The 1,153,433-nt window shown below is 40.2% G+C and overlaps 28 protein-coding genes, 5 long non-coding RNA genes and 3 other non-coding genes across 73 annotated transcripts; 21 read left to right on the forward strand and 15 right to left on the reverse strand.

Annotated features, from left to right (window-relative positions):
* The first annotated feature begins 12,372 nt into the window (after positions 1-12,372).
* trpa1b (transient receptor potential cation channel, subfamily A, member 1b) lies at positions 12,373-39,677 on the forward strand. The gene is made up of 29 exons (XM_088072241.1): positions 12,373-12,506; positions 14,125-14,251; positions 14,566-14,713; positions 15,891-16,053; positions 16,253-16,428; positions 17,616-17,723; positions 17,932-18,040; positions 21,217-21,362; positions 22,081-22,217; positions 24,120-24,168; positions 25,819-25,918; positions 26,013-26,113; positions 27,128-27,303; positions 28,582-28,746; positions 29,659-29,773; positions 29,992-30,158; positions 31,064-31,154; positions 31,251-31,310; positions 31,401-31,493; positions 33,779-33,849; positions 34,006-34,162; positions 34,278-34,367; positions 35,252-35,421; positions 35,517-35,646; positions 36,112-36,294; positions 37,478-37,546; positions 37,761-37,862; positions 37,959-38,077; positions 38,449-39,677. Exons 3-29 carry the CDS (start codon positions 14,618-14,620, stop codon positions 38,660-38,662), a joined length of 3,357 nt encoding a protein of 1,118 aa, XP_087928367.1. The 5' UTR covers positions 12,373-12,506; positions 14,125-14,251; positions 14,566-14,617; the 3' UTR covers positions 38,663-39,677.
* Positions 39,678-42,313: 2,636 nt separating this feature from the next.
* On the forward strand, positions 42,314-44,933 carry msc (musculin (activated B-cell factor-1)). The gene is made up of 2 exons (XM_042510028.2): positions 42,314-43,252; positions 43,441-44,933. Exons 1-2 carry the CDS (start codon positions 42,830-42,832, stop codon positions 43,516-43,518), a joined length of 501 nt encoding a protein of 166 aa, XP_042365962.1. The 5' UTR covers positions 42,314-42,829; the 3' UTR covers positions 43,519-44,933.
* Positions 44,934-47,156: 2,223 nt separating this feature from the next.
* LOC148186037 (uncharacterized) lies at positions 47,157-56,684 on the forward strand. Its single transcript, XR_015775355.1, has 3 exons — positions 47,157-47,365; positions 48,348-48,448; positions 54,784-56,684. It is a non-coding gene; the product is annotated as an uncharacterized LOC148186037 (long non-coding RNA).
* A 2,200-nt stretch (positions 56,685-58,884) lies between these two features.
* On the forward strand, positions 58,885-66,182 carry LOC121960794 (uncharacterized). The gene is made up of 5 exons (XR_006107005.2): positions 58,885-59,102; positions 60,554-60,764; positions 61,061-61,182; positions 62,000-62,092; positions 64,683-66,182. It is a non-coding gene; the product is annotated as an uncharacterized LOC121960794 (long non-coding RNA).
* Positions 66,183-78,477: 12,295 nt separating this feature from the next.
* Positions 78,478-150,253, forward strand: eya1 (EYA transcriptional coactivator and phosphatase 1). Of its 14 annotated transcripts, none has more exons than XM_042510504.2 (20): positions 78,478-78,741; positions 84,954-85,014; positions 104,746-105,036; positions 112,467-112,594; positions 113,202-113,267; positions 114,690-114,767; positions 117,261-117,327; positions 117,702-117,847; positions 118,653-118,790; positions 124,156-124,238; positions 124,788-124,974; positions 126,188-126,330; positions 127,059-127,142; positions 130,540-130,629; positions 141,220-141,278; positions 141,380-141,540; positions 141,760-141,874; positions 142,602-142,723; positions 143,520-143,620; positions 148,070-150,253. In XM_042510504.2, the coding sequence occupies exons 4-20, from the start codon at positions 112,471-112,473 to the stop codon at positions 148,148-148,150; spliced, it is 1,845 nt and encodes a 614-aa protein (XP_042366438.1). In that variant the 5' UTR covers positions 78,478-78,741; positions 84,954-85,014; positions 104,746-105,036; positions 112,467-112,470; the 3' UTR covers positions 148,151-150,253. The 14 variants fall into 14 exon arrangements, with proteins under 14 accessions (XP_042366438.1, XP_042366442.1, XP_042366446.1 ...); XM_042510508.2 differs by having other exon boundaries at positions 126,191-126,330; XM_042510512.2 differs by having other exon boundaries at positions 118,668-118,790.
* Positions 150,254-176,007: 25,754 nt separating this feature from the next.
* xkr9 (XK related 9) lies at positions 176,008-212,453 on the reverse strand. Its single transcript, XM_042510674.2, has 6 exons — positions 211,110-212,453; positions 210,022-210,429; positions 209,537-209,754; positions 206,767-209,460; positions 205,443-205,677; positions 176,008-177,034 (listed from the first exon to the last, which is right to left on the reverse strand). The coding sequence occupies exons 2-4, from the start codon at positions 210,321-210,323 to the stop codon at positions 208,832-208,834; spliced, it is 1,149 nt and encodes a 382-aa protein (XP_042366608.2). The 5' UTR covers positions 210,324-210,429; positions 211,110-212,453; the 3' UTR covers positions 176,008-177,034; positions 205,443-205,677; positions 206,767-208,831.
* A 16-nt stretch (positions 212,454-212,469) lies between these two features.
* On the forward strand, positions 212,470-221,372 carry tram1 (translocation associated membrane protein 1). The gene is made up of 11 exons (XM_042510401.2): positions 212,470-212,733; positions 214,981-215,044; positions 216,040-216,158; positions 216,245-216,361; positions 216,460-216,518; positions 217,223-217,307; positions 217,497-217,567; positions 217,751-217,855; positions 217,956-218,099; positions 219,557-219,708; positions 219,862-221,372. Exons 1-11 carry the CDS (start codon positions 212,611-212,613, stop codon positions 219,930-219,932), a joined length of 1,110 nt encoding a protein of 369 aa, XP_042366335.1. The 5' UTR covers positions 212,470-212,610; the 3' UTR covers positions 219,933-221,372.
* A 1,746-nt stretch (positions 221,373-223,118) lies between these two features.
* Positions 223,119-294,242, forward strand: ncoa2 (nuclear receptor coactivator 2). Of its 3 annotated transcripts, none has more exons than XM_042510084.2 (22): positions 223,120-223,425; positions 240,816-240,901; positions 252,160-252,267; positions 253,784-253,956; positions 259,277-259,380; positions 263,587-263,764; positions 265,301-265,489; positions 268,362-268,463; positions 270,279-270,419; positions 271,150-271,297; positions 272,153-273,509; positions 279,829-280,027; positions 280,707-280,913; positions 281,537-281,740; positions 282,944-283,073; positions 283,370-283,544; positions 283,635-283,931; positions 284,348-284,425; positions 285,749-286,220; positions 288,035-288,212; positions 289,018-289,222; positions 290,960-294,242. In XM_042510084.2, the coding sequence occupies exons 3-22, from the start codon at positions 252,179-252,181 to the stop codon at positions 290,969-290,971; spliced, it is 4,638 nt and encodes a 1,545-aa protein (XP_042366018.1). In that variant the 5' UTR covers positions 223,120-223,425; positions 240,816-240,901; positions 252,160-252,178; the 3' UTR covers positions 290,972-294,242. The 3 variants fall into 3 exon arrangements, with proteins under 3 accessions (XP_042366019.1, XP_042366018.1, XP_042366020.1); XM_042510086.2 differs by having other exon boundaries at positions 223,122-223,425; positions 285,749-285,977; XM_042510085.2 differs by lacking the exon at positions 240,816-240,901 and having other exon boundaries at positions 223,119-223,425.
* Positions 294,243-296,967: 2,725 nt separating this feature from the next.
* On the forward strand, positions 296,968-302,788 carry prdm14 (PR domain containing 14). Its single transcript, XM_042510029.2, has 8 exons — positions 296,968-297,577; positions 298,403-298,456; positions 298,585-298,745; positions 299,405-299,675; positions 299,765-299,967; positions 300,381-300,482; positions 301,535-301,754; positions 302,258-302,788. The coding sequence occupies exons 1-8, from the start codon at positions 296,968-296,970 to the stop codon at positions 302,425-302,427; spliced, it is 1,791 nt and encodes a 596-aa protein (XP_042365963.1). The 3' UTR covers positions 302,428-302,788.
* A 24,191-nt stretch (positions 302,789-326,979) lies between these two features.
* Positions 326,980-409,199, forward strand: slco5a1 (solute carrier organic anion transporter family member 5A1). 3 transcript variants are annotated; one of them, XM_042510900.2, is made up of 11 exons: positions 326,980-326,998; positions 328,897-329,005; positions 329,513-330,931; positions 355,676-355,808; positions 355,925-356,142; positions 361,416-361,580; positions 366,040-366,238; positions 369,791-369,950; positions 370,387-370,628; positions 370,780-370,844; positions 404,603-409,199. In XM_042510900.2, exons 3-11 carry the CDS (start codon positions 329,974-329,976, stop codon positions 405,058-405,060), a joined length of 2,598 nt encoding a protein of 865 aa, XP_042366834.1. In that variant the 5' UTR covers positions 326,980-326,998; positions 328,897-329,005; positions 329,513-329,973; the 3' UTR covers positions 405,061-409,199. The 3 variants fall into 3 exon arrangements, with proteins under 3 accessions (XP_042366834.1, XP_087927845.1, XP_042366835.1); XM_088071719.1 differs by having other exon boundaries at positions 326,984-326,998; positions 329,884-330,931; XM_042510901.2 differs by lacking the exons at positions 326,980-326,998; positions 328,897-329,005 and adding an exon at positions 329,074-329,418.
* Positions 409,200-409,285: 86 nt separating this feature from the next.
* Positions 409,286-508,204, reverse strand: sulf1 (sulfatase 1). Of its 6 annotated transcripts, XM_088071714.1 has the most exons (20): positions 507,957-508,204; positions 452,671-452,900; positions 435,094-435,392; positions 434,409-434,648; positions 433,560-433,711; positions 430,241-430,410; positions 426,529-426,679; positions 425,718-425,893; positions 425,362-425,490; positions 424,688-424,744; positions 422,372-422,498; positions 420,032-420,245; positions 418,575-418,821; positions 418,370-418,466; positions 418,155-418,249; positions 417,916-417,990; positions 417,037-417,209; positions 416,668-416,810; positions 416,297-416,420; positions 409,286-411,887 (listed from the first exon to the last, which is right to left on the reverse strand). In XM_088071714.1, exons 3-20 carry the CDS (start codon positions 435,266-435,268, stop codon positions 410,950-410,952), a joined length of 3,483 nt encoding a protein of 1,160 aa, XP_087927840.1. In that variant the 5' UTR covers positions 435,269-435,392; positions 452,671-452,900; positions 507,957-508,204; the 3' UTR covers positions 409,286-410,949. The 6 variants fall into 6 exon arrangements, with proteins under 6 accessions (XP_087927840.1, XP_087927841.1, XP_042366833.1 ...); XM_088071715.1 differs by lacking the exon at positions 452,671-452,900; XM_042510899.2 differs by lacking the exon at positions 507,957-508,204 and having other exon boundaries at positions 417,916-417,987; positions 452,671-453,062.
* Positions 508,205-513,035: 4,831 nt separating this feature from the next.
* On the reverse strand, positions 513,036-588,349 carry c21h8orf34 (chromosome 21 C8orf34 homolog). 2 transcript variants are annotated; one of them, XM_088072195.1, is made up of 15 exons: positions 587,837-588,349; positions 572,467-572,542; positions 572,113-572,244; positions 569,262-569,381; positions 568,992-569,020; positions 567,952-568,115; positions 560,111-560,277; positions 542,620-542,755; positions 537,336-537,421; positions 537,157-537,230; positions 528,185-528,311; positions 521,393-521,883; positions 518,209-518,305; positions 514,296-514,334; positions 513,036-513,488 (listed from the first exon to the last, which is right to left on the reverse strand). In XM_088072195.1, the coding sequence occupies exons 1-15, from the start codon at positions 587,903-587,905 to the stop codon at positions 513,481-513,483; spliced, it is 1,815 nt and encodes a 604-aa protein (XP_087928321.1). In that variant the 5' UTR covers positions 587,906-588,349; the 3' UTR covers positions 513,036-513,480. The 2 variants fall into 2 exon arrangements, with proteins under 2 accessions (XP_087928321.1, XP_042366543.2); XM_042510609.2 differs by having other exon boundaries at positions 572,467-572,611; positions 587,837-588,348.
* A 1,008-nt stretch (positions 588,350-589,357) lies between these two features.
* Positions 589,358-716,835, reverse strand: prex2 (phosphatidylinositol-3,4,5-trisphosphate-dependent Rac exchange factor 2). Its single transcript, XM_042510369.2, has 41 exons — positions 716,354-716,835; positions 696,100-696,171; positions 694,125-694,247; positions 692,506-692,610; positions 689,296-689,397; positions 688,236-688,397; positions 684,387-684,520; positions 683,373-683,476; positions 680,711-680,860; positions 679,355-679,496; positions 671,555-671,655; positions 670,435-670,538; positions 670,300-670,349; positions 666,019-666,094; positions 663,566-663,638; positions 662,073-662,215; positions 661,638-661,730; positions 660,116-660,264; positions 659,248-659,333; positions 656,802-656,938; positions 654,284-654,401; positions 642,134-642,318; positions 639,783-639,944; positions 637,012-637,234; positions 636,703-636,910; positions 631,248-631,427; positions 631,036-631,130; positions 629,198-629,280; positions 628,364-628,454; positions 625,137-625,265; positions 623,807-623,848; positions 622,048-622,145; positions 621,763-621,909; positions 616,612-616,714; positions 616,291-616,434; positions 616,021-616,135; positions 602,238-602,304; positions 600,865-601,055; positions 596,212-596,314; positions 592,294-592,361; positions 589,358-590,272 (listed from the first exon to the last, which is right to left on the reverse strand). The coding sequence occupies exons 1-41, from the start codon at positions 716,489-716,491 to the stop codon at positions 590,227-590,229; spliced, it is 4,842 nt and encodes a 1,613-aa protein (XP_042366303.1). The 5' UTR covers positions 716,492-716,835; the 3' UTR covers positions 589,358-590,226.
* A 9,879-nt stretch (positions 716,836-726,714) lies between these two features.
* cpa6 (carboxypeptidase A6) lies at positions 726,715-748,103 on the forward strand. Its single transcript, XM_042510774.2, has 11 exons — positions 726,715-727,342; positions 730,914-730,989; positions 737,645-737,769; positions 740,125-740,239; positions 740,779-740,880; positions 740,981-741,085; positions 743,126-743,236; positions 743,722-743,812; positions 745,166-745,368; positions 746,197-746,281; positions 746,741-748,103. Exons 1-11 carry the CDS (start codon positions 727,227-727,229, stop codon positions 746,953-746,955), a joined length of 1,344 nt encoding a protein of 447 aa, XP_042366708.2. The 5' UTR covers positions 726,715-727,226; the 3' UTR covers positions 746,956-748,103.
* A 1,467-nt stretch (positions 748,104-749,570) lies between these two features.
* arfgef1 (ARF guanine nucleotide exchange factor 1) lies at positions 749,571-815,551 on the forward strand. Of its 2 annotated transcripts, XM_042510128.2 has the most exons (40): positions 749,571-749,902; positions 770,277-770,307; positions 773,770-773,926; positions 774,101-774,247; positions 775,150-775,329; positions 775,779-775,832; positions 779,547-779,922; positions 782,003-782,128; positions 784,711-784,958; positions 785,425-785,558; positions 789,472-789,706; positions 791,375-791,474; positions 792,538-792,677; positions 792,806-792,914; positions 795,629-795,830; positions 795,930-796,041; positions 797,590-797,795; positions 797,927-798,011; positions 798,136-798,301; positions 798,995-799,146; positions 799,232-799,360; positions 799,449-799,607; positions 800,600-800,744; positions 800,866-800,956; positions 801,305-801,345; positions 801,487-801,656; positions 802,567-802,718; positions 803,703-803,875; positions 804,060-804,220; positions 805,140-805,270; positions 805,504-805,633; positions 806,613-806,748; positions 808,186-808,324; positions 808,639-808,711; positions 809,220-809,379; positions 809,468-809,607; positions 809,732-809,903; positions 810,297-810,435; positions 812,557-812,674; positions 814,148-815,551. In XM_042510128.2, exons 1-40 carry the CDS (start codon positions 749,779-749,781, stop codon positions 814,367-814,369), a joined length of 5,865 nt encoding a protein of 1,954 aa, XP_042366062.2. In that variant the 5' UTR covers positions 749,571-749,778; the 3' UTR covers positions 814,370-815,551. The 2 variants fall into 2 exon arrangements, with proteins under 2 accessions (XP_042366062.2, XP_042366063.2); XM_042510129.2 differs by lacking the exon at positions 775,779-775,832.
* Positions 815,552-815,669: 118 nt separating this feature from the next.
* cspp1a (centrosome and spindle pole associated protein 1a) lies at positions 815,670-830,485 on the reverse strand. 3 transcript variants are annotated; one of them, XM_088071607.1, is made up of 29 exons: positions 829,782-830,485; positions 829,602-829,684; positions 829,022-829,119; positions 828,834-828,914; positions 827,648-827,749; positions 827,122-827,483; positions 826,924-827,001; positions 826,255-826,346; positions 826,029-826,125; positions 825,879-825,936; positions 825,228-825,547; positions 825,009-825,133; positions 823,898-823,979; positions 823,547-823,658; positions 822,917-823,064; positions 822,678-822,824; positions 822,468-822,538; positions 822,194-822,340; positions 821,862-822,077; positions 821,668-821,766; positions 821,512-821,572; positions 821,275-821,401; positions 820,183-820,322; positions 818,683-818,820; positions 818,571-818,605; positions 818,382-818,445; positions 817,706-817,815; positions 817,370-817,526; positions 815,670-816,172 (listed from the first exon to the last, which is right to left on the reverse strand). In XM_088071607.1, the coding sequence occupies exons 2-29, from the start codon at positions 829,648-829,650 to the stop codon at positions 815,979-815,981; spliced, it is 3,510 nt and encodes a 1,169-aa protein (XP_087927733.1). In that variant the 5' UTR covers positions 829,651-829,684; positions 829,782-830,485; the 3' UTR covers positions 815,670-815,978. The 3 variants fall into 3 exon arrangements, with proteins under 3 accessions (XP_087927733.1, XP_087927734.1, XP_087927732.1); XM_088071608.1 differs by having other exon boundaries at positions 818,382-818,442; positions 826,255-826,349; XM_088071606.1 differs by having other exon boundaries at positions 826,255-826,349.
* On the reverse strand, positions 828,468-828,540 carry trnar-ccg (transfer RNA arginine (anticodon CCG)). Its single transcript has one exon. It is a non-coding gene; the product is annotated as a tRNA-Arg (tRNA).
* A 160-nt stretch (positions 830,486-830,645) lies between the features above and the next one.
* cops5 (COP9 signalosome subunit 5) lies at positions 830,646-836,312 on the forward strand. 2 transcript variants are annotated; one of them, XM_042510447.2, is made up of 9 exons: positions 830,646-830,774; positions 830,866-831,012; positions 831,258-831,492; positions 832,318-832,446; positions 832,852-832,917; positions 833,189-833,274; positions 833,894-834,005; positions 834,737-834,885; positions 836,027-836,312. In XM_042510447.2, exons 2-9 carry the CDS (start codon positions 830,876-830,878, stop codon positions 836,115-836,117), a joined length of 1,005 nt encoding a protein of 334 aa, XP_042366381.1. In that variant the 5' UTR covers positions 830,646-830,774; positions 830,866-830,875; the 3' UTR covers positions 836,118-836,312. The 2 variants fall into 2 exon arrangements, with proteins under 2 accessions (XP_042366381.1, XP_087927735.1); XM_088071609.1 differs by having other exon boundaries at positions 830,738-831,012.
* Positions 836,313-839,285: 2,973 nt separating this feature from the next.
* On the forward strand, positions 839,286-846,808 carry ppp1r42 (protein phosphatase 1, regulatory subunit 42). Its single transcript, XM_042510806.2, has 9 exons — positions 839,286-839,419; positions 841,009-841,214; positions 841,301-841,467; positions 842,273-842,411; positions 843,149-843,265; positions 845,127-845,244; positions 845,418-845,552; positions 845,891-845,981; positions 846,396-846,808. The coding sequence occupies exons 2-9, from the start codon at positions 841,083-841,085 to the stop codon at positions 846,478-846,480; spliced, it is 984 nt and encodes a 327-aa protein (XP_042366740.1). The 5' UTR covers positions 839,286-839,419; positions 841,009-841,082; the 3' UTR covers positions 846,481-846,808.
* Positions 846,809-846,903: 95 nt separating this feature from the next.
* tcf24 (transcription factor 24) lies at positions 846,904-849,807 on the forward strand. Its single transcript, XM_042510620.2, has 3 exons — positions 846,904-848,104; positions 848,544-848,981; positions 849,244-849,807. Exons 2-3 carry the CDS (start codon positions 848,562-848,564, stop codon positions 849,352-849,354), a joined length of 531 nt encoding a protein of 176 aa, XP_042366554.1. The 5' UTR covers positions 846,904-848,104; positions 848,544-848,561; the 3' UTR covers positions 849,355-849,807.
* Positions 848,758-861,544, reverse strand: mcmdc2 (minichromosome maintenance domain containing 2). Its single transcript, XM_042510619.2, has 15 exons — positions 861,322-861,544; positions 860,357-860,487; positions 860,214-860,273; positions 859,933-860,128; positions 859,256-859,378; positions 859,040-859,141; positions 857,603-857,731; positions 857,184-857,421; positions 856,895-857,100; positions 856,613-856,779; positions 855,965-856,144; positions 855,726-855,865; positions 855,087-855,196; positions 854,533-854,727; positions 848,758-848,888 (listed from the first exon to the last, which is right to left on the reverse strand). Exons 1-14 carry the CDS (start codon positions 861,416-861,418, stop codon positions 854,561-854,563), a joined length of 2,046 nt encoding a protein of 681 aa, XP_042366553.2. The 5' UTR covers positions 861,419-861,544; the 3' UTR covers positions 848,758-848,888; positions 854,533-854,560.
* Positions 851,002-854,291, forward strand: LOC121960767 (uncharacterized). The gene is made up of 7 exons (XR_006107004.2): positions 851,002-851,154; positions 852,634-852,684; positions 852,792-852,855; positions 853,095-853,183; positions 853,692-853,746; positions 853,986-854,035; positions 854,184-854,291. It is a non-coding gene; the product is annotated as an uncharacterized LOC121960767 (long non-coding RNA).
* A 129-nt stretch (positions 861,545-861,673) lies between the features above and the next one.
* On the reverse strand, positions 861,674-875,911 carry sgk3 (serum/glucocorticoid regulated kinase family member 3). The gene is made up of 17 exons (XM_042510452.2): positions 875,665-875,911; positions 869,418-869,603; positions 869,144-869,227; positions 868,884-868,956; positions 868,669-868,744; positions 868,388-868,463; positions 867,735-867,784; positions 867,362-867,419; positions 866,927-867,010; positions 866,703-866,834; positions 866,011-866,123; positions 864,756-864,792; positions 864,238-864,324; positions 863,828-863,923; positions 863,426-863,581; positions 863,160-863,249; positions 861,674-862,563 (listed from the first exon to the last, which is right to left on the reverse strand). The coding sequence occupies exons 2-17, from the start codon at positions 869,496-869,498 to the stop codon at positions 862,393-862,395; spliced, it is 1,464 nt and encodes a 487-aa protein (XP_042366386.1). The 5' UTR covers positions 869,499-869,603; positions 875,665-875,911; the 3' UTR covers positions 861,674-862,392.
* A 1,648-nt stretch (positions 875,912-877,559) lies between these two features.
* mybl1 (MYB proto-oncogene like 1) lies at positions 877,560-893,242 on the forward strand. Of its 5 annotated transcripts, none has more exons than XM_088072223.1 (16): positions 877,560-877,976; positions 881,018-881,117; positions 881,355-881,426; positions 882,263-882,355; positions 883,084-883,304; positions 884,263-884,464; positions 884,554-884,628; positions 884,890-885,000; positions 886,999-887,241; positions 887,353-887,727; positions 887,852-887,991; positions 888,128-888,242; positions 888,376-888,492; positions 888,657-888,761; positions 889,169-889,360; positions 889,480-893,242. In XM_088072223.1, exons 1-16 carry the CDS (start codon positions 877,954-877,956, stop codon positions 889,603-889,605), a joined length of 2,310 nt encoding a protein of 769 aa, XP_087928349.1. In that variant the 5' UTR covers positions 877,560-877,953; the 3' UTR covers positions 889,606-893,242. The 5 variants fall into 5 exon arrangements, with proteins under 5 accessions (XP_087928349.1, XP_087928348.1, XP_087928350.1 ...); XM_088072222.1 differs by having other exon boundaries at positions 887,002-887,241; positions 887,335-887,727; XM_088072224.1 differs by having other exon boundaries at positions 887,002-887,241.
* A 3,275-nt stretch (positions 893,243-896,517) lies between these two features.
* On the reverse strand, positions 896,518-900,421 carry LOC121960379 (uncharacterized). The gene is made up of 5 exons (XM_042510039.2): positions 900,269-900,421; positions 899,991-900,022; positions 899,312-899,476; positions 898,354-898,445; positions 896,518-897,675 (listed from the first exon to the last, which is right to left on the reverse strand). The coding sequence occupies exons 1-5, from the start codon at positions 900,333-900,335 to the stop codon at positions 897,435-897,437; spliced, it is 597 nt and encodes a 198-aa protein (XP_042365973.2). The 5' UTR covers positions 900,336-900,421; the 3' UTR covers positions 896,518-897,434.
* A 2,093-nt stretch (positions 900,422-902,514) lies between these two features.
* On the forward strand, positions 902,515-931,124 carry crhb (corticotropin releasing hormone b). Of its 2 annotated transcripts, none has more exons than XM_088071862.1 (5): positions 902,515-902,655; positions 910,314-910,493; positions 917,961-918,058; positions 929,635-929,711; positions 930,175-931,124. In XM_088071862.1, exon 5 carries the CDS (start codon positions 930,195-930,197, stop codon positions 930,708-930,710), a length of 516 nt encoding a protein of 171 aa, XP_087927988.1. In that variant the 5' UTR covers positions 902,515-902,655; positions 910,314-910,493; positions 917,961-918,058; positions 929,635-929,711; positions 930,175-930,194; the 3' UTR covers positions 930,711-931,124. The 2 variants fall into 2 exon arrangements, with proteins under 2 accessions (XP_087927988.1, XP_087927989.1); XM_088071863.1 differs by having other exon boundaries at positions 929,639-929,711.
* Positions 903,637-905,453, reverse strand: rrs1 (ribosome biogenesis regulator 1 homolog). The gene has a single exon (XM_042510450.2). The coding sequence runs from the start codon at positions 905,400-905,402 to the stop codon at positions 904,368-904,370; it is 1,035 nt and encodes a 344-aa protein (XP_042366384.1). The 5' UTR covers positions 905,403-905,453; the 3' UTR covers positions 903,637-904,367.
* A 926-nt stretch (positions 931,125-932,050) lies between the features above and the next one.
* trim55b (tripartite motif containing 55b) lies at positions 932,051-938,260 on the reverse strand. 2 transcript variants are annotated; one of them, XM_042510180.2, is made up of 8 exons: positions 937,954-938,260; positions 937,168-937,337; positions 935,795-935,969; positions 935,503-935,598; positions 934,565-934,798; positions 934,430-934,452; positions 933,115-933,239; positions 932,051-933,019 (listed from the first exon to the last, which is right to left on the reverse strand). In XM_042510180.2, exons 1-8 carry the CDS (start codon positions 938,080-938,082, stop codon positions 932,847-932,849), a joined length of 1,125 nt encoding a protein of 374 aa, XP_042366114.2. In that variant the 5' UTR covers positions 938,083-938,260; the 3' UTR covers positions 932,051-932,846. The 2 variants fall into 2 exon arrangements, with proteins under 2 accessions (XP_042366114.2, XP_042366113.2); XM_042510179.2 differs by having other exon boundaries at positions 935,795-935,972; positions 937,954-938,258.
* Positions 938,261-939,659: 1,399 nt separating this feature from the next.
* trnaa-agc (transfer RNA alanine (anticodon AGC)) lies at positions 939,660-939,732 on the reverse strand. Its single transcript has one exon. It is a non-coding gene; the product is annotated as a tRNA-Ala (tRNA).
* A 467-nt stretch (positions 939,733-940,199) lies between these two features.
* Positions 940,200-940,285, forward strand: trnay-gua (transfer RNA tyrosine (anticodon GUA)). The gene is given in 2 exon segments: positions 940,200-940,236; positions 940,250-940,285. It is a non-coding gene; the product is annotated as a tRNA-Tyr (tRNA).
* A 6,896-nt stretch (positions 940,286-947,181) lies between these two features.
* Positions 947,182-968,466, forward strand: pde7a (phosphodiesterase 7A). Of its 2 annotated transcripts, none has more exons than XM_042510176.2 (12): positions 947,182-948,238; positions 958,689-958,749; positions 961,573-961,662; positions 962,302-962,465; positions 963,035-963,098; positions 963,703-963,899; positions 964,482-964,613; positions 964,733-964,824; positions 964,983-965,127; positions 965,222-965,318; positions 965,524-965,604; positions 966,567-968,466. In XM_042510176.2, exons 1-12 carry the CDS (start codon positions 948,101-948,103, stop codon positions 966,836-966,838), a joined length of 1,533 nt encoding a protein of 510 aa, XP_042366110.1. In that variant the 5' UTR covers positions 947,182-948,100; the 3' UTR covers positions 966,839-968,466. The 2 variants fall into 2 exon arrangements, with proteins under 2 accessions (XP_042366110.1, XP_042366111.1); XM_042510177.2 differs by having other exon boundaries at positions 961,576-961,662.
* A 515-nt stretch (positions 968,467-968,981) lies between these two features.
* Positions 968,982-989,932, forward strand: armc1 (armadillo repeat containing 1). Of its 4 annotated transcripts, none has more exons than XM_042510191.2 (7): positions 968,982-969,608; positions 980,620-980,831; positions 981,566-981,657; positions 983,845-984,037; positions 985,265-985,381; positions 986,942-987,016; positions 987,654-989,932. In XM_042510191.2, the coding sequence occupies exons 2-7, from the start codon at positions 980,670-980,672 to the stop codon at positions 987,843-987,845; spliced, it is 831 nt and encodes a 276-aa protein (XP_042366125.1). In that variant the 5' UTR covers positions 968,982-969,608; positions 980,620-980,669; the 3' UTR covers positions 987,846-989,932. The 4 variants fall into 4 exon arrangements, with proteins under 4 accessions (XP_042366125.1, XP_087928450.1, XP_042366123.1 ...); XM_088072324.1 differs by lacking the exon at positions 968,982-969,608 and adding an exon at positions 978,940-979,041 and having other exon boundaries at positions 980,623-980,831; XM_042510189.2 differs by lacking the exon at positions 968,982-969,608 and adding an exon at positions 979,058-979,256.
* On the reverse strand, positions 971,441-978,738 carry mtfr1 (mitochondrial fission regulator 1). The gene is made up of 8 exons (XM_042510187.2): positions 978,654-978,738; positions 977,433-977,541; positions 976,694-976,792; positions 975,803-975,936; positions 974,836-975,071; positions 973,898-974,177; positions 973,627-973,807; positions 971,441-972,866 (listed from the first exon to the last, which is right to left on the reverse strand). The coding sequence occupies exons 2-8, from the start codon at positions 977,466-977,468 to the stop codon at positions 972,819-972,821; spliced, it is 1,014 nt and encodes a 337-aa protein (XP_042366121.2). The 5' UTR covers positions 977,469-977,541; positions 978,654-978,738; the 3' UTR covers positions 971,441-972,818.
* A 30,995-nt stretch (positions 989,933-1,020,927) lies between the features above and the next one.
* LOC148186038 (uncharacterized) lies at positions 1,020,928-1,059,648 on the forward strand. Its single transcript, XR_015775430.1, has 6 exons — positions 1,020,928-1,021,097; positions 1,022,102-1,022,291; positions 1,025,630-1,025,680; positions 1,033,154-1,033,257; positions 1,055,955-1,056,128; positions 1,059,551-1,059,648. It is a non-coding gene; the product is annotated as an uncharacterized LOC148186038 (long non-coding RNA).
* A 19,372-nt stretch (positions 1,059,649-1,079,020) lies between these two features.
* Positions 1,079,021-1,081,178, reverse strand: bhlhe22 (basic helix-loop-helix family, member e22). The gene has a single exon (XM_042510841.2). It carries the CDS (start codon positions 1,080,821-1,080,823, stop codon positions 1,080,017-1,080,019), a length of 807 nt encoding a protein of 268 aa, XP_042366775.2. The 5' UTR covers positions 1,080,824-1,081,178; the 3' UTR covers positions 1,079,021-1,080,016.
* Positions 1,081,179-1,087,733: 6,555 nt separating this feature from the next.
* On the reverse strand, positions 1,087,734-1,090,921 carry LOC148186039 (uncharacterized). The gene is made up of 2 exons (XR_015775350.1): positions 1,090,643-1,090,921; positions 1,087,734-1,088,495 (listed from the first exon to the last, which is right to left on the reverse strand). It is a non-coding gene; the product is annotated as an uncharacterized LOC148186039 (long non-coding RNA).
* Between the last annotated feature and the right edge of the window lie 62,512 nt (positions 1,090,922-1,153,433).

Here is a 1,153,433-nt window from a genome sequence, read left to right on the forward strand (position 1 = left end):
ACCTATTTATTTAGTCTGGCTTGTAATTAATATTATTGTATATAAATTCTCTAATTTTTACTATTCTTACTGGTCTCTGTACTTTTTACCTTCACCTTTATAATTTGTCAATCACTGAATGTCTTTTGATATCTAATCTTTTTGTCTTCTGTGTTGCAGTTTTATTGTGAAGCACTTTAATCCTATCCCTTGTATAAAAATTGCCATAAATAAAGTTTGTTATTATTATCATAATCATCATCATCATCATCATCATCATCATCATCATTATTATTATTATTATTATTATTATTATTATTATTATTATTATTATTATTATTATTATTATTATTATTATTATTATTATTATTATTATTATTAAGGCAAGCCATGATTTTTCACATGCCAAGGTCCTTCTAGGTACCATCAACAGGATTCTCATTGTAGGTGTATGGGCTTACATGATCTTAGCCCTGAGATGATTTCGGGAAACAGCACCCTGATTGATTTTTACTGTACTTTAAAAATCGGACACTTCCAAATCCCCACTGATGAGGCCGACCGAAAAGACCCTTTCAGGAACTGAGACTTCCTTTCCCTCATCCATCATGCCTGGCAACCATGCGCGGCTCAACGCGCCCTCTGCCCAGCACACAGGGTCCAAGCCCTTGTCCAAAAGCGGCGTCGTGATGAGAAGTATCAAAATGAGTTATTGCTGTCACCATAAAGGAGAACCCCCGAGGACAGATGGCGGTTCTTGGATCGTCGTACCCACATTAACCTTCCTGTGAAAGGATCAGGCACGGGCTTACTTTCATGAGGGAGTTGGGGTCATTGTTCTAAGAATACCTTTTCCGGTGTTTGGAGGGCACCGATCTGTGTTCAGTGGCTCCTGGCAGATAGACAGAAAAAGGAATGAAACCCTCAAAAGAAACAACAGACAGGCCCTTGGCGGCGGTGGTAATGTTATCCCACGGGTGCTGTGTAACTCACACTTGAGGGAAAGGTTAGCACACAGATGAACTCTATTCATTTGATTACCATGACAGAGGCAGAGGTAATTAAGTTAATACAGTTTAATTATGTTGAGTAGGATTCAATGAATGTTTCATTGTTATCCCTGGTCACTGGCAGCAGAGTGAGAAAGCCGTGCCACCAACAAGTGTTGCCGGATGGCCGCTTTGACGTGGTTCCTGAAATGAACACTTCCACAGCCGCTACACTGAGCCAAAGAACATGCGTGGCCAAAAGTCACTTGAGAGGAGCGGGTGATCTGTTTGATAATTCATCCAGAAAATGTATTGTTTTTCTCCACCGATCACAGTATCTGTGAATTAAGCTTAAAGAACTGCAGCTGTTTGATTTGACAACGCAATTTAAAAGCCATCATCAGTCACACTGTGACGATAGATGGGTCCCATTACTGTGCAGATTTGTGTTTGTACAGCACAGTGAGTATGTTGTCAGGAATACTATTGACACATTTCTCAATCATGCATTACACACAAATTGGGACCTTTCAACACGTCATAGTATGATTCATTTAAACAAAAGTAAACAAACACTTTTCGTTCTGTGTTGAGCAACAAACTCTTTCGTGGTTTCTGAACTCATCTCATCATTCTGCTTCAAGGTTGGCTGTGTGTTTACTGTCCATTGTTGGAACGGTATTGAGCGCTGTCTTTTTTAATGACTGCATTCATCAGTATAAGCTTTCAGTCATTTGAAATACAGCTCAACCGCGTTCTATGCAAGGTGTTTAATTGTCTGCTCTTTAAGTGCCCTTTTGGTATTTTATTGAACTAATTTATTCTGAATGGAAACCCTAGAGGGTATAAAGCCATCTGTTTGACATTGCCAGCTGGACCCTGTCCGATAAGAGACATTTTTACAGCGAGGTTAAGCTTCAGAGTTTAAAAATACACAATGCAGTGCAGTTGGTAAGTGTGGATCTTTAGAATCTGAGGAAGTACACGTGAATCCAAACTACGAAGGAGAAGATACTGAATGCACACTGATTAGATCATAAATTGTTATCTCAATCCTGGTGTCCTAAACTAAAGACAGTGTTTGGAGGAATCAATAATCTGCAGCGTTCAGGAAGAGGCGCTTTCAAACAGCTGAGATAACAGCTGAACACCTAATAAAAGATAGAGAGAAATTTGTGCAATGCCAATGAATAAATTATTGTCTTTTTTTTTTACTGCAAGGTCAGCGCTGTTGCTCGGCTTCTCCAGGGAAACCTCCGCCAACACATATGAGCTCACACTCACACACACTGATGCAGTCCCACACACTGGTCAATCGCAGGTGCCCCACCAACACATGCATTCCTGCAAATGTCTTCCTACACAGAAATGAGTCTTATGAGAGCATGCACTGGCAGCACATACTGCACATTCAGGCCTCATGTATGGAGAGGAGATGCACTGGTGCATGAAAACAAACATGCAGACTGTAATGAGTGATACAAAGGGCACCTTTACTGTAAGTCTCTTGACCTGTGCATGTGGGAAGCTGTTTGCTACCTGAGAGGAAGAGGTTCAGGGTGAACACAGCTCTGATATGCTAAAATTACTGCACACAGGAGACAGCCGTTGGCATTTCAGATGCAGTAACAACAGTGCTGGAGCTAGCATTTTTTTTTTTTTTTTAAACAAATCTGAAGTCAAAATTTGAGCAGAAATATATATAAGAGCATGAAAAAATCTTAACCTTAACTGTCAAAAATGGAAGCAAAAACAAAAATGCTGCATTTAAAATGTTAAGTACAATTATTGTGTTTCATGTGAACAAGATCCAATGAGAACACAGTAAAAAAAAATTAGCTTATCAACAACAATAATACAAAACAAACAATAAAAAATACAATATGTGCTTCTTTTTTCCCTAATTCTTGAACTGGGCCTCTTTTGTGTTTTTATTCACTAATATTCAAATGCTCTCTACCTATGTCGCCCTTTTGGAAGATTTGCCACTGAATAAGAAAACAACTCCGCTTTCTCCCAATCTTGCTGGCACAACATTTTTACTTTAATATACAACTCCCCTAAATCTTACAGATTTGAAGGTGACACATGGGGTAAGATGGAAAGATAGTGTAAGCTGCCTCGACTGTACTGTATGTACTTTACAGTACTATACGTGAGCTCCGATAAATATCCCCCAAATAAATCGGAAAGGATAGAGAATGATCACACTTTTTAGGATTATTTATTGTGTGCTGAGCAGACATGCTGGGAGTTATTTATTAGCGGGACCATCAAAAACATTTATGAGTCTGTTTCAGCAGTATGCTCTAAACAAGAAGCCATAAATCTACCAGTGTATCCGCACCCCCCCCCCACCCCCGTTGAGCTGTCTCTACATCGCTATCTCTCCCTCCACCTCTTCTGCCTCACCCATTTCTCATTTTCCAGTGGCCCTCATCACCCGAGTAAGTGCCTGTGCTCATAAAGATTTGCCAGCAGTTTCAAATTCATCAGCCCTGATTGGATTTTTTTGGGGGGGGGGGAGGTGTAGGTAGCTTCGTTTGATTTGGTGTTGCCTCTTAAACAGCGAAGTGGAACACATTTCAAAACTAATGTCCTTGATGCAGCAATTCCGGGAAAAGAAGTGGGATAGAGTGTGGCCACAAGGTAAAAAAGATTAATAAGAGGTGCCACAGTTTTTAGGATGATACTGCACTCCACACGCATATTCGTACATTTGTCAGATAAGCATTTCCTCTCCACACTATAACTGAACAGCCTGCTTCTCTAAGCACAGCGTGATGTTGGAGAATGATGTCTAAATCACTGCAAGAGTTTATCTCAAAGTCCCTTAGCATGTGTGTTCAACTCAGAAATCTGTGTTGTCTCCACAAGGTGGTGTCATGCTCATTAGCTAAATGTTGCAGCTCATTTTAACACTGATGGACACCTTACTGTGTAGGTGATACTACCTCTCCCCCATAATGGAAGATGTATTCAAATTCTTTACTTAAAGTATCAATACCACACTGTGAAAATACTCTTTCAATTAGAAGTTCAACATTGAAAATTTTACTGAAGTATAAGTAAATTATATTCAGGAAAAAGTACTTAAAATATTCAATGTACCCACTGCAGAAAAATCAGAAAAAAACATGAACAAAAAACACCCCAAAATCAAAATGTTTTAAAATCAAAAGAAAAAAAGAATAATTATATAAAACATGATTAACCAACCAAAGCACTCAAAATTATAATAAATATATATTATAATTTATGATAAATAAATACAATAGAAGTCTCAAAACTATTAAAGAAAAGGAGAAAAAAAGCACCCACATAACTCAAAATGATATAAAATGAATGGAATGGTTGATTTGACTAATCATTGCAGTTGTCCTTGTATAAACTGTTTGGTAATTTAATTCACAAAACATCATTAATTATAAACTCATATTTTTTATACATAAATCTTAATCTGTAAAGAAGCTTAAGTGTTCTGATAAATAGCAGAGTAAAAAGTGGAATATTTTACCATTTCTCAGTGTAGTGTAGTAAAACTATAAAGTGACATGAACAGGAAATACTCAAGTAAAGTACCTAAATGTACCATTAGCTGAAAGAAACAAAAGTTGACTCTAATTAATCAAGAAAAGTCAGAAAATATCTGAGTAAATCTTGTTGGTTAGAGTCAGTCTGAACGGTCTGTGGACTCGTTTTATCCTGCTGTATGAGGAGCCAAGTGTGACTGCAGAACTGCTGAGAACAGTTCAGTGAAGTGAGACGGTGAAGCAAACCACTCATTACCACAGTTTGGAAGGTACTGGTCCATAGAGCTGGCTGTCTTGACCCATCCATTGACCTTCAAAATAATGGTTACTGCAGAGTGGAGGCAGTTCATTACCCACAATGCCTGTCAGTCCACTAGCACATACAGCCTCAATCACTAAATAAGGGCAAGAAAACAGGGCATCCTGTAGCTGTGAGAGCTGGACTCTCATCTCTTTCTCCTCTGTACTTTTTTTTTACCTGCTCGATCTTCCAAACTAATCTCTTGTTTCGTTTCTTCCAGCATTTCACTCATTATCAGAAATTAACGTATCACTTATAGATTATCTCCCCCAGCTGTGAACAGAAACAAATGATGAGTACTTGCGCAATGCAATTAGAGGTAAACCGCTTTCATCCGCAGAGTGACACATTGCCCTGGTGGTCAGCTCTGCTTGTGGCTGATCTTACCCAGGCATAACCCCCCTGGTGTCAGCGGTTAACAAGCTTAGTCTCGCCCAAGAGAGCCGAACTGACTATGACTCATGATCAGCTTACTGATCCACAACCACTGTATGTGAAGGTGCTAAGAATAAGAGCATATGTAGGCCTCATTATGTGAACTTTGCCAAAACTTTCAGGAACTAATGGCTCTTAAATCAGCTTTTGCACTTTGTCAGTGTGTTCTCCAAAGCACCTGCCTGTCATCAAACTTCAAAACTGCTTTGCTTTTGGGGGTTTAGACAGTTGTCAGGGCAATTTCTGTGTAATGTTGTGAGAGCAGTCTTATAGATATTCATCGCATGACCTTATCACTAACAGCAATAACAGCTGAAGTAAAAGAGAGAAATAGTAATAAAAATAAGTTGGATGTTTCTTTCACTTGCTTCAAAAACAAATGCACACACTAGCCAGATCCAAATCTTTATGAGGCGGTTGTGCTCATGGGAAATGCAGTCCTCCTTTTTTGAAGTACTACCGCTTTTGTCCACAAGGGCTGCCAAAATCAACCCAAAATGAAAGTTCCTTGTGCTTTAAGGAGCTGCAAAAAGATGAAAGCTCTCTTTTATACACAGTGGGGATGTATAGATAAGTGTTAAACCTTTTATCTTCACAATATGTTTTCAGATCCTCAGCAACAATTGTTGAAAAATTACAGTTGTTCCTGTGCCAAATAAGTGGGTGCTGGTTGTGATTTACGAAGAATGGATACAGGCCAGGTCGAGGTTAAATGGAGTAATAAAGTTTGTTTCCTTGGTTCAGATATGTTTTATAGTCCTTATGTAGGTGCAATGTGAGTGTATGATGCCTTTATTTGCCTTGTTTTTTATTATTCAATAATTTTTATATTTGCAATTATTTTTTTACTATTATATTGTTCTTTTGCTGTTTATCCTGTACCTCATAGCTGCTGTAACACTGCAAATTTCCCCACTGTGGGACTAATAAAGGATTATCTTACCTCATCCATTGTGCAAAAGCTTGGAAAAATTGCTCTGAATAAACAATTCCAAAAATTTTTCCATGCGTAATATGACAAAAGCAAAAATATATTGATGTGCAAATTAATTGCAGGAAATAAACGGACCCGAAATGTAAAGGCCATAAAACTGCTACTTTTAGCTCTTATGTTACAGTGTGTGACGGTGCAGTCAGTGACTTCTGCATAGATAATTGCATTTGATTGACTACACCATGCTACCAATGATACCTCCAGATATTGCTTTAGCTAATGCCTTATTGATTCAGTTTGAGACTAGCTAGTGGCTAGTTTCCCAGATGAGCAGCAGAGAATTGATAGATGGATAGAAACCAAGAAATAATAAGAGACTTTTCACACAAACACTCTCATGAATTTAACAGTAGTGATGAAGTCCGATGGCGTTTTAACAGTGGAGTTTCAAAATAGTTTGCTTGTAATGCTTGTTATCGCAGAATTGGAGCTTACTTTTGTTGCTGACACTAAGCCGATATGGGTGAGAGGAGCCCTCAGGTTGGTCGCTGAAGTGTAAATTAAATGTTAATGATCGGCACAGCGCACAGCATTGACAGATGGAAGAATACTATTAAGAGGATTTAAGGTCGGCTCCAGGGAAATGGTCCTGCAGGTACGTCAGGGGGGTGAAATAGAAAGTTATGGGAAGTGCACAGATTTCTTGCCGAATAATTGCAACACACAACATTCTCTTTTGGTCTGAAATTATTGCTGATTTGTGTAAAAATTAAATTATTGTAAATAATAATTGTCTGTGTAGTCAACTCTTTTTACCACAGCTTTTGCATGTTGAATTGGCATTGGCAACAATGGAGCCAATCAGTATATGAAATTACTCTGATTAGCAGTTCAGCTCAACGCACAAGAAAAGAAACGTGAAAAGTGAAGAAAGTAAACAATCGACTAAAGTCAAGAGGGAGTCAGATCGAATCAAACTTGTTATATCAGGTAAAATTGTCTTTCTTCAGCCATTGAGCTCCTAAACAGAAATATGTCCTGATGGTTTGTGTTGTTGTTTACTGTTGCACAGTAAATGTGCTTTGTTCAATCAGCACTGGCACTACGACGAGCAAACCTACCTTAGTAAAAGAAAGCGTCATTGAGACATTTTGGGGGAAAAAAACAACCAAAATGGCTGCAGCTGGTGTTTCTTTCTTTTGAGGCACTATTTCGAAGTTTGTTGGCAAAAACGGCAACACTTGTTCACAGACATATTGATGCTGCAAAATCAAAGCTCATCTCTGCAAACTGTAGCCTCTTTACATTTATCTGTCGTTCAGAGCTACGTCACATGTTTTGTTACCCTGATTGGTTGAAGGTGGATCCAATTGCATCCTGAGGCATTTTGGTCCACAGCTTTTGAAGTCAGATGTTCCTAATTTGCATTTCTGATTTGGTCTGGCAATGTCATGATAACAAATTGTCCACAATTGAAATAATGTGAGCGGAAAAACTGGAATGCTGACAGATCCAGTGCTCTGTGAACAAGTGTGTGGGGGCATGGCCTTACAAACTGAGCAGATGGTGTTGCAGGGACCAAACAGGAATGATACTGTCTCTGACCTGACAAGCAGCAGCAGCAGCCTGCGTAGCTCATGATTGTTTTTCCAATTTGACCTGTGTGAATCCACACAGATAATCACAGGCACCGGGATCAAGGATTTAAGACCTCAGGGGGGGTTCCAGCAGTCATAATGCTCATCGCAGTCTCAAGACAATGCAGTTGAGCTCACCTCAGCTTAGCTCAGACCAGCTGGGGCTTTGTAGACAGAAAACAGAGGATATGAGAAGGGAGAGAGAGGCAGAGTGATAAAAAGAGACGCTACACTTTTTATTCTCCTGGAGGAGTGGACATCATCCATCTATCTGTTAGTTCTCATGTCGAGTGCAGCTCGGACCTCTCAGCCTGTCACGCACAAATAGTTTGGACATTATCGTGTTATGCTGTCAGAAATTTTGGCACACAAGGGAAATATTTCAAAGAGTTAGATTCAGAAATACCGTTCCAAATCATAACTCAGAGCGGCAACAGAGGGGACTAGTCCAAATCTCTCTTTTGATATACTGACATTTTTTTCGTAATGGGCCAGCTAACAGTTAAATTGTTGGTAGCTAAGCACAAGACCTTAAAGTGCGTCAAGACAAGACTTTTCCTAAATGAATAAGAGTCACTATAAAGTCATTGAGAGAATGTTTACTGCATAAACTTCATAAAGGCCAATACATATCAACCCCTGTGCATAATTCTAATGTGCAGAGTTCAACTATTTAACATTTTAAACTCTCAAGTTGTTGTAAATGACCCCTTTTTTGTAAAATGAAACAAACCCACAAACCAATATAAATCTACAAGTTACATTGGTCTACATTGAGCTGAGTGGTGAGAATGGAGACTTAGAATATAGCCAAATTCTATATTTTAGTACTTTATGAAAATTTTTTACAAATGTCTTTTTTTTCTCAAAACAATGAACAGGTGATATTGTAAATATAAGGTTTTTAAATTTAGACCACATCAGTTTTCTTTAATATAAATGAAATATTTTTAGCCCAAAACAAGGTGAGGAGGGGAGGCAGAATTTTTGTACATCTTTTGTACATTTTTACACCATTGTGACTTCTATGTTTGAGTTGGACACCTGTATCTATTCAACAATTAAATTATTGTCGTTGTTTCATGCTAACGGACCCAACTCTCCCATACAAGATTTAATATTTTCCACAAAATATAAGGTGGATATTTATGTATTACTTCTTTTTATCTACCTTGTCACAAATAGGCCTCCATACGTGTGAATAAAAAATGCGAGGTACTAACTCTGCTGTGCCTGTCTTCCTTTGACAGCCAATGCATCACATTAAAGTCACACACATGCAATATTCATTCACTGTCCTGTGGAGTAGTCTCAAGACTAACAATTTCACCTCTGTGCAATTGTTATTAACACCAATATTTCATAATGTTTTAACTGCCCCGAGGAAATACACGGAGAAATACAAGCATTCAAATTTTTTCTTTTCAAAAGAGGAAATGCGCCTCCTTGGCAGAACTCCATATCTCAGTAAAGCCTGAAAAGCATGCCTTTGAGCTCTTAATTATATGCTTAAAAAGAATTTAATCCTCAGTATGACTAAAGAGATTCACTATGCAAACATATTTATGCTGAAATTTGCATCATTGGTTCAGAGTGATTTACACTGTTTGACAGGCTAGTCAATGTCAGGCAGGAAGATCAAGGAAACACGCATAAGCATCAAAAAAGTTTAGTCGGCTCATGTTAATGGATGGGGAAGTGATGTTTTGTTAGAATATAATTCAGTGAGGTACATGTGAAAAGTCAAACATGCTGACTACCTTTTTAGTAGGGGACAAATAGAGTGTCAAAAAGCAGTCTGAGCAGCCAGGCCTGCTGCACAGTCCCCAAGGACACTTCCTCTCTTAAGAGGTAACCTCATTTATAAGTGATGGAACACCAACGCAGTGCCACATGTTACCAGGACCACACACCCACTCACATATATATATATATATATATATATACACACACACACACACACACACACACACACACACACACACACACACACACACACACACACTCTTACACCACTTAGGCTGTTGTGAACTTGTGATTGACAGCTCTGCGGGTAAAGCACTCTGCATATTGCTGTTCTCAGCCACTTTTGCGTACAGCGACAAGTTAACCTGTCCTTTTCACACTTTGTAAACCAATGAGAGGATTTTCTAATGCAAGCAGCTTTAAATAACTCTCATGGGTAATGCGCAACACAAATATGCCACCCTGTGAGGGTACTCTGGTGACACTAAAAAACACAGTTCATAAATCTATACAAACATGACTTATGTGCATTATGAACCTCAGCAAATCAACCTGATTTCTTGATTTAAAAAGAAATGACCAAAAAATTGCAAGACATAAGTAAAACATGCTGAAAAAAAATTGAAATTATTTTTTCAGTAACATAATTTTAAATATAAAAGGAGAATTATAAATATAGTTTTCTGGACATACGTCCCTTTTTTACTTATTTTTTGACAGTTTGTTGGACTTTTCTTGCCAAGTTGCTCTCTTTTTTTTTCTTTTTTTTTAAAGATCTGTAGGATTGCAGGGATTTTCTCAGTTTTCAGAGGTTTAAGATGTCCAAATGCAGCACAAGAGAACTGATGCTGATCCAGGTGTTAAAGGGTTAATAGCAGTATCAAATTCATGGCTTACCATGTAGGGAAGCATGTAAGAAAAAACATATTTTATGCAGTGTGCAGTATGCCCTCTGCATTATAGCATGACTGCATAATTTAGTCTCAGTAACCCTTTCACCGCTGGAGTTCAGTATCTGACTCGTCAGCAGCTGTAGCATCACTCGACAGGTGCAGTGGAGCACCCTGACATAGGCGCCACTTTATTTTTAAATACACATATCGTCCGTCTGAACGCTGGAATATGCAAAACATATCATCATTACATAGCCATTACACACTCAGGCACACTCATGAAGTCAATCCCTGAAACAAATTTAGTCAAATCACACGGGTTAATCACTTCGTCTTCTCTGCCTCTCTGCATTTCTATATCACTCACCGCACATTTCCAAAACAAACACAGCCATATTGTTCTTGTTCTACTCATGTTTATTCATCTTATACAATATGATCCGGCCAATTCATCAAGCTCAGCTAGAGATAATACCCGCTTCGTGACACTGGCCCCACTCTGCATTGGTGACTTTTTGGCAAATATTGCTCAGACAATAACACAACTCAAAGATAACCCGTAAGAACAATAACCGGGCAAATATTAGTTTTGAGCCATTAAACATAGGGTGGGTTTGGACTCTGGATCCGAATAAAGTATACCTGGTGACATTTATTGTGATGGGTCATTTGCTTTGGTGTTTGTGCTTTGCTTGTTTGTGTATTTATTGTCTTTTTAATAATGAAAGGGCTACTATAAATCAGACCTGCATCAAATTTGCAATTTATTTTTAATGTTTTGATTCAGAGGGCCAAAGTAATGCGCAAGGAGGCAAAGGGGTTGTACTTTGTCCCGCAACTAATCATAAATGTGATCTGGGCATAACATTAATTCAGCCAATCAGAGTATCTCCCATTTCTTAAGCTTTTGATGCTTTTTAGGCACTTTGGCACCGTATTTCTGTTGACAGTACAAAAACAATGCCAGTGTGAATCAGTTTATTTTCATTGTGAATTAGAAAAAGGTTGGGTGGCCACCCAGCACCGTATCGGGGGACAGATTTGACCTGCAGGCCAAAGTTTGAGTATCACTGCATTCAAGCTGTTTTGGGTTTTTTTTTTTTTAATATATCAGTCTGGACCAAAGTTGTGGTCAGAACAACTAGTTTTCAGTGGCTTATATATTTAAATTTCTATTCTTGTATGCTTCAGTTTTAGTTTACGTTTTCAAAACTATATTTAAAATGTAGTACTGCTAGCATGGCAGCTATAATATACATTTTGTGTAGTCATAGGCCAGTAAACAATCTCACGTGATACTTATTCCTTTGATGATAATGCCGGTAGGAATACTAGTATAATCCTTAGTTAATGATATACCTTATCTGATAATCCTGCTTGATAAAGATTCCCTGAGGAATATTCCTTAATCCCCACCATCAACAAGGAGGTCTTGGAGGTCGTCTTTAGTCTATCATGTCACTTGCTTTAAAAAAAAAAAAAAGCAGCAGAACACAGGCAGTAAAAAAAACTGTTTTCTTCTAAAGAGTTTGATAAATGGTATAGTGGCAGTATTTGCAGCTGGGTGGTTAAGTTTCTCTCTTTTTGCTGTAAATGTCAGGGAGCCTTTCAAACACAAACAGTAAGGTCAACCCTGCAAATCTGAATTGATGGTAAAGGCTGTTTTGGACATGAATGCATGCTCTGGTTCCTCTAGCGTAAAGAAAATGTCAAGAAAAAAAAACTATTCTCATCATTATCGTGTAAGATTAAAAATCACATTTAACATTTTTTTTTCCTTCTAAATACAGTATCAAGCATCCAGACACATTTACTAAAACCTATTGTGAGGGAGAGAGCAGTATCTGGTTTGCTGCCTAATGTTTTGCTGCCAGCTCTCATATTACAGCACGAGCTTGCCGTTTTCTCTATGAAAACATCAGGAGAGTCATTTGGTCACAAGGGGGAACGTCTTGCCTGCATTAGGAGACAGACTGGGTAAATGCTCGCTCACCACACTATTTAAAGCCCTATTGCAGTGGTGAAGAGAACATCCAGCTCAGCTCATCATACAAATACAGTAAGTACACTATGTACTCAACTTCTTCTTTAATGACTGAACTATTTATCAAGCATTCCAAATGTAAATTACAATATTGGGGATGTTTTAAAAGTTAAACATTTGCATTGTGTAAAATCCGTAAAGTTTATAGCTGCTTGTTTCGCTCAAAAATTTAACTAAATGTAACTAAATATATTTAATGTAGCTGGATTGGTATCACATTATGCAGAGTATGGGTTACATCCAACAATTGTCCAAATAGAGTGCAGCAACGGACTTCCACATTAAATTTATTCTTTATGTACTGAATGAGTTAATCATTTATTCATTGAGTATTATTTCAAGTTTAATAATTACTTTGTTTCTTTTTTTGTTCCACAATTGTTATAGTCCAGTGTGACACTTTATCTTGATTATGGTTCTTTTTCTGCAAAATTCAATTTTTAATTAAAATCCAAGTATTATCAAACTCTGCCTGGTCATTGCAGGTTTTCTAAAGTAATTAAGTCATTTTTGTTTATTTCATGAGCAGACGTTTATTCCATTTGTACCAACAATACTGTAAAATATAATCAATGTTAACATAAACTTTGAAAGTCAACTCCTTACATGCAGGGATGTCACTGTTAAAAGCTATTCTATCCACGACTTGTTTTTCAAGCTGCTGAAATGTATTTACCAGTGCCCATTAGTGCACTTCCTGTACACTTCTGCAGATGAGCGGCAGGTTCGGTTACAAAAAAACAATGACAATTATTAACCGCTGCTGCTGGGAAACGATGGGGAGGGTGACATACAGCGGGTCATTATCAGATTAGAGGAGAATGAGGCTGCATTGTGTGGGTTTTATTGTAGAAAGTGAAGTTTTATCTGGAGGACAGAGGAGGTGAAGTGCAGAAGACAGATGCAGTAGAGGAATATATTGAGTCGCCATTCACTTTACGTTGTGGTCAAGACTTACAAGCAGCACTGAAATATTGATGGATCATAATGGAAACATTTTATCAACTGGAAATGTTTTGTGGTATCTTATTACAAACATGAGAGAACATCTGTAGTCTATATGAGGACCCATGGAGCTTATAACTGGGTTGAGCTGAAGCACGTTAGAGTAACAGCTACACTTTATGGTTCTTTTTCTTTATTTACTGGTCTGATGAATCTATTACTAATCTGCAGAGCTGCCTGAGAAGAAGTTAATTAAATTAATCGCCACGGTGACCACAGCTCAGCGAGGTTAGAGTTAATTATTGATTGAGTCATCCTGCTTGTCTAAAGGGAGCCAGTAGAGTACCAGTTAGAACCTCCATCCAGGTGAAGTGAATCGTGCAACATTGTTTAAATGTTTGTTGTACTGTCGATCAAATGCACAATGGCAACAAAATATTATTTCCACAAAAATTATTTCCATCCACACAGGGTAAAACTTAGCTGCCGTTTTGACCTGAGAAACAACTCCGATCAGTCACAGTGCACACCAAAGGACCGCTGCTACATGAGGTCAAAGGCATTTCCAATGAGAATTCTCCATCGTAATTTGCCAACCAAAAAATGTCATTTGTTGTTTGGCCTTTTGATGTGACTGAGGGCCTCGTACAATACAATTACAAGGTCTCTCTCAATCTCCCCCGCCCAGGATCTCACTCAAGGACACCTGGGACTGACTCAAACAAGCTAGCCCCCAGCTGTGAGGAACATAATTGCTTTCTTCAACAGAACGGCTTCAACCTCTAAACACTCGGCGGATCTGAATGCCCTTCCGGGTAAAGACAAAGTCATCTGTGCCCATATCCCCTCATGTCGAGAGGAGCCTATGGCTTAAGGCGTTATCTGCCCTCTCAGTCCTATAACACTGTGTGTTCTTCTAGCTTGTAAAGCAGGCTTTATATACTCAATTACTGAAACTGAAGTAGATTTGTCTTCTGTTTCAGTATTTTGCTGTTGCCTGCATATAAATATGTGCATCCATGTGTGCATCCCTGTGTGTGTGTGTGTGTGTGTGTGTGTGTGTGTGTGTGTGTGTGTGTGTGTGTGTGTGTGTGTGTGTGTGTGTGTGTGTTTATGTTGTTCTGTCTAGGCACGTGTCATTGTCATCACCCTTCATGTCTCCACTGAGTGACAGTTGAGGGATGAACTTCAGCAGAGAGGTGGCCCGACAGACCAGTTGTTACACATACGTGATAGAGGATGACGATCCAGCCCTGGCAAGACTAAATGTATTCGAGGTGAGGCTGTCACCAAACATGAATTTTTAAATGCATCTTTATTTTATGACAGTTGCAATGCAGGAAACAGAGAATATCAGTTTCTTAATTTCTCAAATAATAAATGACCACCTGCAAAATGTCTAATTACCATGTCCTCACCAGGAAGAGATTTAAAACGACCACAAAGAAATGTAAAGAAACTGCAAAGAGACACAAAATGACTACAAAGAGAAACTAAACAACTTCAAAGAGATGCAAAACAACCACAAAGACAGAAAAAATGAGCAAAAAAGATACTAAATTACCTCAAAGATGTATAAAACAACTACAAAGACACACAACTACAGAGACAAAAAGACTATGAAGAGACACAAACTTTCAAAAAGACAAAACAAGACACAAAATGACTACAAAGAGAAAAAAAGGACTACAAAGAGACACAAAACAACCCCAAAGAGACACAAATGACTACTCAGACACACAGCAACAACAAAGACACACAAAACTATGACAAAAAGATACAAAATTACTATAAAGCAACGCAAAATGACCAGAAAGCCACACAAAATGACTACACAGAGACACAAAACAACCACAAAGAGACACAAAACAACTTCACAGACACACAAAACTACCAGAAAGAGATATAAAAGGACTAAAAAGAGACTCAAAATTACCACAAACCAACATGAAACTACTACAAAGAGACATAAATGACTACAGAGTTTTGCTCCCGTGTAGGCGAGGTGGTTGGGGGGGCTTTTGCATATCTGTGCCTAAGGGCCCATCTTCTCATAATCCGCCCCTGGTTTTAAGATGTGATTTCTCCCTTCTAGAGTGTTTATGTAAGACCCCATCAGTAATCCCACCCCTGTAACCTTAAAGAAAGCCATTGTGAAGAGCTGAACAGAGACCTGATGCTAACTCAAGTGTTGTGTAATAATGTTATGTGAGTCGCAGTATTTAAAGTCACGAGAGCATTTAACAAATAGACATTATGTCATACTTGAATTTTTGTGTCAGGAACAAGATACTGATCGCTGTTAATGCCTGTGAGCATTATTGAGTATTATTTTCACTTTCATGTACTCTGGTGAAATCAGAGACACACTAATGGGGAAGTCGACATGGGTAACAGGCTCCTCTCTTCTACTCACTCTTCTTCTACTCTATTACATTCTACATTACTGTGTAGTTGGCAGAGAAGGGCGACCTGGCTGTGCTGGAGAACCTGGTGAGGAAGAGCCCAGAGGTCCTGAGTGAGAAAGATGAATGTGGAGCTAGTCCCCTTCATCACGCCGCTGCAGGGGACCACGTCACCCTCATCCAATTCATCACCTCTGTCATAGACTCACAGGGTAGGCATGCCTCTGTCATCTATCATAACTTGCTCTCCAGCATAAGTAAAATATGTGAACTCTAAGTTACCATAATTCTTTAAGTTGCTGCAAAAAGCAATACGTTTAGTTACATTACAGGGTGCTGTGTCTGATGAGAGTATCTACATGCATCCTTATATAATTGCATTTGTGTGTGTGTTTGCATGTGCTCTCCCAGATCTGAACAGCTGTGATGAGCAGGGCAACGTGCCCCTACACTGGGCAGTGGAGAGGAACAAGGCAGAGAGCTGCAGGGCTCTTCTGGACCTGGGGGCCGATCCCAACATCCTCAACAAGGGCCTCCTGGCCCCACTGCACCTGGCTGTCAGCCACGGACACAACAACCTGGTGGAGGTGAGGAAGCCGAAGGTGCCCAGCTGACATAACAATTTATATGAAGCACGTCTGCTCCTCTGGCTTTGTGTTTTCTCATTGATAACAAGGTTGCGTATAGATATTTATGACATTGCATGATTTTTCTTGACACTGAATATTGCATTTTAGCACTGTACTGTTAATCTAATACATACAGCTACTATTAATTTATCTTTTGCAATAGAACATTTAATTCAGAACTCATTATTTTAAGGCATTGTATGAAAATTATAGGGGCGGGGGGTCATTTTTAGTTTTTGCTGAAGGGATGGTAGTCAAACTTTAAAAATCATTTATTTAGTTCTCAACTCATATTTCTATTTTATTTCATATTTTATATTGGTTAATTTTTTTTAATATTAAAACACTAGGAATTATATTAGAGATTATAATATAGATTAATCATATATATTACATTTTAAAAAAATAAAAAAATTAATCTTGTTTCATCTTCGTTTTGCCATTATGCAAAGGATATGGAGAGGGGTCAGAATATTTTGATGAACAAGTCCTTCTGCTGAGAGCTGTTGCCTGTTCTTGCTTCACTCATTTGTTGGTTGTAATAATATTTTATTTAACAGTTCTTCATCCAAAAATAGAGAGTGGCTGTTTTTTGTCATTTTATGTTTGCCATAGATTTTTTGAGGGTTGGGGGAGAGTATTGCAATTTCTTCCTCATTGACAACACTCAACGGGGCCTTGCTTTTTCATTATCTAAAATAAGATTCACCACTTCTTCCCAGAACAATAATTTACATATAGTCCCTAATGAAGCGGACTGAATAACTTTGAAACCAAGCTTCTTTCTCTGATAAACTCACTATGCCAATCTGTCAAACCATCTCAACTTCCTCCTTAATGAAAAGGATGATAGGTTTAAAAAGGCTATTAGACGATCATATTATCACATATTTATAGCATTTTATAGTCACTTAGAAGCCACTGCACTCTGAAGTCAGCTGACAATTTTTCACATGTCTGACAAAACCTGACTCAACTGTCTACTTGGAAAAACCTTCTTCCATCGTCCCCATAGCATCTGGCTGCTTTCCACAAACTGACATAGTTGCAGTATGGTGGAGGATAAAGGACGTGGCATTTGTAAGAGAGTTGAGGACAAGAGCGAATGGAGATCACTGTTAAGTTTTTATCTGTGCCCCTTGCAGCTGCTGCTGTCCTACAGTGCTACAGACTGCAATCTACAGGGAGACCTTGGGAACACCCCTGTGATACTTGCCTGCTCCATCAATAACTGTGAGGCTCTCAGCACATTGGTATGTACAAGAGGGATGCATTCAGACCCATGTTTCATTCTGCTGCACTGTCTTCCTGCACCACCCAGTAAAGGATAACTGTCCATCTGCACAGAACAGATTGTGTAGCTGTTCTTTATACTGACTGCCAGCTCTCTACAGCTTTGTCTCTGACGAAGAATTGTCTCTTGTTTGTCTTTCTCTCCATCCATTCTCCTATCTGTCAAAGCTAAAGCATGGAGCGCGGCTTTGCCAACAGAACAAGCTCGGCCATTTCCCCATGCATGCAGCTGCCTTCGCAGGTGCAAAGAAAGCCATGGAAGTGATCCTGAAGGCCGGTATGACAAAAAGATTGATCTATCATCAAAAATAAAAAGTGCTGACAATAATGAAAAAAGTTTTTACAAGGCCAAACAGCACATTAAACTGATAGATAAGAGGCAAGTTCACCTCAGCCCCTAGAGACATTTAGCAGAATGTGCTTCTTTGTACACAGGCCAGATGCCACATGCTGACAGTGTGTTTATCCGCAGTGGGAGGTCTGCTTGGCAAATTTTCTGTTGTTGGATAAAGGTTTAGTCAGAGCACAAAATATTTATGACATTTCTGTAATTGCTCAGCAAGGGAATTAATGGGTATTCGCATTCTTGTGCTCTTTGGTAATTTACACGGACAGCCCACCATGAATGGACACAATTACTCATAACTTCCTCCCACTTAAAAAAACAAAGAACCCTAATATTAAAGTCAAAGAAGGAAGACATTAAATGGAGGCTCTGCAACTGAAATTCCCTTGAAAGCTTGTCAGCAATAATAACAAACAATCTTATACCAACAAGCATTGAAGTGAGGGTGTAGCACAACAAGTGATTTCTCTCTAAACACACCACGCGTTAGAAAATACTTGTTTAAATAAAGTTAAAGACTGTAAACTGTGTAGTTTTGAATTGTGGAGTTGGACCATTTTGTGTCCAGGATTTTTGGAAAAAGTGGCCTAATGACGCATTGCTCCCATCCAACATAAGTCTTCTTCTAGTATATAAAAACTACACTACTACTAACTTTAGAGCGGATAGCATTTCCCCCTGGGTGTGAGCAGCATATTTGCAACATTTTTGCTACATTCTAGCTCTCTTAGCTCACTCAGTCTAATAAAAACATTAATAAACAACCCTGTTAAATCACACAATCATATAAACACAAGCAAAACAGCAGTCAGCGACACACCTTTTAGTCTTTCAGCCTAAATCAGCTGGCAGTTACTGCTCACTGATATATATATATATATATATATATATATATATATATATATATATATATATATATATATATATACATATATATATATATATATATATATATATATATATATATATATATATATATATCTTTAACCAGGTAACAGAAACGTAATGCTTATTGAGTCAAGAGCAGACATTACCTCTCTCATCTCCACCATGTCTGTCTCTATGTCTGTCTCTATGTCTGTCTCTATGCCCGTCCTGCTACAGTTCTCTTCCAAAAGCTTAGCTGTGTTTGCTGTAGTTTTCCCGCTCTTCTTTTTCGTCTGTGTCAGTGAAGAAAGTAAAAATAGGGTCAGTTGATATTTGACTAAGCTAGCCAGCTAAGCGTTAATTCGTTCAAGTGAAACTTGATGCTGCACTTTTTAAGGGAGCATATTTAAACACAACCAAAGCACAGAAATTATAATAATTCTCGTAAAATTTTGTTATTAGCTCAAATTATGTCTGACTGGGGATAAATAACACCGAACCTCAAACAGTTCAAAGGTAAATTTAGCTAGTTAAATCGCCTCACCTGTATTATCTCGCATCTACCTTTCGTGACGGATTTCCTGACAGTCCAGAAATGACAAATAGCGCCAAAACAAACCACCCCAAGAGTACCCACAAACCAACGCGTCTACCAAAGATTGCATATTGCCGACAAGAGCATTCCCTTCATCACCGACTCACACTTCTGATCATCAATGACTGATATCAAAAGGAGCAAGTCGTTCTCTTGGTATTGTAATATCTTTGCAGTTGACAAACGACATCAAAGTTAATTTGCTGCGTACCATTTAAAGCCGATACGTCCACGATTCAAAATCGGCCGTTGGAACTTCGCAGTTGAAATTTCCGACCTCTGACTTTCAAGCGCTCCAGGTGCACAAGGTAAAGAAAAACAAGTAGGTACAAGGTAGATTAACTGTCGCTGACATTCTTAAACGTGGTTTAAGAAAAAATACATTTTAGTTCACGCAGTTCATTCGCGCAAAGCAATATATAAGTCGAAATGACGAAAATAAAGTTGAAGTTTCAAGAATAAAGTCGAAATTTTGAGAAAAAAAGTCGAAATTTCGAGAGTAAAGTCTTAATATAATTTCGAGATGTAAGTCGAAATTTCGCGAATAAAATGCGAAAGGAGAGCCGCGCCGACCTCTGTGTACTTGCCCGACGAGGGCTGCTCGTGGCCGGGGTGATGGCGGCGGGGAGGTACCCTCCTCCTATCCCCTAGGGGAAGCTCCGGAGAGCCGCACCGACCTCTGTGTACTTGCCCGACGAGGGCTGCTCGTGGCCGCGGTGCTACTACCGAAGCTCCCCGGGATGAATTTACAACGTTTTCCCCTCCTCCTCACCACCACCAGCCACCACAGTGGTTGGAGGTGAGACCCCCAGGGCGTGGTGAGATCGAGGCGGGGGTCTCGGAGGCCCGGCCCGGTGTGACCTGGCCCGGCTGGCGGGATACACAGGGCGGGCAGGGCTTTCCCTTGGGCGACAGGAGGAGGGTAACCTCCCCGCCGCCATCACCCAGGCCACAAGCAGCCCTCGCCGGGCAAGCACACAGAGGTCGGCGCGGCTCCTCTCCTTTAGACTTTATCCTTGGAATTTCGACTTACATCTCGAAATTATACTAAGACTTTATTGCCAAAATGTCGACTTTTTTCTTAAAATTTCGACTTTATTCTTGAAATTTCAACTTTATTTTCGTCATTTCGACTTTAATCTCACTTTGCGCGAATGAACTGCGTGAACTAAAATGTATTTTCTTCTTAAACCACCTTTAAGAATGTGCCTTCCTTCCTAATCAGCGCAATGGTGGAATAGCTGGCTCATCTTTACAGAGATATGCATAAACTTTAGCGCATTACTTTAAAACGTATGAACAGCGCATGAGAACAGCCTGCAGACTGCTACTACCTGCTTATGAGAGTCTGTCGCTTCACAGCAACTCGTCCTTTGCTGAACTCCTTCAGCTGACATGTCCAGCATTTCAGAGAAGAGATTACTGCTCACTATTTCACATTTTTTTAAATCCAACTTTATACACTTCGCAATGTTTTTAATCATACAAATTCGGCTGGGAGGTAATAGCACATATTTGATGAGACAAACTCAAAACAAATCTATTTTTGCTTTATTACAGACTTTGACTTCCTTCTTTATGAGTCTTATATGCATTCAGTGCATCTTTCACAATTGAAACCGTGGATTTAATTCTCTGCTGGCAGGAGAGAAGTTGGGCCACACACTTGAATCCCACATCAACTATGTAGACAAGTCCAGGAGCAGTCCCCTCCATCTGGCTGTACGTGGCGGGAATATCGAGGCAATCCGTCTCTGCATTGCTACAGGGGCCAGAGTTGACCAGCAGCAGGTACTGACATCACAAACAAAACATGTAAATCTCTACTTTGCATAAATCTTTGCTTTCCATAAATCTTCAAATTGGCTGTCAAGAAGGGCAGACATTCACTCAGTTGTCAATTCTGTTTTTTCCACCACTCAACCATAATTGCTTTCCAGCTGTCCATTGCATGCTTTGTCAGATTTGCATTGTGTCCTTAATCTAGATCTCATTTGCCTACACCTGTAAAGCATTTCCCAAGCAAAGAGTCCCTTTACTGTTAGAACGAGTCAGTCTTATCACACCCATCTGGGAGTGATCGTTATGTTTAGCTCCAGGGTAGTGGCCAGAGCTGCAGCAGGAATAGGGAGCACAGTAATAACTTGGCTTGGCTAAATTGATACAAATTACCTCCACTTACACTGTGGAGCTGAGTGGAGCGATCACTGGCCTCCTCCTGCCAGTCCTGGTTATCTCATTATAGGCTTGTGTTACAGCCCCCAGTGTTCAGCCAGTAAGTCTGGAAGATACTTTGCTAATGTTACACAGGGGGAGAGTGCAATATGTATGTGTGCATGCATGCATACTAATTCCTGTGTGTGTTTTTATGTTCTGCTCTGTCTAGCTCAGTATGTCAAAGTGTCTCTGTATTGAGCAGACATTATTTGTGTTTGCAGAGCTTGTGAATATTCATTACGTTGATTCAGAGTTCATCACTCATAATGAAACCATGTTTGCTGCCGTCCAGAATGACAGATCCACACCGCTTCATTTGGCCTGCACCCAGGGGGCTACTGAGGTAGTCAAACTGATGCTGTCCTCCTTTGACCAAGTGGAAGACATCATCAACCTAACTGATGGAGCGAATCAGACCCCTCTGCATAGGTGGGCTTAGCCTTTTCATCCACTTGCATATTTAATTTGATGTTATACATTGATTTTGGTATTTATAGCCGAGCCTCGAGCTTACCATTTCTGGCAAAAAAAAGTTGGACATGCAGAGAAAGTAGGCTTCTTTTGATTCTTGTTGAGTTAGATCATTACCAGAGGTCAGAGTCCTGTAGTGTGTCAGGTACCTGTCAGGTAACCCTCAAAAAAGTTGTTTAACAGGTAATAAGACATACAGTATAGCTAATGTAAATTCATGGGCACAGGTAAAAATGGACTAAATGTGGGTGGGGAGCGGGTATAAACAAAAATAATCATACGTGCCCGAGCTGGCTATGTGGATGCTTCTGCCTTATCCGACAACCATCCATCCAACAACTGACAGAGTGACAAAATTGCAGAGGAAACCTCATTATGGAGCAGAGGATGCAGCTAATGGATGATTCCCGCAAAATCAGTTACTTTTGTGTCACTTTGCATCACATCACCAACTAGTGTTTTGCACATAATTAGGAAAGTACATCATGCAAAACACTGTAACAGCAAAATGGTGTAAATAATCACAAGTCAGGTTGAGGGACTTTATTAATGGGTTGGGTTGGGGTTGGTTTTGAGTCTGAAATAATTCCAAGTAAAAAGTTGGTTCCGGTGCTGAGCCTTGCGGGTTAATAGACATAGCTAACGTAACACCACTCATCGGTTAGAAGACTACCATTTTAAAGCCTCCAGTTTCACCATCTTATTTTTTTTGAGCCATAAGTGACCGTATTTGGACAAGAGGGTGGAGCAGTGGAGGAGGGTGGGTTGGTTGAATATGACCCATGTCTGTTCAGTACAGTGACACCTACAGACAGCATTTAAGAGGATTTTTCCTGAATTATGCATAACTTTAAGCCTTAAAAAAAGGCTTCGTATGGGTTTGGAAAGCAGGACACCTGCAGGACTCTGCCATAGGTTGTTATGTGTGGGACTGTTTCTTGGCGAATCACATTGACTGTCGAGACATGTTATTACTGTGAAGTTGCCAGGCGCAATTATACACTCCAGTGAATTACTTTGTCACATAATCTCCCGATGAAAATGCAAATTAATAGTCTCTTGTTCAAACTTTTCTGTACAGATTAAAATGAGTTAGAACGTGTTAATTGGTAAACTTTAGAGATGCTGGTAGGCAAATTTTGTTACTTTTGGACAGAGCCAGGCTTGCTGTTTGTCCCTGTTTCCAGTCTTTATGCTAAACTAAGCTAATTAGCTGCTGTCTGTGCTGTGCTCAGAAATACTTTGTTTAATTAAATATTTTATTAGTAGACATTGTTTTAATTGGACTATTTTTAATTCAGGCCCTATAAAATGTACACCACTGCATTTATGTAGATGTGTAATATCTGTGGTAACTACCTCAGCTGTTTGCTCAGGCTGTGTACTGATCAATCTATCTGCATAATATCAACACAATAACTCTGTGACAAACAAGAGCAACACAGATATGAAACCCTTGGGTATGGCTTGCGGACTAATTAGCTTTAATTAGGGACAATAATAATGATATGAATACATAATAAAGACGCTTGCCACATCGATTTTCTCTAAAAGCTATTTGTGTTGGCAGAGGCAGCAGCAGAGTAAGACATGGACAGGGGCAAGGGGGATAGATCCTCGTGAGTACATGTAGAAAGTCGCCAGAATACCAGGAATTAGTTTTTGAAGTGCGTCATTGAAGGGAGACATTACAATCCAGGAGATAAAAGATGTAACCACCGAGGAAAATCTGGTTGTTATATCACGCTCTGACAAGGCAGATTGAGAGTTAGATCGTCCTTATTTAACATCTGACAGTGTTGACTCACAAGTCGTGTGTGTTGTGTGACTGGTTTACAACAACTGTGTTTGCTTTTCCAGGGCTACAATATTCGACCACACAGAGCTGGCAGAGTACCTCATTTCTTTGGTAAATAATGAACACACATGCGCACGCACACACACACACACACACACACAAACACACCCAACAGCTGTCACACAAGGGACATTCCCAACACCAGTATCAGGGACTGTGTTATTAATCTTCTGCCTTAAGTGCAGAAATTGCATGAAAGACAGCAAAAGTGATTTTTTTTCTGTATTAAATACATCAGTTGTGCAAATTAAAGGGAAAATCAACAAGTTTTCCCTCTGTTATAAGAGCTGTCTTCAGTGCTCCTTAGGTTCGGTCAGGTTACTCTGCCTTTATACGGCATTTCCAACTTCAAACACACCTCTTGACTTAGCAAATGTTAAAGGTGCTACCTATTGCTTGTAGACCATCTGCCACCGTCTGTGGCACTTGTGTTTTAACAAAACTGTGTTGCCAGGGAAAAGCGAAGGTCCAAGTTTATCTCCTGACCACTCATTCTGTAAGCAAACACAGCAACAGGAAATAAACTCGTACAAGCTGAGCGTGTTTGTCTTTGAAATCATGAAATAGTCTACAGAAACTGACATAACCTAGCATTAAAGGGCACCTATTTAGTTTGCGATCCTGCCATGATAAAGATAACAATTGAAGCCCAACCAGCCACTTAGAAACTGTTGCTATAGAGTGCCCCAGTAATGTTGTTTTTCTGTAGGCCAAACTGGAAGCCAATGTCGCCCTGGTTCCCTCATCAAAAAGGGATTTTCTTCACAAATAAATGCCACTTTCAGGATTTTTGAAGCCTAAATGCAATCACCAGAGGAAGAAGTTATTGCTAAGCTAAAACGAGAGAGAGAGAGAGTCTGTATTCTGAAAAAAATAAGTACTTATGTAAGTCTTTCACTTTTAAAATAATAAGAAAGGAGAATGAGGACAAACTGATGCGTTTGTCAAATGGACGCTATCCCTTATTACCTCAGCTCGAGTTGCTAAACTCCCAAATCCTGCTTTAACACCCAGGTTTGGTAAGACAAACGCTGCTGGAAAAGCTAGGACAGGTTTGTGAAAACACCCAGGTTCCACGGCTCAAATGTAGCTGGGCAATGCTGCAATGTGTTGGTAAAAAACACAGAGTCCAAGCCATAAAGAGCCACTGAGAGACGCTGTGATGTAGAATGCAGTGAAGGTTGCCAAAATACACCTGTTTTTTGTTTGTTTGTTTGGTTTTGTCTCAAGCAGCAAGCATCTCCCCTAGGTGACATGTTGTCCACCTTCCCCTCCACCTCCCAATGACAACTAATATATCACTTCAGAAAAGTTGATATCATCTGTAAGAAATGTGCAAATGTAACACATTTGTGGTTTGCAGAAACATACAGTGAGAACATTTTCCTCTGGTGACTGGGCTGTGCCACACTACACATCTCAAGTTACATATCTGATATGACATTATGAGAAACTTATTGAGCTTTATTTGTTCTGTGAAATAGTACGGTCCTCTTGGTTTGTTCAGTAACCCAGTGCACAGAGCTGTCTCCATGCAAACTCCACTCTGCTTGAAAAAACCCGTGAAATGCAACGTAGACTTTGATACGCTGCTAATTTTGCCATGGTCTCATTTGTTTGGAATATTTGCAGCAATGTGTGTTAAAATTAATGTGGTAATTAATGAGGTAATTTTAAGGTTTTAGTACATTCTTCCCTCAGGGTGCAGACCTGAACAGCATTGATTGTAAAGGAAACTCTCCTTTGCTGCTTGCTACGAGCTGTGGAGCATGGAAAACTGTGGCTCTGCTACTGTCAAAGGGTGAGCTTGTGTACTTCACCTCGAGCAGTGCTCATATTTTTGTAAAATGCTGGATAATGAAGGTTGCACACATGCATATGTTTATATTTTTCAGGGGCAAATGTCAATGTTAAAGACAGATGCGGTTGTAACTTTCTTCACCTGTCCATTCTCCAGCCCAAGGGCCTTAAAAACCTCCCGGAGGAAGTCCTGCAGGTACCCTGAATCATTGCAGCCAGCTTGTAACTTATCAAATGCACTGTATGCTGCTTAGACAAAGATGTCATTAAGATTGGAATTTAATTACTGTAATGTCCTTGATCAATTTGCCGTGAGCATGCATTCAAGGCCGGCTGATGAAGTTCATTATACTCTCACTAAGCCAGATGATCCTTTTAAAACATTGTAAGCTGTACCTAAAGCTACAATGATGCCTTTAAAATGAGTCACAGAGGAAGCCCTGATAGTTGTTTACAGACAAAGTATGAACGGGATTTCTCTATATGTGTTCAAATATTACTACGATAAATTATTATTTATATAACAGTAGTATGTGTGTGTGTGGGTGTGTATGTATCTGTAGCCATGGTAGAAGGTATAGATGTGCCCTTATGGTGCTGCAACATACTTAAAGGTCCCAAATTATGCTCAATTTCAAGTTCATACTTGTATTTGAGGTTTCAACAGGAACATGTTTACATGCTTTAATGTTAAAAAAACACATTATTTTTCCTAATATTCTCTGAATACACCTGTATTCACCCTCTGTATGAAACGCACCGTTTTAGCACCTGTTTCTTTAAGACAGTTTTCCGAAAAAGCAAAGTCTGTTCTCATTGGTTAGTTTTTCTTCTACATATGCATTTTCAGCATCTTTACACTATCACTGCAACAGGGAGATGACTGCAATGGCACTGTAGCAGCACTTCCTATCTTTGTATAATATAGTTGTGACATCACAACTTCAAAAAAGTCCTGACAACTCATTTAAAGGTACAGTTTCTAGATACATACTGTATGCATTTCTCTGTGGATTGAGGATTTTGATACTTTTACAATATTCATATAGCACCTACACCTGCTTTATTATAAAAAAAAAAGATATAGAAATCTAACTTTCGACAATATGGGACCTTTAAGTCTTTCGCATTTGTGTTTTGTTTTTTACACATATTATAAAGCATCGCAATGTATAATACATAAATGTGTTTATAATGTGTCTAACTTTAGCTCAGCAGTGTGAAGGCGCTGCTGAGTTGTGAGGACAACGAGGGATGCACTCCACTCCACTACGCTTGCCGACTGGGTATCCATGACTCAGTGAAGAACATGCTGGGCCTCTCGGGGCAGGTCGGCCTCGAATGCAAGTCCAAGGACAAGAAGTCTGCCCTGCACTTTGCTGCTCAGTGAGTTCGATTGGTCCCTGAGGGCATGACTTTCCATACCATCTAACTAAACAGTGCTGATTTGACCTGATTTTTCCTCAGAGTTGCTCCAAGTTTGCAAATTTGATCAAAGAAGTGCCAAGAATGTCACTGCTGTTGACACTGAGTGATGTAAGATGTAGAGTTCCTTTTATATTGCATGTTATTTTTAAGCTACAACATTCAATTTGCAGAGAGAAAGGCTGCACACTCTTGAGCAATTACTTTCTCCACAACAGAATTTTATAATTTATTGTTGGGGGAAATAGCTTTATTTGGAAGCAAAGGTAGCGACACATCTTACTTGTTATTAAATCCCAGTAGTACCTCTGTAACAAGTGGTGTGTATTGATCAGTGATACCACAAGAGTATATAACATTAATCAAAAATGGCTCCTCAGAGGACTTTGACTTACGATCTTCCTAAAGCCAAGACATTTATCTCTGTAATTGAATAACGGTGGTCAGATGAAAAATGAACAATATGCCTCCATTTACTCAAGTAAAGTCAGCTTTATTTATATGTAGCACATTTCATACACAATTAAATGCAACACAAAGTGCTTCACATTTACATGAAAACCATCTCCTCATTGCTCAGATGTTTTAATCCGACAATTGATTTCCGTGCTCAAAAGCCTTTTGATGATTAATTACTGTGACGTACCTATTATATAGTGACCCAAAGGAATTGTCACAAGAATAGAATTCAATTAGCAATGCATGTGTGAAGAAATGTCGCTAATAGAGTGAAATGAGCAGACATCCAACATTATTGTTATTGATTTTGCTATCATGTACATCTATTTCATTGGAATTAGAGGGCAAATGAAGGCTATGCTATGATATCATACTCTAACTCTTTTAGACACCTCATTCCTTTTCCCCAGCGGCCCCACTGCAGCGACACAAAGTGCTGCTGACCCTCTTAAAAGGTTCAGAGACAAAGAAAGATCAGCAAGCCAAAGTGTCACTTCTGTTTATGTCCTCTCACAGTTCACAGCACCATTAGTCAGTAACACATCCCAACACTTTTTAACTATATTTTACCTACAGGTTAAAGCCCTGTAATAGCAATCTTGAGTGTCTTCGAGCAAGACACTCAATCGCCAACATGAACTGTGCTGAAATTGCCCCCAGACCTCTGCTTCTGCAGAGCTGTTGCACAAAAAGGATTTCCATTTTAGAGATCAACAGATCAGTGGGGAAAAAAAGTTCCACCGCAACCTATTGCCTCTCCTCATCCCTGATTTCTTTTAGGTATGGACGTTTCAATACATGTCAGAGATTACTGGAGACCATAACGGACTCTCGTCTGCTAAATGAAGGCGATGAGCGAGGCCTGACACCACTGCATTTGGCTTCAAAAGAGGGCCACACCAAGGTGGTTCAACTGCTGCTGCGCAAAGGAGCTCTCTTTCACAGGTAAACACGTGCCTATGACACGCACAATTTTTTAAATGAAGCTCTACTGAAAGTTCAGTCAGGAAGACTATACTTTTGTCTGTAATTTATTTCTCATACCATCTGCCATTCACCGCACACATGCAAGCTCTATCATAATTTCTTGCTGTCATTGTTGGGGGCCGTCATCTGAGTCATAAGCTGTTCTGTCAACTGATCACAGTTAACCAATAGCACAGTGACACACCTTCTTGGTTACCCTATTATCTTCTGCATCTTGTTTTGAATATGGTTCTCTTTCTGCTTGTAGTTCTTTCATGCTGCAGTTGTGCACACCCTCCACCTCCCCATCACCACCTAGTCTTTGCAGATTCACCAGCCTCATCAGCCATCAGTCTCAGTCATCAGCCACCACAAGTGTCTGTTTAGCTGAATTTATGATGAGGATGTACCTTAAAATGAGTTCAAATAAAACAGAATAAGTTCACTCAGAGTTTACACTTTTCCAAACACGCATCTCCAGAGGGAAAGTCCCAGAGGAAAGTGAGATTTTTGTGGACCATCCACCACCCCAACCTGCCTCCTTACAACTCAGGACTGCATCCTTGTTTACTCCTACCAGTGCATGGGTCATTTGATTGCAGCCTTTTCAAATACGTGGGATATGTATGAATTTGGGTGCATTGCTTTTCATAGGAAAACATACAAACAGTTTGTGAGAACAGCCTGCAAAAGAATAGTCTTCCTGACTGAACTTTTTGCTAGAGCTTGTCAAAACTTCAAGTTTTCCGTCGTAGTATCGAGAACAAAACTGTTGTTGATAACTTTGTTGCTGGAGCTTTGACCTCTTCAGACTTTTTATCTTCTCCATGCACCTTAGCAGTAGGTGAAGTTGTGCCAGAAACCCTTACTCTACTTTGCTTCTTGTTTCAGTGATTACAAGGGCTGGACTTGTCTGCACCATGCTGCATCTGCAGGATACACACAAACTATGGACATTCTCCTGTCGGCCAATCTCAAGTTACTGGATAAAACAGATGAAGATGGGGTACGAATAACAAAGCCAAATTCATAATTTATTTTCCATCTTTTTCTCAAAACACTTTTTGCAGTTCGTGAAAAGTTGCCTAAATAGAATCCAGTATATATTCAGTTGTTTTCTGAACATTGGCACACTAATAACTACAAGTAGCACAGTGTAAATCAGACATTACTCCTCTATTATAAATGCTGTGTACTGTCTCCTGTTCTGCACTGATATACCAGAACACTGCACTGCACATCGCAGCAAGAGAGGGACACGTGGCCGCAGTCAAGCTCATGCTGTCTCGGAGAGCAGAGCTCACATTAAACAAGAATGACACGTCGTTCCTCCACGAAGCTCTGCAGAATGGGAGAAAAGATGTGGTCAATGCTGTAATTGACAGTGACAGGTACGTTTTTAATACTGGAGAGATATAAAAGTGAAGTAAAAATAAAAGGCTGAGCTTAAAGGGATAGTTCACACCCAAATCAAAAATTCATGTTTTTTCTCTTACCTGTAGTGCTATCTAATAATCTAGATTGTTCTAGTGTGAGTTATAGAGTGTTGGAAATATCAGCATCAAGATAGCTGCCTCTGAATTTAATGGAAATAGTTGGCACTCGGCTTGTGGTGCTCAAAGCGCCAAAAAACACATTTGATAACTCAGCAGCAATGTGTCTTTCCAGAAATCTTGTCCCAGTTATTGAATATAACCCCCTGACCTTGTTTTGAGCAGGAACTATTTTACTTGTAACAAAGTACACCAGCCAACAGTATCACCGCGCAGAAGAAAATGTACATCTACTCATGGATAAGAAGCTCTGTTTGGTAACACGTTAACATTGCTAGCTTAGTGGTGCTTGGTGAGCTAGCAATGGATGTCCCCTTCCTTCTGCACTGTGGTACAGTTGTCAGGTGTAATTTGGTAGGAAGAAAATAGAAAATAATACATGAAACTGCTCACAGCAAGATCTGTGGATTATCTTGTGTAACTAGGTCAAGATTTCTGAAAAACATTGCTGTAGAGTTTTTCAAATGTATTTTTCTGGCACTTTGAGCACCACAAGCCCAGTGCCAGGAGAAGGCAGACATCTCTATGGCTAATATTTCCAATACTCTGCCACACACACCAAAATTGTCAAATTGATAAGCAACTTTTATGCCGCAGGTGCTTTTGTGTTCTACATTCATCACTTAAATTCTGGAAGTCATGGTGTGGATTTCTGTTTGAGAACTACCATTGGGTAGCAATAAAATCCCAAATTCTTACATTTTATGATGATTTTAAGATGAATCAGTGTTCTCTTCTTACAGATCTGTTGAGGCTTTGAGCCTGTTCACGCCCGGCTCTGGCCAGCGATGTCCTATACTAGACATGATTGAGTTTCTTCCTGAGACTTACAAGGTTTGCTACTGGCAAAGAAAAAAGTTGAACATCTTTTAAATAATATGTAAGGCCCTTAGATTGTCTGTCACGGTGTGTTTCCTCTTTCTTTAATAGCACCTGTTGGACTGCTGTGTGACAGAGTCTGATGATGATCACAACAGTCCTGACTATCATGTAACTCACTTACAATTTGCACAATAAAAACGATATTGTATAAAGCAGATCCCAGGCAAAAAAAAACAATTAAAATTCTTTGTGTTGTAGATTGAATACAATTTCAAGTGGCTCCAAGCCCCTCTTACACAGATGAAGGAAACTGAGAAGACCCTGCGGGTTCCACCACTAGCTGCACTAAACGTAAGCAACTTTTGTTTTGTTTTTTTCTAAAATATAATTGTGGTGCAGCAGGATGCAAATGATGTATTCTGCCATGACTGATTTGTTCTAAAGTTTAATTGCAGTCACGTATCGGCCTCTGATGAGGCTCTGTAGGCTCTAAACTCACCTTCATGTATCCAGGTCTTCACATTTTGCAGGTACAGGCTCATATGATCAGGTTTAGCCTTTTTATCCATAAGGGACAGTGGTGATATTTTTTCTCTGTCCACTTATCTTCAGTGACAGTGGCAACTACACAGCCAAGGTTTGTGGCTCTGTCAGGTTTCCTCAGATTTCTGTTCCTCTGGTTGCTGTGAAAAGGTATATAAGAACATATCCAGCTGTCATGGCCCTCCAAGGAGAGAGGCCTGAGAGCAGCAGGCCCGCTGCTCGGTGCAGACTGTGGGTCAGTCTTCCTCCTTGACCCCTAATAAGGTGCCAGGTGGGATTGATTTGTGAGGTCAGGCTGCTGCAGTCTTCTTGTAAACACTACTATACATGTTTATGGACGAGCTGCCAAATGTGGTCCCTAGTGGTCAACACCTCCCATCAGGCATTGCTTTGACTGTCAAAAGTGGATAAATTAGGGGACAGCTCAACCTGGGGCTACACTACACGACTTTCACAATCCTAAAAGATTCAGAAAAGACTGGGCTCTACAGATTGCTTATGATGACACTCAACGACTGCATCAAAAGAGAAAGGGCCACAACATCAAGTGATCGTTTACTGATGGTCATGTATGACAGGGGATCGTCTTCTTCAAAGATATAAGACAGGCAACTTACTGGTCTGGAGCCGCCTATGGCTCTTTAGCCCCTCTCCAGTGGCTCCCTGTGACTTTGACAAAAAAAATTAAGACGACCAAGTAACAGTTTTACTTTTTTTTTTTACATACAATGTGCATCACATGTCTATGGCCTAGTCTGCCTTTTCCACTAAATTTTTCTGAACCTCAATACTGGTGGCTAGTCTTGAGTCGCCATAGTTAGGCTAGCTATTGATGCAAAATCCAAAAATGGATGTTTCAGAGTAAATATAGAACTGAATAGTGCTTAGACAGATATGTTTGCTGTCACTGCCATTGCTGCACAGTTTAAGTAACAAATAATCAAAAATAACTCACTGCAGAGTAGCCACCTTGTGGTTATTCATATTAATGAATGATCTGTAAGACCTATTGTCATGTGGTGTTGAGCAGGTGGTGCAAAACGCAGGAGACTGCAGGCAATATGAGCACTAATAGATCTCTCTTTATTCAAAGTTGGTGCAGGGAAAAAGCAAACTGGAGATCACACAACAAAAATCAAAGATCATCCAAAGGCTGAACTAAAAACCAGGAGTTGCATGTAAACTAGTCTGACGAGGGAATGAGGTGCAGTTGGAGAAAAGGGAGGAGAAGCTCAGGTGAGGGGAACGAGGCGATTAGGCAGGAAAACAGGAAGCTGATTGGCTGGGAAAACTCTGGAGCAGGGAGGGACTAATGAGGCTGATGCAGGGCAGGTGTGTACATGGGCCTGTAATGAATGAAATGTTCAAGTGCTCCTAATGTTACAATGTACTTCGACTGAATGCCATCTAAAGTTTGCATTTGGTCGAAAAAAATCTATGCTTTTGATAAATGTCTGAGCCCCATTTTAACATCACATTTTGCTGCCGCATTGCGTACTGTGTGCATTATAATGCACAGAAAGCTACCACGGTGTCAGTTAACTAAGATGAATAAAACAGTACTACCACTAGATTAAAAAAAAACATTTGATTGGTTGACGTTTCACTGCATTATTAGCGCACTGAAAAAAGTTGAAGCCAGCTCAGCTTTGATTTGTAGTACATCACATCCATCTGCAGCGACAAGTATCAGGCGTCAGTTTGTAGCTTCCATTTAAAATGACCTTTGACCTGTTACTGTTTGGCTCTTAATGTGAACACAGCATGAGGAATAAACTTACTTAAAGCTCCATAGTGGTTATCCGCATGTAAATTCATATTGTGATATTGACTATTCTTATCTCACAAATGGCTTTAATCTGCATAAAATGTTTACAGACATTTTCTTTTAATAACACAGTGGCACTGTACTGCAGAACCACAAACAATCTCATTTACCAACAGACTTTCTAGTTGCTGCTGTCATCCTACATTATGCCTGTGGGAGATTAATAAGATGTACATAGTGTACTTTTAAATCTTTTAGGCTTTAGCTGTCAGGCTGTTCTTTACCGCTTGTAGAAAATGTGCCATTATTCTGTGTCTTTCTGCAGGCAATGGTGCAGTATAACCGCATTGAACTCCTCAACCACCCTGTCTGCAAAAAGTACCTCGCAATGAAGTGGTGCGTCCTCAAGAGTGGCTTCTCTCACTCTGACATGTTGTGACTACTGATAGGATTGCAGGAAAGATGATTTGTTCCACTGAATGCACTGACTGTAATGCATTATTTACTTGAAATGTCATTCTTCCAGTAAAACCGTCTTTGTTTTATCCACAGGTTTGCGTATGGGAGCACAGCTCATGTGCTCAACATGTTCTTGTACCTGTTAGGTCTGCTGCCTCTCACTCACCTGATAGTGACTCTGAGGCCCAGCATGAACACCACTGAAACAGGAGAACACACCATCACCATGGTGTCCACATCTTTCATGAAGGTACTGGTGACAGTGATGATCAATATTAAAGAAGCTGTGTTTTAGCATGCATCATATGTATTGACATTTGTCATCTACAAAAATGTAGAAAATCCCAATATCCTTCATTTCACAGCAAAGTCTGTTCGTGACGTTCTGTATGGTGATGGTCTTGGTCATGAACGCCTACTCCATAGTGAAGGAAGTGGTGCAGATATCACAACAGGTACTGTGACTCAAATGTCATTACCTCACATGAGGCATGTGCTTATAAATCTTCTCAGTTAGGAAACCACAGTGATCAGCTGTGATGGATGAGCACGATCACTGAATGACTACAGTCATGATGTCACCTCTACACTTTACTTAGTCATTTGGATCATAACTACAAGACACACTTCCACAACACATTGCATGTTGAGAAATATACAGCTAAAAGCATTTTTATTTTTTTTTTGCATGATTGTTAAAGTGCAAGACAAAGAACATTTGGCTGAGAGTACATCAGGCAGTTAAAGCTATCTGCACTAAATTAAGGGAATACTTTACCTCTCAAATGATCATTTGTATATCACTTACTCACTTTGTGTTGTGCTGAAATTGTGAAAAGAATTTTTATTTTTCTCACATGCGTCAGGTAAACAAATTCTTGAAGTATAATCCAAGTCTCTTTAATCCAGTCATATGCTCAGTGCTTCACAAAAAGACAACCCTTTTGGGTCATTCTGCTTCCTGTATAGTGAAAACATAGGCTGAAAAATGGAGATCAAACTGTAAAACTAAGCAACACTGATCTAATAGAAACCAAGATTCTGTTACGGAGTTGTATATTTCTTGCCTCAAATGTTTTCAGAAACATGCAGAAGCATTTATTGGTCAGATGCATTCTGGCAGTTGTAGGTTTGCTACCCTTTGTGCAAAAGCCAACACCAGTCATTTTTCTCTTTCTTTTTGTCTGGTCATGTAACACCAATTTCAAAAGCATTTGTGTCTTTTCACTGCAAGGACAGCCTAGTTGTATGTGAGGAAGTATTTCTTTAAATGTCTGAAAAGTTGTCGGTCTTTCTATTTATTTTGTTTTTATGATTTTTTTTTTCTTGTCTCTTAAAGCACTGGAATTACTTCAAGGATTATTCCAACCAGAGTGACTGGTTTTCAGCGATTTTCTCTCTCCTGTTCATCATACCCACCATGCTCAATGTCGAAGGTTCTTTACACTGGCAAGCAGGGGCATTGGCAGTTTTATCCTCCTGGATTGGATTTCTCCTTTATCTTCAGAGGTACTGTTTACTCTGACTTAATGGTGCCATTTAAACATAATGTCTTTTTTTATGGCATATAGGCCAATAAGAGGTATAATCTTCTGTCTCTCCAGGTTTGAGGGTGTTGGCATCTACGTTGTAATGTTTTGGGAGATCATGAGGACACTGTTTCGTATTGTGATGCTCTTTGTGTATCTGATGTTGGCCTTTAGTTTGGCCTTCCACGCACTGATGCTCAACCAGGTAAGACAAGAAAGCAATAATAAGACTTAAGTGGGGGTTAAAGTTTAAGACCCATTGAGTGGGCTCAGTAGCTGTTTTTGTCATTATCGGTATATCTTTGGAGCATGAATGCATTGTGCCAAACTTACTGGCTGCTGGGAGAAGTTTGTGGAACAGACCTGTGAGTGGTATCAGTGTTGTTGTCTAACTCTTGGCAAGAAAGTGAATAAGTGTATTTTTCCAAAACTATTTGGCCCCACTGAGTCATGCTCTGCTTATGTATAACATATGCTTCATTTATGCTGCATTTTACCGTACTGTTAAAGAAAAATGAACATTTCCAGGTATTTCAACACCAATATCAAGCCAATGCTGGTTGTAATATTATTATATATAATATTATAATATTATGTATAGTTCTACATTTCCTTTGAAAAGGTGCTTCAGTCTATGATAGATAAAGCTGGTATTCTTTTTTATCCTCAGAAAGAGTTTGACACCGTGCCACTCTCAGTGGTACAAACCTTTGTGATGATGGTCGGGGAACTGAACTACCAGAATAACTTCCTGGATGCTTTTCTGAAGAATGAGCTTCCTTTTGATCTCCTGACTTACATTATTTTTGTGCAGTTTGTTCTGCTCATGCCAATACTGCTGGTGAACCTGATGGTAAGTATGCTCTGACAGGGGCGGAGCCAGATGTTGTAAACATTCACAGCTCAGCCGTAACCCAGACATGTCTGAAAGCATGCACCCTCAGGCAAGGTTTCTCCCATTTAGGGGAGGTATATGGACTATTTAAGGCTGTTCTCACGCACTGTTTGTATGTTTTTCTACGAAAAGTAATGCACCAAAAGTCATACACGTCCACTGTAATCTTGAGCCAGTTATTCGTGCATAACCCACATATTTTGTGAACTGTCCCAGAGGCAGGTTGGGGTGGTGGATGTGTCACAAAGCATAGCATAGCAAAGTTCCTGCAAAAAAAAAAGCTTTTAGTCATTTTAATGTCTATTGTCACCATGTCTTTTTTCCTAAAGCCAGCTTCTGTAACTTAACATTAAGTACCTAACTTAACTTATAACATTATCTGTAGGGTGCTAATTTGTAGGATGTCATCCAAACCACTGTACGAGGACTATTTTACAAGCCATCTGAGGTGAAAGAATGACTAAAGATCTGGAAATCATTTTGAAAAAACATGATAGTTAAAAAGGAGAAAAATCCATCCTGTAGAGCCTACATCCTGTTTAGCATCTAATTGTTCTCTAACTGTCTTCATTATTCTAAAAACCATAACACAACAAATGTTGAGTTATTTTCAATCCTGCCCCCTGAGAAAAAGAAACAATTCCCACCCACCGTCCTATTGCTAGCAAAGACACTTTATTGCTGAGTAAGCGTTTCAGTCGTCAGACCCTCATCAGATTGAATAAACCTGATGACGACCAAAAGGACAGTATGTGGGAATTCTCAGCATTACTAATCTTGAAACCTATCTTTGTTACACGATGCTGGAGTAGAGTTCACAGAATGAATGTTTAGCTGACAAATCTGCTTCATTTGAATCCATGCCATAATAATTTGGCTCCTCTCAGTGCAAATCAAGGATCCCCAAATAAATGCCAAATAAATGTGGTCCTCCACAATATCAGGCCAGCAGAAGAACATTTATTCAATTACAGGTTACTTGTGGGAATACCAGCCCCCTCCCCCCTTTTCGTCTCTGTGCTCAGCCTGGTGTGTCCATTTCCACTGACATCTTCTACTCACATGAGAGCTGCTAAGTGCTACTTTTAAATTGCGTGCTTTTAAATTGCGTGCTTTTTATCTGTTTTTGGTTATGTTGTAGATCGGTTTAGCAGTTGGAGACATTGCCGAAGTACAAAGAAATGCTGCCTTAAAGAGAATAGGCATGCAGGTATGTATGGAAATGACTTGTCTCTCACTAGAGCTTTTTCTCAAAAAATATGCTGTTACATTGTCAAAACATAGAAGACATTCTTGTTGCCTGGTCTGCCATGGATATACTTGATAGATAAATAACCACAAGCACAGTTGATGGGGCTTGTTAGTAAGAGGTTCCTCTTTAAAGTTGCACTTCTGACCAAAACAATGCAAATTTCTGACCCCAGATTGAGCTCCACACTGCTCTGGAAGATAAGCTGCCTTATTGGTTTATGAAACGAGTCGACAAACCCTCCCTCGTCATCTACCCCAATCGCAACTGCTCCAGGGTATTCTCACTAATTGCTAAAAAGGGATATAACATCTTGATATGTCTTTCATTTCTGTCAGATCCCTTTCTCAAGCCTTTCCACTTTCGTTGACAGAACTTCATAAGGCAGTTACTCACAGGAGAGGAGGAGACAAATGATGTGTGGAATCGTCTGCAGGTCAAATCACAGGCCTGCACTGTGTTGGAGAATGAGCTCAAAAAGCAGAAGCGCCGGTAAAGCACTCATCACACATGATAATCACACGACAGTCAGTTTAATGCCCCCTCTAGTCGTCATAAAACGATGCTTACTGCTGAGATGATGGATGTAAAATACAATGAAATACCGCATGGAATGCAACAACTGTGGTATATCAAGCAATTTCATAGTACTTTTTTTGATGCATGAGCGGCCCCTAGTGGTTGCAAAAAAACTGTGACCAGGTCACGGAGAGACAGAGAGATATGACTCACTGTATTCCTTTTTTATAATATGCACACTGAACCGCTCAGCAGTGTCGCCTCCAGGAAGCCTAATTATAAATCTACTCAAGTTGAAATGAAGACTATCACTGAGCCACAGGCGCTGATGTTTTCCTCTGCAGGATGAAAGAGGTGTCGAGCATGATGGAGAAGCAGCACAACCTCCTGAAGCTCATCATCCAGAAGATGGAGATCACCTCAGAGGCGGACGAGTATGACGGCCCCGTGCACGACAGGGGCCAAATGTGGCCGAGCCTGATTAAGGCTAAACCCAGAGGGCACAGCGTGTCACGGTGGGTTCCTCTGATGAAGGCCATCGAGTCCAAAAGAAACTGAAGAGCAGGAGATAAGGTCTCAACACAGCAACAACTTTACACATGTACACCGTGAATTAGCACGACAGTATAAAAGTTTCGGTATAAATGGCATAATTGCGTTACTACTGAACAATGTAGTTCATTATATTAATATTTAGTACTCATATCTGCTATAAACACATTGCACACAGTGACTTTAAGTGCTTTTTCCTGATTTGCCTTAACTATTGTGTGGTTCGATATTTGATATTGGTGCAAAGTGATTCAAACCCATGGTTTTAGTTGTGTGCTATTGTTAAATTTATCATTGTAGACTGAATGCTTGCGATGCACGCACTGTTAAAAAAAAAAAAGTTATTTTGTGGTGTGCATGCAGTGTTGCTATACTATACTATACTATACTATACTATGCTATACTATACTATTATGTGCAGCTATCTATGAAATACTGTAACGTGTCTGTGTGAAATATGAGCTCTTATATCTCTCAAATATGATGCCTTACTTCTCTTTAAAGTAAAAGATCTTAAAAGTGGAGGGAATTAGTTTTTTTTTAATTCATTGAAACCTGAGCAAATAAGCTTGCCTTAAAAAAAAATCAAAAAGATGGGGAGAAGGCAATGAGCAATGAAAAAATAAATTCCTCAAAACATTGTGATCTACTAAAAGAATAAGGAACTGACCTGAAATTAGTTTAAAAAAAACAATAAAAAAAAAAGGAAATGACTTGGAAAAATGCTTAAAAATGATAATAGTTCTGTAACTTAGGGTTTTTTGCAACAAGATAATTAATTTGCTCTGCATGTTCAGTGATTCTATGTCAGATGGACAAACTTTCTCTACTAAATTGAGAGATTATATTCCTCAATTAGATTTTAAATAATTACTGAATGAATTTGAAGAATTGAAGCATCGTCTGAAAAGCGAGTAAACACAAAACAAAGCTTTTCCTTTGATTTTTCGCACATATATCATTTATACATGCATTATTAGTAACCTGTGAAGATTATATAAAGGTTATTATAAATCATATTAAATGATTTCTGGACTCTTTGTAGTATTGCTTGAAAATGTCTGTGCGGGGCATGGTTACATGCATGACACAATCATAGAAAAACTTGATGCATTATTGCCTTTGATTTGTGCGCTGCCGCCCTCACCGCTGTCACACAGCAGCTTAAAGCCTCAGTGGCGATCATGGGAATCACAGGAGAGAAGCAGAGAGAGGCCTCTGACATCATGAGCCCGCACCTGTCCCTCTGCTTTTCCAGCAAAGGGCCCCAATAGAGGTCATGACCCCTGAAAGTCTCTGCTGATAGACGAATGCTCGCACTCCCTTCAAGTCGAGTTTTAAGTGATATTTATTACCGCCGACCCTGAATTTAATTATTCCCAAAAGCAAATACAATAACCATGTAACCATCAATTACACTGATGTTTTGGACAATATTTTCTGCTTTTACTGAAGAAACGTCATCTACTGAATGACTAATGAGCACACTTGTTTTATCTCAACCTTCGTCTCGTTGACAGCGAATGAAGCAGCAGGTTGAGATATGTGTCACACAGCCAATAACTTTATGTAAGGAAAATGATGACAGCTTATAAAATGAGGAGTAAATCCAACAGCAGAATCCCTTAGCTTGCACCTTTGAGTGTGTCAGTCAGGCGCTTCACCTCGCTGACGGACGCAGTGACGGGCGATGAGATGGCAGCCTGCCTGAAGCTCTCCAACTGTCTCACCAGCAACTTAATATCTCAATCTCATGACACATCCAAGGATAAAGTTAAGCATCCCTCCAAGGTCCAGCTGATGTCAGGTCTTCTTGTGCATGAAAGAGCGGGATTGTGGGAAGAGCGTGATTGTGTCCTTGGATTAGGGAGCATTTTTGGTCTGTGAAAGAGGGAAATTTGAGCGGTGGAAAACCACTTTAAAATCGCAGTGACTTGCATTTTGACACTGAAAAATTGAATCGGAGCATCATGGTAAAGAAGCAATGCAACAAGTTAAGCCGAAATATTTTTAGAAAAAGAAGATGCCTTTCAGATGTTGTAGGAGGCCTCTAATGCAGAAAGGGCTTTTAAAAAATGGACATTTTAGAAATGTTGTAAATTTGCAATGTTGGGCCTTATTGAGAGTCAGATTTCTCAACTTCTAGTCACATAGTCTGAACGAATATACAGACACTCTTAGGGTTTGTTTACAGGGTGAATATCATATTATTGAGCAACATAACAGTTAATATCATTACTAACAATCACTAAATAGTCATTTTTTAATGATATAGTTGTATTTACAAAACTTGATTTCATCTTTGACCGAGTTATCTGCCACTTTCATTTACAATGATACTCCAAAAGACTGTTGTTTTTCTCTCAAAAGCAAAGACAAAATGTTCCCCTGTGGAAAACACCCAGTGGTGAGCAGAGGGAAACAGCATCATCAATGATATCCCAACCAGAAAAGTCAGTATGGGGCCAGTAAAATTCTTTTTCAGCCCGAGATACCTGCAACGGGGCATGGTGTGTGTTTTGTTGGCTAAATATCCACATTATCACCAGCTGGATAGTCAGGGGTTTGTTGGTTTTAGCTTTTAAAGATATAAGCAGTTTAATAAAGTTGGATTTGAGCCAGCTTTTTTGGAATAATTTACACACCATCCTGGGAACTGCCAGAGCACAGTGCAGCACTCAGCCCAGTGCAGAGTACAGTAGTTTTTCTCTCTAGTAATCCTGGCATGGCAAGCTACCAAAATCAAGCATGCATATCAGCTGCAGTTAGGTAATTCTTGGCAGAGTCTTGCTATTGACATAAAAAAAATCTGAATTTCACACATTATTTCTCCACGTTATGTAGAGTAATAGCTAACAGGGACCTGGGATTTGTTTGGGAATATCTTGAAAAGGTAAAAGGCGTTTCTGTAATTACTCTATGGACACAAACTTCCTAATACATTTAGAAAAATCCACACACAAGCTTCTTCTCTCCAAGACTTGACTTGCATGTTTGAATATAATATATAATGTGCACACTGTGTTTTACTTTGTGATGTTTGCAGATCAAACAAGCTACAGATATCTTTTCTAAAGGGTTGAATATGGCAAAAAATGCCTCTTTCTCAGAAATAGTATATTTGCAAAAAAAAACATACGGATTCAAGAGGCCAGAAACAATCTTAGCCTTCGCTAAGCTCTCGATCCAAAGTCACACTAAAATGTGCTTTCCTGTCTGATCTCTGATGACCTCAGAAAAGTAAAAGAACACAAAACAAGTGCAAAAATGCCTGAGGTGCAAAGAAATTTAGAAAAAAAATGTTTGGGATAGTATGGGAATGAAGATGGTGCCTTCTTGCCTCTGCCACACCCTTGTCATGCCAACGCTCCAGATGTCATGGGAACCAATAACAGCTGGGGCTGGTGCACGCAGGCTGCGTGTGAAAGGCTGCTCCATCTGCAGAAACCCAATCCCTCTGTGAAACCAGCAAAGGATTAGGCACTTTTGATAAGGTCCTCAAGACATTTCTATTACCGAGACACATCTGTGGAAGCCACAGAGTTGGGAAATGTTTACTATATATATGTGCTTTTCTGAAAGTGTGCATTCTTATCCAGGAGGTTTTGCCTTTCTGTAATACAACATAACTGAAGGATTATCTCTGTTTGGGTGAAAATTAATCCTCAGAATTAATTAGAGTCATTTTGCAATTTCATGTCACCTCCCTTTAGTTTTATAAATAATAAACTATTCAGTTAGAGTTTTAAATATTATTATCAGGCTGCAGATGAGCAACTTAAGTCTTTAACAGTAAACACAAGGAGACAGTTGTGGTCTAACTGAGGTCATGGTGGCTTACAGAGAAAGGGGAGGAGAGATGTTCAGTCTGCACAGATGCCAAGTCCAGGACACTTAAATTAGAGGGGTAGCTGAGCAAGAAGGCATGTTTCAGTTTTAGAGAGAGCTGCAATTTTCAGACGTATCCTCAAGCAGTTGTGGCATTAGCAAGTGGGGACATTTCAGGGCAAAGAGAGTTGCAGAGTTACCAAATGGGAATTTAAAAGTGGCCATAGTCTGCTGACTTCCAATTTAGTGTCGTTAACTAAAATTTCATCAAGCTGAGTATCTACATTTTGAGTCACTGCTGTCCCCAAAGTGCCACTCCGCCTCCAGGGCACAGGTGGAGCAGCCATGTCCACTGGCTCTGCTGCAAGTGATGCCGAGGACTATGAGACATGTCACAGCAGGAGTGCCACGTCTTTGGAGAGGAGCGCGCGGAAGATTACCTGCTATAATCCCAGCCGGTACTCGGATGAGGAGCTGGAGGATGACGGCGTGGAGGGGAGGATCAAGCACGAGCGCAAACTCTCCAAGGCGCACCAGAAGGAAGCGCGGCAGACGCAGAGAAACGCGGCCAACGCCAGGGAGAGGGCGCGGATGAGAGTGCTGAGCAAAGCCTTCTCCAGACTTAAAACCAGCCTGCCCTGGGTACCGGCGGACACCAAGCTGTCCAAATTGGACACGCTGCGACTCGCCTCCAGCTACATCTCTCACCTGAGACAACTTCTGCAGGATGACCGATTTGAGAACAGCTTTGCGCACCCAGTCAACTTGGTATGGAGATATCAGTTATTAAGACTTGAGTTTTAAAGTATGTCAGTGTGTGCTTTCAACAAATTTTATCAACAAATGGAAAACAACTTGAATAGTCTAGAGTATGAATTTTATTTTGACTTCATGAGTTTGTGCTGCTCACCCTGCTGTTTGTTTATATGTTTGTTGATGTTTGTTTGCTTTAACAGACCTGGCCCTTCATGATGACAGGCCGATCTGAGGACAGCCAAGACATCACTGTAAGACTGTGTGGAGCAACAGCATAAGACCTCCCTTCTCTAAAACACCAGCTTTGGTTCTTGTGGAGCCTGCAGAGAATATTAAACCCACCTGTCCAGTGTCCGTCTTTGCAAAACTGTCTGCATGATTGCAGTGGTGGGATGTAACTAAGTACATTTACTCAAGTACTTATTTTGAGGTACTTGTACTTGAGTCTGCTCCTTTCGTGCAACTTTATACTACTACTCCATTACATTTCAGAGGGAAAACTGTAATTTTACTTCACTACATTTATCTAACAGCTTAAGTTACTTTACAAATTAAGATTCAGGCATGGAAAAACACAAAAGGAGTTCATAAAGTATGATCTTTTGTTTTCGATAAAACTACCAAACAGTTAATACAAGTACACGTAAAACAGTCAATTAGACAATTAACAGAAAAGTAACTGGCAACTATTTTTGAGAAACTTGATTTTTCTGCATTGGATACTTTTGCTTTTAATATTTTAAGTAAATGTTTTCAATTATACTTACTTACTTCTGCTGAAGTAACATTTTTCAGTGCAGAAATTTTACTTGTAACAGAGTATTTTACAGTGTGGTTATAGTACATATACTTAAGTAAAGGATCTTAATACTTCCTCCACCTGTGCATAATTGTGGCCCAATCTTTCCCTGAAGTCCTAAATAATGAATTTAAAATTAAATTTAATACACCTGGATAGTGTATTTCAGAGCATGTCAGAACAATAAAGAGTTTGATATATATTTTCTGTGTGCATGTTAGTATTATGGTATGTTTACACTGTGTGTAAGCTCATTTATATTGGTTTTTCAACTGGATTTAGCTTCCACAAACTTCACTACTTGTTTTTTGTGTTGTTTTTTTCATTTGTTTGACTATTAGACAGTGTTACAAATATTCGGGCTGATCACCAAACATTCATACAAGTGTGGAGCTCTGCCTCAAGCAGCCTGTTTGCTCTTACCTGTATAGATTGAAGAGTCTTAGAGTGCATTTCACAAAATTATCTACGACTTAGAATGAATGCAATAACATGGACATGAATAATAATAATAATGAGGCTTATCCAAGTAATGATCATATTCAGGATGTGGTGTCTACATGAGCACGGAGAAATCGGGTTATTCATATACATGTTCATGTTATTTACATCCTAGTTTCTCTCAGAAACTACTATATTAAATCCAGTTAGTATATTTGGGTTTCTCATAGATGGAATATGGTGTTCACCTGCTGAAACCTATAAATGAGAAATTCCAAAAACCTAATCATAAATGGGTTATTCATGTTCATGTAAATGTACTCGATGCTGTCTGTTTTCTACTATGACTTTTGCAATCATCAAGTTAAAATGTGCTGCAGGATTCTTCTGTATTGAAGATTTAAAGTATTTATTGCATTTGTGTTTTTGTCCTTAATTGTTTTTGCGTTTCAGATAAAATGTTTTACTAATAATAGTTGTCCTCTTCCTTGTGTTAAATCAAATGAAAAAATCGCATTGATTTCCTTTTATTTAGCTTTTATTCCATCTATTGAAACAGGGTATAAGTTGTCATGTGACTTGAAAGATAAGAAGAGATAGATTAAAACATGTTTGATGTTTGTGCATGTAACCAAACTCTCAGATGATATTTAGGTATGGTTTTATTCTGTCGTAATCGACCAACATAAAAGAAAATCACAAAATATTTAACATATTCTTGACTAAAAGACATATTGTATCACTTTATACGGATGAGAAATGAAGTCTCAGAATGCAGATGCAACTGTATTTGTTATAAAGCTTGTTCAGTGGACAGCACTTTGACCATTATACACACCATCATGATCGTTAAATGTGCAGATCTCCCAAATAGTCATACAGTGACATCAACACGCTCTTTAAGTTACTGTAGTTTTTCAATTCATTCTGGTCCATCTCTGCCAGCACGTCTCCAGAGATCTGGAGCCATGTCATCAGACGGGATGCAGTTGTTCATATTTCAGTCAAAACAGAAAACTTCACAGCATTGGTCATAAGTTCAGGGAGAAGCAGAAGTTCACTCACACCCCCTTCAGCACACACACTCATAAACATCCACACTTAGCAGACAGAATAATGCATGACAGTGATCTCTTGATCTACGAGTCCTTTTATTCGCTTAAACCCCCCAAACGATGTGCATACAGATGGATAGAGATCCAGGCCCAGAGGAGCAGTCTGCTGGGACACACTGACAAAGTGCTGGAGATGAAGAAAGACACAAAGAGAGGAGAAGGAGGAAGACTTTTCATCAGGTTTATGTAGAGTCGCAGCTGTTGGCGTGTTGGTGAGTTTCCCAGAACTCTGAACTGCTCTCCTGGGAGAAAGCAGCCACTCTGCTGGACCCGGACAGCTAATGAGCTGCCTTCTCACACTCAGTCTGCCTCCGTTCTCGTACCAAGAGGTGGCACCGAGGAAAAGCGACTTGTAAATGCCTGATGTGCATCTTGAGTGCACTGAAAATGAGGTTCCATTAATCAAAACGTCAACAGAATGGTGATGTTTGGGAGAGTGGGCTGATCTCAGTTCTGCAGAGGTGAAGCTTTTGGATTTCACAAATAAAATGACATCAGAAAATGTGTGCAAATCTATCAGAACACTGACTGAAGCAACAGAGACACTGCTGCTAAGATAAAAATGTTACTGCAGCAAGTCTCTCATGCAGAGGGGAGTGATACAGTTATATGTGAGTGGCATCTAGTGGTGAAAAGTGTGAACAGCAAAACAAAAATGTGATGAACTGAGGGGTTTTGCACTTAACAACGGCAAAAGCTATATCAAATCAGCCGTTTACAAACTCTCACACAGCTCAGGCAGCATAATCCAAGACTTGTCTATCTGGTCATTTGCTCAATACTTCCCAAATTCAGACTTTTTTGCTAAAACCTCACTATTTAAAAGTGAACCGTACCTATTCTCTCTTCAAATGCAAGTGTTTGGGAAGTACTGAGCATATGATTGGATAAACAAGACTTGGATCATATTACATGAGATGTGTGAGAATTTGTAAACTGATGTTTTGATATAGTAAACGCGGTCCCCAATGACTTCAGTTCATCAAAAATTTCCTCCACTTTTTCGATCACAGCAAGCATGGTAGACAAACAAACTCTCATCAGGAATAAACATAACACGAAGTGAGTAACTGATATGCAGATGGTCATTTTGGAGAGAAGTATTCCTTTAATGAAAAAAATGAAATAATATTTTCCTTTATTATGGGTTAACCCTCCTGTTCTTATCTGGAAATCAGCATCACTGCTTATGACACCTAGTAAAGAGTTAAGCCTATAAACTAAAAAGTAACTTTCCTAAAATGAAGTTTGCGCTTTTAAACTGTTTCCATTAAAAATGCAATTATTTAAGATTTCATTTTAAGCCTTTTCTTGACATAAGTACAGCAATCAGAATAAATACGATATCAGATTTTTTTTATTATTATTTTTGCAGAAAAATAAGTCTTCTGGTTGAAATAGATGACAGTATGAGTAATAGGATGAGGTTCAAAAGGCAGAGACAACAGGAGACAGTCTGGTGTCACAGCAGGAAAAGCACAGGTGTAAATGATAACACTGATTACAGCCATCATTAAAGTGATCAGTAACACTTGTGCTTTCCTCAGTGTGTTCACTCTGACTGACTCTGTCTGCAGTGAAAAACACCAGCAGATTTCTATAGATCAAAAAAATATTAGGCTTACAGCAGGACTTAGGGTTTGCAAAAAAATAGTTTGTAAAAACAGAAAATTACATATAAGTAAAGAGGAAATGCAAGAAAACTCACTTTATTTTAAAATTTTCAAGAACTAGTGTAATGCGGCTTGCCTCTTTGACACCTGAAGCACGGTAAATGAAGTTACAAAGTTTAAATGAGGTAGCATTTGTCTGCTGGACGACACAGGGTTACAATTTGTGGCCTCAAACACACAGTGTAATATGTTTCAGTCCAGCAGAGGTCAGCAGATCTCCACACTGGGCAACATGGTCAGACACTTGCTGCTCTCATTGTATTGTACAGTGTACTGTGATTTTGGAGGCCTCAGTGTAAAAGTTTTTTTCTTGCCCCCCCACCCTATCAACAGTCAATAAACATCAGCTGTAACAAATACACCTGCATTTAAATGACAGTACAACAGTACATTTATCCTCCTGTGCCTTGTGTGCTTTTCACAGAAATATTGCCTTATTTAGTCAACATTTTCTCTTAAAAAAACACTTTAAGATATTAATTTCATTCAGGCGGAACACATTGCTTTGATATAAAATTGCATCGTCAGCCATCAAGCGTCAGCACAATCCAACTTTTTTTTTCTTTTCTTGGTACGACTACAACATTTTTCGTTTGCACAAGAATTTCCATGAACAGGAAGGAACTATAGGTCCAAAGCCAACATCGGGGGGTTCAGTGAGGCTGCCTTTGTAGCTGCCCCAAAAGCACTAAGTTTAGGCCTTACAGTCTGCAGGAATCCAGCCTGGACGCTTTGAGCTTTCCAAACTCGCTTTCAGCATGTTTGTTATTCAATATCCAGTCACTCAATACCACTAATGAGAAAAGGGATATGTAAATCCTAAACTATTTCAATCACGTTTGCCTAATGTATACACTTCCTCGTGGGGAGATTACTTCCTCTGCTGTGTCAAGGCTTCCATTAGAAAATACATTCTTTCCGGGTATGAACATTTTGACCCTTGAGCTTGAACTATTGTCCCAAAACAGACATTGAAGGTAACAGTTGGGCTATTGCAAATTGCCATAATTATAATTATTACAGTGGGATTGTTTTGCAACATGAATTTTTTTTGATAACCAGTATCCACTCTTCCTTAGTGTTGCCTGAAAAAAAAACATCTCCAGGAATGTGCCCATGAACTGAAGAACCACAAGTTTAAGGATTCTTGCAAGAGATCCAAAGCTGGACTTGGACTGAGGTATGTGGTCAGAGGAAGTGTTTGTCTTGCCGAAGATCACTAAATGATGCTGACACAATCCTGTGCGAGTGCATCTGTGTAAGAATTTATACATCTCATTTTTTTCAAGCACCAGTTAAGTTCTGTGAATGTTATGATGGGTGAAGCACAATTATTTGAACTTTTTGCTGTGACTGAGCAAGCAATACTTTTTTCAATTCATGAAACTGATATTCTCATTGACACATTATAATTAATTCTTTTATTTTAAGAATATGGCTGACAATGTTTTTTTACAGTCAACAAATCCCATGAAAGGACCAGTAGAAACAGAGCTATAGTCATTAAATACTTTCCAACTTCCCAAGCTTGTCTTTGACACCTGCAGGGATACTTAGCTGATTTTCAACCAGTTTTACGTCACTATGGTGTGGAGAAAGCACCTGTCTGCCAGCTACAATCTACCAGATAACACAAAATGACACACATTGTGTTAGGCGGTGGATTTTTGCTCACAGCATACACTGTAGGTGGGGAACACTTTAACTCTGTTTATCTGCACACACTGCCCATTCTGCGGTGACACAGACCTGATTGAAAATCGCCCAAGTAAACTCATAAGGCCATTCTTAACAACTGAATATTTAAATCTTATATTTACTTATTAACTTATTTACTCTTATACTTCACTAACCCTATCGCTAGACCATTTGTCAAAACAGCAGGGCGCCGTAAATGTTTAGCAAACTTTACATGTGTAACACTGCACTTTTTAAAGAAACTTTAATTATTGGCCATTTATTTATTTGTGTGGATTTTGAACCTTAGGATTTTGCCTTAGTCTTGGTTTAATGTGTATTTTATATTTTATTTTGCTTCTTTTTTTTTTTTACACATTTATTTTATATCTTTTTATTCATCATTTAATCCCGCCCCTAACCCTGTCTTCTAATCTAACCATAACCCTATGAATGGTTATTATTATTGGTTATTAGACAGCTGGACACTGTGATAGTTAAGAAAATGTCACAAAGACTTGAGTAAATAGTGCATGGAAGACAATTTTCAATCACATATATATTGTGCTAGTAAATATTTCTGGTTGCAGAACTCCAAAATTATGTGTCAAAATTATGACAAATAAGCAACAACGTAGGGAACAAAAATGGAGGTCTTTGGTATAAAGGAATAAGCTAGACAGCTACACATACAACATTTTTACACAACATTTTTTGTTGGCAATGAAAATACAGAATATCTCCAGCCTTATCTTTAAAGAACACAATCATATCAATGTCAAGTATAAAGAAAAAAACTCCAAATCAAATGTCATGCTGTTTTGTCCAGGATATTGGAAATTTGCTGTTCATACATGCATGTATGCATATGCCCTCTGGTGAGTGAGTGTGACTGATAGCGAGGCAGAGAGACGGAGATCTGACTTCCTGTTACTCTGTGGAGATGACACACTCTTCTGTTAGATAGGTGATTGGGTTACAGTGCGGGACTGGCAGCCTCCTCTCAGGAGAGAATGGAGGCTCTTTGTGGCAGGATGAGCTGGACACTGAAAGGGAAGGTCGAGCCAAACGGGAGGAAAAAAAGAGGAGAAGAAGACGGGGGGATGGATGCATAAATTGGTGAGGAGGGGTAAGGAGGGCGCAAGGAGGAGAAAGTTGACGAAAACAACAACCACACAAGCCCTGCGGCCCTCTCTCGCCCTCGTCCTCCATTGTCTCCATAACTGGGCGACAGGACGGGAGGTGAATATCGGCTCTGCGCTGCTGTTTGTTGGCTGAGAGAGTCATGAGCTGCTTGGGAGGCGTCCAGAGCTGCTGCTAATGGCAGCCCAGAAGAAACAGATATTTGTGTTTGTTCTCTGGGCATGTGGAGCTATCCCAGCCCTGTTTACAAGGACTGGGCGGTGCCCCCCCTGGCCTATTATCTTGTCTTCACCTTTTTGTCTCTTTCACAAAGAGATTAACACCACCAGGATCTTTCAGTGGGCTTGTTTTTCATATACATGCAGCATATTCTCTCAGTGTGTCTGAGTGTCTGGATGTGTAAAGTGTGCATGAAGACAGCACCCAACTGGTTTAGCCACGGGGTCCAACTTTTGTCTTAGGTCATTAGTTCAAGGTCCAAACACAAGAGAAATTGTCACATATTCAGTTTGATTTCATGAAATTTAAACAATAAATAAGCTCAGAACACAATGAATTAAAACATACTGCAAGAATAAAGTGCAAATACTTAAAACTGAGTAAATAAATAGCACTGCAATCAAAAAAATGCGTATTACAGCGCAGCATGTTTATAGGCCAAATAATATCAAGAACGAGGAGGTAAAAGAGTAGCTTTAGAGCACTTCAAAATAAAAGACCTGTGCCAGAAATTCAAAATAAAGTGATCTTTACATATTCTGGAGTCACTTGTGGTCCATTCAGAATGAACTTGTGACCACTGCTCTAAGATTTGCTCCTACAGGCATGCAAACAAAGTAACGCTGTACCTACAAATTAAGGTAAAAATCATGAAATTGTGATGTTTACAGACATTTTTAAAAACTATCAAACTGTTGGGGAAAATTCAAGCCAAGTTGTTTTTTTTATGCCCATCTTTATTTTCAGCAATTTTATTTGAACAATAATAACTAATAAATGACAAATTCTATCATTATTGTTAGCTGGAAACTTGATATATCAAAACATGTAAAAACTGACAATTCCTTTGGGACAATGAGGTCAACAGAATTTGTTTTGAGACAAGGTTTTAGACCAAAAACCTCTTAACCTAGCTGAATACTGTTCACACAGTCTGATCTAGTTCTGTCGCTGCTCCAGTCCCCCTCCGGTGGCATATTCTCCCCAACTTCATCTTCTGACATTACAAAGACGGCCACAACCTGACAATGGAGATAATATTTTCCCTTCACAATGGCTCCCAGTCTCTGCTCTGGGCGAAGGCTCAGTGGCTGTAAGTAGCCTGGGTTTTCCCATCGCTGTCAGACAGCGGCCCAGCCCAGTGGAGAAATGAGTCCCCAGGTTGCTTAAAGGCCCAACCTGTCAGCGGTCCAGAGGGATTAGCCATTCACAGCCTCCATATTGTTCTCCGGGCCACAATAGGCTGCATGGGGCCAGTCCTTTTGTCATCAACTCTGTTGTGAACCTCTGCTGGGGCAACAAAAGTGTAACACACCTGCAACTATGGATTAGAACTTTTTTTTTTTACCCTCTTTTTTTCTCCTCTCTTGTCTTTTTCTCTTTCTTTTCACATCGCCCATGGCAGTGTTGGCCACATCAAAAGTGATATTTCAGACAAAAAAACGCGCTTTCTCGGTCAACACCCAGAGCAGCAGTGGAGTTTTTTTTTTGTTACTGTGATAAAAAGTAGTTTTATTTTGGTAGTTCCATATTAAGCCTTTAAAACCCGACAAATTGGCTTGATGTTTTTCAAAGAGGAAAAAAGGCAATGAGCAACTTAAGAAGAAATTAACCCCAAAATACCACAAAATTAGTTTTGAAAAAATTAACTGAAAATTAGCAAAAAGAAAAGTAAAAATAAAAGCCAATGACCCAAAAAGTGCTTAAAGATATAATCAATTCTGTAACACAATTTTGAATACATAATTATGAATGTAGTTAAATGGACATTTTCCCATAGCTTAAAAAAATCTAAATCTAGTAATTTCGTGTAATTTTCAGGACAATCAATTTGTTTAGGGTTCAATGATTTAAATACTTGTGAAAGGCGTTCAGATCCAACACAAGAAAATTGATGCTGATCCACGTTTAAAAGGGCTAATCAATTAAAATTAAATGTAGTCAACGTTGACCAAAGGTCATAATTTCTATCATCCATGCACCAAATGTTTTTACAAGTCCGAAGAAATGCCAAGAAGGATTTCTTTTCCAAGCATCACTCTTATTTTGACATCCTTGTATCACCTTTAACCTCGAGGAGAAAATGTTCTGTCAAGGATCTCTGATGGCCATGTCCAAGCAACTAAATCCCCAATCCAACCTTTTTTTCTAAGAGGCTTGAACTTTCCATGACCACACCAGAAATCAAAGTGATTTCACGGTCATCGTGTAGAACGTGATGTCCTAAAAAATCTCAGTGGATGAGAGAAATTTATTGAGATGTGGTCTTTTTTCCTGTTTATCGCCTCTGAAGAACTCTTAGTCTGCACAGGTGCAACAACAAAAAGAAAATAAAATCAGTGTCATTTTCTGTAAAATTAAAAAAAAGAGAGAGATGCATTTTTGTATGATATTGATATTTGTTTGTAATTAGCTGCTTAAAGACTTCCTCGCCATGGCAGTATTTCCTGTTATACTATATCAAACGTCTTGGATGACGACATAGTCACTCCCATTACTTATTTTAATGTTGTTGAACTTTTGTGCTGAGTTAAGGTGATATTTTGTAACATAGAAGGACCCTATTGTCTAATTTACACAGCTGCATTATTAATTTAACACCAGAATTTAAATTTGGACAGAAAACAAACATCCAATGATTTCACATTTCAAATCAGTTTTTTGTTTTTCTGATTAATTCCATGTAATTTGATGTCTCATTGTTTTTTAAACAGATTGATACATGAGCTTTTAAGGACTAGTTTTGGGGGAGAGATACTGTTTTTTTTTCTGTTCATCTTGAAACAAACATTTTGATATTTTTTAATACTTATATGTATTTTTTACATATATTTACAGAGTGTGTTTTGTTTGGTAATTCACAAATTTGCAAATGCAAAGAAGGCAAAGAGCAAAATTAACAAAAACATTATTTTTTTTCAAAAAGTACAAGAATATTACCAAAAAGAAAAAGAGCAGTGTAAAAATAAAAAGTATTATAATTTTCTGTAACATTATTTAAAATAAGCTATTATTGTAATTATAAATACAGTTGAAGTTTCTTTTTTCCCCAAGACATTTTTCCCTAGCTTTGTTTCTTTTTTAAAATATCTTTCTCAATGTACTAAATCTTGTAATTTGTGGAACATTTCTTACCAAGTTGCTAATTGCCTTTTTTGTCATGTTTTTGTAAGAAATCAAACGAATTTGCTCAGGATTTCAAATGTTTAAATACTTGTGAAAGGCATCTGAGAGCAGCACGAGACAAACGATGTCAGTGCAGATTTCAAAGGGCTAACACAGTGGCAATTTGATCGCAAACACATCCAGAACATTTGGGAGAAGTACAACACATCTTCAAACTACAGAAACAGGCATAAAACAAAGTATCCATCCACCGGTTTATATGATTTTTAGCCAGGAGATTTCCCCCGTACCAAGCTATCCCTTTAGGGCGATAGTTAGAGACCTTCAATCAGACATCATATCTTCAGGATTAGTTTTATGGTGCATCCAATTCCAAATTGCTGAAGAGGGGATTGCCATTACGGCACATGATGGTCTCGTTGGGCTAACCTCAGGGTCACCATCATACAACGAGACACAGCTGACAGCGACACTCGGCCAGTTAACGCTGTTTGATGGATCACCTGTGCGTGTAAGCGTGCAAGAGTGCATGCAGGTTTGTGTGTGTGGGCTATCAGTGTGAGTGCGTGTGTGTGTGTGTCCCCCTGGAGAGCCTCTGTGGCCGGATGGTGTATCAGATGGCACGTTAATTACTCAGCCTTCAAAAGAGGGCTGTCCTGGGTAGAAGTGAGTGGAGGGCTGATGGCTGTGCAGTGGTCAGAGAGGCTGCCCGTGGGGAAAAGGCGTGGGGTGAGTGGCACATGTGGAGATCTGCCTGCATACACAGTGATCACACGGACATGCAAACACTCACACAGGTGAGCAATCAGGTTAGACTCTTTTTTTTTTTAAACGAAAAAACATCCTCCATGCTGCCTGAAAACAACACTGTCAGAGTGGTTTAAAAGAGTGAGGCTGAGGGCCATAAAACCAAAACAATGAGCTCAAAGATGCTATATAAGCTAATGGAAACTGCAGCCGGGTATGGGAGGCCAATTAGGGTGAAAATATGGAAGGTCAGGTGATAATTCTCCGTGGGTTCTTCGCTTTGAGTGACAAATTTTACACAACACATGGTCATTTGATCCTTTGAAATTGTAAAAATATTGTCTGCAGCAGCTTTAAACTCAACTTTAGCCACTTTAAACTCTATTTGTCTTGATATATGTGCACGTAAGTGTTTATGTTCTTGTTCGAGTGTGTGATAGGTGTTCTTCTGTAACAGGACAGTCAAGATGGACACCGGGCTTTAACCCCACCTGACCCGAACCATCCCCCTGCCTTTCTGTCTGCTACCCCATCACACACACACACATACACAGAGCTTAGAGTTCCCAAAGCCCTCTCAAACCCCCTTCTTCTGTCCATCAGATCAAAGCTTGCCGGGGGTTGAGAGGGACCTGACCCGTGGGAGAGGCGGAGGACCCTGCTGTTTGGCTAGTCGGCGGTGTGGAAAGAGACAAACAGGCAGCTCCAAGGACAGCCAGAGAGCCCCCACCCACCCCTCTAGGCTGATGGAGCCCTAAATCCATTGAGGTTTCTCAAGGCCATGCATGACAGAGGAGGTCGTTTGTTCTGTCATCATAGAGAGACACACTCGCACACACACTTGAAAAGACACACGCACTGTGTTTCTCCCACTGTCTCTTGCATCAGTAAGACACACACATTCTTTCCTCCTCCATCACTACATCACAGACACGCTCATTTTCTCTCAATGCGTTCCTCTTTTTTTTTATTTGCGTCACATGGTTACCATGCAGACATTTTTCATCCATCATCTTTCTCCCACTGTCTGCGCCTCTGACGCTGATTCATTTGCTTCACATAATGGAGATACAAGTAATATCAGAGTAACTGCTCTGCAGTCGTTTATACATTGTGATGCAGTGGAGGAACATTATTAGACATTAAGAATGAAATTTGCTCGGATTTAATCTAAAATTCAGAAAACTGGATGCAATTCGAGAACATTAGGTCCAGTGTGTAAACTTTAGGGAAATATATTGACAAAAATATAATAAATATGTTTTCTTAAGTGTATAATCATCAGAAAATACCAAAAGTGTTTGCGTTACTGTACAATGAGCAGTTGATATAGACATAGAGAGTGGGCCCTTGTTTATAGAGATTTTCATGTTGCACTACAATGTTTCTACAGAAGCCCAGAGCGAACAAACCATCACTAACTCCAGATATGGTTATTCATGTTTTTGCGTCAGCCACTGTAGTTACCAGCCTGTGCTAGAAAAAAAAAGAAAGAAAAAGAACTTAGATTTTATTAACGTGGGTTCCTTTGTTTTGGAGAGGAAGAGACCTCTGTCGATAATTTTGCTCCTGGTTAAAACCGTCTGAAAAATCAGCACTAAGGGAATTCTAACCATGAGAAGATTCAGCTGGTTGCAATTCCCAAACCTCACCACTAGATTCCACTAAATCCCCCTAAATCTTACACACTTTTCCTGGTTTCCCCTGAAGGTGTTTGCCAGTCAACTCAGTTTATTTTAACTTTACTGATCCTCGTAATCTGGCATGGTGAGACATATCAGATGTAATAAAATAAAGTAAATTGCATTCTTGGAGCATTAAAGATGTGAGCTGTGTGTGTGCCCAGTAACCTGCAGTATTTCTGAACATTTCATCACACTGGATAAATGGTCATATTTTGCCAGATGCCAAAAACTGCTTTACTTGCTTCACTTGAATTGATCCAAGCAGGTTTTTGGCAGACTATACTTTAAGTGCTGAATTAAATACATAAAAACTACTCAGATAATGTGGAAATGACCAGTCATGGGCTGTTGTGCGGTCACAAATTAAAAAAGTCACCACTTGTTTAACCCTTTAAAACCTGAGCAAACTGATTTGATTGGCAATGAGCACCTTAACATGACATGGCTTGAAAAATTATTTAAAAAAACCCAAAAAACACAAATTCTTTCAAAAAATGCTGATTTTTTTTAAAACTTATTCTATATATATCTATTTGTAACATTATTTTAAATATAAAATAATAATAATTAGAAACGTGGATTTTGGGACATTTATTCGTATGTGTTTAAGATAATTTCCTAATAACAGTAAAGCAAATTTCTAGTTAATTTTCTTGCCATATTTTACTTATTTCTTTCAATTTGTGGGATGCTTCTTGTCTAGTTGGTTGTTGCCTTTTGTCACGTTTTTGAAATAAATCAAACCAATTTGCTCAGGTTTCAAAGGGTCAAATGACTTGCCATCTAAAGGCAGCAGAAGAAAACTGATATCGATCCAGGTTTCAGGGGGTTAAATAATATTTTTCAGCTTCTTTTTTATTTTTATGAATGTATATATATATATATATATATATATATATATATATATATATATATATATAATAGTTTGTGTTCTTGTTTTTGACCTCATATGCATATTCCTTCCACTGTGACTCTTTCATCAGTCTGCTGCCTGAGGCTGTGGCATTGATTAATCTGCGTGATAATGAAGACAAGCCACAAACCCTTGTGGGTGTGTAATCACCATAATCATTTAATAATTATGTTGTATTCATAAGAAGCGGATGTTTCATGATCTGTTTACTGGCTTTATCTCCACTTGATTAACTCTAATCACTCCTCAGTATAATACAAAGTTGTTTTTTTTAATAATTACTTGTCGCTCTGGTGAATTCGTAATTTGCCCTCTTCTTTATGCTGAGGTGCATGTATGGTGATGGCTCATTTGCATCTATATTGCAAAAAAGAAAACTAAATAATATCTAATGTCAACAATCAGAGGCTTGTATTTCACCATCTCTCTTAGCTGAGAACCATAAAATACAGTTTTACAGCATGAAATTTCCTTTGAAATCCCAGAGACACCTGATGCTTGTTTGAGCTACTTCATGCGTCTCACACTAGCCTCCTCCGCGTTTTTATTAAGCACCGTGCAATTTCAGACCCCATGTTCCCCTCTCCTGCTCCCTCTGCCTCTGGTGTGCAACAAAAAGACATACTGTAGTACCACTCACTGACTTCCCCACACTTCCCTGTCTCTCCTCGTTGGTTTACAAGGTGACAAAGCTTGCTGCAGTGTCTCAGTGCAGCTGGCATCCCCAGTAAACGGGGGGCTCCCATGTGATCTATCTGCATGGTGCTCATGTTATCTCCAGTGAGGGCATTTAAAGCTCTATGTCTTTTCCACATGGCCCAGACTAGTTTAATTACCCTGCCTCAGCTGTGGCTGTGAACGCCCACCACTCTGGTTCACGATGTGGGAACTAGTATGGAGGAGGACAGGAGACAAAGCCCTTCTGCACATAAAATAATACTTAGATGAACTAATACACATCAATACAGTGTGTTGAAAGGACAACAAAGTCTGGGGATAACTGTACTTTAATAATGGTATAGTATATTATTTAATTTTCTAACTTACAATACATGTCTCCACTGTCACTTTTTATACAACACCTTCTGACTTCAAACTTGTCAAATACCAACGCTTTATTATTGGCCCGACTGTGGTCAAACTGTTATGCTCCCCTGCAGCCTCAGTTTTGGATGTCCAGGGGCTGTGTGTCAATTTTAGCTCGATGCAAACATAGTGTCTTCCAAAAAAACTTCCGCTTTCATGGTAAATGTCAACTTGTTACATACAGTTTTTTTTTCAAATTGAGTTTAAACTGTATAGGTTTAGTTCATGTTTAGGTTTACGCCAACGTGACAATTATGTGGCTAAAATAAGTCATTGTCGACTTTGGATTCACACGCGACACAAACAGCAGTACAGATCAATGACCCAGTTTGACCCAGTTTATGATGGTTAAACTGGTTGACCAGCTTGTTTGACCACCGTAAGGTATGTTTTGGCATAATTTTTTGATGGTTTAGCCATGATGGTCACTCTAGCTGGTTTATTGATTTAAGTTCCTGTGAAATTAAAACCAAATCAATGTCCTTGAGTATGGAGCAACAACAGAGTCATAAGGGGGGATTGACAGGCACTGTCATGGGATAAGTGTAAAGATAAATGTGTAGAGCTTGATGAGCTGGTCACACCAGCATGTCCAGTTGGTGATCCACCCAGTTAAACCATCAAAGACCAGCAAGACCTGGGTCAGGACCATCTAAGACCATCTTCAACCAGCTAAAACCAACTAAAACCAGCCACCAGCATAAGCTGTTTTTTAGCTGTTTTTTTTTCAGCAGGGCCTCCCACCTTATGCAGACTGTCTTGCTGATTATACAACATCAGTTGCTCCAAGCATCTAATAATGAAGTGGCCTCCTGCATCTCTTACAAATGCAAAAGGGTGCCTTGATGCATCAGTATCAGCCACTGACAAAGCATTTGTAACCCTGTAGAGAACTGGACCGGCATTTTATTTTATTCCCAGTATTATTTACTGTTAAATATGTCATTTAGAGTAAATTTTCCTCAGGTTTGATTGTCATTGGTTAAATGAGGAAATGCAGTTTTGCTATTGGACAGGGAAAAATATATCCCACCCATCCATGTACAAGTTCGGTTGCACAGAAAGCTACTACATAAATCGACGGGTGCTACGTGAGTCAAAAACTAGGTGAAAGTAACGAGTGGTTGTGAGTAACTTTGCTAGAAATACTGAGCAGAACCAGAAACGACATTTGTGAAGTGGAAGAAGGAAACCGGGGGCCCGTGAGAAAGGAGTTTATCGAATTTGGCAGCGTCTTGGTGAGTTTAGCCGAGTCGAGCTAGCATGGCGGCTAACTACTTAGCCAGTGTTAGCTGCATAAAGCCTCTGTTTTCCTCACTGAACTTAACGTTATCTTCACTGCTGCCATATTAAGTGTTAAAGCTCAATTTAAAGCTGCACGCTTCTGCATTAATAACCTGATTGGAATAATAAAATACAAGCTGTAACTCAGTTGTTTACTTTAATGCAGAATTCAATATCGTGCACTTAAAACTACCTTGAAAGTAAAAATGTGATGTATGTTAGATACATGATGTTATTCAGTCTATGAGTTTAAAGGAAACTCATTTTCATTGTTGGGATGTTTAATAATCATAATTCATGGTTAAAAGTTTAAACGTAATTCATGTTTGATGTTAAATAGGGATGAAATATTCCACACAAGAGATGCTGTGTAGTTAAAAATAATTCATTTATTTAATCACAAGATTTGGATTTTATGACTCCAAGGAGTAATAGCTCTGTTTTTACACAGGCTAGGTTTTGAGATATACTGGAAACACAGTTAGATTTTGGACTTTGAACTCTCCTTGATGATGGTGAGCCACCATTGAACCTGACCAACTCTTTACCAGAGGAGTTTAAAGAAACGGAAATGGTAATCAGCTGTTGCATTCAGAGACATTTATCTTTCCTTGCAATTTAGTTGTGTTCAACAAGAAAGAGGGACCCTTTAATTTCTGTGTTATGCCTTGTGTTGTTTTATAGGATGTTTTTAGGATGGTATTTTACAATTAAAATATCCTACAATTCTCTACTACTCTAGCAAATCATAAAGAATTATAGATAAGGAAACATACTAACATATGCAACTTCTACATGCACATATGCATACAAATCACATACACAGATATATAGTATATCTGCATACTTGTCTACATACAAGCAAAAACATTTAAAACCACCCAATTGAGTCACATAATAATCAGCTCTACCTCTCATTCCTCTTTTTTCAACTTTGTGATTTATTTTTTATATTTAAAACACCAACTCTGAGATGTAAGGAAATTTTGGTGCACTATTGGACAGTTTGGTATGTATCTTGTCTATCTAAAGGAACTTTTTGCAACATTTAGAGCATATCTATGGGGTGGGATTGTCTCCACAAGTAGGATACACAGAAAGGGACTCACATGCACCAGCATGCATGCACGGCTGGACCGTCTACCACAACAAAGAACAGAGAAGCTTGGATTACAACACACATGGAGGGAGCTTGACTTTATTTTCTGCTCAGGATGCTACATCTTAGTGCTTTGCTGCTATATTATGTTCTGGATGTTGCATACAGTTCAGTGTAGATAACTCCTAGAGACCTTTAAAGGATCAAAGTATCCAGTATTTTAGACAAAAAAAGCATCTAGAAACATCCTTAAAAATTAATATAATTTTTTGAATTTTCTTATGCATGTCATTTTTTGTTTTTTAGGTTTGTTGCCAAAAATCCGGCTTTCTGTATGAACCTGAAACATACTAACACCCATGTGGACAGTGTTTATGCAAAAGCAACAGAGGAAATAGCAGGAAAAAAACAAACGTTGTTTGGCCTAACAAGAACCACCCAGTGTTGTGTTCATACGATACTGCGGGCTCGACTCTGCCCGTGTCGGGTCTTCTCTGGCTCGGAGCAGTAAGAGAAGGTGAGACGCTCTAATAGGATCAGCCAGTATGACCTTTTCTCTCCTTGCCTCTCTCTCCTCCACTGCTCTCCCTTCACCCCGTCGCCCTCCCCCCTCCGTTCCCTCCTGGCACCGTTGGCGCTGGGTGGCACCCAAGAGCCACTCGGCTTGGCGGGTAGGGTTACCCAGCTCCCGGGGCCTCGGCTCACATGTTTTAACAATTTCCTCCGTCCTCTGTGAAATTATGCAAATATTTTAGTCCAGTTTCCTTGAGTCTGGAACACCAATTAAGAGTGTCTGTTTGGTTTTCATGACAGCTGTTGAGGAGGCTTGCAGACAGTCGGGCCGTGCTCTGGAGGTGAAGGGCTCCCACCAAGCAGGCCAGATGTGCTGATATGCAGGAGAGCTGCAGCGCACACAGCGAAGAGCAACTGATAAGGTGAGATTGGGGCATAAAAAGTTTGAAATGTTGGGCTTAAAAAGTTGAAAAATGAAGAGGGAGAACACTAATAAAATTCAAGTCAGTTAAACTTAGAAATGAAAGTTCACCTGCTGCCTTAAAAACATGAGTAAATTCAACTTCAATATAAGCTTTATTTGAACTCAAAAAGGTAACTTACACAAGTTGTTTGACCCTTTGAAACCTAAATCAACATCCCTTTTCTTGTCCTATTGTCAGATGCCTTTCACAAGCATTTAAATCTTTGAAACCAGTTCACATTGGTTTGATTTAGATTTTTTAGAAAACATGGAGGGGGGAGTCAGTGAGTAACTTATTACTGAAATTTTAATTTTATATTTAAAATGATGCTACTGAAAAGAATATATTAATTTTTGTTCATATGATAATTTAATTTTTAGCACTTTTTTGTTACATTTTCTTGTTTGTTTTTTTCTTACTTTTTTTTTGCTTATTTTTAAGGTAATTCTAATTTTTTTTTTTTTTTTTTTACTGATATCTGTTGCCCTTTTCCCATGTTTTTGGAAGAAATCAAAAACCTGTATATAAATATAAACCTGTGTTCAATACCCAGATGTTATCATGACAAGTGGGAGTGAAAGAGAAGAAATAAGTTAACACAACTTGATGGGGCTATCATTTTTTACAGTAAAGTGATGCTGATAGGAAAAAGAGAAAAGAAACATACTGATGACAACAAAGTCAGAAAGAGATGGAGATGCAGAGTGGAAGGGGAATGAATATTTTCCAAAGCTAAAATAGATTATGGAGGAATAACAGAGCCTTTTATTTCAAGGAAACCTCCTGTGTGTGGCCCTTAACACAAGGACAGAATGGAGGCTTATCAAACTGCCCTGATGACGATCCAACACTGCTCCACCAGCAGCAGGTAAGGTCATATTTGCTATTACTGTCATGTAAAAGTACAGAGGTCAAAAAATTTAACCAGGCCTAGTACGGGGAGTACAGGCTTCTTCTGCGTTTCTAATCAGTCCGATGCTCCGTCTGACTTATTTTTATAACCTCTTCTTCCATAACTGTAAAGTCTAACTACTGCTCAAGTCCAGCACAGACAAAGGTCTAAAAGGCTATCAAAGTCCACTCTTCCTCACTGGAAGTCCATCTTTCCTTAAAAAAACTATTGGCTCCAGAAATTCTGAAAGAATTTGATCCAGGGGATTGTGCTGTCTGGATAAATGTTCACTGAGCTCTATAAGGGGAATGGATCGAGGTCACGGCACTAAAGCATCTCCCTCAGTTCAAAGGTGGGCACGACTGCGAGTCCCGGAGACAGATTCATCTTGGTCAGCAGAAAACCTCTTAAAAGGAGGGCATGTAATCGCAATGTGGAGCGTGACGGACCATATCGTTATTAAATGGTATTGTTAAAAGGAACAGGAGAGAGGTCAAATTTGAAGTAAGCCGCCTTATTGTGACATGTGAGACGAGCCCTTCACCGATGCTGATGATAGATATAGGGTTAGCTTTGATGAGCTTATCCATCACTATAAATAATAGTATGGAGGAAGATGTCATTCTAGGTTAAAAAAGTAATTTACATTATTCATGCTGACTTTACTTTCAAGAATGTTTGACTAAAACTCTACAGAAACGGTTGTATTAGAATATATCTCGATTATACCAGTATAATTCAAAATGTTGGGATGCAACTTTTTATGCACAATATTGTGTGATTTTTTATTATTTTTTTTTAAAGCAAAATGCAAGGAAAGGTGCCAAACCTGTTAATATTTAGTTTTTTAAAGTCATAGCTCATATTTTGGGAAATGCACTCGATACCTCCCATAATGGTGATATTGATCATCACTAACTCATCTAACTTTTATCAAGCAAGCAAATAAGTGGTTTTATCAAAGTATCTCGCTATTTCCTTAAAGGAGCAGTGTGTAGCATTTAAGGCATCTAGCTGAGAGGTTTGCAGATTGCAACTCTCTCATGTACCAAGCAAGAGCTCCCAGTCTTCAGTGATCTTTGTTCAGGAGGTTTTTACCAGGCGCTGAGTAATAGGCAGAGCTCTCCTCCTCTCCAAAATAAAAGGACCAGGTGGTTAAAACCATTAAAAACATTAAATAAAGCAGTTTCACATTACAAATCAGTGTTTCTTTGATGCTGTTAGGCTTGTCGTTGACAGGCTGCTAGCCCAGCACCTGCTATAATGGTTATCTTACATCTCTGATAACTTAAGATCCAGACATAAAGGAGGTTTTTAACGGGAGCCTAATTAGCCCCAGAGGTTCCCTCCTCTCTAAAACAAACAAACCTGATAAATCAAAGCGGTAAAAAAAAAAAAACAAAACTGTGAATAAAGCAGTTTCAGTTTAAAAATCAGTGGTTTTCCAATGCTATTGGGCTTATCACGGAGGGACAGGTGTCAACGGTGGCTAACAAAAGAAGTTTGTACAGTCTGGGATACTGTGAAACCATGCTCTCATCCCAGCTTGCCACTTTGTTTTTGGACTTCCACGTCTACTAATTGCAATCTATGTATCCTTTTGCATCTGCTATTTACGCCCCGAGATGCTGCTACCATGATGTCAACAAATGCACATGGTGGGATGCTGCTGCAAGTGGTTATTCCCAACTCCGGGATGTGCACATGCTGGCACTGATGGTTAGGTTTAGGCCACAAAGTCACGGATGGTTAGGTTTAGGGAAGGAGGCACAGTTAGGTGTAGAAAAACCCCATCACATTCAAAAAAGAAGCGAACACCAGACTCCCTCATGAAAGTCTTGGTTTGTTTGACCCATCCACCTCCCCTCGTACCCTCTAGGCGCCCTCGTGCACCTTGTATTACATCATTACCGGCAGTGTTTCAACCTGATGCTGTCGTGCCATGTTTCACATGCACATGACCGGCTCCGTCTGTCTGCATTCTCAAGTGATGCTGCCCGTGTTTGTGTTGATTGGACGCTGGCATTTAATGACACCATGACGCAATCTGTCTGCCCACCTTCTCACCCGATGATGTCCAGTGTCATGTCATGCGTGTGTGGAGGGGACCTTTTGGCGTCGCGCTCTTATGGCCAGAGCACTGATTTATTCTTGGCTACTGTAGAACAACATGGCAGTGCAAAATGGCATACAGTATTTTGCCCATGGACGGCACCTGCTATCTAAATTTATGTAGATATTAACGGCTTATTCTAAGATATTTTAGATTTATTTTTGGGCAGTTACGCACCAAAGAAAACATGCTGATTGTATTATATTCAATTTCTGCCCATACATCTTCCTAAATCCTACAAACTGGACCTTTTAAAGCTTTGGAGTTGTTAACTCTATGGTTGTTTACCAAGATTTACTAAGATGGTTTGCAACTTTGTCTCAGCTGCTTAACTCTTTTATTGCATGTTTCTTTTTCCAACTCCTCACTGTGTCTACCCCCCCTCACCCCCTTCATCATTTCCTCACTCTCTTCCCCCCATTCCCAAACTCTGCTCTCCGCTGTGTCTCCCAGAGATCTTACTGTGGCCCAGCTTTTCTGCTCCAGGTGGTCTGCAGCCAGCCACCTGTGTTGTCTTTGTGACGCTGTCATCTGTCTCCGGGCAGGCTTTGTGGGGTTGCCAGTGTGAGGACAGGCCTGGTGAGCGCCGATGATGGAGATAGTGCTTTCTGCCGCTGCTTCTCCCAGACTCTCACAGGACTCCAGTGTTGCCGGACACAAGGAGCAATGTTTACACCCCTAGCCCTCTAGGTCCCAAAGAGGAATCCTGGGAAAATGTTTTTTACTGGTCTACATGTCTGAGTGTTTGTGGAGTGGTGTTTGTAAGATGGTAGGAGTTAAAGATGTAGAACAGCGGGTAGAGAGAGGAGCTGACAGGAGCCTTGACTAAGAGTTTAATGAATGTACAGCATTACATCACATCTTTCAAGTGTCATTCCTTCATACGGTCACGCCGTTACGTGCCATGCATGATTAGATAGATAGATTGTATAGACATTTTGAGGGTTTCATATGATATCAGTCATTTTTCTGTGTGTATAAGTATATATTATACCGTATATATTTTTATTTTCTTTGCAAAATAACAAGATCCGTAAAAAAAAATATAATCTGACCCAGAAATTAGAGACACAAAGGATCACACTAGGGGCAGTTTCTAGCCCCAAACAAATGCATTTTTCTTAATCTCCAACATGCAGCTATGGCACCTTTTCGTCTTTCTACCGCAAAATCTGAAATTCTCATCTCATCTGATAAAAAGATGCTCTTGATGGGTTTGATTAGATGTTGTGTACATAATATTTAGGGCAATATTGAGTGTCACTCTGCCCACCAGAAAAAATGGAAAAATAGAATATTATTATGGATCTTACATGTTTAAAGAGCTTTTTAACCTCACAAAAACAGAACAGCAACAGCAATTTATATTATATATTTTAAAATGTATTATTATTTTTTTACTAGAAACATCTGGTGGGCTAAATCAAACCTTATGGCGGGCTAACCTCGGCCTACAGGCCCCACTATAGACGACCCTGTTCTAAACAGTTGGTATTCTTGCTGGACCAAATAACTTTAATGTTGAATTACTTATCATAATTATTACTGTTTTTTGGGTTTTTTTTGCCAGTTGGCTTAACGATAAATCAAATAATCATTTCATCTCTGTACATTTTTCCGCAGTATTTTCGAGTTCCTATCGGTCAAAATGTGACATATAAGAATGTCGCATGAGCTATTTAAGAAGTTGGGGAAAAAATCCTTTCAAATAGGCCACAGAAAGGTCATTTCTTTTATTTAACTCTTGTAGGAATTTAAAAAGAAATTTAATTTTATTTATAGAATTCATAGCTTTATAATACCATCAATTATGTGAATCTATACACAGCCCAGTCAACATAAAAGTTGCCCAAATATTATGGTACCAAACTGTGTGAGCTATTTTTAAGGAAGACTTTTAAGAAAATATTCAATAAATAAACAAAATAAATTGATGACTGCTTGGAAATCACAGTTGAGGCACTTCTTTATTTACCATTACACCAGTGGATATGCTCAACATCCCTGGACACCGCTCCATATTCAGAGTTTTATTTACTCCTCATCCGGAGGGGAGAGTGTTGATAAATGACGGCGCTGCGCCCTGGGACTCTCCTGTTTAAGGAGCGCCGAGGCGATTTATGAGCGTGCTCTCGCAGGCTTCACTGTGATTAATCGACGCCGTCCTCCGCGGCCACAGGCGGGGCAGGGGCAGCCGGCCCTCCACTGTTTGCATAGGGAGATAACATCAAAGCGGCCTGCTGCTTGTGTTAAGAAAATACTGCATTCTGGGTCAGTGCAAATGAATCCAGGAGGAGCTGGAAACTGTTTTTAATGGCGTTCCCATCGATATATTATCACTGTGCAGAATTGGAGCGTGCAGGTCACAAATGACATTTGCAAATGTCTTTGTTCTATAACCTCGGAGCTTGACTGAGGCTATGGTGGTTTATGATTTAGCTGTTTGTGCTGAGCTGTAACTATAAATGAGGGTGTGTTGTCAGTGAGAATTAACATTAAGAACTGTTTCAGTTCTAAAAAAAGTTCATTATCTTTAATTACTTTTCCATTAAAAGTGTTTTCTAGACCAGAGTTTGGAGAGTTTAAAATAATTCCAACCTTTAAATGTGATACAAATTAGTTTCTAATGAGCAGTTAAAGGTGTTAGCCTCTGAGATATTTACCTGCCCTAGTGTTCTCCTCCACACCTGCACCATTGATCACAGGTCACTGTGAGCTGGTAGCTTCAGGGCTGACACTGCTGCTGCTCTTTTGATCTCCCTTCGAAATGACCTGCTCACCACCAGGCCCCCAAATCCCTCTTGTCTCATGTCAGATATAAAAATCAGTTTGTCCTTAGGGAAATGACACTCACTGTTGAAATGACCATGCATGTGTTCACTGACATTTTCTCTGTAACTGAGTTCGTCAAATTCAAATTCACAAATTGAATTTTCTGAGTATATGATGACACATTTATTCTAAAGCATGCAACAAAGTAAAGCAGTCCTGGCCCAAGCCTTTTTTTTTTCTTATCTCATTTACACATCAAAATAGTTTCTCTCCTTTCCCATTGTGAGACCACCATACTCCTGAAGCCAACTGGGAATCACTGGGCGAATTTCCGCTCTTTATTTTCGAGCTCCAACTGCTTCCCGTGGTTCCTAAAAGGATACCAATTTAGCTGAATTCAGGCAGAGTTGAAAGGCGCACTGTTACCTGTCCGCTGGGGTAGAACCTCTGCGGTGGCTGCCCTTTCCCATGCTTCCACTACGGGACCTCGACCACAGGCAGACAGAGGGGACACCTGTTCCCTCAGTGAGGTTGGCCAGCATCTGAAATCTTAGCGTCGGCCCTGCCTATTGAGAGCGGGCAGCACTATAAGGCCCCCGCGCTGTGATGGGGTGTAGGAAACCTGAGGAGAGAGCAGGAAAGGGAATGCCTATAGCCTGATGAATCTGGTGCAATTTGCCAAAACACAGTGCCTCCCTCCACAAGACGATTACCCACACTTGCAATAGAAAAGCCATTGTCTGGTACCAGTCTCCACTTATCTGTGTATTCTTTATCGTTATGCAGAGATACAATGGTCTGCCTGTGCTTCACTAAAGGACAAGGTTTAATGCTGAAGGAAGGAGGTGAAATTAAATGTTTTTGCAGCCTCTGGTGTAAATCAGGACAATTATAGTCTAGTAGGGAAAACATTGGCTTCTTCTGGAAATACCTTTGACTCCAAATCATAAATTATTGGTGAAAAAAAACCCCATAAAATGTTACACTCTGAACTATTTGTGTATTTTTGGCTGAGATGTGCCAATATTCATCTACTAAAGAAACAAAAGAGCAGAGAAGATGATTTGAGACCCATGAAGAGGTGCATGCCCCACTGAACACGATAACTTTTTAAATATGTGGTTAAAACAGTGGCAGGCTGGAAGATGAACGTGGTCCCTTGTGTAATCTTTTCTACCCCTCGTGCTCATGGATGGAGTACTGAATGGACCTATCAGGGACAGGCCCAGGGACTCCACCCACTGAGATACAGAGACACAGAAAAACAACAAAAAAGCGTAAATAAATACAAAGTCTGTGTGTCTTCCTCTTCCTTTTGCATGTCTGTGCCAAGGGGTCCATTGTCTCACAATCTGCCCGTGCTTGTGCTTACAGTATAAACCAAGGCCATTCCCACCGCCTGACCTTATACTGTTAATGGCTTCTGTACATCTTCTGTTAAGAAAAAGTAATAATACTTCTGCGGACCAAATGCTGTCAGTAAAACAGGTCACAAGGGCAAACACGGTGCAGTGAGAGTTTGTCCAAGAGGTTTCCCCATGAGCCCCTCAATGAGCCTCATACCGTCTTCCTCCTCACACCATATATCAGCCTCCCCTGCTGAGGCTGACTCACCCTCCCCAAACCACCTTTGATGTTCCAGAAAACCTGAAGCACAATTTGTGATCACTGTTGGACCAAGCCTTATGGAGCCCCCGGTTGACTGTGATCTATAAGATTGTTTAATCCTTCCAGCTTTTTATGGTTCTCTCCTCACGTCCGTTATTGTAACATCTCACAAGTGCACCCTTGCCGATATGGTGGAGTTGCACGAGTTACGGCATAAAAATGTCAAGCGCCTCAGTACTCAAGTGTGCTGAGGATGGACATCACAAGGCAGGATGGCCACTGAGGGGCCATTACTGAGGCCTAGGTCAATGTCTTTGTGCTGCCTTCAGGAGCCGTGGGGAAACAACCAGCGGCTCTGGCAGAGGGAGAGGAGCCCAGATGCACCATCAGACATGTGTGCAATAAGAATGTTTTATACGATGGTCAGATCTTTGAAGGAAGAAAACGTGGAGACAGAGTGATTTACACAACAGCAGTTTTTAACAACAAGATGCCATTTGTTGAATGTGCATCTCTTGGAATATGCTGTAGGCCAACCACTGGTGGTTTTGTTGTTTCCTGTGGTGCAGTCTCTCCAGTGGCTGTGGTTGATGTGAGAAGAGATATATGACAAAAAAATCACATTCAATTAATACATTTTCTAAAGCTGATGATGTCAATTTTGTCTGAAAGTCTGAAACCCTACATATTCTAAAAAAAACAGTTGGAAAATCCTGTGCTTCCATTGTTTTTTTTTCATCTTTTTTAGCTTTTTTATTTATGAATATGGCTTTAGTTGGACCAGTTGCTCAGTGTGGTCTCTGAAAAAGCGCCATCACATGTGGAAAGCTAGTCTATGTTGTTGGGTGACAGCTTAATGTGGCTTCCTAATTTATTCCCCCACTCATCCATTGACTCGGGGCCAAAGGAAAAAAAAAAATCTTTCTGAAGCAATAGAAGAGGGCATGTTATTGGGGACAGTCCGTTAAGCTGTCCTCACCTTTCCACCTGACCTGCGCTTGCTTGAGATGTTTTCTAGCTGAGGCATCCTTCCTGCCGGAGAAGCAGAGGGGTGATTAATGGCCCAACATGTCAAGAGGGAAATGTAAGGGCACCCGCCGAGAATTATCGATCCTGGGAATCAGCAGTGAGGTAGAAGTGGTGGAGAGGCAAAGGCAACATGTAAGAGAGAGACACAGGAGACTGATACAGAAAGCAAAGAGAGGGACTGTAATGATTCAGGCTGAAAATTTAACATTAGCCCGGTCCTTTCCTCCTGAAAGAAAAAAAGTATACAGCAAGCAGCTTAAAAACAAGCAGCTGTGGAGAAAGTATTCAGATACTTTACTTAAGTAAAAGTAGCAATACAGTAATTTTAAAATGCGCCATTACAAGTAAAAGTGTGCACATTTTAACAGCAAAATGTACTTAAAGTATCAAAAGTACTTAAAATGCAGAAAATTGCTCATTTGACTGGTGTACTACTGTTTATTATATCAGCTAATTATTGCTGATAAATGTATATGTAAGTAGTACTTTACTATTGAACCTGGTTTAGGTGGAGCATATTCTAACTATTTTAAATACTGCATGTTACAGGTATAGCTTGTACAAATGTATTATTATAGATAAAAGCTGAAAGCATTTTTTAATGGAATTGCGTACAAAAAGGCTGACAGGCAGTGAAGGAGTAACGGGAACGTGTACGTGCAATCATGGTCCTTCCAGTTGCATTACTTTTTTTACAACCACAGACAAGCAAATGTACAATGTAAATTTTCATTCCACAGTTTACCTTAAAACTGGTATACTGCTGCATCGCCAGCTAGGAGTAGCCTATTGCAGAAACTATTGCCGACAAACCTAAAAAGTGTCCAAAAGAATTTTCTGGAGTGGATGTTCCAGATGAAACTGAAACTTAGCATTCAGAAGGATTAAAGTCAAAATATTTGCACAGAAAGACGTGAGGGTAGCGCCCCTTGGGGTGCAGCAGCTCACCTGCATACATGTTTCAAAGACTCGTAGGCAGTGTTGGTGTAATTCCTCTCACTGCCAGAGGGGGGAGACAAAGGTTTCGTGCTCCAGCTTTAAGTACAGTAATTAAGTTAACGTACTTAGTTACATTCCACCACTGCAACTCAGGAAGGGTAGTTAAGATATAACAAGGATTTTCTCCTGTGGGCCACTCAGCTGCCCTGACATTTCCACAAATCTGGCTGTGGTTGTACAGTGTGCGTCGGAGGCCATTAGCCTTTTCCTTTTGTATACACACCAGGCAATGATGGGTGCCCTCCAGCAGATAGAGGAGGAGCGGAGGAGAGGAGGGGCTCTAATAGGATAACTCCCTCATTAACCCAGGGGAGCTGCCTCTCAGAGATGCTATCAGTCCCAGCACACGTCTCCATCATGCCTGCCACACTGTCGCCATGCAACTGTGTAACACACACACACTCCAGGAAAAAGGGGTGTAGGTCAGATCTGCTGGAGAGGAGACTGTCTGATGAAATAAAATTTTGCCTTATTTTTAATCTTGAACATTACAAATAAAGAGGCAAAGTAGCAGAGGTGGTAATAGACTGCAGACCTTCTTGGTTTACATCATCCTAATATTCACTAAATGTTTACACTACAAACATCTGCACGGAGCTGCCGAGCACTTAAGGAATTGTGCCTCTAACAGGCAAAACGTACACTTGTTTTCTTAAAGTAAACATCATCTCCATGGTGAGTGTGTTTTTTAAAAGGTAACTGACAGTGCCCATAAAACTTCATGTGATGCCGTTCTAGCCCCGCAATTCAAAATATGATGTAATCAGTGTCTAATTTGGTGTGTTTACTCTTCGCTCGCATACAGTAACGCTCCTTTTTGCCAGACGTTTAACTGCTAAAAAAGGGGATATTTTGATTGCAGAGAGAGAGAGAGAGAGGGAGAAAAAAAGATCCAGCTTAGTATATTAGTTTAACATTATGGAGGGATTTTTAAATGCGAGATTATGGTAGAAAAATAATACTCAAAGATGTTTTTTTTTTATTTTCCTGAGGCAGAATTCTTGTAGTACCCACTTTGATTGACTAATCCCCTCACTCTATTGTTTACTGGAAATGTATTAAGAACGAGTGTCTCCGGACACCTTGAGTGGATAACCATATGCTGTCACAGTAGACCAGACGCGCCTCATATTGAGAGCTCTGTTGACCTGGGAATTGTGTGGGAGGTGGAGAGCGGGGGTGGAGGGGCGCAGGGGACTTGTGAGAGTTTTTGAGAGGTACAAATCAAGGATTTAACTACTGCAGCCTTCTCTCCTACTCAAAATGTAAAGGCCAGTGTTCATGTGTTTGTTATTGCGCGCGCTGTTGGCGGCTCGCAAATTACATTTACAGCGAAAGTCGAGGAACTGTGCGGTGGAGATGATGCTTTTTGAATCGTGTGTGAGAGACAGACAAGTCTAACAATAGATCGAGACAGAGAGAGAGGCAGATATTGCACCAGTGCCATCGGTCTTTATTGGGCCACACATAAAATCCAAGGCAGATGTTGGTTCCCTTTGACCAAACCACATCAGCTGTCGCTCCCCTTGTTCCCTAGCCTCCCCAATTATTTCTCAAAAGGGACAAACCAAAACCAACTATCAGTAAACATGCAGACTCCTCAAATCCCATAAACGTCAAGCTGCACGGACAACAAGCCAGCCCGCCTCTGTTTGTACAACTGGGAAACCCCTCTCCTGGTTCTGACACAGAGCTACAGCTAGCACGCTAGTTTGGGGGAAGTGTTATTATGGTTTTACATGCCAGCAGTTCTCCCTCATCACGAAACAAACCCACCAGCCTGTCAAACAACTGCTGCCTTCTTGGGGAAGCACGTTGTCATTTTGCTCTGCTGAAGTCTTAGTTGTGGTCGAATGTTGCAGAAAAGAGTCAGTTTGTGAATTAGCGATGCAACCGAGGAAAATACAAAATGTTCCTTTGTGATTCAAAGTGAGAATACGCAGCAATGAGGGTCTGGGAGGTTTTTACATAACGCATTCGTGCAGTGATCAAACATTCGTTACTTGGAGGCGTCATTCTAAACTAAAGCTAATGTATCTGTCAGCAGGCTGAGGCTGTTAGATTAGAGGTGAACCTGAAAAATCATACATAAAAACCTTCACAAATCCATTTCTACTTAAATTTTCATGGGAGATAGAACTTGTTCCCTTCTATTACTTTGATTGCATCTGTATGAAAATGTAACATTTCGAGTGTGCTGCATATTTAGCTCTTGCTTGCCCTAATGGTGCCCAATCAGTTCCACTAGGTCCGTTCCAATGGGGTAGGCGGCCTCTACCCTGATTACACTGAATTGTGGGTATTTCCTGCCTCTAAGCCTCGCATATGGATTGAGTAAGGCAGTGGCTGAGGGACTACCGTTTCTCTCCACTACATCTTCATTTCTTTTCTCCCTCGCTTTTTCTTTTCTTTTTTTTTCGACGGAAAAGCAAAACACTTTTGTTTTTTCTGGCTCTGCTGTCAAAATACTGAGCTGGGCTTTGGCTCAGTGTCTGCTCACATGTAGCCAAGGAAAATCCCATGAGACAAGTGTGGCTAAATGCAGTTTAATCCACATGATCACTATCCGTCTGCGGACTCAACCACACCTATTGCTGACCTATTGCTATGAGGCAAACACATTTTCATTCAGTGTGTGTTTCCCGCTTCGGGATAGAGATATTTTCAATACAGTCATGGTGAAGGTATATGTGTGATTGAGTCAGTCCACCATATGGGCTGTGGCCTGTTTTTATGGCCACTTTGTCTTCATTATAAAACAGCAGGGTGGATGCTTCACAAATCCAATAAGACTTTTCCCTCTAAAAAGAAAATTATTACATCATCATGAAATAAAACCCTCTAGTAGAAAATGCCATGATAGTACCTGAAAGTGACAAAGAGCACATAAATTCTTTAAAAGCACTATTTCTTTTATATGTATAATGTTTTTAAAAGCAAATACTTTTGGCCTGAACATACCAGTTATTGTATTTTTATATAAAAACCACCGATATGTAAGACAACCCTGGCAGAAAATGGTGTCAGTGAGTGAGAGTAAAGACGTTGGTACATCAGTGGAATCATATTATACCCAATAACTCCTCACCAGTATTCCTTATGACATTTTTAACCTTCACACACATTATTTCCTCCAAAGCCAATTTTCTATTATGAGCCAGAAGCGTTCTGGTGTGGTGATAATTTAAAAAGGTAACGTATCTCCTTCCATATGTTATAAAGTCCATCTCCAACTTTGGCAAAGTTTAGAAGATGCCTGTTTTATTCAAAAAAGTGCGCCCCATAAACCATCACGACTGAGTAAAAGGCGAGGAAGAGGTCTTGCGCTCGGTGCCAGTTTTCTTCATGACATATTAAAAAGAATCCACACATACCGGGTAATTGCACTGAGCAGGTTTGGAGGACTACAAATTTCCCATACTTTATGCTATCCCAGTGGACGAGGGATTCATAAGCTCTTTTTGTGGGAAATTTTGGCATTTGATGCCGGTGTTGTATGTTTGTATTAAACATTTTTTGGAATGGGCGGCTCATTATTTTGCGCTCCGCTCTCAGACACTGGCCATACTTCCTCTCTAGCATAACCGCTGATAGAGGACAGATTGAACCGCATTCTTCAGGGTTTCACATACCTGCAGGGGTGTTTGATTTGGCAACTGGACAGCCATCACCTCGAGGCCATTTACCACCAGAACTATGAATCATAGTGTTTTGGTTATTTTATTTGTATATTCAGGCCAATTTCTAGCAATTCAAACATATAAATGCCTTCAGATAGCAATTAATTACCAAAGGACACATGGGTTGTGTTGTATTATGAAATGTAATATTTTGGGTAATTTGATAAGCACTTATTGGGGGATCTTATACATATATATATTATTTCTTTTCAATGATATCAGGACTTGTGAGAAATTGTTTCACAGGGTTGACTAATGCTTAAAGGAGATGCATTTTAAAGGTACAATCTGTGATCTGGATGTAAACAAAAGGCAACTCGAACGACTAAAATATACCTCATTTAAACTCCCCAAATTATGAATAAAACAGTCAGTACAGTAGTATTTTTTTTTTTTTAAATCTACAAGTCAGTCTTAAAGCAAAATTACAGATTGGCAAAAGTGAGAATGATTGCAGGTCGCAAAGTATCAAATCATTGCATTCAAATCTGTGGTCAGGTCCCTTAAATCAACTGACATGTCTCAAGTCGAGTCCCACCTCTTTGATTTTGGAGTCCTGAATAAGTCGTAACTAAATATTTTCATTTTAACTGTGTAATAATATATTAAATTTACAAAAATCATGAATGCTTTATAAATTAGTTTTCATTTGATAAAAACAAGTTTGTTAAAACTCATAATACTGAACTTAATCAGAAAAAAAAGTAATGCTGCTGCGCTTCCATAGCATATAGCACTATTAGCCAGTACCACAACAGAACACATTTGTGTATGTTTCTGTCCTGTCTTGTATTATATATAACAAATTTTATATTTGAAAAATGTCTGTAACTTTTGTCTTCCCAAATTTGTAAGAGATTTTCTAATCTATCCCTGCTTTAAAGTGATACTGCACGCTGTTGCATGTTTTATGTCTAAATGAAATAAAAATATGTATGTAAAATATATAGGAAAATAAACAGATTTGTGACACAAATTTTAAATTATATACTTTTTAATCTTTGGGCTTGGGGGAAGGTACCAAATATTCACAGGTCAAAAGGCTCAAGTCCAAGTAAACTAATGAGTCATTAGTGTTAAAGCCCAAGTTGATATGCAAGTCTTCTTTGATTTTGTCCAGTTGAATCTTAAGGTCTCAAATTTGTAATTTTGACTCGAGTCCATGTCATTCGACTCGAGTCCACACCTCTAAAGACTTTTAATTGACAGACTGACTTTCACGTTGCCATGTTTACACCCTGCTGATGTGTTGCTGAGTACGTTAAATAGTTACCAGCCCAAATCTTTCAGTCTGTGGCTCAAACTTGTTTGAGCCACAGACTGTTTCAGGGGTCAATTAAGTGTCATAATGTAATCATATAAAAGGTGTATCAAATTCCTGTTTGTAGTTTTACGACACATAAAGTGTGTCACCAGCTTAAATTGTGCATGATTATAGTTCACTTCATACAAACCCCATAAAATGTTGCATAATACAATTTTGGGAGGGAATTAATATAGGATTTTATTTGTCCTCAGCTGTTTGAAAAGCATTCTGTTGTCTTCCCTCTCTGACTCCCACTGCTGTCCTGTGGCTAACAAAAGAGATAGTGTGACACAGACTAAATTACTGCTGTACAGAATGTGATTGATTGACTTGTTGTTGGCCTGCCATGACCACTGGAATGCACCGCGTGTGAAAGGTGCCTCCAACAAACACACTGGTGCATACCTCCTCATGTTACCTGGGCGGCACACCAGGTATTATAAATCTCATTGTGTGATGAAAAAAAAGAGACAAAAAAAATGACTATTTGAATAAAAACATTGCCTTCTTCCTTTTATGTATCAAAGAAAATATGTGCTTTTCTCCAGGTGTGGGTTATTTCACTTTGCTTGTAATGTGATAGGAGACTAATACAAAACACCTGACCCCAAAATGATATGCAGCATATAATGTAATAAAGTGCATTGTCTGATTGGTTATGGTAATTCTTCATTTAGCCACAATAACCTTAAGCTCAGCCGCTTTAAACCCAGCACTTAAAACAGATGTGGCTCTGAGGTTCCAGATAGATGTATGAAAAATGTGCCTCACGTTAGAGGTACCACCAAAAACCTGCTCCTGCAACGTGTAGGAGTATCTTCGTGCAGAGAAAGCATTGGTGCATTGTTATATTTTACTGTTTGGCATAAATCAAACATTATAGAGGTGCTGAGAATAAAAAGCATCTGACATTTTTAGCGTGACAGTTCCGCCGTTCCCGTGTTTAAGTGGCGGTGGGAGCTTTGTGGCGCAAGGCCGAGATCTCCTCCTGTTAAGCACACATCCTGTAGGCTTTGTCCCCTGGCAGTGACCTGATCCAGCAGGAGGAAGCAACCAATCAGGAAAATATTAGATCAGCTCCGGGAAAAATTAATAAAATTCTCTCAAGTCTGCCTCACCTACTGTACTGAACCATGAGTTTCATACTCAAGAGCAAAGGCGTGCACTTTATGTGCTTTCATCAGAGCGACTCCATTAAACCCCCCTCTCCAGGTTCAAATGATCTACGGGCATCATGATACGCTTGTGGAAGGTGTTGTGTTCCTTTCTGCCAATGTCCAGACAAGGGTGGTCTGTGCAACCGGATCCTTTGACATCACGGAGAACATGAAAACATGAAACATAGTTATTGATCACAGAGTCTGCACTAATCAAATAGCACCCTGGTTTGTTTGAAGTTAAAAATGGTTACAGTGGGTGTTTACCGTTGCACTTCAGGACCCTCCAGCCGCACCCCTCTTAAACATACACAGACAGAAGTGTTATTTGTATTGTTAAATTTACATTAAGTCCATTTTAATTGCATCAAGCCACTAAACAGATCTTACAATAATGGGCCTGACAGAGAAAATTGCAATCATCTGTGAAGAGCCTGCGGCGGTGTAATGGACAAACCTGATTAATTTAATCTTGTTGCACTCCATTATAGCTGCACTTTATCATTTCAACAGATGGAGCACCAAGAAATTAAAAAATGCTCTCAAGGATATGTGGCACTTTCCATCCACTCGAAGCCCTTTATCTGAAGGTGTGTGGGCTGCTGTGCTGAAATGAAGGCCTCGACTGGAACCTTTGGGTGAGTGCATTTTCCAGCACAAATGAGATTATGTGAACAGTCAATTGATGCAACAAATCATCAGTATCGTCTTGTGATGTATTGCTGAAGGCTGTTAAGGCTTGTTAAGGGCTGTCCATCCAATCATGTAGTCCAATGAGTTGATATTATCAAAGGAGTAGAATGACAAGTGCTTTAAGCCACTATTTGGAGGCTATCCAGGCGAGCAAGAACAATGCATTCAGAGGTTTTCATACAGAAACACTTTTCCTGGTACATGCTGTTGTCTGCTCCATTGTGCACTGTAATTGTGAAAAAGTGAATTTATAGAGGTCAACTGTATTGATGTTATTGTTTGATACCACCAAGTGTTGCTGGAAGTAGATTAAATTGTACCAAATATCCTATTTTTGATAGTCAGTTTAAATAGTTATTCAATTTTTTAGTCATGAGCAGTTCAATCAAGATTAATTTTTCTCCCTGCAGATTGTTTAATTGCAATCATTTTTTGGAATACAGTATTTCTCAATAAAGAAGAAAATACACTGATATCAATTTGTATTTTCTAGTTTCTCCCTTGTTCCAAACTTAGCTTGGGAACCACTAATTAAAGCACGAAACCTCTGATGTGTTGTTTAATTTTCTTTTGAACGTAATACTTAAAAAGAAGCTTTAATTCACACTAAAAATGATCCAACAATGTTGATGCCTATATAGGCACCTATAGGTGGCGCTCTAGTTCATACCCAGAAGAGAACAGATTCAGTTTACTGTATTCCAGCACCATAATATGGTTTACCATTGCAAATGAATTTTTTTTTATATTTGGACATCCTCAAAAACTACATTTTAATGACTCATTACTGTACATAATAAAGTTAAAATACATTTATTTTTATCTTAAACAAATAACAAATATTTTTTTCTAAATTAATCAGTACGTTGAGTTTAAAAATATTTTAAAATGACAGGTTTTTGGCCGATTAAAACAACCTGGCAACAACAAAAGGAACCTGTAACACAGTATGTGTGTAAAGTTTCCTCGTGCCTGCTTCATTTGATACCAGTGGGCAGCACGCGCACTGACGCATGCGGATCTATCTTGTCAATTCACTGTAACCTTCCGACTTCGCTGCTTTTACAAACTTTTTAGCTTTTATGTGGGACACTTATAAGCTTTTTTGCGGGGTTTTCCACCTCCTCCACCCGTCTGTGCTTGTCACGGACACTTTTCCAGGCAGCAGAGAAAGAAACAGCCGCTGACGGGTCAGAAGAAGACAGTAAAATTCATGGTTATGGACGGAGAGACTTGTTGCATGTTGCTGACAGCGGTGATACAGTGAGGTAGGGAGCAATGAGACGACGGAATTATTATTTTTTTCTGCATTTCTCTGTTACTCTTCCTTTAGAAGTTTCTTCTGTGTTGACAATGTTTGCCAATTTGTTTTCCTTGTGTGGTGAATTGACAGCGTTGTATTGAGCCATGTCCAATATGGGCGGGGACAGCAGCAGTTACTGTGAGTGAGACAGCTAGCGCCATGAATCATAGCTCTAGTATTAGCTGTGGCAGATGGATCAGTCCGCACGCGGTGAAAAATTAAAGCTTAAAATTAAAGCAAATTAAGGCTTTCGTAAGACAAACACCTCAACTGTAGATTAATTAATTAATTAATTAAAGTCAGTTGTTGTTATTAATATTATTATTATTAATATAGATATTTTAATTGTAGTTTGAAGTCAGGTAATTTGTGATCAGGTAAAAACGGGACAACTAAGGGTTTACATCTATAACTCTTAAAATATTAGCAGCCAGTCAATGAACACATTTTTATTGGTCTGAGATATCTAGAATGAGCAGAGCAAAGACTTAAAAAAATCCTCTGGTCCCAGGAGTTGCAAGGAAAGCCTTGTGGCATGTTGATTTTATCATTTTGGTAGTAACAGTAATGCAGTTAAAAATAACAGGGGTAGAACAACAAAAACGGTTTAAGGATGTTGCATTTAATTTACTGTTTGATTTACAGTCATGATATTTTTTTTTTTACAGTACACAATAATTTTTAAAGGACAGGGTTTTAAGTGAGAATGTACTGCATTCACCTAAAATGGGACATTTTTCTTTGGTCAAACCATCTTTTTTTAAGGCTATCAAATGTCATAAAAGCATGACTTATTCTATTGTGTCCCAACCTGGAACATTACAGACATTTTTAGTACATTTGTTACTAAAAAATTATCGAAGGTGATGCACATGTCCATTACATTACTCCAGAATAACCCATAATAGTTGAACACACACACACACACACACACACACACACACATCCATTGTAAACAACATGGCACCAAGGAAACTGACAAAAATAACAGAAAGCATGGCAGAAAAGTTGGACAATCTATTTTAGTTAATAGCCACAGTTTATGATTTAATGAATGAATGAATGACTGAACTGATATTTGGATCTAACCATTCAAAAAGCAAACAAACATGACTGTGGCATTTTGCCTTACCAGCTGTTCCATTTTAACTGAACACGTCATCAGTGTGAAGTAGGGGTTCTCTGTGTGTTTGAATATCTAAAGTTATTTTACTTAATAGCATATTATCTTTATAGAAATATAGCAGAGTCATAACAAGTATTAAAATTAACACAGAAGGTAGTATACAGAGTTTTTGTGTTTTTGTTTTTTTTGGTACACTACCAAAAAAGTGTCCCACATTGCCTGACTTTCCCTAGTTAAGTTAATAGGGTCTTCTTTTAATTTAGAATTTATGATATTAAGTGTTTACTCCTCCAGTAAAGCATTAGGATAATTTAGTTCGATGCATTCTTTGCATTAACTTATAATTGAGTCTCAAAACATAATTAACACTGTTTCAGTATTACATACTGCATAGTAAAGTTTCTGTTCCATTAAAACAAGCTTTTTTTTTGAATGAGTGCACTTGCATTGTGCAGTATTTTGTAACATGTCTGACATTTTTCCTCAATAGCATATACTGTAAACTAACATGCGTTTGCTCCCAGAAACAGGGGGATGCAGGTAGTTCAAGTTGCACACAGGACATTTATCAAACTATCATTTGCCTTAAGTTAACAGCAGTTGTACCTAGGTTTTACTCTCATTCATTCTGCCCCAGGCTGCAGTCATTTTTCTGTCTAATTATTTCCTTTTTTACTGTGCACCACACTTGACAGTGATGGATAGCAGGTTAAAAATGGACATTTTCTCCTCAGTTAGTGTATGTTGGATTGACTCAAGCATGCATGGTGTTCTTCCCTCAGACCAAAGGACCTTGGAAAGATTGTGTTCCCCTCTGCTTTTCCCATTCCAATATGATACAGTTTGTCTTCATTTTCCTCCGACTTGGACTCATTTTCGTGATATATAGCTAAAGCACATCATCAAGACAGAAGTGTAGGTTATGTCAAAGTTATGCCATCATGATTACAGTCTAGGTTGCAGACGCAGGCCTTCTACCAGTGCAGCAGCACTGAATAAGCATTGACTGTGTAAAGATGGTGGTTCCCTGATTGGATGTTTTTCTTTGTCCAAAAAACCAAGTTGTCAAATATTAGTAGTCCGTCAGACTTCTAAATGTCAATTCAAGAAGCTTCCATATTTATGCACCTGGTTAAATGTTATGATGAGGTCAGTGCTTAGTAATGGCTCACTTCTGACCCGAGGTCATGCTGGAAGTGCATGAGTCCATGACTGCACAAACCGTGTGGTGCTGTAATCACAATAGTAGAAAAGTGGAACAGGGTAGACAGATGATGTTTGCTTTGTCTGTGTCCCATTTGTTCAACATCTTTTTAGTGTAATCTCAAATATTACTGAAATGCCAAGTTGCAAAGTTTTGATGTTGGTAATCAGGCTGCTTTTTGTGAAACATAAGCCAAAGTTTGTATTTTTAACTCCACCAAGGAGGTTTTGTTTTCGGTGCTGTTTGTGCTTTTATCTCTTTGTGTGTTTGGCTGTTTGTCAGCTGGATTATAGAATAACGATTGGCCTGATTTTTTTTTAAAAACTTATTGTAAGGTTGTAGCATGGGGCCAAGGAGGAATCCATTAAATTTTGGACGGATCGGAATCCAGGGTCAGATACACAAATTATTTTTCACTTTCATTAACATTGCGAGACAGGGCATTTGGCCTTGGCGGAGGTCTCTGCACTTTGATTGTCCTTCTAGTTGATAATGCTTTAGCTTCGTAAAGGGTTAAAATTATCTAAAATAATTAAACCAGTTATTGTAATTTCCCCACCTTATATTACTATTTTCATAAAATAGGTCTACTAAATAGGGCTGCAACTAACGATTACAGAGAGGTCAGAAAATGCTGAAAAATGCCAGTTTACTAAGCCTAGGATTACATCTTAGGCTGGAACTAGTGAGTGTTTGCATTTTTCCTTGAAAAATACAGTGGTTCTCAACCAGTGTTCCTCAAAGCTGTTCCAGGGGGTCCCCCTAAAAATGGGAAACAGTTTATTTTTTACTATTTAATTCAGTATGGAAGTAAGCCCAACGTGAGTATTGACAACTATATTCTGGTCTAAATCATATCTAGTATCCACAATCTTCAGATGGAGGTCCCTGAAGCAAAATCTGGGGGTCGGTGAGTTAATGTGTGTCAATTTAGGGGTCCTTAACACTGGAAAGGTTGAGAACCACTGGATTAATAGACACATCATGTCAGACACACTACCAATACTGCAATACTCCTCACATTGCGATTAAATTATCGTCTGACAAGGCCACAGTTTCATTTTTCTGTCCTTGGATTGCCTTGCAGAAATATCATCCTTTTTATGAATTCAGTCAAAATCCACAACACTATAAATGACACATCTATTGTGACTTACAGTCATTACATTTTAAAGCTTTTTCTTTTGCTCCGGGTGATCTCACATCCTCCGAATGATATATTTTATGGACATCTTTGTGGACACTGTGGAATATCTTGTTTTGTTTTGACCCAGTTTCTTTTTGTTGCATTTTGTATTTTCAGTTGCTGACCTGAGATGGAGCAGCTGTGACCTAATGATTAGAATTCATTCCGTTTCAAAAAGCGTGGTAGCGCAGCAGGAATACTGCAATGTATCATGTCTGCGGCAATGAGCAGAACAAGTTTTATTCACACATGTACCAGATTCCCTACTGTACTGTACATGTGCTTCACGTTTTCTTTAAGACTTGACTTCAGAGGAAAGTTCTCCAGTCTGTTCTCCTTACTTTTGAAGTTACATGCTCCTCCAATTACTGGGGCCATGCAGTCTCCCCTATGGTGTCCTTGGACAGCTCTTTGAGTGCCTGAAAATGTTGCGGACCATTAATTCTGGATTGTCTTCATCTGTTTGCATAATTTTCCCTCCGTAACCATTTTCCTCCCCCATTTTCACAGTCTGTGCTCTCGGGTTTATTTTTTTCTCTTTTATGAATGTTTGAGTCTTCACAAGATTTCAATTTTATATCATTTTTTTCAATACCACTGACAGCTGTTAAACTTTTACACCAGCCTGCTTTATGGTATACAGCCTGTCAGCTGTGTACTGTACACAGCATGTGTGTTTTACAACCTGTGTGCTGATGTTGACTATTGAAACTCTTCACCTGCCAGCATAAAGGTTTACAGATGTATTCACCGGTATTTTTTATTTTCATTTTTAAATTTCCAAAAATATATGAATCATAAACACAGCTGAGCAGTCTGTAAACACAAAATCAACTGTAAGTTAAAAACAATGGGGTGCTTTCCTTAACCTTGTGCATTTTCTAGGTTTTTCAGTTAAGACTAATTTGCTGTCAGGCAGGAGGTTGTTTTTGCAACTCAGGCAGACTCCAGAAATTAATTTATCCAAATAACCAAGTCCTCCTGGGCCTTGGAGGTTGGGACACTGAAATGGCCCTGGTAGGCAAAGCCGCCGTTTGATGTCTGGAATGTTTTGGCTGACTTAGAGCAGGCGACTGGAGTGGGGGGATCATTTTCACTGACCCATGGGATTTTTAACCATTTTCATATACTGAGAACAAAACAAAGTGAGGAAAAATGCCTGAGCTGATTTGCATCGACTTTGCTATCAAAAACTGAGCTGAAAAAATGAAGTGAAACTCATTCAGGGATTTTTGTCAGGACATACCTGGACTAAAAGTGTGACTTATGTTGTTGTCACAACATCATGCATGCTAAAATGTAATCTCAAGAGTCGCCAACTTGTAGTTATTAGGCTTTGCCGATCTTTAAAAACAGCCATATAATAAAAATGTCCTCTATTAATGCACTCTCAGTGCTAATTAGGTGGTCATTTGGACTGCGGGCAAAGTAAATACAGGGCCCATCCTAATAATACAAACACTCTGATTGTGCACTTTCATTGTATAAAATCCCTCATTAGGTGTACGCAATGTTGGTGTATAATTTGTCCAATATAAAAAAAAAATCACCCACATTAATAAAATAAATTCCTATTTATATATTGGATCCTCTTAAAGACTTAAATTACAACAACTAAATGCTATGCTTTTATTAAACAAGCCCTGAGGAAAGGGAAGTGCAGGAAACCAGGCGGTCTTGAGTAACGGGGCACTTGAGTTTCCAGCGTAATAAATAATTCACAGGTCCTGTGTGATGAGCTGCTGAGGACAGAAATCCCTAATGACAGCTTTTTATAACCTATGACTCAGCTGGCCATTATGCTTCTGACATCCTTACACAGACCACATTCCCTCTGCATTCTCACTGCTCACTCTTCTCTCACTTCTCTGCGCTGCTTCGCCCACCGCATTGACAAAAAGGAGTTATATTACAAAGTACTATATACAGTTGCTTAATAAAAGAAATTGAGTGGAAGACATGTTAAAATGAAGTTATTGCATGTTAAATATGTTCTTTTGATATGGCACTTTCATGCTGTAAAAGTGAGGCGGGGACATTGAGGATAGTATCAGGATATGTTGTGTGGTACTATTGTTCATTACACGGATGCCAAGTATCACTGTTTTGTTGAACTTTTGGTCTCTAACCAGAATGATAAAATCAACGTCTTTTTCAGTCTACTAGGTACATTTTACTGCAATGAAACAAAGAAGTGAAGGAGACACTATCTGTATAACTATCTTAAAATAGAAACAGACAAATTTTTCCTTTGGTGATATAATTAATAGTTGAAAAAAAGTTGATGGATCCCAATATTATTCCATAATAAGTGTTACCGCAATATACAGCAAATTGCAGGTTTTTTTTAATAGATTTGCATGGATATTGTATCGGGATGAAATCGTGACAATATCATATTGTGGGGCCTTGTGGTTTATGATTTTATAGTATTTCTTCTCCTGTTTTTTTTCTTACATCCTGCCTCAAAGTGTGTCTTTTTGCAAGATTCATTTATGAATCAGTCTCACAGTCTTCCCTCTAAAGTGTAAAAAAAAAATTCAGAAACTGTGATAAATGCAGTAATTTTGGATGAAAATATGTGATAGGTTTGTTCTCAAAATGTTTGATATAGTTTAACTGTGGTTATTAATTTCTTTCTTATGTCATTTCCCGTGTTAGGTCCATGCAGGAGGGATTGGGCAGACCTTCACGCCTGTTGCTACTGCTGTGAACGTGTGAGGTAAGCGACTGAATAATTGAGTTTCTCCAGTCTGCTTTAGGTCTGTGACTGATCAAGTGTTACAGTGTTTGATTGGCATAATGGCACCGTACCCCCCCAGGTAAGGTCAGTCCGAGCAACATCTGGGTCTATTATGCATTATGCAACTCCCAGTATGAAAGGCAAGGCCTCATATGGTATTGGTTGATATCATTATTGTTATCATTTCCAAACCCCAGCTCCCACTAAGAATAGGTGGTTAATTTTAGATGCAAAAAAAGATCCAATTACTCAGGCCTCTGCTTGTGGTTGTCCCCAGAGTTAGTGCAGGGAAATAAATCTGGTGGCCTTGATTAAGTACCTGACAATAGAGTTAGCACAGCACTAGTGGTTTATAGTAATACAGCGGACATGGGCAATTAGGCCCACCAAGTAATTTACAGTACTGCTTGCAGGTGGTGACCTGGTATGAGCTTGGGACCACCTCAGTAACAAATTAGATCGTATAGGCAAGCAGAGTTGCAGCTCTGTAGGACTTCCAAATAAAGCAAAGCAATCAAAGATTATAAAAAGCTTGACGCGTATTTCAAATTTGTTATGATTTTGTTCCTGTGAAAGGAATAACATATGGCGCTGCGTTTTTCATGCGTGATTTTGTGCAGAATGAATGATCACTTTTATACGTTGTTGATCTTTTTACGTCAGCGTGGACCGCTCTCCTCTCGTTGCTACCTATTAATTATGAAATACTGTAGGTCTTGCCCATTTCATTTTACTACTTCTTCCTGCTGAACTCGGTGTGAAAGGCTGCTGTTCTTAAATAGGTGTATAAAAGTAAGAGTGGGGAAAGTTCCCCCAGCACCCACTCTCCCCAGGATTATGTCATCAGAGTCAAAAAGGCACGGCTGAAGAAAAATAGCTTGTTTCACACATGATAGACACCTTAACACATGGAGCAAATGGAGCGGGGTATGTGGCTACTTCTCTTTGCGGTAGCAGGACACACAGCACCGGCCTTCATACACAGAAATTCATACATTCATACAGTTGTGGTATTAGAATCCATGAATGTACAACCCTGATTCCAAAAATGTGTGAAATGTAAATTAAAACAAAATTCAATAGTTTGCAAACTCTTTTGGATATATATTCAGTTCTACATTCTGTACAAAGCAAAGATATTTAATGTCCAAGCTGATAAACATTATTAGTTTTTGTACTCATTCTGACTTTGTTGCTTGCAACGCATTCCTAAAAAGTTGGGACATGGGCAAACCTCTCTGTTATATTTCACACCTTTTCTTCAAAAAATGTGTGTTGTTTGGGAACTGTGGACACTAATTGTTGAAGTTTTGAAAGTTAAGTTGCTTTGTCAAGATTCCCAAGCAGGCCCAACAAAATCTTCAACATTTAAAGATTGTCTGCATGGAAAAAATGACCAAAATCCCACCTGAGCACTGTTAGATATTAGTTTATTAATGCAGGAAGTGTATCTTTTCCATGCACATAATTCTTTATCTTAATCAGTGTAGTTTTACTGAGTTAATACCAAAGTCTGGTCTAAATTTTTATGTTAATAGCTGCATTGGAAACATTTGGTGTGTTGGAAACTTATTTCTGTCATTGTATGTTATTTTATTTACAATTTAAACAGCAACTTTTTTGCAACTGGGGTTGTATTTAACATTTTAGAAAGTTTTGTCTCTTATCCTGAAATGAGCTGTGTCAGTTTTCTTTGCAATTAGAGGAGAACGACCTGCATTGTAAATATAAACAAGATTATCTTCTTTTTATATAATATTTTATACATAGATTAAATTTTAATATACATATTTTATTTGCATTTTAGGAACTGTCAGAAAACCAATACAGTGACATGAGTCATTCCAATAATGAAACCTCACCCACCCCCTCCCATCCCTCTCATTTGAGGCTAAAGAATTATGATGACAATAACAGTGATAGCAGGAACAACACATATCAGTAAATAATAAGAATAGATAGTAATACTTAAATTTTAAATAAAAGTAAAAAAAATAAGGGGAGGAAAGCAGGAATGTATGGGTCATTGCAGTGCATAGTAGTACACACATTATCTCAGTGTACTTTTGTATAGATAACACTTCATCATTGTACTGTCCTGTGTGTAACAGTGAAGAAAAACAGTGCCCTCTTCTGCCTGCCTGCCTGCCTGCCTGCCTGCCTGCCTGCCTGCCTGTCTGTGTTGTTTCGCCCACAGATTGAAACATTACTTCAGATTTTGCTGTAGTTTACAGTGTGGAGACTGGCTCTCTGCGTCTGTGGCTTATCAGCCTCTTGTGCAGGTCAGCCACTGGGCTGTGTGGCACGACCTCTGGAATAACTCTGGCCACCATTATCCCCACTGTCAGCACGTAGGCCTTAGTGTGAGCTGATTTCATCAAGGCCACCACTACAGTATGGTGGTCGCCCTGCTCCCCATGACGGACCACTGCTGGGCTGGTTTCCTCAGCAAGCCTCTTACATTTACAATAGCATGTTCTATACAGTCAATGCAGTGTCTTTCTGTGGAGGTGTTTCTCAGCCTCTGTTTTTGGTCATATACCGAATTTAAAGTAGTTCTATATTTTAAAAAAATCTAAAATAAATGATAAAAATTGATACCGGTAGTCTATTATTATTCATCTTTTGTGTTTACTCTTTTATTACGAGTCAGAACGAGACCTGCTCCATGACTGTGGAGGCTATTTTTATGGGTGTCATTCATTCATGACAAACAGCCTGCAAATAGGGAGAAAGGCTAATTGGCATAAACTCCAATGATGTAAGCAGCACCACACCAGTAACAGCTGTGTGTGGTCCAGCAATGCTTGCACAGCTATTTTAGAGCTCCAATGCAAAAGAAATACACTGTATACTTGTGCTACACCTGCAATGCAACTCGGTCTTGAGGACAGACAGTGTAAGCAGCAGAACATTTTGTTTTTTCCCCTGACAGAGAAAGGATTAGTTTTGTTGAGCTCAGCTATTATTTCCGTGACCCCCTGTCAAAACTAATACATGAGCAATTATTAATAAATGAAGCCTGTCTTTCCCGAGGTGATTGCGTTTTCTATTTTTGATAGATGTGTGAGTGAGCATCGGTTAGAAGAATTATCACATCATTCCTGTTATTTAAATTTGCACAGATGCTTTGTATAAGAAAGAAAATGCTTGAATAAGCTTCTAATTATGAGCGCTATTTCCATTCACCCAATAAGGAAACGTTCTCTAGGTTATTTCCACAGATGCAAGTGTGAACTCAGTACTGGACTACTGGAACAATATTTAGCATTTCTGCTACTGATGTTTAATCTCTCATTAGCCTTTAGGTGACACGAAACAGCATCAGCCTCAATCTTGCGTTTGCCAATCAGAGGCAGGTTGAGTGACAGGCACAGAACAGCACATCTCTTATGTAAACCCTTCCTCTACCACCACGAAATTAGAGTGGCTGTTGCTACACGCTGCCGCCTCCTGCTTCTACACAAATGAGAAAGTAAGCACTACGGTTCAGAAGTTCACATTTTGGATGCGTGCCGGAACTACTTAAGGCCGGTGACGGTTTTTTTCAGGGGGAACAGGTGGTCAGAGTGACATAATTCTGGCTCACTGTTAAGATCTTTAGAAATTAGGCCCTGCTGCTCTGCCAGAAGTGTTATTACTCTGTCAATATGTATGAGCGTGAGTTTATCTGACTTGTTACTCATGTAAACTGATAAAAATGGAAAGATAAAATTAAGAAACACGCGTGAATCCTTTCTTAGACCTGCTTCTATACTTAATATGTATATTTCAGCAAACAAACAAATCACGTACGGATGCACCCATCTTTGACATGTCTCAAGGCTTGGCTGAGAAAGCTATTTATTCTCATACTCTGTTAACTACTGGCACGTATGCGTTCGAGTGGAATGCCATTCAGAATGCAGAAAATATATTTAGTTCTTGCCAACAGACAGCAAAAGGCACCAGTGGGTCTAGCCCCTGTGTGAGAACAGTTATTTCTGTCGCAGTATGGACTTTCAATTACTGTAATCCGCTGCTTGACTCCTTCAAGAATATCGAGGCTGATTAACTATGTAGATACATTAAGTGTGACACCTATAGTACATATAAATGGACATAGCTTCATTTTTTTTTTTTATAGAAAAATAATTTATTTTTTCTATATTTTTTAGAAAGTATTTAACTGGGGTGTTAGTTTGGGGATGTTTAACAGTTTACAAGTTTAATCTTACTGTGTTTTATGCCTTTATTTATAACTAGGTGGTAAATCCTTTAACATCTGGATCAACATTGGAGTTCTTGTGCTCAGATGCCATTCATTCTTGGACAGCACTTGGTGCTTTTGCTTGAAAAGTGTTCTACAAATAAATTTAATCATAATAATTATTATTATTAGCATTTTAATCCCTGAAACCTGCAAAAATTGATTTAATTTCTTTTGAAAACATGGAGAAAAACATAACGAGCAAGAGTATGCCATAAAATGCAAAAAAAAAAAAAAAATTGTAAAACTTGACAAGGGAATGTCCTGAGAATTAGGAATTATTAGGAGGAATTATTAATCAAAAAAACAAGGAAAAATCTTCCATAAAACTACCTGTATGATACTTATAATTACATATATAAAATAATAAAATTCTAGGGTTTTTTTGCACTTAAGTTAATTTTCTTGTTTGTTTTGTTTTTTACTTTGCTTTTTTTCATGTAATTGTGGGGTCATTTCTTCTTAAGTTGCTTCACCTTCTTTCCACTTTCCATGTATTTCAAAGAAATCAAGTCCATTTGCTCGGGTTTCAAATGGTTCATTTCAGCTTATACTGTACATAAGAGCAAAGAAACAGGAAATATAATGTAGAATATTTGCTTGTCTTTGGTTTGATAAAAAAAAAAAATCATTGCATGCAAGAGTTCATAAATGTGCAGACACAGTTTGGCAGATTTAAGTTATTATGAGTTTCTTTCAGCCCATTAATAGGTAGGTGCTTATGGACAGTGGAAATACCCCACAGCTGCAGTCTGGCTGTTGCTCCATATGTGATCCTCCTGTCAGACCCCCTGAAAACAGTCAAACTTGACTACTATACAGACACAGTCAACTGCAGCCATAGAGACATTTGTTCAACAAACAGTCTAGGAGCATAACGAATCCACAGAGATCCTGCTTTTCTTTACAATTAGATTGATATAAAACATTGTTAACCAATTATTGTTTACCATTTAGTTATGCAGTGATGCATGGTGTGAACAATGCATTTCTTTAAGCTGTATCTGCTATTATTGACATGAAGGGCCACTAAACATTCTGCATGATCTTATTTTGGGAAACCCTGTGAGGTCTGTGCTTATATTTGGTGGAGGTTTTACCCAAAGCTGGGCAAATCTCATGGCAAAGCCATGTGATTCAACAGGGATGAACAGAGAACAATGCCCAGATAAGTGAATTACCTACCTGGTAGGAACACACAAGAGCTGTGTCCTGAAGCTAGGCAACTGGCAGGCCTTGTGTTTGTATTAGGAAACAGTTGAGCAGCTCCTGCAAACACAGCTTATCCTGTTTAATTGGTGTGTAATTCCTGCAAAGTTGTCATATATGTCTATTTTTCTTGACCTATACAAACAGGAGAGGGCAGTGTGAATGGTCATTGAGTGGTTAAGTGGACGCTTTTAGAACGGCGAATGATTGGTGGCAGGAATTGTGTAAACACCTCTGAACTTTTAGTGGACAAAGTTGTATTGTTTATATTGGAGCAATCTGAATAACATAGACTGACATATTGTAAAAGATTTTTTTCCGTCTACCTAACCGCATTGTTTAATACCAGTACACTGAATTGTTAGTACCTAAACAGCTTATTTTCTGCAAGTCAGACAATACATTTAACAGATGTGTCATAAAGTATTTTATGAAAAGAAAAGGTATTATGTTTATTATGATTAAGAAAATAATTCTGCAGATGAAATGTAAATTGGTTAGCTATACTACAGAAAACAAAATAAATAGATCTGTTATGGCTGTTGGGGACAAATTTGATACTGCATAGTATAATGATACATTTGTGTGGCAATATTGTGTCGATACAGCGACGTAAGTATAGTTTTTTTTTTCCAATATATGAATTATTAATATTACAGATACAAATTAAAGTTTTGGTAGCGTGCTAGAATAGTAAAAACAATTGCATTTTCAGTTCACTAGATACAATTTGCTGCAATAAGGACTTAAAACTTTGTCTTTTTAGATAAAACAGATGTTGACAAAGTTTTCCTTGTAGGACATAATTGACAAAAGGTAATAAATCACAACATAATTTACTGCAGTACTGAGCATATTGCAAGGTATTTAAAAATCTAATAATATTGTATCATGTCTTAAGTTTTGTGATAATATTGTATCGTGGGAACGCAGTTGATTCCCATAACTACTTGATGGTCATTGTGACTACCATAATGTGTCCAGCTTTCATTCATTTAATTAACTTTATTCACTGAGACACTAAATTCTGTGCGACTTGGCTAAGACATATTGAGTACAATTGGATTTTAAAATTAGCTGAATATATGGATTACAACAATAACAACCTTTTTACACATCCAGTATTTGTTTGTCATAACATCGATGCCTGCAGATTTGGAATAGAATCCATCCAGATTGACTAAAATAATGTGAAATAGATTTGTTTGTCCTATCTTGGATCTGCTGCCTTGAGTGAACAATACCTTTACCTTGACTCAGTGCTCAAACTTTTTAAATGTCCTGGAGGAGTTCTTGTTCGAGTCCCAAACCTACTGAGATCTCTAATGAAGGCTTTACCTTCCAGGCAAGCATATTTCTCCGAATGACAGTAATTTACATATGATGTATTTAGAGAAGAAGAGGGCAGGCTAATTCTATTTAGAGATTTTCCTTTGTTTTAGGAGTCATTAGCAGCTCGCTCAAATCTAATTTTTACAATTTCATCAGGCCATCTTGGAAAGCCTCTGTGAGCTCATCAGAGAGAAGCATTTATTGCTAAGTGTTCTCTATTGCATTAGCACACAATAAAGCGGCCAGGGACTGCTACAGACGTTTATGTGGAATCCAGTTAACACTCCGCCAATTCGTTTTTTATTGGGACACAATCAATTTTTATTCATTTTAAAGCCAGAATGCTTTCTTTCATTGTGTGCCTACCCCAGCTTATTATGCCCTAAACTAATTACTCAGTTGTTTTCACAAAATGCTAATGTTTATGTTAAAGATTTCCTTTTTGAAATGCAGGCCTGACGTGCATACATATAATGAGAGACTCTGTACATTCTAATGTGAGTCTGTCACATATGTTCTTCATTATCACACGCTTCCCACAATGTTTTTTAAGCATAATAATTGCATTCATTTAATTTGTAGTCTGGCAAAAACAATAACGTCTCAGTAATAATACATAATGTGGCATATTAAAGGGTGGGCTCAACATAATGCAGCTTTTGAGAGTTTCTTACATTTCTTAACTCTGTAGACAAATACATATCATTGGCATGTGCATTTTATATATTACTGTATTCAAAACTTTTAGCCGCTGCTTAATTTGGTGCTTGTGTGCCGAGAACTCGATCCATGTGTGGTGGAAGAGCAGCTGAAGACGTCTCGATGTGTGCATCTTCACTGCTGTGTGATAATTAGAGTGCTTAAGTGCTCCTGGAGACAAGACAAACCCAGATACCCTCTTCCTCTTCAGCCCCTCCTCTCATTCACCAAGAAGGTCTTTAATGGCTCCCCATTTGACTCTGATATCATTTATTGTTTGGTATCAGATGTACACCCTTGTACCCTTCACCATTTGCACTGAAGCATGTTTGACCTGAACTGTAATGCAGGCAACAGACGTCAAGTCTTTTTCCTTCATCCTATGCTCCAACCCTCAGCCCGCTGCTCCTTTCCCATCAGTAAAATGCACAGGCATCTTCTATTTGGTATTGCATTTCAATATTCACAAACAAAGAATATTCATAGCTGCATCCTCAGATGACAGTCAGTGACATTGCGCAGTGTACAGTAAATGTGTATGTGCTTGTGTGTGGACTTTCCGTACGTGCGTGCTGATATTTTTCTATTCCAGTTTTGGGATTTGTCCTGCAGTGGGCTCTGGAATGCTTTCAACACATTGATGAGATGACAAGTTATCATTGATCTGTCCTTACTTAGTGGGATCCATTAAATAATGTATGGGCTCCTGTGCATTACCAGTGCACTCTGCTGTCCTCGACCCATTAGAGGAGTAGGGCATGGGGCCCTTGTGGCTTCAGGCCCTCAGAGGTCCTTGGGCTTTCATTTAATTAAATTATCCTATAATGAAAACTCCCATAATGAGATTAATTTTAATTATTTATCACCGGCCGATTTGAGGGAGAGGCTGCATTAATAATGTATGAAAGGGCTAAACATTTTTCAATTCATCACCTTTTCCTTTTGTTAAAGGTGCAATTTATTAAGTGCTCTGCAGCTGCTAGGCTTGATGGTCGTGGAGATATGGACAAACAGGCCCAGAGGTCAGTCAGAAGGGCGGCCGAAGTTCTTGACTGTCGGTTGATAATATTTATTAGTTCGCTTAATTAGCATAACCACATAACATGTAGTGTTATGCGTTCCCTGGCGTGTTTACATACATACATTCAAACTTAATTTTTCTTCGAAGACCTGTCTACGTTTTGAGAAAAAGTAGCATGTCACAGTTTTGGCATTCCTCAAATATATAATAATGTTCTCTTCAGTTACTTAAAGCTTGATGAATTTTATATTAATACCTAAAGGCAGAGAAGTAATCAAAATTCTGCCTGTAATTCTCTGCTGCTGTTTGTACACCTCCATCAGGTTGGCATGCTGATTCCCCTTGTGTGAGCACATTAGAAGACTTTGGTGGCTGGCCAACAGAATAGGGGAAGATTGTCGACTGTCACACAGTGTGAAACTGTAATTAGCTGGCATGGAAGTGTGCTTATTTGAGTTCCCGGGCAAGAGAGATAGCAGTACAGTTGAGATATGTAAGCTGATACATTGTTGAAAACAATTACCTCTTGTGATTTAAATGAGCACATTTCACGTCTTCCAAACTTTTGTATCAACTGACAGAAACATATAGGCAGGCAGAGAAGTGGCCCAGGGCAGGAGGCAAGAATGTCATTGGGATGGTGAGTCGAGTGCATTTATCAGGCCTTCATCAATAGTTGATTAATAATTCAGGCAGAGTCTGGGGCTTCTTTAGGGCAGGGTTTCAGCTAGCTTGTAATTTTGTAAATTGCATAGTCATCATGCAATGGATGAGCCAGGCTGCTCTGAGTCTCAGCTGTGAAAGTAGGGTTGGGATTTTAGTAACAGGTACAGGGAGAGTTTAATCCAGATGTGGCAGAGTTGTAGTCAGGTATGCACAACAAATGGGAAACAAAGAGGCCTGGTGAGAAACAATGCAACGACAATTGGAAGCACCTTGTATGCCACAAAACAACATATTAAAGGTTAAGTCGTTCCTATAATGATACCAGCGTTGTGAATGCCTCTAATACTCCCTAAAATGCGAGTATTCAAGTCTACACAGCGATCTAAAATACCAAGTAATTTATTGATGAACTTTTAAATATATAATGACAATATGGTCACCCTTCTTAGCAACCATCTTCTGAAGATAACAGATGGAATAGTTACCAAATCTAAATGTTTTATTTTAATTAAGCATGTAGTTGTAGTAGAAATGCACATCCATCCACTTGTTACAGTAAGACAAAGTTTACGACCTGCGAGACTAACCCTCCTATTTATTTATATTTTTTTTTACTAAATTCACATTTTATCTATTCAGTTTTTGTTTGTTTTGATTAGTTCTGGTTTTGTTTTTGTTTTTTGTGTGTTAGTTCGCTTGCTGGCTTTTTGAAATTGATTGAAGGGTTGCGTAAGGTACTAACTATTGATGTACTGTATGATTTTCATTCGTAATTTAAAAAAAGAAAAAAAAAAACTTACATAAGTTTTATGCACGAATCAAGCAACAATTGTCGTAGAAATCAATTCTTATTTGCTGCTGTAAAACATTACCTTGCACGACAAATAGCATATGTTGTGATGCTGTATTATCCAGATAAATGTGAGTATCAGATCAGGACTCGGCATCAGCAAATGACTTGGATTGAGATCTGGGGAAAAAAAAAAGTTGACTGGGACATCCCTGGAAAAATGGTATTGAAACATCCCTTATTAAAGCTTCTGTACACAAATAATCTCAAACAGATAGAGAGCAAGAGATGAAGATAAATTGTTGTTTCATAAGATGCAGAAAGGCGACACCTTTTGAGCTCAGCACTCTGGACACAATTGCAGTCGAAAAAAATCTATTTCTTTCCACTTTAGCTTGGCTTTAGAATTAACAATATTACACAAGTCAAAATGGAAATCAATATTCAGATAGTGGCTTTTTGTTAAACCACTAGTCCCGTCCTTTGACAGGTTTCCACTAGAGACTTCCCCTGGCCCACAGAAAACAAACAGGCATTTCTTTCCATTGTGAGCTGTTCAAGGTGCCTTGGCCCAGGTGCAGCGTTAGCATAACAGTCCGTGACCAGTGAATGAGCAAACCCCTCAATTACCCCAAGCCAGCTCTCTGATAACTCCCATTCAACAAAATGGGCCCTCTAATTGCCCTGACCAGTATTACCTGTTCTGCGTCCAAAAGCGCGCTATTCTTCCACATTGTTTCCTAGGCAACTGGAAGTTTTTGTGACCTATAAAAAGTTGCTACTCCTGTAACTGATCCGAGGCTAGGCGGTTGTTTGTTTCCATGGCAGGCTGCTGAGCTATTTATAGGTCTATCTAGCTGGTACAAGTGGGCACAGAAAGCATTACCAACAATTTTATTCATTTATTTAAAAGAGAGAAGTTCTTCTGTGCTTTTTGATGGGCTTAAAGTCAACTAGAGAGTTGAGTGAATGTTTTGGGAACAAAAAACACCTGGGGCTTCAGCAACTGAGTCACAAAGTCAAAATGAAGAAGGCTTCACACTCCTCGCCTCTGTTTTCCCACTGGCTGCTTTTCCCCCTCAGTGCAGTAGCGGATCCTGGTAACAAAATGTAATGTTTATTTTGGAGTCAGAGGCAATGCCCCGGATTGCCGGAATTTCTTTGTTGTGGTTTCGTTTGTGTTTTTAGCAAAGACTTGCAGAGCTGCTGGTATTGATGATTCACGTGTTCATCATCAGAGGTCCTTGGCAGTTCATCACGTCTCCCCTCACCATGTGCGTCTCTAGCAAAAGGTTAATCAGGGAACCCTCCATATTAAAGTGATAATTTATCTCTGATTCACAGGGTTGAAAAGGCGTATTAATTATCAAAGGTGTCTAGTTCAAGCAGAGATCTCCCTTAAGGCATTTGGCAGCTGCATCAAACTTAACTCCACTTTCAAAATCTGTCTCTGACTTTTTTTTTCTGTTCTCTGCCTTCATACACTTCACAGAATGTAATATCATTACCTCTATTTTCCACTGTTTCCTTTATTTACATGCTTTTGCAATTGTTTCGTATTCCTGAAAACATTTTCAAAGTTCAGTCCAAAACCTTTCGTTTTTTCCATTTAAAAAAAAAGAAAATAGAACATTCTTGCCTCATAATAGCTAAACAAAGATACAGTGAGTAACTTTTGAGTCCACAGAGAAGATTTAAAGCAGCTAGACAATCGATGGAATGAGATGGACTTTTGAAAGAGATGAGATATCAATAGGAATCCATTTAGTTTATGGACTAGATACATTAACTTAACTAACAATCAATCATTCCTGTCTTTAAAGCTTTTTAATGCACGTAAATCTAACCTGTCAATACATTTTCCAGCGTCGGGCTCACTCCTAACACCATGGTTGTGGTTATTCACCTACCTTAGTCCGTTTGTTACTTCACCCTTCAAATGCACCTTTTACTGGGCGGTCTTCCTCATGGGCACTTTTAAATTCCAGTAATGCTGCTTTACAACAAATACAATTCTATGATAGAAGAAGATAAAAAAGTTTACAGGAAAACCTTTTGGCAGGGGACTAATATACGGAGAGAACACAATTGTTTTTGAAAGCACATTTGAGTTAGATTGTTCAAGATGTATTGGCCATAAAACTATTGTGTTATTTTAAGCATCATGTCTTACACTGAAACAGAGCAATACTGTACACCATTATGTGGGTTACTGCTCTACAAAACTGTAAAATACAAGACTGTTTTTCTTCAAATCACTTGTAAGCAGTTCAAGCTAGATGAGATACAACATATTTTCACACAAGTACAAAGGGTGAGTGTGCTGCGCGGAGTGCATTGCAAATTCCATTTCCTCATGGAGGAAGTCACCTTTTAGCAGGGCCACTGCTGTTCCAAACACATCAAGAGGAAACAAACATGGAAAGTTGGCATATCATTTAGTCCAGTCGGTTCTATTGATGTCTTTTACAATGATATGTCTGTCCAAATGAACCGCATTAGGAGACTGCAAAGTCTTAGGTCTAAAAAAAGTGGACGAATATTACAGTTAGACTGAATTTGACACAGAGAATTGGTGTTAACTTTAAAATAATTAGTGTCATATTTATCATTTCCTCCTGGTTTATAACACACTGTTAGTGGTCTCCTCACTTAGATTATCCAGTCTTTGTTTTTTTCATTTGTAAAGTAGCTTGGACAGCTCTTCCTGTTCATTGGATATTGATAGTGCAGCAGTAGTGCTCTAGTAAAAACAATAAATGAAAGGCTGTCTCCCTTACTCACGATGACTGCAACGACAAGTACCAGACACATGCACAGGAGTCACCAAGAGGTACTTTGGGGTAAGGTATTAGCATATACGTCAGCACCCTCCTCGCATAGTCTTAAAGTGCGATTACCCCATTGGTTATTTTGGAACTTCTTGTCATGCTCCAAGTCCCTCTGACATGATTGGAGGCACCCACTGGTTCGGCAAGCTGCTAATAGTTCACACTGTCCTCAAGCCTGTGAAAAATTGTGCAGCTCAGCATGTTTCCTCCTGTTCTATAAAACGAGTGACATTTGGTGCCCAGATAATCCGAGCTTCGGCTTTTTTAAGTGCACATGCAGAAGGAGGCCGGGTGGACAGATAAGCCCAGCTGTTAAGTCTGTCCAGGAGTTTAAAATTACTGAAAACTGGGAATGCCCATTCATCACTGCAAATACCCCCGCTGTGTTTGCTTACACTTGCCTCTTAGAGAACAAATGTGGATGTAGGTTAAATATAAGTTATTTTCCGGTCTGTAGTATTTCTGTTTTATTTATGTAGGATAGAGAGCTGATTGGTAATACCCCAGGCTTAAATAGCCTTGTCGGAGTGCTTGTATCGTCCTTTGGCACACACAATACCAGAACTTGAATGTGGAAGCATATTCTGTCAGTGAGACAAACCACTGGCTCGCACAGCACTGCCTCTTTTGTAACTGTACTTAGTCTCTAAGCAGAATGGCACAGACCCAATCTAAGTGGCTTTCATCTGGCCAATTCAAACAGACGTTTGACCCCAGACATTTGCCTAATGTGTTTTTGTTATGTGGACTCCTGGCTTCACAAATGTCACAGTGGCTGGACTAGTGGGGGTTTGGTGAGTGACTCAGGGGGTTAGGAGTCGAGGGGGGGCACAGGAACAGGGAGTCAGCCTGAGGGGGTGGGGTTGCGAGGCAGAAGTTTAGTCCATAACCTCTGCATCTTGTACTCTAACCCACTGGGAGTTGGTGGTGTGGTGAACATAAGTTCCCAGTGATGACCAGCCCCTCCTTTCTCATGAGCCAGACCCACACTGCACGCCTGCTGATGAGCGCCCTGGCCCCCAGCTCTCTGCTGACCTGGGCCCAACTGGGCAGGCAGCTGTGGAGGAGACGGGGAGTGCCACATTTCTGGCCGCCTGGGTTGCGCAAGTCAGAAGCAGTCCCAGACAGTTGGGACAGCCCTGACACATGCTGCCATTAGAGTGGTGCTGAAAATTTATTACCAAACATATTGGTATTTTAGGGTGCAGCTGACTTAGATTTAGTGGCAGTGCTGATGAGGCTCTGTCTTTAAACCCAAATACCATATTACTACCAGAAAGTGACACCCTCCACTTACTGCCTTCATACCACCTCCTGTATTTATAACAATAGCTGATATCTGCTCAGTGTGATTCTCATCGGTTGTATTTGCAGTCAAAGTAAGCTTCAAATATGAAACTTGAAAATGTTTCAGTTTACAGGAATCAACTGCAACAGATTTTATATATAAATGTTTTTTTGTATTTGTATGCAAATTGTAGACAAATTGTAGGGCAGCTTTGAGAAGACAGGGCAGGAAAGTATGCTGTGTATACAGTAATCTATCTATACAGTAATCAAATGCACATATTTTTATTTTTGCTTTTTTTGGTTAGCATTATATCTTGTTTGTCTTTTATCCAGACTGCAAACATTTTTAGTATTAGTTCAAACTGCACCAGTGAAGTGAAGCTATATTTAGCACTGAATTCAGTGCCTTTAGGGGAAAGTAGAAGAGAGCATCCGTTAATTTTGTGTGTTATACAGCATGAAGGCTTTGTTGTTTTGTTAAAAATGGTTCCATCCAATATTTAACTAGACTACACACTACTGAGGCCTAACAAATGCTACAAATACTTCCATTCTTTCTTAATCAAGCAAATCTAAAAGTAAGTATTTAATATTATTTTAATCACAGATATTTAATTTAACATAACTGCCTTGTGGATACTTTTAGATCACATAGGCCTGTCAGATGAATTTGTATATAGTGTGTCAGATATAATATCATGAAACAGCACAGGGTGCAGATCTAAATAAATATAGCTGAAGTTTGGTTTGTTTAGTGAATAAAAAAGAGAGTTATTATCTAATGCAAGCACAGTTTTTGCCACACATCACCCAACCCAGTCAGTAACCAGAAGAGCAACTGTAGTTATTTTAATGTTTGACCATGACATCAGTTGCGTCCCGCAAAAACTGCAAACCTTTTAGGAACAGGATTTATTCTAGGTGTTAAAACCTAAAGAAAATTTGGGATGTTCTGCAACTGCATGTACTTTTTTTGTCGCAAAGATTTTGGATTTCCCCACAGAGATGCATATTGTGTCTTTCTTATATCACATATTGGAAACTGAAATCAGATGCTATGAAAGACATAAATCTCAACATATACTGAACAAACCTCATGAATGTAACTTGTTAAGCTGAATTTACTCTTATTATTCTCTTTGTCTTTTAACAGGCTATATATTTTAAGCATAATGCCCGCGGTGATACTTCCAGCCATAGTGATGTCTCATTCTGAGTAATAGGTCTCTAAAGTGTGCTTGTTTGGCTTTTTTGGGGCCATTGGAGAGCAATAAAGTGTCTGTCTGAGGATTTTCGGGGTCCTCATAGACTTTCTCCAGGTGTGCCTCGCTGGTCATAAAGTACAACTTGTCTCTTGTGGTATATGCATGGATAAATGTGTCCGCCGAGTGTTGTTTCATCAAATACTACTTAGCTTGCACTCAGATTGTCAGCACATTAAATTTTCATTTAAAAATGACTTTAGTAAATTCTTGAAGTTTTGTCTGTACTTAAGTGTGCGTGCTATATTTTATTTACTTTAACATGCTAATTTTATTTCATTCAAAGCATATTTTCCTTTTTTTTTGTTTGGAACCAAGATGGCAACAACAATAAGGTCACTGTTAATTTAAGCTTCTGACGTCCGCTGAGGTTAACCATTTCCTTTGTTCCTTGCTTCTTGTGAAGGAAAGCTCCAATGTATTTTCATGTTGAGGTATGCAGTGTTTACTTTTATCACTGCTCCTCGGTGAGGCGGGCCAACCTGATGTTTGTTTATGAGGAATTCTAGCTTCACTCGAAACTTTCATTCACCACTTGAAAGCGCTTGACTTGCTACTAATTTACCTTGAGGGACTTCAAAATTATCTGTCTGCACTGTCAAAATCTTTTTTGTGGTGGCAACTTGTCATCATCAAAGTTTGTCTTTAGAGTTTAATGAAAGCCTGGTAGATAGATGGGTTAATGTTATATTGTTTATACTTGAGTATGGCATGCAGAAAGACATCTTAAACTCAAGGTAACATGTTTTTTGAGCCTCAAAATTATGTTGGTTGCTTTTTGTGTTTGCTTTGATTGCGTTAGCTGTCATTGTTGCTATGCAAGTCGCTTTTAAGTTCGTGTTACACATGAAAACACAAGCAGTGGGAACAGAGGAGGGATGGAATAGTATTGAAAATGATCTTGAATTTCCCTTGGTCATCAGTGCTGCTTTGCTTTACCAAGGATATGTCACTCTGTGCAGCTCGGTTATTTTCAACAGGAAACTATGCACATTGAATAACTCAGGAATATCCAGTACCTAGCACTTACAGAGCTCTTTGACAAATTGCCATCCAGCAAACTTAATGTCCCACTTGTGTCAGGGGCAAGGCTGGAGGCTGAGAGGTTTGTGTAGTTAAGATTTTTTTGCGTTTTCTCCTTAGTCAATAGGTGAACACTTCACCTAGTAATGCCTGAATAAATATATAAAAACTGTTATTTTATCCAAAGTTATCCCAAGTTCAGATTTCCCTTCTTGGGGGAAGTTTTGGAGTGTAATGCTCTACTGAGACTTATGTCAAAAAAGGAACTTGATCCCCCGAATGTGTGACATTGTATAAACACTGTAGTACTTCTACCCAAACAAATTTGCAGCATATGCATATGAAAATATTGCAACTGTGTCACCAGGGTGTTAGCATTTTGTTTCATCTGCACCATTTGATCCCTTGTCACACCGTTCCTGCACCTTTCACACTGTTTATGTATTCTTTGTCAAGATAAGCAAACTCATTTTTCCGAGATGTTCCCCAACAGAGGAAAAACCCACCGCAGTCTTAGGGTCTTAAACTTTCCAAGCACTGGGATTCCAGTTATATGTACATTAACCCTCCATTCCTTATCTTCAAAACGGAATCAGCCATTTGGAAGTGAGTCTATTTTCATGTGTGTGAGAAGCTGAGTGGATAACCTGTTGGCAGTGGAGGACAGTGCAGATCTCTCTTCACTCTAAATTGCAGGCAGGCATCCCTGCAACCCCACATGAGGACCATTGAGTCCCATCAAGATAATCCTTAATAAAGAACGGCTTCGCATTTAATCTTAGCTCACTTCTCAAATTTCTTCCTTGATATAGTTTTTGGCAAGTGACATTTTAGCGCTGATGTCAGTCGAACGGTATCAGTGCATCTTTTGTTAAGCTTCCACTTGGCAGACGTAGACGTTTTTATTAGGCTAAATTTTATAGTTGCAGAAAAGATTATTATAGCTAATGATGTTTACTTATGTTAAACAGAGGCATCATAGTGGGGTTTAAAGGGGTCTGATTAACTAGGGAACCTAATGGGTTGGGGGGCCTGCAATGAGAAGTTTTTTTTGCATTTATTATATTTGTTTATATATGTTATTATAATATAGTTCTAAATTATAATTTCCACGATTAAATCAAAATTGGCTGAATAAATTGCTTGAAAGACATTTTATTTAAAAAAAAAAAAACACGGAGGAAGCTCCCTCATGCCCTTCTAACCCCTTAATGCAGCTAGAGCTGAGTAACTACTTTTGCTGCTGGAGTACCAATGTACACTGTTGTGTTTTTCCTTAAGAAAAAAAAAGAAAAAGAAGAAGATAAAAGAAAGGAAAGGGAAAGAAAGAAAATTTACTTTGTAAAAACTGCTTAGGCATACAGACCTCTCATGCATAGGGCCCAGAAGTCGGTGCTACACCCCTTGTGTTGAATATTTATTAGTGCCTCTTAAACTGTAATGTTTTATATATGTTAGTATTTTTATTTTCAAAAATTTAAAACAAACTTCATAATCTCAGTAACTCAACATCTTGACAATCTAAATTCAAAGTTTAACCTACATTTTACACAACATTGTTTGCATTTAACAGCCATTCATTTAATACTGTGCAACATGGAAGTAGCAATCACCAAACATCACCAGTAAAACTGCTAGGTTGATTGGAGCCTTGATTCAAAACATACCATACCACACTGCATGCAGGACAGTAAGAGGAAAATCTGAGTTTAGTCGTTGAGACATAAACAACTCTGGATAATTATACTGTGCAATTTGAAAATAACTCACTTGCAAAATTACATCTCAAACTAATTTTGTACAGCTGCTTATTGAAATAGAGAGCGACAGAGTATATGCAGTAACTCGATTGGCATGTGTACCCCTCTGCTATTAGAAATAGTTACTTGAGAGTCCCCAAGCATCTATTAGTCAATTGCGTTATCAAGAACCTGTGCAATATATTTCATGCTTCGATATTGAAACGTGAGCTTATGGATTTACCTGTGGGCAGTTGGTTTGGAAAAGGAGGTAGCACTTGTGTTTCAAGTGTGTCGTCCACATCATTACTGCAGTATATTTAAATCAGGAGCAGTCTATTTCTGTCAGCTCCTTGTTGACTGCTGCTGCAGAAGTTGGTTGGTGTTGACCTGCTTTCAGTTTGGGTGGTGAACTCTACAGATGATCATGTAGAAATTGACTTATATATTATTATTTTAAATTGAAACAAAATGCAATATAATAATTAATTTGAAAAAAAAAGATTCCAGTGTGCTCTTGCAGTTACACACATCACCATTTTCTTATTTCTTATCATCACCCACAGACTTACAAGCAGTGCCTACACAAGCCCACCGCTAACACAGTGTGCTATTCTTCTAGCTGTGGGTGTTCTTCTTCTTTCACCACCTCTTTACCATTGTAAATGCATGATTTCCTCTTTCTAAGTAATCATTTTCCAGTATTACAGTCGGTATTTTACCTGCAGTTTTATTATGTGGAAATTAAACAAATTTCAAATGGCCCATTGACCTCTCAACCATTCATTATGCAGAATTGATATTCTTGAAAAAACAAATGGCATGACATATTGAAGCAAAAGTTGTACTAGCCTCATCACCAGCTTGAATAAATCACCAGTTTGAGCTCATCAGTAGCAGCGTGGCCTTGTATAGCAGCTTCGCACAGTTGAAATAATAACCTGGAGCAGACAGAAGGCAGTCATTACCTTGCACACAGACGCGGAGTGTATGTGTTGACGGAGGACTTCCACTAGACTGCTGTGGAGACGGACAGAGCCGAGCCGCTCGGCCCCTGTTAAACCTCCGGCTTCCCATCACCTAAGCTAATGACCTAAGCCCTTGTTTACCCTCTGAAGTCCCCCTATGACAAAAAAGAAAAATCCAGCAGCGACCCAAGACTCACAAGAGAGAGCAAAAAAATGTGGTTTGTGGTGAAAAAAAGAGCATAACAAAAAACAAGAGAGAAAGGGGGGAGAAGAAAAGTGTGGGCCCTTGGGGTGTGTGAGCGGAGCCTGGTGTTCCAGTGGACAGGCGGGCCGTTGGAGAGATCTGCCATTTCATTGTCTTAGTCTCCACTGATACAATCTGGAGAGGGCTCTATTGCTTAAAGCTGTGAGTGAATGACATATGGGGAGCTGGTGTGAGGCACAACTCCCCCGTGCCTCCTCCAGACCCAAAGTCTTCCTGTGAGAGAGCACCGAGCAACTTTTCTGCTTTTTCAAAACGGCAGCAGCCTCCCTCTCCCTCCCTCATTCACTGCCTTTCTCCCTCCCTCCCTCCCTCCCTCCCTCTCTCTCTCTCTCTCTCACTCTCTCTCTTTTTTTCCCTCTTCCTCAGACACTCACTAGTCACTGCCTGAAGCAGTAATCGGACAACTCTCTTTCTCACCAGGACCGGGTCTCCTGAGATACCGCGCGGGGCTCCATGGGTTCCAACACCTAAAATGAAAAAGAAAAAAGTGGTCTTGTAGTTTACTTTAATTGTGCTACAGATTCTATGAGCACCTGAAGAAGTCTTTTAGAAAGTTTGCTGTCCATTCTGCTGGACTGGACGACCTCTCTGTAGAAGATTTTTTTTAAAAGAAGATATAAGAAGGGATAAACACACAGGGATTCAACCATAATTATAGTGAGTATGACTTTAATTTATATGTGATGTGTTAGCTGACTAACTGTCTTGTCTTGTCAGATAATTTAGTATTTCAGTGTGTGTATGGAATTATCCCCTTTATTTGGTACATTTGCATCAGCGTTTAATTGAAGTTATAATTCTCAATTAAAGCATTCATATTAACAAAGCAGTAGGAGAAACCATTTAATTTCTGCACTGATATTGTCATTAATTATTATAGTTTAAATTAGCACCTACTTCTTTATTATTTTAAGAATTGTAATACATGGAGATATTCAGAAAATTCTAATAATGGTGAAATATTACCCAAAGAAGAAAGTATGCTCTGCTATGTAATTCAGAAATGATGATAGATAAATCAAATAAATACAGTTGTTCTCAATGGATGTTTATTTTGAATTGAAGTGAAAGTAAATGCAGCTCACATGATAAAGTAATAGATTTTAAAAAGTAAATGTTATTTAAATAACCATTCATTCAATACAACAGTGTATTTGATAATTGCAAAAATTAAAAAAAAGATACGTTCTGCTTTTTTTTAAATATATATAGTATGTCTAATAGTTTTATAAATGTAACATCCAATTTCTCTGCAGTTACAAATGACATTGGTGCAAAAAAAGTCCCCTACAATTTCCAGCTTAAAAATTTCTATTTTAAAATTTTTCTCCATCAGAATTAAAAATACCCTTTTAAATTGCAAAAAAAAAAAAGTATATTTTGTTTGCGAGAGAGAGTAATATCCTTGTTGTACATGTATTCAAATTTTCCATCGAAATATGGAATCTTCTTCTGCCTGTTCCAGTTTACATTTTTGATCAGGCTATGAAAACATGCTGGTCCCTGCAGGAGTCCCTTTTTGACTGGCAGAACAAACAAAACCAACACAGTTAAAGCAGTTGACATCTAATGCCATCTGCTGAGGCCAGGAATGCTGCGGGGAGACCTGAGAGGCTCTCAGCGTTTGACCGAGACAACAGGCCTCGACTCCCGGCCATGCTGCGTCTCTGCTCGCCAGTATTTCGCGTGTAGTAAAGATGACTCACCCGCTGTAATCACTAGCCTCTCTAATTGAAGGATGTTCTGGTTTAATGTTCGGCGTATGATCACAGGCTTACATCACAAGTCAGGGAATTATTGTGTGTGTGAAGGGCATTTCATCTCTCTTAAACTGTGCTTTTTTTTTCTCCCCTCTTTCCTTTTTCATCCTGTAATTCCTGTCATTTTCAAACGCCTGCTCTTTTTGGTGTTTAGAAAGGTGTGTGTTTGTAGATGAAAGAGAGGAAACACAGAGGTTTCGGAGAGGCTCGTGAGCCAGGCTGCTTGCAGAGTGGCCTCCGCTCCGTGCAGACAAACATGACAGTGTGTGTGATCGCCTGCTGCAACCATTCACTCACACAATAACCTTATTTATCCAATTAACAGATAATGAGCCGGCTGATTTGGGGCTGTTTACTCTGTGTATTTACTTTACGCCGACAGAGATCAGGGTCTCTCTGGCTGGCTGCGGAGCTCCATGCTTGTGTAGCAGCAGTGTGCACAAGCAGGAGTGGTCGGCGGTGACGGTGGCATTGTTTGCCCAAGGCCTGATGCCTTCCGTATAGATGTGTCTAGCCTGCCGAGCCCTCCTCTCTCAGAGAGGAGATTGAAAATGGTGAAAGACACAGAGCTCTAATTGATCCAGCCTCAATGATAGAGCTATTAGTGAGGAAGAGGGGTTGAGAGAGCGCGAGAGAAAGAAGGAGGAAATAGGGGACCTCCTATTAAGAAGCCCTTACTGGGTGATTAGTCGACAGGGGCTGTTTACTAAATACGGTGGGGTGTTATTTTGTTAACACGCCACTGCTTGGATCTGCGATATGTGGCTGAAAGAACAGGAAATGAGCTTTAAAGGTCTCTGTTGATTGCATTACAGATTCTCAATCACTAATACCCTCCTCTGCGTTTGTTTGTAAATGGCAATATGTTTACGTTGTGCAAGATGAGGTGAGGAAGCCGCTGAGTCAAAGGTTTCAACAGAAATTGTATTTAAAGGGATCACACTGCAAATCTGCCTATAGTAAAACATGCCTCTAATTATATGTCATTTTTTTTCCTCTTTAAAATTTAAAAAACTGCAGCTCTATTGCGTTCTGCAGTGTTGATATGAACCAAGCCATTTTAGAATTCCCTCTGCTTCCTACCCTGCGTAGATAATAATTTAATTGTAGATCATTGCTGTAGATTTGAGAAAATAAGAATAACAAGCCACAAGCATTAGAGTGATATAATCGTCAAGATTTGTCACTGGACTTTCTTTCATCTTTGTGTTGTAAAGCCTCCCTCGTTCTGCGGTGGTCACGGTGGTAGGCAGGTTGTGATAAAATGTGCACCTTAAATCTTGTTTGATGGCCCCTCAAAGGCGAACTGGCCTTCTGGAAATAATTTGGAAGGTTGAAGAGCACAGTATTAACAGATTTAACGTAGCTATTGAGTGAATTGCTGGAGCACCAATGTCAGATTGAACAAAATGAGAGCGACAAATTGCACATCAACACGCAGCACATCTGTTAATAATTGTGCTTTTAATTACAGACGAGTACAGAATTTTAAATTGTGTGTGAAACACCATGTGCTTTTATAACTTGTCGCCGTAAGTCTCGTTCTTGTACTAAATACAAACCAGTACAGTTGATCTGTGTAAATAAATGCACATGGAATACAAATATAGAAAATATTTCATGTTTTTTTTTTTTAATCTAATGATGTTTTATTTACTCATGTATCTTTTAAGTTTTCTAGTGCTGTAATAATACCTTTAATCAAATAATATTTTTGTCTCTCAGAAAATAAATTTATAAAAATGCCCTCATTGAGAATGACAACACTGTGTCTACCCATTTTAGTAAAAAATACAATGGTTGTCTCATCTCAAATACTTTATTGTTGGGGATGAAAAAATACCAAGCTCTTTAATGTTGCATTTGTTGGCAACCGTCATTTTTTCGGCCACGTATAGAGACACAAGTGAAGTGTAGCATTTTGTAAACTGTGCCTAATTCCACTCACATCTGTGTCCAATTGTTGTCTGCATCTACATTCTTTGAGAGTGGATTTATTTTTCCTGGGCCACCATGTGGATTCAGCTGACCAGCTTAAGTGGGGATTAGTTGTTTTAAAGTTAGATTTTGATTAAAGCATTGTTTTTCAAAAGTTGTAACTCACAACACATGGCTTACATAGACTGTAAAATTCAAAGGACTATGGTCTATGTCCTATAAAATTAATATCCAGTAAGGATGACACAGGGAGTGGAAATAAACAAAGCGTATTCACTTATATTTCTGTTCCACTGATTATTTTTATTTGCAACTTTAATATTAAGAAATGCTTTTAAACAAATCTGGTTTGTTATAATAACGCCTTGGTGACTGCATAGTAGTGGAATATGAAGCAAAAGTGAAGAAATGATTTGTGCCGGGCCAGACAGCCTGCATGCTGAGATGATATATGCTAAAAGCTTGGCTGTGGCTATGTTTACCTTTGGAAACGCAGGTCTTGAAATAAGTAAAGCGAAACAAAAGGGCCAGCAAACAACCGTGAGTGAAGCGTGTTGTGGCACTTCTTTTTTTTTTTCTCTCTCTCGATGACATTTCCAGCGCTTCATCTAGCCTTACTTTGTTCTTGTTAGCTTCAAAGACCTGGCAGTTCAGGTTGAACTAAGAAGCACATCAAAGATGCTGAATGCAGCCCCTTTTTTTAAATAATAAATATTTAGCGGCGCAGAAGAAAGACTTGTGCTTTTAAATCCCTGCCCCCCCTCCTTTCTCCTCTCCCATCTTCCTCACTCCCCTTCTCTGTTTCTCGTCACCTGGCCGGTTTCACCTGCTGGCAGTGGCTGAGACACCAGCATGGTAATAGCTTCATTGGCTTGAATGGAGAAACCAACCACCACACACACACACACACACACACACACACACACACACACACACACATCATACCACATCTCTCCACCACAACACACTCTCTCCACAACTTCCCCCAACTCTGTGATCGCTGTTAATGTGCTGTGGCAAAATGTGTTTCTCTTTCGTCTTTATGGCTTTTACCTCTGTGGACTTTCTTTTCCATTGATATTTTTACATCCTCTCTGCATATTTCAGTATTGGGAAATGCCAGGAGGAGGCACTGCTGTTGTCTGTAAAGTCAGAATGAAATATAATGGTTATTTTTGCTAAGATGGCTGTACCATTAGCTGAGGGAGAGTGGGCAAATTGTAAAGCTGGAATGGTATTCATGAAGGCTTTGCCTTGGTGTGAAGAGCAAAGCCTGTTGAAAAAAAAAAGAAGAAAAAAAAAACTTAAGACCATGCAGCTCAGGTTACCCTGGCTCGTGTAAACAGTCAGCCATTAAAAAATCATGCTAGGATTTTTGAGAAAAAGGCTTTATATGTCCTTTTTCCTGACCAGTGGAATACCTTTGACCTTTTTTGGACCCTGTATTCCCATGGTGGGCCAGAGTCAGGTCTAATATAGTGTTATAGCCATGCAAGTATATGGCTCTGCTTGATGTTTGGAGAGAGACGAGCAGAGCGGGAGTGGACAGCAAAATGTAACTGTCAGCTAAAGGAGAGTAATAGAGGCATTCGTAGCGTCATAGGAAACATATGTGGCTCCATATGCTCTCCGTGTTCTTGTTTCCAGTCTCCTTCATTGTCTGAGATGCACCACTGATCTGGGGGCCTCTAAAGTGCCCTGCGTGTGTGTGTGTGTGTGCATTTGCACCACTGATCTGGGGGCCTCTGAAGTGCCCTGTGCATAAGTCTGTGTGTGTATGTGTGTGTGTACACACATACAGGCATGAGTTATGTGTCTCTGTGTGCTAAAGAAAAAAAACATAAAAAAAGACACAAGCATGAGTTTTTTTGTGTTGCCAAAGAGAAAGAAAAGATTTATATAATGTCTGTGTGAGTGTATATATTGTTCTCTTTCTACCTCTCTGTCCAATGTGAATGGGCTGTGAAGTTAGGAAGTTGTGCGTTTCTTTGCTGTACCATGGCCCCAGGCTGGGGCAGGCCCGCGGGAAGCAGCCCTGACGGTCATTAGGACCTGTCAGTATGCCGGGAGGGGGAGTGCTGATAAATTTCAGATAGTGTCAATTGCAGATGAAAGATCTGCTGAAGATGCTAGGGGTGTCACGCTTGACTTGTCTCCGCTCAACAAGTCCCATCTTCCTTCCAGCAGCAGGCTACCTCAAGCAGCAAAGCGGGCAGGCTCTCCCACCCTCTGCTGCCCCTCAGCCCCTGCTCTCCCCCAATCCCCCAACCCCTCACCCCTCTGCCTACCTTCACTCCTTCACCCCCACACCCCCCTCTTCCACCCCTTCCTGCTTACCTTGGCTAAGCCGCTTTGCATGTTGATTGGGGGAGGGCTAATCCAGTTTGCAGCTGTCGTAGACCAATGATGAATCACCTTTCCGTCATTTGGCCGTGCTCCCCTCACTCTGGGAGGAGGGAGGACCTGGAGGAGGAAACAACAGCGGAGTAGGGCTGCGGCTCGGAGAGAGACAATGTGCGCCTCTGTTCCCCCGCTAGCCCTCGCTTCCCATTCTGCTCCAGAATAACAATAATGTTTTCTCAGACAAGCCTTTTTGTGTCATGGATGGCTCTGGACTGTGACATCGAGCTGCAATAACAAGGAGTGACATTGTTTCTGCTGGGGCAGGTGGAGGCAGAGTAAAGAAAGAGAGTGTGGTTTGTGAGGACTCAAAGCCATCTAGGTCCAGGTAAGAGCACAGTTGAGCCAGTGCCAGCAGCATCAGAGACATGTAAGTCTCTGCGTGGCATCAGAGATTGACTTAGACACTGTGCTAAACAACTGTCAACTTCCCTCAGCCTACTGTGCTGTCTGATTGGAGATAGTAAAGACTTTTTAGCCATGAGATAAAGAGAAGAAATCTTGGGCAGAGGAGGAGAAAAAGTGACTGAGTAGTGACTGTGAAATGCAGGGTTAGTTTATTCTGTACGATCCTAATGTGCTTATATTTGTACCTTTGTGGTGTTGTATTCTTGGAGGCTGTGATATTTTTTAGGGTAGAAGTAAATATACATCTGGGAAAAGGACAAAGCAGCTTCCATATGTGTGAAAAAGATTTTTGATTATTACTGTTCTTTGCTTGTACCTTGGTCGTTTTGGTGTGTAACATAATGCTTAAAAAAAAAACATTTTCCGTTAATAATTAAATTGCATTGAACCACAAAAAAGGACTACATTTGCCAAGCTATACTGAAAAGTATCATAATATCATAACATTATAATATCATCTTAAATAGAGTAAATGCATATCATAATTTAATCTTTTTATCTCGTAATTCTGGTTTCTTTGTGCCATCTGATAGCACTCAGACTGCTCAGAATTTCTCAAGCATTTATCTTTGTGGCCTTGTGTAAAAGGCCAATGTTTATCGATAGCAGAGATACCCAGAGCCCTGCAATATAATTGGAAATGGCAGTATAATGTACAAAACATTTTGTCCTAATTTCATTAACTCACTGTTGCGATGGGAACAGTGGCAGAGACAAATGGGCTCTAGAGTTTGTGGCCGTACTTTTCAAATCACTCGTGCCTCCTTTCTGCTCCTTACTCTATACACTATCAAATCCTTTGAGCGCACAAATGAGAAGATAGAATAATGTTTTCAGTGGCGTGGTCTTTTGTATAAACACAGAAACAATTAAGGAGCTTGCCAGAGCAAACACATGCCTCATGAGCTTCTCATCTGCCCATCACTGAGGCATGGGCTCTTACAATCAGGCAGAGTGCTGCACTTTTAACAGGCACATTAACCATTGCCTCAAACCAGCAAACATCTGTTAACAGTCTTCGATACCACACAAAACGATATACACTTAAGGCCATTTTTGCTTAAAGACACATCAGGAGTAAATTGACAGTAAACACTTTGTGTTCACTTCATGTAAAACGGTGACTTGCAGTGAGATTGTTGTAATGAGAGCAATCAGAAAGTGCCTTGTCAAAATGTTTACTATTCATTTCATAGCTCCACTCTGTTTTTCTTTGCGCATATGTGAGTGTGTGTGTGAGGGTGTGTGTGTGTGTTTGCCTTGTATATTTATTTCATTTTCATGTGTTGTTTTTGTCCTTGTCATTTGATAGTACATAAAAACGTCATTTGAAATTCAGCAGAAAATATCTCTTGCAAAATAGTCATTAGTAAAATTGCGGTGAATTACAGATTTTAAACGCAATTTTAATGGAATGTTATTTTGCTCAGCAAATCACCGTTTTATTTATCAAATCTGGCCAACCGGATTGCACATATTGTGCACACTGCATTGTGCATCAGAGCTGCGTGTCTTCCCTGAAACCAGAGTGATATGTGTAATTTGATTTTGGTGTGTGCATGTGTGCGTGTGTCTCGTCAGGTCTATGGAAATGCAGGATCTAGCCAGTCCTCACAGCCGAGTAAGTGGAAGCAGTGAATCTCCTAATTGTCCCAACCTCGACAACTCCCACATCAATAACAATTCCATGACACCCAATGGCACTGAAGGTATGTGTGCACTGTTGTTGCTTTTTAGTTGTTTTATGTGTATGGCATGCTATTTTAAGAATTTAAAGGGACTGAGAATTGTGGCAGAAGCTGTAATATTCAATGTGAAACTGATTTTTTTAAATCTCAGTAAATCAGTGTAGCATTTATGCATGTGTTGTGCGTCAAAATATTTAGTTATTCGGTTTTTTAAGGTACATATATCTGCTGTCTTTGTAGCACTTATAGCTCCAACAATTCAGTGCTACCAGTAGTCGTTTTCTACTGACTATTAGCTGTTTATTTAAGTAGCCATGTAATTATTCAAAGCCCACAACATGGAAATGACGGCATTTTGCATGAGGTCTCTACTGTACATAGTTATTTACTCAGGTGATTCACCTGTGCTTAAATCTGAGCTTTTGTTTAGTGAAGCAGTCATGCCCATGTCTCAAACCAACACGGCTTATTAAAAACACCCCCCAGCCCCCCCTTCCCCTGTCACGTAATCTTCAGGTTACTCTGTGCCTCGAGCTCAGGATTTTCTCTTTTGTGTATTCATGACACAGGACCCGTAGACATAGTGCAGACTGTCATGTGTCCCTTTGCCATTCTTTCTTTCCCATAGGTGATAACATCACAATGCTTACCACTGCAGACTGGTTGTTAGGTTCTAACTCACAGTCCGCTGCAGGTTTGTCTACTCTTGGTGACGCAATGAAAGGACAATACTTGGTGTTTTCAACTGAGAGCAACAATGAAAGCACTCATTTTTTTTAAACCACCTACTTCACTTATAAAGAAATTGATTTTTTTACCAAAAATATCACTTGCTAAATTATAAAGTTGCCTCAACTATTGTTCCTTTCATTCAGAAACTATTTGCTGTAATTGTTGTGTTATTCTGTTCAAGCATGATTTGACACAGACTGGATATGAGTCCATTGTTCCAGATTGAGATGAACTTGCATACTGTGCATTTTGTTTTCATTTGGTGTCCCATGCCTTTTCCCAAATACAGTGGTTATTGTGTGCTCTGTGACCTGAGTGTGTGCTAGTATTATGCATGCACCTTACCGCTATTTTTTTCATCGGTGTGTTGTTAAAAAGACTCGCCCCTCGTCAACATATGTTTCCGCACTGAACGAGCATAGCGGAAACATGTAAAACATGACAGCAAATGGCTTCTTCAACCATGGGGGATTCCACTGAGCATGACTCCCTTGCCCACATTGTCAATTTGTTTTGCCAAAAAGAGGAGAAAAAAAGAAAAAGTCCTCCAGCCCGCCTGAAGTGAAATGGATTGATTTCAAAGATTCCTGAGCTGTCAGAAAGCTGTGAAATTGTCTTTGCAGATCTATCGCTGAGCTGTATAATGGAGCCAAGGTCAAACAGCGTTCACTACACTCTTAGAAAGATTTTATACACCATACATTTTCTTGACATTTCAATTGCAGTTTTATGTCCCTGCGGAGTTCTTTTTTTGTCTGTGGCTCTAACACACATCCACTGTAATGATTTTTATTTCATGCTACATTTAAGTACTGATAAGCCAGCAATTTATCCTTTAGGAGTAAATGATAATGTAATTATTTTTTGTAAGTACTGTCAAATTAAAGTTTAATTTGTACTGCTCTTGCAAAATAGTCAAAATACATTAATATAAATTCTCAAGCTTCACATTGGGAAACTGCTCCAAATGTAAAAGCTGCTCCACGTTTTACAGTTAAGATCAGCGTTAAAGATAACCTTCTCTTGTATCATCCGATAAATCCTATCAAAAAGAATTCAAGATAATATTCAAATGCAAAAATATATCTACAAACCATTTAAATGAAGACAGATGTAATGCATTTACATTTTATGACTTTACTGGAAATACTGGATGTTGTTTGACTGCTCCCTCCTCCTTGTGCAGTTTCTTTTTCTTTCTTTTTTTTTTTTACACTGAGTAACTTTTTGCTATGTTTTCTAAACATAATTTGGTGAATGTGAAATTATGAAACCCTGAAACCCTGAGGTAATTTGACATTAATCAGATCTTTTTTTATTTTTCTTTTCTTTTTACAGACTTGATATGGTGCATTTGGTGACAATGTGGCTTCTTTGTTTGCAGTTAAAACCGAGCCAATGAGCAGCAGCGAAATCGCCACCTCGGTAGCAGACACCTCTCTAGACAGCTTCTCAGGATCAGGTGAGGCTGGAGGACTAGTGTGCGTGCGTGTACGTGTGTGTGTGTGTGTGTGTGCGTGTGTGCGTGTGTGTGTGTGTGTGTGTGCGTGTGCGTGTGCGTGCATGCGTGCGTGTGTGTGTGTGCGTGCAATCAAGTGTCTGGCTGTCTCGCTCTCTCTCTCTCTGTCACACACACACAGCTGCAGAACTGATTAGTCAGAGATTAGCCTAGAGATGGGTGACCTAGAAGCTGGGCCCCTCATAGTGTCCCTGAAGCTAAAACACCAATATAGTGTGTGTGTCTGTGTGTGTGAGTGTTTAATAACAAGCGACTCTACCTTGCCTTTGTCAGCATATTTATATGTTGTGCTCGCCTGCACGTGTGTGTGTGTGTGTGTGTGTGTGTGTGTGTGTGTGTGTGTGTGTGTGTGTGTGTGTGTGTGTGTGTGTGTGTTATCGCTGTTGGTTCCCATGCCAGTGGGTACTGAGTTATGACCTGTAATGCACTGAACCTGTCCGTCCAGTGGAGTGACATGGCGTCCCAGTGGCCCTCGCTCTCCACGGGCTGTTACCCTATCACCCTGTCAGAGCCAGGGTTTTCACACTCTCCCCTCAGCACGGGAACATCACTCACACACACACGCACATAAACACACACACAGGGACATCTCTAAATAAAACCAAGACCTCAGAGTATAACGAGCATTGTAGGAATTGTAACAGAAACAATCACTAATGTGATAATTTTTTCGCTTATTTCTTTTTTCCAAGCACACCAGTATCTATGTCAACCTGCTGCACTCTCTTCTATTTTCTATAAACATGTATTAACAGTATTGCATCCAACTGTGCATGGTATTATCTTGCTGCTAATTTTCCTGTATTTCCCTAACTGTTTAACTAAGTACTTGATACTTAACACTAGAAGCGCATAAATCACTGCTATGACTTTTGTCTCTGACAATATTAATGAAATTTAGTAATCTTACACCCCATATCCTCCGCGGGGAAACCCAAAGCTCCGTTTAGAAGAGCAGGTTTTGTCCAGTGGCAGGTGCTGCTGATGTGGGAAAAGTGTTCAATATTAATAACGTGTGTGAGGGGTTACAGCATACAGTTACATACAGTTAGCGCTCCCCCGCAACCAAATCCCTTATTTTACACGTCACGACCAATTAGACAGATGTTTCAAAACTGTGCCACTCCGCTGCAGTTAAATGTGAGTAATGCGGCACAACTGCGATTGATGCCTTATTATTTATTAATGTGTTGTAATATAATTTAATGTTCATCTGCTGTGTATTACTCTAAATTTAGATATAAATGTGCAAAAAATTATGCCTGCTATTCAAAAAATGTTTAATTTAACTAAAACAAATAACAGAACTTTTTAAGTGCAACCGTCAAAATAGTGACTCATATCTTGCAGGAATTGTGTCAGAATATTTGAGTTTTGGTTATTTATTCATTTATTTATTTAAAAAATAGGTATTTTAAATTTTGGAACTGAAATCTGCAGGTATCATGTAACACACTAATATAAACCCATTGATAGCTGGCTTAAGCTCTTTCCCAAACATGTAAGGCAATGAACAACTTAAAAGAAAAATTGTAAGTAAAAAAAAAAGAAAAGAAAAAGTAAATGGCATGAAAAAAAGTGCTAGAAATGTAAATGTGATTTACTTTCAAAAGATAATTATAATTAAATAATTATTCTCTAATATTATCCTCTCTTGTCTCTCTTTTGTCTGCCTTGTTTTTACTCATTTCAGATCAACATTTCTTGTGAGGTTGCCTTTTTAGCTGTGTTTTCAAAGGAAATCAAACCATTTTTCTCAGGTTTCAAATGTTTAAATGCTTGTGAAAGGTGCCTAAAGGTTACTCAAGAAACCTATGACAATACAGGTTTCAAAGGGTTTATTCACATTTTCCCATTAATAACAGTCAGTTTATTTGAAGTATTATTTAAAAAAAAACTGACAATTTAAAACAAAAATCCTTGCATGTTGTTTTTTTTAATTCTTTCTGCAGATTCAAAACAAGTGCACTTCTTTGAGTTATTTGTGGCTGAACTTTCGCAAGTTAACAGCACCGTGGAACCACATAGTCGTACGCTTAATGAAGGAATGATTCTGCAGTAGCACTCATTACCTGCAATCAGTGATGTCACTTCCAATGTGGTTGTGGCTTGAAAGGCCCGAGGCTACTGAAGCCACAGGCCGAGACTGATTCAGACCATCCTGTTTGTGTTTACACCAGCGGTCGTCATAGCAGCCCACAAGTATCTCAGAGATACGCTAGTCAGCAGAAAAACCTGATGTTCTTACCTGATTATTTTACTTCATTATTGCTCTCCGGTCTTCAACCTTAAATAAGGTTACCGAAATAAATAGAGTAATGCAATGTAATTACTGTTTCCTTGGAATCCAGAAGTTCTATTGGCAAAAGACAATATTTACCTTATTCCTTAATGTTTAAATATGTGCTTGTCTCTTTTCTTTTTAACTCTCCTCAGCTATTGGAACCAGTGGCTTCAGCCCAAGACAAACTCACCAGTTCTCTCCACAGATTTACCCTTCCAAGTAAGGCTTCTTTTATTTTTCTTTAAAAAATAAGCAGCATCCAACTTCATTTGGATCTTTAATTAGATCCTTCTGCTAGATCGGGTGGTTTTCGACTGGCTTTGTTTGCCTGGATGTCTGCAGCTTGCGCACTCTGAAATCTGTTGTAATTATTATCTTGCAAAAATTTCCTTTGCCATTTATTGTTCTTTCACTATGTATATGAGCTGTGCGATGCTATCTGTCCTGCAGCTTGGCTTGGTGTTTAAAATGAAGTAGCACAAGGAATTTGTCAGTGAGCAAAGTTTGTGTTATGGTTTTACGGGTAAAACGTGGTCCCCTTTCTTCCTGCCTTCCTTTCTCACTTTTGTCTTTTTGTTTCTTTTCTCAAATAGCAGAACATATCCGCATATTCTTCCTACCCCTTCATCCCAAAATATGGCTGCGTATGGGCAGACGCAGTACACCACAGGAATGCAGCAGGCCGCAGCTTATGCTAGCTACCCCCAGCCTGGCCAGCCCTATGGCATCCCAGCCTACGGTAAGATTTCTCAACACACACATCAAACCCTTCTCTTGTCTTGCTAAAAGATGCATGTTGACTACAACTAAATATTTTTGCTTCCTGAAGGTCAGGACCAAGACCTTGCTCATAACAAACAGTGTTCCCACAATTCCTCCAGCAAAACAGGAGCAGCAGAGATGCTGAGTTGTTGTTTAGTGCCTGCATATTCTCCTTCATTGCAATAAAACAGAATTTGCTTGTCAAGCTGTTCAGATAGATCTTAATGATAAAAATCTGAAAACTGGTTTCCTCTGGCTTTGCAAGAGAAAGCATGGCTCACTGTGGGCTTTATTTGTCCAAAATCTTTCAAGTGTTTTGACCCCAAAAGACTCTCCAATATGTGGAGGAATTTACACTGTTTATTTGAATGGAGTTCTGCAACCTACCGCTGCATAGAAACTGCATTGTGACTGATTGAATGTAAGCAGTGGCCAGTTTAACTCACAGAATGTTTTATTACTTGTGCATCTTTTGACCTGTCTTAGATGATAATAACAGTAATGATAACTTAAAATCAAACAATTATAGTCCTAACATGCTTTTTGGTTTTACAGCCAAACAATAAAATAGCTTCTTTTAGTGAGATAGTGAGAGATAATATTTCTAAACAGCTGATGATAGTAAAAATCTTTAATCAGATAATCAGCACTCGTCCATTGTGATAAGTGTGTTATGCTAACAGACAGAGGCTGTGTCCCTTTACTGTGTCCAGTGTAATTTAAACCTGTGTGTTGACTGTTGTCTGTGCATCAAACCGATCTGGTGTCACTAACTGATTTAGGTCCATTGTGGGCAGGCATAAAGACGGAGGGGGGTCTGACCCAGTCCCAATCCCCGGGACAGACAGGCTTCCTAAGCTACAGCTCGGGCTTCACTACGCCGCAGACAGGACAGGCCCCCTACAGCTACCAGATGCAGGGTGAGGACATCTTTTTGAATCCCTATCTTTTTTTTCTTTAAGCATCTTCACATATCCGTTTGTATGGTGTCAGAATGCAGCGTGAGATGCCATTACTCTCTCTTAAAGCTGGCGGCATGTCCAATTTTACAGTTGTAACATGTTTGCAGCAGAATAACTGAAATAGCTCACATCATGAGAGGTTTTCAAACTGTCAAAGCAGATTTTAAATCACCAACAATGTAAAAGTAAGGTGGGAATCTGATTGCTGGTTTCTTTACCCGTTTTATTCTGTTTATATCTTTTTTGTCTATTTGGAGTACTCATCTCCTTTGTCCTTTTTTTTTTACATTATTTTTCTAATGTCACTTTTTTCCCCTCTGTCTTCTTCCTTACTTAGTCTCATTTCAATGTTTCTGCCATGTGTTCCCTCTGCTTAGCCCATCCAAATAAGGTTTATTGTACTCTTTAAAAAAAAAAAAAAAAAAAAGATTAGAGAAAAAGGTCTCTGTCCCTGATTTAATAGCACACAGAGCCAGACTGATTCACAACACGGCCCTCGCACTCACCCCAAAAGATGGTTGCATCCCGGCGGTCGTTATGTGCAGCCACGACGGCTGCCTCCCTCTCGTCTCCTCTTAAAAGAATCAACACAGATGGAAAAATGGCAGGCACTTAGGAGGCACCGGCCATGTCCTCCCCACTCCCCAGCCTTTGTTTTTTCTCTCCCTGTGATCATATTTGTATTTGTTTAAGAGCTGAGACCGCAGAGATTTATGGCCTTGAAACCGATAAAGATGAGTTGTTGCGGCCTGCACTCCCCCGCTTTTGCTCTCTCTGTCCAGTCATACACTCTGTTTAAATGTAGATCAAGCTTTCTGTCATGTTGTGTTTCTGTTACTCTCTGTTTGCATTGGTGCAGAAAGCCTCTCTTCCACCTGCACTTAGCAGTTAGCTAACAGCCAGCATTGTGTTTTCCCCCGTAAAAGCTAATGTGCGACAATAGAAACATCTCCACATGTTGTTGAAAAGCCTCTAGAGCATCTCACAATAAATAATGCCAGCTCAGCAGCAGATGTAGCGCAGGGAAGCCTCTTTTCCACGCCTCTTAACCAAATACAGTCGGCCACAGCCAGAGTTTTGCAGCACGCAGCCGAGCGCCTGAAAAAGGAGAGACAGAGAGAGAGAGAGAGAGAGAGAGAGAAAGAAAAGCAACAAGAGAACGGAGCATGTGCAGCAGAATGTTCAAGCTGCTATCCTGCCCTCAGTGGTTTAACTCACGATGACAGTATTATGTGCCCATTCATCTTCTAAGTATTATGCTCTTACTCTGTCTTTCTCTTTCCCTCCGTCTAACTCTGCTTCACTGTCTCCCACTATCTCTGGCTATCGGATGCCCCACGTAGCGTTAAGTGCATAATTGACAGCCATGTTAGATGACAGATTGACCACTATTCTGGCCTGGAGTTCTCTAACTGTGGCTCTGGCCCTCCGCCACACCATCATCATTACTCTTTCTGGCCTATTGATCTGCCTGGGCGAGGTGCCTCAGGCCTGGGTGTCCCAACCAAAGACTCTTTTTTTCCACATTTGATACTCCCCCTCTCTGTCAGTGTCCCTGCCACCAGCGTGTGGCCAGCTGTCAGTTCAGAGGACGATTAGATTAATGTTTTTACTTGCTTTCATGTCCGATGCCATGGAGCTTTGTGTGGGTGCTGAAGTTGTGGCACCAAATCAGAAAAGGGACTGCTGTTTTTGTGCGTTTCAGTTTTGCAGTCTAGGGTGGCAGTTTAGTGCATCTCATGGATTGTAAGCAAAATCCTAAAACATCAGAGGTGTGTGATGAGATGGGGAGATTGCGCTGATGGTGGGACTGAGCAGATGCTAATTAGGTGAATAATTGGATTCCAGCATTCTGTCCCAGTGGCTGTGTGAGCTGAAGCAGCCGAAGCCTTGGTTGCCTTTTTTAAAAGGAAAGCCCCATCTGGACTTGATAGCCTATTCCCAAGTGGGGCATACAAACTTCTGCTACAAATATTGTGCACTGATGATAGACATAGCCCATGGCAAGGGGACTGATCAAGCAAAGCAAATGGACTTCCAATTGTGGAGCCAGAAGGCAGCAGGGAAGGAGGAGAGGAGGGAGGGATGATGTCTGGTCTTGAGTGAGTGAACTAACTGGAGCAGGACAGGGGGAGGGAGAGAAAACATGCCCCCCGGGGGAACCACAAGACCCCCTCTTTCTCCCCCTACTATAACCAGCACCACCACTCCCAACAGCATGGGCTCATTCTCACTGCTAGCGGGGGTCCCCTCGGCTTTTATGTGGCTCCTTGTCCTCCACAGAGCAACCCTCAAACCCTGCCAGCGAGAGCTTTTATGACTGTTTGAACTGTGCATTAGGCTAATTTGTTGTCCTTCGCAACCTTACTCCTCCTCGTCTCTGCCTTATTGTTCTGTCAGACTTTCACTTGATGTTGAACTTTCTGTGGAGAACAGAAAAGTTTTGAAATTCCCCCCGCAGGCATTGACATATCAAACAAAGCCAAAGAGAGAGAACAGTTCTGGAGAAAATAACCGATGTAAAAAGTGTGGTAAAAATCTGCTGTGTGTGTAATTGCGGGAAGCAGAGAGTGAGAAACTGCACAAATAATTAGTGGATCCTGGTAATCTCGGGAGCTTGGGAGGTATTTGTTTCTCTTTTTTAGCCACAGTGCTGGGTACTTAGCTAACTGACAAGGCTAAACACTGCACTACGTCTTTTCTTTTCTGTGCTTTCTTCCATACGGTACCCGTCATGCCCCCCTTCACTTCCCTGATCCTTCCCCCTGCTCTGAAAGCTGCTTCACGTTTGTCACGGTGTGGGAGGGCCCTCCTGATGGGGCCAATGACCAGAGGATGAAAGAAACTCTCTATGTTTGTCTCTGGGAACAAAGGTGTAATTACGCCCCCATTTAGGAACAGTAAATTCATCTCCCCCTTCATTTTCACTGAAGCTATGGGATATTTTTTGGCTTTGTAGGAGTGAGGAAGCTTTTTAGAAATAGTGCAGTGATAGTGCTTCTGCATGTCCCCTGTGGATGTAGGGAGATCTAATTTGTCTGTATATCAACAGAGGCAAATAATAAAGCCCAGTGCTTGTATTTTTAGAGGTTGGATGAACTGCAATGACACTTTTGCAATTTTAAACCTTATTAATAGATTATTTGTATTGAATCTTTAAAACTCAACCCTCTGTAATAGGCAAAGAGAACATCTGTGCAAAGTTTTACTATTGCTGATGTTATACATATACACACACACACACACACACACACACACACACATATATTATAATGTAGAACAATACACATACATCAAGCTGCATAAATTACTGTGATCACAATTTTGGCCTTCACAATGAATTAAACTTGAGTGAATGCAATATTTATGAACAAATTAAACTGAATGCCCCCTGCTCAACACTGAATTCTCTGACCAATCCCAACAAATTTATCTGGCTCCAGGCAAGCAAATTTTAAAGCAACCTGTTTACATTTTCTTTCATGAGATTATTATTTTTTTATTCATTTATTTTGTATTAGATGCAGTCCAGTTTAATATTGTAATAATGTATACAAATGAAGATTTTGAAGTTGTTGTTTTTGTTTTTTTGTTTTGTAAAAGTAAAATGTTAAAGTGCACTAACACTAGTTTGTTCTTTTATGTCCAGTGTGTAGGATTTAGGGGCATCCATTGGTAAAGATGGAATATATTCCTAACTATGTTTTCATTAGTTTAAAATCACCTGAAAATTAGATCTGTTGTGTTATCTCTAAATGAGCCGTTGGTATCTACATAAGGAGACTCTTCTTCCATGGAGTCTGCCATGTCGTTCTACACTAGCCCAAAACATCAATCAAACACTGGATCTAGTTACGGCCATGCACATTTTTGTGTTTTTGCGTCAGACTTAGTTCTCCTCCTATACACTTGGCACACGGGAGAAATGCATGCTCCGCAACTTTATCGCTAAATGCCACTAAATTCTACACACTGGAGCTTTAAACATCATTGAATGATCATAATGCTATGTTTACATGGAATCAGGGAGTCTGCAAACCTGATATCATTTTAGTGGAGAAAAGGACAGTAAAATGAGGTGACGCTGGCAGAGAATACCGTCAGCGTTAATGGTAGATGTCATTGCCACTTAAAGTTAAATTTTTTTTTTTTTTTTATGCTGTCCTCTAATTTACAACCAGATGTTGTGTAGCTCTCTCACACAAAGAGCAATCTGTGCAATAACTGGACATGAGTAGAAAATTACCTGAAATAATGAACACAAAATAATTCTATTTAATATATTTTTTTCTTTCTTTCTTTACATTGTGTTATCAGGATTGCAAAGTATAGTCATGCATGTTTCGTTTTGCCATCCTGCCATTATGTCTGACTTGTTTTAGTGTTCTGTGCCATCCAGAAGGTATTGTCCTTTTGCCATCCTTCTGTCTGATTCCATGTGAACACAGCATAATTTTGATCTTAGGGATGAGAAAAATAATTGGAATTATTTTATCTTTAATATAAAAACCCCCATCTTGACCTCCTTGTCACCCTAGTGTCTCTTAACCAGTATGTGATCCCTTTAAGAGCTGCTTCTCTTGCTGTTCTCTTGGCTGACATGACAGTACAGGTGGATGGTCGCTGAGGAGAGAAGGCATGCCCCCGGGGTCCGCCGCTGCTCCTCTCCTCTATATCTCATGTCATGTATATTATTAAGCCATTAGATGCTATCAACCCCTTTGAATGATTTAATTACCCAGGAGGACCATCCTTTGAGCAAGTGAAAAGAGGAACATACATATTCATTGGGGCTGGATGTCAGCAGCAAACCCGCCCCCGGTGCTTCTCACTGCGACCTCAGCCCTCCTTCCCTATACATCTCTGTCTCACTACACTGCTCATGCACACCCCCCTGGCACCCTCATGCTCCGTCCCAGTGCATCCATCGTTTTCACCCCCCTCTTCACCCCCCACGCCACCCTTCGGTAGCTCACACACAAAAGTCTCTTGTCTTGCTCACATTGTGCGGGCTTGGACGGCTTTGGGAGCAGGTTCTGTCCACCCCTCACCCTTCTCTGCCCCCCTCTGTCATTCATCAGGCCTGATCCAATCACTGATAAGGAAGGAAGAGGAGAAAGATAAGGCCACTCTTGGGAGCGCTCCCTCAGGCCTCTCTCTGTTCACCACCTGAAATAGCTGTTTCACAAAAGATTTTTTCCCCCTAACAATGTGCTATTTCATTTCTGTCACTGCACTGCTGGCAGGACTGCAGATTTAATAATGTTGTTTGATATAACATGATGTGTACATAACTCAAAAGTTCTATTATTTCTCCCTAAAGGTGGTACTTTCACGACAACATCAGGCTTGTACGCAGGAAACAACTCCCTGACAAACTCGAGTGGCTTCAACAGCACACAACAGGTAGCTGCGCACTTCCTTCTGCTTCTTCCATTTCTGTGATCTGCTATCAGTATGCAGCTATCAGTTTATATAAGTTTGCAGACTTCTTCCCAACCTTGAAATCTTTATGAAACATGCATACTCAATATGTTACATTTCATCCGTGACACGTTCAAACATAAATCACTCAGGATGTCAAAAGCTTTGTATGCAGGATTATCTACTGTACCTCCTCCAACACAAATGTATTATGCCACAGACGGAGAGGGAGAAGAAAAAAAAAACAAGACAGATCGCTGTCCAGATGTAGGACAGAGCAGACATGTGTTTGCATTTATGTTTTGGAATCTGCACTGTAAAGTAGCAACACTGGTGCAGGGCATATCTCACATTACTCTGCCAAACCTCCTACTTCTCTTCCTACCTTCTGACTCTCCCTACCTATTTGATCTAAATCTCCCCTCTTACACCATATTGCACATGTCTTTATTTCTCAGTTTTTCTTTACTTGCCTTATCTTTACACATACCCTACCTTTTTACAATTTCCCTACTCTGTCTCTTTCAACAGGACTACGCCAGTTATCCAGCCTTTGGCCAGGGCCAGTATGCTCAGTATTACAACAGCTCACCCTATACTTCACCCTACATGACAAGTAACAACACCAGCCCCAGCACACCCTCCACCACCACCACCTACACCCTCCAGGAGCCACCCACTGGCATCACCAGCCAGGCCCTCACAGACAACCCTGCAGGTAAGAATCAAACAGGGTTCCTGCAGATCCTTAAAAAGTCTTAAGAGGCATTGAATTCATTCTTCTCAAAAAAGCCCTTCTTGGTATTAAATCAACTTCAGTTAATCTTTCAAAAGTCTTAAAAATGCTCATACATTGTAAGTGGGATTTCATGTATCTCTTTTTCTGAAAATCTCAAAATAATTAATAACTTTTTGTTAAGTAATTTCATAAATTCCTTTTCTTGAACTCGTTAATCTCACATGCAGATTGAGAAACATAAACTCGTCCAGAAAACAGGCCAGGTCTTCTGTGTTTTCCACTAAAAAAGTGTTGTGTTTACAACATTTGATGTAGATAATAAAAAAGTCATGTTTTATGTTACAATAAATTGTCCATCTTTAGTTTTGTTAGTGGAAAATTGCTCTTAAACTTAATTTCGAGTGGCATTTAAAAAAGTCTTTAAAAGTCTTAAATCTACCTTGCCTTAAGGTATAGGAACCCTGATCAAACCACAGGCCGCAGGGTCGCCCTCTGTAACCTGAATATGAGGAGTTTGATCCTTCTAAGAGCCATGTTTCTCTTTTAAATCAACAAGTGGGTCACAGAATCCCCTCATTCTCACTAACTAAATGTTGCTCCTCATAAGAGAACATGAGCTAAAGGCCAAAAATCTCTATCTGTCCTAGTCCAATACACAATATGAGCAAGAAATAGTTTCAGCCATCAACTGTTGTGTATTGCAGCATGCAGGCTAGAAAAAAAAAGTTAAAACTGAAATCAGATGTAGAATTTCCCACAACTTCATGTGACATTAATGCATCATCTGGCAATCAAAGCACTGATTGTATCTTTATAAGTCAGTCAAAATTTTATGACTGCATCCTAAATCAACACCAAGACATCAGGCTTTAAATAAACATAATTTCATACACGGGCATCCAATTTGGATAAATGATAAATGATTTGCTATTTCTAGCTGACATGCACTCTGTTACCTCTTGTTTATTAAATCAGCATGGAGCACAATAGCTTTTAGTATGTGTTCTGCAACTGATTTATGATATGTTTGTTACCTGTAGGCCTGCGTAATCACTTAAAAAATGTCCCAGGAAGCTGTCCGTTCTGCATCAAGACAAATGGTCACTCACACTTCTTTGCTAAAAGCAAATAATAGCTCATCTTCAATGCGCTCCTTTCATACTCTCCTTCTTCCCTCTATCCTTCCTTTCAGCAGAGTACAGTACCATCCACAGTCCATCAACCCCCATTAAAGATTCAGATTCGGATCGATTGCGCCGGGCCTCGGATGGAAAGTCACGTGGCAGGGGAAGAAGGAACAACAACCCATCACCGCCGCCTGACTCCGACCTTGAGGTAGGGTGAGCCCGCTACCTTGGCGACAGACAGCCTCACCCTGTCTGAGGCACACGGACACTAATCCACTTACTATATGGCTGCCACGCCAGCTTTAACACTTGATGGGCATTAATTCTTAAAGATTTGATTCCTAAACTATAAATGCATTATTGATGCATGGTGGAATATATGACATCATTAAACACATATCTTATATAAAGTTCTCGTGTATACCTCGTAAATAAACAATAAGGCAGGTGATTAATGAGTCGTCGCTGGAGTGAATAATATATATATTCTAGTCAGCAAAGACTGGACACTAGCTGTGACTAACAATGGCACCATGAGCTATACAACACTACTAGTGACCATATGTCAAAGTAAATCTTACTAATTCAGAAGGCTCTTCATTAATATATGAATTTAAAGGAGTTTAATACCACCCGTAATAGCACTGACATCATGACGTGTTAACATATCTAGTTAATTAGTTTGTTGCTATTGATTACTCTAATGTAAAGGGCAGAGGGTGGAAAGCATGCGGTGGGGTGATGGGAGGAGTGTTGCGGTGACCAACCCAAGCAAATGGATCCTGGTCCCTGTGGCGCACGAATACACGCTCCTGGCCTATTGACCAGGAGGATCACCTTGCAGCCCTACAGAGTGCACCATTGATTTTGCCTCTTTTCTCTCTGTTTTTCTTTGTTTCTTTCTTCCCCACCCCTCCGTACCCCCCATCTCTCCAGCGAGTTTTCATCTGGGACCTGGATGAAACAATCATCGTTTTCCATTCCTTGCTTACGGGTTCTTATGCCAACAGATATGGACGGGTGAGTGACATCAGACTGTGGCAGTAGCCGCGCACTTTAGCAGCAAAACACATAAATATTAAAAGGAGAAAAAAAAAAAAGATCAGTGGTGGGCAATGGCCATTGAGTGGAGGATGGATTTCACTGAGTTCAGAGAAGATAGAGCAGAACTCAATGTACAGATAATTGTTTCTTTTTTTTTAATAGGTCCAATGAGGCTTGGCAAGTATTTGACTGCTCTTTGCAGCTGTTGAGGCTATGCATGGCTGGTCCGGGCTCAGCTGTAGGGGCTCACAACAGTTGCACTCTGGATGTCTATTGACACATCTTAAGTGTTCCTTTCTCCTTCAGAAATGCCACATTGTTAGTTTAATTAAGTGCTTCTCAATCCATCCTTTTCAGACGGGGATCTCCCTGGAGACCGTGGCAGGAGACTGAGTGCACCGAATGTAATACAGTTAAACTAGAACTCGGTGATTCCCTTAAACCTGCCTTATATAAATCTTAACAAACATATATTATTATTATTCTGAAAGTAATTTTCCGTCCCATGTCACTGTGTGTGCTTATAAAATGAATAGTTTACTTTTCCAGGCTTTTCTATTTGTTGCTCCTTGTAAATTGCTTCTCTAAATTTAAACTTTCCAAACAAACAAGTTGGGAAATAAGGCAGAATCCTATTCTCATGGTTTCGTTGAGGTCGTAGGTTCTACAGTATATAGCCTTCAAAGTACATCACTCGCTCTTATTTTCCCAGTAAGATATAGCAGACAAAAATGAAAATAACTGTAGAATCTTAAAGCGAATTTATCACAATTTTTATTTCAATTGTAGGAAAGCATGAGTTCTAATCTCTGGCTGTTTGGGCTATGGAGGTGTCTGGTTTTGAAGTCAAAAATGACATATTGCTCCTCATATGTCAGAGAGCCTAGCGTCTGCGGCCCGTGCTCTTTGCCTTTGTTCTGGTATGAGGGGGTGTTTGATGGGGGCACTGTTTTGTTTTTGGGGTGAAAGAGGGCTGCCCCACGACCCTCCACTGTTTATTTACTTTATTCTCAGCACTGCATGCTGGGTAAAGAGAGAGAGCTGAGGCTTAGGGAGCTGTGGCTCTGAGATGAGGGACTCTCCAAACACACACACACACACACACACACACACACACACACACACACACACACACACACACACACACACACACACACACACACACACACACACAAATGCACACACAGAGTCTCCAGTGTGCTCCTCTGAAACAGGAAACACTCCTGACTCCATAAGGGCCCGTTCCATCAGAGCTCATATAGGATGTGACAGCCGCTAAAGTCCCTCTCACTCTCTGTTTTCTCTTTTGTTCCCTCTTTTTCTCCACCTCTGCACATTTAAGTTCCCTATTTTTTTTTTTTAAAAAGTGCTGCAACCTGCTGACACTGTCACATTAAAGCAGGATTATGAGAGGGAGACATGCTTACTCACAGCAACCACAAAGCACGCTACCTCAAAGCCTATCAGAAACGCAGATCTGTAAACTACCTCAGAAGAGAAAGTGAAGCAGCAGTGAACATCCACCACAACCACTACGATAACCACCCCTTCTTTTCCTCCTTGTCATTCATGTCCTCCTCATCTTAGTGGAATAAACAAAAAAAGTTGCTAAACAGTTTTCCCTTGTAGCTGCTCTGAGGTTACTATAAATAGATGTGTATCTGAGTGAGCACACATCCACACTTTCTCTCACTCACTGTGACCTCCCACCCACTCTCTCTGACTTTTTTTTCTCCCTCTCATACACACATAAACACACTGCTGCTCTTATCAGCTCTTTTAATTGGCATCAAGGCAGCTTACTCCCATAAAGCTGATGGCTGAGGCCAGCTGTGCTGCTATTGGGCTGGCCAGAGCTGGAGCTTAAAGTGGGTGGGGATGGATGGGGGGTTGTTATTGGTAAGGGGCTCAGAGGGTGGGGGGGGGGGCTTGGCGCCCCTGTGGATGACACTGACATCTCGGGACAGGTGGTGCTGGAGCAATGACAGCAGCAGCACTTTGGCCTTCTGGCCTGCTTGTATTCTTAACTCCCTCACTGACTGATTGTTTAGATTTAATTGGAAAGGATTCACTCTCGCCGGAGAAGACAGCCTTTTCCCACCAAACCGGCCCATAATGCTAAATCACCCAGCAGCGGCAGAGGTTGGGGAGCGGGAGCTGGTGGCCAGTTGATGTGGGAGGCTAATTATTTTTGATGAATTCTAACTGAAAGATTGATTCGAACTGGGAGGTTAAGAGGAAGGAGAAAGCCTCCAGAAGTGGGGATTGAGCTCTACTTGTGTGGTTTGTCCTCTGTCATTTTAGTGAAAACATAAGCATTGTGGGGTGTGACAGCTAATCAGTGGAAAGCTCAGGTGTGTCTTCAGGTGGTTTAACTCTGTAATCCCCGCTCCTGCTTCTGCAAGGCCTGTCCTTTAACACAGCCTCACCCAGCTGCAGAAAATCCTCCTCCACAGCCTGCCATTGTCTCTCTTCATCCTTTGCTTGCTGAAGACAATCTGCTGATTAGGGATATGAGATTAAAAAAAAAGGGATTCAGTTTGAGCAACAAAGAATGGAGGTACTTAAAATCAGTTAATTAATAATGTGTTTTGTTTGCTTTTTTTAAATAATAATAATGAAAAAATCGTGCTTAGACTAAAATAAATGTGTTAATGCAGTTTATTTAGTATGTGAAAAATAATTACACACAGCCTGTATCTTTAAAAATCTGTATGTAAAAATGCACTGAAGACTTTTTGCAATTCATTATCTTTTTAAAGGGAAAATCGCACACATTGTCACTGCCTCATTAACTATTTACACTTCACTCCTCTCTAGGTATTATCTTACAGACAGTGCAACCCTATCACCATTACAGCATGTATCACATTACTGACAGAGATCATGATTTAAGGAAAAATTGTGCTCTTTGCAGGAAATTATCAGCATTTTTATTTGATTTTTTTGTTTGAAATAAATATGAATAAACACCTTAGAGTGGTGATTTGTATCACGTAGAGAGCAATCAGATGATGCATCGGCACAAGTATGTGGAGAATGGGCTATTTACGATGAGGCTGTGACCCCCAGCTCTTCTAAATTGACCACCCCTCCTGAGAAGAGACATGCTTTTACTGCATTCATTCAAGTCTGTGGCATTTCTGATGACTATTCTGGTCCCTTTTTGGAGAGTCGTAAACAGAGGCTGGAACTTTCAAGTCCGCCTAAAGTCTTCTTTTATGGGAACGGCCTGCTGAGGAATTTAAAGGGATTCTGTGTTAATTGAGTGACTTACAGCGAACAACATAATTTATTGTTTCACATTACAACTTCAAATGGAAAAAGTACCTCAATATTTGAAAGATTTTAATTGTTTTTGTCTGTTTTTCAGGATCCACCGACATCTGTATCATTAGGCCTGAGGATGGAAGAAATGATCTTCAACTTGGCGGACACACACCTATTCTTTAACGACTTGGAGGTGCGTCTATTTTTTGTGTTTTCTCTTCTTTAAGCTGTCTTTAAAGCAGCTGTGCTGCCATTTTACCTTCTGTTCACTTTGTGATGTTTTAGTGGTGCAGGGAGTGTTTATATTCTCACAGGAGTGTAAGAACAGTCCATTAAGATTTTAGTAAAAGCAGAAACAACTGTTTCATAGCGTGGAGACTGTTTCTCAGTTATCAGTCCCATAGTGGTGAAGTATTACCTCGGAGCCCAAGGGATACCATGAATTTTACATGTGCTGTCAGTCTCTGTCATTCCTGGGTCACCAGCCCTGCCCCCACCCCCCACCTCTTTCCCACTCCCATAGCGGCCAGCTCAATTTGTCAAGCTCTAGTGTTTCTGTGGCCGATCTGTCTGTCTGTGTGTCATGCTGTGTGCTTGGTGTCGCTGTCCACCTACACTACAGACCCTTCCGTCGCAGCATGAAATCCCCCGCCATCTCCCCTCTCACGCCTCTTTGCCCCCCTGATTCATGTACAGCTAGTGTAAAATCTGCCCCTGGGGCACAGGAATAGAGGGATCAAGGGTAGGGAGGTGTGTGTGTGTGTGTGCAGTGGGGTGTCTGAGTGTCTGCTTCGCTCTGGGGAGAGGTGAAAGACCAGAGGGTCAGGGATGCTTATAGGCTCAGTCTGCATGTACAGAAAACTGTGTGCCACATTTGTCCATACACATGCACACATGCACAGACACGAAGCTCACCCACTGCCCTTTTCAGATTCAGATGTCAAACTCAGTTACTCGCTATCAGTGCTATTATTATCAGCGATTTTTTAGCAATAAAAAAGCAGATCATCTCAGCGGTCCTTCAACACTAGTTCTACGTAATTCTCTGTCTACAATTTTTCTTTTTGTGATTTTTGTCCCTGCCTCCTCTCAGTGAATCTGATCCCACTGACCCAGCGCTTTCCCTCAGTGTCCTGCTTTATGCTGACCTCACAGTAGAGGAAATGTTTTGTTTGATACTTAAGTGTGAAGAGATCTGTGGCCAGTCTGCCAAGTCTCATTACTCACCACCATGTTTCGGCTGTGTTACATGAAGCAAACCCAAGAAGAAAGGAAAAAACGACACAGAGAGAGGGAGACAGAGACAGAAAATGTTCATACTCTCCCAGACAGACGAGTGACTGAGATTCCAAACGCAGTCATCGTGATCAAAGTTAATTGGCTGCAATTGGCTGGTTAAATATTTCCTTATGCCCTGGCCGTGTAGAATCCATTGTAGCTGCACTTTATTTAATAGATGTGCCCCAATCATTTGAAAAAATGGCAGTTTGTGACAACGCTTAAATGTGGTTTTGCCCAACATCTGTCCTGTGTTTTGATTTCTTTTCATGTGTGATGAAACTGTTCACAGACGAATTGGCAGCTCAGACCGCTTATAAAATTATTTTAAAATGCAATGCGTATATTTCTTCTGCTCTATCTCAGTAACGAAATTATTAGATTTTGTTTTGACACTTAAAAGCTTTGATTTTTTTTTCCCAGAGTAGTATTATGACTGAAATATCAATGTGTGGTCTGCTGCAAGAATGCTTTTTAGAACGTCCAATGTAAAGACCTCCCTGCAGACGCTGCAGTGATTGTCATTAACAGTCATACCAGAGGAGGAGTGACATTCTCTTGAAGGCATATTGATCTCTCCTCTTAAAGTGAGCTGGGCCAGTCTGAGTGTTAAGTGCCAGTTCTCAGCAATGCCTAACCAGTTGTGTTTCCTCTCTGCTGATTTACAGTCCTCCATCTCAGATAGAGCTAAATAGAGTCCGACTATAAATACCACAGCCAGCAGCAGTTATGTATTTAAGCATGTGCAGAAATGCATATGGTCCATCTAATTTAGTCTAAGCCATAAAGGGAGACCCCAGAGGCTGTGCAGAAACACAGGTGCAGAGTTAGTGGCCTAACAGTGTGTGAGTGTGATTGGTCTATCTAAGTCTTAACACTGTTGTCCTGCCAGCCTCTGCACAAGAACATTAAATATGGACTCGACTCCCTTGCAACTTTACTATACGTACAGTCTCAGATTATTTTACTTGTGCTTTTAAAATAAATTAATCTGTTTTATATGCACAAGGGTTGTTTGTTTATAAGCCTCTGAACACCACAATTAAGCATAATATCGTACTCAGCCTGCCGAGGCCACAGCCAACGCTTTAGTGTTGTGTATAATGTGTTCGAGTGTGTGTGTGTGTGTGTGTGTGTGTGTGTGTGTGTGTGTGTGTGTGTGTGTGTGTGTGTGTGTGTGTGTGTGTGTGTGTGTGTGTGCATGCGTGTGTGTGTGTTTTAGAGTGTGAGTGAATGGAGGCTGGACAGCGTTGATAGAGCTGGTGAGTGACGATTCAGAGGAAAGTCATAAAAAGAAAGAGGGCATGCCGAAGGGGTCAACAGGGATCAGTTTCACCCTTACATCTCTCTCTCTCTCCCTCTTTTTTCCTCTTACCTTTTTCTGGATCAGCGCTCTCTTTTTTATTCATTTGCTGTTAGAAAGTATTGAAGATGCGTCCCAGAAATATTGCACCTCCCCAAAAGACTTACCCTCTTAACCCATGCAGACGAACTCTCTATCGATCGTCCCACACAAACCATTTGCTGCTCAGCCTTTTAAACAATGGCCGTAGTGCTGTATGGAAAGCACTGTCTGTTTTTATCATCAAAAATCCTCTCAGTGAAAGAAGTATTAGGAAAGTAATTCAAGGCAATATGATCCCTATTGATGTGATCTCCACTGTATTAATTTTCCTTATAGAAGAAGTCATATTTCAACAGCTGCAGAGATTATCATAAAATAAATGTTATATCTTCGTTAATTGAAAACTGAATGTACTGAATCAATCATTTTTTCAGTTTGTAAATTAACAGCAACATCTTCATGGAAAGGTTATATCTAGTGGTGGATGATTTCTTATCAAAAAATGACTTTGGTAGAAGTTAAAGTCAGCTTCTAGAATATTGCTTGACTGACAGTCTTAAAGCATCTGATATTTACTGTACTTAACTATCAAAAGTCATTTATGACATTAAATATAAGTACTGAATGTAAAAGTACAAGTAAATGATATTATTAAAAAGAAGGCAATCAGAATTCTGAGAGTTGACATTTATTTCTTCTTGAACACCACCTTAACAATGGAGTGTACGGGGTGCCCAGTAGCTCAGTCGGTAGGGCGGGCACCCCACGTACAGAGGTTAACGCTCCGCCACAGTGGCCACGGGTTTGAGTCCAGCCTTGGCCCTTTGCTGCGTGTCACCCCCTCTCTCTCCCCCCCTTTCATGCTTCTACTATCCTGTCCATTAAAGGCTAGAGCCCCAAAAAAACAAAAAAAAAAAAAAAAAAAGTGCGCATTATACTTGAAAAAAAAATATGGTCTTTTTTTTTGTTTTACAACTAAAGGATTTAAAGAACAAAATCCAGTTTTCTCTTCCCTCCCATCCCTTCATTCGTCTGTCGGTCCCTTCTTTCCTTCTTTCCTCCCATCTGGAGTAAAAGCTCATTTAGGATATGTAGTGGAGTAAAAGTAAAAGATGACAGAAATTAAAAAAAAACAAAAAACACAAGTAAAGTACAGATACTCCAAAAAAAATGAAGTACTGTAACGAAATATTATTTCTTTATTACATTACACCACTGGTTATATAAATAATTTAAGAATTAGACTTTGTCAAAGTTAAAACTGACTTTTTAACATTTTTGAAAATAATATATTTTTACAAACAAATAGATTTGTCCTTCATATATCTTATTTTGAAATCTAGTAAATCCACTCCACTTGATGCCATTTTCACACTAGCGCTGGCTGTGGGTTTGAATGTGCAGTTAATTAATGGTCTAAAGTGATGTGTATAATGAAGCCCACTGAGGCTGAGCTCATTGAGAAGACTGACAGCTCCGCTGTGACTCAGGGTGTGAGTTTACTGTAGGTGCGCTGCTGCAGCCCAAACGCTAACGCCATGCGATATGTGGGAACCAGGGGCCTCTCTCTTACTGGCCAAGCCCCCTGTGTTCCCCTCTCAGTGGGGTACGGGGGCTGCCGTCTCCCCCTTCGCTGGGTGAGAAAACAACCCTCCCTGTCTGGAGGATAAAGGGCACGGGGGCAAACCACTCACAGGCAGAGAGAGGGGGAGAGGTCTCTAAAGGTGGGAACATTTTAAATTAGTCCACTGATGCCTCCATGCTGTGTGTGTTACCCCTTTCTCACACACATGCAAGCTAAACATGTTGTGCTCTAACACACACTTATGTACAGTACGAAGATTCATGGAGGTACCTACGGACTCTCTCACACACACATACCTGTGGAGCAACCTGGTGACACTCGGAATTGACTGCTTTTATAGCTCTCAGCCTGCAGTCGCAGGGTTGAACCCTTCTCTGTCACTCTCACCCAGGGGCTGCCTGTTAATGAGAGATGCTGTGAAACGCATGGTTACCTTTTCCTAGTGGCTGAAATGGCCCTCCAGAGCCTCTTAGTGTGGAGCCATTTTGTTGGTTTTATGTCCCACTGTAGAGGGTGAGATCCTGTACTCGCCATTCCATATGATTGGTAGCTTTATGGTGTTTTCCTTGATAGTATATTTTATTCCCAGTAAGGAGGAACATAATGCTAACTGTGCTTTTCATTGAAACATGAAATTGAGTCATTCACTTCATCGGTTACAAATTAACACTGCAGCTCTGTGGCACAGATTTTTATTTATATTTCAATAACACCTTTATAATGAATAAAACTAAACAACCCATCACAATCTGCAGCAGTAAAAAACAACTGTAAAAAACAGGGAGTAGGAGTTCCCACTTTTTTAGTTTTTCAATAAAAAATGTGCAGAAACTAAAACAGTGAACTAAAAAAAGGCCATTTTCATGCGAAGTATATTTTGTCAGATGGGCTTCTTAAGGTCTGCACACACTGATGTGGGTATTTCATCATTTGCCTGGCCCCTGATGCAGCAGTTCTGTCATGCTCCTCGACATAACTCCATCACGTCTCAAGGCGGGGCCACTGATGTGTTTTGGAAAGACTACAGAGAGAAAGTGGAGGTTTCAAAGCCACCCTGTCAATCTTCACTCCACAGAGCTCCACCTCAACCCCACCACTATCCTAACACAGCCGATCCATGCACCAATAGGGGTCGAGAGTGCATGGAAAATATAAAATTACCGTCTGGTAACAAACGCTGATATCTAAGAATAGATGTCTTGTCCTTAGTTTAAAGAGGGAGGCGCAGCACCTGCCCAGCATGGTCTGTGGAGGAGGAGAGCAGAAACTTGCTCAGATTTGTCCAAACAACAGTCAGCTTGGCAAGAATAAACTGTTTCTCTATGGATACGTTTGTTGCGAAGGGAAAATGCTGAAACGACTGAGATTTGATATTGCATTTAATGTCGCTCTCCTTGAGGTGTGGTTTTGACATGCGATGCCAAAAATAGGAAATAATGAGAAGCAGCTCATCCATCACACAAAACTAATTTATACTTTCACTGCCTACCTGTGGGGTGAGTCTTTCTATTCCAACTTTCCCTACAAAAGTGCTTTACACAGAATTCTTTTTAAAAATTCAGTCTGTCTCTGAGCAAAGCATGCTCCCCCTGGATCAGTCCTCCTGACCGTGTGAATTTTTGCAAAACCAGCATATACTTCTCTATACCTGTGCTTTGTTTGGCGCTGCTGTTTGAATTCCGTGGCTGTTCAAGCACAGATTGTGGATTGGAATGAAGTGGGTTCGAAGAACTCTCCTTTTGTTACCCACATCCTGTGTTTGACCCCCAGGTAATCACAGCCCCCCCCCCGTTCTGCACCCCCCACACCAGACGGGGGTGCCTGTGGTGGGAACAGAGAAGGAAGTTGCTGGGGGTCACAGACCGCGGGGGGGATGACAGCCACTGCCGGTGGAGTGGCGGTATTGAGAACCTGCGAACCATGGATGAGCCTTTTTCACATGGCATTAGCCTGTAGGGTCACAAGGAATGCTGTGATGACGGCTGTTATCGCTCACACTGTGGTTTTGACCACCCAACCCCACCCCAACAGCTCACCTGAGAGTGAGGGGGCAGTTTGTATTCAAAAAGTGAACACTACCTATATGGCAGTGACCTAGACCTGCGTGGGAAAAACAGGTCGAAGAGTTTAGATAGTGTGGTCCCTCTTGTGTTTTGGTAGCATGCATTGCTGACTTGCCCTGTCTTTCTTCTCCGTGCCTCTGACTGTTGCAGTCACCACTCTGAGCTCTTTCCAGGGCTACAGGAAGACTCAGGCCGTCATTGCTGATTGCTTAATGACAGATGCCAGGGGAACAAAGAGGGCTCTGATAACTTCCTCCACAGTGAAGAGTTCTCAGCAGACTAGTGGAAAGACAGAGAGACAGGGAAAGGAAGAGAGAGTGAATGATGTAGAGATGGAAGCATCCCGAGGCAGCAGCATCCTGTCTTCAATTGTTGCACATTTTTTGGCATCTTTCCTGTGTAGATAGAGACTGCTTGGTAGCTCAGATAAAAGAGAAGAATGTTGCTGATGAATTTAACAGAAAGACATAGTGTTTGCATAAGGAGTAATTGCGATGGCTTCTGGTCGAGGGTCTTCACTCCTGAGTACAGTAGGAACATCTGGTGTGAGTTAGTGGTGATTGTAGGTTTTAGAGAGACCACTGTTTGCTTGGTGAGGGGAGAATGGGGGGGATTCGATGGAAAAGACATGTTCAAAAGGTTCTAAGAAATTCTCCGGCTGCCAATATGCCACCATCTTGAAGCCCTGTCATTCTGTTGTTAGTGTTATTCAAACAAAATAATAGCAGCATGTTTTTTTCATTTAAACCTTAGAATGATTCAGTGACAGTAACTATAAGTGCTTGTGAATTATTTTAATTAAAGTCCTGCATGCATATAAATATGGTGATGCAAAATATATTTATTCTTCTTTTTATGAGACAGTTTTTCGTTGCTTCCCGTTTACATTCTTAGAAATTCAGGTGCTAACCAGAACCATTTGGGGTTCTTTGGCTTGTCCCTGTAGAGGAACCCTTTGTGGTTACTGGTTGAACTTTTAGTAAAGGTTTCACCCAGAACGGTTTCAGAGGCAAAGGCTGATATGGTCCAGTGTTACCTGGAATGCTAGGGTGAATAGAACTGAACTGAATACAACCTGCCAAGAACTATGAGAATAATTTCAGCAGACCATGTGGTTAGTATGCCATGAAATGACTGGAAAGATCTCAACTATGACAGAACACAAGGAGAATTAATTGATTAGGGGGATTTCAGATGCATCGACATTTAAAAATACCATTTAAAACGCAAGTAAATATTTGAATATTTGAGGGTAAGGAACTTTTGCCTTCAACAATCTTGGTAGACCTCTTTCTTCCAAAAAGCGTTCTTTGAATGAAAAGGTTCTTAATGGAACCCTTAAAGAATCCTTTCCTCAAAAAGGGGGGTTCTTCAGAAGCAATGGTTCTGGGTACACTCTCAGCCCTCCAGGATAAACCCTTTTTGAACTCTTATTTCTGGGAGTGCAATATGGATTTTTCAGATTTGTTCTATTTATATGGCATTTCATAATCCATGCACCTAACAATGCTAAAAGCCATGAAGTCTGTCAGTCAGTAAAACTCACCACCCCATGGTGTTTTTCTCCATCCCATCCACTTCAACTATACGACTGTACCTAACTGACTCTAACCTGCACCGTCCATGGCTCTGTGGTGTTTACGAGGCCTTCAGAAGTGCCTCCTAATGAGTATGTGTAAGGGTTACTGTACAGCATTACCCACAGCCACCTCCTCTATTAGCTTTCCCAGTCCTCCCAGGAAGCCAGTGCAGAGGTTTATGCCAGCCCCAGCTGGGAACAGTAATTGTTGGAGTCTGCGCATTCTTCGACGACTCCCTCCCTTTTTATTCACAGCACACACAGACAAACTTCTATCTGGAGCTCTCGAGCTCAGTTCAGCTGTTAAATAAGCGTTTTAATATCTACAAAATCAAAAAACTATGTAAACACCCAGGCATTCAAATTGTAAAACCCAAACCTCTGTGTTTTTCTTGGCCTTTTAATTTTTAACACTTTACATTTGTTGAGGTTTGACATGTTTATTAGCTTTTAGGATTTGGAAAAATTTATGACAAATCATTCATAATCAGGCTGCAATTACAATGGCTACAGTTAGGGCTAATTACTGAGACATATTTATGTGTTTCAGGTCATGTTGCGGCTCTGGCTTTGGCACCTAAAGTATGTCCATAATTAACATGCTGAGTCATATTGTTCTCACATAGCTGTTTTGATCCATGCTAGCTGTCAGACTCTGAAAGAAACACATTACAGGGGAAGAACAAACACGAGGAACTATTGTCATCAAACAAGGTACTAGGAGACAGCGTACAATTAGGCAATGATATACCAAATGAGTGCTTTGCAGCGGACTGATTGTGTCTGATTCATCAGCAGGTAATTACTGGATAATAGAAGCCTTCCAGTCACTTGCACCAGAATGGGAGGTCTTTGAAAGAAGGCTTTATGAGGTGCTTAACCCAGGGTGCATTTTTTGTTTTCCTAAACAAACAGACATGCCTCTACTACTTAAGGAATTAAGCATACCAATACGTTTGGCTTGGCCTCCATTCTCAGAAAAAATTAGGGATAATTTGCAAACATAAATTGTCCGCAAGTTTGTTGGCAGCAAATCTTCAAGCTGGGGCAAATTGCTGCTTTCTTCAACTATTAAAGATCTGTTGGTGAGTGTGTGGAAACAGATTAAGCCAACAGAGCTAAGAGCCCCCGCCTGCACCCCATCTCCAATTGGCAGTCCATCTTCTGGAACGCGGGGCTCAGAGCTCGCTCCATGTGAGGTCACTTTGGACTCTCTCCCCCAGCCTCTACCCGCTGCTCTCCTCCATCTCCACCTCTCTACCCTTCCACCCCCTTATCGGGGTGCCGGAGCCCCGGAGAGGAGGGGAGAGAGGTCACGGGGTCAAAGTCTTTTCCTCTTTGGATCTTGGGGCTTGCTGGGAGAGGCTTGGCGAGAGAATGGCTGCATTAGAGCAGGGGTTGGGGGTCAAGATTTTAATTCTGTTAAAGAACAGCTGGTTTGAGTTTCTCCTCACGTCGCTCTCCCCTCCCTTTCCCCACAAATCCAGGGAGATGAAAAATTTGTTCAGAGGGGAACCAGTAAAATAAAAAAGGTTTACAGTCCAAAGCCCTTACCCTTACCCTGCTCTAGCATTAGAGAGGAATGCAATAACGTCAGCATTTGGCCTCAGTTAGATTGACTTAAAACAAGGAAGTCCTTTCTGTGTTTTGGTGTCTTAACAGCCGGATGAAACTTAATTAAAAAGCTTAAAAAATCGGGACGGAATTTTCATACTTGAGACCGGAGGAATTCTCTCCCTCAAGTTTCAATTTCCATGTGAAATTATTATTTCTCACATAACTTTAAACAGGTGAGACTAACATTTTGGGCGGTTACACAACCAATTTAAAACTTGTAGCTTTCCAGAGAAATTCTACTTCATAGAGATATCAGATACACCCTCTGTTATTTATGCTAGATTAGGGTCGACCGAAACAAATTGTGAATCTGACGTCACATTAATTTCAGCATTTTTTTTTATCATAACAAGGCTATTGCTCAACCTCCTGTTTGCCAAATTTCTCGCCACCGGAGCAAAAAGAAGCTTTGCTTACTCTCTCGGCTCTGCCCCATGTGAAATGTGTTGATCTGAATGCCAAGGCAGGACTCCCTCACATCTCAAGCTGGCCGAGGGGGGCGGAGAGAGGGGAGGAAGGGGGAGGCACTAGAGCTCTCCTATAAATGGAAAACTAATAACAGATTTTTAGTGTGCTTTCTCCTGTGCTCTTTTGCCGGCTGGCTGGCTGACTGGCCCCGGGGCTGTGTTGGTGTGTGGCGCAGCAGCAATCAGAGGTCATAATTTCATTGGCGGTTAGCATCAAGTTCAATTTTTTCTAGTAGGTTACATTTACCAGAAAGTCTGGATTGTGTTACTGTGTACCGGCAGAATCAGTGTGGAGCTGCAGAATCCCTCTACCTTTCCAAGGGGAGCCAGGCACCCCCAGGGGGGAAGAGGAGCACACATATGTTTAGGGATGCACACACTCATGCACAGACCATTAGTGCCAAGGCTCTTTATACATTCACTGAGCCCACATACATTTTTCAACTGTATGTATATATATCAGTACTTGCAGACATAGCTCTTCAAATGCCAACCTGAGGAGTGCTTAGAGTTGCTGGATTGAGACTTAATTGGTTATGTCTGTGGGTGTGCATATCTTTAGACCCCTCTAGTGGTAGCAGTCCATTCTGACTGATGATGAGGTTAGTCTTTGTTTGGACAGATCTGGTTTAGGGGCAAGGGAAGAAAAATGTGGGGAACATATTCAAAAGTATATAGGGAGAAAGTCAAGGCGAAGGGGCTTAAGACTGAGGTGTCCAGCCAAAGCACAAATTCCTGAATAAATATGTTGTTTTTAGTGAAAAATGACCTGGAACATATGGGGAGTGTCTCTTTAGAGTGAGTGTGTGAATGCTGCATTACTCAAAGTGCATGTTTTGTGTGTTACAGGAATGTGATCAGGTACATATCGACGATGTGTCCTCCGATGACAACGGCCAGGATCTGAGGTACAAAACCGGTACACTTTCCTTCTTGATTGATTAAATAAACTGTGCATCAACAGTGCCGCAGCCTTTGCTGACAGATCCTTTCTTTTTCTTCTTTGCAGCACGTATAACTTTGGCGCTGACGGTTTCCACGCAGCAGCAACCAGTGCCAACCTATGTCTGGCCACAGGCGTGCGGGGAGGTGTGGACTGGATGAGAAAACTGGCCTTCCGCTACAGACGAGTAAAAGAAATCTACACCACCTACAAAAATAACGTCGGAGGTAATCCCCAACAAGCAGCGCTGCCTCTGTACAGATCTGAAGAGTTGAAATGAGTTTGCAGATGTACATGCCCTCGTTTGTGTGGGCGTTTTTGTGTGAGTGTCTGTTCCAGTGTGTTCTAAAAGCACATGCCACACCACTTGGTCAGGGTAAATTTTGAAAATTTCAGTGGTATTCGGAGGGCTGGTCCAACCCAAACATTGTTACTCTGCGTTTCAGGTCTGCTGGGCCCAGCCAAAAGGGAAGCCTGGTTGCAATTGCGAGCAGAAATTGAAGCCTTGACGGACTCCTGGTTAACACTGGCACTGAAAGCACTAACATTAATCCACTCAAGGTAGGACTCCAGTGAGGAAAATTGTACCCAGTCCCATACCGCACGTCTATAAACTCGCATGTGGTGTAAATAAGTCAACTCCATATTCCCAGGCTATTAAAGCTCTGAATTTATCTTCTGGATATGCTTTGTCGTCTGATTTTGAAAGTGTGCTTAGACGTCTGACTCTAAAAGGAAGCTCGGATTCAGTCCTTCACTGCATGTCATGTTTTAATTCTTTGAAACCTGGAATGGCATCACTTTTGTTTTGCTGCATTCAAATGCCTTTCACATGCATTTAAACTCTTGAAATCTGAGCAAATTGGTTCACTTTCTTATAAAAACTTGGCAACTTGGCAAGATATGTCCATCACATGAAAGAAATTAGGAAAAGAAAATGACCTGAATATTTTATGTTTAATATATGTTTTAAGAGAGAGAGAGAGAGAAATTGAAATAGTAGATAGTAATAAAAAATTGGAAAACTACAATAACATTAATAATAATAATAGTAGTAGTAGTAGTAGTAATAGTAATAATAATACCTGTTTTTTTTTTAACTTTTTTATGTTTGATCTTGTCTTTATTTTGTTCAATTTCTTGTAGCTAAAGAAATCAAGCCAATTCACTTATGTTTCAAAGGGTTAATGAAGTGATACATTGCATATCTTCACTTTGTGTGCACTATGTTGTCTTTTGTTAGTGATTTAGAATGATGTCATCCCTTTGCTCTGTCTCTCTACCGTAGGTCAAACTGTGTGAATATCCTGGTGACCACCACGCAGCTCATCCCTGCCCTGGCTAAGGTCCTGCTCTACGGCTTGGGGATAGTCTTTCCTATCGAGAATATTTATAGTGCAACCAAAATAGGTGAGTATTTGATTTGAATCCTCTTTTGTTTTGTCCAGTGTGATCAGTCAACCCTTGTGAGTGTAAAAAAGTTAGGACACACGTGCTACCTAAGCGACGGGACAGAGGCGTGGATGGGGTGGGAGATTCAGTCACCGGAGAGGGTTGATGTTCCTCTATGAAGGAATAGGCCTAATCAGCCTGGGATTATTTTCCTGGAGCTGGGCCTGCGCTGGGCCTCCCCAGGCCTCTCCTGTTCAGTCTCTGCATATGAAACCACTTCTGCACATTTATGTCATTCCACAGCAACAAGACCCCCCTCTTCCTCCCCCTCCTCCAATCTCCCCCCTTTTCCTCCAGTCCTTCCCCTTCTTTACTGTTTCAAATGCAAAATAAACATCAAGCTTTACTCCCGCACCGTTTTCAGGCCCATCAGCGCAGAGTTGGAGCAGAAAGCAGCTCAGAGTTCCTCGGAGCGTTAAGCGCACTGGTCCTCCTAACCAGACCTTGTAGCATGCAAGAGTGATTTTAGCTGATTTAAGTCCATTTAACCCAGGTTTGAGGAGCAGAAGGGCAGAGTTAATGCTTTTCAGATTGTCTTTATCTGGGGGCTGATCTTATCACATCTCCTCGCCGAGCTCAAAGTGTTTACACTCTGGCCTATTTTGTACGTGTGGTGTTTTTAAAGGGGCTCTTGTCACCCTGTGCCTTTGAATCAACTTGATGGCGTTTAGTGTGGGTCCCTGTGAGTGTCCATGTGTATGTGTTTGCAACCACTCGACGCTCCACTAACATCCTGCTGTCGACCCCCCCACAGGGAAGGAGAGCTGCTTTGAGAGAGTAATTCAAAGGTTCGGGAGGAAAGTTGTTTACATTGTTGTTGGAGATGGTGTGGAAGAGGAGCAAGGCTCAAAAAAGGTAAGAAGTCTTGGAATAATAGAAACCACATTCAAGGGATGGGACAATACACAATTTTATTGCAGATTGCAATTGAAAAAAACAAACATTCACAATAAGTTGATTGTGGTGAATTTCCACTCTTGGGATGATTGTATATATCATGTCTAGCAGCACCCAAAGAGACTTCCGGGATAGCAGCAATAAAAGAGATTCTGCAAAAACCAAACAGCAACCAGGTCTAAAAAATGAGGCCTGAGGCAGGCTGGAAAGCAAGTTAATCCCCATAGACCCCAATGTTAAAATTCCTGACTGTACGGCAGATATAAACATGTTCAAAAAACAGTTTCAGTCTCTATTGCTCATTTATGCAGCATCTAAATATGGTAACTACATGCTTAAAAAAAACAACAAGATGGCAATGGCTGAAATGTTGAACTCGAGGCTTCAGAACGACAGACCACAAACCAATAAGTGATATCATGGTAGCTTTGTCCATTATTTTATATTATCTCTGGCAAAAACAGCCTCAAAAATCTCAGAAGATCTTAACCCTTTGTAAACATGGCAAAGTAGCTTGATTTCTTTCAAAAACATGAGAAGACGGCAATGAGCAACTTAAGACGAGATGACCCAAAAATGAGCAAAAGTAAAATTACCTGAATATTAAAAAAAAACAAAAAACAACCAAACAAACAAAAAACTGCTTGAAAACTATAATAATTGTATTCAAAAAATAAATATAAAAATAAATATATAATTAAGCTAATTTTAAATATAGTTCTCTTTGAAATTTCGCCTTGCTTTTAAAGAATAATGTTATAAATCTACTCATTTCTTGCGTATACCGGGATGTTTCTTGTCGAGTTGCTCATTGCCGTTATTCCCGTGTTTTTAAATCAAACCAATTTGCTCAGGGTTCAAAGGTTTTAATAATGTGAAAGGCATCTAAATGTGTCACTAGAAAAGTGATATCAGTCCAGGTTTCAGAGGGTTAATCAAGCTTCAGTAAATTTCATATCAAATGATGTGACGCGACTTGCCTTTTCCAACAGTTAAAAGCCTGGCTTTTTTAAAAATTGTTTGTTTTTCACTTAAAAGGATGTTGACTAAAAAAGATGTGTGTCCTGTCAGTGATGATTCCAGTATGTTTTAGTACTATTTTAATAGTTTTAAGCATATTTTGGTGATTATGGGATAATATTGTAAATCACAATTACTTTGGCCAAGATAATTGTGACATATACTCGATTATACCACGCACTGCATTCACACTGAGTCCTCTGGTGCGAAGACAGTGTTTGGACTTGTGATTATTCTCGGTGAGGTCAGGAGTTCATAATGAATGCTCACAGAACACAAAACATACCTGCCATACCTTTCCAAAGAAAGGAATCAGCACTCCAGGTCCCTCCTCAACAGTCTTACTTTACTTTCATTCGTTTATCCGCTTATAGGGCATCCAGTACAAGAGAGAAAGTCTGTAGTGTGTAATCAGCGCTCTTCCTCCGCCATCTCAGGTTTACAGAGCAGGGGAGGGGAGAGATGGCATAATTATATATTCCTGCTCGGTGCCCTGAGCAGCGTGAATGCTGTGTGTGTAATGCTAGGCAAGCCCTTTCAGGCAAGTCGAAGGCACATTGTAAATAGAGCACACATAAAGGAGACTTAAATCATTGTTGGTGAAATTAGAATATTTACTGCAAGCCTGTTAGCACGGCATGGATCAAGAAAGGTATCTGTTCTGATGAATCTGCCCTTTTTCTGTTACCTGTCGGCTCTTGCTCCACAATTTGTGTACTCAGCGTTTCTGCCAAGTTTGGATGTAAACCAAATGCCGCATGGAAGCCGCACACAGCAAACATATTCATTAGCAAATTAATCAGCGGCCAAAGAGCATATTTCCCTGACAGTTACGGTGAGCCGCAGTGTCAGGGCGAAGACATGGAGTTTCCCTTTGAAAAGCCTCCAGCTCCTTTTTCACCTGTTTCTCAGTAAACAACGCAGAGAAGCGTGAGGACAGATGAAGAGCGATTAGGCGGCGATTAGGAAGGAGAAGCAACCTTTACCCTGGATAAGTGTGTAAAGCAATAGCTCTGTATTATGAAAAGCGAACACACCCTGGGAATATGGTCTGAGGGATGATTGTGGAAAAAGATGCAAATATTTTCACTCAGTCTTGAGTTGTTGGAGTGTGACATTGATGGAAGGATAAGGCGTTTTTTTCCTCTTCGTCTGAGTGGTGAGAGTCCCACGACACGCCATGCGGTAAAAGGTTTCTGTGTCAACATCAGAGAGGACGTGAAATAACACAACAATTTCAGCCGTCAGGAGGCACACATCAGACGTGACACTGTGTGGAACTACAAAAGCAAAACTTCTCTCGGCCCTCATTCCTCTACAAAAAAAAAAAAAATCCCTGACACAATTCTGCCCTCAGTTATTACCATTGCCTGGGAGAGAAGGCACAGATAGCATCTCCAGCTTTTAAACTTAAAAGCAAAGACAATTTACAAAACAAAAAGCAAAGAGCTTTTTAAGGGTCAGTGCAGGCTCTCCTAAGCGGAACATATGCCTGGGAGAGGCCATACCTTTGATAAGGGGAGGGTAATGGGCTCCACACACTGAGGAGCTGAGGACTCTACCTGACAAGCTCCTTTCATTCTCTGCGACTCAGGTTTCTCCCCCGTCCTCTGCTTGGGAACAACAGCTCATTTGCACTGTCCCAAACACACAGCGGCAGGCAGGAGTTCATTCAAAAGAGCCTGTGGGGAGTTCATTTCTGTCGAGGTTGAAGACAGCTACTGGATTAGTTTGGCGGTATAAAACTACACGTTGATGCAGGAGAGAAATTAGTTAGAGGTACAGATGTACTATTTGGCTGCACAGACAGATGCACAGGGGAGCAAGAGGAGCAGTCGCAGTGTTACTGATATGATTGCTTTTCCTGCTGAAAGGACCAGACTGCTCCATTCATTCACTGTATCATCGGCAGTGTAAAGAATAAAAGCTTCTGAGTCGGGCTGCAGCTAACAATTATTTTCATGGTTGATCCGAGGTGGGGCAAAGTTATTGTTTTGCGAGTCTCAAATAGGTCTTAACACTCAAGTTCCAAGTCGAGGCAGGCAAGTCCTAAATCAGGTCCAAAGTCCTAACCTTTGGGTTTCGACACAGAAACACATCATAATATAGTATAGTAATAGTAATATAGAGTAATAATATATTCACTTTACAAAAATTATGTTTTTTTTCTGTTTTATTTATTTATTTATTTCTTATTATTTTACACACACACACACACACACACACACACACACACACATATATATATATATGTATGTGTGTGTATATTCATTCATTCCCAAACTCTGGAAAAAGTTGCCTCTACATGTTAGGCCGGCCCCTGCACTGCCTGTTTTAAATTCCATCTTAAAAATGTATTTTTATTTTCTGGCTTTAAGATATTATGAGAGCAGTTTTATATCTTATTGTCCTTTAGTCTTTAAGCTGGTCTGTGTGTGTTCCTACTGCATTGTTTATATGGTCTTGTGGTTTTCCAGTGTTTTTATTAGTAGTTATTTCTCTAAGTTGTTTTCATAGTTTTTGCTATTTTTGGATTGTAAAGCACTTTAGTCAACTTGTTGTTTTTTTAAATGTGCTTTATGATGACATTTGGATAGGACTGGATTTAAAAAAACAGATTTTTTTGGAAGATTTTCAGTCTTTGCCTGTATTTTTTGACCCACATATTTTACATACTTCTGCTCTCTTTTTGTTGACTGCCCATAGTTTTTGTTTGCCAATCAGATTATTTTTGGTATCGTTTTTTTCCAATTGGCGCTTCGTGATGTAGTCTTAGTACTTCATGGTTCTCTTCTGCAACTTAAGTTTTTTCTCCTAACTAAAAAATAACTCAAACCCAGGTATTGAGTATCAAATTAGTTGACAGTTAAAAACCTTTGACTAAGCGTTGCGGCTCTACATCTTAGCACTTCTTGTGAATGCTGTGATTGGCTCGTTTTTTTTTTTGTTTTGTTTTGTCTCGATTTTTGTCTATATTCCTGTTTTGTCTAGTCCCATGTATGTACTACATGTCACTAACTTGTTTTTTGTAATACCCTTTGCACCAAAAGAAAAATTTGGCTGCAAGTAGTAATTTTTTTCATCATCGAATAAGTCAAAGGAAATAGTGAGAAATGGCTCTCACAGTTTCACAAATTCACATCTTTATCGCTTGTTTTGTCAGACCAACAGTCAAAAGTTCAAAGGTATTCAATTTACAATAATCATTTTTTAAAAAGAGAGACAAAAGCAACAAACCCTCACATTTTTGAAGCGAGAAGATGAGAATTTGTGGGTTACAATAATTTTCTGTAACTTTTCTTGTTTCAGCCCTAAAAATGTATAGTTGTTTTCAGTCTAAAATAAAACTCCATTAAACATAGTGTGATGTTGTTATTCCTCCCTCAGCACAACATGCCCTTCTGGAGGATCTCCAGCCATTCAGACCTCATGGCCCTCCACCACGCTCTAGACCTGGAGTACTTGTAGCACTACATCACCATCGTTCACCCTGCTCCGCCTCAGCACACCCTGCAACCTTTCACCTTCGCCCTCCAGCCCCGTCCTACGCTTGCCGCAGACCTTGCAGCACAGAAAAGACCCCCCTGGGCTGCCTGGCGTCTGTCTTCCACTTCACAGGAAGAAAAGAAGAGGAGAATGGAGGGAAAAAAAAGGCCGAGCACACGGTTAATGTGCTGACATACGGTCACACTTCGTCTTAACCCTAAACTTTTTTTTTTTTTTTTCCTCTGGAAGCGAAGGAGAGAGGTGAATTTACGGCGCTGCAGCTGCTTGCCCTGGTTACTGTGAATTGGCCGCTTTCTGAAGCTGTCAAAGTGTTTTACGGCCCCCTGTTTGTGCCGGGACTCTGTCAGGGTTCACACCTGTGAGGAGAGCAGAGCTACTGATGGCCTCGCCCGCCTCGCCTCACCTCGCCACAGAACTCAGCTACAGTCAACCACAGGCCCGCGACTACTGGTGGTGGCATTTCTCCGTCCCTGTAGCTCTTCACCTCCCGCCTCTTTCTGTTCCTTATCTGTCCACCTACTTTTTAGTCTCTCTTCCGTCATGGGACAGACAGACAAAGCGACTGCTCCTGTGTTAACCGTCGGCCTGGGAGTCCTGTGCTTGTTATTTATGAACGGAGACTTTGTGAGTGGCGCCGTGCCACTGAGAAGGTACCTCGACGACAAAAGACTTGTGCCTTTTACAAAGTACTATTGATTTCCACCGCAGCGAGAGGAAGACGTTAAGGGAAGAAACAAAAAAAAGGGGTTTTCTAATAATTTAAGGAAATTAGAAAAAACTTTATTTACAATGCTGAGACAATCGTGTATAGAGGAAATCTTTTTTTGTGTGTGTAAGTTTGTAATCACTGGACTATTCCTTCCTATATTCATTTAGGTACGTGCTCTTGAAAGGTGGCAATGCATTTTCATTGAAGTAAAAAAACATAATAAATAAAAGGCATCCCATCGCACATAAGCTTGTGCGACGCCTGAAAGTGTTGATGTGTTCAAGTTTTGTTCAGTAAACAAATATGTAGATAATGGGATTTTGTGATAAATCGTTTTGTCAAGACCAAAAGCATGGATGTCAAGTGTCAATGACCTTTCATTTGATTCTGTGATGTTTCTCGTCCTTACAGGAAACACATCTTTATACAGCATAACAGGTCTCCTCTACTGCTAGCCCTCTTCACACTCATGTTTTAAAGGGAAAGAGGTTTTTTTTTTTAATGTTATTCAGAAAGGTAGCTCACAACTTGTGTCCTTACGGCATTTCACCAGCTTGCAGCCCTGACCCCAGATATTTGGAAGCAAACTTGATTCTGATTTTCAGATGTGGCATGGAAGTAAGAAAAAGCCTCCTGAGAGCCATTTTAACAACAAATTTGAATAAATCTGAGATTTAAAAAAAGCAGGCTTGAATAGGTTTTATTATCTTTTATACAAGCGCTATAACAACTCTTGTACAGCGAGCGTAATTTTGTATGATGTAGTGTTTTTATTTTGAAAATACCTTCTGTGTCCCTCTTTGAAACGGTTGAAAGACATGAATCTCTTTTCATAAAGCTTCTACATCTGTGGACGGGGAAACCGTAATTAATGTTGAGAGAAAAGCCACTAACTTCGAGGGGTTTGTGAACATACAGGACATGTGCTATCGACTGTGAATTTCTTAAACGGAAACCCATTCGTTGTGTTTCTAATTTTTCCCTCCTTTGCACATGATCACTGTTGGCCTTTACATTTCAATTTGGATCCCTCTCTCCCCCTAACAGACCCCCCTCCTCCTCACCCACCCACCCCCACCTCAAAACAACTTCTTCCCCCACGCTCTGGGGGTATCTACATATTGCTGCTAGATCAAGGTAATAGTAGGTAACTAGAGGAAATGTTTTATAGATTCATACAGCACGCTTTTTTTTATTATGTTGCAATCATAAATGCAAACTGGAAATACTTTACACTACATGGGCCTCATTGTGAAACGCAAAAGATTGTTGTGTCTGCAAAATATGTGTACAGATGTTTTTGACATTATTATTTGATTGTGTTTAAATTAATAAAACTGATTTGTGAACTGTTACATGTTGCCCTCTGTTTTTTGGAGGGGGGGGGGTTAAAACTGCAACTTAATACAAAAAAAGTATTGCTGATAGTGCACTTTCATATTGCGATTATTATGCTTTTGTCTTGTCTTGTTGAATTTAACTCGCCTATAAATTTCTTTTCCCAACACTGTAAAAAGTAACCTTAGGCTTGAGGGTAAGTACTTTTAAGTCAAATGGCTCAAGTCCAAGTGAAAACACAAGTTTGTTACATTTGTATTCAAATCAAGTCAAGTTGCAAGTTTTTTAATATTCTTTTGTCAAGTCCAGTCTTAAGACAAAAGATTTAAGACTTGAGTCCAAGTCATGTGACTTGTGTCTGCACTCCTGTTAATAACACCGAATAACATCACTATCTGCACCCAGCGTCCAGAGACTGACACTGATGTCACAGGCCTCAGCCACTAATCCCACCAGGAAGCAAATAGAAACTGGAGCTGGTGCAAGTCTAGACCAAACAACATCACACCCCCACATGCTAATGGCATCCTTTAAATTTGCACCATAGCTGATAAAAATTTAAATACTTTTTACTATAAGGCTACATCTAATTCCTTCCTTGATGACTCAAAAGCACTTTATACTTCTATGCATTTCTATTAATATGATTTATTTTCATTATTCCTGTCAGACAATGCTAGATATTCCCAATGGCCTCAACAATGTCAAACACGCACCACACATTCTTGAGGCTCCGGAAGCCGAGCCAATCCTCAGCCCAATATTTGTAACATTTCTTATGTCTGGAGGAGCCTCCATGTGTAATTAACATATATCAAACCACTCCAAGCCATAGAGAGCTGAGTTAGTTTAAATAACACACGAAAAATATTTATGAGGCTGATTTTATGAGGTGGTCACAGCTAAGACAGTCCACCATGTAACACTAGCCCGGACAGGGAAGAAAGTGTCCGGCCTCCAAAACCACGTTGGAGAATTAAGCATGCATGGAATTTTATTTAGAGCCGCACGGCCCGTTTAATATCCAGATCAATTATGTTTTCAGATGGAGTGGGAGTGACGGCCAGGGTGAGGCGCGTACGTCTGCCAGGCTGGACAAAGCAAGTTGGGCTGCTGACGCCGGTATGCACCGGCACAATGACCCCTAATGTGCTTTTTCCACTTCCGAACAGCTGAAAGACTGAGTAGTGTCTGAGGTCCTGACTGGCGGTCTTTCTAGGACAGGAGCGCTGCAGCACAGAATAGAGGTCTGTTCTCTTTGATAAGTTTTCCTGATGCTCAGAGACCTGGCAGTGAAACTCAGACACAACCAGACCCAGACATTTTGTGAAAGAAAAAGTGGGTGTTGTGGCATGTCGGCCAGCCGCTCTGGCTGCTTGCGCTAAACAGAAGGGAATAAAATAAGAGCTAGATTGTGTCTGTTTGGCTTGTACAGTACCTGACTTACAGTCCTCTCACAGGACTTTGATTTTCTGTGAGATTTATCATCTTTTGATGTTGTTGCAGATCCAGCAAACATGCCATGTGCTTGCATTTGTTGGGTAAAGGTGTTCCTGTGCATTAACCGTTGGCAAATAAGCTTGATTTCTTTCAAAAACAAGGGGATAAGGCAAATTGGTGAAATTGGTAAGAAGTACATAAATTACCCAAAAATTTGTTTTAAAAAATGCCATGGAAAAAGTGCTTAAAAAATGGAACTACTTTGTGACATAAATTTAAATATGCAATTATAATAATTCTGTATTTTTTTCCCTGTCCTTTTTCTTTTTTTCCCTTAATATTTTCCCTAGCTTTAAAAATAATTTTCTGAATTTACAAATTTCTTGCAAATTGTGGAACATTTCTTACCAAGATGCTTGATCTTTACTGAACTCCCATCAACCCCCTTGAGGAAATAAAGGGAGACATTACCTAGCAGGTCCTCTGTTGGGCATTCCTCTCCAGGACGTCCCAGCAAAGCGCCCGCCCTCCATAAAACTGTACTGGAATAATAAACAACGCCATTGGTGATTTACGACCTTGCCCAGACAGTGATTTCATGCAGATTTCCATAGAGGGGGCCTCTGACGGTGCATCACAATTGAACTAATATTGTATTACATGCATATCAAACTCCCCCCAAAAAACCTGATCTGCCACATCTCTTTTATGAGCAGGAAGCCTATTAATAGGCCTGTGTTCTCCTCTTGGTGGCTAGCGTGTCTCAAGTTAGGGGAATTTGTCTCTGCAGCGAGCAGATGTTCCCAGATTGAAACGGCCCGCAGCTCCTTCCAGCTGCAAGGACTTTCTGCTCAATCTAAGAACCAAAAGCACACGCTATTAGGTTGTCTCGGTCTGCGTTTCTTTATTTTTGGTTTGGCTGATGCTGTTTGTCCGGAGGCAGGATAGACAAACCGCGCTGTCACTGATTGCAGCTCCTCCTCCAGTGGTTTTCACATGAAGAGAGGCTCCTTGCTCCTCTCCAGAGGCTCAGTTAGCCTTGGCAGCCAGTGAGAGTGACAAACCTGTTGTCATGCTGTGGCGGGCGGTGGTGCTAAACTAGGCCCTTTGTTTACTGTTTGTTTATTTCTCAGTTACTGGGATTTGACAGGCAGAGTGGGGCAGGGACAGCTGGTAATCAGGAAGCTGTGGATGCCAGGGATCCCAGCCAGGAGTGTCAAAACCGAAGGGGCCAGGCGTCCACACAGCTATGCCTGTCCCGCACAGAAGAGGCATTCCCGAGGGGGTCTAGAATGCGACAACACAACGCATATATGATGGTGGAGAGTTTGAGTCAGATAAAAAAAGATCTGATTTTAATCAAGCAGCTACTTCCTGTTAAATTAAATGCGAAAGTGCCAAAGACTGCAGTTCTTTGAATGGCCACTTGAGGCTGGCTCCAAAACAGAGTTAATCCCCATAGACCCCATGTTAAGCAGAAATAAACATGTGTACAGCCCGGTCCACAATCCATTGTGATGTTACAGTCTCTACGTCCATTCTGTGGTGTTAAAGGACTTGCAGATTGGTTGGGACTGGTAGAGGTCAGCAAAGGTTATGCTGCAAGATAAGGAAATTGTATTTGCTATTCACTGCATTAAGGTTTTCTGAAATCCAGCATGAAAAAATGCTGTTATTTTACCACAAGTAATTCTTTTGACAAAACCCAGACTATTTTAATGATGAAATACATTGGTAAGCATTGTCTCTAATCATTCATGTATCCCACACTAGCTCAGCAGTAGTTGCTGCAAATGTCATAAATCAGAAACATGTTGAAATACTCTTCAAGCAGCTAGTCATCACAATTCTGTGTTAGTCTTTTTGTCTCTTGATTGCATAAGTTGCTTTTTATTTCAAACAATTTTCATTGGCAGTTGAAGCAGTGAGTCCCACTGCGTGCCTCCTGCAAGCAATAATTACTTGTACAACAACTGCTGTAGTTTAACAGCTACTGAAATTCACTTGCTGAGAAAATATGGCAACAACTGGTACACTTTCACATCATCTCTCACCACAGCTCATAACCACTATGAGGTCGCAGTGTTGCGTTGCCAGGGCTGGACCTGGAGCGATGCTCGGTGTTTGCCCAACCGCACCACGGCCCCACCTGCGTCTGTGGTCAGACGCACACACTCCCTCATATTTACTGGCCCCACCGCACCACTCCATCTGAAGGTGAGTGGCAGGGATTTATATGGCAAACTAAGGCCACCCTACAACTGTGAGTGTGTGCGTAAATGTGCATGTGCTTCTTAGCTAACTTTGAGCTACCAGGTCCCTGAGGGTTTATTTGGCTGCTGCTGCCCCTTCAGACCTCCCTGTATGCTCAGTTTGTGAGCATGCGCAGTGTGTTTATGTGTGCTCAGAAAGTGTATGTGTGTGTTTGCAAGGACCTCCCTCCGGGGTGTTAATTGGGCTGGCTCTCCCAAGTCGGGTCTCGGACTCGGGCCAAGCTCCCTTTGGTCTGGCAGCAGAAGGAGCCTCTCAGCCAGTTTAATAAACTCGATGTCATCCGGTTAATAAAACAGCCTTGTGTCCCACCTTGGCTTGTTTTTGCTCGATAAGTCACGGGTGATGTTATTTTTTCTAAAAGTAGAAATGAAGGAAAGGTGAACCCTGTTTCATAGGTAGACTGTGTGTTTTTTTTTTCCTCTTAGTTCTGGGGCTGCTTAATATCCTGAAATACTAAAGCGGAGATATTTCATTTTTGCAAGCTACGACCATTATTAAAAGTTTTTACTATCTATACCTACAGTCAAAGAACAAAATGAAATTTGAGAAGAACAAGAGTTTTTAATATTATGTCAGCATTTTTTGCCAGGATGCTCTGAAGCAAAGGACTGAGATGTAGTGTGTGTGCCAAAAGTGACATTTTTCCTTTATATTTAAAGGGTCAGGTCTAATATGACATGCGTTGTACTTTGAGGTGCTTGGCCAGTTTTTTTTTCATCCTGTGTCTCAGCCTGCTAGTTAGCTCATTACCTCTACAATCAAACCACCTGAGCTTTCCTCAGAGTTGAAGGGTGAGTGAAGTCACTGGTGTCACTGTGAGGACTGGACTTCTGGAGAAAACTAAGCTAACTGTTTATGGTCAGTAAATCCCTGCAAACCCTGAGCTGGCTGCTTGCTAAACCAGAATGTCTGTTTTCTATTTCTACACATATTAAATACCAGAGAAGTGAAGTGTTGCTATTGAGGCTTTGGAGTTTTTGAAAGGAGCTGCTGGATGACTGTTGACAGTAAGTGGAGTCTTTAGTAGAGTAACATTATTACTTTCTGCTATCACACCCAGTACAATGGTTGAATGAAATGTCTTACGAAAGTCCACAAAAGGACACTTTTCAGTGCAAAGCATTTGTTTGGTTGCGCATTCAACAAGCTGAGGTGAAGGACAAAAGGTGTGTTTGTGTTTGGAGACTTTTGCAGGAAAGCTAATTTGGGTCGTTTTTCAAGGTTTGTGGTTCTTGTGTTGTGTATGGGAAATGGAAAAACCAGGATTTCGACTTCACACCTGCTACTGACTAGGCAACAGATTTATGCCAGTATTTTTCAAGAAGGCTTAATGTCGATGTGCAACCGTTGTATCAGCCTCTGCTTGGTTCCTCTGCTTGTGCTGTGTTTTCTCATTCTGCAGCAGACTTGATTGAGTGCAATCAGTCGCATTGGACACACCTGGGCTCAATATGTGCATGTGCCCCAACACTGCTCTGTGCTTTTTGTTTCCTCTTTCTTTGTTTTTATGGCACAACATCCCTAAAGCAAATTTTAAAGTCACCAGAGATGTCCCCTTTCTATTTGAGAGTTGTTTTGATGATTTTGGTTACCGTGGCAACTGTCTAACTATTAGGTGAGTCGCAAGAATGCATGAGCAGCACGTGACAGCTACCTCACTGAACTGCTTTGGCTTTCATGCTTGTGGTGTTAATATTGACAGTGTTGTTTGTGTGGGGCTGCTGTTTTCTGGAATTAAAAGCCAATCATCCACTAATTTATGGAGCAGTGCAGCCACTGCATTGTGAAGAACACAGCCCTGCATTTTTTGAAACAGAAACACCAAAGGTTTGATTAAAAGAGATATTTGTATTTCATCTTGTCTGTGTCAGATAGAGACTTTGAAACTATCAATACGATTATTAAAAGACCATTTTTACTGTGTATTTTTGCTGCTTAGGTACACAATAAAAATATAGACTCCAAATCGCTAGATGTTCTGCAGCTCTGATCTGATAACATGGGCACTGAAAAAAACTCCAACATGTTCTGTGACGCACGTGCACTGCTCGCACGTACCGTGTGGCCTGGACATCAGAACCCCAAGTTTCAACCAACTTAGCATGAGACCAGGTGTAAGCACTGTTGGTGCCTGACAAGTTGTGCATTTTAAAAATGCTCTCTAAGTCTGTCAGCTGCACATATTAAATTCAATTTACCTTTGTTGTAGATAGAACTCTAAAAAGTAGGAATCTCTAAACCCAAAGTTATTTGCATATCTAGATACCACTGAGGGTACCTGTATGAGAAAATCATATTTTTAGTAAATTGGGTCAAACTGTTTAATGACACTCATCTTATAAATGGAAAACAGCCACATAGGAGTTGTTTAATGCCACATTTCTCTGTCTTGGTATCTTCAGTGTGTCTCTTTCTCTCGGGCCTACACTGCCTCAGTAGGAATGTTAATGTTTCGTTCCAGTTGGCTGAAATGGTTTCTGTGCTTTGCCTCTGTCTGGCCAGGGGACACGGAGGAGATGGAGGGGCAGCACGGGGGCGAGGAGCCACTGGGACAGAAGAAAATATTCTATATCCTGGGTGACTCCACTCTTCTGGGGGATTACAAAGGGTTTAACTGGCGGATGAAGGAGAGCAAAGTGGTAAGTGACATTTCTTGTCTGGGAATATGGCAATCAGCAGCATGGAGCCGCGCCAAGTCTCCCGGCCTGGCCAGAAAATGCTAAAAAGGCTTGGGAGAGTGTAAACAAACGGGGCGCTGGCTAGCGGAGCAGGAGGGGAGAGGAGGAAAGGGAGGGGGGGGCGTCCAGGGGGACAGATCTGTTAACCATCAGTGGCTGCGTTTCATCCTGCCGCCCCTCTCCAAACCCTTCAAGGGAGGCTTTGTGTACCTGCTCCGCAGACAGGAGCTGGGAATTTGGGGAACAGGAAACCAAGGCTTCCCCCCTTCCCTTCTTCCCCACACCTCACCCATTCCCCTTTTCCCCAGCTGCCCCCCAACACACTCCCCACATTCACCCCCTGCTATGCCCCCTCATGTACGCCACCTCTGCCCTGTTCGCTCGTACATAACTCCACCCTGAATAGACATGTTGTACAGTATGTCATTCGAAACACATTCACACACACACTGGCAGGTAAAGTTGATAAGAGGACACTGGTTTGTCCCGCTGCACTCCTCCTTCAGGTATAAATGTACAAATCTCGCCATGCATAATCTAAAGTCCTGCGTTCTATTTTTGCTGAATAAAACAGGGCCGTGGGTATTTAAAACCTCAATCCATAATTCATGATTCTCCCTTGAACCACCAGCCAAGAGAGTCAGAGCATTGACAGAGTTCACAACGTTAATTGTTTCAGCCACGCAGCATATGCCAATTCAAATCAGCACGTAGCATAATGGAAGGATATTATTCCTGACAAAAAGCTGCTAGGCCTATTACTGTTACTCCATATATGGGAGAGTGAGAGACAGTCCAAAAAAGTAATGAATGTATGGATCATGAACGTCGATTGCCTTGTCAATGCTCAGCAACTGTTACTAGGCACAGAAAAGTTTGTCAAGCTTTTGATTTCGTAGTATGTCAGTATGAATGTAGCTGTAGTGAGAGAGACTCTTATAATACTGTACAAATAAGTTCAGGATCATTTGTTTTGCCTTTGCAAAACCAAAAACACACACAAATTAAAATGAGTGCACAAATGTTACCATGCCGGGCTATTACCATGATAAAGCTAAGCTAACAGTGTTGATTCCAAAGCCAAGAAGTATATTATAAGATTTTTTTTTTTTTTTTGAGATTTTTGAAAATGGTCTGAGAAAGTTAACAAACAAAAAACTCTATGCCTTTGTAAAAGTGAACATACAATTTTTAATATGAAAAATAAAGCATAACTAACCGTGTGTCACTTAGCCAAGTATGCTTTAATATAGTAAGGATCCGACATTTGAATTAACAAAAAAAAAAAATCATTGAAAACACTATTTTAGTGCTAGCTACATCAACTTACAATTCAAGATTCTGCAGCAGCCTATTATATCATATATCAGGGTTCTCTTTTTTAAACAACTAAGTTGGGAATGTGAAAAATTTGAGATGAAAAGTTTAATCAACTCACTCAAGTATAGGCCTTTACAAAACGTGGGCAGCGCGAATTAACAACAGGAAAATGCATATTACTTACTTGCAAATACTGTAAGCTATTTTATTGAGTCTGAGTGAATTTGAGTTCCCTTTGGTAAACAACTATGGTATGCAGCGCATGTTTCTAGAGCTTTTACTGTGAAAGGTAAGGATGAAAGGAGTGGATCTGGTATGCGCTGCTTTTGTCAAGTTCGGACGGAGTAATTTATGTTGCTGTCTTGGTTCGGACTATGCACTAATTCTCTATGCTGGTGTTCTGTACAACATGATTGGTTGATGCCTTTTTTGTAGTGCAAAAGTTTCTTTATCTCCACATTATATTTGTGTGCTCTCAAAAATCAATGGCTGTTAGCAAGATTCATTGTTTCCTTCCCTGTAGAATCTTCTGTATAATTTACATAATCACAACCCAAATTAAATCAAAACCGTAATGACACATGCTTATAAAATGTAACATTACTAGCTTCAAAAACGGCATTTTTTTTCCCCAAGCTACTGTAGCATTGTGATTAGTCCAAGACTGCTGTGTGTTCGTTGATACGCAGGGCGATGAGGAGAAATACTCGTCCCTGGCACTGAGTTGACACAGATCATAAAGGCTTCATTGTGAATGCTGACTTGTCTCCCAGTATGCTAAATTAAAAAATGGATGTAACCTAATACGGGATGGTAGCGGCGATAAGATCTGGAGTCGGCCCGTGTCCCTGCAGGCCCTTCTCCTCCTCGCTACACCACAAGGGAAGGCAGTGCGGTGACAAGAGGTGTTCAGGAAGCAGTGAACACCCTGCAGATCAACAGATAATATTTTTCTGGCAAATAAAGTCATTCCTGAACCTTAAATTACATTTTCACCTCCCAAAAAAAATGTCTGCTCTCCTAGCCTGAGGCAGTGTCTGTCTGACACGGAGGGAGGGGGGAAGAGGAAGTGCAAGGTGTTAGCTGACGGGTAGTAAGCTGTCTTTATGTACATATACATGTGTGTGTTATGTGATTATTAAATGCGCAAGGGATTGTAAATGTCTGTCAGTGTGCATGTTTCATGTACTGTACCAGTGAACGTAGTTGTGCACGTGTGTGTGCATGCGTGAGTGCGTGTGTGTGTGTGTGTAGATTGAGAGTCACTCTGCAGCACCATGACAACAGTGGGGCTGTCTGATCCTCTCTCTCTAATTGTCTGTGACCTCGTAACTGGAGACGCACTCTCAAGGCAGGAGGAGGGCCTTTCACACGGCAATCACTTTTGGATTTGTCCTCAATGCAACTCCTGAATACCACTGCCAAAAAGAGTTGTGTGTGTGTGTGTGTGTGTGTGTGTGTCTTTGTGTGTGCGTGTGAGTATGCATATGCAGGTGTGACCTCTTCTTTAAATCCAAACCCCCTGCTGATTGGCAGTGAGGTGAGGTGGACAGGTATGTGTGGATTAGACACCCAGGTCACATGATTCTTTTGATGTTCTTAAAAAAAAAAAAAAAAGCCATGTACTGTAATCATAGAACCGAATTACTCAAGTGATGATTTAAACGAAACGTGTGTTTACGCCACCATTATTTTACACAGCAATACAAAAAACATTACATTACAAAATTACAGAGAATATTGAAAAATATGAACTATGTCAACTACTTTGTCAGTTTTTATATTTGTCTCTCTTTGTTGCAAATACCTGAGATAAGGCAGAGGATAAAAAAAAGTGAAAAACTACATATACCTGCCATAATTAGGCTGTTCTCATATGTTGTTTTTAGGTATACCTACAAAAAGTATCGTACAACAATTAGTATAACCCACTTAACCGGGAGCCAGTAATTCATGTATAAGCCACGTAATCAGCTGTGATCATGTGACCAATGCGCTAAAGGGAGTAAAGATGAATGTAGTATAAGAGCGAAAGTCTGCGTAAGGACACAGGGTGAGGTGGTGGATGGGTCAAACAGACACAGAACTTTTCCCCAGGAGACTGAGATGCAGGAACCAAGTGAACTATGAGTAATTTTAATTTACATAGTCACCATATTTCTTTTCCTAAACCTAACCTTACCTACTTAACTGTAGCTGCCTCAGTCTATTGGATAGACTGTCAGGACACCCAACTATTTTTCTTTTACTTGACCAAACCTAGGGAACTGAACTTTAATTTGACTTGACTTAAATTAACTTAATGTGATAATCAAATTTCCAGTGATGATGGGTTTTTTTTTATTTTTTCCATGTTATATGTTGTCGTTGTTAGTCTTTATGCACATTTGTGCAAAGCAAATTCCCCTTGGGGTAATACAGGTTTTCATTCATTCATTCATTCATTCATTCATTCAACTTCATGACTCCCAACCAAACCCAACCTACATATCTTAAGAACATAACTTTACATTAAGTATGTAACATGATGACCCCATTCATGTGGCGCTAATTCATTAGATATTATACAAACCATCGTATGAGGGTTAAGTGCTGCATCACAAATTATTACAGTGCGCATACAAAAAACAGAAGAGTCTATTGTTCCTTTCACAAGGTGGCCTTGCTGGAGCAGGTGAATTCAGGTGAGAGCTGCCATCCTTTCACCCACTAAATCTTACTAATCTGCTTCAGTGCTATTGGATATTTGGCATTTATTTCTTTGACCAGTTGTTGACACAACGTGCAATTAATTATAAAAGTGCAAAATTTCCACACAAAAAAAGATATATTTCCTTTTGTATTTGGATGTGGACAGATGTATACAACTAATCCACAGACCTGACTGTAACTGCAGAAGCAAATGGTAAAGCTTCCTTCTTAACACTCTTTATCACTTTAAGTGCAATGCAAGTAGTAGTGTAATTGATTCTTACATTGTACTTTACATGGTGTCCAGAGAATCCACTCATCTCTGTCTCTATGCTGTCTGTCTGTCTGTCTCTGTCTGTCGTTCCCTCTGTCTGTCTGCAGAGACTGGAGCTGTTCTGATGTCTCTGTTTTGTTCCACCATAAAGGGGCCTCAGTAATGGCCCCTGTCACACACAAAGGTATTAAGGCCTAAAGCCTCTCTCTCCGACGCCACTGGCAGCTGGGCCGGGGGAATAATTTGATTTGGTATTTTATGCTGGAAAAGAGCCTTTCTTCCCAAGCCACATTTGCGCTTGGCTTCTCCTCAACCCTGCAGCCCCCTGAAAGACTTTACATGACATTAACACATTTCAGAGAGCATTACGGCTTGAAAAGAGATTTGTCTAGACAAAGACATGGTTTATTTGTAGTTAAAGCTTCATTTCCTGCCTGTTCCTTCTCCTGCACTCTCTCCCTGCACCTTTACCCCCCTCCCCTCAACTTGCCCCTCCTCTCCGCGTGACTCCTGCCGGGCGCACAATGGTTGGCGCCCTGACAGGTAAGAGGATTTCAATTAGTTTACCTCAAAATGGGCCCGGCAAAACGTGATTAATGAAAGCAATTAGTCTCTGTCATGTCTTCAGCACACTCCTGCTAAATCACCGGATTGCTCCTCACTGACGCTAAGAGCAAATTACATCACCCAGATCCTCTCTCTCTCTGCCTCTTTATGAGCTCCCCATGTCTCAATGAAGAGAGTTACGGAAAGGAGGAAAAAAAGAGGAATGAAACCCAGCTGATACCCATGTGTGTGTTTTTTCTTTTCACTCTTTAAGAGTGTACCCCATAAACATCCACAGTTTCTTCAAACCTGTAATAAAAAAGAATAACACTCATCTTTTCTACAACTATTCAAAGAGATTTAAGGCACTTCTGCTGAAAAACCATCAACCATGAAAGAAAGAAAAAAAAAACATTCATAAATTACCATAGATGTTCTATGTGTGTAGGTCTGCATGTCACACACTGACTAATAATATTGAGCCAATAAGCAGTGTGTGATTGTTTGTTAACGAGCAGTAAATTAATCAGGGGCCTGGGTTTAGCTCCCCTGATTATAGCACGGATGATCTACAGCGTCACACATATGTTTACACTCCCTAAATGTACTTTCCCCTCCTTAACAACGCACAACACATACAAACTTATAAACTATAGTTGGATTTATGAAGACATGTTTTAAACTCATAGGCTTCAAAGTGTGCATGTGTTATGGGCTCCTGTCACGGCACCGAAGAAATTCTCAACCTGAAGAAGTGAAATCAAATAAAAGGGAATTTACTGAGCCATAGATAATGTTTTGCTAGCTGCAGGCTGGGTGGACCTCAGCCAACAGTAATCACTGCCCACTAGGAGGGAAACGGCCCCACCTGCTTCAAAACCATTGCATGCAAGCTTCCTCTTCTCACACGTTTTATATATTTATGCCACCATCCCACCCACCATCTCTTGTACACTTTTCCTTAATACTTTCTGACTTCTCTGCCCTGTCTGTGGCACTCAGCTACAAGCCCATTTGTTTCCTCTGAAGATGTAAATCTTTGAAAAGTGCTACTATATAGCTTTTATTATTTTATTTTTTCCAAAGGCTCAGTAATTTTCTTGAACAGCTGGGCACTATTTATTAGCAAACATTACTCAAACAGGGGTAAAATTGCATTTTCTGGGGTCTATTTTCATCTGGGGGTGATTATTCATCTGATTTTATGCCACGTTCCATTTATCTTGTGAAATCGTACTAAATCAAATTCCTCAAAGTCGGACTAACACACTTAGATAATGCAGTTTAGAACTGAGCAACTCTCATGCATACGCCTCAACCAGACTTGGCCTTGGTTTTCTGCTCTGAGTGGCTGCACCGGACTTTGATCTGGAAGTTGAACTCTATAAGTATAAGTATAAGTATTCCTGGTGTATGTCATTGATGTGTTTTTAATAGTTACACAAGCCAGTGATCTAATTTGGTGTTTTCACCTGCAGACTTGAGTCAGACTTCAGAGTATGGCCTTGTATGCAGGTGACGTAGGGATTGCTGTTTGTTCTTCTTTGGTTCGATTGTTTAATTAGAGCTTCTCAATCTCTTTTTAGAGAAGTTTTGTGTTGGTTGGCACATCTCGCAAGAGTGACCGCTCCAGACTGCTGGTTTATTTTACTGGAGCAATCAGAACATTTTTTACTCATCGTTAAAACACATTTCTTAATAAACTCCATAGCATTATTTCATCTGGCAGAAGGTTAATCTCCTAAATCCTATGTTGGCTCGCCCGTGGCCTTTGGAAAGGTGTGCTCGGGATGATCAGGCTTGCATATTTTGATGTGATCCTATTTCTTCATTTCCTGCATTGGCTGGGAACAGGGGAGCAGCACAGGCTGAAGCTAGACCAAGCGTTCTCCTTTTCTCGCTCTCTTCCTCTCCCGTTGTCTCTCTTCTTCTCTTGCTCTGTCTGTCAGGTAGAGGATGCCAGTTTGACAGGCTCGTTCCTATTGGAAATGGGATGATTGGAGGTCTTTGGCATCCACCCTGGCCTGTCTGCACGGCTGTTCGATGCACTGAGGCGCAGTCCACCTTCTTACACTGTGTTTCAGACTGATGCACATTCCTGAGCGTGTCTTTATGCGTGTGGTGCTGTGTGTGTGTCCGCATTGCATGTTTGCATGTCTATCTGTAGCAGTTCACTCATGTGCCAGGGCTTGTGAGCGACCCGCTCCTTCCTGCTTCAAATGGAGGCAGCCTTGTCAAGCTGTCATGCTTTAGGACAGTAATATCTGAGGTCCCCCCTCTCTGCTCCTCGCCCCATCAGTCAGAAACTGGGAAAGCCAAAATCATGGCACACACACTCCAGTTCGCTCTGTCTGTATCTGTCAGTTTCTCTCTTTCCCCCTCCATCCCTCTCTCCTGTTGTCTAAGGTTTTCCTGTCACCAAGCCAAGATCTAATTGTTCAAAGCTCTGTCAGCCTCCAACACTTTGATATTTTTCCCAGGCTTCAAAAGAGCACGACAACAATAGGCTTGTGACTGCAGGGCACGTAGAGGTAGCCAAGGCTATATTAGTTATCACGTCTTTATGTCTTTATGTTCGCTGGCGTAGCTTGCAGAATTTTACTGGAGGGGGGGGTAGGGTGTTTCGGAAGGAAGCAGACTTGTTAGTGGTTTCTCAGGCAACTTGTTCGATGCCCCGGGTTATTTTTTCGTTTGCGAATGACTTTCCATCACCGGCTCAGGTAAATATCAGGGCGTGTACGGTGTCAAAGCGTGGCGTGTCTGTTCAATGTTAATAGCAATGTTGAGGTTTCTGTAATTGACACTGTCTTAATGCGTGTAATTTTTACACATTGTTACTCGCCTAACCACAAGGCCCTGTCTGTATTTAAGGGTCTGGGATGATTAAGCCTGCAAAGAACAGACAGGATCAGATAATTTGTTACAGATTTAATCTTGGCAACACTTTAGTAAAACTGTAAGATAGTATCAGACTGACATTTAGCTCAGAATTTTTTTGTTTTAACAAACCTCCGGTCAAACCCTTGTCTTTAAATCAAGACTACAAAAATTTTGGCAGAACAAATTGCACATTATTCCTTTTAAGTTTAAAAATTGAACTCTAAGTAAAACACACTGTTGTTCAATTCGGTACACTGAGAAGTTTTTGCTGCTACGTCGTCTGGTATTATCAGTAGCTTATGTGGCTAATTTTAGCTAAATTTTAGGTAATTTTTGCCATATAAAGCACATTACGGATTTAGTTTGCTGACTTTCATGACTTAACCATGTGTACTACTTTTACAGTAGTTAAGCATTTTAGGTAACTGTTAAATCACTATTTTAACTAAATGCTTTAGCAACAGTTTAGCAATTAGCAGTAGCTCTTATTCAGCAAAAGTAAAAAGTCTCACCTTAAATGTCTAATGTATAGGATTTGACGGCATCTAGCAGTAAGGCTGCAGATTGCTGCCAACTGAAACTTGAGTCCTGTCAGATCAAGAAATGACTCAATGGACGAGGCCAATGTGACATTTTTGGACTTATTAGCATCAGAATCATTTTGGCTGTTAGAGCAATGGCATGGCACCAAAACTCCTGTTGGCCAAGTGTGTGGCAGAAATACAGCGGCCACGGCAAAAATGCAAATGACCCATAAGGAGGCAGTGTTTGATTTGTTCATTCTGGGCTACTGTACAACAACATAACATCTTGAAGAGGTACCTGATTCATATGTAGATATATAAGGCTTGTTCTAAGGTAACAAAAACAGAACAATTCTTATTTTGAAGTAACTATATACTAATGAAAACACAGTTATGAATATTATATATTATCTCTGCCAATAGATGCCCCTAAATACAACACACTGGACCAGTAAGATAAACTATGTTTCCCATGAACAGTATTGTCACTGCACATCTGAAACTAAGACAGCATCGCAAATTGTGGCCAATTTGAATAGTGGGTTGTTTTTGTTTATGTTTTCACACCTGACTGAAATTAAGTATAACTATATTTGGTAACCCTTCAATTTTAATTTAAATAAAAACAGGAAACATGCAAGATGTTTTATTAGTTTAGTTGATTTTTTTTGTAGTTATTCTATTTGGAGAAGGAGAAACATTCAAAATTTGATTTTAATATTATTCTGGTTGAGAATTTTGCCAAATCGGACATATCACACTATCCAATCTAAAGACATGGCTGTTGTTATTCAATTACTGGTAATGTAATTCCGTCAGGGGAACCAGCCCTCAACAACAATAAGCATTAGATTGCGCACTTTCTTGTGTTTTACTCCACATAACATTAGTTCACTTTTCACACAACAGTGATCCAATTTCTGTGTTTCTCTGTAACAAGTATTGTTTAGTGTGGAGGTTGCCAGCAGCAGGTTAGCACCTACTCAGCCCTGCTAACATGATATGCATTCACCTCCATGGGGGATACGCGCCGCACGTTCTATTTATGGATGCTGAGTAAAATGACACTTCACCCTCAAACCCCTCTGTCTGAAAGGAAAAAAAAGACAGACACCACACTCATATGTTACATGCAGGACAAGAGATGGACATACAGAAGTCATGTCTGATGTAACAACACTGGTGTTCCCACATCCACCAGGAAAGTTAATCCTATTCCGATTCAGAATTCATTTACAACAATAAGGAAGAATTTTAGATTGGGAAATTCAAATATTTTCTTTCTTGCCAAGAGTTGGAAAAGGAGATCAATACCACTCCCATATTAGTCCACTGATTATGAAGCTACAGCCAGGAGATGACTAGCTTAGCTCAGCATACAGATGAAATGCAGGATGAAACAGTTAGTTGGGCGCTGTCTGAGCTATTTTTTATCACTGAGCACCCTGGTCAAGTGATTTTTTTAGTCTTCTTTATTTGTCTTCTCTTCAGGGTGATAACAATGTCCCAGCAATTCAGTGCTCCCGGTCAAGAAATAGTTTCAACACATAAGTCCCCAGAAAATGACAACTTTTTACTTTTTATATTTCTGTTTACAAATGTACAAATGTTTTCTTATTTTTGCACTTATTTAAGGTAAGATATTTTTTTTGATGGTCAAGAGCACTTTCACCAAGATAAGAAAAAAAAAGAACAGTTTTGCAAATCACAAATTATTTGACCAAACCGAGGAACGGCAAATTTTAATTTCAGTATTATAATTATGATTGATTATAATGACTGGATTATTACATTTTAATTATAGAGACCAAAACATGTTTTTGTATAAGCCATGTTTATTTCTAGAGTAAAGTTGTGCATATTAACATTCAATCACTTTTGGAGCCAGCCTCAAGTGTCCATTCAAGGAAGTGATGTTTGGCACTTTTAAGTTGGCTTGAGTCTTCAGCCCTGGAGGTTGCTGCTTTGTACTGACCCTCTGAAAAATTACATGTTTACTTTGTTTGAGTCACTTTAACAGTACTTTGGTTTCATTACTGAATTTCTTCTAACTACAACCTTTTTCCAGTGGCAGCTCTCCAGTTCTTGAGTATACAGGGGCAAGAGTATTTGCACACAACACAACCCCTGCCCTTATATAGTGTTTAAGGGACGTTACCTTTGCTAATAACAATTGGCCAGGAACCTCCAATTTATAATCAAGTGGGATTCATCATTCAACACATCTGGGTAATAGCAGATTTAGATGGTTAAGAACATTTGGTGCATCTGCAGCTGACCTCTGTTCTTTTTCTCTTTACAGAATATTAAGAGAAATTTAATTGAATGTTGCTGTACAAGGCCCAATATATCATGTGTCAGTAAGTTTTAGAGATGCTGGTGGATGAATTAAAAAAAAAAAGTTAGAACTTCTGCCGTTGTTTTTCCCTGCATCAAGTCTTTAAGCAAAGCTGAGCTAAATGTCTCCTGGTTGTGTTCTAATACTTTTACTATGAGCTTACTCTTACAGCCTAAAGACATGCGAGTGTCATCGGCCAAAAGGTCTGAAAACCTAATTTGTAATAAACTGGAATTTTCCCTTAGATGTTAAATACATTAAAATACTTCATGTAAAATAACTTATCACCTTTTCCACCCATGCATTTAATAAGTAAAGTAACTGCAAACACCTTTACCAGGTAGAACAATGTGTGAAAATGGTTGTGGGCTATGGCTGTGACAGGACCCTTTGTTTTGACTGAGTCTCTTTTCAACTCTGTGGGATTTCCTCCAATATCCCAGTGCTCCCGTTTGAACAAGTAGTGGGTAAAGGCAGAGCTGCCTAACAAGCTGCCTACTCCTTCTAAAACCAGACTTTCTCTCGCTCTTGCAGAAAATGGCACTTTCCGCTGGGACAGGGGAGGTTTGGCGCAGGCTTCAGACGCAGATCGCGGTCAGCCTGCTGGCAGTAGCAAGCCAGTCAGTCCCCAGCTCCCCTTCTCCGCCTCGGCAGCTGGGAACAGTGGGAGTTGTGGGCTGCAACTGCTGGCCAGGACGAGAGCCGAGGTGAGCTCAGACTTGCTGCTTTTCACTCACTCACCAGGAGCTCTGTTTTTACAAGTCTCCAAACGTGACAGGAAATGGGTAGCAAATGAGCTATGATGTCCTTCATCAAAACACATTTGAATTCTGTTTTCCCAGGGTAAAAATATCATACATGTACATATATATAATATATCCTTATATTCCAAGCTACTGTATATAAAGCAGACATTTGATAGAGACGTAAATCAACACAAAAGACAGATCTGTATTTGTCAGGTATCAAATATCAAATCTGCATTCATGCTCAAGAAACAGTGGAGACAGTATTTACACAATAGCTGGCCTTCAAATACATAACCATAAAATCAGCTGTACAGGCGAGAGGAAACAATATCCATCTACATCTTTAGACCCTCTTTTCCTTTAGGGACGAGACTCTCTTTAAATCTTTCTTTTGTTCTGCAGTTGAGGGAAGGAAAATGTCTGCGTGTTTTTGAAAGACAAACCTGATGTATTTCTGCATTTTGCCATCTATAGCCTTTTTTACGCAGAATGCATTTACAACAATGAATGCAGAGTCTTTGCATTTCTACACAGAACCATGTCAGCATTATGCAGCTCCCTTGTGTGATTTGTAGATAGTGTGCCAGCATTGCAGAAGCAAAGGAGGAATGACAGGCATGACCTTTAACACAACAGCATCTGCCTCTCATGTTACATACAACTTGTGTCTGCAGCGCTTTATAAACAATAACATGACAATAACAATCACTTACCATCCCTCAGTTGATCTTGTACTTTCCTCGGAGTGTAAGGAGCTTCTTAATCTCTTTATTATCCCATTTTTTGGCATTTACAGCACCTGTTCTTATTTGAGCAAGCTACTAACTGCTGCTAGCTGCTTTTAAATGGATGGGTCCAACAAACCCCAGACTTTCATGTGGGAGTCTGCTGTTTGTTTCGCTGTATGATTCCCATGTGCAATGTTTTTTTACACCTTACCATGTGCCTCCTTCCCCGAAACCTAACCTAATCTGTGCTCACATTGCCACATCCTAACCATCTGTGCCAGCATGTGTGTTTTTTGATGTCCCAGCATTGGTTTCCATGTGCTGTTGTTGCCTACACATAACCATGTGCAGCGTAATCCCACCATGTGGTTATGTTGACATAGCGGCATCCCAGAGCATAAAGAGCAGACGCAGAAGGATACCTGGAGCATAATGTGTAGACGCTGAAGTCCACTGCAAAGCGGCATTATATGATGACTTGGGATGAGAACGCATTGATAAAAAACTGTCCCGCTTATGATCTTGTCTTGCCAGCTGTCCCTTTAACACAGACCTCAATGCAGCATTGTTACTATCTCTGTTGTTGGCTCTAATGCAAGACATTTACGTTCCCCCATTTAGCAATCGTGCCTTTTATACAGAAGAGCAAAGCAGCATAACAGGCAGTGCCTCCCTGTCCATCGAGCATCTCTGCTTCTCATCATATTTCAAGCAAGCAAAAGAAATAGCAAAAATATATATGCAAAATTTAACATCCATGGCAATTTCCTTTGATAAGTAATCATTGTCTGGTACATGAATTATGGAATCACTCCCAAATGCAAAATGATCATGTCTGTAAGAACACAAAGGAAAACAGAACGATGAGAGATAGCCTCTCTTACAGGTATCTCACCACAGTGAAGTTCATTCCAGCTCCCCAAACTGTGAGAAGTATGCGGTGTCTATTTTGACACATACAGAACATACCGCTCATTGATAAACAAAGTCTGGATTAAGTGGGGAAGAAATTAATCGTGATTCCAGAAGTTTCTCCGTGTATATTTTTGCAGCAGCTGCAGCAGATATTACACTTTTTGCAAAAAAAAACAGAAAACAAAAAAAAAAACGCTGCAATCATCTGCATCACCTAGTGTTTCATGTGCTTTCACATGCCCCAGTAAAACAAAGAATACACTGTAAATTGTGGTTGTTGTGTAAAAAAAGTATGCTTTTCATTCTTTTGTTGATGAGGTTCTTTTATACATTCAGGAGGTTTATGGCCATAAAAGACATGAAACTATCACCAAGGCCTTTACAGCTCAAAAAATCTATGATTGCCAATGTAAAAAAGGCTCTTTAAAATGTCTTTCATCGTATAAGGTTTGGCAAAGTCCGTCTGCCACGCTCTCACTGTGCCATTTCCTCTCATCCTCTTCCTCCGGTGACAGCGAGTGGATTTATGTGTATGTGGTTGCCCAGAAGACCCTCTACTGTACCCTCCCTGCAGAGCCTGTCACACGGGCTGATGTATTCCCCTCCACCCCCTCTCCCTCGCCAAGCTTTATGATGGAAACTGATACAAACACTGTGATAGGGTTTCGGGATAAATTATTCACGCTTCCAATGCTCTCTGCTGCTGTTTCGCTTCTTAGAGGACGTCCACTCTACAAATGGAGCCCCTTTTTTTAGACCTCATCCTTTTAATTGATCCGTGGCAAAGACAATACATGTGTGATTGAGAGAGCGGAGGATTGTAAAAAAAGTTCAGTGCGGCGCGTTACACTTTTGCTGGGCTGGTGTGTGTTGTCGGGTGCTGGCGGGCCTATGCTGCAGGGCATTAGGTGCCTTAAGATTTACTGCCTGGTAAATGAAATGGCTGTCCATCGGTTGCAGGGGCAGCACATCAACAGAGCACCGGCCTAATGTCTCTACCATCTGGTAGGATAGGCCTTTAATTGAAAAGAATTTCTGGACTGAAGGGGAAGAGCTGGACCAAGTCTCGCAGTCCCCCAAGAGAGAGAAGTAATGAAAAGAAAATAACTTCTCTCCTCTTTAGTGCCTATGGAAGCCATAAAGAATAACAGGACATGGTGATATAACAGACACACTGCCGTAGTGAGTGGGTGAATAACTTTCATATTACAGCCGACCATCTGCTAAGACGGTTAGGAAGCCAATTGGATTAAACGTTATGGCCACTTTGCTCACCACGACTTTTAGGACTACCTTCAGGTGGCAGTTCATAAAGCATTTCTTTGTCAGATTTATTTAGACATGAAAGATGTGTTTTTACTTTTGTGTCAGACGCACCCACTCCATACTCCTACTTTGAGATTTTTCTAAAAACAAACAGGAGGGAGGGGATGGCAGACATCCTGGAGGCCATAGAGGATAACTGATGAGTCTAGCAGGACTGAAGGCAGAATAACAACACTCACCTTTAATGTGGCTTTTTACCGTTGGGATTCGCCGAGTCCCAGACACAGCCGGTGTGTGAGTCTGTGTGTGTGTGTGGAGAGGAAATCATTCAGAATTATTTCACGCATTTAACAAATTATGAATGTGATTGTCTGATGTGTTTGGATCGGTGTCAGTTGTAGACATCATAAGTGTACGTCAGAGCCTCGGTATGTGGCACAAAGACACCCTTCCACTTGACAGTATTACCGTCTGTGATGAGCACACCGCCAGCATGCATGTCTGTGAGCAGAGCCAGCTGAGCTGAGCTGGCTACCTCTGTGACAACCCTCCTGACTTCCAGACTATTCAGCTATGTGAGAAAATATATCATTTACATCCACTTTCAAAAAAACAGAAAATGTTCTGTATGAATTCCAATTCCCAGTTGACAAGTGTGTGTACTGGATGAGGTCATCAGCGAAATCATTTTAAGCACCCAAAGGAATCACCCACACCCAAGGTAAACAGATATAGATACTAAAGGTAAACAATAAAGAGAGTCAGATGTAGGCAACATCAATGGCAGACACTGTGCTGCAGCGGATGAAATAAAAACAAGCGGTAATAATGATGATTTTCAACATCTATTTTTCCACGTCTTTGTGAATGTCGGCGGCGTTGAAATTAGACAGACGGGCCCTCTTTGAACACACATCATGTGTGTTTTGGCATTTGTTGCTTTTTACAGGCATGTGCAGTCAAGCATGAAAATGCACACACGGCGTGGGTGCACATACACACACACATACAGATTGTGATTTTACACCAGATTCATCTGGGGTAATGGTGTGTTCCAAGATAGCTCATTGCATTACAAGTTGCTCCAAAGACAGGCGGAGGAAAGACAGGCAAACGCTGCAATACCTTTCACTTTCTGGCCCGGATTTAGAGTTGACAAAACAAGCGCGCTGTCACTGAATCTGCAAATACGAAGGAAAACGCTGCTGTCAACTGAGCGCCTGCGTAAGCCACAGTCTTATTGCGAGGAAAAATGTAATCAGATACGTCTCCAGTCATACACAGCATTGAACAAATTGCACATGGGTAAACCATTTTGTTAAAACAATAGCCAGGAATAGGCAGGGCGACACAAGCTCCATCCCTCAGTGTGTGTGTGTGTGTGTGTGTGTGTGTGTGTGTGTGTGTGTGTGTGTGTGTGTGTGTGTTTGTGTGTGTGTGTGTGTGTGTGTAGGCATGGGTCACAGCTTGTCCACTGACATGGACCCCATTAGATCAGATGACAGCACTTCATAATATTGACACATTCACAGCATGAGGTGTGCTATTCAAGAGGTCACTGCGCTGATGATATACTGTACGCACCTGACGTGTCGCAGGCTAATTTTGAATCAGTCAGCCACCTCAGTCACCACACAAAATGAGAGAAAGCTGAGCCGTATGGAAATATAATATTCTAATGTAACTGTGAGGGGTAACACACACCAGCACACATGCAAGAGGGACATGCATACTGCTGTATATTACATATTCAGTATATGGTTTTTAAAAAGGTTTAAATATATAATTTGGATTACATTTATATAATAATTTAATACTTGAGAAACTGTTAAAATATTTCAATACATATTTGATTTGTGTATTAAAATGAAAGCATATTTATTTGCATGTGTGTGTTATAATTTAAAATTACAACTATTGTTGGAAAAGAAGGCGATACAAAAAAAAAAAAAACGGAAAGGAAAAGAAAGCAAACTTACTTTGCACATGGTTTACCCATGTGCAATTTGTTCATGACGCAGGGTCATGTCATGTCCCTGCGTTAATCTCTTGGTCACATCCAAAAAACTTTAAATCATTTCTGTTGCATAAGCTTTGTTGATTTTTAAATACACATACACACATTGATACAGCTGATTATAAAACCATGCAAACAATCAAAGAGAAAGACTAACGTTATGATAGTTCTTCACTATCAAGCTACTTTTCTTTAGTTATTTGCAGTTATTAGTTTGTGTCTCTGTATTTGAATCAACCGTATTTGCCCTTTCAGAAAAGGTCAGATTAGCTCAGAATAATTTGTCAGTGTTTGGACAGCAAATGGGGTAATTATGATGTTGACGGCCCAGAGATGATTCAAACTCGTGTTGAAGCCTCTCCAATTATGTGTGTGAAGTAAAGTGGCCTCAGCCAAAGCCAATGAGAGTGGCTGTGCTCTCCTCGCCTCCTTGCTCTTAGACAAACACTCCAGTCAGACATCAATAGGAAGTGTCTCTGTTTTAGCACGCCTGACCTTTAGCCGCTGTCCCAGTCTGTGCCCACCAAGAGCAGACCTGCACGTCTCAGACGTTTAGCAGTAATCACTAACACCCACGTAGCGGGCCCACGCAAATTACATTGTAAACCTGGTGTGACCCTGCTGCGCCATCAGTGGCTGTGCCCAGCTGATCTGCAAAAGCATGATGGACAGATGCACTGCTCAAGAGGACTAAAATAAATAAAACAGTGCTGCCGGATGACAGCTTTGGGCTTTAAATGGTGGCTGATGGGGGGTGGGAGAGGAAAAAGAGTGAGAGGGCATGATTGAGAGTGTGTGTATGTGTGTGTGAGAGATAGCATAGGCGGGGGCCCTTGTGGGGCTAGCATAGTCTGTGTTATGCCATGCCACGGGGCCAGCTGGCAGGGTCCAAAGCTGGCATGACAGAATGTGACAGAGGATCCGCAGAGCAGGGACTCGGGGAATCCCGACACAATAATGCTGATGGCAGGGGCTAAAGCCCAGATTTAATCACAGCCATCACCCACCTGCCAATAGAAAATTACACAACGGATATCAATGGCAGCCTCCCCATAGTGTTGAGCCCCCAACAGAGTTTCCAGGCCGGGCCCAGCTGTCAATCACTGGGCTTTAATGGTGGAGCTCACAGACTACACAATGGCAATGCTATGTAGTGAGCAGCGTTTAGTCACAGCTGAAGACGGAAACTCTCAGTGTGATTTCAAGGTTTCAATCTGTGGAAATAAAAAAACTCTTTTGACTTTTGGCGCGCTGTTTAATGCTAATAATACGACAGACAGCTTTCCAAAACGTCGTGTATGATTTATTTTACAGTCGACAGAAACATATCTGGTAAATGCAAGGCTTTAGCCATGACTCAACATTGAGAGGGACCGAATCTGGGGTCTGGGGTCTGCCCCCTTCCTACCCTCCGAAAAATATTCCAAATTTGAAAACACATTTTCTAATATAAATATTATTTATCATAGTAAGTCCAGCATAAAAGACACTACACAAATATGCAAACCTAAAGCAGGTATGCAGTTAACCATAAGGCTAGAGTCGTTATTAATCAAACTTGCAGTTTGTTTTTATGATTACATTTACTAATGATAATTTCAGAAAGGAGGATGATTTTAATTACAAATAAATCTATATATTTGAGTTTTCACTCAATTTGTAGTCTATAAAATCTTTTAAAAAATTAAACGCAAATGTCTGCCACCCACAGTTATGTCTACATATACATGTATATATAAATATATATACATATATATTTATGTACATACACAGACACACACACACACACACACACACAATTTCAAATGTCAACTCCCAGGTTGGGACCATCATATAATCTAGAAAAAAAAAACAACATTTGCCTGTCTCATCAAGACTCGCTCTCTGCTCATTTACATTTTTTTCTTCTGCGTTGTCAGAAATGAAATCTCAGAGAATTTAGATTATACGATGGCGTTGTCAGTCTGGAGCGGAGCAGCACGCTCTGATTTTAACCAGAGCTTTTTTTAGTGTCTCGAGCAGGCCTCGGTTTCAATCATATATAATCATGTACGTACACACATTCACACACACACACACACACGTACACACACACATCTCATCAAGTTAGTACGCGCTGCTCGGACTTGACAGGTAACGGTCCTGCGGTTTGGATACCAATCAGTCTCCAAAAATGTTTACATTTCGACTGTGCTGCATGCTTTGACTCTCAGGTGCCCCTGTATAGATTGCTCAACCACAATTAAGATCTATTAAAATGAGAGCAATTTTGCATAAAGGACACACACACACATACACAGTATTCCATTTTAGTTAGGTCATGTATTTTTTCTTTTTTTTATATACACAACAACATATTTCAATTGTTAGAAAATCTTTGATAATGAATGGTTTCTGTCTGTTTGAAGTACTCCGTCTGATAATTTGACTTTTCAGAATTGAGTCATCCCCCTCTTTGTTTGCAGCATTGTTCATCAGATTAGACCGACCAAAAACTGACTCAGCCTTAACCATTCACATACGCTTGATTTCAGTCTTTCTTTTATGTCGGTCTGGTTGGACTGTGTGTGTTTACGTGTGTGTGTGCGTGTTTATGCTTCTGTGTGTTGGATCCTGACAGCTATCACTTCTGACACAAAGTGGTTGTTTTCTGAAGGCTTTGCTCCGTTTCATGTTGTAATAGCTTCCCTGTGATGGCGGAGAGGACCTCTGCTCCGCGCTGCTCTCAGCCATGACTCCTGCAATATTTACATGTTTACGCTCACAATTTCCATCTGTTGTTTCTGGAACAATCAGCAGCAGGGGCCTGGAGAGAAGCACGGGGAACTGCTGTAAGTCGCGCTCAACTTGGGTTTCATGATTGGGAGGCTGGGCCTGATTATGCTCGGCTCAGAGAGAGAGGGAGGGGAGGGAAGGGGGTTTTCTTTCCTTCAAGGCCCTCTCAAGGTTTCTGATGGAGGGGCTGGAAGAAAGGCAAGGGCTCTGGGGATCTGAGGGAGCTCGCCCTCAGAGAGAAGCTTCACCAGGGTGAGATCAGGGCTTGTAACCCCGCTCACCCCCGATCCCACCGTCCAGGGCCAAAATCACTAATGGATTTCAGATACGCTACAAAATCAATCGCAAGGTTCAAATGTGGTCAAAAAGATTTTAATGCGTCCGATTATGATTGAAATTGGTATGTTTATCTGCCATGAAGTTACAAAACCATTTCGTAAAAACAGCGGAAAAAATCAGTCATGCTTAATAATAGGTTTGAGTACAATTTTGCAAAATAATAGGTTTATTAATCAGTCTTAAAGTGTTGCCTTTCAAAAAACAATTAACCCATTGAAACCTGGATTGACATCACTTTTCATGTGCTGAGTTCAGGCCTTTCACAATATTTGGACAAATTGGGCAAAATATGGGGGGAAAGACAATGAGCAACTTGGCAAAAAATGTAAAAAATATTTTAAAAAAATTTAAAAAGTATAATTTAAATTAGATTTTTAAAAATAAATTGAAAAATTAGATTCATATTAAAAAACTATAAATAAAAAATCTAGGGAAAATGTCTAGAAAACTATTCTATTATCATAATAATTAAATAATTAGAAATATTTTATGCAGTTTTTTCAGGTTATTTTCTTGTTTGTTTTTGACTTCCCTTTATTGTGGTTTTTTGGTCATTTTCTTGCCCTTTTTTTTGTTTTAATTTCTTGCAAAAATGCCAGTCATTTCTTCTTAAGTTTTTCATTGCTTTCTTCCCATGTTTGAAATTAATCAAGCCAATTTGCTTAGGTTTCAAAGGGTTAAAAGGATATGATGCACTTTGGAAAATGCTGCTATTTACAAAAGTCATTACATCTTATCAGCAACACTGTTATGTGCTACAAAATGGAATCCTAAATAATCATTTAGAAGTCAAAAGAAAACTATTACTACTGAGAAGTAAAGCTAAACCCCCCGAGGACAAATGGGAGCTCTAAAAGAAAGGCTGATACTGATGACTGTGTGGATAGAGGGCGAAAGAAAGCAAAGAAACACGGGCAGGATGAAAGGGTGTGTTGGTCCCTTGTGATGTGGCTGCAGACGTAGCGGGTCCGTAGCGTCAGCCTGGCCCAGCGTCGGGTTTCCCCATGCCGGAAGTGGCGCGTTTCCCCTGGCGACAAGCTCTTCCTGCAAAATAAAGAAATCATTAGAAAAATGACAGCTGGGCCAGCCAACAGAAAGCCCAGGGGGCCCGGCCTCAGAGAGCTGCCACCCAGCATTAGCTAGCCGCGCTCGGCTTCACCATCACCTCCTTCAGAGGGTAAACAACGCCGCTGCAACACAGCTCACTGTTCTCCGTGTCACTCTCTATCTCACTCCTAATTTTTCTTTTCCTATCTCCGATCTGAATGTGCTTATCTGACACTCAGTTGCACACATCCTCCGACTTCTTACAGTCCCCAGAGGATGATGGTTGGGGGTTGTTGGCCGAGAAGTGGAGAAAAATTCTGACATGTGAACCCCAAATCATGCACTGTGAGTCTAGAGCTGAAGGGTCCGGGCTCGGGCAGTGACCCCTGGCAATCACGGCGTGTGGCAGCCACACTGGGGCCTCCGCAGCACGGCCTTCTGGGAGCGCACCGCGCCGCATTCCAGCCCAGAGTCCTCCCAGAGCATTTCCTCCACAAGCCATCGCTTAGTTCTGTCTGCCAGACGAATGTAGCCAAAGAGCCAGAGGACTTAAGGGTGCATTAAGAGAGCTCTCCCGAAAACCATCAGTACTTGACCTCAGCTGAAATGATTACACTGTAAGGAAGATATTTTGAAGTTGATCCCAAAAGATAGTCTCATCATGTGCTTAAGAGCCTACAGAGGATGAATTGATGCTGCCCTTGGAGCAAATGATGCTGTTCTTGCATTTTGTCGGTTATTATTCCAAGAGACGACTGAATCTTTCATAAAATTGTTTTTCTTCTTTACCTTTTATTTTGTTCTTTTACTTAATGCTATTGAAATCACCAATAGATGGATTTTGTTACCTCAAGTGTAATCGAGTCACACAACTGGACATAAGTCAGATTGAGTCAAAAATTGAATGGTTTTATACTTGACTTGCAAGTCGGCTTGGACTTTAACATCATTGACTTGATGTTACTAGGACTTGGGCATTTTGACTTGATAACAGAAGTGAGACCAAGTTTTTGTTTTTGAAAATCACAAGTCTGAAGTCTTGGCACTCAAGTCCCAATTCAAGTCTGAAGTGAAGACTGACAAGCACCAAGTCAAGTCCATGGCAAAATCACGCGAGTCCTAAGTTAAACCCAAAGTCTTAAACTTAAAGTTTTGAGTCCCAAACAAGTCATAAACCAAGTGTAAAGACATTTTAACAACAGAATAATAATGTTAGCTAAGCATACATTTGCTAATATCAGCCTCAACTTAGTGTTTTTTGTACAGCTTTAAATGTTGATCAGAGTTGGTGGTTGGTCGGTGTCTGCCTGTAATATCCGACCTGCATGTTTTGCATGCTTTATTTTGGGGTTTTTTGTTGACCATACCACAGCTTATCAAAAAAAAGATCTTTATTTAAACCAATCCAAAAGCCTACAGTTAAGCTGCAGGAGAAAACCACGAAGAATGTACACTATGTTACTGAGCACCAGTTTGAAGAAATGATCCCACAGAAAATTTTGTTTGCGTACAGTGGAGGGGTCGACAAAAAACAGATTGCAGTATGGAAAACGTGCAGGTCAAAAATTACAGATGAAAACGAAACAACTTCCAACTTCGTGAAGTCACACAAAAAATAGTAAGTCTAGGATAATATTAACAAAAGATATTGAGCTAATGCTTAGCTAACATCAGCTTAACAGCTCAGTAACTTTTCAAAAAACTTGTTTTTCAATTTACGATTTAAGGACTTAAAACTCTAAGTTTAGGACTTGACTTGAGTTGAGTGCAGAGACTTTAGACTTAGTTGTGACTTGCAAAACCATGACTTGATCCCACGTCTAGATAGAGCCTTCTAGCTGTTTCTAGTTTTATTCCTTCGCTAACTGGCTGCTGGCTTCAGCTTCATGTTAGGAAACATATGAGATTGGTGTTGATGTTTTCATCTAACTCTCTGCAAGAAAGCAAATAAGCATATCTCCCAAAATTATTTTAATAGCAATTATGTTGTCACACTTTATATTGTATTGTGTGTGTGTGTGTGTGTGTGTGTGTGTGTGTGTGTGCATGATCAAAACATGACAGCCTCACAGACACCTCCAGGTGCCACGACTCTGTTGCCATGGCGATTAGGAGTGACATAGGTTAACACCTGCTAGCACTCACTCATGGAGATTAATGTGGCTGCTCAAGCAAGACACACACACACACACACAGATGCAAACACCGACGCACACTCACACCCGAGCCCTGTCCCCTCTAATGGGGACTGATAAAAGACAGGCTCCATCTCCCGCAAACAGGACTGACTGGGCAGCTTGGGGTCAGCTCCACTGCAAACATTTCCATGTGCTGTTGCATTTAGACATACAGGCCCATGACTAAGGAGCAGGACGCAGTTTCTCTGGACTCACTTGGCCTCGCTACACTCCCTCCCAACACTGTGACAGAAGGCTGGTGGCGACATGAGGTCACTACGTTTTCTCTGTGATATTAAATTACAAAAACTTATGTCAGCAGGTCAGCGCGGCTGACAGGTAGACAGATGTTGGCTGATTTTTAATGTCTCTCCAAGAGTTTTTTTTAAGCAAGCTAAAGGCAGACACATAAAAATAAAACTATCAAACTAAGAGAGTGAGAGGCTGACAGACCGTCCAGTCATCCCGTCAGCATTGTCACCGTGGCCTAATCCTAATCGGGGCAGGAAGAGCAAGTTGATCCAAATTGCTGCTTGGATGTTGACACACTGTGGCTCATTTCCATTGCCCAGTGTGGCCGTGGCTCAGACTTATTTACACACACAAATGAGGCCGACTGTAGAGGCAGACGTTGCCCTGATGGGAAGATTTGACAGGACACTCATTCTGTCGGATGCCCTGTCTATTCTGAACATTAAATGAGTTCACACTGATTTTGAAATACATAACCTCTCACTCACCTCGAGAGTATGTAGTCATGCAGATAATTTTGTTTTTTTCTTTTTTTCTTAAAAGACCTGCTCTTGCTGTTTCTGACTCAACCCCAGTGCAACAGAGGTGAATGGAATTTCACTTGTCGTGAAAATTTGCATTTGAAAAATTCTGTTTTTCCAGAAACAGCTCAGACAGACAGAAAACAACTCTTACCAGACACAGCATCCCTGTTACTCCAGATAATCCACAGACCTCCCTGTCAACAGATGCACAGGGACTACCTCTTCCTAACTGCACATAGTAAGGTCTGTGAATTGTCCAAAATATGTTTTTGGAAAGGCATTGTTCTGTTAAATCTTTTAGCCATGTATGGCTCAAGGGATGGCACTGTCAGTCTGTCTGTCTTTGTGTAGCCTAAAGTGTCCAGAGTGTAATATTTCAACAACTATTGGATAGGTTACCATGGAATTTTGTAGTTTCAGTAGTAGTATTCATAGTATTCATACTTCTCAGTTGAAAGATCCTAATGATTTTTGATAACTTTTGGTTGGATTGCCATGTGTTACAGCCCCAGGGCCTCTGCCAGGGCTTGGGTGTATTGCCTTGTTGCTGTGTTGTAACCAGAACAAAGAAATTTGACAACACAACACCTGTGCTGAAGTCACTACACTGGCTTCCTGTGAATTTTAGAATTGATTCTAAAATGGTACTGCTTGTTTTAAGGCTTCACACGGTCAGGTGCCCTAATATCGCTTTGATATGCTTGTGAGCTATGAGCCAGCTTGACAGTTAAATTGAAGATATTTTATGTTATTTTATTTTGTTGCTGGTTTTAGCTTAGGTGTGTTATTACTTTTACTGATTAATTGGTCTATCTATTTTTGCTCTTTTTTTAACTTGTGTGTTGTTGTTTTTTTTGGTCAGTTTATCCTATATTATTCTATTTATAGTTCTTTCATTTATTTGAATTCATATGTATCATCCTCTTTTATTTTATATATATTTTTTATCAGTTTTAATTCCTTTTATGAGTTTTATTTTTATTCTTTATGGATTTGATTTGGTTTTATAGTCTGTTGACAGCTTGTTATGTGACTGCAACTTGTACCACACACTTTGTGCAGCACATTGTGCTTCCACCGGGAATGAAATGTGTTGATTTCAGTATTCATGGTTCCTGGCTGGTTGAGCTGGAGGTTCAATGAGGGAATTGGAGGCAGCTGGTCACTGTCTCCAGGTTCCTATAAAGCCCGCCCCATCCTGGTCTTCTCTTGGCAGACTTCTTCTCCCTGGCATCACATCATGATGTTTTTTCTCTTGGCTGTAGTTACTTTTTGCATTACTCTAGTTTGTCTGGCGGTGTGTTTTTCACTCAGTGTCTTTTGTTAGCTCCAACTTTTGTTAGATAATATTCCTTTCTTTTAATTTTAACTCCCACATGTGCTTCCCTCATTTGTCATGGCCTCAAAGCCAGCCCATGACACATCAAATTTGTTGCACAGGTTTATTTTAACTGGTCTAATTCTTTAGTTTATGACCAAATATCAGCAAAACTAATGACTTTTCCAAAAGCCTCAGCTGTGCTCACTTATCAGCATGCTAACACACAAGACTATGATGGTGAGCATGCATATGCTAACATACATTGTGAGAATGTTAGCATACTGACATTAGCATGCTGTGCCTAAGTACAGCCTCACACTAACATAACTGTTTAGTCTTGTTTAAATGTAACTTTCTTTTTTTATCTTGTGAACACCACAAGATAATTCCATTCTTCTTATTTTATAGGCTCACTCACAATGCTTGTTTATCATAACTTTTGGGTACACAACCCTTGTATGACACACCACTGAGCAAATACTGCCTCTAGCCACCTAAAAAAATCATTATCAAATTTAGTGTCTGCTGTATTGATATTATTTCCCCACTTCACTTAACTGTCATGCAGCCCTTTATGACAGGAACTGAAGCCATCATCTCAAAGCCACCAGACTCCGTCATTTTAGAAAATGAGAGTTGCTTGTCTACTGCAGCCTGGATTGGTTAATGAGTAAGGTGGTGAAAATATTCCAAATATAGTGTACACATAAACTAATGGTGATTTTTTTTATTTTTTTTATTTTTTTTTTGGTGTGTTGCATACAGCAGTATATTGCTTAGCTTCCATGCCAGTAGTTTGGTTTATAAAAGACACTAGCAAAAGCAACACAGAACATAAAAAAGGCATAGCAGAAATATTAGTTAGGTTCGACAACCGTGTTTAATTATACAGTACAGCTTTTCCCACAGAATCAAAATTTATGTAGCTAAATAGCTAAATCATATGTTTATATTATATTCCTCAGTAGCAGTGATCAGATTGATAAATGAGAGGAGCAGCAGAGTGTGGAGTGAGTGAATGCAAACATTTAGACCGAGCACAATGAAGGACTACGTTTCACTTTCACTGCACCTAGTGTTCTGCACTGATAACACACTTGTGACAACAGTGGCCAGAGTGCAATGAATAACTGCATGGTATATACAGTATTTATTTCAATAGTGCTATGTTTTAAACTGTGGCAGCCCGCCACAAATAAAGGAATGTGTGAGAAACCCTGTAGTATACATAAACATTACAGCTACAGCTGAAAATGGCAACAGAAATAAACAAGTTTTCCGATTTTACAAATCTCCCCAATTCAGAACAATTGCCATTTATCTGCCTGGAAGAGTTAGCACAATGTCACAGTTGTTTGGCCTATTTGGGTCTTTTCAGAATTCTCAGAAAGAGATATATATCCAAATCTGGACACATAAAACCACAACTATCTACGTGGCAGTATACCACCAGGGCTAAACGAGAAAACATATTTTTTGTCATTGGGATGAACCGACCCTTTAAACTTGTTCTGCCAACATTTTCGAATAATAAAGGTGTAATACTGTGCGATCACTGTTCCCCTTCATTCAAAAGTGCACTTCTGACTCCACAAGTGGTTTTCATTGGACTGTGCAGCCTAGAGCGGCTCCGAGCCTCCATGCCGGCATGTGTCTCAGAGCAGCGACTGTAAAATCCATTTGGGACACTAAGCCCTTAATGATGAGGGGATGCTGAGGTAAGGCAGGTACCCTGACTTCCCTCCTAAACTCTGATGGTTTTTGGACAACTCTAACTCCCCTGGACTCGGGTGTCCATCTGGGCCAAATCACTCACATGGTACTATTTATTTGGACTGTTAGAGACTCAGGGATAATCGGACCCCCCTGTTTTTTTTCCTCTTTTCTCTTCTTTTTCCCCTGGTCCTAATAGCAATTGATATGCGCTATTAGAGGGTATTCACTGTGTAGTTTGTGCTCACATGAAAGCAGTGGTCTGTTTACAGAATTCTAAATGATTGGGATTTGGAAAGCATTGTCATCACGGTTAAGACCAGGGAAAGGATACAAGACACTTAATAACAATGAAGAAAAAGATCCACGGGCACGCTTCACTGACAGGGCAGAATGTTAGAGGCAACGAATGCCAAATTCATACACTGACACATAACCAGTAAACTGTGGACTGGCATGTTTTTCTGTAGCATTTATTATATTCACTGGAGAATCTAAGGAAGTGCATTATTTTCTAATGAGTTGAGGTTCTTAGTTAAACACAGTCAATCAGCCAGAGGATTCTTGGTTTACTGTGACACAGTTGTATGTTTCTTTTAGGAAACTGATTTGAACTGAACATACTGCGAAAGACCTTCCAAAACCGCTCCTACCATAGTTAGAAAAACAAGCTCGTTCTGGTTATAATGGACAGTAATACTTCATTTTTGAGGAGGGTGCTTCCCATCAGCTAAATCAAACACTGTAGGAATGATATTCATAATAACAGGGTTTTTCTCCCTATAACGTATGCCAACTGCAGAACTCTTTAACACAAGCAACATGGACGATCTCAATCTGTTCGTGATTATCAACAATACGTCACTCTGCATTAAATCTGAAAGGAGCTGTTGTCACACTGCTGTCACGCTATGGGCTGCCACCATAATGGCGCACAACAACAATAAGGCCTTCAGTCTTTTGTGGGACAGCCCTGTGGGCCACATGCGCTTATTCCAAAGTTTCCGAAATATTTTTGTGCAATTGATCGGCCCTGTCATTTTGTACATTTCGCCAAAAGAGGGAGGAGGGAGGATGACAAAGCTCAGAGGTGTAAAAATAGCCTTGAGGCTTCGGGAGGCATTGTTTAGTCTCTGAATACAAAAGGGAGGAGTGAGAGGAGCTGAGGCTGGGAATCACCCCAGGGGGCGAGGGTGGGAAGGTGGAGGCACGCTAAGAAACAAAGTCCAGGTGACATCTTAGTGTCAGTGTCACCCATTTATGGGAGAGCCCAGCTGTATCAGTGACAAAAAACGCTGCAGGCCGTAAGCTCCGTCAATGCTGGCGTGATCCTTACGGGGAGGAAAAGAGTCAAAGTTTTCAACACAGACCATAAAAAGACAATGTGTGTCTTATATAATGCCCCACTTATTGTACATGCTAAATGTTACCCTCTTTGACTTGATGATAGATGTGCTTTTCCTGGGTGTGTGTTCCTTCGAGGTGCACACTGCAAATTTAATCCTATACACTTTTTTTCAAATACAGTGAGTATCTCCTTAAGAACTGTTTACTGTCCGTTCATACACTGCAATGGCTCTGTGAATGGGATACAAACAAAATATAGCACAACATTATTGTACTGTGCTTGTGAAAAGAAAGGGAAATGCCATTGATGTATAAAAAGAAAGGCAGTGGAAGTAAGAGGGACAGTAAAACTGAGCCTCTGAAGGAGCACTGATGGGACAGGTGTATTTGTTTGGATGTTGTTCAAATATCAGCACCTTTTCTCCAGAACTGCTGAATCCACCTTTAAAACAAACTTGATGGGACAACTAAATCATTCTTGTCCATCTCAGTACTGGGGAAAGAACAGATTTAAATGTTATGAATGTGCAGTGTTGGAGTAATGGGGCTTCTCCAGCAGAACTAGAACTCTGATCAGCATGTCTGCCTGCAGAGATATCCTACAGGGAGCCATCCTGTACCAGGTCCCAGTCCAAAACCCCCTGGAGGGTTTGCATACTGTATCTTAACTAGCCCAGTAATGTCTCAGGATCCCCAGGAAGAGGTGAAGTACATGGCTAGGAAGAAGGACATCATAGCTCTTTTGCTTAGCCTGTAGCCAGCTTGACCTAGACCGATATAAGCAGCAGAAAATGGATTCAGATTACAAGACGGCACTCCAATTTTGCCTCTGTCTCTCTCAGGTGTGAGTCTTTTCTGTTTTGAGCTCCAGGCTGGGCCTCCTTCCAATCACTATGGTGGTCGGGCATTTTCCTATGACGAAGTAGAGTCTAGAGTAATGGATCTATTTAGCAGTAATATTCCTTAATGGAAACAGCCTAATTACAACCACAAATAACCACAAGCCTTCACAAAGGATTAAATATACAATAGCAGAAAAAAGGCAGGTATTCATTTTCCAAATGATGAAAAAGTGAAACATCTGCTGTTCTTAGCAGGTTAAAAAAAATTGGATGAGGACTCAGAGGGAGAGAGAAAAATGCTTTGTCACTTTAGATTTCACAGCCCCAATTTGAGCTACGAGGCGGCTGGTTTGGATTTCAAAGCCCTCTCCTTCCAGGGAGAAGAGAAAAACAAATATTTGTTTTGTGGTTTATTGTGTTTTAATATGGCAGCGAGACAAGACGCAAATTGAATGCAGGAAAAAAAGTATAATGCAGCTGCTGAAATCAACGAAAAGGATCTGTCCCTCCCTTTGAGGAAGATTTGTGATTTTGATTACTGCCCAGTTTGATTATTTGGGTTTTAATCTTATGTTATGGTGCAGATTTTGCAGGAAATAGGAGCTTTTTTTTTACTTTTTCAAAGGATTTGCTTGACTTAGCTTGTCTTGTCCTTTCAGCTATGGTCTAATTTCCATTGTTACCAGCGAGATGATCTCAGATATGAAAGCACAGACGGTACAAACCTCTTTAGAACCTCGCAGACTCAAAGGGAATAAAACAGAAACTGCATCACCCAAACAAATAACAGTATAACCTCCTCTGCTGCGAGGATAATTTCAAATAAGGCCTGAACAGAAATCCAAATATCCAGGGTTATTAATAGTGTCCACAGTTGATGACAGACCACTGTAAGTGGCAGGTATAGTGAAATGAGGCCACCAGGGACTGCTGATTGTGAGTGAGGGCCTGTGATCATCACTCATCACCAGTCGTTACACCCCTGTCGCTGCTCTCAGTTAGCCCCACTGGCTGCTAAAATTGAATCTCAAGTTGTGTCCTATTTTGGTTTGAGGAACAGGTGATGTGCTTGGCCCAACACGTTCCCTCGCCTCCACACCACCCCCTTGGGGCTGTTAGTGAATGCAATGACAACATAGTTTTCCAAGAAAAGAAGCAAAGGCAAAGAGGGCCATCTATTCTACAACAAGGATCGATACCTGATTAGCAGCAGTGGAGCTTGCAGCACGCATGGTTGTGTTTAACATGGAAAAAAGACATGTTTCCCATGAGCACCTCAATGCAAGACATTTGTCTCTGCTTTTGTTTGGTAAAATAAATCCGTGTTGGACAGCGAGTGGTAATCAGTCCAGCACTGTTTAATTTGCTGTCAGCTTGCGTAGCGCAGAGCTGTCTGTCTCGCTTTGTTGGCCTCTGTTGACAAATGCTTGACTGACTTGAAAATATCCACTCAAATTAGGCAAATCCTTTGTTCCTCGTGTGCTCTGACAGAGTTCTGCACGGGCTAAAAAGTTTAAAGCATCGCTGCAATAAGCAAGGTAAATGATACTTAAATTAACAAGTCATTCTCTAGAAGGGTAAATTACATATTTCTCTGGTTTTGCAGCTGGAAGACAAACAGCAACAACACAGTGTAGATGTGTGTCATTGTCAGTAGCAGCACACCTGGACTCTGTTGTGCTCTGCACCTGCCCGCCTGCATTCAATGTAAACTTCTCCCAACCCACCATTTACATGCAGGTCAAATCCTATTCAAATGGCTCCCTCTAAACGGAGGAGCATTTCAAAACAGACACCCTCAACTGACTTGTGATTATGCGTTAGTTTGTATAAGGTCCCTGCAGACACAGAAATGGAAATAATCTACTTAACGCTACAGACAATAAACTCTGATTGTTTATACTGTCATAATTGAGCCTTAAATACGTTTTTTAATTAGTCTGCATGTCAGCTTATTCCTCTTCGTCATCATAAATCCATTTCTGGCAACTGTAAAGATAAATATCTTTCCTGTTACTCACAGCAGGGATGGGATTGAGAGAAATAATGCTGCACTGCTGTGACAAAATAGTTGTTATTTGCCTGGCAAACTCCCTAAAACTTTCCTACAATCTTACAATTATTTCTACCATGTGGATGATTACGGGGAGAGCAATAGATATGCACAGGCAAATTATAGTCCAATCTGGGATGCTTAGATTTGAATACCAGCATGCTTAACTACAAAGACCATGCTAAAGAAGAGCATGAATAATATACAAGAGGGGAAATACGAGGAAGAGAGCACACAGCCAAAAGTTCCACATCCCTGGTTACAGGGGTACAGAGCAGTCCGTGGATAGAGTATTAGAGTTATATATTATGTGTAATTATGAGACTGAATTAGAAAGGTTTCAAGGTAAAAGTTCTGCAGCATGCCAAGAGCTGACATCCAGGGGGAATATACTCCGATGCTGTAACTTCATTTAAAGAAATGAGCCGTTTCTATTAACCACAATGAAGACAAACTGGTACAGTGGCTGCTCTTTCCTGTGAAAGTGATCACATCTTTATGGCTCCCGTCACTGCTCTTTACAGATCTGTTTCCCAGAGGTATTTGATGGGGAGAGCCAAAGAGGGAGGAAGTGTGGGTCTGCAGCCCCCGTGTTAACAATGGCTCTCCTCAGACCCCCGGCCCAGGCCCAGCCAGTCATGAAACACCATGGAGATGTTATTGACCTCAAGGTTAACTCTCCTCAGGTAAGCCTGGGAGATAATGGACAAAGAGCAGTTCTTTTACAGGTGGAGTGACACGGCATATCCGCACTGCGCAGCTCCTCTCGCATTGACAGATTTTCTAATTCACTGCAGATTCCCATAAAACTGGGTGGCCAGGGCCAGCTCTGCCCAACAGAGGGCCCATTCATGCTGGGTGGGATAGGGGGCCCTGCCAAATTAACCTGGATTAATTTAAAAGAGCAAAGGGTCCTTACATCTGAATAAAATGAAGATCAATAAATTAAATGTCCAGGTCAGGATGTCAAGTTGCGGCGATGATCGACCGACACGCAGAAAGCTACGTTCTTTGGCTGAGAGCGGCAGGGGAAAAAAATGGGCGAGAGATCCTTAATTACTTTATTCCAAGGAAGAGAAGTGCTTCCATGCGTCTCTCTTTACATGCTAGAGTTGCGCTCCTATAAACACACTCATGTCAGAAAAGAATGCTCATTACTTCTCTCATTTGGCTCTGGGATTAGTCGCTGCAGCAGAAAAAGAAACCACTCTGAGATTTTTAAACTTGTTTGTATTCCCCAGTAAGAGTTATTATTTAATGTGTGATTTACGTCTCTCAGGATTTTCCAGTAACTTCTGTTTTTTTTCACCATTTATAGCTACATTGTTCTCTTCCCATCTATGTCATTTTTATCGAATCTTAATCTTAATATGTCGACCTGCGACAATGAAGTTATTACCTCAAAGAGGCAAAGGTGTGCCTTAAAGAAAAAAGTTGATCATGTCTCCCTGGTGCAGCAGCTAGACCTAAACCTGAACCACAACATGTCATTCACTACATGATCAATTATCCAGTAAGGGCAGCCTTGTAAGGAGGCCATCTCATCATGCAGCCATTAATATCTTAACAGTGTCTGCCTGGAGATGACATATAGGACAATGGAAAGAGGGCCAAAGAAATGACCAAGTGGCCCAAGCCCAAGCTGTTAGCAGATTAAAGTGACTTAAAGATGCAGGGACCCGAATTCTCCATGACAAAAGGGAAGGCAGGTGATCCAGAGATTTCGGTTAAGGTCATTTGAAGGGTTGTCGCCACCTTTCCTCATTATGTTAGAGTAGTCTAAAGTCAGTGACAACAAATATGATATAAGGATTGCTAATATTAATTTTCATCTATGATTTCCCATGGTGCCGGCCTGATGGGGCTGCTTAAAATGTTGGGGTGGCACACTGAAACCAAAAGTTATGACTAAATTTTAGGGATTCTGTTATGCTGTTGCAGTATATAAGCTAAGGTACATCACATACTGATGTACCTTGGTTTCTTATTTTACAGTTAATATTGCTAATTATCTGATGTGCATAGACTGATACCAGAACAGTTAACATTTTAAGTTCCACAACAATCCTGTTTTTAATGTGTTATGTATCTTAACATGTTTAGGCGATTCATTGTTCTTTAAATAGTGGTTGGTTGCATATTTTTAGTTGTTTATTGGTTTTCACTCCTGTTTTATTAGATTGTCTGACATGACTTGGCCAGTTTCAGTCATCATGAAAACATTAGTTTGATAAAGTCTGCCATTATGACTGCTATTTTATATTTAATTTCATATGTAGAGCGTTAAGTTCATATGCAAAGACACAATTAAGAAGTGGGATGAAAATGGAGAATCCACACATTTGTTCAAAATGTTGTTTTTTGTAGTGTTTTGGAAAGAAATAATAACAGTTTTTTCCATTTCTGAAGTGATACTTCTGAATCTGAATTTAAAACATTACATTTGCTGTATGAATTCCCCCTCAGCTGTCAGTCGTCCGATGCCCACAGTGGCTTTCTAAATGAAATACCAAACCTGTCGCTGAGGCAGGCTTCGCAAATATGCCAACAGGATACTTCCTCAGATTAGCAGGGCTGTTTACACAGTCCCCTGGTAATCTGGGCCACAGGGGACATACCTGTACTGTGTCAGAGACAGAGCTAGAGTTTCACAGTGGGACCAACCAGCCACAACGGCCCACACCAGAATACGATCCAGAGGGTCCAGCGGGACTGGCCTGGCTCCAGAGGGGTTGGCACTGGGTACAACTGGCCTCGTCTCCCCCTGCCAGACAAGGGGAGGAGTGGTGTGTGTGTGTTCAGTGTGTGGTGTGTGTGTGTTTGTGAGTGTATGCAGTTGTGTAAGGTGGTAGTGGGAGGGGTATACCGGCTGCCACCTCTACATCCTTCCTTCCTGTTCTTGTTTTTTTTTAGGGACATACTTTTGTAATTGGCTTGTCTACAGGTCCATAAGCAATACTGTTGTGGTACACACACATGCACACACAAAGAGGAAGCTTTCTGTCAGGTAAAAAAAAAAAAGGGGGCAACCGTGCCTTATGGGTCTGGACAATGACAGCACACAGAGAATACTGGTGTTATTGTGCACTGAGGGGAGGGCAGTTTTAATGGAGCCTAAAGCCGATGGAAAGATAATAGGAGAGAGTTGCCCTGTTTGAACTGCATGCATTATAATCAGACATGCACACAAATACAAATACACAAATGTGTGCTCATGCATCCATTTATGTGTATATATTCTCTGGACCATCCCCGTCCTCCCAAGTGCTCCTTACTTCTCATCCTTCTCTCTACAAACAGATTATTGAGGATAAAACACAGGGATGCTCACCAAGGAAAGATACAGTATGACATTATATCCCTGCTTGACCAATCACAACAGCACCTGAGCAAACTCCACCCTAACATGTGGTACATGCCAAGCTCAGGCAGACCGGTTCAACATTGTTCCATCTATCAGTCTGTCCATCCGTCCGTCTGTCCATCCATCCATCCCTAACCCAGTGGGATAGGGTACCAACAGGCAGCAGTGCACAACACAAAGGCTTTCTTTATCACACCAGAGCTTCAAACTCAGAGTTCAGTTTTCACAGGCTTATCAAGATCTACTGCAAGTGTGCTGGAAAGCCACTGATGCAATGTAAAGAAACACCCCTGGGTTTTCACAATGCTATACATATATCACATGAGAGGTAGACCATGCACAACAGATAGAGATGTCAGCAAACAGCAGTTGTATGTCAAGTTCTTATTTGTATCATGTATAGTTCAGACTTAAAACTCCACTATAGCTATTAAAAGCCCCTATTACATTGGCTACACAGGGCGGGAGTATCACAACGTTAAGCCACCTCGCTGAAATATATAAAAGGAACAATCGAGCAATGGGAGAATGGAGTTGTCTCACCTTTGAGCTGGCAACAGACATAGTGACAGCACCGAGTTGAGGTCTATGTAAAAAGGACAGGCAGCAGGACAAGGTCATGGGTGGGACGAGTGTGATGTTTTGATGGTGTGTTATGTGTGCAATCCACCAAGGGAGATGTAACCCTTCAAAAGCTAAGCAAATTGCTTTGATTTCTTTCAAAACACAGGCAAGTTACAAGTTATGAGTTGCAAGAAATGACCTGAAATTTACCCCCCAAAAAAGAGAAAACAGGTTTTAGAAAAAAAATAAAACGCGAATGCTATATGTCATGCTAGAGGCAGAAATTGTTGTATGAAACATCACGCCTCTTCTGTTTCCGTGATGCCGGCATGCTGTCTAAAATCATGCACTGGAGCAGCATGATGCCACTGTTGATTGGTTCTGTGTAAAAATGAAAGGCTGCATAAAGAAGGGACTTCATACTGGCCCTATAGTGTGATCTCTGTGTAAAAAGGGTTAAACAGAAGCCAAAGAAGAGATAAGAGATACATGCAACAATGCTGCTAATGACAATGACGATGATAATGATGCCATTACGCCACTCGCCCTCCCTCCTTCCCCCCCGTCTTCCTAACGTTAGAGCAGCCACAGGGTGTGTTCAACAAGCTAGTGAGGCAGGAGGATGATTCTGGAGTAAATCACTTGTGGAAAGGTGAAATGTGGCCAGCACGAGTCGGCCCTAATCCATGCCAGACATGTGCAGAACACCAGAGGAGCAGGTGCAAACAATTGAAGCAGCTGTCAGTGAGCTGCCGTGATCTCTTCTGATATCTTAATTGTTAGTCAATCCAAGAGCAATTTTGGCAACATTGCTGTCAGCCCCGGGACTTGCCCCGCTCAGCTCCCATCTGTCAAGGGGCTTGCAGGGATCTGGTGCTGTTCTCCCCTCCCTGACTGAGGGCCCATGTCTCTGGGATGTGTGTGTCCAGCCCATCCAGCATCTCTGAGGGAAATCGGGCCTGATTGCTGCCATTTCCGCTCACTTTGGCGGTTTGGGTCGGGGGTGCAGGCTAATGCTGATAATTGCCACGTTTCAATACTACTGGAATTCATCGGGCCTCCCACCCAAACCCTGTCCAGCCCCGTCCCGACCCCCTTGTTGGTTCAGGGTTCCTAAACATCATGATTAGCATAGGAGCAGAGTGTGTGTCAGTATAGATTCAGGTCTGGGATTTGAGATTCTCCAGATACCCCCACTGTGGAGTCGTTAGGACAGGGGTGATCAGGAGCTACATGGCCCGAGCTCCACAGATGGGAGGCCATGCAATCAGACAATAAACAGCACCACAAGGAGTGTGGTGAGCTAATGTAGCTCTCAGCCAAAAGTAGCAAAAACAATTCCTCTAATTTGACTCAATGTCCAAAAATTAAAGCTGAGGAGTTCTTGGATAACACGCATTTTTACACACATTCACAGACAGCCAAGAGGCGTCATTATAAAGAGATAACTCACAGCACAATGACAGTGAGTGACCTGCCTCATGTTGAATGGGCCTGACTCTGGGCCCAGCCTGACCCTTCTGGTGATTTATGTGGCCCCAGTAAGCCAGGTCTATTTGAGGGCCCAGCGAGGAATGAAAGTGTTAACAGTGAGTGTTGGGGAAGGTGGGCGCTGAGGGGAGAGTTATGAGTTTTCTCAGCTGAGCGACCAGCTTTGGGTTTCTGACATTGTTTTCTTCCAAGAGGGAGGAGAGAGCAGGAGTAGTAAAAGGTGGGAGGCAGAAGGATGGGGGTCCACGGAGCCCGCAGGCTTGAACTCCACAGCTGAACCACTGACCCCGACCATCCATCAGTGCAGGGGTGTGACAAGGCAGGGGCAGGGGTATGTGACAGGCCGGGAGGGGGGGCAGAGAGAGCTTGTGACGGGGGAAAGGGACTGAGGGGCTATAATGGGCTTTGGGACATGGGAGGGGCCAGTCACTGAGAAGGAAGGGGGGGCAAGGAAAGGAAAGGCCAGTGTACTGTAAGGATGGCGCTGGTTAATGGGTTGGGAGAGAGGGAAAGATGTGTGGTTGGTAGGTGAAACAATAAAATAAGAGTGTATAATACAAAACGTCATTAAACATATATAAAAATATATATATGTAGCAGAGTACATTATTTTACGTTGGGGATTTTTTATGTGTGTTTTTTTACCTCTCTCCCCTACATTTGTAGGGAGAAATTGGAGGAGGCAGATAATTTTCCTTTTTTTAACTGCCTCAGTGTTGTGTCTATTTTCTTACTGAAAAAAGTTTTAAATAAAATATCTTTTAAAAAACAAATATAGAAATAATAATCCCTTGAGAGCCAAATACAAATACAAATCTACTATATATGGGAGGGGCACAAAGGGCACATCCCCTTCAATATTTATAATGTGCATTTGCCACCCCCACTAAAAACACATAAGTAGCAGAGGACTTTTATTCTGACAAAATTAGATACATCAACTTTAGACACTGATGCAGAAAAGGCACACAGTGGTGCATAAAACTTCAACACTACCTACCTACTACACTACCTCATTTCATCTCTGTCACCCCAGATAAAACGAAACATACATTTTGCTTCTACAATTTAAATTAACTTAAATATTCAAACAGTGAAAAAAAACTGAATCACCCAGAAGAGTTTGTTTTCTTGATGTAAACTGATTCTTCTTTTCACTATGGATGCATCCCCCCAAAACCCAAATAAACAAACAAAAGTAGGAACATAAAAAATGACCTGAAAAACTGCTTAAAATTATAATAATTATATTTTTAAAAATAACTTTGAATAGCTATAATAAATATCTAATTATGGTTTAAATTATTATTAATTTTTCCCTAGCTTAAAAAAAATCAAAACATACTAATTTCTTGCAAGTTGCAGGAAACCTCTTGCCATGTTGCTCATTGCCTTTTTTTCCCCATGTTTTTTAAAGATATCAATATGGTCATGGTTCAAATGTTTAAATACTTGTGATAGGCATCTAAAGGCAGCACAAAAACGTGATGTTGATCCAGGTTTCAAAGGGTTAATCAAGTATGAGACAACAGCATTTTATCATCAGGACGTTGGAGTAATGACTGCTGAAAATGGGATAGTTTCATCTGAATAATGAATTATAGATCAGTCATTTCCAGCAGTAATTGCCCTTTCCATAATTATTAATGCCCTCAAAATGTAGAAATCAATTTAATTTCACCTTACTGTAAAAAAAAAATCTGTTTCTTTCATTTGCTGTATTTTGTACAGTGTTTGCTCATTAAAATAAGAGAAAATATAACATTTCTTGAACTAAAATCAAAGATCCAAAATGAAACCAGACTATTGGAACCAAAAACTCCTGCTGTAGACAACAACTACATTTTTGTGTTATACTGTTTCCACTTTTGTGAGATTTAGGCAGCACTCAAAGCCAAATTGAACCCTCCCCCCACACAGGCTCATACTGCCAGCGTCTTTCAGCTGTTGCCCAACACTCACTGTCACTTGGCTCCACACAATGCATGGCCAATGGATAGACTGGATCCCAGCATCCGTCCTCAGAGGGGCATTGGCCCTTGGCCAGACAAGCCTGAGCTGGGGCCCCTGTCGCACTGAAAGACTGGAAGAACACTAATGGTTAAGTCTGAATAGGAAGAGTCTGTGAGAGAGAGTCGGGGAGGATCGTTTTAATATGATCCAGTTTGGAACTCCATAACACATATTCTGGTTTCATTAGGGGCCAAAGATGGAGCCTTGTGTCGGCCGCATTAGCAGTTATAGGGGTGACTGTGTTTGTCTGCTTGACACTGTGTAAAAGAGGGTTAAGGCGGAGATGATGGAGAGGGACAAGGGGGGAGAGAGATAGAGAAAGAGAGAGTTCGTGGCCCTCCCAGTTAGGTTATGGCACTGCAGCATGGACAAATCCATGAGCAAGCGAAACCACTGTTTTAAATAGCAGGTATCTGGTGTCAGCGTGCCCTGAGAGAGGCCCTCTCCATCAATATGTTCCTTTGCCCTTGTCTGCTCCTGATATCTTTATCTTGTCAGGACCTCTCCTGTATGTTCCACCTCAATGGCTTCCGTCTGCGCTCGCCCCGTGCAGATGGACTGCTGCTGGTCGCTTTGGGCCATCGAGGCCGGATGGGGCAAGAGCAGAGAGGGGGGGTTGAGGTGCATGAGGGGTAAGCTGAAGGCAGTCTTATGTCAACCTGTAGTCTACAGGGGCCTCATTACATAGACGCCAATGGAGAAGCTTTTAGAGGGTAATTAGACTATTACAGATAGCAGGGGGAATAAATGAACACTCCCTATGTCCTCTGAATAAATGAGATGTTAAAATTTGCTTTTTTTAAAAGTTACACTGTAAAATCTGACAAGTTGATCTCAATTTAAATAATCTTAGAAACTGATTGCCTTGACAAAAGGAAAATTAATGACTATTAGTCTTGATTTATGTTAACTTTATATCTAATTGTAAAGTTAACTTAAAATGTTTATTTAATTTTGGGAAGTTTATGCAACTTAAACACGACACCTGAACTTACCTTGTTCTTTTTAAGTTTTAGCACTTTTTGCCACTGATGAAATTAGGAGATCTGTAAGTTATGTTTTCTTGAAATGTTTAAGAATATATAAATATGATTGACTAGTTTGCAACTGGCAGAATACAGATATATAGCTCAAACTTAACAATTAGATATAAAGTACACATAAATTAAGACTAGTAGTTATATTTAATTACATTTTTTCAAGGTAATCGGTGACCTTGATTTTTTTTTTTCAAATCAACTGATTTTTTCAGATTTTACAGTGTAGTAATGCATTTGGAAATTTTGTCTTTTTCAGTAAAAATACACAACTTCACTTGCTGGATAAGAAAACTAATCCAAAACATATCTTTGAAATCTACAAGAAATTTAATGCAAATGAACATTTGTGTTGACTTGACATGATGCAAAAAATGAATCTGGTTTACCTGTTCCTATCATAAATCCACCATGTTGAAATTGACTGAGATTGTACTGTTGTCTGGTAGAAAGAGGAAGCTTCCACTGTTCTTTCCTGTAATTTGGAGCTTACCGTGAGATGAAAATGGGAGCAGGATTGTGGGGAATGACAGATGCGGCTCGGGAGGGCCATTGAAGAGGTCATATGTCATCACGGGGTCGCACACGCCCTTTGAGCAGGGGCCGAGAGGGGGCCCTTCCCACACTACCTGGAGGAGAGACGAGGCCTGGGAATGCAGCTAACCTGGACCTGACTGACTCCACTCACCTGTCAGTCTGTGCCCTGGATTTATGTCTGTCTGGCTCTGTCCTCCTACATAAGCATCTGTTGTACAATCCCAAAAAATCTTTCTATATCAGCCACACTTTCACCTTCGTGTCTGCCTCTGCAGCGGAAGCAAACCTCTTGTACTGTCAGTTTATCAAATATTACACCTATAAATCATCACCATCATCAATGTCATGTTCCTCTGCCTGGTATGTCCTGCCAGCGTAAGAGTTTCTGACAGACCGGCGCCTGCACTATATTTAATCTCTGTCTTTCTTCCTCTCTCCTCGTCTCTTCTAGTCACTTGCAATGTATGTGTGTGTGCATGTGAGAGGAAGAGAGTGAGAGGAGCTCGGGAGCAAGTGTGTGTGATTTTAATAGCCGTCCGTTACCTGCTCACACATGATACCCCTCCAGCCTGCCTGGGCAGATGGCTATTACTTTCCAGTTGTGAAAATCAAGCTTATACAAACACAGGCAGGACTGAGACGCACTGGACCAAGTGTAGTATCCTGATAGATAGTATTGGTGTGTGTGTGTGTGTGTGTTGTGATGAGGGCTGATTCTCTGGCGTCTGTCATGCGCAGCCTATCCTGTGGAAATCATTAAGTAGGAGCACTAGGCCGTCACTTCCTGGCAAAGCATGCGAGTGAGATGAAGAGCTTTATCACTTTCCAGGACAGGTGGGAACATTATTGAAGGCAGGACGGTGTTGAACGTGAAACAAAAGTGAAATGTCATTTGATGGCTTTGCATTGGTTTTGTTTTTGGTTTGTGGTTGTTGTATTTTTAAACTTGTTTGGAGCTTTAAATTTCACTTGGAATTTGAATCTGATTTTCAGAAATTTTTTAAGCATTAAAAAATATAAATACAAAATAATAAGTAAGACATCTGACAATGTAAACATTTAAATTTGTGTATTTTCTATGGCATTTGCGAAAACAAATTACAAATTTCTGCATCTTTACAGCCATACAGCTTCCATTTGCACACACCCAACAGCAAACTGTAATTTTCCGGTTTCATTAATTGTGGCCACTTCATTTTAGGTATGAAACCTGAACTTCTCGCTGTCTTGAAACTCAATAGTCCTTTTAGTGTCAAGGTTGGCCCTGTCCTGCTGCCTCTCTCATGGAATCTGCCGTCATGTGACTTGCCCCCACTGTCCCAAACCGCCGGGATTATTGATCACTCGCTGCTGTGAGTGAGACATTTACTGTAGCCCATATTGCTGCACACCGGAGAGCTGCGCGCGGATCACTTCTTTTCTGTACACTCAATCGATAGATAATAATGTGGTAAATTATTCAGCCTCTTCGACATGTCGACAATGTATTGTTGAAATAATAATAATAACAATAACAAAAATAATGATCACAATTTCCTAGAAAATGAAATCTAAACTCGTGCAATTAAGCATCCTGAATATGCTGCATAAAACACCTAACTTTAGATATTATATATATTAAATTAAAATGTCGTGATTCTTCGACATGTCCACAATGTGTTGTTTAAATAATAATAATTACAACGACAACAATAGTATTCTTTTTTAGAAATTCATATCTACTATTCATATCTACGCTTGTCCATGCCATCTAACTTTAGAAGTTAATTAACCTGAGATGATATTTAATTAAAATATCGCAAAAATTAACTTAATGACTCAGATGACAAGGTGAGTAAAAAGAAGAATTAAATTAATTTAATTGACAAACTACTTAAGTTCAAATAAAATAGAAAATAAAATAGCTGCTTGTGTAATTTACAAACTTTCAGAATTACTATTAAATCATCATTTTACTTAACTTTTTTTGGCGTTTTACCTTAAAACTTTTTTGAAATTTTACTTTATATTAAAGCATCGTGATTATAAGCTATAACAACACGCATTAACAATGCCAATAACAATTTATTATATTTAAAAGCTTTGAAAAAGCGATCCGTATTGTAACATTACTGCAAGGGGGGAAAAAAGTCAATTCTATTTTTTTCTCTTTTAGTGTTTAATTTGATTTTCTTTTCCCATTTTTTTTAGATTAGCCAGTAAATTCATTTCCGTTTTCTGCTGAAGCATTTCGATGATTAATCCATCTCTGTATTTCTGGATATTGTTGCTAAATAATAAAAATCAAAAATAAAAAAGTGAGGTTTATTGTGCACGTCAAACATTTGTCAGTCAAAGTAAGACGCGTTTCAGGCTTATTGTCTTAAAGCAGTTCTTACACTAAAAGGTCTTCACTAAAAACTTCATTAGGCAGAGGACAGTAGTTGTCTGAGCGGTGGCCGCAGGGCTAATTACTGCGGAGTGGTGATGAAGGTAATGAGGCCGGATCAGGTGTCTCTCTGACCGCTGGCTTCGCGCTCACACACGGGCAGCCCGAGACTGAGAGCCGCGGAAGGCCGGGGCCTGAAACCTCAACGATGGATGGTACTTCCATGTATATATACCGCCATCTACTGGCTGTATATCAGGCAGTGACATGCTTAAATAGCAGCATCTCACTGTATAAAAGGATTCATATAGTACTTCATTTGGGCATTTGATCAATATCAGAACAATATCAGTGATGAAGATATTGAAATGCATCATTTGTGTGCACAAGGGGATCTTAAGGAAATTACCATAATAGAAATGTCATATCTACTCTTATTAATCTTCAAGAAGTGTGTACAGCAAGTGAAGAGTGTGATTATTCTTACATTTGCATTTTGTTTCTGATATGATAGCAATAAAATTAAAAAAACACACACATCTTAATATACCAGCACCATAATGAACCTGAAGTCCATTCAGACCAACAAAAGCATCAGGGGTGTTTCTAGAAACTGAGGACACTGGGGTCATTTAAAAACTGTTTTTACCTTTCAAATTATTTATGAATTGTGATGAGAAAAATAAGTGGTTAGTAATTAGTACTAACTGCTGAACAATTTTCAAATGCTATTAAAAATAGACTAGAGTTTAAAAAATAGTTATATGTTTGTATTTATGTTAACAGTGGTGAAATCTAATTAAGTACCTTTTCTATTAGGCCTATTCTTATTATCTATTTATTTATTGTTCTTATTTTTTAAAAATAAAGTAGCCTATATATTTAGTGTGGGGCTATTTATAAAACATTTGGCATAAAGCCTCGCACACCCAAGCCTAATGACGCCACTGATAATCATCACGCTGTACACTAGCCAAAAAATCCTCAACAGAGCTTTATAATAGTGGTGAAACTCTTGAGTGTGCTTGTGTGTGTTTGTGGGGGGAAATCCCACATGTGCCTGCCTGAACTCCTAGCCCTCTCTGGGTATATACGGTTGAGCCCGGCCTGGACAGTGCCCACGGGTGGCATAAACTCCACTTTAGCTTCACACGGTTCATAAAATGATCAATAATAATCATAAGTCAAAGTTAGAGCTCCTATCGCTGAATAATTTGTTGATACTAGGTAGCAGGGGAGAGTTTGTTTGAGTTCCCTATTGCCCTTTTAGGCACTTCGAGCTTGAATTTCATCCAGCTCGAGTAGATGTTCCCTTTAAAACAGTGCTTGTGTCATTTCCCCTCTGCTGGTCAACTTTCACCCAGCATCACCTCTGACCGCACTCTTCAATCTGAATCCTTCATAAAGTTTCCACAGATTTCTCCAGCAACATAAACTCTCAAACATGTTTGGCGCAAATTATAGTGTGTGTGATCCCTCTGGCATGGGCAGCATACAAAATAAACTGCCTCTAATTGTGATGCTTTGACCATCTTCCCCTTGACTATTGTTTAGCTTGGCCGCTGCCTGGAGCTTTGTGGTTTCAACCCGAATAGCTCAGGCGGTGTGAGAGGGAGAACACATTATTATTCCCGCTGCCCGCTACACTGCACATGCTAATAAGGGAGGACCACTGGGATTTTAAAAAAAAGAAAGAAAAAAATTAGGGGAGACGGTGATGTCATCAGTGCTTTATCTGAGTTGGGATCTGAGGGGGGTGCAGTTTCCTCTGGTTGAGACTCTGGGGCCCAGGAGTGAACCCGTGGCTTTGCCAGGGAGCCTGTTTAAGGAGATTACTCAGTCACCACACCTTTGTTGCATTATGGGCCGGAGTGAAAGGCCGTGCACTGTGGACATCCCAACGAGACGCCATACTGACAGCTTTTTGAAACCCAAATCAACATGGACAGACATTGGCATTCTTCTGAGCCCAGTTCTGTATTTCTGTCTTCTTGGATGGAGGACAATTAATATATATTGCCAGTTTGACCTTCATTGGCAAGATTTTCCATGGTGGCAGGACTTAGTTAATCATCTGAGTCCTGCTTAAACTCAATCAATCATTAAATCTTCAATCAAAGACAATATGGCATTGTTAGTGCAACATTATATCACTTACACGGCATTAAGTGTTCATGGCAGGCTTCATGAAATCAGATAAAACTAAAGACTACCTCATACAGTGCATTGGTGGTGGTCTCAGACAGTATATGTGATCAGATCCAATGTCCTGAACAAATTACAATTACAAAGATGAGAAAGACACATTTTGAAAAAGAAAAAAAAAAGTAGGATAGCCTCTTAGGAATTATTGCAAACCCACAATTAAATTAAGTCATTTCCTCATGGTCTGGTAAAGAGATGGTTCAAGTCCTCAGTTACACTCTGCATCCTCAGTATTTTAAAGGTATGAAGTGATGATCGAAATCATGTCTAGGCAACAAGCAGTGGCAAAACACAGTACAGATTTGGTCAAAAATAAGACTTTTTATATGTGTTTTACTATATAAAATATTACGCCATACAAATTTAGAATTTCTGTGAAAACAGCTTTTGAAATTTGAAGTTACTATTACTGCAAAACAGAGCCAAGAAAAAGAAGAGTCAGACCGCAGTGCACTCTGGTTATGCAGTTAGCTACTGCATTCTGGCTTTGAGTTGCTGCCCATGTCTGCAGTAACTACACTCTGGTTTGGTAATCTATGCCACAGAAAGGCAGCCAACTGAACAGCTAATGTAAGACATCACGTTTAAGCCAAGCCCCCAGGGACAGCACCAGGTCTGGGAGCCGAATTTAATTTTACATAGTGGCTAAATGTGGAATTACAACACCCGGGTCCATCACAAGATGCCATGGGATCCGCACAATTTTTTTTACCATAGACGTGCATTGTGAAAGAGATGCGAAATGAATTGTTTTGCTATTATGATTTGATTTATTCGGTTCAATAGCCTTTCAAAAGTCCAGAAGAGAAGATGAATTCATATTATATCTATTCAGTTTAGACAGCTAATCTGGAAGTTAGCCGCTTGAGTGCCTTAAGTCTCTGGTGCGTTTGCTCTATGGGTCCCACGATACAGAATATAAGGGGTTCATACTGCAGCAATTGTGCTTTTTCCATCTCATGCACCACACTGTCACTTTTATAGAAATGAGCAGGCCCAGCCTACAACTCTGTATCCAGATTTATTCATACATTAACAGACAATGGACAGATAGACATCTATTAGAGACCTACGGAGATTGCCTTCATTTAATTGCTATGATTAAGACAATTATTATTTTCTTAAATAAAGAAACAAGCAAAAAGAGCAGATCTGATGAAACTTGGTTGTATTTTTTAAGGTAGAGATTTTTTTAAAAATCAAGACATTATAATCCTCTATTTGTCAGGCAGTCTGCTAATCAGCCAAAACTTTCTTCTAAGCTTCACTGCTCTCTGCATTAAGGGCAAACTTGGGGTAAACTTAACACTTATTTCCCATGGCAGTAGAGGAGTGAAGGTGACAGTCTGAGACTCGGGCTGATCCTGGTGGGCGGGGGACTTCCACAGTGTACTCTAGCCACACAGAGCCTGATTTTATTGCCCTGATAAAACGTCCTCTGGGGTAATCGTGACAGGCAGTTGCCCCTTTTCATGCCCACACTGCAACGGCACCGCAAGAGACCAGAGAGAAAATCACACATCCCATTTCTCACACCGGCCTGTCCCTCTTACTCTGGCCCAAAATGCGTTTTATGGACGTTTCCCCCCGTTCGCTGCAGATGGGTTAAATATTACATCAAAGCGTCTTTAATGTTTCACAGTACCTCTCATATTTCTGCCCAGTATCAAGTTCAAAACTGGTGCAGGCTGCATTTTTACAGTAGATTTAATGGATCAATGTCCATAATCACATTAGCACTGGCTTAACATATAACAAATTTCACCGTACCAGCATCAAAGACCTGACCTCTTGTTATAATCAGGCATAGCATCTTTTCCTCCACTCAAGATCTATGCGCCTTCTGATACTGGGAGAAACAGAAAATTGTCAAGGGGGTGATAAGCTGTGGTGTACGCAGCTCACAGAGTAGCCGTATGAGAGAAAAACATTTGTCCCTCATAGTCACACAGTCACAGATGCTTTGTGCACCTCCTCACTGTTTTCATGGATCATACTGATAATCCCCTTCTTCTCCAGCTCTTGTTCGGCATAAAATCTGTGGCGAAGTAAAACATTTTCTTTAAAAAAACTTTCATTCTTTAAGTCAGCGGGCAGATGAAGGTGGTCAAACTGAGAAATTTGTTTTTTTGTGAAAGAAAAAGACAGCGTGATGTATAGTGTCTGAGTAAGAAATACCACAACAGTCTTCACTCAGCACTTCCCGCACAAGGCCAACAGGCCATCAGTGCAAAATACAGATTAACAAAAAATTCAAACAGACAAACTGCAGACAAACTAGAATTGATGGCTTCCACTGAGCCACTCAGGGACCGGGCCATGACGTAAGAGGGAAAACATGTCGGGTTCCCCCGGCCAGGTTAATCAAGACAAGCTTCCCCTGCAAAAAGACGGGTGTGTGTTTGTGTGTGCAGCCCAGTGCGTTTCATGTGTATGTATGTGTGAACCCATTTCTCATTCATAATATGCAATCTTATTTTACGGCTGATTGTGCTTGCCATACATAGGCTGTATGCATGAGGTCTTTGCCCATATTCCTCTACCCAGCGCAGCATAAATAAACAGGAACACTCTATAATCCATCATCCTGTGTGCTGTGGGAGCGTGCCCAACACAAACATGGCTTCTGTTTTCTATCTGTGTGTGTGTCTGTGTGAGAGAGACTGTGTGTGAGGGCTGGGATGGGTAGCACTATTATGTTAGTGCTCAGTCCATGGCTGTGAAACATTAACCGGCTGCACTAAATGAGGATTATACAAATGAGCTTCCTTTGCTCTTTGTCTCTGTGTCCCACTGTCTGGACAAGACGCAAAGTGGAGAGTCCTTCTGAGACGACTCTCATCTGAGTGTCACAAGGACTCGTGATATGTTGAAACTTTGCATTTATCTTGCATTGGTTTGGCTAACTGTGAATTAATTTGGCCAATAAAATTATTTTTACACATATGTATACATCACAGGGGCCAACTCAGGGGACACATGCCCCTTAGTATTTAAAATAATTGCAATTGTCCCCACCAATAAAGGCATAAAAGTAGCATTTATTTTGACAAAATGTATAACATTTCCACCATAAATGTATGCAGAAAAGGCACAAACAGGGCTACCACTGCCATGGAAAACCTTGAAAAGTCATGGCATTTCCACATCATATTTTCCAGTCCTGGAAAAGTCGAATAAAGAACAGTAACCTTGATGATGTTTCCTAAAATGTACCTATTAAATTGGTAAAACAGTCTCACACTTCAATATTATACAGCTTTATTTTGTGGGTGAGGCTCTAAATGTACTCAAATGTTAAAGATGCCCTCATAATATATTAATTTTGGACATGATACATTTAAAGCAAGAGCATACATTTCCATGGTAGGGTCCCTTTAAAGTCCCAGAGAATAAAGCGGTATCCCATGAAGCTAATTCACTCTAAGACTAGTTACTGTGGGTAATTGGGGCCTTATGTCAGATTTATGGTAACAACTGACCTCATCCACAATATTTTCTGCTTAAGCCTAGATTGACTTCCCTGTTGCAGCTCTTGTCATACTACACCAACTCTCGATCCATATTGTAACAATGCTGGGGCTATTGTACCCAGCATAATGCACTTTTACAATATCCTCATTCATTGCATGAGGACTTTATTTACAGAGCCCCCTGGGTAACGCAATGCCATGCTCTGATCACACACCAGCCCACTGCATGTAATTATCCTCAGCCTGCTCTCCAATCTGTCACTGCCCAAACTCATTTGTAAGAGTGCATGTACAGTGATTAAAGAAACTTCTGTGCCATTGCAAAAAAAGGGGGGGCTTCTATCACTCCCCTCTCCTCCCGCCCTCCACCTCCACATTTGGGGAATTCTCCAAGAACGAGACGAAGCTGCCATGTCAGAGCGAGCCAGGCAGACGTGTACAGATCGCCAACATTGCTAATGCATCTGCGGCACTGGTGCAGCAGTCAAGTCATAATAATTAAAGACATACAACATCTCAGGACTTCATTAATCATGGTTTATATGGGCTTTGAAGCCCTAATGAAAAACAGCCTGCCTCTCCGGGTTTATTGTGTCTGTACAAATTGTGGGGATGGCGTTTGCCAGGAATGCCCCCCTCCTGACCGGCTGTTACAGGATGTGGTGATGGAAAACAAAAAGATAAGATTTGGTGAAAAGCTAGCGATGGTTACAGAGAGGTCAGTGGTCAAGGCTGTTTATGTAGACGCTGAGCACCATTCAATCAGACAAAAGCAAGCCGCTGACAGTGAGGGCAATGTGAGTTTACACATGTTTGTGTTTGCACATTCGTCCTCTTGTGTGTGTGTATGTTTTCTGTCCTTGGTTGAGCAAAATGAAGGCCTGCAGTGCTCTGGAGATTCATCTCGCACTGTCAGGTATCATCATCTTTGATTTGCTATTAGTTTCTCAGATTCTCACCATGCTCTCCAGCTCTTCTGGAGGTGCATTACAGTGAGATCAGAGTGAGAGATTACTGGGTATTAAGCTCTCAGTGCCAGAAGTGGAAATTACAGAGAGGTTGTCAACGCCAGAGTTCTCTCTGCTTGTTTTCTCCTAGAGAGAGGGAGGTAATGCTTTACTCACCACGTTTCATCCCAATGGCTTGTGACTGGTCCCTGGCAGCGCTATCAGTGGTGAGTCACAGCCAAAAGTCTGTGTAGCTCAAAAGGAAGACAGAGAGGGAGAGACTGCTTAGGATTGCAGCCCAGGACACATGCATCTTCTCCCAATAAAAGTCCCTTTGGCAGGTTTACATCGCATTAGTCCTCTGAACTCAAGGAAATATACAGTGGAGGAGAGAGAGGGGAGCATCCATCATCTGAAATGCAAAGGATGAAGTCATTTTATTTTCTCCCTAATGATGTGTCCTGCCTACAGGTGCTATATCCTCCCCCTGGTTCCAAAGGTAAGCTATCAGCATCATGTTGGGACTCTATCCATCTACTAAACAGTGGTGGACAAAGTACACAACTCTATAACTTAAGTCAAATATTACTCCAATATAAGTGAAAGTTGGTAAGTCAAATTACTACTTGAGTAAAAGTACTGGAGTACTTACTGTAAACAAAAACTTAAGTATCCAACCTACTTTTCCCTTATTTTATCTCAGCATATTGTTGTATGTTGTCCCAATACATTTACAGAACCTAAAGACTCTATAGTAACTATTGAATGCACTGATTTGCTTGTAGAAGCAAGTTAAGCAAAGTAAACAAGTCATAAAATGTAGGCTATCTTAATTCAACTTCTTTTTTTCTCATCATTTTGTTTTATTTAATCTGAAGAGGATTACAAGTTGAAATTGAAACAAACATTAACAATAAGAAGAATCTGAACAACTATCAGCTTTAATCTGAACTAAAATATGCAGGCCACTTTGTCAAATGCTACTCAACATTGCCAGAAATGTGAAACAGCTTGACCTCTCCTCTCTCCCCGTCTTTACCCAAAGCTGCCCAATTCATGCCCGGGGAAAAGATACAGGAACACCACTTTAAAATACATACCACACGCAGAACTGCATGATCGCAGTTTATGTTCTTTTGCATTTTAGAAAAGAAAAAAATATCATCTGTTAACTTCACAGCAAATGTAACGAGAGCATTCATAGAAATTTAGTGGAGTCAAAAGTACAAGTCTTTCAAATGCAGTGGAGTCAAAGTAATACGTTTCCAAGCAGTAAAGTGCAAATGCTGAAAAACTACTCAAGTACAGCACTTAAGTAAATGTACTTTCCCGTCCACCACCGACTCTAAATCAGCGCTGTATTTACTCTGTAGCTGTTTATGTAGAACAAACAGCTTTGCCTGCTCTAAATGCACAAATAGACTTTAACAGATAAGAGTCAAAGAGTTCAAGTCTGTCCATTGCAGCTCTACAGTAAAACTGAATTCTGTGTGGTAACTACCTGGCAGTGATTCATTTCCTCTCCAACACAAGTCCTTCACTTAAATTTGTCGTTTTATGGAGTGCGTCTGACAGAGTACAACTGACAGATGAGAGTTAAAGTGGCCCCTCGGAGTAAACAAGTCAAAAAGCTCAGAGTTTGGCTGAATTAAAGGAAGAGAGGAAGGAGGAGGGGGGCTGGGTTTATTTTAGAGCCAACGAGCATGGTGCTCTCTGGACCCTGCGGTTTGTCAGCGTTCCTCCCAGGTGAGCTCACACTGGGCCAGTCGTGCACGGCCACCCCCATCAATCCCCCCTCCCCTGCTCTGGCCAGGGAGAAACGGCGTCCTCAGCTCTCCGGCTTGACTCACAATATTTTGCTGGTAGTCAAAACAAAATTAGCACTGGTTTGTTATTTCTAGTTAGCTCATCCATGACTCCTGTGTCCATCATTTCAGAGGAGGGAGAAATGTTTATTTGCCACCTTTGAGTTTCTGAGGATTTGGATGAGAAAGATCAGAGTAGTAGCCGGGATTTATAGTTTAATTTGAGGTCAGTGAGATGATGCCGGTGGTGAGACTTCCTCTTTGAAAAGTAGAAACAATATTTTGAAGCCTCAGCTGGCGAGCATCTGTTCTGCTGGATTGTCATTGAGCAGGAGCTTGAATCGTGTTCAGGTCTTGTTAAATTGTCCTTCATCCTGCACTCTAATTAATTTGTATGGATTAATTAAGTTGTCATTTTTCATCATAATTAAAATAAAGACATTGTCTTTGGGGTGGGTGAGTGGGGTTATAGGTGGAAGAAAGAATTAGGTTGGAGTCAAAAGCAATCAACATACATCTCATTTAAAAAAAAGACTAAATAATGAATGTATCACATAGACCATACAATTGTGTATTAGATTTTTAATGATTAGTTTTAAAACACTGAGGTATCATGGAGTTATATGTAACTTGGCATCGAAATACTAAGGGAGAGGACATTGAAGTGATTAGAGAAGTCTTGGTCTAAGACAATACCACCACCGTGTGTTTGAAAATGTGTGTTACAGGCTTAAAGAAAATATCTGTCCATACATACCCTGCTGAGTTATGTTAGAAAATATTATTGGTTTATAGGTATATTTAACTGTACACTCTGATAACAAAAAGGTGTCGGGGGGGAACTGAGAAAAGAAGTTGCAAAGATACAAGATAACAATTATTGTTATTATAGTCAGACTCTAGTCTCTAATTTGATGACTTTGGACTCTACTTGACAACATCGAAGGACTTGAAACTCAACTTGTGACTTCTCTTGAACTTTTGAAAATACTTGATACCTTCTGCCATGCTCACAGGTTTAAAAGTATGCTATTTAATAGGTTTCCCACAAATCAGTTCATATTATGTTACTGAGCACGAGTTGGAAAAAATTATGCCAACAGACGGAGACGCAACAACTTCCCAAAAACATGTTTTTAACAAATACATGCAAATTTTTTTAAAAAAGCATAATTTTGTAAATTTAATACATTATTTCTCTGTTGTAAAAGTGGCATTATATTTGGTGAAGAACAACTGATGACTTGTTTAGGACTCGAAAAACAAAGTTCAGATCTTGGGACTTGATTTCAAAGACTTGCGTTCTACTTGTGACTTGCAAAAAAAGGACTTGGTCTCACCTCTTACAGAAATTAGAAAAACCGAATTGTTTTGATCCTAAAATATATTTTAGATTTTATTAAAATTACTTAATATAATCAAATGGGACAGACTCAGTTGCAGTGATATATAACATGCAAAAGGTCCACTATGACAAGAATAAATATGTTATTTAGCAACAAGTTTATTAAAACAAGAATAAATAAAATGTCATTTATACACTCAGCTATGTTGCATTTCATTGCTCTCTTATGTGTCAGTAATGAAAAAGCAATGTTTCTTCAGAATATGGTAAATATCTGATAGCAGCATTAGTATATAATAAAAAGTGAGCACAATATCAAGGTGACATCTCTCTGTAAAGACTCTATGTTGCTTTTTTTTGTCAAATTGTTCAGTAGTTTTAGGATCACAGCCTTATCTCAGCTTGTAAATAGATCATCAAGGTTGCAAAAAGTTCCTTATTCTCATTTTGGTGTGTGTTTCCTTCCCCAGGCCATCCACCTCGTCTGGCTCCTGCCACTTCTCTTTGGGATGCAGCTGGTGGTAGTACAGCACGAGACACACCAGCCCCAGCACTGAACCTCCAAAGATCAAACCACTGACTGGCAGCAAATACGCAGCTGTCTGCAACTCTGGTTTTATTAAAGCCAGCAGTGAAGGAGCCACAATGTTTATGACAACATAGAAAAAGTAGTAGATAATCATGGCTAATCTGATGTCCTTTCCTTTCACGTTGAAAAAGGTGAATGTGAGGATGACTCCAACAACTGCTCGGTACAGAAACTCAAACTTTCTTGATGAGCAGAAGTCTGTTTTAAGCACATGTGTCCAGATTGTCCCCAGCAGCCAGAGGACGGTGAGGCCTATTATGCTGTAGGGGCTCAATATGAGCAGGAGAGTGTAGCTGAGGATGTGGCTGGTGATGGTGCAGAGTTTGTAGAGGAGGTAGACTGCTGTGGGGAGGCCAGAGGGCATCTCCTTTACATGGGGGAGGGATCTACGCAGGCAGCGGCGATAGTCCACCAGGGCCCAGGCAATGTTAAAGAAGGAGAACGCCATGGATAAATCTGAAAGAAATGGACATATGCAATAAATACCGATACAATAAAACTCATAAATATGTCACTTTATGCCTCTACTTACACTGCAGCACAGAGCAGCTCTCATTTAGGCCTAGCACTATGTATAGCTGCAGAAGGAGCTGGGGAACACTCTCCAGGAAAGCCTCAAACAGTTTGAGCATGCTCAGATCCGTAGCCAGGCAAAACAGATTGTGGTGCACATCTATCTTCTCCTCCATTGCATAGGAATTTGTTGGGATCCATACAACTTTAAAGCCTTTTTTCAGCAGGTGATAATACCTAGCAACAGGCCAAACACAATGAAAACAAAGTCAGACATGTTGCCACCATGTAGAACATTTGTCAGCATGTTATCTTTTGCTGCTGCACAGACGATGATGCAAATCCACTGCAGCTTAAAAGTAGTTATTCCAGTTTTATTCCATAATAACATGCCATTGTACATGTTTAGCATACCGAACAGTCACTGCAGGCACTCCTTATTACAAACAACATGTGCAGCTCGTCTGCAGATGTAATATCGTACAGGGCTCAACACAGTCTTACCTGGTGAAGACGCCCATGCCAAACAGGTGCAGGACAGCAAGTCCACCCTTTGACATGCCTGATATGGTTGGTTTTCCCTCGTCATTCATGTCGTCCCTGTACCAGGCATAGCTGAAGATCTGCGTCACCAGCAGCCCAGCCAGAACAAACACAAGAGTCAGGCCAGTCCACATAAATTGTTTCCCCTGAAAATATCTCAGTGCCAGTCCAACATCTGTCCAAATGTCCACCACATACAATAACAGTCCAAGAACTGTTAAAAGCCATCGCAGCTTAGTGTACTGATTTTCCGGTTGAAGCATTTTGATCAACCAAAGGTTTCGCTCTGTGATGAAGGCTCTGAAGATAAGCTGCTGTGTGACAATTTCATGGTGGGCGTCAGCAGCTCAGGTTCCACTTTTGGTTAGTCTGTGAAGGCGTAACAATGTGATAAAACTCATGAGTATCATGAGAGGGACAGAGAGTTCTTCACATGTACAAACGTTACGTTGAAATGGTGTACAGATTTACCACAAATCTTTTCTTATGACAAGTTTTAAAGAGCATCGTGACTGCAGTCAGCTGCTGTGTCACAGTCTCCTGCACTTTGATCCCTGTCATAAACACTCCTCATAATTGACATGCTTACAAACGTAATAGAGAAGTAATCAATGACGTTATCGGCAGCGATAGTGAAATGATAAATGATGCTCATTCAGGACTCTTATATAAGATTTACTGTGGTGTTTTTCTTAAACCTCTCACTGAATTTCATTCAGATCTGTTCATAGAATGACAGACTAACTACATCATCTATTTCATAACAATAACACCATTTTAAACTGTTTTATGAGATGTCATTTGAGATAGATAATTGACAGAAGGCTAGTATAAGGGGAAAAAACATCAAGATAGCAACAATTTTGTCCCATAATATGATCATATCCCCCTCACGTCAATAAAATAAAGCCATAAATTGTGTTAATTTCTTAAATTTTCAGAAAGAATCTTTATAAATTATTCTGAGCTCATAATAGAAATCCCTATTTGAGCATATCCTGTCTTAAACTACACAATTACTAGTTCATATCATCATCATCTGCACTTACCGCAATATATTTCCCATGGTAGACAGCTGTGCACAGTCACTAAGGCAAACACTTCTGCATGCTGCACTTCTCTTTCCTTTTCTTTGAACTCGTGACAAGCTCCACCTCAGTTACAACCCGCTGAACGGATATAGTCATGCTGGGAAAATGAAATGACATAATAGATCTTGTGTCTGTGTGGGTGTCAGCAGTTCACACTTTAAGTTCCCTGTTAGACAAAATATATTTCTTGGATGCCTTAAACACCAGCCAGCCAATGCTGAAATACCTAGGAATCCTAAAGACACGTATTGCTTCATTCTAGCGTGTGAAACGAAGACAGGTGTGTCTTTTGACTGCTGTGGACAGAAATGATGACGTATCACCTCACACAGTGGTTTTCCTGTAATCTAAGCACTTACAGTAAGCTTGGAAATACATTCATCAGAGATCAGGAACACTGTATTGTACTCCATTACCTTCCAAAAACCCCAGAAATGTAGACTTGAAATGCTCCAATTAAGTAATAGATCAACATTTTGGAAAATATGTTTATTTACTTTCCTGCCAATAGTAAATTAGAAGATCAATGTATCTCCTGTTCATATTTGGGTGGTATGGGTTTTCTTACCTAACTCTTGACAAGAAACAACTTTGGTATTCCCAAAACATCAGAGCTATTGGTAAAGCAACATTGTTTAACCCTTTGAGACCTAAGCAAATTTGCTTGATTTCTTTATAAAACATAGGACGAACCCAGTGAGCAACATAAAAAGAAACCAATCAAAAAAACCCAAGATAAAGTAGAAAGTATGAGAAAATTATGAGAACATTAGCAAGAAAAAATAAAGAAGAAAAAAGTAGGGAAAAAAACAACAAAAAAAATTAAGATAATTTAAAATGTAAAACTATGAAAATTATAAGTATAGTTTTTTTAGGAAAGATTTTTTTTTTTTTCCAATTTACTAATTTCCTACAATATGCAGAACACTTCTTGCCAAGTTGCTCACTGACTCATAATCAGGGTTCAGAGGTTTAAATACTTGTGCAGGTATCTGAACACAGTGCAAGAAAAACTGATGTCAGTCCAGGTTTCGAGGAGTTTAACCTTCTGTAATTTATGTCAAATATGGACACTCTTTTCATGACATTATTAAATTAACTTGGAACAGTAACTCTAGAAAATGATAGGTCTATCTCATGCCAGATCTTAGTGAGGGAAAATACATCTAAAGGCTTGTAATGTAATCAACACATATACTCCGAGCCTTTAGGCGGCGATAGAGAGCTCCAGCTGTTTCTCTCCTGTGCGTAAAAGCGCGTCGTTGGTCAGGCGCTGGGGCTCTCTCTCCGTGGACCCTCCCACTAGCAGAAGAGTGACACGCCATTCAATCGCTGCCTGGCCCTTCGCTTGTAGGAAGCAGCAGGCAGCTTTCAGCGTCCTCATACAGAAGGATAACATCAAGATCTGGTAGTAACCGACTGCATCTGCGCTGCGTAGAGCAAAGTTAATCGTGTCGACATGGGGATCCGAAAAAAGACCAACAAGAACCCGCCGGTGCTGAGCCATGAGTTTGTCATCCAGAACCATGCAGATATTGTTTCCTGTGTTGCTATGGTGTTTCTTCTCGGGCTCATGTTTGAGGTAAGTCCCGTCCACATGTTGAATGAATTGTGGGTCGTGTGGAGATGCTCTCCAGACGGGCGACGCGGAGACAAGATGCCCAAGACTCCCATCTGTTCTCTTGGAAAGTGACATGGCTGATCTATTCTTCACACTACTTCCTCCCGTGATCGAAAGTTTTCAGTGCACGGTGGCCTCGCTTTTTGCATTTATTCCACAAAATTACTGATTCATCAGGGAAGCCTTGTTTTATGTTTTTTTTAATCAGTCTTGAATGCGTTTTTGTCTTTATTAACGCGGACACTAAAGTCCATCTGGCTGCTTCCCATATTGAAATCGATATTTCAAAGCACTCGTCTTACAGGCCCGCGGTGCGATCACACACAAAAAAAAACAAAGTTTCTCATGTGCAACATTATTTCCAGAAATATCTCAGCAGGCTGTCCTGCACGTTTGCATCATTGTATAGACATCGGTTGTGACAATATTGTGCAACGCTCTCGACTTGCTTAGTTTGTACGTAGATGTGTTACGTGGCAATCATACAGCGGCTCGGAGGGCTGTCATCACACAAACCCGCAAACTGAAAGTTGTCCTTGGAGCCAAACTGCGTTTTAAATGTCTCAATACTGCGGGCTGAAAACATGATGCTGTTCACACAGCGCGATCGCGTTTGTGCTGCACGCTGGTCCACTTTCACACATTTATGCTCCATTTCACGCACGTTTCTTCCTATGTGAAAAAACAGCGCCATTAGCGCCAATGTAGCGATTATTTCAACTACTTCCTGTTTGTGTTTTACAAAGTAAAATTCCTGTGAGAACAGCTGTCGCAACGTGTTTATTGTATTGTGAAGGCAGCATGAATAATTTCAGAATTAGGGGTATTTGTGACATTTATTTAAACAGTGAATGCTTCTTGTGCGTTTTTTAATTTAAATTTGGTGGCCACGTACTTCTTTTGTTCTGAAGGGGGAATAAGCAGCTTCCCATTTTAACATTATTTGAGCTATCTTGGTGCTATTCGCTATCCCTCCAAAAACTACACTTACTTGGATCATTGTTAAATGCCCATCAAATATCAATCATATCAACCCTATATAGTTTAATAATACTGATATGTTTTAATACATATTCAATTTAATTATTCTATTTATTCTATTTCTACTAGAGCTGCAATGATTAATCATAGTTATTAATCTATTATCTAACTAATCTATATATCTATCTATTTTCTCTATCTTTATCGATCTAACTATTAATTAATTTATTAAAAATATTAACTATTGCTAACTAATCTGATAATTGATAAATCACTCTAAAGTTTGTTTTTTAAGTAAAAGTTACTTATAGCTATGGGAATAAATTCTAGGGATTTTTTTTAACCAATGTTTGACATCCCAAAATATTACAACCAATTTGGCTGATAACTGATACAGATATATATACCGATTCTATTCACTTTTTCCCACCTAATTTTTGTGATCATCAAGTCTCTTCTGTAGTGGAATTAACATCATATTATGCATACTCTTATTGTGATGGCCCACCAACAGATGGAGATGTAAAATACAATGCTTTTCTCATGTATGTAATTTCGATTCATTGCGCAAAATAAATACACTTAAATTTAGGGTTGATGTTTTGTACATATTCACTTTGTCAGTAAAAATATATATTACATCGGTTTGTCAAATCGGCAGAAATCAGCATGTAGGTTGATTCTGACATTTCATTTTAAAGACAATATCTGCCGATACAGATGACTGATATTATCGTGCATCCCTAATATATTCTACTTTCTTTCTTTCTTTTTACCATTTTCTGACATTTCATATACTAACCAAGTAATGGATTAATCAAAAAAGTAATCAACAATGGAAAAAAAATCATCAGTCGCAGCCCTAAATCCTTCCACCTCCACAGAAGGAGTTAGTAACGCTGCTTCATCACCCTTTTTCTGATGTTACAGTGATATTGCATAATTCCCATATGGCCTCACAGTTTTGTCTGATCTGATTCTTGCTATCATATATTGCTAAACTAAAACATTCAATGACTTTAAAACCCCTGTGCCACCTTAACTTCAGTATTCACATGTTAGTCACAGTTCTAGTCACTGCATGATGTTTCTTTCTGGGAATCCTTGACGTATAAATGCAGTGCTCAAAGCTCTGTGTATAAACACAAGTAACCCTGTTTGATTTTGTGGTAAAATGTATTTCTGCAGGCTTGCATTACTAATATATATATATTTTTATGTCTGCAGGTAACCTCAAAGTTTGCAGTGTTATTCATAACTGTCCAATACAATGTCACCATATCAACAAACGGTAAGTTAATGATTGAATCAAGAATTAAATCAACATATATGTAGTGAGAACAGATGTTTTCAGGTGATGTGTCAAAATGAATACTGCAAGTTTTTGCTTCAACATACAATGCAGTATTTTCTCCGAGTTGTCCTGCTGGAAGCCTCTCATTTGGATTCTAGAGCGGTACTTGCGTGGCTTTACACAAACCCATTTGAGAGCTCCTTTTTTTCCCTTTGGAGCTAAATTTAGTCCGCCTGATTTATAAAGTTCTCTTGTGGCAAGGTTGCGCCGGGTGAATTTGGGCTAAGGTGTAATATAGGCCTCTCAATTCAAGTCGTTTCAAGGTTAACAATTTCTCTGCCAACTTCAGATACTGCTAAAAGGAATGAACAACCTCGGAGCTTGTTCATACTCTGTCACAGGTTTGCAGGCTGCCAGCTGGTGATTCAGTTCTTATCTGGGAAACTTGACCACGTACCCAACTCTGTAACTTATTTACAGCGTGTATCTAATTATACAAATAACACGCAGCACCTAAATCTCTCTGTAGTGAAACAAATTCAATAATGCCACTGTATTTTCTCTCTGTGTGTGCTGACTTTCACAAATGATAGGACTGATTTCATTATGTGGTTGAATAAAGCATGAGAAAAGGAGTATGGCACAGGCTTTCTCAAACTGTTTGCTGGGAAATGTTCCTGTATCATCCATCACATTATTCACAGAGAGCCAGTCGGAGGCTGTATGGATAATATGTAACTTTAGGACGTCAGAGGAGGGTCTGTGTGAAAATGAATGTGCTCAGACAGTCTGTGACTTTCGTGAAATGCTGCACAATATAGACTCGTTAATCTGAACACCTCACCTCAGGAGTTGAACTTATCAAACGTGTGAATCAGTGGACTGAATTTGATTAAAATGGCTCAGCAGTTCATATTAAGGGGTGCATCTATTGTTTTTTTCATCCTGCTTATTGTGTTGACTCTGTCTGACCTCTTTTTATTCATCCGAAGGCCCAGAAGAGACCGCTGTGAACCACTTCCATCATGGCATCAAGGACCTGGCCACCACCTTCTTCTACATGCTGGTTGCCATCATCATGCACGCCATCATCCAGGAGTACGTTCTGGATGTAAGTGAGACACAAACTCAGACGCACAGGCTTTAATCTTTACGCACAGTTCTCCATTTTTATTAATTGTTTGTTTGTCTTCGCAGAAAATCAACAGGAAGAAGCACTTCTCCAAAACGAAACACAGCAAGTTCAACGAGTCGGGCCAGCTCAGCGCTTTCTACTTGTTTTCTTTCGGCTGGGGCACGAGCATCCTGCTTTCTGTACGCACAGTGGATGAAATAACGGTGTTCTTGTTTACATGTGTTTTACGCCCCCAAACTGTCAATTTATTGTCATTTAAATGCTTCTTTGTCCTTAGGAAAACCTCCTGTCCAATCCTGTCAGCCTCTGGGAGGGTTATCCCCACACACTGATGCCGTAAGTTTGTGATGATGTGTCTTTCTCACTTCCTTAAATGGACAAGAAAGGCTGTCAATATTTTGTTTATTTCTTATTTTATAAGAGCTTTAACTGTAGCTCTAAACTCAAAAACTTTAAACAGGGTTCCCACGGTCATGGAAAACCTGGAAAAGTCATTGAATCTCCCAATCTTGTTTTTCCAGGCCTGGAAAAGTAATGGAATTAGTAAAAATATATACATATATAATTGAAAGTTTTGGAAAAGTCATTGGATTTGTAGTGTGTTATGAAAGTGTTACAGTAATGTTCCATGGAGAACCCTCTGCATTATGTAACATAGCCGCAAATTTATTTTCTGTAGCTGTTGACGAAACGTACCTCTAATATCCATCAATGTGAGACGTTTTGGACACCATGTATGTTTATTCATATTCTTGTCTTGTGTCTCTTCCTTGATGTATGCCAGGTACATGAAATTATGTGTCAGTAGAGCTTGATTCAGATCATTTTAAAAAACGCCGGGCAAGTGTGTCAAGAATGCTTTATTATTATTATTATTATTATTATTATTATTATTATTATCATTATCATTATCATTATCATTATCATTATTATTATTATTATTACTACTATAGAAGGGGTCGCTGAAAAGTCATGGAAAAGTTTTGAAATGTTGTCCAAAATGTGTGTGAAGCATGTTTGAACTCCTGTTTTTTCTTCAGATTCCAGATGAAATTCTACTTCATTTGTCAGCTGGGCTACTGGTTACACGCTCTCCCAGAACTCTATTTCCAAAAGACAAAGAAAGTAAGTGTGTGTGTGTGTGTGTGTGTGTGTGTGTGAGACGTACTGTACCGTCTGTTTGGACCCTAAGGCTACTTCCTGTTTGACTTCCTTGGTTATGTTGCATTGTTTCACCCTCCTTGCTTGATTCCATGTGCCGAGTAAATATTTTGACCATTTTTTGGCCTCCCATTCTTTGTGTTTACTGTTTAGGAAGATATTCCACGCCAGCTTGTGTACATCTCCCTGTACCTGGTCCACATTGCAGGCGCCTACATTCTGAAGTAAGAACCGGCACTTTCAAAAGCCCTAAAATTATGTGTGATTGTGAGGAACACATTTTGCATTTCTCCTGCGTTTACACACTGCCCTTCAGGAGAAAGTTAGTGGTGTCTAGTGGTTGCCCTTCTCCGTGTTGTTCCTGTCGGTTGTAATGAAGGGAAATCGTGTGTCCTTGTGTCTCTCAGTCTGAACCGTCTGGGTCTGGTCTTGCTCGTGCTGCACTACTTTATTGAGCTCCTGTTCCACGTTTCCCGCCTGATCTACTTCAGCAACGAGAACAGACAAACTGGGTGAGTTCTCCCGTTCAGAATGGTGTCTGCCAATCATCGTGTGAAATGTTTTACCAGTTAAGAGTTACTGATGCTGAGAAGTCATCCTCTCCTCTTCCAGTTTCACCATATGGGCCGTCTTGTTTGTCCTTGGACGGCTGCTCACCCTGTCCTTGTCCGTCCTCACCGTGGGCTTTGGCCTCGCCACAGCTGAGAATCAAGGCTTTGATTTGGCTGCAGGAAACTTTAATGTTATTTTTGTTCGGTAAGTGTGTCTGAGAAGGGAAACGGCGCTGCTTTATCCTACTAACTGGGTTTATTCTGGTCTGAAAATCTGCAACCAATAGCCTTTTTGCAATTAAAAGGGTTACTTAACTATTTTTAAAACTGGACCCTATTTTTTCATGTTTTTGTGTCTAAGTGTCTAATGGAGATGACATTTTTCGAAATTGGTCCAGTATTGAGCAAGAGCGCAAAACATATTGCAATGTAACATTAATGAGCAATTGCACACTGTCAATTAAAGTTGACTAAAAGTGCTTGTTTTTGCTACTGATGGGCCCAGATTATTAATATAAGCGACTGACATTATGGAATCGATCCTTACAGAGACAGAAACTTTTGTTTAAGAGTCAGATCGCTTTTATTTAACCATTAACAGCCCCAAAATCTCCATCACAAACCCCCCAGACTCCATTTAAAAAGACTTTAATTTTATCATCTGAAAACACCATTCATTTAAAGTCGACACAAACAAAATACAACTCATAACAATCGCATTGGTTCACTGTTCCAAAAATCTCCAGCTCTGGTTTGGTTGAAATAAACCCTTAATTCACCCAGTTAGATGTGAAAATATGCGAACAATATACAAGCCAAAATGACTGTTTATTTAATTGGAGTCTGGTGGATTTGCTGATAGTGATTTTGGGGCTGTTACTAGTCAAACAGAAAGGATCTTAGTCTTTTACAAAAAGGTCTGTTTCTGTAGGAATTTCCTTATGTTATCAGACACTTTGAATAATAATCTGAACCTGTGAATGGCAAAAACAAGCCCTTTTAGTGGATGCACACTGACGGTGCATAATTGCCCGGAGTGGTTACACTGTTCCCATCGGTCATTTAGACACAAAAATGCAGGGAAATAGAGTTCAGGTTGAAAAATACCAGTTACCCTTTTACATTTATCAAATCTCAAAAAAATCCACTCTGAAATATATGTTTAGCATTATTAGAGTTACTAATTGTGCTGCACACTTTTTGTTCACTTTATTGATGTGCTCTAATTCCCATCGGGCAGATCTGTCAGCATCATGTGGCCACTTACGATAAGGGAAAAAGAGCTTATTTGTAGACTCGGTGTGTGGCGCCGAGGTCCAACAATCATACAGGAAGGGCTCCATTGTAGAAGAGGAAGAGAGTTGTTCACCCACAGCAGCTTCAATAAATTATAATGAAATGCAACCACAATACATCAATATTGCTTTGATTATGCACACAGCCCCGTGTCTGTTTAGCGGAGTTATTGAAACATATTATGGGATTGTAAGATATATCTAGACATTATGTTAATATAATGGGCTGCTTTGGATATTACTGAGTATCTGAGTGTGGAGGGAGGTTTAAATGTGTATTTAATTTTTAGCAGGATCCCTGTATGACACACATGCGCTGCGGCTTTCATCATATTTTGATTTATTAACTTTTTCCATTCTCTATTAGGATAACTGTCCTGGCTGCCATCTGCCTCACTCAGGCCTTTATGATGTGGAAATTTATCAACTTCCAGCTGCGCCGGTGGAGAGAGCATGCTCAAGCTCAGACCTTGAAAAAGAAACAAGTTCCTTCCAAGAGCAAATCAAAGAAAGACAAAGGTGACGAGCATAAATTGTGGAGTGCATTTACATGATTATGAATGTGTTCTTTTTGCCAAGCACTAAACATCACCCAAGCTATAAAAATCAAATCACATCATTACACAATGAATTTTTCAAATGAAACTAATTGAATGCATGTTTTGTTTTAAGCCAATGGAGTAAATGGAGTGAACTCCCACGGTGCTGATTCACCAAGATCAAGAAAAGAGAAGTCATCATAAACACATTCCCCCTCTCAAAGAACCATCTTCCCCCGTGCCTCCGCGGCCGTATCCAAACCAACAGTTCCTCCAGCTCCTCGACCACGATATGCATTTTCAGCTCCCACACAGGACCGACCTCCCAGCTGGACTTCAAGGGCCAGAATGCATTTAGCTTTTGCTTGCCGCCAGTCGTCCAGCACGCCTTGATTTAAGAATCACTGCTCTGCTGTGCCATCTCAAAAGAAAAGAAAGCAAATTCCGAAAATAAACTATTAAAAAAAGAGACCTTATTTAAGAAGTGCCTATTGATACAGATTGTTTTGTACAGGGTGTGTAATTTTAACAATTTCAGGAACGATGACTTTAGTGTTAAATGTTTCTCCCAAGTCAGGTCATTTCATGCTTTTTTCCCCAAATAGTGTATATTCCAGCTTGTGATTGATTTTTCTCTTGTATTTATAAGTGCTAGCCAGGCTCCTCTTCTTTGCGACCGACTCCTGTCCCTCTGAGGGATTTCTGTAAACATTGTATGGAGTTTATGAATTTCCTTCCCTTATTTTTCCATCATTGACGGTTGCACACTGTCATGTTAGAATCTCTGGGTTCACACCACAGACTGTTTAAACTCACACAGCAAGACATTGTTCGTTTTCACAGACACTTAAAGATGGAAAGCGAAGTATTCCGTTTTTATATCCATACGTGGATGAAATAGGAAAGAGGAAAACAGGAGCGTCACCCTGTAATACTGTAAAGTAGATTCACACTTCAGTATTGTGCAAAACTGCCAGCAAAGACGTAGAAACCTGATGTAGCATTTAATAATCGGGGTTCAGAGCAGCTTTGTAATCACAACCGAACATTGCAATGAAATGATGCATACTCTGTTGCGGTTCTGCCTAACACTGTCATTGAACACGCCTCGTATTAATTTTGAGTGTTATGATGATGGACAGAAAAATCAGATAAAACATTCCTTAAGCAAGTTTGATTTAATCATTGTCTTGTACGGTTCCTCTTCATTTGATGTTTAAGTAGAATGGTTTCACTGTATTTGTTCGGCCTTGCATATAACAGATTTCCTTTAAAATGTCCACAGGAATGATTTGTTGTTAAAGCACGGGCTGAGGATGAGAAAACCATATTTTGTTTGGCTGTTTCCCCCCTTACCCATGACAGACTGTGCCAAATGAGCCTGACTGACTGTTGATATATGCCTTTCTCTTACATGCCATAAAATGAACCTAGAGAGCTATGGAGTGCAGTCAGCCGTATTGTAAGAATCAATCACCTAGGTAACACTGGCTTATTCTAAAGAATAAACCCATTAACTAATTTTAGGTACACAGTAGTGAGTCACGGTTGCCTCCGGCAGTATATCAGCAGTGTATGTGGTTTTCTCAACTTGTCCTGAGGGTTTATCTTAAAAAGGAATAAAATGTTTTATTGAAAAAGAAAGAGGCCTCAGACTTATTTTTTTTTATTTGTATGACCAAATATCACAGATTTGCTTCAAGGGTTTTTCAATCTGTGTAGCATACAACACCTCCATCATTAGACCCTTAATTAGATAAGGAAAAAAAGAGAAAACTTTAACAGGGAGAAAATGGAGGAAACATTGGGGCACTGATCATTATTTATGAGAGGGGAGGGGATGGTGCGAAACTGGGGAGGCACTTCAAATGATTTTAAACACTGGGGACAGAGGTGTGTTTTTTTTGTTTTTTTTTTCTTAAGGGAGAGACATTTAACTTTAAATTCTTATATTTTGCATTTCTTTTAAATACCATCAGAACTCAAAAACTCGCAAGTGGGTTTGAAAGACATGTTTTCCTTAGAAATCTCCAAAATCACATCATTTAAATAAATTAAAATGTAATTTAAAAAAATGTAATAAAATGTTTAAATTACTTCTATTGTCATTTTTTTTTATTTATTTGGTTAACTTTTCAGTTACTTTGTACATTTTATAACCCAACCTGAAGGTGTGAATGGTGTTTGAAAGCCTTCCTCACATAAAATACGCACACAAATATTTGTTTATACTGTGTAGCACTGTCCTGAACAAGTCCTACCCTTAGATAAATAGACAAACAGGAGAGCCTGCGAGAAAAACCTGCACAAATAACATATGCATGGGCTGAATGTGTCTACATGGAGTGTGTGTCCTCTCCTCCTCTTAGTCATGAAAACATACACAAACCACCCTGTTGTTGTTTCACCTGTCGACCAGCTGGTGGCGGTGTTGCACAGATTTTAACTGAAAGAAAACGCCTGTCCTGCGGGTTTGATCCAGGGATAGTTGACCACACAGGAAATCAAGGTAGCTAAATAAGTAGGACACGCTTATTTGTAATATTTATAAAGCTTAAAATGTTTTTTTAAATAGAAAACAAAATTAAACCGAGTTCAAAATAATCCAGCGATTGCACATTTTTTCTCATCACTATCAAACGGTCTCTTAAAATGAAAAGGTTAAATGTAAAACTTTTAGAGATGTGTTTATGGGACACTTCAACTACCTACCACATATAATTTCATAGGCTGACATAAATCTTTATTACTTTAAATGTAGACTATGTGTTGGTAAGCAATACTCTATAGCCTATAATAAGTAGAAATTTGAGGTACTTGTACTTCACTTGATACTTGTACTGCACTTGATTATTTTCTTCTTCTTTTTTTATTATTTTAAATATATATATAGTTTATATATATATAAATATATATATAAGTTTTGTGGTTTGGGGGCTTCTTATTTTCAGTTTTGCGGGGGCTTTTAAAAACAACATTTGAATTTGGGGTTAGTTTCTTCTTTTTATAATTTTGAGTTTTTGGTGTGGTTTTTCTATTTCGTTTTTATAATTTTTGTTTGGGTGTTTTTTTTAATTATTATTTATATTTTTTTCTGAATTGGGCACTCTTACTTTGAACACTTTAAGTAGCTACATGTTCCTGATTATACTTACTTTTACTAAAGTAAAATTTTTAATGCACGACTTTTACTTCTCACTGACTATTTTTACAGGCTGCTATTAGTAGTTTAGCTTAAGTAAAATAAGTAAATACATCCTCCATATATAGTGGAAAACCTGAGTTGGGATAAGGGTCATAGTTTTCCCACCTTCTGAAACAGCATATATCTAAACATTAGCTCCTGACAGTCGTGACACGATGGTGTTTTTAAGTAATGCTCAGATTAAATGTCAGTAAATTAATGCAGCTCGTTCAAATATCAACCACTGCGTAATCCTAACAGGTAAATCGCCGTGGGGTTGCTCGCGAAGCCCCGGCGGTAACTGAGTTGATCCTGCTGGAGCCCCGTGATGTGGTTTGGTGTGGGGGAGGATAGCAGCTACCAGCCAGATAAACACTCAGCATTGGTTTGCACAGCAGGAGTAACATGGCGGCACAGTTAGCCAGCAGAAATGTTGTTTCACTACCGCGAAGGTCAGAGCGGCGTCTGATAAACGGAATTTAACAACGAGGACACAGCCTAAAGTATTAAATCGTAAGTAGCCACACGTGTTGGTGTTTGTTCTTGAGACGGGACGTGTTGTTTTCGTTGTGAAATCCATGCGAGAGGTCTTCAATCTCGGTTGTGTGTCTGTCTGGCACAGGCTATCGCTTCGGCGTTAGCTTATTAGCAAGCGTTAGCTTCTTGGCTAAGCCCGCTGCCTGTGTCAATACTGTTTTCTGCAGCAAACTCAATTAGACGGCTCCGACAGCGAGCTTGCAAGCGAGTTATTGCAATGTTTGTCAGCATTTTTTTACCCACTGGTGATATGGCCACGTGTACGTTTAATGTAAAGTGAAATGTGGCGTGCACAATACTTTCATATGTCATTGTTTTTTGTGCTGAGTGAGCGGGTGACCGTGCACACAACACCGGACGAAGTTCGCCAGTACAGCAGGAGCGTAGTTAGCATGCTAACTGTTTAGCTGCAGGCTAGTCTGACTGGTTGGACGTCGTTGTCAGAATATACGAGTGAGTCAGGACAGTTTTCACCACCATGTGTTTGAGCGGGCTGTTAACCATGTTTGTTGTGGTGTTTAGCATGTCTTGCTGCTACTTGCTTCGTTAGGTAAGTTGACGAAATTTCTGCATTTGTTCAGGGGTGCAGGGACCATTCTCATTTTTTTTGCTGAACTAATGTTTCTCTTGTGTTCGGCTATGCATTGTCGAGGTGCTCTACTACCAAGCTAGTTAACAGCCAAGCTGTAATGTGTAAACCAGTAGCTTCAAAACATTTGACTAAAGTATTCATAAAGTTGTCCACAGCAGTTAACCAAGACTGTGACTCCACGCTCAACCTTGACAGAGGAAAACGGTGCTTGCAGTTTGTTGTGGCATTGCTTTCCAAAAACGTCACCAAGCGTATTATTATGTTTAACACAATCAAGTGGCTGAACAACTACTTAGCACTGAGGCAGGTTTCATTCTGTATTAGAGGCAGGACTGTTAAATGGATACAGACGATGCTCTCTGTAAGTATAAGGCACCCATGTAATTTGGGGGGGGTGCTGCTTTGACTTGTGTCTTGCTTTGTTGTGCCCGTGTTGAGAGTGCAGTGCTCTCCTTTTAAGGGCTACTCCTGCTTGACTGATTCAGGACTATACAGGCAGACAGCTTGTGCCATTTCAGTGATTGTCAACGCTCCTCTCAGTAATGCTGGAGGATCGCATCTCGTGGAACCAGTTGAGCAGTTTCTGTTGCATCACTCTGCCCACCTGATGGTGCACAGCACGCGTGTCACATCACTGATATAAGATTTAACATGACTTGTTGTCTTGATGCGGTTTGGCTGCAACTTCAGGTCTTCTGTGAAGATAAGATGTGATGTGATGGATTTCAGTCAGATCTGCCCGTAGTCATGCGCAAAAACTCTCAAGGAATTTAAAAGAAAAAAACAGTGGTATGTGGTTCATATTTTTCATCAACAGAAAGAGAAAAAAAGCAAGTAAATCGATGAGTTTAAATTAATACATTTCTCCCTCTTACCTGTGTGTACATGTGGTGTCTGTTAACACTTAAAACATACTCCTCCTGTCAGCCGGAGCAGCATTTTATCTCCAAGGCATAGTGTGTCTTTTTGTAGATGTTGACTGAAACTTTGTGTCCTTAGAAGACAGGACAAGTCAACAAGTAAACTTTCCTCCACAACTGACTTGCTTTTAGTTTTGCGTGTGTTAGATGAGGACACAGAGCATACGATTGCCGCCTGCGACCGCCCTCCCCTAGTCACAAAGAATGCAGTCCTGTACAGATGGAGTCATGCATTCCTACAGTACGCAGTATTTAGCTTTTGTTGTATGTACTATTTAAGGTCTTACATGTACTAGTGTGTTCGGAGGATCATAAAACAGGGCTTTTGCCTTTGGCTGGTACACTGAAAAATGTGTTTCATGTCATTTCGACCTAATAGTGCAATAAAACAACTGTGTTTGCATGATGACAGTAGAGGAATTCATGTGAGCGTGTATGAAAGTATGTGGATGTTTATACAAGGATAACTGAGTGGAGATTTTCTCACACTGGCTTGGCACAGGAAGTCTAACAGGTGTTACCTTAGATGTAATTATCTGCCCGAACACATTGTAAACTACAGCTATAGCAACAGGTGTGTGACAGAAAAATGCCCAGCTTGTCACATTGTTCGGAAACAATCTCTACCTCTATGTCTCGCCCTCATCTCGCTGGCTGGCTGTTTTCTCTCAGTCTGGGCTCATTCAACCCTGTAATTTCCTTCACACAAACCCATCTTTCTATATTGTCGTTGAGCTCTTTTTTGGTTTGCCTGCCCTATGTTCAATGTGTGTTCATAATTCCATAAAACAGAGCAGTATTTTTCCAGTGCACTTGCAGACAGGCCTCTCATCTTGTAATCACTGACTTTTGCCCTGTGATAGGCTCGCTTTGTTGCGTCACCTGAGTGATACAGTAATCATTTGACCCTTGATCTGTAGCATACGCTGCCAGTTCTTGAATTGTTTGTCACTGTTGTCTTAATATGAGTTTTTCATACTCCAGCCCAAAATAATATAGGATTTAATTACATTTCTGTATTGATGTCAGATGCTAAATTGTGATTTATGCAGACTTTTCACATGTGTTGTAATGAGGCAATCTTTGCAAACAAACACTAATTATATTTTGATTTAAGCATAAATTATAGGCTAAATAAACCTGTGAAAACACAGATGAAACTATGTAATTGCTGTGTATTGGAGTCTTCCTGAAATGTACTATAACGGTACTATAAAGGCTGTCTTTGATTCGGCATATCAGTTTTTTATGTTTTTAATTTTGTGTGATTCAATTTTTAGTGGAGAGGCTGCCCTGAGAATTAAACAAAGTCAATACTGATTAATAGTGTAAAATTTGTATACAAAATCAGGAGTCTCATCTAGCTACACAATTGCAATGCTGTTTTTGTGTATCCCAAGTGAATGCAGTGCGCAACACATAGTTTCTGAGGTGAATATAGCTAAATCACATGGTGGCCAGGTATTTCTGCCCCATTAATATTAACGCATTAGGCTTGTAATAACAACTGAACTTATTTCAAGCTTTTAATAGAAGCCCCATTCAAATCATGAGCAGTTTTCAGAGGAATTAACACGTCTTCAAAAAATCAGCTCTAGGCGTTTAAACCCATTTACAGCTAAAATGATCTGTCAGTTGATTAGTATTTCAATAGAAAAATAAAAGAAAACAGTTTTCAAAACTGATCAGTGGGTTATGTTGAAATGTATGCTAAAATGCCACATTTTGTGGTTGTGTGTTACCGTTTTTAATAATGTTCTTGTCTACTGCTAGTAGTAGTAAATTAATAGCCTTTGTGGCTTGGACCCTTGGTTGGCAAAAACAAACAGTCTGAATACATGAACGTTTCCCCAAACTCACTACCATGTTTCTTTATTTAAATATTCTTTAAAAAGATATTAATTGACAAGTCAAATTTTAGTCTAAGAAGTGCCATCTTAGTATAATCTTGATATTGTACAAGCACTAAAAATTATAAATGTATACAAATTACATTCATAAAGGACACCTTACCAATATAAGAAAAACTTATGTTTAAATTGTGATTTAAATCCCTTTTTAAATATATCAGGTTTTACTAGTTGACTACTCCACTTCTCTTGTTTCCGTACACTCTGTTCGCTGACAACATTAAGTTGACTCATTTGAACCAGGCTGGAAAATGACATCCCTGTCTCTGCCACTTAGTGCATCCAGCTCCTGAACAACGCCATACCCCTCTGTCAAACACAGACTCTTTAATGTGTGCTCATGGGCTTCTTTTTAAAAGCCGTGTCAAATGACAACAGCCAGTGCTGAGAGGCTGGCAGAAATTTAGGCTTTCATACGGATGTTGCAAATGATTATTGCCCTCGCTCAAATCTGCAAATTCAATTCAAAGACTGAATGTTTGGAGAAACTATAAGGGCTGCTTTGCTGTTAGGGAAGACTCTTTTGATCAGGCCACACTAAGAACATTGGTATTATTAGCATTTCCCCTGCTTTACATTTTTTACATTTAGAAAATGACAATAGAGATCGAACAGTAAGGTAGACTTTGGCTGCTCGATTAGACAGGTTAAACAAACACACAAGAAACCATGTGGCTTCTTGTCAAGTTTAAATGTAACAGATCAGAGTACGTTGTGTTATCTGTCCATCACATGCTGTATGAGGACAACAGTGTATTCTTGACATGATGCACCACTCCCCCTGGTATCTGTTTGCCTTGTCTCACTGGGCATCTCACCCTGCTGTCTCTGCGTTTGTGTTGTCATGGAAACAGCAGTGTGACAGGTCCTGGGTGGGCGTGAGGGATGAGCTGTGGGGAAATGGCCAGGTTTTTACAGCACAGGGAGAGAGAGGAGGGGGAAACGGCGGAGGAGAGACGTCAAACACGAGGCAGAGATGGTTGATGGAAAGCTGAGAGGACTTTGACATAGAAGAGGAGGAGCCGGAGTATTTACTCCCTCTGTGCTTCAAGGCATGTTGTCATTGTGTTGTGTAGCTGACCTCAAATCAGCTTTCCCATCTATCTGTGCTAAGAGTAGGTCCTTTCTTGTTAACAGCAGTCTGAATGTGATCTTTTTTTGTTTGTTTGTTTTACCGCAGTATTATCCAAGTGCAGCGCTTGTCATTAAAGCAGTCCCTCCAGGATGTTGTGATGATGCAAACAATTGATATAAATTCAACCAATCCTCGTGAATTTTTGCGACCCTGCATTTTGTCTTTTCTGCAAATTTGACCAATCTTCATATTTTGCGGTGAGTTTCACCAATCACAGCAGTCCCCCACACAACATCACTAAACTCTAGGGGTGGGCAATATGGCCCTAAAATAATATCACAATATTTCAGGGGATTTTTGTGATATTTATATTCTTTAAGATATGACAAAACACAAGAAAATATAGTAAAATAAAGTTTTACGTGTCCGCATGTTATTATCACAATTTGACCTTTTTTTAAAATATGTTTAAAATTGATATTTAACAGATAAGAAATTACTTTTTCTTAAATTTAAAGTTAAACCAGTATTATTGTGAATGATGTGATATGTGTGATGATATGTGATATGAATGAAAGTCATCGATTAACAGTTTTCTACTGCAAACAAAACCGGAGAATGGCTGAAATGCAACCAGACAAGACGTATAAACCATAACAGAGGCTGTGCATCTATTGCACATGCTTAAAGGATCAAGGTTAATTAGATTAAATATGCATGGTAAGTGGTACAGTTAGAGTAGCATAAATCACAAACTCATAAAAGTGTGGTTTTATTCTGACTGGAGCAAGATGCCATTGATTTTTAACTATTTTTCATGCAAATTAATTGCAAAAAAAAGCCCAAAAATATTGGAACGTGCATCACAGTTTTTTGGACAAGCTGCGATGAAATTGGGCATTTTAGGTTGCACCAATCCCAAAAGAAGTCCATGAAATCCTGGTGGGCCTGTGAAGAGATGATGATTTATCAGTGAAGAAAAGTGCTGCCTATAAGCTTAATTACTCTGTTAGCTCAGGATCAACAGGAGGGATTCCCATGACATCACAGTTGTTTGCTGATGATATTGAGCCCAATAATTGAGCCTAGATTTGCTCTTGGATAACTTGCACCTTTAGTTTGCACCTACTGTTTGCACCTAGTGTTTGCCCATAGGTCCAGTCTGTGATGAATGGCTGTGGAAGAGTGTGCTTCTCAAAAGGAACATTCAAGCTCTATATTGTTAAACATATGCACTGCTGAAATGTCCTTGACTTGTTTTTTAATCATTTTTAAGGTGGGGTAATTCCTTGGTTTGTGTTAGAATGATATGGCTAGTTATTTGAATCTGTAATGTTTTTTTAAAACAGAGATTTGTAACATCGCACCGTAGGCTGCCTTTTGCTCTACTCCCATTGAGACTCCATCGGGCCTCTAAGGATCTCGAGGCTCACAGGCAATCCAATGATTTCAACGGTCCACGCTTCTCCACTTTTGTAGGTCAGCTACAGCAAAGTGCATATTGATCTCCCAAGCTAAATGATATTGTGGTGTCTACTGCTCATTGCTAAGAAGGTGCCCTCAGCCAGTTTGGCTTGAACAGAGGAGACAACAGAGGTCACATGACTATGTGACAGTGCTTCTGCAGCTGTTTTCTCTTGTGTTGTGTGGCTGGTATTGCTTAGCTGTACAATATGGTAGATCTAACTGTTGCTATTTTGAATATGCACTCTGTACCTCATTTTTATTACCACTTCCCACAGTCATTTGATTGTGGTAATATACTATACAATTTAAAAAGTACTTATTTAAAAACAGAGGTTGTAAAGTGCTTTATGGGAAGGAATAAAACACTCCCCCTTCCCTCAAAGAATGACAAAGGTAGATCATAAAAGAGCAAGATGGTATCCTCTCAATTGATTCATGACAGGATGGAGTTGTACATAAAGGTTAGGGTGTGTGCTTTGAAGTCTTAATTTGTGCGTGTGGGTGAATTGCTTTCCCCTCTGCCACAGTGTGTTTGTGGCACTGGGTGCTAGCATGTGGTTGGCACCTTTCCCACTGCCCAGGGTGGAATCCTTGGCACCGAGGGAGGGAGAGAGAACTTGGATTGAGCAAGCTGCCTGCTGGAGTTGGGTGGGTGGTCCAAAAATATGCGGCGTGAATCTGCCCCGAGAAAAATCTGGTATACCATCTTATTCTGGAATGGAGGTAAACGGCACCATCGCAGGCTGCGCTGAGGTAGTATGCAACGACATGTGCAGAGCAGCAGCATTTCTCACTCACTTGTCATAAAGCCAGAGGAATGTGGGGATTCAGTTTCAGGCTTTTCATTTCTGTACACATTGTGAGGGTCAAACTCTGACCAGCATGATTTCTCTTTCCCCCTTTCTCTCATCGCTCTCTCTCTGTGTCTCTCGCTCGCTGCTGACTCAGCAGTGTTCCTTCAGTGACCTATAATATGGTTTTGCTTGCTTTATCTTTACTGTTTTCAGCAGGGCAGGGAATCTCCTTAGCTGACCTATGTTTTCCATCCATACTGTGCAGTTTAGGTACACTGTAGGTTAATATTATGGCTAAATTAAGCTCATCCCCATCAGCTGAGCTACTTGTTTCCTTTTATTAATCGCTGAGGACATAAAATGTTGCACAGGTTCATGAGCCTCATAACACGCCCCGTTAACTCCCACAATTAACCATAAATGGTGAGTGAAACGACCAGTATGAATAGGTGAACATGGTGTGCATATAAATCAGCTGTGCACTAAGTTACCAGATGGACATGCAGCCGTATCTTACAAGTTATGTTTTTAAATTAACAGGTAATCTAGTAATAGTTTCCTCAATTAGTCATTAAGTCCAGCATGGCATCATAAATGTCCCCTCACCTGATAAATACATCGTGTGTATCGAGTGTATCAGTTATTTTCCCTCATGAGATGATGTAATCAGAATATTCTCTGTTTTTTAATGATAAATGCAGTATTCATAACTAAAGAAATTGCAGGATTTTCTGAAACCAAGATATGTGGTGATAAGAGGTTACATGAGATTTGTTATTGGTTTGTGGTCTTAATTCTGACATGACCCGCAAGAGTGGATGTGGCAGATACAATTAAACGGTCACTGCTCTAGATCCATGTGTACAGATCCCTGGGTTTTTTTTTAAAGATCATGTAAGACACCTAGGTCAAGCAAACATGAGGGTTCAACGTTTGCTCTATTTTGCACGGATGAGCAATTAAGAGAAATAAACTGCACCTGCTGTGTTGACTGTAATGCAGGAATATGCCATCCAAAGGCAACAGTATGGCTCTATCATCTGTCTTTGGGTAACAGAGTTTTATGGCATGTACTGGAGACAAGACAGGTTTTCGCACACATTATTTTTTGTGGTGGCCTGCCATGATTAAAACACCTGCCAACATAAATAGATATTCTATTTTTGGAGCTGGACTGTTCATTAAGAGTGTCGTTGAAATATGTATACCGTTCGGTTTTGGTAGCACCACACTCTCGGAACGTAGAGCATACTCTAGGTACAGACGGAGCAGCAGAACTTCAGGCGTATTGAAAGTGGAACTAAGTGTTCATTCTGTTCAGTCTAAAATGGGTCTAAGTTGCCTCTGCAGCAACTGCTCCTCTTTGTCGTTCTGCTCTGATCACCTCTGAGTGGACAGATAGATCAATTATCCAAACTGTTGCTGAGTGCACTGCTTTCAAGGAACGGCTCAAACCTCCAAATTTAGAGAGGGGACATAGAATGATACAGAGGGACACACACACATTAAAAAAACAAAATAACTACCAACACATATACACTCTAATTCTGTGGCAAACACTGCAAAAGCAATGCCATTCTATGACTACACAGACACTACATGCTAATATGACAGATGTTACATTGGGGTTTAGTTTTTATTATCTCTATTAGATAAAATACCGCAGGTCATGTACTTCATGAGCAATAGAGAGTGAAAAAAGCATTTTTCCATGTTACCCCAGAAATAACTGTGCATGACATACATTTCAGACATTTAGATGTTGTGAGCACAGTCACCACATTAAAAGACCAGCTCTTTTTAATCAAATTTATAATGATGGTGACTTTGTTAGTAACCTAAAGGCCATTTTTGTCTCTGCTAACAAGCAATTCCTGGTGCTTTAGTTACTGAGTTTTTCAGAAAGATTGCATAACATTTTTCCTGTCATTTTTGTTTTTTCGTGTATTTGTGCTATTAATGCTAACTTAATTATGACTGTGTTTGTGATCCAGGCTAACATGGAAATTCTGCATAATTTAATTACACCCCCACCCTCCAACAGAACAGCCATAATACCTATATGTGTCCCACATGGAGTGTGTGAGTGTGCATGTGTTTGTTTGCATGTCAAAGTGCTTCCATTCATGCCTTTACTCCAGAGATTTGTGGTTTTGGCACCTGAAGATGTGGGCCATCAAAACAAAACCGCCTCCCATCTCATCTGGCAGTGGAGTGCAAAACAAAGGCACTCATTGGAGAGGAGATTACACAGGAGAGGCAGAGCCGTGATGTTACGCTGATGCTCCTGCTGCAGAAGCAATATTTTAAATTAAAAACTTTGAGTAGGGGTGGAGTTCTTTGACTCTTAATAGAAATGACGACAGGATATGAGGGAATTAAGTCATGTCACCAGAGCTCATCTCACCACCATTATACGGTCATCACTCAGAGTTAAACATTATGTAATAGATGGACATGGCCAGCAGGATACCCAGCCAGATAGATGTCACTATGTCTGAAATGAAGACCAGACTTTGATCTGGAAGGATTTCATCAGTGGTCAGTGGCTAGTTTGGATGGAAACAGTGAAGTGTGCTTGCTGTCAGCCTTTATTAATCTTAGTATAATACCCTGTTGATAATTCTCAACATAGTTGTCATTAGTAAGGGTAGGAGGTGACACTTTATAGGTTTAGTTAGCAAAGTAAAAAAACTCTGACAGTTACACAATACAGATTTCTCTGTCCAGTGTTGTAAATTAGTCAATTATTTAAAGTGATAAGTGTCCTTACTGTGGAAGATATAAAGTTTGTCTGCACTATGCTGCAAGAAAGGGGTCTACTCCTGGTGAGCTTTGACCTTTCTGTGTGCTTTTTGTGACATTACACAGCTTGTTACATTTTGATCATCGTGAACATATTATTTTATACCTGCAAACTACTCATAATAACTTTACAAAGCTCTGTGAAACAGAAGCGGAGCGTGATTTAAGATGCAGGCCAATTATTTATTTATTCTCGCAAACATTAAAATGACATTTGTCCTCTACCAGAAAAAAGAAGGAATATCTGAATCCCTAAATTTGAAAATGGAATACCTACCCTATTAGCGAATATTCAAATTGCCAAATATTCGGGTCCAGCCCTAGAGGTGATGAACACTTCCTTTTTTTCTGTTTACATTTTTTATCTGTTATTTCTCAGAGAGCCCAGACTGAAAAAACATACCGTTATCTCCTATTAGTGACTCTGTCAATGACTTGCTTTGCTAAGTAAAGGTTAAATGGCCATAGTTGTAGGGTCTGCCTGACCTGGCTGTCACCGAGTGTTTCAGCAGAGGACTGTGTAAATGAAGAGAGCGACAGAGAGAGGGAGGGAAGGCTGCTTCACTTTGCTCTTTGCTCTGTCTGGTCCAATTACTTGTTCCACTGTCAGAGCAGCAGTGCTCTTAATCAGGTAATGCTGGGGTTTAAAAGTCATCCCCCTAAACGTGCTCTACAGATTATTACCCTTCTCACATGTTGGTTTAATGGAGCAGACAAACACTACGGACCTCTTTTTGTCCCATCTACTGCCCTCTAACTAATTTAAATCCAAACTGAAGCACGTTGGTATAGTTGTGTTTTGCACATTGGTCAGGCACTGTATGTGCATTTGCTGTGAGTCTGGCCTGTCACATTGTCTCAGTCTGCGGCTGATAAAGTGACATAGTTGTGTCAGCTGATCTTCTCTTCCCCTCCCCTCTGTGCTAACATGGCACCTCCTTATCCTGAATCTGCTCCCACTGTATAGCCTCAGGCCTCCATGGGAACTAATTCCTTACAAACTATGACAGGCAATAAAAGATGGTGGACACACACACATACACAGGCACAATAGGATATGCGTTTGACATGCGTACCAGTCACAAGATGAGCTCCAAATCATTTTAAAAGCATGATGTAATCAGCTGTACACATAAATTGTTGTCTGCGTCCCACTCCTTCTTTCTCTCTAACTCTGCATCTCCATGGCTGTTTGAGCTACATGCACATTTGCTTTCTCTTGCCATTATGACTCATCTTTTTTTTACAACACAATTTAGCTGTCCCATGATGGTAGGTATGTACACATTTGTGTTTACTGTCCCTGAGGTCACACCTGAAGGAACTGGCTGTTGCTATTTGAGCAACAGATGTGAGGGCACCTGGCACAGGGTTGCATCTGCATTAGAGCAGCCCATTGAAATCCGCTGGCATAGCGCCAGAGTGTAATAAAAGAGCATTCAATGTGAGAATCTTTGTATATGTTGATGTCACCAAGATTACCGGATTTTCTGTCAAAATAGTACATATTTTCAGCGTCCCCCTTCTTCGTACCCGTCTTTTCATTACTGGTAAAAGAAGACATTTAAATTGACATTTTTACACGCCACACAAAAGTAGTGGTGAGTTATTTTGTTTTTACCTCATGAATCTGTGTTTGTGGTACTGTTGCACAATATTGGATATTTTGCCAATATAAAAACAACCTATTTGGCCGATAATCGATACAGACGTAAATATATATCCACTTTTTTTCCCCTCACCTAATTTTAGTGACCATGAAGTCTCTTCTGTAGTGGAACTATATTATGCATGCTCTTATTGTGATGGCCCACCAGCAGTTGTAGACATGAAATACAATGCTTTTTGGTGTATGTAATTGATTTTGTTGATTTTTGGAATCCACAAGCCCTAGTGGTAGGTGGACAGAAAAGTTCATTTCAAACATTATTAAGATACTGTTTCAGAAGCTGACAGACCAGATGTATATGTTTTTGCATAAGCTGGTTGCTTTACTCATGGAAATGACCATGCTTTGAGGTTAGTCTGGGACAGAATTAACTTTTTGTACATGCTGTTGAGCTATAAATAATAGAAATGTGTTAGATTTTGACTTTCTGAATACACCCTTTGGAACCACAAGTGTGCCATTGTCTATGTAGATCGATACTCTACATGTTATTTTGTGTAAGTGTTTGCAATCTTGCACACAAAAGTCCAACACTATTTTGTTGAGACTGTCTATCAAGGCATTCTTGTTTAGAGGAGCTTTTTTTTTACCTGTGTTCTGCTTTAAAGTTAAACATCTCCCCAGAGAAACGCAGTACAACCACATTCCACATTTTGCTATAGAGCATCACCACTGACATAAATCGGTATCAGGTGCCTCGTTCCAGGGCAAAACTGAGGAAATAAGTTTAAGATTGTTACAGCAGGTGCCGTGGTCAGTATATGGGTTTAAACCTGCTTATAAAATAATACTTCTTAGTGTTTTAAGCTGTCACATACCCATTTGTGGTGAAACATGTATACTTTGTCAACCTGTCACTTACACAAGAAGAAATCCTTGTTTGGCAAAACTGATTTTCGTCCACCTCTGGGGACAAAAATCAATTGATTATTAGTTTTAAAGAGATTCTTGACCAAACCTTGGTGTTACTACAGCTAAAAAGCCAGGTGTTTTCATTAGGATAGACATCAGCCTTGATTCTTATTGAATTGAAGGCCATTAGTGGGCCATTCAAAAGGCACCCAGTAGGGGCTCCATTGGTGTTTAGCCCCTCTGTGACCTGGACATTATGGTCAATTTCTAGCACATGAACTATCTACCCTTTGTCCTATCTGAACCCGATTAGCCAGCTCATTAGCTTTGTTAGCCCAACCTGGGTGACAAAGCCTTTTACTCAGATGGAGCCCATTGCCAACTCTGGGAGAAAGAAGGGATTACAAACTACTCCCAAGGTTTGGCTTTGGGCAACATTTCTGCCCACCTCCCACGATCAGTCTGCTTCTGTTAACAGAAATGCTTGTTGTCTTGATGAATAAGCACATTCACAGCTGTATGAACTTGGAGGTGAAATCTGTTGATCTCTGTCATTCAGTTTTTTTGTTTTTTTTTTATCATTTCACTAATCACTTCATTTGTTTTGTCACAAACATTCAGGAGGATGTGAGGTTTTGTGCTGCGTATCAAACTGTTACGGTTTAATCGGCTACACTCTGTTTAAGGGGAGCTTGAACTTTTAACCTGATGATCTTTGACCTCTGTTTAAATACCAACAGATGGTTGGACTGCGAGTGTATTGGGCAAATTAAATACTCCCATGATTCTGTGTCAGGTCCTGGAGAAGTTCTGTAGTGTGTATTTATCTGGCTTTAATTTTGACCTTTCATATTTGTATTTTTTTTTTTTGGATCAGGCTTTAATTTACAAGAAGATGCATTGATTGTGTCACACCAGTGTTCAGGGTAACATGAAACTCAATTAATGTTGCTGCTGAAGCTCAGTGACAGTCTTGGCAGGGTTGTGTGTTTTTGTTTAGGTTACACCATGTGTCATTCAACACTTCTGTGCCAAGTAGAACAGCCCGTTAAGGATACAAAGCTCCTCAAGTCTGTCCCGAGGAGGTATTCTGCTCCAGCATGTCTAGATGAATTGCACACTTGCATGCAGGCATATGTGCATGCATACTTCTGGTGTGACTCGCCACTGGTCTTGGATCACACCACTAATGTCACCAGCGGGTCCCCACCCCTAATATCACAGGAAGTGTTGGCATGGCTCAGCTGGTCTAATATGTGAGAGTCTGTTTGGTACAGTCTTGTATAGTTGACATTTTCCATGGCTCACAATGGGCATTAAGCTTACATATGAAATATATGAATCAGATCAGGGCGGACAATATATCCATTATACTCAATGTATCGCAGCTTGTTCCACATTGGATGCATAAAATGACATTGAGTGTAAATTGTCAAATCAATTTTTTTAAGCCACCGGCATGAGACTTTGTTTCATGTCTTTTCCCTCTCTCCTTTGACTCTCTCCCTCTCCAAGAGACAAGCACACACAAACCCACAAACTCAATGCGTCACATGCTGTGACCATTCAGTGGCATTTTGTGACCACAGAGCACCAGTGCAACTTGCAAATATTATTAATAAATGAACTGGAGATCTGTTGATTTGTTTCCAGCTCTCAGTGAATAAATCCTCATGTTTAACTGTCCCGCAGTAACAGTTCAACGTTCTGTCAAGTGCTTACAGCTTCTGTTGACCGTAAGCTTTAAGTTCACAGCAAAAACATCAACACTTCCAACCCAAGACGAGTTGGTGCTTCAGAATAAAAGCACCAGTGAAACAGCTTAAATTTTTTTTATCATAACAACATTCTGAAAAAGCCAGCAAGCAAACTAGCATGTAACAAAAACAGAGCAAACAACAACATAGATAAATGAGTCTTTAAATTAAGAAAGAAAATAACTTGCTGTCTTACTATAGCAAGTAGATAAATGTGATAACAATACTTTTCTATAGCAGCACTTTATTTGAATTTATTATAACTATACTTAACTGAATTTATTATAAATGTATTCAATTTAAGGTTATTAAGACATTGCTTTATTTAACTTTATTATTTATCAGTAGCTACTTTATTTAAAGTTATTCTAACTCAGAAGTTATTTATTTTAGTAGTTTAGAGGAGATTACAAAATGTCGAGATACATATTGTGTATCGCAATATTGCCTAAAACTATTGCAATATTATGTATGGCCATATCATCCATCCCTAGAATCAGATTAGATAAAAATGGTAACATGCTTCAACACCAGCAGTCAGTAAAAGTGGTTGATGTAACCCGGTGTACGGATGCTTCAGTATTGCTTGTAGAACAGTATTTTTCTTTGTTGCATGATAGCTATCTATGATTCATTTTTTCCTGTTGTACCGCTGATTGATTTGCTGGAAGGAAATCGCTATCATTTAGTGGATCTTTCTAGCAATTAAAATGATAAACAAAGAAAAGCCTCACTTCACTGTAAAAATCTATCACTTGGAAGTTTTTTTGATCCAGTTTGGCAATTTAATAATGATTACCATGATACAAGCTCAATGGAGTGTTTTCACACCCTGCATTATTCTGTCACTCAGTCGCCAGATCAAGGGCTGGACTGAGACGGAGCATGTGACAGCATTAAAGCTCAGAGGAAATTCCTCCAGAGGATGAGAACTAACAGCTATGCAGGAAAGGGAAAAGAGGAAGGTGGAGTTGAGAAATACGCAGTAATGAAATTTCATTAACAGGATAAGATTGACCGTAGCATTTAAGACATATCAGCTATTTCGTACTTTATATTTTTTTAGTCCTTTACAGATGCGAAAAAGAGTTTTTGTCAAGATGCCATGTTTTAACTGTAAGCGGTCACCGTCCCTGACTCATCACAGATCTCAGCTGTTTGAGTTTATTGCGTGCAGCAGTTCAGAATACTTAATATCACCTTTCTGAATAGCTCCTAGCTGCGGGCTTGTGCAGGGTTCAATAGGGGAATCGGTTTACTCTCCAGTTATGTCAGCACATGACATCACGTGAATGCATTCCTCAGCTGGCTCACTTGGCAGGTATTTGGGAGAAATCACCCAGGCCAAGAGGGGCCGGCCAGCTCTCGCTTCATCAGGCTACATGTAGTACAAGACGAGCTCCCCCACCGAAACTCTCTCATCAGGAGCTTTTTCAGTGTAGCCAAATAGCCTACAAGTGTCCTTTTTTTGAGTTGCATTTTCTAATTATTCAAATGGGAATATGATTTCAAATTGAAACTTTTCTCCTGTCTAATTAATTGTGAGCCTTGATTAAAAAGGCACACTGTGTTTCACAATGTAATAGGCTTTAAGGTCCCCAAGGACATGAAAAGGCCCTGTAGACTCTTAACTTGCAGCTCATTGCTAACTTAATGCAAACAGTTAGTGCAAGATAAGATGACGTGTTGTGAGTTTGAAGCACATTGATACTTTCACTTAGTTGACTAATTAAAATTGGTTTGACATTTTTGTGGACATTTTGCATTCTGTCGACTGATTACACTCATAATACAGAAGTACAGCATTTTGTCTTGTTTTCAACGGTTTTCTTTCTAATTAGCTGTTTTCAACTGTGTATTGAAACTCATGAGTCAGTAAACATTACTCAGTGGGGCTTGGCTGCGAGAACTCCCAGTATGATTTGTATGCTTGTTTTTATCATTTTTCTATGAAGATCTTGCTTTGAATCCACTAAAGGAGATAACAGTAATTTTGCTTTTTGTGCAGACCATGCTAAAACATGTACAGCATGAGGTTAAATCATTTTCTGTCCAATCAGTGTTTCAGTGCACCTAAGCATCCTTGTAGAAGGATCCTTTTCTAAGTACTTCTTTCAAGGTCTAATGAGATGTGGGAGCTGGACATGTCCTTAGCCAAGGGTCTGTGTGAGGAGTGGCATCATTGTGGGGTATTGCGGTATTCAAAATGTGGACATTTTATGACGCATTGTTGTGCAGTAACAGTGAATGAGAGCAGTACAAATAAAAAGAACAAAAAATGTCTTCAATATCATTAGAGCTGAAACAAGTAATTAGTTGATCAACAATAGGCAACTGTTTTGATAATTAGGCCTAATTAATCATTTTTCATGCAAAATTGTCACTTTAGACAAGTTAATTACCATGAAAATAATCAGTATATGATTTGATAATAAAAACAATTTTTAGTTGCAGCCACGTTGTCTGCAGGTCCTTAAAAAGTCTGAAAATGTCCTAAATTCTAAAGTAATTTAGTAGTCTCAAATTTCTAAGGTCTATATTTCCACAAACTTTTTATCAGATTTTTTCTTTTAATATATTTATTTATTTTATTTATGTGTTTATTTTGTCAAAATAAGTCAAGCTCTTCTGCATGATGCTTCTAATGTTGCAAATTTTAAAACCTACCACTGGTGCTAATACTGCAGTTTTTCCCATTAATAATTAAGACTATGGCTGGCCACCATAGTCTAATTTGTCCCACCATAGTCTTAATGGAGCTGGACTGTTAATTAGGATTATAGGTTATTATAGATATATAGGTTATTTATAATGCAGTATAGGCAGAGACGAGCATTAAAAGTAAACTAAACTGTTCATTCTGCTTCACTGACTTATAAAAATCTGCAAATATCTTCTCTCATCTATCGATCTGATCTGCTGTTAACATATCAACAGATCAGTTATCCACCTCACGAGTGACATTCAGCTGAAGGAGATAAAAAAGAAGTCCACCTGCTGCGCTGTATTCACGGACCTGCAAAAAATGTCAGATTACAGTGAGACCACAGAACACAGAAGCAGTAATATGGATCTAATGCATAAGTAGGTAAAGGCAAATAATAGTACAGTAAGAACAGTCTGGTAAGAAAATTGCATCACTGTAATGCTGCCTTTAAAATCGTGACAAGACAACACTTAAGCTATTATGATAACCAAAAAAGCCCCATCTGTAATGTTTTAATAAGAATAGGATGAGTTGTTGAAATATCTGTCTTTAAATTTGATTTGAAACGATATTTAAAAGGCTTTAAAAAGCATTATATTCAAGTGTCCGGTACCCGTAGACGACCTGGTTGTAGCTGTAAATACATAATTACATCTTCACTTCATTATGTAAATGTCAGAGTATAGAAAGGGCACAGGACATTGCACAGTACAATGTTAAAGCGTTTCCTTATTATACACTGTTCTGCCTTTGTGATGAGAGTTGTGCTGATTCACACTGTGTACTGTACATCCCAATTTTGCTGTTGTTTCTTTCAGCAGGGAGACGCGGATGATGCTTAAAGGTTTCCTAGCATTACCGTCTTGCTGCAATGGCCTGAGGGAATCTCTGGACTGAAACCAAGGTGAGAAGCATAGCCACAGCCAACTCTCCTTTTACGCAACTGTACTGTGCAATGTGTCAATTAGATACTCGGTCCAAACACAAAATAACCAGTTTGTGCAGATGATGCAAACATCTGATCTAAAACATTTTTTAAAAAAACTTTTTATTTTTTTTATTTTAGATCATTACTCATTTAATTATTATTTAAAAAAAGATTAGATTTGATCTTTATGTCTCCATAAAAAACAACCCCACATATCCCCTCCTGCAGTGTTTGTTTTATTGGCTTCTGTGCCTGTCTATGCTATAAACTGGGCTAAATGCACCCTAAACATGCTTTGTATTCCAGGCTGCATTTGAGCTGATTTCTCTCATATAAGGGTAGAGCATTGATAGTGGTTTTGATATAAAAACCTCTAGGCATTTTTCCACTTCCATTCAGATAAACCACACAGTGAGAACTTTGTTTACAGGATCTCCTGAATTTTTCTGTGTGAAAAGAAGTCGGCCTGGTTCTCTGCTCTATTTCCACACAGTTCTTTCTTGACTTTTCTTCTTCTTTGCACCCAGTGGTGTCCATATCCAGATGTTTTGTCAAAGTAAGGGTTGCATCCAATAGTCCCATCAGTCTGCAGTATTAATCCTTCCTGTCTGAAAATAGCTCAACTGCTGTAACCACCCTTTCTTTCTATGAGTTTCTCTTACTTTACAGGTTACAGTTCAGATGGTGTTGGCTAGAATGTGTCTTTTAGGATTACTGCAATGCCAACAGTCCTTACAACACCATCAGAGTGGTCTCAAAATAACAGCTTGCATTAGCTGAGTTTGGTTTTAGTTAGTTTAAATGGACTTCAGTTGAATTAAATGTGTAGTTGGTAACTTATAAAGATAACTTTTTGTCAAATGTGTTAAAACTGTCACTATATCCACAAAGTAGTACATGAGACTGTGAAAAAGATCATGTCCTGCTGTCTCCACGTAGTGGTTCTAATGGCATTTGCAAGAGTCCAAGTCCATGATCAAAAATATCCAATCAGGGGCGCCTGGTGGGTCAGTGGAGAGAGCTAAACAGCTAAACGGTATAATAAAATATGTTTCTGAAAACCTTTGAAGTCCAACACTGCCTAGTTTGACTACACTTCAGAAGCCGTGATTGATATGATTGACAGCTGCTTTAGAGGCTCAGAGGCTCTGATTTGTCGGTTAAGTTAAGCAAACGCCATTAGAAGCACCATGAGGAGGAGCAACTTGTTATCTTTCACAGATTACCTGTTTCATGTTATACTATGTGGATGTAGTAAATGTTTCAGCAAACATAAAAAAATGTATTCTTGATAGAAGTCACCAACTGTAGCTTTAATGCACTTTTGTGCAAGTGCAAAAAATACTTGTGCAAGTGCAAAAAATACTATTTTTTCATGCCCTCAGTGTGAGTCATCTGATGTAAAGTATGTGTTCAGAGTCTGAATCCAATATTTATATTTCCCTACATTATATAGCTGACACTGAATAATGTAGTTGACCTGCAGTAAAATGGCAAAGCTAATTAAATTTTCTATAGTGTTTTGCGGTGATTAGTATGATATCTGAAAGCTGAGTGTCATGAAAAACACAGTTATTTAAATGTGTATGCCAGCAGCAACACTGTAGAGCCATAGTGCCGCTGAAAAATACATTTTTTTTTTAGTTTTACTCATTTTCTCGAAGCAGCTTTGGACTGTCAGTGTGTTGGCATCATTAATTGAAATGCTGGCTGGATGTTTGCGCCATGCCGCAGAACAACAACACTTGCTCACAAACCCATGAGTTTGGAGGAATTTACCGCATTTTAACGCAGTAAAACGATGTGTTTGACAGCTAGGGAACCCAGGGCGCACTAAAATAAGGGATCACAAATTGATATGTGGTAATTTTGACATCTGACATCTGAATCTTCCCTCAGCCAGTGCGCTCAGCCACAGATCAATTGTTCACTAGATTGTTGAGGAGAGGTGCTTATTTATACTAGTTAATCAATTTTGCCATCCCTTGACTCTTTGTCTTTCTTCCCCCTTGTGAATCCAGCTCCCTTCCCCTCTCCGTGTATCTCTCTGTCAGCCAGAGCCCGGCATTCTGTGCTTATTATACAGAAAGCCCTCCCCTTCCCATCCTGCGACATCCTGAAGTGACTGCCAGTGTTAAAGATTCATGAGCATGATCAGCTTTCAGTAAATGGGGGGCCTGGCTCTGGGTTGCACTTCGGCACTTTAGAGCCATTACCTTGCAGTGATTCTAGAGTGGACAAGCTCATGAGCGGGACTTGGTAGCATGCAAGGTGCACACCTCTTTTTCTGCTATGTCAACAGCAGTTTGTGCGTTTTCATCAGAATTTCTGAACATCTGAAAAAGATCGATTTGTTTGTGTACCGAATAACTAGATAATTATTGGCTGTTAATGTCATTTAGCTGACTTTGAAAACCGAACTTCCCACAGAAGTAGGCATGTGAAAGAGAGTGAGATTGATGAGAGAAATGAGTAAAAGGGGGAGTGAAGATTTTTCAGGTCGGGTTGTGAGAGATACTTATCCATATGCTACGCTCTATTTAAGTTATGGAATGACATCACAGGCAAGCTGACATTGTTCCAGTACAAGAAGTCAGAAAACCAAGATATTGTTAACAATACTTGGTCGAGCCAGGTTAGCCTTGTTAGCAATACCACTTGATAACACGTTTTTTGTCAAAAACCATAGCAACATGTCCACAGACAGAAGTTGAACAGCACTGACTGTTTTAACAGTATTTCAGCACCTTAGGTTCCCTCATGTCAAAGTCCATTTTTTAGAATGGGTTTTTGGTTAGAAGTCTTAAAAAAGCTCTTCGGTTAACGCTAGCTGAAGAGACTTGCACGTTTTATTCTAAGACATAAAATATGTTAATAAATGCCCTACTCACAAATGCTGTTATGATGTGTCTTAAAAAAGACAGTTGCGAGCATTTAGCTAAAAGAGACTACAGAACGTCATCACGCCAAACTGTAGTGTACACTTAAACTGATGTTGACTTTCCGCAGCCCCTGTCCACAGCAGTGCATTGCTTAGCTTTACTCCTGCCTTCTTCTCCAAACTGGGGGCTTGCTGACGCTATCAGCTGAAGGGATGCTGTGGACAGAAACGCTGTTAGGTTTTTATGTTGAAACAGAAACAGGAAAGGTTGCGTAAAACAGACACATTTGTATTTCTTCATGTCTAAAGACATTTAAACTGTAGTAAAAGGGGGTATAGAGTTAATATAATTTCCAAAAGACCATTTTCACTATCTGCCTTTGCTGAAAGGTGCACACTTGATGCAGGAAAAATCAGTGAGATTCAGTTTCTCTGGATGTGCCACAGCTGAGCAGCGCTGCTCATGCTGTCAGTGTGGCAGCTCTAACATGGTAACATGGGCACCCAAAAAAAAACAAACAGGTTCCACTATGCAGAAGTCATTTAGTTTCAGTATAAGACAGAAACAGAAATTCAGAAGGTGTTGTGGTTCTCATTCTCTGTTTAATAAGTAAAATGCGTGTAAGAATATTACCTTTTGTTGACATCATGTGAGTGTATTGTGCATTGAGTAGACTGAAAATGGCTAGACAAGACAGCCTGCAGAGCATAACGAACCTCTAACTTTATGCCCTTTTTTAATGTAATTCTGTGCTTCAGCAGACATGCATTATGGACATACATTTACAGATTGGAATCTCTGAACAATGTCACCCAACGTCTACTGAACACAACAACATACACTCAGTGAACCTTCCCTATGAAAGAGGCCCATGACCTATTTTTATTCCCTTTGTTTCCCCATCTTCCTTTACTGTATCTAGACTCTCATTTTCTCCTTAGCTCGCTCCGTGTCATTGATCCGATTCCTCCATACAGTCAGAGTCAGTCAGGTCTTGTTAGATTCACCCAGCGTTCAAGGTTTCAAATTCACATTGCTCTTAATCTCTTTCAATCCGTCATCACATTCCTCCCTCCTTCTCCCTATGCCTCCCCCTTGACCCAAACCTAATATCAGAACATCTGGTTCAAGGTAACAGCAGCTGTCAGCGAGGCCAGAGTTCACTGCAGACCCCCACCCAAGTTGGGTTCTGTTGAAATTGATATTGTTTTTAAATACATGTTTGTCTTTAATACCATCTGACATGGTTCCTTCGTGTTTCTGTGTGTTTTGGCTCTCTCCACACTTCTTCTCACCCTCGCAAATATTGAGAGGTAAGATGAGAAGACGTGAATCCTCTGGGCCCCTCCCCGTCATGATTTCCTCTTCACTTTGGGGGAAGTAAATGGTCCGTGTTGCAGTCCACCAGAAGCAGTCTTTGTTGGTGCGCTCTTGTTCTCCAGTTCTCTCTCGGGCCCTGTTGTGCCAAGAAGCTATGTGAGGACAGATTACACACCAGCGAGACATTGTTCAGTGCCCCACAGTGGGTTTGCACTTTCTGGAAGAGCCCTCATTATTATAGTGCAGGAGACTTCAAACACTTCCCCAATAGCTTTTGATGCAGTTAAATGCACAGTCATGCCCAGTGCTCTCTGAGTTCCAGAAGCATTGGGTGTGTCTTTATAATCAAAGCCCTGCTAACCCACATGATTACAGGAATGGCACACTGGCACATGCCCTCTCCCCTTGGCAATCAGACACTGATTTCTTTTTTTTCCTCTCTGCAGTCGTTTTTTTTCCTCTTCGTTTTACTATGACTGGAATGGGTGATTCAGTGTTTTTGAAGCCCCCCCCCCTCTGGTGTTGTGCATGGCTCACTGTGTGGTTATGGCAGCTGAACTTTGTTAAAGAAAATCTGTTGAGTAATATCAAACGTGATCGTGAGAAGGGGGCGTTATAGCTACACTGTGTTTTTTTGTGTATTTTAAGAAACACGTTACATAGTTATCTAATGTGGAAGAAATATTTGTTTTTTTTGTTAGGTGATATGGCTGAAATCAGTATCATGATATAAATGAAGGTTTTTTTTTTAATACAGCATACACTGGCCATTTTATTATGTTCACCTTTAAAATTGAATTATATCAGTTTTACGTTAAAAATAGCAATGTTACATTTACAATCCCAAACCTTGAAAAGCTTTTTAAAAAGTGTCAGTTACAAACTCTCCAAGTGCAGAATATGAAGCACTGCTGATGTGCTGGATTGTAATAGACTGTACAAGTGTACCTAATAAAGTGGCCAGGAAGTGTATCACAATATGGAAAATTCATTCAAAAATATTTTGTAAAACAAAATCTTTACTAATCGATTTTGTTAGTTTTTAATTACAGCCAATCTGAAATCATTAATTTGGGTTTGGCTGACACAACAAACACTGTAAAATGATAATATATGAACATATCTTTATAAATTATATAGTTAAATTATTACACATAAGAGACCATTATAGTCACACCCAATAGGTACAGCTTGACAGCCCAAAAGTACATATATTTGCTTTTGAGTAATTGTTACTTTTTTGTTTTAGAAATGATTGTCTAATTTATTGCCATCAGGAAATATACACTTTGCTTTACTCTGTTGCACTTTTCAAAATCAGCATCGGATTTCTAGGAGTTGGGGAAAGAAACAATAACAGCTTTGTATGGCGATATCTTGCATGGCCATGTTGTATCAACACAGTAAGTGTCGACTTTTTATTATATAATTTATTAATAATGAAAATTCAACTTCAGCTTATGGTAGTCTACCAAAATAACAAAATCAAATACTTTTTTAGTCCTCTAGAGACAATTTGCTGCAATAAAAACGATTATTCCGTCTCTGTCATACATGTTGTAAAACAGACAAACGGGAGATGCAGCTCCACATCTGTCGACCTTTGACCGTGAATTTCTGAAATTTGAACAGTTACAACATACTGCCATCCTGACTGGTTGGGAGTCCCCCTGCAGCCAGCAGCACCATGTCACCACGTCGTTTGGCGTCACTGTTTAGCCAAAACCTCCATTGCAGAGTAATATTACCCGCTAGTGTGTGCCCTCTGTGAGTTGAAACAGTTTGTGTCATGTCATTCAGACAGCCTCTCAGCTGCACAGGTGCATTTAAAGGTTTAATTTGTTGTGTGTTTGAGGTGTTTATTGCAGTCGGCTACAGCGTGTCTTGTACAGGTTGTACCAGCTGAGTTTGACATGGGGAAAACGTTGTCATCTCGAGCTCTCCGGGCAGCAGCAGCAGCAGCAGCAGCTCCTAGTTGTTTCTGCATTCCTCCCTCGCCAGACTGGTTGGCTCCAGCTCAGTCCTGGAGAGTCTGCTCTTGTGACACCCAAGACATAAGCAATGACACACACCTATGATCACCTCCCCCAAGTGCACCTAGTGCTTTCAAAGTCAATTGATTTTTCAAACTTTAACTTGTGTCTTTATCTGTGTGTAGTGTTTTCTTGTTTGGTGAGTAGCCGTGTGGTAAAATGCAGTTTAAAGTAAATATTATTTCATATTTCCTAGCTTATTGTGTAGTTTTATAGTAAAATCTCATTTGTAGTGCATCGTTCTAATAGACAGGCTGTAATATTGGAAAATCATCAAGGAGTTGCGGTCATTGCAGTGGTTTAATAACACAACCCTTCATTTAACCATGTGAGTCGGTCACACAGATAGGCCGTGATGAAGATGAAAACCTGTAATGAAGTGAGAGGTGTTGAGTTCATGCTGGCAGGGCTGACCTGTCAGCACACAAACATACAATTATGGTTGCTGTCTTATAAGCTTGTGTTTTTGTGAGAGAGATGGAAAGAGGGGGAGTCTGGGTAGAGGTGTTTACTACAGTGGAAATCTAAGCTCATCACAACTTCAAAGTAGCAAAAACAACTGCATGGAAGGCTATCTGCTCCAATATACCTCGAGACCCTGGCGTCATTTCCAGTCAGGTCCTCAGTATGTTCTTTCCCAGTGATGGTCAGCATGCCAAGCTCTGCCAGCAACAGCAAACTGCAGATAGCAGTTCAAGTGCATCTCTCTTTTAAGAAAAGGATGTCACACAGACTTTTTCTTGAATATTTCCAAAAATTTGAATATCTGAGACCTCTACTTTTACCCTTTGCACCCATTCATACTCTAACGTAAATATGGTCTGAGCAGCTGAAGTAGAAGCCTTCAATAGTCAAGCCTGGTTGAGTTTTTAAATATTTATTCAAAAGCAGCATCTCTTTGATTCATCCTCCCTGTGTGAACAATGATTTCACACTGTCTATGACTAACAGAAGGTAGCCCGCAGTGACTGATGGGCCATATGTCTCAACTTACGATACTAATGAACTAAATGAGCTGACAGCTTGATGAACTGCAAATTTGGTAGATGCCCTCCAGAATATGCCAATCAGTTCTACATATAATGAGGTTACTTACCCAGCCCCCACTTACCCTACATTGCTGTGAGTCAATGATATCTGCACACAGCACAGGTTTACCAATGGATGTCTCTTACACATGCAAGAACTTATACTCAGCCATATTAGCCATCTAACAGCAGCTTTTAAGATGGCCTAGAGGTAATTTCAAACCTGTTCACACCTGGCGTATGTGAAGAGTGTGTCTTCACATGCGTTTTGATTGACCAATTGTGGGCGGACCTCACTTACCAGCTCTGTATGCAAATAGACACGTACATAATATCATCGGTAGAAGACTACTGCTGAGGGAATGTGAGCTCCATGCCAGGGACAGTTGGTGAAAGTCCGCCTGAAAACACACAGTGACAGGACCAACTGACCAGCATACACACTAAAGTAACCCAGTTAAAGTGTCAAATGTGGGTAGGTTATTCACTTGGCGAGTTACTTTTGAAAGGCCATCGGCAGCACTGGCGGATAAATGTTTGAACCCAAATAGTTTGGTAATTAAACTTTTAAAAGTCTCTGTTGCATTTTAGTGTCATTTAGTGGCACATGGCTCTGCTGCATCGAAGCTGCTCTGTTGCTATCTGCCACACACTCACACACACATGCTCCAGTGCGGCGAAACCTGACCGTCTTGAGCGTTGTTAGTTCTTTGGCACTGTTCACCTTTCTAAACATCAGCTGGTTCATTACAATATTGATGCTGCTGGTCTGTTAACTCGTGCTAACCAGGCAGACGACATGGCTGCGTGACTGAAGGAGAGCAGGATGGTCCTTTAGTGCTGCGTCTAACCTGTCTAAAAGCCGCAAGAGAATATCTGCCTATCCGGCTGGGAGTCAGATAATAAAGCTGTCAGCTGAGTAGGTGGTCCTCCAATATGGCCCAGGACACGTTTGCTTCATTCACACCTGTACTTTAAGCTGTCAACTTGTAATCCAATCACTTAGGACGAATACTAATACTGTGTATCTTCATGTTAGCTAAAGCTAATGCTTGCTTAGTTTTGCGTTAATGTAGCTGTAAAAAAACATTTTTTCAATGGTTTGCAGTTGGTTAGTGTTTTCCCCCTTAATACTTCTTCCCTTATAATACTGGAGCAAAATGTAGTAAATTAAATAACAATAGGCAGTAGAAACAAAGTGTTCTTCCTTTTAAACATTTTTCAACCCACGGTTTAACTCTTTAGAACCTGTATCAACATCATGTCAGTGTCTTCTATAGCCCGTGTTATAGAAAGAGAAGAGAGTGTGTCCTCAACACAGGATTTGTTCACGGTGCTTTAGATGCTTGAAATACTTGAATTTGACACAATACTTGCTGGGTTGCACAGCTGTAACTGTAAATTATTTCAAGAACGGTATTTAAAATTGGGCCATGCTTGCTATTATTTTCTGATGCCATATGAGTGCTGTGAGCTCAGATTGCCAAAGTGTTTGCGCAAGTAATAAGTCACCACCAGGTAGTTTCGCTAGCCTACCAAACATTGATACCAGAGCAGCGTCGGCAGTAAGCACAAGTTTTACTCACAGTTGTGCCATACTTTGCACTCTGTGTTTGTCTCCTACTCTTTTTCTGCACATCAGTGAATAATACTAATCAGTTAATTGATAATTAGTTTATTTTAGACCCGTGAAGGCCTTTACAAACTTCATCCTTTACAGTAGGTTGGGTGGGTGCTTGAAAAAGTATTTGAATGTCCTTGAATTTGAGTTGACATTGTCTGTATGAATCCTGTAAACAAAGAAACATTGAAGAAAAATGTTACCATTCACTTAGTTCTGGGCTTTCTGTGGCCTGTGAGAGCCTTGGCAGGACGGCTTGAGCTTAGTTCAAAGATGAAGTCTCCCCTAGTGGCCGATGTTGATAATTAACTCAGTGACACAGCTCTGTACAGTAAGTGCTAACACCAGTGCCCAGCTGTTTATAGCTGCCCAGAGATGTGGAGCATTTTCTAGGATTAGAGATCCCTCACTAGTCTGCCTATGCAAAGACCGGACTCCCCAGCAACAAAAACGGCCTGCCAGCCTTCTTGCCAGGCTGTCTGACTGTCTGTGTTGGTGTCATTGAGACGTGCCTGGTACTTCCAGTCTCCCTTTTTTTGTCTCAACGTACACTGACCCATCATTACTGCCATGTCAAGGAGACGAAGGCAACCAATCATATCCGGCCCAGCGGGACAAGCACAACCAATCAGGTCTAAAATCCCCATGGTAACTTGTGCTGGAAAGCTCAGTTACAACCAATAGGAACAGAGAGTGCCACTTAGCCATGAGAGTTTTAATGGCCTGTTTCTGTTGTCATTAATAAAAGCGCATAACCTCTGCTATAGAGACTGTTATAATTTCAGTGGACAGCACAGTGCCACAGCATAAAGGCACCCTGATGGCATTCAGAAGAGTGTAATGCAAGGACACATGCACCGTGACGTTTGTGTTCATTACCTGTACATACACTGTACAGGCCAATAGTACTCACTTGTCAACAGAAGGGTGGAAATGGATTTTACCCTTCAGAGTCTCCCCTGCCTCTCTGGCCAATCACCACAGCGTTGACTTCATCCATGTGAGAGCAGACCCTACCATTATCTTAAAGTAGGTCACTCCAGGCCAGGAGGGAGCCAGACTCAAGTTTGCATGGTCACTAGCTCCCTTTTTAGTTTAGCGTGCTCGTGCTAAGCTATGCTATTCCACTCTGCTCTACATTGTGCTGCGCTGTACTCTGTTATGCCTTATGTAATGGCTGAGCAGTGAGCGGTGTGTGTCACAGCCGTTTCCATGGTTAGAGTGGCTGAGAGTGTATCACAACACAGCCTGCCCCGAGCCTGTACACTGTGCGGGGGGGGGGTTAAAAAAAACTTTCTTTTTTTCCCCTTCTTGGTCTCTTTTTCTGTCTCTGTCTAAAGCAAATAGGGCTGCACATCACACATCTTGTAAGAAGAAATAATTTTCATACATATATTTTTTAAATGTCACCATTTGTTTTGGACAAGTGTTCACATATTCGATGCAGTAGATATTGCCCGATATTGAAATCCAAATCCATTAGCCACCATCAAATTTTGTTGCAGATGTGGTGGTGATTAATAAGAAATTACTTTGATCAATAATTGATTGTCTTTCATTAAGTGGCATGAAGTTCAGTCTGTGCTGACTCGCAGGGCAAGAGTAGGAGCAGAATAAAATATACAGTATGTTGGTATGGATGCTCAACATAGTTGTGAAGTACTATGAAGATGAAGAACACATACATTTGTACTGGATCTTGATGGCATTAAATTGCAGGGAAGCAGAAACAGCCCTCAGCCAGCTTGTCACTTTGGATTGCACAAAACAGTCACAACAAGAGTTTTTACTGACTAAGATCGCATGTTCTGTCACTTCATTTCAGAAAGAGCAGACAGGATATTATTGTAACATTTCATTTTTGAGTGGCACTTACAAACTACTACAGGTACGCATTCTCAGAGGTACGCAGTAAACACGGACACATGTTGTGATTATAAACCTGCTTTGCTCTTACTGCGAGCTGGCTTTGCTTGGTATCGTGTAACGAATGGGCTTTTCTTGGTACATGGTTGAGCGCGCAGTCTGGTGCTGTGGGCAAAGCGCCGTGTTCTCATTTCAGTGTCTCTGGGGAGAGCTGCACCATCAGAGAGAAATGATTGAATCTCTTTCTCTGCTCCATTTTCACTCATTTCTCCTGGAGTGGATCAACCTGTGCCCCCAGCGCAGGATTGTGTGAATGTGTGTGTTGTATGCAGATGCCTGTGTTGGCATGCGTACACACCTACAGCATATAAGTGGCCTCCGCATCATTCTGCTGTTGGAGTTTGCAGTCGGTACATCAGATGTTGAATGTTTTCATACATTGCATTTCTAAAACAGTTTTTGTCTCTGTTTGTTCATTTTTCAGACGCTGATATGCATTGAGGATGAGTGGAGTCGGTGAAAACTCATCTGACCCTGCCAGGGCAGAGTCGCGAAAACGCAAAGAATGTTCTGCCGAACTTTTAGGACCCAGGTAAGACTTGTACCCCGGGCAAGAAGGCAGATTTTCCCCAAAGATGTCTCCCACTTGGAGACGTTTTAACTTTATTTAAAGAGTTAGTTTACCCCCAAATATTAAAAAAAAAAACATATTATACCTCTTACCTGTAGTGCTTATTTATCCATTCAGATAGTTTTGATGTGGGTTGCCTAGTTTTGGAGTTATCGGCCGTCGAGATGTCTACCTTCTCTCAAATATGGAACTAGATGGTAATGTGTCTTTTCAGAAATCATGATCTGGTTACACAAGATCTTCTACTCATTAACAAGAGACTCGTGCTCGTGACAGCACCAGATGTAAACATTATTGGCATCTTCCTCAGCTGAGCTGTGACATCAGCGAAGTCAGTGGTATTAAATAAACTAGCAGTAGATGTACACTTACGCCACGAGCTATCAGTACATGCAACCTAATCACCTGCGTGGAGATACAATTGGTCGCTGTAGTTCAGTACAGAGAAAATAGTTCCTACATGAAACTGCTCACAACAAGGTTTGGGGATTATTTTGAGTAACTTGGTGGTAATTTTCTAGAAAAAAGAGATATTGATGTTGAGTTTTTTAAATGTTTTTTTTGGCACTTTGAGCGCCTCAAGCCAAGTGCAGTTATATTCAGGAGAAGGAAGACATCTCAACAGCTGATATTCAACAACTCTTGACACAAACAATCGAGGTTGACAGGTAGCACTGCAAGTAAGAGAAAAAATCTGTTTTTTTGAATATTGGATGAAGTGGTCATTTAATCTTGTAAACTTGAAACTTGAAAAATATGTGGGAAATACAGTCATTTCTGGGCAGCAAAGGTCGGCTCTAGAGTCAGCCTCTCCGTCACAAGTGTGTGGTCAGTAACTTTGGAATAATGCTTGTTGCTAAACCATCCATCACCCATTAAACAAAGATGATGTCAGAGTTTTGAAGATGCTCCAAGTCAAGCTCCAGCCACTTAAAATATGTTGTACAGTAACATCCTAGTGGTTACCACGAATGGCTGTATGCTATTGTGGCAGAAAACCCTGGAGCACTATTGAAGTCTGTACAATAAATCTGCATAATTCATCTGAAGACAAGCACTCAAGAACGGGGGTTTTCTTTATTGATGCAGTGCTCCATGTTGGCACAAAGAAGAGGCCTAGAGATATATTTCAAGCCATATGGAGAATAATTGACCCTAGCCTTATCCCTCATCTGACTCTCCTCCATGCCAGGGTTTGCAGTGGATGTGTCATTTGGCAGCTATGAAACTGAGAGGGCTCTTTATTCATGTCCAGAGATGTGTGCGAATGCTCAACCCTGCTGTAGTTTTGTAGATTGATCTTTTCTGCCCTGCTCCCGGTTCTTTTTTTACTGCTCTTTCATTCAATTATTGTGGTAGAATTGCTCTTGTCACACATACATTTACGCACACTTTAACCTCTTTACTTTCATCCCTCCTGCTGTTACTGTCTTCTTCATTGCATTCCCTCACCCCCGTCTTCTCTTTGACTCTGCAGTCCAAAGCGGAGCAACGAGAAGCGCAACCGCGAGCATGAGAACAAATACATCGAAGAGCTCGCCGAGCTGATCTTCGCCAACTTCAATGACATCGACAACTTCAATGTCAAGCCTGACAAATGTGCAATCCTGAAGGAAACTGTGAAACAGATCAGACAAATAAAGGAGCAAGGTACGACCTGTAATGATTTTTGACACTTTCTCTCCGTCTGTCGAATTACCTTTCAGCTGACTGATTTTCTGAAGCTTTTTATCTGCAATCTTTCCCTTCAGGTTTTTAAGACATAAAACCAATATATATACCAAGCCCAGCCTCAATAAAGACCAGATGCGTTTGACATTGGTTTGAATTAGGGTTGCCAACGCTTAAGTGGTAATCAGTTAACTGAAAAGAATATATCTGACAGGTTACGCATGTCAGCTAATTTTACTACTTTTCAGTTTACTGCACTGCACGCCATCCAGGTTTGGTCAGAGTTAACTAACGGCACCACTCATTTGGTGATTACTGCTAGTAAAACTTTCCCAACCCAACAGCGTGGCTGTGAAAACATTGTGCCCAGCATCCGGTCTTCCCCGAGGTTGACCCAGTGAGTAACGGACTCAGTTTTGAGCCACAAACTCCTTTCATTGTTAACTATCTCTGCTAGCTCTGTTAGCACCATTAGCAGTGTCAGCATGGCTTGTGGTGCTAACATTGCACTCAAGGGATTTTGCAGCTCAAAAAGAAGCCTTTTTCTTACCGGGTCAATTTAGGGTAAGACTGGAGTTGTTGCAATGTCACAAGTGGAAATCGTGAATGAACTAGCTCCCGCTCTCCATGGGCGGTGTGACAAAAGCTAGCTAGTGGAGACAGGAGGGTGGGCAGTGGGCACTATGATTCTGCATGTTAATGTGGCTAGCTGCCCGTCTATCAAAAAAGCCATCTGAAAATAAACTAAAAAAAGACATTTACATCAGAAACCATTTTTTTACAACATCTAAATGGATATTATTTTGAAATTTGGCACTAAAGCGCACGCTGAATCAATGGAGCACTGGACTAAAAGATGAGGCCTCTTGTATTTCATGTCATTTTAGTTTTTGTTTTTTTTTTTCACAAAAATTTACCAGTTAGTTGCAAGTCAGTGGATGTCAGGCTGATGAAAGCAAAATTAACTAAAAACGAATATACTAAATTTGTGGTTTGAAAGGCTCCAAGATAACCACAGGTGCCAGCAGAAGCAACAGATTTAATGGCACAAATATTATTGTTTGGGATCTTCTCCACACACAGTAATTAATGTTATTAGTGTCTCTCCATCACTTCATCATATAATGTGGATGAACCGGAGCAGTTTTTTTTGTTGGCTGCAGGTCTTTCCCACTTCCATCCAGAGCCAGAACATCAGGCAAAGGGATCAGACTGTGCAGATGTATTTGCCAGCTTCTCCTTTTTAGTAATCTTTAGCAATTAGTTGAGGTCTGTCTTTTTACTTTTTTCTTGTTGGATGGTCAGACCAAGATCAATGGAGTCCAAGTTTTTTTTTTCTCTGTTCTTACAGATCCAAGCATAGCAAAAAAGGTTGTAGCTTTCCTGAGATAAACATTATGGCGAACACTAAATCATGAAACAGCTTGGACCGTGCATAGAAGAAAAGCAGCTGAGTGACTGGTAGACAAAGAGTGGCCCTCTTGAGGTGTACATGAATCAGATCGGCTGATGATGTCATCTTGTTTTATGTGACTCACAGAGCCAAGCGTTATGTAATGGTGAGCAATGTGATGCAAAAATCACACACAAACTCTGGCTACCGTCTGTCCGTCCCTCCCCCACTCTACTGTCTTATTCCACACTCACTCCCTCCCTCCCCTCAACCCTCTCTCCCTCCAACCATTCCTTTTTTTTTTTTTTACGCTAGGCTAGAGTGACATCCCCTGCCTGCGTCTGAAGGCATAATTGTGTTTGTACAGCAACCACTGAAGGAAGGGCCAAACAGTCCTTGCTTTTCTGCTTTTTTCTCCTGACCTCGGTGGCCAGCAAGAGACACCTTTTTTATAGCTAACATGGAGAGCTTCTGCACTTCATCTTGCACAGTTCAGAGGGGCATCAATTCTTGTTGCACTTGTTGAACCAGATTCACTGAAAGCTCATTTAGACGTCTTTATGCTTAAAGTAGATGTTACATCATGGTGCGAGCGCCATTTGTCCTTTTCATTGCATCTCATCTGCCATCTGTTTAGTATTGTTTGTAGCACACAATCTCTCTGTTATTGCCCCCCCCCCCGAGAGCATCATTACTATGTAAAAGATATTCTTAGTTTATGGTGACGTTACTGAATGTATTAAATTACACTAATGTGAGTGAATAACTCTGACTGATGGGTGTCACAGCCCTGCAGAGAAGTGCAACGCAGCGATGATGGCCTTTGAAAAAAGCGGCCTCCTACCGACAGCTGTTAATTCATCCCTGTTTGTTCCTCATGCTGTCTGCATACATTTTCTCTAATTGAAATCAGGGTGGAGTTGTGTGCTCACTATCACAGGCTTGGCTTGATTTCAGTTTCCAGCTTGTTGCATCTTAATAGACAATATGTTGAGTTATGATATCTTTATAGCACTTGTAAAATAAGGGCATAGCCGAGAGTTTAACAGCTTCCTTTACACTCTTAACTGCTCGCTCGTGCCAACACAGCAATACATATACAGAAGCTGCTGAGCTGCAGCCAGGAGATAGTTTAGTACATTATTTTTATTCATCATACATTTGTGAAGAATTTCGCTACATAACTACATGTAAAATAAGAGCGAGACAAAATGGAGGAACTATATGGCGGATGTTTAAGATTATGTAGCAGTTATTACCAATGAAGCTGCAACATTTCAATTGACAGAGGTAATTGGCAACTATCTAAGTCTTAAGAGAATTGTTTTAGTAATTTAAGCTGGTTTCATGCCTCTGTGAGAATTTGATGCTTTTCTTTCTCACACGATGATCAAAAAGGTTTTGTAGTTTTTGAACTGTTGGTAAGATAAAACATGCTATTTGAAGGCATCATCTTGGGCTGTGGGAAATGACACAGAGTGAATTTCACTATTAAGGAACAGTGTGTGAGATTTAGTGACATCTTGAATTGAGGATTGTAGATTGCAAAAAGTTAACATTTAGATTTCCTTCAATGTTCTTTCTTAAGGACGTTTTAACCGTGAGCCAATTTATCCACAGAGGTCTCCTCCTCTCCAAAACAAACGGACTAGGTGATTAAAACGTGTAAAAACACTGAATAAAGTAGTTTGACGTTACAAATCAGATTTTCTCCGAAGCTGTTTGGCACGTCAGAGACGAGCCTTTAGCTCAGCACCTGCTAATGTGTGCTCACCTTTTTTACTCATAACTAGAGATCCAGACGCTTAGGAGGTTATTAGCAGGAGCCAAATTATCAGCAGACGTCTCTTCCTCTCCAAAACAAACAGACCTGGTAATTTAAACCGGTAAAAACATTGAATAAACCAGTTTCAAATTAAAAAAAAAAATCAATGATTGTCTGATGTTCTCATCGCGGAGGGGGTTGTAACTACTATAGCAGACACAAAAACAGAAACGGCCCCCTCAAGAGCTAGTGTTTGGTTTCTTCATTCTGGGCCACTGTAGTAACATGTTCGTGCAACATAGGGATCTCTGTAGACAAGGACCCCGCTCCCTGTCGAGATTTTAATGGCTAATTCTAAGGTAACGATTATTATTTTCAGGTGATTTTTCTCTAAAGAAAACATGCTTATTATATTTAATTCCTGCCAATATATCCCCTTAATTGTACACACTGGACCTTCAATCCATAGAATAATGGGTAGATTAAACGATAATGAAAATAATTGTTAGTTGCAGCCCTAATTACCAGACATAACCCTTATAAATAAACAGGCCCTCCCTCTATCTGTGGCACAGTTGTGCAGACGGACAGAGAGCCAGTGAGGGCTGCACTGACATTGAGTGATGGGTCTGTACCCAGGGCAGCTGTGCTGGTATACTGGGCCCCGCTGGGCCTGGAGAGGTCCTGCTGATGCACACATCATTAATGCTGAAAGAGATGAATGTGGGCCTGTGTGGTGTTTCACGAGCCCACGGAGCAGGGGGGGAAACCTGCATTTGTGTCAGCGTTCACACATCTACACCCAAAAAAAGAGAGGAAGGACATGATTTTGTTTGCTTTTCACCACAACATTCTCTCACCATATGGTCAGCCCTCTTCTTGGCATGGTGCGACAGTTAAATGTGTCCCCCCCAACAGCCCACTCATATTCCGCCTCTCATCATCATCTCCAAAAGTAGGGCAGCCTACGCGCTGAACATAAGGCTTCTCTGCATGGTTATTAACCCAATCACTCACATGGACAAATGCGCAACACCATAGTGCAGGTACACAAGCACACAGGATATTTTGATTTTCACTCCCAAATAAACCAAATAATCACTACAATTTAATGGTTATTGTGCAGTGGATTCAAAGGTGCTCGTCATGTTGGAACATTTTTGCAAAGCTCGTAAAATCACTGCAAATGTATTTTACGAAGGTCCAGTTTTGGTTGCAGATTACAAGTACCTGTATGAGCAACAAGTCGTACTCTCTATATCCATTCTTGGAAATCCAGTAGGAGTATGCAGTCACAGGAGGACACTTCCAGCTAAGTTATCTGAGAAAGGCAGTCTCTCTCCCGGTGGTTCTATAGAAACGCTTCAAAATGAAGGCTCTCAAATGACTATTCATAGTTTATGTCCCTCTGAAATCATGGTCATATACCTCTGATCAAACTGCTTTGACAAATATCAGACTGGCTTAAATATTTAACCCATGTTTTGTTGAGAACTGTGTTGTTGAAGTAATAGTGACAATTTTGTGCTACCCTGTCTCTTCATTTATGACTGTGAGTTGTGTTTATTTACCTCAAATCGAAAAAGCTTAATATTTCTAAGGTCTGCCTTTTCTGCTTTACCGCTTAGTAACAACTTACAGCTCTATTTGGAGCATGAGTTGTTTACACAGTATCAGTGTTTTCATAATAGCCTTTTTCTTTTTTTTTTCTTCTTTTTTTGCACATGCAGCCATCCAGCAGCTGCCACCAGTGTGGTCACCGCATGCTCCAACACAGTCATTTACAGCAACCTTTCACTCTCACTCGCTGCTCAGTGCCTGGGTTTGAGCCATGGCAACTTGTTTTGACAAAGGAACAAAATGTGTTTGCTTTGTAGAAAGATACTTGTTCAAAGTCTTGTTAACAAGTGACCTCTTTAAAGTATATGGACCAATTTTAGGGCAAAAGCGAAAATTGTTTCTCTGACCTGCATGTTTTGGGGTTATGTTTTGTGATGCAGTTTTGTTCCCCATAACACCACCTTAGTTATTGTAACTATAAGGGATGTTGACATTAAATTCATAAAATTAAAACTATTATTCTCTTGATCAGAGTTCTGTTTTTGCCTCTAAACTTTTGTCACTGACTTTCCTGTCAACAGAAAAAGCTGCAGCAGCAAATGAGGAGGAGGTACAGAAGGCTGATGTCTCATCAACAGGCCAAAGTGTGATTGACAAAGATGCCTTGGGACCAATGATGCTGGAGGTGGGTAGAGGGCGTTCTCTTGCTTATTCATAGTGTCATATCAAACTACCACACACTGAACACTCATACTTTACACACTGGGGGCGTAATGTTTAAATGACACAAAAGTGCAAAAGAACTTGCCTGGGAATATTTTCCTTCAGAGCTACTCATATCCGTAGGGATGCAAATTTGCAACATTTGCCTCAGTCTTTTAATAAAACATTTAATGCAGTGATGCGAATTCACATCCAAAGCAGCATCTGGTAATCTGTCTGAGGTAAGTTGTATAGCCGAAGCTACTGAAAGCTATTTATTTTAGTTTCCTTTTAGCAAAATGCTGTAAGTGAATTTAAGTTTACTCTGATAAACAGTTAGGAAGTTTATATGTCTAGGGCTTTATTGTGAAAGGAAAGAAAGCAAGGAGTGGAGCTGGATTGGTTGCAAAAGTTCAGAGAAATTCAGACTAAATATTGCTTTTTAAATGCATAATATTTACATTTTTTGCAACGTTTCCCACAGAATTAGAATCCATGTGTGTATTGAATTGAAGTGTGTATATATATATATATATATATATATATATATGTGTGTGTGTGTTTATGTATGTATTTTCCAACAGCTCTCCGAATGAGCAGTTCAGCTCCAAAACTAGAAAATCAAACTGCGACTGTGAATGCTGATATTGTGGCCGGCCGCCACAAAAAAATGAATGTGTGGGAAACCCTGCCGTGTGAAAGTACTAATGACAAAAACAACATTTCAAAAAAATGTATTTACATGCAAATTAATCGCAAAGGGAAAAAAACGCCTTCGGTGTGCGTTAGATCTACTTTTCTCTTTAAATCATGATTGGTAAAAAATGAAGAGTGCTATCCACAGAAAACAATCCCAAATGGGTTAGTAGTGGTTGTGTGTTAGTGTAGCTGTGTGGTGCAAAAGCTGCCAGCATCTTGTATCTGCCCCCGATTGGCTGTAAATCACCGAGCGGAGCAATGGCCTCGTTGTCCTGTGGAGGGCCACTGAAGTGCTTACGTATAATGGGAAAGAAAGCAACAGCCTGGCGAATGAATCAGTCCATTGAGCCTCTCCTCTCACTCACTTCCTCCCTCCCTTTCTCTCTCTTACTTGTTCAGTCCTCTTTTCTCTCTCCCTCCCCATCTTCTCTTCATTTGCCTCTAGATCTGTCCTGTCATGGAATATTTATAGCTCTCCTGGTCCAGCGTCACTGAATCGACATACTAACTCGCGGCTAAATATAGACCGGTGCAGCCTGCATGCTTTCCCATCTGTCAGCAGCCCCAAAACACAGCAATCGGCCATTCACACCCTCTCGCTCTAGCCACGTCTCTGCCCGTCCCCCAGCCCTGGCTCATTACAGGATGCTCTGAGGAGAATGGCTGTCGGCAGGAAATGCACCCACGCGCCCCGTGACCCTCCTCCAAGGCTCTCTGCTGCCTACTCTCATGCAAGCGTAGGAAGACGGAGAGGGCCGTGAAAAAACATTAATGCACAGTTGTTTTAACCCTCTGGGGGCAAGTCTTGTTCTGTCACATGACTGCTGTGGCATGTAGTTTGCATTCCTGGTAGATTGCTCTGTATGGTTGCTGTTGTGTGGTGTGACGACATTATCAGAGAACAGAAGAGACCAGAGCAGAGTATGTTGAATTTTTTCCAATACTAGTGCCAATATGATGCCAGAGTTTGATTATAATACAAAAACAATGCTTATTTTGATATCCTTATTTGAAAAATATAATAGTATATTTACAAAACCCTGATCAGTTAACCAAAGAAGCAAAAGTTAAGCATTGTCCAGTCACAAGTACCTGTAATACAGCCTGAAATTGGCAAAATTGTCATTTAAATTAGTACTCATAAGAACAAGTACAAATCTAGTCAGATATTTGTTGCCAGATTTACGTATTTGACAGTTTTCAAGACTCAGTGCAGTGCTCTCCACTCATTCATTCATTAAAACATCTGCTCCCACAAACAGATTTTCAATTTTTGGAGCTGGACCACCATTACACTCTTGGAGCACATAGCGCACTCTGGGCACAAAGGGAGCCGCAGAGCACCAGATGCAGTGAAAGTGAAACTTGAACATTCATTGTGCTGGGTCTAAAAGTTTGGATTTACTCCCTTCTGTAATACCTGTCCTCTCATCCATTGATCTAATCTGACCAGCTGTGATCAGATCGACTGATCAATTATCCATCCCGTGACTCAAACTCCACAAACTGCAGCTGAGGAAAAAAGACCTCATGACGAGTTCTACCTGCGTGAGTTCACATCCCACAAAAACACTGAGATTTAGAGAGGGGACACAGAACGGTACAAAAAACACACAGACACAAAGAACAAAACAGTAATTTTGTGGGAAACACTGCAGTGTGGTCACGTTTCTATCTGTACCAAAAAATATCTAAATTTTATATTCAGCCCTACAAGAGGCCTGTTTGAATTGTTGTTAGCAAAATAGTCATGCTTTGTCATGCTGAAAATACAGCGTGTTTAGCAAGGATTTATGTGAAGACAGACCCTGTTTTCAAAGCACCACTATCATATCATAAATAACAGTAATACCCAGAGGGGAGATGGGAGTTGACCAGACCCTATTTCCTCTGCTATAACAATTTACTACCTACTGTACATTGCTATGGGAGTTTAAGCAATATAGGGTTATATATCAAGACAATAGGTTAGGTGTAAAATGGAACATGGGGAGTATGGTGCCTCAGAGTGTATTTATTTAGAGTGTATTCATTTGTATCGGCTTTGGTCCCCTCTACAGTGTGTATTTAATCAGGGCATTATAAATGAAGGTATTGACCAACAGCATTATTCAACAGTGTCTGGAAGGAGGCAGGAGTTGGCACTAAAGAGTGTTTGCTCTGTTTCTGTTTGCCCTACTTGTCCAGTACATGGCCTTTCTTCACACAGGGTGGACTCGCATAGCCATGTTGCGTTTTGGAACACGCCGCTTCACGCAGTGATAGATGAGATCCCCTTAAGTCTATTTTCAGCTTGTGCTGTGTTAATGCAGGCAAGGGAAAACTTATGTTCCAGTGTGATCATGTGTAACCTGGGATGTGTGACGTTGCGCCTGCTGGTTGAGTGTAGGTATGTTAGGCGGCGTAGTTACAGAGACAGGCAGATGATTATAGGTGTACACAGTGTTCTGTATCAGCAGGAGGGTGAGACAACTAAATATGCTATTCCCAATAAGCATTATGTTAAATCAATATAGAGCCATGTACTGTAAACTGTATGTGCGGTATGTTGGTAATGACAATCGAAGCAGAGGTGTGGAGCAAACACCTTGGCAGGAGTCCCTCGTCTCTTATCTTGACACCAGATTTTACAGCTTTACAACTACCAGAATTCCCTTTTAAGGGCTCTGGGTGATTTGATGGCCTAATTGACACCATCTTGTGTGTAATGGCTGACCTGGGGCTGTATTCTTTCAATTAAGTGCTCCTCCTCCTTCACATCCTCCAATCGCTGCTGGCACATGCTTTTATCTTGCTTTCTATCGGCAACACTGATGTTGAGCATCTGCAGGAGTGATTGATCTGCCCAGCACACACTGAACTAATTGCCTCTTATTAGACACAATGCAGAGTTGCTGCACATCTACACAATTTAATAGGAAAATTTCAGTAGTGAATGTGCATGCCAGGTGATGCACAGTAACCTCAGCTCAATCACGAGAGGCACAAGTGGCACACACTAAAGAAAATAAGCTAACAATAAGGAAACCAGCTATTTACAAACCAGTTCCTTGAATATTTTTTTTTTTAACATTTTTAAAATGAGTTTCTTTTAACCGCAACCAAAGATACACATAAAGTAAAAGATTGCAAAACACCTTCCTCTGCATTTATAATTGGAGTTTTAGCAATTTACAAAGCTGTGTACTAAATTTAGCTCATAGTGTTGGATGTGAGAGGCTGAAACAGTGAAATTATCCCAATAATCTATGAGCGGAGAAAAGCATATCATGGTTGGATTAGGCCTTTATTGACCTGCTCAGCTGCAGTGTTGTAGCGGCTTGTTATCAGTCAGTATTAGTGGGAAATACAGGTGGTCAAACATATTTTCACTCTCCTCCTTTGCTTCCATTTCACTGTCAGAGATTTGTGTCAGTGTGAAAAATGAAATGAGACTTCCCTTTTCTTAATTTAATTTCTTCTCTGACTTTTCTCTCTTTCACCCCCGCAGGCCCTGGATGGCTTCTTCTTTGTGGTGAACATGGAGGGTAACATCGTGTTCGTGTCTGAAAATGTGACCCAGTACTTGCGCTACAACCAGGAGGAGCTGATGAACACCAGTGTCTACAGCGTGCTTCACGTCGGGGATCACGCTGAGTTCATCAAGAACCTGCTGCCCAAATCCCTCGGTTAGCCTCGAGCTTCTTTTCCCTGCCAGCATTTGCTTTTTTCCACCTGTCAGTTTGTGTCTCGCTGTGTCACTTGTGTTCCACATCTTTCTCTCGCTCTTCCCGACTCCGCGTGTATGTCCTCTATGTTGCATCACTCATACCTCAGCAGGCGCTTGTTCACACCCCGGCTCTATCTCTTGTTTTTTACATAGTATGCATCTTCTGTCTCTTAACACCCTCACCTCTCTTCTTCTCCCTGTATACAGTTGTAGGTGGCTGTCTGATTGTGTTGTCAGTTTAATTAAAATGCTTAAATGTTTACATTTAAACTGCTATGGAGAGGGTGTGTGAAAGCTGGCTAATACAAAGTGTTATGTAAGCTTTATATACAAGGTTGGCACGGTACATATAACCTATAGGTTCTTCATTTTCTCTTTTGCTGATGCTCAGCCCAGACATTTGCTCTCGCTCTTCTCTTCCTCCTCCCTCCCTTCTCAGCTAATTAACTTCCTTTTTCGGCTTCTCTCCCCTGTCAGCAGCATCCCTCCCTTCATATATTCTCATCTCATGCCCTTCCTTCCCCTTCTCTGCGCTTTGTGTGTTATTCTCACCCTCACCAAGTTCCCATTTTCATGTTCTCGCTTTCCTATTTCCTATCCTTTCTGAAAAGCATTGTCTTTACGCTAGCACTGCTCATCTAATGAAAACAGGCCATATATTTTCGAAAGACAGACATTTGCCTTTTTCTTTTTCTCCTCCGGTTTTGCCCTCTTAGTCTCCTCTCTCCTCTTTCATTCCTACCTCCTCCAATTCCTACCTCTACGTCTCCTAAGAGGTGATTTTAATGTATGTCAGTGCACCCCACCAGGAGCTCTTTCTAAGTCCCCTCTCCCCTTCCTCTCCTCTTGTCTCCTGGTGCTTCGGATTGAGGTCTGAGTGCCCAGCCATCTGGGTGGGAGAGCAGCACAGAGCGGAGTACCCTGGAAACGATCAGCGGGCTGTGTCCCAGATACTGGGAGATTATCAATGCACTGAATGAGATCACAAACCAGATGGAGTGTGATGGGAGTTTGCTAGAGTTAAATGAGTTGTGTGCGTGACTGTACATGTCTCTTCTTCTTTTTCTTTTATTTTGTGTGTGTGTGTGTGCGTGCACGTCTGCTCGTACACGTATGTACATGCGTGCTTGCTCGCGCCTGTGTAAGTGTTGGAGAGAAGAAGATTGGCAATGATGTTTTAGAGGACATGCATATGGAGGCCTGGCTGTGATGCATGGCTGTGGATAGATGGCACAGGGCTCAGGGTTCCAACTGCTCATTATGACTGATCTCTACCCAGCAACTGCTCTCTCCTTTTTTACACTTTTTCTGCCTTCATTCTCTCTTTCTTGCTCTCATTATGTCTTTCACTTGCAGTGTTGTAGCCTCTCTTGGCTCGCTCATCGCCGCTCCCTGTTTTGTTGTTCACTTTTGGCTGCAGTAAAAAATTCATCAAATAAAATCCCCAGGAGGCCACACTGTAAATCTCCCCTGTCCCCTTCTTGCCGCTTTACAGTGAATGGGGTCCCATGGTCCAGTGACGGTCCGAGGAGGAACAGTCACACGTTCAACTGTCGAATGCTGGTCAATCCCCACAGCGACAACCAGGACGAGCCGCACGAGCATGAGCCTCAGCAGCAGAAATACGAGACCATGCAGTGTTTCGCCGTTTCAGAGCCGAAATCCATCAAGGAGGAAGGAGACGGTATGAAAGATGAAGGGACGATGTTGTGGGAAAAGAGAGTGGATAGAGAGTCTTAGGTTCATTTAAAACTAAAGTTTGATGCTACAAATCAACCTTGGACAAGATTAGTTCTGGGATCTGTTGAGACTCTCTGAAGTGCCCCCTTTTCTGTTATATGTACAGCACCAGACACAGTTTTGGCCATCTCATATTTTTATGTTTATGATTAAATCTAGAGCAATTGTCGACCCTTTTGGGATTAGAGAATTTAAGAATAGAAGACTGAATTGTGAGAAATGTTCCGAAGTTGTTAGACCTTGCAAATTCACATTCACGTTAGTACAGACAAGAGACAAACTATTACAACTGAGGAGTGGAAGATTGCTAAAATCAGCCTAAAATTATCTTTGAACACCAGAGTATACAATAAAAAAGGTGTCTAGATGGGAAAAAGATAAAATTCAAAGTAGTCTTGCAGAGCAAGATCTACAACAAAATCATAAGTAGCTCTAACATCAGATTGATTGCTGCGGTTTTCAATGGATAGCAGAATAAAAGTTGACAGAATAAGAAATCTAGTTGCTTATGTTGTCATGAAACCTTGATAAAGACAAGAGTTAAAAGGATCTTTTAAAGTGGGGTTGTATGAGGTACTTATCTTTTGTTATTTTATTACCTACAGTTTTTAGAGAAGCAGGCTGGAGTACCACAACAGAAGCTAAGCAATGTTCTTTACCACTGAAGGGCCTGCACAGAGAAGGCATGACCACCTTAAGTTTTAGTTTTTACATGAGAATTTCCAGCAATGACACACTGTAGGATCACAGGTTGCATTTAGGCTTGTAGGAGGAGGATAACGGCTTTAATTCCCCTTTAAAAAATGCTGTGTCATGGCAAGATGAAGCGGTGAAAAAACTCAAAAGTTTAGCATACATTTAAACTGATACTGATGTTGAGTTTTGTTGCTGACCCCTCAACAGCAGTACATTACTCCTTCCTGCCATCTACTTTATGTGACACACTGCCTGTGGATAAGTACTTCATACAAACCCACTTCAAAAGATCCAAAGTATCCCAAAGTATAACATTAAGCTGCTTTTTTGGGTGTAAGAAACCTCAGAATGTGACTGCTGCAGAGTGGAAACTGGTTTTAGATATGATTTCAAGTTGTAGCCATTTATCTTTTCGATTTTTTTGAGAAAAGATGATTGAGAATTTGCTAAGTTTTGTCTTTGCTTTGTATGTGAAAAGCCATATACGCAGCTGAGGAGGAGCAGCTCTGGTGCCACTCAGCTTACATCCATGAAAAGTTAAGTGACACGAGGGAGACGAGAGGCTGGGCAGCTGTCATTAAAGCTTATCTATAATTCATGTACATCCCTCACAAACCTGGGCTTATGACTCCGAGGAAAGGGTGTAGCTGTTTACATCAGTAAAGGGGTCTTTTGATTGCCTTCAAATAATTCTCAACATATCAACGCTCCGAACATGTTTTTGGAGCATATGTGAGCTGCGTTTGGGGTAGCCACTAGTATAAACATCTGCTCGCCTTTCCTGGGAAATGTTTTAAATTGTATGTTGGCTCTGCTGTCCTTACAGTGTTCAGTCACTGAGAGTTCACTGAGCTTTTTCAGCAGTTTTCCTGGCTTTAGTCTGGAACTTGAGATGCTGTAGTTTGAGGAAATGTCCATCACAAGTGACTGTCCTTTATCCAAAAACGTTAAGCACTGATACGTAATGCACTGAAAACAATTGCATTATTCTACACTTTAACCACCTAAATCATTTTTGCTCAGTGGTTTTGATGACTAATCATAACTTCCCACTGCCAAACTGTAACTCAGTGGTTAATTTAGACAATAAGTGAAAATGCTAATGTTTCACTCCAACTCTCAACCTGTCTTTCCCTTCTCTGGCTTCCTTTGTGCACCAGCTGCTTGCCAGCCATACTTTGGCAAATAGAGTGACTAGGACCGTGGCCAGAGTTGTGCTTGTGTGTGTATGTGTGCATATGCGTATGTGAGTGGCAGGATCAGTGGTTACAGTTGCAGGAATTTGTCCAGCCATAGACAGACAGAGGAAGTAAGGGAGGAAGGAAGGACGGAGAGGGAAAGCAAAAGAATTGAGAGAGATTCACAGATCTAAGGGCCAGACCACCCAAGAGGCTCTGTTTACAAGTCAAAATGAGGAATGTGTGTGTGTGTGTGTGTGTGTGTGTGTGTGTGTGTGTGTGTGTGTGTGTGTGTGTGTGTGTTTGTGTGTGTGTTTGTGTGTGTGTGTGTGTGTGTGTGTGTGTGTGTGTGTGTGTGTGTCAGCCTTGGCATGCATTTCTTTGCCAGAAACATGTGTGGGATTGTGGGTATTACTGGCTCAGGAAAGTTGGATGGCAGACTTTTTGGGGTCACCCCAGTCCTGGACTTGGCGGTGTCATCGGTGTGTGTGTTAGAGGCAACTGTCATGATTGAGCGATGGCAATCTTTAATGTCGGGCCAGGGGAGGTGTCATCAGTGTGAGATGGCACTGTAGGTGAGACCAGCCGGAGACGCACACGCACTCCAGCGCACGTACGCATGCATGCACCCACACACATACACACACACCTTCAAAAGGTCACACTTCATCATTTCCCTTGCCAGCGATAGCTGCTCCTCCTCATGAAAGGAGCGGAGCCCTGATCCCCACGCTCATTAATAACTGTATTAATTATGCTGCCTGGGAATAACATGCATTTCATTTTCTTTCCCTGTCTCTGTTTCTATCACTTACGCCCCCATCCTCCCCTCTCCTCCCCTTTCCCATCCCCCTTCATCCTTTCTGTCTCTGCCCTGTCCTCTTTGTTACATCCTCTACCTCATCTTTTCTCTCCCCGATATGTTCCCTCTGTTCTCTCTAGACTTTCAGTCGTGCCTGATCTGTGTGGCTCGCAGGGTGCCCATGAAGGAAAGACCCATGCTTCCCACGCATGAGAGCTTCACCACGCGCCAGGACCTGCAAGGTACATGAACCACTCTCACAGCCGAGAACTACAAACTGATATAGCGAAAAACATTCACAGCAAGTTTAACAATCAACATTTTTATTGACTTTTTATTAAGAAAACCAGAAACAGATTGAGGCAACAACATCTAAAAAATCAAACAAACAGGCAGGTAAACTAACAGGTATTGACACACATTAATACCACAGTAATGTGCCAGGTATTACTGCAACGCATCAATCACAAGTGTGCTATACCCCGTCATCAGTGTCAGATTGTTCCCTTTCAGACATGAATCCACTGAATCTGTCCCACTGCTCCTTAACTGCTCCTTCATTTTTCCAGTTCAGTCTTCCCAACATCTTTTCGCATGCAATAGTTTCCATCATTTGAACTTTCCATGTATTCAGTGTAGGAGTTTGAGGCTTATAAATCATCTGGGCGCAGGTTATTAGGTTATTTTTTAATATTCTAAATACAAATTTATTTAAATTCTGTACTACAGTTTTGTCATTGTGGAGCAAACTTGATTTCTTTTCCCACTGACAAAAAAAAAAAAATCTCAGCCCACTGAAAGACACTGTCCAGTAAATGCTAATAGGTCATACCAATCATAGTGACAATTTTAAATCCCTGAGTCCCCTAAAACAATTTTGACCTGCGTTTCAAAAAATGATATAGTGCTTTTATGGAGGCACATCTTCAGCCCCACCTTATCCCATGATGTCACCAGCCCATAAATCTCCTCACACGACAGTTAAGGTATTTAAAGATTATTATATCCTTGGAAAAGGCCCTTAAGATCAAATACATTAGCTGACACTTCGCACCTCTGTCTGCACACTGGGAGGTGTAGTAGCACTGGTCTGATCACCGGTGTGTAGATGCAGACGACTGTCTGTGTTTTGACCTAGTCTTTGATGTGCTTGAACCATTTGTGTGGCATACACACACAGACACATACACAAACCCACGCTCATAGTTACTTGGTGACATATAGTAATTTACAGTAGCTCCCCACCCAGACTTCTGTAGGCGTGCATGTTTGCATGCCTACATTTGTTTGCCTGTTTGTCGAGGCTGCACATTCTGGATAAAATACGCATCCTGATTTTCTATTCAAGATTCAGAGAAGGATGTTTTTCTTTTTTTGGGAAAATAAGACCTTGCTGGATATTGTGTTGTGCTACCGTCATGACTGTTTGTGTGACAAGTCTTTAGTCAGTTCGTGTGGCTGTCATTCAAGCTGCAGTCTGCTTGTCAGCCCTTTTAAATGCATCACTGCCTCCATTTAAATTGCAACATGGTGAGGGACAACTGTTACACTGATACCAGTGAGTATGCGTGCGTGTTTACACACATAGCATGAATGTATTTGTTGAGCTCCAAGGATGGTTGAGTCTAACTTCCCCTGCTGACTTATAAAATATATCCCTCTACCTGTCATGCCTAAATGGCAATCTTACAATTTGAACTGACAGTATTTGTACTTGTGTTTGCCTATCTAATCTTTTGTAGCCAGGAATTTCTCCACAGTTGATTTCAGTGCCTTACTGGCACAGAAGAAAGCTGAGGCTTTTGCCAAGTTGTAATGAAACTGTAAATAGAGTAAATCCTCAGTATTTCTTCAATCAATATCAAACCACAGAGCTGTTGTGCAGCAGAGTGGCCAAGCAAGGAGCATATTCTGATCAACAAGCTGCTTCACTTGTTTATGTTTGAGAGAGGCATTGAATCTCCAACAGACCATCTGGTGTGGGTTTGTATATGTGTATAGAAGTCATTACTTACATCTCTGTGTAAGGCCTCGCTAATCCGGTCCTCTGTGTTTAGGTAAGATAACATCCCTGGATACAAGTCTGCTGCGGGCGTCCATGAAGCCGGGCTGGGAGGATCTGGTGAGGCGCTGCATCCAGAGGTTCCACCTGCAGAATGACGGAGAGATGTCTTTTGCAAAGAGACATCAGCAGGAAGGTAATCTGCCACTTACTGCAAAAAATATCATGTTTAATGATTGGCTCCTGATAGTTAATTCTTTTCATCTCATGATGCGGTTGTCAGGCGACCGCAAATGGAGATTTGATTATAGGTCAAAACATGGGTCCCTTCTAACCAAAGCTAATGGTAAAATGCAGGCCTCTGCTTTGAGACCTTCACTCCAGTTACAATAACAAACGGACAACAGAACCTGAGCAAAACTTAATAGGCAGAGACAGGGTTAATACAAGGCGCTTAAGGTGCTTCAATTTGGCACTCAGAAATGTAAGTCCTGGAATACATTGACTTTTTTTTTCATTTGGTCCTTTAAAAAGTACTTGAGTGTAACTGAGAGGAAAACAAACAGATAAATGTTTCAAACTACGGAGGCAAGAACAGCTGTGCTTGCAATTATTTTGTAACGCTGTTTCAGTGATATGAGTGCCAACAGGGCTGTAAACTCCAGTAAATATTGGACAACAGGATGTTTTGCTGCCTGCAGAACACTAACACCGGAGAAGGGTCAGCTGTTAGCGCCAGTTTTGTATTGTAATTTGGCAGTGAAAATGTTCTTGAAAGTCCTTGAATTTCACTTGGCCCTGTCTGTATGGACCCTGCAGAGAAAGTTGTTTATTATTGTATGCACATGAATCACCAACATCTAATAATTTTGTTAAGAAATGGTTTGTTTGTCCATCTACTCTTATAAGTGCATATGTGTCCTTAGTGCTGCGCCATGGCCAGGCATTCAGCCCCATCTACCGTTTCTCCCTCTCTGACGGCACCATCGTGTCAGCGCACACCAAGAGCAAACTGGTGCGCTCACCAGCCACCAATGAACCCCAGCTCTACATGTCCCTGCACATTCTTCAGAGGTATGTCTGCTTACCTACACCTGTGTCAGGAAGAGAGAGACAGATCTGCGGCATGTACTTGGTTACATGTTTTAGCCTGTTAATGCCCTGCAGCACAACCTGATGGCTTCATGTTCTCCGTGTGGATGTGATATAATGTCAATTCATGCCTGATACTGGTCTGGGTCTCAGGGAATAGGGTCACGGTAAAATCATACATAAAGGTTACTTAATAAAAAAAAGACAAATTAAACAAATTGTCACGCCTCCCCCCTGTGGTATGTACAGATAGTTAATTAGTTTCCAAAAAAAAAAAGGATAATATTTAAAATAAAAAAAACAGCAGGAATAGCCCTGTCTTTTGTCTTTTGAATTGTAAAATGTCAAAATAAATGGTAACATCTATTTTAAGAAAAAATAATTATTGACCAAATCCTCTTTTTGAACTCGTCATGACGGGAATTAAGTCATTGGAATCCAACATGCAGAGTGAGAACAGACCAAAATTGTCTGCAAAACTTGACAACAAATGGTATTTCCCAGTTCTGACCGATATAACTTTTTCACTTGACTGGAATGGTATTTGTACCAAACACTTGGACAAAAATTACCTTAACCCTTAAGTAAAAAATATGTGTTCTTTTTTTTTCTTCTTCATTTTTGGTTTTTGTAAAATTTGTCCTAAATTACATCCTGGGTGGCATTTAAAAAAAAAATTAATTCTTAAGTATTAAATCTAATTTGCCTTAAGCTTGTGGGAACCTTGCTCGCAGCGGCCAATTTTTTGTATTTGTTATCTTCTACAGAAAATTTCTGGTAATGAAAACTGTTGAACTAATCAGCTGTATTGTTTGTGTGTCTGTTTTTAACCTCTAGGGAGCAGACAGTATGTGGAATGGGCCAGGACATGGGTCCTGGCAGTCAGGCCACAGGGATGGCTCCCAAACCAATGAACTCCTCCACTCCCTCCATGACTCCTCCTACCCCAGGCAGTTTGCCAGGCTCAGGGCCTCAGGGCCAAGACACTACCATCAGCAGCAACAGCACGCCTTTTTCCTCTCCAGGCCCGGCTGGCCCCAGAGAACCAGCAGCCATGGGGGGTCATATGCAGGGCTACCGTTTTGGCTGTCCCCCACCACACAACCATACTGGGGGCATGCAGCCGCCACAGCAGGGCCCCAACTGGAGGATGAACAGCCCCTCTCGCGCTAGCCCCAGCCCAGCTGGTGGGCCCCATCCACCTCAACAGAACTCTATGCTGTCGCCCAGGCACCGCGGTAGTCCTGGGGGGGCAGGCAGCCCTCGTGTAGCTGGAGGCTTGCACTCACCCTCCCCAGTAGGGATGTGTAGTGCAGGGCCTGGAGGTGCAGGTAGTAGCAGCACAACTAGCACCCATGCTAACAGCTACACTAGCAGTTCTCTGTCAGCTCTACAGGCCCTTAGTGAGTGCCACGGTGTCGGACACGGGCATGGGCCCCCTCATGCACACACACTGGGGTCTCCTGATCGAAAGATAGGCTCCCCAGCTGGTGTGACACCAGGGTCAGGGGTGAACACTCATCTGATGTCAAAACTCGGAGGCAGTGGTACTGCCAGTGGTGCAGGAGACTCATTTGGACCTCACACCGAGGTGGGTCAGGGGCACACCCAGGGCCAGGCAGAGAGCAACTTAGCTGAGCCCAAGGAGGAGAGGGAAGGGCCCACAGAGGGCCATGACGCTCACAATCGTCTGTATGACAACAAGGGCCACACCAAGCTACTGCAACTGCTCACCACCAAGCCAGAGCCTCTGGAGACGCCCCTGTCACCTGGCGCAGGAGGTGAGGGCAAGGACCAGGCTGGGACTGGGGTCCGAGGTGGGCACACTGGGGGTAACACTCATGCTACATCCCTCAAGGAAAAACACAAGATCCTCCACCAACTGCTTCAGAACAGTACGTCTCCAGTAGACCTGGCCAAACTCACTGCAGAGGCAACAGGCAAAGAGCTGGGCCAAGATCAAGCCCAGGGCACGGGAAGTACAGCTTCTGGAGGAGAAATTGCTACAAAGCAGGAGCCCTTGAGCCCCAAAAAGAAGGACAATGCCCTGCTACGCTACCTACTGGATAAGGATGACACTGTAATGAAGGACAAGGTCCCTAAACTGGAGCCTGGGGAGGTGAAGGTGGAAGGGGGCAAACACCCTCTTGTCAAGACGGAGAAACAAGACACAGGATACGACAGGGCTGAACAGGTTAGTCTTTACAAAAAGTTCTCTCACTGTCTCACTAAAAAAATAGCTTACTGAATGCTTCATTGCAGCTTTGAAATGATGAAAAAAACAGATCTGCCCTAAAACTGATTTTGTAACCTCCTTCTCTTTAGCCCATTGCGAAAAGTTTTTCGCCCTGCACTGCTCCACTTGCCTCCCCTCTCTGTCTGAGCGTTAATCTGGGTTAGGTAGCAGATGTTGGCTCCTCCAAGTCCCATGTCCACACAGGATGCTACAGCTAAACACACACAACGGTCTGGCAGTGTAGAGGTCAGACAGACCGTTCGTGGCTTATATATAGTCCAATTAAGATTTACAGTCTTGTCATATACACTTAAAGACACCACGCATGTTTTTTATTCACGGATATAAACACATCTGGTCTTTTCACTGCCTATGTGTTGGCAGTACAAGCTGAGGGAGGCTATCCGCCAGCTTCAAACAACTGTGACATTTGGAAGGAACCCCTGTGGTTCTCCAGCCATTTGATCCTGGTTGCGTTTGGCCAGAATCCTCAGGTTTGGCAATGAGCTCAGGTCAGGCCTGGCACTGAAAGAGAGAAGAGGAGGAAAGATTAAAAGGGGAGTGAGCAGGGAGAGTGTTGCTGGTAAAAAGTTCTGCGTAGCAGAGGTTTCCGCCTGCTGGTTCTCTAATGCAGGAAAGAAAGCCAGTGTTTGATGAGACTCATAACCTTTCATACAAGAAACCTGCTTATGATGCGCTCTACTAAACACAGGTTCAAGACACATATGTAGTTCTGTCACACACATCGCTGTGTAACCACAGAATTACATAGAATTGCACAAAAGTACATAAATGCTCTTGCATGCTTTGCTGTCTGTGTTTCTCTCATAACCTCCCTCTTCTTAAACTGACATTCATACCATTTGTGCATCAGTAATGTTAACAAAAGTCAGATTTTTTTGTAGAAATCATGCTTGAGAAGCATGCAAAAATCAATGTGTCTCGCATTTTCTTTGTGGCACATTTCTATAGAAACAGTGTGTTGGGGTTTTTTTTCCGTTTTTTTCTCATGCAGACAGAGGGACAGCGGTGTCAGCCAGCTATGCATGCTAGTTGTGTATGTACAGTATGTGCTCTGCCACTTGGGAAGAGAAAAAGGTGATTGGATGGATAATAAGAGCTGCTGTTGAACTGAACAAAGAAGGAGAGATGAGAGAGGTGTAGATACCCCCAGGAGAGCCCAGCCTCGGCAGGCAGAGTGAAAATGATGAGCCATATGCTCCTGCATGTCCTCTCTGCTACCATGGAGATAGAGGGGAGAGGGAGTGGTGTGTTTGTAGAACAAGCAACGTACCAGAAACAATAGAGGGAAAAAGAAATTTAGAGATTTAATATGTATGCCGTGATCCTGAAGGCTTTATTTTTTCTCCAGAAATAGCTATTGTACAACAAAATTAAATTGCATAGTAAATGGGTTAATTCCTGCCTTTTGTTGACAGTACAAATGAAATTGGTGAAATCTGGGTTGCACAGTTAGACAGTGATTAAAGCACTTGGGGTTTCAAACAGTGATGGCTTATTCAAGTTTAAATGTGGTTTTCAATCCAGAACAAGAGCATTTGTTGGATGTGAACTAAGACTTCATTAGAGCCGTTACATGTGTGCAAGTGGGTTTCTCTTTCTTACTGGTGAATTGCTGCTCGGCCATATGCGAAAGCTGACTGTACTAGTTAAAAAGTCCACTCATCCTTCTCTCTACTAACCTCACCCACTGTTTTCTCGCTGCCTCTCCCTCCCTCCTCCTCCTCATGATTGTTTGAGGGCTGAATAATTGATGGCTGGAGCAGAGCTAAATGAGAAATCAGAGCAGATCTCCGTAGTAGTGGCTCAGCTGATGGCTGAAGGAACTATAGGTATGCTCATCTAGTCTGATCAAGGCCCTATGGCAGGCAGGATCATCTGTGTGATTTACTTGTGTTGCTCCTGTGGTTCCTGCAGACAGTAGAGAGTCTTGTAGACATACTGCCTACTAAAACTAAACCTAGTTCCACAACAGTATTATCCTTATTTTAATGAATGTTAATGGTTGAGTTCATGTTTCATTTTCACGTTAATCTACAATGTATCATGACTCAACAGGAAACTTATTTTCTTCATTATCACATCAGTAACATCTGTGAAATTATCATCAATCATCAGAGGTAGCATGACTTGTTCATTACTTTAACATGTGAAATCACTGCAGCTTACTTCAATATTGAGTATTTCTTTTATTAAAAAAACATTTTCCAGATGTAGATCACAAAAGCTACAGCTCCTCAGTGATCCTCAATAGGAGTAAGTTGGTATATATATATATCTTTTCCAATACAGTCAGGTCTTCTAATTTAATACATCCATTTAGTACATCCATTGTTCCTTCCATTGTTAGATTTACTAGCCTGAAATAGCATTTTACCTGCCCTGGACAATTTGCCAATCCTTACTGTTAAGCCCTGTAATTTCAAGCTGCATGCCGAAATGTCATTTCCATTCACTCAAAGGCTAGTAGTAGGCACACCTACTGTACACCTACTGTATCAGACATCACGCAGGTCCTTACATGTACAGTATATGTCAAGAGTCTATTTAAAAACTGGTCTATTAAAATAAATGCCCCCCTATCATTACTTAAGGAGTAGGTGCTGCCAATCAGAACACAATGAAAGCATGTTACACTGGATATATCAGGGAATATGTGACCATTAAAAAATTAGATTTATTAGAACTATTATTACAAGTCTTGCAAAACACATAATCAAACAGTGTGTTGCAACATAAGTTGATTTGCTCTTTAACTTCCCTTAGCGGTGTAACTTTCCCTTTTTTAAAACCCCTAGATATCAGCACAAATCAGTTAATGCAAATTATGTAATGATATTCATCTCATAATAAATACCAGCAGCAAAGAAGAAACAAGAAGTACTATCCAGTTACAACCTTCAGATATTGCAGTATGTAAGGATTGCAGGTAATGTTGCAGTCATCCTAAAAATTGCCATTTCAGCTCTTTCAGACGGCAAATGGATTTTTGCCGAGTTTCTGTTGACAAAAGGCCAGCATGATTCTGGAGTGAAATGACTTTTGCTTTTGCCTTACTTGACAGAGGCAGTTCTGCTTTACTTACCCTCATTCTCAGTTCCTTTTCCTATGAAATGGCATGGGCTAGGTCAGAGAGGCTCTGCCCTTAAGTCCACATTGGCATTAGGGTACATACTGGGATCAGGAAGTTGTAATGAATAGAACTTGCTCATTTACAGACGTGATCGCTTTAAGTTGAGCCCTAGATTCAAGTTTAAAAAAAAAAAAAGAGTACACATTTGGCAGAGCCTCATCGCCACCCTGCTGTGAGACAGTCAGCCTCTGCTGTTCCTAAGCACGCAACTCTGTGCACAGTGAGTCCCCCTTTGTATCGCACATGCTTGAAATGTATAAGGCATTGTCAAAGCACCATAAAATGTTCCCTTTACGTGAAAGTGTTGCTGATAATTGCATCTTTATTCTGTAAGTATAGTAAGCAACCCCAATTAAAGAGGACCAAAAAAACTTATCACTTATTTTTTTCCCAATTAACGATGCTTAATTTTGTGTTGGGCGTGGGGATAAATAAAGAGTTAATGCCTGAAGCAAAAACGTAATGTACAGTTTGTGTCCTTAGCTACTCTTTCAGCGTGAGTAATGTTCTAATGTCAATAATCTAACTAATTATCTGCAGATTTTACAAAATATTTAATAATGGTGGTTTGGTTTTACCAGTCCCCGCAGTTTTAACCAAAGACAGTAGAGATGCAGCAGAGACAGGACTGCCATGCATGCGCTAACATGCATTCAAAGAAGAGAGTAACAGGGATTGATAGAAATGGGACCCATTAAGGGTAAAAGCAACTAGAGAAGACGAGAGAATAGAAAGTGGGAGGAGAGAGAATCGAAGAGGAGGAGGAAAAGAGCAAACCGAGAGCGTACAGGAGCATTACATCATTCCTGACCTCATTAGGGCTTTTCTCTCTCCCACCACCGCCAAACCCCCCCCTCCACCCCTCACTACTCTGCTACTCTCTCTAGCTCTCCCACATCTTACAATATGCAGTCCATTAGTCCTTGGCCACCTAAGATAACCACTCTGTCAGGCATTTTTGGCAGCCATGTAATCTGTAGTAGCATTTAAATGCCTTACAGATACGTGCAATTGTTTAGAACATTGAAGTACAGGGTTGAAACAGTGGCTGGTGTGCCGTTTTCCTGCTGTACAGTATGTCACGATCAGGAGCTGTCAGTGGTTCCAAGTGTGCTGCACTCTCCTGGATAGTTACAGCCAGTGCAGCTTATTTACTTAAAGTCCCTCAGATCTCTCTAAGAAGCAATATGATCAGAAATGTTGATGTTTCTGTTCCAGTTTGACTGCAGCCTTTTTTCTTTTTTTTTTTTTTGAGTGTTGACATGTTTTATCAGACTGCATTATTCAGGTGTTTCTGTTATTTTGAGAGAGGACACTGTGGTATTGTCCTAAAACAAAAAAAAATGTTCAAGACTTTGGATATTTAGTCATAGTTGCAGCAGATCTTTAGTTCAGCAAGTGAAAGCAGATCCCAGTATGGCTTTGTCTTTGTTTAAGATAGTTGTGTGAAAAACTAAACAAAAATGAGCCAGATAGTCCAAAGCCCAGCTGTGTATGAATGCAGCCTTGGGCTGTTTTGGGCAGGCTCAGTCCAGCTGTTTACAGTAGGGGGGCAGAGAGCAGTTCAGACCGTAGCACCAACCAATCTGTCGCCTCATGCTGCTCTCACATGTTAAGGCGGATTCATAGCTGCGCATCAGCTCTACACAAGTGGCCTATGGTGTTGTGAGCGTTTATACTTGTGTGGTGGTGTGTCTGTGTCACTCTGCTGTTACACCACCAAAACACCCGTCAGCGGTGGGGTTTTTATGAAGTACTGTAAAGTTTGATTGATTCGTAACACACATTAAACATTTACACAAGTACACAAATCAGCTTTATTATAACTCAAGATTCACAGACAAAACAATTGCTTTTTGCTCACATTTTTCCCACAAATACAACATGCTCTTTTTATTTTTATTTACAAGTAAAATGAAAATCAGTACAACAATAGCCTGCAACTTATGCAACCCATCAAGCAATTTCAAAAAGCTGGTAGACAAACTAGCAAGAAACAAAAAACAACAGCCAAACAAAAGCAACTAAAGTAAAAATAGCAACAACAGCACCTACAAAGAAGAAGGCAAACAAATAGATAAATGGGTGTTTAATTAAGAAAGAAAATACATAAATAAATAGGATGGTTAGTCACATAGGTCGTAAACTTGCTGTCTTACTGTAGCTAGTACATATGTTTAGGACATGATTGATAAGGAGGCTGACCATATTGAGTTATACATAACTTTAGCTGTTTTCAACATTATATTAGTCACCATGCACAAATACAACATGCTAACATTATTAGCATTTGCCTATGACATTTTACATTGCATAAATTAGCCTAGTGGCTAGAGGTCTTTCTTCTGCACATACAAACCTAGGATAAATCACAGACAAGATATAAAATGCCATTTGTGGCAGCTTTATTGTCTTCGCAATGTATGGTTTCTTTGTGAAATAAAAGTAAATAAAAGCTTTTTTTCCACTGAGGGAAATGATTCCCAGCTTACAAAAATAAACGAAGGTCTGCATCACCGTTTCTGCGGAGGTGCATGTCACCATAACTACAGCATCTGTTCAACACAGAGTTATAAATCTCACTTTACTCAATAGAAATCAGCTCCAGGAGGCACATCTTTTCATCTTTGCTGTGTTTTTTCACAGTGGAGACAAAAATAGTGTTCTTATAAATACGTCATTCTTAAATATGTGTTTAAAGACTGTAGAAAAAGAGCAGCAGTTGTACATTTCGAGGACACCAGCAGGTGTGCGAGGAGTAGTATGTGTCTGATAAGCTAAGTCAAAGTGAAGTGTGGCCTAGATTTGATGGAAAGTGGTCCATTTTATCCCGGGGTTAGTGCTGTATTATAAACAAGGCCAATCCTGCTGTTCCCATCTCGCAGATAAAGACTCCTCATGCCAAGTGTAGTAGTGTTTACAGACTGGGTGTGCTCTCGGTATATGCGTATGGCCTTTATCACACATATATTTGTGTTTGTTTGTCTGCAGGTGAAGCAGCAATTGGTTTCTAAATGGAGGCCTAAGTGGTTCATCTGTTCCTTGTTTTCACACTTCCTTCTTCTCTCTTTCTCTGTGTGTGTGTGTGTGTGTGTGTGTGTGTGTGTGTTTTGTTCTCTCCAGTCGTCGGAACTGGATGACATCCTGAACGACCTGCAGAATGCTCAGCCGCAGCTTTTCTGTGAGCCACGGCCCGTTTCGTTGCCCAGTCCCATGGACAAACAGAACATCATCAATGACATTCTGCAGATGTCCGAGACCAATCCTGCCATGGCCGCACAGCAGCAACACAGGGGCATCGGGACTGGTATGAGCCCAGCGAGTGAGTCCACACTTACTTACAAGTCCACATGATATTAAATCTTTGCAGAAAATACTGCCATAATGAGGTCATAACGTTGTAAATATGTAGACTTGAAATCATTTGGACTATTTTTATTTATTTATTTTATTTATTTGATCCCCCATTAGCATTACCCAAAGCAAAAAGGAACAAATAACAAGAAAACAGGAAAACGAAAGAAAAAAAAGAATAACAGTGAAAAAAATGAGCTAGTTCCAACAATGACATCAAATATCCTCACTGTCTAAAAATTCATTTGATAAAGCTCTACAGTAATTGCAGCACTACTAAAAACCACACATACAGTGACTGAGAAAATAAAAAGCAGAGTTCCTTATTAATGATGATATAGTCGGGCATTATTTAACAAAACATGTCCTGTTTGAGAGGAGCTGGTGTTCTGTACCATCAGGTATTTCTTCAACCTCTTTTTAAAAACCAATGTACTTGTTAAATGTCAGTTGCTCAGTTGCTCCAAATGTAAGTCCTCTGAATTGCCTTGCAATGTTTTGGACTTACTGTAGTTTTGCTAAGTCTTTATTTGATGCACTCGACCACTCTACTAGACAGCAATGCAAATGAGAAAGAACTAATGGGTTTTTTTATTAAATTTTCCAGTGTTTCATGGGTTGCTAAAACCATTTTTTTCTACCTTTAGACTTTACAGGTGTCCGACCGAGTCAGCCCGGCCGGGGTCTACCTGTGAGGAGCGTGTCTCTGGACATGAATGTGTCCCCCCAGCAGCCCTCTTTACAGTACCCCATAAGGGCCACTAGCCCATACACGATTATGCAGCAGCAACAGCAGCAAGGCATGGTGGGAAGTCACGGCATGATGGCTAATCAGGCCGGTTTGGTCAACACAGGTGGGTGTGACATTCGTGCTTTTGTGGTCACAGTGATGCGCCTTGTTAACAAAATGAAACACTGAACTGGTGCCTCTGGTACCCACAGAGCGACGGGCTTCCTTATAGTCACACTTGTATAAGATTAATGGACTTAAAACATACAGAAGAATGTGTAAACACCAAATTTAGAAAACAAACACTAAACTGATGAAGAACTTGGTATAAAATACTAAAATTCATTTAAGAAATTCATTTTCTGATGCGTGATACCCACTTGGCAATCTTCCAATGGCAAAATCACATGTATTTATCACAGTTACATCACAATGAATGATTTTGTCAACACTGCTTTTTTTTTCAGATTACTGCAGAAAGACCTTTTTCCCCTCTGTGTTGCTTTCAGCCTGTTACATACCATGTCATGGCAAGGTGACTCACTTCCTGTGACAGGAAATATTCAGTCACCCGCACTGGCATAAAGTTTCTCTCACTGTCACTCCTACATATCAGCGCTCCTCAAACATCCCCCTGTAGATGGCTTTTTGGCATATTAGACCGCTACATCACAGGGACAGAGGACATTCATTGAGGTCCATCCTGAGGCATTTCTCATGTCTCCATTTGTGTGTTTGCTCCTCCAGGATTGATGGCTCCAGGTGGTCCGAGGCCAGGCATGCAGCAGCAGGAGGGTTGGGTGGGTTCAGCCTCTGCACCTCCTCTGGGAGCGTCCGGCCCCGGGCAGCAAGGTCCCATGCAGGGCAGGATGGGGCCGAACGGTGCGCCTATGAGGCCCAACAGCCAGCCAGGGCCCCGGCAGATGCTCCAATCCCCAATGATGGCAAACGGTGAGAGCTCAGTGTGCCCTAAAAACACAGTTCACATGGAGTTTTAAATGCAGGAACTAGATGACATTATAAAGTAGATTGCAAACTGACCCATAATAATAATCCCTGTTTCTTCATCTAATCTGTTATAAGAATATGACGGCGCTAAAGAAAAGATAAGCCTTTAATGAGAGAGAAATTTGATTGTTAAAGTACTTTAATACAGAAACCTCAAGAAAAAAAAATGACATTTTACAGATTCACAGTAAAACTGAATCATGAGCTTCAGTACCTCTAAAACTCTATGGTGCAGAGGGACTGGTGAGGCACAAATGAAAAGACCTCAGCTCACCCATTTTTTATTATTGCCTTTGAGTGTAAAAGGTTGCCACCCAGTGGCTAAATATAGCATAGCACTCAAGGAATGAATGTAATATCTAATGCGACACTGTGTGCTGGTTGTTCTGGCTGAAGACCTATTAGACCACATATATAAATATTTGTGTGTGTGTGCGTATATATACACACACACACATATATATATGTAATCATTGGAGTGACACATTGAAGGACAGGCGAACACTTATCTTTTTTAATTGTACTGTATGGAAAAGATCACTCATGTCTTGCAGAGACTCACTTGCAGATGAGGAGTATAATTATGCCTGATCCTGTATAATTTTTGAACTGTTGTCTACTTTTATACTACTATTCGACTATGTCTACTGTACTTTGTTTTATCTATGATTTTATTTTCCTTTTTGTTTATTTTATATTCTTATTAATATTTTTTTAAGTTTGTGTGTTTGAACAGGGTTCCCAAAGGTCCTAAAAAGTCTTAAAATGCATTGAATTCATTAATCGAAGGCCTTAATTGGTATTAAAATGTCTCAGACATGGGAAGTAGGATTTTATGAATTTTCCCTTCACTTTGACAGTACCAAAAAAGTTAATTTTTATGTTACAACAAATTTTAAGTTATTGTAATGGGTCATGTTTTTTTTTTAATTTTGAGCATTGTGAAATTTGTCTTAAATTTCATTCCAAGTGGCATTAAAAAAGTCTTGAATGTAACTTGCCTTAAGCTATAGGAACCCTGTTTTAATGTGCGATCCTGAACTTAATTATAAAAAAAATGTGTTATAAAAGAGAATATTGACCATCTGGATTGCCAGATTATCTCATAGCATGCTTTCATCTATATTGTTTTCTCTCCATAATTAGCTCAACCTGATATGGACATTGGTATGGTCAGCCACCATTTCTCCCAACAACAGGCTCCACCCAACCAGACAGCCCCCTGGCCAGACAGCATGATGCCCATCGACCAGACAGCTTTTGTAAATCAGACCAGGTAAGATACTCACATGCAAATTACCATGATAGAAATAATGCTAAAATATCTCTGACTGGCCTCACTACTCAAGATTTTTCTTGAAATCAAACTTCCTTATATGTGTATTTTTGTTGTAATTAGATCTCTATTCAAAGACTTTAAACCTCCTGAGCCCAGAAAATAAGATTTGTCCTCTGTGGGGGACAAGATACTGATACTTCTAGGTCTCAAGATGTTACTATAAACAAATACTGGACTGAAATTTGTCTTTCTGATAATATGTTAAGCACCTTGTCTGTCTGTTCTATGCTCAGGCCGGTGCACTCTGCGCCCCAGGATGAGTTGCTGTGTAGCACGGGACTCGCCTCAGGTGATGGCAGTGCAGTAGACGAGGGGGCCCTAATGTCCCAGCTGTACACCGCACTAAAAGATTTTGATGGTCTGGAGGAGATTGATCGTGCTCTGGGGATCCCAGCTCTGGTAGAACAAGTGAGATAATTGTTACTGTTTCTTAGTAACTTTTTATTATGTTTTATAGTTTTGCATTTTTATATCTGTTTCTGTGCCTGCCTGTCTCAGAATCAAACACTGGAGCCAGACCAGTTCCCCCAGGACCCCTCCATGATGATAGACCAAAAGCCCCCCATGTACACCCAGCAATTTGGTCCCCCGCCATCCCACATGGCCCAAAGGGGCTACCCTGGTGCCCCCATGCAAGAGCCAGGCTTCCACCCCATGTCTGGCCAGATAGGTCCACGCCCGGGTTACCCCATGATGAGGATGCAGGCCCGGCCCGGTCTCAGGCCCACTGGGGTCGTCCCCAACCAGCCCAACGCACTACGACTACAGCTTCAGCACCGGCTACAGTCACAGCAGGTACACGTGCGTGTAGACCGGCATGACAGTGCTGGAAGTGATCCTGTCCTTTGATTCTCGAGTCTTTCTGATGTAACGCCACTGTTTGATCTGTAGCTGTGTGCAGATAGGAGTTGAGTAATTATCCTTGAGGTTGACATTTTGGCAGGTTCTCTGTCTGAGCACATAGGACATAGATGGGACATGTAGGTCTACCTGCAGGTCTGCAGGTCTTTGAAGGCATTGACTGGAAAATAATTTAAACTCACGTTTGTTGTTGGATTTTTCTTGTGATTTGTTTGTATTTTTGTTTAACAATTTGCTTGCTGTAAGTCAGAAGTATGTCTTTAAGATTTTCAGGAATTAAGGATTTTAAAGATATTTCAACTCACTTGAGTTTGTCTCAACCTCTTTTTTTCTGTCTCTTGTCCCACCAGAACCGTCAGCCCATGATGACTCAGATGAGTAGTGTGTCAAATGTGAACCTACCTCTTAGAGCCAGTGCTCCAAACCAGGTAGGTCACCGCTGCTGCCACGTAATCTGTACATGCACAGACATGTCATTATGTATAATAATACATAAATATATGTATTTAGTTAGTTGATGACAAGGTTTCCTAAGATCATGCAAAACCCGGAAAAGTCAAGAAATTTTACATTTGCGTTTTCCAGGCCTGGTAAAGTCATGGAATTAAAAGTAATCAAAAGTTTTGGAGAAGTCATGGCAATATTGTTGCGTGTACTGAAATTTTTACAGTACTCTTTTGTGGATAAACCGCCATGTAATGTAACATAATGGCAAATTTACTTACTGTAGCTGCTGACGTAACGTCGCTCTAATGCGTATCAACATGTGACAATTCTCCATTTTTCGGTTCCATCTTTCTCTTCATGTATACCATGCCTGAAATTCTATTTGCATAGAGTTTGAATGTGCTATGTTTGAAAAATGCCAGACAAATAGGACAAGAAGAGAAAAAAAAATATTAAGAATCCTTGAAAAGTCATTGAAAAGTTTTGAAATCCTATCCATGAAAATGTGTGTGAACCCTGTGATGTCTTGAATACATTTTAAGGCCCTGATTTCTGTTTGTTGTGTTGTAGACTGACTGAGAGGTGTACTCTGCAGGATTGTCGGTTACTGTTTGTAAACAAGCTCACAAGCAAAAGTGAAAGTAAAAGCCGACCCCAGATTCACTTTCATCAATTTGCCGTACTATATACAGGCGATGACTGCTGCCTACAGTCTGGCACCTGGTTGCTATTTGAATTAGTCGTTTGATTTTGATCTTCCTATCTACTTGATACTGATTAATGATAGTAATATCATTAATAATAATAATAATAATAATTGGTATTTACTGCTTTTCTTCTTTTAATTGCATTAAGTTTTATTGGTAGTTACTTTGTTATATTGCCAAAGCAAAAAAACCCTTCTTGCTTCAACTTTTCTTTCTTGTCAAAGCACTTTGTAAACTTGTTTTTTAAGGGTGCTATATAAATAAAGGTAGCCATAGTAATAGTCGTAGTCATAGTAGTAGTACTACCTTGGCACTAAGGTAAGGTATGGGTACACACCCATAAATGTCCCACACACAAAAATTAAGAAGTAAAAAAATATAGGCAGAGAGCAGAGTCTCTGTAGAAAACTACACCATCACATACTTCTAGTGGGTTGTACGTGATGATTTAGAGAGGTTACTGCTATAATGAGTCTGATCTACTCATTGTAATTTTTGGAAATATCCTGCATAGTATATCTTTAAGGTAGCTCCATGGCACTGTTTTTGTTTCTTTTGTTCCTCTATTCTCACACTTCGTTGCCCTCCTACCTGCAGGGGACCATCAACGCTCAGATGTTGGCACAGCGTCAGCGGGAGCTGCTGAGTAATCACCTGAGACAGAGGCAGCAGCAGCAGCAGCAGGCCCAGCAGGTCCAGCAGCAGAGGAGCATGGCCATGAGGGCCCAGGGCCTCAACCTGCCTCCCAACATGGCCGCCGGAGGCATGAGTAATCCCCGGATCCCCCAGGCCAACCCCCAGCAGTTCCCCTACCCGCCCAGCTACGGTACCAGTACAGGCCTGGCCTCGCCACCTCCCCCTACCAGCCCTTTCTCCTCCCCTCTCTCCCCCAGCCTGCCCTCTCTCCCCCCAAACCCTCAGCTCCACATGCATGGCACCTCCTCCTCTTCCTCCACCTCCTCCTCCTCCTCACAGATGATGATGGGAAACACAAACATGATGGGCGGACAGTACGGGGCCGTACTCAGCCCCCAAATGCAGCACAGTGCCTTTCAGTTTCCCAACTCAGGTACCGCTCCCACACCCCAGCCTAACACACACTTCACCCGACAACCTGTGTGTGTGTGTGCCATTGTGTCTGTGCGTTGATGTGACTAGTTGCACAGCATCTCATGCTTTTTAGTAGCGGCAATCATCTGATTTGTAACGTTCTGCACTGATGACTGCTTTAATCAGCTGCTACCGAATGATCCGAGTCATACGACATATTTTACTCTTCAGATATTTCATAACAAATGAGTAGTTGTCAGGAAGTGTGATCATGTACTCCTATTAACTATCTTTACATGCACACTATTATTCAGATAATGACAGTATTCCTAAGTGGATAGGGATGATGTAAACAGTTATTCAGTTTAGATATTTGGCCTTTTTCCGAATGTAGATTTTTGAATAAGACGTGGGATATGACGCTATTATTCTGGTTTTAGGAGATTCTTTGGACATTTATGCAGCGTATTCAGATTTTGCATCTCAGCTGTGGTTTTTACTGCAGTTTGCAACACACGGCCTCTTGTCTGTTTACGGTCAGCCCTGTGTGTTCTTGTCAAGCAAACCAGTTTGCAGATGGAGATGCAGGTGTTTTTGTTGTTTGACGAAATCAGCCACAGACTCACTGAATTCATTAATGTGATCGGTGACATAGACGGTGGTGTGCTGGGACGTCCACCAGACACTGATATGCTCCGTCTCTCAGGTCACTGGAGCATGCGTCGTAGTCCATCCCCACATCCTGACCCCAACGAGAAGGCCGTGTGGTCACTGCACCCAAAAACAGGCAGGGTGGCTCTGTAGCTGCCTCTTCACAGAATTTATCGCTGATCAAGAGTAGGAATGGGACAAATATTGCAACACTGATCTATTAAAGGAAGAGGTTGAAGTAATTAGGAAAGGGAGGCTGTGTTTGCACATTCGAAGAAGTCCACCACCGGGGAAAAACTTTGAAAAAAATCTAACTTTTTTCACACAAAGAAGAAAAATGGCCCCAAGCAGCTCCAGCCGTTCCACTCTCATGTATTTTGACATGATAAAAGACATCAGGCAAATTAATCAGAGTATGCATGGCTGCATGGAATAGGAGTGTTAGTGAAATATATTAATTTTCATTTGCCTTTTGAACAGCCCTGTAGGAATATTGTCTTTTTTAGAGAAAGGGCAGGAAAACAGAATATTTTGTGCATGTAAACAATGTCACACTTCTGTCCACTGTCCAAAATGGTGTCCTGGCTTTACACTCTTGCATCACCAGAGGGCACCAAGCGCACAATAATCAAAGTATAACGGAGGAAACACACTGATGCTGGACTCTTTCAAGATTGTGATCAGGCAGAGCAATAATCAAAGCTGCACCTGTCAGTCTCACAGTGTGGCGTGTAATCTGGATATAATCTGATAATCTAGTGTAATACTGATTTGTTTAATGACATGTTTAATTTATCTCTCACTGCTTAAACTGATTGTGGCTGGTGGGTTTGTACAGAGCAATAACTTCTACTAGATATCACTTCTCTCTTTCCCTTTTCTCCTAAGCCATTTCCTTCCTCCCTTTCTTTCTAGCCCCTTGCATGTTCACTGCTTACATGCATGTAGGACATATTAACTTTACTGTCAATAATCCTGAATGCAGACGGGAATGGACGGTCTTCAGTCACATTAATCATCATGCTTGCTCAGTTGCTCATCCTCCGCCAAAATGTTCACCTTCATGTTGCATGTTTGTGTAAATGACATTGAATGTTATCAGTTACTCCTCCACTAAATTGGTTTGAAGTTGAGTCTCTGCAGGTGCAGTGGGGTTGACCTGTCTCGCTGCGTCCACCACAGGTATGAGCCAACAGGCAGATGGAGGTTTTGGAGGTCCCGGCGCACCGCAGAGCCCCCTGCTTTCCCCCCGCATGGCCCACACACAGTCCCCAATGATGCAGCAGGGCCAAGGAAACGCTGCTTTCCAGGGCTCCCCTGACATGAACGGCTGGCCACAGGGCAACATGGCAGGCAACAGGTAAAGATGGATGGAACCTCCTTCCAAGTAAACCTTTAGTGTCGAATTAGACCCTTATATACGGTGTAAGGGATATTAATATCTCTGATAACCCTTGTGGATTTATATACAGGGTTCCTGCATAGTAAGGAATTGATTTTAGTAATTTCCACATCCAGGTAAGTATGGAAAAGATAATCTGGAAACATATGTGTGCTTCAGGACTATTGCTCCTATTCTTTTCTCCAAAATATAAAACTCAGTGAAAAATCTGAGAATTCTGGAAATCTGAGTCTGAAAATGTACAGAATATAGAAATAAATATTTACGCATATACAATCATAGAAAAAGACATTCTCTCCAACTGAAGAACTTGCCTAAGAAACATAGAAACGTCATGTTTTTCTTTTCTTCTTTTTTTTTTGGTTCACTAATTGTAGTGTAAACAGTAAGTAAAGTGTAAACAGGAACTGCTTATTTCTAATTTGGCATACTACTAACAGCACCTTTTTGCTGAAATGTAAACAAAAAAGAGGCTTCGTGTTGTAGCTTACACTTCCTGTTTGCATCCCCCAAGGGTTAAAGCTCATAGCCCACAGTTAGAAAAATGCAAATTATTTGAGAATAGATTTTCTGTTAAATTTCAGCATTGAAAATTGCTCTGATCCATATACATGTTCTTGGAAATGTCAGACTTGAATAATGCACTAAGGGTTAAGAAGAATTCCATCCACACATTAACTGTCCTCAGTGCTCTTAAAGAAAGCTGTAAAATGTTTGACTCACCCGTCTTCATCGTCTTTCTCGTCTCCTTCCCTCTCTGCAGCATGTTCTCACAGCAGCAGGCGTCACCGCAGTTCACCCAGCAGAGTAACAGCAACATGTACAACGGCAACGGCATGAACCTCAACAATGTCTCCATGGCCAGCAACATGGCAACCAGCAGCATGGGCCAGATGGCTGGACAGATGAGTGTCACGTCCATGGCCTCAGGGCCCTCACCCGGCTTGCCCTCCATGGGGCAAGAACAGGTAAATACCAGGCAATAATTCTCACAGTGGGGAAAGATTATTAAACTTATTTGCATAGCACCTTTTATACAGGAAATGGAGCCCATTATGCTTCACGACAAAGAAATTGCATCCACCAAATGCGTCACATGAGAAGACATAATAAAATCTGAATGTAAATATAAGATAAGAGTAGAACACATAGAATGCATCTCCACATGGATAAAACCCACTTCATAATACAAGTAAAAGAAAGGATAAAAGTAGAATGCACAGAGTGCATAACACAAGATGGAAAATAAAACCCACTGAGATAATATTTATAAAAATAAAGCCAAAAATAGAACATTTTAAAGAGCTGCAGGTGCAAAGCAAAATTCAGCGGCAGTTAAAGGCTAAAGTGAAGAGATGAGTTTTTAGTTTACTTTTTAAAAAAATATTTATCGAGGTGGCTTCTCTGATATCATATCAGTGTGTTCCAGAGCTTTGGGGCATAACGGACAAAAGCTGCATCCCCAATTTTCTTTTGGCCACCTCCAGTAAATAAATCTACCCTCTACCTTCTAAACCAGGTGCAGATGATCACAGGGAACAAGAGAGTTTGTGATGTAACTTGGTCTCAGCCCACTAAATTCAAACACTTTGTTTTTTAAAGGTGGGAGTAAAAATTACCCACAATTAAATTTTAGAGAAATGGCTATTGCTTTTCTCAGTTGGACTTTGTTAAGCATGGCCAGATGGAATTAGAGGTTTTGGAGTGGCCCAGTAATACCCTCAGGGTGTTCCTTTACATTAGCCCTTTGGAGGAAGTCGGACACTTTCAGAGTTTAAGCCTTAGAGGTTAACAAAGTGGACCCTTTACAGTTTTACACAGTAATCGAGGGACCAAGAAAACTAAAAGGTTCGCCTTTCTTTCTGTCCGCACTCCCGGCTGCCTGTGTGTGTGTTTGTCTTATCGTAAGACCCTAAGTGTTTGGGTACACTTATTGAACAGCCGCGCTCGTGAATAATTTACTCAGTAGTTTACGTAACTCCTGAGTTCTGATACTTCACTTGAACTTAGAGGACAATGATGTAATTAGCAGCGGGCACTTTAGAGCCAGACCATTTAGACCGTGTAGACGTTACTGTATGATGCTCACAGGCTGCTCTGTCTGGACTTGAGCTGGTTCGCTTGACGTGTAAAACTTGAGTCACAGATTTGTCAAACTGTCACACACACAAGAATAATAAAATGTGATTTGGCAAGATGACAAATCACTTTTACACATAGATAACTGACATCGGAGAAAATGGGGTAGAAGTACCGATATTTTCTCTTTGTCAGAACTGTGTTCCTGGTGATTATTTAATGTCAACCAAGTTAATCCTTCATCCTTTGTCTCTCCGGTATTGTTAGCTTGGTATGTGAAATGCACTGTTGTTGTCCATGATGCTTTTAAGCCCAATAAAGGGCCATGAATATTTAACCAAGGTGCTGCTGTTTGATTGTCTGCACTTCAGACTGTTGTAACATCCCAGTATATCTGTCACTTGATTTATCCTCCTTCCAGGATTATAGAAATATATTGGCACTCAGATTATTTCAATTATTTACCGTTTGGCCATTAGCGCAGGCTTTTCAGATTTACGGACTTGTTCTAAGACAGTTTCTAATTGTTAGCAGTTTTTTCGCACAGCAAGTTCTGCAAGTTCAAGTGTGCTGTTGAATGCGTGTTTATTAAACGTTGTGAGTGAATATGTGTTGTGTCTCCGCAGAAATACTGTTGACCCTCATGGAGTTTGTAACCTCAGTGATCAGCTGGTGCAAGGAGCGCGTCGGCCCTTTAAAAATTGTACATGTAACCAACCGACTGCCCCTTGAACCAGCCAGGCCGTGCCCTGACCCCCCGTCTCCCCAGCCCCGAGTTTGCCGTCTGTCCCAGCTGGGCCTCCTCGCCGGTCCCGGAGGAGCCCGGCCGGCCCGAACAGACACCAGAGAGTGAAGAGGTGCTGGGGAGGGATGGCGGATCTCTGTCCAACATGCCTAACCCTCCTGGAGGAGAGCCTTGTGATGAGCCAGTCTGTCTGCCTGTCCAGCTGCATTCACCGTAGTGTGACTTACTGTAGGCCTCCTGGTGGGGGACACTGACCCAAGGGGGGCAGCAGTGGGTGGGATCCCTTGTTCTGATGAATGTATTCCTCTCAGTGGACAGCGGCCATTTACAATCTCATCTCAAAAAAAAAAAAAAGACATACACTGATTTTTTTTTTTTCTTTTCTCACACGTTTGTGACATTTCCACATAGTTCCAAAATGGCAGCAAAGACTCCAAGTTATGTTCAGATTCACGGATGGAGCTCAAACACTTAGCCGGTTTTGCCTTTTTGCTGTTCTTTATTTTATTATTATTTTAGTTGTTGTTGTTTTTTTTTCTTTTTTTTTTTTCTTGTTGTGAGAATTAAGATGTAGAATGAAGATATGGTTGAAAAAACTGATCTTGAAAAACACTGCAGAAGAATGGTTTGAGTGGAATGGTGATTTGTATGATTAGACTAATCTAGTCAAGAGGTTTATATAGTGTATTAAATTAAGTTTTATTTTTCTGTATAGATTCATTTTAATTATTGTAGATGATTGTTTATCCTAGTAGCAGCAAGAGAAAAAAAAGATTTCTAAAAGTGTGAAAGAGGCACTTTTTTTTATAATTTTAACAGTAATGGTTGTATTCTTTCTGAGAAGATTCTTCTATTAACCTGAATAATGGATTATACTTTGGTCCTGTAGTTTCAGAAGAAGATGTCAAAATCATATATGGTTTAAAAATGAATTACAGAGATTGTACATACCAATAAGTAAAACAATTTCTTTCCTATTTATTTTATTCCTTTAGGGTTTGGTTCCCCCGTCTGGTCACAACTGCCTCTTGAAGCAGAGTATTTTTTGTTTTTGGGAAGTGGATTGGGAGCCTTCTGACGTTCTGGTACGATGCAGACAGGGGCGGGAGGAAGGGAGGGGGTCGTAAGGGGGTGTGCTGTGTATACAGTGTACAGATTATCGCTTGCTTCTCTGCCTTTAGCATAGAACACCACAAAAAATGAAAAAACAAAAAACAAATTCAACACAGCCATACGATAACTCAAAAAAATAACAGAAGTGTGCTTTCTATGTTGTCTGGAGTGAAAAATGCTTCATACAAGCTGCTAGGTGCAAACTGTCCTGGTGTGATGTAAACAAGCAATAACGATTACTTGAGAATCTCTTGGGGTTTTTTTGTGTTTTTGTTTTTGTAATTTTTGTACAGTTTCCTGAATAAAAAGGATACATTTTTGCTCCACGTTTGGATGCAGTATTAAACACAGTTTTTTATTGCAGTTTGTACCAAGAAAGTCTACATCCACACACAGCGTTCCTATTAGATTATGCAGCACTGGCTGAGGCCTGGAGAGGGAAGTAGTTTGTGATCCCCTTGTTGACACACGCCCTCTCAGCCTCCAGCCACTCTTCTATCGCAGAGGTCAGAGTTAAGACTGCACGGTTCACCAGACCTGCTCTGACAGACACTTAGCCATATTTTATGACCTCAGGCAGTTAGTTCGACTATAAAGTGTTCCGTAATGACATGCTATTCTTGTGCCCTGGTCGGGGTTTGGTTTGACCTTCACAAGATTGAAGCAAGTCATCGTCTCTAACCTCAAAAGTACATTTTCCTCAAAAAAAACTAAACTTTTTATAACTATTTTAACCCAGGACAGACTTGGAGCAAGCCAAATAATCCTCACCTTTCAATTGGATTTCTGAATTCTACCAGCTTTTATTTTCATAGTGAGAAATGACCTGTTGGTTAGCATGTTCTGAGGCCCACGGGGAAAAAAAAAAGAAATTTCTGATGATGTCACTTAACAGGGTCCTAATGTAGACGTTGCAGCGTAAAGCAGGAAGAGAATCATTCTGAATGTATTGTCATTAAAGGCCTAAGGATGTGATTGATGGTGTTTTATCTCGACATGTTGACCACGTGGTGTTGTGCAGTTACACCATGCTCTTCTCAGCATTTAGACAGGAAGTCGCCCATTGTTGCTTCTTTTTGCTCTCATGTGTAAATGGAATTTGAAGCCGCAGCGAGTCAACTTCCGGAGAACAAGTCTGCTTTCATGTTTCGGTTGTCATCAAACGCAGATGCCCCGCAGTCGCCTCGCTGTCGGCCTTCACACCTTTTTGATAAATGCTGTTGTGATTGTATCATACAGTCGTGCAGAACAAGCCTTTTTGAGCCATTTTAAAGAATGATTCACAGCCCTTTGCAAATTTCCAAAGATTGTCAAGATTTTGAAAAAGATTTAAAGCCATGTGGTAGCAATGCATTTTTTAGCATTTATAATGAGGACAGGTGCAAATAAATGATTTTGCCCCTTTAGAAATATCCAGGCCACTAAACATAAAAAAAATATTTTTTCTCTTTAACTTTTGGTTTCGAAGAACTTTAAATGCCCTTTTGTATTGTCTGCCAATTTCTTAGAGCTAAGATGCAACCTTGAAATGCTAAAAACCCTAGCATAATGCCTTAGATTTCGTCCGTTCTCGTTCTTGTACATTACACCGCTGTCTGTATAAATTTGTATAATGACTTGTGTACAATATTGAATGGGTGCATCATCGCTCAACACTTTGCAGTTGCAGGAGACTCGGTCACAGTCGAACTGTCCCTCCTCATCGCTCTCTGTTCTGTGTTGGGTTGAAGACTCTTGTTATTTCATTTCCCCTCCTCACTGTTTGTATGGAAAATATGACACATAGGGATATTGAAGCAATATGTAATATATTATATGGACTTTCTGAAGAAAGCTTACTGTTGTGTTTTTCCCCCCAGATATTTTTTTTCTGCATTGTTCACAGGAATCACACTGTATACCTGCATCCACCTTTGTACCCCTAGTGTGTGTGAGCGTTTTATGCAAAACTAGATATACAAGAGAAGTTAAAACCACAGTTATGCAAGTTGTGAACTAATATGGCTTCGCTGATGCTATTTGCCTTGTAAATAAAGAATTCTGTTATTGCAGTATTTAATCCAGTGACTCTTATTTCATGTGATTGAAAGTGAGAGGAGAAGGAGCTTCGAGTTCAAGGGATTTTTAAAGGCCTCCATGTACATTTCATTGTATTTTCAACATATAAAAAAGTATGACGAAGCAATTGGCTCGCTCTATGATGGGTTTCGCTGTTGGTTTATTTCCTCTGAGGCACCATTATTGAACTAGACTTACATCCAGGTATCAACTATTTTTGATTTATAGACTAAAACAGCATGAAATACAACAAATATAAACCCATATCGAAACAGAAAAGTAGCAGAGGCCTTTTGTTTTGATCAATTTAAAGACACTTGCACCACAAATTGATGCAGAAAAGATGTGAATTTGGTGCTTAAAAATTCAACAGAGTGCAGAAAATTATTTTTTGTTGCCCACCCCATATGTGCCCCCTCAATATCAAAACGAATAGTAGGCTATTGAAAAAATAAAATATTAATAAGAAATTGCACAAGTAGACAATACTTTCTTGGGAATTTCTAAAGACTTGCTACACATTTCCTCAGAAATGTTTAATAAGTTCACGCTATACATTCAAAAAATAGTGTCACATACACACGAGTTAGCGCGTGGACCTATTTGTTTATTATTTATCAGTGACTGCGCGAATTTGCAACGCCCCCATCTATATGAGATTTTATAGAAATAACATTCAAGTCAAACACAAACGATGCAATAGAATTACGTTGAAGAGGCCGACAAATAGGCCTTCTAAATATACCAAATTATCATTTTACATTTTACATATTATTATCATTTCTATTTTACTTATTTTCTTAATGAAGTTTGGAACAGTGGTAGAGAGATGAAGCTGATAAACAGATCTTCCTGTTCTCTCCTCCTAATTCACCACATCCAAGTCATAACAACACATATCTCCACTCCACAGGGGGTCCCTCAGATACGATCTCACGGTGTGTGTGTGTGTGTGTGTGTGTGTGTGTGTGTGTGTGTGTGTGTGTGTGTGTGTGTTGGGGTGGTGGTCCTCATATGGAAATGTTTGGGAACCCTCTCTCAATCGGCCTTATTGTGGCAGCAGACTGGTGTTTAGAGGTTAACGGGGTGGGCTGTCCCTGAGAAAATGTATTCTTCTGGGGACATTGAGATGCATGAGGTCGAGCTGATTGCTGGCCAATAGGAAGAAGGTGCTGAGGAGCATCTTCAGCAGACCTGAGTGTGAACAGTGTCGGTGCCCTCAGATGACCACGAGCCAACTAGAGAGACACGTTCCTGCAGAGCATCACTGAAGTTTAGAGAAGCTGCATTATACCCGCACTGTTTGGAGATTTTGTCGTTTGATTTTGATAAAACGGAAGCTCGTGGACATGTGAGACAGGTTCCCTTTGAATCATTTTTCATTTATTTCACAAGGTAAGCTTTTTTTTCCCTAAGTTATTGTAACACATTTATTTAGGGGATTACAGTCTTTTGTATATACTCAGTTAATTCTGGCGCATTGTTTTGTGATTTATGTCAAATTGAGTATTGTTTTTTTAAAAAAAAAAAAAAAAAAAAAATGAACATGGTCAAATTGTTGTTTTTTTCACTCCATAGGCTTGAAATTACGCACAGAGTATAATAATTATACCTTTTATTTCCTCTCCTGTTAAATTACTCCTTTTTTTCTTAATCATAAAACAAATAGCTATTTCAGCCAGCATATTAGTGCAACGTCTTTATGTTATTTATTGTATTTTTGCTGTGACGGTAATTATAAAGTCCATAAAAAGCTTCATTAATGTTGACCTCTGCTCTGGCCGCCTGTTCTTTAATTAGTGTCATGACCCTGGTTTGTCCCTCTATTTACTGGCTGGTTGGTGAACACTTCCTAAAAAGAGCACGGCATATTCCAGCCGCTGATGAGCACCTGATGTGTGTCTGCTGTGTGTCCTCTCAGCTGGAAATATTGCAAAATCGGCTGTCCAATTTCACTGTGGACTGCTTTCACTTACGCAAGAGCTTTGTTCGATATATTCATTTGCAGCAGTCCAGATTTTGAGCAAGGTTTTAGTTTTGAAACGGAAATTGTGGTTTTATAAAGTGTAGATTAATTGAAAATATTGTCAATGAGGGGAAAGGGTGGTTCTCAATAATACATTTACAGCTTATTGTTAAGTTTCATGGTATTATATCTTCATTTCCTGTCAGGATCTGTGGGACTAATTTAGAGGATTATCAAATATACTACGTTTTTTCCTTCCATACTTTACATACACAACAAAATGTAAAATCAGTGAGTAGTTTCCTGTAATGTGCATTATCTTTCAGAAAAGCGACAGTACAAGGTTTCTGTTGCTACATTTATGTATGAAGTACTTTGCTAAAATCATTTCAAATTCGTTACTAAAAAAAAAAAAGATTTGTATTCTTTTCTTGGGTGATTGAAAACACCACATTTTCCCAAAATAATGTAAAGTCTTTACAGATATTATGAATTTGTAAATGCCCAAGAAATTCTTAGTGCCAAAAAGATACAGTTTCTTCTTCTTCTTATTATTATTATTATTATTATTTTAAAGGGTAAATTACACTGGTTGGATTACTGCTCACATTTTAAAAAATCAATTCAGGTGTGGTCAACCTCTCCTGATGTCATGTTTCCTTTTTTAGATTTCTTGCATTAAACTTTTATAACTCACCCCTCCTCCCTCTCTTTCTCTCTCGTGAAGGAAACATCTCCACATCTCCGCCGTCATGTCGGTGTCCCTGTCCAGCATCCCTGTAGTGCTGAAGGACAAGAGCTGCTACCCAGCCGGCATGCTGAAGGGCAGCCCGGCTCGTGGCTTCTACCCTGCCCCCCTCCCCGGTCCTCACCCCTACATGGACTTCTTCCCGCGGACGCACAGTCTCCTTCACCCGCTCAAGTCCCTCGGTCGCCTGGTGTCGGACACTCAGGCGTCCCTGCCGCTCAGCCTGCCCGGCGGAGCTCCTCCGTTCCCACATCACGCCTCGGTCCTGCACGAGCACATGTTGAGCGCCTCCGGTGTCTCCTACCTGAGCCAGATGCTGCCCGGACACCCGCTGTGCTCCAAACCGGAGGAGCTGGCTGCGGTGGTGACGGAGCACGCCGCCGGTCCGCTGTCCTCAGACTTCAGCAGCCCGTCCAGTGACAGATCTTCATCTGCGTCTTCATCGCCGCCCAAAGACGCTTTGTTTCGCCACCGGTGCGCAGACATGTCGCCAGTAAAAACCTCTTTTAATTTCACTGAGGATGACTTGTTCATGGTGCTGTACGGTTATTCCGGCGGCCAGGAGCGCAGCTCGGGTCACGCTATATCCGGACTGGCCCTGCCCGAAAAGTCAGGTGAGACTTCTGCTTAAATCTGGATGTTGATTTAAATTTGTATGAAAAAATAAAACAGCATTTGGCCCTTGTTGTACTAAAATCCTGCAAGCAAAAATGTCCAGAAATGTTCCCTGTGAAATCTAACAAGTTGATTTTACTTAAAATAAATAAATCGATTGCCTTGAAAAATGGGAATAAATACAACTAGTCTTAATTTATATTTACTTTACATCAGTTGTTCAGATAACTTTAAATTTACTTGATTTTGTAAAACTGTTGTAACTTAAAAATGGCAACTTTAATATAATCACTCTTTCCAAGTTTCAGCAACTTCCAACTTAACTGAGTTTTATACTGTCTGTATTCTGCTGGTTGCAAAGTAGTCAGTCATATTTGCATTTTCTTAAATATGTTTGCAAAACAGAACAGGCAGATCTCCCTAACTTCATCACTGGCTAAATCCTCTTTGTCATGATCAATTTAAGTCAGTCTAAGGTGGTTTTGCTAACAGAGAACAACATAATTCCACTTGTCATGTTTTAAGTTGCAACAACTTCAAAAAATTAACTAGTTATAACTACATGTTGAGTAAACATAACAATTAACATTTAATTAATGAATGTATAAATTAAGATTAATAGTTATATTTACTTTAAGACAATCAGTTTCCTAGATTATTTTAAGTAAAATCAACTTGTCCGATTTTACAGTTATGAGTCAAAAATTCCTCATCATTTTCATCAAATTATACTATTCAATTTGTCTGCTAAAATTCTCACAGAAATTTAATAAACAAATCCATTTATTTCATTCCAAAATTCCTAATATCTCTTTCTTTTTCAGTGTCTGACTCTCACATCCTCCCACTGGACAAAGAAACACTTGAACTTCCAGAAGGTAACACCTGACAATTTCTTCTTTTGTTTTTTTTTTTGTTTTTTTTTTATAAATCATCCTCAATCCTGTTTATCTGAATTCCTGATGGCGCTGCTGAGATTTGACGCTGTTTTGACACAATGTTGCAGGGTTGACCATCATCCAGGCAGCTTGGGGAAACGTCTCACACTGTGGAGTTTTCACAGAAAAAAGCAGCATCCCCAAAGGGACACGCTTCGGACCTTTCCAAGGCAAACTGGTGAACACCAGCGAGATTAAAACATATGATGACAACACTCTGATGTGGGAGGTAATGTGTTGATATCATTCCCAAAATTTTGCTTCAAATTCTAATCATTTGATCCTACTTAAAATAATCTTGGAAACAGATTGCCTTGAGAAAGTAAAGTAAATGTAACTTTAAATCTTAATTCATGCTTATATTTAAGTGATAAGTTTACTTGAAATGTAATTTTGTGAAGTTGTTGGAACTTGAAATGACAAGTGAAATCACTTTGTTCCTTCTACTTTCTAAGTGTAGCAACTTCAGTTAACTGAGTTAGTCTGACTTGACTTTATCATAACAAAGAGGATTTGGCCAATAGTGAAGTTAGGAGATTTGCAAAGTCTGTTTTCTGAACATATATACAACATATAAGCAAGAATATACAAATATGACTGACTAGTTTGCAACCAGCAGAATACATATATAGCACAGTAAACTTGGTTTACTGACGTCGTTTAAAAAATGGTTGTTTGTCATTTTTAATTTTCAACAAATTCACAAAATTAAGTAAACATACATTTTAAGTAAACTTAACAATTATACTTAAATTTAATAGAAAAATTAAGATTAATAACTATAGTTACTTTCATTTTTCAAGGCAATCAGTTTCCTAGATTTTTTTAAAGTAAAATCAACTTGTCAGATTTTACAGCATACTGAAAAAACACCTTTTACCCCTTCAGGTGTTTGAAAACGGCCGGTTGAGTCATTTTGTTGACGGCAGGGGAGGCTCAGGAAACTGGATGTCTTTGGTGAAGTGTGCTCGTTTCCCGGAGGAGCAGAACTTAATCGCTGTGCAGATCCAGGGTCAGATCTTCTACGAGGCCTGCAAAGAGATCCGGCCCGGACAGGAGCTGCTGGTGTGGTATGGAGACTGCTACATGCAGTTTCTGGGCATCCCTCTCACCCTCAAAGACCCCAGAGAGGACAACAACGTGGTTCCTCCCGCTGAAGGTCAGAATCTAAACTCCTGTTCGTTTGACTCTTTAATAATCACCTATTTTACCGCCATACTAAATATACTTTTTCTTTGTTTCCTCCAGATACCGGCGAGGGTTTCAAGTGTGACAGATGCGGGAAGGTGTTTGCATACAAATACTACAGAGACAAACATCTGAAGTACACGCGCTGCGTGGACCAGGGCGACAGGAAGTTCCCCTGTCACCTCTGCAACAGATCTTTCGAGAAGAGAGACAGATTGAGGATCCACATTTTGCACGTTCACGAAAAACACAGGCCTCACAAGGTACTGGGGCAATGCGCGTGTGTGTCTGTTGCATTAAGTGCAGGAAACCCAAACTGCTGACCATTACATCATTACAGCCGTGCGTCATCCAGTAAAGTGGCGCGTGCTGAAGTTTGTGTGGTGCTGAAAGAACAGCTCCCCGCAGCCTCACGTTTTATTAGGCCTCTTTTAAAGACACATTACTGAAAGAGGTGGTGGCAACACTTAAACTTCAATCAGCATCACAACTGAATAGTTTTAACAAAATTACTCATTTTTTTAAAAAAAAAATCATGCATAATAATATATTTTAAAAATATTTCTAAAACCAAATTGGAGAGCTTATCTTGCAAAACTCCTATCTTACAAAAATATGACATTTAAATGACAAAACTTTTACTCTGTCTAATATTTTATATTTGTCTGATCCGCAGTGCTCAGTGTGTGGAAAGAGTTTTTCCCAGTCGTCCAGTCTCAACAAACACATGCGCGTGCACTCTGGAGAGCGGCCATACAAATGTGTCTACTGCAATAAGGTGAGCAATCATTTATTCATCCCTTTTTCCAAAACAACGTTACTATTTGGGGCTTTAGCTACGAATTTAAAAGTAAAGGCCTTTAAAATTATCAGAAGAAACTTTGAGTTATGTTATGCTGTGTACCCTTTTAAACAAAAATGTCTTAAGATATTCAGTAAAATTTGAATTTGTTGCATTGTAAAACAAATAAATACATAAATATATAATTAAAAAATACTGCATTGTTGATGCTGCTGAACAGAAGAGTCATAAGTCTCCATGTGTCCGAAACTCCCGCTAATATAAGTATTAGGCTTTAATTATAGCTTTTTATGATAGTAATGATTTTAGTTCCTGCTCTGGTTCTCAGTGCAGGACCTGCAGGCCTTCTTGTACTCCTCCTCACTCCTCTTCTTCTTTTCAGTAGCGCTGCGCATTCAGCTCGCCCTCGTTTCATGGTGCATTTGGCGCGAGCCCCTCATCATTGTTTGCGTGGACGGGCACGCTCCGCGAGACACTTACATGCTAATTATCGCCAGATGTACACCCACCCCTTTGTCTGCCGAGATTATACTTTTAATTCACGGCCCTGGAATGAGCTGAAGTTTCTTTGTCCTTTCTTCTCGATATCCTCCCCTTTTTACGCACCCGGAGAAGGTTTTTGTTTAACCTGATCCTGCGTCTCCTTATCTGGGCAATTTAGGCAATAAAGCACGAGACCTGATGGTTACAGTAAGAGCTTGAGGTTTGGCACGGCAGATAAGAAAACGGAAATAATTAGGCCTACAGAAAGACATTAAACGATGAGATGTTAGGCTTCTGCCAAATTATCGTTATTAGGTATATTAAGTAGGGATAATTAAAAATAAAATAAAGTACAAAATAAAAACAGAAATACAGATATATTTTGAACTAGTTGGGAAACACAAAAATAAAAAAATAAACGACCAGGGCCTTAATGTTGTATAAACTGTGGTTAAAAGCCTGCCACCATTATTGCCATCAATAATGTGAATTCAGTATTTAAAAAATATATTGGATATCACTGGATGCTTTTTCCTCTCCTCCAGGCCTTCACTGCCTCCAGTATTCTGCGAACTCACATCCGCCAGCACTCCGGAGAGAGGCCCTTTAAGTGTAAGCACTGCGGGAAGGCCTTCGCCTCTCACGCCGCACACGATAGTCACGTCCGGCGGACCCACGCCAAGGACAAGCCCCATCCCTGCGACCTGTGCGGAGCCTCTTTTCAAGAGGAACAGGAGCTGAAGTATCACATGAAAAGTCACAAAAGTAAGACAATCTGGTTTTTTTTTGGTTGGATTTCCCCCGGATATAATTATAGGAGTTATGGGATCCCCTCTCAGTTTACCATTATTATCAGGGAACAGTCTCTTTTTTACCGTTTAATTTTATGGATAGAATCCAAAGCTGGTTATTTGAAGTCATATGAGAAACATACAAAAGGCTGCGCGTAATTTACACAATTGAATTTTAACAGCAAAGTAAGTAAAATACAATTTTGACAAATATTACCTCATAATAATATAAATCTCCTAATGTATAATTGCCAGATATGTGGAACTAGTTTCTTTTAATGTGTGTAATTTTTTTTGTTTGTTTTTTGTAATTGTGGTTGCACGCTATTTTGTTAGTTTCTTCAGTATAATTTGTTTTGTAAGTTTTTTTTGTCTTTAGCTTGTCAAAACAGATAAATATTTTGACTGCATCAGGAAAATATTGCATTGTTTCCGCATGGAAAACTTAATTTATTGAGTTGTTTTCTTGTTTTGCAGAGAGGCAACTCTTGGACAGCACAGTTCTTCCGTCTCCTTCAGTGGGTGGATTACAGGAGGAACCCGTATTTCCGGTGAAAGACAATCCAAAAACACCGAAAAACGCCGGACAAAACTGTCAGTACGCCGGTTTAACAGTTTTAAATCCAGAATATCGGCCCTGGAACTAGTCCATCTGAGCTAAACTGTACTCCAGTAAATCCTGACAGAGACAAGCAGTCTAAGGGTTTTGTAATGCGTAGAGGACTTTAGGTGGTACAGATATCACGAAATACTCCAGGAACACATTGGTGACAGCACGAAAATAGGCTTACTATATCAGGCCTCCAGTGAGGTAAGATCTCGTGCTTTCTCTTTATGTAAATGCTGCTTAAGAAAAAGAAGTTGTTCTATAATAGGCCTGTTTACTTAGGCTCATCATAATTTAAATTGTTGGCAAAATGTGTCTAAATATATTTATAATATGTTAAAATATGTTGTCTGTTTTGTGGCTTAAAGCTTTCACACTGCAATTGTATTGTGAACCCAATGTGACTCCCTAAAACACTAAAAAAAAATGTTATTATTGTTATTATTATTATCATTATTATTAGTAGTATTATTGCATTGGGTTTTCTTGCATCAACAAAACGCTTGAAAAGCAAAGCTATTTTTATCAGTGTAGATTTGAGTCTATTTGTGTATAAAATCAATGTTACACCCTCTCTTTATTTCTAGCATTTTTTACTGTAATGTAAGGCTGCAAAGGCAAAGTGTCCTTGTTTGTTCTCTATGAGCGTCTGCTTTTTCATGACTAATAAATAAAAAAAATCAGCGCATGGGAACAAGGTTGTTGGTTTTGCTTGGTGAGCAGGTCTTCCATTAAAATCTCAGTTGAGAAGAAATAAATTGGTTAAAAAACGGTTCTCCTTGGACTGCATGACCTTTTAGTGTCTATTATAATTGACAAAATGTTTTTATAGGTAATTATATTTTGACTGTAAGATTTGATGATTTTTTTTTGTTAGAAATGTAACAAATAAGATCATCATAAATGGGACAGAGGATTTTATTCACTCTATCACATCACATCATATTTTTTTACATTTTGTTTTGAAATTTTTCTGAAAGTGTTAATAGCGTTCATCAGTCTTGTAAAATAATTCAAATAATGCTCCATGGATGGTGCCATGATTAACATTTTGCAGTCAGTTGCATGCTGTGTGTGTGTATGTGTGTGTGTGCGTTTTAATATGGACCCTGTGCGCTTATCGCATCAGTCCAATCAGTGCATGTGTCCTTGTGTGTGCGTTCTCTGTCTGCTGTGTTTCTAAGGAGCCCAGTGATGGATTGGAGGCTGCATGCTCACAGTAAAACAAAATGAACAAACCCCTCTGGACCAAATGAATGACAATAGAGTGCAGCAGTGAGGTGGTCTATTGCTCCACACACAAAGGAGCTCGCCGTGACTGACATCTGCCCTCACACTGTCACCAACTGTCCCACATGTGTTGTCCCGAGATAGATAGATAGATGTGTGTGTGTGTGTGTGTGTGTGTGTGAGATTCTGTTAATTTGAGGAAAGCCTCAGTTGGTTCTGTTGGTGGAAGCAGCATGGGGTCTGACTGCAGAAACAGTGTCCAGCCTTTGTCTCAGTGCTCTGTTATGTCACCTTTAACCTCGGGGTCACCACACTTCACACTGAGGGCATGCAGTCCCACACGACAGTGGTGTGACAGCGCTAAGTAAGAGCTACGACACAGATTCAAGCACTGGAGAAAAATAAAGCAAGATTGAAAAATGACTCTTCCATTAAAAGATAAAGTAGATTTTCCAGCCTTCTTCTTCTTCTTCTTGTTTTGTCTCGCTCTTCTTCAGAGCTCTGCCCAGCCTCTCTGTTTATTTACTGTAACGGACGGACAGCAGCCTTCAGGGTCAGGGGTCGCCTCCTCACTGAATGTTTAACAGCCTCCCTCTCCCTTCAAATAGACAAAATATGGATCCTTGAACAAGTGCAGATCACCCTGCACCTCCCATGTATACACCCCCCGAGCCTCTGTAAGAGGCCTGTTGTGAAAAGAGAGGATACTCCCCTTTGTGGCCTTCTAGGAGCAGAGGGGTGGAGGAGAAGGATGGGACGAGACACAAAGACAAAAAGAAAGACAGAAGGAGAAAAGAGGAGAATGAGCTGCCAGAGCTGAAATAGTGAGATTGTTAGCGAGCCGTGCTAAAAGAGTGGTTTTACTAGCGCCTCTCTGATTGGCTGATTTAAGACAGCTCCGGCATGGAAGAATTTTTATCCAGGTCGTTTATATGGATTGATTTCACACTTAACCTCCTGGCACGTTAACAGAGCCTCTGGAGGGCTATCCATCAGATTAATCTCTATATTAATGTGATATTAATGATATGAGTTTTATGGCTTTGCGGAGGTTAATTCCCTCTGAGGTCGAAGTAGACGGCCATAACTCTCTCCAAAACAATGCATGACGTCACCCCATAAACGTGAATTTGTTTTTGTGATCAATTAGGAATGTCTGCTGATATGAGGAGGATATTGCTGCTGCAGGGATGGGTTTACCACCTGTGTGCTTCATGCTTGTAAAATGCATTTCGTCATACAGAAAGATTGATAGATTTCTTCTCTTCCTCTCTGTCTGCTAAGCTAGTGGAGCTGAGTGGTCAAATGCTCTGATGTATTAGCTTCTATTGATTGCCTAATAGCTGTCAGTGTAGTGTGTGTGTGTATGTGTGTGTGTGTGCTGTTGTCTGGCTGATGTTGAGGCCAGCCTCTGGTTCCAGACAGGCCTCAGACTCTCAGCTGAGTGGACTCATAAACTATAACCACACCAGCTCTCAGTCTGCCTCAAACCACATGAAAACTGATGAAGGGCAATTCTGAAAACTTGCTACTTTTTGGCACAATAGGTTAAATCTTACAGTAAATGTGACACCTGGCTCCTCTCTGTCCCTATATGCCGTCCCAAAACATATACTTATGATGTTTTTTGGGGCATTTAGGCTCAGCTGACTCATGTCTTGACACTGAATTCACACTCAGGCGTTTTCGTGCTATTTATCTTCCCGTGGCTCTCAATTTTTTTTTTTTTTTATGTCAAACCGACTACAAAGAGACACAAAATAACAACAGAGACATAAAACAACCACAGAGACACAAAATGACGACAAAGTGATGCAAAGCAACAACAAAGAGACACACACAGACAACAAAGAGACATAAACCCACTACAAAGAGACACAAATTGACTACAAAGACACACAAACTGTCCTCAAAAGACATAAAATAACTGCACAGACACATACAGCATCTACAATGTAGGAGAGATGGTGGGACCTTTTGCATATCTGTCCCTAGTGGCCCATTGTCTTATAAACTGCCCATGCTCCAAGAAGGTGAACTGTTTGAAAATATGTCAAAGTACCATCTTTGCAGAGGTGCTCACATAAATATTCCCTTCCTTATTTTTGGTGCTTGTTGTAGTGGACATACCTCTTACACGAGATGCTTATTAACCGTATATCTGGTCTATTGTCATTTTTTGTTTGAATTACATTAAATCATGCCTTTTTATGTCCTGATGACTTTCTTCACTCTGAATTAAAATACTAAAAAGTTGCTTTTGTCTTAAAGGTGCTTTGCATATAAACCTGACTTGGTTTCTTTGGGTTTTATTTTGTTCATGAGGCAGGAGTGCACTGACAGTAAATGCAGTGGTTAGGGAAGAAAACTGGCTATACTTTTCTCACCTGGTTTAGCTTTGCTGCGTTCACTCTGGATGTGAGTTTTAACTCGCTTGTGTCACAATGGCGAGTTTTCTGTGTGATTCTGCCTTTAAAGAAACATTTGAGTTAAGTCATTTAAGTTTGAATGGATCCACTGAGCTGTGCCCACCCCCTCCTGTTCCCCCAGTTAAGACGTGAGGCTGATCAGCTTGTGTCCTGCCATTCATGCCTCAGGTTGGAGCTGTTGTTATACGCCAGTGATTTCCACTGGGACAGAGGACAGTACATCACGAGACACACAGAGAGGCTCAGCGGCCTGCATGCTGCTGCCTGGATGAAAGGCAGATCAAACACTGTCTGCAAAGCCTCTCCATATTGCTGCCCGACACTGTGTGTATGTGTGTGTGTGTGTATGTGTGTGTGTGTGTGTGTGTGTGTGTGTGTGTGTGTGTGTGTGTGTGTGTGTCTTCTAGGTGGGATTGATGAGTGAGGAGGGCAGATGGCCTTATCCTTCTCTGTGGGGGCTGGTGTGAGGTTCCACTGTGGTCCCATGGGGCAACATATTTTGGCCTACCGCCCCCCGACACACACACACACACACTCACACACACTCACTCACACACACACACACACACACACACACACACACACACACACACACACACACACACACACACACACACACACACACCACATAACCCCCAGCAACTCTCAAAGTAACCCATCATGAATCTACTGTATACCTGAGCTTCCATCTATCTATCATGCTTGTAGAAAAACCTATTTGTTTGCTCCTGTTTGAACTATTTAACCCCTGACGGACTGCCGAGCCCTTCTTTTCGGCCAATTCATATGCAACGGTGCTGAAAGGAGTAAATCTGCTTGTAGGTTGACATCTGGCATTGTCATTCGGGATGTTAGAAAGTGTTATAGGGTTCTTCTCCCCATGCGTTGCGCTTTACAATAGTTCTCAGTGTGCTATTTGTGTGTCTTTATGCGCAAGGCTATTGTATGTACCTAACTGTTATTCCAGTGGGTGATGAAGCTGGAAGTTTGGTTGCGAGGAGCGAAGTAACTGTTACACTACTTGCCTCACACGCAGAATCACCCTTACATTTTCTTCTTCTTCCTCTGTCCTTATGTTTGCATTTTTCAGTAGATAATTTTCTAGAAATTGCAGCCAGATTCAGTCTTCCCAGCTAAGAAGAACCAAATGCAAATTTCGTATGTTATGCTTTGTGGCCATGCAATTCCCGTGTGACAGTTGCCTCATGGTTTTGGCTGCCCCTGTTGTGCCAGGGTCTATTCTCAAGCGAATGTTTCTCTCGGTGGGGTAGAGGTGTTGAAAGGCTGTCTTAAAATGGTACTTTAGGACAGTCAGGCCACATGCTGCTACGACACTATTGGCCAGAGCAAAGACACGCTGCTTACATACATCCACTGATGTGAAAGTGCAGCGCTGAGTAACCCCAAGAAATCTATTTCTTGTAGTTTTCTGCGAGCAGTTTGGTTGATATTTCATAAAACATAGATCAGAGGGGGAGTTAAATGTTAAAAAGCCAAAGAGTGTGTACTTTCTGGAAGAAGCATGTGTTGTCCTCGAGGGAAGGATTTACAACATATGGACACTGTACTCCTTCCACATGCACATCCATGCACAGGAGAGGTGACCTCCCTGCCTCTAAAGATGTTTGCTGTTAGTCCAACTAATCCGAACTAAGCTGTCCATTTAGACCAACACTTAGAGGACAAGACTCACGTATGGCAGGACATCGACTCCGCACTATCAAATAGAGATCTGTTTGCTTTCTCTGTGTACTGTCAGGGAGGGGGAGGAAAAGAGTACGGAGTGTGTTATGGAAGAAAAAGAGAGAATCTTCTGCTTTAGTACATTGTGGCCTGCCCGAAACAGACAGAGTATGACATATTGAAGGAAGTGGTAGATTTCAACCCTCTTGAAGTGGATTAGCTAATTAGCACTCTTGTCTTTTCCTCACCTCCCTTGTTCCCTTCATCTCTTTTTCCTGGACAATGCACAAGTCACCAGCCACACAGGACAGCTGATGATTGATTTCCCCACGGGCCATCATGAGAGTACAGGAGTGAGCCGCACAGTGCACCAAAACCCTGCAAACCGAGCCCTCAAATGCACATGGGGTGTATGTGTGGGCATATAGCAAATGCACAAAAATCTGCACATGCATGCCCATATATGCATCTGAACACACAAGTGAACATGGAGTGATGGATAGAAGGGGGAGGTCAGCCACATATCCATCAATATCTATCAGTCACAATGAACAAAGCTAACAGCGCAGAGACAAGAGAGCACAACTGCTTTATCAGCTAGTTAGTTCCCTCCTCCTCTTATCACCTCCTCTGCTTCACCTCAGCCTCTCTGATCACTGTAATACTGATTTCGGGAGCTAACAGCTAAAAAAAAATACAGAAAAAGTTGAGTGTTACTTCCTGTGAAACCCATGGTGGTTTGCAGTTGATCTTGAACGCCCCCTGCTACTATCAGCTGATTTGTAGCACCTGCTGCGAGCAAGCTCTTTGAGATCTCTCTCAGGCCTCTTCCCTCAGACATCTCCTTCACATATCATGATGTGGTTTTTCCACATCGTACCTCACTGTGAAGGCGCAGATCATCCACCATATAGTGTCAGAGTGGTCCGTTGAAATTAAAGAATGCCTCTGTGGCTCTATCACTGCAGTGTCACCTGCCAATAGAGCCCTACTTCCAGACAGGGATTATTTGCTTTTATTTTGAGTCCTGCTGTGACAGTGTTGTCATGAGGCTCTGAGGGAGATATTGTAATTTAGGGCTGGACATCCCAAAGTTTCAGCCCCATTACTCCTGACTCATTTCTTTCAGTCACCTCTCTCTCAGAACTACTACCAGCAGCACAGTAGTGTGCTGTTATTAAGTAATCATACTTTGTTGTAATGTTATTATATTATGTATTTTTTTGGGAGTATCTGTACTCTACTACATTTCCCTCCAAGGCATTTATTATAAAACATGGAAGGAAGGAAGAAAGGGATGGACTGACTACTTAAGGAATGGGAGGGATATAAAAAAAAAGGATTTTGGTTTCTAAAAGTCTAAAAATTACCATTTGTTTCTTCAAGCGTAATTAAGCCTATTCCTAAATTCCTACTACTTTCTTTTTTTATCACCAGTATTTACTTGTATTTTTACTTTCAATAAATTTAATATTGTAAAATTTCTTTTGATTCTTCAGTACAGTAAACATCATATAATTTAAGACTTGTGTCTGCGTGTGATTCTGACACAACAGGTGACCGTAACCTCTACCAAAGTCATTTTCTGATGAGATATCTGTACTTTTACTCATGTAGCCCATATGGCTCTCAGGAACTTCTTCCACCACTGGCTGTAGCTTTGGCCTTTGCGTTCCTTCGTCTTCTCACCTTCATCCCCAACATAAGACAACTTGTCATCTGATTTTGCAGCAAATAATTTGGGAGATTATTGCTTGCATTTTCCCAAATGCCTTTCAAATGTGATTTTTTTATTGTTTTTGTTTCAACGTTCATATGCGTGCTATTATTAGCGTTGCATGTGAGGCCTTTCAGTTAATGTTAACGTAACCTACGTGGGACAGTGATGATTCGGCTCAGAGTTTGCATTGTGTGCTGTCTGTGTTAAACAGAGGCCAAACTTAAAATATAATCATGTCCTGTGGTTATTTCAACGTGTGCTGTGGCATGTATGAAACCACCAGGAGAGCTGCAGATCATGTAGACGCTAGTGCTGACATTTTTATGCTAGCACGTTGATGTCAGGGTCAGATTTTCCTCTTCCAGGGTCTACGTCTTCCTTCCTCTGCCTTTTAAAAAAACGCACTTCACCAACCAGGTTTTATAGTCTCTGTTGCTATCACAGCTACACTTCTATTGTTCACGGGACAATTGACCGTGACCCCAGGCAGCTCCCAAAGGCCCGCATAGGTCAAAGGGGAGAAGCGGCTGAAAGGCCCTGGGGTGTGGATGTTTAGCAGCCACCTCAGGGCTGGAGTGACTGTTTAAGCACCTGATGCTTTGCGATGGTGCCAAACATTAGCGAGTGTAATGCTGAAAGGTCTTAAAGCTGCTCGTCCAGGAGAAAAGAGGCAATGATTCAACAGCAAGTGTGTTGACAGTGATGGGGATGAAAACTGTGAAGGATGAGGCGGGCGCTGAGTGCATTACCGCAGCTAAGAGTATATGTTCTTCTGTTGGTTTGTCATGCTGCGTGTGAGTGTTCTCGGTGCATTTCTGTGATTGTGTATGCGTGCTCTGCCGCAGCGAAATAGAGTGTCTCGGCCCTGGAGCCGCAGCCCAACCTGCCACCCACCCCCAACACTGAGTCATGATGGCTTTTTGACAGTAGAGCTGGAAGACAAATGCCCCCCGTCCTGCTGAAACATTCATGAAGCCTTATGACCCTCTCCTCCACCTAATGTACCCTAACAGGCCTTTATGGCTTCTCTCTAGCCTAGCGTCACCTTAGTGCTGCTTCCCGGCATCTAACTTCTTAACACCCTGCCACCACTGGTCTTTTACGCTCTTTCAGCAGAAGCCTCGCCCTGTGAGTTTCCTGAGCTGACAAAGGATGGCTGCAGCAAAGTTACCCTGAGACATCCAGTAAATCAAGCTGCAGGTATGTGGTTGGTATGTCTCGGCTGACTTTGTCGTATGCTTCTAGTGTCATGTTTTCTTTTCCCCCTCTCCTCCTCGTGTGGTCATTGACAGTCTTTGTAATCGGAGTCCTAAGGGGTGCATTGATCTGTTAAGATTGTCACTTTCAAAAAGCCCCATTAGGGTTGAAGGTTTGACAGTTGATATCAACATCCTTTAGTGTTGTGACACGTTTAAATGCACCGTGACCCAAAGAGAGGAAGGAATGAAGGACTGTGGACAAGAAAGTTTAAGATAGTGGGTGGAGAAAGTGTGATTAGGTGGGTTATTTTACTTTTTTAAAGTTTACATCACCCCCCAAATAACAATTACTATATCAAGTATTCACCCTGTGTAACATACAATTTGTGAAGAATACTTTGTTTTTCTTGCATGCCTCTGGTAAACGAAGAATCCAAAAACGGAGAAAATTCATGTTATATTTAGGTCATAGGGGTCCATGTTTGACGACAGCAAAAAATTAAAAAAGATTATAAATTCTCACACAACTCATGCCGTATAATCTCATTTATCTAGTCATATGCTCAGTGCTTCCCAAACAAGAGTTTCTCAGTTTTTGGATTATTCGGTCAACATGGAAGCATGCAAGGAAAAAAAGCTATCTTTATTGGGTGATTATTTTAGACGTGAAGTTATCCTTTAACGAGCCTGACACAAGATTAAAGTGAGAAGGAAAAGACTGAAACTCTAGGAAAGAAACAAAGTAAAGCCTCCTGTATTGAGCAGAGTGACCTCAGGTTGTCATTGGGACTGGACACTGTGTCCTCTGTGTGTGTCCACCCTGTGTGGGTCCACAGGGAGATCTGGCCTAAGCAGTGTGTTTTACTATTCTCCTGGCCTCCCCACTGTGTTTACCTCTCCGTGGTAAAAATGCCATATGCTAAATGGACTTGTGTTACAGCTTTGGTTACCAAACGCTCCGTCTGCCCCACACACACACTCCAACATCAAGCAGAACGGATATCTAAGCCATATCCAAGCCTATAAAGTGGAGCTGCATTGATCTGTTTATGCTTTTTTAACAATCTCCAACACATGAGATTCATCTCGGCCACAGACAATCTTCTGATGGTCATTGATTCATCTGGTAACACCAGGCCAATTAATTAGTGGTGGCAATCATTGCTGCTTTTTGTAGTCAAACATTATAATTATTATTATTATTATACCTTTGTGACATTTCAAAAATGCAATAATGCAACTTTATAAATACATCTTGATTTTTACTAAATATTCAATACTTGAAAAAGATGCAAACCCTCACTAATACAAACTACACTTTCCAGACTACTTATTGACAATGTCCTTATTAACTGAGGTAATAGAATTCACTGAGAATGGCTCAGACTCAAGATACGGTAAGAGTCAGTCTATATTTCTGTTAATGTACATTCATCAGAGGAAAACTGCAGAGCTCTGCAAGTATTTTCTTCACTTTAGGATTTAGTGGTGCCTGCTAAGTGTCCACAGTCTGGATATAACACATATACGTGGCTTTTTTTTAATGGATTTTGTAAAAAAAAAGATTCCTTTACATGTCAACCTATTTCACTTTAAACATGCTAAATCATTTCATTGAAACCAACATTATACCATAAAATTGAGACACACAGTTTGGCATGAAACAAGGAATTCTTCAAATACATGCAAACAATTTTAAGTTTTCAGTTCACCTGTGATTTACAAAAGAAACAGAGAGCTATGGAATCCATTATACAGTATATGCATTACTTACTTATTTAACAATGTTGATCTGTATCGTCTCTGTTGTGTAAAATATTTGAAAAAAAAGCTGTTTATAAAAAAATGATCCATATTTCTGCAGAATATGAAATCCAATGTGAGAGATACCTTGAAGCATCACATTAAGATATGTCTCTAACTAAAAAAACAAATGAGTCTTTCTGATAAAAGTGGCAAAATTTTGTTGTTTAAAGTGCATGAAGAGGGCTGAAAAGGTCCTCTAATGTCAAACATTTCCTTGGATTATTGTTGTAAATGAAAGATGTTCAATTCTAACTCTGGATCCTTGCAGCAGCTGTAGTGATAATAATAACATTAGGAGATGAAGAGTTGGCAGAATGGTCTTTTTCCTCCCTTCCCACCCCCAAATGAAGTTGTAGTAATGGTTCATTTTCTTAAACTTTCTGAGAAATACAAAACTATACACTGAACTTCCTAGAGTAGTTAAAGAACTGGAGCATACTGACTGATTTGTAGCTTTTCATTGTGCAAACAGTGACATCTCAACACTACTATCAAGATCCATTTTGCAAGAGACGTGAGTACAGCAGACAATTAGACATTGCTTAATAGATTTAAGATAAAACTTTAAAAAAGTTGATTTGGTCTTATGGAGATAGTGGTGCATTGTCTTAACCACTGGTGTTCAACTGGGTTGAGATAGTGACTGTAAAGGCCATAGCATTTTATTCATCATTTCAAACTCACTAAACCATTCAGTGGGCTCAGGTTCATGGAAGCATCTGTTTTGCCTTTGTCCTCTTTGACTCTGATAAAGACAGAATAGTGTTGAAATGTTATTCTGTTTGCACAATTAAAAGCTGCAGATCAATCAGTGTGATCCAATTCTTTCTTTCCCGTAGAGCCTCTGTGTCTCTCTGATTTAGCTGCATGCTGTGGGAAGATGCACAGTGACATTGTTTCAGCCAAACAAACCTGTGAAACCTTCAGCGCCCACAGTATTAGCACCCCTCATCATTTTTAGATCCACCTATGGTCCTTCTCCCCAACCTAAGTCTGAGCTCTGCTGCCACACGGCTCTGTAAGCTCCAGCAGCAGATCAATGCCTCTGAAATGGAGCCGACCTAACAGTCACATTAATGGTGCGCATCATCTTAAAGGGTTCTTCCCAGAAGACCTTCCTGCTCACTCTCTCACACACGCACCAAACACAGCAGCCAGCAGAGGGGAAACAAAGGTCAATACAGGCTATCCTGCACCAAGTCTTGTTTAGCCTAGCCAGGCCTTCTAACAGTTAAAGGCTTACATTACAAAGTCCTGTTCATTAAGGACCCTGACAAAACCAGAGATAGTTCTCAGACACAAGGGTGTATGGGGGGATATCGTATGATCGGCATCTTCTCTGCAACAGGAAGCATCTGTTTTCTAGACATGAAAAATGAATCAAACACCTTTCAGCCCTCGTGTGTGTGTATCACTGACCACAATACATCAATACTGGAACCTTTTACCATAAAAGATTGAATCTGCGGCACAAAAAATGATCAATATCAGAATGTGAAGAGTGGGAAGCATGTTTTTTTTTTTCTGTGGCTCCACGGTGCAGACAGATACATGGCACCATCCTCAGTCATAATCTCCTATTCAAAGCTTTGTCAGTTAAGATGTCACCTTCAAACAATATCACTGCTGTAAAGGCTGCGCGCATGCTGACTGCTTCCATTGGAGGTCGAATTAGCTTCAATGATGAGCCTCTCATTTCTAAAGGCCCTGGTGGAGCTGAAAGGCCTTCTCAGGGGAATAGGGTTTAGATGTGACCCTTCCTCATCTGCCGCCTCCTGGATGCTGTCAGAGGGTGTAAATGAGTCAGTCGCTAGAATAAATGTTAGAAATGGATGTTGTGGATGCAAACGTTTATTAAAAATCATTGGGTTTGGTTGCTACAAACACAGCTGGAAATGTCCCAAAATCTCCTTAAAAAAGACCAGGTTTGGTAGCTACAGCTGGAAATGTCCCAAACTTGGCTTGGTCACTAAAAACACGGCTGGACATCTTCTGCATTCTTGTTTAAAAAAATATCCAGTTTGGTTGTGACAAATATGGCTGGAAATGTCCCAAACTCTGTTTAAAAATACAGTTTTGGATGCTACAAACACATCCGACATGTCCCTAACACTTGTTAAAACAGAAACATTGATAGTTTTTTTGTTTGTTTGTTTTAAGAGGAGCTTCCTGCTGTGTGGATCTCATATCTTTTAACATAACAAGTTTGCAAACACAACAATATTTGTCATGAGAATCACAGAAAGACTGACTCCAAAGCTTCTGCTACTGAAAGTAATCCAGAAAATCAATCCACCTGTACTCCTCTCTCCACAGAGCACCAGGATTGGTTACACACGCTAATCATGTGTGTTGATTTCATCTCTGCTGCCAGCGTGGAGGAGCAGCGGCAAAGCAGTTTCCTCTCTGTCCTTTCAGTGTTCGAGCTCAGCGCCTTATTGATCAGAACGAGTAAGTTAATAAGCTTTAGACTCATTCATCAGCAGGGTAGAGACTGGAACTGCACACGGCAGGCTTAATCAAGTCATCAGTGCCCGTCAAGCATGAACACAGTAATTAAAGGAAGAGGGAACATGGAGATGAGGAGAGGAGAGGAGCAGGGGTCTATAGGGTTCACTCTGGAGAGAGATAGAGAACTTCAGTGCTCCATTTATAAAGGACTGATTCATAAAGACAGTGGCTGAAGAACAACACAGTTAGATTGATCTTTCTATCATTTTTTTGCCATATATAGTGCTCACATTAATCCAGCCGCAGTTAATCAACAGCTGAAATACAATCAGCCAGGTGATCCAAACAGTGACCCGAGGACAGACAATTCATCCCGCCTTGAGTAGACCCTCTACACATAAACAAGACAAAGAACAACAATCTCCTCCTCCCCCTTAATGACACACACGGCTCAGCTGAGGAAATCACCAATAATCGCCATCATCATCATCCTCGATATTTCACCACTGCTACAGAGGTGCCACGTGAGGCCAAAACGATGAGCTCATTTGGCTCTCTTGGCGGATGGATGAGGCCGAGCAGATTTACAGCAGCAGCTGTGAGCGATGATGCTCCTCTGCAAACAAAAGCCATCAGTCCTGTCTGGAGAAGGGGAGGAGAAAGGCTTGGAAAATGAGAATGGGCCACAGGCTCTGATTTAGAGGTCGAGTTGTGGATTCTTGCTGTTGCTTCAGAGGTAACTGTGTGTGAGTTATACAAAGCGGAGCTCCTCTGAAAGGTGAGGGCCAGACTACTGCGATAGGCATTCCACTTTGTTTTGAGGGACAGGTTCATATTTGTTTTTGAAATCTTGCTGTGATTGTTCCTCCTGTCCGTGAAAAGATCCCTTTTTTAGTGTGAATTCAGTGTACAAAAGCCACAGTCCTTGTTCTGTGCAAAAATGCGCTCATGGGGCCCTGACGTACAAGTCAATGGTTGACCTTTCGACCCAATATCAGGCTCAGTGAGTGTCTGTCGCCCTATTTTGCCGTTATGTCCTGTTGCGATGGCAGAATACAGCTGTTGTCGGCTTGTTTTCGGTTGCTTCTGCACGTTGAATTGGTGTCAGACCTGGCAGTGTCCATCCACGAATGAAATCACTCTGATTGAAAGTTCAGCTCAGCACACGAGAAGAGAAAAACTTCGGTAAACTTTTTTTTAAGCCATTGAGCCCTGTAGGAGATTTTTGGTGATTTGTGTTATTATTTACTAGCGCATGATAAATCTTTTAAGATCAGGCAGTGTTGTTATTGTGCTAACTGGCTAACTAGTGTCATCAATCTGTGCTGTCAGATCCATCGCATGCCCAGAACATACGTGTGATTTGGCTGTTGGCTGACATCTTTGTTGTGCGTTCAAGTGGAATTTTTTGGCCGAAACACATGCGACATGAGGCAACACAAAAATCAGCCTTTGATGTCAATTTTGTGTGTCTGGGCCTTGAAGTTCAGCTAATCACAGACTTAAGCAGTCTGAGACAGCCAAATCAGTGGGCATGTAAATGTTGTTTTAAGACAGACTTTAAAACAGTGTGAACCTATCATTTAAATATTTGAGTCTTTGACAGGATAAATTGCTTTTTAAACTAAGAATAAAACTGGAAAAGTGCTGATGTTGGTTATCAATGGTAGGGTGTCATCTCTCCGGCAGTCTATGTTTCAGTGTCACTGTGTGTCTGTAACACACAAGCGTCAGTCCTCACTCAGGTGCTCCAATCCCCCTGTGCCCCATTAGCCTTAAACCTGACCATGAGACTGTCCCTTTAACTGCTGCAAAAAAAATATGCTTCTAATGAAGGCAGCTCCCAGACTGAGTGTCCATTAATTGTGACTGTTGTTGTCCTGAAACTCATCTCCGGCTGGACACAAAGCTCCGAGCAGAGTGGTTATTGTGGTGTCTGTTTATTAGTTAGTCACTGTACGTAGCCGGCATGGCTGCTGTGGTGAGGGAGCTGACAGGTAACATTAGCATCACAGGGAATCACAGAAGCATGGAAGTGTCATGAACACACACACACACACACACACACACACACAATATATGGCACTATTGCTACTTGTTATTATCCCCTCTGAAGTCTCTAGATTTATTACAAGATACAACTGACAGTAAGCGTAACATAAAAAGGAGCAAACGGTTGTCATGGGGTGTATGTATAATATATACATTTGCATTTACACTTAAACAATCAGTTTACTTGTTCAGCATCCTATTTAAAGGGAGAGTTCACCCCCAAATTAGAAATACATATTTTTCCTCTTACTTGTAGTGCTATTTAGAAATCTACTTTGTTGCACACTCTCTTCTGCATAGTGATATTGGTGGGTGTAATTTGGTAGAGAAAAAAAAGTTCATGCACGTAGTTGCTCAAAACAGGGTCTATGGATTGTCTTTAGTAACCAGGTCATGATTTCTGAATAGAGAGATTGCTGTTGAGCTTTTCAAATGTCTTTTTTTGGTGCTTTGCGCACCACAAGCCAAATGACATCTAGCTTTATTATACTGGAGAGAAGGCAGACATCCCCATGCCTGATGTCTCCAACACTGGGCAACTCACGCCAAAACAATATACGTTGATTAACAGCACAACAGGTAAGAAGTAAAATATGTGTCTTTGATTTTGGGGTGACCTGTCCCTTTAATATAAAACTGTCAAAATTAAAGGTCAGTTTTTACACTGAATACATTTCCTTGACAAAATCAAACCATTTCCTTTTTGTCATAAGATCAGTTTTACACTCTTTTTTTAATAGTTTTTCTTTTTTTTGTTTGCTTACACCCAAAGTTTGAGTCACGTATCTGCGTAATTTTTCTAGTTTATTTGGTGCTCTCAGCAAAAGGCATTTAGAAAACTGTGTTGTCCCCAAAATGTTGCAGTTTTGTGCCACTTTGTGAAACTAATTCATATTCATTACAGAAAGCAGACGAAAATAGTTGGACTGTTTATACCAGTTTTCAATGTTTAAGCAACACAAATCTCATTTAATGATTTTTAAGATATGTGCTTTAGTCAAATACAACAAAATGACAGATTAATATAAGAGGATTCTCCTCCGGATATCTTAATTGGTCCAACATCTCATCCCAAACTTTACCCACCTCCCCTCCCCGGTCTCTTTAATCACACAGCACAGTGGACAGACTGAATACTGATCCCCCTCTGGGACTCAAACCAACAACCACAATCACAACCCGCTTTACAACTCATAATTAGCACAGGGAGCACATCTCCCATTTGGCTTGACGTGTGAAACACACACACACGCAAAGCAATACTATTTGCCTAAAGTGTGCTGATAATTCTCCAGAAGCATACTGTAGGCATATACAATGTGCCTGTGAACACATATGCTTGAACTGGCACACACACACACACACACACTCCCACAGAGCAACTCAATTACAGCACGGGCCCTTCATAGATCTGTTAGCTTATCTGATAGTCAGATCACCTGATCGATAGAGAACAACCACAGAGGGTTTATTTAAGTCTGCCGATCATTAATGTGGGTCCTGCAGTGCAGATACGGAGCAGCAGTGGAAACCTGTTGAAGTGCTTTCACATAGCTCAGCAGCACAAACACAGGCAGAACACGTGTGTGTGTCATCCTGTGTTGTAATATTTTGTTTTGCAAGAGGTATTAGTGTTGCAAACTAAATTTCTTAATCTACTGGAGAGCTGTATGTGCTCACAGGGTTTCCTCAAAGCAGTTTACAGTGTAAACACACCCTATTTCCAATAGCAATTGCCCTCGCTGTATTGATCCCCATATAATCATTGACAGAGCAATTTCTGAATGACTAGCATGGGATTCAATTAAAGGCACAGCCCACTGATGATTTCTTTTTTCATCCACCCTCTGTAACACCTTCTCCTTCCTAATGGCAACTCTGTGCCTCCCCAATTAATGGGTAACTAATAAATGACGTGAATGGTTGCTTGTTTCTCGGCCACAATGCCCCGTGATGAGAGCGGCCAGCCTCTAAGCACCGGGGCGTGAGGCAGCACACTTCAGTGTTTGCATTAAAGTGTCGTATAAAAGTTTGTCCCCTTTGTGCGGCATGCTTCCTGGCCCACGCCGGGGCTTACTGTCACAGGACTAATTGTGCCTCTTTTAAGTCCCTTTGTGGTGCAGCACACTTCTCTTGTGTGTGGGGCGGTGAGGGCTGAAAGAGAGACAGTCTTTGGTTTGGGGGTGGTTTGAGGGACAGGAAGGAGGGTGAGTATTGGTAATAATGAAGGAGCAGGCACGTATGACCAACAATGGATCCCCCAGATTATGGTCCAGACAAAGACAGTGTTGCAGCAATTACAGTGCAAACACTGCTGCAGTGTGTGTGTGTGTGTGTGTGTGTGTGTGTGTGTGTGTGTGCGTGCGTGCGTGCGTGCGTGCGTGCGTGCGTGCGTGCGTGCGTGCGTGCGTGCGTGCGTGCGTGCGTGCGTGCGTGCGTGCGTGCGTGCGTGTGTCTGTACTGATGTGTGGATCGGGGGCAGAAGGCATTGCTCTATTAGCATCTGTGCCTCAAGAACTACTGGAGGAGGAGGATTTGTGTGTGTGGGCCTTTGGGATGATCCAGGAGACGGATGGAGAACAAGGAAAGAGAGTTCTGCAGCTTTTGTGGCTACTCTCACTGATTTTTTTATCTGAAAAAGTAAAGGATTTATATGATGATATTCTATACTTTTGTTAGAGATAAACAACTCCATGAGAAAGACCCAAACCAACAATGAGTTAATTTCTTATATTAAAACCTGTTATTTTCAGCCCAAAGCCTATGTGCTCCTATTAATAAGGTTAACCTTTAAAAAATAGATTACAAGCACATTTTTAATTGGCTATACAATTCCCTAAAACAGATGGGCATTGTGGTTTTTAGTAAACTTTGCCTCTTGGCGTCTGATAGCGACACATGGGGACACCCTTTAACATATTTAAGTGATGCACAGCTGAAACACATTGCAACACGTGCTAGGTTTAGGTTTAGGCAGCAAAACTACTTGGTTATGTTTAGAAAAAAATATAATGTTTGAGGTTATGTAAGGTTACCTGAGTGATGTCAGTGTGCTACAACCATACCTAAATAATGGAGCGTTACGTTACTGTGACTTTTGGTTTCACATTGGACACGAGCTGCAGTCTTGTGAGTAAAAGTCGGTGAAAGTCTGCTTTTGTATGTCAGTTACTGTCAGCGTCAAGTGTTGCCATGGGTTGGTTTAAATTTGAGTTAGGTGAAAGCCTGTGCATCTCATAAAGATGCTTAAGGGGGCCTTTGGCATCAATATTGCACACCGCAATGTTCAATACTGGCATCCCAAAAACATGTCAGTGCGTTGCTGCATCCAGTTAAATACTCAATTACATTTTAGCATTTTACCAAGCAAGAAACCAAAGACAAATCCCCCATACCACCTTAAAAAACACATAAATAACCATGAGGAGTGTGCCTTTTGTCTCTATTAATGTTTCACACACATAAATCCACAAATATGATATGATTCAGAAACCGTCACACACTCAGCTTCAGTTAACACTCCCTAAACTGCTTTTATTTTACATGATTAGGAAACAGTTCTCTGAGGTTTAAACCAAGTCTGATTGTACAGAAACACACTAGTTGCACTGCTGTCACAGCAAACTGAGTTTCCTAACTTTGTAAGCAGAAACACACTTTAGAGAAAGAAATTAATCAGCTGCTCAGTTGCAGATTGATCTTAAACCACCATATGCATTGGGGATGATGTCACTGAAACAAGTTGTCAAACTGAGGCTTTTGGCCTCAGCTAATCAGATTCATTGAAATACCCTCATTCCTTTCATCCCCTATCCATCCATGTCTCCCTCTGTCTGCGCTTCTATCCAGCCTTCCTCCCAGATTAGGCTGATTATCAGGAGTGGCCCATTTACAGTATGGCTGGGAGGTAATTAGTGGGATGAGCTGGGCAGAAGGATCCTCTTCAGGGGTTAAGAAGGCACATGCTCAAGTACCACTGGCTTCTGAGAAGCTGATGCGTGTGTCAGGGTAGTATAACAACAATAGGAAGGGGATTTCCCTTAGGTTCATCCAAGAGGGGCCCACCCTGTTCTGATGGAAAGAGGTGCACCACAGCTGGCTAACATAGTCTTCAGCCTTACCCCAAAACTACATTTGTATTTATTTTATGCTGAAATGATGAAATGACAGCCTTTTTTTTTTACTTTCAGTCACTTTCCTCTGAAAGCTCTTTATCCAAAAAAGTCTTTGTAGCTGGCTGATTATCAGTAGGGAAGTTAAATTCTTTTCCTTCTATCTTGGCAAATCTGCTTCCTTTTCAAAACGAAAACAATCAACAGTTTAGCATTTCTTTTCGGCTGATAAGCAATTGGACACAAAGGTCTGACTGTCTGTATGCACAAGTACAGCAATCCTTAACACACAGCTGCACACACAGTACATTATTCTAGGACACATGTTAACATCACACAGCAGTCAGACGTTTCTTCCCTCTGACAGATGATAGAGCACACACTCTGCTTAGGTGGCTTATCATCACCACATAGCCCAAGGGCTTAAAAAAACCCACACATACTTCAGTTGGTAGCTTAAGCCTCTAAAGGGCAATTATTCCATTCATATGGAGGTGATTGTGTCCCATGAATATGAAATGTTTGCCAGTCCCTCCTTTAACATTGTGAGGGCCGTGTGGATGCTCTTGGAGGAGGACAAAGCCCTTAAGGTATGGCCCATTTCCATATGTGTTAGGTGAATTGAGGAGGGCTTGAAAGAGCCTCTGTGTTTACAGTAAACCTGGGGTCTCATCTGGAAGGACAGACACGCTGAGTATGCAGCTAAACTGCTTCTTCCAACTCATACCAGCAGCAGCTCATCAGTTGTTGTCTATTTAACAGCATGTTGTGAACCTTATTTACTTGTACGTATGCTCCTATTTTGAAGATCCAGTGCGTAGGCTTTATGGAGATGCATTGGCAGACATAGAATATGGGTTTTTTTTAATTTTTTTTTTTAAAGTATGTTTTCTTTAGTGTATAATCACCTGAAAATAAAAATGGTTGTATTTTTATAACTTTAGAATCAGCCATTTATGCTTACACTGAGAGCAGGTTGTCTGTTGAGTTTATCATGTTGCACCACCATATTTCTACAGAACAGACAAACACTGGTTCTAGATTGGCCAATTCACTTTTTTTTGTCGGCCACCATAGTTACCAGCCCCTCAACAAGCGTTCTAAAAAAACCACACACATTATCTGATGTGAAAAATGCATTATTTAGTTTTTACCAGTTTAAATCACCAGGTCTATGTATTATGGACATGAAGACACTCTGCAGATAATTCTGCAGACATGTCTGCTGGTTGCATTCTCACCACTAGACGCCACTAAATCCCCCTAAAGCTTAAAATCTGCTCCTTTAATTAAAATAAAAATAAATTACTACTACTGTATGTATGTTGCTCATGCACTCATAATTTAAATAATGTGTTTTTGGCAAGAAAAAAAGAAATGTTACATGAAATAAAATGATTTGAGTCATGAAAAGTAGCTTTAATTATGGACTGCTGTAAGATGAGGTTCTATTGCTTGTTTAAGTGCAAAATTAATTTGTAAACCATCTTAATAATGTCATTGACAACAAAGAGACTTAACATCTCAATTCACATGTGCTTTAGTCATTCATTTTGATTAGTTTAATTATATGTGTTGAATTAAAGTGAAATGCTAGATGTGCATAACTGACTATTCTATTTTGCATACACCAGAAACTTAAAATAAATCAGTAAATTCACCATAAGAAGAAGCATATCAGTTAAAATTATGTTACACTGCATTTCAGGTTTGTTTTAGGCTTTCCTGATACAAAGAATTAGCATTTTAGTTATCCATAATAAGTCAAATGTTTTTCAGTGCTTCCCTCAGCAGGGGAGAGTTCCCGGGTCATCTTTGCTAATCAAAGCTGTGTGCTGTCAGTGTTAAAGATCGCCACAGGGAAGGGAGCTGCTGTGCTCTTCTTAGCAAGGAACATATTTGTTAATGTTATCATGATTTATGAGGAAAGGGACATTCAGCCAGCTTTTGTCATGGAGGAACCTGCATAAGTCCGCTCACTGGGTGACCTGGTGGACCAATCAAGCTTCTGGAGGTGATGATAGCGTTTTTGAGGGTCTTGAGGGGAGGGGGTGAGGACTTTTGCATAAGCATGGGGCCCAATCTGCTAGGATTGCTCAGCACAGTAAGGGGGCCAACACAGGCTTATACTGGGGGTCTTTATTTTGGGGCCCTTGCACTTTTTAACACAATTACTACACCACCCTTCTGTCCAGACCTGCTCGCCTTATTCATATGTATCAGGCACTCTCTGGGTTGCAAAGTTTCCAGTTGCAAACCTTTCTGAATGGGTAACCTAATTTGGGGAGTAGTCCGGACTACAGACCAGCGAGCCTGTTCATGACACAAGAATGATACCTTAGAAAGCAGAACAAAAGAGGACTGCTAATTTAAAAGGATGCCTTTCCGGTAGACAGAAAGTGGTAAAACAGTACCGCGGAGGGTTATAGTTCAAGCATAGAGTCCTCTTATATCTTTGAGTGCTGTTGTAAAGCCATTAGCTGATGAAGCCGTGCAATAGTCAGAGATAAATGGATTGTTTTTTTCGACTATTTTCAGGATGCAAAAACAGCCATAAGACGGAGAGCCTGTTGATTATTTTGGATTAATTGTGCTATCTTAGTTTTCTGGAGTCCTGGAACTCCCCACAGCACCCCTGACTTCCAGTTACAGATGCACACACCTAAATGTCTGTCATTATTGCATTTTCCCGTATGTTACTTGGTGGATGTGATAGCCAAGGCTACATACAGGAAAAGGCTGTAGGGGGATGGGAATGTACAGTATATTTATGAGCATGGATGTCTGTGTAAGTTTGTGTGCGATTCCCTTCAATAGCTCGATGGGCAGACACAACAAGCTGAGAAACAGACGGTGTTTCATTAGCAATTCCTGTAATGTCAATAAAGTTGGGATGGTTAACAGGAAGAGTGTGGGATGGAGCAGGGGGAGAACGACCCAAGGCCATGGGAAGTGTCGGAGCAGGCTGCAGATGATGATGATGATGATGATGATGATGATGATGATGATGTTATCATCACTCATAAACTGACAGGTGGAGATCTCACAGGCACAATAACAAGCACTTTGACCAGACATTGTAAAGAGTGAATCTAATGTGTATAGCTATTAAAAGGAAGCCATAAGTAATGAAATGCCACAATTAAAGAAAGGCTGAATATCATTGGCTGTTTGATAATATATAACATTAAAGTGAAAGTAAAAATATTTTGGTTAGAACTGGAAGAGACTCAAAATGACTGCACAGACACAAAAACACCTTAAAGTGATGCAAAATAACAACAAGACACGAAATAACTACCAACATGAGCAAACAACCACAAAGAGACACAAAACAACCACAAGTAGATTAAAAACTGCCTTACTGAGAAACAAAATTACCCCTAAAAGACCCAAACAACTACAAAAAGACACAAAACAACTACAAGGCCACACAAAATGTTCTGGCTGTTTAATAATATGTAACACTAATGTAAAAATTAAATTATTTTGTATATAGACTTTTACAGATTAGGTTTTATATTGTTATGGATTTAAAAAAAAGAATTCTGGCAATATTGCTTTATTTAAAAAAAGAGGTTCCTTGTTCAGCATCTTATTGAAATATTTCTCATACAAACACCTTTACCCCAGTTTGAAATGCATTTTTTTTAATCAATTCTGAGTCAATCTGCTGTAATCACTGGTTAGTTAGAGTTAGTGTAAAAAAAAGTCCTGCCCCCTCCAAAAATATAGAAGACATTATACAACAGTTTTTAGGGACTTTCATAACAATTAAACTTATCTATAAGGGTGAAATCAGTGGATGCATCTTAAAAACAATCCAGTCAAAATCTTAGATGCAAATGCAATCATAGTTTAACCAGAATTTTTTTTTTTTAATTTTATTGAATTTATTTTTATTTATTTATTTTGACTGAAACAGCTGAACAAGAATTGCAACATCCCCTTACACTTGTGCGTGGCAAAATGGCAAGTAAGATCTTGAATTTTGATTTTTTTTAAAATTTTTATTCAGTTATTTGACCATCCAACCTGCCTATCCTGCAGCCCGGTCACCTACTTGATGCAAACAACCTTAAGTATTAGGCACCATCTACTGGTCATGTTCAGAATCACAAACACTCTGCAGATGCTGGCCTCATTGGACTAGATTGTGCACCAGGGGGTGGTGTTGTACTTTTGTGAAAGCAGTGCACGGTTTTGAAACTGCTCCATCACATAATAAATATATAAGTTGAAGGGTAACATCCAAGACATTTGTCTCAGGGGTTTACAGTTTTATTGATTGTTCTCATTATAAAACATTTATCACCATCTGCAGAGCCAGTTCAACAGGGAATGATCAATTTCTGCATAACACCAGTCTAAATATTGCCCATCAATATTTAAATTTTAAATAGGTTTGATTTCTGACCCCCTGTGAGCGATTACAGATTTTGTTTTTTATAGTTGTTCTAATAGAAGACTGTGTATTTTATTGCCGTGTATATGAGAAATGCAATACAGCAATAACTGCAAAGACTTTGGGAAACATTTAGATATAAAGGAAAGCTTTGTAGCGAGCTGCCTCTCAAAAATGTGTGCTTGTTCAGTCTCTGTTTTTGCTGGTTCATTTGTTCCCATGCAGGTTTTGCTGTGTTTTGTTCTGGTGCTGTTCTCCATTGCAACTATTTCTGAGAAGGCATGACCATATTAAGCTTTGGGAAAGGCAGCTCCTGTCATCTGTGAAAACTCTGGTCACACGTTGTGTTTTAGGAAAGGTCATGGGCTAACTAAATATCCCTGTGATGTCCATATCTTCTCTACATCAATGGCATTTGGCTGACAAAATGAATCTGCTGTAGACAATATACATGTTGCTTTTTTTTCTTCTTTAACTCCTATTTTATTACAAAAAGTTAGAAATTCAGTTTTGTGATAGAATGTGGGAGAAGAAAATGTTGTTTACTGGCCATTATTTTCTTAATTTTCTTCCTTATCTTGTTTTTTCTGTGTTTTGATTTTTATTCAGCAACCAGGTTATGGAAACAACATATAAACCACATCATAATATAATTTAATTTAAAAAGATAATACCAAAAACTTGTACACTTTGCTCTCCGACATTGAACAAAGAAAGAAAATCTGTACAGTAAGGGAAATTTAAGTGTTTTTCTTGATTTATGATCTGTACCATATACTGCTGTCCAGAAAAAAAACGCCCAAAACTTAAAATGAAGGCTTTATTGTCTTCTTCCTTTGCCAGATATATTAAGAGATGGGGCCTTTACATATATAGTATGTGTCACGCAAAACCAATCTTTACTTAACTATTTTCTGTCCTGCTGTAGCTGTTCCTGCAGAGGTGCTATGGAAGCTCCATCATAGTGATACAGTGCCACTATCTGCTGAATAATTCTTCCCTTTATGCTGTTGTGTATTCATGGTGGTTTGAGGTATTGATCAGCCTACTGCATGCCGATAGCCAGACAAGGAGATTAAAAACTCCTGAACAGAGGCCACAGAGGCCTCTATGATGGACCATGATGCTTCTCATTGATCCCTCTGATTGACTGTTGAGAGACAGTCTTTCTCTCTCAGTCACAGTTGAAATGTTGGACCTCAGAAGCCTGCACACAGTATGGGGGGACAGCTAAGCTTGTTTTGTCACTTTGGAATAAAAAGAAGTGTTGGGAGACATCACAAATATACTGGACAATTGTAAAGTGCAGTGAAGTGGAGATCTGACATTCAAGCTTCATTCAAATGCTATTCCTCTGCAGAGGAACCAAAGAGCATCAGAATGAGGAGCAGAGGAGGAGGAGGAGGAGGAGGAGTGGGATTGATCACCCAGCCTACCTTATACAGGAAATGAATTAATGACCTTGGGGAAAGTCATCCATCCACTTGACAGGCACTGGGAGTCAACTCTCTCTTGGACAAAAAGGTACATCTTAATTCTCTGACATTTTCAATTTAATCTCCATTCAGAGACATTTTATCTTTAAAAAGAGTCAATGTTTGTTTTTAATCAGACAAACACTGAATCAATACCTTTGTTTATTATTCTTTTTACCTTATAAATGCAGTCAAATTACAGCAGCTATCAGAAAAAAAGACTACAATTCCCACCATAGCCCAAGTCTATATTTTCCCTCCCCAAGTATTGGTTACATTAATGTATTATTAATTTGCTGATATGGTATGTGAATATATTTCTTATAGTGTCAGCATTGATTTGATCTGTTAGATATTTATTCTGAACATGTAAAACAAAGAAAACGAAAAAAAACATTTTCATCTAAACAAAAATGTTAATAACATATTGGATGCCAACCTATACAAAAACTCAATGAACAGATTCCAGAAAACATCTCAGATGTTCGAAAATGGGAAGGAAAATGTGTATATCCCTATTTAAGTATTTTTCACCAATGAATTAATTTTAGTATTCCTTGAAAAAAAGAGACTTCTTAAGACATTTTATTACTATTTATTGCGTCAGAGGGCCATAAATAGGCATATTGCACAGTTGTCGATAGGAGCCTGTGACCAGTCAATCACTGCTGGGTCAGCAAGGGTCCCAGCTGTCTAGATGACGTCGTGTACTGAACAAGCCCCCATATAGGCCGACAAGCATGCCGGTATATGCAGTCCTACACTTAGTGTAATCAGAAATAACTAAATGAAAATTTAAATGCATCTGCATTTACAAAAATATTCAGTGTGGCTCGTTTCTCAGAGACTCGCTGTTATGTATCTCCGTCTCACATGTAGTTTGATAGTAAGCTGAAGACACGTTTGACTCAAGAAAGAAACTACAAGTCCCAATATGGCCGGTGTGAAAAACATTCACCCCCACATTTGCTACGTTCAAGTTACCTTCTTCTCGTTGGGTTTTATAAAGTCACTTGACAGTTGAATGTTTTTGTAGGTTATATTGTGTAAAACATACCAGCAAGGCGACGTATATCAAATCGTGATCAATTAAATTTAATCACATTAAATGAGATAATATGAAATCAAATGAATAAAATAACATAGATAAAATAAAATATGATGAAATTTAAAAAAAATAATAATCTAAAGACTGGAATAAACTCTCGTCAGTGGGTTTTATATTGTAGTTTGACAGTTGAGTGTATTTGTAGGCTATATTGTGTAAAACATACTAGTGAAGAAGACCTAGACATGTTCTGTGATTGTTTTTTTTTGTTTGTTTGAGCTCAAATAACGCAGCGCTACTTTGATGAATATACATAAAATCAGCTTGTATAAGTTATCATGATTAATATACGTGATTAATACATTAATCGACAGAATTATTTTGTGTAATCACCATGTAATCACCATTTCTAACACTTTTCCAGTCGCATCCCCCAACTTTTAGTTTTAGCAGCTGACATGATCAAAACAATTTTTTTAAAATACTGAGTTTAGCTGCTAGAAAAGCAATTACAAGGTCATCTGTACAGTCTGATGCCCCAGAATTGGTGTGATATTATTTCTGAAATCTTTCTAATGGAAAGAATGACATTTTCAATGAGACTCCATGAGGCTTTAATTTGCTCAAATTTGGAAAAGGTTGTTTAAATATGTCTATTCAATTCTTTAATTTTATTTCTATTCCTCACAAATGCAAAACACCCCATGTTCAGTGTTGTGTTTGTTTTTCACATTTTAAAAAAATAGAAAAAAGATCACTCTGTAAATGTACCTAACCAACGATGACTAGGCCATGTAACCAGTAATTGAAACCAAATAAAGAAAAAAAAAAAAATAGACACATTCAGCGTTTTCTTCTTAATGGGTGCTGTGGAGTCTGAATGTTGCTATTTCTCACAGCACCTGAAGGCATCATTTCCCCACCAGCAGCAGCCATCCGCATCAACCAGCTTTCATTCAGTGAGTGGCCGCTCCGTGGAGAACAACAGGCTACCTCCCTCTGTCCTGTGTGAGTATCACAGCCGTCTGCACCTCTATCCGTCCACTGAAGTTACGTCAAATAATATATGTAGCGTGTTAGTCGAAGCCGAGACTCATTGTCGCCTAATTTCAGAAATGTCTCGCGCTGATTCGGGGTTTTATTTCTTTCCAAAGTCATGTCTGAGACGTTTGTGGACAGCGTGGTCTTTTGTTCTCCTGGTATATTTCTCGTTTTGACAAAGCTGGGTGTCAATTCGCCTTTTACCGTTGCGACAGTTTGACAGCGACGCAGCTGTTTGTTCCTTTGGGTTATTTTATTTTATTTTTTCGTGGGATATTGTCTCGGGTTTAGCAATTTAGCGATGTGAGGTGACCAGTTTAATCCGGGGTGGACACATTGCCAGAAAGCCAGAAGTGCAAAGGATTGCATTTTGTAAACTTGTATGTATATAAATGTGTTCAATTTGGAAGTAGCAACCATTTTTGATGTTTTACGTCAATTTGATTTTATGTTTTGTTTTGTTTTTTTTCTTAGGATGCTGCACAGCTATGGGACAAAGGACACAAAACCCCCTATGAATCAAGCTATCTAACAAAGAGCCATAAAAGCAACATCAACATAGGGTCCTAAATTAGGTGAACACTGTAAAAACAACACCTTTTTGTTATTTGTATGTTTCTTTTTTAATCTTATAAACTATTTATTGAAAACTCTCTGTATCACTCTGACAATATTATAAAGTGTAAAGAGGTGATGTTCGTCTGCATTCAGTCATGACATCACTATTGGCCAGTGGCTTGTAGGAATATTTTGGAGCAACGTTGTGACAGAGAAGAGCTGCTGTTAATAGCCATGTGGAATAAAACATGCACATAGCTAGACTTCTGACCCAGTCCCACTTGCAGGGCAGAGTCCTCTCCAGATCCTCTGTGCCCTCATGTGGCACTAGTTTCTGAGTCTTCAGCGGAGTCGGGAGCTTCATCTCCAGCTGCGACATGACTTCATCAGACAACGATGAAACAGGGAGTGACCTGTCTGAGTCTCTGGAGATCCGTGAGCTCCAGGACCAGTACATGGACTCAGAGACCTGCTTCAAGTCCAAAAGCTTACCCATCCTGAATGGACCCTGTCAGCCGGATCGAAAGGCCGCTGAGTCTCTGCTGGTCAACACTACGCACACGTGCGTGGCTGTGCAGGAGAGAAACGAGCTCCAGGCAAAAACCCCAGATTCCAGCCAGGCAGAGACTCCCTCCTCCAGGACAGACTTCTCCCCCTCGGCCTCCAGTATGGTGGGGCTCAGTAGCTCTTTACCTGTGGAGGGCCACAGGGCCGCTGGCGCTGGGGGTAAAAAACTTGGCTTCTCTCTCACCCGCCTTATTCGCATCCCAGCCAGGAAGTATGTGCGGGTCATCCTGAGAGACTCTCGCTGCTTCCTGTTCTGCATGTGCTACCTGACCTTCATTCAGTCCCTGATGGTTTCAGGCTACCTGAGCAGCGTCATCACCACCATTGAGAAGCGTTACAGTCTGCGCAGCTCTGAGTCCGGCCTGCTGGTCAGCTGCTTCGACATCGGCAGCCTGCTGGTGGTGGTCTTCATCTCCTACTTCGGGGGCAGAGGTCAGAGGCCACGCTGGTTGGCTGTGGGTGGTGTGGTCATTGCTGTAGGGGCGGCATTGTTCTCCCTGCCCCACTTCATCTCACCACCCTACCAGATCCAGGAGATGAACTCATCAACAGGCCGTGAGGGACTGTGTTTGAGCGGCAACAGCAGCGGGCGCGAGCTCGATGTGGCATCGTGCCCTCGTGACCAGGAGGGCAATGAGCACAACCTGTATGTGACTCTTTTCATCTGCGCTCAGATACTCGTGGGCATGGGATCGACGCCAATCTACACCCTGGGGCCCACCTACCTGGATGACAATGTGAAGAAAGAAAATGCATCTCTCTACCTCGGTAAGACATCCTGTAATCCATTTAATTTTCCTTGTTTATGACTGGCATTTACAGCAATGTGCAAAAGTCTTTGGTCACCTTAAACTTTGATATCTTAGCAAGGATATAATTAATATTAATTTCTCAGTTGTATTTTTACTAAAATACAACCTGAGCATACAGGGAATATGTATGCAGAGTTAAATATGCAAATATTTCAGAATAAAAACTTCAACATGCTGAAGTTGCAAATATGCTGGGGGGTGTGACCTCCCTTTCAACTCAGCATTTCTTGAACTCTCAAGAGCAGACTAAATGAGATTTACTATAATAAACTGTATTTACACCAGGTTGCATCCACAACATGTCCAAATCTCAGTATTCATTGAGCTATGATTCCATGTTTCACACTAAATATTGACTTCAATCTGAAGAAACCATTTTGTTCTGACTTTTTTTGGTGTTTCAGTGCATTGTACATATACTCAACGTTCTTTATATCTTAATGCATAGGTATATATATCTCCCCATTACAAATTTTCTAAAACAACAAATCTATGGTGGCCTAAGACTTTTGCACAGCACTGCGTGTGTAAAACAGTCCAGACATGTTGCCTTTTATTTGAGTGAAAAGAAGACAAGCTGGTGTTAGACTCCACAGTACAAACTATGCTGCTCTTGTGTGTGACTTGAAGGACGCAGAGCCCTCAGATTATACATGTACTCCTCTGAAAAACAGTTATTGTCACTTATCCCAGCTGACTTTATTCCCACTTTAAATACAATAGATGTTTGCATTTTGATAGATCTAGAAGACAGCTTAATCAGTGTGGTCTTGCTGATGTTTACCACGAGGGTATGTACATGTATGTATACCCACAGAGTTCAACAATGCACTCAGCACCCCCCCTGTCCTTTTGATTTAATCTCCACGGCATGCAACCTCTGCACCACACTGAGGTAAATACAGAGACTGCAAAGTCAACCTTGGACTAGAAGCGCTAGAGAGGAGTGTGGGGCAAGAAGCAGAACTGGGTTGCTTATGATTAATGGTCTTGAACTCTGTGTGTGTGTGTGTGTGTGTGTGCGTGTGCATGGTAATTTTGCTATGTCCTCAGGCTTGTGTGTGTGCACAGAAGGCTGGCAGCAGTAAAGCAGCATGCTCTCATGTTTAGCCAGATAAGACTAGTTGCTGCCGTGTTTAAGTCTTAGCAGATTGTATTCCTTCACAAATCTTCTGCACGTGTCTTCACAGGTATCCTGTAGTTTAACTGGTATGCTGGAGCTTTGATGGCCCTGATGGTTTTGCTCAGCGTTATCGCCCGCACATACTTTACATAGCTCATAGAGGAGTCCATGATTGCAGAAGTAATCCTACTGTCTGTCTGTGCGCTGTAGTTGGGTTATTGGGACATGGGGCACCCCTCAGTCTGCTGCAGTGTTGTTACACAGATGGTCACTGTCCTACTGACCTGTGTGTAAGAGTGCAACTAATGATTATTGTCATCATCAGTTATTCTTTTGATTTATATTTGATGTTTATCTGCAAAAATAGCCTCTGAACGTTTGCATGTTTGCTTGATAAATGGCTCAAACTTGTATTGTTGATTTAACCCTTTAAAACCTGAGCACATTGATTAAAAAAAACCAAACAGAAAGAAGGCAATGAGCAAATTAAGAAAACGGGGCCAAAAATGAGCAAGAAATTAGTGAGTAGTTACGGGAAAATAACCTGAAAATAAGTCACCAAAAAAGTAAAGTAAAAACAAAAAATAAACAAAAAAGTGCTGAAATTAAAAACAAAATATTAATGTATACATTTTTTATGAGACAAAATTGAACAATAAAATTATAGTAATTATAAATAGAGTTTTTTTCTTCGAAGTTCCTTCTTTTTAATCTCTCCATTTTTAAAAAAAGAACACCCAAGCTTTTAATGGCATTTTATTGTCAACTTTTACTAATTTCTTGCAACCTTTGAATTTTTTTTTTGTTGCAGTTTTGCTTATTACCTTTTACCCCATGTTTCTGAAAGAAATCAAACTAATTTGCTTAGATTTTAAAGGGTTAAATAGCTTGTGAAACTCATCTGAATGCAGCATAAGAAAACTGATGTCGATCCAGGTTTCAAAGGGTTAACTTTGACTTCATTGTTTCAGTATACGAGCCGTGTGCGGGTGTATTGTTTTCGTCTGTGTGTAGTCATGTGAGGAGCAATGCTTGCACCTTTTGAGATGAAAAACAACTATAAGGTAGTTGCACAGCGTTATCCACAGTGCTGACATTATCCCCTGATCACAACATTACGCAGCCTAAGGAGCATACTCTGTGTCGAGTCCTCCGGCTGCCTGCTCCGCTGCCCCTGAGACCCAGTATTGATCAGATTCCTGCGTCACAGGGAGCCAATGCAGCATAGCTATTGAACCAGGCAGAAAAACAAGGAGAAAACAACCCCGAAACACAGACTTGCTGTGCCCTCACCTCAGCAAGGTACTCCTGAACAAATGCATCAGGGCTCATAAGGCTTATTGAGTCATCCCAGTGAAGACATCCCCATGTTCAGATATCCATCAAAGGCAGCTGCGGTGACCTTGATGGCTATTCTCAGAGGACTCCCTGAGGGATAATCTGTTTTTTCCAGGACTGTTTGGGAAAACAGCAGCATGTTCTGACATGTCAGAGGGAGTTGATAACTGGGGAAAAATGTCCTTTATTTGTATATCAGATGCTCAGAATAACCATGGTAACTGGGCTTCAGATTCAGGTGTTTTGAGTACAGTTTTATCTTTGACATTCTCCGAGGCATGTTCTGGTATTTGGTGCATGAATCAGCTACAGATGAAGAAGTCCAGGTGGTGCTGGCTTGTCATGTTAGTTTGTAGGGATATTTAAAAAAAAGAAAGACTTCATATTTTGTGATACTGTGTCGATTTTCAAAAACACTGTTGATTGTCAATAAATAGTGCAATATATGCAAATATTCATGGCAGAGGTTCTTTCTGTTGTTTTTAAATCACCAACCGGTAAATCCTCCAGCGTTGTAATCTATCTCCAGCCACCTGAGTCTTCTGCTCCAAAGTCACAGCATATTGCTAGTGTACCATAGAGCTATAACAGGAGCTGGTGTTTTCCACAGACATAGAATCTGTGTGGCAGTAGCTGACAACGGTAGTTTATCATTCTGTGTCCCCTCTCTAAATTAATGTTTTTGTGGGTCTGTAAATGCAGCGCAGCCAAAGCTCTTGGTGAGTTCTGTTTTCCCACTGCAGCAGTTTGAGTCGTGTCAGTCTCGGGGTAAATAATTGATTAGTTGATCCAATCAGAGCTGCGAAGGGCAATAGATGAGAGGTGCAGCTGCTGCAGAAGCAAGTGAAAGCAAACTTTTAGACCCAGCACAATGAATGGTTAAGTTCTACTTCCCCCTATCATTCTGCTACTCCACCTGTGCCCAGAATACTCTCTGCACACAGTGTGGTGCAATCCATAACCGAAATGTATGCATGTTTTAGCATTAACAGTTTTTCTAAAGTTAGATTTGAAAAAATTGAAACATATTGCCTTGCTTACAGAATTGCAATACATTGAATCGTAACCACTGTCTTGCAAAAACTAACAGTTCACCAGATTACATAACCTATTAGTTTGAATAAATCCTCTTTCAGGCATCAAAATTCTTTATTTCACTTAAAAAAATGTTGATCATGTATAAGAATTAACATTCAAATGTAGCTTTTTAACCTCTACCCTTCCCCCCTTTTTCCCCCTGCAAGAGGGGAAAAATGGAGCACTTCTAAACCCGTTCACCCAGACATCCTCCAAGCCATTTTCATATTTTCCTATCTTAATTTTGTGGAGATATAGGCTACCCATATCTCGAGGAGGCTTCCCCTGAAATTATCTCGAGATTGTTTTTCCCCCACTATCGTGAATGTAAACCCCATCTCAATTTACACTGGCTCAGAGGGGAGGAGCTGCTGGCTTTTGTAGGACATTGTGGTTTACACTCAGAGGTACTTCTGGTGCCCTTGGAGGAACAGAAAGAGAGTGTGTGGGTTTTCTGTCAGGATGTTATCTTTGTGTATGCATGCGTACACAGAAGGGCATTCCCTCTGACCTGTCGCCTCATTTCCCAGCTTGTGCCCCACATCACTATGGTAATATCACGGGCACGGCATCTGAACTTTACCTCTTTTACTCTACTTTGGGAGCAAGTGGTGAATTGGGGTGCATCTGGCTTTGCAGATCTCGTTTTAGGATTTTGTAGATTTATAGTAGTCCTACAGAATATAAAGACAAGAACTGGCAGCTCGAGTGTGGAAGTGACCAATGTTTGGACATTTCTGCCTCTTTCCTCAGTCTGTTCTCTCTTTCTGCTCTGACGGATTTATAACATACCATTCTTGGCGTTACTATGGTGAACGTTCGTCTTTGTCCTTCTCTGAGCCACTCGATCTTGTATGAAGGTGGCTCCCTCGTTGCATTAGATGAGGTTTCTTTTCCGCAGTAACAATTTGTAGTAAACTGGAAACTTATTTGAGACGCAGCCAGCTTTTGTTCTCATCGTGTTGTCTCTGCTGCTGATGGATGACGCCGGTTTCTGTCATCATCACCATCTGATTTGGCAACATAGTGACCCACAGATCTAAATGATCAATGTAGTCTAGATTATTCTTATTGAGTTGTTGATCCCTTACAAGCTATGGACAGTGACTGTGACCTCCAGCTATGAGAGTGGGCGTCTCTCCTTCCCCCACTGACGACCTCAGTGATTTACAGGCTAATGATGCTGAGAAGCGGTTATTGATGTTGGGTGAGTGGAGAGGTCATCTCTGATTAGACTGCTGTCTGCATGTCGACATTACCAAACAGAGGAGGTGGACAAACTCAGCTCCCAAAAAATATACCTGAAATATCCACTGTTATTGTAACCCGTTTGTTTATGCACTGTTTCTCTTTTTATTGTCTAGACTTTGCAGCCTCTTTGCATACAAATACACTGTACACGCAGCCACCCGCTCTACATGCAGGAGAAGGTTAATTGATTCCAACAAAGCCCCGCTGCTTCTGCATTAACTAGTTTGCAGCGCAGATGACTCTGAAAATAACATACTGTTGTGTGTATTATTGGTGCTTGTGCATTATTAATGCTCTATTAGATACTCATGAAAAACCAAGGGCATCTGACATAGCCCTAGTTTGACATAGAAGCCCTTTTTACACAGAAATTGTGCTATAGGGCCACTACTATGTCCCTTCTTTATGCATTCTTTGCTTTTTAACACAGAACGAAATGACGCTGGCACCATTCCAATCCAGTGTGTGATTTTCAATTGGTTCCAGTATCACTGTACTAAAAGAGGCATGATGGGCGTTGGCCTCTCATTTGACATAAAACGTGCTTCTGCAGAGCTTTATAAACAACAGCAATGTCATTAACGTGTCAATTACAATTATTTATCTTCTCTGTTATATGGCGGCTGATCTGTAAAGAGCTCCCGAATCTCATTTGTTTCCCAATTTGCGGTTTCTGTTTTTCTTTGAGTTAGCCGCTAACTGCTACCCACTGCTTTTCTAATCTCCCATGATGGGTCGCACACATAACATGTTATCAAACGTCGCGCCTGTCCCGCCCATGGTCCCATTATGACACAGTTTCAGCTCTGTTGCTCCCTCTCGTGGTGACTTTAAGGCGAGACAACTCTATCCCCCCATTCTGCGGTCGTATACAGAATGATGAGGCAGCATTACAGCACAATATTCCCACCTTGAACAGGCAGTGTAAAAGGGGCTAGTGGGACTGTAGAGGGTTGTTTATTTACTAAAGAGGAGGAAAAGAGGTGGTGCCCAGTTTGGGAAGAGAGGAGCTTTAACACCCGGCGGGACGGCCTGAACACTGGCCTTGTCTGCGCTGTCTGATACACACACATGCTCACATAAGCACAAGGGGTGTGTTCTCTGCTCTCTCCTTCTGACAAATTTAGAAAGAACAGTTGCTCTCAGTCTCTCTCCTGAAGTGTGTTGTGTGTGTGTGTGTGTGTGTGTGTGTGTGTGTCCACCAGATTAGAGAGAAAAAACAGGAATGAACAGTTCCATTTTACCTCCGTGGTTTTATTTTTTCTGAGGATTATCAGTCGTGGCCCTGGCGCGTCCCTTTCTGTGCTCACCCAAGTCAATTTCATTAAACTGTGTGTCCTGTTCTGCTTAGCAGCCAAAGCAAATGCAGGTTGTGCATTGACAGAAACAAACACACACGTCCCCAGAGACTCTGCCTGCTCTCTCTCTCTCTCTCTTTGCCCCTCCAGGCTGACAGATCATATTTCAGGATCGGTTAGGGTACACGTTTGGGCCCCGTCAGTGGCTGGCACAGAAAGAAGGCTGGTCTTGTTTCATCACTGTCCCCTTGGCTTATCCTCAAGGAGGTTTTAAATATCTCTAGCCCTGTTCCCTTCACACAGGCCCTCAGGTTACTCAGCAGCAGGCGACCTTTTTAGCTGCACACTCTGGGGCTGCCAGCTCTGACCACCACTACTACTACTACTACTACTATGACTGCCATGTGAACCACTGACCCCTACAAGGCTCATCGCGCACCACTGATAACTCTGTCTGTGCCTCAAAATCTTTGTTGTTTATCTCTCCATCGACCTGCACTCCTTACAGACAATTTTGTCTTTTAATCAGTCCGCTTGAAGAGTAGGAGTGATGAAAAAAGCAGAGAAGGTTCAGGCGAGTGTGGGAGTCCGTTTGTTTCCAGAGGCAGGGGTCTTAACCGCAACAACTGTAGTGCAGTCATTGCTCAGCCTCATTGGCCACTGACTTCTGGCCGTTTTTCAGTATTGTGGCCGGGTTGTTTTGACAGTGTGGGAAGGTTCCTGGGGAAATGCCACAAGAGTTCTTTGCGATCGCAGTGAGAAACCTTTTGTTTTCAGCTATGCGGGGAAAAAAATTGACATTTTTTCTTTGTTCTCACTGACTCTTTGGTCCATGTTGTTCCCCCAAATCCTCCTTGATCCCTGGCTCTTGTTGGCTCGGGTTGAAATGAAATAATGCCCCGAAATAGCTTTTGAAGTGGTTTAATTGTCACTGCAGAGAAACACAGCAGGGGATTGTTACTTCTCACACGTTAGACACTTAAAACACCGATTTAACTGTAGACTCTTCCTCTCCAACCCACAAAGCCATGACTCATAATTAAGTGTCTTGGGGATTACGTGATTACCTGAACAGCGTCCGTCAATTTAAACAAATTACAGTGCATCATTCACAAATGAAACGTCTAACTTATAACATATCTAATGTGACATCTGTACCTGCACATAGCATATTTTTTTCTCACTTGATATTTCCTCTCTTGATGGATAGCTTTAATACTGCTTTAATACTGCTTTATCTCCCCCTGAGCTGTCACATCCCTTTCTATGTGTTTTATGGCCTATAACAAAAAAACAAGAGGCCTCTTCACTTCAGATGTCCTTTGCTGTTTCATCTCTGCTGACTGAAAGCACTCAAAAACCCGCAGCCTCTCTGTATTTTCTCTGATTAAGCTAATCAGCATTGTGAAGAGAAACATGCCCTTCCTCTGCCTGTTGTGTCCAGTCAGGAAATGAGTTGTTGTCAATAATAACCAGATGTTTATCTGTTGCCAGGGGTACAGTATGTCCTGTGATGGCTATCAGCACAGAGGGTACTGTCGCTATCAAGCACTGGACTCCCCAAAACTCTGAGTGAGCTACTGTGGGAGTCAACATATCTGAGCTGCGTCAACCCTCTCTGGATCAAATAGTTGCATTTACTGAACAGAGATTGCCTGTACGTGCACGTCAAGCTGAATTACATTCCCTTCTCTGTCTCTTGTGCATCTTATCTGCTCAGCTCAGTCCGCCCTCCAAGTTGATTCAGCCTTTAGCGTGTTGTTTTGCTACAGAGATGAAAAAAATCTTCCTCCATGTCTGTGCTATGCCCTCAGAGCATTTGGACTGGCTATTGTTCTCTTTGACCTCTGTGCTGCAAAAATGGAGAAAAAGGGAGGAGGGGCTGCTGGAGGGAGAAGTGTTAATGGCATTTACATAAGTGTAAGAACATGTTGAGCACAACAGTGCTGTAGTATATCTTTTATATGTATATTTATTAGTTTTTCAGTTAAAAAAACATACACAAAAAGACAGAAGGGTTGAGAGCACCGCTGCTTTCAGTTTACAACTTTTGGTATATTATCTCCAGACCAACTTATAGAGGTATTTTAAAACTTTTCAGTGGTTTCCTCTCTTTATATACCTCTTACTTATTCAGTCTCTCTTTTGAACTCTGCAGATGTATTTGGATCTGTGTTTTAGTGCTGCTTAGGAGAAGATGGACGGTAATTAGTGACGGCACATCATTGCTGGTTAAGGAGCTGAAATTACCACGTTCACTTGGGTGTTGTATTGCTGTTAATGCTGATGTGAATGCCAATCATACGCTATGTTTTCATGCACTAAAAAGCCAGGTGTTAGCAGGTTTTTTGTGTAGTGGGAATGAGGCTTTATAATCCATCCATTTATCCCAGCGTGTGTCTCTGCTTTAGTCCTTAGGTGAAAGGTCAGTTTCTCCATAGTTCCTCTACAATGTCCATTCACTGTCCTGGACTTGGAGGGTCATGTTTCAGCCAGTAATGGCCTTTTTACATGAAAGTAGAAAGATGGATTTAGAACAGGTAAATGTCCTTCTTAAGAATAATGTCCTCAGGTTTCAGTCCCAGATACACGATTATACGCACCTATCAGTCATATAATTACTTTCCTCTGAAATTCCTTTTTAAATTTCTCTGTTATAAAAGTGTCTAAGCTTAAAATATCTAAATAGGTCCCCATTTTCTTAACTAAATGGTTTATTGACATTTTTATATATTGGATGTTTTTTCTTTCTGAAACTGAAGTTCTGACCTTCAGCTGCGATGCTACTGTGCTGGCTGCACACAGCAGACCCATCTGAGATGAGCGTCCTGGAGGGACAGGAGCCATGGATGGCATGGCACTAAACGTTTTCTGACCTCACTCCTGTGGGATCGCTGCTGCACACACGTGCACACTCAGACGTGTACAGACAGCTCAAAAATTATGCAGTAAGACCAAAAAATGTAGCCTGACAGGCGTACAGACCGCGGCGAATTCGCTGTGCACATTCTTCTGTCTGTCGTAGCAGCTCTGCCAAGCTCTGTTATGCCACTAAATGTAGCGTTAAGCTGGTTGCGCATTATGTAACTCAGGCAAATAGGCTAACATGTTACTGCGATACAGCTCATCGGAGACACAGTGTTTTGACAAGAGCCGTCCACTGATTTTGGCTGACTGAGTTGGCTCATTGTTGTGGGATGTTTGGGAGAAAAGTTTATTTGAAGTGCACAGTGGGCTTTTAATAGTCAGAAACAGGTACTTTATAATAACTTCTCAAAGCCTGCTGCTTTAATGCTAATTTTTGTTAGGCTTTGTTGCTGTGGCTGTGTGTTTTACATTTTGGGGGGCCTAGTTGTCAGTAGTGGGATGTGAATGGTGAGAAAGCAGCTGTTTAGAGCTGGCAGGGTGTGTGTGTGTGTGTGTGTGTGTGTGTGTGTGTGTGTGTGTGTGTGTGTGTGTGTGTGTGTGTGTGTGTGTGTGTGTGTGTGTGTGTGTGTGTGTGCGCACCTGCAGTTGGGGGTTGGTGAGGTTTGGCTCTAGGGGTTGTTGGGAGTGAGCACAAGTGTTTGCAGGAGGCAGGGTTTTGTGATGCATTGGTTTTCCTGCAAGCATGCAGTGGCATTTGAACATCTGTGTCTGTGCAAGACTGCGGAGAAGTCCAACCCATCAAAACTGGCTTCATACACCTTTGTCACAGTGTGGGGGTGGCACCTCTGCTGCAGAAAAGTGTACTGAGTTTTTTTTTTTATTAACACCAAAATGAGTTAATGAAAGCAGTGCTGAGCTGTGTCATCACTCCATCTGCTGTTTGTTTTGCCACAGTAAATACATTCATGCAAATGGTAATCAAAGTATTCTAGATTCATGGTTAAGATCACATAAGCTCAGTTATTAATATATTCTTTTTGCCTGTTATCCTTCAAGATACCAATAAATATCATTTTCTCACTGTTGCCAAGGGAATGGAGCTCACATAGCACACAGATTTGCAAAACACACGTGCAGGCATAAAGAGTAGTATTTATGATTAAGAATGTGCCTTCATATCTCAGATATGTCGTTATGGTTTCTTGACAGCAGGGCATAAGCTGATGAAGACTCTGGAGTTGAGTTCAGCATTCCTTCCCGTTTATTTCCCTCTTGAGGAGTAGCTGGTGCAGGAATTGGACAGGGGAGGGTGCACTGATGAATTGGCCAAATTCTTGGCGCTGACTGAAGATGAGGAGGGGCCCCACTTTAGCGCCATGGACCAGATTGCTGTGCCATGTCTGTCAATGAGAGAGGCTGAAAAGCTGCAGGTGCAAGCTTGTGGCACACTAACACCTCAGCCCAGTATTCAGTTCTCTAATGGATTCACGCACACTCAGTCCCTAAGTAGAATGTGGTTATACCCCCAGCCCAGATGCCCCATTCATGGCTCCTCATCAGCTGAAAGATTATCTGCCACCCTCTCAAATGCTGGAACATTATGTATGCATGGACAAACACACAGAGTGGTAACAGACTTGGTGTGTTTGACACTTCATTTGGAGGCACTCCAGCAGCGTGTGTTTTTGCAAAGAGGTGACATTAAAGAATTAGGGTTTGGGGGCATAAGACTGGTCATTAGATACTCGTAAGACTTCACCTATTTACAAAACATGCAACCTTAGACATTCTGAAGTCATGTTTTTTTTCTATTAACCGAATATAGACAAGGTTAACACATTGTGAAGCACACTTTCTTCAAGCCTTACAAAGACAAAATCAACAAAACCGTCTGAGTCTTTCCAACAGTCATTAACTCTGGTTTCTTTGGAATAAACCCTTAAATTACTTATTTAACTGTGAAAATATGCTGGATCTACATGCTGTTTTCTCCACTGCCTCTGCTGTTGCTGGTAGTTTGGTGCTGCTGGGTTAACGAGAGTCTGTCGCTGAAGGTCGCTGATCTCCACACTTTGCTATACCGCTGTGCCAGCTGCTCACTGAGTAGTGGTTCTCACTTGTTCTTAAGAAGAAGACCATTAAATTAGCAAAATAAAATGACAAAAATCACCCAAAAGAACAACTGGCGGTTTAATCGACCAATCACAGATATATTTGTCCAGTCGTCCAAAAGGATCCCCTCAGGTTGGCTGGACTGCTTACAGCTTTAATCAGATATTGGTAATAAAGCTAGGATAGGTATAATAACTGCATATGTTATAGTGTTCCTCCCCACTATGACTCACGCTGATCAAAAATGCTGTAAAGCTACAGCGTGGTCAATTTTTACCTAAAAATGTATTTATAAACCTTGTTTGTACCTTAATCTAAAATATCTGATGACTAATCCAAACCTGGATTTCCAATTTGTTGACTTAACAGCTCGACCAGAAAGTGGGGGAAAAAATAGCAAACTCGACAGCCGACTCTCTGTACCTGCCTGTTGCCCTGCCTGTGCATCATGTTCTGTACATTTGCAGGGTACACACTGACCTATACCTTTCTACAGAGGAGCCTTCATTGCAAGAAAATGCTTGAAAATGGCCCTTTTTTCAGTCCTCCATTAGAAGCAATTAGTAGAGGATGAACTAAATATTGTGTATTTGCTCAAATTATGTCAAAGGAATGGGGGTAAATGTTACAAAGAGAGATGGATTTGGAGGACAATCCACAAAGGATGGTGGATTAGACAATTAAGTAGAGAGCAAAGGGATTTACTCAATGTGTCAGTGTGTGAAAGACTTCTGAGAAATATTAGAAAGTGAAGTCGTATAAAGGGGGGAGGCACAAAGGAATTAGTGCATTTCTCTTAGGCTCTGCCTTTGAATGACACTCCATCAGAAAGCCAGTTACAGAAAACTGAATCTGTTTGATTGGCTTGTCACAAGAGGAGATTGTGAGGAATAGAGAGTGAAATAGATTTCCAGCTGTCTAATAAATAACACTTTTTAATGCCTGCATAGATGGTGAGAACTTTTTTCCTCTTGACTGACAATAAAGTAGGATTGCTTTAGGCACAGCATTCACAAAAATACCATTCTGGGGCTGGTGAAAACAGAATTTAATATGACAGTAAATCAAAAATGAATGATCTCTTAGTCACGGCAACAATCTTCAGTGGTTTATGTTTATAAAATTACATATGCAAGTGCGTACAGTAGTGTTTGCCTCAGGCATTATCTGGTTTGTCTTTCAATAGACTTTCACTGAGAACAATAAATAGCCTTGACTGAGCCACATCAGTCAGACAGGCGCATTCAGTTTGCACTGTAACAGACTTTTATTCTAATGCTCAACAGCACCTGCAGTATAAATGAGTATTAAAAATACAAAACTTACTAGCAAGTATAACGGGGTCCAAGCACCCTGCAATGAATTGAGTAGGGGATAATACCCAACAAGATGTCCATTATCAGGAACTGCATGGAAGACAGTTGCCATTGCGGAGTCCATTAATTTCCAATTATGGCCAACTTGAAGGGCATCATCCCACTTTTTCCATGGTCACTTGCCAAAGAAAAAAAAAAAACATTCATTATATTTTTATGCTTTTTGCAGTCAAATTCCAAGCCAAAACTTAGTTTCCCTGGTAATCCCTGAAGGTTTGAATAATAACTGGAACAATCCATATATAATAATATGCCTAGATACAGGATGCCAACATGTTGTCTGTTTAATCCTATGAAATTGCTCGTTTGGTGCATATGCCAAAAAATTTGTCATATTTTACCTTGTTTGCAGTTTGAGGTGTCCTGTCAGCAGTTTTACAGATGTCTCTTTTATAATGGTGGTCTGTGGAGAAAGAATGTTTTGGGCAGAAGGGATTTTTTTTTCTCTCTGCAGTACCGTGAGTGGCCACTGGGGAAAAATTGGCAGAAAGGCTGCGAGGGGCCTGCCACCATTGCATAATATCCTTATGCAATGGAAACCGTGTTCATTACTGCAGTAAACAGAACAATCCTTAGGTACAACTTGACAATGGGAGATATTTCTAGTTTGCTCAGCTCAGAGAACTTTTTGCCTAAAACCAAAACTGTATGCTATTGAGGTAAAAAGTCAACATTGTGTACCGCTAACAAACAATAAATATAATTTTATAGTTTACAGTTTTACATGTTTAACAACAAGACTAGCTGGCCATCCAGCCACGTCATTCTCTACAATCTCTATTAAGATTTTACAAATAAATGATTGTGATACTATGTAGCCATGAAGTAATGGACACTATGCAGACAATCAGAATCTACTTTTCACACGGACCATGGTATGAAATAAAATTCATCACCATCATTATTAATCAGAAAATATGCAAAAACAACAATTAGGGCATACAAGTCACCAAAAAATACCCATAGGTTCATTCAACGTAAATCACAAAAGTTTTTTAAAAAGTAGCCCCCACATGACAAATCTGGTTCCAAAAGGGCTCTCTAAGCTAAGACGTGTTGTCTTTTGTCCTAGAGCGTTTGCTCATCTGACAGTGATGGATTTAGAGGCCCAGTCACAGGTTTTAATGCAGCACAGAAAAGTGAGCAGCTGGAGACTGACCTTATATGCTTTGCTGGCTGGGTTCTCCCTCCATCGCCAAGTTCCCAGCGGATTTTTGCTGATTTTTGTTCATTTAATTGCTTTGCATTCAGCCACACTCCCACCAGCTCCAATCAGCAGCAGATTTTCAGTCTTTTGCTGTTAATGCAAGTCAAAAAGCCTTACACCAGCATCAGAATCAGCAGGAAGTGGTCATTTGGAGTCAAAGTTAGGATGCATGACCCCTCAGACGTACACAGAATTTGCACTGGGGTCCCTCAGGAAAGCCATGCACGCTAGAAACTAGTTGCAACTGATGACGGTCATTGCTACAACAGCGTTTTCTTTGTGGACTGACTGAATGATGTATTGTTCAAGCAGTTAATAATATCCATGTTCATGACTGACTGAAGCATTCACTGGCTGGATGACCACCATAGCCTCCCTCCAGCAGCAGGGGAGCAGCTAGAAATAAAGAAAAACCCTCCATTCTCTCTCCCTCTCTCTTTGAATTCCTATGTATTTGATTTAGCAAAGTGAGCTTAGGGAACCCCTGCAAGGAAAGTATAGCCTGTATGAAAGTTTTATTAGTGTTTGGACTTTTCTTGCATTATGACAAAGATTTGGGCATTACTATCCTGCAGTGAGGAGCTTTAACAAAAGCAAGGACGCAATTTCTGACTTCTTATTCCAAAGGCGTGACAAAAATCCTCCAGTGGAGCGTGTACAGTAGATTTATTAATCGGATCCTCGCCTGCTCTTATTGCATGGTCTCACCTCTGCTGCATCAATCATGCATCACACCATATCACCGCATGACCTGCCCCTGGATGAGAGACGAGGTAACTGGGTCATAAATGCTGTGCAGAAGAGCATAAGATGGGGGGGGGCAGACTTAAGATTCTGATCAAGTCCTCTGCGCCCCTTGTGATCAGTCATGTCTTTGCTTAAGGGGCTTATAACAGTAATGCCTGGAGGTAAAGAAGTTCAGAAGCCTGATGGGTGGCCTGAACACAGATTTCCAAGTCAGAAAAGCTTTGAAGTCGCTGTTTGTAAGGTCATGTCTGGCTGTTTAAGTCTTGACTCTGTATCTGTACCAGACTGTGCTGCCTGCACACCAGGATCAAAGTTCTTTACTGTACTTGATCCATTAAAATATTCCTCTCATCCTGCCCACATTTCATGCTTATCTTAATCTTTTACCACCCACTGTTCTGCCTGTGGGCTGCCAGCATTGTGTAGAACTCTTATTGACTGCTAGGACTATTAAATATGAGGTGAGTATGAGCATGTTATATTCAGTATGTATGAGTAAAGTAGATTCTCATCTCTTTTCAACCATTATGGTAATATAATGGATGGTTTGACAGCATCCAATTAAAACCTTAAACTTCCAGTGTGTAGGATGTAGGGGGATATATTGGCAGAAACAGAATATGATATAATCAGTATGTTTTCTTTAGTGTATAATCACCTGAAAATAAGAATCATTGTGTTATAGAGCACCTTGTCTGTGGGCATCACCATGCTGCCCCCGGCCCAGACGGACAAACGCACACTGGGTCCAGATAGGTAGGTTATAGGTAGGTTTTAGCGGTTTAAATCACCAGGTCCGTTTATTTTTGAGAGGAGACCTCTCAGGATAATTTTGCTCTCAGTAGAATCCTGCGGAGCAATGAATACGAAAGGAAAGCTAACTGGGAGATGTTTCAGCTGGTTGCAATCTGCAATCCTCAAATCTCCCTAAATCTTTCACACTGGACCTTTAAATCTTGTGTTGATCGGCTTTCAAATCCTTCTGGTAGTCCAAGTGTGAAATAAATGCTTGAAATGTTGTGTCCAAGTCATCTCAAGCATTCAAATGTATTGAATTTTTAAAAAATAATCAGTGTTATTAAGGGATTAACCAATCACTATGCTATGTAATGTTATTCAACACTGAAATGCAATCAGATGTCATAATTTTGGACTATTTTAATACAATTTACAGTTCAAGGAAAGCAGGTGTTTCCAGAATAGAACATACATACATATATATATATATACACGGTATATCGTCTTGGCGGTGTGTCATGTTCAGCCTGTTTGCAGCGGCATATGTATGTGCCTGATGAGGCTGTGCTCTGTTTGGGTGCCCAAGCAGACTAGTAGGGCTGAACCAACTGGTGCGCTGCTGCAAAGCTAAATCGGCATGTTATTATCACACAGACAAAATCTGCCGTCTTAACACAAGGCAGGAAATGACTTCTTGACCTGTTTGCATCATATTGGAGCTGCACAGTTTTTGTCTGTCCATCAGTCTGTGCCTGTTTTTGTACAAGAGGAGAGTGAGAATATCATTCCATGTTAAAAATCCCACCCATATAATCACTCATCTCACTGCAGCAGGCCACTAAAATGTCTGTTTGTTTGTTTCTGTGTCTTTATCTGAATATCTGACTGAATTAGTGGGTGTAGTTGGGTTTATTTAATCTGACTTGATAGAAACTGCAACTTTTTTTAGTCCTATTTCATTTTCATTCGTTTCCACCACCTTTACTACCATCTCATTCCCTTCCTGACTGTTCTCTTTCTACAGAAAGCTCTTGTACAAGCACCCACATAAACTTTTCTTTTCAGGGACACATTCATGCAAATACAACTCCCAAGGCTCCAAGTGTTGTAAACGCATGAACAGCAGTAAATTAATCTGCATTTATCTCTAAATGCACATGATTGATTCTTACAGTATCTGTTGTCCAGAGCTGCTTCATATTGTGTAAAAAACTTCTTCAGTTCATTAAATCCTTGCAGATATTCGTAGGTAGAAGGACAGAAATGGTAATAAATCTGCAGCCTCTCATTTGCAGGAGCACAGCACCATTATGCACGACCTTTCACTGTGTTTACTTTTATTAAATCACATTCAAATGACACACGGTTGCTACAGAATAACTACACACTTCAGATTTCAACTCTGTATTCTGCTCGTTTATGCAAGAGACATTGGATTTCTGGAGCCCATTGATCCTGTGCGTTGTAGCCTCCTTTTCAAACTTTTTAAAAAACACATTTTAGCATTTCATGTTTTATTCTTGAATGAATCACATTGCAAATACTTATATTTTACATTTGAAGAAATGATGTGACAACTTACAACGTGGAATACAGTAGAGTTTTGACTGAATTAGCGTCATATTGATGCGATTGTATAGGTGCGTCACCACACAAGTTTGAAAATATTTGTTGCTATTTAATTTTGCTGTTAAAAACCCATACCATCTACCTCTGGCTGCAGATATATGGTGTTGTGCGTTCACATTGTTCTGCAACCTCCAGACAACAAAAATGATTTCCTGAAGGAGTGTTTTTTATGCTTCTGCGGCACCAATAGCCGTGGCTGATGGCCTTATGTTTTTTTGATGTTGTCACGCCTCCTTGTGATTTTAGAGCTATGGGACCAGTGACTGGTTGAGTGTATTTTTTCATCATTTCACCCTCTGATCTATATTACTCCTTATCCCGCTCTTTGCACTTTGCTCTGCTTCTTATACAAGAACCAAAATAGCAGGTGCACGCGGAGACGCTCCGTACAGAACACGCTGCAATATGAGAGGATCAACACAAGATTTCCACAGCAAATGGCTTTAGAGTAAACATGCCTTCTGATATGCAATTTTGCATTCTGCTTGTGTGCAAAGGTTTGGTCGGGATAACGCATGCATATTAATGCAGTTTGTCCCACAACCCTGTGTGTGTCTATGTGTGTGTGTGTGTGTGTGTGAGAGAGAGGCCACAGTCCCCGTGCATGCCCTCTGGGTAAAACTGTAAGGTTAGGACTTGTAAGAAGACACTGCTTTGTCAGCAAGTTGCCATGACAATGCTGTCATTCCCCTATTTCATTGTCTTTTTCCTCCTCTTGTCTTTCGGGGGACAAAGTCACATGACTGAATTGATCCCCGCAACACAGGGATACACGCAGCACTGTCCCTCTCTTTTCGTTCTCTTTCGAACAGCAGCAGCCGCATAGATCATCTATCATACAGCTGTCACTTGCAGCCACACTTTCCAAAGAGATTTAGGTATTCAGCTGGACTGTACAGGTCACTGTATCAGAATTCTGAAGAGTGTGCTGGCATTTGACAAAAGTGGATGTTATTAAATAAAGAGGAAAAGGTGAATTTCTTTTTGTCACACAGCAGGTAGAAATAGATTATTATCCCACATCAGAGTGAATAGGTAATGCATGTTGCATAATGCTACATAAATCAACATGACACAGCTCTTGAGTAATGCTGAGAAGACAACTTGATTGCATCTTTCAGAGATTAGACAGCTCCGGTGTAACATATTGAATACAAATCCAAGGACGTTATGTTGCTCCCTGCCATCCATTCCCAGGCTTGTTTGGAGGCTGACTGAGCTTTGTAGGCTAATAGCCAGGTGGAGCGCTACATAATTCATTGAAACTAAGTTTCCAGCCAGAGAGCGCAGAGGGATTACAGAGCCTGGCTCATACCTCTGCAGCCTTTATTGCAGGAAAGTGACAAGAGGGAAGTAAATCTGGAAACAAATGAGACTTACTGCACATGGACTGCATGGGCATACATACACACATTGTGCTCAGATTTAGTTCAGGTTGTGTGGAGCTGCTGATGTGATAAAAAGCCAGTGTGTCTGATGATTCTTCTGTTGTATGAATTGTAGCCTCGACCTTTTAACCCCGCAGTGTTCTGACAAGGCAGTGGAAGTCCTGTCCTTTATTTTGTCCACGTAATTCTATCAAATCATTAATCTGTGGTAATGAGTTTGGCCACAAGAGAGCTGCTTCATTAGGTGCAATGTGCTTTCTCATCAGGTCCGATTGCTCTGCGTTCTCTTCCTCCATCCGCTGCTGCTCTGGCTGTGTCTCAAGGGTGAGGGGTGAGGGGAACAGAAGGTCATGAGAGGTTGGGAGGGTGGATGGGGGGAGCCTTGCAGACGCCATTTTATTGTTAAGCCTGAAATTCCATTCATAACCAAGGACACTAAGGAGGCAGCTGGAAGGCGTGTATCCCAGAATTCCCTGCGTTTCTATCAGAGGTTATGATTATTCAGGGTGTGGAAGTTGCCCTTTGCAAATCCACTTGTGTGACATTTGGAAATAACTGATGTAAAAGTGTAAAATTTCATAATCTGTAATAAATATTAGTTAACTATAAAGATGAGATGAATAGTAAATCAAACTGCAAGCAAATACGTATGAGCTCCTTTTTAACTGAACAAAAATGCTTCTTAAATAATTTTCTGCTTTATACAACAGTGAATTTAATATATTTGAAATGTAGACTGTTCATTTGATCAGTCTGATACCATCACCTCGGACTCTGATGAGAATTTCACTATTTTCTGAATTTTTAAAAAATAATCTAAAAAAAAATATAATAAGATGTGAAAATTAATTCGATGCAGCAAGAGTTAGGTATCAAACTTTTCCCTTTTTAAAGGATACCTACCAAATTCTGTTGGTATTGCAAAGTACCCATACATGGACAAGTAGCAGAAGTGCCTGGAAGCCAGCCACAGAGCTTCAAGAAGTCAGAGGGTTCAACTTCAGACATAAACGCAACGAAGCAGGGAAGCCTGCCACAGTCTTTTGTAGATTATTTTTCTTATTATATTAGTAATAACCTAGTGTCACTGCTAGACGAATAGACAAACACACACAACAGTAGACAGACAGAGACAGAATATTAGCTTAATATTTAATTAGAGAAAAGCAGCGAAGCAAAATTGCATTTCAGTTCACGATGTCACCCCTGCAGCTTGTTCAGAAATGTTTGATATTATACAGAGAAGGTAAAGTACTGAAAAAAGGTATCAGTGGTTGCTGGTACTGAATTCCAGGCACCAGAACCAGCACCAGTTCAAATGTGAACGGAACCCAATCCTAGTTGGAGCTCTGGATGGTTAGAAAGGATGGACAAAAAAACAGAAACACATTAGGATACAATACAGTAGATCTAGATTGAAGATAATTTCGCCAATTCAAAACCATCAGCAGTCACCATTTACCTTCCTGCAATCATGCCTCTAATTTACGCCTCTCTGCTGCCATTCTCCTTTTTCGGTTTCACCCTCATTCATTCCTACAAGCTCTGAATGAGTCAGTGCAGCTCATGAATACCGAGTCAGGAGGGGCAGAGCTCTTACGGAGTGTGGAGGAGGCAGAGTGGAGACAACAGAGCAGCGCTGGTCCCTGAAGGTTAGATTTGAGAGGGATGTTGCTGAGCAAGCTTTATCACTCTGTTACACAGCAGGATCAGTCACCACAGACTGCAGCCCAGCTCCGCTCCTCAGCTCTCCTTCTGTTTCCTTATGTTCCATCACTCTCTCTCTCTCTCTCTCCTCTCAGATGTTAATGTTTCTTCCTGCCTCATCTGCTTTCTCTCCCCACCACTCTGCTCTGTTTATCAGTTTTTAGCTTTCTCCATCCCAGTATATTGCCTTTCTCTTTCTGGATTCCTGACACCACTGAGTCCATCCATCACAAACACTGAAACACTAAATTGGGGTCAATGATGCACTATAAAACTCTCTAACCCTATCCCTCCTCCACTCTTACCTTTAATGACCTTGCACCTCCCCTTTCACGTGTTCGTGTGCACGTACGTTTAAGCGTTCATGTGTGTAGTTAATATGCTGCAAGTGAGTGACCTTGACTCACGTTAAAGGTGCTGAGGTGTAATTGATGCTTCAGTGCTTCTTGATTCGATGCTTTTGTGTGTGTGTGTGTGTGTGTGTGTGTTTGTTTTCTCCAGGCCAGTGCAATAAACATTAATATCTTGCTGCAGATATTGAATTCTGCTTGTAACATGTTAACGTACACGCTTTGTGACTTCATCCTCAATGGGAATCTTCTCATGCAAGTCTAATGTATATAACAAAGTCAGCACAAAATTAACACAACATATTGAAAGTCAAGCTGTATGGTCACGGTAGATGGTTTAAATGCTGACTTTGTATAACATAAGAGTGAGAAGCCAATAACTGCAATGGAGAGCTCCTAATCCATTATCTCTGCACGTGTGGAAAGCCATAGGAAGCCTTTAATGTATCGTCCTTCACGTGCTGCTGGTAAAGGTCTATTGCGTAATTGAGTAAAGCGAGCCTGTGGCGCGCCATGCGTTCTGCATTGGCATGCAGCCCCTGGACTCCACTGACGTCTGCCACCGCAGCATGTGTGTTTGTGTGCGATGGAGCGCTGCTGCTGTGCCAGCATATTCCTCAATCCGATGGCTCTGCCCTGGCCGCCCTTCAGCCTGGTCGCAGCCCTCCAATCCCTTCATCCCTAAATATCTGCACTGAGCCGGTGCCAGGCGGGCAGGGTAGGGCGACGAGTCAAGCACAGTTTATGAGCCCCTTCGTCCTCCAATAGGGCAGAACACTGTTAATGTGATGGATGGAGTGGCAAGATAGGCGCTTACACAATCACCCAGGGGGGATAAAATATGGCCAGTCCAGCGCCTGGGTGCCTGAGAAAGGGGATGATGGAGATTGGGGGGCAACCAAAGGAACGTAGATGGTGCTCAACCTTTGCCTGACCAATGAACAGCTGGCTGCGTCAGGTGTATCTGGTTCAAGCCAGAGTTTGCTTAAAAATAACGTACTGTTATATTTGGGGCACAGGAAAGGTCAGCATTTGGCAAGGTGAGGGGATGAGAGTGATTCATTGATAGGCTTTATGTGGCACTCCACTGTAAAAATGGCCATTGTAACTCATCATTAAGTAATATTTAGGCTTCCTGTTAGGTTTCAAGAAATATTTCACCCCCCAAATGACCATTTGCATTAAAATGTTTTTTTTAATCTCAGTTCACCATTGAGGCATGCAAGAAAAACTAGTTTTCAACATAAATTCAACCTAACACAGGGTGAGTGATTGTTACACGAGTGAACATTTGGTGGTTGCAGTATTCCTTTGTAGCAAGAGCTGATTCACAGCTGCGTCACACACACTACGGTCATGTCCATTCATAGCTCTGAACTATGTAACACAATTTTGAAGAGTCTGACTGCTCTGAAGCTTGATCAAGAGCCAGAAGATTTTAATCTGAAATTTTGCAATCTTAAATGTATGTGTACTAAATGCTCAGACTCTCTCTTATCTCAAAACATAAGGCAGCTCTATAGCCAGCCTTTCAATTACAGACTATGTTTGGTGCTTTACAAATGGAAATTATTTTGCTGTGTACCACAAAAGCATGATTCACTAGCTCAGGTTTTGCAAGACAGATTTTAATTTCAAGATGGAGATAATAAGATAAGACCTCTTGCTGTCCTTGCCAACTATAGTTAATTGTTTATTGTCTCTGGGTGGATAATTCCTTCACTTACATTGTGAAACGGATAGACTGCTGCTGTGAATTGACACTCCAGCCAGCACGATATGAGAAATGGTGCAGTGAGAGTAGTTAAAAAGATGAAATATGATTTGTGAGAGAGAGGCAGCAGAAGTGAAACAGAGAGGGACACCTGCTTCAGGTGCTTAGAGAAGTGATTCACGTCTATGAAATTTATAGAACAAACCCTCAGACTCGCACTTTTATTTACATCGACATGTGACATTTATAATTTGAAATGTTTACACTCTCATACACGTACTTCATGCGTGCAGAGTCGTGTGAAAAAGACTGATCACCAGAGTCTTTTGGAGCCAAGGAAATTAACCATTGTTGTCTTGCATTTTGTGTTCATGTGTGCAAGCATGTGTGTGTGTGTGTGTCTGCTTTAGGCTGATAAGAGGATTTGTTGAAGGGCTTTTTGTTCATTAAGCAATATTTTCCTCTCTTTCTCTTTTTCCCAATAGTTTTGTTTAAAGAAGCCATGATTTAATTAAGTGTAGATAAGGATTTGGGCTTTGGGACATTATTGGAGCTACACTATGTGAGCGAACACGCGCCACATCCGGGGAGGAAAAGGAGGTCCAAAAGCACTCAAAGTGTTGGGATGAAAATATGAGGGCGGCAAAAGATGCAAGCCTCCCGGGATGTGGGGATGCTATATGCAAATGTTGGCGGGGCAGCTGAAACATTTGGTGAAACAGACTGAGATGAAATGGCTTTTGAGCTTCCATTCAGACAAAAACAAACTTTGTTGAAGTGTGTGTGTATGCGTGCATGCATTTGTTATGTAATCTGGCAGTGATGAGGTATTCCTCTGTTCTCAGGGGGGAGAGATCAGACATTTGAGTGTTGATCCAGATACATGACACACCTGCCGCTAAACACAGGCTCTGTCATAAACACCAGCACAAAGACACGTACACGTGTGCACACCTTCACACTGCCAATGGGGCTTAGTGCCAGCATGCATCCAAGAAAGTGACATTTGCGAGACACAAATAGAGGAACAGGAGCATTTTGCTTTGCATGTGTGATAGTAACAGATGCATGTGGGGTTTGTTGCCATCTTTCCATTTAAAATGAAAAGATGAAAACCATTAAGTCTACTTGTGGGAGAGAATGGTGTCATTCACAAAACATTTTAACATATATGCACACACAGCCATCATAAAGAGCTAATCCCTCCCCCTCAGTCACGCAAACACACACACACTTTCACGCCCTGATGACTAGCAGCAATGTTCCAGGTGTAATTATAGAAAGTTTGCCCCCTGATTACAGCTGGTAAATGGCTTTGACTCACGTCTCTGCTGGATGTCCGCAGGAGGTTTTTCCACTTGTCCAACTAAGGTTATCTAACTTTAATGAGTTTTTCCCTTCCTGCGGCAAAGTGATGGAGTGTGATCGGCTCACCTCAGTGAGGGTCTGAGAGCCCTCAGAGGGTTAATGTTTCGCCCCCGCTTGCTCTGAGGTTGTCTGGCGTGGGAGAGCTGCAGGCGCGCCCTCAGGTCAATGCGAAGACCTCTGGAGCTTTTAGGTCGGCTGTTACAGACGCTTCAAAAGCTGTGAGAAATGACCTCAGGGCGGGTGGCGAGTTCCCACTGATCCGAGTGCATTTGTTCTGAATATGGTGGACGGTGCGTTAGGGGTAATGAACAGCTCCCACAGGTCTGAGTTAAACAGTTAACAGTGGGTAATTAAAAGCATCGATGAAGAAAGTGGAAAAACTTGGAGGTTCTCAAACAAAGCGTTGACTTTCTGTTTCAGTAACGATAGTTAATTTAGGAAAGTGGTTTAAAGAGTATTGGAGTTTCTGTCTCTTCGTCACCTCCCGGTCAATTTATCACTTGGCAAGATAATGTGAGGATGAATTGTGAAGTACTATATCAGATACTACTTGGCAGTCCACAGTCTCATTGGTACACTCAACATCAATATGTATAAGACATAAGCTGCTGCAATTTAAGATTCTTTGTAGGCTGCATCTATCTGCAGGTAAGCAGGCCAAACTCTACCCTGCGTTAGACCCGACCTGCATCAGATGCGATCATGATTCGCCCAGTCTCAGTTACCTTTTGGCTATGTCTAAGCTGCCCCCATTCTGGACAGATGTATTTAATACCCTCTTACATATATGTCATATAGAAATGCACCCTGACCCTTTGACTGTGTTGTTTGGAGTAGTTCCACATTGGGTGGAGGAGGTAATGTCTCATCTTAAACTTGAACATTTAAAACACACTGGCCAAGGTTATACTGAGAAGAACTATTAAGGTCTGGCATCTGCTTTTATCATATTTTGAGACTGAATTCCCCCTTAGTGGTATAATGGTACAATTAAGTGTATTTTTTGTATGCACGTAGGCATATTCCATTCACGTTCAGTAATATCTAGCAACTGTTTGCTTTTATTTTATTTTTCTATATTAGTTTGTATTTTAATTAATCTTTTTTCTTTTATTCTGTCTTTTTTATGTTTAATGACTACTATAATTATGATTTATGTTGTAATTACTATTATTTCTGTGTTTACTGCTTAATTTCTTTGAACTCTGTTTACTTGTTATTGTTTTTTTTCCTAATTATTTTCTGTGTCTATTTTTTATCTGTGTAATTCTACTTTAAATTTGATCTGACCTTAGTTCAGCATTATTATTACTAGTATTATTATATCACATATTACTGAGCGCGGTTGTGTTATGATTTTTATAATCGATAATCAAAAAGATTAAAATAACTGTCTGTGTCTCTTCTAGCCATCATGTATGTGATGGGAGCCCTGGGACCTGCAGCTGGCTACCTGCTAGGAGGCGTCCTCATCGGCTTCTACGTCGACCCCAAAACTGTAGTCAACATCGACCAGAGTGACCCCCGCTTTGTTGGCAACTGGTAATTAATGCATGTACATCTGCATGACTGCCCAAGTCCTTATGTGCCCTCCTCTTTGCGATAATCAGTCTGTTCTCTATTGCTTTTACAACTCATCTGTTGTTTCTTCCCCTCAGGTGGAGCGGCTTTCTCTTGTGTGCCATTGCCATGCTCCTGGTCATCTTTCCAATGTTTGCCTTCCCCAAAAAGCTGCCCCCACGCCACAAAAAGAGGAGGAAGAAAAAGATCAGCTCGCCTGGTGACGTGTCCAGCGATGATGATGTGATGAAGGAAAAGTCTAATAGCAAAGGCCAGAACGTGTCCTCCTCCATGGGCTTCGGAAAGGACATCAAAGGTGAAGCACAGATATCATCAGCCTTCATTTGCCTCCTCTGGAGGTGTTACAAGTACCTTACATAAAGGAACTGTGAGAAATTGATGTAGAAATGGCCCATAATCCAATCAATGGCCAGGATTAGTCATTTTATCTAACAGTGGAAGCTCCATTGAGATCTCCTGTTAAAGATGGTATTGATTTGTGATGGAGGAGGCTGTCCGCACAGTTGACTGGTAAAGCAGGAGTTCACTGTAATACGGGCAGTTTTTGTCAACACTGGGTTCTGTATACGTAAGGAAATAAATAGCAAACACGCCAAAGGTCATGCAATTTTTTCTGCCACTTTAAGACTTCGAGTTTATTTGAGCAACCTTGATTTTATATTGACACTTCTCAAAAAACAGTCATGCATTCCTCATGTAGAATAAAAACATTAAATTAGAAACATTTGAGGTTCTGTGAGAGTATTTTTTGTTTCCTCTGAGCTAGATATAGCAGGAATCTCCTGGTTTTCCACGGGAGAGCCCTTTGGTTATGCTGAATTCTGCTCCAGTGTTTCCTCAGTTTCCCATTTGACTGATTTTTCTCAGTCAGACAGCTTTCTCTCTCTCACTCTCTTTTAAATGAGCTCTCAGGGGAACTCGGTCACGTTTCCACACACAGGAGTAAAGCCAGTCCTGGCAGCAGAGCAAAACGGTAGCATGCATGTTTGCCCTCACATTCTTTACTATATGCAAAATAACGTGAATGAAGTGAATCCCACTATTTATTTAAATGGGTGTATATTACTATTATAAATACATTCTTATGTGCGTTCCCCACAGCTGCTCAGACAGGATTTTGTCTGTGAGAGCAGATAACACTCACTGTAACCATGTATGCATTATAGCTTCCACAGTCCAGCGGCTGCTCTCCTGCTGTTTTACTCATCCCAGCAGGATGTTTTGGGCTGTTGTGCAAACTACAGCCAATTTTGCAGACTCAGGCGCTTCAGTGTTTGGATCTGTAATATATTATAGTGCTGTGCGTGTCCTTCTATTGAGGTGTGTGTGTTTGTCTATAGAACAAATTCAGCACTTTCTGTGAAAGATATGCGGCACAGAAGCGCCTGTTTTCACCAAGCATTTTTTTTGTGCCCTTCAGATCATCAGCAAACACAGAAAAATGCTAACACTGAATATTTTCAGCAATAAACGTCATGGACGCATTTTTGATTACGGAATGTTCCAGACCTTGGTCAAGTGCTGCGTGGAAGCAATTTTCACCACTTCTCTGACTTTTCATTTCATAATTTTAGATAGTTAAAATGAATAACTGCAGCCATACACTGCGTGTCACAATCATATTGCAATAGCAGATACCTTATCAGACTGGATTTAAAATACAGATACAGTAAAGTGATTAAAAAAATCTTTCTACAATTGCTTCTCAAAAAAAGTGGAGGCTCACTGTTTAATTCCATCTTAACTCTGTGTAAACTTGCACTCCTGATTGTAACAAACTGACATGAAGAATTCATCAATTCATAAACTAATTGCTTGTCACGGACATCCAAGGTGATGTCCCTACCTGTTTCATTTTGTACGATAAACAGTCGAAAAACCCAAATCACTTCATAAACATATAAAACAGAAAACCAGCAAATCCAGATATTGAAGAAAGTACAACGGGATGAATGATTTAAACAATTAAGTGGCTTAATTTAAGGAATACTTACTACATAACTGCTTAAGTTGTGGTTAAAGTATTCTTTAGGATAGCTGGTGACAAATTTTCCATCAATCAACTTGAAGTCAAAGCAACAATAGCAGAATTATTTATAAAGGAATAGTTTGTCTAATCCATGGACAATTTTGGGTCAAAGTGGCCTTTCACATCTTAATGTTTAAATTTATAAAAACTCAAAATAAGGCTCAAATTAATTTATGTCCTTTGAGCCTCTGCAGGAGTTATGCACACCATTTTTGTTGAGCATTCGCTCTTTATCAGATCCACTGCTCAGGCTTTACTAGCTTTGTGGCTATAAAACACAACTTGTATGAGATATATATTAGTGCATTTACCTATATGACAGTAAAGGAGCTATTATCACGGGTTTAGCAAAGCAGATGCATGAGTTTGACAGTCATCATATCAATTCTCACAAAAAAAATAGGGAGTGTGGCAACTATTGCGAGCCAGTGGTGTTTCTGATTGAAAGAGCAGCTGCTGTAGACGTCAACAGGACCTCACCATCTGTCCCCCTCCAGACAAGATTACAGCCCAGCTCCACAGGAATGGAATAATTAGCGTCACTATTCTATTGGTACCTTTTGATCTGAGATAACACTGACAGATGCTAACATTTCCCCACCTCCAGAAAGATTAGCCGAATTAGTGCTGAGAAGGCTATCTCCAATTCAAGGCACCATGCCACCCAGTTGGGCTGACCAGCTTCATAATAACCTCCCCACTAAAAGGCAATAATAATCCACTTTACGTGCTTCCTGCCTTTTTTTTTTTTTTTTGGTCCTTCTTTGCTTGGCGTCAGTGCGTGCCAAGCACATGAGACAGAAGAAGCCCACATGGTAGCCTTATGACTGTAAAGTCATAATATATGCCCTCAGACAGGGCTTAATCACTCTGGACACAGACAGGATCAAATAGAAGATGCCAGTTGTTTTGCTCAGCTGTGATCAGCAAAATGCTTTGAAGTCTTACTTTGTTTCCAGATGTGGCCTTTGACATACTGCACACACTCACAGAATAAGTGAGAGAAAAGACTGCATAGAAAGAAAATAGATAACATATAATAACCTGAATATAATATTTTACTTTGAAAGCCTGTATTAAATGCTTCCTTTGGTCGCCGTCTTCTCCCATCTATCATCCCACAGAAACTTAAGGTCAAGGGTAGACAAGGCAGTGTTTTTTCTGTCTGGAATCTGCCCCAAAGTTCAAATTCATTTGAATAAAGAAGCTTTGTGTGCACAGATGTCATCCCACTTCTTTCAAGTATTGATAATTATTTTTGTCAGAGAAACCTTTCTTGGGCTTTTTTGGATTTCAGTTGCAGAAATAAAGCACAGAGTCTTTTTTTTTCTCTTGCTGTCTGTGTTTATACTGAAAGAAATCTTTTTGAGCTAGGGCTGCAACAAATTATTATTTTCATTATCAATGAATCGGCCTGTTATTTCCTTGAAAAATCGATAAATTCTTTTGTCAAAATATGCCAGAAAATAGTGAAACATGCCCAGACTAATTTCCCAGAGTCCAAGGTAATCTATGACAACATAAAGCATCAAATTCTCACATTTAAAAAGAATTAAATGAAAATGATCATTCAGTTATCAGAATAGTTGCCAATTAATGTTCTGCAGATCGACTAATTGTTGCAGCTCTACTGTGAACTGAAAATATGCATCCTTTTAGCTGTGGCCTTTATTCAACATATTTCGAGGAAGCATGGGAAATTGGATATTTCAATGGAATGCTTTTTGCCATTGAGGCTATGGATGTAAAAAGTGCACCAGGAGCCCAAACTACATCAGCTTTTTCATTTTAATGAAGAGAAGCAGCAGCTTGAATGTGAGGTCCCTGTGGATTGCGGAGATCCTCATTCTGTCAAACCTGCTCCTGAAATCTTTTGCCCCTCAGTCTTGCTGAGAGATGAAGGATCTTGTTTGTTCCAGTGACCCTGAGAACAGTGATTCTGCCACCTTGTGTATCTGGCAAAGACACAAAAGACACATTTTTAAATGCAAAAGGTTTCATCGACCATCATCGTAGCCTTAAAACTACCTGACAGAGACATACAGACACTTCACATTAAGTCAACAAGATTACAGAATCTTGGTTCATCTTTCCAATTTTCCAACAATCACCAACTCTAGTTTAGTTGAAATAATCCCTTAATTCACCCAGTTCGATGTGAACATATGCTGGTGCTATACATCCTGAAAGTAATCTTTATTTAAATGGAGTCTGGGTCTGGTTTTTGACAATGGCAATTTCGAGGCTGTTACTGGTTAAACAAAAAGGGTTTCACTCTTTAACAAAAGGTCTATCTCTGCAGGAAATCTTTCCAAAATGTTGTCAGAATAAAAATCTGAGCCTATCAGTTACACTGTCAATAGATGTAAACTGATGGTGCAAATAAGCCTGAGTGGTTACATTCTACTCTGTTTTGCTGCTGTTGGCTGCAGCGCTTGTGCTCAAAATTGTTGTACCTGTTACTCAGTTGACCACATTGAAAAAACAAAGCATCACCTTTTGGTTATTGGGAGGGGACTATAGGTTGAGAGGAACATATTTGTTTAAATTTGGCAGGAAAACTGCAAAATGCACACTGATGATGTACTTTTTTAAATGTCAATGGTCGTGTAAGGCTTTTAGCAGACACATGTATTGAGTTAGTGTTTAGATAGCATGTTGGTGTCATGATTTCGGTGATAGCTGTTCAATTGGGAGGCCCATAATTTTGTTGCCATGACAGCAAGCATCTGCCTCGCTGATGTGCCTGTGAATGAGAAACTGAACCCCCATTAGCTCCTGTTTGGAAAATGAATCTGCACTTCCTCTGATGGAGAGAAAGTGACATCAGAGGTCTGTCTTTGGGGATCAATAGAGAAAGTTACAACTGCTCCATCTTGCCTGGTAACAGTAATGTACTTACAGTTTGACCACATGACTTTTAAAAGTGACAGGATGAGAGGGCATTCTGCATCACGTCAACCAAATCACATGGACACATTGCCCCTCAGGCAGACGTAAAGGGCATGTTCGCCCTTGTTATGATGAACCAAGGATGACGGCATTCAGGCTGGATTTGCAGAGCTTGGTTTGTTTCGGGCTCGCAGCAGAGATGCACATGATCCACATACTTGCACTGGACAAAAAACTTGCTGGTAGCTGTATGAGTTTCTTCAAGATTCATAGTGTTTCAGGCTACAATGAGCATCTATATGTTTACATCTTGTTTGGTTCTGCAGTCCTGCGTGAAACAGGGATACTTATACTTATACTTATACTTATACTTATGATTGAATGCATTAAGTGTTTCCGGGAAATTTAAAGGGGTGTTAACTTTGTCTTCTTTCCTTAGGTTGTTATGACATAAGGTTTATTTGTGTTACAGATGCAGCCTTTTCTGCCTTTTCTTTATTACTGCTTTCCACTCGTTCTTCCTCTGAAGCTTCCGTTGCGTTGAGTTTGCGTAGGTGTGAGTGAGAGCCAAATTAAGAGACTGACTGTGTGTTAATTACAGCACCACAGTAATGAAGCTCTCTGTCTTGTCTTGTATCCCTCCCCAGACCTCCCCAAGGCAGCGCTGAGGATCCTCAGCAACATGACCTTTCTGTTCGTCAGCCTGTCCTACACGGCAGAGTGTGCCATCGTCACCGCCTTCATCACCTTCATCCCCAAGTTTATCGAGTCACAGTTTGGTATCCCCGCCTCCAACGCCAGCATATATACTGGTAAGTGTGTCTTTGTGAAATATGTTTGTCTAAGTTAACTCACTCTCTTTGTTTCATTTTTTTTTCTTTTTCATTTCACAGTTGTGCAGCAGAGTCAGACATATTTTTGAATCTTGTGAGTCATTGCACTCACTGTCCCCTGTGGGCTGCCATCAAGGATACGTGGGAACTTATAATGTGGGTTCTTAAAAATATGTTTTTAACAGCAAAGTAAAGTTTTCTATTGAAAACGATGCAGTGGAGCATACAGTTGCCTCTAGAAAAGTGTTGAGGTGAATTAAATCCAGAATCAAAACAACTAGGGATCTAGGTAATTTCCGCAGTGATTCATCTAACTTTTGGCATTATTTTACTTTGAAAAACTTTAAAAAGTGTGTAATCGGGCCAAATTGGTGACTTCAGGGGGCTTTTTTTGTCTGTCAAACTGTCCAAAACCAATAGATATCCAGTTAATAGTAACGTAAAACTGAAATCCTCACATTCTAAAAAGGTGAAACCAGGAACTGTTTAACATTTGTACTGTAGAAATTACTTCAATAATATAGCCAAAACCTCCATTAACAAACTCACCCAACTTGTGCAGTATAGTCTAAGTCTCATTTATCCAGTCCTTTGTTTAGTATTTACCAAACACGTGTTTTTTTTCGTCAAAACGTAAAACACTTTTTCAAATCAGTCGGGTGTCTGGGCGAGCATGTGTATCAGAAATCCACTCATGCATTTCATTGACCAGTGTTCAAATGTACGTGCTTGCCAAAGTGCGCCACTCAATCTGTCAGTGTTTTAAATAGTAAGGTTTTAGCGAAAAAAAAAGTTTAATTAGTTAACCATTGAGACAAGTAGAAAAAAAAAGTTCCCTTCATCAATTCAAAGTAACATGGGGGAATAATTCATATACAAATGAACATTTCTTATGTGAAGTATCGCCCTAATTAAGAGGATGTTTTATTATTTAAAAGAAGGACAGATATGCTAAGAAAATCTCAACAATCGATGAAGGTAAATGGACCGAGAAAATTGAATCTTCCTCTTCTGGATGTTCTGCCATTACTTTTCAGCAGTAAGAAAAAAATGTTTAAAATGTAGTGTAATTTTAAAATCAACAATTCTTTTAATAAATTAGATTTGCCTATAATGTCATAAAAAATGTTAATTTTGTCGGTAAGTTGAACTGTGCCTGCAAAGATCTCACATCTGAACTATAAAATCAGTGAGGCAAAACTATGCCGGCAAAGCATTAGAATTAGCATTTATTACTCTAGTCTGCAGCACTTTAAAAAATATTACATAATTTCTTCATTGAGTTGCATCTAATGATCACAAGGACCTAAATATATTACTATTGTGAGACTTCAGATTTAAACTTGCATGTAGAATATTTACATAAATATACTGACAAATTAATTTAGAAAACGCACAGTTATGTCTATTTGGAAATGTTTTTTCACTGCAGTGAAAAATGGTTTGTTACACACTATGTGCTACTTTCTTTGTGTTTACTCTGATCCTGGACAGGAGGACAAATGATACATCACAGCGCACTACACGTACCTCTAGTCTGTACCAGTTTAAGCTCACATTTGTTCTCACCTCTCCACGTGCGCACAGTGATTCACAGTCATAGGGCAGTGCTGTGAGTCATTGCAGACTTTCATTCAATGATGAGCTTCCATTACATCCCCTGACGGTAACACAAGACTCTATTGACTGCAGGAGACACATTCATCATATCGTGGTCACACATGCACACGCGCATTACCCTCTGCTCTGCCTGTAATTTGTGCACCACATATGTACCATGTACAAATCCTTCAGTCCTGTCTAAGCCAGTGGTTCTAGTACACGACTAATCTAGTATCAGGATTATTCCAGCAAGGGGTGATTGAAATCTCAATTATGCCTGGGATTGTATAAAAGTGTGTGTGAGTGTGTTTGTGTGTGTGTGTCCAAGTATTCTGGTGGCTGACATATGGTCATCTCTAGATGCACACACACACCCACATACACAATAGCATTGCCTCTTCTTATCTGCCTGTTGCCAGGATACAAGGGGTAAGGGCAAACGGGTAGTGCGGTTGCCATGGCTACCCAAACGATGCCAAGCTGCTGGATATGATGATTGTTGGCGAGGAGGAAAAGGAGGAGAGGGCACTTCTGTTGATGGGAGCACAATGCTTCCTTGGGGCAGACAGATGGACGAAGCAACTGTGACATTTCCCTGATGATTGTGAGAGAATGTTTTTTTTTAAGAATGAACAGAATACCAGACAGTGTTTTTGCATGTGTAAATAATAAAGGTATTTGACAATAGACCATAAAAAAATGGACATGGGAATTGCTGTTGGAAGGTAGTGCATAGTGGTGTTGATTAGCTAGCCAGTAGGACACACTCACAGGGACTACATGCACTAACATGCAAGCATGGTTGGACCGTTTATCTCAATAATAAACAGAGGAGCTGGGATTACCCCCCAGCACTTAACATAAAGTACAGCTGAGGCTGATGGCCATGCCAGTACTTTTGATGGTCAAATCTGATAAGACTTGATGAACTTGGAGCTTAAAGCTGCCATAGTAAATATTTCATAATAACAATGAGTCAAATAATTAAGTGAAATATAAAAGTGGACACTTATAGTGACAATCACACACAATTGACAGCCCACAAGAGCCTTGCTCATGCTTTGTAGTATCTTTCAGCTCGTTGTTTTGGTTTTGAGCGCCTATAACTTTACTGTTTTGGTTGGGACTAAGCTGTACAGGAAATAATGATTTCCATATTTTCAGCAGCATAAACAATGCTTTGCTAGAAGTACATAGTAGAATAGTTAGGTATCATTTTAGTTAGGTTAGGTATTTAACACTGACCTACTTATATTATGTACCTACTAAATAGTTAGGTACATATTATAAAAGTTAGATAAAAGGTAGGTAGGTTAAAAAATGACAAAGAGATCTACCTTCTATCTAGAATCAGCAGTAATACCCCCTGTGGCTGACGAGTCCAAAGAAGGGCTTGTGATATCTTTGTCTCACTGTAGAAGGAATAATCATAAAAACAACAGTGTAGAAACCAAAGATGTCAAAATACGATAACTGGAAATCTCACAAATTGCCACCTCCATGAGTCTGTAACATACCCAGTTAAAGAGCCGCCACTGCTACATGCTCATTAGATGTTGCTACAGAAATAGCACTGCAACATATCACACACGCCTCCCTCAGCTGCAGTTTCTCCCATGCTGCTGTTTCTGCTCTCTGACGATTTATCTGACTTTTTTTCTCACTCTGGTGCCTCTCTTAATCTCAGCCACTGTTCCTTTCAAATAGCCACCTTCCTTTCTTATTGTACTTTTCTTATTTTTGTGCTTTACAGACTGCAGCTGACAATTGTATGCAGCATTAAAGTTTGTCGTGAGATTAACGGCTTCTCTGATGTAGGATCTCTATGTTAGATTAGCACCGACATGCATACATGCACACATTTATCAAATGAGCGTTAATCCAGATAAAATGCGTGTATACATCATTCATGTAGCATCAGCAGAGTGTGTGTGTTGTGTGTTGTGTGTTGTGTGCGTGTGCCTTATGTCCCTGTGATATGATATCTGCTTTGAACTGTGTACATGTTTAATCCTGCAAAAAGCACAAGATTTTAGCTCATGGACATGCACTTACAGGATAATGTTATGCCACAGCTGTCTGTTGCTTAGCTCTCACTGAGGGTGCCCAAAGAGACACATGTTCTGTCACTGTTACACACACACACACATATACAGAGGGAGAAGCCAGATGACATTTCTGTGCACTTGGATCACTTCTCTGTTTTTGTTGACCCTCCATCCCCGCAGACTGACCCCATCTTGCTTGTTACCCGGCTGCACGTGCCCGTGGCAGGGCTCAAGGGCTGCCATGTGCCGCCTTCCTAGGCCTTAACTCCTGCACTATTTGACACTTTCCACCCGGTCCATCCTGAGGCAGCCAGCTTTGCCTGTCTTCATGCTGTCAATTAGACCAGCTCTAGTGGACTGAGAGCATGTGCTCCGTGCTGCCATAGTCTGTTAAAGACTCGCTGGTAGCCCTCAGCGTAGCCTGGTCTCATTGATGCAGTGAAGCCTGCTCTGATCCCTTTTTTCCACTTTTCTTCAAAGGCATTTATTCTTGGTATGACATGGAATGTCCTGTCAACTTTCTTTTTCAAGCAACCGTGTCCAACAAGACACCATACAAGCTTTCATATAAAAGCATGACATGCTTATGTAATTTGTGTTGGTGTTCCCGATTTAAATACTGTAGATCAGATGCTTCTTGCACTTAGTCATTCAGGCTTTACAGTGATTCATTCAGTGTTAACATATTTTCTTGACACAAATTAGCTGCTCTATTTCTGTGCTGTTTGCGACACTTCTGATGTTTTTTCCACCTCATCAGCTAGTCTTTTCTCTGATCTCTCTCACAGGTGTGATCATCGTACCAAGTGCCGGGGTTGGTATCGTGCTAGGGGGCTACATCATCAAGAAGCTGAAGCTCGGCGCCAGAGAGTCAGCCAAGCTGGCCATGATCTGCAGCGGGGTGTCTTTGCTTTGCTTCTCCACACTCTTCATAGTGGGCTGCGAGAGCATCAATTTAGGAGGCATCAACATACCCTACACCACTGGGTAAGGGCAAATGTAGTATCACACACTCAGACTTTATCTGGGCAGGCAGCCCAAGTTTAGTAACAGCTGCCAAAGTATATTTGATTGATTAACGAGTGGACTATCTGTCCTTGCTTTACCCCTGTGGTACCTGTTCATTCTGCAACCATGGCTTAGACAGAAGAGTCCTGAAGCACCAGTTTTTAGGGGGAAACACATATTAGAAGGGAAATTGGCTTGCGATCTGCAGTGATAGTTTCAAGGTCCGGTCTATTGTTTTTCATGTGCCATGAGCAAATCTGGCTAACAAACACACGAATAAGCAAATTTATTATGAATGATAACATTTATCTGATATGATAAAATGAGAAAATATGCATCCCATGCTTGCCAGCCTTTTTTTTACTTTCCCGCCCTTAGTTTCAATTGTCCCGATTTTTACCTTCTGCATGATGAAATTTCACGATCTGCCCATCTACAGTATTATATAAATAGTCTACTGTTTGTAATTGTAGCTTTTATATTAGCCATTTCCATATATTTGTAAATTGTGTCTAAGCCAAGAGCGAGAGAGGAGCAGACATACACACACACACACACACAGTCGACAGAGAGATGCTAAAGTTATGCTTTACATTAAATAGAAACATTCAAAAAGTCAAAATACTGGTTGTCAAAGGTCCATATTTATGGTTGTCACCGCTTTTATACTTGGGAGTCAGGTATACATTTGTTTGTAAATGGCTTATTTAAAAAAGGTCTGCAAATGACGTTATGTCTGATATACGTACATACTGTAGGAGGGTGTGGGCCGGGGATGCTGTCACCGCTCCCATCATCCTCATGTGTTGTGGCGTTGTTGTGGAGTGCGAATGATTAATTAGCAACACTGGCATCTGCTCTTGTGGCTCCGCTGAATCACTCTGCCACCTCTATTTCTGAAGCGACTGCTCGACACCACATCAGCAGCCAGGCTGCACAGTTAACAAAAACAGTCATCCGATGTGTCAGCCCCTGCGGACAGAAATACAGAGCGGACGTCTGTTGGCACACATGATTGTGAACACACTCATACAGAGAGACACATAGAGTTACTGTGAACGGAGTGACCTTGGATGATATAGACACACAAACATATTACATATCTGCTGTATTGCAATCTTATCATAGTGTACATTGCATAACATGTACCAGAAGTGAACATTTAAAGTTTGTTGTGCATATAGTAAGAAGTATAGATTTAGAGTATGTATGTATGTATACATATTATGAAAAAAAATCCTTTGCTTATGGACCTGGTTGCCTTTTGTAGGCTGCACCAGTCAGCCAACTGCATCTTCTCAGAAGTTCACTAAACACTCAGCAAAGAGAGGTGAAACAGCTAAACCACTGTGAAATTTACTTTACACGTAACGAAGTTAATCATGGTGAATATTTGTCAAATAGTCAACGGGCCCTTTAAAGTCCCGTAGCTGACCCATTAATAACTGCAGTCTTTGTTTAAGCCGCTGTTTATAGAGGGGTCAACAAGACGTGTGAGCCGGTGGGGGCTCCTCATTATGAACAGCACTGGTCACTAGTCACTGCTAGCACCCTCATGAGGAATGTTTAACCCAAGCCCACCCTTTATGTCTGCTCTCACACTTGTCTAGACACAGCTCTCCCCCTGCTGACAGACTGGAGACTATTTGACAAAAAAAAAGACAAACTCCAAAAGTCCTCTGGCATTTCAGGGCCAGGAGGTCAAGTTATGCAATATTCAAGTGTTGCATCATTATGAGTTGGTCCTGTATGCTTAATTAAAAGCTGCTGTGTCATCATGTTTGACGTCCATTTTCAAAGCAAAGCTAAAAGAATCAGCAAAAACACAGCCTCTCTGTTACAAAACATCTTAATAAAACCTCACAGCTCAGAATTTGTCGTCACTCTGCCCGCTCGGAGTCTGCAGCGCTAAACCACATTAAGCCACTCGCTCTCTTGGCTCCCGCTTTGGGTTTTTTATGCAGTTCAGCCAGCACACAGTGACACGACATCTGGAGGGTTCAGCCGAGGCTGGGGTTTAGTCTGAAAAAAGGACATGTGCAATCAGTGCAGTGAGCCTGAGATTCTAGCAGGACTGATGCCTTTTTTTTACGTGCGCATGCACACACACACACACACACACACACACACACACACACACACACACACACACACACACACACACACACACACACACACAGTCTCTCTCACACACAGTGTCTGGAATGTGACACTGTTATGTCAGGACAGGCCCAAATTTGCTTCCCCTGTGACAACCAGTATAAATGAGGATGAGTGTCCCTTTATGATCCTGTGAAAAATGATGGTCCACTGATTTTGAGAAGTGGCATAAAATAATTACATTTTTGGCATTTTAAACACACTATCAAAAACTATCAGAGAGAGATGTATTGTCCGTGATGCTTTTGTGTATGTGTGTGTATGCTACAGCGTCACTCCCAGGCTGTTGTGTTGTTAGGGCCCGTCCCCGGCTGTTCCGCAGGGCTCAGAGCGAAGCTGCCCAGAGAAAACCCAGGACTCGCTTCACTGCCCTCAGTTTAGATGGAGCCAAAGTCCTGTTTGGCTTAAAGCGAATGTTCCCACACCGAGTCACTGGAGGTGTCACTTCCTCACCCCCTTGTCTCTGTCCCTCTATCATCACACATCACACAGGCCGGCGAACGGCTAGATTAGAGATCATTAAAAGGATTATGTGCAGCAGATTAGAAAAGAGACACAGAGACTACAGTTGACATTTTTCAAGAGACTGGCAGACTTTTTTTTCCCCCTCATGGGCTACATTTTGCATCATTTCATCATTTTAAAAACTCATTGTTTCTGCACTGAGAAGGAACTATTGTCATGGAAAATAAAATAAAATAAAAAGATAAATAAATGAATAAGAAATCAAATACAATAAACAAATAGGTGGAAAAGGGGGGTGTAATTAAATAAATAAAAACAAAATAAAATAAGGGTAGAAAATAAGTAGAAAGGCATCAAAAAGATGCATTATGTAGACAAGGGTATGTGATCACACCATACACATTTTTTAATGGCTCCTTTTTCTGCTGAAACAAAACTTTATGGAGTGATGCCATGCAGGGAAGGAGAGTGGGGATATGGAGTCTTACTCTCTTTGCAGCACGAAGCACTGGGTGTTATTGGAAATGTAGTCTAAAATGCGACGTATAGCGCCATAATTTTTTTCTAGATAGAAATGGTGTGCTGCTGTCCCAGCAGGGCCACACTAACCTAGATGCATTAATGTGCAGAAATTTAATAAAAGCTCCTGCAGATACTTGAATGGCCAAGTCCCCTGCCTCTGGCCCTTGCTGACATAGCATTTCTGTGGAAATACATTTCCAAAGTGTGAATTAAAAAAAAGAAAAGCAACTTTCTCAAAGCATTTTAACATTATCTAAAAGGTTTTGAAATGCTAGGAAAAACAAGAGTTACAAAGAAGCGTGTAGCCCCTACACCGAAGTGGAACGGCTATAAAGGGTTCCTGTTGTTCTGAACAAATGTTTTCTGTGTGCTCTGTGTGTGCAGCCCAACCCTAACCATGACCCACAGGAACCTGACGGGCAGTTGCAACGTGAACTGTGGCTGCAGGATCCATGAGTATGCTCCGGTCTGCGGCTCTGACGGCATCACCTATTTCAACCCCTGTCTGGCTGGATGCAGCACAGTGGGCAACGATAGTACTGGGGTAAACACACACACACACACACACACACACACACACACACACCTTCATTGTTTTCCTGTGTCAGAAAAAAATTGCAGCCATTTACAAGTACAATATAAAAGGCGAGATGAAAGTGATTTCAGAGAGCGGACACACTAATCATAATCACAAGGACCTGCTCTCTCTGTACATTCTCCTCCCATAGCTCTGAAAGGACAGGAAGTAACAGACTCCAAAACAATGTCAGATAGGAAATTATACCAGCATGAGAAAAGGAAACGTCTAGATAGCACAACATGACTGGTGCCACCCAGTCTGTCTATCTGTGTCTAAATTTAGATTTCATCTTACTCATTTATTCACTAGTGTTTCAATGGAATTATGTTAGGATTTTCTTTTAAAAAGAGAGATGTTGGTAGTGAATGGTGGGATTTACTTATGTTGTTTATGACAACAGATTAGGAACTACACAGACTGCGGCTGTGTGCAGAGCAGACAGGTCATCACACCGTCCTCGGGCGGCCAGGTCAACCAGCTCCAGCTGGTCATCGTTAAAACCTACCTGAATGAGAATGGCTACGCCGTGTCGGGGAAGTGCGACCGCACCTGCAACACTCTCATCCCTTTCCTCATCTTCCTCTTCATTGTCACTCTAATCACCGCCTGTGCCCAGCCCTCCGCCATCATCGTCACACTCAGGTAAGGGAGCTAACCATTGAAAGTTGTATCCAATTTTGGTCTTATTTCCCTGTCATTTTGAATAGATGAAAAGATTTTTTTTCTTATGTAATTTTATTTGGATACAGTGCAGTGAATCAGCATCATCAACTTGCCATTTCTCTGTTGTCAGGTCTGTTGATGAACAGGAGAGGCCTTTCGCTCTCGGGATGCAGTTTGTCTTGCTTCGAACTCTTGGTAAGTTCTTGAATATTTGCACTGTCATGAATGGTAAACATATTAGAACCACACACTGAATGTTTTTTGACCCTGTGGATCAGGTTAAAACACTACAATCCCTTGTCATTTATATCTACTTTGGTCTTAAAGAGCCGACATCAAAGACAGAAATATTATCAAGACACACAAAGGGTATTATTTAGTAAAAGTATTTTATTTGAAATTGATTGTCAATAACTGGACTGTAAATGGCCACCTGCACGGTTCAAAATGTGAAACCAGTCACGTCTAATTCTCTCCCTTGTCCTGGCGAACAGTTAATAGTTTTTTTTTTAACTGCTTACTATGCTATGATGTTTTTTGACATGCTATATAATGATGTCTAGGAAATATTACATTCTTTTATATGACTTATTTCTACAGACTATTTCAAGTGATTTTCAGCTGTTTTTGGTACATTTATATGTCACATTATATTTTGACATTTGTCTGCATATTACAGTATGGCATTTTTAGTCGTTTTTTGACCTACGATATTATGATTTTTTTTTTTGTTTTTTCGGCATTCTATGCTATCTCAATTTACTATTTTATGTGGTTTTCAGCTGTTTGTTGACATGTCATATTTTGACATTTTTGCCATACTATAGCCTTGCCTTTTTTGTCATTTTTTCAACATGTAATTTCTTGGTGTTTTTGGTCATTTCTTAAGAATTATATGCTATGGCATGCCTAGGCACGCTATTTTATGCTGTTTTGAGTTGTTTTCAGCTGTTTTTGGGACATGTCATATTTTGACATTTTTGCCATACTATAGCCTTGCCTTTTTTGTCATTTTTTCAACATGCATTTTTATGGTGTTTATTGCTGTTTTTGCAAAATTCCATGCTATGGCGTGTCTTGGCACGCTATTTTATGCTGTTTTGAGTTGTTTTCAGCTGCTTTTGGGACATGTCATATTTTGACATTTTTGCCATACTATAGCCTTGCCTTTTTTGTCATTTTTTCAACATGCATTTTTATGGTGTTTATTGCTGTTTTTGCAAAATTCCATGCTATGGCGTGTCTTGGCACGCTATTTTATGCTGTTTTGAGTTGTTTTCAGCTGTTTTTGGGACATGTCCTATTTTGACATTTTTGCCATACTATAGCCTTGCTTTTTTTGTCATTTTTTCAACATGCATTTTAATGGTGTTTTTGGTCCATTTTTGCAAAATTCTCTGCTATGGCGTGTCTTGGCACACTATTTTATGCTGTTTTGAGTTGTTTTCAGCTGTTTTTGGGACATGTCATATTTTGAAATTTTTGCCATACTATAGCCTTGCCTTTTTTGTCATTTTTTCAACATGCATTGTTATGGTGTTTTTGGTTGTTTTTGCAAAATTCTATGCTATGGCGTGTCTTGGCACGCTATTTTATGCTGTTTTGAGTTGTTTTCAGCTGTTTTTGGGACATGTCATATTTTGACATTTTTGCCATACTATAGCCTTGCCTTTTTTGTCATTTTTTCAACATGCATTTTTATGGTGTTTTGGTCCGTTTTTGCAAAATTCTATGCTATGGCGTGTCTTGGCACGCTACTTTATGCTGTTTTGAGTTGTTTTCAGCTGTTTTTGGGACATGTCATATTTTGACATTTTTGCCATACTATAGCCTTGCCTTTTTTGTCATTTTTTCAACATGCATTTTTATGGTGTTTTTGGTTGTTTTTGCAAAATTCTCTGCTATGGTGTGTCTTGGCACGCTATTTTATGCTGTTTTGAGTTGTTTTCAGCTGTTTTTGGGACATGTCCTATTTTGACATTTTTGCCATACTATAGCCTTGCCTTTTTGTTCATTTTTTCAACATGCATTTTTATGGTGTTTTGGTCCGTTTTTGCAACATCCTATGCAATGGCGTGTCTTGGCACGCTGCTTTATGCTGTTTTGAGTTGTTTTCAGCTGTTTTTGGGACATGTCATATTTTGACATTTTTGCCATACTATAGCCTTGCCTTTTTGGTCATTTTTTCAACATGCATTTTCATGGTGTTTTGGTCCTTTTTTGCAAAATTCTCTGCTATGGTGTGTCTTGGCACGCTATTTTATGCTGTTTTGAGTTGTTTTCAGCTGTTTTTGGGACATGTCATATTTTGACATTTTGCCATACTATAGCCTTGCCTGTTTGGTCATTTTTCAACATGCATTTTATGGTGTTTTTGCTGTTTTTGCAAAACTCTATGCAATGGCGTGTCTTGGCACGCTATTTTATGCTGTTTTGAGTTGTTTTCAGCTGTTTTTGGGACATGTCATATTTTGACATTTTTGCCATACTATAGCCTTGCCTTTTTGGTCATTTTTTCAACATGCATTTTTATGGTGTTTTGGTCCTTTTTTGCAAAATTCTCTGCTATGGTGTGTCTTGGCACGCTATTTTATGCTGTTTTGAGTTGTTTTCAGCTGTTTTTGGGACATGTCATATTTTGACATTTTTGCCATACTATAGCCTTGCTTTTTTTTGTCATTTTTTCAACATGCATTTTTATGGTGTTTTGGTCCTTTTTTACAAAATTCTATGCAATGGCGTGTCTTGGCACGCTATTTTGTGCTCTTTTGAGTTGTTTTCAGCTGCTTTTGGGACATGTCATATTTTGACATTTTTGCCATACTATAGCCTTGCCTGTTTTGTCATTTTTTCAACATGCATTTTTATGGTGTTTATTGCTGTTTTTGCAAAATTTCATGCTATGGCGTGTCTTGGCACGCTATTTTATGCTGTTTTGAGTTGTTTTCAGCTATTTTGGGACATGTCCTATTTTGACATTTTTGCCATACTATAGCCTTGCCTTTTTTGTCATTTTTTCAACATGCATTTTAATGGTGTTTTTTGCTGTTTTTGCAAAATTCTATGCTATGGCGTGTCTTGGCACACTACTTTATGCTGTTTTGAGTTGTTTTCAGCTGTTTTTGGGACATGTCATATTTTGACATTTTTGCCATACTATAGCCTTGCCTTTTTGGTCATTTTTTCAACATGCATTTTTATGGTGTTTTTTGCTGTTTTTGCAAAATTCTTTGCCATGGCGTGTCTTGGCACGCTATTTTATGCTGTTTTGAGTTGTTTTTGGCTGTTTTTGGGACATGTCCTATTTTGACATTTTTGCCATACTATAGCCTTGCCTTTTTTGTCATTTTTTCAACATGCATTTTTATGGTGTTTTGGTCCTTTTTTACAAAATTCTATGCAATGGCGTGTCTTGGCACGCTATTTTAAGATGTTTTAAGTTGTTTTCAGCTGTTTTTGGGACATGTCCTATTTTGACATTTTTGCCATACTATAGCCTTGCCTTTTTGGTCATTTTTTCAATATGCATTTTTATGGTGTTTTGGTCCATTTTTACAAAATTCTATGCAATGGCGTGTCTTGGCACGCTATTTTATGCTGTTTTGAGTTGTTTTCAGCTGTTTTTGGGACATGTCATATTTTGACATTTTTGCCATACTATAGCCTTGCCTTTTTTGTCATTTTTCAACATGCATTTTATGGTGTTTATTGCTGTTTTGCAAAATTCTATGCTATGGCGTGTCTTGTACGCTACTTTATGCTGTTTTGAGTTGTTTTCAGCTGTTTTTGGGACATGTCATATTTTGACATTTTTGCCATACTATAGCCTTGCCTTTTTGGTCATTTTTTCAACATGCATTTTTATGGTGTTTTTGCTGTTTTTGCAACATTCTATGCTATGGCATGTCTTGGCACGCTATTTTATGCTGTTTTGAGTTGTTTTCAGCTGTTTTTGGGACATGTCATATTTTGACATTTTTGCCATACTATAGCCTTGCCTTTTTGGTCATTTTTTCAACATGCATTTTTATGGTGTTTATTGCTGTTTTTGCAAAATTCTATGCCATGGCGTGTCTTGGCACGCTATTTTATGCTGTTTTGAGTTGTTTTCAGCTGTTTTTGGGACATGTCATATTTTGACATTTTTGCCATACTATAGCCTTGCTTTTTTTGTCATTTTTTCAACATGCATTTTTATGGTGTTTTGGTCCTTTTTTACAAAATTCTATGCAATGGCGTGTCTTGGCACGCTATGTTATGCTGTTTTGAGTTGTTTTCAGCTGTTTTTGGGACATGTCATATTTTGACATTTTTGCCATACTATAGCCTTGCCTTTTTTGTCATTTTTTCAACATGCATTTTTATGGTGTTTTTTGCTGTTTTTGCAAAATTCTATGCCATGGCGTGTCTTGGCACGCTACTTTATGCTGTTTTGAGTTGTTTTCAGCTGTTTTTGGGACATGTCATATTTTGACATTTTTGCCATACTATAGCCTTGCCTTTTTTTTCATTTTTTCAACATGCATTTTTATGATGTTTTGGTCCTTTTTTGCAAAATTCTATGCAATGGCATGTCTTGGCACGCTATTTTATGCTGTTTTGGGTTAATTTCAGCTGTTTTTGGGACATGTCATATTTTGACATTTTTGCCATACTATAGCCTTGCCTTTTTGGTCATTTTTTCAACATGCATTTTTATGGTGTTTATTGCTGTTTTTGCAAAATTCTATGCTATGGCGTGTCTTGGCACGCTATTTTATGCTGCTTTGAGTTGTTTTCAGCTGTTTTTGGGACATGTCATATTTTGACATTTTTGCCATACTATAGCCTTGCTTTTTTTTGTCATTTTTTCAACATGCATTTTTATGGTGTTTTTGGTTGTTTTTGCAAAATTCTATGCAATGGCGTGTCTTGGCACGCTGTTTTATGCTGTTTTAAGTTGTTTTCAGCTGTTTTTGGGACATGTCATATTTTGACATTTTTGCCATACTATAGCCTTGCCTTTTTTTGTCATTTTTTCAACATGCATTTTTATGGTGTTTATTGCTGTTTTTGCAAAATTCTCTGCTATGGCGTGTCTTGGCACGCTGTTTTATCTTTATTTTTTGAGTTGTTTTCAGCTGTTTTTGGGACATGTCATATTTTGACATTTTTGCCATACTATAGCCTTGCCTTTTTTGTCATTTTTCAACATGCATTTTTATGGTGTTTATTGCTGTTTTGCAAAATTCTATGCTATGGCGTGTCTTGTACGCTTATTTTATGCTGTTTTTAGTTGTTTTCAGCTGTTTTTGGGACATGTCATATTTTGACATTTTTGCCATACTATAGCCTTGCCTTTCTTGACATTTTTCAACATGCATTTTTATGGTGTTTTTAGCAGTTTTTTTCAAAGTTCTATGCCATGGCGTGTCTTGGCACGCTATTTTATGCTCTTTTGAGGTGTTTTAGGCTGTTTTTGGGACATGTCATATTTTGACACTTTTTGCATACTATAGCCTTGCCTTTTTGTCATTTTTCAACATGCATTTTTATGGTGTTTTTTGCTGTTTTGCAAAATTCTATGCTATGGCGTGTCTTGGCACGCTATTTTATGCTGTTTTGAGTTGTTTTCAGCTGTTTTTGGGACATGTCATATTTTGACATTTTTGCCATACTATAGCCTTGCCTTTTTTGTCATTTTTTCAACATGCATTTTTATGGTGTTTATTGCTGTTTTTGCAAAATTCTCTGCTATGGCGTGTCTTGGCACGCTACTTTATGCTGTTTTGAGTTGTTTTCAGCTGTTTTTGGGACATGTCATATTTTGACATTTTTGCCATACTATAGCCTTGCCTTTTTTGTCATTTTTTCAACATGCATTTTTATGGTGTTTATTGCTGTTTTTGCAAAATTCTATGCTATGGCGTGTCTTGGCACGCTATTTTATGCTGTTTTGAGTTGTTTTCAGCTGTTTTTGGGACATGTCATATTTTGACATTTTTGCCATACTATAGCCTTGCCTTTTTTTTTCATTTTTTCAACATGCATTTTTATGGTGTTTTTTGCTGTTTTTGCAACATTCTATGCTATGGCATGTGTTGGCACGCTATTTTATGCTGTTTTGAGTTGTTTTCAGCTGTTTTTGGGACATGTCATATTTTGACATTTTTGCCATACTATAGCCTTGCCTTTTTGGTCATTTTTCAACATGCATTTTTATGGTGTTTTTGGTTGTTTTTGCAAAATTCTCTGCTATGGCGTGTCTTGGCACGCTATTTTATGCTGTTTTGAGTTGTTTTCAGCTGTTTTTGGGACATGTCATATTTTGACATTTTTGCCATACTATAGCCTTGCTTTTTTTTGTCATTTTTTCAACATGCATTTTTATGGTGTTTTGGTCCTTTTTTACAAAATTCTATGCAATGGCGTGTCTTGGCACGCTATTTTATGCTGTTTTGAGTTGTTTTCAGCTGTTTTTGGGACATGTCATATTTTGACATTTTTGCCATACTATAGCCTTGCCTTTTTTGTCATTTTTTCAACATGCATTTTTATGGTGTTTTTTGCTGTTTTTGCAACATTCTATGCTATGGCATGTCTTGGCACGCTATTTTATGCTGTTTTGAGTTGTTTTCAGCTATTTTTGGACATGTCATATTTTGACATTTTTGCCATACTATAGCCTTGCCTTTTTGGTCATTTTTTCAACATGCATTTTTATGGTGTTTTTTGCTGTTTTTGCAAAATTCTATGCCATGGTGTGTCTTGGCACGCTACTTTATGCTGTTTTGAGTTGTTTTCAGCTGTTTTTGGGACATGTCATATTTTGACATTTTTGCCATACTATAGCCTTGCCTTTTGGGTCATTTTTCAACATGCATTTTATGGTGTTTTTTGTTTTTGCAAAATTCTATGCTATGGCGTGTCTTGGCACGCTATTTTATGCTGTTTTGAGTTGTTTTCAGCTGTTTTTGGGACATGTCCTATTTTGACATTTTGCCATACTATAGCCTTGCCTTTTTGGTCATTTTTTCAACATGCATTTTATGGTGTTTTTTGCTGTTTTTGCAACATTTTATGCTATGGCGTGTCTTGGCACGCTATTTTATACTGTTTTGAGTTGTTTTCAGCTGTGTTTGGGAGATGTCATATTTTGACATTTTTGCCATACTATAGCCTTGCCTTTTTTTGTGATTTTTTCAACATGCATTTTTATGGTGTTTATTGCTGTTTTTGCAAAATTCTCTGCTATGGCGTGTCTTGGCACGCTATTTTATGCTGTTTTGAGTTGTTTTCAGCTGTTTTTGGGACATGTCATATTTTGACATTTTTGCCATACTATAGCCTTGCCTTTTTGGTCATTTTTTCAACATGCATTTTTATGGTGTTTTTGCTGTTTTTGCAAAATTCTATGCTATGGCGTGTCTTGGCACGCTATTTTATGCTGTTTTGAGTTGTTTTCAGCTGTTTTTGGGACATGTCATATTTTGACATTTTTGCCATACTATAGCCTTGCCTTTTTTGTCATTTTTTCAACATGCATTTTTATGGTGTTTATTGCTGTTTTTGCAAAATTCTATGCTATGGCGTGTCTTGGCACGCTATTTTATGCTGTTTTGAGTTGTTTTCAGCTGTTTTTGGGACATGTCATATTTTGACATTTTTGCCATACTATAGCCTTGCCTTTTGTCATTTTTTCAACATGCATTTTTATGGTGTTTTTGCTGTTTTGCAAAATTCTATGCTATGGCGTGTCTTGTACGCTTATTTTATGCTGTTTTGAGTTGTTTTCAGCTGTTTTGGGACATGTCATATTTTGACATTTTTGCCATACTATAGCCTTGCCTTTTTGGTCATTTTTCTACATGCATGTTTATGGTGTTTTTTGCTGTTTTTGCAAAATTCTATGCTATGGCGTGTCTTGGCACGCTATTTTATGCTGTTTTGAGTTGTTTTCAGCTGTTTTTGGGACATGTCATATTTTGACATTTTTGCCATACTATAGCCTTGCTTTTTTTGTCATTTTTTCAACATGCATTTTTATGGTGTTTATTGCTGTTTTGCAAAATTCTATGCTATGGCGTGTCTTGTACGCTATTTTATGCTGTTTTGAGTTGTTTTCAGCTGTTTTTGGGACATGTCATATTTTGACATTTTTGCCATACTATAGCCTTGCCTTTTTGGTCATTTTTTCAACATGCATGTTTATGGTGTTTTTGCTGTTTTTTCAAAATTCTCTGCTATGGCGTGTCTTGGCACGCTATTTTATGCTGTTTTGAGTTGTTTTCAGCTGTTTTTGGGACATGTCATATTTTGACATTTTTGCCATACTATAGCCTTGCCTTTTTTGTCATTTTTTCAACATGCATTTTTATGGTGTTTTGGTCCTTTTTTACAAAATTCTATGCTATGGCGTGTCTTGGCACGCTATGTTTTGGTGTTTTGAGTTGTTTTCAGCTGTTTTTGGGACATGTCATATTTTGACATTTTGCCATACTATAGCCTTGCCTTTTGGTCATTTTTTCAACATGCATTTTTATGGTGTTTATTGCTGTTTTTGCAAAATTCTATGCTATGGCGTGTCTTGGCACGCTATTTTATGCTGTTTTGAGTTGTTTTCAGCTGTTTTTGGGACATGTCATATTTTGACATTTTTGCCATACTATAGCCTTGCCTTTTTGGTCATTTTTCAACATGCATTGTTATGGTGTTTTTGGCTGTTTTTGCAAAATTCTATGCTATGGCGTGTCTTGGCACGCTATTTTATGCTGTTTTGAGTTGTTTTCAGCTGTTTTTGGGACATGTCATATTTTGACATTTTTGCCATACTATAGCCTTGCCTTTTTGTCATTTTTTCAACAATCATTTTTATGGTGTTTTTTGCTGTTTTTGCAAAATTCTATGCTATGGCGTGTCTTGGCACGCTATTTTATGCTGTTTTGAGTTGTTTTCAGCTGTTTTTGGGACATGTCATATTTTGACATTTTTGCCATACTATAGCCTTGCCTTTTTGGTCATTTTTTCAACATGCATTTTTATGGTGTTTTTTGCTGTTTTTGCAAAATTCTATGCTATGGCGTGTCTTGGCACGCTATTTTATGCTGTTTTGAGTTGTTTTCAGCTGTTTTTGGGACATGTCATATTTTGACATTTTTGCCATACTATAGCCTTGCCTTTTTTGTCATTTTTTCAACATGCATTTTTATGGTGTTTTTTGCTGTTTTTGCAAAATTCTATGCTATGGCGTGTCTTGGCACGCTATTTTATGCTGTTTTGAGTTGTTTTCAGCTGTTTTTGGGACATGTCATATTTTGACATTTTTGCCATACTATAGCCTTGCCTTTTTTGTCATTTTTTCAACATGCATTTTTATGGGGTTTTTGTCCGTTTTTACAAAATTCTATGCTATGGCGTGTCTTGTACGCTATTTTATGCTGTTTTGAGTTGTTTTCAGCTGTTTTTGGGACATGTCATATTTTGACATTTTTGCCATACTATAGCCTTGCCTTTTTGTCATTTTTCAACATGCATTTTTATGGTGTTTTTTGCTGTTTTGCAAAATTCTATGCTATGGCGTGTCTTGGCACGCTATTTTATGCTGTTTTGAGTTGTTTTCAGCTGTTTTTGGGACATGTCATATTTTGACATTTTTGCCATACTATAGCCTTGCCTTTTTTGTCGTCTTTTCAACATTCATTTTTATGGTGTTTATTGCTGTTTTGCAAAATTCTATGCTATGGCGTGTCTTGGCACGCTATTTTATGTTGTTTTGAGTTGTTTTCAGCTGTTTTGGGACATGTCATATTTTGACATTTTTGCCATACTATAGCCTTGCCTTTTTTTTTGTCATTTTTTCAACATGCATTTTTATGGTGTTTTGGTGCGTTTTTACAAAATTCTCTGCTATGGCGTGTCTTGGCACGCTATTTTATGCTGTTTTGAGTTGTTTTCAGCTGTTTTTGGGACATGTCATATTTTGACATTTTTGCCATACTATAGCCTTGCCTTTTTTGTCATTTTTCAACATGCATTTTTATGGTGTTTTTGCTGTTTTGCAAAATTCTATGCTATGGCGTGTCTTGGCACGCTTATTTTATGCTGTTTTGAGTTGTTTTCAGCTGTTTTTGGGACATGTCATATTTTGACATTTTGCCATACTATAGCCTTGCTTTTTTTGTCATTTTTTCAACATGCATTTTTATGGTGTTTTTGGTTGTTTTTGCAAAATTCTCTGCTATGGCGTGTCTTGGCACACTATTTTACGCTGTTTTGAGTTGTTTTCAGCTGTTTTTGGGACATGTCATATTTTGACATTTTTGCCATACTATAGCCTTGCCTTTTTGGTCATTTTTTCAACATGCATTTTTATGGTGTTTTTGGTTGTTTTTGCAACATTCTATGCTATGGCGTGTCTTGGCACGCTATTTTATGCTGTTTTGAGTTGTTTTCAGCTGTTTTTGGGACATGTCATATTTTGACATTTTTGCCATACTATAGCCTTGCCTTTTTTTGTGATTTTTTCAACATGCATTTTTATGGTGTTTATTGTTGTTTTTGCAAAATTCTCTGCTATGGCGTGTCTTGGCACGCTATTTTATGCTGTTTTGAGTTGTTTTCAGCTGTTTTTGGGACATGTCATATTTTGACATTTTTGCCATACTATAGCCTTGCCTTTTTGGTCATTTTTTCAACATGCATTTTTAAGGTGTTTTTGCTGTTTTTGCAAAATTCTATGCTATGGCGTGTCTTGGCACGCTTATTTTATGCTGTTTTGAGTTTTTTTCAGCAGTTTTTAGGACATGTCATATTTTGACATTTTTGCCATACTATAGCCTTGCCTTTTTTGTCATTTTTTCAACATGCATTTTTATGGTGTTTATTGCTGTTTTTGCATAATTCTATGCTATGGCGTGTCTTGTACGCTTATTTTATGCTGTTTTGTGGTGTTTGCAGCTGTTTTTGGAACATGTCATATTTTGACATTTTTGCCATACTATAGCCTTGCCTTTTTTGTCATTTTTTCAACATGCATTTTTATGGTGTTTATTGCTGTTTTGCAAAATTCTATGCTATGGCGTGTCTTGTACGCTATTTTATGCTGTTTTGAGTTGTTTTCAGCTGTTTTTGGGACATGTCATATTTTGACATTTTGCCATACTATAGCCTTGCCTTTTTTGTCATTTTTTCAACATGCATTTTTATGGTGTTTTTTGCTGTTTTGCAAAATTCTATGCTATGGCGTGTCTTATGCACGCTATTTTATATTGTTTTGAGTTGTTTTCAGCTGTTTTTGGGACATGTCATATTTTGCCATTTTTGCCATACTATAGCCTTGCCTTTTTTTGTGATTTTTTCAACATGCATTTTTATGGTGTTTATTGCTGTTTTTGCAAAATTCTATGCTATGGCGTGTCTTGTACGCTATTTTATGCTGTTTTGAGTTGTTTTCAGCTGTTTTTGGGACATGTCCTATTTTGACATTTTTGCCATACTATAGCCTTGCCTTTTTTGTCATTTTTTCAACATGCATTTTTATGGTGTTTTGGTCCTTTTTTACAAAATTCTATGCAATGGCGTGTCTTGTACGCTATTTTTTGGTGTTTTGAGTTGTTTTCAGCTGTTTTTGGGACATGTCATATTTTGACATTTTTGCCATACTATAGCCTTGCCTTTTTTGTCATTTTTTCAACATGCATTTTTATGGTGTTTTTTGCTGTTTTTGCAAAATTCTATGCCATGGCGTGTCTTGTACGCTATTTTATGCTGTTTTGAGTTGTTTTCAGCTGTTTTTGGGACATGTCATATTTTGACATTTTTGCCATACTATAGCCTTGCCTTTTTGGTCATTTTTTCAACATGCATGTTTATGGTGTTTTTTGCTGTTTTTGCAACATTTTATGCTATGGCGTGTCTTGGCACGCTATTTTATACTGTTTTGAGTTGTTTTCAGCTGTTTTTGGGACATGTCATATTTTGACATTTTTGCCATACTATAGCCTTGCCTTTTGTCATTTTTCAACATGCATTTTTATGGTGTTTATTGCTGTTTTTGCAAAATTCTATGCTATGGCGTGTCTTGTACGCTTATTTTATGCTGTTTTGAGTTGTTTTCAGCTGTTTTTGGGACATGTCATATTTTGACATTTTTGCCATACTATAGCCTTGCTTTTTTTTGTCATTTTTTCAACATGCATTTTTATGGTGTTTTGGTCCTTTTTTACAAAATTCTATGCAATGGCGTGTCTTGGCACGCTATGTTTTGGTGTTTTGAGTTGTTTTCAGCTGTTTTTGGGACATGTCATATTTTGACATTTTTGCCATACTATAGCCTTGCCTTTTTTGTCATTTTTTCAACATGCATTTTTATGGTGTTTTTGCTGTTTTGCAAAATTCTATGCCATGGCGTGTCTTGTACGCTACTTTATGCTGTTTTGAGTTGTTTTCAGCTGTTTTGGGACATGTCATATATTGACATTTTTGCCATACTATAGCCTTGCCTTTTCGGTCATCTTTTCAACATGCATTTTTATGGGTTTTTTGGACCATTTTTTGCAACATTTTATGCTATGGCGTGTCTGGGTACGCTATTTTATGCTGTTTTGAGTTGTTTTCAGCTGTTTTGGGGACATGTCATATTTTGATATTTTTGCCATACTATAGCCTTGCCACCTTGGTCACTTTTTCAACATGCATTATTATGGTGTTTTTGGCCTTTTCTTCAAAATTCTATGCTATGGCGTGTCTTGGCACGCTATTTTATGCTGTTTTGAGTTGTTTTCAGCTGTTTTTGGGACATGTCATATTTTGACATTTTTGCCATACTATAGCCTTGCTTTTTTTGTCATTTTTTCAACATGCATTTTTATGGTGTTTTGGTCCTTTTTTACAAAATTCTATGCAATGGCGTGTCTTGGCACGCTATGTTTTGGTGTTTTGAGTTGTTTTCAGCTGTTTTTGGGACATGTCATATTTTGACATTTTTGCCATACTATAGCCTTGCTTTTTTTGTCATTTTTTCAACATGCATTTTTATGGTGTTTTTGGTTGTTTTTGCAAAATTCTATGCTATGGCGTGTCTTGGCACGCTATTTTATGCTGTTTTGAGTTGTTTTCAGCTGTTTTTGGGACATGTCATATTTTGACATTTTTGCCATACTATAGCCTTGCCTTTTTTGTCATTTTTTCAACATTCTTTTTTATTGTGTTTATTGGTTGTTTTGCAAAATTCTATGCTATGGCGTGTCTTGGCACGCTATTTTATGCTGTTTTGAGTTGTTTTCAGCTGTTTTTTGGGACATGTCATATTTTGACATTTTGCCATACTATAGCCTTGCCTTTTTGTCATTTTTCAACATGCATTTTTATGGTGTTTATTGCTGTTTTTGCAAAATTCTATGCAATGGCGTGTCTTGGCACGCTTATGTTTTATGCTGTTTTGAGTTGTTTTCAGCTGTTTTTGGGACATGTCATATTTTGACATTTTTGCCATACTATAGCCTTGCCTTTTTTGTCATTTTTTCAACATGCATTTTTATGGTGTTTTGGTCCATTTTTGCAAAATTCTATGCAATGGCGTGTCTTGGCACGCTATTTTATGCTGTTTTGAGTTGTTTTCAGCTGTTTTTGGGACATGTCATATTTTGACATTTTTGCCATACTATAGCCTTGCCTTTTTTGTCATTTTTTCAACATGCATTTTTATGGTGTTTATTGCTGTTTTTGCAAAATTCTATGCTATGGCGTGTCTTGGCACGCTACTTTATGCTGTTTTGAGTTGTTTTCAGCTGTTTTTGGGACATGTCATATTTTGACATTTTTGCCATACTATAGCCTTGCCTTTTTGGTCATTTTTTCAACATGCATTTTTATGGTATTTTGGTCCTTTTTTACAAAATTCTATGCAATGGCGTGTCTTGGCACGCTATTTTATGCTGTTTTGAGTTGTTTTCTGCTGTTTTTGGGACATGTCCTATTTTGACATTTTTGCCATACTATAGCCTTGCCTCTTTTATAATTTTTTCAACATGCATTTTATGGTGTTTTTGGCCGTTTTATCAAAATTGTATGCAATGGCATGTCTTGGCAAGCTATTTTATGCTGTGTTGAGTTGTTTTCAAGATTTTATGGACATGTCTGTTACAAACCCAGCTGACAATGGGGAAAAGGGAAGTAACTCACACACAACTGATGGAGGAGATTGTGAATCAAGGTGCATTTATTTAAAAAAAGAACATGGCGACATTATGTGCAAAACAGATAAGGGCCACAAGGTGCTGTCAAAACATTCAAATAGATATAATGAAAAGAGGACTCCTTAAAGCAAAACTGTAGCTGACTATCTAAAGCTAAAGATTACAGAGACAAATAACGCAAATATCTCTTGAACAGAACCTAACTAACTACTGTCGTGACTCAGTGAAAAACAGAAAGACAAATGACCAGCACCCCTGAACCTAGTGAAACTAAACACTGACAAAACCTATGCTGAGTGCAGTACAAAATCAGTATTTTAGTCTTACCCTGGCCATAATCTGGGATATGCACAGGAATAGAGTTCTCTTACACTTTACACAATTCACAAGCAACAACGTAAAAACAAGGCGCTACGGGTGGTATCTGCCGCGATCAGTAGAGCACACCAGACTTTTAAAACTGCGGTCTCTCCTGGATTGTTGGAGCCCGGCACCAACGATCCGCACCAATCACCAGCCAACGGGAAGGACACGCCCTCTGGGGACAGCTGTAACTCAATTGGATGGTTAGACACACACAGATACATACATCCACAGACTGCGAGAGGAGGAGATTAGAGCTCAAAGCTCAGGATCATAACATGTCATATTTTGACATATTTGCCATACTATAGCCTTGCCTTTTTTGTCATTTTTTCAACATGCATTTTTATGGTGTTTTTTGCTGTTTTTGCAAAATTCTATGCTATGGCGTGTCTTGGCACGCTACTTTATGCTGTTTTGAGTTGTTTTCTGCTGTTTTTGGGACATGTCCTATTTTGACATTTTTGCCATACTATAGCCTTGCCTTTTTTGTCATTTTTTCAACATGCATTTTTATGGTGTTTTGGTCCATTTTTGCAAAATTCTATGCAATGGCGTGTCTTGGCACGCTATTTTATGCTGTTTTGAGTTGTTTTCAGCTGTTTTTGGGACATGTCATATTTTGACATTTTTGCCATACTATAGCCTTACCTTTTTGGTCATTTTTTCAACATGCATTTTTATGGTGTTTTGGTCCATTTTTGCAAAATTCTCTGCAATGGCGTGTCTTGGCACGCTATTTTATGCTGTTTTGAGTTGTTTTCAGCTGTTTTTGGGACATGTCCTATTTTGACATTTTTGCCATACTATAGCCTTGCCTTTTTGTCATTTTTCAACATGCATTTTATGGTGTTTTGTTGTTTTTGCAAAATTCTATGCAATGGCGTGTCTTGGCACGCTATTTTATGCTGTTTTGAGTTGTTTTCAGCTGTTTTTGGGACATGTCCTATTTTGACATTTTTGCCATACTATAGCCTTGCCTTTTTGGTCATTTTTTCAACATGCATTTTTATGGTGTTTTGGTCCATTTTTGCAAAATTCTATGCTATGGCGTGTCTTGGCACGCTATTTTATGCTGTTTTGAGTTGTTTTCAGCTGTTTTTGGGACATGTCCTATTTTGACATTTTGCCATACTATAGCCTTGCCTTTTTTTCATTTTTCAACATGCATTTTTATGGTGTTTTGGTCCATTTTTGCAAAATTCTATGCAATGGCGTGTCTTGTACGCTATTTTATGCTGTTTTGAGTTGTTTTCTGCTGTTTTTGGGACATGTCCTATTTTGACATTTTTGCCATACTATAGCCTTGCCTTTCTGGTCATTTTTCAACATGCATTTTTATGGTGTTTATTGCTGTTTTGCAAAATTCTATGCTATGGCGTGTCTTGGCACGATATTTTATGCTGTTTTGAGTTGTTTTCAGCTGTTTTTGGGACATGTCCTATTTTGACATTTTTGCCATACTATAGCCTTGCCTTTTTTGTCATTTTTTCAACATGCATTTTTATGGTGTTTTGGTCCATTTTTGCAAAATTCTATGCAATGGCGTGTCTTGGCATGCTATTTTATGCTGTTTTGAGTTGTTTTCAGCTGTTTTTGGGACATGTCCTATTTTGACATTTTGCCATACTATAGCCTTGCCTTTTTGGTCATTTTTTCAACATGCATTTTTATGGTGTTTTTGCTGTTTTGCAAAATTCTATGCTATGGCGTGTCTTGGCACGCTATTTTATGCTGTTTTGAGTTGTTTTCAGCTGTTTTTGGGACATGTCCTATTTTGACATTTTGCCATACTATAGCCTTGCCTTTTTTGTCATTTTTCAACATGCATTTTATGGTGTTTTGGTCCATTTTGCAAAATTCTATGCAATGGCGTGTCTTGGCATGCTATTTTATGCTGTTTTGAGTTGTTTTCAGCTGTTTTTGGGACATGTCCTATTTTGACATTTTGCCATACTATAGCCTTGCCTTTTTGGTCATTTTTCAACATGCATTTTTATGGTGTTTTTGCTGTTTTGCAAAATTCTACGCTATGGCGTGTCTTGGCACGCTATTTTATGCTGTTTTGAGTTATTTTCAGCTGTTTTTGGGACATGTCCTATTTTGACATTTTTGCCATACTATAGCCTTGCCTTTTTTTTCATTTTTTCAACATGCATTTTTATGGTGTTTTGGTCCATTTTTGCAAAATTCTATGCAATGGCGTGTCTTGGCACGCTATTTTTTGCTGTTTTGAGTTGTTTTCTGCTGTTTTTGGGACATGTCCTATTTTGACATTTTGCCATACTATAGCCTTGCCTTTCTGGTCATTTTTCAACATGCATTTTATGGTGTTTATTGCTGTTTTTGCAAAATTCTATGCTATGGCGTGTCTTGTACGCTACTTTATGCTGTTTTGAGTTGTTTTCAGCTGTTTTTGGGACATGTCCTATTTTGACATTTTGCCATACTATAGCCTTGCCTTTTTTGTCATTTTTCAACATGCATTTTATGGTGTTTTGGTCCATTTTTGCAAAATTCTATGCAATGGCGTGTCTTGGCATGCTATTTTATGCTGTTTTGAGTTGTTTTCAGCTGTTTTTGGGACATGTCCTATTTTGACATTTTTGCCATACTATAGCCTTGCCTTTTTGGTCATTTTTTCAATATGCATTTTTATGGTGTTTTGGTTGTTTTTGCAAAATTCTATGCTATGGCGTGTCTTGTACGCTATTTTATGCTGTTTTGAGTTGTTTTCAGCTGTTTTTGGGACATGTCCTATTTTGACATTTTTGCCATACTATAGCCTTGCCTTTTTTGTCATTTTTTCAACATGCATTTTTATGGTGTTTTGGTCCATTTTTGCAAAATTCTATGCAATGGCGTGTCTTGGCACGCTATTTTATGCTGTTTTGAGTTGTTTTCTGCTGTTTTTGGGACATGTCCTATTTTGACATTTTGCCATACTATAGCCTTGCCTTTTTGGTCATTTTTCAACATGCATTTTTATGGTGTATATTGCTGTTTTGCAAAATTCTATGCTATGGCGTGTCTTGGCACGCTACTTTATCTGTTTTGAGTTGTTTTCAGCTGTTTTTGGGACATGTCCTATTTTGACATTTTTGCCATACTATAGCCTTGCCTTTTTTGTCATTTTTTCAACATGCATTTTTATGGTGTTTTTGGTTGTTTTTGCAAAATTCTCTGCTATGGCGTGGCTTGGCACGCTATTTTATGCTGTTTTCAGTTGTTTTTAGCTATTTTTGGGACATGTCATATTTTGACATTTTTGCCATACTATAGCCTTGCCTTTTTGGTCATTTTTTCAATATGCATTTTTATGGCGTTTATTGCTGTTTTTGCAAAATTCTATGCAATGGCGTGTCTTGGCACGCTATTTTATGCTGTTTTGAGTTGTTTTCTACTGTTTTTGGGACATGTCCTATTTTGACATTTTGCCATACTATAGCCTTGCCTTTTTGGTCATTTTTCAACATGCATTTTTATGGTGTTTTTGCTGTTTTTGCAAAATTCTATGCTATGGCGTGTCTTGGCACGCTATTTTATGCTGTTTTGAGTTGTTTTCAGCTGTTTTTGGGACATGTCCTATTTTGACATTTTGCCATACTATAGCCTTGCCTTTTTGGTCATTTTTTCAACATGCATTTTTATGGTGTTTTGGTCCATTTTGCAAAATTCTATGCTATGGCGTGTCTTGTACGCTATTTTATGCTGTTTTGAGTTGTTTTCAGCTGTTTTTGGGACATGTCCTATTTTGACATTTTTGCCATACTATAGCCTTGCCTTTTTGTAATTTTTCAACATGCATTTTATGGTGTTGTTTGCTGTTTTGCAAAATTCCATCCAATGGCGTGTCTTGTACGCTATTTTATGCTGTTTTGAGTTGTTTTCAGCTGTTTTTGGGACATGTCATATTTTGACATTTTTGCCATACTATAGCCTTGCCTTTTTGGTCATTTTTCAACATGCATTTTTATGGTGTTTATTGCTGTTTTTGCAAAATTCTATGCTATGGCGTGTCTTGGCACGCTTATTTTATGCTGTTTTGAGTTGTTTTCAGCTGTTTTTGGGACATGTCCTATTTTGACATTTTTGCCATACTATAGCCTTGCCTTTTTGGTCATTTTTCAACATGCATTTTTATGGTGTTTTTGCTGTTTTTGCAAAATTCTATGCTATGGCGTGTCTTGGCACGCTATTTTATGCTGTTTTGAGTTGTTTTCAGCTGTTTTTGGGACATGTCCTATTTTGACATTTTTGCCATACTATAGCCTTGCCTTTTTTGTAATTTTTTCAACATGCATTTTTATGGTGTTTTTTGCTGTTTTTGCAAAATTCCATGCAATGGCGTGTCTTGTACGCTATTTTATGCTGTTTTGAGTTGTTTCAGCTGTTTTTGGGACATGTCATATTTTGACATTTTGCCATACTATAGCCTTGCCTTTTGGTCATTTTTCAACATGCATTTTATGGTGTTTTTGCTGTTTTGCAAAATTCTATGCTATGGCGTGTCTTGGCACGCTATTTTATGCTGTTTTAAGTTGTTTTCAGCTGTTTTTGGGACATGTCCTATTTTGACATTTTGCCATACTATAGCCTTGCCTTTTTTGTCATTTTTTCAACATGCATTTTTATGGTGTTTATTGCTGTTTTGCAAAACTCTATGCAATGGTGTGTCTAGGCATGCTATTTTATGCTGTTTTGAGTTGTTTTCAGCTGTTTTTGGGACATGTCATATTTTGACATTTTGCCATACTATAGCCTTGCCTTTTTGGTCATTTTTTCAACATGCATTTTTTTGGTGTTTTTGTTCTGTTTTTGCTAAATTCTCCGCTATGGTGTGTCTTGGCACGCTATTTTATGCTGTTTTGAGTTGTTTTCAGCTGTTTTTGGGACATGTCATATTTTGACATTTTTTCCATACTATAGCCTTGCCTTTTTTGTCATTTTTTCAACATGCATTTTTATGGTGTTTTTGGTTGTTTTTGCAAAATTCTATGTAATGGCATGTCTTGGCACACTATTTTATGCTGTTTTGAGTTGTTTTCAGCTGTTTTTGGGACATGTCATATTTTGACATTTTTGCCATACTATAGCCTTGCCTTTTTGGTCATTTTTCAACATGCATTTTTATGGTGTTTTTTGCTGTTTTGCAAAATTCTATGCTATGGCGTGTCTTGTACGCTATTTTATGCTGTTTTGAGTTGTTTTCAGCTGTTTTTGGGACATGTCCTATTTTGACATTTTGCCATACTATAGCCTTGCCTTTTTGTCATTTTTCAACATGCATTTTATGGTGTTTTGGTCCATTTTGCAAAATTCTATGCAATGGCGTGTCTTGTACGCTATTTTATGCTGTTTTCAGTTGTTTTCAGCTGTTTTTTGGGACATGTCCTATTTTGACATTTTGCCATACTATAGCCTTGCCTTTTTGTAATTTTTCAACATGCATTTTTATGGTGTTTTTTGCTGTTTTTGCAAAATTCCATGCAATGGCGTGTCTTGGCACGCTATTTTATGCTGTTTTGAGTTGTTTTCAGCTGTATTGGGGACATGTCATATTTTGACATTTTTGCCATACTATAGCCTTGCCTTTTTGGTCATTTTTTCAGCATGCATTTTTATGGTGTTTTTGCTGTTTTTGCAAAATTCTATGCTATGGCGTGTCTTGTACGATATTTTATGCTGTTTTGAGTTGTTTTCAGCTGTTTTTGGGACATGTCCTATTTTGACATTTTGCCATACTATAGCCTTGCCTTTTTGTTCATTTTTCAACATGCATTTTTATGGTGTTTATTGCTGTTTTTGCAAAATTCTATGCTATGGCGTGTCTTGTACGCTATTTTATGCTGTTTTGAGTTGTTTTCAGCTGTTTTGGGACATGTCCTATTTTGACATTTTGCCATACTATAGCCTTGCCTTTTTTGTCATTTTTTCAACATGCATTTTTATGGTGTTTTGGTCCATTTTTGCAAACTTCTATGCAATGGCGTGTCTTGTACGCTATTTTATGCTGTTTTGAGTTGTTTTCAGCTGTTTTTGGGACATGTCCTATTTTGACATTTTTGCCATACTATAGCCTTGCCTTTTTGTAATTTTTCAACATGCATTTTTATGGTGTTTTTGCTGTTTTGCAAAATACTATGCTATGGCGTGACTTTGCACGCTATTTTATGCTGTTTTGAGGTGTTTTCAGCTGTTTTTGGGACATGTCATATTTTGACATTTTTGCCTTGCCTTTTTTGTCATTTTTTCAACATGCATTTTATGGTGTTTTTTGCTGTTTTGCAAAATTCTATGCTATGGCGTGTCTTGGCACGCTATTTTATGCTGTTTTGAGTTGTTTTCAGCTGTTTTTGGGACATGTCCTATTTTGACATTTTGCCATACTATAGCCTTGCCTTTTTGGTCATTTTTCAACATGCATTTTTATGGTGTTTATTGCTGTTTTTGCAAAATTCTATGCTATGGCGTGTCTTGGCACGCTACTTTATGCTGTTTTGAGTTGTTTTCAGCTGTTTTTGGGACATGTCCTATTTTGACATTTTGCCATACTATAGCCTTGCCTTTTTGGTCATTTTTCAACATGCATTTTTATGGTGTTTTTGCTGTTTTGCAAAATTCTCTGCTATGGCGTGTCTTGCATGCTATTTTATGTTGTTTTGAGGTGTTTTCAGCTGTTTTTGAGACATGTCATATTTTGACATTTTTGCCTTACTATAGCCTTGCCTTTTTTGTCATTTTTTCAACATGCATTTTTATGGTGTTTTGGTCCATTTTTACAAAATTCTCTGCTATAGCGTGTCTTGGCACGCTATTTTACGCTGTTTTGAGTTGTTTTCAGCTGTTTTTGGGACATGTCATATTTTGACATTTTTGCCATACTATAGCCTTGCCTTTTTTGTAATTTTTTCAACATGCATTTTTATGGTGTTGTTTGCTGTTTTTGCAAAATTCCATCCAATGGCGTGTCTTGGCACGCTATTTTATGCTGTTTTGAGTTGTTTTCAGCTGTTTTTGGGACATGTCATATTTTGACATTTTTGCCATACTATAGCCTTGCCTTTTGGTCATTTTTCAACATGCATTTTATGGTGTTTATTGCTGTTTTTGCAAAATTCTATGCTATGGCGTGTCTTGGCACGCTATTTTATGCTGTTTTGAGTTGTTTTCAGCTGTTTTTGGGACATGTCCTATTTTGACATTTTTGCCATACTATAGCCTTGCCTTTTTGGTCATTTTTTCAACATGCATTTTTATGGTGTTTTTTGCTGTTTTTGCAAAATTCTATGCTATGGCGTGTCTTGGCACGCTATTTTATGCTGTTTTGATGTGTTTTCAGCTGTTTTTGGGACATGTCCTATTTTGACATTTTTGCCATACTATAGCCTTGCCTTTTTTGTAATTTTTTCAACATGCATTTTTATGGTGTTTTTTGCTGTTTTTGCAAAATTCCATGCAATGGCGTGTCTTGGCACGCTATTTTATGCTGTTTTGAGTTGTTTTCAGCTGTTTTTGGGACATGTCATATTTTGACATTTTTGCCATACTATAGCCTTGCCTTTTTGGTCATTTTTCAACATGCATTTTTATGGTGTTTTTGCTGTTTTTGCAAAATTCTATGCTATGGCGTGTCTTGGCACGCTATTTTATGCTGTTTTGAGTTGTTTTCAGCTGTTTTTGGGACATGTCCTATTTTGACATTTTTGCCATACTATAGCCTTGCCTTTTTGGTCATTTTTTCAACATGCATTTTTATGGTGTTTATTGCTGTTTTTGCAAAACTCTATGCAATGGTGTGTCTTGGCATGCTATTTTATGCTGTTTTGAGTTGTTTTCAGCTGTTTTTGGGACATGTCATATTTTGACATTTTTGCCATACTATAGCCTTGCCTTTTTGGTCATTTTTTCAACATGCATTTTTATGGTGTTTTTGGTCCGTTTTTGCTAAATTCTCCGCTATGGTGTGTCTTGGCACGCTATTTTATGCTGTTTTGAGTTGTTTTCAGCTGTTTTTGGGACATGTCATATTTTGACATTTTTTCCATACTATAGCCTTGCCTTTTTTGTCATTTTTTCAACATGCATTTTTATGGTGTTTTTGGTTGTTTTTGCAAAATTCTATGTAATGGCATGTCTTGGCACACTATTTTATGCTGTTTTGAGTTGTTTTCAGCTGTTTTTGGGACATGTCATATTTTGACATTTTTGCCATACTATAGCCTTGCCTTTTTGGTCATTTTTCAACATGCATTTTATGGTGTTTTTTGCTGTTTTTGCAAAATTCTATGCTATGGCGTGTCTTGGCACGCTATTTTATGCTGTTTTGAGTTGTTTTCAGCTGTTTTTGGGACATGTCCTATTTTGACATTTTTGCCATACTATAGCCTTGCCTTTTTTGTCATTTTTTCAACATGCATTTTTATGGTGTTTTGGTCCATTTTTGCAAAATTCTATGCAATGGCGTGTCTTGGCACGCTATTTTATGCTGTTTTCAGTTGTTTTCAGCTGTTTTTGGGACATGTCCTATTTTGACATTTTTGCCATACTATAGCCTTGCCTTTTTTGTAATTTTTCAACATGCATTTTTATGGTGTTTTTGTCTGTTTTTGCAAAATTCTATGCAATGGCGTGTCTTGGCACGCTATTTTATGCTGTTTTCAGTTGTTTTCAGCTGTTTTTGGGACATGTCATATTTTGACATTTTTGCCATACTATAGCCTTGCCTTTTGGTCATTTTTCAACATGCATTTTATGGTGTTTTTTGCTATTTTTGCAACATTTTATGCTATGGCGTGTCTCGGCACGCTATTTTATGCAATTTTCAGCTGTTTTAATCTGTTTGTGGGACATGTCATTTTTTGGCATTTTCGCCTTACTATAGCCTTGCTTTTTGGGTCATTTTTCAACATGCATTTTTATGGTGTTTATTGCTGTTTTTGCAAAATTCTATGCTATGGCGTGTCTTGGCACGCTATTTTATGCTGTTTTGAGTTGTTTTCAGCTGTTTTTGGGACATGTCCTATTTTGACATTTTTGCCATACTATAGCCTTGCCTTTTTGTCATTTTTCAACATGCATTTTATGGTGTTTTGGTCCATTTTGCAAAATTCTATGCAATGGCGTGTCTTGTACGCTTATTTTATGCTGTTTTCAGTTGTTTTCAGCTGTTTTTGGGACATGTCCTATTTTGACATTTTGCCATACTATAGCCTTGCCTTTTTGTAATTTTTTCAACATGCATTTTTATGGTGTTTTTGCTGTTTTGCAAAATTCCATGCAATGGCGTGTCTTGTACGCTATTTTATGCTGTTTTGAGTTGTTTTCAGCTGTTTTTGGGACATGTCCTATTTTGACATTTTTGCCATACTATAGCCTTGCCTTTTTGGTCATTTTTTCAACATGCATTTTTATGGTGTTTTTTGCTGTTTTTGCAAAATTCTATGCTATGGCGTGTCTTGGCACGCTATTTTATGCTGTTTTGAGTTGTTTTCAGCTGTTTTTGGGACATGTCATATTTTGACATTTTTGCCATACTATAGCCTTGCCTTTTTGGTCATTTTTCAACATGCATTTTTATGGTGTTTATTGCTGTTTTGCAAAATTCTATGCTATGGCGTGTCTTGGCACGCTATTTTATGCTGTTTTGAGTTGTTTTCAGCTGTTTTTGGGACATGTCCTATTTTGACATTTTTGCCATACTATAGCCTTGCCTTTTTGGTCATTTTTTCAACATGCATTTTTGTGGTGTTTATTGCTGTTTTTGCAAAATTCTCTGCTATGGCGTGTCTTGGCACGCTATTTTATGCTGTTTTGAGTTGTTTTCAGCTGTTTTTGGGACATGTCCTATTTTGACATTTTTGCCATACTATAGCCTTGCCTTTTTTGTCATTTTTTCAACATGCATTTTTATGGTGTTTTGGTCCATTTTTGCAAAATTCTATGCAATGGCGTGTCTTGGCACGCTATTTTATGCTGTTTTGAGTTGTTTTCAGCTGTTTTTGGGACATGTCCTATTTTGACATTTTTGCCATACTATAGCCTTGCCTTTTTGGTCATTTTTTCAACATGCATTTTTATGGTGTTTTTTGCTGTTTTTGCAAAATTCTATGCTATGGCGTGTCTTGGCACGCTATTTTATGCTGTTTTGAGTTGTTTTCAGCTGTTTTTGGGACATGTCCTATTTTGACATTTTTGCCATACTATAGCCTTGCCTTTTTTTTCATTTTTTCAACATGCATTTTTATGGTGTTTTGGTCCATTTTTGCAAAATTCTATGCTATGGCGTGTCTTGGCACGCTATTTTATGCTGTTTTGAGTTGTTTTCAGCTGTTTTTGGGACATGTCCTATTTTGACATTTTTGCCATACTATAGCCTTGCCTTTTTGGTCATTTTTTCAACATGCATTTTTATGGTGTTTTTGGTCCGTTTTTGCTAAATTCTCCGCTATGGTGTGTCTTGGCACGCTATTTTATGCTGTTTTGAGTTGTTTTCAGCTGTTTTTGGGACATGTCATATTTTGACATTTTTGCCATACTATAGCCTTGCCTTTTTGGTCATTTTTTCAATATGCATTTTTTTGGTGTTTTGGTTGTTTTTGCAAAATTCTATGCTATGGCGTGTCTTGGCACGCTATTTTATGCTGTTTTGAGTTGTTTTCAGCTGTTTTTGGGACATGTCCTATTTTGACATTTTTGCCATACTATAGCCTTGCCTTTTTGTCATTTTTCAACATGCATTTTTATGGTGTTTTGGTCCATTTTTGCAAAATTCTATGCAATGGCGTGTCTTGGCACGCTATTTTATGCTGTTTTCAGTTGTTTTCAGCTGTTTTTGGGACATGTCCTATTTTGACATTTTTGCCATACTATAGCCTTGCCTTTTTTGTAATTTTTTCAACATGCATTTTTATGGTGTTTTTTGCTGTTTTTGCAAAATTCCATGCAATGGCGTGTCTTGGCACGCTATTTTATGCTGTTTTGAGTTGTTTTCAGCTGTTTTGGGGACATGTCATATTTTGACATTTTTGCCATACTATAGCCTTGCCTTTTTGGTCATTTATTCAACATGCATGTTTATGGTGTTTTTTGCTGTTTTGCAAAATTCTATGCTATGGCGTGTCTTGGCACGATATTTTATGCTGTTTTGAGTTGTTTTCAGCTGTTTTGGGACATGTCCTATTTTGACATTTTTGCCATACTATAGCCTTGCCTTTTTGGTCATTTTTTCAACATGCATTTTTATGGTGTTTATTGCTGTTTTTGCAAAATTCTATGCTATGGCGTGTCTTGGCACGCTATTTTATGCTGTTTTGAGTTGTTTTCAGCTGTTTTTGGGACATGTCCTATTTTGACATTTTTGCCATACTATAGCCTTGCCTTTTTTGTCATTTTTTCAACATGCATTTTTATGGTGTTTTGGTCCATTTTTGCAAAATTCTATGCAATGGCGTGTCTTGGCACGCTATTTTATGCTGTTTTGAGTTGTTTTCAGCTGTTTTTGGGACATGTCCTATTTTGACATTTTTGCCATACTATAGCCTTGCCTTTTTTGTAATTTTTTCAACATGCATTTTTATGGTGTTTTTTGCTGTTTTTGCAAAATTCCATGCAATGGCGTGTCTTGGCACGCTATTTTATGCTGTTTTGAGTTGTTTTCAGCTGTTTTTGGGACATGTCATATTTTGACATTTTTGCCATACTATAGCCTTGCCTTTTTTGTCATTTTTTCAACATGCATTTTTATGGTGTTTTTGGTTGTTTTTGCAAAATTCTCTGCTATGGCGTGTCTTGGCACGCTATTTTATGCTGTTTTGAGTTGTTTTCAGCTGTTTTTGGGACATGTCATATTTTGACATTTTTGCCATACTATAGCCTTGCCTTTTTGGTCATTTTTTCAACATGCATTTTTATGGTGTTTTTTGCTGTTTTTGCAAAATTCTATGCTATGGCGTGTCTTGGCACGCTATTTTATGCTGTTTTGAGTTGTTTTCAGCTGTTTTTGGGACATGTCCTATTTTGACATTTTTGCCATACTATAGCCTTGCCTTTTTTGTCATTTTTTCAACATGCATTTTTATGGTGTTTTGGTCCATTTTTGCAAAATTCTATGCTATGGCGTGTCTTGGCACGCTATTTTATGCTGTTTTCAGTTGTTTTCAGCTGTTTTTGGGACATGTCCTATTTTGACATTTTTGCCATACTATAGCCTTGCCTTTTTTGTCATTTTTTCAACATGCATTTTTATGGTGTTTTGGTCCATTTTTGCAAAATTCTATGCTATGGCGTGGCTTGGCACGCTATTTTATGCTGTTTTGAGTTGTTTTTAGCTGTTTTGGGGACATGTCATATTTTGACATTTTTGCCATACTATAGCCTTGCCTTTTTGGTCATTTTTTCAACATGCATTTTTATGGTGTTTATTGCTGTTTTTGCAAAATTCTATGCTATGGCGTGTCTTGACACGCTATTTTATGCTGTTATCAGTTGTTTTCTGCTGTTTTTGGAACATGTCCTATTTTGACATTTTTGCCATACTATAGCCTTGCCTTTTTGGTCATTTTTTCAATATGCATTTTTATGGTGTTTTGGTCCATTTTTGCAAAATTCTATGCTATGGCGTGTCTTGGCACGCTATTTTATGCTGTTTTGAGTTGTTTTCTGCTGTTTTTGGGACATGTCCTATTTTGACATTTTTGCCATACTATAGCCTTGCCTTTTTGTCATTTTTCAACATGCATTTTATGGTGTTTTGGTCCATTTTTGCAAAATTCTATGCTATGGCGTGTCTTGGCACGCTATTTTATGCTGTTTTGAGTTGTTTTCAGCTGTTTTTGGGACATGTCCTATTTTGACATTTTTGCCATACTATAGCCTTGCCTTTTTGGTCATTTTTTCAACATGCATTTTTATGGTGTTTTTTGCTGTTTTTGCAAAATTCCATGAAATGGCGTGTCTTGGCACGCTATTTTATGCTGTTTTGAGTTGTTTTCAGCTGTTTTTGGGACATGTCATATTTTGACATTTTTTCCATACTATAGCCTTGCCTTTTTTGTCATTTTTCAACATGCATTTTATGGTGTTTTTGCTGTTTTGCAAAATTCTATGCTATGGCGTGTCTTGGCACGCTATTTTATGCTGTTTTGAGTTGTTTTCTGCTGTTTTTGGGACATGTCCTATTTTGACATTTTTGCCATACTATAGCCTTGCCTTTTTGGTCATTTTTTCAACATGCATTTTTATGGTGTTTTTGGTTGTTTTTGCAAAATTCTGTGCAATGGCGTGTCTTGGCACGCTATTTTATGCTGTTTTGAGTTGTTTTCAGCTGTTTTTAGGACATGTCATATTTTGACATTTTTGCCATACTATAGCCTTGCCTTTTTTTTCATTTTTTCAACATGCATTTTTATGGTGTTTATTGCTGTTTTTGCAAAATTCTATGCTATGGCGTGTCTTGGCACGCTATTTTATGCTGTTTTGAGTTGTTTTCAGCTGTTTTTGGGACATGTCCTATTTTGACATTTTTGCCATACTATAGCCTTGCCTTTTTGGTCATTTTTTCAACATGCATTTTTATGGTGTTTATTGCTGTTTTTGCAAAACTCTATGCAATGGCGTGTCTTGGCACGCTATTTTATGCTGTTTTGAGTTGTTTTCAGCTGTTTTTGGGACATGTCATATTTTGACATTTTTGCCATACTATAGCCTTGCCTTTTTGGTCATTTTTTCAACATGCATTTTTATGGTGTTTTTGGTTGTTTTTGCAAAACTCTATGCAATGGTGTGTCTTGGCATGCTATTTTATGCTGTTTTGAGTTGTTTTCAGCTGTTTTTGGGACATGTCATATTTTGACATTTTTGCCATACTATAGCCTTGCCTTTTTGGTCATTTTTTCAACATGCATTTTTATGGTGTTTTTGGTTGTTTTTGCAAAATTCTCTGCAATGGTGTGTCTTGGCACGCTATTTTATGCTGTTTTAAGTTGTTTTCAGCTGTTTTTGGGACATGTCATATTTTGACATTTTTGCCATACTATAGCCTTGCCTTTTTTGTCATTTTTTCAACATGCATTTTTATGGTGTTTTGGTCCGTTTTTGCAAAACTCTATGCAATGGCGTATCTTGGCACGCTATTTTATGCTGTTTTGAGTTGTTTTCAGCTGTTTTTGGGACATGTCCTATTTTGACATTTTTGCCATACTATAGCCTTGCCTTTTTTGTCATTTTTTCAACATGCATTTTTATGGTGTGTTTGGTTGTTTTGCAAAATTCTCTGCTATGGTGTGTCTTGGCATGCTATTTTATGCTGTTTTGAGTTGTTTTCAGCTGTTTTGGGACATGTCCTATTTTGACATTTTTGCCATACTATAGCCTTGCCTTTTTTGTCATTTTTTCAACATGCATTTTTATGGTGTTTTTGGTTGTTTTTGCAAAATTCTATGTAATGGCATGTCTTGGCACACTATTTTATGCTGTTTTGAGTTGTTTTCAGCTGTTTTTGGGACATGTCATATTTTGACATTTTTGCCATACTATAGCCTTGCCTTTTTGGTCATTTTTTCAACATGCATTTTTATGGTGTTTTGTTCCGTTTTTGCAAAATTCTATTCAATGGCGTGTCTTGGCACGCTATTTTATGCTGTTTTGAGTTGTTTTCAGCTGTTTTTGGGACATGTCATATTTTGACATTTTTGCCATACTATAGCCTTGCCTTTTTGGTCATTTTTTCAACATGCATTTTTATGGTGTTTTTGGTTGTTTTTGCAAAATTCTCTGCAATGGTGTGTCTTGGCACGCTATTTTATGCTGTTTTAAGTTGTTTTCAGCTGTTTTTGGGACATGTCATATTTTGACATTTTTGCCATACTATAGCCTTGCCTTTTTTGTCATTTTTTCAACATGCATTTTTATGGTGTTTTGGTCCGTTTTTGCAAAACTCTATGCAATGGCGTATCTTGGCACGCTATTTTATGCTGTTTTGAGTTGTTTTCAGCTGTTTTTGGGACATGTCCTATTTTGACATTTTTGCCATACTATAGCCTTGCCTTTTTTGTCATTTTTTCAACATGCATTTTTATGGTGTGTTTGGTTGTTTTGCAAAATTCTCTGCTATGGTGTGTCTTGGCATGCTATTTTATGCTGTTTTGAGTTGTTTTCAGCTGTTTTGGGACATGTCATATTTTGACATTTTTGCCATACTATAGCCTTGCCTTTTTTGTCATTTTTTCAACATGCATTTTTATGGTGTTTATTGCTGTTTTTGCAAAATTCTATGCTATGGCGTGTCTTGGCACGCTATTTTATGCTGTTTTGAGTTGTTTTCAGCTGTTTTTGGGACATGTCATATTTTGACATTTTTGCCATACTATAGCCTTGCCTTTTTGGTCATTTTTTCAACATGCATTTTTATGGTGTTTTTGGTTGTTTTTGCAAAATTCTATGTAATGGCATGTCTTGGCACACTATTTTATGCTGTTTTGAGTTGTTTTCAGCTGTTTTTGGGACATGTCATATTTTGACATTTTTGCCATACTATAGCCTTGCCTTTTTGGTCATTTTTTCAACATGCATTTTTATGGTGTTTTGTTCCGTTTTTGCAAAATTCTATTCAATGGCGTGTCTTGGCACGCTACTTTATGCTGTTTTGAGTTGTTTTCAGCTGTTTTTGGGACATGTCCTATTTTGACATTTTTGCCATACTATAGCCTTGCCTTTTTTGTCATTTTTTCAACATGCATTTTTATGGTGTTTATTGCTGTTTTTGCAAAATTCTATGCAATGGCGTGTCTTGGCACGCTATTTTATGCTGTTTTGAGTTGTTTTCAGCTGTTTTTGGGACATGTCCTATTTTGACATTTTTGCCATACTATAGCCTTGCCTTTTTTGTCATTTTTTCAACATGCATTTTTATTGTGTTTTGGTCCGTTTTTACAAAATTCTCTGCTATGGCGTGTCTTGGCACGCTATTTTATGCTGTTTTGAGTTGTTTTCAGCTGTTTTTGGGACATGTCATATTTTGACATTTTTGCCATACTATAGCCTTGCCTTTTTGGTCATTTTTTCAACATGCATTTTTATGGTGTTTATTGCTGTTTTTGCAAAATTCTATGCTATGGCGTGTCTTGTACGCTTATTTTATGCTGTTTTGAGTTGTTTTCAGCTGTTTTTGGGACATGTCCTATTTTGACATTTTGCCATACTATAGCCTTGCCTTTTTTGTCATTTTTCAACATGCATTTTATGGTGTTTTGGTCCATTTTGCAAAATTCTATGCTATGGCGTGTCTTGTACGCTATTTTATACTGTTTTGAGTTGTTTTCAGCTGTTTTTGGGACATGTCCTATTTTGACATTTTTGCCATACTATAGCCTTGCCTTTTTTGTCATTTTTTCAACATGCATTTTTATGGTGTTTTGGTCCATTTTTGCAAAATTCTATGCTATGGCGTGTCTTGGCACGCTATTTTATGCTGTTTTGAGTTGTTTTCAGCTGTTTTGGGGACATGTCATATTTTGATATTTTTGCCATACTATAGCCTTGCCTTTTTGGTCATTTTTCAACATGCATTTTATGGTGTTTATTGCTGTTTTGCAAAATTCTATGCTATGGCGTGTCTTGACACGCTATTTTATGCTGTTTTGAGTTGTTTTCTGCTGTTTTTGGAACATGTCCTATTTTGACATTTTTGCCATACTATAGCCTTGCCTTTTTGGTCATTTTTTCAATATGCATTTTTATGGTGTTTTTGTCCATTTTTGCAAAATTCTATGCATTGGCGTGTCTTGGCACGCTATTTTATGCTGTTTTGAGTTGTTTTCACTGTTTTTGGGACATGTCCTATTTTGACATTTTTGCCATACTATAGCCTTGCCTTTTTTGTCATTTTTTCAACATGCATTTTATGGTGTTTTGGTCCATTTTGCAAAATTCTATGCTATGGCGTGTCTTGGCATGCTATTTTATGCTGTTTTGAGTTGTTTTCAGCTGTTTTTGGGACATGTCCTATTTTGACATTTTTGCCATACTATAGCCTTGCCTTTTTGGTCATTTTTTCAACATGCATTTTTATGGTGTTTTTTGCTGTTTTTGCAAAATTCCATGCAATGGCGTGTCTTGGCACGCTATTTTATGCTGTTTTGAGTTGTTTTCAGCTGTTTTGGGGACATGTCATATTTTGACATTTTGCCATACTATAGCCTTGCCTTTTGGTCATTTTTTCAACATGCATTTTTATGGTGTTTTTGGTTGTTTTTGCAAAATTCTATGTAATGGCATGTCTTGGCACACTATTTTATGCTGTTTTGAGTTGTTTTCAGCTGTTTTTGGGACATGTCCTATTTTGCCATTTTTGCCATACTATAGCCTTGCCTTTTTTGTCATTTTTTCAACATGCATTTTTATGGTGTTTTTGGTTGTTTTTGCAAAATTCTGTGCAATGGCGTGTCTTGGCACGCTATTTTATGCTGTTTTGAGTTGTTTTCAGCTGTTTTAGGACATGTCATATTTTGACATTTTTGCCATACTATAGCCTTGCCTTTTTGTCATTTTTTCAACATGCATTTTTATGGTGTTTTGGCTGTTTTTGCAAAACTCTATGCAATGGCGTGTCTTGGCATGCTATTTTATGCTGTTTTGAGTTGTTTTCAGCTGTTTTTGGGACATGTCATATTTTGACATTTTTGCCATACTATAGCCTTGCCTTTTTTGTCATTTTTTCAACATGCATTTTTATGGTGTTTTTGGTCCGTTTTTGCTAAATTCTCCGCTATGGTGTGTCTTGGCACGCTATTTTATGCTGTTTTGAGTTGTTTTCAGCTGTTTTTGGGACATGTCATATTTTGACATTTTTGCCATACTATAGCCTTGCCTTTTTGGTCATTTTTTCAACATGCATTTTTATGGTGTTTTTGGTTGTTTCTGCAAAATTCTATGCAATGGCGTGTCTTGGCACGCTATTTTATGCTGTTTTCAGTTGTTTTCAGCTGTTTTTGGGACATGTCATATTTTGACATTTTTGCCATACTATAGCCTTGCCTTTTTGGTCATTTTTTCAACATGCATTTTTATGGTGTTTTTTGCTGTTTTTGCAAAACTCTATGCAATGACGTGTCCTGGCATGCTATTTTATGCTGTTTTGAGTTGTTTTGAGCTGTTTTTGGGACATGTCATATTTTGACATTTTTGCCATACTATAGCCTTGCCTTTTTGGTCATTTTTTCAACATGCATTTTTATGGTGTTTTTGGTTGTTTTTGCAAAATTCTCTGCTATGGTGTGTCTTGGCACGCTATTTTATGCTGTTTTGAGTTGTTTTCAGCTGTTTTTGGGACATGTCATATTTTGACATTTTTGCCATACTATAGCCTTGCCTTTTTGGTCATTTTTTCAACATGCATTTTTATGGTGTTTTGGTCTGTTTTTGCAAAATTCTATGCTATGGCGTGTCTTGGCACGCTATTTTATGCTGTTTTGACATTGTTATTATATTTTGACATTTAAGCCATACTATAGCCTGGTTTTGTTGGTCATTTTTTCAACATGCTATACTATGGTGTTTTGCGCAATATTCTTTGTCATGGCGTGTCTCGGTATGCTGTGTTTTGCTAGTTTGTTCAAGGTTATGCTTTTTTTTGGACATGTCACATTTTGACATCTTTTACATCTTGTATTTTCTCACATCTTTTCACTAAATTTATGCAAACATTTCTTTTGGTCTGATAAAGTATTCAATTCCACTTCAGGATTCTGCATATATTCTGATATAAACTTCACAGTTCATCACAATATTTGATTCACTTCCTTAGCTATGTGCTGTAACAATATTTCACTTAGAAAGATACTAATGTATTAATGTAGGTATTAACAACACTGAAATAATTTAATGTCTGGGCCATGGTTTGATCAATTATTTTGAATATTGTCTTTTTTTATTTCATCCACTTCCATGAAGGGATCATGTTTTTTTACCTGCATGACATGGTGCCACCAAGTGGCAGAATGATGATCTTAAAATCAGTCAACCACATTCTGTATGCCAATCCCATTATATATTAATTGTATACAATTTTTAGTCTGTATACAAAATTAAATTATTAAATTTCAAGTAAAACAAACAAGATTAGGGAAAAAAATACTCTTCAATAACACTTAGCTTATATGCTTCCTCAGGATGTTGTGGGTGGGGTTTGGCAACGTGAAGCATGCAAACACATGGCATCACTTCGTTCCATCACTGAGCTTCGCCACCTGCAGTTAAAGACAAATACAAAAACAAACGCAGAAACAGAAGCAGGTGAAATAACCAAAACTAGTCTAGAAATGGGAGAAAGTGGTGTGACACACAATATTGTTTAGATTGTAGAAGTAGTATAAAATTGTGTTTTACCTTATTAATCACAGCCTCTCTCTCCTCCCTCAGCCTACATCCCCACGCCCATCTACTTCGGTGCTGTCATCGACACCACCTGCATGCTGTGGCAGCAGGACTGCGGCGTGCATGGCTCCTGCTGGGAATATGACGTCACCTCATTCCGCTTTGTCTACTTTGGCCTGGCCGCCAGCCTCAAATTTGTCGGCTTCATCTTCATCTTCCTCACCTGGTACTCTATCAAGCACAAGGAGGATCGAGCAGAGCGCTGGCGCCAGCACCTGCCTCCGCTGGGCACCGTCAGCGAGCTCATCTGCCACGCCGGAGGCCACAAAAGCCACGCACGCACCCGCTCTTGCCCCGTGTTCATCCCACCTCGGCCAGACCAGCCCGCGGCCCTGCTGCTCAACCGCGGCCACAGCAGCCTCAGCTGCCCCGGCAACGCCCTCAAAGCAATAACTCCGCCCATCCTCTTGCCACATCACCACAGAGGCTCCGCACACGTGTGAGAGCACTCCAAGCCTCCCGCCAGGGTCCATTGTGACTTGTGCCTTCCTGTTTGTGTGTCTGCGCCACAAAGTGTCTGCTTCACACCAATCAGACGCCAGGCGGGGCTCCACAGCTGCTGTAGAAATAACAGGCAGTGACACAGGTGCGCCCACCATATTTAAAGGGCTGCTCATTTTTGTTTGTAATAACAGGGGACTGACGGATTATTCTGAGCATATCATCAGCTGCAGCCACACACAGCATCCACACAGACGCTCAGACCTCCACCCGAAGGTTCGGACAATGTAAAGACATCACATGGTGCTACTGTTAAAGGGCAGGGCATTAAAATCTCTGAACAGACAGATGAGTCATCATCAACACGGCCACTAAAGCACAAACGACAAACCTGTACTATGCAAGATCCAGTGTACAGCCCCCCCCACACACACCTCAGTACTGTACAGCTCCCTCTGTATTCTACACCTGTACCTCTCCTGCCCCGCTCACACACCTTGTTGTCAGCTCATCCCATTTTCCCTTACAGTCTGAGCTGTCGACATATCAGCAACCTCTCTTGTATTTGAGCCATTCCACCTGCTCTCTCCTCTGTCTGGATCTCCAGAATTAACAAAAGTGGGATTTTTTTTAATCCTCACCTCTTTTTTTCTTTCCTTTTTTGTAACAGTGCCTCTCAGGCTGTCTCGGCCAGTCCAGTATACAAAGCTAGCTACCAGGGTAAACGCTAGCTACCGAAAAGCCAGTCACTGTCCTTTCACTTGAGCGACAGTATTCTGCTTTGTTGCCCTCGAGTCCTTGTGTCGTTGGACAAAGCTCCTCGCCTTGGCAAGGTAACCATGTAGCTTAAAGCCGACAAACCCCAATGGTACAGTGACTTTTATGAAATCTATATTTCATCACACTACTTCATTATTATAATGTATAATAATTAGCTACATGTCAAACAGGAGAACGGAATAAGAAAGGTATCTCATCTCTGACCATGTGCTGAAGCTACTGTATGTCCAAAAGATGTTTGTATTTGTAACTGGAAATGCTATGGAGATTTTAAGAACATTTGCAACAAATTTGATCCACTTTTAAAGTTTCTCAAAGTAAAATGATTTGTATTTAATCTACTGCAACAATCAGACAAATGAAAGGATGCATCATTTTGGCTTTATATTGTATGGCTTCTCCATTCTAATGGTCATCAGATGTACATAGTAGTTATCGAGTAGTCTTTTAAGAAAGTAGTGCAGCGAGCATGTAAAACAATGAACCCTCTTTTATCAGCAGGAGTAATCTGATGTTGATTATTCGGCTCGTGGGTGTTTGGGGCCCTCTAGTGGACAGAGAGATGATTGTTTGAAGGCCAGTGAATGTTGCCGTTTGTTAGACCTACTGTACTATAAATTTCTTGGTTAAAAGGTTAATTATTAAACTTAATCACTGCACTGAATTCAGCACTCCAGTTTCCCAAAGATACACCTTCTGCAGGCAGATTTAATAAAAAAAATATGGTCTGCTAGTTTGGTGGAAGTCTACAATATTCATTATATCAGATGTTTTAATAGGATTGTCTGATTTTCTTTTATTTCGAGCTCATGTTATTTAGCATCTTGAAGATTTACCTTCCTTTGAATGAGAGGAATTGTTTTCAGAGAAAAGGAAGAGGAGGTAATATGGCCTTTTTTCATGTTTAAAATTTTTTGTTCAGTATTAGATATTAGTTCATGTCTTGAAAACCACATTTTTATGAGGTTTTTTTTTCTGAGGGGGAAATATAAGATGAGTCTAATAAAGTTATTGTATTTCATATTCTGATCAGTTCGACTTTTAGTTATTAAAAGTTTGCAAAGGAATGGAAAATCTGATGCAGTGAATACATTTTAAAAGTTAACATTTTATGGCCGAGATTCGTGGTATTCTGCTGGGGTAAAGATTATCATTAATAATAATGGCAGTGACTAATTTTAGCATTATTGTGACTTAGTACCTCAAATTACATATTCATAAGTGATCATTGTGTAAATATTGACAAAGCAAATGAAGCGTATTAAAGAGCTCACAAATAGTTAGAAGCGTATTTATGAACTAACCTGTGACATTGTAGTTACAAAGAAAAATAGGACTTAAAGCTACAAAAAGAAAAAAAAAAACAACGGTGGATTTGTCTCACGGTGCCTGAACAGTATTAATCACATGGGAAGGGTTGAGTTCATCATGGTGGGGGGGAGCTGGGTTATTGAAATGTATTTTTTTTCTGTCAAGAGGAGTACAGCATTGAATTCGTTTAAATGCTAAGGTTATGCTACCCAGAATGCCCTTCTTTCAATCTGTAATGATTCTTTATCTTTCTTCTAGTGCTCTGTATACATCACAGCCTCAAAAGAGGAATACCAATGTAGGACTATTGATCAGGTCCCCTGCTTATGTGACTGGAAAGATAAAACATGATCCTTGCTGAGTCATCATACCATTAAAGGAAAAATTCATCCCCCATTTGTATATTAATCACTCAGCGCGAGTTACACTGAATTTGTGAAGAAAACTGGTGAATGATGAATTAAAGTCATAGGGATTGTTTTACAACAGCAAAATTCTATCAAAACCTCTGTTTTCAAACTATCACACAACTTTTGCAGTGTAATCCAAGACTGCTCAGTGGGTCCCGACCAGACAGCCATCTCTGACAGGAAAGCTGCATTTTAACCTCGCTGAGCGCAGAAGCTGCTGGTCTTCAACAACCTCGATCTGTAGTTTGTGTTCTTGTGTGACTTTGGTGATTTAAAGGGTTAGTTTGGCTTCACTAAAGTCACACAATAACACAAATAAACTAACTGATCGCAGCAGTAGTAGACCTGGAGCTCCTGTGGACAGCAAGGTAAAATTACTGGCTTTGGAGACTGGCTTTGAAGAGAGCATTAGACTTTTAGTTTAGTTCCCTGTTGGAAAGGGCTGCAGGTTTAGGAATTACTGAGCATACGACAGGATAAATGAGAGTTGAATTACACTGCTGAAGTTGTGTGAAAGTTTGCAAACAGATGTTTTGATATAGTTTTGCTTTTCTTAACTCTTTGAATCCTGTATCTATATCACTTTTCTCGTGCTGCGTTCAGATACCTTCACAAGTATTTAAACCTCGAAACCCTGGCTTGATTTCTTATGAAAATATGGGAAACAGTCAATAAACAACTTGGTAAGAAGTGTTCTGCGATTGCAAATTAGTACAGTAGAAAATTATTTTATTTGAAAAGCTTGAGAAAAATGAACCAAAAAACTAAATTGATAATAATAGATTCAAGATTATTTTACAACATTATTATTGCACTTTAAAGGTAATTTGCTTTTATTATTTTTCTTTTTTTGTGCGCTAATTTTCAGGTCATTTTCATCTACTATTTTTGCAAATTTTTGGGTCAATTTTCCTAAGTTGCTCACCGTGTTCTTTTCATGTTTTAGAGAGAAATCAAGCACATCTTTTCATGTTTCAAAGGGTTAAACGCAGTCACCTATAACTTGAAGTTATCAAGTTTTTTCTTGGGTTTTGGACTCTCACCGCAGGCATTTAAAAAAAATGTCTTCACAAATTCAGTGTATTGAGGGGTGAGTAACTAATATGCAAATGGTCACGTTGTGGGTGAAGTATTCCTTTAAGTATTTAGTCAATTCACTTAACATTACAGTTGCTTATGGAAATCTGTTCTTATAAAATACCAAATAAACATGTTTGTAAAGTTCAATACATATACGAGGAGAATTTGAATATATTTAAACATAACTTTATTCAAACTCAATGCTAGAACAGTTATATGCACAGAAGGGTAGAGAATCATCCAGCAATGCCAAACAGATCATTAGACAGTAAATGTGGGATGTTTGCCTTTACTGTACAACTACTGCTTTTTATTCAGTGTCCTGCTGTTCACATGCCTGGACTACTTCAGGTTGACAGTAGATTTGCTTTAACACATTTTCCTTTCATCAGTATTTGAATTGAAAGTGAATTTCCTGGACAGAACAGAAGCTGTACTCTGAAAGTGGAGCTCTTATCGCTTTTGTTCCTCAGGAGCAGAAGTCAAATTGATGTTTGTGAACACTTGGTTTACAAATGCCTTGAATACTTGATATTTGTCATTAAAAATGGAAAAATCAACTTGGCTGATTGGATTATTGCAAAGTATCGTGCGTCTGTGTGTGTAGAACGTGCGGTGCGACAAAACTTACAGTGAAATATCACCGGCAGGTTGAAAGGGTTTATTTCTTAACAGCTTCATGGCTTTCCTGAAACCAGAGTTGTTCAAACACTTGTACACACACTGTCAAGAGAGAAAAGGACAGCATTAAGTATTTGCAGAAACAGTTTCTAACCAGAAGGTACGTGATGAACTGCTGGCAGAAAGGTTAGCTTTACAAAATGCCCGCAGTATTTTGCTGACTATGCTGTCATAGATAAAGCTGTAACAGAATGTGCTGTCATGAAACAAGTTTTAAGGGACTACACAGTTACATTCGAAATGAATTGGCCATGTGCAACACTATACTCGGGATTATCAAAACACTACTTCGCCACATGAGGAATTGGTGGCACTTTCAAAAAAGTTACGCAATTAACATTTTATCTCCTGGGACCGTTAACTGCAAAATAAATAAGTTTCTCTCTTACCTGTGGTGCTATTTAGTTGCTGAGTGTTGGAAATATCAGCTGTAGAGATGTCTGCATTCTCTCCAAAAATGGGACTAGATGGAACTCAGTTTGTGGTTCTCAAAGAACCAAAAAACAAAATAAAAGTAAATTTCTCTATACCAAACTGTGTGTAGAAAGCATGCTTCTTTCTGCACAGTGATTTGGTTGTGGGCCTGTTTAAGTAATAGAAATAGCTCCTGCATGTAACTGCTCATTGTAAGGTCTGTAGATTATCTTGAGTAAGCGGTCTTGATTTCTAGAAAGAGACATTGCTGCTGAGCTGATATCTCCAACATTCGGCAACTCACACCAAAATAAATCTGCAAAGCCAAAACTGGTGCAATGGAGCAATTAATCTGAAAATAATGAGCTCAAGTTGTCAGTATATAAACTGATTGTTAAACTGTCCTATGATTGTCTAAACTTTCTAAAACTATTAATACCATATGACAGCGGTAAAAATGAAAGCTTAACATATTCTAATTTGGCAAATTTGAAAATAATCTGAAAAAAGGGTTAAATGAAAGGTTATTTGTGAGACAGTTATGTGTTAATGTTTATTCTGTAACTTTTTCAGAAGTGAAAATCCACTTCTTGTCTTAGTTTTAGAAAGTAGTCAGTAGAAATAATCATTTCATAAAATCTAATTTTACAAATGAACACAAATTTCATATCCACAAACAAGGTCATCACGTGGAAAAGTTCAAAAGTGCATTTGGGGTCAAATTAACGTTTATCTATATATAGTGAGTGGGTAGCGTCTGCTGAGGCGTCCTGTGACTGAGCAGCTTCATGATTCATAGATTGTTTAAAGACTGGAGCGTACCTAAAAGCTGACGAATGCAAACTATTCATTCAGGTGTTGAAATGGTTTCACCACTCACACTTGTTTTTCATAGAAACATATATTAGAAACATCAATGGTGTAATCCATATGGAATTAATCATTTTAATCCCAACACTTAAATTTAGCTGCATTAAGGCTTTTTCTTTTCTAAATATATATTTGAAAAAAAAAAAACATAACACTGTTTACTATTAAATGTAGGCACCTGTAAAAAAATAAAAAATAAATTTAATACTCATTATACAACTCTGACTGACTGAGGCGGCATCACTTGCCATCACTTTTGGCAAGCTCATCTCCCAATCACTGTGTCTCTGTGTCTCTATGGTGACCAGCAGCTCATTGGCTGGCTGGCCAGCGCATGTGTCTGCCTCAGAGGGTCTGATTGGAGGGTTGAGGCAGAGAGCCGCTGCCCTCGTAGTCCAAGGTGAGGGGCAGCGCTGACTGAGGCAGCACCTGTAGCACCAACCCAACACTCTGTGGGGTACTAGTCTGTGTGGTGGGGGGGCTCTGGGTGGTACTGGCCTGCACCTTTGGCCTCAGCGTCTGTGGGTAGTAAGGGAGGTAGCCTTGGGCCTGGAAAATGTCCTCCTCTTCTTCAAGGTCCACGCCAAGACCCTGAGGGCTGGCTGCATCCCCGCGGCCCGGGCCAGGCTCCAGCTGCAGGCTGTTGTGAGTACGCAGCAGGTTGTCATGTCGTGTCTCCAGTTCTGTCATTCCATTCCCGCTGAACATCTCTCCTTCTATCTCTTCCAGCTGCTGCGCCCACATGTCGCTCTGGAAGATCACTCTGTCTCTTCTTGGACCCGATGGTAACGCCGTCACCGATGATGCTGGCATCACAGACACCCCAGGTCTGTTTAAGAGCCTCTCAGGAAGGTCGTTGACAACAGATTCTAGTTTCCTCTCCACTGTGGGCCTGGGTGTGGGTGGTGCTGATGGAGTTTTGCTGGGGGCGGGGGTGGTGAGGCGAGCCTCTGCGGCCAGGCCTGGCCAGACGTCGCTGGCTGAGGCCGACTCCTCTCCGCTGCCCTCTTCAAAGCCTCCACCCCCGGCCCCGGAGCCCAGCTCTGGCAGGGTGGAGTCGTCAAGGGTTCGGTTGAATTTGTTAAAAACGTGTCGCAGTGCAAACATATTATCTACATCCTTCCGGAAGTTGGCCCAGTTGTCTGGGCTGGGGCTGTAGTCAGGCCTACATTCATAAAGGCTTTCGTTTATGCTATACAGATCCTCCAGTCCCTGCCAGTTCACCTCCTCGTCTGTCAAATTGGGCAGTTTAACCCTGTCGTCCGTCCCACAGTGGCTGTGTGCTGCCAAACACAAAGAAACAGGAGACTGTGAAAATCTGGAGTGGAAAGAAGACGGCGCTCTTTTCAAGTTGACTCAAACACCATGCAGTCATGCCCAGCCTCTGGCTCTCACTAAAGCAGCCAGCTCCACGGGGTTTGAAGCCCCAAGCGACACACACATTTTTCAAAACAGCAATTGATAAACTAGATAAACACAGCACCCACACTAAGCTCAAGCCATGAGTAGTGCAAACACATGCTGCCTTAGAAATTCACATAAGAAAGACAGACTGAAAAGAAAAAAATTAATGATCCGTCATAACAGACTAACACACTGAGCTGCACATAATAAAATGGAATGGCAAAGTTAATGATAGGCCTGTGCTGGATTGAAATGCAAAGTCAGGCAACCTGGAATAAAGGAACTGAACAGCAGAGGAAACGAAAAGATGACCAACAAAACAAGAAGATGCTTAGGAAAAAAAAAAGAAAATTAGCTTGCTGCTGAATGGCGTATCCCCGAGAACAAATAAAGGAACTCAAAATACTATCAGAAAAAGAGGCAAATAAAAGGAAATTGCAGCAAAAGGGCTCAGTTTGATGTCTGCAAGTAAAAAATGAAGAAAAGAAGCATCAGTGCCACTTTAGATTGGCTTTCCTTATGAGACTTTTGTAACTACTGCAGCTAGAGCATGGAGATGGTTTGATGTAGGCTCAGGGACTCACAGGAAGGAGAGGCTTGGTCTCCTCTTTGACCACTTTCGATGCTGCTGTTGCCTGGTAAGCAGGTGCCAGAAACAGAGGTCAAAAGGGCAGAGGTCAGTGGGAGGACAGAGAGGTCACGGCAACTCAAGTGTCCACTCTACCACTAGCTAATGTCCATGAGTGAATGTGAGAGGCAGCTGAGTGTCATGCTACGCTGGTACACTGATGTGATGATGACCGATGACTTATGGATATGGCTGACACTGAATGGAGGGTGATTTCAAAGGAGTAGTTTAACATTTTGGGTAGATTTGTTTTCTTTCTGAGAATGAGAAGAGAAGGTTGAAAACCACTCTCACATCTGTCAGTTAAGTGCAAATATGAAGCTACAGCCAGGAGACAGTTTCCAGCAAACATTTGTCGGACGGGGACAACGTGTCCCTTGCCAAAATTGGTCGTGGTCGGAGTCAAAAACTGCAATGCTGTTATGAGGAAGATAGGCAGATGGTGACATTGGTTCCATGTATAATAGGACCCTTTCTTACAAACCAGGAAATATTGATCATATTTTACAATTAAACAGCAAAAACGAAAGCATCTTTTTAACATCTTTTTGAGAATTTATCATGATAACGAAATGGTTGCGATCAGAGGGCCACACTGTAACAAAAAGTAGTATTTCTCACCACCCATTTCGTAAATAAAGAAAAGATGTTTATGCCATTTATTCCTATATATAGATTCCTGTCTCGTCGTTTTGAGCCTGTGGTGTTTTGTAAGAGCCCAAAGTTTTTCTGAGAAAAAGCCTTCTGGGCTTTTTGCAAGAAAATCAGGTGATGTAGTACAAAGATAAACGAAGTCCATATAGATAGTAAGTCATGGTGGATGAATGGATAAAGCCAATGACACTGGGATTGGGGTCCTATGTTGGTCAACATTAATGCATTATTTGGTCATATTAACATAATATTTCAGCACTGTTAAGACGCAATAAAATATTGTCCAGCTTACAGCTAGGTAATGTCTTTCAATGTCATTCAATGTCTCAATGTTTGCTGGGTTAGCTTAGCTTAGCATAAAGACTAGCTGTTGACTGAAGCTTCATATTTACCGACATGAGAGTGGTGTTGAATTTCTGCAAGAAAGCAAATAAGTGTATTGCCCAAAATGTCTGAACTACTCCTTTTAGCTTTCCTGTAGAATGTGATGCATATGTTGGGATGATACTGTGCCATGCATTGTCATTCACGTGCATGTAATGCTTGGGGCGAGTCTCAGTAGAAGCACATGTTCAGCACTTCCCAGTATGACTTTTTAGTTTGTATTCAGCCATGCTACCGTAAGAACAGCTAAAAAGGATGAATTTCTGAGTTTTTGAGTCATATTTTAACATGGGCAACTGCTATGAACGTTGCACTCTCAAGCAAAGGTGTGAAATTACACGGCAGAGAACATCTGAACTGCTGATTACATGTTGAAATAGCTGCAGACTGACATTACACAGCAGGTAAAAGTGAAGACAGGTTGTGTGCACAGAGGTGACAACAAATGAAGCTGCTTTAATGAGAAACAAAAATCATCTGTTATGATTTGTTAGCGTGTCCCCAGCATGCAGCCACGGATTAAGCGCCAGCAACTCCATGGATGGATGTATTAGTGGGAATGAGGCATTTTGAGGCCCATGCAGGTGTTAAAGAAAAAGCCACTGAAGAGAAACAAAAATTGGTGGATACCTGTGTGGCTCATAGCTTCCTCCATCTTTACCTCCTGATCGGAAAAATAAGAGCAATCGATTGTTAATGCTTTGATTCAGGGAGATACGGGAGGGAGATAAATAGATCATTCACACTGAAGATTTCTTCATGCACAGCTGCAACTCCCTATGGAGAAATGCAATTATTGGATGATCAGATTGAGGAGGGCAGGGAGGAAAGAGATTTGGATTTGAATGGAGGAAAACAGGGTGGAAAAGGTCATACGATTGGGCTGGATGGAGAGAGGATTGATCATAACTGAGTGGTTTGTGAGGTGTAGAGTTCAACTGGGTTTCCCCTTCAAAGCAAAACACACATGGTTATCCAGTCAGGTGATCGTGGTGGTTGAGTCACGCTCCGCAAATAGATGTGAGTAACTGCTAGATCCATTTCACCAAGATACTTAAGTTTTAATAAACTATTCCTCCAACAAAAACATCACTTGATGCAACCACAACAGCAATTTCATTGGTTCACGGCGCTGGCATCGCACCCGAGTGAGGGCAGCCAGTACAAGTAAGAGATTTTAGGCTGCTATGTGACATGTGTTGGCATGGTTTTGACAAGTCCGCCATGCCAGCTCTGAAACACAATCAGTTTTCTCATAGCAGCTTGGCCACTCCGGTGCTCCACTCTCCAGCTGGTAATTACAGACATTAAGTTTTTATCCTCAGGACATAAACAACGCAGCCAGTTCATGCCACACACGAACGCTACAAATCAGTCCGTACAGGCTTCGGTCATCTTGGCATTGGTTATTAACCACCTCCGTCACCGGGATGTCTGCTCAGCGAGGATGCTTGGACCATGTGGCGGTAGTAAAAGTACATTGCCGTTGATTATGGCAGTGATGCGTGACGGCCCCAAATAAAATGACAGCCTCAACTGCCGTGATGACAGCATCCTCCAAAAAATACCTCTTGAACTTAGTGAGTCATAGCGGGGATGATCGCCAGGACGTACAACTATGACATGGCCTCCTTATTATAAAAACATGCTATAATTCAAAATGCTTGAACTTTATGTAAATGGGAAAATATTCCAGAAGAGGGTCCTGGGCTGAGAAAGAGAGGTCTGAGTGTGTGTGCATGTGCATGTCATTGTAAATAAGAAGACCATTGAACACACATTTACAAAGGACACACAAGACTCAGTGATGATTCTTTGACCTCCACCTGAAATCTCAGCATACTTCAATGAGTGGATCGTCCCCAAACACATGCAGCATGCAGATATGTGCAAACACACACACACCACGAATACTGAAACAGATTCAAAACACAGCAGAAGACTAGACTGAAACATATATAATTCCAAACTCCAAATTAATTCAAATTAAATCCAGATGAAAAGAAAAATGCCTTTTTACCTCTTTTAGATCCCTCCCTCTGCCATATTTTGCACCTATTTAACAATATATGCCAAAAAATTACAAAAAAATCAATTTCATCATATTCTTAACTTAAAATCCAATCATGTTTTCTTCCTGTAAAACAAAACAAATGGACAGCTACCAATCAGTGTGCAGCTTTTGGCCTCACAGAGCTATGATTAAGTTAGCCAACTACCAACATCATTCTTGGTCAGTGTGTCTTCATGTCCACAAAATACTGTGGTTATGGAAAAGAGGTATCTATGACAGCTCCACATAATACATTACATCACTAGGGCATCACTGTCATGACACACCCACCTTTCAATGATCGAATCAAATTTCTCCAAACATTAAATTCCACCTGTCTATCTAGTTTCACTCAGCTAGTTACTCTTAAAATGCCATTTTATCTGGACTTTAATCTACTGTTACAGTCCAACTCTCAACTTCACTCTAATACTACTGTGTGTAAAATCTGTTTCAGTCATAGTTGGCATCACAATCACCACTTAACCCACTTTAACAGTCCATATGTTCAACCATTTTAGGACAGGTAGGGAGGGAACAATAAACAGGCTGAAAGTTAGCATTTTTACCTGTGTCCAAGCCTTTGGGTCGAGGGTTGCACTGCTTGTAACCTTGACAACTCCTCATCTCCATAAGCTGGGCATGGAGAGAGTTCAGTACATCCCGATCCACCGTATACACTGCGTTAGTCAGCTGCACAGGTAAACAACAAAATTTAACAACCACACAAAAAATTGTCATGAGTGTCATTTTTACATGTATCTTTCTCAGAGAAAGGGCAGGACGAAGCTGAACATTGCTGGTCTGACAAAAAAAAAATCTTAAAAATTAGTAATTACATAATGAAGCGACCAATGAAACGGCTTTAGGACAGATAGAGGAAACTGACAGACGGGGACAGAAAACACAGCTGAAAGACTAATGAAAGATGTTCACCCACCTGATAGGGGTCACTGTTGAGGTCAAAGTACTCCAGGAAACCGGTGGAGAACTCGCAGAACAGCGTGTTGTGGCTCTCGTTGATGGTTCTCAAGCACCAGTAGGTGTTGTTGTTGGAGCTGGTGCATGCACAGAATCCACCCACTAGACAGCAATCAAGATTCATTGTAATTATAGTCGATTCGACTACAGCTGCTAGGAAATCTCTCAAAAGACCTTACAAATAGTTCTTTTTTTATGTTTGCTCAGTGCTCTTGAGCAAGGCATGTCCCCTCCAATAACTGTGTTGAAGCCACATTATCACAATGTGATAAAGAGTGTTTGTAGTAGCTTTCCTTGATTAAGCAAGGGCAAAAGTAAATGTACATACATGTCCAGAGGGGAGCAGTCTGCCAGTGGTCATTGTTATGCGTGAAGCATGTAAGGCCGGGCAGGCTGCAGTCATCTCCCTTCCTCTGCCTCTTCTTCTCCTTCCTCTCCTTCTTCCTTCTCCGGATCTCATTGTACAACTGGACCTTTCCATCTATTTCCTGCGCCGCCTCCCTGTGGGCAGAAACGTGAGAGAATTACAAAACAGTGCTGATGCAAAGATGACATCAGCCCTTACCCTCGCTAATGCCAGTAACCACAGTGGTGGAGGATCTGGAGGGGACTTCCAGAAGGCATCGCCAATGCCAGGATATGACAGTCTGTTTACTTTCATGTTTAAGCTCTTACTAGGTCCAATTTTCTCTGGGATGACATTCTAGCCACTGTCCCCTCTTCCTCCCTGCCTGAACACAGAACAGGCACTGCAGAAAAACAGCTGCTTTGTATTGGCATGATCTGTTTCCAATGTTTCCTGGTGCAAGTTGATCACTGTGTTTGAGGGATTGACTGATTTCCCCTCTGTTGAGTCATTCTAGCTTTCCATGCGACTCAATCACTTCCAGACACACATAAAATAGATCTGGGCCATGCAACTGCTTTGTCATTTAAAATCCATTCAAGGACCAACACTGCATTAAAATTTCTAGACAAACATCAACAAAACACACACATGCTCGGCTGCTCATCTGGGATCTACAGAGTCATCTAAATGAAGGCGAGCTTTATGTTTAAATCTGACATGCAGCAACCATGCAGATATTCAGCAATGTAAACAGCATGTTCACGCTTGTTCTGTTGCATGGTCAGTGTTAATGAACAAGGAAAGAAGGGATGAAACTAAATGGGGCAAACTCATAATTAAAGGGGAAGAGAAACTCACTTAAATGGATGGAGTTGATCATTCCTGCTCCTCAATCTCTCTGCCTTGTTTCTGTCTCCTTTGCTAAAATAGCTGCTTTATAAACAGAGAAAGAGACTAAGGACCAGGCAGAAAACTTTTTTTTAGGCGTGGAGTCCAAAAGGGTTTTGCATTAGGCAGGCCTAAAACAAGTTATAGATAACTTGCATTCTGTTTGGAAAAAAGAAATGCATTTTTGAAGTAAAATTTAAAGGACTAACCTCTTTCTTCCACAATCACACTCATCTGGTCGCGTCCTCTTTAGGTGGCCTCTAACTTCCCGGAGGTTTTTGATTTTGTCTTGAAGTGCTTCGATCTGGAATTAAATATGGAACAAATACTATGAATTATCTTTAACTGATTATGACAATCTTTGACCACGGACAAAATGAGTAACCTAAAGAGTGTGTGTCTGGTCTGAGCTTGCTAAACTCACCTCATGATCTACATAGCTCTTGTGGTCTTTCCAGGCTCTGGACGACTGATAGATTTCTCTTTCACAATGGACACTGTCATTCATCAAGATATAACATCTGAAACAAATGCAGAAAAACCTGTCAAATGCTGCTCTTTTTTACAGACATTAGTGTATGTGCATGTTAAGTCTTTAGTGAGATACGTAAGGGAGGCTTCCTTCTTACTTGTGGGTAACTTTTACAGAGTTTGGGTATCCAACTGCATTGGTATCATCAGCCAGCATTTCCTCAGAACCGTCATCTGACCCCAAATTAAACTCTGGGTCTTCTTGGTTGTAGTGGCGCTTTGAGATGACACGGCGGCGGACAGCTGACTGATCGTCTGCTTGAAGGTCAATGTCATATATCTGACCTTCAAACTCAACAGAAAGAGACCTGGTCTGTCGGGTGTGAACAAAACGTGGCTGATAACCTATAAAAAAGAATAAAACACTTGAGTTAAGCAGTGCTTTGTATGCTCCCATATAATAAATGAGGTATCCTTATTCATTTCGACTTATTTCAGATTTTCCTGATTCATCAAACCAACTTTTCCTGACATTTACTATATTATTATACTTTTCGGCCATTTCTGGAATGGTTCTTAATCAATGCTCACACTTAGCAGTTTTTTTAATAAGCGCCAGCTGTCAGGTGGACATTAAACATTGTATGTTAGAGAGTGTCTGAAAGACAGTGACTTTTAATGTGAAACTGGTTTCTTCAGTGTTTTAACCAGTTTAAGTTACCAGATTCGGTTGTTTTGAAGCAGAGGAGACCTCTTCAGATAATTTGGCTCTTGGTAAAAACCTGAACAACGAACACTGAAGGAATCATTAGTTGAGTACCTAAAATCCCACTGAGCTAACTTTAGCAACAGCTCAGCAAGCCGCCCCTCACAATGTTTGGTCACAAAAAAAATTGAGAAACACTGTTTTTTCTAAATGAGAAACTACTTTATTCTGTGTATTTAACAGTTTCAGGGAAGAGGAGACCTCTGTGGATAAAAAAACCTTTGGAATTATGAATATTCAAGGAATCCTCTCCTTAAAATAAAATGGTAATTGTGGTTGTTTAACAATGAAGACAACAACTCCTGACCCCCTGTGGCAAAAGCTTGCATATCTCCCACATTGGTAACACTCATGAATTTTTATTTCACCTTTTGTGCTCTCAGATCGGTCCTTTTGCTTGCTTGAGATTGTATTGACTGAAAAGTCCTTTTTCTATGCACTTGCGGGAAACACTGCTTCAGTTGCACCTTTTCTAAGTAACACTAGAGGGCATCAAACTATTCAAAACCACCACAGTCCTAACAGCACACAACACACACACACACATACATGCAAAAGGCAGCATCCACAGAACAAATTGCAGGACTTGTTGACTTGTTTATTTTTTCCATGCATATGTCACCCCTTAGAACATATATAATCAGTTACAAGAAGTCCAGACTTGAGTCTGTGCAGACTTATTTTTGTCCTGGTATTGAGAGACATCAATATAAGTTAAGAAAAAGTCGGTACTGATGTTATGCATGGCTGAAATAACCCAAATACTCCTAAACACATATCAAATCCCCTATCACTTTAAAGGACTTTGTGTTCTACTAAAATATTAGATAAATGTTCAGGTGTACTCACGCTGGCCAGACGAGGCAGATAACTGTCTGTGTGAACGGCGGTCCATTCTGGAGGGTTTGAGGAGAGAGTCCCCACAGTCACAGCCCCTGTCTCTGTGGTCATAACCGCTGCGGGGCTTCAGGCTGCGAGCTCTTTTCCTGGAGCCTTCTTTTGAACCACCTTTACACTTTTGTATCCTCCATTTCCCTGTGATCTCCTCCACACAATGCCATTTCTGTCAACAAAAACCACAGCAGAAATAAACACTGAGAAACAATATTCCCTCAAGTATTATTTCTGCTAACTTAATTTCTATGTGAGGTGATCAAGTGTCCTCGATCTGTATCTTTTTTGGAAGTTTCCACATTATTTTAACAATGAACAGATTTTCTGGCATAGCTAATAATAAGTGCTATAGATGTTAACAATCTGAAAAAACTTAAATCTCAGATAAAGCCTCTATTTTGATGTTAGTGTCATGAGAAACACATGCTTTTGACAGAAATATCAGGGAAATCTCAGCCTGTGGGAAAGAATGGCATCCAAAGGCAGCAAGAAAGATAAACCAAACCGACCACATGAGATGGATTGGGCCTGTCTGGTGTCTAGAAAATAAAGAAGAAGCCCCCTATCACTCTCACACTGGGTATGCCTGTGCCAAATGCGTCACCAGCGCAATTGTGTAAATACATATCCACGCACATGCCTACATTTTCTGTCTTTCTCAACATTTATTCCCACCACGAAAAGAAAGCTGAGGCTAATTGCTTTGAGTCGTGCCGCTGGTTTGGTCTTGTATAAATGGAAGAGACACATCTGCAGGGCGCAGTGCAGAGCATCAGTGGTGAGTGTGAGAACGAGGGTCCAAACAAAGAGCCATAAAGCGGCTCAGGTTTCCTCTGGAAGGCTCATATGGTAACGGAGGGCTTACGGGCCAAACAAAGCTGTTATGTCAGCATTAGACAAGACGCGGGGGAGAGAGAGAGATGTATTGTCACTCAGGGATGAAAACAATCTTTGTCTGTCTTTATCCTTCTCCCTTGCCCTCTATCTCTCCCTCCTATGAGTGCTTTTAAGGCACAACAGTGCCATTGCAGCAGCAGGATAGCAGAGATGGATGAGACACTGAGGAGGAGGATGGGTAGTCTTGGAGCAGACATGGATGACCATGCAAGCTGAAACATGAGGAAGACCCAAAGTACCGCAAGCCACTCACACTGTTATGTACTCCTGAGAACATGCAGTAACAGAGATTTCTCCATGTCCCTTGTGAGTAAATTTGGTGTACCCACAACAAACCCATAGCGTTATCACATGATCGATTCCAAAGGACCGCAACAGCTCTGCGACAAAAACACAACAGAGGCTTTGCTCTTAGAAAAATCTGGTTTGTCTGAACCAAGATTGTGCGGTCATATTCAAAAGGCAGTCACTTTTAAGGCTTTTCAAAAAAACAAAACTTCTCTCATTCTAACCAAATTTGGGTTCAAGACTGAGGTTTTATGTCTTTTTTTGAAGACCCTTTTAACTGTTTCAGTGCAATGCTTTTTTTGTGTGGCATTTAAATGCATAAAATAAATACTGTAAAATACAGAAGAAGCAGAGCTGGAAAAAGAGATTAGACAATATGAAGAGAAGTGGTAAAGCACTTGCCTGCTGTGCATAACTACCATTTCCCCTGTAATTTTGTAAGACACACACCACTGGCTTTCAGGCTGCACATTGGGAGGTCATGTTAAATCATGCCAGACAAGCCACTTATGACCAAAGCTTATCCGTCATAATATGCAGCAACGTAATTGTAAATTATTACAGCTCCAAGGAAGACACTTTTTGGGGCACTATTACAGGTGCACGTACATTCTGTACCCACATTCATCCACACAAAACACTGCTGAGCTCAACTAGAATTGCCAGATTGCTGTCTTTAATAACTGATTGTTACTTACACACATTTATGTGACCATAAACTGGATCTGGATTGCATTAGTCCCGCCCTCAGAAACTGCCTGTCATTCAATGTTACCTGAAGCTTGTAACAATTTGTATTGTTCTGGTCTGCGTGCTCCAAGGCCACATACTGTACCACTCAGCTGTTGGTCTGCCAGAAAATTTATGGGCATAGATGAAAGGGAAGTACCAACAAATGAATGCACCACGAAATAGTGCAATAGGGTCCAATTATGAAGCAACTGATGAATTGTAAATTGCCATTTTACTTTTGGCTCTGCAGAAGAGCTCAACAGGCAACAGGGAGGTCACATCGAGAGTGGTACTCATTACTGTTGGAAAAGAACTGAGGCAACTCAGTGGATATCAGGGGAACTCATTTTCATTTGCACATGGCTGTGTTTGTTTTACCTGTCCAGGCTGCTCGCAGGGTGTCTGGAATTCCGCCTGCTGGCAAGTCTCTTTGACCTTCTTGTACTTGGGAAGGCTGTTGGTGTGCTGAGTGTTCACTGAGTCTTCCTTCTTCCTCAGGATCTTGCTGCACGACACAGGTCAGCAGAATTAAGAGGAAATATGCATCAAAAAGGCTTATTCCAGGAGTCAAAATACTATTAAACTATTAAAGTATTACTGAGCTGGAGTGAGCTGAAAGTTTTATTCACTGTTTCCTGTTTTTTACTCTCTGTGTGCTTCTCATGGTCATGGTCAGTGAATGGATGAGTTATGTAGTGTCCGTGTGTGCCAGAGGGTCTGGGCATGCAGCTCAGCTCAGCCTCGCACCAGTGCTCAGCTCTAGGCCAAGCTGTCTGACCTTGGCTTGGCATTACGTTCAACTGCCCTGCCCCTTTCTCCTTTGCTACCACCACAAGACCTGGCTGAGTCTCTGCCACAGCCATGCCAACCTTCCTCCATCCCCCTGCTCTATCCTCAACTCTCTGCCAATATGGCCTGGCTGCTCGCGACCCACAGACATAACGACGGCGACACTGAAGCACAGAACAACCTGTGCCTTGCAAGACTGAGCTGTTGTCTTGTCAGATCCTGTCTAGTGCTCTGCTCCAGAGGAAAAAAGCCAAAGTTCACACACTGGCTTGGCTTCTGTCTCTAGCATTTAGCCAAGGGTGATTAAAGAGCTAACAGTTGTTGTCGATGTCACTCCCTGATGGCTGCGTTACAACGATTATTAGATTCTCAAACAACATAGTCTGCCCCAGCTGTCAGTCAGCATCTCAAAGGCTCAGAGGAACAGCACTGTAAGGTCATGTGAGGATGTTAGATCATAGAAAATATCACATGAGCAGTGAAAGAAAAAAAACATTAGCTACTGTGTGTGTGTGCTGCTGCGTCTGTGCCAGAGTAACAGAGTGAAAGGTCTGTGGAGGCTAATCTCAGCATTTAGAAACAGGCACACATGCAGACAGCCTTCATAAACAGTGCGGATTAATGGAGGAATGGATTAAAAGAGCTAAAGCCCCGACATGTCAAAGGTTACACTCTTTTCATTTCATACACAGCAGTCCATAGACGAGCTAGTTCTTCTGTCACACAAACACACGCCAGCAGGAGACTGATCTGTATGCGCAGCAGCACAGCTAACGAGTGCTTCTTTTGTACTGTTGGATGCGTGTCTGCAGATGTTGGCAAATGAGCAAATTAGTGGAAAGGAGATGGGAGGGCCAAGCCAGCAATTTGGGGGAAAAAAAGTAGAGATTGTGAGGAAATGATAGTGGGGAAAACCAGCAGCTGTTTGGGTGACATACTGTAATATACAGTATCATGACACATATTTCCAGCACAAGCTGGCCTCAACCAGTGTTAATATTCTATCCCTTTGTTTTCCTGATAATGACTCTACGTCTTTCTCTTTTTTTATTTATTTTTATTTAAATTAAACCTTTTTTTTCATTTCACTACAAGATGTCAAGTTTCTGTCAGTGTAACCCTGGCATTACCACAGCTTAACATGTTAAGTGAACAAAAGCGGGCTGTTAGATTGGAGGTATCGTTTTCTGCAACATATATCTGGCAGCAGAGGGGAGGTTAAATAAAGAACTGACAGGGTTTGTGAAGGAGCATGTGCTGCATGCGATCGCGTGCACTACAAAGAAAACAGTCTTGGGAGAAACAGTCAAGCGCTGGCTACAGCGTGGCTGCTGCATTCCACACTGGGGGAACTGGTGACATGTCCTGTGAGTGGATTGAGTGTGAGCCTTCCAGCCATTCCTCAGGTAACATCATCCTGAGCCTGGCTAGCCTTTGTTTATTTTGCGTGTGTCTAGCTATCTTCCGTCTGTCTCCACCAGTGAAAAAACAGCAGGCCAAGCCAGGTTTAGGGCCCCGATCATGTGCTCAAAAGATGCAAGGTCCCTTCATAAGACAAAGACTTTGCTTGTTTTTCTCTTAAATGATTACATGACCTTGTAACACACGTGTCAGCACCTCTCGCGTGAACTGTCATCATTTGCCAGCCGCTTATAGCTTAACCAAAATGAATTTTTCAACCTCTTCCACCGCCATCGCCTTCCAAGCCGACTGTGGTCAGGAAATGTCTGTCAGATAACAAATAACTGGGAAAAGCAGCTGTGTTTCTGGAATAGGGGCCGTGTGTTAAGCCTTGCACGTTTCGGGTTCATTGAGATGCTCTGTCAGGTTTGTGTGACACACAATGCGCTGCGACGACATGGATGTGCCTGTGGTGTGGAAAGGGAATAAAGAACCCCAGTTTACCCTCGCTCCACCAGGAATGTGTCCCTCCAGACTTTGGGTTTCCGGTTGGGTTTGAATCTGGGAAAACAAAAAGTACAAAGTTTATAGAATTCATATGGCCTATGCACTCGCCATCAGCTACAGCATGTTGGGCACACAGCTAGCCAACATTAGGGAAGTTGATCATAGCAGACTCAAAACTTTGTGGGTTTAAGATAATAATGTAAATACTCTTTGCGCAAGACTGGATTATACCAGTTCTTTTTGTTGCTCTTGTCTCAAGTCTGTAAATTTGTTTTCTATGTGACTTTTTATTTCTTTTACAGTGCAGATATATTTTGTGCTCTTGTAAAGCAGAATGATTTTTTATTCTTAAGAGGTCAATGAACCTTTTGGACACTGTGGGTACAGCGGGTTTCTTGAGGAAACAAATGATTCAACTTGCAAACAAATTCTACGGGAAACTTCATAAGAATAACCTCAGTGAACCCAAGCCAAAGTCCTACAGCCAAGGAAAATCCACCAAACTGCCCCAAAGCCACTTTGTGCTCAGCTGGAGCACAATTATTTTGGCTATGGAAATCTGCATTAGCTCAATAATCTCAAACGAATAGGAGTGTTGCACATATTGTGCACACTCTGCAATTACAGTACATGATATCTATTACAGCATGGCATGATGGATTCATACAGACCTATTGCCAGTCCTTTCCTGTTCCAGCAGCTTAAGGATGGACTTTCCATCCATGTCTGGAGGGGTATCCAGCCCAGCAATGTGGAGAATCGTGGGAGCGAGGTCAATGTTCAGCACCAGATGAGGGTTTCTGGGGAAGTGCATGCACATAAAATTATTCTTCTGAAATACATGCGGTGATTATAAGTGACAAAACCAAGGAACCTGAATAAACAAAGATGAAACTTTACATACTGAGAGAAAGACAAGTCAGGATACACACAGTGCAGGTCATTCTTGACCTTTTGCAATCTGAAGACAATGTTATTTGGAAGCTGAGAGACTCTGATAATGATTTTAGCTGTTGTTTGGACTTACACTGCCCCTGGCTCTACGTTGGGTCCTCTTAAGAAGAATGGCACACGGATGTCAAAATCATAGGGCATCGATTTGCCCTTGACTAATCCAAACTGACCAATGTGGTAACCGTGGTCTGCTGTATAGATGACGTAAGTGTTATCAAGCTCTCCAGTTTCCTCGAGCATGTCAAACACCTAGGAAGTCAAATGAGTCATGATAAGAAAATAGACAGAGGAATACCAAGGCATTTATTTCCCTTCTCCACTAAACTTAACACATGTATGCAGGTTTTTTAAACAGGATGAAACCATTTATAAATATGTGATAGACTCCTTCCAAAATGCCACACGACCACAGCCATGAAAATGGCTCTCCGGTAGACAAATCTACATACGTTATTTTTTTTTTAGTGTTTTTCTATTTTGTCATGTTTGACATCATAGACAGGCTGGGAAATAGGTTAGTACACAGTAGAAAGCAGCATGGAGGCCAGTGAAAATGTTACTGTGACTACTTATTTTTCATATCAGTTATTTATCCAGTGCCTCTCTCAAACTCTGTGCTGACTAAATTTTGAACGGTATTCGCATACGTGCTGGTAAAGGGCCTTAAATTAGTGCGTCCACACAAGTGTCATGTTTCTCCCAGAGCCGATAAACAGCCGTGACTATTAAGGAGTCATTTGTCCTGGGAAAAGTTGCCAATTATAACCTTTCCTATTAAATACAAAATCCAGATGTTAGTGGGTTTTTTGTTCAGTAGGAGAGAGGCTCTGGATAAACTACATGCATAAGAGGAACAAAAACCCTGCATTAATAATTACACTTACCTTCTGCACTGAGTCATCAACAGACATGAGTGTTTGCAGCCTCTTCCGATGGAGGAAGTTGGTGAACTCCATGTGGATGGGCCTCATGGGGCCTGTGTACTGCATGATCCAGTGTTTGTCCATATTTGGGGCATAGTTGTAACTGGGGGTGCTGGAAAGGCACAAAGGAGGGAGAGAGGACACAGGCATGTGAAAAAACTGCCTGTATTAAGATTTATAGAACATACATGTATACTGTGTGCCTGATGAAGTCACACAGAAGTAAGAAAATCTGAGTTATCAGCGCACGTAACAGCTATGAAGAGCCCAGTTATGATGCCAAAAAACACCTGTCTGCTACTTTTCACAAACTACTGCTCAGTAACAGGTGCTACAGTTGTCCACTGCGCTTAACACGCATCAATAGCTGCTCTGTTTGTTGAAGGAAATGTCTTAATACTCAGCAGCCAGCACCTTTGCTGTTTTTCCACACCTCTCTCTGACCATCTCTCCCCTCACACAGAGACGAGAGTCTCCCAGCTCCGCTGCGCTCTTGGCACATGCAAGTCATTTGAGGGTTGGCACATGCTTAAGAAAATAATAGGCCCCAAAGTCAAGTTTGCAACAACTTCTGGACCAAAAACTCAATAAGTCATGGTCATTTGAAATGGTGAATAACAAGAGTGGATAAAGAGGGAGGGAGAAGCAGTCTTATTTGTGGAGTTCTAGCTGAGAGAAGCTGTTAACCTGTTTGGGACTTGAGCTGTAAAGAAGAGAGATAAACAGTAGATTTAAGTATGATGGTGAACTTCTGTCTGCAAAGTTTCTGCAGTTCAAACTATAAATGCAGAGTTTCTACTCCTAAATAGGTAGCCGCTGCACACAAGTATCAAGACTTATATCCTTAATGAAGACCTGCTATGGGAGCTGCTTTGCTCTGATTGAGTGAGCTGCCTTCTGCCCTCGTCTCCTCAGGCCTGCTTTGTGAGAAGGGTGAACTCTTCACCCACCTAGCCAGGCGGTCTAATAAGCCCCACAAAGGGACCTGTCTCTGGGCAGTTGGCCACCAAGGTATGGGGCCCTGGGCACAAGGGAACCAGGAATGCAGAGGTCAGTGGAACGAAGCCAGTCCATAGGAGAGGTCACACCTGCCACCTGTCACATATAGGTCGCTGTTTGGTGGTATTAGCTGTGGATTACAGCAGCCTAGGGCCCGCTGTTCAACTCAGAATGCCTCCTGCCCTCACAAAACTTAACATAGACACATTCAGTATGAGGATTAGAGACATTCCCGAAAGCAACTTGTCGAGCTACAACCAGAATAACTTCCACTCACTCCCTACTATAGAGTCAAGACGCTGAGGAACTGCAACACATCTATAGTGTTTAAAATAAGTCAAGAGTTTGGCTTACATTTAAGAGACAGAGTAAAAACACCTTCAGTGAGGAATGTTAATGACATTAACATCAAACACTCCTCTGCTATTGTTGCTGTCAAAAGTACAGACATTGATTTGATTTATGAGGCAGCTCCTCCTTTACTGCCACGCAGTCTCATCCAGCTCTATGCATTACAAATTGGAGGGGCAAAAGCAGAGAGTAGCAGACTAGACAAATTTCATGTCATGTCTTTCCATTAGTGGATGACATTAGCAGGGACTTACTGGCTTTTGCAGAAAATTACCCAGTGGCGGGCAGTAACGAAGTACATTTACTTTAGCACTGTACTTAACTGCAGTTTTTGAATATCTGCACTTTGCTTGAGTATTATATTTTTTGAAAACTTATTACTTTGACTCCGCTACATTTGAAAGACAAATATTGTACTTTTTACTGCACTACATTTGTATTTGCTTTAAAGACAGCAAATAATTTTTAAAAAATAAATCCACAACAGATTGTTTGCACTGGCAACAAAAGTTCACTTTTTGACTTAAACAGTGGGTGGATGTTACCCCATCTTTAAACATTGTCTGAAAGTTATTTTTTGTTGTAAATTCATACAATTTTTAGTAAGATTTGCTGTCAAGCTTAGTTGCTTTTGAGCAGTTATAAAGCTACAGGTGTGTAACTGGGATGTTAAGATTTTATTTATTTATTTATTTATTTATTTTAAGAAGCTGCATCTACAGCAAATCACACTATTCTTCAGACAAGGCATTGGCTAGAGGATAAGAAGACTTTTCTTTTTACTTAGCAATTAGTTGAATCAGAGAGAAAAACGACAAGCGCAGTTAAATTCTTACAATAGTAATGTGGCATAAAATATGGCAAAGTAACAATATGACATGAGTGGTCCTTTTGTAACGTCTGTTACTCACTTAGTGTTTCTATGCGCATTTTAGTAGCCTTTGCAGCATATTTTTTTAAAGTTCTTTGAATACTTATGTATTTCTCAAAGCATGATCTCCAGTATTTTAACTCAAGTAACAATTTGACCTAGCAACTTTCACTTGTATTGTAGTAATATTTGACCAGGAGTATCTATACTTCGAGTTGTGTACTTCAACATCCACCAATGGAATTACCACAGCTCCTTGAACCAACACAAAGTGGAAGAGTGTTAAAAACAAAATCATATTTAAAAAGGAATTTGCTCCACATCATCTGTCAGTGGAAAAAAAACTGTTCTGTATCTGTTATGGAATTGTTGAGTCAACAAACACCAAAACAAACACCTACCCATACCAACAACCTGAGCTGCCGCAGCAACCACACAACTTTCTCTGCACACACTACACCTCCACACAATCACTGGGGCAACCCCTTTAGTCACCCCCGGGCCCCAGATCCACCCCCTTCACCCAGAGGCTTGAGCTAAAAATAAATTAATAATGTCACAAAGGGTGTTCCAGAGCACACAATGCATTCCTCTCGTCTCAAGAGCCGCGGGGAGAAACTACTGATTGATATGGACAGGATCAGGAAGTCCTCCGCGAATTTCACAGGAGGGGAGGGAGAGCGGCAAGGGGTAAGAAAATGACACAAGACACTGGGATACACAGAGGGAGAGACACGGAGATATACAGATAGAGCGGCCGAGAGGTCGAGCAAACAGACAGAGGGGAATGTTAAGTGGAAGAGAAAGTGAGAGGAAGGAAGTGGGAAACACTGGAACCGCTGGGAAACAGAAAGAAAAAGGAAAACTGAGCTGAAATGACAGCCTAGAACCTCACATCTACTCCCCTAAAAAACCGTTCCTCCCCCACCCAGAGGAGCAGTGCATCCTGGGAGCCTGTTGGAGGGCCCATCAAGAGATGGCAGGGCATGTTGCCATGGAAAGACACAGAGTATTGCGACGCTGCCTCGGTTCAGTAATGAGAGTTGTGGGAGGCCAATGTGGGCTTGGCAAGAGTTGTGCTATGTAAAAAAGCCATCCCTGATCTTATTCATGGTATGTGCCCTGGCTATTCTTGGATGATAAATCATTTTGATTTCACGCTCGCTGAGTCGTCGGACCGAGCAGCTCCTAAGCAACCTGTCATCACTGGGGATTGAGGGGTGTGAGTGCTGTAATAATGTTATGTACACAAAATCATAAAAACTCAAATTGGATGCTAACAAGAAAAAATTCCATAAAGCAGCGGATGAAAGCTGCCTGCGTATATAATCTCTAAATATGGGCCTTGAACATTCATTTTTCATATTTTACAGTGTTTAAGTCCTATATAGGAACCCTTTTGGTTGTATGTGTTTGAGCACGTGTGAGAATGTGAGTCTGAGTGTAACTTACATGTGCTGCGAAGCATTTGGGAAATGCTCAGCGTACTGCGGAGCCGAGTCTTCTGGGCCATGAGGAGCAGCGTGACTGATGACCATCATGACAGGGCGGTGAGGGTACACGCGCTTGGACATGCGGAAAAAGTTGATGCTGTCATTGGTAATCAGATCTGTAAAATAGTCCTGAAAAAGAGTGAATAAACAGGAGTTATTAGTTGCTGCAGGGCTAAAATCCCATGTAGAGAAGGCCTGGTGCATTTCCACTACATGGTACAGGCTCTACTCTACTCGCCTTTGATATCGGGTACTTTTCTGGGTGTCGTTTTCCATCAGAAGACAGTACCGTGTCAGTGTAGCTGGTCATCATAGCAACGCCGTGCGACTGCCGTGACGTCCATTTCAACACGACACACACAAAAGCACAGGGTGCGTACTGGAAAATGGCTAGTGTATCCTAGTCTATACATGCAGCGCGCTAATGATGCAATGAAGCAGTGACCTTTCTCTCTGACTAATCAATGGTCAGGTGATCAGGTGTCCACATCACCTTTTAGTACCTGTCTGCTGTTTTTGGAACCCCAGGAGAGCAGGTACTAAAAAAGGTGGTTCTAGGTACCAGGTAATGGTCCTAATGGCAAACCTAAAAAAGGCAAGTAGAGTAGAGCCGGTACCACGTAGTGGAATAGCGCCAATGGAGACTGTGGAATCGGGGGGAAAAGGCAAAACAACATAAGCTTTGATACAACTCATTCACAGTCCAATCACCATGACATGTTGCTTTCCCCCATTCAGTCATTTTCAAATAAATGCACAGGGGCCAGTGGGGATATGAACTGGGGCCATTGAGTACACTACACTACCAATCTGTCGAGTCAACAGCTGGCAGCTTGCCTGCGTGTGTGTAAATCTGAGTGTGCGCTTGAGCCTGTGTGTGTATGTGTATACAGTATATGGGCTGTTGCCTCATCAGTGAATCTCTGCCCTATTGAATGTGACACCACTTGATGGTGAGAGGAGCCCGGCGCTCTCAAATGGTATGTTGTTATGACAGCTCCCACCCTCTACTCCTCTCCGGGCTATCCATTCTCTTTCTCCTTCAGCTTCCGCCTCACCTATTCAGCTTCATCTTATTTTTTTCTCCTTTCCTTTAACATGTGTTTTCTTTCCTTGTCGCTGAGTCACTCTGGGAGATAATGGAACACACAAATCGGACAGATATGAGCCTCAGGCATTACTCAGGAAAAGAGCTTGAGTGAGTGATGACTTGTATGCAGGAGATGAGAAAAGTTCTGTTTTTAAATTTTAGTGGCATGAGAGAAGAGAGGACAACTGAATGACTGAAACTATAAATTACAGTAGAGGGCTTAGACTCAGGAAATGTGATATTGTCGCATCAAACAACCCACAGGCCTGACATTTTATCAAAACCTTTATTCCAGGCATGGTGGAGTCTGTCTTTTTAAATGTTCAGCGGGTCACATCCTGAACTAAAATCACAATCGCATTTGCCAAGTTTCCAAAAGATTAACCATTCTACCTGCAGCTTTGGCACGTTGCACTTGTTGTCTGGCACATGCAGAAGGGAGTGCCAAGTTCAGAATGAAAGGGTAAAGGGTGATTTTTCTTGAACTGTCAGAAGTGGGTTTGGCTGAATCATCCTGTCTCTATTAATAAGCTTTATAGCCAGGCCAGCTTTAATGGCCTGGCGTCTGCACATGCCCGTGAAGGCTGGTGATTGCGTGCACATGGCGTAGCATTGCCACACTTGTTTTCTCCGTGTTGCCAGCTCTCAAAAATCTGAGCCACTGCTGCTGAGGGCTCTGGCAGGTCAAAAGGAAGCAACAGTGTCATGGGGAATGCCTGGCCAACAGCTCTGAAATGGTCAGGGAGGTGAAGAGTATCACTTATCCTGGAACCTTTTGGAGATGATTAGTGCTAAGTGGCAGTCACATAATACGAACTCATTCACACATGGTTTGATTTCATCAGTAACTTCCACCCATTTGAATTGAGAATCTGACATTCTAAGTTTTATAACAGCCTACATGGTTTGACTGTCAATACAGCGGGGCGTTATGGCTTTGAATTTACTACATTTGCTCATGAGGAGTTGTGGGTTAATTACAAGATGCTTGATCTCAGTTTCCGTTGGCACTGATGACACCAACATAGCACATCTGGCTGAGAACGCAGACTGCTTTGTGTCTTTATGACTGTTGTCTTCTGTAATGGAATTTGAAGGGAAAAAAAGTGTATAGATCATATTCTCCAACTACATCTCACGCAAAAAGCCTCTGACAAAGGCCTTAACCCCAATGAACTCATCCTCCTACAGATGGAAAATCAAATGGGACCAAACTGAATGAAATCACAGGCCAAGTGCCTCATGTAATCACAATGACTTGGTGTGCCAGCTGCACTCTGTGTGGAATACCACGACCTTCTCACCCTGTGTGAATCTAAAAAGAGGAATTGTGATTGTCCTAGTGGTAGCAGGTTAATGGGTTTTGACAGTAAATAGCAAAAAGTTTGCCCATTTGGTTTTAAACCACAATCTGCTGACCGAGCCCATGTCATGTAAACACCTTGGCCTCAAGCTTGTGGGTAACTTTACACCTCAGTCAAAGCTGGCAAAGAAAATAGCAGTCCAAACACGTTTGCCCATCTTCTGGGCAGGCCATCTTGAAACTTGACATGTATCCAAACTATAAACCCTTCTCATGGATTCCTCATGTACCCAGGACTACGCTACCTGGGAAGATATTGGCATGGAGCTGTGAAAACAAGCTGACAGCTCTTACAAAAACATTTGGGGAAGATTGATGATCAATGCCATCCAGAGCTACAAAAAGACAGTGTAACCACAGTGTTCATCCCTAGACTGATGGCAGTAAAGTAAAATTCCCCCTTCTTTTTTATTATGGTATTATAGCACAAAGTCATCCTGCTAAACTTTACAGTGAGACCAAAAGAACAGGAAAAAGGCAGACAGACAGGGAGACAAAACAAATGCAGGGTGGTATTTATCACAGGCTTCTCATAAATATGCTTCATTTTTACAGTGTCTAAATGTTGAGGTAAGGTGCATCATAATAAAGGGATGCTGCAGAAAGAGGAGACTCCACCTCGAGTCATTCCCTTTAATTCTCGGATGAGAATTCCTGCCAGCCTAGATCACAACACAGTGATAAGTGAAGTGCTTCACTGTCTGTATTTATAAGTGGAGTGGAACCTGCAATCTGTCAGGCGAAGTCTTTATATTAGGTCATAAAGGGAAAACAAATGAGGGATTGAGTTGATGGTCCCCTTTTAGAAATTACAGGAAGGCATACCTTGGCATATTCAGCACCGTGTTTCTCCTTGTAACCATTGCGACAGACAGTGTAATTATAGAAGCGGGAATTTTTGATCAATCCAACCCATTCACGCCACCCAGGTGGGATGTAGGTGCCGTTGTACTCATTAAGGTACTTGCCGAAGAAGCCTGAAAAAAAAGAAGAAGAAAAAAAGGAAGGTTTCCTTTAATATGTGCTCTTTGGCCATAAATGTATGTTTTCTTCTTTTACTATGCCTGTACCTATGAAATCACAATTCTGTGTATCTGTGTGACTTTCTCTGTAAATTTGAGGCATAACTTTTTAGCTTGTCTCCTTTTCCCTGGCTTTACTGCACAGCATTCTCGGATAGGCTGGGCATGGAGCCAGCCTGTTCTAGAGAAGGCTAATTGCAGACTAACGCATCAGCTCTAAAACCGCAGGCCGTGCTGCAGCCCACAGGACCCCACTGAGCTGCCCAGTCTAACGCCTGCCCATCATTCACACAGACACTGTCTGATGAGACACGACAGCGACCTGGCACGCTCACCCTGTTTGCATTTCTCACAGCAGACAGCCAGGCAGGGCAGTAGATTCTAGCTTACTATAAAAATTTGCATTGACTAACACGAGTGAGTGTATATGACCCCAGAGGACATTTGAGCTGGTGGTGATTGACAGTATCTTGGCAAAAAGTGAGATTGTACCCTATCTAAACCTGAGAAATGTCACTTTCCCATGTTAAATATTGAGAAAACAACCCCAGTACTGCATTTAGAGGTCATGGACATAAAACAGGCTCCTAATGCTCCTTATTATATACAGATGCGTGCTCATGTATGTGAGTGCATGTCTTTGTTCACCAACCTGTCCTGTAGCCAGTGTTGTTGAGGTAGACGGCGAATGAGCGTGGCTCATGCTGAGCTTGCCAGGAAGGAGAGGAGCAGTTCTCGTTGTTGGTGTAGGTGTTATGGTTGTGGACGTATTTGCCCGTCAACATGGAGGACCGTGACGGGCAGCACATGGGTGTGGTGACAAAGGCATTTGTGAAAGTTGTGCCTCCATCTTCCATGATCTTACGGGTTTTATTCATTACCTGTAGAGAACCTGAAGGACAAGATGTGGAGGTCAGTGCTTGTTACATGCATTGTTACCACTGTGAAAAAACATTTATTGTGATGAATGTTTTCTTTCTTATGACATAATTTTTTTTACAAAGAATATGGATAACACAATCTATTCAGATCACTTGATGTTTTTTCAATGAATTCTCTAAGTGGCAAATAATTAGAATTCAGCAGTTAATAGGCCAGATGGCCATTCTGCTCTGGCTTATGGCCTCTATTTAATATTTCATGTGAGGAGAAAAAAAAAGATGAATCCTGATGCAAATGTTCACAAAAGACAAAGAAATTGATTTAGACAGAATAGAGAGAAAAAAAGAGGAAAAAAAATCACACAAACAAAAAGATTATTTAGGTAAGATCACCCAAATTAAAAGTGAGTAGGGGCCACAGAATTCCAGGAAGCACAGAAAGTGTGCCAACCTTACCCAACTCAACATCCTGGTCGTCAGTCATGATGAGGATAATGTTGGGCCGGATGTTTCTGCGGTCTCTCTGGATGCGACCCCTCAGGCCCTGAGCCCTTGTGGTGGTGAAGGCCCAGCTCCCTGGAGCCCAGTCCAGAGACAGCAGGACTAACCAAGGCAGCCACTGCATCAGCATGGTGCCCGAGACGACAAGAGACAGGATGGGTAGATGGGAGGATTAATGGAGGGGTGAAGGGAGGGAGAAGAGGTCCAGCCAGGCCACTCACTCAAACCCGTGCAGCTCTAGCAGCCGTGGTCGACTGTGAAGGGACAGAAGGAGAAAAACATATGGAGACATTAAAAAAAGAATTAAAGTGGGCACTTTTGAAGTAGTAGACAAGAGAATTGCAATATATTTTTAGGTTCCCTTGAGGAACATTTATGCATATTTACTTCAGAAAAATTGAGTGCATCTGCTCACAAAGCATACTTAAACACAACAGTTTATCCATAAACAGAGAAGCCAAAAAGATTCTTCCGCGCTTTAGCCCTTGATGGTCCACCAAGGAAAACTTACCCCACAGTTCCAGCTAAAGTTGCGTGCTGACTGAAACCCCATCACTACTCTTCCCTCTAAACAAAATCCCTCAACATCAACTCTCCTGACCCTAACTGTAAAAAAAAAATACATCAGAGCAATGCAAGAAAGCATTTTATATGACAAAAGAGCAAGCAGAGACAGATCTCACCTCAGAGAATCCTTTACGTCCCATTTTGGCTGTCCTTTTCATATCATTCAAGTACTCTTTCTTGAGTTTATCACTCTCTCCTTCTGTGTCAGATAACACACACTCACACACGGAAACTCTCTATCTCCACTGGAGAGCTGTTGTTCGGCCAACTGTGCCGAGGCCGTGCCATTGGCTGTGTGCGCTCAAACACCCACAGCCACTCTCCTGTGGCAGCCAATCGCGGCCGACCTTCCACCTGTCACTCAAAAGTCACCCCCTGGCGAGTCAAGCGTGACAGAGGGCCGGTGGGGAGGATGGGACCACACTGGGGGGGAGGGGGTTAGGGGGCAAGGGAGGCGGAGAGAGGGTTCCGCTACATTAACCCCAGGGCCACTGTCGCCAATCACAGATTACCACTGAGTCATCATAGCACTTTGCAGCCTCTTGCTCACTTACAATGTCATGGTTGGTCACAAAGTCTGCATATCCTTTACCTAAATGCCACGGACCAGTGTAAAATTTATACTAGTGCTAAGCCTGACCTTTCCCCAACTTCAGAAGAAGATATATATCATGCCGTCACTAAAAGAGACATCACACTGGTTTAAATAAGTTGATCCATATATCCACCTTATTACAAAAATTACTGCACAGGTGACAAACAGTGAAGATTTAAATATATCATTCAGTAATAATAATATATGTGAAAGAATGGCTTGTGGCTGTGAGATGAACTGTGACGCTGTAACAATACGTACTCCATCAACGCCTGTGAAAAAGTGCCTTATGGACAGCAATCCCACTGAGTGGCACCATACTGCTCGCTATTCTGAGTTAATGGCCTGAAAACAAATGGCAGGTCTATGACACCTGAGCCTGGTAAAACCCTACTGAGTGGCTCCGCCCTTACCCTCATTTCCACAAAAAGGCCAGACCCAATTGGCAAAGGGACTGTGACCTAAAATAAGTTAGCATTTACGGTGTGTGACTCATAATAGTGGGAACTCTGGATAGAAGATTACAGGTTGAAATGCAAATTATTTTTTGTCATTAACACACTGTGTTGATTTGTGGCCTTGGTTCTTTCACAAACACAAAATGCAAATGCAGGGAAAAGCCTACATCCTCAAACACTTGTTCTCACTGACGTGCCAAACAGATGGCCCTACATAAGATAACATCATTACAAATTATCTTCTATCAATAAATCAAACGGGTCAACAGGTGAGTATTGATCTTTTCCTTGCACTTCCATTGTTTATGTTTTCCCTGTAGTCAGATGCTACCCTTGATAAGAGGAGCAACAGAGATTTAAGAGCACTTTGGTCTGTCCTGCATTTCAGACAAGCACTGTCCGGGCCAGCCAGCCCAGTCATCGTGACAGCCCTATGCAAACATTGGCGCCGTTTGGACAAACACCCCTCCAGTGCAGGGTGGCAGAGTGCACAGAACCTTACAGTGAATTACACACACAACACAAACTACTGTACAAACACATGGCGACACGCAGAGACTCATAAGACACTCACACACACGAGGCTGTCTCCCACAAAAACACATTCTCCTGCTGTGAGGGTCCAAGTCCTCCTACGTAAATGGGAAACCTTTCCAGAAACAATAGACACAGTCCAGATCTAGAAAAAAATTGAGGCTGTATTTCAGTCAAGCTGCGGAAGACCTGAAATCAACTGTAAACCAGGCAGCCAAGTGGTGTAATGTTAGCACCCAGCGCAAATTCAATTTTACATGCCAATGGTTCCCAGCAATAGCCTCTTCATGCGACTTAAAGAAGTGAGAATACAGACAAGAAGGTTCATTGTGAAATCTGATACAAACCTTGTGGTGCTGATGTGGTTAGCTATAAGGGTATCAATAGCTACACTGTCTGAAATGACTGAGATGGCAGAGCTAATAAAGTGCCACACAAAATGACCAATGGGATGTGAGACTAAGTTACGTATGCAAAAAGAAACTGCTGCTTCCACGAAAGAGAGCAGACCTCACCTTGTCCTTTGGGCTACCTCTCATCCTAACTCAATTTCACCTGATCTACTTTCCTCACTAGGTCATCTGAAGTTCACTTATTACCAGAAGGACTTGTAGCAGCTCTGCATCTGCCAAACACACCCCAAGATCATTCGACAGCTGCCCATCTCAAAGTGACCCCTCACAAAAAGAAACAACACAATTATTTATGTGGCATCCCCAGTAACCTGACTTTTCCGTGTTAACATGACATGTGAAATTTTAAGCTGCTGGAGGAAATAACCAGCTAGGTGACAAGACCAGTGTGAGTGCAGAGGTAGATTGAGGACCTACTGTAAATTAAGACCTGACATGTAGAGTTTCCTGTTCATTCAGAAAGTGAATCAGAATCCAGTTTATTGCCATGTAGGTTTACCCTAGTAAGGACTTTGCTTTGGTATTTTGGTGCAAAGACAGAAACATAAATACATAGTATTTTTTTTTAAATACAATAAAAATGTTAAAAAGTAACATTTATAACAAAAATGTACAATGTACTTATTTAAATTGTTAGAAATAGGCAGGGATATAAAGAAATGTGATCTGGGCGATGTGCAAAGATTTACAGTATCAGTAATATAGATGCAATCTTGGTCTGAGTGTACAAGAATGGACAAAAAGTGCCAAGGCAGAAATTTCTGACTTACTTTCCATATAGAGTTTAAGAGTCTGAACTGGGTTGAGTGGGACATTCAAGGTGACAGCGATGTTCATGCTATACAGTAAACAAGCCAAGTTAGCTCTCTGAGCTAATGCGTGCTGACTTCTCTGATAATTAATTGCAAATGTACAACATTTTTTGCAGGCACTAAACATCAAATAAAAATCACAGACTATATCGCATAAAGTTGCTGTGTGCTGTAAATTCACAACTTCTAAGCAGGAGGCAGAAGATACATTATCTCAGAGTCTGACCAGGCAAATCCTGGCAGCCCCCTCTGTCTCACTCAAGCCTCATTCCCACTGCAAAAGTCTGCTAACCGCTAACATCTGGCTTTTTAATGTAATGAGAATGTGCACAATCTGCATTCACACCCGGGTCAAATGACTGTGCAGTAGACACAGCTTTTTATCACCTCTGGCTCCGATTGGCATTGATGGGAACACAACATCCGGGTGAACGCGGTAATTTCAGCTCCTTAACCGGCGAGATCAAATGATGCACCGTCACTTACTACAGTCTGTCTCCTCCTAAGCAGCACTAAAACACAGATCTACATACATCTGTGTTTTAGATGTACCAAGTTTAGAAGAGAGACTGACTATATAAAAGATATATAAAGAGAAGAAACCAGTGAAAAGTTTTCAAAGACCTCTGTTCCTGCTGTCAAATGTTTACCTGTTCTCCAGCTTCACACAAAAACACCAACAAAACAACCTACACAGACACAACAGCTGACAGAAAGGTAGACTTGTGCGGTGTTCACTGGCAGTGGGAACGTAGTATTTAACAGGTTTACCTGTGTTCGAAAAACACGTGTGCACACGTTAAGTTGGTGGGAAAGTGGTATCTGACTGAGATCCGCAGCTGCCTGTACCACAGAGCAGTGTGAAAGTGAGGAACCCTCACTCTGCAGCAAAATCTGGGGACCAAAATGTCCCGTGACATACAGTACACACTGAATGACAACAAAAACAAACTGCTCAGCTTGAAGAATCTTACTCGACAGAAGGGTACCCAACTGATGATTTGGATCTTTGACTTTCAGGGGGCAAGAAAGACAAATCAACTGCACAAAGCACTATGGGTAATTACTTAATGTATTCTTTGAATATGTCTATCAAAAGCCACATCTGCTCCGGGTGTGAAAGTCAAGAGAATACTTAAATCGCCCAGATTAGACAGCTTAAATGGTGCTTTAGTCATTGCTGGTTATCAGGATTTACTGCACAAGATTAATTGAATTAGATCAGTGTGTTCAAACAATGGTGACTTCTGAGTGTTGTGTTTTGTACACACGATTTAAAGTGTTAGCCACAGTCTTTGCCTTCAGGCACACTTAGCGATGAGAGGCAGCAGGGACCCAGTACATCGAGCTCTAAACATTGCTGGATGTATTCAAACAAAACAGGCAGCTCATACACTGCAAATACAAGAAACAATATGAGCAAATATCCAAGATCTGAAAGTTATTATATAGTTGGCTTCTGAAGCTCTCCTCTGTTATTGCTACTGCTTCTTACTTGTCTCCAACATCTGAGTTGAAATGCATGTTGCCAATTTCATGAACTCCTCAAGAACCCTCTGTGAGAATATCATTTCATGTTATTTTCATAAAACCTTCATTTTTGAATGAATCATTTATTTATGTCATGTGGCATGATATAAGTAGAACAGGCTTCTACTATACATCTGTAGAACAGACAAGAGGTCTTTATTCCTGGGCAGAGTCAGAGGACTAGGGAGCACATTGTTTCTCCTTCCTCATTGTTTTGGAGGATTAGCACTAATGACCCTTTAAATGAGCCTTTACTGTACTCATCATGGTTAAGCTGGGGGAGGAATATTGGGGAGGGATGGGAGGGACATAAAATGCCCAGGGGTTCAAAGGACTGGAACAAAAAGGCCACTATGGAATTTTTAGACACACAGCTGGCAAATACATGAAAGATGTGCAATTTTCAGATTAATGGCCATCAACACTAGGGACTTTTAGCACACCTCAACACCCTACTAATCTGTACTTTCATGACAGTAAAGTTTTTTTTTCCTACGTTACTTGCAGAAAACAGCTCTTTCACTTACTCTCATTTGGCAAAGGCAGCATTGCTCAGTGATTTGGTATGGCTGCACAGACAGCTGTGCTTTGTGCACTGAGCAAAGCTGAACATAATAGAGTTGCTGCTTGTGTAACCATCCAGGCCAGTACTATTTGGCTGGTTGGCAGTTGTGCCCTCCAGTTAGGGCCTCAAACCACACACCCTGCTGCACCCTGACCCTCCTCTGACCCGAGTGGTAATATGGCTTTGATGGTGGCTTGTTTAACCTAACCTCAGCAACCTGAGGCTACCCACACACAGGGGTTAAGAGGGGAAACTCTGAGGGAAGAAAAAAATGAGTGGAGGGGGGCTAGATATAGAGGTATGAAGTTAACAAAAGTCTTGTAAAAGCCTGGTTGTGATTGGCCTGCATATTCATTTCAGCAATGGCAAACAGGCTGCATCTGGCTTCGGTTCTGTTCAGTCAGCAGTGGCAGTCTACCTATTTATCAGCTGTCAGTGAAAAACAGCAGACGCACTGAGAAGACAGAGGGAAAGTTTTCTGGAACAAACACACTGACTGACAGCAATGAATCCATGCATCTCCTAAAGCAGCACATTTATCCACTAATGTGTGTCCGTCCAAGCACTTTGAGTCACATTCAAATTAACATGGAGAGTCTGAAGGTGAGGAGGTTACCCTTCCCTAAACAAGATGCAAGTTAAACCACAACCAGATGCTATACCACACTAAAGTAAATCACTCATTCATAAAGGGCCTTACTACAAGGACAATGGTCATTTCAAAGCACCTCGAATCCCCTTTTATTCCTGTTCATTTGCTCCCTCTCTGTTTGCCCAGTCCACCTCTTGAAGGCAGCCAAGTCACAGAGGAACAATGGCAAAGAGAGGGGAATTAAAGTCTGAGGGCATAGTTTGAATTCTGTAGGCTGCTCTCAAACTATAGGCTCCATGGCTAGTAAAGAAGGCAAGGGACTTTCTGCATACAGTCACAACTTTTTATTTATTTAGCCAATTTTATCTATGTTTAATTCATTTTTTTCCTTTTTTTGTGGATTTATTGCTCATGTTGCTTCTGTTGTTTCTGATCTATTTGTTTGTATTATTTTATATTGACATTTTGTATCCTGCATCGTGCATTATGTGTCCTCCTCTTTTAATTTTATCCCAACTCTACTCTAGTTTCGTCTCGCCCTGACTGTTTTGCTCTGTTGTTGTTTTACCTGCTATGTATCCTATTTCGGCTTTTGCTTTGTTTGTCAAAGCACTTTGTAAACTCTGTTTGTAAAGGTGCTATATAAATGAAGTTATTGTTTTTATTACGACTTCGTGCAATAACTCAACTCAAATGTCTCAAGAAATCTCATACATGTTCAGTTGCAAAGTGATCTAAGAGACAGCGCAAAGGAGATAAAGAGGAAGAACAACAAGGTTAGATCTCTTGATTTTTGCTTCAGACCAGTGACATTTTTCAGTGCAGGCTGATTGCTCCCTCCCCATTTCAGAGGGGAAAAAATAATTATTGCGAGGCCTTAGATTAAGGTTTGTCCAAATATTTCTGTAATCCGAGGGAATTCGGCTGGTCTGCTGCCATGAAAACTGACGAGGGCCTTTTACACTGAGGAGGGCCTGTGTCGGGGCTCGCTGTGCCCGGCAGGCCAAGGGCAGCACATTGTACCCACCAAGACCCGCCCGTCAGCCACACTGAGCTGACTGAAGGAGAGCTCTGTCCCGATGCACTCACTTGGCTGTGGGTACGCACTGGGAAAATGCTCAGACCTCGATGTTTTCAGACTCTTAACTCCACTGATTTGTTTGACCAGAATGCCCAAATTGGTGTAGGATCTATGACAAAATTCCAGTTAGAAAACCGAGCGCAAGGCAGCGAGGAGAGTTCACTGGCTCTTTATCCCGACATGTTTATGGCTTCACAACTTTTAACCTCAACAGGAACATTAAGAATCTTTGTCTCAGCCATGTTACAACTACAAACCTTTAGATGTTATAGTTAGAAGTGATTCCCATCCACTGGTAAGCAGCGAGTTTGGGGTACAACGCAGGCCACTTTCATGAAGAAGAATGGCCTCAATTCAGTGAAATGTGAACCTGGAGTGAGTGCATTCACAGCTATTAGTTAAACCCCTCATGTTTCCCTCGGATCTGGTAAGAGAGCCTTTGTAGTGCCAAGGCTTCCATGCCACCCCATCAATATAGTGAATGCATCATAATGTATAATTAAAGAAATCCTGGTCGAAAAGACTTCAAAGTAAGAATGGCTTGTGGGCCACCAGGTGGTCTGTTGGAAATCAGGAGGGGGTTCTGAGAACCCTAAGAGGGAAATGAAAACACACAAGGTCAGTCCAGAAATGGGGAAAGATGCCTGTATTTATTTACGTATGTGCATGTGTATACCTGCACTGAAGGTGGTGTGCATTTAAGTATTCATGTCCTTCATTGTGGAGGCCCTTTATTGAGGTCTGTATATATAAGAAAAAGCCTCATGCTAGTAACACTGTCAAAGAGGCCTCATTGTCAGTAAACACGACTGATATCACTCCCATGCAGTCAATATCATTATGCATATTATATACTAGTGCAGTTGATTTTCAGAAAGGGCCAACTGTTTGGTCCCTGGTGCAGATGCTTACAGCTTTCTCATAAACCGTATATCCAAAAAAACGTCACACCCAATAGCAGCCAGCATACCATTCTGCATGTAACTGTTAATAGGGGTCCCTTGTCAATATACTACACAGTGTGTACATGACACACTACTAATAAATATGTCCCATAGATCTCAAGAGCTCGCACTCAATACTGCACTTCCTTAGGTCCTCAGCAATACACCCGCTAAGTGTGAAGTCCATTGAATGAACAGTTGGAAAGAAAATCGGAGGACAGACAGACACACTCCTTCCATTTCAGTTAGATGGTAAGTTAAAAACGCACTTAAAAAAACCTGATCCCTAATGTTTTCCTATATTTTCCAAAAACATGCACTGTTCTTCCGGGAGGCTTGTTTTTCAAGTGAGGCTCAATTTTACAAGTGGAAAAGCAGATTTACCATTCTAAAGGGTGAGGAAAATGGTGAGAGAAAGAGGGGGAGGGAGGGGGCGAAGCAAGAGAAGGAGCGGGGGAGAGACTGAACGAAAGGGAAACCACTCCTCTGATTTATAGTGTGATATGAAAACACAGAATCACAATCGGAGGATCAGCAGCCACAGTTATACGATATGAGTCTCGAGCAAGCACTTTCTTGTTAAATCTATTCTAAGCCATGAATGGAAACCATTAGCGATAGACGACCTCAGATGAATAAAATACAGCGCATTTATATTCCTCTAGCCACTTTCTTGTCAAAACCCACACTGCCATCAGAAACACTCCATCAGGCTGCAAGAGCTCCACAGAAAGTCGGAGGGAGAGGGAGGAGAACGTATTGCTCACTCACGGGTGGCTTTCTTGTCTCTTTGACTCGTCAAATATACCCCAGACAAATTATTCCTTTTACCACAAGAGAGAGCTATGGCAAATTGCTTCAATGGGTTTCCACTGAGGTAATTGTCAAGAATAAAGAGATTGACCTCTTTTCCATGAAATCAGCAGCATGGTGGCACAGAGAAAGAGCGAGAGAGAGATAGAAAGAGAGTGAGAGGTCTGAAGGGTTCCTTTCTGTTAAAGCTCGGCAGTTTACCAAGTTCAACAGCCCTGTAATGTTCACTGACTACTGACTCGAGAAGTGTGACTTGAATTCTCCTCCTTGTATATTGTGGAAATTAACGAAAATAAGATCTGCAATGTTGAGTTTGAACATACCTGGTAACAGAAATAGTAACGTGATTAGGGAGGCATGTGCTTTTCTTTCTATGTACTTACAATGTTCAAGGATCCCATACATTTTTTCATAGACAAAATTTCAAAACTTCTTCAAGGACACATAGTAAATGTTTTGCTGTACTTGACCGGCACGAACATAACAGATCATAATCATATCAAACTCCACTCAAAAACAATACCAGCTAGCTGGCATACATAGAGGAAGAGACAGAACGTGGGGAGAAAATGAAGAAGCGTTCATGATAAAACGTTGTCACACATCAGTGCATATTAGAGCTACAACAGCTTCTTTTCCATGACCATGGGAACCCTGCCAGTTTAAAGAAATAAAGACCCATCTGGACTGCTGAGTGACTGATGCACCATTCTCCTAAATAAGGTGTAAATTTAGGAAGAAAGTAGTAAAAGGTAGAGAAATGTTTTATATAGCAAATTGAGCTTTACTTTCTTCCATCTCTGTGTTTGTGTGAGTCTGTGCTTAAAATAAAAATAAAATTCTGTTTACTCTGACTTTACTCTGACAGAAGAACATTATGACAGTGTCAGGATAGACAGAGCTGTGTTTAGCGACACAAAAAAGGAAAGCAAATAGGTAAACAGAAGATCCTGGGTTCGAACTGAACAAACGCTATACTTTTGGGAAAAGTAAGCCTAAACAAATTTCTGGCCTTTTTTTTTTTTTTTCAACAGATCTCAGACAACTGTATGCAACACAAATTCAAGAAAAAAAAGAAAAAGTTTGGCAGCTGTTTTGTCTGTGAATATTATCAATATGTATCACACTCAACTCAATCTCATTCCTTCGATTGAGTTGATAAAGCCACAACAATAGCTTAAGTATATGAATCAGACTTACAGCTGCCATGGAGGGTAGCCAGTCATCCCTGTCAAAAGACTTTAGAAGTCTGTAGAATTGTTGTACCAGAGACGTCTGCTGGCTTCTTCCATTTTAGCATCTATAATCTATAATTCAATCATGCCATTCTTCCACACTTTCCAAATGTTATCAGACCCAATGGATCAAATTCTGGGGTAGTAATGATCAAAAAATTATTAGCTGATTAGCACACATCTCTTTTGTGATGTAAGGCACATATCATCACATGACAGATTTCACTATTTGGCCCCTCCAAAAACTAGCTTCAAAGCCAGCATCCTGCTTGGTTCTGGACAAATAATACTAATATCACTACTCTCAGGGTAACATGCTTGCTACAAAGACCAGACAGACCCTTGGGCCATTAGCCAATGGTATCACTTCCTACTAATTAGGCATTAGCCAAGTGACATGCTTAATATCAGAAAATCATTGCTATCCGCTGATCCGTTAAGCCAGCTAATGCTGATGTAAGTAAATGAAATATGAAATATGTATGAGCATTTAGCATTTAATAAAAGTAGCCTTGATTATGGGAATACAAACCGAGTCAATTTTAATTAATGGATTTTGATAAACTGAGAGAAAAGACGGGAGATTCCTAAGGGAGAGGTTAGCAGCTCTGTCAGCAAACCCCAGTTAAGTGAAGTGCTGCTGCTGGCGCATGAAACTAAACACCCCTAAAATGCGGAACATGTGTAGGCATATTCTTCGGGAACCGTAGACAAACATAGACCATGAGAACCAGCCTGCGTGACCCTGGATGCCATAAACAAACTTCTCCATGGCTGTGACACACCAACATGATACCACTCATAAAAACGCTTTCGTCCGATTGCACCTGTGCCTGCTCAGCACTACCCTCTGTCCATGCCTTTAGGCATATATATGCGTGTGTGTATTTGGATATCATATGCTCTGTGTGTGTGCGCTAGTCATTCACTGACACAGCCAGAGTAAGAATCAGTCAGACTTGAACACAGACAGACACGTAACCTGTAATTTGTACACAGGGGAGCTCTCCTTTCCATTGCCTCTGGCTCAGTGTGTGGCTTTCCAAAGCATGCAGTAACGTCATTTGTAATTTAATTAACTTTATCCTGCCTGGCAAAAATTCCAGATCCTAGTGCATTGTAAAATATCTAAAATACGATATCTACCAAGAGACTAATTAGCTTACAAAGCATAAAACAGGAAGCTTACCCCTCCAAACGCCTCCATTCCTTTACATTTGAGCCAGAGTTGAAGGAATGCAGTCAATGCATCATCCCAACATGTTGGAGAGACACCAGCCAAACTCAGCTGAACTTGCCGCAGGCAGTCGAAGGAGAGCAAAGCGAAGATAATGTGTGTCATGCAATGCTGGACTGTCACTATAAACAAAGTTGCTCAACCTTTAATACCACAACTGTTCTGTTATCCAGCCATTCTGAGTCCACATGGCAAAGTCGGGCTGTTCCAGCAAGGGCAAACAGGACCAGAGGCTACCAGTAGCACATGGACAAGTCCACACATATAAGTGTTTGTGCATGCACACACACATAGACGCACACGGGCAGAGGAGGGGAGTGCTGGCAGAGGCTGAATGTGTTTGCCCGCTCCAGGGGAGAAGGGAAGAAAGGGAGCAGAAGAGCTGAAACAAACGCATGCTGGCTTCTATTAGTTGAGCTGTGGAGCGGGATGGAGGGGTGAGGAAATGTATTCATTCCTCCTGCCCCCCCATCCATTCCCATCCCTCCAACCCTCCCACCCCATTATCTCCATTCTGGAAAAGCGGCAGATGAAAGGGACAACCCCCCAGTGGCAGCACTTCTCCCTCCAAACTTACGCCGACGCATTCTGACGGCTGCTTAATTGTACGTGATACAGGCAGGGCCCTTTCTCTTTCAAATCTAAAACAGATTGCTTCTCCCTGGGGAGGGGATTATTGGACAAGAGAGATGACAAAGCAGGGACAGTGCAGCCCTCTGGGGGGTGGAGGACGGAGGGGGTAAGCTTGTGGATAGTGAGTGTGTGTGTACACGTTTTTTTATGTTTCCCTTTTGTACATGCCTGTGTCGCAAGAAGATTATGTTTGTGTCCATGTGTTTCAAATGCGCACACGTGCGGGTGACAGCCAAGAACGTGTGCGCAAGATCCAGTCTCTGATCTCACCAAGATCACCGGATCTTTCTGTCCACTTTAAACCACTTCTTTCTTCCCACTTCTTTATCACATGTTCACACCTCCCTTTCTCTTATCTCGACCTCTTCTACTTTATCCCTCTTCTACTTCCCCCCTCTGTTTCTCTCTTGACCCAGCTTTCTCTTTCTCCCTCTTAAGCCCATGCTGCATCTATGTGCAGTGACATTTGAACAAAAGCAGCTGTAGACATCACAGAAAAAGCATTCAAATCCTCTTTCTCTTACTCTACGGCTAAAAGTGCACATTAATGATTAAAGTCTAACAACAATCTCACACCTTCTCTCCCTCCATTCATTCTCAGGCCAAAATGACAAGGACTCGGTCAGGGGTCAATCCTGGCTGTTGTGTAGAAGAATCATCTACTGAGGACTTTGCAAAACCTTTTTTCACAAACCATATCTTCACTTTCCAACTAGTCATTAGGGCAGAGGCTCAAGACAAAGAGAAGTGGAACACTTCCAGGCACAAAAAAGGAAAGCATTGCATGTATGTTTGGTTTGCTGGTCTTTTCAACATTTCCAAGCACTAGATCTAAGGTTAGAGGATCAGGCATTCCTATCAATGATGAGCTGAGTGTGATGTTTGCATGCCCTGACCTTTACCGCTCAAATGAGAGGCTGAACAAACACTTGGGGGTGCTATTGAGAGCTCCCAATACCCCAAAATAGATCTACGCAATATGGGCATCCAGATATGTATGGAATATTTCCCTGGAGATATGTCCTCAAAAATCAAGGATATGTCTTGTGTAAGGGCTGCACGTACGCACATGGAAACTCCATGGAAATGTTTGATCAGTAAGGACAACAAAGGAACTGAGAAAGTGGCTGACTCATCTAAAGATAGCCTTTCTAGATCCCACATAAATAAAAGCATGCCAAATGCTCACTGTTCAAATACTGGTCATTTGCAGTGATAGGACTGTGCAATCTACTCCAGCGCTACTATGCAATCAGGCTAGTATGAGGAACACTATCATTAAGCTGAAGAGATAAACAAGTGCCGGAGGAGAGGGTGGTTTAGGAAATCTTTTCTTAACATGCTCGCACACATGAGAACACAGACAAACTACAGTTATAAAGCAAATTTTTCTGTATTTTAAAGAGAGATGAAAAATGTGAGGTACTGTCTTCCAAAGCAAACATGTTGAATAATTCAGTCAGAGTACTTGTTAAGTCATTAGCCAGTTTAACTGATAAGAAGCAATTTGATTAAAGCAATATTGGACAACGCATCTTAAGTTCATTCTCCACTTCAACACCATCTAAATTCATTTTTTATAAGCCATAAGTATCGTCCTATTCTTACAGGACTGCAGAAAGTCATCCGCAAGGTTTTAAATTCTGCTGCAACCCAGAGAACCCTATAATGATAGAATTTGTGAATATGACTTCTGTCATTGTGGGTTTAAGTTGAGAAAGTGCAGGATGATAACAGTCTGACTTAGCTGACAAAAATGATGGTGCTGATCTGGAGTGGAAAGAGGGCAGGTATTTGATTTGGAGTTAATAAAAGAAAAAAAAACAATGGAAAAGTTAAAGACCTCCACTGCCCACAAAATTAATGACATTTCATACATTTGACAGGTACAGCACTGGTGTTGTCACAATACTAAAATTTCTAACTCTGACACAACACCTTAAAAAATATTGATATTCAGTACAATTTCCGATACCATAGGGAAAACTGACATTGAGGGCATACAGTTCAAAATTTATATTAAAAGATAATTATAACAAGGCTATGACATGACAATGACTTTTCTTTTCTTGTTTAGTAGAAGAAAACAGCAAAAGAACTGTAATTAATATTAACTATAACAATACTATATAAAAATAGCATGGGACACAGATGCAGCACAACACATCTGCCGCAGCAAGGTCGCAGATAAGTGTATCCATTATGATTAACTACAGCTGCTATGTTGATCACAGACGATACGCACAGACGCGCGGTTCTTCTGTTCTTCAATGTGGCTAGTCTATTTATTTTTTCTCTGCACGCAGTTCCACGGCCCTCAGAAATAGGTAAAAAACTAGCTACGGGCATTTTAAGTAACTTTAATATTCGTGTACTCGCATTAAATCATTAAAGTGTACTCAAGTACTCGCAACCATCTTTCTGTTGCTGCCGTTGATGCTCCAACGGTTAGACACAGCTGTGAATAACCATCTCCCGAGGCGCCCTCCTTGCGGTCAGTTAAACTTCTGCCCGGTAAGCAAAAGCTTACGGCTGCAGCAATTAAAAACTGACACAAAGCTGTTGAACTGTCCCAGTAAACTGAAACCGACAAAGAAACGGCTTGACTCTGTTATTAAACCCATAATTAACCATTAACATAAACCGCGTGATGCTAACAAATAGCCCCATCACTGTGTGTGTGTCTATGCAGGTGAACTTTCACAAACTGTTGCCCAGTGCAGATCCCACACTCCTGCTGAAGTTGTCTCATGATTATTCGATGTCCTACTCGAGTGCTCATGCCCATCCCTAGTAAAAAACAACCTAGAATTGTAAAATAAAATTGAATGCCTTTAAAAATAATTAAAAATGAATAACTCAGTGAGCCAGAAAAAAGCAACGCAGCAGAGCAAGCTTGTGGGTGTTTTTACATTTCAAATAAACACAAATCCATCATATCAGTACATACAAAATTCAACACACACAAAGTGAAATATTTAATGCCCTTTTTATTTCTTACAGTAACAAGTCTGCCATGAATGCCTTTGACCTTGTTCATCAGTTTGTATGTATGAAGTCATGCAAGATGTCTGGGAAGTCTCTGATTCACTGCCGCCTGCAATTACAGGCCGGACACACACACACACACACACAAACACACACAAACACACACACGGACACACACGGACACACACGGACACACACACACACACACACACACACACACACACACACACACACAAACACACACAAACACACACGGACACACACACACACACACACTTCAGGTCCTGTTCGTTAAAATAATGAAAACCACAGATTCTACACTTTATCCTCTTCCCTTACACTCAGTCTCTCAATCAAACTTATCAGAAGAAGGAATTGCTTTCACACACACATGCACACACACATACGCACATATGCACGCATGCACGCGCACACACACACACACGCGCACACACACACACACACACACACACACACACACACACACACACACACACACACACACACACACACACACACACACGTACACACACCATGGTAGATTCGAGTGATGGCAGAGCCGCTACTGGAACAACGTTTGTCTTGGCAAGCGTCTACCCCCCAGAACCTAATTATTTGCAGCAGCTGCTCTTGTTTGTAGCACAGTGAAGCTAAACTGTTTAAAGGATCTCCCTTCTCTTCTGCGCTGGCAGCCAGTGCTTCCCTTTTAAAACGCCTCAAAGCCGCTTTGCTATGCTGTGTGTAGGGTAATCAGAAATTGAATCTAAATGCTGCCGGGTGAAACTGAAGTGAACAGAAGATTTATGGATCAGTCTCGTCAATGCTTAAAGTTTGAAGTAAGGCTTCTACATATTTCTTTGGCTTTTTCATTCAGTAATACATACTGGCACTGCCAATGTATTGAAATGTAAGCCAGTCTGTTACATTTTTGCCAATTGTGCCTGGCACAAGCAGTTGGCTTTGAATGGGACCACAGCATAATTTTGCCATTCAGGAACACAAGTATGAATTCTCAATTTTTGTGTGGACTGGTACAGTACACATTGATCCAATACTCAATAAAAAATAAAGAGTCCCAAGTCACTCACTTGGTCTTTAAAATAGAGGAAATTCAATAACATATCACACGCGGCTAAATCCAGGCTTACCAGGAGCATAAAAAGTGATTTTAAGAGAAGTTAAAATGTGTTCAACTACAGCTTGTAATGTTTTGTGTCAGTGTAATCGCTCTCTCTGGGTAATACAGAAAAAACATATTCATGAGTCAAACTTCACTCAATACCTCTTGTGAAAGCTCTACCAGTGAATAAAACAAAACAACTATCAACTTTCTCTCACAGTTCTCCCAAATATCTGTCAAGTGTTTCACCATTGATTCGCTTGTACAGACAAATTTTGTACCAACGTCTCCACTGGCTTTAAAGCAGCAGTCATCACAACCTATTGGTGGTTGTGTTAAATACTTCAAGTAACAAGCAGGAAGTGTAGCTACGGCTGGTTTACCAAAGTAAACACAAATTCACACAACAGCAGCTTTCACCCATACAACCTCCTCTCCTCTCAGCCCGGCTGCTGTCCACACAGCCTTTCACAGCTGCACAATCTCCATTTGCAAACACCTCATACACACACATTCAGACACACACGCACGCACACACACACACACACACACACAGTGCCTGGAGCTAGGCATAAATACTATACATCATATTCCCACTCCACTGGCAAGTTTCCCCTCTCACTTGACTTGAGTTAAATAGCTGAAGCGAGGTGTACATTCTGAGTCCCTGCTTAGCTCTGACAGTTTGTCCGGAAAGCGGTCTTCAGCAGCTCATCCATTTAGCGTATACTGACACGTTCTGCCAGAAGTGCACTCTGGATAAGATTTATGAAAAAACTTATCTGGGCTGAAGTGAGAGAATGTTAATTGCCACACTGAGTTTTGGGCGTGTAGAAAAATTATGTTTTAATTCCTATCATCAGAACTGACAAAGTTAAGAAGGAAACAATTCATCTTCATTAAAGATTTTAGGATAACATTTAGGATATACCAACAGAATGAAATACAGACATTTTTTTTTACCTTGTCCATATTCTAACTCATAAGATGCCCCCATGAACACAGCTCATAATTTATGCAGCATAATTTTTAAGTGACAGCAAGCTTTTCAGATGTACAGAAGCTTCCTTTCACTTTCAAACATCCTGCACTTAGAAAGTAGAAATTAACAGATGGGTGCTTAAGGATTGGGGAAAAATGACATTAATGGAATGTGCTGCCTTCTAATCCCCTGAGACGGAGGAATTTGCGACGGAGGGAATTCCTGTCATTCAGGGGGAAAACTGTGAAGTCCAGCACACACAGAGCTGCTGTACAGGCAACACAGATTCACTGCACTTGTAGACTCCCACTTCTCTGACTGTATGCTGCATCAGAAATTGACTGCCAACTGAACAAATTAACAGGCACAGACTCTGCAAAAGCAATGGAAAATTGCAGAAAGCACACAAAAAAGTGAGAAAGTTGTAAAGTACCTGAAAGGCAGGAGAGCAGAGTGCTGGCCGAGTGAGAGGCAAGGCTAGGATTCCTCTCTGAGTTTTCTTCTTGCCTTTCTTCGCCGGCTCTCCGCGCGCTCATAGAGGGGTTTGTGTCTTGGTGCAGAGATTTTGGGTTGGAGAGTAGGGGGGACCACACAGCTCCTGGAAGACAACCTCTCTCCTCTAATCCTCTCTCCGATGTGATGACACTCTCTAACCTCGACCATCTGTTGAAACACGTCCCGGAGCAGTCAGCGCTGCGCTGTGTCAAGAACCCCACTCCCCTACCCAATCACAGACCGGCTGCTGGGTGGCTCCTTGCTGCCAGGAGGCAGGGACAAGGACACAGCTCAGCGCTGAGGGAGACACACACACACATGCAGTTGCAAACACACACACAGACACTCTACGAGATGGAAGCAAGAAAACCCCCAGTCATCGTAACCTGAGAGCCAGAGTAGGAGGAAGGGACAGGGAGAGTGAGAGGAGTGGAAAGAGAAGGAATGGGAGGGGAGAGAGCGCAAAAGTGGAGGAGAGAGTAAGAGCACAGAGAGACAGAGAGCATGTTTGAGTGGCAAAAGCAGAGACAGATAAGAGAAAATTGGATATGATCTTGACTGAAAACCCATGCACACAAACACGCATCAAGTTCTGCACTGTTTGTCCTTGACACCTTTCCTCCCATTCTCCTCCTTGCAGCCACAAAGTATGTGGTCTAAAGAATCAAACCAAAAAAGCAATAAAATTCTGCATTGGCCCTGTGGTGGGAATGCTGTTGGCACTAAACTGCTACATCTCGAGGCACAGAAGCACAGGCAGCAGCCCTCACACCTCAGTGTGATAAATCCTTACAGTCCCTCGGCTGCATTCCTACCCTTCACCACCAATTGCCTTAAGTTAAAAAGGAGGGCAGAGGGTAAAGACACTAAAATTACAAAGGTAAGGAAAGCGTAACATAGAAAGAGAAAGAAAAGGAAAACAAGTAAAGGTAAGGGGGTGTTGGGGGGGTGCTATATGGCAGCAAACTGATAAAGCAGTTTACCCTTACTATTAACCTCTCAACAGTAACACCATTACTGGTGCATTTCCTAAATGAATCAACCAATTTTCAACCCATTCATGCAAAACACAGGAAACATTAGGTGAGAAAGGCTGTCACATTAATCATTTTGCGGAACCACTGTCCTACTCACTGATCCATTAAAAAAGGATTACATGACCCTGATGATATTCGGGAGCAACTTCAAAGGCAAACCCTAATGAGTTGATACCCATTTGATATCCAACGGCAGCACAATGAGTTAATCAGAGGTGTGAACACCACAGAAAGGCTTCTAAATGGTTCATTTACATTCTGTAAGCAGCAGCCTCTGTTTCAAGTTGTCCTTTGATAAAAACTAGTAAGTTCAAACTGGTCTACAAACAGCTACTAAGGAAGATTTTGACTGTTTTTCTACAACTGAAACTCAATCAGTAACTTTTATTTGACCAACACAAACATATTTATGTGAATTTAAAACTTCATTGAACAAATGGGATTGCTTCTTCTCATGTAGAGCCACTGGTGGACAGTAATAAAGTACATTTACTTAAGTGCAGTTTTTGAGGATCTGTATATTCTTGACTATTTTTTTTAAACATTTTTGTGACTCCACTATATTCAAAAAACAAATCTTGAACTTTTTGACTCTGCTACATATCATCTCGTTAAAATTGATTCGAAGTCAACAGATGATTTATTTCTTTTTTTTCTAAAATGCAAAAATCCATAAACTGTAATCATGCAGTTGTGGAAGTGAATTGTTGTCATGAGTATCTTTCCTCTGACTCAAGTAATACAGTTGTCTTTGTCTACCACTGTGTAGAGCCATCTCTAAAACTATTTGCTGAATCTTAAAATTACTTGTATGCTGCATGCATGCTGCAATATTACTTACATCTCTCATGCATGCGCATCAGCTTTCCATTTTCATTTGACTGCACAACACACACACAACAGAGATAGTGCCACTTTATTTCAGTGGGTGCTCCCAGATACATCCTCCTCAGGTTTACATTTGAGGATATGGGATTAAACTAAACAAAGCCTATTTTCACCAGGGACACGTGAAACTTTCCCCAGCTTGGACTGATGTTTAAAACAGGGGCAGTGGTGAGAGAGAGAAAGGGCCTTAGGGGGAAAGAGCTCAAATTAGATTAACTAAATTCACAAAGACTGTCCCCAGCCCCTCCTGCATGGCTACACACATCCTGACCCACACCTCCAGCCCCAGCCCCCATTCTCACGGCCGAGAGGTTTCCAAAGGGCCTTCAGGCAGGCCAGGGGCGACCAAATCCCTGTGCTCTTTACTGGATTAAAGATGGCCGCCCCACTGGGGGAGAGGGTCTGTTTTTTCATAAACTGAGCACATCTGTAAACATCATAAATCCACGCAGACAGAAAAGGTTATCAGGCTGAGGAAAACATCTACAGCATTACCAAGCAAGGACCTGCTTAGAGACAAAACGTTAAGAGATAGATCATCAACCTCGTGCCAACACACATCATCCAATTTGCATGACCACTCTTTAATCTCCATTTTCCATTTTCACTTCTGCTGATGGACACAACTGCAACAAAGGCAAGGGTAGAGGGAGGTCTATAAAATGGCCTCATCTTATGAATGAATGAATGACCTGCAGGGGGGCCAGAGGTTCTCTGGTAACCCCCATTCACTCGCCTCTTCCTCAAACTTACTTCATAAAGAATTCACAGAGCCCATCATGGATGCGATCTAACACAGTAACTAACTTTAAGGTTTTATTCTAGTTTAGACCCATCAGACTCGGTCTCCCATACAGTATGATGTCATACTCTTGTCTCCTGTCCAAGCTTTACTCTTAAACTGGATCCAAGCTTCCTCACATCTCAGACTCAATTCCCCCCTTTTCCTTCCAGCTTTCCAACCATCAGTTGGGCCTGCAGGTGCAGGCAGAGGCCAGTGTTGGGGGGCTACTCGGTTCACTAGCCCCATTCTTTATGGCTGAATGAGATACATAGGGGTGTCATAGCTGTGATCCTGCCTCAGTGCCAGTATAGAGCGCTAGGGCTGACGCTGAGGGATACAACCACGATATAAAGGAAGGCAAATCTAGGGGTGACATTGCCTTGTGCTGCACAGCATTTTAAATGCCAAGCACATGGCTACTGCCACGCTAAACTCCCTCTGTAGCGCAGTGCTACAGAGGGTCAGATGACTGGTGGGCATCAAAGTATTGAACGTGTCAGCTGCTTAAGATCCGTTTGAGTCAGGATGGAAGACACTGGAGAAACTCCAGACATAAACTAGCAACTAATTAAAGAAGTATTTCATCAATCTCAAGAAGGACTTTACATAAAACTAGGCCATCTCGGCAGTAGAAAGTCGCAAATACTTTTCAAATTTGTACTACATGACCAGAAAAAACAGAGAAAAAGTATGCTTTTGCTCAAAAGGTAGAAAACCTACAACTACTAGAATGCTACGCCCCTGCTGGTGAGTGACGTAATGTGTAATGGTGCGTGTAAAACACTGGCGGCTGGCATGATCTCGTATTACAATTAAGAGGTAGGCCAAAACATGTTTGTGAAAACATCTGAGGTGAGAAATATGCAACTCAGTAAGAGAATCTTGATTTATATTTCCTGTTTACTAGCTCGTAACAGGGCATTTAAATATGCTTCTGAAAATAGGTAGTTCACTAACATAATCTTGAATATTATTTAATCAGCACTGTCTAGTTTTACCATCTGATATGACTTCAGTCTCACTTTCAGAGGCAGAAAGAGAGTAAGAGAGTAAGAGACAGAGAGAAAAGGGAAGGTGTGTCAGCTATATACTCTTTGAGGCTATAGTTTAAGCAACAGCCCCAAGAGCTGCCAAAACTCCTACAAATGATGTGAGTTTGGGGGAATTATACTAGGGGGTGAGGAGGGATATCTAGGCACTGGTTGGATGGAGGAAAGTTTACCGCAGTTCATCTACACCTACTGCTTACACTGTTTTGATACAAAGCTGGGTGAAAATCAGCAAAGTATCCCCTTTAAGTGTCAACTCTGGGAGCAGGGCTCATGGCCACATTAGAAAAGACAAAACGTTACCAAAGCTAAGCCCATGTGTAATTGAGTTTATAAAGCAAGGTACTCCATGGTGTTGTTCCTAGGTGCTACATTTGTTTTGGTCCTGTTGGTTCCCAGGACTCCTTACACTTAAGGGGGCTGAATAATTGTCATCTCAAGTTCATGCCAGAGAGACACAGCTGAGGGCTGGGGATGACTGGGTTACAGCAGGAAAGCAAGAGAGGTCACGCACAGTTGGTCATGAATGTACAGGGCGAAAAGGAAAAATGAAAGGAAGGAGACAGGAGGACAGAGTGGAGGCAGGAATACAGTATGGACAGAGGGGTGGCAAGGGTAAAGAAAAAGTAGAGAGAGAAAGCAGGGTATATAGGAGGAGGGGGGACTTCTGTGGTTCAGTGACAGCTGAACACGCAGCACACGCATGTGGAGGGAGCTGTGCTCACGCCACCCTCCTGCTGTGCCATGCATGTGCCTTTGTACTGCACATATGTGATTTAAGACATATCCATGCACACATGCATAGCAGCATCTGTCCCTTTAACCTGAATGAAGCCAACTGTCACTATAAAACGATCCTACAGCCAGAGTAAATGAATGCTTTCCATGTTGACACCTTTGCTGAGTTAGCTTGAGAGTACTGGGTTATTTAGTACCTGGATTAAGCATAATTCAACTACCAGAGAGTACTACTTGTGTGTCTTTTCTAAAATGACTGTTTTCAAGTTGTGGATTCTGGTTTATGGCTGAAAAGATTCCTCAAGCAACAAATAATTTGATTACTGAAAACCATCTATTTAAACTCAATCTATGTAAACTCTTTAAACAAAGATAAGAGTTTGGGCAGAGATAACAACAGAAAGTTTGGGGCCATTTCAAGATGAAAACTGTACAGTGTGTGGATATTTAAAAAAAACCCAACTAAACACCACAATGGCAAAATGTCAATGCTTCAGGATCTTAACAGAAAGCATCCAGTCTATTCATTCAGTCCACGGAGCTAACTCGAGAAGAGATAACATTTATGAGCATTTAACATAAATCAATAAAGTTGTTAGTTGAGATGGCACGTTAAGAATTTACGTTAATTATGGCTAATCATGGCAATTTTCAACCAGCTCTGTGGCAATCATGTTAAATGCAAATAAACAATGCTCAGCCTCCCTCTGGGCTGCCAGTGCCTGGAGCTCCCAGCTCATCCAACAAAAGTCAGCGCAATGACACAAAATTAGGGTTACTGCAGTCTGTAGTTTGGTAACTACTTTGCAGACAACTTAATTGTGCTATTACCCTTATCTTGGTATTCACAATGATAGTTATTTGTGTTGATGTAAACATGCTTTGTGTGTGTGGAGCATAACATTTCCAGACAAAAACCAAACCAAACACTGAATCACAAAGTATATCACCAGACCTTTTTTTCACTTGAAAGGTTGTCTTTGTTACAATAAACATCAATACTGACACCTATTCTTCAAAAGCCACTATCAGGCAGCTAACAGGTAGTGCTGCAGACAAAGGGAATACACTAACACATAATGAAGTCATTAACAGTAACCTGAGATCAAGTGTTAGGTAATGATGATAGGATTTAGAGGTCTGTTAATAATGACATCCACAAACAGATTTCAGTCAGATACCAGATGTGCTATCACCTCTGACAGATGTTTACATGATGGTGAACCATGGCCACCTACCATCGGTGTAAAAGGCCATTGCGCGTTCAATGGAAGATAATATTGCATTTTGATAACATTATCTTTTCTTGGGGACCTTTAACTAGCAAAGCATTACTCCAGATGCCACTAGTTCAGAGCCGTAAGCATTTTCCCAATCAAGTAAAGCACAAGTGACTATCCTTCATTATACCAATTGTTTCTATAAGCCACACTGCCTTGTCGCCACGCGTCGCAATCACATGTTGTTCTTCCAGCTTCCCCAAACTACAGTTGACTTAATCCCTCTGCTGATCATTTTTGATCCTAGGGAAATTACAAGGTTGATTTCCATAGAAAAAAAATCAAACAACAGGTTTTTACCATCTGTAATTATATACAGGAGCAAATACTAACTTCCACATATGTTGCTCAAGAGGAATGTAGCCTATATTAGATAATGCTTGGCATGAAAAAAAGATAAGTGCATCCAGACTTCCAAATAACAACAATTGTTAGCACAGACTATGATTCTTTGGCTCTTACAAGATGCCAAAGGCACTTAAGAACACAGAGACAACCTAATTGATCAAGCCTTTAAAAGTTGTGGCAAATGGGGGGGCCCATATCTTTCAAATTAATGGACAGATTCATTAACAGTCCATCTTACAAACATATAAATACTGTGTTGCCTTGAAAACAGCAACAACAGACCCTGTATTCATTTGCTCTTTAAAACTTGTTGTTTTATAGTGATAATAAAATCAAATGATAGTACACAGAACAACTCCTCTAAAAATCTGATAGACCACCCAAGGAGTCGTTTTAAAGCAGGATTAGGATGTTCCAAGAACTTCTAGAGACGGGAAAAGATACCAAGAGAAACCAGTCCTATCATTCCCCTGATCTGATGATTCAAAGGATGACGGAAATTATTTGGGATAGCCTTAAGGTTCAGTAAATGGGTAGATGGCTGGGAACCAGTGCTGCAAGCCATGAAGATATGAGATAGATACAGCGGGGAGATACTGATCGCTCTCCCTGGGTCCAAGGAAGAAGATGAAAGACATTCTGACAGCAAAGACAATCGTGGTCATGTAGCAACCAGGTCCCACAAGCAGACCCTCAGGGATCTTTAAGACTGCAACACAACTGAATTCCACGTTTGATTTTTCGGAACGTGTGCCTTTTGTCAGTCTTGTCAGACAAAAGCAGTTCAAGTGAGCATAACATTAGTTAAGGACATATCAGCAGGGGGTGGGGACAAGATTAGGAAGACAACTAGCAACATCTCATCAAACTGGGACAGGACAAGTTGTTCTTAAATAGACACATATTAAGACATCTTGATGAACACACAACATTTAAAAATATATAAGTGGTATTCATATTGGACCGAAACATGACACACTGCGTGGGTTAGGTCACCTTCAGTCAGGAATAAATCTTGTTGCAAAATTTAACGATGAAACATCTTTTAAGCTTATTAGCCTTTCCCATTCTACATTTCTGGGCTTACAACAGTCACCACACGTAACCAGGTAATTGTGCATTACTTCTTCTTACCCTATTCCTTCTCCTTGTAGGACAGATATCATAACTTGGTTTGCAATTGGTGCTGGATTTTGTACACAAATGATTAGTTTCACTGAGAGATGCTCCTTTCTTAAACCATTTCATACAATACCTTTGAAATTGGTGCTGCATGACCACTCTCTCTTGCGCAATTCACCGCTATACTCTTTGTGTCTGTGGTGGCAGACATATGAAAATGCAGAAGTACAATCTGTAGTTTGAGCAACAGCCCTTGAGTCAGCTAAAATTTATTTGGGATTGATCAATCTGAGCTGGGGAAATAAACCAAGAGATTTGGAAACTCGAAGCCAGAGGGAAGGTTACCTTAGTTCATTTACGTATACTACCCAAATTGGTATGATACAAAGCTGGGTGAAAATTAGCAAAGTGTCCCTTTGAGGAGTTAATCTTGCTCTGTTTAAAATATGATGAAGCTTCGCCTGAATATGAACCCTTTGCTGGAATTGTCAATAAGCCATGGATATACTTAAATCTCAACAAAGACTGTGTTTCTGCCTCCAGAAAAATGTATTATTGATAAAGGACAAAAGGAATTGGTAAAGCATATCATTGACCCTGCGAGCACAGTTCCTCTGTAGCCACAAATCAACAGTCTCCCCACCACCAAACAACAATGCATTCAACAAATAATCATTTCCCTTCTTACCCTCTGACTCCGCAGACTCCACTCAGTCTCTTGGGTAGCAAAAAAAAAACGTGCTGTTTACACTGATATTGAACTGAACTCTTTGTTAAATACCAAAAAAAAAAAAGAGCCCAAAAGACATTGAGAGAAGGCAGTAATTGTTGTCATAAAGCCAGTGTCCAGCTCCTTCCTGTCTCTGAGCTTTTGGGAGTCTCATTCTCATCGAGTGGTGCTCCATTTCCGGAAGCCTAACTTACTAATCCTCTCAGGCGAGAAGGTGAAAGGCAGGAACAAGGAGAAAGGGGGAAAGCTGTACGTGGGAAGGAAGGCCTATATATGCTACAACATTCAAAATGCCTGCTTGAAAATAATCCCATAAAGCATGCCGCCAGTGGCCTGTTGAGAGAGAGAATTAGGATTTGCGTAGCGCAGATAGGCTGTTCAATTATCCCCTCAGAGGCCTTAACTGGCCCCAGGCCATGATAAGGACAGAATTTTCATTTGTCAGCAGAAGTGGCAAGAGCAAGGGTTTAGAGCATGTTGACATATAGTGGCTTAATAATATATCGCTATATAACAGCTTTGGTGAATGATCAGCGCTGCTCTTAACAGCCACAATACCACCACCAAAATGCCTAATAATAAGGCACAAGAACTAAACTGGCAAGCTAATAGACATCCACTGCAGCACTGGTGTCCACATGGAAAACTTGGATGCACTCACTCGTCTAATTAGAATACAAACTATGTTTTCTGTGCCCAGTAAGATGAAAACACAGGGATGTGGCTGTGGCTTTTAACAGGGTGTTTGTTGGGTTGGGCGAGGGGAAGCACTGCGGCTCTATGTGATTTGTGATTCGCACGCGGGTGGGAAAGAGAGGCCTTTTAATCTGTTTCCTGGACGCCGCTTCCTCTCTCCAGGAGAAAATCAGTAACATGAACGCCTCACCACTACACAACTGCACAACCACTGGGATGTTTATGACCCACTGAAGGGCCACACAGCTCAAGGGATCATTTGTATGAGAATAGGTACAAGAGCAGGACCCTCCCCTTCTCTAAGCTCCCTCATCCAGCCTCTTTTATACACTAGGGCCCTCTCATCATCCACTCTGCCCTTTACCCATGTCAGCTCAGCTCTCTTTCCTTCATTTAAGATTTCAGCATTTCCATACGACCAGGTCATGCCCTCTGTTACTAAAGAATGCCTAGAAAGAGCCAGAGGGACAGCTCTCAGGAAAGAAGACCATAAGAGCCCGGTCTCCAACAGGTGCAAATTCCAGTGATGCCTGCATGCGTTTGGACACTATTGTGTCTCTATAAACCTGGGCCAAGTAGCACGCTGAAGGTGATAGCAAGCAGAGATGTCTGACAGCTAGAACTCCCCTATATCAGGTTGAATTTTCACATTGAGTTACTATGTGTATATGTGAGAGTGGTGCAGACAGAAAGTGAAGCGTGTTGTTGTTTTTTTTGGGGTTTTTTTTTTTCAATGAATGTACTTGCTTAACTGCAGCCTTTATTTGAAAACGATTCCATGATCAAGTGAGTATAAACAAAATCTCTGAAAATCATGAATATTTAATCATATTTATAACTGCTGTAACTTAATAGTATTAAACTGTTATACACTCCTAGGCTCCCATTTCACGCTTATCCTGCAGACTGTGGAGTCTGGAAACTTGTACCGGACAGCCCATCCCAGAGGAGATCTCAGACTCTGGGGCTGTGTGGGTGGGTGAGCACTCATTTGAAGAAAACTCCCAATAATCCAATTAAGCACATAATTTCCTTTAGTACACAGAAACAGAATCAACTGTCAGAAAGCAGCCGAGTCAGAAAAAGTGAAAAGCGAAAAGAGTGGATAGTGAAAGGGTAAGAAAAGGCTTTTCTGTGTACTGTTCAGCTGCTGCAGTGAACAAAATGCAAACAAAGCTTTAGAGAAAGGGGCTTTAGATCTCGGCAAACATGGCGGGGCCTCCCGTGCTCCACTTTGTAACTGTCCTGCTTGGCTGGCGATCAGCTCTCTTGTCCAGGACCAGTCTTTAGCAGAGATCCCTTGACCAGGAGCCAAGCTGCCTTTCACAGTGTGAGCGTGTGTGCACGCGTGCTTAAATATGCATGAGAAGAGACAGGGCTGTGGTACTGTTCTGTGTGCTGTTTTATAACTGGCATCATGTTCACAAAAAAAGACAATGACAAGCAAGAGAAATAGTTGGGAAAATGTGGCTGTGTGGGTATAACCCATGATGACTCTACCTGAACCACCCCATAAACCTCTGTTTCAATAGATTCTCCTCTCTCTGAGATGGCGCACATATGAAGTGGTTTCAGTGAACACACTCCTGCAAAGAGAGGGACATTAGAGGGGAGAAAAACAGTACAGGAATTCAGAATATCCTCCTAGTAAGCGCTTATCTTCCCTCTTGGGGCATGGAATCTCAGCCACAATGACGAGGCCAAAAAGGAGAAAATGGGCATCATCTTGTGAATATTTCAGACCAGAAAAAAACAAGATCTCCTCTGTATGTATGTAGATCTTTGAGATCCTTTACTTAAACATGCATGTCTACAAGCAAAAAAAAAATCAGTTTCCTTTTCACTGCTAAATGGGTATTGTAACATTTGGAGAAACAAACAAGCTGTTTTCACAAAGGCCTCCTAAAACATAACGTCAGATGACAGAAACAAGGATGGTAAAGGCCTATGTTTTCTCTTTTCCCTGTCCCCTTCTTCAATGCTCCTGTGTGAGAAAGTTGACCTGACTTTACAGAGACCATCTGAAAACACCACTGTGTGCTCACTGAATTAGGGGTGTAAAATGTAAAGTTTGTACACCAATACAGTTCATCTTTACAGAACGTACCAATGCCGAATTGTCAAGAATACAGTTGAGAAACAACACATTTTATCTTGTGTTTCCAGTGTTACGTGTTTTTGCTGACACAAAGTCAGTCTTTTCAAAGTCTCTTTTGTATGGTAGGCATACAGTAAGGCTACAGGGACTGATCTACAATATGATAAAATTAAAGTATTAATGAAATTTTGACTGAAAAATGGAAAGTAACAAAATGAAAGTAAGGGAGAAGAGGAGCAAACAAAGTAAGAAAGGGGAGGACAGTATGATCAAAATGAATATAGCTATTCATTTCTTATATTAAACATTACAATGACTGAATAATGACAGGAAGGAGGGAATGAACACTGGAAAGATAGAAAGGAAGTAACAAAAACGGTATTAAAAAGAAAGGAGAAAGTGCCTCAATTTGTGTAGCCCAGGCTTAAACTGTGAAAAGGGCTGCTCAGCTTTTCTTTTTAAAGCTTTCATATCCTAAAAAGAACCCTTCTTAACTCCTTATTCTTCATTTCCTGTTCCTGTCCTGGTCCAGATGGCCAAAGGATCTAGAGGACATCCGTAACGGAACGACTGAAGACTTTCATGACCAAGCTGGTGCCGAGCAGGATAAAGTAAGTGGGAGGTAGAAGGATTTGTATCATAACAGTACATGTCCGACTTCTTTTACCCATAAATTATTAACTGTGCTTTTGCGAGAAGGAAAACACCATACAGTGTTCTTATTATACAACATTCGCCAGCATGCTCACTCAGAAACATGTTGTCATGAGCATAGCACATGTAGATATGTTTAAAAAAACTTTCTAATACAGCTGATGAACTCAACAATCCTTCAGCTGAACTCTATGTGAGGGTCTGAACTCCAAAAAAAAAAAAAAAATAATGGAAAAATAGTGTCCTGTTTTATACAGAGGAATGTGTTTAGCTTGGTGTCAGACATGCTGAAACCATACACGTAAGAAAGAAAGGGATAAAACATGTTGAAGGCTTTATGGACCCCTTGCCACATATTGTGCACCACTTGAGCTGATGGTGAAATCAAAACTGTACGCTGACTGAGTTAAAAACAGTCATAAATATTACAGCCTATAGCTTAGATAAACATGCTTTGGGAATGCAAAACATTACAGCTGTGGAAGAGTTTTCTGCACTTGTCTAATCCCATCCAGGTATGTTAAGAGTATGACAGATGTGAACTGACAGGTTTACAGTGGGCAATGAAGACAAGTATTCTTCTAATTTGATACTTTAGGATAAATTACTGCCTTGCGGCTCTATGAATTCACAAACCAGTCAAGTTGTAGTTTACATGCCTGTCTCTCCAGACTTCTATTCAGTCATGACAGTTGACAATGTGTCAAATATGGATGTTGCTGCAAAAAGGCTACAAATTCTAAATGGTGGATGCTTCACACACATCCTCAACCCTGCAGCACAGAGGACCTAACAATCAGCACAGTTTCAAAGTGGGCATCAAAAATTAGTGTGACCAATTCAGTATCTGACCAAATGTCATGACGGATGGTGGGTCACAGTGACTTTGACCTATGAGCACCAAAACCTAATCAGTTTATTGTTGAGTCCAAGTAAACATTTGTGCCAAATTTGAAGAAATTCCCCTAAGGAGTTCTTGATATATCACGTTTATAAGAATAGGACATGTGGTACAAGCGGATAATGCCTCCAGCCACATCGATCATCGGCATTGAGGGATACAAATAAGCAGGGAGCTGCTAACAGCAACAAAAGGCAGGCCGTAACATAATAACAAGGCCATCTCATGTTTTTCTTATGTTACAGTCATAACTACATGAGACTATTTATCTCTTTCTATCATTCTAAATATTTATACTGCATAATGTGATACCATATTATGGTTGTTATGCTTTCTGTTTCCCAAGTGTTCATGAAATCTGTTCTGCTGGGAATAACCGTCATGGAAAGTGTGGATTAGGGAGATGACAGCCTTTCACATCAGAGGTGTTTGCTACAAGTAAAGTGGGATCACAGGAGGTCAATGGCATCAAGGCTGTTTATGTCTTTTGCAAGCAGATGTATAACCTAGCCACATACTGCAACTTATCGATACATCAGGTTAATCATTCTGTTTTGGGAAGCTGTTTGAATCCTGTTTTGGAGAAACTGTAACTCAACTCAGCCACAAATATGTAGAAGTTTGACAGAAATTGCCTATAAAATGTGTTCTGTGCACTTTCCACATCACATCAAGTTTGCCATATGAACCCCACGCTCTTGGCATCTTCTGTAATGACATTACACAATGGTGTTCCATGTCAAACAGCAAGTTGGTCCTCTCGCATCACTGGCCAAAGAGAAATCACAAGCTCAAGTTTTATATCCAAGTCAAAGAAAACTAGGCTGCTGGCACCACAAATGTAGAAATCTGGATCAGCAGGAAGTCAAGGGGCTTTCACGTCAATGTCTACGCTACCACAATTAAGACTTCATAAATACATCCCAGAATATAAAACACTTAAAACTGAGCCCTTTTGCACTGCATTTGACTGACAAGGCCACTACACTCCAAATTACTCACAGGCCCACAGCAGGCAAACAGAGCGTTTTGGCCGTGATGTGTGTGTGGTGCCAATGTGTTGTGCACAAGCCAAACTTTTGGAGTCAATTGTCAAGGGCGTGCAAGTCCTAGCCATGAAAGCCATCTGGAATAGAGCAGAAATGCCACTATTTACAGCTATAAATAGAACAAATAAGGCTCACAATCGGAGTGATAATCCCTCAACAATGTGGAGGCTTTGCGGCATTACTTAATGTTCCACGACAAGACTTGGAGGAAACATCCTGATCCACATCTTGTTGTTTCTCTGAGATAAAATGACCCTGAACCCATTGTGATGTGGTCAGAGTGGTGGGAAGAGCACATGACCTCTGACCTGTCTTGGAGGAGTCAGAGAGGTCTGGGATTAGTGGTTTATGACACTTAAGTCATGAGGACTTTCACTAAATTAACCTTGTCTCAAGAGTCCTCTTCAGTACAAATGAAGTGGAAGAAAGCTGCCATCAGGTACACCATAATCTGTTGAAGATTAATGAGGGGGTAACAGGTCAAGTTCAAATCATTTTCCTTAATCTGGCAAGATGATTGAAGACTTCAATGTAACAGGTGGTTTTTGTATAATCTGTAACTGGTATTATAGAAAATGCCCTCTTGTTTTAAATGACATTCAATATGAATCCCTTGGTCTACATCTCTCCAGATGTCCACTTGCTCTTTTAGGTGACGATAAAATAAATAGTGAGGCTTGAATGGCTAACCTGACAACTTTACCATCTCCCACATCTAGTCTGTATACACAAATACATGGCAGCAGTCCCTTTTTTAAAAACAGGCGCTTCTGAAGCTGATTCTCATTATCAAATAGCCTTTCTCCCTGTGGCATTGTGTTTGCTTCTTCTTGCTTGACATGGGGGTAATATATTAAAATGTATGAGCCTTTATCCTACCCCGTCAAACAGAGCCAAGTTGGGTTTGCCCAAACCGCAATACAAAGCACAGACACACAGACACACACACACACACACACACATACACACACACACACACACACACAAGGAGAGTCAACCCCTGCCATTGTTTATTAGTTGGAGAGCCAAATATCCATGCTGGCAATGTGTCTGAGATGAAATAGTGTACAGGGAGCCAAAAATGGCCATAACATTATTACATTTTTAGCAGCAGGAATGAAACCAAGCCTCCAATCCAAAACAAATTAGGCCAAAACCAAAGAACATGTTGTAAAGGTAAGAGTCAGAATTTTCTTTCTGCTTCAGGCTCTCTCCCCTTTTCACCAAGAGTAATTTTTTTACAAAACCATCTCTCATTTCACCTCTTACGTCAGCTTCCAGATTTCGGTACTTTAACATTGTTTTATAGGGTTGAATAGGCATGAGATTTACATGGTACAATAACCGTCTCAGAAAATATCAGCATTTGACGATATCACGATATACAGTATTCTACAATAATTCTAACAATGATAATGATAAACATTAATACGACGACTAATTACTATGTGTTACAATAACCAATAATGCTACAGTTGGTCAGTGTAATAACTTTTTGCCATATTTGCTGAGACTGTCGTTATAGCCAGACAGTAGTACATGAGACAGATAGTCTGTGAAAACAATCATATGCCTCCTCCACCTCGTAGTGCTTCAAACGGCATTTGCTAGAATCCACTGCACATGAACAAAAACAACCAATCAGAGCCCAGATGCACTACAGCTGGTGGGTGGTCCTTTGTTTTTGCTGGACTCTTTACAATACGGCAGCCAGGTCACAAAATTTCTCCTTTTACAGCTAAACAGTACACTAAAATATGTTTCTGAAAACATTTGTGGCATGAAATAGGCAATGCAGTAACAGAAACTTGATTCATATTTAATCAGCTTTGCCTAATTTGACAGTTTGACCGAAGTTCATGAGCCATGATTGACATGATTGACAGCTGCTTTTGAGACTCCCTGACTCTGATTTGTAGTTTTCGGATTCTTGCAAATGCCATTAGAAGCACTACAACAAGGCAGAGGAACATGATTTCACAGACTACTTGTCAAAGTAGTGTACATACATGTACTACTGTATGGATATGTGACAGTTTTAGCAAATATGACATATACATATATATATATATATATATATATATATATATATATATATATATATATATATATATATATATATATATATATATATATATATACATGAAGTTATATGTATAAAAGTGAACAAGTACAACTGTAGAGGCAAAAGAGCAGAGGGGATTGCAATGCTTTATTATAACTGAAACCTGAAAACATTTTTTTTAAATGAAAGTATGTCTAAAAAGTCTGACAGGCAATCAAGAAGGAAAACAGGTCAGGTCAGGTGATATTATCCTGCTGGTTGCATTTTTTTCAACACCATAGATAAGCAAATGTACAGTATAATAACTATCAATTTTCATACCAGAGTTGAGTTGTTTTTCTAAGGATCTCTTAAAAACATTATATCAGCCTGAGTTGATTTATTTCCCTCCTCCTAACACAGTGAGGCAAAGAGGTATGCTAAAACTTGAGCTTAAAGAAAAATTTGCTATCTGCTGACACGTTTTACTCCCAGAGGGAGGTAAACTTGCTTAGACTTAATGCAAAACATATTGAAGTATTAAAGGCCTACATCCTCTTAATGTTAGTAACAGAACAACACAGCAGCTTCCCCTAATCCCTTCTAAAATGGGCCTCATCAATGGAAAAACAGATCGGGCAGTTTCTTTTTAATAAGGAGATGGGGTATAAGAGAGTTCTAGCCTAATCTTTGTAACTGTGGTGCAGAGACTATCTGGAGCAGATTTTTTTTCTTTTCTTTTTTTTTGTCCAACATCAGCATCAGCTCTGGGCTGTCTTAAACACATACCAATCATTATTGGCAAATTGGTTCTGGCCATCCATTGGATAGGAGAAGGTTATCAGATATCAGTCTACAGTGGTGTGTGAACCAAATCCTAAGGCAGCTTGTCTCTTAAAAAATAAGGGTCTTGCTAAAGACTTATCTATTGCATATCACAGATCCGTACACAGTCCTGGGGCAAAGACTTCTGTGTTGACTGATAGTTTCCACTGTCATGACTAAGACACATGGTATAATCAAGTTTTTGCCAGGCTCGATCTTGGCGTTATGTCATGCTGACAGCAGAGCCAGACAAATGCATCACTGTTAACATGACTGTAGTAAAAGCAAAAACAGAAACACAGTGACAGGTTTGGACGAATTCAGAACTGTAAAAGTGGTTGAGTTGGAAATTTAAAAGGAAGAAATGAGAATCCTCAAGTATTTTCACTACATAAATAGTCTGTTTATTTATATCTTCAGAAGCATAAAAAATTAATTTAATAGCCATTTTTAATAGATGCTAATGAAAAGCTCTACTTCTATCATTGGCTGGTGTTTATTTACTTCACTAAATTCCAGCATAAAACTCAGAAGGAGTTCAAATATTGACTTGCAATTAGAATAAAGCATATAGCACCCATCATCATGAATGGGTCCACACACCAGACTATGTGAGCGCTTGTATGTCATTTTCACTTAAAGAGTTTGATATTTTATGTATCAGATATAACAGTTAATGAGAATCTAACTCTCTAAAGTTACTTTCCCACATCAATCTTCCCGACTAGCTGGTGTGGTGTGCGCCTGTTTCCCTGAGAGCTCTGGAGGTAAAGGGAAGCTCAGGGTAAGCTCAGACTGCAAATAAATCAACCTCTACCCATATCCTCTTCTAACTCCTTTCCTTTCCTCCAAGACCTCCCAGCTTCCCTGGGCCCAGCAGGACCACAAGCAGCTGTATCAAAACAACACTAAATCATCTCCACCGCTGGACTAGATAAACAACCTTGCAAAGGAACAACACTGCGTTATGCCAATCTATAGAACAGAAAGAATGCCTTCTACAGAGCAATTTAAATGATACTATTATTAAATTAACATCAATTTTACCCACATGTAATCATTTTATGTTAATTGCAGCTTGTCTATTTTATTTCTTTCTTTTTTTTATGAAAAGCTGTATAGCTGTAGTTTAGAACACTAAATTGTGACTTTCAAGGGCCTACTGTGCTCAGAGTTCACCAAGTTCAACTAAACTGCAGCAAATCCAGTGCACCATTAATTTAATCCCAGATTTTCACAGTTGCAAACTCACAGAAAAATGTTTCATACACTGCTCAGTTATTTTTCTCATAGTCCTTTCCGACTTTACTTAGTGTTTCAATGTTTTCGGTTGAGTATTTTCAGTTTTTATGTATTCAACTGATAAACAAAAAACAAAGAGAGAGAGTACAGTTCGAAACAATATGTTATATGCAAGTATGAGAGTTTGGCCTTTGTCGTAAACTTGTGAGATGTATGACTCAGGCTTTTAAGCTACACTGTACATTTTGCTCTTGACTTTCACGCAATTCTTAGCAGATGCAAAAAATGCAGGCAGCAGCGCTGAGGGAGAGAGAGACCGCACCGTCAGGTGAAGAAATGGAGAATTTACAGCTCACAGCAAGTTAATATAATACAGTCTCTAGCTTTTGCAATTATTTAGTATTGGCAAACAAAATTGTTGCATGTATGCAATCCGTTGTTATCGCTGTTAGCTTTTTACATTGCCACTCACTAGAGGGTCATAAGTGATAACTGAGAGGCGTTATGTCTGTATGAGTGTATACATGTTTTTAGGGAAAAAAAATGCTTATCTTGTTGTTCCTTATCTTAAAACATACCTAATATTTAAGAAAAATGTGTGGTCTTGATCTGAGGTTGCATGTGAATGCTGTTTTAGACCCTACTCCTGAAACAAATTAAAAGTTTGTTGGTTTGTGGTCAACTGGTTAGCAGAACCTCCTGAAAAAGTAACCACATGTGGGCCACACAAGGGGGCACATTTCAAAATAAATGAAATTATCAGGATCATTAATAATACTTTTCTACAGTTGCAGAAAAACAATATAACCTTTTATTTTCTAGTTTTAGGCAATGTAGTTTTTGTTTTTTTTTTAAATTCCATCTATGTTTAGTTAATGTGCATATGTATGGCATCTATAATCTTAGTGGGGTTGAGCAGCAATGTGGCATTGATTGTTTGCAACTCTAAGCCTTGCTCGTAAGCCCTCTCCCTCACCCAAGATCCCTTCCAATGAGAAGCAGACCTGACTAGGCATCAGTTGTGGTGTAACGGCTTTCAGTGATTTTGTTCTTAACCCCAGAGCTTGTTTTGAAACCCTCCAGGGGGCATTGGAAAATGAAATGCAAGTGCTGTGGAAACCTTGCCCCACCACCCCATTGCCCTAGTTAAGGGACAATTGCACTGGGAGACGGGGAGACAGTTATTCTTTGGTGGAGAAGCACATCTCACTTAGCTAAATTGGCCGTGTCTCATCCCTCAATACCTACTGTTCTCATGGGGAAAATGAACTCGGCCAGGTGCTATGGATCTTTAGAGTCTCAAGAATTTTCTGAACTCTTCCCACTCCCTGCATTCCTGCTATAGGAGTGGAGACTGGTCAGACATGCCTGGATAGCCTTGGTCAACACCTCACCAGCAGCAAACCATGTCTCAGACTCTGGTCTGCCTTTCACACTCTGTGAGGTGTGCAGTAGTATTTTCTGATGAGTCATATGATACACCTCTGGCATAAGTCCGCTCACAAGTGCAGCACACAATCTCACTCTATTAGGCATCACATTTTCAAGAACTTGGACGGAGGGTAAATTGTCCAGATGGCCCTAACTCAGCAGTAGCCATATTAGCTTTCAAAATGTCCCAGCTCAGTCCTGAGTTACCATTTACCTGGGGCGGCAGGGTACTTCCCTTTTGATTTCTGCACAGTTGCTCTGATCTGTCAAGCAGAAAAATAACCAGAGGCTACTTCAAAGGCCAGGTCTCCTCGCAGCGGCTGAGTCCAAAAATGCTGCTGCCTTCATGCAAGGAGCCAAAGCTAAAAGGCGTCTTTATATGAAAATTGGTTTCATTAAGATCACTGGAATCCTTTGAGGGTCAGTGGAAAAAAGAAAACACATGTTGACAAGTACAAACGTCTGCACCTTCTTATAAACATCAACCTCAATGCTTTTCACAATGCATTTATGACGGGATTTTTTTTTCCATTTTGTAAGACAGCACACAAAGGATAGAATGCAGCTACTCAAAAAGTGCCTGTTTAAGTCTTAAAAATGCTGAGGTGTTTAAGTAGCTTCCTGAACAACAGGACCCTGTTCTTACACCACTGGCCGGCAAATGTAGTTTATGTGTTGGTAAAAGCCTACCCCATGCACTACAATTTTATCTTAAGAGGTGTTTTACAGTGTCCTGAGGGAGGTTCAGAGGACTTATTTTTGCCGAATGTAAAGGTACACTGCGGTAAAGAAGGAAACACACTAGTTATCCTGTAACTAGAATCAGCAATGGCAATGTTTACATGCACGGTAATATTACACTATTATTCCAAATGTGATAATATTCTGAATTTGATACAGATAATGCAAAAACATCATATTCGGTTTAGATATTCTATATTAGGCCTTTTTCCAAATGTATTATTTTCTGATTACGGCGTGAGATATGTGAGTACTATTCAGGTTTTAATGGTATTATTCAGAATATGCATCTCACCTGGGGTTTTAACTGCAGTTGCAACACAAAGCTTCTAGCCTGTTTACGGTCAGCTCTGTATGTTGCCATGTATATGTTGCACACACCAACTCGCCAACAGGTTGCAAGGCTGGAGTAGAGATGCATGCCCCAAAGAAAAGCCTGCATTCATGATCGGAAGAAGAAACAGGCATATTCTTAAACATTATGAAAGACTTGGATATCAGCAGGTGTTTGGATATGCACAAACATCGCAGCATCGACCTTTTCAAGAAGGTGGTTAAAGGAATGAATGAGGGAGGCTGAGTTTGCACAGTCAACAATTCTTCCATCGGTAGGAAACTGAAAAAAATCCTATTGTAATGCAAGGAACCAAAATGACAAGCAGATCCTGCAGGTCCACTGTTCTATATTTTGACATGTTAAACATGTTAGGGCATATTAGTCAGAGTCTGCACGGCTGCATGTAAACAGAATTATTACTGGAATATTCTTTTGATTAGCCATGTAAACAGATTCAAATGAATAGACTTTTTCGGAGAACGGGCAAAAACCTGATTATTTTGTGCAAATGCTCCATTAACCTTGCACATAAATCTCAGTGGGCTATCTATAGAAAGATAAATTCTAACAATGACTAAAGTCAAAAACAGAGGGAGAGCAAAATTCAGCAAGAAAATGGAAAGAAGATATCAAAGGAGCAAAGACAAATCCAAAAGCCCTTCATTTCAGGTGGTAATTTCAAAACACTTTAAGCTGGAATGTGAAATTATGGGTCAGCTGCTTATTCACACACTTCAGGTTGGCCTGGAAAAGCTTTCCAGCTGTAACTCGGCTGCAATAACACCCAACCCCTGTCAAGTCAACTGATATCGGAGCATGGAAATTATTAGACGTTAAACATAAGAGGAGATGGGAGAACTCCAACAGGGAGGCATTTTATCACAGGCAAGGCTCAGGACCTGCTGTGGTTGTTCTCTTCCAAGACGAGGAGGGGGGTAACCCAATCTCATCAGGCAGTTCCTTATCTGGCTAGGGATCAAACCCTCAGGAGTGTGGTGTAATTTCTTACTGTGGCTTTGACAAGCAGCATTTCGATACGGTTTGGTCCAGTTCTGGAAAGTGGCGCAAGTCCTATACTATGTGAAACACCGGTACACTGTACAGGACAGAGCTATATAGTGGCTAGGAGAGAATGGGAAATGATGAGGTGCTTAAACACCACATGAATTGTGTAATTTTATCACTATCATGTTCAAGCTCTTTTCCACTGAGTCCAGGTTATATGCTTCGTCATCAAAAGCACACAGTGAGGAGGATTTAAACTCTCAGCAGCAGGTCTTGTAGATAATAGGTTTCAGTTAGGCTAGCGCTCAATCATAGCGCACTGAGCTCCATGTGGCTCGGTTTTCAGAAGAAGTGAAGACATTAAAGTCATCTGTCCGGGTCTCCATGGATGCATTTTGGAGGATGGTGGGGTTATGAGTTTGGCTCGTGTTACCTGGCTCTGCTGAGCTGACCTGAGTGGGACCTACAGATTAAGGAACCATATGGGAGCTGCAACCTGAGCTCAGGAGAGGAGGAACAGCAGAGCCTGGCCAGGACACCACTTTAACCTATGTACAATCGTACACATTTGCCTTCATTGTTGTTCATAAGCATTTTAACTTAAACTGCCCTTTAAAAGGGGAATGCCACTCAAAATAATTCACATCTGCCATTTCTTTGGCACACAACCACACTGACCACAAAGCTTTGACTGTGACGTTATTGGGGATGGCAACTGAATGTTTCTGTAGTTCCAAGAGAGTGATACACTCAATAGGGCTGTTTGATTATGGCAAAAATAGTAATCACGATTATTTTGATTGATATTGAAATCACGATTATTTAACAATTATTTAACATGATTACTCACTGGCCTTCAGAATATCATGCAGTTACTGAACATTAGCTCTGGTGTTTTTGGGGGTTTTTTGGAACACACTGGATGTCCTTTGACTTTAAAAACAAGTGAGCTGAAAAACAATGAAAGCTTGGCTTTTTTTTGACATTTACGAATCAATGACAAAAATAGATACTGACTGAGCCTAACTCAAGCTAGTATGCCTTCTAATGAAAACGGAAGGCGGAATCATCCAAATTATGACAAGTAGCTACACATGACTGTCATCCCCAGGTCCAGATGTGAACTACAGTAGGCATGACGTTGGCTGTGCTTGTTCTCTGGCCCTTTGATCCATAAAAATGGAGTGCATCTGCTGGACATTCTGCCAAGATATAATCCCCCTATACAGCTACAGGGAATGAGAACCAAACATTGTCTAACTATATTCATGTGATGTAGGAGATTTAGGTAGTGGCTGATTCATCTTTAATGAACCACGTCAGGACTTTTCCACTGCCCGCAGTTCTTTCACCTCCAATTTGACAACCATTACCCAATCTCAGTTTGACTTTGCCTTGCTGATGTTATTCATAAGTCGTGCAGTTCACTTCCGCCCCAGTGGCTCCTATTTAAAAGTTCCATGTGATTCTAGAAAGGCTCCTTTAGGTCCCTGTGGTGGCAGTCTTAATCAGTGTGTTGCACACGGCAGCCAGCCAAAGGGCCAGAGCAAGGCCTGGTTTCCATCTGAGAAAACAATAATGGCTCCTAATGCCATCCTCAGGACCCCTGTCCTGTCAGACAACACACACTGATAGATCAATTTATAGAAATGACTCTCATTTTTAAACAGGGCTTTTCATGTCTCCATTAAAAAAACCCTTTCCCTACGGCTAATGTCAAAGCCAATAACCACTTGTTTAAAGATTCTATACAGAAAATGTACTGTGTCTCTCTGCATGTTGGGAAATACCTCTGATATGAAAGCATAGAAACAATTACACAGAATGGCCACAATGGGCCATAACCACACTGAAATCATTAAAAAGAGCTACTTTTAAAAAATCTTCATCATACTTTCCCCTTACGCAACTGCTGTCTCTCAAGCTTCACATGTCGAAGCGATGGCGCTCTCGTCACGTATCTGCCCACCCATCTGCAGACCGCATAAGACAGACAACCCACCAGGAGTAGCCATGGACTTGTCTCCAGGCAGTCAGAAGAGATTGGACTCCATCTCCCCAATAAAGTACTTGTTTTAATGACAGCCCTATGCTCCACACTTTGCTGTAAGCACTGGCCTCACAGCTGCTGCACTCAAACAAGCTCACCAAAAACATGAGATCAGCATACCATCTGCTAGTTGTGTCTCCTCAGGATCATTAATCAAACTCCCTATCGCTGCATTGATGCTGTAGAAGATATTGTTTCCACCACATCATTAGGCGTGTCGGCACCCACATTGTTTTCTATATGACATCACTGTGTAAAAGCAATTGAACTTGAATGTGTCTGATGCAGTGAGAAGTATCTGGGCTTATCATCAATGAGGGCATAAATCATTTAGAGTAAGGCTTTAAAAGAAATTATATTTACAGCTATTTGACTTCACAAACTTGAGGATTCAAATGCCATTGAATTAGTGCTATGCCCGAATCACAAATATGCCAGTCAAATCTGATTTGGCTGTTTAATACTAATATTGAACAATTTTTTATTTTCTATATGAAGGTCAAAAGTTTAAATGGGCTCCAAATGTAACAGCGGCATTCACGTAATATTGCAAACATGCTAGCTGTGTTAACGACAGGTCATGAATGTGCAACGGCATTTTTTTTTTGCCAACACTAGATAAACAAAAGCCAGCGAATCCATTGTTTTACTTCTAACCAGATGGTCTCTCCACCTCTGTGCTGCTGCCTTCATGTCTGTGGCTCTCTGTAGATAAAACAGAAAATCAAAAACACTTAGCAAATTCTGCAGAGCAAAACATCCCCTGAAGTACACTACACAGAAAAAAAAGACTTGACTTGAGGCAATCTCAGTCAACTAAGGGTCTCTGACTGACGATTTTGAATCTCTGACTTTCAAAGGGCAACCCTGCATTAAGTGGGTGTAAAACAAAGGGCAGGAAAACACAACGATAAAGATTATTGCATTGACACAAAGACAGAGCATGAACTTCAAAAATGACATCCATCATTCTAAACAAACCACAAAAATGTAAAAACTACCCCTCCTATTTGGGTTACCCGCTGAAAACAATGTGGCCGGCACTAGACATACCATCTCCACACTGCCATGACAGAACACCAGCACACCAGCACCCCAAGCCATGGCTGTCACTCCTGCACCCATGCTCTGCCACCCCAGGACAACACCACTAACCTCAGACATTCAAAATGAGGAAGCGGAAAGAATTTAATGAAATGTTGTCTGCAGAAAGATGTTTACCCTTCCTCTGATGTATTGCAACATGACAGCCAGTTGAGCATAGCAAGCTCAGTTGTGAAAATATAATTATATCTACATCTCACTATGAAAAGTGTTAAAAGACATGCAAGTATGTAAGCAAAATCTAATGCATGGATTGGGATATTTTTATTCTATGCCCCAAGGATTAAATACCAAGAAAAATGCCTTCATATTATTGTAATTAAAGGAGATGCATGGTTGTAGCTTTGAGTGGAGGATAGATATGGGCCGCCAGCACATACTACACCAAAATATAAACACAGGACATATTTTTCCACACAAAGGACCGCTGGTTGTCAAAAGCAATAAATCAACAACAAACTTGGCATCCATCTGCTTCTTTGAACATGTCATCAACAGCAAATGGTGCATGACCACCCAGTGACTACACTATGGTAGGTCTGAAAGTTAATGCAGGAACCAAAAGTGTTCTTAAGTTCTTAAGTTCATAATTTTTAAGTAACTTTTTTTTTTTGTTACAGTAGAATGTTTGATATAGCGGGCCTGACAATTTTTGTCCACCCTGGTTATCTCTAATCTAGACATCTATCAAAACTGCTTCTGATTTATAGCCCGAGTCAAGGTTGTGTATTGATTTACGGCGTTGAGATTCTAGGACAAGTAGCAACCTTGTTCTGCCAGCAGCTGAAAAGAAGGGGCCTATGGGCCTCAGCTGAGGGGCTAAATGTCAAAAAACTAGCACTACCTCCCTCCCACCCATGTGAAAACCATCCCCTAGGTTTGGAAGTGTCTGAGAAAGTGACGGAGTGAAATGAAGAAAGCCAGTATTGTTACAAAAAACAAAATGTGCTTTTTTCGTCCTTGTCAGGGATTCTTCTGTGTGAATTACTATCTGGTTGCTGGTCATTAATTGTACATAACTGGAAATTTGTGGAAAAATGTCAACCATTTCCTCTGATAAATATCTGTGTTGTCCAGGCGCTGAATAAATGGCCCTCTTCACTAATGACTCACATTTAGTGGCTTTAGCTGACATAGAAGTGTACCAGCTGGAATCCATACCATAGATTTCTTTCTCATGTCTGACAGAAGATGTATACATCATATCTTTGTATTCATACAATTCCACTTCTTTACTGCTAAATTGGTTGTTTCCTTGTCACAAAGCTTAATACCTTTTTTAATTTCAACTTCAAAAACACTTTATACTGAAATCCACACCAGATGTGTGATCAGATTAAGGAAACTGGATCATCAAATCATCCGTAACAAGTCTGTACACGGATAATAGCTGTCTTAAGACCAAGAGAACTTTTCCATATTTATAAGAAGCCTTTATTTTGTTGTGTCCGCAACACCAGAACTAGGAATAATGGTAGTTCTTAGAACGCCTATTTAAGGGACTTTTTAGCTCATATTTCAGAGTAGGTACTCTCCCAGCACAAGACGAACCATGAGTGAGTTAAGTGTACAGTGACTGGTCCAACATAGCCAATGTAGCACTGACAAATGTCATCTTTAAAAGTTTTTCAGATGAGTAAACAACAGAAAGCACAAAACTAAAACAACAGCTCATTACAAATAAAGGAAGAAAATACAGACAAATGGACCAACAGTGGAATCCAGACTCTATTCAGCATATAGTCGACAGGAGAAATGCAACACGATTTTTGACTTGTCAAAGCAAAAGTGACGTCACTATACCATCCACTGGCCAGCTACAGCCTGTCACTTTAGCATTCCTATTGGCAGCGTGAATGTTAACAGGAAAAAAAAGCCCTTGAAGGTATGCAATTCTCAAGGGACCTCCCCAGAAGGCAGTTCCTCTCAGGAAGACCACTGAACTGTTAGGTTAAAAAACGCTTAATATGTCACCCCTTAGAGGGTTTTCCAAAAATAGTCTCCCATTTTTTGTTCTTAGAAGCCTTTCTTGGAAGTTTTTCAACTGTGTCTAGTAGCTTGTAGTCACAGCTTGTAGTCAACTCCAAATATAAGCCAATGTTTCACTGCAACAAAGTCATTATGAGTGCCTCCTGTCTTCATGGTTGATTTGGCTTTTACAACCACAGCATCAGAAATTACAGTTTAATTTGCTTAAACTCACAAAAAGGACAACACAGCAAATTGGCCAATAAGTCAGAAAAAACAACATAGCAACCAACATGCTAAAGACCTAGATATTTTTGTATGTGAGTGTAAAGGTGCCATTAGGGTTCAGAAGCTGTCATGCACAATTCAATGAAACATCTGTGATGGGAGGTGCCCAGTTGATAAACTCAATGACCCACTGGCCTGCATGTTCTCCAACCGCAGAAATAGGCTGCTACAGTATATGTTAGCCTATAATGATGCCTAAATTCTTAATTCTCTTAAACTGTACACATTTCAACGCTCTTATTAACATTTTCGGGAAATTGTTATTTCTACCTTATTCCCTTTATGTTACCAGATGATTTTTTCCAGAATTACCATTTGAGAAGCTAAACCAGGCCACCTCACTGTCTACAGGTCTGAGTGAACTTTTGAGACTACTACAGCAATGTCCTTGAGGGCTTTTGTGGCTGTCCTGCATCACGCTGCTTTACGAGAGTACATGCTGTTGTCTATATGCAGCCTTCCAAACTTTTAACACCACTTTTGCTGTGATTTGCCAGCTAAGCCTTTGAAAGTGGGAGCCAGACTTGATGGTAATCCTGGGAGTCAAAGAACATGGTGGGCAGAGACATTACTGAAAGGAGAAGAATTTGTCTTGTTGCTTCTTTACCAGCTGCTGCCAGCTGTGATGAATGAATGCTCAATGTGTCCTTGGGCTGGTTAGTTAATCTTAAAATGAGCGCTGACATGCATTTTGCATGCAACAAAATTTCTGTGCAATCTTTATGATATAGAGACTAATGGAATTCAGTTAAAGAGAAAAAGAAAAGAAGAATATCATTATTATTTTACAAAAACCCATCCCACCCACTTTTCTTAATGACAAATGTTCTTCTACATAGAAAAAGGAGACCAGTATGAGGAGGTGAGATTAGGAGGCCACAAATCCCAGGCAGTAATTCTGAGCAGGAGGATAGTAGGAGACAGGCGGTAAACTAAAAGACTGTGTTAAGAACAACATAAATGAAAAACACCTGTTATTCCAGGTTTGAAACAAGACCGCAACAGAAGAACAAAGTGGTGTGCAGGGAGTGCTTCTGAAAAGTGTGGTGTAAACTAAAAACAACTTCACTCTGCCATCTGAAAAGATCATTCTTTCCTTTCTTCCCGCTCTCAAATTTACTACTTCTGTGACAATATGCTCACTGTTTAATAAGCGCCGCAGAAACATCTGGATCTACTGACAGACACGCAGCCTGTCCATAAACGGCTGAAGACATAGTGACTTTATTCGCCTTGGAATGGCGGGTCTGAATTTTGTGCAGCACAGACCATTATCACCCAAACTTATGTACAATAGAAGATGGATTTCTCTCCTCTAAATACTCCCCTGACAGGCTTTCGAAAACCAGCTGACTGCCAAGACTCATTTACTAGATTAGTCCCTTAAGTGGATAAGTTGTAGTGGTCACTTGATATACGAAAATTGTAAACACAGGCAAATGGAGAACAGGATTGTAAGAACACAAAGCTTGGAGAAACCCAAGCTAGGCAAATAAATAGCTGCATTAAACTGGAGATGCAATATTTATGTTGTACAATCCCTGCTGCTGTGATCTCTCTGAATTATTTACACTGTGTAGTGATATGCCAATAAGTTGACAGTGAAATGAAAACCACTTTGCTTAATCAAATCTCTGTCAGCCACGAGGAGAATGAACTCATCATTGTGCAAACACGAAGTCATTTTATTAGTGACATTCAAACAATGATTGTGCTTTTCTTGAAGTGTAAAATTAGAGTGACAGAGGAAGAAGATCTAAACAAGAATCTCCATGTAATACATCAAAAAACTGAACTGTCAAGTGAAGATAACAAAAGGCGACTCTGTGAAACTGCCCATAATGTATCACAACTGGGGCTCCACCTTAGGAGCAGTCGGCCAAAAATCAAACAAACATAGCAAACGTTTGGTGGAGTCCACCAATAAATTGGCTAAATTCAGAACAACCCACTACAGCATTACAGGCAGTTCCTGCAGTTATTTGGACCACACTGCACCAAAAGAACCATGATAATCTGACATATAAATAAAAAGGGATGGAAATTGAACACACCTGTTAATATATCTCCCCTCCCCCCTCTGACAGTTAATATGACTCAGCCCCAAATATCCCATGCATAATTCCTGTGTAAAAGGGAACAGACGCTGGCATTTTCACTTTGAAATGTTTATTTTTGTAGCCTTGTGATACAAAAAGGCTGTGACTTAAGGGCTGCCTGGTTAAAGAGGCACAGATTTACAAGAGTGAGATGGATTGGGACAGACAATGAGAAATCAGGACAGGCTTGAGGAGCAGGAGTTACCCTGCCACAAGAAAGAAAGAAAGCTTTCACTGTTCTCTTTGAGGTTAAGTTTATAGCCTTCGTACGGACATCAAAGATGGACGTTTCTTGCTTGTCCAGGGTTTCCTATGTAAATATACTACACTGCAATAAGGTAGTTTTCCAAAATGGACCTTTAATCATGGGGGTTATTGTTTCCTTGATACTAGCTATGAACTATTCATACAAGTAACTATATAAGCACAGTAAAAAAAAAAAAGAAAGAAAAAAGCCGTTACAATATAGTAATGTATGAAAGGATTACCTTATTCCATAGCAATGTTAGTAATGTTGATGAAGGGAGAGACCTTGAGACTATTTTCAACACTTCTAAAAACACAGGTGCTATAATAACTGTTCATAGCTTCCTCTCATAGCAACCTTATGTGTGCTTTAATGAGTTGAAGGTGACCATAGCAATGCTGTTATGTATTCCATGTAGGCTTATTAATGATTTGCACAGTAAGGATATTTTCTCAATATAAAGATTTTTTTTTACGCCACTTACAGGCATAGCTCTCAGGGTGACAATGTCAGTCTGTCAGCCTGAGACCAAAATATCTTCATTTCATAACATTATCCATGGTGCACTAGGGATGAACCCTAGTGATTTTTCGTCCCGCATCACCAGCAGATAAGACTTTTCACCTATCAAGTGAAACATCTCAACATTTAAAGAAAGGAATGCATCCCAATTTTATACAAACATTGATGGCCCCCAAATGATTTGTCTTCATTACCTGCTGATCTAGTGGTCTCCTGACTTTACCGCTAGCGCCACCATGAGGTTGACAAATGGTTTTGGTTGAAATGTCTCCACAACAACTGGATGGATTGTCATGAAATTTGATTCAGATATTCACGTTCCCCTCAGGATGAATTTGGCAGTCAATATTTCAGTTTGTCGAAAACTTCAGTTAGTGAGCAAAATCTGCAAATGTCTGCATGGTAATAAACTAAACTAAGATATGAACATGGTATAACTAACCACTAAACATTAGCATGTTAGCAAGGTCATTGTGAGCAAATTAACTTGGGGCTTCTGGTGTTAGTGTTTAGTTTAAAGCACTGCTGTGCCTCACAGAGCAACAAGTGTTACTGTATACTCATAGTCTTGATACATTGTTGGTGCTAAACAAGAGATATCTAAAAATATATCTGTGAATGAACTGAAAATTTTTTTAAACAAAAGTGATATATGCAAAATAGATGACAGACTTAAGCAACCACACTGTATGTCTAGTTGAAATTTGTAACTGTACAGGCCATAAAGCATTTAATTTTGACTTCCTTGGTCATATTTCTGAGTGAGTCACAAACTGTACAATCTGTCACCTGTGGACATCCACCTCTGCTGCCCTTATCACAAGCAATCTTCCCTCTTTTCATCATTTTCTCAAGCTTTCTTTCTCCATCTTATACTCTACTTCCATCTGCCTTTCTCTTATCCTTTATTCTACCTTCTGCCATCATTCCAGATGTTAACTGGTGTCACAGGTGCTTCATAAATCCTTTTTTTTCCCTGTCAGACATCACTCCATCTCCTTTCTTCCATCTCCTCTAGCTACCCCTCCACCCTTTTGGTAATCAAGCCTCACTTAAACTGTCCCGTATCCTTGTATCACAACCTGCTGACGCGGCGTGTTTTCTTTGGGAAATGACTCATAAATTAGGGGAGCTCCCAGGCTGGCTGTGAAAGAGCCAGACAAGCGTACACAAGGGTCCCTGATTGGTGATTGGTGTGGCTGGGAGAAAGGCCAGACAGGCCAAGGCTGCAGGACCCATTTAGGACCATCACTGACTTGAAAGAGGAAAAGAAAACATATTGATCGCATGACGCTGGCTAGGTCATTCTTAATGGCTGAGCAAAAGAGATGCCTGAGCTACCACTGGGTCAAGAGTCTCCTCATCACCACTGAAAGTTTTTCTTTGTTGAAGGAGAATGTTTAAAAAATTTAAACTTTTGGATAAATGTTTAACATAAAGAGATCAATTGATATACAAAACTGTATTTAGATTATTCGACATAAAATCACAATTATCTTAGGCTTAAAAAAATCAATGTTAGATATCCTACGATTACACCACATTTCATAAAGCCAGAAGAAAATGTTGCTAAAAATCGCTTTTCCAGTAACAACTAAAATATTTGCTATTTGGAGAATGTGCTTTCCCACTTTCATATCATTAAAAATTGAAAACCTTACGTTTTGACTGATAAAACAGGCAATTAAATGAAATTTGCTTAGGTTACATTTTATTATTTTTGTTTATTTGTCTTTATTTATGACATTCTACACATTAAATGATAAATGGAAGAATAAGTAATAATGAAAAAGTTAGGAGCAACTCTTTATGGCCAGATGGAGATGCAGTGCAAATAGAAGCTGCTCTAGACAGAGACAAAGGGAACATTATATCTGCAAGAACATCGCTCTAACTGACATATTATTGTCATGAGCTGCTTTGTGCTCTGTGCAGCTTTAAAAGACAGGAAAGGAGGAAAAGGGCTGTTGCCTGTACAAGTGAGAGCTACCCCTCCCTTAATTGCAGTTATATCTCCCCTCAGATATACTGACAATGACAATTTAAAGTTCAGTCCAACTCTTTAATCGTCAAACACAGGAAAACATGGCTATTGGGAAGAATCTGTGTGCAGTTGATGGATGCCAGAAACCTTTATATGAAGTTGTAAAAACAAAGTCTGCTCATGAGTTATATTAGCACTCAGGTTCTGGATTTATTTCAGTGTTTTAAAAAAGACTGTCCATTGAGGAAACCCAGGATGATATGATGGTGCTTATCTAAGTATTCACTCTTAACATAGTTTATTGAGTGATGATGGAATTAAATTCTGGGAGGACATTTTGCATCGAAGACATTTCAAGGAATTTTCTGTTTGTAGATTCTGTAAACACAGAGTCACGCTTTAAAAGAGGAAAGACTGCAATGCTTTGTTTCAACACGTGTTGTCCCTTTTACAAAGTTACATCATAAATTCATTCATATGCATGCAATGCAATGCTGATAAAAGTTAGCGTGTAGCCCACTGTCACTAAGTGCACTCATTGACGAAATGTTATCAAATTTTTGGAAACAAGATAGCAATTTCAAAGAGAAGCAGACAGATGGGTATACAAAATGCATCTGAAAGATATATCTAAATCATAACTAGCTTGAAATCCACAAAACAAACCTGAAAATGAAAAAAATCTGAATAATAATAATAATAATAATAACAACAGTAAATAAACAATAATAAAATAAAAAATAGTACAAATAAACTCGTCAGATCTTGAGACAGAACAAAAAAGAAATTGATTTCAAATCTGTTACACTACATTATGTCATCAAATATGGAAAATGGAATATCCACACAAAGCAAACATATTATCCTCTTTACAGTTACATTAGAGGCCATGGTAGTCCTGTGTCTGACAGCAAACTGCTCAAGAAGCATACCTGCCTCAACAGCACACCTTCACGGAAAAGCAGAACGTCTGGGCTGAGAACTAAAAGGCTAATAAAGGTTATTCAATTACGTCTTTAAACGGAGACACGTAAAAGAGGAAATGACAGCCTGCAAAGAGGGACTCCAATAACTCCAGGCATCTCCTGATCTTATCAGCAGTTCTCAGCCACTCAACCTAGCCACTATCTTCAGTCACATAGATGTTGAAACACTTATTGACTTACACCTGCGTGTTTGCTTTTCCTCTTTTAAACATGTACAGCTTTGAGGATTTTACAAATTATGCCAATTGACTTAATGTGACTGTAAATAATGGTACAGTCACTTACAGCATTTCGTAGTAATACAGTGTGAACCTGGAGCTGCTAAGGGGGTTATTATGAACACTAAGGTATTTTTTTACTCTCGCAGCTCTTTACCAGCTTACGACTAATTAAAAAGTTACACAGACATACCAACAGCATTGGGGTCTGTAGCTGTGATGAAAGAACAGAAAAAACCTTTACACAAAACCATCTCAAACTTATCATTATGTCCAACTTCCTCCTCAACCTATACTGAAATTCAAGGTAGTCTCAATGTATAAAGACTCAACACCTAACAAAAACAACCCTTGTATGCTAAATGAATGTCCTGCAATTTTCCATTCACATTTGCACTACAAGAGACAAGGGGATTTTGGTTGTGAGCAGGATTTGGGTTTATGGGCACTCCCTAAGGATCCATAGGGGCACAACAGTTTATTTAAGCAAATTCTCCAGGGAGTAACTTCTAACCTGTGCCTCAGACAGACATAAATCCAATTTGAGTCCCAAACTATCAAAAAACAAACAACACTTTTAGCACAAGGTAAATAGGTGCCACACATCAGTGGGTCAATCAGCTCAACAGGATGCCATCTGTCTTTATGCCTAAACTTTACAGAGAATAAAAGCACACTCACTTAAACATTCCTGGCTGTTCAACAAGGCATTCAAAACTTCAAGTCAAGCATGTTTCTCACATTATTAAACGTCTTCTTTTTCCAAGACTGCCCTTTAGTGCAGACAGCAATAAAGCAAGATGCAAAAAAGTCTGACCCTTAAAACACAGAGCTATATTCAGTCTAACTTAAATGAGTATTTCAGAATGGCCAGGTGACGTCTAGCTTTGGGGACCAATTCCCTCAAAGCAGACAACAGCAGAAGCTCTGTTGGTGCTGTGGCAGGTATGTGAGTCTGAATGGCCCTGTGCCTCATTCCCAACAGGACAAAACACAGGGGAAGAGGACAGTAAAGCCCCGAGGAGAGTCCTCTGATGATTGTTTTTTCACACAGTCAATGAGCCGCTGAGCAGCTGTCCCTCACCTTCCTAAACTGTCCCAGCCAGGTCAGGTCTGCCCTCAGCTGCCTAAAACAAAACCCTGACTGGCAAATTAGCATTTTATAGTCGTGGGTTGTTAGGGAGGTACAGCAGATAACAAGGTTAGAGGTGGGGAAGAGGGTGGGAGAGGAAGTGAGAGCTCTGACTTGAGAGACAGAAATGACAGTGATTGTCATTCATACTGTTGTAAAAGTGTAGCTGAGTGTCATTAATGTAAATGGATACTAAAGGAGTCATTATTCAAAAAGGAAATTGTTCCTGAGCATCCAAAGGTCAGGTAAATATTAGTTAAGAAAACTGAACAAAATATGTAAATTTGGGTAAAAACTACAGCTGGATTGAGTGAAGCTGATTTGCAGACTGCCAAGGAAACCATTCCTAACACATTAGAAATGCCAAGTTGAACCCAGCACCTGCCGAGTGAGGTCACCAGTATTAAAAGACACGTTTCAGCAGAAGTGAAGAGTCCATCAAAAGATTGAAAAAAGACTCGCTGGCAGTTAAAGAGATATGTCTTTGATTTTCAACCAGCTTTTAATCAAAACAATGTGGGGTTTTTTGTGTAGATGAACTGTGGTAAACTTCCCTCCATGTAACTATTGCCTGGATAATACGTCTGCCTCCACAGCAATACTCCTATAAACCTGGAGGAGTTTCACTGGCACTCTGGGTTTTTGCTCAAACTACAGGCTGTACTTTCGCATTTTCATATTGACCACCACCCATTCCACCAACAGTGTCAACAAAGGATATACAGCTGATCAAGAGTTACCCACCCCCTCTCTCCTTCTCTAAAACTCAGACTGAAATCAAATCAAACAGTAAAACTGGGCAGTACTGATAGAATATAAATCAAGATTATGTTACTGCACTGCATATTTATGTCCTTAAATTTTCCAGAAACATATTTAAATGCTCTGTTTAGCTGTAATAGCGAGCTATTGTGAATAGGAAGTGGGTGCCATAGCATCATACTGCATCCTGCACAGTGAAAACAGAGGCCAACATAACAGAAAACAAACGGTAAAACTAAGCAGCGCTGAAACACAAAGATTGCATTTTGCTTTGATTGTAAGTTGCATTTTTCTCACCTAAAATGTTTTCAGAGACATGTTTTAGCTTAACGTTTAACAGTAATGCGAGATCGCCAGCAGCAATTGTTTCTCTTGGACCAGTCCACACTACGTCATCCACCAGGGGGAGCGTCTGGTAAGAAGTGATGCATGCTGGTAGTTGTAGGTAGTTTCTACCTTTTGATCAAAAGTGTCATTTTTCTCTGCTTTCGCCAGTCATGTAGCACCAAACTATGTTTTAACTATGTTGCTCTTTCCCTCTAATTAAAGGCCTTTTTTTAAAAAAAAAAAAAAAAGTTACTAGATATAAATCTCAGATATTAAGTTAATTCTTGTTTTATTTATTTATTTAGTAATTAATTTAGTACACTTTATCATACACTGCTGGACCTGAGTCTGTTCATGTTTCAACATGTACAAAGTGACAATAAATGAACGTTAAACCTTGAAAAGACAGCCTCGTTTTATGAGCACTCTTTTTAAGTCAGTGACATACTTTTTAAAGTAGTAAATTAAATATTAGGCAAAGTAATGGACTAACGCTGGAACAGAAAGTTTAAAAAGGGCACTCACAAAATGCAATAGGCCTGAAAGGTATTTTCAAACAGGTGAGGCCAGGAAACATTTAATGACATAAATTCTGTATCTTTGACATCAACCTGGTCTCATACCAGAACTGTACAGACCGAATTGCATTACAACCTCAAGTCTCAGCCAAATCTAAGCAAACCGCCTCACAGTTGTATATACAGCGCGCTCCTGCTGAGATGAACTGACCGCCAAAATATTCTGAGAGCTGTGGGAAAGAAAACTGAGTTGAGCTGGGGAGGAAAGCCTCTCTGTGTCTGGATTTCCCTGACATATCCATCGAGGATGAGCAGAGCATGCTGATATACAGAATATGTTGCAAGACACTGGCATACAATATGGCAAAGTGTACGCTGCCAGATGTACTTTTCCATCATAACTGAGGAAGAAACAGCAATAAAAAACCCTGAGGAAGTGGCGGTGACATGTAGGTAGTTTCCCTATATATATATATTTGTTTTCTAAGATTTGTCCGACTTAAAATGGTTGAGTGAGCCATGAATAACTGAGGGAAACATTACAATTATTAAATTAAGAATTTAAGATTTCATTTTAAATGATATAATTAGTTGGGCTTCCCCCTAAAGGTCAGAGATTCAAATAATAAGTGGGAGACCCCTCCGTTGACTTAGACTGCTTTAAGTAGGGCAGTTCATTTTTTGTTTGTTTTTGGTCTGACAGTGTGCAATGTACTTCTGGGGATGTTTGGTCCCTAGATATAGCTGTAGAGCATCTTCAGTTTCACGCTGCTCTTCGGTACATGCAGCTACGACCGCAGGTAACAGCCCGGAGGAGACAAGGTTTTACCTTATAAGGCTCTGAAATAATGCTATCTCTTGCCTTCTGCTTAGAAGTGGTTCACAGCAACTTAATACAATGCAGTCACAGGCTTTTGTTTGATATCTTGTGTCGGTAAAAAATTTTGTTTGACATTTCCAACCAGCCGTTAGTGTAGTGAGCTTGTTTACTATGTTAAATTAATTTAGCTGTCACTCTGAATCTCCTACTGAATCCTGTTCAAACTCTTTACAGAAAAACAAAGAATGAACAGTCAAATAATCGTATTGAACAGCCAATCTGATTCGAATGGCAAAATTCTGAGTCGGCTACAACCCTAATAATTAGTCAGCATATTTGAGGCATGTTACTTGATTCTGCTTTGTTCAAGACATGCATAAAAATGTTAACGTTGTGGGACCAACTAAACGAGTCAGTTCTTTTTGTTTGTGAGCATCTGCATGCGGGAAGAAAAACAGAAACAATCACTGAGGACTCCTCTCAGAGCCTGCATTAGACCTGCCATTAGCATGCATTTCAGTAATCCAAATACAGGTCGACAGCTGAGACACAATGCTGTTCACACCTGTATATATCTTAAGTCTCCAGCTGACCACTTATGTCCAGACTTTTTCACTGCCTACGTTGTGCTGGAAGGTCAAAGGGTCCAGCACACAGTTATCACATCCACACTTTTGCTTCCTGCTCACCAGCGTGCCCTCCAGGCACGTTAGCAGCTGCGTCGGTACAGTTGGAGATACTGCTGTCAGCAGAATTCAACACATCTCCTTCCATAGGCCAAAACTATGGTTGTGCACTCAGAATGGGTATCTAAGAATGGGTAAGTTAAAGACTTAATGAACTGTCACCAAACAACCACCACGTTCTTTATTGATGACATAGTCCTTGTTGGGGACGCATCAGGACATATTAGCGTTTACACTACAAGATCTTAACAAATGCATTGCAGACTTCTCAAACAGTGGTTTAGTTGATCAGATCACAATGTGTCGTGGTGGTCGTTCACACTTGTATTTAGCACTGTCTACTTGTGATTCGATCACCCAAGACAATGTTAATGGCAGATGTTAACAGGCACTGAGACAGAAAATAAAAGAATAACATCACCCAAGTGTTACGTCATAAGGACAGATGTCACCATTTAACATCTAAATGTTGAATGGTTTTATAGCGGCATCTGATAAAACCAAATCAGTTGTTTTATTACTTCTGATGAAAGAACCAAAGACAATAGCTGAACTCTATGAGAAAGAAATCAATTCAATGTTTTGTGTTTTCTTGAGATAATTCTGATAAAATGAAAATTACAAGATTAATGATACTGCCTTCAGCTGCCATGATAGTTGTGTGACAGAAACAAGAAAATAATTTTACTGTAAATAAAATCAAATATGCCAACATTGTGCTAACGTGTCTCTCAATCAGTGGCAGTAGGTTTATTTTAACAGCAAAATACACAGCATTCCTATTGAAACACTGCAGATAAAAATGAAAATGATTCAGTCCTCAGCTTTGGCAATGGCAATGAGAAATGTTTCTTCAGGTGTTTTAAACATGTTATTTAATAAGAAACCTGTGTCTGCAGTCCCGTGGTAATAAAATCATATATCTATCTAAAATATTTTGATAGGTTACTATTGACTCTCAAAAGCCAAATATGAAGTCACCCTTTTTATTTGAAGGCTTGTTCACAGTGAACACAGAATAGTTGTTAAAAGATACTTTATCAATACACCTATTTTACTTTTCATAGATCGAATCAAATATCATAAAAAGGTACAATATATCTACTGAAACCAAAACCAATAAAGACAGCTGTTAAACTGGGACCTGACTTCCTTTTCCATTGCTACCACCTGTGCATACAGCTTAAAAATGTTGTACTCAGTAACAAACACACACACACACACACACACACACACACACACACACACACACACACAGAGCAAACTCTAAGCCAATGTGAGGAGGTGGTGTTTGTATAAATCGAGGAGGACAAGTCCCTGTTGATCCCACCACACCCATTGGTTTCCTCTCTTAAGGGCCAGGAAGGTAAATAACAGCAGGACAGATATCATTCTGACTGCAGCGTTCCTTGACCACAAATGCAAACACACACAGGCATGCGCACACACACACGAATCAAACCCTTGAGTTGTACTGCCTGTACCCACTCTGTCTCCCATCCTCTGACATTCTCATCACCTTCCCCCGCACAATCTGACTTCCTCCATTTCACAAGTCTTGTAAACAAAACACACCAAACGCTAACATTGCATAACCCAATCGGTGACCCTAGCCAAATGTCCCCTCTAGACACACACACACATACACACACACTTGTCCACAATGAGGGAGAAAAATATGTAAGTGCTCCTCCGCACTCTGATTCAAGCATCCGCAAATTTGCTTATCATTCAATATATCTGTCACCGAATTTTTTCCCCCTCCTCGACCACATTCCCGTCTTCTCCTTCACTTTCTTGGCCAACAGGTCCTTCCATCTGTTAGCCAGCTGGTGGAGGAGGAGGATGGGGGGGTTGGAGTAGGAATGGACGGAGAGAGGAGGGGGGGCTGCTCCACCCGGCGGTTTGCAACTCTCAACAGTCTAACTTTCTCCCACTGACTGTAATGACTCTTCTGTGGGTCTCATTAGGGCCTGACCCAGCGCTGGGTTCACCTCCCTGCATGATGTCACATCCAGGCCACAGACATCCCAGTGTTGAATATGGGGTAATAAATCACTGACATAATGGTGATCCATACTGCAATTAGGGTTTTCAAATACTAGAATTTCTAACTACCAATACTCAGAAAGATAGTTGATACTATTTTTGATATAATGGGGGAAAAAGAAAACACAGTTAAGAGGCACACAAATATTTTGTACAAAGATAAGAACAATACAGACAACAATATTTTTAAGTTGCCTCTGGTAGTGCAAAAAAAAAAGCAGCAACAATGACAGCATATGCCTGCTGTTAAATGTGTTGTGTTAAATGAACACTGCCGATTAACATTACAAACAAATGGAAGTATAGCTCAGTGGGTTACACAAATGGCTAGTATCCCCAAGGTTGTGGGATCGAGACCGGTTGGGGATAATATCTTGGGACGTCAGTGGCTGAGTGGATAAAGCAGGCGCACCATGACTAAGGGCAGAGTCCTTGCCGCAGTGGCCTCAGGTTCAACTCCTGCCCACAGCCCTTTGCTACATGTCATCTCTGTTCTCTCTCCCCCTTAGAACACTATTAATCTGTCCATCTAATAAAAGGCTAAAAAAGCCAAAAAAAATAAATAAAACATTACAAACAGGACTGATACCATTGGAAGACTAGCGTGCATATCAACATTTGTCATTTTATTAGTTGCTACGTAAACAATAAAATAATAGACAGCTAATGTGGCTGTCACCTAATGGCTACTGATAAAATGGCTAACATTATTGTGTCCCGCCAGCCAGGTTAATGTTTAGGATAGATGTTTAATACTTCAATGATATTGAAATGGGAGCTTTACTAACCTCTCAAATTTCCTCAGAAAGACTTGGCGTCAGCTGGCAACACAGCCGAGCTGACGATGTTGTTGATGAAAGCTAACATATTCAGCTGCTATTGAGAGGAGGGGCTGTGTGGCTTCCCTTCTGCAGCGTTGTGTGTGTATTTGTGTGTCAATGTGGAGGCGAAAAAGGCACTGTTGGTATCTGTTGCAATTAAGCATCATATCGAATACAAATTTTTAGTGTCTGTTAGTATCTGCGTATCGCATTTTGTTTTTTGACGACGAGCCTGATTGCAACATCACTTGTGTCACAGGAAAAATATGGCCAACTACTGTATGTTTATAAATTAGCTGGACCCTGTCTGATATTACTGCAGAAATCATGAGGAAAACACATTACCAGATGGTTTGAAAATCTTACTGGCAATCGCACACACACACATCTTGCTTAATGATCGTGTGACATGAAACAGCTCTAATACAAGCAACAGATCTGATTAAGCTCTTTAACGCCAAAGTAAGCATCAGCGTCCAGCTGACTATACGCCACGGAGTAAAGCTTGTGTGTCAAAATGTGTTACTCATCTCATCTTTTCTTCCTCCTCCTCTTCACTCCCTCTCCTCTCTGCCTCTACCTCTTTTCTGACAGACAGGTTGAGGGCAGGTCTGAGGTCGACAACATGTAACCTGACCCTGCCCAGCGCTCACACTTACTCTCTAATGATCTTGGCGTCACTCCCATTCCAAATGTTGGTTTAACCTGATGTTAATGTGCCCATTCTGTGCTTCTGAAACAAAGTTCTGTTCCACTAGGTCTCACTAACATCTAGCCTCTGTCACCTCTGCTGTCAACTGGGGTTTTTAACAAGCACTGTGTTAAATGAGAAAGAACACATTTGTACGTCTGTATTTCTTGTCACAATTGTCGAGATATAATGTAGGCAACATTGCCGATACCCTGACAACCTGAAAGTGAGCAAAATTTCAGTGCAAATAAGTTCTGAAACCTCTAGTTTCTCTATAAAATGAAAGGTGCTAATTTTTGAAACAGCATCTCCTGCTCAAAGACAAGGCCTGCTTATGTGAGTGACATCAAAAAGTAAAGAGGGGTGATGCTCTTTCAAAAAGACTTAAGGTAAACAGGCTAGAAAAAATTATGCAGACCCCTCATTTGTCCTGTATTAAGAATACACACTATTTCCATCAGGTAGATGATACAGGGTTCCTACTGAATACAGGGTGACATACTCTTTCATCCCTCTGTCAGTGAATCTCCTAAACTCAGGATGTAAGGAGGGTGTGAAAAAAGGGGTGAGTTACATGTATGTGAATGCACTTTATGTTTGCACTTCTCTGTGCTACGCACCTCATGTCTGTTTCTGCAATATGTATTTTTATGTGGCAGCCTTTATACCCAAGACAAATGTCCCAATAGGGACAGATAAAGTAATCTTGATCTTTAACTGAAAGCAGATGCTTTTACTTGAACTGATGACTGCAAATACTCTTCCTTATGCTGCATGCAATGTTCATCTAAAGAAATCAGTTCTTTTTTCATCTCTGATGGTTGCAAGTCATTCTACTGAAGTCTGCCAAAGTCACATCAACTACCATTGTAAACTGAGAGGGAACAGTAGGTGCATTAATATGCAACTATAAAATATGTGTAAAATTGCTAAATAAACAAACAAATGTATAAATGTGATTAAAAACAAGAGATGGCGAGAAATCACAAAGGACAAAAACACTATAAACTGAAAACTCTGTGCAAAGCATAATGTATACTATGGACAGTAATAGGAGAGCTGTTGGTCTGCTAATTCTCTCCAACTTGCATGTTACCAGAAGCAGCTCCAGACTTGTATTGTTATAGAAACTTTCTTGACCTTTCACCCTTGGTCGTGCCACACCTGTCAGCAACTCACAACTGCATCGCAGAACCTCCTCCATCCATCCATCTACCCCCATTATACCCTACTCTTGAACCAGAACGTGAGATATGTAAACTCCTTCACCTGGTGCAATAACGCACCCCCAATGAGGACTGGTAATTACTGTATTACCACAGTAGTCATTCTTGTAAATACCAAAAGAATTCATGATTTAATTTTTTATTTTCTTAGGATTTCTTTTGGCATTGGAAAGAGAAATCTAAGGCTGTGGCCAACTCAGAATTATGCCAGTCGAATTGGATTTGGTTGTTCAATATCAATCTTTAACCATTCATTTTATTTTCCATACAAAGTTTAAAAATGGGACATTCAGTGTGACAACAGCACTCATTTAATACAGTAAACAAGCTAACGGCGCTAGCAATGGGTCTTAAATGTGCAAAAACATTTTTTTCTTACACTACATATCAAACAAAAGTCAGAGATGGTGTCATAAGTTATGTTGCTGTGAGATGTAAATTCCCCACAACTAAGCTGAGGGTCTCCCTCTCTGCGCCGCTACCTGCATGTCCGTAGCTCCCTTTACCAAAAAGTAGTGTTGAAGTTAGGAGTACTCATTCTGCAGGAAAATCTGGGGACCAAAACATCACCAGAAGTACACTGTATAAAGAAAAAAAGAAAAAACTGCTCGACTTGAAGTCGACTGAGGCTCTCTGACTTTAAAGGTGCAGCCCTAGAAAAATCCTATCAGTACCCGACACTGTGTCACATGGCTTGATGTAGCCTGCACAACACAACCATTTCTGTATGTATACGAGTCCTTTGAAAGCTGATTATAAAAACTGACTCACAACAAATTCACATTTTCTCTCCTGGACCTGCCACCTTATCGTTAAAAAGGCAACTCTGTGACCCTAGGAACAGTGCTGTCTGGATCATTTAGCCTCTGGCAGGGTCTCCAATAGCAAATTAGTCCCAGGCATGAGGCCAGACAAAAGACGAATGATAAACACCTACCATATGACAAAGGGAGACGTGGAGCATGCTTCTTTTATTGGTTAGGAAACTGCATTTTTTGGAAACTGTTACCTGTTTTGACTTAAACTACTTGCAACAGCAGAATTTGATGTTGAGACAAGAAAATACATTTAAAAGTTAGATAGTAGAGCCCTAGAGATGATATCTCTAATTGATTTAAGTCCAACACCTATATTTACCTATAGGGATGCAGGATATTAGATTTTTTGCTGATAACCAATATGCTGATATTTTCTGACTCATTTTGGCCAATTGCTGATGTCAATATATGCACATATGTTTTTCCACCTAACTACAGAGAGCAAAGAGTCTCTTTACGGCAACACTTATCGTGATGGCCCTCTGTTGGCTGATGCAGAAATACAAGGCTTTTCAAAATGTACACATTTATTTGGCAAAACAATGAAACTTACACGTTAAACATGCCATATTTCTTCTTGTGTAACACATTTTAAACAAAACTGCAAAATTCCTCCTTCTTTCACAGGCTTGGATGATCCTTTCCCTACGACAATCCTGACAATAGTCACAACAAAGGTGAATTTGGCCTATTTCAACGTATTAAATTTTTGGCCTGTCAGATTGGCAGAGAAGTTTATTTTAGGCCGATGCCAACATTTCATTATAAAGTTATCAGCCCATACTGCTGATATTATCATGCATTCCTGTTTACCTGTACTTTTCCTTTTAATAGTAACACATTTATATCATGCAGTGGGAAAGATCAGTAGACCATCATGAAAAATAGTAGACCATCATGAAAAATCTGATCCAGCTCTATCTCTCTTTTTAGGCTTTTTAGGCTCTTTACAGGCTATTGGTATTAATTTAAGAGATACAGAGATTGATCTCTGCATTAAGCCAAGGACTGTTTCTTGGATGCATTTCTTGGAGATGCACTTTGCTTCCCTTTGAAAATGTGCTGCTGTTCTGTGAACTTCCCCACCATGGTTCTCAAGAGAAAAACAGAGTTTCTAGGCATAGATAGAAACAAACCCAGATGATTTCTTTAGACCAGGCTTTGAAGTTTTATGGCACTGCAGCTCTACGGCGCCTGAGAGGTCACGGTCCGGACTCGCCTGAGTTGTATCAGACAACTATGGTGCAGACCACTGTTTCATATCAATCTAACATATGCTCCGGACACACAACCTCATGGTCAGTAAGTTCATCAGTATCGAAAAACATGTTTTCATTCCCAAAGTCAAAGGGAGATAAGAATTGGTGACAGCATGGGCCATTCACATTATATTGACCTCATCTCAACAAAACCCCCATCCCCAAACACAACTTTCACTGCCTGTCTCCCGTATCCTATTCAGATAATGTTGGGTGAAAGCCCTAAGTCTTCTCTCATTCAATAAGATGCCTGTCCATTCTAGCTGAGGTTTCCATGTCTCTCCAAACACAGCAAGGCTAGGTCAGAAGAAAAGTCCACCAGAGAGAAATCCCATCTGTGTCCTCATCCATTCTGCGGGTCTGGACATGAGCAAACAGCTTGCTTTCACCACCCCGGCAACCCTTTTCACTTCTCACTGGCAAACCATTTGAATCCACACACACACACACACACACACACACACACACACACACACACACACACACACACACATTGAATCAGGGTTCTTGATGGCAGACCCAACACCCTCTCATGAATTGAGAGAGATAAACGTTTTAGTAGTCGCACACAGAACGAGACTTCCTGGCTCTTTGTGACGCTGGTAGCAAAGCCGTCTGAGAAGTCTGGAGATACTGACAGGAGGAAACCCCATTTTCTGAACAGTGGAGAGATCTATGGACCATGGCACTTTGAAAAACATTGTCTTTATATGGCAAAGCTTCAACTATGGCCCAATGAGGATATATTTGATGTTTGCATATGGTAATCATTGTCCAGACATAAAAACTAGGCTGAGTTTTGAAAAACATTAAAAGCTCTTTCATGTGGTGTTTTAAAATAATGTATTTAAGATCCGTAGATAAACATTAATGCAAGTAATTGTGATCTAAAACCAATATGTTTTTATCTTCAATATTCCTCTTGTATCATTAAATGTTTTGTTAAGACGCAAAAGGAGCTTTGAAAATGCTGCCAATCTATTGTTTAGTCTAAGCTCGACCTCATCATCGTAAAGCCTAAATATATCTTCAAATGTTGGATTTTGCAGGTCAAAATTAAATAGAACAGGTGCATAATTTGTCAGGGGTCATTACACTTCGCAACTGCTTTTAAATGCAAAGGCTGACTCCTTCTCAGTTCAAAGCATCGTCCCTCGTCCAATTACATGTCACAGTCACAGAGCAACACGATGGGAAAGTTCAGTCCTCAATTGGAGAGTTTGCTTGGACAGATTGGACAAATATTTCTTTTGTGTGGTTGTCTCCTCGCCTCTGTTCAGCCCTGACAGCCACAGAAGAGGGAGTGAACAATCCAAACTGCTCTACATTATGGGCTGGGTGGCTGTTCTATCCAAGACACATGGCTGTCTCACCAGCTGTCTGTTTACACTTCACTAGTCATAGGTATCCATTAGGTTTATGGGGAAAGGGCAGCTAATAGTATGGCACATGCAGAATTCAGACTTCTAACTATACTACATTTTTCATATAAAAAAATGGTTTCCACCTCCCAGGAGAAAAGCATGTCAAGATAAACTGAGGAAAGGCAAAGTGATGACGTAAGTTCAAATAATCAATTTTAGCACCATGCTGCAGTGAAAAAGCAGAAATGATAATATGGTTTGATGTTATTTGAAGGACAAATAAATTCAAAGCAACAATTTTAGTTATTATCTTTGACATCAACTACGGGTTCAAACTCTAGTCAGTTAAAAATTCCCATCCCTAGAATAAACCAGTCTATCCGCGTTTCATTCCAAGCAAAACTCCAGACACAGTAAGACAACTTCAGATGTCTTTTGCACCATATGGGGCCATCTACAGAGTCAAAGACTATGTAACAGCACACCAACTGCAAGGACAAACAGCAGCCCTGACCACATGTTCCTGTAAATCAAACCCTGGCTGCTCTTCCGTGTCAGCGTCTGACATCCAGCACTAAGGGGCAGGTGATGCCATGATCACGTCTTAGTTCTACTTCACAAACCTGCTCAGCAAAGCAGAGGGCAAGTAAATCTGACCAGAAAGGGAAAAACACTGGGGACGATTGAACTGTTTTTTGGACCTTGGAGTTACAATTCCAGTCAACTAACTAAGAAGCTACACGAATAATTAGAGTAACTGATTTTCTCAAAAGCATCTGACTGTTGACAGGCTTTTACTTAGCTGAGTAGGTGAACAATCATCTAAGAAACTTAGATCAAGTGAACGAAATTTTGCATCTTTACCTTAAAAGTTGTTTTTTTTGTCAACCTGTGAAGTCCAGTTGAATGACAGTAAGCAGTAAAAGTTCTTTAAGTTAATAAAAAATGTCTTAAGAAAGATAAAACTATTCAGGATGACTATGTTTGACCCTTGGCAGGAATTAGACGTGCAACAAATTATATTAATTATTAATTATTGTTATTTTCTTGTTTAATCAATTGATTATGCAATCATGGTCGATGCCAACAGTCAGAAACCCACAGATAGTAGACAGTTTATAATCATGAAAGACAAAGAAATTAATCACATATTCACACTTGTATAGCTTGAAACACTGAATTCATGGCATGTCATCTTAAAAAGGTTGTTGTAGACTGTTTTCTATTGATCAGCTGATAAAAGTATTGAAATAGTGATTTATTAGCAAAAAATGTGACATGCTCTTCCAATTTGGTAATTATTAATGGGACGGTTTACCGCAAAATCCAAAACGCATATAGTGCTATTTATCAGTCTAGATTGTTATGGTGTGGGTTGCCCAACGAGATGTCTGCTGTAGAGAAGTTTACCCCCAAAACAAAAATACATATAGTACTATCTTTTAGTCTAGGCTGTTTTGGTGTGAGTTGCAGGAGTGTTGGGGATATCGGCCATAGAGATGTCTGCCCTCTCTCCAATATAATGGAAGCAGCTGGCACTCAGCTTGTGGTGCTACTGCTAGCTCACCTAAAAACAGAGAGCTAGTTAACATTACAGTTTAGCCGAGAAAGAGGCCATTAATGTTTACATCTCACACTGTCACAAGCATGAGCCTCTCATCCAAGAGAAGATGCACGCTTCCCTCTGTGTGGAGGATATAGTTTGGTGGAAAGAAAATGGTTCCTACACAAAACTGCTCTGTGGATCATGACAATGATTTGAGGAAGAAGACTTTCAGCACCACAAGCTGTATGCTATGTAGTTCTATAATATTTGAGAGAAGTTAGACATCTCTATGGCTGATATTGTATATGATACCCTTAAGGTGAATAATTTCTTGTAAATAAGAAAAGGTAGAAAAGCCAACATTTCTTCCTGTGTGCCAATAATTGAAAGTTTTATTTCCTGTTTTTTCCTTGCGGAACCTTTATTTTGAAGTGCTCTTAGCAAGGAAACAGATGATGGCACAAACAGATGAGAGATGGAGGGAAACACAGAAATGTTTGTTGAAAGTTTTAGCTTTGACGGTTTCTTACTGAAATAAGCACCAGGCGGAAAGGGGAACAAGGTTTGTTAATATATAGCATGTTTTCTTGGCTGTCTTTGTGTGTATTTAACTTGTGACAAGCTAGTGTGAAGTTGAGTATATCGCTGTCATTGTTGGTATCGCTGGTGCCAACGTGTGTAATTCATTTATGTAAATAGTGTGTCTTAGTAGTCTTTTTTTGTAAATATTTACATGGTGTATTGTTAAAGTGTCATGTGTAAGAGCTGATTTTATTTGTTTGTTTTGTATGTTTTCAGGTCTTAAACTTTCAGTCTAAACTGTAGGAAACTACCTCTTGAGCCTGACATCTGCCTATAGTATTTTTTAAACCACTTCATGCCTTTATATTGTAGCCCCCTGAGAGGGTGTTACACCCCAAAATACAGAGACTAAAAAGATAGCCTGTATCAATGCTGTCAGCCAAAGCTATGTGTTTAAGTAGACACTATTACTACAGAACCTTCTGTAACCACTGGCTTTTCAGTCTTTCAGCAGAAACTAGACATGTGATTTATAACAACAGGAGATTAATGACCAGAGCCAGCCCAGGGCTCAACATGAAGGGTCTTACCAACTAGGCATGTCATCAGAAACACTCCAGGGAGGATACTTAGTTAGCCTCCTTCAGCAACATCATCTGTGCCCTCTTGTGGAGAGCTGGCACAGTTCAACCTCCTCACACGTCCTCACTCCCTGTATCTCCCTCTTTGATCTGAGGCAAAAAAGACCACAGCTGCTGGCAAGATACATTTTTCAGCATTCATTCTAACCTCCTCTTCTCACTTTGCTCTTCTTCCTTTTTTTTCTCCTCAAAACTATTGGCAAGTCCCAAGCACCGCTCAACTTCATGGAAATGTATCACAGAAACTAGTATCAGCCCCAAACCCCTCATTGTTTGGCCTGGACTTAAAAGACTCTAAAAGACTCTTCAGCGTGCTAAGTCCAACCATGAGCTAAACCGTCACTGACATCATCGAGGAACACTAAAATTGCTCAGTTATCAATGATTTCTCCTCATCCATTCACTGGCCCCTCTTTGAGATGAGCCAATAAATATCAAAAAGAAATTTAAAGGGGGGTTTTGCAGGCAGATTCTGTCCCACTAAGATTAGGCAAGAGACAAAGGATGATTCAGAGTGTTGATCTGGTAATGGGAACCATTAAGAGGAGGGAGAGAACAGAACAGTCAGTACACAGTAGTCATCAGCTGTAGTCTTGAAATAATTTTCTTGTAATGAAAACAGGTTATGTCTTATATTAAGTTTCAGGCCTGAATTGTTTGATCACTGCCTGTTTCAGGTTGTTAATGTAAATATGAAATGTCTCATCTGAGTGGATCATCACAGAGCAGTGGTTCAGAGGGAGATTTTCAAAAGCTGTAAATGATAAAGTGAATATACCTCTCAATAAAACTTACATTATAGGACTTCAAGTGTAAGATGAGTGGACATGCTCTCAATAAAAGCTCATAATCATAAGTGTTATATATGGTCTATAAAGTAGTGATGATGTTTTTACCCATTCAGTACAAAGTTGCTTTGGATACCAAAAATCAGTGTTTCCTTTTTCCCATTAAATCCATTTTATTTCCATTTTCGCTCCTGCGCTGACACCAGTGAGATCATGTACTATTAAGTCTGACTGAATGCCTGCCCTTCAGTACATATTGTATAGACTCACACGTGGCGCATACTTATGAAGGTTATTAAATAGTAGCACGGAGGCCCCATAGTTTGATCCAAGATGGCAAACTCAGCCTCCAACATTGTCAACAAAAGCACATTAGCTCCACTTCCTTCGTTCTTACCTTTCACAGTAAAAGCCTTAAGGTCCTGCAGAAGTTTAGTGCAAGCTACACTCTGTGACATAGATCTTAATAAACTATCCCAGACAGTCTTCTGATGGCAAGACTGTGACAAAAACCATGCTTGAACCTCTCTCACTGTGCAACATAGGACCACTGTTTTAGAGCCATGACCAAAGATATCGCCATGTTTCTTTCACAATGATCATCTTTCATCTGGGACTGCCTGAAATCACACAATGAATACGGGGCTTTAGACATACACTGCATCACATCTTACCAGAGGAAACTTATTTACATGCTTGAGACTATGGCGATGTGTTGTTCAATATATCTAAATAATTTTGCTTCAGATTTTGTTCTGGCCTCTTCTTTAAGTTTGTATTCAACTAAATACATTATTATCTCAATGAAATGCACTGAAACATATGTATATGTGAAACAAAAAAGGCAATTTGTCAATTTGGACGGTAAAAAAATATACTTGGCCAGTGGATTTTTTCATCTACCAGCCACCTTGGCCAGTGAGTCAAATAGTTAATTTAAGACACTGACTTCAAGTGAGATGGCCTGTCAGATAAGTGGACATGCGCTCTATAAACGCTCATAATCATGTGTGATATACATTCATAAAGTAGTGATGATGTTTTCACCCTTTCAGTGCAAAAATGCTTTAGAGACCAAAACCAGTGTTTCCCTCTTGAGTAATAAATCCATTTTATTGTCATGTTCGCTCCTGCGCTGACACCAGTGAGATCATGTGCTATAAAGTCTAACTTCATGCTCACCCTACAGTACATATTGTATAGACTCATACTTACAGGTTTCAGAATTTTACAAGATTGAACCATTTTTCCACTCACTTCTCTTGATCTTTGTGGTCCCTACTCAATAGCAGACAAAACACTGTGTGGCTGCAAAAATGTTTCAAAGCTAGTGGTTGAGGTGGCCTACCTGCTGTGCGACCCTCTGACACAACATTTTCTTTTGAGTCAACTCTATTCCCGTGGTTCAAACGACCTGCTGAGGTTTCAGAGGTACTCAATTTGGATAAACATTACATTTACAACCTTTTGATTGAAATGGCCCTAAATATAAAAAAAGAGGTTTAAGCTGTCCTTAGGGTGGATGTAGTGAAAAAAAAACCTATCTGGAACAGCTGGTATAGACATCCAATCATTCTTTGTTCAAAGTCATAAAACTGAAACCCAGAAAATGGAAAGCATTTTGTGCAGCCAGAGCAAAAACACTTATGACTCACACACACAACTTCATCCTAACTCTGCCATAAAAAGTGCAGGGAATTCATCTTCTTTGTCATGTTGATACTCTCAACATCCTCTCAAATTGTGACAAACTCCGTCACAACAACAAATGTGACTTGTTAATGTTTCGCTCCGTCCATCATGCTTCCGTTCAACCGAGCTGGAACTAATGTATCGTGACCCCTGAATAATTCCATTTCGCATTGCATTGCTGGGAAACTGAGATCAGACTTTTGGCAGCATGAGTCTTTGATGAGGGGAAACAGCGTCATCATGGTGATTGGAGAGGAAGAGAACCAAACACTTCCAATGTTACTCACACTCTGACAATTAATCTGTCCTTGGCCACTCCCCCTGCTATGACCTTTAAGCCAGTGGCCTTTAACCATCATCAACTGACTGAAGCTAATGCTGATGACAAGTATGCAGCAAAACCAAAACGCAACAAAAGGGCTACTAATACACTTCTTGCCAACTAAGAGACATGATACTAGAGGAGAAAGAGGAGGGAAAGAGAGAAAAGAAGCAGCAGGTGTGAGGCAGCTTAAACCCATCAAACTTCTCCTGGCATCAGTACAGACATTTTCTGGTCTCCTGCAGTCAGAGACCCATTAGAGGTTATTGAACAGAGCCGATCACACGGCTCCTCCCCTCCCGACTGGCCAGTAACAGCATCATCATTCAGTCCTACTCCTCCCTTTTCCTGCACGCTGTCCCTCGGAGCCCTGATGAAGTAACACGGACACTACAAAAAGAGCCTTTGTTGCCAATTCAAATGATTCAATATTATTTCTACCACTCACCCAGTTTTTGTATTAGAGGAGCGATGGGTTATCTGGATCTTGTAAAGGTGATTTCTCAAGCACTTAAGGATTCATAACAGCAAGAAGGGATGGAAAAGAGTAAAGGTGACCAGTATTTTATGCAAAACTCTAATCAATAAAGTTGCAAAGATCACTTTGAAATTAACTGTCCTTTACAGGCAACAAGCTACGTTTTTTTAAAAAAGCATTTCACTACTGGAAAGATAGTCGCTTTATAAAAGTGGGCTGTCTATGCAGTGGAAAGAAGTGCGTGCTCCGTGACCCAAAAAACAAGAGGAAAAGGACTTTGGCATTCACCATCCTACAACTACCAGCATGCACTGCACCGCACTGGACCAATACACTGAATCAAAGGTTGCATTATACCACCCACACTGATGGGTAATTTAATGCAACCTTGTTGCGCCCTTGTTGTTTGTTTTGAGACATGGAACAATATGGCAGCCATCTCGAAACAAACAATCTCAAATTACAGTTAAAGGATAAGCTAAAATATATTTCTGAAAGCATGTTAGGTGAGAAACAGACAGCACAGTAAAATAATCTTTTTTCAGATTTGATCAGCACTGCTAGTTTTACCATTTGAGCTGGTCGCAAATTCTCATATCAGCTAAATGGTGCAATAAAGTATGTTTCTGAAAGCATTTTAAGCAAGAAATAGGCAACACAGTAACCAGTATTGGTTTATATTCGATCAGTGCTGCCTAGTTTTTCACTGTTTGATTGGAGGTTGGTCTGAAATTGAGAGATAAAGAGGGACAGGTCTCTCTTCTAGAACCAGTGAAGATTAGCTAACAGATGTGCAGGGAAATGTGGGCGCTGCTAAGATGGAGGGAAGTTCACCACATATCATTTACACATATTACTCACATTCTGTGTGTTTCAGTACCCATACTACCATACTAGTATGGCCAAAAAGATTAAGTATGCCCCAATAGATAATATCTCAAATGCAGAACACCAAAAATACGAGAATTTTCTACTGCATCCAATCCAGCCAATACGTACTTTGTAAGGGCTGGTGCAGTAAGTAAAAAGTAAAAGTATGCAATTCGGTACGCACCTATTGTTATGATACAAAGCAGGTTGAAAATCGGCAAAGTATCTCCTCAATGGTGGTAGTAAGGTTCTCCTGAGGGCAGACATGTTCAAGCCACAAATGTGTCCAAAATTATTAGCAAATGGTTAGCAAAGACGATCAATCTTCATTACACACAAAACACATCTATGTGTGTTTATCTAATCTGGCAAGCTAAACGTGGCAATTTGCTATCACTTCATCCCTGAAATCTCTCCGTCTAACCGCCCACATATATTTATCAACTCTTTTCAACAAAGGAAGAACCGTGACATGACAACATTTTTACTGGAATATGAATCCAATTAGCATCTGGTGGGAAAACTGATGCTGGTTAAGTGTCCTCTGATCATGTTTGATTGGTCACAGCGAACCAAACAGATGAGTAAACACACGGACAACATAACATCTGGATTAAGATAGTAACTATCACAAAAGAAATCAGCTGTGAAAATGTGTTTGATTTTTGGTACAAAGACAAAAAGTTATATTTGCTGCACAAAGTAAATGAGAGTGAATCTATAAAGGTGAGTCAAAGGATTACGTTTCCACAGATAAATCTTACCCAGACATCCAAAAGCAGCCTCTGGCAGACGGCTTTGATAAACTGGTGAAAGCATAAAAAAGCTTGCTGGCAGCCAATTAGAATAAAGCTGCATGAGATCGTGTAATAAATCACCGCTTGAGTAAAAAGCCATGTGCAGACTCAATAAATCCACTGCAACTTTATATGTAAATGAAAACATAAAAGCGCAGAGATCCAGGGAGATCGTTGGCGCTTTTGGAGCACAGGATAGTGAAACCATCAGCTCTGATGGTGAAACAAAATCCAAGTATAACTGCAGCAGTGGAGGTGTTCCACATTACCCTTTGGGGTCTTTAGTTGGATGGAGACAAAGCAGTTTGACAATAGGTATACATATGATCAGGTTAACAGTGCCTGACACAATATTTTGTTTCTATCTACTCCAGACAGAAATAAAACACATCCACATAAGCAAACATTTCCAAGACAGGGGTGCACCACCAGACCAAGATTAGATCCTTGCAATTGAAACAATAATAAGACTAATATGAGCACAAAGAGTCCCTGGAACCAGAGACAAGCACTGAGTTTGGATGAGTCATCCGACCCAGGTCTAAGCCTCACCCACCACAAGGCCTGCCAATGTGTAACACACATACAGCCCTGCCTTTGAAAAGATCCCCAAGCGTCTGGAACACTGACCACATCATGGTCAGAGAGAAGAACCATAAATTAGTCTGCGAGAAAGAAAAGGCAGATACAGACAAGACAGCTCAAACTACCGTTCTCACACAACGAGGTCTCACAATTGAGCCTTACAAGTGCAGAATATTCTCAAGACTCCCGAGCCGTCTGTGACTTTTGCAAAGATTTGACAGAAAAGCCTCACAATCAGCCAGAGATCACAACAGGATTTCTGTTTATCCATCCACGATGTAATCCTCCTGGATTTGCTGAACAACTCTTTGGAACAACATTAAATGCATGATGTTCCAGTGGATCATACACGCATTTGCTAATCCCACTGGTGATCTTTTCCTTTCGAACACACACCAAAGGGGATGAACCATTTCCATGTCATTTATCATAAAAAATTGAGATTGACACCTTGATTTTTATGGAAAAAGCATTAAATAAACAGATGTCTGTACTACTATATCGTGTAGTTGTAAGAGAGGGCCAACAAACTGCCACGACAAACAGCTGAAAATGTTAGGAAAACTATTCAGCTAGAAACAACATAACACTTGTTTAATACAGGCAGTTTGTCCTTCAACACTTCACAAGTCCTGCCAAACATAACAGCCTCAACTATCCACACAACAGTGATGGATATCTTCTGGTTTACAATGTTTACAGTGTTGGTAAGGATGGTCAAAGACTATTCTCATTCTGCTCCTTGGGGTTTTAACAGTTCAAACTATAATGCAAAATTGATTTAAGATGTGTTCCTACTACTTAAAATATAATCTTACATGCTTCATAAATAAAACACAAAAAGCTACGAAAATCCACACACTGGATTTTCCTTGTAGGCAACATTAACAATAGATGTTAGAGGGATCATTAAATGTTATCACAGCAAACACTGAAACTCTTGTGCAGTTTCGAAATCTACGGTCCTCTGCTTTTATCACCTCTTACTGTTGTGAAAGCATGTTAGACATTTAAGGTAAAGCCCTGATGCTGTCTGAAACCCATTTTCACATTTGTAAATCCTTTATTCTATATATGAAAATGCAAAAAAATGAAGATTTAATTGCTTTTTATCCCATGTATGACCTGTTTAAGTATAGTGGTTTTCAAGAGAGACCTGGTTCAATGTGGTCTAACATTAGATGCAAATAAAGCAGTGAAATCTACCTTATTTTAGCATTTTCACAAATAGTGTAAAGTTTTCACAAATCTGAAACTTTGTTTTAAATAAAATTTAGCCTCTCTGGGATAATCTAGTCCATATTTGACCAGTCTTAGTATAGTGGTTGACAGAGACCTGGTCTAAAGTGGTCAATGTGGGGGAAAAAAGCTATGAAATCCTTCTTTTCTGCATTTTCACAAATACAATATGTTTCACAAATACCAAGCTGTATTTCAAACCATCTTCAGCCTTTCTGGTATAATCTAGACCAGATTTGACCCGCCTTGGTAAAGCTGTTTTTGACAGAGACCTGATCTAAAGTGAACCAATAGAATAAGGGTTTTAAAAATGTGAAAGTGGGTTTCAGACAGAGTCGGGGCTTTAGCTTTAGCCAACATTTTTTTCACAACAGTATGAGGTGCAAAAAGCCGAGAATCGATCACTACGCAATATATGATACTTTTCCATTAATGAAGCGTCACGCATGTTGTAAAGTTAACATTATACTGTTTGAAGAGCTTGGTCTTGGCCCGTATTACTGTTATTGAGCGACGTTTAAAACCACTGAGGTACTCACGATGCTGAAGTGAGCTTGCGCTTTGTTAGTTATGTGGTCGACAGGTTTATGGTTCACGACTGCCGAATCAGAAGCTAACTTCAGCATCGTGAGTCCCCGGGGTGGTTTTCAATGTTGCGCAATAACACTAATACAGGCGAAGAACAAGCTTTTCAGATCGTATAATTTTAATTTAACAACACGAGTGACGGTTAATGTCTCTGTTCGGTAATAAGTGTGCATTTAAAACAGCAAACCAACAACATAACATAACATAAACAATCTTACCTTAACGGCGTCCTTTAGTGCCGGACTTGAACGCTGCGCCTCTCTTGCAGTCATCGTATGAGCCCTTTCCGCTTAAAACATTTGAATAACAGAACTAGTTACGTGTTTTTACTCAAATAACATTACAAGCGAAACTTAGACAACTCTTAGCGCTGTTTTGAGAACATTTGAAGGAGTTCTCAAAGAGTGGAAGAAACAAACCGCACAGGTCGCAGGACCAGGTAGTTGTTTCAAATGAAGATGGAAACCGGAAGTGATAGCTATTTTTTTTTTTTTTGGTCATTCTTTATTTACACAACAAAAATAACAACGTAACAAAGTAACAAAAATAACGTAACAAAGTAACAAAAACACCGTGTGCAATTTAACAAAAACAAATAGGCATAAAACAATAACACAAAGCCAGGGGGATATCATATTAAATAACAAACATTGTTAAACATACAGATTTCAAGTGTCTTGCCTTTTTGTTAGTGGAATCAGTGAGAGGTTTCCTATGATGTTCCCTCGGACAATATTCTTTTTTTTATTGCTAAAGGTACATTATTCAGGCCTATGATGTACTTTACTAAAATCATCACCAAATCACTTATATATATATATATATATATATATATATAAAAAAAACATTTTGTCTTATTTCCTTGGGTAATTGAGAGAACCAAAACAAACAAACAAAAAAACATTTTCCCCAAATAATGTAAAGATTTCCGCCAGACATGTTTGGTTCAAAAAACAGATTTGCAACTTCTGACACTTGCTACTTTTTTTTTATTGTGTAGCAGATGGAATATTTTATTATATTATTATAACTGCTGGAATGTCTATGAGAAATATGAAAATGTTTTCAAAACAGCACTCATTTTTATTAAAAACTTGTGCCCTTTATTTTTTTTTTCTATCCAACTTAAAGTTTTTTTTCTCATAATTCCACTTGACTGACAAGTCAGGGCACTTTAAGGCTTTGGTAGACATAAAATTAATCAATTTTAAATAGAAAACATAGCCACAGACTAAAAGTTATACATATATAAAATATGAAATCAAATAGAGTACAGGTTTATCATTAAAAGTTCAAAAGTGCAAGACTGTACAATTCCCCGTTTCTGATCATTTGCTACAGATGAGCTTTTAAACAGAGTTGGGCTGTGTTGTGATTTGCTGTAGTGGCTGCAGTCAAAATTGCAGGTCATACCAGTCCAGCATCTGGGACCCAGCAGCACCCCCAGAAATTTTCCATAAGGGTGGCCAGCTGGGGCCACTGAAAATCTTGGGGTGGCACACCAAAACCAAAAGTCATAACTGAATTTCAGGATTTCTGTTATGTGGTTGAAGTTGAAAACTATGTCAATATGAGAGTGAAGGAATCATATGCAGATATACTTAGTTTTTTTATGTAGAAATGTTACAAATTATTTGATGTGCATCCACTAACAGCATGAAGTTAACATTTTGAGTTCCATAATGATCCTGTTTAGATATGTTATTTGTCAGGTAGTTTATTGCTTTTTAAATGGGCCAATTGTCTTTTTTGCATAAAAACACAAAAACAGCTTTATTTTGAAGAAGCACATTGATTGCAAATAACAAAAGAATTCCCAGGAATTGGCCGTGGCTCCCCCTGGTCACCCCTTGGTGGCGCCACTGCTGGAACTAAGAAAGGTTATTTGTATACCTTGCAAAATAAACAGCTTTAAGACTAAGCATGTTCAAATATGCATAAGTATTATTTTAATGGTCACAGTTTGAGCCATTTCTTGTAAAAATCATAATTTATTGTAACACACATTAGGGCTCAATTTGATTGTAGTAGTGACTGAAAAAAATTGTTAACATTTTTTTTGTTATAAATAAACAGCAACACATCCCATGAAAGTAAGGCAATGGCTGCACATCCTTTGAAGTGCAATGCTCATTTTCACCCAAAATATAGTTTTCATGATCATTTAGGCATTTTATATGTGACTGAAACCAACAGACAGTGTTTTTTTCTTTTCTTTAATAGTTCTTATTAATCATAAACTCAACTCTAAATACCATAGGGTTAACAAAATATATACTCAAGATTGGAGTAATATTACACCCATCATTGCAGTGGTGCAGAACAATTCAAGTGTCAGGATCTGTTCTGTGAGCAATGACATGGATCAGACTTACACTTTTTATTTTGGCTTTTCCTGCATCAATGAACATTTAGAACAAGAAATTTTAAAGTAAGCAATTTTTGTACAGCAAAACCTCTACCATGGCTTCAAATAACAGCACAGAGCAACACTTTAACTTGCATGTCAATGACAGACTTGAATAAATTAACAGCCAAAGAACAATGGAGGCTGATCTCATTAGCTGTGTAAGAACAGAGAATTCACTTCCATGAACACAGAAAACAAAATCCAGATTGTTGATGATGTTTTAAATTACCATGAAAAACAGCCACTCAAACCTCCCCGGGTGCTTCTGCAGAGGAGTCCTCACCAAAAAGGGTTTTAATGTGGATTTTTTCCGTAGTCACACATACTGTAGTTTAAAGAACTAGCTATTTATGTTTTTCTTATGTTATAGTTGCAGAAAAAAAATGGCTTTTTCATTTCAAGCAGCAAATAACAGTGACTTCTTGCCTTCAAAGCATACCTCACTTCCACCATAGATTTATTTGTGCTGTACGTCAGGATAAATCCCAGTCTGTTCAGTTGTAAATTAAGACCTGGGTCAGTCTGCTGACCATTGATGGTGGTCCGGATCTCCCTGTAAGTACAGTGATGTCTGCCGCTGTTCCTGGGTGGCCCTTGCAGTTGCTTTGAACGGGCCTGGTGTATAAAGCCGGCACAGTAAACACACTTTAAGAAGATACTGGAGGATTCAGACTCCTGAGAGATGGTATTAATGTTATGAAACCCAATCTCTCTGATTCTCAACAACATGACATATGTGACTGATAAAGATATATGCAGTTTGAGCTGAATGATTATGTACGAGCAGCATGAAATTAATCTTCATTTTTGGAGCAATCATTGGGAAGTCATATGGCTATAATCTGATATATGATACAACGCAAGATGTGGTGAAAGAGGTATCTGTTATGGTCCCACCATTTCATCTTTATAAGTTGTGACATACTGAGACATTCAAAGATACACAGAGAGGGGGGAAAGCATCAGAGCGCTGTCTTTGTGTGACATCTGTGGCAGTAATTTAAGTCTTCATCTCACAAACTGTCTCGCCTTATTCCAGATTCCTCACGTCTTGATATTTTGCTGACATAAATGAAAGACTAGAGGAGACATATGAACTCAGAGAAAATATTGATAGTATAAACGGAGTTAGTGCACCGGTGTTCGGAACAGATAGCAATCACACTCCAGACTCCTCTGCAACGGTGTGAAAATGGAATATGAAATGTGAAAATTATAATATGCCATGCAAGACATTTCCCTTCTCTGACAGGAAAATGTTGTTTATAGTGATACGAAGATTAGATCAAGGCACCAATGTGACTCGATTATGCCATGTGCTTAAATTCTTCCACAGATCTTTTAAAACCGCATCCCTTTCCAAAAAGCACATGATGTGCTGAAATATGTGGAACATTAAAGTGATAGTTTGGATTTTTTTTAAGTGGGATTGTATGAAGTACTTATCCATAGTCATTTAATTACATACAGTAGATATCAGTTAGTATGGTCTCAGTTTGGAGAAGAAGACAGAAGCTAAGTGATATATTACTGTGGATGGGGCTCAACAATGAAACATATTTCAGCCATCTAAAAAAGTTCCACCTAAAAAAAAAATCAGTATCAGTCTAAGTGTATGCTACACTGACATCATTTCATTGCTTTAACTTCGGGTCAGAGAGCCCATTTTGAAGGGGAAGCTGTTTGCGGCTTCTGTTCTCCATGTCTTCTCTCATCAAAACCACTAGACTCTGTTGAGAAAAATAGTCATTTTAGTTTGCTGAATATAGGAGCTGCTTAACACTGCTTTAATCAGTTGGTTAGTTTTGTGTTAATGTGTTATTGGTGAATCCAAACTAACCTTTTTAAATGCCAAAGCCACTCAACACCACAAACTAACTAAGGTGGTGGTAGACCAGCAGCTCCTGTGTTTAGCAGTTAAATCACTGTTTTTCTCAATGGAGTCTGGCCTTGAGGAAAGCATTATAACAGCTTAAATTTTCTGTTGGAAATCTTATTTGGACATTAAGGTAAAGCAGTGAAAAAATATATATTTAATATATATATAGCACACACATAACATTGAAAGTTTTGGGTAAGACGATTTTTAGGTCGCAAAAATATGTTTTGTTGCAGACCCCTCCACAACAGTAAAATGCTCAGCTTCCATGTTGAACACCAGCCTGCTTCTCCAAATTTGGGGCGTGCCAACATACATCTACTGTTTGTAATATCCTGTCTATGAAAAAGTACCCCTAACAACCCCACTTCAAAAAATTGGTACTATCCCTTAAATCCGCATTCCATGTTTTACAGGATGGGGTTTTAAATGATTAGCCCTCTCACACATCCTTTTACAGGAATTACCGTCAATGAAATGAGACAGAGTAGTTTGTAGACCACATCCCGAGAGACAGACTGAAAAGTTGGGCATACAATACCACAAAACTCAGTAGGGTTCAAACGTTGGGATCAGATTGTGTCAGGCTGGAGGGTGTGCCCATGGTGTGTGTGTGTGTGTGTGTGTGTGTGTGTGTGTGTGTGTGTGTGTGTGTGTGTGTGTCTCTGGGGCCGACGTCGCCTGTGTGTAACACTCAGACAACCACAGTTTAACCGACACGTGCCCAGGCAAACACACAGGAGCAATGTAGTCATGGTCAAAACAGATTTGTGTGTCTCCGTTAGCACCAAAGTACATGTGAGAGACACTAAGTTAGACAGATCATGTATCTGGAAAAGGCTGGATTTAACAGAGCCTGTGTTATGACAGCTTTAGTCATTTAAATAATGACTTCAGCGTGTTTTTTAATGAGACGGCATGACAATGAAAAAATGAACTGAACTCCTCTTTTAGTGTTTGCATGTTAAAATTCATATAAAAGGAAGCACATAACATCAAAAGACTGGGGACATGTGCACCAAATCGTTTTAATTAACATAACAGCATTCCTTGTGTTCCCTCCACAACACTACATCTTTTAACAGTGCATATCAATAAACACTTTCTTAACATGAGTGTGCTGCCCTCACAATGTGAATATGCACTAGGCCTAGAAAAAGAGTCTGTCAACAACAAAATGCATCTGTTTCTGGACTCCACGTGGAAGTTCAATAGCATGCTATAGAGCAAACAAAAATAAATGTTATATTCCATACTCTGAAGTAATATCTTTTGACATTTTATCATACAGTTACAGTACAATGCCTATGAAATATCTGTGAAAAAAGTATACAATCTTTTTTTTTTCCACCATTCATATGAATTACAAAAATAATCGTCTCTGTAGACATATTCAAAATGTCCAGCGGTTTGCATAATAGTTTGATTGGATCAATGTCTCTGGTCTTCGTCACTATAGGCCTGTGAAAAATGAAAGACAAAAACATCAGTCTCCTAGAAACTAAAATCAGACACATTTAACCGCTAATAAGAATAATAACTGGGGCAATTACTATGAAACAGCCATTTAATATTTGAACATGTCATAGATAAACATGAGGTGGAAAATGAGGCCTGCTGCTGCCTGGTGTTCCAACGGCCATATTTCACAGTAAGTTCTGGGAGAGCAGTGATTGGGGTGACTTCAGCAGCGAGCTTTTAGTTTGGTTGCCATGGTGATGCTCTGGCCTCTCTGATAGCCAAGCAGCAGCAGCCTGCTCTCAGATCTCCCTCCAGACTGGCACAGTGACACTGGGAACTGTGGGCACCTCCAGAGCCACAAGAAGGAGAACCGCAGACAACCTCAAACCAGACAGACTTTCTCCTTCTCACAAATGTTGACGCTGAGAGTTGACGCTGTCTGCTGCGTGTAAACTCAGAACCCAAGTGACTTAATGGAACTGGGCAACAGTGTTCCTGTCTCCACACACGGCCGGCCTCCACCAATGGCATTTCAGAGCCACTGTGCCCTCCATTTAGCCTGTGACGGTAATTGAACGCACCATAAATGAAGGTGGAGGCTTCGACTCACCATTGGTAGTTATTTGGGTAGCATGTTGTGGCTCTACAAATAAAGTCACTGACAGACATTGAGGTTCTCTAAACTTTAGGCTGTTGCTTACAATAGCAAAATTGGTTTCTGGTGACCCAAACTAAACAGCACATTCTGAGGTGAGCCTGTCTCTCTGGGTTTCAGGCTGTGAAGGCTCTAACTGTTCAGATTCTCACCTGAAAACACAGATCTCTTATTTGCATCTCGTGCAGCACCTGTGGAAAAATAAAGACAGAAAATGTGTCATGGAGCAGCATGATGGCAATATGGAATAGTTCCATATTTTGGGAAATATACTTATTTGCAGTTTTGCTAAGAGTTATATGGAAAAAAGCGAAACACTCATACTGTGTCTTAATTCTCAGGCTATGTCCAGCAGCTCAGTTTCACACAAAGAGTGGAAACAGGGTTGAAACAGTCCGGTTCTTTCAAAAGCGTAGGCAGCTGTAGCTTCATGTTAATCAGGCTATATGAGAATGTCATCAATTTTGGCTCAACTATATGCAAAGAGTGAATAAGCAAAACAGTTAATACTCTCCCAAGTCAGTTACACAGTAGACTTTCCATCCTAACTGAGGCAAATCCACATCATTTCATTTTCCAGGGCCCATATTATGCTCTTTTTTTCAGGTTCAAACTTGTATTTTTGGATTTTTACTAGAACACGTTTACATGCTTAATGTATTCTGCTTGTAATGTCTACCTGAATATACCTGCATTTATTCTCCATTTGAAACACTCAGTTTTAGCACCTGTCTCTTTAAACCCCTACCAAAAAAAGCAAAGCCTGCTCTGATTTTCTTCATGTCTTTTACATCTGCGTTCTTGGCATCGCTGCACCATCACTGCAGCTGGGAAATGACTGTTAACAGCACTGTAGCAGCAGTTTCTACCTTTATGTAATATAGTTGTAATATCACAACTTCACAAAAGTCCTAACGGCTCGTTTAACGGAAAATATTTCTTGATATCAACTGTGTGCATTTCCCTGTGGATTAAGCACTTTTATACTTTTATACTTTATCACAGTATTGATATAGCACCTATACCTGCTTTATAATAAAAATGGTCACATAATGATTTAATTCCCACTATACACATCTCAATTCATTCATGTGCTGATCCACGTCCATAAAGGACAGTGGGGTCAGGAGTGCGGAAAAGTACAGACTTCTTTCATCTCCACTGTGGTATGTGTGGTTTTCCATTGTGGAAGTTTATAGAATAACAGGAAATAGCTATAGGATTTTTCCGCCATTATTTAGCACTCAACATACACTTGGCGCCAGCTCAGACACATCTGCTGTGATACAGTGAAGAGGGTGTCACTGCGCTAATGAAGCGAGGCCCATATTCGTGGACACGCATGCACACACAGGTACATGAGCAGGCTCAAACACTCACACGTGTCCCTACTTGTGTTTGAAATGCTCTTGGAAATTCGTGAAATGGCTGTGAAATAAAATATGAGTCAAAAAAGCAGGACATTTTTGTATTTTTCCTCTAAATACTGTTTGAGTAATGTAGAAATCGTTGAGGTGGGAATTCTCTGATTGTTACTCTGTTCCTTTGTTTGTAGATAATAAGTCTAAAAAAATCTTAGCGGGACAAATGGAGTGTTCAGTTGCCAGGATGCATCTCAGCTCTATTATTTCATAGGTCAAAATATTACCCCTGAAAAGATTAAGGGGGTAAAATGCACTCTGAAAACAATTTTAAAGTCTTACTCTGACTAATGCAATCACTCACATGTTTAATACACACACTTACACATGCACACCAAAAGACAAACTGTACCAAACCAGATTTCAGCGAATAGTCCTGTGGGCCCTCTCTCACGCCAGAAAGTGCTTTGTCACGTCTTGTGGCTGTTGGGTCTCTTTTTCCCTGTCAGTCTCTCTCTCATGCGTCTGAGCCTCCTCTAATTCAATGTGTGGCTCATATCCTTTCTCAACATACCGTTACCATTGCCAAAACTTAGAGCAGGCCCCCACGGGCTATTAGGAAAATTTATCCATTTATTTTGCAAGATACACATTTGGCAAAGCAGTGACCCTCTGGAGGAGCTTGTCAGGAGGGTTACATTTCCATGTGACAACCATTTGCCTGCTTGATCTTTTGTTTGACTGGAATTCTTTTGTCATAACATCAATGAACGCCGCCTTTTTGAGTCCCACATGCACTTGATTTTTAGTTTGAGTAGCGGATGCTGATGTTTTGTTTATTGAAAAAACAAGGCAACGTTAATTTGAGAACATTTCTTAATTCACTGAATGTAAGACTTTTGGACTGCGTCAGTTAACTACAGGACTGCCACTTTTTCCCCAGTTGTGGTATCTAAACATGGCAATGCAGGTCATTTTGTCAGTCTGCTGGTTACGCAGTTGATTGGTCTATCCATCCAACACATCTGTCCAAAGCAAAATATTTTGACAACTACACGCCAGATTACCATAAAATTTGGATGACAGGGTCAGAATTTTCTCCTTGACAAACACTCTCGTCGAAAAGATATCTAAAAAAAAAAGAAAAAGACATCTATCTAATAGCACTGATGGACTTTCATTGTCCCAAGAGGATTAGTCATCATGTTTTTGGTGATGCTGTGACATTTTTACCTGGACAAATGTTATATATAATTTCCTCTGTTGGTAAGACTAAAGCCTGATCCACACTTACATAGGTTTTTTTGGAAACAGGGGTTTTCTCTTTTTTCCAAAAACTAATCATGTCCTCATCACTACTACATACATGAAAATGCAAACACACATGAAGCGCTGTCAAAAGAATGCCAAAGCCACAGGCAGCAAAGCCCAGCAAAACAGCTATTACCACAAGACTACTTGAAGCAGTGACCTCCATAGCCCATTCTGATGCCTCTGTTCCCCAATATAGTGGAAGAGCAACTGCACATTTGTGTGTTAACATGTAAAAAGTCCCGTCAGAAGGGTTTAAGCCAGCACTAGTTTGGCCATGTCTGCAACTGCAGCAAGTGTTGCCTCACTGACGATTTACGAAAGAGATAACAGCGCACACTTTGTCGTTACAAACCAAAAACTTCTATCAGTGCCGTCTACATATCAGCACTAAAGACTGAGTTTCTGAATAACTTCATCCTGGAAGGAGTTTATAAAATGTGCATTTCCAGTGACCTCAAACACAGGTTGCGTGTGGACAAAAGGCCAAAATGCATAAAAAAAAACCCCACTTTTTTTTCAAATATACCCATGCACATGGGGACTACATCCAAGAGCAGATCTGTTGAACATGTTCATGCTGCACACACCAGGCCTTTAAAGCTACTTGTTCTACAGAAATATGAATATTTGCATAACTTAGATGTTTGTATGAATTAATATTATAGCTGCACTAAATAAAACTAGGAGGATCAGAGAAGTTTCACAATATGCTAACTAAGGTTAAAAGAGGATACATTTTATATTTTGCGAGTGGACCTCAGTGAATTGAGAAGCTGCAAGCCAATCATACCAGACACATACATTCATATGATTTATGCAGTAGAACATCCAAGGAGGTCTGATCTAATTCTGTCATGCTCACCGCCAAAGTAATATGCTGCACTGTATCCCAGCCAGACCACTACTATGACTGGGTTTATGACTTTTGAGCAAGAACTGTTCGTGTCGATCAACTGGATCCTGATAGAGATACATCTCTTAAATAATGCCAGAAAGGAAATTTTACATGACAACGTTTCCCCCCTATGAAAGCCCTGAGGATTTCACCCTACTGTGAAAAATTTTCATGTGTCAGCCCTTTTGTTCCATCTCAAAAATTTACAAGGAGTTCTTGCACATTAATCTCCACTTTTTAATAGATCTGTAGCCACTTTAATGCATTAGTTGCCCACAGCGGTAAAGTGACATTACAGTCATGAAATGAGCCCCACGACCTACAAGGAGAAAAAAATTCTGGGAAGGTAAAAACATTAGAGCGTCAATTTGTCAAATTTGTGAGCTGCGGTATCAACTAAGAGGCATGAAACTCCCAGTAAAGGGAACCTGCATGAGGAGATGATAAACAGTCACATGTAAGGTTTAAAAAAGAAAAAAAAGGTCGGTCACTCACTCTTGTCCTGTTCAGGAGGCTCCAGGATGTCGCTGTCTGTGTCACTGGGAATATGCCAAGGCTGTCGGATGGCCTGTAACTGCTGGTAAAACTCATCCTGATATGGAAAATAGAGCAGAACAGAAATGAAGACTGTGTTAACTCATACTCTGTGGAGATAATGGACAGAGGAAAATAGAGATAGAAAGTACGGTTGGAAAAAGACAATCGTCTGTTTTCTGTTTGAATCAGTCTGTCAGTCAATCTGTTAATGTATCCATCTGTTTGTTTCTCTCATATAAACTGTTCACGTCTTAATTAAGGTCTTGTGGTGAATGAAAGGAAAACATATTTACCGAAATATGTATTAATTCCAGCTGCAAGATCACATTTAACAGTGTTTAGATATCTAGCATCAAATCTGAACTACTTTTGTCTTCACATTCAAAGTGATACATATTTTCTTCGCTCTGCTTAAGGCACCAATGGTATTACATGAAAAGTGACAATGACCACATGAAAAGAAGCAATGGGTCAACATAAAGATATGTACAGAAAATTCTTCATTTAACATTCAGCTAAAGATGTCAAAAACTTAGACACAAACTTCTTTCTACTGAATCTTTTCAGTAGTGCTAAGGCAAAACTAAATAAATTGCCCCATGCCCTACATATAAAACACTTTTTCATATTTTTCATATTTTTCTTTATATTATTATATTATTATTATTATTATATTATATTTTTTTTGTGCTAAAAACATGGAGTGAGGCCTGTCATGATGATCACATTATCAGCTTATTAAGGTCAGAAAAAATGACAGAGGTAACCTCCATATATCGTACCATATTGACCTTGTGTTTACATGCGCATTTGTTTGTTACCAACATTTTGGCTAACATGATGCCAGAATGAACGGCAGGGTTTTCCCAAACACTATAAGACGCAGCACCTAAGAGTTTTTTTCCCCACAGTGATTATGATGAATAACAGAAAAAAAAATATGCTGGGACATGTTTTGATGTAATTTCTGTTCTTATCAAAAGTTAATAGGGTTTACTTGCATTAATATGCTGTTATATTATCGGTATATCATTGGCATAAATCGCTCTTGAAAGGACAATAATATCTGCTATTGCATTTTTTTCTGGACAACATATGTATCATTTATAGCAGTAATTATCAAAACAGGCCTATCCAGTACTTTAAAAAGTTTCAGGATTTCTTAACCTTCTTAACAGGCCTCCTATAGTCCTACGTGGGACCAGGTGGCCTCAATAAAAGCAGACTGGGTGCACTGGGTGTTTTGGATAATCTCAGTAGGTGTCAACTAGCATAACTGTCAAAGAGTATACAGAGGGACTGCAAATTCCTGCCCACCATTAATAAAGCCTTCAAAAAGGTCTCGTATTTAACAGCGGCGCTGTTAACTAAATCATGAAAGGAATATACGAAAGAAATCCCATTGAAAATCCTCCTTTTATGCCAGACTCATTTTTCCACAATAAAATGACATCCTACTGTATGGACCTCCATGACTCCATGACTAAACCCCACACGACGCATGTGTGAGTGTTTGTGAGGCTCTGCACATGTGTGATATTGTGTGTTCTGGTGCTTTCCGTCATAATCTTTCTGTGTAAAGGTTCTCATATTCTACAGGCAGCTTTACACGGGAACCCAGCCTTTTTGACACACTGATCACTTTCACCATACAAAAAAAAGACAATAAAGTGATTTTCAAGTCCATGACCCAAAGTTTATGACAATTTTATTCTCTGTTTTACACACTGTATTGCACTTGATCTATTTCACTGCTAGATAAATCCTACATCTGGGAAATAGCTAAATACAGTGGAACCCTCTTATAGTGATCACATCTGGATAAAACTGATCACTATAAGCAGATGATTATTATAACAGAGCTATATTTCTTTTTCTTTACCTCTCAAGCAGATTAATATCTCATAGAAATGTGTTTATTTAATACATACATATAGTGATCGGGGGCATCTCAAGGGGGCATTATGAGCATTATCTGGTGCACATTCGTTTTCTGTCTCAATCAGCACCCATGAGTGAGTAGACTAAACAAGGTAGCCTGAAGAACACCCAGTTTTACTGCTGCATCTTGTTGGCTCATTTTGTCAATTTGTCATCAGCTTGAAGGACTTTTTAAATTGAAATCTTTCCAGGCTATGTATCATGGGAGTTCAAAAAATAAATAAATAAAATTATCATATTTTTAAAAGACTTTTCTGTTTTTGTATGTCATTATGTATGAAAAGATCCAAAAGAAAGAGTGTAAGCAGACTACATAATTACCTTAAGCATATTATATAAACAGCTTTTGTATACAGGAATGATTCTGTCCAAAGCTGTGTGATCCATACAAGCGACTGATCACTGTAATCATGATTACTATAAATGGGTTCCATTGTATATGTAGTATTTGATCCCACACCATGGCCATGGAGGACAATGTGCCAGTTTAAGGAAGAGATTGACATTTTCTTGTCAAAAGCCAGACAAGAGCCACACTTTCACCGATTTCTTAGTCTTTATGCTGAGTTTAGCTATCTGTCTTCTGGCTGTTGCTTCATATTTAATGGTCACACTGGAGAATGGTATCAATCTTCTCATGTAATGTTTGGTAAGAAAGTCAGTCAGCACATTCCCAATATGTCAAACTAATCTGCACAGGAATTATGCACTTATGATGCACTTTATCCTCAGTGTTTTCTTTTACATTTGAGTTTTTCTGCTATCGACCCTTTGCCTTCTGATTTTCATTTTTAGGTTTTAGCCCTTTATTGTTTTCTAGGCTTGTTTTCTTTTAGCTGTTTGCTGTTTTTATCTGTTGTTTTTAACTAGTTATTGTCTTGTTGTGTTATTCTGTGAACTGCTTGGCCCTTCAATTTCCATCAGGATTAATAAAATTAATCTAATCTCATCTCATCCAAACTATTCCTTAAAAGTTACAGTTACAGCACTGATACTCACTAAAATATTATTATTATTTTTTATAGGCCATACTTGTCTCTGAGTCACAAATAATTGACTTTGTGAAGGCACCTTGCCTCCTTCTTGATTATTATCCAATATTAGGACAATTTATCTACAATATTGCTTATATGACCTCTGAACAGTGAGTAACCAAAGTGTTCTGGATCATAAAGCTGTATCTCTCCGTTTCAGGTCTTACCTCAGACAAATAGGCCCGTAGGCTGGCACCAAGGCTGTCTGTAGTGCTTAGTCCAGGAGGCGTGAGCAGCGGTCGGGGATGTGTAGGCTGACATGTGGGTGTCACAGGGCGGCTCCGTGACCTCCTGAAGGTTACCTCTTTATGAGATCCAGTGTTAAAGGTGGACCGTGTCAGTAAACTATTTGGGGTCAGGGGCCTACTGGGTGTTCTGGGGGTTTGAGTCCTGCTCCCGGGGTTGCTGGGAGATTGAGTCCGACCCATGACCAGGGAAGTGGGCTTAGGGCTGAGCAGAGGGAGGCCCACACTGCAGGGCTTGCCTGAGAGGCTGCCAGCAGGGGACTGGGGTCTGGAGAGCAGGCTGGTGAGAGGGAGTGTGTCGGGTAGTGTTCTGTGGCGCAGAGGGGGGTGGAGCAGGCTACTGTGCGGATTGTTGGTGCTCCGAGTGGTCATCTTCCCGACTTCTGCCAGCTTGGCTAGATCCTTCTCAACCTCTGGAAGGCAAAAAGAGGGACATAATTCAAGTCAACATAAAGATTTCATGTTTTAAACTAGAGTCTATGGATAAAGTAACTAAGGGAGTGAGGTAAACCTTATTTTTAAAACAGCTTTTAAACAACAACTGTAACACAAATCCCACAAAACTCTGGTAAATGAGCAGAGATTCAAAGATAAAGCCAGGCTTATTTTTTTATTACATATTCTCAGGCTGTGCTGTGGGGTTAGCATGTCCTACAAGACGGATGATTCACAAACTTTACTGAGCATTAAAGTGGGCGAGACTGCTAGCTTTAATCCTTCTTCTGGGCAATGATGACAATATTTATAGCCCCTGTAAATTGTGGTGAATCCAGCTTCCTCCGTCAGAGAAGGTTCCAAGTTGATATACAGCAAGCACAGCCCGCTAAGAAAAAAATGTTCCTGTTCCTGACAAAAACTCATTTGTTTGCCTCACTGGTAGTCTCAAAAACATTTTTGTTTGTGAAAGAAGTGATGCTGCCAACTTCTGTGATCAACATCTGGGTCATTTTTTCCGTGTTTTATGCTTTTTGTTAAAAATCTTGGCAAAAGGGATTCAACAAACCGGCCTGGGAGTTATCATTTGAGATGGATAATTTCAGGAATGACTCATCAGGAGAGAGTATTTCTGGAAAACTGTATATGTGTGACGTTAAATAAATAACAAAAGGAAGCATGACAAGTATTTCACAAACCTTGACTCCCTTGTTTTGGAGCAAATTCTGCTTTTTTCTCCCTTCTATACAAACAACGCGCAAAAATTTGAAGCATATGCTTCGATTCACTGACAAATATCCATTTAGTATGCAAAGCCGAAAACGTCTGCAACAGTACTCTAAATTCAGCTTTCAGACATTACTGAGTTGAAATCTATTCCAGACTGTTTTGTATACAATCCTTTAGGGATCAAAAACATTTAATTCTTTGACATGCATAATTAGATTGCTGTTTCTGTGGTTAATCAGCTCTGATTATATGGCGGCCAGCCTTTATAGTGAGATACAATGCAGAGCACATACTGCCTTGTCCACGTGCTCAATAATGTGCATGTGTACTGTGTGACATTGTGCCTGTGTTGCTTTAAGCTTAAGCATTCTACACATGTTATTTCTCTAAATAATAGAAGGAAAATTTAAGATACAGGCTGCGACTCAGCCTTTCTTGACCTCACACTGATTGAGAGTTGGAAGATAATTAACTTTGTGAGGTGTTCAGGGGCATGTCATGACATCAGCGTGTGGCAGGACTGCAGTATGTAACATTACAAACCATAAAGAAGCTTTGTTATTTCGTTGATGGTCTGCATGCACAGCGAGACAGTGGCCAAAACGGAAGTTCCAAATGTAATGATTCCTGAGTTAAAGCCTTTAAAAAGAAAGTTCACATTTTTTGAAATAGGGTTGTTTGGGGTACTTATCTATGGTCTGTGTATATTGGGCTACTGCCTTAGAGGCTGCTGGGTATTTAGAAATCCCAAAGGTATGTTTTTCAATACAGTCATAAATACAGGCACTCCCCTTTCTATTAAACTCATTGCTTGTAATGCACAGCACGAACCACCAGAGCTCAGTCTCCGGTCTCTACTGGTGAAACAGCCAGCTGAGATGAAATACATCTACTGGTGGAAGAAGAAGTTACAGGACTGTAAACACCTGGCGGCCAGCTATTGGAGTGAGCCCGTGTAGAAAAACAGCATGTTTTTTTATATCTAACTTGGTGAGCCTACCGTATATACGAAACGTATTTTAGCCAACTCAAAAAAAACCCCCCCAAAAAAATCTATATCAGTTAAGTGTGTGCTATGTTGAGTGTGTTTTAACTGCCTTACATTTCTGCCAGACAGCCAATTCCAACTGGAAAACCATCAGTGGCTTCACTTCCCCATCTATGCTTTAGTCAAAGTCACCAGTCTCCATTAAGAAAACAGCTCACTGAACACAGGAGCTGCTGGTCTACCGCCACCTCAATTAGTTAGTAAGTTTGTGTTATTGTGTGACTTTGGTGAGTCCAAACCAACCTTTTTAGACACATAATAACACAAACAAACCGACTATCAAGGAATCAGTAGACCAGCAGCTGTGATGTTAAATTACAGTTTTTCTCTATGAAATCTGGCTTTTAAGCTTAATCTTCCAATTGAAAATCACTCTGACATTAACCCTTTGACACCTAAGCATATTGGCTTGATTTCTTTCAAGATCATAGGAATACAAAAAGCAATAATTAACTTATCAAGGAATTCCCCTAACATAAATTTATATTTAAAAAAAGTAACATGAAAATGAATTTTAAATAATTAATATTTATAAAAATTGCAAATATAGGTTTCTAGACATATTTCCCTAGTTTTTTGATAAAATCTAATAATCCCTCCTAGTTTATTTTCCTGACACCTATTACTTTTTTTTTTTTTTTTTTTTTTTTGCAGTTTGTGGGACATTTATCCTAAAGCTCCACGTATCTCCACATTTAAAAAATAAATCAAAGCAATTTCTGTAAGTTTCAGAGGTACAAATGCTTGTGAGCAGCATCTGAACATAGCACAAGACAGCTTATATCAGTCCAGGTGCTAAAGAGTTAAAGTAAAAAGTTGAAAATACTCTCAATGTAACATACACTTAAACTGATATTGGCTTTGTTGCTGACCCCTCCAAAGCAGTAAATTGCTGAGCTCCAGTTGACTGACATCTACTGTCTGTAATATTCTGTCTAGGGATAAATACCTTATACAACCCCACTTCAAAAAAACAGAACTATCCCTTTATCCACCCACAACAAGTCCACCACGAATCATGTTATCATTCTACTGTAAACAGGATATCTTCATTAGTAATCTGTTCCCATAAAGCTGATATTTTTATCTCAAGTTATTTACCACCATAATGATAAACACCACATGTTTTTTGTTGTGAAAGTCTTACCCCTTCCGTAAATTCTTGCTCCACACATGATTTTATTGTAAACCAGTTGTTTTCCCCTAACTTCCTGGCATTAATGAGTAGCCTATCATAGGCAGAGGTATTTTGAAATTCTGTGCAGTGTTTAATGCAGATATACCACAAGCCTTGTTTTGGACGCTGATATAAAATGACGGCTCTGAGAGATGAAAGAGGAAGCATCAGAATCCATATTGTGTAAACCTTTGATACGTTTTGATACAGTATTAAAAACAAAGAAAAAAGGCATGAGAAGAAAATGAGAAAGAGAGAAGGAGACAGGAAGAAATAGAAACAGATCTGATCTATTTAAGTCTTTGATCAAGCAGCGGTTTGCACGTGGTGAGAGAGCACAGGGCCACTGCACGCTATTGAACCATTCACAACTCATGCAAACTTTATTAGGTCCCTCCTCTGAAAATAAACGAGAGCGTTAATGACACATTGCTTGTCTGTGACGCATCTGCAGGCCTACAACAGCACAATACACTACCTGACAGAATACATTTAAATATTAACCATTGTCCTTTGACAAATATGGGAAGAATTAGGCCTTAGCAGTCCTAATATAGTGTAACTAAGACTAGGTACTGAATCGTAATATTATTGAGTACAGACCAAACATAAATCTGCAGCATTAAAGGTCCACTGTTTAAGATTAGTCATTAGCGTTTTTGCACTGGCCTCCATAGTTGTCCAACATGCTTGACACACGGAAGAAATTTCAGTTTGTTGCAATCTGCAACTTCAGTGCTAGAATGCACTAATCCTACACACTAGACCTTTGAGTTTGAAAGCTGAGTATGACTGAGGCTCTCAGAAGTGAACAGTTGTATTCCTCTAGAAGATAACTTGCTGACTAAGGAATAAGATACATCTTTTCTATAAAATATGGCAACCTTTAATGAACTACATGGAGAATCTCCCATCCCATTATTGAATAATGGTCTCACTATTCTTACAACACTAGTCTTATAATAGGTCCATGTCATTATGATTAATACTATCCTGTCTCTCATCCCTTTTTTCCTTTTATTGTATTGTATTGTTGTACTTAACATTTTCATGTTAATCGTTGCCCGCAAAATGATTTTATTGTCTGTTCATATATTTTTTAGTTATTCGTGATGTTAATGGGTGTTTTTGCTCTGTCAATTGGTGACTGTGTTGTTTGTATATTTTGAAAAAACTAAAATAAAATATTTTTCTTAAAAACTGAAAGTAGTCATCGAAAGCTTGGACAAATTCTTCACTTTATTTACTTGTACTTTAATCAGTTATTTCTGCCTCTAAATCAGTAAATGTCTCTTACTTTTTTTTAGAGAAAAAGTCTGTAACACTGACGCAATGAGCAGTTTGCTATGTTTTGTAAAATTGAGCTAGAATAACCCCTTTGCAGTTGAACGCCACCGCCAACCAAACAAGCAGCAGTTTACGTCTCTGTCTGTCTAGACTCATATGCAGCCATGACAGTTAAAAATACTTCTAGTAAGGATGTTGCTGCAAAGAAGCTACATATTCTAAAACATGGATGCTTCACACACATCTTCACAATCAGCACAGTTTCAAGGTACGCACCAAGGATTAGTGTAACCAAGTATCTAAGCAAATGTCTCCCCCTCTGTGTTATGACATAGAATAATGGCCAGAAAAATGTGTTTTTGTAGATTATGATGTCATAGTTAAATTGACCTTGACATATGCGTGAAATTTTGTCAGAATTATCACACGAATCCTTGAGTTATTGCCAAAAACGTGTTCTAGTGGCCACAGTGACCTTGCCCCTTGACCATCCCACCAGTTCATCCTTAAATTAAAGTGAAACTTTGGGCAAAAATTGAAGAAATTCCTTCAAGGAGTTTTTAAGATAAGTCATTCACGAGAATGGGATGGATGGACATAAATGGTGCCTCGGGCCACAGCTGTCGACAGAGCAGGGGCATAAAAAGTGGTAAAAACCTTTACATATTCCCAAAACTAATGTATTGCATCACCAATTATATAAAACATTTTAAAACAGTAAGTATTCCTAAATTAAAATTAAACTGTATTTCATAACATCGTTCAATAACAAATTTAATGAGCAGTAAATCATTTGTATATTGTGAATAATCACAACCAAGAGCACATGAGCTTCACAATAAAGGCAGACGAAGGGTGATTTCACAACCACATAATTGGGGTGACAATATAAGATGAAAAGTGAGTCTCTGGCTCCAAACATGGAAAGTATTAGCAGCTAATAAAGGCTTGAAAGAGCTGAATTAGCTTGTTGAACAGCTTCACTGAGCTGCATGGTGGGAGCCCTCGGCCTGAATATTCAGTAACTCGGCGTAAAACAACTAGAAATTAATGCCATCTGAGGACCTCTGGGGCAAAACTGAGTGTGTGTTAACACGAATCGTCCTCTTTTAGTGGTTCCTAAGCACCAGAGTGCTGTTCTGTTCTGTAGGCACGGAGTATTTATTGAGCGGCGATGTGCGGATGAGCTGAGGCGATGGGAGCAGCTGGGACCACTGTTTGGTGACAGTAATAGGTTCACTAAGTAGGACCAATATGCTTCAAATAAGTCTGGTATGTGAAGGCGCGTACGAGGTCTTTACACACAGTGACGCTGTCAAACAGAGCGGGAGGACATGCATAAACAAACAAGTGGGTGACACATGATGGTAAATGGCGACATTCGCTTTGGCCTCAACTCCGGGCTTTCATCTGATTCATAAGAGGATACACACTTGATCATCATGACAACAAAAGCAGTCTCTGACTCACCCAGACGTCACAGATGTCGGAGATGAGCCCTGAACTGCATTAGCAATAATGATTTCCAAAATGCCACATAAATTCCATTTTGTCAGAGCAAATCAGTCTCCAGCCAGTTAAGCTTCGATCACTTCCAAATGACTCCGCAGAGCCGGAGTTATTGATTGAAACTGTCAAAGCTGGAGTTGAGATTAATTCCTAGTATGTGGAAATTATTTTAATTAGTTTTTCTATTTAGTCTTGACAGATTTTTCACAGGAAGATCAGTTTTTAATTAACCGAGAAAATCCTTTGGCCAAAAGCGGTGCATTCTTAAGCTGGACTCTCCCCCTCCCATTCCTCATAAGTGTTCCCTAAAACCCTTTCTATTTCATAAGTCTGGAGTTTAAAGTGTGTGTGTGTGTGTGTGACTGAGTGAGTGAATGTTTGCATGATGTAGAATAAGTTTTATATTCCAAAGAAAGTATTTTACCTAACTTATACTATTCATCATTAAAGCCACCAATAAATACCCAGACAAGGCATTTCTGCGCAAAGACACAGCACACATTCATGCACAGCACTCAGATCTGCCTACCAGCAAGCTGTTTGCCCATGTTCTCCAGCTCTTTAGAAAAGAGGGAGTCACCCAGTAGCAGGCCCGTCTGCCCGACAGAGCTCCCACCTCTCACAGCCTTCAGATCAGCCTCCCAGACAGCCTGACGCTAGTTAGCAAGGAGAACAGAAAAGAGAGAAAGTCATATTAGAAGAAAGACCCTTCAATTAACTCTTTATATAATTTTCAGCTATTGCTGGAAATATCTGAGCCATATCTGCTGGAAAAAAAGAGGGGCAATTATTATTTTATGGGCTTTAGAAAAACACACAAAACCACAGCAAGTGTAGATGAAAGCGCAGAGCGTGCAGTGATCTCTGTTTAGTGAATGCGGGACGCTAGACTGTCAGTAGTGGTTCAGGGCATTTTTGTATAACTTTCAGTAAATCTATAGGAGCTTGTATGCACACTAGTTTGTTGGCAAAGAGCCTGACAGCAGCAAATCTTGCATCAGCAGTAAAGGAACAATAAATTAAGGATGGTTCCCTAAGAGCGCACGATATTGGTATTATACAAAAACTAAAGACGATCATATTTCAAAGCATATGAAAGAAAATAAATTCTTAAGAGCAGATTGGATTACTTATAGGGGCTGCTTTGGGCTTCCTCGCCAAGAGTATGATTTGGAAAGGGACCTGTCTGCTGGTTGCCAAGTCCTGTAATGGCAGCATGCCTAATCCTCCTATTTATTCCTTTGATGGGACACAAGTGGCCAGCTGATCTGTTAAGCCAACAGACCAAGTGCTCACAAGCTTCAAGCACAGGTGAGAAATAAAATCTCTTAGCCATAATTCCACCTCCTGTAAGTTTGGTTTACACTAGATAAGTTACGATACCGCCGATGCCAGCACTTACATCATCCGACGTGCTAAGCACTTAATGAGAGACAGAGTTGACTTGACAAAGTGCTGACACAGAGTATGGCTCTGGGAGATCTGGTGATATACACTCAGTGCAGTCTTCCAATAACATTTAAGGACAAACCTGGGATATAGCAGGATGCTCATTTTATGATTTTGAGGATTCAAAGAGGACTTAAATATCTGTTTCCAAAGAGGAGGTAGGGTGAAAAACAAGTGAAGTTACTATCCTGTGATAAATGGCAGAACATGATTCCCAGGGTCCATGGCATTGATCTTTGAGCCTGTCAGATACATGAGGCGTTCTGTGGCAGCACAACCGCAACACCACAAGCCAATCCTTAATTACAGCCCTCATAAAGAAGCAAGGCGAGTCGAACATTACAACTGAATCCCCTCCCCAACTTTATTTCTTTCTCTTTGGTGGTATCCCCCCCTAAATCCAAGAGCATGACATCATCCTGTCCTTCGCTCTCTCTGGGTCTTCTCAGCTCCGGCAAACAAGGCCACCAACAGTTTCCTGGGTTCATTTTTATAATAGTTGTTACATTACTTTATAAGGAGTTACAGCGACAATTACTTTGAAAATCCAAGTCAACTTTTCAGCTTGATCTTGTTAAAAGCTCCACTGGGCAAAAACTTAATTGTGGAGCTTTAAAGGAATACTTTAACCCCCAAATGATCATTTGAGTACCAATTACTCACCCTGCGTTACCCTGTGGATTCTTGAAGAAAACTCTGTATTTGTCACATTCCTCCAGAGTGATCGAAGAATCCAAAAACGGACTAAATTCTTGATGATTTTAAATAATAGGGGTCTGCGTTTTTATGTTTTTCATTTTATTTTTTGTTTATTTTATTTCATTTTTAACAAATTTTCAGGTAATTTTCTTGTACTTTTTACAAATTTCTTGCAAATTTTTGGGTTATTTCTTCTTTTTCACTCCTTGCCTTCTTCTCATGTCTTCATCAAGCCAATCTGATCAAGTTTCAGGTTACTTTTTGCAAAATGTAGTGTCAGTTTCTTCATGACAGCCAGTGCCGCCTGACCCACAACATTTCTCTTAAACACATTACCTGTCATCATATATGTTTACATTAATAAAGATTAAATATTCATTTTAATGCACTGATTCAGCATCCCACGATCTGTCATTCTTTCTCGGCAAGCACCTGTCCCACTGAGAGAACAGTTCATTCAGTGTCTCATTCAGTGGGTGTAGCTGCCAGATTCATGAGCATTCAGACGTTCGACATGTTGACCCGCTACATTTTAGGCAACACCTGTGTTCAGCTAAGTAAAATTACTTTTTTTGTCAATTGAGTCTGGCTTTAAAAAGAACAATTTAAGATCAGTTTTAAATAATACAGTTTTTTGCAAAAATTCACGTATTTTGGAAATACTGAGTATCGGCTGAATAAATGAGACGTGATTATACTGCACGAATTGTGTGAGAGTTTATTTACCAAATGGTTTGATACTGTTTTGATTTTGTTAAACACAGTTATTCATGACTTCAGTTCATCAAGACTTTTCTTTGTTTTTCATTCTTTGTTCACAGTGCGGGCATGCAAGAAAAACAACAAAAAAAGTTTTTTCTTCTGAACACAGGGTGAGTAATTGATATACAAATATTCATTTGGGGTTTGAAGTATTCCTTTTAAAAAGCCCAGTCTTGCTTCATGAGACCAGCAGACATTATAGAGATTTCCTCTTATCAGCAATGTCTACCATTTAACATTTGCATTGCTCCTGCCCTGAAGCTCCTCTGTCCACTACAGGAAAAAACTATCCTGTAATCAGGACCATATATCATGGAGACAGCAGACCTTAAGGCTGGTGGTACTGTGCAGCCCTATGGCCAAGCATACAAACAGGAAATACTGAGTCTGCAAGCAATTCACCTCCCTAGATAACATCAATAAATAAACAGACATTACAATCAAAATATGACTGTTGTTACATCAACTTTGGTTAAGGCATACATATTTATAAGGTCAGGTGGAAGATGTCAACATGTGGCCTACAGCGTACCATAATGGTGCATATTAAAAGATCATGTACAAATCAGTGAGGCTTTACATGGAAGATATGGGCAAAAATAACCCCAAACCTTAACATAAATGGACTTGATTACAGGCTAGGGTGACACAATGATGTGATGAAAAGCGATTTCCTTCTACCATTGAAAGCAGCTATTGTCCTTATCAGCAACAATGTATGACATGAGCGCAAATGAGTAAACCTCTTTCCACTTTTGTTTGGATGCTTAGATTGGATGCTTTAATCTACACAGACAAAGAGATGAGAAGGAATGCCTTTTCATCTCCAAAATAAAGAGCAGCTATGAGTTTGCAATGACTTATGAGTATATTAATGTCAGTGGTGCAAAACCCCAGTTGTATAATCTCCCTCCCAGTATGACAAAACTAAAAGACCTTAAAAAGAAAAGGGGAAAAACCCTCTAGTGATGCTTCTGCCCGACTAACAAACAAGGATCTTGTTTCTTTGGAAATTGATTCCATGTTGAGAGCAAGCAAGACAGAAAGAGAGAGGATGGAAGTCTGGAGTTAAATATTTTATAGTCTGCATGTGTGCAGCTATACGTGTGTGGTCAGCAGTAATAATCGCCACAATCTGGGGTTCGGTTCAAGATTGCCCTCTGCACAACAACAACTGTTCGGGATATGTGCATGCAGTCATAGACCTCAAACATAGTTTGAGCCTACTGCTGGCTTTGCAGAGCACAATTAATGGACTCTCTTGTTGTGGTCAGGCAGAGTAGCGCAATGACTAACACACACACAATATAGTATACAACAATACATTGACACACAGATAAGTAGCATTTACTTCTGATATTTTAGGACTTAAATTGGTTAAATTCACAGATTGGGACTACTTGTTCCTTTGGATATAAAGCTTTTCTACTGGGAGTGTTTCTGGAGACTTTACAGTAGTTCCTTATAAAATCTATTGAGCGCCATCATTCACCTTATTCTGTCTCTATATGTTAGTGATTTCTGTGCTTATTCCATTGCAGTAGCTTTCTTTTGATAGTATAGTTTCTCAAATGCTAAAGCCCCTTCTCAAGCTATGAAAAAGATTGAAACAGAATGAGAATGTAAGTGCACTTTTAGGAATTCTGGATGACTGCCACTTTAGCTTTGCAAAGCCAGACTATATCTCATGACCTGAGTTTAAGCTCCATGATGAATCCCGGCAAATACTGCTTTTATCAAATCAGGTGTGGGATGAGTCTGAGTGAAGAAGAAAGCATCCTGGCAGTTGGGAGTTTGTCAGCATAAGGATTTGATCTGCACATGTGTGAGGTGGAGAACATTCAGTATTACAGCACAGGATTGTTTTTATTCTAACCAAAACAACAAAGGGTTTGATTATACTAAATACCAACCCTTCAAACATGCAGGGAGAGATCTTCTCTCTTCATAGCACATGAGCACATGAGCACAGGCCACTAGTATTGAGTTATTTTCTTGTTTAAAACAGGTCCAAATATAGTTCTGGACACTTGCATCAAAACAGCTGCTAAACAGAAGTGCAAAGGCAAAAGCAGTCGTCTTTTCTGACAAAATCAAATCCTCAAATGAGTTAATCCACTGAATTTAAAGGGACAGTTCACCCCCAAATCAAAAATGCATATTTTTTCCCTCTAATCTGTACTGTTATTTTTCAGTCTAGATCATTTTAAGTTTTGGTGTAAGTTGCAGAGTGTTGGAGATATCGGCAATAGAGATGTCTGTCATGCCTTCCTTCAATGTCCAGTAATGCAACTAAATTGCACTTGGCATGTGGTACCTCAAAGTGCCAAAAGAGTACATTTAAAAACTCAACAGTAATGTCTTTTTCCAGAAATTATGAGCTGGTTCCTCAAGATATTCAACAGACTTTGTTGTGAGTAGTTTCATGTAGGAACTATTTTTTGTAGATCAAACTACACCTTCCAACCATATTACCACGTAGATAGGAGGCGTGCATCTGCTCATAGATGAGAGGCTTGTGCTTATTCAGCACGAGATGTAAACATTCATGATGATTCATGATTTCTGGACACACTGCTGTTGAGTTTTTAAATATTTTTTTTTTTTTTTTTTTTTGTTGTCTGGTGCTTTGAGTACCACTAGCAGGGTGTGATTTATATTTGCTATATTTGAAAGAAGGCAGGTGGCATACGGCCGATATCTCCAACACTCAGCAACTAACACCAAAACAATCTAGACTAAGCAGCTATGCTACATGTAGGAGAAAAAATATATATTTTTAATTTTGGGATGAACTAGCCTTTAACATAAACTGTAACATACAGTGAGTATCTTATGTTTATCCTCAAGAAGATAATTCTAATCTAGCTGCTATTCAACGCTCTCTAATTGAACATTATGAGTTCCTACTTGCATTCCTGTTGTTCCAGGCACTTAATTTTCTGTTGGCTGTTCTTCTACATCTGAATGATAGACAGTGCATCATATAACCTGTCTTGTAATGCTTGAATAAAAGTCTCACTGTGTTATTGTCAATATCCTGTTTGCTCTTGGCTGTGCTAACTCAGTGGTTGGGCCGGTGAGCCGGTGAGCCCTGTATACAGTCCATAAAATCCATTAGGTGATTGTGCTGTGAGCCAAAACAACAGGAACTCATTAAAAGTTGAGTGTTACTCCTCATATCCCAAATCCCCCAGTGGCTATGCAAGCTAGAAGGGACTACAGCAGCAGAATCAGTTTTTGGGAAAACATACAGCATTGCTTCTGCAGTATATAGCTCACAGTCTGAGACTGCACCAGCAATCACATTAACAAACAATCTATTGCAAACCAAAAGCATCCTAAGTGGTTGCAATATTCAGCAAAACCCTCAAAATAAAATAGTATTCAATGATTCCTAATTGAACCATTAATACAGTGAGACTTAAATGTAATTCAAGCAATACTTCACTCCCCCAAATGACCATTTGTACACCAGTTACTCACCCAACTTGAATTTATAAAGAAAACTTGAACAGCCACACAGACAAAGGAGCCGTACACCTGCGCTATTTATGCAACAGTGTTTAAACTGTAAGGTTTCAGGGAAAATGCCTGTGTTTGGGAAGCACTGAGCATACGACTAGATAAATGAGACTTGGATTATACTGAACTAGTTCTGTGAGAGTTTGTAAACACATTTGATATAGTTTTGCTGTTGTTAAATGCCCAAATTCCCATGACTTCAATTCATCAAGGCACATGTTGGCCCATAAAGATGGCAGCTCTATTAGAAAATAATTAAATGTACAACCCCCAACAACTTCTTTCAAGCTGAAATTGAATGAAAAAAATGTTGCAATTGCAGTAACTAAAAATTCCAACACAACCACAACTATCTCAAGTAAATGCATTTAAAAGAAATTTCATACTGAAAAGACATCACAACAAAGAGCTTACTTGCTGTATTCTAACAACAATTTAGGGCATATGGATGCAGATGACAAACAAATTAAAACTACGAATATGGAAATGTGGAACAATAATAAAACTGCACTAGAGCTATGATCTAAAATCACAGAGATCTGCACAGAGGATAACCATGCATGCATAACTGTGGAGGTGTGGAGAGCAGACTGCTGCCAAAAATAAAAAGCTATATAGTGTATCGGCTGAAACTCTGCCAAAATTCCCCTGGAAACAAAAATATACCGTCACAACGGCTCTGCCTTGTTTCATACACATGGCATAGCATCACACTAATTATCTTATTTCTACCATACAAATGAACAGTTTCCCCTGGCAGATTTTATGATGGTAACACCCATACAAGTCTACGTTGAGCTAAATTTGATTAAAACATATCACTTAACACTCACAAAGGAAACTATACAAGGATTCCTTGGGGAATTTGCTCTGGCGATTGCTTTCGGAAAGTATTTGTCTTTATGAGGCAATTATCACCTAAAGGAGCTGGCAGAGGCAGGGGGCCTGGCGGACTAATAATGATAACCATTAACAGTGTTTACTTTCCAACATCACCAACCTTTTACTGCCCGAACCAGGGCACAACAGAAGGCACAGTTCATTTATCGACAGCCAAGCGTGATGAAATGTACTAATAATTAAATATGACTTCAAAAATTAAAACCAAGAAAAAGTTATATACATCTTTTCTTAACAGTGCGACATGCAAAGAAACAATTGGACACTTTTCTACTAATGCAAGGGACACTTGTGTTCTCTGTACCTACACAGGTAGTGCAGCTGCAGCATGAGCTATATTACATAATTAGTTACTTTTAAAATAAAGGAAACACAATCAACTACAGAGGCTGAATTACTTCTCAAACTGTATGACTTCATCATTGTGTTTTTTCCAAATCAGCTCATAAAGCTTTTACTTTTTTCCCATTCAGTTTAGTGATTGTGGAGCAGAAAGCCCTTGAAGAGCTGGTCAAACTAACAAGCTAATACAAATTGCATCTGCCTTTCAAAGACAAACACAAGCAATTAAAACACAAAACAGCCACATTAGCTACAGCAGTTGACAGGAGACGTTTGCATTTGCAGTTTCCATATGGGACACATTAGTACCTTATTCGTAAAGGTGCCAGACGGGGCTTAACCTATGGAGATGTAGTGTTTGGTCCCTCATAAGCAGCTACAAAATAATGGCTCAATGTGGCTGTGAAGGTCAGTGGTAGAGAGGATGTCAGATTTAGTTGGAGGCTAAATTAATCAGCTTAAATCTCTGAGTTAGACATGACGTGGTAATAAAACCGACATCATCTATCATCTGGTCAAGCCTAACTGTAGTTTGTTTCATTTGATAGATATACACTTTGATAACATTTCACAGGATAAGGTCATGGTGAAGACCGAGAGAAACACCCTCACTCACTGCGTTACAGCCTCATCCTGCATTAGAAAAGTACACAGGCAAAACAACCAAAGAGGTAATGAAAAGTTGGCTGAGCAGTGTGGAGAGGACAGCATTTAAATTGTTTAGAAAGAAGCCTGTTTAGTACAGATGACTGATAAAAAATTCCAAAAAACACATAACAGACATTGTATAGAGAGTTCCTAAAAATATCAAAAGCAATATTCACTGGAAATAATCTTTTGCAAATCCATCTAAATCGCTCTTTTTACACATATTGCATTCATTATTTGAGTTAATTGTGCAAGTCATAATTTGTTCTGTACTGTTATTGTATGGATTACATTAAATACAATATGAAATCCCACAAATTTGTCCCTCACTGGTCAGTTTACTCAATGATAGAAAAGTGGGAAAAAGTAGGAACTGCTGCTAAAAGGTGCACAGTTTTTCCACTCCCTGACTAGTGGCTGGTGCATTTGGCTTAATCCGTCAGACTTCCGACTACAGGCTTTGATTCAACAAGTCCTTCAGTCTCTGAAAAGTCTGCTCCCAGTTAGTCTGGAGCCTCTCTGCATCTGCTCCACACACGCAGCAATGTCTTGGCTCCAAACCCCTTTCTTTCTTTAAAACATGCCGTAAAAAGCCTTGTCTAACACTTAGAATGGCCAATTATAACAAAAGGTATTGGTTTTTTTGGAGGGTAATTATACAAAAGGTACTGGCGTCTTAGCTGGCTGCTTTATTAACAGCATGTGAGTGTCTGAGTCTGGCGTGTAACACATTAGGCCTCTATAGATTTCTTCCCCAAAGCATATGAGGTTATCACGCAATCCAGCTATTGAACAAAACTGTGCGTACTCCTGTAACCCATAAATATTTAGCTCTATTGTATAAAACGTCTAAATCAGCCTCAATTGTCATTGTGTCACTAGATATTCTTTTCATTTATTCCTTTCAGATTTCACACAATCGCCCTGAGAGGGAAGCAAAGTGATATAGGGAAATTTCTATCACTTATTCAGCACTATCAATGGTTGTGTAAGCTGAAATTTGCCCGCATAAAGATGGATCAGTTTTGCTTGGGTCTTGTCCTAATAACAGGAGGCTTGAGGTGGCTTTTCACTCACTCTCAAACAATAGAGACTGAGGAGGAGAGAGCGACATGGTAATTGATGGCTGTAACGTGATCTTAATTGTTTGGTGATGGATGCAGGGAGGACACTTACAGAGCCTGACACTTGAGACAAGGCTTCACATTCCTGCAACCGTCCCGCCACTGTGTCCACCCCGGGCAATGGAGCTGCTCCAGACATCACATACAAACAGGAAAAAAAGAGCAGGGCGTGAGACTGCAAAAATGTAAAAAAATAACGACTTTGAATTTGAACTGTGTTGTGCAACTCACAGGAGATGTCAGGGACAGCTTGTTCAGATATGTGAGGCCTGTGCACCTCTTCAGATCTGCCGTCCGATAGGCTGTCCCCCTGCAACCTAGAAACAACACGTAACACATATAAACTACAGCACAAAGTGGCAGTCGAGCGCGTTCAAATCATTTCTGAAAATCTGCATTTTTTTCAGCCAAAACACTGTAATGCATGATTGGAAACTGAACTCCAGATAGCGAAAAGACAAGCAAATCTCTATCAGACTGAGGTGATGAGACAAAGAGGAAGTGTTTAGAGAGTTTATGATCTCTTCTCCTGCAAAATCTGGGATAAAAGAAAAACATGGGGTCAGTTCTGGGTCACAAATCCGATCTCTTCATCGTAGCTTCTCATCCTGCTGAAAATCAATGTGAAATAGTCTTTAGCATGTTGACATGAAACCAAAGTAATGCATCCGCAGACACAGCTCACTTGTCTCAGAGGCACTTTGCTCACTGACAAAGCAAAACGAAAAAACTGGCGCACAGATTCTGTTTCCCCCTTAAATCAGTAAGTTACTGTTTTTTATCATGATGTGTTCCAAGCCCCTATAGCTTTGTGTTTTTTTCGAAGATATCTGTTTGAACTGAAATGGAAGCGGGTCTGAGAGATTTGGCTGTCTCCTTGAGGTACTAAAAGATTTAAGTTTCCCTGAGATAGGAACTGTGGGTGAAAGACAAACAGTGTTTGAAATACCTTTTCAATGGGAAGATAAACACACTGCTTTTACACTCAAACTAATTCACACACTCAAACATCCGCATGGAATTAAACACTGCATTTATTTTTCTAAAGCATATTTTTAAAGACTGTAAATCGTACCAAATTAACTGTAATTACACACTACTTTAGCTCCAAATGCTTTCGCTGCGTGTTATTTCCATGTCATCGGCGCAGCCATTAGCTGAAGACAAAGGAAAGCAATCCATGCGCTTTTATGGCGCGGCTGCATTCCGTCACAGCTGCAGGGCCTCATGGTTTCTACCTTCAAGATGAGGGTAAAAGCAGAACGCAGCTTTTTAAAGTGTATTTTGTTTCTTTCCTTCTTTATACATCCCTCGCCTTGTCTCTCCCTCCCTTTATTGGTCTTTATAAGACCATTAAAAAGTACCAGAGATGACTATCACAAGGCCTTCCCATTCTCCGAACAAAAGCAGCTCATAGCCGCAAGTTCTAACTACCATTCCCTCAGTGCATTCCTGATATGAAAGCAATTAATTTAATGAGAACTACAAGCCCAGAAGAGGTTTTTGGAGATCTATCCATTTTCATGGACTGCACCGCCAACTCCTGCGGACTGTGCCCAAGATCTGGGATGCGTTTGCACACAGGAGGTTTTGTGGCAGGAGTATGTAGCCATTAAAAAAACTGATCGGGTGCATGAAGGAGGTGGATGAAATGTTGGTGTGACCGCAGCCATAGCCCGAGAGACAGAGACATGCCCACAACACACAGGCCACACAGCACTTTACACTTCAACCGACCAGCGGAGAGGCCAGAGGAAGTGGCGTGTTTCCTGACCTGCCATGGCTGGTTAGGAGCCACACAGGCTGACTGGACTGTTTGGTGGCGTGGACGGTGGCTGAACAGAAGCAAAGGAAAAAGAGAATGGCCGAGCACGGTGTCTAAGGACTGGGAACGATTCTGTTTGGGGTCAGACAGCTTAAAAGGAAAAGGGATTATGTCATTAAATAATGAAGATACACATATTACAAATTACAGCATACATAATACCTTTATCACTATGAATCTTTTTAAAACTAGGGCTGTCAAACAAATAATTTTTTAATCGCATTTCAACTCCATTATTTTGTATTTCAAAACAGTTTTGAAGTCAATATTGACTAAATAAAGCAACTTTTGCCAGACTGTCTTGATTAGGAATCAAATGACATCAATGAATTGCATGGGACTAGCATAAACTGTGCATATCTGTAAGATGTCATTCAGATAACTTGAGGTCAGAGCCAAAATTTAGCCTAACTTTGAAGCATTATTCAGACCCCGTCCTGAAAAGTTAGCATGACATAGTTAAAACCACTGGATTCTTCAGGTCAGGTTCTCTTATTTCATATGATACCAGTATCATCTCTCTAGCTCTAAAACTCAGCCCAGTACAGCCTCTTAAACATAGGAATGTCTGCTGGCGATTAACGCGATTTAAAAAAAATGAATGTGTTATGTATGGACAGTAATCACATCAAGACTGAAACAACCTGACCTATTTAAAACAAACTTTTTCTGTTTTTTAAAGATTTCACAAATTGGCTAAACTGAAACTAAACTGACACATGACCTAGAGTCCAAAATGGCGAATATATTATCTTATTCTAATAGTGTTTAATAAAATAACATGTCTGTTATTTATCTGTATGATGTTTTTGTGTAGCTTAAGTATCCAGTAATTAATTTCCTTTTTATGTCCTTGGCCTGTAACATTACAGGTGGATCGTGAACACAGTAACATACAGGCGTGCTGCTGGATATTAATAAATACTCGCTAGGGAGGAACCGAGTTGTCGCCTTCACGCTGTGGGTGTGAAAGCAAGCGTCACCTCGCCTTGGCTTTGGGTGGTATGGGGTACAGCCAAGTCACTCAGCTGGGTTTGACACCTTAGACAACTAGAGGGAGCGAATACAGTGTACATACAGTGTGCATGCATTTGAACAAAAGTTTAATGCACAGAAATGTGCTCCATGCTCACCCTGAAGAGCTAATAAGTGAAGAAAAAAAGGAGCCGAATTGTAATGTGTTTGCCTGAGGGGTGACGGGTATGTGAGGAATGCTGGTCCAACTTTGGCCAGTGTATAGATCCATACAGGGCCAAGCAATCCTCAAATATAAAAAACAAAAATGAAACTTTAGCGAGCCTCCATCTGTACAGTAGTGCTGTCTGCAGGTGTGAAACTAACTGTGCCACATATGTTACTGCTCTGAGGAGTCAGTGTAAAGGTTGGCCTCATATTAAGCCATGTTTGAAAGGTGTTTCTGGTAATCCCATCAAGACAGAGTGCTAAAGCACACAGTGTAAAGATGGGAGTCCCTCTCCTTACTGCTCCCTGATGTCTGCCTACGTATCTGTTCAAAGGAGCATTAAGTGAGTGCAGGGACATGCATGCACATGTGTGGATTCATGAATACGTGTGATACTCCTGATTTCAGAATTAAGTGTCTCCACAATAGCACAAAAGGCATACCACGCGTGCAACACTTTTCCAGTTTAGTGATCTGTTTATGGCCCTTGCACTTACCAAAAACGACTATGAAAGACCACGACTCCTACGCCAGTGAAACTTTGGGAGGATTTTGTGGTCAGGTTATAGAGGATGAAGCAAGAATTTGGACCATACAAGAAGGAGAGATGAAGACAGAGCAGGAGAACAGATGTCTGACATTTCAGTCACTGAGAAAAGTGAGCATGAGAGCCAAGAACGACTCCAGATATAGATGCTGCTTTTCTCCATCGCTGATTTGACCCCAGGACTGAGTGATAAGCTGAAGGTATAAACTATTTGCCTAAAAACATTCAGTCATTAAACTGGCAGAGAAAAAATTCACTGATACCATTCATCCTCTGACAACATCCCGCAGCCTGTGCGTGGAGCGAAACTGATAAGCAGCATGAATGAAAGAAGAGTAGGAAACAAACAAATTCCAAACCCCAAACAGAGGAGGCGTGCAGGCAGATGTGTGCCTGGCGTCTCATCGAACAGATACCTGTTTATCACTGACTGGCATCAAGGAAGAGTCCTGCCCACACCTGCCTGTGGTATCACACCTAACGTTCAGATATTTGAGCGCTACACTGATGCTGTGGATCAGGGGAACAGGAAATGTGTCAGCAGAGAAGAACTGTGATAAAGAGAGAAGGGGTGATAGTGGAGACGATTATCACTGCATGGGCTGATTTGTGAAAACAAGCAACACCGGAATGCACTTCAGATATGATATTATTCTCTGAGTTGAGGTATGCTGCCTCTGATACAGATGCAGAGAGAGTGGGTGGGGGAGTGGACAGCAGGGCACAAGGAGGAGTCATGACCCAGCATGTCAATAACTGAACAAAAATTGTTCCAAGGAAAAACCACAACCTTACTGTGGTGAAAAAAATATTTAAAGTCATATAATTTAAAGGAAGGATTAACTTCCCAACTGACCATTTGTGTATCAATTACTCACCCATTGTTATGCTCAAGTGTGAAGAAGGGTTTACAAACCTTCACACAACTCATGCAGTATAATATAATAATTTGAGCCTCATTATTCCAGTTGTTTGTTCAGTATTTCCCAAATAGACAGCCCTTTCCGATGGGGAACTGAACTAAAGGTGAAATTTATCTATGCTCTCTTCAAAGCCAGACTCCAATGACAAAAACAGTAATTTCACCTTGTTGAACACAGGTGTTGCTGGTCTACAGCTGCATCTGACAGTAGTTTGTTCATATTATTGTGTGACTTGGGTATTTTAAAGGGTTAGTTCACACTCAACAAAGTGACACTCTAACACAAACTAACTAACCAAATGAGACAATGGTAGACCAGTAATTCCCGTATTCAGCAAAATAACTATCAGCAAGATACTTTCTATGCCAATGGAGTCTGGTTTTGAAGCGAGCGTTTTCACTTTTAGTTCAGTTTCGCATTGGAAAGTGCTGTCTGTTTGGAAAGTACTGGGCAAACGAATGGATAAATGAGATTTGGATTATACTTGAGTTGTGTGAGACATTGTCAACAGATGTTTTGATATAATTTTGCTGTTAAACGCCTTTGACTTTGATTCATCAAGAATTCTCTCCGTTTTTTTGATATTTTTTTGTTTTTGTAAGCATGCGAGAAAAACAAAGTTTTCTTCATGAATTTAGTGTACATTAACACAGGGTGAGTAACTGATATACAAATGGACATTTGGGGGGTGAGGTATTCTTTCAAAGCCTCAGAGCAATAGTTTGACATTTTGGGACAAATGTATATTTGCTTTCTTGCCGAGAGTTTGATGAGAAAATTGATACCACTCTGATGTTTGTCCAGCATGTCTAGCTAAGCCAACCGGCTGCTGGCTTTAGTCTAATATTTACCAAACAAATATGACAGTTGTATCAATGTATTCATCTAACTCCCAGCAAGAAATCAAATAAGATAATTTTCCAAAATGTCAAACTGTTCCTTTTATCTCTCGTAAGAACAGATTGACTCTTTGATCTTATGCTCCTTAAAAATCGCACTCTCTAAGGCACCAGATAAGACAAGGTGGTAACATTTACCTGGCACACCTAGAGCAGATGTTGAGTGTAACTTTGGCCTGTGGTTCAGGCTGATAGGAGCTGCGTCCCTGGCTGAACTTGCTGCCGGATGGAGCCAAGCCCGTCACACCCTCCATCCGCAGGTCATCTAGGTCCTCTGAGGGGTTGAAGGAGCCAAACACAAGGAGGGATTGAGAAAGGAGAGGGGAGAGGGGGAGAAAACAAGCAACAGAAAGGACAGTCATTAATCATATTTTGGTCTCTCTCTTGTCAATATGATGCCCAGTGATGACAGTCTGCTTAGAGCCAAACGAGCAAGCAAGCACATCACAGTAAATAAACATTCCCAGCCCTGCCCTACTGCTGTGCTCACACGCTTTGCACACACATACATCCACAAAAAAAAAAAAAGCTTGCATCATCAACATAAAAACTCTTTGTTATAAGGAGTGATGCGGAGGAGTCGTTGACAGCGCCATATCATGACTGCACAGAAACAGGAAGGGTACATTAACAAGTTTAGGGCAAAAGGGGACAAAGAACAATGAAGACTGAGGGGGAAAAGGAGCGGTAAGAGGAAGATGGAGAGCTGGAAAGCTGGGTTTTGTCTGATCTCTCCCTGTGTCCTCCAGAGCGAATACTCTCTTAGCACACACACATAGATCCCTCTGACTCTCTAAAGAAGTCCATATGCATCAGACACGCCAGTATTGTTCATCCTAACCTCTTACACTGTCTGTTTGTCTCTGCAGGCACAGCACTTATGTGTGACGTATGCTTACAAACATACAAAAACAACAGGTGCAGAGGTCCTTTTCCCTTTTTTTCTCTCGTCTGTGTTAAATAAACTCTTTTTGCCTGCCCTCCATATCTGCTTTATCTCAAACTACAGCTGTTCCTTGTGAGATCAAGTCCTCTTCACATGTAAGAGCTTGGATGTGATACAAGAATAAACAAAATGATCAGCCATCATATCTGAGTACAAAATGTTCAGCATCAAGACACAGATTTATTTAATAGACGCTGCAGCAGCATGATAGGAAAAGAAAGCATAAATCACGGCAATAACGAGACTTAGGAAAGAAGAGCAGTGAAGTAGAATAATATGAAGTCAACGGTTCGTTAAGTGTAACCGAGGATCAAAAGGGAGAGTCTGAATCAGCCAGACCATTTTGGTTTCGAAAGCATCCTCAAGAGATAAAAACATATTGCAGTACTTTCCGTGTTATGAGAATGAACAGCGAGTGAGTGTCTGGACTCTTACTTGGTTAAGTGTGCTGGTCAAGCCTTTTAAAACACATGTTGAATCACGCACAACATTTTGACCGGTCACCATAACAATATTTGTCCCGTTCTTCCCATCAGACCAGAAGAATTTCGGAGGTCTGCCAACAAGAGGGTCGCCTTCAGGACATATCCTCGCCTCTCGCTGCCATTGTGTCTGCTCTTCTACATACAGTATATTGCAGCACAGTGCATGCCCGTCTCTGTGTATGTGTGTGTGGGGTCATTTGAAACCAACATTGATACTTTTCACTTAGAGATTACATTACCTGGCCCTGGTTTGGGGGGGAAATGGGCCTCACACATTGAAAGAGGAGAATGCATGACTAATCACCTGGATTAGTTTGGATGACACTTGCTCATGAGAACTCTCTAACCAACATCCATCAGCGTGGCACAGAGCCAGAAAATCTCACCTGTGTCCTTGGGGTGTCAGGAAATCATTCTGATGAGACACCTTAACACAGTGTTTCAATCTAATCCACTAATCCGTGACTCTATCCTGACTGGATACGCTAAGCAGAGGCTTGTGTTGATTGATTCTTAGTTTAGTTTATTCACTACGCAAGCCTATTTCTGCCAGTGTGATGAAAGAAAAGAGAGATCCTTTTAGTCATTTTAATAAGAAGCTTTATCAAAAATGATAACTTTTAGTATCTCAAAATAACAACAGTTTCTCAAAAAAAAAACAGTTCCAGTTAGTATTTCAAATAACAAGAGACTTTCTTCAATTAATGAGTCAGTATCTCAAAATAAGAAATACTGAGTTAGTATCTCAAATGAGAAACCCTTTCAAATAATGACTCATCTCAAAATTATGTATCTCAAAAGAATGACCAACTGTCTCAAACTAATGACTTACTTATCTCAAAATAATGAATTAGTCACTCAAAATAACATTGTAAAACTTTCTCAAATAATGACTTATGACATTCTCGAGATAATTACTTGGTATAATTTCTCATTATTTTAAGATACTCACTCATATTTTGAGAAAGTTTCTTATTATTTTAAGATATCAGTTCATTATTTTGCCATATTAAGTTATAATTTTCAAAAAGTTTCTCATTATTTTCTTTTTTTTAAAATACTAATTCATTATTTTACGGTACCAAGTACTTAATTTAAGATAAGTAAATCAATATTTTAAGTCATTATTTCCAGAAAGTTTCGCACTATAATGACTTTTAGGATACTGTTTTTCATCAAACTGCCAGAAATTACTTCCGTATTTCACAAATCACAGTGCATAATCAAAAATAATAGGAAAAGATGACTGTGCAGTCTGCATTTTCTTACATATTTTAACACTTTTTTAAATATCTTTTTCGCCATGATAGCAGTATGGCTCTCTGGACAATCCACCACTTTGGTCCACACTGAAATATCTCAACAACTATTAAGGAGAATTACCACTAAGTTTTGTAGAGAAATTCATGGTCTCCTGAGAGTGAATCCTACTGACTTTGGGATCCCCTCACTTTTTCCTCCAACATCACCAAGGAATTTGACTGTCAAATAACTCTGTTGATGCACACGTAAAGATTTAAATGAAATGAAAAAATAACTAAATTATTATCATAAAGTGCTGCATAATGTGTCTCATTGTTACATAGGTAAGGGCCATTGATCCCAATCAATTAAGTTCAACCAGTCTTAACACCAACAAACTGACAAATATAACCGTGTTATACTCTTAACATCATCAGTCGTTCTTTCAACACTGAAGTATCTAACACACATACAAAAAAAAAACATTTGGCAGAAGATCTACATCAATATGCCTCTTCAAGACCTTCAACAAAGTTGCAAAGTTTCTTACTTTTCTTACATTTTGATCACTGAGTCAGTCAGTGTGTGTCCAGGTGGTCTAAGTGTTGTTTTAGTGTTTTCAGGAGGACAGATACATTCCAGTAATACCCTTAAGCAGGGCAATATTAAATGTCCCATTCATCACGGTATGCATTGGAGGGGGTGGGGACAGAGAGAGCCACTGGCAATTTGGGCAATTTGCTGGTCGTGGGAACAGCTCGAGTTTAGGCCTTCACCTTTTCCTCTTTTCTCTTCCCAATCCCACTTCTAACCATTTCCCCTCTTTTGGCGACTGACTTATGTGGCATGCCAGATTTTCTTTGGGTCATAGCCTGTGATACAAATCATTACTTGACACTTGGAAACATTCACTTGCGAGGCTGAAGCTTGCAAGAAATAGCAAAAGAATAACAGCAAGCGGCTCTGACCCTGAAAGAGAACATGACCTCAGTGTACACAGCTGCTTGTCACCTCAACTCCCTCTTTGTCTTTTAGATGTGTTGCCTTCTGGTCAATATAAAATGACACAATAATGGAGAGAAAGACCTCGGTGTCTGAGGGGAAGTGAAAGCTAATCTGAGACACACAAAGGTCACCGAGGTAAACAAAGGCTTTTGTCTGGAGTGTGTCTCGTACAGAAAACAGATGAGACTGTGTCTGAATGTAGCAGAGGTTGAAACGCGAGGCAAAGAGTCGCAACACTTTGTTATAAAGCAATTTGTTCCACACTTGAGAGAAATGAGGACACAATGTCCAGATAATATCAAAAGTCACAGCTGGTTTTTGCATGCGTTTGCTTGTTGATACAGATGATACAGATACATTAATAAAAAAGGTTGCAACAATTGCTCAACCCTCATACATTTAAATATTCTTTTTTGTCCAAGCGATTTAAGAGTAAGCACAGTACTTAATGTGGGCGACAGCTATCTGAATCTCAGCCATTTCAGCTCTCCACGAGGCCGAATCTAGTTCTGATCTTTTTACTGGGGAGGGAGAGGTGACACATTTCTGTGTTGACACCAGACTCGGAGGAGGGCCTGTGTATGGAGCGGTAAAGTGATAAATGTGTACCTCACATGTTGGGCTTTGGGTGTTAGCATTGTTAATTATGCTTTTACATGCACATGACTATTCTGATGCAGAGGCTCACACTGCATCACACTGATGACTAGTGGCTCGAAAATAACCACAGAAATAGTTTCTTATTTGTTGAGAAAAATACATTTTTGTGGTCTTAAAGGAGAAGCGTGTAAGATTTAGTGGCATATACTGATGAGGATTGCAGATTGCAACAAGCTGAAGATTCTTCCCTGTGTCAAGTGTGCATTCCCAGTTAAGATTCATTCAGTGCTCATTGTTCAGGACGTTTTTTACCTGGAGCTGAATTATCCACAGAGGTCCGTTCCTCTCCAAAACAACTTAACCAGGTGATTTAAACCAGTAAAAACACCAAATAAAGCAGTTTCACATTATGGTGTTTCTCCAATACTGTTTGGCTTGTCCCATATGGGCCACTAGCCCAGTGCCTGCCAATGTGTGCTCAACTTTTTTCTCTGATAATTTAAGATCCACATGTCACAAAGTTTTTGCTGGAAGCAAGACCTCTACAAATCACAAAATCCGGCTAAACCAGCTTTTTCAGATACTGTTTCACAGGGGCCGACATGAAAAAGTGAAGGGCCCCAACTAGAGCCATTGTTTTGTTAGTCCCTTCTAGGCTACAGTCGAAAAATTACCTGCTTTCTATGCAGACATCAACGGCTCATTCTAAGGTAAAGAAAACACAACAATTCTCATCCCCCAAAATCCTACACACTGGACCTTTGAACAAACAGAAACAGATATTACAGAGTAGAGTGCATCATTAACTTCATTTTGATGTGCAGCAGATCTACCAGACTTAAAGTGTGGTCACTGAAATGATGCTGAATCATCTATCCATTACACTGTACAGCCTAAACTAACTTTTAACCTTGACATGTAGCTTTCTTTTCATGTGCAACTTTCCAAATCCATTCTCACACAGAAGATTTAGTGTGTCTAAGTATTATTTTCTCTTCCGTGTCTGCTTAGTCAAACACATATGACTGAGTGCATACTCTCCAGGTTCACAATAGAACCCAGCATGCCTCCCACACAATACCACCATGATAAGTTTACAGTGTGTCTCCCATGAGACCAGCTTACCCCGAGACCATGACAGCCTCACAGGCCTCTGTCTAGACACAACAAACGTCTGTCCACACTCGCCCGTTTGTCAGCCCGTCACATTTCCACTCCCTGGGCACCGGGGCAGCCATGCATGCTCCCCCTGTCTAACGATGAGACATGGCAGATAAATAAAATGGGTCTGCACTGGGGGTAGGTGCAGGGAGGGTGGGGGGAAATGGAAACTATTCGAGCGATGCAATCCCAACAAAAGGCCTGAGCGATGAGGAATTCCGTGCCGCAATCACTCACTCACAGTAAAGCCAGAAAGGAGCGGAGCCGGGCACACAGATAAAGTGTTTGTGTGCAGCTCTCTCCAAGTTTCCATGTAATTTAATGTTGTTTAGACAGCGACGGACTGACTGGCTCTTTGCTGCTCTTCACAGGGCTGAGAACAGAGCTGAAGTCATAATTAGCTTCACAAATAACTTAATATACACCTTCCTGGATGATATGCTGACAGATGCATGATGGGGAATCATCTGAAACACTACCCCACACGTGGAGCAAGGAGACACGCACACACTTCATCATCCTCAGCACCAAATCCAGAGCATTTCATCAAGCGCTTTGAGTTATTGTGTCTCAGCTAAAGTGAAATAATTGAATTTTCCATTCTTTCATGAGCAGTGACAGAGTCCCACCACATAACACTGGGCTGTAATTAATAGTCTTTAAGTGATAGACGCCTTATACAGTCAAAAACTCTCACACACAGACCCACATGTGTGAGCAACATACTCAATATAGATAAAAAGGCACCCAGCACATACTCAACCCCGACGCATACAGTGACACTTACAGACCTCACACTTGTGTTGCCCTCACACATACAACCAGCATTTGTTTTTCATTAAGCCCCGAGCACCAAAGCCTCCACTCGGCGGTTAGTCGTCACACAGACATCTTTGATGTGAGTCGCGGCAGAGACGCATTTGTTTGGCTTTGTAATAAAAACAATATTCCAACTTACATTTCATAATTACGTCTCGGCTTTCAATAGCACCCTCCTCCTCCCTCCCAGCCTAAAAATATGCCTGTTAGGCTCCGCAACTCTGAGTGCAGCAGTAAAAACCCTGATCAGAATCAGATGGGGACACACATGAGCAGGGGAACATCACAGGTCTGAGGTCTGTGGAAAGTCTTATCGCAGACCTCAGTGCAAACCTCCTTTTAACTCGATTTCTAACCACAAATATTAGAGATTAGCACTTATGATGTATTGATGCACTGTAGTTGGAAAAATGACTGTGCATTGAAAATATCCAAATAAATTTCAATTTGTTGCTAAATATGTAGTTGATTTGAGATTTATATATATATATGTGTGTGTGTGTGTGTTTGTATATGTATATGTATATATATAAAATGTATACGAAAATATACCAAGACAGAAGTCTGCCAGGATCGAGGCTGCCATCTACAGTTCAAAATCATGATTTTAATCACTTATGAAAGAATTAAATGATTTATCAAACTGGAATGTGCCTTTGCAAGAATCAGTGTGGAGAAATGTTGATGACACAAGTGCAGTTTAATTCAATAAAACTAACATGCAAACAAGTTTGACATGAATTATGAGATCATATGTTACGAGCAGTTCTTCCCTTTGAGTTTAAATGTCTATATTTCTTTTGGAGATCATCATTTGCCTGCTTGTTTATGATAAACACATAGATACAGCACCACACAGGCAAGACGTACAGCTCGACAAACAAACTAACTACTGATTACACACCAATTAAAGCACAATGACACAAGTCTATAACTCACTTGTCTCTTAAATCTTAATCTTGCAGTGTAGAAAAGCCAGAGTACATGATGTCATTTTATTTTTGTTCACTTTTTACTCTCAAAAGTTGCACACAGCACTGATTAAGCTATGATAACACAGTGCATCCATTCACATAAGTCCTTTATCTGTCATTCTAGATAACAACGCCATCCCCAGATATCGCCCTTGTGTGTCTATCTGCCATCTTATGCTTCTGTCTGGTTACAGTAGCCACAATACAACGTCATTGTGTCCATTCAGCTCTCTTCCATTCAGATAATCTGTTCAGTTCATCTGCAGTGCTTACGCACACCAGAGATACTGGCTGGTATTAGGCCATGCTCCGCTTAATGACTGTTGCTGGATTTATGGTATGATCACAGCAGTCTACTTGCCTATTGGTAATTGCTTCCAGTAATACCACCGTAATACCACAGCAATTTGCCTCTCGATTAGCGTATCCATCGGCACCATGGAGACTTTTACAGGCGTCAAATTGGGCGCAGTTAAGACTTTTACTGGCGACATTCTTTTCACCATCAGGCCGGTGAAACCTTCAGAGGTAAGCCAAGCCCTTTCAAGCCTCTATTTCAAATGAAAGATTTAGTGCTGAATCAGCACACACCACTGATATACATGTTCTCATCCACCTCCTCCTCTCCTTCTCTCAGTGCACCATAACGATACTGACTTGCAGCTGGCAGACGGGGAGCTAATTTTACAGTTTTACAGTATACTGGATAGTTTAAACAACGCATAGTATTTTATGAGCTCATTATATGTTTTATATGAAAGATCTTAATCTCTTAATCAGTATGGAAACTCGTAAAGCTGTCACATAGTGGAGCATAAAGCAGACAATGCAAACAAGTTTGCAAACTTGTAATGTATCTTGTAGTATGTTTACATCCCTGTGTGTGTCTGAATGGACTGCCGTGCTAACATGCTAAGAGCTGTCTCTTTGTCCTCTGCCTTAGGCCAACATTCAGACTGCCAGAGTTAGCAGACATGGCACGCACTTCCTGACGCCAGCACCAGCTACACACACACACTCCCATCGCCCCCATTGCCCCCTTCATCTTTACCCAAACAACCAAAGACACAACAGTTGCCCTAGAAACAATGTAAACCAACAACAACAGTCTACAGTCATGCTAGCAGCTCTGTGAGGCAGTACTCGGCAATGGTGGGTAGAAATGTGTTATATATTTATTTAATTCCTTATGTGCACTTGAGCAATTTAAAAATATATACATGTAAAATTATACTTTTAACTCTTACTCAAGTAGGCTATATTTGTGATAAAATACACATACTCATACTCCTTTACACTGAGCAACACACTTCTTGCTATTTTCATAAAGCCTAGCTATAAATCATTTTTATATTCATTTTATATTCATATATTTATATTTCACACAACAGTGATCGTCTGACAACAAGAGATAAGATGGCCTATGAGCCAATCATAGCAGCACTGAAGGAGCAGAGGGTTATCTTATGGACACTAAATGCATGTCAAACACACAACAGAGATTAACAGCACATATATTTGTCTGGTTCTGTATTCAGCACTAATGAAACTTAACATGCACTACACATCTGGTATAACCTGTTGAGGAGTTATGTAAATGCAATACATTGACGTAGGCTAATAAATTGCATCTAATCAAGTTACTAACTACTTGAGTTATCTTTATTGAAGAAATATCTCTTTACTCTTTCTCTAGTTATTTTTATGTGTACTTTTACTTGAGGATATACAGTTAAAAAGGAACTATAATTTCTTGAGTACCATTTATGTTTACACTACCCATCACTAATACTGTTAAATTCTAACATCATCATTTTAAGATGCTCACAGTGAAAATTGTCAAATAGGTATAATGTTAACCATGTTTACCATCTAAATTTAGCATGTTTGCATGCTAACATTTGCTAATTAGCAAAAAAAAAGCAAAGTACAGCTCCAGTCTCTACTGGTGGAACATGAAGCTAAGCTGAAAGACACAGTGACACCTGGTGCTGGAGGGATAAGTTCGAGGACTGTAAACAGCTGGTGGCCAACAATGGTAGAGAAGGACTGTGGGGAATAACAGCATGTATTTTTTTGCATCTAACTTGGTGAATGAGGGATTTATTTCGACCAAACCGGAGATCATGATTGCTGGAACAGTGGACTTACTAACTACATTACCAACAAGAGTAACCAGTACAGTTTGGGTGTGTTATGATGAGTGAAATTCAAAAGTTATGCTATGAAATTCATAAAGGTATGAAATATAACAAACCGCCCAAGCCTAGCATTTGGCACAGATTAAAAAATATAGCTTACACATTATCACAAATCAAATACTGATATATAGTTTAAGTTATTTTACTGGTGATACTTGAAGTGTATTTCAATGCAGGACTTTACATGTAATAGAACAATTTTACAATTAATTATTGCCACTTTGATTTAAAAGAAAATTGTCATATTTTGTCAACCACTGGTTTTTTAACACATATTTTTTGTTAGATCTTTCCCACAGAGATTGCCAAATATATGGCAAGGATTTTGAGGCTATTTGTAGTAGTTGTTAGAACAAATATTTGTCATTCCTCTCTGCCATGGAGCTTATAATAACAGCATTGCTCTTTGACCACAGAAAGTCATTTAGTAGGACTAAGTAAATGTTCAGGCCTCTATGAGTTGAAAGGCTAAGACTTAAATCAACCTCAGAGGCAAGGGGGTCTACATGCAGCGGATGACCTCTTCACATGGAACATTTTTAAACTTCAGGGTGGTAAAGATTGGCTCACTTCCCCTCACCTACTCAACTATGTATTTAAAAAAAAAACGGTGCTATTGTATCGCTCCACATACTCTGCTTGATCAAGGAAGATATAACGTCCACAAACAAAAGAGCCACACACAGGCATTGTAACTCATCCAGCAGACGCTGCTTTATTCTGCGTGTATCAAAGATCAGACATAGCTTCATCATGCCCTCATCCTGTCCCCATCAAATGCTTGCTGTCACTGTGAATCAGCCAGAGCGAGTAACGCTACTCTCACGTCCTCCTCTCCTGTTTCAGGAATCATGCCAGAGTGGGTTGACATACTAAAAGGGTCTGTCTGATTGCTGTTGTGTGAATGTTTTACACAGAGAATCTTTGTTACTCTCTACTGCAATGAAAGTGTATGTGCATGTGAAATAAAAGTTTACAACCTCTCAACAGGAGCTCTATGCTGAAAGTAATGTCTGAAAGTGTATAACAAACAAAACTCTTGAAACAATTTCTTGCCTGAGCAACATGTCTGTGGGCAGTCTAATAACCAGAATAATTGTTGACATTGTATGTTTCTGCAAACCACAGATAAACTGCATTTGTATGTTATTATGTAGCGGATACATTGAAACCTTAAGTTTTTTCATGTCTCAACAATGCTGTGATTAATGTTTAGGTATGTTTAAGCACAAAAAACACTTATGATTATGGTTCAGAAAAGATCATGTTTTGCTTTAAAATACCCACTGAAACGTTGCTGAGAAACATCAGAATGTGTTGCTAAAAAAACAGTGCTGGTGCCTCAAACACCACTGAAAACTCAGCTGGAAACACAGCTGGAAGAGGTTGGGATATGTTGCTAAACAACACCCAGGTTTGGAGGCTCATATGCCCCTGGAAACACTAATAAGCAACTGCATATGTTGTTTGTTGGTCTCAAACAGTGGTGCGCGGCTTTGTAACCATTTCATGTCGCTAAAAAAAAAAACCCAACTTAGGCAGCTCAAATGTTGTCGTTAAAAAACACCTGGCTCAAACACTGCTGGAAATACAGCTGGCATCACTGTAGATCACTTTAGAAACCTTGATTTGATACATATGAGACATTAAAATGTAACATATCCATGGTTTGCCGAAATGCACAATGCCAACATTTTATCCTGACGACGGGGCTGCTATTGGGCTTCAAGTGGGTAAATAGATTAAAAATAGGGAACATTTTTTTAAGTTAACATTGATAACTAACTTCAACTCCTCCTTTGATGCCAAAAAAATGTAGCAGGATTTAGGATCAACTTCAATTTCATTTCCTCTTAAACTATGTTTAAGAAAAATGACAATAAATCTACCTTGTACATCATAATTTGACTCTCCATCACACAGAAAGAGAGCGAGTTTATGTTGCCAAAGAGGACAAATATGTTTACTTTAAAAAAACTTTGAAAAAAGATCATAAATATGTTTTCAGTGCCTACTGTCATGTAAATAACATTCATTCTATACACATATTCACAAAAAGTTATGTCTCTGAAATGGACTACTTCCACCAAGGATGACGAGACCATCCAGCAGGGAACTGGCTAGCTCGTCTCATTAACTTACCATAAAACAACACAGCAAGGCCAAAAACAGGGTGTTTCTCTCCATACACTGAACTCAGCTTGTTTCTTATTTCAGATCGGTATAAAACTGTGGTCTCACCGCCCAGCGAAAGCTCAAATCTTGACATTTTCCATGGCTTCGCATGAACATGTGAGTCATGATCATTTTCAGGATGGGTTTTGACTGTGGCAAATATTAAGTGCAGAACTAATGAAAACAACAGGGAGAACACAGTGCCATCACTAAGAGCAGCTAAAGAATCAATACTGAGCCCCTAAGCTGATTTTATTTTCTCTTTTTGGAACAATCTGAACAAAACAAATCAACCTTAAGCCATGTCTTTGGTTTTTATAATTGTATTCAATCTGGACAACCTTGGCTAGGAACACTGAAAACCTTTCCAAGACGATCTTATTATTCTGTAAGCTCCTTATCCAGGTGCTGGCATTAAGACACCCAGTCTGGAAAACCCTTCTGCTGAATATGGAAATGGGGATTAGTTGCTAACTTTCTTTGTATCTTCTAAGCCTGCTTTTATTACGCATCTTATTCTCTTACAGATGACACACCAGTGCTCCTTTCCTGCCTCCCAGTGGATATTATGCAATATGTGTAGTGTGCACCGTGGCGCTGAACTCTCCTCTCCTCGTCCTACGGAGGTTTAGAACTGCAAATATGACATTCACACAACACCTGACCCACTCATATGACGTTAATGTGATCGCTTTAATGTGGGTAGTGTGGATTTCTCTGTGCACCGACAATCAGCACAACAAGGAGACTCACAGCCACTTAGCAGGTGTGCTGATTGAAGCCCTGCTCGTCTGATACGACAACAACCATGAAACTACTGATGTGCTTTGTATGCTCCTTTGGGACGAGTGTTTTTGATCAGAATCTTAAGTTACAAGGCTGCAATATACCAAACAAAACACTGCGTGTGTGTACAAGGAAAGGGACGTTTAAGAAGTGAAGATATGTAGCTACATGAAAGTGAATCAGAGTGTCTTTGGTTAAAGGGGAAAAGTTAAAAGTGTGTTTGATATTTATTTGTGCAACTTTGCTTAATGCTTCACAGTGCTGGAGACCTGCATCCAAAGCTTACCGATCATTTTCTTACAATGAAAAATAAATTCACACTGGGATTTTTTTTGTAAAAAATGTACCAAAGTGCACTAAAAGGCATCAAAATAGACCTTGTTTATCAAAAAAGTGCAAGGGGAGAATCATACCAGAATGCCAGACAGAGGTAAATGATAAATGAAAATGTTGGCTGGAGGAGCCGGGGATCTAACACCAACATTTTAATTGAAGAACAACCCAGTCTACCTCTGAGCCACAGCTGCCTGGGTCTGAACTGAGCACAAAATGTCCTCAAATCCCAGAAACTGGCCCTTTGCTTTTTGTCATTTTCCGAAAGTGGCCACCTGGCAAAGCAAGATGAGCATCACTGCTCTAAAAAGTGGGGCTGGACCAAAATATTCGACTGTTCAGATATTGGTTGGAGTATTAATTTTGGGATTCAGATATTAGTTGTTTTTGAGATATGCCTGAGATATGATATTATAAGTAAATATAAATCATATTTTTATTTGGAGCTCTGAATATTCCCTAATGATTACTACCAAAGCCCCAAAGCCCAAAAATAGTATTCAGATCAGCCCCTATGAATACATGAACTGTAAATTTTTTTTACTTGGCTCTATGTTTCCAATCAGATTTACACACAGCAGCTGTAATACCATATTTTATCCACTAGAGGTCATCCTAAGCAAATACTTAACTACATACTATGTCTCCAACTGTCTCTGGTACTGTAGTGAGTACTGCTAAATGCTACAAACGGAGGAATAACTTCACATATAACAATGTATTTTATAGCATGTTAAGAATGTTAATGTTTGTTGTTCAATTGACGATTTTTTGCTTTGGTAAATCAAAATTAAGAAATAAAGACGCTAAAAACAGAGTAAGGTTTGTTACATGTCCACAGAACATGTAGCTGTTGTTTTAACACCACAGTTTTAGGGAAGAACATTTTCATCGACAGATTTACACGTTTGTAATCAACAGCGAGCGCCGTGCCTGGTGTAGAGTCCTTGAGGAAGTCATTGAATCTCTACCAGCTCCAGGAGCGCTGCTGAGCAGCTGACCATATGTTTTAACCTTCATGTGGACGGCAGCAGGGAAAAAGATAAATATCTCCTTCAGGGATCAATATACTATCACAGGTTCGCCATTCCTGCCAAGGATGATCAGTCATCTTTGGCATGCATTTGGTCATGGCCACAGACTTTGTGCCAAGACCCTCTTTCTAAATGAGGCCCAGAGATCCTCCTGAGGGTCATTCATTTCTCCAAGCCCACCAGGCCGCCACATGCTGCATGTTAGCATCACTTTAATCAACTCTACAGTACAGAGGCAGGCCACTCAGAGTGACAGTCAACATGGTGGCAGCACTCCCTGCGGAGAGAACCAGGCCTTGACAGAGAATCAGAAGTGACCTCGCTGCATTATTTCCTTTGAGTTACTGCCCTGGACCAGAGTGTAAATGCCACTGGGGGGGAATGTGCTTCGAGCTATGATCAAGAAGGGCCATCACACACCATCAACATCCTGCTTTATGGCTGTATTTATCACCATTATATACTGCTGTCCTGGGTCACCACTGTGTTCGGCTAATATAAAGGAGAAGAAAACTCTGTTTACTTGTTGTTTTGTTAAGACTTCTTCCAATTACTACACAATAGGGATAGATATTTGGATATGGATAGTAATATTGCAAGTGATTAAATTTTCTGGTTCTTCTGGCTCCAAAGAACTAACATGGCTCCACCAAAATTCCAAACTTGAGGCTTCAAAATAGAAGCCCAAAAGTGAAATCATGATAGCCACATCCATTATTTTATATGGTCATTACATAGCATTTTGATATTCCATCCCCTAATCAAAGTTAATTTTTAAAAAAGTAGCTTTGAGAATAAGAGCAATCAACTGTTGCAGTTCCCATCTGTAACCTGTGGGCCCCTCTGCCGCACATCAGTAAAGAAACGTGACCCTTTGGATGACCCGAATGAAAAGATCCTGCTAACAAGCAGCGCCTCAGTGCCGTGACAGCAGAGCTCAGAGATATGACATATGTAGCCTGTGTGTCACCACAATACAGCAGCTCTGATGAGACTGGGGAGACACTGAAGCACTATAATTGGGGCCCATGTTGAAGACACAGAACATATAGAAGACTGTTATTCCTCAAAGAAGTACTGTATGTCAGGCGTTTGTTCGCTAACATAGAAGAAAGCATACATTTAAGCATATTAGTAAAAATATGACTTTTCCCAGATTGTGATGGATTCTTTTTCTTAGTGCAATAAATCTTATAAGTGATGAAATATGAGCTGTATACCTTAGTATGAGAGTGTGCATGTGTGTGTATGACCTCCCTATACAGTAGAGTTATAGTGCAGGGATAAGCTACTTTACTCCAGAGAATTGCCCCTGGAGGTAAAGATTACTACACACAACAGAGACAGAGAGGAAGAACAAGTGACAGAGGAGCAATATGTGAGGCAATAAATTAAATTTGGGGTGAGGTATTACATCCTGTGTCTGCACACACACGGCGACGATCTCCACTCAATAAAGTCAAAACAAGACCTCACATCAGATGCTGTTTCCAAGCCCTTGGTCACCTACTCATCCATTTTAAGTCAGCATGTGACGCCATGACATGAAGGGATGTGAACACACACACACTCAAATGCACAAAAAGTAAATAAAAGGAGCTACTTTGTGATTCTTTAGTTGTCAGACTCAGTACCTAGACTCACTGGCTGAGAGTTTCTGGCCAGACTGTGTAAACAGGAAGCATAGTTTCCTTTAACAGCTACTGCTAAAGTGCTCTTCAGTACAGCACATAAACTGACTGCTGCTTTGCTCATTCAGCTCTCCTGCCACTACATACAGTAAATATGCCTCTACAGGTCCACATATATGCAAAACCTTCCTCCCTTTTAATCTTTTCTATATATTTATATTTCCATTCTATCATTTTCAGTAGTTTGGTTTCCTTAAATGAAGAATCTAATTCTCTCTCGGAAAGTGATTGCAATACTAATAGCAAAGTAAGAGCAACAGCTTGAGTTGTTCCAGCTGAGAACTAGAATTACCACATTGTCTGTATGCCTTGTCAAAGCAGTCATGTTGCATTTTAATTTTACATCCCTGTCTGTCCAGAGTCTTATGTAGCCATGACAGTTAATGTAAACATGCCTCAAAAAGGCTACAGAGGTGCTGCAAGAAGCTACATATTCTCAAACATGGACGCTTTACATACTGTACAACTTTCCCCCAACAGCACAGAAGATTTATACAATCAGCACAGATTTCAAGTCAAGTGTGACCAATTGACGATCCCACCTTCTGTTCCTGATTTATGACGCAGAGTAATGGCCAGAGAACATTATGATGTCACAGTGAAGCTGACCTTTGACCTTTTGGGCTAAAAAAAATCACTTCCTTATTTTATTTTTTTGCATGCAATTTTGTCATAAATAGCACATGAAATTATGAGTCATGGCCAAAAAAAATGAGGTCACAGTGACCTTTACCTTTGACCACCATAAACTAATTAGTTAATCTTTTAATCCAAGAGGATGTTTGTGCCTTCTTGCAATATCATGTTCACAAGAATGAGACAAATGCAAGATTACAGTGACCTTTACCTTTGACCACCAAAATGTAATCAGTTTATCTTTGAGTCTAAGTGGATATTTATGCTAAGTTTGAAGAAATTACCTCAAGTTGTTCCTGAGATATTGTTTTCACAAGAATAGAATAGACGGATGGACAGACGAACAGACAACCCAAAAATATAATGCTTATGGCCACGGCTACGGTGGTGAGTTGAACTGAAATTTTTCCAGTTTGCCGAGCCAAAAGGAGAACTGTGGTGGCTGACGTAAAACGCAAATGGCCCTATCTAGCGCCAGTGTTCAGTTTGTCTGTTCTGGGTTGCTGTAGAGAAACATGCTGGAATGACGAGGACTTGCTCTGTATGTAGATATAAAAGGCTCATTCAAGGTAACAAAAACACAATGATTCTTGTTTTCCTTTTTTTAAGACATGGTAATGAATATTGAAAACCATTTATGTGAAAAAATGCCTCTTAATCCTACACAATGGACCTTTAAGGTTTTCGCTTCAGTGGGGAATTTCTATGTCTCTTTCCTATGACAGATGCAACAGGGCTTTTGATTTTTCTTCTCCTCTATTTCTACTGTCAAATATCTGACATATTTGACCAGTTATTCAGTGGAACACGTAAAAATCAAACTATTCAGTGTTTTGCTGAAGAAAAAGGTCCAATACACATACAAACACTGTAGTTACGTTTCCGTTAACTGTCCTTCCTACACACTCAAGCTTAAGTTCAGTATGTTCTCCCATCTGCTTGATCCTTTCCTTTCAGAGGTTTGTCTGATGTTACCTCAAAGCTTTTTAAAATCATGTTGAAGTAAAAGTTAGGTGCACAGTTTCACTCACAAAGTCATTGAAATACATTTGGACTTCTGAATATGGAGACAGATTCATTTCTCAGGAAAAAACAAAACATGATCAAAGTTTATGAAAGACGGTGAAAACCTTAATGAGCTCTGCAAAGTGACTCATTAAACGAGAAATGTTCAACTATGATTTTCTTTTACACACACACACACACACACACACACACACACACACACACACACACACACACACACACACACACACACACACACCAGGTAAACACAGCAAGCTGTTCTTGTTGAATGGTAAGTTTCTCACACATCTGCTGATACGCTCAGTGAGGAGTCGTACACCTGCCGACAGTGTGGCTCAGAAGCAGTCTTGCATTATGATCAATGGCATGTGATTAGCATAACTCAGTGGAATGTAACTACACAGGAAAGCCTGTCATGTTGATTAATTTCAGTGCACTGTACAACAAACTTTACATGTTTACAATTTGTGTCTGTGTACATAACAAAGTGCTTTATACAAAACACGTGACTTTACCCAGAAGCTCCATGGCGTCATCCTCGTCCTCCATCTCTTCCTCTGCGACAGAGGGGGCGGGGCTGTGGACCGAATCAAAGGAGTCCTGGGACAACATGGCTGCCAGGAGCTTCTTGTGATGCTGCTGCTGCTCCCTTAACCCTTTGCTCTTTGTTTCCATCTTCAGGCTGAGGAGGAGAGCAGAGGAGAAGTCAGGGCTCAGAAACTCAAACGCTCAAAGTCTTTTAAACTGTGGAACAAAACTGGTTCATTGTTTACTGACTCAATAACAGCCAGTGGCAGAAGAGATATTCAGATCTTTTACTTGGGTAGTAAGTAGCAATACTACTGTGTAAAAATTCTCTTAAAATAGTCCTGCATTCAAAATTTTACTTAAAGGAATACTTCACCTACAGTACTTCTGAAACACATGCATTTCTTAATAATAATAGTAAAAGATGACACTTATTTTTGTGAAGCTTTACTTTATTTGGCAAATAACTTTATTCTGTTCTCTGATTTATTAAGATGAATAAGTTAATTTCATTAATGATAAATTCATACATTATATTGTTTTAAGTTGCTCCTGCTCTAACTTAAAAATAAGAAACAACATAATGTGGTGTACCTTCCCTTTAAAGGCAAGGATTGTATAGATCTCACAGTGATTTAAGAGATGCTTCTCGTGTTCAGTTGAGTTAAGTTGAGGTCCTGCTGATGAAGCGGACATTAAAAAGTGACAGAGAAAAGAAGTTGTTGTCCCCGTGCTTTCCTTACTTACAATCCTTAAGTAAAGGCTGGAAGAATGCAGCCTTACAATAATGATAAGAAGGTAAGAGGGTATAATTGTTCTGAGGTGAGTAACAGAGAAATTACTCTAGCACTGAGCACAAAGCAGTAGTATTTAGAGGATGTAGAGATGAAAAGAGAGTCTGAGCTGAGGATATTTGATAAGCACGTAGAGGGAGATGAGGTGTTGAAATGTCCCATGTAGTTTTTCGTCAGGGGAAAAGCCAATAATCAAATCCAAAGTCTTAAGCAAAGATGGATAGATAACACCTGCGGGGAGAAATTAGTTATTGATTTAATCTTTAATCACTGAAGTAAAGCAAAGGGAAAAGCAGAAATGCAAGTTTGTAATAAAAATCATAAAATGTTTCTTTTCCATCCTGTGCCAGCATTTACAAACGATACTGCACTGTAGGCATTTATTAACATAAGCAGCAGGATGCAGCTATGGAAACATTATTTTTCTGCAGAGTCCATTTGCATCACTGCTGCATCCATGGCACTAAATAGCTTTACAGTTCTCCGGCTGTCTCCCAGGCCGTTCCTAAATTAAAAACAATAAAAAAGAAAGAAATCAAATGCTTCCCCTCACATTTGTTTTCCTTAAAGCTTTATTCATTTCTCAGGGGAAACTGTGTTACCTGGAACACTGGAGGACAACAGGAAAATGATCAAATAATGTCTCCTTCCTATAGAGCTAAAGCTACTGATACAATTATGAACACGGACTTCTGAATTACCTCTATATTGAGGAAATTAATTTTCACATCCCACAGGCTGAGGGCGTGGATTAGATGGGCGGAAGAGTATTAATCTGATGCTAATCTCAGTTTAATGACTTCTATTTACAGATAATGAGGAAGGGTCAGAAGATGACAGATATTTCTTCCTCCTCTCTGTGTGGCATCTCTGCCATAATTGGATCTGCTAACATGGGCAAGGCAAGGTGATCGGTGCAGTTCTGCACAACTCTTCTCTTTTTTTTAATCCAACCATACTCTTCTGGAGAAAGTTTTTTGTATTTGAGAACAAACATTTTAAAATGGGAGGAACACATTGTCACAGAGAAAGTAAGCTGAGGAAAACAACTGTTAAATTAAAAGCAGAAAAGTAATATAAGGAAGAAAAGAAGAGAGGATGAAGGTGTTTACGGTGTGGAGTAAGTTTTTGTACATGTTGACTTTACATGTTGCACTACACTATAAAATCTGACAAGGTGATTTTACTTTTTCTTTTTTTGTAATCTAAAGAATGGGGAATCTATTAGCACATCTGGTAGAGTGGGCATCCCATGTACAGAGGCTGTGTCCTTGCGACAGTGGCTGCAGGTTTGACTACAACATGCTGCATGTTATCCATTCTCTCTCCCCTCTCACACTTTAGCTGTCCTATCCTCCTATACCTAAAAATAGGTCTTTTACTAGCAAGGACCACACCTCAATCGGAATTGATTTTAACAATTTATTGACGTGAATGTAGATTTGGTATAAACATTGATGTTGGATTATTAGAATGGATGGTTGAGTGCGGTGTGGGGAAGCTTCGGTGGGAATCCGCCGTGGCTCTGGCACGACAGATCCCCAAAAGCGTGCATTATATGAGAGAGAAAAAGCCGATTTGAGATCTCTTAGGTCGGAACGGACGTAACGGTGAAAAGCTTGGGAGGACCATCTGCCCATGATCTGAATAAAGTGTTCCGGTATACCGCTGCGGGAAGCCGAGGTGGCAGCTCCGATTCTGAAAGAATGTCCGGAGTAATGCATGGGAGAGATGCCTGACAATGACGGGACCTGACGGAAGTGTTGGTGGAACCAGAAGCGGGTAACCACCTGGCCGTATTCAGATGCAAACAGAGGGTCATCTTGGGATTTGCTTTGTGATGTCCGGAAATGTAAGTAATTGGACAGAATAAGGAAGGGGTTTAGAACTGACTGAATGTTAAAGTAGAAGACGGGAGTGGGTTGGCTAGATTAGTTGGTTTTGGTTCTTTTTTTTTTTTTTTTAAATAACTATGGTGTCGTGGTCCAAGAGGCAGGCGTGCCGACGTGGATCGTATCGAAGGGTCGAAACAGTGAATTCTGAGCATCTGAGGAAACGGAAGAAGGCGAGAAGGACATTGCCTCTAGAGTTTGGTTGACGTGAGGTATGCTATATCTGGAGCGGATGGTGTGGATACAGCGTGACAGCAGATCCGTGGTTAATGGGAGTCTATGAGGATTTTGGGCTGGTTCTTAGCGTGAGAGGCCTCTGAGCAGTGAGGTGATCTGGGGATGACCATGAGCTGGCCATGACTACCGGTTAGGAGTTTAGAGATGAACGAAATGCCGCTGAGGTAGACTTTGATTGTCTGGGTTTTAATTTCCCAAGACAGAATGGGCGTGGGTGATGAAGCAGGTTAAGGTGATGAGATCAAATGAAGGAAAAGTGATGTTATGCATGTTGTGAAAGTTGTGGAAACAATTCCAAGCCGACCGATATGGAGAGAGAGTTGCATGGGGACAGGCTATTGATGATGGTGTTCTGAGATTCCAGATCAGGGGCATGAAAGCTGGGTTTAGATGTTGAAAGGCAAGGTCGAATATGGAGGAACCGGAGTCGGGTGTGCGTCTACATGAGGAGCCAAGCTTCTGAACTTCTTTATTTATGATGTCAAACTACTGCGAGATTGTCTGAGTAGATGAGGACAGATAGGCGACTCCATTCACGGCCGCATAACATGGTGGCGACGATGATGGGGTAGATCTCAAAGAGAGCAGATAAAGTGACCTGGCAGTCTCCTTCCAACTCTTGCCTACGAACCATCTTTCATCGTAAAAAACCCCCAAAACCGGCAGACAGAGCCGCGTCATCGAAAAGGTTGACGTCCTGAGGATGAGACAGGTGATCGTCATAAAGAAGGAGATTCGTTCCAATCGCCAAGCAGACGGAGCCAGAACCAGAGCTCGGTGCGGCTGGGCGCAACGAGAGAGACGGAGGCCATGAGCGACGGGACGGAAGAAGCGACAGGCAACATATGAGAAAGGAAGCCCTCCCCTGGGGAACAATGCGGATGCAGCCTTCGAGGGTAAGCAGTAGAGGGCACTGGCAGCCCGGTGCCAAAAGCCCCAAGGAGAGTGAACCGGTGCAGTAGCCGATGTCGTACATCTGGGGGCTCCCGACATCTCGGTGCCAGATGCCCCAACGAGAGCGAACTGTCGAAGTCACTGGACGTACAACTGGGGGCAGCGGCACCCCGGTGCCAGATGCCCCAGCGAGAGCTAAGTGGTTTGGTTGCCGAGTGTGCACGGCCGGGGGCAATGGCATCCCAATGCCAGACTCCCCAGCAAAAGCGAACCGCTGCAGGCGTCGATGTTAAGCAGTAGAGGGCACTGGCAGCCTGGTGCCAGATGCCTCAAGAAGAGGGAAACGGCGCAGTGGGCGAGGTCGTACGGCTGGGGGCGCGGCATCTCGGTGCCAGAAGCTCCAACGAGAGCGAACTGTCAAAGTCACCGTGAACGTACAACTGGGGGCAGCGGCACCCCGGTGCCAGAAGCCCCAGCGAGAGTAAAGTGGATTGGTTGCCGAGCGAGCACAGCTAGGGGCAATGGCATCCCAAAGCCAGACTCCCCAGCAAAAGCGAACCGCTGCAGGCGTCGATGTTAAGCAGTAGAGGGCACTGGCAGCCCGGTGCCAGATGCCTCAAGGAGGCACATCAGACGCCTCAGGCAAACCTGACCTCTGAGGCAGGTGGGACCGAGGTGAAGCGACTGCTGCAGCCCCAGCGCCCCGCTCTTGCTGAGGTTTCTTCCTTTTTTTTTTTTTGGGAGTTTTCCCTTGGGTGATGTGAGGGACTAAGGGCAGAGGGATGTCGTAAACCGTACAGCCCACTGAGGCAAACCATGTTTTGCGAAAAATACAAATAAAACCGACTTGACTAGACTTGACTTGACACGCCAGAGGCAGCATGTCCCCGCTTCCTAATCTGCATGGTCCGCCGGAAGTGGTTGAAGACGAACCGGCCCTTTAACAGAGGTACTGATGTCATGGCGCACTACGGGAGCCGCCGCGATGACGTCACCCGGAAGAGCGCCGATGTTGACAGAGCGGCACTCAGATGTCAGGATGTCAAAAAGCTTTGTTGTCAGTTCCGCGAAACGGTATTCCCCGGTCTTCGAAGGCGGCCGGCAATCGGGAGACCTCGCTGGAGCGTGGTGACGCCTCGCTCCAGCGCACATCGCTCGACGGCGAGCCGCCGAGCCGGCAGAGTCGAGACAACGGCGTGAGGCCGCCACCATCCTCCGCGGCGATGGAGTAGGAGAATCGCGGCGGCGCAGGGCTGCACGGGGGCGACCGCGTCCTCGTCTTTCCGCTGAGGGTGGCGGACCAGAAGACGCAGAGGAACCATCGGCCGACGCGACAGAGAAGTTGTCGGCGTCGGACCCTGAGGACGCCTGCACGGCCAGATGGAGACGGTGAGGGCCATCATCACGGCTTCAACCGAACAGGTCGTCATCCGACGGGGACAGAGAGACAGAATCCATAATAGGGGTGAGCGAACCGCAGTCGACCGAGAGCGAAACGCTACGTGGTGTGTCGGTACGCGCTCGTGCAGAATAACGAGAACGAAAGGGGGAGATCGGGTCAGGAGGATATTTAAGCCGGAAGAGGCGCGGTTGAGGTGCGGTTGAGGTGTGGTCCTGCTCCTGAAACTCTGATATATAGCTTCACTTAAAAAAAGGAAAACAATTGCCTTGAAAACTGTAAGTAAATACAACTATTAGTCTTAACTTAAATTAAGTTGTATTTACTTAATTTTATGAAGTTGTTGCAGCTTAAAAACTATGAATTTATCTTTCTGTCTTTTCAGCAACATTTTTTTTTACATTTTTACAGTGCATATTATGGGCTCATATCTCCTCACTATGCGTGTTGTGTCAGCAATTTTTTCACCCCGTATAGGGAGCAACTTCAGGTGGCAAACCCCTGTTATTAAAGATGATAAATATGACCAGAAAATCAAAGCACAAGCAGCCAGCTATTATGATCTTTCCCTGTTACTATTATGTACACAATGAATCAGAATATGTTACTGAGAGTATGTAATAGACTAATAAAACAGGAAGGTAGGAGAAAAGAGAAGTACAGTTTATGGCACTGACAGACATGGGATAAGGGAGTCCCATTGCACAGGACAGACTGTCAAAATAAGCCATTTCCTTGAATATACTTCTGCCACAGTTGCATCTGATTTCCCATGTGCCCCCTGCACTTATCCATCCAGACTTTGCAGCCAATCATACAGAGAGACGCCACCACCACCTGTCAGCTCTCCTTACAGTCCTTGGTGACAGGTGGGCTGGAATGAGGGACAGAAGCAAGGAGTTTGAAAATGAAAACAAGTAAACTTACCAAAGTAAGAGGTGGAAGGTGGAATAGTTTGACAAATAAGGTCAGCTATACAAGTGTGGGGGCTCTAGCCTGAGAGTGTATGAGCATCAGAGGGGATGGCCTATTAAGGTTCAGATGGGCTTTTAAGGGAGGGCAGTGCTGGTCTGCTCTGCCAGTTTTCCACTTCCTCAGTGGTCATTTTTTTGTCATCTCATACAAATATAAACTCTACTTACAACTGGATCTTATATTTATGAATTAAGATTTGAGACAGAGACAACAGTACCCTCTTACTTTTGCAAACTGCCACTATAAAGGTCAAGTCAGTGTGTAAGAGAATCTTTCTACTCAGATTTAAGAAGTTTATTAATAATGTGGGCCAAATGGGGACATCCAGTAGCTCAGTTGGTAGAGCTGGCGCCCCATGTATAGAGGCTATGTCCTCGGCAGCAGCTGTGGGTTCGATTCAAGCCTCGGCCCTTTGCTGCATGTCATCCCATCTCTCTCCCCCTTTCACGCTCAATTTGTCCTATCAATAAAGGCAAAAAGCCCATAAAAAATACAAAAAACACTGTGAGCCAAATTTCTGGCTAAAGTAAAATAACAAAGCTCCCATAACTCTGTTGTTAGAATGTACCTGTCCCATTTACTTTACCCAGTATCTTTGCCTCACTTTTTTCCCCGCCCGAGACAAAAAACAAATGTATTTATGTTCTGATCTCCCTATTTTTGACTTGGTGGCTTGGCTTTAAAACAGCTCAGAGGATATGAAAGTGATCTCAATCCCCAAACAGGATCTGAAGCGGGAGCAAGTTCCCAGTAAATGCAATTAAGAGTTGATATAAACGATCCATCAGATGAGCCAAATACTCCTGCAGTTAATAAGGGGCTGTGATTATTTTGGGATGTTGCAGCACCCATAAACAGACAGCTGCACAAGTTTCTCACACTCTTCATAGGTAAACACGAAACCATCTCATGTACAGACGGAGCTCATCAGTGAGCCCACACACACATCCCTATCTCCCAGCTCAGGCTTCAAACTAAGTGATTTCTCCCTATAATCCACCCATACAGTAACCTAATGAGATTAACACAGTGCGTATGTCAGCTCAGGCCTGCGCATGATTTATGGTTTTTTATCAAATCCTCCTCTAATGAGTCACATCAGCAGCTGCAGTGCATGTGACACAGACATGCATGCACGCACACGCACAACAACAGTAACATCTGGCAGGGAAGCCACAGAGGTACCAGGCTATTTAGAAGTTTGATAGTTTTGCAAACACATGAATAAAAAAAAAAAAAAGGTGAAAAAAGCTTCCTGAGAAGGCGACAAACAATTTAACAGCTTAACGCATGACGCAAATACATTGTCAAAAAACGGGCCATTTTTAAAATAACAAGCACAAAATTCCTTTGGCCTTGAGCGCACAGAAATGAGGTTAGCTTTAATTCAAAATTGGGTTGAAGCAATATCATGGCAAGCATGTTTAATCGCGCCTTTGAAATGGGATTATCAAACCCATTCAGATGGGCATTCCTCAGGCAGCAGGAGCCACAGTTAGAAGTCTACCTCCTCATTTTTAAAGAGCCAACAATAGCTTTGTGAACTTTTTCCAACTTTTGAACTTTTTTTTTTTTTGCATTTAAATGATTCACACTTATATCCGTGGCTTCACATACTTATAATGCCAATCACCAACCTCCCAGCAGGGCTGCTGTCTCCACTCCAACACACTTCAGTTTTTGCCCGAGGGACGGGGGGTTGCAGCATCTCAGAAGCCAGCGGGTCTGCGTCCTCGTCTTCCCGACCAATCCACTCCCCCACCACCCGAGGGCGCAGCACTGAGTTATAGCCTCCCAAGTTCTAAAAGAGCAGCACAGACATAATAAGCGGCAAAACACTATATCCAATACTAAAGAGGGCAGACAGAAAAACTAAGAAAGTGAAGAACTGCTATAAAACTTTATCTCACACTATGAACTTTTAGCTCTAATGTAATCAAAATATAACTAGGACTGTGTTCTTCACAAAAGCAGAAATAAAATTTAAAAGCACCATAGTATTCTCTGAGATGTCTCCCTCCCAATCTGCTCCCAAAGCCAGCCGGCACACGTTTACAACCCCGCTCAAAGATATGGCTGCTTGTCTGCTTTGACTAAATCCAGGATAGCATCAAATGCCATTGTCTCTGCATGATCAGAGCAGGTGTTTAGTATTCATTCACCGTCCCGTCCTGCAGAGAAAGATGGAAAATCTCTGGGCTGAAAGCCAAGGACGTTGGACATGTAACTGCTGCACTGAGCAAAAAGTGAAGTCCCTGTCAAAACATATGCCACGTCTCTCATCCAGTCCCATCATTTCCAAATCGCTCTGCGCATCTCCAGCCTGGGCAGCTGCTGCACTATTGTGTTTTGGAGAGAATTGGGGCCAGGCGAGGACAAAGACGGAGCTCAGACAAAGCTTTGCGTGTAAGATGCACACTGAAGCAGCGAGGGAGAGAGAGGGAGACAGAGAACATGCTTACTGAAGTATCGCTCTCGCGCATCACTCCCATGAGATAGCAGTTCATCGTCAGGAAAAGAGCTGTGCTGCTCTGTCAGCCGAGTGAAAGTTATGAAACATGGCTTTGATTTGACGTAGCATGAGCGATGCTGAGTGATCAGTGACAGATTTCCACATCACTGTAATGCCAGTGTACTGTATGTAAGAGTGTATAAAGACTCCAGTCTCGTTATCTACCTGGTCGAGCTCATCGGAGATGGCGATGCCTGCAGAGAGAGGAAAATGCTTTAAAGCACAGAGAAGCATCAAATACAGTTCAAAATCCCAGCTTAGACTGTGTCTGAGCTTAGTGGCGAGCTTGTAAGATTAGCTGCTCAATCCGGTTTCCTGTCAGGATTTACAATGACATTTACAGAAAGGTCTACACTTTAGTTGTGTACGTAAAGATGTATTAAAGACTGCTCAGTGTGGTGTGAGTGTGCAATCAGCTGAGCTGCGACCACTCACTGCGTGACAGACTCTCCAGGGCCTTGCCCAGCTTCTTGCTCTCCTGCAGGATGTGGTTGAGCTCGTCAAAGTCCCAGCTCTCCCTCCAGTCCCAGGACGGGTACTCGATGGACCGTGGCACTGGACAGAAACACAAATAAATCTGCAATGATTAATCGATGACCTTTGAATTAATCATCAACTAATTCGATAATCATTTAATCAGTTCCTGCTGTTCTCACACACTGTTTGTATGTTTTCCGATGCAAATAAGGCAGCAAAATTTGTACATATCCCATGTAATCATGAGCCAGTGATTTCTGCACAATCCACATCATTTGTAAGGTTGTGATCATGTGATCAATCTGCTGATGGGGTTGGGGTGGTGGATAGGTCTCATAACAAAGAAGACGACTGTTCGGGTGATTTTAAAGTATGTCTCACTAGGGTTGATAACAATTAATCTATGATCATTTAATCAGTAATTTAAAATTCAATCAAAATGCATTTTGTATTGTTTTAAAAGAGTTTTTATGGAGTTTTTAAATAACAATTAACCGACTAATTGAGCATTAAAATTGCCAATAATCGATTAAAGTAAGTGCTGACAGTTTGCAACCCTAGTCCTCACCATGGATTGTTTCCTAAACCTAACCACAGTAACTTTATTTTGGTTACATAAATTTACGTTAAGGAAGTAACAACGTTCATGGGATGTGCATTTTTATTGGATATCATAAGAACCATACATTGATTAGTCTGAGTCATTTATCAGATAAAAAAAAGGCAAAAGTTCTCACTCTAGCCCCTTAAATGTGAATATTCCTTTCGTTTCCTCACTCCTCTTTGACAGTAAATAATATATTTTAGAGTTGGTGACAAAACAAGGCAATTAAAGGCACGATCTTAGCATTTTATGACCGTTTTTAGACCAAATTAACCGTCAGATTTATTCACAATAAAAACGATAATTAGTTGCAGCCCTAATCATACACAAAAACTGTTTTTTGAGATATGTTTAGAAGTGACAAGAATACAGAAAAATATAAAAAATGTGAACAGAAAAAACAACCGCAACGTAACTTAAACACCAAATCTTTGATGCACATTTGTCCAAACGGGACTTTGTGAATTACTGTAGGATGGAGTGGAACGGAAACACTGGCATGAAAGTCGACATGTCTCTTCCAGAAGCACAGAGCTCTGTGGACGCAGGCCAGGGGACAGTGTCTCTCAGTCTCTTTGATTAACATTCAAAATAACTCAAAAACAGGAGCAGGAAATGACCCACATACTGTACTGACATCCTGCCCACGTCCTCCTGCAGCGTCCCTCGGTATCTACTGTACATGATGGTTAATTCATAGACTGATTCAGACATTATTTATAAAAGGAAAGAGTGGTTTTCTTTTTACAGGGGAGGGATTCCTTGTACTGATGCATGTCTAACGTCCTTATGCTCGAACACGACTGGATTTGAACATGAAAAACCAGTGGGTTATGAGGAGCTGCCAAACAAATGTACTGGCTGTCCACTGCTTGCAGGCTGATCAGACACGTTAACTAGGATATAAAGGGAAGCATTTTAGAATAATTTCATGCGTGTTCGAATGAAACACATACATGATGACAGGTGCACAGAGTAAGCATTGCCCTCCTGTTTACTCACGCAAATAAGTAAACTGGAATATTTGACAGCACTGCTGCTACAATCTGCCATCCTCTACCCTTGTTTACTCTGACTAAGCTGCTTGGCATTGTAACAACCATAAACACAGAGCGAATGTAGCTGCCAAATGCAGACTGGTGAAAAAAAAAATCTCTTTCATTACTTCCGGCAAAGAGTGGCTCTCTGTCCTCCCTCTGCTCTCCTCTGTGTGTTATGCTGCGGCTGCAAAGGGCTGTGTTGTGTCCTAATAGGCTAGATTAAGGGTGAAAGATTCAATTCCCACTAAGGCCGCTCATTAAAGCATCAGTCAGGTTGAGGTGAGCCCAAAACACATAAACCTGTACACAGAAAGAAATAAGTATAGTGCAACCTCTGTACATATATTTATGCCAGCTGTTGTATTCTTGCTACATTGTACAATAATGATGAGCGGCAGTTCTTTTGATTTCAATTTTTCATGAGCGCTGCACACCCAAACACCTATGCATGTATTTTTCATGCGCTTTGACTTTAAATGTAGCTTTGAAGACTTCTTACCCTCATAACGCTCAGAACTTAAAAACACCTCGACGTGCTGAGTGTCTCTCATTTTATTCTCCCCTTCACTTGTTTTCTTTCGCTCGCCTCATGCGCTCATCCCCACACCAGTTTCCTTTAAATTGTGAGAAATGCTCAGACCGCAGCCTGAAATAGACTTGGTCTGGCAGTGACAGAGCACAATGTTAAATTATTGAAGTAGTCTGCTCGCTCCATATTTGACCTAGCCTCTTTGTCTCAAGTGTCATACTTCATTCTAACATCATAGTAATTTATTAAAACTAAAAAATAGGTAGTGCCGGAAATATCTTCTCATCTGCATTAATGGGGGAACTTTGCGAACAATTCATCTTCAGAGTGTGTAGCAGTGCAGCAGCGAGTGTGTGGAAAAAGTGGCACTTTATAATGAACTCGTCTGCAGGGCTCTGGGAGGAGGACGCTGGACTATACACTGTGACTAACTTTAATTAGATATAATTATATCAAATTAAAAATGGAGATTAAAGTCAATGGTGCATGTAATTGGGATACAACTGATACAACAGGTATCAAAACTGTGCAGCTTCATATTCTGAGGTGGATTATGTGTGTGTCTGTGCAATCAAAAAAAAAAATATTAAGAACGTAGAAAACTTTGCTCATGAGTCCAAAAAAAAAGAAACTTACAAGACTTGGATTCTGGTGAAGGAGGAGAGATGCTCGAAACAGCCAGGTCACTCTTGGACTTTTTTGGTTTCTTTGGGTGGATTTGCCATGGCTTCTCATAGTTGCTGTTCTCCCTTCGAGGGTTTTTGCTTTCTGTTGGGAGAGATAGTCACAATGTCTGCTCAGACTGCCCTTTTATGCAAATTCTAGAGAGCAAAAATGCAGGCTGAGTTTACTCTGCAAGGTCTGTTGTCTCGCTCCGAGCCTGAGTTTATCATATATACTGTGTGAATTGCTGCGAAGAGCTTGTACAAATAAAATACTTCATTCCTGCATGTATGTATGTTTTGCATGGCTGCATCAGTATGCACTGACCTGGGGAGCTCTGTGCCCACAGAGCGGCGGAGCCAGAGAGAGCTCTGTGCAGCTTGCCGGGGCTGTCTTGCTTGGTCTGCAGGTGATCAATGAGAAAAGGGATTGGATGGTCGGGAGTCTCAGTTATCAATTTGGTCATCAACTCCTACAGGAGCAGAGTAAAGCAGAGAGCAGTTAGATGAAAGTGGCACTACAAAAGGGGTGAGAGAGTGCGGCCAGTGGAGTATCCACCAAGCTCAAGTGGAGGAAGACAATCAATCCATACAAGCATTGCAAGTCTTGTTTTGTACTTCACTATCAAGGGAGGGTATGTGAGAGGAGAGCTAACGTGGTGAGATAAGCTCCTTAACTTTAGTTTCAGGAATTTGCTACACCAAATGTCAGTATCCTAAAAAATAGAAAGTCAAGACAAACAAGACAACACTGCGTCCCCGAAGATTGGAGCACTTCCCTTCCGTGTCAATTAGTAACAAGTATGTCAGTAAGCTCCATCAAAATCAGATCAGTCTGTCAAGACACGAGGACAAACAAGTAAACAAACACGACACACAACCTTTGGTCAAGCCATGCATTTGTCACAAGGCAAGAAGACAAAAGAGTCCCTGATGTTTTCAAAAATCCAATGAATAGCATCCGGCTCCCTGAGCCTGATGGAGGAGCAGACAGATGTAGAGACAGACAGATTAGACAGACCGACTGATTCAGTGTTTGGAATAATTACATTTTTTAAATGAGGAAGACGAAACCATTATTTCATTCCCTCTGGGATATAGGTGATAATTACTGGTAAGGGACTGTTCAATATTCATGAGAGGGGAGGGAGTAGTGCAAAACGGGGTAGGCATGTCAAATCATTTTTCAAGCACTGGGGAGGGACTTTTTTTTTAATTTTGGCTAAGGGGAGGGACATACAACGTTAAAAGGTTGCATATTGTATTTATTTTAATACCATCTCAACCCCAATACCCACCAAAATGTTCGAAAGGCATGTTTTCTTTAAAATCATAAAAAGAAAAACACCCAAACACCATTTATCATAAATAAATACTGTTGAAACAGAAATTGATGTCAGATTTTCACATTTCCAAAGGTCCTTGCACACGTCATATGAAGCAAACACTTTCATCACAAAACATCGCCAAATCTAAGTTTAAGATAGTGATTATTCATTAAAATCACTTTATGCTGCATTTCTAATTTAAAATTTCTGCAAAAATAAACAGTGTAGGGAAAAGCCAAGGTTTTCTCAACTAGTAGATTTTGTTTTTCACATATAATTTTAAACTTTTAAACATTAAAGGATAAATATTTAAAACCTACTAACATCTGCTATGCCAAGTTACTGATATTATTCTGGCCGGCCGCTGCTGCCACTCTTGTGTACAGTCTTTTCATAAAAAAGAAGCCACTCCCAGAGGCTCAAGAAAAGAGATTTGTTAAAATAATGTTAAAAACAGCCACCCTCCTTCTCTGATTATTAAGCACAGTCCCTAAATATTAATAACTTGACAATCTGGTCATCACAGGAGAGTGATTAAAGAAGATGTGAAAGGTAAAGTGGTGTGAAAGTTATTTATACGATGAGATGATTCATCAGAGGAGGTAGTGAGATAGGACAGACTCACAAATTGAACTGGTGGGAAAAAAGTTCGACAGAAGGTAGAAAAGAAGGAGAGCACACAGGGAGTCACAGTAACAGGTGCTGAGGGTAGAGCTAATCTGTCAAACGCACGATGGGAATTCAGCATCGAAGGCGCCAATCATGTCATGACTAATCAGTTATATCCTTGCTGCGCGCTTTGCCAACTCAGGCACAAGTTCTGGAAAAATGATCTTAACAACACTCAAGGTAAAAATATAAATGTAATGTGAAGAGCAACTATTGGCAGCAAAGCAAAACTATTATTTTATTGCAGCTGTAGGGAAGAACTGTCTCCATGAAGCTGATTTGAAGTGATGAGCATATGTTTGTGTGTGCTGGCATGATGGAGAATGAACTCTGTTTGACCACTTTAAGCCAGCCAGAGCAGCAGAGGCTGACTCCAGGACGACTACTGCAGAGAGGCAAAGAAAGTCATTAGTGCACTGCAGTGAATTGGCAGTAATGTATGGATGAAATGAGTGTGTGCGTTAGTGCAAGTACTATGTGTTTCTGTGTGACAAGCACGTCACTCCATACATATTTATGTGCAGCTAAGCAGAAGCATGTAGCTCTGTGCTTTGGTTGCTGGTTTGCCCTTGTGGACATGCTCATGTATCTGCATGTGTGTGTTCAAGGGGGCGGGGAGGGCCACAGGGACACAGCCTATGTGTGTATTAAAGCTGGCTAGCCTTGGCTGTGCTGTGTGTGCTCCGAAAGCTAATCAGGTAATTGGTCAGGGGGACATTCCTGTCTCAGTGTCTACAGCAGCTCGGGCAGCAAACAGCATGAGAATGGACAAACAGGGAGAGGGCTGAAATGTTTCTCTGCAGACTCTGAACCCGAGCTGCTCCTCTGCCTGCTAGAGATAAAGATTGAAATAATCTACAAGCTCTTCAGAAAGAACAATGATGTTATTTCAGAGAAAAATGAGAGATTATTGGAGGAGAAAATGGAGCACACCAGGCCACTTTCTGTGGCCTGCGTCAAACAATTATAAACCGCTAACGATGCTAAGATGTAAAAAAGTTGTAATTACTGCTTAGTAGCTCCTGTGGGTAATTTAACTAACCTACCAACAGGAGGTCTATAAAGGAAGGTTGTAATTTGGTAGATTATACAGGAAGCCAAACTAGCAGAACTCTGTTAAGCACCGAAGGCTTTCCAAGTCTTAATAGTTTTTTATGGGGAAGGGGTGAAGGGGAGGATGTGCAGTTCTTTTAATGGATGACTGCAGAGAGGTGATTTTCACTTTTGTGTTTCCCAGTAGAAACCACACACACAGATGTGATGGATGCATGAAGCAAAGTGTGGCAAACACAGATGGACAGTTGCTGCAGATTCTGGGTATTGTTACAGAAATGGCAGCACGTGTTGGTGCATCAGCATTCTGCCCACGTTTGTACTGTAAAACACTTGTGTGCCAACATATATTGATTGCACAGCCTGTGGAGCGTTTTGCATGAGCTGAATGAGTTTGTGCTGAATGAGCTAATGCGCCGGCGTACCTTTTGTGTCCTTCACCATTTCCAATAACATCGTAAAAAGGCAGAGAGACATACTGTATATATGTATAAGTAACATCTCCAACCATGGAGGATATGCGTACATTATATGTCACATATCCAGCAGAACAAGGTAACCGTATCTGACACCTTCACTTTCTATGGAAATAAGGTGCTTTAAATAACATGAGTTCTGTTTGATAAGCCTTTTCCATTTGACTTGTAATCACATTTTCTGTAGTAAGATGTAGACTCAAATTTGGGTCAATATATAAGTAGATTTTTAATGCTATTTGGCTTTAAATAACTTAAGCAAAACAGTTACATATTTGTATGTGAGACAGATAAAGCGAGGCAGAGAGTTTCAGCCACTGCACCAGTAAGCAGGCCAACAGGAGACGTGCAGTTTATATCTGTGCAGATCTGTTGTTGGGGTGAGATATATCTGTGCACCAGGCAGTTTGGTTTGGTGGCGGTAATTGACAAGCTGTCAGCCAGCCAAGAGACATCAGTGTCCTTGGAAGCTCTGAAGGACTCCCTCCGGGGACAATGACAGTCATGATACTCAGTGACGCTCCCCTGCATCCTTGCAATTTAAACAAACTCCCCAAATTGAGAGCTGAAAGGAGTTGAAAAAAGTAAAGTTTGGGAGGTCAAACATTGAAGGACGGTGGGAGAAATCCACAGAGACCGTGCTCAAGTGTCCTTATCAGTATGACAAATCCTCCAGATCTCACAGGGGTCATTCTCTATTCCTAACCCTGGACACTTAGCTTTCAAGCTAAAGAAGACATTTCTCTTGTGGGAATCTAAGGAGGTATGGCAAAAAAATGCATGAGCAGAGTAAAGAAATGGTGGATTGAGAAAAAAAAAATGATATTGACAGAGCTGATACAGCTACATCAGCTCTGTAATGTAAGCGACTTGGCCTTTGCTTTGCTCCTTTCTTTCTTGTCAACCCTCGAGCTGTTGAATTTCCACCTCAGCTGTTGCAGCGTCCTGGTGAGCTGTTTGAGCTATGGATGTCTGGATGTGAGGAGACACTGAGCCACCGGCACACAACACAAGCCGGCTTTCTATGATGTCTGCAGCCCTTGGAGGCAGTGTGCGCATTACAGTCTACTGTGACTTGTGTCAAAGGATTGAAACAAGACTACTGCAGCAATATACTGAGTGCATTTGCAATATACTATGCTCATCATGTTTGCTTGATTAAAAAATCATTTTTGCTTGCAAAATATTCTGCACTAAAATCAATCAACATAGCAACTGTGGCTGTGATCAGCTATAAAACCTGACATCTTTTCTTCAGACTTGTCCTTGTGTAAAAAAAAAAAAAAAAATTGAAATGCAGCAACAGCTCTTCAAAGACTCTCAAGAGGGCTCCCTGTCCCTGCCGCCTGTACCAGAGGCCACAGACTACCATTGATTTACCTGCAGTTTGTCAATGATACGTGGGAATGCAAAGTCATATCAGGGTATCTAAGGTGACATCTGTGTCTGTCCGATGTGCTCCATATAGAGAAAGAGGACAGTATTGGAAGAAGAAAGTGATGCGATGATACAATTTTGGTGAAGATGAGAAGAGAGAGAGAGAAAGAGAGAGATGCCACTGGAAGAGATCCAGACCTTGAATAAGCAGGCAGACAAGAGCAGGAGAGATCATGCGGAAGAGGAGACTGTGGGAGAGGCAATGTCACCTGACCAGGCTGGCACTACCAGATAATACTCATCAGAAGAGATGCTTTTATCTGATGCACACAAGAAATACAAGAAAATGCAGCACTGCCTCAGGTCCATTTTCAGCACTACATCCATGTTTTGCAGCAGTCAAAATACTGTCTTTTTCATTTCTCCAGGGGTACTGTGAGTATGAGTAATGGTGGTTGGCTCACTTTCACCCTTTGTAACCTGGACAAATTGGCTTGATTTCTTTAAATAAACAAAGGAAAAAGGCAATTAGCATTGAAAGAAGAAATTACTCAAAAATAGGCAAAAGAATTGTAAAAAAGTACAAGAAAATTAACAGAAAATTATTTTTTTAAAAAGTAGAAACAACAAACAAAGTGCTTAATAATCATAATTCTGTAACATTTTCATATATGTTAATTGTAATTTTATACAGTATATATAAATTTATATATATATCCCTAGGTTTATTTTTTTTTAAATAATTTTGTAAATCCACTACTTTCTTGCAATATGTGGAACATTTCTTACCAAGTTCCTCATTGCCTTTTTGCCATGTTTTTGAAATAAATCACACCAATTTGTTCGGAGTGCAAAGGTTTAGTTACTTGTGAAAAGAAAGCAGCACAAAAAAGGTGATGTTGCTCCAGGTTTCACAGGGTTATGTCAACTAATCAACTGCCAAAACAATGTATGGATGACAATTTGGTTTTTTAAGCCAAAAAATCTTAATATTCTTATATTATTCTCAAATGTGGGTCATGGGGCAGTTTGTTGTTTTAATCACATACATATTTGAAATAAGCTTTGTCAGTCAGGAAGATCTTTTTTATTACGTTTCTGCTACTTCTTGCTGCTGAAAGGTCCTCTCTCACCTCTGCTTTCCTACATATCTGACCAATGATCTATAGAGCCAAATGTTGCAGTTCTGCCTTCCCCATCACCACCACGACCTTCAGGATGTTCCAGGAGATTCAATCGAGAGTTTCCATCATTTTGTTGCAGGCTGTACTCCACCACCAACAGAGTCTGGGCTGATCCTTTCCTATCATCTATCTTCATATGTGCCTGCGCTTAATGGAGATGCTTCACATCGATGGGCTTCCATCTTCCTAACCTCAATAAATATTGTTACACATTGTCATTTGGTGTTTTCTTACTGAACTATTCTCTTTTATTGTATACACAAAATTATTATTAAAACAAATAACCAAATAATGAATAGAAATGTATAAACTCAATTAAAGCTGAACTGATTTGGTCAATGAATTTCTTCATATTTAATAGATTTTTAATAATAAAGAATAAAACATGCATGCATTACACTATAAAGTGCATTCTTAAAAAAATCAGAGCAAGTCACTATTTTGGCACTGCAGCAAAAATTTATTAATCAAAACTAAGATTTTAAAAGGGCAGTTAACTGCAAAATCAAAAGTACGTATATTTTCCTCTTCTGTAGTGCTATTTATCAAAAAAGATTGTTTTGGTGTGAGTTGGAGGTATCGTACACAAAGATGCTGCCTTCTCTTTAATATAATATAACAAGATGGCACTCTACTTGTGGTGATCAGAGCACCAAAAAATAAATCTAATCAACTCAACAGCTATGTCTCTTTCCAGAAATCATGACCCTGTAACTCAGGATAATCCACATAACTTGTTGCTAGCTGTTTCATGAAGGAACTATTTTCTCTCTAGAAAAAATGGACAAAATCCAAAGTCCTCATTCTGTGTAAAAATGTAAGTAAATAAATATGACACCAAAAAGTCTGTGACTTTGGAAGATAACTACTCGATTTGTCTAATTCAGACTGCCTAGGCCTCATATTGACAAGTTTAAAAAGCCCCTGAAACTGAAGGGACCTCTAGTTGTACGCATGTGCATAGACACACATTTGTCCCACTATGGACACACACACACACATACATTCATTAGTCACCAGCTGAACAAACTAACTGTCAAGGATCTTTGTATCAGATGATCAGCGCTGCCACACCACCAGCATGACTATCAATTACACGCAGCAGTCAGCCTTCAGCGTCCCCAGGCTATAAGTGGACATGATAACTTTATTAGCATGCGTCGCAGCCACCGTACTCTCTCCCTGTTCTCTTTCTGTTTCCCGTACACACTCCCTGCCCCCACCGCACGCTGCACGCTCTAAATCTTCCTCATATTGGGCTTCACTCATCGTCTCACTGCCTGATCTCCCAGATATCCTTTGCCTTCCCTCTTCGCCCCTTCCTGTACTCCCCCGGGACCAACCTGGCCTTAGGCTGCCTGTCTTGTAGTAATTACTCTAACTGTGCCTGAAAGAGAACTGCGTTAACCCATGCACGACCATACGTCTGACATATCGAGTCATCAACCTTGAGAAGACCGACGCAGGCTCTGAACTGAACGAGATATCTGTGAAATGAAGAACCTAAAAACAATGATTTGATGAAGGCTCTGGTTTATTTAGAGATTAACCGAATTGCAAGCTGCTCCTCTGAATTTTGATGGTGTTGATTTTTAGATATGAAAAAGTGAAAAGCTTCATTTCATTTTCCACACGGTGACGAAACAAAGCACCATGGGAAATTTCACATTGTTTTACTCCAAATTGATTGTATTGACTTTTATCATGTGTTCACAGCTTTTTGATTTTTAAAATTAAAATTAGGGTGGTCATGTTATAGATGTAAATATATGCTATGATAACCCGCCAGCCCACAAATGGATGATAAATACATTTTTTTATAAATAAATAAAAGCAAGAGGAGGAATCATATTGTGATCAATTGATTTAGATATGCTGAGTCATGATAAAGGTACAAGGTGATGAACTAGAGGTGAGAATCAACAAAAGTCAGAGACTGTAAGTTTCTGTAAATTCACCACTTTTAAGCAGAAGGTCTCTATTCTCTCCTCGTCTGTGCCGCTGCCTGCACGTCTGCAGCACCTCTGGGTATCAAAGAGTAGCGTAAAAGTCAAGAGCACTCACTCTGTAGCAAAAATCCGGGAACCAAAACTGCTCAACTTAAAGTAGTCTCAGTTGACTAAAGGTCTCAGACTGATGATTTGAATCTGACTTTGGAGGGGCAGCCCTGGGGTATTGTGATAATATAGACTGCAATTTATTACATATTTTCAACTCCAAATTATGTCCTCAAAGAAGAACTTTGTCAGCATTTACCTTATTTAACAAGGTAAAGTTTTATTCCAGCAAAATGAATGAATGGATGTCTAAAAAAGTAGCTAAATTTACTATTCTAGCAGTCTACCACAAGTCTAATTTGTATTTTCAATATAAATTGATTTTTTTCCTCCAAGCCTATGATAAATCTGCCTCTATTACACCACTCAGCTCTCACATGACAAAAACTCACTTTGAATACTGGACTGTTATACAAATGGTCACAATTTCTCTGCAGTAACTGACAACTTTGCAGATATTTTGCTTTAAATAGTAGAGCGAGGTGAAATAATAAACACAGATGAAATAACAAAGTGACCCACAACTGAGATGAGATTTCTCGGCTGATGTGTGGGAGGTATGCCAATGACAAAGTAACCCTGTCGGACACAAATGTTCCCAGGTGTGTTTGTGGATGTAATAAGACCTCAGACTGATTCTTCTTGTTGTATAACTGAACCTTTCTCCTTGTGTGTTGCTGTTAGTACATCTCAAAGGTCAAGAATAACAAATATTTCCTGCTACATGTGACACATTCCTCCTTCCTTCCTTTTTTTCTAGAGCTGTACAGGAATTATAGTGAATGCTGGTCTCATAGAAGCCATATTATCAATCACTATGGCAAATCAAATGATTAAAAAGACACAAAAAACTACATGCAGACATAACATTAATTCACTGAGGGAATAAGACAGAGCATTATGCTTCAGGAGGTGAAAATAGCTAAAAACCAATCACACCAAGTCCAATGAATTACCTCTTAAGGGACTGGATCAATAGGTCAGACTGTGTATGTGTGTGTGTGTTCAAGTCCTGCCTGACTGGCTGACCTCTTTACAGTAATGCAGGACCTGCACTATTGAGACCCCAAGTGCAGCGGATTAGAAACACTACACAGCTGAGCAGGTTAAAGCGGATCTTTCCCATGTGGTTGGGGAGAAATCTATAGGGAGAGGCAAAGTCATTTAACTCTACCAGAAGTAGCCGCACCAACAGTAGGAAAAGAGGGCTTTAAAGATTTCAATTCCTACTCCTGAAGTCAAGGTATTAGCTGAAACTGAGTGTAGATTCATCTAGGGATTGGTGAAAAAAATGATTCTTAGATGCATCACTTTTCTCTTTGAATGATTCTGTCTCAATGCAGAGAAGTCAACAATCGGGGAATTTAAAACCCAATTCCAAAATTATGATCACCTGCACCAGGTTTGTTAGACTGCGCTGTGGGTTCATCAACCAATGGGATGCATAACGAACACAAAATGTGCGTCATTCTGTCGTGCTGGCTGAACCAATTTGATGATGAAACTTAACAGGCATTAATATGTGCATGGCGGTTATGTTCTAAGCTGGGCTGTTTCTCTCATGTCAGTATAGCTGCGACTGGAGCAGCTCCGTGACCCGACGACCAGCTACACGACCATCAGTCCACCATCAGCACCCATTGTACTTGGATTGAAAGCAGAAAATGCTAAGTTAGCCAGTGTTTCCCAAAGAATTGAGTCTATGTGTGGCAGTAGCTGACAACGAGGGGAATTGAGCAAACTTTTTTTTATTGTTTTTTCCTTTTAAATGACTGTGTGTCCCTTTGTATCAGTCTGTATCCCCTTTCTAAATTCACATGTTTTTGCAGGTCCCTGAATGAGCCCTTAAAGATTTTTATTTTCCCTCAGCAGCAGTTTGTGAGTCGGGGGGTGGATAATTGATCTGTTGATCTGTTGATCCACTCAGCGCTGATCACATTAGGTCGATAGAGAAGAGCAGCCTCAGCAGAGGCAAGGTAACCTTTAAAGTCCACTTTCCCTGCACCTGGTGTTCTGAACTCAATAACCAAACGTATATATGTTTCGTTTGCTACTAATAAAGGGTCTGGTTCCAAAAATAAAATCTATTTGTGGCGGTAAATGTTTTGATCGTGGCGAGCCGCAACACATAAATTAAAGTGTGGGAAACCCTGGTTAGCATTTAGATACCTTTGAAGTGTTATACTGGGTGGTCAAGGTTAGGGTAAGGGTAATATTGCGTTCACATGGAATCACATGGTAGAAGGCAAATAGGATATCAACTCAGTGGTGAAGAGCAGGACAGTAAATTAGACAGCAACGGTAACGGTGACGATAGAGCGTACTGCCAATTATAGTTAAATAATTTAACTTTGTTGTACTCTGCAACAAAATTTTCAACAGCATGTTACATAGGTACTTCACACCAGGCAAAAACAATGGCCATCTGAACAATTACTATACAATGCTTACCTAAAATAATAAACAAAATACTTGAAATAAAAAAAAAAATCCATTCTGTGTAAACAATTCATCATCATTATCCTGATATTTTGTCTGTGTGTTTTTCCCATGCTGTGCACAGAGTGTTGTATCTGTGTGCCATCTACCGTCTGCCTGAGTCCGTGTGAATGCAGCATAAGGGTACGTCTCATTACACTTATGCGGAGAATCACGTCTTCATGTATAATGAATAAATTGAAGCGCCACACTGTAGCAGGGTTCAGTTTGTAGAGACGTGTCGTGTGGGCTTCAAACTGAATGTGGCTGCGGCTCTACATGTCTCAGTCGTTGAGTTTTGGTGAGGGTGGCTGAGCGTGAGCAGCTGCAGATGGATACAGTCCAACTGACACCTTCTTAGCTTAGAAGCTTGCATATTGTTTTTAAAACAGCATATTGTATTAATAAAATATCCTGGAAGTAAATTCATCAGTTTATTTTTATTATGGATCAGATGTTCAAATGCATGAGGCTTTAAAAGTAATAAGTAGTCAAATCATCAGAACTTTGATGATCAAAACACATTGGTAATTGTGATAAATTGCATTGTAGCCGTCTGAAATTGTTTGCTGCAGAGCAATTTCCACCCCGAGATTCAACAGCAGTGCTCTTTTTTTTTCCGTTATCAGTTTAAAATCTGTAAATCTCTGCGCAGAGCTAATTGGGATCATTCTTCTGTGTGAGAGGAAATATGAAACTGTCGCCACACAACACTTCTTCGCCACAAAACGAGAGAGAAAAACATATAAACATGAAAAAAAGCATGAAATTATGGTAACTAGATGGATTCTTGATGTTTTACGAGCATGCTTCCAGTCTCCATGTAATAAATCGGATCACGTTTATCACTTATCTCAGTACTTCATTAATATCATCAAGTTATCATAACAGCCCCTGAGCTGAGACCAATACTCGCTTAATGATAGATATTATCAGCCCTGAATTCAAGCTACTGAAGTCACTAAAGGAGAGAGTCAGACTCCACCGTGAACAATGACACCAATTCTTCCACGGAGCACTGTGATTATTCAACATTTGACTGATACAGCAGTTACAGTTCAATGCGGTGACATTTTTTGGTCTAGGCTACACTTACATGATCCATCAGTTCCCTGCTTCAACAGAACAATTATATCGGCTCAGATATGATTGGCAGAGCACAGCAGGGAGGTACATAAGAGCTGTTTTTACCCTGTCGTCTGTTAGAGACAAAGACTGCTCTGTTTGTACCTGCAGGTCCTGTTACATGCATGACTTTAAATGTCAGGAGACTGCAGACAGATCCTACAGATCTTCTCTGATAAAAACAGACTATTATGGATTCTATAGATTGTCTTATACAATTGAAGTGACCCTGTTACTATGAAAAATGCCAGGTGTCTCCTCATGTTTATCATACAGGGCGTAACAAATGTGGCCTTGCTTACATGCCTATACTGACAACACTTCTTCATGCAACACAAAAATCCCGAATGTCCCTCTGCTCTGCAACTGTTAAGTGATTGAAAAAGAGTAGGTGTTTGGGCAAGTGGCTGACAATAATCTGAAGTGAAATTACTTCAATTATTATGAAAGGCTGCTTCACTTTTTTGGAGAATTTTCCGTCGATGTTGACTCAGCTTGCTATCTCTGCAAAGCAACTATTTCATTAGCGAGGGGGGAAAAAAAATCAATTTGATGGCAAATCATAAGCTGTGTCTCATCAGAGTGAGTAAATGAACCCCCACTCGCTGCTACAGACTGTTTAATGCTGCAGCTGTGTGCTGGGTGTGAGGAAGAAGCAATGAGGCTGATGACTGTTTGGGAGAAATGGAGAGGAGGGGGAGTTTGGGGCAAAGACATCGATTACATCAAGGTGGTGTTTACACAACAGGAAGTAAGGAGACCCAGGGTACAGATCAGAGTGCTCAGGGAAGAACACTATAAAGGGACAGTTCACCCCAAAAACAAATATACATATTTTTCTTCTTACCTGTAGTGTTATTTATTAGTCTAGATCGTTTTGTTGTGAGTTGCAGAGTGTTTAAGATATCAGCTATAGAGATGTTTGCCTTCTCTCCAATATAATAGAACTAGATGGCACCCAGCATGTGTTGCTCAATCCACCAAAAAATACATTTAAAAAACTAAACAGCAATAACGCTTTTCAGAAATCATGACCAGGTTTCGCAAGATAATCCACAGACCTTGCTGTGAGCAGTTTCATGGAGGAAGTGTGCATCTACTCATGGACGAGAGGTTGTGCTCATGACAGCGCGAGATCTAAATATGAATGGAGCCCTTATTAGCCGAGCTTCGATGTTCAGTGGTGCTAGGTGAGTTAGCAGTAAATGTTCTCCTTCTGTGTGGTGATATGATTTAGAGAGGTCTGCCTTTTCTCTGTCACTCGGCTTGTGGTGCTCAAAGAGCTAAAAAAATGTATTTGAAAAACTCTTTCCAGAAATCATGACCCGGTTACTCAGTATAATCCACAGACCTTGTGAGCAGTTTCATGTAGGAACTATTTTCTTCCAACAGACCTACACCCACCTCATCACTGCACAGAAGGAAGCGTGCATCTACTGCTAGCTCCCCGAGCATCACTGAGCTAGTTAACGTTACAGCCCAGCCAAGAAGGACGGCCTCTTGTCCATGAGTAGATGGACTGTGCATTGATGGGCGCTCAACAAGGTCTCTCAGTTATATGGGGTAACTGGGTCATTATTTGCAGAACATAACATTGCTGTTGACTTTTTCAATTTAATTTTTTTTTGGCACTTTGAGCACTACAAGGCGAGTACCATCTAGTTCCTTTGTGCTGGGAAGAAAGCAGACATCTCTACAGCTAATATCTACACATCTCTGCAACTCAAACCAAAACAACTGACACTGATAAATAGCATAACAGGTAAGAGGAAAAATATGTATTTTTGATTTTGGGTGAACTGTCCCTAAAAAATTACATGACATATGTTTGCACTTACTGTACTGTATATACTAGTGTTTCTAAAGGCTCCTCAACAAATAAAATGGAGTTCTTGTACCGAAAAAGAGGCTTTTAAATGAATAATACTGAGACGGACTTAGGTTTTTCTGCTCAAAAACAAAAAACAGATCAGTGGGAGACAATCTATTCATTATTTCTGTAGCTATTATACTTACTGTGGACACTCTTAGTGCAATGTTACCGTGAAACATGCACTCTAATTGCCATTATTCTTTGAAGTTTTGACTCAGTTTCAGCCCAAAATCAAATATTTAGACTGGCATATTGTTACACTGCATTTTGTACTGCAATAACATTGTAAAGACTTAAAAAAAATCTTATTTCTACATCTTGCTCTTGCATTCAGGAGTTGTTTTCTGTCATTTTTAACTGATATATTTTCCTTATACTGTTGCACTCATGATTGAATGGCAATCAATCTTTCCACAAGCTCCTTTTTAGTTAACGCAGTGTAGCAGAACAGCTGTATTATTACTCCTGCTGCGCCAGTTCTCTACATCTGATCAAAAAGATAATTACAAAGAGAGTTCTTGCCTCTCTTCCTGGATTCTTCTCATGAAACAAAAAAACAATTTCTTCACAACTGAATGCACATGAATGAGTTTTTCTTTGGGAAAACAATGAAATGGTCAAGGCTTTTGAAGCGCAACGCCAAGGTAGCAGCTACATTATTTTCTCATGAGGAGAGTGGCAGACCCTGGAGAGTTTTTTTTTTTTTTTTTTACTATATTTGCCTCTTACTACACCTCTTTTCACTCCCTTTCAAAAACTGTCAGTTTCACCTGAAAATCTACACTGCACAATGCAGCCTCACAATACACCACTGAAAGACAACTCAGCAATTATCCATGCCCTTGTTGGGCTGAGTAAAATCTGCCTGGTATCTTAAGGACGTGAGGATGTAGCACAGAGGTGTTTAACCTTTAAGTTTGCTTTAACCATCTTCTTTGTCACACAAAGGAGACAATATTTAATTGTCCAAAGAGCCAAAAATAAAGAGAAAACACAAACAGAGGGGGAGACAGGTGGAAGAGGAAGATGGAGGAAGGAAAAACAAGCAGTGAGAGCACACAAAGGACTATCATTGAGCCTCACTGACTGCTGTGTCCTCACAATAAGATTAGCTGTCTTCATCGCCGGTTAAATGCATGTTCGGTATGAGTCTCTGTCCACGGTGCTGAAACAAGACTCACTACTGCTCTTACATCTGTTTAACATGCAGCCCCTGTTTGTGTGCTACTACATATCCAGCCAGAGCACAGAAGTGAAACGTCAGCACTTTGCAGAACAAATCATATGAATATTTCTTTGCTATAAATACATCCAACTGTACCCCCAGTTTGCATTAAATAGTGATCCAGTTGTTTTTTCCCACTTGTCAATCTTGATAAAGCAAAATTCACAGATGTGCTGCATCTCAGGCAAAAGCAACTGGATGTTTTTTTCTGTGTTTCCATCTCTGATTATGCCTCACACCTGTGCGGTCCTGCTTTCAGCAAGAAATCCAATAGCAAACAAAGATGAAGTCATGCTCTCCCCTGGGTTGCTTAGGTGCCACACTGAGACAACCCGGGGATAAAAACACTCAGATCCCCTGACTGACAAACAGACAGAGGCAGGTAGTTAGTTTGGCTGTGTCCTCTGTAGCAGAACGCTCAGTAAATCCTGCTGTGCAATATGAATTGGCTTTTCTGAGTGGCCCTAACTTCAACTAACTGTAACAACGTCGAGACAGGCAGTAGCAGGGTAAAGCTCTTGAAATGCAAATCAAAGGCTGAGCATGGAAATGAGAGGGCAAACACAGCAGCTGATATTCCTTCATGTGTTTCTGTACTACAGTGTCTCATAAACGGAGCGCAGTGGGACATTTCAGGGAGTAGTCAGACACCAAAGTGCATAAAATAAATGATGACATTCTTTAACATCTACAGTACCAGTTACTCCGGTGTGACAGCTCACATTGCAGATGTGCGCTCATCATTTCGCACAACTATACAGACAAGCAGATTAATGCAGTCTGGTGCAAAGCAATGCTCCTTTAAAATAGCAGCCAACTACTTCAGAGTTGTTGGTTGAATTCGTGCACTCACCTCAAACAAGGGTCCGATTTTATTCTTCTCCAGATACGACTGAATTCTTGACTGTTGTGGAGACGCCATGAAGAAACTGTTGTGCCTCGCAGGAGCTTTATCAGCAGGATGAAATCATGAGGTGAGCCGGTGTCAGTCCGTCGTCCTTCACAGAGGCGTCTCGGCGACTAAAAATGTGCAAAAAAAAAAAAAAAAATGTCACCAAGTGGCGCCGCAGTGGATGCACGTGCAAGTTCAGACGGTTCGCGTCAAGTGCGGAGCAGGCGGCTCTGAGCCCGGCTCATTGTGGAGACTCAGCCCGGGACCGTCCACAGTTTGTCGCCTCACTGACTCTCTGGCGGCAGCTTCCCGGAAGAAGCCAATGGCACGGCAGCTCTGTGACAGAGACTACAAATCTTCCGCTCACTGGCTGCCAGCTCTGTTAACGGTGCCACCGCCACTCCCATTTATCCGCCGGGCTCAGCCAAGCCCTCTGTGTTCACCGGAGTGTGGCTGCTCATCCATGACCTGAACACTAACACACTGCGCAACATCACGTGCACGTGCGCTGACAGCTATTGACGCAAGTGCAGATAATTCTAATAATTACCGAAAGAGGAGTTAAAAGCGCAACAAGTCTTTTTTTTTAATGCAATTATAATTAATTGATTAATTAAACAATGTAGCAGTAAATATGTTACTTAAAAGATAAAAAATAAACAGAGAACAAAAGTTAGTTGCAGGGGCGGAGCTAGGCTCTCATCAAGACATGGGGTGGAGCTTTTTCGAGGGGGCCCTCTGAAGTTGTCCTATTAACTCTTTAAAACCTGGATGGACACCAGGGGCACGTTCAATCTCAAAATCTTTGCACCTTTTTGTCTTGTTTCCAGATTGAACTTGTTTCCTCAAAGCAGTCTGCAACAGGTTCTTGTATGTAAATAAATGTCTGGCATGTTTTGTTTACATTTCACACTTTGATAATGTAAACATATATGTCTCATGCCAAAATAGCCCTTTGAACCGAACTGAAATAAGCAGGATCGTATTAAAAGTCAACGCAGCCAAAATCTCAGCTATCTAACCCTTTGAAACTGAGTAAATGAGTCTGTCTTTCAAAAACATGCAGGAAAAAGGCAGTGACCAACTTGACAAGAAATGTCCTACAAATTGTGAGAAATTGACAAGGTGTTGATCTGAAATTGGCGAGAGAATTATTAGAAAATTAAAAAAACTAGGAAAAAATGTCCAGAAAATGATTATTTTAACTAAAATTATATATATATATATATATATATATATATATATATATATATATATATATATATATATATATATATGTAAGTAGCAGAGGACTTTAATATGAAAAGACATTTGCACCTTAAATTCATACATTTAAGACACCAATTGACACCTAAAAATTCAACAGAACACAGGATATTAAGTGTTGGATGCTCAAAATTTTCTGGCAAAGAACACCCAACACCCAAAAACCAAACATTTCCAATGAGATGAAACAGACATACAGTACACAGGAAACATCACTGGAGCTTATAGATGCAGTTTATTACCATTGTGTGTTTGCATAGTATTGAGCTAGACATCCACCTACAATGATACATTCAGTAATAAGTAACAGAGAGACACTTTAATCCTGAGTACTGTCGATATAAAATAACAGAATATATCTCATAGCTCTACTTCAAAAAAACCTATTATATGTTAATACTGATAAACCATTGAAAATCTTCATGTGCATGCATGTAACAGTCGTAGAAATCCAAACACAATGGAAGCTCTTTTAGCACATTCACACTACATATGTATATTTACAAGTGAATAAACCTGTTGAGGAACGTTACAAAACACACAGTCATGTAATTATCCATTACTGAAACAATCAATAAAGCATAGAGGCTGGAACTGAAGGGAAGCAGACAAATTATTGGCTAATCTGAACACATTGCAAAGCCAAATATCTATTATATCAATATTATCTTGCTTATTTCATATGCAAATTAAACTAATAAGATGAAATGCAAATGTCCCCCGTGAAAACAAACATCATTTTCAGCCCATAATATGCCGACAGTAAACTGATGGGATTTGTTCTATTTCGTTGGGCTAATTTAACTGAATTCTCAGCTATAAATCTTTTGTTTTCTCACTGAGTCATTGTCTTGTTTGATGCATTACATGGGAAAAAAATCAAAATATGTATAAAGTACAACAATGAAATATATAATGTATTAAAAATACTATTTACGTTTTTAAAAATTCTATTTACATGGTAGGCAGCTACCCTGGACATATAAAAATGGACCCAATGACTGTCTTTTTTTAGGGTGATCCTTCATGGGTGGAGAAGGACGCAAAGCTTCTCAAGACTTCAGCATGTTCTTCGACACAATGCATTATGGGTCGCCATCAGGGGGTGGAGGCTGGCACAGCTTGTACAACCTGATCAGAGAAACATGCACGCAAAATGGCATTTAATTACCTTCTATTTCATAGTGCATTAACACAAAGCAATGATCTGGAGGGAAATGTCACTTCCCACAGCAACAGGTCTTTTGTTTGGCGCAAAGGAAGTGTAACCAGAAATATAAGCTACAGAAAACTGTCAGCCGTGGAGAAATAATTATGCTTAGCAGCACACATCCAGCTCTGCACTACAAAGTCAAACAACATTAACTATGTTCAAACAGTGAGAAAGGACTTCAGAGTTTAGCTGCTACCGTCACAAGTGTTGTTGGTTTTAAAGCTTTAAAAAATACAACTTCTTAAACGTACAGAAGCCATATGCTCTGTGTTTTAAATGCCACATGAATAATTCATAAGTTAGTTGTTTGCATTTGTGAGAGAATATGAAACTCTGCATAACGGCATCCCTCTTTTTTCCACTATTACCATTATAAAGTCTATAAACAAATCCTGCCAACGCACCCACAGTCAAGAATTATATGGCCTGTTCTGCCGCCTTAATGAACACAAATATAACTCTAACAGCACATTTATTGTGCATTAACCATAACTGATCAGTGTTTTTCTAATCTCAGTGCGATTTTCAGCACAATCAGCCGTGTTTCTTGCATCCTAATAAAGCACTGCTGTGTTCTGTAGTTTAAATGATGATATAATGATTGCACCACTCATATCTTTTAGTCTTGATGAGAAATGGCTGCAGGCTGAACTCACTAAAATGTTTCTGTCCTTTTCATCTACACATCAGTGAACAAGCAGCCAAAGTCTCACAAAGCACACTTCCATATTCTGCAGTAGTCACTCACACTGCAACAATTATGACATGAACCTACTGAGAGTGCAGCAATTTTGCTCTGCAACCACAATGTCTCAACACTAATCATCCCGCTACTTAATTGTGTTTGTCAATTTCACTAAAAGGTTCAAAAGGGCTGCCTGTCACACAAAAGCCTATATGTCACAGCCAAATGGCAGAGGCAGTCCTTGTCCTCATCTTGGGGCTACTGAGTGCAGGAAGCTCCCTTCTAATGGAACCATTTGGCCCCAGTCCTGCACAGAAAGCACATACACACACCTACAGCGCTGCACAGATACATGCACCTCTGAAAAGCTGAATTTCACAAGCAACATAGACATTATAAAAGCAGGTTTTCAAACCATTATAGTTCAGTTTGGGGGGAAAATCTTAACATAATTGCTGACTATTTGCAAAAGTATACCACAAGTTTTTAGACCTTCCAGGGAACACTTTTATTTATTTATCATTTCTTCTTTTTTTGGTTTACGCTATCCCCACATGGTAGAGTAATTACGAATAGAGGCAGTTTCTAAAAGTCCTTGATGTTACTTTCAAGTAAACTCCAACATCAAGACACACAATTAAAGAAAATAACATTGTTCTATTCGTCTTTCCTACTGCTTTTTTCCTGTCCTTTCTAACTTCAGTCTCTTGACCTCTACTAAAAATTAGCCATGTCCATCACAGAGCCAGCCCCGTCCCCAACTATCTAAAGTCTGCATGTTTTGATTGCATGCAGGTAAACAGTGGAGAGCAAAAGAGGTGCAACGCACTGACTGAAATGCAATCTTGGGACCCAATGGCTTTTGTCTGACTAAGATTTAGCTTTTTTTTTCAGCATTATTTATTTATTTCCATTCATATGCAGATATTTGTTCATAGAGCATCACCTCCTGGTTTAACACTACACCACAGCACAGTGAAATAAACTCCACACCACATAAAACAAGTTATTTAGGGTTATGTTAATGTTTTTTCTCTGTACCCATCATGATACAGCTAATCAACTCTCTGTCTGCTAGTTGATTTCAATGCACAGGTGAAATTAATGGAAATAAATGGCTGCTTGGACGATGAGAAATCCTTCAAAAAAAAACATTCTTTAAAAAAGGAGCTATAACATGCAGAGCTTGTTGAGATCATTTAATTCCTGATGTTGATGTTGCCCTGCGTAAACAGGATGTGGCTGCAGTTTTACCTTGGGACTGATGACGGCGTGCGATCCCTCACCCCCAGATTCTTGGCAGAATTCTGAACTCTCGCACCCTGAAAGACAAACAGGCAGCGATAGTTCATGACATCATGGATCAGGTTGAAATGCAACAGTCATAAACAAGAGCTAAGAAAAACACCATAGGGAGAAGACACACACACAAGCACATGTGTTTAAAAGATCCACTGGGACCACAGATGAGCTGCGACTGGATACATTTAGGGGGAATTTAATGACTTGAGTTCAGAGCCATGAATGATTGAAAGTCACCTGAGAGAGAAAAGGAATCGGTTTTAGTCTAAACAGCCCCTACATTCATTGGGGGCTGTAAATGAGACGTCACAAGATGCATGCTGAGATTCTAAAACTTAAAGTACAGCAGCTGTGTGCTGTCTGTCTTTAGTATCGGTCCTTCTTTTAACTGTGTAAGCAAAAGACCACATGCACAAGAGTCTTTGTAAGGAAATAAAAGCAAGTAGTAAGGGATTTGGAAGATGAATGGTTCCTGTATGTGAGTGTGTGTGTGACTGAGTTTGATTATACTCAGTCAGGAGTATGTCCGCTCTTCGCTAATGTTCCTGTAGTCTGCTGGCTGTGCGCAGAGTTGGCAGATACACAAATGTTGAGGGGCAGGAAGCAAGTCAGACTCTCAATTTAGAGACACCTGCACTCATAAATACACCCTCTCTCCCTCTGTGACGCACGCACCAAAGCAAAAATACACAATCGAATCATTATCCGGGGAGGTCATCAGCGTCTTCTCTTTGAGCAGAGCGGCAGCAACCGGCCAAAAGTGCATTAGCTGACCTCTCAGTTACAACTCTGCCATTTTCCATCTGACCGTCCGCCCCGAGTTACGTCCAGATAACGGGATAGCATCAGCAATTATTCAATGCCTATCACAGCCATCCATTCTGATGCCTCCGGACAGAGATGCCCCCCAGTGTCCCCAAAGGACATGACACCCAGAATAGATGAGATGAGACAAAAAGTCAAAACAAAACTAAGCGAGTGAAACTTGATTTACATACTGAAGATCTCAGAAACAAAAAATAAGAGCAAATCAAGGGGAATGTCAGAAATAAAGTCAGATTCTGATTTTCAATTTGTCTTTGGCGTGGCTCACAAGTAACAAGAACAAGAGCAAGCTATGCTAGCGGCTCCATGAGGCTGCACCATGGAGAGAACACGGCGTTGGAGGTGAAGCCTAAATTTGTTCAGTGACACATGAAGCCAAAAAAACTTGATTTTTCAAAGGATTTTCTGCATCCATGGGACTGTAAAGGAAGAACACAAGCAAATGTCTCATAGCAAAACAAATAGTTTAATAAGCAAATGAGGAAACACCTTGGAAAATCATTTTTGTAAGATGCTATGTGCTTTGGAGGTTTGCTGTTTTTGCTGCAAACTATATTGAGAGAGTTAATGAAATTTTCCACTCATCCATACACCTACACATACACTCATACATGCATGCAAACATTTATCATATATCATACTGTTTTTTAATCTATTTTATGAATTATGTTTGCTATGTATGTTGATAATCATGTTAAATGTCCAGCTCAAGAAAATCACACGAGGGACCAGTAGGCTGTAATTCCACTGTTTGGCCACTATGTCAAATTGGCTTCAAAGACTGGCACTGTTTCTGGGGGCTCAGACTACACTTAGTTCAAAGTGTTGTGTTTAGGCTAAATGCTAGCCTCTCTATTGCAAAATGCATGTAATTACAGTGCAAACATACTGATGACTAGCAGGTGTTGCATTCACTATTTTCATTTAGCATATGAGATCTGCAAATTAGTTCGTTATTACATGCATCTTGTAGGGGACATGAATGTTTGTCACAAATTTCATAGCAAAAAAAAAAAAAAAAAAATCACCTCATGGTGGTGCTGATGCCAGAAAAATCAGATAAGCAGCAAAGACTTCAGGATTAAGCCCCTGGGAGGCATTACTCCTGTTCAAAATTTCTTGGCAATACATTCAATATTAGAGCCTTGAGTCAATATTAGATCCTTGCTGCTAGCTTGGATACAAACACAGTATAGAGAAAAAGATATATTGGACAAATATGGTATTATTTGTCCTAGAAGCAGCAAAGCGCAATAATGTGCCAGTGTTTACATACAGAGCCCTTCTCTGCTAGTTTATAATGAACACTAAGTCACCCACACATTGAAAATGCTGCATGTATTTTGCATAACTGTTTTCATTTTTCATTTTCATCTCATCACTTAATAACAAGCAGATTTTTTTTAAAGATGATGTCTCTGCACCTAAAACTGAAACTTTATATTCTGCCAAGGCTTTAATGGTTGAAACATCAATGAGAAAGTGAAATAAATATTTCCAATGAGACATTTTTGAATTCAGATTATTTCACTTTATCAGCCGTACGTAGTTTTCTCTGAATTTGCAAGTTGAAATACATTTCATACATTAATAAAAACAGTTCTATGTTACTCTTTTCAAATGCTGAAAAAGGAAAAATAACTTCCAAAAGGGTGATAGCGTGAGTTACCTTGATCGATTAGTTTATATATTTATATATATTCTGCCTACACAGACCAAATATTGGAAATTGCTGTGCAGAAATTCACAAATCAGATTGTTTTAGACCCATTTTGCCCAAATCACTCATGCATTCTCATTTTGAATGATGCCGTCCGGGCTTGATGGATGGGACCTGCTGGGGCTGGATGCTGTGTGGATAACCTTTACATCAGCAAGTATGACTATTCAGCGAGGAAGAAGAAGCGTCATCCAAAACCCTGTGTGATATTCATATTCGTCAGCTGATGTCTGACAGCAGATACAGAGCAGACTCATCTAGACTGAACTGCTCTGTTCTGCGGTGTTTCAATCAATGAGGATGCAAGAAAAGAGAAAATGTCTCATGACGGTCACAGAAAAATGACACAATCTGCTCTGCCAGGAAGCCATGAGCAAATTTACATACCTGCACCTTTTATTATTCCATTACAAATATCTCAAACCACACCCTCCTCAAGACAGATTTTTTTCCCAGCCACATACAGTAGTGCTCAAGGTCACACAATGCACAGAGTTGCATCCTCCTGGCTGCCAGCCCAGTTCTCTGAGTGCAGAAATTAAATGCCTGTCCTCCCGCAGGATCTCAGCCTCTCGACGAACTTCTCCTCTCACTGCAAACAGCCACATAACCACCACTCACAGAACTTCTAATGACTGTCTGAGATATGGGCCAAGATCCGGTCATGGCTGGAGCCTTTTGTCGAGGCGGGTGCGTACGCCCTGAGAAAGTAATAGGAATTCTTTCCCTTGACCCCAAATCAACACACGGACAAACAAACAACCTCCAGACTCTCGACCAATCTGTTCACTTTCTCATTACTCTTTTTTTCTTTTTACCACCTCATTTGGTCAAATCATATTCTGGTTGCAGTGAATGCATTTCTGATAAGATTGAAATCGTATAGGGGTGATACAGGGGGAAAAAGCAAAATAAATGATGATACAGACAGAAGCAGAGCTAATGATTTCTGCTTGTGGACAGCAGCGAACACATCTTTTACTGCCCAAAAACATATCCTTGGCTGCCTTTAAAAATTGAATTCCTACTGAAGTAATAGTGTCTGAAGGAAATCAAACAAAGACCAAAGAAGCTAAAACAGCTTAAATGCTCCTCTTTACTGTCCGCACCATTAAATCTATTGCTCACACTGTTTCGGCAGCCTTGTTTGACTCAATGAAGAAAACAGTTTATCTAACGATTCTGAATGCAGAGATTGAAACACAAATTTACTCAGAGTGAGAAAATGTCACTGCAGGGACTGTGGCAGCAAAGAGCTGTAGCAGTGATGACATGAGGCTGAGCTAAAATGTAGAGAGGTGTGTGTGTTTGTGTGTTAAACATACCTGTTTCCTCATGACATCAGTGGCCTGCATGATGCAGCGAGGGGGCAAGCCGTGGTTTCGGGCAAGCAGGATGGCCTGCTCCAGCGTCACACTCAGGGTGCAGCTGTTCAAAGAAGGAAAACGCTAGGTCAAGGTCAAGGTCAAATGTTTGCTTTCTGACTCATTCTAAGAAAATGGATGATGCTGAATAATCATATTTTCACTTTGCCAGAGAGCATCGGCTATTGATCTTTCTATTTCACGCATGGTGTACTATCAAAGCATACACTGTATTTGTCACACAGACTGTATACAAAGATGGAAAACATGACAGCTCCCAAAAAGGGAAGCCAAAACATCTCAGTTGACCCCTGATGGCTGTCTGCAGTATAGATCACAAACTCCGCCCCCACTGTGTTGGTAAAATCAAAGGCTTTGTTTATACAGCAGATCAGATTTGTTTCCTAAATGAGATCTTGAAGACAGACTGTCCACACTGTTATTTGCCAGTGATGAGATTGGATTTGTGTGTCTAGACATCACCAAACTATCTGTATAGGTTGCCGTGGTAACAACAAATGTCATACTATATATGACATATGTCATACGCATGTAGCAAAGCTGGTAATGTGGCGTTCCAACATGGACACATGAGAAATGGACGTCCATCAATTTGACTTCCATGAAATCGCACTGTTAAGTTGCGGCTATTTATTGCAATTTATTTTGGCATCTGTCTACAGACTCCATGTTGTCCTCATAGATTTATAATCATAACTAGATACTGGATGCTAAGATGGCGCCTATTCATTACAATGGAGTTGCGTGCCTGGTGCATACGGCAAACACGTTTAACACTTCCGGGTTTACGTCACATGCACATCAGTGTTTCTCCTGCTCAACCTGCCCGTAAATTCAAGCTCGGCTCATAGACTCTACATTGTGTTGCCGTCACAGATTTTTTTAATGGCTTTTTCTTAACTTGAGGTTTTATAAATATAAAACCACCATGGATTAAAAAGTCAGAATAGAAAGAGCCATAATTGACATTGTTTGCAATGTTTCAGCAGTTTTACAGACATCTCTGTTACAAAGGTGGTCTGTGGGTGAATTTGGTGAAATTTTTCCACTGTGATACCGCGCATCACCACATGGGGCGTGGTTGTCCTCCATAGTGCTCTGCTCGTAAAGTATGGATTCTGCTCAGCACCTCCATCACTCTGGATTTGACGGCACGGTTGTGTTTGGCACGTAAAGACACTCTGAAATCAGATTTGAGCAGCTAGAGTGTATGAGATGCATCTGTAGAAATCCGATTAGAATCACATTGCAAACCACCTTGAAATTTGGTTTTGATACGATTTGCAAAAGTGGCATTTCATGGCGTTTCTTGCTGTCCATTCTTTCTAAAATCAATCTGAATACAGTCTGGATAAAAAAAAGGATTTGGGCTGAGTGCCTGAACAGACCAAAGTACATGTCAAATATTTTTTTCCCAAAGAGGGTTTCTGTCATTTGAGGTAGTTCTTATCACACTAATGTATGTCTCTTTTGTTGTAAAAGTCTTTGATTTGACACAACACAATCATCTATAGTGATAATAAACACTGTCTTAACATGCTGTTATGGCAGTGAAAGTAGTCCTTGCACCAGATGGAGACTGAAGCAAACATCAACAGAAAACAAAAGCATGCCAAATTCAAACTCTGGGCTTCATCCAGATATGATGGGTCTTTGGCAGAATTCTGTACGATTATATCAAATCTCCCCACACACATTTTGCTCCCCTTGACACCTTGTCATTGCCTTCACATTCCTCCCGCATCACCTTTGCTCATATCCTCGCTAATGAATCATTTCACTTGCCACTGAGATGTCACTCACAGCGAGCAAACACACGGCATCAGGAGACTACCAAAGCTCCTGATCTTTGCTTTAGACTGAATAGAAAGAAAGGATAAAACCTCGTGCTGGACTTTCAGCACTTTGAGGAGACTTCCTCCTTGTTGCAGCTGAGAGAAACAGGTCCAAGGACAAGTCAGCGTGACTCCTGTGGCAGAGGCAATGTGCTCACACCGCCATACGGGTGTGATGTGCGTAAAATGAGTGTTGACGTGAGTCTGTGATTTATTAGTTACAGCAAACTTAGATGCAATGTGTCTCTTTCTCTCTCTAAACTTCTCACATAAACACACACACACACGCGCGCGCGCGCGCACACACACACACACACACACACACACACACACACACACACACACACACACAGAGGCAGATGGCAGCATGTGGATGAATCCTAAGAGAGCCTGTGACAAGTATCAAGGCTGCTGGTGACCTTTCTATGATAACAAGCTGTACTAGTATATCGATCCAGAGCCTTTTCACTGCAAATTGAACTGTCCAAAGTTTCAACACTGCCAGGCTCAGTTACAAAGAGTAACACTGCCATGGGGCTGTGAAGAAATATGAGCTGTTTGTTTAGTATCTCCATCTCTCTGGTACAGTTTTCATACCAACTGAGAAAAAAACTTGAATAAAAAAAGAGCAGATGTGCGATGAGGAACTTAGCGCTGCCAGAAGCCAAACTTTGAGGCAATCAGATCAAGATTTAAAAGCCCCCCAAGGTCCAGTTGCATAACATTATGACGGCATAACATGATGTGATAAAAGTAATGAACTCAACAATCATCTGCAGTATGTGCCAAAAGATATCCTGGTGGAGAATTGCAAAAGAATGTCCTCTCGCAGGCCACCCCAGAATATTTTAAGCACCTAATTTGAGCTTCCCACACCAATAAAGGAAGAGAGAAAAAATTCACCCACAGAGGATCTTTAAATATCTCTTCAGCTGGAGCAGGATGAAGGAACTGCACAAAATCTGTGTGTGTGTGTGTGTGTGTGTGTGTGTGAGGCTGTGCGGTTTCCCTTTTCATTAGGGCTGGTGAGATAGTATGAGGTGATTTATACCCATCTGTTTTATGTTGTTCCAGCCCATATCCCATTTACACTCTGTGCTCCATCCAGAGCTAAGTCCATTCTGATAAATGAGATGAAACAAGAGAGCGACAAACACAAAGAAAGAGAAAGAATGACAGAGAGGATGCCTGAAGACGAAGAATAAGCAGAGAAGAAGCGTAGGCTTATATCGGAGAAATAACTACTCTGTGAAATTCAACTATAATGAATAAAAAGCAAATTGGAATGTGGAATAGGCTTTGTGCTTGTGATACTTTCTCCCTCCTCTGATATCCTTTTTGTTCTGCTGTCAGACAGTGAACTCTCCTCTTGCCTCTCTTAACAGTGTTTGTGTGAGGTGATGGACCAAAAAAAAAAAAAAATCTGAAGAAGAAAAGGAGCGCTGCATATTGCAAAATGCTGATGCCCCCAAAAATATCACGCTTTCACTGTTATTAAAACTCATCCATCAAGTCAACTAATCCAATCAATAGTGCCTGAGAAGGCTGCCACACTGATAATGCAATTTCCACATTACTAATCTACTGGCTTGGTTTCGCAGCTTTTTCAATTATACCAGATTTAGTTTCACCATTTATACAAGTAATAAATTTGGAATATTTTAATGTTTGAGAAAGCAGTGAAATTGGTTCATTCGGGTATAATCTGTATTCTGTCAATAGTAGAGGCGTTACACATAAAAATCTTGACGGCAAAAGTTTATGACATTGATTTTGCGAATACTTGCTTTCAAGCAGAGCCTCGCTAACTTGCTCTCCTGTGAATCCAATACACCCATCAGTCTGCAGCTTTGGAAGGTAAAACAGTGTTTAAGGAGAAAGCCAGTTCACAAATAATCCTAAATATGGCAAGCCCTGTCACCTGCTGTGTCACGCTACACTTACCCTGCCTGTCTGGCTGAGTTGTGACCAGTGTGTGTGATTGCAAAGACACACACACACGTATACGCACACAGGCTGCAGGTTAATAAAGTAGCAGCAGTCATTGCACGGACAGGAACTTTCTATTAGAGCTCAGGCAACCAGGCGGCTCCATCCACGGCACTTTATCAAACCATCAGTCACATCTAGCGAATGCATGAACGTGTGTGAGCATGTGACTGAGACGCAGAGATATGGAAACTGTCACGGGGGAAAGAAAGAGGGTATCAGAAAGATGGGTGGGCACGCTGAGGGAAGGAGCAGAGTGAGAGGTGAGAGATGAAAGCTAGGAATCAGTGGTGACAAACGATCAGGATGTTTCTGCCCTCATGCATTGATGAATGGTGCCCTCAGCTGCAGGTGAAGAAGGCTGCCATATATAGAATTCAATGCAAATGGAGGTAATTGACCTGTCTCCTCCTTATGTAAAGTGCTATACCTACTTGAATGCTCCTTATCTGGCCTAAGAAACAATGGGCCCTATTAACTAGAATATGCAGCTGGTAATTAATGCAGAGAAACGGGTATTAATAGAAAATCCCCATGGTGTGGAGTGCAGGCAGGGTTCTCATGAAATTGAGAGGTAGACAGAGGATAAAAGAGGGTGCAAGGAACCAGGGAGAAACTGTGGTAGATGTGGTAAAGGTGAGCAGAGTGTTAATGCTAGTGAGATGAAAGAGAAAGGTAAACTGCAAGAGAGCTGTCAAAAGAAAGAAAACGGTAAGCAGGAACGTATAATTAAACTGGAGGCGGTTCATATATGTGCCCACGCACTCACCGGTGCACGCCGCTGTTGCACATGACGATGTGTGTGGCTCCCAGACGCGAGCAGAGCTCAGAGGCCACACTGAGCAGCCCCACTCCGGAAGCCCCGCAGGCGGTGTACTGACAGGCAGCGGTGCGGCGGCAACTGATAAAACTCTCCATCAGACGGTACAGCTCCTCAAGAGCATTCAGGGGGCGCATCAACTGGGCAGGAACAGAAGGAGAGGGGTTAGTGGAAGGTCCAATGAGGGAAAAAAAACACTGTCAAGCTGTTTGTGAACAATGTGCATAAAAAGAGTAGATCTGCTGATTATGAGGTGCTTGTGCTCCTCTGTCAGGTAAAATTTAGATTGTGCTTTTAATGCAGATTTATAATAAAAGAGAGTTTCCTGCTGGGAAAACATGTTCATGTCAGCTTCATTATAGTAATTTCAGGTAGAATTTGGTGCATATTTTATGTATTTGTTGTAAGGGCTGTATATAGGTACTCACTTAACCAATATGGAACTGGATGTGAAAATGACAGCAAAAAGACATTGGATTTCAGATTTTGGTTGGAATGAAATTTGGGTTGACAATATTTTAAATGTCTAACAGTTAGAGAAGTCAGAATTTCAAGTTCTGTGGATGTTAACATCATGTCATTTTGCAGATGTTTTACATACCTTATGACTAAACGTCGTTATTCTACATCAAGATCACATGAGATTTTTGGAAGAAGTTGAATTTTGTTGTTAACAACCTAAATTCAACCAATTATCAATGTCTAATGATGGTGGCCAGCTTGGTAAGGTATCGCCAAAAATAACTCACTACCAAGTAGTATCAAACAGTACTTGCACTTTATTCTTTTTGTACCCATATATAGCCAATTGCTGCAAGCCTTATTGAGTTTAATGCATTGTGTGACTGGCCCACTACCACAGCAGCTACAGCCCTTACAGTTGTTTTGGTGAAGTAGAGCGAGGTGCATCTGATTGAATTGGTAGTTCAGCATGCAGAGATGCCGTCAAAGTGTGACACTACACTAAAATGCTACCAGACACTATAAACTTGTTGTGATAAAAATGAATAATGTACTCTACTGGCATTGTATCACTTAAAGGGCACTGGTATTTGTACTGGAAACATATTTTTCTATATTATACAGAGCCCTTATTTATCATAAATTCACACTGGTAAAGTCAATGTCACTTACTAAAGTAATCAGGTATTTGCCACAGCTCTTCTTCACTCAATTTGACATATAAGTTGACTTTTTTACTGCCATTCAGGAAGTTGTTACACCTTTAAGCACTTCTACATTGCAGCATTAAGATGTAATCCTGCTCCTCAGATTCCATGATGCCATGAATGCAGCACGGGGTTGTGTGAGGTTGTTCTTACCTTATCTATGAGGGCAGCTTTGGGTGCAGAGCTAGGTGGCATGTTGGACTGATCCAGGTAGAAAGCCCTGAAGGGGAGAAACAACAGTTCACACATGGAGTAATTCTAACAGGATGTTTGTACTGCAGTGGGAGAAAAAAATGTGTTTCGTATTTTCATAATGCAGCAAACCAACAATAACACACAAGTTGTTTTTTTTTATTTAGATGCCCCATTGCTTGAAAAATACACTGTGGCATTCTTTTCGCTGCACCATTAGGTCATCAAGACCACTGGCTGCCTTTCTGGGAAAAGTAGGCCACCTGCTCATTATGGAGCGCCATCATCTGACTATCCATCATGAGAGCAACTTGGGCACAGCTCAGCAGAAACACGGACTAAGCATCTCTTGTCCTGGGCATCACTCCAAATGCCATTGCCTCATTCATTCATGGAGTAGTCCGTTTTGGTGTTACTTCCCTCTTTTGTCCACTGGAGGCAGCACTGGGCTGGTGTCATTATGCAGACAGAGGGGATGTATGCCGCAATGAGTCCATCTGAGGTGGAGTGCTACTGGTGCAAACTCAGCAGTCTGTGACTCCATCAAATCTCAGTAATCCAGCAGTGGGCTAAAAATAGGTACAGTACACCACATTGAACCCCCTTGTAATAAAATCACATACCCCATTACTTCTTTGCCAGGAGCAATAATAATGTACAGCACACAGTCACCCGTGGAGTTCTGAAAACGCAAACAGTCAAGGAAAAACTCAGTTTGAAAAGATGCAGCAACAGCAGACTTTGAGGGAGGGAGATTGTTTATGAGAATCAGCCAAGCAGAGCTCATTCATCTGCATTCACTCTGCTATTAAGTGATTAAAATCAGGCCAAGGAGGCATTCATTATGACTGTGGTATTTCTGCCTGACATAATATTAATGAAATTAATTCATCAGAGTAGAGTTAACACATCCCTGATTCAAGATTTTAAAGTGATTATAAACTTACTGAATTGGAATGAAAAGTCATCAAGAACAATGAACGCACAAACTTTATACCAAAGTCATACTGCATGAAACATACCTGCCTACCAAGACATGTGAAACGGCCCTTAAAGGTTTATTCTGCAGTATTGTCTGTCACTGGAAACACCATCGCCAGTGAAAGTGAAAGTAAAAGTTTGGCATGGCATAGCAAGGTATTTAGAAATCCCAACGGTAAACCATCAAAAATACAAGCCCTCCTCTCTCAATTTAACTCATTGTATGTAGTGCACAGCATGCACCACCAGAGGTCAGTCTCCAGTCTCTACTGGTGGAACAGGCAGCTGAGCTAACAGACACCATGACCCAGAATGGAGGGGAAAATGTTACAGGACTGTAAACAACAGGCCAGCAATGGCAGAAAGACGGGGACACAAGGAAAAACAATGTATATTCACATCTAACTCACTGAATTAGGGGTTTAGTTTGACTGAATCAGCGCAGTCAACTGTTGGAACAGTGTACTAACTAACTACATGGCTTACAAGACTAACTTAAACGGTTTTGGTGAGTTTTATTTTGTTTTTGTCTATTTTGAATGATGTGTTTTACTGTGAGTTAACAAGGCAATTCAGGTAATGTAGTAGTATTTGTATTTTTCTGTTTAATAAAGAAAAAAAGTTGAATAATTTCAACTTTCCTGGCATTTTGCGGGTTTCTATTGCTCATTTATTGGACTGAAAAAGCTATGAAATCTTGTGGAAGGTAGCAAACTCACTGTTCAGTGTGAGGAGGAGTTACACCACACAGTGATACCATCATACTGTATACCCTGGTGAAATTTTAGGATGATATAAAGGTATGAAAAAATAGATATAAAAATACAAGATAATACAAGACAATACAAGAGAAGAAACAACAAAGTCAGCACAGTAGATAATACTTAATAAATATATGTATGTTTGTAAATATATGTATGTCCATAAATATTTAGTTCAATTACCATCCATGGTAATTGAATTACATATTTATGGAAACATAATCTAACTTTGTTTTCCTCTCATGAAAAAAATAACACTCAAGCCTACTAAAAGTCAACCCCAGATTCACTTCTTGGCATTTCACCTTATTTTATGAGCGTTTTTTCAGTGCTGTCTCTTGGTCTGGTACCTGGTCACTACCTTTTTATAAATCCTTGACCTCCCCTCAGCACTGTGGGGGTAAAACTCATAAGCATCCTGAACACAGAAAATAAGAAAATGTAGTCTGAGGGCAGATTCTCTGCAGAAAAATACACAGCCACACACTTAGTGGCTCATAAGTGGCGACTGAAAGGGACAACTTCTGACTTAATAACTTCTTCATATATCATTTTCCTGCATGGTCTATCTTTAAACCTCCATAGTGAATTTCCTACATCAATTTAAGCTTATGAAGCTGGGTCTGATATGTGAGCAAATGTTTCATATTCACTTAACTAGCTCAATCACATACACGCAACATCTATTCTGGGATTCAGATGAGTAACCTGCTTATTTTTTATATCTTCACTTGTTGAAGTTTTCCGGGTGTTTAATCCCTATCCAACAAATTATCCTTTAACCTTGTGGCGCGTTCTACTAAATGACTATGAGCAGAGTTTGCTGAGGGTTCAGACAGAGCTAACAGCCCATGTAATTGCTTCAAGATGGCCTTATCATTCAAAAGATGCTCAGGATATACCGGGAGTCACACCGCATCTCAGTGTGGAACACACACCTCTTCTACTCCTCTCGTAAAGAGCACGTAAACTGGCATAATGGCCACAACTGCTGAGCAATCTACATGAGGGGCAGCAGGCCAATGGTTTGTTTAGTTGCTGTATAAATCTCTAAATATTTAATTTCCTCATTAAAGCTTCTATAGTAAACACCTGGCATCCATATTGTGTCTGCATGTATGTGCATACAAGTGAGCATGTGGTGTTTAAGGCCTGGTCGCTGTGGAAAAACAAACGGTTGCAGTTAATGAAAGTTAGATTCAACTGTTCCCTAACAAAACATCATTCTTCTAACAGGTCAATAGAGAGGGAGCCAAGATTGAGTAAGGCGATAAAACGCTACAGAACACAACAAAGCAAAAGAAAGTTTATTGGAAATCAAGACCTTGCTCTGAAATAGTTCTTATTCTGGCTCTTACTGCAGGCATGGCCTGTTATCTGTGTACTTCTACAGTGTGCTGAGTCCACTCACCCTTGTCCCTGCTGCTTATCGGTCAACTGCTCAGACTTTTATCTTAAAGCTGTATAATAGAATCTGTCTGAGTGGAGTTGACTTCTGTATCACTGCCTAACTTCATCTGCACGCATTTGTTTATCAGCATCAGACAAAATAAAAGCACCTTGTTGCGCCCTTGCACACCTCTTTTGCAGAAGCAAGGTCACAATACCCGCTGATTATCTCATCCTCTTGCTGTAAGAGTCGTTCTAAAAATACCGTCAGACACAGCTTGAGGAGCAGGGCTGACTCTCCTGGAGGTCTCTAATGACTAAATAATAGGAGTCAGACTCCAAGTGATGTGTGGTTTCAAGAAGACCTGCATTACATCTTCTGAGCTGATGTTTTGTCAGAGGTTTGGAGATTGAGCACCTTAGAAACATTTAGAATGGATAAAAAATGAAATTCCAAGCCCACACACAGTGTGCAAACACAACGAACGTACTGTATTACATATACGTTATATATATGGTTTACATCCATGAAGTGTCTGTTATTCTCCCATTCACACTAGCCCTCAGGTTTAAAGGAGCAGTGTGTAGGATTTAGTGGCATGAGGCAGTGAGGACTGCAGATTACAACCAGCTGAAACTACTCCCATGTGCTAAGTGTGAATTCCAGGATAAAATTCCTTCAGTGTTCACTGTTGAGGAAGTTTTAACAGGCAGCCGAATTATCCACAGAGGTCTCTTCCCGCCCAAAATAAACAGACCAGGTGATTTAAATCAGTTAAAACACTGAATAAAGCAGTTCCATGATAGAAATGAGTGTTTTCTGAGACTGTTCAGCTCATCGCTGTTGGGCTGCGAACTACGGCGGCTAACCTGAAAACTCAAATGGCCCTAGAGTGTTTGGTTTTTCCTTGCTGGGTTACTTTAGAAACGTGGCAACAACATGACGGACTCAGTAGACAAGGACCCGGCCCCTGTGAAAATATAAACAGCTAATTTAAAAGTACCAAAACAGAATTACTGCAGCGCAATTGTATGCAAAATGTGTAAAATGTTGTCAGGATTAGCGTCTGAATTCTTGAGTTGTGGCAAAAAACATGTTTTATGAGATCACCTTGACCTTGAACACCAAACTCATAATTTTAGGTGATTATACACTACAAAAAAACTATATTTCATTTCTGCCAATACATGCCCCTAAATCCCACAAACTGGACCTGTAAGCCCCTAAACTCCAGCTGCCCCAGTTTAATGTCAGGACATAAAGGGCCTTTGCAAGCTTTACACAAGATTATCATTTTTTCTTACCCACTGGCATTCTCCCACAATGAAAAGTCCCAGCGCCTCTACTTAATTCTCAAGGTTTTTGGGTAGAATTTGGTGCTAATCAAAATTCCAACCCACCATCTGTCACTCAGTAACAAAAACAAAGGTTACAGAAACTGTGTGCGATCAGGCTCTTGTTCTATTGCTTCTCTTAAAAGCATTTACCCTCTTCATATTTTTGCTTTCAGTAGGAATCAAGAAATCCATACCTGTGGGTGCCGCCTGCTTGTAGCTCCTTCTGCAAAAACTAAACCCCTAACGACCACACATACACACCCACCACTCACTCTCACACACTCACACACACACACACACACGCACGCTGTCTTTTTTTTTTTTTTAAACAAGACTCTAATGGAGGATTTGGCTGCAGGCCAGAGAGGACCTGCTCTGCGTGTAGCTGGTTTTATTTTATTGGGCCGATGAGAATACTTAATTCTCTTTGTTTCTGCTTCCGTCATGACAATAGGACACTGGAGGCCCTTTAAAGCACGGGAGCATTAGTAGTCAGCTGCAGCGTCAAAGTAGAAGGATCTGAGGCGCAGATGTTTTCAGAGGAGCAGCGTGGGAATGGGCACATTAGCATGACATCCTCCGTTCAAGAAGTACAAAAGAAACAAAAATGATCCCTGAAATACCTTAAGAGACACGAGGTAAAACACTTTAAACAAGTCTTGTGTGGATTTGGTTTCATGTGCATTCACTCCCGAGGACACCACAAAAGAATTTAGGATTTATAACATTATATGTGACCCTGCAGAGGTGCATGCTGGTCCATGTAAATCACTCACACTGCCATGATGAATGACACTCGGTGTTATTAAATCCCCCACAAACCCCTGCAGTGTGTGGCAGAGCTGCCTATAGAGGCTAATGAGGGCTTCCAGGAGCCCACACATGGCTCATGGCGATGCTTCTGCACTGACACCAGAGAGATGGTATATGTGTGTGAAGTGTGCTGAAGGTCATGTCCGTATCCTACGCCTCCTTCCCTATTTAAACTTCCCGACAAATATTTATGACCAGCTGGATGTCAACCATAGATAAATATGGGAACACATGCATGCAGGATACAAACACACCTGAGATAAAAGCTAATATAAAAAGCAACAATGTTACAAATAAACTCTGCACTTTACACACACGTCATCAAGGACAAGGCCGCCATTTTCACACTAGTGTCAATCGAGACCAGAAATAGTGTCTGGTCATTGAAACCCAAGCAGATCAGTATTAATGGGGTCTTAATGTTAGAGCCAGTTAAAGACGTCTCGCTAAATCATTGTCACCGAGGACACACATGCAGTTACTGTACATATTACAATGCAAGGATAGTGACTGCTTCAAAATGATCACATTTACGACCCTGATGCTGCATAAAAGTACATGCAAAGTCTTCTTGGCTCCTTACAAAGGTGATTTTTTTTAACATTGAAACTGCTGAGGAGGTGAATGAAGGTCTTTCCTATAATATCAAGCATCACTGAGTGCAGAACTGTCATCATTATGGCTTTTCAACGATAGAATCGAAGAGAAATGATTTATGGAAGCGGGTCCCTGATTCTCAGCCTTACTGGGCTTTATAGACAGGGGTTCAGTGCACACTAGCTGGAGCAGAAAGAAGCCCCACCAGCTTCCTCTGCGCTCTAGTGAATTGGGACTCCCTTTGCCGGTGCAATGACTGTAGCATTTTCATCACTTCCCAAAATGGGGGAAATGCAGTAACAAGAAAGCTGTTTCTGTTTAGGAAAAAGAAATACCCAAATTGCCAAACTGCCTCCCTGTTGAAGCTAGGATAATATCCACAATCAATTATAATTGCCCCAATAAAACACAGTTTTCATTCTGTGAGAAAACTTTACTTCTCATGGCACAGATGCAGAAATCCCCCTTTCTGCAAACAAGCTGCACTGCCGCATTTCTATAGTGAGGAGCTTACAATACTAATGCATGTCACATGGAATTTGCTGCAGTAGCTATTGTTATATTAATCATTGCTGCCGCAGGGAGGGAGAGAAATGCCATCAATTACATGAAGCACCAATGATGCTGTTTGAGCAACAGATTTGTGGTGTTGTTTTGATGTTGAACACAGTTCATGTTTTGTGTGCTGGGCAACTTAATGTAATTTCACACCATCTATCGTCTTGTTCTTTGAGCATATATTGCAGAGGTGTCCTTGGATAACAAACAATTTGATCTATGCAAAGATAGCTGACAGGGAGAGTGGAATATATGGTTATAGTTGCACATTTGTTTCTGTTTGTGAGGATGCAAGCAGAAGTGGACGAGTATGTATAAGACTAACCTGAGTTTGAGGTCATTAAAGGTCCAGTATGTAAGATTTAGGGGGATTTAGTGGCATCTAGTGGTGAAGAATGCAGATTGCATGCAACTTCACTGTTGAGGAGGTTTTTAACAGGAGTTGAAATATCTGCAGTGGACAATGTGATTAAAACCAGTAAAAACACTTAATAAAGCAGTTCCACTTCACAAATCAGTGTTTCTCTGAAGATTTTTAGCTCATCAGAGAGGAGGCACTAGCCCAGCATCTGCTACTGTGTACCTACCTTTTTTTCTTTGATAACTTAAGATTCAAACATTCAGGAACTTTTTACCGAGAGCTGAAATATCTGCAGAAGCCTCTATCGGTCCAAAACATGATCCTGTGACTAAACCGGTAAAAGCACTGAATAAATGTTTAAAAAATGTGAATGGCTGTATCTTAAGCCAGTGTTTGGTTTGTCCGCTCTGGGCTACTGTAGAAATATGGCCTTACAACAGTGGTTCCCAAATTATGTCAAGTTTGTAAAAAACACACTTCATTTTGAAGTACATAGAATTTCTGGCACAGAACTTTCTTTCACTTTTTAAGTGCTATTCCTACTTATTCTTTCAATATGTTTTATTTCTTTGTGTTCTAAGCCAACGTGCTGTTTTCATTTTGTGAAATAAAATCGAATATTTGGTAATTTCTTATGTGTGGACCTTGAACTCCTGGCTAAGGAGAAATCTGGACCCTGTGCCTGTGCCTGGACCTGCTCCCTATGTGGATATGAACAGATCACTCAAAGGTAACTAAAACATAATGATTCTTATTTTCAAGTGATTATACAGTAAAGAATACATACGTAATATGTTTGATTCAATTTCTACCAACATATCCCCCTAAATCCTACACACTGGACCTTTAAGTGATCAGCTAGTTGCATTAATCATGTTGTTGTGCATGCAGCACTTTGTCTAGCATATTTGCACTTTAAACACAAGGTCATGACTGAACAAGAGTGAGAGGATCGATCTCTTCTCCCGCCACAGGGCAACACAGATAAAGAAAGGAGTGACTCCTGTGTTGTAACTGACACTGAGCTGCAATAAGCATCAAATATTTTCCTTAATTAAGACAAACTGCGCTGCAGTGGTGTGATTACCAGTTCCAATGAGAGATAAAACACTGTGAGCACAAATGACTTGAAGCTGAAGCTGTGCTGTGTGGTGATGACCAATGGATGTTTAACTAACAAAGCATGAAATACAAGTCTGTGGCAAGGATAAATATACCATTTGTTGGACAGTGCTATGCATCCAAGTTTACTGCTTATCTAACAGCCACCATGCCATTCTTAAAAACCATTTGTCAAGATTGCAAAGAATTTTAATATCCTCATAAATCACGGATTTATCAAAGGGACGTGTACCATGAGATGTGGAAATTTCACAACTGCCTTGTGATGCAGTGCCAAACATCTCCCCATGACTGCCAAATGCATTTCAATTAGGGAGAAAAGCCTAATGCCTGCAGTACGAGCGTTATGCCTCAGCTGTGCCAGAAGCTATTGATTTTAGCACATCTGCTTACACTCACAGGTCACTGTTACACCTACAACAACAATATATAAATATGACACACTTATGGTTTATCAGCAGACAACATACAATACATGCTGAACTTCCTCCTTTATTATTTCCCACTGCTATATGTCCCATGCTCCTTGAATCGATAGCAAGAAAGCATGCAAGAGTATAACCCAATCCCCTCCTGAAACTTCCTGTCAATAAGAGCAAAATGAGATGAAACCACAAGCCTGCAATAATCTCTCCCTTTGAATAATACATTTGCAGATTCTGTTCTGGTTCCTCCCTCTACACTCTGCCCTCTTCGACTCGCTTGCACGCTCTCGTTCTGAACCCATCATCCTCATCCCCTCTCCTGAAATCCCTTCCATCTTTCCAACCTGCTCCAGCGATCTATATTCCCCTTTCGATTTCCCCTTTTCCACTCTCAGTGTGTCCTTAAGGAGAAGATGCTTTCTGCTCAGAACGTGCAATTTCCTCCCTCTTCAGATGCTGCTTCTTCCCTACTAGATAAGAGGCAGTTGTATGTCTTTGCAAATTGATCTCACAATTTGCAACAGAAATATTAGACATCTCTTCAATTCACCTCAAAAATGTCTTCCTGTTTTTTGCATAATGAGAGACCAGGAATGTAAGAAAACAAAGCTATGACTATGCATATTGTCAAATTATGTATATATGGATTTCAGACCTATTTTACCCATGGGTGGATTATTAGGCAATGGGCCTCTGGGTACAGACACGCGCCACCTTTCTCACATAGGAGAAGGATACACAGACTCAAGTTGTTTAACATCTTTTTGTTTTTGTTTTCCATTTGTATTTATTCATGTCTCTTTGTAAATGTTTTAGGTCTTTTTATAGTAATTTTGTGTCTATTTATGTAGTTTAGTATCACTTTGTAGTAGTTTTGTGTGTCTTTGTAATCATTTTGCATCTCTTGTTTTGGCTTTTTTGTAGCGGTATAGTTTCCCTTTGTAAATGTTTTGTCTCTGTTCGTGGTTGTTTTGCGTCTCTGTAGTTGCTCTTTGTCGTCATTTTGCATCTCCTTTGTGTTAATAGTTGTTTTGTTTCATTGTGGTCATCTTAAGTTTCTCCCTGGTCAGTGGATATCTATTCAAGTGACATTTAGCAGATTGAGGCCGTGGGGGCCGCCCGACACTTTGGCCTCCTGAGCCTATGCCACATAGACTCCTTCAGTAACACATCCATGCTTCTACCCAAATGCATATGTCAGCTGAGATGGTTTATGAAAGCTTCAAATCATGGATGCGTGTTCTGGCTCTAAATACTGCTGACTCCTGTGGCACCAGCCATGTGCTTGTGATTTGGCCCCTGAGTTTATGTTTTGTGGAAGACTTGAGTGACGTCATCAGGGCACTATGGCTTTGCTCGGATCATAGTGTGTCTTGGTGTGGGTATGGGAAGTGTAAGCCAGAGACAGTGAGACTGCTGGGAAATTTTACACTGGCCCATACAATCAAATTGAATAATGTCCACAATGCACGCTGGCAAAGGCATCAGTGGAGGTGAAAGACAAAAACAAAAAATTCTTGTAGGCCAAAAAAAAAAAAAAAAAAACTGGTTCTTTTTGCATATCAATGCAAAAAAATTTTCTAATTTTCATCATCACCACTAAAATTTCTCCACATGCATTGTTAATTGTTAGAAAATTTAACTTTTGCTCCCAAAGAACGATATTTCAAGGCTCCCAAAGGCATCTCTAAGGTGTAATGTGTGTTTGATGATATGAAAACATGCAACAATCTAAGCCCTGCAGTTCATTCAGTTCAGTATAGCGTGCTCTGCTGTTTCTGTCTGTCAGTCAGCCTCTGGCTGCGGCCCACAGTGTGGGTTTAACCCAACACTGCCTTGGCTGGGCTCCAAGGATAACGAGGTGCCTGAGGTTGGAACACTGCAATGGAGAGAGGAGTGACATCACAAGCTGGTCTGTGGTCAGCCGATAGACACATGGCAGCCGGCGAAAGAAAACTACTGGTAACATTACATGGAGAGACACACTGTATTCATTGACTGTTGAAAGCCAGCTGGGAATATTTACTTTACTGCAACTGATACAAGGAAATACTACTGGGTGGGAGCAAAGAACGTGTTACTGGTGTAAATCGTCTAATAAAGTTTTGCTGATGTTCGCTGTATTATGCCATGTGGCATGAATGAGTCAGCAGCAAGGCAGTACTGGAGAGTGATGTGGATAACACTATAGCTATAGACAATTCGTTAATAACAAGTCCAATAACAAAAATGAATCAGCAAGCAACTATTGTGATAATAAATTCATTCATCATTAATTTTCTTGACTTTTACTATATATCAGAGGCAGCGTAGCGGGTGAAAAAAAACACACAGACACACACAGAGGCAGACCTGCTAAATGTCAGGCGCACCACTGCAACTAATATAAAATGTTTAGTCGCACTTGACAGATTTTTTCTGGAGTCCTGCATATATCAACTCAACACCAACTGATCCCCCGATTGTACAACAGTACATGCACAGCAGGAGGTTGGGTTCTTGAGAGCTCAGAGAGCTGATTGGATTTGGACAGAAATGATTTGCAGCTTTGGCCTACGACAGGTTTCGCTGAGAAAAAGATTGAGTATTTGAGTACAGTCTTAACCAGTTTCACTCCAGCTGGGGTTTCGAAGCACACTGCTTATGCACATCCTACCCAGCACCCCAAATCACCAGCCTCACTCACTCACCTGTCAACCCACATCTGCTTTGTGTTACCGCTGGAGCCTCTGCTGTAGGCTCTTTCTGTACAGGTCAAACTGAAATACAGTACATGAGCACACGTACAGAAACACAGGCTTATCTGAATCACATGGCTGATTTCAAGAAATATCCTGCATGAACGGTTTGAATAATTTAACTACATATAAATTAATGATGATAATCTAATGTTAAAAGGTGCTGCAGGCGCCCTAACACATTTCTCCTCTTAATATGTCTCCCTGTGGTAGTATAATAAGGATAGTGACATTTTTGGGATTGATCATCAAGTCTTCACTGCATTCTGCAAACAAGGACTCAATAAAATGAAAGAGATGCCACTAAACACCAATACTCCTCTATTAGACGGTTGTGGAGTCCCAGAAGATCTGGCAGACAATATCATTACACAAAAAGATAGAAGGACTGATGCACGAAAAAGATTAAATGACCCAGCACAATTTGGTATCCACCAGTGCGCTTTGGGAAATCTGACACTCACTGAAATTAATGCTTAAAATTCTTTTCACTCGTCGAACAAATCACTACGAACAAATTAAAAACTCTCAGCGGAAAGCAATCCCAGTAAATTGATGTTTTGTTGTGGGGGATCGGCTCTGATGTGACACATGACTGCTCAAGCTGTAAATCATTCAGCCCCCCCCCAAAGCAGATTGTCCCTAAATAACAAGATGGAGTTTTGCTGTGAGCTCTGCTCTGTTTAATTATCCACACAATCAGCAGCAGATGTTTAGTCGAAGCCGACGTGTTGACCAGTCGCCCTCCTATGATTTCAAAGAGGGAGCTCACTCTGGCCGGGCTTCAAGCGGCTTTTCAGGAATATGATCGTTAAAGGGGAACTATGATGCTCATTTTCAGGTTCATGGTTCAGGTTTTCTACTAGAACATATTTACATGCTTTAATGGTGAAAAACACGTACAGGTATCCCCTACTTTCTGAAATGCTGTGTTGTCCCTTTAAGGCCCCCTCCCAAAACAGCCCATTATGCTCTGATTGGTCAGCATTTCTGGGTTTTGTTGTTGTTTTCTTGTTTTTCCAGAAGCAGGAACCATGAAAAAATGCTAAGTCAGCGTATATGTAGCTACTAATTGTTAGGTTAAAAGAGAAGTAATATAAGTAAGAGGGCAAATGAGGACCAAGTGAGTACCAATAAAGGTTAGGGTAATTGTTGCATCTTGTTTTTTTTCTTCATGTACAGCTAATAATATTAATGAATAAAGTGCATTATTTTTTTACATTTGGCCTCATATAAATTCATGTCACATTGTGGCAGGGTTTAAATAACTGTGGGTTTGTCTTGAACTGGAGGTGGGAGCGGTTTGTAGGAGAATGTCATGTAGGCTTCAAGCAGAATTGTGGCTGCAGCTGTAAACGTCTCTCTCTTCACTGTCACTGCAGCTGGGGAATGACTGTGACAGTATAGAGTATTGTGGCACTTTCTACTGTGAGAAATCACCAATAAAAACTTAACAAACAAAACCAGACATGTTCCAGCAGGGATATGATCCAAAATTGGGGAGAACTCTACCATATCTGTAACCAAGTTTACGTGATGTTAGCATGTAGCTTCATTTGACAGTGTCGACTATAACGTGCTGGGAGCAGATAACACAAAGATGTCATACTCCGGCAAAAGCAGAAAAAAACACTGGAAACCAAGTATTCAGAATGGTCCTAAATCTGAGGTTTTTCCTCAAAGGGATGACTTTTACACACATATCCCTCATTATTTGAAATTTTTCTTTCAAATAATATATATGAACACCCGCCATTGTAACATTATATATATGATAGAAAATAAGGAAATGCATAATAGGTCCACTCTAACCAAGATGATTTCAGTCTATATTGTGATAATCTTTATATTACAGTGACTGTTGTTAACTAGCAACTGAGTTGGCACCAAACTCAAGTATATATTTAGTTAGAGGGCTTATATCTATGATAACAGAGTGTCCAATTAACAGACTTCAAGAGGATCAGGTGTACGTGTGTGTCTGTAGCTCTATCTGCATTCTTCAACCAATATAGGTCTTCTCACAAAAGCCACATCTTGTGACTGAATTACAGTCTCTAAGATTTTCTAATTATGAATTCTTAATGTGTCTTGTGCATTCACAGGCACTCGCATCATTTTATACACAGCTGCTTTAAATGTGATTCTCAGTCACTGAAATAAACAAGGTGGCATCTAATATGAGACTGCATTGATATTCAGATGGCATACAGTATAGGTCTGACACTCACTCATACATTCAGGAGATTAAATAAAGCCAGGCCCTTATTTTCAACTCCCAGAAGTGTCTGTTTCTGCGTCTCTGTTTCCACCTCATTAAATTATCCACGCCTGGCCAATCACAGAGGGTCTCGGGTGTGCAGCAAACCAATGGGGTGTGAGGTAACTGAGTGCAGCAGCTGCACAGAAGCACTACATCAGCGCTGGAGACATGCTGGGCATTCTCATCCAATCACTGCCGCCCCTGCTGCGTTTTTTCGCAACCAATCATAAAACACTCCTGCTGTGTTGTTCTCAGCCAATCACCTTGAAGCCCTGCTGGGCGGTGAGAGTGAAGCTGAAATGAATGGGTCGTCCTGATTTATATTAGATCTCCAAAAGTGCCAAACCCGGAGGATATGTAGTTTCAAAATGTGTGTGTATATGTCTTGTGTAACACACCTCAGTCTCTTGTAGTACTGTTTGACCTTATCCAGTGAGGCGGCATTGATTTGGGCCTGGTATTCCTCCACTGACACATTGTCTCTGTAGTAGTAACCCTCCATACTCTCCAGCGCTAGAGAGGGATGAAATAAAAAGAGTGAACGATAAAGTGAAGAAGCCACTGCATATACTGTGCATCTACCCACTGGTGTTTTCAATCCTCTGTAAAGTGGCTTTCATCTTTGCACTACTTGCTGACTTAAAGTTCCCTAACCAGGCTTGCTTTACCTTGTGTGAAGAGCACAGGGTAGATTTTGATGCCTCCTCCGTTTTTCAGCCTGGGAGGCAGCTGGGAGAAGTAGAAACTCTCGAGGTGGAAGCAAACTTTCAAAGCCTGACGGGTGCCTTCCACCTGGTATGACATGGGCATGTCTGCGAGAGGAGAGGAGAGGAGAGGAGAGGAGAGGAGAGGAGAGGAGAGGAGAAAAACAGAACAGAACAGAATCGAACAGTGATGGAGAAGGTAAGCTCAATCTCGTTTTCAGAAAACATAGCAGGAATGTCAGGACTATAATGAAGAGCTAAAGCCAAAAGTAACAGTGTACGTACTGGCCACCAGCGGCTCCCCTTCAAACTGCTGGAAGTAAAACGTGACCTTCTCCAGGTCAATTAGGGCCACCTGAGTGTCCTCCAACATGGCCTGTTCATCAGTCTGAGGAGAGAACGATAGCACACTAGTAAGAGTGTTGTGAGGGAGAAAGTGCTCAGATCGTTTTCTTAGTGAAAGTAGCTAAACACAGATGACAAATTAAAGGGGAACTCTCGGGGAGTACTATTGCATGTGTGAAAAGGTCGTATAAAGCCTTTTGTGGCTCCAGAGGGAGATGAATGGAGTCTGATAAATTGGCTCTAGTGATGCCAATTTGAGGCAGTATCAGCTGCTGAAGCTGAAGATGACAAGTTTGGAAATGGAAAAAATCTGGGGTGTGGAATTACAGCTGAGTCACCAGAAGAAAATGGTGCCATTGTATGTTTCTGCAAACCACAAATATGTGACATATTGATGTTTCGTACGCATTATTTTAACGTGTCTAATGTGCTGTTGTTATGATTACATGTATATGAGCATGAGACCTTGGTGATTAAAAGTGCAAGGAAAACAAATTATTTGTGAGACTACAGCATTTTCATCTGTGGTTGTACTGCCCAGATCAGATATTTTAGGCCAAAACATGATCTTTTCCTAACCATAACCAATTGTTTTTTGTGCCTAAATATAACCACACGTTAACCAAAGCACTGCTGAAATTAAAAGAAATGTAAAGTTTCAAGATATTCCATACATATTAACGTGCAAATATTACATATCCATGATTTGCAGAAATATACAATGCAAACATTTAGTCTGATGATTGGATTGACATTCTTACAGAAATAAAGTTACCAGACCTCAGCTCAAAGCTACATTGGCTGATACTCGTCAAACAATCCTGAGTCTCTAGTTGCATTGAGGTCAATGCAGGTATAGTACTCTTTCAAAGAAAAAACATGAATAAATGAGTGCAGAAACATAATGTAGACACATTCATACTGGGCATAAGGGGTCAAGGAATGGTTTGGTGACTAGGAAAATTATGTGAATGCAAAGTCAGTCTCCATCCAAATGAATATTAGGGCAGCATCATCATTGGAAACACCAAAGAGGGAAACACCTCTTGGGAAAATGGTGCTTATCTACAGTAAGAGTTCAGAGATTTGTGCAACCTGTGTAAAAGAAACCACTGAGTCTGGTGGCTAATGTTTGTGAGTTATTCACTAATTTCAAAGTATGCAACATGCAGAATGGCTTAATTACAGCAAAAAAACAAACAAAAAAGTATTTTCTGGAAGAAAAAGGAGGTTCCCACAGTCAAGCTGGGGCTTAATGAGCTGATCAATAGCCTGCACCCTGAAAGAGTGAGGTTAAAGTAGATCAGGCAGCTTCAACCGATGATCTAACAGCCCAACATTAATCCTTGATAACCTTCTGGATATTGTCTCTTCCATCATTTTTTTAAACCAAAGCTTAGTTTGAGGGTGTATGTGTGTGCCTTGTGTGTGTGTTAGCTTTGGGGCAAGGGTTTTTTCTCATGTGATTTATATTTATTTATATCCTTTTTAAAATGAAACATTTTTAAAGTAATGTAGAGAGGCCCCTTTCACAGTGTGATATTATTATATACATAATTCTATTTGATTGTTGCTATTGCATTAGTATGTATTCAGAATGTTATTTATTTTTCGGAGGTGCCAATTTCAGCTACTTACACTGTTACTGCTTATATTGTTCAGTTGTTCAATTCATAAATTGCACCAAAATAAGATTGATAAGCACTTAATATGATTTATATGAAAAATCTAAACCTGCATTAGCAAGTAACTATAGTATAAAAGTATTACATAACATAAATATAGAAACTTGGAATTAAAGTACCTAAAACTCTTGCTTTGAGACAGTTCACCCCAAATCAAAAATACACATTTTTCCTCTTAAGTGTAGTGCCATTTATCGATTGTTTAGTGTGAGTTGCAGAATGTTGGAGATATTGGCTGTAGGGATGTCTGCCTTTTCTTCAGTATAACAGAACTACATGGCACTCGGCTTGTGGTGCTCAAAGTAACAAAAAATACATCTGAAAAACTCAACAGCAGAGTCTCTTTCCAGAAATCTAGACCTGGTTATGAGCAGTTATATGTAGGAACTATTTTCTGTCTACAGAACTACACGCAACAACTGTGTCAACTGCCTGTCTACTGTTAGCTCATCTAGCACCACTGAGCCCAGCTGAGGAGGACACCGTTGTTTGTATTTCGTCTGTCACAAACACGAGCCTCCATGTGTAGATGCACGATTCCTTCACTTTCAAGAGAAGGCAGATGTCTCGACAGCTGATATCTCTGACACTTAGGAACTCACACCCTAACAATCTAGATTGATAACACTATAGGTAAGATGAATAATATATATTTTGGATTTTTCCATGAACTGTCCCTTTAAGTTCAGTTCTTGTGCAAATTTACTTACTTTTTGTGAGTGTGTGTATATGCGCCCCTTTTCCTAAGGACAAAAAGGCAAAGAAGATTTGTACAAGAAACTTTTCTCAGTGTGTGACGAGATGCTCAAGTGCCCATCTGAGGAGTCAGCTTGTGTTACATAGATGACAGTGTCTGTCTGCATACGTCTTTGTCTGTTTTTATGTTTGCTTTGGCTTGTTTGTTTATATCTCTGAATGTGTGTGCAAGTTTCTTTTTACTCAGCATCCTCACACACAAACAAGCACATCTGCTCGTGGCCACAGCGATAGCAGCTCTTCATCCACCACATGCAGAGGGATAAACAGAGCAGTGGTGAAAGAGGATTAGGTCCTTTTTCTAAAGACACATTTGAGATGGCCCAACATGTGACAGAGGGGTACCCGCTGCCCTGCCAAGTGACGCCTGCCGTGTGTGGGCAAGTTTATCCCAAAGCACACCACATAAATACTCTCCCCCCTGACACAAACACACATTCAGCGTACACAAAAACCCAAACACACACCCACAACATCCCCAGTTCGTCTCATGCTGCCTTTCATGTGGTGCCCTAAAAAGGAGCGTGCTGAGATTTCGCTGGAATCACCTGCAGGTACTAAGACCCTGTTTTGTTCCACAGAGACACTTGAAAAGGAAATGTCTTGAGAAAAAAAGGAAGAGAGAGAGACGGGAAAAAGAGAGAACCATTAGTCCAGGAGGAAAAGAGAAAAGCATCATTTCTGGGGACCTGACGTCAGCTGCACACCCGTCTAACCTAAATAAACGGTCATCCAAAATACACTTTTAAAACACTTCCTGTGTTTCTAATTCCCAGAGAACGGTGACGGAAATAGAAACCAAAAGTAAAGTACCTCATCCCAATAAAAAAATGTTTTTCTATGTGGTTGATGATGCAAAGTGCAGAAAAGAAACACTGAGGGAATGATTGCCTTTAAAGAACATATTACAGCCCTTTAGCTAACATGGTTGAAGACAACTTTAGATTTTCATAAAAATCTTAGAGGGAAAGGTTAATATGGATCTTGGTGAGGTCACGGTGTGTGCTGTGCTCAATTTCAGCAATCCACAGCGGCTGCTCATAATGAACTCCTCTGTGATTGGTCTTTTCACTGCACTGACTTATATTCATGCAGGAGAGCAGAGTGGCCTGACACCATAGCCAAAAACTACTTGAGCCTGATTCAAGATTGCTTTCTTTCCAAAAGAAAATAAAAGATGAATGACTCTCATGAATATACAGTGCACAGTCGCACAATATCACAAACAAAGTAACAGATCAAGGCAGCGGTAGACCAGCAGCTCCTGTGTTAAAATGACTGTTTTAGTCAATAGTGTCTGGCTGTATCAGTGAAGTTACACTTAAGGTTTACACCCATGACTGTGAAAACATGGATGCTCAGTTATGGCCAAAAACATGTGCATCTTTGACCACCAGATTCTAATCAGTTCATTCTTGAGTCCAAGTGGATGTCTGTGACAAATTTTTAGAAACTTCCTGAAGGCCATCTTCAGATATTGCGTTCATGAAAATGAGACGGATGTGACCTTGACCTTTGAACACCAAATTCCAATTAGTTTATCCTTGAATTCCCCTGAGGCATTGTTGAAATATCGCAATTACAAGAATGTCCCAGATGGACAGACGTACGGACAGCCCGAAACATTATGCCTCTAGCCTCAGCTATTGCCGCTGCAGAGACATAAAACCAAAGTTTTCCTCACAAATTCAGTGTAACACATGGTAAGTAACTGATTAACAGATGATCATTTGGGGGATGAAGCATTCCTTCAATAACACCATGAAAGACATATAACATACATCAATTGAAAAAGACAGTTTTGAGTTGATCCCTTTTAGATGTGATATATATATGGGGTTAAAATCTCAAATTATGTCAGCCAATCAGTATTTATGCCTTTATGAAACCTGTGCTTTCATTTGTAACACACCAAATTTAGTGTGTTTTTGGCTGTTTGCTGTTTGGGGATATTTCCACAATATCACCAGATACAGTTCCAGCCTAAACAGCAATCCACCCAGCTGACGGTGAAGCTGTCTGTTATTTGAGTAACACATGAGGGAGGTCGGCTGTGGGATCGGGCTCTGCAGAATCAGTGGCACACCTCAACGATTCAGACCACATCCCTGCACAGTCACTGCGGGCAGACGGTGTGTTAAACTCAGCACATTGTAGTCTGTGTTTTAGTGTCTGCCACGCAGCTTGGTAGTGGCATCTTGAATGGTGTTGAAATCTAAAATGTACATCTTATTTGCTTAGCTATAGCTCACAATCACATAAATTCAGAGGAAATAAAACAAAGTTGAATGCTGCATAATTCATGCTCTGCAAGTTTTTGTAACTGAGCGATTCATATTTTTTAGTATATTATTGTTTTTGTTTAATAAACTGTTTGTATTCCAGTTTTATATCAGTATGTGAGCATACTGGAGGGTGCAGTCGGGAAAATATGTAATAAAATACTTAATTTAGGGTAAAGCCAAAATATCTGCAATGCAAATTTATGCATAGTTATATAAAAAGCAGCCATTTTTTGCCTGTGCATAACTACAGTGTTGGACAGTTTACAACAAGTCCATATGGTTATGTAAATATGCAGACAGCAAGTCCTGTTTTTAGTGTCTGTTAAAGCAGATTAACTGAGAGCTGAGGCTGGTCTGCTGCTCACCAGATTGGGGGAGAGCAGGGACTGGAAGTGGAAGAGCAGCCCAGCGCTGGCGATCTGCTCCAGCCAACGGCGGCTGGCTTCCTGGGCCTCCTGAAGGTCCTGAGGGTCCGAGCTGTCTTGGTCTGGCTCTCTGCCTGCATTGTGAAACTGAGAGTGGACACAAAAAAGCAAGGCAGTGAGCTGAAACATGTTTTGCTTTTATGTAGGATGATGCTGCTTGCTGTATTTCTTACCAATTCATTTCATTTTATTTCCACTTCTAAAGGAGACATATGTGTGATTTACCTGGTTGAGGACAGCCAGTAGATGCTCTGAGAAGGCACACACAGCTGCAACTAGAGACTGACAGAACACCATGTCGCGACGCAGTTGGATCTCTGAATCTAGAGGGACAACAAAGAGGACGTGAGGCTAACAGACAAGCCATGTACGGTAAAATACACAACTGAATGATTGAAGATTAAAAACTGAGGTGTGAAATGTAAAGGTAAAAGGTTAAAATAAAGCGAATGATAAAAGTGAGTTTGTCAGAATAATTAAACAGACAAGCTTTTAGTGAGGTGACAAAAAGTCTTATCTGCTGTGTTTTTTTAAATCTCCTGGGTATTAAATATTATATCAGAAAAAAAATGAAAGCAAATGACAGGTGTGCCCGAGTGGAAAATAATTGCTGCCATAATTTCCTGAGAAATAGGCCCCCTGAAAAAGTTTTGCAATCCACTGAGTTAAAAATGAGTTCATGAACCCCTCAGAAATTAATAACATGTCACAAGGCATGGTTGCAAACTCTTTGACACTATTAACTAATCCAACCACAAACTCAGAACAAGAAATGCACCCTTTTCTATTTTTTAATTCAGTTCATAGTTCCTGGAGTTGTGTAAGGGATCACAACACCTCATTTCACATACACTGCTTCTCTCAAAGAGTTGGCATCTGAGTTTAGTAGTGCTGTTAGCTTTGTACCACTGCAAGGGTTAATATTTACTTTATGGTGCTGTGGAAGTCTTTTGTTTTTTGGTGCTAATTTTTCTTTTTTCTTTGTTCGTGTTGTTTTTTTAAGGATCATGAAAATGATTTAAAAAAAATATACAAAGAACAGATTAACAGAACAAGTTTAGCAGACTAGAGTGGCGCAGAAATGAGTCCTTAAACCCAGAAATGAATTAGCATTTTAGCACTCCCGGTCCCCTCGTCTCAAAGTCAGTGGGTTTTTGGAATGGGTTTTTGGTTAAATGCCTGAAAAAAGGTCTGTGGTTAGCAAAAAAACATTCATGTGTTGTTGAAAGACATAAAATACGTCAGAAAATACCCCACTTATCAAGTGTATTAAAAAAGGCAGTTGCTAAAAAAGTGGCCAAATGGGACTACAAAAGTCATCATGCTGAAGACAGATTTACATTCTCATTGTGGTGTTGATGCTGAAGTTATGCTTTTTGCTTCTGGCGATTGCATTTTGGCTTCAAAAAGAAAAAAATGTGAAGATTATCTTGCTGAACAAAACATGCAAGAATCATAAACTTTTATTTGACACAGAGTTTATTTACTGCAATGATCCAAAATCCAATGAAAAAATCCCACAGGCTTTCTGAAAAAAAAAGGGTACCAGACTGACACAACTTCTGTGTTGGCCAACAGAAAAACATCATCCCTGCAGCACTCAATAGGGATAAGAGTTACTATCCCATTTTTCAGTAAGAAAAACTGCATTGAAATACAAACTTACGGCTTTCAGTTTTTATGTTCGAAAATGATTGCAGATTTTACATAATTTGCTACTGAACAGTTGTGTCTTTCTTGTAAAACTTTCTGTGTGACTATGCGTTCTGATCTTTATTCCTTGCTTCCATTTTTCAGTTTTATTCTCTTGTTGCTTCTTTCTTCACTGTTATTTGAGTTGAGCTCACAGTTTGGGACACCGGGAGAGTATGCTATGTCTTAAGGGTATGGGTTTCTTTATCGTGCAAAATGTATTAGATTTAAAGTTTCAGTCAGCACTGTTTTATGTATTTCTGTAGTACTGCAAGAGGGGAGTGAGACAAACCTGTATACTGTAGTAACACCAAGAGCAGCCGTGTCTTCACCTCTGCAGAAAACAAATAAAAGCAATCCAGTGAGGCAGTGAACAACCTTATATCAACTTACTCTTCTACTGCAACTGTATGACCTATACCATAAACTCAACCCTTTTAAGTCATAAAAAGGCTGATGTTGTATTACTCTTCTGATCAGTCCCAGCTCCACAGCTGTTCATCTTCACATATAAGTAAAAAAACACAGCATCATAAAAACCAGCCACAGGCAAAGATAATAACATAAATCCGCACTTGTTTATAGTCATATCAGAGCCGCGGGAAGCTTGGCAGGACGCTCCGTTGCATGAAAAAGCCATCATGGGGAGAGGTAGAAAAAAAACGTAGTGTACACAGGCCAAGCTACGCATTAATATTAAGTTTGCTTATTTGTACTTTCTCAGTGGTGACCGCCAGCTCACCTTTCCCAGGAGTGTCATGTGGCCAGGCCGTGGGTCCGGGCTGTTTGTAGCTCAGTGTGTTTGCCTGAAGGCGTATCCGTATGTACATATGTGTCTGTGTGTTCAATCTGTGTGCTAACAAACACAAAACCACATGCTCCCGTTGGGAATAAATGAGGCTGAACTGCTGATCAAGATAAAGAAAAAAGAAGAAAAGGCAAAAAAAATCAAGGGAATCTTAAATAGTGCGGCTCTTTGATTGTTTTACTTGCTAGTTTTCAGCTCAAACTATGTGGCACCAATTTATATATCCCAGGATGGCTTTAGGTTTAAAGTTTACACTCAGCAGTTAGTGGTCTGGGACTGCCTGTACCCACACAACTATACCGGGGGCTATTACTGCATCCAATAAATATGATGAGGCGCACACTAGAATTGGTCCATTTAATGTACATTACCTCCCAAGCCGACTCACTTTTCCATTATAAATGCTATATGTGGCTGTGTGTGTACACAAGCTTCAGGGCAGTGTGTGTGTGTGTGTGTGTGTGCGTGTGCGTGTGCGTGTGCGCGTGTGTGTGTAAGAGGGCATTTTTCAACCTGGACCCTATTTTCCCATGATTTTGTGTTAAAGTGACTCATGGAAATAAACATTTTTGAAATTGGGTCAGTTTTGGGTGAGACCGCTGCAGACACCGCCAATTTACATTCAGTGAAAATGCTTCTTTTTGCCACTGACAGGCTCAGATTATTGTTGTAAGTGTCTGACAACATTATGGAGAGGACCCCTATAGAGACAGACATTGTCTTTTTGTTAAAGACTAAGATCCTTTCTTTACGCTTACATGCAGGTTTTATTATATCGTATTTTATATGATGTTTGAATCAGGTACACACTCACCCTCCACATATTTAGCGATGGTTTGTGTGAGGGTCTGAACGCTGCTGGGAAGGTTCCAGGGATCCTGCTTGACATGGAGACGCAGCTTTTTGGTGCAGTTAACCTTGGGCTCCATCTCCTGCTGAAACTCTGACAGAAACACACACACAGACAGAGGATTAGCACAGGGATAGCAGAAGTGTATGTGTAACTGTAAGGTACAATTTGCAGATGGAGGCAGTGGATTTATATAATAAGCTGCCTTTTGTCCATCTCTTTTATTATTAAAAAGTGAGGAAAGAGAGAAAAGATATTATTATTTAATGCTTCATTTGATTAATCTTCCTTAATCGTCTTCATCTTCAAAATATAATGCTTCTCTCTGTCTTATCTCGACTTTTCCCTTCCATCTTCAGCTCTCTTCCTCCCCGACTCTCAAGCTCTTCACAGATGTTTATTGCCTTCATAAAATTTCCGTTACTGTAATACTTAGAGATAGAGCACATCAAACCCTTCAGAAGTACAACACACATACATTATTCAGTAGATTGATTATTCAGTCAATAAAATATTGCCACAAAAGGGATAATAAAAAAACAGTTTCCAATAAATTATTACAATCTTTTTTCACTTCCTCTGAATCCATCTCCATCTTTTACTTTTCATCCTTGAGTCTCTTTACATTGGTCTCGTTCTCCTTCACTTCATTTCTCTGTAGGAAACGATAAAAATTATAGGTCAGACAGACCCAGAAACTTCCTGTCTTATGAGTATATCCCACAGACGACCAGTTTCAGACCGCCCACAGTCTAATCTTTCTCATCACTGCAGTGCAAAAGTCTTTCAATTTAATGCAGCTCCTGAAACTAGACAGAAAGGCCTGAAATAAAGTTTACTTTGGAGACGAAAGAAGAGATCTGTGGTAGAATGGTGGCTGTTTAACAGAAGGGGGTTGGAGTGTGTGTTTAAGTGTGTGTGTCTAAGGGCGATGGAGTGAGTGAGAGATCAGATGCAGGAATGCTCCACTTGTTAGATAATCCTATTTGCTCTGTTATCAACCGCACACATTACTGGAATGGAGATGGATCAGCTCTGATCAAGGCCTTCACGTCCCTCCTGAGGGCATTTATGCATACAAACACATACACACACATGCACACACAAAACATAAGCAGACCTATTTTCAGTTTGAGCGTATCTGCGCTGACTTGAAGACAGCCTAAGATGAGAGGGGGAGTGTGTGTGCCAATTGGGTCGGGGGGTTTGGAAGCATCACACATGAAAATATACAGAATAATCTACTCTCAGTGCTCGTTATTAAAGTCACATATAAGGACATTAAATAAGCACACTTTCTTTCATATCAGTGGTTATTCAAGTCATGCATTAAGGATGTCATGATCTGATCGAAAAAGGATCGGTATCGGGCCCGATCAGCTCATTTTTTAATTGATCAGGATCGGTTATTTTGGGCACGCTCCCGAAACCAATCCTTTGTTTACCTGTGCCGTCACAAAGGTGTCATAAATGGAGAGCAAGTTTTGCAGCAGATATTCAGGTTTTATTGTAATGCTGCTGCTCTAGTAAGTAGAAATTAATTTTTATGTTCATCTTAAGCTGCTTCATCACTTTAAGTGGAACTGAAATTTTTGTTGTTCGTTTTTAGTGAACTGTTTTTTCTATAATGCTGTAATGAGTGGAATTTTGGCAGATTTTGTCATAGTTGTGACTGTGAATGTTAAAGTTAAGCTATCATACTACTTTGAAGTGGAGGTGAAGTGGAACAGGATTTGAGAGCTGTTTCTAAAGACACATCTTCCCTTCTTTATTTTGGTGAAAAAAAAAAAAAAATGCTACATGAAGCGAAATCATGATAAAAGCTATATATACAAACCCTTAAGGAACATTCTGGATGCAGACATTCTTGCATTGCATTGCAGAACTATTGAAATGTCAGGCATAAACACTGGATTGATTTTTATAACTTTAAAGTATTTGAAGTGTGCATTGTGCAGCTGTATTATCCAGGTAAATACAAGTATCGGACTGGGACTCGGTATCAGCAGATACTCAATATAATGACTCAAATCGGGATCGGGGGCAAAAAAACAAAAAACAAAACTTGATCAAGACATCCCCATTATAGATAGTACAATACAGACAACCAGGATACAAAACATACAGTTATCATTTTTGAAAAGTCTTCACAATTGTTGCTTTTGAGCATAGTTTTCTTCTATCTAATCTTTAAAAAGGGCTGAGTCATCACAGATCATGAAGGGCACAGTAAACTAGTTTATATTTTCAGTGGGAAATGATAAGGATAAATTTAGGCCTTGCCAGTAACATTTCCTACATTTTCCTGTAAGTGATAACATGTAACAACAGACAGCTGTGGTTAAACACCAAGGCCAACATGAGGTTAGGTGGCAAATAAGCACACATTAAAAAACAAAATGATCAGATAACACAAGCACAAGAGCTGCTGCAGGGTCACATTTTCCATTGAGTATTAAGTAGCACTACAACAACCGTGAAGTGGAGATGAGTGTATAACTAAGTGGTGCTGTTTCAACACTATAAAGTGCTTCAGACTAAAGGGCATTGGGATAGCGGAAGAAGAAAAGAAAAAAATTGATGGGAGACTTTTTTTTTTTCAGGAGCTGGAATCCACCTACAATACTTTCCCCTTGTCTATACAATCACATCTGTGCACACACATTACACAACAGGAAGTTGCAGCCCCTATGCGCAGGCGGCTGCGACATTTTCAGCGTGTGCTCTGTTTTCTCTCAGTGTCAGTGCTGGTTGGGAGTTTCTCTTATATTATCTTTCTTCTCTCAGGCCCATTGTGCAGCCCAGCTAGACCCAGGAAGCAGAGCTGCACCATAGAAAACATTCCTCACAGGAAACACGTATATCTGCGGAGCCCGTAATAAAATGAAAAAAGATGGTAAATTTTTTTTTCTAAAAAGATGGTTAAAAAAATTAAATATTGAAAAAAAGAAAATTTGATGGTGGGAACAAAATCAAATTTTCTTTTTTTTCACCATCTATTTTTTTCCCTCCCCCATGTCCCTTTAGGGGCTCCATAGATATCTCTATAACAAAGAGTAAGATATTTTCCAAAGAAAAAAATGGGGTTTTTTGGTTCTTGCTCAATGGTTTGACTCCTGTATAAGGAGTTTGGGTAAAAGATTTTGCGAGATGAGCATTTCAGAGCCAGGAGCACATCACAGTCCCATTACCTTGTAATCCTCTTCCAGGTGTGAAGCACTTGGTCTGCTCAAACGCCCGAGCCACCACTGCTCCTCTCAGCATGCTGGTGATTGAGTCCACCTGAAGAAAGCACAAAGGTCAAGCTGGAGCACTTTACATGATACAGTTTCCCACTAAGACGCAATCAAATCAAACGTTTGTCCAGGGAAGCAAAAGCTGCTGCCCAAACATACCCAACACCTGCGTCTCCCGCTCGCTCGCTCTGTAACACTCACACACACAATCCCACAGAGCCCCAATGAATACAATTTGCTATGCAGTATGTAAACAAAGCTGGAGAAACGGCTCTACAATAAAACAAATGACAGGAAGCTGCAAAAGTGCAGAGACAGCAATAGCTTTTTTTTCTGCTTTTCCACTGCTGATGGAGACGTTCTCATAAAATGTCTCAGAGATGGTGTATGTATAATCAGATATGGTCAGCCTTTGCTTCAAAGGTTTTATTTAGGTCAACTTAAGCCTTTAACGATTTTCATTTCCTAAAGACAAGTCAAAAAAAAGTTTAGATAAATATTTTTCCTTTAAAAGTTGCATGAGATCAATTTTTTTTGGCTTTGAAAACTTCCATTTTCATTTCATCACAAAAAACAATTAGACAACAAGTCTAGAAAATTCTGGGATGGTGAAGAGGATCAATACAATAGAGTACTCCTTTCTGTTCCCTTGTCAAAAAGCCTATGGGATTTCTCCATTGGATTTTGGATTACTGCAGAAAATAAACTCTGTGGTAATTAAACATTTGATAGATATTTCCACTGACAGCTTACATCAATCACATCTGTACAGATGTTTAGCTGACCCACCTGGCTAAACAGATGCTCCAGAAAGCTGTGAAGTTTCTTCTGCTTGTCATGGGAAAGCCACACACTGGAGGGCATCTCATCTCCTGCAGAGGTGTGGTTACAACTTGTCAGCAGTAATCTATTACTCTACTATATTAAACATGTTTACTCTGTGTTGTCTTACTGCATCAGCACATCTATGATATCAAATCCAATATAATGTGTGTCTGTTTCTCAGCTTTTCAGCTAAAGAAAAGGAGACAATATCTGACATCCCATCTAGCTACAATGTGTGTGTTATGACGTGTGACAGAGACATCCTACGAGACAGAGGGGAAGGATATTTGACAGGATACACAGCTGTGTGAGATGTTAATGACAAACCCAGCTGAGATGTGTGGCCAAACGCCTGTCGTATCCAATTAGATTCAACTTCAGGCTTTTTTTTTTGCTCATGTCTTCTATAAGGTGTAATCATGCAGTTAGATTGTAATCGTGGCCTGTCACTTTTGCAACAGTGTGGTTGATTAGGGTTTTGATGCTCAGATGGGAACTTTGATTCTTATAGAGTATGGCCATATAGATGTTATACAGTGAATTAATCACAATAATGTCAATGCTACTCTGCATAATGAGTACTTTACTTTTAATGCTTTTATACTTTTACTTAAAGGGTACCTTTGAAATTTTTCAACCTTGACTTAATTTCCCATGTTTTTTGTGACTAATTGACCAATGAGAATTTTTTTTTTTTTTTAATTTAAATTGATCTAATATTGAGCGAGAGGCCCGAAGCTGGAAGCCATGAAACAAGCTGCAATGTATTCACTCAGCACAATCAAGCACCATCACTTTATGTCCACTTGAAGTCCTTGTTTTTGCCACTGATAAGCCTGGATTTTAATTCTGAGTGTCTCACATCATGATGGAAAGGACCGTTACAGAAATAAACCTCTTTGTTGAAAGGAAATATCCTTTTAGTTAAACAAGAAACAGCCTCAACGTCACTGTTGTCAGAGCCACAAGACTCCTTTTAAATAAACAGTAATTTTATCATCATAAACCACACTTCATTCAAAGTTGACAGAAACAAAATTAAACTTACAAAAATCCTCTTGGTTCATTTATTGATCTATTTCCTGTCACATCACTGTCTTCTCTCTTCCTTTTAATTTCATTTTTATAGACTGTGGCACCTGTTCTTGATTTGGGGTGGATTTTTTTTTTTAGTTGTGTGTGTTTATATTTTTGTCTTTTTCTTTTTGTTGTTGTTGATTAAAATTGTAAAGAATTAATTTAAAAAAGTCTTAGTTTCTCTTTCCATCATTCCAATAATCACCAGCTCTGATTTGATTGAAATAAACCTTTAATCAAACACAGTTAGACGTGAAAATATCCTGGCTCAAGATACACTAAAATGACTGTTTATTTAAATTGAGTCTGGTGTGTTAGGCAATAGCAATTCTGGTGTTATTTCCACTTAAACTAAAAGAATCTTACTCTTAATAATAATAATTTCCTTATTGTTGTCAGACACTTATTCTATCAATCTGACCCTGTCAGAGGAAAAATCAAGGACTTTTAGTGGACTTGAATTGACGGTGTGCACATGCCCGCATTGGTAACACTGCAGCCGGTATTACAGTTGCTCTTGCTCAATACTGGTTCAATTTAAAAAAATGCTGTTCCCATTACTCTCTTAGACACAAAAACATGGGAAAATAAGATCCAGGTTTAAAAATACAAGGGCTACCCTTTAAAACTGGAAGTTATATCATTTCTATGTGCAAAATTAGTTTGCTCCAGTGTGATGTGAGGTGGAGTGTAACGCTTGTGTGTACTGTGCTGCATTTCTGTACCTGAGTCCAGCTCATCACTGTGAACGTAGGAGCTACAGTGGCTGCTGCAGATACTGGTGAAGGAGGCAATGGAGTTTCTGTTGCTGTTACAGTCACTGAAAGGAAACAGGGAGATAAACATTGATAAGAAAATTCACTTTATTACTGTAGCTTATTGCATATGTATCCGTTTATCTGAGTTATACTGCAGTACAGTTTCACTTCATTTTTACCTGTAGGAGTCTCTGTTGCTGATTGTGTCGTGTCCGGAGTCCTCCTGCTCGTCCCCTGCCACGTTAAAACACACTTTCTTCCCATTCCGCTCCCCTTTTTCCCCCTCACTCTCTGCCGATATGTAGCTCTCTGGGGTCCTCGCTTCTGACGCTGGAGGGTGGGTGATGGAGGATAAGAGGCTGATGGAGTGAAAGAAAAGCAGGAAGGAGAAAACGGTGCAAGGAAGGAGAGGAGGGATTACTTATAACAGCTATGACATTTGAGACAGCAGGATAGAAACAGCTTCTTTGATCACACTAATGCTACACAGGAAGCTCTTACATGTGTCCACTAAAACATAGTGAACTGTAAATACAGCATGTACAGTATGTGTGTACAGTATGTGTGTACTGTACATGTGCGTGGGCTCCAACAGCTGACTGAGTGCGCCAAACAAAACCCCAACCTGTTTGCCTTCCGCACAACAGCTTCAGATGCTCAGGGATCCACATCGTATTAATAGGTTCAAACGTGTAGCAGGGTACAGCTGTGTCAACAAGCTTCAGCAACAAGCACGGCACAGATCAGCTCCCTGCTCACTGTTACAGCCTGTGTTCTATCAGGCGGCTATCAGAAGAGCAGGAAGAGGCCGACTGGGATATTTTCACAGTTGCAGCAACACATGTTGGCATTTAAAGCCATATTCCAATAAATGCTAGGCTTGGAGTTTTTTTTTGTTGATCTCTCCCCACGCACACACTCTGACACGCAAGCAATGTCTGTTTACCTTTTAGCCTCATTTTAATTTGTGTCCGCTTACATTTTCCATTGTGTCAGAACATCGGCCTTAAGGACATTTCAACAAGGAGGCAGTGGGGGAGGGGGGTGGCAGCTTCAGGCCACGCAGAGCTCCGTGAAATAAACAACCTGTCTCCCTTGTGCTACCCAAATGCATCTCAGATTTTTATGCCTCCGTATGATTTTAAACACCTCTCCTCTCTCCTCATTCCTCTCTGTCCATTGACCCCCTTTCTACCCATTCACTAGGCCACAGAGATGCCCTCATTATGGTCCACTCCAGGAGCCACCACAATGCCCCTATGCAGCAGAGTGGCATTCCATCGCCATGGAGAAGCTCTCCAGGCTCTGTGATTGGCTATTGGTTAATAAAGAAGCAAACCTTTGGGACGCAAACTATCAGAGGGAGCAGAGCAGAATAACAATGACTGGATCAGAGAGTGGGCTTTAACACAGAGAGAAAATGGGGGTGGAACAGAAAGAGTAGGCCAAAGTACACCACTGCTTATCGCGAGCAATCAGAGAGATCTCTTTATGTCTCACAGGAAGCTCTTTAACCCACTTGGACACATTAAACTATTAGATATCAATCACGTTCCTCACATCTGTAGGTGGATCTGCATTACAAAGCTCCACGTCAGGCTGTTTCTTGATGGCCCTATAGCTTTCTATTCACAGTTCATATGGCATATAGCTTGTTAGATTTCAGACTTTCTAGAACTCTTTTAAACCTCTCAAAACTAAATACAACTAATCTATAATAACAACAATTGCACAATAACTTATACCCTTTTTCCACCCAAATTAGCAAGTGAACACAAGTTTTTCAAACATGAGTAAACATGCTAAAAATGGGCTATATACTGCTTTTCCATTGCCAATAAGAGCAGAGCTGTGTACACAGCTCTGCAATAGACAAGCATGCCTTCCTGTGTGTGGGGGTTTTGTTTTGTTTTGGGGTTTTTTATGTGTCGCATGCAGTGTCACCAGAAGGCCAGAGAACAGGTACACAATAGCAGGAACAGATGTCTGTGAAAACTTTACAGTGGCTACTTCTTTTAATATATCTCTAGTTATTCAGTCTTTCTTTCAAATTTGGTGCAGACTAATTTGGATTGATATTTCAGCTCTGCATAGGAGAAGACGGACAGTAATTAGTGGTGGCACGTCATTGCATCTCATCAGTTAGAGAGCTGAAATTAGCACTTTCTCCCGAGTGTTGTCTTTCCATCAATGCTAATTAAAGCCAGAGGTGATATATAGCTGTGACTACCGCAGTCATTTGACCCAGGTGTGAATGCAGATTGTACACTTCCCCATTAAATTAAAAAGCCAGATGTTAGCAGGTGTTATCAGGGTTTTTTGGTGCAGTAGAAATGAGGCTATAATGAGGGAGAAATTCCATGAGTGATTTAAAAGACAATAAATGTCACCAATTATTCTGAGAGTCATAAAATTCAACTTCATATCTTAGCATTTTCAAGATTTTTGAAAAATTTATTTCAGAAATAAATACCAATTAAAGCGATATTTTTTTAGATCAATTCAATTCTTTTTAAGACTTTTGCGAGGATCAGCCAGAACCCTGTCTATTATTGATCCGTAGAAATAGAAAATGTGTGAAAATAGAGGAGAAAAGTGGGTGTTTGATACAGGAAAGAAGGAGGTACTAATGTAATGCACGTCACAGGGCACGTCCTCAAACAGCTGCGACCCCTTGTCTGTGGCCCCACGAGACAAAGGTTAACAGGTCGCTTCCTCAAAATGGATTCCTCTACAATCAGCCAAGAAATTATGTAACATCATTCTATGTCCAGTTGTTTTCTTTTCTTAAATTACTTGAGGATATTTCAAATCTCTGACCAATGTGTCTTAAAATTCCTCTCTTGACTTTGGGCTGGGAAGAAGGTGGGATGTTTTGTTTAACATCACAAGAGAGCTCTCATAAATATGGCCACTTCAGTTCATTATTATGTCATTATGAAGTTGTGCTGTCAAAGTTAGTTCAGGAAGAGAAAAAAGACACAGGGAGTGAAGAATGGCTGTGTCTATGTGTGCAGACGGGTGTGTGGAAACGAAGATATAGAGGAAATGAAACAGAAATAAAGGAGAGCTGGGGGAGAAATGGAAGGGTGTGTGTGAACAAAACAAGTAGCTGTGACCCTAGGCTACTAGGCGATCAGGTTAATATGCAAACTAACCTAATGAAGCGCTCAGGAGGGTTGAACACACCCACAGAGGTCACAGCAAATCTTCGAGACTGCAGCTACTGGCAACACAACCCATTATTAGTTCCACTCCTGTGAAACACTCACGCCCGCCCCCACAGCCCACTCTTAACAAGCTCCTGAAGTGTGCATGTGTGTGTGTGCGGCTGCATGTTTAAACAGATAGCGGATGGTAAAGGTCATTATCCCCTCACCAGCCGCGTCTCGGACCATTTGAATGCACGTGGAAACAACTCTACTAATTGGCACTGACAGGAGCATGACAAAATTTGTCCAGACTCAGTCATTAAGAGCCCTGCTGTGGACGCGACTCATTATTACCGCGGCTAGGTGACAGCTCCGCTCCATCTAGCGACTTTTAATGTCATTCTTCGAATACTGCCGCCTTGGCTGAGGAGACTTCTAATGACTAAATCAATCTAATGATCATCTAAAGATTCATAACACATAAGTCAGCTGTCCTACAATAATTACCAACTACTGCAGGGGGAAATCTGGAAGTTTCCTTTACAAGACTTTTTAGTTAGACAGAAGTCACATGAGCATTTTAGAGGGATGTATGTGTGTTTATGTTTTTCTGTGTACAATGCATACATGTATCAGTGGTCTATTGTTGGTGAATGGTATTTCCAGAGGGCACCTGGCTTAATGTCACACCCTTTTGGTCACTGAGATTGTATTTCCTGTTTGGGGGTGGGGGAAGCAGAGCTGCAGCAGTGTTTCCCATTTCCTTTCTGTAGCCTCATGTGTTTCCAAACAATGAACCCAGCGACCGTGCTGAATACAGAGTGGCCAGCCAGGAAACACTGATCTCACACACACGCAGCGTATCAGGTTTAAAATCCTGAACAACATGAAGCATGGGCATACCTGTGTGCGCAACTTGTGCAGACATATGGTCGTGAAAACCCCCAAACTGACTTGATGTTTCTGTTTTCCCCTTCCTTTTGTTTCTCTCTCACACACATGCACACACACACAGGTGCCAGAGTAATGACCAAAATGTATGCCCGCCAAGTGCCAGATGCATGCAGCGCATTGACCAAGCCGGCTGCTGAAGTTACAGCGTGTTATATGAGGCAATCTGGCTTCAGAGGACACTTCAAATCAAGTGGAATAGAATCAGTGGGAGGGTATCTTTTTCCATCATAAACAAAAAGTGATTTGAGGAGTTTCAATCACTTTCGCCCTTTGTTTTGTGGGACATACGTTAAAATCGAATTGTGTCAAACTTAAGCCCATTTCAAGGGGACCTACTGTCCTTTTCCTTTTTTTCTCTCATATGCATATAATGTTACAGTGCTGGATATTCATATTTTAAGTGGCCTTAGTTTTAAATAATGAGTTTAACAGATGTACAAGCAATCCCTATGAGCAAAAACCTAATGCTTCAGACCATTCTGAATACTCATTTTTCTACTTTTGAGAAAAGCCAACGCCAGCTTATTACAGATTTTTTTATATGGTCATCTGCTTCAGGCACACTACTGCTAGTGTTTACATTATGTAACATACACTGCTACATGCTAACATCAAGGAAACATAGAGTCTTGGTTGCTGATTTAATTTCTCCCTGAATTCTGAGCATATTCCTGCTAGAACAGGTTGTGAAGATTTGGGTTTAGAAGCTTTTATTGGATTTTTTTTTTACAGTAGTAAGGGACACTATACTCTATTATAGTCATTCCTTAGCTGCAAGTTCACTCCTACATGTAGCTACATGCTTACATCAGGGAAACCTTTAATCTTTATTGCTTATGTTGTTAATTTTTATTGAATTTCATATTGCTATAGGAACATGTCCACTTATGGTTTAGAAGCTTTTATGGGTGATTTTTATGTAAGAAAGTGCTGCTGAAAAATAAGTAAGCGTGAATATAACAGAAAATAAACGGTGGCATATTAATATAATCAGATTCTTTACCTGTCCAACACACAACCATGTTGCAGAGGATGTGGGACAGTAAATGTGGATCATAGCCATGTATTTCTGCTTTGTCCTGAAATTGTACAGTTTTAGAAAAATGTTCATATGGTTATTATCAAATCCTGACCTATGATATACCTACCTCTGTTTTTGGTAATATTACAGGGGGTAAAGCGTTTAAAGAAGACAGATATATACTGACATTCCTCTTGGCAGCTTGCAAAAAGACCATTACTGAGAGATGGTGCAAGGCTGAACCACCAACATAAGATGAACAGCTGACAATTGTGAATGAAATATATTATATGGAACTGTTAACTCACTGGATAAGAGCTCAAGAAGAGCGGTGTCAAGAGAAATGAGAGAAATGGACAATGTTTACATGTCAACGACAAGATAAGAAACTGAATCACTGATGTCTTAGGGACACATATTTTATGATGAGAAATGGCAATCTGGCTCTTCTCTACGTTAAGGAACAGATGTTGTATATGCTGTAAGTCTGTAAATATAGGCACTCACTCATGAATATGGGCACCGTGCGTCTCCATCTCCTTGACAACCATAGTGAGCTTGTAAAGGAGCTTCTGGTACGCATCCAGTGTGAGCAGGTCTTCCTCTCTGAGCAGGAATCGAAGGCCGTGACCCTCTGTCCTTCCAAGGCTGTGACCCGATGGTGCGGCCATGGTAGTGATCGTATGCTGGACGTTAACCATGGGGTTTATCTTTCCTGCAGAGACACAAACATGCCAGGAAAAAAAAGGGATAATTACCGATTTGAAATCAGATTTAGATGAATATGCATCCACTGTGCAGGTGTTCCTGACTCACCCTGCTCAGCACTACTGCGTCCTCCCTTCTCCAGCGTGTTCTTTCTGTTGTCCAGTTGCACACCAAAGGCGCTACCCAGAGAGGTGGTGGTCTTCGGGTAGGACACCTCCATCACATTGATATGACAGTTTGTAGGGCAAAAGTCGCTGCTATGGAGGGGGGACACCTTGGCTTTAGCCTGCTTAAAGGTGGGCCACGCTCTGTTCTTCAGTACCCGGGCAAACTGTGGAGAAAAGAGATGCATGTGGTTTAGAGATAACAAATGTTTTCTTTAATATGGCTGCAAAAGTGAAAAGAGAATTTGACAGAAATATGAGTAGAAATCTTGAATTTTAATGGCACTTACTGCAGAAAATGCCATCCGATAATACTATTGGCTGACAGATTTGTAATCAATAGTAATCAGAGGTTGGGAACAGGAATTGAGAAGACATTTTTAGAAGAGCCAGGCTTCAAAGCATTATTTAGCTGATGTGTTACCTCAGAAAAAAAAGGCTCCATGTGAAACACATTAGAGAATAACTGTCAACCTAACGTACTGTTTTGTTTTACATATATGACAGCTGGCAGTAGAAGAAAAGCATAAACACCCATTACTGTACATATCCTACATTCCTGCTTTTTATGTGGCAGCTCAAATATTGAACCGAAATCAAAGATCCAAGACAGACACAGAACAGTCATCACTCACATAAATGAGGAACTCCAGACTATGACATGACAGGTAATCATTTCAACTGATAGGAATTGATTAAACTATCATATGGCACTTATCATCATGTTGTAAGAATATATGATGAAACTATTTTATTATCTGTGATTTGATTTGTAACTTCAACAACATCCAGAATGTAAGTTTTGAATTTGCTGCAGAGGAACTGTTTATTTTCATCACAGTAATATCAAACATACTTTCCGCTGAAAATTATGTTGCTTCAAATAAAGTAAATATTCTTTTTAGATAAGCACATGCATCACGTCATGTAATATATAAGTTCTGCAGGATCTCTAACTCAACCCAACCCTGCTGTGCAAAAAAACTTCCTGAACGTGCCATGAGATAGTATCTTCATGTAAAAACACAACACACAGGGAGCCCCAAGGACTGCTTGGGTCTGAAACAGAATATCACAAACACATTTTTTCTCTGCAACATTTGGTTGCACTTTCCTTGAACCCTCAATCACAGGGCCTGTGTCCTGTCTTGGATGTTACACAGCAGATGGTATAAGCCGCCGCATCGCTTTTTAGCAACTTGCGCTGTCAAGCAACATAAGCATAACATAATGTAAATGTCAGCGAAAGGAACTTAAACCAAACACGTCTTCCTGGTTATCTCAGAAAGCTGGAGTATGAAGCTCCTGCTTAAAGTAAGATGATGTGCTCCAGATGGGCCTCAAGCTGACCCTCTCTTGAGACTAAAGAGTCTCACCACATCTCCTGTCCGCCTCTACAGCTTTGTTGACTCATATTTTCCTCAGGTTAACATCTCTCCTTATATCACTTGCTATTCTATTTTTCTGTGTCTTTATAGACTCTTTCATCCATCCTCACTCTCATATCTCGCTCCTTCTCTCATTCCTCTACTCTCACTACCCCCCTCCTTTCTCTCTAGGGGTCTGAGAAGGAATGCTCCAGTGCAGGAGGGGATCTTACACAACAAAAGTCCTGGCTGTGGCTGTGCACGGCTATTTATAAGTGACTGGTAATTAATCCAAGGCCCGCTCTAATGTTGAGTCAGATTTTTTCCTTTTTACCCTCTCACGCACATTTGCAGGCATCGGGATGTTTGGCCTATAGACACATGCTTACAGATGTGAATGAAAAGTGATGAAAATACTTGGCTCTGTCAACAACCAGCTGTAACCTAATTACAAACAAAGGGCCGGATATATACTAGTCAGTGACAAGTTTGCGAGACAGTGACAGACATCTTGGCGAAATACTTAACTCTCAGGTCAGTGAGAACTTTTAGCGCAGGTGCCTTCATCCAACACTTGTGTTTAACTTGTTGTTGACGGTCTGATGCACTCTGACAAAACAGTACAGTGCCTAAATGGAGCCTAAACTATACTTTGAAAAAGTAATGCCCGAAAAAATGTTTAAAAAGAGTGTCTTTTTTATTGAAAAGAAAAATCTGACCTTGATATTGAACAATATATAAACTCTAAATGGTTTTAAGTATACACACAAATACCCTACTTTGTCCACAAATTGCACTGCTACGTTTAACTCAATATTCTCTTCTCAGGTTGCCGCAGCCTCACAGTCACACAAAACCGTCACGCACATGTGCTCTGTTTCTCTTTCTCTCTCTTTCTCTGTTTGTTTCCGTTGCACAATAGCAAACTTCACCCACACCATATGGCATAGAAATGAGGCTCCAAAATCCTCTTTATGATGTGGTCCCGTAGGTGCTGGTCTTTCAAGAGCCGGTACCATATTGGCACTGGGTTTCTGTACCCAGCCCTAAACGGATGTTGCTAAAAGAGTTCTATCACAATGCATCTATGTTGAATTGGTTCAGCAAGATTTCCACTCTTTCTCTTAGGACAAGAACCACAGTGTGGAACCACAGCAAAAACTATGCAAAAGTGGCATTTCTGCACCAGCTGCATCCTGTCTGCGTCTATTATTGTCTGTCTGCAGAGAATTACAGAAGACACAGTCCATTTTCAAAGTTCCAAGCTGCTTAAAAATATAGATATACAGTTCATAATGGAGATAACTATCATCCAGAGCAGAGGATTGATGAAAAGCCTCTTCTTTACCTTTCTGTAGTTGGTGATTCGTCGGTTGATGTGCTCCAATCTCTCACCACACATGGCACTGAAGCGTACCTGCAGCTCCTCTGGGATCACATCACAGCTGGAACTCAACCTGCCACACAGCTGCACCAGCAGGTCATCATTACGCGCCAGCGCCTCCAGGATCTGGTCAGAGAAAGGGCACACAAAGGCAGGGATGATTAAGTGATACACAAATGCCTCTAAGAACAACTAATGGGATGTTAATAAATGACTGAACCTTTATTTAAATTGGGAAACAAAATACATTTTGGCTGGAGGGGTGATTCCTCTACAGCGTTTCATGAGCAGTTGAACCGCTATCTGAAATTTCCATGTGCTATTCATAAATTCACAGAGATAAACCCAGATTGTGATACATATGCTCTACGTATGTAGACTCTGACTTTCCAGATCAGAGATTAGATATAGAGGAGGAAGAGAGACACAAATCTCAGAGCCGTCTTAATGAGATGCCCAGTGGAGGAGAGAGAAAAGCAGGGAAGGAAATGTAACAGCAGGAAGAGACTGCAGCACATGAAAACCCCTGCGCCCTGACAGCGTTTGCAATATTAAAATTCAACATCACAACCATTTCTCAGAGGACATCTGGGGCAGATGTTTATAATAATACTAAAATTACTTTCACTTTGGAGGAATGGGAAACAACTTATAGTCGGAGGGGATATGGCACATTTTATTTCTGTGCGTGTTAAGATGGAGCTTTTAAAGACTTTAGATCACAAGGGCTGTAAATCTAGACCAGTTTAAGACATGAACCCAACTTGTAATCTCTGCTAATTTACCACCAAGTTGAAAGATATTGTTCATGGCGTTTGGAAGAAAGATGCTGCTTTTTATTTCCCACACCAGCATGTGTGCATCTACACGTCTCCTGTCTGTGGGGATCTTCTTTCCCCTGTGCATCTTAAATCAATAATGATCATTCTGTGAGCATTGCTGCTGGGATGTAAAAAGCATGCACTTAACACAGCTGGGAACTAAAATGGATGAAATAAAGCTGTCAGTATTAACTACAATCAAGCCCCTCAATCTACACAGCAAGAGAGCTGCTGGCTGCATTCATCAAGTATTCAAATACAAACTTGTAAAAATGCCATCACAAAGTTCTCCTGAATTATCAATCAGAATCTGATTGATTAGAAATTCTCCAGAGTTTTCACTTCCATCCCAACAGCAAAAACATATAAAGTAAAACAATAACTTGTCATCATAATTTTGGAGTTAATCTACTACTACTCTGCAGTCTGGGGTGAGACAGAAGCCAAGTCATGGTTTGTTTACATCTTTATTGTTCTCCCTCATCAAGCGAGGCTCTACTCTGAGGTGATAAAGCCAAACAGCATCATTCATCACCTAAAAGGTTATAAAAACTTTCCCTCTCCTCTCTCTCTCTTTCTTTCTCTCACTGTCATCCACAGCCACTCAGGATTAAAACAGTTAGCTTAATGATAAAAGTAATTGGCATTAATTGAACTAGACATCCCAGTGGGGCTGGACAGGGCTGGATTAATCACGGGGCAAAGATGAACTCCTCTGACTTGTTCCTCCCATTTTCCATGAACTGTTGGCACATCCCGTTGAGTGTCAGTTCCCATCATATACTGTGCACATGGCAGCTATAACATATTTTGCCCAGAGCCCCCCAAACCAATATCTACTTCTGCTGTAATGTAGGGGGTGTATGTTCCATTTACGCATTAAATAACTGAAATAATAAAGGTGCTAACACTATATTATGATACAGAGCCATTGTACAACCACAGTGCATTTAAATTTAAAAAAAGTTTAAATATCTGGTGCTTTAAGTGTGATTATAATCAAACACTTGGTTATCGGGGACCAAGTTGGCTATTTAGTCGTGTGGCAAATCTACTCAACCCTTGTTATGTTGCATTTAAGAAGAACTAAATAAAAACATGTTTACAAACTCTCACACCTGGTGAGAGTGGGGTCAAATTATTGTTTTTGTCAACAGAGTCTAGCTTTGAAGAGAGCATAGATAAATTTTAATCTCAATTCAGTTTCCAGGCCAAACAGATCATCTGTTAACTCATCAAGAATTTTATCCATTTTTGGCTTGTTTGTTCACCAGATGCATAAAAGAAAAAGACAATTTTTGTCATAAATACAACATAAAACGGGGAATGCAATTGATAAACAAATGACCATTTGGTGGTGTGAGATATTCCTTTAAATTACCATTACCAATTAATCAAACATCTCACCAGATTTTCAACCAAACAATCAGCCTGGCCAGTTCACATGTCCAGAATAGTTCACAAGTCTTACGATCATTAATTCTGACAGAGTACCTTAGCAGTAAGGCTGAAGAATCCCTTGGGTTCGACCATCTTTTCTAGCACGTGACACTTGATGCCAGCTGTACTGTCATACTCGTACATCACTCCGTACTCCAAGTGGACGTTGTCTACTGTCAGACTTACATGGTCCTTCTTCCCGTCAATTATGGCTATTGTGTTGAACTTGTCCATAACCTCTGTGATTGTAAAAATAAAGAAGAGTCAGCGGTGAAACAGATCTCATGGAAATATGGCAGCACACATGCACAAATCACAAAAACTATGTACTGATCATGTTCTGTGATAAACACAAAGAATCCCTATCTGCGCCACATAAAATGTTTACATCATTTTGCAGTCTGCACTGTAGGAGGTCTCAGACCAACAAGTCTGCAATTCATTTCAGAGGAAGACCCTCTGCACAGGGCCTCCCTCTATAACCCTCCTCAGATGATGAGCAATTCCAAGAGCATTAAGTTAACCGGCCCTATGCTAACGCAATGACTTAATATGGCAATAAATCCTGCTCTGGAGCTGTTTGCTATGAAGGGAATAGCTTTCCTGTTTAACTTTCTCATTGGGATCCATAAATCGTAGGCGGGAATTAACACTTGATGAGCCAGAGGAGGCGGCTGTTCTCAAACTAACACACTCCAGATGAGCCTGTGCGGAGCTCCATCTGACTTGTTAACTGGAGAGGGTAACGGACTTGTGTTCCCGTGAACAGGCCTGTGTTACATCCACGGACACCTTGAGCAGAATTTATTTTCCTGATTCTCGTGTAGTTTCTTGTGAATGTGTGTGTGTGTGTGTGTGTGTGTGTGTGTGTGTGTGTGTGTGCACTCGCGCATATATATAACAGGGAACATACTCATCGTTACACAGTCACCAACAGGGAACGGCAAAACTAACAGGGGACATTTTTTAAGTCCCCACTTGGACATGCTCTAAATCATCATAAAATCATGTGTTATGGCCTCTGGTGAAATTTTTCAGATTTTGCCAAGAGGGGACCAAAGTGTGTGTGAGTGTTTATATCCATATTCAGAGCTCTCCCTCCTGGTTGGAGCTGGTATTTGAACGACCCATTCACACATTAAGCTTTTAACTACTCCTCTCCCAGCAGCCTTTCAGACTGCAGATGGGCCGTTAAACAGGCTTTAGTAATGTTAATGTGGGTGACATGAAGACCACAGAATGTAATGTATCAAATATGATACAAATAGCATGATAGGGTTAATAAAGACACCAGTCTCCTGAAAAGTGATTTGTTATTAGTCTTTGCATTAAAATTCAAGGCTTGGCTTTAGGTGATTTCATAAGTTTTAAGCTCTATACTGTATTAAAATAAAGGGCTACCCAGAAGGCAGGAGAGAAATCAGTATTTTAGAGCCTTAAAAAAAGCAAGAAAACTATAATCCAAGCAGAATAAACCTTTACATAAAATGATCAGCAGTAAGATTTTTTCTTTTTAGGTTTAATTATGTAAAATTATGTAACATCAGACCTTGACTAGACCTTTAAAGTTGTTCAGTCCCTGACGATACTGACCTGACCAGTTTTCACGAGCACTGAATGTCAATCAGTTTTTCAATATACTTCAAAATACCTCTCTCAGTCTATGCGCGCATAGAAATGTAATTTGTTTGTGGGTGCACATTATAGAAAACATGTCCAAACATAGGATAATGCAACATGAGTCCACTGTTGGCTGGTACATAATGACAATTAGTTCCCTCTTGGATAGCATGGAGTAGCGTTCACACTCCACCATGTAAAGAATAAATAAAATGAGATAGATAAGACTTACAAAAAGAATCTCACCTAAATAATTCAAAATTATTCCTCAACTATGATTACAATGACTGTGATTATTATAATTATAACTAATATTTTATAACAAACTATAAAGGCTCAGTTTTAGTGGATGGCTTAACCATCTAGCTTGACACTGTTTTGTCGGCTTCCCAGAGGGCAAGGAAATATTTTAAATCTAAAGAAAGGAAATAACAATAACAACAATAATAATAATAATAATAATAAGGGGGAAAGAAAATGTGGAGAAAAATACCAGCAAAGATCTTTACTAATTTTAATGAATTGCTTAAATTAGTTTATTATCAGAATTTAACTTAACCTTGAGATTAGCTCAATCCTCCAAAACTCCCTTTGAGTTTTTAGATGCACTAGAACACTAGATTTCTATCAATCTTACAATGTACATATGTTTTTTCTCTATAATCACAGGAATGCATTTTATTTGCTGATCTACTCTACAGGCAAAAGAGGTCCACACTTGTGTAGTATAAAGCAACAGGGGTCCACAGTTGGCTGGTACATAATGACACAAGTTACTTGTAAATATATCTAAACTAAATCATGTAATTTTTTTTGCTTCTAAAAGGATCTGTAAGTATGTATTTTGTAACTGAATATAAAAGGCTCAGCCGTTGTGGATGTCTTTATCATTTTATAGCTTGACACTGTGTTTAAAAAGGGAGCTACCCCAGTCCATTCTCATTGTTAACTTTTCAAATACATTCCCTCTGTCAGTGCTTTTGGCATACCTGCATCAATCTGGATCATGGCAGGATGATGTGAGATGAGAACATAGCCGGACAGAGCCAGCGGCGATGTTATTATCGTCAGTAGACAGCCAGACAACACGAGTACATCTGCATACATCTTGCGTGGCTAGCATCACTTGAGAATATGGATGGGCCGTACTCAAAACTTCCATTTAACAGTTTTTACAAGCAAAAAAAATGCCATGCAAGTTTTAGGTTTTATTTTGAGGATTTAAAGTTTTTTTTTTCTATTGGGAAAAGAATATTAAAACAAAAATGTTTTTTTTTTTTTAAAAAGGAATAAGTTTCATCATCATTGAATGATGCCTTTTCAGAGCCAATATTTGCATAAAATGAAGCAAATAATTTAAAAATAGCTTTGCTGGTCCAAAGTCTTCTTTAGCAAAACATCAGAGCCACTCAGAAATACTTAGAGGGCAGCTGAGGAACTGAGTGGATTAGTTGGGCAGACATACAGTGAAAATCAGATTTAACCGGTTTAAATAGTTAAGAATTCTGTATAGTTTGCAGTGATTTGACAAAATTGCAGGGTCTCCCAGAATTCACAGGAATCAGCTGAATTTGGCATTTATTGTTATGGTTGAAATCCAATGTATGTGTGCCCATCTATAGGAATCCATTTTATTTGTGGCTCCACATTACAGAAAAGAGGTCCACACTTGAGTTGTATAAAGTGACATGGTCCACTGTTGGCTGGTATATATTGACACAAGTTCCATCTTAGATATATAGTATGAGTGACATTCCCATTTCAACATGGATAAATGACAAAGAATAGGAAAAAAAAAGAAGTTAGATGCATTATTGTTCAAAGAAAATAATCTTACAAAAATGTAATAATAAAATTATTTATTTTTTAGGAAATTGGAGATAGAAATATCATTTAGTTTTTTTACGTTACATTGCTTTTTTGAATCGTGCACCTGAATAAGTTTTTGAGTTGCTGTTTAAGAGTGTGCTCCTTTTTACCTTGTGTTGAAAACACATTGACAACCCATCATGATATAAATGACTAGAGCAATCTTTAATGGTATTTATAATATGGGAGGTTTTGTGAGCAATCAGTTTGTCTCAGTTACAGGGATAAGTCAGTTAGAGGAATGATTAACCTCTGAAACCCTCTGTTCAACTGCTGAGATGAACTATTTCCAAATTCTATAGGTTTTTGGCTGTACTTTTGGCTGTACTTTAACTTTAAATTCTAAAAAGGAAAGTCAGTCCACTTTGTCCCCTCTTGGCCTGTACAAAATGACACTTCTTGTTTTGTTTTTGTTTTGTTTTATATTTTCTCCAATGTTTTTAAATTAATCTTAAATCTGCATTAGACAGATAAAATTGTATATATACACATTACTAGATCTCAAGAAAACCAAAACAACTACAACTACTAAAACAACTAAAAAGAAATATAAAACAGCCAACAATACAAAAACTGCAGAACTAGGATCAAAATAGGATTCACTTTCAAGTAAAATAAAAAAAATAGCAGCTGAGAGATTTGGATTGGATTGTCTGCTGTATGCGACCTTTGAAGTCTTCTGTTGTAGGAGAGGGAACTGAGAGTTTTAAATGGGTGTACTGGCATGCAAAATTACCAGCACATTTATGGATTGTGTCTTTAACAGAGGCTGACTACTCATTTTGTATTGGATTAAATGATTTGCCATCTCTCTGTGTGCATGCTGCAGTGACCAGAGGGACTTATTATTATTCAACACAGTTTTGGTTTATATGAAGAATTTCAAATTCCTTAAAGGGTTTTTAGTTTATGATGTAAGCATTAAACAATCCTCCACATTGACTGAGTGGAGTGTCCAGCACCCATGTGCCTTTAAGGTTGCCTCTGAGAAATGAGTGACTTGGAGAGGTGAGGGGTCAGCGTGTGCAGCTCTGTGCCAGGCCTTGATTCTCTGCAGTGTGGGGTTGGTTTCTTTGTTGTTGACGATGGTCAATAGGCCATTCCACATTAAGCTTCAGAGATGCTAATTTATATTAGCTAGAATGTTACATCCAACTCTGACTGCCTGAGACATGGGTCTGTCCCCTGTCCTGGGTTAAGCCAGTGTCACACAGTGCTTATTTTAGCTGGTACAACATCTCTGGATTATTGGGAAGAACATCCTAAAAGTTTACAGATTGGGCATATAATTCTCCACTCAAATTCCCACTAGCTTGAATACTGATACAAAAGTAGTACTTTTTTTACTGGATAGTTAAATATTTGAACATATTTAATCACCTAATAATTACATGAATTTCATGGCAAACCATTGTGATGTTACATAGTTTATTGTGCCAAAGTTAACATTTTAATTGTTCTAATCATAATAAAGGTTTGGTTTCAACTATAGGAGTAAAACAAAACTAAAGAGTAAGAGTGATCGTCTGATCATCATGTTAAACATATTCAGGAAACAGAAATAAAATGTCAGAATGCAACATTGAGCCAAAGAAAAAACATGGTGGATTATTGTAGTTTTTGTAACATAGGTTTTGTTATTGATCTGTAATGTTGAATTTATGTAGTCCATTTTCACCTCCTGAACCCTTTTCATTTGAGCTGCAGTGATATAAATTTAAAAGGTTTGGTCATAAATCAGTTTGAACTTATATATGAAAATAAATAGTTTTCTAACCTATAAAACATTTAATGGGGGCAAGCGTGTATGCATGCTTAACACAGCTGAAAACAGCATTTTTAAGTGACTGTAAGATTTAAAACAACAAATGCAACTTTAAAATGGCCTCCCAAATAATATGTCAAGATCCACTACATGGTGTTTTTAACAGTTTAACAATATACCATCATCGTGTATCAGTGTATCAGCGTGCCATCAGTAGTTGCAATTTATTTATTAGTTATCAAGTAGTATTGACAAAAGTGAAATTAACAGTCTGTTAACAGCCAGCTTAGGAAAGATGACACTGACATGTAAAATTACCAGCACATTTATGGAGCGAAATGCATCCCTAAAGGAGGTTAAATATTCATTTGTTTGTGAAAAAATTGTTGTTCATCTCTCTAAGATGTTAAACATTTGATTCAGTGGTGCTCTGCATTATTAAGTAAGCAATCACATGGTGTTATAGATATATTGTTAGATTTATGAGCCTTCAGTTGATGAAGCTGACAAAATATGTAATTTCCTCTACACTGAAGAGGTGGAGTGACCAGCACCCATATGATTCTCAGATCCTAACTTTGAATGTTGAACAGTGGAGACTGCTGCCACTGAAAGTGAGTGACCTGCAGTGAGTGAGGGGTTTGACTCTGTGCAAGTCAGTCTGTGAAAATCTGTCAGGCCTTGATTCCCTGCAGTGCGGGGATGGTTTCTTCTAGCTGGCGATGGTCGTTAGCACATGACACTGAGCTAAGGGGTTGCTAACTTCTCATATCCAAGATGCTGTATCTGATTTAGACTGACTGAAACGTGGCTTATTCCCCCATCCTGGGTTTAACAAGTAGCACACACTGCTTATCTTGGTTAGTACAACATCCCTGGATTATTGGGAAGAACACCCTGAAATTGTACGGAGTAGGCATACAATTCTCCACTTTAATTCCCATTTTAAATACTGTTTTTTTTTTTCAAAACTTGTACTATTATGGATATTTAAGTAGTTGAACATATTCAGTTACCTAATGATTACATCTGTTATTTCATGACATACCATTTTGATGTTGCACTGGTTATTGCCTCAAGTTTACATTTCATTATTCTAATTATAATAAAAGGTTCTGTTTTAACTAAAGAGGTAAAAACAATACTACAGAATTAGATACTCTATAAAAGCATCTACAAACATTATTTAGATAGTTAAAATGTTGTCAATGGTTATTGATTGTATGGAGTAAAACTAATTTGGCCCTTTTAAATGTTTTATAGGTGAGCTACATAAAGAGTACATGTTTTGTGTCCTGATTGTGTGATTATCATTTTAAACACATATATGAACAGAAAGTCAATGTTGACATGCAACTTTGAGCCAAAGATAAATGTAGTGGAGTTATTGTTGTTTTGCAACTTTTGTAACCTATTAAAAATTTAATGAAGGGCAAACATGTATGTATACCTTACAAAGTGCTTAGAAAGACATTATTTATTAAGTGACTCAAAAGATTTAAATAGCAACTGCAACTTTATAATGGTCTTCCAAATAGTATTTCAAGATCTGCTACATGGTATTTGTTAACAGTTTAACAGTTTATTACCATTAGCAGTTGCAACTATAGAAACCATCCAAACAATGTTTATAAACAGTTTTCAAACCAACTATTAATAGTTAACAAGTGTTATAAATATTTGGTCTATCTATCCAAGAGATATTTATATTGTATAATTTACTTTTTTGTTTTTTACAAAGGTTTACAAATTAGTTGGAAACCATTAATACTTAGTTTATGTATTTATACAAGACTGTATAAGTCTTGGTATTTGACCTAATAAAATAATCTATAACATTACTTATAATGGGTAAAGTTAATTAGTTATCATTTCTTCATTGGTTTATCAGGAGTATTGACAAAAGTATAATTAACAGTCAGTTAACAAATTATTAATGATGCCTATAATACAGTAATGCCAGCTTCAGAAAGATGATACCGACACGTAAAATTACCACATTTATGGAGTAAGATGCATCCCTAAAAGAGGCTGAGTATTCATATGTGTGAAAAAATGTTATTCATCTCTGTATGATCTATGTACATTTGATTCAATGGCTTTGTGCATTCTTTAGAAAGCAATCTGTCTTTTATTACATTCACACACAGTTTTATAGAAATATTTTTATATTTACTTGGCCTTCAGTTGATGAAGTGGACAAAAATATGTAATTTCTTCTACACTGAAGGGTGGAGTGACCGCACCATATGATTCTCAGATCCTAACTTTGAGTGTTGAACAGTGGAGACTGCTGCCACTAAGAAGTGAGTGACCTGCAGTGGGTGAGGGTTTGATTCTCTGCAAGTCAGCCTGTGAAAATCTGTCAGGCCTTGATTCCCTGCAGTGCGGGGATGGTTTCTTCTAGCTGACGATGGTCGTTATGGGCGTGAGGACATTACACATTGGGCTTCAGGGGTTGCTTACTTCTCATATCCTAGATGTTGTATCTGACTGAAACATGGCTTTTCCTCTTTCCTGTGTTAAACAAGTGGATGTTGGGTAAGATAATGTTAAACTGTAAAGAGTAGAAATACAAGCAGAATTTACATTTGTCGTCAATTGCACAATTGACTACAAGCTATTCAAAAAAGGAGTTAAACATGTTTTTCACATGAAGAAACATCTGCTGGGAAGTGACATAATAACCACATGTATGTAATATCACTGAAATAATTGAAAGGTAATTATTTTATTAAGTGGCCCTCTAAAGCAGTAGGGCATCTTGGCTCTCAGTGGCTCTGTTTGTCTGAATTTTTAACGCCAATGGCCATCAGAAACACATTAACATTAGTTAAACTTTAAGTGCTAAGAGTTGTTTCAGTTGACAACACTGGAATGTAAAGACCTGTAAAGCTGAGTGTCAATGTAAACTTATTTTAATCTCACATGCCTTCATGCACACTCTCTGTGCCGCAGTGACAATGCTGTATACCAGCCCTGTATTTGCCAACTAATTTACAACTCTATGTGTTACCAACTATAGTTATCAAAACAACCAAAAATAGATATAACAATAATAAAAAGCTTAGTTCTGGGTTGCACAAACCTCTTTGAATGGGTCAACAGAAGATAACTAGTGAAGGCCCATTCATGAGATGTATCCTGCTGTGATGGTTTTGAGATGAGGTGTTGGTGGCTCATCACCATTTCAATGCCCATCAAAAAACACTAACATACCAGTTAAACTTTAAGTGCTAAGAAAGGTTTTAGTTCACAATACTGGAATTTAAAGTCCTGTAAAGCTGAGTGTCATTGTGAACTTATATTATTATATATTATTTATTATGTGCCTTTCACTTCATGCACACTCTTTGTGCACTGTGACAATGCTGCATGCCAGTGTGTGTAGTATATGTTATAGACTGTAGTCATTAAAAACAAACATCTTTGAATGGGGTCTAGATTAGATAATGCTAAAATACACTTACAAACACAGGTGTTTCATCCATCACTAAAAACTATTCATTTTGAACACAATGGAACACATTACAAAACAAGATATTTGGTGTTCAAATCCATTACCTATCATAATAGCATGAAAAGGAGCCTTGAGAAATACATAAAAGAGACAAGGCTAAAAACCAAAAATGAATGGCCATGACCTTTGACCCATAAAGCTGCACTGCATTAAATACCAACATGACTGAAGGATATCACAAAATGAGCTCGGGGACACTAAAACCACTGACAGTGGACACAGTTTATCACTGTATCTATAAATGCAAATTAAGACTTAACTATATGCAAAGTGAAAGCCAGATATCAGCAAAATCCAGAAACACTGCCAACTTCCGCCCGGACCTGAGCTCATCTGTCACGTCACAGTGAATATTAAGACAAGTTATAATTGTGTTCACATTATAGCCTTTATTTTAAAAGCTACAATGGCAACATTTCTGGTGCCAATTTACTAAACAATGAGAAGCTTTACTGAATAGATACATTTTTGTATTAGATATTTTCTCTTTACAAAATGCACCTTTCTATTTCTTTTCATTAATCTATGGTGGAGTGTGAATATCACTCTGTCCTATCCAAAAGGGAACTTGTGTCATTATGTACCAGCCAACTTGGGACCACCGTAAGCTTTTATTCTATATGTGTGGCCCTTTTTTTCTGTAATGTTGATCAACAAAGAAAATGCATTCTTATGCATATAAATTGAAAGCTTACACATACATTGTAAAAAAAGATCCTGTGCTTGTAATAACTCTTAATAGAATTTCAGTAAAAAGTCTGATAATAAATCTATTTTATGATTAATCAGCAAATACTGTTGCTGACCTTTATATATCGTTTTGGTCCTTTCTGAAACCCTTCATTGTAAAGGTGAACATCTAAGTAGGAATTCCAGTATGTTTTTTCCATGGCCAAAGGGATCAGCCAGTATGTGTGATATCTCTGATCTAGACACTAGAAAGAAGTCTCAGACTTGTAATGTCATGAAGTATAAAGTCTGGAGCTGCTCCTTCTGCTCATCGAGAGCCTAATTTTGGGGACCAACAGAATGTTTGTTATCCCTTAAACCCAAATGAACTTTATTATATTGGTGTTGTCAGTTCTGTAACAGAAAATGTTCCCATATACTTATAACATTGTTCTGGCTGTTCTCAGTGTCATCTAGAAAATCTTTCACAATTTCATATCAATGGAGCAACTCTACACTTTATATCACATGACATCACAAGCACTCCAGTTTTTGGATATGGGAGCGAGTTGCCCATGTTTACTAATGTTTTAGACTGCCTTAGATCATAGAAATAATATGTATGTATTTTAGAAATGGGCATAATTTCCCATTAATACAGTATCAAGCCATAAAAGGTTAAGCCAGCCACTAAAGTTGAGCCTTTATATTCTGTTACACAACATACTAACAAATCATATTTGAAGAAGAAATGTAACATTATTCAGATGAGATTTTTTTTCACAAGTATTATTAAATATGTTTGTATGTGCTTTACATGGTTGAGTGTGAATGTCACTCCGTGCTATCTAAGAAGGAACTTGTGACATTATGTACCAGCCAACAGTGGACTCATGTCATTATATCCTACTCAAGGGTGGACCTTCTTCTGTAATGTGCACCAACAAACAAGTTGCATTTCTTTAAGTACAGACTGAGAACACAAGTATATTGAAAACTTGATTGACATTCACTACTTGTGAAAACTGGTCAGGTAAGTATTTGAACAATTTTAAAGGTCAAGTCAAAGTTTGATGTTACATAATTTTAATTTAAAACTCCTTTTTTAGTTTTCTTACAAAAGGAAATGGAGTGTGGACATTTTTTTTCTTTTTAGAGTGCAAAGTTCAAAGAGTACAAACAGAAGTCGACTTATGAAGGCCCATTCATAGATGTGTATCCTGTTGTGATGGTTTTGAGATGAGTTGTTGGTGGCTCATCACCATTTCAATGCCCATCAAAAACACTAACATACCAGTTAAACTTTAAGTGCTAAAGAAAAGTTTCAGTTTACAATACTGGAATGTAAAGTCCTGTAAAGCTGAGTGTCATTGTGAACTTATCGTAACATTTTATTATGTGCCTTTCACTTCACGCACACTCTCTGTGCACTGTGACAATGCTGCATGCCAGTGTGTGTAGTATGTGTTACAGACTGTAGTCATTAAAAAAACAAACATCTTTGAATGGGGTCTAGATTTAGATAATGCTAAAATACACTAACAAACACAGGTGTTTCATCCATCACTGAATATCTATTGTGAACACAAAGGAATACATTACAAAACAAGATATTTGCTGTTCAAATCCATTAACTATCTGCCATAATAGCATGAAAAGATTTAGAGAACCTTGAGAAATCTCTGCATAAAAAGGGACAAGGCTAAAACCAAAATGAATGGCCATGACCTTTGACCCATAAAGCTGCACTGCATTAAATACCAACATGACTGAAGGATATCACAAAATGAGCTCAGGGGACACTAAAACCACTGACAGTGGACACAGTTTATCACTGTATCTATAAATGCAAATTAAGACTTAACTATGCAAAGTGAAAGCCAGATATCCAACAAAATCCAGAAACACTGCCAACTTCACTTGGACCTGAGCTCATCTGTCATGTCACAGTTTGATTTCTTTCTTTTGAAACAAACAACTTTTAAGGATTAGTCACAGACTTGTGTTAAATCATTTATAGTGATTAACTAATTAAAATAAATATATTATTTATTAAAATAAGTAATTATATTGCTGATCATTTTATGTATAATGTTACTCGTTTATAGATTTATTTTTCTGAATTTTGGTGATACATTGGTAGTTACAATTGGTCTGGTCTAAATATACATATATATATATATATATATATATATATATATATATATATATACATATATAAAACAAAGACAACAATAAAGTTATTAACAGTAAATAGTAAGATAAAACTGAATTCACAGGATTATGGGAGCCTTCTTTAAAAGATATACTTTGCTTTGGCAAGTATTATTTCTGTAATATTTATTATCACAAAAAATGTTGATATATTGCAAGCAATAAAGTTTACATACCCATTTTTAAAGATACAAATGAAGTTTTAGTGAAAAAGAAGCACTCTATAGGTGAGAGAACCAGGATAAACCAGTTTGACTGCAGTATATGGATGTCCCCCTTTGATAGGCGGCGATAAGCTCAGGCTTCAGGTCCCCTCTTGGCAATTTCTTTAAAAATTGTAAAAATCACATTTGCAGTAATATTGTGAAAGAAGACCTCAAAAGTAAATTTTCAATTCTAGTTTTGTATTTTTAAAATGACTGCTAATAAAGGTTCCCTCTTGGATAGTACACTTAGATAGTCCCCTATTATTCATGTTCGCATGTATGCGTGTGTGTGTGTGTGTGTGTGTGTGTGTGTGTGTGTGTGTGTGTGTGTGTGAGGTCACCTTCGACTTTACACTCGAAGCCGTCTCCATTCTCCTCAGGGGTTGGTTTCTGGTTTGTTTTCTGGTTGTCCTCCTGGGCGCTCTCACTGTTGTTGTACACCCACTTAATAGTGTCTTGCTGCATTGGATCACAATCAAATAATATGTTTAGAGGTTTGATCAAAATGTTTTTGCATCAGAAAAAATATGTCAGGTTATTTTGTCTCCGATTGTCCAATTTAAACTTTTATTTAACTATTGAACTTTAAAAAATCTGTGTATTTTCACTTAGCGTTAAATTGACTGGAAACATTCAATTCCCTCATGCACAAAAACTGTCAACACAAATCAGTCTATTGTAGCATCGTTTGTGGTCAACAGGTGGCATTTCTATTGCTAGTGAGATAGTATGAGGCAAAATAAAACTCTGAACAAACAGAAGTCTGTTTTGTGTGCACACAAGCTGAGGTTTGGGTTTCATGCAGTATGTTGAGCTGATTCTGCCCAGATATGGTGGACAGCGTCACAGTTGGGTTGGCAGAGCATACAGTGAAAAGCCTTCGCAAACATATGGAAACATGGTGCTTAGTGAGACCGCAAAAGCAAACCCGTGCCAATCTCATCAACCCACTCCAGTGTGCCACACAGTTCTGTGTGTGCGTGTGTGTCTGTGTATCTGTCTGTCCTCTCGTCTACACACCCAAGCTCGCAGTGGGTTTTCTGCCAAGGCTACATGCTATGCCTGCCTACTGGTCTGTGGTCTCCTAGTGCACAACCACACACACACACACAGAGAGACAGAGAAAGAGAGGGTGGTTCCTCTGCATCCATACTTGATGTGAACCAGATCTCCAGTAGTGTTGGAACCCTGAAGTGCTTCATTAAGCCTGAAGTCCCCGTGGAGCTCAATTACAGTGACACACTACACTGACTCAGACCACAAACACACACCCTTGAGATTCTGTTTTCTCACAATTTACCCACCTTCAGCAGGTGGACTGAGCTTCCTCTCCCCCTTCTCCGCTGTCAACCACTGTTTTAGAAAAAAAAAACCTGCCTGGCCTATCGTCCATCTTTCTCCTCCCTCCAGCAATGTCAGCCACCCTGAGCTCCAGTCACAACCAGATCCTTTCCCACCTCTTTCTGCAGCCTGCCAGTCTCCCACAGCAGGCCCACTGCTGTGAGCCAGAGGTCAGCACAGGAGAAGCCAAAACTACTATTATTTCTGCGTAATGACCCAAGAGAAGGAAAGAGGGAGTCAGAGCAAGAAAGAGATATGAAGGTAAATGGGAGCTAGAAGTTCTGTCCGCTGTTTTTTTTTCTTTTTCTCACAGCCAACTAGTCCTCATTTCCCCTCTTTTCAGCTCTTTTTGTTCCTTTTGCTCTTTTATGATCTCCTGCACTTCCCCTCCTTGAAGTTTTATTACATAACTATCAGCTCAATCAACATATAGTTCAAATTATCTTAACTTTCTACCATTGAGGTCATGGGAAATTAAAGTGTGACCTCCACCTCAGCCATTATTACAGAAAAATGATTCATCTTTACTTGGGGGACTATATCTTCATGGCGCTCACAGGTTACTACGCTACTTTTTAATTTTCATTGTATGCATGTGTAAGCCTGTTTACACATGGTATTAACATGTGTCTTGGGTGATCCGCAAACAGGTGAATTATTAATTAGTAAAAGCTCTAAGTCTGTGTGCATCTCCGCATGCGTCTTGATTAACCACTTTTGATCAGATCAAGTGAGATCTGATCAAAAGTGGTTAATCAAGACGCTCTATATGCAAATTAACAAGTGAATCATTTCCATTTGCAAAGACCAAATGCATTGTTTTTACCTGCAGGAGGTTTACCGTGCTACACACACACTTACAGACTTCACTATTTGAAATAACATTTTAATGATATTTTAGTGTAGAGCTTCCTTGCCCCGTTCTCCCTCTGTTTGTATCATGAGACAAGCACCGCTAGGAGACCACTGCTGGGGAAATGTGAACTCTGTTGTGGGAACAGTTGTTATGAGTCCGCCCAGCCACACAAAAACAATGACAGGGCTAACTGCTAGCATCATACGGCTAACTTTACAGGATTAACAACAGAGTTGAGCCATTTACTGTTGTTGTGAATTTACTTGGACCGTTTAATAGCTGCTGCTGTGTTAGCTATTGCTAACCAGGCAGACATTGAACTGACCATTCCCCAGGAGTAAAGCAGCTCCAGAAACAGTCCCTCAGCTCTGCAACTGTGCAACTGCAGCAAATAAAAGTTTTCTTATCCGGTGGGGTGTCAAAGACGTCAGCTGGGTAGGTGCTGAAAGAATGTGGCCGCATGTGGCCCAGACTAACTCAAAATGTGTTCTGAGCGATTGGATCTGATCACCAAGGATGCATTACACAAGGCCTAGGACATCCTAGATACTTATAGATACTAGATACCTAGATACTTTTGCTCTAGAATAAAAGTTTTGGAAAACCTCTGTAGTTAGTTTTATTTCTTTTTCTCCTTGCCCATCCTCCTCCTCCTGTCTCACCTGTGTGGGTCGTCGATACTTTCTGCACGCAGTGACATGAGCGATGACGCTGGCATGGCTCTCCTTGCTTACATTGATGCCGTTCACCTTGATGATGCACTGGCCTGGGTGGAGACCAGCGATGGCTGCCACTGTGCCTGGCGTGAGACACAGATGAGCAAAACAGAAAAAGAGAGGCGTCAAGGGCAATAACTATTGCACGTTATCAAGCAGGTGGAAGCTGCATCAGGATGAAAAAAAAACACCAGCACACACACGCCCCCCCAAAAAATAACTGTCAAATCTTCCACATCCTGTACACAAAATTAGGTTGAACAACATTCCTTTTTCTTCTTTGTATTTACAACTTTGCTTCCTGTTTTGGCAGCGAAGGAGAAGTGCGAAGGAGAGCATGAAGAGGAGGGAAGTTGTTTATCTGGGGTAGATGTTGGGCCTCTCTGAGGGATGTGATTCAGACCATACTCTAAGAGATCTTCAAGGTTTACAGCTATCAAAAGGAAGTGCATGGCAGACTCAATATTCCTCCTCATTTTATTCAAAGCTCCTTAAACACATAGCATGCATACCTCACACTGCAATATACAGAATCTGTACTCTTCTTGCCCAGAATTAAATAACTGAGCTGCACTCTTTTTGCGCTGCTTTAATTGTGGTAAGAAAGTATATCAACAGAGAGGTCCACTGTATTTAATAATAGAATGGAAAAACAGGCTACAGTCCAACACAACAACAGGGCCAATAAGATAGGGAGTAAGACTGCAAGGACGTGTGGTACAAGATACAGCTCTCTAACTTTGTGTGTATGTGAGTGTATGTATCTATTTTTGCTTTCCTATCACAGACTGACATAGTGAAATAATTAGTAGGCCTCTTGACACTCCCTGCCTCAGGTAGATGCCTCTTTGGACAAATATCCTGGTAAGGGTGTGTGTGTTGAGGCGTTAACATTTGCTTAGTAGCACTAATATGGACATGACTGATCTGGCTAAAACTGGTAGCCTAAACTTTGGTACCTGTGTTGCGTAAAATGTGTGGGAAAAAAGTATTTATCTCATGCCTCCACTGAACGAAGAATCAGAAAATTCAGAAAAATTCTTGATGAACTGAAGTCATCAGAGTGCATATTTAACATTAAAACTACATAAAACATTTGTTTCCAGTGTTATTTATCCAGTCGTATGCTCAGTACTTACCAAACATAAAGCCTTTTTCACACTGAACTGAACAGGAAATGAAACTTATCTATGCTCTCTTCAAAGCCCGACTCAATTGACAAAAACAGTAATTTTTTATCTCACTTAAATCAGGAGCTGCTGGTCTATCACTGTCTTCATCAGTAAGCTTGTTTGTGTTATTGTGTGAATTTTGTGTTTATAAGGATTAGTTTGGATTCACCAAAGTCACACAATAACACCAACAAACTAACTGACTGAGGCAGCAGTAGACCAGCAGCTCCCATTCCAGCAAGGTAAAATCATGTATTTTGTCAATGGAGTCTGGCTTTGAGGAGATCATAGATAAATTTCACTTTTATTTCAGTTTCCAGTCAGAAAAGGCCATCTGGTTTTGAAGTACCAAACATACAATATGATAAATAAGACAAGTTGTGTGAGAATTTGTAAACAGATGTTTTGATAAAGTTTTGTTGCTGAAAAGCATGGCTCCCTTATAACTTTAATTCATCAAGAATTCTCTCAGTTTCTGGATTCTCTGTTCACTGGAGGCCGGCAAGAAAGAGTTTTTGTCACAAATTCAACGTAACACAGGGTGAGTTAGTGATATACAAATGGTCATCTGGTCAGGTGAAGAATCCCTTAACCATGGCTTCTTCTTGTCTCTCAGTTTCTCTGCCTCTAATTGTTATTACCTGCTCCTACTGACCTTAGACACCAGGGGACAGCAGCTGTTATGACAGTCTAAGGGATTAGGGATCATCAGCTTTGTCTCAGGGGATCAGAGCATCTACTTGAACACACAGCAGGTTCCCAGGCAACCACATCATCAAGTCCACACATGCACACACACACAAAGTCACACACATACCAAGGACATATCCACCCTGTCATCCCATTTAGATTGCTTAAGGAAAAAACAGGATTCAATTCTCCTGAGAACACCCAGACAAGGCCATGGATTGCTTTTTGATTGGACCCTATCTCGTGCCAGCCCTGAAACCACTAGGAAAAAATGTGAATAGGTACATGTAAATGATTGTAATGTGGAAAGTGACTGATAACCAGCTAATTCTCCGTCTTGGCAGAGCCAGCACCAAGCCAGCTGAGCCACATGGAGTGCATGAGCGAGGAAAATTGGCCCTGTGTGGCCAAGTCATGCGCACCCCCAAAGACTGGCGTGGCATCTGCTCGCCAGCTGTGCCACAATAACAGAGCGGTTATGGGAGGCCTTTTTCTGATGAGGCCAGACACCTCGAGTAGCTATCTCTTACCTCTCCCAACAGCATGGACCACAGATGGACCAAAGCCACGAATCTGGAAACCCAACCCATCAGCCGAGTCTGGAATCTTCACCGTCCTGGGAATACGAGGAGGGAAAAGGATACAAGACAATATCTCTTTGATCATACCTTTACACGCATGCACACATTAAAGGTCCAGTGTGTAAGATTTATGGGGATTTAACAGTATCTGGCTGTAACAACTGTAGTTTGCAAGCAGCTTTAACTTCTTCATGTTAGAATTCCTTCAGTGTTCATAGTTCAGGAAGTTTTTACCAGGAGCTGAATTATCCACAGAGGTCTCTTTCTTTTGTTAAAAAAAGAGAGCCAGTGATCAATACTGGTAAAAGCACTGAATGAAGCAGTATAACGTTACAAATCAGTGTTTCTACAATGCTTTTCTGCTTGTTGGAGACAGCCACTAGCCAAGCTTCTGCTAATGTGTTCTCACCTTTTTTCTCTGATAACTTAAAATCAAGATGTTCAGGAGGTTTTTACCAGGTGATTTAAGACGCTAAAAACTCTGAATAAAGCAGTTTACATAAAAAAACAAACAAAAAAAAGTTTTTTCCAACACTGCTCATCGCCAAGGGGCTGCTAACAGTGGTGGACAACATAAAAAATGGGATGGCCCTGTCTAGAGGCGGTGTTTGATTTGTCCGCCGTGGGCTATTGTAGAATCATGGTGGAGCAACATGGGGATCTCTGTAGATAAGGATCTGCTATCTATGTAGATATTAAAGGCTCATTCTAAGGAAATGAAAACACAACCATTCTTATTCTTCTATTATATTCCATTTCTGCCAGTATATCACCCTAAATCCTACACACTGGACATGCATTTAAAGAAGTGACTTACTCTCTCGGCTTGGTGCTAACCAGCACCCTCAGGGGTCCCTTGCTATTAAAACACTGCCTAAGAAGTACTTCCACTTCAGAGAAAGGCCTGAGGAACACCAGGTCTCCATTTATGGCAAACAACTTCTTTCCCACCTCCAAGCCAGCCATCTTGCAATAGAAGAGAAGAAAAAAGATGATAAAAAAAGTATTGAGTCAAGCATCAGGTTTTGATGTCATGCAGAATCACAATGAAATGTTTGTCATTTTTAGCTTCAAGTTAACTTTTTGTTATAAAAACACCAATACTCCCAAAGGATTTCTATATATCACAAAGAAAAGAGCACACGCTCCGAGTCATAGGATGACTTTTATCTACGAGTATACAGCTGGATCCTGTTGCGGATTTCATTGTCTCAGCCTGAATATTTAAATCCAGACACACACAACCCTAGTCTCTATGCAATCCAGACCTTCCAGGCGCATTCAGTGCTACTTCAGGGCTGGAGGGAATTATGGGTCGTGTGCTCAGATTGATCACATTTGCCCACAAACTCTTCTGTCCCATTTTCATCCAGCAGATCAAAGCTAAACACCAAAGGAGACCTCAAAAATATGGCGCCCTTTAATGCGCTCTATTTCTGCATGAAAATTCTTCTAATGTTAGCATCCGTGTTCATCACCATAAAGCAGGTTAGAGGTTTAGATTTTTTTGAATGACTGATGACCGAACAACATTTTAACAACAAAAGGCTTCTGCTAACTGGAGCTCATCTACTTTAAAGGCATCACAGCCTTGCAGAATAACTTCTTGAAAACCAAATGAAATACAGCAGGAGGATGTTAAGTGACAAAGGGGATACGCTGAATCAGAGTCTTAGCGGCACGAAGCCAAAACACCTTCAGATGTTGGGGCCTACTTTACGTTACAGAAAGCTTACATGGATCTGTACAGTATGTATATCCACTTAGAAAGGACTCAGTTTGAATATGAATATCAATTTGTTAAAGAAACATATATGTCCTGTTTTTTGGTAATTTCTGTTTTTTGTAGTTGTTTTTGGTCTCTTTCTAATTGTTTTGTGTCTCTTTCGAGATCGTTTGTATAGCTTCTTGTTGTTTTGTTTCCTTTAAAGGTCAATGTGTGTCTTTGAGGTATATTTCTGTCTTTTTTGGTCATTTAGTTACTCTTTGAAATCATTTTGTGTCTCTGAAGTCGTTTTGTGTCTCTTTCTAGGAGTTTTGTGTCTCTTTGTAGTACCTATGCATAGCTTTTTGTTGTTTTGTGTTTCTTTAAAAGGTCAATTTATGTGTTGTTGAGGTACATTTGTGTCTATTTTGGTCATTTAGTTACTCTTTGAAATTAATTTGTGTCTCTTTCTAGCAGTTTTGTGTCTCTTTGTAGTTCTTTTGTGTCCCTTTGAGGGAACTTGGTTCTCTCTCTGATCAATGTGTTAATTTGAGTGACATTTTGGGGATGAAGGCCAGGGGGCCTGTGCCGGATAGGCCCATTCAGTAATTCATCCATGTGGGTGCATTCTCACCTCAGCGGGTGAGCCCTTCTCTACAGATTTGATGATGGGGACTCTGTTCCTCTCCTCCAGGGTAAAGCCGTAGCCTCCATCACTGGGCCTTATCTGTAAAAAAAAAAAAAAAAAAACGGCACGTCTCCCATCAGTAAAATCCCAAGCCAGCAGACCGAGACATTTTCACAGAGCACAAACACCAGAAGCAGATACTGGTACAAACAGATAGCAGCCATAGTAGTATTTGCTCACTCCTTGGAAAAGAATGCTTACTGAGGTATAAAATGGACTTTTGCAGAGTTATGACTTTTTTGCTTCTCACAGCTGTGTGCTTGCTAATGATTTACTGTGCCTTCGGTTTGTTCTGAGTTGTGGGTACATTATAGCTTGTTAGACAGACTGAGAGCTAATCAATCAATAAGCCACGAAGGAGTACTATTAGTGAGCACTCACCAGAAGAGACTTTGAGATGACGTTTTCAACTATTTTCAGGTCATGCTTCATAGGTTTGTGTTTGGTGTTGGAGCCCTCCATCTCCTCGTCAGCGAAGAACCGAAACAACAAAGGCTCGTCCTTGAATTCACTCTTTTCCAACACTGAAGGAGGTAACAACAAAGTCACGAGTGACTAAAAGTCAGAAAAACAAACAAACTGCTGAAATGAAAGTAGCTGAATAATCACATTTTTGGCAAATAGCTTTTTTAGACGAAGTTTCCTACCAGGATATTTTAAAGTTTTAGCCCCTTATCTACAGATCATGTATAAAAAGCAGTTTTGCTGACAAATTTCAAAAGTTTTGTTCAGAGAGTTTATTTATTGATACTGTTTTTGATTCTTGGATGATTTTTTCAGCTGTTCCAGCAAGGCGTTGGTTTCTATTAAAATAGGATTAAAATCAATGAGGAGACTTCTAAAACTCACTTGAGTTCTGAAATCCATCACAGTGAATATTAAATCTGCTGTAACTTTTTCATGGTGATGCATTTTTGCAAGAGTTTAGTTTTGAACTGTTCTGATCCTCAAAACTATCACGTGACTGACAAAAAATTATGATAAACTGCAGGGAAAAAAATGAAAACTAAGGGCAGTGTGGAATGGCAGAAAATGCATTAAAAGGCTATAATATGGAAGAAGTAGCAATAGAAGTAGAATTAGATACCTACTAACATTCACTTCATTCCCCTCAAGATCAGATATAGAACCGATAGGTTTAATAGCAACGTTGTCAGGCCAAATAGCTTACTGGCATGAATGGTAAAATTACCCTGACGGCTGTGGATGTGAAAGGAAGTTTGATGGCTGTGACCGTTACTGTATTTTCCATAGATGTGCTGGTAGTTTGTAGTGCAAGGCTTGAACTGTGGGTAGCTTCTAGCAGTTACATCACGAAGGTACAAGGAGACACGATGTGACTCATACTGTAGTGTGTATGATGTGGACTTTGGCATTAGGTAGGCGCAGAGTTAAAAACAAGCCTGACTCGCACAAACAAATTGTAACCATGGCTACTGACCATTTTTGCACTTAATCTGACAAACATCCATGTGTTATCCGCCAAGTTCTCACAACTAAAGCGAACCATGCGTGTACCCTGGACTTGGTTAAGTCACACAAGTATGCATGAAGTTAATGATAGTATGCGTGAATACAGCCGTAGCCCCTAACCACACGCACACACATGCACACATACAAATTCATTCACTGGATTGGAAAAAAACTTCTATTCCTGTTGCGTGTCAAAGGGATTATAAGTAGAAGTGGAAAGAGAACAAGAGTGGTTGTGTTCTAAAACAGGATGCTAAATGCCAGGCGCCCTCTGTGCGGTTTCTCCAAAGCATTCAACTCTTATTTAGTCAATGATGGAGAGGATTCCACGGTTTGTGAACAGCGGGATGAGACATTTTTTTTTGGTCTGTTAAATTCCTCAGCGGTGTAAAGTGCCGTACCGTGGTGCATGAAGCCATTGTCGCACAGCTCCACCCCCAAGATCAGCGCCTCCTCCCTGGTCCTGCAGTCTCCCTGCACCAAACAAAACATGAGAAAGTGGATGCAGTGCAGAAAGGAGACAAGTTCAAGCAAAAAGAGTGGATAATGTAAATCAGAATAAGAGGAAAAAAGAAAAAGAGAGACAGAACAAAGGGCATTGTATGTTTAGCGAGCAGCCCCCCCCCATACCCCATATTCCTGCATCCAAAAGCCCAGCAGAGCTACTCTGCACTTGAACACAGCTAAAATCATGTCTGGACGGCAAAGTGTGACAGCTCTTGAAGTCCCACTGAAGGAGTAAGAACACACACATTCACTTTCATGCATACACAAACATGTGATGTCTGCCATTGATTCTGGGGTTGGGGCCATATACATTTCATTTCTTTGTTGTCATCCCGGACAGAACTATCAATCTGTCAGCCTCAAAGCTTCCTGTCAAAGTCAATAAAGCTCAGCTGTCGAATCAATTCTGCCTTTCTTTCTTCGTTTCCTTTCGGCTCCGCTGAGAGCCCCCAATCTGATGGCAAGAAACGCTTTGTTGTCTCAGTTTGTTTCCTTTGTTGCACATTTGAAGTGGCCTGCAAAACTGTATAATCCAATTGACTGATTATGCTTCATGTTATGTAATAATTAAAAAAAAAAAAGACTTTCTGAATGACTACTTCTTGGAATCACTAATTTGGACAACATTATGTTTGACTCTGCAATGTATAATCATATTGTTACTTCTACTTAAAAGTTGATTAACAATAATATTGCTCATTCTTTACTGTGGATGAAGCTATATTGGGGTTGCCTTGCTCCAAACCTTTAAATCCGCCCACTCCACTGAGTTCGAGTTGACTATTTGTCTGGCATCAAGACATAACAGTGGTTTCTCAGTTAAAATAAACTAGAATTACCGCCTCGTGGTTGAATGCCTCCACAAACCAGAGAAGTTGCAGTTACAGTTTACAGTCATGTCTGTCCAGACTCACATGTAGCCATGACGGTAGACAATGCTTCAGATATGGATGTTGCTGCAAAGAAGCTACACATTCTAAAACATGGATGTTTCAACCCAGCAGCACAGAAAATCTACACAATTGCCACAATTTCCAGGTGGACACCCAAGATTAGTGTCACCAATTTAGTATCTGACGAAATGTCTCCTCTTCTGTTCCTGAATTATGATGTTAAATAACAGCCAAGAAAATGTTATTGCAAAACATTCTGATGTCACAGTAAAGCTAAACTTTGTCCTTTTGGATATAAAATACCATGCCATCATGTCATTGTTTTACCATATTAGACATTTGTGTGAAATTTAGCATATGAAATCTTTATTTATGGTCAAAAGCATGTTTTATGAGGTCACAGTGACCTTGACCTTTGACCACCAAATTCTAATCATTTCATCTTTGAGCCCAAGTGGACCTTTGTACCAAACTTATTCCCTCAAGGCATTCTTGATCACGCTCATAAATATAGATGCAAAGCCATGGCTATCACTGGCTCAGAGGCATAAAAACTACCAATGAGTACTGCAGGGCAGACGTGATTTACCAATCAGCGCCACAGATGGGACTAACACATTTGTCAAGCCATTGTCGAGCAGTGTGCCAAAAATGGTGAGCCCTATTAACAAAATAGACACTGCTATTGAGGATGATCTAAACTGACGTCTTCTTACTTTTGCCAAACACTGTAATTTGTTTTACTTGGCTCCACTCGACTCTTTAAAATCACACCAAATCAGGTTTGTTGGCACGGCTACATATCAGTTTGGACTTAATAAAAACTGTCTCTGTTGACATGCTAGTCAGGTTCAAAACCCCTCCTCCACAGAAATCAAAGTGAAGAAACAGTCCATCAATAACAAAAGCAGGCCAGTTGCTATCACCTGCTGAGGTGCTGTTCATGCTGAATGTGGGCAGTGGCTGATGTGATGGCTGTGGAAAGCTAGCTTTCTGGCTAATGTTAGTTGGCTTGCAAATAAATACCATGAAATGTGATGTTATTGGTAGATTTTTCATTTTCTTACTTTGTCCATTTTCCGACTCACTGCTATCCAGGCAGCATTTCTCATGATGAGCAGTTTGTATCTTCACGGCCAGTATCACATAATATGAGCTGGTTAAACATGGCAACAATCAAAATCTCCTCTACACATACTTGTTAGCAATTATTTGAGGTTGCGACTTTGCCAGTCAAAGTTCACCAAAGTTGAACTTCACATGATGCAAAGATGTGAGTCTGCTTTGCCAATGGATGCAAACGTTTAATTTGCCCCTCTGCTTGCATTAAATGGAACTGAACGGGAGGTGAATGTTTGCCAGTGTAAATTTTGCTCATGTGTGACTCTAAAGATGAAAACAGAGTGTAACGAGTGGACAATTCTGTCTTTCATCAGGCAAAAATTTGAGTTTACCTGTGCAATAAGCCAGTCTATGAGCTTGTTGGCCATCACCACTGATTTGTAGGTCCGCAAATGGTAGTCCTTATCCCTGCATGGGCAGAAAAGCAGAAAACCTCTTGAGAAGGATTATGAAAACAAAATTTCACTTTTAAACTTGGACTGCGCCAGGTTACTATTCAACTCTGTAATTCACTTAAACTGTAATAAATCCAGATGGTGAACATGTGGAGTAGTAATTCCTTAGTCTATTTAAAAACAAATAAGAGAAAGAGGCTGAAAGAGGGCTAATAATTCCCACTGTCAGCAGGGCGTGGTCACTTTTCAAGCACTGGCAGTTGCATCATAAATCTGAGTGTGTTTCTGACAGTTGGTGACAGCACAACAGCATTCCTCCGGGCATGGCTGGTAACGGTCCCTGTGGTGTTTGGCCCCGGGGTGCCCCATGTCCGTCTGGCGTTGCTGTTCTCAGTGTTACCCCCACTGCCGCACACAAACCCCGAGAATGTCGTCTGAAATGGAGCCGTGACTTTCCCATGAACACGGGGGCCTCCCCGGGGACACGCAGGGGCCGAGCTGCAGGCCGGGAAAGTCCAGAACCACCGTGACTTACACCACTTACACCACATGCAAACACTCACTCAGACACACAAGCAACCGCACATACACATGCCTGTCTTGCACACACACAGTTCAGACAAGTCAAACATGACATGTGGGCCAAGTTAAAGTCCAATCTCAGCTGTCTGGAGCTGTTCAGAAAGCGAAGCGTGAGAGGCCGAACGCTGCCCTGTTTCCTCCACAATGGAACATTCTGTTGCGTAACTGTATTTGACAGCCTGCGTTGGTCTCTGATGAGGTCGGTAGTGTTGGTATTAGCTGGTGAGGCACGTTGCCCTGCCGTGCCATGCATTAAGCAGAAGGACCAGAAGAGGCAATAGAAACCCTGTTTCCCCCTGAATGGGATACCAGAGAAAGGGAGATTGGGGCGACAGCGGCTGGTGCACAGTGAGGCTGTCAGAGTGAAAAATGGGGGGTAAACAGCGGTCCAGTGGGCAGCCATATGTCCAGCATGAGGAAACAGCAGTTTGAAGAGTAACAGAGGGAAAGGTCAGAGAGGTAGTTTTCTAACTTGCTGTCCAAAGAAGAAAGTTTGCTTTGACAATTTGTTGGGGGTAAATGGATGATGATGATGGCAAATGTTTTCAAATCATTCTTTAGAATATTTTATTCCGAGGATGCTGAAAGTTCAAGATTTAATAAACTGTTTCGGTCTTGATGAATTACTCAAGTACAGTGCGTTAGTTATTTTGAAAATCCTGCGGATGCATCCAGAAATATCGAGTTTCTCGAGGACTCATCAGCATAATGAACAATACTTGTCAATATTTATCAGACGCTGAACTGAAATGCCAGTTTTTCCATTCTGTGTGAGGATAATTTATGAGTGACCTTCGCTGTATTGTGTGAGTTTGCAGCCTCTCTATGTGAAAATGTCTTCTCATTACATTATTTTCAGTCATGCAATAAAATACCACTTTTAGCAATCATATAACACTTAACACATAATTACTATCTTAATACAGAACAAAAGAGAAAGAATACAAGACACAAAAAATCAATACAAGACACAAGGGCTCATTCTTAAAATAGGTGTTGTAGCAGTAAGCAGTCCCAACTCAAGGTCCACTTCTCAGCTTTTCCTGACGCTTTCAACCAAACAGATGTTCCTCATCTGCATGAAAGTTTGATCATCTAGTACTTCACAAAGCAACCCAAGGCCCTTTTACTAGCATATACTAATAAATGGTAATCTATGCAAAATAAAGTACATTAATTGCAATAAATGCTGAATATGACAAGTATTTAAAAGACATGGTCCACAGAAATTAGTCATTCACTTGATTGTCTGATAAATCTAAATTATTTATATAATTTATAACTGGACTCCATATATTCTGTATTCTCTTTACCCTTTAATATGTAAGTTATCATTTCTAATATAATGCTTGATAACGTCAGTCTTATCCTTTGATTAGTGCTTGGCCTTTCAAGGATTTTCCATAAAAGTGAAATAGATTTGTTTGCATAAAGCAAGCTAAGGTCTATAAAATGATCCCCATTGCTTTATTAAACGCATAATAGTGTGTACCAATTATTAGCCAGGAGTGGACATTTCAAACTGCACAATCAGATTCCTTGGAGCTTTTCTAGTGAGGACAGTGGGGTGTGAGGGGGGCTCAGAGGCTGTGTCGGGGTTGCATAGTGTACGTTCCCCCCTTCTCTTCATCTCTCTCACTCTGCCAGGAAATTATACCTAATTAGGCAAGGGCTGGTTGCTCCAATTAAACTCTGGCATTCCCAGGCCCTGTGATGCATTGTACCGGGCTCTCAGTGAGAACACACTGCACAGATACACTGGTTAACAACACACTCGACTCTAGTACACCAACAAGAGCTTTTACGTCAAGAGGTTTGGCCTCGACACAAATGCCGATGGACTAAATGCTGACACACACACACATACAAAATCAGCCTTTAGGCTTTTAGTAGTTGGATCAAACAGAAATACGGAGAAGTGTCTATGCTGGAAACATGCAGGTTCAGCGTGCCCCCTTCCAGCTATGGCACAGTTTTATTGGTGTGAAATTAAAGCTTTTCTCCAGGCCATTTGAGATCCAGCATAAACAGGCAACCTTGATGCTGTGCTTTGCGGTAAAACACATTAGCAGCCTGCTCCTCACACACTGTTCAAATGGAGTTTTACAAAAACAACACTGAAAACCAAAGCATGCCAGCAAATTACTCCTATAAAATGAGATTGCTCCACTTCTAACTCTGTTAGACAAAAGGATGTTTCATCGCATGTGCCAGAATTGCTCAGAAAACACCTGTTTCACATTTTGGTTTTAGTGACTATTTCATGAGCATGCTGGATTTTTCTGCTTTCATTTGTTTACACTAATTACCCCGATAAGATGACTAACTGGGAGCTTAGTTTTATCATTCCAAGTGTGTATCTGAATGACATGAGATGGTAAACAGAAGTTCCGACTTTAGCACTGAAACTTTCAAAACAACAGTGCTATTTTGCACCATTTTGGATGCTGAAGAATTGGAATTACTGTTAGCCTCCTGCAGCATGACTCCGTGTCAGGCCTTTCAGAGAGAAGGATCAATATGCTGTCAGTCACACTCAGTGAAATGTGTAAGACCTGTGTATTGTAACTGAGTGGCCCTTTGAAATGCTTTATAACAGAAATTAGTTTTTATGTGTGATGAATAGTTTGAGCCAAGTGAATGACACAAAATTACCTGTTGGTTTCAATGAAGAAAAAGGGCCAAAACAACAATCTCGAGTTTGAAATTGAGTTTGCTTAGTTTTAACAGAGATGCAACGTCAGTAGCTGTTAAAATATTAATAGCACTTTTAGGACTTCTGATCCATGTTGGCTAAAGTCAAAAGCAAAGCTGATTTTTTTAAATGGGGTTGTATCAGGTATTTATACATAAATGGCATTCAGAATATCCAGAGTTTGTACCACCACAGAAGCTAAGCAGTATAGTTTAATTTTAATTTGAATTTTGTTGCTGGCTTTTTAGGTGGCAAAAATTTTGCCACTGCCCACATCCACAGCAGTTCATTGCTTTGCTTCTCACTATCGCTTTCAGGCTTGACCGCAACTTTCAATGGAAGACCATGTGATAAGGTTGAAAACTCCAGAAAAAGCTAGGTAAAGGGCCTTGAGTTGGGATTGTTTAGTAAAGTACTATTAATATGATCAAACTTTCATGCAGATGAGGACCATCTGTTTGGTCGAAAGCCTCAGGAAAAGCTGATAAATGGACCTTGAGTTGGGACTGCTCACTGCTACAACACCTATTTTAAGAATGAGCCCTTGTGTCTGTGACAACGTGCTATTAAATGCTGAAAATGAACTCTTAAAAGCAGCAAGAGAGATTCATCTCAATGTTAGCCATTTATCTGTGTCACACATGCACCCAAACCACTTATAACATCTGATAGACTCAATCTTCCTCACCACATCTGTGTTTTGAGACCGGGCAGATGAAACCTGCCGAGCTTGATCACCCACAGGCCCCGCCACACTCCATCACCATCTGTGTCAACTCCTCTTAAGTCAGCTCCTCTTTAAAAACAATGAGCTCATAGTTCATTGTGATATTTCTTTACTCCAACTGCTTTGTGGTGGAGTTATTTTTAGGACTAAGAGACAGATGCTAAGCTACTGGGGCCCCACCTGGTTGGGTTGTTGAGAGAAAATGGTAGCCTACCTGATGACTGGAGTGAAGAGGCTGTGAAGACGGCAGAAGAGCCGAACACCCTGAGAAAAACAAGTATAGAGATTTTGATTAGGTCAGTGATAGAAGTGCTAAATGTGATTTTTATTAACTTAGGCTCTCTGTTACCTTAGATATCACATCGTGCATGTCACTTCTGGGGTGGTAGGTGCCGTCGTCGTAGCGAAACCGATACAGCACAGGCTCAGGCTTGAACTGGTGTTTGTCTGTGACTGAAAATGTAATTCAGAACTTGAGTAGGTTTCTGAAAGGAGAAGTGCCCGAATGAAACACCAAAAAATAAAGCCTCAAACCCCAGAGGGGTGTTATTATTCTTGCTTCATATCTGAAAGTATAAGAGGTTTAAAAACATATTCAAGCCAAGCAGGACTGCATGGTGAAACAAGCTTTCCAGACAAGAGGAGGACTCAAACCTCATACAGTGTGGTCACAGATAACACAGCTGCTCAGAACTCCCTGCTCCTCTTGCTCTAGGGGACTTTGTCGAAGGCCCTCCAAAACAGTAATAACAGTTGGCTCTGTATTCTTGGCTGCAGCCATGCGGGTTCCATTAAAGGTTTTTATGAAAAGATATTCTATCGTTTTCCACATGGGCACTTCTAACAGCACTGGGAGAGAGCTCAGAGGGGCTCGGAGTTAGTCTACTCTGTCAGGAACGACTCAAAAGCCCAATCTCATTTCTCTGTGAGGAAGCAATAAAGCACCCCCAAGTGATTCAAGATACAACTTGGCTTGAGGCCGTACTCTTTTGAGGAAAAAAAAACATGCAGAGCAGTATGCGCAATTTAGTGTGAATGCAAAGCATTAGCCAGCTTAAGCCTCATGCACCAAATACACTTGTTACCTAAAGCCACAGAACAGCCACGGAGCAAATATTACACAAACATTACAGCGGGAAGAGATTAACATTTATAATCCCTTACCTAAACATTGTGTCAAGGGGGTGTTTAAATGGGACACCTGCTAAGACATAAATAAGACAGCTGTGTCTGCATTGTAGGCTCAAGCCCGGGAGTGAAAGTGTTGTGAAACTGCTTGTTGAATGAGGAACATTCATTAGATACGGCTGGACGTTAGGTCAGGCAATGACATGCTTTTCATGCTCTACACAGTGCAGCATGACGTAAATTAGACTGTGGTAGATTTGGTTATAGACAGAAAACAGCAGAGGATGATGAAGCAGGTTTATAGTAAGAGAAAATAAAGAACCAATATCAGGAAAACTGACCATGGTGGATGATGCCATTCTCCAGCAGAGCTTGACCCAGGTGAACCCCTTCTTCTGGGTTGCCTGTCTCACCGATTTCCATCAGCCAAGACACGAACTCACTGGGGAAAACACAAAAGACAACACCAACATAATGAAGCACATGCTCACTCAGGGATAACACAACAAACTAATACAAAATACCCACGGGAAGTCCCATCACGCCATAAAAGGGAGGGTGCCTGATCAGCGGAGAGAGGTTTGAATTCACCCTTGATAATCTGTGAACTGGAAAAAAGTGGTGGCCTTTGCCATCATTACAGAGAGCCTTACAGACACTTACTCTAAATTGATGCAACTATGGCAACAAAAACCATCTTGGCAAAAAAAAGGATGATTTATTTATTACTGGGGGCCACATGTTTGTTAAAACAACCACTAGGCTTTAGTTTGTTTTGTCTGGGTTAATTCTATTTATTTTTCGATCAAGGATCTAACAGGATGAAATCCGAACAGTTTAATTGGATCTTGGGAAGTTCATGATGGAAACTGCCAGAATGTTTTGCTCTGCATCATTTACAACAGTGAACAGGAAACAAACAAACTGCCAGTTCAACAAACACAGCATCCCATCTTCTAAGGGCCTGAATGAGCTAAATGGGATAATGCTCCATAATTGAGAGAGAGAGAGAGAAAGAGGACAAAATAAGAAGAGAGAAAGAGGACAGGCAGAGTGGCAGTGGCCTATCAGATTACATCCTCAATGTCCTGTCTCCCTACAAAAGACAAACAAACACAGCCAGCAGCACCACTGGAATCCTGTGGAATTGACTTCCAGGCCATGACGGAGGTGGTCGGGTGTCAGCATCGAGCCAACAGGGGCAATTACAAACGCTTTCAGAGAAACAACTGACCAAACACCCCACCTCCGTCCGTCACTCTTTAACCACTCACCCTTGGCGTTTTTTCTCTCCACAACAGACCACAGGGGAAAAACACAAGTCTATAACAACGTCAATTTGTCAACCTCTGTACCTTAACCATGGAAGGAAAAACACAGTGAAAGTTTGGACGTTGCAGTTCTCATGGCCTCGAACGGATCAGGGTCACATGTGTAATAAACAGTTCCATGCAACTGAAAGCCGTACATTTAAGACTCAAAACTTAACGGATGAATCATTTGAGATTCTGACTATTGGTGTTTGCTCTTCACTTACTTTAACTGAGCCTTTAAAGGCCCTCACAAACAAGTGATTTTTCTTTGAACTTCTTATTATGAGAGATGTGAGTCCTAAATGAACACTAAAATGTTCTGCCAAAGTAAAAAGATCTATTAATTAATTCACATGGGATTTCTGTATTAACGTTGTTTTTGTTTGTACCGCTCTTACTTGTTTGGAAAGTTGGAAAAAAGGCGATAGCACAATGTCACATAATGATCATACATTAAGGTGATTAGGGCTAACATCTTCTGGTCGGTTGACGATTGTTTGGCCGACATGCTCTTGTCATTGGTCGGACACTAGTAACACTTGTTTACTTTAATAAGGCTGCATGTCCACCAAAGCTTTTTCCCTCACAGGAAATGGCAGTTGTTATTCAGGACTTGTACATGTAAGTGACATTTGTGGTATTTTCCACTTGCTTGATCAGACTACTGCATGAGGAATTCCACTTGCCTGAACGCAGAACTACATCTATTAGACTTGGTGGCTACCAGTCTAATTTAATTAAAATAACATGAATATATATATATATATATATATATATATATATATATATATATATATATATATATATATATATATATTTAGCTGATTGGTATGAGGAGTTGGTAAAATTTCTGTCAACCAAGATTTTCTATGGTTTACTACAGCCCTAGTAGGAATTACTGACCTTTGGAGGTGCAAGTAAGAGGATTTTGTTGCCTCTTGTTTCCTACCTCCATGCTAAGCTTGCCAGCTGCTCGTTGTAGCTGCATTTGGTGGACAGACGTGAGAGTGATATCAATCTTCTTATCAGTAAGAAAGCAAAAAAGAGTGGAATTCCCAAAATGTCAAACTATTGCACTATATTACAATAATAAAACCCAGACACTATCTATTGTGCAATAACGGTAAAGTATATTAACTGTTGTTTGAATATGTCTCCCTGCTCTACGTACAAAATGCTGTCTACTCCCACATGCAGTAAAAGCTGTCTTTTTATTCAGTTTCGGCTTAAAAGTATCATTTGTGTGCTGAAAGAGCCAAAAGGTGGATTCCAAGTAATGTCAAAAAGAAAGAGCGGAGGCTGACAAAGACAAAGGGAATTTCTTACAGGATGTCTAACCTTTTCATTGAGCTCTTAAAGGGCTTTTCATCAACATCTATCACAACAAGCAGACACTATTGTCTGTCATGTGCAGAAAAAGACCCGCATTTTGAATTTCTTTTGTTTTTCTGTTTATTCCAGGCAGGTTTAAAATTGAATGATAACTGCAAGCTAGGTGGCTGTCACACACATTTTCTTTGATGAATTACACTGTTGCAGGAACCGAACCACAAATGATCATACCACTTAAAGGGGAGGAGCCCGAGACCCAAAAATAGCCTTAGGCCTTTAAAAAAAAAAAAGAATCAAAAAGAGAAAGAGGAGGCGTGGAAAGAGAACACAAGCGTTTCACAATGGAGGGAGTCGGCTGAGCCGAAGCCATAGGCAATGTGGCTTTCATCAGAGACATACCATGCTGGTTCCAATTCACCAATTACGCCTACATGTAATCATCTCCATAATCATCTGAGACAGAGGAAGTACAGCGGGGCGAGAGGATTCTTTACAACCACAAGTGGTCATCCAGGTGTTGGCCTAGCTGTATATAGCGGGATAGGTTTCCACAAGGAGATTCCCTGAGCTGCTTTCTCACCATACAATCTCTTCAGAATCAACGATGTGCCCAGATATGGCCAAAGTTTGATCCTTTTAATCTTTTTAGCTGACAGATCCATTCCTCCTCCAGACCGCAAAGGATCTGGTGTTGTCTGCATGGACCAATGGAGAAAGTAAGTCCTCATTTCAAACCACCAGGCGATGTAACATGGCCACAACTATGCCCAACTTAACTTTCTGGTTGTTTTTTTTCTCTCTCTTTCTCTGTTATTTTTAAAAATAACAGGGATTTTGAAGTGACCGTTTAAACTCGGATGATTTTCAGCGTGATTATAACCAGTCAAAACATCTCCGTAAAAATTTAAAACAAATGGAAAACACAGGTCACTTTAAAAAGTAGTAAGGCGTTTACAAGGAAAATTTGTAACGGGATTACAAGAGTCAAGATAGAAGGGCGGTTTAAATAACATCTAGCCAACACTGTCATGTGAAAATGTTTTATTTTATTTCCCAATGATTTTTAAATTGCACGGTGTCATCACTCTATAAAAAAGCCCTCACATAGAATGTTCAAGCATGGAGAGCTTTTTCGGCTGCAGCCAGATGTTTGTAGATTTTATTACCCTGATCCAGTTTTGTCACCTTCTAAGTCTCACAGTGTGTGCTTCCCATGATGTCGGAGGAATGGACATAAGGTCTGAGATTACAGGCTTTTGCGCTTTCCCAGCACAGGAGAGACAGAGGTGTGACATCTCATCAAGATTTTCTGTTAAAAAATTTCAGGCTCAATAAAAGGAACCAGGTTTCTCACAATACCAGAATTTAAAACTTCAATACTAGCATAAAAAAACAAAACAAATTTTCGACACATTATTCTGTTGATACCACGGCAATAAGAAAAAAAAACTCCTAGGCAAACAATTTTTTTTTTTCGTTTTCTCTTTTCTGAACATATGCCTAGTGGTAGGTTCGTTGCTGGAGAGAATACCTTAACAGTCACAGGTTGAGGACCAGCTGATTTTCTTCCCTGCTGTTTCATCTGTGCAGCCTTGGGTTAAAAATCTGATTCTAGATCTAATTTTTTAATAGCCTTACTTTTGATACTATCAGATAATGAAGATTGTGTTCTTTTAACCACAAGGTATCTAAAAACTGACACACATACAGTCACAGACAACCACCCCATTTGATAAGATTGCTCCTAATTCAAGGATCTACATCTGAAAAGATTTTGCTTGTTAGCTATAATTAGGATCCTTAAGGCCTGTGTCCACCTAGCATTTTTGTTGGGTTTTTTTCTCAGCGCTAGCATCTTGTTTGCAATTGTTTCCTATAAGGTCTGGTGGAGCAGATCAGCCTGCGGACGCTGGATGCTGCTGGTTAGTGTTGTGATTTTATCACCACACTGTTGTACGTTTTGTGGTCAGCCCTCTGTTAACGTAGCATCACAAAATCACGTTAGCTTGCTGGCTAATGCTGATGTCAAGATATCGTTGTCATGGAAACAAAACCCACACACAGCATGTCGTCTAAAAAAAAACGCTGGCAGTGCTCTTTCATGAAGCGCTGGGATGAAGCTCCCTGCCTCCGCTTTTCTGCTGAAGAAAAACACTATGTGGACACAGAGTTTTAGCTGTCAGCTAAAGTTTGGAATATAATCGTGGAGAAGATTAAAACTATGATCAGAAGCTCATGAACTAAATATCAAAAATAAACTACTCAGCATTTCCCCCTTGAACTCCCTCAAGGACCCCTGACGGCCCCCGGACCTCTTGTTGAGAACCACAGCTCTTGACAACTTTAAAAAGAGCATCATATCACAGCAGATGTTTTTAGGATCTCATGGTTCTGGTTCTCTTGTACATGACTGACTGCAGTTAGATTCTGTGCCCCCTTAATATTGGATTTTGAGGTATTTGAATTTTTAGTGTTTCTGGACAGGGTTGAACTTTGGGCAAACTCAGTTCGAACCAGCTTTTTTACTCATTTACTTGCATGAAACTCTGGCAAGCCAGTATGAAGGCAAGACATCTACATCTTATATGATAAAAGCAAAATACTGAAATGGGGACATCAACTCATGCATGCTTAAAATAGATCAAGGACAGACTTTTTAAGCAAAGCACCCTTTACAGTAAATCCTCTCACCTATCAGCAAGTGGAGGGTAGACAGGCATGTTTAGACTCGAGAAAAGTAAACATGGAAAGTGTACTGTGGAAACTCAAGGACAAGAAACAATGAACGTGTTACACAGACAGACACACCTGCACTGTCTACTCGAAATTACATTTCTAAATTACTAAATTGCATTCATAATAAGACTGTGGTGACAATGTAATTGCTGCCTGCATTTTGTTTAAAAACAACATTTTTTGAGTTAATGAAACGTTACCTTTAAGTGCAGCGCTGGAGGTGGTCGGGGTGGGTGGCCAACATGTAAAATGTAGGTTTGCGTCTTTGTCTTATGCTGTGTTCGAATTGTGAGCAACGCAGCAACAGGCTTCTAGTCATTTTAGTGGAAGCTGTTGACATGAAACTACAAACTGTCGCCTGACGCTTGTCGCTGTGGTGAGGTGTGACGCGCTGCAATTCAAAGTTAAGCACTTTTTTTTCAGGACTTCAATGACATGGTGAAGCATTAACCAATCATATGGTTTTGTTTCTCGCTGTGGTTCTGTGTTACTTAGCTTAGATAGCTGACTCTATGTTAGCTTTCTGTGACTTGAGGTGCACACCAGGACGCAATGGAGCAGCAAAATGTGAGGTTAAAATGGGGCTCAGATCATTGACTAAACACAAATCTATTTTTGACCAAACACAAACTTTAGATGACGCTCAGTCGGAGCGCATTATTTAGCAGACACACACAAGCTTTTGACGACTTAAGAAACACTCAAACTGTGACTCTGTTGCATTGTACCTTGTAATATGAACAGGGCGCTAGGTTTAGGCAGCAACAGCACTTAAAAAGCACTTACCAAAAAAGGTGATAATAAAAAAATACTGCTGTAGTAACTACAAGTGGATAGTGTATTGCAAGTGTGCAAAGACAATGGATTTTTTTGCACCTTGCCAGGTGCCTAAATTAGCAACATATCCTCATTATACAGTATTAATCGCAAACATAACAGAGTGTCCCAGGGATGACACTCCTCTGTAGGCCAACACAGAAGTTAGCATCACACAGGTTCCCACGTCTAAAAGCCCATGGGATTTTTCCATTGGATTTTGGATTACTCTTGAAAATAAGCTCCATAGCTAACAAACATTTATGATACTTGCACGTTTTGTTCAGCAACATAATCTTCACAAATGTACACAACCTTCAGGATTTTTGACGCCTAAATACAATTGCCAGAGGTAAAAGCTACCGTTAGGCGATAAATTGGAGGGAACCGGGAGTGCTAAAATGCTAACAAATTTCCTGGGTTTTAGGAATCATTTCTGGAGCACTCTACACACTAAGCATTACATTTCCTTTCAAAACTAACATGCTTTTCAATTTTTTTGTTTACAAACGCTATTTCTAGGAGACAGGGCGCGCGCACGCGCACACACACACACACACACACACACACACACACACACACACACACACACACACACACACACACACACACACACACACACACACACAGCTGCCCTCTGGCATAATGGGCCCTCTGCTGCAGTTACCTCATGGATTCCTCAGCAGGGAGCTTATTGTAATCTAACATGGGCGAGAGAGAAAGCAGGCAGTCAGCTGAGCCGCACAGGGATATCTCCCTGTGATTTACGACTGGCATTCAATGGCCGATCCGTCCCCAGACACCACACCAATAATCCTTAAATAAGATTCATGGGCTAAATCTGGCTGGATTTGATTTTCCCATGACTGAGGCTGCAGATATACATAACACACTCCTGAACAAAAAAGGCGCCGATGCTTTCTTCTTCCCAGCTGCTGTCTTTAGAAACACTTGCCAATTTAAAAAATGAAAGCAGGGATAGAGAAACTGATCTATGTTACAAAAGTGTCCTGTGTAATCTGCTCTGAAGATAAAACAATACGCTGTAGGTGCTAATATTACTACCTTGACACTAGACATGGCCTCTCTTCCCACTTTTAATCAAATTTAAAGACCTATACATCTGAGAACACACAGAATTATGTATTATGATTGATGTAACGGCACAGTCATCCACTTTGGTGCTCACTCCCTCACAAAGTGGGCTTCTATGAACCCTCCAATTGCGTAAATTGAGATTGGGAATATAAAACACGCCTAATGGAAACATCATCCCATTTATTGCAAATAAGTTTTTACGCACACATGAGGTGGTATTTCAGGCAATTCGAAAAAAACATATTTAACAAAATTGCGATGAAAACACTTTTTTAGCTTTTACAGGTCACATGATGCTATGGCTATGCACTTGTCAGAAGGAACTGGCTCCCTCAGGCATGATGCAGCAGTAACTACAAGAGGTGTTATTGCATCGCACGACTCTTTAAAAGTTGAATGAATAATTGGGACGTTTTGAATCTACAATTCCTCTGCGAAATCGCGGACTATCACTTCTCAGAAATCCCTCATAAGTGTCCGCTCCCACATATTAGGGGGCATACCTCTTCATTATCGCTCGCATAAAACACCTATGTGGCCTCCGACTGAAAATAATGATGGCTAGTGCGGTGGCTGCAATAGAAATAAATCTGCTAATGTTTTGAATATCCATCTCTATGCTTCTTTGAATGTTATCACGAGAGGAGAAGTCACACAACACACTCAATGGAAACACAGTCCAAACACAGTTTTATCGACATTTCAAAACTATCGCTTAATTTTTGTTCACATCTGTAATGGAAACCCGCCTAGTGTTACAGAGCTCACACTGATGTGACACAGAGGACTGAAGCAGCTTCCTCACTGAACATATCAAAGTGTCGAGGTTAGCGGCAAGGATCTTACCTTCCCAGGAAGCACTTGGGGAAGGTGGTGAGCTTTCGTTTACGGTCCTTAATGAGGTTACCCTTGGTCATGAGGTGGTAGAGCTTCTCTCCCTTCTCTGACACCATCACCCACGTATCCTGCTCCATGCCGAGCCTCAGACCTATACAGCAGAGGAGGGAGGGAGGGTGCAAAAGCGCCTGTCAATATCGTGGCATAAATAATCTTTGCACTCAGCTCCTAGACTAGATGTGACATCAATTACTAACTGGAGAAGGTTAATGTCTCCTAATTTCACGAGGTAATTAGCCATGCCTCTCACTGTCTGCGCTAATACTCTCAGGCATCGTTAATAATGACACTATGACGAGTTTATCATGCACACAATCGCAAAACAGGTCAAATAAAAACAGAAAATATGCGTTTCCCTTGTAGGAGTGACAACCTGTTAATCTGTCTTAACAACCTTAAATGTGTTCGCAAAGACACACACAGTATCACCACATCGCTCACTTTTTCTTTGACTCTTAGATACAAAACTCATCAGGGCTGGGATTCACACTCTATTTTCAATATTCAGGTTAACCCTTTGAAACCTCAACAAATGGCTTGATTTCTGTCAAAAACATGGGAGGATGGCAATGAGCAATGACAAAAGAGAAATGGACCCAGAATTCGCCAGAAATTAGTGAAAAGTTCAAAAATATTACCTTAATATTCGTTTAAAAAAAACAAAACAGAAACAAGACTTTAAGGAAGTGCTCAAAAATAGAATAATTCTGTTAGATTATTTTAGATGTAGAATTATGATAATAATAATTACAGTTTTCCCCTAGCTTTTTTTTCTTCTCTTGACATTTTTTCCTAGCTTTTTTAAAAATACGTTTATTCGGTGCCCCATGTACAAAGGCTGTGTCCTTGCCTGAGCGGCCGCAGGTTTCTGTCTGTCTTCAGCCCTTTCCTGCATGTCACCCCCCTCCCCTCCTTCTTTCACTCTGTCACTGTTTTGTCAAACAAAGGCTAAAACACCTCAAATATCTTAAAAGAAAGAAAAAAGTTAGTATCCTGAATTGACTTATTTCTAGCAATTTGTGGAACACTTCTCACCATGTTGTTCATTGCCTTTTTCCCATGTTTTTAAAAGAAACTAAATAATTGGCTCAGGAATCAAAGGTTTAAATACTTGTGAATCTAAGAGCAGCAGAAGAAAAGTGACGTTGGGTTAAATTTTTCTGTATTGACTTTCCCAAACGCAGCAAATATTCTCAGCTATTTGATTCAAGACAGATGTTGAGAAGAAAAAATCAAAATGGGAAATGAGTTCCCCTAACTGACCGACCCCCACCCTGACAGTGATACACTGAAGCGCCTTCTTACTTTTCCTCCGCTCCCTCTCTTTCATGATGGCCTCCAGCCACTCCTGCTTCTCCTCCGGCGTCTTGGCCATGCAGACGAACCACTTGTTCTTGGCCGTGTTGTGGATCTTCCAGCCGTTGTTTACGATGTTCCCGCTGCTGTGGTAGTCAGCTGTAACACAGACACAGAGTTTGACTTCTCTAGTTTTATGAAGTCTTCTCATCGCGAGGGGTGGAACGACACACTTTTTTTGGGACTCATTTTGGCTCAGAGATGTTTGAAGGGGAGGGCCATCAATCAGTGGTTGCACTCATCATGACACTGTAAACGGAGCTGTTGGTACATCGGGTTCACTGTAAGCGAGTGTTACCCGCATGAAACAGAGCAAGGCACATTTTGCTTCAGAGAAAATGAAGCAAAAAAACGAAGCAACACTTTGACTCACAAAGAAAAAGACGGAGAAACAGAGCAGAACAGACAACACATTATCTGATGAATTAAAAGCTTTTTTTATACACTAGTGTGTGATCTATTTTCCAAAAACAACATCCATCATAAAACTATTGAAAATAACGTACTCTATCTTAGTGCAAACACTCGCTGTGGACTCATTTTCCCATCTCTAGTGTCGGCCCTCATAGCCTCTCTATTGAGTGCCTCATTGATTATCGCTCTTCTCCCTCAATGAGATAAATGAGGGGACACACATGCAGAAGAAGAGCCATCCATCAGCATTATTTACTACTCAGTGTTCAAAATACTTCCACAGAGCAAATGGCTACTTGTGATTCACCACCTTTGCTTGGGCTGAACAATTCATTGAAATCGCACTGACATTGCAATTTAATACAATACAATTTTCAAATTAAAAAAGCTAAGATTAAAAACCAGCTACCCATTAAGGTTGCACCGGTATGAGAACTTCACAGTACCATCACTGTCTAAGAAAGTAACACGGTTTCAAAGTGTGACGGTGTTACACGATTATTATAATTATTATTATTATTATTACCAGTTACAATGAAGGAATGAAAACAAACATTTTATTATTACAATAGAAACTTCAACTTGAATGCTTTTAAAAAAAAATTTAAGTGCTTTCTGACCGCCTTCTGGAAGCTGAAGCAGGGATGGTTTAGTTTGTGTCATTTGTTACTGTAACTGACTGGAGATCAATTACAATTACATTCACATCACATCAGGCCTGTTGTCCCGCTGTTTTTTTTTTTCAGATCTATTTTATTTTAATCATGATAATTATATTATTATTTTAAGGCTATTTTAAGACAATTCAATAGCTGAATAAAGATATGTCATTCATATCTAGGGATGTCCCCTGGGTGTCGAAAACTCAAATCATCTGTCGACATAACTCTTTAAGTCGAGCAGTTTTTTTGTTTGTTTCTGAGTTCTTGTGCTTGATATTAGTTTGCTAGTGTCGGCAAAAAAAATGTTGTATATTTCGGATCCATCTGTTATCATAGTTAGGACGCATTAGCTCGGAGAGCTAACTTGACTTGTTTACTATATTACTGCTGTCACCCTGAATGTCCCACCAAACCCTGTCAAACTCTATATGGAAAAAAAGGAACAAAAAGTCAAACACTGGTATTGAACAATCAAATCTGATTCAACTTAAATGAGTGGAGTACAGCCCTTTTCAAATCAATCATTTAATTTTATCACAACTTATGGGCCTGACCTACATGACAGAGCAGTTTATATGTCGACTGTATACAATGCTCTCTTGGTCATACTATAAAATGATTTGTTGTTGTTTTTTGTAATTAATAAAGAAGATAAGGAGGAAAAGGGACCTTTTTCTTTAAATCACATATAGAATCACTATTTTTGTCTAAAATAATCGTGGATAAATTCGTTTCACACTGACATAACACTCAAATATAGGCTAAAGAAAAAAAGTTTTAAAAAAACAAAGCAAATGAAAAGGAACTCTTGACTGTAAGCTGAATCTCCATCATTATTTCCAGAACATTTTAAATGCTTCACCGCATGACCTCTGATTCTCTCCCTTTAAGGGTGTAACAAAAAGCAAACCATTACAATCATCAATTACAATCACGTCTAAAAGCATCTACAGTGTGGTGTCCTTTATATGGCATGCCTCGAGGGCGTTTTTCAACCTCAGGCAGCAAGTGTGTTCCTGGGAAAAAAAGTTGCGGCACTTATTATTACGTAGGAATCCAAGTTAAAATGCTCCTGTCGCCCTGGATTTCAGATTGAAATCTCCCGCCTGTGGTGCAGAACACCCAGGAGTTACTGCACCGCCATCAGCCTCACGTGTTTATCCTCCCTCTCCAGACCCAAACCCATCCATCTCTCACCAAAAAACACCCAATATTACGGCCCATCTAGGTCTGCTGGAGAGGAAATGATGGCTTCTACAAATATAAATGATAATCAGTGGCTATGTGAGGCCAAAAGACACAAGCACTCGAGTTCACCAAGTACCAGCAGCAGCACAGTCCCAAGAATATCATGTAACTATAGATGTCTAAAAAAATGTTTATAGGTAAATCTTATTTTTCCATCGGCGATCCAAGTATAAAATCACATGTTGTCAACGTTCCTTTGTGGATTATTTTTAAACTGCTGCTGCCAGGAGTGCTGAAGTACAAAAATGAGCTTCTAAGAGCGAAAGAAAATGTATTTATCCACTCACCCGTGCCATCATCCACATTTTCCACCTCCATCACTTCTGTGTTGATTCTCCCTCTGAACAGGTAGCGAGGACCCTCTGTGGCAGTCTTACTATTTTTTAAACGCCTTGGACAGAGAGAAACAAACACAAGAATTAGGCAATAATCATTTCATGTTATTACTTACTGTGCAATTAGTATCACTCAGAGTCCATTTAGGATTTTATGAGGTTAATTATAACCACTTGATGTTTGTACATGTGTATTAATCACATTGAGGAAAATGCATCAAATTTAGACAAGTTATTCAATTTAAGGTCAGAACAACACAGCTTTTTTTCTTTCTTGCTTTTTGTGATTTTAGTCATGAATGGATCTACTTTCTTGTACTACCTGCAGACACAACACTGTACACAGCACGTACAGTAAAAGCTAATCGAAGCAGGTGGTAGCTTGGTTGGTGGTGGGTAAACAAAAACCGCCAGAAACACGCACAATGGACGCAGCAGCATTGTAAGCAGCTGGATCAGTAGCTCAGCATGAGCAGATCTGGCAAGTGTGCGTGCAGAAGCACAACAATGGTCTGCAATCAGCAAGAGTTTCCTGACTCGACTTGCACTGATCATAATAAATGTCACAGAAATGACCTGAGGGACTACTCTAATAACGTGTCCACAGATGGGGGTTAATAGTCCTTGTTGCTGTTTCCCTATGTAAAACAAAAAAAATCCTTTTCTCAAATGTCTCCTCTACTGCATAACTTCTTTCAACTACCTCACAAAAAACTAAAATGTTTCCCACAGTGCACTGCTCTCTTTTCTTTAAACAAGTAAAGGAACTTGCGCAGTGAATTATTTATAAAGTCCATGCTCTAAATGTTCTGTAGGAGTACAGAGACGAGGGGAGATTTTGAAATTTGCATAAACAATATTTTTATTCTGTCTCTTGAAAAATACACACTGTAATGAGAATTCAAATTCATCTCCTGCTTTGTGGATTTTGTCTGTGGAGTAATGAATACAAGCGTGTCAAGGCACCTGTTTTTCTTCTTGCAGTAGACCAGCAGCTTGTCAAACAAGAAGAAAATCCTCTCTTGTATGTTTCCAGCGGAAATCTTCAGGAGGACGCCGTGCATGAGCATCTCCGTGCATGTGTCTGTGATATTGGAGCCCTGCATGTGGGGAAAAGGTCAAACAGAGAGAACAGAAGGAATGAAACAGACACTACTTGGACATAGACTGACACACAGGAATAACGAAAAGAGGACATATAAAGTAGCAGAAAATTTGAATGCGACTTTTTATCTGAAAAATAAAGTTTCTATGACTGATTTCTATATGATTCAATGTTCACAAATCGTGTCTGAACAGGAGGAGGGATCACAAAGCCCAGCCTTTCCTGTTCCCTCTCTCAGGGGTCTGTGAAAACACTCTCTGCTTCCTCCAAGCAGATTGCTTTGGGACTCTAAAATGCACGGCCGTTAATAGCCTCTATAGAATAACATCCCGTCCAGTCAAACTATGTGTTGCATTGTCGCGCCTGGTCACCATATTGGTTGGGGGTTCCTGCTGCAAGTGATAAAGTGTGCTGTCTTTTCCCTTACCTTGCCTGCTCTGGGAATTTATGTACTACGTTTGATCGGCCCTTCAGAGCTAAAAATAACCTCTATGCGCAGAGAGCCGGAAAATGTGTTAAGCATTTCCTCCTGCTGGAGACATCAGCGGGCCAAAACCTATCCCGCTTTTTCCTTCTTTCTCTCCTCGCCCTTTTTATTCTCCTCCCTTCCCTTCTGCCGATCATCTCTCACTCGCTTCCCCTCCCCTTGATTCCCTCGTCTATTCCTCTATCTCTTTCATTCCTTCCTCCACACTTTTTTTTTTTCGTCTCCCGCTCTTTCAGGGGCCTTTTAACTCCCCAGCTCATGACCAGATGTTAAACTAATTTGCAGCCAGTGAATGTGTGCACACCAGACATGGAAAGGCCAACTTGTCTTGGTCACTTGAAGAGTCCAATAGCAACACGCACGCTGGTCCAGACTATAGAGCTGCATTTCCTTAATGGAAGACCGACACTTCCCTTTTGTGTTTCATGCGCTTTTGACAGAACCCCCCTGCCAATTTACTTCTTTCTGTGCAGCCTCCTTTTTCTCTGCAGCATTTTTCTATCACTCTTCACATTAATCTTGTTCCAAGCCAAAGCTCCACAGAGGGTGCATTCAGAAAGTTAAGCAACACTTTAAACCCTCAGTCATCTGTTTCATCTAAATTTCAACCTTCTATTTTTATAACCAGACAAAAGCCAGACATAACAACTGCAGAAATGGATAAAAAATTAGGAGCGGTGAAGAGGGATATGTCATTAATTAAGGCAAAAGTATGGTGGAAAAGTTTGTTTTAAACTCTGAAGTGGTATTTGACAATTAGCTGGGGAGATGAGAGAATTTAAATGAGATTCTTTAAACTAAAGACGCCAAATCGAGCAAACTCCACAACTTAAGTAGATTTTAAGAATGCTAATTGAACTTAAACAAGAGAACAGAATGTGAAAAGAAACTGGAAACTACTACGTGCTGCTCTAAAATTAACATATTTCTATGGTAAACAGTGACAAAACACAGACACTCGCAACACAAACCAACTGGCAATCACCGCCCTGACAACTGCTGGCAGTCGTCACCATGGTGACCACTGCAGGCCATCGCCCTGTCTCTCCCACGCGAGGTGAACCTGCCAGGATGGCCCGAGGGCAGCCAGCTGTGGATCAGGTCAGCGCTAACAAGCAATCAGCCCGGGTGGAGGAGCAGGAACGGAAAAACATCGGCTCTCACAATCACTCCTCATCCCTCCATCATTCCTTACACACCCACACAGAAATGCAAGATACATCCATTGTTCAGCACTCTCGCTCTCTCTTATTTTTTCCTTTTCTTTCTAGTTCACCCCTCTCTTCTTCTCAGTTCCATCTCATTTAGCCTGGCGTGCAGCAGTCACAGGGTCCTGCTCCAGAATGAGCTAATGTTTACGATTAATAAAACGTGCTGAGGGGAAACCGCAGAGTAGCTACAGCCAGGAACGTGTCGAGTGCAAGATATGTCACCGCACCCAACAATAAACTTCATTCTCATCACACTATTCTTAGATTTTGAGCTTTTTCTCTATGTGTGTTTACAGTACACATAGTTGAAATTATCCTTCCATTCAATATGTGTGCCAACAGAATTCATACAGAATAAATACTTTATACTCCTAATGATTTTTTTGTTCTGCACATAAATTAAAGGTTCTGTATACAACATTCAGAGCATTAACTTAGTAGCAAACAACTATTTGTTATGTTAACATATAGTGGAGTAATGGCGGCCTGAGAGGGGAGTGAAGTCACACTATGTCTGTTGTAATCAGAGCCTCTGTTCTTTGTTGTGGTAAGCTAGTCTGTCTATGCGTGCATGTGAGTGCTCTGTGTGTGTGTGTGTGTGTGTGTGTGTGTGTGTGTGTGTGTGTGTGTGTGTGTGTGTGTGCGTGTGTGTGTGTGTCCCACTGACTAGCTACAAACCAATGCTCTGCACTGAGTTATCGGTATGGCGTCACCACGAAAATGTAGTGCCCACCTTCTGGTAAATCCCGTTACATCTGTCAGCATTTTGGCCATCGGCAGCAGTGTTCGAGCTGTTAGCACCATTCACTGCTAGAACTGGCTCAGCAGCCACCTCTGTACTGAGAACTGTGTATAGACAACTTGAGTCACACTCAGGCCCCAAGAAGTGCACCAGGCTTGGAAGCCAGTTTTCATAGTGACCAAACAGTGTGAGTACAACATCTGTCACCTGATGCCTTTGGGCCAAAAAGCCATTTTTACATCAGCTGATGATTTTTTTGAGCGTCACAGGCCCCGCAAAATTACTCTCAGAATTTCATTATATTCTAGACATTATAAATGTCTAGAAAGGCACAACTAGCATTTGATCCTCATTGAAGTTAGCAAAGCACTAAACTTGAAGAGGCCAGCTTGACTGCCGGAGGTCTTTAGTGTGCCTCCAGTTCTCTTTATACATCCGTGATCAGACTCTCAGTCATAGGTACATTCTGAATGTCAGTTTTTTTGTTTTTAACATTGCCCAATTATTCATTACTTTGGAGTATATTTTACCATGAAGCAAAAATTGTATTAAAAGCCTTTCTAAATGCCCTTATTCATACTAAAACAAAACCTTCACAGAAACTTGAACACCCCAGTCACATGCAAGGGAGTCTAACCGTGCTCTTCTTCATCTTGTCTCACTCATATCTGAGTTGAAAGTATGTGTTATCTAGAAATCTGTTACTGCCTACACCTTGGATCAGAAGATGTATCAACACTGGCAGTGTCTCTGTGTCTGCATGTGTCCAGGAAGCCATAAGGCCCTCTATGCATGAAGCCAGGTCAATTACATAAGCATTCCAGCTTTACTTACCACCACTGTTTTCTCTATCAACCAACAACTAGGTCTACTGACCCTTCATAAAGTCATCCCAGATCTCAGGAAGAAAACGTATCTAAAGGGCCAGAAGTGCAGTTAACCTGACGATGATTGGATCGCTTTAACGGCAGGCTCATCCAGGCGGAAAGAATTTGACCATTGTGAATACAAGTCATTGTTCCCAGAGAGAACAAGAAAGCTTAAAGGGCTGACAAAAGTCACGCCACTTCTTGCTGAATTGCTGGCATAGGGTTAAGTGGCTTTAAATATGTCATGACTTTGAGCTTTGACGGGGGGAAAGCTCAGCTGTGTTTTAATAAAAAAAAAGAAAAACCAACAAGACAAGCCAGAGCGAGAAGTCAATGCAGCCATTTAAATTGAATTTACTGGCTGAGATTAAATCGTTCAACACAGTTTACACAGCCCTCACCTCCCAGCCCTCGATATGGGACTGCCATTCCTCCAAAATCTCCAATTTCTCCATCTGTCTCTTGGCTTCGTTGATGCTAGAGCACACAGCCTTCATCACCTGCAGAGACTCCTGCACCAGGGCGTAGTCATTGTGCTTCTTCGGGGTCCTTTTCAGCAACTCCTGTGTATGCAAAGACCACAAAAAGTCAGGAACACACACAAAAAAGATGCATGACAATAGAGAGACACACTCCCTTAAATACAGCTAAACTTTCAAATCCAGTTTGTGGCAAATCTAGGTCTGAATCATAATTACACAACATGAAAAACATGTTAAATTTCTCATCCACCCCACATTTGCTTACCTTCCAGTGGTTCTTGAGTCTAGTGGTTAAAAACTAGGTCTAGCAAAAGTGTTGATGATCTGTGCGTCTATAGCCTAAACACCACCTTTCAGCATGTCAGCAGCTACAGGGCTGATTTACACTGTTCAGGATATATCTGTGGCCAGTGATGGCTATCTGTGTCATTTCAGAGAAGGAGGCCCCAGCAGCTGAAAGACTTCAAATGGCGGAGCATCAGATTACCCCCTTATTATTATTACATCTCTGTGCCTGTGCTGGTGGCTGTTTAGAGAACGCCTGGGTGAATTAATAGATCATAACAAGAAGAACGAGATGGCATGGCTCGCATCTTTGACTCAAACAAGCCTTTGAAAGTGTATTTAATTTCGCTCACATTTCACACTGGGAAATGGAGATTTCAAAACTAACAACTGAGAGTGCAGGTATGAATGAGGCCAGTCAGTGTGTCTGAATGCGCAGCTGAGCAGAGGAGGTGATGATAGGTCCTGTGTTATTCCTACGGTGTCGTTGCGCTGGGGAACTAAAGCAGAGATGTGTCAGAATATGAGACCAGTGTTTCATTAGTGAGGGAGAGGTTGATGTGAATACGACGGGACAGCCCTAACTAATGACTAGGTGGTGGATGAAATGAAGAATAGAGGGTGCCCTGCATAGGTGGCACAAGGGTGTGGTATCTCCATAATACATGGTTAGCATGCACAACACCATACTCACTCTGAGTAGCAATGGGTACTTGCAGATCCTCTGAATAGGAGCAACCAGGTAACCCTCCAGTGGGACCTCTGTGTTTTTTCTGCCTCCCAGCAACATGCAGTTCTAGAAGAGAGGAGAGGAGGCTTAATAAGGCCAACACTCTGTGAGCCTATAATACTCATTGAACAGAAAAACAAACCGTTAGATAAAAGTTCAAGTCCAACATTTGTTTTTGATTTTAGTCCTGCTGAAGTAGATGTAATCATTTGCCAGAGTGCTGTTGGAATAAAGATCTTTGGCAACATCAGAAAAGATTATCAGTAGTATCAGCAGTATTTCATATTTTCTGTTTGTTTGAAGATGGAGTCAGCAGAAAGGTCATCATGTTAACTCACTTTCAGTCATATCATCTCTACTGCTGGGTGCAAAGATGTGATAAATAATCTACAAAGAGAGATGCAAGAAATAAATATTTCATTTTCTGAAAATTAAGGCGGGAGATTTTAAGATCATAAGGATTTTTCATCAATCCTTACAATCCTTATTTTCTTAGTTTAGCATGTTAGCATTCATAACAATCCCTTCTTAGCACAAAGTGCAACTGAGGCTGATGGGAATGTCAATGGTTTTGGAAGTAACTGATCATAAACAAGATGATGTAGGCCTGCTGGTATTGGCGTGTCATTGGCTATCTAGCTCAGACAGAATTGACTTCCCCCTTTGCATCCTGCATGTTACCGTTTTCAAAATACACAAACCAAAGCCAAACCTATCCCTACACTTGGTTTAAGCCCTGTGCGTGAAGGAAAAACTATCAAGCTAGCAAACTGCACAGTAAAATGTCTTGTTATGTTTTCTATGGAGTTTTCTTTTGCATGCATATAGCTATTTAGCAAATTTAGCCACAAGTAAATGTTTCACCAAAACAAGTTCCCTCAGAACACTATTTTGCAAGAGCACTGCCGCTGCATCCTGGGCTGAGAGCCACCCAAGACGATTCCGATTGGTTGCAAGAAATACAAACGACCCAGGGCGTTTTTTTCCCTTTCCCTGAGAGATAAACATTGCTTTCAGTCGATCAAAGTGACCTTTACCTACATGTGGGAGGTTACTGGGTATGAGGTCAGCTACTAATATTCATCCTCACTTGAATATCAATGAGGTGCTGATTACACCGAAACAGTAAACCAAGTTTAGAGCAGTCTGTAGGCCAAAGGTTTAGTGGAGGTTAGCAGATATTCCCACCCTGGTCACTGCAAGGCCGAGGAGGTGACCTGAGGTATATGAGCCCATAGCTCAGTGTAGGTTGGAGGGTAACATGAGACCCATATAGCCCTGATGGAAGGTTAGGTCTCCAAAAGGTCAAGGCTATAAAGACCTCATTAAATCAAGGTCAATTAATATCTTTGCCTCCTCTGGCTTCCTAGATTAAAGGCACACATGAACAGTAAATAAGACACAGAGCTCTTGCTTTGATTGGTGTGTATATTATGTGCATGTGTGTGTTTAATTCCTCACTCCATGAATTACAGTCTGTAGAAAAGGTCATATGCTTCACTTAAAGAACCGCCCAATCAATACACCACAGTCTGTGGTCATACTCTGGCTCTTCTGGGAGTGTAACTCTGCTGAAGATCTCGACTTCAAAGTGCTCTGTTTTTATGGAAGTCTTAAAACACAAGGGGTGATGGTGTGTAGTAATAGTGTTTGCAGCTCTGAAGCAAAGGAGTAAGGAGTGAGAAGGACTCACATTACACACTGTCAAAGCCTATGAGTAAAAAGTGAAAAGTACTAACAGAGGGACACAGACTGTAAACAGCATCAAGTGAAGGCTGAGAGAGGCAATGGAAAAAGAAAAAGGGCCAACATTTAAATTGACCTCTTAAAGTGCACATACACACACACACAGTTTACTGAGCCAGCAGTGGAAATGTAGTCATCTTTTGTTCTCGCAACATGATGCTCCCCTGTGGAAGTGAAATTCTCTCAGAGTGTCGGGACAGGAAGAGGGAGTCCGCCCACACAAGGGGCCGAGTCACATCAGCTGTCAGACACACTGGAACATTAAGTACAGGGTTTTACACTCTAATCTGTGGGTGACTGTGTGTTTGTGTGTCTAAGAGACTGAGGCGGAGTGTTTTCATATGTGAGCAGTTCTCCATCCAGTTTTGGTCATGCATGACCCCACTTGGACTTTAATATTAGCCCGAAGAACTTGGCTAAAATTCCTTAAGTCACACTTGTTTATGTGAATGCACTTTGGGCCCTGTCTTACACCTGGTGCAAAGCAATGCACAGAACAGTGCAATTGGCATTGGTAGTTTCAGACTAACGCAGCTGTGATTTTCAGGCCACTGCCCAAAGTTGTGTAAGAAGAAAATGTATTTTCACCTGTGGGTTTAAATGAGGTGTGGTCAGTTTCAGTATTGGCCTATTGCTATTTTTAAGGGCAGTAGAAAGCGACTGTTATACTGACTAACAAAAAAACTGGTCCCTTAATCCTGCTTTTTAAATGGTGCATTATTTAAATAGGAAGATGTGCCTACACAACACAGGTACACTCAGCTTTGTACACACACTTTTTTTATGTTTTTGGTGAGCGGCAAGCTTTCATTTTCCCCCATCTCCTGACATCATTTTATCACTTTTTGCAGTGTGCAGTTCTTCTGGAAATGCCAGAAGATAAGAACATGCTCACTGCTACCTCCTCCCAGAGCTGATTCACCTCAGGGAGTTTTGGTGGATTGCTGCTGCTCTCATAGATGGTCTGCTTGGGCGCTTTCACTTCGCACATGAGCAGATCCGCCTCCTCAGCAGAAAACTATTTGCATTTCCAATTTGCCAAATCTGCCATTTAAATAGCAACGTAAGCATACCTGGCTTTCAAATGGAATGGAAGATGACAGTCTGCTTGGTTGAACTCATTTCATGTCTAAAACACCCCTATGTTTGATTAAGGAAGTAAATACAACCCATTTGCGCCATACTTTGCATCAAGATTATTTGTCGTTTAACTAGTAAAAGTTGACCTGAACTTGCCCTAAAAGCACACGAGCCTTGCACTTTAGACCATACATTATAGATCATTTAAATGGGGTCCTTTGTGTGTTAGCATGGATTGAAAACATTCACTCTGACTTGGACATCAGTACCAATCTTCTGAGGATTTACTTGGTTCCCCGTTATGTTACATATTGAACATTATGTGCACATTCACAACCCACTTCTCACCAGTAAACATGTCCGTACGCTCCTGATCTTATTGAGCTCCAGCAGCAGCCTCTGGGCCTTCTCATGATTCCCGCAGTACTCATCATAAATCTGGAAACGACTCCTCTGCAAGTGACGGAGAATGACAAGGTGAGAAGGACGCATGAGGAGAAAAAAGGACAAATAACTGGCAGGAGGTAAGAGAAAGAAGGCAACAGAGTCAAACAGAAAATGGGAATAGGAGAGGAGGGCGTGAGGAAATAAATTAAGCCAAAGGCGATAGAGAAGACAGATATACTGACTGAAGACATAAAGAAAAATGGTAGAAAAGAAGGCAAAAACAGAACACAGAGCAGATAAACGATTTACAGGATTCATAGCGCATTCCTCTTCACACTCCTCTCGATCACGGAATAAATAATGTATATCCAGTATATATGTGGGGGGCTGCAGTCATATCCTATCATCCGCCTTACAGCCATTTGACCGACAACTCTTCACCACAGCAGTTCTCATGACATTCATACTCCATTGTCTTTGAGAGGCAGCAGCGGGATCAGACCACACAGCCTTTAAATCACTCACTACAAAGTCACTGCAGAGCAGCAAAAATAGTACACGGCATGGTCTTCAGCCATGCTGCTCCGCCTCAGAAGACAAAGCTGGCGATGTGAAGAGACATAACTGTCATAACAACAAGCGGGGGCGCTTTGCAAAACACAACTTTGTGATTATCTGGAGAGTACGCTCTTCTTGCTGAATTGTGTTTTTGCTAAGAGGTCAGTTTATGAACCTCCATAAAGATTATTTTTTGGCCCAGGGGACTATTTCATTGTAAAAGGGAGGAGTGGAGTCCAATTTGCAGGGCTGAATCACAGAGAGATTTTGATTTAAGCAATCCACTGTCCAGCTGGCTTACTCCCCTATATGAGTTTCTATAGTAAAGTTAGATTTTGCAATTCTTTCTTGGAACTTAGAGCATCAACAAATCACCACAAAGAAGAGAAAAAGCTGCAGAATAAGACAAAGGACAGAAAATTAGTCCAAGTCTTATCTCAATGGGCTCACATGGTCACTCATGACTGAATTATGGTCATGAGTTTTCAGTTATGCCGTAAATTACATCCCATTTTCTCAATGAGGGCATCTCGTTCTCTTTCACCTGTATCAGCAGCAGCACGATGCTACATCAGTGCCCTACTGGCAGAGACGTCGCCTTCAGCCTAACAGAAGGATGGTGAGATTTATTAGACTTTGAAACCTATTATATGCCAGTGAGCTTCAAGGCTCTGCATCAAAGACATGTGATATATAGCAGCGGTGAGCAGTATATCAGAGCCGTATCAAGCATATCACACATGTGCCCTCCCTCATCATGGGTAATCCAGAGAGATGAATTGACAACATGTGTCGTGTCTTATCATTCTCAGCAGTACTCAAAGACAGAACTGCATTTGAGCTTTGATAGCACAGTAGGAGAGAAATTCTTTACATTACTGCTCCAGTGAACAAAGGATTATTGAAAACAGAGCTTTGCATTGATTGGACTAAACTATAAGAGCAAGACAAGATGGTGACATGATAATCAAAAGTGGCAAATGATTTTCAAGAGAGGAATGGCGCTCCCATGTGTTACTCACAAAGTGCAGGAAGCAGCGGCCGATTTCATGGTGAGCATGAGGGTCAGGCTGGAGCAGCTCTTCCACCATGGACAGGAAGTCTCTGTGAACGGCCAGGATCTCCTCAATGTTGGAGAATAAAACCTGACACAGAAGGACACAAAGATACTGGATGGTCAGATTAATGAAGCAAGTATGTGTGTTGTGGTTTTCAGTGTCTGTAACTTCTGCTTTCGATTGCCCATAAGCCATTAACTGGTAAATAAGCGTTTGATTTTAATGGAAAAAAAATGCAAATTTATGTAAAATACAAGAGGCACTGTCCTTTTACCTCGACGCGCCATTGACTCAGTGAGCTTGGGCACCGCATTTGAAAAGGGGCTATCTATTTAGTGTTTCTGATATTTTAGTGTTTTATGTAGTAAATGTATTTTAATTTATTTTTTCTTGGTTTTAAGTTTACGGTCAAATTTGATCAGATCATTTTGAGAAATTTCTCACAAGTAATCCTACACTTAACTCTCCGCCTCTCCCATCTCATTCACCAGATGGCATTGAGATCTGCCGACATGCTAAGTCAAGAGTGGGCACCAAGAACATGACAGAGTGAGAAGCCAGCAAGGGGGGTATATATTGTAGTGATGCACAGGTTGCGCTAAAATCCGCAGCAGCAATCGCAGCACAACAAAAATGATGAGTGTAACTTAACTGATTATTTAAATCGTCACATATGCCTGCAGGATCAGTGAGGATCTGATGCTAATTAATGTTCTGTGTTCTTCTACACTTACTTTGTGTGTGTTTTTGCATGTATAAGAGCGAGAACACAATGGTGGCCCCCTTCCAGAAGGTGCAACGCAGAGCTGTGTGTGTGTGTGTGTGTGTGTGTGTGTGTGTGTGTGTGTGTGTGTGTGTTTGTGTGTGTGTTTGTGTGTGTAAATTAACTTGTAGACTGATGTGTGTTACCAGACAAAAATAGTCTCTGTGGTTGACCAATTAACATTAACTGTGTCGACATCCCTATTGTGTGTTTTTAATATTCTTTCCAGCTGTTTTTTCCTCCAGTAGTGTTCCAAAGATTGCCCAAATCAATACTTTGGCATATTCTGCTTTTTTTGTGGCCATGTGGCACTAGGCGAAGGAATTTTTGAGGCTACGCTATAAAGACTGAGGTTTCTTTGTAATGGGCATCTTGACTAGAGGCTTCTTTGATATTTTAATTTCAAACATTATTTGAGATATTTCAACAGAGAAGTGGGGAAAAGGAGCACATTTTTAAGATCAGTTGTATGGAAACTTTGCCTTCATGTGGTGTTGACTTCTGCCCCTTTTATGTCCTTTTTGTGGTGATATTAAAAGGACAAAACAACTCTGGATGAAGGAGGAAGTTAGTGAAATACAATCAAAGCATGAAAACCAGAAAAGTCTTTTATGGGTGTTGTGAGCGAAAAATAAAAAAAGCAAAAAAATAGTTACAATTTAATCAGTACTTTTCTTCTCCAAAGGACTGGATGTTGTTGAGCTGCTTGGTGACATCACAGCCTAACCCCACGATGACCCACGTTATCCAAACCCCTCACTAGTCTGTACAGCATGTTCCCAAACAAAACACAGCATGGATAGACATATTCCAAAACACAGGACGTGCAGTAAATATCCACTAAATGTGTATTTACCTTCCAGAGTAAGCAAGCTCAGCGAAAGAGTCACACTCACACTGTGAGAGAGCATCCTTTATTATCCTCCAGCCAGAAATAGATTATATTTACAGCTGCTTCCTGGATCTCCCACCACTTCTTTCTCCATTCAGAACTTGACTATTTTAGGTTGACAGAGCACCCTGAACAAGGGACCCACTTTATTTAATTCCCAGTCTTTTCATGGATCAGGTTACTGTATGAAAAAAAAGGTCTGTGTGCAGTGTAAAAGTCAATCGCCGTTGACATTTTTACAAATCTCAATTATGCAGTCCCATACCTCACAGATTGACCCTCACCTTAACAGTCTCCTCTGTGATGTTCTTGTCGATTTTGGTGGCTGCATACTGGTTGAGACGATGTAGAAACACCTGAAGCAGAAAAGGAAAGCAACAGTTAACACTTTTGAACCAGCCCTTCCTGGGATTAAATTACATTTTGGCGTCTAAACGCTTGCACCTTTAACGAGACAAATAGAAGATTTGATGCTTTGTGTGCAGCTGCAGCACTTGGCTGCCAGAGCAAATTGGTAACTATCACAATGGACACTTGATACACACGAACCACAATCTTCTGCACCAGTTAAAAAAAAAACATAATCATTGCAGCGCATGGTATTTCAAAGGCAATGTTAAGTGGCTGGGGATGGGAGCTGGAAAGGCCAACAGTGTGTGAATTGAGATGGATGGGAAGTGCTCCTCAGTCCCCGAGGACGTCTGTTCCCAGGCTGCTTCACCGCACAAGCCCTCAACAACCCATTTAATGCTTCAGGGCACTTTCTGAGAATGGCAAATTAAGAAGGTGTGCTTCGAATGTATTCTTAAAATGTGACTGAGGAGGAATTAGTCATTTTCTGACCTCTGCCTGAGGGAGAGCTTTTAAAAAAGACATCCATCAACAGGTACCAGACTTGAATCTTTATGTTCGGAATAACGTTTGTTAGACAGAAAAAAAAAGCTCCGGGGAAAACAAATTGGTGGCATCACGCTTTGATTTTGATTGATGCCTGTGATGCACTTTACTTTGGGGAAGCTATGATGAAATCCAAAGCAAGGCTTAAAAATCAAAACTTTCATAAAATATAAAGCACAGGAGAAATTGCATTCAGTTGCTCTGAATTCGAGCTTCATCAAACTTGATGTCAAGTAACAACAACAGCGTCCCTGATGTACATGTTGCCGTCAAATTTGAATGAGAGTAAGTTAAGCAGCAGGAAAAAAAAATATCCTTGGCACAACATCACAAAAACACGCTTGTGTGATTTGGGTTTTGTCTTGCATTTGTTTTCATTTCCCACGTCACACAACTAACTTTATTTATCCTCCAAATGGCGTAAAAAGGCAGAGACTCAAGCAAGATAAAAGCAGAAACAAGATTTTTAAGTTGAATCAAATGTGTACTTGGATTTTATTATGCTAAACCTGTCTGCTAAAACACGATGGAGACTCATGACATTTAAAATAAATGAACGAAATTAAAGAAAAGTGAGGCAAAGAAGAAATTAAAGGTATACTATCTAGGATTGCCGGTTACTGTTTGTAAACACACTTGCCAGTGAAAGTAAAAGCAAACCCTCTCGTTTGGCGTCTATATTTGCGTCTCCTGGATGCCTGCTGCTTACAGTCTGGCACTTGGTTGCTAGTGTTACCTTTTTATATAGTCCTGATGGGTGGGATCGACACCCAAAAACATCCCCAACACAGAAAAAAAGAAGAAAATAGGGATCCACCAGTTGTGAAATTTTGGGCCGATACCGATGTGTAAAGTAATATTTTTTGTATTTTATTTAATTTTTTATTTATTTCCCCTTTCATGCCAAAGAAACAAGGAAATCTTAAATTTTAAAAAAGAACTGAACTGTTTTAAAGTCTTTCAGCCTTGATTGACTTGACAGTACTTTTGAATGAGCAAAAATCAAATCAGAAACATAAAAAAAGCTTTATAATAACCTTCTTTCATATAATTTTTTTACTGTTTCAAAAGTTTTTTTGCTGTATTTATCATAATTTCCTATCTAATATCCATTTTATATTGATGTAAAACAACTGTAGAACTGTTTACTTTCTCACCAAAAAATACATTTTACAAGATTACACTGAACACGTCATGTACATTCTTCTGGATGACGGGATGATGTTAATTTCAAACTCTCAAATTCTTGGTAGAGAAACTCTTTTGAACCTGTGCTAAACTGATGTGACCCCACAGTCAACAAAGTCAATATCAGCCAATACATAGTTTTTTAGGAAAACCCTGCATAGTATATCTTTATTAAACAGTTTGATTCCACTGTAACACGATTACAAGCTCACAAAGAATGAAGCGTGGCTGTCAAATTCTGACTTAATAAACGGCCTGTCACTGATCACACCAATCCTCACACAAAACCACTGCGACATGACAGACAACATAATAGGCAGAGAGACAGTGCTACAAAACAAAACATTGTGACACAGAAAAACACTTCAGCAGCACAAAGCTTCATTTCATGGTACAGCGTGACATAAACCAACAACAGTAGCTCCATAAACCAGGATTCTTTTCAGGCCAAGGACCCCTTAGCTCAAAGAGACACAAAGCAGGGACCCCCTACTACATATATTATATGAAAATGAGTTGCATTTGTGATAATTCTCTGAATATTTTCGGGTTTTCTCTCGTTTGTGCTTGCCTTCAGCTGCTGAGTCACCAGAAGTTATAGTATGGCAATTTTCTTCCATTGTGACTACACAAATCTAATTAGTTCATTGTTGAGTCTAAGTGGTCATTTGTGCCAAATTTTGGAAAAAAAAAATCGGAGGTGTTCTTGAGCTACTGCATTCATGAGAATGGGACACATACAAGTTCACCCCGACCTTAACCTTTGGCCACTAAAATCTAATTAATTCATCATAGAGTCCAGGTGGACATTTGTGCCTAATTTTAGGAAAATCCCTCAAGGCCTTCATAGAGATATAGCCGTCATGAGTTTGGGATGGAAAACCTAAAAAAGTAACGCCTCCAGTCGCTGGCACAGAAGTAGGGCTCGGCGATATAGCTTTAAAATAATATTGCGATATTTCAAGGCTATATCGCGATACGCAATATATATATCCCAATATTTTTAAATGTCCTTTACACTAATGTTAACTACTAAAGTACAAAATTACTGAATGAACTGCAGTTACAATCATGTCAAATAAGTTAGCTACTGTATTTTAATAAAGCTGAACTTGAATTTATACTCGATGTTTGCTATATAGTCATTTTATATACTGCACGTGGAACATGCCATAAAACCTTATATATTTTATATACCACCCACCCCTACACAGAGGCATAAAAACTTAAATTAAAACCTGAATTAAATTATCACACAATAATTTGTTCCCCCCATCTCGCAGGGTACAACCCAGGGAGACCCCCTATTAAAGACCCACGCCATGAAGAAATGACAAACATGAAGCTCCACACTGAAAGGCAGTGTGATGCATTCAATCATTGTGAGCGTAGTCACAAGTTCACATCTGTTTTTGCGGTTGACCCTAACCATGGGCGTCCCTTTACCGCCCCACAGAGGGCTGTAATGCCATCTGTTGTCCAGCGCAGCCACACAGCAGGCAGCCTGACCTGAGCAAGCCAGCGTAATGCAACCACAAAGCATGTAAACAGCTCACTTTAATGAGCAAGAATTATTTCTTGACACTAAGATCTAAGTGAGTGGTTGAGACTACGCTGAGCTTATTGGGAAGTTTCACATGATTAATTGTGAACAGATGGTAAGGTGGTTAGGCTAAATCTGTGGTAAAAAAAAAAAAAAAAAATCTGGCTAATTAGAAAGCCAATGTTCTGTTTTTAAAAATAACAATAGACATGAAGAAATAACTAAAATCATCTAAATCAAATTACACTGACATCAAGCAACACTTCAAAGGGGAGTGTGTAAGTGAATGCTTGAATGCGGGCTTGTGGTTGGAAAAAAAAGGGGGGGGGCTTAAATAATCAGCCTCTTTGTTGTAGGCCAACTCCACACTGATTACCATTCTGTAGCTGCCTTGCCTCGCAACTCTGCCACTCACAAGCATTAGCACCTGATTAGCAAGTCTAATATGTACAAACACAGAGCAGACTTCGACGGGCCCTCGCAAAGGCATGATAGAACTTACTGTACTGGACCTTAGCTGGGCAAAAGGGGTGCTGATTTGCATCAAAAACCGGCTCCCTGTCACTGACGCATGACATCAAACATGGTCTCATTAGGTAGTCTCAGTTTTAAAGCTGAAGAGTCTATTCAACAGGACATAATCACTATATCTGCAAAGCACTAATTATACAGTATATCTACAGCTATGGGGGGGCTCTGCAGCAAAACATAAGGAGCCACACTGCAGATGCTTATCGCAAGTAAACAACATGAGAAAAAAGGCACGGCATAATGGAGTGCAGGAACTCTAAATCTGATTGGAGGGGGATAATAAATCGTGTTATAAACCCAGAAGATAAGAGAGTGTTTGTTTTTGTCGCGCAGAAGTGATGGCGTAAAACCGAAAAACATCTTTCATGTAGTTTGGAGATGAATGTACCGCGCAGAAAAAAGGCCACACGAAAGTCTGAACCATTCATCTGAGACACTGTTTGTGTTATTCCTAGAGCGGTGGACAGTCTGGATTTGTGGAAACGAACATGTCTTATCCGAGGAGACAGCCAAGACTGCCTTGTTGATGTTGTTAAGAGGCTGATCCTGGAACAGCTCCATGGAGAGTGAATGGAAAACTGACTGACTGTCTGGATTTATGGACAGAGTAACAGTACCCAGGGTGACTGTGAATAAATACAAGCCCATTTCCAGGTTTGTACAGTACCTGACAGTGCTGCAGTACATAAATGCACGGCTCATTTGCAAACGCATTAGTGTATCGACTCCATTATTGCAAAAATGATCCAAATCCAGTATTGTAATTCAGTGTCACCTGATTCGTCTATTTATTGCATCACAGAGCCGAGCATCTGTTCTCTGGTTTAAAGCTATGACAACAACAATTACTAACTAGAAACTAATTCAATTTGTGATTCATTTTACAGCAGTTTCACACAAAAAGCATGAAAAAATGCAGCTGAAGAACTGTTTAAAAGTCAGCCACTCTTAAAAAAAACTCTGGTCCACCACAGTTGCTATCTCCGTCCTCAAACTCTGTAACGACCGATTGAATTCCAGCGGGACACATTTTGTTCCCTAGAACTGGATGTGCTTTCTAGCAGGAATCCACCACGTCTGGGCACCGGCCACTAATGAATCACAAGCAGACTTCATTACATTTTAAATCTCCAAAGGAACTGTTCATGATCCATGTCACGCTTTCCGTGACCAGAGACGGAGTGACATTTTGAACCGAGCAGAAAATATTGAACTACAAGTCAAAGTTTTTTCTACAATGTAAGTTTATGAGTATTCTTTGAGGGTTTTGTTTTTTTAGATATTCTGAAAGATGATGAGGTAAAGTGATGACCTCAGAAGACAAAGAGGATAAAAAAGTTAGACAACAGCTGTGATTTGCTTACAGTGTTCTTTCCACTGGTCATTCAAGGAAAGTTAGACTCATCTCCAAAATGGCATTACTCACCATCATCCACTTTTTGGGGTAATAAAGCAGTGATTGCTCTTTTCTGAATCAGATATTTATAAATATATTTGGATTGGACTGGATTTCCTTTAAACTCGTTGGATGCACATTTTCTATTCTAAATCCTGTATCAACAGCATTCAACTAGGAAAACAAAAACTGTCATTTTGTTTTCTTAGGCCCAAGTATAATCACCTCAATTGTCACTCTGATGGCTAAGGGGGGATTCACATTAAAATGCCATTAAAGTTTTCATTATTCCACAGAGCAGATGGGTGAGATGAATAGATTGGTCCAATCACTGCGTGTGGCCCTACCTGCCATTAATCAACACCAGCTCACACGCTGTGGGCAACAAAGTGGTGGTAGAGGAAATCACGGCTGCACTGCCTGACGCAGAGATGCTCAGATGTGATAACAACCTGACCTTTACTGTCACACTAAAACTAAAATCAAGGGACTGAAATCAAGCTCAGTAATCAAACCTGAAGGCCACATCATAGACCTTTACATCATTGACTCACTGCTAAGGCTGCACAATTTATTATTCAGGGTTTCCACACATTTTATGAACAAAATTTTAAAACTTAATAACCTTTCATTGAAGGACCCATAATTAAATGACCTTTTACAAACAAAACTGCATGGTATACTTTACTCCAAATGTTCGTTATAGTATTATAGGTGGTATGCCGTTATAGAGCAGTGGAGCTCTTGGGAGTGAAGTGCACATTCACACTCGGAGTTTATCCATATCCATCTCAAAAATTTGGTACAAATAGTGGGGCACAGGTATGAAAACCTTGAGATTCATGACCTCAAATGTTTTGTCAAACAGTCACAATATTATTTTTACCCCACTTGCCTGGCATTATTCAAACATATCAGACTCAAACTCTGTTCAAACATACTTCCAAAAATTAATTAAAAAGAAATTTAAAAACCATATGTGATGGTAAAAAAATGTCACATATTGACTCATTTTAGAGATATGTTATATCAATTGATGCGTAATATTTATTTGCCTTTTTTTTACATTAGACTAAGGTCATCCGTGGAAGATTACTGAAACAATTTCATTAAACAAACAAAATTCCATGACTTTTAAAACATTTTCCACAACTGTGGGAATTTTTTTAAATCTCTATAATCATCCCAATATCAACTTGCTTGATAAACACATCATGAAACAAGGTATAAGACTGCAATATTCAACAACGTTATTGAATATTGCATCTTTTCCATATATTGTGCAGCCCTACTTACTATGAGTGGACACAGTGGTCTGTCTATGAGTGACAGCTAACTCAATAACTGCACTTTGCTGACTTATGCTTTTTCAACAGATGAAACTGTAACCCAGCATCCTCTGAAAATCAGTGTCATACTGGAGAGGAAAGGGAGAGGAGTAATAGACTGGCTGGAGGGCTGTTTCCATGCCGACAGTTTGTGTGCTGACTGAACTAACCTAGTTCAGGACACTTTGTGAATGGACATTATGCAATGTTGTCCCTCCGGCATCCCTCCACCAGATTGGAAAGATACAATCAGAGGAAGTCTAGCCACTCCTATTGTATATGTTGATCTCTGTGTCAGTGACACTAACAATTACATAACAAGAGAGACAACGATGGACATTCCTGCGCTGTAAAATAAAGTGTGTGTACAGTGTATTTGCCAAACCAGAGCGTGTGCTTCGGTCAAATAAAAATGTTAAAGTGGATGTGAAGTGAGTGGAACAGGGAATAAAGAAAGTGCACGGGGAGAAAGAGCATGTCGTTCATCACAGCCAGCAGATTGGGCTGTGACGGGAATACAAATCACACCAGAGAGGAGGGAGCACTAAACAGATCCAAAAGAGCAAAATGATGCAGCAAATCGCTTTGATAAAAGAAAAGAAGCCATCTAGCTGCTCCCATGCTACAGAAATTAGTTTGAATCAAGTACAAAGCTCGCCTCAAACATCTGCTAATGCATTCAAAGTTGAAACTATTGGAGGAGTGGGTAGGAACACGGGGCCTGTTTGATGTATTGCATGCAAAACAACCATTTCAGGTCTCTGAGGATCAATCAGTTCAACTGTAGAACACTTTGCTCTCCTTCAGATTAAAAGTACTGGAGCAACTTTATTTTAAAAAAAAAAGTATAAAAAAAGGTGAAATGTCAGCACAATTTTAAAACTTCATCCGCTGCCAAAGTTCAGTTGCTTTTGCAGTGATGTGGAATCTATTGCTAACAATTGAAATAGGTCCAGTTCATTGGCACTGGTCACCAGTATAAACTCTGGAAGAATGAATGGGCCTTTCTCAGAGTCTATTGGACAAACTGGCTCTTTTGTCCACAGATGATTCACTGATGCGCTTTGTTTTCCTGATTGGAGAACTGGCAAACAAGCACACACATCCTGTTTATTTTTCCTCCATGTCTTATATTTAGTGGTATGAAGAAAAGATTAAAATAGAACACGCGTGCACAGGTATTTCCGTGTTTTCTAATCCACCATCTGTGGAAGAATCCTCTCTTGTCAACAAACAAAAAAAGAAAGACAAAGACCATTCAATGCCAGAGATGGAGACAAACAACAGCTTCCCCACGAAAAAGCCCACTGTAGTGAACCACTAGACTGTGAAGGTATGCTCATTAACGTAACAGTCTTTTTGAGCTTGTGTGTGTTTGTTTCTTTGTCATATATCTGTCCCCAAGGGTGGCAGAATAAAAAGTGAAACACTGTGATAACAGTTAAAGGAAAACATGTAACAGGTGCACTAGCAGCTTGGCACCCTCAGGCAAAGCTCTGGAAACACCTGAGATCTGGATTTTCTGTGTGTGTGTGTGTGTGTGTGTGTGTGTGTGTGTGTGTGTGTGTGTGTGTGTGCTGGTGAGAAAATGAGAGAGCAGCAGCATTACAGAGGGAGACAAGGCAGACATAATATACAGATTAAGAGGAAGTAGAGAGGAAAGGGAAAAAAAAGAAAGCCTTGTTTGGCCTTCTTAACACAGAAACCCTGTAGGGAGGATGTGAGGCCTTCACTATACTTCCTGCACAGAGGGACTGCTTTTAAACCAGAATTCAGCATTATAGGGTTAAATCTCATGGCCTCCCATACACACACCTATACACACCACATTTCAGGCAGAAAAAAACTGAACGTCCGCTCAAAAAGTCCTGACCAGGGACAAACAGAGTCAGTCTCAGATGCTGAGAGCACGCAGGGGAACATCCGAAAAGAGAGAAAAGGCTCTTTGTCAGGATTCTCTCCCAAAAGCCAGAACACTCCCGTCTTCAGCAGGTCCTGATGACACCTCCAGGAGTCATCCCGAGCTTTCCATCCCATTAGTCTGCTGGCTAGTTTTCCCAAAAAGGCCTGTTTCTCTCCACTGGGAATGTATACAGGAAACAGACGCTTAATGTAGCGGGGAAAGTTAATATGTCTATCCTGGGAGTGACTATTAGGGCTCATCTCCACAGCCCAATGCAGGGTCTCTGGTTTTAATTAACGACAGAGAACACAGAGTTATTCATTTTACAGGTTCTTCAAGTGAGTAAAAAGCTCATTTGACTTTGGGGGACTTTCATTTTAAAGTTCAGGGAGTCTGTATGAGTTCCACGACTCCAATAAAACAGAATAAAATACTGTAAATAAAGATAAGGCTGGGCAATATTGTACATTGATATATTGATATTGTGATATGAGAGTTTATCATGTTAGACTTCGGATAGCATAAAATCATAAATATTGTCTTTTCCTGATTTTAAAGGCTGCATCACTCTATAATTATGTGACTTTCTGAACTTACTAGACAGATCTAGCTGTTCTGTTATTTACTTTTAAGCCTAGTTTAGACCAAAGGTACAAAACAAAGCCATTTTAAACAATTTCATGGTCGCATTAGTGTAAACTGGCAGGTTTTCAGTATGTTGCAGACATTGCAAGCTCTTGCATGTTTTAACTCTTCTCATCGCAAATCTTTGCTCTGAACTGGGCTTCATCCACTCAGTCATTACAGCCACATTACTGACGATTATTTATCAAAAACGTTTTGTGTAAACATTTTGTGAAAGCACCAAAAGTAAAAAAAAATGAGTTTCTCCATATCACTCAGCCTGAGATGAAGAAGCTTCTTTCAAGACAAAAAGAGATAGCTATTGAAATATCATTTATAAAGTTGTTTTTTTGCAGAAAAGCAGGAAAAATCTGTGTTGAAGGGGAAAAATGAAGACCAACTAAGTAATAAGATTTAAAGCATCTCCAAGAACTCAAGATTGTCTGTGAAGGTTATAGAAAAATTCTTCTCTTAAATGCTGTTGTTGTCCTTTCAGTGACCCTGGTACCTAAAGCAATAGATAAACAACTGGAATGAAGCAATTTATGTAATGAATATGTCCGTGTCCAATGTCTCCGCCTGACTCCTGGTGAGCCACTTGCACTGGAGGGAAATGAACAGGAGCATGAAATGATGCTCGAGGTCACGTCCATTAAACTGAATACCTGACAGGCTGTGGCTCTGTTCAATTTCACCCGTCACAGCACTATAAATGGCGGGCATCTTCCGCATATTAGGAGGATCTTTTGACTTGTGAAATTGGATATGAAGCAGTGAGACCAACCTGCAGCAGATAAGAGTTACTCTTTAGAGGCCTAACCTGCCTTGCCTCCCCAATCTCCATGTGCAGCCAAGCGAACCATTACCCACTTATAGCTGGCAATTCCCGATCAGAGCCACACACCAGCACCTCGTATTGATCTGCGAGATGACTAAGCAGAATCATCAGTTCCCCAATCTGTGGCACACTCCCAAGCATGACTGTTACACCCCCAGATTGCTCATTTGATTACCGTTTCAGGCCTCCAAATCATCCGCCTGAGGCTACCCCTGTCATCCATCTCAGCAGGACTGGAGAGAAAAAAAGAAACCTGTGCAGCGTCAGCCTCTCTCACACTTAGAGCCGGACACTGTCAATGGAAAATTGAACAACTGACTTGCCAGTGTCGCCCCCACTCTCCCTAAGCACAACTGTGCCCAGTCGTACAAATACCCCTCCTGCCAGGGTTCTGCTCATCATGCCTTCTTTTTTTCTGTGAATGGACAGAGCAGGAGGCACCTCGCCAACATGGCTGCAACCGAGCAGTATAGACCTCATACTGATTCAGTCCACCTTCTCTTTCAACACAAACAAGAATGGAAACCACTAATTACGGCACATTAACTCCTTTTCATGCAAGCCTTTTTATTTTACATGCACTATTACTACTGACTATTGCTAGTCTGTAATTCCCTCTTTACTTGTAAGTGTAATCAGTCATTGCTGCTCCAATGTGCCCAAAAAAATACATTCATGCAGGTTTCAAGTAATAATCTTAAATATTATCATGCAAATACATTAGGGCTGAGCAATGTATCAATATTATATCATTATCGTGATATAAGACAGCTATAGATTTTGGATATAGTATTTTAACTGTTGATTTTTACCTGGTTTAAAAAGGCTGCATTAAAGTGATGGAGTATTCTGAAGTTACCAGACTGTTGTGGCTATTCTGCTGTTTACACACTTAGCCATTATATCTATATTACTGATATTTATCTTAAAATCTCACTGTGTAAATATTTTGTGAAAGCTGCAGTAGTTAACCCTACAACATTGTCGCCATATCAATATCTTGGTAATTGGTCACAAATATCATGACATTTATATCACCCAGCCCTAAAATAAATGTCTATTAAGTCACTATCTCTGAACAAGGTAACAAAATGGTAAAAGAGTCTATAGCCAACTGTTTGCCCTTACATTTCACACAATTATAAACTGAGTGTCTGTGGCAACATTGCAAGCAATGCAGTCATTGATAGTCCACTCACACAATCACCGTAACATACATATATGCACACACACATGCAAACACCTGCACTGTGTATACTGTGGTAACCCTTTCATCTCACCAGCTACAGGGCTCATAAAACAAACCAATATACATAAAGTTACCATCCTGGTTTCAAGCCTTCTGCCAAAAAATCCCACTGTAGTCACTACCCTTAATTGCCATAGGTGCCAACAAAGAGGTTGATACGGAGATCTTTGAAATTGTAACTATCAGTCTGACAGCAATTAAGCCTCTAGGAAAAATGGGAGATCCGTTGTAGCCAGCGACTTTCAGGGCCAAGACATCCTCTATCTTGTGTCAGTCATTTTGGCTAATCTCTACAGATATCTGAACATTTTAAAAAAGCTTGTATAAAACTAAACTGTTGTCACATGGTGGGAGCCAAAATTGCATTTCGGTCATGCATCCTGCCTCTCAACACAGACTGTTTACCTGCCGTTGAAACACGATTGGTCGCTACTACTCAGACTACAAATGGAAACCAGAACACTTCCAAAATCTTGTCCCATTGCCTACAGATTCTGCATACATATGCAGCTATCTGTTCATCAAGATTACTTTAACTTAAACTTATCTGACCTCCAATTTTTTGCAAACCAATATAACACCCGAAAACGTCATATTTTCTCCCACAGGTTTAATATGGTGGTGGAAGCTTCCCTTCTAAAGATACCACATTTAAAGCACACAAAATTCCAATAGGGTCTAATGTAGAAAGACAAATTTTTATGGACCTCATATTATAGCATTTTTTAGTTATAAAGTTATTCCTTAAAGTGAGAAACTAAACTACACACATACTTTGACTTCAGACTAGAGAGAATGTGAAAGGCCAGTTTAAAGACTTAAAAGTGCAAAGTAGAGGCTACTAACTGTGAGGGGAGACTTGCAGAGACTGAAAATAAAACGGAGAGAGAAAGAAAGAAGACAGGCAGACATGAAAAAGGATGTCTGCAGACAAGGCATGCTTTCAGACGGAGAGACACTTGTCTCACTCTCAGAGCTTCTATAGCAAATCCCATTCAAGTGCTTAATTAAATAATTTAGAGTGAAGTGGAATTTCCCATCATGTCTGGCTGGGCGGCTCAGAGTGTTTATGGATTCAGAGCCCAGAAATGCTGGACAGACAGACATGAATGACATGGAAAGTGTGAGTTTGAACCACAGGGAGAGCGAACATGCAAACTTGTCTAAACATATTCTGAGGACACTTGGTCAAAATTGTTTTAGTCAGATTTGAAGATGTACAAACAGTGCAGTAGTGTCTGTGGGGACATTGCGTGATACCAAACCACATAGTTGGTAAATTCTTCTACAAACAGTAACTTTAATTTGGCTGACAGAGTAGCATTTAATTCAGTTGTAAACATATTGTGGTCTTTTAGGTGTCATGCAAATACATGGCAATGCTGAAGGTCTGAGAGCACTAAACAGACGCTGCAGGAATACTGATCTGAGCAAGTGTGTGCATGTGTGTGTTCACTACAGCAGAGCATGCCAGCTAAAACACAGGCCTCCTTGTGATGATGACCCCTTCACACTCCATGAACGTCCTGACAAGTGTCTACCGTGGTCCCGCCACTCTTCTACTAGTCGCACGTAAGCACCATGTGACCAGGCAGCTGGCACCGGCCAAAACAAAGGCCGCCTTCTCCTCTGGGCAGCAGGACAGCACCACCTCTGCCTCCTGAGCTAAACCCACTCCATGGATTCAAAGCAGGGGTCCTTTCCAGCCCTATCGCCTCTGCCATGAAGCTCAATGAAGGCAAAACCTTACTTTCCCTGGCCCAGTGGAGACAGTGGGGGAAGTGTGTGTGAGTGTGTGCATGCTGAAGCAGGAAACATGCAGCACAATGTAAAGACGGGGAGGGCCAGGAAGGAAGGAAATCCTGCTTGAAAAATGACCCTAGAGACAAAAGCAAGAGAACTCTCTACAATGTAAGAACCTTCATGAAGGACTCGAACATTTTTGACACTGACAGAAAGAAGGTGTAAAAGACTATGACCAAAGAGTCATCAATATAGTCATAGGATAAACTGGATATTAATAGAGGTAAAGTTGTTTTTTTTTTCTTGTACCTAAAAATGTCTAGCTGCAGAGCCAGTTTAGATGCTAAGATAACCAGCAAGCTAGGCTAATGTGTTGATGGTTAGTTACATATTTTTGCGGGCGAATGTACTGAAGACACAACACAAGCAGATAAAGAAACATCTTCACCAACGTGACGACACATGCACATAATTTAGAAAACATTCAACAACTTAAATACACACAACAACATCAATTTGACCACACAGACCTTGTGAGAGGCCAAAGAACCATGTCGACTTATAAGGTGCAGTTATATTACCCAACCTTTCTTGCCGTGCAACAGTCAAAGTCTGCACAACCGCTGCAGTGGCATTCTTGGCTAATGTATGAGGGGACAGTAACATTATACTGCCACCATTAAGCTGTAACATGCTACCTGCTACACCTCTGCCGAGATAGGCTGATAAATAAATAACACATTGGTAAAAATGTTAAAAAATAAAAATATTAAAAGTAAAAATATTTACTGTACAGATGTGAGTGTGGTATTAATCTTCTAATGTCACTCTGCAAGACAGTGAATAAGTGTATTTCCCAAAATGTTGAACATTTCCTTTAACAAATGAAGCATGAACAGGAAACTATGCCCAAAGTTCAATTCCACATTCAGCTTTCAGTGCACATTTTGGTCCCACTCACTGTTTGAAGTTCTACACCAAGCCCATCACACAGCTCAAGAACATTTGCAAAAACCTTTTTGCTATCAGACGTCTCACTAAAAATTTAAATATTCAACATTTCCAGTAATTCAGTGTGGGCATGCATGTAACTGCATTCTTCTCAATCACATGTTCCACATCTAGGAAATTGCTGAATCTTTTTTTTTCCTTTGTTAAGATGAACGGATAAAGTATTGGAAGGCATGCAAAACCAGCGACTCCAAGGCAGCATTGCTCAATGTGCAGATGAAGGATAATCCTACTCAGTGTTTTTATTGATGCAGGACTCATGGTTGACGCAAAAATCTCAGCTGGAGAGGGCTCTGTTGTCGCTGAGCTGATTGTCACCATCATTCATCTTCAGGCTGGTTAAAGACAGATTTATCTTTAAGATGTGGATGCTAAAGAGGTTTACACACACAGTGCGTCTACTGACAGTGCACATACAGAATTTCTAAAAAGCACAAAAATATGACCAAACAAAGATGGAATGCATTTACACTTAAACTCAGGCAGGTCTCTTGTGTAGTGGCTGTGCAGCGAAATTGAAATGCAAGTGAGCCACATCATCAGTTCAGGGGCCTCACACTGGGGACAGACACAGGAGAGAAACTGTCTCTATTCTCAGAGAGCACAGACTGACCAAATCTAATTAAAAAGAGTCGAGGAGAAAAACATCTCACCTCCGTCTCTGCCTCCATTTCTTTCTTCTGCTTCTCTAACGCACACATACACGTAATTGTGTCTATGCACAGAGAACAAAGTTAAATTTAAAAAGAAACTTTGTACGAGATTCAAGATTTGGGCCAGTAATGGGGAAACATTTGGCTAGTAGGATTTTAATAAACCTTCACATAGAAAGAAAAGGAAAAATACACTTCTTGTCAACGCAGCATCCAAAATAATGGATAGTCCACATTCTCCCTTGCTCCCTCTGCGACACAAGGGTGAAAAACAAGAGAGAAGCAGCACCATAAACAAAGCTTTGAGGCAATTTAAAGAGTAGAGGACTTAAGAGGCAGGTGTGGAACTGTATGACGGGGCCATCACAAATGAATATAGGAAGTAATTAAGGAATAAAGAAGAGCACAATCAGGGCAGAAATGTCAGCCTACGCTCTCTGTGGAATCCCTTATCACTGAACGCAGCCCATTACGGACAATGACTAATGTAAGCAACAGTAAACCGCCACTGGTGGGCTCTAAGCACTCCCCCTCAGACCCGAAACCACCCAATCCAAACACACTAGCATCATGTGAGCACACATGTTGAATCTTATCTGATCTGTCACTTAAAAAAAGCTTAAATAGCTTAGTAGAATCTGTAAAGGGCTGTATCACATGGTGTCAGTCTCATTACGCTAAAATTAACAACTTCTGTTCTTGCCCTCTTTGACCCAGCATGTCCTCCGACTCCTCCCCCAGCAGACTGAGACAACAGCTCATTAACAATTCAGCTTTGTACTGTTAGTAAAATACTACATGGTTAAGTATGTATACTTCAATACATCTCATTTACTTTAGTATTTATTAAAAACGAAATGTACGATGGTGTCTTTTTGCTCCAACTTAAAGACAACATGCCTCCATGTATCGCCTATTGCTGGAGAGCTTTCTGTTTACGCATTTTTGTTTGTGTGTTTTTATCAAATCAGGACACACTGACGATCACTGTCTTCTGCTCCTGTTTCCATCGGGAGGGAGCTAGATGTTGGCGTAAAGTCTACACATTAACAGACAGGAAGGGGATAGGAACAAGAGGTCATGACCTTTGGGGTCATCAGCTGTCCGTCTGGAACATATGAACCCCCCTGTCGTTCCCTCCCTGACCCGACCTCCTTCAGGACTGCTCAGGAGTCAGATGTTACGAGCAAAAATGAAAACTTAGTGACTGACTGCCCAAGCCAAGATGTAAACATATCCAACTCTCTGAGAGAGAGAGACACGTGGAACCTCAATATATAAATACACACACACACACACACACCAAGAGTTCACATGAACACCTGGGTTTCTCTGAGCCAGCAAGTGATTCCTCCTACCGGCTGTTTTCTCCATTAGGCTTGTTTTCCTGACTTTCTGCAGCCATTTTCACTGAAAAAACGTGACTGACTCAAAGTGACCTACAACATGTTTGTTGACCAATAACCTCTCCACATAAATCCCGGGATATAATATGAATAACAACATGCAGGTTTATTTAAAGGATGCAAAAATACACATGCAATGTTTCCTGAATTTAATCCCTTGATGATCATTAGTTTCTTTAAAGGGGCAGTTCAGCCTAAATTTAAAAAACACACATTTTGCAAACTTTCTTCTGTGTGGTGATATGGTTGGGGGGTGCAGTGCAGTAGAGAGAAAATAGTTCCTACAAAGGCTGATTCAAATGCTTCAAAGCATCAGTCCCTGTCATAGTAATCAATGTCCAAATCAGTATTCCAATTCTCTTATATATATATATATATATATATATATATATATATATATATATATATGTATATATCAAAATCATCAAAATAGCCCATAAATAAAGAAACAGTAATCCAACATAATTCATTAAGCATCAACATTACTTAGTTATTCTAAGACAAGGACTTTTAAACTTGGTGATAGGCCTTGTTTTGTGACAGTTTGACCACCTGTGACAGACTAACAGATAACAGAAACACTGATATTGTCAAAAAGTCAAATGTGTGGAATACTTTACAAATTTACAAAGATGACACCCAAAAAGTTGCATGCCATATAAGCAAAAGAAAACCGGCATTACACAGATTCACAATGAGCTTTGCAAATCACCTGAAAAATGTCTCACAAACTTTTTTCTTTTTTTTTTGCTATAATGGCTGTTGCTGCAACCTGCATGCTTAAAAGTGGCTCATTGTCACCTTATTTTACCTTTTTATTAGGTGCTTCGGTTAAAGCTGATGTTTTAAAAAATGTCCTCTTGTCTGTTACTGCCCCAAAAACTGCCAAAAACTGGTATTCAGGACAGCTCTAACTCATACATCAGACTGCTTACAACAAGGTCTGTGGATTATCTTTAATAACCAGGTCATGATTTCTAGAAAGAGACATCGCTGTTGAGTTTTGACTGTATCTGGTTTGTGCTTTGAGCACCACAAACCGAGTGCCATTTAGTACCATTATATTCCAGAGAATGGAGACATTGCTACATCCAATTTCTCCACCTTTCATTAACTTTCACCAAAACAATCTAGATTGATAAAAGAAAACCGTCAGGTAAGAGGAAATCTAGTTTTTAGGGTAGACGGTCCCTTTAAGAAATGACAAGCATGTGAAGAGATTCCACAGCATCAGTGTCTCTAACCACATCTATTTAATTTCAATTTAAGCAGGGGATTAAGAATGTTTTAAACATTACACTCGGTGGCTGCTTCATAGTTCAACAGGCTTTTTGGGGGGAGAGGAAGGCAGCAGCTGAGGGACCACTTAATACACTGCAAAGCTCTTTGGAATATATTAAGCTAACTTGTGGCTCAGATCTCCCTCCAGAATCAGGACATGAAAGATTTCCTCCTTTGTCCCTTTTTGCATTCTCCCTCCTAAGTGCTTATCATGCAAGTAAATGGCTTTCACTGTCTCTCTATCAACAGCGTACAATGTCAGAGTGTATGTAAAGTATTTCAGTTGACACTGTGACTAAAAAAAAAGCCGGAGAAAGGTTCAGACCTCATTATAATGACTGTTTACATTACGTCTTGATTTGTTCCCCTCATTGAGACATTTCTAAGAATGACTGTCATTTTATTGGCTCATAGCTGTCCAAGATAAACACCAATGTCCACCGCCGCCCACTATCTCCAGCTATAATTGTTCATTATGTAAGATAGGCCTGAGATATTTCAAACAGCTTCCCCAGAGTCTTCCTCTCACTGTCGGACTACTGTGGAAGTTCAGTGTACACAGTTTAAGCAGTGGTGCTTTAATCCAAATAAAGTCAAATTTAGATTTCCAAATAATGACACCTTCAAGATGCAAGCTGCATATTTTCCCAGGAGGCACAGCAACACAATAGGCTGGCACTGTGCTGGGACAAATTGCTCCAATCGTCCATGTTGTTTTCCTCTACCTTAACAGTAATGTATGAGTGAGGTGCATTGTGTTTGGGTCCCACGGATCAGCAGCAACAATCTCTGCTCTACAGTTCAACTTTGGCTACCGACCGGAGCCTCATTGTTCCCTAGCATTTCCTAACCTCAGAGGAATTCCTCCTCCAGGAAATATGGTTTACAAGGGAAGGCACCAAGCCCAGCCACTTGCAGAGACTCCCCCCTACCCTTCACCCTCCTGGCAGTATCTACAGAATGATCGCCTCTACCCTTTTCCCTTCTCCCCTCCAGCAATATCCTGTTCGATTCTCTCCCTGTTGGTACTCGGAGTCTGCTGGATTAACCCACCAGGGAGTCACACGGGGGGGGCGAGTTGTCCTCCATTGTGACCTCTAGACACACACAAACTTGTGTGGTTTGTAACCGGTCATAGCGTGGCGGCACAGGAAGCGGGGGAGGCAAGTGTGCGTTTGTGTGTGATCAGATGAAAGTCTGCATTATGACCCCTCTCCCCAGTGGGTCTGTCTTTGATCATCCTGAGTATCTTCCCCAAGACCTCCAAGACGATAAGACAGCAGATAATAGCAACTCTTTGTCTTTTTCTCTCACTTTCTAGCTTCTTTATTATCATCAGCCAGCTCCGACACGCAGCTAAATCTTTCCCTGTCAGATCTCAATCTGATGCATCCATCCTGACACTCCCAGGCCAGAACAGAGTTGCCTTGTAAGTATCAGTCACTTCTCTGAAATGAATCCCAGTTCCAGCACCACAGGGGAGATAAAGGAGGGGTGGCTGCATTCCCTGAACCCCCCGCCCCACCGCCATTACCAGGACAGAGGACACATTCCCTCATGTAATCGCCTCCTCCATTTCTCCACTGATGCCACTTCTAAGAAAGGCCAGATAGTGCTCCTCCATCCCCACCCTGGTCCCTGTGTCCTCCATTGGAAACATCTGGGAAGTGGGAGGGAGGTCAGGGTGTACGCATTCATACATGTGGTCTGGGAAATAGCACTCTTAATGACACACAACACGACCTGACTTCCCTGCAAAGTTCCCATCGCATGGAGAAGCTGAAACTGCTGGTGAAAACCATCCAAACATGCAGTCCAGATCACATCATATCAGTGTTTTAACATCCTCAGCAGCCACAGATTTATTTGTAAAATAAGACTTGATCTCAAACAGCAAAGTGACAACTTTCTGGTTTAAACAGAGGACATCTCCAATGTTTCCCCTCCATCCTGTCTTTGAGATTAGGTTTTATTTCATGTAACGCTGTTAAGCTGAAAGCACATCTTTCCTGGGCTGCAGCAACCGAGCGTTACGCTCAGTGTGCAGCCGGAGATGTGTGTTGCCAGCTGAGCGGCGGCTCCAGTGGTTTTCATTTGAGTCCACCTGTGCCGTCCTTGGCAGAACTCCACACACTTCTGGATTTGATCAGAAGTTGGCAAAGGAAGCAGCAAAAATACACTCATAGTGTATTTTCAGTGCCGTGTGGGAAGTGGGGCAATCATGCGGATGGAATAGTGATGCAGCACAGTGTGACAAAGATAGGGAGGACAGACACACGGATGTCATTAAAGAAGTGTCTCTGATAAATTTCAGCTCTTTTGCTCCTTTAGATTAACATTTTCTTTCTAACATGGGATGACTGTAAAGGTGGGTACAACACTGCAACTTAAGTTTCACGACACAGTAAACACTAAATAAATGTCAGATAACAGCAGATTTTGCTGTGATTTTTGCTTTATCTGCATTTTATTTTATTTTAAATACCCAAGTGCCCCAAAATAACTCAAAACAGTTCCGGATCAGACAAACCACTATGAGCCTCTAACAGCCTATGAGCAGACTGAGAAGAGGATTAAACATCACACTGGCTGTGCAAGAACCAAAGCTGTGCCATGCCTCTTTGTGCCTGCTATCCCAATTTCACACTTGCAATCTGAAAAGTTAATATCTCCATCAAACGGTTGGTTTCAGAGTGTTTACAGGTAAAAGTTGAGTCTGATGTCACACATCCTGACCACTTTATTAAAAGTAGCAGCAGCATGCAGGGGAGTTTGCACAGGTTATTAACACTCACTGGACGAGATCTTGCGCTGGAGTCTGATGCACCATGAATACTAAACAGGCTGGCTGTTTTTGTTTGTTTGTTTGCTTCGGGGGTTCATTTTCTGGAGTGAAATGTGCACTTTTGTTTTCAGTTTTCTGGTTTAAATGATTCACAAAACTTACCGAGAGAAACTCTAGTGTCCCAACATAATCCCGTTCAGTCTTTAGAAGTTCATTTAGGACGCACACTCGTAACCGGAGCTGTTTCTCCAAGTCCTTCCCGCTTTCAGCTCTGTGCTCACTCCTGCTCTCCTCAGTCATTGTGAAAGGGTTAATACAAAAAAACGTATCTCCTTCGGCGAAAGTTTCACATCACAGAACAGGTTTCAGTTATGTAAAGTTTGCAGCATGGTCAACATTGAAGGGGCAACTGCTGTCTTCAATGGAAGTCCACGGAAAGTATTAAAACAATATCGGATAAAAACAACAACAACAACAAAAAAGTAACACAAAAAAGCGAGTTGAAAATGAAAACTACACAACAGCGCGAGACAGCTTCCCACGGAGCGTGACTGAAGAGTGTGCAACAAGTGGACAGCAGTTAGAAAGTTGAGTCCATGTGACTCCTGAAATCTTCATCCTAATCCAGCCTCCTAACAGCCTAAACGCAGAGGAGGACCAGTGTCAAATTAGCCATAGAGCACGCGACGACTTCCAGAGTCCCCTTTCAGCATAAAACTGCCGCGATAGGTTTCGCGGAAAGACATCAACTCACACGCTCAGCCAAATAGTTTTCACGATCATACAGACGATCTATACTTGATTCAAATTGCTGGTAAATACTGGTGAAAAGCCAATGCAGGAAATTAAAGGTACACTATCTGAATTGCACTAAAATACTTACTTTTGTATCATCCTTTTAATTTGAAGGAGGTATTACTGTACTTCCGTGATTATTGTCATAATCTCCTTTCATTTTGACACTTCTGACCATAGATATAGAAAAATAAATATACTGCATATGTATATATGTCCAGTGGTGGAGGAAGTATGCAGATCCTTTAGTAAAAGTACTAATACCACACTGTGAAAATACTCCGTTACAAGTAAAAGTCCTGCATTGACAATTTTAGTAAAACTAAGTAAATTTAGTCAGGGAAAGTACTTACTTTTAGTATTAAAAGTAAAAGTACCCAAGACAGAAAAAAGTCTAAAAACAAAACACTTCTCCTAAAAATCATCCTAAAGAAGTTTAAAAAAAAAACAAAAAAAAAGGAACAAGTTGCAATTATATATATGTGTGTGTGTGTGTGTGTGTGTGTGTGTGTGTGTGTGTGATTGTGTGTATGTGTACATTATATATACATTTTTAGAAGCCTGAAATAAGGTATGTGGTTAACACAGGCTGAAGAGAATATCGAGGGTTTTTCTCCCCACTTGTGAATTGTTAAGGTTTTATGTGTCTAAAAACAAGTGGCTTAAGGAGACTACAGAAAGACACACACCAAGCCACGCCAAACACGGCTTTACGAGTGATTGCATTCAGGTTTCAAAAATCCTGAAAGTGGTGTTCATTTGTGAGGATTATCTTGCTGAACAAAACATGTAAGTATCATAAATGTTTGTTTGCCACAGAGCTTACTTTCTGCCATGATCCAAAATCCAATGGAAAAATCACATAGGCTTTTTGATGACACAGGGCAATGCTACAGGGCAGTGGCCTACAGAAAAACATCATCCCTGGGGCACTCAGTTGCAGCAAACAAACAAAAATCCTCTGTGGCTGAAAAAGCAGTTTCCCCATAGACCACCATTATAAAAGAGGCACCTGTAAAACAACAAGTTAAATTATGACTCTTTCTATCATGAATTTTTGATTCAAGGCTCGGTTACGCAAGATAATCCACAGACTTTGTTGTGAGGAGTTTCATGTAGGAACTATTTTCTTTCTACCAAACTATTTTCTTTCTACCAAACTACACCCGTCAACCAAATCACTGCACAACTAGCTGTCACTTTCCTCAAGCCGAGAAAAGCGATTGAGGGCCACATATCCAGGATGTGAACCCAGAAGCTAGAAAGGTTTTGGGCACATGCACAAGGTGAACAATTTTCATGGACTGAATAGGCGCCATGCATGAGATTGGTATCCAGATCTAATTATGCATCCATGTTACTGACCTATTAGATCACTAATCCAAGAGAGTATCACTCAGAAGAAAATGACTCCATTAATGTCTTTAAAAATAAGAAAAATATAAGATACAAACCAATGACAGCAAAGCAGCCCATCCATCAGTGTAAGTCCAGTTCACTCGAATTCACTCCAATGAAATTTATGGAGTGAGATAATGGGGCAAATAAAGTGCTCCTCACTTGTTTGAAAACTCCTTGTCAAGGACCCCTTGGTGCTGCCAAGACCGAGCTGATACTAGTGTCTCAGCTGAAGCTAACCATGCAAGAGAATTATGTTGCTTTACTTTAATTGCTTTCTTTCTCTTCGTAATAAAGCACGGTAGTCGGCTAATGAAGTAATGAAATTCCATCATAAAGCCTCTGCTTTATAGATCATTAAGTTGCAAATGAGTTTATGGCTTTATCTTTATGTGGGGAACCCAGCAGTTGCATACTTTGCAATGGCATCAGTTCTTTTGATAAACACACACATTTAATATGTGAACTTAAAGGACAGAGTGAGTCACAAATGACCCTGCTTTGCATCAGACCTGCTTCAGTCCCTCTCCTTTCATGATGACCACCTCTCTCAACAGACTGTCGCCTCACTTTAGTTTCCTCACTGGCTGAGATTGTGCACAGGTTCAAAGGGACTCTTATTGAGCAGAGACAAGACATTGTGGGCTGTGGGGGTCTCGGACTCGAATTAAGATATTAAGAACCTCAAAGAATCATGTGAGGTTCTCCTTTCATGGACAGTTCACCCCCCAAATAAAAAAAATAAAAAAATGTCCTCCTACCTTTATCAATCTAGACTGTGTGAGTTGCAGATTGTTGGAGATATCAGCCACAGAGATGTCTGCCTTTACTCAAATATAATGGAACCCGATGGCACTCAGCTTGTGGTGCTTAAAAGCGCCAAAAAAATGCATATGAAAAACAACATTAACGTCTCTTACCAATCAAAGAAATTATGACCCAGTTACTAAAGATAATCCACAGACCTTGTTGTGATCAGTTTCATGTAGGAACTATTTTCTTTATACTTTACACCCACCAATTTACCACCTTGCAAAAGGAGGTGTGCATCGATATGGACAAAAGCTCATGCTCATGACAGAGTGAAATGTAATCATTAATGGCATCCTACTCGGCTGAGCTGTAACATTAACTGACAGCGCAGTAATTTGATTGGCGGGTATAGTTTGGTAGAAATAAAATAGTTCCTGCATGAAACTGCTCACAACAAGGTCTGTGGATTATTTTGAGTAAACGAGTCATGATTTCTGCAAAAAGACTTCATTGTTGAGTTTGTCTTTATTTTTTGCACCACAACTCATCTTTACTGGTAATGAAGGAATCCAGTCCAGTTGCAGTCCTATAGACCTATCCACCTCTCAAAGTGCACCTTGGTAACATTTGCTTGAAATTTTGGTACAATTCATTATGTGGCAAAATGCACAAAATAACTATAAAGGCACAGTCACACAAAGACATACAAAAATGCAAAGAGTAACCAGTCAGAGTGTGTTCAATCAGGGCTGAATTTTCACTCTTGGTAGGTGAAAGCTACGCTAAAAATCCCTGCTTGCTTTCTCCGCATGCTACAGTGCAGGAACAGCCACTTGAGAAGCTGGTTAAGTGTTTATATATTGAATTAGACACAGTCAGAGTCATTTAGCGCCTGGGTAAATAGCAGCACAATCAACACTAGAACCAGCTTTAATTTCACCGCCCCGAAAAGTCTTTTGAGGGGATTTTAGGAAAGCCATTTGCAGTCCACAATAATGATTTAAGGATTAACATTCCAACAGGTAGGGATTCAGTTAACTCCATTCTGCAGCACATTTATACACTTTGTCCAGGACAGGGGTTTTTTTTGTATGTAACTCAGCATACTCTGTAGTCTATCTATTGGAGCACATTCACCGAAAAAAGAAAATGAATCTGATGACTGCTGCTGCGCTAATTCATCATCACCAGAGGGAGTCTTTCTTTTTTGGAGCTTTTTTATATCTCAATTACAGGTTAGTGTCAGCTTTGTGGGATGACATGAGGACACGGCTCTTAAACTTGAGTAAATCTTGACATGTAGTATACTCTGGTGGTTAAGTGAAGTATTGCATGCTTTCCTGATAATCAAGTTAAGTGCTGTACTGTTCCTCTGCTGCCACCAGAGGGCAGTGTTGGTTTTGACTAAGATACAGCTCCTGCTGTGAATGAAAGGATTTCCATCAACCAAAGCTGCAGCCTCATAATGACTCTATTTATTGACAAAGCCCTTGAATGGGCCTGGGCCCCAGTCTGACACTTAATGTACTAAATCTGGATCCTTGTTTGAAAAAAAAAACACTGGAGTAACCTTGACGACATTTGTGGCAGACCAACTTAATTATAGTTTTATATTAGCCATTCCAGTGCAGGTAAATTTCCAGACCTTCAGCTTTTATTGCTCATGACTTTGGTCTGTGGAATTAACTTCTATTATTTGTGGTTTGGTGCAGTCGCTGCCTTGCCGAGTGCTGCCAGGAAGTGTTCTGTCCTTCCCATTGGAGGGTCAGACTGATATGCCTTTTCTGATTAGTTGCACTTAACATCAAACTGGTGATAGCAGTGTTAATTTACACTGATATGGACGTGTAAAACCGAATTTCCATCCACTGAATCAGTTTATTGCAGCCAAAACCACCATTCCTACATTATATCCGCAGCAGTATCAGTCAAACAAGTTATTGTCTTTTGTTGTGTTTTATTTCTGTACAGTCGTGATACAGTATGTAAGGGGAGGGGTTTATTGCTGTGAATGGTTCGGTTTCACCCTTTCCAGACAGAATGACCAGGCTGCAGTGTAGGAAAGCATTTATCTTTATGCTTATCAATCAGATAAAACCTTTTCCTGGCAGCTTTTAAATGCCCTTACAACAGCTCCATATACAAGTTAAGAAAAAGAAAACATGTTATTTGCCAAGAAAAGTCATTCTGTGTTATTTAATGGCAGACTACAGCCTTGAGTGGGCAAATGTGTGTTACAAAAAGGCCATTCATCCCCAGCTTCAGGTTGTAGTAAGTAACAATCTCTGCATTGTGGTTAATTTGCACTGGCTCATGTTGCAGCACTGCGCAACAGGCCGTCAAGATAAGTGCTTTAATAAAGTCATGGCATGTTGCTAACGTATATATTAGTCTTTTGAATTTGTAGCTCACCTGTTTTTCTCTTCTTTCTGCCAAGTTTCTGTTTCCTGAGTGACTGATGTGAATAAAAAGTAGTGATACCTCCTTTTTAACAAAGATATCACTAACATGGCTGCAACTATTATTCAAATTCTAGTAATAAGAAGTTTTATATGATTCCAGGCATTGAGATGCTGTGGTAAAAATAGCAAGGCATCCCTCTAAGGAGAAATGGTCGATTTGGACCAGAGAGAGGGTAGAGGGTACCGTATATTTAATCTATGAAATAAGAAACATGTTAGAATCTTCAGTGATTTGCTTCAATAAAAGAGTTTTATATTATTTTATCTGATTTGAGCCATACACAGAATATTTTTTATCACTTTTCTGTTCACATTTTCAGACTCAAGCATCATGTTTATGCACTGTGAAAGAATGTTTGTTAAAAATAAATTAGAATGGGTGACAATTTTCTATATGTTTTAAGAAATTTTCTTTTCACGGAATCCACTGAAAGGACTAAAGACTAACTTTGCAATTGAACTTAATGGGAATGGTTAGGGTAAATTCAATTACTGTAAGTATGTATCTATTTGTAACTGGCCACATGAAACACAGTTTCCATAGACTTTAGTACACCTTAAATATTATGCAAATTTAATTCCCAGGTCTCCCTTGCACTGAATCTAAGTTACAAACAGTTTCTTTTGTATTTGCTTTGGACTATTTCTGAATTTAAACTGTGGTTTGCAAAATAAATATTAATACATTTATACTTAAAATGTTTTTTTTATATTCAGAGTTAAATTTCATAAATACAATTAGATTTTATGTAGAAAATGTTAGAAAATTAAAGATTTAAAATATATAGAATAATAGAATGAAAACAAAAAATAATACACAGCAAACATATTCAGTAAACAACAACAGTGTTTCATGTACAAAGGGGAGTAGGAAGACATGAATGCTTATCAAGGTCTACTCCCCTTTTCAAATTTTATCTATAAACTTAATATTAAACATGAATATTCAAACTTTCTGCCCCAGTGTTCACCATACGCACCAATCAAATAGAAAAGAAAAAGTCTAAATAAAAAAATCTGAATAAAACAAAACAAATCAAAACAATCAGAAAACATAAATCAACAACAGCCTCTTTATCTTCCCCTCTGCAATCAGCCAGGTTAAAATTTCCACAGTAAAGTTGTTCTATAAATTAACCATTATAACTGTAATACAACAACATTTTGTACTTCTTGGACAAACACATTTTCTTGTGAATTACTGACTAGTTTTACCTTTCCATTTCTCTAAAATTGTTTAAATAAAAAGGAAAAAACACTAAATTAAAGGGGGCCAAAAAGCAGAAAGATGATGTATGATAATAGCATGGTAATTCCTTGATTATTTTTCTTTCTCTAACCACTATGCTCTGCCTCCCCCATTCCCCCTTCTCCATTTTGCCTCTCAGGTCCAACTTCCCTTATTTTTATTACTGTAAGCAAGTCTTTGTGCTTTGTAATCTGTCTGTGGGCTGCAGATGTCTGAGCAAAGCTTAGTGTAACTCATGTTTCATCTTTTGTCTCACAATGATGGATGATTGCAAACGTAACTTCTTGTTATTGTTATTATCTTCCCCCAACTCTCCATTCATTGTGAGAGTTGCACATTTTTTCTGGCTGCCAAATGGTCCACTTTGTACTCTCTCCTAGACTGCGCACCATCTTTAACCCCCCTCTACTCCTTTTCTTCACTTCTCCCTTCAGGGTCAAAAGGTCAATGATGTGCACTCACAGCCCCGCTCAGGGTCAGCTGGGACCTCTCAGATCCTGCAGATGCCCTGAAGGCATCACAAAGAGCTGCAGTTAGCCCCACAGTTTGTGCGGAGCCCCCCTCATCACCACCACAACCAGTGCAGGCCTCGCTCTCAGACTGCTCTCTTATCAAAGAACTCATTCACACCCCTCGGCACAGTTTGAGGTTCACAGAGGAACATGGTGATTTATTGGACCTCGGTGCCATTCTAAGATTGTACAGCATTCGCTCTGAGAAAGATGTTTGGTTCTTCACCTTCCCGCAGACCGCAGCCCAGTGCCACACGTCCAGGTCTACGTTCCTGTGTGTTAAAAACAACACAAACTCCCAGCGTTGCCCTCAACCTACGTGTCTGTGCCCAGCGTGCCATGCTTAAATGACCTGCCAACGTAACTGCCTTTACATGCAAGCGTTTTAACTCTCCCCGCAAATCCCCGAACATGATATACATGGAACGCAAAGCAAGCATTTTATGAATATGCTTCTGTGTGCAGCTGTCGTGGCGCTCAAAAACACTTTCTGGGTTTATGTTATTTTTGAGAAACAGCTCTGTCAGACAGCCCTTCCTTAAAGCTTGGTTCATTCAATTTAAGTTTTGACGACATTTTCCAATAAGGCGGTGGATTATTATGGTGCTGAATCATCTTTGATGTTCTTCCGAAGTACTCTTCACAGACTTTGAGTAAAGGAGAAACTTTTATGCTTTAACCCTTTGAAACCTGAAGCAACATCACTTTTCTAGTGCTGCTTTCACACACTTTTCATATAAGTATTTAAACCTATGAAACCCTGAGCATATGTATTTTTTCCCAAAATATGGTGAAAAAAAGAAGGGAAAAAAAGAAATGTTCCACAAATTACAAGAAATTAGTAGATTAAAAAAATAAATAAATAAAAATAATTTAAAAAGGGAAAAACTATATTTATTATTTTCATGTTTACATTTTTTAAATTAGTTAACAGAATTATTGTTATTTTTTACAGTAAGCAGTTACTATTTTACTATATTAAGTTTTTACTTATTTTTTGGCCATGACTTATTGATTTGCCTAGGTTTCAAAGTCTGACTTTTGAACTGCTAGTGAATGCCAAATTGTTTTAAATGCTTTAAACCTTGACTCTCTTATGTCAAACAGTAAAAGAAGACCCACTGTGGATTTATATAGCATACTAACATCTGTGATGTCTTTAATCACAACAAGCGCATTGAAAGCATTTTATCTTCAAGCCATTGTGGCTATTAGTCTCAAGTTTGTCTCATCAATAAATACTTCAGTCTGTCCTGAGTTTAAAACTAAATGCAAGAGACGAGCAGCCCACTGCTGCTTAAACTCCATCTTCAAGTCATTAAGTTATTTACAGCTATGGTGATTTGAGCACCTGTGTTCTGCAAATACCACTATCTCAACTGTGTAATTAATGCCACTTTTCGACAACTCTTGTGCGTTGCTAAGTGTGTTGTCAGATACAACACTCCTGTCCTGATGTCTGTGTTTTTGGGAGGGAGGGCTTTTGCAGGGAGCAGGGAGTGTTTGGGATCTGTTGTACAGTAATTGGGTGTAAAACAGGTGGCGTGCTGTTGACACTGGAGCGAAGCATGTGAAAAATGTGCTGCTGCCATGCAATCACAAAAGGAAAGGGCTGGCAGTTGACTTAGACATTTAATCACTGTGTTGGGTGATAAATAGAGGATCAAACGGAGGCACGAAAAGCCTGGAATAACAGGGAGAGCCACCTACAGCTCAACAGAGAGACTCCTGGTGGAGTAATGCCAAGGCACTGACAGAGCTGGTGGCTGGTTATCACTCGCTCTTTGAGGTATAGAAGTATAAGTGAACAGGAAGCTGACGATTCAGGAGCTCAATGGGTTCTTAATGTCTGAATGAACGATACTCTCTTGTTTTCTCTGGATTCATCATTTTCTTCAACTTCACATGGGACACAAATTTATTTTATACTGTTCAAGTTTGCTTTCAGCTTAAAGGTGAACAACACGATGGCAACGTAACAGGATGCTCATTGGGATGTGACTCTATTCAGTGTAAATATGACAAAAATACATTAGATGGACTGTACAATACTGGAGTGCAGGTGACAGCTGGTTACATTATCCTTTGAAACCAGAGCAAATTGGTTTGATTTCTTTTTTCCCCATGTTTTTAAAAGAAACCAAACCAATTTGCTCAAAGTTCAAAGGTTTAAATACTTTTTAAAGGCATCTAAATGTAGCACAGGAAAAGTGGTGTCTATCCGGGTTTCAAGGGTTAATGGGAGTCTGAAATAAAGCAAATCAGTGCATTTACTCGAGTACTGTGCTCGAGTATTATTTGAGGTACTTTTACTTTACAGAAGTGTTTCCATTTTATGCTTAATTCTACTTCATATCTTAGAGGGATGCATATTGTGTATTCAGATCATTAATACAAGATATAAATCAACTAATGCATTATGATATATTCTTATTGATTAAGATAAGACTTTATTTATAACAAGGAGGAATTCCCAAGCTACACAGCCGTATATTAAAACATTAAAATAGCTCCACCACTACCAGCTGCACATCCAGTGTCCAGTGTGTAGGATTTAAGTGCATCCAGTGGCAGAGATATAGGCTATATAACAGTCATAACTATGTTTACTTGGTCTATACATGAAAATAAGAATTGTTCTCTTACCTTAGGATGAGCTGTCTATATCGATGTACAGAGGGAGTCCTCTTCCATGGAGTCTCCCATGTTTCTACAGAAAGGACAAACCAAATACTGGTTCAAGAGACGGCCATTCATGTTTTCACATTAACTGTGGATCTACACACCCACGTGGCACACTGGCAAGTTTCAGACTGCAAACCTTGATGCCACTTAGCTTTATACACTAGACCTTTAATGCCCAATAGGCAAATCCAATAATATGATGTTCGTAATGCTGATATGGGCCAGATTCTGTATGATGAGTACTTTTACCTTTGGTACTTTCAGTATATTTTAATGAGACTTTTGTGCCTTTACTTAAAGTATAATTTTCAGTGGGACTATGAAATAATGGATTTGCAGGTTCTCTGCCAGGAGCATGAAACACTTAAATCCCTGTTTTTTGGAGACTTTTTATGCACCCCCTTGTGCCTTTTCTGCATCCACCAGTTTATGGCATATTTTAAGTTTGTTATTTGTTTGTTTGTTTGTTTGTTTTTCAAAATAAAAGACTAATACTAATTTCATGTTTTTTTATTGAGGAAGGGAAAATGCACAGGTTCTACATATTGAGGGGGTCCACCTCTGATCATCTGTATGGAAATGGTCTTTTTTAAAGTTTTATCAGGACAGTGAGAACTGAGTGTCTTCTTCAAAGAACCTGAGCTTAGCGCACCACAAGAATGAGCCTGTTGTTCTGAAATTATAAAGATGAGTTACTTGATACAGTTCGTGTATCAACACAAAGCCGTCTGCATCACATAAAAGTTAAGAGACACATAATCTTCCGTTTTAAAAATCACATTTGGTAAACGGCGTCCATGTGTTCACTATAGATGATCCCTCGAGCACACAGTGCGCACCAGTGATCAGGGATCCAGTTACCAACTTCGCCGACACCGGGCCACGTGACTCAGGTCCTCCTCATTTTAAAAAGAGCTGCTACCCTGCAATTCCTTCCACAGCTTCAAAGAGGTGGTAAATGCTTCCCCCTGTGCCAGATGACCGACTTTCGCACCTTTTGCACCTTCTGTGTCAGAGGGATCACTGCCGGAGCGTGCATCGCGTCAAAACAGTGACTTTTCCTGATGGTGCGTCTGGACCGAGTCCTCCGAGTTTCAATCATATTTCTTTTCTGATAAGTTGGCGTGCATCCCGCAAAGTAGCCCAGTCGGTATCTTCCGTCTTTGATCTGCTGGCCAAGGATGGCACTGAACCATAGGAGCGCATTTCGCGCCTCCGTTTTACTGGCGTGTGTGATAATCTGCAGCAACGTGCTATGTCCCGTCGGTGCCTATCTGTACAACAACCGCTACGCAGGGTGAGTAAAGACCCCCATTCATTTGCGGGGCTCATCAGAGCCTCTCATCCTGCAGGAAAAGCACTCTGCCGCTATCTGAAGTTTTCTGCAGAGACTACACACCAAGAGACGGGCTTTATCTGATGCTGATAGTAGAGAGACAAACAATCTTCATCATTTTGGGACATCTTCCTTGTTTGAGACATAATATAATGTTTACTCTGGGCTGATCTTGTCTAATGGCATTTGGATAAGAGTATCTGCTGTGCTGCAGAGATTGCTCATGATAGGCACAGCGGATACTGGGGATGCTTGCAGTAACAGTGGCCTGTCAAACTGTTCAAAGTATTCATTTCAGAAATTATAGCTGTAAGATGGCAGAAACTCCCAGCCCTTTTCTTGTAGCCATTCTATAATCACAAGAGAGCAAATTTGTCATAACAGTCATTTTTGTCAAAAGTCCTGGCACACTAATCTGTCTGCATGAATATGAGCATGAATGTGGGTCACACTATTCTTCACCTAGATCCTAAAAGTAGCCTAGTAGATGCTCTCCGGTGGGACCACTTGGAGCTGGACACACATAGTAATTTGGGTAAACATGTGGACAGTGTGAGTGGTGCATGTAAGGATTTATGGTCTATTTTTCAAATGAGCTTTTGATGCAGTGTAAGAGAAGCAGAGGGAGACCACCTCTGCTGGAAACTCCCTCCTTGTCTGTCTTAAACTGCATATATTTTGGATACACTCCAAAAATTGTTACCTCCTCTGGTTAGACACAAAAGTCCCCATATGCATCACATACTTTCATAAGTATTTAAACCTTTTAAACCTGAGCATAAAGGTTTATTCCCCTTCAAACATGGGAAAATGCAATTAGCAAATTGCAAGAAACTGATAAAAGGTGACTAGAAAACAAACGGAAAATTAATGTTTTGTTTTGTTTGTTTTTTTTTAAAAAAAGAGACCGCTACGCAGGGTGAGTAAAGACCCCCATTCATTTGCGGGGCTCATCAGAGCCTCTCATCCTGCAGGAATGAGAGGCTCCTGCAGAGAAAACAGAAAATAATGTTAAAAAATAAATTAAAAAGAGGGAAAAATGCCAAGAAACTATATTTATGATTATTAGAATTATATATTCAAAATATGTTACAGAATTTTTTTTCCCAGGTAATTTCCTTTTAACGTTTTAGGAATTTATTATTAATTTATGATTAATTTATTGTTAAGTTTATCATTGTCTTCCTCCCATCTTTTTAAAGGAAATTAAGCTAATTTGCTAAGGTTCCAAAGGGTTAATTGAGCTTCTTTAATGTACTTTTTTAACATGGAGAGATTACGATAGTAGTATATTACACTATCAAAACCCTGCTGAGAGTCAACTCCTCAGTTTAAAACAAATTGCTTCCATCCCAGAGAGAGTACTGCTGCGGGAATCAACACACTGTCAACTTAAGGACAGCTTTAGTTCAGAGAGCCCTACAGCTGGTAGATTCAAAGCAAAAGGCCTTTGCCAGGCCGCCACTGTAACGAAAAAAGCATGTCGTCTCTGAGAATCACAACAAGATGAACGAATGGTTCAATTTGGACTACAGTAGAGCTCGGGGTGCCACTTCAGTTTCTCAGAGACTCTGTGTGTGTGCATGGTGCTGTATGCAATTGTGAAAACAAAAATCACAAGTCCTACTAACCTACACCAGCGAGAGCTGATTGAAGATGTGGAAACACAAATTTCTCTGATGTTTCAGACACAGAAAATGTTTCACTATAAGCTTGTTTCTGAAGTTTGAAATCTGTCTAGATTCAGTTTCTCCCATTTCTGTCACATCCAAACAACTTCCTTACCTCCGAAAGCTGCTGTCCCGTTCGCTTTGAAGTTCATCTTCCATCACGTCTGTTGCCATGGAAACATGCTGTTTTTGGGGAAATGTGTTGTGGTCACTGAAATGGGGTGACCACTCATGTGGGACACTCGGACCCCTTTTGTTCATCAAAACCTCAGAGTGGCCAACTGCCACCTTTGTTTAGGGGGCCCAACTTCCTGCGTGACACGTTGTAAAAAGCTCTGTGAAAGAAGTGAAACATGAGAGAGGAAGACAGAGAGAGGTTTAAAAAAACACGAGACATGAAAGTGGACAAACATGCTATCTGACAGACAGACCGGTAACTGGGCAGACACAGAGAGTGTGTAATTAATGAATTAGTGGTCGTGTGTTAGCTTTGAAGTCAGCTCCAGGAGCTCTGAGTGAAAGCAACGTGATTCGCGATGAGGATAAAGTGTATCTTTGTTTTATTATAAAAGATGTGGATTAAAGATTTAGTTAGAAAAGCTCTCACACTTCTCTTTTGTCTTACGTGTTTATGTCAGCTATCTGCCAAGATGTGACGAATTATATTATTCTGTGATGAGTTTTAACTCATTTCACTAATGTAATCTACAATTTATTTAACTTTTTTGCAGTTGATTAAAATGAAATTCTCATTGATTCTCAATTAAAATTACCAAGAGCGCTATTGCTTTTTGATCTGATAAACAGATTTTTAACCACACAATAGCTTTATTGTAAGCCTTTGTGTTATTGTGTAACTTTACTGTTTAAAAGAGTTAGTTTGAATTCAGGAAACTCACACAGTAACACAAACAAGCATATTGATCGAGGCAGCAGTAGACCAGCAGCTCCTGTGTCCAGGGAGGTAAAATTGCTGTTTTTGTCAATGGTACCTGGCTTTGCAAAGAACATAGATAAGTTATACTTTCAGTTCAGTTCTCCCTTGGAAAGGGCTGTCTGTTTGGGAAGTACCGAGCATACTTCTGGATAAAATGACACTTGGATTATACTGCACGATTTGTGTGAGAGTTTGTGAATGGCTGTTTTGATATAACTTTGCTGTAGATAAATGCATTACCTATTTACTTCAAATCATCAAGAATTTCCTATATTTTTTAATTTTTTGCTCACCGAAGGCATGTGAGAAAACCAAAGTCTTCAAATTCAACATATTAAAGGGTAAGTCATTGACATACAAATTGTCATTTAGAGCTAAAGTTTCCCTCTCCTTACAAAAAAGCTATCAGATTTTAGCAGTCATTCCAATGTTTGTGCCTTTTGTAATGTTAAACAGAGTAATTAATGATACTTATTCATATGTTCAGGTGTTTTTCACATCAATCTACAGCACATATCAGTGTATGATTGATGTATTTACAGTATTAAAATGCGAAACAGCTGCTGCTACTGTATCCACCAAAGAAAAGTTCCAGGTGCTACCTGCAGAGCTGAAAACAATGAAATACGATCCTTTAATGATGTCTCACACAAATTGTTTGACTGGGGTTTGACCCTGTCATCTATAGCACTCTAAAGGGGGAACCACACATTTCACCATCACACATCTGTTATTAGAAGTGTCACCTTCAGTCAGCACAAAGGCAGGTAGCATTACCTGTGACTCCATTGCCCAGATGTTTTTGAAATGATGGGCACTTAGTGAAAATGGATCCAAGCCCTGGTACAGTGAATTTTATATGCCGTCAAAACCTCTTTGAGGTTCTTTGAACCCGACACTAAGAAGACCTTTGTTGTTTTTGCAGTGATCAAGTCTTCAGGATAACCCCAAGTAATGATGAGGAGGTCCAAGTGCTCAAGACAATTCTGGGACATGTAAAGGTTGGCACATATTTCTTCTTTTATTCCCCTCACACACATACATGCACACACACACACACACACACACACACACACACGCTCACTATTCCGACTTACATTTACGAGTGTTTGATCTGCATAAGACACCAATTTTAAATAACTTCACTTGTAAATCTAATTTGTTTTGACTTTTTATTGTAGTGTGTGTGTGTGTGTGTGTGTGTGTGTGTGTGTGTCTTTTTGAAATGTTACAATAAAATGTCATATCTGTTATTATTCTGCTCACACCAGACTATAATCCCCCAGTGGTCTTTTTTATGACACTTGAGCAGCAGTCACAGACGGAGTGAGGCGTGACGCTGGTGGTAAAGGGGGATGATGTGACAGAGAGCTGGGGACATCGATAGGCAAAACTGAGAGACAACAAGCAGCCGAGTGTGGTCATCCATCACCGTCAGGACATATTCCCTGTCTGAGAGACCGAGATACTGGTGATAGGATGCTCTGTATTCGTTTCAGTGAGAAACCCTGAGAGCAGAATGTGGAGAAACTACAAAAGATTTCGTCATAATGACGCCTGAATGTTTGGATCCCTTTCAGTTACAAACTATATGAACATGTGTTTCAAAGATACTGAGATTAGGGGGGAAACCCTGGAGGACACGAAAGCCTCGCCTCTTTCCCCCAAACTCATTTGGGAGTAATTACCCATCAGCCTCAGGAGCATGGTTGACCTTCCTTTGCACGTTGTTTTAGTTTGCAAATACACAGCAAAGATTGTTTGTAAAGCATAAAAAGCATGATGCAATTATAGGCATTCAAGTTCAGCAAATAGTCAAAGAATTCTTTTGAATAACTGAGTGCACAGTTGATTTTACTAAAGATCAATGTTTCTGGAATTATTATCCCTCTACATACAAATGGTGAAAAAGACCAAAGCATGCCTGTGAATATTAGTATGATGCCAGTGATCTTTTCATTATTAACCAGTAACTAAATGATTAAAAAAAACAACCAAAAAAAACCTCTGATTGGATGAAAGTTTTAAGACAGGGCAGCCTTATGTCATAGGCTACTTAGTTTGAATCGATAAATCACTCGATTCATTGATGGCTGGTTTGGGTAAGCTTGTTAGAAAATATTGCAGGTTTCCAGCGGTTCAAAGCGGTGACAAAGCAGCGTTCTGAGTAAATTGTTATTATTTTCAATAATCCAATTTACACCCTCTGTTCCCGTCTCTTTTCTCTTTGTCTCAAAACAAGCAGCCTCCATTTAGTTGAGATGTTTCAGTCCTATTTGAAGGATTGAAAATATCCAGAGAAAGACCAAATTATGATCAATACATCTTGATTTCACTTTTGTGAGCCGTTGTTACCTTTTTCCTTCATGTACGCTCTGTTTTGATAGCCTTGCACCTCTGTGATGTGCGTACAATACTCTCAATACGTTGCCCTCTTACAAGCTTTTCAGAGCTTGCAACTGCATCTCACAGTCCGTTTTATCTTTTATTACCAGGACACACTTCATTTTATGGACCTGTTTCCTAATAATTTCCTAGAGAGTTTCCTGGGAATAACTATGTGATCTGGTATTAATTATAGGGAAAATAGAGGAAAAGCTCTGAGTTTTTGTATTTTTGTTTTGTGAGTTTGTATGTCGAACTATTTCTTTGAAATTACTGTTCCATGCTAATGAAACATACAGACAACATAATTAAACAGCTAATTTAGTAAATCAAAAATGTAGATTACAATTAAAACACTTCAGGGACTTTATTTGGTCTAGTTGCAGAGATTTCGATGTGCCTACAGCCCTGTGGCAGTGTGGTCCGTTTCTCCAGTTTGGTTTGGTCCTCTTGGTTTGTACTTGTGCAGCCGAATGCCGCACCAACAATTATGAAAGGCATCTGTTGGTTCAGATCAAGCTTTTGTTTGGTCCAGAACCAATACAGCTCTGAGCAGGGAACGAACAGAAGAGGACAAAAAGAGGTTTCAGTAAACGCTTATGATTTGCGGCGAGGGATACTCAAAGAGAGCCAGGCCGCTGGTCAGGACCTGGCCGGGGTTTTATATATGTAAGGGCAGCGGACACTGGGCTCCAAGGCCAGCCGAGGCAGTGGCAGCTACTGTTTGGACAGCTGTGGACTTGTGTTTTCAGTAGCTTAGCCACACTGCCATGCCTCCAGTGCCAGGTTCAAACGTTTCAGCCTCAGGCTGGGCATTAAGGTCAAATAATAAACACTACAAAATGCAAGAGAATCAAGAATCAGATCCATCATCAACAAAATAACACATTTTTTTGAGTAATTACTCAAACTGTTTGTTTGGCTAAAGGCTGATTGACAAGATTTTGCTTTTTCCAAACACCTGGTGGTGGACATTCCCAAGAAAAACCCTCTGGTACACAGGAATCAGTGTCTCTGCATTTCCAGAGGCAGCAACAACACCAGTTTCAGCTAAATTCATACAACCTATATAGAACAAGCTGTGAAAGCTCCCATGATTGAACAGAGTCTGATCTACAGAATCTGTCTGCAATAATAGGTAATACAAATTTAAAGTAAACCTCACCATCCAGGAGGCACTCTTGACTGACTGATGACCTCTGGGCAGATAAAAGAAGAAACACAACAGCTCCTGAATGCACCCAGTAGAGCAAATAATACCTTCACCAAAGCTATGCATTGTCAAGATAAGGTATTTCTACATGCTGGATTTTCACAAAAAGTTAATAATTACCACTTCAGCTCCCGGAGAACATGTCTATGACTGCACCCAAAAATGGGTCATAAGATATTGCCCATTAATAAAAGTCAATTGTATTTTATCAGTGGATCATTTTGTCTATAAAATAGTGGGAAATGACGTAACAGATAGCTTGTTTTTTTTCTGATAAACACCTCAAAACCCAAAGACAAAGAAATTAGGCAGTAATTATTATATTTACTGCACACATCTCCCAAATATTAAAATATGTTCAAAATGCCCTCCATTAAAAATATTGATAGAGACTATTTAAAAAAAAAAAAAAGCTATGCTATGACAAGCAACAAGCACAAGCACAAGCACCGTCCAAAAACATTATGGGGATGTAGTCATAATCATAAATAAACCTAACAATTTGCCATTATTATTTCTACTAGTTTGAATATCACTGTACTGTAGTTTTGCATGTTGTTTATGCAAGAGGCATTGCTATACCCCAGCAGAAGTCACTCGACTGCTGTCCATAAGTACAATCAATGTCAAAAACACTGTCCTGTCTCTTTGTCATTACATGTAAATAAAAAGTGGAAAACTAAAATGTGGTGTTATGCAGACTACATCACCATCAACTGTTAGAGTTTTTGTTTAACACTAGTATATCATAAATATGTCATTAAAAAGATCACAAAAATGTCATAGAGTGCATTTTTTGAACACAGCCTTCAGTCATATACTGGATCCTGAAAATGGCACTCAGTCATTAAAACTTTGGGGACCATGGATCTAGGATTTTTGTTTCAAAATGCTTTAAAATGGTCAATTTAGCTGTTAAATTTCTAAAACTTTCTCCTTTTAGGAAATCTCCCATGGAGGTTAAGTGGCGGATTATAACCCTACAATGAAATCTAAACATAGAAAAGCTGGAATTAGGTTTCATGTTTGGTATCCCCTAACTGAAATAAGTAAAAATCTCCAGTGGTCCCATCCTGTTTGAGGGGAGCATTAACATAGAATGAATGACTGTCTGTTTCCTGCATGGATCATAGAAGTTTTGTTTGAGGCTTTCCAGGGATTAAATCTGTTAAACAGATGTATCATCAATCACTGTGGCTTCTGTCATTGCTTCCTAAGAATTATTTCATTATTTACTCCGTGGAGCCGTTTCAGCATTTGTCTATAACATGACATCATCATTACAGTCAGCGTGTCCTTCTGTTGGGGGGGAAGCAGACTGTTGTTTGACTTTTTGGGAAATACAAGTATTTGCTCTTGGGCCAGGAGTTAGATGAATACAGTAAATATGAAGCTGAAGCCAGCAGCCGGTTTGCTTGAGGACTGACAACAAGGGGAACTAACTTCCTGGGGTCTCCGCCTGGCAACCTTGTGTTTACAACCAAACTAAAGGAAGTCACAGCACTGAGCAATAATCCGGCACAGAAACCTCCTATAAATTGTTTTCCTTTTAACAGATGAAACAAACAAGATATAAAGTGTTAATAGTGAGCTTTAGAGGTGCTGGTGGGTGGATTTTGTTACCTTTGGACAGAGCTGGGCCAACTGTTCCCCCCCTGCTTCCAGTCTTTATACTAAGCCAAGCAAACAGCTGCTGGCTGTAGCTTTATATTCACTCTACACATATGAGAGTGATATTGATTTTCTCATCCACTTCTTTGCAAGAAAGTGCAAAAGAATATATTTCCCAAAAAGTTTTCTATTTCTTTTTATATTGAAGCATCCAATATCAGGCTGTGAAGAGCGTCAAACAGCTGGTATTTTGATAATTACATTTGTATAAACTGAAGGGCCTATAGGGGCCTCAAAATGACTATTAAAAGACACAGATAGACCAAAAAATACACAAATATGTCAAAAATACGCAAAATGATCTTTTAGTGAAACCAAAGAAACAACAAAAATATGCAAAGAAACTATGAAGAGACACAAAATGACTAAAATAGATGAAAAACAACCACAACAACAAAAGGCAATGCCAGTGCAAAGTCAGTGTCCTGCTCTGCTGTAGGAGGGATGTTGGGGGCTTTTGCATGTCTGTGCCCCGGGACCCACTGTCACATAATCCACCCATGTTGGTTATGTCCACTGACAAACTGTGTTTTACTTTGGCGACTTGTTTTCTTTTACTTGACTGCAGCTTCACCGCGTCTGCCTTGAGGAAAGTCAGCTCTTTTTTATTGAACTATAACTTTTCCTTTCTTGTCCTGCCCATGCCATTGTTACATCAACCAAAACAACACAAATGCAATTAATTGCTACTCTGTGTACACAGACACACACACACACACACACACAAAGAAAAATCACACGAAAAATGCTGAGCAATTTATAAAGCAGACAAAGAATGCATCTTTAGGGCTCATAAATAAAGGCTATAAAATTTTAAATTGAGAGAATGGTTTGTGAGGAGTTGTGTTATCTGATCGGGGATATTGAAGTGCTTTTTAGTTGTCTGTGTTTTGGATTTGTTTGGCTAACAGCAGAGCTGAAACATTTGGGGTACTTAACCATTTGGAAATGCCATAAAAGTGCCGCAGTAGAGAGCGGTTTATACTGCAGGGCACCAAGCATTCCAGTTGAGGATTTTCTATCCCTCTGGCTCTAAACAAAGTTAAATTAATCTGGTATGCATTCTGTAAACCATTAAACCAATTGACACATTAACAAGCATGTGTGCCAGCCTGCATGTCTGTGCCCCCATGTAGAAATGAAAGCCAGCTGAGGACGTTCACACATGTCTGCAGAAACACTGAATGTACAGCACTCTCCTCGCAGTGACTACTGTGTGTTTCATTTGTAGGTCAGCTCTCTCTGTTATTTTATCAGTTACCACATGATGTCTGTGTTTATATGGTTGGCTAGCTGTTTTAGCTAAAGCTAACAGACCGAGCTACGGTGGCCTGATAACAGACGCTGAAAGACAGGATTTTTGTTGCTAATACGAGGTCAAACGGTGGAGAGGAGAGCAGAGGGAGAGTCATTCACCGCAGGTTGTTAACGTCAGAGTGTGTTTTGCCTCATTAACACCGTAGAGTCATCACCATTCCCCTGATTTAGTCCACCGCTTACAGGTAGAGACTGGAGGAATGTTAAACTGTCCAGGCCTTAACAAAACAATTTGGTCATTAACACCAAATGTTTGGTGCTATTTTAAACACCCAGTAGATAAGATAATGAGGTCTCTCTTGGGGTCATTTCTTTTTCTTAAACATGTGCTCTTTAACCCTTTAAAACCTTGAGCAACATTACTTTTATTGTGGCGCTTTCAGATGCCTTTCAGAAGTAATTAAACCTTTAAACCCTGAGCAAATTAGTGTGATTTCTTTGAAAAAAATATGGGAAAAAAGGCAATGAGCAGCTTGATATGAAATGTTCCACAAATTGCAGAAATTAGTAAATTTAAACATTATTTTTATGGGGATTTGTGTGTGAAAGGGGGAGAGAGAGGGGATGACATGCAGCAAAGAGCCAAGGGTGGGGTTGAACCCACGACCGCTGTGGCAAGGACATAGCCTCTTGTACACAGGGCACCACCTCTACCAGGTGAGCTACTGGGCACTGTAAATGTCAGTAAATTTTGATATATTTTTTTAAAAGCTAAGGAAAAATATCTATGGAAAAAAGAAAGAAAAGCTGGGGATAAACTATATTTATAATTATCATAAATACAAATTTAAAATTATGTAGCCTTGGTTGTTTTTTTATTTGCTTTTTTTCATAAATCTTCAGGTAATTTTCTTGTACCTTTTACTAATTTCTTGCAATGGTTTTTGGTAATTTCTTGTTTTGTTGCTCATCGCCTTCGCCCCATGTTTTAAAATAAATCCAACCTTATATCCACACACTGGGCCTTTAAAATTACCATGGTAGAGGACTCCTACCCCTCATCATAAAATTGTGCTGTGTGTATGTGTCTTTATAACCCCTGATCTAATGTATTTGTCCTGTTCGTTTAGGTGGACTTCTGGCAGCCCAACAGTGCTTCTCTAATCTGTCAAAATGCCACTGTGGATGTCCATGTGAAACGCAATGACACACGAGGCTTACGCGTACGCTTGAAGCAGGAACATATTGATTATCGGTAAGACAGATGAGACCACCGGCAATAAATACAAAGACATAGTACACGGTACATGCTCTCGCACGTTTGGCATCTTGTTAGCAGAGTGTCTACACCCCGAGTCACATCTGTTATCCAAAGGGCTCTGCAATTACCCAGCTTTCACTGGCCTGAATATATGATTTGCACATGCAGAGTCAGTCATACTGTGCATGCAAAAGAGCTTCCTCAAAGCTGGGACACATAGAAACACACATCAGAGTCCCTCTCCGAATCTGCTCCAAAAAGCAGCCCTTTCATCTCCCCACACCATCGCTCATCAAAATTAACGTTGAAATGATGGAGTTTTATCAAAGCAGCCGCAGCTAGAAAGAATTTCATTGTCATCTCTGTCCTAGGGGGAGAAGTGCAGATCTGAGGATGAGGGTTTTTTTCTACTCAGTGTTGATTGACTGAGAAAGTGGTTTACACTGCAGGGGTCTTTGGTAGGTCATTGGGTTTTAAGGGAGGGAGGTGTCAAAGATCTCATTCTACTCTAAGCGAAACGATGGCACTTTTTATGCCTCAGTGTTGGGAATAGCTCAGGTTGGAGGCAATATGTTTTCAGGTTGTCTGTCCGTCCATCTGTTAGGAACATTCTTCTGAACGCAATATCGACAGCCTTGAGAGATTTTCTTCAAATTTGTAACAAAAATTAATTTGGACTCACCGATGAGCTGATTAGATTTGGTGGTCAAGGTCCCTGTGACCTCGTCAAAAACCTCAGGTGCCCGCCTTGAAACTGTGCCAACTGTATAGATCTTCTGTGCTGCCAGGGGAAAGGATGTGTGTGAGGTATGATTTCACAGACATGTATGTAAACTGTAAATACACCTTAACTGGTGCACAGAGGCATACAACCATGTGGTGGTATATCTAGTTTAAAGTGAAGCAGTTATGGAAAGAAATGTATATATAAGGACCTCATGAGGAAGTGTATTTTAGGAGAGTCCGGCTGCCCACATAGTTGCTGCAAAAACAGATCACATTGTCTGTTTCAGGTTGCAGTGGGAAGCGAAGAGGCATAGGGGCTGAGCAAATGTGAGAGCAGTCCATAAACCGATAATGATGGTTCTAATTATGGTTTTGGCTCATTTAAAACATCTAATTTACTGATAGACAGCAGAGTTATAACCAGTATTGTTTGTGCTATCAAACAGGGAGAGTGCTGATGTAGAAAACTGGTTTGGATGTTCAGCAAAGAAGAGGGACGAGCGAAAGCAGTTGCATAATGGGTGTTAGGAGTGAGTCAACAATACAGTCAGGACCCCTGATACACCACTTCATACCAGCTCTCAACACCAAGCACACATATTATATTCACTTACAATGCATGACCCGACAGTCAAACAGGGACCCACTGTGATTAATGATCAAAATGGAAGTTCAGCTCATTTTATTTTCTCACATTAACCTAGAGATTATGTTGTAAGCAGAAACAGGCTTAATCTTCAGGCTTAGATGTTGTAGTTATATACAGTATATAGAGCTAACAGATTAGCTGATTAATTGATTAGATGCTGAATCAGAAAATAAGCACCCACTATTTTGATAATCAAGTAATCGTTCAAGTCATTTTTTGAGTAGTAAAGAAAATGAGATATATTCCTGCTTCCACCTTTTCAGATGTGAAGATTTGCTGCTTTTCCTTGGTAAATATATCATTATAAATAGATTATCGTCAATTTTTGGACTTCTGGGGCAACCAAAAAAGACATCCTTTTAATTTTTTTTTTACTTTATAGAATAAGTTGTAAATCACATAATGAAATAATGGTTATTTTCCGCCCAAATTACCTTTTTTTTCCCTCCTCCATACCAAGGTGTCTTTTTTGTCTTTTTATCCATCTCTTTAACTAAATATGCATCTTATGATATGCACATTAGCTTTTGTAACACTATTATTTACAATTCAATACAGCTATTAATTGAGCAATCATAAAAATTAATAGTCCCTTTTTAATTATGAATTTACACTTACATTAGCAGTCACTTCTGGCCCAAGTATGAGATCAGGCTCTCTCTTATTGACTTATTATTGGTTCACTCTCCAAAAGTTTTATTTAAGGATTATTATTGATATACAAAGAACTTTTAAATGTACCAGTAATAAACAATGTAGTGACAACTTGCAGTCTTTATATAAATAACCTTTTTTAGAAAGTGATGCCGATTATGGTCAAAAGCAGTAATACTGAAAACACTAGTATTAAAACCATATTCACTGGGGAACACTGTGACTGTTCTCACATGTTTCAGTGTTATTGTTAAGGTGTTATGGTGGTTGGCTATCATGTCTATCAGGTGTCTGTCTCATTCCCTCTCTTCCATCCACAGGGTGTTTATCTCCAATCTGCAGAAGGAAATTGAAAAGCAGACTGGATATCGCTCCTCTCGCAAGCGGAGGTCAGAGTCTCAGTATGACTACGAGGTTTACCACTCTTTGGAAGAGGTAGATGTGAAGCCCTCCGTCTGCCTGCCTGCCTGCCTGCCTGCCTGCCTATCTCTCACACTCCCCTACTCTCTAATCTAATGCACACAGAGTAAACAAACATCCTCTCTAAGGTGCTCTCACAACTCCCAATTACCCCATTCCACAGGTCTCTCTCCCACAGCCTCGTGCTCTCACACACAGAGACACACACTCTACTTCAGACACTTCACAGCTGTAGAGTGTTTATTTTCCCATGTCGATCAGGCTCCCGGTTCACGTATCTGTCAGGCCCTATGAAGCAGCATGAATTCCACATACAGATCCTGAGAGCCTCCACAAATCTTTAGTGCTCTGAGCTTTGATCCTCTCATAAAACACACACTTATACATGCATCTCTGTGTGTGTGCAGACACATTGCAGAGAGACATCCCCCCACACAAATGCACACACTCCATAGGCACATGGAGTACGTCTTTTTGCTCCATTTACTCTAGAAAACTTTGTAAACAAACCCTTGAATGACATCACTCTTCTACGTTTTTTTTCTATCCTTTAGATCCAGAGCTGGATGTTTGAGATGAACAAAACCCATTCTGACTTGGTTGATATGTTCTCCATTGGGAAGTCATACGAGGGAAGACTGCTTTATGTGCTCCAGGTAGGACAGAAAGCATGAGACACATACAAAAAATGACATACAAAGAGACAGGTTCATGCACATGCACACTTGTGCTACTCTTGTGCTTTTCTCCTGCCAGATAGGAAAGAGAAGTCGTCATCAGAAGAAAGCTGTTTGGATCGACTGTGGCGTCCATGCCAGAGAGTGGATAGGACCTGCTTTCTGCCAGTGGTTTGTCAAAGAGGTAGTCATGTTTTTACAATCTTCAAATTCAAACATTAAAACACTGTTTGAACTTTGTGCGTTGTTTGCACCGATGCATGTCTCAGCAGTGTCTCATATCTAAATGATAGCCTTTAGCAACCAGCCTGGGATGTTTGGTCTCTGAGGTTCTCAACAAAACGTGAACATCTGTTCACTCGTCATGCCTGCTTATGCAAATACTGAAGAATAGCCTTTATTGTTCATATGTTCAACATAACCCAGACGTTCACACAAGTTCCGTCACACCCTTAAAGTCTTAGTTCTACCCTCTGAAGTGAGGACGGTACCAGACCAGAGTCAGACATTAACTGCAAGAACCTGGCTTGTTTTATACTACTTAGATGCCAGATGAGTGGGATTAGCAACACAGCGCCAGAGCGTTAGGATAATTAAGGAAAAAAGTCAATGAAAATCAATGTCAAGCACTGAGTCACAAGCTTCTATAAGGAATTCTTGTATGATAGACTTCAATTGACAGGTTTTTGACTTTTTTAGACTTAGAGGGGCTCTATGCGAGTTCACAATGTGTCTGGACATGGTTGTCAAAATGAGGGTGGTTAAGTTGGGGGCCAATAGCAAACATTGCTGTCTCCATAAACAGCTCAAAACAAAGGCAACCTTCAAAAATGGACTATATGGTTGACACAATACTGGTTAATCAAGCAGGATCACTGCATTTTTTTTCATTCACCTCACAATGTCAGGACTGTCATACAGTTTGTAGACATTCACCAAGAAGGAATTATGCAGGCAGAACTAATGCCTTTTAGAATGAGACTTCAAACATGCAAACAAACAATAACTTACTCATCTGCCCCCCACTCAAAAAAGTTTGGACATCCCTGGCTTACACTGTCCTTCTTACCCTAATGCTAACCAGTCTGACTCCTCTTGCCAAAATATAATCCAACCAACGAACGCAATGACAACTAGCCAATCAGAGGGACAGTAGGGCATGTTATTCCTTCGTAGTGAAGGAATAAGAAAACAAAAGGCTGGATGCTATGTTTCTGCAACACCACTGTCCAGATATCACCAGTAATCACTGTATGGTTGCAGTGCAAAGCAGCAGCAATGAGCTAGCCACTGGGGTGCACATACATACTAACATGCGTGTGCAGCCGGACTGGTTTACCACAACAAAGAACAGAGACGCTCAGATTACAACACACAGAGGAAGTGTAACTTCATTCTCTGCTCAGGATGCCGTTACACTAAATCTTTATAGAGAAAATTAGTGGCTTTCTGGTGTATTAATGCTCTGATTGTCACAAACAGAACCTTCAAACAAATCCTAAGAAATAATTCAACTCTAGTAACCACATGAACCATGTTCAGGAGAAAATAACTTCAAAACATGTGCCACTACAAAGTACCACATGCACTTTCCTCAACTTGTCCGAGGTTCTTGGACTGTATAATTTATAAAACAATGTTTTTATTAATGTGCTTTGCAATCATTTTGTTTGCATACACTGGCCTCTGATATGAGGGTTTAAAGAAAAATGCGTGACAAATTCACCTTAGGCCATTACACAGACTTACAAGTTCAGGGAATTCTTAAAAGAAGGACAAAGTAGGAGTAGGAAGTGACTAAATAAGGGAGGGAAGAGCCACATAAAAGCAGGAAATCAGAAACAGACTCAGGAAAAACAGTCAAAGATGCTCCACTTGGCTCAAAAAGGTGCCCTAAAATGTAAACCAACTGTCATGCAGTAACTAAGGTTGGCCACAGGAGGTCAGGGTGCCATCTTTGTTTAAGGCTTAAAGCATATTAACCTCGGCCTTATTTAAAAGCAGGTGTAAGCGGCATTAGCCCAGTGCCCAGATCTCCTCTCCTCATCTACAGTCTCAGTGTTAACCTACTGTAGCTGTGCATTTTGAAAAAACTGTGCCAGCAATCACGCATAAAGTAACAAAATATTGACAAGCATAGCACAGTAATTACATGCAATGCATGATTAGACCACAATCTGCATCTTTGCTTTGTAATTACACTGTTTTTGTATTGTAATTCAAGGCCATCAACTCATACCAGTATGACTCTGTGATGAGACGACTGCTGAACCAGCTCAACTTCTACATCATGCCAGTCTTCAATGTAGATGGATATCATTTCAGCTGGACCACGGTACTGTAGGTCTTTCTACAAACACAATACAGACATAATTTCACACAAGCTATTTTTTTGTTTCCTTGTCTTTGGACATTTTTCTAATAAATCTGATACTTTGTAGCCTGCAGGGCCCCGAGGATAAACACCTTTATTTTATTTAGATGCATGTATTCAGAATAAACACCAGTAACGCATCTTTTTACAGATTTGGAATATTTTCAAGGCTGCAAACTGAATATTTTGAGTCAGGCTGAAAATATGAAACAGCAGAGAGATAACAATGTTTTTTGTTATTATGCAGCCCTTATCTCTGTATAAGTAGTCTACACTTAAGTGAAAAATACCCCTCAACTTCTGCACACATGTGTTAGAAATAGACCAACCAGAGCTGAATGAGTGACAGACGGATTATTTTGGAGAATAGCAGAATACTCCATTTGTTTGATCAGTCTGACAGTTGGTGGACATACACTATAACAGCGTCTTTGTTTTTCCTGTAGGATCGGTTCTGGAGGAAAACACGATCTAAAAATCACAAGTTCCACTGCAGAGGAGTGGATGCTAACAGAAACTGGAAGGTGAAATGGTGTGGTAAGTTCAATAACACTGAGCTTCAGCTGAAACGTGAGAAAAATCTACCCGAATCTCTCTCACATATAAAGCACATGGAGACATGCTAACTGCAACTTGGCAGGCGGACTCTGTAGTCTGCTGCTGATGTCGTCTTTTCTGACTATTAATCAGAGTAAGCTGTGGATAAAATATTTGTGTGGTGACTACAATCTGTGTTTGATGTCATTTAGTGTCTGGTGGGAAGCGGGTGGAGGGGTTCTGCTGAATCATCATCACTGTAGGAGGGCTCTGAGAGTATTGCAGAGATGTTTGCAGAACAGACAGACACACAGACAGACGTGATGATGACATGTGACATGAAAAATGAAGAGAAATTAAGGAACCAAGTTTTTTCTTCTCAAATGAATATTAGCTGACAAATAGGCTATCTGGGTACTTAATTTAAAAGCTTTTCTAAAGGGAGCTCGCTGTCAGTGAAATGCTTATGAAGCCACACATATGCTGTGCTGGAGAATTGTATGTATGAAAGACGAAAATTTAACATGATTTCATGGACAAGACCTCATTTTATACTGAAGTAATGGTCTAGTGGAAAACTGCATTAACAGCACATTGCCAGCTCTGTGATTACTTTTAGCCTGACTGACATCCATGCTAATATTTTACAATATTGACCACCACACTGTCTCTGCCATTTATAGATATGAGTAATTTTCAGAGGATTTCATATGCAAACATCAATAGGGTGCCCCACGGATGACATTATTCTGTAAGCCAACCTGGAAACTAATGTCGCCTTGGTTCCCTCATCAAAAAGCCTATGGGATATTTCCACTGGATTTTGGATTATTGCAGAAAATAAGCTCTCTGGGAAACAAATATTTATGATACTTACACAAGATTATTTCCACAAATGAACACCACTTTTAGGATTTTTGAAGTCTAAACGCAATCCCCAGAAGTAAAAAGCTGTTGCTAGGCTAAAAAGTATGCGTCGTCACCGCTGCTCAATGTGATGATGTTGGCCACTTGTTGGCAACCGTCTTTTATAAGACAGATAAAAGCTTCAAAGTTTGTGAGTGGGGTATTTACTTATATAGTTTTTGTTGTAGATCAAAACATGCAAGTCTTAAACTTATGTTAATCACAGACATGATTTCAGGCTTCTAACTAAAAACCCATTCAAAAATCCCCATTGACTTTGAGACTAGAGAACCGGAGGTGCTAAAATGTTGGTCACTGAGTATAAGGAACCTAGATCACAGCGCCTGACTTTTATCTTTAGTTTGAAAGCCTGAATGCACCAATTTTTTGATTTGTGCGTCTAAATCTGTTCTTTAATGCATTCTTTTTCTCCTCTTTTTTTCCCAGAGGAGGGTGCTTCATCTCATCCCTGTGATGACACGTACTGTGGTCCCTTCCCAGAATCTGAGCCTGAAGTCAAGGCCGTTGCCAAGTTTTTGCGCAAACACAAGAAACGCATCAAGGCTTATATATCCATCCATGCCTATGCCCAAATGCTGCTTTACCCCTATTCCTATAAGTATGCCACTATCCCCAACTTCAACTGTGTGGTAAGACATCCATTGCTTGATAATGAGCCAATAATCAACAAGTCTTTACTGACGATACTATTTATATCCACCACCCTCTAGTGGTGTATTTAATGATAATATGTTATAGTTACTTAAAGGGATACTTCACCCCCAAATGACCATTTGTGTATCAGTTACTCACCCTGTGTTCTGTTGAATTAATGAAGAAAACCTTGTTTTTCTTGCATGCCTTTGGCGAGAAAAGATTGTGAAATTCTTGATGCATTGAAGTCATAGGGGTCCACGTTTAACAACAGGAAAACTATCCAAACATCTATTTGTCTTTTTTAATCCAAGTCTCCTTTATCTAGACATATGCCCTGCACTTCCTAAACAGACAGTCCTTTCCTATGGAGAACTGAGGAGAAGGTGAAACGTATCTATACTCTCTTCAAAGCCAGATTCCACTGACAAAAACTAATTTTACCTCAATTTTACCATTGGCAAAAATTACCATTTTCTTCAATGGCTTTGAAGAAAGCATAGCTACGTTTCATTTTTAATTCAGTTCCTTGTCAGAAAGGGCTGTCTGTATTGAGCATAGAGCTGCATGAATAAGACTCAGATTAAATTACACCAGTTGTGTGAGAGTTTATAAACACATGTTTTCATATAGTTTTCCTGTTGTTACACGTGGAGCCCCTATGACTTCAACTCATCAAGAATTTTCTGCATTTTTGCATTCTTTATTCACCAGATTAATGGAAGAAAAAACAAAGTTTTCTTCCAGAATACAATGTAACACGGGATACCTTGCAGTGCTATATAGGATAACTAATGAGCTGGCCTTCTGTTTTCACTGTCCAGGAGTCAGCAGCTCATAATGCAGTTACAGCCCTGTACTCTGCCTATGGAGTGAGATACAGATACGGACCTGCCTCCACAACCCTGTGTGAGTACTGCTCTTTGCCTTCACTGTATCTTCCAAGTTTAGAAACAAAACAGAATGGATTATTTGTCACGTCGTACTTGCTGCTCTGTGCTCTCCTTCCAACCTCATCTGTGTTTCTTTCATTTACTGACAAGGAAAATGGATCCTCATTCATGTTATGAAGTGGGGAGAGGTGCCAGTTTTCTATAAATACACAATCAATTTAGTCTTGCACTCAGTGTACTGAACGTACCCCTTGAGAGGGGCTAAATGCAGAGATGTAACACCAATGAGACTAAAATGCTTTCACCTAAAATTGAATCAATTTGTTGTCAAGGGTGTTGGATTAAATATTCAAATCATTTAGTTAAGTAATAGTAGCACATCTAGCCCACAAGTAAAAGTCTTACATTCAAAATAGTTGCATTTTTTCATGTTATGTAACGAAAGCTCTTCTTCTTATGCTTAACTTTTCCACAGATGTTAGTTCAGGCAGCTCTATAGACTGGGCCTACAGAAACGGTATCCCATATGCGTTCGCCTTTGAGTTGCGGGATACAGGATACTTTGGCTTCCTCCTGCCAGAGTCCCTGATCAACCCGACCTGCACTGAGACTATGAGGGCAGTGAAGGCCATTGCATCAGGTCTGCTTAAGAAGTGTGAAACAGACAGGGACCGATTTCCATATATATGAGCGCACTATAGGTCCCCGGAGCTCCAGTTACTCATCTCAACACCTCATATTCCTCTGCGATTTCATATTCCTCCCAGATATTATCAGGTGAAGAACTGAGAAGGACCAGCAAAGGATGAATTTAATCTGCCTTGTATTTAGGGTTGTTCACCTTATTTATCTTTTCTGAATTGATGGTGTGCCAATAACCATGTGTCCTATGAGTGACCTGCCTGTTTACACACAATAAGATCCCACATACGGCGCAAGAGGGCATCATTGTGTGCCCCATGCAAAAAAACAATGTCCCAAGCTTGAATCCTTTATTGCTCTTAACTTAAAAAATGATCAAACTTCTCCATGATATAATCTGAATGGTGGTCACATGAGCACTTATTAAGATATAATAGCACTTTTTTTGAAAGAAAAAGCTCAGATTTTAACGTCTTCCAAAAAATGTGTCTTCGTAAGAACTGTTATTAACGACCCTATCTCTATTTTTATTCCTTTTATTTTGAAACTACTCCTACCAAGTGCCAGTACTTTAATGATAATGTATTAATGCCTTTATTACTGCAACATTGTTGGTATACATAATATTCTATCACCTGACAATCTTGGGTTTGGTTTAGATTTAAATGTTTTTTGTTCAATTTTTACTTGGTTCAGACTAAAATTTAAATTGAATGACCTGCCACTTCAGCAGCTTATAGTGTCATTACTCAGGTACGGATCAATGACAGTCAGAAATGTTTACTTTTGACAACATATGTGCTTAATATGAGATTCTAATAAATCTGACTTGAATAAATATTGTTATATAACAAAAAATGTTCACGTTTTTACATTCATCTCATCTTTACATCTGTATTTATTTAAAAATGTCAATGGCAAAATGTCACAGCTGTAGCCCATATTTGTGTTTTGTACATGTTTTGTAAACATGTTGATAATAAACATTATTTTATGCATGTATGTGTCATTATGATAAACTCCCTTAGCTTTCACAGATCAGAGAATTTATAGCTTTAAGCAAAACACTTCAAATCAAACTCTCTCTTTCAAACATCCTCCTCTTTCTCTTTTCCACTCTTCATATCCAGTCTCTGATTCTGTAGCTCTGCTCTTATTTATGGATTCAGAAATGGTGGAACTGACACGCAAGACATCCCAAACTGAAAGTGAATGCTGCCACCCACAACTGCCAAATCTGTGTTGTCAAATTGCCAGATTTTTGGAATGTACTTGCTGTCGGACTTTGCAAAATGTTGCTCAAGGCTGTAAAAGGCAGTGCAGCAATACTAAACATGCTCATACCCAGTTACAGATAAGGTAGGTGGTAGGATTAAATAAGAAGGTAAAGAGATATTTGCAACATAATGACCATAGCGGACAGCTAAATCTTAGTGATTAATGATTTAAGATTATATTTCAAGGTTGATTATATTAAAGAGGGAAAAATATGCCTTCATCCATGGGCAGCAGCATTGGATTTGTGGGGGGCACATATAAAACAGGAGGTTTGCGAGTCCTCCAGCAGAAAAATTTGAGCATCAAACTCTTAATTTCCTGCATTCTGGTGATTTTTCTTTCCACCAATTTGTGCCTTCTTTGGATGTAAATGTTTTTGCTTTTGTCAAAAATAAAAGTCCTCTGCTGTTATGTTTTCATTATGGGGTATACGAGTCCTCTGCCAGAAAATTTTGAGCATCAAACACTCTTCTGCATCATTAATGGTTTCCAAAATAAGAGTCCTCTGCTACTGTCATGTTTTCATTAAACATGTTTGAAATATTGAGGGGGACATGTCCCCCTGCGTCCAAAATCTACACCTATGGGCTTATAAACATACACTTCCATCATAGGTATACTGCATGACAGTGATACTAAACTGACTGTCCATGGGCCAAATCTATCCCCCAAATAGGGTGTCAGGTGCCCGACCCCAACCATTTTCTAATTCATAATAAAAATGAAAATGGTTCATACAATTGCTTTTGTTCTTTCACTATACATAAGGTGCCACAGTGCATAAAACAGCATCAAAATAGAGCTTGTTTGTAAAAATAAGTGCCAGTGAAGGATCCCATGCACAAACAGACATCCCAGTTTCGCCCTAATGTCCTAAAATCCTCGAAACATCCTAAAGTCCTGCATATTCCCTAAAATCCTACAAATGTCTTAAAATCCTGGAAATGTCCTGAAATCCAAGAAACATCCCAAAATCCAGGAAATGTCCTGAAATCCTAGAAATGTAATTAATCATAGAACACCATAAAATCCTAGAAACATGTATGAGGCTGCTGCAACTGGTCTCTGACCTCCTTTCAAAAGTTGCCCCCAAGCAAAAGCATGTTGAGTATCACTGCTGTATAATTAAATATTGTGCATATATTTTCAGTATGTACATGGAAAGTGCAATGATTTATTCAGCAATAAAATCGTGCAAAAATTTGAAGTTGGCATGCTTTGTTTGAATTCATAATATGCATACAGGGGGTGCCAGTTTTCTTTTATACATGTGACTGTTATAAGGCCATATGGGCTTACACACGAAAGCTTAGCTGTAAGACTACACTCCTGACATCCCTGCTCTCTCTCTCTCTCCCTGCTGCCTCACTGCGGCCGTTCTCAAACGTACGTGACGTCGTTTCCTCTCTCCAACATGGCGCAGGAGGCAGATCGTTAATGGAAATCTGAGGGATTTACCCCACCTTCTGTGTTTATTTATGTTTGTCTGTTAGGGGCTCTGCGGCTGACATTTGTAAAGGAATACATCTCCATTCGAGGCGGCTGCAGCCCCCCTTGGGACCAGGCACACCTCGCCCCAAATTCCGGTGCGACATGTTTGAGGGCAAAAAGACGAAAAACATGTTCCTTACACGAGCTTTGGAAAAGATCCTGGCCGACAAGGAGGTGAAAAAGGCTCACCATTCACAATTGCGCAAAGCCTGCGAGGTGGCACTTGGTAAGTTCTGTTGTTTTCGCTCCACATTTTGCCTGTCTTAGACTCATTGATTTAGACACGTCATGCACCCTTTCACTTATTAACCGGTTATCCTGCAACAATGTCGCAGTGTTTGGCCACACAGTTTATTTTCCATTCATCAAAAGCTGCCCGATGATACTGTCTTATTGTCTAGCGTTATATTTCAGCAAAACCTGCGTATTTAATTGACGTGGCACGGGCTCAGTGGAAATGATTCCGTATAAAACACGGAAATGGTGCAGGAGGGGTGGGTGTTTGCAACACTGAAGCGATGCTGCGAAACTAGTAGCGACGTGAGAACAGGCCGAGCACTGGGCAGAAAACAAAGTTGTTAACGGCTGGATCCTCCTTCAATATCAAGCTGACCAACCATTACACCTTATGATTTCTTTAAATGAAAACTATGTTTATCTAAACTGCTTATTTTTACGCGTTTGTCCCCATAAAGATGAGGTGTTTTTGTCTCTTCCTGGTACACAAGAAACGTAGCCTTGCCCGATGAGAACAAGGAGCGATGAATACATATTTATCCATTATAACATCTTTTGTTTATTGTCCAGTTTGATCATTTCATATTCTTGTCTCTCACTTTTATTATTATGTTGGAAAACTACATGTGAAGTCAGGACAGTTAGGTGTCAGCTGTCAGTAGCACCGCTATGCTAGAACAACGTCAAGCTGGCACAAATTATAAGACAAGATTTCCGGTCAGTTAAAAACATAAAATAAGACTACGTTAGAAGTGCACGCGACAATGATCAAAATGTTAATAAATCAAAATGCAAAAGTGAGTCATGCAATACATTAAAGAAATAAAAACATAATAACAACATTTGTTTTTAATGCAGCATGTGTATCGCGACTTATTTAATTGTTGTCACGTTGACTACGCTTTTATTTTGAAGTCAATATCATTCAACGTCCGGTTTTAATATGACTACCTAAGGTAACTTTATGAAACTATTTGTTAGCAGGTGTATTTTCCGGAACACGTCCTTGGGGTGACTATTAATAATAAATATACTTTTTTTAACCCTTAAATGGTTTCATTTGACAGGCTGTGGGGGTCGGGCATTAATCAGGATGAGAAACACTGAAGGGGGATCTGGTCAACTATTTAGGTCATGAGACTCCATGCCAACACTCTAAAAAATAGATATAATTTGTATCAAAATACAAAATGTATTCTCACACGAACAAAGTTGATGGCCAAACGGTATGTGTTGTTGTTTTTTCATGATTACTATATTTTAGGGGAAATTTTGTTTTTTTGTTTTTAATGGATTTTATATGTTATTGTATAGAAAATGTGATTTGTATCATTAGAGCTTTGATAATTAGATATTCAATATCTGTATCCTGAAGAATACATTGCCCAGATAAGGGTATAAAATGAGCAATAATCACTCGCAGATAAACCTACGATTTGAGGACTATTCTCTACAGATAATCAGTAATGTAAAATTGTGAAATATTGATTTCTACTTATTTTTTATTGTTATTGTTTTACTCTCTGATAATTAATCAGACTTAAAGGCTGCTACACCAAATTGCTTCACTGCACCAGACAAATTCTCCACTCCACTAACCATGACTCTTTATGTTAGGATACTGATGTTGTAGGGGCACCACAGTGAAGATGATCACATAAAAACAAGGAATTAAATGTTTTGTATATACATGTTAATAGGTCATTGTTTATTCAAAGTTTAGACTTGTTTTGAGTGTTCAAAACAAACTGTAAATAACCATTGTTCAGTTGTTCACTTTTTTAAAAATTTGTGTGCAAAACATGAAAGAAAGTTAATTAGTTGTTTATAAAATGTTGTTGTTCAATTCTAAATAAGCAATGAATCTTTGGAGATACAATTTGCAATTTGAAAACTAAAGGCCACTTATAAATAAGAAAACATGAAATGTTATTATTTTAACCTAGATACATTAGAAAGCAGCAATTAACTGATTTTCCAAAATAGTTATTTGCCCATCTAAGGGTTAAAAACTATTTACACTAAATAGAAATCTACGTAACACCAGAGCAGCTACTAAAATATCTTTTTATAATACCATTGCAAATTTTCAAAAGCCAGATTTTTTTAATCTGTTCTGAAACAAGCTTGGTTTTGTCCTGCAAAGGGGGTAATATGACCCTACCCCGAGAAACAATGAGTCCACATTGTGCAGCAGCCAAACATCCTACCTGCCCCAACAGTCGCTGCCTTTATCAACTCATTCAGCTGCTGTACGGTTTTGAAATGGCCTTGAAGGCTAAATACACTGTTCATGTTTGTCTAGGCTTGCTCTGATGTTTTGTAAAACCGTCCCACCTACACACAAATTATATATTCCTTCCCCTACTTAAGTGTGTGTAGAGCAAGAGAAAAACTGTAAGTGCAAGAGGTAAGCCTTTATTGAAAGAGTGAGGCTCTCTCTTACATGGGATTAAAGGGAAATACACCCGTAATTGCTCCTGTGATCAGTGGAAAGACAGTGTTGTCTCTTTACGTGGGTATCACAGCATAAAGACTTGAATTGATCAGGTGACAATCTTTGTCCACTGTAAGTGGATTAGTCATCCTATGTTTTTGTTTTTTTTTAACAAAATGTAGGCTGCCCAACTGTGAGTCACGAAACAAAAACCAGTAAAAAACATCATGGCTGCTGACTGCCATATAGCATCCAAGCTGTTATTCACTGTTTGTGGAGCGGCTCCATATTATTCCTCCACATGACATCACCACAACAGTCTGCCTCTAATGCTACTGATTAATATTCATCAGTTGACACTGAATTCTATTTAAGGGCGTACTTTACCCTTAAAAAGCAGTGTTAGTCACGCAGGCACAGGTCAGAAAATGAAAGAGCAATATTCAGGTAACCGCTGTGCGACGGTACAGTACTAAAACAAAATAGTATAAAAGCTCATCACAATTAACTATCTATGCTGATTTGAACTTCACACTGAGGCTCAGCCGTACACTACAAATCTACGAAATGAGAATCTCTGTAATGAGCGTAGCAGTCGTACAGTTGTAGTGCATATCAAAAACGACTGTGTGACCCAGTCTGCTGAGTGACTTACATAATCCCCTCCAGCTCTTGGGGCTCTGAGACATCTCAGAGAGAGTGCCTGTGCCAGAGTCTCCTCATTGCCACTGAAAGTTCTCCAGTTATTCACTTTGCAAAACTAAGTATTGTTTCATTTTTGTCTTGTATAACACAAGATGGTAGTTTTATTTAGCTTTTCATTCCTGTTTGATCGTATTTGCAGTGGTAGAATGTAACAAAGTAAATTTACTCAAGTACAGCACTAAAGTATAGTTTTGAGGCCCTTTTGCTTTACTTGAGTATTTTCTTTTCAGGCTACTTTCAGAGGGAAATATTGTACTTTTTACTGCACTACACTCATCTGACAGCTTTAGCTACTTTACAAATGAAGATTTTTGCATAAAAAACAATTAATACGAGGACAGCTGCAACAATAAGTTGATTATTCAGTCAGACGATTGACAGGAAATTAATTGTTAACTGATTTGTTTTCTGTTTTTTTTTGTTATAATTTTGAGTTTTGGGGGGGTTAAATATAATTTTGAGGTTTAAGAGTTGGGTTTTTTTTCGAGATTTTTGTGTACTTTTACTTTCAGTACTTTAGCAATTTTTTCCGGATTATACTTACTTAGTTTTATTTCAGTAACATTTTCAATGCAGGACTTTTACTTGTAATGGAGAATTTTCACAGGGTGGTATTTATAGTTTTACTTAAAGGATCTGAATACTTCTTCCACCACTGCATATTTGGCACATAGATTCAGACTCATATTATTCATCTCTTCAGGGGTTTCATGTATAGGAACTGGAGAAAAAGGCTCTGTCTACCTCTGCCACCCTCCTCGCTTCCAAAACTGACCTTTCTCTTGGATTATCAAACTGTCGCTCAGCAGTTTCCCAAAAACTCACACGCTCCCGACCATAGCGGTGTAGGGTCCTATTATCTTTGGATCGCACCGTCGGCTTCTTTGAGAGGAGCTGTCTGATAGCAAAGAACAGACAGAGGGTGAAACCGACAGTTAACTCAAAAATATCAAAGCCCCTCTGGCTGTATCTGCCTATCACCTTTCAGAAGCGAACATAGAGGCTTTGGTTCATTGTTGCTACGCATTGCAAGCTTCACATGATGCTGCCTTTGTGGATGGTCTTATTGTTTTTAAACCCAACCTGTCCCTCTCTGACTTGAGAAGCTCACGTCTTCACTGCTGCTGCTGCTGCTCAACAGTCAAACTGTGAATGTAACAAGCTAAATCAGGGGACTGTGTGCAAGCTACCACGCTAAGAGGAATGAGAACTTGTATCCAGACTAGTCATTTAAAAGGAGTTGAGTCCTGCTGAGCACATTGCTCATTATCTCTCCCCTGAGGGTGTATGATCTGAGGGTCAGCTGCATAGGTCACAGGAACCTGGAAACCTACTGCAGATGCATTCTTGATTCCTCCCTTCAGTTTTTGCAACCTGCAGATGCATTTTCTGTTCAGACCGTGGAGGCAAGAAAACTCCACTATATTTGAAGCTTTGTTTTTTTTTTTCTCGTTATTTATCAATGAAGATTAATTATTTACTTGTGGTGTAAATCACCAGTTTGATCACAAGATATTATATGATACCTGCTGATATACCAAAGTCTGCCACAGTGTGATTCGATTTCGATTCACACTGTGATTACTCTGAGTTGCATATATGTAACTGAATTATAATATAATATAGTTGAATGTATATCTATTTCTGGCTTATTTTCTGATCGTCTAAATAAGTTGCTAAATTTGATTTTTTTTTTTTTTTAAGTCACTAAGAGTGGCTGAAAAGTTTAGAAATCTAGCGAGAAAGTCGCAAAGTTGACAAGAGCCAATGCGACACAATAATTGTTTTATGTTGATTATTTGTTTTCATGATGATTGCAAGCCAAAATCATAATTGAAAGTAAAGTCTGATTGATCGCCCAGCCCAACTATCATGTCAGTAAACCTAAAAATGCATCGAGCAGGCACAGAGCAATATTGACATCCTATTTCATTCATATTTTGCCACCTAAAGAAATCCGTTATTCAGCGGTTTTGTTCAACTCTTGAGCAAAAACACCGTCTCTCATGGCTAAATGCTTGATTTTCCTTTGTCATTCACTTGAGCTGTTTCACACTGGGCAAGTGAGGTTTGTCTAGGGTTATATGCTGAAAAAAAACCCTGTCTTTGATTTGCTGGGGATGTATGTGAGAGCGCTGTCTGAATTTTATGCCAGAAAGTTGTGTTGTGAGAAAACATTGTCAATTGGCTCGTCAGCTTGCCTGCTCTCTGAGATATTGACAGTATGAGAGCCTGTTTTTTGTTCCTGGTGGTCTGAGGGGTCTGACATTCATTAAATCTGAATGTTTTGCAACATGGGGTGGATATGAGAAAATAAGTTACAGTAAACCTGAAGTTAGTAGCTCTATTGACAAAGTCCACTGACTCTTGGTAGGCTATAGTGTTTGTTTCCTTTAATTTATTCATTAGTCCCCATGCCTCCTTCTTCAATGTCATTGACATTGACATTGAATTGAGTCGAAACAAAATGCATTGTGGCAGACTTTATGATATCAGAAAACGTTGCATCTTCTGCCAAAAAATGGATATAGTATTGTGATGAAACTTCAGATTTATGCCCCTACTTTCAATATACATAAATTTCAACTTTTATGAAGCTCATTCATGGGATGTTTGCTCCACTGTAAGATTTAATTAAGACTACCACAGTGTTTTTCCACAAGTTCAACTACAGCCACTGTATTTATGGCTTAAATGTGGCAAAACATTTTCCCATCCAAGGTCAAAGGAACCTTGGATTAAAGCTGTAAACAAATGAAATCAGCATGAGTTTGCAAGCTGTTCTTTTCCACCAAACTCAAGGCCACAGCCCGCACGAGCCACCTTGTCTTTAGAGCTGGCAAAAGCTGGCAGGGTTGTCGATGTGACAAACGTACCTCTGATCATTAAAGATGGTGAACACATGCTCCTCCATGATAAGCTGCACCAGAGTCACCACATGCTCAGCCATGATAAGCACCAGGCAATAAATGATCCCGTTTGTTAATTAAGGTTTTCACCACGACTCCCTGAAGAGCCACACAGCCTTCCCAAAACATGAAGTGCAGGAGCTGAGGGCTGCTGTCAGGCCGAGCCTCGGATGTTTGTGCTCTTACGGAATAACAAAAGCTTCCCTGATTTGTGTACCTGACAACCTTTTTATTAGCATGCTTCATATTCCTGACAGAAATTCATCAACCCAGAAGGTGAAATCAGGCAGTTTCATTCTGCTTTCCATGCAGCGGAGGCACACCAGGTAGCCTGCTGATGAAACTGGCAGGCATTGCTGGGTATGAGAGTGTAAATGAGGGAAGAGATGACAGACGTCAACATTTTTATTTCACATATTCTTTGTCAGGGTGCTGTAAATTAGCACCAAATGTTTGACGTCAACTGGAATCAGATGTATGTGTTTGTATATATGTGTGCAGTTGCACTTTCTTTTTAAAAGTTTCATTCTTAAATAGAGTTGGATCAATTTCCCGTTGTGCTGTTTTGGTCTGGTGTACGAGCCTAATGTGGTTTGATTTAAAGCAAACCAGCTGAACTGCATTTCAGATTATGACACATTGGGGGTATTCAAATATAAAATAACAGCAAATCTTTTTTCTGAAGCTGTGGACGTAATGTATCTCTCATATGCGTCACTGTGATACATTTGTTTATCATCCCATGCGTTTCTTCATTTTTCACCTACGTTAAGTCTCTTCCTTCATATCTGCCAGCTAGCTGAAATTACAATTACAGACAAGAACGGCAAGAAATAGAAACTGGTCCTTGAAAAGTCATAGAAATGTTTTGACTCAGGAGCTGCTGCTGAGTGGGACATCTAGTGGTAAAATTCGGTGTTTAGGTCCTGTCTGGCTCTTAATATCAAACCGGTTTGAAAATATTTCCACTGGTTCAACTCTATTATTACGAGTACAAAAGACATGCATATCTTAATCCACAGTGGAGCTACAAACAAATGGAGACCAGAGGCAAACAAAACTCTGTTAAAGAAGCAAACAGGCTTTGTGGTCGTGTCTTCCCTTCTGCCCTGTTGTCTAGCCTGCTGCAGCTAACAATGATCTGCCTCATTTATTATTCTGTTGATTATTAAAATTTGAGGAAGTAGTGTTACAAGTTCTCAGTCCATAGGGCAAGATCCAAGGTCTTGCCTGGATTTTGAATGTGCTGCTTGTGTGTTAAAAAGTTTGTCATAATCATAATCATGTCCACTGCTATGTTGCCCCACTGGAACAGGAGGCATTAGAAAGGGTGAGGCCCCATGCCTGGTTTCTGTCTCATTTCTCCCCTCCAGACTAAGTGCAGACACTTAAGCTGCTTGTAACCCCAAAGGTTGACTGGTATTCAGTTAATGAGCAGTGGAGTAGTCAACATGGCAGGGCCAGTGCTCGCTCTGAAAGCATAAATAATCCTTTTATCTATACGGATGAGACGGTTTAGAATTTAGAAGGAAGAGTCTGGTTTTTTTTCTCCCTGTCCTCTTTTTTATTTATTTTCTAACACTGATACCTCCATACATAATACATTATTTCTCTCCACTGATGTCCTGGGACAGGTGATAAATTAATTATACCGCAAACAGATGAGACGAATGAAGAGCAAACCCTCCCCTTTCTCTCTTCCTCAGTTTCATCTTGTTTTGCTTGTATTTAAGTGTATTATCTATCTTGTATTGATCTATCATCTGTATTCATCCAAGGCAAGTTGGTACCAAGCAAATAATACATCACCATTACTGAGGGAGATGGAGAGAGGAAGAGGCACTTAGAAAGAAGGTGTGAATAAGGAGGCAATGCTGTACAGAATAAATTAGGAGCTTATAATTGAACTAAAGAAGTGTATGCTGGTATATCCATGGTGTGTGAATTGTGAACTTATTGGTCGAACACGTTCAATGGTCCTCTCCAGTGGACCATTGAACGTGTGATTAAAGAAACTTGGTGATATACAGTGTGCTGAGGTTACAGAACTTCCATTTACAATGGGCTGTCTGGTCATTTGCTATTACATTGAGCACACAAATGTGCTGCCAATGACTCAACTGGTCTTAAAATAACATGACAAAAATTAATGTCCAGTAGATACATTAGCAAATGCAGCTAACTAGCGTCCACTTTCCAGGTGGAATACAAATATAACAGCATGATGGGTTCACTGAACTGTTGAATACTATAAAGTGGCAGGTTTAAATTGGTAAACATTCTGTAACCAATACTAATGTGGGCTTGGGCATCAGGCTTATGCTATTCAGAGAAATTAAATTACAAATTTAACATTAATGTCAAGTTCTTTTTCCATTTTCCCACAAGCCCACATACATGGTTTTAACATCCTTTAGGTAGTAGCACACCACAGATGTTGACTAGGCAAACTGAATAATACATGCATATACACGCAAGATCAGTTTACTCGATGCATGTGAAGGATGGAGGCTTACAGAATATATATATATATATATATATATATATATATATATATATATATATATATATATATATATATATATATATATATATATATATATATATATATATATATATATATATATATATATATATATATATATATATATATATATATATATATATATCAGAATACAGGCTGCTCATCTGAGTAGATTTTTGGTGTTGGACATAATTTAGCACTGTAGCACTATTTTGCTGTGCATATTTTCTAGTATAATGTTATAATGGTCCATGTATAAAAAATCAGCAGTCAGTTAAACAGTAATTTGAAAATCTGCAGAGAAGTCTAGTTGTGGTTGGAGCCATGCGGGAGTACAAGAAGCAAAAATCTAAGTGTATGTTTGTGAGTCGATCACAAAAAAAAAAAAAAAAAATTAAATCATCTGTTTGAAAACACAATTTGTCGTGAGGTCTCCTGTCGGCTAATCTTGGGGTTAAAGCAAAGATTAGGATAATAAACCACATTTAACCTATAAAGTAATGACATGATTTAATACAAGCAGACAAGACCATGCATCAGGCACGCAACACTCAACCAGGGAAACACCAAGTTTATAGGGAGTACTGTCAGTGAACCTCTTTAAACTTACAAGATGTTGTCCCAAATGTGCCCAGAAACATTTTGACATGTAACAGTATGCTCAATAACTGCAGTGGTTGTCTCACACAAAAAGCACCTGAGTATGCTGGGACTTAAAAGGGGGCAGGTTGGATGAAAAAGGGTATTGTGGCTGAATGAGCTGAGGAGGATGCAGTTCACAGTACACATTTTCATCTTCCATTGACCAGCTATTATCTCCAGCTTGTGCTGCACAGTCCTGCACAATAATAATAACCCCATTTCAGAGGACAGAAAGTGCAATTCATTGCATTGGAGAAGAAAAGTGCCAAATCATGTATCAGCAGTGGAGTTATTAAAGATTAATTCATTTCAATAACAAGGCCAACAGCTGAGTAATCAAGGCCGTGTGGAGGCCGAGCTTTTTGTGGCTTTTTGGCTGGAAAAATGAGAGCCCTGATTCAGCCATGGGAGTGAGACTAGTGATTAGACACAGGCTTATGCAAGTGCGAGTGAGGGGGTTGGTTGGACGCACACATACAGGCATGCACACACACATGAGCGCACACACGATTAGGTAGCCCAGACAACCTCTGACAGTGTTTCCTTCTTTCCCTCCAAATGTAATTACTGCTGTGCAACCTTTGCTTTCAGCCTGGACAATAGAAATGTCAGGGGTCTGATTTTTCTCAGGCTCTCCGTGGGGGTCGCAGCTGCCCAGTGTTTATCTGTGTTTGGTAAGAGGTGGAGATACACCTACACATAGATGCACCGGCTGATTAGCCAAGCTTAGCAGCACTAAGCTACAGTGTAGTCTTTATTATTATGCCAGTGGACATCATCTTATTACAAACTGCTCTCAAAATGCTGTTGCTTGATTAATAAATACACCAGAGATGTAATAATGTTCACAGCCTGGATAATGGGGTCAATGTTGGGCACTTAATGGAGATAAAACTTTACTTTTTACATCTTGCACCATCATAAAGCCACAGTTTATGCCCATGTGAGTCTTGAGGGGGATTTTCTTGTCTCTTCAGCTTATTTTTCTCATCATGTCCAGCCACACTTACTTCTCTTTACTTGCTTGAACATCCTGCACAGTCAGTGGTCCATATCTGGAGACACACAGTCACCGTGACCACCATGTTTTACTGAGGTGAAAGCAATCGGGCACTGGATTGAATTTTAGCTGATAGCTGCATATGCAGTGGTTTGAGCCAGCCATGGGATCCATGCCAGATGCAGATGGGCTCTATGCTCTTTGAAATGGAAATGGTACTGCAGGAGGCAGGGATGCCCTTTCTCAGTCTCCAGTTCCTTGCTCAGGTGATGGAAACTGAGTCAGGGAGTGACCTCTAACCTCTCCTCAGTGTCTGTGTGTGTGTAAAGGTTGTATGAAGCCCATTAAGAAAGGCCATTTTATTGTAGTGCAGATTTTTTGCTTACCCAAAGGGCAATGAAATAATTTTCATTTTTCCTTCTTTGTGCACTCCTCTCTAATCTATCCTTTCTATGGTACAGGATTTTAATGCAAAGGGCCACACACGTAAAGAACAAAAACATTTCTCTCTACAGTAATAAAATGAAACCTTGCATACTGTTCCCATCTAGTAGCCTTGTAATATGAGCATACACACTCATGCAGCACATAGACACAAAGCATGGAGCTGGCGAGAGACAGGTTTATATAGCGGATTTGTTTTGAAAGTCAGCCTCGTCCTTGTCTCTGCCTTCTTTCACTTTTCTCCTCTCACTCTGTGTCTGAACCCGCCGTCCCCTCCCAGTGAGCTGTTTTCTTGCTGCTGGTCTTGTGACGTACTGCAGAGCATCTCCGGAGAGCCGTCTGTTTATCTCTGTCCCTCCCACCAGGGGAGCAGCCGTGTGCAGGCTCCACTGTGTCTTACTTGATGAAATGTTAGAGCTCTCATGGGATTTTTGATGTGTCCGCATGTGTGTGTGTACTGTATCTGTGCATGTTTGATTGTGTTTCTGTGTGTGAACATCTTGCTGGCAGAATGTCTACTTATTGAATTAGTGTTGATCCAACAGTGTAAGTCAGTAAGAATATTTACCCAGGTGTGTGCAGTCACCTAGGCCTGTCACTGCATGGCTCTGCCTTCTTAACTCAGTGTCGTAGTCTACTCTGATACCATTCATATGAGCCCACGGGAGTCCAGTAAGTGTGCAGGGGTATTGTGCCAACCAGCTCTTTGTTACGTTTTATTCATAAGGTTTAAGGAGTGACTGAGGAATTTTAAAGTAGGCACATATCTGCAATATTATGTTGTAATTGTAAACAATTGCACATAAGATGTACTATCTCTTTCTGTACACTTTTTGAAACAATAATGCATTCCTGACACACAGCTTTGCAGGAGAACTGCAGGGCTGTATGAACAAGCAGCCGGTTATTTTGAATAAAGTGTCCACATTGACACCATGCGTCAGCAAGCAGAGCCCCCTTGGGTTGAAATAATGGTCGCTTTGCCTCTATTTACACATCATTTTGCAGATGTGCTGCACCTTGGATGAGCTGCTGCTGCTGGTTGAAAACTGTACTTGGGCTTCTGTGTTTGTTTATGCTTGAGCCGAAAATGCAAATCCTGTCCAAACAGAACAGAAAGAAACAAACGTCTTTCACAACAGATTCACACTAACACTTCACTCTCCATGGGTATTATATTACAAAAACATTATAGGGAAGCTGTGATGCAGACTACATTTTGTTATGGCAGTCAAGCTATTAAGTATAACAAAATTTAATTGTTTTACAAATGTAGCCGAACTTTAGGCAACTGGAGCAACGTGCTGCTGTATTATGGGCCTGTGTTACATATGATGGATGGTTGGATGGATCAATAGTAAAAAAAGCTTTCATGGTGATATTTCATGTTAAAGAACATCCTGCTAATACAGTCATTCCTCAGCTGCAATGGTGGGGCAGAGACGCAGTGATACGGAAGACCTGGAAACACAAACCTATCTAAACCGACTGGGCTTTTTCGGGAGGTGGGCTTAAAGGGACAGGCGCTGAAACAGAGCGTTTTGGACGGAGGGTAAATACACATGTTACAGTGCAGACAGTTAAAGGAAAATAAAGATTTTTTTAGACAATTAAGCATTTAAAATGTTCCAGGAGCCCAAAGTTATAAGAGTTCCTCTATAAATCTCCACAGGGAACCCTTAAATGGAGAGAAATCATGTTTCAGTCATGCAGTAGTAACTGCAGTTGTTACTTGCAGTCAGCTAGAAAAAAGTAACTTGATAAAAACAGAAACTGTGCAATTTCAGCCCTGATTGAGTTGCAAAGCAGCTTTTTTGATATTCCTGTCTTACAGGACTAAGCAACTGATGGCATTACATTTTCTTTATGCACTGTTGCACAAGCACACATTACATGACCACAAACACACCCGGGGAGGGGATAGGACCTGTGATTGCAATGTTAATGGACCTGGCGAGCAGTCGTGCTCGTGGCAAACACTCCCAGCAGGGTGCTCCTCTGCTGCTGCTGATGCCGCTGCTGCTGCTGCTGGTTTAAGAATGCTTTGTCACGCCACTAAGGCAGGGTGGTGCCCAGAAAGACTCAAGTTAGCCTGCAAAGCCTTGTCAGCAGTGAGAGACGGCGAGCAGGTTCTTTTGTCATGCTGCCTCAAGACATGGTCGGTCTTTGATGTGATACATCATGAAAGCAGAGCTGTTATTCTGCATGTGTTAATAGATGTTGTATAATGTAAAATGCATCATCATGTGATGTAGCTTTGCCTCCTAGCAAACACTATGTAGTTTTAGCCTTTCTATAGTGTTTATTTATTCAGCGCAGGTTTAATGAATATGCATGCTCATCTTTTTGCAACACTGTTTACTTTCATCCAGATAGATAAACTCAAATTTGGAGCAAAAGGGTGTAAACCGCAATACTCCAGGGATTTTGGTTGTAGTTGCTGCATGAAGGGAGCCCATTCCTCATTCACTCTGCTCAGATTTTCCTCCAGATATTTTTGCTATTTAAAGTAGTAACCGGGTTACAATCCAGCTTCTAACCTTTGGCTTAGGGTTCCCAATACTCTGTTTAATCAGACTTTTGTATAACAACGGCACATCTGCATCCTAAGAGGCTAACTACAACATTATGCACTTGATATCTAAGACAGGATCAGCTTGAGTATAAGTGTGATTGAAGGGATCACTGATAAGCCCCATTGTAACATGTATTATATAAAGCACTGCTGAAATCGTCTCTGCTCGACGTCAAGTTCAGCGTCTGAGTGCCATGTTGCCGTCTTTCAATCAGGCTACATCAGGCTGTGTTTATCCTGGCGTCTCGAGCTGACACTATCACCTGAAGCTGTGAGGCTGTTGTGCCTTTCTTTCTCGAAATAATAGCAATATTTCCCATAGGATTTCAGTAGCTGTCATACAATCTTTGTACAGTACAGTGCTAACAACACATGTGCAGTGCGTTCTATTTTTTTTCCATGCATTTTCCAACATTGTCGCTGACTGAGGTGGCATTTGGTTGTTTTGCGTGAGCCGACTTCGGGCTAAGGTGCTGAAGCTTTTGTCCTGATGTCGTCATCATCTCATGTATTTTTCACAGAGGGCCTTGTCGTGTAGGTGTCGCATATCAGATGAGGGACCTTGGCTATTATGTGTGCTTTAATATGTCTGCCACTAAGGCTGATGTATAGGGATGTTTTTGCAGTGTCGTCTCCACACGACATGGGGACATCTAATAATAAGTTTGAAGGAGAATATGTTTCATGAATTAATCATGTCGTAATGGTTGGCAGCATTGACTCAGCAACTCTGTGTGTCATGTATCAAAACAGTAGCCGAGGTTGAATGTTTTCTTAAATTCAGGAAGTATGTTATTTCCCCATCAGGAGTACAAAGGCTGTTGATACTGTACAGGAGGTGCTACAATATCATCTGAGAGTGGGGAAGTACCTGACTGGAGTGTGTGCCAATACCCAGCTGCATTCATGCATGTCCATTTTGTACACTTGCTGGCTCTCAGAAATCTCCCTCTGCCCACTCTCGCCTTTATCCGGGCTTGGAGACTGCAGTCACTCCAGAGTGGAGAAATGATTAGCCAGCTTTTGACTGACCTTCTCCCCAGCTTAGAGGCAGCTTTTTTTTTGGAGGGGGGGCTTGAATAGATGACAACCTCAGGGTATATGGGATTCAGTACAAAGCAGGAGTAAAAGGCACACACTTGCATAGTATCTGGTCAGGACTGGATTGGTTAACTGACCTTTTGTCTACATTCCCGCTCAAGTATTTGCAGCAGCAGCCCAATGCAATGATACACCAGAGAAATAGGAAATCCCTGCTTGTATCTGACCCACTTGTCTCATGATGATGAAAGAAAAGTTAAATGTGGGACTAAAATGACTCTCTCCAAGGGGGATTTGACCATTTAATGTCTTACTGTAATCTACTGAAAGGATCTGGGTCAAAGTCAGGGTGAGAGGGAAAAAGTACCTTTCAGATGAACAACACAGTGTAGGTGACTGAAGGCTTAGCAGGTTGATCTCATACATTATGGAGCTCTCAAAGGCTTTGTGTTGAGGTCTGGTCTGGGCTATAGCTCGCGGGAGAGCAGTATGGCTCCATCTAATGTAACTGGTCAGCGAACTAGGTGTATTATGTATGCCACTCCCCCACTGGGATTTGGTAAAAGCAGTGTTTCAGTCTCTGTGTTTGTTTTAAGCAGAGCATCATTAGGCGCAGTAATCCTGCTATCACCTGCTGAAGCATCAGCACAGTAATGATGCTGATGGTACATGAAATCAAGCCTATAATTTAGTTGTAAGTACTACAGAATGAGCAGCATGATGGTGCAGTGGTGAGCATTGGCACCTCACAGCAAGAGGGTCCCCAGTTCAAACCTGGGGTGGGGGTGGGGGTGGGGGGGGCCCTCCTGTGCAGAGTTTGCATGTGCACCCCGTGTCAGCGTGGGTTTTGTCCGGGATCTCCGGCTTCCTTCCACACTCCAAAGACATGCAGGTTGAGTTAAAATTCTAGCTAAAATTCAATCCAGTGCCCGATTGCTTTCACCTCTTTAAAACGTGATGATCGTGGTGGCTGCGCATCTCCAGATATTGACCACTGACGGTGCAGGATATTCAAAATGTTTTTTTAAATGCAAAATGCCAACAAGTATGGATTGAAGTAAAACATTTTATCAGATAAAAACATGTTGTGGATTATTAAAATGATTACATCTATCTTTTTGGACTCGACAGCACTCTAGAGTTATTGGCTTTGTTTGGCTCACACATATTAGAAACAACTCTACACAACTTCCACTGGAATTTAATTCTGCAAAAAGTAGAATACTAATAATACTTGTGTAGCCTGATCTTCATCTGTAACTGCAATACAAAAAGGAATACTTGGTTCAAACATCATGATTACTTGAGTGAAAAAATGCTGATTGAGAATGTGAATGACGTGACGAACAAAGCTTGGAAGCAATTTGGTACAGCCCTATTATGATTAAAAAGTTGTAGCCAGTACAGATCAATTTGTTTTTAATAGTTTGAGTCAGTTTAGACAAGATTTTGCCCTTGTGCTTTTATTTTCACAAAATTGTTTTTCCCTCTTAGAAAATGTTTTTAAGATGTTATAGGAATATAATAAAAGTGTGGAGAGTCAGACAGACTTCTTTGTAATGAATACACCAATTTTGGGCTTTGCGTGAGCCAGTTTCTCAAGTTTCATTCACACATTTTCTTAGTTTCACTAGTTGAAGCCCCTGGTCTTTCTCATGTGGACTCATAATATCAAAAGGCTTACCAGTTTCATATGTAGTTTTATGTTTTAGCAGTGTGAGGGAGGCTTTAACCACAACACTGAGCTGTTGCTGCTGCTGTTGTTGATCTTTGATTATACAAGGGTCCTGGGACAAACAAGGGCACAGAACACGTCGCCTTCAAGATCAGCAGTATTTAGTTTAGGATTGCTGCAGAGCGGAGAGAGGGAGATTGGGTTCGCGTTAATAAGTGACAAAAGGCTCCCATTTCTGGGCTCACGATCGCCTGCACAGAATAAATTCTAAACTTCCTTTAAAACATCTAACTAGAATAACACAGAACACCAGACATTTTTTTAAGAGTTTAGAAATATTTTATGTTTACAAGCTACTTTAGAACTTGGCGCTTTTTGACTTATTTAAATCGTTCACTAAATGAAACTTTTCTCTAACCAGTTCTGGGGCTCCTGTACTTACGATTTTTGGTTTATTTTTGGACACTGGATCAGACTATGATTAGCCATTTTGTGATGTCTCTCCCTGTCTGCTGTGAGGCAAATGCAGACTGAAATCATTTCATATATTGGGTTCATTCACAGTCGTTCTTCTGTATGTGTCATGGCAAAGCTGATCAAAAATGAAATATCAATTACATAATTGTTTAGTTTTGCATGTATGTATTTGTGTGTGTGTTTCAGTCCTGCTCAATTGCCTGTGCCTGCCTTCCAGCATATGTCTGCTAACTATAACTGTGTGTGTTTGTTTTGAAACCGGTAGTTGGCAGATCAGACGTGATTCCACAGCTTTAATTTGCGGCTCGCGTCTGCCCAGTCCCAGGAGTATCCAGCACTTATATATCTCTTCTTTCTCATCATCAACACCACCACCCAGCATTGCCATGGTTTCACTGTTCAAATCCTTGGGTGACAATTCCTCATCAACACTCCTGACACACCAAACTAATTATCTGACGGCTACGTACATGGACAATCCCCACCCCTCCCATCAAACGGGCAGTTTGTGTACCCACCTGCCTGTCTTCTTGTTTTGACTTGTGTGTGTGTATTTGCATAAATCTGATAACCCTGTGCTACAGAAATCATTTGACGTGAAGCTGATATTAAAAGCGAAATAGCCTGGGGTCAGTGTATGTTTGTAATTTCACACATCCTGGAAAAGAGACCTCTGGAGTCCTGCTGTAACTTTTATATTATGGACTATGCAGCATTAGACTCTAAGCAGAGCAGGAGAGAGACAGACATGCAGCGTTTTCTTTCACAGTAGTGTGCAGTATAGTGTGATATTGCTCTAGTTTTCTCTCGGGTCCAGCTCTATGATGTCGGGCTTTGTCAGGCGCTCTTGCTAAAGTGAAAGGGTAGCTGGGAAAGATAAAATATCGGACTCTGCTGATTATTCACTTTGTTTGGGAAAAAATGAACTGCTGATTGGTTGTCAAGAATTTCAGAGTTTGTGGGAAAATAAAGAGCAAGATGATTATATTTACGAATATTCATGGTTAACATTATGCAGTATTTATTATAGTGTTATTCGTCCTGAAACAAGTAGTTAATTAATGGATTAGTTGATATCTAAAAAAAAGTTAGCAACAATAGTTCTGATGACTGATGATTATTTTGTTGTGGTAATTTATCAAGCAAAAACGTAAAACATTAGCTTCTCATACATGAAATTTCGCATCTCTTTTCTGTTTTGTGTTATAATTATTTGTGAGCCTGGAAGGATCATGTATTTGGTTGTGTGCCTGCATGTGTGGGCCTGGCCATCCTTCTGTATGCAGCCAGTGTTGCATATTACTGGACCCATCAGCCTGATATTTTTTGTGCACATTTATATGTACTCAAGGATGTCTTGTGGTTGCTGTGATTTACAATCGTCGAAAAACTTGTTTTATTGACTGTTAACTGACTGCTGAATCCTCACTCCTCTTAAGTGATCAAGTGATCAACAAAATCATAGAGCAAAGGGCATTCCCTGAAAATGAACTCTGCTAATAACAGCAAGCCTTACTGTCTGTTGCAGGCATGGATGCATAAAGAGAACTGGATACAGCATTGGAGGCAGGGCCCTGCTTATAACTGCTTCAAACAATGTACCCATTTCGCGCCCTTTATAGGATGTAATACATGTATAGTCAGGACTAAACACAGCATTAAAAGTAGTTAATAGGCACTTACCATTTAAGTTAACACCTCTCGCTTAGGAACCAAAACATAATCTTACAATTATGGTTCGCAGAATCAGACTTTACCTGGAAGGAAGGAGAAAAAACTACAGTGAGACAGTTGCAACGGTATGAGGAAAACACACAATATAATGAGAGGTTTTCAAAAAATGTCCCTACAATAGAAATCAGGAGGTCAGAGCTAATATGAAAAAGTTATCATCATTATAACAAGTTAATTGGCAATGCCTGGTATCTCTCAGCTCTTCTATATCTGTCCATCTGTTTGTTTCTGTCTCTCATCTCTCTGTTTTTGTTTGTTCCTGTTTCGTCTGATGCCTCACACAAACTGACTGCATCAGTCTGTCAGCTTGAGCCAGAACTTCCATTCATTTCAGACTGAACGCTGCCCCCTCCAATTACTCAAGAGAACACTCTTCAAATATTAATAAATAATGAAAGTAATTGTTCATTGCAGCCATATTATTAATTGGATTTTCAGAATCAGATTAATTGCTAATAGGTTTCCACATACAAGAAATTTGCTTTGATGTGTTGGTGCCTTGCATACACATAGTAAGAAAAAATACAAACAAAAGCAAGGATTACAAGAATCATGTAACATACATGTAAAACAGTAGAAACTATTGTACCATACTATACTATACTATATGTACAGTATATCTAAATTCAAATCAGAATGAAAAAATCATGCATAAAACAATACCAAATGTTTGCAGCTTTTAAAACATGAGGACATTTTCTCTTAATTTCATTGCAATTAATATATTTGGATTTTGGACTACTAGTGGGGCAAAACAAGCATTTTCAGGATGTCACCCTGGACTCCTTATAGACGAAATATTAAATAATGAATTAATAGACAAATAATCATCAGACTAGTTAGTTAGGCGCATCATTGCAGTAGTCTGTGTGAAAAGGCATTGAAGGCAGGCAGCAAACACACTCAGTTTGATGCGTGCGCGCGCGCACACACACACACACACACACAACAACACAGAACTGACAGACAGACGAGACTTGGGTCAAGGCTTGATGATCCCATTCAGTCTGTCTCTGAATAATGACATAAAAAGATGACAAGGTCGCACGTGCTTGGATCTCGTGTCAGATTGGGATCCACAGGGACCGGAGCAGTTTCACTTCTGTGGGCCAGTTGACAGCATGTATGTAACTGATGTATAGATTAACTTTGAATCAAAAATGTCACCTGGCTTTGCTTCCTCTAGTGATGACTGTTTCCCTGCATATCCCTAATGGGTAGTACAGTAAAACATGTATAAAACCTGCCTTAATTTAATTCCATAGAGGGCTAAGTGCTAAATATTCTCGCCAAGTGGATTTCTTTGAAAGAACTGTTAGCCTTCCAGCAGTGAAATAATTGGGCTGTCATTGCATTACTGGGGTTTTTCCCAACCATCACAGGCTGGTGCAATTCTGTAAGGACTTTGCCGATTGCCATTGTGTTTTAAAAAACTTCCTCATTGAAGACCCCCTTTAATGTCTAGTACCAATTGGCCTCTCTCGCACTCTATTTCTGTCTTTCTATCTCTCTCATCCCTCCCTCTGTGTGTCTGTCGCTCTTTTTTCTGCTCTTCTGTGCCAGTGCTCTGCAAGTTCATACAACTGCTTTCATGCCTCGAGATCTGTGAAATAAACACAAATGTTGGCCTGGCTCACGGACACGGCGCTGAGTGAATAATGATTACATTTTTAGGGCTGAGCTGCAGCTGAGGCAATACATTAACCAGGCTCCTTTCTGTGCCGTGGTGGGGCGTCAACAAGACCATCGCCATGACAGCATAATGACAAAAAAGAAAAACAGTGCACACATTTTCCCGCTTGAATACTTTTAACACAAAATTGTCTGAGAAGTTACACTATTCTTGCATCTAGGGTATAAATCATGTCAGATATGTGCAGTTGTATGTGCTGCAAGTGTCGGCACAGTACGTACAGTATGAAGCCTAATCCTGTGGGAGTGAAACTGGTGGTTGCACACACACAGCTGCAGCTAAAAGGCTCTGGCTCTGAGAAACATCATCTGATCTGTGCAAACACTTAAGTTGTGCATTCAGGACTTTTTTAAGAGAAGATTCTCTTAACACCATCCTTCATAAATAAGTCCAATCCTCTACTCCACTCCCCATGGGGTCATTAGCTGGGTAACATACTGCCGAATCTACATTCCCAAAAGCTCATACTGATTTAACATCTTTTCCCTGTCTTTTTTTCAATTTCAGAGGAAATCAAAGAGGAATCAGAAAAATTAAGGTAAGCAGTTAATTAATTAAATAATTAATAAGGCATCAAGGGTCATTTAATTGGTTTTGTCACTCTTTCTGCATGTTCAGTCACTGTAAAATGCATGGCTCAATGCAAGCCTCTGTGTTGTGTTCAGACTAGTAAAGGGGATTAGAACAGTGTGTGTGTGTGCGCGCGCACATGCGCGCAGCCTCCAGTGTGTTTTTGTTTGTGCCTCTCTGCCTGGCCTGTTCCCAACAGCCCCTTGCCTTCTCATTAATGGCTTTCTTCACGAACCCCTGCCTAATGCTCAACTTGTTTTTGAGAGTCTGTGTGTGTGTGTGTGTGTGTGTGTGTGTGTGTGTGTGTGTTGTCCTCGTATACGGGCTGCCAAGTAACGTGGGCATGGAATGAAACGTAGCACCTCTCCTCTTCCCCATCCTCTCTCCTCCCTGCCGTTTTTATTTCCCTCTTACATTTTTATCCCTCTCTCCAGCTTTTCCATCCTCCCCAAATCAGCATCACCAGTAACTAACTTCATCCAGATTTTTTCTTAAGGTTAGGACTGCTAGATCAAGCATAGATAGATGTATGTGAAGCCACACACAACTTGTACAAACTCTGCTGCTTTTGGATTAATCTCAGAAACTTTACAATTCTCACCTATTTTTCATGTTATAAACTGTAGATGCAACAGTCTCTCAGTGCCACTTAGGAATACAGATATACTCTTTTATTATGAGCCTGCCATCAAATTAAGATTGTTTCTCTTCGTGCATTCATTCTGTTGCACAGCTGACACGAGGCCAGATGTAACAAGGACATCTTAACAGTAGGGATGGGCAAAATCCGTCACCATATATGTAATTTTATATCTCTAGAACCAAACATCTTGATATCATATTTTATATAGTAGATAAAAGTGCCACATAGGCAATGAGCAATTTTGGCAATTTAAATACTGTGATATTTAACATGCAGGTATTGATGCATAGAGAGACAATGATGAATCACTATCAGAGCTTTAGGAAAGGCTTTCAAAATAAACTTTAAAGTATATATAATGACCTAAACAAAATGAATGATTTTCTGTTAACTTTAATGAGCCAAAATGCTAAAAAATTAGAAAATGCAGTCACACAACTGTAACGCCACCCTTAATGACATGGAAACAAAAGCATTTAAAATTTCCTAAATGATCCACACTCAAAGTCCCATCACCGTGAGGTTGCCAGGCAACCAGTGGGGTCTCCAGGTGGTACTGATCTTCTCATCTTCCTCTCGAGAGGAAAACAAATCAGCAAATTTTTCCCAAAATGTTGAAAGATTTCTTCAATAGTTTCATGACCACTGAGCAAACTTTAACTGCTGAAGAAGACATTGTAATGCTGTTGTGTTGATAGCTCCAGAGTAGAGAGAGTAAGGGGACCTTGAGTGGAGGCAGGGTTAGACTTCTGTCAAATGCTGTTGCCAAAGTGAAAGATGAACTGTCCAGCTCAACATTCTGCATATGTATGTAGAATCTGTGTGCGATGGGACACGATTTTGGTATCGGCAGTTTTCTGGTTTCAGTTTGTAGTCCCAGTACTATAGACTATGGCTGCACACAACTTAAAATTATGCTAGTTGAATCAGATTTTGTTCAATTCTCTTCAATACGAATATTCGACGATTCTTTTAGATAAAGTTTGAACGGGGCTCAGCGGGACCTACAGTGTGACAGCGGCTTTCATGTAATATAGTAAACAAGTTAGTGTTTTCAATTAATAACCAAGGCTATGGCGGGCCAGCATAGTCTAATTTGTCCTGCCATAGTCGAGTGGTATTAAAATATATACACCGTTTGGTTATTTATAGCGCAGTAGAGGCAGAGACGAGCGGCAGAACATCAGGCGCATTAAAAGTGAAACTAAACCATTCATTCTGCTGGGCTTAAGACTCTCTTTCACTTACAAAAACCTGCATATATCTCCTCTCATCCATCAACCTGATCTGCTGTGAACATATCAACAGATCAGTTATCCACCCCACGAGTGAAATTCAGCTGCTAAGGAGATAAAGAACTCTGCGTGCTGCGTTGCATTTACAGTCCCGTAAAAACGACAGATATTAGCAAGTTGCAGAAATTGCAAGCATTTTAACTGTGACATGAATTTATCATATCATATCTATCTATTTACTGCAGTACAAATCTGCCTTCCTTCCCAGTTAATGGCCATATTATATTTTATAAGCAGGCTAAGTCTGACATTGGGCTGATTATGAGGGACAGAGCCAGCCAGCTGACATTAAGCAGGGAGTCCAGGAATAAGCCAGAGGAGACGAGCTCCCTGCTATTGTGTTGTCTGTGTAGACAACACAATAGCCGAGAGAGATGTAGGCTGGGTCAGACCGTGCAGATGAGCCAGCCGAGTGGATGCTCTTTGCTGAATCACAGCTCTCCACTTTGATCTCGTGTCCAAAAGGTTTTGGAAATGATGAAAAGGCTGTTAAACGGATTGACATTATAATAAATTTCTGTCTATATATTTGTACAGTAGCTTTTTTCCTGCACTTGTTCCTATTTAATTTGTGTTACTCAACGCCTGTTTCCTCCTTTGTTTACAGAAAGCTCTTGTAATTTTTTTGTTCCCCTCTGTTACTAAGCTCTTCACTCCTTTTCCCTTCTTGTTTCTCTCTATGATCTCTTGATCTCACTCAAATTCCTCTTTAATACATGCTATTCGATGCCTGTTTCCTCTTTTGCTTTGTAATGTCTCCCTCTCCCCCTTCGATACAAGGCACTTCATCCTTCCTCTCTTCTTCTGTTTCTCTCCATGATTGTGTCCTGCTGTGAGGTCGTCCCTCTAAAAAGAGCTGAAGTCATCCTTTTTCATTGCCAAGACATAAACAATGCAACCCCTCCTGCTCTATCCGTCTCCCTCCCTCCCTGCTTCCCTCCCTTTCTCTGCTCCTCTCTTATTTCAGCCAGTGCAGTCTGGGTGTGGTGTTTGTGCTCGGGGATGCTGTAGACACATGGCTGCTGAAAGCAATGGTCCATATTTTATGTCTGTGTCTCTGGTCTTTAAAAATTCAGAAAGAAACCGCTGTAACGTTTGATTTAAGTCCAGGAGATGCTTTGTCAGCACGAGCACACAGCTAAGCCTGAACAACAAACCTCTGGGATTAGTACCCCTCCCTAAGAGAGATCAAGTGCAAAATTTGAAGCAGTCAGGCACTACATTAAATTCGGTGTAATAAAGATTTTGTTACTCTGCATTTTCCCAGAGAAGCAGGATGCAGGGCAGGACGTCAAAGGTTGTTCTCTGCAGTGAAACATGCCTTTCTTCATGCTCACTTTTTTAATGCACTGTTAGTCAAGGGGAGTGTGAGTGTGTCAGGCTGATTTTTGAACCCTGCTTCTTTTTTAGTGACTCCAGCTGACAGACTGGACTGTGTGATCGCTGCGTTTATCTCACAGTCTCCATTTTTTTATGTATTGTTCCTTCCTAGTCCGCCCAGTGGAGATGGCAAATCGGGTTCCAGCACTTTACCGCCAATCAAATCAAAGACCAACTTCATTGAAGCTGACAAGTACTTCTTGCCGTTTGAGCTGGCATGTCAGTCCAAATGTCCCCGCATCGTCATCACCTCGCTCGACTGTTTACAGGTCAGTGACGGGACAAGTTGGACTGCAGAACCCAAAATGTTTGCTCTGAGATCTTATGCCTAGCTCAACTAAGTCATGTTGAGAGACAATAAAAAAAGCAATATATTTTTCTAAAAGTTAATTGTGCAGGAAGTGTCACGACATGCAGTGTCTTCATATGTTTCTTGCCTGCAGAAGCTGATAGCGTACGGCCACCTGACGGGCAGTGCCCCGGACAGCACGGCCCCGGGCAAGAAGCTCATCGACAGGATCATCGAGACCATCTGCGCTTGTTTCCAAGGGCCGCAGACCGATGAGGGCGTACAACTACAGATTATTAAGGTGTGCTGCTGTCCTTGTCTTACATTGTGGCAGTTCATTACACAGATACTTTAGATTGTTCCAATTGCGCATCACAATCATAGTATTCCTGATATCTAATTAAATTAATTCAGGAAATTGTAAGGAGCTTTTTTTAAAAAGAAATACTTCACCCACCAAATTATCATTTGTATATCAATTACTTACCCCATGTTATGTTGAATTCTTCAAGAAAATGTTTTTTTTTTCTTGCAAGCCTCCGGTGAAGGAAAAATCTAGAACAGAGAGAAGTCCTGATAAATTAAAGTCATAGGGGATCAGGTTTATCAACAGAAAAACATCAATGCATAGCAAATAAGCCATTTACAAATGTGTGCAATATAATCCAAGTCTTATTTATCTATTCACATGATCAGTACTTTCCAAGCAGACAGGGAACTGAAGTAAAAGTTAAACTCGCTTCAATGCGGGACTCACATCTGTTTTGTTCTATGACATAAAATACATCAATTAATATTGCACTTGCAAACTACTGAACGTCATCACATTGAGCCGCACTGAGCGCAGCTTTACAGCCTCGTAGTCGTGGTGACGAGTAATTCGTTATGGACTAACATTAGTTTTTTACTTCTGACGATCACATTTAGGTCTCAAAAAGGTGCAGGAACACAGGAACACAAAGAAAGACAGTTGAAAGGGCTGCATAAAAACATAAGATATACTAATAAACTTGTGCTCCAGAAAAGGATAAGCACTCAATGAGGATCCTAAGGTCACTGATCAGCAATATAAAATACACAATTACTGAATTACTGTCACACAAAGTATTTCCTTGTAAAAGATTCAACATGTATCATTCTGATGTTCATCTCAATCCACCTCTGCCACTCTGACACCTCCTATCTTCCCTCTCTTTCCTCCAGGCTTTGTTGACAGCAGTGACCTCCCAGCACATAGAAATCCATGAGGGCACTGTGCTGCAGGCCGTCCGCACGTGTTACAACATCTACCTGGCCAGCAAGAACCTCATCAACCAGACCACAGCCAAGGCCACGCTCACACAGATGCTCAACGTCATCTTCGCACGCATGGAGAACCAAGCAGTATGTCCCACCCTCTGGAAACATTATAACCCATAATCTTGTTTATGTAGAGAGATGCACAAAAGTGAGAGAGAGGACAACTCCTCCCTTGAGCCATTGTGTGATAAACTAACAAAAGCCAATGTAGCTATTTACAGGAGCAAACAAAAAGTCTACGAGGTTGCATTTTAAAATGCTGCAACAAATTATGTAAATTATGTTGGGCATGGGGTCAGATTGAATTGTATTATAATGAAACACATTATATTCTTTAGGAAAGCTCTCTGCTTGATGGTTTGCTCAAACCACCTACTTCTGATTTCATTAAAGTCTACTGTTTGCTTTGTGTCCAGAGGGACAGTTTAGGTGTTGCCTTCAAAACAAAAGCTTGCTCTAATGTCATCTTTTTCTTTTTGAATGACACTTTTCCCCTCCTCACCTGCCTCCCTCCCTTCCTTTTGGACACATAGCTTACAAATCACAAGCTATCTTGGTCTCTGGCCTCCAGAAAGCGTGACCGCCAGGTAAAGCGTGCAGGACTGCCGTGACTTGCCTGATCAGAACTCTTAAACTCTTCTTCTGTGTATCTGTGTTTGCGCTTTTTTCCCCCTCTTCCATTCATGCACTCATCTGTTCTCTTCCTTTTGCTCCTACACTGCACAGGAGCAGGTATGCTGTGTATTTCTTCCACCATATGCTTGCCGTGGCTTTTTGTTGACTTGCCTACAAATCATCTCGCTTTTCCTGCACCAATTTACATTTTGATTCACATTCACACCTTGACCGTGGTTAATGTTTTATCGCAGGTCAGCTGTGCCCGTGTCGTTCCTGACAGCTGTTTGTTATGTTTTGTTTCTCCAAAGGGTCTAATACAGTTCTCTTAGAACAATGAACGACTGGTATTGAGTCAGACACAGACGGAGAAATATAAAGAAGCAGTCAGGGGTAGAGATAGAGAGACAAGGCAGACTTTGAGGCAGAGGCCTATTGTTGTGTTGTCACTCCCCGTGTAGTGTTGTGCTGCTGCACAGGGAGATCCACTCTCTGCGTTTGTGTGTAGATGTATCCTCCTGACTGCAGCTCAGCATGGTATGATCTCACACACACACACACACACACACACACACACACACACACACACACACACACACACACACAGTGTGTTTGTCTGGCTCACTCTCACACAGCCTTCACTATCCGACTGAGGTGGCATTTAAATAATGAGCTTAGTTTGTTTGCGCTGCCTCGCCCGTCCCCTCCAGCCGAGGTGCGTTGTCTGGCCTTGTTACCGTTGCTCATATTCAATACTAATTGTTTCATTCGGAACATCGTTTCATCAAATTGTGTTGCTTACATTTAAATGTGACAATAGCAGCAGGCTCATTTAATTATTGTTGAGCTGCATCTGGAAGTTTGGTTTTAAAAACAAGACATAATGGGTTTAATAAAAGGAATTTGTGTATGAAGTAGGTGTGAAATGCAGTTTGCCTTGTGGGAGAGAAAAAATTTTCTATGAAGCAACAGTGAAAAACAGATTGTATAATTGTGACTTGTGGCTAAAAAAGGGAGATGAGACAGACTACTGACACCAGTAGTGTCCCTGCACTTGGCAGATTTATACTGTTAATTATAGTTATTAATTGAAAAGCTAGTCTGCTGTAGATAGAAGAAACACCATCTATCATCACTGTTTTGTAAATGTGTCACACTGTTTATATTTCCATCTGTAACCCATACATCTCTGAAGTCACTGTGCTTTTTTTCTTCGAGTCACTCAAGTCTATAATTTGTTTTTATTTAACAATTATGCCCGAAAAATCTACAAATGCACTTGGATGGAAAATGCACCATGGGCTGTTGTTAATTAAGCTTGGCTGAAAGAACTTCCACTGCTTGTAATTGTTTGCTCTCTTTTTTGGATCAGTGTTTGCTATGACACAATAAGTGTGTAACTGTGAATATGAATACCTTTTCCCCCTCTGAGGTCATCAGCACAGATAGTTTCACTCTACTCAAAAACAAACTTTACCTCTGCCGTGAAGCAGTCTATTATCTGAAATAGGGCTGGGCAATATATCGATATTATATTGATATAGTGATATGAGAAGATTATTGTCTAAGATTTTGGATACCGCAATAGCATAAGCAGCACAAACTGACCTGATGAACTAGGAGGGCACACCCACCACTCTAAGATCCAATGATCTGTGGGGTGACTACATCCCAAACTTAAAAAGGTTGCAACTAATTTGCTACAATGAATACCCAACAGCAGTAACACACAAGAGACCACGCCAGAAAGTGGACTCCAACAACCACAACACGAATTGTTTACAATTTAGTTAACCACTACACAAACGATGCCAACTTACACTTAAGCAGCAACCAGTGATCACAACCCAAAAGGCCACAAACTAAAAGTTACTGCACATCAGTATTTATCACAGGTATTCAAAACAAAGTCACGACACAAAAACTAGTCATCTTAAACAAAAGAAATCACAATTTGAGTTGCTGTGCAAAGTACAAAAGCTAGGAAAACAAGCTGTTAAGGCACCCGAACCCCAACCTACAGACCAATATGGCTGACTTACCTTGCTGGTCTCCAGTGGTTTGCAGAGCTTGAGACAGCTTTAAAAACTGAACTCAGTGCATCATGGAAGACCAAAGATTTAGCCAACTGAAATACACTGAAGCATGTTCCCAGTCAGGATTACCACCAAAAAAAGGCAAAATGACAAAGTGGCAGGTGCTTAAAATCTGCCTGGTGGCTACCTAGTCAGGGTGCTCAAAACTGAAATCCCTCCTGCGGAAGCAGTTACCAAGTCGAAACACAATAGACAGCAATAAAACCACAATTTATCAAATTAGATGACCTCTACACTCAACAATGGTCACTGGACACAGAAAGTTACATTACTTCACCTTGTGGACATGTCAAAACCTTAATTTTCTGCATCCTGCTGATTTTTCCTGAATAAAAATAACAAAACATTACATACTCTGCATTAGCATTTTATAGGGATGTTTCAATTATAGTAATAAAACATTTGTTTAGCTGAAGAAAACCCTTCTGTTTTTTAATTCTTTTAAGGGTCTTTGCAATTATATAATTCTGTAATACCATGATACTATTTCTGAGATTCTTATAGTCCTGTGGAAATCTTATACCGTTGCAAGCCCTACCTGCTGTGTAGTACAACAAGGCTGCCATAATGAAAAGGAAAAAAAATCAGAAAATTTGTCTTTAATAAGGGATGGAAACTAGGAAATGGCTGAAAAATGGGAGTCTCCTGGGTAAAATGGAAGGTTTGGCAAGTATGCAGTAAAGTGATGTAATTTTCTGAACTCACCAGGCTGTTCAATTTATAACAGTAAATATTTGCCTTTTCTCATTTAGTCATTATATCAACATTAATTATAATTATTTATTAAAAAATACCATTAAGATTTTGTGAAAGCACAGATAATAAACCCTACAAGTATCATTACAATTTCAATATTGAGGTATTTGGTAAAAAGTATTGCGATATTTGGTTTTCTCCATATCACCCAGCCCTAATCAAAAATAACACAATATTTATTAACATCACTTTTAGCCACAACCGTGTTCAAACGTCTTGTGACCCACTTTTAGCTCATGACCTACCAAGCTAAAGCCCAGCAACACTTTCCAGTACTCCATATCAGAAGCAGTGGTAACACATGTCAGCCATGACGCATCAGGTGGGACATGGCTGTATGAGCCATTTTCCATCAGAATTACCTTCTGCCACCAACAGACTGAAATAGACCTAGTTCACACGAGCCAGCATGAATCGATTCCACAAAGTTTGTCTCATCGCTGTCTTAGTAGCATGTCCTACTTCTCAGTGAGTCAGTCTCATATACATTTCCATAAGAACACTCGTCTAATGTATGCTGACACACTCTAGATGTTAAAAATCTTTTATAAGAATCTTATTTTCTCTGCTTTGACATCTGGAAGTGTTGTGGCTCTGCTTTGGGTTCAGTGAGCCCTCAGGGAATCTTGACAGGTTGCTGAAACTTGTAATTGCTGTTATGAGTTTGTTTACATTGTCTTAACCTGTCTTTTTCTGTGTGTGCGTCTCTGTGTGTTGCATGTGCCTGCTCTGTGAATGCCTTTGTTCTTCTTTGTGCGTACCGTCTTTGTTTGTGTGTTTCGTTTTTATTATTTTGTATGTGCGTGTGTGTGTGTCCCACAATCCGCCTTGCAGCTACAGGAAGCGAAGCAGCTGGAGAGAGAGCGGCACAGGCAGCACTCCCCAGTCACTCAGCACACTGAGCCAGACTCCCCCCAGCTACAAGCCCACATCCACCCACCAGCCAAGGGTCTGCCCCAGGAGGCCAATGGGCCCGTCACCCCTCCAACTCCCAGCATCACCATCCCATCCACCCCGTCCACACCCTCGACACCCGCCCCAGAGGGCAGCAACAGGTCTGTGTCTGGGGAGCAGGAGGAGCAAAGGGAGCAGGAGGAGCAAGGAGAGCAGGGGCCCGTCTATGAGAGCCCAGATCCAGAAAATGGCTCTGATTTCTGTGTGGCTGAAAACGAACAGACTGAGGCAGATCAGGCCACTGCAGCAGCACAGAGTAAGACTGCACACTGGCATTTTATTATACTAATCATTTTTATATTCTGCATCCTTTCTTTAATTATTTACCCTTTGTCTACCAACAGAACAAAAATACCAGAATGACCCTGTTGGTTTGCGATTTTAAATTGAGCCTCTACATATCACTGTATCCCCAATATCTGGTTTGTCATGGAATTATGTTTTGTGTAATTAATATATTACAGTAATCTTCTGTTGATAACCTTCTTCAAAATGTATCATAACTTCAAATTTATTTTGTGTAGCTGTTAAAGAAACTTAACTTTAATATGTGCTGATGTGTGAAAACGTTTTGTTTGCCATCATGTATGTTTCTCCAATTTATCCCTGCGTTATGTCTCTCTCTTCATGTTGCTGGCTTAAATTATGTTAAAAAAGATTTTGAGTGTGATTTTTTTAAAACACTGAAAAAGTGAGACCAGAAACTAAAAAATGGGGTCCTTAATAAGTCGTGAAAAAGAAATTTTGTCCATGAAAATGTGCGCAGAAACCTCTTTCATTTTAAGCTAACGTGAATTTATGACTCCCTATTGTTTTAATTATCTAATATACGTTTTATTTTATTTCATACATGACTAAATGATTTCGCTTTCTATTTGTTTAAAGCGCAAACATCCTCAAATGCTATGCAACAAGTTAAAGCTAAAACATAAGTAAATTATAACTAATATCCAGCCGTCTTTGTTTGCTAATGTGCTAAGCTAGCTAACATTACAAAGTCCTACCTTCGGTGGAGGAAACAGGAGTTTGGGTTAATCTTCGACGTAGTCAGCCGCCAGTCAAAGCTTCCACACTGTTTATCTGTTATCCGGCATCCCCAGTCTTGTGTTTTTGGCTCAGAAAAAGCAAAAAATACAACACTCTCCTCCAACCTTTGAGGTCATCTGCTAGCAGACCTGCAGGGCCCATTAGCACACCTGGTTCATTAGCTTGACAGGTCTCCTCGTGCTTGGTGACGGTTGCTAAGGAAAGATTTGACAGTGTTCTAAGGTGGAGCTTAAATTAACCACTAACACTGTTACTAACACTGTAAATACTGAATTTCACAATCACATTTTCAAGTCCTGGAAAAGTCATGGAACGAATATAAATTAAAATAAAAAGTGTGCGTAAAAGTGTGTGTTTACAATAATGTAATATAATACAATGGCTGATGATGTCCTGGTTATGTTAAGAAAACATGCCTCAGAAAATGTAGGCGATTTTTTTCCTTTTAATTTTTGGCAATGTTGAATGTAGATTTTTAAAAAAAAATAAATAAAAAATTTAGTGCTTTCTTTTTATTTTTTATTTATTTTTTAGCGATTTTTGCAGAAAAGTTGTTCTCATTTTTTAAGAAAGCATGTTTGGAAGGCATGTTTTCTTTAAACAGTTTAAGTAATTTTTTTTTCTTTTTTAAAACTTTGGGTCATTTTTTTCCTTGACATTTTCTGACTTTTTTTCTTTTCTTTTTTTTTTAAATGCATGTTTTTGTTTTAAAAAAAATGCCAAAATGAAACCATTTATCACTACCAGAAACTGTAAAAGCAGAAATTATTGAGGGATTTTCTAGTTTCCAATGGTCCTTGATCACATTTGTGTGATGCTGAAGTTATATTTAAATAGAGTTTGAATCTTATAATTTTGAAAAAAGCCAGGCAAATGGGACAACTCCTTTTGTCCACCAAAATGTGTGAGAACCCTGTATATTTACATGCTGAGCAGGTGTTTTTGCTGATAAAAAGTCACATGTTAAATATGCCTGATAAAAGCCTTACTATTGACATTTTGTGCAACTAAATTCAAAGAAAAGAAAAACAGCTTGAACCAGTGTTTACTGTTGCAAACATTTGATACCACATCCAGCACCACAATGGCTCATTCACTGTGAAAGCTGGTGTTGAATATAAAGAGCTAGATTAAAAATAGTTTGTCAATCACGTTGTAGCTTTATGGATGCTGGCCCAGAAAGCACTATGCTTATAGCATATCGGATGTGTTGATTGCCCTCAGCACATTTTTTAGTCAACAAAGAGGGTGAGTGTGTTTTCTTAAAAATGTGCGTTTGTGTTATTTAGATGCAGCAGCCCAGCAGCATCCAGAGGCCGGCGAAGAGGAGGACGAGGAGACCCCAAACTATGAGGAGAAAGCCCAGGAAATCGTCCAGAGTATTCTACAGGAGGTGGTCAATACTGTTGCAGGAGGTGAGCTGTCTTCTGTCTGCTGAAAAAATATAAAATAAAATTATTTTAAGGCAGTGGCTAATTAGTCACAGATAGTGTTATAAAATCATACTTATCTTTATTTATAAGTACATTTTTATCCCTAATGTAAGAGTCATTGAGCTACTTTCAATGGGAAATAAAAGCATGAGCATAAAATAAGGGATTACTTGTACAACCCCTCTTAGAGTCAAGGAGTGTATTTGTCATGGTGCATTAGCAGCTCATTCAACAGCAAGTTCAAGTACTCAACGACCCCCTCTGCTCTGTGTTCAAGGCATCTCCTATAAACCCTTTTTTAGTTTGCTTACTCTTTGTTTGTGATGAAACAAAAGATTATTTGAATTTGCACGTCCCCATCATACCTGTGCACACTTCCACCTGCTTCTGTGAGTTGATTTTTTTTAAATGCAAAAACGATCTCTTGCAGATTAAGAGATCCAGCAGAATGCAGCTCAACTGTGCAATCAGCCACACATTTGATTTATTCTCCCATTATATTCACTCTCTGTTTTTTAAGAGCCCTGACACACCAAATCGGGCTGTTTGTGAGAGTCTGCAACCCTAGTTTTTGCACTGTGTCCCACTCTATTAAAACTATTTAGCCATTGTCAGCTGTTTTGGGCCGATTAAGTTGTTGAATCACTGTCGAAGGCGTTGGAGCCCATCGGTAAGTGAGATCACTCTGATTAGCTCAGTGCAAGAGAAGAGAAATGGAAGTGAGAAAAGAAAACACACGGCTTAAGTCAAAAGGGTGTGAGATTGAAACAAACTTGTTATATTAGGTAATTTTTTTTAACCATTGAGCTCTTCAACAGAAACCTTTTCATAACTGTTTGTGTTATTAGTTGCCAGTGCTCTGTAAATATCCTTTGTTCTTTCTCTCTCTATTTGTTGTGTTATTTATGTACTAACTGGCTGACTAGCACCTCAGATCTGTCCTGTCAGTCTTCCAGTTTCACCTTTTTAATGATGAGTACAGACTACCTCTGCCAGGTGGTATGAAGAGTTATTTCCTCTCACGCTGGCGCAGAATGTATGTGCTGGTTTGTCATTGACTGTAGTCTTTGTGGTGTATTCAAGCGCAACTCTTTGGCCAAGACACAGTCATCATGAGGCAACGTCGGGCTTCATCAGCGCTATTTCTTCAGTGTGTCTAGACCTCTAAATCCATATAGAAAAAGGAAAAAGGTGCACTCTCTATATAAGCTGTACCTCAGGTGACAAGTTGACTGTGCTTCAAGGCCGGTGCCCATTTGATAGATAACAAGCGGCTCTCTGGGTACAAAATGTGTCTAAAAGGAGAGGCAAAAGTCTCTAAACCTGGCCCTCTGCTAAAAAAATATATCCTGGTATGCTCCACCATAATTTTAGGGCATGTCAAGCTCCCTGAAGATCCCTTAGATGCTGACAAAAGGAAGCCAAAGCACCCTGTCTTTGTGTGTGAAAGTTGAAAGAAGCTTTTATTTTTTCCATGACTGCCAAAAAATCTTCATTAACTTGTACACACAAAAGAATAGTGCTTTGGCTTCCTTTTTCAAATACACTTTTACCCTTGAGCAGCAATTTGACAAACAGGCTTTAATGGTCGGGAGGAACACTGAACAGAAATGCACTCTAGTATCCTCTTTTAACCTGAAAGTTTGCTGTTGAACCTGTTGTTTGTTAATGTGCCCCCGTCGTTTTTCGCTCTTTGTACTTGACTAGAACGCCATGTCGACTCCACATTAAGATCTGTTTAATGTTGCTGGACAAAAAGCATGTAGTCCTGGTAGAGGATGTTTTAAGGTGTTTTATAAAGGACCTAATGTGCTTTTCTGTATTTTCTGTCAATGTTTAAAAGCTGGATTTTTATAATAAATGTGGTCAGTTTCAAATAATGAGGTAAACATATTTAAAAGTATTCCCTGTGAGCACAAAACCTCAGCCTTCAGACTGTTCTGAATGCTCTGTTTACAATATTTTTTTCTACTTTAAGACAAGCTGACATCAGCTCATGACGAATTTCTTTATGTAGCTTTCTGCAATAGACGACATACTGCCAGATTTTACATTGCATAGCCTAAATTGCTAATCTAGGTTGCAGATGTAATCTAGGATGCCGATGTTGTTTAATTTGCCCTGATTTTGGATTTTGGATTTCTGCTGGAACATGATGGGTTGTTCAGATTTTAGTGTAGAAGCTTTTAGAGGTGATTTTTAAGGGTAGAAATTGCCACTTTACTCTGTTACAGTCATTCCAACGGCTGCAATAACAGTGCAGAGACGCCAAGAAAACCTGGATATGTTGACCAATCAGAGCAGACTGCTTTTTCAGGAGGGGGGCTTAAAGAAACTGGCACTAAAACAGAGCATTTCAGACAGAGGGTGAATATAGGAGCACAGACAGTATGAGGAAAATACAGTGTTTTGGGACATTAAAGCATGTAACCATGAAAACAGACACCCAAAAATGCGAGTATGAACCTGAAAATCAGCATAATACGTCCCCTTTATGTATCATCATATTTAGACTTGAGATCAGTGTGTCAATCTAACTCCATCCTGCTCCATCATCTTTACAGGGCACTGCTTGGACCCCACAAACCTCTGCTCTGACACCAAGGAATCTGGCGTCGAGGGTGAGCAAACAGAGTCGGAGCCGGCTGAAGCGGTGACAGAGGGCACCCAGAGCTCCCTGGAGGACGAGGGCACCCTGGGTAGCGACAGCGAGCACGTCCATGCCAATGGCATCCCCGGCACGCCTATTTCTGCCAGCTTCACCCCCTCGCTGCCTGATGACAGGCTGTCTCTCTCGTCCAATGACACTCAGGTGAAGGACGGACCAGAGCTGCGACATTGTTGTTATACCTTTAAGTAAATAACATCTTTTGGTTAAAGTGAGCAGCATAAAATGTTTTGAAATTATTTAATTTTTGTTTATGGTGTAACATCATGCCCCCGCTGAAAAGCTGCACTGGCTGAGAGTCAGATGAAAATTAACAATCTAATGAACATAATGAAAGAGACTGTCAACACTTGTACAGTGAGGACTTCTATATCCAGTTTCTTCAATAAGGGTGAATATATTTCCTGGAATGTCTTATGTAATCACCCTCTTTTTAAGCCGTATAGGAAGCCTGCAATTATGGCTGATTACACTCCTCAGTGATCAAGGTTAAACATATCTAATAGACAGGGAGGATTTTAATAATACACTTTTTATGTTCTGTAGGCTGACATTCAGGGAAAGATGTTGCTATCTGCACACTAATTTCACTGTCTTTGTTTCTCCGTAGGAGTCAGGAGCAGCGCCGGGCCAGCCGCCAGGTGCAAAATTCTCCCACATCCTCCAGAAAGATGCCTTTCTTGTCTTTCGCTCACTCTGCAAGCTGTCAATGAAACCGCTGTCAGATGGACCACCTGATCCCAAGTGAGAATTCAGTCCATGTAGTGTGAAACTGTGGGATTGCAGTATTATGTGCTTGGTCATTTTTGTTTAATATTCCCTTCTGAGAAAGAAAGATGTATACTTTAAGTCAATGAAATAATTTTGGAAAGAAGGGTAGAAACCGTCAGTAGTCTGACTTAGAAATAACCTTAAGACACAAAATACTCTGAAAAGATAACTTTTTGTTCAATGACTGATTTACTCACTGACATTTTAAGAGCATATGGGATGTCTGCAGGTCCCTTAAAAGTATTACAATGTCTTAAATTCAATTTAATAAATATTGGGCCTCAAAAGTCAATACATAGTCTTAATCTGGTTTTAGATTATATTGAAAATGTCTTAAAAGGCATTAAATTTAAGTGTCTGATACCTGTAGACACCTTAGCATAGCAGGACTATTAACAAACAAAAGAGAAAAAGGATCAAATGGACACAGCACATCGTAGATGAAAACAACATGCATATTTAAATTAAATAAAAAGTAGTTTACGAGGTGTTTTTTTTCTCTAAAACGTCCAGATGTTTATAGAACCATGAAAAAAAATCAGCACATGGTCCCATATCTTACATACCTCCTCTATCTTCACTATGAAATTACAGATATAATGTGTGTGCCTTTTCTGTCAGCCACAACTCATATGTGGATACAGAGTCCATTTTCCAAACTCAAAGGATTATTTTTTTTGCATAATTCCAAACAAAACAGCCATTTATTTTTTCATACTTATTGGCAAAAAATAATGAGCCTTTTGCTCCAGGGATGGCCATGAGCGGATCAGCTTTCCAAAAGCCTCCGAAAACAATCAAAGATGCTTTTCCAGTATGTGTATGTTAAAGTTTACTGCTTGACCAAAAGGAATATGTTAAATCATAGACTTTGATTACAAAGCTGTGTGACTTTTAAATGGCTGATGAAATTTTAGATTTGTAGTTCAACACTTAGTCAGGTCCCTGTAAAAACTCCCTCTGTTGGCTCAGTTATTATTCAATGCGAGTGTGTTGGGAGTAAGAATAGAAATGAGTCATGGATTAAAATGAGGATTGCTCCAGAGATTATGGTAGTGTTTTGATGAATGGTGATGAGGGAGACAATGAGGCATCGCCCAGCATTTTTCTGAATCACTTCCTGGTTTCATGAATACCATTTTAACTGTTCTCCTTTTCAGAGCACCAGAAAGGGGAAAATAATCAGATTCTGCCATCATGCAATATTACTTCTGACCATGCTCTGATTTGCCAAAATGAAAGCATCTGATTGGCTCGTCCTTAGAGCAGTAGCTTTTGTGCAACAGGATTTCCTGCATCTGGTTTCTCTGCATAACTCAATTAACATAGTGTCTGTGGGATGACTTTGATATGTGTTTGTTTGCTTTTTTTTATTTATTGAATCTTTTAAAACCAAATCTAGGTCAGTTGGAAAAATGTAACCTTGGTCCATTCTTGAATAATGTTGCAAAATGAATGTGGTGGAGATGAAGGAAAGCAATGCGTGTGTCTGATGAAGGCCACGTCAATTACCTCAGCACTGATGTGCCGTGTCACTGCCAGACAGAAACCTTTTTACCTTCTAACAAGGCACACACACACACACACACACACACACACACACACACACACACACACACACACACACACACACACAGAGCACAGAGCACAAAAGCTGAGAAGCTGCGATATTGCTACATTAACTATCAAGTACTTCAGAGAGTACACGCGTGGTCTCAAGAGGTATCATCTTGTGCCTGTTATGGGACAGCTATGATGATTTATGGGACAAAATGTACAACGAAATGTTTTTTTAGATTATTTTTCTGGGTCAAGCGTGAAGGGGGGGAGGGGTGAGGTTAGAATCGAACCTGCAGCCGCTGCGGCGAGGACATAACCTCTGATCTATTCACTGAGCCACCAGGCGCCCAGTTCTCCTGTACTATTTGCACATATTTTGGTGCAAAATCGACCCCTTTCTATTAGGACTGCAACAATAAGTCGATCGAAAGAAAACAAATTATTAATTATTTTCAGTTCAAAGGTTCAGTCATTTTTCAATCAAAAATGTCCACTATTTGTTGCTTTTAGCTTCTTAAATGTGACAATTCACTGCTAATCTTCTGTCATATATCACAGAAAGTGACGTACAACAGAGTAAAGGTGTGATAATCTTTGTGTTTTGGACTTTTGGTTGGACAAAAGAGGCAATTTGAAAATGTCACTTCGAGTTCTAAGAATTTGCGATGAGCATTTTTCACAATTTTTTGACAAATTATAGACGAAACAATAATCGATCAATTAAGCGCTTGGCAGGTTAATCGATAATGATAACAATGGTTAGTTGCAGCAATACTTTAGATACTAACGAGCTTCAATAGCAAAAAGTCCAAATCATTAAGAGCATCGCTAGAAGCCACACATGGTTACTCTGAAATTATTAGCGTCTTCAAAGAGTTGGTGGTGACTGAAGCGCGCTGACAGACGGGATAATTCCTGCTTGAAGTTTTGAGGAATGCCTCTGCGTGACGGTCAGGACCGAGAGCTCGTGCTTACTCTCTGACATTATTTTGCCTTCTGTATTCTTGACACAAAAGCAACATTTTTACTTTGCCACGTGGATAATAGCAATCACATGCAAAAAATGGCAATTAGCGCTCAACTGCAGAACTTTATGGGTTTGTTAACGTTGTAATATTAGAAGCATGACATATTTCATGAATTGGACATGGAGATGGGGCAGGTAGCGGTTGTAAGTGATGTGCATTTTGTGGTGCTATTAGAGGCCCCGAATGTCATCCCTTCTGTTCTGTAGAACTTTGGGTAATGTAGTCTTTTATACAAACCTTAGGATTTACATTCATCTGTGCATTTTTTTACCATTACTTAATGTATAAGAAACAATAATCTACATATAGTATTTTTCTTTGAACAGATTCTCATTAACTCATGATTTATATATTACTTTTTTTCTCTTTTGTTTTTCTTGCTCTGTTGACAGTTTACAGTGAGGATGCTTTTGTATCATTTTGACAGAAGGAGTCAGTTTTGGGAGAAAAAAAATGTCCATATTTTTGGGCACTTGCAGAAGCAGTCGAGACACATTTCTGTTGTGCCACATAAATCCTACTTTGTCTGCTCGCCAGAGATGGAAGACATTGCAGTCGAGCAGCCAATCTCAGCATATAAAGTAGCTGAAAGTATGTTTTTTGAGCTCCAGTTTTTCTGTCCTGCTGCTGCAGAAAAAACAGTTCAGACAAGCTGAGGCTCCACACACAGAGGGGCTTTGATTTAGTTGCCCTAGCATTTCTTTGATGGCTGCTGAAGATTTTAACTCTCAGATGGAGAAACGCAGTGTGATGTGGTCTCGTGGTGCATTACGCTGCCGTTTCTTTGAGGTGTAACTTTTCTTGAAGGACAGATAATTTGCCTATAAGTGCTCAGTTTAGTGAGACTTCTTTGTTTTTTCCCGCTGAGCGTATTGTGCATCTGAAATGTTAATGCTCATCCGATTGGACAATGTGTTCTCAGAGTCTTGAGCAGATGGCTGAAATAAGTCCCTCAAGTTGTTTTATGCAGGCGCCAGCTTCATTCCCAAAGGGTTAGGGTACACAATGCAGTGTAAGAGCTAAAGATACAGACATGGACCTGCACTACATGCAGAGAAATACACACAGTCAGTCTTTCCTCCCTTACCGCATTCTAATTTCATCAATATATCATCACGTCCTTCCCTACTGAAATATTCAGACTGGCCTCATGATAATACCAGTAATGTGTCTCATACTTTCTCCTGTCTTTACACGAATAGTTTTAATAATTTGACCGACAAAGCCATGCTATATGCTGTCTTCACATCCATGGAAGCACTACTTTAGCCTCTACCTCTTCTCTCCCCCCGCCTCAGGTCCCATGAGCTGCGATCGAAGGTCTTGTCCCTTCAGCTGCTCCTCTCCATCCTGCAGAACGCTGGGCCCATTTTCAAGACGAACGAGATGTTCATTAACGCCATCAAGCAGTACCTGTGTGTAGCCCTGTCTAAGAACGGCGTCTCCTCCGTGCCTGAGGTCTTCGAACTCTCGCTCTCCATCTTCCTCACTCTGCTGTCCCACTTCAAGACGCATCTCAAGATGCAAATTGAGGTAACATATTCGCTACAGCGTCTTATTAACCCATTCAGAACCAATATTTTCTGAACACAAGCCAAAAATATCACAGTGGTGTCTTTCTATTCTAAATGCACTCATAAATCATAAAAAAATCTTTTGAGTAGGAAACTATTTTTTCCATTCATTCCAATGGATTAAGAATCTCCTCATAGTAAAAATGACAATAAATGGTCTTAACAGACATTTTTTTTCAATATTAAAACATGAGTTATTTTATTTTTATGAATGGTTAACTCATTCAACTCAACTCAAAATGATGCTTAAAAATTTGCGTATTATATTTTGCATTGTATTTGTCATCACAACTCAAAAAATCCTGGCTTTCTGAAGTATCTCCAAAAAAAAGAATGTTTAAAACCTAAATGTTAAAACCTTAATTTTCTGTGTAAATAATAGGATGCATTATAAGCTGCCTGTATTGTCAAAAAAACTAATCAGAACTACTTTTTTAAAAAAATCTTGCATAAAAGCTGAAGTCTTTATGTGATTTTAATTTTTTTTTTTACATGTATAACTGATATAACATTTCCTGTTTAAAACTATTTACTACTACTACTATATACTGTAACACAATTATGTACTTAAACAATATGATTTATAGACTGAAATGTGCCATGTAGGTTGAGTCAGATGAAAGTAATTGTAGATGTAGACTTCCGAGAGAAGTTATGTCCTATCGAATGGACAGAGATCTGGCTTTGTTTCAGATTTCTCAGACTGGAAGCATGAGGGTAAAGAAAACAACAATTTCTCTGCTGGCAGCAAGAAAAAGCCATAAAGTGATGAAATCATAAAAGATACATTTTTCATGTTTTTTTACACTTAACACTTGATGTAGTGCTTGTAACCTACTACTACAGACTATAAGTCGACACTTTCCGCAGCTGCTTCACAGTAATCAGATATCTTCACTGGAAAGCTTTTAAAGTGATGCACTGAAGGTCGTCCCCACTACCAAAACACTCTCTTCCTTTCTGACGACCATTACCTGCTGTCATTCTCCCACAGTGCAGAAGTCTCTGTGTGTTCAGTCTTTTCTTTTCATTTTTTTCCCAGCTCTATTTCAATTCATATATATGCAGGAAAAACTGGATGAACCAGTTGGCTGATTGCAGTCACTATATTTATATATCCACCCACCACTTCTTGATGAGAAGCAACAGTTTTGCTCCTTCTCTGACAGCTGACAGTCTTTCAGGGAAATTAATAACATTGAAGGATTGAAAATATATTAATTGCGACATGTTAAACATGCAGCACTTTTTAAATTGAGTTTGTGCCTGTGTGTGGTGGAGTCAGAAGAACACCACATACCCTGATACTGACAGTCTGACTCCATTTCTCAGTGCAGGCGGCAGCTGACGTAAATAATGTATGGGAGATGTGATTTCTCTCAGAGCAGTGTGACATTCTTCCACTTTGGGGCAGTTGAGAGCTGAACTATGACCTTCATTCTGCTGCCCACAGTTTATTGTTCTGTCTGAGTTGGTTCAAAGTTTTTAACGCATGCCATGACCACCTGCTGTATTTTCTGTGTCCACTGCGGGAAAACTCATGCGGGCACCCAGAGAATAATTTGTGTACTTGGTGTCGGTCATACAGGCAGCTGATGGTGTTTCCTCCTCTCATGACTGTCTGCAGGTGTTCTTCAAGGAGATTTTCCTGTACATTCTTGAGACGTCCACAAGTTCCTACGACCACAAGTGGATGGTCATACAAACCCTCACTAGAATATGCGCAGGTTTGTTTTGAAAAATATGTGTAAGTTAAATGTTTTCGTGTATATACACATATATATATATATGTGTGTGTTTTTAAAGGTTTCAGTTAATTTTAAGAGGACCTGTTGTGCTCATTATCAGTTTCATTTTGGTATTTTACTAGACCATATTAATATGCTTTAAGGCTGAAAAAACATTAGATTTTTCTCATACTGTCTGTGCTGGAACACCTGTGTTGTGTATCACCCTGTTTGACACTCAAAGCCTAAAGTTTATTGTCACAGGAATTACTTATTCATGCATTTACTTAATTTTACCTTATTTTAAACTCTGGATATGGTTAATGTGAGCATACCACATTGTGACATTATATATACAGTATAAATAAATATATATAAATATATATATATATATATATATATATATAATGTCGGTTGAAGAAGATAAGAAGATAATCAGAGCCCTGATGATATACAGTCCAACAGCACAACCTCCAGTGTGATATTGTTACTTCACAACAGTTCAACAACCGCTGGAAGTTACAGCTGTCGCCTGGCAATACAAAAGTTTCCTGCAAACTAACTAACTACTTTGTGTTAGTTAGGGCTACATGTTATACGCAGAGCAGCTGTGTATTATCATGTACAATTATCTGTGTGTTTCCAGTGAAATAAGAGTCTGTTAACTGCAGCAGACTGTTATATATTGTGTGCCGAGGTGAGTAGGAAGAATCCTTACCGGCTCATAACTGCTGTCTCCACCACCTCCAGCTGCCTCACCCACCTTAGAAAACACTGGCACCTGTCGCCAGTGAAGGGAGAGGGCAGGTCAACCTCAGAGTCCCTGCTGGGCGACAGACAAAAAAAAATAAGAAAGCACAATAGGTCCTCTTTCATGTTTATAAAGTACCTTGAATTATTTAAGCTTGTTTCAGACCCTATAAAGTCTGTGTACACAGCCTGTATTTGTTTCATGTATAGACAATAAGGAAAACAATAAAAAGTTATCTTCAATGATTATGATAAACCTATTATTATAATTTTTTTTACAGATTCTCACTGACAAACTATCTTTTTTTTTCAGATGCCCAGAGTGTGGTGGACATCTACGTGAACTATGATTGTGACTTGAATGCTGCTAACATATTTGAGCGGTTGGTCAATGACCTCTCGAAAATTGCACAGGGTCGCGGGGGCCACGAGCTTGGCACAACACCCCTACAGGTGATAGTTTTCTGTCCTTTTTTTTTTTTTTTAAAAAAAAAGCTTTATTTGTTCCATAGAGGTTACATAATAAACATTTATTATTAAGTTATTTATAATAGCTTAACATTTTTTGTATCCCTTTCTAGGAGCTGACCCTGAGAAAGAAAGGCCTTGAATGTCTTGTGTCCATCCTGAAATGTATGGTAGAATGGAGTAAAGACCAATACGTCAACCCCAACTCCCAGACCAGCCTTGGTAAGACTCGCTGAATACTAATGTCATTTATCAAGACTTTCTGGCAGCTATCAAACCCGAACTAAATATGAAAATTACCTTCCTGTTAATTCTGATTCTGCACACTGAGTAAATATTTAGTATATAGACTCTTAAGTGACAGAATTAATGTATGCAGAGGGGGTAGTTATATTGCGTACAGTGATGCATATCGCTGTATTCCATATAACTATATCAAGTCGTGATCAGAAGTGGTTTGAATTAAGCTCACAGTTTAAATACAGATTCTACATGCTGGAATTGTTTGTGTGCCTGTAATTTAACGCTTTGCTGGCTTTGCCCGTAAAACCCAAGATTGTTGTTTTTCCTCAATAGTCTTTGGAGAATTGAACTTGTGTTGCGGAAAGTGTGTCAGAGATGAGACTGCCAAGGTTATAACCAGACTTTCCCCTGATCAGCGTGGGTTTTGGCAGCACTTCATCACTGAGGTTAACTGGGGTTAGCGATAAAGCTCACATCCATCAGCTTGGCTGCAATCAGTTGTTGGATTGACAGTTGGTATTCATCAGGGAAGCTACCGTTCTGTGGAGGAAATAGAGCATCAGTCAGCTCCAGCCGGAGGAGGCGGTGAGGTAATGCCCACAGGCCAGCGCAGACAGGCTAATCCAGAAGGTTTAGTCTAAAACAGAGCGATACCTGAAGCTGAGCTGGGATGAAACGCTCATCTACAATGTACACAGCACATCTTGTGTGTGAGACCGGCCTCTAGGTCTTCTGCACACCCGAGGATTTCTGTTGTTTTCCAAAGGAGGAGCTGAACATAAGGAGCAGGTGCAACTTTGTGAAAGGGCTGGAAAAGATATCCCACAAGCCCCTGGAACTAACCACAGGCTCGCCTCAGGCTAAACTGTCAAGGCTAACCAGCAGAGGCAGTTGTGTTAACTTGCAGGGACGTTATACTCCAAAAATGTATGACCAGTCAATAGTAATCTAGCTCATGAGTCAAGATTTGAATTTTGAATGTTAAACTGCCAGCTGTCAGGGATTTCAGACTATTTTCTTCCTTGCAATGATATGATTTGTGATTACAATTCATTGAATTATTTGATACATTCCAGTGTTACAGTACAAAATGTCACCTTCACTCTTTTAATTGTCACATTATTGTGTCATTTTTTCCCCTTTTTTTATGTCTTCAAAGCAAGAGCAGGTAACACGAGTAGAACAGTAAAGAGTTTTTGCTAGAACGTGTTGCTGTGGTGGGAATTGTTCATTTGAAATCTGTTGTGTCTGTAGCTGTAGATCATTTTGTACTAGTCTTGCATTACATAACCTGTGTTGTTTGTAGGGTTCATACTTATGTCCCATAGATTGTAACCAGAACCATGTATTGATTATTTAACTAATGGGAGAAGCACTTTATGAACTCTTATAAACTTGTTAAACTTAAAAATATTTCCTCATTACACATCTTAAAGGAGCAGCATGCAGGATTTAATGGCATCTAGTGGCAACGATTGCAAATTGCAACCAGCTGAAACTTTACCAGTGTGCCAAGCGTGAACTCCTGGTTAAAATTTTTCAGTGTTCATTGTTCAGAAGGTTTTGTAATTATCCGCAGAGGTCCCCTCCACTTCAAAAAGAAAATAAATTGGTCTGGTGATTCAAACTGGTCAAAACAGTGAACAAAACAGTTTCACTTCACAAATTACTGTTTTTCCAAAGCTGTTTGGTTTGTCACAAACAGGCCACTAGCCTACACCTGCTAATGAGTTCTCACTTTTTTCTAACTTAAGATCCAGATGTTTAGGAGGTTTTTACCAGGAGCTGAATGATCTGCAGGGTCCCTGCATTTCCGAAACAAACTGACTCTGTGATTTAACCCTTTGAAACCTGAGCAAATTGGCTTGATTTCTTTCAAAAACATAGGAAGAAGGAAATGAGCAACAAAAAAAGAAATGACTTAATAAGAGAGATATAAAAGAAAAATAAGTTATCAAAAAATGACAAAGCAACACTGGGCCATTAACTTTTGATTGATTTTCCCCTCCTCCCCCTCTAGTACTCCACCCTTTTCTCTCTACGCTGTAAGCTTAAGAATGGGGAACACACTGCCAGCTCACATTACTGCGACTGTCCTGAATGTTTTAAAGAGTTTCCGATGAGTAATCAGACGCCTGGCCCGAGCGCAGTGTTACAGGGTGGAGCCACTCCAGCAGCAGCAGATCCCTGAGCTCGTTTCAGACAGGCTTTAAAAAAAAAACACCTTTCTTGGCCTCTTAATTCCGGCTGCTTCCTCTTTGACTGCCTGAAGCTTTTTTAGATAACCCACCTTTTATAATATCCTCACCTCATCCCCTGCCCTGCACCTGCTCTGTGTGAATAAGTGTTTTCCCAGAGTTAGTGAGGCCGTTTGCATGTGAGTAACAGCAGTGTGCATACCCTCCCTGCCAGCAACAATCATTAATAAGGCCTCAGGGTCATTTTGTTCTCTGTGTTGAAGTTTCCCCTTTCAATTAACTGAAGTCTCTCTGCAGTAGCTTTAAGTTAGCTCATGTTTTAAGCCTCCAGGCTGAGTTTGTGCCGGCGACAGAGTTTCAATTAAAAGCTCTCACCTTTTTTCAGTGGTTTCAGGAATTGCTTCTTACAGTAACAATAGAAATAGCTGGTGTATTTCCACTTGTCTCTCATCCCCTCTGGCTTGTCTTATCTGGTGTTTTTCTTTCTCTCTTCAGGCCAGGAGAAACCATCAGAACAGGAGAGCACAGAGACCAAGGCCCCGGAGACTATAAACCGCTATGGGAGCATTAACTCTCTGGACTCCACAGCTTCATCTGGCATCGGCAGCTACAGCACCCAGATGTCAGGTACTGACAACCCCGAGCAGTTTGAGGTCCTCAAACAGCAAAAGGAGATCATCGAGCAAGGCATTGACCTGTAAGTTTCACTAAGAACACCTACATTCTTAATTTATCCTGCTGTTAATGTGATGCTGCACCAGCTACAGGGTGTTCTGTGTCTCTGGACTCTGCACAGGTTCAACAAGAAACCAAAGAGAGGAATCCAGTACCTTCAAGAGCAAGGCATGCTGGGTACAACCCCAGAGGATCTTGCTCAGTTCTTGCACCAGGAAGAGAGGCTTGATTCGGTAACAATTCAACGTGTTTTCATTTAATTTCACAGCTAAAGCTGAGTGCTGCTCCGACACATTAACATTAGGGTGCACAAACTACACAACTAATCTCAGACGAGGTGCACTGATAGATTATTCCACTTGAGGAAATCCTAGAGTGGGAAGAGTCTGACAAAGATCGAAACATTGCCTTGAAAAGAGGAAAAAAGTAATAGACTTTTTATTTGGTGCCTAACACCATGTAGACCTGCTTTGTGCCCTGCAGTGAAGTATTTTTTGTCTTGCAGCTGAGTATTTGTGCCTGGATGTGCCCTCAATTGGTCCATCTTTTGAAATCCAAGAGTAGATTAAATGATTGCACTATTCAACAAAAACATGTGAGGAGCCACTGTCCAGAAAATTGGTCCAGTTTTTCAGGTGCAGATGTGATGCATTTATCCCCAAACACATGCACTGTGTAGCAAACAGAAGAGTGGCATAAATATAGTGCTGATGGGACAATTTCTATAAACCACAATGAAGGTTGTGGTGAAGAAGAGAAACATAAATGAATGTGTTTTATGCTATGATAAACCTCAATTTGAGCTTGACGCCCAAAACATTTTTGAAAAAGGGGCCCCTGATGGCCACTCAAATTGTCATATTTTGCAATGACTATAACGATAAACCCCATCAAACCCCCTATAAACGAAATGTACACTGCAGCGATGCTTCCCCAAAAAACCCTGAGTGGGTCCATTCTAGCTACAGTATGACCAGAGTTTAGGATCGCCACTGCATCAGCATCATCTCCAGTCTCCACCTTTGTGTCGGCTGGAAGGCTTATGTCTCAGATCAAAGAAATTAGTCTGGGGTAGGAAGTTTGTCGCAAAAGTCTCTAATGCTCTAATGGACAATAGAAAGCTCATTCAGCTCCAGCACCTTTTATTGAACTTGTTTGTGAAGTCTTAAAGAAAATGAGCGTCCACCAGCTGAGGTAAAGTGCTTGGCAAATTAACAAATGGCCGACCAGCTCAACAGACTGCACTTTCTGCCTTGTGCCTCTGCCAGCCAAACCCCACAGAAGCTGCACTATTATCTAATGTCTGTCCACCAGCAGCGTAAATGTTAATGAGGAGCACACTCGCTTTGATTGGACAGCCTCGAGGGTGTCTGCGCACAGCGGTAATCAGCATTAAAGCGCGTTCATAACATCTGGTCAGAAACAGGGGCCCTTAGATGCAGTTGCTCCAAAGCAGAGTGGATAAACATGAAAGTCTAACATGTATTTATGTAATCCACACTGACTGAAAAGGCAGACAAATAATTTGCTCTTTTACAGTGTTGAAGTCAGTTTTCGTCCTCTTTTCTCTCTTATGATGAGAGAAATAATGACTGAAGAGCAACTTATTGCAATTCCAGTAAGAGGTTGGAGTTCTCAGTCAGTTCAAACCAAATTGGACACATGGGGTGTAATGGTACAGCCTTTTGGTTCTTTGGGCAGGATTTTCTGTCATGTTCTAATTTGTATGCTTCATTGAAGTATGTTAAAATAAGACTGACCTCTAACTTTTGCTCTCTTAGACTCAAGTGGGAGAATTCCTAGGGGATAATGACCGTTTCAATAAAGAGGTGATGTACGCCTATGTGGATCAAATGGACTTCCAGGGCAAAGACTTTGTTTCTGCACTGAGGATGTTCCTAGAGGGCTTTCGGCTCCCCGGAGAGGCCCAGAAGATTGACCGGCTCATGGAGAAATTTGCAGCGAGATATCTTGAATGCAATCAGGGGTGAGTTTTCAACTGTGGCTGGAAAATCCTTACTATGGAAATAGCTGAATTTGATTTAACATGACCCACATACAACATGCTGCTATTAATATGCATTCTGTTCCCTACCCTCCTCTCCCCCTCAATCTCAGGCAAACCCTCTTTGCCAGTGCTGACACCGCATACGTCCTTGCCTACTCGATCATTATGTTGACAACAGACCTTCACAGTCCACAGGTAAGCGTTTGGCAGCCTTTGGGAATGTTCTGACAGCAGTCATTTCCTCAGAAATCAGTGCAACATAAATCACCGGGATTGCACAAGCAGCTTTTGACCCGTATCCTTGTTGTCGCCTGCACAGGTGAAGAATAAAATGACAAAAGAGCAATACATCAAGATGAACCGCGGCATCAACGACAGCAAAGATCTGCCTGAGGAATATCTCTCGGCCATCTACGACGAGATTGCCGGGAAAAAGATTGCAATGAAGGAGACGAAGGAGCTCACCATGAAATCCAACAAGCAGAGTGAGTCTTGCTGCTGTGGGACGTCTCAGAGATGTAATAAATTCTAAGACTCCAGGTATTATCCAGAGCCCTGTACTTGATGTCTTTGTTAGAGCTGCAACAATTTATCGATTGGTTGCCAACTATTACATTTATCGCCATCTAATTTGATAAGTGAGTTTAAGTCAGGGGTTTTCAATGTTGTTCAGGCCAAGGAAAGAGAGACGGAGCAGGGACCCTCCACTAAGTTTGAATTGCATATTAAACTGGGCCTACAGTAACATGTAGAACAGCCTGAGTTGATTGATCTAGATATTAATTTACGGTGAGAATAATCTTTGGTTGCAGCCTTAGTCTGTGTTGCAGTAATGATTTTGAATACTTTGAGCACACAGCACAGGAAGAGAAGAAAATTACAAAAAACACATTGAATCAAAGGGTTATGTTCAATGCTGGTACTCTTTTGGAAGCGTAATGAAAATATACAATAGACAGAACATTGACTTGTTCGTTTGCCATCAATTGTTCTGTGAAAAACACTTAAATGAGTGGCTTCAAATTTGAATAGGCATGAAGAGAGCTATTGTCATTGTTTGTCTCTCGATAATTCAGTCTCCTTTTGACACTTTGCAGAGCTTTTTAGATAAAAGGCTGCAGTGTTTTGAGATTATTTGTTTCCTGTTAAAACCTCTGAGTGTGTGTGTTGTTGTTAAGGTGTGGCCAGCGAGAAGCAGAGGCGTCTGCTGTATAATGTGGAGATGGAGCAGATGGCCAAGACAGCCAAAGCTCTGATGGAGGCGGTCAGCCACGTCCAGGCTCCCTTCACCAGCGCCACACATCTGGAGCACGTCAGGCCCATGTTCAAGGTAGCGCACATAGATACACACAAATCTCTGAGGCAAATACACAGAGTCACGCACAAACTGTACTCATCCCTCTGTCTCTCCTCAGCTGGCATGGACACCCTTCTTGGCAGCTTTCAGTGTGGGTCTCCAGGACTGCGATGACACTGAGGTAGCCTCACTGTGTCTAGAGGGCATCCGCTGTGCCATCAGGATAGCGTGCATCTTCTGCATACAGGTACTGCCGTCCTAACTGAAGGATTAACGTCTTGCTGTATCTTGTCCCTTGCAGCATTTTGACACACTGCCTTCTCTTTTTGTCTCAGTTGGAACGGGATGCGTATGTGCAGGCCCTGGCCAGGTTTACCTTGCTCACAGCCAGCTCTGGCATCTCCGAAATGAAGCAGAAGAACATTGACACCATCAAGACCCTCATCACTGTGGCCCACACTGATGGCAACTACCTGGGCAACTCCTGGCACGAGGTTTGCTGTCTACTGTCTTATCTTCCGTCCTCCTTTCCCGATCCAAGCAATGAGCTTGGATCGGGAGTCTCACTTCTCAACAGGATTGTATGTAATTTGTTTTAGAAAAGCTTAGAGTTGCCAGGCACAGCATGAATCAAACTAACAGTCTGTAGTGGGTTATTACTTTACAAAGATGTCTAAACATTGAGTAGATGATGACAAGATAAGGCACATTTTTAGTTTAATCTATTTCATATTTGTTTCTCTCTAAACTAGCAGTACAGGTTTTAAACTACACCTATGTAGAATAGATGCTGACTGAAGCAAAATGACTGGTATGACTTTAAATGATTTAATGGTAGGGCATTGATATATAATATATAATATATGCTGATATCACAAAGTCCGCCATAATACAATTTTGATTTGATATAATTCACAGGTTTGCAAACAACATCAGTAAACGTCCACATTGTCTTTTTCTTGGCTGCATTCTATTACCTGCAGTGCATTTGATTAGAAAGGGCCATGGGCATTTCAAAATAAAGGTGTATCTTAACCCTTTGACACAACAAGGAACAAAATGGAAAAAGTGCTTCAAACTAAACAACTCTGTAATGTAATTTTAGATCTGAAATTTTGATCATTATAAATATATTTTTCCCCCTGCTTTTTTTCCCTAGATTTTTTAAATACAAGGTGTCTGAAAGCAGCCAAGAAAGTGATGTATCTTCAGGTTTCAACGGGTTAAAGATGACTATACGTGTTGATGTTTTTGCTTTTCACTGATGATACCTCCCTAACCGCTATGCAGTCAAAGCTGCTCGTTAGTTGGGTTTTGGGGTATTTTACAGCCGCCAGTTGGACGTTGTTATTGGATTTTTCCACCTTTTCCCTCTGAACACATATCTTCTCATCCACCTCTCTTCAATTCATTTTTCCTTGTGTCCTTTGCTATTACTTTCTATATGCATTTATTCCCTAAATAGCCCTGGTCTTGTCTCTTCCAGATCATGAAGTGCATCAGTCAGCTGGAGCTGGCTCAGCTGATCGGTACGGGGGTGAAGGCACGCTACATCTCAGGGACAGTGCGGGGCAAAGAGGGCTTCATTACGAGTACAAAGGAGCAGAGCAATGATGAGTACCTGGGTCTAGGTCAGCACCGTCTCATGAATACATACTGTGAAGTGTTTGTCCAGTGAAGCTAAACTTTTGATAAATCAATCGGTATACACTCAATTCCTTACCATAAAACAAGCTGTCCTTTGCTCTGCAGTTGGAGGGACAGTGGACCGTAAGCAGATCGCCAGCATTCAGGAGTCCATCGGAGAGACCAGCTCTCAGAGTGTGGTGGTGGCTGTGGACAGGTACTGTAGACATACTGATCTGCAAAAAGACAACCAAAAAAAATCAGGACAACTATTTTTTTCATATAACTCCATCTCAGTGCACCACACTGTGACATACTGAATAAATTATTATGTTGGTCATAATTTATAGTACAAACTATGGACGTTTAGAAGGAGAAAATGTTGAATTATTACAAAAAACACACCGAGAGACACTTTAAACATTAACTGTTAACTGGTTATGCTGTAAGTCTGGAGCAAACATCTTCTTCTCAGAGGTAGTTTATATCCCCTTATGTTTATAGCAGAAAAACAAATCTTACCATTCAATTTGTGATATTAATTGTCACATTTTGTCTGCTTTAGGATATTCACCGGTTCTACCAGACTGGATGGTAATGCAATAGGTGAGTCTGAGATACAGTTTTTAATTCTTATTGTTTCAAGGACAGGTAATTTATAGCTTTTTTTTTATCGTTGTGCGTCACTTTGCCCGCGCAAAGGACCCTTTGTTTGCTCATTGCCAACATCTTTTTTCTTTTCGTCAGTTGATTTTGTGCGCTGGCTGTGTGCTGTGTCCATGGATGAGCTGGCCTCGCCCACACACCCACGCATGTTCAGCCTGCAAAAAATAGTCGAGATCTCCTACTACAACATGGGCCGCATCAGACTGCAGTGGTCCAGGATCTGGGAGGTCATCGGAGATCACTTCAATAAGGTGGGTGAGGGATGATTTCTCCAGGGGTGGAGATCGTGAAACAGAAGCAGATTTTCAAGACATGGATATATTATAGTTCTTTTGTATGGAAAAACTACTAAAAATGGCGTCATTAATAATAATGAGTGAGAAAAAGCTTCCTTAGTTGGGGAGCAACCGAGTGAGCTGCAGAGGACTGTTTACTTTCTCTCCCACCTTCTGTTTTACAGAAGGCTGATTTCAGTCACTGATAAACACAAATTGTTGCCAGAAAAGCTTTCTGTTAGTTTGTTATTCAAGGACACATCTCTCACTGAGGTTCTGCTTCTCACTGAGTGGCTGCAAACTGGGTTTAGTGTGTGTAAAATCAAATCTTCAAAATAGCCATTTATCATTTTGAAAAGTGGATTTCATTTTTTTTTCTTCTTACTGCAGGGCATCTAATGCATCTACAGTAGATGCTTGTTCAGTTTCAACTACAACAGCAATGATTAGTCAATGGAAAGAAAAACAGCTGACTATTTTGATAATTGCTAAACCATTTCAGGCATTTTTCAAGCAAAAATGTCAAAAATTAGCTGATTCTAGCTTCTTAAATGTGAAAATTTGCTGCTTTTCTTCATCATTTATGATTGCAAATAGTGGATGATGTAGTAAATGTATGATAGTCTTCTGGTTTTGGACCGTAGGATTGACAAATAAGGAATTTGGAGAAAACACATTTTAAGCTCTGGAAAATTGCAATGAGCCTTTTTTTTTTCATTTTTTTGACATTTTATAGACCAAAAACTTAATCATATTATTTTATTGTGAAAATAATTGGCAGTTTAATCAATAATGAAAATAGCCAGAGTTGCAAGTCTCAAATGTAAAAAAAACCCAACACTATAAACTGTGTAATGTTACTGAAATATGTTTTCTCTTCATGCAGGTTGGCTGTAACTCCAATGAAGATGTAGCAATCTTCGCAGTGGACTCCCTGAGACAACTGTCTATGAAATTTTTGGAGAAGGGGGAGCTGGCTAACTTCAGATTCCAGAAGGACTTTTTGAGGCCTTTTGAGCACATCATGAAAAAGAACAGGTGAAGTAGTACACTCGGAGCTGATGTTACTCCTCCCATGTAAATCTGTGGTTGCGGGTGGTGCGAACACAAGACCTCTACTGTGTCTTTGAGTAGTTACTATTTCTGGGCTGTTTCTCACATGGCTGCAGACTCACACTCCCCTCCTCCCCTCCTCCCTTCAGCCTCCGTAGCAGCTCGTCTGTTATTCACTCTCTTCCTTCCTCTGTCTCTACTCTCTGTGTCTCTCTTATAGCAGTGAGTAAGCATACTGTTCACTCAGAAAAGCAGCAAACATTTTGCTTGACCCATTTCAGTCTGTTTGCATTACCCTTTCAGTGAATTCATGTAAAAGGCCCTTTTTTTTCTGGTCCGACTAAGTCTTGAATGGATTTTCAGACGGCTATCAGTTATAAATTAGCTTAATTTTGCTGTCTGCGTGCAAGCACTTTTACTGCAGCACACTTTTCATTCATGTGAAAGAGGGAGTAGCAGTGTAAGTATAAATCCACCCACAGATTGAACAGGCTGAGAGCTTCAACAGAGAGGAGATGGCAGGCAGCCACGTAAACCCTGCAGCGCAGTGTGTCCATTAGACTCGCTGCCCTCCACTGTGTTGGTGTGTGCGTGTGCAATGCTAAGTGGAGGCAGAGCTCTTCCCTCATTCATAACTACTGAGCAATTAGCAATGCTCTTCACTATGGCAACAGTAAAAACCTGTCGTGCTAAGACTAGCCAGTGCTGGATTAATGATGCTGCCTGAAAATGGCTTATCAAGAGCTTTTAACGATAATTAACATCAATGAAGAGATAAATTTCCTTCTTTTTAATGGATTGACTCTTAATGCTTCCTAATTTCTTTTCCCCACGTCTCTCTTTCACATGCTTCTTCATGTGATGCTCTGCCATTTGACTCCTTCCATGTACTCCTCTTCCTCAACTCTTTTTCTCTTTGTTTATCCTCCATCCCAAATTCACTCCTGTCTCCCTGTATTTCCTGTCCAGGTCTCCAACCATCAGAGACATGGTGGTTCGTTGTATAGCTCAGATGGTTAACTCCCAGGCAGCGAACATCCGCTCAGGCTGGAAGAACATTTTTTCTGTCTTCCACCTGGCTGCTTCGGACCAGGACGAGAGCATTGTAGAACTGGCCTTCCAGACTACCGGCCATATCGTCAGTAAGTCCAGCACACACAGTGACACCTAAGATGTAAAAACTTAAATGACAACCTAAATGACAAATTATTTTTTTAAATATTCATCTTGTTATCATCAGATTTTTTTGATTTGATCTTTCTGTTTCTTTCCCCTTCATCTATCTGTACCTCCCTCCACCCTCTTAATCTCCTTTCCGTCTCCCAGCGAATGTATTTGAAAAGCACTTTGCGGCCACCATCGACTCCTTCCAGGACGCTGTTAAGTGTCTGTCAGAGTTTGCCTGTAATGCCTCCTTCCCAGACACCAGCATGGAAGCCATCCGCCTCATCCGACACTGCGCCAAATACGTCTCAGAGAGGCCACAGGTTGGTGTCAAAGTCTGAACAATTTACTGCTTACTGCAGAGGTGCTCTATGCAATGTTCTCACTGACCATGAGACCAAATGCATTGACTTAAAGGAGACCTATTATACTAAATTTCAGGTTCATACTGGTACTTTGGGTTTCTGGAACATGTTTACATGTTTAATGTTCAAAAGACACTATATTCCTCATACTGTCTGTGCTGAAACACCTGTACTTACCCTCTACCTGATGCTCCGTTTAGCGCATGTTTTTTTAAGCCCCCCTCCCAAAAAAGACCCAGTCAGTTCTGATTGGCCAGTGTTTCTTAATCTGTCACATCTCAGTGCAGCCAGGGAACGACTTTAACCCCTAAATTCCACTGGGTCCATCAATGGCACATTATGGCCACGGCATGGCCTCCAGAGCGGATCGTGGACGTTCAAGACAATCAATGACAATCAATGATTCTACCAGGTGCGCCTCTAATCGTCTCAGTAGTGTCTCAGACGTGGCTCACAGCTCTGCTCTGCGTAAAATACAATCCGCGTCTATTTTTGCCGGAGACCGACAGCAGCCACATCAAGCCAGACAGAGCAGATCATACCAGGCAGGAAGTCAAGCAGCAGTGCATCCGGTCAATTTTCAAAATAAAATGCCTTGCACGGACTCTGGAGCATGTTCCATCATCTATTGACATCATCCAGTGTGTATCAAAATGTGCCTTGTGCAAATGTTTGCTGCCACAGCTTTGCATACTCATTTTCTCACCCTTAACATCACAGACAGACAGAACGTGTGCATCGGGAAAGCATGAAAGAGAGTGCTAATAGTGCAGAACAGGGGCATGTACAGTGTCTACGGAAATGTGCATTTGTTTAGGAGGGTTAATCCTCTCCCGAGGCAGAGATGGTGAACACGGCTTGTATTTCTCTTTGGTAGGCGTTCAAAGACTACACCAGTGATGACATGAATGTAGCGCCTGAGGACCGCGTGTGGGTGCGGGGGTGGTTCCCCATTCTCTTCGAGCTCTCCTGCATTATCAACAGGTGTAAGCTGGATGTCAGGACCAGGTAGGCGGGTTTCACATTTAGCCTGCTATTTCAGATAGTGGGCGTTATTAAAGGCATTAAACTGTATACTTTAACATCTATCAATTTAGATTTCAAAAGAGTGTGAAGGCAGCAATAAAGGCATGCAGCTGCACATCCAATAGATTAAAAAAAGACTAATGCATGTTTGTTTTAAGGCAAATGTCAGCTATAATGTCAGGGAAAGGACAAATCTGACTGTGTGCATTTCTCAGGGGGCTGACGGTGATGTTTGAAGTGATGAAGACCTACGGACACACCTTTGAGAAACACTGGTGGCAAGACCTGTTCAGAATTGTCTTCAGGATCTTTGACAACATGAAGCTACCTGAGCAGCAGACTGAGGTACACAACAAGGCTTTGATCATCAACAGCTGTTTCAGATCCTGTTTTACAGCCGGATAGCTCAAATATTAAAGGAGCAGTGTGAAAGATTTATGGGGATTTAGTGGCATCTAGCGGTGAGGATTATCTACAGAGGTCTCTTCCTTTCCAAAACAAAGGGACCAGGTGATTTAAAGCCGTAAAAACACTAAACAAAGCAGATTCATGTTACAAATTAGTGTTTTTCCAATACTGTTTGGCATGTCGGAGACAATAAGCTAGCCCAGCACCTGCTCATGTGTGCTCACCTTTTTCTGTTAACTTAAGATGCAGACGCTAAGGAGGTTTTTTGCAGGAGCCAAATTATCTAGAGGTTTTTTTTCCTCTGACCAGGTGATTAAAACCAGTAAAAAACACTAAATAAAGTTTTTGGTTTGTCCATTCTGGGCAACTGTCGGTGCAACATGGCATCCTCCCTACAGACCTACACGTAGTGTAGATATAAACTACATTTTCTACATCTAAATTTTTTTACTAGAATTTTTTCATTTGTATTTATGGTATCTTAATGATATGTTAACTGTATCGTTACATTGATTGTATTATTGCTTACAAATATTCCGTATGATTTGTTGTTTTCCGCATCTTTAAATGTATTTTATCTTTTCATCCGATAAAATGTATATTTATATAGAAAATAACTCTAGGTAGTAGCATTACAGTTGATATGACTTTTAATACTGAAGCACACCTGTCTCATCCTCTGCTAATGGCCATGTGATGATTTAAATGGAACAGCTGATGGTGCTTAAACAGAGAGTGAATCTGATAAAATGATGGAGCATTAAAACATACAGTATTCCATATCTCCTCATATACCCATCTAAATCTTACACATTGCACCTTTAAAATGCAATCGCTAAGCCAGAGTATTGTGCTGTAGTTTGTGCTCTCATGTTGATGCAAGAAAATTCTCACCGCGGTTGTAATGCACCCTCAGAAAGCAGAGTGGATGACCACCACTTGCAACCATGCACTTTACGCCATCTGTGATGTCTTCACCCAATACTTTGAGTCCCTCAATGACGTGCTGCTGGATGACATTTTGGCTCAGCTCTACTGGTGTGTGCAGCAAGGTGAGCACGCAGAAACCCTCTGTTCTCATGTCATATTTATCTATACACAGGTGTCTTTTAGAGGAATTTGTGTGCAGTGTTAAGATCAATATTTCCTTCTTTTCTTTAAGTGGCTACATAAAAAAGGCAAAGGCATGTTGCTTTTGATGCAGGTTATGAAAGTCAAAACAATAAGAGCCATTAAGACAGTTAATAGTCAATAGAAAATAGTCAGTTAACGTTTTTAGTATAATTGGGTTGTTTATTTTCAGTAGTATCACAGTCGAGGTCGTGCTGTTGTACTGTATACAAGCTGGTATGACCACCTAAACCATCAAAATTTATGCAATAACATACCTTAAACTGGTCAAGCAACTTAACCATTTTGAACTGGTCAGGTTTTTTTCAGCAGGGACAGTACAACTGCACGACCTCGACTGTGACATTGCTTATTACAGTTCAACAAGCGCCATTTATTAGTTTTTTTGCTCCGCCGACACAAATAGTTCCGCAACCGCTGGACGTGATGGCTGTTGCCTAGCAACACAACTTTTTTTTCCCCCACAAACTAGCTTGGAAAAAAACTAACTAGTTGCTTTGTATTAGTTGGGTTTACACGTTATGCACAGCATAGGGCAGTTACTAGTATCATGTAAAATTTTTGGTGTGTTTTCAGTCAAATAAGCTGTGTTTCTCTGTTGAGTTGCCGAGGTAAGCAGGAAAAATACTCACCGACTCATAACTGCGGTTTCCGCGGCCTGCGACACTCGCTGACAGCCACCTCCAGCTGTCTCATCCAGCTGAGGACACTCTGGCTCCCGTAGTCAGTAAAGGGAGAGGGGCAAGTTAGAGTCCCTGTCGGGGTCCTCGTCTCCGAGCCGCATATCGGTAACACAGTTGTGCACAATCTTAACGCACCGCGCAAGGGTTAGCCAGCTAGCTATACTGAGGCGGCTAGGCTAAAACAATAGCGCGGATAACGGCCCACAGCGGCTTGTTGAAAAACACCGCTGCCGCCAGTAATAAAACAATAAACGGGACGGAAGACGGAGTGACAGCTTCAACAGCAACTGCTACCCTTTCATTTTCTTTTACCAAAACTCCCACACATTCAAGAGCCCCGAAAAGAGTGTAAGTTCTCCCCAGTAGGATAAGTTAGGCCTCCAGAACTACACTACAATTAACAGTAAACTACCGAGTATTAATGTAGGCTTAATTAAGGGTTTAGAACTGCTGTGCGGAGTGATATCTGGAGAGTTAAAAGTACCTTTGATTGATTTGTTTGGAATAACTGTCGACCAATCAAATTGCTTGGTCGGAACTAACTTGTATAATGGAACATATTAAAAAATATATGGAAAATATATACAGAGTTTATTCATAAAACAGCTTACCTTTGTTTCCTACTCTGTCTTTTTAATTTACACTCTCCTTGTCTCTGCCTCCCCACGTCTCTAGATAATGAGCAGCTCGCCCGTTCAGGCACCAACTGTCTGGAGAATGTGGTCATCCTGAATGGAGAAAAATTCTCCCCGGAGACCTGGGACAAGACATGCAACTGCATGCTGGACATCTTCAAGACCACCATCCCACACGCGTAAGCCTCTGCACAGATATAAACAAAGCATCTCTTCAAAGCCAGAAAACAAGCCATGATTTTAAATTTAGTTGTAAATAAATCTACTGTATTAATTTTAGCAGTGATTATAATTATAAACAAGGATATTAGCTGCTGCATGAAAGAGGAAAATTAAAATACAAACCAGACATATCATTCAGCAAAGACTTTGAATAAATTATTCTGTTTAGCTTGATGGATTTTCTTGCTCGGGTAATTTTCTATCCTGGAAGTTGTTAGTTTATCATTCTGTCCAATAATGGATGTGATTAACTGAGCAAACTGTTTTTCAGGCTGTTAACATGGAGACCAGCAGGAGCAGAGGGAGAATACTTGACAACACAGAGCCTGTCAGACAAACAGCTGGTGAGGAATGACACAAGTTTTCTCTTTTGTGTGTGAATGAATCATTATTTGTTCAAGTTTATTTCAAAATCTTTTGCTTATTCCTCTGAGATTTTTTCTATCAGGATTATTGTTATGTTTTTTTTTTATTATTGAGTGCAGTACCGCCCCCCTCAAAAAATAAAGTAAATACATTTTTAAAAAATAAAAAAAAATCAAAGTAATGACAGACAACTCATACACTGGGGTAAATGGAGACAGGAATAAATATAGACGAAACAGGACAAAATGAGACAAAATGGAACAAAACGTAACAGAACAAAACAAACAACAAAAAAGCCAGAGGTCACCAGGTGTTATAGTATTTTTGCTGTTTCAGATATGCAAGCCAGTTGTTTTTTTGTGCTATTAGAGGTTATTAAGGGCAATTTTCTTAAACATAATTTCTATACTTTTACTGTATATAACTTCACGTACTGTGTATACACATGTATAGGTCTTATAGTAACGCCACGCACTTTGCTCTTAGGACTCCATTTCCCAGAAGTCAGTGGACATTCAGTCTCGCTCTGAAGACCAGCATTCCATTAGCAGCGCTGATCGGGTTGCTATGGAGAACCGTCGGCACAGCCAGTACAGCTCAGCCTCAGGCATGTGTGAGGAGGGCTCCCGGAGCAGGACCCCAATAAGTAAGCCTGTCACTTGATTCAGAGACGGACTGCTCCTGTATTCATCCCTGTTTGTGCTCTGATGGAAGTTTCCCTTAATGCTCCACAGAGGTCCAGGAGCAGCGCTTATTCACTGCTCTGCTGATAAAGTGCGTCGTGCAGCTGGAGCTGATCCAGACCATCGATAACATCGTGTTCTTCCCTGCCACCAGTAAGAAGGAAGATGCTGAGAACTTTGCTGCAGCTCAGGTACAAATACTTTTCTGTGAGATAATTACAGAATGACCCCTCAGTGGGTTTGTTTAGAAGTTTTAGACCATATATTTTTGTGCTGTGATTAAAGCCAATAATGATCCGTCATGTCTTTTTGAAGCGGGATGCCTCGTATGCAGCAGACGTCCCAGTGGAGACCCAGGACCAGGGCATGTATCGTTACCTAACCTCAGAACAGCTCTTCAAGCTGCTGGACTGCCTGCTGGAGTCGCATGGCTTCGCCAAGGCTTTCAACTCCAACAACGAGCAGAGGACCTTACTGTGGAAAGCAGGTATGGCAAGAAGTCTACATGAAGAATATGTGAGTAGTGGATCAGGCTGTGTAGTTTCTTGGGGATAATATCTAGAGGGGCACTCAGAGAGCACAGACCTCCGCCAAGGCCAAATACTTCATCTTGCAAAGTTAACAAAAGTTAACAAAATACGTGCGTGTCTGCACTGAGATTCGGATCCGCTGTTAAATATAATCGATTGTTCCTTGGCCCATGCTACACCCTTCCACCAAGTTTCATCAAAACTGAGCCAGGGGTTTTTCCATAGTTCTGCTTACAAACAAACCGAAACAGAGTCATAAACTCCTTGGTTGAGGTAATAATAATGATCATTATAGTATATTTAAAACGGCTGTGATTGTAACAATGTGCATCTGTGTGTTCGTGTTCAAGGTTTCAAAGGAAAGTCGAAGCCCAACCTGTTGAAGCAGGAGACCAGCAGCCTGGCGTGTGGCCTGCGCATCCTGTTCCGTATGTACACGGACGAGAGTCGCCAGGACGCCTGGGAAGAGGTCCAGAGACGATTACTCAAGTAAGGAACAAACATGTGACGCATTCACTGCATTCACTGCATCTGTGCTGCAACTGCTGATCCCTGGGTATTTTAAGCCAAAACAAGATCTTTTCCTAACCATAATTAAGTGTTTTTTTGTGCCTCAACATAACAATACGTTAACCACAGCATTTTGAAACTTTTCAATATATCTGCCTTACAACATACAAATATGTTACATAGCTATGGCTTGCACAAACATACAATGGCAATGGTGATTTCAGTGCATCTGAGAATTAACCCTATTCAGCTACTTCCACTGATAATTAACACGACTTCTCAGTTCATGCAACACTCCTCACATTGATCTGACACTCAGCGTCATCGTTTTTGACCTCCACGTCAGCAGGCGTAGCTGTGTTGACTCCTTTAACAGGTTACATTACTGATCTTTGTGATAGTTTCTGTTGTTGTGTTGCTTATTTTCATCCCAGTGATGATCCTGTCTGCACAGAGAACACTTCTCCTGCCAAACACGTGTTAACAGACAGCTGGAGCAGCACATATATCTATGCATAAGCCTGAGAATATGCTCTCAATTTGACAGAATTTAGTGACTAATTGGAGGTTTTGTTGTTAGTAGTTTGCGATGGATACATGATGGATGCTTTTAGAATAAGACATCTTGCTAAAACTCTGCTGGAATAAACTAGTTTAGTTATTCTCTTAGGTGTGTACGTCAGATGGATGGATTTGAGAAGTTTTGGTCGGATCACGTTTATTTATTTTAAAAGTTCAATCCAAGAATAAATGAGAATAAATTTTATTAATACTTAAGGTCTTGGGGGCAGTTTGAGTTATTAAAATTGCTGCAGATCTTTAGAAGTCCTTTTACTGTCCTGCAGAATTAATTGGCACTCTATTAGGGATGTTGTTGCCAATACATCTGTGAAATATTAATATCAACTGATAGTTATCAGTTCGCTCCACCCCTGGTCTGTGTGCGTGTGAGCATATGCAAATGTCCCTGAGCTGACAACTATATCATCGGTCAAAGCCTAATTTGCGTCTCACACATTCACCATCGCTCTCTCAAATGTGGGAATAAAAAGATCACACTTTTTCGGGCACAGACGTCAATGGCCTCCTCAGAGGAAGGAGAAATCCAAAGACACTGACCCCTGAGAGAAGGGGAGGTTGTTTTGATGTCAGTATCTACAGTCAGTTACTCGTGGCTAAGGCACAGCGTTTGCACAGCTCGGTAGTTCTCTGTAACGGATGCTTGTGCGGCGTATAGATCATAAGAAATCAGCACACTGATGTTTCATTGTTCCGTCAGCACTGCTGTCATCGCTGCATCTTTATTCAGCGCCTCGCAAACAAACGTCGCCCCCTTTCTCTTCCTGCCTCGCCCTCGAATTGATGATGATATCAAGATAAAGCAGAATCATCGCCTGTCTCTCCTACTTGCATTCATTATTAGAGAGAAGATGAGAAAAAGGAGGAGGAGGAGGAGGAAGGATGGTGCCTCTGTGTGCGAGTAGCTCAGAAATCCTAATTCATAAGGACATGGTTATGTGTCATCATGCCTGTATTTTAATGTTTTTTCTCTCTCTCAAACACCTCATCCTGTCATCTAGAAGCAACACACGGGCAGTTTTTTTCTTCAAACACTAGACGCCATGCACAGCACACATGCAAGTTTGATTAGTGCAAAGGAGGGTAAAAAGCAGATCTGGGAGGCGATAAGGTCAGAGATTTAAGTGCAAGGGAGCTGTGAGTTTTGAGGGAGGGAGAGAGAAGGGGTTTAATGGCTAATGGATGCCGCTGATGTCAGAAGAGGGCCGCAGGGTCGAAGGGAAAAGGTCAGGGGTTGCGTCAGTTTCCCTCAAGCTTAAACTGTGAGGAAAAGTGTCTAATTGTTTTCATAATAGCCTCAGTCAGATGCTTTAATTAGCTGTTAGTGAGCGAAAACAATCTTCATCATCCCCATCCCGGCAATTTGTCATGTGATAAGCGAGGCGGAGAAACAGATGCTATTTTGCTGCAATATATTCGTCCTTTTCTCTGTCAGAATATCCAGTATTTTTTGCTGTTTAATGTTTTACACAGTGTTTACGTGCATCCTGAAATGTGTCTCTCTTCGCCTGTGTGATGTAGTGTGTGCAGTGAGGCTGTAGCATACTTCTTGGCTCTGACCTCAGAGAGCCACAGAGAGGCCTGGACCAACCTGCTGCTGCTCTTCCTCACCAAGGTGCTAAAGATCAGCGATGAAAGGGTAAGGAGCCCGAAGACGCCATGACACCTTCCTGAAAAAACACAAGATCATCTACAACTAGGCCCGATCTCTAAAAATAACAGATGAAGCAGTTATTTTTTCCAACACTTTAGAGTGTGTTCTCACATGTCTAACATTAGTGTAACAGGCAAAAAATAGAAGGCATGTCCAAATCGTCATCTATTTTTAAAACCTTGTTTGCAGTAGAGGAATAGTTTGGCTCTTTAGAAATGGGGCTGTGTGAGGTACTATAATCAATATATTACATAGATTAGAAGTCAGTCGGCATGCTTCCAGTTTGGAGAACCAGGCAGGGGTACTGGCACGGGATCTAAGAAATGTACAGCTGTGGATTTGTTAGCAACAAAACACATTTTAGCCACCAAAAAAAAACACCATCAGTTTAGTTTAAGCATACACTATATTGAAAATATTTTTAGTGCTTTACCTTTTTATCTCACAGCGATTTGCGACTCTTCAAAGCCAGACTCCATAGAGAAAAACACTTATTTAACATTGCTGGACACAGGAGCTGCTGGTCTACTGCTGCCTCAAGCAGTTAGTTTACTTGTGTTATTTTGCAACTTTGGCATTTAAAAGGACTAGTTTGGGTTCACCACAGTCACACAGTAACACAAAAAAACTAACTGATCATTCAGCAGTAGACCAGCAGCTCTCATGTCGAGCAAGAAAAATGACTGTTTTTGTCAATGGAGTCTGGTACCTTTGAAGAGAGTGATGCAACGTCTGGAGTTCCCCGTTGCAAAAGGCTGTCTACCAGCAAGGTAAAGCAGTGAAAATGCTCTCAATATAGCATACACTTGAACTGATATTGATTATTATTTTTAAGTGGGCTTAGTGGTTAAAATATGTCTTGTTGCTGCCCCCCTCCACAGCAGTACTTTCCTTGGCTTCTGTGGGAGTACTCCATTCTGCTTCTCCAAACTAAGGGCACACTGACCCCCATTTACTGTAGATAATACACCGACGTCCACTTCAAAAGATCCAAACTATCCCTTTAAATATGAGCCAAACTCACTGCATTTTTGGGTTTGAATATCACATTGGGACTACTTAAGTATTTAGATTTAGATGCATCCTCATATAGGCCGAGGCTTTTGCAGTAGCTTGGGTTTGATGCCAACCCAGGGCCCTTTGTCATGTGTCATTTCCTCTCTCTTTGACATTTCTTGTTGATCTATAGCTGTCCTGTCATTAAAGGGAAAAATCCTCTTAAAAGTAGTCTTGAAAATTAAAATTAAGTAGTGCAGTTACACCCTTAGTACACTTAATAGTATGTCTACTCTATAGAGCTCAGCAAAAGATAGCAGAAAAAATTGCTGTTTGTCATTTAAAGCCATTTTGTACCAAATAACTAGCATATACATACGTTTTAAGTGCTCCTGGGTGTTTCTTTATTCCACCAAAACATGTCTGTCTTCATCTCATTTCTGTCTATGTTTTATCCCACAGTTCAAGGCGCATGCATCCAGATACTACCCTCTGCTGTGTGAGATCATGCAGTTTGACCTGATCCCTGAGCTCCGAGCCGTTCTAAGAAAGTTCTACCTGCGCATCGGCGTCGTGTTTCACATTGCACAGCTGCCTGAGCCCGAACCAGAACCTCAGCCGGCACACGTTGAGCAGGAGGCAGATGCAGAGATGGCGGAGGAGGCTGGGGAGGAGGCCCAGTGATGCTGCACCACAAACAGCCTGGAACACGGAGCTCTGCTGAGGCCTCCACCTCAGATCTGTGAAACTGCGCTGATGCTCTGTGTCACCTCAGGGCCCCCCCACGTGGTCTCTGCTTGACTTAAAACAGCTGATTATCAATCAGCTATCTGCTACCACCCACCCGCACCCTTAACCCTGTCACCACACACACATACACACAGACACGCCTATACACACACAAACAGCCCAGACAGAGTACTTGATATCACGATGAAATCAGTAATGTCTTGTACAAGGTGTAGCGATGCCTCCACTGGATTAAACGACTAATTAACAACTGACAGTTATCCATATCTCTGATCTGCTCAGAAGGAATTTATTTCAAAAAATGTGTGCTTCTTACTGTATATTTAAAAAGTAAAGAATGAATGGTTTCAACAACATGCAAAAAGACATATTTAGTAACTATGAAATGTGACATTTGTCACACCTTGATAGTAATGATCTTTCTGTCTGCACCGCAGACGGCTAACATTAGTATTGATAGCCTCTTGGATGAAACTAGTTGTACAGATCTGCCGCTATGTAATATAATCTTATAACACTAGATTTCATTTATTTTTGTTTATTTTTGTTTTCCTCCTCTGGATTTGCTGCACTTGATCTCTTTTTTGAATGCACTGGAGATTTTACTTTTGTGATAATTTATTTGACTGTACCATCTCCTGCAGATTGTCCTATACAGTACGATTTGTAATTGAACATGACCGTGGAAAGTGAAGGGTTAAATTATTCCATTTTATATGTTCTTAGGTTTTTATTGGAGATAGATGATAACTGGGCTTCTGAAACTGGAAGATAAGAGAGCAACCTGATGCTAGCTGCTTTTGACTCACTAGTCTGTTTTCATGTTTGAGTTTAGTTTTCACTCTTGTGTACAAAATCAAAAGTTAATAATATATTTAATGTTTTTTTTTTCCTTTGGTTTGGGGGAAAGGTATATGTATAGAGAAAATGACAAATGTTAGCTGTGCTTTAAGTATGAATGGGATGCATTCCTGCTCATGGATGTAGAAAACAAAATGTATATGATAAAGCAATGTAAAGTTTTCTATGTTGCAAAAAAGATTATGTACAACTTTCTGTACAATACATCATCTGGCATTCTAATCAGGTTCTAGGTCAATAAAGTTTTTGAACTTGGTTGATTTGAAACGCTGAATCACTGACTTCTAAATGATAGAGCCCCTAGCTGTTCATTTTGATCTATTAACAGCCGTCAGCCATGACATTAAAGTAACATTTTATTATGATAAAATAACTCCCGGTGAATAATTATAACAAAAATAACAACATTAGCTCATACATAAGTCTGTGGTACATTCACAGATATGAAACTTAAAACTTTTATGAACTATAAGTTAAAGTTAATTCTGCATTTCAGGGTAAAAAGTGCACTTGTTATGCTGAGTGGTCAAACTAAGATGGTTCTTGTCTAAACTAACAGACATTAATATTTTTACAGGCAGACTCTGGTCTCTAAAAAGCTTTTGATGTTGCGTCATCTAACTCCCACAATTAACATGTTGGTCAGTATACAGTGATTCAAGCCTCACACAGCTAATGGGAGCTATGTGACACGGTGTGTCAGCCAGGGTGGAGCATCAATCCTACCATTTGGCTTCTCCCTCCAGCTGGAGCGCTTTACAGTATCTGACGTGCCAGGCCGCAGCCAGGCCTCTGTGGCAACAGTCTCCATGGAGACACGCCTCTCCAGGGCAGAATGCAGAGACAAGACATCCACTTCATCACCAGACGGCCCCTCTGGAGAGGAACATAGGCGTAATCATCACACATTTCTTTAGGCAACCAGAAAATAAAGAACGCTTAAAGTTTGGCACTTTTTTTAGGTTTAGATATCATCATTTCTACAATTTTGAGTCAAAATATTTTTTAATTCTACTTAAAACAAGTAATATCTGTCTTTGTTGAAAACATGAAAAGGCAAAGTGTAGGTAAGAGACTGAAGCACATGTCAGAGATCTGGCAAAAAGCATGTTAAGAGTTGGTTAAAAAGCCATTTTAAATACAAAGTTACACGCACTTTACCTTCTCTGTTTGAGAGAAAATTTACCACCTTTAAACTGAAACAATGCATTTCTCAGTATGCGCTATACTGACAGAGAGCTGTCTTGATCACAGAACCATGCTGGTAGTGCCGACATGAATCAGGATGCATTGCGCACCCCCCTAGCCTACAGCAATGTGTTTGTTGGCGAAAATATAGCGTTAGGCAAAAATACTCAGTGGTCATCTGCCCTCTCTGTCCTGCTGGTCTTGGTTGCCTTCTTCAGTTTATCTACGGGTCCTGAAGATCATCTCCAGCACGTCTGTCCAAGTGAGGAGTAAAACTTTTATGCATAATAATGAACACACTGGCTCTCTCCGGGTTGGTTTTGGTGACAGCATCCACCAAAAACTGCCCACACTGAAATTCATTGCAGCAGAATGATTGAGTTTCTGTTGGCATTGGAGGCCTATTTGAGCCAAGCCGGCTGTATCCTCTTGCCTGGCTAATGCAGTCAGCAGCAGACTCTCCCCACTTCTTCGGCCGTGTACTGTGTTAGAATAAATACAACTGAATATCTGTGCCAGCCAAATCACTGTAAAATGTATCCTCATCCATTACATTTTGTGCACTCATATTTTGGGAGGAGATTTTTGCAGTTAGAAACATAGTTAGTTTGCAGTACAAGAGAAGAGAACTATAAAGTTTTGGTTTTGGACGGCATCTAGAGCAGTGGTTCCCAACTGGTGGGTCAAAAAGTGAGTTGCGGGTCCATTCTGAATGGACTGCAAGTGACTCGTGAACTTGTCCAGTGGTATCTAGAGAATGCCCCCCATGGCGGAGAGTAGAGATCCAAGGTGAAATAGCCTGTAGTTCTTCTTGCCTCTAACTATGTTAAACTATTGTTTTATTTGTCCGGCTTATTTCTAAACTTCTCACGTGTTTCCTCTCACCTGATCTGTCACTGGGATCAGCAGTGTCTTGTCTAGTGATGCGGTGGTGGTTGTGGCCCCTGACTTTGGATTCAAGGTTCAAACTAGTTGCGGACTGCACAGACTGAGCATCTCGCTGGATGTTACGGTCCCTCCGATCCATGCACTCAGCCACCTCCTGCTCAAAACAAACCAGAAGGAAGAGATTGACCACTCATCTGTTTAATGTTGTAAAATTAGAAAACTAATGGGACTTGAGTAATACAGTATTAAAAGCATCAGCTCTGGTACTGTAGTGACTCAGATCGTTTTGGCCCGCAGCAAACAAAAGAATCCATTTACTGCTCTGCGCCATACATCATAGTCACGTCTCCTCCGCGGGGCTGTCCTCTCTTGGCGCTCTGCTGAGGGCTGACGGGGTCTCTGCCGATGAACCCACTCTTCACATGCATCACCGCTGTAAACATCTGACAAAGCCATTCATCATTATACTCAAACCTCTTTACAGTTAGACAGGGACCTAAAAGTTCATTCAGTTCAGATGTGAAAGTAATGATATCAGTCCATTCAGCAAAACTTTTTACTGGAAGGGTTCAGTTGGAAAAGCATAAAAAAGTATTCAAAGCTTCCCATCCTGCACCCGCCTTTTTAAACAGTTTTTCTACTGCCCCCATCCCCAATGGCTGGCACTGTGCTATCTCCACCCTGCAGCTGGCATGTGCACCCTGCACCCAGCACTGGCACCAGCTGCAGCACAGAGACACAAGCTGGCATGTGCCACAATTAGCCTGGCACAGAGACACAGGGCCAAATTATCCTGGTGCAGAGGCTGTTGTAGTGTGGTATTGTGAGGGTGTATGTAGCTGACCTCCCACGCTATGTCATCTTTATGGAAGATGTCTGGGGCCTTAGAAAAAGAAGAAATCCCAAAGCATATTGTGTCTCCACTGATGTAAAACACTTTCTTCGTACTTGAAAGAAGAAGAGGAACAAGGACAGTCTTTATAAACAGACCATGTTTGGACAGGCTTACCAATAAAAGCAGTCTCAGATGGCAATATGGAGTCTCTATGGATGAGGTGTCCAGGTTTATTCTGCTGAGAGAAGAAATAAACACAGTCAGGCACCAATTAGCTCACTATTAAGAAGAGCAAAACTATGCAGGATGTATTTGTAAAAGCCTGACATGAAAATACATATTTAAAATGTGATCACCACTCACAGAATGGTAGTGGCTCGGTTTTTGGTCCAAAAAGTCTGCAACAAAACACAGAAAAATTAGAAAAAGCACAGAAAACGTTTGAGGAGGAATTTAGTTGTGTCTGCTCACTGACCTTGCTCTTTCTCTCTCTTCATGAGTCTGGTTTTACGTTGCTGTTCACGAAGAAGTGCCTGCTGTTGGATGTCCAGAGTTTGCGCATCAGTGGGAGGGTCAGGGTACATGTGACGGACCTCCTCACGAGATGCTGTGTCTGATGAACAGAGGAAAGGTATTTCCCATATCTGTATTAAGGTAGCAACAAATTGGCTTTCTTTGATTGATGCAGCAATTGCATCAGTGCAGTAATAAAGAACAAGAAAGATAAGGGGAGGAGGTATATAGTACTTTCATATTTGTTAGAAAGATATATAATTGCTCCCCTCTTTACTGTCTCCTGCTTCTTCCACTCTCTGAAACAGTTACTTGGCTGTGACTCAGCAGCTCCATAGCCTGGCTACATCCCCACATCCCATCAAGTTTTAACTGTGTACAGAATGGATCTGATGCAGCTCTCAGATGCAAGGCTGGCATAAATCCATTATTTACATGTGGAAGTTTGATATGCAATTTCATCAATTCGTCACAGGCTAGCATTTCTTCCTATATTTTGGGGTTTTACAAGCTGGAGCTCCTGCATTAACTCGGTCTGGGAACCCATCCAAAGCCATTTCCTTGGTCGCTTGCATTACATTCTCTGTTTACGCTGCCAAACTGCCTGTCAGTGACGAACGCCTCCCATGACCTCATGAGATTAGAGTTTCAGCGCGGCTAGAGGGAGACAGAGGACTGATGAGGCTCTGGAAAGTCTAAACCGCCTGGCAATGCCCAGCTGGTTTAGGACTGCAGTGATCCTCAGCTCTTGTCCTGACATCAACACCATGACCAAGGCAATTAGAGGAGAGGTTTTCAGTCGCTTTCTTAAAGTTGAGAAAGAAGTTTGTTTCAGAGTACAGAGGGAAAGTAAGCAGTGCCCAGCTGGTTTTACCTTTTTTTAGGCTTTTTGCGTTTTATTAGATAAGACAGCTTTAAGTGTGAAAGGGGGAGAGAGAGGGGATGACATGCAGCAAAGGGCCGAGGCTGGAACTGAACCCACGGCCACTGCAACGAGGACATAACCTCTGTCTGAAAGTCTGAACAATTAATCAGAATTTTTTTTTAAATTGCAATATGGAGTAGTGCAATATCCAAATTTCAGGGGGCACAATGTTTCTTAAATATAATTGTGTCAAAGTACCAATCTATATTAAGTATTGTGGCACTGCAAAGATGTCCCAGCCGACAAAATGTTTTCTTCAGACTTAAAAAAATATTTTATTGTACAGATCCTTTAAAAAATCACACCATGATCATTTTGAAATATTTTTCAATGAATCAGGAATGTTCATATTTGATCACTGAGAAGGGAATGAACTGGCACTGGCAGGCAGAGTGTTATGATGCTGCAGGCCAGGGAATACAGATTGCACAGGAAACTGACTTGGGGTGTTTTTTTTTTCTCAGAGCGACCCAAGGCTGATCTGATCAGTAAGTTCAAATGCTGCTTTATAAAATGAAATCATCAAAGTGTCATTACCTCTGTATTTAAGCCGGTTGAACTCCCTGATATTTTGCATATTAAAGTGTGCAGCACCAGAGGAGGGGCTCCTGGTTAATGGCTGGACAGTTTGTTTGTGCGCTGATTCAAAGGTGTCCACTCTGGGTCGTACTCTGGGTCTGAGCAAAGGAAGAAAATCCCACCTTAAACAGGGCAATTACCTAAAATAACACACAGATGGCTTTCTGAAAATCCCAATAGTTCACTACCTCACTTGTAAACAATGACGTACAAACCGTGCAGTCGATACGTTGGCCCCTGTAAGTTAGGGGCTAGGTTCAAAAAGAGTTACAGTAAGTGAGCATTGTTTTAAAATAGTAAGAGCACAACACCTGGTTTGTGTGTGTTTAAGACTGCCAAATGCTTATACGAGGCCTAAAGAATGAGGCTTTCTGTGTAAGCAGCTTATACTGGAACCAAGAAAAGCTGTCAAACTGGCACCAGTTCAAAGACATTTCTGTGATGATTTGAAGTAAACTTATTTGAGTATAAGCAGAGACTTTACAAGTAGCTTGTAGCACATTCCTGTTCTGTTGTTGGTGGAATTTACTCACACACTATGTCACATGTGTTTTTCAGGGCAGTTAGATGTCATAAGCGGCCACGTGTTGTATTAAAGTGCTTCTCAGCAACACTCTGAATCCCTATTGGATGCTGCACTGCAGGTGACCCTGCTGATCTTGCAAGGTGAAAAGAAAAATATCTCTTAGGGATCACACAGTTAAAATACTGCAGTAATGAGTCCCTAAAACAATTCTAAATGGAGATTAGAAGATAGCCAATTTGACCTGGGTCACTTTCATTAGCTCAGAGCACAAGAAAGCCTCCTTAAATACAACCAGCAAATCAAAATTGCCATTTAACAAGACAGAATTAGTATTATGTCTTCACCTTAATGTGTCTGGGGGTGTATTGGGTGAAATTGGACCTGAAGGGGTTGAGCATGTTTAATAGGTTTTCTAAATGGCCCATTTTTTTCACCATGAAGAAAGCAATAAAATCCTATCCATTCTGGGCACAATATACAGACTCAAATTACCCCTGTTGTTCAAGGCTGTCTGACAGTAATACCTGTTGGGGGGAGTGTAGTGACTCTCCTGTAGATCTGTCTGGCCCAGCTCAACCTCCAGTTGTCTCTGCTCTTTCCTCAGGTATCTACGGAGGGCTGACAGCTCTCTCATCACTTCCTGCTGACCATCTGAAGAGGGCAGAGGGAGTGAGGGGAGATAGATTATTTATGTGGCAATTTATGATTTATAAGCAGGTAGGAATTTAATTTGAGGGAGAGATAAGTCAAGACAGTCTTACCTTGTAGCTGGGGTATATTCGCAAGGGCTGCTCGGGATTGTGGTGCTGACGCAGAGCGCTCCTGTTGTGGAAATTGTGGGTGTTTTTTATATTTTAGATTTACATCAAAACAGTCTTGATGTGAAAATATTTGCATCCGTTTACTGAGTGACTTACAGTCCTTGCAGAGAGATGGCTCACAACAGATGAAGGTCTGGATGCCACAGGATTTGTCTGCCTCCTCTGCAAGGTTGGGATAGGAGGAGATGGCGCTCTCTGCATATTTACGAGTCACAGTGTCACATCACTTGACAAAGACGTTCAATAAAACTGAAAACTACAGTACCAGTGTCTTTTCAGGTTTACTGTACCTCATAACTCATTTGAGCCTTTTTCTCCTCTCTGTCCTGGGTGCTCTCAGGTAACTTCTCAATCTCTTCCTCCTGTCGCACCATCTTTTTCTCCCCTTTGTCCCTGACGCTCTCAGGTACCTTCTTTTTAATCTCTTCTTCCTGTCTCACCATCTTTTTGTCCTCCTGGTGTTTTTTTCTAGGTTCATGGATCCAATCTTGGTTTGCCAGGCTATGCTGCAAAGAGTAAAGGAAACTGTTTCTCAGTGGCAAGCCCAGTGTGAGGAGACCCCCTTAACTGTCAGGAGGGAGACATGATGAAGTGCTCTTCATCAAAGAGCTGAACTCTTCACCTCAATCTTCTTCTTCTGCTTGCTTTGCTCCTCCTCATATTCCCGCTGTATGTGAGCCCTTTGGTCTGCCAGCCTCTTCTCTTCTTTCTCCTCCTCAATCCTCTTTCTTTCTGTTTCCTCTGCCTGCTTTAGCTTGTTTTGCTCTATCTGTTAGTAATGACAAGTTACGTGTATAATTCATTTCCAACTTCTTCAAAGTGCCCTGAAATACTAAAGTATTTGTAAACAATAAAAATTATTCTGATTTTACAGAATAATGTGGCCCAGGACCTACCTGTTGTCTCAGGTCTTCTTTGTATCTGTCCTGCATGTGGAGCTGCTGTGGAGTTGGCTGATCATTGAAACCTGCAAGGACAAGCAGGACAGACTGTAATCCATCTATAAAAAGAACAATGTGTACATGTGCACACATAAATGCACTCAAATACACTGGACGACAAGACCAAGTTTGCCACAACAATCACCCAGAGAGACTGAGCAATACCTGACGGTTGATGGGAAAGAGAAGCCATGGCCTCAACTTTGGGAGTGTGACCATTCCTCATTAAAAAGTTTTGTGTCTGTCCACTATTCCTGGATCCAGGATTCCTATATGACTCCTCGTTGGTCCTGTGCATTTGACTCAGGTCACCTGAGGGCATTGAAACATTAAGCATTTATTATGACGCATCATAAAATTATCTAAGGTTTAGCAGACCTTGTTAAAAGAGAAAGTCCACTTACTAACAAGGTTGCCTTTTTGGTCTTTAATTGGAGCACCTCCACCGCTTCTCCCCCAGGGGTTGTATGCCATCATCTCGGCCTCTATCTTGGCATCATATCGCTCCTTCTCTTCTTTCTCTCTTCTCTTACGCTCCTCTCTTTCTCTGATCTGGTCACAAGAAAGGCAGGATGTTGCAAAAGTTGATGCACTTTGTGTGACAGTGGAATAGAAGTCACTGCTAGTCTGGCTCAAAGGCATGTTTGTGCCCATGGGGAAATGCTGACTTCACCTTGATCTGGTCTCTGACAGAATATCTGGGTTTGATGCTAAAATGAGCCAGGGTCTGGGTTTCCTCTGCTATCAGCATAGAGGAAGCAGTCTGTTACAGCAATCATTAGCATGTCAGTGTGTGTGTGTGTATGTGTGTCAGCGTGCTGCTCCCTCAGCCTCTAAAAACATCCAACTTCCAGCTAATAGAACTGGAACGTGGTACAAAAACACACTGCCCAAAACACTTCTTGATCACAAGCTGTCATCCCTAGTTTCTGATGTTTTATATTATATACGATATTAGTTGTTATATATAAAAGCAGCTTGGGGTCTGCTTATGGCGATGAGATGATATATATGATGATATATATCTGATGTACCTGCTGTCTTAGTGCTTCTTGGTAGCTCAGAGCGCTCTCTCTCCTCCGCTTGGACTCATCTGCAGGAGGCTCTCGGACATCCAGGGGATACGCTCGGTGCTGATCAGTTGCTCTGGAAGCAGACACACACAGGGACACATGATGAGGAGCCGTGTGTACAGGAGGTACTGACAGACAGTTATTTTGCAGTGAGGGCCCTCTTCTGGAAGAAAAACAAAAAGTCCCATGACTCATGTAAAAGCTTTCACACTCCACACATTCTCTCTCAGTGTAAAGAATTAAAACAACATTCAGTTGTTACAAATTAATAATCTGTATAAATAAGCTATAAGTGCAAAGGCGGACACTGACTCAGTGTGGCCACTGGGTCTGAGAGGAGGTGGTCCTTGACTGTAGAAATTCCAGGACTGCTGCACCCCTCCAGGTAGATCATCTAATAAAGAAAAAGAAAATCAAGATAATAAACACAAACAGATGTAACAATTTCATTAGCTATCTGCTGCCACAGACTGCCAGCTTATTTTCCAACATTAAAATGTTTGTGAGCTCAGACCAGGGCCAGAATTTGGCTGCAAAATTAAACTCGGAAAGAAAATAAATGTAACCAAATAGACCAGCTGGATGAAGTGAGATCCATCTGGATCTGCTGAACTCATATCCAATAAACTGTATATCCCCTTAGAAATAAAATCGGTTCTGCTGCAAAATGAGATTTATGGATCGCAATGCCAAGCCCTCTTGGCCATCGATATGGCGATAAAGTGGTTCAGTAATAAATGGCAATAGTTCTGTTCAGAGAGGTCTTGGAGTTTATTTGAGTCAGTGTGAATTATGGCCATCTAAGGTGAAACTGTCAGATAGCGTGAGTCAGTTTATGACTGAAGACACTAAAGACACTAAAGACAGCAATGACTGTGGACCAATGTTGATGACAAATATGCATATTTAACATCAGTACTGACCAGTTTACAAAGCCTCATGTACTGCTTTATTTTTTTCATGTTTATCCTTCCTCCAAACAGCCAGTTGTTTATTCATTTTCAAAACAATTTCAGGGTTGAACCTTTCTGATTTTTTAAAGATTATTTTTTCAGACATTTCCTCTTCATTGATAGGACAGTTTGAGATAGACAGGAAAGATGGATGAGAGAAGGGGGAATGACACGCAGCAGAGGCCCACAGGCCGGACTCAAACCCAGGCCGCTGCAGAGGCCTTAGCCATATGGGATGCACACACTGTCAGATGAGCTAGAGGCTGCACTAATCTTTCTGATTTTGAGTGAACTGTCCCTTTAAGATGCAGTATGTGGTATGTGGGAAAATTACAATTCATAAGTGCGAAAACACTGACCTGCCATCAAAAATGGTTCGCAGCAATGAAAAGTACACATTAAACAAGTCACAAACACATTATTAAAAGGCAAAGGGGCAAAAACAACATGAGGATGGTTGAAATACTTACTTGTATTATAAGGTAGATTAGGATCTAATGGATTCCTGGTTCCATAGTAGTAATATGCTGCATCGTGTGGAGTGTTGTAATTATTAGTTACAGTGGGAGGGACAGGAACAGTAAGACCAGCAACCCTGAAAAGATAAAAAATTCCAGAAACCACACTGAATTCACTGTAGAGTTGTTAAAGTCCTTCATGTAGAGGAATGCAGAGCAACACTGAGCTACCTCGGGTTGGCCACCTCTCCTAGCATGTTCGAGAAGTCCCTGTGGTAGTCATCATTAAAATAGTCCAGGGAGGAGATACCTTGAGCTGCCCTTCCCTGCACTGTCTTTTCTGTCAGCTGACTGAGAGCTGCGCTGTAGTCCACATGGGACTTTCCTGAGCGGCCTCTCTGCTGTGTGTCCTTAGTGGGTTTGTCATCAGTTGGCCTTGGATTCAGCTCTTTCTCTCCGGCCTCCAGATCTATTCCAGGCTTGTAAGGGACATCTCGTCTCCAACTGTCATAATGCCGATTTATAGCCCCAAACTGCTTGATTCGGTCGGGCTGGAAGAGATGAAAAGAGTAAAAGAGATCCATCAAAGGAAATCAGGCAACGAATACTGTAAAAAAAAAAACTTAAAGATAATGTGTTACTCAAGGTGTCACATCACAATAATAAAATCATTATCTATGATGGTAATAAAACATTCGTGACATGTGAGATGTGTTAATTTTTCTGTTGAGGCATTTCTACAATACTTTATCCAGATGCAGCAATAAATGCAGGACTGATAAAACTGCTGAGTGATGATTCAGCTAAAATAAGACCTTTAGACAATCACATCATGGAATATATTTCAATCACTTTTAGCCCGTTCTTGCCATTTGGCTTTACCTGTTTCTCTGGGTCACTGACTCCACTGGCAGCAGCCCCCAGTTCAAGTTTCTTCTCCCTGAAAATAATAACCCCATGCTTTGTGTTTTCTTTTATGCATATGGTGAAACAATTCTGGGAAAAAATTTGATTTAGTGAATAAACACTCACCTGATCTTGTTTCCCCGCTGCTCAGCAATTTGTTTCAACAGCTCTTGCCTATACTGTTCTTTCCTCATCTGAGAGGCCGTCTGCTCCTCTGTTGCTCCTGCGTGACAACAGACAGCCAGAGACATGCAAGTGCTGTTAATTATGATGCTGAAAAAGAATTTCAAGTGACAAGTTCCATCAATAATCCCAAAATCCAAAAGCTTCATGCAATAAAAATGGTATTTACCAATCATTAGTCCAGTTGCAAACTCTGCCTTATCCTTGCTGGTAGCAGGTCTAGATCTTGCAGCAGTCCTCATGGTGTCTGGCATTTGCAGACTGCTAAACACAGACAGAACCAAACACTCCACAAGAGCCATCCAATTACTATGACAGTATATAAGGGCAACAGCACAGCAATCAGTTCCCGCCTGAGCCACACCCAGCTGCCATTTTACATCCTGCATTGCTTCATAGTTTGCCTGCAGAGCTTTCAGGGGTGGAATCCTCATTCTCCAATCAATCCAGTTACTCCGATGGAGCTGGGTGAGTAATTGTTTGCCTGGAGCAGGGCCAAGGCTCACCCTTCATCACCGTCCCAGACATTAACAGCTTATTGAGATTGGCTCAACTTAATGGCATGAACGGAAACAATGAAAGCCGACAGTAGTAGTAGAAGTGCTGGAGAGCAATAACTGAGTATGGCAGCAGTGATCTATACCTGTCTTTTGTTACAGTTGCCCTGTATTGGCTCATTCAATCAGATTATTTTATCGATTGGGAAAATGTATGTGACTTTACAGGAGGATTTTATTGACTGTCTCTACTGTTGCTATCTAAGAAAACTCTGTACCGATATAAGAAATCTCGTTGCTGCAGTCGACCAGAACTGTACATAGAAATAAATCTTGCTCACTCTGACTCCTGAACCCATTCATTGTTGTTCAGATCATGAACACCAGGGGCCTCCACCTCCTTTTTTTCCTCAGGAGCTCTATAACAGAGACAGACAAGATTAAGAAAAATCACTTTATTATACCTGCTCTGCTGTCTGAGGTATATATGAAACAGGTATGAAAATAGCTCAAAATCATAATACAGAAAAAAGCTACACCTGTTAACTCTGCGTACTCTGACTCTCCTCTCCTCTCTGTACTCAGGCTCTGGAGTGTGTCTGTCTCGTCGCCTCCTATGTCTGAAGTCAAACTCATCCTCGTTGTCTGTGATTGGCTCCTCCTCAGAGCTGTATGGCTCCCTCAGTCCATGGAGCTGCCAGCGCCTTCGTACCCGATGGCGTGTACCCCGAGTCTGTGTGCATTTTCCATCTTCCAATGCCTCAGTCAGAGTAGCAGCATCTCTCTTGGATGCAGGGCGATCCCTTGGAGGATGGCGTGTGTTTGTTGTATGGGTGTTAAGGATGGGCAGAGGAGAAGCTGAAGAGGAAATGTATACATCTGAAGCTTGAACCTGTCCAGGCTGAAAGTGAAAATTTGAAGAAAACAAAAGAAAACCTTTGCTTTATACCTAGGTGTTACAGCACATAACCAAAATCTTCTTCTACCAACCATGTATTTTGTTTGAAGAGCTCAATTTATTTGCTATTGTTTTGTAAAAATGTGTTTCCTTATTATTCACATTACCTTTGTAGTGACAGGAGATGTTTCCCTCTTTAACCTTCCAAATCGAGCTTTTTCCTGTAGGAAGAGGTTGTATTCTTTATTTCTCTCCTCTCTTAGTTTTTCCTGAGAATGAAACAAATTTACAGTCATGTCATTGAAGTAGACATCTTAGTCAGATAGGGTAGCAACAAATTTTCAATGCTGCATTTGAATCTGACTAATTAACAGCAACATTATGTGTTATTCCCTCCTTTTTCCCAAATTTAATTCATTAATTTCTGTGTGGGTGTCTAATAACTAAATAGGAAATGTCTTAAAACTGTGCTCAGTGATAGTACATACAACAATTAAGCAATAGAAAACCATCAATACACAGTGGGTCATCTTTTGAATCTAAGACAATTCACTGCATTTTTTAATATATATTACAATCTCATCTTAGTTTACAATAACCTATTAAACACAAGCAGATTTCTTAGGTCTTCACACATTAATTAGGCTGATACTGTGATGGCTGCATATGATCTTTGTTTTGGTCCCCTTTCCCTCTTGCAAAGATTTGCTCAGGTGTTCCGCATTGCCTAATGAGGTGCATTGCACCTGGCTATGGAAGGAGCTGCTTAAACACCTCTTTGACAGCAGCTGAGGATAGAGCCCTCTGGTGTTGGACTACTAGTCTTGCCACCTCTCTGCCTGAGATTTTATTGTCTTATTTGCATATCATATGTTAATAATTCCCTTAAATTTGCTTGCTATAAAGGTGTCCACTTTAGCCTTTCAAAGTTAGTTATTATTTATGTATTCCAATGATGGAGAAACTGGAATGTCTTTACAAACTTATTGACCCAGGTGGGACTTGAACCCACAATCCCCAGCTCCGGAGGCTGATACCTTATCCATTAGGCCACTGGGCCACTGACATGTCATTTCACAACCTGTTAATCTTGTTGGTAAGCTTTTACACGTCAACACTTCTTAACATGAGCAGTTGCCATGAGACACATCACTGTAGAGTCAACAATTCAGTGTACTGTGTACATCAACTTCATTGGTGTTGTTGTGAGCAAGTTATATGATGCCAAGGGGAATTCCCACTTTGATGACCATGGAGAGTTATATGCTTCCTGTTATGTCACATTCAAGGACACTTACACAAATATGTAAACACTGTACACAACCAGGCACCCAGAAACACACAGACACACACCCGAACTGAAGTCTTCTCATTGATAGGCAAGGAGAGACTCTGGGGTTGTGGACGAGGCTCGCTAGTTTTGAGATCCTTTTTCTGTGGGAAGAACATGGCAACACAGGATAAGATTGTTGCTGTAAATGAGAGACACAGACACGTAGTAAAACATGTCTTAATGACCAATTTCAAATACATTATCAGACCTGGGCAGCATATTGTTTATAGTCCTGTTGAAGCTCCTGCTGAAGTTTCTTCTTCTTACTTTCATAGTCATTTCCCAGCAGGAAACTTAAGCCCAAACCTGTATAAAAATATATATCAGCATCAGAATCAGAATTGTTACAGTTGCTCTCATGTAAAGCATAGAGAACTATAGAAGCAGAACTTAAGTACAAGTATGTAAAAATATAAAATAGAAATATGAAATATGTACAATATGCTACAATGTTAGCAATTGTATGTGAAATGTTTAAAAATACTAATATGTATAATGTCCTGAGTATGTAAAATGTGTGCAAAATATAAAACTATGTGCCTTGTGCAATACAATACAATGTATAAAACTAGTATGTAAAGTTAGAAATATAAAATATGCAGAATGCTACAATTTACATAAGTATATTTTGAATAAATATGTCCATTGGCAGGAATAAGAATACAAATATATACAATATGTGTTCTATATTAAAAAATGCATTCAATAGTGGATAACACATGCACTGTATAACATAAACATGTATTCAGTGATTATAATCTGTTCAGTATCAGAGATTTGCACAATACCACTGTCTGGATAAGAGGATATTCTTTGTACTGCTGATGCTGGAGGCATGTTCACGCTGTGTTGTTAAATTACCGGCACCTGACTGTGGAGAACATTCGCACATCATGTTAAAACATTCGATATATTTGCTTTTTAAGACCATGACGTGGTAATCATTTTAGCATTAATATATCACATACCTGGATTTGCATGTATGAATAGTGTGTGACACATCAGTGATGATATATGTATAGGGTTTCCTCTTCATGTCCCTCGAAAAACATCCCATCTATCGTCCATTAATTACTGAGTACACAAACATTCAGCTGAAACTCTGCTTTCGCCAAAGACGTCATACATTACATTAAAATATGATCCAGATTTATAATATTTTCCTTAAGAGACTAAAAAGTGACACAGGCTCTTGAGAGGACTATCCGCGAGGCGCAAAGCATCATGTTGTTGCTACAGGCAACCACACGAAATGTTCTCCTGGGAGAGGCTAACCAAGTTAGCTAACATGACGCGACAAAAGATATAAACCATATCTAAACTCATTGTTTGATATTAGTTACATCACTTTGAAGAACTGGCCTTTTGATGTAATTGGCTGTTGAAGTTGTTTTAACATCATAAAGACCAGCACAAATCAAGTTTACTAGCTTGTTAACCTACAACAAACACCAGAAAACAAGAACCAACTAGCCTTAGTATTCCTTTGAGCTTAGTTTAGGGGCTTTTTTCGTGAAAAATTTCGTTTCAATTAACATTAGCTGTTTTTTTTCGATTCTTTAAATATCTTATCCCTCACTAAATGTACAGTGCTAAAGAAATACAAAAGACCTTTATGAGGAAACATGTTTTTCCGAAAAGCGCCGCTAGATGTCAGTGGGTCCCCGACCGTTAGCCAGTTGTTGTCTTCCCCGGACTAAACCATGTATTCTGGCAGAGGGGTGATTGTACTTTAATACCACTGATAGATACGGTTAAAATCTCTTCAGGGGGAACATCATTGTTGTATTATAACTTTCAAGTTTTACATTGAAATTAGTATTTGCCATATAAGAGTATCCACTTCATATTCGCCAAAATTGTGACAAAAGTCCCCTGTGATGGTTGCAGTTTGGTAGTTTGGTATCACCCACTGTCATGGCTCCCTGAGCAAGTAGACATTTAACGTTAGCCCAACAACGGTAACGATATCGAAATCTTTGAAGAAATACAACATTTTTTTCACTTACTGGAGCAGAAATAAGAGTTTTAAAGATTCTGTTTCTTCCTTAGATAATTCATCATGGCGGGGAGCAGCACAGCTCAGAAAACATGGGAGCTATCCAACAGCATGCAGGAAGTTCAGAGCATAGACGAAATTTACAAATACGACAAAAAGCAACAACAAGAAATCCTCGCAGCAAAACCATGGACAAAGGAGTGAGTACATATTAGTGCTATAGGGTGTAGTTTAAGTGTTTGTGTGATTATTGAGCTACATTTTCGGTGTTGTATGTTGTGTCTGGGTGGTTTAATGTCAGAACATACTTCTAATAGCTTGGCTACAAACTAGCATTGAATTATTTGTCAATAGCAAACTGTGCGGTGTTTATGTAAATGTGTTACTTATCTCTAATGCACTTAACGTGCCTAATATTGAATATTTATCCCTCTTTGACCCGTAGTCATCACTATTTCAAGTACTGCAAGATCTCAGCCTTGGCCCTGCTGAAGATGGTGATGCATGCCCGGTCTGGAGGAAACCTGGAGGTGATGGGCCTCATGCTGGGGAAGGTGGACGGAGAGACCATGATCATTATGGACAGCTTTGCTCTCCCCGTGGAGGGCACAGAAACTCGCGTCAACGCCCAGGCTGCAGCGTATGAATACATGGCTGCCTACATTGAAAATGCCAAACAGGTCAGATACTGACTTATTAAAAGACATCTCACAGCTTTCATGATTGAGAGGAGGACCCAAACACTTCATCTACACTGTTCTGTTACAGTATTTTCATTTATATTTCATCACTTTATTTAGATGTAATTGATTGAAACTATATATTTTTTTATGCATAGTCTTTGCAGGTTTTATTCAATTGCTCAAGAAAAACTACTTTTTAAAGTCTGCAATGTGGTCCAGAAATACATTCACATGACTTTTGAAACTTATACCTACATGAGATTGTTTTTTTATAGTAAGTCTGTAGGGATATATCTTGCTTAACACATTCAGATTATATAACTTTGTCTTGCACTACAGTTATAGTAGCAGTTGCTTTATTGTCCTTTCTTTTGTTGGGACAGTGTGAATAAAAATTTACCTTCATCTGTAGGGGAATTAATTTACTGGGTTAGTCAATATAGTCAACTGTAAACTAATAAACAACTTATATACATATATATATATATATATATATATATATATAAACATTTGTATATCTCACTTAATCTGTAGCCCAATCACAAAGCATGCCTCAAAGGGCTGAACAAATAGTAATTTCAATTCAGTTAGATCTATAAAGTCCAATATTACAAATCGAAATTAGCTTACACATGCGCCATCCCTCTGTCCATTGACCCAGAACCCCATAAAGTAGCACATTCTTAAAGAAAGAAAAAAATACACTGCACCAAATACAATGCAATAAACAATAACAATTGATCAATGTTATCTGTGCTATTTTTGTATAATGTTATATTTCACACCTTGAATAATGACTTACATCTATCTCTTATTCTTCAGGTTGGCCGGCTGGAGAATGCGATCGGCTGGTACCACAGTCACCCAGGCTATGGATGCTGGCTCTCCGGCATAGATGTCAGCACTCAGATGCTCAACCAGCAGTTTCAGGAGCCTTTTGTGGCTGTTGTGGTAAGACTGTGGAAAGAGTAATTATTTTCAAATTCTTCATTTACTGTGATTTCTAATTGCACCCCATGAATATGATATTCTGGGAAGTAAAACCTTTTCTGTTTAACTCTGACAGTACAACTTAATGTGTGTGTAACTGAGAAGGCGGTGAGATTGTTGATGTATGAGTTGTAAGTTTCCATGTAGTACTGATTAATATTTTGCTATTGCAACCACATATGCTATTTACACTTCATTTGGTTCGGCAGTGCTTAAATGCCATCGGCGTCTTATAATTAAGTGTGTATTTCCAGCACACTGACAGCCGTAGTAAAAGGCTCCTAGTGGCCGGATTTGAGTGGTCCCTGGAGGTTTGTGTGACCCCTGACTTTGTTTTCCTGTTCTACTGTATTTTGCTTCGTACAGATCGACCCCACTCGGACTATTTCTGCAGGGAAAGTCAACCTTGGCGCCTTTAGGACCTACCCAAAGGTACAGCAAAGACTGCATTTAGCGGCACTTCTCAGACTATAATTCTCATCGTAATAAAATAATTTGTTGAAGTGTGCTGTTGCTCATGTTTGTGAAATTTGTGTTTTATTGTTTTGTATTTGATATGCTTTATAATTTAGAATTCAGGATCTTGCAATTGCCCTTTATCTCATTATTTCTGTCTATATTAGTGTAATAATTATGTGGTTACGAAGCAGATGAGCTGTTTTATTTGATGTTATTTCTCAGCATTTCTTCTTTGGATTTTCAGGGTTACAAACCTCCCGATGAGGGACCCTCAGAATACCAGACAATCCCCCTGAACAAGATTGAAGACTTTGGTGTTCACTGTAAACAGTAAGTATTTATATGTACAATGGCGCTCTCACCATAATACAGATATTTATAAAAATACTTACACATGCCTAATAAATTGTATATATATATTTTTTTTTTTTTACCTTATTTGTGGTACTTATATAGTAAGGTTGTGTGCAGGTCACTAAGAAGTCTTAAAATGTCTTAAATTCAATTTTATTAGTAGGCCTTAAAAACCATTAAATAATCTTACATTTGAATTTCTAAGGTCCTGATTGCCACATACATTTTATATAATGTATCCATATTTCAATTAATTTTGTCAAGATGTGTCAAGCTATTCTGCATGAAAGTCCACATTTTTAATGTTACAAATCTTTGGACCTAATACTGTCTTCTTACATTACACTTGCACTTACCTGTTGGCAAAATGTAGATTAACACACTCTAATAACAATATTCATGCATTATACCTGCCTCTACATATTGTATATATACTGTATATGATACTTACCTTTAATGACTGAGTAAGATCCAGCTGTTTCTGTCTAACACAGTCAGTCTTAAATGTTTTGTTAAATTATCTTGAAAAGATATTAAAACTGTATAGCTGTATACTGCATGTGAATCATGGTTTTCTTTGATGTGTTTTTTACAGGTATTACGCCTTGGAAGTAACTTACTTTAAGTCCTCCCTTGATAGAAAGCTTCTGGAACTCCTTTGGAACAAATATTGGGTCAATACCTTAAGTTCCTCAAGTCTCCTCACGGTATGTAGGCAACTTCAAAAAACCAAATGTTGGCTAATTGTTTGACATTTTGATTTATGGTTAATTATTACACTATAACTCATTGAGACATGCAGTCACCCGCTTATGATGTTGTGATTTATTGCTGCTTAGCAGCCAAGAGTCCCTGTTTATTGATTTTGGTAATAAGCTTAATTTAAACTTTTTAACAAGGAGTATAAGTATTAAAGTCGGACCCAGCTCCAGGGATAGAGATGCTGTCGTGGTTCACCATGGATCATCAGCTTTCCCCCCGCAGTTCATTCTTAAGATTGAAAGCCCCTCATGTGAATTCCCATTGTGGATGCAGACACTCCGTCCCGAGCTTGACTAAACAGTCTAAATAGGCATCAGGCTTATCCAAACAGTTAGCTCTTTGGCATTCTGGATGAAGATGAATTGACTAGATGTCAAGGACGAGCTGCTCCTTGGGTGACAGGCTTTGTCAGTTGCTACACTGTCACCCTAGTCAGGGGCCCCTGTGTCATTGTGTTTTAATTACCTTTTCCACTAAAAACACGACCTCACCTTAAGCAAACTTTTCACTGACTCCTTTTCACTCACTATGAAACTCAAAGTGTTCCTACAGCCCGTTAGACAGATTTGTTGCCATTCTGCAAAATTCTTCTTCTTTGTGGAAAATCTGTTATCTGGCTTTTGTTGGCAAATTGTGCTTGAGTTGGTCTCTATGTGTGTGTTTGTTGGATGGTCAGAACTCGGACTACACCACAGGCCAGGTGTTTGACCTGTCGGAGAAGCTGGAGCAGTCAGAGGCCCAGCTAGGCAGAGGCAGCTTTATGCTCGGGTTGGACACACATGACAGGAAGTCTGAGGACAAACTGGCCAAAGCAACACGAGACAGGTAAATCTTTTTCATAATAAAAAAAGGCTGTACATTTAAACATTAGCATCATTTATTTTGGAAACTTTTAATACACAATTTTTTAATGCTGACTGTATATTATACCACCTAAAATGAACTTTTAATCAATGCCATTATATTTTTTTCTGTATCATGTTCAGCATTTTACAACTCAACTGATTTGTTATTAATACACCCCTTTTTATAGTTTAGTTTGTAAACTGTTTTTTCAATAAATTAATCTTTTTTTTCTATAAAATGACAGAAAATAATGCCCATCACAATTATTAAAGAGACATCTTTAAATGTTTTGTGTTGCCTGGCCAAATAACGGAAACCCCAGAAAATTAGTGTGCAGTGATTTAATGATTCAGACAGTTAATTAATTATCTAAATAGCTGCTGATTAATTTCCAATCAAAATGAATTACCTTAGAATTAAATACATCTCCTAAACTTTTGTTTTTTGAGCTTTCAAGCATTTTTATTTACAAGTATTGTGATTAAAACAGAAAAAAAACTGTACACCTGTAGCACTATTACAGTTTTCCTAAAATTAATTAATTGAATATGTTTGTAATTCAAACCATCCAACAAAGCATCATAACTAAGCTTACTAATCTGTTTATTAATACTAGTTGCAGTTATATCTGATACACAGAGAGACATACAAATAACTACAATTAACACCTTCACTATTTGTTGCTCTTGATAGTCGACTGTTACCAGATTAGGGCTGCCCAATTTTGCACAATATTATCTAAATCACAATATGGCCAAGTGTAATTTCCAAATGGTTGGAGCTGCAATTTTATGATAAAGGTAACTGAAGATGCCATTATAAATGAAGGTGGGTCTACAGAGGTTCCCTGGCTTACAAATCGTATTTCAGATGTAAGAGAATATACTGGTGCAGACCCTAGCACAAAATCACACCACCATCATTTTTATATTTTTCATTGAAATGTAAAAACTCTGCCTAATATTGCAATATCTCTAAATGATCTGTTTGCTTTATTTTCTTTATTTTTTTGCAAATTGTGCGGCCTTGGTGTACATCATACCTCTGTATGCTGTGCCTGTTTTGATGCAGTAATTAAACTAATCTAATCCATTTCTCACTTTCTCACGGTTTGTTTTAGCTGCAAGACAACCATAGAGGCAATTCATGGCCTGATGTCTCAAGTCATTAAGGACAAACTCTTCAATCAAATCAACACATCTGGCAATTAAACCTCAACTACGAGCCGATTTGGATTTCACCTGGAAGTCTTGTGCATGTCTAGCACTTACTGGTTTGTGTTTAACAGCTAAGGGTAGGATTATCTGTGAATTCTCATGGGGGTGTTTTTCTATTCACTTTATTCTTTTGTCCTAGAAGTAGCTAAGGATTACTCTCATGCATAAAATAAAACATAAAAAGTGCAACTGCTGTATATGTGTATTTCATACTAAACAAAATTTCATTGTTTTATTTCACTTTATTATGCAACATAAAGATGGGAATTATTTCTCAAGTGTATAATTTCAACATTTGTCCTCACACGTCCAGTCTTTTGTAAATATAGTACAGTATATATATGACGCAGCATTGTTTCCCTTAATGCTTTGCCAGCTGCTAAAAATCTTTATGCCCGAGTTCCTCCGCAGCCCAACATTTGAACACACACCATGGTTGCATTTAACGCGCAGCCTAACCTAGCACCAGTCAGTCATTCAAGTGTAGCCTGTCACAGCATTACATAATGGAACAACAAACTCAAGCTTCTGCACAGGCTCAAAGGGAATCGGCTGCCATGTGTGGGATGTCTCTGTGGAGTCACTCCCAGCACAGTTTGGCTCTCGGTGGTACACACTCTGGTGGAGCGGCCAGCTCGTCAGGTCGTGGCGTGGCAGTGATGCAGCGCAGAAACAGAAGCCATACACACTGGAGTCTATTCACCCAACGTGTCTGCTCTGCATCGAAGCAGACACTCACCAAGTCTGCCTTTTTTTACAGACAGACGCTTTGGCCTCGGTTTGTGTCGTGTCTTTTTTTCTGGTATTGTAATGGCTGAATGTATATTTTTGATGTCATGTATCGCTGAGGAGACAATCCCAGTGGGGCTGCAGAGGTGTCTGTTTTTTCTCACGCGCATGAGCTTTGGCACCACCTCTTATAATGATTTTCTTTTACCATTATTTAAACCACGTCCTAAATTGGAGGGTGTTCAGTATAGTGGTTTAGGAAGAGGAAACTTATTAGATTATATTTAATGTTGTGGAATTTGAAATAGTAGAAAAGGTTTTGTGTACACACGGTATATTGAATACTTGGTGTTTTTGCCAGATATTTAAATGTATTACATGGATGACTGTCACACTGCTGAGAAAGTATTCAGAGTATGCACTTCTAAAATAGTTTCACCTCATGTTTGGTCTTAGACGGTGATTTAAGAATCGGTGAAACATATTGAACTCGTTGGACATGAAAATATTGTGATTATCACCAGATGGACATTTGTATGCATGACTAAAGATGGAATAGGAAAAATTATGTAAATTCTAATCAAGTCAAATTGTGGGAAGCCAAAAATCTATTACCCGTGTATTTTACCTTACTCTTTTACATTTAGCAGTTTTTTAATCCCAAAATATGTTCCCCATTAATATGAAAAAAGCGTTTACAGATTGCAGTGGAATGCCTTCTTCTTTGCCGTCCACAGACAAATAAAGAGGTGATTTGGCACTGACTGATATGAAAGCAGCAAAATGATAAGGTTTATGATAAACAGCTGTGAGTAGCTACAGTATTTAAGCCCTCTATATGTAATAACCCCACTAAGATCTTGAGATGTTATGTTTAGATTGGCTCTCAGAGGAATTAACCCCACAAGCGTGACCCCGTGTGTGAAGAAGGTGATCCTGGCTCAGAGAACTGGAGGTGCTACACTTCCTCTCCGCCATGTGCTCCTGCATAAGTGGAGGCAAGTCACTCTCTTACAGGAAACCCAGGTCTTGACATGATATAGATTAACACTGCAGGGGTCACTGCGAAGTGGGCTGTGGTCCTGATATACGCCTTGAAAGACGGACACTACAGCTTGGATAAATGTCATCTTAGCTGCAATGTCAGAAAATATGAGCAGCATAAAGTTTTAGTATACATTTAGTTCAGTGCATAGGTAATTTAAGAGGGATTGAGGGGATGTGTCCCCCTCAGTGTCTGAAACTTGCATTTGTCTCCCCCAATAAAAACATTCAAGTTGTAGAGGACTTTTATGTTGACAAAATTAAAGTAATATACTCCATAAATGGATGCAAACATTGACACACATTGGTGCATAAAAATACACCAGAGTGCAGTACATAAAGTATTTAAATATTCAAAATTTTCTTGTGGAGGACCCACAAACCCCCCTTGCGTACCAGTCCTACACACTGTTGAAATGCAACCTATGCCTTTGGTTCAGTGGATGTTATTCTCTTAATATGTGAGTGAAAAGGTCATTGTAACACTAACTACTTACACTGCAAATTAGTTAATAACATTCATGTTAAATTCCTAATGCATAAGGGACTGTTATTTATCAGAGGAGGGGGTAGCTGGGGTGTGACTTAATTTATTTATTTTTTATTTTTACCCTCCACAGAGCTACAAATTTCCCTTGAGCCTCCCTGAGTGACTGGAGGAAAATGCATGACCCTTACTTCACCATACATTAGTTATTAGAATCTAAAAAAACGTAGCCTTTGATGTTTGAAAGTTAGTTTTTCCACTCTTGCCATGTATGCTGGTTAGTTGGTACAAACTTTTTTTTTGGACAAATTTCAAATAAAACGTAGCACGAAGTGATTTTGATAAAACAGCTCATCACTATTTTAAGCTCAGATTTCACACATGATGTGTCCACGTACCACCAGAAATTTGAAAATCCAACGTCAATTTGTGTTTACTGTGTCTGGCTATGATAAATGGTATAATTTTGGCAATTTTACACATTTTCATGTTTTTTTTTTAAATAATTGGCGGGAAAATAAAGTACAATAAATGTGTATGTGTATGCCTCTCCCCTAAGCCAAAGTAAAAAAAAAGTCCCTCCCCAGTGCTTAAAAAACATTTGATAAAAAATTATTTGACATGCCTCCTCCTTCCCTCTCATAAATAACGGACAGTCCAAAACTTATTCATTTTTATTCAGTTAGTCACTACCTGTGGTCAAAAAGACAACTTATCTCTAACCATGCAAATAAATAATTAAAATAATTACTCCCTAAAATGGCCATAACATTTGTGAATATTTAGTCGAAACAAAAATGCGATAAACCATAAAAATACAGAAATATAATTATTTAATTGCTTACTTCCGCTTCACCGGTGTTGTGCGAAATTCTGTGACCCATCTCATCTGTGACTGGTACGTTGCTTCCGTGGTTTCCATAGCAACGTGATACTCTCAAGCAAAACAACCTAACTCGCGGTTCACCTTACAGCTAAAACTTCTAAAAACAATTTAACCAGCTCGCATTTTAAACATTTCTGAAGACCTCAAGAGGTAAGAGAGTTTAGGTATTATTTTATAAATGTCCAAATTCACCACAATAAGAGTGGATGTTATGTTAAATTTGGTTATAGAATACGCTAACATTACAGTGTTGTGATAGCTTTTCGGCTAGCCATGAATTAGCCATTTAATTTATAAGACCCTACTAATTTCTGGGCCTTTATCAGCTGTTTGAACCCCATCATCATCACCCACTACTATCTGCGTTCACTTCAGTGGATATTTCCTGTCCCTCACGTATCACACACGGACATTTATGAGTGTCGCACTTTCTTTGACAGTGATAAATGCTGTCCTCGAGTCCCTGGAGAGGAGAGGCCCAGGGGTGTATAGGTTCAGTTAGCCTTTAGCTTCTGTCCAGCTCTAGCTTATCGATCAGTGCATCTTGTCTTCTATAACTGAAGCTCTATAACTGGGCTGATGCCTGAAGATCAAGTGTGGAAAATACCTGCTGTCAAATCTCTCTGCCTTTCTTTATGTCAGTGCTGGACCAAGTATTCAGGTCCTTTACTAAAGTCAAAGTAGACTACTAATGCCACCATGTGAAAAATACTCTTTTACAAGTAAAAATTCTGCTTTGAAAATGTTGCTTAAATGAAAGTGGGTCAGCATAATCAAAAAAAAAAAAAAAAAATCAAATCTTCTAAATTAAATAGAAAAACCAACAAAAAAATAAAAATTATTTCAAATAAAAATACAAAAAAACCTCAAACTCAAAATTATATGAAAAAAGAACGCCCCCAAAACTCATTTATAAATTACAAAAAAGACTTATATATTTATTAAAATAGTTAGCAATTAATTTTCTGTGAATCGACTGATTGATTAATCAACTAATTGCTGCACCTGTATTGGTAATATAACTTATAACAAAAAATCAAATTGTCATTTTATAATTTATTCTTATGTTTTTTACACAAAAATTTGTAAAGTAACTCCAGCTGTCGGATAACTACAGTAATGTAAAGAGTAAAACATTTCCCTCTGAAATGCAGTAGAGTAAAATTATAAAGTGGCATGAAAAGAAAATATTCAAGTTAAGCACTTCATGCTTAAGTACAGTACTTGAGTAAATGTACTTAGTTGCACCCACTGCTGCTCTACCTTACACCATAATTTGGCTACACACACACTAACTGCCGTGGCCTATAATTAGCAGGTGGAGAGGCGATGTCTAATAATGCCTAAGTGCAAAGTAAAATCAAAGTGCAAGTTTTCATATCTCAATTTCAGGTCAAGCTAATAAAGAAGCCCCATGGGTACTGGAGGTAAGGAGGCAGTCTGCAGGGGGAACTGACCACTCTAATTACAACATAAATTGAGAGGTCATCCAACCTTTGGCCTCTTGGCAGGTTTCCTTGAGAATAGGGATTTTTTTTTCATCAATTATCCCCCACTATGAATTGACAATTTGGTTTTAGGACATTTAAAATCCTGTACAAGGTTAATCTTTGCCTGTCATTTGTGATTAAATGCTGAAGTAATGTGGCATTAGTAAATAGTTATTCTGAGGAACATTTGTTTGCCAGGGATGGTCTATTTCAACTCACATGGGCCATTTTTTTCCCTCCCTGATCTAGTCGCTGCTGTGGGCTGAATGCTTGGCTGAAGCTGAAAAGGATCCTCTCTACAGCAGTGCCTGTGATGAGCCACCATGGTACGCCTGACCATAGATTTGATCGCTAAATCTAGAAACCACTTTAAGAAGAAAAGGGGCCTCTCCTTCCCAGACTACCTGAAGACACTCACCCACCTCCACTTTTTCAGCAAGAATATCGAAGATATTGTGAGTAACTTTTATAAGTGCTAATGTTTTAACTCTGCACTTTATTTCATCCCCTTACATGCCTAACTTTTGATTTCTGTTTTCAGGGGGATCTTTCCATGTGCAGAAATCTCACTGTTCTTTACCTGTATGATAATCAGATCACACACATTTGCAACCTTGGCTTCGCCTCCAACCTCACTCATCTGTATATGCAGAACAATGACATCACTCATATAGAGAATCTCTCCAATCTTCAGAGGCTCTCCAAACTGTGAGTAGAGACATATAGAGGTTTAAAGGTTTAAAGGTTCAGTGTGCAAAGGGGGATTTAGGGGGATTTAGTGGCGTCTAGTATTGAGGATTGCAGATTGCAACCAGCTAAAACTTCTCCCAGTTAGAATTCCTTACTGTTCAGCAGGTTTTTACTGTAAGCTGAGTTATTCACAGAGGTCTCTTCCTCTTGAAAAACAAACTGACCAGGGGATTAAAAGAAATAAAAACACTCAGTAAAGCAATTTCATGTAACAAATCAGTGTTTCACTGACAGGCCACTAGCCCACCTCCTGCTAATGTGTGCTCACCTTTTTTCTGATCCAGACGTATATTACTGGAAAATGAATCATCTGCAGAGGTCACTTCCTCCCAAAACTGATGGATTCGCTGATATAAACTGGGGAAAAAAACAGAATAAAGCAGTTTAACATTAAAAAATAAGCATTTTTCTGTCACTGCAAACTACAGTGGCTAACACAAATAGTCCAGTTGAGAGCCAGTGTTTGGTTTGCTCCTTCTGGGCTACTGTAGAAACATGGTGGTGCAACATGGCAGACACCATGGATGAGGACCTGCTCCTTATGTAGATATGAAAGACATTCCAAGGTAACAAAAACACAATGATTCTTATTTTCAGGTAATTAAACACTAAAGAAAAGATATTATATAACATTCTATTTCTGCCAATATATCACCCTAAATCCTACACACTGGACCCTTAGCTGATTGCTGTCCGATGCTGTGGCATTCATTTAATGTCCGAAGGTGCGTCTGAACATGTGTGTGGTTTTCCTGCTCTGTAGGTATCTGGGTGGAAACAGGATTGCAGTGGTGGAGGGCTTAGAGACACTCCGTGAGCTCAAGGAGCTTCATGTGGAGAGTCAGAGGCTGGCACCAGGGGAAAAGTTGCTCCTTGACCCCATGACTCTCCGCTCACTCGCTGTATGACCTATTTTTACACTATTCAGTACAGACAGTATGAGGAAAAAAGAAGGATCCACATTAATAATATGGCTCCTTTCATTTAAAGTTATACATTTTTAAGTAATGAAAAGGTCAAAGAAAATGTTCTCTTTTTGTACACAAAACTATGTGGTGCATCATCCTGGTAGGTTATCATGTCAAGTTCAGAAGATTTCTCCGAGGCCAGTGATCCATGTAAGAGCAGTGTTGTGCCGGGTTTGATGATGTCAAAGAGACCTCTGTTGCTCTCTCTGGTCTGACAAATCAGTTAGGTCTATTTACTTTGTTTACTGCCCGGGCCATAGATAAACACACCAGAAGTCTCAGCTCCTTGTTTGTTTGGATAATTAAAGAAATTGCTGTGCAAATTTAAAGAGTTCCAGCTTTTTATAAATGTTCCGTTATAGAACTTCAAACCGGGATGAATATTTAGCAAACAGCACTATCTACAGTTTGACATGATCTGAGTAGTTCAGGCTTATAAAGAGAGCACATCTATGTAAAGGAGGAGATGAAAATACTGTAAAGTGTGCATTTATTTTGGCCTACGACAATGGTAATACTGTTACTATTTGGTTAAAAATGTATCTGACTATTTTAAAAATATATAGTGTTGTTGGTTTACTCATGTAGGGTCCACAGTATTTTTATTTGTAATATTCTTTCATTGTATTAACTGGAACTTCTCTCTTTATGGACCTGAATTCTTTGCACAGGATTCTCTTTGTGTCCTGAATATTAATAACAACAACATCGATGATATCAGGGACCTGACAGTGCTGAAGGAGCTTCAGCATTTTTATGCTGCTGACAATCAACTGCACAATATGGAGGTAATTTTTTATTTTTTTTTTAATGTAACTAAAAGAATGGGGAGGGAAGTGGCACAGAAGTACAGGAAATCTATACAGATCTATACAGACTATTTGGTCGAATTTAAAGGAAAAATGTTACAAAAATGACGTTTATATATGGGGCAGTCTCAGTTATTTATTGCCTTACTAATGAAATATTGTTACTAAGACTAAATGTTAATTACATTTTGCATGTAACATAGAAAACAAAAAAACCCAAAATAACTTAAAGTGTCTGTGAAACCAGTTTAAGACTTCTTCTCCAGTGTGATAGTTAGAAACTGACTCCATGCTGTGCATGGTGTCATCTAGTCAAATGAAATAGTACCACATCACAGCAACTATGCATGACTAGGTGTATTAAAATCAGCATACCAGCTATTAGTTGATGGGGTCCACATTAACATTGTTCCATAGCTCTCTGCAGTGATCAGTGAAATGATATGGAGAACAGGGTTCTAAAGAACCAAATCCTGCAAATCCCGCCATGGGTTCCCAGTCTTCATGACTCGCACAGGGTCAGAATTATTCAACAAATCAGCGAGCCGATCCCCTGAGACTTTCCTCGCTGACAGCTTTAAACAAGCACAAGTTTCTCTCTTTCCTTGCAGATTTTTCCTCTCTGCCTCAGAATCCTCTATTTGATACCTTAAACCACCACTACTTAATGTTACGGGAGATTCATCTGAGGCAGAGATGGGATTTATGCTCACTGACTTCTTTGAAAAATGAACTGCTTGTTTTTGAGGCTTGATGGCTTATTTTTTTTCTGTTTGGATATTAACTGAAAATGTTGATGACTTCATTTAAAAAGATTCGTCTTTCTTTCTGGCGTGTAACACTCGGATGACACATTGAAAGCACGACTGCTGAGGCTACTTTTTTTTAACACAAGTGATTTTCTGTTGAGAACGTTGATGCAGGTAATTGCCGTATACGTGTCATTTTTAGCAGATATCTCGTATAATTTATACAACCCGTCTGCCACTATTGATCCTGCAAAGACAGCCCTCCAAAGAATCAATCCCTTCTTCTGTGCCATTTGCTCAGAATCCAGAGGAAACATTATGGATTTTTAAAATAGATTATGACAGGCAGTCAGCCAGGGTGACAAATGGGGAGCATCTTCTGAGGCCGTTAGCCGTGCGCAGGGCAGAGAGGACGGGGGAATCGAAGCCCTGGTCAAATGCAGGTTCATAACTGGCCCATCATTAGTCCAGGAGAGAGAGCCAGCCAGGCTCAGGGAGTATCCAGCCTTTGCTGTTCTCCACGCCCCCGCGTGGGGGGCAATTTGGCGCTGGGCTGCTCTTCGGTGAGGGCCTTGTGAGTGACGGCCCTGACACGATCATTTATCAAAGCCTGGGAGCGCGCAGTGCTCAGGGGTCCCCTCTGAACTGATTGCAGCACGAGCTGGAAAAGTGGAAGCGCTTTGGCCAAGACAGGAAGGCAATGAACAATCAGAGCGTGTCCAGAGAGTATTCATATTTCCAGGCTTGGATTAATGTGCCTTTAGATAAACATACAACTGCAGGCAACTGGCTGGAGGAGCCAGCCTCACTCTGCCCCAGGAGAAAACTTGTAGTTACATGACACCGGCGACACTGTTTATTAAAATAGACTGATGTGTTGTTTATGCACTTTCGGTTGGCCCTTGTACCCTGTATTACCATTCACTTATACCATGTCTTTAGAAGTTTTTGTCTCTGATTAATAATTATTAATATGCATCATATCCATTGTTTCCTTTTTAGTAACTGAGAGTGAAACTATTAGCATGTAAATCATTAGGGGGTTAAAATAAAAACACAACATATTAGTTTCTCTTTTTGTGTATTTTCAGGAGCTAGAGGACGTGTTCAGCCACTGGCCTCAGCTGCTTCACATGGATTTGGGTGGAAATCCTGTGTGTAAAAAGAAAAAGTACAGAGACCGCCTGATAACGGTGTGCAAAAGCCTCGGTGAGATATTATTCATCTGCTTTGTCATTGGTAATGTGAAAATGCACTTCATTGCTTTGACATACCTGACCTAATATTTAAGCCACCACTTGATGATAAAAGTAACAAATATACTATATTCACTTTTGAATTCCAAAATAAATGTTTGGTTAATGTATTTATTATTTTTACAGAGGTTCTCGATGGCAGGGAAATTAATGAGTTAACTAGACAGTTCCTTATTAACTGGAAAGCATCCAAAGAGGCCAAGAAGAAAAAAACCAACAAACATTTGATGAGCGGACCGTCGCTCTCCTATCCCTTAACAAGTAAGCCTTTAAATTCTGTACCACAATTATCCCTTCCTCAGAATTTATTAGGTAATTTATATTTTAACAAAACAGCTCTTAACTCCTTAGTGATTTAAATCCCCCTACTTTGATTTAGTTACATAAATCCATAGCTTAAATGTCATCATATGGATAGCCTCAATATTGAGAAATAGCTAAATATATAACAGACTAAATTTTTTTTTTTCAGTGAAATATGGAAACCACTAAAAAAATGTTCTTTTAGATTTTTCTGTGTCTTCACGTCATTATTTTGGGTGGTATTTTAGACATTTAAAGTGTGTGTGTGATCCATTGTGTCTTTGTTTACATACCAGATGACTTTAACATGGGTCAGACTCCACGTCCCGGTCACTTCAACAGCCACGCTAACGTGCAGAGGTGGAAGCCGCCGCTGCAGTCTCTCAGGTCCAGAATCCTAGTTCACACAGATCTCAGTTAATTCTGGAGAGAGCACACAATTTTGTCTCACAATTTAACTGCAGACGTTAAATTAGCAATGTTACAAACCAGCTGTCATACAGAAGTCTTTTGCTACATGATGAAATGTTCAAATTATGAGTGATGACGACTGCTAACAGATTTGAGCTCAGCCCAAATCCTGATCCATCTTACAACTCTCCCCCAAATCAAGAAGTGTTTTTAGATTAGCTTTAATTTTTTCCCTCATTTTTCCTTCTTGAGAAAGTACTTAAATTTTATGATAATGTTCTCTTGATTAGCAGTGCTGTCAATTTCTATAGAATATTCACTGCATTTTAGGCCACAAAGTAAGAGAAATCTCATATGATCTAATGATGCACGCTCCTCTTTTTGTCATAGGGCAAAAAAATTAAAGAAACCTATGAGCAGACTTCTCAATCATGTGGCTGTCACATCGCCCATCTGCAGTCATGTGGATGCTTAAGACAAACCTGCCAGTCCAAAAAATCTCCACCTCCCTCTGTACACATGTAGAACTAACCCAAAGCACCTTGTTCATCATTGCAGCTGATCTTTATTTTTGTATATTTAGGAGGACAGAAAACAGTCACTGTCACCTGCTTATTATAATATCCACAGCTTCAGACACCCTTGACTTATTGGTTTAAACTTTTTTTTTTTTTCTCAACATATTTTCAAATATTTAGTTTTTATCTTTCTGTTATATCTAGGCTCCTATGAATTAATTAATAGACTGGAAATAATCTGCTACTGTTTGAAATCAATGAAGAAATTAAAGAGTAAAACAATGAGTAATGCTTTGTGCACATTTATTCCCCTCACTTCCACAGCTGGTTTATTTCTAATTACTTTTTTTTTTGTTTGTTTGGAGATATAAATAATTTATCCAACTAAAACTGCTGTTTGCTTATAGTCTTAAATTTTCTGTGTGTAATTTTTCTTCTGCATGCATTTTTGCAAATAAGTGAACCAGGAGATGCAGAGTGGCAAAATCTAAATGATCGCACTGCCCTAGCATTACAAGGCTTTACATTATCTAAAGCTTCCATTCAAACAGCCGTGATAAATGATTCAGGGCTCTTTTATAGGAAACACAGTAACAATGCGGATGTATTTATTGTCACTAAATGTTTGACTGAACAGCCACGTGGGTGCGTAACCCCTGAAAGACGCCAGGTTATTAGGGAAATACGCTTACTTAACCTTCTCTTACTTCTCCTTGTAATTAGTGGCCGGGAGCAATACTGTTACCCCATCCTTACAAAAACAATGTTTATTAAGAACAGTCCGAGGATATACATATTATGAATAATTCCTTTCATTAATTTGCCGACATCTCCATTTGGAGCCTCGGAAATCAGAGTGATTAATTTATGAGTCTCACAAGAATTTCCTCAATGCCTGCCTGTTGATTGCAGCGCTGGCCTTTATTTATTAGCTGTTCCAGTGAGCTTGCAATTCAAGACACGCTGGCAATTAGTCAAATGTTTTGCATATCACCTTACACTTGTCAGCCTGTCTTCATGGTGTGTTGCAAATAGCGTTTAACCTTTGTTTCTGGCCATGACGAGCACATTTTTGAGGTAATTTTGACTAACTTCTTCCCGTTGCCACTTTTTGATAGGCTTATAAAGAAAATACAGTGTCAGGTTCGCAGCCAATTAGAGTGGGATCTGGCCTACCACATATCAGGGTGAAAGGAAAAGAGAAGTCCTGCCTCTGGCGTTGAAAACGAGCCTCTGCTGCCCTCAGACAGAAATAAGTTAGGAAAGGGAAAGAGCAGTCCTCACTGCGAGGGAGTGTTATGGGGCGAGTGATTAATTACGTCGGAGTGAAATACTTGTCCGCCGCTTTGTGTATCCAATAAATTAAAGGCTCCTGAGACTCTTACGCACACAGGTGAGGTGCTGGATGCGCGTACAGGGACCGCTGCGCACCTTTTCTGCAGACGCACCACTTTATAAGGATAAACTGGACGTGGAGTGGGACTATTCTACATTGAAGAGCAAATTCTCAATCCTGTCGAAGCCCTCTTTGGATTGCCTTCATGTCGTTTCTCAAAACAGCGCCTTTGAGAGATACCAGAGGTAAACTCCATATTAAACTGCTCACATGAGTTTGTATATACAGTATGGCTGGCATGGATTTCATTTGCACTGACATGTCACTGAGCAGTCAGCACAAACTCATGTGTATTTAGTGCAACTTTGGATAGCTGTCTGTTCTGTCATTTGGCCTTTTAGACTAGAAATGTCTGTTTAATTTGCAACAGACATTTTCAACAATGGACATCAGACCAAACAACGTGAGTTCTGGTTTAATAAATAAATGCAAAGCCAATAAATTATCATATAAATTAAAAGTTAAGTTAAAGGTAGAACAGAGGCACTTAGACAACGATAAAAGAGATCACAAATGGCCCCTAAAATAATGTTATAACGTGAGCTCGATAAAATGAGCAATATTAAATAATGACCAGGTTAAACTAAGGTGACATGGTGTGTCTTCATACATGCAATTCTTCAGGTCTGTGAGTGCACCCCAATGGCTGGAAGACACCGAATGGACAGCGGTAATTGCTCCGGGGCGGCGGTGGATGACAGCCCAGCATCCAGCCCGAGCTCCAGTCCCAGTCCGGACGGCCGTCGTCAGGAGCTCCAGCGGGCCAGAGTGCTGCAGAGCGGCGGGCTCGGCGGGAGAGGACGCCCGGCAGCAGCCAACGCAGCGCGGGAGAGGAGCCGAGTGCAGACCCTGAGGACCGCCTTCCTGGAGCTACAAAGGACTTTGCCGTCCGTGCCGCCGGACACCAAGCTGTCCAAACTCGACGTGTTGATACTGGCCACCACCTATATTGCCCATTTGACTCGAACACTGCAAGAGGAAGGCACGGAGGAGGGAGAAAACACAAAACAAACAGAGGCGTTACACTCATTGAAAGGAGACGGCTATCTGCACCCAGTGAAGGTTAGTATTATAATTATAATAATAATAAAGCTATGTTTCACTTTAATTTGTCAATAATGTCAATTTTGATTCAATATTTTATTGTGAAATTCTTTTGATAAACAATTTCTTAACTAAATTTCTCATTGCAACTATATAAGATTTATTTTTTTTCATTTATTCTTATTTTTGCAACACATTTCCAAAGCATGCAATTTCATCCTCCGTGGCCTTTAGGCCTATTTTAGAGGTTGGTTTTCTAACAAATTAAATATCATTGCAGAAATGGCCCATGCGATCCAGACTGTACGTCGGAGCAAGCGGACAGTTCCTCAACACCCCAAATCCCTCAGAGTCAGAGAATCAAGGCCCATCATCGTCCACCTCTCAGTAACAGGCTTAATTCATTTGTATTAAATCATATTTGCATGAGTTACTGTTGCAGCAGCAGATGCATTATGACTATAGGTCTGATTTTACTTCCACTAAAGCCCTACAAATAGGAAGACATTGTAAATTAATATATTATGTGAATTTTATTGTATAAATTCTGAGAAAGCGTACATTATGTTTCTCTGTTGTTATTTTGGCTAATCCTGTTTGCCCCTGCATCGTGCAGCTCCGTACATGTCCCAGGTATGATATTTGTAGGAATTCCGCGGGGTAACGAGCCCGTCATGCTTGAGGTGTGCACTTTGAGTAGAAACATTTGCACTAAATGCATGTGTGAATAACTTAACATCTGTCATGTGAAGTGGTCTGTCAGAGAGTCAACAATGGAGACTCTTCATCTCATGTTCCGTCTTATTTTTACATGCATGGTTGTAAATGTGTCTGTGAATAAATGACTTCAGTGAAAGAAGACGAGTCTGTTAAAATCTAACGATAATAGAAAAATATGGAAGAGCCCTTTTTTCAGTAGGCCTTTTAAAGAAATAAAATAAGAACAATGTAACATCTTGAAGTCTATATGGAGGTTGTCAGGTCATAATCTATACTAATAATAATAATAATAATTATAATAGTTATTGTTATTATTAATAATAATTAATATTATGTTGTGTTATTTAGAACAAACGGTATATCATGGCCATTTAAAATTTTTCTTGAACATCAGGCAGAAGCTTAATTAGTAACTTTTAATCAAATCAGTTAAATACAGCTGTGGTGCTCGCTTGAAGGCTCAATAGAGAATTTGTTCTGACAACTTTTTATTGCAGCAAAATCACTGCACCTGGTTGTAGAATATGCAGTAACTACACTGACTGAAATCCTGTGAGATAATCTGCAATAAATATAAAGCTTATGGTAGCTTCAGATGTGTTTACACTGTCAACATTGTGAAGGCAAATAATTCTCCTATATTTGTATAGATTAAAGACTAGATTATTATAAATTCTGACTTTTAAACATGACTTTTATAAATAATTTTATGTTTAATGTTTTTATGCTAATGGTTTTACCTTGCAGCACTTCGAGATTTGTTCCAAATGTAAAGTGCACTACAAATAAAAATCTATTATCTATTATCATCAGGGGTGTAGCCTCAATATTAAGTAAATTAGCCTATTTACATTAAACGTTTCACCAATGTATAATTTCAAAAGAAGCTGAATGATATGAAGTTACCAGTCTTTTGGACATTTTTAGAAAATGTCTACATTTGCTTTACTTTGATTTCATCTGATTTAAGGTCTTTAAATATTGCTAACAGTATGGGCGACTCAACATTTAAGAGGACACAAAGGGCAGTGTGCTGTGTGTTTATTCTAGCTATTTGAGCAAAATTAAGTTGGTTAAAAATGTAGGTTAAAACAGATATCTGTTTTATCTGCATTTAAATAAAATAGGGACATCCATGAACTCCTATGATACACTCCTAATTCACAATAAACCTTGTGCTTTTATGTGATTAAGGGAGAATGCATTCATGTGCTCAGCAGTGCATTTATCTATGTTATATATAGACATCAATGAGATAGGTTGCGGCTTGGTGTGACAATATAATTACTGCTCAGCTGAGCGCTTCAGGAGCTACAGTGCGCAGCTCTGAGGCGCAGCTAAGACGAGACGGATCCGGAAATCCTTTCTCTTTTCTCGGAGACTGAAGCATGCGAGCAGAGAGCAGCACCGCAGCTCCCCGGCACAGCTGAAAGCCAAGAAGACGGCATCATGTGTAACCTTCAATGTGGAGGTAGGCAACAGTGAGATGAGTAGTGAGCTGTTTCTGCAGCTGTGTTAGCTGCATGTGTTTCCGGGCGGATTCGTATTAGCTCTTGAACTCGACCATTGCGGGTTAGCCAGGAGCTAATTTGGCTGATATCTCCGCCACGTGGGAGAAAAGAGCGCAACCTAACAGTTGATTTTGAGCTTTCTTCATGGCACAAAACAAAATAATTGATATTAGTCGTAGGATATAATGCTCACAGACAGCTTAAGTTTAACATTGCAAGTCAATTTCTATTGGTTTAGTCATGACGGCCTAGCACGTGGACATGATAGTTAATTGAACGCACGGCCTGCTTTTGCAGTTATTCTCACACATGGTAACGTCATATGTCATGCAAAGCCTACAGGCAAATTCTGCAACGTTACAAACATAATGCAACTTTCAGGTAGCCTACTGGCAAACTGACTGATGTCTTGCCATAGATAAGAGGGCGATCAATATTGGGTTTTGAAGGCCGAGACTGATACCGATTAGTAGTAGTTTATGGGAGAGATAATTGGTATATGGTACCAATATGCATATACAATAAAAATGAAAATTGTTCTGTCAATATCTAGAATTTGGTATATAACAACCTCTAGCACATAATGTTTTAAATACCTTTAGCAAATATTTAATCAAAACTGAAACTTTCAACTTGAATATACAGCAAGTTCCCAGCAAAGTCAAAGTGAAAATAATAATTTTCAATAAATTTAAATAATTTTTAATGATTTAAATAAAAAAAGAATAAATAAAAGCTCTAGTGTTACAAAGTAAAAGCTACTCCCATGCTGACACTTTTTAAAAAAAAAAATTTATTGGGGATAGTTAATATAAAATGTTGATATAGATAATCGGCAGATTACCAAATGTCGGCCCAAAAATAATCGGCCGGGCCGATAATCTGTCGAGCCCCATTATAGACAGGTCACATCCTTAAAGTAATGCAATAAATCATTCTTTTTGACAGTTCAAAGGGAAAAATGTCCCCTGTGTCATTGAGCTTCTTACAGCCCTGTCCATATCTGGTCGTGTCCAGGGGTCAGCAGATGAGCTGCTGGTCAGGGAATAGCCCTCTCCCCATTATTTCACTGGAGAAAGTCATCATGGCTCCCACAGAGGACGTAAGGTCATGGCAGAGGTCGTGACCTGCTGTTGAACCTTGCCATGTTAGCCATGCTCCCAAGCTGTGTTAGACCGGTACCCTTTGACCTTCGGGTGATCAGTCATCTGTTTTCACAGTATTGGCTGTTTCTTAAGCACATCTTATTCAGGCAGGTTGAAAATCAATGAATTGCTCCTGGGAGTAGTAATTTGTGAGGTTTGGTTTAGTTGCTGTGACAGACTCATGTAGGTCATGTGGGAAAATATTGCAATTTAAAGCAATGAGTATGCATTAAAACTAAAATGAATGACTGAACATGCTCTAACTTTCTGACATTGGTTTTTGTTTTTTTGTAGACCTGCAGATGAAGATGGCAAGTTTCATCTATGATTGGCACACCTGATAAGGTAAGATCAAAGTTTTATATTCTGTTAAATCGAGATTAAAGGATTAGTTAAATAATACAGTGAAAGGTAAAATCTGTGTACTTATTGATCCTTTTTTTAAATTTCAGATGTAAGGTCATGACCGCATACTACAGATGGCCAAATTTTGGTTTTCACCTTTTGGACCTTAAGGTAAAGATTACAGTTTTTGGGTGCATTGTGCTTTCTGGTATAGGGCAGTCCAGCTGCTGGAGTAGTGATGACTTTACACTTTTTGCCGTTTACCCATCAGACAATAAGGTGGTGAAACTGTGACTAACTGACACACCAGCATAAGATTAACTGGGACTGGCTTTAATGTGTTTAAAGGCATGTATGATTTTTTTTTTATTTTAGAAAGTTAATCTTTTTCCTGTCTCTTTTTCCTTCAGGTGCTTCAGAAGTCTTGCTGCGTTCAGATGAGATGGACCACATGTAATCTTGTCTACTGTGCTGATCAGGAGGGGAGTTCATTGCAAAGGTATTTTGTTTTTGTACTGCTGAGCATTCATGCTACTGGGACGACATTTTCATATTTTTAGTTTAGACGCCACACTCAATAGGTGTTGAGAGTAACAGAAATAATGCAGAGCTTCTCAAAATAATTGTTTGACTTTGAAAGGCTACCCAGTTAAAATAATTATTTCAACAGTGGTTATTTCTTAAAATTTAATCTTGCTGTGTGTCAGAAGTTGGACATGGCTTGTCTGCTGTGCTAAGTCTATAAAGTTGAGCACTGGCAACTCTTGCAGCTGTAATAGTGATGAGATCACCTTTTCGCCGTTTACCCATCAGACAACAGAATGGTGAGATTGTGTCTACTGAATTACCAGCTGCAGCCTTTTGTTTTACTTGGTCTACTGCACTGTTGTCTTGGACTTTATGCAGTTACCACAACTAAAGTTTAACATGTAGACAGAAAATGTCATCCTAACTTAAGAAATTACAATATGTAAAACATTTAAACAAGCTTTCTTATTATTCTACAGATGAGCAGTTGGAGCAGCAGTGAGTCAAAAACACTCTTGGAGTTTACTTTATGTGGTAAGTAAAGCCTACACTGAACAACTTTGAGATTTTTGTCCCAACTTATCAACACTGGCCTGTTTGCTTCATATCCTGATTTGAAGAAGTAATGATGAGTTTACCTTTTCGCCGTTTACCCATCAGACCAAAATGGGCTGCTGAAAATGTGACTAACTGAACTCAAAGAAAGTTGTAAAACCCTAAAAAAAAAGTCAGTTTTTGTCACTCAAAGTAACTGTAAATTATTTGTTGGCAAGGTTATGGGGCCAGCTGACTGATCAGTCTATGGTGTGGCCTCGTTTGAAAGGTAAGTGCCAAACCCAAACTCTTTCAACAGATGTTACATTGATATTTAATTCACTTTTTGACTGTTTACATATAATGATACATATCTAGATGTGGACACTGAATTACAATGTTTAAAAATAAAGTTTGTCCCTTTTTTCTGTTTACAGTGTGGCTGGAGGTGATGGATTCCCATTAGGAGGAAATCTTGGGTTATCTGCCATATTTTTGAGGGAAAATTTGATGCTTTAATGTTAATAAACTGTTAAAGAAAAATATCTTGCCTTGATCTTTTTAATTTGTTTCCCTGTGTATCTTTTATGCATTTAGATGTGTTCTTAATGAGCATCAGATCTCAGTTTATCATCACTCTCTATAACCCCTGCATAAAATTCAAGGTGTTTTTGTTTTTCTGTATTGATTCAATGAATGTACAACAAGGATGTAATGACAGGATAAAATAGTCACTGTCATCAATTGGTTGCATGGTTAGTGTGATCTTGTGCTGGTGCTGCCTACCTGTGCCTCTGCACATTTTGGAGAGATCTTACTCCTCTGTGATGTATGTGTCTGCTCCCGGAGCGTAGGCATAGATGAAGCGTAGGATATTCTGGTACAGCTCTTCCAGGGTATCGTCTCTCCTGTGCAAACCGTCCATATCTTCCAGGTCACAAGGAAACACTGCGTCAGGTGGAATAACGAGGGCAGAGGCCCCTGTAGGAAGAGGCAGGCATATCTTCAAGAAACCTTTTGAAGCAGTTAGCCTACATATAACCCTCATGGTGTTAATATCAAATACGCAGGACCAGAATTAAATTTTACAATAGAGTCAATTCTAAAGCTGTCTGTAAAGTATTTTAAGGTTTTTACATGTACTGAATGTCAACATGCTTATGAACAGGATAATCGTTGAAAAGAATAGCATTAAATTACATGTCATTTAATAAGATGTGTAAGGGGATATGAGTAAATTTGTGCAAACTAGGGTAGTTGATTAATTCAACAAATAAAGTACTCTATTTGCACATATTGCTATCAGTAAAAAGGGGTGATGAGTACAATTTTTTTTTTACCATGCTTCAGAGTGACTGAGTTTTCACAGAGGAGCACAGCAATCACAGCGTCTTCTTCCAGTACCCGTGTTCTGAGACATATCTTGCAGTGGGCCTCAGCCAAGGAGATCCTTCATCAAAAAACATGAAAAAAAAACCAAAACATAACTGTACACTGCCTTAACAGTTATTATTTCCTCTCTCTCTCTCTCTCTCTCTCTCTATATATATATATATATATATATATATATATATATATATGAATAAGAACCAAAAGTAAACTGTAAAATTGTGTTAAGCAGGATGGCAACAGATAACTAATGTAATCAAAAGTGGTACAGACCTTGTAAATGTTTTTAGATTAAATAGTTAATGTGACATTTTTGTCCCACAGCTGGAAACAGATTTATTTTCATAAGTTTTAGTTCCACATAAAATATGTCACCACAGTGAGAAAGAGGTGTAAACATGAGTCATAACCAAATGAAAAATAGTCATCTAAGAGTTATGGTTTGGTTTGGATGAGAGTTCTCCATCTAGTGGATGATAGTGACATTACACTGAACCAAGATGTGATATTTGCAGTCCCTGGTTTTAATGCAGAAAGTGAAGATACATTATTAAAACAGCAATTATTCAGTCTTATAGTTGATTTCTTACAGTAGTTTGATAGAGGCCACAGACATCTTGACCCCCTGACTCTGAGCTCGGACTCTGCGGCTGGCCATGTAGTAACCGTGGATTATTTTTTCTGCTTCGGGGCTGAGCTCCACTTGCAAACTTTGTGCATGAGCTACCAGCTGAAAGGCGCAGCATTGAGAACAGTAATTGCACATAAAGCTTAATGTATTTTTCATAAAAAAGCAACACAAAGGTGATATAACAACATGTTTGTAAACCTCTTTGTAGTCTTGAGTAGAAAACTCCCAACAGGATGGGTAGAGGGGTTTTCCAGGTTGCACTGCTTGCTGGAGGGTGTGGATGGTCTGGGCAAGCAGGGCCTGCTCTCCCAACATATCCTTACACTGAATGACCAGGCCAAAGGCGTCTGCCAATTGACTTGGTATTGGACCCATTTCCTGCTCACAAAGAAAAGACGGGGCATCAGAAAGCTGTTAAATGTGTTTTTTTTTCAAAGTGTTTACCTGAAGAGACAATAAGTCAGAGGAATCTAAACCACCTCTTAAAGTTCTATTTGATATCTATGTTCAATGGTCAACTTTTCCCCTCTTTGAAAAAGAAAAAACAAAGCATTAATTATCCTCAAGGGCTCTGCTGTGAGGTAATGTTGTCTGGGCAGGGCATTTCCTTCAAGAAAAGCAAATTGTCTCAATTTCCTGTTTTGTATGTAGTATCTACAAACAGCATCTGAAATGGGACATTCCTTGAACTCAGTGTGCCGTACAACACAAGCTTAAGTTCCATTAACAGATGACTCGCATTTTATTTTCCACAAATCTCAATGCAGACCTGCGAGTAAACATTCACACAAAATTTTAAGTGAGCTATACAAAAGTAAAACAGCACCACATTTTGATCAAACTCACTGCTGTTCCCAGTACGGCACAATGTGATCTCCCAGATCGTCGAGAAGCATCAGTGGAGTCTGTGAGGGCCCAGAAGCTGCACTGAACTGGAAAGGAAAGCTGCTGGTCAGCATCCTCACCATACTTCTTTCCTGGGATGAACACAGACACTGTGCCACTCTCTAGAACTGAGAAAGAAAATCAGAAGGGGGAAAAGACATCAAAGAACACTTTTTTATATGTAGATGAAATTATCAATCACATGAATTACTGACAGAATATTTTTTAATTAAGGTGCTTTACCTGATTGAAGGGCATCCAACCTGTCCTTTTTGTAACAGCCCAGATCTCCCAACATGCAAATGCCACCAGTGGCAAGCAGGGCCGAGCCGGCATGGATGTTTGCAGTGCCTGCTCCGTGTTCGTCCCGGGACAGAGACGCAAACATCTCCCCTGAGGACTGATGCTTGACCCCGCGACACACCAAGCTCAGGCTGTATGTTATTAGTCTAGCACAAACACAAGGGTAAAAGGTAATGAGGATGTCCTAATATTCAGTTTCACCAAAGCTGGGCCACGCAGACCACTTTACCTGTCTAGTATGAGCGTGTCAGTGGTGACAACCAGGAGATCCAAGTTGTGAAAAGTGTCTTTTGCATCTGCTCTTGTCTGAACCAAGCTGAGCAGCAAGGTCAGCTTTAAGGTGTTGTAGAGGCCTGGAGGAGTCACATCCAGCCCAAAGCAGTGAGCCACAATGGCAGAGAACCTCCAGCGAGAACCAGCTGTGGCCTCCAACAACCGCCTGAAGCTGGCACTGACTTCACAGGGGCCTGTAGGTGGAGTTGTGACACTTTCAATATGATAATAATGCAATTGTAATATAAAAACATTGCTCGGATTGATCATAATATACTGTGTAAAGGTGTCAAGATTCTCGTTATAAATATGCATTTTGCTAGGCTTTCTGTGGATGTGAAGCAGTATTTAATATGAGATCATTTACTGCCTTACACTCAGGCTCCCATGGTTGGATGCTATTTGCCTCTACACTCCAGGTAATGTTGGGCCACTGGTGCACATGCGCAGGAATGCCCAGCACCCTGTAGAGTCGACCGATTCTCATTGAGTTACACAGCTCATCTGTACGAATAAGGGAAACAAAGCAATAACACTCAAAGGGGTTGTTCTGTGCTGTCTGGTGATTATTGAAGAAACATGCATGCCACCTACAAACCACTGCCAAGAGAAACACAGAGTGAGGCCTTCAGAACAAAGATTTCTCTGTGTGCGAATCGCACAGCCAGCTAATGAGTGTTCCTTGCACTTATTAACATATATGTTTAGTAACGGGAACCCAGTGTATTGAATTCCTCTACAGGACTGGGTCAACAGAATATGTTAATCCTGGTGCTGAGATTTGCTAAGCTCCCAGGGGTGCTGGCTGGACAATGTTATTAGAGGGGACAGAAACACTTAATATCCCACCATGGGGCACTGTGTGCGGCTGGCTACTCAAGAATCTATTTATTTGAACTCTCCCCCACTAAGTTTGTGTTCCAAAGTGAGCCTCATTTAGAAAGCCAGAGAAAATTAATGACAAACCTCAGTACATCTGACTGTGTGTAAATACAAGCTATTACAACCACATTTTTCAGGGCTCAGAATGACCATAATGAATGGGAATATGATTTTACAAACAAATAATACCCTTTAAGATTTTGAGGATATTAATCTATAGCACAGTATCTCCTTTAAGGTTTTGACTTGCAAATGGAAACAGAGCCTTTTAACCTAGAAAAACTCAAAAGTACTCATTTGTTCTATGCTATGTAAACAATCTGGTTAATTGACAGCCTTCATATTCTTATGAGCTGCTTTGCATCTTTTGGCTTTCATCAACCATGTAACAATCTGTTAAGAATTGCTTTACCCTTGTTAATATGGACTTGAAAACTGTTTTGAAATGCAAAATAATGGCATTGAAAACATGATTGAAAAATGCAATTAGTTGTGATAATTATTATTATTATTGTGGTAATTTTTGTGTTCTGCAGATGTTTTCTAGATTATAATGAGTGCTGAAGATGCCAAAAAACACCAATGTAAGTCCTGTTTGAAAGTACATCAGAATTGAACTTCATGAAAAAATAGCTACACTCTGTCCTGTTTGTGCTATTTTTATTGATGTATTTTTAAATTAGGATATGTGAACCTTTAATATGTTTTCCCTTACGGTATGTTGTTGTTGATTATGTTTTCTAAGACATGCTGCTAGTGCACATTTCCCTCACCTGCCACATCGCCCTCCCCTTTCTCAGATGTAAATAGGCTATTAGCTATGTTTCCCTTTCATATTTTATGTGGCTACAACGATCGATTTGTTGGCTGGGTGACGCTGTAATAAGGAACATAGTAATGCAATTACAGAGTGGGCATGTGTTGACCTACCTCTGAGAAACAGGGTGACTGACTGGTATCGGAGTGAGCTTTGCTGATGGGCCCTCAGAGCATCCAGTGCTTTGATATGGATCAGCTCCACAAGCTGTTTGTCTGTCGCCACAAAGACACATTTGCAAACATACTAATCATAAGAATAAACACATTTCTGTTAACGTTGTGTACCAATTCAGATATCTCCAGTGACGTCTGAAGCATCACTCTCACCTCCCAGCACTCGAAACTTCACATCCTCTTTTAGTTGGGAGCTGCAGATCATGCAGCTGAAGTTGTTTCTCACAGTAGCCGACTCTGTGGCTCCAGGTGCATGAACACGGATGTGGTGAAACCCTAGAGTCAGCAGCCAGACAATGAAATCAAATGCCAACCCAATTTTAAATCTATAAATGCTACATGTCCGAGAACTGCTTGAAATACAGAACATTTTGTATGTACAGACTCTATCAGACTTAAAATCGCAATTAAGTATAAAGGTAAGTAGCATGTACGTAGTTCTGTGCAGAGGTAGATTTTATGTAGGAATATGTTTTTTAGAGTGAGTCACATTAATCTACATTTTCCAACAAGTAAATTCAAGTATAAAGTATTGGGTTCAGTGGTGGGTTTAATGATTTGTAACATCAGAAATGTTGACTGTCACACAAGAGAGCTTGACTTGACAAGAATAAATAAAAAGATGGATGAATTAAATTAGATAAAACATTTGCATGAATTGAGACTTTACAAAACAGAACTATTTCATGACTCTTAAGACATATTTATTGGAAGGAAAAAAGAACTGAAGACTCCTGGTCCTGCAGATACTTTGTTAAAATTAGCAATTGCCAGTGGCTAAAAGACAAAATTATGGTTAAGAGGAGACAGCTGTGTCTTCCCTGCAGTACCTGTAGAGCAGGGACAGTCATCATTAATGCAGAGGAACTTGGCCCCCCGGGTGTATTTCGTGACCCTCGTCATGGCAATAACCAGGCCCTCCATGGAGACGGGCCTCATGGGCCCGTATCCACGAGGAAAGCTACAAAGGTCCAACGTGTACTCAGGGAATGGAGGCAGATGTGTCAACTTCAGAATTATATTTACCTCAAAGAGAACAATCACATGACACGTTGTTTTAGGACTGAGTCAAAACCAGTGTAACAGACATAGCTACATCATTAATTCATACCTGACTCTCTGTGTGTATTTTTTCAACAAGTGAAAGTGTCTTTATGGCCAGAAAGCAAACCTGAAAAAGGAATTTGGCAAATGTAAGTAACCTTACAGTAGAGGCTGATATTTCTTTGTAGCTAGCTCAGAGTTTTCACTTACAGACTGAAACAACGCTGTTGCTTTTAGGGGCTCACGCAGTACACAGTCACCCAATATAGGATCCACCTCTATCACATCAGACGGATTAACACTGATACAAAACTTGTAGACTGCCTCAATTTGTTGGGGGTCTGGAAAGGAGGAGCAAAAGTAGGAAAAGTTAAAATCCTAACTTAAATGTAGCGTAAACAAAAACATCCAAACCAAATTCTTGTTTCAGATGGACTTTTGAATCTATTTTTTTCACTCCATAAATTAGAATATACTGTATGCAGCCATTAAAAAAATCATTTTTTTGCCATGTTTTTAGGAACAAAATGCTATATGATTGGACTATGAATGATATATGAACAACCCATTTGTAAAACCTTCAGAATATAGACAAAACTGGAATGTTTTGGTGCATGCAAATGTGCAACTGAAGATGAGATTTTTGAGAGTATGAGCAAAAAAAAAAAAAACTTATTTTGAGAAAACAGCCTTAAAGATACGTCATGTAAATATCCATACATTTTTAGACATTGGGGTACAATTTTTAACTAACATATATCATCATGAAAAGTTCGAAATTCATCATTTATATTATGAAAATTATTTTTTGTATAGTTTTTCAGAAATGTTACTTTAAATATGCAAATGAGGCAGCATCTAATTACATATGTACTTTTTGCACATACAACAGTTGTGTCCACAACGGTCCCCTCGCGCTATGCACTAACAGGGCGGAACACACTTTGATAAAATACATAAGAGTGAACTTTTTGGACGTTTTCTTTCCACTAGTTTGAAAGACATGTTATGGAAGCAAATTGGTCAAAAAAATCTTAAACTTGACCGGGGCACTAAAAAACTGTTTTCACCTAGTGTGTATAGTAATTTTAACATTCATTGCTACTAACTAACATAGCTTGTTAAACACAACTGGCGTTAGCTAGTTTTTTCCCTTCTCCTCTCAGCAGGCATACCGTTGAATGGTTTGCAGTCTTCGGCCAGTTTCTGAAGGCCACCGCTTCTGTCTAAGTAGACCAGAACGGACTCTTTCAATGATAACATTTCAGTCATTTTCACTTAATTGTAAGAAAGTAGCACTTTGCTATAAGCTAACAGGACGACGGTGACAGGTAACATTGGCACGCGACCACTTTGCAGCAGTGTAACCGGGCAACATTCGACCGCTGACGTCATTTCGTTTCCCGCTTTGTCTCCTTGCTAAGAACCCGGATGTGATGCGTTCAAATTTCAATTTTTTATCAAGGTTATTACAAAAGCAGAGAACACCCCCCCCCCCAACATTTTTATCCAAGTACAAAGACACACTTTCTTTTACATATTTTTTTATTATTGTGCAGGAATATAAGCCTATTTAATTGCAAAGCAAAGTACGGTGGATTTTTAATTTCTGCAGTTATGAATAAATGGGATAAGCTGAAGAATAGCGAAAAAAAACAACACAGTCCAATAAAAAACAATTCACTCAATATTTAAAGACAAACTGAAAGGTAAATGAAGAAGTAGAAGACATTTTTTCTTGTTTACAAATGTGACCTATAAACCATAATGCTTTATTTGGTGGTCTCTCAAGTAATCCCTATTTCCAGTTTAGCTACAATGTATTTTTACAGTAATTACATGGACAAACTCACCTCCATCTGGCAGTCAAATGGTGTGATTTTAAGTCCAGTGAATTGTTCAAGTTTTCCAGAAAACTGCTTATTGATTTCATTTAAAGGGACAAATTTAAGGCTTTAAGAGGCTCATTTTAGAAACCACCAGAAATACCATTAACAAGAGGATGTCTGTCCGTAATTCTTAAAAATATCATCTGTTATGTATACATATTTATATAAATACAAATTGGTAAAAAATAAAGACTTTTCTGGCACGCTTTGTTCCAACCAAAATGTTTTAAGTGCTGTTTAGTCTCATCCTCTCGCTTTGGTTTCATAGAACAAGTTATAATCCACGGTACAATTTCTTCCCTTTAGTCAAAAGAAGTTATGATGGTTAAGGCAATCCAAGACCTCATGGGGAATGTTTCATAGGAAAGAGTCATCAGAAGCTGGGGCATAAGAGAAGCCCACAAACGCATCGTCTGCCTCCATTACACTGGCATTGACTATGGAATGGTCTTGAGACCAGCAGATGGAGTTGGGGACCATCTCATCTGTGAACTCTGGATCGAAGTTTGAGATGTCACAGCAGGAGCTCTGTACAAACATTGGGGTAGGAGGGAATAAAAACATGGGTCATATTGGACAAATTCAAAACAACCTGCATATATAAAAGGGGCTTAATTTGATGGCATACAACAAGATAAAGATAAAACATTAAAAATTAAGACTCAAACATATGTATAATAAAGGTAATTAAAATAAGGCAATTTAAAAAAAAAACTGTTGATCAAAAATCTTCAAAGACAAAACCTGAGAGGTAAAACTCCAAAACCTAACATTAAATTAAGTCTGTAAAATGCATTTATGAGGTAGTTTAAAAGATGGTACTTAATTAGGCAACCTTCACTCTTAATTAGCAACAGCTGTGCAATCAAACACAATGGCATTGCATGGATTCTACCTTTATGAAGTTTTACATCTTCATTCAGGTCTTTGTTACCAAAAGGACCAGTGAGTGTTGAAATATGATCAAATTAAACACAAATATTTTTTAAAATTCTGTAGTCTTCAAAAGCAATGTGTGTTGCAGTGTATCTCTTAAGTGCAGGGTGCAGTTTTCCAAAAGTAAAGGCACTGTTACTGTTAAACACGCATATTGTTCTAAATGCAGGGCAAGAAAGGAATATTACCACATTGGGTGTAAATGGGGGAGGGATCTTCTTCTGATCGAGGTCATCCCAGTTGATGGAGGAGAAGAAGCTGTGTGCTTTGATCTCATTCTGAAAATGTAGGGGGGGGAAATGTAACATAATTTGGTATTTATAGAAAGTTAGTTGAAAAAAAAATGATGTTGTGATATGATGTACACACATCAGCCACAAGGGGGATCCCAAACATAGGGAAATCTGCTGTAAATGCATGTATTACACATAGTATACAAATTAATACCACTCACAAAGTCATCCCTCGACCCCAGCCTGTGTGTGCCGTCTTTTTCCAGCAGTCCCTGGAGGATTGACCAGGCTGTGCTGGACGCACCAGGTCGCATCACCAACGGTTTGTGGAGGATGTTGTCATACATTTCATGTGTGTCTCTGCTGTAGAATGGCGGCTAGGGTATGAAAAAAAGAGACAAGTTAGGGCATGTGAGTAGGTGAGACCGCACAATGATATTCTCAAACATAAAGCTCTTTAAAGAATCATCAAAGTTGCAGCAGCTTACCAGTACATTATGTTTAAACTACATAGTTTTTCCTGCAAAAGTACCATAGATTTCCTAACTGTTACTTGTGGGGTATGCTGCATAAATAAGTAATATGTGTTTAGGATATTTGAGGAAAACTGGATAAAAACTCACCAGGCCAAAGAGCATTTCATACAGCACTGAACCCAGACACCACCAGTCTACTGTATTATCATATGGCTGCTTCCTCAGGACCTCTGGAGCCAAGTACTGGTCAGAAGAAGCACACAAACATAATAATATGACATTGACATTTTGTTCCTGGCTAAAAACACACCAACCAAATGTATATCGGCTATTTTTGCACATAAAAGCCTATTTTTCTCCTGGGAAAATGTGACTCATATCCCCACACAGACAGCGGTATAGCCTTAGATGGAATACACTCATACTTAGATCATTAACCACACTTTGATCCAGAAAGTCTGTTAATGTTTATTAATTTTTGACACTGAAGGTGAGACTTTGAAACTCCCTGGTGCAAAATTAGCAGGATTTAAACATCCAAATCAATGGTGCTTTACCTCAGGTGTACCACAGAATGTAGTGGTGGTATCTGTCAGGGAAATGCCTTCCTTGCACAATCCAAAGTCTGTCAAAATGATATGCCCCTTAAAAGAAAGAGAGAAGACACGGGGACGTTTTCAGACAACATGTGCCACACAAGCAGCTCATTATTCGTGAGGACTGAGGATTCTATTGTTGCCCAGGAATGTTGGCTGCAGTGAAGCTCGCTCAGTCCCATTCACCGTTCCCTCACTTTCTCAATAAGGCTAGGCAGGAAAATCATTAGTAAGACCTAATCCAATCACACGCATGCTGTCTTGCTGGAACTGGAAATGACTCTGTTGAGCACTGGAGGTAAAATATGACTGGGAAAGAATGACATTTGTGCTGTATGGTCTTACGTAATAAATCTGCAGCCAGTGTTTAGGCACATTGTATGGTCAGCTGGATATTTAACTTGAAAAAAGTAGCAGGTATGATCAGAGTAATTACTGCTACGGTGATTATTATTGTGTTCAACAACAGGAATACTCACCTCATGGTCAAGGAGGATGTTTTCTGGCTTCAAGTCTCTGGATGAGATTAACACACATGAATTACTTTCAGTATATGAGACACAGAGCTGTAGTCAGCAATTGGAAAACTGAGGTCATAAATCCAAATTACCATATATATATATATATATATATATATATATATATATATATATATATATATATGCACACATTTTTGGTCGACAGGCATTCTATGATTGATAGGCTACATCCCTGGGACTTTTGACTCATGTATCACTCCACTTCACAGCTGTTCTAAACCATTACTTAAGCCTATATTAACTGTTGGTCGTTATCTAATGTTACTGTAGTTTGTAGTGTAACAAACTGTCCTGGAGGTCTATTGTGTGTCCCTCTAGAGTTTCCGTATGACAGGAAAAAAGGGTAATGGGGGGAACTTCCACTCTTTTTGGGGCTCGTGAATTTGTGGGAGTTTTGGAAAAGGAAAATAAAATAGGCAGCAGTTGCTGTTGAAGCTGTCACACCGTCTTCCGTCCTGTTTATTGTTTTATTCGTTATCAAGTTAAGCGAACTCAGGACGGTCGGTTACTTTTTGGCTGCAGCGATGTGAGGGCGGAGCTATTATTCGCGGTGTTGTTTTTAGCTAAGCTGTCTCTTTATAGCTAGCTAAGCTAACCCCCACGCGGTGCTTCAAGACTGTGCTCAACTAAGTTATAAGACATGGCGCGGAGACGAACTGTTTTATAAAAGCAATATCACACGAGAGAGAGTGCTGTTGTACTGTATATCATCACGGCTGTGATTATCTTTGGCAGGAGGCCTATGACCGAATCACAGCCATGATGATACACAGTACAACAGCACTCCCCCTCCTGCAGTATTGCTTAATTCAGTGTCATGGTGGAGCCTGATTTCTACTATGTGGAAAAACTGCAAGATTTCATAGCGAAATTTCTCCTTGTACTAAACTTGGTTACACACACAAGCAGACATCATTGAACGAAAGGTTAAGAAAAACATTTCATTTCTTTGCAGGGTCTTTTGGGTATTGTTGTAAGACACTCGAAACAATCCAAGACTGTCAGTGGCAAAAACAAGCACTTCAGGGTATGCAAATTTACAGTCCACAGTTCTCTTTCAATACTGGACCATTGTAAAAAACTGCTGTCTCTATTACTTTTACACAAAAACACGAGAAAAGGGCTCCAGGTTAAAAAATACTTAAGCTTTTCTTTAAATTTAAATTGTTTTTACTGAAACAAGCCCTAAACATACCTGTAAACAATGTTGAGAGAATGCAGATATCCCAGTGCACTTGCCATTTCCGCTATATAGAACTTTGCTCTGGGCTCTGGAAAGGTGCGCTCTTTTTGAAGATGGAAGAAAAGCTAAAATAAAAAAGTTATTTTTAGTTATTGCAATGTATTACATGGCAACTGTATTGTAGGAGAATATACCACCATGAGTGCAAAAATCAAATGATTAACCATGATGGGATACAGTTGCAAAAAAAGTACTCTAATGTATGAAGAGCCTATAAATAATACCCTTTTAATCTGAACATAAATAACTTTTACTGGAAAGTGTAACTGCTGATTTGATTTACATGTTACTGGTCTTTGTAGTCAGCTCATTCAAAAGGGGCAAGAAGCAGATTTACTGGGATACAGATTGTATTTAGTCACCCTCACACAGTCAGTCACACACGGCAGCTTTAAAAAGGCTGCTCACACTTGAAGTAAATGCACAGAGGGAGTCACACTGTGTGAGTTCTTTATCACTAATGTTGTGATCTCTAATGGGATTTTCGCACATGGAGGTGTGTTGACACACAGCACTGTGGCACTGAGGAATTTCATTAAAGCTATTTAATAACAATGTCCTGTGTAACTGCTGTTCTCAGCTTTTCTTGAACTTGTGAGTCATTTCTGTGTGAGCGCATTATTCACAAAACTGAAACGACTCACTTCTCCTCCGTTGACGAAATCCAAGATGAAGTATAACTTGTCTGTGGTCTGGAAGGAATAATGAAGCCCGACCAGGAAAGGGTGTTTCACATTCTTCAGCAGCACGTTGCGCTCTGCCATGATGTGTTTTTGCTAATTGCAAGGAGTGTATTAGAAAAATATAATCAACATCTGCATGCCCGAAATATTGATAGGGTCAGGGTGATACTGATAGTAAAACTTACCTCTTTTCTGTTGAGAATGACCTTTTTCTGTAAAACCTTGACTGCATAATACTTTCCATCATGTCTTCGTTTTGCAAGGAAAACCTGCATCACAAGGAAGAGAAAGTATGTTAAAGATTTCATCAACAGTGTAAGCCACAATAAGACTTTCACTTCCTGCATGGAAAGGCCAATACATGCAGAACTAAAACTTGCTGCTACCCCTATGGAAAAACAACAGCAGCATAGACACATTTCTACACATAGCCAATATGTATGACAAATCTATATCAGTCAACACCATTATGAAAGCTGATTTATAAAACTACCTTCTATGTAAACTACCACATTGAAGATCGACTAACTACCACACTATTTGATCGAAACAATACTCGTTAGTCACTCTGGTATGAACAGAAAGAAGTAGTACTTTCCAGTCTTGTGTGGTTCACATACCTTCCCAAAACTTCCCTTTCCTATGACTTTCAAAAAGTCAAAGTCTGTGGGCTTGGCACTGAAATAAGAATTACAGCACATTAAACTCAGCGCATGTACACAGCACACAGCTGCAAGGTTAGTAAAAACATCAAGGCAGTCTGCTTTGTGCAAAAATATTAGATCTTCTTAAAGTGTAAATAGAAGTTGAGTAAAACACGATAGGATCACATATGACTTTATGTATCCTGAAGGGAAATATTGTGCAGCAGTTGCAGTACAAAGTAGGAAAAAATGCAGATAAATAGTGCAAATATACAACAAAATGAAATATTAATAACGTGCAAATCTATAACATACAGAGCACCATAAAATACAAACAGGTTGAACATACTGTGGATTTCCAGATGGCCCCAGGTTAATGTTTCTGGAGGTAGAGTTGTTCTATTAAACAGCAGAGAAAACATTATCTAGATTAGCCGCCAAAATGTAACCACATACTTAAACTGAAACACACTCAGCACTGATTCAAGGAGAGTTTTTAGATCCAAGAATCCAGTCCTTTATCTGTGGGAAACTTGTTTACTATCTGTATTTATTTGGAGTCTAGATAGACTAACAGATGTAGAAGACCTACAGACTACACTTTATCTGGACTATGGAACGATTGTTGATTATTTTCTCAATAAATCAATATATTGGTCTGTAAAATGTCAGGAAATGGTAAACAAAGCTCAACATGATGTCCTCATTTTGTCCACAACCCAAAAATATTCATTTTATTGTTACAGATGAGCAAAGAAAGCACAAAATATTCACATTTAAGAAGCTTGAATTGGAGAACATAGGCTTCTTTTTAAGCTACTACTACTCAAACTGATTAATTGATTGGCAATCTAGCTGACAACGAATCAGTCAATCTTTGCAGCTCTCATCTGGACTATCCAACACATCAATTGAAAAGATTTAGTCAACAGGAGAACAAAAATATACACAAAGAAAAACAGAAACTGATCCATCAAAATTTGTTGATAAGTTGATACTCACTTTGTCATCTTCGTCCTCTGAGGCATCTGAAAAGTTCTGCATTTTGTCCATCAACAGAAAGGTCCTCACATCTGGACTATAAAGTTCAAAAAGGGGCAAAACAGAAATAAAGTATCATCAGCAGGTAAAGCATGAAAAAGCAGAACATTCTGAACCTTTTAAATCTAACTCAGGCCGAGTGAAAAATATGGCTGAACACATCTGATCTCATTAGATTTTTTACATCATTGGAGCTACTCAGTGTGGTGTAGCATAATGAAAGTGAGAACACCAACACTTACTGGTTGCAAAGCTGAGGATGTGAGACAATTCGCTTGATGAACTCATGCAGCCCTGCTCTTCTTTGCTTGATGAACTCTATCGGGCAGACACATACATTGTTAAAAAAAATACAAATACTAGGCAAACAACAAAGATCAAGCACATATATTTTTTGAGCATGAGGTACTGATTCTGATTCTGTCATGTCATACATAAGCCTGGCGTGAACACTTACCAGGTTCAAAATTGTCCCCAAATATCCTCTTAGCAGGAATTTTCAAGTTCATAGATGGAAACTGTTTCCTTAACTGCATTAAAAGACAGGAGAGCAACTGATGTAAGGGATAGAAAACATCTACACTCACAAGTATATAATTATTCTAAATGTACTGTGAACAGCATGTCACCAAAGCCAGTCAATCAAAGACTCGACAAATGTATGGTAATGTGTCAGGTATTGCTGTAAAATCAAAATGACACTGTTCCAAAACTCACTGTGTTATAGAGTTTATCGAACTCTGCATAACGTCTGAAGACAAACCACTCCTGTTGTCCTACATTAACCATCACTTTGTAAACCTGAAAAAAGGGCAAGGAGAGTCCATGTAAACACAAGGAGTAGTATTACATGCTCATATGCTCAGTTAATATGATTTTTCACTACAGATGTAACATTCACAAACTGACAACCAACTACTGAAATGACCTTTGTAGAATTATTTTTGCTCAGAACTGCAAGTCAAACAATAAATAGAATTTTTCTACGTACTGTGTAACGCTTTTTCTTGCCCTCCCTCTGCTCGTTGTGGCAGGGTATGCTGACGTTGGGGAGACTGGGTTGCTCGTCCATCTTGGGGGCTGTCGATATTCAAAGGTGCAAGGTCATGAAGTAAAGCGTCTTCCTCACGGTAAGACTTCAAGTATACAACTGGCCCGTCCCCATCCTGGGTCACTGCTGCAGAGGAGAAAAGAGAACACAACACCCTGTTATTAAGGAAGTGAAACTGGTGCTTCATTTCGGTTCGCTACACATTTCAGGCTCAAATGTTTATGTTGTCTACACCTGATATGTTAAACACTAATCCCATACTGTAACTAAGTTTTTTAGTATTTGCTTGCCTCTTCACTGCTGTTTTTTGTGAGGTATTTCTTAGATGTTTTAGCTGTTACATAATCCTGTTGATGGGTATCATGGAAACAAACTACTAACAAACCATGATATTACCTCATCGATCAATCTAAACTCCTATTTCATCGCTTGTCATAGGTCACAGCTTTTTTTAAGCTGTGCAAGTCCGTAGTACAAAAGATCACTTGGCCCCCAGTTGCTTCCCTGTAAGTATCACACTTGGCTTTAAGAAATGGCTCAAATGTCCATACACTGGTGTCAAAGGCCTCCGTATAAGTAGCTACATGCTACTCAGTACTCAGTCACACACACTGATGGAACAGCCATCGAGAGCAACTTGGGGTTCAGTATCTTGCCCAAGGATATATAACACGACCACAGTGTAAACTCTTTAAAGTGGTGTTAATCTATGAAGATTATCTCACTGAACAAAATGTGTAAGTGTCATATATGTTTGTTTGCCACAGAGTTGAGCTTCTGCAATAATCCAAAATACAATGGAAAAATCCTATAGGCTTTCTGATGAGGGAACCAGGGCGAAACTAACTTCCTGGTCTGCCTACCGAAAAGCATCATCCCTGAGGCACTTTATGACCATTTTGCAAAAGACATCAACAGTAATTGGTGACTTGCAAAAAAAAAAAAAAGATATGGCTCACATTTTTGCCTTAAAAACCTTGCTGGTTGGGGGTGCCCAGTTCCTCAACTAGTGGAGCAGGCACCCCATGTACTCTGTTGCATGTCATCCCCTCTCTCTCCCCCTTTCACGCTAATATCTGTCCAGTCATATAAAAGTTAAAAAACCCCCAAAATAATCTTTTTTAAGAAGAAAAAAAGCTTGCTGGTTGAAAACCTTGTATTGAAGTTCCCCGTGCTTTCTTGGAGAGTGAAGATAGTGGCTAGTGTGTGCACACGCAACAACAGGAGGGTCAGTGAGCTGTTACATGACAGCAGGCGGGCCCCCTCCCCCTGAGCAGTCAGTTAACTCACTCCTTCCTCTGAACATCCCATCCTCCCCCTCCTCCAATTCTTCACTATGAAAAAACACTTACCTCACATACATACTGATTAATAACAACTTGTTAAAGCCTCACATGAGATTTGCAAGTCTCTGTCTTCCACATGCAGTCATCTCACACATCCCCTCTTTAACACGTGACCACATACTCATACTCTGACACACACTATCTCCGTTACACATGCTGGGTCTGTGACATTCTCCCTTGTTCCGTTCAGTAGAAAGGTATTTTTAAACAACCTTCCAGGGGTCTTTGAAGCTGGGGTTACACAATAGGTTAACCCTTTAACACCTGGATTGACATCACTTTTTATGTGTTGCGTTCAGATGCACTTCAAAAGCATTTAAACTTTTAAAACCTGAAATAATTGGTTTAATTTTATTTGAAAACATGAGCACAAACATTATGAGCAACTGGGAAAGAAATGTCCGTAAGTTACAAAACAAAAACAAAAAAAAAAAAGGCAAAGGTGGCAGAAAAATGACCTGAAAATTAGCTAGGGGATTATTAGATATTATCAAAAAATACAGAAAAATGCCCAGAAAACTATAACTTCTATATTATTTTCACTTTCTTTGTTGTTGTTGCTTAGGTCATTTTCTTAAAACTTTTTACTTATTTCTGGCAAATTTTTGGGCCATTTCTTTTTTCTTTTTTGTTTCTTAAGTTGCTCATTGCCTTCTTTCCATGTTTTTGAAAGAGATTTCAAAGGGTTACGACTAAGACCCCACAAGTTGTTCTTTCCCGGCATTTAAAGAGAGAATTGAGGCTCACTGCTGAGGTGTAATAGACTCCGTCCCCTGACAACAGTAGAAACAAAAGGTCAAGACCTCAGTTTCCTGAAGCTGAAGAAGGACGGAAGTTCATTATTGTTACAAAGAGTTATAAATGAATTAGGATAGGTCGAAATATCACCTGTATTATGTGTAGGATATATACTAAACACCGTGTGATCTGAATATATCACATACACCCAGATCTCTTTCCCTCCACCATGTCACGTCTGTTTCTTTTACAACAAAGCTCTTTGTTTGCTGCTCTGACTTATCCATTGTTTCATGTTAGTGAGGTCAGCGTCGTTTGTTGAGTACTTTTTCTTTTCTGTTGTTACCCTCACTGTTGTTTGTTCACAACAAATGGAAAACCTGCCTTTGGTCAACGTTCTTTTGCATATTGATCCTGAATGCATCCTGAGGGCATAAGTCATTCTGCTCACGTCAGGGTGAGGGTACAGCAAAAAGAGCGCCCCTCTTTAAAATGCATGTGTGCGATCAGAGAGACCTTCATGCCCTCTTCATCTCTGACGTCTTTTTTCTCTGTTGTTCTCTCTAACTTTCTTTAGTTTCATTTTCAGCCACACGTATTGAGCCAAACCAAAAGACCAATAACAAAAACATTTCCTCCCACACAACTGTCTTTACTTTATGAAAGTGATAAATCTAGGGCTGGAACTAAGCATTATTTTCACTGGAGTATTCTGCTGACTTTTTCATCAATTAAATCAACTGTGTTTAAGTCCATGAAATGCATAAAAAAAGCCCATCAAAATTTCTCAGAGTCCAGGTTGAAGTCTTAAAATGTCTTGTTTATGCCCAACTCAAAGATAATGATTTAACAATGACATAAAACAACAGAAAATCCCCACATTTTAAAGGCTGACAGCAGAAAAGTTTTGGATATTATGCTAAAAAAAAAACAACTTTAGAACCATAAATCATCTAAATAGTTGCTGATAAATTTTCTGTCAACTGATGCTCAAGTATTGTTTAAGTTTTGTTAAAACTTAATCTTCACCACCAATATGCAGATGACACATTTTGGCTACCAGGTTTGCCTCCTCTGACTAGCCACTGCAGGGCAAAAGTCTTTTGTTTTGTTTTGTTTTCTGGGGTTTTTTTTTAAATCATGGCTATTGAATACAGAGAGCTGGTGAAGTTTGAGCAACTGTGACATGAGCGCACAAAAACTGTTGGCCATTTCCTTGAGCTGCCACACATCTGTGCATGTTTTCATGTTAAACTGACTCTACGTCACTGGGTAGGACCCGCTTTTTAACATTCCACAAATACTTTTGCGCAAGGGAGAATTAACCTATAAGTGTCTAGTTAGTACAACTTACATTTTCAGCTGACACTGCATCTCCTTCATATGGAATGCCGCAGCTCACCACACCCACTCACAGGCATTGTCAAGTATGTTATAAGAAGTGAAAACAAAGCTTGGAAAGGCATAATGAGTATGAAAAGGAACAAGATTATTGTTAAGCACATTCCTGAGCCGCAGCTTAAGCCCAGCATGCTCTGCACGTATGCCACAACATGAATTAACTTGTGCTGACAGGCACAAATACGCTGGACTACTACACAGGATCAAAAATAGCATTCTTCCTGCTTAGCTCGAACACACATCCTTGCCTGTGGATATCCTAAAAGGATGTTGAACATATTTTTTCTCTCCGTGTACGGCCGTGTCTCATGTGTGACAGCAGTTTTAGCTAGAAAACAAAGCGCAGCTCTCCCTACGATGTTAAATCAAATGTGAAAGCTTAATCAGGCCTGCATCCACTGATAAACAAAAAAACACAGACCGATGCAAGACAAAATGGTTATTTGAGACAAACACAGAAAGAACAGAGTTAGGAAGACAACCTATTTCAAAAGAGCTGTCAATTATAACCTTTATTAACTTTATGTAAATGCAAATAAACCGACCCAAAGGTGTTTAGATTCACTTAAAAACTTTGGCAATACACCTAAATAGTTTGGACACGATACATCTGGGATAACACTGGATAAAATAAACATTAATCCAATTTAGACATATCTCATTATAATACAACAGAGGTCAGATCTCTGATTGAGGAAGTGCAGCTGGAGGAGTGTGAGGGGCATGAACTCAGTCAACCCCGGTGCGTGCAACCAACCTAACCATCTGGACAAACTTTTAAACTGATCTGAATGTCCAGACAGCTCACAGAAATCCACAGTCTGCAGACTGTGGCCCCTACTTCCTGTTAGAAACAAGCCTGAATCAGCTTGTGCGCTGACAAAATGAAAAAAATAGACATCAAAGAGTGTTGGATGCTCCAGCTGGGCAAGTCTAAGCAACATGTGAGATTTGAACTAATGTTGGCTAGTGTTTTTATACTCCTCCACCACAGTTCTAACAGATGTAGAGTAAAATATATCTTTCATAAATTTGTCTTGTTTTTAGGGGTGATCCATCATATTGTTCACTATAATACCAGTATAATTTTTAATACAAAAAAAATAAAAAATACATATTGTGATAATGGCAAAAGTTGGACTTGATGACATAATGACATCATGCAGTTACACAATGTGTAGTGGAGGTGTTGACTTCCGAAAACTGGAGCAACTACAGTTGAGTAAAATCAGTGGCATTGTAAGCGTAGGCGTCTGACACTACAGCCCTGACTGTTTTATGAATAGCTACAGACTTTTTGGCCCCTTTTGGCTACTTACCACTTGGAGTAAACTCAGTTACCAGCTCATCTCACCAGAAGCAACTAAATTAACAACTCAATCACTTAGACTTTTATTCAAAAACAGAAGGAAATCGCTTTATGATTAGTATACACTATTTATAGATTCAAGGGTGTTTATATTGTATATTGCAACTGTTAAGATATGTCATTTGTGTCTTATTTTATCTTACTCTACTAGTTATATTTTAGACAGGATCTAAATCTCACTCTCAGTTACTGTTGTTTACAAACTAAAAAGAAATAATTTTTGTTCAGGTTTTTACTGAATTTTTGAAAGGCAAGCTGTTCCATTTATGCAAATATATATAAGACACATCATATTGTTGAAACTGTTCTTAAATCAAACAATGTATATATTTTCCATCTGTTGTTGAATTAGCGTGATATTATTTTAGGCTCATATCATATCAACCACTCTGGTTATACAAAACATGTTCTTAATAGCCACCTGTTACATCAGGAGACCAGCTGTGAACCTCCTCATATCTTAGCAAGCAGATTTCCACATAAAAGAATTGAAATAATGTCAGCAGAGAACAGAGAAAGGATTATCAAGAAAAGCATCCCTCTTGTCACCACAAGCTTATTAAATGAGTTTTATGAAGCATTACAGGAGGATAAACATTCATATACAAGTCATCCAACTCACAAATGGTTATGTGCCTCTGTCCATACCAAACAGCTGAATCAACATCCAACGTGGGGATTCATTTTGACAGCCTATGAGGTCTGACACATAATTTCTGCAGGCAGAGAACAATTATATGGGGGAGGATAACGCTTGACTAGCACACAGCACAGAAAAGGCCTCGCCTAGTCCTGTTTAATTTTGGCTGGGCCATTTGGTGAGCTAACACCTGAGGCTATTTGTGTACTTAATACCGGCACTATTTTTTTTTAAATCTCGGCATAGATCACGTGTGTTACAGGAAAAAACCACATTCTCCAACCGTGGAGAGGAGAACAAAATGAGCCGGAGGAGGGAGGAGCTGAACACATAAACACAAATAAAATACCGACACGCACATACACACACACACACACACTAACACTAAATGAGGGGTTTGACACGCTTCAACAAGCTCCCACGAACTGTAAACAATGTACCAAAAGCTCACAGTTACACATATTTTAAGTTTCTGTATGGAACACAGTTTAGGTTGCTAAGTAAACTTTGTTTACATTGTTTAGATTCAGCTTCACATTAGTTTAATATTGTTTGGGAAAAGGAAAAAGCTGACATTATTTGCTGCTAACATTATTACTAAAGCTCCGTATGCTGTGTATGTTTTGCCAAACGCCAGCCAACACTACGTTGGCAAAACGGGAACAAGGTAACGTTTACATGAACATCACGTACCGTACAGTCCTCTGATCCGGTGATCATATATTTCCGTTGGTCCGATGAGGATTTTTCGCTTTGAAGATGTTAAATCGTCGTTACGGCGAACATTTTCCCAGTTTCGGTTATAAATAAATCCTTAAACTGGACTTAGTTGTCTATAGTCGTACGGTTAAGTGAGTGAGGAAAGCAGGAAACATCAGTCTTTCCTCACCGTAGAAAGTTCCCAATGAAAATTTGTCACGGGACTTCACAACTGCAACCAACCGCTATCAGACCGGACAGAATACACCTCTGCACTTCCTGTGCTGCATTTCAAAGTAAAACATCAGAAAACGCAAAATAGCAACGTGGGGGAATGTTGCTTTAATATTTTTACACAAGTAGGCTACGTGAAACACAGTAGAAGTAAACTGAATAAGTTTAGTCTTGTTGTTTATGACATTTGATATTTTTGGGATTCCTCTTATTGTAATTGTTTTGATTTTTCAGAATTTGTGCTTTTATTTTTTAGAAGCAAAGTAAGTCACTTTTGGTGTTATTAAGTTTTACTTTACACAGCTGATTTTACACTCAGGAATGACAACATTGAGAAGTCAAACAGTAAAATAGTGACACTTACTGGTGGAAAGACAGTACATGTTTAATATCCCAAAACTTATCTGCATCCTAAATTTACGACCAGGAAATCAAACGAGTACATGTGAAACTAGGAATAATGAATACTTTTATCGTTATGACTACGTTAAAATTAGGATACAGTGATTATACAATAGAAATTAATAATTAATGAATGATAAATGACAAATTTGAAATAATATTAGCTATAGAAATGTTGAGGTAATTCATAATTTTGAAAGAGAAAGCATACAAATATAGTTTGTTCCTGTGCTGACATGTAGTCTGTTGCTCTGTTAAGTATTAGTAGTCAAAATCCATACAGACGCATTGCACCACTTATCTCATAAAACATGCCGTGTCCCGAATCGACCTAGGTATTTTGAGTTGATATTTTAAAGACAAATAACAGTCAAAATTTGTAATATATTAAAATGAATATGCCACATATGATTTAAAAAACACATTTCCCGTGGTCAATATTGTTATTTTGGCTTTACATGCTGAAAATGCATGTAATAAACAGTGCAGGTGCCAAAGACTTGTCCACAAGGTGTCAGCAAAATACAATTTGAAGGCGCTGCAGAGTATACTGTGGATTTGCAGAAGCTGCCTGTCAAAGCGAAAGGAAATATTGTGCCATTTGTGACAGTTTGAATGCTGTAAGCTCCGTATTGTCTACAACATCATATCTCAAGCCTGCTATTATTATGTGAATCATCATAATAACTACTAACGACAAAAATGTAACTTCAAAGACATTGGTCTAATGAAGCAACAGTATAAATTGGCATAATCAATGCACAGTTTACTCCAATTTAGATGTGCACCATCTGGTTAAAACAATAATTTCAAATTCAGTAGAGACATATTTTTCGTGTGATAAATATCAACACGAAAAAGCACTGTAGATTATAGGGACAAAATTTGATTATTAGCGTTTTTGGCTCCAGTGAAACTGTGCTAATGGGAACCCCCTGAATACCCCCGAAGGGCCTCTGAAAGTCCCCGCACCCCATTTGGAAACACCGCCTTCAATGAAAAGACCCATTCTGCTGCAGCAGTGCAGAAGGTGACAGCACAGTCGTCGAACTTAACGCCCGCCCCTTCAACGTTTCAACCAATGAAACAAACCCGTGTCTCACATGTAACCAATCACAGATGAGCCTCTCCTCATTTTTACCCAATCAGTTTCGAGTACCGACTCCTTCTTCAAGAACCCCGTTTCTGACCAATCAGGAGCGAGGCCGCCTGCGCAGAGGGCTGGGCGCGAGATTCGGCGGGATGGACAAAAAAATCATAACGCCAAACACAAGTACAGACAAGCAAGATGGAAACAGTCCGGACACGAGTAATGACAGCAGTGTGTTAGCCTCTTCTACTTAATATTTACTTTTTATGTTGCGACATATACCTTTCAGAAACAAGTAACAGAAGAAGTGACGCTTTTCATTGGAAATATGTTATCGACAGTGAGTACGGCTTTTCTTCAGAGAGCGTAATGTCATGGACTGTACATTAGCTAACTGGCTAGCCGAGTACTGCTAGCTAGATGCTGCCGTGTATCCGAAGAAACCAGCGATGACTTACAGCGATTTCTATGGATAAACATCTGTTAATGCGGGATTTTAGACAGCTGCCAAACCACAGGTTCGACTTTGAAAAAGTTAAATCATCCTACCAACTGTCATGGACAACGTGAAACCTCGCAGGTGAGTGCCATTAATAAGCTACCAATACAGCTCTATTTCATTATGCAGTTTGCTACATTTTTTTACCACTTAATGCAATAACGTACAAGTAAAGATAACATAAAATCGGTTTTTGTTATATTGTTAGTACAATCACACTGTAAGTTCATGTTTGACAGCATAGGATGTGCACCTGCACAGTCATATTGCAAGAGGTCAACCCACAAGTTTATGAATAGTAACGTTAGCTGATGAAGAGTACAGGCAAGCTAATGGTGTAAAATATATGCTTTTTAATAGTTAATATGACCTTTCCCAGTAGCCTGAAAATGTGCATGACTAGTGTAATAGTTAGTGTGTAAATCCTATTTTAAAACATGAGTTATGCTGTTGTTTTCTTAATATTGTTGGCACAATGCAGGATATACTACATATAGTTTTTGCAATGAATAGGGGAGCTCATTGTAGCCCATTGTCAAACAGCAGTTATGCAACAGCAGCATCCTTGTCAACACATTACTTAAAAGTGATAAGTCAGTGAGATTAGTTGCAATAGATACAACTGTTTTAAGCTGGTAAGATCATGTTTTCTCTTAATCAAAAGACAAGACATATATAAAAAGCTGCATCAGATAACATGTTTTCTTCTTTATGTCAAGTTTTTTTTTTATCATTTGTTCTTCATGGAAACACTTTGTTTCTGCTTATAGGGGGTAAAGCCCCAAATCCTGTCTTTGTTTTTCAAAAATCCCAGTGGGAAAAAGTACCTGAGAAAACAAGCAGATGTGGTAGTTTGTGGTTAGACTTGATAAGATACAACACTGGCCTGCTGTTACATTATAGTGATCAAGGTAGCAAAAAAATAACTTATTTACATTCAACAACAGTCAGGTGCACAAAACTATAGTTATTTGCAGTATAAAATACTTCAAACACAATTAATGCAGAAACTACAAGTTAATTGACTGATAGTTAATCAACATAATATTAATTGGCAACAATTTTGGATATAAATTAATTATTTTCACCATTTGTCAAACAAATTGCCAAACACTTGCTGGTTTCAGTTTATCAAATGTGAAGATTTGCCCCTATTTCCAGTTTTATCTCATTGTAAAATAAATGTTTGGATATTTTGGAGGACATTACAAGCTACTAGATGATTTGACACTGGGCTAGAGAAAAATTTTGAATATGTCATTATTTTGTGCAATGAGTCTGAATTTGCAGTTTAACTGTTTATATCTCATCCCTATCTGGGGTGCCAAATTTACTTTTTTGTCCACCAGACAAATGGCTTGTGAATGTTCAAATTTTACCAGCCACTCAAAAGATTACATTTTTTGGCTGTTGTATGACTAGTAGATGGTGCCAGTTTTGTACCCTGCCCCCATCACATACCCCTCCATGTGTTCACATCTGTCGAGAGATGATTGGTTCTTTTCTTTCACAATAAGAACAGCTCATGGTTTGACATGGGGAATGCAAAACCTGTATTTTACAATGTCCTGTTAACTATTTATGACTAATCAGGTTTTGCTAATTCAGAAAACTCTGACAGTGAATTTTTGGTACACTGACACCTGTATGTTTTAGTACTTGTAAGGTATTCAACTGATACTACAAAAGTTCCTTTTACAACATTTAAAGCACATTTGAATTTTATGCTGTTATTACTACATCAGCAAAGAGGTTATATAAGTCTACTTTTTTTTTTTTTACTTTTTGAAAAACTGGACCGTTAGGGCTTTGCTATTCCCCTGACCACACCCCAGCGCACCGCCTCCTCCATCTCAATGACACACACACACACTCACACACCTCTGGAGGTGAAAGAGCCTGTTGATGTGGGCTCGCCCCTTTCCTCCAGCCCCCTTTACTCCCCTCCTTCCTGTTCAGCCGTAGCTCCAGACTCTCTTCCCCACTTCTCCCTGCTCTGCTGAGGGAGTCAAGCCATGCCAAAATCCAGTTGCTATGTTCAGGTTTCCACCCTGAAGAAGACCTTTCATACAGTCTGATGCGAGACCCCTTTGTGTGTGGTTAAGTGCATGCGTGATTGGAACGGTCTGCTTTATACAGATAACTTAATTTCTTCTCCATTTATTAAATTCTTCTTCGTGACCACAAAGAAAGTGTTGCCCAGTAGCGAGTTTTATGAGAACACAGAATTACAGAGCTACCTGCCAACTTCTTGTGTCAGCAGCGAGGAATTTCATGTTCTTGCATGCAGTTGTGTATAAGCACAAGTTGTTTCTTTATTTCCTTTGTATTTTGACAAGGTTTGTCATAAACAGGCATCTCTAAAGTTTACTCTTCAATCCGTTATACATTATTTATTTATTTGACTGTGTTTACATATTTCACTTTTGTTTATATGAATCAGCATATGTTATAAAAGCAGGATATTTGTTCACATCTTGTCATAAATTTGGAGTATTCACTGTCTTGCTGTAGTTTGAATGCAGTATTAGTGAGATGGCAGAGAGAGTCAGTGCTGTCGTGTTTTAGTTCTTGAATAGCTTTTCGTCATGACAGAATAACTGAAAGCCTACTTAAAGCCGAAAGCTTAGAGCTTAAGCTTCGTGCACCTTCCTGCACTACTCTCATTACCTTCAGAGCATGTGCAATGGCAAAGGATATCCTTTACGAGCAGAGAGCTTTGCATGCTTGCATTTGTATAAGCATATATTTTTATGACTAATCTCTGGATACAGTTCTACTGAAAAGGCACTTACAGAGACTAAGATACTGATACCACTGCCTGTATCAGTGATTTCCCTGCAAAACCATATTAATCTCACTGTTCCTGATAGCAGTCATTGATTTTCAAGATTTCAGTTTAGTTTTAGTTTCAAATTTATTATTTCAGTCACCTGTAGGTCAATGCAGGGTCAACAGTACAATGAATGTCTTGGGTGAGACAGCAGGGCTGCATAAAAGCAGCACTTGTTGTAATAAAGACCAAATGAGATAAAGTGACAATAAGAAAACTTTTGGCTCTGCTAACAAAATCTGCTCTTATTTTACTCCCCTTTCACATTTGCCCTGTGTATTTTTTTTAGCAATGATGAGGATGAAGAGCTACACTCAACAGACCCAGAGAGTAAAGAGAAGAGCAAAGATAAAAAGACCCTGTGTAAAGTAAAGTGGTCCAGAGATGAGGTAAGTTCATCTGAGGAACAAGTGAGATCTGGACCTCAGCGGGGTTGTACGTTATTTTGAGTGAAATGGGGACTTTGTACTGCGAGAGTTTTGGATTCTATCGTCTGTAAGTGTGTGCTTTACACATCTAAGGGGAGCATTAATGGCCTCTGCTGTTGTTTTATGCAATAATACGATGAAAGTCGACAGCATGTTAATGTAGGTGACTGAAGTTCTTTTATTCTCCCCTCTTCTCAGGATGAAAAGCTTAAAAAACTTGTAGAGCAGCATGGAACTGACTCCTGGAAACTAATTGCAAACTTTTTTCCAGTAAGTATGTAATGTAATGTGTCGCAGTGTGTAATAAGATCCAGGCAAGACTGATTTGAATATGGAGAGTAGCATCATAATACTTTACGCCATTTTGGTTAATCTCTTGTCATTCTAAATGGGGTTTTGCGTTATTAGTTGGCTACTAATTATTAAATGTTACTACCATCGCTAGTCAGCACCAGAAATAATAGTTGGTTGAACTTAAAATTATTTTATTGATGTTGACATTTAAATTACACAGTAACATAATTTGCACTGAAATTTCACGTCTTCCTAGTCAAATGTTGCTTTATAAAAAACAAGCATGTGCTAGTTACTAATGTTAAAAAACAAACAAAAAAAACCCACATTGGTCACTGTAATGTGATTTCATTTGGTGAGTTTTTTCATGTTCTGTTGTAGAATTTTGTGCAGAATTCATCATGCATGATGCAAACTGACACTAACACATTTTAGCAGCATTAAAAATATGATTTGATTATTGAAAACTGATTAATAAAAATCAAATGGCTCTTACAATATACACAATAACTTTTTCTGACAATGTTTAACATTTTAGATTCAAGTGTGCCTAATATTGACTGTTTTTAATGTTTTCTTACTTTAAGACTAGTCGAAGTGTAAACTTTTATTTAAACATTGGGAAATTAGTCATTAGGAACATCCTTAATTCACCTAATCCAAACCACTTAATGATTATCTAATTGACCTTGGTCCACAATAGGATGTTTTTATCTCTGACAGTAGCAGCAGTGACTGGGGAATCAGATTTATATTTGTCTGTGAGGAGTCGGTGTAACTTTGGTGTAATGAGGTGTTTTGCTCTGTCACAGGGGAGGACAGATGGCCAGTGTCAGCACCGCTGGCAGAAGGTGCTCAACCCAGAGCTGGTGAAAGGACCCTGGACAAAAGAGGAGGATCAAAAGGTAAGAGGAGCTGGGAGTTTCCTGTTCTGGAGACTAAAAAGGTAAATGATAGGAGAGACAGAGGGAGGCTGCAGGGGCTGTCGAGAGCAGTTTAGTTTAAGTGAAAGAACACAACACAAACACAAATGCTACACTGAGCAGTGTTTTTATTTTTTCCCTTAATCTGCACATGCGTAATCTTACTTCCCGCTAAAACTTTCTTCTTTTTTTTTCTTGCAAAGCAAATGCTCCACTACGTCATCCTTAATAAAACACAGACTTTCCAAGTCACTAGTTGAGAGTCGAGCCTTCTTTGTACAGAGTGGAGCTGTAATATGTTTGCCAGCTCTGAGATGAACAACGCATTCCTTAAATGGATCACAATTCTTCAAGAATGTTAAGAATGGCTTCTCATTCCTCCAAAATCTTGGCATCACAACAGAAACACAGACCTATCAATAACAGCTTGTGTTGCCAACGATGACATCACAACATTTTTAAGCCTTGACGGAAACAGTCAAACACGCTGCGCTGCTGCTGCAGCTTCAGTCAGAGCTTACTTGACAGTGCCACTGATGCTGGATATAAATGAGAAAAATAGACTGATGTGATTTCCCTCTTTATACAAGCTTGTAGTTTAAAATAAAATAAAATAAAATAAAAGATGACACTGTTAGATTATGCATTTTCTGAATAAACAACATGAACACTACCTACTAAATGTCTCTCCTCTGGTGATATTCGTGCAGGTTATTGACCTAGTTCACAAGTATGGCCCCAAGCGTTGGTCGGTGATCGCCAAGCACCTCCAGGGGAGGATTGGAAAGCAGTGCCGTGAACGGTGGCACAACCATCTAAACCCAGAGGTGAAGAAGTCCTCATGGACTCAGGAAGAGGACCGAATCATCTATGAGGCCCACAAACGCCTTGGCAACCGCTGGGCAGAGATCTCCAAACTTCTTCCTGGACGGTAGTATAATCTTGTTCATATCTCCACTTCAAATTTGAGGCTACATCCACACTAATATATTTTTATTTTAAAACCCTGTTTTAAAACAAAATTGATCTCAGTATACACAAGCATTTTAGCATAATTTCAGAAATAATCTCCATCCATACTAACATACCTGGAAACACATATTCCATGACCATTCGTGACTGGGCATGGTCACACATGCTGATGTAAACAGGGAGCAGATTGTCTAGCAGATGGCAGAATGTAGGACCAGATATTTTTTAGCATGGACCAACAACGAGGTGGAACTATTACTAAAAGTAACATAAGTATGAAAACAACAAAAAACAGTTTTTGCAAAGCAAATACAGCAACATATCAGAGAGGTGCTGGGAACATTGTCTATCTATGGAGGAAGCCATGGTAATGGGACAGGTGAACCAATGCAACGCAATAGCTACCGCTATGCATTTTAAGGCCCTGACACACCAAGCCGACAGTCGGTCGTTGGTCAATATTTGTCCATCGGCGAGTGTCTCTAGCTCTAGTCAGCCCATGTCAGCTTGAATAGACAGCAGTGGAGCCTGTTGGTGAATGAAATCTCTCTGATTGGGCGTCAAGCTCAGTGCAAGAGAGGCGCAACGGAAGGGAGGAAAGTAAACAAACAGCAGAAGTCAAGAGGCAGTGTTTTTTCAACACTGGATTATGTTGTTAATGTGCAACTAGTGTCAAAACGGTCTTCCAGTTTACCTTTTTAAAATAAAAAAAGATTACAAATGAAAAGTCTGTGGTTTGTTCATGCTCAACTTTTTGGCAGAGACACAGGTGACGTGTTGAGATGTGATAGCTGCTAGTTCTTTGATATCGGTTTGGTGTGTCTGTGACTTTAAAACAAAAATGTATTAGCTTGGATGTAGTCTGAGTCATGAAACTGTGTAATTTGCTAAAATAATTATGATTTTCTCCCGAGCAGGACAGACAACTCCATCAAGAACCACTGGAACTCCACCATGAGGAGGAAGGTGGAGCATGAGGGGTACCTGCAAGATGGCTGCAAGAGTTTCACCTCCTCTCATGCTGGAGCAAAGCGACGCCACCACAGACCGTGTCCTCCAACTCCAACAGAGTCACAGCATTGTGATAGCAGTCCCCTGCCTATAACAGGACCCAACCAGGTCCATGTCTCGTCCAGACTTCACACCTTATTGTGTTGTGGTTTCTTTTATTTTTTGTCTTGACTGACATGTGATACTTTGTATTTTAGATGGGGGGATATCCTTATGATCCTCACAGTGGACACTTGATGGACGGTCTTCCTGATAATTCAGGCTTCATATCGGTGAGTCCTTGAGTATTTTTTTTTTTGCATGCTACTTATGAATCTTGTCACAATCTTTATTTTCTGAACTTTCTGCAATTATCTTTGTGATTGCTAACTCTGGACTTCAAATCAAGCACTTGAATGTCCCGTTATGTTCACCTAACATTCAAAATCTTAAATTCTTCCGTAATTATTGTGTGTAAATCTGTGTATTGTTCTTAACTTCTTCCTTTCCTCCTGTCCTCTCGACCTCTCCTCCCTGACGTTTGTTTATTTCAGCCATCCTGCCTGGATGATCCTGACAGAGAGCAAAGAATTAAGGAGCTTGAGCTGCTGCTTATGTCAGCAGAGAGTGAAGTCCAGCGACAAGTGCAGTGCAGAGGTCCACGTGTAAGAACACACTCCGAATGTGTGTTTGCATATTTAGTCAGCATAGCCTGCGTGTGTTTGTAGCCACATACACTGCAAAAAGTCATTTTTATAATTAAATATTAGGGTGTCTGCAGTACCTTAAAAGTCTTAAAATGTCTTACATTCAGTTCTGTAAATATTAGGCCTTAAAAGTAATTAAATAGTCTTAAATTCAAATTTGTGAGGTCTTAATTGCCATAAAACTTTGATCTAGTTTCAGTTTTCCACTGTGTAATTTTTTAATGTCAAAATGAGTCAAGCTCTTCTGCGTAAAAGTCCGCATTTTTGACCTACCAACCAACCTAATATTTTACTTTATACTTGCACGTATCTTTTGGCAAAATGTAGATCAAACCTGACTGGCTCTGATAACATATTCCCACATAAAAACCTGCTCAGGACCACATATAAACTATTTATATTTACTCATCTGCAATGCCTTAATACAATTATTTGTCTTAAAATTAGTCTTACATTTGGCTTAAAATAAACTTGAAAAAGTCTTAAAAAGCATTCAATTTATGTGCCTGATACCTGCAGACACCCTGAATATATCATCTAATTTAACACTGAGTCTTAAAATCAAAATGAGACAAAGCAAGAATTTATGAATTTTCAAGAAAACTTGTTTACAGAAAGTTTTCAGAACACATCTCCCCCGTGGACTTTTCCTTGCTATAAGGAAAAGAAGATTATAAGAGGACTTTTTGCAGTGTATGCATTCGAAAACACATGTATGCGTGTCTGTAGCCTGATTTGCTGTAGTGTTGCTATAGTAACTACCTTCCCCATCTCGCTACTCATTCAGACTGGCCTAAAGCTGTGCTTGGTAGCCGTCTCCCCACCTCCCCTTTTTACCATTGTTACAAACCTGCTCCTTCATCCCCTCCAGTCCTCACCCCGTGGCCACGCTCAGCCGGCAGTTTGAACCAAGCACTCTCCTCTGTCTCTCCTGTTCCTGTTCTGTCCCTTTTTTAACCCCATCCATGAAAAGTGTCATTCTTTACACTCAGTGACTTAATTTTGAATGGTCAGGACTGACATGTTGTAGTATCACCAGTGTTTTCCACACATCCCTAGTCCCAGATCATTCAAAACCTCATGAAAATTTAGAATAATTTTACTTGACATCTACCAATCTCACACAGTTTAAAGCTATAGTTGGTAACTTTGATATAATATAACTTTGTTCATATTTGCTGAAAGTGTCACTCTAGTCAAAATGCACTGACTTAGACATAATCTAAAAAAAAATGTATACCTCTGCCTGCTCAAATTGTCTTGTGGCGCTTCTAATGGCCTTACTGCATGTGACTGAAAATAACCAATCAGAGTCTCTAGCGCAGCTGTCAATCATGTCATTCAATGCATGAGCTTCAGTCAAACTAGGCAGCGCTGATCAAATATGAATCGACATTGTGCTACTGCATTGCCTATTTCTCAACTCAGATGTTTTCAGAAACACATTTTAGTGTTCTGTTTAGCTGTAAAATGAGAAAGTTGGCCCAGGTGGTGGGCACTGCTTCGAATTTCCGCCAAAAAATTCCCATATGGTTGCACGTATTATTTTTACAGTTGAGCAGAACTTAAGATACGTTTCTTAAAACATAACACAACAACCTTTATTCATATTTAATCAGCGTTGCCTAGTTGGATAGTTTGACTGCACATGAGCAGTGATTGTCATGATTGAAAGCTGCATTAGAGACTCCTTCACTCTGATTAGTTGTTATTGTGTTGTAGTAGATTCTAGCGAATGCCATTTGAAGCAGTAGGAAGAGGAGGTTTTTTTTTTTTTGGTTTTTTTTTGGGTTTTTTTTTACAGATCAGCCTCATTTACTTCTTTTATAGTTATGTGACAGTTTAAGCAAATATGAAAAGTTTTATTCCTAAAAGTACCAACAGTAGCTTTATCTAGACACTAGTCCTCAGCTGGAGCCAGAGATCTTACACCAGTATTCTCTCATCCTATCCCAGCAGAGTTTGGAGCAGTACTCAGCCTGGTCTGATAGTGTGTCAGATGACACAATGACTACAAGTAGCAGCAGCCTGGAGGAGCAGGCGGAGAGAAGGCCCTGGAGGAGCCCTGAGGTCCCCCAAGGACCTCCACCACAGCTTCCCGTCTCCCCAAGCAAGTTCCTGGCTGTAGAGGCCAGCACTGTGCTCTCTACCCTGCAGACCATACCGGAGTTTGCAGAAACCATGGAGCTCATTGACTCAGTGAGTGACAGGAGGACCTCAACAGAGAACAAATATATCTTGGGTCTGAATCTGTTGATCGAAAGTTATGAATGTATTAAAGATCTCCTGTAGATGTGTTTTGCTCTGCAGGACCCTGTGGCATGGAGCGACGTGGCCAGTTACGACTTGTCAGAGACCACAACGCCACCCAGGCACAACCAGGCAGGGTACACCTCGCTCCTGCAAGAGAGGACGATTGACAGTTCAATGGGCTACACAGTCAACACTTCGAACGCCATTTCTGATCGTGATAAGAGCTGTGCTCCATTTGGTCTGAGCAGCGTCACCTCCCTGACTCCGATCAACTCATCCAAACCCACCCAGGCATCCGTAGGGAGGAAGAGGAGAAGAGAGAGGGGGGAACCGTCCCCTACATGTGACAGGACCTGCTCATCATTCTTGGAAAATATCTCAAATTCTCCCAAGAAAACACCCACAAAGTCACTGCCATTCACTCCATCACGAGTAAATGTTTTTTTTATCTCCACACCTTAATCCCCACGTCAGCTGACTTCATCCTTATTAGATGAATGTACTGAGGCTGCATTAATCATGTGGTTGAAGTTGCACTGTCTGTGTGTTTCCCCAGTTCTGCAACATATCAGGGGCGGAGCATCTGAATCTGGATAACCCCGCCCTCACGTCAACACCTGTGTGTGGCCAAAGGTGTCTCCTCAACACGCCACTCCACAAAGACACCACACCTAAGCACCAGAAAGAGAATGATGGGTAAATACATACATAAAAGTACATCCCACAAGAACTGGTGAAAAAGTCAGAGGCTTGCTATGCGTTATGAGACTCTTTAATCTTAATTTTATCAGGAGGAGAGTGTTCAGTGTAACATTTTCCTTCACCTTTCTAGTTTGCGGACCCCCAAATTCCGTAAAACTGTCATGATTCCAACTCCGAGGACACCGACTCCCTTCAAAAATGCTTTGGCTGCCCAGGAGAAAATGCATGGGCCTCTGAAGATGGAGGTAAGAGGTCAAATTTGGCTGTGTGCATTTTTTATTTACCTTTATTTGTGATAACCTTTTCTTATCTTGTGCTATATATGGCTTCATGTATAAGTTTATGATTATATTTTTATGTGTTTTGGTGTTTTTTCAGCCACAGCCTTTGGCATTTCTAGAGGAGGACATTCGAGAGGTTCTGAAGCAGGAGACTGGAGCAGACATCTTTAACAGAGCAGATGTCCAATCAGACTACAGAGCATGGAAACATAATGTATGTGTAACTTTTCCATGACTGAAATACCCGTTCTTTGTTATTTGAAGACACAAGTACTTTTTGCCGAGCTCAACTGTAGTACTTAGACAAAACTGTGTAGCTCTACTCTGGGTGGAATAAGAGCATTTACTCTTACTTATAAATCTGTCCTTTGATTACAGATTGATGGTCCAGCGAGAAAGGTGCGTAAATCTCTTGTGCTTGACCCCTGGGGGAAAGACTGCCTGAACGTCCAACTCTTTCAAGAGCAGCTCAACAATGCACAAGTAAGTGTTGATACTATTTAAAAATCACTTCTTTAGATCCTGTTACTAGATCAGAAAAGTAACAAATACTGATGTGTGGAGAAGGGCACATAGCCCCAAAGAGATTGTCAGTGGCTGACAATAGTGAGGTGTCGTTGTACTTGGAAATAAGTTTGTGTGTGTAAGTGTATGAATTTGAAATGGTATGAGGTAGGAAACGCGTCCATGCACAGCCTCTGGATCGATATGAGTAGTACCAGTAAGACATGATAGGCATTAGTCATTATCTCTAAAGCCTTATAGATGGGGGGCGGTAGACAGTAGACAAAACTTTAAAATGCTGCTTAATATGAATTCAGTTCAGCATCATCATTTCCTGTATTGTTGATTTTATATAGCTACTCCGTTTATCAAACCTCACATTGCAGGTGACAGATGAAAGTCTACTGACGGGCTCTTCACTGGTCGCCCCAGTCCCTGAGCAAGAGGACTGTAGCCGTTCTTTGACTGCTAGTCGAGAGGAGCACTCATTAGTCCCTGTTCATCCTCATCGCTTTACCAGCCCCCGGATGAAGAAGCTTCTTGCCTCCCACAAAGCACCAAAACACGCCGCTGTACAGGTATATAAAGAGGAGTCTTTAAAGGGGACCTGTTATGATAATTTTAAGGTTCATACTTGTATTCTGGGTTTTTACTAGAACTAAAAGCAACTTATTACATTACTTTACCCTCTCTGCAGGTGAGTGATTGGGAAGCAGTGGTTTATGGGAAGACAGAGGACCAGCTGATCATGACAGAGCAGGCCCGTCAGTACCTAACCCCCTACACGTCTTCTGGCTCTACCTCAAGGGCCCTTGTGCTTTAAAGCCGTCCCCTCGCTGCGAAGGCAACACTACTTCACCCATCCAATGATGACAACCTCCACTGAATCCAGTAAGAGACAATCCAGTGAAGACAAATGATTTTATTTTTCTTTTGTAGCAGAGATGCACTGCCAAGGACGTCCACAAAAAGGCATGGCTGCTGGTTTTTCAACACATTTCTAGGTCACTGCCCAAGTAGTTTCTTGTTTAAAGGTTTGGTGTGCGTTTTACACACATCCTGGCAGTTTTGTACAGATATGAAAAGGCTAGATATTTTTGTCTGCACTAGTCAGTAATGTTTAAACAACCTGCACATACAGTAGGCTGTAGAAATAGTGTTTATTACTAGCAGTGGCTGCTTCTGAGTTTTATATTGTTAATATATTGTTTAAATGACAAGAAAGACGTTTTATAATGTAACGCTACTCATTGTGTATCTCCTCCAGCTTGTTTTGTTTAACTGCCCCATCGCTGTTGTCAGATAAAAACCACGTACATACAACAACAAAAAAAATGTTACCTTTATATGGACACCCATGTATTTTTTAAAATCACACAATGGGTTCTTTATAGTAGTTCCAATACCAGTATCAAAAATGCCTCCCATATTGCCTAAAATACTGGATTGGGAATCAGTGAGCATGCTTAGCTAAGCACTCATCTGATACCACAACCCAGATAAAACTGCAGTTTTCCCGGGAATCAATTCAATTCTAAACAGTAGCCTACACAGCAGGTTGCCCTTTGCAGCCACTGGCAACTACTGTATTAGATCGCAAAAAGAAGTGATTTCTTGTAAATAGTTTAACATTAGCTGTTGCAAAATGTCGGAAATATTGGCAGTGTTTTTCATGAGGAAGTCCCATTCGTAAAACACAACATGTTAAGTATAAGAGACTTTAGTATCAGGGTTAGTGGTACAGCAGGGATGGGCATTTTAAGTAAGTTCCATATTCAAGGGCTTGCCATAAATTATAGAGAACTTGAGTGTTTGCAAAAATCCCCCCAAAACAAACAAACAAAAAACTGTTTGAATAGGAATGTAAATTGGACAACAACAGAAAACAGGTTCAATTTGAAATCTGTTTCTTAAAACCAGGCTTTAAGTGGCCTATTAAGCCATAAATTGAAAGTTAACATGAGAAAAATATGCAAACTTTCTGTTGCTGCCTTTAACTATATATAGACTACATCTGCAGCAGCAACAGCTAACACCTGACACTGAGCTGCTAAACTGTCTCGACAAACTCTCATCAATTCTGAAACAGCTCAACTCTGACACTTTGTTAATAACCATTATGTAGCCGTGTAATGCTAAGAGTTAGCCCCTTCACGATGTGTGTACAGGCAGACTCTCACCAACATTTCCCTGCTGCAAAGCCGACACCCCTGCAGCATTAGTCTCATGATAAGGAGAGCGGAACAAGGAGGCACTTAGAAAAGCAATAAACTGCTCACAGCTCTAGAGTAAAATATGTTATCAATTTTTAATAGCAAATGGTGTGGGAAGGGCTGCAGTGAGTATTCAGTACGCTGAAAGAATGCTGATGTCCAAATGAGTACCCATGTCCATCCCTAGCATATAGCTGTTTATTTGACTTTTTAGGCAATGGATCAGTACTTGGATTTGGTGGATATGCAAGTTCAGGTATTGGAATCTGCAAAAATGGTATTGGAACATATCTTAAATATATTGTAATACACACAGTAAATACAGTACAGAATAACTTTGATATTAGAGAAACGAAAATGTGGTGACGTGGTTTTTTTGTGACGGCAGTGTTACATTGCTGAATGCCTATCCGTGGTGATGTGAAGTTTTTTGAGGATGGAAGTAAGAAACTGTCAGTATTGCACTACTGAGTTGATTTCACTGCTGAGAAAGGAGCAGTGTTTTTAAGGGCAAACTGGATAGCACTTGTGATGGTATCTCTATTTTTTTTTTTAACAACACGTTTCCTTTCCAAGGCCATAGTGTCTGTCGAGACATCGGTTGAATGTATTTCATTGCAATGTACATGTGTAAGAACCTCAATAATGGAAGGGTACCTTAATGTTTATTTCTGTTTGTTTTATTTATTATCTGACAGCTCTAAAGCTTAGATATTAATATAAATCGGACACCATGATGAGTTTTTGGAGAAGTTTAACTTTGCTGACAAAACAGCCTAAAAACCCTCACCTACGCTAAAACAGTTCAGAAAACAAATGTTCACCATTGCTTTTATACTGAGCAGTTTTCATATCATCAATGTTCTACAACAAGCATTTGGTCGAGAAGGATTTACTTTTTGTGTGAAGGCTGTAGGTTTTATTTATTTAATGTCTACTAATTTATTTATTTCTAAAAAGAAAAACATTTAAGAGAAATTATTGAAGAATTTTATTGTCTTTTCTCTTTCAAAAATCAGGATTGGGCTACCATTTCATTACTCCAAGTTAGAAGAACATGCACTGCCACTAATTTTAATATCTTTTCCTGATCAGGCAAGATCTAGCAAATAATCATTGTGTAGTTGTGATCTTGTAACACATAGATAGGCTTTTCTTCGCCATTAGGTAGCAGGACTCCATCTCCGACCTCTAATCATAGACAAATTGCACTTTTTACTCATCATTTAATTTTAAATGTTCATTCTGATAATGTAGCTCTTGTCCTTTTTTTTTTTTTTGGTGTGCGTGTGTTTGTGTTAGACGGTTGTCTCCCCATTGTGTAATGAATGCTGACATTATGATCCTGCTGCTCGATTATAACATTTACTTTTCTCCTGTTCTGCTGCAGAAATGTGTGCTTTAGATACACTACATTGAAGCCTTACGTTAAACTTTTTTTAGACAGATGGCTCTGAGCAAAAACACAGCTAACACAGAGCGTACTATTACTCAAATATCCTGCTGAAATTCCCTTGAGCAAGATCCCAATCTCTTACCCGCTGGCTCATTATTTGACGCTCTGTCAGAACTAAATATAATGTAACTATACACAAGTTTGGGCGTGATTCTGAAAATATGTACTGCACTGTGCTTCCATAATAACAGGCTGATTCATGTCATTTCTAACCCATCGGAAACATAATCTGGTGAAGGAACACTACAGCTATAAATGGTCTTCTTTGTATTATCGGCATTAGTGGGTCCAGTATTAGTTATAATCTGGATTATCCTGCATTAAGCATTTGAGTGAGAATAAGAAGGGAATCTTGTCAGGGAGATCAAGTGGAAAGATCAGGAGAACACAACTCTAAAACAGAAAGTAGACCACATTTTGTATTTGGATCAGGTGGCTGCGATGTGTCTAATCTGTATATAATTGTGTTTTATGTTCTGTTTGTTGGTTTGACTCGTGTTTGTACATTCCATGTTTGTATGTTAACATTTGGACATGTAACATCATAGGTTTTGAGGGAATTAAGTACATATATACAGGATAGTAGCAGCCGTTATACTACTGTAGTTATGCATGAGCAATACACAAGTTGCTGGACTTTGCTTTATTTGACAAGGTGACTCACAGATGTAACACTCGTTCCGTATTTTTGTAGCAGTTGAAATCATAACCAAGGTACCATAGAAATCCTGCCAACTGTCTTTGTAACCATGTACTTAATTTTGGAAAATAAATGCATATGTTGCATGACATCTACAGTGTTTTAAAGTCTTTTTCTTAAGGGTTCATGCGGATTGTTATAAAGTCTTAAGAGGCACTGACTTCATTTATCCAAAAAATAGGCTTTAATTAATCTTTCATAACTCTTAAAAATGTTCAGACATGAGAGTTAGGATTTTATGAATGGTGTTTCATCGTAAAACCTCAAAATAATTGGTGGGAATCCAAATAGTGGACTCTCACATGCAGATTAAATACAACAAAATCGCACAGAAAACTGTCCAGAAATGCCAGATATGCCAGATTGTCTTCCATGTTTTGTTTTTTTGTTTTTTGTTTTTTGTTTTTCCATTGTCTTTTCTTGTTTTTTCAATATTTGATGTAGATAACCTAACTTTTTCACTGCATAATTTAGTTCTGTTTTATGTTAGAATAAACATTTGGGAAAAATAAAATCGTCCTTCAATTTTGGTTATTGGAAAATTGGTCTTCAACTTTATTTTGAGTAGCATTAAAAAAAAAGTCTTAAATCTACCTTTCCTTAGTCTGCAGGAACCCTGCATCTTTCTCTGCCAAGTGTCTCTGTACAAATTAGTATAGGTTACATGCTTCTCCCCACATAATAAAGATTTCTTACGACCTTTTAGTTTTTCTGACATGCTCACAGCAGGCACAGCAATCTCTTGAGCTCTTGCCAAAAACTGATTTCTTAAAGCTAATTTCTTAAGGAAAATAGAACCAAATCCTTCAACTTTAATCCTATTCTGTCACTTTTCCCCAGGTGGAGTTGACAGCCGTGCAGGTGAATTGTTATGGTCGGAGATTGTCGTCTGATAGTGTGAATTAAGTTGAACCCCCCTGTCATGCGCGTATGTATATGTTGGGATGCTGTCAACTTGGCCTGGGGTCCAGGGACACGAGCCCCCTCCACCAGAACAAGAGGCCTCTCCACAGGGTCAGCTGCTGGCCCTAAAGGGGCCCACTCACCCATGACTTAATGCCCCCGGGCTCCTTTGTCCTCGGGGCTGTTGGTTTTACAGGCCCATTCACTCAATTGCCCCCCAAATGGAGGGAGGCAAAGGACGTGACGACTTGCCTTATGTTGGAGGGGCAGCATGCATACAAACAATGTGCACGTAAACACACGGTGCCACATGCACGCCATGTCCACTTAATCAATCTGTCCTCCCTTCGCTCTCGTTCTCGTACAAGGAGGTCTTTTGTTCTTGAGTGACCCGCACTTGAGTTGAAAGATGTCAGCAACCTTTTACCATTTAATTGGTTATTGGCAGAAGCCTCTCCACCTTATGCTCTATGCATAGAGGAGAAATCTTGAGAGTTTATTGACTTACTGACACGTTAACACCTGACTCGATTGTTAAAGTTTTGAAATTTACCAAAAGTGATTTATATTTCTCATCTTTTATTTGAATATACCATAACATGGTGTGCACCTTCCATTTTAGCATCCACTGCAGATCTGGTCCTGGACTTAGCCAATAATGGTCTAAGTAAGGTGCTTGTGCTGAGTTTTGTGTCTACCTTGCACACTGAAGACATGAAACAGAGCCTGCAGGCATCCGACCAAACCTCCCCTGCCTTCCTCTCCTGAGCACACACCCAGGAGCAAGCGCACAAACTCTCACACACACGCACTGTTTGCCTTTGTGTATGCTAGACAGCAGATGGCAGCCCATTATTGGGCTGACGGAGCAGTCATCTGGCAGGCACCCTGTTACCCTTCCTCCCCCCATCCCCCCCATCCCCCTGAAGACACCCAGCACAACACAGCATGGATAGGACACTTTTGGGCGGGAGAGTTGAATGGCTCTGTGTGTGTGTGTGTGTGTGTGTGTGTGTGTGTGTGTGTGTGTGTGTGTGTGTGTGAGTCAAAACTGGAACCTGGCCTTTCCGCCCCATATAGGTCACTGTTTCCACTTGTGTGTGTCAGTGTGTGAGGTAAGTCAGGCTCCCATTTGAGCGGTCGTTTGTTATGTTTTAAATGTACTTTGTAATTTGTATCTACACCAGGTGACCTTATCTGAATTTGAAAAAAAGGTACTTTAGACCACCTATATGTGAATGATTAGGAAATGTACCTTATTTATTAGAAGAGGTGGGTGGTTAGGGTGTGATTCGTGGGTTTTTTTTTGTTTTGTTTTTTTTTCCTTGACACTGCCTGAAGCTACAAATATTTTTCCTTGAGCCTCCCTGAGTGGCTTGGGGAAAATACTTTACCCTCCCCTGTCCATAATACAGATAATTTTTTTATATCCACACCAAATGCAGCTAGTGTTGGAGCAAACAGTCTCTTTAACACCCTCTGTTCAATGAATACCATGCCAACATGCTGCCTTGCCCTTATGTATACAACTGCAGAATAGAAGGACAGAGTTGTTTTGCCTTTGAGCCAGCAACGGAGGTAGACACAAGTCCCTCTCAGTGCTTAAAAATTTTTGATGCACCTCCCCCATTTTGCGCCCCCCCACCATCCACTACTTATTCTAATGGAAGCTGATGCCTTTAAGATAATTAGCATTTCCTTTCTGTGCGCCTTCTTTTTCATGCACATTGTATATCACATAAAAGGAAGCACATGTTATCTTTTACATCCTGCCCTATGAGGTCATTATAACTCAGAAAGTTAATCTGCAATATTCTCAGTAATTCCTTCCCTCCATTAAAAGTGAGAGTCACGAGCTCTAGATAACAGTAACGGCAGTGGAAAGGCCCACACAAATTTTCTCCTCATGAATCAGAGTTTGCTCAGAGGACCAGTGGAGCTGTCTCTCTTTGTAACATTTACACCCTTCCCTGTGCACGACATGCCGCCCAAACACTGGCCCCAGAGTGACTGCCTCCTACAGCCTTTATTACAAAGGATTATACAACAGTGAATATCAAACGGTGGGGGAGGAGGAGGAGTGTGTTTCCCCACGGAGGTCAAGGCCAAGGTTAGGGATTAGGTTTGGTGCTTGTGTCCTCGGGAAGGAGGTAATCTACAGCCCACCCTTTAGAGACCCCGCTACGGGGACACGCTGGGAGGCACCACAGATGAAGAAGACTACATGAGACTTCTGAGAGCTGCTTTAGTGTTGCCGGGGCAACCGGCACAATCCCTGGTCCTTTGGCGAGGCTTTCAGCAGGCCTCAATCACACTTCCTTTCGCATGAGAGAGTTTTTTTTTTCTTCTGGCACTGTTAAATAGGAGGGAGGCCCAGTTTGTTCAAAGGAAAATGAACAGGAGCTGATGTATGAGGTAATATACTAAGGCATGTTTCCACCGAAATAAAAATGTGCTAGCCAGTAAGGGTTTACTGGTTTTATAATCATCATAGTAATTACATATTAAGCCGCAAAATATACACATTTCAACCAATGCACATGAGCAGATGAAGCTAAAAAACATGAATGATGGAGAAAAATGTGCACAGACAATGGAAACAACATTTCTCTCAGGTAACAGCATCAATGTCATAGAAAAAGGCTACATTTGTTGAGCATCTTATTGCTTCATTAACTCCTGTTGCTCTAAACCTTTGAAACTTGGAACAGCATCAGCTTCAGACTCCAGAGATTTTAAAACATAATTGTAAAAGGCAAGGTTGCAGATTTTTAATTTATATTCATTATTTTTTAGTGATTTGTTTCAGGTCATTCCATTTTTTTTTTATCTTTTACTGATTTCAGGTAATTTTCGTGTAAATTTTTACTAATTTCTTGTTAATTTTAGGGTCATTTCTTCTTAAATTGCCCTTTGCATTCTTTCCATGTTTCTGAAAGAAATCAAGCCATTTTGCTCAGGTTTTCAAGGGTTAAACATATGATTGCAAAGATTATATGTTTATTATTTATTCAAAGCATAAGCCTGGCATTTGATCCTCCACGCTGAAAAACAAGGCAGCTGCTCCGCTTTGTACATTCAAACATGTTGCACATATGGCCACGCCCCCACGAGTGATGTCACATCAGGTCTGATCCATTGAATATAATGATGAAAAACACTTTCTGTGACATCACTTGTGAGTCTCCCAATACAACCACTTGTTTCTAGATTTGCAGCCAAGTCGAGAATAACTGGATAGAAATGTATACAAGCCCACAACAGTATATTCAAGACCTGTCTTCCTTTACATTTCAGAACTTCCTCCATTCACGCACATACTTCCCCAGACGCAGCCCCACCAACTCGGCTCAGCCACTAGGGACAAAGACGGGGGCCTCTTAGTCGCCCTCGAAGGCCCCGTTGGTGGCTCCCTGGCATTCACTCTTTTTCCGGCACTTGGACAGGATCCTGTGGAGCAGGCCTGGGGATCTGTGTGTCTGAGGTTGGGAGGCCATGGGCTGAGGCAGAGGGTTCTGGGGCCTCCGCACCAGGAAGGGGCCCTCGCTCTCGCCTTGGCCCCCATCCAGCCCTCCTCCTCCTCCTCTGCTCCCCCCTCTGAGTGCCTGCCGAATGTGTCCACTGGGGGACAAAGAGGAAATAACAAACACAAAGGCCCTGTTTATTCCTCATGACCCAAATTCCACTGCGAGCAGACAAGACAGGCACGGCGCTGTACAGAGGGCTCTGTGTGGCGCTGTGTGTGTGTTTATGCGAGTGTGTGAGCAAGGTTCAGTGGCAGACTGTCAAAAATATAAATGCACCCTCCTGTCAAATACATTGCAAGAGAGATACAGTACCCCATCAAAACAAGTCACTGAATTTAGCACCTAACACTAAAAAGTAATTGTATACTTGATGATCCATCATTAGTTATCTCATAGGATTTTGATTGAGCTGTCAAACGTTTTCATATAGTTTTGAATAAAAAACAACAAGGTCTTTGCTTTCCCTCCTGCTCCTTTTTAATGAGATGCAGTGCAGTGAGGGAGGACTAGATAGTGTGTGTGTGTGTGTGTGTGTGTTCAGCGGGGTTAGTAATCAGTGTGCTTTGTCAACTAATGAGGGACGAGAGGGGCCACCTGTTCAGGGGCGCTGGGCGGAGAGCAGTGAGATGGGATTTGGGGATGGGGGATGTGTGGGGGTTCGGTGGCAGAACAGCTGCTGGGTGCGGGGTGTGTGCATGATGTGTGTGCATGCACTTGTTGAGGGGGATGTGTGTGTTTGTTGTTATTGCTGCTGTGCATGTTTAATACTTACTTTGCTTGTCTACTGCGTGCACCTGAATCGTTGTCCCAGGCTGAGCTTCTCAGAGAAATACTCCTTCGTAGGGCTCTTGGAGGAAGATTCACCTGAGAAGGAACCGTCAACAGTATTAGACTCAAAAAATGTCCAGCAGATGTTTCTAAAATAAACTGTACACTTCCACTGACATTCTCTTTTCACTTAAAATGTAGACAGCTCAAATGCCTTTGATTTTATTTTACTTTCATTTATTTCTGCACTTAGTAGCAATACAGAAATAGAAGTTTATTTTTAATTGTTTGATTGTAGGATTAAACAGGTCTCAACCACTGCATAATCGTTCCTTGTGATACTAAAAAAACAAACTGAATTATCTTTGTAAAAATAAATGAACTCTCTAACAATTCTATTTATGCAGCCACACACCTTTCAGTTAGCTGAACTGTTTGCACCTTTAAAAATACACGTATTTAAGCTCTAAAAACACTCTTTACTACATTTCCCATAATGCGACCCACGCATGTCTTTCATTAGACCCTCCCTGCCTCCTAAACTGCCACTTATTTCACAACTCCAGTTTGCAGTGCAGGCTTTTGGCTGAAACTTTTCCATCTCAAACCAAAGCGAAGGTAACCCTGATGACATCACTGTGGCATCATCAAGGTTTTTATCTCTTCCTTAGGTATTAAATATTAAGAGTTACTATTAATCTAAAACTAACTAAACAAAACAGCTGACAAATAATAAGCCCTGAATATAAAAAGAAAATATTATGTTCATGTATGATTCCATCGCTCACATTATAATGCTGATTGAGGAACTACATTTCTGTGGTGTCTGAAAGCTACTCTGTAGTGAAAGAGCACAATAGAAGAGAAAAGAAAGTGCAGACTTCCTTGTGACATTAACAGCAGCAACAACACAGTCCAGTAATGCTGCATTGCTGAGCACATTCATCAGGCAGCCAACCAACCTGGCTCAGCTCCATCACACAGGAGGCGGGGAAGTAACCCTGCTGGCCGTCCTGCAGCCGCCCAAACCACCTCTCCTCATGTTTGGACAGCACCAGGATGACGTCACCTGGAGACAGCTCCAGCTCATCTGGCCAGTGGGGCCTGTAGCTGTGCAGCACTACCATCTAATGGACAAAGGCAGAGTTACAGTCAGGCGTTTTGACTTTGGACTGTGTATTTATAATATAATTTTACACTTAATTCAAATTAGGTACAGTTTGTTGCATCCCTTTTTGTGATATTGGCAAAAGCTGCAGTCGCTGTCTGGGCTGTCCTGTGTAGTCTGCAGGTCAGACTTAGTGAATGGAGAGGATTATGTGTAAGAGATTAACTGACAGTGCAGTTAAATAGAAACCCTAAATCTGGGTCTACTTTTCATTATCTGTTCCTCCTAAATATGGTCCATGTTTGTCAGAGGAATTAGATGAATTAAACACATAATGGAGCCACAGGAAATTGACCGACTTTACATAATATCCATATCAAACTCACATCAATCAATCTCACTTGGACAACAGTTTGTATGAATATTTCTGCTGTTTAAGACCTACATGATGTAAAACTAATAACCTGCAGCTAATGATACACTTCTATCAGTGTATGCTGGATGGATATTTAGATAGAGAATGTTAAACTTGCCTTTTCAGCTTCTGCTCTGTATCGATACCTCCCTGTTAAGCATTGAGAGTGGAAATGAATCAGCAAAAAGGTCATATACAAATGTGCATGAGAATATATTTACATAAATGCATGTACATAATATCTCCATAACCATATTCTTCAGTAAATTAACAGTCTGTAGGGAGAGAAAACAAACAAGCTACCCCCATTATTTATTAATCATCTGATATGCCATCTTGTTCTCCCTAACAATGAAAAATGATGTCACACTTCACTGCAGATTTGAATCCACTCACCTTGAGGAGCAAGGACAGTGGTGAAGACTTCAAAGTGTTCATTGCTGTGCATGTAGATACGCTGCATCTTGAAGATCTGACACTTGCACACTGACCAAATCTCCTGCGCTCTCCCTGCACCACCTTCAAGTAAATGCAGCTGACTAATCCACTGCAGCACTGACTGGAGCTGGACACAAGCAACAACACGTGCTGCCTGTGGGGACACACAGGCATACAGCACAAGACAGGGGACAGATAAAATCTTTGGTTTATTGAATAAAAGTGTGAACTTATTATATTTAAAGTTGGGTTTTTATTGACATTTAAGTCTCAATTACACCAGATAAATTTGTGTTTTCAATAATTCGTTTTTGCTGGAAAAAAAAGATCATGCTTGACCACCTCATCTTCATGCCAGCGCCTATTGTTCTTTGACCATCTGGTGACATGAGAGGCAAGTTGCAGCCATCGCCTGCCTGACATGGATGAGAATTCATAATTTCACCTCGTCAAAAGCACTTGATTGATTTAGAGTTATTGACTGTGTCCCCATTTCCAATGGCCTGGGTGAGCAGGGACAAAGATGAATGGGCTTGGGACGGGGTGGTGGACGGCTCAACAGATGGTGATTGAACCCTCCCCGCACACGAACACCCACCTCCCCTCTCCTCTCTGGTGCGATGGAGCTTGGCTGTGAGATTGTGTCAGCGATTAAAAAGCATCCATCAACAACACAAGAGATTGCTGAGCCAGACGATCATATCTGAGCCATGGAAGTTTGCTGCAAACCTGCAACTACTATAAAAATGGCATGCAATAAACTTTTCAAGAACCTTTTGACAGACCTACCAAGAAAATAAGTGTATTTTAATGTCTCATTTAATTGCAATCTGTTTCAAGAGTAAATAAGGTTGTTGTTCTGTCATAAGGACTATGGATAAGCTTGTGTGATCTGTAAATGGATGAGACAACTCTTTAACCTCATTATCTTGGGCCTCAGAAGTCCTGACACTTGACTGGCCTGCAGCTCCCCTGACTCTGCAGTCTCTTTCAAAATAGATAGCACCTGAAATTATATACCTGTAGAGAAATAAAGGCAGTGCATACATGAGTTTTTTTTTTCTTTTTTCTTTTTTGGCTGTCTGCAACGTTTCTCCCTACGCTCCTAATTCAGTCAGATGCCTCCAGTCTAGACACCAAGGCCAAAGCAAAGCCTTTACATAACCAAAAACCACAGCTAAGCTGCTTAGAAAACCAATCATGTTTACTTCTAGGAAGAAGAAACAAGAGCACTGAGCTCCTCCACGTTCATCCATTTACCTGTGAAGACAAACCAGGACAGCTAATAAAAATTAGGGCTGCACAATATGCAAAACCAATATTCATATTGTGGTTATTTTTGACTGGTATTGCAGTTGTGTGCTCTTTTAGTGGGAATTGCATTTAATTTTCATTGGAAAAAATATAAAAATGATATTTGCTGGAGTCTGTACCAAACAAGCAACTTCCCCCACCTCTGAAATAGAATTTGTGGGCCTGGGCATCTCTGTGTAGCACCACAGTACTTCATTTATAATGGTATGTTGTAACACATATTACCTAAGAAATTTGCAGCTTTTGGATATTGCACTTGTCCATATTGTATTTTTAATATTATTTCAATTAATTGTCCAGCCCAATTACAAATGTCCATGAAATCTGTAAAAAAAAAGCTGCTGTGTATCACATCTTAACTTTTTATTATATATATATATATATATATATATATATATATATATATATATATATATATATATATATATATATATATATATATATATATATATATATATATATATATATATATATATATAAATTTAACCTGTTGCTGAGATGCTTTCACTGGCTTAATTTTAAGTAACCTGATTTAATACAAAATAAGTTATTTCATATGTTATGAAAATATATAACATTAAACATTATAAACTGTTCAAACCATTTCTAAAAATATATACCTTAAATATATCTGGGTATATTAGATCTTCGTGAGCAATGCTGAAAATCACTGAGCATGACTGCATACTACAATATTGAATTATTATGTGATATTGACATCAATGTGATTAAGTACTTTGAGACCCATTAACTTAATTTTGGATTCGCCCTAATGACTCTACTAAAAGGTTAATTTATCCACAAACTTTTCACAACTGACTTTTCAGAAAATGTTTTATTTTTTAAGCAGCTTAACTCCATGAGAAATAAATGTTTTTCACAGCTGACACTTTTACATGCCACAGCAGGAAACACACAGGTGTGATTAATCACTGGTAACGACTTCAGTCCGTTCAGGTGTTCCTGTTCAGGAAACCAGAGCCACTGCTGATACTGTTGGGATGTGTTGGAAGGTTACTTTCATAAGAAATGTAAGTATTTTAATTTCTTTATCAAATGAAACGTGTTTTATTTGATTACTTGTCTAACAAATGTTTTAAATGGGGCAATAAAGCTGGAAAATGCCTGGAAATAAGCTGTGCCAAAAGAAGGCATTCATGCATGGCAAAAAATATGCAAAGCAACAATTTTATTCTACATATAAACGTTTTACAGAAAATATATTCCAATGTAGCCCCTTTGATTAATAACTGTAACTTATTTGGATATTTTTCTCAGTTACTGTAACTAAATACAACTACTTTTATTTTGTAATTTGTTGTGTGTAACTAGTTTCACAATGTTCTCCAGCATCTCTGTATTTTACCAAACTGAGCACCATTGAAACATATTCACAGATTATGTTACCATAGCTACAGTGCATTTTTGTTTTCTGTCAAAATGTTGCTTTGTATTGAACTTGTGAACCATTTAGATAAAGTAAATTGTGATTTGGTATTTCATACTTTACAACACTGGCTTACTGTATTTTTGATAGTTAAAGTAAAATGGAACCTTCAAAGTTATCAAGATGTTGTGTTTGAGTTTTGAATTTAAAAAATAGGACTGCACAATATGCAAAAAAAACCCCAAACAAACAAAAAAAATAAGCCAAAAACCACTTGTTGCAATTACTTGGAATAATGTTGCAGGCTGAGATTTTAGTGAGAATAATTTTTGCATTTCATTCTCACTTTGAGAAAAAGAAAATGAATGTGAATCTCAGCTCCTGTGATTTGGATATTACACTTATCCATCTTACAATTTTGATAATATTTTTAAAAAATTACAGCCCTAAAGGAACTAAAAATATATATTTTTGTACTTTTTGTAATCTTTACATAATTGTGATGATTGAAATGCAGTATATGGATTCGGTGTTTGTTTTGTTATGCTATTAGTTACACCTGTGCTTTCCCTGACATTTAAAGTCATTCATAATTTCTGCTTTTAATTGAAGAAAGAAACAAACACAATTTTAATTTGAGCTGCAGTTTTAATATTAAACATTAATATTCACATGGCCTCCATGAATGCTGGGACAGACATTTACAGATGTAGTGACAGTTTGATCCTGTCAAAAAACATTGGAAGGTAATGCATACCTTAACTTTACAAGAAATAGCATGAAATTAATAAAAAGTTAAAATACCTGAAAAAAAAAACGAAAACAAAAAACACACGAGAAAATAAACTGAAGTGATTGTCCAGAAAAAAAATCCTTGAAATACTTCTGTTGTTTCCTAAATACGTTTTCTGGGTATTCTTGTTTTGTTTTCTTGCTTGTATATTTCTAACTTGTTTTTGCATGTTTGAAATAAAATGTAATCTAGTTATGTATGTTACACAACAATTATGGTTTTCTGGACATTTTCCTTTTTTTTGATAATATCTCATAATTCCCCACAGCTTTTTTCAGGTCATTTTCTGTCCCCTTTTATTTATGACAATATGCATAACATTTCTTGCCAAGTTGACCACATTTGCAAAAAACAAACCATTTCTTTTCCAGGTTTCAGAATTTTAAATACACGTGAAAGGTGTCTGAACAAAACTGATGTCGATTCAGGCGTTAAGAGTGAAACACACAGTGACAGTCCCAACATCACACCCATCGATCACAGATAAATCAGACAGTCTTTGCATCATTTAGTCCACATTTTTGATGCCAAGGCACAATCAGATGTAGCAGGTGTCAGAGTCCTCAGTGTTTCCCAGGTTTGCCTCTCCTCTTCCCTCCTCCTCCTCCAGCTTTACCTCCTTTCCCTCTCCCACCCTTCCCCTTGCCTTTCCCTGACATGTTGCGTCCTTTCTTCCCTGCTCCCTTCTTGTGTTTGGCCGCGGCCTCCTCTCTGTCATCCTCCCTCATCTGCTTGTTGACAGCCTTGGTGATGTCCAGTTTGGGCTTCTTGCTGTCCATGAGCTTCAGCAGCTCCAGCTGCTTCTGTTTCTCGGTGGAAAAGTTGCCGATGAGCGGCTCAAACTTCCTCTTCTTCCCGGTGTTTTTCGGGGCTTTCTCCTTGGGCAGGCGGTCCTGGAACCGGCCCGCGGATGCTGTGGAGGTTCTGGCGACGCTCACAGCTCTGGACAGCTCGTCTCGGGACTGCTGGGCCGTGGGAGCGAGCCCCACACCGGGCACTTTGACCTTCTGCGCCCGGGCGATGTTCTTCAGCCGGTTGAACTCATTTTTGGCCACTCGCTCCTTCTTGGCTTTGGTGCGTTTGGCGAACTGGTCCTCATTTGGGTCCGCGGTCTCCGGCACCTCAATCAGCCACTCTTTGGTGTCATCTTTGGCCCTCTTGTAGCCCCAGCGCCTCCTCCACTCCTTCGCGGTCTCATCCCAAACCAGGTTGGTCTTCTTCTTCTTCTGGATCCCCTTCAGCTTGGCGAACTCCTCCCATTTTGTTGGTGGTTTTGGTTTCGGAGGTGGTTTCTCTCTAGGCAGACGGGTCGTGGGGTCCGGCAGTTTGGCCACAATCGCCTCCTCGACCCTCTCCGTGGGTTGTTTCCAGATCTCGTTGATGAGGAGCTGCGTGTTGTCACGAGCTAACGCGCGCAGGAAGTCCTCTTTCTTCTGCTCTCTGAAGTCTCGCGACTCGATGCGGTTTTTGTCACAAGCTAACAAGTTACCGACGTCAAACTCCAGGTCCAGCTCTTTGTCGACGGAGATGCTTTTCAGTTTTTCTGCCTCTTCTTGTTCAGCTTTGGCCAACAGCTCCTCCACACTGCACGCGGCCATGTTGGTGAGTGCTGTTAAATGTTACTTACCCACGTGCGACAGGGAAAAACACGCTGAACTATATCCGGGTCACAGCTAGCATGGAAAAATACCACAAATAACCACGAGAGGTCGACGTTGTTCCACTTAATTTGTGCCCCAAACACGATTAGATTATATTTTATCTCGAGTTTACAATTTTTTAAATGTTAGAAGTAAAGTAGGCTATATTCAATTCAATAAAAGCAGCGAAGTGCATCACAGTGCTCATATTACGTGAAATTATGAATCTTAGACAGAGAGAATTAAGGAAAACGAGCAAACAGACTAAAAAAGAGGCTACATTTTTCACAAAAATGTCATTATGTATCATTCTAAAATGTTGTTTTTATTTTCTTATTGTGCTTATCGTTGTAATTTATCTTAGCTGCTTTCTTGGCCAGATCTCCCTTGAAAAAGAGTTTGTTGGTTTCAATGGGCATTACCAGGTTAAATATGGAAGAAGAATAAGAATAATGGCTGCCCCCCACAAGCTCCCCTAAAACAAAAAACAGCCAAAAAAAAAAAAAAGTCCTTTTATTTCGAAAACAAAACAAGAATACTCAGCAAACTTATTCTGTAAACAATAGAAGTATTTAAAAAAATAGATTATATATTCTGTATATGATTATATACAGTCTATGGTGTGTCTTTTTGGAGATTTTCTTTTTATAATAATTTTAATCTGAACTATTTTTAATTTTAATTCAGCATTTTAGCTACAACACGCAAACACAATCCATCGGTATACATCTGTTATATAGAAAATAATCCAAGAAGCGGGAGCTACACAAATGAATACAACAATAAATAAATAGATAATTAAAAATGAGAAATAAATAAGAATATATAGGAATATAAAAAAAAAACCCAATGCAATAAGTTGTATAAAAATGCATAGATAGATACAGCTACTACAAAGAAAAATATTAACATGCAAAAAGGAGAAGAAAAGGACCATCTGTTTCAGTGATGTTGAAAGACACATGCTGCTTTAAAAAATTAATTATTCTTCCAATTAAAAAGTCCATTAACCTTGTTCAACATCCTTAAAATTACATCAAACCCCTATTACCTCAATGAAAAATAAAAATACACCCAAGTAAAAAACAAAACAAGCAGCAAACATATTCAGTGAACATCATTTCCTATTTTAAATTAGATTTATTAGAATTAGATTATACAGGCCGCATACAATCATTTACAGTTTATATTTTGCCTTTTTAGATTTATTTTTTAATTATATTTCAGCATTTTGATGTCACAATGCATATGTATACACCTGTTTATATAAAAAATAGTACAAGAAGCAATAAGCTTAAAAATGAATGCATCAATAATAAATACATACATAAATAAGAAAAACAATCAAAATGCAATAAAATTGTATAAAAATATATCATAGAAACAGCTACATAGAAAAATATTACATAAAAGGAAAAGAAAAGAGGCACTTTTTCAATAAGCTTTACAAACACATCTGTTGTGAATAATAAATTGCTCTTTTTTTTAAAAAGTCAAATTGCCTTGTTTAAAATTCTTAAAATTATGCAAACCTTTCTCCTTCAATGAATAATCCAGAATATGCAAATATGTCTTATGTCAAGTGTGTGTGTGCAGTGGGGATTCAAGTCTCCACGTCACACTTGTGTAAATTGCATACTGGACATATGATTGGCTCTCAAGATAGTTGTGATGTCACCAAATCCTGTCATATGTGGCGATACGCATTTAAGGTAAAAAGTTTCCTCCCAGTGTGAATCAGCCTACGAGTGTCAAACTCTGCATGTATCCTTCAGCATTCTGCACAGTAACGGTAAAACATCTTAGTGGGGGGGTTTAAAAAGTATTTTTTTTTAAATAAAAATGAAAGAGTTTATAATATATGAAATTACTTTTAAAAATAACGTCATGTATACAGAATTTTCCCAGTATCACAGCATTGTGGTAGCCCAATTCTTTGTTTTGCATGAAAAACAACAAAATATTTAAACCATAGGGTCAGCTTTCTTGCTGTTTTGTAGCTTTTGATTTTATCACATGATGGAGTTTGCTAAGTTTTTCCATAGTCGATAATATAATATATAATATATAATATATAATTACCTTTCATTTCCAGATTCTTTACTGGTATTTATATATTGAGCTGCATTCCTTTTTAATTTCTTCACAAAATGGTAAATCCCCAGACTTATTAGTGCTCAGTGGTTGATGTGTATATTGTTTCCTGTTTTGTCTTTGCATTATTAAGGCAGTTTGCTAATTTTGGAAGGTTTGGCAGAAATGTCAGTGCATTTATGTCCCCTTTACTGAACATGAAACATGTGGAAAAAAATATAAAATTCAAAGCGTTTTCAGACTGATTCGGGCATGCAGGCTCTTTACAATTGAAACATCTTAAATACCAAAATGCAAAAATTACACCAGTGACAAAACACAACAGTGCATGAACACTTCCCAAACCTAAATAACAAAAAAACTAGGCATAGAAATAATAAGTGGTGTTTTCATCTCTGTGAGTCTCTGCACTGTAACTCCAATAATAGCTACACATCATTTTCAAGTTATGGAGTTGTGATAAACTTCATAATAGGATTACTATAAGTGTTTCTACGAGAGATTAAATTCACTGAAGTATTAATATCCTCCCTTGTCTGTCATGTATTCTCTACGTGTTTCCAGATCCAGGGTTCTAATAACTCTATTTTTGGTTTTGTCTCCACTAATTTGGAGGAGGAGATGGAGGAGGAAGACGAGGAGGAGGAGGAGGAGGAGGGGTGGAGGTCCTTTTGCAATTGACTGGCTGCTGGTTGCTCAAAGACTATGTTATTATTTTGGGCTCCAGTAATTACATTCATCGCCACACTTGCCATGTGAATGCTAACACTCTGACAGGCGCAGAGATAAGGTCACAAGTGATGCTGTGTTTGGAGATGCGAGGAGGAAATGCGTAATTAGTGGCCCAAAGTCCCTGTCGTAATTTAGAGAAGGCTATAAGGTCCTCTGTGACGTGAATGTATATCGTCTAAAATGCCCCAATTTAAACAGGGTCCACTAGTTAGCTGCTGGCCTCGCTGCCTGTGTCACCCACTGTCTCCGCAAGTGTTGAAGGGTTTTTGCTGACTTTTGATCCAGTGTGAATTTACCCCAAACAGGATTACTTTTCCACGGTGTTTCTTTTATGGAAGAATACACAGCACAGGCCTGATAAAGTTCTCCCTGAGCTTTGACCATGGAGCAAAGTCATTCGCACTCTTTAGTGTCTCCACAGCTCTTCAATGTGCTTAAAGGATAAGATTTAGAAATAGTTCTCTCCATAACATATCGTCGCTTTCATGTGAAACCCCCCTCAAAGGTTTTTATTTTTTATTTTCAGCAAAAGGAGCTCAAATTTTTTTATTTCAAGTTCTTGAAAAATTGACATTTTAGACTCGCAGGTGGGTTTTAATCTGACATGGCAAACTGACCTGAGTGCACTGTGTTGCTAATGAAGAGTGTTATTTAGACTTTTTACTTAAGAAAAGGAACAATGCCACCATGTAGAAGAGCTCCATATACACTCACAAGTACTCACTCTGCAGAATGATTTAAAAATAATTCTCTATCAACCCTTTAACACCTGGATCTACATCAGTTGTGTTGTTACTTGCTGCATTCAGACGCCTTTCACACCTTTAGAAATCAAAGAAAATGGATGTGATTTCCTTCAAAATGATAATGAGCAGCTTAGTAAGAAATGTCTTGCAAATAAAAAAATATATATATAGCTGGGGGGTAATGATGAGATATGATCAAAAAACACTGGATAAATATCCATAAAAGTGTATTTATAATTCTCTTAATTATATGTTTAAAATTATGTCAGAAAAAAACAGCACTTTCTTGAGGTCATTTTCTTGGTTTCTGGTTGTTTTTTTTTTTTAGTTTTTTTTACTTGTTTCTAGGTAACTTTCATATAACTTTTACTTAATTTCTTGCTTATTTTTGGGCTATTTCTCATTGAGTTGCTCTTTGTCCTCTTCCCATGGTTGAGAAAGAGGAAACCAAGCTAATTTACGCACGTTTTAAAGGGTTAAATGGATTAAGTTTAGTTTACTGGGAAAAGAACCAGCAGAAAACCTCTAAAGAAACATACAGGGGCTTAAAAGGTTCTTGGGGTGGCAGCAGGGCTTTATAGCACCTCAACCCATGGCAGAGAACCCTTGCATCTTAGGCCTGTTATATTCCATGGTAATTATATGAGGGCTTTTTAAATTATCTACTCTGACATTTTTGCCAGGTCCCCCCTGTATAATATGTATATAACTGCAAAAAACAAATCATTTACTATCTATACCTTGTTAATTCTGGACTGACTAGACAGTCAATCATCCATTTCTGGCCTCACATGATGTCCATAATTCAATGAATCTGCAACGGGTGATGTTCATGCAGTGTTTACCTGCAAAAACACATGCAAAAGAAAAAAATATTTGCAAATATTTCTTTCTCACACAAAATGATAACCTTAAACATTTGAAATCTGGTAAAAACAGCACTTATTTTGTCAGTACCACATACAAGTTAAGCCAAATGTCATTCATGTCAGTCTGTAAAGAGCTCCTTAAATAACTGTGACATAATGAAGACTTTAAGCACCTTTGCACATTTTTTATGAATGAATACAACTTGTGAATGGTTCACCAAGCAGAGACAAGCCATTAACTCTAGCAGGATCAGCAACTTGCATTATTCAAAGCACCACAGAGACCATTCATGCCACATATACTATGTATAGACTATGTGCACATGTGCGGTTACAATATTGCATTTGTCTGCTTTATTTGAAGCTTTTCTCACTGTTTTTCCAAGCATTCGTCACAAATTAAATCTCTATTCTTTGTTTCTACACAGGGGAAAATAGAAGATCGTGAAGATCTGTTTGCTTCACTCTTTGTCATCTTCGCTGACTAGTGGCCAGCATGATCCATGAATCACAGGGGGAAAGAAAAGGACATCCATTCATGCAAAAACTTGCCAGAGGCCTGAAACTTCGTTCTTCAAAAAGGACGACCTGTTAGCATCAAAGACGAGGTGAGAGCGCTGCAGGGCGAGATACAAAAGGAGGGCAAAATAATCTCATCAGCACCATCCTGGCATAAATCAGACATGATTAGCTGCTGACAGTTTGCTTGTGTATTTATAGCTGTTGCATTATTACATGAAATTCTTAGACCAACTTGGCTGGAAGACAGAGAATTTTTTTTTTTTTACAGTTTTCTTTACAGGATTTTGTGGTATACCAGAACATGCTTTATTTCTGTATGCTTAACGCTTAACAACAGACCGTAAGGCGAAGTTTGCTTTTTCTACAAGAAAATAAGCTCCTGAGAATGTAAAGGAGGATTTTCAAGCGTCACACATGTCCTCAAAGCATACAGAGGGCTTAAAAACATCCCTTGAACATACATTGAGCTATAGATCCACCAGTTCTGTAAATATCATGGTTAATGGCTTCACATGACATGATTTCTCAGAGAGGAATCAATAAAAGGGACCGTCTGTCCAAGTCAAACCTGCTCATGCAACAAAAAACCCACATGGCTGAACCGTTCGCTGATAGGCTTAGGCACTTTTGTAGATTACATTCACTACTTCCTGTTTCCATGGCGAAAGGGAAATGAGCGTCCCCTGGCGAAGAGAGTTTAGTTGGCTGACAGCTGAGGTCAGAGCCTTATTGATCTGCCGCAGTTGGGACAGAAACACAATTTGGCCCTGTGCAGGGCCTCACAGGCGCCTGCTGTTCTCAGACTATCGTCTTCTCTGCGTGGTCTCACACCTTCAGAGAAGGACAAGCCAGAAGAGAAACGGCATCTTTTTTTTTTTTGCCGAGCATAAACAAGGGCTTGCAGCATCACCTTTCACTTTGCTGCATCTCTTGTATTCATTTTTAAAAATGTAAAATGTGACAAAAGGGCAAAGGTGCATTTCTGTAGCAGGTATTACCTGTTTCTCTGGAGCTCAGAGGAGGTCACAGTAGGGGTGTGCTGCTTGCAGGTGCGCGGGAAACTCAGCTGTATTCTCCCGGAAGTGCAACCTCTCTCCGTCCAAGTGACGCTAGCGAAACAGTTCAGCTGCTCCCCAAAACTTGGCCGTGTTCCTAGAACCAGCACGACATGGAGGGAGAGTCCTTGAGATATCATTCCAGCCACATTACCAGTGTGTGTGATGCAGGCGAGCACATGACGTATCTGTCTGCGAGTGTGTACGCGCTGCAGTGGCTCCATGCTGGATGTTGGAACTAGACCGAGCTGGTTACTTCCTGGTGTCATGGCAACTTGCAGAGGTCGTCCCTCAGTTTGGTATTCAGCAGCACTGTGGGGGGCTTATCACAGTGACATCATTGGGTACGCCCTGTGCTCTGTTAAGCCAGGGCCTGCACTGAGTTGCCCCACAACTTTGGGAGAATAATGATGAAATGATTAAAGAGTCTTTGTGTCTCCTCCATCAGCAGCTTTTTTTGCATCAGTTGTCAGTCAGGATTTGCAGGTCACGGTGTTCCCATCACTTCCATTCAGTCAAAATTATGATGATCCAGAAATCCACAAAACCCAAACTGTTCTCACTCCCACCTTGTCAAATACTGATGATTGGTCAGTGGCCCTCAGTGTCAGATACAGACGCACTGAGGCACCCTTTAGCAGTGATATACGATGTACCAAACAGTGGAATTTTTGACTTTCACCTTGGAGGCCACTTTTCATCTCCCATGTGGTACCAAAAGTCAGTGAAATTATTTTAATTAAGCAGTATGCTGTATGTGACGTGACATTACATCACATTAGTAACAAATATTTTTTAATTTAAGCCAAACAATCTTCTTTTTTTGACCTTACCATGTACTTTTGTTGCATAAACCCAAGGAAGTAAACCTAAAAATGTAATCTTTACCTATGTTGTAAGTTTATTTTGAAAAGAGAATGTATACATTTAACAAGTGGATACTGTACATTTCCTGTGAAAATAAACGCTATGTTGAAAAGACATCATGCATTTTCCATGCATAGTCACACCGTCCCTGAGCAACAGAAACGGACGCCGGAGGTTTACCAGAGCGTCATAGCTTGATGCAAAGGGCCACTGACCAAGCGTTGGTATTTGATGAGTTGGGAGTGAGAGTGTGATGTGTAAACGTAGCAGAGCACTTTATCCTTCCCTAATCTCTGCTAGAGGCTAGCAGCTAGAGGCTGGCTGTTGAGTTGCACTGTGGGTAATGTAGGCGCCAGATTTTGTGGATGTTTTTTTTATCCTTTAAAAAAACAAACAACTAAAAACTAAAATTTTGGCAATGTTATAGGAATGCATTCCAAGATCTATTGAGTACAACCTAAAAGGAAAAGTTAAACATTTTAGGAAATACACTGTAGTTATGAGAGAATATAGATGCCACTCTCTGCATGTCTGTACAGTAAATATGAAGCTACAGCCTGCAGCCGGCTAGCTTAGCTCAGCATAAAGACTGGAAACAGCTAGTCTGGTTTTCTAACTGTAAATTGTACAAAAACTAAGGTAAATGAAGGTATGTCATGCTGTAGGGGAGGGGGGAATCATCAATGCGCTCTGCTACCTCTGTCACCAAAGTGTCTGCACTTGGCCCAAAAGCGAGATAGTTTACAATGTCTGGGTTTGTGAGTGGAAGTAGTGCATTAGGTTCTTTAATCCTGCCAAATCATATATTGTTTTTAGTTATTAGTTTTCTAAATCCTGTTGCCTGACCACCTTAGCAGGTGCATGTAACATAGTGTGTTCCACAAGAGATGGCACCCCTGTGAAAAAAGTTTAACAAGGTATGACGTCAACTTCACATTCCCTATGGCCAGACACAGAAATGTTCTGAAGTAACCTCCCGTAAAACTTTTGTAAAACTTTCATACTAATACTAAAAAAACAGATATAACATGTCATTGTGCTAAGCTAGGCTAACAGTAACAGCAGTAGTTTCATATTTTGCAGACAGATATGAGAGAGACACACTCACAGAAACACAGAAAAAGGAGCAGATTCACCAACTTTTGCCAAAACTGTGCAGCCGAATGTGTCATCCAGCCCCTCGGGTAGAGCCTGAGAAATCCTCTTTGAAGCTGTTGTGCAGCTCCGATAATGAGGGGGCTGAGAGCCGGGCCCCTACGTGAGGGGCATCCAGGGCCCTTATTGATCCCTCGTTAATTAGTCCGTAGGTGCACATTGGCGCATAATTAGACTGATACTGAGCTTAATGAATGCAGACAGCCACTAATTCCTCCTGGGAGTTGTTCACTGCTGGAAGGATGTAGAATTTGGTCAATCAGACACTATTTGGGGAAAAAGCGTGCTGATCATAGATAGTATAATGTACAAGGCTCACATCTGAACAGGATTCATAAAATGTCATGTATTGCTCTGTTTTTAATGCAGTTTAATGAGCCGTGATGAGTCTGTGTGAAAATGTGGCTTATACAACGAAAGCAAGCCACCCTGATAACATGCCCTTCACATGCTTTATCAAAGTCAAGAGGGCTTTTAGCCACTAAGTGCTACTCAACTTGAAGGCGACTGATTTGATGGCAATGGACCATGGGGAATGTAAGAAAAAAAAAACGATACAGAAAGAAATTGTTTCAAACAAAATATGCGCTCTGACAAGTGACAAATTGGCCTTTTCAGGGATGGACTGAGGACACTGTGGAAGTGCTGTTGTCTCCCCTGTGGGCTGCGAGTCATGCACCGCTGACGTTTCCAGGGGAACTTTATAGAGTCATTTGGACATTTTATCTGTCTGTTGAACTTCAAATACTCTTAAAAATTTGTGGCTACAACTGTAAACTGGGTGATGCAAGTCTGGATGTTAAGGATGATTCCAAATCAGAGACACAGAGGTTATGTTTAAAGGAATACTTCACACACAAAATGACCATTTGTTTATTAATTCACCTTGTGTTACATTGAATTCATAAGAAAAAATGTTTTTTTTTTCTAACACATTTAAGGGGGGGTCCGCTTAACAACAGCAAAACTAAGCTGAAACCTCCATTTATGAATTCACACAACTTGTGCAGTATAATCCAAGTCTCATTTATCCAATCGAATGCTCAATACTTCCCAAACACATGCATTTTTAACCTGTTCTCAGACAAACTTCTCAAATACTTTGTCACTGGACCTGCATGTCAAGGTACCTTCCTGTGTCAGTTTTTGATTTCAGGGAAGGCTGACAATTGTTATATGCGGTGTGTCTTTTAAAATGACACTTCCATTTCACAGGAAATGTACAGCTGAATGTAATGTTTGACTGATATATTTGTTAAACGTGGCCCTCCTTTACTTCAGTTCATCAAGAATGTTCAAATTTTTTGGATTCTCCGTTTATCGTTGAGACAATCGAGAAAAACAAACTTTTCTTTACAAATTCAAGGTAACATGGGGTGAGTACTTGATAATCAAAAGGTCAGTTTGTGGGTGAAGTATTCCTTTAAATATTAAGCCTTTCTTGGCTCACCAAGCAGTTTAATGTATTCTGTTAATGGCTATAAAGGTTTTGCATTTCTCCATTTCTATTGCTCTAATTGGGCAATCCATTAGTGCATTTCTGACCTTACACAACCTACACTTGATGCCTAATTGCATCTGCAACAGGTAACGCACCTGCACTGTTTTCATGCAGTTTCTCGTATGATACACTGAGTGCAGAGCTTTGCACCCTGAATAAGCTGACATCCATCAGGGAATAGTGACTTTGTTCCTGCACCATTCAGCAGGAGCGACTCCTTCTGTATCAGTCAATGTTTAAGAATGAGTCAGAGGAGCGGTGCTCATTAACTAAAGGGCAGAAGTCACCTTGCTCCTCTTGTCCTCAGGGCCACTGTCACTTATCGCTAACAGAGTGTCAGTGTGTCACTGGCATGCTAAACATCCCTGTATGATCACATTCATGTCAGAGCACAGAATCCATGATGATAATGTACAGCGGTTCTCCTGCACTCGTGACCGTGTCCCTCAAAGTGACTCCTGTCAGCACTGTTTGCTTTGTTCTCCAAAAAGTTGTCTGATCAATGCTGTGATTATATGTCAGTCACGCGTCACGCAACCCTTTGGCCTGACATGACGCAACAGTCACTAATTGCAAGCTACATTCACCTAACTATCCTCTCTTGTAGCATGACAGACGCCGAACAGCATCAGGATCCCAGGGGACGTTCCTGAGCTATAAATAATATGGATCACATACATCTATGCAGGGACCCTCAAGCATCAGTGTGCTCGCTTTGATATGTAAATTTAATCTCTGCTTTTTCCCCTCCGTGCCCTAGAGTTTGAGTAAGTGAAACAATTTAGAAGAATTTCACAAGGCGTCTTAGGTTTAGAATAGTCAAACACCCTAAAATAACATTTGATTTTTAAGTTAAAGCATCATTTGAGCTTTGGTGAATTGATCAGGGACAATTAATACTAAAGCCAGTGTGTACCTTCACATTAATGATTTTAATGAGGCTAATTTGACTATTTACTGCCAACTGTCTGATTTGCATTTAAAAGCCAATAATGTTCACAAGTGGTTTGCAGAAGAAAGTACAAACACCACATGAAAAGTGGCATTCATAGAGCTTTATAATTACAAATGTAAAGGTGAGTCATTCTTATGTTCATTGCCTATTAGCAGAATGTATCAGCGCACATTTGTACGGCAAGAAATCATGGCAGCAGGTGCTCGATGTGGACAAGGCCCATCAGCAAAGAGCAGCACTAGGTAGCCACAAGTGCACTCCGCAGTATAGTGGTTAAAAGCCTCCAATGTACAGCTTCAAATGTGGACACTTAATTGAACAGGCCCATCTGTCCTTCCAATCAGTGACATCGTGGATTAGTTTTGAGAAAACTGTAGCTTGCGACCTTCAGCATTCAGAGCTTGAATGTATGGGAGCGCTGCCTTTTCTAAGCTATCTCATGCCTCTGTGTGCACAATGAAGCAAAACCTGGTGTAAGGAGCATAAAACCTACACCCCTGAGAAATGAAAAGATCTGAACATCAATGAACCTTTATGGGGAGTTTTGGATTGCAGCGTGCAAAGCAGATTTACACCTCCTTCACCCTTCAAAGAGGGATTTTTTTCCTTTTCAATAAACACACTTTCAGACTGTGACAGCATCTAAAGGAGGTTTGAATCTGTTTTCAAAGGAAAGTGTGACGCTGCTCCCCTCTTAGGTGCTCGGTGTTATTTGGTGTTTCTGTTATTTTGTCCCCACTTGCTCGGGCTCTGGAGTAAAATGTGAGGTGGTGGGTTTTTAAATGTGGGACTCCTGCTGCTCTCTTGTCATTTTGGACTTACCAGGAAGTGAAGAAAATAAGCTGTGATCAATTCTCTGGCAAAAATACGTCTTTGATTTCTGTTAATATGCACATGAAAAAATGTTGGTTCCTTTGTGCTTTTTGGACATGGGGTGAGGCACTGGTGGAGGTTGAGACAATGAGCCCCATCACCTCTCATGGGAGCAAGACAGAGAGATTTTGTGGTGGTTTTGCCTCTTTTTGTTGTTGTTTTCATCTCTGTAGTTTTTACACATTTTTTTCTGATTTTGTGTGTTTTTGTAGTTGTCTCTTTAAAATTATTTTGGATTTTTTTGTTCATTTTGTGTCTCTGTGGTTGTTTTTACCCCTTTTTGTAGATATATTGTATCGTTTTGCATTTCCTTTGCATCTCTTTGTACTTTTTTGTATTTCTTTGTGGTCATTATGAGCCTCTTCCTGGTCCATATATGTTAATTTGAGTTACATTTTACAGGTGAAGGCCAGTGGGGGCCCCTAACACCTTTGGGCCTGTGCCCAGTAGGCCCGTACAGTAATCCATCCATGGGTTGCAGAGAACCTTCTTTAGAGGTTCTCTGCTGGTTCTTTCCCGAGTTAACCTAATTGAAATTTAAGATTAACCATTAGAGAACGTTGTAAGCCTTTGTATTGTTCTTTAGAGTTGTCAGCTTAATTTAGTGTAGTTAACTGGGTAAAGAATACAAACACTACATTACAATAACCTACAAACAGTGTATTTCAAAAGGATAGCACATTAAAGCAGTAGCTTTGATCCATCTTGCCCCCATTTGCACAGAAATATTCCAGGATTGAAAAGATAACATATTGTGTTTCTCAATTAATATTAAGTACAGGATTCTGAATCTTCATTTTGTAAGAAATGATTGATTCTTTCATATTTTGAAGGTTCAGTGTGTAGGATTTAGAGAGATAGATTGGTGGATGTTTTACTTAATGTATAATGATCTGATACCTCAAAATGAGCCCTTCATATCTTCATAGGGAGCGGTTCCTCGTCCATGGAGTTTACATGTTGCACTGCCATGTTTCTACAAGAGCCAAGAACAGACAAATCAAACACTGGCTCTAGTTGGGGTCATTTGCATTTTGCATCAGCCACAGTAGTTACCAAACCCTCTGGGACAAGAACATCTGAGGAACACTGATTCTGTAATGTAGAACTGCTTTATTCACTGTTTTTTTATGGTTTTAATCACCAGATCCATTTTTTGGGGGAGAGGAAGAGACCTCTGCAGATAATTCAACTTGTGGTAAAAACCTCCTGAACGTCTGGGTCTTCAGTTATCAAAGAAAAAAGGTGAGCACACATTAGCAGGTGCTGGGCTTAGCAGCTCAACTGTTTGTTCATTTGTTTTGGAAAGGAAGAGACCTGCATAGATAAGTCGGCCTCCTGAGCAATAAATACTGAAGGAATTCTAAATAGCACAAATTTAAGCGGTTGAAATTTGCAATCCTTATCCTTATCACTAGGTGCCATAAAATCTCCCTAAATATTACATTGTTTTTTAGCCTTTAAATTAAAAGTGTCATTTAGAAGCATATTGACTCCTCCATGGTATTATCTGTCATCATTCAAGGGTATCCAGGCTCAAAAATATAAAAACAATGTAGTCCTATAAGGCAACTTTAATAGTTCTATATAGCACAATTTGACAGAAATACTTTTAAAAGATGGGTGCCATATAGAACCAAAACAGGTTCCCCTATGATAACAAACCAAAGAGTGGGTGCCGTTTAACATGATTTTTGTTTAGAGTGCAGTGTCCTGATATCTGTCACAAGTGTCACACACATGCGCTTACACATTCACATTTTCACGCAAACAAGCGCCTCAAAATGGAACCAAACGCCATCATCTGAGCTAATTCTCAGATTCTGAGTTTTTTTAAAAGACTTTTCTCTGGAGCACAAATTTATATATAATTCACACTCTGGTTTGTACATGGTGCCAACGCCACTGGAATACACAGCAACAGCCACAAGGCCTCAACTCCATATGCACCCCCAAATAAAAACCTGATGATTCGGTGCCACTGCTGATTTAGAACAAATAACAGATGCCGGATCTGTTTGGTGATTCTTTCCATGCATTTACAGGCAGGGAGGAGGGGTGCGCAACAAAGCGGCATGTCGACTGTGATTGTGTGAACTGCCTCGGGCTATGTACAACCTACTTGTGGTTAGTTAGGCTCCTGTTCCTTCTGCCCTGTTTGAAAGTCATTGCCAAACCAAGTTAAACTAAATGGCGTCCACCCTGCGGCTCAGTGTTATATCACACAACTCAATCGGGCAGATGGCTGCATGTACTCTCAGCTCAGCTTGCTTTCTGCTGGAGGTTTATTAGTGTCAAGTATGCATTGTTGTGAGCATGATACAAACACATGCATAGATGCTCGTGTACTGGGATACGTAGTGGAGAGCGATGGCTTCCAGCTCAATGCAGAGAAAGGGTGTTGTGCCAGTATCCGAATCCCTCATCTAATTAATGTTTACATAACTGTGGCTAATGTAATTCATGCTCGCTCATGCTGAGAGGGGTCAAGGAGCTTGGGGAAGCCCACCTGAGTTGACAATCGCTTGTGTGGGAGTTGTATGCACAGTCCACTGAACTGAACACATCAGCAGGGATGAGGGGAGAAAAAAAAAAACAAACTAATTACAAAACACAGCTTGCAAACAGTGATCAGCAGTTCAGTAATCAAATCGAAAGTTCTTGGAAAAGTTGTTGAGTGTAGCCTTTTGGCTACGATCAATGAATATCTGAGCTCGGCATGCTGGTTAGTATGTAAAAGTGGAAACAACAATTAGCTATGTAAATGCATGTACTCAAATATAATGACCTGGAATTGAATTAATTTCTTCTATTTACAGTATCCTGCAGCAAAACAAACAACCTGCTGACACCACAGAGCACTTAGTGAGTTTTTAAAAAGTTGACGTGAAATAATTGCGAGGAATCGTGCGAGCTAATCTAAATTGCTGTCTCAGCAGGGCACGGGCGACAAAGACGAACGTCACTTTTACTCTATGTGACATATTTATTCTCAATTTCAAGGAATATAATGAAACACTTTCTCTATCAGCACATTAAACACAAAGCAAGTTTAAATATAGCAATCAATTAAATGTTTGTTGTCACAATGGCAAGATTAATTGTGTAGTGAGAGCAACACATTTAATTGTGCTATAATTAGATGTCTAAAATAACCCCCAGTCCCTTACAGTTTTTTTTCTGCGCTACATCACAGCACTCGAGCACCCAGGTACAAATCAGACACTTCATTAGAGCTGTGCAGTAGAAAACATATTTAAAGGTTACACCATGATGATGTTTGTCTCAGCTCATGAATGCGAGCGTTCATGACAACAAAGATTTACTGAGGTGGATGATTGTTAGGGTGAGCTGTAGGGTGGAAAAAAAAACTCTCCATGGCAAAGACACAATTTTTGGAAACTGGAGAGGGTTTTCTAAAGATTAGGAAAATGGTATAATGTGAATCTTGCAACAAAGACGAGATTTAGGAGCTGAGGAAGGATGTGGTAAGCAGCTTAGACGACACACAGAGGTCAGTGTTAGCAAGCAAACTGAATATTAAATCTACAGATCGCCAGCCGCTACTAAAGTGCAAAACTTGATGTCAAGAGAGGACAAAAGTAGGATGTGTAGTAGTGAGATTTAACAAAAAGAAAACACAACAGGCCTGCAGAGGTCTCGCACTCTGGACACGGATAACACAGTATGAAACAAAACAGGCAACTGGTAGCAGCATCAGTGCATCGCCAGCAGGATATCCTAATGTCTGCCAAAGCAGCTGAAGCATAACAGTAGACAAAGTGAGGCAGCATAAAGGAAGAAGAAGAAGATAGAGTTGCTTGAAATCACATCGTGGGCAACCTACGATGTTGCTGTGTGAAGACCACGCGTATCCTCTGGGCTCAGACACAGCGCTGCTTAAACAAATCAGGATGCAAAGTCTTTCACAAGGTCAATACGCTTGGCAGCATAACAAGAGCCTGGCAGCTGCAATTGAGAGCATATGAACAGAAACACATTTTTTACCCTTTAGCAGTACAGAGGCCAGTAAAAAAAAAAAAAAAAAAAAAAAAAAAAGTTTTTAAAGTTAAGGCAGTAAAGGCTTGGGAGTTCTTGTAAACTGTAATTCATGATATAAGAAAGTAAATATCTTTGCAGAAAGCTCCTTAAAGTTTATTTTCCAACTGTAAAATGTCCTGTTGGGTACATGTCTTAGTCACAATTATTGAATTATCTCATTTTAAAGAATAGTTTGACATTTTAGGAAAAATGTCAAACTTCTGACAGGACTTTCGTTTGGATTAACAAACAGATTAAAGTTTGTTAATCAGTGAACAGAAGTGATGGTAGGTAAATTTAGTTACCTTTGGGCCTATGTTTATTTTCTAAAACTTAAAAAGAAATTCCTTTGACGGAAAATTTTACCCCCCAAATTTTAATCAAATACCATCACTTTGACAAGCTTTCTGCATACAATCCAATGCCAAAAGCTACCTTTGGCATCTACATAATACTCCCCTGGACAGCATCTGCTGAGAACGTGGCCAGACAGAACAGTTTGCAGTGTTTTTACACTCTGGCAGATGGCCAGACGGCATCTTCCGTATCCCATCAAACGCAGGTGCGTGCTGCCACATGAAAACGCGGCTGAATGTAACATGTCTTGCGCACATGATACACCACAGAACAGCATAAGGTTAAAACATCTGCCTGTAACGATGTAATATAAAGAGTGGAAGAGGCGGTGGATGGGTCCAGCAAACATTGGACTTTTATGCAGGAGTCCAGTATTTGCTTCCTGTCGGGATGTGATGTTTTTTTTCTACACTTTACCACGTGCCTGCCTCCCCTAATGCTGACCACCTGTAGCAGCATGTGCGTTTCCTGACATCCAGGCGTTGGCTGCCATATGCATTTTCTGACTAAACATAACCATGTGCAGCGTAATCCCATCATGTGCTTGACATCACGATAGCGGCGTCCTGGAATGTAAACAGCAGACGCAGAAGGACACCTAGAGCGTAGTATGCAGACGCTGAAGTCCATTGCAAAGCGTCAATATATGATGACTTGGGATGAGAACGTGTTGTGTTGACTCACCCTGTGTTACACTGAATTTGAAAAGAAAATGTTTTTCTCGCATGTCTCCAGAGAAGAAGAATCCAAAAACTGAGAAAATGCTTATTGAAATGAAATAATGGGGTTCTAAATTTAACATACATCCATTTACAAACTCACACATACAGTTTAATCCAAGTCTCATTTATCCAGTTGTATGCTCAGTAATTGTAAAACAGCCCTTTCCAATGAGGAACTGAACTAAAAAATGATGTTTGAATACAGTTTCACTGTTGTTAAACGTGTTTATGCCATCTCATCAAGAAAAAAAGTTTATTTTCTACAGCTCAGTGGACGGTTTCTTCAAGTCCTTTGTATTGCTAAATGTTTGGATGACCTCCCATCATCACTGGATGAGGAGAGGACAGTGAAGGACAGCGCAGCTCCTGGCACCTCTTCACTCTGCCTCTCTCTGTTGCTTATCCCAAGAAACAATGTCACTCTTTAGTTGTCCAATCACTCATGCTGATGAATTGACTAGACAAGACCATCTTGCATGTCCGGCTACCTGTCATCCGCCTTCACTGTACCTGCATCTCCCTCCTCTCTGTATCTCTCATCACGAGTGTCTGTACTGTATATTCACACGCTCCCTCTTTCTGGAGGGTTAAGCCTGATGTTGAAAGGCTTCTGACAGAGGAGCAGATTAATGTGCGTATCTCTGCTGATTGATTCATTACATTAGTTTTATTTGACTAGTTCAGCTGATTGATGCTGAGCTCTGGAAGCTTTTAAATTACAGACACTCAATCGAATTAATCACAGGGAACAAAGTTCAGTCCTGCAATGATCCTCTGACATGTTCAACTCTATAATTTTTATTTATTAAAACATATTATTATTGTATAGTTACAAAAGGCAAAGCCACATAGTTTAATTTCTTAAACTACTTTGGAGAACAGCACGATTCGTTTTGTTCTTTCTTTCTCCTGTCTTCTCTTGTGCACTTCTCAGATTTTCCCAGACAGCTGCTGCTGTCTGTTATAACTGTCTCATTTTTGATTTTGGCCTGGAGCTACTGTGTGATCAGCGCCTGTTAGCTCCTCGCTGATGATCAGAAAGGAACCAAGGATGGAACATAGACACCTACACAAACAATTAGAGAAAGAGGAATGCTTCGCAACTCACTGTAGGAAACCCACGGCCTCTCATCTTCTGATCTTAACCAGTAAAACAGAGAAAAGAAAACAAAGGATGAGTCATTTGACTTACTCAGGGGTAAAACATGCACGGATAAGGAGGTCAGTTCTGTACAGCTTGTTTTATATTGAACAGACCCTCTTCTAATTATCATCTGAAGAGGTAAAGACAAAATCAAGATGATGTTTTTTGTGGTTAAGTTTTCTTTACAAGTGCTATCAAGATATTTATGCAGCTCCATTTTGATATGTATAACACAGCCCAGCCCATTTAGTGTTTTTCTCATTAGGCTATTTTCAATGCACTTTGTGAAAAACAACAATGCATCTCTTCCTGAACAAACACAGCTGATTTCACTGCATCTTCACTGGCTTGCATCCTGTCTAATGTGACAGAGGACATCCATTATGTGTGCTATGGGGCAAATGCCCAGTGCGCTCATCTGAGAGGACCCTAGGAGCCTGGCTTTAAGAGTTGTACACATATAGAAGCAGAGCAAGGCTTTCTTGGAAACTGGAGACAATTCGATGAAGTAGTCATCCCATCTCCGCTGTCTTATAGACAAGGGCCAAAAGGTTAACTCTGTTGACAAATGTGTTGACACTGTTGTGTAATGGTAGATTACATTTGTATTATGACAAAGTAGTGGCTATCCTCATGCTGAACCGTAACTTATTGTGGCTGCTTTTGTCTAAAAAAAGAAAAAGTTGCTGCTGCTCAGATGAAGAAAGGAAAACCATGCTGCCTCCACCACACTGGTTTCTATCATTAGCGCTCCATTTGACAATAAATCCATCCCCCATCTATGAAAACTGTTGCAGCTCCTCAAAACGAAGCAAAGAGTTTTGCTATACAATTTTGAATTTTACATAAGGGAAAAATGGTTATATAGTAGAGGGCATAACCATTTTAATGTGTATAATGGCAACTCTGACTTGTCTGAACATCTTGTTTTGGAGCTTAACCCCGAAAAAGAATCTTTGCATAAACATGTCTGAGTTAACCACTGATCACTGTGACAGACTCAGAGGCAGGAAGAAACTCATTCAACCATTTCAGCCTTTATGCCTCTAAATGTTACATGGAGACAGGAGATTTTTAAGGTCTTTGACACGTAGAGACGAGCCGAGTCTAAAATAGAGAAAATCATTTTAAATGTTTCTTTTCTCTGGCTGTCTCCTCTCGCTTTGACCTGTATGATAGCTGTCAATGTTGATGCATATGATGTTTGTCAATCATTCTGCACTAAGGCCTGGAGTTACTTTGTTCTCCCGCAGCTGATCACACTTTACGGATGCATAAACAAATGACAGATGCAGTATTTTGACAGAAATATTGAGTTATAAATGATTCAAACTTTTGCCATGATAATACACAGTAAAGAGTTCACTGCAAAATCTAAATTATACATATTTGCTCTTACCTGTTAATTGTTTTGGTGGGAGTTGAAATATCGGCCACAAAGATGCCTGCCTGCTCTTGAATATAATTGAACTAAAAGACACTCGGCTTGTGGTGCTCAAAGCGCCAACAAATACATTTGAAAAGCTCAACAGCAATGTCTTTTTCCAGAAATCATAACCTGGTTACTTAAGATAATCCACAGACGTTGCTGTGAGCAGTTTAGTGTACTATTTTCTATCTACCTAACTGAACCCGACAACCTTCACTGCAACGAGGGAACCACTGAGTTAGTTTATATTACAGCTCAAGTGCGGCCATTTAAATGTTTACATCTCGTGCTGCTACAAACACAAGCCTCTCGTCCATGAGTAGATGCACGCTTCCTTCTGTGTGGTGAAATGGTAGGCGGGTGTAGTTCAGTGGAGGGGAATACTTCCTAGATGCAACCTGATCTCATCCTGACTGGTCATATTTTGACGTTTGGGCTGAAGCTTTTTGCAGTCTGTTTTGACGCAGGGGGACAGTGGTTATAGGTTTAGGCAACAAAACTGCTTGATGAAGGTTAGGAAAACATTGTGGTTGACGTCATGTCACTCGACTCATGAGACTCACGCATTCACTAGTCTAAGGAGTGAGTAACGACTGACGTGATAAAATAACTCAACATTGACTTTTAGTTTTACCCGGGATACAAACACTGGTCCCCTTAGTCAAAGTCTGGTGCTTGTTTTACCTGTCCAACTACAACCCCACCTGTTCAAATTAAAGTGTACTTTTGAACTCTTTTATGCTCTGCCTGTTGTCCTGAACATCTGATAATGATGCTGATGGGTTTGTATTGCAGTTGGTTGAAAGCCTGGCGTGTCTCATACAGACGCTAAAGGGTGCATTGTGCATCCGAATCTGTTGTAGGTCACTGCCCAACTGCCGTTTTTTGATGTCCTGGGAATGACACTGGGCTGCTACATGAACTGCTTACGACAAGGTCTGTGGATTATTTTAAGTAACCAGGTTGTATTTTCTGGAAAGAGACATTGCCATTGAGTTTATCAAATGTATTTTTTTGGCAATATGAGCACCACAGGCTGAGTGCATTGCAGTGCCATTTTATTGGAGAGAAGGCAGACATCTATACGGCTAATATCTCCAACACTCGACATCTCACACCAAAACAATCTAGATTAATAAAAAAAGCACTACAGGTAAGAGTAAAAATTTCTATTTTTGATTTTTGGAGCGAACAGTCCCTTTAAGGGTTCCCAAAGAGCCAATTATGGTCAAAGTGTTATCAAACAGCATAGAAAACTGGGTTACAATTTTGGAAGAAATAGCTTTGCCCTAGATTTCTCTTGAGATGGCAATTTCTGTCATATTATGAAGCAGTCAAATCTGCACGGTCTAAGAGTGGACATCGGCTGCCTCACGCATTTGAGTAAAACATTACTTGGCATATCACGTATCACTGAAATAAAACATCACCTAATAACATGAAATCATGCACAGAAGCAGAACATTTATTTCCTGGAACTATATATTTATCTTATTTCCTGAACAAAGAAGGAAAATATAAGTATATAAAAAATCCTCAACATTATAATAATTGCAATATGAAATCTCTGAATGAGCAAATTAGGTTTATACTACAATTATGTTTATTTATACAACAACCATGAATATTTCATTTTGACTAAATAGTGAGACAGACTTCCTGCGTCAATGCTGAATAAGATAGCAGGTAATTCATTTTAGAGCAGAACTGCAGCAAAAAAGTTGCATTGTATCTTGTCATTTACATCTAGATGCGACCCAGTGACATGGCCTAATATTAAAAATATTTATGGTCCTGTTCCTTTTATCCTTTTCCAAACCAATAGAGATATAAAATAAATATAACCTTTATAGTATTTCCAACAAACACCATCCTGGTGCTGTAAACGGTAACTAGCACACCAGTTGTGAAAGGTCTGACCATATGAAACATTTACACCTCCTCTGAGAGTAACCTTTGCAAAAACTGCAGCTGTTGTAGGAAATTATAGAGGTTTCATAAAAAAAAAGGTAAAACTAGATGTTGTAACCTGTTTGAAAAAGTTACACCTTCATAGGAACAAACTGGCTTGGGGCTGAGTGACATAGACAGGGTAGAGATGTCAGAAAATAATGAAATATGGGCCAACATATTGTTGGGTTTGACGTTTTCACAGGATTTGTTGACAGTAAAAAAATTCATTTTTTATAAACAACAGACATATCTTTATAATTTAATGTATATGCATAGACATCTGGTTAAATGTAAGTATCTGCTCTCCAATTTAAAGATAAACTTTTTAAATTAAAGTTTCCAGGATGTTTAGTCTCCAAATTGGCCATGGTTGTGATCAAATAGAAATGACAATTTAGACAGAGATTCAGTATTTCCCTAACAGGCGTTATTTTCCTTCCTCGAACCCTGTGCTAGGAGATTGGCATCCACTTTGTGAACAAGCATTAGGGAAGCCTCTGAGTTAACACCTCCAGAGCTACACATGCTAGATTCATATAGACAGACCGCCCCTTGGGGGCTTTGCTGCATTATGGACAGCTCTACTTCACACGTTCTCATGCAGGCTGCATACATACAAGTACACTGTTGAGTTGCATGCAAGGAGAGGAAGCCAGCTGTCTCACATTTAATTTTTCAAAAGGTGGTCATTTCAAGAGCTTCAGAAGATCTTATAATTCCAAAAGTCTTGCTTGAGATATGCTTAAGACAAATTCTCAACAGCTCTTTTTTAAAAACAGCTGAATTGTACTGAAGAATACTTGAACATCAAGTAAACTGGAGGCAATATTGGTCAGCAGCCTTTACTCTGCATAGTTAATGAGTCTTTTTAGCCTCAAGCTGCCTGGACTGAAGATAATCATGCATTTAATCACTTCTATGTCTAGTTTTCTGGTTGTGTGAAAGCTGTGTGTAGTTTTGTGGTCAAGTGTAAAACCAGAAATGCTATTTCTGTAAAATTTTCCATCTCTTTTTTTTTCTTAAGAAGAAAGGCCAAGCTCCCACTTCTATTAAAGATGTGTTTTTATAACAGGTTATGTCACATGGACTATAAACCAGAAGGACACCTGAGCTACAGGTCAGGTGGTGGCGATCTGAGTGTGGAGCCCTGATCTCTGCAGTCCCAGCAGTCAGCACCAGAATACCTGTTCAGACTCATTTCAGCAGTCAGAGTGACCTTGCTTATTGAAATGAGTTTGTCAAAGTCGAGCAGAACACCGGAAGTATTAGGAAAAAACATGGCTCAATCCACTGGGGAAAGCGTTGCAATTATTTAGGAAGGGACAGCTCGTTGAGAAGCACTTGTCCCTCCTCGGAGCAGATTAGAAAGGCAAATGATCAATTAAAAGAATCTGTTGCCATGGAGAGTTTTGTTCGTCTGACAGTGTTTCTGTGAAATCCTTTCTCAGAAACACTTTGAAGTGTCTGGTATGGAGATTCACTTTTACCCTATCAAGTCCAGATTTCCTTTTTTGGTATTAACCTGCAGAAAGAAGTCAGACACAAAAGTCATTAAATAGCAACATCCCAGTTTCCCCAAAGGAATCATTAAAGTTGTATTTAATCTAATGGTCTGAGGGACTCTCCCTAATTGAGGAAACAAAGGGATAACGATTTTAGCCCGAGTCTTTTCCGGTGTGGCGTCACAAGAGAGGATTTCTCTCCCACTGATCTGTGCAGGGACAGTGATTTGAAAATGAGGTGACATGAGTTGACCACGAGCAGTCACTCTCTCATCTGGCGGTGTTTTCTATTTGTGTCAGCCAACATGTGTTTCTCATGATGGGACCTGACACCTCCCTCCCCGGAGCTGCACAGAGCATGAAGAGCGACAAGGGGAGAGGCTATAGGAGAATTTTCACGCCGACTGCAAATTACACTCTGATCATCTAAAATGTTTAAGGATAATGTGTGAACATTCAAAGACGGCAGACAGTGAGAAGAAAAATCCACCTTTTACTTCATTACTACATATACAAAATCGAATTTTCTCCTCTCCTCTCTCTTAAACCGCCCTTTTTTATGTGAGTGCACAATATTTGCAAAGTTACTTTGACCTCTGCATATACCGTATGTCTGGAACTTAGTTTCTCCCCAGGCTGAATGTCTCAGTGAAATGGATTTACTGTTAAGGATTAATGGGAAGGGTTTTTACCACATTGTGAAAGGTGACTTAACAAATATATGGACTTTATGCTTTAGGGGAAAACTTTTAAAATTTCCACAGACATTAGCAATTAGTAATTTCATTGCACAATAGCTGATCCAAATGTGAAACAGACAAGGGAGAGTTCTACTTTCTATCATGAAACTATTTAAGATTCTAATGGCTGATATTGGATTAAGATCTCCATCTTGAAAGCGTGGCTTGGCGGCAAGCCCCTCTGGAGCGAGGTGGCCGAGACACCCAGTGGCAGAGTTAGTGACGTATGTATGTGCAGCAGCAATGAATCACTGGGAGACAATGCCCCTCTCACAGCCTGAGCTGTTTGCTAATGCACATTAGTGAATATAACACAGGTCAGCTGAGAACCTGCTGTGGACTCATTAGTGTGGTGCAATGTGCAGAAACAAAGCCAGTTGAGAAAATTGCATCAAAATATACCACCTGCAACTATTTGATGCATACTACTTCTTTATTTTCCTGCATGGCACTGTAACTGTAAAATTTGATCAAAAAGAGCATTTATTGTAGTTTGTGTAATATTTCTGTCATGCAGAGCACATTTAAATCTGACTCTGGACACTTCACTCTGAAAATGAGCTGCAGGTGAGAAGTAGAAAGAAAAATCAAACAGTCTTTCACCTTTGAGTTTTTATTCTCCTCTTAGAAACTAAGAACCCCCGCAATTATTTTGAACGAACTCATTCAAGTGGAAATGCCAGCAGGTCTGGCACCTATAGGCCTATTCTGAAAGCACAGAGGTAGACGCTGGGTGCACGCGCGCGCGCACACTCACATATGACTCATCTCATCTAAACTAAAGCACTTTGTCAGAAGCGTCCATTCACGTTACACCCATGCAGGAACGCGCAGACTCAATCTCGGCTTGGAGCGCGACACTTGTAGTGAGGTTGGCTATATAAGTCCATTCAGCATCTACTCTTTAAGTAACTATATACTTGTTTCCTCAAGAAAGTGAAGGAGGGCGGCATCTCGCCAACTACCTGGAAACCTGCAAGGCTGTACTGGACCTCCTCTAAAGATATAAGGTAGGAAAATTTTTAATCATTTGACCCATATTGTGAGATTTTCTGCGTAAATTATTTGGCACATTACATTTTCTCGTTTTCTCGTCACGATTTCAGCAAGCTGATTGTTTTTCTTGGTATTTGCAATGAACTTATAGTGCTGAAAATAAGTTTAGATTGCTGGCAATAACACTTAAACTTCAAAAAGGATCCATAACTGAGTCAAAATCCAGCATCTCTTTACGCGCAAATATTCCACATTACGGACCGATTTACAAAGACCCTTTTGTATAATTACTGCAAATACGGTTGAATCAGAAAATCTCTCACAACAATTATTAAACTGCATTACTTTTATTTATAGTCATTACACCGTTACATTAATTCGATGACTGCTTTACGTGCGTAAAATCCACATTACGCAGCACATTTCATTCTAGAGTGGGGTTGAAGAAATAATCTCGGCGTTTCTTTTTCTTCTCAGATTCCTGCTGATATCCTGACATGAAGCTCAATTTACTTGGCACCACCGTGATTCTGCTTGTTGCCTTCTTACCGCGCTACGAATGTCGGGCTATTGAGAGCCCTGGCGGTGCCCTGCGCGTCCCAGCTCCCCAAACCCAAAACTCCCAGCAGCAGCAACAGCAGCAGTCTGGCCCCATCCTGGAGCGGCTTGGAGAGGAGTATTTCATCCGACTGGGCAACGGGGACTCTAACTCTTTCCCATCATCGTCCATGTATCCCGGCCGATCACCTGCCATCTACAACAGAGCATTGCAACTCCAGCTGACGCGGCGTCTTTTACAAGGGAAAGTTGGGAACATCAGGGCGCTCATAAGCGGCTTCGGAGAGCGCGGAGAGGACGAGTCGATGGAGAGAGGAAGGAGGTCCGAGGACCCGCCGATATCCCTGGATCTGACCTTCCACCTGCTGCGGGAGATGATGGAGATGTCCAGGGCGGAACAGCTGGCTCAGCAAGCGCAGAACAACAGAAGAATGATGGAGCTCTTCGGAAAATGAAGACCTCTCTCCAGTCCGCCAAAGATCTCCCTTCTCTTTCTTTTCTCTCTTCTTTTCTTTTTGCATTTTTACCATCAGCACAAAACATGCTCTGTACAATATAGTGCTGCTTTATCACTCTTATTATTTAGAGCTTCAACCTCAAACTATGGAGCGTATACAGGCTTGACTTAAAATGATCCGATTGTACCTTGCCATTTTGATGTTGGTGTCAAATCTGTAGAATCACTCGTTCTTCATATTTGAGATGAAATACTTTTGGTTGAAATACTGCATTGACGATTTTGTTTTAGATTATGAATCCCTGTATTTATGATATTTATGTTTGTTAATAAACTTATGTGCAACCAGTCATTTTCTGTTGTGCAAGAGAACGTCTTATATCTATATTTTTAAATAAAAAATTAAAAGCAATACTTACATTTCTCTGTGGATATCCTTACATATAATAATAACTCCCATGAAAAGTAACTGCCCCCACTTACCTTAATACTAATTTGATTAACATACACTTTCATAATGATTGTTGACACATAATGTTACATTGGAGAAATTGAGGTTTGGAGAGAGCACAAATGGCCACTGCATCTTCAGTCTTGCCTACACAAATATTGATTGATAGTTTTTCTAACTGAATATAAAAACCTTATGGTGTAACCATGGCACTGCTCTGGAGCCAAGTCGTGGGTTAGCTCTGTGCCTCTTCTCTGACAGCAAGAACTGCAACAACAAAAATTACAAATTTTAAGGATGCAGTAAGAGCGCCTGCAGTCACGCAGGTGAAGAGCATCCTTTCTCCTAAACCCTTAATCCTCAATAAGCAATTCTCATTAAACCAGCAAGAGGCAACCACAGACTGCTGAAAGATGCACCACTGATAGCTAATGAGTGTGAAAGACACTGTGTGTGTGCTTATCCATGTGTGTGTGTGTGCATGCTGTGCTGATCCTTGACCCACAGTGTAACTAAACAAGAGCTGTGGCTGTGAGTCATCCTATTCTGTTTGGCCCACTTAGCAACTTGGGGCTTAGTGCTGCATTGAGCCCATTTGTAAAGGATCCAACTCGCTGAGAGACGATGAGCAATAATTAGATGGGACTCAGTGGTGGACTACCTCAAAAGCAGAGTCACAGCAAGGTGAGACCATTGCAGGGCAGGAAATAGATAAGTGAAGGTCTGAGGCACGCTGCAGTCTTGTATGTGCAGCGGGTCGTAGGCAGGAATGGTATCACGATCATACTGTAGATGATAACTGTGAACAAGCTATAAGACTGGCAGTAATGCCTTTTTTATACGGATTTCCTTTGATAGAAATAAAGAAAAAGAGTGTGAAGAGGAGATAAAGAGAACTGTTTTGTTACACATGAATGGGTAGGGGTGTTGCACAACATTTTTTCCATTGGTACTTCAGGTCAGGCAGTGACCTGAAGTACAAAGACACATAGTAACAACAGTTGAATTTTTGTAAATCTGCTTGTAGGTGTTTGCATAATACATTTTTAATGACACATAATATATAATACACTGTAACATGGCAAAATGTGATGTTTTGTCCATATAGGAAAATATACCTGTGTTACACACCAAAAAATGCTACATATGATACAGACTATTACGTGTGTGAAATACTGAAATGTCACCGTGATAGTTTTTTACTCAGCCGCCCTACTCATAAAGTCATATCAGTCATAAAAAAAAAGTATACGACCGGGAGGAAAACCTGAGGCCCTCTTGTCACGCTCGCTAATGATGTAGTTTAAGCAGTGAGTCACAAAAGGTCAGCGACATAAAAAAAATGTATGAATTCAGGAAAAAAAAATAGACACCCATAGCCTGTCTGTCATTCAAAAACAAAAGATGGAACTAAAATGTGTATTTAACCAGACAAAAAAGATCAGTATGCAGTGATGCACGTTAACCTTTCACAATAAAAGAGAGAGAGAGGGGAGCTGAAACTTCTGTCTCTTCCTTCAGATCCACCTCAGCAACTCAGACTTTCCCTTCGGCACAGATCTAAATCTGTCTCACTGTTTTCCAATCTGGGAGAAAAGCAGCACAACTGACCTGAAATCAACATCTAGGAGCAAAACTTATCCTGCTCCTGGTTTGGGTGTTGTCTGGGCCGGCGGCTGACAGCTAGGTCGAGGCAGAGCTCTTGGGTGCGCTTGGGGAGGAGTTACTCTGCTGGGGGGCAGAAGGTTGGACGGAGGTGGCTGTAACAGCACCGCCTCCTGAAACTGTCTGGGCCCCCTCTCCTTCCTCGTTGCCCGTGTCTCCATCCTCATCCTCTTCATCCTCTTCGTCATCATCTGTAGAAATAATAGTCAGGGAAATGAAAGTCATGTTACTACAAGTCAGAGCTGCAAGCATTCATTTGCTTCCATCGTCCACTCCATCCCTTTACCTTGGATGAAGTCGATGCTGCGCAGGGCATTGCCCTCTTTCTTGAAGTCGACGTTGTAATGATCCATATTCTCATAGCCACGCTCAACTTTGTCCAAGTGTGCTGTACTGGTTGCTTCTGCAAGCCTGAGTGCAAAAGGTGCAATTTCCATTATTAATGAGGGAAGAAAAATCACCCTCAGACAGTCAACACTTCTTAAACATCAGCAATCTGTGATGTTTAGCACATTCTGCAAGTTATTTCAGGGTGCCACTGCTAAAGATAGTGATTTGCTACATTTCACAGAATGACTTTCGACAGCTCCCAGAGAGCAGGTGCGACCTTGCTGCATGTGGCCCAGGGTTTTAGAAAAAGTAAAAAAAAAAAACCCCAAACAAACAACTAAACAGCCCAAAGAAAAGGAAAAACACACACACCCAGTAGCAGTTTTAAATGGTGTTAAAGGGATAGTTGGGATGTTCTGAAGTGGGGTTGCATAAGGCTCTATTCTGTAGTCAGTGTGTTACATACAGTAGATGTCAGTTTGCACAGAAGCGGTACAGACACGGATGATAAGCAATGTACTGCTGTGATGGAAGCAGCAACAAAATGTATTTTAGCCACCTAAAAAAAGTCCCACCTAAAAAAAATCAATATCAGTTTAAGTGTGCGTTGTATTCCACATATTTTTTACAGCTTTAACTGTCCGTCAGACAGCGATTCCCAGAGAAGGACTGACGCTGTTACATAAAGCCAGACTCCTCTGACAAAAACTATATTTTAACATCACTGAACACATGAGCTGCTGATGCACTGCTGCCTCGATAAGTCAGTGTGTTTGTGTTATTAGGGACTTTTGGCTCTCTAAAGTGTTAGTTTGGATTCACCAATCACACAATAACACAAACAAACTAACTGATCGCGGCAGTGCTTGATCAGAAGCTCTCGTGTTCAGTGAGCTAAAATGACTCTGTCCATGGAGTCTGGTGACATTGGCGGTGGAAAGGCCTGTCTGTTGAAATGCAAAACGGTGAAAATATTCTCAATTTAGCATACACTTAAATTGATACTGATGTTTTGGTGTTTTTTGGTGATATTTTTAGGTGGCTAAATTACATTTTGCCTGCTTCTCCAAACTGGGAGCATGCTGACTGACATCTACTGTGACTATGTATAAGTATCACATACAACCCCACCTCAAAAAATATGACTTATACCTTTAAGTCAAAGAGGATTTTTACCTTAAAGTTAAAATATCTTATCTTTATATAGCAAGCATACTGTATTTACCTTTACCTATTGTCATGTAATGCTTTAGGCACAAAGACATACTCACTTTTTGAGGAGAGGTTTTGTGTTCTGAAATAGACAAGAGACAGACAGACTAAACATTCATTTAACTTATATATGAAATATTGATGATTGTGAGTTTATGCCAACATTTTTAACCCTGTTTGGTATTGCCTCTGACCTGTAGAAATAAAGCCATTTCTGGCTCCTCCATACTCTGGATACCCAACTCCACCATCTTACAGCTCTCCTCCAGATGGTCTCCGTACTTCCTGGTCAGGCCCCGGATATAGTTCAACTTCTCTTCCTGTTCGGCCGTCACCTTCTGACTCATCTGCCTCTTCTTCTCCTCCAGGACAGAGTACAGCTGGTCAAACTTCTCACACACAACGGTCTTCTGCCTCCGACCATTCTCCTATACATGCGGGAGTGAGAGATGGACACAGAGGGAAAGATTATAAATTCTGAAAGTCCGTATTTATATATTAATGTTCATCATAGTCTTGTGGGTGAGAAATGTACATAAATGCAACTCTAGGGGAAAAGAAAAAGAGTGCAGAATATTTAAAACTAAAGAAAGCAATTTTGCAATGTGTGTATGGTCATGTAAATACTGTAATGTTCTGGTGTCTGTCTTCCACCCATTAGGTAGTGCCATATGTGTATGGAGGACACTGAAGCTCATTCTGCATGTCCGTCCTGAGTGACGCTGCTGAGTGACACATGGGGGACTGGAGCCTCTCCAACTTCCTCCCTGCTATGTCCAACTGTGGCACGTGAACCACGGGAAAGCTGTCTGCTCTCCCCCCATCAATTACACTGCTCATTTTTAATGCCAATGGACTCGAGGCAGAGTGAAGTGCACTGCTAAGTGCATGAAGAAGAAAATGTGGAAAAGAGAAAATAAGACAGACTGACGCACCAAAACATTAATTTTCCCCGCGCTACCTCTCCGTCTAAATCTCACAGACAGATAAAAGCAGACAGAGTGGAGGTGACAAGGACACATTACGTCTGTTTGAACGTCTGTGCAGGTGAGTGCAGGTGCATTAGCGTGTGCACAGAGCGAGGCATGCTGCGTGAGTGAGCGACCAGGCGCTGCAGCAGTTGGACACTGACCTCTATGGCACGACAGGCTTCCTCTAGCTGACTAATGATGCCTTGCATCCTGTCGTTGTTACCAACCATCATGGCAATCCCGTCACTCAGCTCCGTCTGGGGGGCAAGGACACGGCAGAGTAAACATCTTAGTAAAGTGTGATTCAAATCTGGGACAAAATTAAAATGCATGTAAGTGTCTTTCACGGTGAAACACAATCAGATTGCGATTTTCATGTTTACCTTTAAACACTGTTTTAATGCTCTCATGAATGACAGTATTCATGATCTCCATGAGTATATCAGGCCTCACCTTCTTTGTTTGGTAGATGGTGGTGATGGGCGCCACCTCACAGTCTTTGTGAGCCCCGAAAACCTTACACATGGAGCATGTGGGCACACAGTGGGTCACACAATAAATGTTGATCTTTTCATCCTCGTGAACATCACACATGGGCGTTTCCTCCTTTCTCTCTGGTGCTGGCTTGCTGCTGTTGACGTTTTAAGAAGAAAGAGGTATCTTTCTGTCAAGTCGCACATTTCAGTGCATACTGATGTGACATGTAACGTCAGTTTGATAATGTCACAGGTACACATCTCAGTAGTTTATTGACGATCCATCAGTCTTTCTTTGCCATGCAGATAGACTGTCAACACTGTAATCAATACATCGCTATTACACTGTGTGGTATACAGGTGTGGGTGCAGGTCGCAATATGATAGTTTTGCGTTTTTCATTAGTTTTTATTTTTATTTCTGTTTTAATTTCAGTTTAGTTTTTTTTAGTTTTGGTATTTGTTTTTTAAATTATAATATGGGAGGGGGTGTATTTGTCAGGAGCAAGATTTAATATGTTCCGAATAGTTATTATATTACAAACACAACAGTTTGTGAGGCAGCTGACTCGCAGTAATGCAGACATCCCAGTTTCAATAATCATAAGCACCAGTGCCTCCTCATGCAAGCTGTGTTAACAAATTTTACCAATGTGACAAAGACTAAAATCAAAGACATTTCCTGTGCGTATATATATATATATATTTTTAGTAAGTTTTGTGAGTACACAATACTGTTTCAGTTAGTTTTCATTACCTTCTTAAGTCTAAATAAAATACTTTTTTATACCTAATTTTAGGTTTGAGTTGCGTTTTTGTTCACTACAATAAACTTGGTGCAGGTGTAATAGCAGTAGATTTCTATAGTTTATCAGTCTTTATACTTATCAGGTCAACTAATCTTATACCAATTTCTCAAGATATCATCCTACAATAAAATATTCATCTTACAATAATGCCAAAAAATAATTCAGTATGAAGCTAAGCATCCTGAGAGTATGACTGTTTTGGATCTTATGTCATAAAAACCTTTTGGCGATACAACTACTCAGATCGGAGAAATCATCTGTGTCGACAGATGACTAAAACTAAAACCTCCTGTCATCCACTCCGGCTCTCTGACTCAGAAGCCACTGGCACTGAGGCCACACCAGTAACTGCTGCACTGCTATCACGCCACCAGTTTATCCTTATTCTTCAACTGTGTTCACTGCCCGCAGGGTTAAAGACAGCTTTACTGATAAATGAAGCTTTTCTCTGAACTGTGAAGGTGACACTGATTTAGTCATGATCCATACTTATTAGTCTTATATCGAGCGAAACTGAACAGAGCGCATCTGATGTGTTTCACCTGCTGGATTCCTGTTTGAACATGTCGATGATGTTCTCAACTAGCAGGTTCCTTTGCAGCCCGTAAACACCGTGTCTGTCCAGAACCACCTCGTGCCTGCAGGACGGGCATCGGAAGCGGCCACCAGACGTCAGTGAGCCCCCTCTTGTTGGAAGGTATGGGTTTGAAGCCTGTAAACAGTCACAAATCAAACCTCAAATTTACTGTGATGGCACAGTTTTATTTGATGAATCCATCTAGTTTGCAAATAAAAAAAGTTTCATTCAACAGCTATGAAATGCTAATCCAATGAATTAACAGTCCATAATACAAAAGTGAAACCCCATCCAACCAAACCACTCAACTGCTCTATCATTCCCAAAACGTAGACATGCGTTTTAATAAAGGGACCATGGAAATAGAATAACTGTATTTCAACAGAGGGGAACTAAAATTGAAAAACAACAAAATCTTAAATTTAACAAGATGTCAATGATTTCTGATACTGGCAATGATTAACTTTATTAATATTTATAAACACAACCTTTCCTGTTCAATTGTGGTCACTGGTGGCAGAGGAAACTCTCCAATTATATGAAAATTTTATATAGGCCTGCAGGTAATCTATGTTGTCAAAAAGGTTACTGGTTTGGCTTTTTAACACATAAAAAATGTAGGGCAAGTTCATAAAAATATCACTGGTTAAAATGGTATAGGCTGTTCAGTGACGATGCTTATGTAGAAACAAAAACAGTCTTACTCAAGTTTAAAAAACACTAATCATTGGCATTTTGTTCAGTTGCTTACCTGAAAAACATCATTGGCACATTTTCGGCAGAGGTTGTGCTGGCAGGGTAGGATCACCACAGGCTTTGTAAACATTTCCAGGCATATGGGACAAATCAGCTGTTTCTCCAAGTTATCCATGCTATTCATTTAAAAAAGTTCTTTTAGAAAAAGAAAAAGGCAAAAATACTACCAAAACCTCATTAGATAAGACCAAAAAAGCTGGTAAAGTTAGAAAAGAGTCTGAAAGCAATCAGTAGGCCCCAGTCAGGCCTGCCGCTCTTGTCTGAGGGGGTGTGGGCTCCTATCTAGCTGGTGTCAGTTCTGTTTTTAGCAGCTATTGCTGTCACGTCAAAGGTTGCCATTTTTACCTTGCCCATATTTGAAACTGAGCAGGGCAGTACTGAACAGCTGCCTACCAAACCCTACATCCCTCTCCTATACTGCTATCAGAGGTGACTGGGTGACTGTGCAGTGTGCTGTATGAGGTGGAGACTTTACATCACATCCAGAAATTAGTTATTGCATGTCCCTGTAAAAAGGATGTAGATACTTGCTTTGCTTGTGGGTTATTTATACAAAATAACAGGAGGCCAGAGGCCAGTCACAGTAGCCCTGTATGTTTCTAGGATTTTAGATTTTAGGATACTTCTAGGATATCTGGATGTGTCTATGATTTTAGGACATTTCTTGTATTTTAGCATGTTTCTTGTATTTTATGATGTTTTAAGGAATTTTAGGACATTTTAGGATCTTAGGATAATTCTAGGATTTACTGACATTTCTAAGACTTGAGGGTTTATAGCAGATTCCAGGACATTTTTAGGATTTTAGGATATTCCTAGGATTTTAGAACATGAGGTGCTTAACTCTCTTTCTAGTAGATCCTCCATTGGCCCATTTTTGATAAGCAAGCTCTATTTTGACGCTGTTTCATGCACCTTGGTGTATGTAGGCCTATACATTTAAGTATAAGTACAAAATCAATTCCCAGTGTGAATCACTTTATTATTATTTTGAATTAGAAAATGGTTGTGTGGACACCAAGCATCCAATGGGGTTAAGAAATTAAATATATTTTTGCCTGAAGTCTCTGAGCAAAAGTGATGATGTAATTCATCCTTTAGCTCTCATGTTCTTACTGAACAATAGAAAAGCTACATCTGTTTTAAAATTAACTTTAGCCGTATACCCAAAAGTTAAGAGATGTGCTTAACTTTGACATAAACAACCTTCAAATATTTACCCTTTCAGTCCTTAGCCAAATCTTAATGCTAACTTTTGTCAGCTAGCAGCATATCGTGCAGACCTCCACAGCAACTTCCGTTGACGAACTTCGCAGCAGCAACGTTGTGCACCGATGGGACCTAGAGGTAATAAAGTCCATAAACCTTCCATAAATACAAACAATGCAAAGAGATTTATGTTTCCCACTGCATTTAACAAATGACGTCGTCTTTAAATTAGTAATGACGTTTTTGTTCGGTAACAAGTAAGTTAGCTAAGAGCTCTCCGCACCATGACAGCTAGCTAACGAACGCTAAAGCTAGCTGCCCCATCCCAATGAGATTTGTGGCCAAACTGTCATGTATTCGCCACTATGTTGTTAGAAATGGCAAGTAAAAAACAGAACTGTAATGAGTCAGAAGCATTAGGATGTCTGTCATCACAGTGTCGTGGAAACTATGTAATAAAAGTTTTTTTGTTTTTTTTAAAAAAAAGTTACTTGGAGAATGCGGGCATCGATCCCGCTACCTCTCGCATGCTAAGCGAGCGCTCTACCATTTGAGCTAATTCCCCTTGAAATGTCAGTTGCAAAAGTATAGATATTTCAATAGACATCACAGCAATGTCCGCATGTATGTCTTGCACATGTATGAAATTTGTGTTTTAGTTGTTGTCATATATGCCGCATTAAAAATATGTTAAATTGAGCGTCGCACGACAAAGTAGCAAGCTAACCTAGCGTACGTCTAACGTAGCCTGCTATCTTGTAACTTTAGCGAACTAGCAGCTAACTTCAACGTTCACGAACTATGGGAAGATTTTAAAGTATAATTGCTGGTTTCGTTTAAATATCGTTCTCGTAATGTCATTTAGGCCAGATAACACAGCTTAAAAGCAACTCTTTCGCCCCAGTCGCGGCACTGTATCAACAACAGCGAAAATGTGTTTGATTTGCGTAGGTCTCCATACATAAACGTGGCGTAACACATGTATTTTTAAGTGATTTTATAAACCATGTGATCAAAAGTAGTTATCATCTCCCTTCGATAGCTCAGTTGGTAGAGCGGAGGACTGTAGTGGAAACATGGAGATCCTTAGGTCGCTGGTTCGAATCCGGCTCGAAGGAGGGACTCTTTTTCTGTAATTACGTTATCATTTCAACGTAATTGGTGTAAAACGACTCTAAACTACACAACTACACGGCCCAAAACTGTTGATACACCTACAGACCAGTCGTTGGATTTATCTGCGCTGGAAAAAACTAAGTACTGTACTTGAGTAGAAATCTCAATTGTTGTATTTAACTTGACTCTTTTGTTTTCACCACTATATAGTTTTACTCCACAATATTTCAGTTACAAATTATGATTTGTCAAGTTGATCAGTAAATTAATCAATTAGCTGATCGAAAATTGGCAACTATTTTAATAAACAGTAGATACTTGGGTTGAAGATCCTTGTTTTCTCTGTTGGGCAAGAAATTTAGATTGCAGATGTTCTCCACTGCTTTGATTGCAATGGACATCTTGTCAGTAAGCATACTGCGTGCTCCGCATTATCGTTCTGCACGTTAAACGAAAAGTGATCACATCTCTGACTCATACAATATGACACCTGCCTCCTCGCCCCTGTATTCCCTTTTTAAGAAGGCGACATGGCTATGCACACAATGCTTTTTTTTTTACAAGGGCATGTCAGCGTCAGCGAGTCATATTTGAATGGTTTAGACAGCTGTTATTACTGAAAATGAATGACTTTTACTCTCCAGCTCCCCTCTCTAATTTGTCTCTTTGTTTCATTTGGTGTCCACCAAGACCACGTCACAACAGACCACATGTTGGAAACCTAAGTTAAGTTTTTAAAAAGGCTGAACCAGTATGGATACATATTCATTAACAACAAGCAAGGACTGCTCAAATGCTTACCATTTAGATGGCTCAATTAAGACAACGTTCTGGGCTATGCTTTTGTGAATGAAGTGAATTCTTAATTTTTAAGCCATTACTGTCTGACTCATTGTATTACAACGTGTGTCGGTAAAAGTGCAATCAAGATTGAAGATTGACAAATTAAGTACGAAGATGGCTTGATGACGAAAAGCCAGTGTGAATGCCAGACAGAGGCTGACAGTTTAAAGAGCTTAATGCGGCCCTTTTTTTTCTCTTTTACGCAACGTTTTTTTGGATTATATTGTGAAAGGGTCTGAAGGTACTACCAATGCCACAAAATACACAGATGCTCTCACACACAACCACACACATAAAGGTCTACAAGCTCATAAGCAAGATAAAAGTGTATATGGGACAAGAATAGGCAGCAGAGCAAAGGGTGCCATCTGTTCTCCTGTATGAATATTTCAGTTAGGTGGAAGTCATATTGTATTCATACAGATGGTAAGCAGCCATTGCCAGTGATTTAAAAGGTCTTTGTAAGCATTCTCAGATAATGTGGGCAGTTTTTTTTTCATATTTGTCCTTAAAAGACCCTCTGAAATCAAATTCTTCACTTCAAAACAAGTTTAGAAAAGCATGATTTTGGTTAATTAATGGGTGAAATACTGTAGTCTGTAATGATTATGGAGACTTTACAGTATTTTAGTCTGTTATTTTGATTTAAGATGTATTATGTAGGATGTTTTTCTTTGAAAATATGTATAGACTCATACAGAAGTAATCACTCTTAATCAACACTTATGATCCACTAGAAGTGTGCAGTGTATTCTTTTTTTGCAAAGACTGTCTTCCGCTTGTATTTTCTTATCTGTTTCCTGTCAGCTCTTTATACTTTGGCAATTTTTGGCAGACAAGTGTGCAAAATGTATGATAATGTGGGAAACGAACATGCCTCATCTATTTTTGCTTTTGCATTTTTAGACTAAGCTTCCATGTCCATGTGAACCTGTGAGACTTCATGATGGCGTCTTGTGCGTAGGACATCTGTGGATGCAGACCAGAGTAATCTAAGGTAGTCAACATTTCTTTCCTCAGTTCTGACATCCTTCTGTATCATTACCTGCTAAAAAGAGGCTGGGTAAATTACCATGTACTTCAAATCTAACCAGGCATTACAAAATAATACTACACATTTAAATGAAAGCACAGGTATGTTTACTAGTATAATCACAATTGTTACACCTTTTTTTTAGTCCTGCTTTGTTGTGTATCATCAGTGACGGTGAAGATGACAGTGCCTTTTCCTGCTGGTAGAACGCACCTAAATTTGAAACGTCTTACGGGTCTTACAGTGTGTTCTGGGGACCCTCTGCACTCAGAAAAAAAAAGCCAAACACACAGAATAGATGCTTAGTGCCTCGTCACACTGTTGCCATTTGTAGCATTGCATTATTATGCTGTGCTTCCATTACAAATAATTTTGAAAAAATGCTGGCCTTAGGAAAAAGCTTTTTTGTTTTTTATTTTACATCAGACATGCTGAACCAAGGCCTTTGTTTAACCATGTAAGGCTACCATAAAACAAACGCACACAGTACACAAAAACTCAAAAAGAGATGTACCGAAAAAAAAAAATGCACAATTACACAACAGCTGCATACTGTTTTACTTTAAATGCACCAGTCTAACCACCATACTGGGTAGTCATACTTAACTAGGCAGCACATGGGACCAATATAAGCTCATTCTGGTCACATTTACCAACTGGTAGTTATAATCACAGTAGGGGTTGATCATGCAGAGATACAGTAGTAGGATAGTAGATTTACATGATAAATGTAATGTTAACCCTCTGTTTTGTCAGTCTTTCATCACTGTCATTGACATGTCATTTGATAAGAAAGATGAAATCAAACAGTCAGATTCCCTCTTGGAGTTTTATGTAACACCATCTGCCATACAATGACGTAAAAGAGACGTCAGTCCGGTTTAACAGGCACCGCTGCAGCTCATGGTCATGGGAAACTGAGATGCGCTCAGCACTCAAGTGCCTCTCTTAGCTAGATTTAAACCTCACACCCTGTGCACCATGAGAAATTCAGTCCGCATTGTCTTATCTTTAACACTTTAATTCAAAGTGTAGTGAAGCAGAGTGATTTAAACATCCAGCAGCTGAATGTTTAAACACCAAGAGCCTGCCTACATTAAGCAGGTACCACTGAGGGTACAGTAAACATGCAATATGCTTACATTATTATAAATATCGTGTGGATGTTTTAACTTGTGGTAGAGACCCTAAGGGACAAAGTTAAACTTAGAAACGTGTAGCGCCAAGTCATCACCAAGTTTTCTTTGATGCACAGACAGTTTGAAGTTTCTGTGGTTCAGTAAATTTGAACACAGTAAAAAATTTCAACATGTACCCATTGAGATAGACCAATTACTATTTTTATCTGGATTTTAGTGCCTCAACAAGAAGTAGTAGACATATCTTGGTAACAAAATGAAATGAATGAAATAGTGCAAATTTATGTTTTTAAAAAATGCATTTGTTTGACCATTTTATTAGATAACACCAGTGCAGTATTAGAGACAGAGAGATTTAACAATAGTCTCCTGCTGAAGTGCTAACTTGTGAGCTCTGTTGTTGCTGCTATCACTATTGTTTTTTAATTTTTCTAATCTAATCATCTTTTTATTTTAATTATTGATGATACTGATGGAAGTAGCATCAGGCTATAGTTTCTACTATGGAGCTGTGATAGTAAAGCCCTCTGGCCTTTAACATAGTAAAAGAGTGCTATCTAGTGGTGGGAAGAGGGCAAGATCTGTCCAGTAGATGTACTCCTGCATAATGGCATCACTGCGGTCTACATCACAAAGAGATTACATTGTTCTTGTGGTTATGCTGTTGCATCTAGAGTTTATGATTCATACTCTTGTCAGTTTGTTTGTGGATGGAAACAAGAGATTTATCTCTTCAGTCACACGAATGAATGAATGAATCTGCAATACATTGTTGTTAACTGGGTCTCAGTAATTAGGTTTAGTAACTCTGGACTTATTTTACACTAGCACTACATACTTGTTCCAAAAACATACATCCAAATCTAGAAATGCTAACTCAAAGTGTTAGCAAAAGGCTCCAGGTTTGCATCATCTTATTTTTACTTGTCTGGCCCTATATAGAGCACTTGCCCCTATATTTGATAATATAGACCTAATATCATTTTCACTGAACAATTAATACTTTATGATTACAAACCAAGAACCCTACTCTTGATAAACTGTAATTAACTTCAAATGTGCTTTAATTGATTTTCATCCTACATGCACACTGTCCTTGTAAGCGCTCTAATTCCCCACAAGGTGGCTCTAAATACACACAATACATTTTTTAATGCGCCTGTAATGGCATCCAGTAAACAAGAATAGCTTATTATAAAAAATGCTGTTTATTTTCTCTAGTTCAATCTGATGGTAAGGGCAAGTCTATTTAAATATGATCAAGACAACAGGCGCAAATGTGTTAGAGAGTAATTAAAGGAGGATGTGCAATTGCATGAAATGTAACATTTTTGATGTCTGTATGCACGTGTACACGTGTGTGTTGATGGTGTGTTTGTTTAAAGATGCATATATAGAGTTTGTGTGTCAAAGAGCATTAAAGGTGTAAAACTGCTGCGTAGGCAATTAAGCAATAGGCCATGAGTCCTGTAATACCCGCAGTGTTGTAAGAGGGAACAGGTAAATCAATTAGAGATACCATGGCGGATTGCAATGTGTCTCCAGAGACCTCTCAGCAGAAATAGAGTCAGTCCAAAGGAGCACTAGGGGCCTCACAAGCAGATACAGTACCTGTGACCTCAGGGGGAATCAGCAGGTATGCAGCTCACCTGTCTTAGGAAAGCTCCTGAGGCTGATGCTAGAGTAGTTAAACACAGCTGCTATGCTGCAAAGGTGTGTGTCTGTTCATGGTGTGTGTTAGTTTACATGGTGTGTGTTAAATTTGCGTGCACGCGGCAGAAAAGACAAGGCCTGTGGAAGAAATTAATTAACAGAAATATCTTCCAAATACTTTTCCCTTGTGTACACTTAGAGGAGTGAGTGTAATATATGTGCTGTCCTGTGCACAGGTGATGTGCCATTGACGTAGTCATATGGCACATTGACGTAGTCATATGGCACATCAGGCAGTTTCATAGTTGTCTGGCAACAACAGGTTTGTAAATTGTTAATGTAAAAGCAGAATCGCCCGTGTGTGGTCGACCTCTGATCTGTTTGCAGCGAATACTTTTAAAAATCAACATGTGACATGTTAGTCATTTACGCCAACACTTAAGGAAAAGTAGCAGTGAACATCAAATCACATGGTTTAAAAGTGTTTGCAGCAAGGTGTTAGACCATGCAAGGTGGAAAGTTATTAATTGGAAGTTGTCATTTTTCACCTGATTGTACTTCTTTAAATGACAAAAATCAATTTTTTTTACTTTCACTGTGTTACATCAACTGATCGTAAAGCATTCTACTCAGGCTTGCAGGGACAAATGCTGCAGACAAAGCAACAGTTATAGCTAATTTAGTTAAGCTTGACTCATCTTCTTTACCCGCAAAACAAATTATATTTAAAATTCTCTGAAGATTTCCACTACTTTGGCAGAATTTGTGTGGTAGGGCATAAATTATTAAATGGCTTCAGTAAAACTACATCATTTTCCTCTTAGATGATCAAATATGTAACTAACCATGCATTCATGTGATGCTGGAATGATCATGAAAATTAGTTACTGACTTGGAAGATTCACATAAACACCCCATTAGTTTACGTTATATATGCAAAAACATGGCAGACAAAAGGAAATGTGAAGTTGATAATAAAGAACTTATCAATTCTCATATTGTAATTTGTATTGTGGTACTAGCGTGTAACTGCTGGTTGCTGCCTATGTGGAGTGACCTAGATTAGTAAAAAAAAAAATATTCATCAGCAATAGTTGGGTAAGGCATTATTATAGTAGTTTTAGGGATGTACTGGTGCAGCAACAAGTGCAGGAAAAAATGACCTTGTAATATCAAGCTTTAAATGCTTTGAGCAATGCACATTTTCTTTTTAGTGTCCCTGTTATTTCCACATTACAACTTAAAGATCATGAGGTCAGAAGAACCACATCCGAACTTGGGAAATAGGACCATCGGAGCAGCTTGTGAATGCAGCCTGTGTAAATTCCATTTAGTACTTTCCAATACAAGTATTTCACTTCAAATAAAACTGAAGTTACATCACAGTGTACCTCTACTTGTACTGGCTATTCTAGTACTCTTTCCAAACCCTGCTACTGTCTACAACACATTTGTTGTTGTTTTGCAGTGTTGCCGTAGTTGCCTGGAAAAGATGCAGGACCTCTTTGTGGGGGGTATGACTGTGGGGGACTGCATTCAGACCCATGGAAATGGGGAGAGGATTATGCCTCCACTGGCACTGGGCCTGACTGTTGCCATGGCACATCCATTGTCCCCCAGCACATGGGCATGGCACAGAAACCTCCAGTTAAAATGTTCATGTGCCGAGCTGTTTGTGCCGTGTGTTTTTCATTAGCAGCTGCACCTTATCAAGCAAAAACAAAGGTCCACTAATTTACAGGCATTTGGTGCAGACAGATAAACCTTAATAATGCACGCAGACTATAAAATAAGTAACCCACAAGCTACTTTACAAAGCAATCAGCATGTGTCTTGAGTCACCACAAGCAGTCATATGGAGCAAATTGCCTCAGGCTGACGGAGCTGCAACATTTTACTGTATTTCCTCGGCAGTATTTCAAACTCCCGGTGAGTCTCAGTTCCCAAGTAGTATGAGTCATGAGAGGAAGGTAATCACAGGCAATGATGTGGACCGCTGCAGGGCAAGCCCCGTTGTGGAGGAATACCCTTGAGAAAGTCCACGCCGTTTGCAAACGACTGCTCATATAGGTCTTGGGATCGCCCTGGCCGCATAGCCAATCGTGTATTTCGGTATATACGTCCTGAGCGCGTTTGCCCAATCAACAGTGAGGTTATACTAGCAGCCTCGATGCCATTGGTTTATCTTAGACAAGGGCGTTTTTTGCTCGCTCCAACAGCACCATCTCTGGCAGGTGGTGTGTGCTTTAAAACCATACAGTAGGCTAATGTTTAGGACGGTAGATAGGTAGTTATAGGGAAATAAACACACCGTAGGCTGTTAATTTGTCGTCTTTTGGTTGGTAGTTTTGCGTTACCTGCCATTACGTTTCCTTTAAAGCCACCGGAATCGCAGTGAATGAGATGAACGTCGGGGTTCCCCTCTCTGAGCCAGACACTTTGTGCTTTACGGTCAGCGGTGAATTAGACAACTGCTCCCTCATCATGCAGCTTCTGAAAAAAGACGGAAAAGCCCTACATGTTGATTATATTTCGCCGGTGTAAGTCCGAATGAGAGAAAAACCTCCCGGCCGCGGCTGACGAGGTCTCACATCCTGGAGCTGCCTCACCTCATCCGCCGGTGTTGCATACAATATGATATGTTGATGACATTTTTTGGAAGTGGTCGTGCCTTTTGTTTTCATTTCGGGATATGTGTTATGCGGATCTGTGAACGCCACGAAAGGCAAATGAGCGGACGTTTTTTTCTGCTTTGAAAATGAGGAAGCGTTTTCATAAAGACACAGAAAATGGCAAGAAGGTCTCGTCGTCCGTGGGCCCGGATTTGAGTAAAATGAGAAGGAAAGGAGCAAATGCAACAGCAGCATGATTTTCTTCCTACAGAATGACAGCAAAGGAGGTAAAACGGTGGAGGTAGAGAAGACGCAGCATCAATGAAGGCGATCTGGACAAGTTTTGAGTCGCTCATAATGAACAGAAATACTTTGCAGCTCGATAGCAGATCGTTTCCACAATATTGACATATTTTTTCGGCTTTGGGATATTTTCTAATTCACCAGTCATCTGTTTTCGCATTGCATTTGTTATCTTTTTCATTATATATTTTGATTTTTTTATACTTTTGATCCGGATCCAGCCCTGACTATTCAATGGAAGTATGTTATCAGCTGCCGGTTTTGCCTCTAGACAGGCCGGTTCCCAAGCATGTCCTCAGCCGGAGGGGAGCCATTAGTTTCAGCTCCAGCTCTTCTCTCTTCGGGGCTCCTGATCCGAGACAGCTGTCACAGGTAAATCATTAAAAATCTCTATTATTTTAACATTTAGTCATTGTTGGGTTTGGCTCTGGGGATCACACGGGCCTTAAAACCAGCACCCTTTTTAACAAATACATGAATAATCCACAGGAATCTTGCAGGTGGTTGTTGGATATCTAGGCCCTAACACGCATAGTGAGCACTCACTTGCACAGACGCACACAACATTTTCTTATCTCTTAGTTCTCAACCTAAAACCACTTTGCATTTGTGCATGTTGCCCACAGATAAAGGCCCTCTTGGCTTACACTTTAGCCAGCGCTAGCAGCGTGATGCCTAAAGTATACCAGTTTACTCCTGGGACTTGCTACATTTGGCAGAAGGAGCGTGCCACACTGTTATTTGTGTTAACAGCCCTTGACACATTGACAGAAGAAACATAAATCATTGAGTCATGCTTGAACTTCCTGCTTTCTCAGTGTCTTGAACTCTTGAAACTGTGCTTCTCTTAGACCTGCTTCTTTATTTTCTGCTCTGCGCTGAAAGAAAAGAAAAGGTAGCAGTCTTTATGTTGTTGGGTCACGTTTTGCTAGAGTCCATAGAAAAAAAACTGGAACAGCAATATAATGCATCACCAATGCATTAGCCAAGTATTGAGTCACTCTTGTGTGTAAGCATGTGTCTCAGATGATCTGCCTTGCCAACTACACATGCTTAACAAACTGTAGCACACCTGTGCCTGCAACCTCAGTTCAGAGAAAAGTTGCACATCAAGTCACGAGTCAGTGATCTCCTTTCTTTGCAGCGTTACAGTTTTCAGAATGGCTAAACAGCCTTATCATTGCTTCACTGGTTTAGCACAAAAGCAGCATGGTGTCTTTTCATCTCTTCGGGTCATGTCCTGCTAGTTGGTCATGAACAGAAAGTCCCACGACATTGCATGGCATCTCCCAACACATTAACTAAGCATTAAGTCACTGTCTTTGACTCTGAGAGCCTTCTCTTCAATGGGCTGTCCATTAGTGCTTTGTACAAGACACTGCTCCACATAACCACCCATGTGTGTCCTCTTTGAACCTACCACACCATCACAGTTCCCTCAAAGACTGATGCATAGCCTTGGCTATCAAAGGCCTGCAATGTTGCTCGTCCTCGGTGTTTTTTTTTTGTTTATTAGTGTTTTTGACAGATGTCGTCATAAATTATTGGATAAGACTTTTCTGTCCATCCATTCAGTCCATACTTTAAGTTATTATGCTACCACTCCATTATAACGCTCTATGTTAGTGAGAAAAACTTGTAATAGTAATCCGAGAGCCTGAAGCTATCCTGCTCCTTGGTGGATCCTGGACCTTGCTTCTCAGGCTGCAGTCCAAAGGAGGGATCCTTGGAGCGGTCCCAAAACCTCTGGAGAAAACCCATCTCAGCATAATGCTGCATTGCTCACCCTCTGCATACAAACACAAGCGTAATGCTATTGTGTCTCTTGGTTGGGTTTATCAGTGGATTTCTCAAGTGGGCCAGAGTTCATTTTCAATCGGCAGGTGTGAGCTGTGGTGTAATTGTTCTCCTTTGTTGTAAAAAAAGGGGTCATTTGCACCAAACACTGCACTTTGGAGTGATAAGTGAGTTTACAGTGAAACAATAATGATCTGCATGTCAATCTTGTGGAGATGTTAAATTACACAATTTATACAAATGTTTTTGTGCAAAAACAAGACTTCAACATAAAGACCTGCTGACATACTCATTTGTCTTTTTTTTTCTCCCTAAACAGTAGCAGCTTTGGGTGAACATGCATACACGCACACAGCGTGTCACTCAGCCTTTGTCACAGAGCAATTACACTTCTACAAATATTGTGTTTCGGCCCTATTTATGACCATAAGGGTGCATTTGTCCTTGGTGGCTGCTGTGTTTTTGTGTGTGGTTCCACAGGCCTGTTGTTTGTGGAAGCAGTTCTGGACTACCATTGCAGAAAGAGGCAGTTAGGCATGTGCCTGGGCTCTGTGGGCAGTGGTTTGGCTTGCTGCCAGACTCACAGATGGCCGGAGTCTCAGTCTCTTTTCTTTCTCTGGCTATCTTGTTCCGCACACTCACAGGCTCCCTCTCTTTCTTTCTCTTTCTCCCTCTAACCCCCCTCCCCTTTCCTCGCAGATGAAGACATTTCCTCTTGTAAACAGAGGACGAAAGAGTAGGGTCGAAGACACGACAGAGTCTCAGAAGAATATGTCACTCTGTGGTCGTGGAATGCTTATGATTGGGTGTAAATATGCGGCTGAAGAGGCGTTGAAAACAGCAACGGCTTTAAACAAATGGGCTCATTTATCTAATACAATGCCTTTATTGTTTTTATTACAATGTGTGTTGGTTGCTTGTTAAGTAATTCCTAAAAGTGAGGTGGAAGATGTTTTGAATTTCCCTTGTATATAGTGATGCATGCTGGTCCTCTCTGGCTTCTCTGGAGTGAAGGGTAAACACAGGACTGAGGAAGATTAGATTGGTGCAGAATGAAAGGAGCAGGAGTACAGGGCAAGTAGTAGGACACATGAAAGGGTCATGTGGTTCCCATCTAAAACAAAAACACATAGAGTTACCTTGGCTTTACCGCACTCATTTCAGAGATGTTAGACATGGCAGCACTTAAGTTTCTATACCATGCTGCTGGCGGTCATGATTTGTTACTAGTAAACCATTCACAATCATGGTTTTGATGAGGCTGTGTAATTGACATTTTAAAAAAGGGGAAAAACATCCAGCAAAGGTCAATAAACAGATGCACAGAATTGATGAGGCCTGAGCATTCATATGGCTTGTGGTGATAATGGGAGGAAAGCAGCTTAGACTGGAAAAGCTGATCTGCGTTCAGCTGAGTCCATCATATCACATTCAGAGATATCATCAAGAGTATGTTGGCCACTGACCCCAGATCGACTCCTTCTCTTTTCAGATGTTTAAGGACAGGAGATGATAATAGGCCTGTGTGCGTGGTGGGAGATGGCGCTTCTTGTTTCATCCACACTATGGATGTTTCTGTGCAGAGCGTGATAAGAGAAGAACGCATATCTGAGGGAGTTACTTTGTTGATTTTAACTGAACCGATAAGTTTTTTTTCTGCGCATTGCCATCTGATTGACGTAGTTTCAGGATGTGGTAAGAATGCTGAAGGAGCTGTTCAGACACTGAGCCTGGTGTTTCACAACCTTTCACAAAACCTTAACCCTCTCCCTGCCAATGTTTGGTTTTCTGCGAAATTTGCATGAAAGAGCTGGAATGCATGGTAGTGTTTACTAAAATAGGATTTGTAGTATTTAGTAAATAAACAGGAGTCAAACCTCATATCCTGTCTTCATGGATACACCCCCCTCCCCGCTTGTTTCTCTGTCTGTCTCTCACTGAAAGGGGCCCCTCTTATCACATGACCGTTCTGTTTTTGTGCTGCAGTGTTGAGTGCAATCAGCCGTGAGATTGTGGCTCCATACATCAACATACTAACGGACACAATGTCAGGAGCCAGCTGCTTTTGCTGAATGTTATTCATATCTGCTGTAGTCCTATCGGCATGTGAGATGAGCCCATAAAAAAGACAGAGTTTATTAACTAATGTTACTAGTTTTAAACACCAAATAGTTTTCCACAGGCGCACTGAGTTTTGTTTGCTCTCCTCAGAAGGTAAAGGGGGGAGCATTAAGCTGGCCCAGAGAAGCAATTAGAGCCTGAGGATGATGTTTTAGATGAATGAAATTCCTGCACAGGGTTGACAGCCAGTGAGAATATGAAGCAAGTTTCACTCTTCCCCCACCCATTAACTCTACTTGTGTCATAAAAAAGCACATTTATACAAGGCCCCTTAAAGCTCTCTGTGTAAAGACGGCTTAAATCATTTTAAGACACTTAACTCACCAGTAAAAAAAAAAAACAACCCATCATCGGACGCAGTTATATTACTGCTCGACAAGCACGCTGCTTTGTTCTTTGGCTACAACACTGCTCTGTCATTCGCCAGTGAAGGCACCGGGCCAATTCACCCCAGGCCTCCCTTCAAACCAACAGCCCTCTCTCAAAAACTCACTGCAGCTGGAGTGTGTCAGAGTGGACAGTGTTCTCATAAAACACTTACAACAGGTAGACTCCATCTAGGGCTTTTGTGTATGCAATGGCTGCTGCACACACACACACACACACATACACACTCTCACTCCAAACCTGTCCGCATTTATGGCCTAGCACTCGGTTACTGGAATGTGCCGTCCCACACAGCAGAGCGCTGCAAGAGGTCATAACTCAGAAGGAAGCTTTCAGTTTATGAAACCGTGCAGAGTCCAGCTGCTTTTATCTTGGGTATTAATGTGCGTGTGTGTTTGTGTGCGTGCACTGCTTTGTTTCTGATATGTCAGTTTATAGGAATACTGCTAGCTTCCTCATTTGCTTGGTCGTAGCTGACTATGCAATAGGCTTGTCATCAGCTGAAACCCAATTTTAAAACTAAAGGATATCATAAAGGCAGGTTTTATGTCTGTGATTGGAACAAGGAAGTGTGAGAATGCTGTATTGTGCACTGGACCGGTCAATGCCATTCAGAAGGCTCAATCACAATGCTATTACGACAAGAGAGCATGTTTGGAAAAAAAAAAACTGATGAGTTTTGAATTTGAATCCTTGTAACTCAGCCACTTCTTTTTGGTTTAAACATGTGCACATGCACACAATACATTAATCTGTCTACTTTGAGCAAATATCGCTATATCAGCATCTGTTTAACTGAAGGAGTCAGAAACTGACAAACACTGAAGACCTGGAGTTCCTCACACAGTGTGGCGTTTTGACATCATGTCACCTCCTGACCTCAGAAACCTGAATGCTGTGACCCCAGGCAGCAAGACTAAGCCGAGATAAGAAACAGAGCCGTATGTAAACGAGCTCACGTGGAATTGCAGGGAGCACAATGGGCAGACTGTTGTGCTAGCAGTAAACTCCAAACAAAACTGAATTTCGTTTGTTCTCAGACTGCTGTGAGCAAACACCCAACCGGCTGCAACTCCAGGTGTTTTGTTAAAGGCACCCCAAGTATGTTTCCCAAAAATAACTATGAAGTTTCGGTTAATTTGTAAAGCTTTACGAAAGTAAACAAAAAAAAAAAAGTGGCCTGTAAGTAATGTTGGACATTGTTAAGCAGTTAAATGCTCATTCACACGAGTACATTTGCAAAATCCAGGTGGCAGAATAAGATAAGGTTTGTATAAGCACTTATCTATGCACTAGTGAACTTCAACTGTCACTTGATTTGTACGGCTCAAGAGAGGTATTTACAAAAGCCTTGAAATATTTCTAGATGTTTAAAAAAAGTTATCACTGTCCAGGATCTGTCAAAGATGGATGGTGACTTTGTTCCTTAATAGCCCAGTGAATCAAATTTCACACTGTATACTCCAGTTTTGCATGAATCTTTAGTTAAAAAAAAAGCCATAGACTAACAGATTGGTAGAAATTTTAATCCTTGCCTTGTTTGTTGCTGGAGACTTTGGGTCAAATGCAAACTGGCAACCAGCACAGCTCAGCAGTGATGCCAAAGCACAGGTCTCTAAAGCTGTAATTTCTCTATTAGCCACTAGATGCCAAGAACCCTGTATTAAAGTCACAGAAAAAACATCTTTAAATGCAAAGTTGATGCGTTCTTCTCAGTAACTGTATATAAATACAGACATTGATACAACTCCTGGGATTTGGGATATTTTGTGCATGACTTGCCCACCATACTGACACATCAGTCCACGATCAGCCCCCTTTGCCCTTTGACCTGGAAGCGGAAACCCTAATGAAAATACTAGACGGTATTTAGCTAGCTATGAAGTATTAGGTTAAAAGAGAAGCGGTGAAGGTTAGGTCAGTGTCATTACATATGAGGTCAATCACATCTTCATGAATATTTGAATATTAAAGTGGATTATTGCTACGTTAGGCTTCATATTTGTTCACTACAATGTTGCGTTTTTGCAGGCTTTAGGATTTGTCTTGTACTTGTGGTGGGTGTGGTATGCTACTCTACATGTCTCAAATTTTGGCTTCATTTGTGTGCAATGGGAGAAAGTCCCTCATTTTTATATACAGTTTATAATTTTTCCGGTCATCAACTTTTATAATTGACAAAGCTGAGGATAAGGAGTAAACCCACATCCAAGCATTAAACTATTGATGATTTTGCTGCTGTTTTAATCCATGTTTTTCTTCATTCACCCTGTTACACACCTGTGATCGACCACAATCAAAACCTACGTATGTGCACTGTATCACTCATGTTTCCAGGCAGAGCGTTGAGATCCCTCCCAGACTGTGCCTATTGCCAGCACCTCTATATTTTGCTAAATTTAGGCTTGAAACACAAATTAAAAGCTTAAGAAAATGTCCAAATCAACAAAGTAACCAAGTCAGTACCACCTGCAGCTGTTTCATAGTTAAACCTTTCCAGTAACTAGTATCTGTAGAAGGCTGTTATTACTCAGAGGCTGTACAAAGCTGTAGTTTCTTGCATAAAGGAAACTAATTGAGCTGGTTGGTTTGCTGTGGCGTCAACTTAGCGTGCACCACCACTGCTGGTATACATTCCTCATGTTTCATATTATTAAAGTTTGTGATAAGCGAGTGCAAATTGAACTGATTTTTAAGGTAACTTTAATTAGTGAATTTCCCATCTCCGACAATAAGTTCAGTTCCTGCCTTTGACATCCAGCATCTTTCTCTCTCCCTTATTTCCCATCACCCTCAGCTGTGAGGCATGAATGCCAAAAACACAGAGCTCTCAACGGGGCTCAGGTTCATTTCGGACCATGACAAGACCATGGATATATGGTTTTGTGTGTGTTGGCACCACAAGGTGTGGCAGGGGTGTGTGTTGTGGGCAGCCCAATTCAAGGGTAAAATGTGACTTTCCCCTCCGTTCACAGTGGGAATGTGACATTGACAAAGTGTTTGCGCTGCCGCCTCCTTCTTACCAGCTCACAAGGGACCAAATGCCAATGTCCACTTAAGTGCCAAGTGGTGGCTGGCCCTGTGTGAGTGTGTGTGTGTGTGTGTGTTTGCAGCAAGCTCTGGCCAAAAGGTTTGTTTGGGCAAGTGTTGGCAGGGCTGGTCACTCTTTCATTCCCAGCCCTAGAGCCAGTATTATACAGTTCCCACGCACGTTAGAGCCGATACCAATGGCCTTACACACACACACACACACACACACACACACACACACACACACACACACACACACACACACACACAGAGCCCATGCATATATACACACAATCTATAATATTCACACTAACCACTGGTGCTGTGTGTAAACACAGAGGCCTGTTGACACTAAAATACAGCTTTGCAGATTACCCGCCCTGAGTCAAGCTGTTTGCTAGCCGGTAAAATATTAGCTTTGGATTGGCGGCTGTCATGAGCTTAGAGGACAGACAGTGTCAGGTGTGTATGTGTGTGTGTGAAGGAGATTCATAGTAATCCTGAGGATATGAAGTAATGAGTATACAAGCATGCACATTTGTGTTTGCATGTGTTTGCATGTGTTTGCGGTGTGGCCAGTTGACGGCTGTCATGAAATGGCCAGCCATGCAGGCTCCCTGTGGAATGGGTAACCCTAGACAAGAGAAGCCCCAGCAAGGAGAGTGGATAGTCGGCCTGGGGGGGAGCTAGGATGTGTGGAGTGCATAGAGAGGTGAGACAACACCTCAGTGTAGCCTGGAGCAGCTGTCTGTCGACAGAGCAAATATGCAGTTACCACAGTCATACCCACTACAACTGCAGCTGCAGTGATCTGAAGCTGCAGCTGGCTCCTGGTGTGGGATACTGTTGACACAGGGGTTTTTGTTGGTAATTGATATGCCGATATATAACAACTTATTTGGGGGCCAATATTTGATATCGATGTATCCAAGTTTTTTCACCTAATTTTAGTGATCATCATGTCGCTTCTGTAGTGGCATCAGCATTATATTATGCATACTCTTATGGTGATGGCCCACCAGCAGATGGAGACATGAAATCCAATACTTTTCAATGTGTAACACTCATTCATTGTGCAAAATACGAAAAATACTTCAACTTAGAGTTGATGTTTTGTACATTTTCACTTTGTCAATAAAAATCAGCATGTTGGCTGGTTCTGATGATATTTCATTTTAAAGCCAATATCAGCTAATACCAATGACATGCTGATATTATCATGCAACCCTGAGATAAAAGAGACAATGTCTTAACTTATTTCAGTGGGATCTTCATCCATATTTTGGTAACTTGTTAGCCTTCCAAGGTCAACAGAAGCACCTTCATTCAAACCAAATCTTGAATTATTTCACAGCAGGCTAGTTGTAACTGTGGCTCCAGAAACCTAAAGAAAATGTTTGTTTCTGGTTTATGTTCCAAAACCATTTTTTGGAGCTCAAATAGCAAAAGGGTTTAATGCAGAACTGGAAACTTTTGGTGCGTGCCTAGCTAGTATAAACAAATTACTTATTCGGAACATGCACATCTGTGTTTCCTGTGCATGTCTCTTACCTAAGGTTTACTCAGAAAAGTATTTTCAAAAGGCAGTTTCAGAGTTTTTAGAATAGAGGTTCTGATCTATAAAACAGTAGTGTCATTAGTTAACTATAGTATTTAACACTCAGTGCGGTATGAGAAGTAAAAATTGCACACCAGTAGGGAATTGCTAAAGTACAGATTTAGCTGTATCGCTTGAACTGGTACTCAAATTATTTCAGAAAACTTCTTTTTGGTCTTGAATAATCATGATCACAACATGTAAAATAGATGTTGCGTCAGCTATATTTTGGTAGGACAAGAGCGGCACAGGATAAAGATTACATAGTCTGGGAACACAGCAAATCTGTGAGCTCTCGTTTTATGTGCTCTGATGGATTCATTTGGTCCTCTTCCCATTCAGACAGATTTCCAGCCCATCTGGCCTTGGTCGAGCCAATCACAACCGTTTCAGATGATGACTGATAACTTGTGGATCATTCATGCTTTAGCAAAATATATATGCGATCATTTTTGGCTTGCGTGGCCTCACACCGGGGACAGTACAGCAAATGTAAACCTAGCTTCATAAAGAGGAGCACTGTAGAGGCATTTTAAAAAACAACCAAGATGGTTGCAGCTGATGAGGAAGCTATTTTCAAATTCTGATGGCTCAAACAGCAGAAATTATTCACAAACATCCTAATGCTACACGATTTTAGTTCATCTCACAGTATAGTCTGTTTACATTTGTTTGTATAGCTCTGCATCATACGTTTTGTTGCTCTGATGGGTTGTTAGTCTATCCAGCTGGGCTCAGAAGCATTTTGGTCTACAGCCACTGATAATTTTTGGTTATCCAACATGAACCGAGAAGTCCCAGATTGATTCACATTTGTGATTTGGTCTAGCGATGTCAGGCTTGTTTACGGTTGTAGCTGTTTGGGCCTCTTCACATTCTTTGAGAAAAGTGATCCTTGATAAGAAACAACAATTTTGGAAGGCATTGAAGGCATTGCCTCAATCCCAACACAAAGGCACAATTTACAAACTACTTTGAGTGGTTTATATTGTTTTTAAGGTGATAAGCATCAACGCTGCTCACAAACACAAACGGTATCACAAACCTCTCCTGTTCACTCCCCATGATGTACATGGGGACATGCTTACTGTTTTTGCCTTGTGTTCAGCCACTTCCTTGTCTTTTCGTGTTTTTGTGTTAATGTAAACTTAAAGATGCTATACAGAATCATTTTCATGAAAAGACTGTTAGAATAATTTATCAGATACTGTAACCCAGGCTTCGTGTTGACATGTCAAGGGTTGGTGGGACACGTATGCCTCGGATATTATTGCCTCTAATGTTGATTCACATTCAAATTCATTCAAATTGCATTCACCTGCTGACGTCAGACTGGAAAAGTTTTTTTTTTTTTGATTTTTGTTTATTTTCAACTGTGTTGAGACAGAGTTTTAAAGGGAAGTCAGAATGTCACAGAAAACTTAGCAGGTGGGGTAGGGACAAATCTATTTGGATGGGACCCAATGTAATTTCTATTTATGGGAAACTGTGTGCGTGTGCGCGTGTGCAAGTGTTTGTCCATATAACACGTGCATTTCTCACATGACTGATGGCAGTGGTGTAAGAGCCATATCAGGCTGATGATATGGAGCTGGAACATATTTATCAGTGCAGCAGTTTGTGCACACACTCAATCTCACACATGCACATTCTCTCTCTCTCTCTCACACACACACACACACACACACACACACACAGAGTAGATTAGAACCAATGGTGGCAACGTTCTTTCTTGTTTTTGAGGTGTGTGTTTGGGGGAGATGTTGTTGTTGTTATAGCACCTACATCAATTTTGAGACCTGTTCCATTTTTTATAATAATATAAATGCAACATTATATTTGTATAAGCCTCAGACAGATGTTGATGATGTTTCCTTTTTGCTCGTTCAGAGACGAGGGGCCATCTCCTACGACAGCTCTGACCAGACAGCACTGTACATTCGCATGCTAGGTAAGTGTTTCCCCACTCATAGTGCATACACATGCACTTACACATGCATTTTCAGTAACACACACACATGCAAACAATCTCCAGACATCAGTGGTTTATCTCCTCCATGATCATGTTCATTTTTTCATACACAATGGCTTAAAAAGCAGCGAGATGGAAAAAGGATGGAGCAGAAATGGGATGTAGAGATTATGAAGAGATGGGGATGCCCTAGAGTGCATGTCCACTCAATCTCTGGCATTTTGGTAATCTCTCAATCAGAATAGGTTTAGATTGTGTGCATCTGTAGTGTTGAGTGTCTTTAAAGTTTGATCAGGTTTGCCAAGAGTGCAGAATTTTATTTAAACCCTAAACAGACTTCATCGGCAGAGTGTTTTTGTGTTCATGTGTCTGTGTGAACATACTGCATGTGTATGTGCGTGTCTACTTGTCCATTGCTGCCCTCAGCAACCCTACCCAGGATAAGCAGTTTAGAAAATGGATGAGAGGATGGAGGGTTCATAGCTCTGTCAGGCAGATGGAGTCAAATGCATCTAGGAGGCAGCCAGAGCAGCTTCCTAATCAATAAGGCTATTGAGGATAATGATGCGATTAGACCCAGGGTGGACGCCTGACTTTAGTCTACCCCACGCAGATGTGCCCTCACATGCATGCAACTTTTGCCACCTTAATTCATAAATCAGATGGTGTAGCGAGCTTGCAGTGAAAAAGAATGAAAGTAGAATTGCTCACAGTGTTTTCCTGTCAGTGTCGTTCATAGATATCAGATTGCTGCTGGGAAGCACAGTGAGTAGGCAGGGAGCATTAAACAGCAGGGGCAGTTTAGGGCTTACAGTTGAAACCCTGTTTACTATTGCTTTCACATAATATTGCTATACTTTGTTACTCTCCATCTTGATAGTGCCCGTGACTTGACTGCTGCCACGTGCGTCTAGTCACACTAACAGCAATTTATCAAGCTCACTGAAGGAGCTTTAGCTTTTTAATCATTTTACTTGGCCGAGTATGATGGCAGTCTCATACGTCAGGGGCATAAAGCATCTGTGTCTCTAGATTTTATATTAAATTGAGTGTGAGGAGAGGCACGCTAATGCAGACTGGTGTTTGCCTGGGCCAGGGTTCAGTCTGCCAAGTTAATGCTGATGTGCTTTCAAATAGCAGGACTCAGAGCTTTCGCCGCATCAGTTATAATGACATGACCTACATCCACCCCAGAGTGCCAGCACTAATGCACCGCAGGGGAAACATGGACCCCGTGACTCTGAAAACACACTAATCACAAAGGCATACACACACGTGCCGAGCCTTAGCACATGCATCTGCAGATGTGACAGATGTATACGTGGGCATATATACACACACACACACCCCCGAGGAGTGCATGAAATGTAGTGTTCTTTTGGGTCGTAATTTATGTTTTGCACGTGAAATGCAACTGATACGGTTTCACTTTCCACATTCATACCAACAACTTTACAAACAGCTTTTCAAAAATAATGTTGAGCACCGTTATGCCTTGAATTGTAATTCTTAGTTTTTGGTATTTTGATAGGAGCTTGTGTAGTATTCAAACAGCTGTTTGCAAGTAAGTAACATGCTGGTTGGGCGAACACACTTGTGTGACTGCTTTGATTTTAACTCTAATGCACATACGACACAATCAAAAGTGCCATGCTGGAAACATACCATTGCACTGTTTAGCACCTTGATGAGTACACTGTCATATAGAGTCTTGCCGCATATAGAGTGTTGCCTGGAACGACACACTAGCATTTTACTGCATCAGTGTCATAGCACCATCCTGTCACCTCACTACGCTCTCACTGCTCTTGACTGCAGTCTAAAAGCAGGCCGCCCGCCGTCTTTTTGGTCCGAGTCTGGAGCCTGTTCTTGCTCCTCTGCCTGACTACTAAAAACAGTCATAGATGTACTGTAGCTCCCTCTCAGTGGCTCTGAGTACTAATAGTAGAGAAGAATGTCCTGACATGGCATTGCATGCTCAGCTGTTTGATTGACTTGTCTCTCCATTGAATTTTCCCTTCTGGGACATGGGAGTGTGTGTTTGTGCGTGACTGTGCCCGCACATGGATAGTATACACTAGATATGGGTCAAATAGTATTTACAAAATCACATGTTTTGCCTGTTTTAGTTTGCTTGGAGTACTAAAATTATGGGTTTTTACCACATTTTGACAATAGAGAGTTGAAGTCCTGCTTCCTGCAATGCTTAGTATAGGACAGATTATTTCTTAAATGCTATAAAAAGCTGAGGCATAATGCTGAGGCTTTCTGTCAGTTAAAGGTCCAGTGTGTAGGATTTGGGGGTATATTGGCAGTAAAGGAATATAATATAATATGTATGTTTTTTTTAGTATTGAGCACAAAATATCAAACATGCAGGATGCTAACAAACATAAAGCAACCAAAAAATACAGGTTATACAAATGGAAATAAGATAAGCAAAAGTACCAGTTAAGAAAAGTGGGGAAATATTGGTGAGTTGTAAATTCTTATGTATCTTAGTATATTGCCAAAAAAAACAAGAGTCAGGTCGAGCTTTTTAGAATGACTGATGATGGAAACCCTGGAAGAGAGGCAGGATTTCACCTGTGTTGGTAGCTTCACATACATTTGCGATTGTCTTATTGTAGTTTTCTGGTCATTGTTGTGTGGTAAAGCCCATCATTGTGGCACTTCAGCAAGATCAATTCCAGTACATAATCAAAAAAAAAGATTTGTAAATACTACTTAGCCTTGCACATTCAGACACATTTCTTTTCAAGCAGCATGAATCTTGAGGAAATAAGTGCTGATTTCTTCTAGGAGATGTGAGAGTGAGAAGTCAGGTTGGATTTGAACCGGAACGAAGAAGCTCCCACCCGTACCTGTGCATAGACTTCCGAACTCTTCACAGTGAGTATGAATCACAGCGTATTACCATGATTGACTGATGTTTGTGTACTGCTTTCATACAGCATTTCACATGACCATAAAGGCCAAGGTGTGTCTTATTGTAAACTATTTGAGAGGCTCTTTATCAAGGCTTTGTGTATGGGTGTGTGATAAAATAATCTTTTTCACACTCACTGAAACCTTTTTAGAAAACATCAGTTACAGAGAAACGTGTGTGTGTGTGTGTGTGTGTGTGTGTGTGTGTGTGGTGTGTGTGTGTGTGTGTGTGTGTGTGTGTGTGAGTGAATATTCTGACCCATAAGTAATCCTACCTCATGCTGACGTGTTTCCGGATCGCAGCCACGGTTTATTCAGACACAGTGCTTTTCTGCGTGAGTGTGTGTGTGTGTGTGACAGAGAGACCACTGACAAAGCATGTCTGCTGTGTGATCCCAGACGAAAGGCTTATGAGTGGGCGGCTGTGTCAGCAGCGACTGTTTGTATATCTCTGTGTTGGTGTCCGATCCCCACTGAGTTTATGCTACCCAAACGCTTCTCAGAGCCTAATGAGCTTGTAAAACAAACATTTACCAAAATACATTACATATTTTACATATTACATCTTTGTCAATGTTTTCTTTTGTGTACCTCTGCGTGCAGCACGGCTTGGCTATGGGTCCACGTCAACGAGCTCTGCTCCTGAGAGGAGGGTCCACAGACTACTCAGCTTCCAGAGGTACCTGCACTCATCCCGTCTGCTGCGGGGAATCCCCCAACAGATCCCCCTCCACATCCTGGATGAAGACTACACTGGACAGGCCAGAGTATGACACCCTCCTTTATATAATGATACCATAATAAAGGGCCATTCACACCAAGAACTCTAACAATAGCTATAATTGTAATTTAAGAATCCACACTGAAGAAGAATAATATTCTGTAAGCAGTGGCACCAAGTACACGGTGTGCACTCCAGCTGTGTCGACAGCTTAAGAAAATATTGATGACCTGTTACTGCTTTATGTTGCGCACACAAAAAAACCCCTTTTTTTGTTTTCAAATCAAACTGGCGTGAGATTTAGAACCACAATGCAGTCGGTTCACAATGTTACCTGCAGTGTTCAACATGACTGTCTGTAAATTCAGAAGGATTTTGATTGGTTGTCAGTGTTTCTATCGTTCCTCAAATTAATCTGATATTGCTTGCTACTGTTTTAGTTGTGGTGTGGACTCCGCAGTTCACTTAAGTTAGAATGATTTGAAAAATATATTTAGAGTTGTTGTTTTGTTGTAGTTTTAGGCGCGGATGCCCCTTAAGACGAAATGCATCCTCTTTTCCTTTTTCAGACTTCCCATCACTAATTCTTTTCTTCTTATTTCCCCGTTCTTGTAGTGCATGCTGGAAAAAGTCGGGAACTGGAATTTTGACATTTTCCTCTTCGACAGGTTGACAAACGGTACGTGAAATATGATCTGAAGTACTGTTCAGAAGTTGTTTCAGAAGTCATAATAACAGAAGAAATGCAGCACTGACATGATCAACCAGCATCAAACCAGCCTCAGATTGAATGTGTTACCTATGGTGCCATCTATTGGGTGCTTGCAGACACAGGATTTACTGAATGAAAATTAGCTCTATTATTGAATCACTGAATTATATTTTGTACCTCATTGTCAGGTGCTTGTTGTAGAAGATGCAGCAATATATTGTTAATTTTCCAGTGCAGCTGTAATGGAGTTTGGTTACAGGCAATAGGGATGACGAGACAAAGAAAAAAAACAGCCACAGTGCATCATGCTGTGGTTAGAAAGATGATGAAAAATCCCAACACTGAATAATTATGGAAAGTGTAGAAGAGGTATTTGAGGCAGGTTTAGAAAAATTGGATGCACCAATAAAATCTTTTTTTTTAAAAAAGGAAAATAACTCCTCCAGTGCACTGAGCACAAAAGATTGATGGTATTTTGCATTGCTACAGTGTCTGTCTTCTTTTTAGCAAAAAGCAAAAAGATTCACACAAAAGCAGAATACTCACTCTGATTGATTGTCTTCTTGTTCAGGAAATAGCCTGATCACCCTGACCTTCCACCTGCTGAACCAGTACGGCCTGGTGGAGCTCTTTCAGCTGGACATGGTTAAACTCTGGAGGTTCCTGGTCATGGTCCAGGAGGACTACCACAGTGACAACCCCTACCACAACGCTGTCCATGCTGCAGATGTCACACAGGCCATGTACTGCTATTTGCGGGAACCCATGGTGAGACATGAAAAGTTGCATAAGCATCAAAGTAGGGTCGCACTATTAACTGAATATTAATCATGGTCAAGATTTTGATATTGACATTTATATATGTCCTGCACGCACATAAAACTGTGCTGCATATCAGATCAGACAAAGAAACAGCCTGTCTCCACTTTTAAAGAGATTTTTGCTACATGTGCTCACTGCAGCAGTGGCAACCTGTAAAAAACTCCTGAATTTTGTGACTGCAGACGGGCAAACCGAAAATCATCAGTTATCAACCATCATCATCCATTGTTTGGAAGTGTTTTGGCTTTGTGTGAGTGCAAGTCTTATTTTGATGCAAAGATTTGTACATTAGCAGGAAAGTAGCACAGCGTGAAAGTAAAAGCAGTGTTCTGTTCATTTGAATGTCAAAGTGAAGAAACAAATAATAATTGTGATAAATAATAGTGATCTCAATATTGAGCAAAATAGTCCTGATTACCATTTTGGCTGTAATCGTACAGTCTCGACGATGACGATGCATAATCTCCAGAACTGGATCTAATGATCAGTCATAACTATCTCTGCGCCCTTGTCTGTTTGTTCATGCAGCTTGCCAAGTGTCTGACCTCCTGTGACATTCTACTGGGACTCCTTGCAGCCGCCACTCATGACTTGGATCATCCCGGGGTCAACCAGCCTTTTCTCATCAAGACTGACCACTATCTAGCTACACTCTATAGGGTAAAAGCACATAACAGTCAGTCTGTATCCCTGACAGAACTTAGCCATGACTCCCAAAGTGGAATTCATCATGTGATCGATTAAATGTGTGTTGTGAATGTGCACATTTTTCCCTGCAGAATACCTCAGTTCTGGAAAACCACCACTGGAAGTCAGCAGTGGGCCTGCTCAGAGAGACTGGGCTCTTCTCCCACCTGCCTGCTGAAGACAGGTCAGTGTGACACTGAAATGACACCCAGTGCGCCAAGAAAACTCTGCAACACACTACACTACTCGCTGAGAGGTTCCACATGTTACTCCAGAAATTGAAGATATTTCCAAAGACCTCTCTGCTGAGTTCTCTGTTCTCTCATCTTTCCGACCCTTTAGCCTGAACATGGAGAGGGAGTTGGGCTCCTTAATCCTGGCCACGGACATCAGCAGACAGAATGAGTACCTGTCCAGGTTTCGCAGGCACCTGGACCAGGAGAATCTTTTCTTAAGCAACGGCAGTCACCGTCACTTCATCCTGCAGGTCGGTTACCTTCTCTGCCACACATACACACACAACTTCTGCATCTCAGAAAAACTGTGAACTCTTGATTTGTTTTTATTCCCACTTCGCACAGATGGCTCTGAAGTGTGCAGACATCTCTAACCCCTGCAGACCCTGGGAGCTGAGCAAACAGTGGAGTGAGAAAGTCACAGAGGAGTTCTTCCAACAAGGTTATCATCTTCTCTGCTGCCTGCTCTTACTTTGTTTGTCATTCTCCCTCAGTTATTTATTTTACTCTTTTCTTTGGTTCCATTACGGCTCTTTCTTTGTTCTCTCTGTGTTTGTTCTCTGTAACAAAGTCATTCTTAAGTAGAAGAACGTATGATGTCATATAAAATCTTAAATATTGATTTTATTTTTGTCATGTTCTTTTAGGAGACATTGAGAAGAAGCACAAACTTGAAGTCAGCCCACTTTGCGACAGAGAGATCAACACAGTTGGCAACATTCAGATGGGTAAGTAGCCTTGATATATACATAGAAATTGACATTAGAAAATACATTGAACTGTTTGTTGTGGTCATTTAGCTATTACAAAAGGAGATGGTGATTGCTTTTTAGTTTTTATGGTGACAATACGTCAGTACGGCCGTAAAGTGTCACTCTCACTAGTTTGAGAACGTGTTTTTCGCCTGTTTTTACCTTTATTTTCCTTATCAAACACTCACAAAAAAAAAAACCAACAGCGCACTGATCCAAATGTCTGTCTTTCATTGAACAAAGAGTAGTGGACCCAGAATAGCTCAGTGCGTAGCTAGTACATGTGTGTGTTTGTGTAGTAAAGCATGCGGGAGAGAGAGTAAATACGACAGGTGGAAAGAGAGTGATCACAGTGGCTTCACGGCTCCTCAAGACCAGCAGAAGTGTCCTGTATCTTCTTAACTGGCTGCTGAGTGGAGCGACTAGGGTTAGCTCTGGAGTGAGTACCAACTCTGGCCCAGGAGAATACAAAGTCTCTGCCGTGCTTTCTGACCACAGTCTGGAAGCCGAAGCAGGTAAAGCTAACACTAACGTTAGCCTTGTTAACTCATTGTAAAACACCCTTTTATCAAACAAAATCAAAATAATACTCCCCAAAACCATCATAGTCATATTTATTCACAGAGGTGGTTGAAAGATAAGCTGGCTCTACGTGGTGTCTCTTTGCCTCTCAGCTGTCCGCTGAGTGGTGAGCTGCAGTAGATCATATTTCAACAAACATGCAATTGATGGCAGCAAAAGAAACGTGAATAACAGTAATGGTATTATTTTTAGATTACGGATTGCATACTGCTTGTTTGGTCAATACTGTAAAACCTCAGTTTCGTGAATTTGCAACTTGTTTTGTTGTTGTTTATTTTTTGCATTCAGCTTTCGCTCAGAACTTGCGCCTAATCTTTAGCCCCAATTTGTATCTGCCGCCTCTTCTCTCCCTTCAGGCTTCATGACATACGTGGCGGAGCCGCTGTTTGCAGAGTGGGCCCGTTTCTCCGACACACGGCTGTCCCAGACCATGCTTGGCCACATGGGGCTGAACAAGGCCAGCTGGGGCGGCCTGCAGCAGGAACAAACCTCTGAAGAGGCGGAGCCCAGCTCAGCCAGCGCCGACACAGAAGATGCTGCCGCTGCCGCTCGAAGAGACAGCAACACAGCTACAGCCGCAGGAGGAACCAGCTCCAAAGAAATACCTCAGGGAAGCAGAGAATCCTGACACTCCTTGTGTGCCCTTTCACCTCAAACTCCCGACTCCGGCCTCAGGGCCGCACCACACACTGGGGGCCGGGTGGGGCGCGCAGCGGCCTGCAGCCCTGCCCCACCTGACCCACACACCTTGTTTATGTTTTGTTGCTTTTGCCTCCCATCTTGATAAACCACTGATTTTATTTAATTTATTTAATTTTTAATTCTTCTTTTTTTGGCATAGAGCAATACATAGATACCTCATTTGGCTACTGCTGTATTTTCTTTAATTTGCTTTGTTTTATTTATTTGTCCACTGTAGTTTTGGCATTACTGACTGAGCACACCACTTTTTTTTTCTGTTGGTGAACCTCAAGGGGAACGCAGTATATGAACTGAAGAAGACATTTTTCTGGTATTTTGAAGTGCCATTTGAAAACAAAGATTTGAAGAATGAACTGAACTGACTGAGACAACTGGAGTATTCAGACGTGAGACCCTCCTGAGACTTTTAAGTAATGCCGCGTTGCATTTGTACTGAAGATTCTTCCTCATGTAAAAACAAAAAAAAAAATGTGACAAGCCCAGTCCTTTTGCTGCCTCTACGAAGACTGTTTACGCATCTCCTTGTTTGTTGTTTCTTTCCCTTGAACTGAAGTGAATCATGTCGGCTCCACGGTTTGCCTTCGAAGCACAGATGTGAAGAACCACTCGTTTGAACTGTCATCCCACTGTTGAAGCCATGAGCAGAACCTTATTCAAACACACCAGATGCCATAAGTAACTCCACCTGTGCTACAATGTGTTTTTGCACTCCCAAATAACGATGGTGTTGGATGTGCAGCTTCGTCTCCAAGACATCTTCAAGAGACCCTGACGGTATTGTAGACATTAGTCCTTTTCTGATGATGTTTCCGAATCTTCCAGTGCTGGTTGAACTCGGGGTAGCTTCCCTCCCAGACTGGAGATCAGTTACTCACTGCACATGCATCTCACCTGGAACTCCACTCCACGCAACTTGACTCGCTCAGGGTTTTGCCAGTCTCTTATTAAGAGGGAGAGGGGGAGGATGTGACTGCGGACGATGCAGGGTTGTTTTTTTTTTCCTGGCGGGGATCTACTGAAGGCGACTCTCCCTCTCTGCAGAATGTCTCTCACAGCCACATGCAACCTAAAGGACTGCTCGATTGATGCCTTATAACTATGCACAAACTATGCTAAGTGACCAAACCAGCTCCTGTTCCCATCAAGTGCATGGTGTGCTTGTCTTTGAATGCACTGTCCAATCCCTTTGCCTTTTTGTTGTGAGGAGCAACTCCAGCTGTCCTTTTTTTGTACGGAAACAAAATGGTCGAGTGACTCTGAACATTCCATTTCTTTGTGTTTGGTTTGTCTACTTTGATTCTGTATAGTGGCACAAATTGTGTTTGTGTTTAAACATTTTGAAAGATAACAGGTGCTTTTCTTACTTTAGCTGATTTGTATTTTGCTGTAAGTGCTGTAAGACTGTTGATAAAACTGTTTACAATTTGTTGCGACAGCCATTTTTGGGAAGACTTCGGTGTCGAGCCAGATTTTGTAAAGGCTTTGCTGTATTGACCTTTTTGATACATGCCTGTTGCAGTTACGATTTGAATAATAAAACCTGTTGTTGACAAAGTTTTGTTTGACTTTCACACAGGCGGTTAGCAGTTAACATTATACTCTAGCCCAGTGGTTCTCAAACTTTTGCAATAATGTAACCCTTTTGAAAAAATGTGCGGCATTAGTGTCTGATATACCAAATAACCTTGTGCATAAACAAACACTGACATGTTACATTTTAAATGTTAAGAATCAGTCACTTAAATAATGGAAAACACATTTTTGTGAGCACTAATTTGGCATTATAGTTGCATTGACCTGTGTTTTTTTGGACAAGTTACACTTACAATTTGGATGATTATTGTGAGATATTATGCTGCTTTTTGTTTAATTGACATTTTTAAGGTGAAAACATTGTAAAAAGTCAGATTTCCATGTCTTTTTAAAGGCTCAGTGTGTGGGATTTAGGGATATCTATTGGCATCAATGTTGTATAGAGTTCAACTGTCTTTACTTGTTTAGAAACACCTGAAAATAAGAATTGTTTTGTTTTTGTTACCTTAGAATTAGTAGTTTTTATCTACATATGGAGTAGATCCTCTTCCATGGGGTCCACCATATTTTTCATTACAATTGCCCAGAACAGACAAAACCAACACTGGCTCTAGATAGGGCCATTCATGCTTTTGTAGCTTTCCTATATGCTTGGCTCATGTAGAAGTTTCATTTCTGCAACCTTACCTGTAGATGCCACGAAATCCCACACACTGGAATTTTAATAGAAAGCAGTGTAGATGTTCTAGAAATACTGTGAAAGTATGAAAACACTCAGTCAACAGAGAAACGCACAGCCTGTATTCAGAAACTGTGCCTTTAAAGAAGCCTGTCAGAGCCATGAATGCATCACCTGACCTGGCACCTCAGGATCTTCTCATTAAAGGCAGGTGTGTGAAATGAGTCAACAGGGAAGACACTGAAGAGGACGCAGTCTTCAGCTGATTTTTGCACAAATCTCAGCTTTGTTTAATACATCCAGTTTTGTTTTTTGCCCCATTGATTTTAACTTTGTTTTTGAATAGGCCTGTTTTCTTTTGGGGCATTTTGATTTTGTTTGAACAAGACAATCTGACAAATGAGTTCAACACCGACACAGCAGCTCTCCTAACATCCTGCAATTTATCGACACCTCAGGAACCCAGGATCATCAAACAAAGACAGTGAGTAAGCAAATACACTGAGCTGGTCGTATCTCATGGCGTCTGTGTAGCTATTTCAAGCTTATTTAGAGCCGCCATGAATTCTGTGAAGTTGTGATGTCAGAAATATACTATACAGACGGTTTCAAGCTTCAAACATGGATTGATAGTCTTATTGGTTCCTTTTGTACATCTCGTTGGAGTTATTTGCAGTTTAGGCGAATTACATCAGCGGAATCAGAAATACTTCATTGATCCCTGGGGGAAATTATTCAGTAAAAATAAGTACAAGTAGTACATAAATCTAAAAAATATACATGTAAAAATAGAAATACAATAAAAGTACACAATTAGCAGAGTATATAAATATTTGAATATGTAAAAGTATGTGCAGTATGTGCAGTATGCTGAGTATGCATGTAAAAATCTAAATGTAAGCAATACAGTAAGAGACAATTAATACTAATATGTGAACATTTATATTATAATACGGATAATGTGCTGAGTGTGTAAAGTGTGTAAAATACAAAACTGTGCCTTATGCTACAATGCAATGTAAAAAACTAGTACGTAAGTTGAAAATATAAAAATGTGTCTGAGAGGAAGCAAACATGGATCCAAGCGTTTGGTGTATTTGCGAATCCTTGGATGGTGAAGGAATGGCCTGCCTTATTCTGCCTTACTCTGCCTCTTTTTTGTGATCAGCTGTTTTTTTTTTTTATTTTAATTTTCAGTGTGTATACAACTTAATTAAAGTATCATTTCAACAATATAAAATAAAAACAAATTTGCAAACGGTTGCCTAGCAGTGCAATTCCCGCCTGAATACAGGTGTATTCAGACAGACATTATGAGGGAAATTAAGTGTTTTTTTTAACATTAAAGCATATAAATATGTTCCAGTAAAAAACCCTTAATGTAAGTATGAACCTGAAAGTGAGCTTAATATAGGACCTTTAAGAAAATCTCCCGTATCCCCTTCAGTGCTCCAAACTTCCCTCATCTGAGTCGCACTGCTCTAGTCAACATTTATAGAAATAATATGAAGTAAATCAATGATAATGTCTCCTTTAACCCTCTGAAACCTGGTTTTACATCACTTTTCTCGTACTGCGGTCAAACACATTCACAAGTATTTAGATCTTCCAAACATGAGCAAACTGGTCTGCTTTCTTTTGAAAACATAAAACAAAATTAATTTTAAAAATTAAATTAAAATTAATTTTTAAGAAGCCAAGGAAAAAAATACCCAAAAACCTGCATTTATAATTATAATTAATTAATTTTGTATATTAACGTACAATTAAATATAGTTGTATATTTAACATTATTAATTTTGGTTTTAAGATGTTGGGTTTCTTTTAGTGTCTTTAATGGACAGGAAAGTTTGAGAGTGAAAGGGGGAGAGAGGGGATGATGTGTAGCAGTGAGGCTGGAATTGAACCCACAACTGCTGCAGTGAGGATGCAGCCTCTGTATAGGAGGTGCTGCTCTATCCACTGAGCCACCAGGCGCCTCTGTTTAACATTATCTTTCTACAGAATTATTAATTGTAAGTGCTTTTTTCATGTCATTTTCCTTTTTTTAACTTTTCTTTTTTTTTCTAATTTTCAGGATATTTTCTTTTACTTTTTATTTTCCTGCAAATTTTTGCATCATTTCCCCTGAAGTTGTTCATTGCCCTTTACCTAAGGGTTTGAAAGATATCAAGCCAATTTGCTCAGGTCTTGAAAGATTAAATTATGTTGCAATTTATCAATCTTTCATTGATCCTTACCATTTTGGAGCAATTTAATACGAGGGCAGGTTCTGTTCATGAGGTTAAAACTCACAAGAAACATACACAACAGTCAGTCAGGACAGAACATAAACTTTTATTTAGAGATTTGTCAAATTAACAGTTTTTATGGAAGACAACTCTTCTACAAAATGCCTACTGACGCACCCAGTCCACCTTCCCTTATAAAACTGTAATACTAGCAGAGTTGACTTGAAGCAGCAACTACGCTGGCATGATGAACAGAAGTGGAAACAATGTGCAATCAGTCACTTTGAGCTCAAAACAAAACACGACCTTGAGGAGTCGGCATGTATTTCCAAACTGAGGCATTAAAATGTGATGATTACTGGCACAAAAACGTTTTTACCTTTAAAATACTGATAACAGAAGATACATTAGGGACCATAACTAATGTGTGTTTTTAATATAGAGTTAACTACGAACAATAGTGTTTCTTTACTGATGATGTGGAAATGTCAGTCTTAAGTTGCTGGAAAGCTCTTTCTGATAAGAGGCAAATCTCATCAAAAAAAAAAACAAAAAAAAAACAAAACAAAGCAACAAAACATTGCACATGTGCCTACATGTACCGCGTCTGTTTTCCTCACTTTCTGCATCATCCGAAATTTGAAACAGAAAAGAGATATAAAAAGATATTTGGCTTTGAAAGGCAGAATCTCGCAGATCATCACTGGAACGTCTTTGGCTCTAGGATCGTACTACAGAGAGAAAAAAGTTCAACTAAAACTAGGATGCACATATTTGAACCAGCAAAACACATAAAAGTCCCGGCAAGACTGGCAACCGGGACGCAACTTCACAGGTTCAACAGGTAAAGTACTGACTCGTTTAAAAGTTACCAAGAATCAATAACGGAAAAATCTACGGCATAATTACCGGTGTTAAAACCTTAATTATCTACTTAAACCACAACATAAATAGGCTCCCAATCATAAATTAGTCTATCATACATGTATAAACAATACAGCATAATATTCCACGAGTGCTCCCTTTCTCCTGTGATAGAAGAACTCTTCAGCTTTCACAGACCCCGTAAAAATGAGGAATGCAACATGACCAACTTATGTTACGTGCAACAAGTTTTACAAAAACCTAAATATGATTGAGCAATAAAACTAATAACCTTTTCTTCGATTCTGTAGTGTTGCCTTTTACACTTTCACTCGGGATCAGAAAACTATTCAACACAAGACATTCAGTTAAACAAAAATAAATCATGATCGTAAAACAGAGGGCTAATATTATAAGTTAGAAAAGTGCAAAAGCAGACGGTCAAGATGACTATCGGATACAACACTATGAGATGACCGAGACCTTCAGCAGACTGTGATCCCCTTCAGTCAGAATCCCTCCATCCTCCACAGAAACAGCTGATATTAAAAGGTTGATAAGGCACTTCAAAGTGTCCGCAGCACATGTGGACCTCGAGTTCAGAGGAACTTCCTTTTTCCAGTTGATTTTAGCATGTGCTGCCCAAACTGTGGGAACAGACAGAAGACAGAATTAAGTACACAAAAGACCCTACAAACACCTAAAGATGAGCTCAGTCAAGTAAAAAAAAAAACACTTAAAGGAATACTTCACCAACGAAATGACAATTCTTATATCAAATTATTATTATTGAATTTGTGAGGAAAACTTTGTTTTTCTCACACGCCTCTGTGGCAAATAAAGAATCCCAAAATAGTTAACACTCTTGGTTTACCAACAGAGGAAGGAAATATCTGGTATTTTTTGGCTGGTTTTCTGAGCGATTTTGTGTTTCTCAATCTGCTTGGATGCCCATAATGACGAGTTCAAGTAGTTTATTAAATTATCTAACAAAAAAAAAGATGTTGCCAAATATTTTGAGATTTTACAATGCAATGTCATTGTAATCCATAAAATCCTACTTTTCAGACTTTAAGACTTTTCAAAGATTCATTTCAGTCAATTTAATACCAATTAAGGCCTTGTTTTTAGATGAATGAATTCAATGCCTTTTAAGACTTTTTAAGGATCTGCAGGAACCCTGAATTGATACACAAATGGTCATTTTGTGGATGATGCATTCCTTTATCATGGTGATATTTGCATTCATATCTACAAACAGACGACAGTCTATTGAAGCTGAAAATCAAAGCAGATTGTTTTTCGTGATTGTGTCTGCAGTTGGTCCGCTGAGGAGTCAGTAATGTCTGACTCTGGCGTCTGTGGCTTGTTTTAGATAACAGCGATGAGCACAGCGACATCTCTCACCAAAGGGGTTTCAGTTCGAGGTTTCACTTCTTCAACGGGAAGTCTGAAATCTTCCCTGTCGCCTTGTTCGCTGTCATGTCGATAGCGATGGGCAAACTTGCGTTTCAGGGCCTCGGCGATGAGGGCCGCAGCATCTACAGGCTCACCGGGCTTCACTTTGGCTTCAACTTCCGCCGGACGACTGTGAAACGTACAGTTAACCAGAGCAATTACAAATGATTAGTATTTGATTATTTATGAGGCTTGTCTGACTCGTTAAGTAGAGGTTTACCTTTTGACTGATCGCAGCTTGACTTTGCTCATGTCTTTCAGGACATCGAGCATGTTGGGGATCTCTGCTGGCTTTGAATCCAAAACTGTCTGGCTGTTCGTCCTCTTCCCTCTGCGCTCCTTTATCAAGTCAATGGCAGAAAATGTCCGCTGAAGACCTAAGGGTAGCGGTGGAAGAGGAGGAGGAGGAGGAGGAGGAGGTGGTGGTGGTGGGGGAGGGGGAAGGGGAGGCAGGGTGCCACAGGGTGGAGGGGGAGGAGGAGGTGTCCCTGTGGTAGCAGCTGAGGGAAACAAAGCAAAGAGAAATCTGAAAGCTGTGTGACATGAAACGCTGCTGCCATCTGAAGGAAATGATAAAGTACTACAGTGGACAAACAGAAACAAATCACTCAGGGGTGTCAAACTCATTTTAGTCTGGGGGCCACATACAGCCCAATATGATGCAAAGTGGGCCGGACCAGTAAGACCATCACATATTTTACAGTTTAACAAACTGTGATGTAGTAAAAATACTTGATTTTCAGTGTGGGTGTACTTTGAGATGTCCTGAACTCAAATATTGTCAGGAATTTTCGAGCAATTTATTCTTTAATTTAATTTGATTTTTAAGCGGGACATTTACTTTGGAATATTTCTACATTTATGCAATAACAACGCTTGATTTTTATGTCTGTATACAGTCAGAGATGTCCTAAAATGAAATGTACCAGCCATTACCAGGAGTTATCTATTCCACTTTCACTTCCAGCAACCCAAAAAGATTTAAGACATTTTCCTCACAATTTAGTGGTATTTACTTTTTACTTTTACTGTCTAAGATAAAATCGGTCTAGTATTAATGACTTTCAGAGGGCCGGATTGGACCCTTTGGTGGGCCACATGTTTGACACCCCTGATTTACACAATACAGAAAGAGATAAGACTGTTTTTCAGAGATACCTGGCTGTGTGCTCTTTTCCTGAGCCAATACGATTTGTGCAATCTGAGCTCTGAGTTTGGCGAGTTCTGTCTCCAGTGCGCTGATTTTCTGAATGGCCTCATCGTTGGCGACCGTTGGCCCCTGGGGGTCCGGAGTCCCCTGGTGCAGGCTTGGTAGTGACCTCTGGCGGGTTAAAGTTTTTCTCTGAGGATGAGGCTGACGGGCTCGGAACACCAGTCCTGGTGGGATCGCTGACCTGTTTCAAAAAGGCAGAATCACCTTTTTTCTAGATGCTACTTACAGGAACAAGTACGTTCTTAAGGCTTTTGCACGCTGAGTCTGTTTTTTTCCTGATGGACACTTAACACACTGAGTCGGGTGCATTTTATTGTTCTATACGTTGTAAAAATTTGCAATACAAGACACATTTCCTCCCTTGCTTCTCTCCGCTGGAGGTACCTCTCTGTCTCTCTCTTCGCGTCTTTCATTTGTCCCTGTGACTGCATGAAGGGGCTGAGCTGTCCTCCTCTGTCTCCACACTTTCACTTTCTCTGCCTGTGTGCTTCCATATTCACGTCCTCGTCATCGCCCTCCACCTAAATATCACTGACTTACCTGTTAAAAATATCTATCTGAGTTATGAAATGATACTTTGCTCTCCGCTCCTTTCTCTCGTCACTGATGTGTCCTGCTGCTGTATTGTCTTCACTGATTCTTGGTCAAACGACTCTCTAAATGCTTTTGACAGATGCAAAAAACGCAGAAAATCCAACCTGTTCCAAAAACGTTACTGATGGCCGAAAGTTTGAGAGCCAGCGTGCAAATGCGATTGACACAACGTGAGGTTAGATTTATTTCTAGATGTGTGACAATATCAGATGCAAAAAAACCCCAAAAACCCGAACAAAACAGACTCAGTGTGCAAACACCTCTATACAAGAAACTGCGAGAAGATTTTTAGGCGACAGGCGACCATCCCGCTCTCACCTCGGTTGGCCAAACGGGTCTTCGTCGTCATCGTCATCTCTGTCGATCCAACCAACATCAGCCAGAGAGGCCACCAAACCATTCTGCCTCCTGGAGCCAATTAGGACACCAGCGTCCTCACTGTACGGATATAACTGTCAGAAAGAAAACACACGTGCTTAACATTTGGAGAAACAAGTCAGAAAAACATGCCAGAGGAGAGCACACAGCAGTACACACTACAACACTGAATTTCAATGTCTTTTTAATGGAGGTAACAAAGTAAAAATAGGAAATAAGAGCAGTTCAGAGGGAGGAGGTGTAGGTGAGGTCTATAGACTTTTAATGAAAGCTTCAGGTGGGTTAGCAGGTAGCTCAGTAGGTCTTTAACCAGCTCAAGGTTGTTGCTCAGCAAACTGACCTAAAGCAGACATACTGCATTCCTCAGAGCGAGGGAGGGTAGCTGGAGACAGACGAAAAGAAGAGAAGAGAAAGCACAAGGTTGAAAGAGACAGAAAAGTCCAGAAAAACAATTCAGTTTTTTAAGTGTCATGCGGCTGAACTGAAGTATCTCAAAAGTGGATTTGTTAACAGTTTAAAAACTTCTGAACACACAGTCAGTGCTCCGGGGATAAGAAATCACTGTTTATGTTTATCTCTTATCTCTGTTTATGGTTCAGAAATGAAACAGTCAGACAGTGTGAGGTAAGCGAAAGCTGGAAGAGGGTGTGTGATTTGTTGTCACGTGACTGTGACTCCAGCAGCCAGTAGAGACGGACAAAAAGGCAGAAGAGGAGACCGGGCTATATCAAATGTGACAACGTGCCATTATCTTAAAATACAATACTACATTTTAAAGTCTGTGAAATGACCCAACACTAAAACGTTTTAATCATGGTAACCTTCCCTCACCTGAAAATGAACCCTGGGGCAGGGTTTAAGAGGAAGAGTAGAAGCTATTCTCCTCACAATACTTCTCGAGGACCCATAGGGCTTGTCTGATCCAAAAGCCTGCAAAACAGAAGATGAAAAACTTAATTTATATCACCAATGAAAGAAAAAATAATGTGCCACGTCCTGACATTACAGTTAATATATCAATTAACTAAATGCAGTCGACACAAGCTGCATTCTGGAGGTGTAAATCACAAGTTTCACTACGATTTGACACATTGTGATATTTGCTAATATCACAAAGTCTGCAACAATATGATTTTGATGTGAGACGATATCAGTAACATTCATTATTGCCTTTTTCTCGGCTGCTTGCCATTGTTTGCATGGTACTATGTTGCTAGCATTGTTTGAATGTTTGGGAGGAAGGTGTGCAGACTATATGTAATGTATTATAATATGTTATCAAATTGCACCAACAATGTCGGATTGTTGATCTTTGAAACAATATATTGATCCAGATTGATGTAGCGTCACAGCCCTAGTGCACTCCAGTGAAAAGATCCACTAGTCCAAGTCTTGTACTTGTCACATCTTGCCATCTGAGACCTTAACAATGGGCTTTTAGATGAGAGCCAGACAAAGGCGCGGTGGTGATTTTGTGTGTGTGACTACAAAATCACATTTTGAAATATATGGAAATAGTGAGTTCAGCAGAAACTTATTGAGTCAGACATCAAAACAAACAGTCACATACCAGGTCCATTTCAATCCGTGTGTTCTCTTTACTCATTTCTGTTGATGTGTTTCACAAGGGCAGATGGACACATGCCCCAACCCCAAGGGCATCATTACCAAACGCTCATCTAGAGGAAACACAGAAGTGAGAAATCTAGGTTGAATTACCTCAAACACTTTAAAAGCTTACAACTTAAAACAAAGACTAACTTCTTTTGCTTATGCAATGTTTGGCTGTCTTAAGATGCTCCAGTACAATTGATACACATTCTGTGTCAGCCTTTCCTCGTATTGGCAGATTTTATTTATTTATTATTAAATAATAATAATAATAATAATAATAATAATAATAGTATCTTTATTTATATTCAAAGAGATTGGACAAACAGGGAACAACAGACGTAAACATAATAATAGTAATATCTATATTGATAGAATTAAGTATGATCAAGACAGAATAAAATTAATTAAAAGGTAAATTAAAAGACAAATTAAAATAAATGAGTTAAAATAACGAAATTACATTGCTTTAAATGAATAATATTTTTTTCAATCAATTTTCCTAACAAGTGGGGCATGTACCACAACTGTCAAAGTGGACATAAAATAAATAAAAGTTAGAGCATGTTTGTTTACATGGATAACATAAAAACAGTTGAAAACTTTTTTTTTATTGTGTTTTTATTATAGAAAAACATAACGTTACAGGATGATAGAGTCGAGGCTTCGTATCTAACGTATAAATAGCCAAAAAAATCAACATCAAAAGCAGCACAGTAACAGGTGTATAGTAAACTTTAGTTGATTATGGCTTAGTTTATGTATTTTCTTTTTTTTTTTACTCAGATGCTGTAACATAAGACTGCAATGCCCCCTGAAAGCATCTTTCTGTCAAGACAATCATGGAAACAAACGTTTTCGAGCTAACCTTTACTGCTGATTATTCTTTTTAAAGTTCAATACTTTACAAAAGAAACGTGTAAAAGTAAGTCAGTCGCACTTCTGTGACAGATGTTAGCAGCTTTGCTAATCCAAATTAAACCGGTGAATCTTAACTTTAGCGGGCAGAGTGGCTAACTGCTAACGAGGATAGCAGGCCAACTTTAACAACCGCTGACACATTTAGTAGGATTTTCTTGAAGACAGGTACAATCCTACTAACCTCTTACGTGTCGGTAATGTGTGACATTACATTTATAATCAATGATCGGTTGTGTGTATGACTTTGAAAACAACTTACCGAGACTGACGTTAGCAGAAAACTTTTTCCACCTTGTCAACGGACGGACTCCTACTGCAGTAATGTTGGGAATACATGTTCAGCCAATGGGATTATAGGGATTACTGTAGGTAGGTTGTGGCCATGGAATGCCACCATTGGTTATTTACCTTGGTTGACAGGCATACTCACCAATTATCTTTCACCTTTAAAATAAAACGATCTAATGATTGGGTCTTACATCCGTCAATCAAACTATAGTATCCAATCATGTTCCACAAGACGTGTGTATGTTCGTTATGTTTCCCTACATTTGCCGGCGGAGATGTATCCGCTTTAAACTGCCGGGATATACGGTCTATGGCTGGGACGCTTATGGAAAACTGGGATGTCTCCATCTATAAAACAGGTGCACCCATTGATGTGCCACAAAACCCAAACACTGTGCACAGCTGCTAGCTAAAGGACCATAGTAAAGAAAGAGGCGCAGGCCTAGCGTTTGTGAGAATATTTCGTTACAGTTTTAATGGTGGCATCGGAAGTTTTTGTTCCGTCGTTTTGGCATCTGTTGTAACTGAATTCGACGGGTGTTGTCTCATGGTTTCACCAAAAACTGACAAAAAGGTGAGATATTATAGTCAAGTAACGTTAGCTAGCCTAGCTTAGCAGCCGGATAGCCGCTGTACTACAGGGCGTGTTTTGAGGTGAGGTTGGGGGTCGAAGAAAGTGTCTTTGGCAAAAGCGAGTATTAGTATTTTGTCTTACTGAATTAACATTACTGTATTAGCAGTAAAGCATGGAATAGAACCGCATTAGTTAAAAAGCTGCCTGTCAAAGCACGCTAAGATATAATGTTATGTACTTTCATGTAATAACCACAATGTTATCAGTAAAATCGATAACTCTATGAGAGTTATTAATCTGTCAGTTTGCGTAGCACCATATTTCAGAGACTGTATCTGATAAAAAGCCACAGCAGCTCCAACAAATCAGTTAAACGTAATGGGATACTTGTAAAAGTTGGAAGTGTATGCCACTGACACTCATTTTGCAAAGTGTAGTATTATTACGCACTAAATCACTCAACAAAATAGCAGATACACAACAACAACAACAACAACAACAACAACAGGAAAATAGCTTTTGAGATTTTCTTTGTTATACCTATAAAACAAATTTGGGTAAGTGTTGCAACAATTAGAATCACTGATAAACTTGACCATTGTTCTGTAGAAAATTATCTGTCAGCAACTTCTGACAATTATTGATACGTTTAATGAAGAGATATTCACTGGTTCCAGCTTCTCAAATACAAAGGTTTGCTCCTTTTCTTTGTCCTATATTGATATAAATTGAATACATTTTGTTTTATTTTTCTTAAAGTCAGTCATCACAGAAATAAGCAATTTGAAAATGTCACCTTGGACTCTGGGAAATTGATATTGCCATTTTTATCTTAGTCATTTTCAGAAAATTTGTAGTCCTATTGCCCATTTAAGAGAATAGGACTACAAAATAATTCATTACAAATTCAGTCATTCATACATTATCTGTAACCACTTACGCCGTTAAGGGTTGCGGCTGGATTTGAGCCTATCCCAGCACACATTGGGCAAGAGGTGAGATGCAAAAGTCACCAGACTATCACAGGGTTAACACATAGAGACAGACAACCATTTAAAGCTCACATTCAAACCTACAACCAATTCAAAATCACTAGTTAACCTAACCTGCATGTCTTTGGACGGTGGGAGGAAGCACGAGAGCCAAGAGAAAACCCACACTGACACAGGGAGAACATGCAAACTCCAGACAGGCCCATGGTTTCAAACCCAGAGCCCGAGAAGACAGTGCTAACCACTACACCACTGTGTTGTTACATGTAGATTTAGAAAATCTACAGGTCAGTTGATAATGATATAATTTACTGCAGTGTCAATTTGTATAATTCAAGCTCCCTGATTCACCTCATTCTCTTTTTTTCCAGTAGATTGAAGAGGTTGGTTTGATGTGCGTGGCATCAAGACAAGAGGCACCATGAGTGCGGAGCTGGATGCACTGACCGTGGTGAACCAGCTGCGAGATCTTGCTGCAGACCCTCTGAACAGAAGAGCCATAGTAGAAGACCAAGGCTGTCTGCCAGGTCTCATCCTTTTCTTGGACCACCCCAACCCACAGGTCGTCTACTCGGCCCTACTGGTAAGCAGCGTCCGTTGATTTACATTTTCTTTTCGCGTTCACACACACACATACAGAACATTACATGACAGATAGTTATTGTTACATTAAAGAAAACTATAAGGTGACTTCATAGGTCTGATTTATGCAGTAAATCCATACAAAGACAGAAATGAATTATTTAAACATCCTAGTTGACATATCTACAGCAGCTCTTCAATTAGTCTCCGTTGAATAACCAGCTGGGCTCCCTACTGGTTCTGTAATTCAGGTGTTTTCTATTCATGTCATATTTCACCACCCATGTTGTCCAGCAATGCCAAAGCTGGTTTCAGTGATCGTCTGAAGGCCATTTCTCCATCCTCGGTTTCTCAGCACAAATATGAAGGCTTTAAAACAGCTACATGTTTGAAACTGCTGTGCAAATAGTGACATCTTCTGTCTGTTTTGTGGTGTAAACACAACACAACACAGAGTCTTGATATAGCAACCTCTTCCCACTCCCCTCCGTACAGTACACGACTTGTATTGTGAGTACACATTTAAGTGCCTTTATGTAACAGTTGCTCCTTGACAGAAACCCGTGAAGTGTAAACACGGGGTCAGTGCATGTGTATTTATTTTGGTTATGTAATTTTTCACCATTGCACATGCTCACCCATTCTAAAAGCTCTCTCGCTCTCTCTCTTATGATATCACAAAAGGTCTGTCAGCTTTTAGCAGCAGAGAGATAACGCTTGCCCTTGTCCTTGCAGGCCGTGCGCTACCTGGCAGAATGTCGAGCCAACAGGGAGAAGATGAAGGGCGAGCTGGGCATGATGCTGAGCTTGCAGAACGTCATGCAGAAGCAAGTCCCTGTCACCACCTCATCATACACACACACACACACACACACACACACACACACACACACACGCTCACTGTGCACTTTCTTTACGTAAAACCTTAACCTAGGATTTCTTTTGTTTTGCATGGACAATGTGTGCCACTCTGCAAATTTTCCAGGCAGGATGATGTCCTTCCATTTGCCCTGTCAAGATGAATGTGATTAAAGTTGAATTAGAAGAGGGTGCTAAACGGTTAAACTGCTGTTTCTGCATCTTACAGATTTTAATTAATCCTGCCATCTCTCGATTTCTTGATGAGTCCACTTGTGTGTTTTTACTGATGTGTGTGTATATTTGAGCTTGTTTTGTCATGGAGTTAGCACTATGTTTTGCAGAGGTGACTCATTTTGCACATATGGTATATATGTTAGGCAGATTTATATGGTGCTTGCTATCATTTGTAAGATTTTCTAGAAGCACTTTACCCAGTTTATTCTTCGATTTTCCAACAGAGCATGATGAAAACACACAGGGCATCCTTATAGAGTTGTATGCACGTCCTGTTTAAGGAGGTGTTGTGCTCCAGATAGCCGTCTCACCCGAGGATCTGTGGCAGTTTTGTTAAGTGGCTGCTGGTCATCATCAGCACCCTGATAGGAATAGACCTATGTTCAAGTGGCCGGCTGTAGCTTGCAGCCCCCCCCCACCCCTCCGCTCTTCCTGCGGCAAAGCTCTCGCTTGCCCTGGAGTAAGCCAGTCACTTTAGCTAGTCAGGCGTGGCATCATGAGGAGCCCTGCGGTTACAGCAGCAGCTTTCCCTGCTCGCCGTCCAGTCGATGTGACTTTGAGTAGAGGTCGATCATAGCTGGACAGAGTGGGAACACATGGCTGAGGGGAAGCGTCTAGCATAGTCGCACCAAACAGGTGTGAATAACATTTTTATTCCTTCAACACTTTTAAGATCTGACGCTCAAGAAGACGTTTCCTCATATTCCGTGCATGGAAGTGAAGATTAAATGAGTGAATCAGTTTAAGACAATGTTCGGTTTCTACAGAGTCAGAGTTGTGTTATACGGTGGTGAGGTGCACCAGGCGCCCAGAGGGAAGCCACACCAGACAGCTGATGTCGTATGTGGTAACTGTGGAAGGAGTGATGACTTGATGACATATAAAGCAGTGTAGCCTGCAGGTTTATTTCACGATCCCTCACAAAACATTCGCAACTGACCTCATGTGGCTTCTTCAAATAAAGCTGCTGCCCACTAAAATATTTTGCTCTTCTGGGGATTTTGTTTTTGCTAAACAGGCAGTAAAAACACGACTGAAGTGCAGAATAAGCTTAATTAGCTTGCATTTAAATCATAGAAAAAGAATGAGAGTAGAACAAACAGTCCTATTCAAATCAACATCGCAGGTCAGCGAATTGGCCATTTTTGAGTGCCATTGCCAGAGGTTAATCGATGCATGAAGATGCATCTGTAGTGCTCGCACTTGTTCCTCAGAGGCAGCTCCAGTAACATTACATCATGTTTCAACAAACATGCAAGTACTGGTGACAAAGGAAACCATCAAATATAGTAATATTTAGAATGAAAGTGCTTATTTGAAAACATCACTAAATGACTGATCACTAGAATTGAAAAACTAATGCTTTCGTTGAGTTCAGTGTCCTCTATCAATGTTTTTTGGTACATTAAATGGTTGTACAAAGAATGTTTGAGCAAGTCAAAGTATATCAGGTTTTCTAAATTTATTGAAAGGTTAGTTGGTGAGGTTTTGTCACTGCAGCACCCTGAACTGAGTTCAACATCTCCAGCAGCTTTAGACCAGGAAGGACAAGGTCATATTCAGGCCACATTCATTGAAGCTTACAAAGGGGGTTTAATGAATACATTTTAAGTTTAGGTACGATTGATACTTTTTCTCTCCTACAGAAAGTCATGCAGGCATCATGATTTGTCTGCCTTTACATTGATATTTCTGTCTTGACTACAACAGAAATATCTTGGGGCAGTAATATAGCTATTTAAAGGTGCACAAGATAAATGTACCTTTTCTTGACATCAGTCATACCTACATTTAACTGCATTGCATCTTTAGTGTTGTTACAGATGTACTTACAAATAAAGTACTGACCACTTGTGTATACATAAACCATGCTTAACAAAATGTAAGTAATGTTTCTTTCTCTCTTTCTCTCACTAAAGGAGTACTTCACCTGGGGAGACAAAGCTGCTGGCCTCTGAGATCTATGAGATTTTGCAGTTAGCTGGTAAAGAAGAGGCTGAAAAGGCTGAAGCAGCGGCCGCCTCCTGCCAGCGTAAAGCCCAGTTCTTCTTGGGCTCCAACAACAAGAGGGCCAAAACTGTGGTGCTGCACATTGATGGACTGGATGATCCTGTGAGTCATCACACAGGGAGCTTAACACGACATACTGGCACTCATCTGTCATGCTCTGACACACCAAATGTCTGTTGATGCACAAAAATCTCTTTTTGGGGCTATCGTGCTTGCTGCTGTCATTATCACAGTGTTGTCAGTGCAGCTTAGCGGTGTCTCTCTGGCACAGGACAGGGGGGCGGAGGGGTCAGGTTGTAAATGTCAGCCATTGAACAGCAGGACGTTGAGATTGAACCTGAATGCTGCTCTGCAGGAAACTTGCACCTAGCCAGATTACATTACAGCAGACAGACGGCCTCTGGTGGGCTGCATCACTATCAGTACGGCACAAACACATAACACTGTGGCAGCTGGAAACCATAGACATGTACACTATATTTCTCAACAGAAGGTAGAAGAAGAAGATAGGTCAGTTTATTAACCAGTTTTTAAACAAAAATTAAAAACGAAATTACATTTGTCCTTGATCCTGTTACATCTTTGGAGTTGAAGGATGAGTTGATTATAATCAGCAGCTACTATGAAAATTCCATCCAGTTCCTTGGTGATGTTGCTGCTGATGGCATCATTCAATTTCTGCAGTGCACTTTTTGAATCTGCAGTCTTGTGTCCGTATGGCTCCCAACAAGGTCCACCCATCCAGTGCAATAGCTTGATGCTAGGGGTTAACCATGTCTCTGTGAAGATGTGCACAGAGCAGTCTCTGATTCATTGCTGAGTGAGTCTCAACTACATCTCATCCACTTTGTTCCCCTGCCTCGCCCTGATGCAGGCTCTCCTCCCTTTCTTCGTCTTTCGTTCTCGTTTCTCCCCTCTGGTCTGACTTGCCACTCGACATATTGGTGGAGATCCTCTCGTGGTCTGCTGCATTCAGTTGAAACCGCACACAACATTTCCACAATGTTATAAGTGCTTCTCTATCATAGAAAAGTCGTGTTTCAGTAGAAAGGGCAATTGGTTTGAAAAAATAGCAAAAAAGAGCAAAAAAGTAGCAAGGATTCAAGGAGCTACTGGGTGCTGCATTTACATGCGCTGCTGTCGTCAGCATGTTGTATGTAGCAATATAATGTTTTATGATATATTTTTATGGCCACATTTGACCTAAAGAAACTGTAGCTGCTTCTTCAGCATACACATGTTCAGTCGTATACTGTTTACTGTACTTATGCCCTTAACCCATGACACGTTTGTACTTATACCTTTCGTCTGTTTCCTGTCTGTTGTCAGACCCGAAGGAGCCTTTGCGAGGAGGCGTTGCTGAAGATTCGAGGGGTCATCAGCTTCACCTTCCAGATGGCTGTCAAGAGATGTGTTGTCAGGATCCGCTCCGACCTTAAAGCTGAGGTGAGTGTCTGTCCGGACACAGAAATGTATTGAAGGACCAAGGATTTAATTTCTGATAAAAAATACTTTACAGCTGTAATTTTTAGGCACGTCAGAAAACATTGATACACGTGAGTATTGCAGTATTATGTTTTGTGATACAACAGATTTTTAACTGATAGTTTACATGTAAAAAATTGTGGCAGCATTTCATTTTGTGTTAGCTTTAAGCCCCCCACTGAATGATCCTCCACCTTTGTAAACTATCTTCAGCCATTTGAGTCTTCCACTGTAACAGATCGCTTGAGTAAACACAAAGAGCAAAGGTCTGTGAAACAGGCATGGTCACAGAGGGCACACGTTTGACCTAAAATTAGATTTTAAAAACTTGCAATACAACTCCTTGTTTACAGTATTGGCATGTATTTAATTGTAACCCCTGTATTGTGATACGTATTGTATCGCCACATTTTTGCCATGCTTGCCAATACACAATCCTAGTGATTTGATCACTGCCAGTTGCTTATTTTATCATCTTTCTCTTCTTAGATTTTATGGGATAAACCTCTCTTTATTAATACCTTTCTTGACTGGTAACCATAGAAAACAGTTCAGTTGTTCAGTTACATGTCCTCAGTCCCTTTTATACTGCCTGTCCGAGGTGGCAGTGTCATGCTGTTATTCCACTGCACCACCCTTTATTAAAGGTACGATCGCAGAATGGGGGGACAAAGTTGTCTCATCTTTAGGCCGGCAAAGGAGTGCCGAATCAAGGTCTGTGTAAAAAGGTCAGCCAGCAGGAAGGGACTGGTGTTACATTTTAATGACGTTATGTATGCGACCCACTGCCAGGAGATTTATAAAGCAGCTAGCTGCAGTTAGTGGCTAAGTCAAAGAAGAAGACCAGCGGCCGTAAATGTCCACAATTTGGGAAAACAATGAAGACCGGAAGCTTCTTACCCTCCGAGCAGAAGAAGAGATCAGCTGCCATACATAAGGGAAGTTAACCGATTGTTATTGCCATGTCATTCCATTGTTATTGTTTAGAAAACGCTGCCAACACCTTTGTTTTATATCAAACTAGATGCTGACGCTGTTGTGTTGCACATCACACCTCTTTTCCGGGGTGCTGACATGCTGTTTAAAATCAAACACTTGCGTGGTATAATGTTGCCGTTGTTTGATTCTGTATAAAAAATGTAAAGGACTTTGTGGTTGCTCTAGAGCATGGTCTGTTTATAAAAAGGGATCTTAAACTTGATACACTTAATGTATTTTTACTTGACATAATAACCTTTGAATTTATACAGCTTCTAATTGTTTGGATGTCTAGGGCATAAGTCTGATATTGGTCTTTGTACTAAAAACACCATAAGCAAAATCTGCGTGATATAAGAAAGCTAGCTAGCATATTATCAACCTGTGCTGAAAGCTACATTGTCATTATTTCTTCTTGTGTGCTTATGATAGATAATCAACACCAGTATTAAAGTTAACATTTAATTTACCAAAATATACGTTTCAGCTGAAGACAGAAATAAAAAGTACCACAAATGAAAACCAAGTGTTTTTCCCTCACAGGCGTTGGGCACAGCTATCAACTCCACCAAAGTAATGACGGCGCAGCAGGTGGTGAAGACAGATGATGGAGGAGAGGTAAGGACAGCTGAGAGACAGATGTGTGAGAAAGAAATTGGAAGATCTGTGTTGTTAACTTTAAATTAGCCTCATTTCCAGTTGATCAGCATGCCCACTGTATGTTGTGTGTATCTCTGTACAGGGAGTGTAGCCGCCCTTGCCTGTGGCTGAGACTTATTCACACTGACATGATTAGCTAGTCACATCTCTGCCTCAGCCTGTAGGCTAGTTTCTTTTTGCCAAACACATGACTGGTCCTGGTTGCACCTTTTTTTACAGCAGTGTTACCAGTTTGCAGCTGAAACATAGTGAAGTTGAATTTGAAACTGTTAATAAAATGAGCCTCTCAAGTATTTGTTTTCCAATTTACCGTAAAGAAATGTTGCTCAAATGATAAGAAATCATTGCTACCTGTCATATGAATAGCCATATATAAAGTGGCCACCAGAGGGCAGACCTGGCTCAGTCATGTAATGTGACTCCATGTGATCATTATTTGACTTTGTACTCAAATAACTGTGCTTCATGTTAACCCTTAAATTTTATTAATTGGTTGTGTTTTTTTTTAAAACAAATTGCATGCTTTTTGATAACATAAAGATGAAGTATTCTTTTTGCTGTTCATTTTAAAAAATGCTTTTCTGTCTTTGTGCAGCTGATGTTGCCATTCCAGGAGGGCTCTGTGGTGCAGGTCGAGGAGAACACAGACATCCCAGACTACCTGCCCGAGGAGGAGAGTCCGTCCCAGGAGCAGGACAAAGCTGTGACGCGCGTAGGCTCCATCACAGACGGCATGGGCTGGCTCAGCACGGCCGCCAACTTCCTGACACGCTCCTTTTACTGGTGACCACTTCCTGTGTTTCTCTCTCTCTTATCTCAAATTTCTCTCTAAAGTACCATCCAGCTGCAGCCTTAGCATCTCTCAGCCTTGCCCTGGACTAAAGCCCTGCCTCGCAGCCCTTCACTAGTCTAGACTCCCCTCTCTCTCCGCTAAGCACACAGAAAGCCGGCCACGTGTGTGCGACAAGTGCTGGACTGCCGAGTGGAACCTGCAATAACTTAAACTTGTGTATATATCGAGCTGCAAATCCCACTACTGGCTGTATGTGCACAACTATATACTAGCTGCATATGTATCTCACAAGATATAGCCAGAGGACTTCAGATCAGCCGAAACCAAATAGCATTCTGGAAATGTGTACCGTTGCGTTGACAGAGTTGACATGTGGCAGGCGTAGTGAATTATACTGAGGCTGATTTTAAGTACGTTGACAATTGGGAGTTACTTTTTTTGTGCATGATTTTTGGTTGCTTTCCTTCTGGTGTCTATTCTCAAATTATCTACTTTTTTCCATCTTTAATTTCCTAATTATTTTTTTCTTCCCCCTGCAGTTTTATTAGCATGCTATTTGTGCCAATCTTGCCTGATGCCTAGATCTGCGATTATTGTGTGTGCCTTTTTGACATTTTACTTTATTCTTCCATCATTCATTCAAATAATTTAAGAGCTCCGAGCATGTCATTTGTAACGTTCCCAGGTGGCCCTTTAGCAGCATTAGCCGGCCTTCCTGAGCTTTTAGCTTATTGAGGGTCGTCTCTTCAGTAGAAATAGTAAACTAAACACCAGCAAGTGACCGCAGCCCATTCAGCTACATGCATTAGACTGTTGTATACTGAAAGAAGAACTTTTAGCTGATTAATATACCACGTCTCACTGCGTTAAGCTGGACTCCTCTGATGAAGCTATAACGCAGGAAAATCCAAAGGAGTTGTGCAGTGGCGAAAAGTTGACTGACAGCTCCTTGTGTTACTCTCACAGAGTTTAGGCTACCTCTGCTTTCAGCCATCTGTCTCACATCAGCATTATGGTCTTCTGTAGTTTTAGTAAAACTCTGCATGTAGAAGACAAACCTGTTAGCTGCCTGCTTGTTAAACGCTTACCGGGTTACCTGGACTCCCACCCGACTTTTTTTTTTTTTACAGTATTGTAGCTCCACCTGTTCAGTTTAGCCAGCAGTGTCCTTAAAGCAAAGATCATGTTGGTGCACGCTCACACACACATACAGTACAGAGGACTACTAATGCTGTCTCATGAACAGTAGTGGGATACTGGAACAAGGGTGTGGTTATGTACATTTTGTAAATGGTGCCTGATTCCCTCAAATCTCAGACCTTACATGTGAAGGAAAATTTCTGTTTTTGTAATACTGATTTGCATTTTAAGCCACAAAAAAAGCGTCAAATGCTAACGCTCTTTGTTCCTTTTCTTTAGCCTTTACAACCCCATGACTCACACCAGGTTTAATTATCATCTCCTGACTTGCGCGAGTGTCATTAATAATTATTATATACAATGCTGACCAGGCGACTTTTATTGTTCTGATGGTGCGGAGATGTCACAATTGGTTGAGGTCAAACAGATAGAGGAATGGCACAGAATGACCTGAATAATCTGAACTGATGGTGGCTCTTCTCTGGAAAAAGCAATAATAATTTTTTTGCATAAAATGTAGTTATCATAGATCAGCCTTCAAAATAATGTGTCTGAATAAAAGGTATTAGTTAAAAGTTAGGATTATCATCAGTATTAAAAATCTCTTCTTTATTTGTCCATTTTGCACAGAAGTAATCTCTAAGTTGCATCTTGTAATTTCATTTTTAATATTTGGTGTCAGCTCATACTGCAGAGAAATACTTGAACATTGTTTCTTAGAACTGTTCTTATGTGTTGATCAAAGTGTAAATTTCCCACAGCTGTTAGAATAACCACATCTCTAAAGGACAACATACCACAAACTAAGTCCTCAAACATGTAACTTCATGTGTACAGACTTCATGTGTCTGTCATCAAATGTAATATAATGTAACGCAGATCTTAAAACTGTAGATTCCCTTACACTGTTAATGCAAATGATGATAAACTTAAAATCATTATGTGTCTGATGCTGTTTATTTTAAGCAGATGTTGTGCAGCTGGTTATACCGAATATGATGAGATGGTCTTGACCTGTTATTTTCCAGTGTTGCACTCCCGTAGCATGTGCAGTGGTCACACCAGCAGACTTAACTTTGTCAAATCAAATTGCTGAAGGCAGCAACCATTCTTAGCCAAGAGAGAGGGGAAATTTGGTTTTCTTTATTGGTGCATAAGTGAGGTGCCCTAGGGCGATCCTGTGGCCTGCCCACCACCTCCCCCAGCCTCAGTGCTGGTAGGCAGGCAGAAGCAGCAGCCAGCCCCAGCTGGAGGCCCTGGAGCCACTGATGCTGCTGCTGCTGCTGCTGCTGCTGCTGAGCCTCCAATGAAACGCTGTGCCAAGCAGGCCTTCACTCACCCCGCTGAACGGAGGGTGACTAGAGAGCCTGTCTGACAGTTTTAACTATTTTTAATCTGCTCAGGCCATTTTCAATTAAAAGTCCAGTGTGTAGGGTTGTGTGGCATCTACTGGTGAAATTACAAAACTTCTCTCTTGTGCTGGCGTTTAGGAGAAGTACGCTGCCCTACATGAAATCGTGAGTGGCCCTGTCTAGAGCTAGTGTTTGGTTTGTCCATTCTGGGCTACTGTAGAAACAGCATGGCCAACTCCATGGACGAGAACCCGCTCCCTTTGTGTGTAGATATAAATAACTCATTCTAAGCTAACAAAAACACAGCAATTATTATTATAATAAGTATATACTTCCTCCTACTCCTTTTCGCAATTTCTTGTTGCTTATTTGAATCTCTTCATTGAGTATCAGTGATCATCCGTTTTTGTTATTGCCATTTTGTTTAATTTTTGTCTTTTCTGTTTGTTTTACACAAATGAAATATCTATCTGTGATTATAAACTAATGAAAACATAGTTGTTGATAATATATACTGTTTATGCCAATAGATGCCCCTAAATCCTACAAACTGGACTTTTAAACCTACATTTATGTTGGAAAATCCTCTTTTACATCCAAATTCTACAAAGCAGAACACAAAATACTACTTTAAAATTATCCTGCACACATCAGATATTGAAAATATCTGATGTGTGCAGTTCTTCTCGACTTTCAGATTTCAATTCAAAAGTCTTAATATTCTTGATAATTCAAATTTCATTACTCTTTGGAAGGTTGTACTCGGATGTAATAATATTATTTTTACATCAGCGGCATAAAATGGTCTTAAAATCTTAAAATGACAATGATATTGTTTGTCGCAATTATTTCTGGATAAATATATTGTCCAAAAAAGCATTTATCATGACAGGCCTACCCATCTTTCAATACGATCATATTTTTTCGACAATGTAATCTCAACTCAGGGTTCATTTAGTATCACTTCTGGAGCTTTTCTGATCAGATCACATGATTTTCATCGACATATGGAGGCCCAGTTCTCGCAATTTTAGATGCTCAGATTTTCATTTTCCTGACTTAGACTTGAGACTTCTTGTGATAGGCAGTTTTTTACAATATGTGCATTTGTGCCCCCAGTGAGAACATGAAAGTAGTGGAGAACTCCAACATAATTAGAGACATTTACACCAAAGTTGATGCAGAAACGTGTGGATAAAAATTCACCTGAATGAGAAAATTAAGTGTTTGATGCTCATGAATTTCTGGTAGAGAACCCTGAAATCCCTTATTGCATATATGGCCCCCTTTGAAATGAAATCTATGACCTTGCTTCTTGTCCTTGTTGGTTCAAAAGTTGAGTTTCATATCTCACTTTTTGTCTTGTACAGTTAAAGATAGAGCTATAATCTTATATTGTTTACCTTCTGTTTCAGCATTGCTCCCATGTGTCTCTTGCAGTACCACAGACAGTTTGCACAAATACAGCTGATTTACAGTGACCAAACATGTATCTGGGTTTGTGATTTGCAGCAGAAGAGGCCTGTGGGGCCTCCGTGATCCGACTTCTCACTCCCCGCCACTAGAGAGAGACAGTAAGCCTGACAAGGAAAACAAATAAAGTGTGGGGTCCAGACTATAATCTGAAAACATCTGATGAAAACACTTGTTTGTAATTAGATGCTAAGATTCCTAATGCTATCTAGAGCCGTGCTGAAACTGCATTTCCATCTGGGCGGTTTGAGCAAGACTCATCATCACCATTAACACACAGCAACCATTAACATGCCTCGCTCACCTCACACTGTAATATCTGTGGACTAATGCAGCCATAAGGTTGTTTTTAGTAGTTAATATAGTGTGCACCTTTCTGCACAATGCCTGAGCGCTGATGTAAAAAGCAATTTTCAGTTTTAAATGATTTTCCTGAAGGGTTCATATGCTGCCTTATAGTATGACTATGCTCAGAAGTTTTTTTTTTTTCACATTAGAGGATATCCTCCAGAGAACATAAAAATGGCACTCACCTCTCATTTTCAAATTAACCCTTTTACTTCTGGCTCAGCGGTTTGGTAGAGCACATTTTGAGTTGCTATTCCTTAATGAAAAATTTGTTGAATTCCACTCAGCCTGACTGAGCCATCTCTGCTACTCGGTTTAGGTATGTTGTGCTAAAAAATCCACTAGATGTCGCTTTGTCTCTTAACAGTCTGCCTTTTTAGTTCACCTCCTACAGAAGTTAGTAACAAGAAAAATCACACCTGACAGGTCTCTGTGTGGTGGGATTTTCAAAGATAGGCATATCTATGACATATAGTTTCAGAGTTTTTAATGAACAGATTTATGTTACTCCATACAAAAATTAAAAGTCTGATAAGGGACAAATAATTTTCCAAAAACATGCTCTACCACACAATTGATTTGGCCATTGATTGTAAAGAAATTCACTATTTGCGAAGACATAAATGAGACTGATCATTACTGTTAAATGATACATTTGATGTTATCTATTATATATACAGTAAAAAAAAGTAAATATAATTTTTTTTACTGGCTAAAGCCATGATTTAACAAACGGTTGAAAAGGCCTGGTAAAATAGTGATGCTAAGATACTAAATATGCGGGTTTTTTTATGAAATAAAAAAGGTTGAATATTCAGTGTAGTTAGAGACACAGATAATAAGAGTTCTTTGGATAAACCACCTTCCCCCTGCTTCAGATAAAACACAATCACCCTGTTTTGTGCACTCTTTATCCACCTCATAGCGATATCAGCCAGCGTATGTGTGCATAAAAGTGTTGTCGGTATCACCTCCCACCTGTGCGTATTTGCATGGTTAATCTGCGCGCGGGGGGAGAGGGCCTGATGGAGGGGAGATAGGTGCGTCTCACGGCCCCATGGGCTCTTGAGGAATTTTATTGGAGGTTCAGCTCCCAGTCAATGGGATCAGCCGTAAATCCCGCTCAGAGTGTGGCAGGAAATGATGTGACTCCGGCAATTTATGTCAAATAACTTTTGAGGATGTGTGAGTGTAGCGATCAGCGCTACCGGGGCGGCGATAACTCTTCGGCGGGGGGCCCCGGTGAAGATTTAATTGAGACATTTTTCTTTATCTGGAGGGAAGCGCCGGGGCCGTGTTGTTGTGTAACGAGATGTAATGTCTCTCTTTATACGGGGGTCAACATCCGGGATGGGGGAAGGTCACGGACTGACTGTTTGAGCATCCAATTTGCGCACGTAATACCGGCTCTACAGGGAGTAAAAACACAGAGTATTAAGTTACACAGTCCACATATCACAGGCAGACATGATATCCTGTGCTGTGGAATAAAATGCAGCCTTATGATTGTATATGGAGCCTGTGTGAGTGTGTGAGGGAACCGAAACATGAAGCAATGTGGCTGCTCAGTCTGACTTTTACTCCATAATATTTTATGTCTGGAGTATTGCTTCCAGTTTCTAATAAGGCATCCTTTATAAATGAGTTGTAACTAATGTCTGTGTCAATGGTTAATGTTTTTACTTCTTTTTATAGATCAGTTATAAGACAGAGGCTACTGCTCATTAGTTTCTCTCTCAAACAGGCCAGTAAATCTGCATTTTTTCATGTTAGTATGTCATTAATACAGGTTTTTAATCATTAAGTGTGCAGTTGAGTTGTCAAGAAATTGATTTTGTTGTCCTTTATGGATGGCCCTTTTCCTCATAGTAAAAGGGCAAGTTATCCAACTAAGCCGGAGGGAATTTATCCAAATTTAGTAACCCCAAAGTTGTTATAATTGATCAAGCCTACTAAGCTTTACTAAAACAGCTTAATAAGATAATTTTTAACTATTAAGTTACAAGCTCTTATAGGAAGGGTACCTAGGGCAGTGGCCTGCTTAAGTATCATAATCTAAATATTTAAGTAAATAATTGAACTTATAATAACTTCAGTATTCAAAATGTACTTAAAGTAATACAAAGTAGACCTACTCAATGTAGTGATCATAATGCAGAATGGCTCCTGTCAGAATTATACTGTATATTATAATAGCCAACTGGATAATTATGACTGATGCATAAACACCATGTAATGTTGTAGTGGTTAAGGTGAATTTTAACTGCTGTTGAAACTGCAGTCTATAACAACAGATCACATTCTGTAAACTGATCATTTGTCTTGAGCACAAGAGTATCAGCAAAATATACTTTACATGTCAGCATAACATTTCAGAGTATTATAGCCTATTGTAATATTTTATTATTATAAATAATGCATAAACATGTACCATTTAAGACTGCAACTGTTCGTTAAGAAGTTGATTTGAACAGTTTCACACATTCTACTTCAGGGTTATTCTGTCATAATGTACTGTATTTTATAAAAATCATAGGTTGTGTTTATAATATCTTAATACACAAAATAGCCTAATATGGTTGTAAAAATACACAATATTTTACCATTCTATTTTTAATTTAGGCTACTGTTGTAAAAGAAAAATAAGTTTAAAAAACACAAAAAAACAATATAAATTACTCAAAGTAGAAACTGTGTTTGTGGCATAGCATACTGAATTTAATGTGCCATATAAATGAATATATTTGATTACTTGCCAGCCAAATAAATATAGTGCTGCAAAAAGCACATTTTTGCTTCTGGGTATCAGTAGTAGCTTAGCAAAACAATGCAAGTACCTAAAAACAGCAGTTCAGTACTTCTGTCTGCACCAGTATTAGTTGACACGTGGATGAAAGTTGATTTGTATTTAAAAATGTGGCCGTTTTATTTGTTTTAATATTAAGGTTATACCATTGATATGTATTTGCATTATGTATCTGCGTGCTCCTCCTTCTCCTGCAGCAGCAGCTTGCATGGGGGCCTTGATGAGATGCATGCACACACAGGCAGCTCATAATTGTGGCCATAGCTCATTATTGTCCCCCGGATGATTTGAATCCGCCGGGGGGAGCCTCGTCCTCTGACACCGCCACGTCCGACAACCACTCCAGGCACTGATTGGTGGGATGAAATATTGCCGGCGAAAATTAAAAGGTCCCAGTGTCAAAATAATTCATGATATGCATATCTTCCCGGCTTGATGAAATCGCTGATATCTGGATTAGGCGGATAATAAAAGCGATCAGGCTACAGTTAAACTGTTCCAGCAGCGGCGTCTTCTTTATGTGTCAGGAGAGCTGGGCTGCGGGGTCAAGATACAACAAGTGTGTGCATGCGTGCGTGCGCGCGTGCAACCACCCCCCCCACCCCACTCCTGTCAGGTTGTGTGCTGTGTAGTTCAGCACACACCTAGACCTGTGATTTGAATATCCGCTGTAATTGTCCCAAAACGGCTCATCAGTGGATCTGCCTGCTGCCATTAGGGCCCAACAATATGGTGTGACATTCAAATTCCCCTCAATGACAGGTTATTAGGAGCCCCAAGCAGCCGGCACATAATTAAGCACCGTAACGTTGACCTGTAATATGAAGTGATGGCTCAGTCGTATAGTGGGGTGAGAATGAAATAGGCGCTTTGTTAAAACACAGGAGGACTGAGGGGATTTTTTACACATGGAAAAAGAAGTGATCATAAAAAGAAGACAGATGTCAATGTAAAATTCAACTATGGAGGCAAATAACACAGACTATGATTTTATAACTGGGAAAAAAAATGCATGCCAGCTGCCATGGCAACAGCTGACAGATTAGAGAGTGGGATAATACTCATCAATACCGTTCAATATCAACAAAAGTGATGAATTTTCACGCCTCAGTTCTGCTCCTCTATAAGATCATGTCGGTTTATGTTATACAATTTACATACACTCCATTTTTATCCGCAGCGATGTTGAGCTGTGTGAACAAATCTTTCAGGAAAAACAAACAACCTGAGAAAAAAAATGAACGTGTGACTTTCGTTTGTGACACTAAGAGCCTATTACACAACTTAAGACATGCTGTCTGAAGCCCCCGCTTTCCCCTTTAGAACAAGTGGACGTTGTGATGAGCAATGGACCCATCTGCTGTGCCCTCTCCTCCAACTGGTGTGTGAATATGATGAAGTCTGTAGGTGCCATTTCCAAATCGGAATAATACCAGTAGTACCTGGAAAATATTCTAATGTTGTTAAGTATTTTATGCTACCTGAGCGTGCTGCAGAGGTGAACACATCTGTACATTTAGCAATCTTTTCTGTAGTTAAGATGATGTTTTATTGGGCTTTTGACACATGTAAACTGATACCAAGTGCACACGTTTTATGCCCCACGTCTGCTTCTTTAATTGGACCCAAACATCACCTTCACATACTGGAGCAGAGCCTTTATGTTAAACTGTAGGCCAGAGGCCTGTGTAATGCTGGGTCTGTGTGGCAGGGCTGCTGAACAGAAGGTCTGCACTTCCCTCCCTCCCTTCCTCCCTCCATCTCTCTCTCTCTTCCCTCTCTATCTCTCTGCTAACCCCCGCCCCCCTCCCTCCCCCTTTCATAACGGTGGCAGATGGCTGCAGATGAATCCCTCATAATCATGTCAGGACGGCTCCTCCGATCCCAATTCATCTCTTTAAACACATTTCATCAGACGGAGAATTACACAAAGATAAAGGCGGCCGGCAGACAACAAAAGCACACAAAGATTGTCCTTGCAAACAAGTGTTCTTAGTCCCTAACACCACTTAATCATTTGTGCTCCTGTTATTGCTCCTCACCCCCTGTGCAATCAACTCTACCCCATTTTCCTCCACTGTCTCTCACTCCTTCACTCTTTATTTATGTTTTTTTTCATACAGTTAATTGTCTCCATCCCCTGCTACTGTCTGTCCTTATCAAGCATAAATCTTTCTAACAAGCTTTCCTCTCATCCCTGTCGCTGTCTTTAAAAAAAAAACAGGTGTGTAAAATCCTCTCCTCCCCTCATTGAGTCCCGGTTTCTGATGGCTGCCCTTTTTGGAGGGGTGATAATTTGCCACAAAGTGAATTGTGATTTTTTGTCTCCCTCCCCCTTCCCACCCTCCCGCTGTGACCCCGTGTCACCCATCCGCATGATGCCGTTAATTGTGGATCAGGTGAAGTTTGTCTCACCTCATTTCAGGGCCATGCTCTGCTAGGGCCATTCTCCCCACTCAAAGGCCACATAATTTCACAGCCTCCTACTTCTCATTAATCCCTCCTGAGTGGCTGCTCTCTGAGTTCCAGATCACAGATTTGTTTTGCTCTTGTTTTCTGACTCGCTGCCCTTCCCTGCCCCACCCACTCCTCTCCTCCGCCTTCACATTAACCCCTTTAGTGATACCCCTCCCAGCGCCCCAGTGTGGTGCTGGGTCTTCACTGTACGCTCATTCGCATATTTTCTCCAATTCAGTGCTGGACCTAGCATATTTGGCACCGTAGGCAAGCCCCTGCTCCAAAGTTAACATAATAATCTTATTGTTTTCATTGTGTACAAGAACATATAATAGACATCAGCACAAAAAAAGAGCTTAACTAACAAAAAAATGAATAAAAAACAAACAATGAAATAATACTAGCCTGTTCTCACTCCCGGCATCAGATACAGAGGCACCTTTTGTTGTGATAGGTTACACACTGGATGATGGCGATTGTTGCACAGTTGGCAACAACCCAACTTATCAAATATTTCTGCTTTGCCAGTGGATGTTGAATTCAGACACATTATAGAGCGATAGGGTAGCAGTAGGGTACCTAGCACATCATATTTTGACATGTAGGTCCACTTACATGAGGTGGTATTCGACAAGTTCAGATAAAAATGTGTTGAGAGTAGGCTATGTGCAAATATTCAAATGTAATCTTTTTCCTTTTTTTTTAACTGTACCCCAGATGGCTTTTGTATTTTCATTTTCTCTTGTCTAATGCTCTCCACATACACTCAATTTTCTTAAGTCTCAACAAACAAAAAAGTCTCTTCCTCAGGGTGGCACCCTTGACGCCACCTATAGGGAAATGTGCCATAATTTTTCCCAACATTTGACAGCTGATAGCCCCCTTTTATCTTCCTACTTTTCTCACATTATGTCTCCTGCAAGCTCTCTTTGAAACTACTATAGTCTGCTTTGTGAATAAAGTGGACAGGCGTTTGTGGTATCTGTTTGCGATGCCAGTATCACCTCTCCTTCCAAAACAACTCCACACCCGGCTGCATTGTACATTCATCTGATAAAAACCTGCCATCTCCAGCCTAATAAATATCAAGTGACAAATTGAACCAAACAATGGGAAAGCTGTGTGTATGTGTGCCTCGGCACATGTGCACGTGTCTGATCAACACGACAGTCAGACTTCACTCATTCCTTCGCTGTTAAACTTTTTTGTTGATTCATAAATTATTCATGAACGAAATCTGAGGATCTCTCATTAACATAAAATAACAATTTGCTAATTTATGGAAACTCCTAATTACTTGCCTTATTTGCCATGACCATATTAAATATTCATAAACATGTGATTATTTCTTTGATTTGACTGTCGTTCAGTTTAATCTACTATTTTTGCTCAACAATAGCGGCATGCCAGCTTGTGCTGTGTGCACCAACCAAAACAAAAACCCAGGAGGGAACAATGAACAATATTGTGCATTCATAGTAGGCGCCTTTATTTTTTTATTCTTTAATACAATACACCTCTACTTAACATTATCCATATGCTAATTTAGTGTCTTTGTTGTTGTTGATGATTTCAAACATGTGGAAAGGTCTTTGGCTGCTCAGGTTATATTGTGAGTTGAATGATCTTCAGGGCATTGAATGTGCAAAATGAAACGTTTTAACAATAAATTCTGTTGTTAATGAGATCTTTGAATGATTTAAATGCTCCACATCTGGGAGTAACATCCCCAATGACAGTTTCTTGAAAGAAAAAGCTGATATTTACCAAACCGTGTAAGCAGATGCAGCTTAATTTAATATAAAAAGACTGCAAGAGCACACTGAATATATAAAACATACAGTAAACTGTTATTTTGGCAATCTGGAGTAGAACAGAAATGATAGGGAAGAGCAAAAACTCAGACTATACAAGCTTGTACATTGTGCGGCTGCAGCTTCGTTTCATTGCAAGTCAAAATCAAAGATGCATTCACTCATTTGGCTCCTATCCAGAACTAATCACTTCATTTTCCGTTCTGTAGCCTGGAAGTCGGCTTTTACTCCAGTTCATTTCGAATTTGCTTAAAATTGAAAAAGACTGAGAGTGTATGCAAGAAAAGACGAGTCTATCTTTGAATATCTCCTCTTGTCTTGTTGTTGTGTTGTCGGAGGAAGTCTCAGCCAAGTTCTTGAGTCTTGGAGCCCATCTGGGACGACTAGATGAGGTCTCTTGCTGTCACCGCGTCTGTTGTCAAGGCTGCATTTAACCTCAAATTTATGACTTTGTTATATCAGAATTAATTACAGATATTTCCCCCCAAAGTGAGTGACGTTGACGAAAACGCTAAGCACAGGCAATTTAGCTCTATTTGCAGATTAATTTGGGCCCACCTGTGATGCTTGGTGTGCTAAGTAGGTACATCAGTTTTAATTACAGACCTCGCAGAGTGGGTTTAGTTAAATTACAGTATTAATTATCACATTTACCAGATATCAGAGTGACAAACGGTTGCAGAGAAGCACTTCCCTCAAACCTCCTGTTTCTCCAGACGATCGCTTCACTTTTGTCCTTCAAGCAACCTTCAGACAGGTGGATGTGATGGAAGACTTTGTGTCTGAAGGAGAAGCATCCACCTTGATTCATCACCTTCCACTGACTGCCAGAGTAGCTCACTCTGAAAGCTCCAAACTAGGATTTTATGAGTTTTGACGTTTCATGCGTCCACACAAAACAAGGACTAATGAAAAGTTTGCTTGCCATATGGTGGAATTAGGCAGAATATTTGGAAAATGAAGAAAACACCTCACAGAAATTAAAGTAGTTATTCCCATTATAAAGGGAAAATACATGGCCTTTGTCCACATCATTACCCTCTTCATTCAGTCAGCTACATTAATCTGTCCAAGGATAATATGATTAATGCTTGACTGCCTCTTCACCAGCCTGAAAGAGAAAATTGCGACCTTTGACCCACAGCATCATTACAAATAGAAGATATATAGAGCCATGAGTGATCTGTTTAAGACATTAATCTTCTATATGTTTGTATGAGGTTGACATTTTAGTTAAAAAAGCAGTAATAAAATAGGAGAAGCATAGGTGGATTTAGTCGTTGTAAGATTATAAATGTGAGCAAATTCGGTTAAGGTAGAAGTGCAATATGTTATTAAGTTAGAGGTGTAATGTATTCATAACTTAAAGTAATACTTCAATATTCAGGAAATATGATTGTTTGCTTTCTAGCAAAGAGTTTGAGTCCTAAAGCAGTAAGCTAAACAGTGGCCATAGGTTAATGTGTGGTTTATGTGTTGTGTCCCACACTGTTTGCACTAGTCAGCACTTGTTCTTTCCTCTTGCAGAACGTATGGCAAGTTGGCCATTGAGTGTATTCTTGGTGGTGTGTTTAGGTGCGACTTTTTGGCTGTGCCGTCATCGCAGCTAGTTCTTTGATGTCGTTTTTTTCATTTTTAACTGAAAAACTATTTCTTTAAAAATGACCAAGGCAAAGTCATAGATTCTACAAGAATATAGCCTTCTGGTCTGAATCCTGTGAGTGCCTTAAATCTGACTTCTTCTAATGGCCAGCATCGGATGACTCCCTCGGTTGTCTATGAGAAAATTATACTACTTCTCACTTGCCTTATTACCTTAGTAAACATTTTTTAGATGCGTTTATGGTTTCAATCATTAGTAACTAACAATAGTTAGTTAAAATACTAATTTTGTAAATTATGGATCCATTTAGAGAAAAACAGATGATAAAGCAGAGTATGCGTACCTTGTTATTTACAGGTTGCTACCATGGCAGTGCTTAACAGTGTCACTGTAGTCTACATTTAAAAAGCCATCAATTATGGGTGTTGTCTGTGTTTTCGTGTAAGAACCCTCCAACAGTTTGCTTTTAGTTTATGAAAAGTAATTGTAACATTTTGCCTAAAAATGTCTTGTTCAGCTTCCGGTTGTGCTAAAAGATACTGCTGGCCATTCATTTTTTTCTGGTATCAAAGTATCTTACATTTTGTTTTGTTTTGCTTTGCAAACCTGTTTTTCACTACCCAAAATTAACTTCCCAATTAATATCACATTTAATGTGAATTTCGGTTGCACCTTGCTAACCAAACTTGCTAGCCATGCTAATGGCATAACCTGTGTTAAACATAAACTGTGGCGCTGTTCATTCATGCTTTAATGTTATGGTTACTATTCAGTCAAAGCAGTGAGTTCGTGCGGCATAACCAGGAGCCAGGTACAGTTAGATTGCGTATACAGGTAGTGTGCATGATGTCTACAGCTCCACCCTCTTGCCCAAATATGGTCACTTCTGGCTTCAAAAAACCAAGATGGCAATGGCTGAAATGCCAATTTTAAGGCATCAAAACGGTTGGCCTATTGCAAAAACCAATGGGTGGCATTACGATGGCTTGTTTTTTACAGTCTGTTGGCAAAATAAAGCACATGGTGTTCAGTAAATGCCACAGTCACACCGGCGCTGTTCAGAGGTCCAAAGCAGAACTGAAATGTGTCCAGGACTGGAACTGGAGAGAGAAGGTCCTCATTTAGCCTTTGGCTGATGTTCTCTCCCACCAAAGTACTATATTAATCATAATCACACAACACCATTAGACTATGTCATTCTATTAAAGAAATCACATTATCATACATTTCATTAATTAAACTCGAACCCAGTCCATCCACTCTGAGGAGCGCCCCTTAAGAGCAGGAGACAGAGGTGGGCTACGACGGAGGAGGAGGAGGAGGAGGGGAGGAAGGTGGCAGAGGGCAGGACACTTCACCACTCCACTCACCATCTCTCCAAAGTGAAATCAAGGGGATGGATTTGCATGTCATGGGCATGGGGCGGGGGTACAGGCTTAGACAATAGGAACTGATGATGGAGGTGGAGTGGGGAATCTGGGAAGCGAAAAAATCCTTCTGACAAGTGTCTGCACGTTAGAGGAAGGCAAGATGAGGAGAGGAGAGAAAGGACAGACTCCCTCCTGAAATGTTAATCACTGGCTGGGTCACAGGGTCATACTGTATAGTGTTATGAGGATGCGCAAGGTGCGATACACAAACACACTTCAAGTGGCTTTGAAGAGACACTAGTGTTACTGAAACCTCTTGGACAAGGAAATGTGCGCCTGTTCATGCCCAGAATGCTGCACAGAGTGTGATATAATTTCTGGCCTCTGTAATTAAGTTGTTGATTTTACCAACACAATAAAATCCAGATGATCAAAGGCCACAAGAGAAACAGATTAGTTATATAATTTATTGTGTCGTGCACATGCCCTTGCAGCCTGCGCGGATTTCTAAGACACAAAAAATAATGGTGAAAGTAAAGATCCTATGTCCCAACAAAATCTGCCAATCTGCTTTCCGATAACTCAAGTTCATTATTATCATCCGAAATGTAAGACATTTTACAAAAAAACAAATCCTTTAAATCTTCCTATAATGTACAATAAAACATGAAATTAGCTTCTTCCAAAGATCTTTGACAAGTAAATATATATAAAATTTGAGTTAATTTTAAATAATTATTAGTTTATTTCGAAAATATTTTTAAAATACAAAAAAAGCTGGGAGAAAAAAAAAGTTTTGTTAATTGTGAATTTTAACTTTGGTGCAAAATCCTCTGCAACCTCAGTCAGTATGTATGCTCTGTTATGATATTATGTATTCACATAAAACACAACAGCTCAAAATTCATCTTTAATTTGCATTGTTGTTTTTTTTTTTTTACAAGCCTCCCCCTCTTTTTCCAGTTCTGTCTTGCACAATAGCCTCCTCTGTGTGCCTTTTTTATCTGCACCTACTCTGTTTCATTATTTTCTCTTTCTGCATTTCTTTACTAGAGAACTCATTCACTTCTTTTTCCTCCATCTGCCCGTCTCTCTCCCTCTGCCTCTCCCTCTCTCCGTCTCTCCGGGTCTGATTAGCATGTGTAGTGTATGTTCCGTCACGCTGTAGTGTTGACCTGTGCTGTCATCTCCCTGATTACCTCCCTGATTCACTTTCCTTGTTTAGTAATGTGCAATCAATCATAATCAATTAGCCAAAATGTTGAATCATTAAAACCATTATCATTAATTAAAATAATTATCACTTTCTGCCAATGCTTCATTACCAGTGTTGTCTAACGTGTCTGCCACACACCAGACTTTCCTGCTCCGGCTTTTTTCTTTCACAAGTCAGATTTATAAAGTTCTTTTTAAAGCTTTGCTGATAATGCAAACAAAAGCTGATTACTTTCTTTTTTGATACTAATCGACTAATTCTGTCTAATATGCACATTTAACAAAAGTGCAATGATTAATTGTATGTTCCATGAATATATATGATGCATCGATGCCCCGAAGAAAAGTTTCAATTGTTTAAAACTATTTTACAAAAACATTTCTTAAAAAGAGGTTTGTTTGAAAGTCTAAGCGTCAAAAACTTCATAAGCAGCTCCTCTTGACGTGAACTGAAGTGTTTTCTCACTGTCTTTAGGATTCAGCAGCTTCCACTGCTTTCTTTCTCTCACGCTTGACCAAACAGTGTCTTTTCTTCCACCTCAGACCCGTGCAGCCCTGTTCTTTAAAGGACAGAGCAGAGATGAGACAGGGGAACCTTAATGATGTGTAAACATCCAGGGAGAGGCAGAGCGCTCGTCTAAAAAGCCCCGAGGGGAAGAAAGAGAGACAGACAGACATGCAGCTCACTTAGTCCAGTACACTGCCTCAACCCGAGTGGTAATTCCAGACGATTGTCAGTCCGCTTCTCTTCTGTGCGCCTGTTGAAACCTGGAATAGACCTGTCACTCCCTAACCCTCAATAATTGCTCATGTCAAAATTTCCTTGAAAGTGGGCTGGGGGACCCTGAGGGTGGGAAGGGTGCCACTGAGTGTATGTGTGCGTAAGAGATGTGTAAGAGTCTGTGTGGGCGTCTGTTTTTCCAGCTCAGCCCATTGGGCAAAGAAAGGTCTCCTCGCTCCCCTGCCCCGACACTGTGGAGGAGCATCGCTCACTGCCACCTGGGGAAAGCAGGCGTCTCATTGGGGTCATGCCACCCCGGTGGAATGTGAGTCAAAAGGAAATGGGCCTGAACATTGCACAGTATCCCCAGTCTGAGCTCCATTAAGCTAGGCATCCTCACTCTGGGATGGATGTCCATTATTACACAGAGCACAATGACCATCAATTGAGCCACTGTGCTTCATGTCTTATATCACTACACTAAGGCTAGAGCTGAGAATAATAAGCCCATAGTTCTCATTAATAGAGTGTTTTCCACTCTTTGGCATATTTAAAGGGACTGTTTGTAACTTTTTACATTTATTTTTCTTTTCTTTATTGCCTATGGATGAATACATTGTGATGCAACTTAAAAATGATGACCTTCCCCTGCTTTCTCAGTTGCCTGTAACAGTCTGTGAACTGATAAACACGATAAACTAAGAAATCCATTTCTAACAGAAAGCCCTCAAAGCAGATTTCTCCCAAAAGCGTGCTGCAGTGTAACAGTAATAGCAGCCATGTCTTAAAATCCCATAATGCTTTGCTTTGACTCCACCACTTGTGTTGCAATTCTATTCTCAATATACAGCGGCATCCTGGAGACTGACTTCCACTTACATATTTTAGCACTTTCATGAGGTCATTTTCTGTCCTTTTGTTTGATTGATCTCTTCACTTTTTTTTTTTATTTCCTTGTACTTTTGTACTAATTTCTTGCCAACTTTTGTTAAGTTTCTCATCACTCTATCACATCTTTGAAAGACATCAAGCCAATTTGCTCAGTTTTCAAAGGATTAAACATCATTTTGCTCTAAAAAAATATTACATGCATTCATTCTTCAAAGACCTTGCTTCTTTTGTAAACCAATATCACTCTCAGTGGAGATGCCTCTTGGCTCTGTCGATGCCCGTGGCACCGCCTGGCATGGCGGGGTGTCCTGCAGAGAGGAACCATAGAAAACAGGCTGCGAGGCAGGAGGGGACTCACAACATGTGGCACCCCTCTTTTCCTCCACCAAGGCACCCCCCATCCCCACCCCCCAACCCTCCCATCCTTCGATGGAGCCCATCATGACCACCTGATTGTGTTATTAGCAAATGGTCTTCAGGAATGAATGTAATTGTTTCTCATTAAGGGCTATGAAGTATGACAGGATGTGATTGAAAATGTTTGAGTTTTAGCAAAAGCGGACAAAAAAATTCTTTTGTAGGGCATTCAGAAGACATATTTTTTATAAACAGAAGCAAGTCTGCTGGAGCAAAATGGGATAAAACCACTTTACATGTTTGTGATTTCGCAGTACAGTAATGCTTTTATGTAACCACAAAACTCTACACATAGCATTTGATGAAATAGTTCCACACGAACAACCGTCCAGAGAAAGACAAAACTGACATCCCACTCCGTCCTGGTTGCCTCCACCTCTGCCTGTTTATGATGAAGGGCTCTTTTTGGTGTGAGAGTGAAAGAGACAGGCTGGGCTGGCTGTCATGTCATAAAGGATGCAGTCAGAGAGAGCAGACATGATTTCATGGCTAATGATTCCCGCACTAATATCAGTGTGAGCTGCAGAGGGGATAACCAAGTTGAGCTGTCTTAGCTCAAATGATTCAATTAGGCCAGCTGTCCCTATTTGTCATGGCTCAACTGGCTTCTAGATTACCTTTCCAGAGTGCATACGTGCCTCTGCATTGAACTTACCAGCTCAACAGTTTCAGAAAAAAAAACCAAGAGGAGAAAAAAGAAAGAATAGGGGGAAAGAAAGGAAGGAGCGGTGGAGGGGAAGAAATGAAACAAAGAATGCAGTAATAACCACATTATCCACTTAAACGCTAAGGCCAATTACAGAGATAAATGTGACTTTTTGTTTTGCCGAGGATCCTTGTGGTGAAATCAGAGGCGATCCTCAGAGCGTGCTGTAGTGAGTTGAGAGATGCTATTCATGGAAATCTCTGAAAGAGCACGAGCGATAACAGCAGAGTGAAGGTCAAGAGAGAAACAGGCAGAGAAAAGAGAGGCAGGGTGAACAAGTAGCATCAAAACTCACTCTTTTCTTTTTTCTTTATCTTTATTATTTGTGCTAAAATAATTTCTAGAGATTAGATTTTGAAACCACAGCAATTTGGTTTGATTTCCTTCAAAAACATCGGAAAGAAGGCATTGAGCAAAAAAGAAATCACCCGAAATCAGTAAGATGTGTTAAAAATACAAGTAAGTTACCTTAAAATTAGTTAAAAAAACAACAACAGACAAACAAGTAAATGACCTGGAAAAAGTGCATTAAAATGTAACAATTCTGTAAAATAAATTTTAATATGTAATTATGATATAGTGAATGATATCGTTTTTTTCCCCAGCTTTATTCGTTTTTCCTAGGTTTTTTAAAAAAGGCATACATTTGTGGAACATTTCTTACCAAGTTGCTTATTACCTTTTATGCCATGTTTTTTTTTTTAAGAAATTGTGCCAATTTGCTTAGGGTTCAAATAGGTTTAAACTACTTGCTAAAGGCATCTAAAAGCAGCACACGAAAAGTGATGTCACTCCAGGTCCCAGAGGGTTAAAGCTGCTTTAAATATAAAAATGTAAGAAAACAGCAGAAGGGAGCACGTCCATAGAGTCATGCTGCTTCACCTATCTTCCTCTGAGCCCCAATTAAGTATGTGATAAGTATTAAATTCAAAGAAGCATTAGAGTCATTAGCATTGATTGAGTTGATGACTCTGAGGGCGATGTCTTCTTCCTTTTCACTTTAATGCAGTTAAACGTAAATTTGTGTCAACTAACCTCATCAGATCCAATTAACACAATTGTCAGTTTTGGGTCAGGGAGTAGAAGGTGAGGATCGGCACACTGAAACGATAAAATATCTCGTTTATTAAAGGTAATTAGTTATGTTAGCGCTGTCACTTTTGCATTAATACAGAACCTATAAAACTGCTGTATCTCTGCGCCACACACAGTGTAAAACGAGGTAAAGCTCGATTAGACGTGTCTCTCCTTACAAATAAACAACATCCTATTAAAAGCAGGGATGCAACATGCTCCGTGGATAGTGTGCTCAATGTTTACGCAACCATGAAAACACAAATGATGCTTCATTTTTCACAAACAACACATTACTGCACTGCACAGAAGCCAATGTTAATACAAGAAATAAAAGGTTTTATCCTCGTGGGAGACATCCTTGCTGCTTAATGGGACAACATTCCTTAAAGATGCTCTGTATGTATTTCCACTGTACTGCTTATAGTCTGATAACAATGTGAGTGGAGATAATGAGATTATACTGCTATATACACCATTGCAGCTTCTCATCCCTGAAACTACATGAATGATGCTTCTGATGAGACAGACAATAGACAGTTACCAACACATCGCTAGTAATACTGATATTCTTTACTCATTTTATTTTTTTATCTCAAGACATTTTTCAAAATATATACATTTTGAATTACAAGTTTTCTGAAATGTTATGTTTAAAAATGATCAAATGATCCAGCGCATTGACAGATAAATTCCAGATGGTGCTCAAGCTGCCCCTATGGTCTCTGACTAGATAAGTGCCCTTTTTGGAAGACATTTTTTTTCTATTTCTTTCCTTGTTTTCTGTTTTAGTGTTTTTGTTTGGCCCATGGAATTAACGCAATATAACATACATTGTAATGCCTCAAAACTGCATTTGAGTTCTAATTCTGTGAGTCCACACAAGCCCCTGACTTACGTCTCTGACCTGCCTTCATTGGTGACAGCCAGCCAGCCAGGTGATAACAGTGTTTGCCTTATTCCTTGGAATTGTTTGTCACTGTTGTGAAATTAAGTCTATGGGTATTGAAAAATTAAAAACATAAGTAAGTATCTAAGTTATTTTATACTAATAATAGTGAGAGAGGTGCCTTTTTTTTCGCTTGAGCACCTGTTCCCCTAAATGTCTGTGCACGGCACTGCAAATGAGGCATTATCTAGTTAAATATGTGCTTTTTGTGTACATTTCGGAACAAAAATTTGAACATTGGACAAAAATGATTTCAAAATTAGGTTTTGTTTTTTAGAGTCAGTAGCTTTTACAGAAGAATTCTTGGATATCCATATCTAAAAAAAACTGTCAACAGCTGTTAAAAAAAAAGAATGATATCTTATGGAGATAAAATAGCCCTAAAATCCCAAAATGCATGAAAGAAAAATATGTTCACCTGCAGGTTCCTTTAATTCTAGACTTGAAATCCCATAATTTTGATCCTTAGTGTAATCAGATTTATGTCATTATTCAGTTTTTGATGCTGCTCACAGCCGTCTTAAAAAAAGCACAAACTGGTTGCATACAGTTACTGGATCATTCACTGCAGATCTGTGTTTGTTAGTTTGTTTCGTCTCCTCTTGTGCTGCGGCGAGCACCATGCAGAACGAGGGCAGCATCGTCTCTGAGCTGTCAACGCTCTGACTGGGATCAGCCTTATTACAATGATTGAGAGAACAGGCCTTTGTAGCAAAAACACCATCCAAAGGGACTAGAAAGGCCACATTCGTACAACTGAGTTCACACGTTTGTCTTCATTAATCCGATTCTGTTCTGTTTTGTCAGTTTTGTTACCAAATAGTTACACAGTTATACAGTCAGCGCAGGACCAGATATTGCCAGAGGTCACAGAATTGATACAGTAAATAGGAGTGCTTCATGTTGCAGCCTGTCTTGTTAGCTAAGAAGGTCCCTGGGGTGCTGGTGTTTGACCCTTTTAACATTAAGATTGTGATGAAAGTGACATTTAATGTAATGAATTACTGATTGATTGATTGCCGAAGGAATTGCTTTGGAGCATGTTTGTATTTTGACATAACATGGTCCTTGACGGTTTAATACTCCATCCATTGTTGTCTTTACTTTCAAATTGTGTTTTTTAAAAGGAAGGAAGATGAGACTGATATGATTTTAGATTAATGTAGCATATGCTGTCTGCATGCTATTTTGCTGTTGAGATCTTTACCGTTTGGGCCAAATAGTGACTAACACCCAGACTCAACGGGCCCAGGAATACGGGACGTCATTACTGCCTTATCTTTAGAGATGGAGCGAGGTGTCAATGACACTTCTGCTGCATGCAGGCAGCAGCTGAGCTGTGAGATGTCCTGGCACACAGCACAGTCTTCCTGGCCAGAGCTTTCTAGCCGAATCTTTACCTTTTAATTACAGGAATATTCATCCCTTATAGAGTCTGCATGGTACATTTTGTACCAGTTCTGACTGGAAAATGCTTTAATCATATGTAACTACATTTTGGAGAATTTAGCTTTAAAAGGTCTGCATACAATGGTTGATTTGTTCAACATTTTGGAAAGTATGCACATCTTCTTTCTTACAGAGAGTTGAGTGAGATACCACTGTCATATATTCTTTTAAATATGAAGTTAAAACCAGTTAGCTTAGCCCTTGCTCTGTCAGAATCAGAATCATAGACTATATATATATATATATATATATAAGATAATGGATGTAACTACACTGATGTCACCCATTGTTTTGTGCACCTGTTTTGAAACCTTGAGCTTGACGGTGTGGCCATCGCTATCTTGGATTTTTTGAAACCAGAAGTGACTGTATTTGGACAAGTGAGGGGTAGATATGACTCATAAACTGTGGTGTTTCTAGGCCTTCGGTATAGAGACTAAAATATTTTTACCAGGCTATAAACATGTTAATTTCTGCTGTAAAGTCTGGTATTTTAATGTGGAGGTCTATGGGGAGTGACTCGCTCTTGGAGCCAGCCTCAAGTGGCCATTAGAGAATATAGTTTTTGGCACTTCCACGTTGACTTCGTTTTTCAGTTGCTGGAGGGTGCAGCTGGGTCAAAAGATGCAGTAACATTGTGGAAGTAAATGGGAGAAGTTGTCTAGCACATAAAAACAATAAAAACCCATTCTAAGTTTTTTAAACTAAGCTAAGCTAACCGGCTGATCGTGGTAGCCACATATTTCACAGACAAATGAGATGAGAGTGGTATAGACCTTCCTATCTGTCTAACTTTCAAGGGGGGTTCAAACAGAAAGCCAGGCAAATTTTTGCCTTGTATCACTTTCATAATTTGTATCGTGTTGATTTCCCCTTAACAGCCAATGTACCAAAAGTCCAGACATTAGCTGTAAGATAGCAACAGATGAACCAACTGTTTGGAGTTCTTTTTTGTGTTTTTGTGTTCAGTTCAGCCTCAGACAGATCTCAAAACTCACCAGAAACAGTTCTTTTGCCCCCCCAGTCTCTTTTCTTTTATCTCTTGTCTCGATTTAAACTCATGCAAACATGTCTCTGTGTCAATTTGCACCAACCCTACACAAACTCTACATCTATAGTTTACCACATAATTACACATATATTTATTTAGCCAACTATGCAACCAAACTCTTCATGTTTTGTTTGAGAAAAAGAACCTCACACTTATAATTAAGGTTTAGTCTCGTCTTTGTTCACGCTCGGTATCTGCTCTCCCAGTATTCATCATGCTATCATAGCACTCTGCCCGGCTGGAGAGCACAGAGATAGAAAACCTCTTCACCTGCTCCCTTTCACCCCTCCTCCTCTCCTCCATGTGTACCTGCAACACTGGGCTGCACTGCATCATGGGTGCAGCTGAGGCCATGCCAAAACCCAATTTGGATCGTGTCCAGCACTTCATTGGAAAGTAATGGTTTTCACTGAACTGAGTTATGACCAGCTGTTTGCAGACAGTCTGTGACATACTGATGGAGCAGAACACCGTATGTTGCTTTCCAAATCAAATGATACAAGGAGTGTGACAGTGTGGAGAAACATCTGTCATTAGCAATTTTCAGCACGCTCCACTAATTCTGGACAAAATACGCCTAATGAAGTTACTGCAGGAAACTTCAAATATTGTCAGAGCAACAAGGCCATAAGAAGCCGGTGCTCACCAAGGCCTGTAATCTGATTCATTTGTTGTGAGAAAAATACAGACGGAGGAGGGTAATTGTTTTTGATCATGATGTTTTAAAATGCAAATCGCCAACGTTCGTCTTTAATCCAAGAACAAAAACCCGAGAAATCAAGGACGAGAGGGTGGCTGGCTTTTCTTTATTGATGTCCCCTCCCTTGTAGTGGTGCTTCATAGATGGCGTTTCCGTATGGGGGGACATAAAAGCTTTGATGGGCCTGGTTATCAAGTTCAGTCATCATATATGATGATGATGCTATCTTATCTGTTGCAGAAACCCCTTTGCTTATTGTACAGCAGAACAGGTTTCTTTCCAAATTATCTTTCAGGTTGCCTCTTCTCTCATCTCTAAGTCAAGTTGTATAATTTTATTTTTAAATCATAGCTCTTGATATGCTTTGGCACTTTGACAAAACACTAAACAGGACTGCCTACTCCATGCCTTTACGGTTCAGTATCGAGTTAAAATGTAGACTATAAGTCTAGCACTAACAATATTCATTTGGCCACTCTGTGTTTGTAATTTGCCAGTTTCCTAGAACCGTCCTCAATTTATTCAGACTCTGCTGTGAGGATGAGAGGGTTTGTGACAGGCAGCTCTGCTGAAAGTGGTCCTCTCCTCCAGAACAGTTGTTGTAGTGAGAAGTGTTAGAGACGGGTGGGCGTCTGGACCCAAGTATGCTGCTCAAACACGAGGCCTGTGTCTATCTGGCAGCCATCTCCTGGCGGCAGAAGGGCCATAAACCCGCCTGTGTTAATTCTGCCGTAATTATCATGGGTGCCACATGTTATGCAGGATGTCCTACCACTGCAGATCCACTCAAAAGTTTGCAGTGAAATCCTTCCACACTGCTCAAAGCTGTGGCAGACGAGGGGATGCAGAGCGTGACAGTTGGCCATTGTGATTAGAAAAGGCTGCTCCTGGAGCCCTGCCCCGCGTCTCATTTCCTGTTGCGGCCCTTTGCAATGATGTGTTTTATGCGGTGCATGTTGGTGAATAACTGGCTGCACTGAGATGACAATAATCACCCATAATGCCCCTAGGGAGGGGGCGGCCTCTCTCAGGGACAACATAAGTCATTAATATGCAAAACGGCTGCTGTCCTTACCGCGTGCTTTTTCCACAAACACGCTTTGTTTCAGTTCAAGGTTGCTGTGACTGTATGCTTAAAAATATGTCACTTGAAAAGATACAGAAGTTGATGAATTTGATAGCAAATGAGACTCTTCACTGTTTTGCATTACTGAAAATCATAGAATCTTACACAAGGATGCACCTGACTCGAGCAAATAAGAATGTTTACTTGGTTGAGCAGTTTAACATTTACTCAATAATGCAGCAGTAATATTACCATTACCCATCACTCTCAGCCTCAGTGGTCCTCGTTGTCAGAATTAAAGGGTAACTTCAATATTTTTCAACCTGGACTCCATTCTCCCATATTTTTGTGTCTAATGGGAACAAAAATTGGTCAAGTACTGTGAAACAGCAGCGGTGAAAAAGGCTGCAGTGTAACGTGGGCCATTTGTGCACTATGAGTTAATGTCCCCTAAAAGTGTTTTTCTTTTTTGCCACTGAAATATTGGATTTTTTTTTATATGTGAGTATCTGACAACTTTTTGTGAAAGAGTAAGATCCTTTTTGTCTAACCAGAAACAGCCCCAAAGTCATTGTTGCCAAACCCACCAGACTCTATTTGAATAAACAGTAATTTAAGCGTGTTTAGAGCCAGCATATTTGCACATCCAACTGGTTGAATTAAGCATTTCCTTCAACCAAACTAGAGTTGGTGATTGTTGGAACCACAAAAAGATGAACCAAGATGGCTTGTGTTAGTTTTATTTTGCTTCTGTTGACTTTGAATGAGGTGTGTTTTATGATAGTAAAGTTTCTGCTTATTTAAATGGAGTCTGGTGGGTTTAATGATGGTGATTCCGGGCCTGTTTCTGGTTAAACAAAAAGGATCTTACTCTTTAAGAAAAAAGGTCTATCAATATAATAAAAATTTGAGCCTGTCAGTAGCAAAAACAAAAGACACTTTCACACAGAGATTGCGCTATAGGACTGCAACAAAGTCCTTTCTTTATCATCCTTTCTGAGGCATGATGGGCATGAGATGCAACACAGCAGTGTTGGCCTCTAGGGTGATCTACAATATATGCATCTGCAGCACTTTCTAAATAATAACAGAGGCATAACATGTCAATCACAATCATACTGATATCGTTCTCTGCTCCGAGGGTAAGGAGCTCCCGAACCTCATTGTTTTCCCAGCTTGCAGACGGTGCTCAATTGCCCGCAGGAATTACACTGCAGCCTGTGTCGCTGTCTCACTCCATACTGGACCAGTTTAAAAATAGTTTTGATTAATTACTTAGACACAAACATGGGAAGAAAGGGTCCAGGTTGAAAAAATACAGAAGTCACCCTTTAATAAGTGGCCCTCTCCATTGCATCATCTTGAGTCTGGGTATCCCCCAGGAGAGCCACGAGCAGCCCCTCTCAGCCTGCCTGGGTCGTGCTTTGGCAGGACTATACGGTTTAGCATCCTGAGAAATCACACACTTTCTCCCAGTCAGTGCGGAGGGTTTTGTGTCTCTCCCATCTTGACCTTCTCCCACTCCTGCGCTCCTGTCATCCATCTGTTGGAGAACGCTGTCTTCCTGTTGTCCTGCAATACTGACAAGATCACCCACATGCTCCCATCTTGTTTTCTGTTCACAGGAAGACAAACTGCACACACAGCCATTGTTTGCCACACATGTAATAAACATATTTTCACACATATACATACATAATCAAACTATATTATGTGTAGTCTGTGCAGTAATAGCACACACTCTGTCTTATCCTCCCAGCGCTCTCATCAGTATTAACATATCGTCCTGTTTCCTGGGCTCTAAGCAGGGAGAGCAGGGCAGTGACATCTCAACATGTCTGTCAGGTTAGTGGATGTCTCCCTGCCTAAATCTGCTGACGTTGATTTGTGAGCATAATGCCTGATTATAGGATGGGTGACAGATAAATTTTATCAAAATTAAGGCACAATTAAACATTTCATCTCCGCTAATTACTGGCTGTAGATTTGGCAAGATGACCATGTGCTGTAGGAAATCAGCAACCATAACACATTTTAATGGGGCACAGCTGTCTTACAGCTTGGTAATATTTGCACAGTGCACCAGAACTGTAATTTATGAGACAGAAAGAGGGAGAAAATCTGCATTGGATTGAGTGCCAGAATAGATTTTGAATTTATATTCTTTAATGAGGTTTGGATTTGTTGCTGCTGGTTGTTTCTTATCAGAGATCGATGTGGATGCTGCAGTGTCTTGATGCATCTGGGAAGAGACTGTTATATGTGTGTGCAGTTTATGTTAATGTTGTACCCTGCAGCTCTGCACTGACAACATTTAGCTTCAATCACTGCAAGAAGAGGAAGGTAGTCGGGTGTTGAGCGTGCACGCATTTGCAGGCACTGGACAGACTTGATGGGTTCACGCTAAAGTAATCAGCCCCAGTATCCACTTGTGCCAAGGAATAAGCCTGGGAAATTCACCAAAATGTGGGAACAGCTTGGGAACAGATTGATGCAGAAGGGTGAAAAAGGCTGAGAGTGAGTGTATGTGTGTGCTGAAATTGGTGTGTATGTGTGTATGTGCTCTCAGAGCTAATTCCAAGGCAAACAAGAGGAAGCTTCCTCTAAGTAACTCAGCTCTGGTGTGCTCCTATGGTATGTCTCCAGTGGGGTCTGGCATAGCCTCTTCAATTATATGGAAGTTTGGCCACCAAATCCCCTCTAAAACAGATAGCTGATGCATTGTGAGGAATGTAAATTTGATAATTTTCTCATTGATTAGATCTTATTCATGTGACATTGGCTGTTTTTGAATGTTTTATGTCAGAGTTTTCACCTTACTGGTGCATTAAGGTTAGAAATGCTGCATAATTATTGGAAGGTGAGCAACACAGTAACTAATACTGTACCTACTTCAGTGATACTGCTGCAGTTGTCTCATATAGATGCATTAAAGATCCAATGTGTAGGATTTATGGGGATATATTGGGAGATATGGAATATATAATTATATTTTCAATAGTTTATAATGACCTGAAAATAAGAATTGTTGTTTTCTTTACATTAAGCATGAGTCATTTATATCCAAATTGGGAGCGGGTCATCGTCCACAATGTTCGTCATGTTTCTACAGAAGCCCAAAATGGACAAACCAAACACTGGCCATTTGCATTTTTTTTTATTAACTACCTTAGTGAACATCCCCTCTGTGATGAGCTCTTTTGCAAACACACACATTTTTTAACATGACTTTAACCTCCTTTATTTTGTGTTTTTACAGGTTTTGACTTGGTCCATTTGTTTTGGAGAGGAAGAGACGTATGTGGGTAATTTCGCTCCTGATAAAATCCTCCTTAATGTTTGGATTTTAAGTTAAAGAAAAAAATGAGCACACAGTGGCAGGTGCTGGGCTAGCGGCTTTATTAAGTGTTTTCCCAGTTTAAATCACCAGTTTCATTTGTTTTACAGAGGAAGAGACCCCTGCGGACAATTCAGCTCCCGAGAAAAACCTGAACAGTTTAAGTTTTGGCTGGTTGTAATCTGCAATGCTCACCACTAGGTGCCACTTAATCCGCCTAATTCACTCTTTTAAATGAATTTGGCTGCAGGATGTTCCCCTAAAGCACAATAATGTGATCAATTAAGATATTTCTTAAATTAATATTATACCATACTTACTTCACTCTACTCATATTACCACAGTGTTGCTTTACCAAGGTTTCAATGGAGAATGAAAAGGGATCGGTTGGACTGTGCTGGCATGCTGCAGGCTGTGTTTGGTTGGAGCCCACCGAGGTTAATTCAACTGCTGTTTTCTGGGTGACACCTTCAGTCTGTGACAGGCCTGTGAGGGCTGGGTGCTGGTGGCACTTTCCATGATACCCCACCGATCCGTACTTGGGTCCAGTTCAGGTGCTGCTTAGTATAGTACAGCCCCCGAAGGCCCTGTTGACCTTCTTTCATGAGCGGTTACTTTCATGTTTAGTGTGTTGACATTTAGCCATTGTGTGGTCATTTAGCCAGTCCGACACTCTGTGACGGGCTTGTGGCAGTTAATGGCAGCCATCTATGTTTTACTAATTTTTCACATGGAATTGAAACAGATAAGATGGAGATAGATTATAATTACACACAAAACATTTTTTAGGTTAAACATGACTGAAATGGGTTCTTTTTTTCCCTAAATTAATGGATGTTAAGATGTATTCCATCAGTTTTTTCAGGTTGCCTTAACTTGGTTTGACAAAAAGTGATGCAGCAGACTGTGGCCACGGACCGTTTCCGCTTTGCCCTGAGCTGAAATGTGACCACAGGCTAGTGTAGAGTATGTCAGTTTGTGCACCGTGCTGGAGACTGACGAGGGGGCTCACCCTCGCAGATAACCGGCTGTTGTCCTAAAAGTGCAGCACATTGCCGTATCGCTCCGGGACAAAAAAAATCAGGGACAGCAAAGGACAATAGAGTGCATGCTGTACTGTTATCAAATCACTCTTTCAACAAACAAGCAGCAATTTACTGCGTTTCTAAAAGGAATTATGTTAATTTTTCAATGGATATGCTACAGTGGAGGTTCTGAGAGATTATTTATGCAAGGAAATGTTTCTTCACTCATTAGGTCAGCTATGCGCTTGAATAGTGCATCTTTGCTGAGGGAATCCAAACATTAGATTAGATGTAATTGAGAGAAATGAAGCCATGCTTCAAGCAGTTAAGCCTTTTGCATTAAAGCGTGCACTGAAATGCTCTTTGTTAATCTCTGATCAAGTGGGATATTACCTCTCATGAAGAGCTTAGTAAATGCTCATTAAGGCATTACACCGTAAATGCCTGAATAATTATGAATTCCATTTTGCCTCGCTATAAAATCACACAGTTTACCAAACAGTGAGCGGCATTAAAGTGAATGAACTTTAGGATTCTAAAGGAGCATGACAAATGTGCGGTGACGTTACACATGTCGGTTTTTAATCCTGAACATACTCTTCACCCTCCTGGTCATACAGTACATATGTCAGGGATAGGGACAACAGCCTCCTGCCAATGTCTCATACCAGGCTGAATCTGTTAAAATCAGACTCATGCATGAACGGACATTTGTGCACACAGACTTTGTTGCACGGCGTAGTGCTCTGATTATTTTATTATGACAATTTCCAGGCACACACACTGTTGCCTCTTTAGAAGCAATTATTAGTGTTGATCAGTTGGCCCATGTGGTCACACAGCCTTTACCACAATCCTGCAAGATACTGTCAACATATTATGTAAAGGTGTGTCATGTCAATAATCCTATATGTCATGCATCAGATCACAATGTCTAGTACATGACAGCGTGTTGCAGAGACAACGAATGTCACCATCACCCATTCCATCTTACATTTTGCCACATGCCATATTTTCCCATTATTCAGGATTAGAAACAGGTGTTAGTGTGTGTCTGTGTGTGTATGCAGATGTATTAACACAACCATCACATGCCCTGAGTAGATCTGTGTTTGTTTTTTGACAAGTGGTCCTGTGTGCCGTGTGTGTGTGTGTGTGTGTGTTGTCGTAGGCCAGTGACAGCTGAAGAAGAGGACTGTATTTGTGGAGGAACAGCATGGCTGCAGAGAGGAGTGGAGATCCTGAGGGAGGCCTAATGGTTCCACTCCTTCCTGCACAGAGATAAAGACTCATAATAAGCGTGTATGCTCACCATCTGGCCCTGTGCATGTGGCCCTTATGGAGGCGAAAGCAGCGCAATCTGTAAACGATCAGGAGCCATGGCGCTCCCCCTAGAGAGGCCGCCATGCAATCAAGGTGACAGATGGCAGCACCACTGCTGTGGCCTCATGGAGGAGATCAAAATCACCTTCAATAAACCCTGACTGGAATGGGCACAGGCCCCTCAAAAAGTCAGTTTGTCAGTCAAACTGTGGCAGCTTGCTGAAACAGGGGGAACACACAGCGGTCCGTCCGTCCACCGCCTGATTTCCATATTTTCCGTCTGACTGAGCCTGAACTGTGATCTTTCTCCAGTTGTCCTCTCGACTCGTGCCGGCGTGGGCGAGCTGGCTGCCAGGACTAGCAATGCTACTGGGGGAAAATTGAGAACATGATGCTGCTAATGTGGGGCAATAGGAGTGGAGGGTGGCAGAGAGACATTAAATAACTGACTGGTACTCTATTTTTGATATGACAGGACCCCCATGATTTGCCTCTTTTTGTTTATTTAATTCCACATTTACACACATATCCAGATCCACACAATCCCAGCATTATACAGTATATGATACAACTCATCACTATAGAATAACTGTACATTTAGTGGTGAGCTCATGCTAATTTCCTCTCCTTTAATATTTTTTGTTTTAACATCTGATGGAGCAGCATGGTCCAGCCTCCGCACCGTGTCTGTATCTCAGTGTTTGTGTCCCGAGCATGGAGATAGAAATGCTTGGGAATGCTATTTCACACATCCCCTTCATCTGATGCGCAGCTTCTGTCAGTGATGTGAGAAAAACAGCCTGACTCTCCAAGCTTTTTTTTGCACCAGTGCAAAAGTTCAAAATTGAAACGCCATCTGTTCAATAAAACTAATCTAGGCAGGGAGAGCCGCTTCCAAGGCTGTCCTGATTGGATGTGTTTCTTGTCTTTGAACTCGCTGCCACAAGGTTCAGAATCAACCCAGGATATTGTCATTTGCAAGAGAAACTGATGTTGGGCGAAAACAAGCCCAATCAAAGTCTGTCCACAAGTTGTAAATAATTAGTTTTGCATATTTCCTATGCTTTTGATCATATTTAACATACTTCAATGTCCACAGTTCCCTCTATGTTACTAATTCAGCTGCAGGCACTTTTATTGTACACTGTATATCTGGATTCAGACTCTTGATCTTCACTCTTTGGTTCTAATGAAATGAGAAGCCGTAAGTACTTTCAGAGAAAATCAATTGTCCTCTCTTCCGCTGCAGCCCTTAAACACTCACTTAGTTAATTGCCACACTTATTTGATTAATTGGGCAAGTTCCATTGTACTCTCTCTTTACCTCCCGTGTTTTATAGAGGTGTCCTGAAGTGCTCTTAATCATCCACTTTTAAACATTTTTACAAATGTTAAATATGTGCACTTTAACTAATAATTAGATCAATTACACTAATTAGTATCATAAGTTGAATTGAAAACAGTAAAGTGGCTTTTAGGTTTCATAACCATAGTGTGCTGTCTTTTTGACTCTAGTCTTAAATCTGTGACCTGCAAGGACGTCAGTTCTCTGGTCATTCTACTTTAGGTTAAAATAATAGTACTTAAAAATTCACCCAAATTGAATTGGTTTTATTTTGCCAAGAAATATATGAGCTCTAAGATGGCTGCACTTGAACTGAATCTTATGAGGACCTTTTAAAGCATTAGTTCATTTTTTTAATATACTACTTCATATTCATACACAGTGTATATTAAAGCTAGCTACTTCAACCACATCTTTGTCATCGTTATAACAATTTATCCCCCAAAACTCTGTCCTGGAGACCAATATTGTCTCAAAATTTTGTTTTAAGACCATTATTTCCAGTAGTGGAATATGAATATATACATTTACTCTTGAACTGTACTTAAGTTACATTGCAGGGTACTTGTGCTTTGCTGGAGTATTTCCATTTTATGCAACTTCACTTCACAGTACAGGTAAATATTGTATTTTTTGTTCCACCACATTTATTTGATAACTTTAGTTACATTATACATTACAGTTTTTCATCCCCTTCCTGTCCAGTAAAATCCATGTATCTCCAAATGTGTTGATTTTGAATATTTATGATATTCTGAAGGTTGAAGTCGAAAGTTTTTTGTTTTTTTTTAAGTTTGAAATTTGAACCAGATCTGATTTTCATAGTTGCGGGTGATTTTTATTAAACAGACCTCAAATCTGTCTTATCTAACAGCTACGTACCACCAGACTACGGAGAAGCTGTGAGACTTCTCCCTCAACTCCAAAAAATGTAGCAGGATCAAGGACAATTTTTTTATTTTAATAAATATACCTTGTATCTTATAAGTATTCCTTTATGTGTTGAGAAAATGTTTTTCAGTTCTGTTTTTCTGTCACCATTATACAAGTATTATACAAGTATAAGTGATTACTTTTACTTTTTAGTAAATTGTACATTTTGCTATTAGTACTTATATGGCCTACTTTTACTGAATTAATGCATTGAATGCAGGCTACTTTTATTAATATTAATGAAATAACTTGAATACTTCTTCCTGCATGAATAATTTCAGCCAACATTATAAAAACATTTTGATATAATTTATAATAATAAAAAAATCTGGTCAATGAAATCACCTTTTCCCAGATAATATTCCAGTACATGAAAAATACAAACAATTTACTAAGAGAAGGAGAAATAGGAGCCCAGCGGCTCAGTTATATATTTTTTTCTTCTTCCGGTGTCATTTTGAATGACAGGAAGTGGGCGGGCCTTGGCAATTAAGTCACAGGTGTGCTGGTGCGCAGCAATGTTTGGAGGACAGTTTGAAGCGCTGTTTGGATTGAATTTGGGAGCTGATACCCTAATTGTTTGCATGTCCTTGGTTGAAAACCGTCCAGCGTTTACTATTTCAACATGAAGGAGCAAATTTCAGACAGCACGGCGACTAATGGAGCCTCTACAAACTTCAGGTGAGCTTACAACAACAACAACAACCAACTGCCCGTCTGTCTTTCTAACGTCCGTTGTGACTAATTTCATCAAAAACGAACAAACAAAAACCACTCTACATGCGTCATACCACTAACAACAGATAAAAGCAGATTGAATGCAGCCTTGAACAATTTCTGGAGCTTTAACAGTTAGTTAAAGTCCTGCAGACACAGTTTGCTTAGCTTGTAGCTCGTGTGTGGTGTACCGGATCTGACTTCCGGACCATATTTTCAGCACTCTTCCAGAAGATTTACCGGACCTGGATTGTTTAATTAATAGGCCACTGGGTTATTTTTGCAAGAGATTATATCAGCTAGAGCTAAAAATCGTATCTATATCTGTGTTCATTCTGATAATTTTCAAACCTGTCTTTCTCAACATTAAAAAAAAACCCCATCATCTTTTGCCCAATGTGAAATATATAGATTTACTGTTTAAAATGAATCAAAATGAATGTCAAAGCAGCAAGTCCTGAAAGATAAGAAGCTGAAGAAAGTGTTTGACTAATACAATTAACTGATGAATCAAGTAAATTAAGAAATTAGTTGCTGATTAATTTCCTGTGGACTGAAGACCAAATAAAAAAGAAAAAGCATTAGCCCTTGTTGTGTTGCCAAGCACTTAAGATCTATGTGATGCAGTGTGGATTAATTGGTGGTGTAGGCATACCAAAACAAACTCAGTGCTTTTTTTGAGTAAGTTTAAACAATATATGTGGAGTTATGTCCAGCTGCAGTCATACAGCCTGATAATGCTACAGTAGATTCATCAGATTGGTGGAAAGATTGTCAAAATAATAATGCCATAGGTTTGCTCAATGAAAGATCTTTAGGAATTCAACTTTTTGAATTTCTCCATGGAAGCTGCCTGTAACTCTGTAGTAGTATGTGTAGAATTTTGCAATACAGTAAAACTAGTGTATGCAGAAGTTAGTAGAACTTATGTATGTATTTATCTATTTATATATGCTTATCCCTCCTAGATACCACACAAATGCAAGCAGCAGTTTTGGGGGTTCGGTGCCTTGCTCAAGGGCACATTGGCAGTGTCCAGTGAGTGAACTGGTTCATCATCAGCTACCAGTCCACATTTAATACCTGTTCTGCACGGGGACTGAACCGACGATCTTTCCATGGACTGAGCTCCTGCTGCCAGAGTTGCACATATGTCAAGTAAGGCAAATTAATGAGAACACCTTAATTTCTTCTCAATACAAGTGGAAAAGTTGCGCAGTTTTAATTTTCCATGACTAATGCAGGCCAAGCCTTCCACTTTAAGACAGGTTATGTTTATATCTGACACAGTGTGGTGGCGTTTGCCATGGGAAGCGAGATTCTTCTGCCTGTGTACAGAAAAGTGCAATAACCAGGCCAGCAAGTGCTGCAGATGCAGTGAAAGCATGTGCTTTTCCAAAATAGAAATTTTATCATGCGTCCTTAAAAAGTCATGGAAAAGTTTTGACATATTTGACATGAAAATGTGTGGGAACCCTGTTTTATTCTTTGGTTGGTCACACTGTTTCTGAGGTGAAAAATGTGATGGCAAGTTTGAACCTGCTTGACCCAGAGAACCTAATGCTCTCTTTCAGACTTAATGAAGAAAATGTGAAGAAGGGCAATTGGGTTGATCCTGAGTGGAAATTTTGGCTTTGGGGTCTTCTGTGATTGGATTAAATCATACTGATTCATGAGTGAGCTCACATAGTTCCCATTGCTTTGTCAGATGAGGATTTTAATTTGAGCTTCACCTGATGGATGCTGGTAATTTATGCTGATTAGAAATAAAGCATCATATTTTCCTTTATCTCCCCCCACCCATCTGAATAGAAGAAGATTTTTCCAGAAGGGTATAAGGAGAGCGGTTGATTAGTTGTAATGTGACCGCAGTACCCCACAGGCTGAAATTTATGTCCTCCATTTGAACTGTGTCTGCGCGTGCTGTATACATCAGGTTTGTTAATGAAATTTGTCGCCAGGAGGAAGTCGGTGGCTGCGGTCGTTCAGCACCTTGACACATAATTGTGTGAAATCTAACCTTTCAAACTTCAAGTCAGCACTACTTTAATTGTAATATTATTATTCCCCCCATCAAAACATAGTACATTGGGTGTCTTTATGGATTATTGCTTTCAGACTGTTGATAAACTATTATAAATAATGAAATTGAATTTTATTTAATTACGGTGAGCATTGTCTCTGTTGCTGTAAATGTTACACAGGCATAGATAAAAAACAATTTGCTTAACATGGGTCACAGCAGCAGTGTCAGCATGCAGCAACACTATGGATGAGTTGTAAAGTGAGTTCAGTGCTGTGCTGCAGTAGCATGTGGAGCTGTGTATGCTGCTGTCCTCTCTGTCCTGTCTCTGAGTGTATGACTGACAGGTGTCAGGCTTGTCATGGCTTCCCAGGCTGCAGTGGGTGAGATGTGCGGGGACAGGAAGAGATGGAGGCGTTGGAGGAGAGGGACGGCGAGAGAGTCTGTCATTTCATTCAGGCTTTTCTCTTTTCTGACATGCATCCTCACCCCCGTATTGTCTATCAGCATCAGCAGATGACTGACAAAGGAACTGCTCAGCTACGGACAGGTCCACATCAGGACTGCGTGTGTGTCTCACTACTGTATGTACTTGAATGGCTTACGCGAGTGTTAACACGTGAGATAATGCCATGCCAACGCTTTGCGAGATCAGCATATCCTCACAGCGATGATCAGATGTTGCAGTGTTTGCATACAACACTGTACCACTGAGCCTGCTGCCTCCTCGCTGCCCTCTGCCCTTTACACTCCCTGACTGACTCGACTCTGGCCATCAAAATGCTGACTGCTTTCCAAAAACTTGATTTCACAAATGGAAAAACAGCATCTGCTTTCCTACAGCTTCACATATGGCGGCCATAGCTGCTCATATGAACTGAAGCAGGTAAGAAGGGTAGGGGGTTGGCCCCTGGGGACCTTGAACAGAGGGCCTGGCCCTAGGGACTCTGTTGGGCCACTCTGCAGTGAGGGCCACGCTGTCCCGAGCCAGATGAACCTGAATATGAAATGAGGCCACAGAGCACACAGAGAGCTGGGGACCGAGAACATGGAAGAAAAGTAGAGGATGAACATCCGCAGTGTGCCAGTTAGAAAAGGTGTATTGGAATTTTATCAAGATAATGTGTCAAAGATCAATAATAATCAAAAGAATACTGATAGATCCTTTTCACACTGGATTGTGCCAGTACAGAAGATGGGTTTGGTTAAAACTATTATTCTCATATATAAAAAGATTTTGGTATTTGAATTTCTAAAACTCAGCAGTCTGATGATGTGCTTAGACAGGAGAGGAGAGGTCCTAGTTTTTATCACCTCTGTCAACAAAGTTAATTTTGCTCCTGTTTGTTCTTCTGTTAGTTTACATGTTATCTTAAAATCTTGTCCTGCTCAGTGATGGTAAATGAGAATGCAATTTACAGTGGGAATCTGCAGCTCTACCAACATTGCACTTTATAACACTTAGTTGATAACTCCTATTTATTACTGTGTGGAACAAAGCAACACTTGACTTTATCTGCCTCCATTGCTTTGTGCAGGCTCTCAATGTCAAGCATTTTTGACAGGGGAGATGGAATTGCTGTTTATGTTCTTGTTTTCCAATTAGTGAAGAAAAAGGGATGTCGCTTTTCACAGTGAGTGCAAGGACAGCGACAGAGGTTAATGACAGCAAAGTGTTCAAAGCAACAACTTTTTTGGGCTGCTGTTTTTAGCCTCGTAACCACACTAGTGCCTACAGTGTATGTTTACAATATTTCCTGTTCCCTCCTGCTGCTTTGGTCTCACTTCAAGTTAATGCTGTGTCCACCATGCCCACATCTTGTATCTTACTCCCTGAGGTGTTTTAGATGTAGTCCTGTTATCGTCCCTCTCCTCTTCTCCCCCTCCTCTGGTCTCACTCTCCTGGCGGCATTACTGGTGATCACAGTGCGACAGACCGTCCTTGGGGAGCCAGGAGCACCGTTTACAACTCTTTTGGTGTCAGTGCCTCCTGTCTGCTCCAATTTCCACCTCACTGATGTACCTCCCGCGTTTGCCCCGCACTTGTCCCTACTCAGGACGTGCACAGCTATTATACAGAGGGAAAGAAAATGAGAAAGAAATGGGTCAGAGTGTATGTTGGCAGAAAAATACACTGAAAACTCTTAATATGAGTCGTGCTCTCTTTCACACAAACACAGAGATGCACATGTGCTTACACAAACACGCACCAATTAGAGATTAGCCATCAGTTGGTTAAATCATTACCAATATCCACCTGTAGGCAACCCAGAGTAGAAATGTGTAATGATTGCTAATTGCCTTGTTAGTATGAAAACAAAGCAGCATTTTTTTCCCGTGCTGAAGGGCTAAATTACCAGGAAACAAACAAGTGGAGGGGAACATGTGAATAAGGATGTTTTTACATGAGCATCTGTGGATACAGCTGCCGCTCGCTCTGACCATCCTGCCTTCTCCTCTCTCCTTTTCGCAGGCTCAAACAAACAAAACCAAACAAGACAGCAGCCTCATGTGCCTGCTTTTGGTAAGTGTTATAATCTACAGTTGTTTATGACCCCAGTTCATGTCTTTTGCTTTTGTGAGCAGTCGAGAGCCACTTCTATCCACCTCTTATGATGTTCCCCTGTGGCAAGTCTCTCCTTTTTATGAGTTTTTTTTTTTTGTCATGGGGCGCTGAAACATTGAACCAGCACTGCTATACAGGAACAATAGTTTGGCAGATTGAAGCTACAGCGTATCGTCTAGTAATGATGGTAACAAATGGCACTCCTGGGCATTGTTTCTTCTACAGTGGAGCACAACTTAAGCAGAGGCTGTCATGCTAATGATGAAACACACATTCACTTGCTTCCATGGTCTATCTTTTACGCCGTCTCTCCTCGCGCCTCCCTCTCTGTCCCCAGAGAAATGTGTTTACCTCGGCAGTCACCTGCCACTGCAGGAGCTAGAATGAGATTCAGTAGCCTTTTGTCCCAATCAGCTTTTCCTATCAGGCTAAATGCTCTCTGGAGACTGGGCTTATTACATGACAAGATCCTCAGAGTAGATAAATGGTCCTCCATGTCACAAGCCGGACCCCACTCGTGGGGGTGTAGGTGGGGGCGAGGAGACAGACAGCTTGGGGCCCAAGAGATGAAAGGAGCCCACAGCCTTACTGACGTTTTAATCAAAAACAGTTAGCACTGAATCAGTCTGTTTGCAGGCAGAGATGCAGGGAGGCCTTTTAATGGTGCCTATTGAAAATATGCAAGGATTGAAATGCAGACCTTGCCGACATACAATTTACCTGCTGTCAGTCCATATGGGGCTGTTTTATCATGAGTGCATGTTGCAATGGCCCCCCCTTACCACTACAACTGAAGCCTGAGAAACATCCATCCCTTCCTTCGCCCCTTCTGCCACCTGTTACTACCTCAGCTGGTATTTTAAAGAGCAATATGGGTTTCTGTGCTGCAGCTACTTAAGATTTTCTTTTAGAGTTAAGGCCAATTCATAATATCTGCATCTGCAAGGGTCCGATTTGGTTTGTGTGACCTAAATGTCATTATTCACCCGTGCGGACGTGCGCGTGCAGCACATGTTATGTGACTGTGCGCATAGCAAGCATGCCAACTGTGCATGCACTAATCTCTTGTTCCACTCTTGAGTCCAGTCCAAAACACTGCGATCAAGTCACAGCCGGATCACCACTGTGAAGTTAGTTTTAAGCTGAATGTTCGAAAGACATTTATTCCAGACCCAGCAGTGTCTTCTTAGTTTCACTGTCACCTGATGTTGGCAGTAGGAGGACAGTAAGCTCACTTCCCTGCTCTTGTACACAGACCCTCAATTGTACCATTAATGGAACCAAGTCACATCCACGAGACCAAAACTGTCCGCTGATGTTCATTGTCGAAAGTGTGAGCCTTTATGAGTCTTTAATGGAGTTAGTCTGAGGTCAGTTCTTTTAGTTAGCTGTCATAACATAGATGGAACCCATCAATTTACCTCTCACTTTTCCAGGCACAAAAGTCACTTGAGCAGCTAAAAATTTCAGTAATTTACTTTTTTATTCAACATATAAATGAATATTATACTACTACTACTACTACTACTACTACTAATAATAATAATAATAATAACAACAATAATAATAATAATATTTTTCTTTAGCCATATACTTATTTAAAGCCAAACCATTATTTTTCCGTAAACCCAACCAAGTCGATTTTGTGCCTTAACAAACCTCAGCCATAGCACTGTAATATCATTAGTGATTGGTGTTTTTAACACTTAAAGTCAAGTTATTGAGAATGCAGGATTATAGCATTTCAAACATTGTTAGCAGCATTTCTCTTAGGTTGGCATTGGTGTATAATTCATTACCAGTGTGTATTTTTACTTTACGTGCTGCATCACAGTATGAAATATGTATCGTAACATCTTGGTGTTGCCGGAGCAGTCCCCTTCTGGTGCTTATGGATGATACCTCAGTTTACCTCCGTCACATCTGATTTCTCCCTCAGGATTGGAATGTTTACAGAATGTTATACACCGGGAATCTCAAACATTAGCATTTCTGTTAAATTATTCATTTTGCACGCTTTAATCTGAGTCAGAGAATGCAGCGCACAATTCTCCACACTCAAAACCACACAACTAATTGTTAAACACACTCCACTGGGTTTTAAAGATGTTGTCACAGACTTTTCATCAAACATTAACGCGTGGTACCAAGGATTTCATGCAGTTCGCTCTTAACATCTCGCTTTTAATGACGCTTTGGAAAAAAAAAAAAAAACATTAAAACTAATCGTAAATTACAAAATGATAATGGGAGGAGGGAGAGGGAGGAAAGGCCCTGCTCCCCGACCGGTCATAAGTTGATCATCTTAAGCTCCGAGCTGCAGGTAGGCGGTGACAGCTGCTTAATTTGGTTTTGTCACCGGGGTGACTTAATCCTGTAACGGGCCCCAGTGACAGCGGCCTCACAGACGGTTGAGAGACAGAACGGCACTCTAGTTGCCCGTTTACAGATGCAGCAATAGAAACCAAGGTCACTTTAATTAACTGCCAAATTACAATTTAAACGATAATACTAATCACTCACTTTTGCGGTAGGAAGAAGCTACTAGCTGTCATGGTAATTTAAGGCTGCGGGGGAAATGGACGTTTCCACCTCTGCCTCACAGTGGGGTCTGAGTCTGTGCTGCCCTGTTTTCATTTGCTCTGTGTGCTGCCACTATTCCAGATCAAGAACAGGGTGACCTAACTGTTGTCTACAGTTTTCCATACTTAAGTGTCTATTCCATCATCCCTATCTCTGTCTGTTTTTGTTGATTTTCCTCTCAATTCAATCTCTCTCCTCCTCCTCCCTCTTCTCTCTCTCTCTGAAGGATTTCAATTAGACATCACTGATGCCTTTGTCTCCGTGTATTCCCTGTTGTTGGGCTAGAAAAAATTAAAGGGCCTCGCTGCTGCAGCATTTCACTGTTGAGTGTCTGCGATTGAAGTGAATGGTACACTCAAAATCCATAGAGAATTGCAAAATTCTTAGTTTATTGTTTTGACTAAATATATTAAGTTTATATGCATAATCACAGATCATTTTCACACTTAAAAAGAAATTTGCTGGAATGATCACTGACTATGTTACATGTGTATGATATTTCAGTGTTTGCCCTTGTTTCAAAAAAGCAAACATTTCCTACTAAGCTGTTTACGTAGCTTATGAAAATTCATATTTCACTTACATTCTTTGTTGCATTTTACTTCATAGTCTTGCATTCTTTAATCTTGATTAACTTGCCCTCACGTGTAGTTTATTGTGTCAAAATATGGAAGTGTAATTTCTGGGGCTGCTTGTCACATTTTGTTTCTTTGCATCAAAACAGGATTTTTCAAGGTCTCCTACTGGTGGTGATCGTGCAAACTCAGCCTCCTTTTTTCATTCTTTCAGCCACCTTTTTGAAAAGGAAGGTGTTGTGATACTTGTGCATATCTAGAAACCTCTTGATATCCAAGTCTGTCATAATGTTTAAAAGTAGGTGTGTTTTTATTTTTGACCAGAAACGTAGGTTTTTCTTTTAGGCATGCATCTCTACCTCAGTCTTACAAACTGTTGGTGAGTTGGTTTTTGTACAACGTATCCATGACAACACCCAGAGCTGACTGTACACAGACAAGAGGCACTGTGTCGCAAACCGTGGTAAAAAGCCCAGTCAAGATGCATATTCTGAGTGAGTTGTACACATATCCCAAAAATGCTCCTAAAACAAGAGTAACAGCATATCCCACAAGTCTTATTCTGGAGAATTAAAACAGAATGCTGTTTACATGACTCATATCAAATTCAAAATATTGTCATATTCATGATAATAGTGAAGTATTTGTGTGCATGTAAATGTAGGTAAAGAGTATACATTACCTACATTTAACAACTTCTTATTTAGCGCTGCAACTAATGATTTTTTTCATGATCAACTAAGCTGCTGATTTCTTTCTCCATTAATCATTTTGTCCAGAAATTGTTAGAAAAAAAAGTGAAAAATGCCCATGGCAATATCCCAGACCCCAATTCGAAACCCAAAGACGACGATAGGAGGAAGAAAGCTATCAATTAATAACATTTAGAAGCTGGAATCAATTATCAAAGTTGTTGCAGATTAATTTTTTGTTGATTGATTAAATCATTAATTGATGACTTGCGTCAGCTTTACTTTCCATGACTTTGACTCCTGGAGTCTTTGTTTTGTGGTGTAGAGACTAGGTAAGTTCCAGACCATGGGATATTTATTCAAGCCAACCTCCACCCCATTACAGTTACTGCCCATCTGCCACTGCTGCCACTCGGAGCCCTCCTAAAGGTTACTCATTTACATATCGGGGTGGGGGGTGGGGGGGCGTCCACTGATAACAGAGCTTCAATCAATCAGTGCTTCATGATTAGTCCCATGTAAAATCCCAGCAGTTGGTTAAAACTCTGCCTGCTTGCCTCGTTGCCACTTTTCAAATGAGGTCCTGGAATGCCACGACAACTAACTGGAAACAACTGAATGGAAAAATTCATAATATCTCGGATAAATTATGACTGGGTGCCTGAAATTGATTTATTATTGTGATCGTTAGCCATATGGCACAGGCTGCTTCCCCCCCTCCTAACATTCAAAAATGTGCGATTACAGGGCTAGGTCAGCGCAACCTTTACCATTGCACAAATGAATCTTGGTCTAATCAGAATGGAAGGACAACAAAGAAATGCACTTTTATTTCTTAAAGCTGCATTCACATTGAAACAGTGCAGTGCTCTGTGCAGTACCCTAATGTGTCTTAGAAGACAGGGCTATGTTTTTTATATTTAATGAAATATAAGTAAAGATTCTTGCTGTTCTTTTAAGAGGCGGTTTATCGTAACATCCCAACACATGGAAAAGTTAGTTGATGAAACAATTTCATAATGATAAGGTCCATGTGGTATTTTCCTACAGTTTTATACAGTTTTTTGTACTGTATATGTTAAAAAGTAAGCACTTTTAGGCCTAACAACTGGGATTTCAGTTTATTCTTAATCTTGGAAAAAGCAGTGGACAAAATAATGTCACTCCAAGGTTAATTTTGGAACTTTTCACTTGATCTTCATCAGCAGGAGGAGATAACACTGTTGACATGGAATTGAACATTTTCATTTTTCCATTTTTAAGCACTTTGCAATAACTGATTTCTTTGGTGTCTTGAGGGCAGTGGAAACTAGAGCTGCACAATATGAAAAATATATGCACTAATGTTGTTGAATACCATGATAACTATAGTACTTGCAGTAAATACAAACCTATTAAGTTTACTAAATCTTGCCTTTCAGTTGCTTTTACTGGACTGCCTACATACAACAAATTGCATGTTGAATTAAAAAAGGGTGTTTAAAAAATAATTTTAAAAAAATGTCCAATATTCTTCTATTGGAAATGTAAAACTAAAGGCACCAGTGAAAAAGTGATAGTTACTTTTAAAGTACACTGTTCTACTGATATTTTCTTTGAACTTGCTTAAAAATTTCCTTAGTACAATATTGCAGTCTTTCTCGATGTGTTTATTGCGCAAACTGACATCACAATGATGATAAAAAAATGACATATTGGGCAACCCTAGAGGAAGCCGTCTCTAAACATTATAAGAATCTTTTAAGCTCATATGCAAACATATTAGTAGACAGTTGCCTACTTACACATAGAGCAGCTAAGAAATATTTGGTTCTTTAAGGGATAAATGCTCCTCAATGTTCATAGATAGTCACCAATACCCTTTTTCCACCAAAATCAGTGCATGTTCGCAGGCTTTTTAAGCACAGCAAAACCATCTGAACACAGGCGATAGACTCCTTTCCCATTGCAAGTATGCCAGAGCCGTTTACGACCCAATAGCAGAAGAGTATGCCTTTCTGTGCGTTTATTTTTATTTTTACTAGAGAATCACGTTCAACATCATGGATAGCTTGGAAAACAAGTTAGATCCTTTTTATATCTCTTACTTCGGTCTGTCATTCCTTCTCTGTGCTGACTAATTTGGAACTGTATTCTTATATTGCTCAGGCAGGGACAGACAAAGCGCCAGCAAAGGTGCTAAAATTAGCACACCCACCTGGGTGTTTTATTTTCATCACGGTGGATGGAAGCCGATCGGAGGTGGAGCTGATAAATACCAGTGATTACTGCAGAGTCATTTGACCTGAGAGTCTATGTGGATTTTAAACTCTCCCATTAAATACAAAAGTCACATGTTAGCGCAGTTTTCGCGCAGTGGGAATGGGGCTTAACTTTGTTTGTTTTCTCTTTGGTGTGGAGCAGAAAATGTACAGTGGGGTTTAAGAGCATTTTTGCTGAACATCTGCATCTGAAAATAACAGAGTTGTAAGAGTGATCCAAAACAATGAGCTGAAAGACACTAAAACACTTAATAGAGTGGAATTGCAGAGTTGGGTGATAATTCTCTGTGGATTTGGCTCAATGAGCAACTTTTTTAACACACAGATACTCAGAAGGATACAGAGATTTTATGGAGTATTTAATTAGAACGTTAATTATTAAAGCAGTTTGTTGTTGGTTGTAAGAATCCATAGTTTTGCAAAATTATAAAATTATACTAACAGCCATCGCAATATTCCCCTTCACATTAAGGGGATGAATGGATAATCTTACATGATACCTAAATGAAATCCTTTTTGATCATGTTTCAAGACTGTCATCTTCTCAGAAATGTGCCCTCTTGGGTTCTTACCCCTCCTTCTTAGTGCACAAGCAATTATACCAAAAGTTAAAGCTTTAGGAAAAAATATTGTATTTGTAATTATTTGCATGTGGCCTGCCAACATTTACATTATCATATCTGTCTCATAATAATTGCCTGGTTCTTCCCATTGGCTCAGGGCAATGTTGTATTAGATTGTAATCTCCAACACTGTTTCCTGACACAAACTTGATGTGTCACCGTGATTGGCATGGAGGAGATGACATGACAGAGCTGGTTTTGGGGGACTGACAGATAGTTGGCAGGTTAAGGCTCCCCTGTTGGGTGCTGCTCTGCCTCAGGACAGTCACCTGTCAACTCAGGTGAAGGCTCGTCATAGCTGATGACTGGGAGCAGCAGAGTGGATATAATGGGATGAGCAGACTGACACAGACGTAGTGCAGGACTTCCTTTGTCTGTGGGCAAAGGAGTAGACCTTGCTTCAGTCAAATGTGCCGCCATGCTGAATAACGAGTGTAAAGAGTTTTAGCATTGTGGGTAATGTGTTGGTATTTATATCTTGAGCACATGATTGACCTACGTTCCATTTAGTCTTATGCTGTCAAGTGTTTATAGTCTGCTGATCATTTTATAGTAACAATGTATAACCTTACAGTTATTGTAGAATAAATTATATTGATTTATTAGTAATTACAATTATGACGTTATAATGATAATGATAACATACAACTGTCCAAGAAACTCAGAAAACGTACTCCTTTTCTGCTTTCTTTGTCAGACATTATCCCCAAAGGATGCAGCTTTGTCGCAAGTTTTGAAGTTGAAGCGTCTTTCAGGAGTTCATCAAGACGATAAAAATGAACACCCATCGACAAAATAAAGGTTTGTGCTTTTTTTGTATGTGTTTGACCATGTAAGTGCATGTCTGCGATTTTTGGGAGTCGGTGTCTGGGGGCGCGTGTGTGTGTGTCGACCCAATCGCTGTTGCCGTTTTTGTTGAGTTTCCTCAAAAGACCGTCCTGCCAAGCACAGAGGGAGCATGTGTCCATCAAAGTCAGGCTGATATGAGGCGTGAGGGCTGAGGCCTGCTCGCGAGATGGAAGGGTGGGACTGACTCATGCAGAAGCTCAGGAATCAGCATGTCACTCTCAGCACAGCACACTGCCACAGTGCATCAACGCTGACTCTATAGAGAAACTTGTGGACCACATTCAAAAACAATATGCAACACTATCAAGTGTTGAGTAGGAAAAATATTTGACTACAATAAAGGACAATGTGAGGGGTGTACACATAATTCAGTGTGGTATGTACCCTGGTTTTAGGGTTTTGAATGTATCCGGCACATTGATTTATTTGGAAACATTCGACAGTGGCTTATTGGCCATAATTCATAGCGTATAAGTTAAATTTTGCCATACTGTAATGAGAAAAAAAAAAAAGATAATTCAAATGTCAGTAATTCTTCATCATAAGACTCTGACACTTTAACTCCTAAACTGCAGCTTGCAGTTGCCCTTTATACAAAGCAGACATAGCTAACTGACTAAAACTCATACAAGAAGTCATTGTTGTAGGACTCAATGAATACAATCACACAAACATATCAATAAACACTTAAGCGTTAGGTATTACTTTTGCGTGATGCAAAGCTGCTTAACACTGTGGAGAGAAGAAGCTAAATGACATTCAGGTGATGCCAAGGCCACATGTCTCAAAGTATTGGTCTCATTTTCAGAAACATTGCACCCCTAGATAATATGACGTTTCAAATTGTTTATTCAGAGGAACATTTGATTTGCTACATGCAGGTATGCTGGGGAAGATGTAACTAAAACCACAGTAAGCTAGTCTTTTTCTGTGTAACTCAAAAATGTTATTTTATTGTTAAAAACACTATGTTAGTGTTGAACATAAGGCAGAAAAAATATTTTATGGCATAAAATAAAGTATTAAGAATTATACAATAAGATGATGTTTGTCCATGTACCGCTTAATTCAATATACTTTATTCAAATTAAACATCTAGACATCTAAACATTCAAAGGAAATTATTGTTGTTGATAAAAAACACAACAAAAACATTGAAATGCACCTAAATACCTTAAATTGAATAGCTCAAAACACACATTAACAAACACATAAACCATAAAATAAATGTCCTTACTTGTTCGAGATCTGGTACAGAGGGAACTGATATCTTCTTAAAAAATGTGATGATGTATATCTATGTCTATATAAATGACTACTGTAATATTTTTCTTTTTCTAAAGGTCAAAGTTAGATTTTGATATAAATAGAAGATTTTTTTTGTCACTTTAGTTCATCCAGTAGACACTTAAAGGGTGAATGAGCTAAAACTGTTTTTTAATTTTTTTTATCTCATCTCTTGTTCACTGTAGTGAATACATGGACGAGGCAAGTGTCTGTGGCCAGTTCATGTCACATGTCTGTAATAACAGCAGGACAGTTGAAAGTATTATCTAAACTGCCAAAAAAAGTCAATTGAATGGACAGTGTTTTTTTGTGTTTTTAGTGGAGCTAGACCTCAGAATGACCACTAAAAACAGATCAGTGATGCTGTTTTGCCCTCATTGTTGTCCATCTTAATGCAAACTTAACTTCTGCCATTGATGCTCCTGATGTTCTTCACCACTATTTTTGGAAGGAATATATAACAGGAGTAACAGGGAAAGCAGCTTTAAATGTGATATGCAGTGGATCTAATTTATGCTGATGTTCACGTGGATTTCAAAAAGTAATAGATACATTTTTGGTGAAGTAAGCTGCCTGTTTGAACTCTTGCATACACACATACTGCATAGACACGCACTCACCAGCTGGTGCTCACCTGTCTGCTGTCCACCTATTCTGTAGAGGCAGGTCTCTATAGCTCCCTGTCAAATCATCTGCTCAGTCCCAGGGGCCCCGAGCTTCCATCAGTGAGGCCTGTCAGTTATGAGGTCCGATCTGTATTCATAACTTCTGTCAAAGCGGCGGCACTCAGTCTGCCCTCCCAGCCTCTGTGAAGAGCAGCAGCAGCAGTGCTCAGTAACCTGGATATAATCTCCATAACCTGCTCAGATTATATGGAGGTATACCATTTGAGTGTTACTGTCAGGCAACCTCAGAGATCCTGAGTCACGCCACCGCTGAAGCTGTAGACCTAACCCCGGACCCTCTGATTCATTCAGTTTATGAATTATGGATTGTTTTACTCTAAAATGGAGAGCTTAGAAGGGTGTCATTTTGATCTTGGTAACAGCATGCAACATTATGAGTGTTATGCCACTATTTCTAAAGGGTGAAAACAGGTGATATCTGTAAGCAACCAGATTGCCAGAAAAAATGTTGCCATTATTTGCCCTGCAAACCATTGATATGGTACATTTGCATGTTATTAAAAAGTGTAGGCCTATATGAATCTTTACCTCTCAGTAGAGCTTTGGTTAATGTAAAGTCAGGTTTAGGCACAAATATCACTTGGTTATAGTTAGGAAAAGATCATGTTTTGGCTTAAAATACCCAGTTTTAGGCACACAATGCCTGCTGGAAAAGCAGCATTGTCCTGCTTTTCATGCCACTATTCTGGAAGGAAATGCTGCGATTTCAGTATAAAAACAAACAAACAAAAAAAACCCACTTTTTGTGGCACAGTCCCCACTGGAACATCAGTGATGAGTTGATGAAGAACACCTATTTTTGGGTTGTGAAAAGCAGCTGGAAAAAGAGCCAAGCCCCCCAAAAAACATTTTAACTTGGGGGGCTAAAAAGCTGCTGAAAACAGTGACAAGTTCCTTTGAAAAAAACATCCTTGTTTGGGGGCGGAGAAACTGCTGAAAAAAAAGGGAAGCAGTGCATTCCTAAAAAATACTCATGTTTGGGGAATTAAAAAGCTGCAAGAAACACCGCAATGACTTGCCAAAAAAACACTTGTTTTGTTGTTTGTTAGTCTCAAAAAGTGGTCTTCAGCTTGGCAGATGCCTGACAATGTGTCACGCCATCCACCATCCTCGCCACCTACCAATGACAAAGTCCGCTCATATGCTATGTCATTTTAGTCAATATAAAACATGCAGATGTAATGTATTTGTGGTTTGCAGAAACATACAATGCCAACATCGTCTTCTGATGACTGAGTTGGCAATAATTGGGAAATTGTTTCAGTAATTTTATATTGGTATTGGAAGAGCTTTTTTCAGGGAATTGTCTCAACAGCTCCTTGTGAAACAATAATAAATGCAGTGAAAACTAAATACAGCAGTAATCAAAGGTAATGGTTTGGTAATTACAGCAGAGTCCCTGGATCACTTTGTGAGAAGCTTGTTTTCATTTTGTCCCTGTCATCAAACATTGCTGCAGGTGATTTTTTTCAGCTCCACTCTGTTCAGGGACGAACTTCAAATAGGACATCTGCATTGTAAAAATTGAGATATGCGTTTGTCTTTGTTGGGCCGATTAGTGTTTTTCTAAGGTCAGGAGCAGCCCCTTGGTACATTTAGCCAAACCTTGCCACAGGAAGGTTGATTCCCACTGGTGAAGTGCACATGAAGCTGCTGCCCACATTTTACCTTTCCCTCTGAGGGGTGGATTTAATCAGTGTGCAGTCAAGAAAACCACTTGGTAATTAATGAGACCTCCATGAGAGATCAGCATTCAACACGCCAAAGCCTTGCAGATTCAGAACTTCAAAACAAAATAGTGGTCAACAGTGGTTGCCTCAAGGCTATGCTTAGTATTTATTTGTTGTTTTATTTAGCATGTTGTTTTTTTCTCCTGATCGCAGGACCAACTGGGGGCATCTTAATGCTCTAAATGACTTTTTAAGTAGTGTCTCCGCACTGCATGACCCCACTGAGTGACAGGCCATTCTAATCCTTTTTCACCGGGGGAAACAGCCTTTATTGCAGCCTATGGTCAGTTTGTTTTGCTCCAGCCCACAACATACGGCATTTAACACTCTCATAATTAAGTAGCTGAAGCCAAAGCGCTCTGCCCAATCTGAGGCCACAGGCTGGGGCTGATTGACAGATGAGCAGAGGGACAGTTAAGATCCTACCGACATTATAAACTGTCTTTTTTAATGTAAACATAAAAATGATCACAACAGCTGTGAACACTCCTGAGACAGTGACAAATTTGCATTAAATAGAAATAACTCTGAATAGTATTTGTTGTTTTAACAAGTCATTTTTCATTAAGCACAGCAAAATTAATGTATTTGACGGAGATAAGCACTCAAACAATAATTACATGCAATATTTGGGAGTCTTGACAGTGTCCCTGCTTGCCGTTTATCCTGGTCTTTTCTAGCCAACTGGGTGAAGGATACTCTGCCTGTTTCCCCACCCAAACTCTAGGTCCCATCTGCTCACAGAAAGACACAACATTTGTCAAAGTAGACTGGATAATGGCTTTGGCATCCTTATTATAATCTCAGCATAATCTTCATTTGTCCACTTTTGGCATCGGGACACTTCTGGGTTTGGGAAATCGGTCAGGACTCTTAAGTGTCCTCGTTTCGTTTTCATTAGCTCAAATCTGGGCATGAAAGCTCATTTGATTCCAATTTAAAATATGATGGTTCTGTGTTTTTCGGAGGCACACAGAGAGCTGAGGTTGTTTTCCATCCTGCTGTGATTAGCCTGAATAAAACTCCCCAAATTAAAGTGGTAGAAATAAAGCCTTATCAATCTGGGAGTCTGATTATACTTTATTTCAGGGTTGTGTGTCCTGACCGAGGCCTCTCTCTGACACAACATCGTGAGTCAGGCGTTAGATTAAAATACATGATCTCTAGATTAATGTTGGGGTGCAAAAGTCATATAGCCACTTGGAAAAATTCCTGCTATCAGCGAATAGTTGTAATAGTGGAAAAAGCGATGCTAAACAGACTTCATTTTCAACTAAATGCGTGTAAAGACAATAGAGAGACAAACTTCATATCACTGCTCTCCATTCTCCATTAAGGTTGTGGCTCTCAGTTGACTACTGCTCCCCCTGTATGTGGGTCACACACACCGTTCCCAGCTGTGCAGCCCAGTCAGCTGTGCCTTTTGCCATGCCCGCCAACATCTGCTCCACAAAAACAATATCCAGCTTTTAGCACTCAAATGGAGGTTACACCATATGCCAGCAAGCCACTTAGTTTCTGCCAGGGGAGCTGGGGCCTGGCCGCACTCGTCGAGGTAACAATGAAGGAGAGCGGCGCTGGGATGTGAAGGAGAGCACATCTTTCTCTCCTCCCTTTTTTTCCTCTTTTATTCTTTACTTAACTTGTAGCTGTGATTTTTCCTTCATGCCTCAATCTTTTATTTTTATCTTCTCTCTGTGTTTTCTTTCTGTGTAAACCCTTCTCTCTTTTGTACTGTTTTCTCTACAGCTCCTCACTCAGGCCATCAGTGTGTGCCAGCGTGCATCTGCTCAAGGTGCTTTGGCAGCATCACCTTTTGAATATTAATGCACCACCTAAACAACAGTTTTCCAGCAAGGTCTGCCACAAGGTCTGGTGTAGTGTGTGTGTGCGTGTGCACACTCTGATGTTTGAGAATTATTTGTCGTAACACTAGTAGCTGGTCGAGAACGGTCATTTTAGCTCTAAATTACTTGCAGTTCTTCCGTAACTTCTCCTTTTAGAGAACTGGAAGACTGATTGCATGAAAAGAAATTTAGCCATTTAAGACCAATTAAGAGTGCAGGTCTGGGTAGTATGGGCTCAAGTGCTGCTCACTATGCTGAGAGGTGATAATGGATTTTTAATTAAATATGGGAACCAAAGGTCCCAAAATGGAGCTTACAGCTAACCAAGCAGTAGCCATTTGGTGACTGTACAGACAAGGTCCATTATTGTCTTTCTGGCCTTGAGTCCCTTTACTTCCTGCTTTGCTCTGCAGTCCAACCGCTGTCCAGTCCTTCACAGATACCCAGTGGTGGAGGAAGTATGCAGTTCCTAAGCACTAATACCACCCTGTGAAAATTGTCTCTCACAATTAAAAGTCCAGCTTTAAAAGTTGTACTTAAATAAAAGTAAATGAGTATAATCAGGAAAATGTACTTAAAAAGTAAAAGTACCCAATTCAGACAAATCTTAAACAAACAAACAAACAAAAAAACACCCAAAAAACTCAAAATTATCAAAAAGGGAAGAAGAATTATTTTTATTAGAAATAAATGAGAAAAAATACCCCCAAATTAAAAATCATACAAAAATAGAAAAAAAAAATCCCCCCGCCCCCCAGAGTTTACTGATCGATTAATCAACTAATTGCTGAAGCTGTACTTGTATAAACTGTTAATTTAAGTAACAAAACATCATATTTTATAAACTCTTCTTTGGATTTTTATGCAGAAAAGTAAATAAAGCTTTCAGATAAAGTAATGGAGTAAAAAGTACAATATTTCCCTCTGAAATATTAGGAGAAGAAGTATAAAGTTGCATGAAAAGACTCAAGTAAAGAACCTCAAATTCATACTTCAGAACAGTATTTGAGTTAATGTACTTAGTTACGTTCCACCACTGCAGATACTGCAACAGATACTTTACAGATTTAAGTAGTTGTTCTAATACCAATACCAGTGTTGGAAATGCCTCCAATACTGCCCAAAAGGAGTTTTCAAGGATATACTGTGGGATGAAATTGACGGTTATCATATCTAGTACATGTACTTATCTGTGGTATTGAAAAAACACAACTGGATGGAGAATCTCACCTTTATTTTAGCTATTTTCGAAAGTAAAACTTCTTAGACCCATTTCCACTTTTTAAAAATTGTTTCAAATTTCAATTATAGTTATAAAAACGTTTGGTCAACCACAAAAAAAAAATGTTTTTATTCAACAGTCATTGTAACTGCTAATAACAATAACTGTAGTACCGTGATTCTCAGTTACCTTATTGTAAAAATCTCATCTCATTGGAACCCTATTCACAGCCATACAAGGTTAGTCGTATAAAGCTGGTATTTTTTATTTTTTCACACAGTGGTATCGGATTAGTACTCGGTATTGCCAAATGCTAAAGTTCAGGTGTCAGAATTTTTTATCAGGAAGTAAAAAATGGTATTGTAACATGTCTAGATTTAACCAGACAAAATGTAGGATTAAATGATGCAAGTGTGAAATAATTAATTTGAAGGTGTTGCTTTGTTAGCAGAGACTTGACATTCAATTCACATTCACAGCTGGTGATTAATTTGCTGTCATATTATAATGTATATCAGTTAATCGAAACAATGCTTTTTTTTTTTTTTTTTTTTTAGTAGAGCAAACAATACACTGATGTTTTCACACACAAACTCACACTTTAACACATTTTTAACATATTGTGGCAGTGATTATCTTATTCATCCCATGCGAGCTCTTGTCCTTGTTCAGTCTTGGGTGGGAGGGGGGAGACAGACAGAGCCACGCACTGGGGGGTGGATTCACTGAGAAGCTCTGGGACGGCAGGTCGGGGCTGCCTTCTGCAGGTCACGGTTTCACTTGTGGGTATTAATTTGGGAGGGACCAGCACACAGCAGCTGTGTGTGTGTGTGAGAGAGAGGTGGCCATGGTGGGAGTTGTTGGCGGAGCTGGTGAGCAGTGAGAAATCACCTTGACAGGGCCTGTACTGTATATCATACTCTGAGCTGATGCCATTCGTGAATGCTGATTAGAGTCTACTGGGAGTTTAATTACTTTCTGCTTAGATGGTGTTTGTGGTTTGAATCTCACTCAGGAGCAGTTTGTAGAGTCTTTAAAAAAGATGGAAATGTTTCTTTTTTTGGCTAAAAAACTTTGAGTATCATGTAGTTACCAGCTGGTTGAGCCTAGAATTACAACAACACCAGTAAAAACTGAACCAAAAGGCTATGCTGGCAACAGGAATGTATTTTTTTCTGTTGAAGGATAATTTTGTTTGTAACGTAGCAACATACTGTGACTTATTTTCCAAGTTGTTTATACCCACCTCTAGCTCGTATTTATTTAATCTGATTGCTATTTTTTGTCCAGATTCACACATTTGTCACATTTATCTGATCGAATCACATCCGTCTCAGAGTCACTGCTTGTGTCGTAGAAATGCCAGCGCTTTTGGCAACGGCAGCAGATTTCTGTCAGCGTCTATCTTTGAACACCTCCCACATCATGTTCTGAGGAAGTGATTCCTCTCCGCTGCCAAAGGGGTGCAGTCCAACAACAAATGGCACTGGATAGGGGGCTTGTGCAGAATGGGGAGGGGTCTCTCATACACCGACTGTGCCCTCTTGACAAGCACTAAAACCGATCTTGAAGTCGTCAGTTCTTTGGAGAGTGTAATAACTTGGAACAGTCATGAGGAGTAGATATGCTGCCATATTGATTGTATGCACTTCCTTGGACAGTCAGAGGAGGGCAGTGCTTATGTGGAAACAAGGCAGAAGCTGTCAGGGTACAATCAGCTTCAGACTGTGTGTGTGTGTGTGTGTGTGTGTGTGTGTGTGTGTGTGTGTGTGTGTGTGTGTGTGTGTGTGTGTATATGTGTATGTGTGTAAAGGTGTCGCGTGTATCCTTGTTTATATTCTGTGAGCCGTGTGGGTCTCTCACAGGTCAATAAGAATGTGTGGTTTGCTATTATCCACAGTGTGTAACATGCTGTTGGGTGTCTCTATTGTGCTATACATTACAGTAAGTCACACAGACAAACTAGCACAGAAATTATGCTAATGATGACAGTGATTATGTTAATTTGACTTTACCAGTCCAGTGCAATGATGCTGAGCCTACATGATTATTAATAGGATCACAACATGTTAGATCACATGATAGTGAAGATATGCTTGTGGTCTTTACATGAATCGTCCGTGACAGGAAAAACTTAACGGCCAAATCAGTAATACTGATATAATGATAATCTTGGTTAAGATATTTTTCAGTGTCAGAGCCAACTTTTGCCTTGATTAAATTAGAGCTTGATGTGATGTCTCTGTCATTTTTAGAAGACGCTTTTATCTCTGCTCCGGCTGTGATGACTTTTAAGGCTATTGCATGACTGCTCAGAATTGGAGTGAGACCTCAACAAATGCGTTCAGCCACTAACCACATCTGGGTGTGATGCATCATGAAGACCTGTCAGGAAACTTTGATCCTGATCAGTGCGAAAAGTGTAGACAAGGATGTAATATTGAACGTCCAGATGGTTTCCAAGCAGAGACAGACGTGCCGTGGCTTGGCATTATCTTTAATTCATATCTGCTCAGCCGTTCTCCCTGCATTGTTAGGCCCTGTCTCTGGGCACTGGGAGATGTGCAACTAATTTAATATGGGGGAACAAACAAACTAAGTTTAGTCAGTGTCATTTTGGCTGGCACTCCAGCTAATTTGTGTGAACAGTATTGTGTATGATATAGTGCAACATGGTGAATGCTTTCTCTTACAACTGGAAATGACTTTTTGGGGTGTGTTGCCAAGAGCTTGATGATGATGCTCAGAAGCCCAGTATGGTTCACGCCTCGCTGCTTCAAAGCAACCACTAAGCTCTTTTTAATTATATCACATACACCATTATTGTGGTTGACTTAGTCTCACATACCTGAATATTTCTGATTTCATTACTTATTTCGTACTTATACATTAACAAAGAATTAAGTTGTCAAAATATGAAATATTTCTCTTGATTTATCCTGTCAGACCTTCTCCTGTAGGGCATAAAATGCATATCAGCAGCTGTTGTCAGTCTGTAGATTTTCTTTTCTTTTAAGTTTAAACTTCAGGACGGTGAAACTGAGCTTTAGGTGTGAGCGACATCCTGGACGAAAGAGCCAGCCACTCCCTTTCTCTGGGCCTTGGTTTAACCATATGGGTCTTAAAGAGCAGAGGTAATAAAAGATGCAGAGGCTTAGACGCACTCATCTGTTATCGATTATGGTGCAGATGTGCCTGTACGTGTGTGGCACTTTGATTGACGTGATGTCAGAGTCCGACCAACAGAAAAGCTGGTTCAGCACGGAGATGCATGAGTGCAAATACATGAACAAATGCGTTCCAGTTGCAGGATTTGTGCTTGTAATACAATACTGTCCAGATGTCTTAGGCCACCATAGATTTGTTGCTTTAGCAAAGTTGTAATGAGGATATACTGTATATACATATATTTATTACTCAGTATCCTTATTAAGATACAAACAAAGAATACAGTGCAGTAAAACACCAAAAAAGTCAGAACAAAATGGGTTCTTTAGACTGAAGTCAATATTTAGTGTGAAACATGGAAACGTACAGCTATAACAAAGGAAAGCTCAAACAATCAATATTGAGTTTTGTTTATGTCTTGACTGCAACCTGGTGGAAATGCAAAGAAGAATTGTGTTAAAAATCTCATATTGTCTGCCCAGGAGAGTTTTAGACATGCTGAGTGGAGAGGGAGGTTACACTAAATATTTGCAACTTTAGCCTGTTGAAGTTGTTTCATTCTGAAATATTTGCTACTGTACTGTGCACATATTTCCTGTATTTTCTGGTTGTATTTTAGTAAAGAGACTAAACAGAAATAAACATTTAGGATAATTATGACCTTGCTAAAATAAAATTTAAGGTGGCCCATGACTTTTGCACTGTACTGTACATCTTATGATTGTTTCATTATTATTGGTGAAGTATGATTATACAATATATCTTTACTTGATTCATTTTCAGTGATGTATATATATATATACAGTTGAATGCCAATATTGATCAGATGTTGAGATGATGAACTTTCTCTCCTTGGAGGATAGTTGGCTTCCAAAATTCAATGCATCTGCTTTTCAGAAGCAACTGACAAATGTATGTTAATGTGTTGGCAGGATTTAAAAAGTGAAATGAGGCAGCCCATCTTTTCAGATCAGTCATGTGTCACAAAGCCAGAGCCTCGGCTCTTTCCTCTCTCCTCCATGGGGTTGGGATGACCTCAATAATTAAGCGACAATTTTAAAATGCATTTCTAATTTTCTACCAGACTGAAAAGCTTTATTATGGAATAGCTGACAAAAACCCTCCCCTTGAATGGGGGTGACTCCTGGGCTTCCACTAAACTGGTCATGAATGCACAAACCATCTGTTTTTCTGGCCGTTTGTCAGTGTGAGCGTGGCGGAGGCAGCTGTCGGAGTGGCCCCGGTTTGAATGATGGAGCACACAACCTTTGTTTCGCTCGGCAGTGGCTTTGTGAGCTCTGGCTCGTCCCGCTCATGCTGCCCTGCGCCGGAATAAGGCGGGAGATGGTTTCTGTTGTCGGCCCACCAGTCGCCACCAAGTTGCCAGATAGACAGAGTCAGAGAGGCGAGAGATAGACTTGGAGAGAGCTTGAGGAAATTACATGAACGAAGAGAATGAATGAGGGGGAAAGAAAAATGAGGGAATGGACAGAAGGGATGTGGTGAGAGAGTTAAAAAGAAGGGAAGGTGTATGGCTGGTGAGTGCATTGTGTTGGTGAATGAGGATCTGGGGCATTGTGTGCTGGCCAATCTGTAGCTCAGTGGGTGAGGTTGTCAGGAGCCAGAGCCAAGGATGAGGGCCAGAGGGCCAGGAGAGAAAGGTGAGAGCAGCCAGCAGGTCTGAGGAGAGTGGAAGCATGAAAAAAAAAAGAATGCGAGTAGAGATGGGAAACAAAGGAGTAAAAAAATGTGGATTTATTCAGGTTTTATGGCAATGATGTGTGGTCTGGAGAAATTCTTACACTTGAGGACAGATTGAGTTTCCATGATAAGAAAATAAACTTGGAAAGTAGTGTTTTAAAAAGGGATGACTGTTGTATGGGCCAGTATTCAAAGGGGGCGGCCTCCAGGTTATTATCCATTTAAAACATAATTTCCTGGCTACAGTATGCCTTTATATTTCCAAATTAAAGGCCAGCGCTGGGTAAGCACAGCATATTGGAGGGTAATTTAATTCTTATCATGCACAGTGTACTCCAGCTCTCTCCACTTGATTTATCTGTTGTCTTATTTATTAAGGCGATTCCCTCAGACATTTGTGTACCCCCTGTGCCCCTGATAGGATTTTTCTTTATTAAAATACTGACTGTTGTCCCCTGCGTGGGTCACGCTGGCCAGCATGACCTAATTGCATACATTTGCCTTGCTGATGCACTTGACCGGAACAGAGAGGCTGTGATTTTTAGGATACAGGGTCAACCCAAGTGTGTGTGAGGGGGGTGGGGGGAGGGGGGTAGAGGGTGTGCAGTGTGTGTGTCTTATATCACCTGACACGAGGCCAACATATGCCAACAATATAATATCATTATCATATAGGATCTGTGATAAACAGCAGTGTGTTTGGCGGTTTATTAGAAACACAATTTATGATATTGTACCAGACTTGAAACTTCCAGCCCATATCAGTGACAGAGTTACTGACAGAAGTTGCCTGAAGGCTTCAAAGAAATGTTGGGCCAGCTCTTCTTATGTGTGGTTTTACAGCTGAATAGAAGAGGAGCTGAAAGGGTCTGTTCTTTGTGTCACAATGCAGAGCTTATTTCACCTGATTTGCTGTTTCGTCACACACTTATTGTGTCTGTGTGCGAAAAAAATGTCTTTTTTGCTGTGAATGGTTTAATGAAGTGGCATTCATTATCCTTTTGCAGTTTATTATTATTTGTAAATCTTGGTGAGATCAGTAACAGCAGATGGTAAGATTGTAAGGAAGTTTTTGGGTGTATGGCAAACAACATAGTACTTTTTATTTTATGGGTTGAAATGCAACACTTTGGCAAAGAGTGTGCTGATATGATTAAAGAAAATCCCCAAGCATTGAAATTCCTGCACTGTTAAGCTTTGTGTTGCATTATAGTTCGTTTTGAGTGTGCACTCATAATTAACAACACCCCTTTTATTGCTCTTACTGCATCCTGTTCTCTTGCAACGGCCCAGCGATGTGGGCTGTGGGCTGGTAGAGCTTATGGTGGTAAAGCAAAGCTTAGCAGAAAGCAGTTGTGTTCTCTCACACGACAGTCTGAGCATGGCGTTTTTCTGTAGCCTCGGGGCAGGCAGGCACCCAGCGCTAGCACTGCCAGGCCCGGCCCCTCCCCATCTGTGTGTCACGAGTCAGATCTCGTTAGGGATGACGGCTCTCTGATGTGGACAAATTGTCACTAAGGGGGGACCTGGAGAGTGAGAGACACAGCTTTGGCTACTTCGAGGGGAGAAAGTGTAGGGGAAATACACGTTCAGAGGAGGCCCCCAGAGACATTAGAGGGGTAATTCTGTAGCCTGCTCCTTGCTGTGAGGTGTGGAGTATCTCTGGGGGGTTTCATGCAGCTCCTCTGTGATCTCATGTGGAGCTAACTGTATGTCTTGGAGCTCATAGCGGACAGAAGGTCTGGCTAAGTATAGGAAACCACCACCATGATAGCTCTCTGTCCTTTGCATGTGCCAATCGCTTGAAAATTAAAATGTACCCCTTTTTTTAATGGGGCCACTCCAGCAAACAAAGTAACCCCCTTTTCTCTTTCAAAATAGATGCTTGAATTGCATCAGGTGCAGATTCTCAGTTCAATTGTGTGGATGGAAACCTCCAATAGACTGCCAAGCACTCATTCATGATCTCACACTTTTGTCTGTTAACCTCAAAGGCCCACAATAGGCAGTGTGGTGACAGAATGGCCCCTCTTTTAATGGTTAACGGGCCAGGAGAGGCCAAGCATCAACACCAGGCTTTGAGAGTGGGCTGGAGAAGCATATGGAGCTCTAAATAAAATTCAGATCAAGCACAATGATAGCTGAGGTCTGCTTTGTGTTAGGACGACACGGTGAAAAAAAAGGGGGTGGAGTGGAAAGTTAGATCCCCATAATAAGATCGTGGAGCATGAGCAAATGAATGTATGGCTCTGTAATGTGGCATGCTTTTGAGTCTGGAGGGAAATCGCGGCAGCAGTGTTATTGTCAGGGACAAACTCTCCAAACTCTGCCCTTTATTTCTCTTCAACGGTTAGTTTCAATGAACCCTCATCATCTGCCCAGAGTTCTGCTTCTAATCAATGACACTGACAGTTGACAGATTTTCCAGGCTTGTGGTCTTTGTGAGAGGCTGATGACCTGAAAGGGCTTGGGTGGTAGGGCAATGAATAAGATGTTTAAAGCTAATAAATAAACCCTCCAAAAGCTGGTGTGTGTGTGTGTGTGTGTGTGTGCGTGCTCGTGTGTGTGTTGCTGTAGAAGGGGTGTGGGGGGGGGGGATTTTTCCCTTTTCCTTTTTTCCTCTCTCTTTTTTCACACTTGCAGAATCTGCGGCCTTTGAAGGACTTGTGAAGCCGAAGGCGTCCCGTTGCTCAATCAAACAGATTAAGTCAGTCAGACAAGCAGCGATCTGTCCCATTCAATAAAGTTACTTTTGTCATGCTGGATCTCAGAGGGCCTCATATATGCATAACACCAGACTTCGACGTGTCACTGTTTTATCAAACTGTGACCAGGCTTTCGCTGGGTTATAGTTTTCTTCTTTTTTAAATTTTTTTGGACAATGTAAATTTCTGTTGTGACGTGTCATTATTGTTCAAAAAAATGTCATGTTTTATGACGTGTAGTGTATGATTATTTTTTACCTAAATCACTGGTTATTTTGAGCTATTTCAGACTGCTGACATACATCAAAAATAAGATTATATAGCAATTGCGATTTTTCTTAATCCCCTAATCTGCGAAAAGATGACTACGTAGTATTTCTAAAGAGCAGGCGGCCCAGTAATGAGGACATCTGTTTTCATATGGTCCTTGACACGTAGCACCAGAAATTTGATGTCATCCTGTCCAAACTGGTACATGGCTGGCAGACAGCATGGCATCCTGTGATTGGTTCTGACAAGCCAGTGACAGCTCTGGAGGTGAAGAGGGTGCATGACAAAGGGCAAGCAGGGGATGAGGGGGATCGGCGTCAGGCTATAGGTCTGTTCGTCTGTCTGTCTGCCTGTCTTTTCTGCCTCCTCCACCCACGACCCCCTCGTAGCCTCCATCACCCCCCAGTAGCACGCTCCCATCAACACTCAGCCTCATAATCAGACCAATCAGAGCCCTACATATGACTTCCTTGCCTCAAATTACGTGCAGCGGCTGCTATTTCTTTACCATTTAACACGATTTTGTTAGTGTTTGGACCACATGGGAGTGTGGCATGTTTTGAGGCTGATGCCATGCTCTGTTATCATGTTGGTAAATGGGCCAAACACTGTGGTTAATGGCAAGTAGTTTATGTAGATCTCTGATGTAAAGATGGCCACCTGCCATTATGAAAATCAGGGGCTGCTATGCTTCTGCACACAGCTGAGCACTGTGGGAGCCAACAGAGCCTCCTTGACATTGAGTGTACGACAGATTGTTGGTAGCGATATCCCTTTATCATTTTCCCCTCTCGCAGACATAAAAGGGAATCCTCTATTTTATAGAAGCGCCATTTATTAGAGCTGCTAATGAAAAAAGAGCCCCGTTTAACACACTGACATTTTATTGTAGGGCATGATGACTACATCAGTAGTTTGTGTCTGTGTTGGGCTCAGAAGGCAAATTGGATGGCTGTTTTCTCCTCATGTGGCCAGTCTCCAGTGTGACCTTGCATTAGTGCATATGCTCACAGCAGGGTCACTGGTTTAGGGCATGATCTGTCAGCCTTTGTTTATGAAAGGCAGACAGCACAAGCCTGTAAGATAACATATTTCATGCAATTAGTGGTGTGCTGTACGGCATTACTATTTCTGTGCCACCATAGTAAACAACAAAGTGTGTTTTTCAGCTTAAAGTGTACATCCATTTCTTAATGGAACTCCACAAGAGTTTTCTTTAAAAAAAAAAAAAAAAAAATTTGTTCAGCTTACATTTATTTAAAATCTATTATGCAGCTGATACCTAGCACAAAATTGCAAAAAACAGTTTAAACTTGAAATAGTGACAGTTAAGTTGCAACAATCTTTCCTATTATCGCTGCAACTACCCAGCGAACCTTCTACGTCATTGGACGTTGAGATGTGGTTGAATGTAGATTATGGTTTCAGGTGACCAAAAGTCAATGTCAGGACGTCAATGCCAACGTCAATTTGATGCAGAATATTATCATCCTGATAACATAATATATAATGATAATATCGTCATAATGTAAATGTCCACTCAAGGTGAAATTCTAACGTCATTTGACACTTTAAAATATTGTCAACATGATTTTCATTCCAACCAAAATTTAACGTCTGTCCGACGAACAGATCCAACGCCTTTCTGAAATTGACATCCGGTGTCAGCTGGTTAATAAATATTTTCATTATTGTTTACTGTTTGTATTGATTATTACATATTACAAAAAGAAAATCGCATTTTCCCAGGAGAATCAGTAAGATCTTAAAACGTCTAGTTTTGTTGAAAACTGATATTCAGTTTCCTATCATAAATGGCAAAAAAACAGGAAATATTACGTTTGAAAAGATGCAACCACTGAGCTTTTGGCGTGAAAATTACTTAAATGATTCATTGTTTATTATGATGATTTTTTTCAGTTTCATTTCTGCAATAAAGCATTTCAGCAAAACGCCAAAAACGGTCACAAAAAACTCATGATTTTATATAAACAGTCCTTTACTCTTATAAATATAAATAAAAAGCTCTTATAAATCTAAAGAGCTGGATTTTTGTGGCTGATCATATATAAAGTTATTGCAGAAAGAATAAGGATTGCCTGAAATGTCTCTGATGAAGATGTGTCCAAGTTGGATGTGTATACTTCCCGGATGAGTTTGATGTTCACATTATTGAGACGGTTTCGATATGATAGAGATAGGTTGACAGAGTGTGTCAGTGCCGAGTCGGCAGCAGCTCTGATGACTGGCGCCCTCTGACAGTCACTCTACAAGGCTTGGTAACCAGCCTTTTTCCTGGGAGGTGTTTACTGTCACTGTGCGTTGTGGGTGCCTGGCAGCAGTATTTCTCCAGGCTGTCAATCTCCACAGACACTAACCTGCCATGTTAGATTTGACCTCCACAGGGGAGATTACTGTCTCCAAGCTTTGGAGGCATCCTTCATTTTTTTTTCTCTGCTCTGTAGGGATACCTGGGAGAGACGACATGGGCATGCACGCAATATTTACAACATTTAGATGAGGTCTAAATTCCCTAAAATATTATTTTACCCTGAAAATAATGTCATCTCTGAGCACACACTGTTATAACAACAAGCCAAGATTTTTTTTTTTTCATTTTTGTGTCAATCTTAATGGAGTTTATTTAGATTTGCAAGAATGCCTTTATGTAATAAGCAGCATTAGATACAGGAATGTAAGGTTTTGTAGTAGCACTGCTTTTCCCTGGAGCTCAGAGGAGTTTTGGATAAGGACACTGGCTGTGAGTTTGATGCAGTATGTGTGTGGGAGGCCTCAGAAATGCCTGTTAATTAATGGTGTTATATGATAACTCTCAGCACAACCAGTTTAGGTTCCAGACTGATTTAGTTTGTACTAGGTAGTATTTTGGGATGTGATAGTTTATGAGAGTGAGATAAGTATGCTTCCGATAATGGTGTCTTATTCGTAAAAATTCCGTCACAAAAAAAACAAAACAAAACAAAAAAGAATCACATTTCATGAAATCCTGTAGGATCTGATTATATGAGACTTCAAAACCTTTATTTGCCTCTGATTGACAGATTTATGCTTTTTAATTTAGTTTAGCTAAAGTTAAAAGGTAATGTGTTACACCAAATCAAGCATTGTCAAGACATTACTAATTCACTTTAGAAACTATTTCTTTGTCAATGTTGCTCTAAAATTCTCTGTTTCTGTTACCTGATGTAATTGCAAGCCACTGACTCGGTTTTAGTGCAACTCCAATCTCCAGTGTCCTGTGCCAAGTGAAACCAGGCCACGTTGACTTCTGTTTCCATTACCAGATGAAATGCGCCAAATTGTGCTTTACTGCAGCACTGCGGGTCGCAGTTTATGTCAAATCGACGTCGTCATCGTCGATCAACTTAAACATTCAGTGCAGCATGAAACTGCTGTGACATCATCTTCAACCAGCACGTGCAGATTTCCTAACCAGACATAGGCATGCTTTTAATTTGTCAGTTGTATGGTGTAGTGCAGAGTTTGTTATTGTGGGCTTTAATCTTTTAAAATCTGAAGTGATGGTAGCTTGACAATTTAAAAATTGTCTCTAGTATTGGCTCAGCCAAGGTCTTACAAAAAAACAGTACCAGGCTCCATCCACAGCTTGTGCTAATGGTAAACCACAACAGTGCTAGTCGAGCTGAGAACAGCCGTGCTCTAACATGCAGTGGAAACGCAGCAAATACTGTCTCATGTGGACTGTCTCTTGTGTTTTAACTCTCACTCCCACATGATAACACTGAAACACAGTTAGCTAGCTGCCGTTCATGTGGCATACATTACAACAAACATGGTCTATATAAGTACTTTGTTGAGTTATTGCCCTTAATTAAAATAATTTGTTTTGGATTAAGATTTTGAAATGCATGCCAGGTATAATTTTTCACAAACTTTGTTTAATTTTGTGGTTAAAATTTAATGCTGCCATTTAATGTTAAGGATATTGAATATTCTGATGTCCTCTTTTAAACATGCTCTGAGTGTCTAGTATAGATACAGCCATCCTATCAGACGCTGGCTCGGCCTGTAATGATGTTGTTTGAGATGGGCCATCACACATAAATTTACAGCTTTCTCCATTCTTATCATAAATTGAGCGGCACACTAAGAACGAGGGTTATACAGTCACATAAAAACCCCCAGTTATGGCCTGTGTTCTGTTTAGCCCTTGATAGAAACGTGGCGTTGCTTCCTGGTGTATTTCTGACCATGAAAATTATAATATGGAACAAAGATTAGAATGAAATTATCGTGGCCGGAAGGCATTTACCCGCCATGCTGAGGCACTCGACACAGGGTTAGGGGAGGGAGAAAAAACCCTGGTCCCCAAGAATAATGATAATACATTAGGCTGTGAGCGTGCTGGTATTATTGCTGTACATTATGTATGTTCCATTTATACTACCTCACACAGCCCAACCGCTGCTGACGGATAGGTCATTACTCCCCGCACCGATGAACACTTATCAGGCCCCACTGCTGTTTATGGCCAGAATGAAGAGCACTTGTCAGTCAAGGTCACTGCTTTGTGTGTCCTCTTTAATAGTTCCTTCTTCACAGTTGTTGAACTTTGTATGCTAGCTCGGGCCCCCCTCTAAGTGGTGAGGGAGATGGGCTGACTGCTTTTACAGGGAGATTCAATCTTTTTATGTTGTGTAGAGGGACGTCCCTGCTGCCGGTGTTAACAGCCACTGTGTGTTTGACCAGTGGTGATCCTGGAGAGGTCTCAGTGTTCTGAACAATGTTGAATTATGGTTCCTGTGTGAGTGTCGGTGTATTTGTGTGCCTCAAGACAAAACAGGAAACTGAGATAGAAAGAGATCCAAGTACTCGAAAAAAGTCTGTGCATACTTGCTGCAGCTAACGAGCTGTTTTTTTTAGTGTTTGCATGTGTGTGTCTGGCTGTGTGTGTGTGTGAGTGTATGATAAGTTCGTGTGACAGGATCCTAAGAGCCTGCTCTAACTGGAGGGCCAATGCTAATGCATGGCTGGTTGCGTTACACCAGCTAGTGCTGAAATCAGAAGTGGCCCACAGTGCAGTGCAGAGTTTGGCCGTGGGACAAAAACAGATTTTTGGTTGCCTTGGATTCTTTCAGCCTCAAGCGTCTAATATTTGTCACCGCCGCACAAGTCGTTTCTCTGTTTCTTGTAGCACTATAGGCCTGCGCAAGCAAAGACATACACTTGTTTATCCAGACTGCTTAGGTAAAAAGGCCTGCCCTGTGGTAACTGTCGAATTTATTTTGTGTTATGCCCTGATCATGTTTTTGCTTGCTGTACTTGTTTTCTTTACCACACAAATGATCATCATTCAAGTTTCAAGCAGTTTTTTTGTTAATTATATTCCATCTTTCTTGCAATGTACACATTTGCTGCAGTGGCATTATTCTCATGAGATTTTTGCCATGATGAAATTCAAATTTATTGAGTCAGATTGACATTTATTTTCCAGTGTTGTCTACGTCCAACAAACATGCAAAAAGCAAATAATTAGCTAAATTTCCTCAATACATGAGATGAAATCACAGGATACCACAGTGTTGCACCATTCAGGCAACACTGCTAACAGTAGATTCACAGTGTCACATAACGTTCAAACGGACACTGATGTAAAGAAACTGGATTTCTGAAAAATGACTCTTTGTCTCAAAAGTGTCCCTTCAACTTCACCCTCCGTCACAGCTTTATTTTGACTCTGCTGTCATAAATCCAAATGGGTGATGGTTGACAAGGTGCTTTTCATTGTCATCATTTTTCCTGTAAGTCATCCAACATAATTTACGCCGCTCACCTTCCTGGCCTTTTTCCCCACAAAACCCCCCTCCACACAGTCCAACTCTCAGCTGTAAAAATGAACAGTTCCTGTTTCTCCGCTTTGATGCAATGCTGACAGGAGTCACTTTGATATACTTGAGAGTATGAAATTTCGATCCGTCCTGTTTTTTTTTTTTTTCCATCCCGAGGCTTCATCTTTGCAGACATTGGGAGCTGTCATTTCGCGACACCCTGTGACGTGGGTGACACTCAGCTGATATGACAGGTGCTGGACAGCAGACACACTGCTAGGCGAACTGGCTATATTTCTTCAGGTAGAGTGCCAAAATGTGTAAATGAATAAACTATAAATTCATCACAGTGGATTTTCTCATTTTATTTTATAAATTTCCACAAAATTATTACAAGTATGCACTTCTCTGCTGCGTGTGCAGAAATCTTCTGAAAGATAAAAGATGTGAACATATCACTAGTGATCACTGGTGAACTTTGCAGATTTCTTGGTATAATTTATTAACATTTGCATACTAATTAACAGAGCCAAATCTTATAAACTCTTTTAGGGTTTGTCAAAGAATGAAGCAAAACTATCTTGGTTTATGTTAAGAATATTTATTTTTAGGGGACAAAATCCCCCATCTTAACAAGTAATCTGGTCTCAGATTCAGCCTCAAAAAAGTGTTGAAACAAACAAATTTCTATATGAAACAAATGAAATAATCTTCTTCTATCTGCATATTGATTGGGTATTTTAAGAATTTAAGGTTATGACTCAACAACAGAGTGTTAAGACAGAAGATTTGTTTTAGTGTGTATTGGGATGCAGGCTATGCAGTGCACTGTGGGAGCCCACAGGGTGTATGTTCACAGTGTTTCCTGGATTAGACACCTTGGTATGGCCTGTGGAGAGATGTTCGTAGTCCGCTGTTCACACAATCTGCCTGCTACAGCTGAGCTGCCCTTTGCCAACAGGCCTGGAGACAGGATGGACAGATTTAGATCCACATGTCGCAGTTCTCTTTTGGTGCAGCTCACCATTTTTTATTTTCTTGGTTGATGCTGTTATAGTTTTAAAGGACAAATGAGGATATTTTCACTTGTATATTTGCCCATGGATGTGTCTTGGGATACAGAAATGGTTGCTGTGTTTATGTAACTGTTCAGCAAGTAATTACAACAAGTGAGCGTTATCAGTCCATCTGTGTGAGGCCAAGTTCTGTGTACCAAAGTCAGTAAAAAAAAATCAAAGTTTCCTACACTAATTTTGTGTGTTTGTTTATCCAAATTCATATGTTCTTTTGCTTTTATTTGGTGTTAATATTTACTGCATGTTGCTACGTCTGATCAGTTTGTCAGTGTATTGGTTAACCTGGCAGTTCTGTCCATTATAGCACACAGTTCACAGCTTACACGGCCTATTGTTTTACCACACACACACGCACACACACAAACATGTTGACATGCTCATCTGTCACTAGGAAAACTGCCACAGGCTGTGGCCTTGGCACAAAGACATTCTCTGAGCTGAGTGAAGATGCTCGGAGCCAAGATGCACCCAGTCAAAATGTTAAGAATTTCAGATGCCAGAATAGACAAGCACAGGCGTTGATTTGAGGAGAAATGATGTTGAAGCAACTGCAACACTGTTGATGTACCATTACAATCATACTTTACTTGTTTCTGACAGCTATGGATGGTTGTGTTTTGGCTTTGAAAAGGATAGAAATAATTACTTGAACATTTAAAGCTTTATTTGTTGCATATTTAGCTGCCTAACAATGCTGTAAAATCACAAAAACTTTTCTCAAATATTGTTTTCCCTCTGACAATGCCTGCCAAAAACCCTTGCTGCCTCTAAAATTAAATCCCCATAAGAGCTACAGCAACGCAACACTAATGAGACGCCATGTGTACAGGGTGTGGTCAAGAAGGATTGTTTACTTCTAAGCAGGAGCTGTAAGTAGGCATTATTATCATTATTTTGCATCTGCATTCGTTCAAGAAACAGCTGTTGAATTTTGAGGGAGATTTAAAGTGGCAGGGCCTGGAGTTGTTCTTGTTCATTCAGCTAACTTAGCTTTGACATGATGGCTTCTGGCAGAGTTTTGTGCTGAACTCAACATCTGTGACAACCGTCAGCACCACTGACCAGTCCTCCCCTCTCTCTGTCTCTCTTTCTCTTCTGTGTTTACATGTTTCTCTTCGTCTGTCCTCCATCTTTCCCTGCCTTCCAGGATTGCCCGGTTTGGGGGGTTAAGACCGACACAGAAAAAGCGGGAAAAATGGGAACCTTTGATGCCACTAGATCAGTTTCTTCTGCCAGTACCCATCTCCATCACTGCCACATCAGCTGGTCCCAAGGTTGTGAGGTCATAGGAACATCTGGCCCCTCCACCATGTTTTCTGAGGTCAGTGGGTAGCATCTGTTTATAGACCCCACCGCCATTGTCTCTGACAACGAGAATCACGCTGAGAAAACCAGACAAAATGCTTTGATTAGTCATAAATGTTGACATGCTGTAAACCTGATCAAAGAAAACCTGCCACAGTCATTACCATCCCTCTACATATGGTATAGAAGTTAGAACCCTTTTCCTAGATGATTCAAATATGCATAAATAATCATAAAAAGCCATGAAACTTTAAAATAAAAATGCCCCTATCAAGTAAATAGCGCTATAAATGATAAGGCAATGCAATGCCCTTAATATTATCATTATTTTATATTCCCAGAAGTTATTAAAAACACACAAATGACTGTAATACTGGATGACATTTTCATGAAAACACACTGCAGTTTATTTTAAGTCAGTTTCATTTACTAACCCAATAACCAGAATAACTGTATGTATTCTATGTTTCTGTAAACCACGGATATGTTACATTTGTACTTTTTTCCCCCGTAGCGGATACGTTAAAGTTTTTCAGTAAAACTGTTTTGAAGGTGTGGTTGCACGGTGTGTCAGTGAAAAACACCCATGTTCGGTGAAAAGAAATCTATCTGGGTATGGTGTATCTGGGTAAAGGGTACCCCCCTCCTAAAAAAAAAATATATATATATATATATATATATATATATATTGTTTGGTCCTGAATAGTAGTCTGCACTGCAAAGTCAGCTTATATACCACGTCACTTTAAATGTGTTCATATGATACATATGAAACACACAATACCAACATTTTTGTCTGGGGACTGGGCTGCACATTCACCATTCTGCTGCCATAAATACTCACAAGTGCACAAAATGTGTATTAATCCACAGCTAATAATAAACTCCAGCAGCTACTTTATTCCCTCCTGCTGTAATAAAGTTTGCTTTAAAATACAGTGCACAGCTGTTTTCGGAAATGAATAGCCTCTTAAGAAAATAACTTTTCATTTGTGACCCATTTTTAAAGATAAACATCCTAAGAAAGACTGAGTGCGTTTTTTAGGGCTCAGTTACAGACGGGGTAGACAAGTCAGATATATAGGGAGAGACAAATTTTTGGATTTGTTGGAAAAAAGAAAACATTATCCTGTAAGGTCATTGTATCTTACAGGATAATGACCAAATAAAGGAAATCACAATTGCAAATACTTTTCCAAAGTCACGCCATGTTAGTTGCGTACCATTTCTGCAAAAGTTGTCAAGATTTCCTCCTCAACACATAATTCCCTACAGTTTAAGCTCAGGTGACTTTTTTTTTTTTTTAGTTGAGCTCTGACATTTTCAGATCTGTACTGTCAAATTCTGCCAGTTGGATCTTCAATTGTGATTGTTTCAACGTTTCATGAAAAGTCCATTTCCACAAGGCGTGTTATTTCGTCCACCCATGTGACGTGCGAACTTGTTGGAGATATTTACACTGACATGTTGCTGTCAGCTGTTGTCAGCAAGAATCCGAATCTCTGAAACAGAGGAGCATGTCATCTTTCAGCTGAAGTTGAAAAAATAAAATCATTTAAATTGGAGTAGCACAGTGATCCTTAATTCTTTTATTCTTTGTAGGACCCCATCAATATCCCTATTAGTGTTTTTTTGACGTGAATAAAAACGGTTCGCTTGGCTTAACCCAACATCAACAAGCCCACTGATGGGGGTGATGCAGGTTTGTAAGCCAGATGATTTGGAAGCAGGCACCTGTCCCTTTGTGTCTGGACTCGGTAAAGTTTGAGCAGCAGCCGGTGCGGGGATGTCAGGGGCTCTTAGGGGTCAGGACAGGAATTATTGAACAGAGGGTGGCTGACAGAGGGAGCTGGCACTGGGAGCAAACAGATGTTGCAATCTTAAAGAAATACACAACCTCTGAATTAAATATGAAGAGCGGGGGCAGCAAGAATAGAGGATGCTGGTGATTTTATCTCTGCCTTTTGGCCTATCACAGTGCTTTGTTCCAAGTTAAAGCTCCAGTGATTGGTCAATTGCTGTTGTGATGAGAACCAGGTGACTTATGTCAACTTATGCTTGTTTCTAAAAAGGGACTAGAGAGATGTGACTAAAACCCTTAAAAAAAAAAGTTCTAGGAAGAAGACAGCTGTTCGGAGCATACTGTAGATTCATTATTCAGGAGCTGTGGGTCTCTGGACGCAGCATGTTATGTCAAAGTGTTTTAAAGCATTTACGCCACAGCAGCTCAGTGATGAAATCTGTAAAAAAGAGAGGAATCTGACAGAATGTCCTCAGAACATTGTTTTACCACAAGTGTTTTGTTTCCCAGTCATTTTTACACGGCTTCTCACTCACAAGGAATCTGTCTGAATATTTGATGGCAGCAGAAACTGTTTCTGTCTTCACTGAGAGAGACTCTTCAAGGTCTTCTCAGCAGATAAATCACATTATTTCAGTCCTCCCTTATTTTAAAACAATTTAAGTGATATATGGTAGTGGATATGTATTTTACTGATGAGCTTTTCTAACCCCATATAATGTTCAAATGCTGTGTATTATAACTGCTTTTAAAATTTGGTTGTGCATGAATTTGTTGTGAAAATGAATCCATTTTGGCCGCTTTGCTATAATTGGAAGTGGAGTATGTCATGGGATATGTATTATATTGACATGTATTATGATATAGTACATTTTCTGAAAAGTTTACTGCCTAATAACAGCATTAAAAGCTTTGAATGTTGTATCCCATGAATTTAATAGCTGGCAAATCACAAAACTACATCATACTGATACAAAAATTATACAAAATATTGCTCAAAATGACCTTATTAAAACAAAAACAATAAAGGGACAACAGCTCAGATTTTGATCATTTCATGATATGTATCCTCAAACCTAGCTTAAACTTAAAAGGGACAGTTCGCCCCAAAATCAAAAATAGATATTTTTTCTTTAACCGTTAGTGCTTTTTATCGATCTATATTGTTTTGGTTTGAGTTTGCGGGTATTGGAGATATCGCTGAAGAGATGTCTGCTTTCTCTCCAACATAATGGAACTAGATGGCACTTGGCTTTTGGTACTAAAAGCGCCAAAATAAATAAATTAATGAAAATAATCGTACATTTGGAAAAACTCAAAAGCAAGACAGAAAGAGAAAGAAAACAGTTCTACATGAAACTGCTTGCAACAAGGTCCGTGGATTATCCTAAGTAATCAGGCCATGATTTCTGGAAAAAGAGGATGCTGTTTAGTTTTTTAAGTGTACTTTTAGTTCTTTTAGCACCACAAGCCGGGTGCTAAAGAAGACCGGTCTCCACGGCCAATATCTTCATCACTTGGCACCTCACACCAAAACAATCTACATGAATAAACAGCACTACAGGTACAAGAAAAATACTTTGGATTTTGGGGTGAACTTTAATCCCTTTTTTCTTTGCTTCACTTCTTTGTTGTAGTTGGTAAACCGTGAAAATGTCATCGACCTAAAGCAATAGCTTTCTCAGATGGAGAGATGCCTCTTGAAACACCTCATCTTTTCTCACTGGAGTATTCTAACATGGTAAATGCACTTCTCTAAACGATTTATTGTCTAAAAATGTGATGAATTTGAGCTGTAAATCCACATCTCTGTCTGTTTGTTTCCACAGTGGATGGCCTTCTGCCAGTTCGGCCTGGCTCCGAGTGCTGCAGTGTCAACACTGAAGAGTAAGGGCCAGAGGGGTGATGTAAGTATTGATACACTCCTTGAAATCACTTTGTCACCACCAGAGATACCAAGCTGCCGGAGCAACACAATAGCAGGAAGATGATTGTGAATTCTTGGCAGAGGGTTGAGGGATGCCATTAAAAAGGCAAATGTGATTAATTTTTAGCGAGAACGCCCTCTTCTTGGCGATTGTCAGCGAGGTCGGGCTAAAGGGATGTGACACAGAAATTACTCTTCCTCCTGGCGTCTAATGTGACTCGTCACTCTGAGGAAATATCTGGGAGATGGGGACTCTGACAAAAACGCTCTCATCTAATAGACTTACTATTTGTCCACGGCTCGTGCGGCAGAGATCTGGCTCAACAGCGCTAAGTGATCAATTGCTTAAACAGCACAGATCACTTGTGATTCAACACAAACAAAAGTGTTTTATCTCAAATAGTTGCTGAGAGCTTCAGCACATTTGTATGGATGAGGAACAGGAGCAATTTAAAACAATCAACGGGGCTTAAAGTATAGATACAATACTTTCTATCAGGGGCCTCATATTTTGTCCTTTTAACACTCTTTGTGAATTTCCTGTTATTTGTCAGTGGTCGTTTTCTTTAAACCTGTTTGAACTGAGACAAACCCCCCTGTGGAGTGACATTTTCCAGGGGACACAATAGCCACACTTTATCCCGACTCCTTCATCATAACTGAGGGGCTGCAGCACTTCGACCGCTGTCTCTGTCTCTTCCTGTAGATGTACCAACAACAAAAGACAGCACACAGGTCACACTAAAGGTTATGTCTTTATTGATTTCATGCAGTTTCAGGCAAATGCTTTTTACATGTGAATATGTATAATTATTAGGGCTGTACCAAGTAGTTTAAAGCATCATTCATAACGCTGTCGTTCGGATTCTAAATCAGCATTTGAATGCTGCACAGCTTCTGTTTAAACGCAGTATTCCACAGTGGAAAGTAGATTTGTAGTGTTTTACACCGGAGGGCCTACTGGGAAACAGACTGGGCCTGCTGTGATGGATCAGCCGGTTAGCAGGTTAGGTAGCTGTTTCCTCTCAGATGTTGGATTTGGTGGCGATAACCAAGCAGCAACCTCTGGGGCTGAAAAATGAAGCCAGTGCAGATGTGCTAATAACTGCAGTTTGGTGGCCACTTGAGACTGGCTCCAGAAACAACTCAATCTCCACGGACTCCCATGTTAAAATGCCCAACTTTACAGCAGAAATAAACACGTTCACAGACTGCTACAAAGAACAGTTTCTTCATCTGTAACTTAATTTTTTAACACTAATAACTACTGTATGGATTGGATTTCTATTTAAATCACCCATATGCATATGTAAAGGCTTGGACGCGCTGCTAAGGTTGGTGAGTCAGATCCATCCTTCAGTCCTCCACAGCTCCAAACTCTTGTCCATATATGGTCAATTTTGGCCAAAGATGGCGATGACCGAAATATGATCTGGACGCTTCAAAAAGGCAGTCCACAAACCAATGGGTGTCGTCATGGTGGCTGTGTCTATTATTTTATACACTCTATGGTCATAAAGCAAAACTGTAATATTCTCTGTCTCTGTAGTTAGCTCCCATGCTAAAAATTAACCAGATTATGCTAGCAGCAGATCCACTTGCAGCAACAGCACCATAAATTCCACGTATTTTTTTTTTTAAAAAAAAGTTAATTTAACAAAGGACCAACTTGTTTAATCTAATAAATCACTTTATTAAAATTGAAGATTTTAGTTGACTTTTTATTTTTTCTTGTTCAGGCTGTTGAGCTGTTTTAAAGCCTTATTTAAAAACCTCAATAAAAGCTTCCAGTGTAAAAAATGACATTCGTTACACCCCTAATAATTAATCATAATTAATATATGTTGGCTAAAGCCAATTGAGCAACAGGAATCTAATCTAATCTAATTATTTGGATGTTGTATTTGTAAGACATTTGTTTAGAAAAATTGCGAAAAGATTAATAAAAACTAATACCTTCATTTATTTGTGTAACTGCTGTAACTATATCCATGAACAGATCTAAGCTATTGCGTTTATAATTCAGTATACGTCCAGACTGCACACAGAGCCATAAAAATGCCAGTTTGACTCTTGGAAAGAAAGAAAAGCAAAATTCTCCCTGGTTTCTATTCTTTTAAAATTGCCAGCTGTGCTGTCCGAAAACTAATATTCTTTTGAGTGCTGAATTGATTATAAAAGTCACATTTTAAGCCAACGCAGATCACAATTGCTTAGTCCCTTTTTGCTTGTAGTCTTGGTTTAGTCCTTGGCTTGTATGTCCTCCTCAGGAAATAACTATCCCGCTGCTACGAGCTGGCAGGACGGGCGACTGCACACAGTGCTGTAGTTTACTTTGTGAGAAAACTGCTCACGTTCTTGTATCCCATTACCACGACCACCTTGAGATAAATGGCTCTTTCTCCCCTCTGCCATAAGGTTTTATATCAAACGACATGTGTTGAGTATCTGACTGCAGGTTATATTGTTTCAGCGGAAATAAAACAATCACTTCTGGAGCCATTTCTGTGCGCCTGCCTGCAGTGTGTAACCACTGGCCAACCTATATACACACTGTTTATAGATGTAAGGAAGAGGACAGTGGCAGGTGACAGGTTAACTCTGCTGTGTAAATTCCTGGGCCGTGTATGATGTAGCCTGTGATCCTGCAGTCCTTGATTAGATCTGAGCTAGTAAATATCCTGTGATTAATCAAAATGGCTTGTTCTGCGTGTAGCGTCCCTGTGTCACCTTCACAGCTGGGGAGCAGGGCCGCCTTGTTTACCACACTCCACCTCCGTCTCCTCAGACCCCATCCTTATTTCATCACAGCTCATTGAGGGCTAACATAACAGGCTCCTGCAAAACCCATTGCTTTTTGTATGGTGTGCATTGTAAAGTAATTGGTTGTGGTGGATTTTTCTCATATATTTTACAAAGTAATTGCCTAATATTTTAATTTTGATAGTGTGGCCCGCTGTCTTATTCCAGTACACACTTATGTACAGAACTGTTGTGAATAAATGTGTTTGGTATTTGTGATTTGTTAAAATAAGTATGTTTTTTGGTCTTAAAGCATAAGGCTGGTGATATTCTATTTTTATTTTCTTAAAAAGAAATCCTGTGGCAAACAGCAATGACTTGCTTACTCCTCTGTGCATTCAATCTCTATCCAAAACTGTGGCGTGCTATATCAAAATCCGTTCAACAACTCATTTGTAGACAAACGTAGATTTATGTCAACATCTTGAGTTCGGTCATTTGGGGTTTTGTTGGCTTTAAGTAAACAAAGTCTTGGCTTTCAGAATATGAAACTCTAATTGCCAAATTCTGATGAAAAATACAATTTTGAGGCTTGTAAAGGCGATGACAAGCTAGTGGTGAACATTTGTCAACTCAGCACTCAGCAGCGCTCTCCCTCTCTATATATCCCTGAAATTATGAATGAAATGCTCAATAAAAATACAGTAACAAGGCAGGGTCAGAGGCAGTGGGTTTCAGTCTGATTTTAGATAAAGACAGTCTTGGCTTTCAGAATATTAAATCTCTTAAAACTGCGACTGGCTGGAGCTAGTTCTAAGCTCCTTGGCACCAGGCATCAAAATATAATTATAAATGTTGAAACTTTTGTCAATATGGACATAGACTATGGTTAGCTCGGTTAGCTTTTTTAGCTTCAATTTATGGAAGCCATTAGCACCAAAATATTATTAATATTTACTGGCATGGTAAACAAAAGAGACAGAAAAAAGGTAGAGACTCCTTACCTTAAAGCAGTAATAATGTCTGAATGTGATACTTTCTGGATTATTTAAACTCTTTTAGTCCATAAGGGTTCACAGATCAAAGGAATCAAAACCATTTTTCATAAAATGAATCCAGTCTCAAATATTGTCATCTGAAGTCCAATGCTAACTGTATGGTAACTTGATTTATCCAAATGTCTGCAGTTCTTGAGACACAAACAATATTTTCTTGTCTTCCTGCACCCTGTTTTTGGATATGCTTGTTTTTGTTGCTTTGCTGGCTACAAATTAAAAGTGTCCCCAAGCTGGAGTACAGCATGGGCTCCTAGTTTTGAAGGCCAATGGGCTCTCTTACACTTTGCGGCCACTGTACTGCAAACTTTTTTCCCCAATTCATGGCCCTGTGACAGTCATCATGTCATGTGACATATTTTGGATAATATTTGGAGTGCTGAAACAAAACTGATATCATTAGAAAGCCAAGAATGTCATATTTCCAACAGTGTATAAAACTCAAAATGTGTTTCAGGGTCAATTTGACAGAAAATAATAGGACAAGTCACAAATGATTAAAAACACATTAGTGAGCCACAGCATTGCACAGAGTGACATGTTCTTTCATCGTGACGAACATTTCAGTCAGTTTTGAGTTGATCCCACATACACTGTCCTGCTATTGGAAAATGCTAGATCACCTAATTTGTATTAATCCACAGCTGAAATTTGTCCCCCAAAAACGCTCTAATTACACTTCTTTGTAATATTTTAACACTTCCCGATTTTACATTTCTTTGTTCAGTAGAAAACAATGTGCCACAGAAAGCGTAGAAAAGTTTGAAAGTATTGCGAGACAGACTAATACATTGTTGTCTTTGGTCTTTTTTTAAGGGATTTGTTGACAATAAGAAATATAGACTAATGCCAGGCTTATCCTTTAATTACAAAATAATTAGCACTCAAACAGAGAATATCCCCTAGAAACAGCTTTGCTACAGGCTCGTTACATCCATGAAACATGTTAAAATGAAGGCCAACATGATAATGGGTGATTATAGTAATTAATAGACTGAACTAATTACTTTAGCCAGTAGAGATTCATTTAATGCTGAAGAGTAAGTGGTGTGTGTGTTTGAGCAGAGCGTGTCCAACTGAAACTGAACCATTTCTAATTAACCATCCTGCTCTGCGAGCTTACAGTGGCCGTAACGTTGTCTGACAACTTGTGTTATTTCAGTTACTTTCTGTTTGTTTGCTGCGTCTTCTGAGACATTTTTTTATTCCCAGAAGAGTTCACTTGGAAAATGCATGCTGATGTCCCGACTTGTCAACACAGTCGTGTCGGCAGAGCATGATTTAACTGATTGCTGCCCCCCTTTTCATGATGACCCTTTGATTGTCATTCAAAGACTGTGTAAGGGACACGCATGTCATGTTAATAAAGACACTAAACCGCATGCACCCCTCCACCACAGAATGAAGTCCGGACCTGTCTGGGAATATAGATCTCTAATTGCTTTTGCGTGGTGGTGCAGCAGAATTGTGCTTCTCAGATGTCACCTCTGCCAAACCAGAGTGCACGTCACTGTCAATAGGCCTGAGAAATCTCCCTAACAAGCTTGCGATTACATAAATCTATAGCCGCTCTGGATATTGCGCCAAAGAGACTGAACAACTTTCAAGGAGACTTCATGTTTGATGTTCCAGGGCTTGATTGCATTCTGAAAAAAAAGAAACCCGCTATATTGGGAATGTGTCCAAACAGTCTAGGTTTGCTAATTTTGTCATAGTCAATTTCATAACACGGCCGTGAGAACGGGCGGCGATAGAATGAAGTTCCTGAGTGCTTTGCAGAGGGGCGTGAGTGGGTTTGACAGGCCCAGTGAAATATGCTCTGCTGTACCTTTTTCCATTACGGGAGCAGGGACCAAAAATGCAAATCCGGGGTCCTCTCTCGGGAGGTCGTTAGAAAAGTGACATATCAAACAACTGGCTTCAAGTGGCAGACAAAATCTTACATTATTGCTACATCAGTGTTTTCATATCTTAATTTGTGATATTATTACCATGGCTTTTCAGGCTCACAGTTTCAATAAAGAGCCGTTTTGTTTTGAGCGGCTCTCTGAAACTATTGTTTAGATGGCCTCAGCGCTCACTTCCATGTTTAATATGGCAGGAATCCTTGATCATCAGAATAGTAGCCACATCCTAAAGAGAGTGACTGATAGACTGGATCTGTCTCACGGCCTTCTCTGAAGAGCTGATGAATTGGCTTAATGGTGAGTAGACCAGAGAGCCACGCTGAGGGGGGGTGAAAGGGGACATTAAATGACATGGTTTTATAGCCTATCAGCATTGTCATACCCCCGCTGTAATTTCAGCCTGTTTTTTTCTGCACCATAAGGCGTGCTGGATGTTAGGCCCTAAGCTCGGTTAAACACACAACTGTCTCATATCCGGTACTCATGACGCCATGTGTCATCGCCTGTAAATACAGTTGACGTGCTGATGGACGCACTAACCACGAGAACCAACACTCAAAAGTTAAAACCTTATCAGTACTTTTACGTATGGTTATTGTAATGATTTTTGTGACGGCTATGTCAGCCTGTGTCTCCCTCTGTCAGACGGTTGGTGGGTCCACCAACTATTGGATGGATTGCCATGAAATAATTTGCCGACATTCATGGATTCTGATCATTTTGACGATCCCTTTTCATCTGTAAATGTCAGAGCTGTAGACTTGAGTCACATGACTTGGATTTGAGACTTACAGCACAAATCTGATGACTTCACACTTGACAAAAATATCAAAGATTTGCAACTTGACTCACACTTTCATGACTTCACTTGATCCTTTTTACTTAAAACCTTAATACCTTCACCCAAGTCCGAAAAGCCCATATATATTTATATACTATATATTTATATAGTGTGCCACAAGTCAATTAATTTCCCTTTATTCCATATTTATCTAACAAGCACTATTCATTTCCAACAAGTTGACACTTGTGATCCACTCTGTTTAAACCTATCCAACAGCATTCAATCAAATTGCAGGAGAGAACCATGGAGAATTAGCATTACATTACTGAGCACCAACTGGATAAAATGACACCAAAGATAATTTTGTTCACCCACGTAAAACATGCGGTGGTCTACAACAAATGGATTGCAGTACGGGCATATGCAGGTCAGGAATAACGGATTAATTCGCAACAACTTCCAACAAAGTTGTTTCAACAAATAAATGCAAATTTTATAAAGCATTCAAGATTTCTGTAATTTTAACATATTATTACTCTGTTGTTAAAATGACATGACAATTGGTGAAGAATTCATTATGACTTTGTTAGGACTCAAAGTTTAGGTCTTTGAACTTGACTTGGGACTCACCTGCCTTGACTTGGGACTTAAGTGCAAAGACTTGAGACTTGCAAAACAATGACTTGGTTACACCTCTGATAGCATCCCAATCACCACTCAAAAAAACAACCCAATCACTGCTCAAAAACCACCTGGTTAATTTGGAAAAGATTGTGTAAAAGGAGCACCCACTTTTTTGGGGCACTATACCCGTTGAAAAAAGAGCCATAGGTCACTAAATAACACCAACGTTTGGGGCTAAAAACCCCTCTAAACCCAATGATGTCATGCTCAATAACCGGCTTTATTGTTTGTTGGCCTTGAACATTGGTCTGCAGTTTGGCAGGCATCTTATCCTACCAAGGTCTCATGTTATCCAGAGTTGTTTCCACATTGACATGACAGTCAGCTCATCTACTATGACACTAAAAAAGTTGATATAATTGTATGAAAGTGCAAATATAGCCTATTTGAGGTTTGCAGGATGTACAGTGCCAACATTTTTTTTGGTGAATGGGCTGCTGATAGATTCTGATGTTAGCATTTAGCTCAAAGAACCACTGCGCCTCACAGAGCAGGCTGTAGACTCTTGTCAGCATGAGGCAAGACAACCAGAAAGGTTAAACATTGTAGGGATTTGTCTATAGCAGTGTGAACATGCATAAAATAAGATTATGTTTATTTGAACCCACTCTGACACCAGAGGCTGTAAACAGTGAGAGCCATTAGGGTGATATTCTTCTCGAGTATTTACCAGCCTATTTTCAACAACTCATTATTTGTGATGAATTAGCAGGCTGATTATAGTGATATGCTCTCATTTGTAAATGAGTGGGGTGCACCTGTCAGCAAGACTCATTCACTAATAACGACCATCCACTGAATAAGTAACAACCTTTCTAATTTCAGTTGACTTCTTATGCATCTGGTTTGTCTTATTTCCTTTTGCTGCAGATTGATACCTCAGTTTAAATGGTCTTTATTGTCACTCATCCTTTTGCATTTCGTGAACACAACTTAATCTATTACTATAGTCACCTAAACTGCTAGTTGATTGACAAATGATACATAGGCAACTATTATGATAATCAACTGACCCTATTTTTTTTTCAAGCAAATGTGAGGATTTGAGTTTTTGCTTTGTCATGTATGAAAGTAAACTGAATATTTTTTATTTCAAACTTCTGAGTATCGTATTTGTCTCTGGAAGCTTTTGTATTTTTGTGAAAAATAATCATAAGTTGCAGCATTACTCAAGTACTTGATGTCTAAAGTCAAGGCATTTTGATAGGAACAGTGAAAAAAAAATATGGTACGCCTGACACATATTTGAGCATAATTTTACACTCTTTCATACAGAACTACCAAAGTGTTGAAATCATAAATCCTGAGGGAACAGCATGAGGAGGAGCGGCGGGGTGGGATAACTGGTTACCCATTAAAAGATACTGCCCTGTAACTTTACAAAGGCCTTATCGTAATACAAGACAAGGGGGTATGTGACCTTCAGCCATTAAACCATCCTGTTAATTGTCTAATAATAAAATGTTTTTATTGTGCAGAAACCCTTTAGTATAATTGAATTTTGCTCTGCTTTTTACTCATCTTATTTTTATTTCTATCTTTTTGCTGAGGCTGTGAAGCCTCGCCATTACTGGTTATAATGACACTATGGGATTGGTTTTCCAGGATTGCCACTCTAGCTAAGCTCCATGCGCTCATTCACCTCCCCATTCTTCTCCCCTGCAAACTTAACATTAAAACCACTCTCATTACAGCACAGATTACAGAGGCCTATTGGTCCTCATTAGCGCCTACTGATCCTTGGCTGGGCCCATGTCCTAACATCTTTTAATTAGCATTCTGGAAATCTAATCAATGTAATAACTCAGAATAATCTCCCCTTTTGCACTTATTTTCTCCCACTCTTTTATTTCAGGATGTTCTTGGCTTGAAGACTCAAAGGCTGACAGAACGTGGCTCTTTTTCTGAGCCTGCCAGGTATGTGACATGAAGGCTGAGGAGACCTTGAAGTGCTTGTAGTTGAAGGGCGAACTGGATTACTGACTGCACTTATTGAACTTTGATCAAACAGTTTATGTCTAAGAACACAAATTATAGACTTTTTTAAAGCACGTATGCAGTTAGAAGGTTGCTGTTTTGTGGAAGAACATGAAAAGCTTCATATACCTGTTAGTGACAGATGTAGACCGGGGGCTGTGAGTTTTTCTCTAAATGCCCTGTAAAGCCTACAGTCCGCAGCCAGGCGCTGTGGTGTGATATGAAGTGAAAGCCAAGGCGGGGTTTGGCACTGGACGGCCATTTTGTGTCTGGTCTGATGCATGGTTTCTCTGGGTGTCACTTTGGCTACATATCAGAGTCAGTGGTGGCGGCGAGTGAAGCTGCAGGTCTCATTAGAGCATGTTTACTGCAACAGTTGCAGGGCGAGCAGAAAAAACATGTTTTTTTAAAACGAGGCTATGGCATCAAAAGTCTATTTATAGATTATACAGTCATAGTGTTCTCATGATCAGTGTCATATCTTAAAAATACAGATGCCAGAGTCCATTTTAGATGCCTGTAAAGGAGTAAGGGATGATTGCTATTGGGCAATTGTGATTAGCATCTAGGGTTGGGCAATATATCAATATTATATTGATATCATGATATGAGACTAGATATCGTTTTAGATTTTGGATATCATAATATTGTAAGTACTGTCTTTTTTAAAGGCTGCATTGCATTCAAGTTATGTAGTTTTCTGAACTTACTATACTGTTCTAGCTGTGCTATCATTTTCCTTTACCTACGTAGTCATCACTTAGTCATACATGTCATTGGGTAAATATTTTTGAGAAAGCACCAATATTCAGCCCTACAATAGCATCTCAATATCCATATAATAGTATTTGGTTAAAAAACTTATATATTTTTTTTCCCCTTTATTACCCAACCCTAGTACCACCCATATATGTTAGTAAAACTTTACAGCACTTTTGAATGAATCAATAAATCAAGTAAAAAAAACTATTATATGAAACACAGCTCAATGAGAGACAGATCAAATTAAAACAAACCAAAACATACAACAACAAATGAGATTTCTTTAAAGGCTTGCCCATAGAGAAGGGTTTTTAGGAGCTGCTTAATACAGTCAAAGATTCAGTGGATCTAATAGATGTGGAAGATGATTCCAGAGGGTTAGGCAGAGAGTTTTGTTTTTGCAGTTGGAGCGGGAGGATTGTCGTGGTCGAGAGGTAGAAAAAGAAACCAGGAGATCAGAAATGTAACTGGGGGCAAGGTCATGCAGTGCCTTAAATGTATTCAATGGGATCTTGTAGTTTTATCTGAGTTTTATAGGAAGCCAAGAACCAGTGTAATGTTGGAGCAATGGCTTGTTGAAAGTGTAATTTAATAGTTTAACACTTTATGTTAAATAGTCCATAATGATACATTTGATACTGAATTTCTTTGTGATTATTTATCCATTTTGGCAGGTTGAAAATTGTGTTGCTAGCTGTCTCTGATACCTGGAGCTCTGATGTGTTCACTGCCCAATGGTATAACGAGCGACTGTCTTGTTTTTGGCTTATAATGTTCCTCCAACCATCTAAAACTGGCCAAAAAAATATTTTTAAGTTAGAACCATCTCAGCCATGTAGTTATTACCTGGTTATTGTGGGTTTTATAAATTATAATGACTGTCGAAATCCCTATTTTTCTATTCTATTTTTTCTATTTTTCTATTTTTTAAAAAGCTGAATATCAGGCCTTTATTGTATCATTTTGTTTGTACAGCAGAATCTTGCTCAAACAGACTCACAAAAACAGGCTCAGACCCAATGAGAAGATGGCGACACATCACATTAGATTTATTATTTGAATTTAAATTTTGAAGGATAATTTTTTTAAGTCATCATTTCTCTTTTTTATTATCATAGTAAATATCGTGTTACTGACTTGTTATCCTGATATTATTGTGCTGTGTATTTTCGGTATTGTTACATCCCCACAAGATTCTGGTGATGTTTGCAAAATTTCTTAACTGAAGACTACAGGACTGTATGGGCTTGGTGGCATGGTTGTCATACACTGGTCAGAGATAATACCAAGATTCTTAGCGGTAGGTTAAGAGAGAGAGCAGTCTCTGCCAGCCTGGTAGTTACACACCTTTGTGTACAGTAAAGTGCTGTTTCTATGCCAGGTATCCAGGGCAGGCATTTTGGCACAGTTTTGGCAGTACAGACAAAGACGCCAGGGTGTGATGGGACACAGACCTGCCATTTCCCAGCAGCACTGGCATGCCTCTCACTGTAGAATGATGAATGGTTACACATGCATGCCACATATTTGCTCATGCACACATACACTTGCATACACGCACACGCACACGCACACGCACACACACACACACACACACACACACACACACACACACACACACACACACACACACACACACACACACACACACACGTGCAGTAACATACAGGCTCCTGGTCAGGTCAGCCAGGTTTTGGCATTGCATCACACACACACAAAAACACACAGTCACACAAAGACAGACAGGCGTCCTTACTGTAGCGCTGCATTATTCAGAGCCAGGTGTAGGAGGAAGGGGGAATAAGGTTGTGTTTATTAGCTGCTCCCTTGGTGTTCTCTAAATTGCCTTGTTTGCTCGGCACAAGCACACAAACAGATGCTGTCCTCTCTGCTCTGGGTAATTCTCAGGGTCTCTGGGTATTTAGTGAAAGGCCTACCGTACCACACACACACAGCCTCATTTGTGCTTGTGCACACAGTCCATGCATACAAACGCACACATCAGACTGCACTACTTGAAAAACACATTTGCGCGCTAATTTTGCACTGACATTCAGAAGTACAGACTGATTCATGCAAAGAAGAAGACATTGTCTCTCTGCATAAGTAATTGGAGCACCCCATATAAGAAACCTCACAGTCCCTAACCCTCTCAGCGACACAATTTCACTCTTATTAAGAAAATCTGCATTTAGGAGGGACCAATGCTATCAGTCGAAATTAATCTGCTTTGACTGATCCCTAATGTGACCACAGTCATCGAGTAATTATTGTCTGGATGGCTGTGCACCAGCCTCATAACCACTGTCCGCCTCCTCCTACTCCCTCCCCCCAAAAAAGGGCTAGTCTTGGTGTGTGAATCCCTCTGCAGCGCTGGTTACAGTGGGTACGGCAGGCATGTCATTTAGCGCTTGATCAGTGAGTCGTGATTAGCCTGCCCTGTATTATTGTGATTAACGTCCACCCAGCGGACGACTGTCCTGTTGTCACCAGTGATACCATCTGAGATCTTGAGACTCTGGGACTAGGGCCAGTGGAAGAACCTGGTATTGTGGCGACACAACACCGCTCACTCCGATGATGGCTGCTTCTCTAAAACGCACAAACACACACTTCAACTTCTTTCCTGTCAGTCACAAAATATAATGCATGTAACGAGTGTGGCGCTCTCTCCCCGTGCAGCTATGTTTTGTCTGTGTGTCTGCTCAGATTAGTTAACCCACCACGTCCTCTGCAGCTTGCGTGTTGTGTGGTGTTTCCATCAGGCCGCATGCTTTATGTCTCTGAATGCACAGAAATCCAAAAGCTCATGTTTCTACAGTCCTCCACTTCCCTCTTTCATCTCACACCTCCTTGACCAACAAAGTCGATTTGACCGCGGCTGATTATAGTAACGAAGGCAGTCCAAGAGAATATGCACATTCTCACTGTACGTCAAATTAGATCACAGTGAGGGGGGGTTTGCTGCGCGCTGACCCCCGTCTCTTCTGCTCAGACAATCGGTCGCTTGCACAGACGGAGCTTTTGAAACCAGGCCTTTGGACCAAACTGTGGTGGATGGCTCACTGCTACGACACACAGGACAAAGAGAGATGTCCAGGGGAAATTAAGGCCTCAGATTAAATAGATTGATCCTGGAGTATGTCAAAGACAAAAACAACTTGAGCGGAAATAACTGGATTAACAGTGTTTGTGCTTTAGCATATGATCTTTATGTAAAAATGTGGCACTTGAGATGCAAAGATTAGATTGTTTTTGTGCCTGTCCAGCTGTATCACACTTTAAAAATAAGTAAATCTAGAGATACAAACTTGTTTTTTTTTTTAACTTGGTATTCCATATAGATTAGAGTTAATGTTTTTTTGAAAAAAATATATGGCTATTTATATCAATGTAGCTTTTTGTGCACAAGCCTCTATATTTGTGTGCCATTCCTTTGTAATTACTCGCCTAAACTCAGACCCCCCTCTCATGGCTTTTGTGCATCCGCCGGTGGAAAAGAGTCAGTTTTGATTACAAAGTAAACGCTGCAGCATCAGACAGGGGGGTTACATGCTGATATGCATTCTATCAGGATGATTTATGCAAATTATGCACATTATTCCCGCAGGAATCTCTCTTCTGAAAGTGCCAGGATAAATTGCCGGAAATTAGCCATAAAATTCACTGTGCAGGGAGTGTGAGGTGAAGGCCGCCGAGGAGCCAAGGACATTGGGCCGCCGTGGTTACGCTTGGCCTGGCCTGCCTCCCCCATGCTTGGCATTCATGGCTGTTAAAGACCTCTGCTCAGACAGATACACTGAAGCCTCGAGTAGTACTCAGCACATCAGGAAGATCAGCCAAGCAAGTGTTACACTAACGGCCGCGGTTTCATGGTCTAGTAACATGACAGATTTTCAGCAGAGGGAAGCAGATCGTCTTTTTTTTCTTTCCACGTTTTAGATCGAAATCCACTTTGTAAATCTACGTTCTGAGAAAGGATGTGATAGACAGTAATTCATCAAATGACCTCAAAACCAGTTTGGATTGTTTTTATGTCTTTTTAATGCTTTTGTTTACAATCCAGTTAACCTTGGTCGTAGTGCATCTTAATCTTCAGATTGCACTCTAATCAGAAACCTGTCCAGCAATTGGGAAATGAATCGTTGTTTGAACAACACGTAAACAAGTCACTGTCGGTATCAGAACACACAGTTCATCTTGTATTAGACAGTGGCTTCTTTATATCTTCAACCACAACTCTCTACTGGTCAGGCCTTTCATTTGTCTTGTGATCTGTGTGTGTGTGTCTGTGTGTATGAGAGAAAACAAAGAGAAAGTGTGTGTGTATATGAAACGAGCAGTGAGCGATTCACACTGTTATTGTGTCATCCTCGTGTCTTTATTTCAATCTGGAAGCCAGAGTTAATGAATATCAGAGACTGGAGATGAAATCCACCTCGCCTTAGCTTTAATGAACCCTGAGAGGGTCAGGGTCTGCATATTGATCAGGACAAGTGATCCCCGTCTCTCTCTCTCTCTCCCTCGCTCCCACCCACACAAACTATACAACACATGGCCATGTAAACACAGAGTCCAGATACAGATGTTGTTGCAAGCCTTTGTTGTTCACTACCTCTTTAAAGCTTAGATTGTAGCGGTGTTGTGAATGTGTGTTGTTGAGTATCATGCTTTTTTTTGCCACTTCACATGATCCAGGGAGGCTGCTGGGTCACTGTGAGCTTTACATCCCCTCTAATCAAACAGTGACACATAATCTGAATGTTAAGGTCACAGAATTGGAAAGTTCACAGCTGTCTACTTAACAACAACACAACCAGAGTTATTTTAAAAATAGCAAACAGTTACTTTAATGATCTCATGAGAGAAAAATAGCTAATTTGGCATTCAAATCTATATAGGATTTGATCAAGGTGTGTGAACCAACATGGAGACTTCCAATTTAAACCTAATGAAAAACACCAGAGCTTGAAAATATTTTTTTTTAAGCAAAGGCACCATAAAATCTCTACAAATCAAATGAATTGTCTCCTGAAAGCATGCATAATTTGATTTATTTGGTGCAAACATTTGCACAATGAAAACACTTTACTCCATTGCACCTGTTATTGTTTGCTCAAATCCAGAGTGAATTGTTGTTTTGGGGAAAACAACCTGTGCAGCACCAGAGCCCACTCTGTCCAAAACAACACCACAAATTACTGCGCTCTGCCATGACACGTTTTAATCCCCGCGGAATAAAAGAACATCAGATTATGGCACAAAGACAGAGCCATCGGTAAACAGGGATTAGGGGATTGGGACTCTAATCTGATTAATATGGAGGCAGTTGGAATATTAGAGATGTTACTCAACAATTGTATTCCAGATGAGGGGATAATCACACTTTACTACGTCATTTATTGTACCCTGTTAGAGCTCTCAGAGCTAAACATGCCACCATATGTTTACCTGACCTCACGGCTGCCTCAGAGAAAAAAAACATTCCCACTGTAATGAATTAGAAGCTCAATGGGCGTGCAGGAAAACATTCAGTTAGAAATGTACAGGACATTTCATTGAGAGCTATTAGTAATTCAAGAAAAATGGCCTGATGGGCTGAATGAACTTTTCTATAGTTGAAATGTATCTGTAAACACACTGAGAAACTCACTATATTTAGTGATATCCAACAAAAACATAACAAAGTATATGCAGGATACAAGGATGACAAACAAAAGCAAACCAAAACCCAATAAAAGAGGCGGCAGTTGCTTGAAAGATCAGTGGAGACATTACAATGTAATGTGTTTATAGAAGATAATCATTAGAGTACCAATAGAGTTTAGAACCAGAAGTATCTTAGTTTATAAAAGCCTACTATATTTTCTTGATTTTATTTTTTAAAAGCAGAATCACTTTCCTGAAACAGACCATTATTAGGCGGTTTGGGGCTTTTCCTGTTCAGTAAAATTAATTTAGGCCAAATAAATGGCTGTAACCTTAACTTTGTACATTGTAACAAATTTTAACTTAAGAGAAATACAATAAATGAAATGCATTTAACTCCATCAAGCTGTCTCCTTATAAAGCTTATTGCTGCTCTGCACAACCCTAAATCAGTTTCCCATGCAGATTTTAAAATGTGATGAGGAATTTTGCAAGTTGAACAGTTCATAAATACAGTAGACGATATTGCTTCTCTAGGGACACGTCCTCCTCAATATTAAAACTAGTGTCTTTCCCCCCACCAATAAAAACATAAACGTCTCAGAAGATTATTCTTTTTTTTACATTTTTGACAAAATGACAGACATTTGAACCATTAAATGATGTAGAAGTGGGACAAATTGGTGCATAAAAATTGACTAGCTTGCAGGATATTTAGTGTTTGATGCTCAAAATTTTCTGGCGGAGGAACCCCAAACTCCCCTTTTAATGCCCCCCACCCCACCCCCCTTTAAAAACCTCTACCCTTGGGATCTAGTAAAAAGCAAACAGCTTTCTTTCATTTACTGTTAATTCAGTATAACGACAAACGTGCAGAAATTCAAAAAAGCAACTGCTCGAATGTGTAAAAAGTTTCATCTATGAAGAGCGACTTAATACTTTGAATACCAATACTGTTTTATAAAAAAACTCTCTATAATCACTATAAACTTAACATAGCAGAATTGACTCGTGAAGTTGTACACTTGTATTAGCCTGCATTGTGTGTACACAACACAAAGACAACATTATGCATTGCTATCAGCAGCCTGACAAAGGTGAATTACCACCCAGCAGTTGATTTGGTGCCTCAGCCAGTGCAGCACATATATCTTTACACACAGTGTATGACACAGCATGGATGAATCCGTTGCCAGAGTTTAGCCTGTTACTGATACGAAGGGGACATTTCAATTCAACACTCTTATGTATATTTTGACTTTCATGTTTATCATCCTTAGCAGACATCACATCCGTGTTATGAATAGGCACCCTGCTGGCCCTTGATATGGTAAATTGGACGTTTTATGGTTTATGAAAAGGGGTGTTTTTTATCTTCCACTTTTATTCATGAGCCCTGAATCTCGCTGTAAACGCCTTTAAGACAGATTCAGCTTTATTAGGCTCATGAATAAAAACGATGTTGCCTATTGGTGGTTGGTGGCCAATGAAGAAAACTTCTCTTTCTGTGACACTTGTGAGTGCCATGTCGTTGCCCAGTCTGAGCCACCAGCATAACATTTCACAGACCCTTGTGTGTACATGACATTTGACCAGCTTGTAACGATGGTAGAGACACCACTGCAGTTCCCACATTAAAAGGAATATCATGGATTTTGATTTTGAACGTCTCAGTTAAACCATGCGATGCTTCTCCTAAATGTTGTCATCCTCTTGGTAGTTGTTAAATTTCCTCTGCCTTTGAACTGATAATTTTGGTGTGCTGTGGTCTGTTTTTCTTTGGATGCTGTGTTCTGTTTTCTACACACATATGGCTCTGTCTAACCCCTGGGGAATTTCCTCTTCTAGGCTAATGTGAATATTAGTATGGGTTAAATGCTCCAGTCATTTGTGCATTAATGCATATTGCATAATTAATGTTTTTTGTGAAGTCTCAGTTACCAAACAGCAGTGCAGAAAGAAATCACATTTCTGTATTAAAATATCTCCAGTCCTGAAACGAGATGAAGGCCAGCAGGAACTGCTGACAAGATTTTTGTGCCAGAGCTGTTTTGATGTCTCCTGATTATTCCCGTTGTTGATTAAGAGCTGTTCTGTGAAGATTCAAGGCATTCAGGAGTGTGATGGGATTAAATGGGACACTGAAACGACCCTGTTGTCGGAGTGGCTCATCATACAGACGCAAGGCTGAGATCGGAGACTGGCGAAAACCCCAAAGTGGGAGCACAATGCCATTATTGTCCACGTTTATGAGAATAGAGAGATACAAAAAAAAAGAAGCTTTTTTGTTAGATGAAAACATTGATCATATGCGCACTTCATTATTAGATTTTACTTTATTTTTCACTGTCCTTCTTTAAGTCGTTTGAAAGCTATGAAATTATATCTGGATTTTTAAATTTTTTATTTATTCAGTTAAAGTGACTAAAACTTGTCATGTTACCACATTAGAACTAAAAAGGATAATAAGGAAACAAAATAATTGCTGGTAATCCTTTTCAGGAAATTGTATTCTATCCATCCACAAAGAAATATTTAGATTACTTATTAATTTAATTTCAAACATATTTATCTAAGTATTTAATTTAGCTTGCTTTATGTTGCAAAGCTATGAATCTACGCATTCCACATAGCTGTCAATCTGACAGAAAAAAAAGACCTAATGCCTTAAAACCAACAATAAAAAATGGCACTGCTTTAATTTGTCTGGTGAAAAACAAAATCATAGTCTGTTTCCTTTCAAATCTGTTGCCTCTGTCCATGGTGCTGAAGTCTACAGATCATACAGGATGGCTTTGCTTTTTAAATTTACACATTAGTAAAAATGCTGTTTTTATTTGCTATTAACAATATGATTGTGGCTTTGATCGTGCTTCCATCGTGCGTAATAGTATTTATTGTTCCCAGTGTTTGGCCTAAGCGTTTCAAATGCTGCACTTCTGACTCAACTTCACTTTCTGTCTTCGTTTTGGAGATTAAATTCCGTGTAAAGTCAGCGGTTTTAGTATTGACATGTTAAGTATTTCAGGAATATTTTCAGACTTTTGCTGCTCATCACAATGTTTTGATATAATGGCCAGACGACTGAGGAGGACAAAGGGCGAGTCGATGGGAGTGCAGCTGATGGCTGCGTTGTGATTAAAGACACCAAATTACGGCAATGAACAGTGTCGTAATTACATTCCTTAATCACATTCTGGAGGTCTAATTGCCTTAACGACGTGTTTCATTATGTGAAGCCAGGTATTAGAGTCGACAGTTTTCAAACACACTTGTTTTCGAATTAACGTATTATTGCACAACGTTACGGAAATTGTTTTAATAATCACAACAAAGGTCGCCAGAGTTTTTCTTTTCGGTTTTGTCCGAGGAGCAGAAACATGTTTCTGCCTTGAGGCGATATTCATCAACCACGTCTGGCCTTCGCTCACTACACTTGGCTGACAAATAAGCGCTGCATCACCCAAAACGACGATATTCCAATTTTGTAATAAGCACTTGAATATAACTTTACTTAATTTTGCTGTAAATCGTAATACAGTTAATGTTCATTGTGTATTCATCATTAAAAGTTAAAGGCAGTTTACTCTAATTCCACTTAACTTTACAAAAGATGAATAATCAGAAGTATTTCTGTTGTTCAAAATATTTTAATAAAGCTTTTCAACACTGAAATACATACAAATGGCCCTCTTTGCTCATATAATAACTAAAGTATCTACAATAATCCACATCTTGACCTGACAACGCGAATCATCTGAAGACCTCAATCATCTTGTGTGAGAAGAAAAAAAATACAACTAAGAAAAAAGACTACAATGTGCAATGCAAGCAAAAATATCCAATATAAATATCCAAATTAATAAATTACAAAAGACACACCGAAACGCCTGAAACACCAAGATTCAGGTTTTCTAAATTTTTCTGAAATTTTATTATATCACAGTGCCCCAAAAAAAGAATCGTTATAGGCGTGCGCAACTATTAACAAGTGTCTGGATTAGCACATAAATATCTGACTGATTTAAACGACTTAATCTATATCATCTATTTCATTTAACTTTTCCTTGTTCATGACATTCCACGTGCTCAATAGAAAAGTTCATGAAAACAGGCCTTGAACCAGTAAGCAAACGGCAAATGTCTCTGAGGTGAATGAAAGAAAGAAACAGCTAAATAAATAAGGAAGCAGCAGAAAGTGAGGTTGGACTAACGCTCCAGGAAGGTGTCCATCTATTTAAGTGAAAAAGTCGCAGGTTGTCAGGTCACCCAAATCTCCAAAAGGGTCCATAACAGAGCAAGTGGTCAACAACTCACTCAACACTTGCAGCCACTCTTACATACAGGCCTACTGTATTTGTGTTTGGTCTTCACTCTCATTCATACCAGCACTTTAAGGATGATGTATATACACAATCAAGTATTGTTTTGAACAAAAAAGCGCTTTTTGAATGCATTTAGTAAATATTATAAAAGTATTCATCGGCATTACTTCTTTGTCTCTAGCCTACTGACTTTAACAACAGTAGCCTCACAGGTTTCTCTCTCTCCAAAAGTGTTCTTACAAGTGGTGTCTGCTCTCCCCTGTGCTTCTCTGAGTCCTTTGTCAGGCGCAGTTAAGGCTTGTCAGTGCACTGTTTGCAGAGGCTGGAGGTGGCGTTGTTGAATATGGCACATTTATCGGGGCATGAGGACGCAGCCACCCCGGTGGGGAAGGGATATCCAGGCGGCTGCTCGTACGCGCCCAAGCCGGGAGCTGCGAGTGCAGTGGTGGCGGGTATCGAGGCAGCAGAGATGGCTTGGCCCTGGTTGAGATACGCCACTAGCCTCCTCATCTCCTCCAGTGCCTGCGCCTGCATGAGGATGTAGTTTTTGGCGAGCAGCAAAGTGGCTATTTTGGAGAGTTTCCGCACTGAGGGGCTGTGCGCGTAAGGGATGACCCCTCTGAGCTCATCCAGCGCGTCGTTCAGATCGTGCATCCGTCGTCTTTCTCTGGCATTGATGTTTAGCCGCAGTATTTTCTGCTCTTTGGTTTTCTTACCTCCTTCTCCTTTCCCCGCGGGCACCGTCCGCCCGTCGGCCAGAAGGACCATATCACACCTGCCGTCACTGTCATCGTCGGGACTCTGCTCTCCGCCGCTGCTCTCCGCCGCCGAAGTCCTGTTGGCGTTCTCACCGAAATTGACGCACAAAGATCCGGTCGGCAGACCCAGTGCCCCCCCTCTCCCTCCTGCCAGTCCTCCCGGCTGAATCGAGTCTTGGTCGGTCTGGTCAAAGCAGCTGATCGGTGACTGGCGGTCTCTGGCTGGTAGTTCAATGCCGGCCGACGATCTGAAAGGGTCCATTTTTTTAGTGGACACGGCGGTGAGAGTTTTGTGAAAAATGTCCCCTGCGCCGCCGTTCAAGTTCATCCTTCTGTCCATAGCCTCGTGGGTTCCGCGTTGTTGCAGGCAACGGTCGCTTCTGGAAACTCTTCGCGCGCCTCTATGAGTTTCTTCCTCTGTTTGTCCTTTACGAGTTGAGTTGTGTCAGCGGTGAAGTTGCGGGCTCGCTCGACTTGTTAGCTGAGGTGTGGAGACGAGGAGGAGACTCGTGTAATAAGTGCTGCTCTCTCCTGCCTCTCTCTCTCTCTTTCTTTCTGTGTCTCTGATTCACCTTCACCGGATCCCCACGATGATCCTCGTTACGCACGAGACGCCTGAGTCTTTTTACATCATTATCTCGAGGCGGGTTATTAAAAAGGATTCGCCTATTGGGATAGAGACACCCTCTCCCCCTCTCACTCTCTACCCAATCCGGTTAACGTTTTAATTAATAGCATTTAAACGATGACAAACAATACCGCGTGCGCTCTATGTCTCCCTTTGAGTGTGTGTGTTTTCAAGGCTCTTTATAACGGGGTTTTGGGTCAGCCTTCTGATCATGAAATAACCTCCTTCAATGGTTTATTTGTGTGACAGTTGCGTGTTTTTTTTTTAAAGAGAAAAGTTGCAAATCAAAGCAATGTTTGACTTTAGTCAATTTCTTATTTAGTGGACCTAGTGGGAGCCTGGGGCTTCTTTGAACAGCTCAAATCACACAGACTTTTTGTTTAGCGCGTGTGTGGCTTTTCTGTCTTTTGTCACTATTTTAACTCTTGTCATTTCGAGGACCTTCGCTTGAATTCACAGACCAAACATACTGTTATTAAACTTGACAGGAGACCATACAGCAGGCTTGTGTTGCATTGATGATATATTGTTGCTGAAAACCACAACCAGATGATTCGATTTCGAGGTTTTTAGGTTTTTAGATTAAGTCCTTAAAGTGAACGTTAATTTCTGTTTCACTATTGTAGTCTCTCGCAGTTTTTCCATGTCATAGCCTGCGCTCTTTCCAAGATTTACCCGTGGTCATACTGCCATCTACTGGGTTATATAGTGTAGCACACATAAGAAAAGACAAACGTCACCAGCATCAACAGCGAAGCCTCATACAGCTTCATGTAATCCCATGACTCCCTGTGTGTTTTCCATCATTACCAAACGTATGTTGTAGGGCCAAAAGAAAAAAAACCAAGGTCTCATGATCTTATGATTTCCAATCATACTAAAAGTTCCAACAACAACTATTAAGTAAAAATGAAATTGACAGAAAGCTGACAAATTAAAGGGAGACACCTCTGTAAATGAGAGGATTATCAAACAGAATGTAGATGCTTCCACGCAGATGCACTTCATGGTACAATTAAGCAATCAACACACAACCATGTGGCATGTATACAAATACTGAGCATGCCCTGGTAATTGTTTTGTTTGTGTTTTTTTAAAGATATCTTTAGATTTTGGACAAACGTGTTAGGCTGTGCTCTCCACCACCATCATCAAAACACCCAGTGAGGGAATATCTTTTGTATCTTTTGAAGGAGTGAGTGGAGGTCCACAGACTTGTAGAATCAATGTCAAGGCTCATTGATGCTCCTCTGGTGGCATGTGGTGGCCCTAAACTTTACTAAGATACTTTATGTTGATTTGAACTTTTATTGAACTGTACATCTTTCATTTAAAATAATGAAACAGCCAACAATTATGGAAAAGAACATTTCACTCAAAATAAGCTTGATAAAGATTCAGCAGGGTGTTGGAACAGGTACAGAATGTATGTGATGTGTGTTGGCGCATATACATACACACACACACACACACACACACACACACACACACACACACACACATATACACACAGATTTTTGATAAAGTCCTGACCTTACCTGCACATTTTTCCACAACTGTCCAGAACACATGAAAATAACAGCAAAATACAGAGAGAGGGCAGAGTCTCTGCAGATAAATACACCGTCACACACTTCCAGTGAGTCATAACTGATGATTGAAACAGATTACTTTTGTATTAGTCTACAATGTGTTTAAGGAAATTCCTGCATAGTATACTTTTTAAAGGGGCACACTTATGAAAACAGTAGTACTATGTCTGCTAGCCTGATAATTGATCGCGTCATGTGTTAGCTTAGATTTGCTGCAAACTGGAGGCATGAAGTTTCGAAGACATGGGACTATGAAAGCAGGGAGGGTTTCATGAGCTGCATTATGGACATTATTGGCCTCTGCTGCACTCATTTTGACTATCCCCTTTTCCACATGTGTCTTAATAGTCCTTTTAAAATGATGGATATGTTTTTGGAGATACATCTGACTCATCAGAGTTTATAGCCTCAGCTGCAGTGTCTGTGGTCAGCGGAGCTATTCATGCTGCTGAACACACTGACAGTTCACAGTTTACACCTGAGCTGCCCTCCATTCCAAAGAGGTCACACACAGACTCCACAGGTATCTGTTAAGTTCACCGTAGCCCGGGGAACCCTGCAGTTCACTAAAATTTAATGTGACCAACTCTGCAACTGCTCACACAAGGAACACATTCCTCTTCACCTCTTACACAAAAAGACATTTCAGTAATTACTTGCCCCTAGAAGCCATTTGTAGATACCAGCTGCAATGCATTAAGGGCAAAAATCTCTGTCTACCTCCAAGTTACCATGGCTAGTTACCATGGCATGTGTTCTTCCCATATTAAAGGTACCTTTAGCAGTGATTACAGCAGACCCATGCCAGTTGAAAGCACAGTGAATATGGTGTGAATTTTTTCACCCTCTGAGATGGTACCTTGGCAGCAACATACTCTTTAGTTAGAATGGGGCTTTGTAGAAAAGTCTGCTCTGCCTCCTTCAGTATGTCACACTTTGAGGATGACAAACTTTACCAGAAAGAAGAAGAGTTTTGTGCAGAATTCGTGTTCATCCTTTAATGACACAATGAAAGAGAACAAAAGAATGTTGATACTTTAATGCAGGCTACACAATTAAGTCAATATTTATAGATGTGTGTCAGTTTCAGCGTGTGTTCATCATCTGTTCTGTAACTTTTAATGAAGGATTCATGACTTGTGACTTGAAAACAATCGAAGGAGCGCTGTAGCTGTTTTGTGTGTCCGCAATGTTTTACTTACGTTGCCAAAATGTGGTCACTTACAAAATGGAAGAATAAGAAACACTGATTTACAAGCTGTGATTTTGAGTCAGCGCCCAAGTGGCGCCCCCTTGAAACAATTGCTCGCACCCCTGGTGAAAAAATAATTGGAGGCTGTTTTTACTGTCATTGAGAAGCTGTGGCATGCTATTTTTTTTAGCTAGTGTGAAGATAGTGGTATTTTGTGAAATCAGACAGTCTAAGACATCCATTAGTTCCAGTCATGTCAGGATAGCTTTTTGAGAAAAGGTCTAAATAACGCTTGAAATTTAGGCTAAATTTTGATGTGGGAACAACTACACATTCACCTCACGATATCTTGATAAAAATGGGGTCTGTGTGTACCCATGAGTCTTCCCTGAACTTGTAAAGGCTTGCTCTCAGCAAATGTGTTGTTGCTTACAATGTACTCCTTCAAAGCTGCTATGTATCTTTTTAAGAAAAAGGATAAACAGCTCATTTGACATGTACAGATACACAACATGTTAAAACAGGGTTGTTGTGCAACTCAAAATGATACCTGTTTCAGTATTAGTCTATGCACATCAGATAATTAGTTACATTAAACGTCAAATAAGAAACCAAAGTATATCAGTATGTGATTCCCTAACTTTCCATATTGACATAGTTTTCAATCAGCAACAACAGCGTAATCAAATTCCTAAAATTCAGTTATGGCTTTTGGTTTTGATGTGCCACTTCAAGAGTTTCAGTGGCCCAAACTCTTATAAACTTCCAGGGACACCATGCAAATCCCTAGAGACAGACGAATACCTTTTAGTAAAAATGAAAACGTCCGTTACCATAAGGAAAGAGGAGTTTCTAATTAAATCCCAACTCCCACACAGTGATTTCTAACAATGGCATAGTTCTAGTATCCTCCTCTGTTACATGGCAGGTGCTACCCACCACTTGTTTACACATCAGTGCTAGCCACCTACCTTTTGGCATTCAGTGTAACAATATTTTGAAAGGAAAATAATTGGAAATAATTGATGTCTTGTAGTAGAAGAAATTACTCTTAAAAGCACATCAGCTGCTAGATGGAGCTGACCCACAGGAGTCCTTTATCGGGCTGTTGTACATCATTTAAAATCCATGTAAGCAGAGAAACTTCTGTTTCCCTGCTGAATTGCTGTTATATTTTCACCATGTTGGAGCTCAATGTTCATGTCAAATTTTGCAGCTGCGAACACAAATGCTTCACATGTTCAAGGTCAATGTTTTACCTCTTTTCCAGCATATTTCAATTAGCGTATGTTCGGTCTCTCTTCCGAGGCTCCATGAGAGGCCATCAGGGTAGAATACTTGAGGAGTTATGATCTAACGAGTGGCCGAGACAGTCGCTTTATCCCGAGACAGCAAGAGAACACCTTCATGGCCAATCAGGTCCGGCTAATGAGACAAGATGGGCCAGGACGGTGCCACAGCCATTACAGCCACAGTCTGTCAGCACTTTGGTAATGAAGAGACCGCTGAAGGCAAAACTGTGTTAGAAAAGAGAACAAGCATCAATTTAGACTGGGACAAAAGAGAAGTTTAGATACAGGGGCTTGACAGGAAGTGTCCAACCATTAATGAAGCTTCCAAATAGACAACATGATTTATATTGTGTACAATATATATGCACCGCATACATATAGCCCTGCAAAAACATGAATATACAGTTTCAGATCTTTCATTTTCTTTTGATGCACTGGAACTGCATGTTCCATCTTGATAATGGACACATAAGATATTAAAATATTTAATTTTAAAACCATTTGAGTCAGTAAATGCATTAAAAAATTCTAATTTAGGAGACTTTCGGGTTCATTTTGCAGGTTTCCCTAAGTCTGACTGATTATAATCAATCACAGTATCATTACCTTATCTTTTTTTTTAATTGCACTTTTAAAATGAACCTGGAAGTGCATCCAAATTAACCGTTTTTTTTTTCTTTTCAATTTTCGCCACAAGAGGGCAGGCAATGACTTGTAATGTGGGAGCCAGTTGATGTCGGAGCAGCTGAGGGTGAAGCAGAAGCTTGATGAACATGCTTTATAGCAAGCTTGTGGATTTCATTCAACTTTGAAGATTTTGGTTATCAGTAGGAGCCAGACTCTCTGGCTGTAGAGACCTGATATGAAATTTCAATTTCGTCATGTGGTGCTCTACATCGAGACCCAGCAGTGAACCATATTCATGACATGACATGTAGGCTGCTTTATTTATTCTGTAGGCGAACAAGTTGCAGTTTCATTTAACGTTAACCCGGAGCTGACTTCTTAAATAGTTGATTGTGTATCAGTGTCCTTGTTTCATTCATTCTTGTCATTTTAAAGAGTGTAGCAGCTGATCACATCGTAGATTAATTCTCCGCTTTTTTGCAGCTTCTATTTAGGACTCTAACTGGCAGTAAATCTCTCTTAATTTAATTATTTTTCGAATATAGATGAACTCTCGCATTTTCTCTCACCCTGTTCGCTGTAGCGTTGATTGTTTTCACCACTCATTGCTTATTTGAAGGATTAAAGGAAATAAACATTAATGAGTTGGTGAAATGATTGGATAACCCCCCCTCCCGACAGGCCCCTCTCCCATCCATCATTCCTCCCGCCATTCTCGGCGATCATATTCATCAATCAACATCTGATTATTGTCTGCTGTCAAAGTGCGTAAAATGTGTATTTCTCCGTGTGTCTTTATGGACAACACAAACAACTGCGATGCTTTAAAAATAGCTTGGATAGTGTGGTGCACAGCTACACAAATGTCACAATTTCTGATTGTCAAATTCTTTACCCGGGGAAAAAACATGAGTCTCCACCATAACATAACCGAGTGCTGCGCCCCTTAAAGCCACTAGGCGACACACTTACATCGGAGGATGTTATTTCATCCGGCGCACATGCCATAAGACTCTTTAGCTACTGCACTGTGTTCATCAGTTCAGTCAAAAGGTTTGTAGGACAACGTGTCCAAACCCTTTTATATAAATTTTACCGGTCATTTGAGTTTATATCTGCAGAGATCCCCAGCCCACCCCCTTCCTCATTTCCATACTGGCGGCACCGTGCTTATGGAAATTAATATGCAGATCAAAAAAATCACAGTGTGATATCTCTGTCACGCGAGGCCTTTTTGGGTTATTGCAGGGTGGCAAACATGGAGCTGCTTCTCTGCGAAAATGACCATTTTAACAAGTTTTTTTTTCTCAAAGCAAGTGGGAGAAAAATGTGTTGCTAGAACAAGATGTTCACTCTTTTCACCGCAGATATGCTCAACTATTCTCTACAAATAGGCGACGATAAATGTGATTTAATCGCAGCTGTCTTTTTATTCAAAACTAATAATGCATTATTGTAGAAACATCCGTGAAAAGCAGTTACAGCATTGTTGCGCAGGTCTGCAGATTTTTCCTCTCTTGACTTAGAAATACCGGCTTGGTGTCATGACTAGATTTTTCCGACATCCTCGCTTGTGTCTGTGTGTATCTTGCTTGTGTGCAGTTTATATGTCGCCGGGTCCGGGCTGCACTCCTGTACTACAGTAAAATAGTTGAGCCATTTCCGCTTCTGCACCGGCAGGCGAGTGAAACAAAAGGCTGATCGGCGGTGCGCTGATTTCAGCACCACAGAAGGTGGACAGCGCTCCCGGGGAGCCTGTGTGTGGATGGACAGCTCCCACCGACACACACACACACACACACACACACACACACACACACACACACACACACACACACACACACACACACACACTCCCTCACACGCACTCTGCAGCGATCACATGCATGTTCACATAAAAAAACACATCTTCAAAATGATTGTGTGTATTTATTTTATTGATGGACGAAAGGAGGAAAGAAACAGAACATAAGCAATATGTTACAGTTTGAAACGACAGAAGCAAACCCTCACTGTGAGAGCGACACCAATAGCCTATTCTTACACAAAATGTAATAAGTTAAAAGATGAGATGTTTTTCTTGGATCCGCAGACATCCGAAGAAAGAAGGATCATCTCTTGGCATTCACCGCGTGCCTTAATTGTAAGACATTAAATCAAGGTCCGCTGTGAACACGGAGAGACACAACCCGCTCGTCTGTGAGACTTTGCATGTATGCATGTGTGTATGCATGTGTGTATGTATGTGTGTGTGTGCAGCTACATTCACGCTGTTGTGGGAAACGGCCAGACACATCGAGCCTTAGCGCAAAACCTGTTATTACAAATATAATGAAATGATTCTGCAGCCTTTGAGGCCTGTGTTTTGTCATTAAAATCTGCATCGGGATGTCAAGTTTGGCCAAAAATGAAAATAAAATAAAAAATCCCAAGCACGAGTCCAAAGAGATCATATCCTCTCCCGGTTGTTGTGCAGGCCTACCTTATTATGTAAAAAAACAATCTGAGGAACAAGAGGTTATGTTACAGGAATGACTTAAGAGCAAAACAGTTGGGAGGCAGTTTTGCGTGCAAAATGATGATACGTCCCAGCTCGCTTTTGCAGGCGAAAAAGGACTCCGTTTGATGCTTTGTCCAAAATTGCAGAAAGCTTAAAAGTCCTCCATTATCCCACAATGCACCTACAAAAAAGAAAACACAAAATGCGTCATGAACTTCATATAGAATCGCAGATGACAAAATATCATATTCCACATTGACTTGTAAAAAGAAGAGTTGACGTCCATAAAACAGAAAAAAGTCCACGTCCAAAATATTGATTTTTCCCAGTCACATAACGCATTTTTTTCTCCCAGTACACAAACACACACACACACACACACACACACACACACACACACACACACACACACACACACACACACTGTAGCCTTTACACGCGGGTCACACGTTAAAACTGCCGCAAACGGGGCATCTGAAGAGCCTTGGTAACTGCGGTTGTCCTGAACACAGCGGTGCTCTATGTGTATATGCGTCCCTGCACGCGCCTTCTCCCACCAGTAAACTGGCCGAGTAGTGCAGCGCGAGCCCAGCACCAACACCGACTCTAAATGGGACTGATCTCTCTCTCGTCCGGTCTTTTCCTCTGACTTTGGGATTAATGGTGCTCCAGCCAAACAAATGAGGCATCTGCCTTCAGCACAAGAGGATTGGGATGAGGGAGGGTGGGGGTGTAGAGGAGGGAGGGGGGGGTGTTGACGTCACCGGGCAAACAGATGTTCCTCTATATTACCCAGCGTCCTCCTCATGACTACCCCGTGTCCTTGAAACTAGGAGGGAAATTGACGACTTCCTATTCGGAGTATTAACGTTTATCGCCAAAATGTGTTAATGGTTCTGCAATTGGTTGGCGAGCTGTGTGTGTGTGCGTGTGCGTGTGCGTGTGCGTGTGCGCGCGCACACACGGGCCGGCAGAGGAAATGCCAACAATGGCCCCACAAATTGTGAAGCCCCAAATCTGGCATTGACTGTGAATGGTTATGCAACATTGCACTATTCAAAAAATGAGAACACGCGTGTACGTAGGCAACACACTACAGACTCACACTCATGCACGGGCATGTGCACATGCACACTCTTTCCTTGCACACACACACACACACACACACACACACACACATACACACACACTAAGATGAGGGAGGGATGCTCGTGTCATCCTGAGCCTGCTGTTTGATGTGAGTGCACTTTAACAAATACTGTATTTCGCTCGATGTGATGAGCTGATTTTTAGTCCTTAAAATATGACACTGAATAAACTCTCAGGCTATGTTGTGTCTGTCACGATAAGTTTGATGGAAAATGCTCTAGGATGCGTATTTAAAGGATGATTTACTTTTATTAATTGCGTTACTGTAAGACTGCTGACACAGACACGAGATCTATTCAGTAGTAATCCATTATGATCTGCAGTGATGCAGACTACACAGAGCCGATTGATTTGCATAAATGTAGGCTAAAAACTGCTGAATTTCAAACGAAGCCAGTGCTGTCTAATCATAATTAGGAGCCACATACCTGCTTTCCTGTCTGAGGCTGCCGGAGCCCCCTGAGCTTACCATACTGAGCACCAGCTCGACATCTGACAGCCCGTGTTTTACCATTAAAGAGCAAAATCCACTGCGTGTGAAGCAGTGTAGTGAAAATGAAGAGGCGCAGACTCGTAGATATGGTAATTGCAATGCATTACCCACTCGCTATACCAGAGAGGAGAGGGATGCAGAAACAAAGGGAAACGCCATTTTAGACGGAAACGTCCCCATCATCTGAAATTTTTTTTAAAAAAATCCGGCAACTCTTGCATCGGCCATCGTTTGGAGCTTCATCACGGCACATCAGCATATTTCGGGTTCCTGTGTGTATCTGGCTACCGACAGGAACACGACCCCTATTGTCCTTAAGCACCGCGCAACGAACAAACGATGTGGCTCAGAAAGCCACCGTCCTCTTTACCCTTCTTATTGATTATGCAACCGTCGACATAAAACGATCTGTCCACCCCGCGCGGGTTTGGTGATGTTTTTCGATCGCCTTTTTTGTTAGCTCTCTTCCTAAAGTGCTCTATTCCCTAAAGCCCGCAATAACAATGGCAAGTGCAGCGTGCACGGGGAAGCGTAGAGCCAACATCTCTCTGCATATACAAAACATCATCCACCTATACTCTATTAAAATACACATTCTGCTAACGTTTGAAGCACATACACATTCACGTTATCAATAATTGATCAAAGGGTCGAGCATAAAGCAAACACAAGCATCAGATACTCACCATGACATGGTCCACGCCATATGGTGGATCCCAGAACACTGTGCTCTGCTAATATTTATCCGTGCTCTGCTGTATTTTTCACTTCACTTTAGCTTTAATACTTCACTGCGGATCTTTACATCACGGAGGCAGTCGCTTGTATTCCCGGTTCCTTTACGGTCAAGCGGCGGACAAGCAAAGACTCCGTTTGGCGAGAAGCTGATACTACCAATGAGAGAGATGCTGTAGCCTCTGCAAAGCATGGCTGCGCTTTCTCGCTTTTTTTCAAAAGAGGGCAGGTCGTTCTGTGCATTACAATAAAATCTCTCTCTCTCTTTTCTCTCTCTCTCTCTCTCTCTCTCCTCACATGCACGCGCGCACACACACGCTTTTATACATACAAATGCGCGCTCGCTCACACGGACACGCAAATACATCCTATGCGCGCTCTGGCAAATCTATATGTCTAGTGTTATTATTTCTATTATTTTATTGCTTTTTACTGGATGCTGTAGCTGATTTTCAGTGTGCGGTGTAACACTTTGCTGTAGGCCTGTTTGTAGTTTTCTATGTGCAGCAATAACGGTTCCATAATCTAGTGGAGCTCTACATTAAAGGAGTGTGTATCGCCTTGCCGGCCACAATTAATCATGTTTAATGCCGTTTGTCTTGAGAGGTCCATTAGTGCGTTGCAGTTTCACGCATCGGGCCGTTGGATTGCAACTTAATTTCTATAGGCTGTGTTAAGCCTGGCAAGACAAACTGAGGGGTTATTTTACAGCAAGAATAAGAAAAAAATGTCTTTCTGCTGTTTGCAATGTGTTAAAGGCCAATAAAACAATCTTTCTCTTTTTGCAGTGAAGGGCAAAGGGATATTTTTATTTTCACATTTCTGTTTGCACACTTTTGGTTGTGCAAATTTAAACATGCAAAAGGACAGAGGCTGTGTAGGTAGTCTTGGTTAAAGCAGTCATTGATTGAAGCAAGTGGCAGTCCTGCACTGCTCGTTTGTATCCCCTTCACTTCCTGCCGTGATTGACTCCCAGGCAAAGATCCAATCGAAACCAGGGCCCCATGTATGATGTCATTTGAGTAACCTCACTAACCCTGTAGCCAAGGCGGAACACACAGGCCCGCTAATGCCTGCTTACCCCCATCCTATTAATATATATACCTGATTCTTGCCTTAGAAATAGCCTGTAGGTGTTATTCACGGTCTGTTTCTTCGAGTTCTCTCCTTCTGTCATCTCATCCTTCTGCACATCCATTCTCTCTTTCACAGTTTCACTCTGTTACTGTTTTATTGTTTCACTCTGTTACAGTGTTGGCCTTTGACGGCTGCAAGAACTCAGTCAGTGCAAATGATGCAACACTGCTGTGTGATGCAACACGGGGCGAACGCACCACTAACAGTGTTAACGTTTTGTCAACATTTTTATTCTTTATTTGAAGGGTTAGAGGGAAAGTCTGCCGGGGCTTGCGTCAGGCTACATATAGAGGGAAGTTTGAAAGCTGCTTTCTCTCCGGCAGAGGGGGGGGGTGACGCTATTGTTCCCGCTGAAACAATGGGAGCTGCGGGGCGACATGCAGCGGTGCGCACATGAATGGCAGGGCTCTGGGATGTGTGTGGGTCAGTGGCCCGGGGTCTCCGTCCCAAAGCCCTTTTCCCAGCGCCTCACAATGAACCTGCACAAGGTCGGGGCTCCTAGGGGTCACAGGCCACCCCCTTTTGTCCCGCACTTCAAAACACATAAACATTTATTAATCAAGAGCCAGCCACTGGGGCCCCTGCTTGAAAAGGCGGGTGAGAGGGGTGGCGTGAAGAGGTGGGAAAGAAGTGGGGGAGAAAGAAAGAAAACTAGTGGCTGCAGATGGAAATTCCATCATTTGGACAGAGGTGGAAGTTTGTAAAAGTTGCAGTCTGATAGGGGAAGTTGGGGCTCTGTGCAGCCGGCGGATGGAAACGCACAGACTGGATTTGGACTTATTATTAAACTGTACCCCGTCCATCTGTCTCACTCTTCAGCTGGATATGCGTCTCTGGAATGGGATTTCTGTCGCACAGTGACATGCTCTCCACACCTGAGGACTCAAAGGATAAAAAAGGGGGTATAGCCGCCTGCACAGCACTGAGCCAATCTGACGAAATTGCATAAAATAATGTAGTCAGTGGCGACGCATTATCATAGTGAATAGCATTCGTTTACATCAAAACACACGAAGGCTGCAGGATCGAAACGCCCTTCATATGCACAGCTTTTCTTCACGCGGAGTCCACGTGAACTAGTGCATAACTCGAACATCGAAATGCTTTTTGTCTTTTCGTGCATTTTTAACCGAAGTTATTTAGTTATTTGTTGACAAAAAAACATAAGCAGGCCTCCCTCTGCAGCCTACCTGTTTGAGATACACACAAAAAGAACTTAATTTTACTCAGGATCAAATAACACTTAGCACCGGACAAAATAATCTGCGTTAATTTCATTTGAAACGCACATGTGGGCATTAAAACTCCCTAATAAGCATCGGGGTGAGTAGTGTAACGAATTGGAAAACCAAATCGAAACGAAAATGTATCTGTCTGTAGGAAAATGTGTCCAGGCAGCTGCAGGCTCTGTGCTCTGCAGCAGTAAACGTTGTAGTTGCATCAGTTTTACCAACGGGATGCTTTAATAACCGCAGCCTTTCCATCAGCCCCCCTTATGTTTTGCATCATGCATCAGGCCTCCCCCCCAGCCTCACATTGCTTAAACGATGTTGCTCTTTGTGCTAAAATATTCTCCATTAAATGTCCATCAAAGATGGTTTGATATGTTGATAATTTGCATTTTTGTTTTTACTCATCAATAATTGGTGAATAATATTAATTGTAGCAAAGTCGACCTATAATAAGCGTGTTTTAGATTTTTGCTAAAATGTTTCAGTCATAATTTCCTTGTAATGAAGAATAGCAATGTATTTTGAACTGTTATTTGATTTTGATGAGTATTTTTGCTTTACGTTTTGCTTATAGATGTGTGGCTACAGCTTAAAAAAAATAACTAAACAATTGTTTTAACAAATTCTAATGTAGATTTTAGTTGATTTTTAATTTTCCTGAGCTTATGGTTTAGTTTGGCGAGAAACAGTAACTACAATCCTAAACACGTTGCTTAAATGATTACAATTTATTGCAGTTAATATAAATTACATCAGGACATTGACAACCTTTTGCATATAAGAACTACTTTCTTCTGAACATTTGTATTGACATTTATTCTTTAAAATAATTAAATTAATTTAATAATACAGCACATTATATTTGTAATTGCATTTTTTTTGTTGAAAATTGCTTTTTGCAACACATCATTTTCAAACAAGCAGCAGTTTGGAAAGAAATAATAGATTAAAAGCTCAACATTGCTCCAGACAGTAAACATAATTTTCCTATACTACAAAGCATTTGTGTTGTTGTTATGGTAACTGTGCACACACTACAATAACTCTGTACTCAATAGGTTAATATCTGCTGTTTATGAAAGTGCTGGTAAACTCTTATTTTATTAACCCTTGTCAACATGTTTTTCCTCATTACCCATAAATACACATCTTACATTTCACCAGTTTTTAAGGCGTTTGTTATCAAAATGACTACTTCTGTAATCTCAAAAACTAATTTACTTGTGATTTAATATTTTGTGTGCCATTAGCCCTGACCTGCAATGAACAGATAACAGAATTAGAGTAGATCCTGCTCTCTGTCAGGATGTGACCTCATTGCAATTTTTTGTCTTTTTATTTCTTTCTTTTTTTTTTTTCAAACAATTCCTGATGGTAACATGTGCCTGCTTAGCTCGAGCAGGGACAGTACGCTCCCCAAGCTAACATCAAACACCAAACAGCAGTTGTTATTTCATGGTTGCGTGCAAGCAGAACCAGGTCATCTGCACTGGGTTACAGGCCTGCTGGCTGTGTTTGTAGTGTCCTCCAAAGTGTGCATCTTGCCTTACAGACATTGAGCTTTCCGCTCAGTGTAGAATCATTCTTTTATAGCTTTGAATCAAATTTACACATTTAATAAATCCCAGTATTTTCTGTGAGGAATACATTAGAGTGGATGTGTATGAAAAGAATCTAGGGATGTCATTTTGAGGAGGCGGTTTGTGATTTGACTTAAGGTAAATTTAAAAGACCTTTAAAAAGTTTCCTTGTGGAATTCTTTTTATGATCACCTGAAGCCTTTTTCCCTATTATCATACAATATAAACCAAATATTTTACAGTAGAAACTTTATCTTGAATTCCAGTCCGTTGAAAAGGATGTAGTTGATCTAGAATTGTAATGTTTTGGATAAATTGCACCTCGTGATAGATAAACATATAAAACAGGACACTGAATCCTGTCTGCAATCACTGAGACATACTTTGTACCATGCACCCTTGTAGTGTTTTGTGTGAGTGAAATGAGGACGAGTGTGTGGGACCTTCCCCCTCTGACATTAGTAGGGGGTCAAATGTGCATGTAGGGCACCTGGCTCTCCACCTCCCCTCTCTCTGTGATGTTAAATGTCAACCAGCAGCATCCAGAGAAAGCAAGGTGAGCCTCCATTCTAATGCTTATGCCAGGAGATTATCACATCTGACTCCCAAAGCCATGTTTCTCTTGTGTAGGGCAATTAAAGCTGTAAGAGAGGGGAAATTTACTGAATCATTAACCTAAGGTTTCTTTTTTAGTGAAGTGAAAGGGCTGGTTCGCTGAAAGGAAAACCCCTGGCTTTAATATAAATTTAAGATGAGCAGCTTGATCCTGATTTGCTGCAGAAAGATGTGCATTAACGGCCCCACATATCTTAAAATATAAACATAAAGCAGTAATTGAATTAAACAATTTAATCTGGACACAGGTGCTTGTGCGAAATCATTTTGCTCTAATAGCTTGTTTTCCAGAGCCGCCACAGCCTCGCATTGCTCAGCCACAGTTATTTTTTAAAAAAAAAAGAAAAAGATGCAGCAGGAGTGATATGATCACATCACCCATTTTACAAGGCATATTGTGGATTAATGTATAGTTCAGCATTGCAAGCTCATCCAATTGTCTCTGTGATTCGAGCTACAGTTCAGTGTTGTCGTCTCACCCCAGAGTGCAAAAGAGGTTAGATGTAAATCTGCACTATCAGTCGTAGAAGCATCCTCGCTCAGAAATGACAGCAGTCAGGACCTTCCGCTGCACTTCCACCGTTCCCTAATACAAAGCCTATTGAGGCCCAATCAGCAGGTCTGTTCCAAGCTTGTAAGTGGATTTCTCCCATACCCCCAAGGTTTGTGAAATGGGGGTCAATGGGTCTGTTATTGTTTTTCTCTGCCTCTTTATCCCCACATAGCTCTGTGATGTCAACAGTGAAATGACGGAGAGAGCCAGGCCCTGGAAAAAACCCAGAGAGGAAATAACTGCTATTATGATCTCTGTGCGTGTCTACTCTCAACAGGGCTGCAATTGTTCTAGTGGGCATGGTCGCGTACCCATATGAAGAAGGGAAAGAGGTAAATATCACTTATCCCCCAGCAGGTTGAAATGAAACTGCAGCAGCTGGCAGAGAGTGACTGAAAATATTGAGTTTAGTTCGAAATTTATCACTAAGCATAACCCTTACTGTCTCTCAGATGGTGTACAGTTCACTGTGCAATAAGGTCCCCTGTGAAATTATTTAATATGTAAACAATATGAGCCATTTTGAAGGGCTGTTTATGCACATCACAGCAGGGACACTATTGTGTTATTGTTATTAACCGTTGCTAGAGCAGGGTGTTTACTGCTTTGCACCTTGATGCTCTCAAAGAAAAAAAACAGAAACATTTATAGTGTCTAATGTGACTATAAATGGAGACATTCTTTAACAGATATGTTTATGTTGGAGGCGAAATGGCATTGTTTTGTGTTACAGCCTTCTGCCATTTATTAACTGAAAGTGGGGATCCGTTATGAGGTGGAATTTTATGCATCTGCCTGCAATGTGATCATTGCACCAAAGCACAGCCATAAATTTCTTTTGATATAATTGTATTAATGCAGCGAGTAATGGATGAGCATATGTTTCACACTGATTACTATCCCTCTCTGACTGTGTGTCCTAGTTGCCTTCCCATCGCCTGACTATCGGAATGAGAATATGTGCCTTGAGTTAATGCTGATTGCAGCAGCTGCCAACACATGAATCTCCATGGCAACAATAATGGTTGCCAGGCAACCATGCTCTTTTAGGGACACTGAAAGAAGCCCAAAGGCTTACTAAAAATATATATGGGTATAGTACTTCTTCAACGCCTCAGCCGTATGCACGTTATGCACGGAGTGACAAACAGTGAAATGCTTTAAGATCCTGCGTGTTAGTTTCTCCTATTCCGCTGCAGCGTGCGGTTACCCTGATGTTACCCTACTTTGGCATGAGCGCTCAGCTCTAAATGGCAGCCACAAATACTGATACCTTTCATGACATTAACACACCAAGGCATGACAGAGGGATGAATGCCTCTATATGGTTATGCACTGTATCTGGGTCTGTGAACATTCTGCTTCTAGGAGATAGTGATGGTTTTTTTACACTTGAAAAATGGGGCAACTGTCAGCCATCTTGGCTCCCACATCGAGCTTCCCCTCGCAGCTCGCACAGACCCAGGTGGCATGCGCACACGCTGTGGAACAAAGCATTCCATCAGCGCAAGTGACATCACTGCAGTCAGCTCAGCTGTTTCTGCCTGCGCTATAAATAGTGTGGCGGAAAGAGCGGATTGCCTATGCAGAAAATATTTAACTCCTGACCCCAAGCCTTGAGAGAAATAGATTTTTTATTCTTGCACAGAAGTGGTGAACTGGATCTTTGCCAGTGCATCAATCATGAAATATGGGTGTTTGTTCATGCTCCCCTTATGGTTGTATGTCTAAGTCCTTGCACAGTATTTTGTTAAAGTGTGATGTATTATCTTGTGGTCTTTGGTGGGTTTATGATCAGTGACTAAGCTGTGAAGGATAAGAAGTGATCATTTTTATTAAATATATGAGTGATTTGATATAACAGGGTTAACCATGAGATTTTAAAAAATAGTTTGTGTTTCACATTAGTGATTTTATAGTTTTTGTTATTTATTGTGAATTAGACTTTACGGCTTTGTAGCATTTTATATGGTTTTTATTAGTAATTTTCCACATTTTTGCTTTGTTAGCTGTGATTTGTTTAAACAAGGTGATTTGCACAGGAAGAGAAAAATGTTGAGTTGAATCCACAGCAAGCGAAAGCAAAGATAAAGCGAGGAGGAAAGAGCTCAGTCACACACACCCTGGGAGCCGGAGAACCAATCGTAGTCATCGATAATGTAGCATGTCAGCCAGCTTCCTGCTGTGGCTTTTACACATGCCCTGCTCTCTTTAAAACACACACACACTAACACACAGCAGGCTGCAGCTGCTGAAGCCTTCCTCTACACCGACACTTAGCAGCGCTGCAGCAGCCTGCTCGTCCAGCCAGCCAGCCAGGCTCAGGGTCGTGGTGTGGCTGGCCAGGCGCCAGGACGTGTGCAGGGGGCTATGCCATGGCGTTGGCCCTCACAGGCTGGCAGCATTGAGGAGCGTAAAGGCATTCAGTAGCGTGAATGTCCCTTTGTCTCAGAGCAGCGTGCCAGGCTAGCTCTAATGAGGCAACTCTTTGTGGCAGGCCTCTCAACATCAAGTGGGCTGGTGGACTCATTAACCTGACTACTGCAAATAAAGCAGGCAGGCACAAGAGACGCCTATGATAGCACACTTAAGGCCCCGCTGAATCCCCCCACCGCTGCCATCATCCCTCCACCCCCTCCCTCTCCTCTTTTCCCTCCAGTCTCTCAGGCTTCCCAGGGCTCCTCTGATAGGAGGAAATCAGCCTCTGGCCTATTTCAGGTGTCCCAAATAAGGGATGGGGGTGATTTCCGCTTTGCTTATTCTGTCTCCTTCATACCTTGAGCTTTAATCAGTTTTTGGCTCTGTACTGTAACCTGGTTTTTGCTGAAAAATGAATGAACTGGGTTTGCTTGCTTCTGTGGAGCAGATGTCGTCTGTTGGCGCAGATGTGATCCAACTTCATGTGTTTATTTAGTACAATATTTCTTTCTGTAGATATCTCAATAAACTGGCTGAAGCTTTCTTTCTTGTGGCGGAGAACACTCACTTCCTATGGCCTCATAAATACGATGTGTGAGCTGTGAATAGATTTTGTCTAGTTAGTTTACAGACCTTGTTGGATGTAGTGTTTTGGGTATTTAAAAACAGGTCAATATGCATTTGTATATTAGCCGCATTGTTCTCCCAACAATCTATTATTGTTTGTTGTTCTGGGTCAACATTTAATTGCAGTTTATTTGAGTTTATCAGTAACGGCACAACAGAGCCACAGCTGCACTAACCACACTGTGTTCAGTGTTTTGGTTTATTCAACAGTAGAAAAAGAAAAAGAAGATGTATGTGAGGAAATATTTCAGTCATCTTTTAATTATTAGATACATTTCACCATGCCCAATTTATTGTTCTGTTTTGTGATTGATGTGTTGTAGGTGAAATATCACTCTCAAACACATTCTGACTGTCAAGGTGCTCTCCTGCTGCTCTGCTACTCTCTGTTTTAGTTGAACTGCTGTCATTCTGATTTTAGTTTCACGGTTAATGAGTCAAGTCTTTTTTTGAACCATCTTGAATCTTTTAGACTTATCAACTTAGGCAATGCGTTGATCAACTTGACTTATTTGGGTCAGTGAAGCCTTTATGAGTTGTTCTCCCAACTAATGAAGCAGTTGTAATGCCGAAACGAGGGGTTGTAAGCGAGTCTGTTGAAATAGATTTGCTAACTTGTTTTGATGAATATTTTTATGGTGGTGTGGAAGTCTTATAGCTCGCCACTGAATTATGTATCCATGTGAAATTGGGTCATGAGCAGCTGTTCTCTGCTCACTGACAAGGACAGGTCAGCTGCTCATCTGATTGTGTGTTGTTTTATATTTCTCCTCGTTATTTATCTCTCATATCTGTGCTGGTTATTAACGGCTCAGCGTTATTGCTCATGGGTGTGGACCTCTCAGATATTGATTCGATGTTAATGTCGTGTACTGTTTGATATATGGCCTTTGAAATTGCTCGAGCATTTGATCAGGTTGCTTGTATGTAGATTAGATTCATTAGATATTCCAGACGCTATTTTTCATGATGTTTCCTCACATTCATTTTATGGCCTCTCATTGTCCTCCCCTGCAAAGTAAATGATTTTAATCTGGTGATGCTGTGTCCTCTCAAATTCATACAGCAGCAGCAGCAGCACAGAAGCTAGTAGAGGCTAAAGCTACAATAAGCACTAATCCTGCAAGTGCCTCATTTTCTGAAAAGGAATATTCATACCGACATCAAAGGGGTGAGCACTCCTGACACTGACAAATTGCAGATGAGGTTTCATTAATTAAGTAGGCCACTAATGTTTATTTAAATGAAATTTACGGTTGCATTATTGATTTGCCACCACAAAATTATCTGACACGATGCACATGGATTGTGAGCAGTGGCTCTCTGCAGGCGCAGACAGACAGCAGGAGTGTGAATGAAGGGATGGATGGATATTTGGAGGGGGGGTCTAAGTATGTTTGAAGCCCACAGATTGGAAGGGGTTAGGAATGAGTATAGCTGCCAGCATGAAGGTGCCTTTGCCTATATATCCTCCGAGTGGCTCCAGATCCTGTGGAGAAAAGGATGTTTTTGTTTGCATTTAAAATGCAGGTGATTTGGGCGTAAGATGTAAGGGAAGAAGGAAATCGCTGTCACCACTATTTCTACTTTTTTATTACATGTGGCAAATGAAAGCAGCAATAATTGACAGAAAGTACACATCCAATTCACTTGACTTCATTCAGGGAAGATAATACTGACAGCAGAAGCTCATATCTCCTCTCAACATTTACCACACATCAGCATTACCTTGTGCGGTCTGCCCTCTAGTTTTCTGCCGCTCTAACTGGTGACTGTCAATTCCAGGTTTCCTATCTTTGTTGCTGTCATCATTTTATCTTTAAAACAGTATATTAAAAAAGCACACCGCTCATAGCAAGGAAATGCTTCATATTTATGGTTGAGAAAATCTTTAATGCATAGAAAATGCTCCTCTGGACCTTAAACTGTTTCATACATTTTTCTCCTACTGTTCCCAAGGGTAGGATCAAGGATGTGTGTGCATTTAGACACATGTTCATGTTTGTGAGCTGCACATGCACGCTCGGTGCTTTTTGTCAACACAACAAATGTAGATGAATTGTTATTGACAAGTATACACAATACACCAAGAGCTGCTGAGAAGACTCAATAAAATTGAGGGATAGGCTTGTTGAGATCCAAGGCCTTTCTAATTCCCCGTAATAGACTCCTCTATGCTTTGAAATGTGATTTAGGCTGGAGTAGTGGGTTTTGGTAGTCTGTTAGTCACTCTATCCATCGCTCCTCGCTGTAATGGAGAGCATCAGAGTCACAGGCAGGTTTTTTACCAGGCAGAGACGCACACCGCAGCGTCCGTGCAACAACCACAGCCTCTTGTCTGTCCCACAGTAAAACATTTGACTGAACAAAAATCAATCGTAATTAGATCGGATGAAACGAATCCAGGTGTCAGAGTTCAAGCTGATGCTAATAAACCAAACTGTCCCCTGGATTCGTACTGTGATTTATATGTGACACTAAATAAAATATGGCTTCAGCTCCTGCCTGGTGTTATCAGGGGCGTTACAAGGGGGCTGAGAGTGGGACTGATTCAGCAGGGCTCCAATAGGAGGACATCTTTTCGCAGTGCTGGTATTTTTCTCGACATTTTTCAGCTTTATTCTCTAGTTTAAAACATTTGTTAGAAAAATGATGAATCATGATAAGTAACATTACTTTGAAGTAATTGAAATTGTTACATTACTCATATGTTCAACAGGGTAACAAGTAATCTGTAACCTAATACATTTCATAAGTAACATCTCCAACACTTTCAGCGCTGTAACAGTCTGATTTGGTTTATTTTAAGGCTGTTAAGTGGTAAAGTAGCTGCGCAGCCAGTGTTCACATACTTTGACATATTTATACAAACATGTACTCTTTGGTGGTTTCCATTGTATTTATTCAATGACTTAACACAGACAAGAATGCACACACATGCTTGTGACAGGGTCCATACGGTGTGCTTTTATTGTAGAAACAGATCTCAGGGATGTGTGTGTGTGTGTGTGTGTGGCAGACGAAACTGCTTCTGTTCTGTTCTTCCTCTCGGGCAGCGCTCTGATGGCAGGTCCAACGGGATGACTGCCTGCCATCTGTCCAGGTATGCTGCTTCATACGTCTTCACCCCACAGCTCTGTGGAAGTGTCTGAATCTGTGTGTGTCTGTTTTTCTGCATGTTTTTTTTTTTTTTTTTTGTAGCTGTGCCCTCTGTTCTCGACAGTAACACTTTTACGAGCCTAACTTCACTCCACAACAATTCCATCCACTCTTTTCTTGACTATTATTTCCTGTCGTGGCACTCTCACACTGACACTTGTTGAACACGTATTAGTCCGTGAAACAGGTACCCTCTAGCACGCACAAGAACTCCCACTACCAAGAGATATGTCCGTATACATGTGTGTGTTTGTAGAGAGACAGAGAGGTGTAGAGGTGGAGCTGAAGGTAGAGATAGGATGGTACTGTTTGTGCATGTGTGTGTGTGTGTGTGTGTGTGTGTGTGTGTGTGTGGCAGGTGGTAAATGACATTGCGAGCCAACAGGCTGAGGTCAACCTCACCGGGCATAAGCCCAAGCTATATTAACAACTGGATAGCTGGCAGCTTGCTCTGCTGTACTGACGCTGCCCACACCCACTGCTATCCACACCTAGACTATCTCCCTCACACACACACACACACACACACACACACACACACACACACACACACACACACACACACACTTGCTAAAATATGGATTTGTCAACAGCATGAAGTTCTAAAGAAATGTAATGATTTTATTGCTAGTAGCAACAGCATTTCAGTCCAACTGTGGCACCAATTTAGGAACTAAAAATTACCTTGAAGAATGACAATATGTTCTCTCCATTTGTGTTATATTGATATTTTGGAATAAAGGGAGGCCAGGGGATGCAGGATTCATTTTAATAGTGGCATTTTAAATTATCTGTAACATTTTTATTTGTGCAAAAGAAACAACCTTCTTTATTGTTTCCCTTAGTCACACTGCGTCCTCCTATTTAGTGTTTCTAGGCAGTATACAAAAAAAAACACTGTCATGTAGCTGTAAGCACTTATAAAGACATTTTAAGTAATGTGCAGTGGTGTAAAACAATTGATTTATCAATACATATTGATACTGAATGTATGAAACAGTTTTGATGCTAATTTTCTATCGATACAGCAGTACTAGCTGTATTCTCTTTCTCTCTCTTTTTGTTATTTTTACTACAGTCATTCTGCTGTTTGCTGCTAAAAGAGGGCCATTCTTATCATACTATAGCCTTGTTATATTTAATATATTATTATATATTTTACTTAAATTGAGGTGCCTTCAATCTCAGTTTTTCCCATTTTATCGAAAATTCTATCAAATATTGATATTTTTCACAGTATTGTATTGAAGTTAGAAATTCAAATTTCATAAAAACACTTACATGCAATATTGGTCAACAATTTAAAAAATATCCATGAAGACATACTTCATGTTATTACAACTGTATTTTATTCTAATCTAATTAATTTTCAATTTGTTTATATAGCTGCCTCCACTTATGGGTGACCATTGGAGGTGTTACAGGTTGTGACAAATACATTAATAAATATTAATATCTGCTCATAACTTTATGATAGTGTGTTTTAAACCATTTATTCCATGTTTACACACTGCGTGTGAGTGCTCAAGAAGTAATACCTTTTCCCTGCATGTCACTTGTGATGTTTACACTAAGTAGGATCCTTTGTTTATCGTTTTTGAATCAGTATCTGATCAAAAACTACTGTCATACAGCACAGTGTATAATTGAACTGAGGACATTTTCAGTGTTCAAAATAGATCAAGTGTCTTTGCTTGATAGCGAGTCTTGGGCATTGCGTTGCCCTATCTGCATCATCCTCTCAAAGTGAAAGGAAAATCTTCTGACATGCTCTCATTTTTTTTTTTTTTTTGCGGCAAGTCATGCTTCATCAGAGCGGCGTGCTGTTTGACCCACTTTACTTCAACATTTCATCCTCCGTTGTCTCAAAGAGAACCAAATACCACGGTGCATTTACGGTAGTTGGGAAAGGGTAGCAGCATTAAGCGCTTGTGCAGTTACTTTACATAATATGTGTAATGACAAAGATGTGTCCTTTTGATTTGACATTTTTTTTGCTATGTTATAATTTAGGCTTCTTACTTGGATCTTTTTGCTGAGGAAATGTACGTGTGTGTTTGCATGCTGTTAAATATTTCCATCAGTGATAGCAATGATGAAGAAAGATATACAGCAGGTGTTGGTTGATTATCTGTGTCTGTATCAGAAGTGTTCATGTGAAGGGAAGGAGGTCAAAAAATATGACAGCAACATTTTCTGATTTTTACCCCTGCTGAGATCTGCTGCACACATACCGATTGCTCGCTGGCCGCAGGAAAGATCCCAAATTTACGTCTGAGGTTAGGAGGCAGAGGTGGATGGAGAGATGCTGAGGAGAGGGGGGAAGGGATGGGATGGAGAGAGAAAGAGGAGGGGGGATGGCACAGCAGCTGGCTCCTTTTTTTCCTGTCATTATCCCTGGTCGCTGTTTCAGTCAGCCCCATTTGATGAAAGTCAAATAGTACACTAGCCCTGATTATGTGACAACTGGAATTCACCTACTTAGTTAATCCTGCATCGGGGTTTAGATTTCAATTAATTTCTCTCTGGTTGCTCCATCCTCCCAGGGGGTGGTGAGAGCAGGGTGGGGGAGGGGAGCCTGCTGTGTGGGTGAGGAGGATACAGTATGATGGAGAGGGTGGGGGGAGGGGAAGCCATACATAGAGAACAGAGATGGCGAAAATGCCTGCACAGCACATTCAGATATACCACGCAGGGCAGGGAGATAGTACCTGTCTGCTTTTCTTACTTTAGTCAGGGAGCATTCAGCTGAATATTTTTTTATAGCTTCTCCTTCCTTTGCAAGGGGTGTGCGACTGCAGCATGTCTTTTGTGCCTCCCTGCACGGCGTTCAGCGAGCTGTCTGATATCATATCTACATGCGTACTGGCTTTTGTTCATATGCTTGTGTGTAAACCCGAGTGCATGCTACACATTTCAGAGCATGTATTTATGTCTGTGTTTCACACAAAAAGCTGCATATTAATCAGGTCTCAGAGGCCCTTTAGAGGATCAAACCCCCCAGGTTGTGATTTTCCGCCATTAGTCTTACGAGGCTGAGGGGACTGGGACTGTTTAGACCAGCTGAGCCTGCTGCGCTGAGGGAACAACCCTACTGTATCTCCTCTCGTCGTCGTCTCCCGTCTCTCTATCTGACATTCCTTGACATTCTGACGAGGGTTTGAGTTAGAGCCTCCTGGCCACATCGCCATGGCAAATCTTTCGCCATATGGCATCCGGTCACAATGGTTGTCTGTGATGGGCAGAGTGCCTGGTGTGATGCTGCTGCACATCCATCTCAGAAAGAAGCAGGAAAATTTCAATATGTGGGTTGAATCTTACTTGTAAAATTTCTGCAGAATTTGGATTTAAATGGAGCATATTAACGTAGAAGATAAGTCTCAGATAATCTCAAATGTAATATTTGTTCAAGAATAAAAATCCTGCATCATGAGAACGAGCAGAATGTTGCTTTCATGACATTTTGCGTTGAGCATGTGGGATGTTGTTAGTTTGCCCTTTTAGTTTCTGACATAATTCATAATGCTCTTTTTAAGAAAAGGCTATATGTGAATAATTTAAATCAAAGTCAGAAGATCTTTTTTATTTTTTAATGAATTTATGTTTTGATAATGATGGCATAAAACAAAACTCATAATGCAGGTTTTTATTTCACACTTGTCAGGGCTCCCTATCCTGCTATTAAAGAACAACTTTTACATCATTAGTGTGTAAATAAAGGCTGCACCATTTTAAATACCATTCAATATTCAGTGTTAAAATCTACTAATGCTCAGCAGCTTTTAGCCCTGAATTCTAATCTTTCGCTTTCACATTTGCTTTGTGTGTTTACAAACACACTTCTTTTCATACTACCATTTAATTTATCCCATCCAACAATTAATTTAATCTGGAGTGTAAAGAAGGAACTTGACTTCTTGTGCATAACTCCTTTCATGCCATCATGTAGCCTCACACAGAAAGCGTCTAAGCAGTTATCAAGGACTCTCTGCTAATGGGGAAGCTAATGGCAAAGCTAATGAGAAAGCTAATGGGAGGAGGTGATGGTGTTGGTAGCTAAAGATAATGCCATGTAGATCTCCTGCAGGGAGTCCTGGCTGTCCATCACTTCTCATTAATGGAGATGGTGCTGTGGTGGGAAAGCAGGCTGACCCTTAATACACTGCCAGCCCGCTGTAATCTGCTTTCACCAGTTCAGCCTGACAGTGGAGCTGCCTCCCTTTACCTTACCTCCACCCAGGCCTGTGCCTCCCGGTCCTTAACTTGTCCAATCCCTGTTTGGTTCTGTTCTGCTGTCTTCTCACTGCCAAGGTGAAGCCCCCAGAGCAGAGGATGCTGGGACACTAATGGGCTTTGGCATCCCAGCTCACTAACAGCAACCGCAGACAGGGTACCAATGTGAACACTGTGTTCAGACTGCAGGAAAAATCTGATTTTTTAATTTTATTTTAATTTGCACGTTTTTTTTATTCATCATAATGTGTAAATAGGACAAATCACAAGGAATCTGATCTTTTATACGTGGTCGTAAATTACCTGCAGGTCAGATTTTTTTGTTTTTCTTCAGTGCGGCCTCAGTATGACCAATAATTGCAGGATTCATTTTTATGTCACTCTATATCAATATTCATCACATTTCTGTGCTGGCAGGAATCATTCTTTGAATGTTAAATAGAAGACAGCAGCGACGGAGGTAGTTAGTTGAGGGATAGTGAGGTGTTGACCAGGCCCCCAGGAACCAGATCAGCCTTGCGTTCAGCTTTTCCCGGTGGCCACTCTCAGTACTGCAGCAGAACAGTCCCCCTGTGATCCAAAAAGCCTTTTTCCCCAAAGATCACCATTATAAAACAGATGCCTGTAAAACTGTTGCCAGAAACATCAAACTGCAAACAAGGTGAACTGTGAGTCTGTCAAGTTGGAATTTTTCATCCATGGAGGTTTCATATTTGTAAATTTTTCCTCATTCTGACAAAAATTATTTTTAAATCTGTGATGTCATCACAATGTAAAGTCTATGAGCCGAGCAGGAGCTCACAGGTGGCGCCAAAAGAAGACACACTACTGTGCATATTCAGTGGGCCATATATCTTGAAAGTTAAACTAGAAATTAGAAATTTTGTTTGTTGTATTCGCCTGGCAAGCAACACAATGGAATGAATATTTTCCATCTTGTCACTCGGTATCTTGTGTAATCCTGTTTCAATGAAGCATTTACGTCACAATCTCACCACTCTTGGTACCTACACACACCTCAGTATAGAAGTAGCAGCCATTGCTGAACAAAAAGCCATATTTAAAAAAGTTACTCTTTCTCCTAGTCCTTGTCATCATCTTCTCATAAATTTGCTGGCTTTCACTGCGCATCAACTTAAAAAAACAAAACTGTAAATGCTGACTTCTGCAGCTCCCATCTTAACTTCCATACAACAGTGTGCTGCATGTGAAGTCTTTGTTATTGTTCTTTTGTACATGCCGTCAGTTCACACATTCAAAAAGATAATGTGAACAGCCAAACAAAAAAACAATGGATCTGAGCAACAAATCTGAATTTAGCACTAAGGCTTGCAGTGTAAATATAGCCTATGACACATAAAGCTGAAGTAGAATTTGGCAGTGACGAAAACTTCCTTCAGAATAAGATTTCATTCAACAGTGGTGCATTAAGGGAATAGTTCCACATTTTTTGAAATACGTTTATTCACTTTCTTGCAGTCAGATGAGAAATCAATATTGTTCTCACCTGTACAGTAAATATAAAGCTACAGTTAGCAGCCCATTAGCTTAGCTCATCGTAACTATGGCTAGCCGGGCTCTGTCTAGAGGTTAAAAGCAGCTCCAAAGACATTATATCTTGTTTGTTCATTCCATACAAAAAACAACACATTGTGGTTTTACCCCAGATTATGTATTGGACTATTTTTAACCAGGAGAAATGACTTGCTTGCTGGATTCTTGTCATCACCATGAGGTTACCAGGCAACCAGGAGAGACTCCAGGAAGTAGATGAGCGAAACCAAGACTTACAAGCTGTGTCTTAAACCGCCTGGAAAACACAAGGCCAGGTGCTGGGAGCTACTCTTGTTCCTACTCTGTGTCAACTTTCAAGGGTGTGGAGGCAGGTTGTGTCTGAAGTTGCTAAGTGACTGGTGTGGAAAAATGGTTGTACTCTTTGTCAGTCTTCATTTTGATGAATATAGAATGAACTCGATGAGGCACAGTTGATTTTATATGAATATATGAGTTTAACAACAACACAAATGTCATCCGAGAAGGTCTTGGTACCGCAAGTACATGAACAAAGACATACCGGCAGCAATGATTCACCCTTATGAATGGTAATTCACATGTCATGCAACTGTGTCTCGTATTGGAGTCTAGACATCTACAAGGTCTTGATCTTGCAGTATCTTGACCTTGACACCCTGGAGCCTCCTTACATGCCTGCATGCAGAAAGTGAAGTACTCTAAAGCCTCTGAAAGTACCTAAACCATGACCATGGATGAATGATACATTAATACAGTTACTATTATTAGAAATGATGAAATTCAAATACTTTAATATTGAATAATGTTTCCACACAGCGAACCTAGCAGCACCATATCATGGCCTACTTAACAGAAATGTAGAGTATGGAGCAGATGTTCCTCTAGGTGTTGTTTTTAAGTGTGTATTCAGCCTAAAATGTTGTCTGTGGGACTGGTGTAAAATTCTGGGTAGCCCCGCACTAAAATGATCAACTTCTCCATATTTATCATAGACTGATATTTACAGAAGAAAAGGGAAGATATCTGTTCCCAATCACATGACATGCATGGGTGGTGCTCCCTTCCAAAGGTTGAACTTTATTAACGTCCGGGTGCAGCCGTCTCATCCCAAAAATAGGGGCTTAGGAATGCTTGCATACTGCAACGGTGGTAATTTCTCTTTTAAGCGCACTTCCTGCGCGTCCACATTAAAATAATGTATTTGAGGGATGCAAAAAATTCTGCATTTATATGGGCCCTTAAGAGAGCTGTATATGGCACCACTTGTCAGCCTTGCCGTCAGTTTGTCCCCATGGCTGATCAAGGTAATGTAACAAAAACATGCATGTAGTCAATAAAGCATCATTGACGGCTGTGATAAAAGTCAGTAAAAATGTTAATTTTGAACCCCTGAAAACTTTTCCAGAGCTCGAAAAGAGATGCTTTTATGTGCGCGATTTCATCCCAATTTAAAGTCACTTCGCCAATAGGGGCCGGCATTTAGATGGTTTTATACATTCAGTCCTGCACGTAAACCCCTGTAAAATCACAACTTGTTGTTTTTACACATTGGATTTTGAACCTATGAAACAAATGAGATACAGCCTGATAGTTAGTGAGCTTTCGAGGTACTGTAGGCAGATTTTTCAGAGCCAAGTTAGCTGGGTCTATTGGCTATGTTTCTACTGTTTATATAAAGCTAACGGTCTTCTGGCTGTTGCATCAATCTTTTTATGTTACTCTTGACAGGAAAGCAAATAAATATATCTACCAAAATGTCAAACTATTCCTTTAATGTGTGTATGTATATCATAGAGGGGAAGAAGCAGCTAACACTGCGTGAGAAAATAACTGTGTTCAGAATGATACAGAGAGAAGCTGTGTGTGATAGAGAGACGTGTACAGAGAGTTTTCCTGGCTCTGTAATGGCTGCCCTCCTCTCTCTCTCTCTCTAACCTCCCCTCCTCCTCCTCCTCCTCCTCCTCCTCCTCCTCTCACGGCTGCGGCTCTGTGGATGCTCTGTGCCCAGGCATGCTGTACTGAACATGCATGGCAGCGTGTCTCCTCCTGTAGCAAGCTACCTCCTGCACCACTCCTCCCGCTATTTCAAGGAAAGTGCAACCTTTGCCTTGGGCCTTAATTATGTTCAATTTGCCAAGCTGGGCCTGAAACCATTGGGGGGTGGAAAAGCTCTCTGACCTATTTATCAATGCAGCTTTTTCCTTCCACTGACTGAGACGGAACCAAAAAGATACAGAGAGACAGAGAGAGACTTTACTCAGTTTCCACATAAGCCGCAACGGCGAAAGACGTGTGATAAAAACAGCTATAACAACGATACAATATTTATCTGCTGTGTTTGAATTGATGTGTGCTGGTTGTTTTTGCCTTACATTTTTAGCATATCAGGAAATTAACAGTCCGAATCAAACTAAATTCTTTTGTGGCGACCAGTCTTAAACTCAAATCAGAAACAATGAAGTTATGTTTGTTTCACCTGCAGCCAACAATGCTGCGTTATCTCCCAAACAGACTGCTGCTCTTTCAATAGAGACTGAAGAAGCTTCTTCAGACCACATGATTGGAGGTAAACACTGAGGAGGCCATTGACCTTTCATTATAGCTTCTGATAAGGCCAACTATCTCCCCTCTCTACACTGTGCCCTAAATGTCAAGTCACTGTATGTGTTATAATTACCCTGAGTTGGTATTTTCCTCCTCTTTGCGTTTCAATGCATGGAGAGCAAATCCCACTAGTTGAGGTTGGCTGAGGACATGTCATACTACATTAGACGTGTGTGGTTAATTTAGCTGTTCATGGGATAATAAATCTCCAGTTTTTTGTAATGTAGCAGTTTTTTTCCAAAGATGGAAGGCATTCTCAATGCTGAGAATTTACTTCCCCTGAGTCAAGAGCTTGTTAATACATTCTCATTAAGAGGTTTTATGCATGGACAAATAAACAAATGCTAATAAACTCCTAATTATTTTCTCACAGCAAATTCGGGGATTTTGAATATTCATGTTTGACCATAAAGTAGTGCAATTATTTTTTCTTTGCCTGAGTGTTACTGAGCATGCTATTTTTGGAGAAGCTTCATTTAAAAAAAAAAAAAACATACAAAAAAACTATTTGACAGTCAGAAAAAAATATGTCAAGAACAAAGAGGTAACTCCTGAAGCTTTGAAGAGTTGGTGTATGTTTTAGAGAGAAGATTAATTTTGAGTGATTGTTGAGAGAATATTTTGACACACCACTAAAGGAAGAAAAGGCTCTAAAATGATCAGACTGTGCTTTTCGGCATATTTATATTTAATTGGTTGAATAATTTTTTTCGCAGTGGAGCCTTTTGCCAGCAGCCGTAGTGTCGATTTTATTTTGTTGTGAAAGATGATGTCAAAGTCCTGCAGTATTTCCCTATAAAAGAGGAACGCCCTCCAAACATTGCCTCAATACAATGCACCATATTTCGGCTCTATTGTGATTTTTTTTTTCCCGTGAAAACATTGTGCATCACTAATGCAATTTGACTTGCCGGTGCAATTGTGTGGAAGACGGTAGGCCCATTTCGCTGAGTGTCAAGGAAGGCTTTTAAACTGTCACCTCACTCTCTCCTGCCTTCATACAGAAACCTTTTAGAGGCCCTCTTCGCTGGCTTGGACAATGGAGTGTGAACGCTGTTTCCCTATTCTGATTTTTGCTGCTGAGTTATTTGGTAGTAATGACTGATCAGAGACCTTGGGGATGTATGTGTGTGTGAATGCGTTTAAGTGTGGTGCATTTTGACATGGTAAACACACGGGGTTTGACGCACACAGACATACCATATCAGGAGTCCGAGGCTAGTTTGCATGTCGACAGACTGCCATGATTCAAGATGGCACCTGTCTCACTGATGTCTTTACCGCTGCTGCTCGGAGCCGTCTGCAGCTTAGTGACAGCCCGAGTCCTCGCTGACGAGAAAGCCCAGAGAGAACCAGAGGCAGAATCTGAGATTAGGAATGTTGTTTTAAGCATTAAGATGCATGAATCTCTCCGTTAAAGACGGGGCTCTATATTAGTCGTTAGATTAAAAACTGTGGGGTGCTAAAGACGTTAGTCAGACTCATTCCACGCGGTGATTTGCTGCACGCCTTTTAACAAGTGCAGCCTTCACGTGCACATGGCAGAAAATGAAGTGAGGAGAAAATGAAATTATGATTTGCGATGACAAAACTGAGACGCGTGCGTGCTACCACAAAAACAGCAACAACTCATGAATAATGCATGGCTGCCGTGGGCTATAGATTAAGTGTGAATATTCATTAATGTGCTTGCCCTTTGGGAGGTGATGCAAATTCATACAAAGGCATGCTGGCAACTGGGTTATCCACCGCTCATATGAGTAAATAAGGGTAACTACGGATAGCACTGGTTATTTCTTCATAAATACCCAAGCTGCCCGCAAATCGAAGGGCAGCATTGGCGCTGTTAAGAAGTTTTAACAGGGTTTTCCTGAAGTAGTGACCCCCCCAACTCTTAAGTGCTAAGTCACCAGAGCAGGGAAAGCCCATTAGCGTTAAAGAAGGTGGGGGAAGGAAAGAGTTTGAGTGATTAGGCTGATTGGATATAGCAGCACTAGGTTGCTCAGGTCAAGACTAATCAGCTTCAGAACAGAAGGAAGGTCCATAACGAGGGAAAAGAAAGAGATGCGACTGCTGTCTGCAGTGCAAACAGGCTTCATGTCACACACACAAACAATAACACTCTCATACAGCCCCGGGCAGTGCAGTCACTGAGTCAGCATGGAGATGGATGATCCACCACTGAGGATTTAAAAAAACAGCTAATATTTGATTGTTCTCTTTAGTCGCACCAGTTTGTGCTTTCGGACAGAGCCAGTGGGCCCAAACCTCCTGAAAATCGAAAGAAAAAAGAAATTGGGGAATCACGTGCTGTGAATGGCTCAGTCTGCAGGTTTTCAGTCGACACCAGGCAATTTCAGTGATAAGACAACTTCAAACAGAGCAGAGGAACTATTCGTTGAAATCACCTCTTGTAGTTTTGGCTCAGAATGACAACCTGCACCCCTCTGTGGCAAATCCCGTCTTTTTTGTCATTATTTTGGCTTACTTACATCACTCTTTACCTGCACTTGGCTGTGTCTTCTTTCCACAATCACTGTCTCTCTATTTCTCAAGCATGAAAAAAAACACCCTGTGCAGGATAAATTGATTTTGTTTAGGGGATCATTTGCACATTTATCCCCGCTATATGGAGGACCCCGACATGTGTATTGCCCCTGCAGCACGGCAGTGGCAGGAGGAAGAGCAGGGATTGGACGGAGATAAACGACTCATTAACCCCAAATTGATCATGAGCTGCACACTTGTGAGGACATTTCATCATTAATATTTCAACTTAATTATTTGTGCGTGTTGACTCTGAGGTTCTAATTTACACGTCACCGTGTGATGTATGAATTATTGTAATGAACAATATTTGAGCAGTTATTTCTTCCCCCCTGCCACCATTTTTCTTCCCTCCTCCTCTCTTTTGTCTCCCACCTCTCTCTCTCTCTCTCCTGTGTGCTGAAATAATTTGGCGTCATGATAAACTCATGTCATGGGGGCTTAAATCCTAAAGACTGTCACGTATAAATCAAACTCTGCCGGTTGAGGGAACTGTGCCACATACAGCTGTTTGAACTGCTGGTGCAAAGTTTCTGATTTCTGCTTTTGTATCGTTCACTGAAAAACACTTTTGAGAACTGCTGTCAGCAGAGATTGAATTTCTTCTGAGTGGCAGAGAGATGGGCAAAACATTTTCATGAAGTTTTTGTTACACCTGAGCTATTTCCTGTGCTGTCCTGGCTTTTATTCTGTATGACATGTAGTAGGTATCGGCATGGTGATTTGCTATCCCGTAGAGGTGGAGTGTCTGCTTTGCTTTGTTTACCTCCCTCCCTGATGTACCCGTCACTTGTGCTCAGTCAGATAGCAGCGACGGAGAGAAACTTTCATTTCCGCTAACCCGTTGCCTTCAAATGTGTGGACAATTCAGAGCACCCACACTCCACAAATCATTCTGTACACTTGTACTATAACATCATACACGCATCTGAAGACAGACAGCGGGTGTGCTCTGAATCCGACACGTCAACACCTTGAACAAGACGTCTCATTTCAGGCAACAGCACTGTTCGACTTCTACAGACTTCTCTGGGTGAGATTTGAGGTTCAGAGAGCCAGATTGAGCGGTTTGGGGATTGGAGGTGAGTGCAAACCTGTGCATCAGCATGTCTTAATCCCAGAGAGCCATAATCTGGGATTAGTGATCCTCTCCTCACTGGAACCAGATTAGAGCATCCACTCATGCAGCAGGCTCTGCACCAACGGCTGGCACCACCTCCCCAAGCCCTGTGGGAGGAGCATGGAAAGGCTGTGGTGCTCCCCGATTGGAGGGCGCTCCGGATAAACTATGCGGTGACAGGGGTTGCCAAGGCGATCACGCTGGCTTTGCGATGATTGGTTGTGTCAGAGCTCAGGATGGCTGGCTGTCCTCAGACCCGCATTAGATCACTCACTGGAGAGGTGCTTATATTAACGTATCTGTACACACACGCACACACACAAACACACACGCACACACTGTTGAACAAGTATGTAAACTGAGTGATTGAAAGCTTTTCACTCGTCATACCAACAAATTTAACAACACACTCATTAGAACAGAGAGACATTGATTTATGGATCCAAAAGTGAGCAGTATTTCATTTGCACGTGTGTGTGTGTGTGTGTGTGTGTGTGTGTTGGGAGGTGGATCCTGTGCTGTCAGATATCGGTCACACACACACACACACACACACACACACACACACACACACACACACACACACACACACACACACACACACACACACAGCAGCAGCAGTAGCAGCAGCAGCCCACATAGGTCAATCTCATCACCCTGCTCACTGGCACATGGTGGGACCATAATCCTAAGGGTCAGAGGTCAGCCTCATGCTGCTTGCCTGGCTGAAAGGGCAGATGGGACACACGCACACACACACACACACACACACACGGGTCAGTCTCATGCTGCCGGGTTGGTTTGAAGGGCAGATGGGTACATTGTGTCATTATGGCGGCCAGGCTACAGCTTGTGGGGGCGGCCATATTGTCATTGAGAGGACACTCATTGGGTCAGGTGTACAGAGGCAGACACTGAATGTAGTGTATTTTATGGAGGTCTTCGTTTTGAGTGTGTGTATTCATTCCTGCTGGTTGTATCCATGACCTCTCTTGATGTCTCACAACTAAAATCATCTGCAGCATTAAATGCCATTTAAATTATTTGCAATTTTCAGTTTTTTTCGCGGCTGATTTATAGGTCATTGTGAATGTGATTTTTTTTTTTTCCTTGGAAAGCCATTAATGCAAAAATGTGTTTTGACTGTGTGCAAGAAGCCTGTAAGGCAGAAACTCAGCCGAATTGTTCTTTCTGCCCACTTCCATGTTCTCATTTGGAGCTAATCCACTTGAGGGTTTTTATGAGGCGGAGAAATCTGTGTGCAGCGAAAGATTGTGGGAATGGCAAAGTGATATTGTATTGATTTAGTAAAGTAACATAAATAAAGTCGGAAAACCTTTTTTGTTTTTTTGCAACTATTTAGGTCACAGTGCACAGTCAATTGCACACATACGTGTGTAACTCATGTCAGCAGTCTTTTGCAATCACTAACTTTTCTTACTTCCTTTCAAAGAACATGATCAAAATAATAAAATCTTTTTAAAAATCATCATATATACATTTCATTTTGCTTGCATGTCCTGACCCCTTTACTGCGGCAGAGACAGTTCGGGAGGTTTATGTTTTGTAAGCTGCTTCCATTGCATTTCCACTGCAAATGTGGTATTAAAAATACTGCAATTTTAAGGAATTTAATACATGCATAATCTGCTTTTGCTGGATTAGGCTCCCACATTAGAACAAATCAGGAAGACACAAAGGGCAGGGACTCGGGGTCTAAATATACTCCCTTTATCCGGCGCTGCATCAGCCCCATTTTTTTTTTGGGAGATGCGCTTCTGGTGATGAGCACCGCTTCTTTGTTTTTTCAAGAGACGCATTAGAGTGTCTCTAAAATAGGCAGCGCTGTCATTTCACTCTGTTTCTGCAGAACCTTCTCGTGCCCTGATATAGTAAAAGGCCTTGTTTAGAATAGATATTTAAAATAGATATATTTAGGCAGAAGATAAATTGAAGTAACACACAGGGCATCAAGTACATGCCTCTCTTTTGTCAGGTGTATCTTTGATTATATCCCAAAATACAACGTGTATGTGTGGAGAAGTGTAAATTTTGATGTGCAGGGAGCCTGTACAGTATGTGTGCGCATGTGAGAGAGAACACAAGCTAGAAATAGGTGTTATATGCTGTGAGAAAGGTGGGCAGAGGGTGACAGCCCTCAGTTAGGTCTGTCAGACCTGGGGCTCTGCAGGCTGTCAGTCCCAGGATAGCAGAGAGAAAATGGAATACGCTTTATCCGTGGTCTCCTGCAGGTCAACTGTGACAGGGTTGCCCCTCAATTACAGAGTATCAGCACCTCTTCTCTCCTCCTCTCTCCCCCCTTTTTTTTCCCTCTCCTCTCTTCCTTGCGCTCGCTGCAGTACGTCTGTATGTGCTCGGCAAAAAGCGTGCAGAAAAGAAAAATAGAGTGGAGAGTGGGGGCAGGGTGGCAAGCACCTACAATAGGCTGCCTGGAGATTCCACAGAGCACAAGGAATTTCCAGAGGCGTTTATACCTCAGTTTATTGTTTGAATATATCTCCTCACCTGCACCAAGGATTTATTTGCTATCACACAGCATAACTACAGACTGCATGTCTTATTGATTGCTCCATGAGCATCCCGTTAGGTGTCGCGGCCACATTCAGCGTTGACCATCATCCCTTTAAGTGAATCGCATATATCTAATGACCCTAAACTTCATGTTTTATGTATCCACCTTAACTAATAAGGTCAACTAGCAGTGAAATGGTTGATGGAATCTATGCATTTTAATGTGGCTGCAGAACAATGGACACGCGCCAAACACAATAGGCTGGATGTGGAATCAGTCAATGAGGAGGTAGTGCGACCAGCTGGAGCCCTCTACCCCCTGACCCCGAGGTCACCAACCGCTACCCTTCTCTTTCATCCACCTCTCCTGGTCGACTCATGAAAATGCATCGTATAGGAAAGTTGCTTTGTCATACAGATAACCCCGGCGCGTGGAGGTCTGATAGGGCACCATTATGAAATCACTTCCCTTTATTTGGATTGGGTGATTGCTCAGACGCCCCTTGACGTGTCATCTTCTACGTGTTTGTGATGGAAAGCGAGGGCTGACCTGAAGCAGGTGGGCTGGATTGTGTCTGGAAGTCAAACAGTGTAACTGGACCCCCTTGCTTAACCTTGACCCCGTTTTATCCCAGACTGCGCTGCCTTGAGGTCACTTGGGTTTTAATTTCTTTCGAGTAAGCATTAGAAACAAGGGGGCGACTCCCATCAAGCGGAGCGGTATTACAGCGGCTACACTCCTTTCTTTAATCCAGGCTTCTGAAAAGCTGCAGGCCAAACAGAAAGGGGCTCTAACTGGCTTCTCTGTGTCCCAGTCCCTTTCAGAGCAGTGACTCACGCTTTGTGTTGGGAGACTAAAGAGCTCTGTCCTACCTCCTCTGTCCTCTTTAGTGGCATGGCGAACAGACCTCGCCGCCTCCAGCTCTCAGCTTGCACATCGCTGAGGCTCAGAGACGGTGAGAAACCAAACTGTGAAACAATCCAACCTGCAGAGCAACTGATCTGCCACTCTTGTCCCCCTGCACTTTAATGGCTATGTGATCCATTAGCAGGAGATGGGCCTGTCAGAAGACATTGGGCCTTGAAGCTTTATGAGCATGGGGGCATACTGTCAGTTTGGAAATGCAGAGTTTGTGCACAGTAGAGCCAAAGGCTTGCACCTCCACTTAGATGTGGCTCCTGACAGGTGTGAGGATTCTCCACTCTTTTATTTGTTTATCTGTGTTTCTCAAGCATTGATCAGGTTTGACATAGAAAGCTTTTGAATGTAAGTTAAACCAACAGTTTCAACAGTCAAGGCAGAAGAGACTTTGTTGGCTTTATGTTTGATTGTACTGGAATCAGTGGATACAATAGAAATATTGAATTTTCCCAGTGCTGGATTCAAGGTCTGTCTTTTCAATCTATATCATGTCTGTAAAGCTCAGCCGCGGTGTTAGCCGAATATCGTCAGACAATTGAGAGAGTGTTGGTTTGCTCACGCTCTCAGGAAGGAGGCAGAGACACGGGAGAGCCACAGATAACCAACCCAAACATCCATGGATATCTCTGTGCCTGACTTCCCTGGTCTTATATTTCCAGGGTTAAAAATCAATAGGGCTACTGCTGATGAAATTTGACGCATGAGTGCGCGTCGGAGTCTGCAAAGTAGACCTGGACCGAGGCATTTCTCTTCACCCGCCCTTATTCACTTCTGTTCCATTCTGTTTTTGAATGCAAAGGGGATTTCATTTCATTCTCCTTTTGCCATTTTACCTCTTTTTTTTCGCTCTAAATCCAGCTTTTGGAAGGCCCAGGGGCTGAGTAAATGTGATCGATTTCTAGAGAGTGTGTCATCTAGGCCGCCCTTTTTAGGAGTGGTTTTGTAACAGAGGCACAAAGGCGCGTGGAGCCATCATTCAGCCGGCTCTTCCATTGTTCACTTAATTCATGCTGAAGGATCCAGGTCAGGCCAGCAAGCACCCTTCACAGGTTAGAAGTCAGGACTCCTCTCCCATAAACCATGGCCAAGAACAAAACCACTTAAGTCCAGAGGCATGATGTATCATTATCCACTAGAAATATATTTCCACAGCTGTTTCTCCTCTATTTGTAATATGACTGTGAAACTAATGAGAACAGAATGTCTCTGAAATTATATTTGCTCAACAGGGTTTGCAGAACAGGGAGCTGATATGAGATGGGATGAGAACATCAAGCGTGGTTATTACATGTAGTTGGACTGCGTTCACTGGAGGAGCGGGTTCAAGATGATTTTGAATCTACACTTTTGTCTCACACAGTTGTCTTTTGTGGGATGAGGATAAGTTGAATTGGGCTGAATTAACCAGAGCAACATGCCATTACTGTATATTAGATTTGGATACAGCCAGTTTATTTAGCACAAAGTATCCTCCGGCCTGGCTAAGTCTGTAACAATGAGCTCCTCCCGTCGAAGCTATCTTCTCCCCGTCACTGAGGGAAGAATGCACACGGCAGCCGTGTAGCTGGGCTCTCCTGTGAAGGAGAATTAATCTGCTCCAAACAACCTTTTATTTTCTCTACACAACTACTTGTCAACCGCCACTAAAAGCAATTTGTTTTTGGCCCGCTTCTTCAGGCTCATGTAGCAGGACTGAGAGAGCAGTGTGGCATGTTGTTTCAAAAAGGAGAAGAGGGGGGAAAAACAGTGCTTTAATCTGATTAGACCTGGCTAAAATCCCAAACCGGGGCTGAAGTGCAGTGCTTGTGGTTTCTGAACGGCTTACGCTAAGTCTGTACCATGGAAATAATCTACTCTTAAAACCCAGGAAACAAATCAACTATGGTAAGGACATAAGTCGCTGTCATTACGGAGTCATTAGGAGAAACATTTCCATACAGCATGCAGGCCAGTAGTGCTGGCAGAAGGGGGCAGTGTGTGCGTGCGTGCATGTGTGTGTGTTTGTGTGTGTGTGTGTGTGTGTGTGTGTGTGCGCACTTCATGCCATTAAATTAAAGTGTGTATGTACATGTTAGAAATGTACAGTAAAATATATCTTTGTATTTGTAGGAATTTTGCACTCATCATGCAGCAGATTTGTGTTTTTGCATGTATTTTCTGTGAGTGCGAGCTCGTCTATCTTCAGTGCATGACTATATGCGTGTTTCTCTGTGCTGCTGTGGGATTGCAGGACGACTTCTCGGGTGCTGAATAATGAATCAAAGCATGGGAGAGGAGCAAAGTCACACTGCAGCAGCTTGTATCTCTGCACTGCTTTTACTTTAGCTGAGCCAGATGAATGGAGCCTGGAAAAAAGCTCTTTCTAATAGGGCCAAGACCGTGCAATCACCTCCACCACCACACAGCAGTAAACCACCAAATTCTCTTTGATGTGTGGTTAAATACAAGCCGGACCGCTGAGAAAAAAAAACTCCAGATCATCGATGAATATTTATAATAGAAATATTAGCATTTATTGTATAAGTAGTATTTGTCGATTGGTAGGAGGACAAGAGGAAGAGACCATTAAGGAAGATCAATAGAAAACCCTTATAAACATGCACTCCAACAGATGGGTTTAGCCATTGATAAAATGTAGAAAAGAAAACCAGTTGGTGATCAATATTCGATCAATATTGGAAAAACGACTAAAAAGAGCAATAGAGGAGGCACAGAGGAGAGGGGGAAATATTAGCTTTCACTGCCACCTTGTAGGCTTGGAGCAATAACACAAAGCAAGATCTTCCTAATGACACTATTAAAGTGTTTTACCACAGTATACCATGTTGTCAGCCACAGTGCTTCATTGTCTCATTAATAGCCTCCCAACACAGTGCAGATTTCAATATCAGTTTGCTCTCATTATCTCTCTTCTCTGATACCGTTTCATTTTGCGCGGGCTAAATTAAATGTAAAAAACCGTAATGCAATTTTGCTGGAGGAGAACATGGCGGCTAATTGCATTAGGCTGAACTGTCGGTGGCGTCTGCAGCGTCTAGGCCCCCATCACTCTCCCGCAATTAGCGCTGGCTACTCCCCTCAGCAGCAGGTGTTGTTCTGCCCGTGCCAGCACTCCAGCTGATTACCTTTGCCGAGTGCTGCGAGCTGCTCTCCATCCATCTAGGTTACCGCACCACCACAGCCCCACGCAGATACTCAGAGAGCCGCAATTACATTACTGTAGAGCCCATAGATACAGATGGTGGCCTATATGCACCGCTGTCACTCTGAAAGTGGAGAAAGGCTGTCGAGTTGCAGAAAAGACTGGTATGATGCTGTCATGTTGCAGGCGGAGACTGGTTAGCTGCAACCTTGGACTTGAAGGTTGTGGTGTATTGATGTGAGAAGCCAGGAGGATGAGGAAGAGCAGACTATGAGTGAGTTTAGAGTGGCAGTACCAGCAATGGACTCACATACACACACACACATACACACACACCCTCAGCATGAGGTTGGCAGCATTCCAACAGTCTCTGAGAGCAGTTGGGCTAACCAAATTATAAATTTACAAGGACTAAATTACATAGCTAGTGTACACACATACTGTCACATCAGAGACACAGCCACAGGAACACACACACACACACACACACACACACACACACACACACACACACACACATACACATATTCTCTCTCTCTCTGGCTGTCTGTCCTCTCTCACACATACACAGACCCACACACACACCAGGGACACAGAAGCAGCCAACATCAAACAACTGAACTTGAACTTTGGACAGGTTTTGTGCATGATATGAATAAAATAAAATTTCAGACTCAAAGAAAGCTCAAAGTCTGCAGCTTTTTGATACCATTTATTCATTACTAACCCCCCCCACACACACACACACGCGTCAATATTTCCATGTATCTGAAATGCAACAAAAAACAATCTGAAATTTAGATCTGGCAATGAAAAAGAAACCAAAAAGCCTTGATCTGGATACAAGAGGAGGTTGTGAATTATCTTGTTGTTTTTTACCAGTAGATGTGGCTCAGCTTGTTTTTGAGGTTTCTCTGTGATTCTGACTGTGGAGTTTCTGTGGCCTCTTAGGCTGGCTGAGGATCGACATCTGACCACTAAAGCTGAGCGCTAAACGTTTGCTCAGTGTTGCGAGGTGAGCTAGCAGTAGATGCACTCTTTCTTTCTGTGCAGTGATATGGTTAGTGTGCATAGATCAGTAGGAAGAAAACAGTTCCTACATGAAACTGCTAACAACAAGGTCTGTGGATTATCTTGAGTAACTGGGTTGTGATTTTGGTAAAGAGACATCGCTGTTGAGTTTTTCAAATTTATTTTTTTTGTGCTTTGATCACCACAAGCCGAGTGCCATCTAGTTCTGTTATATTGGAGAGAAGGCAAACATCTCTATGACTGATATCTCTAACACTCAAAAACTGACACCAAAACAACCAAGGCTGATAAAAAGCACTACAGGTCAGAAGAAAAATGTGAAGTTTTGATTTTGGGGGTGAACTGTCCCTTTAATCATTGCATATTCCACAGAGGAATTAGAAACGTTTATGTTGTGTTTTTGTTCTTTTCATTCACATTGTGACAAGAGCAGTAGGGGGGGTCCACCCACCCACCCAGTCCCATAACTACATTCATCTGTTTATTGTGTTCAGGTGAGCAGAAAGTTTGCAGTGGAGATGGCTTTGCTGGATGTCTTTTTCTAAGAAGAACAGGAAACGCTATGTGGTCTTACTGTAGCCACTATAACAAACTGTCTAATATACATTATACTCTTTATGCTTTTGTTTTATGATGACTGAATCATTTGCTGTCTAGTCTAATTATTTCGTAGATGTCTCTTTAAAACAAAACCACAATATAACCAAATGGATTGTACCAGTGTGTGTGTTGCATCTGACCCTCATGGCTCACCATCCAGAAAGGTGTTAGTGTTTTATTGACTGGCACGGTGGTCCTGCTGTGCCATTGCTCCCAGCCTCCAGGATTAAAAAGACACTGCACTCTAGACATGACTCGCTCATTGAATTCCCCCACTCACATGGCCTCACTGCAGCTCCAATCCACCGGAGACGCTACGTTAAGTTAGAAGCAAACTCACTGACTAAATCTGTTAGAGGAGAAAATGAGCAGTGTTTCTAATCACACTATAGGACAGTTGCTTTACACTTCTGGTATTTTGTAAGGACGAAATGTCCCTCTAGATCTCTGTCCGAACCCCTCTTAGCACACAGTTCTCTTACAGCGCTAATAGCCAGCCACCATTAGTGGCAGGCCACACAGTTCAAGATTGGCCCTGCAAGGCCTGCGGCCAATTGCCCCCTGAAGAAGATAATAAATATATAAACATTAACACATTAATGCATGTGTACACACTTGCACAACTTCTTTCTTTTGCAACTTTTTCTTCTTTTTTTTTCTCTATGGTCTCAGCAGTTAGCCACAGAGCCAAAGTCCTGTTAAGTCTGCAGCCATTTGTAGACATGATTTGCATTATAGGTCCAGTGTGTAGGATTTAGGGGGGTGTATTGGCAGGAAATGGAATATAATATAATAAGTATGTTTTATTTAGTGTATTATCGCCTTAAAATAAGAATTGTTGAGTTTTCCTTTTCTTAGAATAAGCCGTTTATATCTACACAGGGGTTTGTCTACAGACGCTGTCATGTTGCACGGCCTTGTTTGTACAGTAGCCAAGATAAGGCCATTAGCATTTTTGCAGCAGCTACGTAAGTTAGAAGCCCCTCTGCAACAAGAAGCACCTGAAAGTTTTTTGTTTGTTTGTTTTTTTACCTTAAAACTGCTTTATTCATGTTTTTTTGCAGATAATTAGGCTCCCGCTAAAAACCTCTTTGTCTTGATCTAAATCATCAGAAAAAAGGGTGAGCACACAAATGCTGGGCTAGCAGTCCGTCTGTGACGTGCCGAATAGCATCAGAGAAAAACTGATTAGTTTCATGAAACTGCTTTATTCAGTGTTTTTACAATTTATAATCACCTTATGTGTTTGTTTTGGAGAAGAAGAGACCTCTGTGGATAATGTGGCTCCTGGTAAAAACCTCCTGAGCAAAGAACACTGAAGAAATCCCAACTGAGAGAAGTTTCAGCTGGTTGCAGTTTTCAGTCCTCACCACTAGATGCCACTGTATCCTGCAAATCATACACACTGGTGCTTAAAGTTGTGAATGTGGAGCCCTGAACTTGTTCGTTCTGAATGGAAAACACTATACCCTAACATTATAGTATCATGCATGGGCTAGACAAACCATAATTTTAGCTGTCAACAGGATAGTTTTGTTTCACTGAGGCTGTTGCTAATGCAAACAAAATAGTACATTGGAATTTAACTAAATATCTATTTAAAAGCCCTGTAAAGCATTTTAAAAGTATGCCAGATAAAAATATATAATCTACTTTTTTTTTTTTTTTTTTCAAAATCATCAGCACCATTATGAAGAGTTTAACAGCCACAGTGGTCATAGTCTGGACTTGCCTCGATTGTGTTTTTTGGTGTATTTTGATGAAATTGTTGTGGTCGCTGGAGCAGCTCGAACTCACATCCATGGAGACAATGCACACTCGTCTCTCCCATGGTTAATTGCTGTTCATGTTACTCCAAGTGAGACACCCCCCCGCCCCTATATCAGCCCTCAGCCAATTTACATCTTATTATGTCTATCTGTGCTGAGACCTAGTATCTCAAATAGAGAGAAAATTACTCTCCATTTCTGGGGAAATAGTCACTCGTTGTAGTCGCCCCCAACACTGATGCATTCTGTCAGTGTGTCAGAGGTGCCTATGAAGATATTGTATAAATTCTGGCCATGCAGTGTGGACATTGTTCCATACTCTTGCTCCATTATTAAAACTCTAATGTCATTAACTGCACCAATAAATGGCAAGCTTGCAAAACAACTTAATGATGAAGGGTGTAGCGGAGGTTTTAGCCCCTGATTGCAAAAACAAACAGTAGATGTTTCTCAGTTTAATGTTGAACTTTAACTTACGTGACTATGTTTGATCTTTGCTTGTATGTGTGAGGAAATGAGACTGCACATAATTTTTTTATTTCTCTTTCATTGTAAAAAAAAGAAAGGCAATTAAAATCTATACTCACATGCTGCTTGTTAAACAATTATCTCTGTGCCACGTTTCCGACATCATTTTTATTATTCACACATCTTGCAGTGTTTGCATTTAAGTCACGTGTGAAAAATATTAATAACTAAATTATTATTTGACTGTTTAAAACAGATTTACATACATTTTAACATCCTTGTAGCACGTGTTGGAAAACAATGTTCCCATACAAGTGAACACTTTCCTCTTTGATAATTATTGCGTCAATAACAGGAATTTGTGTAAAACATTTTAAGATTTTGTGTTGCAAACAAAGACAACACCCTGAATGATGGATGCTTGTTTGTTAGATATCGGTTGATTAGTTAGATCTAGCAAGGCCCTGTGTTTAAGTCATGCCTTTGTGATGAAGTGCTGTATTAATAAACTTGACTGAAAGAGGAAAAGCCCTCTGATAGGACAATTATTTTTGTTTTAAGCAGCCTGCATGTGGGAGGACAGCTCCGCTCCCTAGGTTTCCACTTACCCGCAGTGAGTGACAAAGCCTATCTATTAAGGCAGTGAGAATTTTTACCAGCGTTCACAATCGATAGTGTGCCCTGCACGGCCTATAAAATAATGCATTGTAATGAGGGGTGGGGGCCTTTGATGAATGACAGAAAACACTGTCTAAGTGACATCCCAAAGTTGTAGGCTGTTTCCATTTTATTCTCAATATCATTCGCACAGCGGAGCATTCTGTTATAATTCAATTTCCATCAAACTCATGTGTGCACATGACTGTCAGTGACATCCCAATCAGTGCTGCTGACATTATTCCAGATGAATGTCATAAAAACAAGCAAGGGTGTTGAAGACGCTGTAATTGTTTCCAATAACACGATCAAACATAGACATTAAAACATAAATGAACATAAAGGGGGTGCAGATAGTAAAATACGGCATGCGAAGCGTACATTTTGAAGGTTTTGATGGCATCAGGTTTCAGCCTCTTAATCATTTTTATTGATTAATGTAAATATATATGCACATGACACTCAAACATTTATTTACTCGCATGTATTGTTGTTTTTCAGTCAGCTGCTCTTACCTAAACCACAAGCTACCTATTATTCCAGTTTCTGAAAATATCACTTGTGAAAAAAAAAATGTTGCAGTTTTATTGACTTTATAGGCGCCCATTAGATTGCATGTGTTTGCTCTGTCTCCCTCTCATCTACATGTTCACACACACAGTGGTGGCAAGATGGGATCCTCTGATTCAGCAAATCAAAGGCCTCTCCTCCTGTCCATATTATCGATGCTGCTGGAGGGCCGTAGAGGATGCCGGGGCACAAGGCAGGGTGGGGGTGGGAAGAGCTGGCGGATCTGTGGGGGGCAGGGCAGGCAGGGCTGGAGCTGCAGATTATTCTGGAAATTGCCAGCTGCAGTGTCTGCAATCAGGATCAAACCGGTTCCGGGTGGGGGAGGAGGAAGTCACTGTCGATTTTTGTCAAGCCAGCCTGTGCCTGTGTGTCTCCCGGCTGAGTGGGATGACATTCGCGAGGGCGACGGTGGAAATGTCCCACCACCTCATCCTCTCCTTAATAATTCATCCGCCTGCCTGGGCTCTCTGCAGGTCTGTGGCTGTAGCCGTGCGCCCGCCTTTTAATGGAGCTGGTGATTACCAACACCGACATCTTAACATTTAAATAATACACAGACACTGAGCCGGAGCAAAATCAATAGCACATAGAGAGAGCTTTATGAAGAGCACAGCACATCCAGCAGCCATCTTGCCCACTACAGGATATACACAGCATGTAGATGCAAAAAACACATCCAGCGCTCCCTTGCTCTGCACGCTACCTCCCCCACCCTATTCCCAATGACACTATGGGAGTCTTCTTTTTCTTTTTTCTTTCACTTCCTCCTCCCGTCTTCTACGCTCCTCTCCGTCTTGTTTCTTCCTTTCTCTCTATCTCGTCTTCTCCTGCTCTCTGAGGATTGCAGGGCTCCTGAGGCGAGCAGCAGAGCCCTGGGACAGACCCTGATTAAAACTGCCTGTTAATGACAAAGGCCCCAACGCTGCAGCTCACGCTCTAATCCTAATCTGTATGCATTCACAGCAGCACATATTTCCTCCCTTGCTCAGTCCTCTGACACCAGACAAACGGAAACACACAAGCAGCCATTTTGGAACAGCTGCATGGAGCTTCATGTAATGGAGGAGCTCTGCCCAGGACACCAATGGGGACAAAACTGCTGCAACAAATCCACTTACAGTCTCCACGTTATGCTCCCTCCAGGTCCATGTGTGCCAAAGCTGTTGCTATACGTTAGGGTGGAAAAAAGGGAGCACACTAGCGCGAGGTGCCTGATGTGACCTTAGCTGAAAACCAAATCAGTTGTTTTAGCACGATGCTCGACTCAAGCATGAGCCACCATTGCATTTGATTTTAAACAACACACAGGGGAAGATCGGGAGTGCACGAGGAGCAGCATTCACCTGAAAAAGAGAGTGATGGGCTAACAATACGGGGGGAAGGTGAGCAGTTTATTTTAGCGGCAAGGGGTGGGGGTGGTGGGGGGGTGTCTGCATGTCTCCAGTGATGCGGGGGTGATTTCTTTCGGCAGGCCTGCGAGTGCCCCGAGGCGAGAGGGATAAGGGCCGTAGAGGAGGGGAAGAGAAAGAATCTGGCCTGGAGAGACTTTGCAACATGAGTGCGCCGGAGCCATTAAAAATATAACAAAAGATGAGTGTAACAGTGTATATTTAGCTGCAGAGAAAGAGCCTGCTACGCCGTGTTGCATGTTACGCTGGTCTTTGGTATCTTTTGGTCACTGCAGGAGCTCGAATCAAAGCCGTAAAACAAGTGAAAGATGAAAAACGGCGAAGAAGCAAACGGAGGTGTTTATCAGTTGCTGTCGTTGTTGCCGCTGGTGTGTAAAAGAAGCGCATCACATCTGTGCAGCAAACCTCGCTCAGTGCGATAAGAAACAATGGAGTTTTAAAATGAACAGGGGGATTGGCTCAGTGCTTAGAATTATGGATGCTGGGAAAGGATCTCGGGTGTGGGAAAGAAGAGAGAGGATTATGAATTTCGGCAAATCAGAGGAAAGCATGTGGAGAAATCTCAGCATCGCTTTATGTTTTTTCTCTCTCTATTCTTCCTGTCTTTCTCACTCTTTAATTTTCTCTCCCTCGCTCCTTTGTCTCTATCTTGAGCTCCTTCGCTCTCTTTGATATTCTGGGTTTTACACAAGTTTTTCTATTGACATCTGCCTACATTTCAGCTGTCCACCCCTCCTTAATTCTCTAAACTGCTTGTACATCTAAACTGCGTGAGCAGTGCTTTCTCTTTTATCCTTGCAAAGCTGCAGCGTTCATTCAAATATCTTAATTCTCTCTTTTTAAAAAAAAAATTATAAACATGTTCTTGAAAATAGAGAGTGTCACATTGTGAGACTGCTCTCATTCCCTCTTGTCTCATTGGCCTTAATTGAGTGATTTTGCAATTAGAACAAATAGCTCAATTCGATTTTTTGCCCTTCAAACACAAAGGTTAGAAGACCCATGAAATCTGGCATATTTATAACCAAATTGTTAAGAGCATTTGTTTTAGGGAATAATTTGACATTTCAGCTAATACAGTATGTGTATATTTTCTCGCTGCTGAGTGTTAGATAAGAAGACAGATACAGTTATCTGTCCATTTGCTTAGTAAAGCATTTACCTTGGAAATCGGTAAAAAGCCTGATTCTGTCCAAAGCCAAGCTAGCTGTTTTTAAGGCTATTAAATGAAGACGGTGGCTCAGTCTCTGACCCAGCGGGAGCTCTGAGGTACGATACATGCGTAATGTAACTTGATGTTGGAGAGTTACAGCAGAAAGTACTTGGCCTGGTAGAAGTTTTTGAGTATGCTAAAATAGGTTGTAGCTTATAAACCATAATAAATACAATGTTAGAAGAATCACAAAGATGAACACACAGGAATTGAAATAACAACATAAAAAGGGATGGCAAACTAAAAGATATATATATATATATATATGGCAGTAACAATAATCAAAGAGTCATTAGTTGGTCAAAAGACACTGGTTAATAGACTCAGTCCTTTGACCAATAGCAGTGATCAGCTACATGTCACAAATAAACATTTCTGCGTTGAACACGCAGCATAAAGGGGCTTATAGCTAACTAACCATTAACTAGTGAAGACAAAAAGGCACCAAAACATCCTTTCATTGACTAATGTATGTAATCACCACTGTATTTCGGGCAAGAGTGACAGTTCTCTGTTGACCAGTCAACGGACTGCTGTGCTTTTAGATCATTTTTTAGTATCAGATCAGTGTTCTGGGTACCCCAATGAAGAGCTTATGAAAAAACGGTAGAACTTTAATCAATAGAAATGCCAAAATAATAATTCTAATGTGCTACTATCTGAACTGAACAGGACTTCTTGATGGAAACTAGGCTTTTATTGTGCATTTATTGTACCCCCATGATATGACGTGTTAAGACATTGTGACTGCCTATTTAATAGCCTCGGCTGCTTCCAGACTGCAAAGCTAAGCTAACCATCGGCTAAGCTAACAAACAGATAAATAAACTGTATCATTCTTATCTAACTTTTGACACGAAAGTGAATAAGCCCATTTCCCAAAATGTCAAACAAGTGAATTGAAATGATTATGCCTCCCAGTCAAAAGAGAACATTTATTAAGTTAATTGATTTCGGAAAAAAACAAATATGTCTTCTTTGACTGACCTTTTATTATTGTTTAATTGGAATAGAAATAAGCACACTGCCTACAGTACAATCATGCTATCTACCAAGATACAGAAGTCCATCATACTCACAGACATTTTCATTCTGTCCACTGATGAATAGGAGATGGTGCTTGTAATTACAGGGTGCTTTGCGGACTGTGATTGCAGCGCACCGAGGGACAGCGAGAGCAAGGTTCAAGCTTCTTGATATTTCCCAGAGAAATAAATATAACCAAGAGGTGTGCCCGGGCGCCTGCGGATCACAAAGCCGAGGTCCCCTCTGTGTAGCCACCTTTGGCTTCAGTGAATCAAGGAAATGCTTTAGTGATCTGAGGAGGCTCTGGGGTGCTAGAAAGAAAGTGACAATCATAGAAAAATTAAAGGGTAGAGCTTCTTTAATCCATGCCGTCGGCAGCCCCTGTCTGATAAAGTGTTTGGAGAATTGAGCAGATTGGTTTGGAGGCGAAAAGAGTGGTGCTGTCTCAGCCGAGAGGTCTGTCTCTCGATGTGAAGAGGCTCAATAGGTCAGGAAAGGTTTTGCCTCTGAACCAGCGAGGTGGAGCACATGTGCACGACATGTCCTACGCTAAAAAGAAGACTTTCTGCTCCGAGAGCTACATTATTCTCTCAACTCGAATGAAGCTAATGGCCGTTCCTTCTCATCATTGAAACGACTCGCCTGTTAGCGCTGTGCCTCCACACATAATACAGGTGGTGCATACTGGAATCTCCATTTTCGAACAAAGCACAAGTGGATTTCATATCCTCCTCTTAACAGCAATAGTGGAAACATCAAATATTGAACTTGATAATTTGATGTTTAAATTGCATGAACTTCTAGATGGAGACAGAAGACAAGCTCTCATCCTCCCTCTTCACATGTGTAATTTAAATCAGTGGTGGCCATTCTCTGACTCTCAATCTGCAATCAAGACTGAGGGTTGTGAAATATTTTCCGCTCAAAACTGTCCATTTGAATATGAATAATACACAAGGTAGAGTGCATTATGATAATAGCCTTCAATTACACAAGATATCTGCATATCTATCCTTTACTTCTTGAATGCCATTGAGAGGAGTATTAGACTTCTGAGGACACTCTGTACATGAGAGCAGCATGAATGTTGGCTTGTCATTTCTCTCCTGCTCTCAGTTGCTTGCTCAGGATCAGCATTCACAGCCCGCCTCAATCAATACCAATTAATTATCACGGCTACTCCAAAATGATAAATGCGTTTTATCTATCACTTCACAAATCAATTGCTTCACTGTTGCCGTGCTAACATTTCCCTCATCATTTGGCCCAATCAATTGAAAAAGTCGCAGTGGACGATTTACATTGAAGATGTATGATGAAGGGGGATCAATATTATTAGCAGAGAGAGTGAGGGGGAGTGTGATGTCTGTGACGAACAATTTAAAAAGAGGCTTTAACATCAATGACTCTCAAATTGTGCCGCAGTCGATCAAAAACAGAGTGACCGGCATTGATTATAACAAAGTCCTTGCGTGTCTTCCCCGCAGCCGTTTGTCACAGCTACTGTAACTCTCAGACTTTGCTCAGGTGGCGCGTCTGACAGGATGTTAAGTCAGAGGTTAATCTCTACACACAGGCCATGTTTTGCTGTCATGCAGTGGTTGTAGCTCATGCATGGTGTGGAGTTCCCCACAGATCTCTGAGACCATGTGACCAAGAACCCAGTGACCTGCTGTGGATGTTGTCTGACCCCTGAGGTCAGGGTGTGCTGGGTGAGTGTGACAGGCGATGCCTCTCCTTCACGCTATACTGCTGACCTTTGACATTTTGTTTGAAAGCTTGGCTTTCAGAGTAGCTGCATAAATCTTTAGGAGAGATGCTACTATTCGTTCTTCCATACAATAAAGGCTTGGCAGTGATTTAGAATGAGGGCATAGTGTCGCAGTTACTTGAATCATTCAAACATAATTGACCTTTTTGTCCACTGCAAGCAGAAAAAACAAAATATATTTAAAATGTCACCCATATAACCAGTGGAGGGAGAAGCACTCTTTAGTTAATAAAAGCACCAATACAGCAATGTTAAAATGCTCCAAAATAAAAGTCCTGCATTCAGAAGTACACAGGTACTGTACTTCAAGTAAAAAGTAAAGGTACTTGTTCTGCACAATGTGTGATGATCATAATAAAAATAATATGACATTATTAAGTTGTTAATATTGCTTGTGCATCATTACATAATCATTTTTTTGTTTTAGTTGGTTGGGGTAAAGGCAGTTTTGTCTATTTTATAATCAGGATTGGACCAGTGCCTCCCAATTTAGGGGTTGGGCTCAAGATTAAACCTTTGGCCAGCCCTTTTGTTTTGCTACAAAAATATGAGTTTGTTTTTTAGACTTTTCTATAATCTATCTCTAATCTTAGCTTTTTTGGGGATGTGATACGTTGGGCCTCAAACTGTTTTTTAAAATGACAAACCAAAAATGTTGGGAACCACCGCTTTACAAGGTGATCATAAGTTTTCATGTTAAAATGAGAAAAGTGCCTTAAATTAATTACAGTGCTCTTGTAAATGTACCCAACTTTCCTACACAGTATAGAAATGTAAGGAATTCGATTTTAGGCATTTCCAGGTCTGGATAAATACAAAAAAAAAAGAAAATAGTATGGAAAAAAAATTGTATTTCTAGACTTTCATCCCTACTTTCTAAATCCTAAAAGTCAAAATTTCTATAAAAGTAATTGATCATAAATAGGTTAATTTTGCTACTGGAGTTTGAATACCTGAAAAGTTTGCAAAACATATGGACACATATGTATGACTCTGCAGAAGGAACTTCATAGAAATTTGATCAAAAAAAACAAAACATTGGAGCATGCAGCCCATGTGTTTAGCACTGTGTGCAGGAGTGAGGGCCAGAGTGAGCTTTATGTCACTGAAAGCAAGGCAAGACATACGGCGGTGTGCAGCTGAATTCTCTTTCAAACACTGAGCTGCTCTACACCTGAACGTCACAGCCTGCAAAACAGCTCTGCGTCAACTGTCTTATAACTGTTCCAAATGTGGACATATACAACCAAATTAGTTTGAAAAAAATGTGCTAATATGTTTGAATCACATATAGCATCATAGCACATAGCATCACAAATATTAAGCTTGTCTGAGCATTTATGAGTTGTGCAGTGATGAAGTCTTTTCGATGCAAGGAAATCATACCTTTATGATTGCATTCATTTTCATTTCTATGGACAAAGTGAATGAATAAGACTATACAGAAGCAGAAGAATTCAATTATTTAGATAGGTAGATGTACTTTATTTATCCAATATTTCAAAGTATTTGCCATTCTTACTCATAAAGGAGTTGAAAATATCTGAAAGGAGCAATGATATAGTATTATTTAGTCAATATTTAAAATGGAAAAATAATATAGGTAGCACTGGGCAGAGATGATTGAACGTAATCCAAAGTTTTGCATGAGGATGTGGACTGAAAAGCTAAAACTGATAAAAGTTTTCTGAGGGCTGGCTGTTTGTACTCAAACTGTTTGTGTCAAGTTTGGTATGAAAAAAGAGAGAAGTCTGAAAATTTTATTCTGGAGTAGTGTGGAATTTTGAAATGGGAATGTGTGGGAGCCGTGTGTACCTGCGTGACATGAATCAAAATATGTCCATTCATTTAGCAAAAGAAGCAAGAGTAGAAATGATGTAATTTACCTGATTTAATGTCATTCTGATCACTTTAGTGTTAAGTACCTTTTCTCAGCTGTAGAAGTCTAATATAAAACAGCTGTGAAAAGCTCCTGTGAAATAAAAGTCAAAACTAGACTTTCATGCAGAAGAAACAAGAATAATGTGCATATTTATACACATATAGATCAAACATAATGACATAGACATGCAAAGCAATGGTATGGCATGGTGAGCAGTGTTTGCTATAATTCTTTTTCATTTTAAGATGTTTTGGAGGGAGAGAGAGGTGATGACGTGCAGCAAAGGGCCAAGGCCGGACTTGAACTCACGGCTGCTGCAGCTTTGCTATAATTACTACCTCTCTAATCTGCTATTCGAGGATGATTAGGGATAGAGAGAGCTCCATCTTTACAATCTAATGTGATTATGCCTAAAGTGGCCAAAAGTTTTTCTTTTTGCATTTAATGTCAATAACAACAATGTTTTTACATTTTCTCCACAAAATGCATTTAGGTCTCTTTGCATATTTGCTTAATTTGGACAGAATAGATTGTTCACAATGGTCTAATTACTGTGATTATACATGTTTCTATGGAAACCCACGAGTCCAGGTTTGATTCATTATGTTTTACCTCCCAGGCAGTTTTAATTGTTGTGATGCGAGATAAGAAATGGCTGTTGGCATTTTCAACTACCCCACAATTGGCTTTTAACAGCTCCATCGTTGTTTCACTTTGTGTCGGCCAAAGCCTCGTTCAGTACACAGCGGAACACCCACACACCTGTCGGGGAACCAATACATGATTGTTCCAGCAGTGGGGGGGTGTAAACTTTACTTGATGTTATGTATCCATTTCATAGCATCTTAATTCTGAGAATATAATGCTAATCTAATAAGTAAACATAAATTATGTTTACCTTTGCACAAATTGAAAAATAAGGGAGCATTTCTGCATAATAAATTCTATATGCATCATTAGACAGAAGTTTTTACGTAAATAGAAAGATATCCCCTTTTTTAGTTATGATGCCAGTGTCAGTGTGCCTTAATATCTTCTGAAATAATTAAACTATAATAGAGCAAACTATGTTTCCAATTACAGCAGTTTTCATTGAAATAGCAAAAAGTCACTCAAATTGTCAAATTGAAAATATATCTCACATTCTACACAATAATTGCTTGCATTCCTCAACTTTCTGTGAAAGTAATCTCACCATGTGACTCCCAGGCGAGCAGTTTCCTTCAGAGGACTCTGTGTCCACTGATTTTTCTGCCTCTGTGTCCACAGAGGATGGGACTCTGATCCACACATCTGAGGTCTCTCTCTAACAGGTCTCAATCAGTCATGGTGGCTGGAGTTTGGACCTAGACACATCCCTCGCTATTACAGAGCTATTGATCGTTTAATTACACAATATGGGTCAAATTTCCCATGATAGATGACACCGTAAGAAAAAGAGAGATTGGAAACAATAAAGGAGTGAGGCAAAAATAGATGACAGGAAAGTTGGAGAAACCGTGTACAGTATAATAATGTGCCACCGTATAGGTTATAAATTTATCAGCACACCCTGGCAGATGAGTATTAACGTTAATGTTGCACTAAATTAATGAAAATAACCATATGTTAGAAAATATTTAATCACAGCTTGGCAACTTGACAAAATCAAGGAGATTTTGCATGATTTTAATACTGTATAATACACAAGTCACCAGTGTAACTGAGTACTTTTACTCAAGTTCTGTGCTTAAAGGTCCAGTGTGTAGGATTTAGGGAGGTACATTTGCAGAAATAGAACATAAAATAGTAAGTATGTTTTCTTTAGTGTATAATCACTTGAAAATAAGAATCATATTGTTTTCATTACCTTAGAATGAATGTTATTGGGGCGCCTAGTAGCTCACCTGGTAGAGCAGGAGCCCCATGCACAAAGGCTATGTCCTTGCTGCAGCGGACACTCCCACTTTCATGCTACATCCTGTCCAATAAAGGCAAAAAGCCAAAAATATATATCTTTAAAAAAAGAGAAAACAATGAGACGTTAATACATACATAGGAAGCAGGTCCTGATTTATGGAAATCACCCTGTGCGCCACCATGTTTTCAAAGTACAGTAATAATAAGGCTATAATATAATATACATATACTGATATTATCAGCCTGTTCTCATTCCAAAGTCATCAAATACTGCCGTATATACAGTGTTTTCAGGGTAAAATCCCAGAGCCAAAAGCCGCCTTTCATGTATGCGTGATACACCGATGGACGGTGTCAGCTAAGAACGCAGCCATACAGAAGCGGTTGTGGTGTGATTATATGCCAGCAGACTGCCGGATGACACCTGCATGATACTTGGCAGGAATGTTGTGATGCAAAGAACGCAACAGTGCGTATAATGTGGTCGGGAGGGGTGGTTGATCGGTCTAACAAACCCCGGTCTTTCATAGGGAGTGCGTTTGTTTCCCCTCTGAATGTGATGTTTTTTTCTTCACCTTACCATGTGCCTCCTTCCCCTAATTCTAACCATCCATGACTTTGTTGCCTAATACTAACAATCCGTGCCAGTATGTGTATTTGTTGCGTATGTGTATCCTCCTCTCTTTAATGAACAGACCAATTGATTTAAACTGGTAAAAACACTGAATTACGCAGTTTTTTCCTATGCTGCTTTTTTCGTAGATGGGCTTCTAACTAAGGCTACTGAAGAAACATGGCATTGCACATGGTGATCTACCTATGTAGATATAAACAGCTCATTCTAAAAAACAAAAACACGACAATTCATATTTTAAAGTGATAATACGCTGAAGAAAACCTACTTATTATATAATATTCCAGTATCTTCCAGTATATCCCCTTAAATCCTACACACTGGACCTTTAAATAAAATTTTGAATGCAGGACTACAGGAATACAAATATAATTCATACTTAGAAATGTGTAAAAAGTTGTTTTTGTAAGTATGAAATACACATCAATGAGCCATTTAGCATGTTATCACTTTAAAAGTTAATAGTTGCCTCAAGTGAACATTGATGTGACATGTAATATTGCTCTGCACCTCATGGAAAGCTTGTTATATAAACTCCTCTGTGTTTATTGTGCGCTGGAATCACTGTAGGCCGAATCAGAACATGCTCCAAATCCCTCATCTGGTGAAAAGCTCTCAGGCAACACAAATATGCGGTTCGTCGTCACAGTGAGCTACCTGTGAAGCAAAGGTGACTGAATAGTGAAATCTTAGCCCTGTTATTTATGTGCTCTGTCTCTCTGTCTCCCTCGGCTGTGCTATTTTCTGCTCTCCCTCTGCAGCACGGGCCTCGCTTAGGCAGGCTCGGGCTCCCAGCTCTAATTCTGCAGCACTTGCCGACGTCCTTCGATTGACCTTGACGCACCACGGTGCCCTCTGCCGCCATGCTGCTTGCCTCTCTGTGCCCCCTGTGGCTCACCAACGCATCATTACAGACACACTCTCACACATATTGCCATCCCCACTAATCAATAGTGCATCGGGCTCCAATCACGTGGAGGGGGGCCTCTGGGGAAAAATCATTGGATTTGCAGCGCTGTGACTGGTCACACATGTACGCTGGTGTGTACGTATGCCTGTGTGTGCCTACATCTGCTAGTGTGTGTTTTCAGTAATGAGTCGGGTGCAAAGGCTAAAAGCATTATTTCAACGGTGACCTGTTGGTCGCTGCACACGGCTGAGTTTGCATATGTGGGTTGTTTGATCATATGTATGGTTTTCTCTGCGTGTTAGCATTATGTAGCTTCCTGCACCTCCTCTATAGAGGTTACACTTGTATCATCTAGTCCTCCCCCTCCACCTCGCTGTGCCCTGCTGCTGAACATGGGCACTTAACACCCGTGTGTATGTTTCTACCTACCTTATCTGTAGAAACAGAAAACCAGCCTTTTCTTACTGTGACTCAAATCGTTGGGCAGCTGCTTGCAACATTGCATTGTGGTTATTTCTGTCTATGCAAGAATTAACCCCTGCTCGTCACTATGTGCCTGTGTACTAGCAATTAAAAAGGCAGAATTATTATTTCAAAGCTTACCAGTGCATCAGAATGTGCACGTTAAGCTGCAATAATCTGTTTTAATGCTTTTTTGATTGCAGAAAGTAACCATACTTCACGTGCTCATGGATGCATCATGTTCTGCAGAGCATAAAAATGCTTGAGATTAATATAAGATTACATGAGTCTACATTTTAACAGCGCTCATTCTAGACCTGCATCTGTATAAAAGGCTGACCAGTGAGATAGAAGAGTGCGTGGCATTCGGCTCTATCTGTACCGCTCCATTCCACTCATCTGTCCCCAGGGCCAGAGTCAGAGCGGCGGGATCAAAAGTAAAATCAGAGCGGAGAGCTGTATCCAATCGTGTCAGTCGGAGAGGTCTCTCCCTCTACTGTAGTCTGGCAACGTCCAGGGCTGAGGGCACTGATCTCTATCAACGAGGATAAATTCAGTCAAGCCTCTAAAATGTGTGGCGGTGGACCTCAAGTGATTTAAATCATTAAAATGAGGCCAGCTGCATCATGCAGTCGGAGCACGCGGTGGGGGCATCCAGCAGCCTGGTACAGAGAGAAGAGTGCCATCATCTGGCCCCTGCTGATACATCCATCCCACTGCAGAGCGCCTGTGTGTGGAGCGATGCAACAGCAGATCAGTGGAGGCTTTAGTGGAGGAATTTGTGTGGAGATATAATAAGTGTTTGGTCCAGTGTGACATTGTTGGCAACTTTAGAGACATAGACAGATCCTTAAGGTACAATCTGTGCCTTAAAGTATACTTACTCAGGAGTCTACATTAATAATGGATATATACAGTGCCGTACGAGAAAGAATATATTGCTGTCGTAGAAGTGTTTGCTCTTTCGTGTCCATTCTAGGTAATTTGTGTGATAGCACGATTATCAGTGCAGATTGAGCGTGGAACTTGTGTGTTCAGGAGAAAAGGCGCCCCAGCTTGACAGCATCTTAAGGAGGAACCAACAGCTTTTACCAGAGACTGACAACAATCACACATCAACCGTTCCATTTCGCAAATAATAGAGCTGCGCCGCCTGCAATCATTATATGGGCCCTGCGAGAGGGAGCGTGTGTGTGCCTTGTATAATTGTAGGGTTACAGGCATATGTTTGTGTTCGTTCTGCTCATTGTAAAAAAGGTTGCGAGGTGTTGATTTACCTTTCAGCATGTAATTGAAAAAGAAAATCGCTACAAGTCACTGGCGCTTGCGGTCTCCAAAAAATAAAAAGTGCTTTTGGGTAGTGAAATGAAGCGACTTGCATTAATGCTCGACTCAGCTTTCTCTGGCTTTTGTGCCGGCAGTTAACAAATGTCTACGGATCCAAACTTTAACAGTTTTATGAAAATAATTTTTCGCTCTCTTTTTTCTTTGTCTCACACACAGACACTGTAAAAAAAGATAAAGCAAAGCACAGTATGTTCCAATGCACGGAGCACTTAAAAAAACTGTTAATCACATCCTTTGGCTTCATGAAGTCTCTTCTAAACTTGATCCTCCTGCTAAGAACACGAACAAAACAAACAGTTGGAATTATCTGTGACACATACCAGGCTGCAAAAACACTCAGGAGCATCTCAATCAGCAATCACGCCTGTCCCGAGCATAAACACACCTATTACACACGCCAAGTGGTGTCAGTGTAAACAATGCAGAACAATACACTCTGCATTTCTAGCTGCGGCGGCTCCTCTGATTGGCTGGATCGATCGTCGGAGGCATTTGATGTTATAGGAGGAGAGGCAAGGCATATTGATTGGAGGATAATCAGAGTCAAGCCGGCTTGGTCCTCTTCAATAATTCAAAGGAAGGATTTGGGGTGAGATTCCCTTAGATCGGAGGTGTGATGTACATTTCATAGCCTGAGAGTTTGGGGAGCTGCACGGGAACGGGGAGGGTGTGTGTGTATATGTGTGTGTGTGTTTGAGAGAGTGGGATCGGGGGGTGAAGAGTGGGTATGGAGGTCACGTGGGCTCAAACATGAGACATCTTTTAAACCAATCGCACCAACTTTGAACAATTGCTCTTCTCCATCTTCTACAACTATCGTGAGAAAAATACCATTAATATTTTGTTTGTTATGTTATGTTCGTGCATGCGTTCAGGTACTTAGCACACATTCTCCCCACTCAGAAAGCTTTTTGCCACATTCCTGAGGCACAATGTATAGCAAACTGTGTTTACCTCACCCAGAGGACCTTACACTGCAATCCAATCATTGATTTTCCTCTAACACCTTCAGCTCTGTATGTGTGACTAAGCCAGTTTTACTGGCCGTGACATTGCTGTAAAAAACAGAACAAGCATAAACATACCTCCTCTCTTTCTGTCTTCACTGTATGCATTAATTTCAGGATCAAGGCTCTGCTTTTTGAACCCAATTAGATTATTTTTGAACTTGTTGGAACATCAGTTTGCGTCGGATCAGAGAGCATGTTGAGTCAAATGAACTTTGATGCAGAGTTTGGTGGTTTAGTTAATACGGCGCTTTCATCGTATCACAACTCTGACTGGTCTGTTTCAACTTTTCTTGCCTTAAAGGTTCTATATTGTAAAAAGCCAAATTTGCATGTCTGTTATTTATTAGAAAGCTAGTATAGTTGCTACATAAATACTGTGAAGGTATCAAAATGCTCAATCTGCAAGGAAATACAAACCGCCTGTATTCAGAAAGGATGCCTTTAATTGAGCCGTCAGGACTGTGAAGTTGTGATGTCACACTCATACTATATAAAGGCAGAAACTGCCGCTACAGTGCCATTACAGTCATTCCTCAGCTGCAATGACAGCGGTGCTAAGAGCATGATGTGAAAGACCAGGAAACACTGACCAATTGTAGCAGACAGGGCTTTTCCAGTGGGGGATTCAAAGAGAAAGGCACTAAGTATTTCAGGCAGAGAGTGAATACAGGTATATTTTTGGAAGACAGTATGAGAAGCAATTATGTGTTTTTAGAACATTAAACCATGTGAACATGTCCTAAAATATAAAACTTAACTTGGAAATGAGCATAATATGGGACCTTTAAAGGATGTTTTTCAAAGTCCAGTTTCTAAACAACTGCAAATATCACCATTTTTTTTCTCTTGGTCATTAAACACATGGAATGGAAACTATCACGTCTAGCTAAAGACCACCATCTGTTCAACTTTTTGCTCTCTATGTGTAATGTTTTTCATTGCTAGAAATGATTGCTACAATACAATATCAGTACTGGTTTGTCAGAAAACATGAACAAACTAATGCTAATAATAACAGCTTAATGTTTATGTTTCATATACAGTATGTAAGCTACATCTTATTTGGCATGGCATCAAATCAAAGGTTGCAGTATAATGTGAACTCTTTTATCATTAGTATTTTTGCCACAGCCCACCTCTACCAAGACAACACAATTAAATATATGCTGAACCCACAATGCTGCAAAAATAATTATATATATAAATATATATATATATATATGTATATATATATGTATATATATAAATCTAAAAGTCTGAATTTTAGACCATCATGTCTACAGCAAAAATTCATAAATCACTACTTAATTGTATTGATTGTAATTAAAATAATGGAGAAATTAGAATTATACTAATTAAAAAGTCCCAATTGCATTTTTTTTTTTTGCATTATATATTTTTTAGTGTAGATTCTAGTTTGTGGATTTAGGCTCAGTTTATTTTGTAATATTGTTTATTAGTTGCCTCAATTCCCTCCAAGTAGTTAATATGATTAAGTTAATTTAAACCATATGTACTGAAAACTAAGTGGCACCTATAGCTTATAACATATCCATTTCATTATAAACAAGGGGAAGTACAATACAAGTGCAATAGTGTCCCACCATTATACCTACTACAATGCTATGCAAATGCTATCATACAATCAGGAGGATTTATTTTAGATATAGGTGTAGATAGAGTGAGTGCATATGTCCCCTCCAATAAAAACATAAAATTAGTAGACTTTTATTTTGACTGAATTAAAGACATTTAAATAATAATTTAATGCAGAAAAGGCACAAATTGATGCATAAAAATTCACCAACATACAGGAAATTAAGTGTTTATCGCTCAAAATTTTCATATGGTCAAAATTTCATGTGTTTGTTCCCCAATGTTGAAATGAAACCTATGTCCCTAGACTTAGACATGCTGCATATTGCTACACATCAATGTGACATTATAACAATATAGCATTAAAAAAACAACATATATTTCCCAGCAGACATTGTGTGAATTAATTTCAATTCAAGCAGAGGATTGTGGGAGTTTGTGTGAAAAATCCCAGCCAAGAGAGTCTCTGTAGAGAACAGACATGATTTATGGAAAATAATTTTTGGGGAGGCTGATAGCACCCATGTATGAAGTTGTGATCCACCCTCTGCTGAGATTTTTGAAAACATTTGGCCTGTGACCATTATTATGGTGAAATATCACAGTTTCACACCGCTGCTTGGAACTGTCTTTTGAAAGCAAAAGCTCAAGGTGCTTTTTGTGGTGAAGACCTGCAGAGGTTTTAGTGTCCTCATATTTTATACCACCATGACCTGTGCTGTGGATCTATGTGGCGCTAGTCATACGTGCCTGGAATATGGCTGCAGCGCTGCTTCTGCAGCCCTGGCGAAAAGGTCATGCAGGGGGCTTCCTCCATAACGCATTGTTTTCTCCCACCGCTTATCTTCTAATCACTGCAATTACTATGGCAACACTTGTTTGTTTGTTTGCCGGAATGGTGCATTAGTGTGTTTGTATCCCGCTGACCGGTGCAGACGTGTCAGGCGGGTGTCTGGAGAGGGACACTGCGGTTAGAGGCTATGCTGACTGCTGATGTGGGATTTAGATAGAGGGGCTGCCACCATCATCATCTTAAACATCATCATCATCATCATCTTGATCATGTCCTTGTATGTGTGTGTGTGTATGTGTGTGTGTGTGTGTGTGTGTGTGCCTGCAGTCCGTCTCTCTCAAAGTGAAGCACATAACACTGGGGAATCACTGCACCAGGTCATCTGTCAGTTCTATACTGCACCACACCCTATACACCAAAGATGCATCCTTAAGTGTATTGAGCTGTGGAGGTTATGCCCTTATATGTTTATGTCTAGCCATAGTGCTCTTCTTTGCTATAAAAGTGTTGCCACTAAATCTTTCTTTACCTTTTCGTTTTCCTTATGTCTTTTTTTTAATCTATACATTGGAGCCTTGTGATATCTTGTTCTTCTGCCGCCACCCTTGTCTTGCTCAGCCTCCGACACCAGCCCCAGTCCATTTACTATTTTAGAAAAGGAGGTGAGCATGTAGACAAACGTCCTCTTCCGTGCTCTCTGTCACCTCTTACCTGGAATCACATCTCCATCCACACTCTAATTATCCCATTTGATGAGAAACGGGGCTCCGCGGCTGCTGCTGCTCTGGCTCTAGAGCCTGGCGTCTTCAGCCCTTAGCAGGTAGATGCAAGGCTTCTCTCCCACTCATCATTACTGCAGGAGATACCTGGCTAATTATAGCCCTGTGGTGCTGTAATAGAGACAGACCTGGGTACCAGGGTGACTGGGAGGAGCAGACATTGCTGGTAAAGAAGGATATTGAAGAGAGAGGTTTAACAAAAGCATTGTGCTTATCAGACTACAAAGGAGCACATCACATATATGCAAACTGCAAAAAAAAAAAAATACTACCATTTTTAATCTACACACACCATTTTTTACGAATTCTTGAAATGTACCACTTTACCTGTATATTTTTAATGGTTTTTTTTTACTATTTTCCTGTTTATATGAAAATATATTAAGGCCCTGAATTGTCATGGCACTATGTGAGATGCAATGTGTGAAATGAAATGTCTAAAATAGCATCTAGTGCTCGTTATTTTTTGGGTCGAAGAGATGGTGCCAGCATTAGCTGTAGCGTTTCCCTCATCCAACCTACACAGTGCAAAGCCTCTCTGTTTAATACAGCTTGACCTTGATCGTAAAACTGTAGGTGAGCTGCACGGCAGGTTCAACACAACACACACTCACACACTCACACACACACACACACACACACACACACACACACACACACATGTACTGTGTGTGCGTGTGTGCATCCTCTCTGACCCAGCATGTCCTCTTTCCATCATCTCCACTTTTTTTCCCTCCCATCATTGTAATGGTTCTCCGCGCTGCCTCTCTGGGTTTATGCAGCATCATTCACAAACATCACCCAGTCCTCCCCCTCGTCCTTCCTCTCACTCACTGCCTCGTCCTCTCATTCTTTTGAAGTCCTTGATTCACGTATATTCTCCTGAAGAACTCCTATATGTCAGCCGACCAGCCAGGGAGACAAAGGCAGGCCTGAGTTAATTACCTATCATTTAGAGCAGATGGCTGCAGATGATATGTAAATGCTTGTGTGTGTGTATGCATGTAAAAATGTGTGTGCATCTGTGTGTTTTTCCAGTATATGTGTGTTTATGTGATTTTGAATATGGCTGTTTATCTACGTCCCTCTATCTTTTCTTATGTACATCCAGAAAACTGCATTCACACACACAGGCAGGGAGGCAGAAATATGATTTTTATTTCTGCAGAGGGATTTGGAATTTAAATTGTGATATAGATTATTTTATTCCACCCAGCTATAGTGTTAATGACTGAGACCATAATTATGGGTTGCAATTTTTATGCAATTACTCTCAACCTCCTTTAGGCTGCCTGCATATTCATTAAAATGTATGTTTAACAATCATTGTAGAATTAAAATACTGTGTTGCACATTTGCTATTAATTTTTCAAGCTCAATATTTTGTGCCCTGATCGTGTTGCATGTAAAAGATAATTCACAGTATTTATTTAGGAGTATTCGCTCTAAATTCTTGCGCTCTGAGGCTGCAGAGCACTGAGTTGTATCTAGGCCATAGTGAGTCAATTGAGACATTTGTTTTTTAGTCTGTTTTTATTTGTCAGCTTCTCAAGAGTATCTTCTTAGAGTCTAAAGAGATTTTTCTCTTTCTTTTTGAGAGGCAAGCTCACTCGATGCCAAATGTAAGCTTCAGTTTCTTAGCATGAAGCAAGAGGCACAGATAATCAATGACGAATGTGCAATGCAACACAGATATATGTTACAGTGCACTCCATGACACAGGAAGAAATGTAACCACAGAGGGAGGGCCGGACGGAGGGGGGGAGGTGCGAGTGAAGGGGATGGGGGGGTTAGCAGTCAGATCAATAGTACTGCCAGAGAGACCTGTCCGTTTTTTGACTTCACGCTGTAAATTAAGCCTTCTCTGTGCCAACGTTTTCTCAGCAGCGAGTGTGTGAATTACAGTGTATACGCAAGCTATAATGCACCCTTTTGTGCATTGTGCTGTAGCTGCTGTAACGTGTGTGAAATAATCTGTGTATGTTTATTCTCCACCAACACACCCAGCAGGGGTCCGTGAATGTAGTCAGCATGTGCGACTGTAAGCTTGCAATGCCACAGATGGAAAGCCACTAATTTACTCATTATGGAGATTTAATATGAGAGAATGTTGCTGCAGTGATCAGATGTAACTGAAACACAGTTTCGTCCTTCAGTTTGGTCATCCAATTTGAGCTTGAAATCAAATCCATCCGCCCTCTGTTATATTTCACTTATTTTATCCAGTCATAAATGCCCCTTCAATTTTTTTTTCTTACATGTATTTACTCAGATTTGTTGTTTTTTTTTGGTTTTTTTTATACTCAGGCATGACACGATCAGTGTAGCAGCAGCAAATGGATCCAATTCATGGGATGGTTAGTCCCCTATTGGCTCCCTGGTGTGCAAACCTCTTTCACAGCTCTGAGAAGTTAACGCTGCTACAGGCCTTTTATTGCATGATGGCAAATAGAGCAATTTGGCTTCAAACATGTTAAGAGTCATTTATTAATTCAGCTAGTCTTCAGATAGTGCACTCTACTGTTCAATTGTGTTAACTCTTATTTTTAAATAAGACTTGAAAAAAAGAAAAATATAACATTAGGAACTGTGCTGTTTAACTCAGTAAAGAGTAAAATAATCCTTGCTAGCTGGTACTGCAGGAATTATCTAGTAATATTTACATCTAATATGCTGAAATATTTTATTGTGAAAATCTAATATAATTAAAGTTGAATCTGCAAAATTTAAATATTCTATATGGCATTTATTTCGATAAATTTAGAGGCATTGAATCATTATTGTCTCTGCTCAGGAATCAAATATGAGTGTGTGGCTGCTAGAAAATGGAACCGACCATCTCTGAGCTTTATGTTATAACAACGAGGCCCTCTACTGGCTTAAAGAGTCTCTGCACCAGCACTGTGAGACAATATGACATGGAAAACACAGTCAGGATCTCCTCTGTAGTTCTTGTCAGTGCTAGTCCTTCGGGATTTGTTAGTTAGGGTGCCTTATTTATTCCCATCCTGACAGTGGAGACTGCAGGGTGAAGAAAACACTTTTTATTTTTACATTCTGGAGACATTCTCACTGTTTTGGCCAACCACTGCTGAGCAAATGCAGAGGAAACACTGGGATACACCCAGTACACCCCTGCAGTTAGCAACATTGTGTGTCTTTCACTTTAAATATATCTGCTCCAAAATAAAATGTGTTAAAATCACAGTGACCTCATTAGGACAATAATAGCAGCACAAATGAGGATTCTGATTAACCTATGGCTCTAACTTTGCGCGTTAACCACTAAGCTATTAGTTGCATGCTTCTGTGTGATACTCTGATACATTTGAGACTGACTGACTGCACACGCTAACTCATTTTCACACACGCTTTCTCTCGCACAAGCACACCTCTCATCCCCCTGCAGAGGGAAACGTGTGCACCTTTGATCTGGTCTAGCTCGTGGTCTGTATCTCTCCTGAAGCAGAAAACCATTACACACACTTTGTGTCCAGATACACTTGTCATGCAATGGCGAGCTCAGATCCCAGGGAATCAAAGGTGTTGGTGATGCCTCCAGAACCTGCATTAATATGCATGAGAGCGGGATCTGCCCTATGATGTAATTGCGGTAGCGGCGAAGGTCAGTGCCTTTGGACAGCCTGTGCACAATATCAAAGCCCAGATGTACACACACCACTTAGGTTTCTTTATGGTAATCTCCGTGCATTTTGAAGACGCAGGATGGCTCTGCTGATAGTGGAGTGTAAATAGATTTTTTTAAAAATCTGCTTTTAATTGTGTTATCGCCAAACTTTTTATGCTCTCAGGGGTCTGACTTTCACATTATAATGTTGCGCTCTCATGGTCTCTCCTTGGACACACATCACAGTGAGCCTTTCATCCAGGGAGCAAAGCTGTTTACAAGCCTCCCACCCACCCATGTGGTCCTATTCTCAAGGCCCTGCTGGTTGTGAGTATAATGGCCCTTCCTTTTTATTCATGTTCCAGCTCTGGCCCTGATCTGGCCCCAAGGATTCTACTGTATATCAAAGCAAAGCATCCAAATGTTTAATGAGAATCACTGAAAAAAATATGTTTCTTGAATATAGATCCCTTGCTACATTATGAAATGTATAATACACTTTATAAGAGAAATCAGACATGTTTTCCTTTGTAGTGAGTGATTCATCCTGTGCTGAGTTGATGTAGTTTCAGTTATTCTCTCTGTGTTGTTTCCTGGTTGTTTTGGGTCCTGTGAATCCCCTTACTGGTGCAGCTGATTGATAGAACCAGGACAGAGAACAACTTCTATCACACAGTCATGACTGCTGTCAGACCCAGTTCTGTCACCACATATGACTTTACTTTAAGAAGTAACAACATGTACTACAGTATTTAACATGAAATCAAACTTGCCTGTGAGGTATTTAGACAGTTTTCAGTTGGTTTTAGTCAAAAAGGACGATGAAATGTCAGTCAGTTGAATAATCTCAACAGGCTGAATCTTGACTCGGTGGCCATCATGTAAAACAATCCAACTCACACAGCTGCAGCTCTGGACTGAAAGTTTGGTGTAAATTTTTTCTTGTATATAATTTTATGTCAAATCAGTTATGAAAGGCAGCGTGTGGTAAAAGTTTACAGCAATGCCAGCAGCTTTTTGAGGCTGTACTAAAGTACAACAGTAGTCGTAAAGGTCCAGTGTGTAGGATTATTGGGGATATATTGGCAGAAATGGAATATAATGCTCATAAGGATGTTTTCATTTGTTTATAACCTGAAACTCGACATCACTTTGTTTTTTGTTACCTTAGAATGAGCCATTCATCTTGTCTGCAGCGATCACAATGTTTCTACAGAGGCCCAGAATGGACAAAACAAACACTGGCTCTAGAAAGGGCTATTTGCATTTTTGTGTCGGCCACCATAGTCAGCAGCTCCTCTGCAACATGCAGTGTCTGAGGCACAGTTTCTTTTAAACATGAAACTGCTTTATTCTGTGATTTTACCACTTTGAATCACGTCGTCTGTTTGTTTTGGCAAGGAAGAGATCTCTGTGGATAATATGCCCTTTTGTAAAAACCTTCTAAACGTCTGGATTTTTAGTTATCAGAGATAGGTGAGCACACTTAAGACGCTGGGCAAGGGCCCATCTCTGAAAAGCTGAACACTGTTGGAGAAACACTGATTTGTAACAATTGTTGTCTGTTTCTGAGAGGAAGAGCCCTGCACATAATTCGGCTCTAGGTAAAAAAAAACTCCTGAACAATGAACAATGATGGAAATCTAACCGAGAGAAGTTTCAGCTGATTGCAATTTGCAATCCTCTCAGTTAGATGCCACTAAATCTCTCTAAATCTTATATACTGTTCCTTTGACTACATGATATCATGCAGATGCTAAGCATCTAAACTTTACCAGGTCCAACATTTTAGTTATGCATGGTTGCATGGCAATGGTACGGTATGTCATGCAGTAAAGAGCTGCAGGTGGTTTATGAATTATTACAGATGATGAGATGAATTATCACAAGTCATCTTGTGGGGAACATGATTATTTTAACCAAATTTCATGGCAGTCCCTCCAGAAGATATTTTGCTCTTAACCCAAACTGTCGACCTGCTGATCGCACTCAAGAAAAAGTCACCAAAACGCATTGCCTTGAAACCATGAATGTCTTTAAGCAGCTGTCATGGCAATCCATCCAGTAGACTTAAAAATACTTCACTGAACCTCATAGGAGCACCAAAAGAAAATTTGGGATAACCGAGGTCAGTAAGATTCATCCTACGTGGACCTTGAATGTCTGTATAAAATTCCATGGCAATCTCTCCAGGAAATGGTGAGAATTTTATGCTTTGATACCAAACTGTCAGCCTACTTGTGGCACTGGAGAAAAAGTCAAGGGATCAGCAAAGACAGTGGGATTTATCTCTCTGGGGACCATGAATATCAATATACAATTTCATGGCAGTCCATCGTATGGTTGATGAAATATTTAAGTTTAGACAAAAAGAGTAGACTTACAGACAGGATGACTTTGCCATTCATAAACATCCTGCTACCATAGCTAAAGTCTGACCCTTTAAGGTGCCAGACGGCTTTAAGATAAGGGGTTTCTGAGAAGGAATAAGTTGCCAGTTCTGTGGGAATCCCCCTGAATTAACAGCACAGAGGGACACTTCCTGTACAGTAGCAACTAAGAAGATTTCCATGAGCCTCTGTCAATGCTAATAATCACAGTGGTCTCACAGAAAGCTCCCCCAGGGCTGTTTGACCATGCAGGCAAAGGGAGGGGATGATGTTCGGAGAGGTGGGGGTCGGCGGGTTTGAGCTGATGCCTCTCAGACTGTCTCAATCCATTTAGCTCTAGGAGGCACGGCCGATCTATCTCTCTCATGTAGAAATAAGGTTCATCATAACCCCGCTGTGCTTGAAGATGACTGGAGATGGTAAGAGCACAGAGGCGAGGAATGGGGAAGATGCGTGAGTGGACAGCGAGGCCCGAAAGACAAAAATACAGACAGACACGCAAGCAGATATTCAAAGGCTTGCAGAGGGGGTCTCAGGGCCTTGTGGGCATGCCCCGGTGCTGACATCAGCAGAGGCAGAGCAACCTCCACAGAGCACCGTGAACCACAAAGGGTGGGCGAGAGGAAGAAGAGAAGGGAGGGGCAAGGAGGAGAGAAGATGGAGGGGGAGGGGATAAGGATAGGGGTACAACACTTGTAATCGGATCATTGGCTACAGTGGGTTGAGTCGATGTGATCAATAGAAACTGCACATGCAGCAGAGAGCCTTTAATGGCCCTTAATTTGCATCAGGCCTGAACAGGAGGGTGGAAGAGGAAGTCACAGGAGCAAAGGCAACCTGCATCACATTACAACCAGTACTCGCTCAAAGCCATGCACTTAGATTCTCTCTCTCTCTCTCACACACACACACACACACACACACACACACACACACACACAAATACATACACTGTAAAATCTGATAAGTTAATCTTACTTGAAATAATCTTAAAAAGTAAATGTAACGATTCATTTTAATTTAGGTTTACTTCACATGTAATCAAAATTTGGCTGTATATACTTAAGTCTGTGAAGTTGTGGCAACCTTAAAAATGACAAGTCAAATTACCTTGTTCTTGTGTTAGCAACTTCAGTAAATCAGGTTAGTCTTACTTGACTTGGTCACCACAAAGAGGATTTTGCCAGTGATTTTTGGAGATCTGCCAATTCTGTTTTGTTAACATGTTCAAGAAAATACAAATATGACTAATTTGCAACCAGCAAGATACAGATATATAGCACAAAATACTTGGTTTACTGAAATTGCTAAAACTTAGAAAGATTGAGCCAATTAAACTTGTTATTTCTAAGTTGCAAAAACCTCACAAAATTATGTAAATATTACCAAATTTTAAGTAAACTGATTAGATATAAAGCAAACCCAAATTAAGACTAATAATTATATTTACTCAGATTTTTCAAGGCAATCAGTTTCCTAGATTTTTAAAAGTAAAATATACTTGTCAGATTTTACAGTGCTGAGTATAGACCAGTGACTCCCAGGACTCTGGGCCGGCATGTCATATTTCATTCCTCTGCACCTTTTCATTTCATTTCAAATGCATTACATTTCAGACCTTTCCATTCGGCGCTACCCCCTGCGATGCAAAACCTTGGCTTGAGCACACCGTCCCAGCGCAGGACATATTCCAACCTTTGAATTCAATAAGTAGCCTGACCACAGCTAGTGTGTCTCCACTCATCATCTCCACGGCGCAGGAGAGGTTGCAGTCCAGTTTTGAAGTATAAATGTGGTACCAAAGCTCTGCGTGCAGCGCTTTCTCTCATTCCTTCACTTCATATATTTTACTCATCTGCTCCATAGATTCATATTTATGAGGCCCTGCTCTGAGTGTAGTCAAGTGTCCTAAAAGGGCAGCATAATACATATAAAGATAGAAATTAGTGAATAAAAAACACAGCAGCAGTCCTCTCAATCTTCTTTCTTTTACTCATTCTTTTTTTTCCATGTTGCTTTCACTTATCCATAAATTAAAGAATGGAGTACTTGAAACCTCAGGGCACAACTCTAAAAAGAAATAATGATGGCCCAGATACGCTTAGATGATCTTTGATAAAGAAGGAATCTGCTTATTGTTTGCCCTCTTTTTTTCCATTAGCCATATATGCACTCACTCTCCAGTAAAGCATTATAAAACAGGATAGATGAAGCTGTCGTTTTTCATGTCTCCTGTGCGTACACTTCAGATCTTGAAGGACATCAGGAAATGCAAGTATCCTAACAGCATAGACAGGCACTCATCCTTACACTGAGACCTATCCACTTACAGTATATTAGTGATACACAGGGAAGATATTTTTCTCACCCAAGGAGTTGCATCAACATCGCGGCATTGATTTGATACATGCTTCGCGTTGCCAGGAAACATTTGAACAGATTAATGACCCTGGACCTTGAATTATTCCTTGTTGCTTTGAGCACTGCCTCAATGCGTTATTAAACGTTTCATTTGTCCAGCAAATACAGAGTTGTGAAGAGGGCTCTTACAGATCGCTGACTAACACACTGCGTTAGTTATTTCTACTGTTGGTTTAGCGTCATGAATCAATTGAATACTTAACAACTGAGCTGCCTTGTTTTTACAATATCAGTTAAAATTATAATTGTTGGTAGTTTCATCCATGACTCCAGCTGAGTAATTCAACTAAGTCGCCCATGTATAATTTGTGTGCTGTACATTTTAAATCTCTCTTAAGTCCAGAGTTTATTCCAAAAGCACACATACATTTTGCTGCAGGGTGTGCACAGACATTCACATGCTGCTTCAGAGAAAGAAAATTACTGAGTTAGACCTTTTCTTAAACGGGCACTGATTTAACACATGATGTCATCTTGAGTCTTGGCTCAGGCTTTAGACTTGAAAGAAAAACTGTTACAAACTTACTTTGAAAAAAGTTGGCATTTTGAGAGCGGTGGGAGTCTAATGAGAGACGATATTTTGTTGCATCATGGGAATTGCAGGCAGTTTATAGATTTTTACTCATTCTAGGGACTAAAAGTTAGGATATATTGGCTGCTGCTGCTTCTGATAATTCCTTTTTTATACGTGTCTTTTTTGAGTCCCCCAACTTTGTAGAAATGCAATACAAATTTGCTGAATAATTCCTTTAATTTTTATAGCTTTTATTCTTTTTTTCTCTTTATTTGGGTATTGTTACTTTCCAACTTGGTTATTGTTGTAAAAGGCTTTGCAGAATATGCAAATGTTTTTAAAACAACAGTTTTAAAAATTGGTCCAGTGTTAAGAAAGAACAGTCTGCAATGTAATCCCCATCAGTAGTTGTGCACTGTCGATATATGTCCACTAAAAGTGCTTGTTTGTGTCACTGACAAGCACAGATTGTTATTATTCGTGTCTGACAACATTACAGAAAAGATCCTATAGAGAAATGACACTTTCCACTGATCTAGTCGGTTTGTTAGTGTATGTAAACAAGTCTCGCTTAAGGAGAAGTCTTTTGGACACCTCATAAACTTTTCTTCAGCTAAATATTTAGCCATGATACTGACATTTTTTTTTTTGATTAACAATAAACTACGCTGTCTGTACTCCAACACAATAACCTCTTACCAGCACTTTTCTTTTCAATTCTCACTAACTTTTCCACCATAGTTTTAAATGGAGATTTCAGAACAAAACTCCTTGAGCAAGAGTCCGTCACAATAACAAACAGACCAGAAAAAGGTAAGAAAATCATGTCATTTCTCTGTAGGGTCTTTTTCACAATGGTATCAGACACAAATAATAACAGTTGCAAAAACAAGCTCTTTTTAATAGACATAATATGACAGAACACAGTTACCTGTTGGGATTACACTGCAGCCTGTGTTGCTGCTCTGGTTGCATTTGTCTCAGTCAGTACTTGACAGATTTAAAAAAATGTCGTAAACATCAGTCAGTTAGACACAAAAACTTGGATAAATAAGGTCCAGATTGAAAAATACCCATGTTTCCCCTTTAACGTGAACATTTAAGAGTTTTGGATCCCGTTGTTACTCATCACTGACTCCCACAGTTGACAGTAAATACGTTTGACAATATCTAAATACAAAGTTACATAAAGATGTTTATGTACATACTCCTGTACGTATATTTTTGTATGAATAGAAAAAGTTGGGATTTTTTTCAATGTGAGTTTAAGTTCCCTTTTTTGGATTGCGCCTCCCTGTGGGCATCAGAGACAAAACAACTCTAACACTAAGATGTGCAGCATAACTTCTCTTTGAACCTTTATTCTTTGAGGTAAATACAGACAAATTATAACATTTATAACAATATGTGAAATGTGATATTAAATAAAACCAGTCAGATCTATTCACATGATAATGTAATTTATGTGATAATGATTTGCCCTTTTCACCAGCTGCATTAGCAGGATTACTAAAGATATTGAGGAAATATTAGATTGCAAATCTTTCATTTCGTTCTCATTGTATGCAGAACAATCAAGTCTTTCCAGCTCAGATCTACATCATATCATTGTGTTCGGCAAAATGCTCAGCCTCTACTTTCAGTTCACAGATAATGATATAACCATGGCAACAGAGACACCTTGGAAAAGGGCAGGAAGAAAACTTAGACGTTACTGTCAGTCAAAACCCATTTTTTCAAATGGAAAATAAAACTGCTGAGAATTTACCTGACTCAATGAGTAACACCTTGAAACTTCTATATAGCTTTGAATACAGGACTCAGCTGTGAGTCCTGTTATGTTAATCATTGTTGATGCTCTTACATTTTTCACTTGCACCGGCAGCTTTGAGCTGGATATGTAGATGCTTTCCTACAATATACAAACAATGCTAATGAGCAAAGCAGACACACGTTTTCAAAATAATTTCAGGTTCCTCTGATCAACCGCATGTCAGTTAACATAGTC

Source organism: Plectropomus leopardus, chromosome 21, assembly GCF_026936395.1.
Source record: "Plectropomus leopardus strain MGB_pleo_1.0 chromosome 21, ASM2693639v1, whole genome shotgun sequence".
Classification (NCBI taxonomy): Eukaryota; Metazoa; Chordata; class Actinopteri; order Perciformes; family Serranidae; genus Plectropomus; species Plectropomus leopardus.

What these genes read in the sequence shown, in the direction of transcription:
- LOC121960379 (XM_042510039.2), bottom strand. Translation starts at nt 900,335, where the DNA reads ATGCAGCGTATCTACATGCACAGCAATGAACACTTTGAAGTCTTCACC. An exon ending in CACTGTCCTTGCTCCTCAAG is followed by an intron (nt 900,023 to 900,268) that starts GTGAGTGGATTC and finishes AATGCTTAACAG; the next exon opens with GGAGGTATCGATACAGAGCA. An exon ending in GCACGCAGTAGACAAGCAAA is followed by an intron (nt 897,676 to 898,353) that starts GTAAGTATTAAA and finishes TTTGTCCCCCAG; the next exon opens with TGGACACATTCGGCAGGCAC.
- bhlhe22 (XM_042510841.2), bottom strand. Translation starts at nt 1,080,823, where the DNA reads ATGGACAGAAGGATGAACTTGAACGGCGGCGCAGGGGACATTTTTCAC.
- c21h8orf34 (XM_042510609.2), bottom strand. Translation starts at nt 587,905, where the DNA reads ATGGCGTCTCCACAACAGTCAAGAATTCAGTCGTATCTGGAGAAGAAT. An exon ending in AAATCGGACCCTTGTTTGAG is followed by an intron (nt 572,612 to 587,836) that starts GTGAGTGCACGA and finishes CTGCTCCTGTAG; the next exon opens with GAGTTGATGACCAAATTGAT. An exon ending in TGACGCCATGGAGCTTCTGG is followed by an intron (nt 542,756 to 560,110) that starts GTAAAGTCACGT and finishes TCAACCCCTCAG; the next exon opens with AGGACCTAGATGACCTGCGG.
- trim55b (XM_042510179.2), bottom strand. Translation starts at nt 938,082, where the DNA reads ATGAATAGCATGGATAACTTGGAGAAACAGCTGATTTGTCCCATATGC. An exon ending in GTGCCAATGATGTTTTTCAG is followed by an intron (nt 937,338 to 937,953) that starts GTAAGCAACTGA and finishes GACTGTTTACAG; the next exon opens with GCTTCAAACCCATACCTTCC. An exon ending in ACAAAACCTCTCCTCAAAAA is followed by an intron (nt 933,240 to 934,429) that starts GTGAGTATGTCT and finishes TTTTGCACTCAG; the next exon opens with GCTTGCAGAAGCAACCAGTA.
- ppp1r42 (XM_042510806.2), top strand. Translation starts at nt 841,083, where the DNA reads ATGGTACGCCTGACCATAGATTTGATCGCTAAATCTAGAAACCACTTT. An exon ending in GCTCTCCTATCCCTTAACAA is followed by an intron (nt 845,553 to 845,890) that starts GTAAGCCTTTAA and finishes TTTACATACCAG; the next exon opens with ATGACTTTAACATGGGTCAG. An exon ending in CCGCCGCTGCAGTCTCTCAG is followed by an intron (nt 845,982 to 846,395) that starts GTCCAGAATCCT and finishes TTTTTGTCATAG; the next exon opens with GGCAAAAAAATTAAAGAAAC.
- slco5a1 (XM_042510900.2), top strand. Translation starts at nt 329,974, where the DNA reads ATGACTTCATCAGACAACGATGAAACAGGGAGTGACCTGTCTGAGTCT. An exon ending in CCCCGCTTTGTTGGCAACTG is followed by an intron (nt 355,809 to 355,924) that starts GTAATTAATGCA and finishes TCTTCCCCTCAG; the next exon opens with GTGGAGCGGCTTTCTCTTGT. An exon ending in TGTCTTGCTTCGAACTCTTG is followed by an intron (nt 370,845 to 404,602) that starts GTAAGTTCTTGA and finishes CTCCTCCCTCAG; the next exon opens with CCTACATCCCCACGCCCATC.
- trpa1b (XM_088072241.1), top strand. Translation starts at nt 14,618, where the DNA reads ATGAACTTCAGCAGAGAGGTGGCCCGACAGACCAGTTGTTACACATAC. An exon ending in CCAGAGTTGACCAGCAGCAG is followed by an intron (nt 21,363 to 22,080) that starts GTACTGACATCA and finishes GCTGCCGTCCAG; the next exon opens with AATGACAGATCCACACCGCT. An exon ending in AATCAGACCCCTCTGCATAG is followed by an intron (nt 22,218 to 24,119) that starts GTGGGCTTAGCC and finishes TTGCTTTTCCAG; the next exon opens with GGCTACAATATTCGACCACA.
- mtfr1 (XM_042510187.2), bottom strand. Translation starts at nt 977,468, where the DNA reads ATGAGTAAAGAGAACACACGGATTGAAATGGACCTG. An exon ending in CACGGATTGAAATGGACCTG is followed by an intron (nt 976,793 to 977,432) that starts GTATGTGACTGT and finishes TCTGTTTTGCAG; the next exon opens with GCTTTTGGATCAGACAAGCC. An exon ending in GGAAAAGAGCACACAGCCAG is followed by an intron (nt 974,178 to 974,835) that starts GTATCTCTGAAA and finishes TGTTTCCCTCAG; the next exon opens with CTGCTACCACAGGGACACCT.
- tcf24 (XM_042510620.2), top strand. Translation starts at nt 848,562, where the DNA reads ATGGCTGGAAGACACCGAATGGACAGCGGTAATTGCTCCGGGGCGGCG. An exon ending in GCTATCTGCACCCAGTGAAG is followed by an intron (nt 848,982 to 849,243) that starts GTTAGTATTATA and finishes ATATCATTGCAG; the next exon opens with AAATGGCCCATGCGATCCAG.
- cops5 (XM_042510447.2), top strand. Translation starts at nt 830,876, where the DNA reads ATGGCGGGGAGCAGCACAGCTCAGAAAACATGGGAGCTATCCAACAGC. An exon ending in GCAAAACCATGGACAAAGGA is followed by an intron (nt 831,013 to 831,257) that starts GTGAGTACATAT and finishes TTTGACCCGTAG; the next exon opens with TCATCACTATTTCAAGTACT. An exon ending in CCTTTAGGACCTACCCAAAG is followed by an intron (nt 832,918 to 833,188) that starts GTACAGCAAAGA and finishes TTGGATTTTCAG; the next exon opens with GGTTACAAACCTCCCGATGA.
- rrs1 (XM_042510450.2), bottom strand. Translation starts at nt 905,402, where the DNA reads ATGGCCGCGTGCAGTGTGGAGGAGCTGTTGGCCAAAGCTGAACAAGAA.
- sgk3 (XM_042510452.2), bottom strand. Translation starts at nt 869,498, where the DNA reads ATGGACGAGCAACCCAGTCTCCCCAACGTCAGCATACCCTGCCACAAC. An exon ending in TGGGGACAATTTTGAACCTG is followed by an intron (nt 868,745 to 868,883) that starts GTAAGTGTTCAC and finishes TCTGCCCGATAG; the next exon opens with AGTTCATCAAGCAAAGAAGA. An exon ending in TCATTCTCAACAGAAAAGAG is followed by an intron (nt 866,835 to 866,926) that starts GTAAGTTTTACT and finishes CCTTGCAATTAG; the next exon opens with CAAAAACACATCATGGCAGA.
- eya1 (XM_042510504.2), top strand. Translation starts at nt 112,471, where the DNA reads ATGGAAATGCAGGATCTAGCCAGTCCTCACAGCCGAGTAAGTGGAAGC. An exon ending in GACAACGGCCAGGATCTGAG is followed by an intron (nt 141,279 to 141,379) that starts GTACAAAACCGG and finishes TCTTCTTTGCAG; the next exon opens with CACGTATAACTTTGGCGCTG. An exon ending in TTATAGTGCAACCAAAATAG is followed by an intron (nt 142,724 to 143,519) that starts GTGAGTATTTGA and finishes ACCCCCCCACAG; the next exon opens with GGAAGGAGAGCTGCTTTGAG.
- arfgef1 (XM_042510128.2), top strand. Translation starts at nt 749,779, where the DNA reads ATGTTTGAGGGCAAAAAGACGAAAAACATGTTCCTTACACGAGCTTTG. An exon ending in CATGAAATCCAACAAGCAGA is followed by an intron (nt 798,302 to 798,994) that starts GTGAGTCTTGCT and finishes GTTGTTGTTAAG; the next exon opens with GTGTGGCCAGCGAGAAGCAG. An exon ending in TCGGAGATCACTTCAATAAG is followed by an intron (nt 801,657 to 802,566) that starts GTGGGTGAGGGA and finishes CTCTTCATGCAG; the next exon opens with GTTGGCTGTAACTCCAATGA.
- ncoa2 (XM_042510085.2), top strand. Translation starts at nt 252,179, where the DNA reads ATGAGTGGAGTCGGTGAAAACTCATCTGACCCTGCCAGGGCAGAGTCG. An exon ending in TCCCTGCACATTCTTCAGAG is followed by an intron (nt 271,298 to 272,152) that starts GTATGTCTGCTT and finishes TTTAACCTCTAG; the next exon opens with GGAGCAGACAGTATGTGGAA. An exon ending in TCCCAGCTCTGGTAGAACAA is followed by an intron (nt 283,545 to 283,634) that starts GTGAGATAATTG and finishes TGCCTGTCTCAG; the next exon opens with AATCAAACACTGGAGCCAGA.
- prex2 (XM_042510369.2), bottom strand. Translation starts at nt 716,491, where the DNA reads ATGACTGAGGAGAGCAGGAGTGAGCACAGAGCTGAAAGCGGGAAGGAC. An exon ending in GCGTACGGACATGTTTACTG is followed by an intron (nt 689,398 to 692,505) that starts GTGAGAAGTGGG and finishes CCTCTCTTCTAG; the next exon opens with AACTGCATGTTGCTGGGAGG. An exon ending in AAATGTGGATGATGGCACGG is followed by an intron (nt 680,861 to 683,372) that starts GTGAGTGGATAA and finishes TCTGTGTTACAG; the next exon opens with CTGACTACCACAGCAGCGGG.
- pde7a (XM_042510176.2), top strand. Translation starts at nt 948,101, where the DNA reads ATGGAAGTATGTTATCAGCTGCCGGTTTTGCCTCTAGACAGGCCGGTT. An exon ending in CTTCGACAGGTTGACAAACG is followed by an intron (nt 963,099 to 963,702) that starts GTACGTGAAATA and finishes CTTCTTGTTCAG; the next exon opens with GAAATAGCCTGATCACCCTG. An exon ending in CACCTGCCTGCTGAAGACAG is followed by an intron (nt 964,825 to 964,982) that starts GTCAGTGTGACA and finishes CCGACCCTTTAG; the next exon opens with CCTGAACATGGAGAGGGAGT.
- mcmdc2 (XM_042510619.2), bottom strand. Translation starts at nt 861,418, where the DNA reads ATGACTGAAATGTTATCATTGAAAGAGTCCGTTCTGGTCTACTTAGAC. An exon ending in TGACTGTCCCTGCTCTACAG is followed by an intron (nt 859,379 to 859,932) that starts GTACTGCAGGGA and finishes TGCTGACTCTAG; the next exon opens with GGTTTCACCACATCCGTGTT. An exon ending in GTGGCCTCTATCAAACTACT is followed by an intron (nt 855,197 to 855,725) that starts GTAAGAAATCAA and finishes TTTTTGATGAAG; the next exon opens with GATCTCCTTGGCTGAGGCCC.
- cspp1a (XM_088071606.1), bottom strand. Translation starts at nt 829,650, where the DNA reads ATGCCTCCAGCATCAGCAGTACAAAGAATATCCTCTTATCCAGACAGT. An exon ending in TGCAACTGGACTAATGATTG is followed by an intron (nt 826,126 to 826,254) that starts GTAAATACCATT and finishes GTTGTCACGCAG; the next exon opens with GAGCAACAGAGGAGCAGACG. An exon ending in ATCTGAGACTGCTTTTATTG is followed by an intron (nt 817,816 to 818,381) that starts GTAAGCCTGTCC and finishes TGGCTTTGTCAG; the next exon opens with ATGTTTACAGCGGTGATGCA.
- crhb (XM_088071862.1), top strand. Translation starts at nt 930,195, where the DNA reads ATGAAGCTCAATTTACTTGGCACCACCGTGATTCTGCTTGTTGCCTTC.
- sulf1 (XM_088071715.1), bottom strand. Translation starts at nt 435,268, where the DNA reads ATGCTGATGCAGTGGCTGCCTTGGTTAGTCCTGCTGTCTCTGGACTGG. An exon ending in TGTGATTGTGGAAGAAAGAG is followed by an intron (nt 417,991 to 418,154) that starts GTTAGTCCTTTA and finishes CTGTTTATAAAG; the next exon opens with CAGCTATTTTAGCAAAGGAG. An exon ending in GACTGCTCCCCTCTGGACAT is followed by an intron (nt 416,811 to 417,036) that starts GTATGTACATTT and finishes ATTGCTGTCTAG; the next exon opens with TGGGTGGATTCTGTGCATGC.
- armc1 (XM_042510191.2), top strand. Translation starts at nt 980,670, where the DNA reads ATGAGTGCGGAGCTGGATGCACTGACCGTGGTGAACCAGCTGCGAGAT. An exon ending in TCGTCTACTCGGCCCTACTG is followed by an intron (nt 980,832 to 981,565) that starts GTAAGCAGCGTC and finishes TTGTCCTTGCAG; the next exon opens with GCCGTGCGCTACCTGGCAGA. An exon ending in AGACAGATGATGGAGGAGAG is followed by an intron (nt 987,017 to 987,653) that starts GTAAGGACAGCT and finishes GTCTTTGTGCAG; the next exon opens with CTGATGTTGCCATTCCAGGA.
- cpa6 (XM_042510774.2), top strand. Translation starts at nt 727,227, where the DNA reads ATGGCACTGAACCATAGGAGCGCATTTCGCGCCTCCGTTTTACTGGCG. An exon ending in TCCCCAACTTCAACTGTGTG is followed by an intron (nt 745,369 to 746,196) that starts GTAAGACATCCA and finishes TTCACTGTCCAG; the next exon opens with GAGTCAGCAGCTCATAATGC. An exon ending in ACCTGCCTCCACAACCCTGT is followed by an intron (nt 746,282 to 746,740) that starts GTGAGTACTGCT and finishes ACTTTTCCACAG; the next exon opens with ATGTTAGTTCAGGCAGCTCT.
- xkr9 (XM_042510674.2), bottom strand. Translation starts at nt 210,323, where the DNA reads ATGCTTCAACCGGAAAATCAGTACACTAAGCTGCGATGGCTTTTAACA. An exon ending in GGCATGGGCGTCTTCACCAG is followed by an intron (nt 209,755 to 210,021) that starts GTAAGACTGTGT and finishes GCCTGTTGCTAG; the next exon opens with GTATTATCACCTGCTGAAAA. An exon ending in GAGCTGCTCTGTGCTGCAGT is followed by an intron (nt 209,461 to 209,536) that starts GTAAGTAGAGGC and finishes CATTTCTTTCAG; the next exon opens with ATTTATCCATGGCGTTCTCC.
- tram1 (XM_042510401.2), top strand. Translation starts at nt 212,611, where the DNA reads ATGGGGATCCGAAAAAAGACCAACAAGAACCCGCCGGTGCTGAGCCAT. An exon ending in GCACGAGCATCCTGCTTTCT is followed by an intron (nt 216,362 to 216,459) that starts GTACGCACAGTG and finishes CTTTGTCCTTAG; the next exon opens with GAAAACCTCCTGTCCAATCC. An exon ending in GCAGGCGCCTACATTCTGAA is followed by an intron (nt 217,568 to 217,750) that starts GTAAGAACCGGC and finishes TGTGTCTCTCAG; the next exon opens with TCTGAACCGTCTGGGTCTGG.
- mybl1 (XM_088072222.1), top strand. Translation starts at nt 877,954, where the DNA reads ATGGACAACGTGAAACCTCGCAG. An exon ending in CACCAGAAAGAGAATGATGG is followed by an intron (nt 887,992 to 888,127) that starts GTAAATACATAC and finishes TCACCTTTCTAG; the next exon opens with TTTGCGGACCCCCAAATTCC. An exon ending in AGCAGCTCAACAATGCACAA is followed by an intron (nt 888,762 to 889,168) that starts GTAAGTGTTGAT and finishes CTCACATTGCAG; the next exon opens with GTGACAGATGAAAGTCTACT.
- prdm14 (XM_042510029.2), top strand. Translation starts at nt 296,968, where the DNA reads ATGTCGGTGTCCCTGTCCAGCATCCCTGTAGTGCTGAAGGACAAGAGC. An exon ending in GGCCCTGCCCGAAAAGTCAG is followed by an intron (nt 297,578 to 298,402) that starts GTGAGACTTCTG and finishes TTTCTTTTTCAG; the next exon opens with TGTCTGACTCTCACATCCTC. An exon ending in TCACATGAAAAGTCACAAAA is followed by an intron (nt 301,755 to 302,257) that starts GTAAGACAATCT and finishes CTTGTTTTGCAG; the next exon opens with AGAGGCAACTCTTGGACAGC.
- msc (XM_042510028.2), top strand. Translation starts at nt 42,830, where the DNA reads ATGTCCACTGGCTCTGCTGCAAGTGATGCCGAGGACTATGAGACATGT. An exon ending in TTGCGCACCCAGTCAACTTG is followed by an intron (nt 43,253 to 43,440) that starts GTATGGAGATAT and finishes TTGCTTTAACAG; the next exon opens with ACCTGGCCCTTCATGATGAC.